The following is a 1,153,433-nucleotide window of genomic DNA, read 5'->3' on the forward strand; positions in this document are numbered from 1 at the left end:
TTATACTTATATTTTAAATTGTAGTGTTATATAAGGATGGAACAATTAAAATGGAATATTTTTATATGAAAAGGTTTATGGCGTATGTTTGTGGGCTAGAAGGCCGTTTTGCGCTGTATGGAGATGATATAATTTATACTGATTATTGATCTGTAGTTTATTCAAATGAAATTTATTTTCTGCATGGACCATTGTAGGTTTGTATTACAAATCCCGCCACCAGCTGCTTTTGCCTATGGTGCAGTCGATACGGGTGTACAATCCTGATGGTGATGGTGTAGGATGCTGATCTGGTGTGTATTGGGTACCTATGGTACTTGCACCTTACATCAGGTCCGGTTATCCCTCATTAATGTGGTGTAGGCAGTCTCTAAAAGCAAGGCTCTCTGTAGCTGTGGATGAGCAGCCAAGGCTTACTTAGGAGACATGCAAAGCCCATGCAGTGCCACTGTAGTCAAACTTAGGCCCGTATTTTTGTATTTTGTAAATTTACTCCACTTTTGCGTCAAAAAGCGGCGCAAACTTAAAAAATACAAAAATATTTTGTAAGTATGCACCGCTTTTGCATCAAAAAACAGTGCAAATGCGGCGCTAAAAAAGTATAAATACGGGCCTTAGTACTTACACACATGAAAGAAAACACTTAGGCGGTCATTTTGAACATGGCGGGATACACCGCCGATAACCGTGCTGACAGTCGACGGAAGACAGCCAGTAGCGATGGTAGGCATCCCACCATATAATGACGCCTGGACCCTAAGCTCCATTGATGGCGGTGAGGGTCAGCAGGTGCCATGCTGGCAGTCAGTGGCGGGGGTGGAAGCTGATCCACCCTCACGCCACGCCAGTCAGACACCACCACCTAGGAGCCCATTCCCTCCCGGAGCTGCGTCATGGAATAGGTAAGTGCTGCCCGAGAGGGAAGGGTGGGGAGAGGGGTGTGTGTTGAGTGAGTGAGTGCGTGCATGGGGGTGTCCATGTGTGTTTGTGAAGGGGGGATGTGTGTCTGTGTGTATGAATGTGTGTGTGTGTGTATGTCTATTTATTCGTGCATGTGTATTTGGGGGTTGGAGGGGCTTAAATGGAGGTGGGGGATGGTGAGAGGGTGTTGGAGAGGGCCTACAGGGAGATTGGGGGAGGAGGGGTAGGGTTTAGGTTTTCAGGGTTTGGGGGTGGCGGGATGTCCAGGGTCTTGGGGGAGGGTATTTGGGGGTTCTGGCAGTGGGGGGCCTAACGTGTCACATACTGGTGACAGGAATTAGTATTCCTGTCACCCGTATGTATTCCGCCAGGGATTACCTGGCGGATATCCTACCAGGAAATCTCTGGTGGAAATGAGATCATTATCCTACCGGCGGTCTATACTCGACCACAGGGTCGAAGGTGGCTACTTTTGGCCCAGCAGTCATTTCAGGCATGGCGGTCGGTGTAAGTGAACTGGATGCTTTGCAGCCAGTTCACTAATGTCCTCTTTATATGGTGGTCGTGCACCGCCATGCCGTCAGTGGTAATCACCGCCACCGCCGGCGGATCGGGCTTTCCCATTATGTTCAAAATGACCAACTTAGTGTTACATAAATAAAGGTACTTTTTTTGGTGACACAAATACCAAAAATAGCATAGAGACTACACCCTTAGGAGGTACGTAATACACAAATTATAATCATTAGAATGCAGAAATAGGCATAAAAACAGTTAGAAAACAGTTCAATTAGAGAAAATCACAATAGTCAGAAATAGGCTTAAGGGGAGCACAAACCATATACTAAGAAAGTGGAATGTGAAAGTCGGTCCCCCATCTAGGCAAGGAAAGTGTGTAGAGGGGAGCTGGGAGTATTATAAAAGCCCAAAGGTAAGTTCCCACTCCAGTGACCAGGGAAACAGGACTAAATCACAGTAAGTTTCCCAGATCACACAGAGGGAAGAAAATAAGAACTATGCAAATCCCAGAGGAGACTGCAAGACACCAACAGTGGATTCCTGGACAACAAGACCTGTGGAAGAAGTGGACCAAGTCCAAGAAGCAGAGAAGCAGCAGGAACCCCTTCTAACCCAGATGAAGGTGCAAAAGGTGAACCACCAGTGAAGAAGAAAAGTCAGCACTGCACCCAAGAAGATAAATTTGGGTTCCTGGAGGGTGCAGGTGATGTCCCACGGATGGAGGATTGCAGTCGGGTTTGCATCATTGGAGTCCACTAACAAGCAGAAAATGGCGCTGCTGGGGACCAGGAAGGACCAGGTATACTCTACCCAGGAGGGGAAGTTAGAGGGGGCCCTCAGCAAAACAGAGAGCCCACAGAACACCAGGCATCGTACACTTGAATCCCACAGCACAGGGACAAGAAAGTTGCAGACGAGGCCCACGCAGCACTACGACAAATTCTCCCATGCCGCCAGAGAACCACTCAGGGAGCTCTGCATCACAGGAGAGAGTGCTGGGGGCCGGAGGTTCAAGATGCATGAAAATCTTGAAAGAAGGATGCCAACAAGCCTTGGCTGCTGCAAAAGATGTGGTGCACGGGGTACTGTCTTGCGTGGGGAGGCAAGGTGTTACCTCCACCAAAGTTGGACAGTTGGAAGAGAGGACTGTTGGGACCACTTCGGTCTAGCATCCATGATGCAGGATCCATGCAGCTCAGCAGGAGAGGGGATCCACACAGCAGGTCGTTGTCGCAGTTGGTACCTGCAGAAGAAGGGGAGTGAATCCTTCACCCCAAGGGAGATTCCTTCTTTCTTCTGATGCAGGCTGAAGGCGGGCTGTCCTCAGAGGATACCCAACTGGGGAAATGTTGCAGTTGCTGGAAGGAGCCAGAGATAAAATGCTGCAAGAGGCATCTTTCTTCTTTGTTGCAGCTTGTAAGTTCCTGAAGAGTCCAGATGCAGTTTCTTCAGTCAGAAGTCGAAGTGGAGGATGCAGAGGATTCTTGTTGGAGTCTTGCAATCTGAATCTGAGGAACCACCCAAAGTAGACATCCTAAATAGTCCTGAAAGGGAGATTGGTCACCTAACCAGGTAAGCACCTATCAAGGGAGAGCTCTGACATCACCTGCTGGCACTGGCTATTCAGATGCTCCCAGAGTTCCCCGCCAACCTTGAATCCAAGATGGCAAAACCCAAGAACCCTCTGGAGGAGTTCTGAGCACCACCCCCGGGGTAGTGATGGACAGCGAAGTGGTCATTCCCCTTTCCTTTGTCCACTTTCGTGGCAGAGCAGGGACTGGAGGTCCCTGAACTAGTGAAGACTGGTTTATGCAATTCGCATTTCTCAAGCAACCTCTCTGGGAGGTGGCAGCAGCTGGGGTTGCCTGGAAACCCTCAGAAGGCTGAAATGGCTATACTGAGGGTCCTCTAAGGAGCCCCCAGAGTGCATGGAATCATACAACCAATGCTTGCAAAGGCCTTGGGGTATGATTCCAACATGTTTGATACCAAACATGCCTATGTTCGGAGTTATCATTATGTAGCTGGATACAGGTAGTGACCTATGTCCAGTACATGCGTAAAATGAAATCCAAGCACTCACGAAGTCTGGGAAAATGGGCCTGGAGTTCGTAGGGGCACCTCTGCTAGTGCAGGGGTGCCCTCACACACAGGTACTTTGCACCCTGCCCTCTGGCTAGAAGGCCTACCATAGGGGTGACTTATAGGTAACCTGGTGTAGTGAAAAATAGCAGTGAAAGGGTGCTTGCACCTTTTCACACAGGCGGCAATGGCAGTCCTGCAGAAGCCTTTGCATGGGCTCCCTATGGGTGGCAACATGTATGTTGCAGCCCATAGGGATTCCCTGGAACCCCAATGCCCTGGGTACTAGGTACCATATACTAGGGACTTATAATGGGGCACCAGTGTGCCAATTGTGGATGGAATACAGAGTTTTGGGAGAGAGAGCATAATCACTGGGGTCCTGGTTAGCAGGATCACAATGAACACAGTCAAGGAAACCGACATCAGGCAAAAAAATGGGGTAACCATTCCAAGAAAGAGGGTATTTTCCTACAGACATTGTTGGTGATTTGTTGATGGACTTTCATCTTTAGAACCACCAACATCTAATAGAACGGGTGGACCAAAAAGGCAGAGTGTGAGCAATCCAACAGAAAATCAACATTGGGACTGATTCTGCCAAGATCTAAACCAGACCCTAAGTCCTCAAGTTCTTTAATGGTCGATGCAACATTTTTGTTTGTGTTACAGCCAGGCGGTCAGAGTGTTCTTTCCTGTGGGACCCTCTCTCCCGCAGGAGTGGGGTAGATTAAGGAAAAAAGCACCCTCAGCCAATCCAAAAGCTAAATTTTTTGAAGTTGTGTTTTTTTAAAAAATTTTAATGTTTGTGCTCACAGCACACTTGTAAGAATTTTGCGAACCCAGATTTCCTGATAGACAAATATCTTGAAACTTAATTTCTAAAAAAATATAAATCACAAAATACATGCTTTCTGGACCAAAATCCAACTTCCTGCCAAATTTGGTGTAATTCCATTCAGTCCTTTTGGCAGTAGCACATTCCAAAAATGTCTATGGAAATTGAATCTAGATTCTGCGTTTGAAAGTTTTTGGAAAGTTAAGCGAAGATTTGTCAAACGGGGCCAAAGTTATTAGTAAAGCAAAAAAGACATTTCCTATGTGGAAACATTATCCCAACTGTAAGCTACACAATGATGACAGCCACCGGTATGTATGTATATATAGGGTCGGGCTCAATCACCCTATTGCTTCCACCATGCTCCAGCTCCTTCGGTATAGGAACATACGAACTCTGCAGCATCTCAGGCAACAAGATTTATTAGTGATAAAGTGCAACCTCAAAAGCACAATGATGACACACCCAACTCGTTTTGGCATATAACGCCTTGCTCACGGGTGAGTTGCCGGAATTCAATGCACTATTTTAACCCAAAAAAGTGTGAAAATCAACACAGGACTAAAAACGCATGCTACCTCTTTTTACTTCAAAAATGTGGCAGCCATCTTTTAACATGTAAGTATGTATTCCTTCAAAACACATTCCCAATTCCTAATTTCAGCAAATCATATGTAGTTCTTTGCACAGTTTCCAAAGAGACTTATTTTGTAAATTAATAAAACCCCCTCTAAAAGTACACCAAGGTTCTTTTGTAAATTCATCCATCAATATGTATCATCTGTTATTTAAGACCTCCTCGATACTGTCCAACATTAATAAAGTCCAAGTGGGTATTCCGTATAACGATTCCAGACCTCCATGGAGAAATTATACTAATTATTATCTATATTCCTATGTTTGAATGTATCCTATCTCAAAATCATCATTAACACAAATCACATCACAATATCATACATTTAAACTGGCAGGGTAAACACGGTATAAATAAACCAAACGTACTATCACACATGATGTTCCTGGTGCATACTGCATATTGCATACTTGCTAACGTGTCCCAATCTAGATAATTTATTCACCCTGGGACTCGTTTTAGGCCGATGAATCTTTTGACCCTGATTGAAGACACCTTAAGACGAGATCTCTAATCAACATGTCAGTCAATAAGTCAATAACGTCATCAATATTCACCATAACAAATCAATTAGATTAATCAATAATATTAATAAGACTCGGAAACCACCATGACCTTTCAGTCATGAATAACCACACCAATTTAGTACGATTTTGTGATGTTTATTCCCTATTGATTACAATTCTACTAGTAAGTTTATTAGTCTCAAAACCATGAAACACATCAACATTGTCATAATATGTAAACTCGAATAAGATTTCATCAAAGCAAAGATCACGAACATTAGAACATAACACGACGTCAACATAGGTTAACCTTTGCAGAGTATCATTAGCGCGTTATTCAACAAAACATTGATTCGGTCATTTGTCTATTTGCGTCTGTTTAGTGAACTTCTTAACTACCCTCAAATTAGCATTGGCATGTTGGGCTTCATGCAAAACAATTTGGTAACACCAATTTAGAAAACATCTAACTATGGTCTCTATCAAAAGAAGCAGTTGGTACCTAGAAAGGAAAGGCAAATAGACAATGACAATTTCATCATCATGTAGTTACCCTCCATAATGGGTCAGCATACAGAGTCAGTCTTCGTCCTCAAGACATCAGTTGATTCGCCATCAGCCAGGAAACACAGCAAAGTTCAGCAAGACAGGGTAAGTAGGGACACTTCCCTCATAAGGAGGAGAAGTATAGAACGGGCAAAATAAGGGTGAGGATGGTTTGAAGAGTCAAACAGCAAAGTCTTTAGGCAGAGTGACAAAGTGTCTGGGTGATATCAAGAATAGGTTGCAATGGCATCTCCTAATGGCTCCTCATGTCAAAGGTTTTTATCCCTTTTCTGTTGTACCGTCCCCTAATTTGTAATTGGGCAGTTGTGGCACCCCACTATCTCCATTCAATGGTTCTCCAGTCGTACCATCAAAATTGTCAACTCATAACAGTTCTCACGAAGTTTATTGGTTCTTGTGATTGACGTCTCCAACGGATCTAATGTCCGGAATGATTTCATATTCTCGTGGTCCTCTGGCATCCCCAGTCAGTGGTTCCATTGTCTATACCTGTTTAGGCGACCTTGTACCTGATACAAGTCTACACTGTTACATTCAGCAAGAATGTTTCCTTGAGCAAGTCGAATTTCATGAGAACGGATCTACTACAGTTACACTCATCTTATAGCTTCTGGAAAAATACGAGTACATGTCCTTCAGCAAGTCAGCACACTGCACGTTAGAAAAACACATTTAATATGAAACCGGGCAGCTAGGCTCCGACTCATGCTAACTACGGCCTAGTGATTTATTAGTAAATCCTTAACATATAACTCTTAATATTAGTGTAACATCATTCATTAGCGCATTGTTATTTCATTATTAGTCAATTTCATGAATCATTGTATAGATTGACGGCCACTCCCCGAGGGCACATTTCAAGCGCACGTTTAGCAAAAACACATTAATAAATTTTCTATGCGCCATTATTATGCATTAGTTCATAAACATTTCATGTTAATTTTGAGTATAAGAGCTACGCTCCCTCATACTATATATATATATATATATATATACATATATGTATATATATATAGATAGATAGATAGATATTGACATATATATATGTATATATATATATATATATATATATATATATATATATATATATATATATGTCTATTAGTATATTACCTACTGGCGGTCCCCAGTAGGTAGTTATAGTTAGGACCAAGTTTCCATGAAAAAGCATTTTTTGACTTGACATATTTCTTTGGAACCGTTTAAAAAATCTTTAGGAAATTTTCCCCCAAAAGTGCCCCAGTGATTCTTGTTACGCACTGAAAGTTTCAGGGTAATCTGTCAAGAGGGAGCAGAGAAAAAGGTGGGGGTAAAAAAGAGTTTCATTTCTCATGTTAATTCCCATAGGACCTTAAGACACTTCTATAGCCTGAACCACTGGACAGTACTGCACCAGCTTTGGCAGAAATCTCGCTTTCGGTACACAGAGTGATCTTTTGCTTATTTGGAGTAAATCTGTTCAGTAGTTTTTGAGGCATTCAGTTAATCAAATATTTGTAGAGCATGACTTATCACCCCGGGGTCTCAAGACGCTGAAGAAGGACTGGGGTCAGTCGAAGAACCAGGTCTTGAGGTTCCTCCTCAGCTGAACCAGCGAGGGTGACTGCCTGAGGTGAAGCAACAGCGTGTTCCAGGTGTGTGATGCGAGGGAGGAGAAGGATCTTCCTCAAGCCTTGTGCTTCCGGATCCTCAGAATGGTGGCGAGGGCCAGTTGAGCAGAGCGGAGTTAAATGGAAAATAAATTTGTATATCTCTGTTTGTATATTGAATATTTCGCGAACATATCACGAATAATACTTCAAAGTACTCTGATGTAGAGCTATGAATAGATTCTACCCTCGATATTTTGACATATAATTGAATGATTTTAAAAGTGGGTGTTAGAAATGTGTTTTTTGATTGGCTAGGGTATGCACCTAAACCAGACAGAACCCACCACTCTAGTCAGGGCATGGAAGTTACATACCAAAGATAACCTGCGCTCACCCCCTCGGTGGCTTGACACAGAACAGTCAGGCTCATCCCCAAATGTAATGTGTGAAGAGTTTGCACTGCACATTCCCACCCCTGGCACAATAAATATACCACAAAAGAGAGTCCACGCATGATTATAGATAATAATATGTTTCTTATATTGTGGAGATATATCTTAGAGCTTAGACCTATCTGATATAAATCATAAGCATTGCACACAAAGTAAACTTACAGTAATAATACCCTGCATTCTGGTACAGTAAGAATTCAAATTGACATGTCCCCTAGCATCAGTGAATTTTTATGCCATGAAATGCAGTTATTCGTAACATATCACAGAAATGATCACATTAGTGTAAGGGACACATCGGGTAATGAACCCAGCACATCAGGCACATAAATCAAAATAAAATTGTAGCGCTCGGCGTGCCCGTGCCCCTATAATACATAATATGGTAGTCAGACCACAGAGTTGCCTGGGCTTGCAAAAACACACAGTTCACCAATGCAGTTATGGGACTCCAAGACACCCATGCTCTCATGAGGTCAAATACAATAAGTATTAGGCGTCTTACCTGCATGCTTCTTGTGGGATTATGGCAACTCCTCAGTGATTGAATTTCCAACGGGTCCTCTGTGGAGGACTCCACCCACCAGGGCTATCTTTAGCATGTATCAGTGCCTCAGGTACGGTCCCACAGGTGGTGGCCACACACACACAATAGACAATGGCAGCGAGTCCCGCACTGTAGGGGGAATCAGGGAGAACACCCTTGTTCCCCCACGTAACATGTTGAAGAGAGGCATCTGCCCATGACCTTGTGGTGCAGCTGCAGCAACACCACAGTACCTGGAGTTCGGCAGATGACTCACCTGGCTTGGGCCCCTCCCAGCATAGGGGATTGATGGCTGTTCTCATGGAGCAGCACTGGTAGGTGTAGTCATGTGAGGTCTCAGGAGGCAGGGATCACTAGGTGACTCAGGCAGGAGGAGGCAGCTGGAGTTCCTTGAGCTTCAGAACACACATTCCCACCACTAGGATAATGCCTGTCCGAGCTGCACTGGGGCATGGCGGGGACCTGCATCAACATAGCCTTTGCAAAAAATAAGCACTGATCATTGCAAAGCAAGGGTTCTGTTGGAAAGTACTCTCCTCACCATGTTACAGCCAGACAGGGAATTCACATGCCCAGGGAACAGGGAGCTGAACACAGCGCTCATCATGCGCTAGGTGCAAACACACAGTCTTAGTCTCTGGAGGGAAAGGGCTGGGGTACACAATGAACCAGGGGGACCACAAAACAGCATTAAACCCATGCTGGCTCCTGTGAGAACACTGGGGAAAACATAAGTCAGGCAGCAGTAGGCAGGTAGACCAGCACAACCCTGCAGTCCTAATGGCGATCTCTCCTTGCAGTCCAGCAGTGCCTAGTGAAACCAAATGCAGGGGGGCACCTGAGCAGGGAAACAAGCAGAAAAGTAAGCCAGTTATTCCTTGATACAGTGCAGCAGTCCTTCTGACAGAGGCTTAGTTCCAGTTCCAAGGAGTTCTCAAAATATGGGGTCAGAGCCCCTGTACTTATACTCTGAAATGTCTTTCTTCAAGAGGTGACTTCAAAAGAAAGAGGCAATGGCTAGCATGTGACACTTCTATGCCACTCTGAACTCAAATGGATCCCTCTGTCTATACTCTTGGATTCCACTGAACTATGCCATGGGGAACTCTTTTCCTCACCTGTGAATCCCACCTGTGAAGCACCTAACCTTAATCTGCTCACAGATGCATCCCAATAAACAGACAATACCACCATGCCCAGCAAAGTGATATGGGCCATGCCACCCATTGGGTCTGAATTCTGTTCCCAACCCAAGGACAGCAACCACCAGAGGCCACTGACAGCTGTCATTGTCAATAGCCAGCCCCCAGACCATCTAGGGGTCTCTGTCCTCTGTGGCTTCTCAGAGTGGGGGGTGGTAGCCCCAGGAGCATTACATCCTGTCTCCACTCCACCTCATACCAGTTCAGGAGTGGTATCCCAAGACTGGCCTCCAGCCCCAGGGTCTGTACCCTCAGGCTTCACAGGAACCAGGTACAAGGCTTTCCTCCCCCTGCCCCTCATTCTGGGGTTCCCTACCCCCTTTTGGGAGTGGTACCCCCAGAATCCAGAACTGTCAGGGCGATTGTGGCAGCCGTCCTGCTCAGCTCTGCCCCCAGTTCAGTTCAGGGTTTCTACCCTGCAACTGGTCTCCCAACCCAGGGTCGCCACCCTTAGGTTTGACAGGAGTTAGGGGCAAGATCCCCTCCTAAAGCCCCCTCGAAGTACTGTCCAGACTCTGGGTTTGGACATGGTGTACCCTGGGACATCTCCTGCCTCTCCTTCTCCTCTTAGAAGGGACATGAGACCCTGCACCCACCCCACTATAAAGGGACCTCCTCCACCCCTGTTTGGGGGGAACCTGAGCAACTCCCTTTAGGGTCACTCCCAAGTGCCTTACCAAACCCTCTGGTACTCATCCAGAGGTCTACCTCCTTTGCAGGTTCCCTGGTGTCAGAGAACTTGCACTCCAACAGGTGTTGGTGTAGCCCTGGAAAGCAACAATGGAACATGTGCTCTCTGACAATCAGATTGTATAGCCCTTCAAAATTGTTTTAACTGCTACCCAGTATTCATTCATCTTGTGCTTTGCAACAGTTTTCCACAAACTCCCCCGAGACTGGTGGGACAGTACCCTACTGCCCCTGAACCACAATCTATACTCTTCAGGGGTGACTCCATACTTTGCAATCAGGGCTTCCTTTATGGGGGTGTACCTCTCCCTGTCTCTCTCTTCTAGGGCCATTAGGGCACCCTTCCCATCACCTGGAAAATAACTCTCCAAGGCAGTTGCCCAATCATCCTCGGGGATCCTGTGTAGTATTGGACCCCTCTCATACTCATGCAGCCACTGATGTATGCCGTACCTGGGGCACAGCCTACCCAAATGTAAGTTCGCCCAGCCTCCCGTCCCCCAGCCCAGGAAGACTATCAGTATGCAGCTGGGTGCAAATGTGGATTGGATTCAGGCTGTGAAACACTAGAGTTATAAGCACAGAGAAATGCCAACTTTCTAAAAGTGGTATTTCTAAAGCAGTAAATGCAAAATTAATCTACACTAGTAAGCAGGGTTTTTCACTACCGTTCCAAACATTCTAAATATGCCAATGTTACTCCTTTCTGATGAGAAATTACCACCTAAAACATATAAGGGAATTCCCAATGCTATTCTATGGGAGGAGCAGCCCTCACATTAGTGAAAAATAAGATATGCTCTTTGTCACAACTAGGGTATGCAAAACATAAAAGTGCATGTCCTATCTTTTACTTTCACAGCACCCTGCCCCTAGGTCTACTTAAGGTGTATCTTAGGGGTGAGTTAAGCATAGTAAAAGCGGAGTTTAAGGCCTTGGACAGTAGTTTGAAATGCCAAGTCGATGTGGCAATAAACCGTGCACCTCAGCTCTGCAATGGTAGGCTTGAGACAGGTTTGAAAGGCTTCTTCTGTGGGTGGCGCAATCAGCGTTGCAGGGCCACTATTAGCTAGTAATTTACAGGCTCTGGCTCAATGGCATACTACTTTACAAGAGACTTATAGGTAAATGAAATATGCCAAACAGGTGTAAGCCAATCGTACCAAGTTTTAAGGGATAGATAACATGCACTTTAGCACTGACCAGCAGTGTTAAAGTGCCCGGAGTCCTAAAAACAACAAAAAGAGGGTCTGAAAAATAGGAGGAGAAAGGCAAAAGGTTTGGGGATAACCCTGCAGTGAAATGGAGTCATATGAAAACTTTAAAAATGAGAACCGTAATGTGAAGATTTGATGTATGACACTCCATACGATTTATGATATTGTATAGCCACAAAATGACACCACAGTTCAAAGATTTCATTAAGGCTAACTATGCCACCTCCTTAAAATCCTACCAGGTACAGCTTATAAGGTGATATAAACCAGTTAATTTAGATGTTGGCTGGAATATCTGACTGTACAAGGCAGTAGAACATGTTCAAACTCAAGTGACTGTTCTTCAGGTAGTTCACGATAATAAGCACATTAGTAGATTTGACAATAAACCTGGACATGTGCATTCTTAAATATATAAGGTTCTAGCACTTGCATGTACAGAAATTATTTGTGATGCAACAAATATGTTTTGTTCTCCAACAAAAGTTAAATAATACACTATTTCAAATATTGTACACATCCTGAATACAAATCTGGAGAAAATTACGGCTGGGGCAGACCTGTGTGGCAGTTTCCAACAAATTGTGCATCTACACAGTATGGGATGCACAATGTACAGTATCAAATGTAAATAAAGCAGTACAATTCAGAATTTGCAATTGAAGACTGAATGGCCTGAATGGTCTCAAATTATGCCAGCTGACCTCTTCAGGCACATTTCGCTAACAAGGTCACTGTTTGTGTCTGAAGACCATGCAGGGATTATGAGCTGTTGCTTGATGAATTGCAGTTATGTATAAATTGTGAAAAAACTGTTTACTAAAAATATATATTTTTTTAAATGACAAACATCTATCTTTATAGGTGCTTGGATGTCCAGCCAAAAATACCCCCATAGAAATACTATCTTTTGATGATACATAAGAATAGTTTTTTTTTCCTGCATTTCTGCCAATTATAGGCTCTGATTGAGAGAGAATTTTTTGTCTTTGTCTCCTTTACTATAATACCTTTGTCTTTAATTTTCTTTTTCCTGAGGAGCTCTTTGGCGAAAATTTCAAAGGATCTCTTGGGGAGGGGGAAAGTACATCCATCCAGAGAGGAGAAAGGCGGTGTCTGCATGGTATGAACAGCATGGGATTACACTGGTTTCCATAAGTAAGGCCTTTGGCATAATGATACCATATTTTTATAAGATATTTGGGACATGCTTTGACCATTCAGAAGGATTTTGTGATAAGATGGTTGGTATTATTCTATGGTACAATTTAGGATCATGATGTGCTTTATCACCACAACTATAGTGGAATATCAGGATGAAACCATTAGTTTACCTGTTATTTCAGTCTTTCAGTCTTTCTTTGTGTTGTCTTACAACAAGCTTATGTCTGAGTATTAACTAATGTAGAAATGATCCCATAAAATTTGACAAATGTAGCATCTTAGTTCACATTTGCTTATTGGTTTATTGAATACAAATATATGTTTAACATAATTGTGAAGCAGAAGGCAGAAACAATCTTTAAATATTTTAATATTTTAAAAGCATCCCAGATTTCTTTTTGATTAACCAACAAAGACATATGCATTCTCAGCAGACACTTAGATGATTCCAAGCCAAAGCTAAAAATCGAATAAAAAAGATATTGTTGATATTCTTTTAAACATATTTCAAATTTACAAAATATTTTTGAAGAGGTAATGCCGCACAGAACGCTACTTCCAGAAGAATGCATACAGATCTGGCCCCTCCCACTCTACAATACAAATAACACACAATCTGATAATCCTTTTGACTTCACCAAGAAAAGGAATGCATGGAGAGGAGGGCAACCTGGAGATGTGGCCAAGTGACATTGTTGTATATTTTAGTAACTTGAGATCTGCATGTACATTTTGGCATCTTCACTTCAGAGAAATGTGTGGCCTTAAGCAAATTACTTTTTCATCTTTAATGGAAGTGTCCACAATTGATTAATTTTGTAATGTCTACTACATAGGAAAAACTGTATAAGAGTGAACAATCTGTAAATTAGACAGCAGGCAGAAGACAGAAGAGCATGTGCAAGAATGAAACCATTGAAACTGAATAATTACGATTTGCTTTGCTCTACAGAAGTTCTTGTTTATATAGGCCTAGAATGTGTATTGGAAATATTAACATTTTATCAAATACACATGAAATTATTATTTTTTTACCTGAGACTGATAATAAAATAGCACTGAAAGCGTAACTTTCTAAGAATGTGTTATGTTTTCTTTTCCAGGAGCGGAAGCTGTTAGAAATAATGTCTTGTCATCATAGGGCAAATGTGTTTGCCATAAGATGAAATGATGAAGGGACGTTTTAAGTTATGCATCTCCCACAAATACATACTGGTTGAGGCCCACCTCTGTATTCATGTGTGAAATGCATTCCAAAATGATCATCTTATGATTTTGACTATGTCAAATATCTCTTCACATTTTCACTTTCTGTCATAGCTAGAATGAAACCAAGTTAACTTGATACAAGTCTGCAATTATTTTTAAAACACTGCATCAGCAAAAAATTTTTGGGATTTGAATTCACCCAATTCGTAATACAGTGGGGTGTGGAAATTAGAGGGTGTGAAATGAATGCACAACTACAAGTTACAAACAATTATTTGAGGGATGACCTCTTAAGTTTTCCTCCTGGTGCACAAACACAAAATGTGCACTACTGCATGCTTCTTTTATTATTGTCCAGATTTCCAAAGCAAATACTGTTGATACATAATTCTGTTGTTTTGAAAAAGTATTTTTGCTTGATGCTAAGAAACTTGTTTAGAAGGACTTCAAACTGTACAAAACTACTTCCAGACAAATAACTGAGAGATGACATTTTTTTAAAACCACATCTTAAAAATGCACTGTATAGTTGTTGCAATATTGTGTCGAACCATTGTAAAACAATCAGAAAACGGCACTAAAAAGGCAGTATTCAGAGGTGTGTGATCCTAAAACTATATCACGCTATAGACAACAAAGGAGATGACCTTGTTAGATTTTATAAAGTATTCTTTATTCTGTGGAATGTCGTCCCATTCCCTTTTTTGTCATTAACCCCCATTTCTTCTACATTACTCTGTATTTCCATTCACATTTTTCCACCCTTTTGCTCTCCTGGCAGTATCTCAAAATGTTTTGTCTGGCGCTGTTACGTGTCCTTGGTGGTGAGTTAAGCAAACACATTTCACCACCATATCATTGAAGCAGACTTGTAGATGTGTTAATGTTTAGCTGTAATGTGCATCTATATTTAAGCAACCAGACTACAGTTGAAGTACAATAACATCATATCTACACTGCGCCATATTACAATAATGCACTACAATAACAGCAATACAACTTAAACGCATAACCTAAAAGAACACAACATTGCACAAGTAACACAACAGCAAATATAAAACACAACAACACAATACAATGTACCAACAAAATAAATTAAAATTGAAACCACAAAAACACAGCTCAATACAGCAAATCAAGGCATCACACCACCACAACATAATATTACACAAGCACAAAACAATACAGCAGCGTGTATTTTCTACTTAGTTGTATTAGATTGTGTTACATGTATCTCTTATGGTGTTGTGGTATGGAGTATCTGTGGTTTTTGTGGTTGCAATTCTATTCTGATTTGTTGAGTTATGTTGCTTCGTGACACTGTGGTACTTCTGTGTTCTTCTGTTCTCTTATATCATTATTCTGACATTATTGTTATTGTGGGTTAGTTTTGTTTCGTGTTACGTTATATTTTTTGTTTTGCATTACTGTGATATTGTGCTGAATATTATTGATGTGCTGTGGTTCTTGTGCTGCCTTTTCTGTTCTTGTGTTGCCTTTATTTCGGAGGTGAGATGCTGTTGTTTGTAAAGTTGTGTTTTGTGTTGCATTATTGTACTTTAATATTGTGCTGTATGTTTTTGTCCTTGTGTTGTGCTTTGTATTGTTTATGTTGTTGTTGTACTCTGTGTTGTGTTATGTTTTTACTTGTTTTGCAGTACTGTGACATTGCATTGCTTTACATTACTGTCTTGCATTTTGCTCTGATGTTACTTCAAAACATCAGTAAATTGACTACAATTTCAATAAAAAGCAGCACATTGATTTAAACTTTAGGAGGCATATAACCATGCATCATTGTCTAATGTGGCAACAGATTACAGCTCCATCTTTTTAGCAATTGTAAAACATTGATCAGCCCAAAACTGTGGCAAAGACCTTGCCTACATTACCTCACTTTTTGTGATCTGACTCGTAGTCTTTTTCTGATTAACTTTTATTGTTTTCATGACTTCCTCTGTGCTTCCTCCTTCTGCCTTCTTCTGCATTCCCTGTAGGCTGGTACATCACACGCATCCTGTAGCCTTCTGCTAAGCTGCCTAAATTTCCTTCTCCTCCTTGTCCAGGATGGCACAGCACTGCACCAGCTGCCCTTGCAGACATGTCCAGCTTCATCACATAGGTGGACCTGAAAATATCCCCTTATGTATTTGAAGTACTGTTGCAGTGTTCCTTTTTACCTGGCAGTGCTAGGTGATAATGTAGAGCTCTCATGTTTATTACTTCTTAGGTGAGAAAACTAATACGAATATTGATATTGTCGCAGAAAAAGATGCCCCACAACCCTTGACATCAATGACTTCACAGGAAATTGCACCTGTAAAAAGAATTAAAAAAAACACTAAAACCTAAATCGCAAGGGCACTAAGAAAACTGCACTGAATAAATAATAATAGTGGCTAATTACCCGTTTGCTAGGTAAATAGTGGATTGTCGCTGCTGTTTACACTGCTGCTGGCTAAAGCACAAAGATTATGTATTATTTGGCTAGCAGCCATGCAAATAGCAAAGAAATGTCACTATTCATCCGGCTGCCACCTAGATAGCACAGGTTATGTACTATTTGACCAGCAAAGTCAAATAAGGAATAGCAAATAAACTTCACCATTCATGCGACCACCAACTAGATAGCAGAGATCATGTGCTACTTGGCGGGTGGCCATTAAAATAGCAAGGAAGCTTCACTATTTACACAGCTGCCGACTAGGTATCAGAGATCATGTACAAATTGGGCTGCTGGCTCGATAGCAGTGATCATGTACTATTTGGTCGTGTCTATACAAACAACAAAACTTCCCTATTTATCCAGCTGGCAACTAAAACAGTAGAGATCACAGACCATTTCACCAGCGACCATGCAAACAGCTAAGAAACTTCTCAGTTTTCATGGACGCTGAATAAAAAACAGAGCTGTGCAAATAGCACAGAAACCACTATATATCTGGCTGCTAACTAAATATTAAAAGTTATGTGCAATATTGCCAATTATGGGCAAATAGCAAATAATATTCACTGTATTACCCCCCCCCCCCCACCCGGCCAACTAATTGGAAGAGAACATGTCCTATTTGGCCAGCAGCAGTGGAAATAGCAAATATAATTTGCTAATATTATTGTTATAGAACATGTACTACTTAGTAGACAGCTGTGCTTGTAGCAAATAAGCATAACTATTTACCGTGACACTGACAAAAGAGCAGAGATTAAGTACCATTTGGTGCAGAAACCTTACAGTTTATGGTGCCATTGTTTAAATAGTAGAAATTCTGAACTATTAAGCCTAGTGCCAGATAATAACTGAAGCCTCACTCCAGATGAGGTGCTCTTAGTGACTCCTTTAGTAGCAAGTTCGGGGATGAAGGATGTTGTGGAAGTGTAAAGGGACTGCCACAGGGATGGCTCCTAACATGCTAAGACATGGCGCGCACAACTGGCAGCCTTGGGCTATTCATTCCTGTTTTAGTCTCTCCTCGTCCTCTACAGACCTTTGTCTGCCTCTGCTCCATCCAGGCTCTCACTATCCCTATAAATATTTGCTATGTCCTAATCTGACAGTCTTTTGTTTTAGCTTCACCTACACTCCTATACTGCCAATACAGTGATTTCCTCAGTGTTTATTCACTGTAATGCTTCTGTAACTATTAACTCCTTTTGGCACCTCAGCACATCAGGCTGTCCCTGGCAGTCTCTGCATACAATGCCTACTTTTGCAAGCACAGGCCACCTCTGATCCCTTTCAGGTTTGTGAAGTTTCAGATTTTTGCTGCTCCCCTACCTCATACAGTACTTAGAATCGCAGTCTTTATGGAGAGGGCAGGTGGGTGGCGTACACTTTGACTGCAGGCCAGTTGGTGGCCAAAAAACATGATTCAGCATTTCATTCTTCCCAGATTGTTCAATTGAGCTTGGTAATAACACCGGGTATGTAAGATCAACATTTGGTAAAGGCTATTTAGCCAGTCACCAGATAAATAGTGACTATATATTTGCCTCTTAAACCAGTTTTCCTACTTGCTGGCTAAATAGCAAAAATATTTACTATTTGGCAGGTGGCCTTGAAATGAACAATTAAACATTCCTATTTTCCCAACCAAATGGTAAGTAATAGAGATTCTACACTGTTTGGCTGGTGGGCCTGCATTAGCAGAAAAGCTTCACTATTTATCCTGCTAGTGGCTAAATACTGGAGAATCTACACTGGCTGGCCAGCAGCAGTGCAAAAACAAGAACACTTCACTATTTACCTGGCCACTAGCTGATTAGCAATGGTTATGTACTATTTGGCAAAATGTAAATGAAACAGCAAAGAAACCTCACTCATTATCCAGCTGTTGGCAAAACAGCAGGCATTATTTAGAGTGGGGACAACAGCTATGCAATTACCAAATAAACCTATCTATTTACCTGGCTGTTGATAAAATATCAGATATTATATACTATTTCACTCGTAGCCTGGCAACTAGCAATACAATTTTAATGTTTACTAGGCTGCTGGCTAAACTGCAGAAATGATGTACTGTTTGGCCCATGGCCTTCCAAATGGAAGAGAAACTTCATTGTTTCCTTGGGGTTTTGCAAAAAAGCAGACTGTTGGTTCTGACCTCTCTGCATGGTCACTCCAAACCTTTTGCCATTAGCTTCCCCTTTTTGCTGAATTTATTTTTGTTGCTCTCAGGACTCTTTACACTTTACCACTGCTTGTGCATTGGCTTACAGTTGAATGGCATATTTAATTTACTTATAAGTCACTTGTAAAGTAGTACACTCTATACCCAATCCTCTAAATTAATTACCACTAGTGAGCCTGCAGCACTGATTGAGCCACCCGCTAAAGTAGCTCATTAAAACAAGTCTCAGACATGCCATTGAGCCAGAATTCAAACTAAAACTGCCAACTCGACATTGCAATATAACATCTTACAAAGCCTTAACATGCCCTTGTATTGCATATACAACACCACTAATGTAGGCTCTAGGTAGCCAATATGACAGGGTGCATGGTAATTGATAGGTTAAACATGTACTTTTAGATTTAACATGTCCTGGTAGTGAAGAACACCTAAATTCATTTTGCAGTATTGTGAGGCCTACCTGTCCCATTGAATATCATAGGGTTGCCTTATTACATTTAATAAGTACTAACTTTTGATTGGAAACAGTTAAGCATTTCATGTTTGGTGTCTGAAAAATTGTAACTTAAAATTCTCTTTAATGGTAAAGTTGGATTTTGCGATAAAAATGTGAAAATAATACTTTCAGAAAGTTGACCGTTTCCTGCCATAACCATTTGGTGCCCGCACCGTGCTCCTGGTTCACATGTCTGGGTGTAACTGACAGTTGGACTCTGTTTATTCCACCCAGACATCCACACACTAGGGGAATTAGGCATGCCTGAATAAGCTGTCAACTGGCAGGATGGTGGGAGATAAGCTGGGCACAGCCCCACTTGCAACTGAACAGGCTGCGTTCTCTGCCTTGCCACAGAGGATTTGTCACACCTGCATTGTTTATGCAGCCAGCTTGAAGCCAGGGCACGGGGGACAGGCAACTGCCAGGTCTTCATAGGGAATCCTCTAGAAACTTCTACTACTTCAAAGAAGGCACTATGTATCAAAGGGGACCCTTAGACCCACTCTTCAGTTCAATTTCTGGACCTGTGGAGGGACTCTCAAAGGAATGCCTGCTGCTGTGGCCTGCTGTGTATGCCACGACTCTGGTTTTCTGCACTTGGAAGAACTGCTTTGCTGCTTGTAACCAGCCTTGAACCTTCAGAGGCCCATCTGTCCTGATGCTTGAGCTCTGCTTCATCATCCAAACCCAGAACTACCAGAGTGACTCCAAGGGCTAGTTTCCTGCCTTCCTGTTCAGAGCCTCGAGGAGCGAAAAGGCTCACACCATCTTGAATCCACACCTAGGCCTAGCCTGAGTGAGTCCTGTACTCCCAAGTAGCGACCCTCTAGTCCTGGACCCTTGGTGATGCTGTTAAAGGCGCCCAGATAGCCAAAAACTAAAACTTGGTTAAAAAACACGCACTTCGAACTGAAGGAAGCCCGGGACCAACCTGCTTATCTATCTGCCCAAGCTTCATTGCCGGTCAGCCTGACTTTGCGGTAGCTCCTGCAACGTTCTTTTTTACAGCAGAAAACCCGGTTCAGTGGTCCTTCGCTAAAGGAATATCTGGGCTTCTGGAACTCTCATCGGCTACAGACCCCTGTCTTGTCCCACTGAAGATTGGACAAAATCCAAAAGTAGAAGTTTTCATCCAGTGGCTACCCAGTGACAACGCCTCTGGCTCTGCCTCGGACACTCCCTACAACCTTGCATCTCTAAAGTTTACTATCTCAGAACTTTTCCTTTAAAATTTCTTTTAAGTTGGAAGTTAAGCACTGACTGTTACCAAACCACTTTAATATCTGACTTACGCTCCATCGTGGTTGGCCACATTTTTCAACTTTGACCTGATCTCGCAAGACTAGATGTCCGTAATTGGAGCTTTAATCTTTTAGGTGCTAGATTTTACTAAACTCTTTAAAAATCATAATTCAAGTTCTACTGACTGCATTTTTGTCATTTTTGGTGTTGAAATATGTGTCAAATGTTGCTCTATTTGTCTAATGTTATGTGGGATGTTTTGTTGTGTTGTGTTTTCACTTTATTACTGTTTGTATGCTGCATAACTACTTTACACATTGCCTCTAAATTAATCCTGACTGCTTTTGTGCCAGGCTACCAGAAGGTTAAACACAGATTAGTTTAGTGACTTTTGAGGTAACCCTGACAGAGAATATGACTGTTGTTTGTGCAGGAATAACACCCCATTCAATCAACAACCAGGTTTCTCACACAGACAGTATATACAACGTGACCAGTAGCCATGCAATAGGAGAGGACTTTACTAATCAACCAGATTCATCTCTAAACAGCTTAAACATTGTGTTAATATGCACATTCCACAGTTATTTACCACCAGGTAGAACTGCAAACATGGAGTAAATATAATTGTCATCCATCTCCTTATAAAAGTTAAGGTCCTAATGCATTATTATTTCATTTGCAAGATGTGGTCACAAATCGCACACATACTTTTTGCGAATGGAATATTATTTTACAAAATTGCCTATGAACTTTGAGGTCCATTCACAAAATACTTAGGCCCTCATTACAACCCTGGTGGTTGGTGTTAAAGTGGCGGTAATACTGCCAACAGGCTGGCTGTATATACCACCAAATTATGACCATGGCGGAAAGATCTCACATAGACAGCCAATGTACCGCACCGACCGCAAGGGCGGAAACAACAGCCACCACTGTGGTAGCCACCTACAGCCAGGTGGAAATCAATGTTCCACCCACCATATTAAGACACATCAATCCGCCACCTTTTCCGGGAGGTACCAATGACATCAAAGGCCTGGTGGAAACTGAGCTCAGAAGGGAAAGGACTCACCATTGGAGACACAGTGAACAACCACGCTGCCATGGAGCCTGAGCTGCATGTCTTCCCCATGATCTTCAACGTGCTGCTCCACCACGAACACCAACGCCGGCGAAGGCAATGACGGTGAGTACAGCCGCATAGCATACAAGGGAGGGGGGGGAGGGAAAAAACAGTGACACACACATGCACAACACACACCCCACACACACCATACACACAACCAGCTGCATTACTAAAACATTTTACCCCGCAACCCGAATGAATAATGCAATGACAAAATACTTTTGAAAAAGTGAATGTAATGAGAGCAACACATCTAGAAAAATAATGTAGGCAAGAGAATAGATATATACATATGTACATAAAAAGGGACACAGCTTAGTCCACAATGTTCGTAGGCCAAATGGCCACAGGCCAAAGATCAAGGCCACACATGTCACCTGCATCAACACGGAGAGAACACTGCAGGGGCATCAGTTGGTAAATAGGCAGGCACCTCAGGAGGATGGGGGATGGGAGGCACCTCAGCCGGGACATGGAACAAGACCACTGGTTCTGGAGGGGGCTACATGCCCTGTGTTTGGTCCTAGAGAGTGTAAGGCCACAGTCTCTTGTGTGGGTCACTTGCCCACGTGCTCTGGAGGGGGCAACATGCCCTGTGCTTAGACCTGGGGAGTGCATGGCCACAGTCTCTCGATTGGGTGACTTGCCCACTTGCTCTGGAGGGGGCAACGTGCCCTGTGCTTAGTCCTGGGGAGTGCAAGGCCACAATCTCTTGATTGGGTGACTTGCCCACTGGTTCTGGAGGGGGCCTCGTGCCCTGTGCTATTGATCCTGGGGCGTCTTGGCTATGTGGGTGTCTTACCCACTAGTTCTGGAGGGGGCCTCGTGCCCTGTGCTCTTGATCCTGGGGTGTCTTGCTATGTGGGTGTCTTGCCCACTGGTTCTGGAGGGGGCATCATGCCCTGTGCTCTTGATCCTGGGGAGTCTTGGGTATGTGGGTGTCTTACCCACTAGTTCTGGAGGGGGCATTGTGGCATGTGCTCTTGATCCTGGGGAGTGCAAGGTCACAGTCTCTCAGGTGGGTGTCATACCCACTGGATTTGCAGGGGGCAGGCTGCACAGCAGCCCATGGAGGCAGAATTCCATACTGTCCGCCGGCGGTGACAGCTGCTCAGTGGAGGTGATGGTGCTGCTGGTGGGGGAGGCTCCTGCCCATCCCCTGCAGCCTCGGGCTGCTGCCCAGTGGAGGTGGTGGTGATGCTGGTGGGAGGAGGCTCCTGACCATCCCCTGCAGCCTCGGACGGCTGCCCAGTGGAAGTGGTTGTGCTACTTGGGGGGAGGCTCTTGCCCCTCCCCTGCAGCCTCGGAAGGCTGCACAACCGTGGTTGGTGTTGGGGGCTCCATCACAGTTCTTGCCCCAGGCACCTTGGTCTTCCTGCCTGCTGGTGCAGGCTCCTTGCTCTTCCTGACAGCTGGTGCAGGCTCCTTTACCTTCTAGGCAGCTGCTGAGGAAGGCTCCTTGGTTTTTCTTGCAGCTGGGGCAGGCTCCTTTACCTTCTTGCCTGCCGGGGCAGGCTCCTTCCTTTTTCTTGCAGCTGGGGCAGGCTCCTTTACCTCCTTGCCTGCTGGGGCAGTCTCCTTGGTCTTTCTGGCAGCTGGGGCAGGCTCCTTTCCCTTGAAGCTGCCTGGTGCAGGCTCTTTCACCTTCAGGACATGTGGCCTGGATACATTTCCAACACAAGAGGGTGGGCTGACGACTGGGCCCGTGGACCTGGTGGCTGAGGTGCTTGGCTGGGTTCTTCCCACCCTAGCCATAAGTGCAGGATGGGGGAGGGGTAGGGAAGAGGTCAGTGGTGGACAGGATCAGTTTTTTAGGGACATTGGGGCAGGAAGAGGGAGAAGGAATGGGAGTGGAGGAAGAGGGAGTGGTTGTAGAAGCAGTCTGTCTGCTGATTTAGGGTGCAGGTGCATGGGCTGGATGCTGTTGTGAGGTGGATGGCTGTTGGATGTCTGAGTGCTTGTGTACCTTTGGGGGGTGGACAGACACAGTGGGAGAGGACACAGGGGAAGTGTGAATGGCTGTTGTGGAGGTGTCGGCCAGTGAGGTGTGTGTTCTGCTTGATGTGGTGATGATGCTGATAGTGGATGATGATATAGTGCATGTAGGTGTGAGTGTAGATGGAACTGGGAGGGAGGTGGAGGAGGAGGAGGGGGAGACAGTGGAAATAGTGGATGTGGCTGTGTCTGCATCTGGATGGATGCTGTTTGTGTGAGTGCCTGTGGGATGAAGTGTGGTGCTTGTGCTTGCCTGTGCCACTCTTGTGTGTTGTCTTGTGTGAATGCTCGTCTGTTTGTGTGCTTGGGATGGGTTGGTGTTGAGGAGAATGGGGCTGGGAAGAGGAAGTTGGAGGGGAGAGGGTAGAAACAGGGGCAATGGATGCCATCAGAGAGGAGGCTAGAGCCTGAATAGATCTCTGTTTGGCCTCCATCCAGCTCAGGATAGGCCACTGCCAGTATGTGGGCCATCGGGGGGTCAGGGTTCGACGGGCACCCCTTCCTCGTTGGGAGGCCATCTCCAGCTGGGCCTCCACTGTCTTCCGTGCTCAGCGTCTCAGGTTCTCCCACTATTTTCGACAGTGGGTGCTCTGCCTGCCGTAGATGCCCAGGGTAGGCACATCCTTGGCGATGGCATGCCATATACCCTGCTTTTGATGGGCGCTGACCTGCAGAGGAAATACACACAGGAAAATAGAATTAGTCAAACATTCCTGCCTGTTACACTTACGGCCCACCATACCCCTTCACATCACCATTTACACACACATGGCCCAGCACACAACCAATAAGCCGCTCAGAGGACATCCACCCACCCCCCTTACACGAGGCCTTCACACACACTACTCCATGCATTCATGCCACATGCATCGCGCCCATAGTGTACTCACCTGTTGGTCTGGAGGCCCATACAGCAGTCCGTAATGGAGTTGGGCCCCATCCACCAGTCTCTCCAACTCCGCTGAGGTGAAGGAAGGGGCCATTTCCCCAGTCACACGGGCCAGGGTAGGCTCCAGACACAGGTCACAGCAGCACATGCAATGTACGTCCTCTCTTGTTGAAGATCAGGTAACAAGTGAAGAATCAGATAGAAAATGGCGGTCATGCCTGCGGCGGTGCATACTGTCACCGCTGGCGTAGATCACTATTGGGCACTGTAACCCATAGGGCCCAATGTTATCCAATGAGGAGTTGCATGGCGGTTCCCGACCGTCTCCCGCAGTGGTCCACAACGTCAGCGGAATTACCTCACTTCCACCTGTCCCTCCACACAGGACAGGCGGATGCAATTTCAGGGTGCGGGGATAGGCCCTGGTTACTTGCTGCGTCACTGGTGAAATGGGCATACTATACAAATCACACTTACCCATTGCAATTTAACAGCATGCAAAGTTCTGTTGTAGCCCCATTGTTCAGTTTGTGACCGGCTCCTCACTCTTTTGCCCCATAGCTTGCTACCGCTGTGGATGAATAGGAGATGGAGACATACAGCCGTGCACATAACCCTGGTGGACTTGGCTACAATGGAGGACAGGCACATTATCCTCACCTACAGACTTGACAGGACCACAATCACATGGCTGTGTGCCCAATTGGAGCCTGACCTGATATCTGGTATCTGTCACTCCACTGGGATCCCCCCTCTTGTGCAAGTTCTATCAGTGCTCCATTTCCTGGCAACTGGTTCTTTCCAAGTGACAGTGGGCTTGGCAGCAGGAATGTTGCAGCCAATGTTCTTAATAGTGCTAACAAGAGTGTTGTCTGCCCTGATTAAATACATGTGCAGCTACATTGTATACATTGTATTCCCCCAGGTTGAAGATTTGGCCACAGTGAAGGCCGCGTTCTATGCAATGGGACATATCTCCAACATAATTGGGGTGATTGATGGAACAGATATTGCATTTGTCCCCCTGTCAGAATGAACAGGTGTTCAAAAATTGTAAGAGTTTCCACTCAATGAATGTTCAGATGGTATGCTTGGCGTACCAGTACATCTCCCACGTCAATGCTAAGTATCCTGGGTCGGTGCATGATGCTTTTGTCCTGAGGAATAGCAGCATCCCAAATATGAAGTGGCCAACTACAGAGGCATAGGGTGTGGCTAATAGGTAAGCCCTGGTTCCCACCCAGTACATGTTGTTGTATGGGTATGTTGTGGGCCAAATGGCATAGTGTGTGGCTAAATGTTGTCCCTCAATATTTGCAGGTGACTCTGGTTACCCCAACCTATCATGGCTGCTGATCCCTTTGAGGAATGACAGGACAAGGACAGAAGAACGTTATAATGAGGCTCATGGGCGAACCAGGAGGATGAAAGAAAAGACCTTTGGGCTCCTGACAGGTGCGTCCCTGTGCTAATCACCTAAGAAGGTCTGCCAGATAGTAGTGGCATGCTGCATGTAGTACAACCTTGCCCTGAGATGCCATGTACCTTGTCTTCAGGAGGAGGAGGCTGGGGATGCCCATGTGGCAGTAGTGGACCCTGTGGACAGTGAGGATGAGAAGGCAGAGGATGAGGATGAGGACAACAGAACATCAGTGATCCAACAATACTTCCAATGACACACAGGTAAGACAGTGTTACTTCACATTTCTATTGAATTTGTTGAAATTTCTGTGACACTGGCATGCTTCTATTTACCACTTCTATGCCCACTTACTGTACCCTTTGGCAATTCATTTTGCAGATGTTGGTGACCTCACATATGCTCATGGTGTGATCACTGCAGCCAGCTACAAGTCATTAATCTATGCTCATTTTCTGTGCAGTTGAATTGCAATGTTTGTACCTGTTTAAATTAACACATACTTGAAGAATTTGACATACTCCAAATTTTTTTTTTTGTGCAAGGGTGGTTATTGAAGTGCTAAAATTTTGAGGGGCAAGTGCAATGGGATGGGGTGATGATGGAGGGAAGTCCAGGGTATTGTTCCAGTCTATTTGTAGCACAGAGGCATTGTCCAAGGGGACATAGGAAGGGGAGCAATGGCAGTTCAAGGTGGACGGGGTGACAGAGTGGGACACAAGGGTGACAATCAGGAGAGTCTCATTTGCTGGCGGGGTCTTGGCAATAGTCTCTAGCTTCTGTCTGGATCACAGGGAACGTTTGCGATGTGGTTCTCCTTCTGCAGGGGAGGGGTGCTGGTGGCCTGTGAGTCCTGTGGCGGGCCTCCTGTCCACTAGCGGAGGTGGAAGCCTGTTTCGATGTCTGGCTAGTGGCAGGGGCACGCTAGTGTGATACTGCCTCCCTCATAATATTGGACATGTCTGCCAGCACCCCTGCTATGGAGATCAGGGTGTTGTTTATGGCCTGCAAGTCCTCTCTGATCCCTTGGTACTGTCCTTCCTGCAGCTGCCTGTTCTCCTGGATCTGGCCCATCGTGTCCTGGGAATGTTGATATGCTTCCAGGATCTCTGCAAGTGCCTCCACTGAGAGTCGGTTCCCTGGGCCTGTCCTCCCCCTGGCGCATAGCAGTGCTCCCAGTGTCCCTGTTGGCCTGTGCCTCTGTCCCCGAACTGTGTGCCCACTGCCACTGACCCCAGGTCCCTGATTGTCATCAGTTTGAGATGTGCCCTGGGGTCCCTGTAGAGGTGGACACACTGCTGATTGACGTGTCCTGGGGCCAGAGGTATGGGTACCCTGAGTGGGTGCTGTTGTGGTGTTTCCTGATGGGGGAGGCTCTGTGGTGGTGTGTGACTGGGCCTAGGTAACTGACTGTCACAAGGTACCTGATGGGCCAGGTTGGTCATCCAGATCCTGAAGAACAGAGTTGCTGTCACCACTGTGGGCCTCTTCTGTTGGGGGACTGGATATTGCTGGCACCTACTCTCCGGTGACATTGCTGGGGTACCTTTGGGGATGTAAATGATGTGTTATGGCTTCGGTGTCTGACATATTGTGCATCCGTGACTTGCCCTCTTTGGTTGTATTAGCCCTGGCAGCTTTTACTTGTGTACGTTGGTGTATGGTGGGATGATTAGTCCTCTATGGTGTGCATGCTTTCATGATGAGTGTCCATGCAGGGCTGTGAGTGGTGTCCATACATTGGTGAAGCATGCAGGGCTTGGCATTGGGATGAGTGAGATGTGATGGTGCGGTGTGTGGGTAGTGGTGGAGTGATGGGAGTGAGGGTGGGGGTATGTGATGGCATGCAGGTAAGGGGGTAGTAGTAGTATAGAGTTGACTTACCAGAGTCCAGGCCCTCATGATGCAGGATTGCCAAGGCTTGCTCCTCCCATGCTGTTAGTTGTGGGAGAGGAGGTGAAGAGCCACTGCCAGTCCTCTGTACAGCAAGCTGGTGTCTTGCTGCGATGGAACGTACCTTCCCCTGTAGGTCGTTCCACGTCTTCCAAATGTCATCCCTTGTTCTGGGGTGCTGTCCCACCACGTTGACCCTGTCCATGATTCTCCGCCATAGCTCCATCTTCCTAGCTATCCATAACTGCTGCACCTGTGCTCCAAATGATTTCCTCCACCATGACCCTTAGCTCCTCCTCTGTGAATTGGGGGTGTCTTTGTGGTGCCATGGGTGTTGTGTGAGGTGTGTAGGTGAGGGTGTGTTGGGTAATATGTTGGGTGTGTGATGTGGGGTGCGTGAGTGGTGTGTAGGTGTGAGTAGTGTGTGACTCTGGTTGTGTCTGTGATCTTGCTGTCTCCCTCTGGTGGCAATTGTTTGTAGTGGTAAAGGGTTGTGGGTAATGTCGGTATGCGTTTTATAGTGGTCTGGGTGTAGTGTGTGTATGGGTGTCAGGTGTGTGTTATTTGAATTTCCCAATGTGGTGTTGTTTTGTTTGTGTGCATGTATTTTGAGCGCAGCGGTATGTACTGCCAATGGTTTACCGCCGTTGAATGTCCGCCATGGTGATTAGTGGGTCATAATGTGGTGGACGTAGTTCTGTTGGCATAACGGTGTGGGTTTGGATACCGGCAATTTATCACTGACCTTTGGTGAGGCAGATTTGTGTATGTGGCTGAATACTGTCGGATTGGTGTGTCATAATATGGTGAACGGATATCCGCGGTGGTGGCAGTAGGTTGGCGGCAGTCAGCGTGGTTATAAGTTGGACTTGCCACCAATGTCATAATGAGGGCCTTAATCTCTGGTGGTTTCAGAATAATCTGCCTAATTAATATTCAATAGCTGGGTGCCAAATCACAACTCTCTGTGATTGGCTGTTATCACAGGGATGGAGGCCTGCAAGAGGCAGCACACCACAGTCCCTATAACTGTATTCTAAAATGGAAAATACTTTTTTTCAAAGCACCCCATGTTTCTTGAACAAACCAGTTCTGCTATACAAGAAAGCTTTCCATTTAGGAAATCTTCTTTCCCTTTTTCATAAAATCACCTTTGAAAATGAGTTACTACTATAACTGAGGGGATGTTAACTCATCAATGGTTCGTGACAGCAAATTGCAGTTGTAACCTATCAATTAATTCCTTTCCAACATGAAAATAGGACAGAGAAACTCCTTTCATTACCTCTCCAATTTGCAATTCAGGAAAAATAAAAAAAAATATTTTACTAGTCAAAAGACTTTTAGATAATGATAAGCACTTTTGTGGCCACTAACCCTGTGATAGAATTGGCTTAGATACAAGTACAATTTACAAGTAGTCCCGCGAAATTACAGAAAATGAAACCATTTCTCCTACTTGCATTATAAAGAGAAATCTGGAGCAAAAATTCTACCACAGGGGGACTCAAACAATGAACTTAGTAAGCACAGACAGCTGCTACTGTTCCTGTTTTTTTGCATTTAGCTCTATTTTCAAGGCACAAAATGCATACATGGGTCCATTTTGGATGCAGGTGTGCACCTTGCAGCAAGAGAATAGCTCTAAATGCTGGGTTACACTCCTTGTGTAATTCCACATATTTTGCTATAATTTCATGTCATTACGCTACAACAAATTACACAAGTTATGCTCACTCTATATATAGGTAAAAAATGTTTTAATTTTTCCATGTTATTTTGACAGACATAGCACAGAGTTCCAGTTCAATGCACCATGTGCTAAGCCACAGTGACTTGGGAGGCCCTTTATCAGGCTATCCTATGCTCCACACATGCTCCACATTCTTTATGTTTACGTGCAGAAGTGGCTCATGATAAAGATGATTAGAACTTTTGCAGGACTAGTTGAAGCTGCTTACTCTTCTACAGCTATGTACTTGCACTTACTCACAATGTCATGGGAATGTATTAAGGCACATATAGGATTACAAAAAAGACTCAATATTATCAGAACACCTCTTCTCTGCAGCAAATCTGGAAATATTAATTATGATTCAGTTCAATTTAACAAATCAGACTAAAACAACTGAAAACAAATGATTTGTAAAAGCAAAGGCCAGAACTGGAAATGTTTTACCCAACGGACATAGTCATATCAAATTTGGAGTGATTTCATCAAAATACTAACAACTGCGTAAGGCCCCTTATGACAATATAATTGAGAGACTTCATCTCATGACATAAGGAAGAAAAACTAAGGCCTGATTTAGAGTTTGGAGGAAGAACTTAACTCCATAAGATGTTGGACGACATCCTGACACACTTATACCCTTCAAATTTAGATTTGCCAGGCGACCCTGTGAAACAACTACGTGCATTGGCAAGAACAGCAGCCATGGCAGTTTCTGTCTATGCAGAAAAAGTTTGACAGACAATACCATCAGAAATAATGGCAGGCTGGAACACTTTTGAAACATTTTTTGTTTTTCCAGCCCAAAGCCTGGAGTTTGTTTTTGCAAATCATATAACTAATGGTCCCCATACTCTCAGAGTTTTCTTTCAGGGTGTTTGAGTCATTATTTATTTTTCCTGTCACTTACAGTCAGTTTTTACAGTCCATCCCCCAAAAACCCCTACTCCATCAGGCTGCCAGAGGAACTATTCTTCTAAGGCGCAAAGGTGCAAATACAGTGCAATTAATTGCACTGTATTTGCACTCCATGACATCTGAATATGGATGAATAGTCCCAATAAATTGGAAAGAGGGAAATGGGATTCAAAGAAACAAAAGAAAAGAAAATCAAGGAGATATTTTATTTATGGACTTTATTAAAATATTTTAGAAAATAAGACACTCAATAAATAGAGACAGTTTTTTACCTGCATTTATTTTGACCTAGGGTTCGATCATGACACTGTTCCACATTTAACTAATTTTTCAGATAGGGGATGTGGATCCACTGTTGAGGTTTCAGAACTGCTTTGGGGTAATTTTGTTTTAAATGTCATTTTCCGGCTGTTGCTCAGACACAGCCTTTGTGCTAGGTGAGGTCCTTCATGAAAGTAGCAGTTGATCTCAGCACCCGGAGGTCTTCAGTCTTCCTGAGCAGTCATCAGGCACAGACAAAGGGCAGCCCTGCTTAGAATCTTTGTTACCTTTAAGAAGAGAATTTTCTGACCTACCCCTTATTCTATCATCTACCCAATGATGTCCCAAAGGAAGAAATAATCATCAGTCCTTTGACCTCACAGAATTTCTGAGGGTAGCCTTTAATGCTTTGGTGTCTCAACTCCAGCCACAGGGATGTAGTCAATACCCTTTCACAGTCCTGGGAAGCAGTATCTACTATCCATCATGTCATGAAAAATGCATCTCACTGGTCCATTCACTTAGACTTACCCCACACAAGAGCCTTACTATTTCCCACTTACTATATATTCAGCACACATACATACATATAGAATGTCAACATAGTCACATAGACTATTTTAACAGTCATCATAGTCACATAGACTATTTTAACAGTCTTGACACTCATTGTCTCTTTGCTGGCCTTCCAAACCCATCTGCCACATATGTATCTCCACTATCCTTCATCTGGCCTGTAGAGGTTTAGAGACCACTAGTCCAGTGCTGAAACTATCTCTGCTGGCCTTGGTTCCCACTGCTATAACAGCTGGCAATTAGCAAACTTTCTTACTCAGAATCCCTCTGGTCATCTGAAAGGATGTGTCTGGAACCTTCCTTATCCCCTCATTTGCTCATCTGAGCCTCCTTATGATCCTAAGCTCCCCTTTGCTGTTTGCCAAAGCCCTTTGACCCCCTTTGTTAGCCAGTAATCATTTTTTATGTCTTCAGCCATCTGAGTTTCTCAAACCCTTTCTGCCATTCTTCACAGAGTGCACTCCTTTTCACCCATCTACCCTTAGACTCCTGTGCCATGTTTAAGTCCCTCCTTCCCCAGATCCACCCTCAGACTACTGTGCCAGCATCCTACAGCCTCTGCTGTCACTCACAGGTAAGAGTGGAACCGTTCTAGCTTTTTATTTCCTTATGCATGCTCCAATGCTTCAGAACATGCTTACCTGTTCTATAAGTGGGCTTAAAATGGTGGATGTTTCTGGGGATTGGTTGACAGCATAAGAAGCACGAATAAGAACTGTTTACAAAAGAGGTATGCTAATACATGTGCCATGCAATCACAAAGGTGTCCTCTTTCTCCCCATCTTCTTCCTTCTCCTCCAGGTCCTTCTGTGTGTTCTGGTGTTGGTCCCCCTATTCCAAGTCCCCCTTTTCTGGGTTGTTTTGATCCTACTGATCCTCATCCTGGCCCTGGTCTAACTAGTACTGGTACCGCCGATACTGGTTTGCTGACCCTGAGCATGTCCCTTAATTGTGTTAGCCCTTCCTAGGCCTCCTGATTCTGGTGCGACTGATCATACTGGTGTCATTTTCCACCTAACCCTGCTGTCCTGGTTCTCCTGGATCTGGCACTCACAGTCTTACTGATTTGGGTCATCCTATTCTCTTTGCCCTGGTCTCTGTCTTCGTGTTCCACCTGGTATTTCATCACAAGTTCCTGGTTGTTAGAAATGGGGTCTCTAGTTGGCAGAGGTATACACCTGTGTCCAAGTAGGGACCACAATCCTATTCAGAGTAAGTCACACACAATTCAAATTATCCTATGCCCACCGTCTGGTAGCTTGGCACTGAGCAGTCAGGCTTAACTTAGAAGGTAATGTGTAAAGTGTTGTAAATCATGCAGTAACACAGTGAAAACACCACAAAAATAAACCACACAGGTTTAGAAAAAATAGATAATATGTATCTGAATAAAATAAGGTAAAAACAACAAAGATCCAATAAGCAAAAGATTAAATGTCAATTTTAAAAGTATTAAAAGAGTCTTAATCCTTAGAAATGTACAGTTGTCTCCTAAACACAGTACTTGCTATGCATCAAAAATATCACGCAAGGAGACCACAGGGGAAGAGCTGGGTGGAAAAATGGGGTGTTGCTTCGGATTTTCCGATGAGGCACAGATGATGCATCATTTCTTTCCATGCTGCAAAAGGTTTGCGTCATTTTTCGGCACATAATCTTGGTTTCTCACTGCGATGCAGGGATTTTTTGATGCTCAGGGACAATGCGGGAAAAATCCTTGATGTGCTGGGAGAAGACATCGGTGCTGCGTCAACCTGGTAGGTGATGCGTTGAATTTTCCATCGCAAGGCAGGCCTTGCGTCGAGTTTACAGTCAGGAAGTCAGGAGTGCATTGTTCCGTTCAGCCGTCCGGCAATTTTTCGGTCGCAATGCAGGCTTCACGTCGATTCCGACAGGTGGTGCATTGATTTTCGACATACAAGGAGACTTTAGAAAACAGGAGGCAAGCTCAATCCAAGCCCTTGGAGAGCACTTTTGGGGAAGGTAGAGTCCTTCTCAGCAAGTCAGAGGCCAGCTGGGCAACAGCAGGGCAGCAGTCCTTCTCAGTAAAATAGTCCAGATGAGTTCTTTGGGAAGCCAGGCAGCTACTCTGACAGGGTGCAGGTCCAGAAGTGTCTGAGTTGGTGGGGTCAGAGACCCGGTTTATATACCCAAAAATGCCTTTGAAGTGGGCGGTACTATAAAGAGTGGTTTTGAGGTGCACAGGTTTCCTTTTGAGTGCAGTCCTGCCTGCCATGGTCCCAGTAGGGGGTTTGGCAGCCCATTGTGTGAGGGCAGGCCACTGGCCTTCAAAATGTAAGTGAGAGGCCCTACACCCTTCCAGCCGGGAAGATCCTTTCAATATGCAGATGAATGCAGGTGTGACTGAGGGTCCTGTGTTTGTGGTTGTCGAGGGGAAATGCACAAGGGAGTTGTCAACCAACACAGACCAGACGTTGATTGGAGACAGGCTGTAAGGCACAGACTGTTTCAAGTGCAGAAAAATGCTCACTTTCTAAAAAAGGCATTTCTAAAATAATAACATGAAATCCAAGCAGAATTCCTATTACCATTCTGGCCATACTAAACATGACCTGGTTACTCCTTTCAGATCAGAATCCACCCCTCAAAAAGTACAGGAGGGCAGCCCTAATGCTAGTCTAAGAAAGGCGCAGGCCTCACAGTAGTGGAAATGAATTTAGGAGTTTTTCACTACCAGGACATACAAAACAACATAGGTGCATGTCCTGCCTTTTACCTACATAGCACCCTGCCCTTTGGGTTACCTACGGCCTACTTTAGTTGCGACTTATATGTGGAAAAAAGGGGGTTTAAGTCTTGGCAAGTACATTTAAAAGCTAAGTCGAAGTGGCAGTGTAACTGCACACACAGGCCTTGCAATGGCAGGCCTGAGACATGGTTAAGGGGCTACTTATGTGGGTGGCATAATCAGTGCTGCAGGCCCACTAGTATTTAATTTACAGGCCCTGGGCACATGTAGTGCACTGTACTAGGGACTTATAAGTAAATCAAATATGCCAATTGGGTACGAACCGATGTTACCATGTTAAAGGGAGAGAGCATATGCACTTTAGCACTAGTTAGCAGTGGTTAAGTCTTAAAAACAGCAAAAACAGTGTCAGAAAAGTGGAAGGAGGCAGGCAAAAAGTTGGGGAATGACCACCCTAAGGCGGTTAGGTCCAACACTGGTCCTCTTGATTAGGTCCTCCTGGACTGGACCATTTTATTTTGGTCCTGGTCTGGTCTCATTGATTTCTGTGGCTTTGTTTGTCTTGGTACCTCTGATTCGCACCAGCTAGGTCCTAAAACCCCAGTTAAGCAGTACCCCTTAGTTATGACCCCTGTGGTCCTTATAGCCCTGTACCTGGTCCTGCTTTGTCTTACTAGTCCATCTAATCCTCTCCAACCTGTCTTAATGGCCCTAGTTCACCTGCTCCTGCCCTGACTGGTTCTCCTGGTCCTCCTCCAACTTGGCATGATACTCGGGCTGGTCCTCCTGCTCCTTGACATCCTGATTTTGCACTAACTTGTCCACTTAGTCTGGATCCGCCTTTTTCAGGCCATCCTGTTATTAGTCACCGAGCTTAGTCTACCTGGCTCCTGTCATCCTGACCCTCCTTCTCCTGGCCCTCTGTCATGTTGCTCCTCCTTTTTCTGGTATGCCAGGTCCTGATACTCCTGAGACTCTGTGACTTGATCTTCCTTTTCACCTTGTTTTTTGTCCCACAGGTCCTCCCGTCCCTTTTGTCATAGCTCTTGTCCTGAAGGCTCTGTAACCTGGCCATCTCCTTTTGATTCTCTAGGTCCTGTTCTAGTCTTCCTCACTGTCGGCCTGGTATGTTTAGCACTGGTCTTGCTGTTCTTGGTCCTCAGAGATTGTATTCTCTTCCCAGTTTTGTACCCAGTAGACATGTTCCTTTTCTTTCTGCTTCTTTGGTTATTTGCATACTTAATCCTCTTGGTTCTGACCTCATGTCGACCTCGGTCCTTCCAGGCCTCTTTCTTCTACCTCTGACTCTTCCTTCCTGATCTTCTTGACCTTTGTTCCCTTGACAAGGTCATTCTGATCCTTCTCACCATCCTAATATGATTCTAGGTCCTGGTCATGTGATTCCAGGTCATGGAATTCCAGGTCCCGGACCTGCTAATCACCTGGATCCACCTGGCCTCTCAAATCCTGGTCATCTCTGGCCTTGCCTTCTTAGTTCTTGTATTTCTGGTTTAAATCATTCTGGTCCGTCTGGCTCTGTGCCTTGAACCTATGGTCATTCTGCCCCTGCAGCTAATGGTCTGGGCTCTCTTGGTCCTAATTCTCTTTGTTTGAGTCCTTCTGAGCCTCATAATTTTGATTCTGGGTCATCCGGGTCACACAGGTCCAGTCCCATTTAGTCTTCCTAGCTCTGACTGTTCTGGTTTTCCTGAAATCCTTACTCTGGTCCTGCTACCTAAGATCCTAGATTTCCTGTTCCACATGGTACTCTAGGCCCTGGCCCTATGCTGATGGTCCCCTGACACTCATAGATCTGTTCTTGGTCCTCTTAGTGCTGATCCATCTAATCCTCATTGCTATGGTCCTGGTCCTCCTAGCTCTGGTCTTGCTGGGATCCTTGATGCTACCTCCCTCATCTTCCTTGCTTATTCTCTTCCCCATGTCCTAAATGCCATAATCCTCATGTCCCTAATCTTCCTATTCTTCCAGGATCTGTTCCTGATCATCCTGCTCTTTGTGCTTCTACTTTAAGAGATCATGGTGTTCCTTGCTCTTGTCATCCTGTTCCTGGCTATCCTGTTCCTCATCCCCTTGGCCACCTTGGTCCTAGCAGTATGGCCTGGATCTACATGGTGTTATCTACAAGAAAGAGGTGGCTGTGATTCCAGGTTTGCACATCCTAAGTATACATTTACAATTACTGGGGGAAACTGTATCTTATAGTCTTAAGTGATGTCCATTGGATGCCTCTCGGATATTCACACCCAACCACCAAGGGTGTGGCTGTCCCAACTGGAAATCCAATCAGGACTGAACAAATTTATTTCGGATTACCAAGGCACACCAAAGTAGTCCACAAAGTCTATACTGTATGAAGCATGTCAACAAAAATTCTGAACACATCTTGTTGCTTGTTATGATTTATTCTTCGCGAGACACGATGAATCCAATAACAACAGCCGACACGTGTTTTGTCATCAAGACTTTCTCAAGGCTGCAAGAATTAATATATAAAAGAAAGTTCACTAGAATAGAATGACGGTAACAGGGAATCATAAATATTGTGACGGTTCCAAAAAAACAATATTAGTTTTAAACTTGTGACCTTCACTCACATTGTTCAGATGAGTGACCCCCAAAAGAAGGGCTATTTTAAATGAGACAGAAACGATTATTAACCTCTTATTAGCCATAGTGCTAGATGGCGAGGTTCTAAGCAGTTAAAAGATAAAGCACACATGTAAGGCATGGTTGCAGTGTCCAGAATTTCCAGGTCGAGAAAACCCTCATGTCACAGAACAGTGAAAAAATTGTGATTTCAATCAAAAGAATCAACCCCAGTCCCAAGTGGTGAATGTGTGAACATCCCAGTGTCATGAAGAGTGAAATCAAGCTAGAAAAGACATGAAAAGACATACCATATTCAGTGCTTATTCTCTTCACCTGGTCCTAAATGCCATAATCTTCATGTCCTTAATCTTCTTATTCTTTCAGGATTTATTCCTGATCATCCTGCTCTTTGTGCTTCTACTTCAAGAGACTATGGTCTTCCTTGCTCATCCTGTTCCTGACTATCCTGTTCCTCATCTCTCTGGCCACCTTGTTCCTAGCACTGTAGCTTGGATCTACATGGTGTGGTCTCCCTGGTCCCAATCATCCTTTTGCTCCTCACCCTTGTCCTCCTGGTTCTGGTACACAAGGTCCTGATCCTCTTTGCCCTGATCTTCCCGGCACCCTTACTCCTTAAATTCTTGGTCCTTCAAGAACTTTTCCTTCTAGCTTTGGTTGCTTGGGTCCCTGGTCTGACCTCTCTGCTACTCCTGACCATGGCCATGCTAATCTTGTTTTTCATAGTGATTCTCGAGAATATGTGCACATTGTCCCTGATCCTCTTGATCCTGGTTGTTTGGTTTCACCAGGGCCAAGTTCTAATGGACTTAGTTCATCAACCATTCTAGCACTGGTATCCATGGTTCTGGTCATCCTATACATTCTTGTCCTTTTGTACTTGTTATCATAAACCTTGCTTTTTGGCTATACTGCCCCTTCTTAGTTCCCCCACTCTTGGTCCATCTGGCTCTGTTCCTTTATGGTCCTCTTGGCCCTGATCACCTTTTCCTGATTCTTCTCTTCCTGAATCCTCTAGCCTTGGTACCGCATGTCCTTATCCATTTGCCCTTTTGTGTCCTGGCCCTTTTAGCCTTTGTGCTCCTGATTTATGTTGTCCTAGTCATCCTGGATCTGTTCCTAATCCTCTTAGTCCTACTGGTACAGTACTGCAGCCACTTATTAAGCACTCTTGATCCAGGGTCTGCTTGTGTGGATCCTCCTGGGCCTGGTCATTTTGGTCCTGGTCCTCCTGGCCACCACTGGCCAGTCACCTTGCTCTGCCCCACATGGTAATTCAAACCCCCTGGTCCCCTAGTTCATATACTTTTTTGACCTCTTATCTCTGTTTCAATGCCTCCTGGTCATAATCCTTTTATTTCACCTATTCCTTATTGCTCTAAACATCTGGGGGTCCTTGGGACTGGTCTATTTGGTCTTCCTAGTTTCTGTCCTGCTAATCCTGGTTTTCTGCTACCACTGTCCATTGCCCTCCAGGTCCTGATTTTCATTGTCCTCTTCAATTTGGTCCTGATCCGCCTGGCCTTAGTCCTCCTGCTCCTTGCCCTCATGGTTATGTAATAATGTGACTTGGCCCATGACAAATCATCTTAACCTTTCCTAGTCCTGATGTTCCTTGACCTTTCCTAGTACTGATGTTCCTTGACACCTGGTACATCCTAGCCCTAGATATTCCTTGCCCTGTACTTACTGTCTGTCTGGTCATCATTCACACGTATGTCTGTACATAGCCCTTGGTGTCCTAGGTTTCGTGTTTCAACGGCTCCCGGTCCGGGACCTTATCATCCACCTCTCATCATCCATCTGCCCTCCTACTCATGCTCCTCATGTTATCCCCATGGTTTGCCTACTCCCAATCCTTCTGCTCTTTTTGTGCCTGTTCCATGTAGTCCTGGTCGTAGTTATGGTACTACTTTGCCTGGTCCTCTTCTATCTGGCTTTTGGTGCTGGTTCCATTGGCCTTGGTTTCCATAGCATTCCAAGGCCCCCAGTCCTCCTGCTCCATCCTGGTTGTACTAGTCCTACTGGTTTGCCTGTTAAATCTTGTTTATGTCCATCTGACCCTCTCCCATGTTCCTCCTGGGTCTGGTCCTCCTGTTCCTCCTGGCACTGGTCCTCCTAGTTCCCAGGTAGCAGGTCACCCTGGTTCATGTAATCCTTGTCATCCTGGTTTGGGATCCCCCTGAGTCTGACCCTAACTGCCATTCTGATCCTGGTTCCACTTATACTCATCCCCTGATCATTCTGATCTAGGGTCTCCAGATCCTGCTAGCCCTGATCCTTTCTAGTCATGGTCTTACTGGTCCTGGTCCATTCCCGTCTGGCCCCTTGGTGCTCCTTGATCTGATCTCTGAGGTCTTTCCCTCCTGTGTCTGGTCCTTCTTTCCATTGGTCTCCTGGTACAGGTCTCCTTGGTCTGTATGCCTCAGGCTCCTACTCATAGCCATTGTTGTGCTCGTCCCCCCGGTACTGATCGGTGCTCTCAGGTTCTCCTAGCCCTCCTGGTTATTACAGTCCATCTGTTCATTCTGCCCCATGTCCTTCTGTTACTTCGGGCCACTTCCTTCTGGGTCCAGACTCCCTGTTCCACATTCTCCCAGCCCTACTTGTCTTTCCTAACCTAACCACAGTACTCCTAGTCCAGTTTTTCCTTGTCCTGGTTTCATTGGTTATTTGCTCCTAGTCCCCTCTGCATTTTTAACTCTGGTACCTATAGATTAGGTTGCCCTGGGTCTTTTCTTCTTGTCCTGGTCCCCGTAACTCTGGTTGTCCTAGCCCTTGTGGTGGCCCTAGCACTTATTCTCCTATGTGTCATCATCCTCCCCTTATTCGCTCTACTTCTTTTCTCACCAGTCCCCTTCCAGAATGACTTCAGTCAGGTACAGCCTCCAAACCTGTCAGGTACAGCCTCCAAACCTGTCCCTAAGATTTTAATCATTTTGGGATTCTAGATTTCTTTTGCTGAGACAAAACTGGCAAGAACAAGAACAGAAATGGGGGCAGAACCTTGCCCACTTAACACACTGCTTAGCATGTTAAGAATCAAAACTACCATTCCCAAGATACATTGAGCAGGTTACTAAAATATCAGAGTGGCTGAATAGGCCTCTCGTGACAGGGCACCAATAAGCATCTATCCCTGGACCCACTCTTCTGGGTGAATAGTCTGAAAAAAGTGTGTTTATTCACAGGTAGCAAAGTGAACAACTGGAAATTACTCAGATGCATTACTCACCTGTCTGCTACTGTCACTCCCTCATTGCACAGAAACCCCATTCCTAAGTCTCACTCAATTTACCTTCTACAAGAGTACCAAAGCACTTTGCTCCCAAGCATCAACTGCCTACTGTACGTGTCCCTCCCTTGACAGCCCAGATACCATCTATCTGTCTGCATTCACTGTTTGCTGCAGCTTGTCAATTGGTGCTATATTGCCAGGTTTGAAATATTAAGCAAGCACAACCTTCCTGACAAAGAGGCTTAAAGCTAGCACAAAACCTTCCATAAGAAGCCAAAAAGACCCCAGCCTTCAAAAATCATCAAAAGAAGGAAAAAGAACATTAAACAAACAATGGTCCTCATTTAAAAGAAATATTTCTTGCACTGCCCGGCACCCCTTAACGCTACCCTGGTAGCATTGCATTTACGATACAGAGATCCATGGTGCACATTTTCCAAAGACAGGTCAGAATTTGTCATGCATATGTGATGCTAAAATGATGCATTGCTTGACTAGCATGAAAAAATAACGCTACTCAAGCAATCCCAGGTGGCCCCATTTAAAAAAGCCCTGCGTCAGTTTAACAACTGCTCTGTGTAGGCATTACATTTTTGATGCAGGAAAGGCACAGAACAATGCAGTGAAATCTTATGGCTTTCACTGAGCCAGTTCTGCGTGGCTTCTAACAGGGGTACACCTACCTTGCATACATTATACCTGGTGCAGGTATAATGTGGTGCAAAGCTTTACAAACTGCCCAATGGTCCCACTGTGCCAGTTTGTAAATGTGGCGCACTGTAGGAGGCTGTTTTCTGCCACCCCTACATTTTAAAAAAATGACGCAACCATGGCCAAGGGGCTTGTAAATAAGCCCCAATTTATTCTCGTGAGTGACTCAAACATTTATGTAACATGCTTTAAAATCATACTCATTATTCTTTGCAGACAGCCAAATGCTCCTAGACTGCAATGTAAAACATTGGTGTGCCATATCCTGAAGCTCCTGAAATTGAAGTTTGAGTCCTGCATTTTTATTTGAATATTAAAATACATGCATGATTACAGTTTTTTGTCTGTAAAAATCTTAGCTTAATTCATGCCCTTACCTTTGTACAAAATATTGCTCATTTGTGTTTCGCGCTCACATACAAATGTCTCACATGCTGCAGCCCTGTTACAAGATGGCCACCACCCTACTATTTTACATCTTTGCGCCCCGAAGAATGTGGTTCCCACTCTGCGGCTCCACCAAAATACACGGCTGCGCTTTGTGGGGATAAGAGAATCATCATGTACACTATTCCCAAGAATGAATTGCATTGATAGATTATCATCAATGTAATGATGTATTAATATACATTGGGTTTTGGATAGTGAATTGTACTGTGCTTATGTATATCATGATTTACAAACTGACTTAGACAGCTTTATCTGTGGGTCTTTTGTCTATTTGGTGACCTTGAATTTCCCCGCTGTCCTGTTTTTGTTTTTATATTGTGGGTGAGTTGTTCTGAATGTATGCAGTGTGTATGTGTGTATTATGTAATGACTGTATGCATGTTGGTATGTTGAGTAAACTTTTTAGTGTTGTTGTATTTGTCCCCATTTAGTGAATATTATATGAGCTCATTGACTTAACAGGATTGGTGGAATATCATATTACACAGATATTTATTGATTATTTTAATACTTTTTAGATTGTGATGCATAAAAATAAATAAATAATAAATCATTGTTTTGTTTATAGAGGCCTCATGTGTATTTATCATGCTCCAATGAGTAAATGTCTAATTAAGACATTGTAAATCTAAGTTGCTTCTGTTAAGTTAGTTTTCTTAGGCAGTGTTCCCTAATTTTGTATACCACCCTACTATTGCCTGCTTTTCCATTTTTCTTCATAGCTGGCTTTTCAAAGAGCTCTTTCACACTATTTATCCGGACGCTGGTCATATTGTACAGCATCTCTACTATTTAGCCTGTGGCAAGCTAAACAGCAGAAACTATGCTCTATTTTGCAGGCTGCTGGGTAAATAACAGAGATTCTGTACTATTTGGCTTGCAGCTGGGAAAATAGCCACCTCCATAAACAATTGGGTTGAATGTGTAGAAAATCGATTATCTCCAAAATGTGAACGTTTTCGTAAACCAATGAAACTGTGTACTAAAGTGAAATACAAGCTTTCAAGATTAATTATTTGGGCATAATCCTGACTATTAGGGCACTGTTGGACCTACACCATGACCAGTTACCTGTCAGCCTCTGTGTACACATCGCAATGCTGGAACCCAACAAATTACTAGGCTGACTCCAAGAGCAGCATGGCTGCAGACCATGACAGAGCTTTAATGACTCAGCCACAGACTTTTAAAAAATCTGACCTCAAAGCAGCACCAACATTAATATGGGCAGTGCAGTCCACCTTTGCTTGACTATATTTCTGGAAAGTTTACTAAATGCTCGATTGACCCACTCACCTGTTACTTGCTTGTATGGTCTCTGATGGTTATTGCAGCTGAACTTGTGGTGTAAATTGGGAATTTGTTTCATGCAGCAGGTCTTGGTCTGCTGCAGCGAGAATGGGGAGGTTGAGCCTTACCAATAGTAATCTTCATGGTGCATCAGTTCATGTTGTGTCATAGTAAGAAGTGGTCTTGACATAGCACCTTGGAGTAAGCAGTTTGAATCTGCTTTAACCCAAATCAGATTTGGAGTGGCTCACTGGGTCCTCCACTCTGATAAAAGTTTGAGCTAATTGCACTTGGGGCTCAGTGGACACTGCTGCACATCCCTGAAATGGAGGTCAGTAAACAGGGTGGGGATTTGCATCTCTTGTCTCAATGGTGACCAAGTCATGGCAAGAAATTTCTGGCATGACATATTGCAGTCCTGGTCACATCATCCTCGTTCCCTGGGTGGATCACACTTGAATGTCTCCTTGAGGGGCATGCTCGTGGCCTGATTTTGCTTGGCTGCAGAGGATAGTCAAGGCCTATGTGGTGGATTTTGAGCCCCCCCCCCGCTGGAGTGTTGGGGTCAATATTGTGAGTGTTGTTTTTCTAGTTATGCTCCGGAGGCTCTTAAGAGTGGGACCCTGTCCTGCACAGTGACAGGCCATGCTGAGTGATCATCATATTGGCTCATTACAGTAAATGGCTATAAAACCTCCCTAGCAAGGTGAACATGATTTTCTGCTTGTGAATTCCTCAAATAATCTAGTCACCTCTTAGTATTTTTTCAAGAATACCCTTAGTTCATCCTAAAAATTGTAAAGGCTATATTGAAGGTTGAAGGCTATCTTAAGTACTAATCATTCCTTGTCTAGTGTTACTTTCCATGAACTTTAAGACATGACCAACTTCACACTGAAGAAGGTCTCATTGTCACATGATATCATCACATTGGAGAAAGACCTAACCTTATGCAGAAGAAGAATTCTTCTTTCATATATGCATCTAATATATGGTTTTCCACTGATGTTTTTCTACTCTAGAACTCTTCAAATAATATAGCCCACCTGATGAGGATTTTCAAGTGATGCTCCATAAGAATCTAATATGAAAATCTAATTTGTTCTAACTTTGTGGGGACCATAGTGGAGAACAAATGTACTACTTCAGAAGGATGAAAATAGTCCTTTGATTTTTACAACTTTTGGGGACATTGAGACAAGCCTACTACATCCTGAAATAGTGTGCTCCTACCAATATCCTAGGCTACACTCAATCTATTATTGACCGCATGAAATTACCAGACTTTATCTTAGATTCTTAACTCAATCTCAATAAGCAAGTCAATGCCATTGTCAATAGTGTTGACTGCCATATTAAGTTGATTCAGGGAATCACATACTTTCCTCTCTGTCATGTTTTCAAACTAAGTGACCAGAGGCTGGTACTATCTGGACTTGATTATGGTAATGCAGTACTCATGGGTATTCCTAATTTACATATTGTCCCACTCAAATCTTCCTTGCATGCTGCAGCTCATGTAAGCTCATTGCCTGCTCCAAATACATCACCCCAGTACTTTACTTAGGGGGCTTGCTACCTGCTGAGGTAAGGTTTGTTTTTTAACTTTATTACTTGGCTCAAAGGATCTTACAGTCTGACCAATGGCAATAACTAGTACTCAAGTTGACTACCTTAATGGGCACTTATCAACTTTACAGCCCTGACTCACTTCTGCTAGAAAGACAACATGTTCAATATAAAAATGTGTCCTGAAATAGTAATTCTATGGGCGTGATAACAGTTTGAAATACTGTTTTGCATTCTATAAACACTATCACCTCTCTTCCCATTTCTCAACAAGAATGTAAACGATTTCTCCTTGAATAATATTTCTCTCCAGGTGCTTTATAAAGTTAGCACTCGACCTTGCTGCACATATCATGATTGATGGGTGGGGCATATATGTCAGATTGCTCTGACTGTTGTTGTGAGATATGTATTAACGACAACTGTTCTGCACTTATTTGACTATTCTCGATCTTAAGTGCTATATTTTGTATGTTTTTTTATTTTGTTTTATTTATGACTTTTATATACCTATTAATTTCTTTCAGAACGTGTCCTCATTTACCATTGTAGTTGTGAACCTACATTGTATTACTCATTCTCACCTCCCTTCCCCAGCAGAGGGAGAAACAACATTGCTGGCCTTACTCGGTTAAAATTAACCGCTCCTAAAATAGGTACCAAAAACTTTTTCTAGGAAGTATATGAGGTGCAAAACAATAGAGAGTGAGTAATGGGCTGAGCCAAAGTTTTATCACACTCCCTAAGGTGCCATCATCAGCCCAACCTATGAGAAAGCTGATTAGTGGGAGAAAAGAATTTACTCTGAACCTGGACAAAAGCTGAGGATGTTAAACAGTATAAACTCAAGTCAGGTACAGTTCGATGGAATTAACAGTTTTAGTCAAACAGTGTGCTTGAACAATTGGTTTCTGCATTTTAAGCCATTCCCTAACAACAGAGAGGCATAATAAAAATTATGTTTGACCAATGAAAATTCAACCTTGACAATTTCTTCGGGTGAGTTAATAGGCGGGGCGAACCAGAACTGTCAGGTCAGACTTGAAATAACTCAACCAATGGATTGCTTATGAATTGTCCAGGGTAGGACAGTCCCTGATTATCCTCCTATTAAGGTTTGGCTCACTCATACCATGTAGAGAGCCAACGTAGTTGGGGCCTGAATTTGATGGTTTCCAAAATGTATCTTAGACAGTTCCTCATGCACGGCAAATGTTAACAAACTTTGAGGTACCTACAGAAACTTCCCTAAAAACATGTTTTCCTCCAGCTGAATGGGGCCACAGTCCTAGTACTCACAGAAGTCACTACTGTAATAGGTTGCAGAGACACACTTACCTTTGTAAATGTGGATCAAAGCTTTTATGGCTTTCTTACACACCCTACTTAAATCCAGGACCTAGTGGCATAATCTGGCTAGTACAAGCATTTTCAAGAGGAAAGAGGGACCCCAGGAAATAAATACACAGATAAGTAAAGGAATAATCTCGGGTGATCTTAGCATTCAAGCAGAAATGGCTTTTTGTTTTGACAGATTTACTACCACTGGGTATTTACAGAGAGGTCCAGGCCCTCCAGAAACTCAACATAAGATTTACGGAGCCGTTAAAGGCCTAGTGCCATCCTTGACATTAGGACGGCATCATCTGCATATAAAACCCACCTGAGGGGGGTCACCTTGTACTCTCAGCAATGCTTCCTCTATACCATTGGTATAAATGGTGAATGCACTCCTGTCTAACTCCTCAGGTAATGGGGAATCTGTTGGTTCAAGTGCCATCCTGCCTGAATCTAACTGAGGCAGACATGTCCATAGTGACCACAGCTTTGAATGAGTCACCCGATCAAAGGTTTAAGAGATTTTATGTGAAACCCCCAAAAAGTGTGCCCCTTTCGGCCACCGTATATTTCTGAATCAAAAGGTGTAAATTCAACATTGATCAATGGTACCAAGACCAGGTCTGAAGCCATACTGAGAGATAATGATAATGTACCTCTCTTCAGCCCACCTAGATAGCCTTTTTAGAACCACCAAACATAGAACCTCAACAGTGGGGTCAATAACTGATATGGACCTACAGCATTTTAGATCTGCCTGGTCACCCAGTTTGAAAACTGCCACAATGATGGATTGAGACCAGGAACATAAGAGGCCAATTGACACAGCAGCATGTAAGATATTTGTCAACAAGGGTGCCCAGATGACTACAATATTCTTAAAGAGGTTGGCTGGAACACCATCTTGGCCAGGGGCCTTATTACAGGTTAGATTTCTGATACCACATACAACTCCTGAGATAGAAAAGGAAAGGCAGGGGGAGCTAAGGTCCTTCGTACCTGTGTTTGAGGTAGCTAACTCCTTCCTGTCTTCAACGGAATAAATTTGGAAGAAATGATCATACAATTTATCTTCACAAATTACAGTGGCCAAATTAGGCATGGTGCCATCAGCTAAAAAAGGGTGATTTAATACTCTCCAGAATGCTGCATAATCATTAGAATCACCAGCGTTAACTAGCTGATCCCAAGCGTCATCCTTAAGGGATTCCTTTATCTCCTTCAAGACATTCTTGTAGTGGATTCTAAGGCCCTGGAGTTCTCCCCTCTTTCTTGGACAGCATTTAAGGGCTATCTGTAAGGCACAATGTACTTTAGAACATATCTCATTCAACCACTGATGTCTACTCAAAACAGGAAAACCTAGACTGGGAGCAGTAAGGGCAACTCTCACCCCTGTGCAAAATGCAAAGAAAGCAGTAAGATGTCATTAGGGCAAAGGTAAGAGTCAAGGCAGTGGTCAAACTCAGGGTGCAGTTGGTTAAACAGAGTCCCTCGAAATTCCTCAGAGATTATTTTGGACCACCTCAGGGTGTACTCTGAGCTGAAGGTATCAGGTGTTGGAAAGTAGAGGCCGATGACCGGGAACACTGACTCTGATAATTTAATAGTAACACAAAGGGGTTATGATCACTCCATCCCACCCATTTAGTCTGGTACTCCACCAAATAACTAGAGAGTGACAGAGAAATCATGATATGGTCCACAATTGATTCCTCCCCTCTTCCTACATAAGTAGGAGCCACTTGGGTACTAGGTATAACCAAATTCTAGGAAGAAGTCAGAATGTTCAACTGTTCCCATTGGGGAAAATGTTCAAAGTGAGGTAATGGTGACTCATCTTCTTCCAAGAGGTCCTGAAAAACAAAACAGGGTCCTGAGCAGGGGTGGATGTTAAAATCACCTATAATCACAATCAAGACTTTCTTAGCTAGATCAACACCCGGGAGACTAAGGGGTTCTTTAATCTCTCTAGATCCTAGATTACGAATAACATCAGAGTGGGGAAAATGACAATATTCACAATTAAAATCAAGGATTTACCTAAAAAAGTGAGTAGAACTGCCCATACATATGTACAGTTAGTCTCCACCACACTTATGCTAATGCAAATAAAATACACAATCCAACCTTAGCTCTCCCAGAGGGAGAAAGTGTCACTGGCATAAGAAAAGGGTGGTTTTAAGGGACAAGTTCCATCAAAGGCTAAAATGTGAAAAGATTTGATAAATGCTAGCCAATTTGGATCCTAGATCTTAGCTTCTAACCCAGCTATGTTACAGGAAAAGAGCCCCTGCTGAACACTAGTATTAGGTGCTTAGGGATGATCTATTGCTTTCTCACCTGCTGCATCCAAGTCATTCCCAGATTAAAACAGAGGTAGTCAATCTTTCCCCTCAAAAGAGTCAAGGATCTCAAACCTGTTGGAAGAGGTGAAAGGGGTAGTGTTCTCCTTAAGAGGCTTACAGTAAGACACTAAAGGATCTTAAAAAGCCCCAAGATAATGGGGACTGCTCACCCCTGTGCCAAAGGAGGTAAAAAGGACAGACTTCTCCCTGGAGGACTTACTATGTGTAGCTTAGGGGACTTAGAGGACCCGGTAGAGGTAGGGCCCAATCAACCCAGATCCGGTCCTTGGCTTGTAGAAAAACCCTAAAAGATGCAGCCCAATACATGATCTCTCTTTACCCTGGGAGGAAGCCAGAATTCTGGGAGCAGCCCATCTGTTATTAAAGTCTACCACAATACAATCGCCCTTAAACATCTTCTGCCCTCAACCAACCCGCCCCATTCTATGGACCACATTTATCTGTGTGGATGCTGGTGTCAGCCCCTACCCTCGTAGACATCCAATGGGACACTTTATTCTTGAGCTGTGAAAACCCCCACTAAGTGTTTGATTTCATTGGCATCACTTCCATTAGAACCACCACAGAAGGAGTGCAAGCAGGTGGAAGATCGAAGAAGTCTCCCCTACGAGGACAACCCAGGAGACTTGTCCCCAATGAGGGTACAAAGTAAGCCCCAATATGGGTGCACATGGGGTTGGCATACTTTGATGTCATATGATGCAATGGAAAGGAGTTATTAGAATTGCCCCTGTATGATTTTTCAGAACTGATGTTCCTGTCCTGTTTGGAAACCTATTGTCTTATAGATGTTAGGGTAGAAGCAAGACATGTGGCAGTCATCTGTGTAGGCGTAGGGACTACATAAGTGGAAGGCGATGGGCAGTTCCCATTGGCATGGACATCCAACACTAAGACCAGTGGAGCTGGTTGTATGAGAAGATGGTGCATTAACACAGGAGAGATTGGTACGAGACTCTCTTTCCCTAAGCTTTGCCATTAAACCAATATTAATTCCAATAAGATCCAACACCCTTCTGTTTAGAGAGAGAACCCAGACAACATTCCAGATAGTTGGTATCAACACTAACTGGATCCAAACCAGCTTTCTGCTGGGCTCTGGGACTAGTTGCATCAGTAGGAACAGATGCATGAGTGAGTGGGGGCGATGGTGTAGCCTGGGAGCCTTGACTGGACAAAGCAGCTTCTGAGAGTAGGCTGGTGATGGGACAGTGGGGATGGTAAGTGAGAGTGGAATATGTACAGTAACAGTGCCTAGAGGCCCTGACTCTTTCTCCAAGTTAATGGCAGTACCAGGGGGATCCTTGTCAGATGAACGGCCACCCAATGCATTGCCCTTTCCCTTCCTCTTATAGAACTGGGTGATCTTAGTTTTCACTCTCCTGGGTGCAGGTGTGGCAGGGATAGATCTCCCACTACTAAGCATGACCTCGACCTCAACAATCAGGTCATCAATTACTTGAAGAGCACAATTCTCTGCTGCAAGGCGTCGTGGAGATTTAGGCTCTTTCCCAACACCCAAGTTGAATGCTTTCCATTTGCTGATGGCACTTAAGATGGCACAGATAATGAACAGGGACGAAGTCGAGCCACACAACGCAAATCAGTCAATCAGACAAGCCAAGGTCATGGAAAATAAAAGTGGATCCCGAGTGGAGAGACAGAACCACAAAAATGAGCGTACCAGTCAAAGGCTGGCCGATGGAAAGAGCAGAGCCAAAGGGGTGGCCCTGCACTGCCTCTTCCTGTCACTGACAGGCACAGTAGGTGCCCGCCTTGGCCTGGGCTTCGCACAGTTATGGTCAATATGCACCCTGTGCTGCAGGAGATCAGATGGTGCTTTCCAGCATGTTGGGGCTCTTCCCTTGCCTATCAGGCAGAGTGCCTCCTGGCGCTGTGGAGTATGGGGCTTGGAGTCCCATACTGCTGGTCCACACTGTGGGTGATCTGTAGGCACTTTCTAGTGTGTGGGGCCTCCTCCCCAGCCTCTCTGGCAGAGCTCCTCCTGGTGTTGTGGACTGTAGGGCTTGGAGCCTCCAAGTGCAGTGTACCTGATGTCCTGCACTGGAGGAGATCTGATGGCACTTTCAGGTGCATGGGGACTCCTTCCCGGCTCCTCAGGCAGAGCACCTTCTGGCACTGTGGAGTATGGACTTGGAGTCCCCAAGTGCTGAGTTCCTGCTATCCTGCGCTATGGGAAATCTGATGGTGCTTTCAAACGCATGGGGGCTCCTCCCTCTGACTCTCAGGCAGAGCACCTCCTACCACTGTGGAGTATGGGCCTTGGAGTCCCCAAGTGTGGTGTTCCTGCTGTCCCATGCTGCAGGAGATCTAATGGCACTTTCAGAGGTGTGGGAGAGTTCACTCAGGCACAACACCTACTGGCACTGTGGAGTATGGATTTTGGAGTCCTCAAGTGTGGTGTTCCTGCTGTCTTGCACTGTGGGAAATCTAATGGCATTTTAAAGTGCAGGGGAGCTTCCCCCCCACCCGCTCAGGCAGAGTATGTCCTGATGTGTGGAGTATGGGGCTTGGAGTCCCCAACTGCAGTATTTCTGTTGTCCTCTGCAGCATTCGTGCTGTTTCTGGGTTAAGGGATTAGTGCTAGGACTGGTGAGCCCTGCACATGTCCAGGGGAGGAAGTCACTACATCCGTGAGGCACAAACCAGGGCAATGACATCAGGGTGATAGGAAAGGCAAGATTTAACAGTGCTGAATACGTTTGACTTTGAGAGTTTACTGCTGTGACCAGGGCAGGGCCAGCAGACCTCCACTGAAATAATAGGAGGGGGCAGAACAGGTGAATGAGCACAAGCTAAAAGTGGTTGTAACCACTAAGGTGAGGGATCCATCTCCTCCACCCTCAGATCTCGACATGGTACTCTTGCAGCGGTGTGAACTGTGAGATTCAGCGCACCATGTTCCCTTTTCTCCCACTCCATGCCCTCCTCCCCTGCATTCTTGGTTGATTACTGATGACGGGCCCTGCTGCCCCATTACCAGACATGTGGACGAGTGGGGGGGCCTCTCCAGAGGGGAAGATACCATGTGGACACCCTTGTTATATATTCCTCCTATCCATACCACTCTGTAGATAATGTCCTTACCCTCTGTTCTAAAGGGATTGTGGGGGGAGGCCTCTGTGACTGAAGGCAGCATTGAGCTGCATGGTTAGCGCCAGGAGCACAATGCCTAAACTGTGACCTGAACCAGGGGCGAAGCCTCTCACCACAGCTGCCCCATGTACAGCTGCACCAAAAGGTACCTGGGGTGCGATTATGACCTGAGGGTTCCCCTGTGAGGACCTTGTGTTTTGCAGTGCCAGGTGAGTAGAAACTGGTGTTGCCAAGTGCATTGAGGGGCAGGGCCAACATGGTAAAGGAGAGTTGCTCACTTGGTTCCCCGGGGTATGAATAAACAGCCTGAATACCATTCCGGAATGCGACAAACTCTTGGCCCCTGCCACTCAACAAAAGAATGACAAATATATCAAGCAGGCAGTGACACTGGAGAATGATGGTGCAGCGGGAGGAAGAGATGTCTGATCAGAAGGCCTCCAAATGGCCTTCATCCTACAAGTCATCCAGGACCTCAAAGTAACGAAGGAGACCAAATTAGTTGAGAGTTAACATCTCTTATTAGACAGGACTTATGGAATACAGTTGACAGAATCATGGAAGTGAAAGGCAGAGTTCCTGAAACCAAAGACACTGTCAATCACAGGAACTCCAATTATTTGCATTACAAAGAAAGGTCAGTCAGCTGGAGGCAAGGGCGGAGAAAACTATGGGTAGGTTCCAGATCAATAATCTGTGCATTGTTGGCATCCTAGAAGGGATGGAGAGGGCCACACCAACTACGTTCATCTCAGATTGGTTGAGGAGCTGGGTGCGAGCTTCTGAGGTAATATCCTGCTTCATAATCGAGAGGGTGCAGAGGTGGCTCCCAGCCCCCACATTTAATTGCCCACATTCTCAACTATGCCAACCAATATGCCATTCTCTAAGAGCAAGGCTCACTTGCAACCCATACCTATCAGTCCTTTCCCGTAATGATCTTCCCACACTACACCATGAAGGTTTAGCAGCAAAGGAGGTCCTTCCAGGAAGTGAAGCAGAAGCTGAGGACCTTGAATATTAGTTATATGCTCCTCTTTCCTGGCCGATCGAAGGTCATTTACCAAGATAAAACTTTGTTTTTTTGATACCCAGGTGTTGTGGGACTGGGCTGAAAAAATGAGATAACTTGAGGAGCTGGGGCACATCTTTTGCTGGAAGGGTGGGAGGAAGAGACAGCATCAGAGGGCCTCCCAGAGACTAGAATACTGTCCCTCCGTGAAGGACTCAATGCAGGGGCAACAGAGTACAATCACTCATACTCGATGGCCCTCCAGCGAGGCAGTCGGTCTCAGAGACAGAGGTGGAACTCACTCAGGGCACTGCTGCAGCCGACCCCCTGTCACCTTCCCAGTGTCTCCCAGCTTTCCTCGCTCCAATGAACAGTGATGAGTGTCTAAATACCTCTTGTGAGACTGAGTGGTAGTGCTAAGGGATGGTAGTCAGGTGGGACTGCTCCTGCTGTAGGCATTTCAGGAAGCTCTAAAGAGGGGCCAACTACATAGGGACCTCCCAGTGGTGGGCATAGTGGCAATCCTGAAGCTGGGCCACAGTGGCACACACTGTGAGGAGTATCTACCAATCTCACTGCTAAACATAAAAGTTAAGATCTGGGCTAAGGTGCTGCCAATAGATTGTCAGGGCAGATCGAAAAACTGGTTCACTCAGACCAGTTGGGGAAGAGTCCACAATGCCTTCAAGATAAGTGCTAGCCTACCGGGCCATCAAGCTTTATTCGTGGTTGACTTCCAGAAAAGGCTAGTAACATCTCTTTACATTGTTAACATACCTACCGTTTTTCCCCAAATCCATAAGTTACATTAGGCTGCTTTATATCCACCTCCAGGCCAGAGTACAGACTGGCAATGCCGTCCCCTACCATGGTTCCCCATAGGAAGGAGCACTCATCAGTGGTACCTGCTTTCTCCCCTGCCCTTTTCCCTAATGATAGAGCCCTTGATGGCATAAGTGGGTGTAGATACCTTGCTCTGCCTTTTCCAATGGTCTCCGTCAGTGAGCAACAGAATCTCACTGTACGTAGATACCATTCTGCTGTTCCTGGATGGCACTTCCAGCTCTAGACCACAGGCCTGGCAAATAATTAATATATTTGGGAGCTATTAAAGCCTACAGATTATTAAAGCTAAATCATCCATCTACCACACTGCGCAACAGTTATGTTGTGGGCCCTATAAATGTGAGTTCTTCAGCAGGAGTTGAAATACCTTGGGGTGTATATCAAAGAGGACAAGCCTTGGCATATGATTACAGCCTTAATTCTCACCTCAAAAGACTGGCTTGAGATGTTAAACTCTGGAACTCTCTCATGCTATCTCTGTTTTGCTGCTCAAATTTTTACTTTTCAGTTTTCTCCATCAGACTTACACCTCACATATTGAACAAGATTGATTGCACCCGGGGTATATTGTACATGCTTTTGGAAGGAGGGTGCCTCCTTTCTGCATCTTTTTTGGGTCTCTGATGAAGGCCATGGGTACTGGAGGGAAGTGGTGCCTAGAGTAGAGACGGTTTAGCTAACGGTCCCATCCACCTCTGGAGTATGCTTACTGGGGATAGTGAGGAGACCAAAAGGATGGAAGATGTCCTATAAGATTTTGCAACTTACTCTCCTACTGGCTGAGAGACAAGTCGCTATTGGCTGGCTGGGTACTTGAGTATAGCAAATAACACATTGAATTTAGTATGTGCTTAAGTTGAGACTTGCGGAAGAACACCACATGCACGTGTCCCAATCTGATGAGAAAGTGTTTGAGAATATGGAGAGTGGGGAGCAGTGCTAGAAAGATTTAACAATCATGAATGATATAATGCTGACTCAGAGCTGGATGAGGTAGGGAAATAGGCATCCTGGCTGCACCTCTGCTTATAGCTCCGTGGAGGCCAGAAGTTTTTGTGATGTTTACACTCTAGAGTATCATGTTGACTTGTCTGAAATTTATCACTTACCTTGGCTAGCGTAGTGCAACAGGAAATGTAAATACACTGTGGGGCATATGTATCGGGTAACTTGCACTATTTGCTTTGTTTGTTAAGCTGAAACTGAAAAATTGAACAATTAAGTTTATTTTTTTTATTTTTTTAGAAAGATGGTCTCTCTGCTGAGAGTCTTATATCAACTTCAAGAACTTCTCCTTTCCGGTGAAGGAAACCTTCTTTGTTAGGGGGTAATGCTCTACTATGTGAGGTACTGTGGAATGAAGGATCACCCCACATTGCCCTTGCAAAATGCTGCAGGCCCACCTTTGAAGGGGACCTTGTCACCCCGAGCCTGCTGCTATGCTATAAAGCGGCATATCTCCTAGTGCTTAATGACTGGTGATTTGAGGGCTTTGGGGACCCAGTCTATGCAGTGCATGGATGGGTCTTACGTCATGACTGACTTCCACAATTGTTATACGGTGGTGAATTGCTGCACACTATGGTCACCTCCACACAGGTGGTATTGACCATTTGGAAAGAGGCCATGAAAGCCACGGGATGGCCTGACCAACTGGCATTGAAGACCCCATTATGGATGGGGACCAGACTTTCTCAGGTGTCAGCACTTCACAGCTTTGCGAGGTGGGATGACACTGGCATTGTGATGCTGGGGGACATCCTCACAAACAGGTAATTCATGGCCCTCTCAGAGCTGCAGATGGAATACCAAATGCACTGCTCACAATTCTTTCCTTATCTCCAGCTTAGCCACGCCCCCAGCCCTTATTTGCCCACAGACACTGACATCCCAGGCTATTCACTCTTGAAGGCAAAAATCCTACTTACTGACATTAGAACATACAAGTTGTTGGTCTCTACTACACACTGTTACTCCAACAACCAGACCCTATGGTGACAGTGAGGCAGGTATTGTCCCGAGACATGGAGCCAAAACTTGTCTTATTACATTCACAGATGATATAGAGGGTGATAGGTGTCAGATGGTGTTGCTCTGGTTGGGACTGCTTGTGGCCAAGTGGGACATTGCAAAGGAGTGCTTCAATGCAGATGTCTCATTATAGGAGCAGTGGGCAAATGGTATGGAATTCTTTATGGACCTGGAACGGCCAGTATATCATGCAAGGATGTGCCCCAAGAAGTATTTCAAAATCTGGAAGGACTGGGCAGAATGTCAAGGGATCTATGTTGAACCTTGTCTGTCTAGACCCTGGTCCATGGACAATGAGTTGCCATACCAAGTCGAGATCTAAAGGAGCGAAGGTTACTGGCTCCCTGGCTACTTTTTTTTATGTGATATGGTTAACAGGGCTATGGCTCTCTGAGTACCTGAGGTATAGATAAAATGCCCAGAGTGGAATTGTGGTGTGATGACGTTGACCTGACTGTATTATTTGTATGCTTTGTGCCAGGTTTTGCTTTTGTTTTGTCAAAAAGTCTAATAAAAAGTTACATAAAAAGGAAGTGTTGAAGAGAAAGCATGATTGATGAGGAGTTTGGTGCTTACGCCTGGCATAATTTGGAGACGCCCAACATGGCAGGTTGCACTTGCTGTTTCTGGAGGTATATTTGGATAATTATGAAGAAGCAAAGGAACAAATCAGGCAACATAGAGCTGCAGTGCCAGCGGAACTGTGCCATTCTCAGTGTGCCCTGCTACCACTACTAGCCACAGCTGGGCACAGTGCTTGATGAACTCTGAGGCAAACGTCACTTCTAATCTTTGTTTGGCTCTATTCTAACCTCAAGTATTCTGGCTGTATTTTTTGCAGACTGGCAGGCCTTTATGTGGCAGGAACCTCAGCTCTTGTATACTGTTCAGAATGTCAGGACCCCCCTTGGATTGGGGATGAGGAAAAATATATTTGCGTAAGATCACACATTTTGGTTAAGCAGCCAAGCTGAGACTGTTCCCAAGTTTTCTAGTTTCAATTTGTACAAATCAGCCACTAAATTGGTATCTATTTGTCTGTTCTTTTTACCTCGAATGTTAATGCTTTGTTTTTATCTTTGCGCAGGAAGGTAGAGCGAGGGTGGTAGGCAGAAGCCACATGGAAGATTGGCTACCACTGGGTGTGAGGTTCTAAAAGGACCACTAGCTGGGCCAGATCTTGGCATACGGTGCATGTCTGTCTCTAGGTTTAAGTTTAAGTGGCTTGCCTACCTCTCTAATCATATACATTGAACATTTTCTGTCACCATCAAACAGCGCACATTGTGCTCCACCTGTACAGTTGTTAAGACTGCAATTGTATCTGCAGCTCAGGCTTGAAGTCCAGGCAGATGACTCAGCAATGTACTGCTGGTCAGGCTTGAGATGCTCAAGCAGAGCTGTGTCAGGATATGAATTAAATTCTATCATGTAACACAGATTGCTTGTGGCAGCGTAGCAGCTCTTTAGTACAGTTTATGCTACAGACAGTATTGAATATCAGGGAGCTGCTGGTTGAAACTGGAGTACAGTGTGTAGGTGCTAATAGGAATTACCACATTGCAGGCTACAATAAAGACAGTAGCGGCTCCCTGGGATTCCTGGGGGTGGGGCAGGGGCGCACGCGAAGGGGGTAATAATACATTACAATTCATTAAAGATTTCTTTTTTAAACTTACCTTCTCCGCCGTGTGCTGGTCCTCTCTTCTGCATCGTCGCTCCAGGCACAGGCTCTCAGCCTGCCCTGCGCCATTCCTGATGCTGCTCAGAGCAGCGTCAAGATAGGCTGGGAGCACCCAGCAATGGCGCTCCCAGGCAGACTGGGAGCCTGTGCAGGCTCTCTCAAGCCCGCCGGCCCGAGACAGCCGACCAAACATACATGCACTGACCCCCGTGGCCCTGCCTCATTTATTATCCTTTTCTTTGAAAGTTATTGCAGCTGCCGCTGCTGGCAGGGGGCAACGCTCCTCCGCCCTTATGGAGGAGCCACCCCTGAATAAAAATGTATGTAAGAATGCAGCTTCTGGAAGAGAAGCTGGTCCATAATGAAACTACCACACACCTATACCTCCCTGCGGTAGAAGATCAAAGCACTGACAGATATAATTCAGTTCACCCTGGGCTGCGTGCCCCTGTACATTCTGGAAGAGAAGTGAGGAAAATACCCCTTCAGGCTATGCATAATGTGGCATTAGACTGACAGTGTCACCTATAGCTTTTTAGCAAAATGAAGTTAAAATGTGACTGTAGAATGCATTATTTGACATCAGTTTTTGAAGAATTTTCTAGGAGCTGAGCCCTTCTTCTAATCAAACTCACTTTCATGTAGGTAGATGAGATTGCTTGCTCACTGGAATCCATCTTTGAGCAGTGCCAGTGGTGCAAGTGGATCATGCCTGAGACGGAAGTGGGTGATACCAGAGGAAGATGTGGCCAGCGCCCACCCATGAAAAAAATTAGGCACCGGCCCTATTTATTTTCCAAATTAACCTCTGGGTATTAATATTACTACGACATTATTTACTTTTTTAACAGCCCTCTATCTCCACTGAATAAGCTAGTGCCTTTATCATGCACTGCTAGTTCTGTAGACGTAACATCCCCTCCCACCTTAGACCCCCTCCCTGACTGCAGAGACAATTTTATCACCGGTTGATTGATCGTTTATTGTTCTGCAGTTGGCTACTTTAAATGAAAAATATGCACACACATGAAATGTGAAACCAAAAGTGCTCACTGTGTTTGAGTCCTTAATGAGAAATCTAAGCACGGATGGGAGCAACCAAAAAAATTTAAAGATATGCATGTTTTCCATTTAAAGAACATCTGGAAAATGTATGCCCCACCACCTTTAAATGTCACCATCCACCACTGCTACTAGTGTGGTTGAAACATTGGTGGCTGTGGGCTGGCAGTTGAACTGCGATTTCACTGTACTCATGTCGTCACCGGGAGTGTAATGTTCTCTGTGGTAACATCCCATGAGGCAATTACTTTAGAGAGAACATTAAGGGAATAATTATAAAGTATTTCATATTGTACAGCCTTGCACTCTCTTTCAATGGGTAGCTCTTTGTTGGTGTTTAGTTCATTTATTACTTGGAACATTCATTGACGGTGTCATTTACGATCCCACTGTGCAATACTTTTGCATATGTAAAATGATATGTTGTTTCATATATTGTTTGACTTCTTTCAGTTGTATTTGTTGCTGTGGGTCTACATAATATTGTTGCTTTACCAAGACCATGTCATTTTAACAATTGTTCTAACGTGTTGTTTTCTGTTATTTTTTTTCTGTAAATGTTAAAAAGGGTTTACTTTTTTCATTGCACTTCCTGCATAATGAAGCTCATTCCCAATCCTGTTCGTCGAAAAAAGTACTTGGCTTGCTTTTTGTTAGTAAGAATGTGTATGCCCTCAACGCTTCTCATCTTAAAACAAAATAGACTGGAGGGCATTCTGTTGGTGGGTATGGTTAAGATATGTTGTATCTACTAATGTAAGACTGTACAAAAATATGTTCGTTCTCTTTATTTTGATTGTTAGTGTGGAATAATTGGTCTACCATACATGGCACCAAAAATAATTATGGGGGTACAGAGAGGGGTTCCGGTTCAGCACATGTCCTTCCTAAATTAACCATGCAAACCAAGAAAGAGTGCTATTATTTGAAAGTAGGTCTGTGAGGGAACCCTCGTGGACAAAAATGTTTCCAAAAATGTTTATTTAGAGTGTGCAAGGATCGGAGGTTCCACCGCGGCGCTCAGCGCAGCCCACATGCAAATCCACGATGGATCCGTGGATCCAGTCCCCAATTAAAACAAAATACACCCTCTCGCAGATCCAATCACACACTCACTCAAACACCCACACACACACTCACACACCACTTATACAGCCACACAACCACTCACTCACCCACCAATATACATACTGTTTGAAGTTCTTTTTGATTCCCTTCCTAAGGAGGTTAACGGTCAGTACATACCCAACCAACACACGACACAAGAAGAACTCTGGCAAAGTTCTGTATGTGGTCAGAAAACCATTCGGTGGCTTGCAATATCCTTCTAATGTACAGTTATGGGTGCCCTATCCTGTATATATTGATCTATATAATTGACATTGCATTTGAGAAGGTTGTGTATGCACTGTCAATATGTATGGACATATGTGTTAAAAGAGATTTGTTTGTGGTGAATTGTGTTCAATTTGTTTGATGATAGGTTAAGAGGCAGTCATGAGTGGGGATTCCTTCCTGTGCGTATGAATGTGATGTGACCCTTGAATGGCAGTTGATGTGAGTGCACTGAACTGTTGGATTGGGCCTGTGGCATGCAGTATTAAAGTCTTTTGTGTGGTGTATGTATGACTTGTGAATGGACCATAAAGTGGTTGGTGCCTTGACGTGTCTTTATGGCTCACCTTCAGTAGCCTTGTTTTCAGTATTCAGATGCTTTGATAATTATTTGTGCCTTCAAACTAGCATTTCTGGAGGTGATAAAACCAAACAAGTGGTGGATTAGCTTTAAAAAATTGGTTCCAGGTAAATATTTGTGGCAATAACGATACTCCATTGCAATGTGAATAGAGTATCTTTACCTTAAAGATAATAGTCTGTCCACCCAATATATTTGCAGATGGACCACTGGTGTAACTGTGGGGAAGACTACTCCATCTCAGGCATGGTAGCATCCCTCCCATGTCCCAACTGAGGAAAGTCCATGTGCGGCTGACTTCTATGTCCAGCCACCTAATTTAGATGTGGAGGCATACAGGTCAGTTTTCTCTGCCCGTCACCACCTAGAAAACCATGGAGGTAAAGGGCAGTGAAAACTTTCTAATGCCACCCTTGCCATGGGAGATAACTCCAATAGTGAGTTTAGGAAAGTGCAATTTTTGGCTGCTCAACCCCACAGTTTTGGTCTAGATGCTGTTGGTTATAACACTGCAAGTGCACTGGAGTCTGCTAGCCAGACCCCAGTGCCAGTGCTCTCTCCCTAAACTGGCATGTGTAAATTGGTATCCCCATTTGGCGAGCATTTTAACCCCACTTATAGGTCCCTAGTATGTGGTACCAGTAGTATCCAGGGTATGGGTGTTAAAAGGGTCACCAGGTCCCGAAGCACTGTTTGTGTCACCCTTAGGGACCCAATTAAACTACTGACGACAGGCCTTCCATTGTAGTCTGCAGAAGCAGTGTAAACTGCTTTAACTCAACTGTGCCCACACCATGTGTGACACAGCCAAAGCACTAAATTTAATATATGACAGTCAGCCCTAAGGAAGGCCTTCTGAGCCCAGGAGGCAGGGTGCATTCTATTAAAGGTGTGGACATGTAAGTGCAAGCCTATATGTCTCCATAGTTAACTTTTCCGTTAAAGGCTACTGTATGTGAAATGCTGTCCAGAGGATAAAATGGACCTGCACCTGGGCATGCCCAAGGTCCCCAGCTCTATTATGGTCCCACCTAACTGGTCATGTTTAGTATCAAACAACATGCCTTCTCACCCTTGACACAAATATCATGTTGAGGGTGATGTGGCATGCACCCAGAGAGCAACCTTAGAGGTTGCCCACTTAGTTTCCACAGTTTTCCTATGCTCTGGATGCCAGCTTGCAGCTGTTGCAGCCAGGGCAGTGTTTTGGCCCCCTGGGCAGGAGTATGAGTACTCCCAGGAGTCAGGGCAAAGGCCTGATGGGAAGGAGGCCACACCTTCCTCCCTCCTATGAAGGCTAGTGAAGTGGCACATCAATGCAGTGAGCTTCCAAGGGCACACTGCTTCTGATACCCAAGCAGGCTGTCCTTCAGTGAAGGACAAAGTCAACGTCTTCCCCCCAGGTCCATTTGCACCTAGGCAGGTGGAAAAGTTAGTTATTCAGAATGTGTACACCCTCAGAAGGCTAGGCATGCCTCTATGGTTGGCTACCTTCTTTGTACAGCCGGTAAAGAAATCTGTCATCTTGAAAAATAGCAAATCAGAAGGTTCTGGGCAGAAAAGGTGCCACAACCCATCAAATGTGGCCACCTCAGAGACGGATTAGCCACTTCAGCTAGCAGCCCAAAGACTACTTGCACACACACCCCTACCACTCCTAAATCTAGGACTTAGGGGGCCCCTGGCAACAGAACCTCATATCTGAACTTGCAAAGAAAGGACAGAAGGAGAACCTTATTGACAGAAACAGAAATCTACACAAACAAATGGCGAGATGCCTTGAACATGTAGCAACCTTTCAAGAACTGCTAAACTGTGACTTCTCTAGCCCAAAGGTAAATTCCCCCAGCAAGACGGAACCTATTGTGAGCGAAAGAGAAGGACCAGGACCTCCGGAAGGGGAGATAGCTTCTCCTCCACCTTACCACTGCCAAGTCTTGTTGATGGCCAGTCAAGTCATCATCACCTTTACTCGATGCTACAACCCGAGGGCACACTGCAACACCTAAGTCCGAAGCTCACCAGTGGCTCTGTTTCCTCGCCTGCACTGTCACTGTGGTAAAACCAGCAAGTGCAGCTCCAGTTCAGCACCAATGATAGCCAAGCACAGCTCTGCACCCAAGACACCTGAGCTAGGTGGAGTTGCTCTTCCTGGTAAATTCCGGTCCAAGGGGCCTACACAAGATTGACCCTCAGTGGGCTCCAACACACTCGATCTACATGTGACGAAGTGTCACAAGTACTATTTTTCAGCACCCGCAGCTCCCACATTCAGCACGAAGGACAGCCATGACACCTCTGCACCTGGGCCCCATAAGCAAGGTAAAATTGGTCTGACTGACACAGCATGGTCATGGGAACCACATAACAGTAACTACAAGTGACTCTGAAGTCAACCCACAAGTGGCTAAGGGATTTTCCTCATTGACCACAAAGATAAAGGTTTGATAGCTTGAACTGTATTAAATTATTTTTCAATTGAAATTCCATAACTCCTGTTATACGTATCTAACCTACTTTGTTTTGGTGTCTAAATCAATAAAAATCTTCTTTATTTTTATAAATTGGTGTCAAATTTCTTTTGAGGTGTGTCAATTACTTATTGTCTATTTTTGTGCTTTGAAATGCTTAACATATGTTCCTCTAGTAAAGCCTTACTGCTCTTTGCCACAATACCAGGGCTGAGCTAAGGATTAATTATTGTTAATCCAAAAGGTACTGGGAGAGTATTACATAGAAAAGCCTAAACAGCATCACTATATATTAGTCCACTTTCCTACAGTGAGAGGGGCATTTTTTTTCAAAAAGAAAATCCTGCTTCAGGATTTTGTTTTTGAAAATTAAAAGATAAATTGATAGAGCATTGCGTCAAGTGTAAAAAGGCATTGACAGGAACCGCCATGATGGAAACTCCTGTCAATATTTTTTAATTGACTGCCAGCTTGGGGCCCATTTCTAAATTTGATGGGCAGAGAATTCTCAGCATGGCAGATATTACGTCTTTCGCCAGGGCGATGGCGACATCTTTATCCACTAAAATGTTAATATGGCAATCTAAAGGCGTCCAGAGCAGTGTACCATTCATTGTTTCTGTTCACTTTTCCTTAGTGGCGTACAAAACTTGAAAGTGCATACATGGCTAATATTACTCATTAATTTATATCTTGCATTAGAAATTTCTGTAATATGTTGAGATCTACAAATGGAACACCAACCAGTCGTCCCACAACTCTCTACATAAAAATCAAACCCAATTTTTGTGGGTGGCCCTGGTGCCACTGATTCGAAAGGGCCTAAAACTCAACAAATTCACATCACATTTATGCAGTGAAAACACACCTTTTTTGCAATGTGGCTAGCTATGGATTTTGGGCTTTAGTTTCTCCCAGCACATAGGCAAACATGTACATTTAAAAAAAGAAAAAGACAACCTGAGACGTCCAAGGGTGCATGACTTGTGTGGCCTTTATCAGGTAATTTTACCAAGAAGCATAAACATAAAATTTTGGTAAGAAAGGTATCTATGTTGTGATTTGGGCCATTTCCTGTTGTGGGCACTAGTCCTACCCACACAAGTTAGATACCATTTTTATCAGAAGACTTGGGGGATTACTAGGTGGATTGAAGTGTGTGACTCCCCACAGATTCCAAAACTTTGCTTCACAGAAATATGAGGAAATGCGTTTTTATAGTCAAAGTTTGAGATTTGCAATTGAATCTGGGTACAAAAAAAAGAACTAGTGATAGTCACGCATATTACCTCACCCTGGATTCCCCCATGTGTCTAGTTTTCAAAAATGTGTAAGTTTGCTAGATTTCCCTATGTGCCACCTGAGCTAGGACCCAAAATCCACAACTACCCAGTTTCCAAAAAAAGGGTCAGTTTTGAGTGGAAAACTGATGTCTCTAGGTTGCATTTTTGTCCAGTTCCTGTCCTGGACAATAGGCCTATCCACCCAAGTGAGGGACCATTTTTATCAGGAGACTTGGAGACATGCTGGGTGGAAGAAAATGTGGTCCCCACAGATTCTAGAAGTTTCCATCACATAAATGTGATCAAGATGTGTTTATTTATTCAAAGTTTGAGGTTTGTAAGGTATTCTAGGTAAAGAGAAACCTGGCCAGAGACATGCAAGTTACCCCACCCTGGATTCCACCAGGTGTCTATTTTTAAAAAATGTGCAACTTTGCTAGAGTTCCCTAGGTACCGGCTGCGCTAGGGCTAGTTATGCGTGTCCAACACACATACACACACACACACATATACACACACACCCACACACCCCACACACCCCCCACACACACATCCACCCACACTGTAATCCTTTGCCTAAATGGTCTTTCAGTAGAAGTCCATGAGTTTCCAAAAGAAGGTTATGTACTTTTCTGTACTTTGTAGACAGAATCCCAATGTCCATCAATTTTCATTTTTCTGTATGTGGGATATCACCTAATGGTGCCTCACTCTTCTGCAAGCTATATGTGCTGTACTGACATGTTGCAATCTCCTTGCATGTGGGACAATCAAAATTAGGTTAAGGTTAGGGACACTTTCGGATTTAATGCAGGATTTTAAAATATAAGTTTATCAAAACCGTGAGTATTGGTTTCCCCACCTGAGAAATGCTGATCATGAGGTGCACCTGCCCTGGTTTGTGGGCAAACTGATTTACAGCTGGCCTCCGGCTATTGGGGGTGTGGTCCAATTTCATCCTTTGCGTTAAGTCTGGTTTCTTTGAACTGCATGGATCACTCACTGTTGGGGTGATCCCATTGGAATACCTTAAACTGAACAGTACTTTTGACAATTTGCTCTTTGATTCATTATTTGCCTTGATCTGGACTGAATTTGGTTCGGGCTTTTACCTAGAATTGAGCTCCTTTTTTATTACCTACGCTACTACGCATTTAATTGCCTTTTGAGCATTTATTCATGATTTGAATTGAACTGACAAATTAAATACTTTTTTCTATATAATGATTCTAAATTTAAAAAAAAACCTTCATGGTTTGTAATTTAAATCTTGTCACATGTGGATTTTCCTGTATTTTTTGTAATTCACTGCTGCAGGCCCTCATCCTATGAGACTCCTCTAGTCATGGTCCATCCAATCAGCACTGTTAATGATAAAAAGCACCACCAGCACCCAAAACAGGGGGAGCATGGAGCACAATTTGACTGCTTGCTAGAGTGGGTCCTGTCCTCCATCGGCCCAATCCTCTAACATCAAGATATTTCTCCGTCTCCCGCGTCCCTAACGCTGTGGTCTTGGTGGTTTGAGGCTATGGGGATGGCAAAGAGTTTTTTTGTACCATCCGACGCTGCTGGATTCGCTACGCTGTGAGGAGACACATGGTGCAGCACTTGCAGCTGCGGCCTCAAGTGAGGGAACAGAGCTGGGATGGGGGGCGACCAATGAGCATGTGTCCCAAAGGAATTTGACTTTGAGAACTGCATGAAAGTGGCCAACGGGGAGATCAGCGTGTAATCGCTGGCCAGGATCCGCACCCTGAAAATACACTAGGATCCCTATGCTGCAGAGCATCTGGGTGATATCAGAGGAGGCGGTGGCCCGCACTACCAACAGTGGGAGGCCGACAGAGAGTTGAATGGGTGTGAAGAGACCTGTGCATCCAAACCCTTACTTGGCTGCAACAGTGACAGGCCCCAACCACACTAGGATGCAGACCAGTAGGCTGCTTGCAGATGCTGGGTCCTAGGTGAATCAGTAAAGGACCCCGGGAGAAAAGCTATTCACTATCCCCAGCATTCTGCATGCATAGGGGATGGCCCAAATACCAGGAAGCTTGATGCTGGTTGTTAGAAATGGGGTCTTTGGCTGACAGTCAGGTTACCCCCTGTTCAAGCAAGGACCCTCACTCTAGTCAGGGTAAAAGAGAATCACCCTCAGCTAACCCCTGCTTACACCCTTGGCTGCTTGGCAGAGCAGTAGGCTTAACTTCAGAGTGCTAGGTGTAGATTTTTGTACCAACCTCCATAGTAACGTAAGGAAAACACTACAAAATAACACAACAACAGTTTTGGACATTTTGGAAATATTTACCTAAACAAAACAAGACCAAAACAACAAAAATCCACAATACACAAGTAAAGTTATCAATACATATGCAAAAATAATCTCTAAGTAGTTTTAAACACACACTAGCACTGCTAACATGAAAATGTACCTGGTGCACATCAAAAATAACCCCGCACGGGCGAGTGTGTGTCAAAAAGGGCTTGCGAGGTGTTGATTCCACTCACGAGCGGGATCGTGAGTCGTTTTTCCTTTCACCGGGTCGTGTCGTTTATTCTCTCCGCAGGAGAGCAATGCGTCAATCCGGTCCGCACACTCGGGTCCGGGCAGGCCTTGCGTTGTTTTTCCACGCACAGCGGTACTTGAGTCGGAAATCCAGCCGCACGATGATCCGAAAACCCCGCAGCGTGGGTTGTGATCTCCCAGCCTCCGTCAGCGATGCTGCGTGTCATTTCTCCTGCTCCGTACATCAATTCTTCGGTCAGGTTTCCTGCAAGCATCGTTTCTCAGCTGCAGAGCCGGCAGCACGTGGTTTCTCCAGCCGCATTTCAGAGTTGCGTCAATCTTTTCCCCGCAAGGCGCTCTGTGTGTGGATTTCCTTGTCTTTATGCTGCCAGCTTCTCCTTTCAGGGTTCGAGGAACTGGATGGGCACCACACGGCAGAGTAGGAGTCTCTCCGGATACTCCAGGTGCTGGCAGAGAGAAGTCTTTGCTCTCCCTGAGACTTCAACAACAGGAGGCAAGCTCTAAATCAAGCCCTTGGAGATTTCTTCACAAGATGGAAGGCACACAAAGTCCAGTCTTTGCCTTCTTACTCTGGCAGAAGCAGCAACTGCAGGATAGCTCCACAAAGCACAGTCACAGGCAGGGCAGCTCTTCAGCTCTTCTCCAGGCAGAAGTTCCTCTTGATGTCCAGAAGTGATCAAAAGTCTGTGGTTTTGGGCGCCCTTATTATACCCAATTTCTCCTTTGAAGTAGGCCTACTTCAAAGTAAAGTCTCTTTTGAATGTAAAATCCTGCCTTGCCCAGGCCAGGCCCCAGACACTCACCAGGGGGTTGGAGACTGCATTGTGTGATGACAGGCACAGCCCTTTCAGGTGTAAGTGACCACTCCTCCCCTCCCTCTTAGCACAGATGGCTCATCAGGAAATGCAGACTACACCCCAGCTTCTTTTGTGTCACTGTCTAGTGTGAGGTGCAACCAGCCCAACTGTCAAACTGACCCAGACGGGGAATCCACAAACAGGCAGATTCACACAAATGGTATAAGCAAGAAAATGCTCACTTTCTAAAAGTGGCATTTTCAAACACACAATCTTAAAATCAACTTTACTAAAAGATGTATTTTTAAATTGTGAGCTCAGAGACTCCAAACTCCACATGTCCATCCGCTCCCAAAGGGAATCTACACTTTAATCAGATTTAAAGGTACCCCCCATGTTAACCTATGAGAGGGACAGGCCCTGCTACAGTGAAAAACGAATTTAGCAATATTTCACTGTCGGGACATATAAAACACATTACTATACTGTATGTCCTAAATCAAATCAAATCATTAACATTTATAAAGCGCGCTACTCACCTGTGCGGGTCTCAAGGCGCTAGGGGGAAGGGGGGGTTAATGCTGCTCGAAAAGCCAGGTTTTGAGGAGTCTCCGGAATGCGGAGTGGTCCTGGGTGGACCTGAGGCTGGTGGGGAGGGTGTTCCAGGTCTTGGCTGCCAGGAAGGAGAAGGACCTCCCACCCGCCGTGGAGCGGCGGATGCGAGGAACGGCAGCGAGCGCGAGGCCAGAGGAATGGAGGAGACGGGTGGGGGCGTAGAAGCTGAGGCGACGGTTGAGGTATTCCGGTCCCTTGTTGTGGAGGGCTTTGTGTGCGTGGGTGAGAAGTCGGAAGGTGATCCTTTTGCTGACTGGGAGCCAATGCAGGTGTCTCAGGTGTGCGGAGATGTGGCTGTTGCGGGGTACGTCGAGGATGAGGCGGGCCGAGGCGTTTTGAATACGTTGCAGGCGTTTTTGGAGTTTAGCGGTGGTCCCAGCATAGAGGGTGTTGCCGTAGTCCAGGCGGCTCGTGACGAGGGCGTGGGTCACGGTTTTTCTAGTGTCAGCGGGGATCCAGCGGAAGATCTTGCGGAGCATGCAGAGGGTGAGGAAGCAGGCGGAGGGCACGGCGTTGACTTGCTTGGTCATGGTGAGAAGAGGGTCCAAGATGAAGCCGAGGTTGCGGGCGTGGTCAGAGGGGGTCGGTGCGGTGCCGAGTGCCGTGGGCCACCAGGAGTCGTCCCAAGCGGACGGGGTGTTGCCGAGGATGAGGACTTCCGTTTTGTCAGAGTTCAGCTTTAGGTGGCTGAGCCTCATCCAATCTGTGACGTCCTTCATGCCCTCTTGTAGGTTGGTCTTGGCGCTGGCAGGGTCCTTGGTGAGGGAGAGTATAAGTTGGGTGTCGTCGGCGTAGGAGGTGATGATGATGTTGTGCTTGCGTACGATGTCGGCGAGGGGGCTCATGTAGACATTGAAGAGTGTCAGGCTGAGCGATGAGCCTTGAGGTACGCCGCAGATGATCTCGGTGGGGTCTGAGCGAAACGGTGGGAGGTAAACTCTTTGAGATCGGTTTGAGAGGAAGGAGGCAATCCAGTCCAGGGCCTGGCCTTGGATCCCGGTGAAGCGGAGGCGGGTTTTTAGGGTGTGGTGACAGACGGTGTCGAAGGCAGCCGACAGGTCGAGGAGGATGAGGGCGACTGTTTCACCGTTGTCCATCAGGGTTCTGATGTCGTCTGTGACTGAGATGAGGGCGGTTTCAGTGCTGTGGTTGGTTCGGAATCCGGTTTGTGATGTGTCGAGCAGGTTGTTGTCTTCCAGGAAGGTGGTAAGCTGTTTGTTGACGGTCTTCTCTATTACCTTGGCAGGGAAGGGGAGGAGCGAGATGGGGTGGAAGTTTTTCAGGTCGCTAGGGTCAGCCGTAGGTTTCTTTAGTAGGGAGTTGACTTCGGCGTGTTTCCAGCTTTCGGGGAAGGTAGCAGAAGAAAAAGAAGAGTTGATGACGGCCTAGAGGTGCGGGGCGATGATGTCGTGGGCTTTATTGAAGATGAAGTGCGGGCAGGGGTCCGATGGGGCGCCGGAGTGGATAGAGTTCATGGTGGTTTTGGTTTCTTCAGTGGTGATGTGGGTCCAGTCGTTGAGGGTGATGGCCGGGGGTGTGGGTTCGGTGATGCTTGGTTGGGTCTGGTGTCCGAAGTTGTCGTGGAGGTCGCTGATCTTGCGATGGAAGAAGGTGGCGAGGGAGTTGCACAAGTCTTGTGAGGGCGTGACGGCGTTGGCGTTGGGGTTGGAGAACTCTTTGACGATGCTGAAAAGTTCTCTGCTGTTGTGGCTGTTTTTGTCCAGTCTGTCGGTGAAAAAGTTCCTTTTGGCTGCGCTGATCAGGTGGTGGTGTTCGCGGGTTGCGTTTCTGAGGGCGGTCATGTTGTCGGCGGTGTGGTCCTTGCGCCAGGCCTTCTCGAGGGCGTGACATGTTTTCTTCGATTCTTTGAGGGTGTCAGAGAACCAGAGAGGTTTTTTGGTGATGGCCTGTTGATGCGTGCGTCTGAGGGGAGCAATGTTGTCTGCGCAGTTGGAGATCCAGTTCGAGAGGCTGAGGGCTGCGTCGTTGGGGTCGGTGGTGAGGGTCGGTTGGTTGACGGCGAGTGCGGAGAAGAGTTGCTCTTCGGGGATTTTCTTCCACTGTCGACGAGGGATGGGTTGAGTGCGGAGGTGGCGGTTCTCGCGTCGGAATGTGAAATGGACACAGCTGTGATCGGTCCAGTGTAGAGCAGAGGTGTGGCTGAAGAAGACGTGTTTGCTGGCGGAGAAGATAGGGTCAAGCGTGTGTCCGGCGATGTGGGTGGCGGTGTTCACCAGTTGCTTGAGGCCGAGGTTGGCGAGGTTGTCGAGCAGGGCGGTGGTGTTGGGGTCGTTGTTTTGTTCCAGATGGAAGTTGAGGTCACCTAGGAGGATGTAGTCCGGCGAGGCGAGGGCGTGCGGGGAGACGAAGTCGGCGATGGAGTCGCTGAAAGGGGCACACGGTCCGGGGGGACGGTAGACGAGGGATCCTCTGAGGGTGGTCCTGGGGTCGGTGCGAATCTGAAAATGCAGATGTTCAGCGGCGAGAGGGGTGTCTTTGGTGGAGGTGGTGACGCTGATGGAGTCTTTGAAGACTATGGCGATACCTCCTCCTACTTGGTTGGTGCGGTCTTTTCTGGAAATCTTGTAGCCTTCGGGGATGGCAGTGGCGATGTCTGGGGCCGAAGAGGCGTTCATCCAGGTCTCCGTGATGAAGGCGACGTCCGGTGCTGTGGAGTCCAGGAGGTCCCAGAGTTCAACGGCGTGCTTGTGGACAGATCGAGCGTTGACCAGGATGCACTTGAGCTGGTTGATGGCGCGTGGGCTGGTGGTCGTGGTAGTTGCGTGGTGGAAGATGCGTTTGCAGGAGTTGCAGGCGAAGGGTCCATGGGTGCGTTTGGGGTGAGCTTGGAAGCAGGTGTTGGAGCGCCCTGGGTTGAGGGCGTGGAGGGTGGCGGGGTCGTAGCGGAGCAGCGGGGTTTGGGAGAGCTGGGGACCAGGGGTCATGGCGCTGGGCGTGGGCCAGGCGCAGACGGGCTTGCCTCTGTCGCTCCTCCGGCACGCCAGCGGCGCGGTCGCGCAGCAGCCGCCATAAGAGGGAGGAGGGGAGGGAGGGGTCAGCTGGGGGCGAATGGGAGCTGGGGGCGGGGGCGTGCAGGAGGTCGCAGCGGGAAAGCGGGAGGGAGGGGGGACAGATAGAGTGAGAAGAACTGGGGGAGGGGGGTTTAAGGGTGGAGGGGGGTGAGTGTTAGGAAGTTTAGGAGATTAGGGAGAGAGATAGGAGCAGGGTTGGGAAGATGGGGGGGTTGTAGAGGTGGGTGAGGGTGAGAGGTAGAGTGACAGGATAGGAAGATAGCTAACAGAGGGGGTGGCGGGAAGGGGGGGAGAGATAGAGAAATAGGTGGAGAGATAGAGAAATAGGTAGATAGGAGGAGGTGGTGAGTGAGGGAGATAGATAGTGAGATAGAGAGATAGGTAGATTGGTAGATAGGAGGAGTTAGGGAGGCAGATAGCGAACGGGGTAGATAGGGGTGATAGAGAGGGGGAGGCGAGTGAGGGAGGGAGATGAGACAGGACCAGGAGGGCAGGCGCAGGAAGAACAGAAGACGGAGGACGAAGAAAGCAGAAGAACAGAAGACAGAAGAACAGAAGACAGAAGAACAGAAGAACCATAACCTTAACCATACACTGCACCCTGCCCTTGGGGCTACCTAGGGCCTACCTTAGGGGTGCTTGACATGTAAGAAAAGGGAAGGTTTAGGCCTGGCAAGTGCGTACACTTGCCAAGTCGAATTTACAGTTAAAAAACTGCACACACAGAAACTGCAGTGGCAGGTCTGAGACATGATTATAGAGCTACTTATGTGGGTAGCACAACCAGTGCGGCAGGCCCACTAGTAGCATTTGATTTATAGGCCCTGGCACCTCTAGTGCACTATACAAGGGACTTACTAGTAAATCAAATATGCTAATCATGGATAAACAAATTACATTCAATTTACACAGAGATCATATGCACTTTAGCACTGGTTAGCAGTGGTAAAGTGCTCAGAGTTCAAAAGCCAACAGCAACAGGTCAGAAAAATAGGAAGCAGGAGGCAAAAAGATTGGGGATGACCCTGCATAAGCAAAAAAGTCCAACACTGGTGTTCACAATTGTGAGGAATACTGGTAGAATACAAGGGACCCAGAGAGAATAGTGGACAGGTGGCCCTAAAGCCAGAAGGTAACTGACAACCCCTGGCCTGCTGAGATGGAGCACTTTGATCACACCTGGCTGGCCCTCCCACAACAGTGAGACAATTATTAAAGGCCACAATGCCGGTCCACCAACTGATAAGGGCTGGCATCCAGTGGCTGTGGTGGCAGACACCAGCAGACTGTGTTGTGGGCAGAACTGTGATGATTCAACTGACCTCACCATGCAACATATCAGGCACTTTGAGGCTACGCGACACCTATGATATCCACCCTGCACACTATATCCACACTTATCTGATATACATGGAGCAGCAGAGAGGGGGACCGGGACAGTGGAAGGCTGAAGCCTCCCTGGAACTACTGCATGTGAGTCCTGCATTCTACTATGCAGATCATCACAGCAGGCCTTAGTGGAGGCCCTGGACACTTGGGGGACAGACAGTGGAAAAAACAACTTGCCAGAGAAGAGAAATCTCATTGGGGACGGCTCACTTGCTGCAGCAGCAAATATCATTGTGGTCCCTTTTTAAGATGCCTATGAACCATGACTGCGATGACTGGAGGCTGAGGCACTGGAGGGGCACACCAAACCAAACTGGACAAATTCAGTCTCCACCTCATCCTAGCAGGTAAAGCCGCACTGGATTGTGTGTCAAGCCCTGTAGGCCAACCCTCATCTAAAAGTAAGTCACTCACACTCTAAGACAATATGGAAGCAATCCAGCGAGTCTGTGAATCCTGGAGACTAAAATCAACACTGTATCCATGAAAGTAAGTAAGGACAGACCGCTGCAATATAAGTGCCCAGATGAAGGAAGCAGAAGACTCACTCATGACCCTCACTGCTGAGACCACAACCCTGAGGAAACAATCAAGGACCTGCGCACCACTACAGATGTCATGGGGGCAAAACGGGAAGATTTTGAGGGACGCTTGAGGAAGAACAAAATTCATGTTATCGGGGTCCCAGAAAAAGCAGAGGGACCAGCAGTAGACTTATTTGTGAAAGACCTTATTTTTAAAGTTTTGCAGCCTTTTTTTGCTGTAGAAAGGGCTCATAGAATCCTGGGAACCCCGTCCAAGCTGGGGCACTCCACCCTGCACAAGAATAGACGCTTTTTCAATTTCAGAGATCTCTATGTCATTCTTCATCAGCCCAAAGTGCCCCGCCTGTCAAATACGAAAATGCAGCTATCAGTTTTTTTCCCAGACTTCATGCTCTGTGTCCAGTAACTGCCCCGCAGTCAGGTGAAAGTGAAAAGAGTCCTAAGGGCTCAGGACCTGAAAAATTCATTGATGTTCCTGGCACAACTGCGAGTAGTGGCCTAAGGGAAGACCTGGCACTTCACAACCCCTGAGGTGGCATGGAACTAACTTGATGGATGGAGACCAGCTAAAAGAAGAAGACCAAGAAACCAGTCTTGCCAACAGCGATCTGACCATGACTTTCTGGACCACCAGAATGACACGAATGACATGAGGCATGGACAGTGATCAATGAAGCAACAGAGCGTTAGAGTGATGACTCAACCAGAGATGCTGAAAGACTGGTTTGACGGCATGGTCTGAAGCTGATGGACATTTTGCTCATTTTATACCAGTGCAGAACCTCAATACAGCTCTCTTCTTTTACAGGATGCTGGTCTGAATATAAATGCAGCTAAAGACAATTCAATTATTCATGAAGTCAGGTGACTTTTGGTAACACGTGAGCAATGTGAAGGAGGAGCAGGTGGGGTATTGTTGTTACTGGTCACCACTGTCACCCATAGTTACATCAATAGTTTGGGGCAGCAGGCATTATGCAGTGTTGGGGGGCAGACAGTTTCAAGTCCACTGCGCATATAGGCAGGAAGGGTTTACTGTTCAGGGGTTTTGTTTGCACTTATAGTTTGTTTTCTATGATGAAGTTATTCTGCAAGACAATGGCACTGACCATGCACCTATACATCAATTCATGTGCCTTTCCCCGAGTTTTAGGACAGAGATGTAGAATAGCTGGGCTGGCAAGGCCAATGGTTCAGGCTTACCCATGGGTTGCTCGACTGACAAGTTGGATATAAAACTGTTATCATGGAACGTAAATGGCCTAGGAGGTCAAATAAAAAGAGGAGTTGTGATGCAATACATCAAACATCAGGCTCTTCATTTTGTCCTCCTCCAGGAGGCCCATATGATGGGCAGCACATATAGAGCAATGGATAGGTGGTGATACAAAATGGTTGCACATGCTGATTACACTGCAGGACCCAGAGGTGTGGTAAGGAGGTAAGGAAGTCACTCCTGCTGATAAACCTGCATATTTGGTTAGACACACATGGGAGAAATGAAGCCCTTACTTGGAGTTGGGAGGTTGTCAAGGTCAATATCTGCACAGTCTATGTCCTTCCAAGTTTCAACGACATAGTAATACTTGACCTGAGTGCCCTACTGCTTCAAATGGCAGAAGGAAGACTGCTCATGGCAAGGGACTTTCACCTGGTGCAGTGCGAGGAGTGACATCATTGGCTTCCTAGGCTTGTTGGATCCTCCCGCCCCCCATTACTTAATTTTCCTACAGCCCTTGGCCTAGCTGATCTATGGAGTTGGGGGCCTCTGAGTCCAAGGGGATGTTCTCCTCTGGGTGGACTTGCAGCATGACTAACAACTGGCCACCACTGTGATCTATTGCAGCCTCTAAACATGTCATGCAGTGTTGCCGAAAGTAAGTGGAGCTCCCTGAGTCTTCACCCCTGGAGGGTCGGCTTTTCGATTGATATATGCCTCTGAAAGCCATGTCCATGACATGTAAAAAATTGATCAACAACACACCCCATGCCATGCAGCATGTGATGAAACAATGGATTCAAGACCTAGGCTCTAGTGTCCCCTAGAGAAGTGGTCAAATGGATGGGTTTCCTATTAGTTCAATTGCAAATACTGCTTCGCTCCTATTACCCCCAAACTACACTAGTCAAGACACAAAGTCTGGGATTGCCCGGCATTACAAAACTTCTGAGCAGCGATAGTGGCGTGTATGTGTGAAGTGACTGGGTGCACTATGACTGCCTCTGCGAAATGGTGTCTGCTCAATATCTGGAGCGCAGCAGACCTGAATCACATGGAACAGATATAGTCGACTTTGGGATAGTCGGTTGCCATATGAAACATTGCAAGATTGTGGGGGCAGAGCAGGCACTGCAGTTAGGGGACTGGAAACGAGATAAGGACTTGTGCATGTTGGCTGAGAGGGGGATATATGAAGACCAGGAATGCCCCCAAAAGAGGGGTGAAATTTGGGGAAACTTGAATAGTTAGAGACAACATTTGTCATAACTTTGCTGCCTCCAATCTTGCCAGGATGCTGTTAGTGTCCCTCATCAATATCGGCTAAATTTAAAAGTCAGGAGGAGGTAGGGCAAGAAATGTCAGGTACTGATATGCTCATGCAATCAAACAAAAGATCAGTGCACAATTGTGTTTTGTATTTGTGTTTTATTGAACTGTCAACAAATAGATATATAAAAAAGTACAGAAAACTGTGAACGCTTCTTGTGTTTTGATCATGTGTGAGTTATGAATGGGCTGGTGTGTGCTTGTGTTCTTTCAACCCCACATATGAGTGTTGTACACATATACACTCTCTGTTCCTGTGCCTGAAATCCATTTGTCTGGTGGGTGACTGTAGTTTGCAATCAATTCCCTCTGCCCTTATATTAGGCTTTCCAATCTTGTGTGAATCCCACTCCATCCTTTTTTGTTTGTTAAATGCCTTTTGTCTGGTAATGGCTCTCCTGATAGATACCAATATATGTTTTACCTGAGTTAGACCAAACTGGTGAAGCGGTCTTGGTATGTACACAGGACAGGGAGTCCATACAATCCAGCTACTAATATCAAGAAGATGGTCCTCGAGAACTGGAGGAGCTCCTGAATGTTCAACTCGACAATTAATGCAAATCACAATGCCAAACCAGCAGACCCTGACAACACTGTTCAATCGCTTCAAATATTTGTATATTAAAAACCCCAGTGTTTTCACTTCCTTGAAACAGACCGAAAAACCTTATCACACTACACCATAAATTAAAACAAAAAATAAAAACACTAACATCCACCCTTACAGTCAAAGTAGTTTCAAGATCTAACTTTTTCATCACAATTGTGTTCTCAGCATATAGTCATAACTTCAAAACTCACTTCTCCCCACTTGAAAAAACTTATCACTCAATACTCCCACACTGAAGAACATTTTGCATGTTACTTCTCTTCTAAGATCTTGGACATTATAACTAACCTAAAACGCTCCTCCTAAAATCATCTCATGTACTTTTTAGTCTAGACTGTCTCTTCTCCTGAAATAATTACTACACCAGAAACTGCTACTGCCGCTTGAGCATTATCTGACACCTTCGGTTCCCAAATCACAGAACCACCCGCTCTCTTGTTTTGTGACCTATCTCACCTAGCAAACTACTTAAACCACATTTGTAACCAGGATAACTACCCATTCCACTCCACCACAAAACAACACATATCATGTAATTCTTGCTAACTATCCTCCTGTCTCCCTACTACATTTTCTATAAATCCCTTGAACAACTAATGCTGAACCTTGTTTTCTACCCTCCTCACTTCTCGCTAAAAGAGTTTCGCTTCAATCTGCTTTTCATGCATGGCATTAAACTGAAAGTGTCCTATTCCATGTGTCCATTTGTCATAACCTCTGACCATCACTGTAACCTCAATCTAACTGTACACTGCATTTCACACTGTTTATCATCCCAACATACTATCCAAATTATCCACACTTGACATCACAGACTTGGTGTAAAACTTGGTTTACCCAACCTCTTCAGAGTGTGTGGCTGAAATTGCTGCCTGCACATGCTCCTGCTCACACAAGTGCTTGCCTCTCACCTCTTTCCAGCTGACCTTTGTCTTGCCAGTTCTGTGCTTCTTCCCTGTACCCCCAACATACTTATATTGGTGTTCAGCTTCCTCAGAGCTCAGTGAACAGGGAACTGAAACCAGCAACTGCTACTGGAAGTCTGCTTTGTGCTAGCAGAACATATCTTCATTTTCAATGGCCTGCAATGCCCTTGTCAACTAGGGACATTATGGACCTGAAAGGAAAACTGCCATCAGATGTCAAGTTTACCTAGGAAGTTTGTGCGGAGGAGGTCTCTGTTGATGAGTCATACATATGTATGAGCATCTACATATGTGTTTGTGAGAAAAAGCCTCTTGCAGCTTGTTGGGTACCTTCTGCCACACAGGGAGTCCACTTCTTTATCCTGAGCATAAGGGGGAGGAATCCTTGATGGCTCCCCTTCGGTCACAGACATCAGATCCAGTCCTTTTTTGATACTCGGCTGGGTTAGAAAGTGTTTTGTTTACGTGCCTTTGGGTGCCATGTTTATGTTTATGCCTGGCACAAGTTAGTGATGGGGCAACTCCTGGGCACTCCATAACCAGTGGGTTAAATGTTCCAATGAGCAACACTACCTACTATTGTTTCTGTAGTTTCTGTTTGCCTGAGAATTGTGGATGTTTGTGAGGAGTGCACAATGATAATCACTTTTGTCCTTCCTCATCTAATACTAAAATAATTTTAAAGAAGGCACAATACCCACAATAAACCTGGAGATATATGTTTAGAAGGACACAAGCAAAGTCTTGTCTATTATCTATCTAAATAGCGGATGCACAAAGATTGGCCTTGCACCCTGTTCTCTTTCTTTCAAGTGTTCCAAAGTATTACAGTAAGCTCAACAGACCTGCCAGGCAGGATTTGGCATTGTGGTGTTGGCAGAATGCCCTCAATGCCCTCAATGCCCATTCTACATATTCTACTGAGGAGTTGTGTCTGGCCATTCAGGTCAGCCTATTGTGTGCTCTTGGGAGGAGTGAAACTCCTCTTTCGCACCACTTTCCGGGCTGAGCACAGGTTGTGAGTTGAAGGAGATTTAATACAAATCATCCTACGGGACCTTCAGGAAGGGAAAAGGCACATTTAAAAAGTTATTTTTCATGTACATTTATTAAAAATCAAATTTTTAATGACTAATTAACTGGTCCCATTTCAGATGGAAACAATTAGTACTGTATTTTCCGGCATATAAGACGACTTTTTAACCCATGAAAATCTTCTCAAAAGTCGGGGGTCGTCTTATAAGCTGGTGGCCGTCTTATAAGCTGGTATACGGTGTGCTGAAACTTCAGGGACAGGCGCCCTCTAGCTGAGCCACTGTGCGCTGCATCCCGGCCTGCCCCCCTCTCCCTGTTCTCATGCGTACTCACATTGCATACTACTGCTCGGATCATCTTGGAGACAGGGAGGGCTGGGCAGGCAGGGAGGGAGAGCTGACCCACCCAATCCAAGCAGACTTTGGGGGTGATTCTAACCCTGGCGGTCGGTGATAAAGCGGCGGCCAACCCGCCAACAGGCTGGCGGTCCAAAAAATGGAATTCTGACCCTGGCGGGAACCGCCAACACAGCCCGCCACATTAACACTCCGACCGCCACGGCGGGACAGACAAACAGCGCGGCGGTCACCGCCAACAGACAGGCGGCAGACAATGTACCGCCCACACTATCATAACTCACCAATCCGCCACCTTTTCCGGGGCGGGAGCACCGCCGATAAAAACACAGTGGAAACAGACCACGAACGGGAAAATGCTCACCTCTACTCACGAGGAAGGAGGACAGCATGGAACCCGAATTAAACATCCTACCTGCTCTCGTCTACCTGCTCATCTACCATGAGTACGAACGCCGGCGCAGACGACAACGGTGAGTACTGCACCTACGACACAGGGGAGGGGGGAGGAGGAAAGCTTACGCGCACACACATATGCGACCCCCACCCCCCCAAACATGTACACACCAATGCAGAGCAACAAGTCACAGTGACACCACCCAAACCCCCCGGAAAAATGCAAAGACATAATTAAATTGTGAATATAAATTTATGTACAAAATAGGCTCTGAAAAGTATTGGTCAATTAGCCAAAAAATCAATACCAAAATAATTCTATATACAGTGCAATGGATAACCGAGGCAATTAGTCCTGCACATCAAAAGAAAATCGAAGTGTCCGTGGGCCAAAGTGTAACAACACAAGGGCAAAGCCCACACAGGAGACCTGAGTCCTTTGGAGAGAACACTGCAGGGGCATCTGATGAAAAAACTACAGGCACCTCAGGGGGAAGGGAAGGGGGGGGGGCACCACAGCCACATGAGTCCACGACGCCAGATCCACGAAGGGGCCACCATGCCTACTGTGCCATCCTGGGGAGTGCAAAGCCACAGTCTCTCAAGTCTCTACAGTAGGTGGGTTGCCCACTGTAACATCCTGGGGAGTGCAAAGCCACAGTCTCTCAATGTCTCTACAGTGGGTGGCTTGCCCACTGTGCCATCCTGGGGAGTGCAAAGCCACAGTCTCTCAAGTCTCTACAGTAGGTGGGTTGCCCACTGTAACATCCTGGGGAGTGCAAAGCCACAGTCTCTCAAGTCTCTACAGTAGGTGGGTTGCGCACTGTAACATCCTGGGGAGTGCAAAGCCACAGTCTCTCAATGTCTCTACAGTGGGTGGCTTGCCCACTGTGCCATCCTGGGGAGTGCAAAGCCACAGTCTCTCAAGTCTCTACAGTAGGTGGGTTGCCCACTGTGCCATCCTGGGGAGTGCAAAGCCACAGTCTCTCAAGTCTCTACAGTAGGTGGGTTGCCCACTGTAACATCCTGGGGAGTGCAAAGCCACAGTCTCTCAAGTCTCTACAGTGGGTGGTTTGCCCACTGATCAATCCTGGGGAGTGCAAAGTCACAGTCCATCAGGTGGATCACAGTCTCCACTGGTCAAGGAGGAGGCATGGTGGGCACAGTGAACCGTTAACAGTGCTTGACAGGAAGGGCCCAGCAGAGCGGTGCTTGAGACGGCGGGGCCCAGCGGAGCGGTGCTTGAGACAGCGGGCCCAGCGGAGCGGGGCTTGACAGGAAGGGCCCAGCGGAGCGGTGCTTGACAGGAAGGGCCCAGCGGAGCGGTGCTTGAGACGGCGGGGCCCAGCGGAGCGGTGCTTGAGACGGCGGGGCCCAGCGGAGCGGTGCTTGAGACGGCGGGGCCCAGCGGAACAGTGCTTGACAGGAAGGGCCCAGCGGAGCGGTGCTTGACACGGCGGTGCCCAGCGGAGCGGTGCTTGACAGGAAGGGCCCAGCGGAGCGGTGCTTGAGACGGCGGTGCCCAGCGGAGCGGTGCTTGACACGGCAGGGCCCAGCGGAGCTGTGCCTGACAGGAAGGGCCCAGCGGAGCGGTGCTTGAGACGCACGGCGGGGCCCTGTTCAGCGGTGCTCTTCTTCACGGTGGGGCCCTGTTCAGCGGTGCCTATCTTCACGGCGGGGCCCTGTTCAGCGGTGCTCTTCTGCACGGCGGGGCCCTGTTCAGCGGTGCATATCTTCACGGCGGGGCCCTGTTCAGCGGTGCCTATCTTCACGGCGGGGCCCTGTTCAGGAGTGCTCTTCTTCACGGCGGGGCCCTGTTCAGCGGTGCCTATCTTCACGGCAAAGCCCTGTTCATCGGTGCTCTTCTTCACGGCGGGGCCCTGTTCAGCGGTGCCTATCTTCACGGCGGGGCCCTGTTCAGCGGTGCTCTTCTTCACGGCGGGGCCCTGTTCAGCGGTGCTCTTCTGCACGGCGGGGCCCTGTTCAGCGGTACCTATCTTCACGGCGGGGCCCTGTTCAGCGGTGCCTATCTTCACGGCGGGGCCCTGTTCAGCGGTGCCTATCTTCACGGCAGGGCCCTGTTCAGCGGTGCTCTTCTGCACGGTGGGGCCCTGTTCAGCGGTGCTCTTCTGCACGGCGGGGCCCTGTTCAGCGGTGCTCTTCTGCACGGCGGGGCCCTCTTCAGCGGTGCTCATCCAGTAAGTCAAGGGAGCCAGACCTGGCCTGGACTCCCTGCTCAGTCGCCCTCCGACCGTGCTGTTGCTGGACCCTTCGGTGACGGAGTCCTGGGCCCTTTGGTGTCCTCCCTAACACCCGGGATGGGGCATGTGGGGCCCACCTGCTCCGCGCTCCTGCTGGCTGACTTCTCCGCCCTGCTGCCCTTTCGCTCCTTAGATGGGGCTCTCGGGCCCTTGCATCCCCCAGATGTTGTGGCTGGTGAAGTGGGCGAACTTTGCTCCTTGGGGGCAGCTGTGTCAGTCCTCTCACGGCGGCCCTTTAGTTTCCTGGTCCTCTTGCCTGGGGGGGGGGCTGGCTGTCCCCTTGCTGCTGATTGAAGTGTCACTGCTGGCAAAGGGTGGACTTCAGAACCCATGCACCACAGTGACACTCGAAGCTGGGCTGGTGGTGGCTGAGGTGCTCTTGGGACTCTTTGCAGATGGAGGGGGTGGGTCATGGGAGGGAAAGAGGTTAAGATTAGCGAGGAAAAGTTTTTTAGGACCAAGGTAAAGGGTAGGAGAAGTGGTGATGGTAGTGGAGGAAGAGGATGTGGTTGTAGGAGAGTCAGGTGTGCTGTGTTTGGGTGCAGGTGCTTGTGCTGTAGGCTGTCGTGAGGTGGATGGCTGTTGGGTGGGTGGCTGCCTGCGTTTGTGTGTCTTGGAAGAGGGGGTGACAGACACAGTGGGAGAGGACACAGGGGATGTGTAAATGGTAGTGGGGGTGGTGACTGCACGTGTGCGGACTGTACTGGAGGGTGTGCTGGTGATGGAAGCACTGGCTGATGGTGGTGTGCATGCAGGTGTGAGTGTAGACGTCACAGGGAGGGAGGAGGGAGACGAGGAGGAGGGGGACACAGAGGTGGTAGTGACTGTTGGAATGTCTGCATCTGGGTGTTGCTTGGGTGAATGCTTGTGGGTTCTGTGGTGCTTGTGTCTGGATGAGCTGCCCTTGGGTGTTGAGGTGTGTGCAGGCTGGTCTGATGGTGTGGATGGGATAGGCTGAGGAACAGGAGACAGAGACAGGGTGGAGGCAGTCAGAAGAGGGAGGCTGGAAACAGGGACAATGGCTGCCGTCAGTGCTGAGGCCAGAGCATTGAACGATCGTTGATGGGCACCCTGACCCGAATGAATGCCCTCCAGGTAAGCATTGCTCCGGTGCACCTCCCTTTCTACCCCCTGGATGGCATTCAAAAGGGTAGTCTGCCCAACAATGAGCGTCCTCAGGAGGTCAATGACCTCCGCACTGAGGGCAGCAGGGGTGACAGGGGCAGGGGCTGAGGTGCCTGGGGCAAAGGAGACGCCCGCCTTCCTGGGTGAGCGGGCACGGAGCGTAGGCTGAGGGGCTGCTGGGAGGGAGGGGCTGGTGCGCTGGGTGGCGGCTGTACCTGTAGAGGCGGGGGCCCGGATGTTGCCGCCACCGCTAGGGAGCTCCCATCCGAGGACGTGTCGGTGTCGCTGGTCTCACCACCGGTCCCCGTTGTGGTGCTCCCCTCGCCCTCCGGATCACTGGTGCCCTCGGTGTCTGTTCCTGGGCCCACCGGGGCCTTGTGACTTGCAGCTCCCTCGTGCTCCGATGCCAATTCTCCTCCGCCTGATGATGCTAATGCACACATGCACAAGAAGATGAAGAAGAAGGGTGGGGGAGAAAAACGAAGACCAGGTTGAGTGCATGCAATGTCAACACCGTTGGCGGAGAGGACAGACACAGGAGCCTCATGCACTAAGCCGCGCATTCGGGGTACACTACTCAGTACTTCTGACTAGGACAACAGGTCTAGAGACGACAAACGCGCACATGTGTGATGCTGGACCATCGATAGCTGTACTTGTCACCCTACAGAGGTGGGGGCCGTGAGCACAGGGCCATGCCTAAAGGAGAGGACTACACTACAGAAAGCGCCCTGGCCTAATGTCACCCACAACCCTCCTCCCCCACCCAGACGCCTCCACTGCGCAGAAAGATGTCAGAATGTGCTGATACTCACCCCCTTGTGTCTGCTGTGATGTCCTCAAGCGCCCATCCAAATCAGGGTAGGCCACCGCCAGGATCCGGGACATCAGGGGGGTCAGGGTACGACTGGCACCCCTCCTAGGTTGGGAGGCCATCCCCAGCAGTGACTCGGCGGTCTTCCTGGTCCCACGGCGGATGTCCTCCCACCTCTTGCGGCAGTGGGTGCCCCGTCTGACGTGGACCCCCAGGGCCTGGACTTCCTTGGCGATGGCACGCCAAATGTCCACTTTCTGATGGGCGCTGACCTATTTGACATGTACAGGGTGGGAAGGAAACATTCATCAATTTACTGCATGTTAGATGTGATTGGCCCCCCCTCCCCAACCTTGCCATATGGCACATGCTCTCATCTGTCGTGCGTTGCACTACTCATTCGCCCCCCACCCCACCAACTTACATCCACCCCACTCCACACAGGCATAGCCCACTCCATGTGCACCCGGTGTACTTACCTGTTGGTCTGGAGGACCGTAGAGTAACGCATACTGGGGGAGGACCCCATCCACGAGCTTCTCCAACTCTTCGGAACTGAAGGCAGGGGCCCTTTCCCCAGTCGCAGCAGCCATTGTCACTTCCAGACCGAGGTCACAGCAGCACTTGCAGTATAGGTCCTCTCCTGTGGATGATCAGGTCTCGAGTGATTAAGCAGATAGAAAATGGCGGTCACGCCCGCAGCGGTGCGTACCGCGGCGGTGCGTACCGCGACCGCACGTGCACCTCGTCATTGGCCCCATGAAACCCATAGGCTTCAATGTTAACCAATGCGGCTTCATATAGCGGTCTTCGACCGCCACGGTGTGCCACGCCAGCGCATTGACCTCACATCCCATTGTCACACTTCACAGGTCAGGCAGCCGCCATTTCAAGGGCCCACATGGCATAATTTGTACTGCGTCACACAGGCCTAGGCCTTGCATTGCCACACATACACGCCTTTCAATACATAGATAACCGTGTGCTATGCAAGCTGTGGTGAACGTACCTGTGATTTGCTTTACTCTGTGCTCCATGTTGTCCTTTCTAGGCACCGTCTGCTGGGACTTGCGAGGAGAAGGATGAATCCTTGCGTGTACCGACCGCTGGTGGACCTGTCGACAATGGAAGAACGCCATATCATACTACGATACCGACTTGACCGTGCCACTATACATGAACTGTGTGCCCAGCTGGAGCCAGCCCTGATGTCCCCCATCTGCCAACCCACAGGAATTCCCCCTCTAGTGCAGGTTCTGTCAGTCCTCCATTTTTTGGCAAGTGGCTCATTCCAGACAACAGTGGCCATGTCATCTGGAATGTCTCAGCCTATGTTTTCTAAGGTTTTGTCCAGAGTGTTGTCTGCCCTGACGAAACACATGCAGAGCTACATTGTATTCCCTGAGGAGGTTGATTTGGCCACTGTGAAGGGTGATTTTTATGCCCTTGGACATATCCCCAACATAATTGGTGCCATTGATGGGACCCATGTGGCTTTAGTACCCCCAAAAGACGATGAGCAGGTGTACAGAAACAGGAAAAATTACCATTCTATGAACGTCCAGGTGGTCTGTTTGGCTGACCAGTACATCTCCCATGTGAATGCCAAGTTCCCTGGGTCAGTGCATGACATGTATGTGATGCGTAATAGCAGCATCCCTTATGTGATGGAACAGCTACAGAGACACCGTGTGTGGCTAATTGGTGACTCTGGTTACCCCAACCTGCCTTGGCTATTGACCCCAGTGAGGAATCCCCGGACCAGGGCAGAGGAACGGTACAATGAGGCCCATGGGCGAACTAGGAGGATCATAGAAAGAACCTTTGGCCTCCTGAAGGCCAGGTTTAGGTGCCTGCATATGACAGGGGGATCCCTAATGTACTCACCAAAGAAGGTGTGCCAGATCATCGTGGCCTGCTGTATGCTTCACAATCTGGCATTGCGACGTCAGGTGCCTTTCCTGCAGGAGGATGGTCCAGATGGTGGTGTTGAAGCAGCTGTGGAACCTGCGGAGAGTGAAGAGGAGGAAGACGAAGAGGACGACACAGACAATAGGGACAGAGTTATCCAACAGTATTTTCAGTAGCACACAGGTAAGAATCACCCACGCCATTTAACATTTACTGAAAGCCCCCTGCATCTTTACTTTGTGTATTTCCTCCCAGTTCTTTTAAACTGATGTTTGATTTTCCCTTCCCTTTTCAGTGCTGTATGACCCACTGCGTGACTTCTGCTTGGTTAGCCCATGGACTAATGCTTATTGACATTGGTATGTTGTCATCACAAAAATAACAGAACATTATTGATCAGTAATGTGTTATACATTTGTAAATAATACAGGCTGACTCCTGAATGATTTCAGTGCAATGAGTGATTTATTTTTAGTGCTAGATATTGGTACATGATATTAAAACGGTGATGGGTGAGGGTGGAGTTATGTCCATGGCAGAGCCCAGTTCTCAGTTTCACAGGTGCTTTTTCCATATGCCTGTGGAAGGATGGAGAAGGGGCAGTTCAAGGTTGGACAGGGTGACACTGTGGGACAGTGGGATGACATCAGGGGGTATCTTATGCTGGCGGGGGTCTTGGCATCCTACTCTGTCTTCCTGTGAGATCTCAGGTTCCTCTTGCGGGGTGGTTGTTCTTCAGCAGGAGGTGGTGTTCTGGTGGGCCGTCGTTCTGTGGGGGCCTCCTGACCACTAGCGCCGGCGGAGATGGTAGGCTGTTCCTGGCTAGTGTCAGGGGCCCTTTGTGGTGCCACATGGTCCCGTAATGTGGTTTCTATCCAGTTGAGGGCCTGGACTATGGTCCCCATAGCGGTAGCGATGTTCCTGAGTTCATTGCTGAACCCCATGTACCGTTCCTCCTGCTGTGCCTGGATCTCGGTGAACCTGGCCAGTACCGTCGCCATCGTCTCCTGGGAGTGATGGTATGCTCCCATGATGGTGGTGAGGGCCTCTTGGAGAGTCGGTTCCCTGGGCCTGTCCTCCCCCCCCTGTCGCACAGCAGCCCTCCCAGTTGCCCTGTTTCCCCGGGCCTCTGTCCCCTGGACGGTGTGCCCACTACCACTGCCCCCAGGTCCCTGTTGTTGTTGGGGTGTTGGGTCAGCCTGGGTGCCCTGTAGTGGCGGACACACCGCTGCTTGACGCGTCCTGGAGACAGAGGCTTGGGCCCGCTGGGTGGGAGCTGTGCTGGTGTTCCCAGAGGGGGTTAGGTCTGCTGTGGCCTGTGTCTGTGTGTGGGGAACCGACTGTCCAGAGGTCCCCGATGGTCTGGGCTGGTCATCAGGTTCTAGGTCGACAGAGCTGCTGTCCTCGCTGGGGGCCTGTTCTGGGGGTGGGATGGACAAATCTGGACCCTCCGTGGCGGTGTGTTGGCGTTCGGGCCCTGCAGGGGTAAAGGAGTATGGTTATTGTTTTTGTGTGTGCCATGGCGTGCATTTTGAGTGCCCTTGTCCCCCAGTGCTGGCATTCCCTTGTGGGAGGTGTTGTGAGGGTGGTGGGGGGGGGGGGGGGGTGTATGGGTATGTGCAATGGTCATGCTTTGGTGGTGGCTGTCTATGGTTTGTGTTGGCATTCAGGGGTTGGTGTTGTTTAGGGTGGGTTGTGCTGGTGAGACATTGGCAGGGAGGTTGTGTGCTGGGGGGCTGAGATTGGGGGTGAGGGTGGGGGTGTGGTTTGGCATGCTGGTGGTTGGGGGGGGTGAAGTAGTTGAGATTCGACTTACCAGAGTCCATTCCTCCGCCTACTCCAGCGAGGCCATCAGGATGCAGGATGTTTACTACCTCTTGCTCCCATGCTGTGAATTGGGGTGGAGTGGGTGGGGGTCCGCCGCCAGTCTTCTGCACAGCGATGTTGTGTCGCGACACCATCGAGCGCACCTTCCCCCGTAGGTCGTTCCATCGCTTTCTGATATCTTCCCGATTTCTGGGATGCTGTCCCACAGCGTTGACCCTGTCTACGATCCTTTGCCATAGCTCAGCCTTCCTTGCTATAATGGTGTGCTGCACCTGTGTGCCGAAGAGCTGGGGCTCAACCCTTATAATTTCCTCCACCATGACCCTGAGTTCTTGGTCCGAGAACCTGGGGTGTCTTTGGGGTGCCATGGGGCGGTGTGGATGAGGTGTGGGGTGGTGTTTGTGGTGATGTGCGTGGTGATATGTGGTGATGTGTGCGTAAATGTGGTGTGGGTGATGAAGTTGGGTTCCTGTGTGTGTTGGGGTTTTCAATTGCTGTGCTCGCTCTCTCTATCTCTATCGCCTTCTCTCCGATTTCCAACTAGTGGGGGTTTGTGGGTGATGTGGGTGTGTGTTTTATAGTTGATTGGATGTGTGGGACTGTTGTTTGTATGTGTGTCAGGTGTGTGTATTTCAAATTGTCCAATGTGGCTGTGTTTTGTATATGTGTGTGTATTTCGACCGCGGCGGTGTGTACCGCCAATGGAATACCGCGGTTGAAAGACCTCCGCGTGGATTCGTGGGTCAGAATGGCATGGGCGTGTTTGTGTTGGCGTGGCGGTGGAGGTATGGTCATCTCCAGTTTTCCGCGGCCCGCTGATGAGGCGGCCTTCCTTGGATGTCGGGTTTTTGGCGGTTTCACAGTTGGTGGTCAGAATGACTGTGGCGGTTTACCGCGGCGGTAGAATGGCGGACTTCTGACCGGCGGTAAGGGCCTTTTACCGCCGAGGTCAGAATGACCCCCTTTGTATGCAGTGTGCACAGGAAATGCTTTGCTTGCCGTGATTGGCTGGTTGTTGTATACTGGGATTGGCGATTCTGAGGGATGGCAGTCTATCTGGTGAGCAGATACATGTGGTGGTGAATACAGCACAGCACCAGTATCTGTACCGGTTCATACAGTACAGCACCAGTAAATACAGTACAGTATACAAATGGCTAACAGTCAAGCTCCCATCATGGCTCCACCAGCAAGAAGAAAGAAATATGAAGCCAGTTTCAAACTTAAAGTTGTAAACTTTGCCATGGAACATAATAACTGTGCTGCTGCAAGACAATATGGAGTAACAGAAAAGATGGTTCGGGACTGGAAAGCAAATGAAAAAGCATTAAAGAGTATGCCAAGGGGTAAGTGTGCATTAAGAAGAGGCACCCCACATTGGCCAGAACTCGGAAAACATGTAGCAGACATGGTGAATGAGCATCTCCAAAGCGGTTATGTAGTGACACGAAATAAAATACGTTTGTTTGCACTTCAGTAGGCCAAATCTAACCCAGATCACAGAAACAGATTTAAGGCCACTGTATCCTGGTGTACTAGATTCTTCGAAAGGCATAATCTGGTACTGAGGTAAAAGACGAAAATTGCACAAAAATTACCTGCAGATCTTGATGCCAAAGTAAATAGTTTCCATCAATACGTAATACAACAGCGCAATAAATATGGCTATGCGTTAAGCAGTATTGGAAATATGGATGAAACGCCAATGAATTTTGATATGGTTGGAAATAAAACTCTCCATCCAAGAGGTGAAAAAACAATTTTAATTAAAACAACAGGACATGAGAAGTCCAGTTTTACAGTGGTACTAGCATGCACAGCTGATGTCGCCAAACTGAGACCAATGATTATTTTTAAAAGAAAAACAATGCCGAAACTCAAGTTTTGTGTTGGTTGTTTTGTACATGTGAATGAAAAAGGTTGGATGGATGAAGAAGGGGTAAAGCTATGGCTTGATAATGTATGGAGTAGGCGACCAGGAGGACTTATTCAAAAACGTAGTCTATTGATGTGGGATATGTTCAGGGCTCATTTAACTCCCAGCACCAAGCAAAGGCTGGCAAGAATAAACACAGATGCAGCAGTTATTCCTGCAGGATTGATATCATTGGTACAGCCACTCGATGTGTGCCTCAACAAGCCATTTAAAGATCGCATTCGAGAACAGTGGAATGAGTGGATGGTTAGCGGCGAAAAGTCATTCACAAAAGGAGGACACATGCGTGCTCCACAGTTGGATGTTTTGTGCAAGTTTGTCATAAAAGCCTAGAATTATATTGAAGCAGAAACAGTCATTAAGTCTTTCAAGAAGTGTGGCATATTAAATTTATTAGATGGTATGGAGGATGACTACTTGTGGCAAGATGAAGAGAAAGCCGAAGCTGAGACCACACCATCTGATACGGAATTAGATCCATACAATGACTGCCTTACAAATGTATCACAAGATGTCATTGATGTACTTATGATATCAGATGATGAACAGGAAGATTTTGAAGGCTTTTAAAGGGAAACTGTCACACCAGCAAATCCTGTAAAAATAGCTTGGAGTTATGATGGGCGTTGCTGACTCGCAAGGGACTTGCCCAGCACTTGCTCTCTCTCTATCGTTTGTTATCTTCCTCCTATCATCATCAGTTCCAGTTTGGTTGACAGCTTAGAAAATAAACAGCATGGCAGTTCACATGAGATTATTGTCTTATCCTTCCTTTCAGCTTTAGAGTGAATTAGGAAAGGTTTAATCCACTTGCACTGTTGTATGTTTACATGTTTGATGACAAACAGCCTTATGTGTATAAGTGACAGTTTTCCTACTAAGTACCTGCATGTCATAAGCATTTGAATTAAAATTACCATATTAACATCAAATCTATTGGTTTTTAATTTTTATTTGGTGTGCGTTGGAAGAGGGGTAGTCTTATACGGCGAGTATAGCCCAAACCCTATGTTTTAAAAGGAAAAGTAGGGGGTCGTCTTATATGCCCAGTCGTCTTATACGGCGTAAAATACGGTATATTTATCTGTACTCTGAATTTCTACATAAAACAGAGAGGCTTGCCACAGTGAAAATAGCATTTTGGGCCTTGTCACTCGAGGGACATAGTGATATTAATTTTCCATCTGTCCTATTTCAAATATAGTGCACCTTGCCTTGTGGGCCGCAAGGCTTACATAAACGTGGCTTAATATGTAAAAGGGAGGTCTGTAGCTTTCAAAAGTGGCGATTCTGATAAATCATACTACAGGTTCTGCACCATAGCAGTCAGGCCGCATAGGGTAGACCTGTAGCTATGTTTGTGTGTTTGTAGCTACTGTAGTGGATGGCACAAAAGGTCCTGCTGTCCACTTTGACATTTGACTTCCAGGCCAGGGGCTCACTTTCTACACCATGTACTAGGGACTTACTGGCAAATTTAAGATACTGATCAGGAATAAGCCAATTTATCCTTGTTTAGAGGGAGCACTGGCTTTTTACTCCTGGGTAGCAGGGATAAACGGCAGATTTCCTACACAAGGGGCCACTTGGATCCCCACCCGAAGAATATATGTGTTCAGTCTGATCAAATATGACTGTTGATCATTGAAAAACAAGAGTGCATGACTGTCAAAGGCCTAGAAATTCTTTGAAATCTCCTTAGCAAAGAACAACTGAAGAAGCTTTGCCTCTGATACAAGTCACCCCATTTTAAACCACTGTTGTCAAACGATTTTCATAACTGCATATGTTCTTCTGACTTTATCTTATTGATGCTTCACCCTGCAATGAATAGACTTCTTGTACTATATTTCGGGCCAGATATATCAAACAATTGTGCATTTGCAAACGGTGTGAGTCGCAAAATGTGGCCGTTTGCGAATGCAAAAATGCCTTTCAAGATGTACGAAAGGCATTCACTGTGCAATTTTAAGGAATCGCTAAATTAGCATTGGCCCGTAACAGCAGATAGCAGATTATGTCACTGTACAAGGATAGAGTGGCTACCAAAAAGTGCAGGTCTATTCTTCACACACCTAAAAACATGCACAGTCTTCATTGCATCCACGTCTTGACAGTGTTATGCAACCACATTAAATAATATGACATCAATGAGTCTCCGTATTTACAAGTTAAACAAGTACCAGGTTGAAGCACTTGAAATTGTATAAGCAAAGATAAGATTAAGGGGCCTATTCAAAAACTTCACTTTGTAGTACATTTAGTAGACCAACAACAGTACTATTCATGTACTTTAAAATGCTATAAAGTAACATATGGTGACTCCTGTCAGTTGGTTCTGTCTTTTCTATGTGGAGATCTCCATCCAGTTGAGAAGATCTCCGCACAACTCCACCTAAGTTTTAATAATTAATGCAGGTGAGGCAGGGTGAGTTGCTGGAAAGTGTGGAATACATACTACAAAATCAAAGGATGAATGAATATTTTAAAGAGGGACATATAACCACTCACACAAGCGTAAGCCCATGGCAACTCTAAAGTCACAACAGTCATAAAGGACCCAAAACAATATGCCAGCGCAGACATGGAGTAAATACAGCGCAGACATGGCGGAAGTACATCACAACACAGGGCCAATGACTGCAACATACTTCCATAGAAACTATTAGAGAAATGGACAATATAATACCATAGGAAATCATGTTAAAAAGAATTAACTTATTTGGACTTACACTCTCGCTCTCTCTCTCTCTATATATATATATATATATATATATATATATATATATATATATATATAATAAAAATCATTTTGACGTTTAATTTTTTTGTAGTAAATATTTTTGTAAATCAAATTCTCTTCTTAATAATTTTCAAGTAAAAATAAACTGTTTACTGTAGATGGGATTGTTTTTTAAATTACTAGGTAAATAATTATACATTAATATATTTATATTAAATAATGTTTATTATATTTTAACATAATAGTGTTGTAACATTTTTATTTGTCCTCGATTAAAAACAATATTTAAATAATTTTAGAATGATATTTAAAGACAACTTATTTTTACTAAGTTTAGTTTGGGTATAATGAACCTTCTTACTTGTCTGTAAACTTTGCAATAATAAGCTCTTCGACCTAGTGATGGAGACCGCTAGTAGTAACGTTATACTCCTAATTTTAGCTTCAGAGGATTCGGACTTGTGAGTTTACACTTCAGAGTAAGTTTCTACTCAGCATAGCTTGATTCAGAAAAGTTACTACAAAGTGCAACGTGTAAGAGTAAATGTATGCGAGTATTCCTACATGTATAAATTTAGCTTTGTGAATAGAGTTCTATGCGAAAAAACTATACTATCAAAGTGATTAGGCGCTTCCAAGCTTTAAAGCTTGGTTAAATTTTAGATTGGTCATATCTAACAATCCTTGTCCTCAAATTCAAGCTCAACATCTGTAAGCTAAGATGTTAATTCAAAAGTTTTTGAATCACCAACAAGCCCAGGGCCTCGTTTAAAAGAAACGCATTGTGATTGATATGCCAGTTTTCTTGTGCTGCCCTGCGCCCCCCTAATGGTGCCATGGCAGTGCTGTATTTACAATACAGTGCTCCATGGCACATAGGCCCTCATTACAACATTGGCAGTAAATCCCGCTTACGCCGTGCAGAAGAAGGACAACAAACCGCTGCGGCAGCGGAATTCCGCTACAGCTATTACGACCCACACCTCGGAATCCGCCATAATCCAGACACCCACACAAGTCCGCCACACCAAAGGTCAGTGATAAACTGCCGATAACAAAACCTCCACCATCACGCAAACAGGAATACGCCCACACTATCACGACCCACGAATCCACGTGGCGGTCTTTCAACCACGGTATTCCATTGGCAGTACACACCGCCGCGCTCAAAATACACACACACTTACAAAACACAACCACATTGGACAAATCGAAATACACACACTGGACACACATACACACACCACACCCACACACCCAATCCAATATAAAGCACACACCCACATCACCCACAAACCCTCACTACATGAAATTACGAAAGAAGGCCAGGGAGAGACACCACCAGAAACAACACCAGCATCCACAGACACACAACAGCATCACTCACACAACATCCACGCACCTCAAACAACACACAACAACACATCTCCTCACACATCACAACACACAATACCAACACCAAATCATGGCACCTCAACGACACCCCAGGTTCTCTGAGGAGGAGCTCAGGGTCATGGTGGAGAAAATCATCCGGGTAGAGCCACAGCTATTCGGATCACAGGTGCAGCACACCTCCATTACTAGGAAGATGGAGCTATGGCTCAGAATCGTCGACAGGGTCAACGCAGAGGGACAGCATCCAAGAACTAGGGATGACATCCGGAAGAGGTGGAACGACCTACGGGGGATTGCTGTACAGAGGACTGGCGGTGGACCCTCACCTCCTCCCCCCAAACTAACAACATGGGAGGAGCAAGTCTTGGCAATACTGCATCCTGAGGGCCTTGCAGGAGTAGCAGGAGGAATGGACTCTGGTAAGTCAAATCTTAACTATTCTATCCCCCACCCTACCTGCATGCCATCACATACTCCCACCCTCACCCTCACCCCTATCACTCCAACACCTCACATATGTCCCACTATCACAACCCACCCATACCAACACCAAGCCCTGCATGCAACACCAAAGCATGGACACCCATCACCAAAGCATGTCAACTACAGATACCCACACAGACCCCAAACCAAATATCACACAAGGACCTAGACAAGAATGCAAGCACTGGAGTACAGGGTCACTCACCAATTGCACACAATGGCACACACAGATGCAATAATCATGCCGTGACACCCCTGCACGACCCCTACCCAATGTCACGAGACAGGAGTTACCAGACATATTCACTCCCCCCACAAAAGAGGCCCACAGTGATGACAGAAGCTCTGCACAACTGGATCAAGATGACCAGCCCGGCAAATCTGGGACCTCGGGACAGTCTGTTCCCCTGACACTGGCACAAGCCACCACAGAGCCTCCCCCCTCAGGAAACACCAGCACAGCACCCACCTAGCGGGCCCATCCCTCTGTTCCCAGGACACGTCAAGCAGCAGTGAGTCTACCACTACAGGGAACCCAGGCAAACCCACCACCCCAAGAAAATCAATGACTTGGCGGGCAGTGGCAGTCGGCACATGGTTCAGGGGACAGAGGAACAGGAAAACGGGGAACTGGGAGGACTGCTGTGCGACAGGGGGAGGACAGGCCCAGGGAACCCACTCTCCCCGAGGCACTCTCCAACAACATGGGATCGTACCATCATTCCCAGGAGACAATGGCAACGGTACTGGCCAAGTTTCAGGAGACCCAGCAGCTGCAGGAGGAACACCATCTGGAGATCAGGGAGGAACTCAAGTCCATTAACACCACTCTGATCACCATTGCAGGGGTACTGCAAGACCTTGTCAACACCAGGAGGGACACTGTGGCACAACAAGGCGCCCCTGACACTAGCCTGGATGATGAACATCCCTCCACCTCCACTGGCGCTACTGGACAGGAGGCACCACTACAGGAATACAACACCAGCACCCCCCTCCTGCAGATGGAGAGCCACCCCGCAAACGGTCCCTGAGATCCAGGAACAAGACAGAGAACATTGCTAAGACCCCCGCCAGGAAATGAGACCCCCCTGAATGTCACCCTTCTGTCCCACTTTGTCTCCCTGTCCATCCTGCAACTGCCTTTGCTCCACTTCCTATGCCCCCTTGGACAATGCACCTGTGAAACAAATAGACTGGACTCTGCCATAGACATTCCTCCACCATCAGCCCTGCTCATTTTACACCCCCCTCCACTTATTTGCACAGAAATAAACACACCTCAATCACAAAACAATCTGGAGTCAGTCTGTGCTTTCTCAAATGTGTAATTGCAATAAATATGGAATATAGCAATGTAATTGTTCACATACCGATGAAACACAGCTGTAGGGCTGGATGAAATATAGCAGAGGGCACAAAGTGGGACCCACATCTGTTAAATGGAAATGCAAAGTGACAAGTCAGGGTCCATACACTGAGTGAAAATGACAGACTTATGTTAGCTCAAACATTAGTATGAGATGTGTGAGGCAGTGACATCTTCTTCCTTGTGTCTCACTGGAAGTATTCCTGGATAACGTTGTTTCTGTTGTCGACATCCTCTTCTTCTGCTTCCTCTTCTTCACTGTCCACATACTCCACAGCTGCCATAAGACCTCCAGCTGGACCATCCTCCTGCAGAAAAGGCACCTGTTGTCACAAAACCAGATTGTGCAGCATACAGCAGGCCACGATGATCTGGCACACCTTCTTTGGTGAGTAGTAGAGAGAACCACCTGTCATATGGAGGCACCGGAACCTGGTCTTCAGGAGACCGAAGGTCCGTTCGATCACCCTCCTAATTCACCCATGTGCCTCATTGTAGCATTCCTCTGCCCTTGTCCTGGGATTCCTCACTGGGGTCAGTAGCCATGACAGGTTGGGGTAACCAGAGTCACCTGCAAATATCGAGGGACAACTGTTTGACATCCTCCAAACATTAGGGAATCTCCCATACCCAGACAGCAAATGAAACTGTGTGGGGACTTTAGGCTCACCTATTAGCCACACACAGTGCCTCTGGAGTTTCCCCATCACATAAGGGATGCTGCTATTCCTCAAAATGTAAGCGTCATGCACTGAGCCAGGATACTCGGCATTCACAGGGGAGATGTACTGGTTGGCCAAACACACCATCTGCACATTCATCGAATGGTAGCGCTTCCGGTTTCTGTACACCTGTTCACTCCTGCGGGGGGGTACCAAGGCCACATGTGTCCCATCAATGGCACCTATGATGTTGGGGATATGTCCCAGGGCATAGAAGTTACCTTTCACTGTGGGCAAATCCTCCACCTGAGGGAACACGATGTAGCTCCGCATGTGTTTCAGCAGGGCAGACAACACTCTGGACAACACGTTAGAGAACATTGTCTGGGACATCCCTGATGCAGGGCCACTGTTGTTTGAAAGCTCCACTTGCCAAGAAATGGAGTACTGACAGGACCTGCACTAGAGGGGGGATCCCTGTGGGATGACGGATAGCTGACATCAGGTCTGGCTCCAACTGGGTACACAGTTCATGGATTGTTGCACGATCAAGTCTGTAGGTGACTATTACATGTCTCTCTTCCATTGTCGACAGGTCTACCAGCGGTCTGTACACCAGAGGATGCCGCCATCTCAACACCTGCCCCAGTGGACATGCCCTAAGGAGGAGAACAGCGAGCAGAGAGTCAGCCAACACTGAGGTATCACAATGTGTTATTTGCAGAATTGTTATTAATCCATAATGTGCCTGTTACTGTGTGTATGCAAGGCCTACATTGGTGTGACACAGTTAGAATAATTCCTTGTGGCCACCTGAAATGGCGGCTGCCTGACCTGTAAAGTGGGACAAGGGGATATGAGGTAACTGCGCTGGCGTTCTACACCATCGCGGTAGGCGGTCGAAGACCGTGGCGCAATCCTGCATTGGTTAACATTGGACCCTATGGGTCCGAGGAGCCAATGACGATGTACGCCGGCGGTGACGGTACGCACCGCCGCAGACGTGACCACCATTTTCTGTCTGTTCACTCACTTGATACCTGACCTTCAACAGGAGAGGACCTACACTGCAAGTGCTGCTGTGACCTCAGTCTGGAAGCGACGATGGCACATGTGTCTGGGAAAGGGCCCCTGCCTTTAATTCGCAGGATTTGGCGAAACTAGTGGATGGGGTCCTCCCCCAGTACACACAACTGTACGGTCCTCCAGACAAAAAGGTGAGTACACAGTGAGCATGCTGCATGGGCAATGCCTGTTTGGAGTGGTCTGGATGGAAGATACCTGGGGGGGCTGAGGCCTGCATGAGCGGACGTGAGTGTATGTGCGTCAGGGCAAGGGTGGGAACGTGGGCCAATGAGTATGACAGTTCGGATGGGTAAAGATTTTCCTTTTCCCCTGTACTATTCCTCTAGGTCAGCGCCCACCAGAAGAAGGATATTTGGCGTGCCATCGCCAAGGACATCTGGACCCTGGGGGTCCACCACAGATGGGGCACCCACTGCCGGAAAAGATGGGAGGACCTTTGCCGCTGGAGCAAGAAGACAGCGGTGGCCCAGCTGGGGATAGCCTCCCAATGTGGGAGGGGTGCCCGTCGCACCATGACCCCCCTGATGTTCCGGATCCTGGCTGTGGCATATGTGGAGTTGGATGGGCGTTTGAGGGCGTCACAGCAGCCACGAGGGGGTGAATACAGTCACATTCAGCTGACTCTTCGTGCATTACGAGGTGTCTGGGTGGGTGGAGGTGGGCAGTGGGTTCCCCTAGGCCAGGGCGAGCTTGGTAGGCAAGGTCCCTTGTGAGGCAGGTTTAGTGGAACCCCACCCCACTAGTGGTTAGTGCCCTCTACACCTAGTAAGGCTCCTGTGACTTCCATGTGTGCAGCAATCGGGCTTATGCCTTGTACCCCATGGGCATGTGATAAATCTAGGAATTATAACTGCATGGCGTAGTGCCGAGGGCTGCTGTGTCTGTAGTGTCCGCCAACTGCAGTGGTGTTGCATGCACTTAACATGTCTTTCTTCTGTCTTCCCTCCCCCTTTTTGTGGTCTCCCTGTTCTTGTGTGCAGTAGCATCATCATCAGGCAGAGGAGCAGTGGCACCGGAGCAGGAGGGAGCTGCATCCCACTTGGCCCTGGAGGGCGACACAACAGAGTCTGAAGCCACCAGTGGGATGGAGGGGGAGGGGAGCTCCACGGTGGGGACAGGAGGTGACAGCAGTGACAGTGACTCCTCCTCAGATGGGAGCTCCCTTGTGGTGGTGGGGCCCTCTGTGCCCCCCGCATCAACAGGTACAGCTGCCACCCCCCCTACCTGCACTGCCCTTCCAGCAGCCCCTCAGCGTGTGTCCCGTGCCCGCTCACCCAGGAGGGTGGGCATCTCCTTTGCCCCAGGCACCTCAGGGCCCTGCCCCAGTCAGCCCTGCTGCCCTCAGTGAGGAGGCTATTGACCTCCTGAGATCCCTCACTGTTGGGCAGTCTACCATTGTGAATGCCACCCAGGGTGTTGAGAGGCATTTGCAACAAATAAATGCATACCTGGAGAGCATTCATTCTGGCCAGGCAGCCCAACAGAGAGCATTTCATGCTCTAGCCTCAGCACTGATGGCAGCCATTGTCCCTGTGTCCAGCCTCCCCCCTCCAACTTCCTCCACCCAGACCCAATCCCCTGTACCTCAGCCTATCCCAAGCACACCATCAGACCAGCATGCACACACCTCAACATACAAGGGTGGCTCAGGCAAACATAAGCACCACACATCCCACAGGCACTCACACAAGCATAATACCCATGCAGACATACCAACAACCACTGCCTCTACTGTGTCTCCCTCCCCCATGTCTCCCTCCTCCCTCCCAGTCACGTCTCCACTCACACCTGCATGCACTACATCTTCAGCCACTACCTCCATCACCAGCACGCCCATCACCACACACCGCTCACGTGCACTCACCACCCCCACTACCATGCACACATCCCCTGTGTCCTCTCCCAGTGTGTCAGTGAGCCCTCCTCCAAAAGTACACAAACGCAGGCACACACCCACCCAACAGCCATCCACCTCACAACAGCCTCCGGCCCATGCACCTTCACCGAAATTCAGCAGACGTACACCTCCTACAACCACTACCTCTTCCTCCACTCCCAAACCCCCTCCATCTACCCGTCCCAGTGTGTCTAAAAAACTTTTCCTGGCTAATATTGACCTCTTCCCTACACCTCCCCCCGTCCTTCCCCTAGGGCCAGGCTTTCCAGGTCCCAACCCGGCACCTCAGCCACCACATCCCCAGGCACAGTGGTGCCAGCAACTGCGGGCTATTGGAGTGCGTCAACCATCAGGGCTGCCAGTGTGCCACGGAGCGAGGGCAAGGACATTCAGCCACCTGCCAATATAAAAAAAAGTTGCCCACATCCCAGAGGGAGAAGCCGAAAACCCCTGCTACCAAGGGGTCAGGGAAAATGAAAGGGGATAGTGGCAAGACAGCTGCGCCACCATCAAAGGTGGGGAAGGGCCAGAAACTGAAGGGCAGGTCAGGAGAGGGCATTGTGGCACCGACTGAGGGACCATTGTCACACCTTCTGTCCACGTCCATGCCAACCTATACGGCGGAGAAGACCGCCACCTGCACAGCCACAGAGCCTGCCGCAAACACCGCTGCCACAGAGCCCACAGCCAGCACCACTGCCACAGAGCCCGCAGCCACAGAGCCCGCAGCCAGCACCGCTGTGACTGAAATCGCCACAAGCACCGCTGTCACAGAGGCCACCGCCAGCATGCCACCACAGAGCCCGCAGCTAGCACCGCCACCACAGAGGCCGCCGCCAGCACAGCCGCCACAGAGCCCACAGCCAGCACTGCCACGACTGACACCGCCACAAGCACCGGCAGCGTCCCCGTGACATCCTCTGACAGTGGCACCACCGTAGACATGGCTGCCATCCCCAGTGGTCAGTCGTCCGAGGCTGGTGGTGAGTACCAGGAACCTGGGCAGCTTCCATCAAGGATCACTGTCATCACAGTTGTCACCTGCATATGGAATGCAAAGCCGCAGCTGTGTGGGGTATGTCTCTGCCTCCATGGAGTATCATGCCACCTGTTCCAGGTACATCGCGTGGCTGAGACACCCAGGTGAGACAAAGTCAACTGCCACACCCCAGGTGCAGCATCACTGGGCACAAAGCCCCCTCCAGAACCAGTGGAGAAAGGCATCCACTACCTCAGTCCTTGGCAGGATGAAGCACTCTGGGCACAAAGCCTGTAGAAGGCTGGCCTGGCTTATAGTGGGTACCCTGTGGTACTTACACCCTGTGCCAGGTCCAGTTATCCCCTATTAGTAGAATAGAGGTGTTTCTAGCTGATAGAAGGTAGCTATGGCAAAGCAGCTTAGGCTGAACTAGGAGACATTAAAAGCTCCTACAATACCCCTTACACCATATGCGCAATATCATAAGAAAACACAATACACAGAGTTACTGTTAGAAATGGGGTTTTTGGTTGGCAGTCAGGTTACCCTCTGTCCAAGCAAGAACCCTCACTCTAGTCAGGGTAAGTCACACACAATCCAAAATTATCCTGTGCCCACCCTCTGGTAGCTTGGCACGAGCAATCAGGCTTAACTTAGAAGGCAATGTGTAAAGTATTTGCGCAATAAATCATACAATAACACCATATAGCACCACAAAAATACACCACACAGTGTTTAGAAAAATATATAATATTTATCAGGATAATTGTAGGTCAAAACGAATAAAGATGCAATGTGAAATTGTAGAGATATCACTGAAAAGTGATATAAAGTGTCATAAGTCTTTAAAAAGCAAACAAAGTCTCTTTCAAGCACAAAGTACCTGGTTTAAAGTGTAAAATCTCTGCAAAGGGCCGCAGAAGAAGAGATACGTGGAAAAATGGTGTGTGCGTCGATTTCTCCCCTGCACACACGGACTTGCGTCGTTATTTTTCATGCGGGGAAGCCGTGCGTCGTTTTCTAGTGCGCGGACAGTCTCTTTCTGTGGCTCACGGGATTACCAGATGTCCCGGAGTCTGTGCGTGGATTCTTTGGCTTGTTTTCTGGCTGTGCGTCGTTCCGGGAGGCTGTGCGTGGAATTCTCGTTCTCACTGCAGGCGTTGCGTCGATTTCCCCTCTGGTGGTCGGGCGGTGTTGTCCTTGCGAGGCCGTGCGTCGAAGTTCCGGTCGCCCCGAAGGTGTCGCCTTGATCAGCGTCGGTGTGCAGCGATTTTCTCGCCGCGGAGCAAGGTGTGCATTGACATTTTCGGCGCACGAAGAGTCCAAATGAAAAAGAGAAGTCTTTTTGGTCCTGAGACTTCAGGGAACAGGAGGCAAGCTCTATCCAAGCCCTTGGAGAGCACTTTTACAGCCAGACAAGAATTCAGCAAGGCAACAGGGCAACAGCAAGGCAGCAGTCCTTTGCAGAAAGCAGTCAGGTGAGTCCTTTAGGCAGCCAGGCAGTTGTTCTTGGCAGGATGCAGGTTCTGGTTCCGGTTTCTTCTCCAGCAAGTGTCTGATGAGGTAGAGCAGAGGCCCTGTTTTATACCCAAATGTGCCTTTGAAGTGGGGGAGACTTCAAAGAGTGGCTAAGAAGTGCACCAGGTCCCCTTTCAGTTCAATCCTGTCTGCCAGGGTCCCAGTAGGGAGTGTGGCAGTCCTTTGTGTGAGAGCAGGCCCTCCACCCTCCCAGCCCAGGAAGACCCATTCAAAATGCAGATGTATGCAAGTGAGGCTGAGTACCCTGTGTTTGGGGTATGTCTGAGTGAATGCACAAGGAGCTGTCAGCTAAGCCCAGCCAGACGTGGATTGTAAGGCACAGAAAGATTTAAGTGCAAATAAATGCTCACATTCTAAAAGTGGCATTTCTAGAATAGGAATATTAAATCCAACTTCACAAGTCAGCAGGATTTGGTATTACCATTCTGGCCATACTAAATATGACCTTCTACTCCTTTCAGATCAGCAGCTACCACTTCAATATTGTATGAGGGCAGCCCCAATGTTAGCGTATGAAGGGAGCAGGCCTCACAGTAGTGTAAAAACGAATTTTAGGAGTTTTACACTACCAGGACATGTAAACTACCCAGGTGCATGTCCTGCTTTTCACCCACACAGAGCCCTGCTCTATGGGTTACCTAGGGCACACATTAGAGGTGACATATGTGGATAAAGGGGAGGTTTAGGCTTGGCAAGTACTTTTAAATGCCAAGTCGAGGTGACAGTGAAACTGCACACACAGGCCTTGCAATGGCAGGCCTGGGACAAGGTAAAGGGGCTACTTAAGTGGGTGGCACAACCAGTGCTGCAGGCCCACTAGTAGCCTTTAATCTACAGGGCCTAGGCACCTATAGTGCACATTACTAGGGACTTAGAAGTAAATTATATAGTCCAATCTCGTATGATCCAAGGTTACCATGTTTAAAAGGAGAGAGCATATGCACTTTAGCGCTGGTTAGCACTGTTAAAATGCGCAGAGTCTAAAAGCCAGCAAAAACAGTGTCCAAAAAGTGGAGGGAGGCAGGCAAAAAGTTAGGGGTGACCACCCTAAGGCTGTCAGGTCTAACAGTTACTAAAAATAAAGGTACTTTATTTTTATGATAATATGCCACAAGTATCTCAGTGAATACCCTCAGTAAGAAGGTAAGTAATATACACAAGTTGTATGTACACAAACCCAAAACAGGTAAGTAATAGTCAGAAAAGTAATGTAAACAGTGTAGAATTACAATAGGTTGCAATAGGAGACATAGGTCTAGGGGCAACACAAACCATATACTCCAAAAGTGGAATGCGAATCACAAATGGACCCCAGACCTATGCGAGCTTGTAGAGGGTCGCTGGGACTATAAGAAAACAGTCAGGGTGTCCAAGATACCCCACCCCAAGACCCTGAAAAGTATGAGTAAAGTACACCTACTACCACAAAAGAGCACAATAGTCGTGATAGGGGGATTCTGCAAGATCAACAAACACCAGCAAGGCCCTGAAGGTGGATTCCTGGACCTGAGGACCAGCAAGGCAAGGGCACCAAGTCCAAGAGTCGCGATAGTGTCCAAGGGGGGCAGGATCCCAGAAAACCCCAGATGAAGGTGCAAGGAAGCTGCCTCTGGGTGGAAGAAGCTTGAAGTTCTGCAACAACGAAGAGGACTAGGAACTTCTCCTTTGGATGGAAGATGTGACACATTGCGATAAAGGTAGATGAAGTGTTCCAACGCAGAAATACTGCAAACAAGCCTTGCTAGTTGCAAGGGTCGCAGTAGAGGGTATTGGGTGCTGCTGGGGACCAGGAAGGACCAGGATGTCGCCCCTTGGAGGAGGAGACAGAGGAGCACCCAGCAACTCAGAAAGCCCCTACAGAAGCAGGCAACACCCGCAGAAGTACCCAAACAGTCACTTAGAAGATTTGTGAACTGGAGCTGCCTCAGAGTCACAAAGGAGGGTCCTGCGACGCCAGAGGCCAACTCAGAGGATTGAGCACTGCAGGACAGAGTCCTGGGGACCCAGGCTAGGCTGTGCATGAAGGAAATCCTGGAAGAGTGCACAGGAGCCAGAGCAGCTGCAAATCATGCAGTTCACAGGTTTGCAGTCTAGCGTGGGGAGGCAAGGACTTACCTCCAGCAAACTTGGACTGAAGAATCACTTAACTGTGGGAGTCACTAGGATAGAGTTCCTGTGTTGCAGGGACCACGCCCGTCAGGATGAGAGGGGACACAAGGGACTGGTGATGCAGTCTTTTGGTGCCTGCGTTAGCAGGGGGAAGATTCCGTCGACCCACAGGAGATTTCTTCTTGGCTTCCAGTGCAGGGTGAAGGCAGATGACCCCCCAGAGCATGCACCACCAGGAAACAGTCGAGAAAGGGAGCAGGATGAGGAGCTACAATGTTGCTGGTAGTCGTCTTGCTACTTTGCTGAGGTTTTGCAGGCATCCTGGAGCAGTCAGCAGTCGATCCTTGGCAGAAGTCGAAGAGGGAAGTGCAGAGGAACTCTGGTGAGCTCTTGCATTCGTTATCTGAAGAATTACCCAGAGGAGAAACCCTAAATAGCCAGAAAAGGAGGTTTGGGTACCATGAAAGGAGGATTGGCTACCAAGAGAGGTAATAGCCTATCAGAGGGGGTCTCTGACATCACCTGCTGGCACTGGCCACTCAGAGCAGTCCAGTGTGCCCCCAACACCTCTGTTTCCAAGATGGAAGAGGTCTGGGACACACTGGAGGAGCTCTGGGCACCTCCCCTGGGAGGTACTGGTCAGGGGAGTGGTCACTCCCCTTTCCTTTGTCTAGTTTCATGCCAGAGCAGGGCTGGGGGATCCCTGAACCGATGTAGACTGGCTTATGCAGAGATGGGCAGCATCTGTGCCCATCAAAGCATTTCAAGAGGCTTGGTGATGCTACTCCTCCCCAGCCCTTCACACCTGTTTCCAAAGGGAGTGGGTGTAACACCCTCTCTCAGAGGAAATCCTTTGTTCTGCCTTCCTGGGCCAGGGCTGCCTGGACCCCAGGAGGACAGAACCCTGTCTGAGGGGTTGGCAGCAGCAGCAGCTGCAGTGGAAACCCCTGAAAGGCAGTTTGGCAGTACCCGGGTTCTGTGCTAGAGACCCGGAGGATTATGGAATTGTCCCCCCAATAACAGAATGGTATTTGGGTGACAATTTCATGATCTTCGACATGTTACATGGCCATGTTCGGAGTTACCATTGTGACGCTATACATATATAGTGACCTATGTATAGTGCACACGTGTAATGGTGTCCCTGCTCTCACAAAGTCCGGGGAATTTGAACAATGTGAGGGCACCTTGGCTAGTGCCAGGGTGCCCTCACACTAAGTAACTTGGCACCCAACCTTCACCAGGTGAAGGTTAGACATATAGGTGACTTATAGTTACTTATGTGCAGTGAAAAATGGCTGTGAAATAACATGGACGTTATTTCACTCAGGCTACAGTGGCAGTCCTGTGTAAGAATTGTCAGATCTCCCTATGGGTGGCAAAAGAAATGCTGCAGCCCATAGGGATCTCCTGGAACCCCAATACCCTGGGTACCTAAGTACCATATAGAAGGGAATTATATGAGTGTACCAGTGTACCAATGAGAATTGGTAAATTTAGTCACTAGCCTGCAGTGACAAATTTAGAAAGCAGAGAGAGCATAAACATTGAGGTTCTGGTTAGCAGAGCCTTAGTGATACAGTTAGGCACCACACAGGGAACACATACAGGGCACATACTATGAGCACTGGGGTCCTGCCTAGCAGGATCCCAGTTACACAGGGGCTAAAACATACATACATACAGTGAAAATGGGGGTTACATGCCAGGCAAGATGGTACGTTCCTACAAAGCCCCCTCCAGAACCAGTGGAGAAAGGCATCCACTACCCCAGACATTGGCAGGATAAAGCACTCTGGGCACAAAGCCCCCTTCAGAAGCAGTGGAGAAAGGCATCCACTACCTCAGTCCTTGGCAGGATGAAGCACTCTGGGCACAAAGCCCCCTCCAGAACCAGTGGAGAAAGGCATCCACTTGAGAGACTGTGGCTTTGCACTCCCCAGGATACAGCAGTGGGCAAACCACCCACTGAAAAGACTTGAGAGACTGTGGCTTTGCACTCCCCAGGATACAGCAGTGGGCAAACCATCCACTGAAAACACTTGTGAGACTGTGGCTTTGCACTCCACAGGATAATGCAGTGGGCAAACCACCCACTGAAAAGACTTGTGAGACTGTGGCTTTGCACTCCCAAGGATAATGCAGTGGGCAAACCACCCACTGAAAAGACTTGTGAGACTGTGGATTTGCACTCCCCAGGATACAGCAGTGGGCATGGAGCCCCCTCGTGGAGCAGTGGCATTGTGCGTTCATCAGGCTGAGGTGCCCCCCTCCCCATCCCCCTGAGGTGCCTGTATATTTTCAGTGTGATGCCCCAGCAGTGTTCTCTCCGTTTCCAGTCAGGTATCTAGTGTGGGCCTCGCCCATGCATTTTGGGCCCAGTGGTCCACAGACAATGATTAGTACACTATCCAGACTTGTGTAGTTTGTGTACATATTTGTATATACTGGCGTTTGACTTTTGACTAATGGATTTTTATTGATTACAATCGTTCAAATCAATTCCTTTTGTCCTTGCGTTATTCAAGGAGGGGTGGGGGTGTATATGTCATGTTGCAGCATGTATTTGTGTGTATGGTGTTGTGGGTGGGGGTGGGGGTGTTGCATGTTGCGTGTTGTGTGTGTGTGTCACTCTCTTTTCCCTCCCCCCTCCCTTGTGTTGTAGGTGCAGTACTCACAATGGTCGCCGCCGCCGTCATTGAAGCTCCTGATAGAGGAGCAGGAAGACCATCGCCGGCAGAATCTGCAGTTCGGACTCCATGGCATCCTGGTTCCTCGCTGGGTGTCGAGAGGTGAGTGGTGTTCCCTTCTGTGTATTGTTTCCGCCATGTTTTTATTCGAGTTGGTTCCACCCCGGAAAAGGTGGCGGATAGCCCTGTTGTGATAGGGTGGGTGTTTTTTTTGTCTTCCGCCTGTCTGTTGGCAGTATCCGCCGCGGTGTTTGTTTCTACCGCCTTGGTGGTCGGAGTGTTAAAGTGGCTGTCTCTGTTGGTGGTTTCCGCCACGGTCGTGATTCCATTTTTTTTCCCGCTGGCCTGTTTGCTGTATTACCGCCGCTTTAACACCGACTGCCAGGGTTGTAATGAGGGCCATGGTGTCTACAGCTGTGTCAGAAATTCTGATGCAGTTGTGGCGCTAACCCCTAGCATTGCTGGCTTAGTGTCAAAAACATTGATGCTAGTCCAACAATGCTTGGGGGGGCCCCATTGAAAACATCAAAGCATCACTTTAACACCTGCAGGCCCTAAAAAAAATAACGCTGTGATGGTGCAGAATGACGCAGTGAAATCTCATTGATTTCACTGCACCATCTCTGCCAGGTTTTCTGCTGGGGCAATGTCTAGCTTGCATACAATATAACTGGTGCATGTATATTTTGATGCAAGCCTTTACAAACTGGTGCAATGGTCCCATTGTGCCAGTGATTAAATGCGGTGCTGTGTGGGTGACTGTTTATGCCACCATAGCGTAAATAAAAATAACACTGCAGTGGCGCAAGGGGCTTGTAAATAGGCCCCCTGGTTTTGGCAGATTGACAACGATTAATATTGCCCTGTAGGCTGACAAGTGGTACAGGTAGGTGTTTTACCATCACCAAAACGATCTGTCTCGATTATATACATTTATAATTCAAGTTGGTGTTGCTGTGTTAGCCGGGCATGAAGCATACACCAAATATATGTACATACTAATATATCGATACCTTAGTTCATCCAACTGCTTCATTTCTAGGATTCATCTGCCTGGGTGAGAACGAAGCTTTGGACAAATTGTGTACAACGTTCGCTCAACATCTCTCATTTATGCTCTAAGAGTGTCTGTAATTTATATTTAGAGAAGGTTTAGCCATCCAGGCATGTGAGATTGTTTTTACAGTCCTCACCTTCATGCTATAACAGTGACAAAGATTGCATAGTTTATGTCATATATGCGGGATCCTAAAAAAAAATATTAATGACTTCAGCATTATGTTTGCATTTTTAATGAAAAAAGCATCCTGTTGTAAATGTCTTTCATCCAACAGTTACAGAAGCGCAGATGCAGGTTGGGCACCTTTGGGTTTCCTTATGAAATATTGATGGGTCTGGGGCAGCAATATACTATGCTCACCTCTGAGCCTTCTACAGCCAGGGATAGATATGAAAACAGGAAGGCTAGGTGTAGGAGGCTGGATTGGCTTGTAGTGAGTACCAAGGGGTACTTGCACCTTGCACCAGGCCCAGTTATCCCTTATTAGTGTATAGGGTGTCTAGCAGCTTAGGCTGATAGATAATGGTAGCTTAGCAGAGCAGCTTAGGCTGAACTAGGAGACGTGTGAAGCTACTACAGTACCACTTAGTGTCATATGCACAATATCATAAGAAAACACAATACACAGTTATACTAAAAATAAAGGTACTTTATTTTTATGACAATATGCCAAAGTTTCTTAGAGTGTACCCTCAGTGAGAGGATAGGAAATATACACAAGATATATATACACAATAGCAAAAATATGCAGTATAGTCTTAGAAAACAGTGCAAACAATGTGTAGTTACAATAGGATGCAATGGGGAAACATAGGGATAGGGGCAACACAAACCATATACTCCAAAAGTGGAATGCGAACCACGAATGGACCCCAAACCTATGTGACCTTGTAGTGGGTCGCTGGGACTATTAGAAAATAGTGAGAGTTAGAAAAATAACCCTCCCCAAGACCCTGAAAAGTGAGTGCAAAGTGCACTAAAGTTCCCCTAAGGACAAAGAAGTTGTGTTAGAGGAATAATGCAGGAAAGACACAAACCAACAATGCAACAACTGTGGATTTCCAATCTAGGGTACCTGTGGAACAAGGGGACCAAGTCCAAAAGTCACAAGCAAGTCGGAGATGGGCATATGCCCAGGAAATGCCAGCTGTGGATGCAAAGAAGCTTCTACTGGACAGAAGAAGCGGAGGTTTCTGCAGGAACGAAAAAGGCTAGAGACTTCCCCTTTGGTGGACGGATCCCTCTCGCCGGGGAGAGTTGTGCAGAAGTATTTTCCTGCCGAAAGAATGCCAACAAGCCTTGCTAGCTGCAAATCGTGCGGTTAGCGTTTTTGGACGCTGCTGTGGCCCTGGAGGGACCAGGAGGTCGCAAATTGGACCAGGAGAGAGAAGGGACGTCGAGCAAGACAAGGAACCCTCTCAGCAGCAGGTAGCACCCGGAGAAGTGCCAGAAACAGGCACTACAAGGATGCGTGAAATGGTGCTCACCCAAAGTTACACAAAGGAGTCCCACGTCGCCGGAGACCAACTTAGAAAGTCGTGCAATGCAGGTTAGAGTGCCGTGGACCCAGGCTTGGCTGTGCACAAAGGATTTCCGCCGGAAGTGCACAGGGGCCGGAGTAGCTGCAAAAGTCACGATTCCCAGCAATGCAACCCAGCGAGGTGAGGCAAGGACTTACCTCCACCAAACTTGGACTGAAGAGTCACTGGACTGTGGGGGTCACTTGGACAGAGCTGCTGGATTCGAGGGACCTCGCTCGTTGTGCTGAGAGGAGACCCAAGGGACTGGTAATGCAGCTTTTTGGTGCCTGCGGTTGCAGGGGGAAGATTCCGTCGACCCACGGGAGATTTCTTCGGAGCTTCTGGTGCAGAGAGGAGGCGGACTACCCCCACAGCATGCATAAGCAGGAAAACAGTCGAGAAGGCGGCAGGATCAGCGTTACAGAGTTGCAGTAGTCGTCTTTGCTACTATGTTGCAGGTTTGCAGACTTCCAGCGCGGTCAGCAGTCGATTCCTTGGCAGAAGGTGAAGAGAGAGATGCAGAGGAACTCGGATGAGCTCTTGCATTCATTATCTAAAGTTTCCCCAGAGACAGAGACCCTAAATAGCCAGAAAAGAGGGTTTGGCTACCTAGGAGAGAGGATAGGCTAGCAACACCTGAAGGAGCCTATCAGAAGGAGTCTCTGACGTCACCTGGTGGCACTGGCCACTCAGAGCAGTCCAATGTGCCAGCAGCACCTCTGTTTCCAAGATGGCAGAGGTCTGGAGCACACTGGAGGAGCTCTGGACACCTCCCTGGGGAGGTGCAGGTCAGGGGAGTGGTCACTCCCCTTTCCTTTGTCCAGTTTCGCGCCAGAGCAGGGCTAAGGGGTCCCTGAACCGGTGTAGACTGGCGTATGCAGAATTGGGCACATCTGTGCCCAAGAAAGCATTTCCAGAGGCTGGGGGAGGCTACTCCTCCCCTGCCTTCACACCATTTTCCAAAGGGAGAGGGTGTAACACCCTCTCTCAGAGGAAGTCCTTTGTTCTGCCATCCTGGGCCAGGCCTGGCTGGACCCCAGGAGGGCAGATGCCTGTCTGAGGGGTTGGCAGCAGCAGCAGCTGCAGTGAAACCCCAGGAAGGGCAGTTTGGCAGTACCAGGGTCTGTGCTACAGACCACTGGGATCATGGGATTGTGCCAACTATGCCAGGATGGTATAGAGGGGGCAATTCCATGATCATAGACATGTTACATGGCCATATTCGGAGTTACCATTGTGAAGCTACATATAGATAGTGACCTATATGTAGTGCACGCGTGTAATGGTGTCCCCGCACTCACAAAGTTCAGGGAATTGGCTCTGAACAATGTGGGGGCACCTTGGCTAGTGCCAGGGTGCCCTCACACTAAGTAACTTTGCACCTAACCTTTACCAGGTAAAGGTTAGACATATAGGTGACTTATAAGTTACTTAAGTGCAGTGTAAAATGGCTGTGAAATAACGTGGACGTTATTTCACTCAGGCTGCAGTGGCAGGCCTGTGTAAGAATTGTCAGAGCTCCCTATGGGTGGCAAAAGAAATGCTGCAACCCATAGGGATCTCCTGGAACCCCAATACCCTGGGTACCTCAGTACGATATACTAGGGAATTATAAGGGTGTTCCAGTAAGCCAATGTAAATTGGTAAAAATGGTCACTAGCCTGTTAGTGACAATTTGGAAAGAAATGAGAGAGCATAACCACTGAGGTTCTGATTAGCAGAGCCTCAGTGAGACAGTTAGTCACTACACAGGTAACACATTCAGGCACACTTATGAGCACTGGGGCCCTGGGTTACCAGGGTCCCAGTGACACATACAACTAAAACAACATATATACAGTGAAAAATGGGGGTAACATGCCAGGCAAGATGGTACTTTCCTACACTAGGGATGTAAACAGTCTCAAATTAGTGTCATTTTTACGGGGTCTGTACTGATTGTGCCGAACCTCCCATATGTATTCCTATTAATAGCGGATGTTGTAAATACTGGGTAACAGCTGGTTGGATGTGGAAATACTGCTAAAGTGAGCTAAGTGGACCCATCAGACTCCTGCCCCAGGTGTCACTGCATCTGATTAAGCAATAATAGCTACACCTCTGGATAAGTATTTAATCAGTCGAAGCCTTCCTAGTACCTCTAACACTTTGGAACACCTGGATCGGAATCTGTCACCAACCAGCATTGGCCTCAAGGCAGCTGGATCCAATGTGGCGCACAGGTTCGATGTAACACATGTCGCACGTTATACTCGTGTAACTGGGGAAGATAATGTCGTCAGTTCTTTTTCAAAGGTAGTATAGATGATCAGGTTACCGTATTTCATGCTAATGCTTGGAGGCCTAAAGGGCTGAGCACATTTACTCAGCCAGAAGGGCAAGCTTTGATTTCATCATAAATCCAAAAAGCCGATGTAAAGCCGGTAACGTGACTTTTTGATGCGGGAGTTTACCCCAGATTCATTGCTGATCTGCAGTTTAGTACAATGGAGGGACATATTGGGGTGGCGCACGTCACCCACATCAACAGCAGACAGTCCCTGTGGTAGCTCAATCCTGCAGATCTGTACAGAACTCTTTTCACCAGAGTTGCATATTCTTCTCTCGTTTAGAACTTAAAGCATCACATATTAAATAGGAATTTCTCTTGCGAACATAAACCTTAATTACTTCTCATACACTCTTTCCGTAAGAGTGAGTGATAAATGTGGCCTTCTCAGGAAGAACGAGTAACTACCGAAGACATAAAAATCGACAGTGCTTTTTGACAGAAGGATTGTGGTCTGAAATACCATTAAAAGTTGTGTATGTTTCAATAGTCATTTATAATAACTTTAATTCAGCACTGATTGAATTGTGATTGGATTGCAGACGTTGCTTTCGGTTTCTAGTATACCACTACTCGTAATAGTGTTTAAGTACTTTGCATACTGCAGAATTATTATAGGAGCTGTTTCTGCCTCTTGGGAGATTGTAGGTTTCTGATTTTGTCAGTAACAATCATTGTGGCGTTTATGACTATAAAGCAGAAGATATGAATACGGCATTCTGGGGTGAGTGATTATGAGCTGTTGGTTAATTAGTGGTAAATTCTTCTGGGGATGTACGCAACGTCCTCGGATCCACCAATATGTGACATGTGAGTCTTTGTCAGCAACTACTGACAGTTACAATATTTGCAAATACAGGGGAAGGAAGGAAACCCTGCTTGAGCAATATCTAGTTTTGTAACATCTGCTTGCTATTTCCATAAATCATTTCTCCAATGCACCACTTAAGCTCATATTCGCGTTGACTATTTTCAACAGAGTCTGAAGGTAAGGGAGTATTTTGCATACTGTACGTTGTCTTGAAGTTAGTCGTTCACGGAAATAGTACAGCTGATAGAGTAACTGTAAAGTACGTGAGTGATGGTGTGGTTGTGCCCCAGCGGCACATCTCAAGCAGGTTTGTTAAGGACATACGGCGTTAAGCAAGAGCTGCCGTTTTTGGAACTGTGGAGCCAGGTTGGAGTCTCGGCTTGGCTCAACATCCCATGATTCTGGGCAAACAAGTAACGTCCCCGCGCTGCAAAAAAAACAAAAAGAAAAAAAATAATGTGACTCTATGAGTAATGTAAATGGCACTCATGTAAAGAACTGCAATTCCTGTCAGTCGAGTTCGCGCTACATAAAAATAAAAAAAAAGTTGAGAAAGGGCCGCCCTGGTATAGGGAAACTGGGTGCATTGGCAGATGTCATCAGAATGAATTCATTAATGAATTGCAGAATGAGGGTATTGTCACTGCTTAATGTGTAACACAACAAGTGCCAGGGTCCAATCTTTCGCTCAGAAGCATATTGTTGATTGTGGTGGGAACCAAATAACAGGGCTGCTAATCCGGATTCCACCTCATGTCTCCGGAATATCCTACCAGACACTCCCTACCTCTTCATGTCACTCTTGCAAGTGTATATGCTCTCCACTTTCACCATGTTACATGTGTTCTTTATCCTTCTTTCCCACTTGCATGTGATTCACTCCTACTGTGAACCAAACAGGAAAAATAAACGCCGGTTCCCCAAAAATGAGTGCCAGAGGACGTCACCTGCAATCACCTGCTTCAATTAAGCACTGATTACTGTGGACCTGGTAGAGTTTTACCTCGCTTCAGGATGTCTTTAGCTCATATATTACAACAATGCTTTAAGGCAGAAAAAGCAGAATTGCACTCAATTGCGGGTTGCGGTTTGAAGTTATTACAAGGTGGTCATATTGTGCTCCTAGGCTTTTATTTCAGTCTTTCACCAGAAATGACAGAGACGTAAATCTTCAATTTTTAACTAAACTTCCCATATACGTGAGTCTGCGTTTCAAAAACCTGCCTATTGTATTTCTATTCTTTCAACAGACAGGATCTCTATATGGATCTCATTCAGCAGTGTCGCTCGCTCATATACGAGAAATTATCAACACAAATTTTGGGTTGTTGGATGAACATGCTTGATTTGGGAAAGCTTCTTTTAATTACGTGTGTTATGTGTGTAAACCACCAGATTTGTACTTTGGGTGAAGGCTGCCTCCAAAGTGGAAATCCCCTGTGTCACAGCGAAAGGGCAGGAATGCACCGTGGGGCATATTTAGAAGCCCCTTGTGCCATGGACCGTCACTTTTTTTGACTCTCCAGTTGTACTTTGTGCTCGCCTATATTTGCTAGGTCACGCAAAGCCACTTTGCATGGCTTTTCATGGCTTTGTAAATATTACCCTCTTTCACACATTACTCTACGCGAAAAGGGACTTTCCGTCGGTGTTGCTGTGGATATTATCATGCAATACCCATGCAATTTGACACATTTCCCAATTTATAAGGCTGGAAATGCGTCACATTCCTGCATCACCCCAGGGGTGGTGTAAAAGTGGCGCGACAAGGAGAAATGTCTGAATTTCTCTTTGTTTTTTCCTCTTTCTATCTGTACTGCATTCTGCAGCACACATAGAAGGAGGAAAACCATTAATGATTGGTTATGTGCAGGAAGGCGCCCCTTCCTGCATGTAAACAATCATCCTTACAACAAAGGCATCCTTGCACTATGGTACAAGGGTGCCTGCATTAGAGCTAGGCTGCCAATTGTGCAACAGCACCGAGGAAAATACAGGAATTAGTCATATTGCTGTAAATATGATGCATCCCTGCACTTCCAGAATGGTGCAGCTTGCTCCTGCAAGATGGCTGCGTCATTATTTTGTAAACATGCCCCATATTTACAGAATATGGTGCACTCCTGTCTTTTCCCTCTGCGCCGGTGCACAATGGGATGCCTAGTGCCAATGCAGACATCCTTGCACCATGGTGTGCCTATGTTGCATGCAGGATTGTTTTCATGCAGGAAGGGGTACCTTCCTGCACAACAAAACAATCCTGAGAGGCCCTTTCTTCTTTCTATGTGTGTTGCAGAATGCAGCACACATAGAAATAGGTAACAAAAAGGAGAAATAATGATATTTCTTCTCGTTACGCCTCCCCTGGGCAGATGTAGGATTTCAGCGCATTCCCAGGTTTATCAGTTCTGCTAAATCTGCGAATGGGTGAAAAACCATGGGAATTTTGTGGGAACACCCTAACAATAGCCATGGAACGCCTTCCCAGGGCAGAGTAACTCAACACAGCTTTTTCTGCTGCGTTGAGCTATTCACATTTATGAAGCCACGCAAGGCCTTGCAAAGTGGCCTTCCGTGGCTTTATTATTCTGAATTATTGTTTGTGTCACTTTTGCGCAACTCAACACCACGTTGTGTGGTGCAAATGTGAAGCAATGGGGCTCATAAATATGCTCCACATCGCTTTTATTGCCAATTTATTAAAAATGAGCAGCATTTAATTAGTCAACAAAAGAAAAAAAAGAAAAAAAGGGATAAGGGAATCAAGTGAAAGGAGTTTTCAAAGACAATGTAAAAACTGCTCCACAGGAACAATGCAGCAGTAACAGTCAGAGTTAGTTTAGGTGCGCTACAAAAAGCGGGCACGGAAGACCCCTTTTTATTGTTTCAGTTGTTGACATTCTTTTTCTAGTCTTTGTTTTTCAAGAGACGTGACCACAAGCCGTGTTCATTCGCAGCAAATCTGAATTGACAGGTCTTTCCTTCACTGAACGCTTGGTCCACGAAAGGGTACTTCACTCTGTGGACTGCTTCAAATGTGATTTTGTTTTTATGCTTCTTTCAGGGCATTTTGAATGTAATTGAGACACATACGACTACCTCTTATTTTGCCCTGTTTTAAGCTCTGCTTACCAGGATTCTTGGGGTATTCCTTTAACCTACACAAAACATCTTTATCATCTTCTGACTGTGCTTGAAATCCAGAGGTCCCCATCCCTTAGCCTCCCCAAATCCTATAGTATCTCCTATCTTGGTGAGGCTCATTTTAGTGTGCAAAGGATGTAAATGGAGCAAAGAATCCCCAAACCATATGCCTGCTTGGTTTGTACTAAAATGTCTCTGCCTTCCGAGCAGCAAAAACCAGGGCAATCATATGTCCAGACATTGTTTTCTGAATTCTTGAGAACATAATTGAAAATCGCTAATGTGCTGATAACTTCAGATGTATGGTCACACAAGACTTGTCCTATCAATATTTCTTCCTGCTTAGCCTGTCTGCCATCAGTGAGCATCTGGAACCTGTTTTTTTTTGCAGGGACCTAACCTAGCCAGTGAGATTTGGGAGGTGGGAGGAATCACACATTTTCTAACTAAACAAGCAGTGAGCTGCAGGGTGGAGGGATGAGATGAGCAAAGATGGGGTGGATTGTTTCCATGAGCAGCAGGTTCACTACAGATTTGAATTATGTGGTCCTCTCTCTAGAGAGGCACAGTGGCTGACAATTGTTAGGTTGGAATGTGGCCCAAGCGATTGCCACTGCTTAGACTATTTGAAAGTACTCATCCCCTTACTAGAGAGAGGACCACCTAATTCAAATCCGAAGTGAACCTGCTGCTCATTGATTGCCACTAGCATGCCTGGAAACTTGAGGCTGGTGCAGCTTTCTGTGCCTACTACTGACAATGTTTGTGAATTCCAAAAAGTAGTAAATTTGTACTCATTCAAGGTGTACTTAAATCGGTGTAGATTCATTACTTTTTTGGTGGACCAGTCATTAAATATATCTAAGATCTCCGTTCAAAAAAGGGACAAGTTAAAACCTCTTACTGAACTGAGAATGATGAGAAAAAATTACACAAACATAACAGACATGACTCAAGGTCCACAGAACTAACTACCAAACCAAAAATGCATTTGAGTAGTGTCACACTTTAACCACCCCTGCTGAAGCTATGCCCCAACCTGTCCCACCTGGACCTGGAAGTTCTTCTTGGGAATTCATGATGACATTCAGGTACAATTGAACAGCCTGAAGTCCTTCCCTTGGAGTCACTTTTTTAAAATGTATTTTCACTGCACACAATCTTCTTTGTCTTTTCTTAAAGAAGCCTTGATGGTAGAGTTGTCAAATCGCTGCATGTGGGCACAACTCCATTTTCTAGTCCTCACCTTTTACAAATCCTTTTATCAAGTGACTGACAGCCCCATGTACTAAGTCCGAGTCGCAAATAGAGGAGGGCATGCAGGGAAATTATTAGAGTGAGCTGAGCCAGGGTTTTCCTTAGATCTAGCAGTCTGTGTCAGAACAATGCAATGAAAACCTTTGGCGTGTGTATCTTACAACAAATGCAATGTAAAAATATGATACACTTGCATCGTAGTTCGAAGTATTATTGAAATTACCATTTCATGCTTTCCACCTCAGGGCGTCTGTTGCAAAAACCAGTAGCTCACTGGATTGGGTAAGTAGGTAGTATGTGCCAATAGAGGCACTTCCTATTAGGGTCAACAGACCTGGCTGTGATGTTATCACTCATCAATACAGAAGGTTCTCATCTCTTGGGGACAGCAGCAAAGCATGCTGGATGCACACCCTTTGTTGCCAGTGTTTGGTGCTCAATCACACTTCAGGAGTTGATCGATCTCAGCCTCCATACAGTGAAAGATGACATTTACCTTCATCACTAACAACATACACACTTAAATATATGGAATGAACTGGATAAATGCTCACCAAATCTCCCTTTTATTCTTCCCCCCTGTGATGGGAGCTGTGGTAGTGTATAGTGAGTGAATGTCATCATGTCTGTTACATAACAGACTGTTGACACTCACCATGCATGTTACAAATATGGGGGCATGTGGTGCATGATAGGGCACAAATGCACAGTATTTAACATAATATGGCGCACTCCTGTCTTTTCTCTGAGCTGACTCACAATGTGCTGCCAAGCGCCAATGTAGGAACCCTTGCACTATGGTGGAAGGGTGTCTGCTTTGTATGCAGGATTGTTTTTGTGCAGGAAGGTGTTGTGAGGCATCTTCCTCCCTCTACGTGTGCTACAAAATGCAGCACATATAGAAAAGGAAAGTAACGAGGATAAATAAAGATATTTATCTTTGTTGCTCCTCACATGGGGAGGCGTAGCATTGTAGCATAATCCCCAGGTTCGCCAGTATTGGTAAATATGGGAATGCAGTGACATCCATTTGTGGATGTGTGGGAACACCCATACTCCACCCATGGAATGCCTTCCCAAGACTGAGGAAGGCAAGACAGTGATTTGCACAGCTTTGCGTCACTCTAGATTTATCTAGCCACGCAAATATGCCTTGTGTGGCTTTGCAAAGTTAACTTAAGAGTTATGTTGCACTTGTGCCCCTTTGCATTGGTGGTCTAACACAAAGAAGTATGAGTAGGATGAGGTAGAACAATATAAAAAAAATAATCAACAGTTTTTGTTTCCTGGCTGTCATTCAAAGTACTCTTTATATTACATAGCGTTTCAGCTTCTGAGGTAGACAGGGGTGGAGATGGGCTGAATACTTGGTATCTTCATCTCATTTACTCCTCCACTGTGGCGACGCTGTATCATCCTCTATACTGTGGGGTTGCTGCTGTTCAGTTGTCTAGAAATTCAGAGCCATCTGATAGAATAATGATATTTTCATCTATCTTGTGTTCCTCACATCCCAGGCCTTGTTAGAAGATCTGTCTGTCTCATCTGGTATTGCATTAAGGCAAATTTTCATGTCACTTGTTCCTTGTCCCTTTTTGCAGTCACTATAGTTCATTTTCATGATACCAAGGTTGGTAGGGAGCATTCACATCCTAGGCTGGAAGTCTTTCACCCAGACTTCACAATGTCTGGTTGAAACAGTCTAGTTCCAGCACTGACCTTTTATTGGACCTCTTTGACTCACAATTGCTAGAACTGGTGGTAGATGAAGAACAGGTGTTTGCCAGGGGAGGCTGGTGGACTTTCAAAGTGCCTGAGCATACATTTTCAACCCAAGTATAGAATTAATAAACACTGCTAGCGAGCTCAGACAGAGAAAGGTGGTGGTGCCGGGAGGGGTGGGGGGATAAAGGGGCCAGTTACATTACATAAGGTGACATTCATTTGGACAGGATCACAGACTAGTGAGCCAATGGCAAGGCCCAGAACATGGTTCTCTATTTACAAACTTGGCAGTTCTGGTTGTAACACCACATCATCTCCCCTAGATCTGACCTCGGTGACTTGGATACCTAACAACCTTGTAAATACTCTCGAAGGCTGCTGCTTCCTTAATGTGGAAGGGAGCTGGCACATACCTTTTAGTTCACTAATAGCCCAGGGCACGGTGTTGGGAGTGGTCCCTACACCCCAATACCTCCACAGCCTGCGGCAAACATGTCCTCCATCCGCCTAGAGCCATGGCCTCATCCAAACACAAGAAGGACCAATCAGTCAGAGATATGCTTACTTGATCCACGCCGGCCCAGAATAAAGACCACACAGCTGTCTCCCCACCACCTACTTCTGATGCAGAGGGCCTAGAGGACTCAGAGACCCCCCCAGTGACCAGCGTCTTGCTCACATCTCTCTTTGAGTTGCTGAAAGCAGATCTTCACTCTCTCAAGAGTGACCTTTTGCACAACATACAGGACCTCTTTCAGGACTTAGCCTCAGTTGGGGACCATGTTTCACCCTAGAAGATGGTAAAATATACACATAGAGTAGAGCTAGAAATACTGCAACAAGAAGTTATTCATCTACAAGAAGAGAAGGGCAGGAGGACCTGTGGCTTCAGGTGCAGGACTTAGAAAACAGATCCTGCCATAATAACATTCAGCTGAGAGAGGTCCCAATGGGCGCGGGGGGTTGGACATCCTGGCCTGCATTCAGGCTCTTTTCTGCTTCATTCTGGCATGGGATGATAACGTGGAGCTACAAATCGAGTCACCAGGTCCAGTGGCCCATCAACCCAAACACCGGATATCTTGGCATGCATACAACTCTTCCAGGTTAAGGAAGAAATCTTGAGAGCTGCAGAGAGAAACAGTCTATTATCTTCAGAGGGAACACCATTGACCAGGATGTCTCACAGCTCACCCTCCGGCGGTGAAAAGACTTTGAGCTGGTGATGGATTACCTACGTTCTAATGAAATCTCCTATGGATAGGGCCACCCATTCAGGCTGATATTCCGGTGGAATGAACAACTACACCAACTTCGAACAATGACAGATTCTTCATGCATCCTGGACCTGACCATCGAGAACGCATCACAAAGCCTGCCTGCCTCTCCCAACAACTATCCCGCAGGGGTCTTGCTCTGGCAGAAAGTGGGTAAACAAGGACAGGGTTCCCACCCAGACCCCAAGGAGTGTGCGTGAGTATGGCAGGCAATTTTGGAGCACTTACCATCTGAGATGAGAGGAAGCCCCAACTAATGATACCCTATGGTAACTTAGCCATCCCATCCAGTTGATATCTGGCAATTTTCACCTCATCGAACTGGGAGCTGGGGTGGTGGAGGGGGCCGTGCCATCAAGCAAGACCATCACTGTACCTCCCCCATGTGCCCCCTTGCTGTTAAGACCCTCATCTCAAGTGGAACTTTGCTGTGAACTCAGCACTTCATGTGACTGTTCTTGGGTTAATGTTTTGTGGTTTGACAGTTTGTCTTCACTGCACCCAGAAGGGTAGGGACACATTTCCTAGTGAGCTTCAATGGGATCTTAGCAAATAAACTTTCATATGTACTGTGGTATGCGGTGTCTCCCCAGTAGCTCTATTTCCTTGGTACCTCCATGGTGGCCCTAGACCTCCAAATAACGAGTCTCAGTGTACACGTCCTAAATAAGTCTGCAAAACAAAGGGCTGTTTTAACCCTCCTTGAGCACTCGGGAAGTGACATTTGCTTCCTTCAGGAGACACACCTACTGCCTGCAGATGTCCACTGCATGAAGTTCAGAGGGTTCCCTAGACAGTTTTGGTCTTTTACCTATAACAAACAAGGGGTTGGGGGGTGGCCATCCTACTTGCTAAAAGTTTTAAAGGTGAAATAGAGTCCAAATTTGCTGAACACAAAGGGCGAATGTTGGCTTACAGAGTGTGCCTGGGCTCATTTTCTTTTACTTTGGCACATTTTTACACTAATGAGATCAAGAGGTATTCCTTACAGAAACTATCTCTCCTGTCCTCCAGACCCCTGATGCAGCCATTTTGGTGGGAGGGACCATAATCTGGTGCTTGATCATGACATTGACTGTTCTGCTCACTGTATGGCCCAAAAGGGAACCCTCTAGTCCCAAGGCCTCAAGTGGTTGGCTGTGGCCTCAGAGACTAAGGAGACTAAGGAGAAGTCCCCAGACAGGAGACTTCACATACTATTCAGCGGCGCACAAAACTTATGCCTGTGTATATTACTTCTCAGCGACCACCGCATTCCACTCCCTCATACCAAACTCCTTAATTGGTCCTGGAGCTCTCTCCGATTATGCCCCCAGTCTCATTGGCGAAAGCCTCCTTCAGTCTCCCTCAACAGTTCAGTCGATTTGTAAATGTATCACAGACTATCTCCTCACCACTGACACTGATTAAGTGACCAAAGCCTCATTGTGGGTAACTTTAAAGCTAATGGTGTGGGGTAAACTAATTACCACATCAGTGGCGGAAAATCATACCAGGAAAGAAAAAAAGCAGGAGCTATAGTTGAAGGTGCTGGGGCTTGAAACAATTCACAAATGAACTGGAGCCCCACAGGTATGGAGAGAATTAGAGCGAACACGCAAAATTCTTCACCGGCTCGATCTTGATAGAGAAGAGTATGCCCTTATTAACCTTTACACAAATTATATCCTGAGAGCAACAGCTGTGGGTAGTTACTCCGTCCACTGAAGCTCACTCTGACCAGGAGAAGGCTGTGGCATTCCTTAATGTCTACAGTGCTCTATATGCAGACAGTGAGGTCCCCACTACCGAACCATCACAGGATTTGACTGAATGCCCACCGTCCTCCCTTCTAGCCATGCAGCTACCACTCTTGACAAACCCATATGGTGCGAAGAGGTGATCCCTGCTATTGCCTGCCTGAAGCCAATTAAATCACCAGGACCTGATGGCTTTTCAGCAATATTCTACAAGACATGTTGCCAAGAGTTAGCCCTGGTCCTCACCCGCTTATATAATTCATTTGCTCTCATAGGCTCCCTGACAGACACCATGTTGGAGGCCACAATTGCACTTATCCTCAAGCCGGGCAAAAATCCTGCTCTGTGCAACTCATACCGACAAATCTGCCTGATAAATGTGGATGCTAAACTCTTCACGAATCTGAAAGGCTGCAGTACGGGTTAATGGCACATTATCCCAAACCTTCTCCATTTACAGAGGCACATGCCAAGGATGCCTCCTCTCCAAACTCTTTTTTTGCCCTGTACATGGAGCCATTCACTAAATACCTTTGCACATAGGCTGATGTGACAGGTGTTTAGTTTGGGGGTGAGCAACGACTTATTAGCCTGTACACAGGCAATGTCCTCTGGTCTGTCAAGAATTCCCTAAATACCCTCCCTACCTTAGTTTCAGGGCTCAAGACCTTTGGATCCTTCTCAGGATTTAAAGTCAACATGCAAAAATCCCAAATACTAAACTTTGCAGTTGGTCCATAAACTGAGATCCTATTGTGAGCCAAACTCCCATTTAAATGGGCAACTGACAATATCCCCTACTTGGTAATTCAGATGGCACCTACCATGACTGAACCATTGTGATTAACTATGCTACTTTACTAAAACACATTTGCACTGACATCTCCAGCTGGGAACGCCTGGGCATCTCTTGGCTCAGCAGAGTGGGTGCCATCAAAATGTTTACACTTCCATGAATCCTTTATCTTTTCCAAGTGATGCCCCTAAACCCGCCAAAACATTCTCTCCCTACTATACAATCCACCATTGATATGGCAAGGGAAGAGCTCCAGCTCACCGTCCTACTCAGAAGAGTGGACTTACAGCCCCATCTATACTTTGCTACTATCAGCATATGCACTAGCAGATTGGGGGTTGTAAGAGAACAGAGTGCTTGCTTGATGACCAAGGGATTATCCCCTTTAAACAAATAAAACAGGATTACAGGCTGGAGGAGGCAGACCGCCTCACTTATTTCCAGTTCTGTCAGTGGGCTCTACAACCCTCAGTCAGACCACACAGTGAGAGATCCTTAACATATTTTGAAATGTGGCTTGTACGCAAGTCCAGTGACAAGCATCTCATTACCAAATTTGATGTGCTACTCAGTCAAACTGAATCCTAGACCCCTTCAGCAGGCCAAAAGAGGCGGGAGATGAAATTGGTCAAGCACTATCAGATGCCTAGTGGACTGATATCTTTTACAGAGCTTGCCACTCTGTCCGTAACATGGCCAGCACGAAACAATGTATAAAATGTTATTGTATCATACCCCTGCCAGACTGGGCACCTGGTGCCCTGCACATTCTAAGGAGTGCTGGAGGGGATGTGGTGTAACAGGGACTCTTCTTCATCTACTTTGGCATTTTCTGAAACTTACTTGGTTCTGGGATCAAGTCCTTTATGACATTGATTGGGCATTCATGACAATTGTCCCGCAGCTCCTAGCATATACAATTCGTGGTCTATCCAATCCTCTGAGATTTCCCTTTCGCTTGCAGAGAGGAAGGCATAGGACACTGGCTTTGAATGTGGTACACCGAGTCATTTTGGCTCTTTGAGGAACAGACAACACCCCACAATACACAGCATGGCTACACAAACCTTGGGGCATTCTCGTATGGAAAGGGTTCACTTATGCTAGACAGGAAACCTGATGCTTACAATGAGAGGTGGGCCCTGTTCATACACATCCTCTCCTCAGAATTTAATTAGTTGACATGTCCGGCCTATATTAAGGTTTTGCGATTAGTGCCAACCATGAGGCTAATGTACCTATCATCTTTACCAAAGTGGCTAGACTCATAGGGTATACCCTTCCTTTCAAGCGTGTAATGTGTTCTTCCTATAAACTTTAGTTCCTGAGATGTACAGATAGGGTGGGGGTGGGTTGTTTTTTTGGGTTAAATGCTTTGCCTCTAAAATGCTACCTGCCTCAGGGTTGATGGCCTAAAGCTGTGTATCCTTTGCAAGTTAAACAACTAACGCTGCTGGCCCGTGGGGTTGTAGGCTCACAGCTGTGTTATATTTGTTACTTTAGAGGCTTGAATAAACAGAAATGATTCATAAAAACTCACACTTTTAATAAAGACGTTTTAATCACCCAAGGAAATGTGTCTGGACCACTGACATGTGCTTCCTGTTGTAAGTAGAGTCAGGTGGGCTTCAGGAACAGAAGGTGTGCTGCGGAGATACAGACCGAGTGGTCCAGCAGTCCAGTGATCCAGTGGACTAGTGTTCCAGCCGCCTTAGTGGACACAGTGAGGAGAGGAGTGAAGAGAAGCAAGGAAAGGGTTTGGTGACTAGAAAGAAGGCCAGGCAGGTGGGCCTGTGCAAGTGAGCCAATCCCAGAGGGCCACAAATTGTTGTTCTATGCTTAGAGCTGTGCATCACTCCCCACTGCACTGCTCGGGTAGATTCTGGCTGGCTTGCATCGCTCTTGTCCTGTCCCAAATAGGCAGTTTACACCTCTCTGTCAGCCACTTATGCCCCCCCATATACTGCACGCTCTCCACAGCACACCCAATTGTTCCTAGACCTCATAAAATCCAGGTTATTCTGTGGTAAGGAGTGAGGGGGCAGAGCATTCCAGTTGGGGCTGATGGCCATTGAACTTAGCTTGAAAAAACACAAGGTCTACTGCACTTGTCCTGGGAGAGACACGAGAGCTTGCAAATTTGGCCTCCGGTAACTGTACTAATGCTAATGTTGGGGATTGTTTTCTACTTGCTAAACATTTACAACTTCATGAGACACCAGGCAAGGGGAGATGCTTGAAGGGAGGGTGTGTTGGTTTGGCAAGGGAGGGTGGTGCCTTGGGTGATAACAGGATTGGGGAAACAGCTGCTTGGGCATCCCGAACACGGGTAGAGGGGTATCAACTTTACACCTGACACTTGTCTTCTGCCCCTATGTGGTTGTATTAGCTGATGTACCAGTTCTGACACAAGGGACTGTGGAGATCACAAAGGAATTGAAAAACAAGGTTACTCATTGGCTTAGCCACAATTTCATTTTTATCTCCAGCTCACCTAACAATATCACAATGGTTTGCACCGATAGGTTGGTGGGCTAACGCCTAAAAAGCTTTAAAGATGATTCTGTCATTATTAATTTTAATCAACCAAGGGTAGTGGATGGTCTGATCCAGCAGGCAAATATGGGTTTGATTAGGTCAAAGGTGATTAAGCTTCTACCAGTATCCTTTGTTTATAACCATCCGACTCAAACCTAGGGTGGCAGCACTGTCTGAGCCATGGCAAACTAACACTTCACAAGGCTCAGGGATTTCGTTGTCGAACCGTTTTGAGATTCTTTCAATTTAACTGAGTTTGGATCAGTGTAGGCTCTCGTTTGAAGCTACTACTGTAATGACCATTCCTTCAAAATTCCTTGGAGGATAATGATGATGTAAATGTTGTTGATAATCTCTCCCCAAATTGGCACAATGTTAAAATCCTCAGTTGGAACATAGCAAGTTAGGCCAAGCTAGGCGTCACAGGAATGGTTGGACTATGTCAAGCATTTTGCCATTGTCTTACTGCAGGAAGCTGAGATGATGCATTTGGTGATGGCTTTGTGAGCTACACACAGTATGCCTTTCCATCTTGTTCAGGGCAGGCTAGAGTTGGGCTTCTGGCTTGGTTTAATGTATCCCTAGATTGTGTGATTACTCCAGTGGATACTAATTGTAGGCTATGGACAATTTTCCATGTAAATTAGACCTAAGGGGTTATTTATAATCAATTTTTATAACAACTTCTCTGTCTAGTCCAATACCCGTTTTAGCTTTGTTTTTAGGATCGAGCATGCAAAGCGCTCTGTCCCTGGTGTACTCTCTGTGGGCTTTTAACCACACCCATCAGTTTAGTTAGTTTGTGGGCTTGCCTTTTAAAATTTGCTTGATTTTATTAATGAAAGGCATGCACAAGTCATGCCTTTTCTGGTGTTTAGCCCTCCTCAAGCGCACCGGTTAACTACTGAAAGCTTACGAGGCTCCATGTTTTCCATATGGTTTCTGGACTACTTTTTCTCTTTATTACCTATGCAGCGCAACCTCGCTGGGCAGTAATCGAGCGCTTTGCATAACATTGACCCTGTTACATGGATAACTGTACTTTTGGCGATTATATGGATCATTGGACTTTTGCCGATATGTTTCACTGCGAGCGAAGTTCTGTTTCCTTTTGTGTGTCTGCTTTGCGCTCATGGTGGCCATCGGCTCGCTTTTGTGAAACTGTTTTACTTTTCATTTTCAGTTTATGTGGCAAGAAAAGTCTGGTTGCAAGTTTACAACACTAAGGCCCATATTTATACTTTTTTAGCGCTGCATTTGCGTCATTGTTTTATGCAAGAGCGGCGCAAACGTGCAAAATACAATTGTATTTTGTATGTTTACATCGTTTTTGGGTCAAACAGCGGCGCAAATGCGGCGCTAAAAAAGTTTAAATATGGGCCTAATAGCTTTAACTCATTTTAACTGCTTGTACTTATATCATAGAATACAAGTGCGGGTAATGCTGAAAGAATGACATAATATTTACATTTACCACCACCCAATCTCTGGTGCCAAGGTGTGTTCTGGTGGCTGTGTGTGCGTCACATTCTCACCACTACTGCGTTGATAGATCATCATGTTGCGGTGCGTTGCGGTACAGAGCATTCTCTGCTGTTCCCTCGCTACATTGCTTACAGTGGCTGTACATCCACTGTGCTTCTTTTTTTGCAGTGTTTTCCCAGGGACAGTGCAGCTAGTTTCCATTGCACTTTCATAGGTCTCCGACTCAGTGTATGGTTGAGACACCCATCGAACTGGCAGTGAGGAAGAGCAGTGGCAGGGTCGTAGCTCCCACAAGGGAAGTGGCACAGGGGCCCATAGCCTTGTGATAATTGTTGCACTGTGCTACCCCAGTAGTAGCCAAAGGGGCCATTTTCCGTGCTTGCACCTGGGATCATTGCTACAGTACTGAGCCGTGAATTCCTTCAATAAGACCCCATCATGTGAGTTTTCTGCCCTATCGAGATGGACACCCGTGCCAGCCCCTCCTAGTGTTGCAACACTCCCCTGTCATCCGCTCTCCCGCAAATTCAGTCTGCACCGGGACCGCAGGGGAGGGTAGCATTCCCTAGCTGTCTCAAAAATTCACTGCCTCTAGCCTCCCTAAAGCTTCAGCGCCCCTAGCTCCCTTTGAGCTGCATCGGCGCCAGCTGCGCTAAGCTTCAGCACCAGGAGGCAAAAAACCTCAACATACATTAACAGTGATTTTGACAGTTAAATATTTTCTCAGCAGGAGAAATGCGTTCTTTCTTATAACAAGTGTACATGTGTGCAAGGAGCGTGCATGTGTGTGTTTATGTTACAAAAATATTTGAAAACAAAGGGCGGGAATACGGCCTATGAATACAATGTGAAAACAAACATTTCTATCTTTGTTCAACTAGTTAAAGTCATATATTTCCTAAAAACAATTAATAACGCAAAAACAAGGGTGTTAGAAATGGGGTTTTTGGTTGGCAGTCAGGTTACCCTCTGTCCAAGCAAAAGCCCTCACTCTAGTCAGGGTAAGTCACACACTATCCAAGATTATCCTGTGCCCACCCTCTGGTAGCTTGGCACGAGCAGTCAGGCTTAACTCAGAAGGCAATGTGTAAAGTATTTGTGCAATAAATCATACAATACCACCATATAGCACCACAAAAATACACCACACAGTGTTTAGAAAAATATATAATATTTATCAGGATAATTGTAGGTCAAAAAGAATAAAGTTGCAAATGGAAAATTGTAGAAATATCACAGGGAAGTGATATAAAGTGTCTTAAGTCTTTAGAATGCAATAAAGTGTCTTTCAAGCACCAAGTACCTGGTTTCTGGTGGGAAATCTCCTCAGAGGGCCACAGGAAAAGAGATGCGTGGAAAAAGGGTGTGTGCGTCGATTTCTCCTCAGCACACAAAGACTTGCGTCGTTCTTTTCCACGTGGGGAAGTCGGGCGTCGTTTTCCGGCGCGCAGACAGTCTCTTTTCGTGGATCGCATGGATTACCAGATGTCCCGGGTCTGTGCGTGGATTCTCCTACTTGTTTTCCGGCTGCGCGTCGTTCTGCGGGACTGCGCGTCGAAGTTTCGATCTCACGGTAGGCGTCGCGTCGATTTCTCCTTGGAAGTCGGGCGGCGTTGTCCTTGCGAGGCCGTGCGTCGAAATTTTGGTCTCACGGCAGGCGTCGCGTCGATTTCTCCTCGGAAGTCGGGCGGCGTTGTCCTTGCGAGGCCGTGCGTCAAAGTTTCGCGTTCACGGTAGGCGTCGCGTCGATTTCTCCTGGAAAGTCGGGCGGCGTTGTCCTTGCGAGGTTGTGCGTCGAAGTCTCGATCGTCCCGAGAGCGTCGCGTTGATCAGCGTCGGGGTGCGGCGTTTTTCTCGCCGCGAAACAAGCTGTGCGTCGAAATTTTCGGCGCACGGAGCGTCCAAGTGAAAGGAAGAAGTCTTTTTGGTCCTGAGACTTCAAGGAACAGGAGGCAAGCTCTATCCAAGCCCTTGGAGAGCACTTTCACAGCCAGTCAAGAGTTCAGCAAGGCAGCAGGGCAACAGCAAGACAGCAGTCCTTTGTAGAAAGCAGACAGGTGAGTCCTTTGAGCAGCCAGGCAGTTCTTCTTGGCAGGATGTAGTTTCTGGTTCCGGTTTCTTCTCCAGCAAGTGTCTGATGAGGTAGGGCAGAGGCCCTGTTTTATACCCAAATGTGCCTTTGAAGTGGGGGAGACTTCAAAGAGTGGCTAAGAAGTGCACCAGGTCCCCTTTCAGTTCAATCCTGTCTGCCAGGGTCCCAGTAGGGGGTGTGGCAGTCCTTTGTGTGAGGGTAGGCCCTCCACCCTCCCAGCCCAGGAAGACCCATTCAAAATGCAGATGTATGCAAGTGAGGCTGAGTACCCTGTGTTTGGGGTGTGTCTGAGTGAATGCACAAGGAGCTGTCAACTAAACCTAGCCAGACGTGGATTGTAAGGCACAGAAGGATTTAAGTGCAAAGAAATGCTCACTTTCTAAAAGTGGCATTTCTAGAATAGTAATATTAAATCCGACTTCACCAGTCAGTAGGATTTTGTATTACCATTCTGGCCATACTAAATATGACCTCCCTGCTCCTTTCAGATCAGCAGCTGCCACTTCAACAGTGTATGAGGGCAGCCCCAATGTTAGCCTATGAAGGGAGCAGGTCTCACAGCAGTGCAAAAATGAATTGAGGGTTTTTTTTACACTACCAGGACATATAACTACACAGGTACATGTCCTGCCTTTTACCTACACAGCACCCTGCTCTAGGGGATACCCAGGGCACACATTAAGGGTGACTTATATGTAGAAAAAGGGGAGCTCTATGCTTGGCAGGTACTTTTAAATGCCAAGTCGAGGTGGCAGTGAAACTGCCCACACAGGCCTAGCAATGGTAGGCCTGAGACAAGGAAAAGGGGCTACTTAAGTGGGTGGCACAATCCGTGCTGCAGGTCCACTAGTAGCATTTAATCTATAGGCCCTAGGCACCTGGAGTGCACATTACTGGGGACTTATAAGTAGATTAAATAGTTCAATCAGGTATGATCCAAAGTTACCATGTTTACAGAGAGAGAGCATATGCACTTTAGCACTGGTTAGCAGTGGTAAAGTGCGCAGAGTCTAAAAACCAGCAAAAACAGTATCCACAAAGTGGAGGGAGGCAGGCAAAAAGTTAGGGGTGACTACCCTAAGGCTGTCAGGTCTAACATGTGTCCCCCCCAGCTGAAAGTGGGGAGAGCTACCCGACCTCTTGGGAGCTCTCATCGCTAAGGCGGAAGTACCTGGAGAGACCATCAGCATTGGCGTGGTCAACCCCTGGGCGATGTTCCACCGTAAAGTCCATCCCCTGTAGGGAAATGGACCACCTCAAGAGTTTTGGATTCTCACCCCTCATCTGCATGAGCCATCTGAGGGGCCTGTGGTCTGTCTGAACTAGGAAGTGAGTCCCAAACAGGTAGGGTCTCAGCTTCTTCAGTGCCCAGACCACAGCAAAAGCTTCTCTTTCAATAGCACTCCACCTCTGTTCCCGTGGTAATAGTCTTCTGCTAATAAAGACTACCGGTTGATCTCTGCCCTCCTCATTTAGCTGTGCTAGAACTGCCCCTATGCCATGCTCTGAAGCGTCTGTCTGCACGATAAATTCCTGGGAGTAGTCAGGGGCCTTGAGCACGGGGGCCGTGCACATGGCTTCCTTCAGGGCGTCAAAGGCTTTCTGACAAGCCTCTGTCCAATTCACCAACCTAGGTTGCTTCTTGGACATGAGTTCTGTCAAGGGGGACACAATGGTACCATAGCCCTTGACAAACCTGCGGTAGTATCCGGTGAGGCCTAAAAAGGCTCTCACCTCAGTCTGGGTTCGAGGTGGTTGCCAGGCCTTGATAGTTTCGATCTTGGCCTGGAGTGGCTGCACCTTGCCACCACCTACTAGGTGTCCCAAGTACACCACGGAACCCTGCCCAATCTGGCACTTACTAGCCTTGATGGTCAGGCCTGCCTGTTGCAGGGCCTGAAGCACCTCCTTGAGGTGGAGCAGGTGTTCCTCCCAGCTGGAACTGTAGACAGCTATGTCATCCAGGTAGGCTGCACAGAAGGCATCCTTGCCAGCCAGGACCCCGTTAACCAACCGTTGGAAGGTAGCGGGGGCATTTTTCAATCCAAACGGCATCACCCGGAACTGGTAATGGCCGTCAGGGGTGGAAAAGGCGGACCTTTCCTTAGCCCCCTCAGTCAGGGCGATCTGCCAGTACCCTGAAGTAAGATCAAACGTACTCAGGAACTGGGCAGCGCCTAGCCTGTCCACGAGCTCATCAGCTCGGGGGATGGGGTGAGCATCAGTCCGTGTGACTGAGTTGAGACCCCGGTAGTCCACGCAGAACCGGAGTTCTGGCTTCGCGCCTGGGGCAGTAGCCTTAGGGACCAACACCACTGGGCTGGCCCAGGGACTACTGGACTTCTCAATAACCCCTAGCGTCAACATCTTGGAGACCTCCTCCTTGATGCTGGCCTTCACCTTATCTGACAACCTGTAAATTTTGTTCTTCACAGGGAGACTGTCACCGGTGTCAATATCATGAACACAGAGGTGGGTCAGTCCAGGAGTAAGGGAGAAGAGGGGGGAGAACTGCTCCAACAGCTCATAGCAGTCTCCTTTCTGGTTTAGAGTCAGGGAGTCAGACAGAATGACCCCGCTTACGGACCCATCACCTTCTTGGGCAGAGAGGAGGTCAGGGAGAGGTTCACTCTCCTCTTCCATTCCTTCGTCTGTGACCAGAAGCATGTTGATCTCCGACCTCTCAAAATGAGCTTTTAGTCGGTTCACGTGGAGCACCCTTAGGGGGTTCCTAGGGGTTTGGAGGTCCACTAGGTAAGTGGCCTCCCCTTTCCGCTCCTTTATTTCAAATGGGCCAGACCAGCGGTCCTGGAGAGCTCTGGGCTCTACTGGCTCCATTACCCACACTTTGTCTCCAGGTTGAAACTCTACCAGAGTGGCCTTCTGGTCATACCATTGTTTCATCACCTCTTGACTGGCCTCCAGGTTACTTTGGGCCTCTTTCCAGAAGCGGGTCATCTGATTGCGGAGGGCCAACATGTAGCTGACCACGTCCTGAGGGGGTGTCTTTGGAGCGTTCTCCAATCCCTCCTTGACAATGCTTAAGGGTCCCCTGACGGGGTACCCATAGAGAAGCTCAAAGGGACTGAACCCTACCCCCCTCTGGGGGACCTCTCTGTAAGCAAAGAGAAGGCATGGTAAGAGGACGTCCCATTTACGCCTCATGGCCTCAGGGAGGCCACCAATCATGCCTTTCAGGGTCTTGTTGAATCTCTCCACAAGCCCATTAGACTGGGGGTGATAGAGTGTGGTGAACTTGTAGGTTACACCACACGTATCCCACAGATGCTTCATGTACGCGGACATGAAGTTAGTGCCTCTGTCAGACACTATCTCCTTGGGGAATCCCACACGGGTAAATATCCCCATCAGGGTTCTGGCTACCACCGATGCAGTTACGGTCCTCAGAGGGATTGCCTCTGGGTACCGGGTGGCATGGTCCACCAAAACCAGGATAAACCTGTTGCCTAAGGCAGTTTTGGGGTCCAAGGGGCCAACAATGTCGACGCCCACCCTTTCAAAGGGGGTGCCAACGACCGGAAGTGGAATCAGGGGGGTTTTAACCCTCTTCCCTGCTTTACCACTAGCCTGGCAGGTAGGACAAGCCCTGCAGAATTTGTCTGAGTGTGTCCTCATTTTGGGCCAGTGAAAGTGGGTGACAAGCCTGTTGAAGGTCTTGTCTTGTCCCAAATGTCCTGCCAGGGGAATGTCGTGAGCCAGACCCAGGAGGAAGGCTCGGTAACATTGGGGGACCACCAGCACACGGGCTGCCCCAAAGACCGGAACCCTAGGCTCACTGTAGAGGAGATCATTCTCCCAATACAGGTGGTGATTGCCAGAGGCGTCACCTGCTGCCTGGTTTAAGGCTTGTTTCCTCAACCCTTCTAGAGTGGGACACTCTTTCTGCGCCTTGCAGAATTCCTCCCTGGTGGGTCCACCCGCAACTTGCCAGCCAGCAAGCTCAGGTAAGTCACCTAGGGTGGCAATGTCTTCCCCAGTTGGCTCGGGAGTCTCCTCCTCAGGAGCCCCGTCAGCCACTGTGGGAACTTCTGGGGCCGGTTTCCCGCGCCCCTCGTCCCTCCTCTTGGCAGCTCTCTGGGCCATCGTTCCAGGCTCCAGATGCCCTTGACTTCCCTCTCGGTCAGCCATGGACCGGGTGGTCATGCAGACCCACTCAGGTAACCCTAACATCTCCAGGTGAGATCTGAGCTCTACTTCTTTCCAAGCAGTATGCTCTAGATCATTGCCTAACAGACAATCTACAGGCATGGCAGGACTCACAGCTACTTTCAGAGTACCAGAGACCCCCCCCCACTCAAAGGGAACCCGAGCCACCGGTAGGTGACTCTCGCGATTGTCAGCGACTATGACCTGGTGGAATGTATTAGGGATTATCTGCTCTGTGGACACCAGTTGACTCTTGATAGTAGTCATACTGGCTCCTGTGTCACGCAGAGCCTCCACCTTCTGCCCATCAATGAGGACCCACTGCCGGTACTTGGAAGTATTTTTAGGCATGTGGACCTTGGACATCATTTCTCCTTCTCCCAGGGACACTAGGGAAATCTCTACCTGTCCCCCACAGCTATCTGGGTCCATCTCCCCCCCGAGCGCTACACTAGTCAACCCAGGGACCTGTCCAGTAGTGGACGGTGCCCTCTTGGGGCACTGGGGATCGCCTTTATAGTGACCATACTGGTAACACTCCATGCATTTGGGGCTAGATTTTCCTGACCTGTCAAATGTCCCTGGCTTTTTCCCAAATTTGGAAAAGGAAGGGTTGCCACCCCCTCCCTGGGAATTCTTTTGGGGGCCTTTAGAGAGTTCCTTATCTGTAAGTTTATCTCCCCCCTCTTTCTTCTGTTGGGAACCCTGACCACCTTTGTGGGAGTCCCCCCCAGGTACCTTTTTGGACACTCTGGTGCTAACCCAGAGGTCCGCCTCCTCAGCAAGCTTCCTGGGATCAGTCAGCTTACTATCCACTAGGTGCTGGCGCAAATCGGTATAAGTAACATTAAGCATATGCTCTCTCAGGATCAAGTCATATAAACCTTTATAATCTGCTACTTTGTTGCCCCGCACCCATCCATTCAGTGCCTTACTAGAGAAATCAAAGAAATCTACCCATGTTTGTGTGGTTTGTTTGGTGCTGTCCCTGAACCTCTGACGGTATCCCTCAGGGGTCAGCCCAAACTTGGCAAGTAAAGTGGCTTTCTGGAGTGGGTATGTGTTTTGATCCGGTGGATCCAATGTGAGAAGTGTGTCCCTCCCCAATGGCGGCACATAACCCCACATAGCTACCCCCCATTGCCCTTCAGGAACCTCATGTGCCCTTAGTGCAACTTCATAAGCAGCTAACCATTTATCTATGTCATCTCCCACCACAAAACTGGGCACCACATTTTTGGGTATACGAACCTTCTTTTCTCCAGCAGGTCCTGTCTGTATGCTGCCACCATCATTGCTGGATTCAGACTGTCTTGCCTTGATCTCCAGCTCCTTGAGACTCAGTTCATGAGCCAACAATAGTTTCTTTTCAGCCAAAGCTCTTTCAGCTTCCACTTGTTTGGCTGTTCTTTCAGCTTCTGCTTGTTTGGCTGTTCTTTCAGCTTCAATCTGTTTGGCAGCTCTTTCAGCCTCAGCTTGTTTGGCTTCTCTTTCTGCCCTCCTCTCCTCCTGTTGTGCCTCAATTTTCAGTTTTGCCATTTGCAATTGGAACTCCCTTTCCTCTCTCCTTTCCTCTGCGGTCAGGCTTTGCATGGAGACACTGCTCCCTGGTCTGGAAGGGTGCACAATTGCAGTGGTAACACCATCCATAGATAGTGAAAATCCTTCTGAGGGGCCATTTTCTGGCTCCTCTTCCTCATCATCCTCTAAATGGGCTTCTGCCCAGGCCCTCAGCGCCACTTGAAAGTCCTCCTTTCTGGAGGCCCCTTGGGTGGGTACCCTTAATGCCCTGCAGAATCCTCTTAGTTGTTTGACCGTGTATGTATCCAACTGGACTAGGTCAAAGTCCCCTGTCTGAGACCCAGTCAGAGACATGTTGAGTGAGGATTTAGTTTTTGAAAATTGTCAGGAAAAAAACTGATTTTCAAAAAGAGATAAAAACCAAGTTGACCTTCAACTGTGGGTAGGTAGTGAAATACTTAGCTACTGTATGTCACTGCACAAATACAAGTCCTATCCTCACCGCTGATCACCAATGTTAGAAATGGGGTTTTTGGTTGGCAGTCAGGTTACCCTCTGTCCAAGCAAAAGCCCTCACTCTAGTCAGGGTAAGTCACACACTATCCAAGATTATCCTGTGCCCACCCTCTGGTAGCTTGGCACGAGCAGTCAGGCTTAACTCAGAAGGCAATGTGTAAAGTATTTGTGCAATAAATCATACAATACCACCATATAGCACCACAAAAATACACCACACAGTGTTTAGAAAAATATATAATATTTATCAGGATAATTGTAGGTCAAAAAGAATAAAGTTGCAAATGGAAAATTGTAGAAATATCACAGGGAAGTGATATAAAGTGTCTTAAGTCTTTAGAATGCAATAAAGTGTCTTTCAAGCACCAAGTACTTGGTTTCTGGTGGGAAATCTCCTCAGAGGGCCACAGGAAAAGAGATGCGTGGAAAAAGGGTGTGTGCGTCGATTTCTCCTCAGCACACAAAGACTTGCGTCGTTCTTTTCCACGCGGGGAAGTCGGGCGTCGTTTTCCGGCGCGCAGACAGTCTCTTTTCGTGGATCGCGGGGATTACCAGATGTCCCGGGTCTGTGCGTGGATTCTCCTACTTGTTTTCCGGCTGCGCGTCGTTCTGCGGGACTGCGCGTCGAAGTTTCGATCTCACGGTAGGCGTCGCGTCGATTTCTCCTTGGAAGTCGGGCGGCGTTGTCCTTGCGAGGCCGTGCGTCGAAATTTTGGTCTCACGGCAGGCGTCGCGTCGATTTCTCCTCGGAAGTCGGGCGGCGTTGTCCTTGCGAGGCCGTGCGTCAAAGTTTCGCGTTCACGGTAGGCGTCGCGTCGATTTCTCCTGGAAAGTCGGGCGGCGTTGTCCTTGCAAGGTTGTGCGTCGAAGTCTCGATCGTCCCGAGAGCGTCGCGTTGATCAGCGTCGGGGTGCGGCATTTTTCTCGCCGCGAAACAAGCTGTGCGTCGAAATTTTCGGCGCACGGAGCGTCCAAGTGAAAGGAAGAAGTCTTTTTGGTCCTGAGACTTCAAGGAACAGGAGGCAAGCTCTATCCAAGCCCTTGGAGAGCACTTTCACAGCCAGTCAAGAGTTCAGCAAGGCAGCAGGGCAACAGCAAGACAGCAGTCCTTTGTAGAAAGCAGACAGGTGAGTCCTTTGAGCAGCCAGGCAGTTCTGCTTGGCAGGATGTAGTTTCTGGTTCCGGTTTCTTCTCCAGCAAGTGTCTGATGAGGTAGGGCAGAGGCCCTGTTTTATACCCAAATGTGCCTTTGAAGTGGGGGAGACTTCAAAGAGTGGCTAAGAAGTGCACCAGGTCCCCTTTCAGTTCAATCCTGTCTGCCAGGGTCCCAGTAGGGGGTGTGGCAGTCCTTTGTGTGAGGGTAGGCCCTCCACCCTCCCAGCCCAGGAAGACCCATTCAAAATGCAGATGTATGCAAGTGAGGCTGAGTACCCTGTGTTTGGGGTGTGTCTGAGTGAATGCACAAGGAGCTGTCAACTAAACCTAGCCAGACGTGGATTGTAAGGCACAGAAGGATTTAAGTGCAAAGAAATGCTCACTTTCTAAAAGTGGCATTTCTAGAATAGTAATATTAAATCCGACTTCACCAGTCAGTAGGATTTTGTATTACCATTCTGGCCATACTAAATATGACCTCCCTGCTCCTTTCAGATCAGCAGCTGCCACTTCAACAGTGTATGAGGGCAGCCCCAATGTTAGCCTATGAAGGGAGCAGGTCTCTCAGCAGTGCAAAAATGAATTGAGGGTTTTTTTTACACTACCAGGACATATAACTACACAGGTACATGTCCTGCCTTTTACCTACACAGCACCCTGCTCTAGGGGATACCCAGGGCACACATTAAGGGTGACTTATATGTAGAAAAAGGGGAGCTCTATGCTTGGCAGGTACTTTTAAATGCCAAGTCGAGGTGGCAGTGAAACTGCCCACACAGGCCTAGCAATGGTAGGCCTGAGACAAGGAAAAGGGGCTACTTAAGTGGGTGGCACAATCCGTGCTGCAGGTCCACTAGTAGCATTTAATCTATAGGCCCTAGGCACCTGGAGTGCACATTACTGGGGACTTATAAGTAGATTAAATAGTTCAATCAGGTATGATCCAAAGTTACCATGTTTACAGAGAGAGAGCATATGCACTTTAGCACTGGTTAGCAGTGGTAAAGTGCGCAGAGTCTAAAAACCAGCAAAAACAGTATCCACAAAGTGGAGGGAGGCAGGCAAAAAGTTAGGGGTGACTACCCTAAGGCTGTCAGGTCTAACAAAGGGTTTTCTAAAAATACCATGATTTCTTTTCAGCTGAAAATCATGTGTCCCTAGGTCACTGGCTGATGACCAATACTAGCAATATTCAGGCAGAAGATTTGGCTTATACCTTATAGTTTAAAAACTGCACAGCGCGTATTTAGTTTGGAACACGACTCGGCATGGAGAATATATCCCAATAAACACCACCAGATCAGAAATACCTTCTTATGAGTTTGTGGAGGTTTACATTTTACTTCAAGTGCATTCCGGAACAGAGGTATTTGTGTGAACAGTGTTTACAGAACCCAAGCTACTGCGGCCCAAACTTTAGAGAGGTTAATAATTGCTCCCTAAGAGGTAGGAATTATAGTTGTGCATTATAAACATCCAAGGTAGAGCAAGTATGGTAAACAGGTAGCAGCATTGTTGGTCTTTGAAAACTAATATTTCCTCCTAATGTACTAAAATATTTTTTTAGTTTGGTAATTAGATTTTTCTATATAAAGTGGGCATGCTTGAAGAGCACCCAGGCGTTCTTTTTTGTTATTTCCATAACATAGTGTAAGAAGTGATTAGGAAATCTTTGTTTTGCCCTTCTGAGCATCCTTTTTTTTCACATTTCAGTTGGTTGTTGGTACTTGTCATGAATGTGTCTTATTTCTATTTATTAATCTCTAAACTCTGAGTCTATTCCCACAAGTCTTGATCAGTGACATCTCCTGTAGGGAGCATTCTTCACTGTAGTGTTTCTCACTTTGAAGCACCTCTGATGCCTGAGCTGTCTCAGTGAGCTCCAAGTGCTGTAATAACAAGGAAATGTCCAGGTACTGCAGCATAAAGTGTTCAAATTATCCAACGAGCGTTAATTATCCTTTTTTCTCTTTTCCCTCCTGCTTCTTTTTTATTTTAATACATTGTGCGATAGCCCAGCAGTTTCACACTGCTACTGTACTGCTCACTCTACACTTTCCATTACACCCCGTCTTCTCTTACCAACACACCAACTGCCCCTGTTATCTCTATCTTTCTCTCTCTCTCAAAGTGCTACTACCCCCTCTCATCTTGGAATACCATTGCCTCTCCCATCCCTTTCTTACATTACCTATCTCCTGTCTATACTGCTTACTAACAAATGCTACCTAATAGTACCTTCTCACGCTATTCACTGGTAAACCTCTCCTATCCTCCCCTCCCTCCAGATGCCCCTTCTAATTCTCTCTCTATCGCTCTCTCGTACTCTGTCTTCCCCATCTATCTCGCTCTTAAGCACTATCCCGGCTCACTAATATTCCAATACAACACACATAATTCACTACACATAACATACATCCACTACACTACACTACAAAACAAAACGCAAAGGTAAAAAACACCATAATGTACAATGCAATAGCTCTAACTCTCAGAAATGTGAAACCCATTGCATTGCAAAGTGGCAAGAAGGGGCCACTCACCTGAAAAGCAGGATGTCTGCAGGGGCGATGGTATGCCCCCAACCTCCTGGAACACCCCTCAGCACTTCTTGGTGGACACAAAAACCCCAGCAGGTGTCCCAAAAGGAAAGGGGGAGTGGAAGAGAAAGAGACAAAACACTGCCACGTCTTGCCGGTCCAGCCAGGCACCCTGTACCTTTGGGGGGGCATGTTGTTGTTGACAGAGTGATAGTAGAGTTAGTGCACTCAACTTCCTTGAAACTGAATCTCTCTTTCTGATATGGGCATAGGAGCGGTAGAAGAACACCGGGATCCTCCAGCACTTTTCTTGGATAATAATAACTGTTGACACAATTACTAACACCGCATTATCAAAAACCCACACTGAGTACTATAACAATAGGTACTGTGACACTAGGGCTGGCTTCACAGAGATTCACTGTTGCACACTACAATTAGAACTGTGGTTGCACTTATCATGCACAAGAAAGACAAACAAGGGCATAAATTATATCACATATATTCCTGCATGCATAGGGTTAAACTAAAAGGAACAAAAACAATCCAAGAAATACAAATGTCCACTCTGGGTTCAAACTGTTAGGGTGGCACAGTTTGGTGTGGTTTCACTCTGTGTGTGAAAAACCCTTCAAAAAGAAAATTCCTCAAACCTGAAACACAGGCATGAAAGACACTTTAAATCCAAGAGTTATGCTATTAGAGAAAGAAAAGTAACGTAAATGCTCTTTTAAAATTGCACTGTCACTTTCTGTAGTACTTGAGCTCAAGCAGATTTCCTGAAGCACATTTAGGCAAGTAACTACAATAATAATGTAGAATGTTCAGAAATGCATTTGTCTCTTCAAGACAAGCACTCTGCCAAAATACAAGGTCTGAAATGCACCAGCTGTTCTAGGAAAGCGCAGCGCTCAAAGAACAAACTCCCTGGAGAATACTAGTCACTTAGCTGCAGTCTTTTCTGGTGTGCTGGAGGAATGCCTGGTGTCAGATGGTACAGGAACAAAGAAAAGAATTGCCTCAAAAGTCCTGAATACGAGGATGACAGCAGGGGCTGGACTGCCAAGTCAGATGCTGAGATCAGGAAGCAAAACAAAGCCAAGTAGAAAGGCATGCTTCACTCTGGTATTTATAGGTAATCAGGAAAGCAGTTGAGATGAGTCACCACGCTCAATTAGAAGTACATGTCTACACCTGCTCACATTAGCAAAGAAGAATTGGTAAAACAAGCATTGATAAAACCAGTTGTGTAACACAGCACATTATGTTTACTTAGAAACATGAAGGTTTAACCAAGAACAGAGATATGATTTAACCCTAATCCCTGGGGATGCTGATAGATAATGGAGGAGCACCTTGGGGATTCCTGACAGTCCTCCCCACCAAGGACCCTCTCAAAGGGCAGGGCTTGGAAGGGTGCAGGATATGGAATTTTTTTGTAAGACGTGGAGCATGAACTGTGGATGCGGGTTCCCAGGAATTGTCTTCAGGCTCATAGCCTTTCCAAGCCAATAAATAGTGTAGAACACCATGGGCGCGCCTGGAGTCAAGAATTTTGGCCACTTCAAATTGCCCATGTACTTTTACCGGGGATGTGGTGGGGCATCGCAGGTATCAGGGGAATAGGGACGAAGTAACGACACATGAAACACTGGGTGTACTTTGAAATCATCTGGTAATGTCAGTTCTACTACCACAGGACTGATGATTTTGGCAATAGGAAAGGGGCCTAGAAATCAGGGGTTTAATTTTCTGGATCCTGCAAGATGGAGATTTGTTTATGAGAGCCACACCTGATCTCCTATCTGATAAGAGGGAACAGGTCTCCTTCTTTTGTCTGCTTGTTTTTTACTTGAGCTTGGTAGAGTTTTAAATGGTGTTGTACTTGTTTTTGAATTTCCTGTAACTCTTTATGGTGTTTCTGTACTGATGGGACTCTTGTGGATGTTTGGGACCCAGTTATAGGTAGCACTCTTGGGTGCAGACCAAACAAACAGTAAAATGGGGATACTCCTGTAGCCATGTGGACACTGTTGTTATATACAAATTCAACAATAGGTAAAGCCTTATCCCACTCAGTAGACCATGTGTCAATGTAACATCTCAGGATTTTCTCCAGCGATTGGTTGGCACATTCCGCCTGCCCATCCGTTTGTGGATGATATGCAGAGGACAAGCGGACGTCCATACCGACAGGGGAACAGAAGCTACGCCAAAACCATGATATAAATTGGGGGTCACGATCAGAAACAATTGTGGTGGGCAACCCATGAAGCCGTACAATGTGTTGGACAAACAAATCAGAGAGCTTGGAAGCCGTAGGAAGGCATTTTAATTGAACAAAATGAGTCATTTTAGTTAGGTAATCTACAACACCCTTATGATAGTGTGTCCATTGGAAGCTGGAGATCAGAAATAAAATCCATTCTTATGGTATGCCATGGGGTCACCCGAATTGGTATGGGAGTAACAATCCTGTGGCTGGAGTATGTGGGGCTTTAGCCCGAACACAGGTGGAACAAGTCTGGATGTAGCTTCTGACATCCTGCACAAGTGTGGGCCACCAAAACCATCTTTGACAGAGATCTAAAATCTTTTTCTCACCCGGGTGACCTGCGAGGACAGAATCATGTCCCCAATATAACACTGTATCCTGTAATTCTTTGGTAGGGACGTACAGCTGATCAGCATGGTATAGTAAACCCTTTTTTTCATACACATCAGTTGAACAGGGAACCTTGTGTTGGGCTACCCATATTTTCTCAAGGAACTCTTGGGAAGTGCACACAGCCACGATTTTTTCTGGGGGTATAATGCTTCTGACCTGTTCTAGCGCAACATCAGAGGAGAAACTCATCCTAGACAACGTGTCTGCCTTTTGTTGTGCAGTACTGGGCCTATAGGTGATTATGAAGTCACACTTGTTAAAGAATAGTAGCCAGCGTAATTGACCAGTTGTCAGGGCCTTGGTCACGTGAGAAAAATGTAAATTACGGTGATCTGTGTAAATAGTTACGTGTGTCTAGCTCCTTGTAGGTGGTGACGCCATTCCTGAAAGGCAAGCTTGTTGGCCAGAATCTCCCGCTCCGCCACCATGTAATTTTGCTCTGTGGATAGCAATTTCTTTGAGAAGTAAGCTACTGGATGGAAATGCCCAGACTCAGGATCTCATTGGGACAAGACACCACCAACTGCCATTTGGGAAGCATCTGCTTCCACGAGAAATGGCTGAGCCAGGTCGGGATGATGGAGAATGGGTGCTTCAGTGAGTGTGTTCTTAAGATGTTGGAAGGCTTTCTCAGCTTCTGCATCCCAGAGGAACTTAGGGCCAGATGTAGCAAACTGTTTGCGACTCGCAAACGGCGAAAACCGCTGTTTGCGACTCGCAAATGCGTGTTTGCTATGCAGAAATTTCTGAGTCGCAAATAGGAAGGGGTGTTCCCTTCCTATTTGCGAGTCGCAGTGGTATGCAATTCCATTTGCGACCGCATACACGGTCGCAAATGGAGTCGCAGTTACCATCCACTTGAAGTGGATGGTAACCCACTCGCAAACGGGAAGGGGTCCCCATGAGACCCCTTCCCCTTTGTGACTGGACCCAAAATTATTTTTTCAGGGCAGGCAGTGGTCCAAGGAACCACTACCTGCCCTGAAAAAATCCGAAACTAAAGGTTTCGTTTTTTTTTTCTAAGTGCAGCTCATTTTCCTTTAAGGAAAACGGGCTACACTTGGAAAAAAAAAACTGCTTTATTTAAAAGCAGTCACGGACATGGAGTTCTGCTGTTGCCAGCAGGCCTCCATCCCCGTGAGTGCTCAGAGTCGCTATGGGGGCGCAAATTGCGACCCACCTCATTAATATTAATGAGGTGGGTCTTTCCGACCCCATAGCGACTCGCAGAAGGCGTCTGAGACACCTTTCTGCATAGCAAATTGCGACTTGCAATTTGGGAGTCACATGGACTCGCAAATTGCAAGTCGCAATTTGCCAGTTTCCTACATCTGGCCCTTAACCCCCTTTCGTAGGAGACGAGTTATTGCAAATACCACGGTAGAAAATTGGGGTATAAATCTCCGTTAAAAATTTGCAAAGCCCAAAAACTGTTGTACTTCCTTAACGGATCTTGGGGCTACCCAATCCAGGATTGCCTGTACCTTGGACCTATCCATGGAAATTCCATCAGGAGTGATCACATATCCCAGGAATTCTATAGTTGTAGCATGAAAAACACATTTTTCCAGCTTGGCATAAAGATGATGCTCACAAAGCTGTTGTAAAAATGCTCTTACATGCCCTATATGTTCCTCAGTGGAAGACGAATAGATCAAAATGTCATCTATGTATACCACTACACAGACATCCAGAAACTCCTGCAGCACTTCATTGATGATAAATTGAAACGCTGCAGGAGCGTTCCACAACACCAAGGGCATCACTGTGTACTCGAAGAGTACTAATTTAGTTCAGAACGCCTTCTTCCACTCATCCTCCTTCATCACTCAGATCAAGTGGTAGGTGCCCCGGAGGTTGAGTTTAGTATAAATGGTCAACTGACGTACCTGATCTAAAAGTACCGGGATCAACGGAAGAGGATACCGATTTTTTATGGTCACTTTGTTCACTGTGCGATAATCTATAAAGGCTCGCAGCTCTCAATTCTTCTAGGGCACGAAGAACAAAGACGACGATACTGGTGACGTTGAATGACGAATGAAACCCTTAGCCAATAGATCATCAAGGTAGTCTTGCAGGTATCGATTCTCAGGCTCAGAAATAGCATACACCCTACTACATGGTAGCATTGCCCCTGGAATCAAGTCTATACGACAATCGTATGATCTATGTGGCGGCAGCTGGGTGGCCTTCTGTTCACTAAAGACATCATGGAAGTCTTTATATGGTGCAGGAATGGCCAGTGTGTCGTCCGGCTTGATAGCTGTACTATGTGTGGACCCACAATGCAAGGGTGTCACTAGTAAAGGTTTGTCTTGGTAACACGAGTGGCAGCAATGTTTAGAGTCTAATGTCACTGTCCTTGCTGCCCAGTCAATTTTGGGATTGTGTAACTGAAGCCAGGGTATCCCCAAAATGGCTCCAAATACTGGGGAACAAAGATTAAAAGGGTAGAAATGACAGAATTTTAGTTAAAGCAGAACATTTGTGAGAAGGATTAAGTGTGATGACACATTTAGTCTCAGAGGAGGGATTGTTAACCCTGGGTTTTACTAACGAATATTCATGTATTCTGAGTGTTGAATTTACATAGAAAATTAATTAACTTAGATAAGATATTGCACACATTTGATGTTGTGCCTACTTGAGTGTCCGTCAATATTCACGAAGTGTACTAATTAATGGCTTATTAATGTACAATGTTGAGCTTATGTTTTATTAATGTAGAAGTATGTCATATTAAGGGTTATGTATTCTGTATAAGCTTTGTTACTTGTAGGCCTTAACTTCGTGAGGTCTTGGGCCTAGTTGCACAGCCTCATGTCAAGCTGTGTTTTTTAGACTACTTATAAAAAGGCTGTTAGAGAATTAAATTGTGATTTTCCACTGTGCTGACTAAGTGCTCGTAGCTGAAATTCTTTCTCATGAGAACTGCTTGTTAGAGTATGTTGTACTAGGTAGGGATACAATGTATAATGTAGTGTGTGTAAGAATGACCTTCCCAGGAGAAGACAATGGTTGCACTGTCTGATGTATAAGCCGCAACAATATTGATACCTGACAAGCCCAACGATGAGAACAGGAGAAGAGGAGCCAATCATCGACATGTGAACCGTATACTAGTAAATTCATAGATTTGGGGTTTTATTCTCATTGGACTAAATGCAAACATGCAATTCTTTGACCAATAAGGTCGTGGGAAGTAGTTTGAGGAAATCTAACTGAGCCGGACTGCACTGAGAGGAGATGCTCCATTCTCCCCATTCTTCTTGAGATTTAGCTATCCTTTCCGAACTGCCTGAAGAGACTTTGCTTTTTACTGAATTTTAATGCTGAATCCTGATGCTTTGCTGACCGAACTGATGTCCAATTGACCAAGACTGTCACAACTTGCTGAGCCATACTGAGGCAAGGTAAAAGACGATGTTACTGATTGTTCTGTCTATTTGCTTTTGCCCCTAGGTACCAACCGCTACTTTTCATAGAGCCATAGTTGGATTTTTAACAAATTTGTGTTGACTAAATTGCTTTTGCATGAAGTTCAAGCATGTTATTCTAATCTGATGTTAGTTAGGGTTCCCACGGATGATGTTTGCTACATGTAATAACAGTTGATGTCTTTTCTTTGCTGACTCTAAATGTATGTCATTTGTATGCGCAGTTATTATTGCAATTAATTTGTACTGTAGCCTTAGAATGTTTGGTAGCTCAAGCTTTGATTAGATTGTGATTTTTTAGGTGCTTTGGGCAGCCAATATTGTTTCTGTATGTTTACCATTTGATTTTGAGACCTAGGGCCAGATGTATCAAAGCTTTTTCCATTCACAAACGGTGCGAATGCCCGTTTGCGAAGCAAAAAGCCATTTCAGAATGTATCAAAGGCATTCTGAATGCAATTTTAAAGAATCGCTAAAATAGTGATTCCTTAAAATTGTGACCCTGTTTAGAAAGTCACAAATTGCGACTCTCTAAATAAGAAATCGCAAATAAGGATTCTAAAGCACATGTAACAAACAATTCCTTAATGCGAATTGGGCATTAAGGAATCACTATTTACCACCAAGTTGAACTTGGTGGTAACCATATGCAAATTTAAAAAATGCATTTAAAATGCATTTTTAAAATTTACATGTAAAGCACACATGCCCTTTTGGCATGTGTGCACCTTACAAGTTGTAAAAAAATATTTTTGGGGTGCAGCAGAGGGGGCCTAAGGCCCCCTGCACCCTGGACTTTGCATTTCCAAAAATTGTGAATTCCCGTTAGGAATTCGCACTTCTGGAAATGCAAAGAATTCGCAAATATGGGCATACAGGCCCTTAGGTGCGAATGGGGGCCGGTATCGCAATTTGCGATTCGGTAATAGCATTTGCGATTTTTAAGAAATCGCTATTACCAAATCGCAAATGTGATACATTGCATTTTGCGAATCAGAAATATCGATTTCTTAAAAATCGCTATTTCTGATTTGCAAAAGGCCTTTTTCATGCATCTGGCCCTAAGTTACGTGACATTAGCATTGTTAATATAGGGAAATAAATATTCTAACTTTTACATAAAGGTGTGGTTATTCATGGCTGCGAGGTCATGGCGTGTGGAAATTACTGACTCCTATTGATTATTGATGTCATTGATTGTTATTGCTATTGATTTGTATTGGTACATGGTTAAATAATGGGAACTACTCAAAGCGCAGTCAAAAGGTCCATCAGCCTACACGCGTCCCCTTATAAGTTCACTTCATAAGGTCTGACGCTAACAGCGATGGTCGCAGAGATTGATGGTTAGTCTCCTTAAGAGCCCATCGTAAAGGCCCGGTACATGGTTTGTCTCCATAAAAGCTCATCATAAAGTCCAGAAATAGGTAGTAGAGTATTTGACCCCAGAGATAGTAACCGAGGACTAACAGGTGTTCCCTGAGATGGTAGCAAGTAATTCGCAGATTTGGTGAAATTGGTGAAAGTTTTGATTTTTTAGATTCAATGATACAAAGTAGAAAGTACTTAAAATGACTTTCCCAGAACCTTGGAGCTTGCCAATGATTGTTTGAGGATGTTCTCAGCATTCTAGTTGCAGTGTGAATAAAGTAGGTTTTGCGCTTGCACAGTTTACGCACCAGGACAGACCCATTGATCAGTTGAGAGTAAACTTTGTGGGTCAAATTTTGATTGCGAATCAGGGAAACTGAGAAAGATGGAGTAGCTGTTAGAGTGAAGCACCATCTGTGAAAAATCTGTAAAGTTTCTAAAGCGATTGTGTTACCCTTCCTATAGTAAACGGACAAATTGTTTTTTGATTTTGTTTAGTGCTCGCAATAATTTTGAATTAGTCTAGTGGAATCTGAGTTTAGGAGCACAAGCCGCAAGACCTTGTCAGCCATAGTACATGTGAGTGTGATGTCATTGGAGCTGCGCTGGGATAGGTTGGTTAGTAAGAAGGGTTGTGCACGGATTGGCACATGACCGTGAAGCACAATTGGTTGAGAAGGTTGGTGAAGAGAATTCTGGGATTAAAAGTCACTTCCTGATTTGATTTAAAATAACATAAAGGTCGTAAGAAGTAAATTTTTCAAAGATTTAAAGAGTACTTTTTAATGGGAGATATGTATATTACAATGAGTATAGGGGATATTGCGGCCCGAAGGTACACCAGCTTACATTGTAATCGAGGAAAAGGGTGCTGTGCCATGTCTTTGGCTGGAGCAATGGTGCAAAGTGACAGAGAAAGATGGGAGTTTAGCATTTCCTGCCATGTCTTTGGCTGGAGCAATGGTGCAAAGTGACAGAGAAAGATGGGAGTTTAGCATTTCCTGCCCACGGAACATTTAATTTGAGGAGCTTAGAGAATCTGAGGAGGGTGCTGTATGATCTGAAACCCCCTCCAAGACCAGCACAGTTTGAGGAATTAGCAATCTGGGAGTTAGTAGCCCGACAAAAACAGCAACAGAAATTTGAGAGAAGAATGGGAAAGGCAGAAAAGAAACTAGTAAAGGCTAGATGGGACAATGATCGGAGATTTTGGAGAACCGAGACTTTACAGCGGAACAAATTGTTTCCAGCGATTAAAGAGGACAGCAAGAGAGAAGGAAGGAAAGCAACTAGAAAGACAAATAGAAGCCCTTCCAAGAGTAGGGAGCGGAGATCAAAAGAGTCTAGAAGATCTTTTACACTTGAGGAAGAGTCAGACGATGATGAGTTTATTTTACAGTTACTGAGAAATTGTCCCCCACCATATGCAGCACAAGAGAGTGGTCCAAGCATAATGTAAACCCTTCAGCTCCGACACAGATTAACAGGACGAGTCCAGTGCAGATTAATTCTAATATGAAACCAAGCCCAATGCAGAGCAGTCTTAATACACCTATTACTCCACTAGTACAAAATCAGGTGCCACAGTCGAATGTCCACAGAATTTACCCTGATGTACCCATTGTGGAAACTGCCACAAACTTAGTAGTGCCAGGTTTTCCCGAAGCTTGCATTGGTTTAGACAGAGCCAACTCCACTTTTACTGCCTCAAGTGCAGTCACAAGCAGTGCCAAAATGTACTCCATTAATAGGGACACTGCATTAATAAGCCAGGATATGGGAATTATGCACCCACAGAATTTGAGTGTTAGACCAAGCCCAGATGCTGCATCTGTACCTGTCACCATTGGCCCAATTGTACCTTTATTTGCACAAGAAGATAGCAGTGCAAGTGGACAGGGAGTTTTGAGTCAGAATGAAATGAGGGGAGGACTTAATGAGAACATCCAATTAGTCTCTCCTATGGGACAGACCTTTGACAGATTGAGATCATTGCTTGACCTTGTCCCATTCTGAGTTCCTCCGGATACTGTAATAGGGTTGGATGTTAGTCAAAGATTGAAGTTGCTGACAACGCAGTCTCCAGAGGTAGTTGTGCAACCGATGCCACATGCCCAGGCCAACAACATTTTGTTGCAGGCTTTGACTGCCCAACAATTGACTGAATGGTTAGACAAGCTGAATACTCCACAGAGTGCTCCTAGGGGAGAGGAGTACTTGAACTATACAAGACCAAGGATGGAAGTGGGTGAACTCATTGAAGGAACTATGGGTGTGAACAGACTAGAATCCTACACAGAAGCAGAGTTGAGATATCTGTGCCCAAAAATTATGAAGGAAGTGAGCAATGCACATCAAAGACTAGCAGACCTGGCAGAGAAGTACGGCATAGAAATAGAAAAAAGAAAGCATTTGAAAAGGAGTTACATGTTAGATTTTGACACAAAAGATTTCGAACACATGAGATCTGCAGGAATTAAGTCACACCTTAGAGAGTTACTCCAAAGTGTCCAGACACTGCATTAGACAAACGGGAAGGCAGATGTGTAAAGAAAAGGATTAAATGAAAAAGGGATTCTGCAGATCTTACCGCAAATGTGCAGCAGGGCAAGGATCCGGTGAAAAGTTTACCAATGAGAGAGATTCCAAGAAGGAATTTTGTTCATGTCCCTTGGAACAAAAGTGACATTCTGTCTTTTACACATGATAATCTCAGGTTGAGTGAGAAACCAGTAGAATGGTACCAGCAGACAGACTGGTTTGTGAAACTTGCAAAATGCCTGTGGGAAGACTTGAATACTCTATTAGATATAGTAGTTCCAGCAGATTCGTGGATGGAGTGGATAGTATGCAAGAGTATAGATTGGCTGACAAAAGAACCATGTCCATTGCCATCTCCTGAGGTAATGAAATATTACTACAAAGTGATTGAATTTTTGAAATCGAGAATTTTGCCTAAAAATATTGACTGGCAGAGCATAGACAGGACAGCTCAGGAAGCGAAAGAGTCCATACATGCGTATTATGAGAAATTGTTGCAGGCGTTTAAGTATTACAGTGGTACAGAGACAATTGAACTGAAAATCATGATTCAGTTTTTGTTCAGAATTGTGGAAGGATTGAGACCTGAAATTAGCCATATGATTAAGAGTCATTTGATTTACTGGCAAGCAAAGCTGATTGCTGGGGTATTGCAGTATGCAAAGTACTGTAGTGATGAGAATGATTTGAAGCAGAGAACGCAGAAAGAAAAGGCGATGGTGATGAAGATTAAAGCGGCACAAACAGGGATGCAGAGAAATTTTCCACAGCAGCAGCAGGGAAAAGTGGTATTCCAAAATCAGATGAGAGGTAGAGGTCGCAGCTTTGGGTACTGTAGTGGCTCAGAATGATGGGCACGGAATGAAGAGATTGTTGCCTTGTCACGCTTGCGGAGTGGTCGGACATTGGAAGCAGGAGGGTCCGATGATGGTACAGGAAGGTGTTGTTCAGCAAACAAGTGACATCAATTTGTGCCAAAACATGAGAGGACCGAGAATGAGAGGTCATAATCCAAATTTTCATAACAATGTGAATCAGATGCAAAATGTTCAAACCATGCAGCAGGTGCAAATGCCACGTGTACAGATGACACAGTTGCAGCCAATGCAACAGCAGGTTCAAATGGTATTTAGACAGCAAATTCAAATTCCTCAAGCCCCAATGGAACGCAGCAGGTGATAATTCCTCAACAGGTCATAGGTCAGAAGGTTAACCAAAGTTACAGTACACCAATTCCAATATCCCTATTGGGAAGAGATTTGCTATGTAAAACCATGTGCTCGATTACTTGCTCGAACGATGGAATGGAGATACAGATGAACAGTGAGGATGACCCAGTTCCAGAGAAAAGAGTGTCAGGTAATAAATGAGGAGTACCCCCTGATTAATTTCTTCAACCAACCCCAGCGACCGGAAAACAGGAGAAAATCAGAGTAAGAGAATGCAAGACACCAACAGTGGATTCCTGGAGAAGAAGGGGCACAAGTCCAAAAAGCACAACAAAGTCCAGGAGGGGCAGGAGCCCCCACCTACCACAATGAAGAAGCAATAGGTGAACTACAGGTGAATAAGAAGCGTCATCACTGTGCCCAAAAAGACGAGGTTGGGTTCCTGGAGGATGCAGGTGATGTCCCACGCCGGAAGGGAGATTGCAGTCTGGGTTGCATCTTCGGGTTCTGCCAACAAGCCTTGGCACATGCAAAACTAGCAGTTAGTGGAAAGTGGAGCTGCCGGGGTCCAGAAAAAAACAGGTGGACTCTGCCCAGTAAGGGGAGTCAGAGGGGGCCATCAGCGACACAGAGAGCCCACAGAAGACCAGGCAGCACCCAAAGGAGTCCCACAGGATGAGGATAGGAGAGTCACAGAAGAGGCCCATGCAGCACTACGAGAAAGGCTCCCACGCCACCGAAGAAGCACTCAGGGAGCTGTGCAGTGCAGGAAGGAGTGCTGGGGACTGGAGCTTCAAGATGCCTGAAGATCTTTTGGAAAGGATGCCAACAAGCCTTGGCAGCTGCAAAGGACATGGTGCACGGGCGTACTGCCCTGCAAGGGCAGGCAAGGGCTTACCTCCACCCAAGCTAAACAGCTGGAAGAGAGGACCATTGGGACCACTTCAGTTCACCACCTGTGATGCAGGATGCACACAACTCAGCAGGAGAGGGGATCCATGCAGCCAGTCATCACTGCAGTTGGTGCCTGCAGAAGCAGGGGAGTGACTCCTTCACCCCAAGGGAGATTCCTTCTTCCTTCTGATGCAGGCTAAAGACAGGCACTCTTCCGGGGATGCAGGACTGGGGAAATGTTGCAGTTGCTGGAAGAAGCTGGAGATACAATGTTGCAGAAGGCATCTTGCTTCTTTGTTGCTGCTTGTAGGGTCCTGAAGAGTCCAGATGCAGTTTCTTCAGTAAGAAGTTGAGGTGGAGATTGCCGACGATTCCTGCTGGAGTCTTTGAATCCGAATCTGTGGAACCACCCAAGAGAGAGACCCTAAATAGCCCTGAAAGGGGATTTGGTCACTTAGCTGGGTGATCACTTATCAGGAGGGGGCTTTGACGTCACCTACTGGCACTGGCCGCTCAGATGCTTCCAGAGTTCCAACCTTGAATCCAAGATGGAAAAACCCAGGGACCCTCTAGAGGAGCTCTGAGCACCACCCCTGGGGTAAGGATGAGCAGAGGAGTGGTCACTACCCTTTCCTTTGTTCAGTTTCATGCCAGAGCAGGGACTGGGGGGTCCTTGAACTGGTGAAGACTGGTTTATGCACGGAGGACACCAAATGCGCCCTTCAAAGCATTTCCAGTGGCTTAGGGTAGTTATCCCTTCCAAGCCTGTAACACCTATTTCCAAAGGGAGAGGGTTTAACACTCCTCTCCCAAAGGAAATCCTTTGTTCTGCCTTCCTGGGCATGAGCTTTTCAAGCAACAGGAGGGCTGAATCCTGTCTGTGAGGTGGCAGCAGCTGGTGCTGCCTGGAAAACCTCAGAAGGCTGATATGGCAATACTAGGGGTCCTCTAAGGAGCACCCATGGTGCATGAGATCATACAACCAATGCTTGCAAAAGCAAGGGGGTATGATTCCAACATGTTTGATACCTACCAAGCATGCCTAGGTTCGGAGTTCCCATTAAGTAGTTGGACATAGGTAGTGACCGATGTCCAGTACAGTGTAAATTGGCGTCCCCATTCTCACAAAGTCCGGGGAAATGGGCCTGGAGTTTGTGGGGGCACCTCTGCCAGAGCAGGGGTGCTCTCACACACAGGTACTTGGCACCCTGTACTCTGGGCTGGAAGGCCTGTCATAGGGGTGACTTATAAGTGACCTGGTGCATTGAAAAGTGGCAGTAAAAGGGTGCTTGCACCTTTTCATGCAGGCTTCATTGTCAGTCCTGCAGAACCCTTTACTTGGGCTCCCTATGGGTGGCAAAATATATCTGCTGCGGCCCATAGGGCTCCCCTGGAACCCCAGTGCCCTGGGTACCTATGCACCATATGATAGGGACTTAAAATGGGGCACCACTGTGCCAATTGCGGGTGAAATACAGAGTTTTGGGAGAGAGTGTAGGAGGCTGGCCTGGCTTATAGTTGGTACCATGGGTACTCACACCTTGTGCCAGGTCCAGTTATCTCTTATTAATAGAGTAGTAGTGTTCTACCGCAAACAAGCCTTGCTAGCTGCAAGAGTTACAGTTAGAGAAAAAGGGTCTGCTCGTGCCCAGGAGGGACCAGGATATCGCCACTTGGAAGAGGAGACAGAGGGGAGCCTCAGCAACATAGAGAGCCTATGCACAAGAAGGTATCACCCGCAGAAGTCCTTGGACACAGGTTCAACAAGTCTGAACACAGCGGTCATCTCAACACTGCAAAAGGAGGTCCCACGACACAAGAGATCAACTCAGGGATCTGAGCATCGCAGGACTGAGTGCTGGGGACCTAGGCTTGGATGTGCATGCAGGATTTCTTGGAAATGTGCACAGAAGCCCTTGTAGTTTCAGCTCACGCGGCGCACAAGATTACTGTCTAGAGAGGGGAGGCAAGGATTTACCTCCTCTAAATTTGGACAGTTGGACCACTGGACAGTCTGGGTCACTTGGATCTGTCACCTGCTTTCCAGGGACCACGCTCGTCAGGATGAGAGGAGTCCCAGAGTACCGGTGACTCTGAAGTTTGGTGCCTGCTGAAGAAGGGAGAAGATTCCGTTGACCCACAGGAGATTCCTTTGTGGCTTCCAGTGCAGGATGAAGGCAGGCAGCCCCAAAATCATGCACCACCAGGAAACAGTTGAGAAAGCTGACAGGATTAGGCGCTACAATGTCACTGGTAGTCTTCTTGCTACTTTGTTGCAGTTTTGCAGGCGTCCTGGAGCAGTCAGCGGTGGAGCCTTGGCAGAAGTTGAAGAGAGAGGTGCAGAGGAACTCTGGTAAATTCTTGCAAATCATTATCTGAGGAAAAGCCCAGTGGAGAGACCCTAAATAGCCATCAGAGGAGGATTGGTCATCTAGTCAGGTAAGCACCTATCAGGAGGGATCTCTGACGTCACCTGCTGGCACTGGCCACTCAGAGGCCTCTAGAGTGCCCTCACGCCTCTGGAAACAAGATGGCAGAGGTCTGGGACACACTGGAGGAGCTCCGGGCACCACCCCTGGGGTGGTGATGGACAGGGGAGTGGTCACTCCACTTTCCTTTGTCCAGTTTCACGCCAGAGCAGGGACTGGGGGTTCCGTAAACCAGTGTAGACTGGCTTATGCAAGGAGGGCACCATCTGTGCCCTTCAAAGCATTTCCAGAGGCTGGGAGAGGCTACCTCTTCCCAGCCTTTAACACCTATTTCCAAAGGGAGAGGGTGTAACACCCTCTCTCAGAGGAAATTATTTGTTCTGCCTTCCTGGGACTAGGCTGCCCAGACCCCAGGAGGGCAGAACCCTGTCTGTGGGGTGGCAGCAGCAGTAGCTGCAGAGAAAACCCCAGAGAGCTGGTTTGGCAGTACCCGGGACTCATAGTGGTGCCCCAGGGATGCATGGAATTATGTCCCCAATGCCAGATCTGGCATGGGGGGACAATTCCATGATCTTAGACATGTTACATGGCCATATTCAGAGTTACCATTATGGAGCTACATGTAGGTATTGACCTATATGGAGTGCACACGTGTAATGGTGTCCCCACACTCACAAAGTCCGGGGAAATGGCCCTTAACTATGTGGAGGCACCTTTGCTCGTGCAAGGATGCCCTCACACTTAGTAACTTTGCACCTAACCTTCAGCAAGTGAAGGTTAGATATATAGGTGACTTATAAGTTACTTAAGTGAAGTGGAAATGGTTGTGAAATAACGTGTGTGTTATTTCACTCCGGCTGCAGTGGCAGTCCTGTGTAAAGGTTTGTCTGAGCTCCCTATGGGTGGCAAAGAAATGCTGTAGCCCATAGGGATCTCCTGGAACCCCAATACCCTGGGAACCTAGGTACCATACACTAGGGAATTATAAGGGTGTTCCAGTGTGCCAATAAAAATTGGTAAAAGTAGTCAATAGCCTATAGTGACAGATTTGAAGGCAGAGAGAGCATAAGTACTGAGGTTCTGGTTAGCAGAGCCTCAGTGACACAGTTAGTTACTACAAAGGTATACACATTCAGACCACATCTATGAGCACTGGGGTCCTGGCTAGCAGGATCCCAGTGAGACAGGAAAAACAAACTGACATACATGTAAAAATGGGGGTAACATGCCAGGAAAGATGATACTTTCCTACAGAGAGCATTATCACTGCGGTCCTGGTTAGCAGGATTCCAGTGAACACAGTCAAACACACTGACATCAGGCAGAAAAAGCAGGTAACCATGCCAAGAAAGAGGGTACTTTCCTACATCCCCTGACAGGGTACCCATAAAGAAGTTCAAAGGGGCTGAACCCCACCCCTTTCTGTAACACCTCTCTATAAGCAAAGAGAAGCATGGCAAGAGGATGTCCCACTTAGACCTCATGGCATCAGGGAGGCCTGTGATCATGCTTTTCAAGGTCTTGTTGAATCTCTGCACACGACCATTGGATTGAGGATGGTAAGGAATGGTGAACCTGTAAGTCACCCCACATGCATCCCACATAGACTTCATGTATGCAGACATGAAGTTTGTGCCTCCTTTGGTAATCCCACAAGGGTAAATGCCGCCATCAGAGCACTGGTCACCGCCAGTGCAGTCACTGTTCCCAGAGGGATTGCCTATGGGTAGCGGGTGGCATGGTCCTCCAAAACCAGGTTAAACCTGTTGCTTAAGGCAGTCCTGGGGTCGAGGGGACCAATTACGTCAATGCCCACCCTTTCAAAGGAGGTGCCAATGCTGGGGAGCGGGATCAGGGGGGCCTTGAATATTTTTCCTGTCTTCCCACTAGCCTGGCAGGTTGGGCAGGACCTACAGAATGCATCTGAAGCCACCCACATTCAGAGCCAATAAAAGTGGGTGACAAGCCTGGTAGAGGTCTTGTCTTGCTCCAAATGTCCCACACATGCTGCCCCAGCCTCTGGCACCTTAGGCTCACTGTAGAGGTGATAATTCTCCCAATATATATGGTGATCGCCAGAGGCTTTACCTGCTGCTCACCAGTTTCCTCAGACCCTCAGGAATGGGGCATTCCTTTTGCACCTGGTAGAATTCCTCCAAGGTTGGCCCACCCTCAACTTGCCAGCCAGCCAGCCAGCAAGCTCAGGTAGGTTACCCAGGACAGCAATGTCCTCCCCAGTTGGCTCAGGGGCTTCCTGCTCAGGGACCCTGTCAACCACAGTGGGAACTTCTGGGACCAGTTTCCTGTGCCCCTTGCTCCTTTCCTTGGCAGCTGTCTGGGCCATTGTTCCAGGTTATGGACACCCTTGACTCCCTTCCCGGGCAGCCATGGACCTTGTGGTCATGCAGACCCACTCAGGCAAACCTAACATCTCTATGTGAGACCTTAGCTCTACCTCCTTCCAGGTAGTATACTCAAGGTCGTTGCCTAACAGACAATAACCTCACATAATAAATTTACTTTACTGCCCCACACCCATCCATTCAGTGCCTTTCTAGAAAAAAAAAGAGTCTACCCAAATTTGTGTGGAGATACTTTTCAGGGGTCAGTCCAAACTTGGCAAATAAAAGGGCTTTGATAAGCAAGTATATGTTACGGTCCTCTGGTTCTAATATGAGAAGTGTGTCCCTCCCAATTATTGGTACATATTTCCACAAGCCCCTCTATTGCTCTTCAGAAACCCTTGGACCTTTAGTGCAACTTCATAGGCATCAAACCATTTGTCAATGTCATCTCCCACCACATAACTTGGCACCACATCTTTGGGCATACAAACCTTTTTGTCTCCAGCAGGTCCTGGATGTATGCTGCCACCATCAGTGCTGGACTCAGACTGGCTAGACTTGAGGTCCAGCTCCTTTAGACTCAGTTCATGAGCCAGAAGTACTTTCTTTTCAGCCAAGGCCCTCTCAGCTGAAGCCTCAGCTTGTTTGACTTCTCGCTCAGCCTTCCTCTCCTCTGCCTCCATGTTTAACCTTGCCAATTGCAGATTAAACTCTCTCTCCTCCCTCCTTTCCTCTGTGTTCAGGCACTTGAGACACTGTTCCCTGGTTTAGCAGGGGGCACGAATCCAGGGGTGTCATCCCCACTGCTATTGGGAAATCCTCTGGGGAGCCATCTTCTGGCCCCTCCACCTCAACATCCTCTTGTGAATGGGCTTCTGCCCAGGCCATCAGCGCCTTTTGGTACTCCTCCTTCCTGGAGGCACCCAGGGTAGGTACACCAGTCCCCTTGCTGGCTGACAGTGTATGTCTCCAGCTTAGTTAGGTCAAACCCTCCAGCTCCTCCTTGAGACCCAGCCAGAGACATGTTACTTAGGATTGGGTTAAAATGTCGAGCAGAAAAATAATTGCAGCAAAAAGAGAATTATCAAATTGACATTAAACTGTGGGTAGGTAGTGTACATGTGGCTATTGTATGTCACTGCACAAACACAAGTCCTATCCTCACCACTGATCAACAATGTTAGAAATGGGGTCTCTAGTTGGCAGAGGCATTCACCTTTGTCCAAATAGGGACCACAATCCTAGTCAGGGTAAGTCACACACAATCCAAATTATCCTGTGTACACTCTCTGGTACCTTGGCACTGAGCAGTCAGACTTAACATAGAAGACAATGTGTAAAGTATTTGTGCAATAAATTATACAGCAACACAGTCAAAACACCACAAAAATACACCACACAGGTTTAGAAAAATATAAGATAATTATCTGGTTGAGTTAAGGTCAAAATGATAAAGATTCAATAGGCACAAGTTGAGAGATCATGTTTGCAAGATTAAAAAGAGTCTTAAATCTTAGAAATCAACAGTTGTCTCTTGGTTTCATAAGGTACCTGATTTGCGTCAAAACTAACACGCACATAGACCGTATAGGAGGAGAAGTGTGGAAAAACAGGGTATGTGTTGGATTTTCCGGTGCAGCACTGACGATGCGTTGTTTCTTTCCAGGCTGCAAGGGGCTTTGCGTCGATTTCCGGCGTGCAGTCTTGATTCTTCACTGCGATGTGGGGATCTTTTTGATGCCCAGGGATGATGTGTAGAAATCCTGGACATGTGGGGCGAAGTCACAGGTGTTTCATCTATCCGGGAGGTGATGCGCCAAATTTTCTGTCGCACAGCAGGCGCTGCATCGATTCTTTACTCGGGAAGTCGGCCTGCGTCGTTCCGGTTTAGCTGTGCATCATTCCTGGAGGGCTGTTCATTGAATTTCCGGTCGCAAGGCAGATGCTGCTTTGATTCTTCAATTGGGAAGTCAGGATGCGTCATTCCGGTTTGGCTGTGCAGCAATTTTCTCATCACAAGGCAGGCTGTAGATCATTTCTGGCAGGCTATGCAATGATATTCGGCACACAAGGAGTTCCTTAAAGAGATTAAGGCCCTCATTATGACATTGGCAGTAAGTACCGCTTACCGCCATGCCGACTGTCGCCAACCTACCGCCGCCGCAGCGGATTACCGCTACCCATATTATGACCCACACATAGCAATCTGTCACTATACAGCCACACACACAATTCCGCCACCCCAAAGGTCAGTGATAAACTGGCGGTAGCAAAACCCACACCGTTACGTCAACAGAACTACACCCACAGCATTATGACCCAAGAATCACCGCGGTGGACATTCAATGGCGCGAAACCATTGATGGTACATACAGCCGTGCTCAAAATACACACACACAAACAAAACAACACCACATTGGACAATTTGAATAACACACACCTGACACACATCACACCCACACCCCCACACCACTATAAAACACACACCCACATTACCCACAACCCTTTATGACTACAAACAATTGCCACAAGAGAGATAGCAAGACCACAGACAAGACCACAGCCACACACCACCATCACCTATACACCATCCATGCACCTTACATCATACGCCCCATAACAGCACCCCACACACCCTCACCCACACCACTCACACTACACCTGTGGCACCACACCAACACCCCAGATTCTCAGAGGAGGAGCTAAGGGTCATGGTGGAGGAAATCATCAGGGTAGAGCCACAACTATTTGGATTACAGGTGCAGCAGACATCCATTGCTAGGAAGATGGAGTTATGGCAGAGAATCGTGGACAGGGTCAATGCCTTGGGACAACAACCCAGAACAAGTGATGACATCAGGAAGAGGTGTGACGACCTACGGGGGAAGGTGCGTTCCACAGCTGCAAGACACCAAATAGCTGGACAGAGGACTGGCGGTGGACCCCCACTTCCTCCCTCACAACTAACAACATGGGAGGAGCAAGTCTTGGCAATCATGCATCCTGAGGGCCTGGCAGGAGTAGCAGGAGGACTGGAATCTGGTAAGTCAACTCTCTATTACTGTCACCCCCCTACCTGCATGCCATCACAAACCACCACCCTTTCCCTCACTCCCATCACTCCACCACCTCCCACACACCTCACCATCACAACCGACCCCTCCCAATACCAAGCCCTGCATGTAACACCAATGCACGGACCCCCATCACAGACCTGCATGGACACCCATCACTAAAGCATGCACACTAGAGAGAATCACCTAGCCCACAAAATAACCACTCACACAAGGCAACGCTGACAGGGCAATAATAACCATACAGGGCAACACGCCATGCACAAGGTGACACACACAGAAACAATAACACTGCATTTACATCCCCACAGGTCCCCCACCCAACGTCACCGGAGAGTAGGTGCCAGCAACATCCAGTCCATCCCCAGAAGAGGCCCACAGTGGTGACAGCAGCTCTGGACGCCTGGATCTGGATGACCAACTTGGCCCATCAGGGATCTCCGTACAGTCGGTAACCCTAGCACAGTCCCATACCACCACGGAGCTTTCCCCCTCAGGAAACACCAGCACAGTACCCACCCAGTGGGCCCATACCTCTGTCCCCAGGACACGTCAATCATCATTGTTTCCACCACTGCAGGGACCCCAGGCCACCGTACAAACACAGGACGATCAGGGACCTGGGGTCAGTGGCAGTGGGCACACGGTTCAGGGGACAGTGGCACAGGACAACAGGGACACTGGGAGGACTGCTGTGCCACAGGGGGAGGACAGGCCCAGATAACAGACTCTACAGGAGGCACTCACCAACATCCTAGGAGCATTCCACCATTCCCAGGAGACGATGGGCCAGATGCTGGACAAGTTACAGGAGACCCAGCGGCTGCAGGAGGGATAGTACCTGGGGATCAGGGAGGACTTGAAGGACATCAACACCCCCCTGGTCACCATTGCAGGGGTGCTGGCAGACATGGCCAACACCATGAGGGAGGCAATGGCACACCACCGGGCCCCTGACACTGGCCAAACCGATGAACAGCCTTCCATCTTCGCTGCTGCTAATGTACAGGAGGCCCCGCCACAGGAACAACAAGCCACCAGCACCCCACCCCCTGCAGAAGGAGAACCACCCCGCAAAATGTCCCTGTGATCCAGACAGAAGCCAGAGACTATTGCCAAGACCCCCACCAGGAAATAGGACTCCTGATTGTCACCCTTGTGTCCCACTCTGTCACCCTGTCCACCTTGAACTGCCATTGCTCCACTTCCTATGCGCCCTTGGACAATGCACCTGTGATACAAATAGACTGGACTCTATCCTGGATATTCCTCCACCATCACCCCAGCCCATTGCACACCCCCCTCTACGTTATTATCACTTAAATAAACACCATTTGAATAAATACAAGTATGGAGTCTGTCAAATGATTTAACTGTGTATTTGTTTAACATGCTTTAAACACTGCAATACAACTGTGCAGTAATGTATACATAGGAATGACCTGTAGTTGGACACACCAGGAGCGATAGTGGGGCACAAATATCTGAAAATAGAGATGGCAAAGGGTACAGTAATTGGCCATGGAATTGGGACTCTCAGCCGACCAGTGACAATATCAAACACAAAACTGTCCATGTAAAGTGAAATTAAAGTGTCTTACATGTGTGTCATTGGAAGAATTGTCGTATTATTGCTCTTCTGTTGTCCTCATCCTCTGCCTCCTCATCTTTACTGTCCACAGGTTCCATTGCTGCCACACTCCCATCTCCTGCCTCATCCTCCTGCAGAAAAGGCACCTGGTGACATAAGGCAAGGTTGTGCAACATACAGCATGCCACGATGATCTGACACACCTTCTTGGGTGAGTAGTACAGGGATCCACCAATTAGATGAAGGCAACGAAACCTGGCCTTCAGGAGGCCGAACGTCCTTTCTATAACTCTTCTTGTTTGCCCATGTGCCTCATTGTAACGTCCTTTTGCCCTTGTCCTGGGATTCCTCTCAGGGGTCAGTAGCCATGAGAGGTTGGGGTAACCAGTGCACCTGCAAATATCGAGGGACAACTGTTGGACACACACTAACCCTTAGGGCCCACACCATACCCATACACCAACACCTAATGGCTGGGAACCAGGGCTCACCTATTAGCCACACCCAGTGCCTCTTGAGTTGAGCCATCACATATGGTATGCTGCTATTCCTCAGGATAAAGGCATCATGCACAGACCCAGGATACTTAGCATTGACATGGAAGATGTACTGGTCTGCCAGGCACACTATCTGCACATTCATGGAGTGAAAGCTCTTTTGATTTCTGAACACCTGTTCATTTCTCCAGGGGGGGGACAAATGCAACATGTGTACCATCTATTGGCCCAATAATGTTGTGGATATGTCCCATTGCATAAAAATCAGCTTTCACTGTGGCCAAATCTTCTACCTGGCGGGAAACGATGTAGCTGCGCATGTATTTAATCAGGGCAGGCAACACTCTGTTTAGCACTATTGAGAACATTGGCTGAGACATTCCTGCTGCCAAGCCCACTGTCACTTGGAAGGAGCCACTTGCCTGGAAATGGAGCACTGAGAGCACTTGCACAAGAAGGAAGATCTTGGTGGGCTGACGGGTAGCAGATATCCGGTCAGGCTCCAATTGGGCACACAGCTCTGTGGTTGTGGCCCTGTCCAGTCTGTAGGTGAGAATATTGTGCCTGTCCTCCATTGTTGCGAAGTCCACCAGGGGCCTTTACACGGGGGGTGTCTCCATCTCTTGATCATCCGCAGCGGTTGCAATCCAGTGGGCAAACGGTGAGCAGCTGGTCAGTATTCCATATTTCCAAACACTACACTGCATTGCATGTTGTGACTGTAACAGTATATTGTTGGATAGGCACAAATGGTGCTGATGTGTTCTGTGACGCAGTTAGGTGCCATGGCCTGCCCCTCCACTGAAATGGCATCTGCCTGTCCTGTATGGAGGGATATGTGAAATGAGGTAATTCTGCTGACGTTGTGTGCCATTGCGGGAGGTGGTCGAGAACCGCCGTGCAACTCCTCATTGGATACCATTGGGCCCTATGAGTTACAGTGGCCAATGGTGATGTACGCCTGTGGTGACAGTACGCACCACCGCGGACGTGACCCTTATTTTCTATCTGTTCACTCACTTGCTACCTAACCTTCAACAGCAGAGGACCTACACTGCAAGTGCTGTTGTGACCTGTGTCTGGAACCGACCATGGCTCATGTCACTGGGTAAAGGACCCCTGCCTTCACCACTGCGGAGTTGAAGAGACTGGTTGATGGGGTCCTACCCCAGTACCAAATGCTCTATGGGCCTCCAGACCAAAAGGTGAGCATACTGTGAGCACGATGCATGGGGCATGAATGCATGGAGTGGTTTGTGTGAAGGCCTTGTTTAGGAGATATTGGTGGAAGGGCCCTGGGCAGCGTGCTGCATGTATGGTGGGCAATGTCTGTGTGTAAGGGGATGTGAGGTCTATGGTGGGCCATAAGTGTAACAGGTAGGATGGTCCGACTGATATCTTTTCCTATGTGTATTTCTCTGTAGGTCAGTGCCCATCAAAAAATGGGTATATGGTGTGCCATCGTCAAGGACGTGCAGACGCTGGGGGTCTACAGAAGGCAGAGCACCCACTGTCGGAAACGGTGGGAGGGCCTGAGACACTGGGCATGGAAGACGGCAGAGGCACAGCTGGGGATGGCCTCCCAAAGAGGAAGGGGTGCCCCTCGAACCCTGACCCCCTGATGGCCTGCATACTGGCGGTGGCCTCTCCGGAGCTGGATGGGTGCTTGGGGGCATCACAGCAGCCACAAGGGGATGACTATAGTGCTCCAATATACTGCCACCAGCACCACTGCCAGCAGCAGCAGCCCCAGTGGGCAGCCGTCCGAGGCTGCAGGGGAAGAGCTGGAGCCTCCCCCACCACTGCCAGCACTGCCGCCAGCACCGCCACCAGAACCACCACCAGCACCACTGCCAGCAGTATTCCCAGTGGGCAGCCGTCCGAGGCTACAGGGGAAGAGCTGAAGCCTCCCCCCCACCACTGCCAGCACCGCCACCAGCACCGCCACCAGCACCACTATCAGCAGCCCCAGTGGGCACCCATCTGAGGCTTCAGGGGATGGGCTGGAGCCTCCTCCTACCACTGCTAGCACTGACACCAGCCCCGCCACTCTCACTACTGAGCAGCCGTCACTTCCGGTAGACAGTGTGTAGTCCTGCCTCCATGGGCTGTTGTGCGTCCTGGCCCCTGCAAAACCTGTGGGTCTGACACCCAGGTGAGAGACTGTGACGTTGCAGTCCCCAAGAGCTGCATCACTGTGCACAAGGTCCCCTCCAGAACCAGTGGAGAAGCCATCCACTCACCCCATCCTTCCCAGGATGAAGCACATTGGGCACAAGGCCCCCTCCAGAACCAGTGGAAGAAGCCATCTACTCACCCCATCCTTCCAAGGATGAAGCACACTGGGCACAAGGCCCCCCCCCAGAACCAGTAGAGAAGCCATCCACTCACCCCATCCTTCCCAGGATAAAGCACACTGGGCACAAGGCCCCCTCCAGAACCAGTGGAGAAGCCATCCACTTGAGAAACTGTGGCCTTGCACTCCCCAGGACCAAGCAGTGGGCAAACCACCCACTAGAGAGACTGTGGCCTTGCACTCCCCAGGACCAAGCAGTGGGCAAACCTCCCTCGAGAGAGACTGTGGCTTCAGTGTTCTCTCTGTGTTGTTGCAGGAGTGAGGTGGGGCCTTGGCCTATGTGATGTGGCCCTGTGGCCCACGGACATTGAGGACTGGGCAGTGTCCCTACATTTGCAAATATGAATATACGTTTACATTTTGATGCACTTATTCATGTTATTTCATCATATTACACTCACTTTCTTCAAATCATTTTGTCCTTGCATTATTCCTGAGGTGTACAGGGTGTATATGTAATGTTACTGCATCTGGTTGTGTGTGGGTGTTGGGGGTGGGGGTGTTGCGTGTGTGTGTCACTCTCCTTCCCCCCCGCCCTTGTGTGGTAGGTGGCGGTACTCTCCATGGCCGTCTTCACCTGTGTTGGTGTTCATAATGCAGGAAAAGGTAGACGAGCATGGGGAATATGTGCAACTCGGGCTTCATGGCGTCGTGGTTGTTCCCTGAGTCTCCAGAGGTCAGTCCTTTGGCTTCTGTGTTCTGTTTTCGCCGTGCTTTTGATGTCGTTGGTACCGCCCCGGAAAAGGGGGCAGATAGGCCTATCGTAATAGTGTGGGCGGTACTTTGTCTTCCTCCTGGCTGTTGGCGGTTACCGCCATGGTGTTTGTTGTTACCGCCATGGCTGTCGGTGTGTTAAAGTCGCTGTCTGTCTGAGCGGTTTCGGCCGTGGTCATAATTCAATTTTTGTTACCATCGGCCTGTTGGTGGTATTACCGCCTCCTTATCACTGACCCCCAGGCTGGTAATGAGGGCCTAAGTCTTTTTGGCCCTGAGACTTCAGAAAACAGGAGGAAGCTCAAGCCAAGCCCTTGGAGAGAACTTTTCAGCAAAGTCAGAGGGCAGCAGGGCAGCAAACCAACAGCAGGGCAGTAGTCTTTCTCAACAAAGCAGCCCAGATGAGTTATTTGGGCAGCCAAGCAGTTCCTCTTGACAGGTTGCAGGTTCAGATCCAGGTCCACAAGTGTGTGATTTGGTGGGGTCAAGGACCCAGTTTATATACCCAAAAATACCTTTGAAGTGGGGGAGACTTCAAAGAGTGGTTTTGAAGTGTACAACGTTCCCTTTCAGTACAGGTCTGTCTGCTAGGGTCCCAGTAGGGGGTTTGGCAGTCCATTGTGTGAGGGCAGGTCACTAGCCTTTGAAAGGTAAGTGTCAGCCCTCCACCCTCCCAGCTCAGGAAGACCCATTCAGTATGCAGATGAGTGCAGGTGTGACTGAGTATCCTGTGTTTGTGGTTGTCTGTGTGCAATATACAAGGGAGCTGTCAACCAACCCAGCCCAGACGTGGATTGGAGACAGACTGTAAGGCACAGATGGATTTTAAGTGCAGAGAAAGGCTCACTTTCTAAAAGTGGCATTTCTAAAATACTAATATAAAATCCAACCTCACCAGTAAACAGACTTTGTATTACCATTCTGGCTATACTAGATATGACCTGGTTACTCATTTCTGATCAGAATCTACCACTCATACAGTATATGAAGGTAGCCCTAATGCTAGCTTATGAAAGGAAAAGACCTCACAGTAGTGGAAAACCAATTAAGGCGTTTTCCACTACCAGAACATATAAACCACGCATGTACATGTCCTGCCTTTTAACTACATAGCACCTTGCCCTATGGGTTATCTAGGGCTTCCCTTAGGGGTGACTTGTGTGTAGGAAATAGGGGAGTTTAGGGCTTGGCAAGTACTTTTAAATAGCAAGTCGAAGTGGCAGTGAAACTGCACACACAGGTCTTGCAGTGGCAGGCCTGAGACATGGTTAAGGGTCTACTTATGTGGGTGGCACAACCAGTGCTGCAGGCCCATTAGTAGCTTTCAATCTACAGGCCTTCCGTAGGCACATGTAGTGCACTTTACTAGGGCCTTACAAGTAGATCAGATATGCGAATTGGGTATGAACCAATGTTACCAGGTCCTAAAACTAGAAAAAACAGTGTCAGAAAAGTGGATGGAGACAGGCAAAAAGTTGGGGGATGACCACCCTAAGGTTGTCAGGTCCAATAGTTGGCAATACAAAAGACTTTTAGCACATTAATGATGGTTTGTGGTGGTCTTTCAGTTTTGTGTCTGCCAGGTCATCCTTATTGAAGGAGATATATCTGAACAATTGAAATGGTTTTGTGAGTTGTCAAACCAGTCTGAGAGTCTCTGAACCACTGACTTCAGGCTGTAGTCGGATTCAGGTATTCTTTCATAAACTAATATATCATCACTGAGAATCATTACATTCTTGAGCTCAGTAAGGGTTTCTTTGAAGGAATCTGGAACACTTTTGTAGCTATAAATAAGATAAAAAATAACTCATGTACTTTTATAAGCCCAATGTGCTATGCAAGTGGTGCTATATCTGGTAGATTCCTCAAGTTGTAGTTGGTTGCACTTGCACCACTGCACCCCACTGACATCGAATAGTAGGTCATCTGTTATGGCAATCTGACTGATGTAGTTTATTGTGGAGCAGCTTATAAAAGCATGACAGGTCAGGTTGCTGGTCTGGTGCGCACAACTCTGCATCACTGTGCTGCCTGTATACTTATAACCCGCCTGACATCTTTAGGACAAATCCAGTACGAAATATACGGAGCAGGGATTTGCAATCACCTTCTGGCACAACCATCCTCTGTTATGGAATTGTGGACAGTTATGGACATAATTGTTATTTCTGGAGTCATAGATTGAAGAACAACTAAACGATTTAAATCTCTGAATTGTGCAGTAGGAAAAACATTTCAGCTAGCCGCCTGTTTTGCGAGCAACTTTGAAGTAGTTGTTGAGATGGCCAATTCACACTGGTCATCTGGGTCAACAGATGGGCTAGATGGAGTAAGCAGGGAGATGCTTCTTTTCTGGCAAATAGCCTTGGCTGGATTCTCAACAATCATTGATGCAGAGGACAGCTTTTAACTTTTAGGGACAGCACCTTCTTATCACCAGTGGTCTTTCCTTACATCACACTTCACAAGCAGATTGATTTCACCCTTAAGGCGGGGAATGTAAGCAAAACCTAGTTCCAGTAATAGCTCTTATGCATACTTAGTTTGGGATGGTCATATATGTGCCAAATCTCTGTTTTATTGTGTTTGTACATAGCCACAGGCAAATGCTCTGTCTGTCAACGTCTTTTCTCCAGTTCTGCCTACGTCTGGTTGGCATCACTGCAGTACATGGCACTGCTCAACAAAATTAACCTTGTTGATTGTTTCAGTGATTCACTTTGTAGCTTTTCATTTTGTTTTGTGGGCTATGCCTGTTTTTGGTTCTTGTGCATGCAGTTACGGGCGTTTTTCGAAGTCATCTGATTTATAACTTGCTCAGCACAACAGGCGTATGAGGTATTCGCTGGACAAGGAAGGTGTGCGTAGGATCAAAATGCATTGGGTAACAAGCAGCTGCCTTCCTGTTCTCGCCTTCCTTTGGCTGCAGTCGTATCAGGTAACAGTGTTTAGTGGAAAAACGTGTGTTTCAGTGTGGAAGTAGATTGACTGTTCACAATGTGCCACTCTTTTCCTATGATTTCTAATAGCTATTTAAAAAGTTCGCATTTCTTTTCATTGCATTGTGTGATTGCAGCATACCCGGAGTAGACTGTCAATTAGTGCTGCTTGTTTGAATTCACTGTTTTCTCATACTACGGATTTTCATGCCCATCCATTTAAAAACTCTAGGGTATGAAGAAAGAAATGTGGGTAGTGTTACTTTTAAGTGCTTGGCTTCCCACCTTTTTTTGGGACAAATATAGCTAAGGGCCTGCTTTAGTGCTGGTGGCGCCCTATGTGACAGTCTTTTTTGCACCCTCACACCCCATGATCAACTCTTTGGATCCTCTCACTATCACCTTGCAAATTAGCTCCTCATCTCTCCATAGCCCACATTTCACATACATCCATTTGTTTTAAAGCGCTTGTAAAGGCTGACTTTACTAATCCACTCACCTAGCCACATAAAATATACTTCTGTTCTTTGCAGTAGGCATTTTAACCCTCTATGCTACTTTATGGTGAAAAAAGCTGCTGCTAGACAAAACTCCCATCTTTCTCCCTAGCAGGAACATTAATCACAAGAGGTATCTTGACATTTGAATTGCTTCCTGAATGCTGGACGCACAACTTTTCATCAGGTGCTTTTAAATAGCAAGTTTCGTGAGTTATTGCTAAACACTGCGCCACCCTGAGGTCAGCTCCCCCAAATCCAGGTCATCACCCCTGCGGCCTCACTGCTCGCACTGCCCTAAAGCCGGCCCCATGTCTCCTAAATCTATACTGCTTTTATGTTTTGGTGTTGGTAGATTCTATTGTAGTTTATTAAAAGACCCAGCCTGTGCTGGACTTCATGGTGTTTTGATGATAATGGGAGGCAGATTCTCGTTCACACTTCATTTATTCAATAGTAGAGGAATAGGTATGGCTGCTCTAGATGTACAGGGAGACACAGTACAAAACAGGTGTTTACAAATAAATTAAACTATTACTTATGTTTCCTTTAGCCACTCCTTTCTATAAATCGCGTGACATACTGCATTTTCTGGGTTACATACAATTGGTTGATTAATTCACCCTTTCTCTCCTGTTTGAGTTTTGGAGTTTGACAAACTATGGGACATACTTATAGTCCCCTAGCGCCACCTTGCACCACATTAACATAAATATTTTTGACACTAATGTGGCCCAAAGATGCCGAAATCCCTGCGCCGTATTTACAGAGTGGCACAATGCATGCATTGCGCCACTCTGTAACCCTTTGAACCACATTATGCCTGCGCCAGGCATAATGTATGCAAAGGGGGCATTCCCCCATTAGGGGAGCAGGAAAAATGGCGCAAGGAAATCTATGGGATTTCCTTGCTCCATTTTTTACGGCACTTTTAACGCCTGCTCAAGAGGCATTAAAAGGGGGCTTCCATTCTTTGGAATGGGCTCCTATGTACTCTGCAAGAGTAGTGCCAATATTTTGGCGCTCCTCCTGCAGAGTACATCAATAGCGTAACGAGAAATGACGCTATTGCCCCCCTACCCTGCACCATGCTTCACCATATTTCAAATATGGCGCACACATTGTGGCAGTAGGGGGTGCTAAGGGGTGCAGGGAAAGTGGCGCTGCACTCGGTGGAGGCCACTTTCCATAAATCTGCCCCTATGTCTTAGGGAGCCTCACATCTCTCAAGGGACTCTCTCCCTTCTGCAGTTCCTGTTGAATGTCACCAAGACTTGTTTATCTTGGGATTTTCTCTGAGAAGGACAATGAGGCTTGAACAGAGTGAATAACTTGTCAGGGGCATATGTCTGAAAAGCCAACATGCCTTGACGAAGATTAGAAACATGCCTGGCTGAAGATTAGTAACGGAAGTATTGGAAGAGTGTCAGCCGCATGCTTGTGGTGCCGGTATGCCTGAAAGACCTATATGGTTGAAGACTGGTCAGTCTTATGTCATAGGTACAGCTAGTCTATCGAAATCACATGGGACTATACCTGCAGTCAGATTAGGGCATGCAATGCTTAATTTCTAAAATAATAAATGTCAATGCCACAGCGCTGCTCAGAAGATGCGTCCTGCGTTTTTAAATGTTAACGCGCAGAATATTTAATATTAAAATATTAAGTCCACTGCCAGTCACCCCATGCCCCTTTATGTCACTCTTATAGCTTACTACTTACTCCCTTGGTGACGGTTTTTCCGGCTCCCCCTTCCTCTTTCCATCCCGTGTGTGTTTTTCTCTCTCATGCTCTGGGGAAATGCGTTTTGAGGGAAAATAAGCGCGGGTCCCAAAAAGTGTAGGTTCTCCCCACCAGCAACTACCAGATCTAATTAAGCACTGACTAGGCACGTCATTGAATGTCAGGTGAGTCTGAATATCAAAGGCTGACTGAGCTGAAAAGGTTCATACATTTATTAGAGGCATTGTGAACTGAAAGGAGGATAAAGTTGGCAACAGCGTGAATCGCATCTCGTGTAAGACTGCGCAAGACGGTTTGTGCATTGATAGCCTAAGCATATGAACTGAGAGTTGTGCTTGGGCAGTATTTATGACCTCCACAGTGACCTAACAATCAAAAACCTTTTTAATGGGAGTAAAAATCCCTTTCATGTCAGACAAACCTGTGCATCTGACAGGCTGGTAGTCCTGAGACGAGTTCTCTACAGGTATGGCATGATTGGATGTTTTTGATGTCAGAGTACTCTAGGCTGTTATGAAGATTGCAGCAGATGACAAATGGTTTCTTAGTCTAGGCATTCTATTCTCTGCGTCTCCTCGATTGTCACAGGCTGGCAGCGTGTAGCTCACTTTTCTAAAATTGACACTCTGCCCAAGATCTCCTGGCCTTTTAGACGCACAGCAAATGTGAGCCAACACTTCCCCAGCGCTTCAAGTTTTTAGCTACGGTGGCCATATTTTAATGTCTGTCCCTGTAGATATCACCCTCTCTCTATCTCTCTCTTTGTGTATATGTATCTATAAAAAATGTATTCAAGTCTTCTTCAAAGCTTTGTTCCAAGGGCAGGGGGATTGTCATCCCAGTCTTGGGCCCTGGACCATGGGCGCCATCAGGGTCGCAATGGGGCACAATATCGGCCTAGGTAACAAAGCAAAAGTGGCCCCCATTAGCAAACTTGCAGCTAATATTTAAGTGGCCCACAGTTGCAATTCTGGTTAGTTTCATCTTGAAATTAGATGCTGTATGGGTACTATGCAAGATATAGGAGACTGCATAGATTTGTGCTTGTTGCAGGCAACACTTGAAGTAATGTCAGGGAAACCAACCAACGGTAAAAATCGACACATCTCACTATAGAACAGGCCCACAACTGCTATAAAATGTCCCATTACTGATCTGTTAGACCAGCCCAAGCGGAACTCCTCGATTGCCCTATAGGCCAGCCCGACCCTGGGCTACGTAGAGAATGATTACATCTTGCTGTGCTGCATGAATGAGTAGCTAGACAGCTCAGCAGGCGACTGTTTGGCTGGTGTAAATCTGAGCCTTCACAGCACAGTGATAAAGCGTCAAGATGCCAGGATAGTCCTTGAAAAACCAGGTCTGTCCGGGCAAATACCCTATGTGAGAAGGACTTCGTCCTGACAAGCTGAGCTTTCAAATGCTTATGTCATGTGACAGAACTACTCCGCCTCAATTCTGCTGGACTTACTGAGGTGCTTTACTGTTCAGAAATTCTATGTAGGTGGTTAGCGTTGATCACAAGCACCTTTCAAACCGCCAGAGATTGTGCCAACGGGCATTACAAAGTTACATTTTCTTCCGCTGACAGGTTCTTCTGCCCTTCTGTGAAACGTTCACATTGGAAAAGCAGGTGAGTTCTTGAATCAATAAAGAACTTGCATTTCGTTTCCACTGTGTGGCTGAGTGTTTACACATAGAAATGTGTCAAAAAGCAAACATGTTAAAGTTTAATAAAAGTGGCACCTAAAGCACAATGAAATCCAGTTGGGCTAGTTTTTAAATAGCGAAAATCTTCTTTATTTGAAATTAAAGATGTGATGTGTGTTTTGTGTTGTAATTCTGTGTCCCCAAAGAGGGTACTTGCACTTGATAGAAGTCTAAGCTGAGTCGGCATAGATTGGAAGACTGAGGAGCAGAACTAAGACTGTAACTTTCAAAGCAAGTATGATGACGACCATTTTCTGTAAGGGCATAATGGATCATTTAAGGAGATGTGTAACCTGTGTGTAACCTGAAGGTCAGAGGTTGGAATCCTGTGTTTCTATTCAACCTATTATGCTCTCATGCATTCTAAATCAACGAAAATTAGGATATTTGAGTTTTGATTTACGCTTTGTATTAGTACTGTAGAATGCCTCACAAATGCAAAAAGTTAAACAAAAATAAAAGCAGGAATTAGAACATTTCCCCTTATCTCACGGGGGTGGTGCGGGTTTTTGGGGCACATCCCTGTCCACAGTTCTTTCTAGACAGGGGTTTGTGCCAAAACACATGTGGCTGCATGGGGCTGCTCCCCCCCCATCCACAGAATGCCCCTTTCATGTAAAGTGGGTTATCATAGTTCAATTCAAATTGCAATATGCATTGGATTGTAAATCCCACTACAATACTTGATTGACAAGTGTGAAGTCACTTCCAGTTACTTTGCACATGTATGTGGAGATATGGGTGAAGATAATTTTAAAATAAAATAAACAGCGACATTCACTGATTATTTAACTGAAGTAACTATGATTTGCACCCTCATGATGCACTGCTTATGACTTCACATATTGCATTACTCATGACCTGTTCTATGGCATCATTGATAAAATCACTGATGACATCTGAAAAATCCTGACTGTCCACTTCACTTAACTATACCTGGCGAACTTCACTTTGTTTATAGTTTAAAATTTGATGTTTAAACCATATTTTTTAAAGCTCTCCTAAGTGGAAGTCCATGCTCTTCAGCTGGACAATAGGGTCCTCTGGTGGTTGTTTTTATGGCTGAATTTTATTGGCTGATAAATGTTAAAAGAAAGACTCAAAAAATGTTAATGTTTTTTAATACAAGTTTCTTCAAGTGTTTAAGGTAACTACTTTTAGTAAACATTGCACTATGTCAATTAATGAAATATTCATTTTGATGATGAATATTATAGATGTTTTACTGAAGACAATAGGGCTACTTTCTATAAATGTTGTTTTACCAACACCTTCATAAAGCCAACAGGCTCACTTTTTATAGTTGATAAAGTCAGTAGGTCGACCTTACTTAAAATTATACTTTTTATATTGTAACATCACAGAGTCAGCTGTGCGCTTTGTGGGGTTATTTTGTGCACTGCGGTTGGGTACAGGGCTTGGCCTACTGGTCAGGACCTGTGGGGAATTTGGGCACCAGGACCTGTGCTCAACATCCCAACACCTAGCACAGGTGAATGTCATGCATGGATGGTGTTGGCTGTAATAGGTAGGTATGATAGGGAGGCATGGTATGGAGGTATGTAGGTTAGGTGTGATTGGTTAGGGGTGGTTGTCAGGTATGGTAAGTGTGAGAAAGTAGCCTCTTTCTAGCCTTGTTACCCCCACATTTGGCCTGTTTGTGAGTATATGTCAGGGTGTTTTCACTGTCTCACTGGGATCCTGCTAGCCAGGGCCCAGTGCTCATAGTGAAAACCCTATGTTGTCAGTATGTTTGTTATGTACCACTGGGACCCTGCTAGCCAGGACCCCAAAGCTCATAAGTTTGTGGCCTATATGCATATGTTCCCTGTGTGATGCCTAACTGTTTCACTGAGGCTCTGCTAACCAGAGCCTCAGTGGTTATGCTCTCTCTGTTTTACAAATAGTCACTAACAGGCTAGTGACCAATTTTACCAATTCACATTGGCATACTGGAACACCCATATAATTCCCTAGTATATGGTACTGAGGTACCCAGGGTATTGGGGTTCTAGGAGATCCCTATGGGCTGCAGCATTTCTTTTGCCACCCATAGGGAGATCTGACAATTCTTACACAGGCCTGCCAGTGCAGCCTGAGTGAAATAATGTCCACGTTATTTCACAGCCATTTACCACTGCACTTAAGTAACTTATAAGTCACCTATATGTCTAACCTTCACCTGTTGAAGGTTGGGTGCAAAGTTACTTAGGCCCGTATTTATACTTTTTAACGCTAAACTGCGCTAACGCAGTTTAGCGTCAAAAAGATTAGCGCCGTCTAACGCCATTATGAAGCGCCATGCGGGCGCCGTATTTATAGAATGGCGTTAGCCGGCGTTAGCCGACCGGCGCTGCCTGGTGTGCGTGAAAAAAAACCACGTACACCAGGCAGCGCCGGCGTAGGGGAAAATGGCGTATGGGCATCTCAAAATGGGGCAAGTCAGGTTGAGTCAAAAAAATCGCCTCAACCCGATTTGCGCCATTTTTTTACGACGCCCATCCCCCATTAACATGACTCCTGTCTTAGCAAAGACAGGAGTCATGCCCCCTTGCCCAATGGCCATGCCCAGGGGACTTCTGTCCCCTGGGCATGGTCATTGGGCATAGTGGCATGTAGGGGGGCACAAATCAGGCCCCCCTATGCCACAAAAAAAAATAAAAAAAAATACTTACCGGAACTTACCTTAATGTCCCTGGGGTGGGTCCCTCCATCCTTGGGTGTCCTCCTGGGGTGGGCAAGGGTGGCAGGGGGTGTCCCTGGGGGCAGGGGAGGGCACCTCTGGGCTCATTCTGAGCCCACAGGTCCCTTAACGCCTGCCCTGACCCAGGCGTTAAATTCAGGCGCAAATGCGGGTTTTTTTGCCCCGCCCACTCCCGGGCGTCATTTTTGCCCGGGAGTATAAATACCACGCACATGCCTGGGAGTCATTTTTTAGACGGGAACGCCTACCTTGCATCTCATTAACGCAAGGAAGGTGTTCACGCCAAAAAATGACGCTAACTCCATGAACTTTGGCGCTAGACGCGTCTAACGCCAAAGTATAAATATGGAGTTAGTTTTGCGTCGAATTTGCGTCGAAAAAAACGACGCAAATTCGGCGCAAACGGAGTATAAATATGCCCCACAGTGTGTGGGCACCGTGGCACTAGCCAAGGTGCCCCCACATCGTTCAGGGCAAATTCCCCGGACTTTGTGATTGCGGGGACACCATTACACGCGTGCACTATACATAGGTCACTACCTATGTATAGCGTCACAATGGTAACTCCGAACATGGCCATGTAACATGTCTAAGATCATGGAATTGTCACCTCAATGCCATTCTGGCATTGGGGAGACAATTCCATGATCCCCCGGGTCTCTAGCACAGAACCTGGGTACTGCCAAACTGCCTTTCCATGGTTTGCACTGCAGCTGCTGCTGCCAACCCCTCAAACAGGTTTCTGCCCCCCTGGGGTTCAGGCAGCCCTGGCCCAGAAAGGCAGAACAAAGGATTTCCTCTGAGAGAGGGTGTAACACCCTCTCCCTTTGGAAATAGGTGTGAAGACTGGGGAGGAGTAGCCTCCCCCAGCCTCTGGAAATGCTTTGATGGGCACAGATGCTGCCCATCTCTGCATAAGCCAGTCTACACCGGTTCAGGGATCCCCCAAGCCCTGCTCTGGCGCGAAACTGGACAAAGGAAAGGGGAGTGACCACTCCCCTGACATGCACCTCCCAGGGGAGGTGCCCAGAGCTCCTCCAGTGTGCCCCAGACCTCTGCCATCTTGGAAACAGAGGTGTTGCTGGCACACTGGACTGCTCTGAGTGGCCAGTGTCAGCAGGTGACGTTAGAGACTCCTTCTGATAGGCTCTTAGCTCGCTTAGTAGCCAATCCTTCTTCCTAGGTAGCCAAACCTCCTTTTCTGGCTATTTAGGGTCTCTGCTTTGGGGAATTCTTCAGATAACGATTGCAAGAGCTCACCAGAGTTCCTCTGCATCTCCCTCTTCACCTTCTGGTAAAGGATCGATCGCTGACTGCTCAGGACGCCTGCAAAACCGCAACAAAGTAGCCAGACGACTACTAGCAACCTTGTATCGATTTATCCTGCCGGTTTTCTCAACTGTTTCCTGGTGGTGCATGCTCTGGGGGTAGCCTGCCTCCTTTCTGCACCAGGAGCTCTGAATAAATCTCCAGTGGGTCGACGGAATCTTCCCCCTGCAACCGCAGGCAATAAAAGACTGCATCACTGGTCCTCTGGGTCCCCTCTCAGCACGACAAGTGTGGTCCCTGGAAGTCAGCAACTCTGTCCAAGTGACTCCCACAGTCCAGTGACTCTTTAGTCCAAGTTTGGTGGAGGTAAGTCCTTGCCTTCCCACGCTAGACTGCATTGCTGGGTACCGCGTGATTTGCAGCTGCTCCGGCTCCTGTGCACTCTTCCAGGATTTCCTTCATGTACAGCCAAGCCTGGGTCCCTGACATTCTAACCTGCAGTGCACAACCTTCTGAGTTGTCCTCCGGCGTCGTGGAACTCCCTTTCGTGACTTTGCATGGACTCCAGTTCACTCTTCTTCCAAGTGCCCCTTCAGGTACTTCTCCGGGTGCTGCCTGTTTCTGCGAGGGCTCCCTAACTTGGTGGGTGCCCCCTCTTCCTCCTCATCTAAGTGGCGACATCCTGGTCCCTCCTGGGCCACAGCAGCATCCAAAAACTCTAACCGCAACCCTTGCAACTAGCAAGGCTTGTTTGCAGTCTTTCTGCATGGGAACACCTCCGCAAGCTTCTTCACGACGTGGGACATCCATTCTCCAAAGGGGAAGTTCCTAGTTCTCTTCGTTCTTGCAAAATACCAAGCTTCTTCCATCCATGGCAGCTTCCTTGCACCCTCAGCTGGCATTTCCTGGGCTCCTGCCCACTCTCGACACTGTCGCGACTCTTGGACTTGGTCCCCTTGTCTTACAGGTACTCAGGTCTGGAAATCCACTGTTGTTGCATTGCTGGTGTTGGTTTTCCTTGCAGAATCCCCCTATCACGACTTCTGTGCTCTCTGGGGGTTGTAGGTGCACTTTACACCTACCTTACAGGGTCTTGGGGTGGGCTATTTTTCTAACCCTCACTGTTTTCTTACAGTCCCAGCGACCCTCTACAAGCTCACATAGGTTTGGGGTCCATTCGTGGTTCGCATCCCACTTTTGGAGTATATGGTTTGTGTTGCCCCTATACCTATGTGCTCCTATTGCAATCTATTGTAACGTTACACTGCTTGCATTACTTCCTTTTGCTATTACTGCATAATTTTGGTATTGTGTACATATATCTTGTGTATATTTGGCATCCTCATACTGAGGGTACCCACTGAGATACTTTTGGCATATTGTCATAAAAATAAAGTACCTTTATTTTTAGTATATCTGTGTATTGTGTTTTCTTATGAAATTGTGCATATGACACCAGTGCTATAGTAGGAGCTTTACATGTCTCCTAGTTCAGTCTAAGCTGCTTTGCCATAGCTACCTTCTATCAGTCTAAGCTGCTAGAAACACATCTTCTACACTAATAAGGGATAACTGGACCTGGCACAAGGTGTAGGTACCTCTGGTACCCACTATGAGCCAGGCCAGCCTCCTACAGTAAGTAGGTACTGTGGCTTAGATATGATGTATGGAGGATGTATGGTAGCTAAAGTATTGTTGGTATGGTTGTTAGGAATGTATGGTATTTAGGGTTGTAAGTAGGGCAAATGTGGTAGGGTAGGGTAGGGCAGGTATGGTAGGTGAGGTATAGTATGGTAGGTATGGAATATATTGTATGGTAGCAAAGTAGATACAGTAGGTAAATAGGTATGAGTATTAGATTTAGTAGCTACATAGGTTTGTATTAAAGGTAGGTTGGGTAAGATTGGTCAGGAATGGTAGGTATGTTATAGCAGGTATGAATGGTACAGTAGGCTAGCTATGATAGGTATGGTAAAGATAAAGGAAGTTTGATAGGTTGGTATTGTAGGAATGTAAGTGTGAGGGTATGAAAGGGAGTTAGAACTTAAAGCTTAGGGGTAATTGGAAGGTATGTATGTTAATGGTATGATAAGTTAGACATGGTAGGTATGGCAGGTTAGTATCATGAATAGAATATATTGTGCATGATAGACAGGTATGATAGGCAGGTACGTATGATGGGTTATGTATGGTAAAGATGGTAGGTAGCTATGATAAAGTACGTATCATAGTTTAGGTCTGGTAGGATATAATAACAAGTGTCCTATTTAAAGGTTTGGACTATTAAAGTATTTTTTTAATTTCCTGCTTACAACTCATACCATTATTAATGAGCAGCACACAGACATACTGTTATTAAAGTAAAGCTAACTTTTGAGCTGATATGAGTTGATTATTATATGGTCAAAACATTTTTTGAGTATTTTGAATATACAGTGGTACACTTTATTTTTTTTAAACACATCCTGTTTTCCTTTAAGAAAAATTGCTATATTTTATAAAAACAAAATGTTTGCTATATTTAAAAGCAGTCAAAGTGATTTTGGACTTCAGATTCCAGCAGTTCACTGTCCCTGTGATGGCAGCGAATTATAGCCAGGGTCGGATTGGCCTATTGGGCAATCTGGCAGTGCACAATGGGCTGGTCTGACTGCTCGGTGTGCAAGCCGCTTTCTCAGCAGTTTGTGGGCCTTATTAATGATCTGGTGGGACGGCTTTTACTGTTGATTTCCCTAATTTTATTATGGACACTGACGACCGTGAATATAATTACATGCAGTCTCACATAACTTGCAAAGTAGCCATAATGCACATTTTCACAAGCTTAGAACTGGCCCGATTTACAAATGTGATCAACTTTTGTTGCTATCTGGTTTGCTAATTTTATTTTGATGCCTGGGGCTACTTTTTATCCCACACTGATCCTGATCATAGTCAGTTGCAATTTGCGACCTATCGCATTAATATTCATGAGGTATGTTTTGTTACGACCCACTGTGATTTGATATTTTGTTTACCGACCTATTAACACACAGGTCAGCTATAGGTTGGTTCACAAAATACCAGGGGGTAGTCAAAATATTTGGTTTGAAAAATACCATATGGTGCACAAAATGCACAAAATGTCATTGCAAAAATTGTGGCAATTTTTTTCAAATCCTATTTTAGAGCATCTGGCTCCTTCATCATTAATTTTGTGAGAGAAATCGAGCACTTTTGCTTAAATTGTATTCCTGTCTATGACTAGCAATTTGGGTCATCTGCATGTGCAGGTTTGTGTAACAGAGAATGCTGGTGTGCGTTGTGTGCATAATTGCATAATACATTTGTGGGATAACTTGCACAATAGCTTTTTGTATCAGGAGAAGTGGGAGAATGCTGGGTGGGAGGAGTTTTGTGGATTCCTGCTGATTCCAGGCGTGTATGTCTCTAAAATGCAAGGAAAATGTGCAGTTTTAGGCAAAGTTTGAGGTCTGCCTGGCACTGTGGGTAAGCAAACTCTGTAGGATCCACATGAGGCGTACTCCCTTGGGTGTCTAGTTTTCATAAATGTCTGTGATTGGTAGGTTTCCTTGGGTGGCTGTTGAGCCCCAGCCAAAATAACAGTGCTACTCCCATTTCCAAATCAGATCATTTTTGTGACAAGAAATTATGATGTCTCCATATTGTATTTTGGGACCTTTCCTGATGTGGGCACTAGGCCTACCATTACAATTAAGGTACTGTTCATATCAAACAACATGGGGGAATCATGGGTGATAGCAATTTTGTGGCTCATTGCAGATTTCAGAACTTTCTATTACAGAAATGTGAGAAAAATGTGTGTTTTTAGTCAAAGTTAGAGGTTTACAATTGCTTCTGGGTAAGAAAACTATTAGGGAGACACCAAAGTCACCCCACCACCTGGATTCCCCCAAGTGTCTAGTTTTAAAAAATGTAAAGGTTTGCTATGTTACCACTTTTGTTGGGATATTTGGGGGTGTACTGAGTGGTAGGAAATTTGTGTCTCCCCCAGATTCCAGTGGTTTTCCTCAAAGAAACGTGAGAAAGGTGTGTGTTCTTAGTCAAACTTTGTGGCTTCAAGGGCTTCTGGGTAGGAGAATCTGGTGAAAGCAAGACAAATCACCCCACCCTTGATTCCCTTAGGTGTCAAGTTTTCAGAAATGTACAGGCTTGTTGAGCTAGGCCCTAAAATCAGCAGCTAGCCACATTGCAAAATATGGTCGGTTTTCATTGGAAAATGGTGATGTGTCCATGTTGCGTTTTGAGGTCTTTTCTGTCGTAGACACTTGGCCTATCAACACAAGTGAAGTACCATTTTTATAAGGAGATGAAGGGGAATGATAGGTAGTAGGAAATGTAGTGGCCGCCTGCAGATTCCAGAACTTTCCTTCACAGAAATCTGAGGACAGTGTGTTTTTTAGTCAAGGTTTGATGTCTGCAAGGGCTGCTTGGTAAGAAAAACCTGGTGAGAGCCACGCAAGTCAGCCCATCCTGATACTAAAAAATGTGCAGTTTTGCTAGTTTTCCATGGGTGCCAGCTGAGCTAGGGCCCAAATTTCACAGTTATCTGGCATCCATTTTCTGTGGAAAACGTTGATGTCCATGTTGTGTTTTGGGGCCTTTCCTGTCACAGGCAAAAGTCCCACCAACATATGTGTGGTACTGTTTATATCAGGAGACTTTAGGTAATGCTGCATGGTAGAAAATTAGTGGCTCCCCACAGATTCCCTCACAGAAATGTGAGGAAAATGTGTGTGTTTTTTAGTCAAAGTGTGAGGTTTGCAAAGGTTTATGGGTAAGAATTCTGGTGGGAGACACAAGTCACCCCACCCTGGATTCCTTTATGTGTCTAGTTTTAAAAAAATGTACAGATTTTCATGGTTTCCTTCGGTGCCTACTGACTTTAGGCCCATAATTCACAGCTACCCACATTGAAAAAAGGGCCAGTTTTCAGATGTGCCCATGTTGTATTTCCTGTTGGAGGCATTAGGCTTACACAAATGTGAGGTACCATTTTTATCAGCAAAAATGTGGAAATACAGAATAGTAGAACATGTGTTATTACCAATTGTATTTCTCTGCACTTGAGCCTTCCAAAAGTGAAGCAGAGTGTAAGAAAGAACACATTTTGATAAATGCCCTCTGAATCGTATGGTAGTATTATGATGAAGCACTTTAGGGCCTGCACTGAGTCTCCATTTTAGATTACTCATTTTAGCATGCCATCTTTTTCTTATGGTGACTTCTTACACGGTTTTACCCTCATGCAATGATGTACTGAGAAGACACTGTACATGTAGCTTATTCCTCATAATTGTTGCTGCCATGTAGTCTGTACACCTCCACCAAGGCTTGCCACACAGAATGGGATGCCTTTATTTTATGATTGTCCACTGAAACCAGCTTTGAAGCTCAGGACACATCATTGCATCAGCTCTGCACCTCTGACACAGAGCAATATGAATAGAGCTCTCATTATATAAATTGCTTTTGTGTTACATTCGGCAAAAGAGCACTTCTACTTGGATTATCCTGGAACAAGGTGCACTGTGACTGGGAAGCAGCCCTACTGCCTCTGACCTCCAGTCTGCAAAGGATGATAACCTACACTACATCAGACTGGCTTCCTGGCACTTCTTACCCATGTATGGGGATTGGACTATCCCAATAGATCTGGCAGAGTAGTCCCACTGTTCTCCCGATAGTGTAGATAGTGACAGATAGGAGTGTAGCAGCATATTAGCATTATCATGGTTGAATTGTTTATCTTTTTTATCATTCCTATAATGCTAGTCACTATGCTTTGTTTCATCTGCCTAATAATCTCAGCTCATGCTTTTTATACAAGCATACAGTTGTTTCAATACATGCTTCAAAGGCCATTTTCTCATTTTTCTTGTATGTTAACTCAGGCATGGAAAGTAACAACAAAAACATAGATATGTTTCCATGATTTCTCTGGGAAACAGAATAATCATTTTTAAGGTTGTTGATACCATATGGTGCTCTGGTAAGTTTAGGGTTTCAGGCACTGTGAGCTACCTAGGAATTGTGTGAACTTTTCCTGATGGTATAGCTAGACCAAGTGCCTAGATCCTGAAGTTTATGTTGACCTGATACACCATCCTACTCAATTTATAGGAAGCACATAAGAGTATGGGTACCCTCTAGTTCACAGATGTACAAACAACCACTGCTCATAAACCCTGTATCTTGTTCCTATTTCAGAAATACATAAGTTTCTTTGATGCCCATTTTCAGTCTTTATATTTTACAATATGAATTGATCTATATACCCGGTACACAATGAAAAAACATTAAAAAGCACAATCCAGTTGTCAGCTCTGTGTACCTCAGGATTTTACAGAACCTACAAAAATATATATATCCCACAACCAGAAGGGTCCAACAGATGTACTAGTATTTAGCTTTTGTAAATCGTCCATCACTACAAGAATTTACACATGAAAATGTTGTCACAAATGGTTGTTTTTGTGTACGTATTTTCAATATTATTTTTTTATTTGAACTGTGAGTTTCTTTGGGTAAAGAGATTCCCACAAATGACCCCTTGCTGAATTTAGAATTTTGACTACTTTCCACAAATCTATAGTTTTTCCGGATCACCCATGAGTTTCATTCCCTAGACTGGAAGCAGGCTGAAAACATAAAAATTAGAAAAAATTGGCTCCCTCTTTGAAATATGCCAAAACTGTAGTCATTTTTTTACTTAGCTCTGCATGTTCATGATAGTCTGAAAAAATGTGACATTAGCATAGCAAACCTTTTGATGACACCATTTTTAGCAAAAAAATATGTTTTTTTAATTGTGAAGCACTTTTTCATAGTTTTCCTAAAAAACCCAAGGTTTGCCATATTTTGGCTATTTTCATAATCCCCTCCAGGAGAATCGACAAAGCCTGGGTACCGTTTGAATCTTGAGGATGTTGGAAAAAAAGGACTCAAATTTGGCATTGATACCTTTTGAGGAAAAAAAGTTATTGAGGCTTATATGCGAACTAGCCCTGATAGCCAAAAAAGGGTTTAGAATTCTAGGAAGGCTAAAGTCTAGTAGTGAAAGGGTTAAAAAGCGGCATATAAATCCACTAAAATGTAATTTGAGATGTCATCAGTATTTTCCGTCAATTATGTCATTGAACATGTTACGAGGGATTTAATACCTTAGGACATAAGCAGTGCATGGTGGTAGTGCAAGCATAATTAGCCAATTGAAATATGACTGGTTGTAGGATAGTGGAGTATTTTGCGGTCTGGGGGTGGCTCTTCACCATGTAATACTCTCACAACACCACAAAGATAGTACTTGGATTCACACTAGTAAATCCTTAGATCAGTCCTGGTAGCATAGCAAAGAGCAGTCAAGCTTTACTTAGAGGAACATGTGTTGAGCATTTCAGAGTACCAACATGGTCAGTAAATAATTGACACAACTTGACAGAAATCCAACACCAAGTTATATTCCATAGAGCTTACTTTTATCTTAATATAGGCACGAAAAAAACAGTATTGAATCAGTATAACTGGAGTTATAGTTTATAGAAGCAAAATTAAATCACAGCAGAACTGGCATTTAAACAATACGATGAAGTCCCTGGGGAAATATTCCTGGCTGCAAAACAGTACTTGCAAAGTGAGTTGCATGGAACCCTTACAGTGTTATGGTTGTTCAGTCCCTAGGACCAGATCACGACAGTCAGTGTAGCTTAACTGGCCTGTGGTGTCTGGGTGCGGAGTTGTCCTGGCTGTCTGTGATGCTAGACAGGACTCGCATTGAAGTCAATGACAGGAAGCCACTGGTTACAAACAAACACTTGGAGGCTGAGCAGCAGGACACCCTTGCAAGGTTGAGGTTGTGTGGGTCCTAGGACTAGGCCATAACAGTCAGTTCACTTCTACCTGGTCCATGGCATCTAGGTGTAGAGTTGTCATGGCTATCCATGGCGCTGACCAGGACTTGCGCTGGAGCTGGTTTTACCGATTACATGTCGGTGCTGACTAAGGGATGTAACATTTCAGCTGGGCTGCGCGGGTCAGGTGCAGGCTGCATGATGTGACCCACACTTGCAGTGCCGAGTGTTGGGGTTAGTTACCGGACTGGCAACCAACAAGTCTTGGCAGCGGTAAAGGTGCAGAAATCCTATGGGAACTTCAGGGGGTCTGCAAATATAATAAAATGAATAAACAAAATGTGTATATAGGTAAAAGAGCACATGCTGCAGGCCTGGAGCTAAAACAAAGGTGCCTGATCTAGGTGCTAAAAGGAAACTGCAACAGGAACCCATGACAGTCCCCCTCCCGGGCCAGATGCAGCCACTGGGACTACCACCTGCCAGGCACTGCCCATGCACAATGCACAACAAAGAAGGGGGGTGCTCGGACCCTCTCCTGGAGCTATTTATGGCTCTGGGGGCAGCCACCCTCCAGGGCTGGCTCCTAATATCTCCCAAGGTGCCCTTCCCCCTCAGGTGATAGCTGTTTGCTTTTGCTTGGGGGAAGCTGTGACAACTCCCACCAAGCAAAATCAAACCCTCCATTTCCAGCAAGCGGGAGATGTCAAAATGCTGCATGTGGGCGGGGAAAGAAATGAAATTATTGCTCCCAGCAAGTTGGCTCCCGCAGGAGGTGGGGAGTCGGCTGGGACCGCGGGAGCTTTGAGTCTCCCCCCACAGTCCCTGCACATTACCAAGGGAAAGCATGTTCTTTTCTCTGCATTTCTGCCATGAAAAGTTTTCTGTAATCCTTGATGGAGGTGTTTGCATCCTTGCTTTTTGTGACCGCAACAGCTCATGTAGTGACTTTGCCAAGTTACTTCTTGTCATTGGCTGCTGACACCAGAGATCATGTTCTCCCATTTAAATACCAAACTGACCTAAAATCCCCACTCTTTTGGACCCACTCCATATAAATTAGCTGTATGCAATGTATTATTGCCATTTTCCCAAGATGATGGACAGCTTATTAAAAGGACCCCGGAGCATGTTCCCCCCTGATTTTGGACACATATTTTTGATGCACAGGAAAATGATCGCATCTCCACCAAACAAAAAGGCATTTCATGAGTGGTGTGAAGTAGGGTGGTTATAGGAGATAGGCTGCAGGGCCTGGTCATCAGTTCCCACCACACAGAGCTAGGAGCGTGCGTGGCACGGGGTTGGATGGTTATAGGAGGTAAGACTCAAACCCTGCCCATAAGCCAGGTCCTGTGGCCGACCCCTTGCCGAACATGGGCAAAAGCCGCTTGTGGTACATGGTTGGGTGATTATAGGGGGTTTGCCGCAGGACCTGGCCAAAGGCCAGACCCTGCAGCCAACCCCTGTGCTGCACATCCGAAGGTCATGAGCGGTGGAGGTTGGATTAACGTAAAGTAGTTAAAATTACTTAATGTTAAAAAAAAAAAAAACACAAAAAAAAAATAAAGGTTACAGGGAGGTTAATGGTAGAAAACAGAATTTAAAAAAAGAGAAATTCTCTTAAAAACACAACATTACAGGGATGTTATAGTTCGGATCACATTGCAAATGTACAAAACCATAGAAATTCAGCTGCTATAGTTAGAGTAATTTCAAGTAACTATGACTCGTGCCCTAAGGTAACTATAACTCGTGCCCTCGCCATGCACTGCTAACTACCCCAAATCAGATCACTCATGACATCTTATATGACATCATTGATAATATCTCTGTAACATTTGTTGTAAAATTATTCATAAAAAAACTTTGCATGGCCGAGGCGTGATTTATACTTACCTTATGGGACGAGTTATAGTTACTTGAAATAACTATAACTATATGAATTTTTATGGTTTTGTACATTTTAATGTGAGCCTAACTATAATGTCCCTGTATGCACTGTTTTTTTAAAGTGAATATAGATATAGGTATAGGTATGGATATGTAAATACACACGTATACATTCCAAATAAAAAATCCACATGTTAAAGTGGCTTTAAAGTTAACACTGAAGGTCACAAGTTATAGTTTATTCAGCTAGCCATACATTGACCCCCATCATGCACACTGATGATGACCCTTCATATTTCATCACTCATGACATGTTAAACGGTATCCTTGATGGTATAACTGATGACATCTCAAATGACAGCATTGATGACATTACTGATTACACCATCCAGTGTTGGTATTGTGGGTTTAATGGCCTGTGGGTTTGAAGTAAATCAACATGCTACACATGTGGGCAGTGACTTTCTGGAGATTTTCTTTCACATAAGCTAAGACCTTATTACTATACCTAACTACAAAGTCACTGTAAGATATTGGGTTATTAGTTAGTGGGGGGGATGGGGGGGGTGACGACCTATCTGAGGTAATCAACAAAATCCTTGCCAGGGTAAAGAACTAAAATAAACTGAGCTCAACCCCATGGTATCTATGGCACTGAGCAGATAGGCTTACATTAGATACAAGGTTTAAAGTGTTAATCCAGTACCTAAACAGTATTAAAGCCAAAACACAACATAAGAAAAATCCACCACAAATTCGGAAAAATTGAGTAATTTGTAATAACTTAAACAACACCAAAATGACAAAAATTTAATAAGAGGAACTGGTGCTACAATGTTTTTAAATCTTAAAATAAAAATAGTGCCAATATGTGTTAAGCACTAATCGGGGCCAACTGGTTGCAGTAGACCACAACCTATGCCCGACAGGAATGGAGCACAGGTCGGATACAAATTCCAGGTTTGAACCAGTCAGAGGATTTACCTTGGGCCTGGCTCTCACAAATGTAAGTCCAAAATCTTCAGCGAGCACAGTAGTGGGTTATTGCTGGTGAGGATTCCACAAGGTTAGATACTTCATAGAGGAGGTTGTTTTTGGTAGAAATCCTCAGAGTGAAAGAAATTTGAATTTCTCACCCAAGAAAGTAACTCACTGGCTCAATACTCTTGGCACCTTTACCCAGTCAAGATTTCTTTATTTGCACCTAGTTACTTTTTTTAGCTCATATTTTTCCAGCAGGTCAAATTCTGCAGGCTATAGCTGAAGAGGGCTCCACAGTGCCAGGTTACTTCTCCATTAGATCCTGCTGAATGGGGTTTGCTACTGTTGAAAAGTCTAGAGCGGGAGAAATCTGAATCTTTGGTCCAGTGACAATGCACCCCAGTCATTTCAGCTTGAAAAATGTGTCCTAGTTCTCTGGAGATCCTTAGAGCCAAAAGGTCTCAGGTCCCCAGGGCTGGTATGAGAATCTAGCCAGACATAGTATAGGGTTCCAGGACCTCAGGGACATGACTTGAGTATCAGAGGCCAGCAGCAAAGTCCAGGGAAGGTTCAGAACTCGTCAGCTGGGCAGATGCAGGAAGCATTTCTTGTAGTTTGTTGTGTCTCCATAGCTTGTACAGGGTCAGCCTTACGACCCTTGAGTCTCACGTCTTTTTCCTGGGTACAAGAAAGAGCAGGTCCAGTCCTTCAGGGCTCTTTTCAGGTCTTAGAAAGCAGCTTTCCCAAGTCCAGGAGTGCTCTGCAGAGGATACTGAGGATGACACATGTACGGCTGGCTTGTGAGTGTGGGTGCCTCCAGGCTCTTTCCTAACAAATCGGGTGTAAGTTCCCAGTGTTAATGCTGCACACATTTGCAGCATTTCTTTGTGTGACATAATGCAAACAATCCCACAATGCCCTTCCTTCTATCAATCCAGGATGACGAAACCATTCTCCGCTTGTGAAGAACTTGCGTGACCACCTCCTAGGTGTGGTCAGGGACATGAGCAACTTCTTCTCTGTGATCACTACAAACCAGTTTCGGGTCAGCTCTCTGCCACTGGGATTGGATCCTACCTGACAAGGGGAACAGAGAAGGGAGCTGGCCAGGTTTCGTCTGACATCTGCCTACAACAGGGAGAGCCCTTTGAAAAGAACTATGTTCCTGAGCACTGCCAACACTTAGACCTTTTTCTGTGCCGTGGGAGGAGTTTTACACCTCATTCAGGAATTGAGCTCTCAGTGGCTTACAACTGGAGACTAATGCAAATTAGCTTCCAGAGCCTTTAGGCAGGGAAAATAAAAATTATTAATATTACCCATTCCTTAATATTAAAATCTAGCTTTACTAGTAAATTGGGTTTTTGATAAATACTACAAAGAGTCCAAAAGAGGAAAAAGATGTTTTCTAGCCAAAGATAGCATTATTAAGAATAATACAAATGCTATTTAATATAAATGTATTAATATTGCTATGTATCTATCTATCTATCTATCTATCTATCTATCTATCTATCTATCTATCTATCTATCTATCTATGTGTCTCCTGCTCTACTGCAAATTCCAAAAATAGAACATTCTGATTGGCTGAGACCGGTAAACTGAGTGATCTGATTGGCTGGCTCTGAAAACAGTAATGTTGTAGGCCACCCTTTTGTGGACACGGGGACTTGTTCCCCATGTTCTAAATTTTAGAAAACCATAAGTACAGGGGCCACGGATACCCTGACCTCATGGCCCATGTTGAGGGGCCAAAGAATCTCTCCCCCCCGACCCCGGTGCGAAATAAAAAAAAAATTGTGTTGCAGGTCCAGCAGTTTTCTAACAGGACCCATTGAGGCCTCCCAGCAAGGTCCTGCTGAACTCCTGCCGGAATCAATGTAGCCATCCTGTTAGGCCCCACAGGAGTGCCTCAGGGTACTGCAGGACCATGCAAGTGATAAAAAGAAAAGTTTGCAGTGCCCTAGGTAACTTGGAGTGCTGTTTGTGCAACAGAACCATGGGAGTTCTCAGGAAAAATATTTTTAAAAGGGAAAACTGTGAAGTGCATAGTGATGGGGTTTTTCCACACCACGTATGGCTGAAAGCTATGCGGAGCAGATCTTGTCATCAACGGTCTGCCGTGCACTACAGGGGGCTTGTTGCACGTGGGAGAGTGTGGTGAGGACACGCACCTGACTGCAGTCTAGGCAGTGCTATCAACCACCATTATGCACAGTCAAAAGTTATGTTCAGTGAGGGAACCCCAGAAATACACTGAAAAAAAGTTTACAGTGACATTATAGTTAGATCTATTAATAATATCTTACTTTACCTTAAAAACATCCTAGATTTTCACAGAAAAAACTAAGATTAAAGTGACAGTATAGTTGGGTAATGTAAAAAAAAAAAAAAAACTCCAGAAATGCACTGAAACTTACAAATGTGAGGTGTGTAGCCATCGGAGTTTGAGCACTGGGAGTGGGAAGTGGGGCTTGGACAGTAATAGCCGGTTTGCCAGCCCCTCATCATGCACGGTTGAAAGTCATGGACAGCAGGGGCTTGACTGCCGACTGGGGGGGGGGGGGTCAAGGCTCTGAGTCCTGTTGCCATGAACAGCAAGGACATGGTCTCCATGCGAGGGTTTTCAGATGTCATCAGTGATGGAATCAATGACATCATTTAAAATGTCATAAGTGTAATATGTGATGTCATGAGCAGCGCATGGTGTGCAAGTTATAGTTAGCTCAGTAAACTATAACTGAAGAATTTTAGGTTTTCTTGTTTTAAAATAATATGTTTTATAATATTACAGTGTCTCACTATAATGTCACTTTAAGCTTTGTTTGTATTTTCAGTGAATTTTTGTGTGAGTTTAGCGTAAGCTGAAATCTTACTACCTTGCTTAACTATAATGTCACTTTAAACTTTGTTTCCTTCAGTGAAAAATAATATACATTTGTATTTATGTTTTTGTTATGCTAGCATGCCATCTGAAAGCTGTGGTGATTCGCACCTTCAGTCAGAGTCTCAAGAAATGTCGTTTCTTTCATTTACAGATCTCTGCAAAGCAAGCACCTCGTGAACGCAGAATGAACTCCTTGACATCTCTGGTAGAAGTACATTCTAGCACTAGTATATTCAAAAGAATATTTACATGATTATAATATTGTAGAAGCAATGTGCAAATCAGATTTAGCTACATCTTTTGAGCTCTATATTAGTCCATATTTTCCATCTGTTCACAATACACATTTAAAAATAAATATTGTGTGCTGTGCATTGCACCTCGTATCTCTAAGATGCTGCATAAGTAGGCAGAAATTCGTGGAGAGTGTAAATCAGATTTCCGCATGAATGTTTTTGAATCCTGCAAAGTCTGCATTCTGCAGTTTCTGGCCTGTATTTCTAAAAACATCCTCCCTTACTAATCGCTACGATAGCAATGCAGTTAGATCCAGGTTGTGCTATAGAGAACAATATACCCCCTACTGCACATTTTAAGGACAGTGGAAATCACAAAAGAGCTATCGGGCCATATAGAGAATCAAGGCAAAAGGCGAAGCTCTTTTGAGGTGAGTTGCAAACGATTTTATGATTGCTGCTGTGACAATAATTATGCAATCTGTACTGTGGGAACAAATAAGCAAATATCCTATGTAAACAGCGTTTCGTTGCAAACAAAAGTGAAATGACAATAACATTTAAGATGTGTGTTAACATGTAGACCGATTCTTAATCCTGCACTGATCTCCAGCTATCCGTTAAAGAAAGGCGAATCAAGCGTCCTAGATGTCAACGGTTCAGCTAAATACTCTTTACTGAAGGGTTGATGCAGACCTACGCTTTAATAATAAAACCATGTTCAACAGTAGGGTGATGTAACCAGCCACGGGCACGGTACGCTTCTCACAACAATGGCCACAATTATGTGGCAAAACCTAGCAAACTACAGACAGGAAGGCTTCTGCGCAGAACACAGCACTGAGGCAGGTCCAGCCACCTTCTTTGAGAAACTCTGAATCATGGCAGACCAAAATCCGACCACTTATTGTCTCGTCTCGGACCTTTTTACAGCATCCAGTACTACTGTGGACCTTAACTTCTAAAGCTTTTGGATCGTCTGGTGAACCTCGGTCTGATTGACCACCTTGAGTTCCTATCGATCTTTTCTTATGGGCTGCTGCCAAGTGGTCACTCTTCATCCCTTTGGCTCAGCAGAAATTATGATAGGCTGTGATGTTCCTAACGGTTCTTTACTGTTACTCATGTGAAATACATTTTAAGCGAACTTATCAGGAATGCCTAATTGGAGGGATCTTGGTCCCTGCCTACCCAGTGCTGTATGTTAAGAAATCTAAGGATCGTGTTTGACAAGGCACTTTCTTTTGACTTTCACATTTACAAGCTTTGTCTTGGGCATTCTAAGACCCAGAACAGCAAGCTGCAGATGATACAGAACATGGCAACTTGGCTGGTAACAGATCTGCCCAAATGTGGTCATGTGTCTCCTTCCTGTCGCACGTTACACTGGTTTCGCATTGGGAGGCAAGATGCTTTCTTTGTACTTGGTGCTGCATGGCCCCTTCACATCTCACAGATTTGACCTCTAAATCGCTGAGATTTGGCCTTTGCATGATTTGCTGACAATTTGTAGGTACAAGAAAGATGCAACAGAGCTACAGCCTTCCATGAAGTTGGATATAAACTCTTGGACAAACTCCCATTAGGACTGCAACAGACAACTAACTTCACTTTGCTTAAAAAAAGCTGAAAACTTGGCTGTTCAGTTAAACATTTGGGCTCCTTCATTTGATTTCTTGCTTTTCCTCCTCATTCCCCTGTTTCTGTTCTCAGGGTGCTTGTCCTAGCAACATGGTGCCTCCATCTGCACTCTGCATGCTAGAATAAAATAATAAAACAATATTGGCAGATTTGTTCATTAGCTCATTGAATATAGAAACACTGTTAGACTTTTCATCCTTGGCGTGGTCTCCCTTAACTTTTTGCCTCTGTTCCCCAGGTTGTTGATGTGTGCTGGACTCTGATTTTACTGTTTTGTTACTCTGGGCACTTTACCACTGCTAACCAGTGCTAAAGTGCAAGTGCTCCTGTTTAAAACATGTACGTAACTGGTTCTCCATGATGGGTGTTGGAAAATGGGTTATTGGTAGGGCAGGTAGGTACCTACACCTAGCAACAAGCCACAAACCTCCACAAAAGTACAGTTAGGTCTCAGTAAATTAATCCCAGCTCTACCCTTGGTAGCTTGGCATCGAGCGTCAAGGCTTAACTTAGGAGACAAAGTGTAAAGCATTCAAATATCACAAAACAGTATTTAAATAAAACACAGGAAACAGTTTAAAAATCCAAAACCAATCTATAAAAATAGCTTATATTTTTATCTTTAAAATGACACAAAAACGATTAAAATCGGTTCAGGGGAACCGGAGATATGAATTTTTAAAGTATTATTATTTTCTAGCGCATAGAAACAAAAAGCGCCAATCGGGTCATCTGGTTGCACCAGGACCGGGACAAGGTCAAACTTTCAGGCCGACCGCGATGGAGCCCTGCTCGGATACAGGTCGCGGGAAGCCTCGGTTAAAAAGTTACCTTCTGACTTAGTCTTTATTTTGAAGTTTTTCTTCACCGGGACGAACCTGCCAGTTGGATCCGACCTCCTGGAGCCCTTGTCCGGATACGCGAAGTCGGTTTCCTCGGTGGTGATTTCTACCTTCGGACTTAGTCGTTTTTTCGAGATGAAAATCCTTCGACCGGGGTAAACCTGGATCTTGATCCGACGTCCGTGGAGCCCTTCTCGGATACGATGGCTGGAAGGTCCCGGTCAACTTTTTACGTTCGGACTTAGTCTTTTTTTCGGATGTTTTTCTTGACCGGGACGAACCACGAAGTCAGGCCGGGTCGCGGTTGAGGCAAGCCGGCTAGAATTTCCGCGTCGAGTCGGTCACTTTATGGAGCTTTTTTCTAAAATTTCTCCAATCTTTTCCAAACTTCTGGGGCTTCACCCAGATGTTCTTTTAAGGTTCTTTTGGGGTCCACAGCTCACCCCAAGGGTCCAGAAGTTCTGTGATGGTCCTTGGGAAGTGCGGACTTCAACTCCCAGAGTGCACCTGGCGCAAACTCCTTTTTGGCCACTGGGCAGTGGTCAGCTGGTCACTTTTTCAGGAGTTGGTGCAGGGGACTCTGGTTAGCAATTTTTCACCTGTAGCAAACAGGGAGTCCCTCCTTGAACCAGTGGAAGCCAGGCAAAGTCCTTCTTGTGGTGAAGCCCAAGTGTGCAGCTGGTGCAGTCTTTCTGAGTGCAGGGTCCAGGTGCAGGCCAGGGGTCCAGCAGGGCAGTCCTTCTTCTCCTTGTAGTTCTTTCTTCTTGAAATTTGGTGGGGATCTGAGGCGTGGGTGCAGGTCTGCCAGTTTTATCCTTGCTCCTGGGTGAAAAGCAGGGGGGGCCCTGGTCCTCCAATCAGGGACAGGGTCGTCCCCCTGTGATGACCACTTCCTGGGAAGTGTGGCAAAAATCCATCCCAGAAGGCAATAGTCTCTAAAAATCCAAAATGGATGAATCTGATTTTTGGAGGAGAGATCTGGCTGAGCCCACCCACTGGTGTGGCTAAAAATCATTAACACACCCCTCTCCTGCCCTCTCCTAATCTAATCAAGGGGGCACCTAGCTGTCTGGGGTTGCAGGATGTGGGGGTGTTGCTGGGTGCTCCAGATGTCCTTCTCTGCCTTTGAAGACCAGTTTGGCAGCCCTCCCCCTTCCTGCTTCCCCATCTGCTGAGGGGAGATTCTCTCCCCCAAGCACATTCCTTTGTGTGAAGTCAGGCCACTTCACACCTCATTAAAGTAGCCTGGCAGAAGCTGCTGCAGGCTGGCCAATCAGAGCACAGCAGCAAAAACAATGCAGAGCTGAAATTGGCAACTTTTTAGGTAAAGTCTAAACTTTTTACCTGCACTAGTTATATTAAATCCAACAACTGGAAGTTGTGGGATTTATTATAACAATCAATTTGATACCAAATTCTTGGTATGTAACATTTAAGGAGACTTTAAAATTTAAAATAAAGTCTGCCCATTCTAGCCTATGAAGGCCATTTACTTCAATGAGGGAAAAACGAATTTGGCTGTTTTTACCTCACCAGGGCTTATAAATCTACTTTTATAAAGTCCCTGCTTATAGTTACATGGCACCCAGCCCTAGGGGCACATAGGGCACACCTTAGGGGTGACTTATATGTAAAAATAAGGTAGTTTAAGACTTTGGAAGTACCTTTAATTCCAAAGTCTAATTTGCATATAACTTTAATTTAAAAGCAGCCAGCAAGGCAGGCTTGCTTTTAAAATGACACTGGGCACCTCAGCAATGCACCTAGGTGTGCACCACCTATGCTGTGGTCCCTAAACCTACATGCCCTACCATATACTAGGGACTTATAGGTAGGTTAACTTAGCCAATTATAATTAGCCTAATTTGCATATCCATTTTACACAGAGCACAGGCCCTGGGACTGGTTAGCAGTACCCAGGGCACCATCAGAGTCAGGAAAACACCAGCATAAAGTGGAAAATGGGGGCAAAAAGTTAGGGGGCCTCTGCAATCAGCCCCAGTTTCTCACACAACCCCCCCCCAGCCCACACGCCCAGGAGACTCAGCCCAACCCTGGGAGAGTCTTCCTGGCTTGTTAGGCGAGGAAGACAGTGCAGAAAACTGGCTGTCCCTTTGCAGGGCCTACTCTGCCTTATATCCTCCTGTCAGGGTCACTCCCTCTGGGTAGTGAAGCCATCCCAACAGTAAAAGGACCCAACCCAAACTGAAACTTCCCTCTAGGGGGGTCTTCCTCCTCTCTCTCTGCCAACTTGGGTAGTGAGGTGCCCACCTCCCCTACTCCTAACTTTGCTAGGGCAAGACCTAGTTTACCCAAAGAGGTCACCCAACACTTGAGCAACCCCACCATGACCAACAGGGTCAGGGGGCCTACTTTGCTATTGGCCTTGGGGTCTGCCTCCCAGGCCAAGTACAGTGCTGCCAGGAAGGCTAGCACCCAGCAGAGGCTACTGACAGCTGTCAGTACCCAGAACCACACCCTAAGCTCTCCACTGACAGGTGGCTGAGCTGCTTTAGGGGCATCTTTGGGGTCCTGGCACCCCTCTTGCTGTCTAGAGTGGGGGGCTACCACCTCCTGTGGCAGACACCCTCCTTCCACTCTCCCTTCTGTCAGTGCAGGGGCAACACCTTGCATCTGGACAGCTGCCTGACTACTCAGGACTTCCTTGGGGTCAGGTGAGGCCTCACCAGTGCCAACTCTGGGCTCCCCCCCTACTGGGGCAGAAGGCCTTTGGCTCCCTGGAACTCTCTTTAAGAGTGGCCTACCCTTCCTTTTCTTCTTTCCTTTTCTTGGGGACCCCTGTCTCCTAACTGTAGGGACTGACTCCCCAGGACTTTGGGTTGGGGGGGCGCCCTGGGCGACCACCACATCTGTGACCAGACTCACCTCTGGGAGGTCATTGCCCAGGATACAATCTAGGGGAAGGTCAGCACTGACTACCACCCTAATCCAGTCAAGGATACCCTCCCTCTCTAGGGGCACTATGGCTACAGGTTTGGAGGTGACCTCCCCTGTGGCTATCCTGACTTTCTTTGTCTTTCCTGGGACATACATGTCTGGGGTCACTAACCGGTCACTCACTACAGTGTGACTGGCACAGGTGTCTCTCAGGCCAGTGGTAGGGATCCCATTCACTTGAATGTGGTGGAAGTGCCTACTCCCACCCTCAGGGATCACCAGCTTACCATCTGGTCCTGTCTCCCAGCACAATGCTAGGAGGACTTCATCATCTGAGGAATCCTCCTCTATGGCTACACTGGACAGCCCAGTGCTAACCACTTTCTTTGGACAGGCTGCATCTCCTCTGAAGTGACCTGTCTGCTGACAGTCAAAGCAAGCCCTACTGTCCAAGAGCTTTTTTAACCCTGGGTCTCCCTGTCTCTGCATGTCAGATTGGGAGTGGGATTTACTCTCCTCCTTCTTAGGGTTCTGGGGTACAGAGGGAGTCTCTGTGGTGGGCTTACCACCTCCCTCCTTAGGTTTTTGGGGACCTGTCCCCCCCTTCTTGGAGTCTCCCCCCTGGGACTTGACAACCACCCTGGTTCTCAACCACTCATCAGCTGCCTCCCCTAGCTCTCTAGGGTTGGTCAGCTTAGAGTCCACTAGATGCTGGCGTAACCTTTCTTGGATACAATTGGTCAAGATGTGCTCTCTCATGATCAGATTGTATAACCCCTCATAAGTATTTACTTTGTTGCCAATAATCCAGCCCTCTAGTGCCTTTAGTGAGGTGTCTACAAAGTCCACCCAGGACTGGGTGCTTGTCTTTTGGGTGTCCCTAAACTTAAGCCTATACTGCTCTGGGGTTAGACCAAACTTTTTAGTCAAGCAACTCTTCATACTGGGGTATGAGTCTGCATCCTCCCCACTCATGGTTAGGAGCCTATCCCTCCCAGAGTTGGGAACTAACTCCCAAAGGAGTGAACCCCAGTACTGAGGCTTGACTTTCCTCATCTGGAGGGCCCTCTCAAAGGCCCCCAGCCACTTATCGATGTCATCCCCCTCTACATAGGCAGGAACCACCCCTTTGGGTAATCTGGGGGCAAAACCCCCACCCAGGGACACCTCAGTTTCTTTCTCGCTGCTTCCATCTTTTTTTTCTTTGCTTGCCCACTTCTTTTTTTCTAGGGCAAGCTTATCTGCCTCCAAAGCTATGTAGGCTAGCTGGGCTTCCAGCTCTCTCTCCCTGATGGATGGGTTCTCTCCTCCTGAAAGGACCCCCTTCCTACCACTAGCTTTGGGTCTGCCCCTAGTGACTGTATCCATTGAGGACCGTTCCTCCTCTTCCTCACTTGGGGTCTGATGCCTTCCCTCCCCTGAGTGGTTAGAGCTAGCATCCTCCCTTCTTTCTCCCTCCTCTGGAGCTTCTTCTGACTCTACCTCTTGGGCCTCAGCCCATGCTGTCAGGGATGTGATCAGGATTTGCTTCCTGAGATCAGTGGTTGCAGGCAACCCTCTTTCAATACACAACCCCCTAAGCTGGACTACTGTCAGTGTGGGTAGGCTAGCCAGATCAAGCTCCATGGTTCCCTAGTTTTGTGTCAATAAAAACTTTTTGCAAAAATTGGTAACAGGAATTTAGAAAAATTACAAAAATTCAATAATTGAAATTTTTAATCCAAATTAATTTAAAAAAAAAATTAAAATTAAAAATTAAAAACAATTTTTGCACTAGGACAATTTAAAGGATTTTTAATTTGTTTTATCTAAAACTGTAACGTGATATTGAACACAAGTACAGGATCCCGTCGCTGCTTCCAATTATGTTGGAAAATGGGTTATTGGTAGGGCAGGTAGGTACCTACACCTAGCAACAAGCCACAAACCTCCACAAAAGTACAGTTAGGTCTCAGTAAATTAATCCCAGCTCTACCCTTGGTAGCTTGGCATCGAGCGTCAAGGCTTAACTTAGGAGACAAAGTGTAAAGCATTCAAATATCACAAAACAGTATTTAAATAAAACACAGGAAACAGTTTAAAAATCCAAAACCAATTTATAAAAATAGCTTATATTTTTATCTTTAAAATGACACAAAAACGATTAAAATCGGTTCAGGGGAACCGGAGATATGAATTTTTAAAGTATTATTATTTTCTAGCGCATAGAAACAAAAAGCGCCAATCGGGTCATCTGGTTGCACCAGGACCGGGACAAGGTCAAACTTTCAGGCCGACCGCGATGGAGCCCTGCTCGGATACAGGTCGCGGGAAGCCTCGGTTAAAAAGTTACCTTCTGACTTAGTCTTTATTTTGAAGTTTTTCTTCACCGGGACGAACCTGCCAGTTGGATCCGACCTCCTGGAGCCCTTGTCCGGATACGCGAAGTCGGTTTCCTCGGTGGTGATTTCTACCTTCGGACTTAGTCGTTTTTTCGAGATGAAAATCCTTCGACCGGGGTAAACCTGGATCTTGATCCGACGTCCGTGGAGCCCTTCTCGGATACGATGGCTGGAAGGTCCCGGTCAACTTTTTACTTTCGGACTTAGTCTTTTTTTCGGATGTTTTTCTTGACCGGGACGAACCACGAAGTCAGACCGGGTCGCGGTTGAGGCAAGCCGGCTAGAATTTCCGCGTCGAGTCGGTCACTTTATGGAGCTTTTTTCTAAAATTTCTCCAATCTTTTCCAAACTTCTGGGGCTTCACCCAGATGTTCTTTTAAGGTTCTTTTGGGGTCCACAGCTCACCCCAAGGGTCCAGAAGTTCTGTGATGGTCCTTGGGAAGTGCGGACTTCAACTCCCAGAGTGCACCTGGCGCAAACTCCTTTTTGGCCACTGGGCAGTGGTCAGCTGGTCACTTTTTCAGGAGTTGGTGCAGGGGACTCTGGTTAGCAATTTTTCACCTGTAGCAAACAGGGAGTCCCTCCTTGAACCAGTGGAAGCCAGGCAAAGTCCTTCTTGTGGTGAAGCCCAAGTGTGCAGCTGGTGCAGTCTTTCTGAGTGCAGGGTCCAGGTGCAGGCCAGGGGTCCAGCAGGGCAGTCCTTCTTCTCCTTGTAGTTCTTTCTTCTTGAAATTTGGTGGGGATCTGAGGCGTGGGTGCAGGTCTGCCAGTTTTATCCTTGCTCCTGGGTGAAAAGCAGGGGGGGCCCTGGTCCTCCAATCAGGGACAGGGTCGTCCCCCTGTGATGACCACTTCCTGGGAAGTGTGGCAAAAATCCATCCCAGAAGGCAATAGTCTCTAAAAATCCAAAATGGATGAATCTGATTTTTGGAGGAGAGATCTGGCTGAGCCCACCCACTGGTGTGGCTAAAAATCATAAACACACCCCTCTCCTGCCCTCTCCTAATCTAATCAAGGGGGCACCTAGCTGTCTGGGGTTGCAGGATGTGGGGGTGTTGCTGGGTGCTCCAGATGTCCTTCTCTGCCTTTGAAGACCAGTTTGGCAGCCCTCCCCCTTCCTGCTTCCCCATCTGCTGAGGGGAGATTCTCTCCCCCAAGCACATTCCTTTGTGTGAAGTCAGGCCACTTCACACCTCATTAAAGTAGCCTGGCAGAAGCTGCTGCAGGCTGGCCAATCAGAGCACAGCAGCAAAAACAATGCAGAGCTGAAATTGGCAACTTTTTAGGTAAAGTCTAAACTTTTTACCTGCACTAGTTATATTAAATCCAACAACTGGAAGTTGTGGGATTTATTATAACAATCAATTTGATACCAAATTCTTGGTATGTAACATTTAAGGAGACTTTAAAATTTAAAATAAAGTCTGCCCATTCTAGCCTATGAAGGCCATTTACTTCAATGAGGGAAAAACGAATTTGGCTGTTTTTACCTCACCAGGGCTTATAAATCTACTTTTATAAAGTCCCTGCTTATAGTTACATGGCACCCAGCCCTAGGGGCACATAGGGCACACCTTAGGGGTGACTTATATGTAAAAATAAGGTAGTTTAAGACTTTGGAAGTACCTTTAATTCCAAAGTCGAATTTGCATATAACTTTAATTTAAAAGCAGCCAGCAAGGCAGGCTTGCTTTTAAAATGACACTGGGCACCTCAGCAATGCACCTAGGTGTGCACCACCTATGCTGTGGTCCCTAAACCTACATGCCCTACCATATACTAGGGACTTATAGGTAGGTTAACTTAGCCAATTATAATTAGCCTAATTTGCATATCCATTTTACACAGAGCACAGGCCCTGGGACTGGTTAGCAGTACCCAGGGCACCATCAGAGTCAGGAAAACACCAGCATAAAGTGGAAAATGGGGGCAAAAAGTTAGGGGGCCTCTGCAATAAGCCCCAGTTTCTCACAATAGGCATATTTGTTTTACTGTTAAGTCCCTAGTAAAGTGCACTAGAGGTGCCCAGGGCCTGTAAATCAAATGTTACTAGTGGGCCTGCAGCACTGTTTTTGCCACCCACATAAGTAACCCTGTAATCATGTCTCAGACCTGCCACTGCAGTGTGTTTGTGTGTACTTTTACAGTATAAATTCGACTTGGCAAGTGTACCCACTTGCCAGGCCTAAACCTTCCCTTTTCTTACATGTAAGGCACCCCTAAGGTAGGCCCTAGGTAGCCCCAAGGGCAGGGTGCAGTGTATGGATAAGGTAGGACATATAGTAATGTGGTTTATATGTCCTGACAGTGAAATACTGCCAACTTCGTTTTTCACTGTTGCAAGGCCTGTCTCTCTCATAGGATAACATGGGGGCTACCTTTAAATATGATTAAAGTGTAGATTCCCCTAGAGAGTAGATGGACATGTGGAGTTTGGGGTCCCTGAACTCACAATTTACAAATACATATTTTAGTAAAGTTGATTTTAAGATTGTGTGTTTGAAAATGCCACTCTTAGAAAGTGAGCATTTTCTTGCTTAAACCATTCTGTGACTCTGCCTTGTTTGTGGATTCCCTGTCTGGGTCAGTTTGACAGTTGGGTTGTTTTTCACCTCGCACTAGACAGTGACACAAAGGGGGCTGGGGTGTAACCTGCATTTCCTGATTAGCCATCTCTGCTAGGAGGGAGGGGTGGAATGGTCACTCTCATCTGAAAGGACTGTGCCTGCCTCTGACAATGCCGGCTCCAACCCCCTGGTGTGTGTCTGAGGCCTTGCCTAGGCAAGGCAGGATTTCACAAGTAGGTGTGAGTCCCCTTTGAAGAAAGGTGACTTCAAAGACTAAAATGGGTATAAGAAGGGGATCCAAATCTACAGACTGGAGAAAAACTTCTGGAACCAAGAGGAACCTCTGCCTGGAGAAGAGCTGATAGCTGAGGAAGAAGTGCTGCCCTGCCTGTGACTGTGCTTTGTGGAGCTTTCCTGTAGTGCTGCTTCTGCCAGAGTAAGAGGGCAAAGACTGGACTTTGTGTGCCTTCCATCTTGTGAAGAAATTTCCAAGGGCTTGAGTTAGAGCTTGCCTCCTGTTGTTTGAAGTCTCAGGGACAGCAAAGACTTCTCTCTGCCAGCACCTGGTCTCTGGAGAGACTCCTGCTCTGACACGTGGTGCCCTATCCAGTCCCTGGGCCCTTGAAAGGAAAGCTGGAGGAAATCCAAGGAAATTCACTTCGGACGACTCCGGACCGACACCGCTGCTGAATCTGGTAACGCCGCCTGCACCCAACGCCGTGACCCTCGCCGGAACACGACGCTCTTCGCAGGCCCGACGCCGCTGCAGCCCTGCTGAAGTCCGCGACTCAGTGGAAGTCGCCACACCACGTCGTGACCGATGCCGCTCGAAGTGCACGGATTCAATGTTTCGCACAGACGCCGCGATCCCCGACTTCGCGCATCGGCTTGTTTTCACTCTTCACCAAAGGTACTGTACTTGGGGGTCTACACGACTCCGTGTCCGGCGCTGCTGGTGTCGGCTTGTTGGGAATGACTCCGTCATGACGCTGTGTTAAACATCTCACCAAAGCATTTTTGGTTCTAAGCGCTATTTTTGAGTTTAATCTCAAAAAAATTCATAGCTTGACTTATGTATGTCAGATTTTTGTTGTTTTGGTCTTGTTTTGTTTAGATAAATATTTCCTATTATTCTAAACTGGTGTTGTGTCATTATATAGTGTTTTCATTGAGTTACTGTGTGTGTTGGTACAAATACTTTACACCTAGCACTCTGGGGTTAAGCCTACTGCTCTGCCTAGCTACCAAGGGGGTAAGCAGGGGTTAGCTGAGGGTGATTCTCCTTTACCCTGACTAGAGTGAGGGTCCTTGCTAGAACCTGACCTTGTAACCTGACTGTCAACCAAAGACCCCATTTCTAACATTGGTGATCAGCGGTTGGGATTTGGACTTGTATTTGTACTTGACATACAGTGATTAAGTGTACACTATTATTTTGAGTGCAGACCACTACATGACCACATACTGCTTGTCTTAAGATTTTAGCTTTTTCTCTTTTTGTGGATTTTTCCCTACATCCACTTTGTTTTTCTTCGCTGATCTTTGATTGACTTTGAACTTCATTTGGGAACTTGTTTCTGCATTTGGAACTTTGCACTCTTTTAATCTTTCATCATGTCTCAACTTGGAGATGCATCAGTTGAAGCTGTTTTTGACCTGGAGCAATTGGATAGTTATAACAAGGCTTAGCTAAAGCAGTTTTGTAAAAAGTTTGGTTGTCCCATAAAGAGCTCTTCCAAGAAGGATGAGCTGAAAAAGGCACTGATGGCCTGGGTGATAACCAGAAGGACTGGAGGGCACACTGAGGATGAGGAGGGAGAGCAATCAGTGCATAATGGTATAGTGGGGGGACCTGTTATTCCCAGGGAAAGAGTCTCTAGGGCAAGTAGCAGTGTATCCTCCAAAGGTCTCACGCCTGAAGAATTGCAGGACAGACAGGCAGAGAGGGCATACCAATTGGAGCTGCAGAAGCTCAATCTGGAGAAAGAAAGAGATGATAGAAGAGCAGTCCTTGAGGAAAGCAAGATGTAGCTGGCTCATGAACTTAACTTAAAGGAGTTAGATCAGAGGAGCCAGTCCAGTAGGGATGGTGGCAGCAATCCTACAGTGCAGCCTGAGAGAAGGGTACACATCCCAAAATACCTTGTGAGGGATTATAAGAGGGAGGATGATATCTACTTGTGGTTCAAGGGTTATGAGTCAGCTGTCCACATGAACTTGGTCACTGCAGCTCATTGGGGGGCAGCCTTGTGGAAGCATTTTGAGGCAGAGGGGAGGGACACACTGACAGCCTTAGGGGATGCTCAGAGTCTCACCTACCCTGTCATGAAGGAGGCCTTACTCACCAGGTATGGTCTCACCTCTGAGCAGTACAAGGAGAAGTTTAGATCCTACAAAGGAAAGGAATCCCAAACATAGTTGGAATGTGTTGATTATGTTTGCAGGTCACTGGATGGTTGGGTGAAGGGCAGTAAGGTAAACACGTATGAGGGGCTTTACAATTTAAATGCTTGGGAGCACTTGTACAGTTTATGTTTTCCAGAGCTGCGCCAGCACCTCATTGACAGCAAGCTGACTGACCCCAGGAAGCTTGCGCAGGAAGCGGACCGCTGGGAGAGCACCAGGGTCCAAAAGAGGTATGGGGGAGAACACGCCAAGGGTGGGCAGGGTCCCTCTCAGAAGAAAGGGGGGGGTAAGGGCAAACAGGGGGAGTTCTCTAAAGGGCCCCAAACTGATTCCCAGGGTAAGGATTCCCAACCCCCCAGTGAAAAGAAGCCATGGTTGTCCAAAGGGAAGCCAGTGGCAGGTGGTCCCCCGCGTAAGTGCTATGCATGTGACCAGGTGGGTCATGTGAGGGGGGACCCCAAATGCCCCAAAAGTACACCGGCACCCACTGGTGCACCGTCCCAGGGTTTGGCCAGTGTAGCGCTTGGGGAGGAGTTGGTTTCGGGTGGGTGGGAACCAGCAGAAATGACCCTTGTCTCACTAGGGGACAGTGAGATGGTCCAGAGAAACCTAGTGCCTGATAACACTAAGAAGTACAGGCAATGGGTGACCATCAATGGACAGAGGGTGGAGGCTCTGAGAGACACGGGAGCCAGTGTGACTACAGTGAGGAGTCACCTGGTGTCTGAAGATCAGATTGATCCCCGGGTACTTCACCAAGTAGTTGCAGTAGACAACTCTGAGCACCTCTGCAGAGTGGTGCAGGTTCCCTTTGAATGGGAGGGGGGTCTCAGGTTCCTGGAAAGTAGCTGTGAGTCCAACCATGCCTGTTGATTGTTTGCTAGGAAACGACCTGGAGGATTCCCCTTGGAAGGAGGTGGAACACAGGTCTCACTTGGAGATGTTGGGTCTGCCTGGGTGGGTATGCGTATCCACCCGGTCTATGGCAGCCAATCAGGGTAGTCAAGAACCCCTAGAGCCTGAAACAGTGGCCCAGGGGACTGCCAAGAAGAGGAAGGGCAGGGGGTGTGGGAAACCGGCCTCAGAAGTTCCCACGGTCCGTGAGGAGGCAGAGCCTGAGGGTGATGCCCCAGAGCCTACAGGGGAACAGGTGGCTGAAATGGGGGAGGTCCCTGAGCTGTCGCAGTGGTAGCAGGAAGGGGGCCCACCAGGGAAGCATTCTGTGCAGCACAGAACTCATGCCCTACTTTGGAGGGTTTGCGGCAGCAGGCGGCAGACCAGGCGGCTGGCAAGGAGCCATGATCACACCTGATTTATTGGGAGGATGACCTCCTATATAGCGAGCCTAAGGTTCCTGAGCCTGGGTCAGCCCGTGTGCTGGTGGTACCCCAGTGCTTCGGGGCTTCCTACTGGGGTTGGCTCATGATGTGCCTTTAGCTGGACATTTGGGGCAGGACAAGACCTTTGAGAGGCTTGTCACCCACTTTTACTGGCCCCTAATGCGCAGACACTCAGATGCACATTGCAGATCTTGTCAGACTTGTCAGGCAAGTGGCAAGAGTGTGAGGAAATGTAAAGCTCCCCCCCAGCCCTTTCCTGTTGTCAGTACTCCCTTTGAACAGGTAGGAATTGACATTGTGGGGCCTCTGGATCCCAAGACAGCCTTGGGCAACAGGTTCATCCTGGTCTTGGTGGACCATGCAACACGGTACCCAGAAGCCATTCCTCTAAGGACGGTCACTGCCCCCGTTGTGGGACATGCCTTGATGGGAGTTTTTACCCGCATGGGGTTCCCCAAGGAAGTGGTATCTGATAGAGGTACAAACTTCATATCCACTTATATGAAGTCTCTGTGGAAGGTGTGTGGGGTAACCTACAAGTTCACCACCCCTTACCACCCCCAAAGTAATGGTCTGGTTGAGAGATTCAACCGCACCTTGAAAGGCATGATTCAGGGCCTGTCAGAGCCCTTGAGGCATAAGTGGGACGTCCTCTTGCCATTCCTTCTGTTCGCTTACAGGGAGGTGCCTGAAAAGGGACTTGGCTTTAGCCCCTTTGAGCTCATCTATGGCCACCCTGTGAGGGGACCGCTCAGTCTGGTGAAGGAGGCTTTGGAGAAAGCTCCTAGTAAACCACCCCAGGATGTATTTAGCTACATGCTGGCACTAAGAAACCAGACTGCCCGCTTCAGGAGTCTCGCTCAGGAGAACCTGGAAGCAAGCCAGGAGGATATGAAACGGTGGTACAACCAGAATGCCACTCTGGTTGAGTTTCAGCCTGGACAAAAAGTGTGGGGCATGGCACCAGTGGAGCCTAGGGCTCTCCAAGATAAGTGGACTGGGCCTTTTGAGGTGGTGGAAAGAAAGAGCGAGGTCACCTATCTGGTAGACTTGCAATCCCCCAGGAACCCTTTGAGGGTCCTACATGTCAACCGCTTCAAACCACACTTTGAGCGAACTGAGCTATCCATGCTCCTAGCGACAGATGACGGGGTGGAGAAAGAGAGTGAGCCTCTTCCTGACCTCCTGTCTGCAGGAGAGAAAGATGGGTCTGTGGAGGGAGTGATCCTCTCCCTCTCCCTGACTGAGGAACAGCAGAGGGACTGTCGCCACGTGTTGGGACAGTTCACCTCGCTGTTTTCCCTGATCCCAGGAGTCACACACCTGTGCACACATGATGTGGACACTGGGGACAGTACACCTGTTAAACTTAAGGTTTGCAGGGTGACTGACAGGGTCAGGGCTTGCATTAAGGAGGAAGTCTCCAAAATGTTAACCCTAGGGGTCATTGAGCACTCCAGCAGTCCTTGGGCCAGCCCAGTGGTATTGGTCCCAAAGGCTGCTGCTCCTGGTGCCACTCCAGAACTTAGGTTCTGTGTGGACTACCGGGGTCTCAATACGGTCAGCAAGACTGACGCACACCCCATCCCCCGAGCTGATGAGCTCATTGATCGGTTAGGAGCTGCCAAGTACCTCAGTACGTTTGATTTAACATCTGGGTACTGGCAGATCGCCTTAACTGAGGGGGCAAAGGAGAGGTCAGCATTCTCTACCCCAGATGGGCACTTCCACTTCAATGAGATGCCCTTTGGGATGAAGAATGCCCCTGCCACCTTTCAGAGGTTGGTCAACCAGGTGTTGGCAGGACTGGATGAGTTCAGTGTCGCCTACCTGGACGACATTGCTGTGTTTAGTTCCACATGGGAGGAACACCTGCAACACCTCTGGAGAGTGTTAGAGGCCCTGCAGAGGCCAGGCCTCACTATTAAGGCAAGCAAGTGCCGGATAGGGCAAGGTTCTGTGGTGTACTTAGGACACCAGGTGGGGAGTGGCCAGGTGACACCCCTACAGCCTAAGATTGACACGATTCTGGCTTGGGAGCCTCCCAAGACCCAGACTGAAGTGAGAGCCTTTTTAGGTCTCACAGGATATTACCGGAGGTTTGTTAAGGGATATGGTACCATTGTTACCCCCTTAACTGAGTTGACTTCTAAGAAGCAACCCAAGAAGGTGATCTGGACAGAGGCTTGCCAGAATGCTTTTGATGCCCTGAAGGCTGCTATGTGCACAGCACCTGTGCTGAAGGCACCTGACTACTCCAAGGAGTTTGTTGTGCAAACAGACGCCTCAGAGCATGGTATTGGAGCAGTACTCTCACAGCTTAATGAAGAGGGCCTAGATCAAACCGTAGCCTTCATTAGCAGGAGGTTACTACCCAGGGAACGTAGGTGGAGTGCCATAGAACGTGAAGCGTTTGCTGTGGTCTGGGCACAGGACCACAGGCCCCTCAGATGGTTAATGGAGATGAGGGGTGAGAATCCAAAACTGTTGAGGTAGTCCATTTCCCTACAGGGGATGGACTTTACGGTGGAACATCGTCCTGGTACAGAGCACGCCAATGCTGATGGTCTGTCCAGGTTCTTCCACCTTAGTGATGAGAACTCCCATGTAGTTTCTCCCCACTTTTAGCTGGGGGGGACACGTGTTAGACTTTTCATCCTTGGCGTGGTCTCCCTTAACCTTTTGCCTCTGTTCTTCAGGTTGTTGATGTGTGCTGGACTCTGATTTTACTGTTTTGTTACTCTGGGCACTTTACCACTGCTAACCAGTGCTAAAGTGCAAGTGCTCCTGTTTAAAACATGTACGTAATTGGTTCTCCATGATTGGCATATTTGTTTTACTGTTAAGTCCCTAGTAAAGTGCACTAGAGGTGCCCAGGGCCTGTAAATCAAATGTTACTAGTGGGCCTGCAGCACTGGTTGTGCCACCCACATAAGTAACCCTGTAATCATGTCTCAGACCTGCCACTGCAGTGTCTGTGTGTGTACTTTTACACTATAAATTCGACTTGGCAAGTGTACCCACGTGCCAGGCCTAAACCTTCCCTTTTCTTACATGTAAGGCACCCCTAAGGTAGGCCCTATGTAGCCCCAAGGGCAGGGTGCAGTGTATGGTTAAGGTAGGACATATAGTAATGTGGTTTATATGTCCTGACAGTGAATTACTGCCAACTTCGTTTTTCACTGTTGCAAGGCCTGTCTCTCTCATAGGATAACATGGGGGCTACCTTTAAATATGATTAAAGTGTAGATTCCCCTAGAGAGTAGATGGACATGTGGAGTTTGGGGTCCCTGAACTCACAATGTAAAAATACATCTTTTAGTAAAGTTGATTTTAAGATTGTGCGTTTGAAAATGCCACTTTTAGAAAGTGAGCATTTGCTTGCTTAAACCATTCTGTGACTCTGCCTTGTTTGTGGATTCCCTGTCTGGGTCAGTTTGACAGTTGGGTTGTTTTTCACCTCGCACTAGACAGTGACACAAAGGGGGCTGGGGTGTAACCTGCATTTCCTGATTAGCCTTCTCTGCTAGGAGGGAGGGGTGGAGTGGTCACTCTCATCTGAAAGGACTGTGCCTGCCTCTGACAATGCCAGCTCCAACCACCTGGTGTGTGTCTGAGGCCTTGCCTGGGCAAGGCAGGATTTCACAAGTAGGTGTGAGTCCCCTTTGAAGAAAGGTGACTTCAAAGACTAAAATGGGTATAAGAAGGGAACCCAAATCTACAGACTGGAGAAACACTTCTGGAACCAAGAGAAACCTCTGCCTGGAGAAGAGCTGATAGCTGAGGAAGAAGTGCTGCCCTGCCTGTGACTGTGCTTTGTGGAGCTTTCCTGTAGTGCTGCTTCTGCCAGAGTAAGAGGGCAAAGACTGGACTTTGTGTGCCTTCCATCTTGTGAAGAAATCTCCAAGGGCTTGAGTTAGAGCTTGCCTCATGTTGTTTGAAGTCTCAGGGACAGCAAAGACTTCTCTCTGCCAGCACCTGGTCTCTGGAGAGACTCCTGCTCTGACAAGTGGTGCCCTATCCAGTCCCTGGGCCCTTGAAAGGAAAGCTGGAGGAAATCTAAGGAAATCGACTTCGGACGACTCTGGACCGACACCGCTGCTGAATCCGGTAACGCTGCCTGCACCCGATGCCGTGACCCTCGCTGGAACACGACGCTCTTTGCCGCTGCAGCCCCGCTGAAGTCCGCGACTCCGTGGAAGTCGCCGCACCACGTCGTGACTGACGCTGCTCGAAGTGCACGGATTCAACATTTCGCACAGACGCCGCGATCCCCGTCTTCACGCATCGGCTTGTTTTCACTCTTCATCAAAGGTGCTCTACTTGGGGTCTACACGACTCCGTGTCCAGCGCCGCTGGTGTCGGCTTGTTGGGAACGACTCCGTCACGACGCCGTGTTAAATATCTCATCGAAGCATTTTTGTTTCTAAGCGCTATTTTTTAGTTTAATCTAAAAAAAATTCATAACTTGACTTGTGCATGTCGGATGTTTGTCGTTTTGGTCTTGTTTTGTTTAGATAAATATTTCCTATTTTTCTAAACTGGTGTGTCATTTTATAGTGTTTTCTTTGAGTTACTGTGTGTGTTGGTACAAATACTTTACACCTAGCACTCTGAGGTTAAGCCTACTGCTCTGCTAAGCTACCAAGGGGGTAAGCAGGGGTTAGCTGAGGGTGATTCTCTTTTACCCTGACTAGAGTGAGGGTCCTTGCTTGAACAGGGGGTAACCTGACTGTCAACCAAAGACCCCATTTCTAACAAACACCATATACTTTTCAGTACCAGTTAACTTTTGTATCTATTGCAGTTAGTTAATAATGCTACTGCATACCAGTTTCTGACCTGGATCCTAGCTAGTCAGTTTAGGCATAATGCCTTCATCTCTTTCTTCATTAGTAGGATATTTATTTCTTCAAACACCAACAGGATTTGTTAGTAGTTATTAGTTATTTGTTGTATCTACACCACCAAGAAGCTTCCCATATTTTAAACTAAGCACCACCAGCAAGAAGCTTCACATGTTTCAAACTAAGTAAATGCAAATATAACAATTTTATTATAGCCGTAGCAGGCTATACCGGCCATTAAAGGCCCACGTTAAAGACCCAAGCCGAAGGCAGGGGTTTTAACAAGAGAAGGGGCCTTTAATGCCAGTACAACACAGCTACAAAGGACTATGAGGATATTAGAACATTCTGCCATTAGAGGGCAGAATGTTCTAGTAAATAAAAAAAGGCGCCACAGAGCAGAGGGGATTGAGAGCGCCTCGAGCTCCTTGAGGCCTTTCTTCACAGTAACAGCTATGAACACAAGCATTGGAATGTTGGCGCTCTGGCTTCTAGCGACCATTAGAACCCGGAGCAGGCAATTGTTTTGAATGGAGCTCCCAACAGCTGATACACAGTAATCAGAACAAGCATTTGCAATGCAATAGGTCTCGCATTTGCTTGAGTTAGAGCTATTGGTGTTGTAAATGCACAACTGGACTTTTCTTGGCACATAAATTGATCAACCTTGCCGCATAATTTGGTCCTCTCTGCAACATAATTCCAGTGACCCTACATATAACTAAGGCACTTCCATTTACCTTCTTCCTGTATCTGCAATTTTTTTTAAATATTGCTTTATTTACTCAAAATAGGAGTCCGCTTTTAACCCACAGCAACTCAACTGTTCAGAACTTTTTTTTTGCTAAAAAAAAGTATGGAACTATTCCGATCAATTCAATACAGTCTGGGGATGTCGTTTCCCAGCCACTCCAACCTTTGATCCAAGGTTCAACACAGTACAACTTCCGGTTACCAGTGTGACAAGGGAGATGAGCAGTAACAGTACAACTACACTGGAGTATAGGTAACCTTGGGAGACAGCGTCGCTGAACTGGCGTTAAGTGGTTACCAGGTAACAGTAATCTGCATACTTATCTGTCCACTGGAGTATACAGCTTATTGGGAACAAGCCAAGCAGATGACCCCTGACTTTCACGCGTCCACGCATCCTGTCCAGGTTTGGTTTCTGGTAATTTTGCCATATCTCCGTAAATGGACACACAAAACTACAAGTACCAGAATGCAACAAACACAAGCATGAACATGGTACTCATATGGGAAACCTAGGGGCATATTTATACTCCGTTTGCGCCGAATTTGCGTCGTTTTTTTCGACGCAAATTCGGCGCAAAACTAACGCCATATTTATACTTTGGCGTTAGACGCGTCTAGCGCCAAAGTATGAGGAATGAGCGTCATTTTTTTGCGTGAACGCCTTCCTTGCGTTAATGAGGTGCAAGGTAGGCGTTCCCGTCTAGAAAAATGACTGCGACGCAAATGCGTCGTATTTATACTCCCGGGCAAAAATCACGCCCGGGAGTGGGCGGGGCAAAAAAACCCGCATTTGCGCCTCTTTTTAACGCCTGGGTCAGGGCAGGCGTTAAGGGACCTGTGGGCTCAAAATGAGCCCACAGCTGCCCTCCCATGCCCCCAGGGACCCCCATTGCCACCCTTGCCCACCCAAGGAGGACACCCAAAGCTGGAGGGACCCACCCCAGGGACATTAAGGTAAGTTCAGGTAAGTATAATTATTTTTTTATTTTTATATTTTTTTTGGCATAGGGGGGCCTGATTTGTGCCCCCCTACATGCCACAATGCCCAATGACCATGCCCAGGGGACATAAGTCCCCTGGGCATGGCCATTGGGCAAGGGGGCATGACTCCTGTCTTTACTAAGACAGGAGTCATGTAAATGGCGTCTGGGCATCGTTAAAAATGGCGCAAATCGGGTGGAGGCGATTTTTTGCGTCAACCTGACTTGCACCATTTTTAAGACGCCCTAGCGCCATTTTTCCCAACGCCGGCGCTGCCTGGTGTACGTGTTTTTTTTCCACGCACACCAGGCAGCACCGGTCTGCTTGCGCCGGCTAACGCCATTCAATAAATACGGCGCCCGCATGGCGCTTCAGAATGGCGTTAGCCGGCGCAAAATATTTTTACTCTAAACTGCGTTAGCGCAGTTTAGCGTCAAAAAGTATAAATACGGGCCCTAGTGTCTCTAGCAAAGGAAAACTCCTCGAATGAGAAGATAGAGGAAGACCCAGTAGTTTCTCACCCAGAGCACCTCCTGCAATGCTCTGTCCCTGTGCTTGAGACACAGCTGTGACTGGCCTTGCAGTATAGCACTGATGAAGTCACTACACATCTCAAACACCTCCCCAAGGAGCTGATTGTTGTCGCAGCGCACCTGGGGGTTTCCACTCCTTCTTTCTGTGGTGCAGCCATACCTCCCACTGGCATCCCCAGAACAGTGCCGGGGATTGCCACTATTTTCTTCTTTCAAAAACAAGTTCTCCAAACATGAAGCTCTGGGCAGTGGGCATGCATTTTGCGCCCCCTCTTCAAGTGGAAACACAGCCCCAGGGGAACCAAACTTCCTCAGCAGAAACTTGTCATTTAAGTTGATCACATTCTTGGTGTAGCACATAAAGAACGCTGTGTATTTAAAAAATGCTAAAATGTGGGATTGCATAATGCGTGTTGTTTTCATTTTCTTTGCAAAGGACATGCAGATTGTTGCTTGAAAGGGGAATGCGTTTTTAAGTTATTTGCAAAATATTTGTAGGTATTAATTAAACACATTTAAATAAAAAGATTTGTATACAATACATATACAAATTAAAACGCATCATTTTAGGTCACCTTGCTTCACTACCAAGTTTTCAGATTGCTCATGTTTGACATTTTCAAGGCTTCTGTGTACTTACCATTGGCGGTCGAAGTGCATTAAAACAAGCAACAACGTGGGAACTGTGGTGGGGACGGGCAGACACGAACACGAAACTCAGGAACGGGCGGGAGGTGCTGGGGGACGGCAGTGGGAGCCGATTCAAAGCACCATGGCCAAAGTAGTTAGCTCACAATGCAATGGGTCTCACATTTGCTCGAGTTAGAGCTATTAGCGTTGTAAACTCCCAAATGGACTTTTCTTGCCACACAAATGAAAAGTTAAAAAAAGCAGAATGATCGCGCTGGGGTTTACAAAGCGCGATCGCGCAGCGTTTTGTTTTCATCTGTGTGCAAAAAATGTCCAGTAGGAAGTTTACAAAGCTAATTGCTCTAACTCGAGCAAATGTGAGACCAGTTGCATTGAAAATGCTTGTTAACTTTCCTGCAGTTCCAAATCTTAGCATGAGCCGAATCTGAGTTGAGAAGCTGAAGTGACCCAGTTTCAGTTTGCGCAGCATTGGATGGGAAGCTTGTTTGCATGAGACCTACCTAAGCGCTCGGTAGTGGTTTATAAAAGGCTACGGCACCAGCTTTGAGCTTTATGAGACATACCTAACACAGCCCTGGGGTGCGGTTTGAAATTCACTGAAACGTCTTTAATGTCCCGAAGACACATTTCAGCACCTGGGTAGCTCTGTTAGTTTAACTAACATACAGTCAAGACTCGATCCTTACACATTTGTTTTAGCACTATGTTTTCTTAATTAGTTCATCAAGTTTAACAATCAAACACAAAATATACTTTAACTAAAAACAATGGTGCAGGTGATGGGGACAAAACTAAGAAACCACTCAAAATGAGAGCGCATTTTCTTCCATTTCCATCAGCTCTTGCATAAACACATGGATCCTGTTTAAGTGATCAGTGCACACGGGGATGAAAACAATAAGCTTTACAGCTCAACTCGCATAAACACATGGGTTGTGTTTTACCGTGACCTTTTAAAAATATGCGCAAGAAACGGAATCATGTTTACACAACATTAAAAAAAACTGTGAGGGGAGAGCAAGCTGGCCCTGGAAAAGCCCCCCTCTGTTTTATTATGTTTGCAAAGGGAGCTGGTGGGGAGGAGGGACTGAACAAGCACCCACAGTGTTGAAGTGAAACAGGCAAATGCAAAAAAAAAGTCCCTTACAGAAGAGATAAACAGGACCCAGCCTAATTACACAGTACTTTGTGCTGCTCTCAAAGTGAAAAAAGGCAGGACAAAGAGGAAGAACTGACCACTGGCAAGAAAGGATTTTGGAAGAACTGCAACTAACAAATGAAAACGCTGGAACACACTCTATAGTATACTTATAAGTATAGAGCAGGCCGAACACTAACGCTTTTCCTAAAAACAATATTGACATAAACAAATATTGCCAAAAATACGAGAACATTTTTTTTGTGTCTCTATACTTAAACAGTCAACAAGCAAATGAGCAAGAAGGCAAAATTGACAACTAAGAAGACGCTTCTCCCAGTGGCACTGGCAAATCTGTAACTTGCGAGGCTCCCACATCCTTAACATCAAGGGGCAGTACCTGAAGGGCTGATTGGTTAATCCTCACCTAGAGGATCAACCAACAGCACATCTATGCCATACCACTATTGTTGGAGAAAGGGTGACTGCGACCTGCATCACGGTGTGACAGGACCCTGGCATGCTGTTTGGAGGCAGGACATGAGGGATTCCTTGTGGAGAGCGTTAGTGCTCCACGGTGAGCCAGCGATTTTCAAACCTCGTAGGGAGTGGTGGCTGTACTAGATAGCGCAAATAGTCATGCCCCTGATCAGTGTGGCAGAAAAGAGGAACATACCAGGGAATGGGCTGGGTAGACACAGTGTGCTTCGGGGGTTCGGGGCGCAATATCGACCTTGCCCCTCTCTCGCAATACTGAATGGCTCACTGCAGAGCTGCTGTGCCATCCACATGCTAAGGCATGTTTGATTAATTGAGAGTGCTTAATGTTGTATAATAAGGTAGCAGTGATGACCAAGACCTCTTAGAGCAACATATGCACTTTACTTCTTAATGTGTGAAGGCAGAAGCCTGGAATACATTGGCTATTCAAGGATCATAAAACTCGCTTAACAGTTGCATTATATTGGAGCGTTTGTTGGCAAGCATAGTTAGCCTGGATAGGGAAAAAGCATTGGCAAAGCCAATAGATCTCGCCTATGTTAGGTCTGTTGGCTTTGTCAATGGTTTTTTAGTCATGTTGTACAGCAGGGTGGCTGGTCTGAAGTATGGCTGAACGTAAGAAAAAAAAGAGAAAGCGCTCTGATGAATTTAACGCGTGTCATCTCATAGTGCTTTTTTTGTGCTTTCAAACATGCTGCACTGCAGCTGCATTGCTCTACAACCTAGCTTAAAAAAACATTGACAAAGCCAAATAGTGAATCTATTTGGCTTTGTCCTTTTTTAACACATCCATGTCACAAACATGCATAAAAGAACACATTGCGAAAATAGATTGCTGAATAGTAACGCATTAAACAACACCCAGCAAAGAACACTAGTCTTTATTTATCCAAAACAGCACATCCAAATGACTCAACAGGTACCTGGTTATTCCTTATTCCATGAACAACTGAATAATCCACCTACGATGGAGGCGTCACTTTACCTTGCTCTGCAGCCAAAAAACGCTTGTGGAAGAGCTGCATTCACATAGAAATGGGCCATTTAGTGTTCTTATTTTGATCATGTACGTAAGTCTTTTTCATTACCTTTCAGTTAAATTATTTAGAGGGTCGTGTTTCAATGTTGTTCTTCACATAATGTTTCCTTTCCGCAATGCAAGGCCATGCGCAAATCCAATTTGTCACATCTGAGGAACCAGGTTCGAGTCTCAGCATTGGCTCAACATCCTGTGACACCGACCCCTTCTTTGCTGAACACGAAGGTGACAAGTACATGGGACATGTACACTAAGGGGTGACTCTTTACAGTCAAGAGCGACCTGACCGTCAACATACATGTATGTTTTTATTTTTGTTTTTGTGGTTGGAATATGTGTTGACATAGGTAGTTGCATCCATTGTATGCAACACACCTATATCAACTTATATATCCAATGGGACACTCCCCCTCCTTCGCTTAACCGCTGCCGTCACACTGCTGGTGCCGCGGAAACATCTAAATCAGGTCAGCAGTACACCGCCATCCTGACAGCGGTAGAGTCCATATGGACAACAATGGGAAACTGCTGCCACATCGGTTTGTTTCCCAACCACTAACATTTTCCAATGTGACAGTCTTTTCGGGCCTGCCAATGACGCGGCTTGGCGGTAATACTGCGAACTTCAAAATCAGGCCCTTAATCTCCCAGTGCCTACATACTCATCTCATAGAATATGAAAGGGGATAAATAAAGTGATCATGAGACAAAGAATTCATTCAGTTCTACGTAGGATACCTGTTCAGACAGGAGGAGATAGCACTGGAGTACGAGAAGCTGAAGAAGGGTCCCCTCTGGTAAGTCACATTCAGCTCAATGGTTAGGTTGCTCGCGCTCACTAACTCACCATTGACTAGCACAAGCGAGTAAACAACTCCGCTCTGCTCCACTACACAGTTTTTCTGAACTCCATGCCCTAAGCGGAGCGTGGAGTGGGAAACACTCTGCAAACTCCACAAGCGGAGCGGAGTTCACCGTCCACCCCTAGTTACAGGGCAGTTCTTCTCCTGCAATGTCCAAAGGTCCAGAATGAGTGGCTCAGGAAGGCAATATATGTACCTGGTGCCAGTCTTTGTATGTGGGGTGGCACCCTGTCATACATGCATATCTGGTTGCGAAAAGTTATTCCCTTTTTCTGTCATGGATCTAAGAAGTCGGGATGACAAAAGGCTGGTGTAAGTGGGGTAAAGCATAGCTCTGCCCTAACCAACCTGGCAGGATGGCCCATCCTGTCCACACCTAAGGCTCTTTTATGTCGCTGTCTGGCAGGAATACACAAACCCCAGCAGCAGAGCCGTTCACACTCACAGGACCCAGGATACTGGCAGAAGGCACATGTACTTAGGACAAGAAAATGGCAACCTTCTAAAAGTAGCATATTCAGAATTGTGTTTCAAAATCAGACTATACTATTAGAGAGGATTTCCAAATTACAATTTGTTTGCATGTAAACAGCATATCTCTATCTCACTACAAAGTTATCACTTATTAAATGTAATAAGGTAACCCAGTTTTAGTTGATAGGAGAAAAAGACCTTGCAGCAGTCAAAAAACAACATTAACATTTTTTCACTGCTAGGACATGTAAAACTTGAATACACATGTCCTCCTTTTTACACACACTGCGCCCTGTGACATGTGAGTATTAAAAAGGAGGGTTTAAGTCTGGCAAAAGATGTATTTTGCCAAGTCAAAATGACAGTTTAAAACTACACTTAAGACTGCAGTGACAGGTCTGAGAATTGCTTTAAGGTGCTTACTTGTAGCATTTAACGTACAGGGCCTGTGTACTTGCGGTACCATTTACTAAGGACTTGCAATTAAATCAAATGTGTTTATCAGGTGTAGTAGGTCAATTTACCAATGTTTTAGGGAGCACGAACAACCACTCACACGTATTCAGAAAACTGGAGGGGTGAAGGCAAAAAGTTTGGGGATCACCCTTTTGAGAGGGCCATGTTCAATAGGGTTGTAAGAAAATGTTGGCAACATGAAACCATGCTGGTCAAAACCTGACAGAACAGGAATTGATAAACCATAGGCTTAATGTTTTTGATTCTATCCTGAGTGAACAGCTGGCAGCTGATTATGAAGGTATTCATCAGCTTTTAACTGAGGCACCCCTACATGAACTGAGATAGAAGATTTAACATGAGAGATTCGGCAAGTAAGAATTGGGAAAACACCAGATTGTGACAGTCTCTTTTCACTTTTGTAAGGAATACAAATAATATTTGGCACTTCCACTGCCAAATATGTACAATGAAAACATAGGGAAAGGCAGCCTGCTGAAAACTCACAGAATTCTTGAGACATACGAATTAAGAGAAATGTTTCTGAGATGATTAGCATTACTGAACAGGGTTGTAATATCATGGGTTAAGATAGAGTAACCAGTGTCAGATAGCTGGCATATACACAGAGGCACAAGCCAAGGATGGTCTAGTTCCCCTTTGACGTTCATACTGATAACTGAACCCTTAGTACAGATTATGCATAATAGGCACTGGCAAGATGAGAGGTAATTATATAGACAAGGCATTCTATATTGTTGTATGCCACTATGGGTCAAACAATGCTGTTATAATACCTTGGTATATTTATCAGTGAGCATTATGAGACTGTACATAATAGCAATGCCACAGCGTTTTTAAACTCACTGGAAGCAATCATTAACAAGTGGCTGAGATATACAATGTCTCTGATGTGATGAATAGCCATCAGTAAAGTAATAGTCATCCTATACTTCAATATGTTAGGCTCCACATACCCATGCTGAAAATGTGTTTCAGAAAACGAGATATTTTAATTAAGAAACTATAGTGGAAAGGAAACAGAGCCAACATTTTCCTCTAGCAACTTAGGCCCATATTTATAATTTTTTTGCACCGCATTTGAATCCTTTTTTTACGCAAAAGTGCCGTAATCTTACAAAGTACAATTATATTTTGTATGTTTGCGCCGGTTTTTGCATCAAAAAATTACGTAAATATGGTGCAAAAGAAGTATAAATATGGGCCTTAGCCTGCATTGGAAGAAAGGAGATATCACGGCCTCTAATTTCTGAAATTCCTACAGTATGTTTTTTCTTAGCCTGTGTAAAGAGCAAACCAGTAAAGCTGATACAACGTTTAGTACACCCAAAGACATTAACAGCTGTGTTGTTGTAGTCTAGAAAAGTGTTAGAATTTCTACATGACCTCTCAAATGATGAATAATATTAACCCAATGAACAGCCTAAATACATGATACACTTGGGCATGACATGCTTTCTAGAAAGACAGAGCTTGGTTTTCTAGGCACCCTGGCCCCTAGATTGAGCCAATGTGGCACCTAAATACAGAAAACCTGTAGTAGTAATACAACCACCCCACAATCTACTGATTGAGAGAGTCGTATTTTAGGTGACAATCAATCCCATGAGATATTATAGGGATAGTTAGTGGATCCCCAAACCCTCTTTCATTAAGTGAAAAACACACTGAAGGATTATAGAACACAAAGGCTAAATTTTAAGATTTATTTTAAAATCAAATTTCTACTTTAATTCCTGCTATATGAATTGCAATTACAATAAAAACAAACAAAATGTTAGCAGCAATTTTTACTAAAAGTGTGAATAAGAAGAACCATTCCAACATAATTTCTATTAAACATTTAAAGCAGTGTTATCCCTTCCTGATACTTCTAAGTGCTAAGATAAATCTAGCAAGCCGAAAACAAAAACATATTCCAATTTTAAGAGGTGATTCACATCTACATGCTTTTTGAACAATAGAGCATGTACTCAATAAAATACGACGCTCTGCTATTCTTGTCATGCAAGGCCAGCGGCACTGATAAGTTCTTCTCCGTAGCCTTCAGTTAGAACCAGTGATATGATTCTGCACGGTCTATCATTTTCTCACTTAGCATGAAGATTCCCATCTAGGCCCTCCTGTTTGTGCACAGCTTTCATTGTTGTTAAAATTCTTAGAATAAATGATTTGCAATGAGTAACCTGATGCCAATTTACTTATTTTCATTATGTGAAACTGTATTCTTTTGAACAACAAAAATAAATTGGACATGCAGTTATAAAACGTTTAGGAACTCTTTAGAAATCAATAACAAATAAAGTAAAACATAACAGTGAATACTGTGAATGAAATCAAGTAAACGTGAATATCATATTGCAGAACATAATATTATAAACTAAATGTGCATTCTATTAATCACACATATTGACTGTTAAGCTGATTGACTGGCACATGTACCTCAAATAAGGAACTAATCAGCGAGAAAAGGCATATTATTCCTAACAGGCACGTATATACATTTGTGCTGGAGAGTGCAGGGAGATCCAAACTTTTTGGCAAGAAGTGGTAAATAGGTAATCAAACAGGGGGGAAAGTCTAACTTATATAACTCTGCAACTATGAACGCAGCTCTGTCTCTGTGGCCTGGTGCTGACCAATAGGAGCACAAGAATATTAACCAAGGTCATACGACTGGGACTGACTGTGGCCCAATGCTAAATAGCTCTAAAATGCAAAAAGAGTAGAGTGTCAGAATATAAAATGTGGTAAGGAGCCTGAGTTGTGTGCCTGATTTATTATTTGGGGGTCAAGCCATTGCCTGCCAGGGCGATGCAATGTAGTAATGGGATGGCAGGCACTGATCACTTTTTAGTGCCTCTCACTACAAGTTGTTACTTGGCAGTGATGGGCATTGAAAAATGGATATATTCTGATCCTCTAATTTAGTTGTGTGGACATAAAGCAACATCTTCAACGGCCCTTACTCCAATGGGCTGTTCGAAGTTTCCTTATTGAAGAGACAGAGTAATCTCCACTGTCAACTGTGGCGATCATGATTCATAATAGGGTGGGTGGACCATAATGTTGCTGGGGAGGGAACTCCATTGTCATAGTGATGGATTTCCCTCTCCAACAACATTTAAATTGGGCACTATGTAGCTAACCGCAGAAAATTAGGGAGATAAATGTTATAATAACATTAGCACACAAGTGTTATGTTATGGGAGATAATACTAAACAGTTTATAACATCAAATTGGCACAGAGAATGGTGGACATTGCTCAGACATAGTTGAAACATAAGGGACCAATTGATGAGGACTTAATTATTAATGGTTCACTTCAAAGGTTTTTGATATTGTTGTGTAGCCATTTTATTTATAGCTCCATGCACGTTATTTTAGCATACTAGGCCTGCTGCAGTGCACTTTAACCTAGATATATTTTATTTGGCTGTATTTTATTATTGTTACATTAGCCACTTTTACGGTCTTGTTTTATTTATTTCTGTCTAACTGTTTTTGCCTAGGCCAGCACTCTGTTCTCAAACAAGACATTCTTGCTCACTCAGTGCTTTTTCCAAGGCTACAGTAAGATAGGTTGCCGCTGAATGTGGTACAAGTTTTGTCGCTGACATTCATAGAAAAACACACATCCTTACGTAGGGACATTTTCTCAGAACATCAGCTGTTTTATTATGAAAACACTTCCTTGTCCCTTACACGTTAGAGGGAGATTCCAGCCAGAGAACCATGACTGTGTGGTGATTGCTGAACGCTTCGCTAAAGCTGCTTATTCAGACTTCAGGCCTTTGCTCAGGTATAGGGGATTATGTCTTCCCAGGGGAACCTGAAGGGCAGAATTAGAGCTTAACATGTTGTATTCTATTATAGCCTAGGTAGGAATTAGTCTATTGACTAAAGTGACAATATGGTAGCGTTATTTCTATGCTTTACTCTCCTTGTCACAATTTTGATCTTGTCATGCTGTATCATCCTGGTTATTGCAGCCCATGCTTTGCTATCTAAGATGCAGTCCCTTTATTAAAACATTGAAACATAGTCCACCTCTATTTCTCATTGTGTATGTGAGACTAATGTAACTGAGAGAAACGGATGAGAACTGAGTGACCACGGTTTCCCTGAGAAATCAGGTATGTCATGCACTTGGTTGCCCAATCATCCCGCCCTTGGGTGGAGATGAGGGACTGTTAGTTAGCTGGAGCAAAACCCGGATTGGAGCGACAGGTGTAGTGGGTCAGACTCAGTCTACCACACCGCAGGTGATTCTGCCGCTCAAAATTCAGTAGTCTCATTAGGATAATGAGAGCCTATGCAACATTTTGCAGTTTCTATTGAGGGAAATAACTACTGTTGTATGCTGTGAACATTGTTATATTTTTGCTGTGAACAAAACCAGTAAAACAATTAGATACAAAACAGTAAACACAAATATTGATGACAAAAATATCCCCCAAAAAACTGAATTACATCCATATCATAAACAAAAGTAAATATACTGCCTACACATTAAAACTAATGAAACACCAGAAAATGGTCATACTTTTGAATAAACACACACTATTAGAATAAATTAATACACATATGTAGCTAACAATGGAATTAATATACATTAGATAAACAAAAAACAGTAATTACCAGTAACCACAAATGGTGTAAAAAATGTAAACTAGTCTTCAAGAAACTAAGAGATAACAAATTAAAACACTTTTCCAATTAAAAAACAGTATACAAAAACTCCTGGAAAATATACAATGAAATGCCTGCAGAACAGAATAACAGGACAGCATCACTTTGCTGGATTGTAAAGATAAAAATAAGACTGCAACTCTTCAACAAATCACAAACTACTACAGAGTATGTTTAACAATCAATGTAAGCTAACAAAATTGATAAATGACTAAAGGCATTTTAAAATAACAATTAATTAAATCTCTGCTACATGTTTTCCAGATAACAGATGCACCCTATAGAGGCATTGAATTAGTTGAAATCCAAAAAAGACGACCTCGACTGCAAGCATAGTAATTATAGGGCAACTCTAACATTGATGTCAACACTTTAACAGATTGAAAAAAACGAATAAACTCCCAACTAAATTTTAGATAAAAAAATAACTGGCACAACTACCAATGTGTCCCTCTCAACAGACTGTATTAAAATAAATTTGTGGCAATAAGAACACTAAACAGACCTACATATAAAATGTCTACAACTGAAACAAAGTTAAGACAACATCTAGAACGCCAGAATGTAAGTTAAACTGTTGACCTGCTTTGTAAAATTGATCAAAATTTATAAAACATCACAATTTTTTATAAAGCAATGCAATATTTTCTAAACTCTAAAACCCATAGATACAATGTTGGAAACAGCAAAATACATTAATTCTAAAAAGGGAAGCTATTATAAAATTACAGAGGAGATAACCACCTATGAAATGCACTGGAAATGCACCAGGTATTATTAAAATGCATGCTACTACAGGGCTACCACCAAAAATGAAAACGTTGAACGCTTTAGGGAACATATCATCTCTGTCATAAATATTATACAAGGCCTAAAAAAGGCCAGTACGAGCACCAAAGAGTCAACTGAAATATTACTTGTAAATATTATATTACACCAACTGCTGCTGAACAAACAACATGCAACTCCCTGCCTTACTGCCCTTTTAATCAAATATTAAAGTGACTGCCAGAACATACAGAACAGCTGGTGAAACACCAGTATAACTTTAAAAATATAGAAACATAAGTATACCCCCGTTAGACACAAAAAGACACATTTTACTTTGACAGCCAAATACTGATAAAAACATAGGGCCTGATCTAGATCGTGACAGAGGGAATACTCCATCACAAGTATAATGTCCACCTTATTGCGATCTCTATAGGATATCATGCGATCACAGTAAGGTGGACGGGATATTCGTCATGTTTGGGATGGAATATTGGAGTATTCCCCTTCACTAAGAACTAAATCAGGCCCAGAAACATTTATGCTACAACACATAGGCCCTCATTACAACCCTGGTGGTAAATCCCGCTTTCCGCCGTGCAGAAGACCCCCAACATACCGTTGCGGCAGCGGAATTCTGCTACAGGTATTATGACTCACAGCTCTGAATCCGCCAAAATACAGACACCCACACAAGTTCGCCACACCAGAGGTCAGTGATAAACTGGCGATACCAAAACCTACACCATTATGCCAACAGCAATATGCCCACACTATCACGACCCACAAATCAACGCAGCAGTCTTTCAACCGTGGTATTCCATTGGCAGTACACATCGCTGCGCTCAAAATACACACACATTTACAAAACACAATCACATTGGACAATTCAAAATACATACACCTGATACACAATGGCACCTCAAAGACACCCTAGGTTTTCGGAGGAGGAGCTCAGGATCATGGTGGATGAAATCGTCCGGGTGGAGCCACAGCTATTCAGATCACAGGTGCAGCAGACATCCATTACAAGGAAGATGGAGCTATGGCGCAGAATTGTTGACAGGGTTAACGCAGTGGGACAGCATCCAAGAACACAGGATGACATCAGGAAGAGGTGAACGACCTACCAGGGAAGGTACGTTCCGTGGTATCCAGACACCAAATTGCTGTACAGAGGACTGGCGGTGGACCCCCACATCCTCCCCCACAACTAACAACATGGGAGGAGCAAGTCTTGGTGATCATGCATCCTGAGGGCCTCGCAGGAGTTGCAGGAGGACTGGACTCTGGTAAGGCAAATTTTTACTACTTTATCCCCCCCACACCACCTGCATGACATCACATACTCCCACCCTCACACCCATCACCACAACAACCCACAGATACCCCACTAACACAACCCACACATCCCAAAATCAAGCCCTGCATGTAACACCAATACATGGACACCCATCACCAAAGCATGTCCAGTAGAGAGACTCGCTCATGCCCCAAAATCACCAATCACACAAGGGCCACGGCAATAATGCAAGCACAGGAGTAGAGGGTCACTCACCCATTGCATAAGATGGCACACACAGATACAATAACTATGCATTTACACCCCAACAGGACCTCTACCCAACGTCACCGGACAGGAGGTGCCAGACATATCCAGTTCCCCCACAGAAGAGGTCCACAGTGACGACAGCAGCTCTGCACGCCTGGATCAAGATGACCAGTCCGGCCCATCAGGGACCTCGGGACAGTTGGTTCCCCTGACACAGTCACAAACCACCACTGAACCTCCCCCATCTGGAAACACCACCACAGCACCCACCCAACGGGCCCATCCCTTTGTCCCCAGGACACTTCAATCAGCAGTGTGTCCACCACTATAGGAAACCCAAGCAACCCCACTAACACAGGACGATCAGGGACCTGGGGGCAGTGGGCACACGGTTCAGGGGACAGAGGCACAGGATAACAGGGAAGCTGGGAGGACTGCTGTGCGACAGAGGGAGGACAGGCCCAGGGAACCCATTCTCCACGAGGCACTCTCCAACATCATGGGAGCTTACCACCATTCCCAGGAGACCATGGGCACGGTACTGGCCAAGTTCCAGGAGACCCAGCGGCTGCAGGAGGAACACTACCTGGGGATCAGGGAGGACTTGAAGTCCATCAACACCACTCTGGTCACCATTGCAGGGGTGCTGCAAGACCTTTTCAACCCCAGGAGGGACACAGTGGCACAACAAGGGGCCCCTGACATTAGCCTGGACGATGAACAGCCCTCCACCTCCGCAGGCACTAGTGGACAGGAGGCTCCGCCACAGGAACACGACGCCAGCACCCCACCCCCTGCAGATGGAGAACCACCCTGCATTGCCAAGACCCCTGCCAGGAAATAAGACCCCCCTGAATGTCACCCTTCTGTCCCACTTTGTCACTCTGTCCACCTTAAACTGCCATTGCTCCACTTCCTATGCCCCATTGGACAATGCACCTGTGAAACAAATCGACTGGACTCTGCTATGGACATTCCTCCATCATCACCCCCGTCCATTTCACACACCCCTCCACTTATGTGCACAGAAATAAACATACTTCAATCACAAAACAATCTGGAGTCTGTCTGTGCTTTCACAAATTTGTAATTGCGAAACCTCTGGAATATAGCAATGTCAACGTACTTGTTCACATACCAATATAACACAGCTGTAGGCCAGCAGTAAACATAGCAGAGGGCACAAAGTGGGACCCAGATCTGTGAAATGGAAAGGCAAAGTATCAAGTCAGGGTCCATACACTGAGTGAAAATGACAGACTTATGCTAGCTCCAACAATAGTATGAGATGTGGGAAGCAGTTAAATCTTCTTATCTGTGTCTCACTGGAAGTATTGCATGATTATGTTGTTTCGGTTGTCGACATCTTCTTCTTCTGTGTCCTCTTCTTCACTGTCCACAGACTCCACAGCTGCCACAAGACCACCATCTGGCCCAATCTCCTGCAGAAAAGGCGCCTGGCGGTGTAAAGCCAGGTTGTGCAGCATACAGCAGGCCATGATTATCTGGCACACCTTCTTTGGTGAGTAGTATAGGGAGCCATCTGTCAGATGGAGGCCCCAGAATCTGCCCTTCAGGAAGCCGAAGGTGCCTTCTATAATCCTCCTAGTTTGCCCATGTGTCTCATTGTAGCGTTCCTCTGCCCTTGTCCTGGGATTTCTCACTGGGGTCAGTAGCTATGACAGGTTGGGGTAACCAGAGTCACCTAAAAATGTTGAGGGACAACTGTTAGACACACACTAACCCTTACAACTGTTAGACACACACTAACCCTTAGGGACAACCCCATACCCAGACACCTATGTCAACTGTGTTGGGACCTTGGCCTCACCTATTAGCCACACACAGTGCCTCAGGAGGTACCCCATCACATAAGGGATGCTGCTATTCCTCAAAATGTAAGTGTCATGCACTGAGCCAGGATACTTGGCATTCACATGGGAGATGTACTGGTCTGGCAAACACACCATCTGCACATTCATCGAATGGTAGCTTTTCCGGTTTCTGTACACCTGTTCATTCCTGCGGGGGGGGGACAAATGCCACATGTGTACCATCAGTGGCACCAATGATGTTTGGGATATGTCCTAGGGCATAGAAGTCACCTTTCACTGTGGGAAAATCCTCCACTTGAGGGAAAAAGATGTAGCTCTGCATGTGTTTCAGCAGGGCAGATAATTCTCTGGACAACACGTTAGAGAACACTGGCTGGGACATCCCTGATGCCATGGCCACTGTTGTTTGAAAAGACCCACTGGCCAGGAAATAGAGTACAGACAGAACCTGTACTTGAGGGAGGATTCCTGTGGGATGGCGGATAGCTGAAATCAGGTCTGGCTCTAGCTGGGCACACAGTTCCAGGATTGTTGCACGATCAAGTCTGTATGTGATTATGATGTGTCTCTCTTCCATTGTCGACAGGTCCACCAGGGGTCTGTACACCGGAGGATGCCGCCATCTCATCACCTGCCCCAGCAGACATGCCCTATGGAGGAGAACAGCGAGCAGAGGGTCATCCAACTGTGAGGTATCACAATGTGTTATTTGCCGAAACGTTGGTAAATCGCAATGTGCCGGTATCTGTCTGTATTCCCGGCCTAGATAGGTGTGACACAGTTTTTATCCATCCCATGTGGCCCCCTAAAATGGCGGCTGTCTGACCTGTAAGCTGGGTCAAGGGCAAATAAGGGTAACTGTGCTGGCGTTGTACACTGTTGCGGTGGGCGGTCGAAGACTGCGGCGCAATTCAGCATTGGTTAACATTGGGCCCTATGGGTCCCAGGAGCCAATGACGATGTACGCCGGCGGTGACGGTACGCACCGTTGCGGACGTGGCCGCCATTTTCTTACTGTTCACTCACTTGATACTTGACATTCAACAGGAGAGGACCTACACTGCAAGTGCTGCTGTGACCTGTGTCTGGAAGCGACAATGGCTACAGTGTTTGGGAAAAGGGCCCCTGCCTTCACTTCGGAGGAGTTGGAGAAACTGGTGGACGGGGTCCTCCCTCAGTACATGCAACTGTACGGTCCTCCAGACAAAGAGGTGAGTACACTGTGAGCATGGTGGATGGCACCGGAGTCTTTTGAATGCCGTGGATGGAAGAGGGTGGGGAGGGGGCCAGGCCAGCATGTCAGGATTGTGTGTGTATGTATGGCAGGGTTGGTGTGGGAGGGATTAGGCAATGCGTGAGATGAAATGTACGGGCTAGAAACATCCATTGTTACTTCACTTTTCCTCTAGGTCAGCGCCCACCAGAAGAAGGGTATTTGGCGTGCCATCGCCAATGACGTCCGGACCCGAGGGGTCTACCATAGATGGAGCACCCACTGCCGTAAAAGATGGGAGGACCTTCGCCGCTGGAGCAAGAAAATGGTGGAGGCCGAGCTGGGGATGGCCTCCCAACGTGGAAGGGGTGCCCGTCGCACCATGACCCCCCTGATGTACCGGATCCTGGTGGTGGCCTATCTGGAGTTAAATGGGCGCTTGAGGGCATCACAGCAGTCACAAGGGGGTGAGTACACTCTCATTCAGCTGACTCTGCACACATTATGAGGTGTCTGGGTAGGGGAGGTGGGCTGTGGGTTCCCCTAGGCCAGGGCAAACTTGGTAGGCAAGGTCCCTTGTGAGGCAGGCTCTGTGGCACCCCGACCCCACTAGTGGTAATAGCCATCTACACCTAGTCAGGCTCCTGTGACTTCCAGGTGTGCAGCAACCGTGCTTAGGCCTCGTCCCCCATGGGCATGTGAATTTGCTAGGAACTGTTAGTGCATGGCTTAGTGCAGAGGGCTGCTCCCTGTGTGTTGTGTCTGCCGACGGTAGTGGTGTTGCATGCACTGAACATGTTTTTCTTCTGTCCCCACCCTTTTTTGTCTCCCTGTTCTTGGGTGCAATAGCATCATCTGGTGGAGGAGCAGTGGCACCGGACCAGGAGGGAGCTGAAACCCACTTGGCCCTGGAGGGAGAAGCAACGGAGTCTGAAGCCACCAGTGGGACGGAGGGCGAGGGGAGCTCCACGACGGGCACAAGAGCATACACCAGTGACCTCCTCTGATGGGAGCTCCCTTGCAGTGGCGTGTACCTCTGTTCCCACCGCATCAACAGGTACAGCCGCCACCCCCCCACCAGCACTGCCCTCCCAGCAGCCCCTGAGCGTGTGTCCCGTGCCCACTCACCCAGGAAGGTGGGCACCTCCTTCGCCCTAGGCACCTCAGCCCCTGCCCCAGTAAGCCCTGCTGTCCTCAGTAAGGAGGCTATTGACCCCCTGAGATCCCTCACTGTTGGGCAATCTAGTATTTTGAATGCCATCCAGGGTGTGGAGAGGCATTTGCAACAAACAAATGCATACCTGGAGTGCATTCATTCTGGGCAGGCAGCCCAACAGAGAGCATTTCAGGCTCTGGCCTCAGCTCTGATGGCAGCCATTGTCCCTGTGTCCAGCCTTCCCCCTCCAACTTTCTCCACCCAGACCCAATCCCCTGTACCTCAGCCTATACCAAGCACACCATCAGACCAGCATGCACACTCATCAACACACAAGAGTGGACATGACAAACATAAGCACCACACATCCCACAAGCACTCACACAAGCACCATACCCATGCAGACAAAACAACATCCACTGCCTCCACTGTGTCCCCCTCCTCCATGTCCTCCTCCGCCCTCCCAGTCTCGTCTCCACTCACACCTGCATGCACTACATCCTCAGCCACTACCTCCATCACCACCACGCCCATCACCACACACCGCTCACGTGCAATCACCACCCCCACTACCATGCACACATCCCCAGTGTCCTCTCCCAGTGTGTCTGTGAGACCTTCTCCCAAAGTACACAAACACAGGGACACACCCACCCAACAGCCATCCACCTCACAACAGCCTCCGGCCCATACACCTTCACCCAAATTCAGCAAACGTACACCTCCTAGAACGACTACCTCTTCCTCCACTCCCAAACCCCTTCTATCTTCCCGTCCCAGTGTGTCAAAAAAACTTTTCCTGGCAAACTTTGATCTCTTCCCTTTACCTCCCCCCGTCCCTCCCCTAGGGCCAGGCTTTCCAGGTCCCAGCCCAGCACCTCACCCACCAAATCCCCAGGCACAATGGTGCCAGAAAGTGCGGAGTCATCAAGTGCGCCACCAATCAGGGCTGCCAGTGTGCCACGAAGCGAGGGCAAGGACATTCCACCATCTGCCAAGGTGAAGAAGGTGCCCACATCCTGGAGGGAGAAGCTGCAACCACCAGCCACCAAGGGCTCCGCCAAAACAAAAGGGGACAGTGGCAAGACACCTGCGGCACCATCAAAGGTGGGAAAGGGACAAAAACAGAAGAGCAGGTCAGGACAGGGCACGGTGGCACCAACTGAGGGACTAGTGTACCCCTTCTGTCCATGTCTACACCAACCTGTACGGTGGCGAACACCGCAACCTGCACCGCCACCTGCACCGCCACCAGCACCGCCACCTGCACCGCCACCAGCACCGCCACCTGTACAGCCACCTGCACCGCCACTGGCATGTCTGCAGCCTCAGCACCTGTCCCCAGCATCTTCTTCAGTAGGCAGCAGTCCAAGGCTGCAGGAGACGTCCTGCTGTGTCCCTCAACAGGTGCAGACACATGCACCACCGCCAGCACTGCCACCACAAACATTGCTGCAAGCACCGCCACCAGCCCCGCGACATGCTCGGACAGTGATTACCACCTCTGACATGGCTACCATCCCCAGTGGGCAGCCCTCCAAGGCTGTAGGAGACTTCCTGGACCCTGCCCAGCTACCATGAGGCATGACTTCCATCACTGTTTGCACCTGCAGGTAGAAGGCGAAGCCGCAGCAGTGTGGGGTATGTCTCTGCCTCCATGGTGTATCATGCTACCTGTTCCTAGGCAATCTCGTGGCACACACACCGAGGTGAGGGATGGGACCGGCCACACTGCATGTGGAGCACTCTGGGCACAACGCCCCCTCCAGAACCAGTGGAGAATCGCATCCACTACCTCAGTCCTTAGCAGGATGAAGCACTCTGGGCACAATGCCCCCTCCAGAACCAGTGGAGACTGTTATCCACTTCAGAGACTGTGGCTTTGCACTCCCCAGGATACATGAGTGGTCAACCCACCCACTGGAATGACTTGAGAGACTGTGGCTTTGCACTCCCCAGGATACAGCAGTGGGCAAACCACCCACTGGAAAGACTTGAGAGACTGTGGCTTTTCACTCCCCAGGATACAGCAGTGGGCAAACCACCCACTGGAAAGACTTGAGAGACTGTGGCTTTGCACTCCCCAGGATAAAGCAGTGGGCAAACCACCCACTGGAAAGACTTGAGAGACTGGCTTTGCACTCCCCAGGATACAGCAGTGGGCAAACCACCCACTGGAAAAACTTGAAAGACTGTGGCTTTGCACTCTCCAGGATACAGCAATGGACATGGAGCCCCCTCGTGCAGCAGTGGCTTTGTGCGTTCAACCGGCTGAGGTGCCCCCCTTTCCTTCCCCCTGAGGTGCCTGTTTATTTTCGATCTGATGCCCCTGCAGTGTTCTCTTCGTTTCGAGTCAGGTATCTTGTGTGGGCTTTGCCCATGCATTTTGGGGCCACTGGTCCACGGACAATGATTGGTACACTCTCCGGACTTGTGTAGTTGGTGTACATATTTGTATATACTGAATTTGTATTTTTCATGATTATAATCGTTATAATCATTTCATTTTGTCCTAGCATTCTTTCAGGGGGTGGAGGATGTATATGTAATGTTGCTGCATGTATTTGTGTTTATGGTGTTGTGGGTGAGGGTGGGGGTGGGGGTATTGCATGTTGCGTGTGTGTATCACTGTCTTTTCCCTCCCCCCGTGTTGTAGGTGCAGTACTCACCGTGGTCGTCGACGGCGTCTGTCCTGCTCCTGATAGAGCAGGAGGAAGACCAGCATGGGCAGGACATGTAGTTCGGGCTCCATGGCGTCCTGGTTTCTCGTTGGGTGTCCACAGGTGAGTGGTTTCCCCTCTGTGTACTGGTTCTGCCGTGCTTTTGACAGCGTTGGTTCCGCCCCGGAAAAGGTGGCGGATAGGCCTGTTGTTATACGGTGGCGGTACTTTGTCCTCCGCCTGTCTGTTGGCAGTTACCGCTGCAGTGTTTGTTTCTACCGCCGTGGCAGTTGGAGTGTTAAAGTGGCTGTCTATGGCTTTGCACTCCCCAGGATAAAGCAGTGGGCAAACCACCCAACCGCCGTGGCGGTTGGAGTGTTAAAGTGGCTGTCTATGTTGGCGGTTTCCGCCATGGTCGTGATTCCATTTGTTTTTCGCCGGGCCTGTTGGCAGTATTACCGTTGCTTTACCACCGTCCTCCAGGGTTGTAATGTGGGTCATAATGTAATAACCTTAACTCAATGCAACACCATTCAGGCAGATATAAACAATACATGATCAATACAAACATCCCCTTCTCACACCGGTCATCTCCACACTGGTCCACCCAGACGAATCTTATTATATGCCAGGATGAAACACGGCACGTTGGGGGTGATTCTGACCCCGGGGCCAGGGTCGGCGGGAGCACCGCCAACAGGCTGGCGGTGCCCCGCAGGGCATTCTGACCGCGGCGGTTTTGCCACGGTCAGAATTGAAAAACCGGCAGTCTCCCGCTGGTTTTCCGCTGCCCTGGGAATCCCCCATGGCGGCGCAGCTTGCTGCGCCGCCATGGGGGATTCTGACAGCCCATACCGCCATCCTGTTCCTGGCGGTTCTCCCGCCAGGAACAGGATGGCGGTATGGGTTGTCGTGGGGCCCCTGGGGGCCCCTGCAGTGCCCATGCCAATGGCATGGGCTCTGCAGGGGCCCCCGTAAGAGGGCCCCACATTGTATTTCAGTGTCTGCATTGCAGACACTGAAATACGCGACGGGTGCCACTGCACCCGTCTCACCTTCCCACTCCGCCGGCTCAATTCTGAGCCGGCGTCCTCGTGGGAAGGCTCTTTTGCACTGGGCTGGCGGGCGGCCTTTTGGCGGCCGCCCGCCAGCCCAGTGCAAAAGCCAGAATCACCGCAGCGGTCTTATGACCGCGGAGCGGTGTTCTGGAGGGGGGAACTCTGGCGGGCGGCCTCCGCCGCCCGTCAGGGTCAGAATGACCCCCGTAATCTCCGGCACCTTAATGGAGAACTGGGTCAAGTGTATCTGTTGAAGGAAGATGACCTGGTGCTCTCTCCAGACGCTCGCATGGCATTCAATACTATTGAATTACTTTTCCTTGTCGAAGGATTGAAATGAATGGGCTTTGGCCCATACTACATTGCATGGCTACACATCTTTTATGACACATCCTTGGCACATTGAATGGGTGGACTTCTTAAGTGTTTAAACTCCATGGGATACTAGGTAGGGATGCTCACTCTCTCCCTTAATTTATGCTCTCATACCAGAACCTTTGGCAGACTGGATCAGAGGAAACCCACTGATCAGAGGCCTCTGCTGGACTCATAACTTTGAAGACAGACTTTTGCTTTATGCAGATGATATATTAGTTTATGTAGTGGATCCTACATTCACACTTGACAGGATAATGCTCATTATTACCCAGTTTGGTTACACAATAAATTGTGCCAAACCCCTTATTTACATTCTATGTGGACAAATCCCAGAACTGCCTCGAGGTTGTGAAAATGGCATAGCCAGTGGCAGCTTTCACTACCTCGGCATTTATGTCATGACCGACCCAGAATTGTTCTACAATAAAAATGTACTGCCACCTCTACAGCGCTTACGCCAAGATGTCCAACACTGATTGTCCCTGCAACTTTCTCTTCTAGGCAGGGCAATTCTTTTTAATATGATGGCATTCCCCTGCCTTCGTCATGCCTTACATAATGCGCCTTATTTGATTCCTGCAACCTATTATAGGGTGGTGGAGAGAGAGGTCAGAGCACTTCTATGGAATGGGGTTTGGCTCATATTGCTCTCAATAAACTGACAAGAGAGAGGCATGATGGGGGGATTGCTCTCCCAGATATTCAAAAGTGGCACAACTCACCACCATAAACTATGGGCCCACGACAAGATAGACAATCTGGCTATTTCAGTGGAGAGTCAAATCATGCTACGAGGGGGTTTCTCAGAGCCCCATATGCTCATTCACATTGGGATTGCCCCAACAACCCGACGACCCTCACAATTAATATTTGGCACACATCGATTAGGACTCTGCATTGGAATGGAATAATCACTGTGGCCACTCCACTATGGGACTCTGCAATACTGGGAACCTCGGGGACACAGCGTGGTTCAATAAATGGGATCTGATCGTACTCTCTGGGTTGGGGACCTTTGATCTACTGCGAAAATACTAGCTCCCACTGCAACCAAACTTTTGTTACCTGCAGATCAGACATGATGAATAGCTTGCTGTACTCGCTTCAGAGATGGCAAGAGCAATTGGGCAGGTAATGGGGGGGTCTGGGGAGATGAATGTCAGGAAGCTTTAGCTTCCCCAAAGGAGGTGGCCATAAAATCAGGGTTCCACCTTATACAATTGAAGATTCTCCACAGGTCCTACTTTCGTGCAACACAAAGGGGAGGGCAACTGATACTGTTGACACTGTGTGTAGGACTGCTGAAAAGGACTTGCTGCTGCTTAGAAGAGCATAGCAGGAGAAGCTGCATTGTCAATCCAACTGGTGATGTACCTCGGGCTGATAGGCAAGCAGCATGTTCCCAATTTCTTTCTCGTTCTTCACACGTTTTGGCCAACGTTTGTCCTCAGATTTTTTAAAATAGGCCATCTGGGTACATTTATCACCATAACCAAGGGTCCAGGAGTGGATGAATACCTCTTGGGGGTTCAGGTCTCACTCAGGCTGGTTCCAGGTATGGGTTCAATATGGTGGGAGCCAGTAATGACCTTGTGGCTCTGAACAAGAGGCCAGCAAATCTAGCCATTGGAGTCAGGTCTAGGGTCCTGGGTGCAGATGTAGATGGAGAGCTCTACAGCAGGGCTGGCATCTGAAGGGTCAAGGCAGCCTCTAGTCAGTACATAAATCCTTCAAGGTACCGCAATCTGGCTGAATACACAGAAGATCACAGCAGCAGCCAGTCCTCTAAAAGTCCTTCCACAGGTCCAGTAGTGAACCGAAGAGTGGGTCTGAGAGGCCTATTTTATTCCCTGGTACCCTGCACCTAGAAATTGGGACACGTTTCCAGACAGGTTCTTTGAAGTTCAAATAGTTTCCTGCGTCCCCTGCCCTGGCTCCTAGCTGGCTGCACTGATAATACAGGGTCATTAAGCCTATTGTGTGGTGGCAGAGCACAGCCTCTTCAGGTACAAGTGGGACTGTGCTTAGATCTGCTCCCACATCAAGTCAGTTAATGACCCATTGGGGCTCAGCGAATCCCACTATTGTGTCACTGTCTGTGAGGAATTCACAAAGTCCTCATTGTCAGTTACACCCAGTTATGTCACCTGATGGAGGCTGCAGGCAGCAGATGTAAGGGCAGGAAAATGCCAACTTTCTAAAAGTGGCATTTTTAATCTTGTAATGATAAATTCAAATTTACCATTAAATAGGATTTATTATTACAAGTTCATAGGTACCAAACATGAAATGGCTACCTACCCTGTGGTTTAGGAATTGCAGCTTATTAAATATAATAAGCAATACCCAGGGGTAGGACCTCACAGTTAATTGTAAGTTTTTCATTACTAGGACATGTAAAACATAAAAGTACATGTCCTATCTTTAAATTACAAAACTACTGAATGCACAGTTCCACAGAAAAGATAATGCAAGCTAAACCCAATGAGGGAAAGAGGAAAACAGGTCCCTGTGAATATCCAAAATCAGGAACAAGAGCCCTCACTCACCAATTGGTGACATCCTTCATCATAGGGCTTTGCTCCTCGTTGGGCCGGCGCTGCAATGCCCGATGGGCCCCTTAAGGGGGCTCTTTGCCAGAGATCTTTTATTGAGGATATTTAAACAATTTATTGAAAAAAGTGAAACCCTCTGTCATGATTAAAAACAATGAGTAAGAGGAAAATAGAATAATGCCTATTCTACCCTATTTATATACAATGTCTGGTAACCACAAACCCTATATTCTGGGGATGTAGTGAAGGCAGGATCGGTGGTCCCTATACTGCCATAAGTGGGTCAACATGTTTTGTCGCTCAAGTAGTCAATAAAGATCTGGTGCGATTCATCAGGACCTTAAACAACCTACCTAATCCTCACTCCACTAATGGACTAAAATAACTATATAATACAGGAACCCTCCTCACATTAAAGGATGGGCCCCATAGCGATGTCGGAGAGCTTCAATAGTCCAGTCATTAACGGACATTTCATTGAAGACAGACCGGTCAAATGCACCTACCCCAGCTCCGCACTCACTGTAACTCTGCAAATTACACAGCACTGTGCCGTAGAGACTACCTAGTAATAAAAAGGGAGTTTAAGGCTTGGCAAGGGATTTTAAATGCCAAGTGGACATGGCAGTGGGCGACTGCCTTCAGGATGCAATGGTAGGCCTGAGCCATGTTTTAAAATGCTATTTAAGTGGGTGGCACAATAAGTACTGCAGGCCCACTGGTAGCATTTAGTGTACAGGCACTGAGTATATGGTATATCACTCTACAAGGGACTTGCATGTAAATTAGATATGCCTTTAGAAATGGGGTCTCTAGTTGGCAGTGGTTTGCACCCTATCTAATTAGGGACTATCACTTCAGTCAAGTTAAGGGAGCCACACAGCTTAGATAGCCCCTCGAGCAGCCAGGCTTAGCAGTCAGGCTTAGCTCAGTGGCAATGTAGAATGTATTTGTACACACACACAGTGACATAGTAAAAACACCACAAAAGTACTCCACACCAGTTTAGAAATATAACCAATATTTAACCGAGTAAAACAAGACCAAACAACAAACAAAAATCCAATATACACAGGTAAAGATATTACTTTTAAAAGATTAAATGTAATTGTAGTTCCTTGAAATCAATGAAGCTCTTAACTAAGGCAAAGTACCTGCGATACTTCAAAAACAAAGATGATGCAGGCTGCAGGGGAGGTGATGCGTCGAAAGAGCCAGAGATGCGTCAGTTCTTTAGTGCTAGGCAGGGGAGGTGATACATCAATTTCTTACTGACACAGGGAAGGTGATGCGTCGTTTGTGCCACAAATTATCGGTTGCTTACTGTGGTGCTCTGTCCCCATGGCAGCCAGGGACAATGTGTTGATGATGCGTCAAAAGTCAAGTTGCAATGCATCGATCTCACAGAATTTAAGCAGGCGCTACATCTTTGTCAGGGCAGTGAGTCACAGATTTTGTTAATGCTGTGCTCGAAATTCAGGCAGTGGTGGTTCTCCTGACACGTTGTGATGGAAAACTGGGGCGTGCGTTGAAATCTGTGGTCATTGCGTCAAATGGGAACCGTGCTCTTGTGTGGGCAGCGGCGATGCGCTGGTTCAGAATGACGCTGTGAGTCGATGCATGAACTTCCTACTTCAAACACCAAGACTCTCCTTCATGGGCCCAGAACTGGATTTGGCACCATTTGACAGGGCAGGCTTCGCAGCAGAGGAGTTCAGGTGCTGGCAGATGAAGTCTTTGATGTCCCTGAGATTTCTTAACAGGAGGCAAGCTCAACTAAAGCCATTGGAGAACCTTGGAAAGCAGGATGTATAAAGCAAAGTCTAGTCCTTTCACTCCCAGGACAGAAGTGGCAAGCAGCAGGCCAGCACAACAAAGCAACAGGCAGAGTGGCAGTCCCTCTTACAGCATCCAGCTTCTCTTCATGGCAGAATGTCCTTAGTCTAGAAGTGGTCTACCTTTGTAGTGTTAGAGGTCCGGTAGTTATACCCATTTCCATCTTTGAAGTACGCAAACTTCAAAGAGAAGTCTTTGTAGTGCACAAGATTCTGCCGTTCCTGGACTGGTCTCAGACACACTTCAGGAGGTTGGAGAATGCTTTGTGTAAGGACAGGCACAGTCTTACTCAGGTGCAAATGCCATCTCCTCTCACCACTCTGGCTCAGGAAGACCCATCAGTACATGCAGGGCCCACCTCAACTCCCTTTGTGTGACTGTCTAGAGTGAATTCACAAACAGCCCAACTGTCATCCTGACACAGACATGCATTCCACTGACAGGCAGAGGCACCGAATGGTTAAGAATGACACAGAATGGTTAAGAAAGATAATGCACACTTTTTAAAAGTGCCATTTTCAAACTACAATTTTAAAATCAACTTCACCAAAAGATGTATTATTAAATTGTGAGTTCAGAGTCCCCCAAGCTTCATTTCTATATCTGCTCCCAATGGAAAATGACACATACAAATTTTTTCAAGTCAATCCTCATGTCACTCTATGGGACAGATAGTCCTTCCAACATTGAAAACCAAATTTAGCAGTTTTTCACAATCAGGACACGTAAAAGAAACCAGTACATGCCTTACCTTTTAAATACACTACACCCTGCCTATGGGTCTGCGTCGGGCCTACCTCAGGGGTAACTTATATGTAGTAAAGGGGAAGGTTTGGGCCTGGCAAGTGGGTGCCCACACAGACACTGCAGAGGTAGGACTGAGACATGTTTGCAGGGCTACCCATGTGTGTGGCACAATCAGTGCTGCAGGCCCACTAGTAGTGCTTGTTTTACAGGCCCTGGGCACACCTGGTGCACTATACTATGGACTTACTAGTAAATCAAAATATGCCAAATATGGATGAACCAATCACCAATACCGTTTAGACAAAGAGCACTTGCACTTCAGCACTGGTAAGCAGTGGTAAGGTGCTCAGAGTACTAAAGCCAGCAAAACGCAAATTCAGCACAGGATCAGAAACAGGAGGTCAGAAGCTAAAAGACAGGGGAAACCACACCAAGAGCTGACAGGTCTAACAATGTCACTCAGGTATCTGCTAATCAAACCATGTTTTACGGAGTAAGCACAAGCACTTTAGCACTGGTTACAGTGGTAAATTGTAGAGAGTCTTAAGACCAATAAGTAAAAATCCAGCAAAAAGTAGGAGGAGGAAGGCAAAACGTTTGGGATGACCCCATAGAGAGGGCCATTTCAACACTAACAATCCAGGTATATCACATCTAGTTTCAATATCAAGAACACTACTTCATAAAAGCACTAAATAGCAACTCAATTTAACTTGCCTAAAACACAAACACCCATACAGTATGAATATATTCATTTTAAGTATCACTAAGGCAAATTTGAAATACTGATCTCAATTAAATGACCCAAAAGGCAAAAATTCAGATTGATGATTTTTTTTTTAAATAAGTATTTAAAAGATATAAATAAACAAAGCAAAACAACCAACAACATTTTAATTAAACACATTTCTACTACTAAAATGTGCTAACTTAATATAAAATTATATATGTTGAAAGGAAACATAAGATAAAAAATTGAAATTGCCTGCCCAATAACACAAATAAAATTTGATAACACATAATTTCATAGCTGACGTCCTACAAAGTATCATAATGATCCAAACAATACACTCCCAAAAAGGAATTGGAAAAAGAGAGTCATAAATGCAGATGTGAATTGTAGAAAAATATAACTTTCAAAATGAGTTAAACAGTTAAAGGAAACCATCAAAAACATAGCAATTACAAAACAACATACATTCCTGGAAACCAGAAAAATGTAATTAAGAAAAGATAAAAAATAATTATAGTTAAAAATACCCATTTCTTTTTCTTTGAAAAAAACAATAAAAGACATCCAGCTTAAAATAAGCTACAACATCTGAAAATAAAATTCTGTACAGAAAAAAAATATATAAACTCTCCCAAGAAACACTCAGAGCCCTACTATACACCAAAGCTAACATACACGAACTATACTTAATAAAAACGCACTAAAACTCCATCAAATGCAAAGACTAACCAAGTTTGCAAATATATCCCTCCATCACTAAATATTTGTAAAATAATTTTAAAACAAGTCTTGCTTTAACCAAATACGAGGAACAGGAAACTGTAACTGCAACCTCCAGGAGCATTCTGCAGCACACATAGAATGAGGAAAATGACTTTACGGATTGTTTTTGTGGCGGAAAGCACCTTTTTGCACAAAAAACAGTCCTCCCTGTAATGCAAGCAGCTTTGCACCATGGTGCAAGGATGCCGGAGTTGGCGCTAGGCAGCCACAAGTGCAAGAGAGTTGAATGGCACCATATCTTAGTAGATATGAGGTTGTAAGCTCTTTCCCAGTCAGGACTACCGATCCTCAGGAACAGTACCACCCAAAGGCCCACCTTACAGCAGTTCCACCTCTGTGTATAAGCATTCAGAGGAGGAGAGTGGCTAAATGGGGGAAGGGAGCATAACACAGGTGCACCGGGGAGGGAGATCAGCCAAAAAAAAAGAAAAACTCAAATAATCACTGGGTAACATGTAATTTGCATATCTTGAAATTTAGCAATGGTTAATACTCTCTGTACTAATGTGCCTTGAATAAACAGCTCACTGCATTCATAATTCATAGTGTCATAAAAAATATATATATATTTCAGTATTTAGCCTGACCTTATACAGCTATCTTCATTACATCCAGATACATCAAATGAAAGGTTGCCCATTAACATCTGGACCAAGTTTGTTCACTGTGTTTCACAACTCAAACAACATTACATAGGGCAACAATAAGAATTATTTTCAATATCCCCTTCCCATGAAACACAGAAAAAATGGAATGTGTTGTCATAAGGAATGTTTTTAAACATTAACGTGTTATCAGACAGAGTGAGTCATAATCATGCCTCCCTTGTAAAACAAGTTCCATGAAATTTCACTACTGCAAAACAGGACACAGTGTTAATGTTGCCAGGGTACTCTTCACACAGTTTGTACGTACAGTAAGCAATATGATGGAATTAAAAACCTGCATACATAAACACCCAATATCCCCTTGGATACCCGTTATGGGATGGAGCAGTGTAGGAGGCTGGCCTGGCTAATAGTGGGTACCTGATGGTACTTACACCTTGTGCCAGGTCCAGTTATCCCTTATTAGTAGATTAGTAGTGTTCTAGCAGCTTAGGCTGATAGAGGTAGCTATAGCAGAGCAGCTTAGGCTGAACTAGGAGACATGCAAAGCTCCTACTATACCACTTATATCATATAGCACTATATCATAAGAATCACAATACTCAGAGTTACTAAAAATAAAGGTACTTTATTTTAGTGACAATGTGCCAAAAATATCTCAGAGGATATACTCCATTAGGAGGTAAGTAAAATACACAAAATATACACACAAACCAAAATCAGGTAAGTAAACAGTTAGAAAAGTAGTGCAAACACTGTAGAATACAATAGGATGCAATAGGCCTAGGGGCAACACAAACCATATACTAAGAAAGTGGAATGCGAACCACTTAGGGACCCCTGGCCTAGTATAGTGTGAAGAGAGTCGCTGGGAGTGTAAGAAAACACTAGGAGTTTCCACGATACCCCACCCCAAGATCCTGAAAAGTAGGAGTAAGGTGACCCTACTTCCCCAGAAACACACTGAAGTTGTTATAGGAGATTACGCAATGTCCACAACAGACTGCAAAGCACTGAATACGGATTCCTGGATATGAGGACCTGTAAAGGAAGAGGACCAAATGCAAGAGTCATGAAAGTGTCCAGGGGGAGCAGGAGCCCACTAAACCCCAGATGAAGGGGCAAAATGGCTGCATGTGGGTGGAAGAAGCTGAAGATTCTGCAACAACAGAAGGTGCCAGGAACTTCTCCTTTGCACATAAAATGTCCCACAACGTGCTGGAGGATGCAGAGTTGTTTCTTTGAAGAAAGATTGCAAACAAGCCTTGCTAGCTGCAAAGGTCACGGTTAAAGAAAATGGGTGCTGCCCGGGCCCAGGAAGGACCAGGTGGTCACCACTTGGAAGAGGAGACAGATGGGCCCCTCAGCAACACAGAGATCCCATGCAGAAGAAGGCAGAACCCGCAGAAGTACTTGAACATGGGTTTAAGAAAACTGAGCATGGCAGTCATCTCAACACTACAAAAGAGGGTTCCACGAAGCCGGTGGTCAACTCAGTGAGTTGAGCAATGCAGGACGGAGTGCTGGGGACCTGGGCTAGTATGTGCATGAAGGATTAATTGCAAAAGTGCACAGAAGCCCTAGCAGCTGCAGTTCACACAGTACACAGGATTACTTTCTGGAGAGGGGAGGCAAGGACTTACCGCCTCCATATTTGTACAGTTGGACCACTGGACAGTCTGGGTCACTTGGGCCCACGACCAGTGTTCCAGGGGTCATGCTCGTCAGGATGAGAGGGGTCCCAGAGTACTGGTGATGGTAAAGTTTGGTGCCTGCTGGAGCAGGGGGAAGATTCCATCAACCCATGGGAGATTTCTTCTTGGCTTCCAGTGCAGGGTGAAGGAAGACATCCCCCAGAGCATGCACCACCAGGAAACAGTCGAGAAAGCCGGCAGGATTAGGCGCTATAATGTCACTGGTAGTCTTCTTGCTACTTTGTTGCAGTTTTGAAAGCATCCTTGAGCAGTCAGCGGTCGATCCTTGGCAGAAGTCAAAGAGCGAGACGCAGAGAAACTCTGGTGAATTCTTGCACATCGTTATCTGAGGAAAAGCCCACAGGAGAGACCCTAAATAGCCCTCAGAGGAGGATTGGCCACTTAGTCAGGTAAGCTCCTATCAGGAGAGGTCTCTGATGTCACCTGCTGGAACTGGCCACTCAGAGGCCTCCAGAGTGTCCTCACACCTCAGGATCCAAGATGGCAGAGGTCTGGGACACACTGGAGGAGCTCAGGGCACCACCCCTGGGGTAGTGATGGACAGGGGAGTGGTCACTCCCCTTTCCTTTGTCCAGTTTCATACCAGAGCAGGGACTGGGGGTTCCCTGAACAGGTGTAGACTGGCTTATGCAAGGAGGACACCATCCGTGCCCTTCGAAGCATCTCCAGAGGCTGGGGGCGGCTACTCCTCCCCAGCCCTTAACACCTATGTCCAAAGGGAGAGGATGTAACACCCTCTATCAGATGAAATTCTTTGTTCTGCCTTCCTGGGACTGGGCTGCCCAGACCCCAGGAGGGCAGAACCCTGTCTGTGGGTTGGCAGCAGCGGTGGCTGCAGAGAAAACCCCAGAGAGCTGGTTTGGCAGTACCCGGGGTCCATAGTGGAGCCCCGGGGATGCATGGGATTTGCAACCCAATACCAGATTTGGCATGGGGGGACAATTCCATGATCTTAGACATGTTACATGGCCATATTCGGAGTTACCATTGTGAAGCTACATATAGGTATTGACTTATTTGTAGTGCACAAGTGTAATGGTGTCCCCGCACTCACAAAGTCCGGGGAAATTGCCCTGAACTATATGGGGGGACCTTGGCTAGTGCCAGGGTGCCCTCACACTTAGTCACTTTGCACCTAACCTTCATTAAGTGAGGGTTAGACATATGGATGACTTATAAGTTACTTAGGTGCAGTGTCAAATGGCTGTGAAATAACGTGGGTGTTATTTCACTCAGGCTGCAGTGGCAGTCCTTTGTAAGATTTGTCTGAGCTCCCCATGGGTGGCAAAAGAAGTGCTGCAGCCCATAGGGATCTCCTGGAACCCCAATACCCTGGGTACCTTGGTACCATATACTAGAGAATTATAAGGGTGTTCCAGTGTGCCAATTAGAATTGGTGAAAATTGCACTAGCCTATAGTGACAATTTTAAAGGCAGAGAGAGCACAAGCACTGAGGTTCTAATTAGCAGAGTAGAGTAGAGTGATATAGAGTGGAACAGAGTGCAGTAGAGTGGGGTAGAGTGGAGTGGCAGAGAGTAGAATAGCGTATAGTGTTGTTATGCTCATTGGAGCAGAGTGGGGTGGTGAACTGTGAACCAGCATACAGTGGAATGGCTTACAGTGGAGTGGTGTACAGTGGACATGCAAACAGTGGAATAGCGAAGTGTGGAGGGGCGTAGAGTGGAATACCATACAGTAGAGTGGCGTAGAGTGGAATGGCAATGAATAGAGTGGCATATAATAGCAGAGAATGGAGAGGTGTAGACTAGATTTCCAGACAGTGAAATAGCATACAGTAGAGTGGTGTGGAGTGCAGTGGTATGAAGTGGAATATCTTAGAGAGGAGTGGCATACCAAAAGTGGCGGAAACTGTAGTGGTATAGAGTGGCGTGGCATAGAGCGAAGTAGCTTATATTGGAGTGGCATAGAGTGGAGTGCTGTAGAATGGAGTGATGTAAACTTGAATAGCATTCAATGGAGTGGTGTGCAGTCAAGTGACATTCAATATGATAGCGTAGAGTGTTGTGTGTGGAGTGGCATGCAGTGGAGTGGAGTAGACTGGTGTGTCACAGAGCGGAGTGATTTGTCATAGAGTTGTGTGTTGTATTGTGGAGTGGCATGTTGTGTCACAGAGTCTGGTTTAACGAGGCACAGTATGAAAATGGCTGAATGGACATACATACAATTTTTCAGGAATATAGAATTTGGTATAAAGAGTAACACAAGGCAATGGCTCCACATTTACCAAGTATCACAAGGAGAGGTATGGTGGTCTTGGGTTGGGTGGTAAATCCAACCTAAGCATTGATTTGTCCTTCTGACACCATGTGTGATGCAAGACTAACGCAATACAGTGATAATTCTGTCTTTTCACAATATATTGCGCCTCAGATTACTAGGTAACTTCATGGTAAACCGCAATAGATGCAGATGACAAGGGAGTATGTAATTGGCCAAAAACTGCCATAACAAAATGAAAATGCAGCCAAATTTGTTTCACCACACTGTGGCTGTGTGCTGGGCTAGGTCCTTAAATATTGCTAAGTAGTACTTTACATTGTTGTTCCCTACCTATCACCACTTTATGAAAGTGCTAATAGGTAGGAAAAATGTAGGCATATTTTTCTGTTTATTTTTAAAAAGGTTTATGGAATAGCACACTAGTACCTAGGAAGTACCTCGTTTTCTAACAAATGCCACTTTTTCAAAAACACTTTTGAGTAGCACATCACATTTCTGTATTTACACAGTACTCCATATACTTCTTTATTAAATATTAAATATGGAAACAATTGAAAATACACTGTAGTACACCATGTTTCTGAAATATAGGCCCTCATTATGACCCTGGCGGGTGGTTGAGAAGTGGCGGTAATACCTCCAACAGGTCGGCGGAACAAAAGGAACTATGACCATGGCGGTTACCGCCACTTCTCCATTCCAACCGCCAGGGGGGTGACGACCGCTGGGCTTGAGACTTCGGTCTCCAGCCCGGCGGCCGTCACCAGACCGCCGGCGGTATCACGACCCTGCAGACCGCCATGGATTTCAGGTGGTTTGGAACCTCCATGAAATCCATGGCGGTAGGCACTATCAGTGCTAGGGAATTCCTTCCCTGGCACTGATAGGGGTCTCAACCACCCCCCACCTGCACCGCCGAGTCCTCCCCCTACAACCCCCAAAGGTGGCAGGACCCCCCTCCCCACCCCTACCCCCAACATTGCAACACCCCCCCACCCCCACCCTACATGCATACAGACACCACCAATACACATACCCCGCACACATAACAACATACATACCAACATACACACACACAGTCATACACGCACACATACATACAGACATACACGCACACCTATTCACAGACATACAAACAGACATACACGTGCAAATTTTCAAACACACAGCCCCCCGCATGCATACACGCACTCACACACCCCCTCTACATACTCCCACACACACCCCCATGCACGCACACAACACACAACAGCCCCCACCTCCCTCCCTTAACGGACGATCAACTTACCTTGTCTGTTGATTCTCCGGGAGGGGACGGGATCCATGGGGGCAGCTCCGCAGCCAGCACCTCGTCACCAGAACACCGCCACGCCGAATGACAGAACGTGATTCGGTGGGCGGTGTTCTGATGATGGGGCGGTGGAGGTGGAGCAACCTCCACTTCCCCGCCGACCGCCAGTATGGCTACTGGCGGCTCTCTGTCCGAAAAAGGACGGAGGGTTGCCAGGAGTCATAATTTGCCGACCGGAAAACCGCCTGCACTGGCGGTCTTCAGCACGGCGGTTCTTCGACGGTCTTTCCAAAAGGCCACTGAGGTCATAATGACCACCATAATGTATTATTGTGTGTTCTTTAATTTGTTTACATTTTTTTTAACATTGTATTTAAGTACCACAGTACCTCCTAGGTAGGAGTGCGGTACTCTGTGTAATTTTATTGAATAATACAGAAATAACATATATAATTTCCCCTACCAAACCACATTATTAAAACCTAATACGTACCTATGTCTAAACCTAAAACACAGGGAAAATGGCCTTATAACAAGATAACTGTCTTTACAGATGGCAAAGGCAGTCATTAGTCAATCAAATGATGATTTGTCCTTACCATGTGTGCCCTGCTCAGCTTGGTAAATCTAGAATAACACAAGGCAGCACAAGTTGCTGCCTTGCGTTACTCTGCCCTGGGAAGACGTTTCATTGATCCAGCCATGGAATTTGGGGAAATTCCAGATTTCCTAATACTCATAAACCTGGGAAAACATCAAGATGCTATGCTTTTATAGGGAAGAGACAATGAGGAGCAATATCTGTAGTACTCCATGTTGTTTCATCGTCCTAGGTGTGCAGTTTACTGCAGCACACTAACAAAGAGGTAAAATCCTCCAAGGATCGTTTTTGTGCAGAGAGGTGTCCCTTTCTGCACAAAACAATCCTGCCTGCAACTCAAGTCATTCGTTCACGATGGCTCAAGGGTGCCCGCGCTGGTCGCTAGGCAGCAGATTGTGTACCACTGAATGCAGAGACGAGGGATTAACTATCTGTTGGTACATGTGGCACAATCCTGCCCCCTCCCTTTTATGCAGGGCAGCGCAAATCAGCAAGTTGTCATGCTGCGTTGCGCTGCATGAAATATTGATACATCTGGCCCTGTATGCTACACAGAATACAATGCACAAAGTCCCTTATCAAACATCTTCATGCACCTTTGGCTAGGAGGCTCAGTCTATCTGTATGCCTTGTGGGGAATTTATGATGTTGCTTGATGAATTGGAGTAATGTATAAATTGTAATTCAGCGTTTACAAAAAAGTACTAAAAAATCACAAACATCTATCTCTATCTTTACAGTTGTTTGGAGCGCCATCTGAAAATTCACCCGTGGAGACGCCATCTTCTGCTGATTTGTAAGAACTGCTTTTTCATCCTCGATATGAGCCATTTGTAGTTTCTGACTGTGCTAGAAATGTTCCTCTTTGCCAACCACACTGTAATACCTTTGTCTTTAATTTTCTCTTTCCTGAGCAGCCCATTGGTGCAGATTTCCCAAGACCTCTCAGATGGAGAAAATAAATCAATTCGAGAGAGGAGAAAGGTGGTGTCTAGATGGTACGAACGACATGGGATTACAGTGGCTCCAGTAAGTAAGGCCTTTGGCATATTGTACCATACTTTTATAAAGCTAATTTAAGGCACTTCAGGTGTTTGGCTATTAAACAGAATTTCGTGATAAAATTGTTTGTAATATATTGTGGCTCAATTTCAGATCACGTTGTGCTTTGCCACCAGATTTACAATTCTAGTGAAATATCAAGATCAAGCCAGAAATGCATTTTAAGCTTCTTGTGTTTTGTTTTACTACCAGCTTATCTCGGCTGTAAATTAAAGTGCAAAAACTCTGAGCAATTTTCTTGAGACTTGCAATAGATGTAAGTGGAGAAACGATCGCAATAATAGTTTTTTCACTGTGCACCAGTGCCTAGATAAGGCCATGCATAAGAGCAACCCAGTGGCATTAAAGGGGTGCTTAAAATTGACATGTTTAGCATTTTAATTCACATTTGCTGATTGTTTTGATTGGATATATATATATATATATATGTATATATATATATATATATAATAGAGTTGTGAAGGAGAAAGAGAAACATGCTTTAAATTTAAATATCTCAATATTTTAACAGTACGTATTCAGTTACCCAGCAAAGACTTTGAATTCTAAGCAGGGATATATCTGTGTAAAGCTGACAAAACAAGCATCATGATGGATAGATTTTTTTTTAAAGTTTTTATTAAGTTTTATAATATATACAACAACTGTGATAAGATTTGTCATCCATAGTTACATTGTTAAGAATCATGCTATGTGAACATAGATACATCAAAAGCGCACAGTGGTTCATACAATGTATACTTCACTGGCTGATGAATTCTGCCTGCTACAGTGTAGCTAACTGGGGGGGGATAGTAACTAGGGAAGGAAGTGGGCAGGTTACAGAGATGGTGGTGGCAAGCCGAAAGTGTTGAGTGAAGCACAGGCTAATGGGTAGGTGTGTTAGTAAAGATGATGTTGCTTAGTGTGGCTGGGCATATACCAAGGGCGGGCAGGCCAGCAGGGAAGGGAGAGGTGGGGCGGAAGAGAGAAGCCTACCCGTAGTGACCAGCCTTGTCATATAATCGAGGGGTGGGCAGAGAACTGTATATCAATCTGGGTTTTAGGACGAAGAGGCCATTCTGGTGTGCATGTCAGGCGATGACCACTGGGCTGGTCAGTATATCTCACAGGGGAGATCATCGTTTCCCACCCCTTGCAGAAATTCTGTGAGGAAGGTAGACCACTGGGGGGGATTTAGGGTGTTTACCGAGATGTAGGATCTCCTTATCGTGGAGAGCTGACTCCTCTTCCCCTGCCCACATCCGCATCACCCTGTGCCAAGCCATCGCCGGTGGAGCAGTGGGCGATCATCACTGGAGCATGAGCATACATTTGGTGAGAAGGAGTGCCTGAGATGTTAAATGCACATGCACATTGTACTGTTCCCTGTGCTTAAAGATGCCTAAGGCACATGCTTCCCACGTGTGGAGATCAGGTAGAGCTGTGACCGCATACAGGGTTCCTTGTATCAACTGCCAGTAACGTTTTATAGCTGTACAGTACAAAGGCATGTGCATGAGGTCCGTATCAGGAGTGTGACAGCGTGGGTAACAAATCTGCATGTCAGGAAAATAAGGGTTCATTCAGGCCGAGGTAATGTACACTCTGCATAGCATCAAGAACTAAATCACTTGTTTCACCTATACAATGCCCTGCATTCCTGCGTGACAACCATTGCAGCTGTGCTGCTTGATAGTACACTTTGAAGGAAGGAGCACTCAGTTCTCCCCTGCCCATCGGGAACTGTAATTTCTTGAGGGCACTGGGACGTCATTTGTTGCCCCAGATATGTATACATAAGAGGGAGTCCAGGTCAGTAAAGAACGACTTTGGCGGGAAAACCGGCAGGTTGGCAAAATAGTATAGGATGGGAGGAAAGATGACCATTTTTGTCAGCGCAATTTTGCCATTAAGGGCCAGGGCAAGGGCTGCCAGAAGTGCACCTACAATCTGGTGTCAGATAGGGCTTTGCAGAGGTTTCTCTAATACAGATTGACAGTTATATGATAAAGAAGGACCCCCAGGTAGTGGATTGCATCTTCGCACCAGTGAAGCTGCACTTCATCAAGGGTGATTGGTTGGGGCAAAGTCACTAGATTGCCAGTTTTGTCCAGTTGACCCAGAGTCCTGCAACTTCAACAAATGCAGTCAAGGAATTGAAAAGTAGAGAGAGATCTGATGTTATATCTCAAAGCTTCTCAGAGAGACGACTTTCCATCATAGGAATAGAAGGTACAGTGCTGGCCTGGCTCTCTTCATTCCTGAAAGGCAGAACCTTCCAGGTTCTCGTTCGTTCATTTTTTTCTAAAGTACTTCCCCTTACTTGGAGTGTTCCTCAGGGCTCTTCACTTAGTCCCACTCTTTTCAATATTTATCTTTCTGATGTAGCCAAAGTTGTAGAACCCCACAGCCTATCTGTGGTCACATATGCTGATGATACACAACTGGTGGCCTCTCTTTCTAACGCCAAGGACCCCTCTCTTACGAACCTTTCCCTCTGCTTGGCTGATGTAGCCAAATGGATGACTCAGTCCAAACTCAAACTTAACGATGGAAAGTCAGAAATAATGATTGTGGGCAATAGTGCTCCTTCTAACCTCCCTGCATTACTACCAGAAGTCCTTAATAACCTTCCGGGCTACAAAGATCACATAAATAGTTTGGGTTTTTGGCTAGACCGTCGCTTCACGATGGAGCAGCAAGACCAAAAAATTGCTTCATCCTGCTTTCGCCTTTTAAGAGTCTTAAGGAAAAGTTTAAACCTCCTACCTCTCTCAGCCAGAAGAATTTTTATTCAGGCCCTGATACTCTCACGACTAGATTATGGCAATTCTCTTTTTCTTGGCTCTTCTGGCTACGTAATACAGAAACTGCAGGTTGTACAAAATGCGGCTGCAAAATTACTTGGATCTGTTTCAAGGCCCTATGTATGACACACAGAGCCCTTCATGGTAAAGGCCCTAAATTCCTCAGACGCTGCATCTCACCCTATGTTCCCACTAGAACACTGAGATCCTCCATCCCAGCTGGTCTACCCCCACGATTTAAGAGGCGTTCATGGGGCAGTAACTCCTTTTTAGTTAAGGCTGCTCACCTCTGGAACTCCCTACCTCTAGAACTTCAACAAGAACCGTCAGAACTACCTTTCCGGAAAAAACTAAAGTCCTTCTTATTTTCATCATAGGTCTTTTCTTATGTTCTTCTGTTACGGGCGGTCACTTTCCCTCAGCGCTGGGAGGCCTTTGGGTAGCCATGCGCTCTACAAATTACTTAAACTAAACTAAATAAGTGGATCATCAGCGTATAATGATATGGCAGAAGTCCTGTCCTCAAGGGGTATACTTCATTCCCAGCCCTCCCTGGGTAGCCCAATGAACAGGGACTCCATCGCCATCAGAAAGAGCAGTGGGGAGAATGGGCATCCCTGCCAAGTACCCCAACTTACTGGAGAGGAGGCCGAGATGCACGACACAGGTGAATCAGAGCTAGCACTAGAAACAGCTAATTCCACTTCAACGTATCAAACACCTTCTCCTGGTCTATTATAAGACAGGCAGCATGCAGAAATCACCCCTGGACCTGAACCTGCACTTGAAAGAAACACTGTATGTTCTGAGAAGTTCTCCAGCCTGGGACAAACTTGTTCTGATTTCAGTGTATTAGCTCGAGGAGAATCTTTCCCCAAATGTTATAATCCACACCAAGGATGGCAATAGGTCAGCAGGATCTCAGATGTGTGGGGTCCCGTTCTGGTTTGGGGATAGAAACTAGGAGGGGCTCCTGAAGTGACTGCCAGAGCTTACCAGTGTGTAGGGCTGCTTCAAACATCTCCATGAGGCAGAGGGCTAGGGTCAAGGAGAAGGTAGCCTAATATTCCAGTGGCAACCCATGCAGACTGGGAGTTTTGTTGTGGGTTAACCCATGGATCGCCTGCACTATCTCTGGTGCTGTGATTGGAGCTTGTAGAGAATGTCTAGTGGCATCGGCAATGCGCAGAATGGTAACATCTGTCAGGAAGCATGGAGGGCTTCCATTGAGGTGTTAGGTGGGGCTTGGAATAGAAGGCATGGATTTCTTGCAGTATCTCACTCTGTGAGCAGAACACGGCACCTGAGCGTGAGACTATTTCCGTAATGAGGCTAGCAGAATTTTCCTGCCTAATTAGGCAGGCCAAGAAGCAATCCAAGTGCATGTTGGCTGCAAGGTCTATAAAATTAAAATGCTGCAAATGCTCAAGGAGAGTGGATTAGTTAGTTTTCACTTCTGTGTAGTTCGGAGCGGCCTTAGGGTTGAGGTCCTCTATCTTCCCTAGTTTAGTGAGAAGCCACTCAGATTCCATTATTTCATTGTCCAGAGGTCTGTGTGTATACATGTGGGGATACAGGTATCGCTTGTTACCACCTTGAAGGCATCCATCCCAAGGGTCCTGGTAGTGGGTGTACTATGGTCTCCTGTGCCGCATGGAAAACAGGACCACATTGGTGTCAGTGGAGCAGGGGCTGCTACCACAGGTCCAGCATATGGGTATCGTGATCCGGGAAAATATGTCCCAGTTAGACTAAGTGACAAACAAGGGGTTTCAAGGAGGTGGAGCAGAGTAAGCGATCCAAGCATACATAGAGGTTATGGGGTATGGAATGAAAGGAGTAAAGTTTTTTCCTAGAATGGAGAGTTCTGCAGACATCTGAAACTGACCAATGTTGTGCCCAGCTCCTAGACTGATCAGCCCGCATATAAGGGGAGGGAGTACGTCGGGGGCTGGGACCTGTCTAAGTGTGGAACCCATTTGCAATTGTACTCATGCTCCAGGACCCAAGGCATCATTGTCTTATGTGCTAGTTTGGCAGAGAAGGTGTCCTAATCAGAATCCTGATCTATGCTGGGGCATAAATGTTCCCTAGGAGTATGGGTCGGCCGCCCAGGCAGCCCTCAAGTAGCACATATCTACCATCCTTGTCTACAACAGTGTCCATTTCTTTAAGGTGAACTCCAGGTCTGGCCCAGATCAAGGCGCCCTGTGCATAGGGTGAGTAGGTAGCAGTGTGTATAATGCCCTGCCAGTGCTTTTGGAGATGCCCCAGTTCCTCCTTCCTCATATGTGATGCCTGTAAAAAGACTATGGCCCTCATTCTGACCTTGGCGGGCGGCGGAGGCCGCCCGCCAAAGTCCCGCCGTCAGGTTACCGTTCCGCGGTCGAAAGACCGCGGCGGTAATTCTGACTTTCCCGCTGGGCTGGCGGGCGGTCTCGTTCAGACCGCCAGCCAGCCCAGCGGGAAAGAGGCTTCCACAATGAAGCCGGCTCGGAATCGAGCCGGCGGAGTGGAAGCTGTGCGACGGGTGCAGTTGCACCCGTCGCGTATTTCACTGTCTGCGCAGCAGACAGTGAAATACATGTAGGGGCCCTCTTACGGGGGCCCCTGCAATGCCCATGCCAGTGGCATGGGCACTGCAGGGGCCCCCAGGGGCCCCGCGACCCCCCCTACCGCCATCCGGATCTCGGCGGTCCGACCGCCGGGATCTGGATGGCGGTAGGGGTGGTCAGAATCCCCGCGGCGGTGCAGCAAGCTGCGCCGCCGCGGAGGATTCAATGGGGCCGCGGTACACTGGCGGGACCCCGCCAGTGGTGCCGGTCCGACCGCGGCTTTACCGCCGCGGTCGGAATCCCCATTGAAGCACCGCCGGCTTGTCGGCGGTGCTCCCGCGGTCCTCCGCCCTGGCGGTCAAAGACCGCCAGGGTCAGAATGAGGGCCTATGTGCGCCTATTGCGGCTTGACATATGAATAGATTGCATATTGTTGCCTAGTTGTGTGCATTCAATGCACATTCAGGCTAAGGAGTTGGCTGTCAAACATGTGGGCCCTAACAATTGTAGAGAACTGTGATCAACACATGTGGGGGGAAGCCACCTAGGGCAACCCCCAACCTATAGGACCCCCCAGCGCAAGTCATACACAATATGTAAAGTCTGCCTGGTATAGATAATTGAGAGAGAGGGAGGGTGAAGGTGAGTAAACTTGACAAACAGTGAGGAAAACAACATGAGAACCCTACTGCAACCGGCAGTACGCTCAAACGTAGCATAGTCAATAAAGAACTCTATAGTGCCACCTAGCTCGGGAATGTAGCATGGTGTCCAATTCGCCCTGTGTAGTGAGAGCTGAGTCATGTTGACCCCAGCGAGGGCTGCGGCCTGTCCCAGACCCTGCTGTGAATAGCATGAGTGGACAAATAAAGAATGAGCAATGGGCCTGAGTGAGTGTATCATGTCTGTTAGTAATGGGCTTGGAAAAAGACGCCAAAGTGTGTAGCTGAGATGAGACAAAGAGCTTTGCTGCCTGTAGTGGTATCCACCTACAAGGTGGTGCGCTTGCCTTACTAAATAAGACATAAACAACAAATAATAAACATAAGATTAATACAGGACTGAGCAATGCTCTCCAAGGTCGTGTAGTGTCTAAGAAAGTGGGGGGCACTCAGGTGAGGTTATCCGCTGTTTGTGGGATCACCAGTGGGAGAGTCTGGGAGTCCTGGTAGGAGTCAACAGATGTGAGGGTGTCATCTTCTGATGTGAAAATGTCTGGGCCTCTCATGTCACCTGTAGCTCCAGTGTTGATATCCAGGTTGCCTGCAGCTTGTAAGGCTTGCCTTTGGTCCGCAATAATCTCTTTGAAATCAGGCGACTTAGCCGAGGATGAGTGGGGACTTCCTCTGCACATGCCCTGCCCCTCTGTTGGTGATGCTGTCTGGGTGGGTCCAGGGAAGGCCTGATCTCCTCTGGTGGCAAGCCCCTAATGTATCGATCTCCCCAGTCCCAGGCATCCCTAGGGTCTGTAAAGAGCGTGGCGGGCCCATTTGACATAATCTTAAGGCAGGCTGGGAACAGCAACTAGTACTGAACCCCCAACTGGTGAAGGCAACGCTTGAACTCTAAGAATGAGGAGCACTGAACAATGTCTGTGTAATCTGGGAGCAACATAATGACCTTGACTTCCACTCAGAGCAGACCAGCCTGCCTGGCTGCTTGCAGGATAGCATCCAGATCTCAGAAGTTTAGGAATTTGGCCAGCATGGGGCACAGGGGACCCTGGGTGCATAACTGCGGGCTGGCGTATAATGCACTCTCTCCAAAGAGAAGAAGGGAGTGAGATCTGATGGTGAGGTGAATGTCTTGAACCAAGACTCCAAGTAGCAAAGCGGGGTCTTCACCTTCAACACCCTCTGGTAGTCCCAAAACTCACATGTTACTCCTCAGTGAGTGGCCCTCCACATCCTCCGCCCTACCTTCAAGAGGTTGTAAATGTTCCTTCAGGTCTCTGATCACCGCCTGATTGTCAGTCACCAGTGCTTCCAGGCTAGCTAGAATCTTCTCATGGGAAACCCTGTCTGTGAACTTGTGGTGGTCAACACACAGGGAGCTCAGTTCAGTAGCTATGCATCCAAGCCTGGTTTCCATGGAGACTCTGGAGTGTTCAATGGCTGTCAATACCTGATCCAGCTTGTCCACCATGGAGAACTGTGGGGCAGCACCTGGTGTGTCCAGGATAATGGAGGGTTATTCCACTGTGGCTGGAGGTGGTGCAGGCATAGAGAAGCGCAGTTCTCCATTGTCCGTGGTGCCATAGGTCCAGGAAGCAGGAAGCAGACACAGTTCAAGAGCTGTGATGGTTGACAGACAGGGCCAGGAGGGCCGGAGACCCCCGCTGGTGGAAAAGACGACTCCATAAGAGGCACTACCACAGTGGGGGTGTTGTAAAGAGCTGTCCCCGAAAGAGAGCGGAACAGGAACAGGGTGGTGATGCCCACAGGTATCTATCTGTACAAGGGACCCATAGCCTCTCAGGTGGGTCAGGAAACTCCAGACAGGCCCCCCAAGATGCTCACAAACCTGAGATGCCCCCAACACGCCTTGACATAAGTGCAGACACAGGGAGTAGGGGGACAAGTTCTGTGGGCTTATGCACTTGGGACTATCTAAATTGGAGGACTCCAATGTTTTCTGTATTTAGAGCTACGTATGTTTAGTTAAAATCATCCAGAGCTACTAATATTATTTGTGTAGTAATATGGAGCATTTCAATTAAGATAAATTAGTGACCTCCCCAAGCAGGGTTAGCAGCAGTGATCACCTCAATGCATGGGGCAGGGTTGCCAGCAGTAGTATGAAAAAAGAGTTTATCTAGTTAGAAAGGCTCTACATGACTAATGAACTACAGCCATAGCTACAACACCTCTGGCAGCAAGGTAGTAAGAGTAAGAATTCTTCTCAATGCAGCGTGATGTATCACTCAAACATTGAGCTTTAAATAATATTTTCCCCAATAACAGCTAATGAGCTATGACAATATACACATTTATGCCTTAATGAAGTGCTTTTTAATGTTGGGATACATATAATCAGACAAGCAAAAGTTTATAATTTAGTACAGTTTGCTGCACACAGGAGAGCTATTTGTAAGAAGTTGAAGAGCTACCAGTAGCTCACAAGCTACTTGCTGGAGAAGCCTTGTCTAAATCAAGGACCCTGCATCAAGGTCCACATGGGAAAGTGGGAGGAAGGTTAAACTCAACAAAGAGGCTCAGGATCCTGAGGATTCATACATTATGTCAACTAGGACATTGGTGAAAGCAGAACTCAGCCACAGGGGTGCTGCAAGCTCCTGTCATTGGCTCTCACCCCACTCATACCTCGATCTCAGAACCGATGTAGTGTGCTGAAAGTGATGCTGAGAACAATAGGATACTGTTGGCTGTATGTGCAGTTAATGTAAAATGTTTCCCAGGGCCAGATCTCACCAACCTGAGCAGGCTATTTGCTGCGAGTCCCCTCTGCCCTCCCAGTGGGCATACTGCATAGGGGTGTCCGGGAGGATCCCTCACCACCAGCAGAGGCAGGAATAGTTCAGGTGCAGGGATACTTTGTGGTAACAAAGCACTGGCCCCGGTGCATACAAGAGCAGCAATGAGCTCATCTGTAGGACAACCAGTACCTCTCTCAGTAATGAGAGGCCTAGAATACAGGGCCGGCTCCTATCAGACACATGGGTGTTCTTCCTCGTGAACCCTGGTCTGAGTGCTGAGGCGGGGGAAGGGGCCCAAGAGCATGGAGATGAGGGTGGCACTTGGTGCCCCAAAATGTCCCAGCAGGCTCCCCATAACCAAGGCAGTATCATGATACAGGCCCCCTGCTGTATCCAAGGGGCCTGTCCACGATGCCACTCACCTCTAGCCCCACCAGGGCTCAACAAAGCCCAAAAGTGAAAATACGGGCCAATGTAATGTCCTGCTGTACACACATGCACTTCTGTACATAGTATTTTGCCAGTCCCTTCCTGAGGCCTGGAATTTACACCCACCCCACACCCATTCAACACAGGCTTCTGTGTGTGACCCTGCCATTAACGTGGTCCGAGTGCAGTTGCTTGAGGCCAGTGCTCTAAAAATACTTACTGGTGTCCATGTCAATCTTCATCTGGTATGTGGTATGGAATGACATTGGCAACAAGGGGTCTGACCCCACAAGCTGTGCCACCTCAAATGCTGTGTTGGGGAAGGAACACCTCAACATTGCCACTGTAGCCCACCTGGAAATGCGGGCACATCACCCCTAGAAGAAAGGGAACTATTTCCTCACCGCTTCTTGCCGTGGAGGAGGAGAGAGAGAAGAGACATTACATTTCCACAGCCCGATGCCCCTGCTGACGTCCAACTGTTGGGCAACTTTGTGAAGCGGTGAGCAGCATGATGAGGAGGAGTGAGCACCAATACCCCCTTGAGGTACTGCAAAGCCTGTGACTCTCTATGCCCCCTACCTGCTGAGGCACCAATAAGCTACCCCACATGCAGCACTAGCATTGAGTGACTCCCCACCTGAAAAGCCTGTGGCGGTGGAAAGACTGCACCTACCCTCACTGCAGAAACTTGTGAAGATGTGTGAAACCCACAGTCACACTGCGGGTCAAATCACAGGGCTGCACATACCACAGAGCAAGCCCGAATGCACACAGGAGTGCCCTCGTCATCACCGGTTGCAGAGCTGTGAGCACAGAGAGGGAAGGAAGACCTCACATGCCTCCTGGTAGTTGCACTTCACCATTGCAAGAACCAGAGCACATTCCCTACAGCAGCCCAGTCCTGCTGACACCTACCTGCTGCCAGCCCAGCGGCCACCAACGCTTCCAACAAAGGCCGTGTAGGAGGCTGGCCCTCTATGTAATGTGCAAAGCTAGCACAATGTGGAGGGGGTCCGGGCAACCACACTTTGGTTTACAGGGGTAAAAACTAGATCACCTAATGCTCTATTTTTTATGTTAGCTTGGTTGAGCAGTTAGGCCAATCTTGGAGAAGTGCAAAGCATTTGTTATGCTAACAGTATCAATCATGCAACTTATACACTTAAAGAAATAACTGGAAACCAATTTATAAAAATACTTTGGGGCATATTTATACTCCGTTTGCACCGAATTTGCGTCGTTTTTTTCGACGCAAATTCGACGCAAAACTAACTCCATATTTATACTTTGGCGTTAGATGCGTCTAGCGCCAAAGTTCATGGAGTTAGCGTCATTTTTTGGCGTGAACACCTTCCTTGCGTTAATGAGATGCAAGGTAGGCGTTCCCGTCTTAAAAAATGACTCCCAGGCATGTGCGTGGTATTTATACTCCCGGGCAAAAATGACGCCCGGGAGTGGGCGGGGCAAAAAAACCCCGCATTTGCGCCTCTTTTTAACGCCTGGGTCAGGGCAGGCGTTAAGGGACCTGTGGGCTCAGAATGAGCCCAGAGGTGCCCTCCCATGCCCCCAGGGACACCCCCTGCCACCCTTGCCCACCCCAGGAGGACACCCAAGGATGGAGGGACCCATCCCAGGGAAGAAAAGGTAAGTTGTGGTAAGTATTTTTTTAAAAAATTTTTTGTGGCATAGGGGTGCCTGATTTGTGCCCCCCTACATGCCACTATGCCCAATGACCATGCCCAGGGGACATAAGTCCCCTGGGCATGGCCATTGGGCAAGGGGGCATGACTCCTGTCTTTGCTAAGACAAGAGTCATGTTAAAGGCGTCTGGGCGCCAAAAAAAAATGGCGCAAATCGGGTTAAGACGATTTTTTTGCCTCAGCCTGACTTCCCCCATTTTTGGACGCCCAAACGCCATTTTTCCCTACGCCGGCGCTGCCTGGTGTACGTGTTTTTTTTTCACGCACACCAGGCAGCGCCGGTCGGCTAATGGCATTCAATAAATACGGCGCCCGCATGGCGCTTCAGAATGGCGTTAGCCGGTGCTAATTTTTTTGGCGCAAAACTGCGTTAGCAGTTTTGCGTCAAAAAGTATAAATATGGCCCATTGTATTTTTATGTAATTTTTAAGACGAAGATTATCAACATTTGTTGAGTACTTTTTGAGATAAGAATTTCAGAATTTTAATAAGTATAGTATTTTTGTGTGTAATTACACACCATGGAAAATCACCTTAAAAATGCATTTAACATCGTACAGCTGGAGTACCAAGTTCTTGTTTTGCAGGTTGGTTGAGCTGGTCAACACTGTGCCAGCTGGGGAAGGTCGGGCGGTTCCCGGTTGCAGCGGGAGCAGTGATGAAAGGTCTCTGGGGCTGGTGCAGGGCCACTGCGGGGGACCACTTGGAAAAGCACTGCACAGGCAAGTTTAAAGATGGTTCTTTGGGGGTAGCCTTCGATTGTCGAGGTCGCAAGGGGTGAGGAACACTTTGGGCACAGCAGGTTCTTCAGTGCAGGGCACAGGGAGGCCAGGTGCAGAGCGAATCGGTGAGCCAGGAGCTGTGGGCAAGGATCTCCTCTGGAGCTGGAGGTAAGTTGGTTCAAGGGTTGTTTACAGGACAGCTGGGGCACTCTGGTAGGAGATCCAAGGGTTTCTGAAGTCCCTTAACTGGGACTTCCTTCTGGTCCTTTTTCAGCCCCAGGCAGGATTGTTTTCTTGTTTCCGATGTTAGCTGACCAATACCCAGGTACGATTTGACCACTTGAGGCGCAGTGCCACCAAATTTGGAACACTTGCAGCATTTGTCCTCACAGTTTTTGGTGTATCATTGGGTCCAGCAGCGACTTCTTGTTCGGGTGTTAATAACTGGTCAGTGAAGTGACCCTACTTGACTTGCTGGTTACTTGCTGTCGTAGAGTGGTATCTCCACTCTGGAAGGAATTCTATGGTGATTTTCGAAGCCTGGTGATCCTCTGGGGTTCTTTAGAGTTTTTCCAGTTGTCCAGCAACTCCTCAGAAGCAATTGTCAGGTCCTGGGTGCAGCAGGCAGGTTTTGGCACCTTTTCTTTGAGCAGCAGGTCCACAGTTCTCGTGCCTTGGATCTTCTTGGTGCTGGTCTTCTTTTGTCTGTCAAATTGGATTTCCTGGTCTAGGGGTGCCCACTAAATACTGTAATTGGTGGGTGTTTTTAGGGGAACCTGGTAGTGACCAATGGGTCACCTAGCTTTAGGTGGCTACCCCCACTAAAGTGATCACTTAGATCCAGTCAGCAACCATTCCAGGGAAGTTAGTCTTTGCAGGGCGCACCTCTAAGGCGACCCCTTGGTACACTTAGGGATAAATCCAATACTGGTACCAGTGTGGATTTATCACTCTGAGTTCTTTGATAGCAAACATCCCAGGGTTCAGAGTGGCCATCATGTAGCTGGAAACCCGTGTCCAGCACGTGTTAAAATGGCTTATCTGTTCACTCACTATGTCCCAGGTTTGCAGGGACACAGTGGGGGCACATTGCTCATGCAGCTCTGCCCTCACATACAATATGGTGCACCCTGCCGTAGGACTGGAAGACCTGCCAGAGGGGAGTCTTATCCATAGTGTATGCAGTGTATTGTGGACAGGGCAAACAGGCAATGTGCCATTTTGAGTTTGTGTTTAGGGTTACACCAGGACTCCCAGCCTGCAATGGCAGTGCTGTTGGGGACACTTGGATGCATGGCCCTAGAGGGTGACACAATCAGTGCTGCTGCCCTCATAGGCCTACCCTTAGTACCCTATGCCCTGGGTACCTAAGTACCTTATACTAGGGACTTATAGTGGTAGCTAAAGGTGTATCCAATCATGCCAATACATCACAAATGTTTTAGGGAAGGAGCTCTGGCCCAGGGAACCTCCTTAGCAGGGGCCCTGGGCACTACAATTTCCAGACTACTTCAAACATCAAGCAAAAAAGCTGGGGGCTAACCATGTCAAAAAGAGGCATTTTGTCACAGGTTGTGTGCCCCAGGCCGCATCTGTTTTTTTTCTGTTCCTGCTGCTGAGGCTGTCAACCTGGTGTGGTGCGCACTTGCAGCACCACTTAGTGGTGGCTCACTGCAGTGCACCTGGCATCACCTTTAACTCACACATTTCTGGAATAAAAAGATAAGCTGGCCTGTGTCACAGGAAGCAGAAATTCCCCAAGACTTGAGTGGAAGCAGCACATGCCAAAGAGACAGTAAGGAGGCCTGGGGAACCATCACTCATGGCTGACAGTAGAGGAAAGCTGCTGCAGCAGGAGAAGTGACTCTAGCGCCACCTAGCGACCACAAGAAGTGCTGCATCCTCAGCTTTCAAACTAAAAAAGATGCCCGCAGGAGGAGTGCTGCAAATCAGAATGGACTCATCTGAAACAGCCCTCAACCTCACACTCAACAGAAGCAATAGTTTGTGAAACAAACAAGCACCCACATGAACAAAAAAGGACTGCAGTGCCCTCGCAACCTCACCATGGGCAGCAAACACAGTTTAAAAGGCCACGAGGCACTGTCACACACTGCTGTAGTGATGACGTTGGAAGGAAGAGAGAGTTCTGGCTAGGAGGCTTCCAACCCATACCTCGCCCAGAATGGCTGACACTGGAAGAGTGTCATAAAAATAATATGAATAGCAAACCTGAACTGTGGTCACATTTTCTACTTGCACAGACCCACCAGAGACGGCAAGTGACTAGCAGAACTCACAATCTCCCATGCTCCCATGCTACACCAGCAATAACTGGGCAGAAGGTGTGCCCGAGGCATGGAGAAACAAAAGAGAGACAGTGACTGTGATGTGCTCCTCTCCCTGAAGAGTGTGTTCTGACACTTGAGGAGGAGGGAAGAGGGAGGAGCAAGGACCGTTTCCCGCAGCAGACGGGCTGCCTTTGTGCCTTTGAACAGTCAGCAACTCAATACTGCTGTTGCCCCAATGGCCACTACATCATCTCCGCAAGGCAGAGACAATGGCTAGAAGACTGTATCAGTTGGCTGCCCCAGCACCAAATGACCACCATTGGCCCATCAGTGATAGTATCGCAAGGAGTGACCAACCTTGCCAAGGACCAAGCCTGTCAAGCCCCCACGAACCCAGGCAGGAGCAATTGTTGCAACGCTGCAACCTTGAGGCTCAAGCACTGCACACTTGAGCGAAGAGGGGGTGGAAAGGAGGCTACCCGCCATCAATGCCCCCCAGTGGGCCAGAGACTGATCCAGGAGGGTCCTCCCCCACACTACCTCAAGACAGAGTCACCAGAGATTCACAACAGAAAAGAGGAGAGTTACACACCCACGCGTGTGGCAAGTTGCCACCACCACATAAGAAAGAAGACATGTGGCCGGATGCCACACCACAGCAAACAAGATGTGAGCTTGGCAGGATGCCATGTCGCAAAGAAGGAAGGAAAGTTAGAGGAGAGAAGATTATGTGACCAGACCTGTCACACTGAAAGACCAGACGGTCACAGATTGATCAATGAGCAAAAGATCACAGCGTGTAGAGATGGAGGACTTGTACCACTACCCAACAGTGTCCCTACCAAGACAAGCCGGCTATCGGGGTGCAGCGACGACTCTGTAGACAGCTCAGCAGAAGTACGGAATGTAAGGCTCCCACATGCGCAAACTGCGTACCTGCCCCATGATTCACAGTTAGACCATCCAGCCACCTGTCACCGGCTGCTTCAAGCAGATGGCATCCCTGCTAGCAACAGCATATGCTGAAGGAGAAAAACTGCACTAACTATGTCGCAGTCCCTCCAGTTACCCTCACTCCAGCAAGACATCAGCATCTGGGGTCCAGGTCGTCTAATGGCAGCCACCATTATTGCCATGCACATCACCCGATCCAACAAAGGAGCCTCTCAGCACCTATGTGGAGCATTATCTCGTAAAACATCAAGAGACAAAAGAGGCACTCCGATCAGTGTGTGAGACTAATTGCCCAGAGACTATCTGAGGGCCCACCCCCACCTAGTTCCTGTTCGCCAGCGCACTGACCAGGTATAATCCACCCTTGCGGGTGCATGAGTGGCTTGGCTGTGGCTTCTGTCGGAAAGCCTGCAGTGACCTGCTGATGGCCCACATGCAGCCCAGCACAGTCCATGCCAGTCCAGTGGAGACCCATCGAAAGGGCCTCAAGGAAACTCCTGAGTGAGGAATCCGTAAAGGAGAGGTGGTTTGGAAGCTTCTCCACTGACAAGGTATTAGAACGCTCCAGGGCTTGAGAGGATGGCGCCATATCACAGCAGATGTCGTCACAGTCTTCACGGGATTGGCTTTCATAAAGACAGGTTGTCTCACAAAGTATTTCATCAACAGACTCCACCAACACTTCTGATGCACTAGGTTTGAACTGTTTAATCCAACAGCATCACCACAAAAGCATGCAGGACGGACCAACAGTTCATGAGTGGACATTGAACCAACAAACCGGCTGTCACCGAATCCGGACTCCATCCACACATCGTTCGTGCCTAGCCACAGCTGGTTAAGTCATAGAAGCATGAGGAGATGCCCGAGCACTCCCAGCTGCATCTGTCCACTGCCGTCCTGCACACTGCCTTTCGTGGCTGAAAGACTTAGTTTGTGTTTTATATCTTTTTCTGTTTTGTTCCTAGACATTGGACTTGTTCCATTTTCAAAAATGTATGGGAGGAATCTAGTGTCCTGCTGGACACATGTACACTTCTGCATGTAGTGTTTTGCCAGCCAGTCCCTGACGGCTGGACTTTACACCTACCACCCCACACCCATCCAACAAAGGCACCACCAGTCAGGTGACCCTGCCAATAAACAGGTCCAAGTGCAGTTGCTCGAAGCCAGTTCTCCACCATACTTACTGGTGTCTGTGTCATTCTTCATCTGGTATGTGGGCCTAGGGTCAGAACACTATAGCCGGTATCCCACTGGGTCCCGCCGCAGGAATAATAGGGCCCTCAGCCATGAGTCCTCCGGCTCAGGGTTGCAGCAGGGACAAGTTGTATGCCTTGAGGCTGGCATCAAGCAACGCTCTCCTTGCGTGCCTTTATCTCTGTGCCGGCACTGGGTCAGTGAGCGAAGGCATAGGAGCGCAGCCAGGTGCTTATCTGAGCCTGTCTATACGTCCCCTGACAGCCGGTTTCTTGGGTAATGGGCCAGCAGGCTCAGTGTGGTCCCCCTTCTTCTCGGATCAGAGGTCTGCTGTTTTGAAATGCTGAGTCAGACCATCCATAGCTCCAACAGGGCTAAGTGAGCCCAATGAGTAGTGCTGGGGCCGGGATTTATCCTGGGTTGCCACAGAGGGTGCAAGGGCCTTTCACGCAAGGCAGATAGAATTGCTCCCTGGCCCACAGGGGAGCACCTAAGACCCAAGGGCTGCAAAGTCAACGAATACAGTGCAGCCAGGGGCCATTAGCAGCAGCCAAGGGGGTCAGGGCCACCAAGGATTAGGAGGGGGGTCGCCGTCGGAAGCCACTTTAGGGGGTCTCCGACAGTGCCATTCGAAGCTCTAGCAGTATGCGTTCTCCACCTTGGCTGGCCTGTCCATGCCCCCAATCATGGATACATAGATGATTTACACATGTAAACATTTTGTTTAGAGATATATTGCCCTCAGAACACTACTCCAGAAGAATGCTTACAGATCTGCCCACTTCACTCTAGCATACAGACATTTTTTATCCTTTTTGACATCATCAAGAAAAAGGACGGGGGAGAATAGAGCAGCAGGGAGTTATGGTCTAGTGAGTAAGTTGAATATATTAGCAATGTGAGATTTAATGTAGAAATGTGTGATCCTAAGGAACTTGCTCATTTATCTTTATTGTGAGTGTCTATATGTAATTCATTTTGTAATGTATGATACATGGGAAATTTGTATAAAAGGCATAATGTATGCAAAGGGAGCATTCCCCCATTAAGGGGGCCCAAAAAATGGCGCAAGGAAATAAAAGAGATTTCCTTGCGCCATTTTTTCAGCACTTTTAATACCTGCACATAGTAGGCATTAAAAGGAGGCTTCCATTGCTTACAATGGGCCTCTGGGTGCTTTGCAGGATTAGCGTCAGAATTTTTTATGCTAATCCTGCAAAGCGTCAGACTAACGTCAAAAAGTCAGACGCTAGTCCCCTAACTACCGCCGTGGTGCACCGCATTTTAAATACTAAGGCCCATATTTATACTTTTTGGCGCAACCTGCGCTAGCGCAGATTTGCATCAAAAAGTTTAACGAGGGTGACTGCCATTCCAAAGCACCAGCCGGGTGCCTTATTTATGGAATTATGGTAGCGGGCACTGCGGCATGGTTAGCCTCAAAATGAATGACGGTAACTGGGCAGTGGAGGCGATTGGAAGACTGGGGGTTGTGCGCCAAAGAATGGAGCAAGTCAGGTTACAGTCAAAAATATTGTCCCTAACTTGACTAGCGTTATTTTTTGACGCACAACCCCCATGGAAATGACTCCTGTCTTAGCAAAGACAGGAGTCATGCCCCCTGCCCAATGGCCATGCCCAGGGGACACCTGTCCCCTGGGCATGGCCATTGGGCACTGTGGCATGTAGGGGGGCCCAAGTTAGGTCCCCCTATGCCACTTCTACGTTAAAAAAAAATACTTACCTCTACTTACCGTAGAAGTGTCCCTCCATCCATGGGTGTCCTGCAAGGGTGGGCGACGGTGGCAGGGGGTGTCCCTGGGGGCAGGGAAGGGCACCTGTGGACTGCTTCCATGGTCGGAGACCATTGAAATGAGCCCACAGGTCCCTTAACACCTGCCCTGACCCAGGCGATAAAAAATGGCGCTAAACCGGTTTAGAGTAATTTTTTAAGGCCCTCCCGTGCGTCATTTTTGCACTGGAGTATAAATAAGGAGCTATTGCCTTTGAGTAATTTTTTGCCCGGGAACGCCCACCTTGCATGTCATTAATGCAAGGTAGGTGTTTCCACAGTAAAAAAAATGACTCTCACTTGTGCTTGTGTGTATGTTTGTTTTTGCCTGTGTCACTGGGATCCTGCTAACCAGGACATCAATGCTCATAACTTATGCCCTGTATGTGTTCCCTGTGTGATGCCTAACTGTATCACTGAGGCTCTGCTATCCAGAACCTCAGTGTTTATGCTCTCTCTGCTTTTAAAATTGTCACTGCAGGCTAGTGACTAAGTTTACACCCTTATATGGCTCCCTAGTATATGGTACCTAGGTAGCCAGGGTATTGGGGTTCCAGGAGATCCCTATGGGCTGCAGCATTTATTTTGCCACCCATAGGGAGCTCAGACAATTCTTACACATGACTGCCACTACAGCCTGAGTGAAATCATGTCCACGTTATTTCACAGCCAATTTACACTGCACTTAAGTAACTGAAAAGTCACCTATATGCTTAACCCTCACTTAGTGAAGGTTAGGTGCAAAGTTACTAAGTGTGAGGCTACCCTGGCACTAGCCAAGGTGCTCCCACATTGTTCATGGCAATTTCCCCAGAGTTTGTGAGTGCGGGGACACCATTACACGCGTGAACTACATATAGGTCAATACCTATGTGTAACTTCACAATGGTAACTCCGAACATGGCCATGTAACATGTCTAAGATCATGGCATTGTCCCCTCAAGCCACATCTGGTATTGGGGTGCCAATCCCATGCATCCCCGGGGCTCCAGCATGGACCCTGGGTACTGCCAAACTAGCTCTCTGGGGTTTTCTCTGCAGCTACTGCTGCTGCCAACCCTCAGACAGGTTTCTGCCCTTCTGGGGTCTGGGCACCCCAGTCCCAGGAAGGCAGAACAAAGGATTTCCTCTTAGAGAGGGTGTTACACCCTCTCCCTTTGGATATAGGTGTTAAGAGCTGTGGAGGAGTAGCCTCCCCCAGCCTCTGGAAATGCTTTGAAGGGCACAGATGCTGCCTCCTTGCATAAGCCAGTCTACACCGGTTCACGGAGCCCCCAGCCCCTGCTCTGGCGCGAAACTGGACAAAGGAAAGGGGAGTGACCACTCCCCTGTCCAACACCACCTCAGGGGTGGTGCCCAGAGCTCCTCCAGTGTGTCCCAGACCTCTGCCATCTTGAATACAGAGGTGTGAGGGCACAATGGAGACCTCTGAGTGGCCAGTGCCAGCAGGTGAACTCAGAGACCTGGTTAGGTAGCCAATCCTCCTCTGAGGGCTATTTAGGGTCTCTCCTGTGGGTTTCTCGTCAGAAAACGAATGCAAGAGCTCACCAGAGTTCCTCTGCACTTTCTTCTTCGACTTCTGCCAAGGATCGACCACTGACTGCTCCAGGATGCCTGCAAAACCGCAACAAAGTAGCAAGAAGACTACCAGCAACATTGTAGTGCCTAATCCTGCCAGCTTTCTCGACTGTTTCCTGGTGGTGCATGTTCTGAGGGCTGTCTGCCTTCACCCTGCACTGGAAGCCAAGAAGAAATCTCCTGTGGGTCGACGGAATTTTCCTCCTGCTACCGCAGGCACCAAACTTCTGTATCACCGGTCCTCTGGTTCCCCTCTCATCTTGACGAGCGTGGTCCCTGGAACACAGGAGCTAGATCCAAGTGACCCGACAGTCCTGTGGTCCTTCTGTCCAAATTTGGTGGAGGTAAGTCCTTGCATCCACACGCCAGACAGGAATCCTGTGAACTGCGTGAACTGCAGCTGCTAGGGCTTCTACGCACTTTTGCAAGGATTCCTTTGTGCACAGCCAAGTCCAGGTCCCCAGCACTCCATCCTGCATTGCTCAACTCACTGAGTTGACCTCCGACTTCGTGGGACCCTTTTTTGTTGTGCTGAGACAACTGCCATACTTAGATTTCCTGAATGCCTGGTCAGGTGCTTCTGCGGGTGCTGCCTTCTTGTGCATGAGCTCTCTCTGTTGCTGAGCACCCCCTCTGTCTCCTCCTGGCAGCACCCAAAACCTTCAACTACGACTCTTGCAGCAAGCAAGGCTTGTTTGCGGTCATTCTGTGTGAAAACAACTCTGCATCCTCCAGCACGACGTGGGACATCTTCTGACCAAAGGAGAAGTCCCTGGCACCTTCCATTGTTGCAGAATCTTCAGCTTCTTCCACCTGGAGGCAGCCCTTTTGCACCTTCATCAGGGGTTTAGTGGGCTCCTGCCCCCCCTGGACACTTGCGTGACTCTTGGACTTGGTCCCCTTCCTTTGCAGGTCCTCAGGTCCAGGAATCCGTCTTCAGTGCTTTGCAGTCAGTTGTTGCCTTTGCAGAATCCCCTATCTCCACTTTACTGTCTTTCTGCGGCAGTAGGGTAACTTTACTCCTACTTTTCAGGGTCTTGGGGTGGGGTATCTTGGACACCCTTAGTGTTTTCTTACACTCCCAGCGACCCTCTACACACTACACTAGGCCTGGGGTCCATTCATGGTTCGCGTTCCACTTTTGGAGTATATGGTTTGTGTTGCCCCAGGCCTATTTTCTCCTAATGCATTCTATTGTGTTCTACAGTGTTTGCACAACTTTTCTAAGTGTTTTACTTACCTGATTTAGTTTTTTGTGTATATTTTGTGTATATTACTTACCTCCTAATGGAGTAAATCCTCTGAGATACTTTTGGCATATTGTCGCTAAAATGAAGTACCTTTATTTTTAGTAACTCTGAGTATTGTGTTTTCTTCTGATATAGTGCTATATGATTTAAGTGGTATAGTAGGAGCTTTGCATGTCTCCTAGTTCAACCTAAGCTGCTCTGCTATAGCTACATCTATCAGCCTAAGCTGCTAGAACACTACTAATCTACTAATAAGGGATATCTAGACCTGGCACAAGGTGCAAGTACCATCAGAGTGTTTAAGGACCATTCCTTCTGAGCCATTTGTTGCTAAACTAGCCAGTGCACCAGTTTATCTGTGCCTGTGAGGCATTCCAATATAACCGGTAAGTTTCACACTGCAAAAACGGGCTAGTGTACTTATGAAAGAGCTGCTGACTTGCTGAAATAAGTGATGCGAGCTTCGCTTTTAATGCATGAAGTACAAAAAGTGGGAGCTTCAAAATGCTAGCCATAACCCTAAATATTTACACTTATTGCTCGCCGCCACCGGCTTGCCTCCCATATCCCAGCAGCCTTTCTTTATAAGTTTTTCCCCCAAATTACTGTATTTATTTATCTACACAAAGTTCGCTATCGCTTGTTACTCTCTGCAGTATTTACAAGGGTGTTTAAAAGCTTTTCGTCTTAAGTTGAGAAGAAGTATGTCATTGGCATACTGCAGTAAAGTGACCACCTGGAGCCCAAGTCGAGGAAGATGGGAAGCAACTTGATCTAAATCACTGCTCATATCTGAAATGAGCAAACTACATAAGTTGGGGTGAGCTTGCACTGGCAACTGGTCCTGATCCAACTTTATTTGAACCTAGGCCCAACTCTTCCCATGCTACTGCATCACTCTTACTCCTGTCTTCTTGCTTTTCCCCCTGTTTTTGAGCACCTTGTCCTTGTTTGCACTGTCTTTTTGTTGCTTTCCACCAGTTTTTGTGTACCTTCTCATTCAACGTCCTTTGTTTTCACTGCTTTCTCCTTGCTTTTTCCCTCGTTTATTGTGTTCATTTTCCTTTCTTCCTCCATCATTTGTGTTCTTTCTCCTTGCTTTTTCCTCGTTTTCACAGCTTTCTACTTGCCTTTCCCCCATTTGAATGTGCTTTTTTGCATTTCCGTCATTTTCACTGCTTTTCCCTTGCCGCTCCTTCATGCTGCCTGTTATTTCCTACCTCCTCCCAAACCACACCTCCCTCTCTCCTCCCAGGACCTGCTTAATGGAGGCTGCGGCACAACCCCATTGAGGAGGTCCAACACCCAGCTCTTCCCATGCTGCTGCATCACTCTTGTTCCTGTCTGCTCCTTGCTTTTTCAGCAAGGCCATATGCTTTGCTGAAGTCAATGAAACAGGTGTGGAGTAGCTGCTCTTGAATTAGTTCTTGAGTTTTCATCAATAGAGTTACTAGAATGTCGATTGTGCTTGACTTCCATGAAAACCCTGTTTGATTGAACACAATTAGATCTTGTTTGTAGGCCCATTCTTCCAGCTTGGACAGCAAGATACTCACAAAGAACTTAGATTCTGAGTCAGATAGGGAATCAGATGGTAACAGTCAGGGCTCAAATGTGCTCCTTTTTCTAGATTTAATGGAGTACCGACATGCGCCTTAAATCCAGGACAGTTGCTGTACCCAGACAGAATATAATTAGGATGGAGGAGCGATTCAACCAGAACTCCAGGTCCAGTTTATAATTAGAAGTTGGTGGAAATTTGGGCTGTATGCTCTGTCTCCCCTGAGCTCCCTGATTCTTTCTTATTTCTTTCTGCTAAATCTTCAAAGGGGTGTGGAAAGAAAGATCATTTTCCGGAGATAGGTAGGAGCCTTCCTTTTGATAGAGCTCTCTAATGTGCCTTATCCAAGTTGACTGCTCAACATTGCTGCTTGCTGACTATCCAGGGCCTCTCTCCAGATGATTGATAAAGAGCCAACAGCCTTGCTGGTTCTTACAGATACAAGCCAAAAGAGGTCTATCCAATTCTGGTCCTCCTGGACCCGTGGGGCCTTCCACAGTTTTTTCTGTAAGCTTTCCCTAATTTATTTATTTTGATGGTTTGTTCTGCAGGATTCTCCGTGTCTTTTAGCCTCTTTATTTCCATATTCAGTGTTCACCACTGGGCCTTTAAAGGTTTTGAGTACCACTTACTTTGAACTAAATGCTTACTATAGCTTGAGTGTTGCTCAAGAGGCTTGATGTAAGCCTTTAGCTCTTGTTGCACTTTAACTCAGGCAGAAATTGGAGCTACTGAATGCCAATGAGCAATGTTTGTAGCTTTCTTCCATTGATTGTAGTTTACTAATGAATGAGTTTTCCATGATATCCTTCTCCATTGCTCATGGCAGGTCTGTGCAAGAACACTGTTACTGGCTTATTGTGATGAGCTGCTGTGCATAGTGATTGCTTTTCATCAAGAAATAATTGCAAAACATTCAACTCTATAAAACAAGCTTATTAAAGTAAAGGTATAATTGAGCACTGTGTGGATCTTATTCACCCTATGAGTATATGCCAATGGCCGATCAGGTGAGAGTTGACTGTTGAGAGCTCGGAAGCCCAGTGCCTCTAGTGTCACAAAAATACATTGTTCAAACTGAACCAGAACACTTTCCTCAGATAGCTGGGTCATAATTCCCCATCTGGCAACCTCTCTTTTATAAATGCTGTCTCTTCTCAAAATATTGGCTAGACTAAATGAAAACCCCTTGCCACTATTCAGAGGATATTACTGTGCATAAGTAACAGTTAGATGGATTGCCATTGTGCCAATAAGTTCAGTCTTTTTGCTTGCTTTCAGATTGATATATATTTTTAATAATATCACCACAGGCTCACCATTTGTACCAAAATCCCATTTTACCCCAAGCACATGTGCCCTTGTCAAGGTTATTGTTATTGTTTCCAGGGCCTTCTTAATGCCTGCTCTGTACAGGCATTAAAAATGATGCAAAAAATGATGCAAAGAAATCTTTTGAATTTTTTTGCGCTATTTATTCGTCGCCTCCCTTGCTTAAATTATGGTTGGCACTGCAAAATGTGGTTCAAAGTTTACAGAGTGGCGCACTGCATGCATTGTGCCAATTTGTAAATATAGCACGTGGAAAATGCAAGTTTAGCGCTGCCTTACTGTAAAGAAAATGATGCTATGGCGGTGCTAATGTGGCCCTAGGGGCTCCTAAATATGCCCAGTAGTCTTGGTTGCTCATGCACATGTAGTAGCCCATACCCTAATTCAACAGGTTGGCAAATACGAGTAGTGGTTTTTGAGAGGGAAAGCAAAATTGTCTGGAGAAGGAAGGAAGAGATGGAGCACTACTATATTCAGTGGTAGTTCAAACACTGAAGAGGGTATTGCAGTTGAAAAAGAAGGTGACAGCTTGAAATTGACTAGCAGAAGGCAATGAAGGAACCAGAATTGCACCATACATCTCAGTGAGCAAAGAAAGAAAACATATGAGGAAGAGAGGGTTGGCACCACCACCACTGAGCAATCTAGAGCAAATGCAGAGTTGTCTACCAGTTTGAAACCATTTGGGCACCAATCCTTATGTAGTAAGACAAAAGGGCATAGCAGTGAGGCAATTTCTTTTGATGCTGAGCCTACCACATTGTACAGCCCTCCTTTTCCTTCAGGGTAGCATTCCCTTCTTGAGTGGTATTTCCACAAAGCTATATTTGGTACTTAACCTCTACGGTGCCTTGGATGAGGTGATCTCGTCCAAGGCACCGCTCCCCCCATGGGCCCCCCACCCACCCCCCCCTGGTTGTGGATGGAAGGGGAATCCCTTCCCCTTCCACCACCGCCCCCCCATACCCCCACCCGCCGTGACGACAGCGCGCATCGCACATCGCGCGCTGATTGTCACAGAGGCCTACTCCTTCGCGCTGGAAGCTCAGCTTCCAGCGCGCTCGGAAGAGAAATGCAAAGCATTTCTCTTCCGATCATGTGGAGGAGGCCCGGAGAGGCTTCAAAGGGAAGGACATGTATTCCCTTCCCTTTGAAGTCTCTCTCATCATTTCAGAAGCCGGATTGTAAAGCAATCTGGCTTTTGAAACGTCCACTAGACACCAGGGATTTTAATTTTTTGGGGAAATTGGCATAAGGGAGCGACCACTTGGGCAAGGGTTGCTCCCGGGGGGCATTTTTTTTTTCAGGCCTTTTCTGCCCCCCGGGGGCAGATCGGTCTATTATTAGGCTGATCTGCCCCCGGGGGGGGGGGGCGGGGCAGAAACCTCTAGGCACCAGGGATCTTTTTTTTGTTGTTGTTTTTTCTTAGGTGGGGAGCGACCCCTTAGTAAAGGGTCGCTCCCCTAGGGGGCAAATTACATTTAGGCCATTTCTGCCCGCCTGGGACAGAAACCACTAGACACCAGGGAGCTTTTTTTATTTGGAAATTGGCATAAGGAAGCGACCCCTTGTGCAAGGGTCGCTCCCAGGGGGGGCATTTTTTTTAAGGCCTTTTTTGCTCTCCCTGGAGGCAGATTGGCCTATTATTAGGCCATTCTGCCCCCTGGGGGGGGGGGGGGCAGAAACCTCTAGGCACCAGGGATATTTTTTTTTTTTTAGAGGTGGGGGGCGACCCCTTAGGCAAGGGTCACTCCCTTAAGGGGCAAATTACAATTAGGACATTTCTGCCCCTCATGGGGGCAGATTGGCCTATTTTTATGAGGCCGATCTGCCCCAAGGGGGACAGAAACCACTAGACACCAGGGAGTTTTTTTTTCTTCGTGAATTTCACGCAAGCGGAGCGACCCCTTAGGCAAGGGTCGTTCCCCTGGGGGGCACATTTATTTTAGGCCATTTCTGCCCCCTGGGGGGCAGATCAGCCTATTTTAATTAGCCTGATCTGCCCCCAAGGGGGGTAGAAACCACTAGGCACCAGGGATTGTTTTTTTGTTGTTGTTTTACAGATGGTGAGCGACCCCTTAGGCAAGGGTTGCTCCCCTGGAGGGGCAAATTGTATTTAGGCCATTTCTGCCGCCTTTGGGGACAGATCGGCCGGTTTTAGGTCGAGGGCAGAAACCACTAGGCACCGGGGATCTTTTTTTGTGCGCCAATGTCACGCAAGGGGAGCAACCTGGTAGGCAAAGGTCGCTCCGGGGGGGGCTGGGGAGGGGCAAATTTATTTTAGGCCATTTATGCCCCCCCGGGGGCAGATCGGCCTATTGTTATTAGGCCGATCTGCCCCTGGGGGGGGCAGAAACCTCAAGGCACCAGGGCTAATTTTTTTGTGTTTTTTTTTTTGTTTGTTTGTTTTTTTAGAGATGGGGAGTGACCCATTAGGCAAGGGTCGCTCCCCTGGGGGGGAAATTGTATTTAGACCATTTCTGCTGGCTGAGCTAGAGGCCAAAATCCACAGGTAGGCAATTTGTAAAAAACACCTCTGTTTTCTGTGAAAAAATGTGATGTGTCCACCTTCTGTTTTGGGCCATTTCCTTTCGTGGGCTCTAGGACTACGCACACAAGTGAGGTATCATTTCTATCGGGAGACTTGGGGGAAGGCTGGGTGGAAGGAAATTTGTGGCTCCTCTCAGATTCCAGAACTTTCTGTCCCCGAAATGTGAGGAAAATGTGTTTTTTTAGCCAAATTTTGAGGTTTGCAAAGGATTCTGGGTAACAGAACCTGGTCAGAACCCCACAAGTCACCCCATCTTAGATTCCCCAAGGTCTCTAGTTTACAAAAATGCACAGGTTTGGTATGTTTCCCTAGGTGCCGGCTGAGCTAGAGGCCAAAACCTACAAGTAGGCACTTTGTAAAAAACACCTCTGTTTTCTGTCAAAAAATGTTATGTGTCCACGTTGTGTTTTGGTGCATTTCCTGTCGCGGGCGCTACGCCTACCCACACAAGTGAGGTATCATTTTTATCGAGAGACTTGGGGGAACGCTAGGTGGCAGGATATTTGTGGCTCCTCTCAGATTACAGAACTTTCTGACGCCGAAATGTGAGGAAAACAGTTTTTTTTAGCCAAAGTTTGAGGTTTGCTAAGGATTCGGGGTAACAGAACCTTGTCAGAGCCCCACAAGTCACCCCATCTTGGATTCCCCTAGGTCTCTTGTTTTCAAAAATGCACAGGTTTGGTAGGTTTCCCTAGGTGCCGGCTAAGCTAGAGGCCAAAATCTACAGGTAGGAGCTTTGCAAAAAACACCTCTGTTTTCTGTCAAAAAATGTGATGTGTCCTCGTTGTGTTTTGGGGCATTTCCTGTCATGGGCGCTTGGCCTACCCACACAAGTGAGGTATCATTTTTATCAGGAGACTTGGGGGAACGCTGGGTGGAAGGGAATTTGTGGCTCCTCTCAGATTACAGAACTTTCTGTCACCAAAATGTGAGGAAAACATGTTTTTTTAGCCAAATGTTGAGGTTTGCAAAGGATTCTGGGTAACAGAACCTGGTCAGGGCCCCACAAGTCACCCCATCTTCGATTCCCCTAGGTCTCTAGTTTTCAAAAATGTGCAGGTTTGGTAGGTTTCCCTAGGAGCTGGCTAAGCTAGAGGCCAAAATCTACTGCTAGGCACTTTGCAAAAAACACCTCTGTTTTCTGTCAAAAAATTTGATGTGTCCACGTTGTGTTTTGGGGCATTTCCTGTTGAGGGCGCTAGGCCTACCCACACAAGTGAGGTATCATTTTTATCGGGAGACTTCCGGGAACGCTGGGTGGAAGGAAATTTGTGGCTCCTCTCAGATTCCAGAACTTTCTTCACTGAAATGTGAGGAAAACGTGTTTATTTAGCCAAATTTTGAGGTTTGCAAAGGATTCTTGGTACCAGAACCTGGTCAGAGCCCCACAAGTCACCCCATCTTGGATTCCACTAGGTCTCTAGTTCTCAAAAATGCACAGGTTTGGTAGGTTTCCCTAGGTGCCGGCTGAGCTAGAGGTCAAAATCTACAGGTAGGCACTTTACAAAAAACACCTCTGTTTTCTGTCAAAAAATGGGATGTGTCCATGTTGTGTTTTGGGGCTTTTCCTGTCGCGGGCGCTTGGCCTACCCACACAAGTGAGGTATCATTTTTATCGGGAGACTTGGGGGAACATAGAATACCAAAACAAGTATTATTGCCCCTTGTCTTTCTCTACATTTTTTCCTTCCAAATATCAGAGAGTGTGTAAAAAAGACGTCTATTTGAGAAAGGCCCTGTAATTCACATGCTAGTATGGGCACCCTGGAATTCAGAGATGTGCAAATAACCACTGCTCCTCAACACCTTATCTTGTGCCCATTTTGGAAATACAAAGGTTTTCTTGATAGCTATTTTTCACTCTTTATATTTCAGCAAATGAATTGCTGTAGACTCGGTATAGAATGAAAACCCACTGCAGGGTGCAGCCCATTTATTGGCTCTGGGTACCTAGGGTTCTTGATGACCCTACAAGCCCTATATATTCCCGCAACCAGAAGAGTCCAGCAGACGGAAGGGTATATTGCTTTCAAAAATCTGACATTGAAGGAAAAAGTTACAGAGTAAAACGTAGAGAAACATTGGTGTTTTTTTCACCTTAATTTCAATATTTGTTTTTTCAATTGTTATTTTCTGTAGGAAACCCTTGTAGGATCTACAAAAATTCCCCCTTGCTGAACTCAGAAGTTTGTCTACTTTTCAGAAATGTTTAGGTTTCTGGGATCCAGCAATGGTTTCACACCCATTTCTGTCACTGACTGGAAAGAGGTTGAAAGCACAAAAAATCGTAAAAATGGGGTATGTCCCAGTAAAATGCCAAAATTGTGTTGAAAAATTGGGTTTTCTGATTCAAGTCTGCCTGTTCCTGAAAGCTGGGAAGCTGGTGATTTTAGCACCGCAAACCCTTTGTTGATGCCAGTTTCAGGGAAAACACCACAAGCCTTCTTCTGCAGCCACTTATTCCCATTTTTTTGAAAAAAACACAATTTTCACTGTATTTTGGCTAATTTCTTGGCCTCCTTCAGGGGAACCCCCAAAGTCTGGGTACCTCTAGAATCACTAGGATGTTGGAAAAAAAGGATGCATATTTAGCTTGGCTAGCTTATGTGGACAAAAAGTTATGAGGGCCTAAGCGCGAACTATCCCAAATAGCCAAAAAAAGGCCTGGCACAGGAGGGGGAAAAGGCCTGGCAGCGAAGGGGTTAAACAAAACCTAAACTCCCAGCTGCCAAACAGTATGAACAACAGAAGACCTGGTCATGATTCTCAATTGAACCAAGTGAAAAGTGAGGTGAAGTTTGAACATGTGAGCTAGTGTGAGGGTCCTTCCTGGTAAGTCCACTGAGCTCAACTAATTCTGATAATCACTTCCTGAGAAAACTGTGACTTGTATATTAGCTGACACCTTAGTCTGAAGCAAATTCGAATCCCTGGATAATTGAGCAGAGTCCCTCTTGATTCCAATTCTGAATCTCCATGGTGATAGCTCTATTGAGCGGTTACTTACTGTTGGCATGAAATACACGCTCCCTCCAAATGATATATTCTTCCTCTTTTCCCTCACATTTTTTTTGCATTCTAGAGAGTGCTTTGGTTAAGTGGTAGCCCTGGAAATCTGCTGTTTATTGCTCAACATTAGCTTTGTGCTAGGCATCCAGCCACAGGGTCCTTTCTGAGGTCAACCCCTTCCTTGTGCTGACCCAGACAGGAGATTGTACTCCTACTGTAACAGCACTGCTGAACAAGAAACACCAGAGCTGTTGTTCCATTTGCTCATTGCAGGCTCAGTCATTCATTCAGACTTATCCCAGGCATAAACTGGAACCTCACCCTTCCTTCCTGACGTATAGAATGCAATTTTCTTAACAAACCTCGTAGGCACATTTACCGTAGCACCTCTGGAGAGGGCTTGCAGGAAAGCTTTACTGCACTGCAAACAGAACATGCATGAAGGTTAGCCTCCATACATACATCTTCCCTCACTTATGCTGCAGAGAGGACAATGAGGATTAGATTATTGTTGGAGACAGCACCATGCATGTGTATTTTCTGAAAATATGAAATAGAATGACTTTTAAAAAAACAACAAAAAAATAACAAAAATAGGGAAATAAAATAGAAAACTAAAATGATTTGAAAATGCATGTGAAATTAAATACACTTGTCAGAGTCACCAGATCCTCGGGGTCTGTGTAGGTTCCCAACACTTCCACCACAAGACAGCTCCAGTACTCTGATTAGAATTGTCACAAGTCTAAGAGAGTCGAAGTGGGGAAAAGGGGATTAGGAAGGGAACAGCTGGGAAGGAGACCTGTAGGAAGCAAAAGGTTAAAACATACAATATCAAGATTATATCATATTAATAAATACTAGGCTATGACTCTAAGCATTGTCATTCTGAAAACATGGACAACCTAAGCATAGACTTAAAATGACTTGGCTTCAAGATGACTGTTAAGGATACCTGTAAGGAAATCAAGAAAGGTTAAATGCAACTTTCAAATTCAAGTATTATCTTTTGCATGAGGATCAGGAAATAATCTGAATGATTTCCAAACCATCATATGAATCGTGTTTGAGAATCTTATTATGTACACACAACATTACATCTAGAACTCTAGCTTTGTTCTCTCAAAATTGCCGGAACATGAATTGAGCACATTGCAGATTTGTACGAAGGTTGTAAATACCATAGAACGATTGTGCACCATGAATAACATGAATTAGACTCGAGAAACAAATCACGCATCTTGCCAACTCGAAAAGCCACCAAATAAATGCCTTAAAATGGTAGCGCATAATGAACACTGTGATTTAAAACACAGAAAAGGAATCGCGTGGCTTGCCGATTCAAATGTCACCATATGAATGTCAGAAAATGGTAGCGTACAATGAATAACATGAATTACAAACAAGAAATGAATCACGCGTCTTGCCGATTCGAATGCCACCATGTAACTGTCAAGAAATGTTAGTGCACAATGAATATCAAGGGTTAAAGCACGAGAAATTAATCGCACGTCCTGCCGATTCAAATGCCACCATGTAATTGCCAAGGAATGGTAGCGCACAATGAATATCAAGTGTTAAAGCACAAGAAATTAATTGCGCATCTTGCCGATTCGAATGCCACCATGTAACTGCCAAGGAATGGTAGCGCACAATGAATAACATGAATTAAGCACAAGAAATTAATTGCGCGTCTTGCCGATTCGAATGCTACCTCTCAAATGCCATAAAATGGTAGCGCACAATGAATATCAAGAGTTACACACAAACAAAGAATCGCGTGTCTTGCCCATTCGAGTATCAGCATGTAAATGCCATGAAAACCCAAGCACACATTCACACGCACAAGAGTAAATTGTTTATCTTGCAAAATTAGGCCCAAGAACTCGAAATCCTTCGAGAACGGGTTCGGGGGCTCAACCCGACCTCCGTCTTACCGCCCTGATCAAGGATCACCAACAAAGTGAAGGGCAAGGCCTGGAAGATGAAAGTAGGCCTTGAACAGGAGCTCAGGAAGTTGCTGCTGCTCTGCACCTGGACCTCAGAATAGTGAGCACGTGGAGCTGGGCTAGCTCCCTTTTATAGAGTCTTAGCCCAGCCCACCAACAACACCCAGGCATGCTGCAGGGAAGGCTTCTAGAAAGCCCTGGAAGGGTACCACACCCTGACACAGTCTGAAAGCCAGCAGCAGTACATTACATGTGAACAGTATTTATATGCATGCTGAACATAAGTCTTCAGGATTAAACTCTGCAATGCAAAATGTTAAACAACATCATATCAGCACAATGCCTAAATTATGTTAGCTTGAAATTGTTAGGTTTTTGCATTCTAGTCACCCGTAGAGCGCACACTGCCCTGATGTTGACAATACTCAAATATCTTTAAAATTATCCAGAATGAAGCAACATGTAGTAAGTTGGGGCTAAATGTACAAACATTAGGCAGTGGGTCAGAAATATACCTAACCCATGAATATTCTTGAGATAGGTCACAATTTGTGACCCACTAGGATTTGCTGCCATTACAAGAATGTTGGCCTGCTGGGGTCAGCAGAATACTATGGGTCTCATTACAACTTTGGCGGTCATTTGCAAGACTGCACGGTGGCGGCTGCCAAAAGACCACCATGTTGGCGGTCATCCGATTGCTGTATTATGACACACACCGTGAAGATCGCCAAAAAATAGCCAAAGTTCTGAAACCGCCAGGACACGGGAGGGTGGGAAAGAGGCAGTTCCGCCACCAGCACCCCCAGCTCAACACAAATTGGCCCACCAGATTATGAATCACAAATCACCACAACGGTACTTCCGTGGCAGATAACCAAAACCATTGGGCATGCGAGCTGCCGCAGTTAGAACCCACTACTGTCAGAACACAACACCACAGTGGACAGTTTGAATACTCCACACCTGACACACATCCACAAACCCGACACACCTGACACACTGTACCATATAACACACCACCCACCACACAACCCACAATCCTTTGCTACAAAAAAGCCAATCTGAGACACCAACAGCAGGTAATTAAACAAAGAGAGCACCGTTACAGTAAAGGCACACACACCACACGCATCAGACACCACAAACCTGCACAAGTAACACATAACACACATAACGAGCACACACATTTAAAGAAAAACATCCATCCCACAGAAAATCCCCACCCACACCCCATTAATCACCCAACACAGCACCCTCACACACACAACACCCCGCAAACATTCAACTCAACTACTACCATGTCCCCACAAAAGCACCCTCATTTCACTGATGACTAATTGAGGGTCATGGTGGATGAAATTGTCACGGTACAGCCACAACTGTTTGGAGCACATGTCCAGCAAACATCAATTGCCAGGAAAATGGAGTTGTGGCAAACAATAGTCAACATGGTCAACTCAGTAGGCAACCATCCAAGCACAAGGGAGGACATCAGGAAGAGATAGAATGACCTTAGGGGAAAGGTGCGTTCCATGGCATCACAACACCAGATAACCATGCACAAGACTGGTGGTGGGCCCCCACCTTACATCATGGGAGGAGAAGGTCTTGGACATACTGCATCTTGAGGGCCTGACTGGAATACCTGGGGGACTGGAGCTTGGTAAGTACCCACAACATTCATGTCTCACAGTTGCCATGTCCTGCATGCTCCCTCACCCCCCAAATACTCCCCATTTAACTGAATGTTCTACTACACCCACCTGACAATCACCTAATGCCCCTCCCCTGCATGCCACCAACCCACAGAGACCAACTGCCCAAACAGCCCTTGGCAAAGGCACCAATACTATGGGCAAATCCAATCACTATGACTCCCAGAATGCACTAATCCTTCAATGTGAAAACCGGGAATGTACACATCACATGTCATACATGTTTGACTACTGTACTAGCTACACCAACTAGATTGTACGACTGAGGACAGCAATGCAATTGCACACCACTATGGCAACCTAGGTAAAACACAGCTACAGCTCAGTGATTAATCCAATTGGCCACTGATTCATATCCCCAAGCCTCAAATGGACTGATCATGGTTTGCAAAGTAAGATGGCAGAATCCAGGCACATGCATAACATTCATAGACAGGACTATTACCCTTGCATACTCACAGACTGCGTTCCCACTGGGACATCATCTTACAATGTCTTGGCAAATTATGTGACATCTAGCAAGCTTGACTATTCACTAGCTAACAGAGCTGAACAGTCATATGAAGTATCAGACAGAACCAGTACTGATAAACATGGCTATATGTACCAGACATGAATGACAGCTCACAATATGGAGTATGGAACAGACCTGTATGTTCCACCAAGACATGCTGTGCAGCATCGGTCATTGTCGTTGCAGGGAAACATGCTAAGCCACTGTATGGAATTGACAAAGAGGCAACCAAACACACTTTCTAAAATTAACTATGTGATTCACTCCATCCACAGGTAACCCTACCAGTGCCACCATGGAAAGGATACCAGACACTGCTAGCCCTCTTCAAGATGAAGGTCTAAGTGAGGACAACACGCCTGGATGTCTGAACAGTGACGACCTACCTGGCCCATCTGGGACACATGGTCAGTCTACTACTCCCTGCCTTAGCCTGGCCACATCAATCGCCCCAACCCTGTTCCATCGACACCACAGGCAACCATTCACTCTCAAGCCTGTGTCCCAAGGACTGTTCCAACTATTGTGTGTGCCACAGTACAGGGACCTGAGCCTAACCTTCACTCCCCAGACAATGATGGTCCTGCTAACAATGGGAGTAGGCACACTGTGCCAGGGGTACCGGCACCTGGGAAAAGAATGCGTGGGCGAAATGCTGTGGGCCAGAGGATGGGGCCTCCAAGGGACTTCACTGACCAGGAAACCATCTCTCAAGTCCCAGGAGGGGATATGCCAGATAATCACCATATTGGGGGAAACTCAAAGGCAGCAGAGGGAAATACCACCAGGAGGTCATACAGCAGTGGCAGGCACACAATGCTACCATGGCATCCATTGCAGAGGTGCTGAGGGACATGATCACAACCCTACGTGGTTTCTCAACACATCATCAGGCCCGTTCCACTAGCAACGTTACATCTCACCCAGCTATGTTAGCGGCAGCTAGTGGAATGGAAGCCCTGCCAGGGGAACCTCATGCCTCAGACACCCCCCCTTTGTAGCTGAAGAAACCCCCCGACAAATATGTACATCCACTCAGACATCTGGCTGGATCAGAATCCAGGGCAAAACCCACTGCCAGGAAGTAAACCTCTCCTGATTTGTCACCCTTGTGTGCTACTGAGACACCCTGTTGACTGTTCTGAGAAAGAACTCCATTTTCCAATGGTACAAGGACACTGGACAGGTGTAACCAACTGTTGTACCATCTACCATGTCACCACTCATCACCTTTTGTTATATAATTCACATTTCGTTTGACTTTAAAAATTCCCAAATGTACAATAAATCACATTTGGAAACAGCTACTATAAATGTGTCTTTATTGAAACATCAACAAATGTCATGCTTCCCAGCTGTGGTCTGGTAATGCCCCCCAGATTCGAAGTGGCAGTATAATGGCCTTCAGATGGAGGCTTCCTCAGCAGGATGCACATGACAACAGTGATGTCACTGGACTGATGTCCAGAGCAATACCAGGACATTGTTTGCATACCGATCTGCAATTAGAGCAGTACAGAGAGTGCCATCAGGATGGAAGTCATGGTGCCACATAAAGCACATATGCAGCTCCCAGATGTCATGCCCATTGTAGAATACCTCCAAAGCAGGGGCACCCAGAGTGGACCTATACATCACCTGTCACAGGCACTTCACAAAATCCATTTAACCAGTTATTGATCATATTCACCTCTCATGTCTTTATTTACTTACCATTGGCTACTGACAATTATTACTTCAACACATAGGTAGCAGAGCCACAGACTGAATTCCACTATCAGTGGGTGGAAGGTTATGAGAATAGGAGAAAGCAGGAAACATAGCACTGTATTGGTCAATCCAATACATAAGTGTAAGTTGGAATCTGTTGTAATAAAACATGTTAGAGCAGAACCATTATTACTGTACACCTAACATTCTATCTGTTTGCTTCCACAACTCACACATAGACATTGGACATCAGTACACCCCCACTGATGAATAAAGTTAGGAGGTGTAATGTCTGCTATCCACTTCTGAATGTGTAAATTCAAGACATTAAAAGTCCCATTCAACATACCTGTATGCCACCGGAAGTACTGATTGATGAACTCTGTCCTCAAGTCAGCTGCTCATTCTTCCTCTGGGTCTTCATCACTTGCCCTATCAGCATTTCCAGCCACTGGTCCAGCTGCCTTAACCTCATCAGCTAGCAATGGTATCTGACATCTCAGGGCTAGATTGTAGAACATGCAACAGGCAATGATGATTTGGCAAACCTTGTGGGGCGAGTAGAAGAGGGCACCTCCAAATAGGTTCAGGCACCTGAATCTTGCCTTCAGGAGGGTGAGAGTTTGCTCGATTACACACCTTGTCCTCCCATTGGCCTCATTGAAACTGAGTTCCCCTTGAGTGGTTGGGTACCTCACTGGTGTCAATAGCCAAGGAAGGTTTGGATAGCCAGAGTCACCTCTGAACACAATGTTAGGACAATTGAAAGAAGCTATACAAAAACTAGCCAGAATGTGATGACAGGTGACATGAAATTGAAACACAGAAAAGTGCATAATTACCAAGTAGCGAGGCCCTCTCTTTATGTAATCGTGCCATCATGTGTGGGACATTGCTGTTCCGCAATATGTAGGCGTCATGCACTGATCCAGGAAACTTGGCTGTCACTTGTGAGTGGTACTGGTCTGACAGACACACCACCTGTATGTTGATAGAGTGGTAATTCTTCCTGTTCTTGTACACCTATTCATTGACACTGGTAGGAACCAGGGCTACATGTGTGCCATCTCATAAAAGTGTGCCTTCATATAGGCCAAATCCACTCTTTGGGGGAACCTGATGTAGCTGTCCAGGTGTTTCAACAAAGCACACAGTACATCCTTCAACACCAGACTGAACATGGGCTGATACATCACTGCTGTTAAGGTAACAGTATTCTGAAATGAGCCTGTGGGCAGGTAGTGTAGCACAGACAATACTTGTAGAATGGGAGGTATGCCATAGGGATTGCGATTGGCTGGCATTAAATCTGGCTTCAACTGTCTATATAGATCCATGTCTATATAGATGATATGACAATTCAGATGATATGTCTGGATGACATGCCTGTTCTCCATGGTTGCCAGGTCTACTAGTGGACGGTACACTTGTGGTTGCCTCACTCTCCTCATGGAACGATATCTATGTTGAGAGGAGAGAATGCACAATGAGTCATTCAGTCAACACACATAAGCAGCGCATGGTATATTAGATCACACCTAACATCTGTAGGTGATGAGTAGTACTGCTGACATATACAATGCAAACCATAGACATGCAAGTTACACACTTAGGGCCATATGTACGAACACATTTTCCCATTGACACAGAATGGGAAAAACCCTTTGCTACATCTGGCCCTTTTTGCTGCACATTTTTTCTTATTTCTGCACATTAGCTAACATTTAAGTGATGTAAGTCATATGTAACATATGTAATTGAACATGTGTGTGTGACTGAGCAGTCCTGCACTGATCACACATATTTAATGTAATCAACCTATATATAGACATCATCTATGTACCTCTGAATAGCTTAACAGAGCTATCAAATATATACAGCCTCAACACGTCATTGTGTCAATATTGCCACATTATGTTGCAATAAAATGATGGCACAACATTGGGGTACACTGATATTTGCGCGAGTCTGACGCACATAATTAAGCACATGCATAGATTACAAGTACACAAAATGGCAGGCGCCTGACCTACTGTAGTGGACAGTTGGAAGTGACCTAACTCCCCCGGTGGAAGTCGTCATGGTGGTAGGTGGTTGCAACTGCCGTGCAACTTGTCATTGGTTAACATTGCTGCCTTTGGCGGACTGGGGCCAATGGCAATAACCGCCAGTGGTGATGGTCCTGTACGAGGTGGCCGTGAGCACCATTTTTTGAAGCCTTGTTCACTTGACTCCTGACATTGTAGCTAGCAAGACCTCCATGACGTGAGCTGCTGTGTATTGCCTCTGGGAGGCATCATGCCAGTCCTGCAGGTAATGTGGCCCCTGCCTTCACCCAGGAACAGCTGGAGAAGCTGGTGGAGGAGGTTCTACCGCTGTATGAACAGCTATATAGGGTACCAGAGGAGTAGGTGAGTTCAATGACCCAGACATTTGTGTTAGGGGTTGCATGTGACATTGAATTGGGCATGTGCATTAGTGAGGGAGTAGATGCATGCAGATGGCACATAGTGAAGGCGTGTGAGCAGAGAGGATGGGTATGTGTGAGCACTTGCTATGACAGATGTGCAGTGACCACTCTTGTTGGAATACAGCATGTGTACATGACTTTCTCCATTTGTCTGTGTTATCCATATAGTTGAACGCCCATCAGAAGGGGATCTGGCATACCATCGCCAAGCAAGTGCGGACCCTGAAGGGTCAACAGCCGGTGAAGCACCCATTGTCGTAAGCAGTTGGAGGACCTAAAACGCTGGGCCCGGAAGACCACGGAGGCCCAGCTGAGGATGTCCTTCCAGTGAAGGAGGGGTGCCCATCGAACCCTGACCCCCTAATGGCCTGCATTTTGTTGAGGTGGATGGGCTTTTGAGGGCATCACAGCAGCCACAAGGGGGTAAATACTGACTGTATCCTGGTACTTGGCTCAGGATGTATGGTATTTGCTGTCTCACTGTATCTTCTGTGACAATGGGTAGGTGCTACATGTATGTAGACTAGTGGAAATCAGTAGTACCCACCTTGACTGAGTATTAGATGTAGATGTAGCATAATGGTTTGCTATGTGTTCGTTCAAATTACCTGTATCAAGTCATCTCTATCACTGCATGTTGAGATGCTCAAATGACAATGTCACATGTGTGACACCGTCCTGCCATTTCTATGGCTGTGAGCTGGTGTATAACCCTACCCTTTGAATTTACCCTGGTGCACCTATCAGCATATGAGCATCAGTGGCTCTTATGGTCCCATCTGTGTTGATCACCTGTATTTTCTACTGGGTGACTCAATCTTTTTGGTACAGGGACTATTATTGTCTGGACCTGGTACAGGTATTGACTCCATGTGAGGCAGCCATCTCATTTACACCACAGAAATGGCCTGAATAGGACAGTGCATATGGGTTTCTAGTTGTAGCCTTCATCTTCATTCTATGGGGTATGTGAAGGTAGCAACGGAAGGAGATTCTAATTTGGGTGTCTGATATGATATGTTTGGACTCATCATGCATTTCTATGAGGTTGACATGTGCATTTCACCCTTAACCCAATGGCTTTTTTCTACAGGTGGTAAGTGTGTAGGCAGAGCTAGCCTTTGAAAATATGCTATGCCAATCCTATGTGTGCCAATGTCCTACCAGTTAAAGTGCAACATTGGTTAGGTGCTGCCTACATCATGTCTCAATGGTTACTTGGGGGCACATCTTATGAAGAGGGACAATCATTGCTACCCTTGGCCTAGCTGATGTGGGCACCTTGGACAGAATTAGGCTTTGAATGACTTATGAGATCAAGATGAAATGGTTTAGTTGTACCACTATTTCTAAAGCAGTATTTTGTTGTAGTGGGGGGTATTGTCAGTGCAATGGCAGTTGTGTAGGTCCATGTGTGCGTCATGTGTACATGTAATTTCTGTGTGACATGTGTGTAGTATGGACTTCGGTACAGGTAATCACATGCCATGAATGGTGTGAGTGATGTTGGTTTACTCATTTAGTCAAGTTGTCCAACTGCAACTGCATGTCAGGTGGAATGGTAGGTACCCAATGAAGTATTTTGTGGCTGCCTGAAGTGTATTTGTTGTGGCGCTGCACTCAGTGATTGTCTATGGATGTATCATGTGTGCTGTATAGGTCATTGGAGCTGTACATGCATGTATGAAGTCATGTGGTGTATCTGTGTTTAGTGCATGCCGATATTCCTCTGTGACTGTGTAACAATAATGACATGCCTGTACTCCAGACATGTATTCTACACATCAGATGTCACCTGTATGGGAGTTCCACTTGTTGTGGCTACTTCAGCTAATGTATCCATATTGGCATATTGTCACGACCTACTCGCAGTCTGTGTCTGTGACCCACAGGAAGTGTGGCTGCATTCTTGTTCTTGTAAGTCCTGCCTTGGCCCAAATGGGGGCGACCCTTTCTGGTAGCCATGGTGCTGCTTACAGAGGGAATGCCAAAGGCAGTCTGTGCCCTCCAGAAGGAGTCCCAGAGGGAAAAAAAACCCAAAGGGAACTCCTGAAACAAAAACAAAAGTAAAAGAAAATCAAAACAAAAGGAAAAAATGACCAGGAAAAAGCTGGAACAAAATCAGAGTATCAATATCTGACGCAGAGGAACAGGAGCGAAGACCACCACCAAACAGGAAGTGTTGCATCGCAAAGAGAAAAAGAAACACACACCTTATATACCCCAGGAACAGGAAGTGACCGACAGGAAGTAAAAGGTGCCATCTTTGTTAGACCTGACATGCCGTAGGGTGGTCACCCCTAACTTTTTGCCTGCCTCCCTCCACTTTTTGGACTCTGTTTTTGCTGGCTTTTAGACTCTGCGCACTTTACCACTGCTAACCAGTGCTAAAGTGCATATGCTCTCTCCCTTTAAACATGGTAACTTTGGATCATACCCAATTGGACTATTTAATATACTTATAAGTCCCTAGTAATGTGCACGGTATGTGCCTAGGGCCTGTAGATTAAATGCTACTAGTGGGCCTGCAGCACTGGTTGTGCCACCCACTCAAGTAGCCCCTTTACCTTGTCCCAAGCATGCCATTGCAGGTCCTGTGTGTGCAGTTTCACTGCCAATTCGATTTGGCATTTAAGAGTACTTGCCAAGCCTAAAACTCCCCTTTTTCTACACATAAGTCACCTCTAATGTGTGCCCTAGGTAACCCATAGAGCAGGGTGCTGTGTGGGTATAAGGCAGGACATGTACCTGTGTAGTTTACATGTCCTAGTAGTGTAAAACTCCTAAATGTGTTTTTACACTACTGTAAGGCCTGCTCCCTTCATAGGCTATCATTGGGACTGCCCTCATGCCTTGTTGAAGTGGTAGCTGCTGATCTGAAGGGAGTAGGAAGGTCATATTTAGTATGGCCAGAATGGTAATACAAAATCCTGCTGACTGGTGAAGTTGGATTTAATATTACTATTTTTGAAATGCCACTTTTAGAAAGTGAGCATTTCTCTGCACTTAAAACTTTCTGTGCCTTACAATCCACGTCTGGCTAGGTTTAGTTGACAGCTCCTTGTGCATTCACTCAGACACACCCCAAACACAGGGTACTCAGCCTCACTTGCATACATCTGCATTTTGAATGGGTCTTCCTGGGCTGGGAGGGTGGAGGGACTGCTCTGACACAAAGGACTACCACACCCCCTACTGGGACCCTGGCAGACAGGATTGAACTGAAAGGGGACCTGGTGCACTTCTAAGCCACTCTTTGAAGTCTCCCCCACTTCAAAGGCACATTTGGGTATAAAACAGGGCCTCTGCCCTACCACCTTAGACACTTGCTGGAGAAGAAACCTGAACCAGAAGCTGCATTCTGCCAAGAAGAACTGCCTGGCTGCCTAAAGGACTCACCTGACTGCTTTCTACAAAGGACTGCTGCCTTGCTGTTGCCCTCCTGCCTTGCTGAACTCTTGTCTTGCTGCAGAAGTGCTCTCCAACGTCTTGGATAGAGCTTGCCTCCTGTTCCCTGAAGTCTCAGGACCAAAAAGACTTCTCTTTTTCAACTGGACTCCGTGTGCGCCGAAAAATTAAACACACAGCTTGCTCTGCGGTGAAAAATTCACTGCACGCCGATCCGGAAAGACGCCGCTAGACTTAACGCCTGCGGTGCGACCAGAACTTCGACGCACGGCCTCGCATGGACAATGCGGCCTGACTTCCAGAGAGGAAATCGACGCGACGCCTGCCGTGAGAACGACACGCAGCCGGATAACAAGCTGAGGAATCAACGCACAGACTGTGGGACATCTGGTAATCCCGCGATCCATAGGAGACGGTCCGCGTGCCAGAAAACGATGCACGTCTTCCCCGAGTGAAAAATAATGACGCAAGTCCGTGTGTGAAGGGGTGAACCCGACGCACACACCATTTTTCTTCCCGTAGAACGACGCACGTCTCCCTGCGTGAAAAATAACGACGCAAGTCCGTGTGTGAAGGGGCGAAACCGACGCACACACCATTTTTCCACGCATCTCTTCCTCTGCGGCCCTCTGCGGAGATTTTCCACTCCAAACTAGGTACTTTGTGCTTGAAAGAGACTTTGTTTGCTTTTTAAAGACTTAAGACACTTTATATCACCTTTCAGTCATATCTCTACAAATGTTTATTGCATCTTTTATTGTGTTGATCTACTAATACCCAGATAAATATTATATATTTTTCTAAACACTGTGTGGTGTATTTTTGTGGTGCTATATTGTGTTATTGTATGATTTATTGCACAAATACTTTACACCTTGCCTTCTAAGTTAAGCCTGACTGCTCGTGCCAAGCTAGCAGAGGGTGGGCACAGGATAATTTGGATTGTGTGTGACTTACACTGACTAGAGTGAGGGTTCTTGCTTGGACAGAGGGTAACCTGACTACCAACCAAAAACCCCATTTCTAACAATCTTGAATTGGGATAAAATGTTAGAATGCTATAGAAAAAACACCATAGTGAATAGGGAACCAGTGCATGCAGGGAAAAAGGAAAGCATGCTGGGAAAAGAGAAAGAAACATGGGTAAAAAACGTAAGTATAAAAGTAGCAGAAACAGGAACAACAGAAAAGAAGAGAAGAATAAAAGAGGTGAGTGGGGGGAGCAGGATCTATTGGGGGAGCGTCGCACCAAAGAAAAAAGGAAGCCCCATGCCCAATGAGGGGCCTTGACAAATGTAAGAAAGGCTTGGGTGCAGCCAGTCCTTCTGCTGTGCGCCGCGTCCCAAGCCGAACATTCGGCTCGCGGAGCGGCACACTGCACGACACCTATGTGTACACAGGGTTTGGGCAGGCATGTAATATGATAGACAGGTGCTGTGGGGTCTGTGACTAATGTAGTCTTCACTATCAGGGGACATTACTAATGAACATGGACTGGTCACATGTAGTTTTCTTACATGCTTGATGTGTTGTGAGCAGTCACCTGCTCTTCCTATGGGTGACAGGAGTATGGAGAGGTATGATCAAGATTATGGTAGGTATTTCTACTTCAGGCAGGCCATGATAAGAATGCTGACATGGCTTTACAGGAGATCATTTGTATTACCTCAGATGTGCTAACCTTACTTGGATTTTGATAAGGGTGTGAGGGATGACATAAAGGGGTGGATAGTAGTAACATGTTGTGACATGATGTAGAATATGTGTATTGCCAAAAGAGATAGCCTAGCCAGGAGATGTTTTCCTACTGTTTTGCATGTTAACAAGTGTGTATGTGAGACTGGCAGAGAGGGAACCAGTGGCCCGGAGGGCGAGGGGAGTGCCACAGTGCAGACCGGATCTTCTTCTTTATCATCTTCGGAATCCTCCTCCAGAGGACACTTCCTGATGGTGGCGGACCCTTCTGGGACCACCACAGCACCATCTTTGTCTGCCATCCCCCTTACTGTCACCATCCTCCCTGTAACTCCCCACCCAGTTGTATATGTCCGCTCACCCAGGAGGGTGGGCATCTTCTTCACCGCAGGCACCTCTGCCCCACCCCTGTCAGCCTTGCTGCCCTCAGTGAGGAGGCTATCGACCTCAGGAGGTAAGTGCGGGTCAGTCAACCATCGTGAATCCCATCCAGGAACTAGCTACTCAATTCCAACAGAGCAATACGTTCCTGGAGAGCATTCATGGTGCATTGACTAACCTAGTGAGGTCCTTTCAGGCTCTGGTCTCTGCACTGATGGCAGCCAGTCACCCTTTGTCTTCCGTCCCCCCTCCACTTTCCTCTTCCCAATCTCACACTACTTTTCCACGTCCCAGCCAAAGCACACAGACAGACAAGCATGCACCCACCTCAACATCCAAGGGTACAGCTGGCAAACACAAGCACCACAAGAACCACCACTGGCATGCACACAAACAATACCCACCTGCAGACACAAAAATACCCACTACCTGCACAGACTCCCATATCAACCCTACCTTCGCAGACACTTCACTAGACACACCTGCAGACACGACCCCAATATTCACAGATACAGTCACAACTCCATTCCTACCCACAGTCACCACAATAGCAGACCTTCCGACATCTACCACAGTCACCACATCCACAGACACCACGACCACAGACACACTCACATGCAGCACATCCATCATACCTGCAGTCAATACTCCAACAGACAGTCAGCCATCCACCATGGCATCTCCCAGCTCCTCCTCCCTCCTCCTCCCAAGACACATAAATGTCCACACTCACCCTCCCAAAAGACACGCAGCACACACAAGCATTCTTCGCATGCACATGCACCCAAAACATCTACCAAAACACCTTCTACAACCACTCCCTCTCTCTCCACTCCCAAACCATTTTGCCATGACCGCCCTGTGTGTCCAACCCCCCAAAAGGTCTGTGTCCAGCCCTACCACCTCCAAGTCCTCCACTGCCCCCTCCTTGGCCATGAAGTCAACCCCTCCCAAGTGTTCCCAGCCCTCCCCTTAGCCTCACCCTAATCCCCATCCCAAGACCAAAGACCCCCCTCCCAAAATGAAGCCCAAACCCCTCACACTTACTCCCCAATCCCTGAGGTGCCTGCCTGCCCACTTAAATTCCCTACCAGTGGAGGTAATTTAGCAGTCAGTAGTCATGTAGGGGCAATCAGATGTGAGGTATGTGCATTGTGCACATTGTTGTTTGGACTGGCCTATGGGCTTTTAATTTGTACATAGTTCTGTATTGGTATATTTCTTTATTTATTGATATATATCTGGACCAACCAGTTGTTGGTTCCAAGGTTACACATTCCTCCTGCCTTTCTTTCCTCATGGCTGCTATGGTCTTGCCAACTTTCGTTTGTGTGTGAGTGAGTTCTGTGTGTGTGGTGGTTGTGCTACCTCTTGTGTCTGGCCAGCATGTGTGGGTGTGTGCTTTGCATTTGTCCTTCAGTTATGGCTGCGTATTGTGTGTTGGATATGTAAGTGTTTGGGACATGCATTGATGTTGATATTGTGTATATTGATTGTGTTGATGTGTTATTTGGAGTGTTGTGTACCCTTGTGTGGTTGTACTGTGTGGTGCGTGTGTGTATTGACTGGTATGTCAGAACTGTTGTGTAGTTTGTTTGCATGGTATGACATATACCTTGCTGTATGGCTATGTGAATGAGTGTATTGGTTCTCTGGTGTTGTTACGTAGTGTTGTTTGTAGGTTGTTTGTTGGTCAGGAGGTGTGTATTGTGGTTGCTTGATGGTGCATTTGAAGTGTTGCAGTTGTGGTGTAGTTGTGTAATTTGGTGATGTTGTGTGTTGTTATGTTTAACTGTGCCAGTGCTGATTGTCTGCGGGTTGGTGTGTGTTTTGGAAGTGTGTGTTGACTATTGTGTGTGTACTATGTCTGTGCATGTGTGTATGTGGCTGTGTGTGAATGTGAATGTCAGTGTGGGAGTAAGTGTGTATGCGCCATTGCAACCCATTCAGGATGTGCATGTTGTGGGTGCATTGATACCTTGGCATTATGCAGCAGTGACAGGTAAGTGTGTTTACTCACGGTTGCTGTCGTCGCTGGCTCTGGAGTCATTGTACGAGCAGGAGCAGCGGGAAGACATGTAGTTCAGGTTTCATTGCGGCTCCAGACGGGTATGTGTTCCTGAAGGTGAGTGTCTTCTTTTGCAGTTGGTTTCTGCCAGGGTTTCTGTGGTGGTACAACTGTGGCGGAAACCTTTGCGGTGTGCAGCCTTGTAATCTGTCCGGTGGAAACATGGTCTCCTGAAGGTGCCTACCGCCATCCGTGGCTGCCTGACTGCACTGACGGTGTCGGCAGTGATGTGGCTGTATTCTGTTGCGTATACCACCATGATCATAATTTGGCGGTCTTATCCACCAGCCTGTTGGGGGCTGACCCGCCAACGCCAATATGGCGGTGATGAGACCGCCAAAGTCTTAATGACCCCTTATGTCTGTGACCGCTTTTAAATAAAGCTATCATTTTTTTTCAAACTAAGGTGTTCATTACAACCCTGGCGGACGGTGTTAAAGCGGCGACTGTCAACAGGCTGGCGGAAAAAAAAATGGAATTAGGACGGTGACGGAATCCGCCAACAAAGACAACCAAATGAACACTCCGACCGCCACAGTGTTACAAACAAACAGCATGGCGGTCACCGCCAACAGACAGGCGGAGGACAATGTACCGCCCACAGTATCATAACCTACCAATCCGCCACCTTTTCCGGGTCGGATTCACCGCAAACAAAAACACGGCAGAAACTGGACTTCGAAGGGAAAACGCTCACCTCTACACACCCCACGAGGACCCAGGACGCCATGGAACCAGAGCTGCACATTCTCCCTGCCCTTATCTTCTTTCTCCTCTACCAGGAGCACGAACGCCGGCGGTGAAGACCACGGTGAGTACTGCACCTATGACACAGGGGAGGGGGAGGGAAAAAACAGGGACACACACACGCAACACCCCCACCCCCACCCTCACCCACTACAACACACACACTAATACAGCATGATACATTACAGTTACACCCCCCAAACCTCCCGGAAGAATGCAAAGACAAAAGGAAATGAGTGTAACCATTGTAATATATTAAAATCCAGTACACAAAAATATATATACTCTATTAACAAATATGTACACCAAGAATAGTAGCCCAGGTATAGCTTCATTGAAGTCCGTGGAACACTGGGCCCACACGGCATGGGCGAGGCCCACACTCAATACCCGACGGAGAGAACACTGCAGGGCATCAGATTGCAATAAAACAGGCACCTCAGGGGGAAGGGAAAGGGGGGCACCTCAGCTGGTTGAGTGCATGACGCCAAATCCACTAGGGGGCCCTATGCCCACTGTTCAATTCTGGGGAGTGCAAAGCCACAGTCTCTCAAGTCTCTATAGTGGGTGGGTTGCCCACTGTTCAATCCTGGGGAGTGCAAAGCCACAGTCTCTCAAGTCTCTACAGTGGGTGGGTTGCCCACTGTACAATCCTGGGGAGTGCAAAGCCACAGTCTCTTAAGTCTCTACAGTGGGTGGGTTGCCCACTGTTCAATCCTGGGGAGTGCAAAGCCACAATCTCTCAAGTGGATAACAGTTTCCACTGGTTCTGGAGGGGGCTTTGTGCCCAGAGTGCTTCATCCTGCCAAGGACAGAGGTAGTGGATGCCTTTCTCCACTGGTTCTGGAGGGGGCTTTGTGCCCAGAGTGCTTCATCCTGCTAAGGACAGAGGTAGTGGATGTAAATCTCCACTGGTTCTGGAGGGGGCTTTGTGCCCAGAGTGCTTCATCCTGGCAAGGACAGAGGTAGTGGATGTAAATCTCCACTGGTTCTGGAGGGGGCTTGGTGCCCAGAGTGCTTCATCCTGCCAAGGACAGATGTAGTGGATGTAAATCTCCACTGGTTCTGGAGGGGGCTTGGTGCCCAGAGTACTTCATCCTGCCAAGGACAGAGGTAGTGAATGCCTTTCTCCACTGGTTCTGGAGGGGCCTTTGTGCCCAGAGTGCTTCATTCTGCCAAGGACTGAGGTAGTGGATGTAAATCTCCACTGGTTCTGGAGGGGGCTTTGTGCCCAGAGTGCTTCATCCTGCTCATGGCGGACACAGTAGCGTCAGTGCCCTTGGCGCTCATGGGCCAGCGGTGCTTGTGGCGGCAGTGTCCTGTTCAGCGGTGCTTGTGGCGGCGGTGTCCTGTTCAGGGATTCTTGTGGCGGCGGTGTCCTGTTCAGCGGTGCTTGTTGCAGCGGGGTCCTTGGCAGCGACTCAGCTGCTGGCGGTCCTTTCTGGCACAGCGGGGCTGGTGGTGGTGGTCCTTTCTGGCCCAGCGGGGCTGGTGGTGGCGGTCCTTTCTGGCCCAGCGGGGCTGGTGGTGGCGGTCCTTTCTGGCCCAGCGGGGCTGGTGCTGGCGGTCCTTTCTGGCAGTCCTGGCTGGCCCAGCGGGGCTGGTGCCGGCGGTCATGTCTGGCTCAGCGGGGCTGGTTCGGGCGGTTCTGTATGGCCCAGCGGGGATGGTGCTGGCGGTCCTGTCTGGCCCAGCGGGGCTGATGGTGGTGGCCTCCTGGGCAGCGGGGCTGATGGCAGTGGCCTCCTGGGCAGCGGGGATGATGGCGGTGGCTTCCTGGGCAGCGGGGATGATGGCGGTGGCCTCCTGGGCAGCGGGATGATGGCGGTTGCCTCCTGAGCAGCGGGGCTGATGGCGGTCTTCTCCGCTGTGCTGCTCTTCCCAGACTTGCTGAGTTTCTTGTGCCCCTTCCCCACCTTGGAAGGTGTCACAGCTGACTCCACACTCCCACCTTTACCCCTGGGAGCAGCTTTGGTGGCTGGGACTTCCCCCTCTCTCGCTGGGCACTGGCCAACTTTTGATGATTGACATGTGGGGGACTGTCTGTGCTGTGCCTCCTTGTTACACTGGCTGCCCTGCTGCCTGGTGCACTCCAGAATCCGGTGACTACTGGCCATACTGGTCCCAGAGATGTTGTGGCTGAGGTGCTAGGTTGGGACCTGGAGAGTTGGGCCCTAGGAGACTGATGGGGTGGGGGAGGTGAGGGAAAGAGGTCAAGGGTGGACAGGAAAAGTTTCTTGGGAACACTGGGACGGGTAGCTGGAGGGGGTTTGGGAGTGGAAGAAGAGGTTGTGGTTGTAGGAGATGTTCGTTTGGTGACTTTGGGTGAAGGTGCATGGGCTGGAGGCTATTGTGAGGTGGATGGCTGTTGGGTGGGTGTGTGCCTGCGTTTGTGTATCTTGGGAGGTGGTGTCACAGACACACTGGGAGAGGACACAGAGGACGAGTGAATGGTAGTGGGGGTGGTGACTGCACGTGAGCGGGGTGTGGTGGTGTGTGTGCTGGTGATGGAAGTAGTGGCTGCAGATGTAGTGCATGCAGGTGTGAGTGGAGACGAGACTGGCAGGGAGGAGGGAGACGAGGAGGAGGGGGACACAGTAGAGGCAGTGGATGTTGGTGTGTCTGCATGTGTGATGCTTGCGTGAGTGCCTGTGGGATGTGTGGTGCTTATGTTTGCCAGAGCTTCCTTTGTGTTTTCACGTGTGTGCAAGCTGGCCTGACGGTGTGGTTGGGGTAGGCTGAGGTACAGGGGTGTGGGTCTGGGTGGAGGAAGTTGGAGGTGGGAGGCTAAAGACAGGGACAATGGCTGCCATCAGTGCTGAGGCCAGAGTCTGAAAAGCTCGCTGAAGGGTTGCCTGACCAGAATGAATGCCCTCCAGAAATGTATTTGTTTGTTGCAATTGCGTCTCTACACCCTGGATGGCATTCAAAATGGTAGAATGCCCAACAGTGAGGGACCTGAGGAGCTCAATGGCCTCCTCACTGAGGGCAACAGGGATGACTGGGGCAGGGCCTGAGGTGCCTGGGGCGAAGGTGATGCCCACCCTCCTGGGTGAGATGGCACGGGGCAAAGGCTGAGGGGCTGTTGGGAGGGCGGTGCTGGTAGGGGGGATGGCGGCTGTACCTGTAGATGCGGGGGGCACAGATGTGGCCATCACCACAAAGGAGCGCCCATCAGAGGACGAGTCCGTATCACTGGTCTCAGCTCCTGTCCCCGCCGTGGAGCTCCCCTCGCCCTCCGTCCCCGTTGTCTCGCCCTCCAGGGCCATGTGGGATGCAGCTCCCTCCTGCTCCAGTGCCACTGCTCCTCTGCCTGATGATGCTAATGCACACAAGAACAGGGAGACCACAAAAAGGGGGGGTGACAACAGAAGAAAGACATGTTGAGTGCATGCATTACCGCTACCGTTGGCGGACACGACAGACACAGAAGCCCCCTGCACTACGCCGCGCACTTGGGGTCCACTGTTAAATCCCTGGGACATGGCCTACAAGGCTATGGCCGACATCTGCACACATCGATGTCACAGGAGCCTGACTAGGTGTAGTTGGCATTGTACACAGGGGGCTGGGCTGCCACAGGGTCTGCCAGAAGAAGGGGACCTAACTAGCACACTCGCCCTGGCCTAGGGAAACCCGCAGCCCACCTCCACTGCGCACTGAATCAGGTGAATGAGAGTGTACTCACCCCCTAATGGCTGCTGTGATGCCCTCAAGCACCCATCCAACTCCGGGTACGCCACCGCCAGGATCCTGAACATCAGGGGGGTCATGGTGCAACGGGCACCCCTCCCACGTTGGGAGGCCAACCCCAGCTGGGCCTCCGCCATCTTCTTGCTCCAGCGGCGAATGTCCTCCCATCTCTTACGGCAGTTGGTGCTCCGTCTGTGATAGACCCCCAGGGTCTGTACGTCCTTGGCGATGGCACGCCAAACATCCTTCTGGTGGACGCTGACCTACAGGAATTGTACAGGGGAAAAAGAAAAGTTATTACCAACTGCACCGTCACAGTCATTGGCCCCCATCCCTACCATTGCCATGTGGCACATGCACTCACCGTCGTTGTATGCATGCCTCAATCTCCCCCCCGCATCTTTCATCCACCCAACTCCACACAGGCATAGCCCATACAGCATGCTCCCAGTGTACTTACCTGTTTGTCTGGAGGACAGTAAAGTAGCGTGTACTGGGGGAGGACCCCATCCGCGAGTTTCTCCAACTCCTCCGATGTGAAGGCAGGGGCCCTTTCCCCAGACGCACGAACCATTGTCTCTTCCAGACACAGGTCACAGCAGAACTTGCAGTGTAGGTCCTCTCTAGTCGAAGATCAGGTATCGAGTGATTGAACAGATAGAAAATAGAGGTCACGTCCGCGGCGGTGCGTACCATCACCGCCGGCGTACATCGTCATTGGCTCCTGGGACCCATAGGGTCCAATGTTAACCAATGCAGAATTGCGCTGCGGTCTTCGAGCGCCTACCGTGACGGTGTACAATGCCAGCACAGTTACCTCACATTGTCCCACTTTACAGGTCAGGCAGCCGCCATTTCAGGGGCCCACATGGCTTAATTTTTAACTGCGTCACACATACATAGGCCTTGCCTCAACACTCATAAATGCTTATTTCGGATTATGAATCGTGTACTGTGTAAGCTGTGGGTACGTACCTCTGAGTTGGTTGACTGTGTTCTCGCTGTTGTCCTTCATAGGCATCGTCCGCTGGGACATGTAAGGAGATGGCGGCATCCTCCGGTGTACAGACCGCTGGTGGACCTGTCGACAATGGAGGAAAGACATGTGATCATCACCTACAGGCTTGATCGTGCCACAATCCTGGAACTGTGGGCCCAGTTGGAGCCAGACCTGATGTCATCTATCCGCTATCCCACAGGAATCCTCCCTGTAGTGCACGTGCTGTCAGTACTCTATTTCCTTGCAAGTGGGTCATTTCAAACAACAGTGGCCATAGCATCAGGGATGTCCCAGCCTATGTTTTCCAATGTGTTATCCAGAGTGGTGTCTGCCCTGCTGAAACACATGCGGAGCTACATCGTTTTCCCTCAGGTGGAGGATTTGCCTACAGTGAAAGGTGATTTATATGCCCTGGGACATATCCCCAACATCATAGGTGCCATTGATGGGACACATGTGGCTTTGGTACCCCCCCGCAGGAGTGAACAGGTGTACAGAAACCGGAAGAGTTATCATTCGATGAATGTGCAGATGGTGTGTCTGGCCGACCACTACATCTCCCATGTTAATGCCAAATTCCCTGGCTCAGTGCATGACGTTTACATTTTGAGGAATAACAGCATCCCTTATGTGATGGGGCAACTCCAGAGGCACCGTGTGTGGCTATTAGGTGAGCACCTGGAAGCAAGTCAGTGGGAATGGTTGTCTGGGTCTGGGGATATCCCTACAGGTTAGCGTGTGTCTAACAGTTGTCCCTTGCCATTTGCAGGTGACTCTGGTTACCCCAACCTGTCATGGCTACTGACCCTAGTGAGGAATCCCAGGACAAGGGCAGAGGAAGGCTACAATGAGGCCTATGGGCGAACTAGGAGGGTGATCGAGCAGACCTTCGGTCTCCTGAAGGCCAGGTTCAGGTGCCTCCATATGACAGGTGGATCCCTATTCTACTCACCAAAGAAGGTGTGCCAGATCATCGTGGCCTGCTGTATGCTTCACAACTTAGCTTTGCGATGACAGGTGCCTTTTCTGCAGGAGGATGGTCCAGATGGAGGTGTTGTGGCAGCTGTGGAGCCTGTGGACAGTGAAGACGAGGAAGCAGAAGAAGAGGACATCAACAACAGGAACTCTGTGATCCTGCAATACTTCCAGTGAGACACAGGTAAGAATACAAACCTGCCTACTACCTGTACTTTAACACTACTACCTCTCTACTGTCTGTCGTTTTCACCCAGTGTATGCTCACTGAGTTGTCACTTTCCCTTACGATTTCACAGATGTGGGTCCCACAGTGTGGCATCTGCTTTGTTTCCTCATGGACTAGAGCTGTGTGACATAGGTATGTTGACATTACAATTGAAAGGGCATATTGTCACTGTAATTGCTAATACACTATTTCGAAATCACAGACAGACTCCAGATTGTTTTGTGCTTTAAGGGTGTTTATTTGAGTGCTCAATATTGGAGGGTGCTGTAAAATGGTGAGGAGTGATGGTGGAGGAATGTCCATGGCAGAGTCCAGTCTATTAGTCTCACAGGTGCATTGCCCAAATGGGCATAGGAAGTGGAGCTGGGGCAGTTTGAGGATGGACAGGGTGACAAGGTGGGACAGAAGGATGACAAACAGGGCGGTCTCATTTCTTGGCGAGGGTCTTGGCATCGTTCTCTGTCTTTGTCCTGGATCTCAGGGACCGTTTGCCGAGAGGTTCTCCCTCTGCAGGGGGTGGGTGCTGGTGTGGTGGTCCTGTGGCGGTGCCTCCTTTCCACTAGTGCCGACGGAGGTGGTGGGTAGTTCATTGTCCAGGCTAGTGTCAGGGGCCCCTTGTTGTGCCACAGTGTCCCTCCTGGTGTTGAAGACTTCCTTCAGCACCCCTACGATGGTGCCCAGGGTGGAATTGATGGATCTGAGTTCCTCCCTGAAGCCCAAATACTGTTCCTCCTGCAGCCGCTGGGTCTCCTGAAACTTGGCCAGTACAATTGCCATCGTCTCCTGGGAATGGTGGTAGGCTCCCATGATGTTGGAGAGGGCCTCGTGGAGAGTGGGTTCCCTGGGCCTGTCCTCCCCCTGTTGCACAGCAGCCCTCCCAGTTCCCCTGTGTTCCTGGGCCTCTGTCCCCTGGACCGTGTGCCTACTGCCACTGCCCCCAGGTCCCTGTTGTTGTTGGGGTGGTGGGTTAGGCTGGGTTCCCTGTAGTGGTGGACACACTGCTGATTGACGAGTCCTGGGGACAGAGGTGTGGGCCCGCTGGGTGGGTGCTGTGCTAGTGTTTCCAGAGGGGGGAATCTCTGTGGTGGCCTGTGCCAGTGTGAGGGGAACCAACTGTCCTGAGGTCCCAGATGGGCCGAGCTGGTCATCTAGATCCAGATGGACAGAGATGCTGTCATCACTGTGGGCCTCTTCTGTTGGTGGTGCGGACATCTATGGACCCTCCTGTCCGGAGACGTTGGGTAGGGGTCCTGCAGGGGTATAAAAGGATGTTTATTGCATCAGTGTGTGCCATGGTGTGCAATGGGTGGGTGACCGTGTACCCCAGAGCTTGCATTTCTGTGTGGGACCTTGTGTGATGGTGGATTCGGGGGTGTATGGGTCTGTGCAGTGGCCATGCTTTGGTGATGGGTGTCCATGCTTTGTAGTTGCATGCAGGGCTTGGTGTTGGGATGTGTGGTTTGTGATATTGGGACATTTGTGAGGAGTTGGAGTGATGGGGGTGAGGGTGAGGGTGGGGGTATGTGATGGCATGCAGGTAGGGTGGGGGATGTAATAGTTAAGAGTTAACTTACCAGAGTCCATTCCTCCATCTACTCCTGCGAGGCCCTCAGGATGCAGAATCGCCAAGACTTGCTCCTCCCATGTTGTTAGTTGTGGGGGAGGAGGTGGGGGGCGCCGCCAGTCCACTGAACCACAAGGTAGGTCGTTCCACCTCTTCCTGATGTCATCCCTATTTCTTGGGTGCTGTCCCACTGCGTTAACCCTGTCCATGATTCTTCGCCATAGCTCCATCTTCCTAGCTATGGAGGTGTGCTGCACCTGTGATCCGAATAGCTGTGGCTCTACCCAGACGATTTCCTCCACCATGACCCTGAGCTCCTCCTCAGATAACCTGGGGCGTCTTTGCCGTGCCATGGGGTGGTGTGGGTGATATGTGGGGTGGTGTGTGTAGTGATAAGTGGGGTGATATTCAGTGGTGTGGTGTGGGTGATGTGTGTAGTGATAAGTGGGGTGATATTTAGTGGTGTGTTGTATGAGGTGCGTGGAAGTTATGTGGGTGATGGTATTGTGTGCCTGTGGATGCTTGGTAGCAGTTTGTAGTGTCTCTCTCTGGCCTTCTTTCAGTATTTTGGTCGTAGGGGTTTGTGGGTGATCTGGGTGTGAGTTTTATATTATATTGGGTGTGTGGGAGTGGTGTGTGTATGTGTATCAGGTGTGTGTATTTCAAATTGTCTAATGTGGCAGTGTTTTGGCGGATTCCAAGCTGTGGGTCGTAATAGCTGTAGCGGAATTCCGCGGCGGCGGCGTGTGTTGGCGGTCTTTTGCACGGCGATAAGCGGCTTTTACTACCAATGTTGTAATGAGAGCCTAAGTCTATTTTCCTTAAAGGGAAATGGATGAATTTCAAAAGAAATATTAACATTTGATTATTTTTTGAGAGTAGGCAGCAGTCCATGGTACCATTGCCTGCTCTTAAAAGCTCAATGAATGAATCAGACAGTATTTGTATAGTATGGCTTATCACCCGAGTGGGTCTCCAGGTGCTTGCTGCCAGTGTTCCTTTCTGAAGTGGATCAGTATTGGTGTGGTGATAAGGTGGAGGTTGTTCCAGGCCTTGGAGGCAGGGTGGCAAGGTGGGATAAGGAGCGTCCTCCAGTACGGCACCAGTGTATGCAAGGTATTTCTGCGAGGACCAGGTGTGTGGATGTAAATGCTGTAAATGCATCCTTGTAAATGCATACTGTCCATGTGTGGTTTGTGGCGATGCAGGTGGTGGTTTAGGTAGGTGGGTCCTAAGATATTTTTTCAAACATTCTCAAAGGGGATGGTGTCCCAAGAGAACCCTTTCCCATTTGTGAATGAGTTACCACTAAATTCTAATTGGTGATGAAGTGTGAATGTTTTTTTGCTTCATTTTGGTCCAATCACATTTTGTAATTGATAGAATGCCATGGCAATGCCCCTTCCAAATAGCGATTTGGTTTTTGTTCACAAATCCAAACTGAGATTTGGTATCAAGTTACAGAATTGCAATTTGGTGTTCGTACACTATAAAAAGCATTTTTTCAGTTGCAAATGCCCGATCCCTCCAATGCAAATCTGATTGTTTGGAACAGCAAAAATGCTTTGTACATCTAGTCCATAATTCCAAGTCAAAATCATTAAATCAAATGAAAGCAATTTAAGTGCACTATTCTGACTACAGTTGTATAGTTATTGGGGAATAGCATACTATAAGGGTGAGGTTTCCTACTCCAATATCGGTCCTAAAGCATTGAGGAAAGTGCATATATTGGGGAAGAAGGAGAAGGAGTGTAACAAAGATAGGCAAGGCCAGAATACTATTCTAATTGTGGTCCACATAATATTGGGGAAAGTCCATACACTGAAAAGTCAGATTCACTATTCTTACTCTAGTCTAATAAACATTGTGAAAGTACACACATTGGGGGTGGGGCTGATTTACTATTTAGTATTACTGATGTACTATTCTACCTAATCCAACAAGCACCAGAAAACATAAATGCATCAGAAGGGTCATGTTTGCTAATGTAACTCCAGTCCAACAAACATTCAAGAAAGTCATTACAGTGGGAGGATGATGGACATATTTACTGTTCTAACTACAGTCTAGCAAACAATGTGGGAAAATCATATACAGTGTGGGAGGGTTCTTCTAAGTTCAGTCTAGCAAATGTCGAAGAAAGTGCATACAATCTGGTGCCATGTTTGTCAGATTCATGGCCTGATTTTAGAAAAGTTAGAGCTGCTGTTGCGTCATTTTTTTTAGCAATAGTGGCGTAAACTTACAAAATATAATTATATTTTGTAAGTTTATGTTGCTTTTGCATCAGAAAATGACTCAAATGCGGCACTAACTTTTCATAAATCCGGCCCTTAGTATTCTAACTCAAGTCTAACAAACAGTAATGAAAATCATCAGGGGAGCCAAATGTACTCCTCTAACTCCAGTTTAATATACTAACTGCAGTCTAACAAATACTGGGGAAAGTTCATACTTTGTGGGGTCACATTTACCATTCTAAATCCAGTCCAGCAGACATTGTGAAAAGTGAAGCCATTGAGTGGATTCAGCTTTACTATTCTAATTCCAGTCTAACAAACCTCAGAGAAGGTGTGTACATTAAAGGGAGTGAGATTTAGTATTCTAAACCCAGTTCCACAAAAATAATGAGAAATGTGCATTCATTGGGGAGGGGCCTGGATTTACTATTCTAGCTATTTTGGCGAAAGTGCATATATTGGAGTGTCATAATTACTATTCTATCTCAATTCTAACAAGCATTGGAGAAGGCTCGAACATGGGGAATGAGATCTACTCTTCTAACTTCAGACAAGGAAACACTTGGAAAATGCAAACCTTATGGGGAGGGTAGATTTACTATTTTAATTCAAGTCGAACAAACAATGGAAGAGATGCATATTTAGGCGAAGGAGTAACATTAATTATCCTAACTCCAGTATGATAAACACTGGGGAAAGCACACATTGGGATGGGGTCCAGATGTAAATTTCTAACTACAATTGAACAACCATTGGGGTATATATTTTGGAGGTTCAGGAGCAAACATACTATTCTAACTCTTATCCAACTCACCTTGAGGAATGTACAAACTTTGGGGTGGGTGTAGATTTACTAGTTTAACTCCAGTTCAGCAAACATTATCTAAAGTGTATATTTGAGGTCTAAGGCCCTCATTACAACCCTGGCGGTAAATGCCGCTTACCGCCGTGCAGAAGACCGCCAACATACCGCTGAGGCCGCAGAATTCCGCTACAGGTATTACGACCCACAGCTCGGAATCCGCCATAATCCAGACAACCACACAAGTCTGCCACATCAAAGGTCTGTGATAAACTGGCAATACCAAAACCGACACCGTAAACTCTAACAGGAATACGCCCACAACACCATAATACACACAACCATATTACCCACAAACCCTTACAACGTGAAATTTTGAAGAAGGTCAGAGAGAGAGATTAGCAAACACAACACCAGCATCCACAGACACACCACACCATCACTTATACAACATCCACGCACCTCAAACAACACACACCAACACATCCCCGAACACATCACAACAGAGAGCACCTCACACATCACCCACACCACATCATGGTGCCTCAACGACACCCCAGGTTCTCTGAGGAGGACCTCAGGGTAATGGTGGAGGAAATCGTCCGGGTAGGGCCACAGCTATTCGGATCACAGGTGCAGCACACCTCCATTGCAAGGAAGATGGAGCTATGGCGAAGCATTGTCGACAGGGTCAACGCAGTGGGACAGCATCCAAGAACAAGGGATGACATGAGGAAGAGGTGGAACGACCTACGGGGGAAGGTGCGTTCCGTGGTCTCCAGACACCAGTTTTCTGTACAGAGGACAGGCGGTGGACCTCCACCTCCTCCCCCACAACTAACAACATGGGAGGAGCAGGTCTTGGCAATAGTGCATCCGGAGGGCCACGCAGGAGTAGAAGGAAGACTGGACTCTGGTAAGTGAAAGCTTTACTACTATATCCCCTACCCTACCAGCATGCCATCACATACTCCCTCCCTCACCCTCACCCCCTTCACTCCAACACCTCACATATACCCCACTATCACAACCCACCCATCCCAATACCAAGCCATGTATGCAACACCAAAGCATGGACACCCATCACCAAAGTATGTCCACTACAGATACCCACACAGACCCCAAACCAAATATCACACAAGAACCAAGACACAAATGCAAGCACTGGAGTACAGGGTCACTCACCCATTGCACACAATGGCACACACAGATGCAATTATCATGCCTTTACACCCCTGCAGGACCCCAACCCAACGTCACCGGACAGGAGGTACCAGACATATCCAGTCCCCCCACAGAAGAGACCCACAGTGATGACAGCAGCTCTGCACAACTGGATCAAGATGACCGACCCGGCCAATCAGGGACCTCAGGACAGTCGGTTCCCCTGACACTGTCACAAGCCACCACAGACCCTCCACCTCAGGAAACACCAGCACAGCACCCACCCAGCTGGCCCATCCCTCTGTCCCCAGGACACGTCAATCAGCAGTGTGTCCACCACTACAGGGAACCCAGGCAAACCTACCAACCCAAGAAAATCAGGGACCTGGGGGTAGTGGCAGTGGGCACACGGTTGAGGGAACAGAGGTTCAGGAATACAGGGAACCTGGGAGGACTGCTGTGCGACAGGGGGAGGACAGGCCCAGGGAACCCACTCTCCACGAGGCCCTCTCCAACATCATGGGAGCTTACCATCATTCCCAGGAGACAATGGCAACGGTACTGGCCAAGTTTCAGGAGACCCAGCGGCTGCAGGAGGAACACTATCTGGGGATCAGGGAGGACCTGAAGTCCATAAACAACACCCTGGACACCATTGCAGGGGTGCTGCAAGACCTTTTCAACACCAGGAGGGACACAGTGGCACAACAAGGGGCCCCTGACACTAGCCTGGACGATGAACAGCCCTCCACCTCCTCAGGCGCTAGTGGACAGGAGGCACCGCCACAGGAACACGACACCAGCACCCCACCCCCTGCAGATGGAGAACCACCCTGCAAACGGTCCCTGAGATCCAGGAGCCAGACAGAGAACATTGCCAAGCCCCCCGCCAGGAAATGAGACCCCACTGAATGTCAGCCTTCTGTCCCACTTTGTCACCCTGTCCATCCTTCAACTGCCATTGCTCCACTTCCTATGCCCCTTTGGACAATGCACCTGTGAAACAATTAGACTGGACTCTGCCATGGACAGTCCTCCACCATCCCATCTGCCCATTTTACAACCCCCTCCACTTATTTGCACAGAAATAAACACACTTCAGTCACAAATCAATCTGGAGTTGGTCTGTGCTTTCACAAACGTGTAATTACAATAACCATGGAATATAGCAATGCCAATTTACTTGTGCACATACCGATGTAACACAGATGTAGGGCTGGAGGAAATATAGCAGAGGGCACAAAGTGGGACCCACATCTGTGAAATGGAAAGGCAAAGTGACAAGTCAGGGTCCATTTACTAAGTGAAAATGACAGACTCATGCTAGCTCCAAAAATAGTATGAGAAATGGGAGGCAGTGACCTCTTCCTACCTGTGTCTCACTGGAAGTATTGCATGATTATGTTGTTTCTGTTGTCGATATCCTCTTCTTCTGCCTCCTCTTTTTCACTCTCCACAGGATCCACAGCTGCCACAAGACCACCATCTGGCCCATCCTCCTGAAGAAAAGGCACCTGGCAACGCAAAGCCAGGTTGTGCAGCATAGGGCAGGCCACGATGATCTGGCACACCTTTTTTGGTGAGTAGTAGAGAGAACCAGTTGTCATGTGGAGGCACCGGAATCTGGCCTTCAGGAGGGGGAAGGTGCATTCAATCACCCTCCTAGTTCGCCCATGTGCCTCATTGTAGCGTTCCTCTGCCCTTGTCCTGGGATTTCTCACTGGGGTCAGTAGCCATGACAGGTTGGGGTAACCAGAGTCACCTGCAAATATGGAGGGACAACTGTTAGACACACACCAACCTGTAGGGACAACCCCATATCTAGAGACCTATTCACACTGTATAGGGTCCTTGTCCTCACCTATTAGCCACACACTGTGCCTCTGGAGTTGCCACATTACATAAGGGATGCTGCTATTCCTAAAAATGTAAGCGTCATGCACTGAGCCAGGATACTTGTCATTCACATGTGAGATGTACTGGTCTGCCAAACACACCATCTGCACATTCATAGAATGGTAGCTCTTCCGGTTTCTGTACACCTGTTCACTCCTGCGGGGGGTACCAAGGCCACATGTGTCCCATCAATGGCACCAATGATGCTGGGGATATGTCCCAGGGCATAGAAGTCACCTTTCACTGTGGGCAAATCCTCCACCTGAGGGAACACGATGTAGCTGTGCAAGTGTTTCAGCAGGGCAGACAACACTCTGGACAACACATTACAGAACATTGGCTGGGGCATCCCTGATGCAGTGGCCACTGTTGTTTGAAAGGAACCACTTGCCAGGAAATGGAGTACTGACAGGACCTGCACTAGAGGGGGGATTCCTGTGGGATGGCAGATAGCTGACATCAGGTCTGGCTCCAACTGGGCACACAGTTAATGAATTGTTGCACGATGAAGTCTATAGGTGACAATTAGGTGTCTCTCTTCCATTGTCGACAGGCCCACCAGCGGTCTGTACACCGGAGGATGCCGCCATCTCATCACCTGCCCCGGCAGACGTGGCCTATGGAGGAGAACAGCGAGCAGAGAGTCAGCCAACACTGAGGTATCCCAAAATGTAATTTGCACAAATTTATTAATCCACAATGTGCCTGTAACTGTGTGTATTCAAGGCCTACATTGGTGTGACGCAGTTAATATTAATACCATGTGGTCCCCTGAAATGGCGGCTGCCTGACCTGTAAGGTGGGACAACGGGATATGAGGTAATTGCACTGGCATTGTACACCGTCCCGGTTGAAGACCGGGGCGCAATCCAGCATTGGTTAACATTGGACCCTATGGGTCCGAGGATCCAATGACGATGTACGCCAGCGGTGACGGTACGCACCGCTGTGGACGTGACCGCCATTTTTTGTCTGTTCACTCTCTTGATACGTGACCTTCAACAGGAGAGGACCTACTCTGCAAGTGCTGCTGTGACCTGTGTCTGGAAGCGAAGATGGCTCATGTGTCTGGGGTAAGGGCCCCTGCCTTCACTTCGAAGAGTTGGAGAAACTAGTGGATGGGGTCCTCCCCCAGTACACACAACTGTACGGTCCTCCAGACAAACAGGTGAGTACACTGTGAGCATGCTGCATGGGCAATGCCTGTTTGGAGTGGTGTGGATGGAAGATAAATGGTGGGTGGGGGCTGAGGCCTGCATGTGCGGACGGTGACTGTATGTGCGTCAGGGCAAGGGTGGGAACGTGGGCCAATGAGTATGACAGTCCGGACGGGTAAAGATTTTCCTTTCCCCCTGTACTATTCCTCTAGGTCAGTGCCCACCAGAAGAAGCCTATTTGGCGTGCCATCGCCAAGGACGTCCGGATCCTGGGGGTCTACCACAGACAGAGCACCCACTGCCGGAAAAGATGGGAGGACATTCGCCGCTGGAGCAAGAAGACAGCGGAGGCTCAGCTGGGGATGGCCTCCCAACGTGGGAGGGGTGTCCGTCGCACCATGACCCCCCTGATGTTCCGGATCCTGGTGGTGGCGTATCCGGAGTTGGATGGGCGCTTGAAGGCATCACAGCAGCCACATAGGGGTGAGCACACTCTCACTCAGCTGACTCTGCGCACATTCCAAGGTGTCTAGGTGGGGGAGGTGGGCAGTGGGTTCCCCTAGGGCAGGGTGAGCTTGGTAGGCAAGGTCCCTTGTGAGGCAGGCTCTATGGCACCCCAACCCCACTAGTGGTTAGTGCCATCTACACCTAGTCAGGCTCCTGTGACATCCAGTTGTGCAGCAATCGGGCATAGGCCTTGTGGCCCATGGGCATGTGAAAAATCCAGGAACTATAAGTGCATGGCGTAGTGCAGAGGGCTGCTGTGTCTGTTGTGTCCGCCAACGGTAGTGGTGTTGCATGCACTGAACATGTGGAGGAGGTTGGAGGGGGGAAGCTGGAGACAGGGACAATGGCTGCCATCAGTGCTGAGGCCAGAGCCTGAAATGCTCTCAGTTGGGCTGCCTGGCCAGAATGAATGCCCTCCAGGTATGCATTTGTTTGTTGCAAATGCCTCTCAACACCCTGGATGGCATTCAGAATGGTAGACTGCCCAACAGTGAGGGATCTCAGGAGGTCAATAGCCTCCTCACTCAGGGCAGCAGCGCTGACTGGGCCAGGGCCTGAGGTGCCTGGGGCAAAGGAGATGCCCACCCTCCTGGGTGAGCGGGCACGGGACACAAGCTGAGGGGCTGCTGGGAGGGTAGTGCTGGTAGGGGGGGTGGCGGCTATACCTGTTGATGCGGGGGGCACAGAGGGGCCCGCCACCGTAAGGGAGCTCCCATCAGAGGAGGAGTCGCTGTCGCTGGTCTCTGCTCCTGTCCCCGCCGTGGAGCTCCCCTCGCCCTCGGTCCCACTGGTGGCTTCAGACTCAGTTGTTTCGCCCTCCAGGGCCAAGTGGGATGCAGCTCCCTCCTGCTCCAGTGCCAATGCTCCTCCGCCCGATGATGCTATTGCACACAAGAACAGGGAGACCACAAAAAGGGTTGGGGGAAGACAGGAGAAAGACATGTTCAGTGTATGCAACACCACTACCATTGGCAGACACAACAGACACAGCAGTCCTCTGCACTACGCCAGACTATAGTTCCTAGATTGTTCACATGCCCATGGGGTACAAGGCCTGAGCCCGATTGCTGCACACCTGGAAGTCACAGGAGCCTGACTAGGTGTAGATGGCACTAACCACTAGTGGGGTTGGGGTGCCACAGAGCCTACCTCACAAGGGACCTTGCCTACCAAGCTCGCCCTGGCCTAGGGGAACCCACTGCCCACCTCCCCCACCCAGACAGCTCGGAATGCGCGCAGAGTCAGCTGAGTGAGAGTGTACTCACCCCCTTGTGGCTGCTGTGATGCCCTCAAGTGCCCATCCAACTCTGGATACGCCACTGCCAGGATCCGGAACATCAGGGAGGTCATGGTGCGACGGGCACCTCTCCCACGTTGGGAGGCCATCCCCAGTTGGGCCTCCGCCATCTTCTGGCTCCAGCGGCGCAGGTCCTCCCATCTTTTACGGCAGTGGGTGTTCCATCTGTGGTGGACCCCCAGGGTCTGGACGTTCTTGCCGATGGCACGCCAAATAGCCTTCTTCTGGTGGGCGCTGACCTAGAGGAATAGTACAGGGGGAAAGGAAAATCTTTACCCGTCCGGACCATCATACTCATTGGCCCACGTTCCCACCCTTGCCCTGACGCACATACACTCACCGTCCGCACATACAGGCCTCAGCCCTCCCTCCCATTTATCTTCCATCCACACTACTCCAAACAGGCATTGCCCATGCAGCATGCTCACAGTGTACTCACCTGTTTGTCTGGAGGACCGTACAGTTGTGTGTACTGGGGAGGACCCCATCCACTAATTTCTCCAACTCTTCCGAAGTGAAGGCAGGGGCCCTTACCCCAGACACATGAGCCATCTTTGCTTCCAGACACAGGTCACAGCAGCACTTGCAGTGTAGGTCCGCTCCTGTTGAAGGTCAGGTATCAAGTGAGTGAACAGACAGAAAATGGCGGTCACGTCCACGGCGGTGCGTACCGTCACTGCCGGCGTACATCATCATTGGCTCCTCGGACCCCTAGGGTCCAATGTTAACAAATGCTGGATTGCGCTGCGGTCTTCGACCGCCCACTGCGACGGTGTACATTGCCAGCGCAATTAACTCATGTCCCCTTGTCCCACCTTACAGGTCAGGCAGCCGCCATTTCAGGGGGCCACATGGCATTAATATTAACTGCTTCACACCAATGTAGGCCTTGAAAACACACAGTTACAGGCACATTGGGGATCAATATATTTGTGTCGACAATGGAAGAGGGACACATAATAGTCACCTACAGACTTGATTGTGCAACAATCCATGAACTGTGTGCCCAGTTGGAGCCAGACCTGAAGTCAGCTATCCGCCATTCCACAGGAATCCCCCCTCTAGTGCAGGTCCTGTCAGTACTCCATTTCCTGGCAAGTGGTTCCTTTCAAACAACAGTGGCCATTGCATCAGGGATGTCCCAGCCAATGTTCTCTAACGTGTTGTCTGCCCTGCTGAAACACATGCACAGCTACATCGTGTTCCCTCAGGTGGAGGATTTGCCCACAGTGAAAAGTGACTTCTATGCCCTGGGACATATCCCCAACATCATTGGTGCCATTGATGGGATACATGCGGCCTTGGTACCCCCCACACTATTGAACAGGTGTACAGAAACCAGAATAGCTACCATTCTATGAATGTGCAGATGGTGTGTTTGGCAGACCAGTACATCTCCCATGTGAATGCCAAGTATCCTGGCTCAGTGCATGACGCTTACATTTTGAGGAATAGCAGCATCCCTTATGTGATGGGGCAACTCCAGAGGCACAGTGTGCGGCTAATAGGTGAGGACAAGGACCCTATACAGTGTGAATAGGTGTCTGGGTATGGGGTTGCCCCTATGGGTTAGTGTGTGTCTAACAGTTGTCCCTCCATACTGTATTTGCAGGTGACTCTGGTTACCCCAACCTGTCATGGCTGCTGACCCTAGTGAGAAATCCCAGGACAAGGGCAGAGGAATGCTACAATGAGGCACATGGGCGAACTAGGAGGGTGATTGAACGCACCTTTCGCCTCCTGAAGGCCAGATTCCGGTGCCTCCATATGACAGGTGGTTCTCTCTACTACTCACCAAAGAAGGTGTGCCAGATCATCGTGGCCTGCTGTATGCTGCCCAATCTGGCTTTACGATGCCAAGTGCCTTTTCCACAGGAGGATTGGCCAGCTGGTGGTCTTGTGGCAGCTGTGGATCCTGTGGACATTGAAGAAGAGGAGGCAGAAGAAGAGGATATTGACAACAGAAACAACATAATCATGCAATACTTCAAGTGAGACAGGTAAGAAGATGTCACTGCCTCCCATATCTCATACTATTTTTGGAGCTAGCATAAGTCTGTCACTTTCACTCAGTGTATGGACCCTGACTTGTCACTTTGCCTTTCCATTTCACAGATGTGGGGTCCCACTTTGTGCCCTCTGCTATATTTCCTCTAGCCCTACAGCTGTGTTACATCGGTATGTGCACAAGTAAATTGACATTGCTATATTCCATGGTTATTGCAATTACACGTTTGTGAAAGCACAGACTGACTCCAGATTGTTTTGTGATTGAAGTGTGTTTATTTCTGTGCAAATAAATGGAGGGGGTTGTAAAATGGGCAGGTGGGATAGTGGAGGAATGTCCATGGCAGAGTCCAGTCTATTTGTTTCACAGGTGCATTTTCCAAAGGGGCATAGGAAGTGGAGCAATTGCAGTTGAAGGATGGACAGGGTGACAAAGTGGGAGGGAAGGGTGACATTCAGGGGGGTCTCATTTCCTGGCGGGGGTCTTGGCAATGTTTTCTGTCTTGTTCCTGGATCTCAGGGACCGTTTGCGGGGTGGTTCTCTATCTGCAGGGGGTGGGGTACTGGTGTCGTGTTCCAGTGGCAGTGCCTCCTGTCCACTAGCGCGGGCGGAGGTGGAGGGGTGTTCATCGTCCAGGCTAGTGTCAGGGGCCCCTTGTTGTGCCACTGTGTCCCTCCTGGTGTTGACAAGGTCTTGCAGCACCCCTGCAATGGTGACCAGGGTGTTGTTTATGGACTTCAGGTCCTCCCTGATCCCCAGATAGGGTTCCTCCTGTAGCCGCTAGGTCTCCTGAAACTTGGCCAGTACCGTTGCCATTGTCTCCTGGGAATTATGGTGAACTCCCATGATGTTGGAGAGGGCCTCGTAGAGAGTGGGTTCCCTGTGCCTGTCCTCCCCCTGTCACACAGCAGTCCTCCCAGTTTCCCTGTTTTCCTGAGCCTCTGTCCTCTGAACCATGTGCCCACTGCCACTGCTCCCAGGTCCCTGATTTTCTTGGGTTGGTGGGTTTGCCTGGGTTCCCTGTAGTGGTGGACACACTGCTGATTGACGTGTCCTGGGGACAGAGGGATGGGCCCGCTGGGTGGGTGCTGTGCTGGTGTTTCCTGAGGTGGGAGGGTCTGTGGTGGCTTGTGACAGTGTCAGGGGAACCGACTGTCCCAAGGTCCCTGATTGGCCGGGCTGGTGATCTTGATCCAGTTGTGCAGAGCTGCTGTCATCACTGTGGGTCTCTTCTGTGGGGGGAATGGATATGTCTGGTACCTCCTGTCCGGTGACGTTGGGTTTGGGTCCAGCAGGGGTGTAAAGGCATGATTATTGCATCTGTGTGTTCCATCATGTGCAATGGGTGAGTGACCCTGTACTCAACTGCTTGCATTCGTGTCCTGGTCCTTGTGTGATATTTGGTTTGGGGTCTGTGTGGGTATCTGTAGTGGACATGCTTTGGTGTTGCATACAGGGCTTGGTATTGGGATGGGTGGGCTGTGATAGTGGAGCATATGTGAGGTGTTGGAGTGATGGGGTGAGGGTGAGGGTGGGAGTATATGATGGCATGCTGGTAGGGTGAGGGATATAGTAGTAAAGCTTTGACTTACCAGAGTCCAGCCCTCCTGCTACTCCTGCGAGGCCCTCAGGATGCAGTATTGCCAAGACCTGCTCCTCCCATGTTCTTAGTTGTGGGGGAGGAGAGGGGGTCCACCGCCAGTCCTCTGTGCAGCAATCTGGTGTCTGGAGACCACGGAACGCACCTTCCCCCGTAGGTCGTTCCACCTCTTCCTGATGTCATCCCTTGTTCTTGGATGCTGTCCCACTGCGTTGACCCTGTCGACAATTCTTCGCCATAGCTACATCTTTCTTGCAATGGAGGTGTACTGCTCCTGTGATCCGAATAGCTGTGGTTCTACCCGGACGATTTCCTCCACCATGACCCTGAGCTCCTCCTCAGAGAACCTGGGGTGTTGTTGAGGTGCCATGATGTGGTGTGGGTGATGTGTGAGGTGCTGTCTGTTGTGATGTGTGGGGGTGTGTGTTGTTAGAGGTGCGTGGATGTTGTATAAGTGATGGTGTGGTGTGTCTGTGGATGCTGGTGTTGTGTTTGCTAATCTCTCTCTCTGACCTTCTTCAAAATTTCATGTCGTAAGGGTTTGTGGGTAATGTGGGTGGGTGTTTTATGGTGTTGTGGGTGTGTGGTGTGTGTATGTGTACCGTGTATTTCGTTCCATAGCTCGTATTTCGTTTCATGTATTTGTTTTTTTGTTTTTCATACTGTTTTTACCCTAAACTGTGCCCATTTTGTGCTCTGCTTTCTATTTCCGCTTTTTATTGTGCCCGTTCTCTTTTCCGGCTCTTACTGGTTCCTCTAACCCAGCCGCTGCGTCCCCTACGGCCCCACCCCCCTCACGCCCCCATTGGACACTCCCTCCTGCCTCCCAGCTGCTCCTCCCTCCCACCTCCCCTTCTTAATGGCAGCCCTTCCGTGCCTCGACTGCGCCCAGCGCCCGTCCCCCTGGTCCACGCACTTCCGAACCCCAAGTGCCACTACTCCTCCACAGAACTCCTTGCTCTCAACCCAGGCCAGCACCCCGCCTGCACCCAGGTAAACCCCAAAAACTCACAGACCTTTCACATGCTACTCATGCCATTTCTCCTGCACTCACACCAACACCAACAAGAAATCACTGAAACATGGATGAACTCCTCATCAGAACCCGAAATCACCATAGCCATCCCAGAAGGTTACAAAATCACCCGTAGAGACCGCACCAACAAACCAGGAGGAGGTATTGCTATAATACACAAAAACTCCATCAAAATTTCCAGACACCAACGAAACCCTAGACAATGCAGAACACCTACACTTTCAAGTACACATCTACGCCAACACCACCCTCAGAGGAACCCTCTTCTACAGACCACCAGGACCCTGTCCCCCATTCTGTGACACCATTGTGATACTATCAGCTCCCACGCCTTAACCTCCACAGACTCCATACTCCTTGGTGACTTTAACTTTCACCTGGAAAGCACCCATGACTGCAACTCCATGGCCCGCTGGACAACCTCGTGAACCACGGCCTCAAGCAACTGGTCACCTCACCCACTCAGCGGGACACGCGCTAGATGCCATCTTCACCTCCAGCAGCCACATCACCTTCACTCACACCACCGTATTCCACTGGACTAACCACCACTGTGTCCACTTCTCCTTCATGAAACCCACCACCCACCACCAACAACACACTACACCCTACCACAGGTGGAACAAGATCTCCTAAGAAAACCTGATCTCCAACCTTGCACAAGTTCCAAGTCCCATCACCAACGACCCCAACACCGCTGCCCTCCACCTCAAACGATGGCTAGAAACTTGCGCAGAATCCCTCACCCTTTTGAAAACAAACAACAACACTCGCACCATCAAGACCGCCCCCTGGTTCACCACAGAACTGCAGTCTTCCAAACGAGAATGCCGAAAAATTTAGAAAGACTGGCGCCAAGAACCCTCAATGAGCAAATTCCCTGCCCTCAAAACAGCCATGCGCAAACACCACCAACTCATCCGGACCACCAAACGGTCCTTCTACAAAGATTGCATAGACAACAACACACACAACATCAAGGAACTCTTTGCCATCATCAAAGAACTCACCAAACCCAAATCCTGCACCACCGACCCTCCACTCTCCGAAGACCTCTGCAACTTCCTCTCCGACTACTTCCACCGCAAAACCGTAGACATACACAACAGCTTCACATCATCAGCACCCACCATCACCACCACCGATGCAACCAACACCACAACACCCTGCCGCACCAAACTACTGAACACCTGGACCCCCACCAATGATGAAGAAATCGGCAAAACTATGAGCTCCATCCACTCAGGCTCCCCAACAGACCCTAGCCCCCACCACATCTTCAACAAGGCCAGCCAAATCATCGCTCCGGGCTGTCATCAACAGTTCCTTCAACACCGCAACCTTCCCAGATATTTGCAAGCACACCAAAGTCAATGCTCTTCTCAAAAAATCCAAAACAGACCCTGAAGACCTCACAAACTACCGACCCATTTCTCTTCTCTCCTTCCCCACAAAGGTCATGGAGAAGATAGTAAACGTACAACTGTCTCGCTTCCTAGAAGACAACAACATACTCGACGTCTCCCAGTTTGGATTCTGCAAGAACCACAGCACTGAGACCGCCCTCATCGCCTGCACAGACAACATCAGGACCAGATTGGACAAGGGTGAGACCGTCGCCCTCATCCTCCTAGACCTCTCTGCAGCTTTTGACACTGTATGCCACCAAACCCTCCGCGCACGCCTTTTCAATGCCAGAATTCGCCACAAAGCCCTGGACTGGCTCACGTCCTTCCTCTCCGAAAGAACCCAAAGAGTTCGCCTCCCTCCTTTCCGGTCTACAGCCACCAAAATCATCTGTGAAGGATCCTCCCTCAGCCCCACCCTCTTCAACATCTACATGGCTCCTCTCGCCAACACCCTCCGCCCCCAAGGCATCACCATCATTTCATACGCTGATGACACCCAGCTCATCATCTCCCTAACTAGGAACCCAGCCACCGCCAAGAAAAACCTGCACGCCGAACTCCTCGACATCACCAACTGGATGACAGCAATCCACCTCAAACTGAACTCAGACAAAACAGAGATCATCATCTTCGGCCCCAACAAGGCAGCATGGAACAACTCCTGGTGGCCCACCACCCTCGGACCACCCCCAACACTCACCACCCACGCATGCCACCTTGGCATCATACTGGACTCGTCTCTCTCCATGACCCAGCAAATCAACGCCATATCATCCTCCTGCTTCAACACCCTTTGCATGCTATGCAAGACTTTCAAATGGATCCCTTTAGAAACAAGAAGAACAGTCACCCATGCCCTCATTAGCAGCAGACTGGACTATGGCAACACCCTCTACGCAGGGACCAAGGCCAAGCTACAAAGAAAACTCCAGCGAATCCAGAACGCAGCTGCACGTCTCATCCTCAACCTCAACAAAAGGATAATTTTCAAAATCCTTGTCCACGCTCACAAAGCCCTCCACGACACTGGACCGGCCTACCTCAACGAACAAGTCAACTTCCACATACCAACTCGACAGCTCCGCTCCACCGACCTCGCCCTCGCTACAGTCCCTTGCATCCAACGCACCACCTCCGGCATAAAGATCCTTCTCCCACCTCGCTGCCAAGACCTGGAACTCCCTCCCCTTCAACCTACGCGAGATCCAGGACCTCCTAACCTTCAGAAAGCACCTAAAACATGGCTTTTCGAGCAGTAACCACCCCCCATCCCCCTCCCAGCGCCTTGAGACCCTAACGGGTGAGTAGTGCACTTAAGAAATCATTTTATTGATTGAATAGGGTCAGCATCATCAGAACCACATCTGACACCAAAAGAATCTGCTGACAGACCCATCTAGTGAAGCACACTGGGCGTATGGTAGATCTTATGGAAAAACATAAAGTTTATTAAGAGAGGTCTGTAATTGTAAATCACATATTCGCTGGCATAGCAACTTGCATCTTGTGTGCTCGACTTTCATGTACAAGAGAGCCCACTATTAATGGGGCCAGCTTGGGGACAGCTTGATTAGCCATTACTTTTTAGCATTTTAAGCATGCATGTACATTGACCTCTCCCTTATCACTTTCTTTCTCCTCACCTCCCCATCATGGGCAGTATCAAAATAGCGAGCCAACAGCCAAAATAAACGTCACTTAACTAACAGTTTTAGCCTTCAATAAGGCACACCACAGGGAAGTTCCATATGCCCCTACTTTAACTCTTAAAAATGGACTACTCATTAGTCAAAGAGAAAATTAAAATATGTCAGGTATCCCCTTCATAGCTCAGCCATGATGATGTTTTGATTTTCAATACATTGGCTCCCTTCGCACTGCCAGAAGATTGTAATTCATGCACTCATAACATCATCGCTGGATTATGCCTATGCTTTGTACCAGGGTCTCCCTGCCATCCATTTTAAGCGAATTCAGGTGGTGTAGAATGCTGCAACCTGACTTATTTTGGGGCTCCAGTAATACAATCACATTTGTATACACCTAAAGAAATTACATTGGTTGGCTGTCTGGGAGAGAGTAAAGTTCAAGGAGCTTTTGCTGGCCCACAGAGCCTTGTGTAAGTCAAGTCTTCACTACCTGGTCAACAGACTACCACAATACCATCCAGCAACAAGTGTGTGGTCCTCTGATGCTCTGCTGGCTGTTGTGCCAAAAACCAAAAGGAAGAAAAGAGGTGGCTCCTCCTTCTTGGCCCTTTCCACCTCAAGCTGGAATGTTCTTAGCCTTCACCTGAAGGACATGAAGGATGAAAGTCCCTTCAAATGGTGCCTTAAAAATTGGCTGCTCAACCTTGCTTTTAATTAATTTTGTCTTACCAGTTACTTTTCGATTCATAGCACCAGGACACCATGCTGAGTAGCCGCGCACTCTATAAAAACTCAAAATAAATAAATAATAAATGAATAAACACACTGAAAATGTCATACTCGCTATCTTAGAGACAACAAATAAATATGCATCTGTAATAGCCTACAGCTCAACAAAAAAAAACAAGATGCTCCCACTAAATATCCATTGTAAAAGCTTTAGTATCAGTAATGCCTGTCTCAGGTGGGAACAAAGGGCCAGATGTAGCAACTTGGCAATTTGCGACTTGCAAATTGCGAGTCCCTGCGACTCGCAATTTACAAGTCGCAAATTGCTATGCAGTACGGTGTCTCAGACACCGACTGCGACTCGCAATGGGGTCGCAATGACCCACCTCATCAATATTCATGAGGTGGGTCGCAAATTGCGGCCCCATTGCGAGTATAGGCACTCGCTAACATGGAGGCCTGCTGACGTCAGCAGACCTCCATGTTCGTGACTGCTTTTTAAATAAAGCATTTTTTTTTTTTTAAGTGTAGCCCGTTTTCCTTAAAGGAAAACGAGCTGCACTTAAGAAAAAAAACGAAACCTTTAGTTTCGGTATTTTTTCAGGGCAGGGAGTGGTCCCTTGGACCACTCCCTGCCCTGAAAAAATATTTTTGGGTCCATTCACAAAGTGGAAGGGGTCCCATGGGGACCCCTTCCAATTTGCGAGTGGGTTACCATCCACTTGAAGTGGATGGTAACTGCGACTCCATTGTCGCAAATGGAATTGCATCCCACTGCGAGTCGCAAATAGGAAGGGAACACCCCTTCCTATTTGCGAGTCGGAAATGCATTTTGCGAGTCGGAGCCGACTCGCAAAATGCATTTCTGAATAGCAAAGTGGCTTTTGCGCCTCGCAAACGGCGATTTTCGCAGTTTGCGAAGCGCAAACACTTTGCTACATCTGGCCCAAAATATAGAAATATGGTTTCAGCATGATTTGAAGCAATTCATACAATACAGTGAGAAGAAATCACTTAAAAAAATTAAGGCCCTTCAGGAAATATGGTCATTCAAATTTATAGTATTGTTGGGCCATATTGACACCATCAAAATTATGATCTCTCATCAATTTTCTCATAAGTTTTTCTTCTATTCCAATATTTGAAGAATCCATCAAAAACTGTCTCTTTAATCAATGAAATTGTGGAAAGAAATAACCCACTCATTCCTCAACTATTTCACAAAAACTGGACCACTGACCTTGCTGACATCTTGCTTGGTATATTTCCATCCCAGATACCACAATCCATCCAAAAAGAGGAGAACTTTCTATTTGACATCCTTGCAACAATCGGTCTCAAAACTTTAGTGAAGAAGTAGAAACTCTCAATACATGCATGGTGGCCCTGAACACAATATTTTAGAGGAGATGATAAATCCCTTAAACACACCTTAGGTAAAACAACACAAAATGAACGGCATTTTGGGAAGAAAATAGACTAGTACACTATTAGTGCAATTTTTTAACCACAACTAAGGACCATAATGGACCCATTCCCCAAATTTACTGTAAATCATGCCCACGCACTACCAACTTCACTAGGATCCCTTTCCTCTCCCCACAGCCCTCAATTTCTCACTTTTGCTCTCACTTGTACTTCCCCTCTGCTTGCTCTTTATTCCTACTCTATTTTTCACAATCTGCTTTCTATTTTCTTTCCAAAAAATCATCATTGGGTATGGTTAATCAGATGACTGTCACAAGGTTCTTTATGAATGTTTCATGCAAAAAGAAGATCTCCATATTTGTGTAACAATAGTTTACTTGCAATTAATGTTTACTTACCTGTTACTCAATTTCCCATACTATTAAACAATATATATATTTTAAAATCTAATGAAATATATTTGAAGGGATGGCTGGCCTCCACAGACCTCTTCTTACGCCCATGACTTCACCCTCCATCATTCTTGTGCCAGGAGGTGAGCTTGCTGACACAGGCCCAGGAGGGGGCAGGCATATCTCTGTTGTGCTTAAAAACACCCTCTAATACCACAGTGCAGGACTTACTGGAGACAGTTGAAGGGATGTCTGGCCCCCATTGACCTTTCTTGACCCAAGGGACTTCACTCCCCATCATTCCTTGTGCCACGAGGCACGCTTGCTGACACAGGCTCAGGAGGGGCAGGGCCTATTGCTGACATGCTCAAAAGCGCACTCTGCAATCCAGTTGCATGGGACTTACTGGATTCAGTTGTAGGGATGTCTGGCCCCAAGGGCCACTCTTGGCCCAAGGGACTTCACTCCCCATCGTTCCTCATGACACAAGCCCAGGAGGGACAAGACTATTTTAGATGAGTTCAAAAGTGCATTCTGCAATCCTGCAGCACGGCTATGCAGAGGCTGCACCCGGGCGAAATCCAGAACAAGGGCGGACCCATCTTGCACCTGTCATTGCGTAAGCTAGACCACCTCTTTGACATCTCCAACTCTAGGAAGATAGAACTTCTAATCTCCTTAAGTTTATTTGTTAACTGGGCAGAGAAGTTAGGTAGTCCAATAGCGGCATATGTAGCAGACAAAAGATGGGGAAATCACTGGAGACATCTATGCAGGCATTGGATGCTTTTTGCTATTCTTACATTCTGGAAGTTGTCTCTATTACTTTATCTCTTTTCTCATGAAGCTACAGGTGTGTCCCCTTTGCTGCCTCACCACCCTTGGCTCCATAATAGTGCCAGAATACTCCTTGGGAGTGACTGTTTGCACTTTACAAATAATACATTCAATTCGATCCCCCAGAAAGAAAAGTCGAGTGAAGCAAAAAAGCAACAATGCATTAGCAGGGATTGGCATGTTAACAGAAGAAGTGCAATCAATGGTCAACACTCAAAAACCTCAGCCAGCCTCTGCCTGGTTTAGCCACATAGAGTAGTGCAGCCTGAGAGACCTCTGACTGAAATCTTTATGAAAAAGGGGGTAAAAGGCTGCACTTATGCAGCCACAACCTGGTAACCTTATGAACTTGAGTAATGGCTGTGTGATGAATGTTTCTCTAGATATTATGCCAGCACCAGAGACCCCTATTGAGGCTGCATTGTCTGTGGCTACTACTATGACTAATGCAAACGCTTTTCCCCTCTTGCTAGTTTGGACAATGCCAAGGAGGTCACACCAGCACCATTGGGGGCTTAGAAAACTCAGAGAGTCAATCTATTTTTCCTCCACATTTGACATGTTTCCAAGTGGTTTACAGACTCAAGGCTCACTAATTATGACCTTCTATTTCATCCTATCCTTGCAGTACCATCAGTGACTATGGGTAAAAGCGAATTGCAAGGCCCTGGGGTCCTGAAGTCTAACATCACAGTAGCATCCAAAACACCACCCATTACAAATTATTTGTCAACATTGATGGGGGCCATATATTCCAAAATAGGCCACGTTGAGAAGAAAATAAACAATGTAATGTGGTGTTCCCTGGCATTGTTACTCTGCCAGATACATCTGCCCAAACGGATTGTCATGGCACAATGCCTCTGATTGACGACCCATTGAGTGCCAGCAGGGCATTATGATGTTTGCCATCTGCAAGTGGTTAGGCCTGATATGACCAACATTGGCAGTGATCCAGTGGCCAGCATTGTGGCTGGCGGTTCTGAGGAGGTCACTGATTTTGCTGCAAAAACACCCACAATCATCACTGATCCCCCCACACTCAGATTAACTGCTGCTAAAAAAGAGTAGGCACATTGAACAGTTGCCACCGAAGAGCAAGCCTCATCTGGGTGAGTCCAGTGATCTTCCACCTAACAAGGGCCCCTAAGGAGAAATCATGGACCAATTAACTGCACTGGTAAAAACATTTAATGACAATCTTTCTCTGATTGGAGGCACTAGTATGTGCTTTACAAGACGATTTGTTGACAAAATTTGAGCAGGCATTGGAGAAGATTGTAGCCTCTAGTGATCAACCATCGAGCAACTCTTTGGAGGAATCACATATGGAGAGCAATTCCATAGCTCCAACCTCTTCTTGACTAAATGCATCTGGAGCTTCGGTGCATTGACCGGCATATGGCCTCATACAGCTAAATGAGATGGCTAATAGCAGATCTGTACCTGAAGTACCTAATAAAGACCCCAAAGGGCCTCAGCTTAAAGTACGTTCTTCCAGAAGCGTGGAGGCGTTAACTGAAAGGCCTCCAAATAATCATTCACCCCAGTTACATTTACATCTACCTCCTGACTCCACACTATGTTATTATTTTGGAACACGTTCCCATCTTACATAGTGGGAAAGAAGAGTCAGAAGAGGCATAAAGCCCTGCATTGGTTTAGCTCTAATGCTGGGATGATTGTGGGTCTCCCACATGCGATCTTAACAGTGAGAAGAGTGATGGGTGTTGGCTGTCGTCTATCCTTATCTAACGGAGATTGTGTGGTCATCAATTTCAGAACCCCAGGGACGATGAGGATTTGTCTAACTGCATGAAGCCCCCTGGGCGACTCCCGTTGTCAAGTGAGAGCATTACCACTGGTTTATTTTTACACTCCTTCAATTGTTAGGCTTGAAGGAGTTTCTGTCAACTATAAGACCCCTGCCAAGCCAGTGGACTGTCCATTTTACCCTCGGTTACTACTTAACTGTCTTTCTGTTTAAACAACATGGACGAGAACGATTGACTTTCATTGGTTCATGCGCAATTAAACTCCCCTTCAAACCATGCAATAGTGGACTCTGATGTAGAGAATTCCGAGAGTCCAGAGGTACTGGGACTACATGGTTTGTGTTGCTTCATTGACACATGTTTTAGACTTGCCCTTTACCACTGTGTCTTTGAACACTGCAGGGATATGCATGAAACTCAGGAATGAAGATTGGCTGGGTTTTGTGTCAGGATTTGAATTGATTTGTTTTCAGGAGACCTGGTCCTTAACTGACTTTCACAAAAATGGGTATCGCTCCAATTGTAATCCAGCAACCCCCCTCATCCTCAGGGAGGGCAATGGGTGGTTTCACTGTTTTGATTTTCCTTAAATGTAACAAGGTAAAAGTCACGTCTCTAAGCACCTCTCCTTGGTACCAACTGCTATTGTTCCTTGGTTTGGATATGGTGGATACTTTGATAATGAATTTCTACTGTGATATAATTGATCAGCAACATACACAAGTCGCTGATAGGCTGAATGAGGCAATTATACAAACTAACAGCTCAAGACATTCATCATGTATACTCTGGGTAGGGGGCTTCAATTGCTCGGTCTGTGGCTTTAGTAATACAAGGGTGTGTGGTTGGAAATTAGGTTGGGACAGCCATAAACTCATTTTAGACATTCTCATTATGGGGCACTTTAAAATCATTATCTCAAATGATTTAGTTTTCATGTTGGATTGTGTAAAAGATACTTCCTCCTACTATTTCACCTATATGGGAGGGGCCACATCCTCAACACAAGCTCCCTCCTCAAGCACGCAGTAGAAGTCTGGGACCTCCTTGACTCAACAGTCCCTGACGTCATCTTCTTCACGGAGACTTGGATCACCTCCACCACTGCCCCAGACATCGCCATGGCCATCCTGAACAACTACAAAATCATCCACAAGGACAGAGTTAATTGGCCTGGAGGAGCCATTGCCATAATTCACAAGAACAACCTCTGCCTGACTGCTGCCATCTAATTGCAATCTCAGTCAACTACCAAGCACTTACATTTCCAGATCCAGACCAACCCAAACACCTTGCTACGTGGCACCCTCATCTACAAGCCACCAGGACCCTGACTCCATTTCTGCAAATACATCGCTTACCTCGTTGTCCCCGAGCTCACCTTCTCTGACTACACCCTACTCGACGACCTCATTTTCCCCTGTGATACCCACAATGACCCAAACACCTTAAACCTTCTGGACAACCTCACAACTCTCGACCTCAAACAACTCATCAACAACCCCACCCACAGAGCCGGACACATTCTTGACCCCATTTTCTCAGCAGTGGACAACACCCCCTGTCCACCTGGCAGATGCTGGGGCAAAGTCACGGAAGCACAGCTCACCAGTGCTCTCAACCACCCCCTCCCACCGGATGCAGTGGACACAAATAAAGCTGCAAGCAACCTACACCGCTGGCTCTGAAACTGTGCCGACATTGTAGCCCCCTAAAGGAAAACACCAGACAATCAACAGAGAAAAACACCCCTGTGGTTTATGACAGACCTACCAGAATCCAAGCACTCCTGCAGATGACTGGAACAGGAGGATCAGCAAATCAACTGATGACCACACAGCCTACAGAAATGCAGTCATCATGCACCCCCAGAACATCAAAGCCGCCAAAAAAGCCACCTTTCAAGCACACCTCAACACCAGCACTCACAACAGCAAAGAGCATTTTGCCATCGTGAAAGAGTTCACGAACCCCGGGACAAACACCTCATCCATCCCTCCCTCCCAAGACCACTGCAACAACCTCGCCACCTTCTTTCAATGTAAGATCCAGGACATCTATGAAGGCTTGAGGAGCCAAATCTTGCCAGCACCGCTCACCACCATAGACATAGCACCTCACCAGCTACTGAACTCCTAGAACCCCATCACCATAGAGGAGACCCAAAGACTAATGAACTCTATCCACTCTGGAGCACCCTCGAATCCATGCCCTCATCACATCCTTAACCTCGCCAGTGCCACCGCAGCACCGGAGCTCTGCCAAACTATCAACCGACCTTTTGAGGCCACCACATTCCCCTCAGACTGGAAACATGCTGAAATCAGCCCTCTACTAAAGAAACCCATCACCGACCCTAGGGAGCTGAAGAACTACAGATCTCACTCCTCTTCCCTTCCTCAGCCAGGGTAATGGAAAAGCCGTCAACCAGCAACCTACCAAATTCCTTGAGGCACACCATATCCTATACCTATCCCATTCTGGATTCAGAAGCAACCATGTCACCGAAACTGCACTCCTAGCAGCCACTGACGACATGTGCGTCATACATGGCCTCACTCATCCTCCTTGACCTTTCTACTGCATTTGGCACCATCTCCACCTGCACCCTCTGTGACAGACTGCACAATGCCAGTGTCTGAGACAAAGCCCTGGACTGCATCAGGTCCTTTCTCACTGGAAGAACACAGAGGTTCAGACTACTGCCGTTTACGTCATTCCCTAAAGACACTTGCTGCGGAGTGCCCCAAGGATCAACGTCTACATGTCTCCCGCTTGCCAAGATCACCAAACAACACAAGCTAAACATAGTCTCCTACTTCAACGACACCCAACTGATCCTCTCTCTGTCCAAGGACTCTGCTAAAGCAAAGAGGAATATCCACAACGGGCTGAGAGCAGTCGCCTCCTGGATGGAGGCCAGCTGCCTGAAGCTCAACTCAGACAAGAGAGAGATCGTCTTGATCAGCTCTACCCCTTCTGCCTAGAATGACCCTTGATGGCCCACCGCTCTGGGTAACATACCCACCCCCCTGACCATGCACACAATCTGGGCATCATCCTGGACTTATCTCTATCGGTGACCCGCCAAGTCAATGCTGTCTCTCATCATGTTTCCACACCCTCTGACTCATGGGGAAGATTTTCAAATTAATTTCCCCCGCCATGAGGAAGACGGTCAACCACAAACTCATCACCAGCAAACTGGACTACGGCAACACCAAGAAACTTCAAGATGACAAAGAGTCCAGAATGCAGCAGTCAGACTCATCCTGGACATCCCCTGACACAGCCACATCTCCTCCTACCTTACAGACCTACACTGGCTCCGAGTCAACAAGCGCATCACATAAAAACTCCTGATCCACACCTTCAAGGCACTGCACAACATAGGACCGGCATACCTCAACCACCTCCTCACCTTCTACAACCTGACAGACGTCTCTGTTCCTCCTATCTCACCCTTGCAGCCATCCCCAAAATCCAAAAAGGCACAGCAGGTGGAAAATCCTTCTACCCAGCATCTCGGATATAGAAAGCACTACCTCTCAAGCTCAGGCAGACTGCATCACTAAAGCAATTAAGGAAGGACCTCAAGACCTGGCTCCTCGACTGAGCAGCACACCCACATACAGCACCTTGAGACCCCATGGGTGATTAGTTGCACTCTACAAATCCATCATTGATTGATTGATTGATTGAGCATAGTTTAAAAAAGATCTTAGGTTGAAATGGGAGCGGGTTGACCAGCAGGCCTTCGAAGTGAAAATCATGACAGAAAATTTTGATCTAATTAATAGATGCTTGACAGTCGGTGACACCCCTGTTACCCTAGTCAGGGACTTTGAGTCATTGTGTCTAGCCATTTCATCAGCGTTTACCGTTATGCACCATACCTCTACTGCCCCTCCGTTCTGGTGGTTTAACTCCACTTGTACTAAAGCTTTCAAACAGTTAAAGATAGCTCTCCATGACATCACAAGAAATAGAGAAATTGTTAATGCAGCATGAAAAAGCTATAACGTTGAAATTGAATCTAGAAAGGAGGAGCTTAGAAATTAAGCTTGGTCTGATTTTGTGGCCACCAGCAGTCTAAGAGATACAAAGAAATTTGGGGTCCTTAATCCAAAATTGACTCCTTGGTTCCAGTGACAAGATCGGTCTTAGATTTTTCACAATCTTTTAACCCTTCCAAAAAGTTGATTCACCCTGAGGAGAAGGATACTGGTTTGCTTAATGATATGGTAGAGGCCTCCCAGTTTAGCCCATCAATTTCAAGAAGGAAGTGAAGGCGGCCATTAAACAAGGCAAACGTAGAAAAGCGCCTGGCCCAAATGGAGTACCGTTGTGAAAATAACCCTGCCCTTTGGGCTCCATTGCTCACCAACATCTTTAGAGCCACTGTCATTGGCCCATTCCCCACATCCTGGAAAGAGGCTACAGTGGTGCCAATCTTCAAAAATGGTGATAGGAATGATCTGGTATGCTATAGGCAGACTTCTTTAATTGACGGACGGGTCAAGGATTTGGGCAGGGTTCTTTTAGCACAGTTGAAAGGTTGGGCCCATGAAAACAATCCACTTTTGAAGACCTTGTTTGGTTTTATGCAGGATCTGGGGACTGTAGAACAGTGCCTCAACTTATCGCTAATTGCTAGCAAGTACAACAAGTCCATGAAGTGCTCATTACACCTGCCCTTCATGGACTTGATGAGTGCATCTAACACTGTTTATCGTGGCAAACTGCATAACATGATGGGGACATGGAGGTGGAATAACCATTGGTTAACTTTCTCCGTATACTCCACTGGAACACTACGGCTAAAATACACTATGGATCTGATGATGACAGCACACACTCACTAGTCTCAACTGAGGGTATCCGCCAGGGATGTATCTTGGCGCCTTTTCTGCTCCTTGTCTACGTAAATGCTCTTGAGGCATCCGTGCTCCAAAAGAAATTAGATGATCTGAGAACTGTAGTCATTTTATTCCCAGGCTCTTATATGCAGACAATGCTGTCCTTCTAGCAAGGACAGCAAATACTCTACAGAAGATGCTTGATGCCTTCGCGGAATTTATGTCTTCCCTCGATCTGAAAACAAATTACAAGAATTCTTACTTAAGTCCTGTCAATCAAAGGTTTCCTCGCAAATTGGTCTGTCAATAAATCTACCACAAGCAAGTGGCTCTCATGCAACCATGAAGAGGAAACTCCTCACCTTTTTGCCTTTTTTTGCAGTGCTCCTACACACCCACATGAGAAATGGCTTTAGAAAATATGCAAGCTTTGGGGTTTTAGACAGTTTAACACCGCACTCAGAGGTTTGTGTACAGACCCTAGTGAAGTAGTCATCATTACAATATCCAAATAGATACATGCAGCATGGCTCAAACGGAAAATGATTGACCGTGTGAGATATGAGCATCTAGATGCTGACATGCTCCCATGAATAAAGTTTGGTCAAGCCTATACTATTGTGGGGGACCTGGGAGGCTGTCATCTTGTAGGCTGATGACCACTGGGGCATATTTGTAGGTTTTATGTTAAAGTATATCATCCAGTTTGTACTTCACACTGCTACTTTTGTTTATTAAGAATGGTAATGTAATTTTCTTCTTAAATGGATTTGACATTTGTCTCCCAAGGCTGCTATTTAATTTCTTGCACTGCAGATGTACTTTGATAATGATCTATGTTTTATCTGATGCATTTTATACATTGGTATTGCTTTTTTTTCCTTTGTGTTTTTATCACTGTGCCAACATATGTTGTAGAGGTCTTGAATATTTTATTGTGGTTTTATGGATTTTTTATCTGAAATAAACTGGAGATGATCATTATGATATTTGAAATTGGAAAATAGAAAATATTTTTGTTCTGATTGCCCACTTTTTTTCCATATTCAGGAAGATGTGCCTGTTATTGCTTATATGTTTTCTGGTGGAGGCTTGACTGCCACAATATCTGCAATTGCCATGATAGTGGAGCTGAAAAAACAAGATCTCTTAGATGCTGTTATGTACTTTTATGGATGTTCTGGATCAACCTGGTAGGTTAATCTAAATATCAAGCTTTGTGAACATTTACTGACACCCATCATAATGTGCTACATCATTGAGTTAGGAGTTTGTTCTTTTTCCTCAAGAATTACACATGATTACACTTCACTGTTAAATAAAATAAAATTGTGTCTTCGAAAATACTAACCCACAACTCTTACACTTAAACAGGCAATCACCAACATATCCACAGGCAGCACAGATTAATCACTTACGCACATGTGTCTTCCTTCACTAAGAACTTCACTCCCGTGGATAAACCTAATCTCATGAAATCACTATAATCCTTTGTGATCACCACAAGAGTATCTCCCCAAATTCTCATTCTTAACTTTCTCCAAATGTGACATTTTCTCCTCGGAAATATACTGCCCCAGCAGTTTCTGAGTTCCAAATGGGGTATGCAAAATTTTGCAGAAATTTCACCTAATCATACAAAAGCAAATTGCATTCAGCAAAATTACCTGAAATGATGCAAAATTATTTGAAATGCAAACCTGTCTATATTTTCGAATGAAATGTGTCCTTGTTTCAATGTTCGATGTGATAATGCATTTAACAAAATCGCCGCTAGCAGCAATAACTTGCGTTGTGTTGTTGTGTTCGCTGATTTTTTTTTACTGCAAATGGCTGTTCATGGTTAATTTGTACCATGATGACAAATACTTATACAAAGTGGTGTAATGGTGTAATTTTCAAAGCTTCAAGTAACTTGTTTAACAGGCAATTACGCAAATTACACCTCCAGGTCTAAAAATGATCTCTATAATAAGGACTGATCTCTTATCAAGGAGATCTTCATGTTTCATACATTTATGAGTGCACTGGAACTTGCTCTATAACATCATAAGGCTGTTAATGCTCCAATGCCCCAGAGTGAATGATTGAGCTGAGACTATTCCCAATAACATTGTAGAGTATGATGTAGATACATCTAACAATTCTCTAATGGCAATCCCAAAAAAACTATTGATCATAGTATTGTGCTACATAGCAGAGTATACAAATCTGATTATACATTTTAATGTTTCAATTTATAACACTGTTGCAACATCTGTAACTCAACACGTATGTGCCATCACTTCTCATGCATCTTAAGTACCATCACTCTTTCTTTGAGCTACATATTGCAACTCTTATTTACTATCATTCCCGTATCTGTGTCTGCCCTTCTCCCTCCAAAATGAAAAGTCATACATCCCAAAAATATGATCATATTTATCAGTGGATTTTACCCAATCTGTGTCTATGGGGATGTAGGAAATTATCATCTTTTGCACCCCCAGATGTTTACCCAATCTTTTTTACAGGTTCTAGAACTCTGTGCACTATACACCTGCTAACAAGTAGTAAAGTGCTTGTGCTTCCTCTCTAAACATGGATAAATTGCCATGCTCCTAGTTGGTATAAGTAGTATTTCTATATGTCCCCAGTATATGGTACAAAAAAATGTGTTATAAAGTGTACCCGGGGCGTGGAAGATAAATGTCTCTACTAAACCTGGCTTCGGGTCAGGCCTATCGCTGTAGCCTGATGGTAGCAGTATAAAAACTGAAATTTGACCTGTTAAAATGCACCCTTTTTTCAATTTACAATGTCAACTTAATGAAAAATAAAATGAAATTAATTATGATTTAAATTACTCCCCACCCTATTCCCTTATAAGCCCAATATAAACAAAACTAACAAACTTCAAACTAAGAATTAAATTACAAAAACCACAACTAATGAATCTTTCCCTCCCAAAAGACTACAAGAAAAAATATGTGCCAAACACAACATCAAACAGGCCAGCAAAAAAATATTTACAATGAAATAAAGTAAGGACAACATCCAAAATATATGTAAAAGAAATGTGGAGCAGCAATGTATAACTGTTAAATATTACAACAATATTTTTAAATAAACAATATATTTTTATCATACACTCTACAAATAGAAAATCATAAATACCAAAGTACATCACATCCCAAAAAGGGAAGATGGTATTAATAAAAAGAGGGTATACCCATACCAAAGAGAACACACCACTGAAGAAGCACATTGGAAATGAACAAACTAATATTCTAACAAATGCAATGGCAGGGCTGCCACTTAAAATGAAATTGTCGGAAGTGTTAGGAGCATAACCGCCACCATAATATTACAGAAAAAATTGAGACATATTTTACAAGACCTAAAATAGGCCAGTTTGATCACACAAGAGCCAACAAGAATGTTATCTAAGAATATCCAAATATTCCTTAACAGGCAACATGCAAGGTCCCCAGCATACCAAACCTAAAAACTTAAAATTGTACCCCATCACTTACTAAACACACATAAAGATGAAACATTTAAGTTGTATGACACCCATCATAATAATTAAATATTTATCATTTATGATACTAACTGTAATTTACTAACCCTAACACCTGGATGATGGGTTGCAATTTTAGGTTGTGTGCCCTTCACTGTTCAGTGAAATAAACACAATTCATGGCTAGTGTCACATTACAACCATCCCATTAGCAGCGCTTAATTTGAGCTGGTGGTTGCAAGTGGAGCCCTCAGGTAATGATTTTTTTAAGGATTAGCAGTTATTTTTTCTCAACAGACTTTCATCCAGAGCAAGAGAGAGAAAACACTAAATGGGGAAAGATGGAGGAAGAGAAAGATGATAAACAGTGGCAAAGGGAGACAAACACAAATGATGGACAGAATGCAGAACCATCAAACATTCACCCCAGTCACAGATCTCGGTTTAATCCATCAATTCTTTTGCTCACCATGCCACTCTAGTTTGGACCCAGTCATATACAAATCAGTCTTGACCTTGTTCCCCCTGTGAACAGTCCAGCCCAAACTGCCAGGGTAGGCCCTCCCTTCATCAACCAGGCTAGCTTGAATCCATTGGCAAAGTGAGCCTGTGACCCACGTCTGGGCATACCCGGCGCACTTGGGGAAACAAAAGCAAACAAACGCAAATGATGGAGGGAATGCAGAACCAATCAAACATTCACTCCCAGTCACAAATCTGGGTTTAATCTATCAATTATTTTGCTCACCACGCCACCCCAGTTAGGACCCAGCCTTATGCAAATCAGTCTTGACCCTGTTTTTCCTTCATCAACCAGGCTAGCTTGAATCCAGTGGCATAATGAGCCAGGGACCTACATCTGGGCATACCCAGCACACTTAGAGTGGCAAAAAAACAAACACAAATGATGGAGGGGTATACAGAACCAATCAAATATTCACCCCCAGTCACAGATCTGGGTTTAATCCATCAATTAATTCGCTCACCACGCCACCTCAGTTTGGACCCAGCCATATGAAAATCATTCTTGTCCCTGTTCCCCCTGTGAACAGTTCAGCCCGAACTGGCCAGGTCCTCCCTTGACTGGAAACAAACATCCTGGGATCGGTTTCGGATATCTCCCTTGCTCAGCCAGGCTAGCTTGAATCCACTGGCATAGTGAGCCGGGACCTACAACTGAGCAGACCCAGCGCCCATAGGGCGACAAAAGCAAACAAACACAAATGATGGACAGTATGTAGAACCAATCAAGCAGCAGAACAGGAAAATTACCTGAAAAAGTGAGATAAAAATGACTCTCCCATTGTAGCTGGCATCAAGATCCCTGCCTTAGTGTTCAATTATATCCTTTTGATGTGAAAGACTGCCAGGGGTGTTGTCAATTGTGTTGCAGAAATTCTGTGACCAATGCAGCCCTGAGCTGAAAACAGCTAAGCCCAACTGTATGGTCTTTAACCCTCGCAAAAACTTTAGAGGGAATTTAACTCTGCATGGAGTCCCATTTGATAGAGTGAGAGACTTTTACTACCTTGGCATTGGGGTATCAGACTCCAACTCGTGGGATGTACATATACAAAACAGTGTTACTATATTAAAATACAGGGCAAGGTACATACTTAGATTTATGAAACCTGCCAAGTATTATCCTATTAAACCCCCCTCAAAACATACATTGCACAGGCTTTTACTGCAGTTCTATACGGAATTGAGTTATGAGTCTACTCTGATTTGACTAAAAAGGGTTGTGAGGAGAGCATGTTTTTCTGGTCACTAATAATACTCCCCCAGAGCTGTTCCTTTCTACCAGCCCATCTTGACCATGGGCTAAATCCAGTGGGCCTGGTGGCCAATTTTCATCCACTAACTTACTGGGCATACATCTGGAAGCTGGATGCGCTGAAGCTCTGTAGGGAGGGTCTTGCTGATACCCTTGGGAAGCCTGGAGTCCTACTGAAGATCTCCTGGCTAAGATCCATCAAGGCGAATTTGAAGGAGCTTGGCTAAGAAGCTCTATAGAATTCATCTTAACTCATTGGCTAGGGTATCCTAGAACTGCTTAAAGCCAGATTTTGATAAAGGCACTATGCTAAACTTACGGTCCCGGGATCTGTAGGCATGGTAACTGACTTTTGTATCTTTTAAAGAATTGTGTTATTATGAAACATTTGTTTTGCGGCATCCCTTTACCCAAACCTTCTGTTTGCTATTATTCCCCTGGCAGCATTCTCAAGTTCTTGGTCAGGTCACTTCAGGGACTCTGCATATGCTGCATGTGTTCTTGTCATAATGAGACAGAGGAGCTTTTTCTCGGTTTTTTTCCCAGCATACTCAGCAAGCCTCTCTAAATGGATTGTTCCAGCTTCTCATAAGTTGATCTCTCTAGACTGGTCATACACATTGTTGACTTTTAAGAAAGGAGAAGACCCATTTACTGTATATGCTAAAGAGAAGTATCTCCAAAGAGCACAATAGAAACGGACAAGACTGTTAATATAATTTTCTTGAACTATATTGCTGTTGCACTATTTTATACTTTGCCCATGCATCTGCACTTCAGTCCTCATTTGCTGCTACATTGCTATTTGTCCTATGAGATAGCCTAAAATTGTGCTTTAATATTCTTCATCCAGATGAATTGCATTTGTTTTATTGTATTACTATGGTCTGTACACTTTAATGGTTTATAGCAACCAAATAAAGTTAATAATGCTGGTGGTGGTGGTGAAGGTAAAGAGACAGGGAGTGTCTTGTGGTGGATTAAATAGGTATGATTTGTAATCAAGACTGCAATGCCTGGGTGTTCAGTAACCTAGCATTTGACAATGATAGCCACAGGCCTTTGAGCAAACTTTTGGGCTATGCCACTAACTATTTTTCAAAATAAGTACTGTCCATTAGCATGTGCACTGTTACCTAACATACTAAGGCCCTCATTACAACCCTGGCGGTCGGTGTTAAAGCGACGGTTATACCACCAACAGTCCAGCGGAAAAAAATTATGACATGCAACATAGACAGCCACTTTAACACTCCGACTCCCTCGGCGGTACAAACAAATCTTTGCGGTGGACACCGCCAACAGACAGGCAGGAGACAATGTACCGCCCACCCTATCACAACACGGCTATCCGCCTCCTTTTCCGGGGCGGAACCAACGCGAATAAAAACACGGCGGAAACAGTACACAGAAGGGAAAACACTCACCTATCCACATCCCACGAGGAACCAGGACGTCATGGAGCCAGAACTGCAGATCCTGCGGGCGATGGTCTTCCTCCTCCTCTATCAGGAGCTCCAACGATGGCGGCGATGACCACGGTGAGTACTGCACCTACAACACAGGGGAGGGGGGAGGGAAAAGAGAGTGACACACACACGCAACACACAACACCCCCACCCCCACCCTCACCAACAACACCATACACACAAATACATGCTACAACATTACATGTATACCCCCGACCCCCCTTGAATAACACAAGGACAAAAGGAAATTAATTGAATGATTGTAATCACAAAAAATCCATCAGTCAAAACTCAAAATCCAGTATATACAATTATGTACACCAACTACACAAGTCCGGATAGTGCACCAATCATTGTCCGTGGACCACTGGGTCCAAAATGCATGGGCGGGGCCAACACTAGATACCTGACTCCAAACGAAGAGAACACTGGAGGGGCATCAGATAGAAAATATACAGGCACCTCAGGGGGAGAGGGGCACCTCAGCCTGATGAACGCACGACGCCACTGCTCCCCGAGGAGGATCTGTGACAGCGGTGCTGGCGGCGGGGTCTGTGGCGGTGCAGGTGGTGGTGCAGGTGGCGGTGCAGGTGCCGGTGCAGGTCGCGGTCTTCTCCGCCGTACAGGTTGGCATCGACGTGGAAAGAAGGTGTGACACTGGTCCCTCAGTCGGTGCCACCATGCCGTCTCCTGACCTGGCCTTCAGTTTCTGGCCCTTTCCCACCTTTGATGGTGGCGCAGCTGTATTGCCACTATCCCCTTTCGTTTTCCCTGACCCATTGGTGGCAGGTGTTTTCTGCTTCTCCCTCTGGGATTTGGGCCACTTTTTTAGCTTGGCAGGTGGCGGAATGTCCTTGCCCTTGCTCCGTGGCACACTGGCAGCCCTGATGGTTGGTACACTCCAATAGCCCGCAGTTGCTGGCATCACAGTGGCTGGAGATGTGGTGGCTGAGGTGCTGGGTTGGGACCTGGAAAGCCTGGCCTTAGGGGACGGACAGGGGGAGGTGTAGGGAAGAGGTCAATATTAGCCAGGAAAAGTTTTTTAGACACACTAGGACAGGTAGATGGAGGGGGTGTGGGAGAGGAGGAAGAGGTAGTGGTTGTAGGAGGTGTAAGTCTGCTGAATTTGGGTGAAGGTGCATGGGCCGGAGGCTGTTGTGAGGTGGATGGCTGTTGGGTGGGTGTGTGCCTGAGTTTGTGTACTTTGGGAGGAGGGTTCACTGACACACTGGGAGAGGACACAGGGGATGTGTGAATGGTAGTGGGGGTGGTAAGTGCACGTGAGCGGTGTGTGGTGATGGGCATGCTGGTGATGGAGGTAGTGGCTGAAGATGCAGTGCATGCAGGTGTGAGTAGAGACGAGACTGGGAGGGAGGAGGGAGACGTGGAGGAGGGGGACACAGTGGAGGCAGTGGATGTTGGTATGTGTGCATGGGTATGATGCTTGTGTGAGTGCCTGTGGGATGTTGGGTGCTTATGTTTGCCTGAGCCACTTTTGTGTGTTGAGGTGTGTGCATGCTGGTCTGATGGTGTGCTTGGGATAGGCTGAGGTACAGGGGATTGGGTCTGGGTGGAGGAAGTTGGAGGGGGGAGGCTGGACACAGGGACAATGGCTGCCATCAGTGCTGAGGCCAGAGCCTGAAATGCTCTCTGTTGGGCTGCCTGGCCAGAATGAATGCCCTCCAGGTATGCATTTGTTTGTTGCAAATGCCTCTCAACACCCTGGATGGCATTCAGAATGGTAGACTGCCCAACAGTGAGGGATCTCAGGAGGTCAATAGCCTCCTCACTGAGGGCACCAGGGCTGACTGGGGCAGGGCCTGAGGTGCCTGGGGCGAAGGAGATGCCCGCCCTCCTGGGTGAACAGGCACGGGAAACTCGCTGAGGGGCTGCTGGGAGGGCGATGGTGGTAGGTGGGGTGGCGGCTCTACCTGTTGATGCAGGGGGCACAGAGGGGTCCGCCACCGCAAGGGAGCTCCCATCAGAGGAGGAGTCGCTGTCACTGCTGTCACCTCCTGTCCCCGCCGTGGAGCTCCCCTCACCCATCCATCCCACTGGTGGCTTCAGACTCTGTTGTTTCGCCCTCCAGGGCCAAGTGGGATGCAGCTCCCTCCTGCTCCGGTGCCACTTCTCCTCCACCTTATGATGCTATTGCACACAAGAACAGTGAGACTACAAAAAGAGGAGGGGAGACAGAAAAAAGACATATTCAGTGTATGCAACACCACTACCGTTGGCGGACACTACAGACACAGCAGCCCTCTGCACTACACCATGCCCCTATAGTTCCTAGATTATTCACATGCCCATGGGGTAGAAGGCCTAAGTTCAATTGCTGCACAAATGAAAGTCACAGGAGCCTGACTAGGTGTAGATGGCACTAACCACTAGTGGGGTTGGGGTTCCACTGAACCTGCCTCACAAGGGACCTTTCCTATCAAGCTCGCCCTGGCCTAGGGGAACCCACTGCCCACCTCCCCCACCCAGACACCTCGTAATGCGCGCAGAGTCAGATGAATGTGACTGTACCCACCCCCTTGAGGCTGCTGTGATGCCCTCAAGCGCCCATCTAACTCCGGATACGCCACCACCAGGATCCGGAACATCAGGGGGGTCATGGTGCGACGGGCACCCCCTCCCACGTTGGGAGGCCATCCCCAGCTGGGCCTCCACCGTCTTCTTGCTCCAGCGGCGAAGGTCCCCCCATCTTTTCTGGCAGTGGATGCTCCATCTGTGGTGGACCCCCAGGGTCCGGACGTCCTTAGCGATGGCACGCCAAATATCCTTCTTCTGGTGGGCGCTGACTTAGAGGAATAGTACAGGGGAAAAGGAAAATCTTTACCTGTCTGGACCGTCATACTCATTGGCCCACGTTCCCACCCTTGCCCTGACGCACATACACTCACCATCCGCTCATGCAGGCCTCAGCCCCCGCCCCCATGTATCTTCCATCCACACCACTACAAACAGGCATTGCCCATGCAGCATGCTCACAGTGTACTCACCTGTTTGTCTGGAGGACCGTACAGTTGTGTGTACTGGGGGAGGACCCCATCCACTAGTTTCTCCAACTCCTCCGAAGTGAAGGCAGGGCCCCTTTCCCCAGACACATGAGCCATTGTCGCTTCCAGACTGAGGTCACAGCAGCACTTACAGTGTAGGTCCTCTCCTGTTGAATGTCAGGTATCAAGTGAGTGAACAGACAGAAAATGGCAGGCACGTCCGCGGCGGGGCGTACCTTAACCGCTGGCGTACATCGTCGTTGGCTCCTGGGACCCATAGGGTCCAATGTTAACCAATGCAGGATTGCTCCGCGGTCTTCGACTGCCTTCCACAATGGTGTAGAACTCCAGCGCAGTTACCTCATATCCCTTTGTCCCACCTTACAGGTCAGGCAGCCGTCATTTCAGGGGGCCACATGGCATTAATAATAACTGTGTCACACCTATCTAGGCCTTGCATACACACAGTAACAGGCACATTGTGAATTAATAAAGGTGTGCAAATGACATTTTGTGATACCTCAGTGTTGGCTGACTCTCTGCTCGCTGTTTTCCTCCATAGGGAACGTCCGCTGGGGCAGGTGATGAGATGGCGGCATCCTCCGGTGTGCAGACCGCTGGTGGACCTGTCGACAATGGAAGAGAGACACCTACTGACTTGATCGTGCAACAATCCATGAACCGTGTGCCCACTGCCACTGCCCCCAGGTCCATGATTTTCTTGGGGTCATGGGTTTGCCTGGGTTCCCTGTAGTGGTGGACACACTGCTGCTTGACGTGTCCTTGGGACAGAGGGATGGGCCCACTGGGTGGGTGCTGTGCTGGTGTTTCCTGAGGGGGGAGGTTCTGTGGTGGCTTGTGCCAGTGTCAGGGGAACCGACTGTCCCAAGGTCCCAGATGGGCCGGGCTCGTCATCTTGATCCAGTTGTGCAGAGCTGCTGTCATCACTGTGGGCCTCTTCTGTGGGGGGGACTGGATATGTCTGGAACCTCCTGTCCGGTGACGTTGGGTAGGGGTCCTGCATGGTTGTACACGCATGATTATTGCATCTGCGTGTGCCATCGTGTGCAATGGGTGAGTGACCCTGTACTCCAGTGCTTGCATTCTTGTCTAGGTCCTTGTGTGATATTTGGTTTGGGGTCTGTGTGGGTATCTGTAGTGGACATGCTTTGGTGATGGGTGTCCATGCTTTGGTGCTGCATGCAGGGCTTGGTGTTGGGATGGGTGGGTTGTGATAGTGGGACATATGTGAGGTGTTGGAGTGATGGGGATGAGGATGAGGGTGGGGGTATGTGATGGCTTGCAGGTAGGGTGAGGGATATAATAGTTAAGAGTTGATTTACCAGAGTCCTTTCCTCCTGCTACTCCTGCGAGGCCCTCAGGATGCAGTATTGCCAAGACTTGCTCCTCCCATGTTGTTAGTTGTGGGGGAGAAGGTGGGGGTTACCGCCAGTCCTCTGTACTGCAATTTGGTGTCTGGAGAACACGGAACGCACCTTCCCCCGTAGGTCGTTCCACCTCTTCCTGATGTCATCCCGTGTTCTTGGATGCTGTCCCACTGCGTTGACCTTGTCGATGATTCTGCGCCATAGCTCCATCTTCCTAGCAATGGAGGTGTGCTGCACTTGTGATCCGAATAGCTGTGGCTCTACCCGGACGATTTCCTCCACCATGGCCCTGAGCTCCTCCTCAGAGAACCTGGGGTGTCGTTGAGGTGCCATGATGTGGTGTAGGTGATGTGTGAGGTGGTGTGTGTTGTGATGTGTGAGGGGATGTGCTGTTGTGTGTTGTTTGAGGTGTGTGGATGTTGTGTGAGTGATGATGTTGTATGTCTGTGGATGCTAATGTTGTTTCTGGTGGTGTCTCTCTCTGCCCTTCTTTCAAAATTTTGGTAGTAAGGGTTTGTGGGTGATGTGGGTGTGTGTTTTATATTGGATTGGGTGTGTGGGAGTGGTGTGTGTATGTGTATCAGGTGTGTGTATTTCGAATTGTCCAATGTAGTTGTGTTTTGTAAATGTGTGTGTTTTTTGAGCGCGGCGGTGTGTACCACCAATGGAATACCGCGGTTGAAAGACCGCCGCGTGGATTCGTGGGTCGTGATAGTGTGGGCGTATTCCTGTTGGTGTGACGGTGTCGGTTTTGTTATCGCCAGTTTATCACTGACCGTTGGTGTGGCGGACTTGTGTGGGTGTCTGGATTATGGCGGATTCCGAGCTGTGGGTCCTAATAGCTTAGCGGAATTCTGCCGCCGCAGCGGTGTGTTGGCGGTCTTCTGCACGGCGGTAAATGGGATTTACCCCCAATGTTGTAATGAGGGCCTAAGTGTGACTTTTAAATGCTAATTGACATACAAATAAAAACAACAATAAAGATCAACAAATCATCATTCATTTCCCAATAGGCGATGATTTCCACTATACATAAAGGGCTAGATGTATCAAAAAACTGAATTTCATTTCTTAAATAGCGAATTTTAAGAAATCGCGATTTAAGAAATGCAAAATGGTATGTATGAATTTTGCGATTCGGTAATAGCGATTTCTTAAAATTTGCAAATGCTATTAACTAATCGCAAATAGAGAATGCGACCCCATTCGCACCTATGGGCCTGTAGGTGCGAATTGTTTTGCATTTCCCAAATTGAGAATTCCATTTAGGAATTCACAAATTAGGAAATGCAAATCTCAGGGTGCTGGGGTCCTAAGGCCCCCTCTGCTGCACCCCATTTTTTTTTTTACAGACATGTGAAGTACACACATGTCTTACGGGCATGTGTGCGCTACATGTCAATTTTAAAAATGCATTTGCACATGGTTACCACCAAATTGGATTTGGTGGTAATTGCATTTCCTAAATGCCCAATTTGCATTTAGGAAATGCTTGATATATGTTCTTTGGAAATCGCAAATAGGAATTCTCTATTTGCGATTTCCAATTTAGAGAATCGCAATTTACGATTCTCTAAATGGGGTCGCAATTTTAAGGAATTGCAATTTTAGCGATTCCTTAAAATTGTACAGTGAATGCCTTTCATACATTGTGAAAGGCATTTTTGCATTTGCAAATGGAGAATTTTGCGATTCGCACCGTTTGTGAATGCAAAAATGCTTGATACATGTGGCCCAAAATATACATACACATCAGTGTACTTGAGGAGTGCTACACTCATTTTAACCAGAGCATATGGAGGCACCTCCAAGAATACACACCTAACCTAGAATTTGCATGCAAAATAAGTGAAATCCCTGCAACAAAGTCATTAAACTTTACAACATGCTTATCAAATTTCTCTATAAAAACATAAAACAAAACTAGGATGAGTTTGAAGATATTTGGGTTGATGGCATGTATTGATTAGGCAACAGACGCCAGCCCAAGTGTAACATTCCATGGTGGAATGTTTACAGCAGCATCATATCCAGAGAAGTAATGAGAATCTAGTTTAAGAATTGCACATTTCTTCCGAATGAATGCTTGTGGAAAGCAACCCCACTGTATACCAATCCCGAGAAATCTGTTAAAAAAAGAACAAAGCCGGCAGGAACTCAAGCCAAATGTAGCAAAACAAACTAAGGAAATGCAAGAAGTCCTAGCATGCAAACTAACACTCTTTGCTAACATACAGGGCCTACCTTAAGTAGACTCAATAGCAAGCACCCTAGTGTGAAACTACCAACTAAACAACATCTTTTAACCTCAGTAAAAACTGATCATCAGAACTATGGGCCTGATTTAGATGTTGACGTCTGGAATACTCCGCCACAAATGTGATGAATATACTGTCTTCAGTATTATGATCCCCATAGGATGGAATGGTATCCTAATACTGCAGACGGGATATCTGTCACATTTGTGACAGAGTATTCCCTACCAACAACATTGAAATCAGGCCCTATATTAGTATTTTTTTTAAATATTGTAAAAATAAATATTACATACTATCTGAATGAATAAACAATTCAATTTTCATGCTGATAAAAATATAACTAAATAAATAAATGTACTAGACAAAATAACCTACATCAGTGTTGTGCATATGAGGGGGGGGGTCTAATTTATTATTCTCCAGCCAAACTGAAACACATTTGGGGAAAGTGTTACACATTGGTAGAAGCAAGGGTCAGATTTACTATTCCCACTCAAACTGTAATTACACTGGGGACAGTGTTGCACTTTTGGGGTTTAGAATTACTATTCCCACTCAAATGTAAGCATATTGGGGAATATATTGGACTATGGGGGAAGGGAAGCTCAGGTTTACTATGTCCATAGCTAACTAAACCACATTGAGAAGAGTGTTGGATTTTTGGGAGGAGGAGCGACACTCACATTTCCTATACCAGCTCCAAACTAAATCACATTTAGAACATTTTTGCATTTTGAGGATGTTGAATTTTCTATTCTCACTTCAAACTTAAACACGTTTGGAAAAGTGCTGGACATTTAAGGGTTCTAGCTAACTACTCCCTCAAAATTCTAATACTCATTCTACCAAAAATATTAGTGTTGAGGAGTTCGTTTTACATATCCAAAGTCATGTATTGAATATTTAAAAAAATATACGTCTACAATAATCAAACCTTAAACAAATAACATAAAATATAAATGTGGATATATTTTGAACAATCATATTACAACAACACCATTATTTGAAACCAAATGTTATACATAATTAGTGAAATAAATGTATTTGTAAACAACAAATAAAAATAAACTACGTTATTTTTAATTTCAGGTACAATGTGCAGTAATTGTTAAAAAAATAACATTTACAAAAACATTCAAATAGAGATATATGACAAGCGAACTAAATATAAAATGAAATGTAAAAAACGATTAGTTTTTAAAATTCATATAAATGTATTTTTAAATTATTTATTGAAAACTTATATGAAGTACATATTGAGTAAATAAATATAAAACTAAAGTAAATAATATATATATCATTTTACTTTTTTTAAAAGATAAAAATAAAATACATCACACAATATAACTTTAAAATAAAAAATCTTCAAAAACAATTATTTCAATTTACTCCCCACCATATTCCCCTATGAAACCAACAACTCACTTCTCAAATTATTAAAAAAAATAAAAAATTTCAATATATCAATACCATACATCAAATCCATTAGAAAATGATGTTCCTTACAATGATATAACATGCAATGCTATTTTTACAATGACACTAATAAATAGCTAAAAATAAATATTCCTACCGGCAATATTATTTCCCGTTATATTTTTAACATCACAATATTTAAGATATTTAGGGGGATATTTTCAAGAAAGTGGGCCATTTGTCCCAATGTGCCACTTTTCTTGTGTCGCCGATGTCCCACCAAACAACACCATGGTTGCGCTGTATATACAATAAGGTGCACCATGGCGGTCGTTAGGACAATAGCGTCATCATTTTTTATGCTGTTGTGGCACTTTGCTGCACTAGCATCAATAGTTTTGACGCTAGCGTAGCAAAGCACAAGGAGGCCCATTGATTAAAATGGGTGTGGCATTTTAACACCCGCTCCGGGCAGGCATTAAAAGTGACAGAAAAAATGGCGCAGTGAAATGTTGTAAATGTGACTGTGCCATTTTTTTTGACCTCCCTGCGTCAGAACTCCCTCCTTGCATACATTATGCCTGGCGCAGGCATAATGTATCACAAGGGTTTACAAAGTGGCACAATGCTTGCAGGTGTGGGAACGGTAGAAAGGCCTTCTTAACAGTGCCTTAGCTTAAAACAAAATTATGCTAGGGCGGTGCAATGTGGCGCTAGGGGTTTGTATATATATATATACCCCTAAATATTTAGGACACACAGTGAAATGCAGGGATGGTGCCTACAAGATGCAGAATACCACCATGTCGATCTGTGCATTTCCAAATTGAAAGCTTCTCTTTTTTTTGCAGCATTATATATCCAATTTTCAACAAAGGAAGAAAGAAAAAATTACAGAACTATAAACAATACATGCTCTCACTAAGAGCTACAAGCATAAAAAGAAAATATCATAAAAACAGCTACACAACAATGGGTATGTGAGGAGATTCCCGGCAAGTCACCTCCCAGAGGACAAGGGAAAGAGAACCCTGACAAATACTTTCTTCAAAATTGACCACATGCACCCCACACAATCACATTTCCCCCATATCCCTCCAAATTCTATCCATTTCCAACTCGTCTTGGCCTACCAAATCCTCAGCTGCTACTAAATCGTGGGGCACAAATACTCCTGACCTGCAGACCTATCTGGTGCTACTATAAAAACAATATCAGTTTTCCATTTGAAAACATCTAAGGGAGCAAGCAGTGGTCCCCTGAACCACACCTACATCCCTAGGTCTTCTAATACGATTTGCAGACTGGAAAAGGTCTCCCATTGGGACTCAGTTGCCACCTCCTTTTAGGTGCCTGTAACTGTTCAGTGGTTTGAGATTAGAAATTTGGTCTCAAACCATTGATATACTCCATATGGAACTGTAATTTGTAGGGAATACTACTTCGATGCCGTTACCAAATTGCTATTTGGCGGGGTAGAAAAAGCTATTTTTCAATTTGTAAACACTTTTCCAATATGTAAAATGGGTTTTGTAATTAGGAAAAAAAGAATTGTGCAGTTGCAAACCCTATGATTTTGCAAATTGAAGAATTTGGCATCACAAAATCTTATCCTAACTCTGACTAATAGTTACTTACAGCTTTAGTGGCTACTTATTGAAGTTTGATCAACTAACGTTGACAATTTGACTGGTTTTTCGTGCTCAGTGCCAGAATGCCCGGGCCTGCAACAGGATAATGGAAGTAATGAACTGCCCTGCTTTGCTAATAACTGCCTGAGATATAAAAGACTGTATTTTGTTTTCTAAAAAGCAGTGGAGGATGTTTCCCAAACTGCTCAGTTTGATAGTGAGTTAGTTTAGTTTAACTAATATAATTTTAGCAAATGTAACAAGCTGATATAATTCTAGCAAGCTTAACAGGCTGTAAGAGGCTACTCTTGTTGGTCACAGGGCACCTGGTTGTGATACATAATAACCTGACTTCTAACAGAGAACCTTACTTTTTAGCAGATAAATAGGTTTAAAGGTGTGTCTTTGTTTATCATGGGATTGTCACACACTGCTCGAGTATAACATGGTCTATCCCACAGAGTATACAGGAGTGTCACAGTCTGACTGGCTTGCCACAAGCTTGCCATCTTACTCACACGCTACCTTTTATTAGAACCAAATTCCCTTGTTTATGCCAGTGTTACCTGGGCTGTCAGAAATCTCTATGGTTAGTCACATACTAGTATGGGTTGTAAAACTACTCCAGTATTTTACTGGCTTACCATAGTTTCTCAGGATTACGTATTGCCTCATTGGCTAAAATGGACTTTCTCAGACTGGTTGATGCACTGGTTACTTTTTTCATTTTGTCACAGGCAGACATGTGGGCAGAATTCCCTCACGGTCTCTATGTCCCTAGTCATCTTTGCTAAGTGTGAACTGCTAACCTCATACCATGAAGTCACAAGTGCAGCACTTTCAGGCCATGTCCAAGCACATCATAATCATGAATATGGTCCTCATTATGACATTGGCGGTAAATCCCACTTACCACCATGCTGACTGCCGCCAACATACCGCCGCCGCCCCAGATATCCATTCACCATATTATGACACACAAACAAATCCGCCACACCAAAGGTCAGTGATAAAATGGCGGTATCCAAACCCACACCGTTATGCCAACAGAACTAAGCCCACAACATTATGACCCACAAATCACCACAGCGGACATTAAATGGTGGTAAACCATTGGCGATACATACCGCCTCACTCAAAATACACACACTCAAACAAAACAACACCACATTGGACAATTCAAACTACACACATCTGACACCCATACACACACCACACCCATACACCCACACCACTATAAAACAGACACCCACATTACCCACAACCCTTTACGACCACAAACCATTGGCATGAGATAGACACCACAACCACAGACAAGACCAGAGACATAAACCACCATCACCTATACTCCACCCACGCACCTCAGAACACACCCCAACACATCACCCTACACATCCTCACCCACACTACTCACACAACCCCCATGGCACCACAATGACACCCCAGATTCTCTGAGGAAGAGCTAAGGGTCATGGTGGAGGAAATCATCCAGGTAGAGCCACAGCTATTTGAAGCACAGGTGCAGCAAATATCCATTGCTAGGAAGATGGCAGAGGACCGTGGACAGGGTCAACGCCGTGGAACAGCACCCCAGTACAAGGGATGACATCAGGAAGAGGTGGAACGACCTACGGGGGAAGGAACATTCCACTGCTGCAAGACACCAGCTCGCAATACAGAGGACTGGCAGTGGACCCCTACCTCCTCCCCCACAACTAACAACATGGGAGGAGCAAGTCTTGGCAATACTGTATCCTGAGGGCCTGGCAGGAGTAGGAGGAGGACTGGACTCTGGTAAGTCAACTCTCTATTACTATCACCCCTCTACCTGCATGCCATCACATACCCCCACCCTCACTCCCATCACTCCACTCCATCCCACACACCCCACAATCACAACTCACTCATCCCAATGCCAAGCCCTGCATGCACCACCAATGCACGGACACCACTCACAGCCCTGCATAAACACCTGTCACTAAAGTATGCACTCTAGAGACAGTCAGCTAGCCCACCACGTAACAACTCAGACAAGGTAAAGCTGCCAGGGCAATTGCAACGCAACCATAGAGGGCATCTCACCCATGCACGATATGTCACACACAGAAACAATAACACTGCATTTACATCCCCACATGCATCCCAGCCAATGTGACTGGAGAAGAGGTGCCAGCTGTATCCAGTCCCTCCACAGAAGAAGCCCACAGTGATGACACCGACTGTGCTAGCCTGGATCTGGATGACCAACCTGGCCCATCAGGGACCTCCAGACAGTCGATTACCCAGGCACAGTCACACACCACCACAGAGCCTCCCCTCTCAGGAAACACCACCACAGCACCCACCCAATTACCCATACCTCTGTCCCCAGGACACGTCAATCAGCAGTGTGTCCACCACTACAGGGACCCCAGGGTACACCTCAAACCCAAGACTATCAGGGACCTGGGGTCAGTTGCAATGGGCACACGGTTCAGGGGACAGAGGAACAGGACAACAGGGAAGCTGGGAGGACTGCTGTGTGCCAGGGGGAGAACAGGCCCAGGGAACCGACTCTCCAGTAGGCACTCACTGAGATCCTGGGAGCATACCAACAGTCCCAGGATACGCTTGGCCAGATCCTGGACAACGTGTAGGAGAACAGGCGGCTGCAGGAGGGACAGTACCAGGGGAACAGGGAGGACTTGAAGGCCATTAGCACCACCCTGGTCTCCATTGCAGGGGTGCTGGCACACATGGCCAACATTATGAGGGAGGCAGTCGTACAACAGCGGGCCCCTGCCACTAGCCAGACTACTGAACTGCCCTCCACCTCCGCTGCGTCTAGTGGACAGGAGGCCCCGCCACAGGACCAACAGGCCACCAGCACCCCTCCCCCTGCAGAGGGAGAACCACCTCGCAAATGTTCCCTGCGATCCAGGCAGAAGCCAGAGACTATTGCCAAGACCCTCACCATGAAATGCGACTCTCCTGATAGTCACCCTTGTGTCCCACTCTGTCACCCTGTCCACCTTGAACTGTCATTGCTCCCCTTCCTATGCCCCTTTGGACAATGCACCTGTGCTACAAATAGACTGGAACTATACCCTGGACTTTCCTCCATCATCACCCCATCCCATTGCACTTCTCCCTTTTCTTCTTAGCACTGCAATAAACACACTTTGAAAAAATACAAGTATAGAGTATGTGAAATGATTTAAATATGTATTCGTTTAACAAGGTTTACACATTGTAATTCAACTGTACAGTAATAGGAAAGAGCTGTAGTTGGCTGCAGTGAACACACCAGGAGCGATAGTGGGGCATCAACATCTGCAAAAAGAGTTGCCAAAGGGTACAGTGAGTGGGCGTATAAGTGGGAAATAGCAGCCTGCCAGTCACAATGTGAAACAAAAAAATGACAATGAAATGTGAAGTTACATTGTCTTACCTGTGTGTCATTGGAAGTATTGTCTAATCATTGCAGTTCTATTGTCTTCATCCTCATCCTCTGCCTCCTCATCTTCACTCTCCACAGGGTCCACTGCTGCCACACAGCCATCTCCAGCCTCCTCCTCCTGCAGAAACGGCACATGGCATCTCAAGGCAAGGTTATGCAACATGCAGCATGCCACGATTATCTGGCAGACCTTCTTGGGTGAGTAGCACAGGGATCCACCAGTTAGATGGAGGCACCGAAAATTGGCCTTCAGGAGGCCAAAGGTACATTTAATGATCCTTCTTGTTCACCCATGTGCCTCATTGTAACGTTCCTCAGCCCTTGTCCTGGGATTCCTCACAGGAGTCAGTAGACATGATAGGTTGGGGTAACCAGAGTCACTTTCAAATATCGAGGGACAACAGTTAGCCACACACTATTCCGTATGGCCCACACCATACCCATACACAAACATCCACTGGGTGGGAACCAGGGCTTACCTATTAGTCACACCCTGTGCCTCTGTAGTTGGCCCATCACATTTGGAATGCTGTTGTTCCTCAGGATAAAGACATCATGCACAGACCCAGGATACTTAGCATTGACGTGGGAGATGTACTTGTCCAGCTGGCACACCATCTGGACATTCATTGAGTGAAAACTTTTTCAATTTCTGAAGACCCGTTCTTTTTGCCGGGGGGGGGGACAAATGCAATATGTGTTCAATCAATCGCCCCAATGATGTTGGGGATATGTCCCATTGCATAGAAGTCAGCCTTCACTGTGGCCAAATCCTCCACCTGGGGGAAAAACAATGTAGCTGCACATGTGTTTAATCAGGGCAGCCACCACTCTGGTCAGCACTATTGAGAACATTGGCTGTGACATTCCTGCTGCCAAGCCCACTGTCACTTGGAAAGAACCAGTTGCCAAGAAATGGAGCACAGATAGCACTTGCACATCCCAGTTGGGTGACGGATAGCAGATATCAGGTCAGGTTCCAGTTGGGCACACAGCTCCGTGAGTGTGACCCTGTCAAGTCTGTAGGTGAGGATAATGTGACTGTCCTTGTTGCCAAGTCTACCAGGGGTCTGTACACGGGGATATCTTCATCTCCCATTCATCCTCAGCTGTTGCAATCTATGGGGCAAATAAGTGAGGAGCCGGTCATAAACTGTACATTGTAGCCACTACAGTTCAATGCATGATGTGCATTTTAAATGTATTAGTGGCATTTGTCTTGTATGTACAATTGTGATATGTGATGAAGTTATGATCCATGGCCTGCCTCCCTCCCCTGAAATGGCGTCCGCCTGTCCTATATGGAGGGACACGTGGAAGAGAGGTAATAACGCTGACATGGTGCGCCGTTGTGGGAGGTGGTTTGTGTTGGTGATGTATGCCGGAGGTGACGGTATGCACCACCGCAGACATCACTGCCATTTTCTATCTGTTCACTCACTTGCTACCTGACCATCAACAGGAGAGGACCTACACTGCATGTGCTGCTGTGACCTGTGCCTGGAACCTACCATGGCCCGTGTGACTGGGGAAAGGGCCCCTGCCTTCACCTCGGCGAAGTTGGAGAGACTAGTGGAAGTGGTCCTACCCCAATACGGACTGCTATATGGGTCTCCGGACCAATAGGTGAGTACACTGGGAGCACGATGCATGGGGCATGAATGCATAGAGTGGTGTGTGTGAAGGTCTTGTGGGGGGGTTGATGGATGGGCCCTGGGCGGCGTGCAGCTTGTGTGCTGGGCCATGTCTGTGCAAATGGGGATTGGAAGGGGTATGGTGGGCCATGACTGTAACAGCCAGGATGGTCTGACTAATACCTTTCCCTGTGTGTATTTCCTCTGCAGGTCAGCGCCCATCAAAAGAAGTGTATATGGCGTGCCATCCCAAGGATGTGCGGACCGTGGGGGTCTACAGAAAGCGGAGCACCCACTGTCAGAAATGGTGGGAGGTCCTTAGACGCTGGGCACGGAAGATGGCAGAGGCCCAGCTGGGGATGGCCTCCCAATACAGGAGGGGTGCCCGTCGAACCCTGACCCCCCTGATGGCCTTCATACTGGCAGTGGCCTATCCGGAGCTGGATGTGCACTTAAGGGCATCACAGCAGCCACAAGGGGGTGAGTACAGTGCCCATCATTACGCCTTATACCTGGTGGGGTGGTATCCGGGTGGCAGATGTGTGTCTGTGGGTGCCCCTAGGCCAGGCCTGACATTTCAGAGTAGGTCCCATGTTGGCAAGGGTTCTGATGTGCTATTCCTCCAACCTAGCTAGTAGGCATCCACTACTGGGCAGGGCTGTGTGGGTCGCAGGTATGCTTCAGTTGGCGGTATGTGCCCCTCCTCATGTCCTGGTGACTAGCATTGTTACTGGTAGTGCATTGCATAGTGCTGTTCCCTGTGTGGGAGGGTGGTGTGTACACCAACGGTGGTGTAGGTGCAGCCATTGACCAAGTGTATCCTTTGTCTCCCCCCTTTTTGTTTGGTCATCCTGTTCTTATGTGCATTAGCATCATCTGGTGGAGGAGCAGAGGCACCGGCGACGGAGGGAGCTGCATCCCACAGGACCCAGGAGGCAGAGTCCACCGATGGTGAGGGCACCAGTGGGACAGAGGGCGAGGGGAGCACCATGGCAGAGACTAGAGGGGACAGTTCGGGCACGGAAAGCTCCTCTGATGGAAGCTCCCTGGTGGTGGCGGACACCTCTGTGACCACCCCAGCTACAGGTAGAGCCGCCACCCCCGTACCAGTACCACCCTCCCAGCAACCACTCATCAAGTTGCCCGTGGCACTCACCCAGGAGGGTGGGCATCTCCTTCGCCACGGGCACCTCAGGCCCTTCCCCAGCAAGCCCTGCTGCCCTGAGTGAGGAGGCTATTGACCTCCTGCGATCCATCTCTGTTGGGCAGTCAACCATTGTGAATGCCATCCAGGGGCTAGCAGCCCAAATGCAACAGATCAATGCATTTCTGGAGGGCATTCACACTGGTTTTGCGTCCCAACAGAGATCAATCCAGGCTCTGGCCTCCTCTCTGATGGCAGCCATTGTCGCTGTTTCTACCCTCCCCCCTACAAATTCCTCTACCCAAACCCATTCCCCTCAACCACAACCTATTGCAAGCACACAGGCAGACCAGCATGCACACAAGACAACACACAAGAGTGGCACAGGAAAACAGAAGCACCACACATCATCTCACAGGCACTCACACAAACACCATCCAGGTGCAGACATACCAACATCCACTACCTCCACTGTGTCCCCCTCCTCCTCCTTCTCCACCTCCCTCCCAGTTGCATCTACACTCCCACCTGCATGCACTACATCCTCATCCACTACCGCAATCACCAGCACACCTATCAGAACACATACCTCACTGGCAGACACCACCCCAACAGCTATGCACACATCCCCTGTGTCCTCTCCCACTGTGTCTGCACCCCCCCCAAAGTACACAAATGCAAGCACTTAGGCACCCAACAACCATCCACCTCACAACAGCATCCAGCCCATGCACCTGCAGACAAACACAGTAGATTGACACCTCCTACACCCACTCCCTCTTCCTCCACTGCTAAACCTTCACCTTATTCCCGCCCCAATGTCCCTGAAAAGCGTTTCATCTCCACCATTGACCTCTTCCCTACCCCTCTCCCCCATCCTTCACGTCTGGCCAGGGTGACTATAACCCTGGCAAGCACCTCAGCCACCCAGTCCATGGGCCCAGTAGTGTCCACAGCAATTCGTGGTGGGAAAGGATCCCGGGTACCAGGCAGCCACAGAAAGGGTGCCTACCCCAAGTGCTGCCAGGAAGGGCAAGGAGCCCTCTCCAGCTGCTGACTTGAAGGTCAAGGTGCCACCCCCAGCTGCTGCCAGGAAGGACAAGGAGCAATCCCCAGCTGCTGCCCTAAAGGGCAAGGAGAAATCCTCAGCTGCTGCCAGGAAGGGCAAGGGGCCATCTCCAGCTGCTGTCAGGAAGTGCAGTGAGCCATCCCCAGCTGCTGTCAGGAGGGGCAAGGGTCCTGCAGCAGCAAGGATAAAGGATAAAGGGCCTGGTGCGGGGACTCATTCAGAGCCCCCACCACCAACCATGGTGGTGCAGCCTTCCGAGGCTGCAGGGGATGGGCAGAAGCTTCCCCCCACTGTAGGAGGCTGGCCTGGCTTATAGTGGATACGTTGTGGTACTTACACCTTGTGCCAGGTCCAGTTATCCCTTATTAGTAGATTAGTAGTGTTCTGGCAGCTTAGGCTCATAGAGGTAGCTTTAGCAGAGCAGTTTAGGCTGAACCAGGAGACATGCAAAGCTCCTACTATACCCCTTATATCACTTAGCACTATATCATAAGAAAACACAATACTCAGAGTTACTAAAAATAAAGGTACTTTATTTTAGTGACAATATGCCAAAAGTATCTCAGAGGTTATACTCCCTTAGGAGGTAAGTAATATACACAAAATATACACACAAACCAAAATCAGGTAAGTAAAACACTTAGAAAAGTAGTGCAAAAGCTGTAGAATACAATAGAATGCAATAGGAGACAATAGGCCTAGGGGCAACACAAACCATATACTCCAAAAGTGGAATGCGAACCACAAATGGACCGAGACCTAGTGTAGTGTGTAGAGGGTCACTGGGAGTGTAAGAAAACACTAAGGGTGTCCAAGATACTGTAGGAGGCTGGCCTGGCTTGTAGTGGGTACCAAAGGTACTTATACCTTGTGCCAGGTCCAGTTCTCCCTTATTAGTAGAATAGAGGTCTTTCTAGCGGCTTAGGCTGATAGAAGGTAGCTATGGCAAAGCAGCTTAGGCTCAACTAGGAGACATGGAAAGCTCCCACTATACCACTTATATCATATGCACAATATCATAAGAAAACACAATACACAGAGTTACTAAAACTAAAGGTACTTTATTTTTATGACAGTATGCCACAAGTATCTGAGTGAGTACCCTCAGTAAGAAGGTAAGTAATATACACAAGTTATATGTACACAAACCAGAAATAGGTAAATAAGAGTCAGAAAAGTAATGCAAACAGTGTAGAATTACAATAGGTTGCAATAGGCAAGCATGGGTATGGGGCAACACAAACCATATACTCCAAAAGTGGAATGCGAATCACGAATGAACCCCAAACCTATGGGAGCTTGTAGAGGGTCGCTGGGACGGTAAGAAAACAGTGATGGTGTCCAAGATACCCCATCCCAAGACCCTGAAAAGTAGAAGTAAAGTACACCTACTACCCCAAGAGAGCACAATAGTCACAATAGGGGGATTCTGCAAGAACAACAAACACCAACAGTGCACTGACAACGGATTTCTGGACCTGAGGACCTGCAAGGCAAAGGGACCAAGTCCAATAGTCGGCACAGTGTCTGGGGGGGCAGGAGCCCAGGAAACCCTGGATGAAGGTGCAAGGAAGCTGCCTCCAGATGGAAGAAGCTTGGAATTCTGCAAGAAAGAAGAGGACTAGGAACTTCTCCTTTGGAGGAAAGATGTCCCACATCGCGATGAAACTTGCAGAGGTGTTCCCACACGGAAATACCACAAACAAGCCTTGCTAGTTGCAACGGTCGCCATAGAGGTTTTTGGGTGCTGCTGAGGACAAGGAAGGACCAGGATATCGCCTTTAGAGGAGGAGACAGAGGGGGCGCTCAGCAACTCAGAGAGCCCTCACTGAAGCAGGCAGCACCCGCAGAAGTACCCCAACAGGCACTTAGAAGATTAGTGAACCGGAGTCCATGCGAAGTTACAAAAGAGGGTCCCACGACGTCGGAGGCCAACTCAGAGGGTTGTGCACTGCAGGACGGAGTACTGTTGAACCAGGCTAGGCTGTGCATGAAGGAAATCCTGGAAGAAAGCACAGGAGCCGGAGCAGCTGCAAATCACTCAGTACACAGCTTTGCAGTCTAGCGTGGGGAGGCAAGGACTTACCTCCACCAACCTTGGACTGAAGAGTCACTGGACTGTGGGAGTCACTTGGACGGAGTTGCTGTGTTCCTGGGACCACGCTCGTCAGGATGAGAGGGGACCCAGAGGACCTGTAATGCAGTCCTTTGGTGCCTGCGTTAGCAGGGGGAAGATTCCGTTGACCCACAGGAGATTTCTTAGGAGTTTCTGGTGCAGGGTGAAGGCAGGCTACACCCAGAGCATGCACCACCTGGAAACTGTCGAGAAAGCCTGCAGGATTAGGCGCTACAATGTTGCTGGTAGTCGTCTTGCTACTTTGTTGCGGTTTTGCAGGCATCCTGGAGCAGTCAGCGGTCTATCCTTGGTAGAAGGCGAAGAGGGAGATGCAGAGGAACTCTGGTGAGCTCTTGTATTCATTATCTGAAGAATTCCCCAAAGCAGAGACCCTAAATAGCCAGAAAAGGAGGTTTGGCTACCAAGGACGGAGGATTGGCTACCAAGAGAGGTAAGAGCCTATAAAAAGGAGCCTCTGATGTCACCTGCTGGCACTGGCCACTCAGAGCAGTCCAGTGTGTCCCCAACACCTCTGTTTCCAAGATGTCAGAGGTCAGGGACACACTGGAGGAGCTCTGGGCACCTCCCCTGGGAGGTGCAGGTCAGGGGAGTGGTCACTCCCCTTTCCTTTGTCCAGTTTCACGCAAGAGAAGGACTGGGGGATCCCTGAACCGGTGTAGACTGGCTTATGCAGAGATGGGCACCATCTGTGCTCATCAAAGCATTTCCAGAGGCTGGGGGAGGCTACTCCTCCCCAGCCCTTCACACCTATTTCCAAAGGGAGAGGGTGTAACACCCTCTCTCAGAGGAAATCCTTTGTTCTGCCTTCCTGGGCCATGGCTGCCTGGACCCCAGGAGGGCAGAATCCTGTCTGAGGGGTTGGCAGCAGCAGCAGCTGCATTGGAAACCCCCGGGAAAGGCAGTTTGGCAGTACCTGGGTTCTCTGCTAGAGACCCGGGGGATCATGGAATTGTGCCCCCAATACCAGAATGGTATTGGGGTGACAATTCCATGATCTTAGACATGTTACATGGCCATGTTCGGAGTTACCATTGTGACGCTATACATAGGTAGTGACCTATGCATAGTGCACGCGTGTAATGGTGTCCCGCACCAACAAAGTCTGGGGAATTTGCCCTGAACGATGTGGGGACACCTTGGCTAGTGCCAGGGTGCCCTCACACTTATTAACTTTGCACCTAACCTTCACTAAGTGAGGGTTAGACATTTAGGTGACTTATAAGTTACTTAAGTGCAGTGTAAAATGGCTATGAAATAACATGGATGTTATTTCACTCAGGCTGCAGTGGCAGACCTGTGTAAGAATTGTCTGATCTACCTATGGGTGGCAAAAGAAATGCTGCAGCCTGTAGGGATCTCCTGGAACCCCAATTCCCTGGGTACCTAGGTACCATATACTAGGGAATTATAAGGGTGTTCCAGTGTGCCAATGAGAATTGGTAAAATTAGTCACTAGCCTGCAGTGACAATTTTAAAAGCAGAGAGAGCATAAACAATGAGGTTGTGGTTAGCAGAGCCTCAGTGAGATAGTTAGACACCACACAGGGAACACATATAGGCCACAGACTATGAGCATGGGGGTCCTGGCTAGCAGGATCCCAGTGACACATATCACACACACTGACAAATAGGGTTTCCACTTTGAGCACTGGGGTCCTGGCTAGCAGGATCCCAGTGAGACAGTAAAAACACCCTGACATATACTCACAAACAGACCACAAGTTGGGGTAACAAGGCTACCTTCCTACACCCACCACCACCAGCAGCAGCACCAACACCAGCACCCCCACCAGCAGTGGGTAGCCATCCGAGGGTGCAGGGGATGAGCAGGAGCTTCCCACCACCACCACCAGCAGCAGCAGCACCATCAGCACCACCACCAGCAGTGAGCAGCCGTCTGAGGCTGCAGGGGATGGGCTGGAGCCTCTCCCCACCAGCAGCACCACCACCACCAGTGGGCAGCCATCCGAGGCTGCAGGGGATGGGCAGGAGCTTCCCCCCACCACCACCAGCAGCAGCACCACCACCAGTGGGCAGCCGTCCGAGGCTGCAGGGGATGGGCAGGAGCTTCCCCCCACCACCAACAGCAGCAGCAGCACCAGTGGGCAGCTGTGTGAGGCTGCAGGGGATGGGCAGCAGTTTCCCCCCACCACCAGCAGAAGCAGCACCAGGTGGCAGCAGTCCCAGGCTGCAGGGGATGGGCTGGAGCTTCCCCCCACCACCAGCGGCAGCATTAGCAGCACCACCATTGAGCCGCCATCTCCGCCGGCGGACAGTCTGTAGTCCTGTTTCCATGGGCTGGTGTGTGACCTGCCCCTGCAAATACTGTGGGTATGACACCCACCTGAGAGACTGTGACCCTGCACTCACCACGTTCTGCATCATGGGGCTCAATGCCCCCTGCAGAACCAGTGGGGAACACACCCACTCACCCCATCCTCCCCAGGATGAAGATCACAGGGCACGATGATCCCTCCAGAACCAGTGCGTATGACACCCACTCACCCTATCCTCCCCAGAACCAGTGGGCAAATCACCCACTTGAGAGACTGTGGCCATGCACTCCCAAGGACCAAGCAGTGGGCAAATCACCCACTTGAGAGACTATGGCCATGCACTCCCCAGGACCAGGCAGCTGGCAAATCACCTACTTGAGAGACTGTCGCCTTGCACTTCCTAGGAACAAGCACAGAGCATGTTGCCCCCTCCAGGACCAGTGGTGTTTTTCCTTCTGCCTGCTGAGGTGACCGCTCGTTCCCCGTCCCCCTGATGTGCCTGTCTATTTTCCAACTGATGCCCCTGCTGAGTTCTCTCCTTGTTGTTGCAGGAGACAAGTGGGGCCTTGGACTTTGTAATATGGCCCTTTGGCCCACGCACATTGAGGACTGGGCAGTGTCCTTTGATTTGTACATATGTATATACTTTTAGATTGGATGTACGTATTTCTACTTTATTTATATAATTACACTGACTTTCATCTATTCATGTGGTCCTTGCATTATTCCTGAGGGGTACGGGGTAAATATGTTCTATTACTGCATCTGATTGTGTGTATGGTGTTGGGGTTGGGGGTGTTATGAGTGTGTGTCACTCTCTTTTTCCACCCCCCTCCCCTGTGTGCTAGGCAGATGTACTCACCGTGGTCATCTTCACCGTCATTGGTTTTCGTGGTAGAGCAGGACGTAGAAAATCATTGGGAAGATCTGCAGTTCAGGCTCCATGGCGACGTGGTTCTTCCCTGAGTCTCCAATGGTGAGTTGTTTCCCTTCTGTGCAGTGTTTCCGCCAGGCTTTTGATGTCGCTGGTATCACCCCGGAAAAGGTGGCGGATTGGGATGTCATAATACAGTGTGCAGAACGTTGGCTTCCGCCTGGCTGTAGGCGGCTACTGCTGTGGTGCCTGTTGATTCCGCCCTGGCGGTCGGTGTGGTAAAGTGTCTGTCTGTCTGAGCTCTTTCCTCTATGGTCATAATTTGGCAGTATTTGGCCGCCATCCTTACATTCTGCCTGAAAGTTAAACCAGAACACAGTTAATATGTTAGTGCGAGAAACAGTTCTTTGTGTGTTCAGATTAAATGAATGTGTAACTCACAGTAGCATGACATTTTTAGGTAACACATATAGTCATCTTTCTATTGCTATAACGTCAGATGCCCTTGCTTAGGAATTATATTAGAATAAAAGGTACGCATAATGACTCATAAATGTACCAGTGACCTTGCTGAGATTCAAACCCACCAGGTCAGAAATGCCTAACTGAAAAGTACAATATTTTGGTGAGGAATGGTTTTCATGTCAAAATCCATGTTTCCATGCTGTAACTGGGTCTGAAACCAGACTGAGTTGTGTCAAGAAGTTGGTTTCATTAAGGTATTTGGTGACATGGCTGTTGATTTCCTCCAGGACCTTGGCCAGGAATGGTAGCAGGGAGATCGGTCTATAGTTGGTGAACTTTGAAGAGTCCTCAGAGGGTTTCTGCATCATTGGAGGGACTTGTGTGTTTCCAAGCATCTGGGAATGTCGCAGAAGAGGTGGATGCATTCAGAATGGGTGTGAGCATAGGGTTGATGGATTGCAGTCCTCTGGAATAAGCTGTGTGGAGGCAGAGGTCTGATGGGGTCGCTGAGTGGATTGATGTCATGGTAGCAGTCATTTTTTCTGAGCTGATAATGACCATGTGGTTAGCATTGGTTCTTTGGATAAGATCAGGAGGTATTTGACAAAGTCTGTTGGATTGAGGTGAGGACTGAAGTTGCTCTAAATGTTGGTGTTTTTCTTGCTGAAGAATTGAGAGAGAATGTTGTACAGCTCCTGTGAGTGAGTGAGTGATTTGAGATTGAGGAGGCTGATGGTGAGGCACAATTTTCACAATGATCAATATTTCTTTGCTTCTTTTGGTGCTGGCATCAATACTGTCTGTAAGAGCAGTGCGTTTTGTGGTCTGGATCATTTGGTGGTAGAGTCTTAGTGGGATTTAAACATGGCACTGCCTGTATTGTCTCAGCTCATTCTCCATTTTTCCTCTAGCTGTTTGCAGTGGTATTTCATCAGTCTGAGTTCCTCCATGTACCAACTAACATGGGAGCCTAAGCACGGGATCTTCTGTATTATTGGTGGGGTGGTGAAGGGGAGCTGAGATTAAATTAAACTCCTAATGGAACAGCCAATGTTGTAAAGTGTTTCTTTTGAGAATGCAGAGTAACCATGTCAGCCTACACAGGCAGCCTGCTGCACAAGTGTGACTCTGCCCACACCAGGTGCAGGCATAGTCCCTTTACTGCCCATGGTGCTGGTCACTCACCCCCTAAAGCAGGCCTCCTACAGCCCGGGAGGCAGGGTGCAGTGTTCTATGAGTGAGGACACAAATACATGAGCATATATGATCTTGTGATAGCATTTAAAATGTAAGCTAACATGGAAAACTGGAAGTCCATAGGATAACATGCTCAGGATTAACTAGCATGTGACCAGGTGGCACCGTTAGAGGGTGCCCACCAAGTTACCAATCTCTCTGCTGTTTTGGCGAGCTCCTTGAGCCTCTGCCACCACAGACAAAAGTCAGCCCTCCTGATGGTTGTGCTAGTACTTCCACGGGATGGAGACAAAGGACCTGAGCAGGCAGGAAGTCACACCTTCTTTGTCCCAGGCTGGCTAGTGAGAAAAGGTAAACAAGGCGGTGCGTCTCAAAGGCATCATCCACCCTTGAAATTTAATGACTTGTCCCACAGTGGAAGACAAAGCTCTCCCTGCCCTGCCCAGCCCAACAGGAGGGATAATTAGCTATGCAGGGGGTGTACACTCCCTAAAGACTAGCCGCACCTTTAGGGTGGGCTAGGGGGTCTGTACAGCCAAGGAAGGGTTGTGCCACTGGGTAGGAAAGTAACCTATTTCCACAGGAAATAGTCACTACACGGTCTGGCTATCCACAGGGACCAGTAGTCCATTGGCCACTGCTCCCCTCACACTCAATGCTCTCTACAACCAGGTTTTAAGGGGCTTCCCTGGCACCAGAAAGTTAGATCTTACTTGTGAAGTAGAAGCAGTACAAGGAAGACATTGTGACCGACAATAAGACTGGGACTCCAGCCGCAGCACGAAGAGAGGACACAGAGGTGACCTAAGTGGACCACCACTGAACTGAGTGACTGACATGTGCCTGAGTTAAAGACTTATTGGTCCCAGCAAGAGGGACTCCAGTGGACACTAAGAAGCCAAGCAAGACTCCCCTGACTGGTGGTACCAGTACCCTGTTAACTGCAAGAGTAAACATCTTGCTGAAGTCAAACACCTGTGACCCCAAAGGCTCTGTGTGAGTGAGTTTCAAGAAACTCAGTGTCCATCATCCAAAGAGTAGCAGTGAGGTCTCTGCCAAGATTCAAGCCTCTACTCTCCGCCAGATTACCTCAAGCCATCGAAGTACCAGTGGACCACCTTTGCAGCTACCAAGGCTTGTTTGTCACAACTCCAAAAATCAACAGCCACTCGGACATCACTGACTCCAGAGCAGACCCCCAGCATAGAGACCGATGTTGGCAATGACCACCGTCCTGTAGATGTGCATCCTGAAGAGAGTGACCTCAAGAGGAGCAGCTCAGCAACTTTGGTGCAACCAATGCTTGTGATTGACAGCAAGAAGCCACCTCTGCCCCCAGAGCCACTGGACTTGGAGGCAAAGTTCCAACTTTCGATTTCTGGTCATGCCCCCCCAAGACCTTTACATCTAAGGGTGGAGCATGTGTCCACTGCCAAGTACCCATTAGCTAAGTGATGCAAATGCACCATTCAGCCACGGAGCCGTCAGCACCAAGAACAGCCAAAGCACCTCTGCACCCTGCACCATGGGCAAGGTAATAAAAAAATGACTGTTGACTCTTGGTCTAGGGCCCTACAGAACCTTAAGTCCAAGTGGGTACACCTGAGCTCACCCTACAAGTGCCGGAGTGCACACTTTGATTTTCTCCAATGACTTCAATGGGAGCCATTTGAACAGTGAAAGTACCCTATTTTCTAAAATGTTGGTTGTATGTAACTTAAAAAGTTCATTTTGGTCACTAAATTTATACAAATGTATGCATTATTTTTCTAAATTGGTGTCGGATTTCTTTTGAGTCGTGTCATTTACTTATCATCCGTGTTGGTATTGTGACATTCTTTACATATGTTCCTCTAAGTAGCCTGACTGCTCTTTGCCATACCACCAGGACTGAGCTAAGGTTTACTAGTGTTAATCCAAGGTCCACTACTGGGTAACGTGCTAGTATTACATGGTAAAACTCCCCATACATACCGCACAATACTTCCACCATGCTACAGCCAACAAATGTTTTCCTTTCTTGAACAAATACCTTTTCAAGGATATATGTTGGAGATCACAATCTTTCATGTGGTATGCCCCCCACATTTTTGCCTCTGTAGCTCAACCCATTTTTGTTGACCATAGGACTCTGCACACTTTACTCCTGTTAACCAATAGTAAAGTGCTTCTACATTAAACATGATAATATTGGCACATACCCAACTGACATATTTAATTTACATGTAAGTCCCTTGTATATGGTAAAACATGTATCAGTGGCCCGTAAGTTAAATGTGACTAGTAAACTTCTGCACTCGTTCTACCAGCCATGAAAATGTCACTGTAAATCATGTTGAAAGGCCTGCCATTGCACCCTGAGTGGGCAGTTGTAAACTGTCATTTAGACCTTGCAAAATAAACCTTTTTCCAGGCCTAAGCCTTCCCTTTTAATACCTGTAATTTTCCCCTAAAAAAAGCCCTACATGCCAATAGGGGAAGTTGCTTGGTATTTAAAAGTTTAGGGTATGTGGCATAGGCTTTATGGGGGTCATTCTGACCTCGGCGGTAAAAGGCGCCTACCGCCGGTCAGAAATCCTCCATAATCCCGCCGCGGTCGCGGAAACCCGCCACGGTCATTCTGACCCGCAGAAGGCAAACCTCCGAAAATCCGACCGCCACAACAGACCGCCAGACCAGCGGTCGGCGGAAAGGTGGAGGTGACCAAACCTCCACCGCCACGCCAACAGAAATACGCCCATCCCATTACGACCCACGAATCCACGCGGCGGTCATTCAAACGCGGTATTCCATTGGCGGGACACACCGGCGCGGTCAGAATACCCACCAACGAACAAAACTCACCCACATTGGACGATTTGAATCCCACACACCTGATACACATACACACACCACTCCCACACACACAATACAATATAAAACACACACCCACATCACCCACAAACCCCTACGCTTACAAAATCGTAAAGAAGGCAAGAGCGAGACACCAGCATCCAAAACATAACAGCCACAGCCACTCAACACCATCACCCACACACTATCCACACACAAAACAACACACACCACCACACTCAACTCACTTAAATACACATACTCCACCCCACACATCATACACACCACCCCATGGCACCCCAAAGACAACCCCGCTTCACAGACGACGAACTCAGGGTTATGGTGGAGGAAATCGTTCGTGTAGAGCCCCAGCTGTTCGGCACACAGGTCCAATACACCAGCATTGCCCGGAGGACGGAGCTATGGCAGAGGATTGTCGACAGGGTGAACGCAGAGGGACAGCACCCCAGAAATCGGGAAGACATCAGGAAGCGATGGAACGACCTACGGGGGAAGGTGCGTTCCATGGTATCCAGGCACAACATCGCCGTGCAGAAGACTGGCGGAGGACCCCCACCTCAACCCCCACAATTCACATCATGGGAGGAGGAAGTCTTGAACATCCTGCATCCTGACGGCCTCGCAGGAGTCGGCGGAGGAATGGATACTGGTAAGTTGAAGCTTCAATACTGCTTCCCCCCCACCTGCATGCCAAATCAGACCCCAACCCTCACCCCCATCCTCGAACCCCACCCTCACCCCCACCCCCATCCTCACCCCCACCCTCACCCCCACCACCATCCTCACCCCCACCCTCACCCCCACCACCATCCTCACCCCCACCACCATCCTCACCCCCACCCCCAGCACACCTATTCCCCGCCAATGTCTCACCATCACAACCCACACATCCCAAAACCTAGGCCTGCATGCGTCCACTAAGCATGGACACCCATCACCAAAGCATGCCCAATGCATATACACATCCCCCCCACAAGCCACCCTCACCAAAGCCCCCACACACGAATGCCAGCACTTGGGGACACGGGAACCCACAGATACACCCATATGCCACACATTGAAACTATAACCATACCTCTATACCCCTGCAGGACCCGACCGTCAACACACCGCGGCGGAGGGGCCAGAATTATCCACACCCCCCACCCAAGAGGCCGTCAGCGATGACAGCAGCTCTGTCGATCTGGACACCGATGACCAGCCCGGACCATCGGGGACCTCTGGACAGTCGGTTCCCCTCACACAGGCACAGGCCACTATAGACCCTAACCCCTCTGGGAACACCAGCACAGCTCCCACCCAGCGGGCCCATGCCTCTGTCTCCAGGGCGCGTCAATCTGCGGTGTGTCTACCACTACAGGGCACCCAGGATAACCCACCACCCCAACAACAACAGGGACCTGGGGGCAGTGGTAGTGGGCACACCGGCCAGGGGGCAGAGGCCCAGGGAAACAGGGCAACTCGGCGGGCAGCTGTGCGACAGGGGGGGGAGGAGAGGCCCAGGGAACCCACTCTCCACGAGGTCCTCACCACCATCATGGGAGCATACAACCGCTCCCAGGAGACGATGGCGACAGTACTGGCCCGGTTCCAGGAGATCCAGGTGCTGCAGGAGGAACACTATCGGGGGTACAGGGAGGACATCCGAGCCATCAACACCACCCTGTTTACCATGGTAGGGCTGCTGCAGGACCTCGTAAACAGCAGGGCGGACACTGAACAACACCCAAGGGCCCCTGCCACTAGCCGGGACCAAGAACAGCCATCCACCTCCGCCGGCGCTAGTGGACAGGAGGCCCCCGCACAGCAGCAGCCCACCAGACCCCCACCTCCTGCAGGAGAAGAACCACCCCGCAAGAGGGCCCTGAGATCTCGCAAGACAGAGTAGGATGTCAAGACCCCCGCCAGCAATGGATACCACCTGATGTCATCCCACTGTCCCACATTGTCACCCTGTCCATCCTCGAACTGCCCATGCTCCATCTCTCCACAGGCCTCTGGACAATGCACCTGTGTGACTGTTACTCTGGACTCTGCCATGGACATTCCTTCACCATAGCCCCCACCCACTTGAAACCACCCATCCCATTTTGAGCACTTCAATAAACACCTATTTTGCACCAAAATATCAGGAGTCTGGCTGTGATTTCAATAGATTGTAATTGACATGACAGTGCAAATATGTCCTTGTACATGGTGAAGTCAACAAACAGCTGCCACAAAGCTGTAGTCCATGGGGAAACGAAGCACAGGACTCGTAGTGGGGACCCCAGATCTGAAATAGGGAGGGAAAAGCCAAAACTCAGTCATCATACACTGGGGCAAATAGACAGGCAGCAGAGATGCTGCAGAGTAGTTAACTTTTACTAAATTATCTTTGAAATGTTACCTGTGTCCTATTGGAAGTACTGTTCAATGATTCTGTCCCTGTTGTCTGTTTCAGCCCCGTCGTCTTCCTCCTCGTCACTCTCCTCAGGTTCCACCGCTGCCACAACACCACCGTCTCGACCATCCTCCTGCAGGAAAGGCACCTGGCGGCGCAAAGCCAGGTTGTGAAGCATGCAGCAGGCCACGATGATGTGACACACCTTCTTAGGTGAGTACATTAGGGATCCACCGGTCATATGCAGGCAGCGAAACCTGGCCTTTAGGAGGCCAAAGGTGCGTTCGATCACCCTCCTAGTACGCCCATGGGCCTCATTGTACCGTTCCTCTGCCCTGGTCCGGGGATTCCTTACTGGGGTCAGTAGCCACGACAGGTTGGGGTACCCAGAGTCACCCACTAGCCATACACGGTGTCTCTGTAGCTGTTCCATCACGTAAGGGATGCTGCTATTCCTGAGGATGTAGGCGTCATGCACTGACCCTGGGAATTTGGCATTTACATGCGAGATGTACTGGTCAGCCAAACACACCACCTGGATGTTCATTGAATGGTAACTTTTTCTGTTCCTGTACACCTGCTCCCTGTCTCTTGGGGGAACCAAAGCCACATGGGTCCCATCAATGGCACCAATTACGTTGGGAATATGTCCAAGGGCGTAGAAATCACCCTTCACTGTAGCCAGTTCGCCCACCTCAGGGAAAATGATGTAGTTCCTCACGGATTTCATCAGGGCAGACAACACTCTGGATAACACCTTTGAAAACATGGGCTGAGACATCCCAGAAGCAATTCCCACGGTTGTCTGAAATGACCCACTTGCCAAGAAATGGAGTACTGACATGACCTGCACCAGAGGGGGAATCCCTGTGGGTTGGCGGATGGGGGACATCAGGTCGGGCTCCAGCCGGGCACACAGTTCATGGATAGTGGCACGGTTAAGACGGTAGGTCAGGATAATGTGGCGTTCTTCCATTGTCGACAGGTCCACCAGCGGTCGGTACACGGGAGGATTCATCCGTCTCCTCGCCCAACCCAGCGGACGGTGCCTAGGAAGGACAACATGGAGCACACAGTCAGGCAACCCACAGGTACGTACTCACAGCTAGCACAGTATACGATTCTCTATGCAGTGAATGGCGTGTATGAGTGGCTATGCAAGGCCTAGGCCTGTGTGACGCAGTTGAAATTGAGCCATGTGGGCCCTGGAAATGGCGGCTGCCTGACCTGTGAAGTGTGACAATGGGATGTGAGGTCAATGCGCTGGCGTGGCACACCGCGGCGGGCGGCGGGCCAAGACCGCGGCGCGAAGCCGCATTGGTTAACATTGAAGCCTATGGGTTTCAGGAGCCAATGGCAAAGGGCGCCGGCGGTGGCGGGACGCACCGCCGCGGTACGCACCGCCGCGGACGTGACCGCCATTTTCTATCTACTTATCCACTTGCGACTTGAACTTTCACAGGAGAGGACCTATACTGCAAGTGTTGCTGTGACCTCGGTCTGGAAGGGACAATGGCTGCTGCGACTGGGGAAAGGGCCCCTGCCTTCACTGGAGAGGAGTTGGAGAAACTTGTGGATGGGGTCCTCCCCCAGTATGCGCTACTCTACGGTCCTCCAGACCAACAAGTGAGTTTAATTCTATCTGGATTTGGGGCCACTGGCTGGCTTGGGGGCCTGGCGGGGATGGGGGGCATGTTGGGGCTGGCGGGGGCCTGGCGGGGATGGGGTGCATGTTAGGCATGGCGGGGGGCCTGGCGGGGGGCCTGGCGGGGATGGGGGGCATGTTGGGCATGGCGGGGGGCCTGGCGGGGGGCCTGGCGGGGATGGGGGGCATGTTGGGCATGGCGGGGGGCCTTGCGGGGGGCCTGGCGGGGATGGGGTGCATGTTGGGCATGGCGGGGGGCCTGGCGGGGGGCCTGGCGGGGATGGGGGGCATGTTGGGCATGGCGGGGGGCCTGGGGGGGGGGCCTGGCGGGGATGGGGGGCATGTTGGGCATGGCGGGGGGCCTGGCGGGGGGCCTGGCGGGGATGGGGGGCATGTTGGGCATGGCGGGGGGCCTGGCGGGGGGCCTGGCGGGGATGGGGGGCATGTTGGGCATGGCGGGGGGCCTGGCGGGGGGCCTGGCGGGGATGGGGTGCATGTTGGGCATGGCGGGGGGCCTGGCGGGGGGCCTGGCGGGGATGGGGTGCATGTTGGGGCTGGCGGGGGGCCTGGCGGGGATGGGGTGCATGTTGGGCATGGCGGGGGGCCTGGCGGGGGGCCTGGCGGGGATGGGGTGCATGTTGGGCATGGCGGGGGGCCTGGCGGGGGGCCTGGCGGGGATGGGGGGCATGTTGGGCATGGCGGGGGGCCTGGCGGGGGGCCTGGCGGGGATGGGGGGCATGTTGGGCATGGCGGGGGGCCTGGCGGGGGGCCTGGCGGGGATGGGGGGCGTTGGGCCACTGGAAAGGAAAATGCTGAGTAACTTGAACGTGGTATTTCTCCCTCCCTGTACGTGTCACATAGGTCCGCGCCCATGAGAAGATCGGGATTTGGCGTGCCATCGCCAAGGAAGTCCGGGGCCTGGGGGTCCACCATCGACGGGGCACCCACTGCCGCAAGAGGTGGGAGGACATCCGCCGCGGGACCAAGAAGACCGCCGAGTCTCTGCTGGGGATGGCCTCCCAACGTAGGCGGGGTGCCTGCCGTCAACTGAGCCCCCTGATGTTCCGGATCCTGGCGGTGGCCTACCCTGATTTGGATGGGCGCGTGAGGGCAGCACAGCAGACACAAGGGGGTGAGTACAAGCATCATCTACTCTGTTGTCGTGCAGTGGAGGTGTCTGGGTGGGGGAGGAGGGCTGTGGGTCCCCCTAGGCCAGGGCGATATCTGTAGGCTGGGCACCCCCGTAAGCCCCTGTGTCCCCAGCCACCACCCTCAGTAGTGTGTCAGTACAGCCATCCCTGGGCCGTGTCATCCATGGGTGCAGTTGACAACTCTAGGCGTGTAGGGCATGTTCCACGGAATGCGTAGCGGACCCCAAGTGCGCAACTTAGTGCAGGGGGCATCTGTGTCTGTCATGTCCGCTAACTGTACCGGAGATCCATGTACTCAATATCCCTTTATTTCTCTCTCCCCCCCCCTTTTTGTTTGTCTTTCTGTGCTTGTGTGCATCAGCATCATCAGGCGGAGGAGAAGTGGCATCGGGGCAGGAGGGAGCTGCATCTCACATGGCCCAGGAGGGCCATGCCACAGAGTCAGACTGGACCAGTGAGACGGAGGGCGAGGGGAGCTCCACGACGGGGACGACTGGAGCCTGCAGCGACACGGACACGTCCTCGGAAGGGGGCTCCCTTGCGGGGGTGGCACCATCCGTGCCCCCCGCCATTACAGGTACAGCCGCCACCCAGCGCACCATCTCCGCCCTCCCAGCAGCCCCTCCGCGTTCGCCCCGTGCCCGCTCTGCCAGGAAGCCGGGCATCTCCTTCGCCCCAGGCACCTCAGGCCCTGCCCCTGTTACCCCCGCTGCCCTCAGTGAGGAGGTCATTGACCTCCTCCGAACGCTCATTGTTGGGCAGACTACCCTTTTGAATGCCATCCAGGGGGTGGAGAGGGAGGTTCATCGCAGCAATGCGTACCTGGAGGGCATTCATTCGGGTCAGGCTGCCCATCAGCGATCGTTCCAGGCTCTGGCCTCAGCACTGACGGCAGCCATTGTCCCTGTCTCCTGCCTGCCTCTACTAACTCCCTCCTCCCAGTCTCCTGTTCCTCTGCCTGTCCCACCCACACCATCAGACCAGCCTGCACACACCTCAACACCGAAGAGAAGCTCATCCAAACATAAGCACCACAGATCACCCAGACATTCACACACGCAACATTCCGATGCAGACATGCCAACAGTCACTACCACCTCTGTGACCCCCACCTCCTCATCTCCCTCCTCCCTCCCTGTGATGTCTACACTCACACCTCCATTCACCTCACCATCAGCCAGTGTTTCCATCACCAGCACACCCTCCACTCCAGTCCGCACACGTGCAGTCACCATCCCCACTGCCATTTACACGTCCCCTGTGTCCTCTCCCACTGTGTCTGTCACCCCCTCTTCCACACCACACAAACGCAGCCACCCACCCACCCAACAGCCATCCACCTCACGACAGCCTATCCCTCCTGCACCTGCACCCAAAGACAGCAAACGTGACTCACCTACAACCACATCCTCTCCCTCCACTCCCATTCCCACTGTACCTACCACTCTCCATTGTCCCAAGAAGCTCTTCCTCGCCACTACTAACTTCTTTCCTGACCCTGAGCCCCCCCCTCCTTCTCGTCGGGGTAAGAAGAGCACCTCAGCCACCACCAGCCCTGCAGCCCCCTTGACAAGGGTGCAGGGGTATTGGAGCCCGCCAGCCCGCATGTCTGGATCTTCGCCCAGCAGCAAGGGGACAGCCAGCCCACCCCCTGGGAAGAGGAGCAGAAGGCGGAAGGGGCGCCGCAGGAGCCCGCCTTCTACATCCCCCCCGGACACCACCCAGAGACAGTCACCAGCCACAGCTCCAAAGGGAGGCAAGGGCCACAGGCCGACGACTAAGGAGGGCAAGGGCAGCAAGTTGGAGAGGTCAGGCAGCAGGCCTGCTGCCCAGGAGGAGCCCACAACCCCCATAGCCGCTGCCCCGGGAGGAACCGGCACAGCTGCCCTGGGAGAGCCCACCACCCCCATAGCCGCTGCCCAGGGAGGACCCAGCCCAGCTGGCCAGGAGGGCCCCACCACCCACAGACCAGGTGGGCAGTGAAGGAGCACCATCCCCGCTGCCCAGGAGGGCACCACCAGGCAATTAGCAGTTAGCCATAGACCGTCCGCCGTCTCAAGAACCGCTGAACTGGGCCCCGCCGTCTCAAGAACCGCTGAACTGGGCCCTTCAGGGCAAGAACCGCTGAACTGGGCCCCGCCGTCTCCAGAACCGCTGAACTGGGCCCCGCCGTCTCAAGAACCGCTGAACTGGGCCCTTCAAGGCAAGAACCGCTGAACTGGGCCCCGCCGTCTCAAGAATCGCTGAACTGGGCCCTTCAAGGCAAGAACCGCTGAACTGGGCCCCGCCGTCTCCAGAACCGCTGAACTGGGCCCCGCCGTCTCAAGAACCGCTGAACTGGGCCCTTCAGGGCAAGAACCGCTGAACTGGGCCCCGCCGTCTCAAGAACCGCTGAACTGGGCCCTTCAGGGCAAGAACCGCTGAACTGGGCCCCGCCGTCTCAAGAACCGCTGAACTGGGCCCTTCAGGGCAAGAACCGCTGAACTGGGCCCCGCCGTCTCAAGAACCGCTGAACTGGGCCCTTCAAGGCAAGAACCGCTGAATTGGGCCCTTCAGGGCAAGAACCGCTGAACTGGGCCCCGCCGTCTCAAGAACCGCTGAACTGGGCCCTTCAGGGCAAGAACCGCTGGCCCTTTGGCAGACGTGGCAGGGCAGGATCTATCTCGGGCAGGGCTGCAGGATGTCCTCTGGCCAACTTGCCTCCTCCAGTGGCAGTGGGGTCTGTTATGGACTGTATGGACTGTGGCTTTGCTCTCCCCAGGATGGCCCAGTGGGCAGGCCACCCACTGTATGGACTGTATGGACTGTGGCTTTGCTCTCCCCAGGATGGCCCAGTGGGCAGGCCACCCACTGTATGGACTGTATGGACTGTGGCTTTGCTCTCCCCAGGATGGCCCAGTGGGCAGGCCACCCACTGTATGGACTGTATGGACTGTGGCTTTGCTCTCCCCAGGATGGCCCAGTGGGCAGGCCACCCACTGTATGGACTGTATGGACTGTGGCTTTGCTCTCCCCAGGATGGCCCAGTGGGCAGGCCACCCACTGTATGGACTGTATGGACTGTGGCTTTGCACTCCCCAGGATGGGCCAGTGGTCATGGAGTCCCCTCGTGGATCTGGCGTCGTGTACTCAAGTGGCTGAGGTGCCCCCCCTTCCCTTCCCCCTGAGGTGCCTGTCCTATTTTCTTTCTGATGCCCCTGCAGTGTTCTCTCCGTGGAGTTCTTGTCGTGGGACTGGGCCTTGCCCCTTTGCACAGGACCCCTGTGATCCACGGACAGTGGTTGGACTACATTTAGTAGCTGTATATATTTTGTACATAGTTTATTTATTTATTTGGATTACTGGTGTCCATATTTCAATATATCTGGCCGTTTATGATCTCTTCTTTTAGTCTTTGCATTATTTCGGAGGGGGGTGGTTTGTGGGTTGTGACAGTGATCTGTGGGAATGCATTGATGTGTGTGTTGTAGTGGGTGTGGGTGGGTGGGTGTGTGCCGGTAATCTTTTCCCTCCCCTGTGTCGTAGGTGCAGTACTCACCGATGTCTTCCGCGCCGCCGGGCGTGCTCCTGGTATATGAGGAGGAATAGGAGTGCGGGGATGACCTGTAACTCTGGCTCCATACTGCCGGAATCTCGCGTGGAGTGCGTAGAGGTGAGCGTTTTCCCGTTCGTAGTCTGTTTCCGCCGTGTTCTTATCGGCGGTGCTCCCGCCCCGGAAAAGGTGGCAGATTGGTGGGTCGTAATAGGGTGGGCGGTACTTTGTCTGCCGCCGGGCTGTTGGCGGGAACCGCCGCGCTGTTTGTTTGTACCGCTGTGGCGGTCGGAGTGTTAAGTTGGCGGGCTGTGTTGGCGGTTCCCGCCAGGGTCAGAATGCCATTTTTAATACCGCCGGTCTGTTCGCGGTCCGACCGCCGCCTCTCCGCCGACCGCCAGGGTCAGAATGAGGGCCTATGTGTCCTGGCAGAGAAAAGTCATTTTTCACCAAAGTAAATATTCCTCTACCAACTGAAAATACTTGGTTGCATTACACAACTTTACAATGCTTAATTGTGGTTTGTGAATAGCTAGAGAAATGATTTAAGGGCTTATTATATTAGTAATTTAAAATGTAACTTAAGGGTAAATTCAGAATCTGCATTACCATTCTGAACACAACACATTTAGAAAGTTGTCCTTTTCCTGCCTAAGCCAAGTGTTATTTTCAACCAGTGTCCAGTGTGGCGTAACTGTTGAATGGCTTCCCTGTGGTGAGGTTCACATTGTTCACAGACACTGGACAAATGGCCTGAATGTGGAGATTTATTTTTCTTCTCAGAGTAAGATGGCATTTGGGTTGTCCCCAGCCACTTCCTGGACTCCAAAGAGTGCCTACCATGGCACTGGCGAATGTAACTCACACATAGCCTGCCTCCCTTTGTCTTCCTAGTTAGCCTGGTTCCAAAACAAGTGTGAGGGGGAAAGCCCCATATATAGTTTGGAGTGATCACAACAGAGGATGTGCCCATTATTATAGCCAATCCCTTAGGTGGGCACCGAGATCTCTGACCAATATGAAGCATTCTGCCATGTTAGGGGTTGTGGAGAAGGGCATTGTAGGATTGTTTACAGTAAAACACACCGCAAGTGCTGTAAAAGTCGGTAGGGTCATCGCTTGGAATTTTTAGCACATTGTTTAAGGAGCAGCAAGAACCTTCCCCTACCCACAGGCTGGCACTGGAATAAAAGTGTCATCCCCAGTATTCCTCCCAGAACACTTCTAGACCTGTGAATGTCAGAAGAAAGAAGGAAACCCTGCTGTCTGAATCCTGAAGGAAGACTAGACCTGCTTGCCTTCAACGAAGGACCTTTAAAGTGACTACATGGGACAGTTGGCAGAACGCCTGTTTGAGTTAAAGGGACACAACAAGCTTCCAGTGGTCTTTTCCTGCAGGTCTCAGTTGACCAGTTCTAACTGGACCTGCCTAGACCCTGCTGTTGGCCTCTGATGGAGTGTGTCCTAACTCATGATTAGCAGCTCCCAGGTCATGGACCCTTGGCTAGAGTGTACTTCTCCAACCCAAAATAAAAAGCTTGAACTTCAAACATTTTGCCACCTTTTCCTATTGAAAACTGGTGAAAGACTGGGGCACAGTTGAGCTGAAGCCATAAATGACAACTTGCTGGTTGCTCCGTATAAGGAGATCTGACTTCGGATAGATTTTTATGTCTGAATGTAGAAGGCTTGATCGCAACCAAAGCTGATCAGCAACCCTTCCTGGGACTTTGGAAATCTATGGCTCAGACCTTTCCTCTTTTTGTTGACAGCTGCACCCGGATCACGCTGTTCAGGACCTGCCATTGTTGAGCCCTGCATTGCTTCCAGCTTGCAGTTTGCCCCAGAAACGTTTCTTTGTCAGAAAGTAAACTTATCACCTGTCGTTGGCTTTAACGTTTCACTTTGACTCAGTCTAGCACAACCTGATAACTGTGGTTGGTGCTTTGTGCTTTTGAGCTCTATTTTTAATTCAAATTTTAAAAATATATTTCTCTGGTTATGCTTTTCAGATTTTTGTTTTCATGTCATTTGATTTATTAAAGTTTGCTATATTTTTCTAAAGTAGTTTGCAATTTTTCTTATGTTGTGATTTTACTTTATAAATGTTTAAATGATAAATAAAGACTTTACACATTTCCTCTGGGCTACCCCTGACTGTGCAAAGGTACCAGAGTGTTAAGCACATGTTTATTTATTGACATTTATGGTTAATCCTGACAAGGTTTGTGATTATTATTTGATGATTGAGATTCTCACCCCTTCCCTCAACTAATACTCCAATTTCTTACTCTGTATGAAGTGACATAAGAAAAATAAAACAGAATTACAAATATACAGTTAGATTAAATACTACACAATTTGTCCAAAACAGTTACAATAACAAACATCAAATGCTTCTGTTGCAAACTTCAAAAATCCATAAACAAGCTACTGCTGATTTGAAAGCAGATCAAAGTAAAAAAATGTTAAATATCACATTAATTTATATTCCAGTATACTTTGCTAAGAATATAACACATTACAATATTCTGAAGGCTTATATTAAAGGGTTCCTAAATTATTATTTTTAGCGCGTTAGAAAATAGTTGGGCTAATAATGGTCGCACAAATACTTTACATTCGTAGTGAAAACAACTAAAGTCCCTAGATTAACAATTCTAAAACAGCCTAAAAGCTATACTTTTCTGTGATTCATGTGTATGTATCTACCAGAAATACATAGCTGTCTTGTCTAATACATGAAAACAGTATCACACCCACATTTTAGAAAAAAAGAGGTAAACATGTGTAATACATCAAAGAAACTATTTCCACTGCTCATTTTACATTTCTCAGATACAAATTTTATATATATAATTTCTCAGAAATATTTGGTGAAAGGTCAGAGAAGGTAATCTAGATAGATTAAAAACAGTTCTAGTTCTGAGAAAGGAAGTAATTTATTTAATTGTTTTAAATATTGTGTAGAACCACTTCTAAGGTTGCTTATCCGTAAAGAGCAATACAGTGCTTCAGGGTGCCCAAAGGAGCATTTAGGATTAGTTTGCAGTGTGATAACTGCATATTACAGAGAATCAGTTTGCAGTATGATAATTGTACATCGCTACATTGCGTCATGTTACAGTCCATAATATAGCTGCAAACGTGCATTAGGGCATTTTAGAGAATACCAAATTAGAAAGCTTTGCAATTTATGCTATAAACTATAAACTATAGGTTACAACGTAGCGACTTAAGAAATTACTAATTCACAATCTACCAAAAACCACTAACATTTCTGTTTTGTTTGATTAGCCATGTTCAAGATGGCCCTTTCTGCATGGTCACCCCCAAACCTTTTACTTTTTGCCCTCCAGTTTTTGCTGTATCTTTTTGTTGGCTTTAGGACTCTGAGCACTATACCACTGCTGACCCATGCTAAAGTGCATCTGTTTCTCCCTTAAACATAACATGGTGACATTGGTGTATACTCAGCTGGCAGATTTTATTTACTTATAACTTTCTAGTAAAGTGGTATACCTTATACAGAGGACCTGTAAAGGAAATGCTACTAGTGGTCCTGCAGACTGATTGTGCCACCCACTTAAAAAGCCTCTTAAACATGTCTCAGTCCTGCCATTGCAGAGCCTGTGAGTGCAGCTTCATTGCCACTTTGTAGGAGGCTGGTCCTCTATGAACTGTGCAAAACTAGGCTCACTGTGCAGGTGCTCGAAGCAACCAAACGTTGGTTTACAGGGGTGAAAACTAGACCACCTAATGGTCTAATGCAGTGGGTTCCAACCTTTTGACTTCTGTGGACCCCCATTTTATCAATACTAGAGCCCGGGGACCCCCACTGAATCATTATTGGAACACAGGGACCCCCACTGAGTCATTACTGATAGCTGGGACCTAATATTATTATATTTTTTAAGCAGTCGCGGACCCCCTTAGGAGGCTTTGCAGACCCCCAGGGGTCCCGGCCCACAGGTTGGGAACCACTGGTCTAATGTTTTTGGTAGATTGGTCGAGCAGTTAGGCTCATTTTAGATAAGTCAAAGCATTTATTATACACACAGTATCAAGAGAGTAGGGCACACACTCAAAAGAATAACTTAAGACCAAATTACAAAAATACTTCAGAGTTTTATACATTTTTTAAGACCAAGATCATCAAAATCAGGTAAGTACTTTTTAAGTTATGAATTTTTAACTTGTTAATAAAGTTATTATTTTTGTGCGTAACTACACACCGTAGGAATAAACAGAGAAATACTCTAAAAATTCATAGTAAATCAGGCAATGCTTTTACCAATGTCTCCTTTTTTAAGTATGTCAAGGTACCCTGGATCAGCTGGAGAAGTTTGGGCAACTGCTGGTTTTGGTGGGAGCAGCTGCAGAAATTCGATGGAGCTGATGCCATGCCACTGCGGGTGACCACCTGGAAAAGCACTGCACGGTTGGACTTAAAGTAAAGTCCCCTTGGAGTGCTGAGGTTGCAAGGAGAGGGGGACCCTTAGGGCACAGCTGGATCTTCAGTGCAGGGCTCAGGGTGGCTGGGTGCAGAGCAAATTGGTGAGTCCGGAGCTGTGCTCAAAGGGTCCTTTGGAAGTCAATGGTAGGTCACTTTGAGATTCTTTTGAAGGTCAGCAGGGGCACTCTGGTGGGAGGTCCAGATGGCGCCTGAAGTCCCTGGACTGGGGCTTCATCCTGGTCCTTTTTCAGTCCAGAATGTACTGTCCAGTAGCTGGGGCTATTGCATGCTCTGGCCACTGGAGGTCGCAGTATCACAAATCTTGGCACACTGCTAAGTCTTGTCTGGTGAGTCTTGTCCTCATGGTCTGACAGGTGACATTCAGCCCGGCTGTGGCATGCGGTTCCTTGGTCAGCAGCCAGTCAATGAAGTGGCCTTTACTGGGTCTTTGGCTCTTTGGGAGTTGTAATGTGATGCCTTCACTCTGTCTGACATTTTTGTCAATTTTTGAAGAGTGGAGATCCTTTGCGGGTTTGTTGAGTCCGTCCAACATCCAAGCAGCTTATCAGTGGAGAATGCAGAGTCATGGGTGCAGCAGGCAAGGTTTGGCGCCTTTTCTTGGTGCAACAGGACTTCAGTTCCCAACCCCGGGTCTTCTTTGTTGCTGGTCTTCTTTTGTCTGTGGAATCTGATTTCTTGTGGGTGCTTTAGAGCGGAATATAGTAGTGACCAATGGGTCATCTACCTTAGGGTGGCTACACCCACTAAGTGACCACTTCCTGTGGGCAGAGGTCACTTTCATACACCTGATTGGTATTTTCCTTCCATGCAAGATGGAGGAAAATGAAATGGAGATGTATCTCGCATGCAACACCTTAGGGCTGGTGCAAGCCAGGACTGACCACTCCTCTTGTCCTTTGTCTGGTTTCCCGCCATTGCTCCCACCAAAAGTGGGGGTTTGCAATGGAGGCGGCCATCTGCTGCTAGCAGCAGGCCTGGGGTTGAGAAGGGCAGTGCACATTCTTGAGTGTTAGCAACTCCATCCAGAAAAAGCTTTGTTCTGAACACCACAGAGAATGATTTCTCACCCCAGGGACCCAGACTCTTGTCTGGTGGTGGCAGGCTGGTTGTGACAGGCCAGCAACCATGCCAGGGTAGTTAGTTTTTGCAGGAAGCACCTCTAAGATGACCCATGGGTACATTTTGCAATAAATCCAATGCTGGTACCAATTTGGATTTATCATTCTGAGTTGTTTGATACCAAACAAGCCAGGGTTCAGGGTAGCCATCAGGTAGCTGTGAAACGCGTACTGACTAGTGTCCGGCACATGCATTAAAATGGCTGCCCTGTTCACTTACTATGTCCCAGGCTTGGCAAGGACACAGAAGGTACATATTGCTCATGCATCTATGCCCACACATACCATATAGTGCACCCTGCTTTAGCACTGGAAGGCCTGCCAGAGGGGTGACTTACCAATAGGGTGTGCAGTGTATTGTGGACAGGGCATACAGGCTCTGTGCCATTTTGAGTTTGTCTTTTGGGTTTGCATCAGAGCACTCACACTGCAATGGCAGTGCGCCAGGGTGCCTCTGAATGCATGGCCATAGAGCGGGGGTCTTCACACTGGGAAGTGAGTCCGCCTAGGAGGGCCTCAAATGATGTCAAGGGTGGTTTTTACCCATTTGTAGGACCTGCCTGACTAGAACAGTATGTTTGGTATAACATATTTGATTGCATTTTCAAAACATTGACATAACGTAACTGCAATGTTTAAATATGTCTAGACATCTTTAAACATTGCCAATTTATTAGATTATGGGGGTCATTTTGACCTCAGCGGTCTTTTTTAAAGACTGCCAAGGGACCGCCGTGCCATGTAAGTAGTATTTAAGACATATCCTTTCTAGGTTATACATGTCCTAGTAGTGAAAAAATCCCAAAGTTGTTTTTCACTACTGTGAGGCCTACTCTTCTCATAGGCCAGGATTGGGAATTCCTTAATACACTTTTAAGTTGTAATTCCTAATCAGAAAGCAGCTTTGTCATGTTTCATATCATTGGAATGGTAATGATAAATCCTCTTTATTGGTAAGGTTGGATTTAAAATGAGAATTTAAGAAATGGCACTTTTAGTAAGTGGGCATTTCTCTGGTCTTATTGCTCTGCGTGTCTTGCAGCCTGTCTCCAATACATGTCTGGGATAAGTGACAGTTTCACTTTGGGCATTCCCTCTAAACAGCCACAAACACAGGATGGTTAAGTGTGCCTGAGCTCTTATCTGCATTCAGCTCTATGTATGTGCATTCTGAAGCACCTTCCTGGACAGAAAGGGTGGAGGGGAGGTGACACTCTTGAATGGAGAAGTGCCTGCCATCACACAAAGGGCTGATTACCCTCTACTGGAAGTCTGGAGCCAAGACTGAGGTGAAAGAGGGACATGTGAACTTCAAGCAGCTGCTTTGAAGTCACCCCCTTCAAAAGCACATTTGGGTATAAGTACTGCGGGTCTGACCCTACCAAATCAGTACACTCCTGAACTCAGAAGAACTCTGCTGGAGTAAAGACTGCGATGATATAACAATTGCCACTGAACCTGGACTGACTGTTCTGAGGAACTGCTTCTCTGCTTTTCTGAGCGGCCCTGATACCTGCTGATCTCTGCCCTGCTGAGGACAAGGACTAGGCCCATCTCACTTGAAGGCATGATGTCTTCATGGGCTTGCTGGCTTGCCTCCTGTTTTTGAAGTCTAAAGGACACAAAAGACTTCTTGCAACTCTCCTGGTGCAGCTGCACTATGCCTTTAGTGAGTTCTACTGTTGCCTGGGGTGCCCTTTCCAGCCCTTGGCTTCAGAAGTGGGTTCTGTAACTGTTTTCTGCAAAAACGGACACATCGTCACCATAGCATCTGTCAGAACCAATACTTTGCACTTCAACGCAGAGGCTGTTCGACTATAGCAGATCCACAGCCTGCACTGCCAGCGACGATGCTCTGTGCGGCCTCAATGATGACACATTGTCTGTATACTAACAGAGCCCACAGAAAACACAGTGACCCGATGCATGGAAAATATCGACACCCCATGCCCTCGACATCAACGCTTTGCTCAATTAAAGATTCTTTTTCAATGGCCCCTGAGTGGGTTCTGTAGCTGGCTTACAGTCCATCGTGGTTGGCCGGCACTTTGGATTAGCACCGGCCTCTCGTGACCTCAAGTAACCTTTTGACTGCAAGTGACTCTAAGCACTATTTTTAGTTTATTCTCTAAACATTCATTCTCAACTTCTACTTATTGCTTTATTATTGTTTTGGTCTTGTTTTATTCAGATAAATATTCTTTATTTTTCTAAACTTGTGAGGATTTTTTGTGGTGTTTTCGTTGTGCTACTGTGTGTTGCACAGATACTCTACACATTGGGCCAGATGTACGAAGCCTGTTTGCATTTCTTAACGGTCCGAATTGGTATTTCGGGCCATTAAGAAATGCAAACTGGGCTTTTCTTATGTACAAAACCTTTTAGGGAATTGCAAGTTGTAATTTCCACCCTGTAGAAATCGCAATTTGCGATTCCCAGAATAGGAAATGTAAATAAATATTTCCGTTTCCTATTCTGATGCACCATGCATTTCCAGAATGCGATTTGGACATTTTGGAGATGCAGATGCCAGGTGCAATTTAAAAAAAGCACTGCAAGGTGCTTTAGTTTAATTGCAATAGAGCACACAAATGCCCTACAGGCATATGTGTGCTCTACAGGTGCACCCCTTTTATAAGGGTGCACCAAGGGGGGCCTTTTTCCCTTTGCCATCGCTGGCTTTTCATTCCCTAAATAGCGAATGAAAAACCGGCCCATTTACTCAAATGCAATGGGATTTCTTAATAGTGATTTCCTAATAGCGATTCCTATGTCTTTAAGAATCCCTATTAGGAAATCGGTATCCTTTGCATAGCATTTTGCATTTCTTAAACAACAATTTTGATGAAGTCGCTATTTAGGAAATGCTTAATTGCATTTTTGTACATTTAGCCTACTGTCTTTTAAGGGTAGCCTGTCTGCTCTTTGCCAAGCTCCCAGAGGATGGGCACAGGTTAATTTAAAGGATGTATCTGACTTACCATGAGTAGAATTGTGGTCCTTACTTAGACAGGGTGCATACCTCTGCCAACTAATGACTTAGGGCCAGATGTAGGAAGTTCCAATTTTGCGATTCAGAAATTGCGAGTCGGAGCGACTCGCAATTTCCGATTCGCAAAATCGGATGCAGAACAGTGTCTCAGACACCGTCTGCGATTCCCTAAGGGGTCGCAAAGACCCACCTAATTAATATTAATGAGGTGGGTCGCATTTTGCGACCCCATAGCGAGTCCCTGCACTCACACGGATGGTGGCCTGCTGAAGACAGCAGACCTCCATGTCTCTGACTGCTTTTTAAATAAAGCAGTTTTTTTTTATTTTGTAACCCGTTTTCCTTAAAGGAAAACGAGTTGCAAAATAAAAAAAATAACGAAACCATTTGGTTTCGTTTTTTCAGAGCAGGCAGTGGTCCATTGGACCACTGCCTGCTCTGAAAAAACATTTTGGGCAACATTCAATACAAAGGGGAAGGCTGGTCATATTGAAACGCACAACACTACACTGTGCCAGCCTCCGTGTGCATATATAAACCGCAAAAGGCCTAACTTTTATACTTTGCACTTTTTTGCTCTTAGATTGGCCTGGTGCAAAGTTTGCTGTTGTTAGGACATTTTACTAACTGAATTAGACTGTGACCACCGCATAATAAAATAAACATGGGTGGACATAAACAAACGTGGAGTAGCCAAGAGTAGTATACCCTAATTGAGCATCGTGTTAACAGTTTTGAATTAAACCCCTGTGGTGGTTGCAGGTACAAAACTCCTCAAAATATTCAGGAGAATCTTTCATTAAAAGTTTGATGATATCCAGCAAGTAGGCGATTACGAAACGGGTGCTCCAATAAACAGAATTAACCATGTTAGCCATGAATTGCAGTGGCAGTGGCCATAAAGCTAGTATTAATTCAATATGGAAATCAAGACTTTACGCAATATATAATGGGGTTTTCTTTTATTGCCCCGTGCAATGTCTTCTTTCAGTATAAATCGTATTTTCTGCTCATTTCTACAGTTATCTACAAATAATAAATAGCATAACACATGAAACACGAATTGTGTAAGGCTCGTAAGATTTATTTTTCTTCGTTAATGACAATGTACTTAATTGTATCATTGTTTATTTGCATCCCTATTGCCAGCTATAAAGTTACTGATGCTAGCATGTCAGTTTACACGTTCAGAGTTAGGCAGTTTAGTATTATAAAGTGTCAATGTACGTTCAGGGTTACATAGTCAGGGTAGAGGTTTTGCATCAGCATTCAACAATGAGGATTGTGATGAAGGGCACGTGGATGATAAACAATCTTAACGCTGATTGGCAACAAGAAAGGAAGAGTGGAAAGAAAGAGCCAAGACCATCAAGAGAGCCAGCTTCTCAGTACTTTCCACTGATTACTTAGGAATCGGGAGAGGGGAACCACTGGTTAAGAGATTTATAAATGACATATGACCATCTGATGCAGATGCTCTCTCTTTTATTTCAGGGCCTTTGTAGTTCTTTATGATTCAGGCGAATGGGTCGAGAACCTGGAGACAGTGAGCGCTGAATTCTTTGCCCAAATAGCTGATCTTACAATCAAGCCACCAATTTCAGAAACCTTGCAAGACCTCTTCGTCGCAGCAGAACGTGAGGATTTCTCATTGACAGATGCTTGGGAACTACTCTTTACTAACCCTGCTACAAAAAAAGTAAGACTCATCAACTGCAACTATTGTCATTGGTTGATTACAGTTGGGCATGATTGTTTTTTCTCAGGCTTACCAAGATATGTTTTTGGTGTAATTACGAAACTGCCTTCTATTTCATATTTAGTGATAACATCATTAATTGACAATGCTACAGTACATGTTGATTTCTGAACATTTTGGGAAATTTAAATTTCAGGCCACAAAATGTAGTCTTGACCCTGCTGCTATAGGAACAGTCCAGACCAAACACTCGAGACGGATCGTCCGTGAACCGGAACACAGCAACCCAGGACTGGTTTCCCCCTAGTTAAAGGCTGATCAGCCAGGTATATATTGGTTCCAGTGGCACAGTGTGCACAGGACTCATGTCTAAGCATACCTGTTTCACTTTGGACAACAAATTAAGGGCCAGATTTATGAACAGGCTGCGCCATGCTTGCACCATGCAGCATGGTACATGTGTGGAAGAAACCACTAAGCCATATTTTTGAAGCCATGCAAAGCCACTTTACGTGGCATTGAATGGCCTCAATATATGGACTAAGGCAAAGCAGCACAAATCACCTTACTCTGTGCCACAGAGACATTCCATGGGCATTGCATGGATGTTCCCACACAGTTCCCATGGTTTTTGACCTTGAAAACTTGGAAATGTGACAGAAAGATATCCCCCCAGGAGAGGTTTAATGAGGAGAAATATATTTATTTCTACTCATCTTTGCCTCACTTATCCACATATAGAAAGAGGAAAAAGTCTCTCAGGATTGGTTTTGTGTCTCTTCCTGCACAAAAACAACCCTGCATGCAATGCAGGCACTAGGGTGCAAGGGTGCCTGCATTTGTACTAGGCTGCCAAAGGGCACCAGCGCTGGGGGAAATGACAGGAATACAAGGTATTGGATAAATATTGCACATTCCTGCCCTTTCCCTTTGATGCACAGCAGCACAGTGAAGTGCCTTGCTGTGCTGCCCTGTGCCACAATGCTCTTAAACATGAGCCTAAGTATACAAGACAGTGCTGGATGGACTTCTTGAATTAATCTCAGCCACTGATAATCACTCAGGATGCATCCCAATCCACCTATATTTTGCACACCATGCCACCACAGTTTGGACCCAGGTATGTGCATCCCCATTCCACTTAGGGCAAAATATTAAGTATACAAAACAGTGACTAGAATGCTGAAGAGCCCAGAACAGGGGCGAAACTGGTCCTGGGTTGCTTGTGTTCTTGTTCAGGTAGGACCTAGCCTGGCAGCTCGAGCTGGACTGTTCCATGAGTAACAGGATTGAAATTGATTAGCATATGGCTGTGTCCAAACTGAGATGGCACGTTGGGAGACAGGTGATGAATTGGGATGCAGCCCAAGCGATTGCCAGTGGCTGAGATTAATTCAAGCATTCTATCCATCACCTTGTTGTTTTTGAATGCAAAGAGTCAGCAGCATTATAAATGGCATATTCCTCACAAATAACAATAGGACGATGAGAGACAGACAGGAAAAAGTCAAGGATTTTGTAAGGGTTTGTGAGTGCTGCAGTATGTTAGAGGAGTACCCAAAACATGGATCTGGTGATATTATTTTGCAAGAACAGTCAACAGAAATGGTTGAGCATAACAAAGTGGATGTGAGCTGCAGCTGAGACATGTGGAAAATGCTTCTTCATGCAGGCAACGCAATGGAAGCATTGATACAGGTACCAACCTTGAATAGGCAGACACTACTTTTCTCACTTGGCCTTCATGTTCTGGACCTCTTAACCATCACAATCAAAACCAGGGTTGAGACCACATCATTTTGCGAAAAACTCAAAACCTGGGTCTCTCAGAAATCCTGACTTAGTTTTGCTGTTACTTTTTTTGGCTTTAATGCAAGGATACTATTTGCAGTATTTGCCACACAGTTAACATAACATAAACTCGATTGTAAAAGAAATGAGTTAAGTATGAATACTGTGCCAGTTTGCAAAACCACAGCAAAAGCCTTGGTTGGTATATTCTACAACTGTACTGTGTGTAGGTCCAATATAAGCCATTACTTCCCACAACATTCACAATGCTTGCCACAAAAACTGTTGCTTCTACTTCATGTGCAATAGCTCCAGTACTAGATTTTCATCATCATTTCCCTTGCATTCTGGGGCTTGTATGCTCATCATTGAACATCATCATAGATACAGTGTATCTGGGTAATCAGTAAAGACTTACTACTGGTGTCATGCATGATATGTTGGCTTAGAGTGAAGAAGACTAGGTTGGTCTTTCTATGAGTTTTTGCTCAGGCCAATATGTCTGGCTGTTTTCTAAATAATCCTGCTTTTTCAATGGTTGCTGAGGATTTGTGTTTTTTGTTGTGTTGTTTGCTGAGTGGATGGTGAGAGCAGGGGTGGGTGGATGGATAGAACACGTTAGAAAGGTTTACAGAACCCCAGATCAAATCTTTCCATCAACCAAGTAGAATGCGAGCCTGTTCTGTTCCTCAAACCATCTAACATTGTTACAACGTTCAGTACTCAGCAACACTCCCAAGTAAGTTGTATTTGTGAGTGCACACACTATGCCAATAATTGCCTCAGTTATGCTAGAGCCAGTATTAAGCAAGAAGTAGGTGCTCTCATGCCATATATGTGAATGGCAAGTACCCTAATTGTAAAGATCCCTGCACTAAGCTAAGAGTTCCCATAACAGTCTGAGTGCAAGCATAAGCCTGAAGAAGGTATGGCCATGCCAAGAATTACTGTTATTGGGTACAGATAGCTTTATGCAAGAATTATGTGCCACTATGCTAACAATAACAACTGTTATGGGAGGTCCAGATTATAACAGTGGAGGATAAGGGTTAAAGAATGGCTAAGGGTGCAAGTCGGTTTGGTTCAGTGACGTGCGTGCTATGACTACCAACATGAACTGACTTCTCAAGTCACCTGCACACTCTTCCAAGCATTGACCTGCACCGTCAAATAACGGGTAAAGCATACCGTAAATAAGACTGAGATATCTTTTAAGTAGCAAATCTTTTCACTCTGATATTCTGTTTCATTAGACAAGGACAAGAAAGCAAGAAGGACAAAAAATAAACATCTGTTGGCCTGGAGGGGGATTCTGAGAAACCGGGTCATTACCAAAACTGTTCAAGCCTAAATTGGGAGCACAGAAGTGACAGCAGTGTATTTTTCATTGTGTGAGCAGTAAGATCTTACATTTAACACTGGTGAATGTACTGCAGATGCATACAATGAATGTTGCACTGGAGATTACAAAGACAATAGCAGGTACACTGTCATCAGCTGGCTAATGTCATTCTCACTCTCTTTCTCTCTCTCTTTAATACACACACACACACACACATACTAAGTCCTACACCTGATAGAATATACCTATACCACACTGTAAGGGGTTATTCTTTAGTAATAATAAGTGTGGATTAATGTTCATGGACAAAAAAGAACAGCAGGAGCGTGATAAACAAGGAAGAGGAACACTGTTCTGCGTTCATCCGATGCAGAGACCTTGTACGCGGCAGGTAGGGCTGGGGAGTGGACAGCCGACAATATCTGCTTTGTATAGATAAAACACTGTATAGATAAAACCCAAGCAGTACCACAGTGCACTGTTCAAGCATACACACAGGGATCAGAATGTTGAAACCCTGTGTGCTCAGGATATCAGCCACAGGGTCTTACAGTGCTATTTCATCTCATATTCACGTCTCACAGGTCAGGGCAGATTTGATGTCAAAGTCAGGGACAGAGATCGTGTGCTTTCCATGCACATGTGTAGCACGTTCAGGGCTTGCAACGACATGCCACTGCTCACTCAACTACATTGCCCATTGCAGGCACTACAGAAGAGGGAGAGCACAGTGACACTACACTTTATGCTGCTTACTTTCAGTGCCACAACCACTCCCTGTGTAGCACAGCACTCCTCTATCACTGCTGACCTCTTGACCAGTACATTTAAGAAAATTTGTAAAAGATTAAGAAGCAAATCATGGCAAGTCATCTCATTAGCAAGAAAATAAATAGGCAATAGAATATAAATTCTGACTACATAACTATAGTGAAGTACGAAACATAACGGATAAAAGGAAAAGGAAACAAAATGAGAGAGGGAGATTATGAAAAAACGGTATGCCAAAACACGTACAAGCTGTACATATGAAAAACTGTAAAAACATCATAAAACCAATGTAAACAATACATTGGATAATTGAAAAATTAAAAACTAGATAATTCTATAGGAATGTTCAAGAAAGCCTAGTAGCGTCTTCAATAGATGAGTGATGGCATAGAGCAGTGGCTGCAGATGAGTCAATAAAACTTGTAACTTGTGACCTAAGAGCGTATCTCCATATGGCCAAAGTTAAGGGGTGAACCTATGCTTTATCCAGTCAATGATTATCACAATTGCCATACTACCAGGCTTGAAATATAATAGCTGATGAATCTTTCCAGTTTTTAGTCATTTCTTGGAAATCTATAGCCGATAACAGATTAATGATGTTTGTAGGGCATTGAGAGGTATTCCAATCTTCTAAAAAACGCCTAAAATATATTTTGATAAGAAAAGGATATATTGGTATGAAAAATGGCTTTAAGTTGGAACCACTTTTTCAACCAAAATCGATGGGTGTGAAGGTGAAGACAATATAAAATAAAACAGTTGAGAAAGCCTTACAGGACCAGCAATCAGGGGAAAGGGTGGAGCTTATATTAGGTAGAGACAGAGGTGTCAAGAGAACTCTATTATAAATAATAAAAATATTGTTTGAATTCTTTTCTAGATGGTTTACGAACTTTGATCCACATTTTATTCAGTAAAGGTATTAGCCACAAACTATTAAACTCTTTTTCCCTTTAAGTAACTAGTAGAAGTCGAGGGGAAGGATGAAATAGGATGAGTGATGTGTGTTTCGGAACTTTCACAGCCACTAGTAGAAGGAAGAGTTAGTAAAAATGTGTGATGCCGTGGAGATCAGCGTGCCCAAGTTGCGGGCCGCAGTCAGATCGACGGTCCGCGTCTCGGACGGCTGTTTCTGCCGCTGGCCACTTTCCAGGTCACAACCTGGTTTTTGGGTGGTAGCTCGACCTGAAACTTTCCCTTTGGGCTCTGTTTCTCACTGCACCCGCTTTTTGCCCTCCTAGTTTTACTTACCTGGTTTTTGGCTGTTTTTCTTCTTTTCTTCTTTTTTCTTCCTTTTCTTTTTTCTTCTTTGGCCATCTCTTCTCCTTCCCAGGAGTCTGTGATCCCTTTCCTGCATGCTTTGCTCCCTACCTTTTATACTATGGCTATTTTCCCTTTCACTTTAATCTGGCTTTTCCCAATCCAAGATGGTGTCTTCAATAGTTTGTGCATGTCACTTCCTGTTTGTCAGTATATAAGCACAGTTGGTCTTCTGTTCCTTGATTGCAAACACTTCCATCCTGGTTGTGCTCCTCGCTCCCGTATCCTGTGATTTTGGACTTCACCTGTTTTTCTCTGCCTGCAGTTTTTGTTCAAGACTTTTTTGTGCCTCTCTTTTTTCTTTTACATCTTTTTCAGGAGTTCCTTGATCTGAGGTTTTTCCCAAGTTTGAGTTTTATTCCTCTGGGACTCCTTCTGGAGGTTAGGGCCTGCTTGGTGTTATATTATCTGCAGCACCGAGTGTAGGAGGCTGGCCTCGCTTGTAGTGGGTACCAGAGGTACTTACACCTCGTGCCAGGTCCAGTCATCCCTTATTAGTGTAGAAGAGGTGTTTCTAGCAGCTTAGGCTGATGGAAGGTAGCTATGGCAAAGAAGCTTAGGATGAACTAGGAGACATGTAAAGCTCCTACTATACCACTGGTGTAATATGCACAATATCATAAGAAAACACAATATACAGAGTTACTAAAAATAAAGGTCATATCATAAGAAAACACAATATACAGAGTTACTAAAAATAAAGGTACTTTATTTTTTATGACAATATGCCAAAAGTATCTCAGTGTGTACCCTCAGTATGAGGATAAGTTATATTCACAATATAGATGTACACAAACCAAAATTAGGTAAGTAATAGCAAGAAAAGTAATGCAAACAGTGTAGAATTACAATAGATTGCAATAGGAGCACATAGGTATAGGGGCAACACACACCATATACTCCAAAAGTGGAATGCGAACCACGAATGGACCCCAGACCTATGTGAGCTTGTAGAGGGTAGCTGGGACTGTAAGAAAACAGTGAGGGTTAGAAAAATAGCCCACCCCAAGACCCTGAAAAGTAGGTGTAAAGTGTACCTACTACCCCCAGAGAGCACAGAAGTAGTGATAGGGGGATTCTGCAGGAAGAACAAACACCAGCAATGCAACAACAGTGGATTTCCGGACCTGAGTACCTGTAAGAGAAGGGGACCAAGTCCAATAGTCGTGACAGTGTCGAGAGTGGGCAGGAGCCCAGGAAATGCCAGCTGAGGGTGCAAGGAAGCTACCACCAGTTGGAAGAAGCTTGGAGTTCTGCAAGAAAGAAGAGGACTAGGAACTACTCCTTTTGAGGATGGATGTCCCATGTCGTGGTGAAGCTTGCAGAGGTGCTCCCACGCAGAAAGACTGCAAACAAGCCTTGCTAGCTTCAAGGGTCGTGGTGGAGGTTTTTGGGTGCTGCTGTGGCCCAGGAGAGACCAGGATGTCGCCACTTCGAGGAGGAGACAGAGGGAGCGCCCAGCAACTCAGGGAGCCCTCACAGAAGCAGGCAGCACATGCAAAAGTACCTGAACAGGCACTTGGAAGGAAAGTGAACTGGAGTCCACGCAAAGTCACAAAAGGGAGTCCCACGATGCCAGAGGACAACTCAGAAGGTTGTGCACTGCAGGAAGGAGTGCCGGGGACCCAGGTATGGCTGTGCACAAAGGAAATCCTGGAAGGGTGCACAGGAGCCGGAGCAGCTGCAAATCACGCAGTACACAGCAATGCAGTCTAGCGTGGGGAGGCAAGGACTTACCTCCACCAAACCTGAACTGAAGAGTCACTGGACTGTGGGAGTCACTTGGACAGAGTTGCTGAGTTCCAGGGACCATGCTCGTCAGGATGAGAGGGGACCCAGACGACCAGTGTTGCAGTCTTTTGGTGCCTGCGTTAGCAGGGGGAATATTCCGTTGACCCACGGGAGATTTCTTCGGAGCTTCTGGTGCAGGATGAAGGCAGGCTACCCCCAGAGCATGCACCACCTGGAAACAGTCGAGAAAGCCGGCAGGATGAGGCGCTAAAATGTTGCTAGTAGTCATCTTGCTACTTTATTGTGGTTTTTCAGGCGTCCTGAGCAGTCAGCCGTCAATCCTTTGGTAGAAGCTGAAGAGGGAGATACAGAGGAACTCTTGTTAGCTCTTGCATTCGTTATCTGAAGAATTCCCCAAAGCAGAGACCCTAAATAGTCAGTAAAGGAGGTTTGGCTACCAGGTTATGAGGATGGGCTACCAAGAGAGGTAAGAGCCTATCAGAAGGAGCCTCTGATGTCACCTCCTGGCACTGGCCACTCAGAGCAGTCCAGTGTGCCCCCAACACCTCTGTTTCCTTTGTCCAGTTTCGCGCCAGAGCAGGGCTGGGGGATCCCTAAACCGGTGTAGACTGGCTTATGCAGAGATGGACACCATCTGTGCCCGTCAAAGCATTTCCAGAGGCTGGGGAGGCTACTCCTTCCCAGCCTTCACTCCTATTTCCAAATGGAGAGGTGTAACACCCTCTCTCAGAGGATATCCTTTGTTCTGCCTTCCTGGGCCAGGGCTGCCTGGACCCCAGGAGGGCAGAAACCTGTCTGAGGGGTTGGCAGCAGCTGCAGTGGAGACCCCGGAAAGGCAGTTTGGCAGTACACAGGGACTGTGCTAGAGACCCGGAAGATCATGGAGTTGTCCCCCCAATACCAGAATGGTATTGGGGGGAGAATTCCATGATCTTAGACATGTTACATGGCCATGCTCGGAGTTACCATTGTGACCCTACACATAGGTAGTGACCTATGTGTAGTGCACGCGTGTATTGGTGTCTCCTCACTCACAAAGTCCGGGGAATTTGCCCTGAACGATGTGGGGACACCTTGGCTAGTGCCAGGGTGCCCACACACTAAGTAACTTTGCACCCAACCTTCACCAGGTGAAGGTTTGACATATAGGTGACTTATAAGTTACTTAAGTACAGTGGTAAATGGCTGTGAAATAACGTGGACGTTATTTCACTCAGGCTGCACTGGCAGGCCTGTGTAAGATTTGTCAGAGCTCCCTGTGGGTGGCAAAAGAAATGCTGCAGCCCATAGAGATCTCCTGGAACCCCAATACCCTGGGTACCTCAGTACCATATACCAGGGAATTCTATGGGTGTACCAGTATGTCAATGTGAATTGGTAAATTTAGTCACTAGCCTGTTAGTGACAAATTTGGAAAGCAGAGAGAGCATAATCACTGAGGTTATGGTTAGCAGACCCTCAGTGAGACAGTTAGGCATCAAACAGGGAACACATACAGGGCACATACTTTTGAGCACTGGGGCCCTGCCTGGCAGGGTCCCAGTGACACATAGACTAAAACAACATATATACAGTGAAATATGGGGGTAACATGCCAGGCAAGATGGTACTTTCCTACACCAAGGCTTTTGAAAATCGTCGCCCCTACCTTGGTCAATCCACAACAAGCAAGAAACCAGTTGCTGCCCAGGGACTGGCAGATAACAGCAGTAAGAAGTGTTCAGGCTGTGACAAAATGGTGTGATAACCTCTATTATTTTAATATATTTTGAAGCACAGAAATCAGTGAAAACAAAATGAGATTGAACTTGCTGAAAGGAGAGAGTAGTGTCTCCATCAACAAGTTGGTTAACCCAGAAGAGAACGTTATCTCTCTAGGATCTCCAAAAAGCACTTCTGCCTTTAATTGTAATCAATGTATTATACCACTTGGAGGCTTTTAAGAATTTGTTTCATTCATTAAAATGGACATTCATAATAGGACTAAGTATTTCAAAAGAGGTTTTGAGGATCGGATGTGAAAGATAGAAAGGTATTTGAGTAAAGTTTAAAAATTCTTCAAAGGAGATGGGGCAAGAAAGAGTTCCACCAACAAAGGAGGATGTTGGGTTGAGTCATCCATAAACAAAATTCTGGAATGATTTAGGAAGAAAGCATTATGATAAATTATTGAAATAAGAAAAATTGACTCCCCAAAATTCCTTGGCTTTTTGAAGTCTAGAGAGAGACAAACGAGGTGTCTTCTTCCACAAGAAATGAGTCAAGCTGTTGTATATCTACTTTAAATAATTACTTGGACTCTGTACAGTTAGGTTGGCTAAATGGAAAACAATAGTAGGTATGAGCATCTTTTAAACTGAAACTAATCTACCCCACCATGATAAGAATAGAGAATATAAGAATAAAGGGTTCCATTGAGGTGTAAGAGATATAATTTGCGCGATTATGGAGTTTAGATTGAGAGATGTAGTATCTTTGTTTTTTTTTTTATAGACCTTAGTCCAAGATACTTAATTTTGTGTGGGGTTCAAGCAAAGCCAATATGTACAAAATCTTGTTTAAATCAAAACCTAACAAGAGTGAGAATTCCACATTTGTCAGTGTTAAATTTATATCTGTAAACCATGGCAAAGCTACTTACTTCGTTTAAAAATGCTGCTAGGGAGAAGGATGGATTAGACATTAACAACAAAATGTCACCCAGATATACAACTAACTTAGGGCCTAATTTAGAGTTTGGTGGATAAGTTATTCCGTCACAAATGTGACAGACTTCCCATCCGCCTTATTACAGTTCCCATAGGAGAGAAATGAATTGCAATAGGGTGGACGGGATATCCATCACTTCTGTGGCAGAGTAACTCCATTTATCAAACTCTAAATTAGGCCCTTAATCTGTCTCTCACCATATGGAAAACTTCTGATGTCTGTGGTTTTGCTGAATTTTAAGTATGAAAGGTTCTAAGGCCAGAATAAATACCAAAGGTGAGAGAGGTTAGTTCTGCCTGACCCCTCAGTAAAGTGAAAAGAATTTTGATAAAAGACCATTGACAGGTAAAGTTTCAGAGGGAGAAGAACAAACACTATGAAAGTATGTAAACTAAAGAACCAACTCATGCAATCGAAAGCTTTCTTAGTGTCTAGACAGATCACTGCGAAAGAGTGTTCATATTTATAGGATTTGCCTAATGTATTATTCAAAAGTGTGGTATTATCTGTCAAATTCCTCACCTTAAAAAAACGTACTTGTATTCAACCTTTCAGTTGTGGTAATAATGGATTGAGATGAAGAGCAATAAGCTTTGCAAACATTTCATAGTTTAAACAAACCAAAGACATCAATCTATATTTTTTGTAAAATTTTGGTATTTTACCTTCATTAGGGATAAAACAGACTTAGGATCAATGAAAATAACTTTTAAATAATTTGTAAAAATGTAGGTAAAATTCAAAAGGAAATCCATCAAGTCCCGTGGATTTGCCTTTCTCAATTAAATTAACTGAAGTAAGAATTTCATGAATAGTAATGTCCTTCCCAAGAGAAGAAATATCAGTAGAAGAATCATGCTCTTTATTAATAGAAGAAAGTTATTGTGGAAGACAGGGAGAAGTTGCAATTGGTTCCGGAGTATATTGAGTGGAATAATAAAATTTAAATTCCTCCAGGATTTCAAAATCAAAAAGGAGAGGCGTATTATCTTCCTTTAAAATTGAGTACAGCCTGATTCTCCCTTTATGGATTTTGAGATAGTTGGCTAAGTGTTTGCCTCTTTCGTTTTGTCCTCCATATATATTTTGCACTCAATTTCAGTCAGTAAGTAGGAGATGGCATCTTCCATAGAAGTTTTATGAAAAAGGAATTTGGCTTTAAGTAACTGGTCCAGGTGCAATTTGGATTAGACGTATAGGGGGTCATTACGACCCTGGCAGTCGGCGATAAAAGTACTGCCAACAGGCTGGCGGTAGTTATGCCCACATTATAAAATTGGCAGGTTGGCTGAAGCCAACCCGCCAATGGACCACTCTGACCGCCACAGCGGTAACAGTCGCCGGGATGGAGCTTTCCATCTCCAGCCCATCGGCCGTCACTGTTCTACCTGTGGGATTATGTCCCCGCCTACCGCCATTGTTTTCGTGGCTTTCTTAACACCACCGGTAGGCACTATCAGTGAAAGGGAATTCCTTCCCTGTCACTGATAGGGGTCAACCCTTGTTTCCCCTCCAGTTAGCCCCCTCACCTCTCTAAAGCCCCCTCCCCACCACTCTACATACACGCCCCCTTCACACACACATGCACACACCCATTACCACATGCATCCACGCATGCATCCATCCATTCACACACACATCCGCACACACTATATACACTATACACCAAAATCAGGTACATAAATAGTCATAGGAGAGTGCAAACAATAGAAAATACCATAAAATGCAAAAGGAAGAAATAGGTCTAGGGGCAACACAAACCATATACTAAGAAAGTGGAATGCGAATCACAAATTTCCCCCTAGACAAATGTAGTGTGTAGAGTGTCGCTGGAAGTGTAAGAAAGCCACAAAGGTGAGTAAAATACCCCACCCCAGAGCCCAGGAAAGAAGAGTAAAGTACTGCAAGTTTCCTTAGGACACACTATAAGTCGTGATTAGAGTTATTGCAAGAACCAAGCAAGACTGCAAGCAACAAATGATGGATTCCTGGACCTAAAGACCTGTGAAGAGAGTAGACCAAGTCCAGAAGTCACAGAAGATTCCTGGAAGGACAGAAGACCCTGCCAACCTAGATGATGGTGCAAAAGGGGATTCTCCAGTTAGAAGAAGTCTGCAGAAAGCACCAAAGAAGATGGCTGCGGGTTCCTGCATGATGTAAAGGGTGTTCCAAGTGGAGATGTTGGATGCAAGCGAGATGCAGCGCTGGATTCGTCCAACAAGCCTTGGTTCAAGCAATGTTGGGGTTTGCATCAAAATGGCACTGCCTGGACCAAGAAGGGACCTGGTGGCCTCAACTCAGACTGAGGAGGCAGAGGGGGCTCCCAAAACTGGAGGGAACCCAAAGATGACCAGGCAGCACCCACAGAGGTCCCAGGACACCGGGACAAAGAGGTACAAATTGCGGTTGCTGCAGCACTACAGAAGAAGGTCCCACACCGCCGGAGAACAACTCAGCAAGTTGAGCGTCACAGGATAGAGTGCTGGGGACCTGGGCCAGGCTGTTCATGAAGGATTCTTGCAAATAGTGCACAGAGGCCTCAGAAGGTGAAGATGACCTGGTGCACAGGGGTAGTGTCGCAAACGGAGAAGGCAAGCGTTACCTCCTCCAAATTTGGACAGCTGGACCTTAGGACAGTCTGTGTCGAAGGGGTCCACCATCTGTGTTCCAAGGAGCATGCTCGTCATCAGGAGAGGAGTGCCAGATAACCGTTTTTTGTCTTAGGAGGCGCATGCTGGAGCAGGAAAGTGCCTTGGTCACTCCATGGGAGATTTCTTCGGTCCTTCTGGTGCAGGGTGTCCCCACACCTTCGAAAACAAGATGGCTAAAGCCAGGGACACAATGGAGGAGCTCTGGGCACCACCCCTGGGGTGGTGATGGACAGGGGTCACTCCCCTTTCCTTTGACCAGTTTTGTGCCAGAACAGGGACTGGGGGGGTCCCTGAACGGTTGTAGAATGCCTTATGCAAGGAGAAGACCATCTGTGCCCTTAAAAGCATTTCCATAGGCTCTGGGAGGCTGCCCCTCCCAAGCCTGTGGCACCTTTTTCAAAGGGAGAGGGTGTAACACTCTCCTCCCAAAGGAAATGCTTTTTTCTGCTTTCCTGGGACTGAGCTGCTCAGACCCCAGGAGGGCAGAGCCCTGTCTGTGAGGTGGCAGCAGCTGTAGCTGCAGTGCAAGCCTCAGAGAGCTGGTTTGGCAGTACTGGGGGTCCAGATGGAATGGAGATTCCTCAGCAGATTTATGCAGTACCTTACCCCCTAACTATTCTATAGTTCATTTAGACAGACTTCATATGAGAGGTGGCGGTATAGCTATTATTCACAAAATCTCCATTAAATGCTCAACATTCCCACTGGAAATTCCAGGATGTGTAAGTATGTTCTTCTCTCTGCGCTTGTCGTCTACTTATACTTTCTCAGGAATCCTTCTCTATCACCCCCCTGGCCCGTGTGGAGTCTTTTTAGAAGCTATCCCGGAGGCAGTGGCCAGTTCTATTGGGAAGGCCTCTTACTTAACCGTCCTCTGCGATTTTAATATCCACCTAGACAATCCTAACTGTCCATCTGCTAAATCATTATTAGCCTCTTTTACCTCTATGGGTATGGACCAGCATATTACTGGTCCAACTCACACGAAAGGCCATACTTTAGACCTTTTTTTTAGTAATATCCCTAATCTTACCTTCTCCTCCTCTCTACCTCTACCCTGGACCGATCACTGTTTAGTGTCACTTACGTTTCCCTATGATGCTCCTAGAGAGACACAGCCCAGGTGCATCACAATGGGTCGTGCTTGGTCGAAGTTGGTACCTAGCACTTGGCATATGGCACTCTGTGCTTCTCCTTTAGCCAGTGACCATGCCTCCATTAATACGGTGGACCTGTTTAACAAATGGATTTCTACCTCTTTAGACTCAGTTTTGCCTTGCAAACTGAGGGTGAAAAAACCTGCTCATAAATCTAGTCCCTGGTTTTCGTCTTCTCTATTGGACCTTAGAAAGAACTGTAAAAAATTGGAGAGAATTTGGAGAAAAGATTATAATCCTTCTGCTAAAGAAGCCTATAGATCAGCTATTAGATTTTACCATCAGAATATTAAGACAACACAAGCTCTATATTACAGCAGTAGAATAGAGAACTCGTCCACTTCTCAGAAAGAAATCTTTCAGATCTTCAAGGAGCTCACTTTACCCCCTATGCCTCCCTCCCCGGTGGAAGCTTCTATTATGCATAGTAATGTATTAGCGGTTCACTTTCAAGACAAGATTAACAAGATATACTCTGGTTTTCCTCCATCTCCCTCTCAGAATAATCTCATGGGGCAGGAGATGAATTCTTCTACGGGTATGACCCAGTTAACCAATTTTTCCCCCCTCACAGGTACTCTGATTGGGAATTTTGTTGCCAATATCAAATCGGGTTCTCCCTTAGATCCGGCCCCTCCTTCTATTCTTTTGAAGGCAGCAGATATTGTTGTTGGTCCTTTGACAGAAATACTTAATAATTCCTTGTCCGTTGGTATTCTTCCCAGTTCCCTCAAACATGCAATCATAAAGCCTCTCTTAAAAAAACCTAGGATGGATCCCTCTGTCTTGGATAATTATCGACCCATTGCCCTTCTTCCTGTATTGGCAAAAATTCTGGAGAAGCATGTGAACCTGCAATTGACCAGGCATCTTGAGAGCCACGATCATTTACATCCTTCTCAAATGGGTTTCAGAACCCATCACAGTACAGAATCGGCACTCCTTACTGTAACTGAATCTGCTCGGCAACTTCTAGATCAAGGTGGTCATGCTGCTATTATCCTCCTTGATCTTAGTGCGGCATTTGACACTGTCGATCATACTCTTCTCCTTGATAGACTTTCCAAGATAGGGTTAGGAGGTCCAGCCCTTGCCTGGCTCTCCTCCTTCCTCACGGGAAGATCCGTTCAAGTTTTGGATCGCTCTTTTTTGTCTGATGTCAGGTCTCTATCTTGTGGAGTCCCGCAGGGTTCCTCTTTAAGCCCCACCTTGTTTAACATCTATCTGTCATCCTTGGCCACAGTAGTTGCTCCTTATAACCTCTCTATGGTCACTTATGCTGATGACACGCAATTGGTGGTTTCCCTCTCTAGTAGTAGGGACTCCCCCTCTGCCAACCTGGCTGACTGCATGAAAGATATTGGGGACTGGATGACCCTGTCGAAACTGAAATTTAATGACAGCAAATCAGAGGTAATGATTATAGGTAATGGCGCCCCTACCGCCCCTCTGGCTATGTACTCTGAGGCTTTTAACAGCCTGCCTCCTCCAATAACACAAGTAAAAAGCCTCAGCTTTCTGCTTGACCCACGCTCAACTATGGACCCACAAGCTAAAAGAATCTCCTCGATCTGCTTCTGCTTAATTAGAAGTGTCAGGAAGATTCTTGGACTTCTGCCATTCGCTGCCAGAAGAATTCTTGTACAAGCCCTAGTTCTCTCCTGCCTGGACTACGGGAACTCCCTATATCTTAGTTCCCCAGATTATGTAATAAAGAGGCTGCAGGTTACGCAGAACGCGGCAGCTAGACTTCCCATGAATACCCCAAGGCATCTTTCCGCTAAACCAGCACTTGCAGCTCTTCATTGGCTCCCGATTAAGCAGCGCATTCAGTTTAAAGCTCTGTGTCTTGTTCACAGAGCCTTACACAATAAGGGTCCCCTTTCTCTTAGAAAACATATCTTTCTTTACTCACCCCTTAGACCTCTTAGATCTCGTTCTTCTCGACAGGTTTACATCCCTTTGGTCAAGAGATCATGGGGAGGTAATTCGTTCTCCATCAGGGCTGCTCGGCTCTGGAATGCCCTGCCCTTTGAATGCCGTCAGGAATCCTCTGAACTTCTCTTTAGGAGGAAGTTGAAAACCATTCTCTTTCCCAGTTAATCTGCTTCCCCTGGCTCTTCCGACATTCATGGTGTACTTTAGCGCTGGGATGCCCCCGGGTAGCCATGCGCTCTACAAATCTATAAACTAAACTAAACTAAACTAAACATGGTGGAGCCCCCGGGATGCATGGGATTGGCTCCCCATTACCACATTTGGAATGGGAGGAGAATTCCATGATCTTAGACACCTTACATGGCCATATTCAGAGTTACCATTGTGAAGCTACATATAGGTATTGACCTATTTGTCGTGCACACGTGTAATGGTGTCCCACCACTCATGAAGTCCGGGGAATTGGCCCTAGACACCTTGGGGTACCTTTTCTAGTGCAAGGGTGCCCTCACACTTAATAACTTTGCACCTAGCCTTCAGTAAATGAAGGTTAGACATATAGGAGACTTATAAATTACTTAAGTGCAGTGAAAATGGCTGTGAGATAGTGTGTGCACTATTTCACACAGGCTGCAGTGGAAGTCCTGTGAAAGGGTTTGTCTTAGTTCCTTATGGGTGGCAAAAGAAATGCTGCAGCCCATAAGGATCACCTGGAACCCCAATGCCCTGGGTACCTAGGTACCATATACTAGGGACTTATTAGGGGGTCCAGTGTGCCAATTGGAATTAGTAAATGAAGTCACTAAACTATAGTGACTAATTCTGAAGCGGAGAGAGCATAAGCACCGAAGTTATGGTTAGCAGAACTTCAGTGACTCAGTTAAGCATTACTGACAACACACACATTAGGTCACAAACTATGAGCACTGGGGTCCTGACCAGCAGGATCCCAGTGAGACAGACAACACATGCTGACAAACAGGGTTTTACTATAGGCACTGGGGTCCTAGCTAGCAAGATCCCAGTGATGCAGTAAAAACACACTGACGCACTCTCAGAAACTGGCCAAAATTGGGGGTAACCATGCTAGAAAGAGGCTACTTTCTTACAGAAGAGAATTATTAAATTAGCATCTTTTAGTACCTTCATTGACAAGGAGAAGATCCAAATCCAAAACAACTGGTGCATCATCCAAGATCAAGATTTAATTAATGTCTGAGTGCAGGGGATGTGGAGATAAGGATTTAGAGAAAAAAAGATGGTCTATGTTTGATTCAGAAGAGTGTACTGGAGTGTACTGGGGAAAAGAAAGTATATTCACGAAAGTCGCATTACAGAGTCCCCATTCATCCACTAGAGCTTTATGGTCAATAGCCACACTAAATTGTATAATAGAAGACACAAAAGTAATCTTTTAAATTACGGTCAGTGAAAGGGCCCATAATCAAAGATAAACATCAGTTTAAAAAAAATCATGGGCCAAAAATGTTGACCTGTTTTTGTAGGAGCATACATATTAAAAAGAGAAATAGGAAGGCTGTTAAGGAGTAACTTTCCAATACTCCATGTCCTCTCATTATCACACTCCTGAGTAAGTCATTGAACATACGAAGATTTATTTTGTAAAATAACAACTCAATTTTTCTTCTTACCATATCCTGAAGAAGAAAATGAATTGTCCACCCAAATTTGAAGTTTGTTGACTTCACATTATATTATGTGAGCTTCTTGCATCAATGCCACATCAGTATTTAACTTAGCTAAATGTGATAAAATTATTTGTCTTTTCATAGGTGAAACATTCCAATAAATGACTTGTAAAGACATTAACAATTATTCAGAATAATGTTGATAAAACTGTTCATAATAGAAACATTCAGACTGAAGCATACAAGAATAGATCAGAAATGAATGCATATAACTATAAGAAACAAATTCTGAGCCTGATCCATTCTCGGTGGCAATACCACCAAGTCTGCCAATATGGCGGTGGTGAGGCGGCCATCAAGGCAACGGCCTCATCATCGTCATATTGTGATGTTTCCACCAGGCTGACCAACAGAAATTTTGTAATAATCCTTAAGGAGCGAGGCCAATGCCATCTCAAACAGCACCCTCGGAATGTGCAATCCGAGGGTGCTGGCAGTGGGTCCCCTGCACTGCCCACACCAAATGGGGACCCTGCCATGAAAAGGCTGGCTGAAAGTGAAGCTGTGATCAGCACGGCAGCACCGAACTCAGCACTGCTGTGGCTTGCCACAGCTTTGACCACTGCCAACCCGTCAGAATCCCTGATCCTGGCAGTGGCAGCAGCCTCCTGGCGGTTCGATCACCAGGATCATAATCTGGCCATCGGACCGCCACCACAAGTTTGGCGGTACATGGACCGTCAAACTCGTAATGAGGCCTTCTGTCTTTTGTAACAATAGTAAACTAAACACTGGGAGTTAGAATATTGGGAGAAACTATGCACATAAAGATTTTCAACATTACGAAAAAATGGAATAAAAATAGAAAAAAGAAGAGGTAAGAAAAAAAAAAAAGAAAAGGCCCTACAATAATGGAATAAACACATAAACACCAACTCGACAAACAAGACATACCTATAACAGACAAAGTTCAGGGGTAATAAATCCATAGGAGAAGATGACTCTCTTGGGGTCCACAATTGTCCTGAAAAGGGAAAACCGCCAACAGCGGACAAAAAAAATAACAGCACAGAATGAAAAATACTTAGGAGGAAAGAAAGAGAACAATGAAGAATACTATTCATAAAATAGCTACAGAACATTTATAAAGCAAAGAACAATCAACAATAAGTATACATTTAGGGCATTACAATTGTAATAAGGAGAAAAAAGAGCAATCATAAAGGTATTGATGTATCAATGTGAACTTCTCTGCAAGACTCTAAGAACATTTGCAAAACATCAGGGTCCTTGTAAGTGGTGGTTTTGTTCTTATATGTGAGTTCAAACAAGCAGGTATAGAAAACCAAAATGTGGCATCAATAGATCTTAGCATGGGCCGCATTGTAAGAAATCTCTTCCATCGATTTTCAATAGAGTCAGCTAAATCTTGAGAAAAATACAGATCATTTCTAGGCTGGGATATCTGACCTTTGAGTTTAGCCACTCGGAGGACTTTGAGGAGGTCAATATATTCTTAAAATAGGAAAAGAGCACCTCTCAGTCTTTGCATGGAAGTTCCTCTAGGTGTGTGACCAAGGCGATGTGATTGTTGAAAGTTTAATTTAGCAGTATATGGCATAATTAAGAGGTTGGGAAAAAAATGTTTGAAAATATGTAGAATCCAATTCTTCCACACCTTCCCCTAAGCCATGAATGCAAACATTATTTGTGCAATTACGATGTTTGAGATCTTCAGCATGTTTTTTTAAGATGTGCTACTTCAGCATTAAGATAGTTAATTTGTTGGGTAACATCTTGTAAATCACCCACTCCACATTCTGCCTCAGTGACCCTATTGTCAAATAAAATCCATTTATCATCAAGTCACTGAAGTTTTTTGATTTGTCTCCTCCATGTAATGTTTAAAAGCCCTGCATTCTCCCAGAAGAAGCTCCATGAAAATTGGTGAGGGCGACTTTACTGGAGAAAGTAGAACTTTATATATCTTTTATGGGTAACGACAGAGAAAGATGCACTACTTTTCAAAGTAGATTTGATGGATGACATATTTGTAGAAGAGGAATTCACACCCACTGATTCCTGAAGGGTCTGACAATTGTCTTCTATGATATTGCAATTTGTGTTGCGAAAGATTAAATAGACTCCTAGAAAATCTGGACAATGAGCCAGAATGGAATGAGGGGTGTTTATCTTGAGTAAAGGTGGGTGAAGAATTTCACTCTGCCGGTGGAGTTTGCAGAGTTTTACCCACTCCTCACGGACTTCCAAAAAACTCTGCAAAGTGACATGGAGCAGGTTTTTTTCTCTCACTTGCACTTGCCAATGTTAACTTGATGAGCATGAGCGTGAGAAATCACTAAGTTGGCGAGCTCGAGCAAGATTTCTGAATGCAAGCGGTCGCAGTAGGCCGCAACTGCTTGTGATGAGAAAGCTGCTGCTCACGTTAAGGGAGCTGCCTCTTGACTAGAAAATCTACTCGAGTGGCAGAAAGAAGTTACAGCCTTCTGGCGCTCAGCGTAATGCTGGCACTGAAAATCAGCACAAACAGCACAACTTACCCAAACTCTGCTGCTTGCTGCACTCCACATAGTATGGCAGAATTTTTGTTGGCACTTTGTGGAGTTTCACATAGCTGAACTCTGCAATCCACCTAGAACTGGTCTTGAGCCTTTAGTGCAACCTCTAAGAGGGTAATGAAGTCAATATGGATGAAGTCACAGTGAAAAAGGGGATCTTACTAAATACTGAAACGACCACCAGGCTTACTTCACATAAATCTTCCTCAGAAATGATAGGAAAGGGAGCTATGCTGTGTTCAAAATGTCGGTAGCAAACGTTTCAAAACACTGTGTACTTCCTAGTAGGTACTGCAATTCTCTTCTCAGTATTGCTGCACCAAGCACGTCTTTACCACTGCATCACTGCTGGTGGTGTGTCATAGCATTTTTTAAAAAAATGCTGGGTTACATTAATGTCAATAAACTTACTGATGTGCATAAAGTCATGAATAGTGAGCAGCTGGAACTATTATCTCCAAATGTGCCCTTTACAAAAAGGCGGGCACTGCACACCTCAGCCACAGTAGCCCCGCAGTGATGGCAAACAAAACAGTTACAGCAAGTCGAGTAAAGGAAAGGAATTAAAAGCACCCTGAAAGCCATCCCATGGTTTTAACTGTAATTTCCATGGGCTGAGCTTAAAAATATTGGCATTAAGGTCGCCTCACTCCTCAGCCACCGTGGAGCTCCATCAGCAAACAGCCTCTTCTTTAGTGCTTAGCCACGGCCAACTTCTTGACCTATAGACAGTTGCCTTTTTTATCTCTTCGAGAATTTAATTTTCTGATCTGAAAACTGGTGACAAACTCAATGACAAACATCCGCCCAAAATCTTCCTGTTTCAGTTCAATCTACCTCTTCAGTGTCCCCTCCTCTGCAAAGCTGAATGCAGGCCTCTATTATCAGGTGCTGTTGCACACTCCCTGGAAGAATCACCAGGATAATGAAGGAGTATTGCTTATTCTTCAAACCATAAAATGAAGGAGAAACTTTACTCCACTCTCAACACCTCAAGCATAAATAGATCAAACGTTCTTCAGAAATTTTGAACAATGAGGTTTAAAAAGCACAAATGTGATCTTGCTTCATTTATAGCATTGAATCCCAGTCTCCCTGGACTACTCTGGTTGCCATACAGAATGATTCAGACAGGTAATGATTAGTCAGCTCCTCCACTTCGAGAGAATAGAAAGTACTAGGCCCTTTACATAGGACATAGCATGGATTTGGTCCCACCCTATTGGATTACATCCTTCTTGGCAAATGGAATTGGATCCTTTCCTCTTCTGCTCCTCCTTCTTTCCAGATGGTGCCATCTTCTCGCCCCACATGCCGGAGCCCTCCCCCTGTCCCCCTCACTGGCAGAGGCATAGGACTTGCTTGCCAACAAAAGTTAGGCAGTCATGATGGTATTAATTGAGGGCTTCCACATGCTTCTGCACTCAATTCTCGGTGGTATGAGAAAAGAAAATCCACTGATATGGTTTGTGGCCAGTTCCTATGCACGCAAAATGATACTACTGCTTTTACCGTGAGAGCCAACTCAAACATGTGGCACCGAAGAGCTAAACCTGCTCCCTCAGTTTGTCCTGGGATGTGGTGCTGTGTGTGGTGTTTGAAAGGCTCCACTATTAACCTGAAATCCAGTCCTGCATCTTTCTTTTATCACAGTCGGTTTTGCTAAAAAAATGTCACAATTGAAAAAAACTGAAAATCAACAACCTTTCCTTCTCTCCCAAATTACGTTGGCATACTAATGCTCTGGTGAGGGTTTGCAAATTCAGTGGTAACCGTCGGGACTGCGAGAGCATGGCAGATGCCTGTTCCCAATTGCGAGATCTTAATTCGGGGAAGGAGGATCATTGAGTTTCCACGGTGAGTAATGAACACTACACTGCAAATGCATTGAAACACAGGCACACTTATGATTGAGTGCGTTCAATGCTTCGCCCAAGAAATTGTGCTCAGCTGTACAGAACTGAAGCTCCAAACTTTATTAATTACAGTTCAGTGAATCAATGTCTGCTGACTATGGACTAACACCAACCAGTGGTGGGATGATTTTTGGATGATACATTATGTCTGGGAAGAGACAACTAAAACTGTCACTAGCTAGACCTAATAACATGCTTGCTTTGAAAATACAACTTTACAAATATTTTATAGGTCAGCAGCGCAAATAGAAGCGCTGTCTCTTAATCCTGAAGTATTCCAGGAAGAAGGACTTTAGTGGGTTCAGAACGAACAGATTATCTTTACTCTGTAGGTGCAGATAAGGTTAAAATCAGTTAGCCTTATTAGTTGACTTGGCCATTTTAAGTGTGAACGATTGCAGAATTACCGGTTTTGGCAAATAACAAGAAAGCCCAGTTTATCATCAGCATGCATACGATTGCATTTATCTTCCGAGCTACATACTAGAAGCTATTTAGGACCTAATTACATCGAAATTACAAGTTTGGTTTTACTTAACGACAACGACATTTTGAGATACATTTAATTAATTGTTCCCTGAATTTCAGCAGGTCAAACCTCTAAGCATACAGTCCCTATAATGAGGGTTTTGTTGCATTAGAACACTAAAATCTGCCTGTTATTTCCCACACATGGTCTGATCTTGAGTTACTCATTATATTCTGGTCTCTGCGTAAACTCATGTTAATCATGGGTCGGAATTACCTGTTTTAAGGTATTTAACGCATCTGGGCTGAGCTAAATACCTCAAGCTTCTTTAAATTTCTCCAGGTCAGACCTACCGAACTTTAACGGGAAATGTGTAAGGTTTTTACCATGCGGATTTTGGCACTTTTGGCAAAAAAATCAGCTTGGCATTCCCGAATAATTCGTAATAGTTGCTATTTATCGCACCCGATAAAAAATGAACACCGTGGTATCGTTATTTACCATGTGTGATAAATATCACCTACACTGGGATTCAGAGACTTAGGCGCCGATTTCAGTCCCTCCCTCAGATGGCCGTCCACAGACCCATTAATACAATTTCTGGGTTGGCAGGGCTGCCTGTCTTGGCCATGCTACAATCCTCATCATTCATTTTTTCAGTACCAACCAAAGCTCAGATAGGGATGGCACGCCTTTTGCACGACGAGGCAGGGTGACACCTTAACTGCTAATTTCACACTATCATGGCGGTTTCTCTTTTAGGCGCCCACAAAGTCTGACTGGTATTGAGGCAAGTGAAGACCGTAATTCACCAAGCTGTGGCAGATCGGAGCCATGTCAGGAGCTTTGGAGCAGATAAGCAAGTGAAAAAATATGTTTTGACAGGTGTGTGGGATGAGGGCCAACAATATGTTGATTGGTGTGTCATGGTTTAGCTTATTCTGGAAGTTGGAGGATATCCAGAGTTTTTCACTGCTGCTCAGGCCTAACTGCAGGGAGTGATAGATTAATTTTAGCACTGTAAATTTCAGCGAGCACTAAGCACAAGCACAAGATTCGCTGGTGAGCAGACAGACTGGTTTTGGGAGGAGTGTAGGTGATTTTGGTGTATGATTGTGCTTAATAAGACTGCATCATAATGCATCAACCTCCATCTGTTCTGTAGAGGCTCTAGAGGTACCTGAGGTTGGGGTATGGCAGGCAGGATAGATTGGCACAAGAAATAGTTGTGCACAGTGAAATAAAAGTGACCCTTTCTTAGTGAATCAGATAGCAAAAGAAGTGGGCTACATTGGGAAATTCGAGCAGTTTCGAACCTTAAAAGACACGTGGTTAGGTGTTTTGCAAGCTATGGGATGGTGCGTATGTTTTTTGGTAATATTATGGTAATCAACAGTAAAAAACAGTTTAACTGGCCATAAAGCAGGCCCATAAACAACCAATAAAGGTTGGCACATTCACCAATAGGAGCGGCTCTTCTGGCACTGCCAGATTGTCTTGCAGGCCAGTCTAACAATGGCAGCTAGTGCAACAGCACCCCTCGATTCAGCAGGTTAGAGTTAAAGCACAGGAAGTGTATTGGAACTAACACTGGAGGGCAGGGCCAGCTTTAGGGCTAGTGGTGCCTGGTGCGACAGTCTTTGTTGGTGCCTGCAAATTACCTTCTTCTGCACGTGTTCCCTCGCTACCACCTTCCAACAGTGCCTTTCATTTCTCCAAAGCTCCTCTCACACAAGTATTACATTTGTTTTATAGCACACCTCATACAAGTTTAGGGTGTTGGACCACTTTACATTACACACACATTGTGCTCAAAGACATGTGCGAAAAGGAGTTTATATGAAATAAGAGTCACATGTTATCCATGTTGATGGGCAGTATATTTCAATAGTGATTGGTCCAGAGAAGCACAACTCAGGATTTAAAACATAACACAGCAGTTGGGTTTGGCTTTACTAATAGGAGTTTATTCCTACCCTAATAAACCCTTTAAGGCTAGTATTAGGATAACAAAAGACTGAGGAAAAATAACATTCCAACTCATACCTTGCAGTTCACTTGCAACTCTTTAAAAATAGTTCATAGCTCACTGTGCATTATTATGAACTGCAAGTAACAAAAGGATTTCTGTGTGTAAAAGGAGTAATCCACCGAGCTATCTACATAAAAATCAATTATATGATCTGCATAATACATGTTCTTTGAAGCAGGCATATTAACCCTCTATGCTACTTTAATATGAGTCAACACTATCACTAGAGAAAATTCCTGTCCCTCTCCAGCAAGTACAATAATCACCAGAGTTATCTTGACATTTTTATTCTTGCCTGAAAATTGCTGGACACACAATGAACTCTGCAGCAGGTGTTTTTCAACCCATAATGTATTTTCAAACACAGCGCACTAGCTTGGAACCTTTGCTGTGGCGCTGGTCACACCGCATTAAAGCTGGGTCCTGTGCGAGAGTAACTCATTTGTGGAGCAAGGAACCATAGGATATGATCTGCACATGAACTGACAAATTGTTCATAGTCTGCAATATTCTTTCCAGAGCTAATAGCTGTATAATTAAAAACACAATGGTATAGCCAGTAGTTGAAATGGAAATATCATCAATTAACTGCTGGGTCTTTCCCTTATGCTAAGCCTTTTTTTGGCTGTTTGAGCTAGTTTATGCTTAAACCATTCATAACTTTAATTCACCTTCCAAATGTATGTCCTTTTTACTTAGGATACCCAGGGTTTGTAGATTACACTTGAGGGACCCAAGAAAATAACCAAACAATAGCTACATTTTGTGTTTTGGTGAGGAAATTGAGAAACAAGTGTAATTCAAGAAGGCTTTTTTATTTAAAAATGTCATCAACGAAAGGTTTGCTGTACTAGGATTACCATCATTCTAGCTGCATGTAACAATTGGAGTTGTATCAAAGCAACACTTCTATTGGCACCGTTTTTGCATGTTCTCAGAGGTGATCTATTTTTCCTCATTTATGTGGTTTCAACCTACTTCTAGGTAGTGGTGAAAACAAGTGTTAAAGCCATTGATGATCCCAGAAAGACATACATTTCAGAAACATAGACAAATTCTGAAGTCATAAATGGGTCATTTGTCTGGATCCCTTAAGCTTTTTTCTAAAGAAACAAGCCATGAAAACAAAATATTAATTAAAATAAGCGGGGGAAAAAGACAGCTGCGAAAATGCTTTCATCTGTAATTTCTTTGTCACAATGGCGAATTTTCAAAAGCAATACCAATACACTAATACATTTATTAGTCCCTTCTGGTTGCAGAGATATATGGGGTTTGTAGACACTCCAAAAATATGCTATACCTAAAGACAACAACTGAGCTTCACTTTACAAAGTTCTTTCATTGTGAAACGACCATATGGTAATTAATGTAGTAAGTTAGGTAAGAAATTAATTTACATTAGAAAAATAAATGCTTAGCATCGATTTGGTTCAGTTAGAAGAACCAGGCTGCACTAGACCATATTATGAAAAGTGCACGTTTTAATGTTGTGCACAGGCATTGCTCTCATTTAGCTTTTAAGAAATAATTGAAATTCAACTGCAGCTGCGGTCCGCCTCTGTACTTAAAGTAATATTGTTAACTAGCTTTTTCATCTGAAGTGCTGTGCTTTCAAAACATAAGGTTTTGTACTGAGTTCTCTACTGCTATGTTGTTGTTATGAATGTGCAGAAAAAGGCCATTGTGTAAAGTTTAATTTCATGTTACTTTCCTCTGTGCACAATATTAATGTCCAGTAAAGATTGTCTGCAAGCAGGTGTATTGGAAATAAAACGTCTTATTAGTTTACTGTGCAAGTAACATTTTAGTACTGTCTTTCTATGTAAAAACATAACAATGGAATTTTATGCTGCCTTAGGTTAAACCATGATAATGGATTGGCTATTGTGGAGTGTTAGACTTTTCATCCTTGGCGTGGTCTCCCTTAACTTTTTGCTTCTGTTCCCCAGGTTGTTGATGTGTGCTGGACTCTGTTTTTGCTGTTTTTGTTACTCTGGGCACTTTACCACTGTGAACCAGTGCTAAAATGCAAGTGCTCATTTCCAAAATGTGTATGTAATTGGTTTAACCATGACTGGCATATTTGATTTATTAGTAAGTCCCTAGTACAGAGCACTAGAGGTGCCCAGGGCCTGTAAATCAAATGCTACTAGTGGGCCTGCAGTACTGGTTGTGCCACCCACATAAGTAGCTCTGTAATCATGTCTCAGACCTGCCATTGCAGTGTCTGTGTGTGCAGTTTTAACTGTAAATTCGATGTGGCAAGTGTACCCACTTGCCAGGCCTAAACCTTCCCTTTTCTTACATGTCGGACACCCCTAAGGTAGGCCCTAGGTAGCCCCAAGGGCAGTGTATGGTCAAGGTAGGACATATAGTAATGTGTTTTATATGTCCTGACATTGAAATATTGCTAAATTAGTTTTTCACTGTTGCAAGGCCTGTCCCTCTCATAGGTTAACACGGGGGCTACCTTTAAATCTGATTAAAGTGTAGATTCCCTTTGGGTGCGGATGGACATGTGGAGTTTGGGGTCTCTGAGCTCACAATTTAAAAATACATCTTTTAGTAAAGTTGATTTTAAGATTTTGTGTTTGAAAATTCCACTTTTATAAATTGAGCATTTTCTTGGTTATACAATTTCTGTGACTCTGCCTGTTTGTGGATTCCCTGTCTGGGTCAGTTTGACAGTTGGGCTGGTTGCACCTAACACTAGACAGTGACACAAAGGGAGCTGGGGTGTAGTCTGCATTTCCTGATGACCCATCTGTGATAGGTGGGAGGAGTGGTCACTTACACCTGAAAGGGCTGTGCCTGTACTCACACAATGCAGTCTCCAACCCCCTGGTGCGTGTCTGGGGCCTGGCCTGGGCAAGACAGGATTTCACATTCAAAAGAGACTTTACTTTGAAGTAGGCCTACTTCAAAGGAGAAAATAGGTATAAGAAGGGCACCCACTACCACAGACTTTAGAGCACTTCTGGAAACCAAGAGGAACCTCTGCCTGGAGAAGTTGAAGAGCTGAGGAATAAGAGCTGCCCTGCCTGTGACTGTGCTTTGTGGAGCTATACTGCAGTTGCTGCTTCTGCCAGAGTAAGAGGGCAAAGACTGGACTTTGTGTGCCTTCCATCTTGTAAAGATCTCCAAGGGCTTGATTTAGAGCTTGCCTCCTGTTGTTTGAAGTCTCAGGGACAGCAAAGACTTCTCTCTGCCAGCACATGGAGTCTCTGGAGAGACTCCTACTCTGCCCTGTGGTGCCCATCCAGTTCCTGGTACCCTGAAAGGAGAAGCTGGCAGCCTAAGAGGAAGAAATCCACACACAGAATGCTATGCGGGGAAAAGATTGATGCGACTCTGATCTGCGGTTGTAGAAACTACACGCCGCCGGCTTCGCGGCAGAAAATCAACGCTCACCTACAATGTGACCAAAGAGTCAACGCACGGAGCTGGAGAAATGACATGCAGCGTCGCTGACGGAGGCTGGTGAGATTGCAACCCGCGCTGCGTGATTTTCAGATCATCGTGCGGCTGAATTTCCGACACAAACACCGCTGGGCGTGTAAAAACAATGCAAGGCCTGCCCAGACCCAAGAGTGCTGACCAGATCAATGGATCGCTCTCCTGCGGAGAGAAGAAACAACGCGCCCGACCCGACAAAAGGAGAAACAACGCAAGGTCTTGTTCGTGAGTGGAATCGACGCATCGCAACCCCTTTTTGACGCACACTCGCCCGTGCGGGGTTATTTTTGGTGCACCCAAGGTACATTTTCACACTAACAGTGTTGGTGTGTGTTTAAAATTACATGAAGATTCTTTTTGCATTTTTAGTGATAACTTGACTTGTGTATTGTGGATGTTTGTCGTTTTGGTCTTGTTTTGTTTAGATAAATATTCTCTATTTTTCTAAACCTGTGTTGTGTAATTTTGTAGTGTTTTCATTAAGTTAATGTGTGTGTTGGTACAAATACTTTACACCTAGCACTCTGAAGTTAAGTCTACTGCTCATGCCAAGCTACCAAGGGGGTAAGCAGGGGTTAGCTGAGGGTGATTCTCTTTTACCCTGACTAGAGTGAGGGGCCTTGCTTGGATAGGGGGCAACCTGACTGCCAACCAAAGACCCCATTTCTAACATGGAGGAGTTACTTCTTCTGCTGTTGTATTAGTAATGGTGAGGAAGGACCTGAGGACTGAAGGATTAATCCTGGTCAAAGAGCCTGGTCTTGAAATGTGAGCTAAACAGGATTTCCTTCTCAATGCAATTTGAGGTTCTAAAGGGAGCCCGTTCCAAGCCTTGGTGGCTAACACTGTAAAGGAAGAGCCTCCTCTGGGAAACAAGGGATATTTTAGAAAAAGAGCATATTCTGAATACAAACTGTGACTTGGCAAAAAATGTCTGAGGCTGATGCACAGATATCGGGGGGCCAACTGGTGAAAGGTTTGAATCCATACTTAGGCCCATATTTAACAGAAAATGACAGAGCGTGACGCTGTGCCAAAATTGGCAGTGACTCGCTCTGCCATTTTCACAACACAAGGATGCATCATATTTAATTGAATAAGCCACACCCCTCTGTTGTAGCCTGCGCTGGTGCTAAATTGAGCTGCCTAGTGCCAGCACAGGCATCCTTGCACCATCGTGCAAGGATGTCTGCGTTGATGGGTTTCATTGTTTATGTTAAGGTATCCCTGTCTGCACATAAACAATCACCAATGGCGATTTGGCACCTCTGTGTGTGACAGAAGTGCCAAAGCATAATTTTGAAATGATTGTTTATGTGCAGGAAGGGACACTCTATTGTCTATCATGTCTTGCATTTTGTGCTTTCTATGCATGCTGCTTAATGCCGCACACATAGAAAAAGCAAAAAATGAGGAGGAATAAAAGTACTCCACCTCGTTGCGTCTTGCTAACACCACCCCTTGGGTGGCATTAGATTTTGGCGTGCCTCATGTTTACGTAAACTTGTAAATCTGAGGCAGCGTCAAAATGTAATGGGTGTTGTTGTGGCACACCCACAGCAAGACACATTGCACGCCCCTGCCACACAACGGGCTGCGTTTGAAGGGGCCGTATTTACAATGTGGCGTTAAGCCACAAAAAATGGCTTAACACCACGTTGTAAATACAGCGCAGGGCATGGCGCTACCAGAGCGTCACAAAAAGTGACGCTTCTGTGGTGCTAGGGGCTCAGAAGTATGCCCGGTACCGTTTTAAAAATGATACTTTTATGAAGTGAGAGCAAGTCCTTTGAGATGTGAACGGACCAAATGAGATTCGGGCAGCATGAAAATCAATCTTCCTGCAGTATTTTGCACAATCTGTAACTGATTAACAAGATCAGCAGGGACACCCAGACAGAGAGCAATTGAATAATCGAATTTAGCGGTTATGAAAGCGTGTCTAATGATTTTCCGAGCATCAAAGGGGACATTCCACTGTTTTTTAATGCTCTTACAGTGGCAAAACAGAACCATGCAACAGCAGGGACCTGATGGCTGAAGTAAAGAGTGTTATCAAACTTGACTCCTAAATCCCTTGCCATCACTGTGGGTGGTGGAAAGAGCCCTCATTCCTCCTGCCACCGGTTCTTGGGCCAAGAAACAAAAAAAGGCACCATAAAGTAAGCTCTCCGTTTTAAAAGTGTTACAGTTCAGGCAATTCCTGTTCATCCATTTAACAGTTAACCACTTATGGCAGGCATTGCTTGAACTGAACTAGCTCATGTAGAGCTTGGTTCCCAAAGGAAAAAAAACAAGCTGAGTATATTTGGCATACAAAATTACTTTAAAACCACATTTTTCCATGATGAATGCTAGAGGTGTCTTCTACACATGAATGTAATGTAGGGCTCAATGAAGAGCCCTGAGGGTCACCATGCTTCATTGCTCTTAGTGCAGAGAAAAATGGTTCCAAATACACAGCTTGGTCTCTGTTAGATAATAATGATTGATCCAATTCAAGGATAATCTAGAGAGCAATAGTTGATGGGAGATGGTGTCAAAAGCTGTCAACAAATCCAACAGGACATGGGCAGGCCTGCTGACCTTGATCATGACAGAATGTAATCACTTCAGCTATCTCCAGAAGACCTGTTTCTGTACTAAATAAATCTATAAGAGAAGAGCCATTTTATATACATTTATAAACTGAGGACTGGAGGTGGTGGTGAGGTGCACCAGTCATTGGAACAATTTCTCTTCCGACCCTGTCTACTTTCACAAGACCCCTCCTTTCCAGTGCTCATTTCATTTACACCCAGCTATAGCACATTGGTGCTGCTTGTAGTGTCGTAGGACTCCTGTTAAACTGCTGGATTCGGGGTGGCAGCACCACCGTTTGTGGGTGATTTAGTCAATCTCTCACCATCTTGGCTGCTATTGGTCCAACCATTTTAGCTAGCTAACAGCACGTCAACCACACCTGAAAGAAAAGAGGATCTGTGGTAGCCTTATGCATGACACTGTGTGATTTCTCAGGAGAAGTCATGGTCGACAAGTCTCACCCCTTTCTTTTGTTAGCAAAATGTTGTATACACACACACATAGGCCAAAGAAAAGATGCAGGAAGGCTTTCAATACATTTATTGAAAAGAGGGCAATCTACGATAAAATACATAAGCCTCAATTAGACATGACAGGAGGGCAGTGAGACATAGCAGGTTTAGGATTGTGTTGACCAGGAAGAAGAAAATAAACAATTTCAATATATTGAAATAACATACATTGATTAATTCTTCTTAGCCCTAACTCTTAAGCAAGAGTATAGCAGTGATAGCCCAATCTGACCATACTTAGTCCACGAGAGGAGAACTGTGAGAAATGTGGTTATTGGTTGATTGGGTAAAGCAAAAGCCACAATCCCTTGCTGGGTGAACTACTAAAAGTCAATGATTCAACCTGTGCTTAACCCTGGGTAGCTTGGCACCACATCTGTGCAGCACCTACATTTAATTTGCTCACAGACAGACAATAGGCAGACAATACCACCATGGCCAACAAAGTGGTGTGGCCCATTCCACCCCCTGGATCAGACGTCTGTCCCAAACCAAGGGTAATCTCTGCCTACAAGAAGAACATTCAACAGTCCAGTGACAGCTGTCAGTGTCAAGAGCCAAGCCCCAGACCTCCCTAGGATCTCTGACCTCTGAGGTTTCTCAGAGTGGTAGCAGGAGCTCCAGGTGTTGGGCACCCTTTCTCCACTCTCCCTCCCACCAGTTCAGGCATGGTAACCTGAGGCTGGTCATTCAGCCCAAGATCTGTACCCTGACCGTGAACAGGAGTCAGGGTGTGCCCTTTCTCCCAATAATCTCCAATCTGGGCTTCTGTACCCTCCATATGGGAGTGGTATGCCCAGATGTCTGACGCTTCAGAGCGCCCTCTGTAGCTGCCCCCCTGGCACTTCTGTCACCGATGACAACTCATGACCCTTCTCTGGGTCACCTCCCCATCCCACTTCAGGGATAGCAGGGCCATGGGGTGGAAAGAGACCTGCCCCTGGGCCTGGGTTACCCTACACATCTGACCAGTGCACTGATTTGGGGAAACCAGCCTTTCCACTATCTTGGTTCTGCTGGCCCCTGTGCCCCTTGGAGCTGTGACAGAGACCCTATTCACTTTCACTTCCACCATCAAGGATCACAAGTTCACCATCTGAGTCTATAAGGAGGAAGGCAGAAAGTTTGGGGTGGTGGTGAGCCTGTAGAGAGGGCCATTTCCAACAAGCACCCAACCCCATTACCTGGAAGATAGGAGTCTGCTCACCATCTCCTGGGTTGATTGTAGAGACAGGGCTGAGGTCAGCAAGGAAATGGCAGAACACTGGCCACAATGACTTCCCTGTTGTCCCTTGGCCTGTTCAGTGTTTTTATAGGAAATATGTTTCTGTTCCATGACAAAGTCATGATGTGGGCATCTGCCAAAGTGTTGGGCTGTTTACATAGTCTTGTGGCAATAATTGCTAGCTGGATTATCATTTACTGTTTTAGTCAGCCTTGGACAGAGATACATGGTTAAATGTTGAGCACAGAATAATAATAACAATGCTTTCACAGAATCACAGAGTTACAGCGGATTAGAAAACATCCCCTCTGAAAACAGGCTAACTAAAAATGAATAAAACTGAATAAAAGATATCACTGCACCTATTTAGGTTAAAGGGCTGAGGCTGCAGGCTTAAGCTACGCTAAATTACATGTGCCCAAACAGAGTGTAAAATGAGCCCACAATAGTAGACATATATTTTTTATTTTTTCATTTTGTGGGTGGTGTAAGTGCACACTGCAGGCAATGACATTTAACTTTCATGCTACTGGTGTAATTTCTTCTCCATCTATCATGACCTTACAGGGAACTGAAGTGGACTGAATAGGTGAAACCGGTTTTACCATGTTAGGGCCAGAGCATACTCACTTTGACACTGAATAGCAGCATCCCTGGACACTGAGTCCTAATACCAAGCAACAATAGGATCCAGAAATAGATAAAATGTCAGGACTTACTATGCAGAAAATATTTCTCCACATTGCTATACAGAACTTTTTTTATTTGTAAACAGATTTTATTGTATTTTCAAGCAATACAAACACGACCTGAAGGGTTCAAGAATATAGCGCCATGCTGGTCCATATGCATTTTACTGTGTGATAGCAAATATTGTGCTGTTCATTAGTAGAAGTAAAGAGGCAATGCTCTAATACACATGCATGACCTGAACTCATCTAGGTATAAATAAACTAACTTCCCCTCCCATAGCCTCCTACCCCCCAACGGAGCCCCCATTCCAATTCCACAGACCAGAGCCTGTATTCAGCACTCCCCGCTACCAATAAGTCTCAGGCATTTTCTAAACCCATCCTATTCTTGTCCCCATAGTAAGAGGTAGAAAAGTATGGCTGTGCAGTATCCTCTGTGTCAGTGTGCACTGTGGTACTAGGTGAAATGACCAATTCAGGGTCAACTAGACAGTCTACCAGGTGTTCCCAAGCTTGGACCCATCTATTGAACTGTGGTTTCATCTTGCTTCTATAAGGAGGACCGGGCTCTCATATCCCGCCCACTGAGTAAGTTCTTCCTTCCATTTGGTCAGTCTAGGTCCCCTGGCAGTTTTCCAATTCATCATGATCTCCCTTTTCACCAGTGTCAGAGATAGATCTACACACCTGGTGGTGGTTTTAAGTTTGGAGGGCTTTGGAAATCCCTCAAGCAGAAAATCCTTGGGGTGTGTGGGATGGAAATCTGCGTCACTTCGTTGATGCAAGTCACCACCTCAATCCAGTAATCTATGAATAAGGGACAGGACCATACCATATGGAACATCTCTGCTTCTATTTTGCCGCATAGTGAGCATGCCACTCCAGGGGTCCAAAACAGTTGGGTAGGTCTCCCTGCGGTCAGGTAGGCCTGATGTAGGTAGTAAAAGCTTATCAATGTGAATTTAGCATTGCGGGACACCATGTATGCATTCATGAGAATTTTGGCCCAGTCGGATTCCATGATAGGGTGTGCCATGTCCTGTTCACATTTTTCCCCACAGCTCCACTAAAGGTGTAGTGAAGTCATAGCGTATGGCTTGGTAGAGACATGTTACTTCTTTGACGTAGGTTGATATGGTGCATAAAGCTTGATATCCTCGGTGATGTGGTGGTTCCTCCATCCCCCCATCCCTTACGGTGTTCACTTTTGCAACTACTGCTCAGAGTAGGAGGAATTGGCCTCTTGGCATGTCGAATGTGGTCGAAAAATCATCAAATAGTAGTAATACCTCATCCCTGTATAAGTCTCCAATGTGTTTCACTCCGTGTATAGACCACTCTACAGTGTTCTGTAAGGAAGTGCCCTGTGCTATGTGTTCTCGTCCATGGAGCTGAAGATCTGGTGAGTATGGCACCAATGTCTGGGTGCGCTGGGTCTGATGACAGAAGTGGCGAGAAACTCTCAATTTTGGGGTGCTGTCCTCCTGTTGGCAACTAGAGTACAGAAGGACTCGATATAGGGCCCTATAGTGTCCTTTTCAAATTGCCCCCATGTTGCCCTCAGGAATAAATCCACTGGGTAAACCACTGCAGTTGGGCTACCAGGTAGAATGCCTCAAGGTCCACCATTGCCAACCACCCATTTGTCGTCAGGCTCTGCAGTTTGGTTAACTCCACTCTATGTCTACCCAAATTCCATATGAGCTTGGTCAATGAGGAATCCAATTCCCTAAAAACACACTGGGGGTTAATGATGGGTAATGTGGAGAAGAAATACAGTAGATTTGTGCGAATCCCTCGCCACTTTCTTCCATCGCAAGATCAGCGACCTCCACGACAGCTTTGGACACCAGACCCAACCATACACCACTGAACCCGCTTCCCCGGACATCACCCTCAACAACTGGACCCACATCAACACGGAAGAAACCAAATCCATCATGAACTCTATCCACTCCGGCGCCCCTTCGGACCCCTGCCCGCACTTCATCTTTAACAAAGCCGACGACATCATCGCCCCGCACCTCCAGACCGTCATCAACTCTTCTTTTTCTTCTGCTACCTTCCCCGAATGCTGGAAGCACGCTGAAGTCAACGCCCTACTAAAGAAACCTACGGCTGACCCAAGCGACCTGAAAAACTTCCGCCCCATCTCTCTTCTACCTTTCCCAGCCAAGGTAATAGAAAAGACCGTCAACAAACAGCTGACCACCTTCCTGGAAGACAACAACCTGCTCGACCCTTCACAAACCGGATTCCGAACCAACCACAGCACGGAAACCGCCCTCATCTCAGTCACAGACGACATCAGAACCCTGATGGACAACGGTGAAACAGTCGCCCTCATTCTCCTCGACCTCTCGGCTGCCTTTGACACCGTCTGTCACCGCACCCTAATCACCCGCCTACGCTCCACCGGGATCCAAGGCCAGGCCCTGGACTGGATCGCCTCCTTCCTCGCTAACCGCTCCCAAAGAGTTTACCTCCCTCCGTTTCGCTCAGAACCCACCAAGATCATCTGCGGCGTACCTCAAGGCTCATCGCTCAGCCCGACACTCTTCAATGTCTACATGAGCCCCCTCGCCGACATCGTACGCAAGCACGACATCATCATCACCTCCTACGCCGACGACACCCAACTTGTACTCTCCCTCACCAAGGACCCCGCCAGCGCCAAGACCAACCTACAAGAGGGTATGAAGGACGTCGCAGATTGGATGAGGCTCAGCCGCCTAAAGCTGAACTCTGAAAAAACGGAAGTCCTCATCCTCGGCAACACCCCGTCCGCCTGGGACGACTCCTGGTGGCCCACGGCCCTCGGCACCGCACCGACCCCCGCAGACCACGCCCGCAACCTCGGCTTCATCTTGGACCCTCTTCTCACCATGACCAAGCAAGTCAACGCCGTGTCCTCCGCCTGCTTCCTCACTCTCCGCATGCTCCGTAAGATCTTCCGCTGGATCCCCGCCGACACCAGAAAAACCGTGACCCACGCCCTCGTCACGAGCCGCCTGGACTACGGCAACACCCTCTACGCCGGGACCACAGCCAAACTCCAAAACCGCCTGCAACGCATCCAAAACGCCTCGGCCCGCCTCATCCTCGACGTACCCCGCAACAGCCACATCTCCGCACACCTGAGACACCTGCATTGGCTCCCAGTCAGCAAAAGGATCACCTTCCGTCTTCTCACCCACGCACACAAAGCCCTCCACAACAAGGGACCGGAATACCTCAACAGACGCCTCAGCTTCTACGTCCCCACCCGCCCCCTCCGCTCCGCTGGCCTCGCACTTGCTGCCGTCCCTCGCACCTGCCGCTCCACGGCGGGTGGGAGATCTTTCTCCTTCCTGGCGGCCAAGACCTGGAACTCCCTCCCCACCAGCCTCAGGACCACCCAGGACCACTCCGCTTTCCGGAGACTCCTAAAGACTTGGCTGTTCGAGCAGCGATAACCCCCCCTTTCCCCCCTAGCGCCTTGAGACCCGCACGGGTGAGTAGCGCGCTTTATAAATGTTAATGATTTGATTTGATTTGATTAGTCTGGGAAGTGCTGCCATTCTACCGCCACTGACAGTGGTAGGGTCTTCCAGAAGTCTGCACTGGCCCTAAAGCTACTTGTAGCTACCCTAATGTTACCCTCTAAATGATCTATGGGATTGTCTTATATCTGGACAACTCTGAGGTATTTTAGACATGTCCCTTCCCAGGTGAGGTTACACAGGTCCCAGGGTTGGGAGGCTGTTCTGCTGAGAGGAAACAGGCTGGACTTGTTCTAAATAATGCACAGGCCTGAAGAGCTTCCAAAGATTTCCAGAAGGGTAATCACCTTAGGCAACTTGGTATCTGCATCTCGCAGACATAATAGCATGTCACCTGTGTAGCAGGCGGAGTGGTGCGGTATGCCGTGCACATTCAGTCCCAGTTGCTGCACCCAGTTGCACGCTACTAGCCAGAGGTTCAACAGCAATGGCGGACAATAGTGAGGAGGGTGGGCAAACTGGTTCCCTTTCCCACTTCATATGCCTCTGATATGTATTTCCCTGTCAAGACTCAGATTATAGGAGCAGAGTGCAAAAATTGGACCCATGTGATAAATCCCAATCCCAGGCCCATTTTCACCATTACCTGGTATGAAAAAGTCCCACTGAAGGCTATCAAAGGTTTTCTCATTATCTATTGCTACAATCACTGCTTTGAGTTTGTCTGTGAACTCTGCATCTATGATTCTGAGCAGTCTTCGGATATTGTAGGCTGTGTTGCCTCTATGGATAAATACGGTCTGATTTGCATGGACCATGGTGGACATCCGAAGAAGAAGTCAGGTAGCAAGTATTTTACTCAAGCTTTTGTAATCTATGTTGAACATAAATAATGGGCTGTATGCTTTCACATTCTGAGGTGGATGACCCAGTTTCAGCAGAGGGATCACTAAGGTGGTGGGTAGATGTCATGATTCCCTGTCCCCCACATCTAGATCAACTAATTTAGAGGCGGGATCATAAACGTATGCTGCATAAAACTCAACCAATAATCTAATTGTCCCTGTGATCTTGTCCCAGGCCAGATCCTTAACTGTGACCCTCACATCCTGAATTGTGATATCTCCCCTCAATGCCTCTGCTTCTGTTTGTGTAATAGTCGGAACCACCACTGGGTCTAGGAATCCGCTCGCCTGTTGGGGACTTATTGCTGGTAGAGGTGCATACAGCACTTTGTAATATTCTTTGAATCTACTGTTTATTCCCTTGTGTATAGAGGTGCTTGCCCGTTGCTAATGCCACCTCGAGGATGATAGAACCCCTAGATGAGCGATAAGCCAGCCATGCCAATAGGTACCCTGCCGTATCTCTCTCTTTGTGAAGTATGGTCATATATTCATGATAGTCAAAGCAGCAAAGTTTCTCAGTGTGGACTGCCATCTCCTCCCATGTGTCAAGTAGCTACTGCTTCAGGGCTGGGTTTCCTGGGCTTGTGACATCCAACGTGTTTTCTCACGTGATTCAAGGTCCCTAATCAGAGTGCATTGTACCAGTACCATTTCCGATATGCATTTACCTCTAAAGACAACCTTAAAAGTGTCCCATTCAATTATTGGAGAAGCTTCTGTAGCATTGCTTTTCAAAACGTAAGCCTTTATAACTTTCCCGATAGGTTGTTGGAATACTGGGTCCTCTAATGCCTCCACCCGTAGTCATCAGTCAGGGATACAAGGGTGCTCCCTAAGCCAGTCCAGGCACAATAATGTCTGGGTGTGATTAGATAGGATCCGGCATAGGTATTCTGGACTGCATCCAGTACTCTTGGGGAACACAGAAAAGTGTCCAAATGCACTTGCAAGTCGTACATCCCTGAATGAAATGAGTAATCATTAGAATCGGGATAGGTGTTTCTCCAAGAATACACCAGTCCCCATCTCTGTTTTCACCCCTGAGTACCCTGATGAGGCTGTAGACTGCTGAATCAGGAAGTGGTGGGTGGGACCTACCAAGTTGGGTTTATGACACAGTTATAGTCGCCCCCTAGTAGTATGTTGTGTGTCATGTGTCCTACTAGGATTCCAGACAATTAGGACTGAGGACCTGCAGCACCAGAAAAGGCGCCAAGACCCCTGCTTGCTGCACCAGAGTCCTGACAATCGCGACATCAGAGGAGCTGAACACTGGACCGACCCCAAGAAACCCAGGAAACCTCCAGGCTTTAAGGATCACCCCAGATCTCCCTACTGAGTGGAGGTACCACTCAAGAAAAGCAACTAAATTGCAAAGGACCTAGAAACCAGTGAGGGACACTTCACTGAATTGCCTATATCTCTGCGATCGGAGGTCACAGCCGGACCCAACAACACACAGACAACAGTCCAGAAACGCCCCCCAACTGTACCAAGTTTGGTGACGCTGCGACCCTTAGTGGCTGAGATAGAGCAATACCAGCTGACATGAGACCAGGAGAAAACCAGCTCCCCCGAGCTGATAAAGGTTCAGGAGGAATCCCCAGTCGAGTCACTTGAGGAACACCCTGGACCTCCGACCAGAGTGCCCCCGTTGTCCTGTAAGCGACCCCCAAAGAGACTTACCTCCAGCTCCAGTGGACTTCGCTGCGCACAGCATCCAAGACCTCCAAAACGCCCTGCACCTGGCCGCTCTGGGCATTGCATCGCAGGATCTGCTGTGTGCCCGAGGTCCCCAATGCCTTGTGACCTCGACAGCCAAAGGGGACCCCCAGGCACCACTTTGAATTTGCAAACCAGCTCCTCTTCCAAATGGCCCATCCAGGTGGCCCTGTGCCTGGGCCAAGAACTTTTCCAAAGCTCCTCCCGCCGGAACCGGGAGCTGCCCGAAGCTCTCCAGCTGGCACAAGGTGTCCACCAACCACTGCGACCACCCTGCAAAAGAATAGACTGGTAACTCAACCGTACGATTTTTTTAATGCATTTTTAAAAGTGATTGCCTATTGATTCCAATGGTGCGTAATTGCACACAGAAAGACTAACTTTGCTAAAACTTAAGTCATAGCAAGAAAAGTATTTAATGTATTCTCAAGATTTTGGTATTGAAAATTATATAAAATTATATAATTCTGAAGTATTTTTATAAATTCTGGTCTTGAGTTATTCATTGAATGTGTGTGGTGCATGATTGGATTTGTGAGTACAGCAAATAATTAGCACATCTCCTGGATTAGCCTAACTGCTTGACCAGCTACCTTAAAAATTAGAGCATTAGGTGGTCTGATTTTTATCCCTGGAAACTAACATGTGGTTGTTCAGACCCTCTGCATAGTGTACTTGTTTTTTGTACACTACATAGAGGGCCAGCCTCCAACACCAACATCTAACCTCTAAAAACCAAAAACAACCATCCCAATGCGAGCACCCCAGGACAAGAAGAAACAGATTCCCCATCCAAACCTGAAAAACCCCTGTCAACTCTTGTTCAGCCATCTTCTGCAAAACTTCAGTCGGAGGGAGGTTTACTGGTCACAGTGCCTCCCGGCCTCACATCACGCCACCCAGTAGGGAATCAGGATAATAGAATCCCATTCAAACCTAGTCATTAGCAAGTATCTTTGCAGGCATACCATACAGACACATAGCCAGAGCATCACAGTATAATTTAGCTTCAACAGAGAGGGTCCATTAAATGATGTGGTCCTGGTGTGACCAGTGGCAATGAGGACTCATTGTCACAGGAGGACACCAAGGCCTGAAGGGGAGGTTGCGCAAAAGGCCACTATCATCTTCACCACCCTTAGCTTGCCTTCCTGGCCTGTGATTGGGAGTGGGCTGCTGCCGCAACATTGCCTGTCTTTCTTCCAGAGGACTTTCTTTTCGACTTGCCAGTAGTTGCTACTGGGTGCGCCCTCATTTGGGGGAGACTGCCAATTCAGTTCCAGAGCGCAGCAGGAGTGGGGAAGCACTGCACTCCATCCCCATGACTCACTTGTAATTTGTCAGGGAACAGCATTGTGTATTGTATGCCTACAGAGCAAAGGCATTTTTCAGCAGCTAGGAAAGAGGCCCACTTTTGTAGGACCTCTTTAGTGAAATAAGGGAACATCATCACTCTCTGGTTTTCTAGGAGGATGTCACTTTTGATCCGAGCCTTGGCCAGAATGTGGTCTCGTCACAATAGTATTGCAGCTTGCCCACCACTGGTCTTGGATCCATTTCAGGCAAGGGTCGATGCGCAGGTACTCAGGGGCTTGTTCAAGTGTGTAAAACTGGGACAGGCCCTCGGGGCCCACTTCGACCCTGAGCCATTTCTCCATATGGGCTACAATGACCCAGCTGGGGCCCTCTATTTTCTCAGGTAAACATATAATGTATATGTTAGTCCTGCTGGCCCTGTTTCCAGAGTGTTCTGCCCTCCTAAGAAGGTCTAGACTTTTTCTTCCACTTTTGACATCTGGCCTGTTACAGATATCGGGTCAGGAGCAATAGTGTCAGAGGACCCTTCTGCATTCGTGACCCTCTCAGCTAGTCTCCTGTGGTCATCTCTTAAGAGTCTTGTCTGCAGCAAACCAAGCCAAAGAACTCCTCAGCATAATCAGAGAATTCTCCTGCCCCTACGCCACAGAGGACATGATCCACTCCTCCCAAGCCCTCTGGGACACACTTTCGGACTATTTTCACCACAAGATCTCCGACATCTATAGCAAATTTAACTCCCAGCCCATCAACCTTGTCCACCTCTGTACCCAAACACACACTCCCTTCACCCTACCGGCTCACAGACTGGAAGCAGCTCTCTACTGAAGACACCATCTCCATCATGACCTCCATTCCCACTCTGGATCCCCCTCGTAACCATGCTCTCACCACTTCTACAAACTAGGAAGAGAAGTAATCAGAGGCTCCCTCACAGAAATCTTCAACATCTCCATCTCCACAGCCACCATCCCAATGCTAGGAAGCATGCCGAGGTCAAGTCTCTCCTGAAGAAACCCTCAGCCAACCCCAACAAACTCAGAAACTATTGCCCCAACTCGCTCCTCCAGTTCCCTGCCAAAGTCTTGGAAAAGGCCAACAACTGCCAGCTCACTGACTACCTTGAAGACAACAACCTGCTCGAACCATCCCAATCCAGCTTCTGGTCTAATCACAGCACCAAGACCACCCTAATCACAGCAACTCACAATATCAGATGCCTCCTCGACCTGGGGGAACAATTGCCCTCATCCTCCTCGAATTATCATCAGGCTCCCACACCATATCCCACCACACTCAAATCACCAGACTCCACTGCATTGGCATCCAAGACAACACACTCAACTGGACCTCCTCCTTCCACTCCAGCGAACACATAGAATCCACCTACCACTCTTCGTCTCTGCACCCAAACGACATAATCTGTCACGTTTCCCAGGGCTCCTCCCTTAGCCCCACCCTCTTCAAAACCTGCATGACACTACTGGCAGACATCGCTCGCACCCACTGACTCAACATGGTCTCCTACGCCGACAACACCCAGCTCATTCTATCCCTCAGAGACGATGACACCACACAAGAACCAACTTCCAAAACACCATGAACAACATTGCCACCTCAATGAAGACAAACTACCACAAGCTCAATTCAGACAAAGCAGAGGTCCTCATCTTTGGGAACAAGTACTCCCCCTAGGATGACACGTGGTGGCCTGCTGCCCTCGGGCCCCACCCACCACCACCAGCCACACACACAACCTCAGAATTATCCTGGAAACCCAACTAGCCATGAAGCAACAGATCAATGCTGTCTCCTCTGCCTGCTTACACATCCTCTGAATGCTCAGCAAGCTATTCAAATGGATCCCCATCTCAATCAGGAAGACAGTCACCCAGGCCCTCATCTCCAGCTGTCTCGACTGCAGCAATGCGCTCTACACCGGAACCACAAAACAACTCCTGAACCGTCTCCAGACGATCCAGAATGCTGCAGCAAGACTCATCCTCGACCTTCCCAGAAAAACCAGCATTATTCCTTACCTTAGGGCTCTCCACTGGCTCCCTTTCCAGCAAAGACGCCTCTTCAAGCTCCTCATGCACACCTACAAAGCCCTCCACAACTCCGGACCCATCTACATCAACTACTGACTCACATTCCACTGACCAACCAGAGAACTCTGCTCAGCTTCCCTCGCCAAGGCCCACATTCCCCGCATCTGTCGCTACCGCTTCGGAAGTTGCTCCTTCTCCCACCTCACTGCCAAGTCCTGGAATGATCTCCCCCACCACCTGTGCACCTCCCTCTCTCTGAAGGACGTTAGAAAGCATCTCAAGACTTGGCTCGTCGACTGTCATTGCCATCCTGACACAGCTCTCAGCAACCCACCAGCACCTGGAGATCCCCTGGGGTGACAAGTCACGCTCTACAAGACCACTTGATTGATGATTGATTGGCTGTATAATGGCCTGCAGGACAGTATCCAGGATCACGCTCTGATTATTCATTCTAGAGGCCCTGTTGGCACAGTCAGTGTTTCGTCAGTGCTAAGGGGTCGTTCCTGGGAAGAACCTGCGTCGATCATGTCTTTTTTCTTAAAGTATTTGCCTACTCTGAAGTCTAAGGTAGTGGGCGGGCAAGAGAATATAGAGGGGGTGCAGTGAATGATTCAATACGTTCCAGGTAAACAGTAAAGACTTTGGGCACCAGGCTTGTTGGATGCACCTAGGTGCCCCATCAAGGCGGTGGGTAGTGCAATATATGAATACTTTGACTGTCAAGAGCTCATCTCGGGGAGTCACAGTCAGGTAGTCTGTACCCCTCAGGGGTGGGTGTTATGCTATAAGGCATATGGAGATTGGGAATCACTTGCTCTGAAGTGAAATCTGTCTCCAATTTCCTTAAAGTTGAAGCATGTGGATGCAAAGGCAAGAGAGGCCCAAGAGTCAATCCAGGAAATGAGTCTGAGGGAATTACCCCTTCCCTCTCTTAATGAGGGGTCAGCAGAATCTGCAGGAACCAACAGCCGCAGGGGCACTTACCTCCCTCTCCACCAGCAGCCAGATCAGCGGGGGACCCCAAAGGCACTTCCGGGTATGTGCTCTTCTCCATTCAAGTCATGGTCTCCATGTATGCTTCAGTCTCCAGTCCTGTTGTGCGCCAAGGAGATGGCCCCCCCACTCCTCAGAGTCCCACAAGGCAAAGTTTTATATGGCCCCCCCCAAGTCGAATCCAGCTACCGGAGAAAGGGCATGTCAACCGCTTTGCTTCTTGCCAGCCAAACAGCCTCCTCCAATTCCCCCCTGGTTCAAAATCGCTATCGCGGGCCCACATTTCCCAGCCCATCCCAGTGCCCAGCTTCCGACTGCAGGCCTCCTCTGGCACCACTAGATGCAGGGTCCTCGGTGTGTGGCCGTGGAGTATGGTCGCATGGGTTGCTGGCCCTGGACTCTTACACCTGCATCACACCTCGCACTGATTCCCACTGTCTACATCTATCGACTGCAGGGAGTCTATGTCGGCTTCCATGTACCAGGCAGTCCTCCCCTCCGGTAGACTTCTGCAATTGCCTTCTCCACCGCTCCACTGTCGGGCAAGTCCCCCCTCACATCTGACTCTTTGTTCCACTCCTTGGGCAGTGTCGCTCAGTGTCTTGTTTGCCGGGGGGCCCACTCGAGGTCAGGCCCCAGCCGCACTGCTCGCACAGATCACTCTTAGCCTCAATCAGGCTTTCAGCTCTGGCAGGGAGGATGAGTGAATCTCTTCTCCACTTTGTTAGCTTGGCCGCCGCAGTCTTGCAGTGCAGCCTTTCTCTGCAATCTTGCCACAAAAGTCGTCTCAGGTGCCCAGCGCCAGGTGGCCTTGCTGTTCGGAGCAGTATCTCAGTTTCTGCTAGGCCAGTTCGGGATATTTGGCTAAGGATGCCCCTGGATGGCGGAGTTCATCCGGGGGTGCCTCAACTCTCTACTCACTCCACTGGTGCCTAGCATGCCCCCCCCACTTTGCTAGAGAGAACCTTGACACCTTTCACGGATAGTGTACTCAGTACAGAGTAGCACTTTGCCTCCTGGAAAGAGAAGGCCTTTCCTGAAGCCATGAAGAAGGGTGCTCAATGGACCTTCGCTGCATCCAGTCCTTGATAGATTCCTTGCAGTGCTATGTGTTGATGGACTCATTTGAAACTACTACACAGAGAACCTTTACACCAAACAAAAAGGAAATATAGAAAATGCTGTGCTTTGTTCGTTATTGAATATTCGTAATATCTTGTTTAATTGCTTTGGTGTTCAGCCAATCAAAATTGTGTTTGGACCAGTCATTTGCCCCAATTTGACACCTGGCGCCATATTACAAATATTGCACGTTTTTCTTGTTTGCACCAGATGCACCTTTCAAAAGGTGCACCCTGCGCAAGCACAGAGAGTGGGCCATGTTAGAATCCAATGTGCTGCCCCCATGACAACCACAAACTTGTGCTGCTCTGTGGGCAGTGCATTGAAGTGCACTCAGCAACCTGCCTGCACTTTCAAGAGGGGAGAGAGATCCCCTTGCAGGAGGGTGCAGTGTGTGACTACACCTGCCTGCAAAGGGATGTCTGGAGGGTCCATGGGTCCCTCTTAAGCCCCTCCAGAGGGCTGCCATCAGGAGGCACACAGAGAGTGTTCCACCTTTTTGTGGCGGTTTGTCTTTGCTCCTCCTGATGACTTCTTTGCACTTGCACCCACGTCTATAGTACTATAGCACTATATACAGGTGCAGAGGCAAAAAGACTCCCACATTTACATGGGGTCACGCCCTCATACAAATGAAGGAATGCCCTCAGATGAGAGCGCTGGTGCAATATGTGCGCCAGAGCTATCTACATTACAGAAGGCCCCGTAAATGTGTCTGGGGCCCCTTCTGTAATACCAAAATGCCTTGGGCATGGGCAAAGCAGGTGCAAAGGCCAGTTGTGCCCACGGACCACTTTGTTTAATATGGCCCTTGGTGGTCCTGGTCAGTGATTTTATTCATTAATCTTTGGTCTATTTTATTAGAAAAGTGACTTGTAAAGTATAGTGATAGTTCAAGCACATTGGAGGATTTTGAAATGTTAATTGATCAGAACATTTAATAACACTGGCGTACAATCTTATGCATTTTTCATCTGCTCTATGTATTAGTGACACACTTAGGCCCAGATTTATGAAATTATCAAACATTTCAACGCAGTTAGGGAACCATGTAAAAGGGACATTGTATAAATGTGCTGTTCCTATTAATCTATGGTGCACCTCTAGGCTCTCTTTGCTCTGGCACATGTGGTAACCTAGTGCCAACACAGGCACAGTGGTGCCATGAGGCAGGGGTGCCTGTGTTGTAGTCAGACTAGTGCAAGGGCATGTAAAAAGAAGAAATAACGATATTCCAGTCTTGAGGATGCAAACAATTTTGGCACAAACCCTGCATATCAGACTTTAGTGATTATGAGTTTGCATCAAATACATGGGTGGATGCATAGCAATGTCCATTTGCCTCTCACTAATGCCTCTTTGATGCAAAGTATAGCAAGTCAGTGCTGTGCACTACTTTCCATTAGTTTGTTTTTACAAAGCTGAACAAAGCCATGCAAATCGGGCTTTGGCTGCTCCAGAAAGGTGCACAACCAATACTCAAACGTTAGGAAATATCGGCTTTAGTGCTTGGAGAAGAACTTTGTACTACCTCATCGCTTTAGTAATAACTTTGCAAATTCCAAATTCCTCACCTGTCTGAGTCATGTCAAATACCCACATTTCCCTCACAGGTAGCTGGTTGAGAGAGAGTTCATAATCCCCAGATCACATTCCTAGAAATTCGTAACTCTCTGTGTTGTGCGAGCTTCAGCCTGCATGATGTTTCTCATTCATTCAACACATGAAATGAGCACAGGTGAGCATCTGGGAATTACCTTACTGCCAGTGAAAATTGCTTTATAGTAAATATCCTCTTTGTCACAGTATCAATATAACTGCCTATGGCTATAAATTAGTGGTGATGGTGTTCTATAGTTTAGTGGGAGAGGCAAATAGTCACCTTCTCATGACTGTGAGGTTCAGTGAGTTTATGAAGAATGTGACAGGGAAGGTAAATCCCTGTGTAAATATTTGTTGTTTCCACTGACAAAGAGATTTCCTTTCACAAGTACAGTACATAGAATGCCCAAAGAGTTATGGTATGTGTATTAATAAAGCACACTATTACGCACAAGGGTTTCCTGGCACAGAGCAGGTACGTCTACCTAGCCCAGAATATGGTAGGTTGGGTAATTGAAAAGCAGAAGAGTGGAGGAAGCTTGGATGTGGAGTGGGAGGTAGTTTGACACTTTAGGAACTATGTAAGAGAATGCTCATTCTCCTTATCTGATTCTGTGTATACATGGGATGTGTGTAAGTTGGAGTACTGTGGAGCAGAGTTGTCTGAATGGCTGGAGGAAATAGAGGAGCCATCAACCACAGAGGCTGTGGTTGGTAGAAGGTTCAGAGAGCTGTTCAGGTAGGTGGGGCCTGATTTGTGTAGTGCCTTCAATGTGTGTGAGCAGTTTGAATTGAGTATGTTTGTGCATCAGGACCCAGTGTAGTTCCCTGAGATGGTGTGAAGTGAGTTTTGTGTGAGAGGTTGAGGATGAGTCTGGCTACTGAGTTCTGGATGATTTGTAGTCTTCTTGTGAGTTGCTTGGTGATCCTGGAATAGAGGTTTTCCCATAGACCAACTTGATGAGGATTAGGGTGTGAGTGACAGTTTTTCTATTATTACTTCAGAGCCATTCGAAGTTGTTCCTCAGCATCTGCAGGATGCATAGATGGCTGTGACTTCTGCAGTCTTGCCTATTTTGCTGTTAATGATTATTCTGAGGTTCCTGTGCAGGTGTTGGGTGTGTGTCAGAGTTCCACCTGCCACCAGCTAGAGTTTCATAGTGAGGATATATTCTTGCCCTAGATCACCACTTCTATCTTCTCAGTGTTGAGCTTGAGACAGTTGACTTGCATTAATTTAGAGACTTCGACAATGCAGGCATCAGTTGATTACTATCTCTAGGACATTTGCCCGGTATGGTAGGAGGGAGATTGGTCTGTTGTTGGAATGCTGCAATACATTACTCCATGCTAACCATATAATATTAACTTTTATGTTTTTAATGTAATTGTATTTGTTTTAGATGTAATGAATACTTGTAATTTTTAAAACATATCTTTAAAATGGGTCTATATGTAAATGTGATATTTAAAAAGAATTAGGAGTGGGAACAGTAAATCTGAACCGTTCCAGGTCCTACTGTTGCCAAGATTGAAGTGAGAATAGTAATTTCGACTACTGCAGAGTCCAACCCTTTCCACACTTTTGCTAATATTGAAATTGGGACAGCAAATCTGACGCCTCCAAAGTCCAACACTTTCCCTTCTTTTGTTTTCTTGCAAAGCTACCAGTGGGTTGAGCACAGATTGATTTAGAATTTGATTGTAACTTTACGATGACAAGGATTGTGCTCTCTGCTTGAGTAGGTTCTTTTTTAATCCTCTTTACCCAGTAACTCAATTTCTTATCTGGGAATAGCTAGTAGATAGTTATTGTAAGGGTCTAATTCCTGCAGACTAAGCATTTTCTGATTTGCTGTGGTGCCATTTGACAAATCTTCACAACATTTTCAAAACTAATAATTTACTTCATCTGCTATCTGGAATGTTTTGGGGGTGATCTGTTAAGCGTTGGCCAAGAAAAAGGAAGGGGTGTCCCAAAACATGTTTTCCCCAACAATTTCTCATAGGTATTTTGAACATGGCTGCAGCCCGAACTGCTGAGCAGAATTTGACTAAGTTTGGCAGAAAGGTAGATCTTAGTCCAGAAAGATCTCTTTTTGTATTTTGGTGTAAATCCATTCAGTACTTTTGGAGTAAATAAAGAAAAAATAAATATATAAATCTAGGGATGCTGATCCTCAGCGGATCCAACAGATTTTATTGTGAAATCTGATTGACCTCCAGCACTTCAACCAGGAAGTGCTGGCAGCCATCTTGGGACTTGGGAAGAAAAAAGTAAAAACAACAACAAAAACAGAAAGAGGCAGGGTAGGAATATCCTGACTCCCTAGGCCTCGTGATGGGGTCCCACACGGGTACAAAAACAGTTTTTTTTTAAATTGCTGCCAGTTCATGGTGGTTTGGTTTAGGAAAAAGGTTCTGCTGGAAAATGCAATCACAATATCCATAAAATAAAGAAAACGCTTGAATGAATCTTCACCTTGTGATTCCAACAGGGAAAGAGCAGCGCTATGAAAAAGGAAGCGGCTGCAGTTTATCTGCCAGAAGTCAGATTTCACAGATTATTGAAGCGCCAAGCCTTTTGAGTTTTTTCAAAAAGTCCTTTGAACAGTCTCGAGGTGTCTGCTTCCCACGCTGCAGCCATACAAGATGCTATTTCCAGTCAGACTCCTTTAGGTTTCGGACAGCACACGCTATCTGCAGTGCGCAGCTTCTCTGCAAGCCACAAGTCTGACTGGAGCTGGAAATAGGTTCCTACATGACTGCAGCATGGGAAGCAGACACCTTGAGTCTGTTTTATAAAGTATACCCCCACATTTTCTCCCCCAAAACAAGCCTCAACATTTCTCACCAGCAATGCTCTAACAATTTAAGAACCTGCACTCCCTTCTAAGACTGTACATCTGCTGTGTGTGCGCTGGGTGGGTTTCTAATGTTGATTCCCATGGAGGAGGACGGGACAAGAATCAATATGGAGGGGGAGGGAGTTAGGGATGGCCCAACAGCAACAAGAGGAAGGGGGAGCAACGAGAACTAAGTGATGACTGAGCAAAGAATGAAAAGAAACACAATGAATAAAATTGAAATCGAATTGAAGGCCATCTTATTTACTGTTTATTTCTCTAACTTCAATGTGTTTTCCTTCCTGCAAGAGAAAAGCCTTTCTTGTGACTGCAGTGCAACTGAGCGTTCGCCAACAGATTTAACTTAATGTCACAAACCTCCCTATTGTATACATGACGGATGGCGCTCAGCAGGCTAAAGCACCAAAGATGCTACATCCCTGCTGCTCCTTATCTAGCGACCCAAAAAGAATAATACCAAGGATTAGAAAATATAAATTTCCGTTCTGTGCGTTGTTTCTCTGCATTCTTAAAAGTGGCTAGGAATTCTGGTTCCACTTATTTAAAACAGCAAGCGGCAAGAGGGCACAGGGAGATTGGAGGTGTAATAAAATGCCAGCAGCCATGTGTGAGAGTTGTTGGGGTGGGAGGTGGCACAAACAGATGAAATTATTTACGAATATAATTAAAATTAAGAACTCGGCAGGCATGGGATCGACAACAAGCTTGGAGGAGATAACACCGTAGCCTCTGGCTCAAAAAGCACTCAGAGCAACAAGGAAAATTTAGTCCCTGACACAGATGCTTTAATGGGACAAGTGGAAGGGCACAAGTACTGGGGGCGTGCTCCATGGGAGTAGACAAAAGAGGAGAAGGTGGGACAAATAGAAAAGATTAACCACTAAGAAGCAAGGATTTTTAAAAGACACTCACATAAGCAAATGGGATGCAGGGACGGAGTTGAAGCCCACAAAGAAGTATATACTAAAGTATATACAAGAGGTCTCGAATGCTCAACCTAAAAACTCTGGAAAACAGCATTGTTCAAGAAGCTGTCGGCCAGAAACTGGGCATACCTTTGGTTTTGTGAGCAATGTCAGAGGAGATGAGAGTGAGAAATATTTGATTTGGTCTTGCTTTGCATTTAAGACGACTCGTTTGACTCGAAATTTCTTGAAACCACATTCAGAATTGTTGACGTAAAGTATGCCATCCTGGAACTCTGGGACTGATTCACACAGGCAGCTTACACTTTTGAGCATGTTTATCACTTTTTGGCTATGTACAAAATCCAACTGTAAATTTACTCTACAAGTCTAACTTACCTGTCTCTAAAAAATGTAGGACATGGGGGCTAATAAAGTGCAGGGGAACTACAAAGGTTACTTAGACTTTTGAGTACTTTACACATGTAAGTTGATTAACTTTACACTCGGATTTTATGAGTAGCCAATTGTAGTCATTTTACTGAAAAGTGTAAGAGTAAATTACATGTATAAATACTCAAACGCCTAAGTGACCTTTGGGAATGACGCCATATATGTTCCTCAGCATAAACGCCCTAAACATTATATATAACAAGCATTTGCAATGCAATGGGTCTTGCGTTTGATCGACTTAGAGCTGTTAGTGTTGTACATTTCTAACTGTACTTTTCTTGCCACATAAATTGAAAATGAAAAGTAAAACAGTTGACATAAGCAAGCCAATTCAGGCGCCAAGGCCCGGAGGAGGGGCCATCACACGCTGCAACAGGAGGAAGCGTGACGTAGTGTGATGGCCAACAAAAATGTTCACTTAGTGAAATCATCTGTGGGAGGGAACTCAGCACACAAAGGATGGACATTCCACAAAATGCACCAATAAAAATGAGGCATTTAAAAAAGCACATCAAAGAATGAATAGCAAGAGTGGGCGTGGTTAAGAGCCCACAGAGAGATTGCAACAGGCCAGAGCGCTTGCGCCGCTTGACCCTAAAAAGTAGTTCCTTTGATGTTAGCCAGGAATGGATACAAATCATCCATTCAAAAGGATGTAAAGAAGCTATTATGTTCCCGGGGGGAAATAAACACAAGAAGAGGGAGAACAAACATTGAATAGGAAGCAAGCAAATTAGACTGATAAGACAGCAAAGCAATAATAAGCAATGGGCTGACCCAAATCCCACTCTAAGTATTGAGATCTAGTCAAATACTTCCTTACATTTACTCCTGCATTTGGAGCAAATGTATGATTTTTCTATAATTCTTTCTAAATAGCAGGAGTACTCTGGGGAAGCTATGACAGTCACCGTTTTAAAGGAGTTCTCGCCATTGTAATCATTTACTCAAGCCTATGTTGATATGATATACACTTATTGTCTCTATAAATGAATATTAAGAGTGCATTTGCCTTGCTAGCCTTTCTCCCCAAGAATATAGGGAAAAACTGTACACCACCACCAATTATGGCAGGGGTCCTATCCCCGTTCCCAATCTAGATAGCGATCTGCACTTCCTTTGCAGGAGTAAACCTCTGTCGACATTCGCAGTGCATGGCATCGCCACCCTGGAACACCCAAGTAGAATAACTCCCAAGTAAAATTACACATTAGTGGGGTGATTGTGTGCCTCAGTAAATCAGTATATGAGACTGAATTCGCGTTCTGAGAGTTTGGCACTTAAATGTACTCCTATAAACCATGCCCTTTGCTTAACTTAGCTGAATCTAGGTGTGCAAATGTGTGTTTGGATCAAGCTGGAGTGTGCTAGAGTTTGCCATATCACGCCTCCCCTCTCACCCGGGCCATGGATGCAAATACCTTCTCAAATCTGCAATTGCGCCCTGCATTCCCAGGGCAGGGAAGTTGCACTCAAAAACCTATGAGGGGCGGGAAAGAGGAAAGCCTTGCACCCTAGACCACAAACAGGCCCCTCCAGTGCTGCAGATATTGTAAGTAGTCTCCCAGTAGACGGCAGAGTGCTAATCCGGACACTAAACTGCAAATTGCCGCTCTGCTTAGTTTGTCAGACAGATTGCTACACTAGGGCTGATGGAAGCCGTCCTGGGGCGCGCGCCGAACGCGGCAGAGGTTTTGACGAACCGCGGCTCCACCAATCAGCAGCCAGCCTGCGGCACGGAGGTCAGTCTTCCTCAGTGTCTCCTCTGGTCTTAGGTCTGGAGTTGTGTGTCTTAAATGTCACATCTCTGTTTCCCAGGAAGTTACTTCTCATAATGATAGGGAAAGCGTCACCCGTTGTTAATGGCCCGGTGGAAGTTTAGTCTACCGGTTTCAGTGGCTTCAGATGAATTACTGGCTTTAAAAAAAAAAAAAAAACTCTGACCGTATTTGTATGTTAGAAAAAGCAACGCAGAGTCAAATGGTGAAATAATAAAGGACAACTGTTGGACACATGCAACTGTGGCCGTTTACACAGTTTTACACTTTTTTGAACTCTATTTGTCTCAACATACAGAAAGGACTGTTCACTTTGCGAAAAAGGTATTGCAGCTTTTAAGAATACTGACAATGATTCTAATCGGATCGCAAGGTTTGGGAAGTCAATTTAGCCTCGATAAGACATCGGGAAATAATTCAGTGACAGCTGTTTTAGTGTAAAAGGTCATTTATTAGGACAGGATTGCATAAATAACATAACCATTAACTTTCAAAGGTAACCGTAACTTTAATAACGCCCTCCTATTAACATCTCCTCGCTCATCCTTCTTCTTCAAACCCTTATCTCGTTTCCATTCCCCTACGCACTCCCCTTTTCCTTTCATGCCCCATTTGGTTCGTGCGTACCCCCACTCAGAGCCTTCACCTGCTTGTTTATTCCCTAGAAGGGTGGCCAAGCCCGCATCTGACTCACCACCCTCCCCATCTACTGCTCGCTCACCCCTGCAACCTGCCCTAACTGACAATTTCCCTCCCCTCCTTGCTATTCGACTCTAACTTCCGTCCCTCCAATCGCTCTTCCAATTGCCGGGTGGGTGGGAGGCCAAATTAAAACGCGCGATGTAAGCGCGGAAAAGAGGCCGGTCCCTCCACCCCCAACCCCTTTTATTTCCTCCCCCTAGACCCGCCCCCACTTACCTTTCCCAATCCCTGTCCCTCGCCGTCACTTCCTTTCCCGAATTGACCCGCGGGAAGACTAGAGCGTTGCTCTTGCTTCCCGCGGGCCCCTCCATCGGGAAATAATTCAGTGACAGCTGTTTTAGTGTAAAAGGTCATTTATTAGGACAGGATTGCATAAATAACATAACCATTAACTTTCAAAGGTAACCGTAACTTTAATAACGCCCTCCTAATAACATCTCCTCGCTCATCCTTCTTCTTCAAACCCTTATCTCGTTTCCATTCCCCTACGCACTCCCCTTTTCCTTTCATGCCCCATTTGGTTCGTGCGTACCCCCACTCAGAGCCTTCACCTGCTTGTTTATTCCCTAGAAGGGTGGCCAAGCCCGCATCTGACTCACCACCCTCCCCCATCTACTGCTCGCTCACCCCTGCAACCTGCCCTAACTGACAATTTCCCTCCCCTCCTTGCTATTCGACTCTAACTTCCGTCCCTCCAATCGCTCTTCCAATTGCCGGGTGGGTGGGAGGCCAAATTAAAACGCGCGATGTAAGCGCGGAAAAGAGGCCGGTCCCTCCACCCCCAACCCCTTTTATTTCCTCCCCCTAGACCCGCCCCCACTTACCTTTCCCAATCCCTGTCCCTCGCCGTCACTTCCTTTCCCGAATTGACCCGCGGGAAGACTAGAGCGTTGCTCTTGCTTCCCGCGGGCCCCTCCATCGGGAAATAATTCAGTGACAGCTGTTTTAGTGTAAAAGGTCATTTATTAGGACAGGATTGCATAAATAACATAACCATTAACTTTCAAAGGTAACCGTAACTTTAATAACGCCCTCCTATTAACATCTCCTCGCTCATCCTTCTTCTTCAAACCCTTATCTCGTTTCCATTCCCCTACGCACTCCCCTTTTCCTTTCATGCCCCATTTGGTTCGTGCGTACCCCCACTCAGAGCCTTCACCTGCTTGTTTATTCCCTAGAAGGGTGGCCAAGCCCGCATCTGACTCACCACCCTCCCCCATCTACTGCCAACCAGCACAAACCCATTTGGCGTTTTGCTGCCCCACCCCCCCAAAGGCCACGTTACTGCGACCCAGTACTTCTCATTTCTTGTTTGTAATCCACCAATTTTCTCCCCACAAATCTTCCACCAGCAGTCTCAGATTTGTCAGATATTATGCGTTTCCCATTGTGTACAGGTGAACACCATCGTTTCTGAACAGTGCCACCTCCTGCTCTGTAATGTTCTCGTGTTTCATTAATTTTTTGCCCTTGCGCCCAGCAAAACCTTTACTCCTTCGAGCCCGCTCCATGGCTCCATACTTAACTGCCCCTCTCCACCCTCTATGCGGAACAAATTCTGTCCACCCAAGTATGTACCATGCCATTTTTTGCTTGAGAATCTCCAAATCCCTCTGCACGTGTTGCAGTAACGTGAGTTCTGACAATTTCACAAGGCCATCCTCTCCCAAATGTATGATTAACAATTCCGCCACATCCCCAATTCCATAAATTAGCAGTGATGAAAAGAAGCAGGTTACCCCACCGCCTTCTGCTCTTTCCCCACCATAGCACCTCGTGCCGCCTGCTGGATAGTCCCAGGCCCCGACCATATATCTGTTTTCTCCACGAACTTCGCTGCCCAGTGGACAAATGAATGGCCGACCAGCCATGTAACCATCTTGCTCTGTGATGGACCAAACGCATCTCCTGCAATGGAAAAATAACTGTAACCTGTGTTGTTTTTTCTGTTGTTTTTTTTTTTTTTTTTAACAGAACAAACCCTCCCCCCTTTTAAAACCCCCTCCAACTGTATCGCCCCACCTTTCAGGGTCTTAACTTAAAGTTCACAACACCTTGATCGCTAGCGGACTCTCGCCTTGACCTTTTGCCCAGTCCCAACCCAAATGCGCTGCGGCCGTAGCTGCCCCAAACCTAAACTAAGGTGTACCGAAAAAACCATGGCCCGGCGGCCCACACGACCCAACGCCATCCTCAACACTCGTGAGAGCTGAAAACTAGTGAGCTTGGACCTTGATCTGTGCACAAAAACCCCGGCTTCCTTGTTTGACAACCGTGAGGATTGGCTGAAAGCTCCAAAAAACATCCACCCTGCCTAAGCGGAAAAATTGCTAGCTCGTATTCATCTGCGCAACATACCGGCAATTCGTGTAACAAATCTAGTAACGACTCAAAAATTGGGTTCCCTGGCCGTTCTACCCCCCACCGCTCTAATTCTGCCCCAACCTTTTAACATTCTTCCCACCGATCCTTTCTTGCTGGGTCGTGATCAAAAACAATTGCCATAAAAAAGGTCCACCTGCCAGTTTACCCCCAAATAGTGGCCGCTGATACCCTCTCTGAAACATGCACCGTACAAGAACTCAAAACTCCTGATGCTCTAACTGTTTGTCACTCTGCCCCCAAACTTTCCTGTAACCGCTCAAAAACTGAAAAAAAAACCCCAACCAGGCCAGCCGGTAACTTCGCCGATTGGAGTCCGCTAAAAACATCACCACCCACCCGTGATCATCATACCCCCCATTCCCAATTGTCTGCCGTGACCGCTGTCTTGGTCCGCTCCGTTCCTGACCCCAGGTTGCTGAAACGCTGCCCCTGTGAAAGGGACAGGGAAACCGCAATCTCGTTGAGAACTCCTGGTATATGGACAGCTTTAAAGATCACAATTCCGAGATAAGCCCTGCAACATGAATCGGCGCAACCAGCGCAAAAAACCTTCACATCCCTCGCTTCCTGTCTGTTCCTCAATCCACGACAGCCATGTTGTTGGTTCTGAAGAAAACTGCCCTATATGCTAACTCGCGCCCCCATACTGCCATGGCCACCAGCAAGGAAAATAATTTCCAGAACAGCAATGCTCCTCCTAAGTTGTCACCAAAATGCTGGCCTCGCCTCCGAGCACCATCTGCCATCCCCGAAAATCTCTAAAACCATGCGCTCCTGCCGCATCCGAAAATATCTGCACCTGCCATGCTGTCTCTTCTTCCCAGAACCACCTGGGTACCCCAATTAATTGTTCCAGAAATATTTCCCACCTTAACATCTTCTGAGTCCCCTTGACCCTCTTATTCTTTGGTGTGGCAAAACTGCGCCTGACATGCACAACCCTAATCACCTGCAAAAACATCCTCCCCCCTTTAACTGTCCTACAAGCAGGGTTAAGGTACCCCAACCGCTTCTGGGCTGTCTCGAATCGATTTTCCGTGCTTCCTATCACCGTGTCCAAGAAAAACAGCATCTCCGTTACTGTCTGTGCCGGTAATCTGTCCGTCATTATACTGGAGTCTTAAATCCCTACCCAGAAAGGTAAGAAACTATGAGGGGCCTTTGGTCTTTCTGGGTGCCAAAGGCACTCCCATCTGCTGTGCCATATCCTGAAAACCTTCCAGAGCCGTCCGGCACTCCCCGCGAACCCTTCCTTCCTACAAAAGAAGTCATCCAAATAATGGGTCACCGCATAATGCCCACTACTCTTGACAAAGACCCACTGCATGAAGGTGCTAAAAGCTTCGAACAACGCGCATGAAATCGCGCGACCCCTGGGCAGGACCCTGTCCACATAGATTGCCCCTTCAAGCTGCATTCCCCAGCAATTCAAAAATCCCTTGTGTGTATCGGCAATAACCTGAAAGCTGATTGTATATTGCATTTTTCCAGTTCTGCCCCATTGCCGCACGCCCTGACCAATTTTACGGCATCATCCACATATGCATACACCAGTCTGGTGTCTTCTGCTGCCATGAAATCGTTAACAGATGTGCCCTCCGGCCATGAGAGGTGATGTATCAACCTGATTTCACCCGGGGCCTTCTTCGGCACGACTCCCAGCGGGGATATCATCAAAATCTGACTTGGCCGCCCATAAAAAATGGGCCCGCAATTCTGCCCAATGCCCGTTCCTTGTCCAGCTTTTCCTTACCACCTGTGGTAATTCCCTTGCAGACCGCACTTTGTCTGCCCAGTGTCTCACCCGTGAGCCGTGGTCACTGACCCTCAAACCTTCTTGAATCCCTTCTGCTAACTCAAAGCAGCTGCCCTATCCGTGTATATACGCAGCCCTGGTAAGATAAAGACTAACCTAACTGGCGTAGGCCCCCTTTTGGAGCAGATAGCGCCCTGTGTCCCTCTGCCTTTTGCCGCCCTCCATTGTACGGAGGGACTGAAGGTGAAAAACATCGAGTAACCTGATGACGGCCCCGCACTTGGAGCAGTCCTGTTTCCTTTTTACAAGGATGTCTGGATCAGAAACCTTTGGTGAAAATCCTGCACGCTCCTGTCGTGTTAAATGTTGTTCTTTGTCTCCCCCCCCCCCGGGGCTGGACGTGCCTGAAAAGGCTTATATACCACCGGTAACCCACTGGCCGTATGTGTCGCTACTGCGGATTGTGATGATGTCATCCCCTGCATCCATGATTCTGGGTCTACATCCCCCCCATGGCTTAATGATGTCCATGTATTTAAATAGCGCTATCGCCTATGTCAGGGTATTTCTCACAATAAATGCTTGCAAAATTTAAAACGCTGACGTCCATATTAATTGGCACCCTCGGCCTACGGGCCAACTCCTACTCTTCTTCCTTAGACCCTCCTTTGGCTTGTATGTCCTTATGAAAGAGTTTAAAAACGTCTACATAATCAGGTCTCCATATTCTTGCCTTCGCTTTTTCCGCTACGTGTGAGCACAATGGCATAGCCAGACCCATATAGGGTAGCCTCTTCTTGTGTCCTCCCCCTTCCTACTCTCCTGTGCCTGACTTCTCTCCTGCTATCTTGTCCCCGCCCTCTCCCTCAGTTGTAGCTCTGGCTCGCAGCAGTGTGTCAACTGTCGAAACTTCTCCCACCCCAACGGACTTGTAAGTTGAAATGACATCCCCTTTTCGCCGTCCCCCAAACCTACCACCATTGCCCTTTACCTCTTCCACGTGTGGTCGAAAGCCGCGAAAACTTTCCGGGCCCCTCGGCCCCGTGCTTGGTCCTGCCTTCTTTCCTGTGGACCCATGCTTTTGTCCCGCTCCTAAAAATAGAAACAGAGAGAGGGGTTGCGCCGCTCCTGCGTCCTCTTCCCCTCCCCCTTATGCTGTGTACCTCTGTTTCCCAGATCTCCCCCTTTTCCCATTCTTCCAGAAACCTATTCATAGTCCAGTTCTAGCACTTCCTATTCGCACACATCCGTTTGTCAAACACTCCCACTCATCCTCATGCATTTATTAGACATGTCATTTTGCCCCACATGGCGTCCGCCATTCTGTGTTGTCCCCGATCCTGCGATGTAGAGAAGGCCGCCGAAAACCCCTCTAGCGCTTCTGACCAACGTGCCGGGGCCGTATTGCGCCCCGTTGGTATCGCCTTCTTTCTACCAACCTCTTGCGTTGGCATTGACCTTCCGCGCGCCACATGGCCGTATGTGCCACTGGCTCCCATCTTGCTACCTAAAACACTATCCTCCCCGACTTCCTGTCCCCTTCCGCTCGGGACCCGTACCCATCTGCCCCTTCCTCTGTCTTGGGGCATGGTTCCTACGTTGCCTGTACTGTCTGCTGGCCTCTCCGGCTGCCGGCCGCATGGCACGGACATGTCCGGGGCGGGGGTCCCTCCTACACTTGCCTGCCTGTGCCCCCTTGCTGCGGCCCACAGAGGGAGTGTTGATAAGGGATACGTGGCCTTTGCGTAACCTGCCGCCTCCCAGGGTCTTGCCGTGGGGCCTGGACAAAGGGGAGGGGGACTGTGAGCGCGTTAATTTTTCCCTGCGCAATAGCCTCCCTGTATAAAATTGTATCTATTACTTTTCATAATATATATATATATATATATATATTTTTTTTTTTTTTAATTTCTTTTTGGGGGGGGGCGCCTGTATTGGCCCTAACTCGCTTAATTGGGCCCTGAAAGCCTGTGGCGAGGGCCCCACGCCTTAATGTGTGATCTCCCCCCACCTATTAATTATAGTTAACCAGCCTGTGCCTGAAAACATAATGCTCTAATTTAAACTTACCCTTGTCTACTTACTGATAATAATATTTTTTTTTTTTTTTGAGAGCCCCCACGTGGTCGGAGCCAGGCAATCTGGACCGCCGCTGAATGAATTGAAAATGTTGGGCCCCCCGGAAAAAAGGGGGAGGGGGCCTGCTGTCGGGGCCCCCAGGGGGCCGCAGTGGCTCAAAACAGCCACTTGCTACTGCGGTGGTGGAGCTGCGAATGCAGGCCTGCTGGCCAGCAAACGCGTGTCTTGTTCCTGAAATGGGGGTGGGGGGGGCGTGCTCGAAAGGAGCGCATGGCCACCCCCAGTAATTGTGAAAGGGGGCCGCGCGGGCTGCAAGCGTGCCCCGGCCCCCTAGTATTAAAACCAAAGTACACCAAAACTCCCATATACCGCTTCCCTGCCCTAAACCCCAGCCTACCTGCACCACAAACTCCCACTATGAAGGATCCCCAGGGACCGGCCACTCCAAATAAAAACGCGCGATGTAAGCGCGGAAAAGAGGCCGGTCCCTCCACCCCCAACCCCTTTTATTTCCTCCCCCTAGACCCGCCCCCACTTACCTTTCCCAATCCCTGTCCCTCGCCGTCACTTCCTTTCCCGAATTGACCCGCGGGAAGACTAGAGCGTTGCTCTTGCTTCCCGCGGGCCCCTCCATCGGGAAATAATTCAGTGACAGCTGTTTTAGTGTAAAAGGTCATTTATTAGGACAGGATTGCATAAATAACATAACCATTAACTTTCAAAGGTAACCGTAACTTTAATAACGCCCTCCTATTAACATCTCCTCGCTCATCCTTCTTCTTCAAACCCTTATCTCGTTTCCATTCCCCTACGCACTCCCCTTTTCCTTTCATGCCCCATTTGGTTCGTGCGTACCCCCACTCAGAGCCTTCACCTGCTTGTTTATTCCCTAGAAGGGTGGCCAAGCCCACATCTGACTCACCACCCTCCCCCATCTACTGCTCGCTCACCCCTGCAACCTGCCCTAACTGACAATTTCCCTCCCCTCCTTGCTATTCGACTCTAACTTCCGTCCCTCCAATCGCTCTTCCAATTGCTGGGTGGGTGGGAGGCCAAATTAAAACGCGCGATGTAAGCGCGGAAAAGAGGCCGGTCCCTCCACCCCCAACCCCTTTTCTTTCCTCCCCCTAGACCCGCCCCCACTTACCTTTCCCAATCCCTGTCCCTCGCCGTCACTTCCTTTCCCGAATTGACCCGCGGGAAGACTAGAGCGTTGCTCTTGCTTCCCGCGGGCCCCTCCATCGGGAAATAATTCAGTGACAGCTGTTCTAGTGTAAAAGGTCATTTATTAGGACAGGATTGCATAAATAACATAACCATTAACTTTCAAAGGTAACCGTAACTTTAATAACGCCCTCCTATTAACATCTCCTCGCTCATCCTTCTTCTTCAAACCCTTATCTCGTTTCCATTCCCCTACGCACTCCCCTTTTCCTTTCATGCCCCATTTGGTTCGTGCGTACCCCCACTCAGAGCCTTCACCTGCTTGTTTATTCCCTAGAAGGGTGGCCAAGCCCGCATCTGACTCACCACCCTCCCCCATCTACTGCCAACCAGCACAAACCCATTTGGCGTTTTGCTGCCCCACCCCCCCAAAGGCCACGTTACTGCGACCCAGTACTTCTCATTTCTTGTTTGTAATCCACCAATTTTCTCCCCACAAATCTTCCACCAGCAGTCTCAGATTTGTCAGATATTATGCGTTTCCCATTGTGTACAGGTGAACACCATCGTTTCTGAACAGTGCCACCTCCTGCTCTGTAATGTTCTCGTGTTTCATTAATTTTTTGCCCTTGCGCCCAGCAAAACCTTTACTCCTTCGAGCCCGCTCCATGGCTCCATACTTAACTGCCCCTCTCCACCCTCTATGCGGAACAAATTCTGTCCACCCAAGTATGTACCATGCCATTTTTTGCTTGAGAATCTCCAAATCCCTCTGCACGTGTTGCAGTAACGTGAGTTCTGACAATTTCACAAGGCCATCCTCTCCCAAATGTATGATTAACAATTCCGCCACATCCCCAATTCCATAAATTAGCAGTGATGAAAAGAAGCAGGTTACCCCACCGCCTTCTGCTCTTTCCCCACCATAGCACCTCGTGCCGCCTGCTGGATAGTCCCAGGCCCCGACCATATATCTGTTTTCTCCACGAACTTCGCTGCCCAGTGGACAAATGAATGGCCGACCAGCCATGTAACCATCTTGCTCTGTGATGGACCAAACGCATCTCCTGCAATGGAAAAATAACTGTAACCTGTGTTGTTTTTTCTGTTGTTTTTTTTTTTTTTTTTAACAGAACAAACCCCCCCCCCTTTTAAAACCCCCTCCAACTGTATCGCCCCACCTTTCAGGGTCTTAACTTAAAGTTCACAACACCTTGATCGCTAGCGGACTCTCGCCTTGACCTTTTGCCCAGTCCCAACCCAAATGCGCTGCGGCCGTAGCTGCCCCAAACCTAAACTAAGGTGTACCGAAAAAACCATGGCCCGGCGGCCCACACGACCCAACGCCATCCTCAACACTCGTGAGAGCTGAAAACTAGTGAGCTTGGACCTTGATCTGTGCACAAAAACCCCGGCTTCCTTGTTTGACAACCGTGAGGATTGGCTGAAAGCTCCAAAAAACATCCACCCTGCCTAAGCGGAAAAATTGCTAGCTTGTATTCATCTGCGCAACATACCGGCAATTCGTGTAACAAATCTAGTAACAACTCAAAAATTGGGTTCCCTGGCCGTTCTACCCCCCACCGCTCTAATTCTGCCCCAACCTTTTAACATTCTTCCCACTGATCCTTTCTTGCTGGGTCGTGATCAAAAACAATTGCCATAAAAAAGGTCCACCTGCCAGTTTACCCCCAAATAGTGGCCGCTGATACCCTCTCTGAAACATGCACCGTACAAGAACTCAAAACTCCTGATGCTCTAACTGTTTGTCACTCTGCCCCCAAACTTTCCTGTAACCGCTCAAAAACTGAAAAAAAAACCCCAACCAGGCCAGCCGGTAACTTCGCCGATTGGAGTCCGCTAAAAACATCACCACCCACCCGTGATCATCATACCCCCCATTCCCAATTGTCTGCCGTGACCGCTGTCTTGGTCCGCTCCGTTCCTGACCCCAGGTTGCTGAAACGCTGCCCCTGTGAAAGGGACAGGGAAACCGCAATCTCGTTGAGAACTCCTGGTATATGGACAGCTTTAAAGATCACAATTCCGAGATAAGCCCTGCAACATGAATCGGCGCAACCAGCGCAAAAAACCTTCACATCCCTCGCTTCCTGTCTGTTCCTCAATCCACGACAGCCATGTTGTTGGTTCTGAAGAAAACTGCCCTATATGCTAACTCGCGCCCCCATACTGCCATGGCCACCAGCAAGGAAAATAATTTCCAGAACAGCAATGCTCCTCCTAAGTTGTCACCAAAATGCTGGCCTCGCCTCCGAGCACCATCTGCCATCCCCGAAAATCTCTAAAACCATGCGCTCCTGCCGCATCCGAAAATATCTGCACCTGCCATGCTGTCTCTTCTTCCCAGAACCACCTGGGTACCCCAATTAATTGTTCCAGAAATATTTCCCACCTTAACATCTTCTGAGTCCCCTTGACCCTCTTATTCTTTGGTGTGGCAAAACTGCGCCTGACATGCACGACCCTAATCACCTGCAAAAACATCCTCCCCCCTTTAACTGTCCTACAAGCAGGGTTAAGGTACCCCAACCGCTTCTGGGCTGTCTCGAATCGATTTTCCGTGCTTCCTATCACCGTGTCCAAGAAAAACAGCATCTCCGTTACTGTCTGTGCCGGTAATCTGTCCGTCATTATACTGGAGTCTTAAATCCCTACCCAGAAAGGTAAGAAACTATGAGGGGCCTTTGGTCTTTCTGGGTGCCAACGGCACTCCCATCTGCTGTGCCATATCCTGAAAACCTTCCAGAGCCGTCCGGCACTCCCCGCGAACCCTTCCTTCCTACAAAAGAAGTCATCCAAATAATGGGTCACCGCATAATGCCCACTACTCTTGACAAAGACCCACTGCATGAAGGTGCTAAAAGCTTCGAACAACGCGCATGAAATCGCGCGACCCCTGGGCAGGACCCTGTCCACATAGATTGCCCCTTCAAGCTGCATTCCCCAGCAATTCAAAAATCCCTTGTGTGTATCGGCAATAACCTGAAAGCTGATTGTATATTGCATTTTTCCAGTTCTGCCCCATGGCCGCACGCCCTGACCAATTTTACGGCATCATCCACATATGCATACACCAGTCTGGTGTCTTCTGCTGCCATGAAATCGTTAACAGATGTGCCCTCCGGCCATGAGAGGTGATGTATCAACCTGATTTCACCCGGGGCCTTCTTCGGCACGACTCCCAGCGGGGATATCATCAAAATCTGACTTGGCCGCCCATAAAAAATGGGCCCGCAATTCTGCCCAATGCCCGTTCCTTGTCCAGCTTTTCCTTACCACCTGTGGTAATTCCCTTGCAGACCGCACTTTGTCTGCCCAGTGTCTCACCCGTGAGCCGTGGTCACTGACCCTCAAACTTTCTTGAATCCCTTCTGCTAACTCAAAGCAGCTGCCCTATCCGTGTATATACGCAGCCCTGGTAAGATAAAGACTAACCTAACTGGCGTAGGCCCCCTTTTGGAGCAGATAGCGCCCTGTGTCCCTCTGCCTTTTGCCGCCCTCCATTGTACGGAGGGACTGAAGGTGAAAAACATCGAGTAACCTGATGACGGCCCCGCACTTTGAGCAGTCCTGTTTCCTTTTTACAAGGATGTCTGGATCAGAAACCTTTGGTGAAAATCCTGCACGCTCCTGTCGTGTTAAATGTTGTTCTTTGTCTCCCCCCCCCCCCGGGGCTGGACGTGCCTGAAAAGGCTTATATACCACCGGTAACCCACTGGCCGTATGTGTCGCTACTGCGGATTGTGATGATGTCATCCCCTGCATCCATGATTCTGGGTCTACATCCCCCCCATGGCTTAATGATGTCCATGTATTTAAATAGCGCTATAGCCTATGTCAGGGTATTTCTCACAATAAATGCTTGCAAAATTAAAAACGCTGACGTCCATATTAATTGGCACCCTCGGCCTACGGGCCAACTCCTACTCTTCTTCCTTAGACCCTCCTTTGGCTTGTATGTCCTTATGAAAGAGTTTAAAAACGTCTACATAATCAGGTCTCCATATTCTTGCCTTCGCTTTTTCCGCTACGTGTGAGCACAATGGCATAGCCAGACCCATATAGGGTAGCCTCTTCTTGTGTCCTCCCCCTTCCTACTCTCCTGTGCCTGACTTCTCTCCTGCTATCTTGTCCCCGCCCTCTCCCTCAGTTGTAGCTCTGGCTCGCAGCAGTGTGTCAACTGTCGAAACTTCCCCCACCCCAACGGACTTGTAAGTTGAAATGACATCCCCTTTTCGCCGTCCCCCAAACCTACCACCATTGCCCTTTACCTCTTCCACGTGTGGTCGAAAGCTGCGAAAACTTTCCGGGCCCCTCGGCCCCGTGCTTGGTCCTGCCTTCTTTCCTGTGGACTCATGCTTTTGTCCCGCTCCTAAAAATAGAAACAGAGAGAGGGGTTGCGCCGCTCCTGCGTCCTCTTCCCCTCCCCCTTATGCTGTGTACCTCTGTTTCCCAGATCTCCCCCTTTTCCCATTCTTCTAGAAACCTATTCATAGTCCAGTTCTAGCACTTCCTATTCGCACACATCCGTTTGTCAAACACTCCCACTCATCCTCATGCATTTATTAGACATGTCATCTTGCCCCACATGGCGTCCGCCATTCTGTGTTGTCCCCGATCCTGCGATGTAGAGAAGGCCGCCGAAAACCCCTCTAGCGCTTCTGACCAACGTGCCGGGGCCGTATTGCGCCCCGTTGGTATCGCCTTCTTTCTACCAACCTCTTGCGTTGGCATTGACCTTCCGCGCGCCACATGGCCGTATGCGCCACTGGCTCCCATCTTGCTACCTAAAACACTATCCTCCCCGACTTCCTGTCCCCTTCCGCTCGGGACCCGTACCCATCTGCCCCTTCCTCTGTCTTGGGGCATGGTTCCTACGTTGCCTGTACTGTCTGCTGGCCTCTCCGGCTGCCGGCCGCATGGCACGGACATGTCCGGGGCGGGGGTCCCTCCTACACTTGCCTGCCTGTGCCCCCTTGCTGCGGCCCACAGAGGGAGTGTTGATAAGGGATACGTGGCCTTTGAGTAACCTGCCGCCTCCCAGGGTCTTGCCGTGGGGCCTGGACAAAGGGGAGGGGGACTGTGAGCGCGTTAATTTTTCCCTGCGCAATAGCCTCCCTGTATAAAATTGTATCTATTACTTTTCATAATATATATATATATATATATATATATATATTTTTTTTTTTTTTTTAATTTCTTTTTAGGGGGGGGGCGCCTGTATTGGCCCTAACTCGCTTAATTGGGCCCTGAAAGCCTGTGGCGAGGGCCCCACGCCTTAATGTGTGATCTCCCCCCACCTATTAATTATAGTTAACCAGCCTGTGCCTGAAAACATAATGCTCTAATTTAAACTTACCCTTGTCTACTTACTGATAATAATTTTTTTTTTTTTTTTTTTTTGAGAGCCCCCACGCGGTCGGAGCCAGGCAATCTGGACCGCCGCTGAATGAATTGAAAATGTTGGGCCCCCCGGAAAAAAGGGGGAGGGGGCCTGCTGTCGGGGCCCCCAGGGGGCCGCAGTGGCTCAAAACAGCCACTTGCTACTGCGGTGGTGGAGCTGCGAATGCAGGCCTGCTGGCCAGCAAACGCGTGTCTTGTTCCTGAAATGGGGGTGGGGGGGGGCGTGCTCGAAAGGAGCGCATGGCCACCCCCAGTAATTGTGAAAGGGGGCCGCGCGGGCTGCAAGCGTGCCCCGGCCCCCTAGTATTAAAACCAAAGGACACCAAAACTCCCATATACCGCTTCCCTGCCCTAAACCCCAGCCTACCTGCACCACAAACTCCCACTATGAAGGATCCCCAGGGACCGGCCACTCCAAATTAAAACGCGCGATGTAAGCGCGGAAAAGAGGCCGGTCCCTCCACCCCCAACCCCTTTTATTTCCTCCCCCTAGACCCGCCCCCACTTACCTTTCCCAATCCCTGTCCCTCGCCGTCACTTCCTTTCCCGAATTGACCCGCGGGAAGACTAGAGCGTTGCTCTTGCTTCCCGCGGGCCCCTCCATCGGGAAATAATTCAGTGACAGCTGTTTTAGTGTAAAAGGTCATTTATTAGGACAGGATTGCATAAATAACATAACCATTAACTTTCAAAGGTAACCGTAACGTTAATAACGCCCTCCTATTAACATCTCCTCGCTCATCCTTCTTCTTCAAACCCTTATCTCGTTTCCATTCCCCTACGCACTCCCCTTTTCCTTTCATGCCCCATTTGGTTCGTGCGTACCCCCACTCAGAGCCTTCACCTGCTTGTTTATTCCCTAGAAGGGTGGCCAAGCCCGCATCTGACTCACCACCCTCCCCCATCTACTGCCAACCAGCAGAAACCCATTTGGCGTTTTGCTGCCCCACCCCCCCAAAGGCCACGTTACTGCGACCCAGTACTTCTCATTTCTTGTTTGTAATCCACCAATTTTCTCCCCACAAATCTTCCACCAGCAGTCTCAGATTTGTCAGATATTATGCGTTTCCCATTGTGTACAGGTGAACACCATCGTTTCTGAACAGTGCCACCTCCTGCTCTGTAATGTTCTCGTGTTTCATTAATTTTTTGCCCTTGCGCCCAGCAAAACCTTTACTCCTTCGAGCCCGCTCCATGGCTCCATACTTAACTGCCCCTCTCCACCCTCTATGCGGAACAAATTCTGTCCACCCAAGTATGTACCATGCCATTTTTTGCTTGAGAATCTCCAAATCCCTCTGCACGTGTTGCAGTAACGTGAGTTCTGACAATTTCACAAGGCCATCCTCTCCCAAATGTATGATTAACAATTCCGCCACATCCCCAATTCCATAAATTAGCAGTGATGAAAAGAAGCAGGTTACCCCACCGCCTTCTGCTCTTTCCCCACCATAGCACCTCGTGCCGCCTGCTGGATAGTCCCAGGCCCCGACCATATATCTGTTTTCTCCACGAACTTCGCTGCCCAGTGGACAAATGAATGGCCGACCAGCCATGTAACCATCTTGCTCTGTGATGGACCAAACGCATCTCCTGCAATGGAAAAATAACTGTAACCTGTGTTGTTTTTTCTGTTGTTTTTTTTTTTTTTTTTAACAGAACAAACCCCCCCCCCTTTTAAAACCCCCTCCAACTGTATCGCCCCACCTTTCAGGGTCTTAACTTAAAGTTCACAACACCTTGATCGCTAGCGGACTCTCGCCTTGACCTTTTGCCCAGTCCCAACCCAAATGCGCTGCGGCCGTAGCTGCCCCAAACCTAAACTAAGGTGTACCGAAAAAACCATGGCCCGGCGGCCCACACGACCCAACGCCATCCTCAACACTCGTGAGAGCTGAAAACTAGTGAGCTTGGACCTTGATCTGTGCACAAAAACCCCGGCTTCCTTGTTTGACAACCGTGAGGATTGGCTGAAAGCTCCAAAAAACATCCACCCTGCCTAAGCGGAAAAATTGCTAGCTCGTATTCATCTGCGCAACATACCGGCAATTCGTGTAACAAATCTAGTAACGACTCAAAAATTGGGTTCCCTGGCCGTTCTACCCCCCACCGCTCTAATTCTGCCCCAACCTTTTAACATTCTTCCCACCGATCCTTTCTTGCTGGGTCGTGATCAAAAACAATTGCCATAAAAAAGGTCCACCTGCCAGTTTACCCCCAAATAGTGGCCGCTGATACCCTCTCTGAAACATGCACCGTACAAGAACTCAAAACTCCTGATGCTCTAACTGTTTGTCACTCTGCCCCCAAACTTTCCTGTAACCGCTCAAAAAATGAAAAAAAAAACCCAACCAGGCCAGCCGGTAACTTCGCCGATTGGAGTCCGCTAAAAACATCACCACCCACCCGTGATCATCATACCCCCCATTCCCAATTGTCTGCCGTGACCGCTGTCTTGGTCCGCTCCGTTCCTGACCCCAGGTTGCTGAAACGCTGCCCCTGTGAAAGGGACAGGGAAACCGCAATCTCGTTGAGAACTCCTGGTATACGGACAGCTTTAAAGATCACAATTCCGAGATAAGCCCTGCAACATTAATCGGCGCAACCAGCGCAAAAAACCTTCACACCCCTCGCTTCCTGTCTGTTCCTCAATCCACGACAGCCATGTTGTTGGTTCTGAAGAAAACTGCCCTATATGCTAACTCGCGCCCCCATACTGCCATGGCCACCAGCAAGGAAAATAATTTCCAGAACAGCAATGCTCCTCCTAAGTTGTCACCAAAATGCTGGCCTCGCCTCCGAGCACCATCTGCCATCCCCGAAAATCTCTAAAACCATGCGCTCCTGCCGCATCCGAAAATATCTGCACCTGCCATGCTGTCTCTTCTTCCCAGAACCACCTGGGTACCCCAATTAATTGTTCCAGAAATATTTCCCACCTTCACATCTTCTGAGTCCCCTTGACCCTCTTATTCTTTGGTGTGGCAAAACTGCGTCTGACATGCACGACCCTAATCACCTGCAAAAACATCCTCCCCCCTTTAACTGTCCTACAAGCAGGGTTAAGGTACCCCAACCGCTTCTGGGCTGTCTCGAATCGATTTTCCGTGCTTCCTATCACTGTGTCCAAGAAAAACAGCATCTCCGTTACTGTCTGTGCCGGTAATCTGTCCGTCATTATACTGGAGTCTTAAATCCCTACCCAGAAAGGTAAGAAACTATGAGGGGCCTTTGGTCTTTCTGGGTGCCAACGGCACTCCCATCTGCTGTGCCATATCCTGAAAACCTTCCAGAGCCGTCCGGCACTCCCCGCGAACCCTTCCTTCCTACAAAAGAAGTCATCCAAATAATGGGTCACCGCATAATGCCCACTACTCTTGACAAAGACCCACTGCATGAAGGTGCTAAAAGCTTCGAACAACGCGCATGAAATCGCGCGACCCCTGGGCAGGACCCTGTCCACATAGATTGCCCCTTCAAGCTGCATTCCCCAGCAATTCAAAAATCCCTTGTGTGTATCGCCAATAACCTGAAAGCTGATTGTATATTGCATTTTTCCAGTTCTGCCCCATGGCCGCACGCCCTGACCAATTTTACGGCATCATCCACATATGCATACACCAGTCTGGTGTCTTCTGCTGCCATGAAATCGTTAACAGATGTGCCCTCCGGCCATGAGAGGTGATGTATCAACCTGATTTCACCCGGGGCCTTCTTCGGCACGACTCCCAGCGGGGATATCATCAAAATCTGACTTGGCCGCCCATAAAAAATGGGCCCGCAATTCTGCCCAATGCCCGTTCCTTGTCCAGCTTTTCCTTACCACCTGTGGTAATTCCCTTGCAGACCGCACTTTGTCTGCCCAGTGTCTCACCCGTGAGCCGTGGTCACTGACCCTCAAACCTTCTTGAATCCCTTCTGCTAACTCAAAGCAGCTGCCCTATCCGTGTATATACGCAGCCCTGGTAAGATAAAGACTAACCTAACTGGCGTAGGCCCCCTTTTGGAGCAGATAGCGCCCTGTGTCCCTCTGCCTTTTGCCGCCCTCCATTGTACGGAGGGACTGAAGGTGAAAAACATCGAGTAACCTGATGACGGCCCGCACTTGGAGCAGTCCTGTTTCCTTTTTACAAGGATGTCTGGATCAGAAACCTTTGGTGAAAATCCTGCACGCTCCTGTCGTGTTAAATGTTGTTCTTTGTCTCCCCCCCCCCGGGGCTGGACGTGCCTGAAAAGGCTTATATACCACCGGTAACCCACTGGCCGTATGTGTCGCTACTGCGGATTGTGATGATGTCATCCCCTGCATCCATGATTCTGGGTCTAGATCCCCCCCATGGCTTAATGATGTCCATGTATTTAAATAGCGCTATAGCCTATGACAGGGTATTTCTCACAATAAATGCTTGCAAAATTAAAAACGCTGACGTCCATATTAATTGGCACCCTCGGCCTACGGGCCAACTCCTACTCTTCTTCCTTAGACCCTCCTTTGGCTTGTATGTCCTTATGAAAGAGTTTAAAAACGTCTACATAATCAGGTCTCCATATTCTTGCCTTCGCTTTTTCCGCTACGTGTGAGCACAATGGCATAGCCAGACCCATATAGGGTAGCCTCTTCTTGTGTCCTCCCCCTTCCTACTCTCCTGTGCCTGACTTCTCTCCTGCTATCTTGTCCCCGCCCTCTCCCTCAGTTGTAGCTCTGGCTCGCAGCAGTGTGTCAACTGTCGAAACTTCCCCCACCCCAACGGACTTGTAAGTTGAAATGACATCCCCTTTTCGCCGTCCCCCAAACCTACCACCATTGCCCTTTACCTCTTCCACGTGTGGTCGAAAGCCGCGAAAACTTTCCGGGCCCCTCGGCCCCGTGCTTGGTCCTGCCTTCTTTCCTGTGGACCCATGCTTTTGTCCCGCTCCTAAAAATAGAAACAGAGAGAGGGGTTGCGCCGCTCCTGCGTCCTCTTCCCCTCCCCCTTATGCTGTGTACCTCTGTTTCCCAGATCTCCCCCTTTTCCCATTCTTCCAGAAACCTATTCATAGTCCAGTTCTAGCACTTCCTATTCGCACACATCCGTTTGTCAAACACTCCCACTCATCCTCATGCATTTATTAGACATGTCATCTTGCCCCACATGGCGTCCGCCATTCTGTGTTGTCCCCGATCCTGCGATGTAGAGAAGGCCGCCGAAAACCCCTCTAGCGCTTCTGACCAACGTGCCGGGGCCGTATTGCGCCCCGTTGGTATCGCCTTCTTTCTACCAACCTCTTGCGTTGGCATTGACCTTCCGCGCGCCACATGGCCGTATGCGCCACTGGCTCCCATCTTGCTACCTAAAACACTATCCTCCCCGACTTCCTGTCCCCTTCCGCTCGGGACCCGTACCCATCTGCCCCTTCCTCTGTCTTGGGGCATGGTTCCTACGTTGCCTGTACTGTCTGCTGGCCTCTCCGGCTGCCGGCCGCATGGCACGGACATGTCCGGGGCGGGGGTCCCTCCTACACTTGCCTGCCTGTGCCCCCTTGCTGCGGCCCACAGAGGGAGTGTTGATAAGGGATACGTGGCCTTTGCGTAACCTGCCGCCTCCCAGGGTCTTGCCGTGGGGCCTGGACAAAGGGGAGGGGGACTGTGAGCGCGTTAATTTTTCCCTGCGCAATAGCCTCCCTGTATAAAATTGTATCTATTACTTTTCATAATATACATATATATATATATATATTTTTTTTTTAATTTCTTTTTGGGGGGGGGCGCCTGTATTGGCCCTAACTCGCTTAATTGGGCCCTGAAAGCCTGTGGCGAGGGCCCCACGCCTTAATGTGTGATCTCCCCCCACCTATTAATTATAGTTAACCAGCCTGTGCCTGAAAACATAATGCTCTAATTTAAACTTACCCTTGTCTACTTACTGATAATAATTTTTTTTTTTTTTTTTTTTTGAGAGCCCCCACGCGGTCGGAGCCAGGCAATCTGGACCGCCGCTGAATGAATTGAAAATGTTGGGCCCCCCGGAAAAAAGGGGGAGGGGGCCTGCTGTCGGGGCCCCCAGGGGGCCGCAGTGGCTCAAAACAGCCACTTGCTACTGCGGTGGTGGAGCTGCGAATGCAGGCCTGCTGGCCAGCAAACGCGTGTCTTGTTCCTGAAATGGGGGTGGGGGGGGGCGTGCTCGAAAGGAGCGCATGGCCACCCCCAGTAATTGTGAAAGGGGGCCGCGCGGGCTGCAAGCGTGCCCCGGCCCCCTAGTATTAAAACCAAAGGACACCAAAACTCCCATATACCGCTTCCCTGCCCTAAACCCCAGCCTACCTGTACCACAAACTCCCACTATGAAGGATCCCCAGGGACCGGCCACTCCAAATTAAAACGCGCGATGTAAGCGCGGAAAAGAGGCCGGTCCCTCCACCCCCAACCCCTTTTATTTCCTCCCCCTAGACCCGCCCCCACTTACCTTTCCCAATCCCTGTCCCTCGCCGTCACTTCCTTTCCCGAATTGACCCGCGGGAAGACTAGAGCGTTGCTCTTGCTTCCCGCGGGCCCCTCCATCGGGAAATAATTCAGTGACAGCTGTTTTAGTGTAAAAGGTCATTTATTAGGACAGGATTGCATAAATAACATAACCATTAACTTTCAAAGGTAACCGTAACTTTAATAACGCCCTCCTATTAACATCTCCTCGCTCATCCTTCTTCTTCAAACCCTTATCTCGTTTCCATTCCCCTACGCACTCCCCTTTTCCTTTCATGCCCCATTTGGTTTGTGCGTACCCCCACTCAGAGCCTTCACCTGCTTGTTTATTCCCTAGAAGGGTGGCCAAGCCCGCATCTGACTCACCACCCTCCCCCATCTACTGCTCGCTCACCCCTGCAACCTGCCCTAACTGACAATTTCCCTCCCCTCCTTGCTATTCGACTCTAACTTCCGTCCCTCCAATCGCTCTTCCAATTGCCGGGTGGGTGGGAGGCCAAATTAAAACGCGCGATGTAAGCGCGGAAAAGAGGCCGGTCCCTCCACCCCCAACCCCTTTTATTTCCTCCCCCTAGACCCGCCCCCACTTACCTTTCCCAATCCCTGTCCCTCGCCGTCACTTCCTTTCCCGAATTGACCCGCGGGAAGACTAGAGCGTTGCTCTTGCTTCCCGCGGGCCCCTCCATCGGGAAATAATTCAGTGACAGCTGTTTTAGTGTAAAAGGTCATTTATTAGGACAGGATTGCATAAATAACATAACCATTAACTTTCAAAGGTAACCGTAACTTTAATAACGCCCTCCTATTAACATCTCCTCGCTCATCCTTCTTCTTCAAACCCTTATCTCGTTTCCATTCCCCTACGCACTCCCCTTTTCCTTTCATTCCCCATTTGGTTCGTGCGTACCCCCACTCAGAGCCTTCACCTGCTTGTTTATTCCCTAGAAGGGTGGCCAAGCCCGCATCTGACTCACCACCCTCCCCCATCTACTGCCAACCAGCACAAACCCATTTGGCGTTTTGCTGCCCCACCCCCCCAAAGGCCACGTTACTGCGACCCAGTACTTCTCATTTCTTGTTTGTAATCCACCAATTTTCTCCCCACAAATCTTCCACCAGCAGTCTCAGATTTGTCAGATATTATGCGTTTCCCATTGTGTACAGGTGAACACCATCGTTTCTGAACAGTGCCACCTCCTGCTCTGTAATGTTCTCGTGTTTCATTAATTTTTTGCCCTTGCGCCCAGCAAAACCTTTACTCCTTCGAGCCCGCTCCATGGCTCCATACTTAACTGCCCCTCTCCACCCTCTATGCGGAACAAATTCTGTCCACCCAAGTATGTACCATGCCATTTTTTGCTTGAGAATCTCCAAATCCCTCTGCACGTGTTGCAGTAACGTGAGTTCTGACAATTTCACAAGGCCATCCTCTCCCAAATGTATGATTAACAATTCCGCCACATCCCCAATTCCATAAATTAGCAGTGATGAAAAGAAGCAGGTTACCCCACCGCCTTCTGCTCTTTCCCCACCATAGCACCTCGTGCCGCCTGCTGGATAGTCCCAGGCCCCGACCATATATCTGTTTTCTCCACGAACTTCGCTGCCCAGTGGACAAATGAATGGCCGACCAGCCATGTAACCATCTTGCTCTGTGATGGACCAAACGCATCTCCTGCAATGGAAAAATAACTGTAACCTGTGTTGTTTTTTCTGTTGTTTTTTTTTTTTTTTTTAACAGAACAAACCCCCCCCCTTTTAAAACCCCCTCCAACTGTATCGCCCCACCTTTCAGGGTCTTAACTTAAAGTTCACAACACCTTGATCGCTAGCGGACTCTCGCCTTGACCTTTTGCCCAGTCCCAACCCAAATGCGCTGCGGCCGTAGCTGCCCCAAACCTAAACTAAGGTGTACCGAAAAAACCATGGCCCGGCGGCCCACACGACCCAACGCCATCCTCAACACTCGTGAGAGCTGAAAACTAGTGAGCTTGGACCTTGATCTGTGCACAAAAACCCCGGCTTCCTTGTTTGACAACCGTGAGGATTGGCTGAAAGCTCCAAAAAACATCCACCCTGCCTAAGCGGAAAAATTGCTAGCTCGTATTCATCTGCGCAACATACCGGCAATTCGTGTAACAAATCTAGTAACGACTCAAAAATTGGGTTCCCTGGCCGTTCTACCCCCCACCGCTCTAATTCTGCCCCAACCTTTTAACATTCTTCCCACCGATCCTTTCTTGCTGGGTCGTGATCAAAAACAATTGCCATAAAAAAGGTCCACCTGCCAGTTTACCCCCAAATAGTGGCCGCTGATACCCTCTCTGAAACATGCACCGTACAAGAACTCAAAACTCCTGATGCTCTAACTGTTTGTCACTCTGCCCCCAAACTTTCCTGTAACCGCTCAAAAACTGAAAAAAAAACCCCAACCAGGCCAGCCGGTAACTTCGCCGATTGGAGTCCGCTAAAAACATCACCACCCACCCGTGATCATCATACCCCCCATTCCCAATTGTCTGCCGTGACCGCTGTCTTGGTCCGCTCCGTTCCTGACCCCAGGTTGCTGAAACGCTGCCCCTGTGAAAGGGACAGGGAAACCGCAATCTCGTTGAGAACTCCTGGTATATGGACAGCTTTAAAGATCACAATTCCGAGATAAGCCCTGCAACATGAATCGGCGCAACCAGCGCAAAAAACCTTCACATCCCTCGCTTCCTGTCTGTTCCTCAATCCACGACAGCCATGTTGTTGGTTCTGAAGAAAACTGCCCTATATGCTAACTCGCGCCCCCATACTGCCATGGCCACCAGCAAGGAAAATAATTTCCAGAACAGCAATGCTCCTCCTAAGTTGTCACCAAAATGCTGGCCTCGCCTCCGAGCACCATCTGCCATCCCCGAAAATCTCTAAAACCATGCGCTCCTGCCGCATCCGAAAATATCTGCACCTGCCATGCTGTCTCTTCTTCCCAGAACCACCTGGGTACCCCAATTAATTGTTCCAGAAATATTTCCCACCTTCACATCTTCTGAGTCCCCTTGACCCTCTTATTCTTTGGTGTGGCAAAACTGCGCCTGACATGCACGACCCTAATCACCTGCAAAAACATCCTCCCCCCTTTAACTGTCCTACAAGCAGGGTTAAGGTACCCCAACCGCTTCTGGGCTGTCTCGAATCGATTTTCCGTGCTTCCTATCACCGTGTCCAAGAAAAACAGCATCTCCGTTACTGTCTGTGCCGGTAATCTGTCCGTCATTATACTGGAGTCTTAAATCCCTACCCAGAAAGGTAAGAAACTATGAGGGGCCTTTGGTCTTTCTGGGTGCCAACGGCACTCCCATCTGCTGTGCCATATCCTGAAAACCTTCCAGAGCCGTCCGGCACTCCCCGCGAACCCTTCCTTCCTACAAAAGAAGTCATCCAAATAATGGGTCACCGCATAATGCCCACTACTCTTGACAAAGACCCACTGCATGAAGGTGCTAAAAGCTTCGAACAACGCGCATGAAATCGCGCGACCCCTGGGCAGGACCCTGTCCACATAGATTGCCCCTTCAAGCTGCATTCCCCAGCAATTCAAAAATCCCTTGTGTGTATCGGCAATAACCTGAAAGCTGATTGTATATTGCATTTTTCCAGTTCTGCCCCATGGCCGCACGCCCTGACCAATTTTACGGCATCATCCACATATGCATACACCAGTCTGGTGTCTTCTGCTGCCATGAAATCGTTAACAGATGTGCCCTCCGGCCATGAGAGGTGATGTATCAACCTGATTTCACCCGGGGCCTTCTTCGGCACGACTCCCAGCGGGGATATCATCAAAATCTGACTTGGCCGCCCATAAAAAATGGGCCCGCAATTCTGCCCAATGCCCGTTCCTTGTCCAGCTTTTCCTTACCACCTGTGGTAATTCCCTTGCAGACCGCACTTTGTCTGCCCAGTGTCTCACCCGTGAGCCGTGGTCACTGACCCTCAAACCTTCTTGAATCCCTTCTGCTAACTCAAAGCAGCTGCCCTATCCGTGTATATACGCAGCCCTGGTAAGATAAAGACTAACCTAACTGGCGTAGGCCCCCTTTTGGAGCAGATAGCGCCCTGTGTCCCTCTGCCTTTTGCCGCCCTCCATTGTACGGAGGGACTGAAGGTGAAAAACATCGAGTAACCTGATGACGGCCCCGCACTTGGAGCAGTCCTGTTTCCTTTTTACAAGGATGTCTGGATCAGAAACCTTTGGTGAAAATCCTGCACGCTCCTGTCGTGTTAAATGTTGTTCTTTGTCTCCCCCCCCCCCGGGGCTGGACGTGCCTGAAAAGGCTTATATACCACCGGTAACCCACTGGCCGTATGTGTCGCTACTGCGGATTGTGATGATGTCATCCCCTGCATCCATGATTCTGGGTCTACATCCCCCCCATGGCTTAATGATGTCCATGTATTTAAATAGCGCTATCGCCTATGTCAGGGTATTTCTCACAATAAATGCTTGCAAAATTAAAAACGCTGACGTCCATATTAATTGGCACCCTCGGCCTACGGGCCAACTCCTACTCTTCTTCCTTAGACCCTCCTTTGGCTTGTATGTCCTTATGAAAGAGTTTAAAAACGTCTACATAATCAGGTCTCCATATTCTTGCCTTCGCTTTTTCCGCTACGTGTGAGCACAATGGCATAGCCAGACCCATATAGGGTAGCCTCTTCTTGTGTCCTCCCCCTTCCTACTCTCCTGTGCCTGACTTCTCTCCTGCTATCTTGTCCCCGCCCTCTCCCTCAGTTGTAGCTCTGGCTCGCAGCAGTGTGTCAACTGTCGAAACTTCCCCCACCCCAACGGACTTGTAAGTTGAAATGACATCCCCTTTTCGCCGTCCCCCAAACCTACCACCATTGCCCTTTACCTCTTCCACGTGTGGTCGAAAGCCGCGAAAACTTTCCGGGCCCCTCGGCCCCGTGCTTGGTCCTGCCTTCTTTCCTGTGGACCCATGCTTTTGTCCCGCTCCTAAAAATAGAAACAGAGAGAGGGGTTGCGCCGCTCCTGCGTCCTCTTCCCCTCCCCCTTATGCGGTGTACCTCTGTTTCCCAGATCTCCCCCTTTTCCCATTCTTCCAGAAACCTATTCATAGTCCAGTTCTAGCACTTCCTATTCGCACACATCCGTTTGTCAAACACTCCCACTCATCCTCATGCATTTATTAGACATGTCATCTTGCCCCACATGGCGTCCGCCATTCTGTGTTGTCCCCGATCCTGCGATGTAGAGAAGGCCGCCGAAAACCCCTCTAGCGCTTCTGACCAACGTGCCGGGGCCGTATTGCGCCCCGTTGGTATCGCCTTCTTTCTACCAACCTCTTGCGTTGGCATTGACCTTCCGCGCGCCACATGGCCGTATGCGCCACTGGCTCCCATCTTGCTACCTAAAACACTATCCTCCCCGACTTCCTGTCCCCTTCCGCTCGGGACCCGTACCCATCTGCCCCTTCCTCTGTCTTGGGGCATGGTTCCTACGTTGCCTGTACTGTCTGCTGGCCTCTCCGGCTGCCGGCCGCATGGCACGGACATGTCCGGGGCGGGGGTCCCTCCTACACTTGCCTGCCTGTGCCCCCTTGCTGCGGCCCACAGAGGGAGTGTTGATAAGGGATACGTGGCCTTTGCGTAACCTGCCGCCTCCCAGGGTCTTGCCGTGGGGCCTGGACAAAGGGGAGGGGGACTGTGAGCGCGTTAATTTTTCCCTGCGCAATAGCCTCCCTGTATAAAATTGTATCTATTACTTTTCATAATATATATATATATATATATATATTTTTTTTTTTTTTTTTTTTTTTTTTTTAATTTCTTTTTTGGGGGGGGGCGCCTGTATTGGCCCTAACTCGCTTAATTGGGCCCTGAAAGCCTGTGGCGAGGGCCCCACGCCTTAATGTGTGATCTCCCCCCACCTATTAATTATAGTTAACCAGCCTGTGCCTGAAAACATAATGCTCTAATTTAAACTTACCCTTGTCTACTTACTGATAATTTTTTTTTTTTTTTGAGAGCCCCCACGCGGTCGGAGCCAGGCAATCTGGACCGCCGCTGAATGAATTGAAAATGTTGGGCCCCCCCGGAAAAAAGGGGGAGGGGGCCTGCTGTCGGGGCCCCCAGGGGGCCGCAGTGGCTCAAAACAGCCACTTGCTACTGCGGTGGTGGAGCTGCGAATGCAGGCCTGCTGGCCAGCAAACGCGTGTCTTGTTCCTGAAATGGGGGTGGGGGGGGGCGTGCTCGAAAGGAGCGCATGGCCACCCCCAGTAATTGTGAAAGGGGGCCGCGCGGGCTGCAAGCGTGCCCCGGCCCCCTAGTATTAAAACCAAAGGACACCAAAACTCCCATATACCGCTTCCCTGCCCTAAACCCCAGCCTACCTGCACCACAAACTCCCACTATGAAGGATCCCCAGGGACCGGCCACTCCAAATTAAAACGCGCGATGTAAGCGCGGAAAAGAGGCCGGTCCCTCCACCCCCAACCCCTTTTATTTCCTCCCCCTAGACCCGCCCCCACTTACCTTTCCCAATCCCTGTCCCTCGCCGTCACTTCCTTTCCCGAATTGACCCGCGGGAAGACTAGAGCGTTGCTCTTGCTTCCCGCGGGCCCCTCCATTCAATTGCTGAACGTCTTGGCTGTGGAAGTATAATCTTCGGGTTACATCAATTCAAAGCCAATAGGGCCTTTTCTTTGCACCAGTATAAATTATATTTTGCTGAGATGTACATTATGAATAAAAAGGATTTATATATCTGTTCCACCTACACTACTCTGTTAGGAAGCTTCCACACTATTACGCAGGATAGTTTTTATTTTTTTTTGCATTTAAACTTTAATTGGAAGCATATGTCAGCCACATTTAAGTGGCGGCATGTGTTCTTTTCATAACCGTAAAAAGTGCAATTAACTGTGTAAAACGGTGGATATTATGCAAAGCGCTCGACTTCTGCCAAGCGAGATCGCATTGCGAAAATAGAGAAAAAGTAGTCCACAAACCAAATGGAAAACAGCAAGCCTCGTATGTTTGCTGTACTTGGTTGATGTGCTCGAGGAGGGCTAACCACTGGAAAAGGCATGACGAATGCCTGCCTTCCGCTAATGAAATCAAGCAGATTCTAACAGGCAAGCCCACGAACCAATGAAAGACACTGACGTCACGTGGACGGAGCTACGAGCCCTTATTAATTCCTAAAGCGTCTCGCTAGCGAAACGCATGCGCAAGCGCATGCGACACAGGCTCGACCCTAAAAAGGACATTGCTTTAGCATAGAGAGTGGAGAAACCCTGAACTACAATATAATTAAATAGCAAATACTCCCTGTTTGTGATTGATGTCATATACATGCACATTCCCTTTGAAATTGTAATTAAAATATAAATATAAGTATACATTTTAATTCGCTCCAACTGAATTATTCATATAAACTACTGCACTCTGCCATAATTCCTGTCTTTGCCTTAAAGAACTGGGAGCCTGAGGTATCAAATAGTTGTACCCATTCTCTTTCTATGGGAAAATGTTTTAGTACATATGAGCATATTCTATTAAAAGCCACGAGTTTCTAGAATGGTTTTAAGACGAACATCTCTAAAGTAGAAACAGCAATCATGAATGTTCCTGCAGGTCTCTGATGATATTGGTAATTCCAATGAATGTTGGGGAGATGTGATAGCTTTTATTTCAACCCAGTTGATGAGTGAACAAATGCATGTTAATGTTTTCCACGCAACTGTTATTCTTTGCAATCATGTAACTAAAAAATGTATTGTGTGTTAAAAATACTAATCATTTTTCCCGTTGTTTTCAGCATAATAGACACACCCTGTCTAGTTGGAAACCATTACTTGAAAATGGATCCGTGCCATACTGTGTCTGTGCTGCAGTGGACAAGACTGTCATAGAACAAACAAACTTTACAAACCCAGGCAAGAAACAGAAACTTTTTTTAATCAATATGCAACTTATGTGTTGGCATTGCAATAGTTTGCACAAAGCAGGAATTCATGTATCCCATCCCTCTTCATGCTATATTAATTGAAATGCTAGTGGCTACTTAGTTGGCCACTGGGGCAATAGTGACATTTCTCTACTATTTACTTGGCTGCTGGCAAAGAAATAGAAATTATTTGCTATCTGATTGGCAGCAATGCAAAAAGCAAACTTCAATATTTTCCCAGATGCTGGCTAAATAGTAGAGATTCTGCACTGCTTTGCTGGTGGCCAGCCATGCATATAGTACAAAAACTTCACTATTTCCGCCTTCCACTTGCTAAATAGCAGATTCTGCACTGTTTGACTGGCGGCTGTGCATAGAGAAAGGAAATTACAGTTTTTACCTGGCTGCTGGTTAAATGGAGAGACAATGTACTGTTTGGCTTGTGGTCTAGCAAATAGCAAAGAAACTTTTGTATTCATCTGGCCAATCCCTGTCTAGTCAACAATTTGCACAATATGTACTGCAGCTGTGTAAATTACCACGCTTTATCTGGTGTTGGACCTGACAGTCTTAGGGTGGTCATCTCACAACTTTTTGCCTGCCTCCCTCCACTTTTATGACACTGTTTTTGCTGGTTTTGGGACTCTGCGCACTTTACCACTGTTAACCAGTGCTAAAGTGCACATGCTCTCTCCCTTAAACATGGAAATATTGGTTCATCCCCAATTGGCATATTAGGTTTACTTATAAGTCCCTTGCAAAGTAAATGCTACTAGTGGGCCTGCAGCACTGATTGTGCCACCCACCCAAGTAGCCCCTTAACCAAGTCTCAGGCCTGCCATTGCCAGGCCTGTGTGTGCAGTTTCACTGCCACTTGGACTTGGCATTTAAAAGTACTTGCCAAGCCTTAAATTCCCCTTTTTCTACACATAACTCACCCCTATAGTGGGCACTAGGTAACCCATAGAGCAGGGTGCAATATACGTAAAAGGCAGAACAAGCACCTATGTGTTTTATTTGTCCTGGTAGTGAAAGACCCCTAAATTCGTTTTCCACTATTATGAGGCTTGCTCCTTTCATAAACTAGCATTAGGACTGCCCTCATCTACTTTTTGATTGGTAGATTCTGATCTGAAAGGGGCAATCAGGTCATATTTAGTATGGCCAAAATGCCAATAGAAAATCCTGCTTATTAGTGAGGTTGGATTTGATATTACTATTTTAGAAATGCCACTTTTAGAAAGTGAGCATCTCTCTCCACTTAGAAACCATCTGTGATTTGCAGCCTGTCTTAAATCAACGTCTGGGCTTGGCTGGTTGACAGCTCCCTTGTGCATTTCACCCAGACAACCACAAACACAGGACACTCAGTCACATCTGCACTCATCTGCATATTGCATGGGTCTTCCTGGACTGGAAGGGTGGAGGGCCTCACAATTACATTGCAAAGGTCAGTGTCCTGCCCTCACACAATGGACTGCCAAACCCCCTCCTGGGAGACAGGATTGCACTGAAAGGGGAACTTGTGCACTTCAAACCCACTCTTTGACGTCTCCTACACTTCAAAGGCATTTTGGGTATATAACCTAAGTCTCTGACGCCACCAGCTCAGACACCTCTGTACCTGCAACCTGTCAAGAGTAACTGCCTGGATGTCCAGAGGACTCATCTGAACTGCTTTGCTGAGAAGGACTGCTGCCCTGCTGTTGCCCTGCTGCCCTTCTGGCCTCTGGGATTGCTGAGAAGGACTCTGCCTTCCCCAAAAGTGCTCTTCAAGGGCTTGAATTGAGCTTGCCTCCTGTTTTCTGAAGTTTCAGGGCCAAGAAGACTTAATCTGTCCAGGAAACTCCTTGTACGTCAAAAATCAACGCCCCGCCTGGCGGAATCGACTAGAAGCCTTAATTTCGACCGAGGAATCGCCGCACAGCCGACCCGAACGACGCAGCCCAACTTCCCGAGTGGAAATTCGATGCAGTGCCTGCCTTGCAATGGAACATTCGACACATCGCCTATCGACGCAGCACCCATGCCTTCTTCCAGCGCATCAATGATTTTCCCCACATCATGTCTGGGCATCAAAATGTCCCTGCATCACAGTGAAGAAGCAAGACAGGGTGCCCAAAAAGCAACGCAAGACCCTTGCGCTGGAAAATCTGATGCACAATTTATTTTTCCACACACCTCCTCCACTGTGCTCTCTGTGCATCGTTATATGTTTTATGCATACCAGGTACTGTGTAAACAAAGAGACTACTGTTGATTTCTAGAGCTTGCAAAAATGATATTTCAACTTGTGCTTTTTGAAACTTTGTCATTTTTACCTTATTTTATTCTTATAAATATTATCTATTTTTTTCTAATTCTGTGTTGTGTATTTTTGTGGTGTTTACACTGTGTTACTGTATGATGTATTGCACAAATACTTTACACAGTGCCTTGTAAGATAAGCCTGACTGCTCAGTGCCAAGCTACCAGAGGGTGGGCATAGGATAATTTGGACTGTGTGTGACTTACCCTGACTAGGATTGTGGTCCCTACTGGTACGAGGGTGTACACCTCTGCCAACCAGAGACCCCATTTCTAACACCTGGTTACTGGCGAAACAGCAGGAGTTATGTACAGTTTGTATGAGAGCCGTGCAAACAGAAGAAAAAACATCATTACTCACTTGGCTACTGGCTAAATAGCATAAATTAAGTACAGATTAGCAGGTGTCCTTGGACATAACTAAAAATGTCATTTTTACTTGGCTGGCTGCTAAATAGCAGTGAATATGTACTATTTGAAATATTGTACAGTTCGAATAGGAATCCATTACTGGGTTGTATATTCCCATCCACAAATTTGAGTGAAGCATTAAAGTACATATAGGGGGTCATTCTGACCTCGGCGGTAAAAGGCGCCTACCGCCGGTCAGAAATCCTCCATAATCCCGCCGCGGTCGCGGAAACCCGCCACGGTCATTCTGACCCGCAGAAGGCAAACCTCCGAAAATCCGACCGCCACAACAGACCGCCAGACCAGCGGTCGGCGGAAAGGTGGAGGTGACCAAACCTCCACCGCCACGCCAACAGAAATACGCCCATCCCATTACGACCCACGAATCCACGCGGCGGTCATTCAAACGCGGTATTCCATTGGCGGGACACACCGGCGCGGTCAGAATACCCACCAACGAACAAAACTCACCCACATTGGACGATTTGAATCCCACACACCTGATACACATACACACACCACTCCCACACACACAATACAATATAAAACACCCACCCACATCACCCACAAACCCCTACGCTTACAAAATCGTAACGAAGCCAAGAGAGAGACACCAGCATTCAAAACATAACAGCCACAGCCACTCAACACCATCACCCACACACTATCCACACACAAAACAACACACACCACCACACTCAACTCACTTAAATACACATACTCCACCCCACACATCATACACACCACCCCATGGCACCCCAAAGACAACCCCGCTTCACAGACGAAGAACTCAGGGTTATGGTGGAGGAAATCGTTCGTGTAGAGCCCCAGCTGTTCGGCACACAGGTACAATACACCAGCATTGCCCGGAGGACGGAGCTATGGCAGAGGATTGTCGACAGGGTGAACGCAGTGGGACAGCACCCCAGAAATCGGGAAGACATCAGGAAGCGATGGAACGACCTACGGGGGAAGGTGCGTTCCATGGTATCCAGGCACAACATCGCCGTGCAGAAGACTGGCGGAGGACCCCCACCTCAACCCCCACAATTCACATCATGGGAGGAGGAAGTCTTGAACATCCTGCATCCTGACGGCCTCGCAGGAGTCGGCGGAGGAATGGATACTGGTAAGTTGAAGCTTCAATACTGCTTCCCCCCCACCTGCATGCCAAATCAGACCCCAATCCTCACCCCCATCCTCGAACCCCACCCTCACCCCCACCCCCATCCTCACCCCCACCCTCACCCCCACCACCATCCTCACCCCCACCCTCACCCCCACCACCATCCTCACCCCCACCACCATCCTCACCCCCACCCCCAGCACACCTATTCCCCGCCAATGTCTCACCATCACAACCCACACATCCCAAAACCTAGGCCTGCATGCGTCCACTAAGCATGGACACCCATCACCAAAGCATGCCCAATGCATATACACATCCCCCCCACAAGCCACCCTCACCAAAGCCCCCACACACGAATGCCAGCACTTGGGGACACGGGAACCCACAGATACACCCATATGCCACACATTGAAACTATAACCATACCTCTATACCCCTGCAGGACCCGACCGTCAACACACCGCGGCGGAGGGGCCAGAATTATCCACACCCCCCACCCAAGAGGCCGTCAGCGATGACAGCAGCTCTGTCGATCTGGACACCGATGACCAGCCCGGACCATCGGGGACCTCTGGACAGTCGGTTCCCCTCACACAGGCACAGGCCACTATAGACCCTAACCCCTCTGGGAACACCAGCACAGCTCCCACCCAGCGGGCCCATGCCTCTGTCTCCAGGGCGCGTCAATCTGCGGTGTGTCTACCACTACAGGGCACCCAGGATAACCCACCACCCCAACAACAACAGGGACCTGGGGGCAGTGGTAGTGGGCACACCGGCCAGGGGGCAGAGGCCCAGGGAAACAGGGCAACTCGGCGGGCAGCTGTGCGACAGGGGGGGGAGGAGAGGCCCAGGGAACCCACTCTCCACGAGGTCCTCACCACCATCATGGGAGCATACAACCGCTCCCAGGAGACGATGGCGACGGTACTGGCCCGGTTCCAGGAGATCCAGGTGCTGCAGGAGGAACACTATCGGGGGTACAGGGAGGACATCAGAGCCATCAACACCACCCTGGTTACCATGGTAGGGCTGCTGCAGGACCTCGTAAACAGCAGGGCGGACACTGAACAACACCCAAGGGCCCCTGCCACTAGCCGGGACCAAGAACAGCCATCCACCTCCGCCGGCGCTAGTGGACAGGAGGCCCCCGCACAGCAGCAGCCCACCAGACCCCCACCTCCTGCAGGAGAAGAACCACCCCGCAAGAGGGCCCTGAGATCTCGCAAGACAGAGTAGGATGTCAAGACCCCCGCCAGCAATGGATACCACCTGATGTCATCCCACTGTCCCACATTGTCACCCTGTCCATCCTCGAACTGCCCATGCTCCATCTCTCCACAGGCCTCTGGACAATGCACCTGTGTGACTGTTACTCTGGACTCTGCCATGGACATTCCTTCACCATAGCCCCCACCCACTTGAAACCACCCATCCCATTTTGAGCACTTTAATAAACACCTATTTTGCACCAAAATATCAGGAGTCTGGCTGTGATTTCAATAGATTGTAATTGACATGACAGTGCAAATATGTCCTTGTACATGGTGAAGTCAACAAACAGCTGCCACAAAGCTGTAGTCCATGGGGAAACGAAGCACAGGACTCGTAGTGGGGACCCCAGATCTGAAATAGGGAGGGAAAAGCCAAAACTCAGTCATCATACACTGGGGCAAATAGACAGGCAGCAGAGATGCTGCAGAGTAGTTAACTTTTACTAAATTATCTTTGAAATGTTACCTGTGTCCTATTGGAAGTACTGTTCAATGATTCTGTCCCTGTTGTCTGTTTCAGCCCCGTCGTCTTCCTCCTCGTCACTCTTCTCAGGTTCCACCGCTGCCACAACACCACCGTCTCGACCATCCTCCTGCAGGAAAGGCACCTGGCGGCGCAAAGCCAGGTTGTGAAGCATGCAGCAGGCCACGATGATGTGACACACCTTCTTAGGTGAGTACATTAGGGATCCACCTGTCATATGCAGGCACCTAAACCTGGCCTTTAGGAGGCCAAAGGTGCGTTCGATCACCCTCCTAGTACGCCCATGGGCCTCATTGTACCGTTCCTCTGCCCTGGTCCTGGGATTCCTTACTGGGGTCAGTAGCCACGACAGGTTGGGGTACCCAGAGTCCCCCACTAGCCATACACGGTGTCTCTGTAGCTGTTCCATCACGTAAGGGATGCTGCTATTCCGCATGATGTAGGCGTCATGCACTGACCCTGGGAATTTGGCATTTACATGCGAGATGTACTGGTCAGCCAAACACACCACCTGGATGTTCATTGAATGGTAACTTTTTCTGTTCCTGTACACCTGCTCCCTGTCTCTTGGGGGAACCAAAGCCACATGGGTCCCATCAATGGCACCAATTACGTTGGGAATATGTCCAAGGGCGTAGAAATCACCCTTCACTGTAGCCAGTTCGCCCACCTCAGGGAAAATGATGTAGTTCCTCACGGATTTCATCAGGGCAGACAACACTCTGGACAATACCTTTGAAAACATGGGCTGAGACATCCCAGAAGCAATTCCCACGGTTGTCTGAAATGACCCACTTGCCAAGAAATGGAGTACTGACATGACCTGCACCAGAGGGGGAATCCCTGTGGGTTGGCGGATGGGGGACATCAGGTCGGGCTCCAGCCGGGCACACAGTTCATGGATAGTGGCACGGTTAAGACGGTAGGTCAGGATAATGTGGCGTTCTTCCATTGTCGACAGGTCCACCAGCGGTCGGTACACGGGAGGATTCATCCGTCTCCTCGCCCAACCCAGCGGACGGAGCCTAGGAAGGACAACATGGAGCACACAGTCAGGCAACCCACAGGTACGTACTCACAGCTAGCACAGTATACGATTCTCTATGCAGTGAATGGCGTGTATGAGTGGCTATGCAAGGCCTAGGCCTGTGTGACGCAGTTGAAATTGAGCCATGTGGGCCCTGGAAATGGCGGCTGCCTGACCTGTGAAGTGTGACAATGGGATGTGAGGTCAATGCGCTGGCGTGGCACACCGCGGCGGGCGGCGGGCCAAGACCGCGGCGCGAAGCCGCATTGGTTAACATTGAAGCCTATGGGTTTCAGGAGCCAATGGCGAAGGGCGCCGGTGGTGGCGGGACGCACCGCCGCGGTACGCACCGCCGCGGACGTGACCGCCATTTTCTATCTACTTATCCACTTGCGACTTGAACTTTCACAGGAGAGGACCTATACTGCAAGTGTTGCTGTGACCTCGGTCTGGAAGGGACAATGGCTGCTGCGACTGGGGAAAGGGCCCCTGCCTTCACTGGAGAGGAGTTGGAGAAACTTGTGGATGGGGTCCTCCCCCAGTATGCGCAACTCTACGGTCCTCCAGACCAACAAGTGAGTTTAATTCTATCTGGATTTGGGGCCACTGGCTGGCTTGGGGGCCTGGCGGGGATGGGGTGCATGTTGGGGCTGGCGGGGGGCCTGGCGGGGATGGGGTGCATGTTGGGGCTGGCGGGGGGCCTGGCGGGGATGGGGTGCATGTTGGGGCTGGAGGGGGGCCTGGCGGGGATGGGGGGCATGTTGGGCATGGCGGGGGGCCTGGCGGGATGGGGTGCATGTTGGGGCTGGCGGGGGGCCTGGCGGGGGGCCTGGCGGGGATGGGGGGCATGTTGGGCATGGCAGGGGGCCTGGCTGGGATGGGGGGCATGTTGGGGCTGGCGGGGGGCCTGGCGGGGGGCCTGGCGGGGATGGGGGGCATGTTGGGCATGGCGGGGGGCCTGGCGGGGGCCTGGCGGGGATGGGGGGCATGTTGGGGCTGGCGGGGGGCCTGGCGGGGGCCTGGCGGGGATGGGGGGCATGTTGGGCATGGCGGGGGGCCTGGCGGGGATGGGGTGCATGTTGGGCATGGCGGGGGGCCTGGCGGGGGCCTGGCGGGGATGGGGTGCATGTTGGGCATGGCGGGGGGCCTGGCGGGGGCCTGGCGGGGATGGGGGGCATGTTGGGCATGGCGGGGGGCCTGGCGGGGATGGGGGGCATGTTGGGGCTGGCGGGGGGCCTGGCGGGGATGGGGGGCATGTTGGGCATGGCGGGGGGCCTGGCGGGGATGGGGGGCATGTTGGGGCTGGCGGGGGGCCTGGCGGGGGCCTGGCGGGGATGGGGGGCATGTTGGGCATGGCGGGGGGCCTGGCGGGGATGGGGGGCATGTTGGGGCTGGCGGGGGGCCTGGCGGGGGGCCTGGCGGGGATGGGGGGCATGTTGGGCATGGCGGGGGGCCTGGCGGGGGGCCTGGCGGGGATGGGGGGCGTTGGGCCACTGGAAAGGAAAATGCTGAGTAACTTGAACGTGGTATTTCTCCCTCCCTGTACGTGTCACATAGGTCCGCGCCCATGAGAAGATTGGGATTTGGCGTGCCATCGCCAAGGAAGTCCGGGGCCTGGGGGTCCACCATCGACGGGGCACCCACTGCCGCAAGAGGTGGGAGGACATCCGCCGCGGGACCAAGAAGACCGCCGAGTCTCTGCTGGGGATGGCCTCCCAACGTAGGCGGGGTGCCTGCCGTCAACTGAGCCCCCTGATGTTCCGGATCCTGGCGGTGGCCTACCCTGATTTGGATGGGCGCGTGAGGGCAGCACAGCAGACACAAGGGGGTGAGTAGAAGCATCATCTACTCTGTTGTCGTGCAGTGGAGGTGTCTGGGTGGGGGAGGAGGGCTGTGGGTCCCCCTAGGCCAGGGCGATATCTGTAGGCTGGGCACCCCCGTAAGCCCCTGTGTCCCCAGCCACCACCCTCAGTAGTGTGTCAGTACAGCCATCCCTGGGCCGTGTCATCCATGGGTGCAGTTGACAACTCTAGGCGTGTAGGGCATGTTCCACGGAATGCGTAGTGGACCCCAAGTGCGCAACTTAGTGCAGGGGGCATCTGTGTCTGTCATGTCCGCTAACTGTACCGGAGATCCATGTACTCAATATCCCTTTATTTCTCTCTCCCCCCCCCTTTTTGTTTGTCTTTCTGTGCTTGTGTGCATCAGCATCATCAGGCGGAGGAGAAGTGGCATCGGGGCAGGAGGGAGCTGCATCTCACATGGCCCAGGAGGGCCATGCCACAGAGTCAGACTGGACCAGTGAGACGGAGGGCGAGGGGAGCTCCACGACGGGGACGACTGGAGCCTGCAGCGACACGGACACGTCCTCGGAAGGGGGCTCCCTTGCGGGGGTGGCACCATCCGTGCCCCCCGCCATTACAGGTACAGCCGCCACCCAGCGCACCATCTCCGCCCTCCCAGCAGCCCCTCCGCGTTCGCCCCGTGCCCGCTCTGCCAGGAAGCCGGGCATCTCCTTCGCCCCAGGCACCTCAGGCCCTGCCCCTGTTACCCCCGCTGCCCTCAGTGAGGAGGTCATTGACCTCCTCCGAACGCTCATTGTTGGGCAGACTACCCTTTTGAATGCCATCCAGGGGGTGGAGAGGGAGGTTCATCGCAGCAATGCGTACCTGGAGGGCATTCATTCGGGTCAGGCTGCCCATCAGCGATCGTTCCAGGCTCTGGCCTCAGCACTGACGGCAGCCATTGTCCCTGTCTCCTGCCTGCCTCTACTAACTCCCTCCTCCCAGTCTCCTGTTCCTCTGCCTGTCCCACCCACACCATCAGACCAGCCTGCACACACCTCAACACCCAAGAGAAGCTCATCCAAACATAAGCACCACAGATCACCCAGACATTCACACACGCAACATTCCGATGCAGACATGCCAACAGTCACTACCACCTCTGTGACCCCCACCTCCTCGTCTCCCTCCTCCCTCCCTGTGACGTCTACACTCACACCTCCATTCACCTCACCATCAGCCAGTGTTTCCATCACCAGCACACCCTCCACTCCAGTCCGCACACGTGCAGTCACCATCCCCACTGCCATTTACACGTCCCCTGTGTCCTCTCCCACTGTGTCTGTCACCCCCTCTTCCACACCACACAAACGCAGCCACCCACCCACCCAACAGCCATCCACCTCACGACAGCCTATCCCTCCTGCACCTGCACCCAAAGACAGCAAACGTGACTCACCTACAACCACATCCTCTCCCTCCACTCCCATTCCCACTGTACCTACCACTCTCCATTGTCCCAAGAAGCTCTTCCTCGCCACTACTAACTTCTTTCCTGACCCTGAGCCCCCCCCTCCTTCTCGTCGGGGTAAGAAGAGCACCTCAGCCACCACCAGCCCTGCAGCCCCCTTGACAAGGGTGCAGGGGTATTGGAGCCCGCCAGCCCGCATGTCTGGATCTTCACCCAGCAGCAAGGGGACAGCCAGCCCACCCCCTGGGAAGAGGAGCAGAAGGCGGAAGGGGCGCCGCAGGAGCCCGCCTTCTACATCCCCCCCGGACACCACCCAGAGACAGTCACCAGCCACAGCTCCAAAGGGAGGCAAGGGCCACAGGCCGACGACTAAGGAGGGCAAGGGCAGCAAGTTGGAGAGGTCAGGCAGCAGGCCTGCTGCCCAGGAGGAGCCCACAACCCCCATAGCCGCTGCCCCGGGAGAGCCCACCACCCCCATAGCCGCTGCCCAGGGAGGACCCAGCCCAGCTGGCCAGGAGGGCCCCACCACCCACAGCCCAGGTGGGCAGTGAAGGAGCACCATCCCCGCTGCCCAGGAGGGCACCACCAGGCAATTAGCAGTTGGCCATAGACCGTCCGCCGTCTCAAGAACCGCTGAGCTGGGCCCCGCCGTCTCAAGAACCGCTGGACTGGGCCCTTCAAGGCAAGAACCGCTGAACTGGGCCCCGCCGTCTCAAGAACCGCTGGACTGGGCCCTTCAAGGCAAGAACCGCTGAACTGGGCCCCGCCGTCTCAAGAACCGCTGAACTGGGCCCTTCAAGGCAAGAACCGCTGAACTGGGCCCCGCCGTCTCAAGAACCGCTGAACTGGGCCCTTCAAGGCAAGAACCGCTGAACTGGGCCCCGCCGTCTCAAGAACCGCTGGACTGGGCCCTTCAAGGCAAGAACCGCTGAACTGGGCCCCGCCGTCTCAAGAACCGCTGAACTGGGCCCTTCAAGGCAAGAACCGCTGAACTGGGCCCCGCCGTCTCAAGAACCGCTGAACTGGGCCCTTCAAGGCAAGAACCGCTGAACTGGGCCCTTCAAGGCAAGAACCGCTGAACTGGGCCCCGCCGTCTCAAGAACCGCTGGACTGGGCCCTTCAAGGCAAGAACCGCTGAACTGGGCCCCGCCGTCTCAAGAACCGCTGAACTGGGCCCTTCAAGGCAAGAACCGCTGAACTGGGCCCCGCCGTCTCAAGAACCGCTGAACTGGGCCCCGCCGTCTCAAGAACCGCTGAACTGGGCCCTTCAAGGCAAGAACCGCTGAACTGGGCCCTTCAAGGCAAGAACCGCTGAACTGGGCCCGCCGTCTCAAGAACCGCTTAACTGGGCCCTTCAGGGCAAGGACCGCTGAACTGGGCCCCGCCGTCTCAAGAACCGCTGAACTGGGCCCTTCAAGGCAAGAACCGCTGAACTGGGCCCTTCAAGGCAAGAACCGCTGAACTGGGCCCCGCCGTCTCAAGAACCGCTTAACTGGGCCCTTCAAGGCAAGAACCGCTGAACTGGGCCCCGCCGTCTCAAGAACCGCTGAACTGGGCCCTTCAAGGCAAGAACCGCTGAACTGGGCCCTTCAAGGCAAGAACCGCTGAACTGGGCCCCGCCGTCTCAAGAACCGCTGGACTGGGCCCTTCAAGGCAAGAACCGCTGAACTGGGCCCCGCCGTCTCAAGAACCGCTGAACTGGGCCCTTCAAGGCAAGAACCGCTGAACTGGGCCCCGCCGTCTCAAGAACCGCTGAACTGGGCCCCGCCGTCTCAAGAACCGCTGAACTGGGCCCTTCAAGGCAAGAACCGCTGAACTGGGCCCTTCAAGGCAAGAACCGCTGAACTGGGCCCCGCCGTCTCAAGAACCGCTGAACTGGGCCCTTCAAGGCAAGAACCGCTGAACTGGGCCCCGCCGTCTCAAGAACCGCTTAACTGGGCCCTTCAGGGCAAGGACCGCTGAACTGGGCCCCGCCGTCTCAAGAACCGCTGAACTGGGCCCTTCAAGGCAAGAACCGCTGAACTGGGCCCTTCAAGGCAAGAACCGCTGAACTGGGCCCGCCGTCTCAAGCACCGCTTAACTGGGCCCTTCAGGGCAAGGACCGCTGAACTGGGCCCCGCCGTCTCAAGCACCGCTCCGCTGGGCCCCGCCGTCTCAAGAACCGCTCCGCTGGGCCCCGCCGTCTCACGCACCGCTGAACTGGGCCCTTCAAGGCAAGAACCGCTGAACTGGGCCCCGCCGTCTCAAGAACCGCTTAACTGGGCCCTTCAGGGCAAGGACCGCTGAACTGGGCCCCGCCGTCTCAAGCACCGCTTAACTGGGCCCTTCAGGGCAAGGACCGCTGAACTGGGCCCCGCCGTCTCAAGCACCGCTCCGCTGGGCCCCGCCGTCTCAAGAACCGCTCCGCTGGGCCCCGCCGTCTCACGCACCGCTGAACTGGGCCCTTCAAGGCAAGAACCGCTGGCCCTTTGGCAGACGTGGCAGGGCAGGATCTATCTCGGGCAGGGCTGCAGGATGTCCTCTGGCCAACTTGCCTCCTCCAGTGGCAGTGGGGTCTGTTATGGACTGTTTGGACTGTGGCTTTGCTCTCCCCAGGATGGCCCAGTGGGCAGGCCACCCACTGTATGGACTGTATGGACTGTGGCTTTGCTCTCCCCAGGATGGCCCAGTGGGCAGGCCACCCACTGTATGGACTGTATGGACTGTGGCTTTGCTCTCCCCAGGATGGCCCAGTGGGCAGGCCACCCACTGTATGGACTGTATGGACTGTGGCTTTGCTCTCCCCAGGATGGCCCAGTGGGCAGGCCACCCACTGTATGGACTGTTTGGACTGTGGCTTTGCTCTCCCCAGGATGGCCCAGTGGGCAGGCCACCCACTGTATGGACTGTATGGACTGTGGCTTTGCTCTCCCCAGGATGGCCCAGTGGGCAGGCCACCCACTGTATGGACTGTTTGGACTGTGGCTTTGCTCTCCCCAGGATGGCCCAGTGGGCAGGCCACCCACTGTATGGACTGTATGGACTGTGGCTTTGCTCTCCCCAGGATGGGCCAGTGGTCATGGAGTCCCCTCGTGGATCTGGCGTCGTGTACTCAAGTGGCTGAGGTGCCCCCCCTTCCCTTCCCCCTGAGGTGCCTGTCCTATTTTCTTTCTGATGCCCCTGCAGTGTTCTCTCCGTGGAGTTCTTGTCGTGGGACTGGGCCTTGCCCCTTTGCACAGGACCCCTGTGATCCACGGACAGTGGTTGGACTACATTTAGTAGCTGTATATATTTTGTACATAGTTTATTTCAATATATCTGGCCGTTTATGATCTCTTCTTTTGGTCTTTGCATTATTTCTGAGCGGGGTGGTTTGTGGGTTGTGACAGTGATCTGTGGGAATGCATTGATGTGTGTGTTGTAGTGGGTGTGGGTGGGTGGGTGTGTACCGGTAATCTTTTCCCTCCCCTGTGTCGTAGGTGCAGTACTCACCGATGTCTTCCGCGCCGCCGGGCGTGCTCCTGGTATATGAGGAGGAATAGGAGTGCGGGGATGACCTGCAACTCTGGCTCCATACTGCCGGAATCTCCCGTGGAGTGCGTAGAGGTGAGCGTTTTCCCGTTCGTAGTCTGTTTCCGCCGTGTTCTTATCGGCGGTGCTCCCGCCCCGGAAAAGGTGGCAGATTGGTGGGTCGTAATAGGGTGGGCGGTACTTTGTCTGCCGCCGGGCTGTTGGCGGGAACCGCCGCGCTGTTTGTTTGTACCGCTGTGGCGGTCGGAGTGTTAAGTTGGCGGGCTGTGTTGGCGGTTCCCGCCAGGGTCAGAATGCCATTTTTAATACCGCCGTCTGTTCGCGGTCCGACCGCCGTCTCTCCGCCGACCGCCAGGGTCAGAATGAGGGCCATAGTGCCTTCTCCCTGCTCTAGCAGTCTAATGTCAAGGGCCCCTCATGTCAAGTTTGAGCAAAGTCATTGATTATCTGGCTGATGCATAGATCAGTTCAGTAGTTTGCAAAGCTATGAGTTCACACAGACAAAGTCCACAATTCCTAATAGCAGCTTTGCTTCTTTGTGTTTGGTTTCACTTTCTTTTCTCTAGACCTCGTTTTACTAGTTTGGTGAAGGAGTGACTCGTGTGGAGTTGGCAGGTCCATTCTGCCACCCTTCTCCTTCAGCAACAAATAATATGATGCATGACTGTGAAGGCAGTTTCACTCACCTCAATGGTTACTGGACAGGGATTGGTGTAACAGGCCTGTATGGAGGGTACTTGTCTTTGGCAGGTGCAGCCTCCCAGATTGGACTCAGATGGGTGTGTCCTTTCAGCAGTTGCAGCTCCCGTGCTGGATCGCCAGTAGGTGTCCATCTCCAGCAGTTGTGGCCTTCAAAGGCAGATCAGAGCAGACAGTGAGAAACCAGTCTCTTAGAGAATGGCATGGAGGACAGATGACACAATGTTGCTCCTTAGTGCAGTGTCTTGACTCAGTTAAGTGTGAGAACTGTTGAGGGAAATGGAGAGGTCCTTGATGACACAGTGTTAGAAATGGGGTCTTTGGTTGGCAGTCAGTTTACCCCCTGTCCAAGCAAGGTCCCGCACTCTAGTCAGGGTAAAAAAGAATCACCCTAAGCTAACCCCTGCTTACCCCCTTGGTAGCTTGGCATAAGCAGTAGGCTTAACCTCAGAGTGCTATGTGTAAAGTATTTGTACCAACACCCACAGTAACTTAATGAAAACACTACAAAATGACACAACACAGCATTAGAAAGATAGAGAATATTTATCTAAACAAAACAAGACCAAAATGACAAAAATCCACAATACACAATTAAAAAGCAAAAAGAGTCTTCATGTCGTTTTGAACACACATTAACACTGTTGGCGTGAAAAAGTACCTTGCGTGCATCAAAAATAACACTGCACCAGTGAGTGTACGTCAAAAAGGGCTTGCGATGCGTCGATTTCCCTCACGAGCGAGACCATGCGTCGTTTCTCCTTTAGTCAGGTCAAGGCGCGTCATTTCTTCTGTCCGCAGGAGAGCGATGCGTCGATCTGGTCAGCACTCTCAGGTCCGGGCAGTCCTTGCGTTGTTTTTACACACCCAGCAGTGTTTGTGTCGTTAATCCAGCATCACGATGATCCGAAAACACCGCAGCCCGGGTTGCGATCTCATCAGCCTCTGTCAGCAATGCTGCAGGTCATTTCCCCAGCTCCGTGCGTCGATCTTCCGGTTGCATTGCAGGCGACCATTGATTTTCAGCCCGCAAAGCCGTCAGCACATCGATTTTTCATCAGCAGATCAGAGTTGCGTTGATCTTTTCCCCTCACTGAGTTCTGTGTGTGGATTTCTTCCTCTTAGGCTGCCAGCTTCTCCTTTCAGGGTCCCAGGACCTGTATGGGCACCACAGAGCAGAGTAGGAGTCTCTCCAGAGACTCCAGGTGCTGGCAGAGAGAAGTTTTTGCTGTCCCTGAGACTTCAAACAAAAGGAGGTAAGCTCTAAATCAAGCCCTTGAAGATCTTCACAAGATGGAAGGCACACAAAATCCAGTCTTTGCCCTCTTACTCTGGCAGAAGCAGCAACTGCAGGATAGCTCCACAAAGCACAGCCACAGGCAGGGCAGCTCTTCTTCCTCGGCTCTTCAGCTCTTCTTCAGGTAGAAGTTCCTCTTGGTTTCCAGAAGTGTTCTAAAGTCTGTGGTATTGGGTGCCCTTTTATACCCAATTTCTCCTTTGAATGTGAAATCCTGCCTTGCCCAGTCCAGGCTCCAGACACTCACCATGGGGTTTGTGACTGCATTGTGTGAGGGCAGGCACAACCCTTTTAGGTGTAAGTGACCACTTTCCCCTCCCTCCTAGCACAGATGGCTCATCAGGAAATGCAGACTATACCCCAGCTCCCTTTGTGTCACTGTCCAGCCCAACTGTCAAATTGACCCAGACAGGGAATCCACAAACAGGCAGAGTCACAGAAGTGGTATAAGCAAGAAAATGCTCACTTTCTAAAAGTGGCATTTCCAAACACACAATCTTAAAATCAACTTTACTAAAAGATGTACTTATAAATTGTGAGCTCAGAGACCCCAAACTCCACATGTCCATCCGCTCCCAAAGGGAATCCACACTTTAATCAGATTTAAAGGTAGCCCCCATGGTAAACTATGAGAGGGGCACGTCTTACAACAGTGAAAAACTAATTTAGCAGTATTTCACTGTCAGGGCATTTAAACCACATTACTAAATGTCCTATCTTAACCATACACTGCACCCTGCCCTTAGGGCTTCCTAGGGCCTGCATTAGGGGTGCCTTACATGTAAGAAAAGGGAAGGTTTATACCTGGCAAGTAGGGACACTTGCCAAGTCAAATTTACAGTTAAAACTGCACACACAGACACTGCAGTGGCAGGTCTGAGACATGATTATAGAGCTACTTATGTGCGTGGCACAATCAGTGCTGCAGGCCCACTAGTAGCATTTGATTTGCAGGCCCTGGGCACCTCTAGTGCACTGTACTAGGAACTTACTAGTAAACCTTATATGCCAATCATGGATAGGCCAATTACATTTTGTAAAGGAGCACTTGCACTTTAGCATTGGTTCACAGTGGTAAAGTGCCAAGAGTAACAAAAACAGCAAAAACAGAGTCTAGCACACATCAACAAGCTGGGAAAAAGAGGCAGAAAGTTAAGGGAGACCATGCCAAGGATGAAAAGTCTAACACGCACAGGTTGACTTTGGATGTTGTTCCATTTTTGGTGATTCTTACACCGGGAACATGCTGGGCTTCTTCTCCCGGTGAGCCTCTCCTACTTCTATGAGAGCAAAGGCAAACAGACTTCTAGGGACTAGGCAATCCATCAGCTCTTCCAGCAAGTACTGCATACTTCAGGTGATGTCCCCTCGCTCTGGGAGATTTTCTATAACGCATAGTCTATTCCTTGTCACATAGCACAATTTCAAGCAGTCTGTGGAGCACTTCCTTCCTTGGTCATGAAGAACTTGGAAAGTGAATAAAGTGGGGTGGTTTGGGTTGCTTGGGAATCAAAAAGCAGAAACTGTCCACTGTTTTGGTTTGACAACCCAGAACAGGGTAATGATGATGCATACCCATGAGGAGGACAGCACTATCTGAAGGTTGGAGAGGAAGTCAACCCCAGTTCCAGCCCAAGCTTTCCAAAGGATGACATAGTGGACCGCAGTACTCTGCTAGAAGACCACCTTGCCTGGAGACCTTCACTAGAGGTGGCAGGACTGCAGGCAAGGAAAATTTAGGCTTTTAAGATGGCAGAAACATCTTTTATGGTTGATTGCCCAGTCAGAATTCTGAGGATGTCAAGGCATTTCCCTCTAACTCCACCACTAGGTAATCAGAAGCTTTAATCCCTTTGTGATTCCCTTTTAACTGCATCCTTGTAGGAAGCTGGCTCTCTATATAGTGCACTAAAATGAAGTACACTGTGCAGAGAGTCCAGTCGATACCCAAAGGTTTACAGAGGCAGAAATAGACAAGTCTAGTGCCCTTTTTATGGTAGTGTGGACGAAGAGCTAGGCTTATCAAGGAGTTGTGTTAAGCATATGTTGTACTCTCAGAGGCAATAAATAAGACACACACTCAAAGAAGAAATTTGATACCAGTTTAGAAAAATAACAGTTGCTTTGATATATGCTTTGAACCAAAGAACTTTATTATAAGATAAGCAGCATTTAAAAAAAAAAAATACTTTGCTGTTTCAAAAATCGACACAGTGCAATTTTCAGAGTATTCATTGTTAGCCTGTGGAAGGAAAGCAAAAATGCAGGTTCTCAGGTAAGTACACAACTTACAACTGCAGTCTTCACGGTTTCAGGGTAACAGTGGGTAAGGTTCAGGTTGGTACCAAGTGTGCACCCACTGCAGTCCGAGGACAGCTGTGTACCAAGGTCGAAGATGGACTCAGTGCCCAATGTTAGTCATTGGAGACTGGGGGGACTGAAGAGGCCCCGCTCCCAGGTAATTACAGGCGGTGACAGAGGTTGGTCTCCGGGGGTTGAGGCAAGCCACGGGGGCTCACAAGGCAGCACCAAATGCACACCCTCAACAGCACAGGCGTGGCTGGGTGCAGTGTGCCAACACAGAGTTGGGCACCCAGTACTGTCCAATGGAGACTGGGGTATCTGCTGCAAAGATGCTTACAGGTCAGTAGAGCAGGGTCAGGGGTGTTTCTCCTGGGGTTGAAGCAAGGACAAGGGGGGCCACAAGGCAGCCTCAGTGGCACAGGGGTGACCAGGTGCAGAGTGCCAACACATCGCCCAGCTCCCAATGTTACTCAGTGCAGGAGATCACTTTCAGAAACAGGCTGCAGGCTCTTGCCAGGAGGCCGGGGAAAGTTAACCCACAGCCACCCAGGTTAGTTAGAATGCCAGGGACACAAATGATCTAGCTCCCCAAGGCCCAGTGGCTCCTGGTGCAGGGGAGTCTTTTGGTGTCGGAAACAGCTTACCATGTAGGTCGCAGTCAGGGGTAGCTCTCAAATTGAGGCATCTGGGGTCGCTGTGGAGTCCAGCAGGGGTCAGCCCACATTGAACTTTGGTTCAGAAGCGCTAGGGAACCTTCAATGGACTGGTGGGCCACTTGGACTTGGGCTGTGGGGGTCAGTTGCAGAAGCGGTTCCAGGAAGCAGTTTCACGGTTCCTCAGACAGACTTCTTTCTTCCTTGGAGATGTTTCTTTTGTATAGGTCCACTGCCCACAGGACTTTGTGTTCTTTAATAAAGGCAGGCAGATCTCCTAAGGTTTGGAAGGTCACTGGGCTGCAGCTCAGTTGTCTTCTGGGCACAGGTTCATTGAAGGCTGCAGGCAGGCCAGTAGGGCTGGGGCCAAGTCAGCAGGGCAACTTCTGTGGTGTCTGGCTGTTCTTAGGCCAACAGGAATCTGATTCTAGTGTTGAAAGGTACAACCTAAATACTGAATTTAGAAGTGTAACAGGGTGTGTCAGATGGTAGCCAATGGGCTGCTCACCTTAAGGATGACTACATCCTTTCCATGACTACTTCTTTTGGGAAGTGGCATAACACTAACCCTATTGGCCTAATTCCTTCCATGAAAGATGGAGGAATTTAAAAATTAGTGTCCATTTCAGCTTGTCTGGAATGAAGTAGGCACTCCTCCTAATTTACCTAATTTTCCCTTCAGTCCTGCCACCAAATGTAGGGTCAGGAACTGGGGGTCAGTCTCCATTTGAAGAGGCCTGGGTCCCATTTCAAAGACTGCAAGGCCTTTGAAGCTCCCCACCCTGGAATGTCCGTCCTGCTGAGCGAGAACATCACCCCTCTGCCAAGTGCAGGTCTTTGTTCTGAACCCTCTAGAGCATTGGCTCTCACCTCAGGGGGCCAGAACTCTGTCTAAAGTGGCTGCACTGGTTCTGACAAATGAGTGCCCATTCTAGGAATTAGTAGGTTCCAAGGTGGCACCTCTAATCTGCCCTCAGAATGTATGTATTAATAAGTCCATCACTGGATTCAGTGAGAGTTTATTATTACGAGATGTTTGATACCAAACATCCCTATTGTCAGTGAAGCCACCTTGTAGCAGGGAAACTTGTAACAACCAGTGTCATGTACTTAAAATGGCTGCACTGTTCACTTACTAAATATGAGAATTGACAAAGAGATAGCTGTGGCATATCTGCTAATGAAGGTATGCCCTTATATGTAATATAATGCACCCTGCCTTTAGGGCTGGAAGGCCTGCCAGCGGAGTGACTTACATATATTGCATACAATATACAGGGGACAGGGCACACAGGTTGCGTGCCATGTTGCGTTTTCATTTTAGATCTGCACAAGACACTCAGCCTTTGAAGGCAGAATTGTATGCATTAGGTGAGAGAGTCTCTGAGGGGGCACCATCTCTGCTGCAGCCGTCAGGAGCCTCTCTTTAGTACCCCAAGGGGTACCACTTACTAAGGACTTAAAGTGGCAACTAAATGTTATCCAATTGGGAAAAACGACTGTGCAGTTTTAGGGAAAGCAACCTGGCACTGGGGACCTGTTTAGTTGGGACCCAGTGCATTTTCAGTCAAAATTGCACCAGAAATCAGGTGGAAAGTGGGGGAGTGACCATGTCAAAAGAGGCACTATCCTGTAACCCTATATAAAGGAGAGAGAAAGAATTCTAAATTGGGAAATATTGAATAAGACAGCTGGATTAATGGATAAAAGGGTGTGCTCTCGAACAGAGGATGACCCAAGCATAAGTGAATCTTACATTTTGGCAATCCTCTGATCGAGAGCATGGTGCCCTGCTGCTTGTCTCCTCACCCAATCGGAGCTGCTGGCTGTGATTAATGTTGTGCTCAAGGGGTACCACCCTGTGAGTATTTACATTTTACATTCTTTGCTTTGCACATTGGGTCTCCCACTTTTGTCACCCCTTCACCCTCACAGCCGTGGTATAATTTTTGGAGCACATCGATTACCTCAATGTACAGGCTCCTTAGAGAGGAGTTTCTTTTCCCAGGTCAATCCTTCTCGTGATTATGCCATTTTGTCCACTATAAGAGTCAAAACACATTCAGAATTTCACAAGAAATCACCCTTAAATTGGCACACTGTGAGAAGTGCCCAGTTTTGTCTTATGGTTTATGTGAAAAAGCTGTCTTTTCAACACCAATGTAGCATTAATCAGCACTCTGTTTTGATCACCATGTTTTCCTATGGTTATGGCTTCCAGCACCTGGTTGTTTTTGTGAAACTCTCACACTACTCACCTCACTACATCTTTGTTTTGAAGAACTTATTCATTGTTTAATGGCTCTGAAAAAGATTTGCATATAACTGGATTGTTTTGCTCTCGTCCTGTTTTCGCTCTATGTGTGCAATCAGTGTTTTTTTAAAAGGTTTTCCTGTCTCATTATCACAATTGTGCTGTTGATTGATTCAAGTCTGAATTGTCTGCTGTTATTGTTTATTTTGGTGAAATGAGTTCCTTGTGAATGATTGTTTCTGAATGTTTTGATACACCAGAGATGGACATTGACTCTTCCTTCTCTCACAACAGAGATTACATTTTTGAGGAAGGTCATCGAGGGTAGAATCTAGAGTGAACTAATCACCTCCATATATTCAACTCATGGATAATGTTTTACTAGCGTTGGAATGTAACTATAATAAGTGAACTGAATTGTACTGGAGTATTTCTATTGAGTCAGAGAAAGCCACATAATCATCAAACACACAAAACAAAAGAACCTGACAGACATATTTTATTCATCAAATGTATGACAATTATTATAGGAAATTAAGACACCATTAATAAACAGATAGTTTTTGTTACCTCCTTTCTTATGACCTACAGATCAATCATTTCACAGTTCCACTTTTATACTCATTTTCCAGATATGGGATGTGGATCTACTATTTACAGTTTCATAACTGATTTGGGTTACTTTTTGTTCCAATTTCATTTTCTAAACGTTGCTCAGATATAGCCTGTGTACTCACGATAGCTCTCACAGCAGTAGCAATGGTGCTAGGTCCATGCAAGACTACATAAAAAAAGTACCAAATGGAGTTTGAGATCTCAGCACCTGTTATCATCAGTCCTTCTGAAGCAGTGATCAGGGACAGATAAACATTGTCATCTTTTAAAAGAGAAGCCTCTGAGCCCCACCTCAATGCTACCATCCATCCTATGTCACCATTCGGAAAGCCTTTTCTCCATCCTGCCTCACAACAGTGCCTGAGTCTCCACCCACCACCCACAGGGATGCAGTCAATACAATTCCACTGACTGGGGTGGCATATACTCTCCATCACATGCCATGCTAAACCAGGGGCCATCTTAATTACATCCCACTGCACAAAGCGTTCAGATTTAATGGAAAATGTTGGTGCACAGTGCTGCGCCAAATTTGGTAGTGTCATGCACTGTCATGTTCACCACACAGGGATGGGCCGTATTTAATAGAATAAGGAGCACCAATGTGTTGTCCACAGCGCTGGCGCTAAATTTGCTGTAGTGCGCCAAAGCAGCCACCCTTGCACCATAGTGCAGGGATGGCTGCATTGAGGGGGCTTAACACCACCTGGTGAATTTGGCGCAGGACATAGCGCCACCAGAGTGTCACAAAAAGTGATGATCCGGTGGGGCTAGGGGCTCTTAAATATGCCTGATGGCGTCTTACTACTACACACTTTCTACATCCACTGCACATACATGCACAAGGAATGCCAATGCAAAGTACTGGGATTCATAGAGACTACTGGTCTTGACACTCAGGGCCTTATTTATACTTTTTGGTGCAAAACTGTACTAACGCAGTTTTGCACCAAAAAGTTTTGCACCGGCTTTCACCATTTTTTAGCACCAGCTGGGCACCATATTTATGGAATGGTGCAAGCCGGTGCAAAGGGTAGGCTAGCGTAAAAAAAATGATGTTAGGCAGGTTAGAGTCAAAATAAATTACTCTAACCAGATTAGCATCATTTTTTTACGCTAAGGGGCATATTTATACTCTGTTTGCACTGAATTAGCGTCATTTTTTTTTTTACTCTAATTCGGTGCAAAACTAACTCCATATTTATACTTTGGTGGTAAACCCATCTAGCGCCAAATTTATGGATTTAAAGTCATTTTTTGGAAGTGGAAACTTAGCTTGCCTTAAGGAGATGCAAGGTAGGAGTTCCCATGCAAAAAATGACTCTATGGCCTTCTGCTGAGCTCCTCTTTACTGATTGCCATACATTTCACCCTTTTTGTTAACCATTACCTATTTTGCTGATTTGAGCCCACTGAGTTTCTCAGACAGTTTCTGCCACCCAACACAGACCACATTCCTTTTCACCCGTCCACCTTTAAGCTCTCTGGCAGTTTCAGTCCCTCTGCCCTCTGATCCCACCTCAGACCAGCATCAGTGTATGCTATCAGTAAGTCAGATTGCAACAGTCCTGGCTCTTTATTCATTTTGTGTGCTCTGATTTGGCAGCAAATTCCTGCTGGTTATATGTGGGCGTATAAAGTAGGGATTTCTACTAGTTGTCAAAAATATACATGAGAAATCTTAAAACATGTGGCCTAGAATCGCAAAGGTGTCTCTCGGTTTCTTCCTGCTCCTCTTTGTCCTCCTATAGCTTCTGGTGTTGTTCTTCCTCCTGCTCCTATTATATGTTCTCTATATTTGGGTTATTTTGGTCCTCCTAGTCCTCAACATGGCTCTGGTCTGACTATCTCTCACACCCTGATACTGGTTCCCTGAATCTGATGCCCCTGATTCTGATAATTCCTGGACCTGTTCTTCCTGGCCCTACTCAGGCCTTTCCTTGTATTGGCCCTTCCTGGTCCTCCTGATCCTGGTTCTACTGAACCTCCCCACCCTGAGCTGTTGGTATTCTTGGTCATTTTCCTCCCCTATTGTGGTCCTGGGACTCCTAGGTCTAGCTCTACTAGTTATCCTAGTTTACACCATCCAGGTCCTCCTTGCCTTAGACCCTTGCTATCTACTTTTGCATTCACTGTTTCTGTTTCTCCTTCAAGGTCCTTTAGTTTTGGACATGGCTATTTTGGCCCTGATCTGGTCTCACTGGTCTCTGTGACTCTGGTTGTACTGGTCACCCTGAATGTAGCCACCCCAGTTCAGCTACCCCATTTCTTGGTCCTCCTGCTCCACTTGATATTTCAAGTCCTGGTCCCCTTGGTTCTGGCCACCTGGTCATACGAGCCCTGTTGATGCTTATCCTGATCCTTCTAGTCCACCTAATTCTACTCCATCTAATTCCTAGTTCTAATGGTCCTAGGCTACCTGCTCCTGATCTGGTTAGTTCTCCTCCATCATGTCATGATACACATGGCCCTCCTGCTACTTGTCATCCTGGTTCTGCACTAACTTGTCACTTAGCCCTGATCCTCCTTGTTCAAGTCACCCTGTTCTTACCCAATTGGCTTAGTCATCCCCGGTCTCTCTTTCTGCTGTTATCTTTCCAGGCCCTAATTGCCATGGTCCTCCTATTTATCCTGGCCTTCCTCACACTGATATACTAGATTGTGTTCTTTCTGGGCCTTTCTGGTCCCCTTGGTTGTGGGTTTCCTAGTCTTCCTCCTCTTTTGTTATGGTTTTCCTAGCACTGATCATCTAAATTCCTGGTCATCACAGTCTGTGTTCACTTCCTGGCTGTTTAAATGCCCACTAGGCTTGAGCCTTTTGCTTCAGGTGCTCCTTAATTGTGTCTTTGCATGCTTCTTTCTAAGCCTGGTCATTTTGGTCTTTGTCCTCTTGGCAATCCAGGTTTAGCTCCTCAGTCTTCCTTGCTCTGGCTTTCCTGATCTTCCTTACCCTGGTCCTTCTACCCCTGAATCTCATCTTTCTTCTCCACATAGTACTCTAATCACTGGCCTTAAAGCCATGACCCCCCTGGCACTCCTATGCCTGTTCCTGATCCTCTTGGCCCTGATCTTCATAATCCTTCTTGCTTTGGTCCTGATCCTCATGGCTCTGGTCCTATCTTTCTACTTGCTGCCCCCCTATTCTCCTTGTTTATTTTAGTCTCCTGGTCCTAATGACCATAATCCTCATGTCTTCCTTGTTCTAGTCAATCGGGGCCTGGTCATCCTGTTCCTAACTCTGTGGCCTGGTTCTCCATGTTGTGGTCATCCTGGCTCTGAATCTTCTTTTTCTCCTGACCTCACCCTCCTAGTCCTTGTGCTCTTTGCCCTGATCTTTCTTGTCCTGCCTGGTGCTCATTTCACTTATCTTCGTGGCTGGTTCTCTGTTTCCTGGTCTTCTAAGAGCTTATATTTCTGGGTCTAGTGCTCTGTGACCCTGGTCTCAACTCCCTGTTTATCCTGGCCATGGACCTCCTTTTCTTGTTTTTCATAGTCTTTATCTTTCTCATGCTTCTGTGCCCACTAGCCCTGAACCTTTTGTTCCTAATCGTTATAGTTTGCCTAGGGCTTAGTTCTCCTAAACCTAGTTCACTAGTCTCCTAGTCTTAGTCACCGTGCTCCTGGTCTCCCTGATTCTTCTTGAACTATTGAGAGGTCACCATAAACCTTATCTATTTGACATCTTGGCCCTTTTTCTTTTCCCCTGTCTTTGCCTATCTTGGCCCTGTTACCTTCTGGTCCTCTTGGTCACCTGGTCTTGTATCTTCTCACCCTGAACCTTCTAACCCTAGTAGCGTAGGTCCTGGTTCTGCTGGTACCTTTCGTCCATCTAGCCTCCTGGGTCCTGACCCTCTTAACCTTAGTCCTTTTGAGTTGGGTTCTCCTGGTCCTCTTTGTCCTGTTAGTCCTACTGATATTTTACCCAATGTCTTGACCCTCTTGATCCAGGTTAATCTTGTTGGGGTCCTTCTGCACCTGTCCATTTTGGCACTGGTCCTCTGAGCCATCACTGTCCACTGTTCTGATCTTCCTGACTGTGGTTAGCCTTCTTACATCTGATCCTTCACACCATGGCCCTACTACCCAAGATGATTGATCTGACACATTTTGTAAGCCAAGCCATGGTTCTATAGGTCCTGATCGTTTTAGCTTTCTTATCCACGTTTCTAATCTTCCCGGTCAGTGACGTTTTATTCCATCTAGTGTTTCTTGCTCTGGTAATCCTGGACCTGTTCTCCTTGGTCTTTAGAATACCTAGTCTACTTATCCTGGTCTCCTTGTACTGATTCACACAGTCCTCCTTAATATAGTCTTGATCATCCTGACCCTTGTTCTCCTGCTCCTTAACCTTGTGGTTCCTTGATAAGTTATCCTGGCCCTCAACAAGTCATTTTGGCTAGTTTTGATGATCCTGGACATCCAGTTCATGACAGCCTTAGAACTTTCTGTCCCTTTACATCCTAGTCCTAGTAATTCCTATGTACTCCTGCCAATGGTCTTCAGGATCCTGTGTCTCCTGTTTCACAGGCCTCCAGTCCTGGGTCTGTTCATCTTCTTCACCCTTATTCTGGTTCCTAATCCTTCTGTTACTGATCTGCCTGGTTTATGTATTTCTGGTATTCATTTGTCTGGCCAACGCATATCAGCTTTTCTGGTGTTGGTCACAGTGGCCTTGTTTTCCCTTGCCCTCCTAGTCTCCCAGTCCTCTGGTCCTACTAGTCCTTCTTGTCTCCTTGTTTGCCTGTTTCACCTTGTTCTTGTCCATTTAGCCTTCGTCCCTTCTGTCATGGTCCTCTTAGTAATGGTACTTCTGTTCTGGTCTTCCTTATGCTTCTGCCATTGGTCCTCCTAGGCCCTATGTGTTGGGTCATCCTGGTTCATGTAGTCATTATCACCCTAATTTGGGTCCCCTAAAATCCGACCCTAATTGAGCTTCTGACCCTGGTCTCACTGGGTTTGGATTTACTGGTTCTTTTTATTCCTCCTGGTCCTGGACACCTAGGGTCTTCTGGTCTTGCATGCCCTGGTCTTTTCCTGTTGTGCTTTTCCGAGTCCTGGTCCATTTGCTTCTGGCCCCTTGGTCCTTCTGGATCTGATGTAATTGGTCAAGTTTCTCCTGTTTCTGGTCCTTTTTAACCTTGTTCCCCTGGTTCTGGTCCTCTTTGGTCAATATACCTGGTCATCATCATCCCTCTGGTCCAGCTCATCATGCTGGTCCAGGACCTTCTGTTCCTTCTACCCACTGGTCCTTCTATAACTTATGGCCCCTTATCTACTGGATCCAGATTTACTTGTTCAACATTCTCCTTGCCCTCCTGTTCCTTGTCGCCCTGGGCCCTGCACCCTTAGTCTTTTTCCTCCTCATCTGTTTGTTTACTCCTGGTACTCTCTAGTCTCATTAGCACTCGTGCTCATGGATTAGGCTTCCCGGGTCCTTACGGCTCATGTAAGTTTAGCCCTCTTAATGGTCTGTCTCCATGTGGCCCCATTTCTCAAGCTTTAAAGGGGGCTGGGGGCCCCATCGCCTGGGGCTGAATACAATTAAACAGAGTGGGGAAGCACAACAGCCCTCTCCAAGCCTTCTCAGGCTTTGGGGACTCCAAAATCTGAGTAAGTTTGTTTTTATATAAGGGGATGGGGACTGCCCAGCCCCTCTCCCTGAGCCTTTTTATGCCCCGGAGGCCCCATTTCCTGGGGCCAAACTGAATAAAAAAGGGGGTGGGGCCTTTTAGCTCCCCTACCCAAGCCTTATTATGCCCTGGGGGCCCCATTTCCAAGGGCCATATTTAAAAGTGGAGGGGTTAGGGTGGTCCTCTTCCCTGAGCCAATTTTGTGCCCATCCCCCAGGGCCCACATCATTTAAAGGTTAGTGCCACTGTTCACACCCAGGGCACCCACCAAGCACAACAGTGGGGTACCACATGGCCCCAACCTGCTCCCCACACGGTGAGAGAGCTGGCATTGTTCCCATCCGGAGCAAACTGCTGTTTATGCTGCTTTCTCTAGGGAGAAGCATTGTATCCCTACCTGCATTAGTGGGGGATGAGAAACAGCTCACAAGCCTGCTCCCAGTCATCAGGAGAATTTTAAAACCTCCCACCAGCTGGGAGCAGACTTTGGGGGTTATTCCAACTTTGGAGGAAGTGGTAATCCGTCCCAAAAGTGACGGTAAAGTGACGGATATACCACCAGCCGTATTACAAGTCCGTTATATCCTATGGAACTCGTAATACGGCTGGTGGTAAATCCGTCACATTTGGGACGGATTACCACCTCCCCCAAAGTTGGAATAACCCCCTTTGTGTTTGCTCCCATTTCACAAGAAATTTTAATATTCCCCCACTAGACGGGAAAAAACATGTTTCCCTGCTCGCTTCAGTGCGACATGGAAAGTACTGTGCACCAGGAGTGGGCTCCTTAGGACACAGCAAGTGACCCTGCTCCGGGAATTGGGGCCCTGAGGCCATAAAGACTCAGTGAGGAGGGCTGTGCAGCTCCTCTCCCTTTAGATAAAAGTGGCAGCCCTGGGGAATGGGGCCACCAAGCCATTGTTAAGGCTCAGGCAGTTAGCCACTCAGCCCCCTTGCCCTCATTAAATACTTTGGGTCCCATGGAATGGTGTCCCTGGGGTTGAATGTGTCTCAGGAATGGGGGTCTGCACATCCCTAAATTGGGCCCCGGTTAAAGGGGTCTCTAGGGGTGAAAATGGAACAGGGAGTGGTGTTTTTGCCCAATCTCCTTAACACTTAAGAAATAAATTGGGCCCGGAGATGGGGTCCCCAGGATCATGAACAGTTCAGGGAGTGGGGTTGCATTTCTCCCTACCGTTATAGGTATTTAGCTCTGGGGATGTAATCCCCTTGGCCCTAAATGGGCAGGGCAGGGGGGACCGACTGATGCTACCTCTCCATATATATCCACATATATATTTATAACAAAATAGCAGCTACAATTTTTCTTTATTGTTTTGCCCCTTTTGACCCAATCCTTCAGGAGTCCAACAAGATTTTCTTTTTTCTTTTGGCCCTTGGTCCCTCTGGACCCCCCCCATGTGGCCTTGGGGGGGGGAGGAAATATCTACTCTGTTCCCTTTCATTATTTGTTTCTTTACTTCAGCACAGGGGACAAACTCCAAAGTTTTGCAATGTCAGCCACAAACATATTTCTCATATTGCTGACAGCCAGACAGAGCGCTTGCTCCCAGTGGAGTCTGACTCCTGTGGGAGCCAATTGGCCCAAATGAAAAAAGTTCCCTAGCCAATCAGAATGCTCTAGTTTTAAATTGGTGCTCCCATGAGCATCTTGTGGACCCAACGGTCCAGATATACAAGTATATTTATACCTTTGATTTTCAAAAAGACAATTCAGCAGATTTACACTAAATCACAAAAAGCATATCCTGCAGAGCAAGAACTAGTTTACTTTCAAATTTGGTGTAAATCCATTCAGCAGTTTTTGATGTAACACTTTTTAAAGAAGTTTATATAAAATCCATGGAGAAATTTACTTTTTTGACCCCCCTTTTTTTCTCAGCCCCCACTTTACGGATCACCCAAAACGTTTCAGGAAGGAGCTAAGGTGAATTTGTTTCTTTTGGGAAGTCTTATGAAGATTTATCAAACTGTGCCGAAGTTATTAGCAAACCAAACAATCCTACCTATAACTACCTGGGTGGTGTTTGTATATTTATATATATATATATATATATATATATATATATATAAAATAGTTAACTAAAAAAACAAAAAAACAATGGTGACAGAGAAGTTATTATTAGGTTCAGATTTTACACCCACAAAACCATAGAAATTGAGCTGTTACAGTTACAGTTATTTCAAGTAACTATAACACATGCCCTAAGGTAACTATAACTTGCGCTCTTGCCATATATAGTTTTCTCATCAATAACGTTATTGCAAATGTTACAGTGAGATTATCAATGATGTAATAGAAGATGTCACAAGTGATGTAATATCTGGAGTAGTTATTGGTGTATAGTGAAGGTGCAAGTTATAGTTTCTTTGGAGCATGTGCTATAGTTACTTAAAATAGGCTGCTTTAAAAAAATTGGAATGAGCAGATATAATATCACAAATGGTTGCACATTATTACAAATTGTGGATTGTGGATTGAGTATGAAATGGATAGTGAATGTATTCAATGCGAGCCTCACAATGAGATTAATGCCCCAAAGAGGGGGAAGCATTTTATGCTTTTTACTGTTCCTCACCGCCAAGGTTTGCCTGGCAGTGATAGACAGTAAAATAATGCCTGTATGGCTGTTCATGCTGATTTGACTAATTATGGCAGTGACAGAGTTGACACTGCTATAACCATACTGAAGGTCTGCTCAAGTTTAAACCTGGGTGGCACAGCTTCATGTTGGTGGTGTGTATACTGTGATGCCTTTACCAACATATAAATGAGGCCATACTTCATCCTAGGGAATCATCAGTAGATGCCCAAAGAGTAAAAGCCATCAGGACAAGAAGTGAGAGAACTGGGCAAAGAGGATCAGTAGGACCACAATCAACGCAAAAAGTAAAGGCAAGTCATGGAGGCCCAGGAGGATAAAGACCTAAGAACAAGGTGGAAAATGTGGAGCAGGTCAAGAAAAAAACAGGATGAGAGGAGCCCGGGATGACCATGCTGTGAGGCTAGGAACAGGATGACCGGAGCAAGAAGGATCAAGACTAAGGGCCTGATTTAGATGTTGATGGTCCTGCCTTTGCTTTTCAGTAGTATAATCCATCTGCTGACTATGTGGTTTGCCCGCTTTATTTTGATGTTGGCAGGCCCATGAACAAAAGTCCATCGGCAAACCACCACCACTGCTAGAATTTCACACCTGCATTGACTGCAACATAGCCAAAACAGCTGGTGGCGGGACTACAGCCTGTTTTACCACCAGGTCAATCATGATGTGCTTTCCCACCAAAGTAACTTTGGCAGCTAAATCTCCTCACTTGAGTTGGCAGATTCAAAGGCATATAAGGTCAAAACTTACCTTTTTTCTACATTTCACGTGCCTTGTTACATTTCACGTGCCTTGTCACCATGAACCTGATTGTACAAGTCATTCCTTTGCTGCTGCTACTTGATCACAGCGCAAATCAACCCGGTAGTCTCCAGTGACTTTTTTGAACTGTTGCCATCAGAATTGTGTGGTTACATTATCTCTTGCACTCTTAATAAATACTTACAAGCAGGCGCTGCACTCAATATCCCACTGCCGCTTGTCTGCGCTTTATTCTGCTGTTGCAAAAGGCAACTTGGGCTCATGCCATTCTTTTAAATACACTTCTTACAACTTTTTTTTTAAACAAATTAAATAACTTGTGGAAACTCTTGTGCACACATTGCCCCTGGCCTCTCTCTGCCCGCTATTTGCCTCACACCAATTGGCTCAGGGGGAACCAATTGGAGGACGAGCAGGGAGGAGCCTGTTAGAGCTCCCAAGTTACTTAATGAACTCTGCAGCAGAGACACACAGCAAATTCGGCAAAGGCAAGCCCATCTGTGCCCATCTGTGCCCATTCGTGCCTCGATGGCGCCAGGGGCCAGACACCCTGCCCCTTTGAGCTCCCACGGGTTAGTCTTCTCTCCTCTTGAACTTCACACACTCACACTCTCCTCACAGTCATGCTGCTCATATGTGTGGGCACCAGAGAAACATATATTATATATATAGTTGCAGGTCCTGTGGTTTTAAGATCCATCTGGGTCGATCAGCAGGCTATCTCTCCAAACCTGTCATGCATACATCCCCTTCTAGGACCAAGGAATATAAGCTCTACAGCATTAACTGTTGGTCCTTGGTTAAACACCATGCCAATATTTATGATTTTATTTACAACAATGCTCCTGATCTTTTACTTTTCACAGAGACCTGGATGGGCCAGTCATCAGTTGCAGAACCTGCCTTGCCACTTTCCTCTGATTAACTCTTAAAGAAATTCAATGCAACAAGTGGCAGAGGTGGCGGCATTGCTGTGAATTATGAAGATACGCACACCTGTAGGCTGTCGCAATACACCATTACATACTGTGAATGTGGCTTTTTTTACAAGCTTCCTGACCAAAAACCATACCTTTTCTGGTCTGTTAACCTATCATCCCCTTGGTCCCTCCAAAGCTTTCAAGGAGGCATTAATAAATGTTATTACACCTCTGATCATCAAATTGACAAATTTCAACAGGAGCCCTCAATCTCTATCTAGAGGCCCCCAGGATAATAATATGGCCAATTTTATTGGCTATGCAGCCAACTCAACTCATGGAAGGTGCCACACATTCCATCTGTCACCTACTGCACCCTGTGTTTTCTAATATTAGCACCCTACACGTTACAGCACACCGACCTAAGTTCTGGACCGATCATTTTTTGATCCCTTTGATCATTCACTTACTTCGCAAGTAGACTATGCCCACCTCAGAACACATACTTAAATGTCCATGGCAAAAGCTCAATCTTCTAAAATGTAGCCAGTTCATTGATGCAAGTCACCCTCAGCTGACCCCTATTCTTTAGACTGCAAATAGCACTCTAGATTGTTGGCTTACCATTCCATTAGATGCTTTTATTCCAGTTAGACAGGTCTCTGCCTAGTCCCCTCGATTCAATGAGGCCCTAATCATGGCTAAAAATCATTGCAAGGCCTTAGAACACTTCTGGAGGAGAACATATGACTCCCCCCAAAAAAGTTCTACAAAGATGAACTATTAAATTCTATCACAAACTGATCATGAATACCAGGGCAAAATAGTACCCAGTAAGAACCCTGCTACAGAAATCATCAGCCTGGTGAATAGCCTCATGAAACCAGTGCTCTCAGCTGACCCGATCGTAATCTTTAGTGCTCACTGTAACAGATTAGCAGGCTACCTCTCAAATGAGATCAAGGGCATTTACTTGCACTTTCCCCTGGTAAACCTTGTGGCACGGTCTGAGGCTTTGACACCGGCAGCATACAATGCTTCAGGGGCCTTGCTAAGCACATTTCCCGTTTTATGCCTGTCTTCCTTTCATACTCTTTGCAACCAAGTGAAATCTTGCTCTCCTGATGACCCAATTAAGCCAGACATTTTTATTAAACTATAGGACTAGCTTATTCCCCCCAGCTTAGAACTGGTCAATCTTTCTCTGTTCACCGGCTTGTGCCTGGCCCATGGAAGCATGCTAAAGTAATCCTGCTTCCTAAGAAACCATCTTTAGACATCTCCAAGCCTGAAAACTTCCATCTTATTTCCCTCCTACCCTTTCTTGCAAAGGTCACAGAGCGTTACGACAATGGCATCCTAACCACCTTTCTAGAGGATAACCACAGCTTAGACACATCTCAAATGGATTCTGACCTGTGCATAGCATAGAATTTGCACCCCTTGCTGTTTCTGAGCATCGTCATAGTTTTTTGGATAAAGGCAGACCCACAGCCTTGATCCTGCTCATCCTAACAGCCATGTTTGACACAGTGTCTCATCACATTTTACTTGCACGCTTGTGGAATATTGGAATAGGAAGAGTTGGACTCTCTTGGTTAGCCTATTTTCTTTCTGAGTGCTCCTTTGAGGTCATCTCTCCCCTGTATAGCTCTCAGCCTTATGGGCTACAGTACAGCATTCCTCAAAGTTTGTCATTAAGCACCACATGTATAATCCGGCCTTTAGCCCACGTTGTGCAATCTATAGGGCTTACTCTGATATCGCATGCAGACAACACTCAACTTGTACTTTCAACCATCGCAAGACTGGGCCAAAAGGTTTGCTTGCAGTGGCAGAATGGTTGATGAACAATTGTCTATGCCTCAACATTAAGAAGACAGAGATTCTTCTTTTAGGCAAACAAACTCTTTTCTGGGACGACCACTGATGGCCTTCTTCCCTTGGGTTTCCCCCATCCATAAGTCCTGCGTCAAAAATCTAGGAGTGTGGATAGATAACACCCTGGCCTTTAAGGTCAATGCTGAATCAGTTGGTGGCACCTGCTTTGGTCCCCTGAGAAGCCTTAAACCAATCCTGGGCCTTTTTGATCCTTACACCCATCAAACTGTCATCCAGGTAGTTATTTTGTCCCGATCGGACTACTGCAACATTCTATACCTAGGAGCCAATATATCTGTTACAAAGAAACTACAGGTTGCCCAAAATGCTGCTGCTAAGTTGATCTTCTTCCTCCTGAAGTCATGTTCTGCCTCTGGTCTTCTGCGTAGGATACATTGGCTCCCTGTGGATAAGAGTATTCATTATAAGACTCTCTGAATTGCCAAAAAATATTCTTTTCACTCAGGGGGCCCTGATTTTGAGCCACCTTATGTTATCATATTGTCCCACTTGCTCCCTGCATTCTGCCAACCGTAAGCTGGCTATAGTTCCCTGAGTCAGAAGAGTCAGAGTGGGGGGGCTGGTCCTTCAGTGCCCTGGCCTTTTCTTTCTGGAATGTACTTCCTCTTTCTATCACAAACATCCAGAATCAACTACCTTTTTAGGTAGTCTCTCAAGACATGGCTTTTCTCCATCTAGTTTCTCTCCCCTTCTTGGGGTGCTGACTTCTGCAGTTGATTGTTTGATAGGCCAACACTGGGAAGCCACAATGTTGGGGCAGCTATGTGATCTATTACGTAACATAACATAACATACACCATAACATAACATAACATAACACAACATAACATAACATAACATAACATAACATTAGCATAACATAACATAAAATAACACAACACAACATAACATTGTATAATAAGGTCCAATGCATATGTGTGTAATGTTGTTGTTTAAGAAATTTAAAGACACACACCTGTTTATTTTATTCTCATTTACTAATTCGGTCCATGCTGCCTTCATGCTAATGGACACCTACACAAAACGTCACATTAATCTCAAATGAAAAATGTACCCATACAGGTGTGTGTAATCATTTTTGCTAAACTATCAAACTATCAATATCTAACAGCTGTCACGAAGGAACGACAGACCTCCCATTAAGATCTAAATCAGGCACAAGTGTACAAATTAGTCAAGAACCAGGATGACAAGGAGCAGAGGGACCATGGCCAAGAGTATTATGACAAGATGGAGAAAGCATAGGAGAACAAGCCACATCTGAAGCAGGTGAGGTAGGGCCATTAAGACCAGGGGTCAGATATGGAGAATAAGGTGGACTAGATGTATCAGGATAAGCAAGAACAGGGGTAGGAGGACCAGAGGGATTTGAACCAAGCAGCCAAAATGTGAAGTACCAAGCAGAGCAGGAGGACAATGAACTGGGTTATCAGGAACAGGTTGGCAAGGATCAGGGACCAGGACACCCAGAGCCATGAGGACCAATGGGACTAGATCAGAGCCAAAATGACCAGGACAGCCGAAGAGGACCTAATGAGGAGGACCAGGTAGTGGACGAAATACCAGGTGGACCATGGGGACAGAGACCAGGACTTAAAGACTCAGGATGATCCAAACCAGGAGTACTAGGAGTTCCACACCTAGAAGAACCAGAGCAATGGGGCTAGATAGGGAAGGACCCAGCTGACCAGCAGGATAAGGGAGGGAAGGATCAGTACTACCAAAACCAGGAAGGCCGAATTGAAGGAAGGGCCAGGTACAGGGCTAGGATGAGTCAGGAAGGACTAGAACCAGGAGTACTAGATTTAGGAAATCTGTAGCAAAGTGATGAGAACTATTCAGACCAGGGCCAGGATGAGGACCCCAAGGACCAAAACAAGCCAGGAAAGGAGGGCTGGACCAGGAGGCAGATCCCTACCAGAAGGACCCGGTCGAAGAGGAAGAAGATTGGGAACAGGAGGTCACCTATGAGTTCTTCTGCAAATAGTTCTTAGTCATTTGTATGCTGCCAGCCCCTAGAAACACCCACCTTTTTCAGCCCACTAATAGAACTGCCATTTGGTGAAAAATCAGAGCATGTGAATAAAAAAGCCAGGTCAGTTACACTCTAACCACTGAGTATTAGCAGATGCTGGCACCGCAGCCTGAGAATGGATCAGAGTGCAAAGGGACTGATATTGGCATAAGAATGTATGGGTGAATGGATGAAAAAGAGCTATCAAAGGGGGTCAAAAGGTGACACTGATCACTGAAGAGACATGCAGAATCATATAAAGACTCCGATGAGCAGAAGAAGGGGCTGAGGGAGGCTCCACATAGATTACCTCAGATGGTTGACAGAAAGATTCTGAGTAACAAAGGGATATGATTGCCAACTGTGATAGCACTAGGAACCAAGGCTAGCAGTGATAGCTTCAGTACCTTGCACATGGTCTGTGAATCTCTGAGGGATAGATGAAGGGTGGTAGAGATACATATGACAAGGAGCGGGGAATGTCCAGCAAAGAGGCACTGGGAGTAAAGACTAGTAAAGTAGTCTGTGAGACTTTCAGCCCTCTGCCCTGACATTTCATGTTCAAGTATTTATAGTGGATATGGTTATGTAGCAAATGTGTATTAGTAAGACTCTGTATGAGCCGAAACTCTAAGTGCTAGGACCCATGGGTAGGTTTGTGGGTAGTCCCTGGTTTAGCATGGCATGTGTGGAGAGTAGATACAGCTTTCTTACACAGTGGCAGTGTATGGCTGAATCTCTGTGGCTGGGGACCCAGGCATTGAAATGAGTGAGTATGGAGAAAAGGCCACCCTCAGACGTTCTGTAAGATCTTTGTTAGAGGGTAGAAGGTAGAAGTTTGGAGTAGGTCGGATATTTCTCTACTTAAAGATGGCAACATTTTGAAGCATGGCCTGCCCTTATGTTTGTTCCTGATGACTGCTCAAGAAGACAGATGACAGCCAGGTACAGAGATTCCCAGGCTTTATTATATCCTTGTATTGGATACACCTGCTTAGAGCCAGCACTATTGCTACTGCTATCAGTGCGATCACCACAAACCCTGTGTCTGAGCTACAGCCAAGTAAAGTCATTTGAAAATTATCCCAAACACAAAATGGCATGGTAACTGTTAGAAATGGGGTCTTTGGTTGGCAGTCAGGTTACTCTCTGTCCAAGCAAGGACCCTCACTCTAGTCAGGGTAAATCACACACAAACCAAATCATCCTGTGCCCACCCTCTGGTAGCTTGGCACTGAGCAGTCAGGCTTAACTTAGAAGGCAATGTGTAAAGTATTGTGCAATAAGTCATGCAATAACACAGTAGAACACCACAAAAATACACCACACAGTGTTTAGAAAAATATATAATATTTATCTGATGCAGGTCAAAACAATTTAAATGCAATATGTGTATTTTGGAATATCACTGTGAAAATGATAAAAAAGTGTCTTTAGTCTCTTAAAAGCAATAAATGTACAAATGAACAAAGTACCTGGTTTTCGTTCAGAATCTCCACAAAGAACCGCAGAGGAGGAGATGCGTGGGAAACAGGGAGGTGTGCGTCAATTTCTTGGGCCACACACAGTGATGTGTCATTTATTTTTCACACAAGGAAGGCTTTGCGTCGATTCCAGGTGCTCGGTCTTGGATCCACTTCAGGTTGTGGGTTTTTGGACGCCCCGGGGGCAATGCGTTGAAATCAGGCAGTGACGAAGTCACAGTCTCTGTTTCAATCAGGTAGGTGTTGCGTAGAAATTTTGACCACACGGAAGGTGCTGCTTCGATTCCTCTCAGGAAGTCAGGCTGCATTGTTCCGGCTCGGCTGTGCGTCGATCCAGTGGGCCATGTGTAGAATTTCCGGTTGCTACGCTGGGGCTGCGTTGATCTTCTCATTACGAAGTCAGGCTGCGTCATTCCAGTTCAGCGTGCAGTGAATTGTTCACTGCAATGCAGGCTGTGCGTCGTTTCTGGCAGGCTGTGCGTTGATTTTCGCCACACAGGGAGTTCTTCTTGTAGAGATGAAGTATTGTTTGGACCTGAGACTGCAGGAAACAGGAGGCAAGCTCTATCCAAGCCCTTCTCAGCATAGTCAGAGAGCAACAAGGCAGCAGGGCAACAGCAAGGCAGCAGTCCTTCACACAAAGCAGTCAGGTAAGTCCTTTTGGGAAGCCAGGCAGTTCTTCTTGGCAGGTTGCAGTTTCTAGTTCAGGTTTTCCAGGAAGTGTCTCATGAAATCGAAGTGTCTACCTCAGAAGTGTCTATTTCAGAAGTGTCTGAGTTGGTAGGGGCAGAGGCCCTGTTTAAATACCCAATTGTGCCTTTGAAGTGGGGAGACTTCAAATAATGGCTTAGAAGTGCACAAGGTCCACTTTCAGTTCCATCCTGTCTGCCAGGGTCCCAGTAGGGGGTGTGGCAGTCCTTTGTGTGAGGGCAGGCTACTGTCCTTTGACATGTAAGTGTCAGGCCCTCCACCCTCCCAGCCCAGGAAGACCAATTCAAAATGCAGATGTATGCAAGTGAGGCTGAGCATCCTGTGTTTGGGGTTTGTCTGAGTGAATGCACAAAGGAGCTGTCAACTGAACATAGCCAGACGTGGATTGGAAGGCACAGATTTAAGATTTAAGTGTAGAGAAATACTCACTTTCTAGAAGTAGCATTTCTAAATTGGTAACAAAAAATCCAACTCCACCATCAAGCAGGATTTTTATCACCATTCTGGCCATACTAAATATGACCTGGCTACTCCTTTCAGATCAGGATCTACCACACAAACAGTATATTAGGGTAGCCCTATTGCTATCCTATGAAAGTAACAGGCCGCACAGCAGTGTAAAATGAATTTAGGAGGTTTACACTACCAGGGCATATAGAACACACATGTTCATGTCCTGCCTTTTACCAACATAGCACCCTACCTAGGGCCTACCTTAGGCGTGACTTATATGCAGAAAAAGGGGAGTTTAAGGCTTGGAAAGTACTTTTAAATGCCAAGTTGAAGTGGCAGTGAAACTGCACACACAGGAACTGCAGAGGCAGGCCTGAGAAATGGTTGGGGAGCTACTTATGTGGGTGGCATAACCAGTGCTGCAGCCCACTAGTAGCATTTAATTTACAGGCCCTGGGCAAATGTAGTGCACTTGACTAGGGACTTACAAGTAAATTAAATAAGCCAATTGGGTATGAGCCAATGTCACCATGTTTTAAGGAGAGAGTGTATGCACTTTCACAATGATTTGCAGTGGTAAAGTGGGCAAAGTCCTAAAGCCAGCAAAAATGAGGTCAGAAAAAGAGAAGGAGGAAGGCAAAAGGTTTGGGGGTGACCCTGCAGAAAGGCCATTTCCAACAGTAACCTATGTGGGAGATTTTAAACACTACCTTTAAATGCTTATTTGGAGATGCTGTCTTTCTCTTGACACTTTCCCACTCTAAATCTTGGCAAGTCATAGATTTGGATGAGATGGGCTCACTCACGTAATGTGACATTTTCATTCATAGGCCATCTTGTCCCACCCTGTTAAGATGGTACCACCAAGGTAGACTTGACACAAGTTGAATTATTTAGAGGGAGTTCTTAGAAATTGATTTTTCTGGATACATATCTGGGATCCAGTTGGTGCTGTTAAAAATCCCTTAGAGTAAACCACAAAGTATCCGTTATTAGGTAGTATACTAGGGATATGTAAAAATACTTTAAGGTGTAATCAGAGGACACTAGGGTCATGGCCATGGTCATGGCCCTTGCTTACCTCTGTGGTGCCAGTATGTTTCTGCCCTTAGACAGCCTAACTTGGACTCAGGCATTCATCAGGGTGTTTTGGTGGGTCCCTCTTTTTAGTTAGGGTAAAGGTGTGAAAAACAAATGGAGAGGACCTACCTCCTGTGTAGCAGTCACAAGGTAATTTTACCTGGTGCGGAGATAAAACCAATAGAAGGCAGCAGTAGCAATGTGGTAGACAACTACATAGTATGTATGTTCCAATGTATACACCACACAATTGTCTAGCAATTTTCTCTTAAGTATTCAGAGAGACATTAAAATACATTAAAATACAAACGTGGCACATGTGACACGTTTTTTCATAAGCAACATGTGTACACAGGTGACAAGGCTCATATGAGGAAAAACACATGAACATTTCCCATGTAGGTTCTTATATTACCTAGTGGCTAAGGGGGCATTGCCTTATGGTCTGTCCTTGGGGCGTCTTCTGTAGTCACTCTAAAAGATAGGAAAATTAGATATATACTCAAATACATCTTACATACATACAAGCAGGTTCCGAAGAGCAGTATCTGAGTGTTAGAATCCCTTACAGTTTGTTTAAATAGGGATAGCCTTTCTCATAAAGAACTCCCAGTCCACCAGCCAAATGGTACATTATGTCTGCTACTTAGCCAACAGCTCTGTATATCATGAAATTTATTTGCCATTTGAAAGGTCACTGGCCAGATAGTACATAATTTCTGCTAGCTACCCAGCAGCAAGGAAAATAGTGAAGTTTCTATGCTAATTTCAAGGTCACTGGCCAAGTAGCACATCATTTCTGCCTTTTAACCAGCAGCCCGGTAAATAATGATTTTTTTTTGCTATTTACATGTCTGCCATTTGTATGGCAGCTGAGTGAAGTTGTTGTTTGCTTGACCACTGGCCATACAAAACTTATGTTTGTTAGTCACAGACCAGGTAACTAGTAAAGTGGCTTTGCTATCTGCATGCTTGTCAGCCAGATAGTGCATAACCTCTGCTGTTTAGCCAGTGGACAGGTAAATAGTGAAGTTTACTCGTTATTTGCATGGCTCCCACGCCAGTGTAGAGTATATACTATTTAGCTAGCAACTGGGAAAAATAGTTACACTTTGTAGGAGGCTGGCCTGGCTTATAGTGGGTACCAAGGGTACTTTCACTCTGTGCTAGGTCCAGTTATCCCTTATTAGTGTAGAAGAGGTGTTTCTAGCAGCTTAGGCTGATAGACGGTAGCTATGAAAAAGCAGCTAAGGCTGAACTAGGAGACATGTAAAGCTCCTACTATACCACTGGTGTCATATGCACAATATCATAAGAAAACACAATACACAGAAGTACTAAAAATAAAGGTACTTTATTTTTATGACAATATGCCACAAGTATCTCAGTGAATACCCTCAGTATGAGGATAAGTTAAATTCACAAGATATATGTACACAAACCAAAATTATGCAGTAAATAGCAAAAGGAAGTAATGCAAGCAATGTAAAGTTACAGTAGACAACACAAACCATATACTCCAAAAGTGGAATGCGAACCACGAATGGACCCCAAACCTATGTGAGCTTATAGAGGGTCGCTGGGACTGTAAGGAAACAGTGAGGGTTAGAAAAATAGCCCACCCCAAGACTGTAGGTGTAAAGTGCTCCTACTACCCCCAGAGAGCACCGAAGTCGTGATAGGGAGCTTCTGCAAGAGGAACAACACCAGCAATGCAACAACAGTGGATTTCCAGACCTGAGTACCTGTAAGAGAAAGGAACCAAGTCCAAGAGTCGCAACAGTGTTGAGAGTGGGCAGGAGCCCAGGAAATGCCAGCTGAGGGTGCAAAGAAGCTGCCACCAGTTGGAAGAAGCTTAGTGTTCTGCAAGAACGAAGAGGACTAGGAACTTCCCCTTTGGAGGATGGATGTCCCACAACGTGAAAAAGCTTGCAGGGGTGTTCCCATGCAGAAAGACCGCAAACAAGCCTTGCTAGCTGCAAGGGTTGCAGTAAAGGTTTTTGGGTGCTGCTGTGGCCCAGGAGAGACCAGGATGTCGCCATTTGGAAGAGGAGACAGAGGGGGCGCCCAGCTAGCCAGGGAGCCCTCACAGAAGCAGGCAGCACCCGCAGAAGTACCCGGACAGGCACTTGGAAGAGGAGTGAACCGGAGTCCACTCGAAGTCACAAAAGGGAGTCCCACGATGCCAGAGGACAATTCAGAAGATTGTGCACTGCAGGAAGGAGTGTCGGGGACCCAGGCTTGGCTGTGCCTGAAGGAATTCCTGGAAGAGTGCACAGGAGCCGAAGCAGCTGTAAATCACGCAGTACCCAGCAATGCAGTCTAGCGTGGGAAGGCAAGGACTCACCTCCACCAAACGTGGACTGGAGAGTCACTGGACTGTGGGAGTCCCTTGGACAGAGTTGCTGAGTTCCAGGGACCACGCTCGTTGTGCTGAGGGGGGACCCAGAGGACCGGTGATGCAGTCTTTTGTTGCCTGCGGTTGCAGGGGGAAGATTCTGTCGACCCACTGGAAATTTCTTCAGAGCTCCTAGTGCAGAGAGGAGGCAGGCTACCCCCAGAGCATGCACCACCTGGAAACAGTTGAGAAAGCCAGCAGGATGAAGCGATACAAGGTTGCTAGTAGTCGTCTTGCTACTTTGTTGTGGTTTTGCAGGCATCCTGAGCAGTCAGCGGTCGATCCTTTGGCAGAAGGTGAAGAGGGAGATGCAGAGGAACTCTGATGAGCTCTTGCATTCATTATCTGGTGAGATCCCCAAAGCAGAGACCCTAAATAGCCAGAAATGGAGGTTTGGCTACCTAGGAAGGAGGATTGGCTACTAAAAGAGGTAAGAGCCTATCAGAAGGAGTCTCTGACGTCACCTGCAGGCACTGGCCACTCAGAGCAGTCCAGTGTGCCAGCAACACCTCTGAATCCAAGATGGCAGAGTCTGGGGCACACTGGAAGAGCTCTGGGCACGTCCCCTGGGAGGTGCAGGTCAGGGGAGTCAGGGGTGGGTCAGGAGTGGTCACTCCCCTTTCCTTTGTCCAGTTGTGTGCCAGAGCAGGGCTGGGGGATCCCTGAACGGGTGTAGACTGGCTTATGCAGAGATGGGCACCATCTGTGCCCATCAAAGCATTTCCAGAGGCTGGGGGAGGCTACTCCTCTCCAGCCTTTCTCACCTTTTCCAAAGGGAGAGGGTGTAACACCCTCTCTCTGAGGAAGTCCTTTATTCTGCCTTCCTGGGCCAGGGCAGCCTGGGCACGCGTGTAATGGTGTCCCCGCACTCACAAAGTCCGGGGAAATTGCCCTGAACAATGTGGGGGTACCTTGGCTAGTGCCAGGGTGCCCACACACTAAGTAACCTGGCACCCAACCTTCACCAGGTGAAGGTTAGACATATAGGTGACTTATAAGTTACTTATGTGCAGTGTAAAATGGCTGTGAAATAATGTGGACATTATTTCACTCAGGCTGCAGTGGCAGGCCTGTGTAAGAATTGTCAGATCTCCCTGTGGGTGGCAAAAGAAATGCTGCAGCCCATAGAGATCTCCTGGAACCCCGATTCCCTGGGTACCTCAGTACCATATACTAGGAATTTATATGGGTGTACCAATATGCCAATGTGAATTGGTAAATTTAGTCACTAGCCTGTTAGTGACAAATTTAGAAGTAAAGAGAGAGCATAACCACTGAGGTTCTGGTTAGCAGAGCCTCAGTGAGACAGTTAGGGATCACACAGGGAACACATACAGGGCACATACTTATGAGCACTGGGGCCCTGCCTGGCAGGGTCCCAGTGACACATTGACTAAAACAACATACATACAGTGAAATATGGGGGTAACATGCCAGGCAAGATGGTACTTTCCTACACACTTTTCTTGTATTTTTACGGCAGCTGCTTCTATGCATGCTACTATTTATATTGCAGCTAATCAAATAGTTGTGAAAATGCATTATTTTCCCAGCAGGAAGCTCAATAGGCACTTCCTGAAACTAATCACTGCAACTCCAATGCCTTCTTCCTTTTAATAACATGACAATATTTAGACAATTATTTTTACTCTGTCAAGAGGCCCATTCATGGACTCACAATAGTTATGCCTCATTTCTTAGCACTCTAGTAATTATGATGTTTTTGCTCTGCACTTTTGCACACTGCACAATTTTCTTCTGTGTCATTGTTTTGAAACACACTGTAATGTCACTTGTTGTGCAGCCATGTTCCTGGGATTCTGTGTGTAAACTCTCTGACTGCTTTATGGGCTTAACAAGTTCCAGGTTTTGTTTTCTGTCTGTTCAGCAATCGTTTCCAGGCTCCTATAAACATAGCACAGTAGCTTTTCACTATATCAAGATAATGCTATAAATTAGGTCCCATAGTGTTTAACTTTTGAGAGTAGGATTCTAGCAGAGCTGACCCATCTGTCGAACGTATGCCCTCCGGAGCTTGCAGCCTGAATAAACTGGGTTTACACTTCCCTATAAGGATCACTTGACTACACAAACAGAGGTATGGTGTTTGTTGGTCCCAGAGACACTAATAATAAAAATAACCTACTTGAGCATGCCATAACAGGATAGGCTTAGGCTACTAGATTAGCATAATGGTCGCCAGTTTTGTGTTACACAGTTTCCTAACTGCTATTCAGATTTTTATAACTCTTGCCAGTACTGTAATCACATCTAATTTGCTCCATAATATACTACGTTAGCTGCAATAAATTATTGCGTACTTTCATTGTGGCTTTTTTACTGTTGCTCAGGATATGTATGACTGAGATAATATACGAAAAGGACTGACCTGTTTCACCATGCTTTCCTGAGAGGGGGCTAGAGTGTTGTGATTTTTGGGTCACCACAATTGCTTGCCATTCTGTCAGGTTAGTAGTGCAAGTTAGGCATTGTGAGTTAGCTAGGTATTTTGGTATGACAGTATTGATTTGGCAGAAGTGGCACAGCCCCTGCATTTTGATGTTCTGTTGTCCCATGGCACAGAACTGCAAAAAGTGGAATCCTTGTGACAACTCCATACAATGCACTAAATTCTGTCTCACGCTAGCATATAATACATGATATATCAGTTTCATACTTACCGCTGAATCAAAGCGTTCTTGCCTCGCATGATTCTTTTAATAATTTAAGTGAGGGACCTCTTTTAAGTTGTTAGCGAAAGGAAGTCTCCAAAGCCAACTCTTTTTGTCCCTTGTAACTGATCACTGAATGTATTACACTAGGAAGCCTTTATAATTGTTGTTGCTGCCCCTAGCAAGGTCTTGGGGATGACCATCACAGAATCACTGTCATCCTTAGGCGGGAGAAGAAAAGCTTTCCTTGTTTTTAAAAGAAAACAAGACAAGTGCAATTTAAAAACTTAGAGAAGAGCGGCAGAATCTGGTTTCACCCACCCACTTAACTCTCACTTATCTGTCAGTGTGGCATTCTGTGATTACTTTGCGCAGCCAGTGGTCAGTACCCATACAGTATCAGCAACATTTTTGCAATACCTTAATCCTGTACGCTGATCTGAATGGAATCCATTTCTAAACAATGTGCCACACTTGTGGTTCTGTTGGACCAAATATTCAAATGCAATGTCATGGTACCTGGTCAATATGCCTTTGTCGTCCTGGCTAGCACTGATCAAGTAATTGTCTGACAGCCAGGAAACTATATATATATATATATATATATATATATATATATATATATATATATATATATATTACGTTTGTCTATCAATTCAATTAATTGAGGTGGTATAAGCAATTGAAGTGAAAAAAGAACTGGGTATCTTTACAAAATAGTTGGTATATTCTGTCATTTCAGGTTCCAGATTTTCTAAATTTAAAGTAGTATATTTAGACATAAGTACCCAAAAGTAAGCCATCTTCTGTACCCCCAACGCAGCTCATTCTTTCTTGTGAATATCTTTTTACAGAAAATGATTTTGAGTTTACTCCTCATTGGTCTGGAATTCCTGCCAAACACGTGTATGTGGAAACAACACACTATGAAAGCAAATTTGAAAATACACAATTAGTTGAAACATTGCCTGAGCCAGACCTGGGCTATTTACAAGGTAAGCGTGCTACTTATATTTCTTTAGACACATGTAACTAATCACTTTTGAGATTATTTAGACCCTGGTGGCAGATCTGTTTATACTGCAGAGGAGCTGGAGGAATTGTCTCCTCTGGATCAGATCGTCCATCCTATTTAATATAATCTGCCACAGCGACTGTTTAGTCTTGATGAAAGTGATTTGACAGACACAAATAGGTGCTTTATTTTTGTTTTTACACAATAAACCCCCAAAGCCGCTTTGTTAGTAAGAAGCGTCAAGAGCCCTGACACACAGGAAGTTATCTGGGGGCCACTGATGACTTCCTTTGCCCGTATCTGCCATGTTCCTGCCAGCAAATAAACAGCTCAGATGTCAAATTTGCATGTGGAAGTTGCATAAGACATAAGACTGACTGAAAGGAAATGTTCATGTAAAATAATATATTCGTACTCTACTTAATGTGTTTTCCCATCTTCAGCGTGAATTATGAAAAATATATTTTGAGTTTCTTTTTATTGTATGTATTGTATTTTGAGGACGAATTGGATACCTGTTACCGAAGCGACAAATCTATGGTTTTATGCAGATTTTCTCAAAAATTGGTAAACTGGTAAGCTTCGTAGCCAAAACATCGAGGACTGCATGTAGGTAAGTATGGAGTTACTACGCTTAACTCCACATCTATGCACTTTGAAGAATTGTCAAGACGCATATGAGGAATCAATCAGAGTAAAACTATACTTACCTGTGTAAATACACTTGTTGATATTTTGGTAACAATATTGGAGTAGGTCAATATTCCCTACCCGATATGTCCTATCTCCACCTGCAGAATGCCACAAAGAGTGTAGCTGTAGTGTAATTAACAAATATATCAAGTTTTGGAGAGCGCATTTAACATTTGCAATCTATAAAAAGCAATGTTTAACCCACTTAGACCTGACCAGAGTTACGTCCTCTACGAACGTCTGAAGATCTCCACTGGCGTACCAGTCTTCACCCATGACAATCTGTGGTTTGACGACTTTTCAGTGGCAGCCAGCTTGTGGCCGGAGAATAGTGGTGTCACTTTGATAATGTCAGAATTTTAATTTAACTCTTACCACTATAAATCAATGTGACTTGTTTATTGCCAAGCACGGAATGCTTCTGTATGCTCCAGTTTCGGGTAATAAATGCTCTGTCCGACGAAAGGACAATACCGTTTGAAGCCGCAGTGCTTTGCAGAATATGAAAAATGTGAAAACAGGTGTCCGCAGTAAGGATCACAAACTGGAGAAAGACCAGCAGCAGGCCAACCTCCAGGATGTATGATGAGTGGAGACTGAAGCCCTTGAGGCTAAAAAGGAGAAGGTTGCAGGATTAAACCACGCTGAAGATGATGGAGAACTACAAGTCCTAAGCTGCAAAAATTCTCACGGTTTCTCCACAGTCTCTCTGGACAGTCCAGACAATCTGTGTAATACCCTGACCCTAGCAAGCACAGTGAGCATTAACTCCCCCCAAGAACCTGACGTTAAGTGCAAGAGGAACCAGTGGCGTAGCGTGGGGGGTGCAGGGGGGGCCGGCCGCACCGGGCGCAACATCTTGGAAGAGACTCGAGTGCTAAAATCCACGGGTTAGGGGGCGCAAATTACTTGCCTTGCCCCGGGTTAGGGGGCGCAAATTACTTGCCTTGCCCCAAGGTGCAAGTCGCAAATTGCCGTTTTGGTACATCTGGCCCTTAGTTCTTTAAAAAATCCCTCCCAATACCCTCTAAGGCTCCTCTTACAGCACTGCAGTGGTTGAACCATGAATGCCCAGCAGCTAATCGATTATTATGCGGGGCCTTTGTTGCTAGACCCAGGGACTCTGCTGTAGCAGCTGCCTTCCAAAAACAGTATAAAGCAGTCATGGCCAAGAGGTGAGAGGAGGTCATCACTCAGCAGTAGAACATATTAGTACACGCAGCATGCACGAATGACAGTAAGTCATTTTGGAAAGCTATGTCAGCCGTGAGAACTGTTAACGATACTCTGACCTTGATTGGTGGTCATATCACTACTGCTAAAATATACTCTGCCCCCAAAAGAACTTCGCAGTTTAACCAGAAGGATAGGAGTCATGGATACATAAAGATTACTCTACATGAAGGTATTACTGCCATCCAATAGAGCGCAGGCGGTAAGCACCAAGTCTCCATTGACCTCATCAAATGCGAAATCAATATTTGGGCCCCACTGCTGATTAACACTTACAACCATCTTAAGCATTCAACTGCACCAAGCTCTTGGGCTTCATCTACTGTTGTTTCCATTTTCAAGAAAGAGAATCGATCCTTGCCTAGTTCTTCCGACCTACTTTATTGATTGACGACTCTTAAAAGTTGGGGAAGAGACCTTTATAACAGGATCAGGGAGTGGGCAACCGATAATGCAATTATAAACCCTTGGTCAATGGAAAGGGGCAGATAAGAGGATAGGTTCTTGCGTGCTGATAACTGAAGAGACTGGTACATAGAGATACTTACAAAGAGTTGGATGGATGGATCATAGATGCATAGGTGTGTGGAGGAAACATTATGTGGAAAAGAGATTGTCAGAATGACTGGTATATAGCTACATAATTTATAATAGATGTATGGATGTGCTGCCTGACAAACAGACCAGCTATTTAGACAGCAAAAATCAAGTCTGACTGAAAAATTAGTACATAGAGAAGAAAGAAAAATGTTATTGGGATGACAGCAATTATATTAAGATACACATGAAAACAATGACCAAGAATAAGACCTAACACGCGTTAGGACGCCCAGTGATAGGCTCGTTGTGTTGGTTGGGTATTGCTGACTCAGTCACATGTCATCAGGCCCATGACCAGAAAGCTTCAGAAATCAGGGTACGGGGCAAAGCGCACTTCACGTTGCTTAAATATTTAACATATACCATAATCTGTTATTGAACATAGAAATTCATATTACTTACCAAACTGTGCTTCATATACAGCAATTCATTACCTCTTCTGCATTAACCTTTTGTGGCCTTTTCATAGGGGCTTCCTCTGCCAAATAAGCCAAAAACAACAACATGAAAAAACCAAGACACTCATTAACAAGATTTTTGCTTTGCCTGTATTGCTTTGTGCGTATGCCACAGTTCCACTCATCTGGTCATACTCTCTGATATTCTATTTTCTCTGTTTCTTTCAGCGCTGTGGGGAAGTGCAATTGCAAGTAATAAAGAATCATTTGGCATTGTCATAGGTATTGTTTATACTTTTTGTATTATATTTGGAATGCATGACCACATTTGCTCAGATATCAGCATGGAATACTTTCTGATGTGTAACACAAAATATATTGCTAGCAGAAAAGTCTTTCATTTGTAGTTAAAAAAAGCACTGGGAAAACCAGTAGGTCTTGTCTAGGGAGATGTATTGTCTTTGTTTTTTTTTTTTATCCATGCTGTACAGAAGTTCAAATGCTGTGCACCATGGTTGTAAATAAAGGAAATGAAAGAACGATGACGAAGCCATTGCTGGCCGAATCATAGCGCTTTTTAAAAACCTTTCAGCCATGTTGTACAGCATCTGTGCAACATCTGAAAGATATTTTAAAGAAAGTGCTATGCTACAGCAAGGCTATGTGTCACCAACCCTATTGGCTTTGTTGATGCTTTTTCTAAGGGTCCCAATCAGACTCACAAAGCAAAGCCAGGGGCGTAGTTTCAGCAGTGTCTTAGGGTTGTAACACCCCCCAAATAAGTGCATTCCTGGCCTGGTAATTGGGTCTGGTATCTCTCTGTTGTCGGTTTTTCTCGTCATGAGACAAAGCAGTGAGCTTTGATGTAACGAGAAAGAAAGAGAGACAGAGATGCCGATAGCTGAATTAAAAATGTGAAACCAGCAGACCTGGAATCAATAATGGCTTCCCTGCGTGTCCAAATTGTAGCAAATACTTTATTTCACAGTCTCCTTTTATTATCACATACGAGTGTACTTTTTAAATATTGAGAACAGGATATGCAGTGTGCAGGCAGCTTTTAAGTTTGACTTACTAGACTATAATGTTGCTCCATTTATAATAGGAATCTAGGCCACTTTTAGGTTTCACTTGTCTATTGACTTGTCTGTAAGTTCACTAATTGCATTGTCACTGTGAGGCAGGGAGTTGAACCATGATTGTTTTAACACTTTCACTTTTAATAAACATATGTCCATGCAGTGATATATTGTGATGTACTATGGCGAAACACTTCCACATGTTAAAGACTTACACTTTTTTGAATTTCTAAGAGATTGCAGCATATGTCTACATTATGTTTGTTGCATGATATGCATGCCAAATGTTTTCATGGCTCAGCTCCGTTGTGGACTCTTACAGCCAAGCCAGACTCTGGCTCAGCTCCCCCTATTAATTTGCTTACACGCTCTCCTCCATTTGTGACTTGGGCTTGCTACACGAGACCATCAGTCACTGGATAGAATGATTAGTAAAAGGCAAGGACTATCAAATGGATCCATGCCCACGTGCACCAATTTGACAATTCTACCATCAAGGCCTCTTGTAGCAAAGATAAAGAAGAGTGAGTGCAGTAAAAAAGTAAAAATACATTTTTAATAATTGATTCCTAGTGTGGGACTTCAGGCTGTTGAATGGAACGTGACCGTAGACATGGGTTTGCAGGGAGAACTACGAAACCTAGGTCAGACGGGCTGAGGTGTAGCTTCAGCAGTGGTGTTTGAGGTGAGACACTCCTCAAGTGCATTTTTGGTTTGGTAGTTGCTTCCGGGGGCCAGGAGTCAGGTCTGCTGTGTTTATGTGGGTGTTTCTTGTTGTTCTTATTTCATTAAGAGGTTTTAACATGTCCATTCTTTGGACTGGAATTTGAAAAAAAAAAATATATATATATATATATATATATATATATATATATATATATTTTTTTTTTTTTTTGACTTGCTGGCACTTATTGTACAAATGAGACTGCTGGAATTGGGCGGCAGCACCACCAGGTCCAATTCCACACTTAGTTACAACTGTCAGCCTAACACTTTCGGCTAGCTAGCAGTACCTCACCAGCACCTGGAAGTGGCAGTGATTTGTGTCAGCCATGCACATGACATTCTGGATTCTCAGGGGAAAACATGGTGGAACAGATCTCATCCTTTTCTCTCTGTTACATTCATCTCACACATGCAAAGACAAGCAGAAGGAAATATTGGTTCAATATGTTTTATTGAATCAATTGCATTTAGGTAAAATAGTGTATACTGCCATGATAAGGATGATAAAGCATAATAATAATAATAAAGCGGTGACAAGAAAAGTGAAACAGGAGAAAAGTCCAACCATATTGTCTAAATGCTAGGTGTTGGAATTCCTACCTGCGCCACTGAAGAACTATATTAGATCACAGCAGTGTTAGCCCTAGTCCGCCCTTCAGAATCTCTAGGAAGACCTCATCCCCCATATCTCTATTTAACTTAAAACATGCATGTTTCTGTGAAGTGGAAAACACTGCAGTGTTCCACTTTGTTCCAGCAACATATTGGATACAGCCCTGGGCAGAGCACTGAACAAGAATGTCATAGTGCAAAGAATAAAAACAGTTTCTGTGTTAAAAGTATAAAAAGTAACGGAAAATAAAACATCATTGCAGAAGAGAGCTTCTGCTCAGAAAATAAAAGTGAATGCAATGAATTGCAACTAAGCTAAAGAGCACAGGCTGCAGGTCTATGGCTAAAATAACATGCCCATAAAAAGCTGCTAAAGTAACCTTACAATTATTATATATATATATATATATATATATAATATATATATATATATCATTTAATTGCTTCACCTAACAATTTGTAAATCTGCAACCCATAGAGGTACTCCTTGATGGGGTGCAAATTTACTATGTTTTGGAATTCCCCAGGGCACCAGTCTCAACTTTCCAGGCATACTACTGACAATCAGATGCCCTAAAGGTAATATGATAAATGTTTGCAAATGGTCTAACCAGTCTAATCACTAAGGGTAGTTTCATCATAATTTTTGACCTTCTGTGCCACTCTAGACAGAGGTCCTGAAATGCAAATCTGTACTGACCCTGCTGCTCCTGGAAACAGTCCATCCCAAACCTAGGTCTTCTCACTCCTCCACCCTGCAGCACACTCTATTTTAAGCAGGGAAATTTGAGAGTCTCACCCCTTGAGTCTCACTAACTAAGCTACTCTCCTGAGCAAAGCATAAGCATACTGATTATTTTAGGCCTTGGTTGCCATCTCCTCTGTGAGATTACCACAGTAGCAGAGAAACAACCAACTTCACTATCACAGGCACCAGCCCAGTTATCTGTTTCAGGAATTTAAATTTTCCAGTTTTATACAGAGTGAACTTGATCAAAAGGTATTGGATCACTCTACATGAATGCCAGTTGCATTACACAGGGACAGATTAATGTTTTTGTAGGAATGGGGCTGTTAAAGTGATTTGCCCAGAATCACAAGGTGGTAAGCTAATGTCCAGACACAAACCGGGTTCCCAGCTCCAAAGTTGGTAACTCTGACCGTTACAACACATCCCCTCTGTAGGAGGCTGGCCTGGTTTGTAGTGGGTACCTTGGGTATTTACACCTTATACCATGTCCAGCTATCCCTTATTAGTGAACTGTAGTAGTGTTTTAGCAGCTTAGGCTGATAGAGGTAGCTATATCAGAGCAGCTTAGGCAGAACTAGGAGACATGCAAAGCTCCTGCAATACCACTTACAGTTACACAGTACTTATGCACAAGTAAAGACAATACTCAGTGTTGCCAAAAATAAAGGTAGTTTATTTAGGTGACACAAGGCCAAAAATATCTTAGAGGCAATACTCCTTCTGGAGGTAAGTATTATACACAATATATACACTAGATACCAAAATAAAGTAAGTAATTAGACATAGGATAGTGCAAAAAATAGGAAATGCTATAGAAGGCAATGGAAGAAAATAGGTCTTGGGGCAACAAAAACCATATACTAAGAAAGTGGAATGCGAACCACAAATTCCCCCCTAGACAAGTGTAGTTTGTGGAGAATCGCTGGGAGAGTAAGAATACAGCAAAGGTAAGTAAAATACCCCACCCCAGAGCCCAGGAAAGTAGGAGTAAAGTACTGCAAGTTTCCATAGGGCACACTACAAGTCGTGATTAGAATTATTGCAAGAACCAAGGAAAACTGCAAACAACAAATGGTGGATTCCTGGACCTGAAGACCTTCAAAGGAAGGAGACCAAGTCCAGAAGTCAGAACGCCTGCCAACCTAGAAGAGGGTGCAAAAGAAGAGTCCCGGGTGGACAAAGACTGCAGAAATGCACCCAAGGAAGATGTCAGCGGGTTTCTGCATGATGCAAGGAATGTCCCATGAAGAGATGTTGGATGCAGGTGAGTTTTGGTGCTGGATTTGTCCAACAAGCCTTGGTTCCGGCAAAGTCGCATTTTGCATTAAAATGGCGCTGTCGGGACTCAGGAGGGACCTGGGGGCCTTACATCTGTGTGAGGAGATAGAGGGGGCTCTCAGCACTTCAGAGAGCCCTCTGTTGTCTGTACAGCACCCACGGGAGTCCCAGGATATGGGTACAAAGGACGTGCAAAATGCAGTTGGTGAAGCGCTAAAAAGGAAGGTCCCACACCACCGGAGGTCAAGTCAGCAAGTTGAGCATTGCAGGATAGAGTGCTGGGAAACTGGGCCAGGCTGTGCATGAAGCAATTTTGCAAATAGTGAACAGAGGCCTCAGGAAGTGAAGAAGACATGGTGCACAGGGGTACTGTCGTTCTCGGGGAAGGCAAGCTCTTACCTCCTCCAAATTGGGGCAGCAGGACCTCAGGACAGTCTATGTCAAAGGGGTCCACCACCTGTGTTCCAAGGAGCACGCTTTTTGCCAGAAGAGGAGTCCAAGAGAACCGGTTGTCGACTTAGAAGGTGCCTGCATGAGAAGGGTAGTGACTCCGTTACTCCACTGGAGATTTCTTCTGCCCTTCTGGTGCAGGGTGAAGACAGGGAGTCCCCAGAGCGTGCACACTGTGGAAACTGTTGCATGTTGGATGGAGCTGAAGTTGCAGAGGAAAAGTAGCCCTTCTGGATACTTTGCTACTGTTACAGCGGTTCCTGGAGCAGTCTGCGGTCGATCCGAGGTCAGAGGATGAAGTAGTAGTTGCAGAGAATTCCTGCTGGAAACTTGCAAGTAGAATCTGAAGAAAAACCCACAGGAGAGACCCTAAATAGCCCTGAGAGGGGGATTGGCTACCTTATCAGGTAAAGACCTATCAGGAGGGGTCTCTAACGTCACCTGTTGGCACTGGATACTCAGAGGCCACCAGAGTGACCCCACACCTTGGAAAACAAGATGGCTGAGATCTGGGACACACTGGAGGAGCACTGGGCACCACCCCTGGGGTAGTGATGGACAGGGGAGTGGTCACTCCCCTTTCCTTTGTTCAGTTTCATGCCATAGTACGGACTGGGTGTCCCTGAACCAGTGTAGACTGGCTTATGCAAGGAGGACACCATACGTGCCCTTCCAAGCATTTCCAGAGGGTGGGTGAGGCTACTCCTCCCACCCTGTTACACCTATTTCCAAAGGGAGAGGCTGTAACACCCTCCTCCCAAAGGAAATGCTTTGTGCTGCCTTCCTGGGACTGAGCTGCTTAGACCCCAGGAGGGCAGAACCCTGTCTGTGAGGTGGCTGCAGCTGTAGCTGCATTTCAAGCCTCAGAGAGGTGGTTTGGCAGTACTGGTGGTCCATGGCGGAGCCCCCAGGATGCATGGAATTGGCTCCCCAATGCCATATTTGGAATGGGGGACAACTTCATATTCTTAGACTCCTTACATGGCCATATTCGGAGTTACCATTGTGAAGCTACATATAGGTAATTACCTATATGTGGTGCATGCGTGTAATGGCATCCCCGCACTCACAAAGTCCTGGGAATTGTGGGGGCATCTTTGCTAGTACAAGGGTGCCTTCACACTTATCAACTTTGCATCTAGCCTTCAGTAAATGAATTTTAGACATATAGGTGACTTATAAGTTACTTAAGTGCAGTGAAAATAGTTGTGAAATAGTGTGTGCACTATTTTACACAGGCTACAATGGCAGACCTGTGAAAGGGTTTGTCTGAGCTCCTTATGGTTGCCAAAAGAAATGCTTCAGCCCATAAGGATCTCCTGGAACCCCAATGCCCTGGGTACTTAGGTACCATATACTAGGGACTTATAAGGGGGGTCCAGTGTGCCAATTGAAATTGGTAAATGAAGCCATTAGTCTATAGTGACAAATGTAAAAGCAGAGCGAGCATAAGCACTGAGGTTCTGGTAAGCAGAGCCTCAGTGACACAGTCAAGCACTACTGACAACATATACATTAGGCCATAAATTATGAGCACTGTGGTCCTGACCAGCAGGATCCCAGTGAGACAGTCAAAAACATAGTGATATTCAGGTAAAAATGGGGGTAACATACCTAGAAAGATGGTACTTTCCTACACCCTCCCACTTTGGTTATAAAAAACCACTGAACCAAAACATTTAGCTATGTCTCCGAAAGACACTGTCTGAATAGCTGTGAGATGCGTGAATGCAAAGGAAAGTACAATAAGATTAACCTCTTTGCCCAAGCAATAATATATTATTTCTTGATTAGAACCAACTCCCTGGGTAAGCCCGTCTTTGTAAAGTCAGTTTTTTTTCTCTCTCTGGAGGATTGTTTCAATGTCCTGTTACAATTCTTTCCATACATGCATCTGTACAAACAGCAGATGGAAAATGTCCCCTTTTACTGCTGCCAGTCACACACAGGCACTGCTTTTTAGGTTGAGTGTAAGCGTTCAACGTGTTGTATACTTTAAAGTATACTTATACTGTGAGTTCGAAAGATTTCATTTGTTGGTTCGTGTCCTTTAAAAATCCTCGTTTGCTAGTGGTCAGTTCTGCCTCTTTGTCCTGCCTTTTGGTCTTTGGGAGCAGCACCAACTATTGTATAATTATGCTGTGTCCTGTTTATCCCTTCTATAGGGGACTTTTAATTATTTGCCTGTTTGTCTTACCCTGTGGATGCATGTTCAGTCCCTTCTCCCCACAAGCTCCCTCTGCATACATAAAGCCAACAGCAGATGGGGGCTTTTCCAGGGCCACTCACCCTCGCTCTCTGTCTGTTGTTGCAGACTGGTAATGTACTGAACTGAAAATAATTGTTTAAAAGCGTGCAAACTTGCGTAGGTATGGATGCACTGAACATTAATGCGATCAATAAATGTTGCCCAATATGACGAAAATGTGTTGTCTACTAAAAAACAACTCTTACTACTGCACTGCTAAATCTAATTATATTCCCTAAACTTTCACAAAGGCAGAGATTAGCACCAAGACGGAGTGGTGTTCTCTGTTCCAAAGCCAGCAGGGGCTGGGCTCCATCATGCCTGGCATTGTTGCATCTTTATTAGAGCAAACAGCCTTTTGTTCCACGTTCTTGTGTGTTTCTGTCTCGTCATTATCTGAAGAGCTGAACTCTGGCACAGTTTTTGCCTGGGCTTTGGAACAGTCCAATATTAAACTCTTGTTTTTACAGCATGTTAACCTGTTCTGTGCCTTGGATGCGGTGACCTCGTCCAAGGCTACAGTTCCCGTGTGCCATGGACGAGGTCACCTCGTCCAATGCACACAGGAACTTGGGGGAGAGCTAGCGCGCCCCCCCGTGCACCCCCTTCCCCCCCAAGGCGGGGATGGAAGGGGAAGACCTTCCCCTTCCTCCACCGACCCCCCCCACCACTCCAGTGATGTCAGCGCGCGAGCGCGCGCTGATTTGTCACAGGGGCCTCCCCCATCGAGCTGGAAGCTCTGCTTCCAGCGCGATTGAAAGAGAAATGCAAAGCATTTCTCTTTCAATCACGTGGGGGAGGCCCGGAGGGTCTTCAAAGGGAAGGAAATGTATTTCCTTCCCTTTGAAGTCTCTCCCAGGGTTTCAAAAGCCGGATTGCTTGCAATCCGGCTTTTGAAACCCCACTAGACACCAGGGATTTTTTTTGTTGGGGTGAAAATGACATAAGGGAGCGACCCCTTGGGCAAGGGTCACTCCCAGGGGGGGGGGCATTTTTCATGAGGGCCTCTTCTGCCCCCCCTGGGGGAAGATCGGCCTATTATTAGGCCGATCTGCCCCCAGAGGGGGCAGAAACCTCTAGGCACCAGGGATCTTCATTTTTTTTTTTGGTATGTTTTTTTTTTTTTTTTTAGGTGGGGAGCGACCCCTTAGGCAAGGGTCGCTCCCCTAGGGGGCAAATTATATTTAGGCCATTTCTGCCCCCCCTAGACACCAGGGAGTTTTTTTTCTTTGCGTGAATTTCACACAAGAGGAGCGACCCCTTAGGCAAGGGTCGCTCCCTGGGGGGGGAGTTATTTTAGGCCATTTCTGCCCCCCCTGAGGGCAGATCGGCCTATTATTAGGCCAATCTGCCCCCGGGGGGCAGAAACCTCTAGGCGCCAGGGCAATTTTTTTTTTAATGGTTTTTTTTTGGTTTGTTTGGATTTTTAGAGATGGGGAGCAACCCATCAGGCAAGGGTCGCTCCCCTGGGGGGGCAAATTGTATTTAGACCATTTCTGCCCCCCTTGGGGGCAGATTGGCTGATTTTAGGGCATTTCTGCCCCCCCTGGGGCCGGCTGAGCTAGAGGCCAAAATCCACAGGTAGGCACTTTGCAAAAAACACCTCTGTTTTCCGTGAAAAAATATGTTGTGTCCACGTTGTGTTTTGGACCATTTCCTTTCGTGGGCGCTAGGCCTACCCACAAAAGTGAGGTACCATTTTTATCGAGATACTTAGGGGAACGCTGGGTGGAAGGAAATTTGTGGCTCCTCTCAGATTCCAGAACTTTCTGTCACCGACATGAGAGGAAAAAGTGTTTTTTTGGCCACATTTTGATGTTTGCAAAAGATTCCGGGTAACATAACCTGGTCAGAGCCCCGCAAGTCACCCCATCTTGGATTCCCCTGGGTTTTTTAGTTTTCAAAAATGCGCTGGTTTGCTAGGTTTCCCCAGGTGCCGGCTGAGCTACAGGCCAAAATCCACAGGTAGGCACTGTTTTCTATGTAAAAATGTGATGTGTCCACGTTGTGTTTTGGGCCATTTCCTTTCGTGGGCGCTAGTCCTACCCACACAAGTGAGGTATAATTGTTATCGGGAGACTTGGGGGAACACTGGGTGGAAGGAAATTTGTGGCTCCTTTCAGATTCCAGAACTTTCTGCCACAGAAATGTGAGGAACGTGTGTTTTTTTTGCCAAATTTTGAGGTTTGCAAAGGATTCTGGGTAACAGAACCTGGTCAGAGCCCCACAAGTCACCCCATCTTGGATTCCCCTAGGTCTCTAGTTTTAAAAAATGCACAGGTTTGGTAGGTTTCGTTCGGTGCCCGCTGAGCTAGAGGCCAAAATCTACAGGTAGGCACTTTGCAAAAAACACCTCTGTTCTCTTTAAAAAAATTGGATGTGTCCACGTTGCGTTTTGGGGCGTTTCCTGTCGCGGGCGCTAGGCCTACCCACACAAGTGAGGTATCATTTTTATCGGGAGACTTGGGGGAACACTGCGTGGAAGGAAATTTGTGGCTCCTCTCAGATTCCAGAACTTTCTGCCACAGAAATGTGAGGAACATGTGTTTTTTTAGCCAAATTGTGAGGTTTGCAAAGGATTCTGGGTAACAGAACCTGGTCAGAGCCCCACAAGTCACCCCATCTTGGATTCCCCTAGGTCTCTAGTTTTCAAAAATTCACAGGTTTGGTAGGTTTCCTTCGGTGCCCGCTGAGCTAGAGGCCAAAGTCTACAGGTAGGCACTTTGCAAAAAACACCTCTGTTTTCTTTTAAAAAATTGGATGTGTCCTCGTTGCGCTTTGGGGCATTTCCTGTCGCGGGCGCTAGGCCTACCCACACAAGTGAGGTATCATTTTTATCGGGAGACTTGGGGGAACATAGATTAGCAAAACAAGTGTTATTGCCCCTTGTCTTTCTCTACATTTTTTCCTTCCAAATATAGGAGAGTGTGTAAAAAAGACATCTATTTGAGAAATGCCCTGTAATTCACATGCTAGTGTGGTCACCCCGGAATTCAGAGATGTGCAAATAACCACTGCTCCTCAACACCTTATCTTGTGCTCTTTTTGGAAATACAAAGGTTTTCTTGATAGCAATTTTTTACTCTTTATATTTCAGCAAATGAATTGCTGCATACCCGGTATAGAATGAAAATGCACTGCAGGGTGCAGCTCATTTATTGGCTCTGGGTATCTAGGGTTCTTGATGAACCTACAAGCCCTATATATCCCCGCAACCAGAGGAGTCCAGCAGATGTAACGGTATATAGCTTTCGATAATCTGAAATTGCAGGGAAAAGTTACAGAGTAAAACGCAGAGAAAAATTGATGTTTTTTTCACCTCAATTTCAATATTTTTCTTTTTCAGTTGTTATTTTCTGTAGGAAACCCTTGTAGGATCTATACAAATGACCCCTTGCTGAATTCAGAATTTTATCTACTTTCAGAAATGTTTAGGTTTCTGGGATCCAGCATTGGTTTCATGCCCATTTCTGTCACTGACTGGAAGGAGGCTGAAAGCACAAAAAATTGCAAAAATGGGGTATGTCCCAGTAAAATGCCAAAATTGTGTTGAAAAATTGGGTTTTCTGATTCAAGTCTGCCTGTTCCTGAAAGCTGGGAAGCTGCTGAGTTTAGCACCACAAACCCTTTGTTGATGCCATTTTCAGGGGAAAAACCACAAGCCTTCTTCTGCAGCCACTTTTTCCCATTTTTTTGAAAAAAACAAAATTGTCACTGCATTTTGGCTGATTTCTTGGCCTCCTTCAGGGGAACCCACAAAGTCTGGGTACCTCTAGAATCCCTAGGATATTGGAAAAAAAGGACGCAAATTTGGCTTGGTTAGCTTATGTGGACAAAAAGTTATGAGGGCCTAAGCGCAAACTGCCCCAAATAGGCAAAAAAAGGCCTGGCACAGGAGGGGGGAAAGGCCTGGCAGCAAAGGGGTTAATAGTATTTACTGATATTTTCACTCAATTAAATTGGTTTGACTTGCTGAAATGCATCCAGTGGATTCAGACAGTATTTCTCCCAGTAATTACTGAATGGAGTCCACTTCGACCCACTTATAATTGTGGCTGCTGCGCAAACGGTAATTTACATAGGGGCTGGTAATTACTGAGGCACAAAAAATCGAGACCTACATGACATACAAAAATGCTGACATTCTCGCTCAGACATGGTAAAGGAAGAATCTTTCAGTTACCAAGGCTTTCACTGTTTACCTTCCAAGTGCTTTCCAAATTTGGGATTTAGAATTCATTGGTTTAGCGTCTCCGATGGAGGTCCCTAGGATAACCATGTGCGTTGTAAAGTGGATTCTACATTTCCAAACCCTACTGGCCGCTTTCTAGCAGAACACGTTTTAATTAGAGCTGCCAGCAGCACTTGTATGCTCACAATTAATTTAATTGACCTTATTTTTCAGACCTTGTGAGACGATACACGTTTAACTTTTACAGTTCTACCAGACTTTCTAAAAAGAAAATCACTTTTTGTGTGGTAAAAAGGCTTTCTCTTTTTAGATATGCGCGTTGGCCTATCAGCTCATGTCATGGGAAGGCTTACTTTACAACAACTCACGTTTTTATATGATTTAATCTTTTGCTTTTTATCTTACCTGTGCTTTTCGACTTTTACTTTTTGATTTATTTGTCTATAAGCTAGGATTAAGGTTGGTAACATAAACGTGTACTTTTAAACTGACTTCTATATTTCCCAGCCACAGCAACACATTTTTATTTAGAACTACCAGAAGCACTATTATGTTTAGCATTTAGTACTGCCAGAAGCACGATTACACTTCCAATTCATCGTTCTTGACTGGATTTACCGCCCCTTGTTACGCAATGCACGTTTTACTTCCCTAGAAGTGTGAGCTTCTCCCTTTACACATATAAAGAAGCAGCCCCGAAAGCACAAGTTACACCTTCTAAAATACTACTCGGCCCAAATAACAATTGGAGAACTGGTGGAGATGCCAGTTGACCGTTACATGGCAGCCAGCCTGTCACGTTTCTTAAACACACTTTACTACAAAGTGTTCACACCTCTTTGTGCAGGTTTGGTGGGTGCTACATATGGGACAGCGCTGCTGCGGCCAAACTCAGTATTTAATTGGTTAGCAGGCTGCTTTGTTATATAGACTACTAATTTAGATTTTATCAAGCACTCCAACCAGCGCCTATTTTTTGAATGTTCACTTTTGTCCTTTTTATTTAAAAAAAAAAAAGTATTCCCAGCACACTTTTAACTGTGCTTTTTATTCATTCCTTTGAAATGTAAGATTGAGGTCTGAAAATTAAATTACTTTATAAAGTGGATTAAAAAAAAATCATTTCCGTGTGCATGCTTGGCTGTGGTTTTATTGTTGTTTGTTTTGTTTACAATATAAAATTTGGGTCACCTAAATAAACACAATATTTTAAAAGGGGATTATAATTTATGTTTACTTAAAGCTAAATACACTTTTCAAAGTTAACAACGCTTTAGCTTTTTATTTTGAGTGCGCTTTCCGATCAGCCCATGTTTTTATTTATCTTCAGTGCATACGCTTGCTTGTGCTTTTTCAATAACATAAATGTGTACATTTTAATTTGTTCTTTAAATTAATTTATTTCTCTTCCGTGTGCTTTTGATCTTCCAGGCGCTTTACCATTTGCCCGTGTTTTGATTTGTCTTCCAGGTGCACATTTAGGAATTATTTTTTTATACAAGCTTCATTACCAAACAATTGTCTTCTTTCCCAACACTAGTAGTCTTTTTGAATCAGTGGTATATTCAGGGCCATTACAATTATGCGGCTGGCGAAAGACAAAGAATAGGACAGGAATTAATTAAGTGTGTGGCAAGAAAAGGCAAAATATGGGTTGTAATGCACCCTATTTGGTAGTAGTAGCACTTTATTACTTCATTATTTTTAATACTGGTAATCTTGTAAGCCCATTGGTTGAACTTTATTAGCATCAGGTTAATACCTGCACTGTGCTTGTTCCTTCTGTAAGGGAAGCTTGCATTGTACATTGTCTGAGAAGGAAGCTTGCACTGCTGCTGTTCTGACTCTGCTGTGTGTGAGGGAAGCTCACTGTGCTACCTGTGCAGTATCTGCTGTGTGTGGGAGGAAGCTTGCACTGCTGCTGTGCTGTAGCTGCACTGTGTGTGAGGGAAGCTTTCACTGCTGCTGTGCTGTATTTGCTGTGTGTGAAGGAAGCTTGCACTGCTGCTGCTAGTGCTGTATCTGCTCTATGTGTGAGTGAAGCTTGCACTGCTGCCTGTAATGTATCTGCTGTGTGTGAGGAAAGCCTGCATTGCACCTTCTCTACGAGGGAGCAGGTACTGCTGCCTGTGCTGTATCTGCTTTGTGTGAGGGAAGCATGGATGGGTGCTGCCTGTACTGTATCTGCTGTGTGTGAGGGAAGCTTCAATGGTACATTCTCTATGAGGGAAGCATTGCATTATACCCTATGTGTCAGGGAACCTTACATTGTACCTTCTCTGTGAAAGAAGCTTGTATTATACCTTCCGTGTAAGGGAAGCTTGCATTGCACCTTTTGTGTGAGGGAAGCTTGCATTGCGCCTTGGTTATGAGGGAAGCTTGCATTGTACCTTCTGTATGAGGGAAACTAGCATTGTACTTTCACTGTGAACGAAGTTTGCATTGTACCATCTATGTCAGGGTCGCTTACATTGTACCTTCTGTGTGAGGGAAGCATGCCGTGTACCTTCCCTGTGAGGGAAGCTTGCATTGCACCTTCTCTGTGAGGGAAGCTTGCATTGTACCTTCTGTGTGATGGAAGCTTGCATTGTACGTTTTGTGTGAGGAAAGCTTGCATTCTACCATCTGGGTGAGGGAAGCTTGCACTAGTTTCTAAATAAACTACCTATCCCTCTCTATCTTCCTTTCTATCTATTCTACGTAGCTCTCACCCATATATATTCACCATTATACATAATTCCACTACACAAATACACTCTGTACCACACAATTCCACACTGCACAATTCCACAAATATTAAAATACAAACCACAAATTTTCACTCCACACCACAGACATCCTCCACACTCCAAACCAAAACACATCAATAAAAGACATTGGCCCTCATTACAACCCTGGCGGTTGGCGGAGAAGCGGCGGTCTTACCGCCAACAGGCTGGCGGCAAAAACTTTGGAATTATGACCATGGCGGTTACCGCCATGGTCATCCGCCACTTCTCCGATCAGACCACCAGGGCAGAGACGACAGCTGGGCTGGAGACCTGGGTCTCCAGCCTGGCGGTCGTCACAATACCGCCGCCGGTATCATGACCCGGCTGACCGCCATGGATTTCATGGGGTTAGGAACAGCCATGAAATCAATGGCGGTGAGCACTATCAGTGCAAGGGAATTCCTTCCCTGGCACTGATAAGGGTCTCCCCCACCCCCCACCCCCACCTGAGTCCTTCCCCGACACCCCCCACCACCCCTGCCACCCCCAAAGGTGGCAGGAGCCCCCTCCCCACCCCTACCCCCAACATTACATTACACATTCACACCTGACACGCATGCAGACACCACCAACACACATACCCTCACACACACCAACAAACATGCCAACAGCCACACACACATTCATCCACACACACCCACATTCAGACATACACGCACAGATCCATACAGACATACATACAGACAGACATGCACTCATTTCCAAACACACAACACCCCCGCATGCATACACACACTCACACACCCCCTCTACATACACACACGCACACCCCCATGCACGCACACAACACACAACACACAACACCTCCCCCACCCTCCTCCCCTAACGGACGATCAACTTACCTGGTCTGTTGATCCTCCGGGAGGGGACGGGAAGCATGGCTGCTGCTCCGCCGCCAGCACCCCATCAACAGAACACCACCACGCCGAATCACAGAACGTGATTCGGTGGGCGGTGTTTTGTTGACGTGGCGGTGGAGGTGGAGCAACCTCCACTTCCCCGCCGACCGCCAGTATGGCTGCTGGTGGCTCTCTGTCTGGAAAAGGATGGAGAGCTGCCAGCAGTCATAATGCGCAGAGCGGAAAACCGCCTGCACTGGCGGTCTTCAGCACACCGGTCCCTCGGCGGTCTTGTAAAAAGACCGCCGAGGTCGTAATGACCCTCAAAGTCATTTACAACACCAATAGCGCTAACTCTTGCAAATGTAAGACCTATTGCATTGCTAATGCTTGTTTTCTTCAGACTTTCACCCTGTGAAACATGATCACAGGGCTCTGAGAGAGGCTGGGAAGACTCCTCCATACTGCCTCAATGCTCGCTAGATTCCCGGATAATGAGTGAGTCTGTTTTGCAAAGTTATTAACATTTAGCCTTCAAAGTGCACATTTTATCAATAGTGTGAAACGAAGTATAGTCGCCGTAGCCCTCAAAATTAAAGGAACATTGCATATGTTTTTCTGTAAATTTGAGCCTGTCAGCATGTATCAACTCAGGGGTCAAGCCGCGACAGTGATAGATGACTCTCTTTGATGTCAAAAATAAATCTGCATATATAAGGAATTCTTTGTATGAATATGACACAGAGGCACACATATGCCAACCTCCTTTACGCTCTGTTTTTCCTAGGCAGCTCTGATTCCTGGCAAATGATATAATCTCCCCATGTAAAAAAATGAAAATTAACTTGTGCAATGTAACATGTGCTCATATAAAGGGATACAATATCTTTGGGTCATATGATATATATAAATAACAAATAAGTAATAGTAACTCAATCACAGCACAAGCAGTGGATGGACACTAATAGGATGGAAATGCCATCTGCTTGGTTGTGCATATGTGCCCTGAGTGCCCAAATGTACTGTTGTCTGAATCCGTAAGCTGATTTTTGCTGTCATAGGCAAGCAAGGATCTGATCATGCACAAGCCTGTCTTGCGGATTTCTTGAGAGATGAAGTGGGGTGCTATGCATGCTCAAGGAGAGCATGTACTGGGTGTATGTGTACTTACTAGAAGTACACTACATGCAGGGTTTTGAAGGTCACGCATGTTGAATGCATGTGCTAGCAGTGTGTGTACTTGCAAGTGGCACACTATGACAGTACGGGCAGTTAGCGCAAAGGAATGTGCGTGTGGAATGTATATGTGCCTAGGTTGGCACAATGCCTGGAGATAACAGTACTGGATAATGTGTGTGCTGTGTGCATATTCTGACTGCAAGTGTGCCTGTAATGGTACACTACATGGTGGACACTGGGCTCCAGTTTGCAAAGCCCAGACCTGCCTGGTAAAAACATGAGGAGCAGAGGACTCCCCTCAGACAGATTTGGGTATTGCTGAATTCTTGTCAGCTGGGTGGGACACACTGGTGAGGGGAAAGAGAGATTGCTTCTGTACACTTCAAAAGACTCTCTTTGAATCAGTGAGAGATCACAAGGAATGGGCCTGGGAACATCTCAAGAGGGAGATGGGGCTGATAAGGGAATTGTATAGAGTAGGGCTGGGTGCCCAGTATTAACCTTTTTATGCATGTCACTGTGGCAGACATCCAGGTGGGAACCCTAGATAGTCCCATGGCCTGTGTTGTAGAACTCTCAGCTTCAGAGTCTCTTTTGACAACAGCCTTTCAAAAGGAAAAGGGTGAAGAGAAATGCATACTTCAAGAGAAGCACAACCCCCTAAATAAATCTACTAAGACTCAGATTACATTTGGTTTTTGGAAATGGGCTATAAGGAGAGGAGGTTAACACTCCAACATTGTGTCATCTGCTGTTGGAAAGTGGATTGTTGGTAAGGGCAGGTAAGTACCTGCACTTAGCAATAGGCCACTAAACCCCACTAGGTCCAGTGAGGTCTCAATAGATTAACTCTAGCTCAGCCGTTGGTAGCTTGGCAACTAACACCAAGTCTTAACTGTGTGTAAAGCATTAAAATATCACAAAACAGAAATAAAATAAAACACAGAAAACAGTTTAAAAAGGAAGGCCTTGGTCAAAGGTTTATCTTTGGACTTAGTTGTGTTCTTGAAGATTTTTCTCACCAGGACGAAGTCACCAATCTGTCCGACCACCCTAGAGCGGTCTTCGGATACGTGTCGCAGGAGACCTCTGTGAAGAATTCTAACTTCGTCCGGGCCAAAGATGAATTTGGATCCATTGTCCCTGGAGCCCTCATCAGATACGCTGCACGGGAAGTCCTGCTCAACTTTTTACCTTTGGACTTTGTCACTTTTCTGGAGCTTTTTCTCTCCGGAGACCTAGTGAAATCCTGGATGTCTGGGGCTCCGGAGCTTTTCAGCAGGACGAATCTGCAAGTCAGGCCGGGTTGAGGTAAACTGGCTTGACTCACGGCATTGGGTCTGTCCGTTTATGGAGCTTCTTTCCAAAAGTTCTCCAAACTTCACCAAACACCTGTATTTTCTTCCGGGGGGTCTTTGAAGGTCTTCTAAGAGTCCAAACCTCACCCCAAGGTTCCAGAAGTTCTGAGTTGCTCCTTGAGGGTTAGGACTCCGACTCCCTGAATGCACCTGGCTCAAACTCCAAAATGAACACTGGACAGTGGTCAGCTGGCCAGTTCCTTCAGGTTGTGATGCAGGGGACTCTGGGTAGCTAGTTTTCACCTGTAGCAAGCAGGGAGTTCCTTCTTAAGCCAGGTAAAGCCAGACAAACTCCTTGTTGTGGTGAAGACCAAGTGTGCAACTGGTGCAGTCCTTCAGAGTGCAGTGTCGACTTGCAGGTCAGGGGTCTAGCAGGGCAGTCCTTCTTCTGATGTTGTTACTTGTAGGGATCTAAGGTGTGGGTGCAGCTCTGCCATATTAATCCTTGCTCATGCAGTCAAAAGGGGGGGGGCAACTGTCCAATCACAGGCAGGCCATTACTCTCTTGGATGACCACTTCCTGGGAAGTGTGGCAAAAAACAATTCCAGGGAGCAACATTCTTTAAAAATCCAAAAAGGCAGAATCTGAATTTTGGAGGTTAGTTCTGGCTGAGTCCTCCCACTGGAGTGGCTAAAATTCCTAAACACACCCCTTTCCAGCTCTCTCCTAATCTAATCAAGGGGGCACTTAGTTATCTGGAGTTGCAGGAAATGGGGGAAGTCCTGAGCTGCTCTAAATGTCCTTCCCTGCCTGCTAAGACTAGTTTGACTGCTCTCCCCCATCCTGGTTCAACCATCTGCTGAGGCAGGTCTCCTCCACCAGGCACGTCCTTTGTCCTCAGCCCAGGCCGCTTCACACCTCACCAAGGCAACCTTGCCAAGCTGCCAGAGGCTGGTCAATCAGGGAAGGGCACTACAGAGCTGAAGATGGCAACTTTCAGGTAGAGTTCTAAAACTCCTTTCCTGAAGTAATGATATGAAATTCAACAATGGCAAGTTGTTGGATTTATTATAACAATAAGTGTGATACCAAACATGACAAATATAGCTCCTTTTGATACTTTATTAATTTAAAATAAAGTCTTCCCATTTTAGCCTATGGGCCCATCCACTACAGTAAGGGAAAAACAAAATTGGCTATTTTTCCTCACCAGTGTTTATAAAACAATTTTTATAAGGTCCCTGCTTACAGTCACATAGCAATCAGCCCTCGGGGCAATTAGAGCTCACCTTAGGGCTAATTTATATGTAAAAATAAGGTCTTTTTTGACTTTGGAAGTACTTTGCATTCCAAAGTCAAATTTGCATGTAACTTTAGTTTAAAAGCAGCCAGCAAGGCAGGCTTGCCTTTAAAATGACATTAGGCACATCACCAGCGCACGTATGGGTGCACTACCTATGCTGGGGTCTCTAAACCTACTTGCTCTGCCATATGCTAGGGACCTATAGGTAGATTGTTCCTGCCAATTATAATTAGCCTCATTTGCATATCCACTTTACTTTGAAGTGCCCTAGGAGCCAAAGGCTCCCAAACCCACACCAGCTGACCTGGATGATATCAGGCATGGTAGCCTCTGGACATGCCAAAGCTTAATAAGCTCTTAGCTGGCTTCCAGGTTTCTGCTTGATTTCTTCATGTACTCAGCCATGTGTGAACGCAGGCCCAGCACATAATCAAGTACATTGTGCTTGGACTCTTTGAGAGACTTCTCCCAAGACTTTCTCACCAAACAAAATGGGCATCTTACAGGGCGCCAAACAGTAACCCAAAGGGGCTGAAGCCAGCTCCCATTTGTGGTACCTCCTGGTATGCAAACAGCAGGCATGGGAGGAGAACATCCCATTTTCTACTGAGTTTGTCAGGCAAACCCATTGTCATGCCCTTCAGGGTCTTGTTAAACCTCTCCACCAGACCATCAGTTTGGTATGATAGGCGATGGTGAACTTATAGGTAACACAACACTCATCTCACATTCCTTTCAGATAGGCTGACATAACGTTTGTGCCCCTATCTGAGACCACCTCCTTTGGGAATCCTACTCTAGTGAACACATCAAGCAGGGCCATAGTGTAGACATTTTTGGTCTGTTCGTCAGGGTGTTTGACTGTGTCTACTGGGATCCTGCTAACCAGGACCCCAGTAGTTATGCTCTCTCCCTATAATTTGGTTATTGGATACTGTTAACACAGTATTGCACTCATAATTGGCATACTGGTGCCCCCTTATAAGTCCCTAGTATATGGTACCTAAGTACCCAGGACATTGGGGTTCCAGGGGATCCCTATTGCCTGCAGCATTTCTTTTGCCACCCATAGGGAGCCCATGCAAAGGCTTCTACAGTACTGCCATTGCAGCCTGTGTGAAAAGGTGCATGCACCCATTCACTGCCATTTACACTGCACCAGGTCACTTATATGTGACCCCTATTGCAGGCCTTCCAGTCCTGAATGCTGGGTGCCGAGTGCCAGTGTGTGAGGGCACCCCTGCACTTCCAGGGGTGCCCTCATGATGTCCAGGACCATTTTCCTGGACCTCGTGAGTGCGGGGAAGTCATTTTATGTGTGCACTGGACATAGGTCACTTCCTATGTCCACCTTCACAACAGTAACTCCAAATATGCCCATATTTGGTATCATACATGTTGGAATCATACCCCCGTGCGTTTGCAAGCATTGGTTGTATGATTCCATGCACTCTGGGGGCTCCTTAGAGGACCCCTAGGACTGCCATTACCGCCTTCTGAGGTTTTCCAGGCAGCCCCAGCTGCTGCCACCTCACAGACAGGTTTCTGCCCTCCCAGAGCCTCTGGAAATGTTTTAAAGGGCACAGATGGTGCCTTCCTTGCATAATCCAGTCTACAATCATTCAGGGACCCTCAGTCCCTGCTCTGGCACAAAACTGGACAAAAGAAAGGGAGTGACCACTCCCCTGTCCATCATCACCCCAGGGGTGGTGCTTAGAGCTCCTCCAGAAGGTCCCTGGGTTTTGCCTTCTTGGATTTCAAGTTGGCAGAGCACTCTGGGAGCATCTGAGCGGGCAGTGCCAGCAGGTGACGTCAGAGCCCTCCCCTGATAGGTGCTTACCTGTGTAGCTGACCAATCCCCCTTTCAGGGTTATTTTGAGGGATCTCTCTTCGGTGGTTCTTCAGATTTGGATTGCCAGAGTCCAGCAGGAATCCTCTGCATCCTTTACTTCACCTTCTTACCGAAGAAACTGCATCTGGACCTTCCAGGAACTCTACAAACTACAACAAAGAAGCACAGACGTCTTCTGCAACAATGTATGTTCAGCTCTGCAACTGTTTCCTGGTTGTGCATCCCCCGCGGACTGCCTGTCGTCAGCCTGCACCAGAATAAAGAAGGAATCTCCCGGGAAGTAAAGGAGTCACTTCCCTGCTTTGGCAGGCACCCCTCTGCAGCAACGACCGGTAGCTTGGGTCACCTCTCCTGATGAAGTACGTGGATCCAACATCACGGGTGGTGGACTGAAGTGGTCCCGACGTCCTACTGTCCAACTTTGGTGGAGGTAAGAGCTTGCCTCCCCACGCAAGACAGTACCCCTGTGCACAGCGTGTTTTTCAGTTGCCAAGGCTTGTTGGCATCCTTCCACAAACTTCTTCATGCACCGTGCAGCTATGCCCCCCAGCACTCCTTTTGTCATGCACAGCCTCCTGTGTGGTTCTCTGGTGGCGTGGGAAATCTTTGTGTACTGCTGCGTAGGCCTCCTTTTGCACCTTTTTGGTCCCCATGATGCGGGACTCCTGTGTGTGCTGACGAGTATTCTGAAGGCTCTCTGAGTTGCTGAGAGCCCCCTATATCACCCCTTCCTGGATAGAGTCCACCAGGTCCCTCCTGGTCCTGGGCAGCGCCATTTTCCGCTAACTGCGAGCTTTGCATGTGCCAAGCCTTGTTGGCAGAATCCAGCGATGCAAACCAGACTGCAGTCATCCATCCGGCGTGGGACATCATCTGCGCCAACCAGGAACCTGCATCCGTCTTCTTGGGTGAAGTACTGACTGCTGTTCTTCACCAGTGGTTCTTATTTTGAACCTTTATCCGGGTTAGCAGGGGCTCCTTTTCTCCCTGGACTCTTCAGTGCTCCTTGCACCTGGCCTCCTTCTTCCACAGGTCTTCAGGTCCAAGAATCTATCATTGGTGTCTTGCTGTCTCTTTTGGTTCTTGCATAATCTTCTTTCTCGTGTTCTTATGTGTTCTAGGAAAGTTACTGTGACTTACTCCTGCTTTCCTGGGCTCTGGGGTGGATTCTATTACTTACCTTTGGTGTTTTCTAATACACCCAGCGCCCCTGTACACACTACACTTGCCTAGGTGGGAAATCAACTTTTGCATTCCACTTCCTTAGTATATGGTTTGTGTTTCCCCTAGGCCGATTTCTAACCATTGGGATTTTCACTATTTTCTAACTGTTTTTACAGCTAGTTCTGCACACTAGTGTATTTAATTTGTGTATTACTTACCTGCTAAGGCATTATGGTCTCTATGGTATTTTTGGCATTTATGTCACCAAAATAAAGTACCTTTATTTTTGTAACACTGAGTATTTGCTTTCATGTGTGTGAATACTGTGTGACTACAGTGGTATTACATGAGCTTTGCATGTCTCCTAGTTAAGCCTTGGCTGCTCATCCATACTGCCCCTAGAGAGTCTGGCTTCTAGACACTGACTACATTTCACTAATAAGGGATAGCTGGACCTGGTATAGGGTGTAAGTAACTTTGGTATCCACTAGAAACCAGGCCAGCCTCCTACAAAGGGTTGCTCACCTGGGGGGCAGTTTTATTTTAGGCAATTTCTGCCCCCCTTAGAGGCAGATCAGCCTACATTTAATAGGCCAATCTGTTCCTAAGGGGGGCAGAAACCACTAGACACTAGGGATTTTTATTGTTTTATTTTCTACAGATGGGGAGCAACTACTTAGGCAAGGGTCGCTACCCTGGGCAGAACTTTTCTACTAGGCTCATCTTCCCCCAAGGGGGGCAGAAACCACGTAGGCACCAGGGATTGGTGTGTGTGTGTTTTGTTTGGGGGCAGTCCATTGGGCACATTACTGTTGGCCATTTCTACCCCGCCTTGGGGGCAGAGTGGCCTATTTTTGTAAGGCAGATCTGCCCCCAAGGGGGCCAGAAAGTCCACTAGACACCAGGGAAGAATTGTTTTAAAAAAAAGAGGGTGGGAGTATGGTCATACACTACCCGTGTTGCTGGATCCACACACTTCTTCAGGAGAAGGGCCCAAAGGCATCAGTCATCGCTCCAGAGGGGTGCCTGCTGAAGCAGGGGAGTGGTTGCTTCACTTCAAGGAAGATTCCTTCGTTCTTCTGGTGCAGGCTGAAGACTGGCTGTCCTCTGAGGATGCACGACCGGGAAACAGTTGCTAGCAGGAGCTGAAGATACAATGTTGCAGAAGTTGTCTTTGCTTCTTTGTTGCAGTTGTAGAGTTCCTGGAGGGTCCAGATGCAGTTTATTTGGTAAGAAGGTGAAGTAAAGGATGCAGAGGATTCCTGCTGGAGTCTTTCAATCCGAATCTGAGGAAACACGCAGGAGAGAGACCCTAAATAGCTCTGAAATGGGGATCGGTCAGCTAAACTGTAAGCACCTTTCAGGGGAGGGCTCAGACGTCACCTGCTGTCACTGGCCACTCCGATGCTCCCAGAGTGCCCTGGTAACTTGGAATCCAAGATGGCAAAACCCATGGATACTTTGGAGGAGCTCTGAGCATCACCCCTGGGGTGGTGATAGACAGTGGAGGGGTGACTCCCCTTTCCTTTGTCTAGTTTTGTGCCAGAGCAGGGACTGGGGGTCCATGAACCGGTGTAGACTGGATTATGCAAGAAGGGCACCATCTGTGCCCTTCAAAGCATTTCCAGAGTCTCTGGGAGGCAACCCCTCACATGCGTGTAACACCTATTTCCAAGGGGAGAGGGTGTAACATCCCTCTCCCAAAGAAAATCCTTCGTTCTGCCATCCTGGACTTGAGCTACTCAAGCAACAGGAGGGCAGAAACCTGTCTGTGAGGTGGTAGCAGCTGGGGCTGCCTGGAAAACCTTAGAAGGCTGTTATGGCAGATTTGGGGGTCCTCTAAGGATCCCCCAGAGTGCAAGGAATCATACAACCAATGCTTGAAAAAGCTTTAGGGTATGATTCCAACATGTTTGATCCCAAACATGGCCATATTCGGAGTTACCATTGTGAAGCTATACATAGGTAGTGACCTATCTATAGTGCATGCGTAAAATGGCGTCTGAAAAAATGGTCCTGGACAATGTGAGGTCACCTCTGCCAGTACAGGGGTGCCCTCACACACAGGTACTCTGCACAAAGCCTTCAGTGTTGGAAGGCTTGGTATATGGGTGACTTATTAGTGACCTGGTGCAGTGTAAATGGCTGTGAAATGGTGCATGCACCATTTCACAAAGGCTGCAATGATAGTCCTGTAGAAGCCTTTGCATGGGCTCACTATGGGGGACAAAAGAAATGCTGCAGCCTTAAGGGATCCCATGGAACCCCCGGGAACCTCAATGCCCTGGGTACTTAGGTACCATTTACTACAGACTTATAAGGGGAGACCAGTATGCCAATTTGGGATGAAATAATGGGTTACCAGTATGAGGTAACAAAATTTAGAGGAGGGAGATCATAAGCACTGAGGTCTTGTTTAGCAGGACCCCAGTGACATAGTCATACACACTGACATCAGGCATAAATTGGAGGTAACATGCCAAAAAGAGGGTCCTTTCCTTCACCCTTGCCTAAGGAGTCGCTTCCCCTGGGTAAAATTGGTGCCAAAAAATCCCTGGTGTCAAGTGGTTTCTGCCGGCCTAATAAAAATAGGCTGATCTGCCCCAAGGTGGGCAGAAATGGCCTAAAATGAATTTGAACCCCAGGCGAGCGACCCGTCTGTCAAAAAAAAAAAAAAAGAAATCCCTGGTGCCTAGTTGTTGCTGCTCCCCCCCCCCCCCTGGGGGCAGATGAGTCGAATTCACATTGGCCGATCGGCCCCCAAGGGGCAGAAATGGCATAGTAAAAAAATGTCCCCCCTTATAGAGTGGCCCTTGCCCAGGGGACCATTCCCCTTATTTGTTTACCAAAGTAAACAAAAGTCCCTGATGTCTAGTGGGCATTCCTGCAGCACGAGCGCTATACAATTGTGCTACAGAAATGCTCAGAAAGACATCAGAGGAAAGAAAAAGCCATTCCCTTCCTTTGATATGTCTTCACTCTCCCTCCGCTTGCATTTCTCCTCCAATCGTGCTGGATGGGGACAACGTCTGTTGAGGTCAGCGCGCGATCGCTTGCTGAGGTAAATTGGGTTAGGGTGGAAGGGGAAGTGATTCCCCTTGCTTCCCTGACCAGGGGAGGGGTATAGGAGACCCATGGGGGGAGCGCAAGAGCTCTGCCGTGGGCCGATTGCTGGACGTAATGGTTACGTCCTCGGCACCCAAGCGCCGAGGACATCACTGTTGCGTCCAAAGCACCCAAGGGGTTAAAGCAGGAATGTGACTACTGACACACCCAGACTGGAACCCTCAACCTTCAAGGTGAGTGCCTGTGACCTTGACTTGTTGCTATTGAGTTTCCAGACATAAATATTATATTCAACCCAAAGATTTTTATGTCAAAAAGATGTAAATGTTTCATCACTAGAAATGTTTAACAGTCAAAACACTAGTAAATAAACAGACACACTGTCATGAGATTCCAGGAGTTGAACCTTCAACGTATTGAGTGACAGTCCAAGAGCTTTACCACTAGGCCAGACATGAGTCAGATTTGATGTGTATTAAGCCCTAACTATAACATTCGAACCAAACTTCTTGCTTGTGTGCTGCTTTGAAGTCATTTTATGGAGAGGCTATTGTTATTACAATGCTCTCACCATAGAATGACTTCCAAGCAGGGTGCTTGGTGCCAAGAGTGGACAGCGGTGGTAGCCTGAAGCTGCCCATGGTCCTAGTTTGGGGGACCTGTCAGCTCCCACCAAGCAAAGCAAACAACTACCTCACAAGGGTGGGCACCTCAGGAGGTAGTAGGTGCCGGCTGTGCGGGGTGGCAGTCCCCAAGACCATAAACAGCTCCACGAGGGGAGGGCAGTGCAGCCCCCTCTAGTGTTTCTTTTAGCCCTGGGGAGATGATGGTCCCCATAACAGACCCCCTTCATTATTTTATTTGAGCCCTGGGCAGGTGGCAGTCCAAGGGGTGTGGGGGGGGGTCACGTGCATTCCTTTAAAAACTGTTTTGCCTTGGGAATTGGCAGCCTCTGGGGCAAGCAGGGCCATCTGCATAAATAATTTGTGGTCCCCCGGGGATCTGGCAATCCCTGAGGTTGCAGGGGGACCTTTTGTCCCAGCTAGGTGGCGGTCCCCGGGGAGCAGGAGTGCTGTGCAGTCAACCCCCTCATAGATAACATACAGTGCCATGGGAGGTAGCAGTCCCCAGGGCGTTTAGCAGGAGTGGAGGCCTGTGCACCCCCTCCCATTTTTCCACAATGACCCCTGGACCTGGCTCACCTGGGGGGGTCCCTTGAGGACCCTGCCGCCTTTTCCCTTTTTTTTAAGCCAAACTCTCAAAAATGGCTGCCAACATTTCCTTATTGAAGTGTTGGCAGCCAATCAGATCTCTGCACAAGATCAACAGTATTCACAACCTTAGATATATAAATTTGGATTTCCTTTAATTTCTCCCAAACTGCTGAACAGATTTACACTCAGTAACAAAAATGACTCTTTCCGAACCAATAGCTACCTTTCTGCAGAATTTGGTGTAATTCCGTCTATCAATTCGGGTTGTGTCTGTGTTTAAAATCTTAATGGAAATTAAGATGGGAAATTCACTTTTTTTTACCCTCCCCCCCCCTTTTGCTCAGCACCCGCTTGGCGGATCACCCTGAAATTTTCCATGCACAGCAACATTCTAGGTAACACTTTTTTTGGACACGTTCGTGAAGTCTAGCCAACAGATGCTAAAGATATAGGCAATTCAAAAACGCTCTCTCAATGGAATCTAGGTCGTAACTATAACTACCTATATAAATATATATAGATTCACTGAAAAAAAAAAAAATGTTACAGGGACCTTATAGTTAGGTTCTGAATTTACTCATACAAAACCATAGAAATTCAGCAGTTATAGTTAGAGTTCTTTCAAGTAAGTAAATCGTGTGCCCTAAGGTAACTATGTGCAGAGGAGTTTGCCCGCAAGAGCTTGTTTGTAGCCAGTCCCTGCAGTCATCCCCCTAACCACCTAACCCAATGCTGTGCACGTCCCTTTGCGCTTGCACAATGGAAGTTGTCGGTGGCCTCTCTGGGTGTGAGAATAGGTTTGAGAGGCTGTATTGGGGGTAAGAATGTCTGTCAGTGTCAGTGTCTGTTTGGGTGTGAGAGTGCATACATCTGTGATTTAGTAGGTGCATCAGTATGTGCGTGGGTCTGTGAGTAGGGTCATCAGGGTGTCAGCGGGTCTGTGAGTGGGTGTGTGACGTCTGAGTGGGGGGTGTGAGTGGGTGCGTGAGTGTCTGAGTGGGTCTGTGAGTGGGTGCATGAGTGTCTGAGTAAGAGTGTGACTGTGAATTGATTGAAAGGCAGACAGAAAGAAAGAAAGAGAGAGAGAGAGAGACAGAGTTATTTAGGCTTTGATGTCTGGTATACTATATATTTATATATTTTAAAAAACGTTAAAAAAAAGATTTACAAAAAAAAGGGTAATGGGTCCAGCTGAACTCAGACCCCCAAAGCTCAGTGTAAAGCTCTGTGACCTTCACACTGAGCTATAGCGGTGATGCTTTTATTACATTTTTTTAGCCCTTTTTGGGCTTTCTGAAACCGCAAGGGAGCCCTCAACGGCTTCCCCCACAGTCCCTACATATTTTGTTTAATTTATTTATTTATTTAGCTAAGTACGTGCTTATGGCCTTAAGTCGTCCTCTGCAGTGCAATTACTTCAGCAAGTATGGAACTGCTTTGACAGCAGCTCTGTACTTGCTGAAGCATTTCATCTCTGTCCCCTGCACGCATGCAGATGACAGAGATGAAAGCTCTGCTGTTTGAGAGTGGGACCTGCTTTAAAGATCCCACTGAAAAATAGAGTGCGGCCAAGCCACACCAAACAGCTATGTCCCAGGGTGGGAGCTATGTCCCAGGGTGGGCACCCACCCCCCAACTGAAGGGGTCAATAGTCATCTACTCTCCCTGTGCACTACATCATCTCATCCCAATGGCAAGCAAGAGGACATTTGACTCTTTTGGGTGTTGATTTTACAATATGACTGGGATAGCTTGGCTAACTTCCAATATCATCCCACTTACAATGGTGAACAACTGTCCTTTTTGGGCTTCTGTAGGCTGCTACCTGGAAGAACCTACAAGACCTACACACTTCAGATCTAGACACTTCTGAAAACTAGACATATGGGGGAGTCCAGGGTTGCGTGCTTCACATGCACCCTACATAATTTTCTTTCCCTCAATGGCCTGCAAAACTCCAACTTTGCCTGAAGTATGTATTTTCCCCACATTTCTGTGATGGAAGCTTCGGGAATCCAAAGAGATCCACAAAGTTCCGAGCACCCAGCATTGCCCCACCTGTGCCGTTAAAAACTCTGCCAAACTTGTGTGGCTTGGCCTAGTGCCAGTGACAGGAATGGATCTGACCAAGTTCAATAGGATTCTCCAAGTGAAGGCTCCCATTGTCCTTGGTTTGATCCTTTCCTGTTGCAGCACTGGGCTCAGACACAGAAGTGGGGCAGTGGTTTTATCAGCACAAGAGGGGCAATGATAGTGGTAGGAATGTTGTGGATACCTGTAGATTCCAAAAGTTTCCATCATAAAAATGCAAAGAAAATGCGTGATTTCAAACAAAGCTGGAGGTTTGCAGGGCATTGAGGGTAAAAATAACCTAATGGATCCACGCAAGTCATGCCACCCTGAATTCCCCTAGGTGTTTTGTTTTAAAAAATGCACAGGTTCGTTAACTTTCCTTAGGTGCTGAATGAGCAAGGTTCCAAAACCTACCCACATCGGAAAAAGAATTGAACTTTCCATCACAGAAATGTGAGGAAACCATGTTTCCTTAGTCAGTGTTTGAGATTTCCAGGGGATTCTGGGTAAAACAAATGTGGTGAAAGTCATGCAAGTCAGTCCACCCTGGATTCCCCTAGGTGTATAATTTTCAAAAATGTACAGGATGGCTTGGTTTCCCTAGGTGCCGGCTGAGCTAGGCTCTAAAATCTAGAGTTACCCACATAGAAAAAAGAGGGTAACTTTTAGGTGGAAAAATTTGATGCATCCATGTTGCGATTTGGGCTGTTTCTGTTTTCAGTACTAGGCCTACCCACACAAGTGAGGTGCCATTTTTATCGGGTGACATGTAGAAGGATAAAATAGTCAAACATATCACGGCGGTAGCCACCTACAGCCAGGCGGCAGTCAAGGTACCGCTCACCATATTATAACATAGCAAACCGCCAGGAATTCTAGGGTGTTAGCAACGCCACCAAAAGCCTGGCGGAAACACAACATATAAAAGGAGACACATCAGGGACACAGAGGACTCCGCAGCTGCCATTGAACTGGAACTCCAAGTCTTTCCGATGCTCTACCACGCCATGGCTGTCCTTGAGCACCAATGGTGATGAAGACAACGACGGTGGGAACACAAAGGATGGAGGGAGGAAATAGAGAGTGACACACACACGCACAACACACACCATACACACACACACACACACAACCACCTACACAGTACATCAACAGTTACAGGACCCACAAGCAAATAATGCAAGAACAAAAGTCCGAAGTGCGAACACTGTAATTTTCTGGAAACAGCGACCATAATAAATAATAAATAACTATATACACGTCAATGTACAGTTTGGGCCAATGGCCAGTCCAAAGTACCAAAGTGCCACATGGCCACCGGGCATCTCCCAAAGCCCAAGTTGACTCCTGACGAATTCCGGTCTCCACTGTTCAGCAGCATCAAGTTGGAAATGGGCAGGCACCTCAGGGGGAAGGGGGTTGGGGGGCACCTCAGCTTGAGTGGGTATCATGCCACCTGATTCTGAAGGGGGCTCCTTACCCAACAGTCTCTGAAAGGGAATGAAAGACCACCGTCTCTGGAGTGAGTATCATGCCTCTGGTTCTGGAGGGGGCTCCTTGCCCAACATTCTCTGGAGGAGAGTGTAAGGCCACAGTCTCTGGAGTGTGTATCATGACCACTGGTTCTGGAGGGGGCTCCTTGCCCAACAGTCTCTGGAAGGGAGTAAAAGGCCACAGTCTCTGGAGTGGGAATCATGCCCACTGGTTCTGAAGGGGGCTCCTTGCCCAACAGTCTCTGGAGGGGAGTGAAAGGCCACAGTCTCTGGAGGGGGGCCTACATGACCTCAGGTGGTGGAGGGGGCTCCTTGCCTTTAGGTGGTGGAGCTGGCTCCTTGCCCTCAGGTGGTGAAGGGGACTCCTTGCCTTCAGGTGGTGGAGGGGCCTCCTTGCCTTCAGGTGGTGGAGGGGGCTACTTGCTTAGGTGGTGGAGGGGGATCCTTAGTTCTTTTTTGTGAAGGCCCCCCTTGGCCTTTGTCATGTGACTTGGTCCTTCCCTCCAGGTCTAGGAGGTGCCTCCACTGACCCCGTCCTCTGTCCCTTAGGTTTTGCCTCCCTAGACGTACTTTTTTGGGGCAGAGGTGTGGGCTTACTGGGAGTGGCTGCTGTCCCACTCAGGGGCCCTTTAGTGCCAGCAGCAGATTTCTTGGTAGGAACAGTGGCAGACAGGTTGGCTGAGGTGGTGGACTGGGTCGTTGGGACCCTGCACTTATGTGCGGGATGGGGGGGGGAGAGGGAAGACATCAAAATGAGCAAGGAAAACTTTCTTAGGGACGTTGGGGCGGAATGTGGGAGGAGGGATGGGAGTGAGGTAGAGGTAGTGGTTGTGGAGGGTGTACGTTTGCTGGACTTGGGTGCAGGTGCATGGAAAGTGTGCATGTATGAGGTGGACGGCTTTTGGGTGTCTGAGTGCAAGCGCTTCTGTTTCTTAGGGGGGGCAGACAGGGTGGGAGAGGACAAAAGGACGTGTGGATGGATGTTGTGCAGGTGTCTGTAAGTGAGGTCGGTGTGCTGCATGAGGCGGTGATGGTGGCTGTTGATCCAGTGCATGCAGGTGTGAGTGTGGATGTGACTGTGATAGAGGAGGAGGGGAGACAGTGGAAGCAGTGGATGTTGTTGTGTGTGCAACTCTCAGTTGTTTGTGTGAGTGCTTTTGGCTTGAATTTTTCTGCCTGGGTTTGTCTGTGCCACTCTTGGTTGATGTTTTCTGTGCATGCTTGTCTCTATGTGTGCATGGGATGGGTTGGGGTTGAGGAGACTGGGACTGGGAAGTGTTGGTTGGGGGGATGGTAGTACCAGGGACACTGGATGCCATGAGAGTGGAGGCCAGAGCCTGAAAAGATCTCTGAAGGGCTGCCAAGCCACAGTAAATGCCCTCCAGGTAGGCACTGCATTGCTGCATCTAGGGTGCCAGCCCCTGGATGGCATTCACTATGGTTGGCTGTCCTACAGAGATGGATCTCAGGAGGTCAATAACCTCCTCACTGAGGGTAGCAGGGCTCACTGGGGCAGAGCCTGGGGTGCCTGGGACGATGTTGATGCCCACCCTCCTGGGTGAGCCTGCACGGGCAACTTGGTGGGGGGCTACTGGGAGGGTGGTACTGGTACAGTGGGGTGGTGGCTGTACCTGTAGCTAGGGTGGTTTCAGAGGTGTCCACCACCACCAGGGAGCTCCCATCAGAGGAGGATTCAGAGTCAGTGTTGTCACCTCCTGTCCCCACTGTGGTGCTCCCCTCGCCCTAGGTCCTACTGGTCCCCTCGGTGTCAGTGGACTCTGACTTCTTGGTCCAGTGGGCTGCAGCTCCCTCACTTGCCGGTGCCCCTGTTCCTCTGCCAGATTAGGCTGATGCACACATGGACAGGATGACAGAAGAAAATGGGGGGGGAGAAAGAAAAGGAGCACTGGTTCAATTAGAGCACCAACACCACAGATGGCATACACATCACCATCACACACAGGGACCAAGATTGAGCAGTATGCACCACACTGGCATTCCATTGGCTAGGTCCCACTGCAGCATAAGAGCTAACGACCGCCATCTGTACCCCTCCTGCGATCTGCTAAGCCCTGTCTGAAATGGAATGCCACCTAGCTAGCTAACCAGATTTTGCTATTCACCCATTTACCTAAGGGGCACCCACTGACTTGAATCCACGACCAGGATCCTATGCCATGCAACAAAGATGGTTGTTACACACACACTGTACTCACCCCCTTGTGACTGCTGTGATGCCCTCAAGTGCCCATCCAGCTCTGGGTAGGCCACCACCAGTATGCAGGCCATCAGCGGGGCTCAGGTTTCGATGGGCACCCCTCCCTTGTTGGGAGGCCATCCCCAGCTGGGCCTCCGCGGTCATCTCAGGTCTTCCCACTGTTTCCTGCAGTGGGTGCTCCGCCTGCTATTAACCCCCAGGCTCCTCACATCCTTGGCCCTTCTTTTGATGGGCACTGACCTGCAGAGGAAACACAGACAGGAGGACACCATTAACCATACAATCCAGCCTGTCACACATATGGCCCACAAATACGATTTCCCCCTCAAATGGCACACACATTACCCAGAGCACTCCATGTACACTACCATCAGCCATACCCCGTACCCAAATTACACACTGCCAGCACACACACATCTCCATGCAACCTTGTCGCATGCATGGTCCCCTTGGTGTACTCACATGTTGGTCTGGATGCCCTTTCAGCTGCCCATACAGGGGAAGGGCCCCATCCACCAGGCACTCAAACTCCTCTGAAGTGAAGGCCGGGGCCCTTTCCCCTGCCACACGGACCATGGCAGGTTCCAGACTCAGGTCACAGCAGCACACGCAGCGGATGTGTTGTCCTGTGGAAAGTCAGGAATCAAGTGAGGTTATAGTTAGAAAATGGTGGTCATGTCCGGGGCGGTGTACACTGTCACCGTCACCGCCGCCTGTGATCTACATTGGACACTGTACTCCATAGAGCCCCATATGAGCCAATGAGGAAGAGCACAGTGGTGCAAGACCACCTTCCTCCATGACGTCCAACGCCGACAGAGTTACATCACTTCCACCTGTCCCTACATACATGACAGGAGGTCACCATTTTATGGTGCAAGTCAACATTCTGAACATGGAAAACTGCATCATTGCTGTCAATTATACATACATTGCCATTTACATAGTTCAGTTACATACAAGCTCAATGTACACTGAAGTGGTGAAGTGGTGAAGTGGTGGTTCCATTGTTCAGTTTGTCACTCCCTTCTCACTCTTGTGTCCCTTAGGTACCTACTACTGTGGAGGAACAGGAGGAGGAGGATGCAAGCCCCCATGCACCGACCCCTTGTGGACTTGGCTACACTGTAGGACAGGCACATTTTACTCACCTATGGACTGGACAGGGCCACAATCACAGAGCTGTGTGCACAATTGGAGCCTGATCTGATTTCTGCTATCTGTCAAACCACTGGGATTCCCCTTCCTGTGCAGGTCCTATAGGTGCTCCATTTCCTGGCAACTGGTTCTTTCCAAGTGACAATGGGCTTGGCTGCAGGAATGTCACAGCCAATGTTCACAATGGTGCTAGCAAGGGTTTTGGCTGCCCTGCTCAAACACATCTGCAGCTACATCGCTTTACCCCAAGTGGATGATTTGGCCAAAGTAAAGGCTGGTTTCTATGCCATGGGACATATTCCAAATGTTATTGGGGCCATTGATGGAACACTTATAGCATTTGTCCTTCCTGGTAAATGAACAGGTGTTCAGGAATCGAAAGAGATTCCACTCACTCAATGTGCAAGTGGTGTGCCTGGCTGACCAGTACATCTTGCACATCACTGCCAAGTATCCCGGGTTGGTACATGACGCCTTCGTCTTGAGGAATAGCAGCATCCCACATGTGATGGCACAACTACAGAGGCACAGGGTGTGGCTAATAGGTGAGCTTGAATCCCCACCCATTGCATGTCAGCGTATAGCTTCAGGAGTCATCCCCATACCATTGTGCAAGGCTAATGTTTGTTCGTCACTTCTTGCAGGTGACTCTGGCTACCCAAACCTCTTGTGGCTCTTGACCCCTGTAAGGAATGCCAGGACAGGGGCTGAGAATAGGTATAATGATGCTCATGGGCGAACCAGCAGAAGAATTGAGAGGACCTCCAGCCTCCTGATGGCCAGGTTCAAATGCCTCCATATGGCAGGTGGATCCCTCTGCTGCTCCCCTGAGAAGATCTGCCAGATAGCTGTTGTATGCTGCATGTTGCACAACCTGTCCATCAGACGACATCAGATTACATGTGCCCTATCTGCAGGTGGAGGAGTGGCAGCGGTGGACCCTGTGGACAGTGAGGATAAGGAGGCAGAGGAAAAGGATGTGGACAAAAGGACATCAGTCATACAGCAGTACTTCCAATGACACACAGGTAAGACAGTGAAACTGAGCATTCCTCAGATTATTTATCCTTTCTGTGTGGCTGTAGCATGGTAGCATGATGGCAGTCACTTCCTTAGCATCCCAACTGACTTTCACCTATGCCTTCCTATTTTGCAGATGTTGGTTTGGTTACAACTGTGTACTGATGTGATGGCTACAGACAGCTACAGGCCATTTTGTGGATGGAATCACAAAGCTCAGGACATTTGCACAAGATGAGACAGTTAAAATGGTTGCACATTTTTTGACACATAAAGCACTATAACTCAAGTTGTGTTTAAGGGTGTTTATTGAAGTGGAAAATAAAGAAGGAATAGTGTAATAAAATGTGGTGATGGTAGAGGAAAGTCTAGGGTATTGAACCAGCCAGTTTGTCGCACAGGTCCAGTGTCCAAGGAGCCATAGGAAGGGGACAATGGCAGTTCAAAGTGGACAAGATGACTGGGTGGGACACAAGGGGGACATTTAGTAGGGTCTCATTTAGTGGCGGTGGTCTTGGTCTTAGCAAGTGTCTCTGGCATTTGTCTGGGTTGCAGGCAACATTTGCAGGGTAGTTCACCATCTGAAGGGGGAGGGATGCTAGTGGCCTATGGGTCGTGTGGCAGGGCCAACTGTCCACTAGCTACAGCAGATGTGGAGAGCTGTTCAGTGGAATGCTAGTGGAAGGTGCCCGCTGGTATGATGTGTAGTCTCTCATGATGTTGGCCATATCACCTAGCACCCTTGCTATGGAGACCATTGTGGTGTTGAGGGCCTGCAATTCTTTCCTGATCTCCTGGTGGTGTTCTTCCTGCACCTGCTGGTTCTCCAGCATGATGTTTATCTCCTAACCCATCTTGTCCTGGGATTGTTGGTAAGCCCCAAAGACATTAGTGAGTGCCTCCTGGACAGTTGGCTCCCTGGGCCTATCCTCCCCCTGAACAATGTGCCCACTGCCACTTACCCCAGGACCCTGATTGTCTAGGCTGTGAGGTGTGGAGTAAAGTGGTGGGGTGCGTGACGGATAAATGGGTGTTTGTGGTGTGTGTGTATTTGTATCTATGATTTGCGTAGCTATTTCTTGGCTATTTTTCATGTTCATATAGGGTTGTTGGTAATGTGGGTGTGGGTTTTATAGTGCTGTGGTTAGGTGGGTGTGATGTGTGTATCAGTGCCAGGTGTGTTTTTAGTTTTGGGCAATTCTGTGTTGTCTTATATTTGGATGGCCATTCTGACCACGGCGGTGTGTACAGTCAATGGTTTACCACCGTTGAATGTTCGCTGTGGTGATTCGTGGGTCATAATGTGGTGGGTGTTGTTTTGTTGGCATAACGGTATGGGTGTTCTTACCGACAGTTTAACACTGACCTTTGGTCTGGCAGATATGTGTTTGTGGCAGTGATCTGTCGATTTAGTGTGTGTGTGTCATAATATGGGAAACGGATGTTCGCCTCAGCGACGGTATGTTGGCGGCCGTCAGGATTTACCGCCAATGTCATAATGAGGGCCAAAGTGTGTAAAGCATTCAAGTATCAAAAAACAGTAATAAAATAAAACACAGGAAACAGTTTAAGAATCCAAAACCAATTTATAAAATAGGACATATTCTGATCTTTAATTTGACACCAAAACAAATAAAATTGGTTAAGGGGAACCAGAGATATTCATTTTTAAAGAATTTTCTAGCACATAGAAACTAAAAGCACCAATCTTGTCATCTGGTCGCACCTTGACCTGGGCAAAGTCAAAGTTTCTGACCGACCATGATGGAGCCCTGCTTGGCTGCAGCAAGGGGGAGGCCTCGGTCAAAAGTTTACCTTTGGACTTGGTCATTTTCTTGAAGATTTTCTTCAGCGGGACGAAGTCCTCAATCTGATCTGACCTCCCTGGAGCACTCTTCGGATACACGTTGCAGGAGACCTCGGTGAAGATTTCTACGTTCGGAATTTTTCGGGATGAAAATCTTCGGGCCAAAGCTGAATCTAGATCTAACGTCCCTGGAGCCCTCCTCTGAGATGCTGTGTAGGAAGTCCCGGGTCAGCTGTTTACCTTCGGAGTTAGTCACTTTTTTTGAGCTTTTTCTCTCCGACGTTGGACGACCCTCCAAAGTCAGGCCGGGTCGCGGTTGACGTAAGCCGGCTTGACTCTCGAAAGCGGTCAGTCCCTTTATGAAGCTTTTTTCCAAAGGTTCTCCAAACATCTCCAAACCTCTGGATCTTCTTCTACAAGATCTTTCAAGGTCCTTTAGGAGTCCACAGCTCACTCCAAGTTTCCAGAAGCTCTGAGTTGCTTCTTGCGGGTTAGGACTCCAACTCCCACAATGCACCTGGCTCAAACTCCAAAATGACCACTGGACGGTGGTCAGCTAGTCAGTTTCTTCAGGAGTTGATGCATAGGACTTTGGATAGCTATATTGCACCTGTAGCAAGCAGAGTGTCCCTTCCTGAGCCAGTTGAAGCCAGGCAAGGTCCTTTTTGTGGTGAAGCCCAAGTGTGCAGCTGGTGCAGTCCTTCCGAGTGCAGTGTCCAGGTCCAGGTCAGGGGTTCAGAAGGGCAGTCCTTCTTCTGATGTTCTTCCTTGTATGGATCTTTGGTATAGGTGCAGTTCTGCCATATTTATCCTTGCTCCTGGGATGAAAAGCAGGGGGGCCCAACTGTCAAATCACAGGCAAGCTCCTTCTCCCTTGGATGACCACTTCCTGGGAAGTGTGGCAAAAATCAATCCCAGGGAGAAACATTCTTCAAAAATCCAATATACCTGAAACTGATTTTTGGAGGTTAGATCTGACTGAGCCCACCCACTGGTGTGGCTAAAAATTCTAAACACACCCCTCTCCTTCCATCTCCTAATCTAATCAAGAGAGCACCTAATTGTCTGGGGTTGCAGGAAACGGGGGAGGTCCTGAGCTGCTCCAAATGTCCTTCCCTGCCTTTGAAGACCAGTTTGGCTGCTCTCCCCTATCCTGTTTCACCATCTGCTGAGGCAGATCTTCTCCCCCAGGCACATCCATTGTGTTCAGCCTAGGCCACCTTACACCTCCTCAAGGACGCCTGACCAATCAGAGAAGGGCACTACAGAGCTGATGTTGGCAACTTTTAGGTTGAGTTTTAAAATGCTTTACCTGAACTAGTTATATTAAGTCCAACAATGGAATGTTGTGGGATTTATTATAACAATTAATTTGTTACCAAGCTCAAGGTTTCTGTCTCTTATGGAGACTTTGTTAATTAAAATAAAGTCTCCCCATTTTAGCCTATGGAGGCCATTCACTATGGTGAGGGAAAAACACATTTGGCTATTTTACCTCACCAGGGCTTATAAAACATTTTTTATAGGGTCCCTGCTTATAGTTACATGGCACCCACCCCCCTGGGGGCACTTAGGGCACACCTTAGGGGTGACATAAATAAGAATAAGGTAGTTTAAGACTTTGGAAGTACTTTTAATTCCAAAGTCGAATTTGCATATAACATTAGTTTAAAAGCAGCCAGCAAGGCAGGCCTGCCTTTAAAATGACACTGGGCACATCAGCAGTGCACCTATGGTTGCACTACCTATGCTGGGATCCCTAAACCTACATGCCCTACTATATACTAGGGAATTATTGGTAGGTTGATACTGTTGATTATAATTAGCCTAATTTGCATATCCACTTTACACAGAGCACTGGCCCTGGGACTGGTAAGCAGTACCCAGGGCACAGCCAAGAGTCAGTAACCACCAGTATCTGTCCTAAAAGTTTGGGCATGACCAGGGCAAAAAGGAGGACTTTCCTACAATTGTCTACTGAGGATACTGCAGTAAATGAGGAAATTAGGAAGCTCTATAACAAATATATCTCCCAAGGTGGCCACCAGAGAAAAAGGAGCTATAATGTTGAACAAATATCACCCACATGTAGCCGAAGCATAGCCCAATGCCAGAAGTGTGCAAAACGTTTGCAGTTTTATAAAGCGCCGACTTGACCTGAAGGTATTGGAGTGCCCCACATGAGCATCAGCTACATTACACAAGGACTCATTAATTTTGGGTAAAAGCATGGGAGTTTAAGTGATTTGCCCAGAATCACAAGATGTTTAGCTGACGTCAAAAGTTGAATCTGGACTGGTTCCCCAATGCAAAGTGTGCATATCTGGCCTTAACACCACATCCTATCCCCTAAGTCAGGGGCATAGTCCTGGATAATTGAGGGCAGGCAAGAGCATGTAGAGGCAGCAAGTTGTCCACGCTGGGCAGAGGCAAGAAACAGGCAGGTAAGAAACCAACCATGCATGACAGGCAAGAGAGGCTGAGGCAATATAACAGACCATTAAGGGCAGAAAGAAGAGGCAGTGGCAGCTCACCCATTCATGCCAACAGACCTCATTCAGGCAGGAGACTCCTGAAAATGTTAAGCCCTGAAGGTAATTATTTTATCTATCTCCTGCATAATATCTCTTATTTGTCTATGGAAGTCAATGGGGAAAATCAATTCCTTAGTTTAAAAAACAAAAAAACTAAATATCTCTCTTATCAAGTTAAAAATGTGTCAAGTATGGAACAAGCTGACCACATAGTGCCGGTGAGAGGGATTGTAGCAGCACCAAAGACCACACATGGCTAGCTGGAGGGTTAGTGGCAGAACAACAGCCATGGTAGGCAAGAGGGAGGGGGCAGGGGCATACACAAAGTACCCTGGGCAGAAGGGAAGGGTAAGGGTTGGGCACAGGCAAGAGAGGGCAGAGAAAGGGGCCTCACAACAGACCATGCAGGGCACGCAGGAGAAGCAGTTGCTGCACAACAGAGTAGCGAGTTAAGAAGCGAGTGGCAGCAAAATGGACCAGGGAGGGCCATGAAACTCAGACAGGCTGGGTTGAGGTGGCAGGGACAGGCAGAAGCCATATGGCCATGGTAGGCAGATGGGAGGGGCAGTGGCAGCTCAACAAAACAAATTGAGCAGGAGGGCAATAATGGGATATAGAGTTGGGCAACAGAGGGCAGCAGGAGTGGGCAGAGATATCAGGCTAAATGTAAGGCAGTCCCAGCACACTGACCATGCAGGGCAGGTGAGAGGGGCTGATGCATGGACTTAAACAACAGAGGGTAGGGGGGAGGTGGATGGGGCAGCAAGCTAACTGTCCAGGACAGGCAGGAAGAGCAGTGGCAGAACACCGGCAACACAGGGCTGTAATGACGGAGCAGGGGCATGAGTTGGACAATGGATGGCAAGGAGCAGCAAGCTTGTCTAGGGACAGCACAACATCCGATCAGGCCCTGAATCCAGCCCCTCCACCATGCATTGCGATGGGCATCTTACTTAGGGCCTCATTTACAAGAATGTGATGCATCAGCTCTGATGTGTCAGAATTGTTGCTCTGCCCTGCGACCACCCAACAATGCCATGGATGCACTGTATTAACAACAAAGAGCTCCATGGCGTAGGTTTTCACAGATGCATCAGAAATTCTGACGCACCTGCGGCACAAATGTCACACATTACTGGACCATTATTTTAAAAAATTATGCTACTCCAGCAACGTGAGGAGGCCCCCATTGAAAACAAATCTCCTGTATCACTTTTACCGCCTTCTCTGAGCAGGGGGTACAATTCTGACACAGTGAAGATGCAGAATGACGCAGTGAAATGTTGTAAATTTCACTGCGTCAGTTCTGCGTGGCCTTTCCTGGCGGACGACCTCCTCCTCTGACCAGGTAAGTTGATTGTCTGACGGGGAAGGGGTGGGAGGGTGAGGGGTGTTGTGTGTGAGTGGGTGTTTGTCTGCGTGTGTGTATGGGTGTTTGTCCGCGTGTGTACATGTATGTTTGTATAGGTGTGAGTATGAATGTTTGGATGGGTGTGAGTATGCGTGTGTGAATGGGTGTGAGTATGCGTGTATGGATGGGTGTGTGCATGCATGGTTGAATGTGAGTATGAGTGCTGAGATGAATGCGAGAATGGATGAGTGTGAGTGAATGTGTGTATGTAAGTGTAGGTGAATGAGTGTATGCGTGATGCGTGCAGGTGTCTGTGTGTGTGTGCATGTATGCGGGGAGGTGGGTGGGGGTGGGAGGGTTTTGTGTTTGCTTGGGGGAGTCGGGGAGATGTCTACTGGTGACAGGGAAGAAATTCCCTGTCACCTGTAGCATTTTTGCCAGGGTTTTTGTGGCGGTGCTACTGCTGCGGAAAACCTGGTGGAAAGGTGACTCCTGATACTGTCGCCAGTGTTCTGTGGACCTCCGGGTCGGAGATGCTTATCTCCGGCCCAGCGGGTCCGACCGCCATGGCGGTATGAGTGGAAATGTGCGGGTTGGCAGAGGCCAACCTGCCACACTCATAATGTGGCGATCTTCACTGCCAGCCTGTTGGTGATGAAACCGCCACCTTTAACCTGGCAGTCAGAAGACCACCAGGGTCATAATGGCCACCATAATGTATTTTAACTTAGTGATATCTTTTATCGTGATTATTTTGAGAAAGGTTGCTATACTATACTAACATGGTGCATAGCAAGGAAAAGTCAGTACATGATTGGCTAATGACTACTTTTGCAAAAGTTAAAGGCAGCCATGTTGTTTTATGTATACTTTGGCTGTGTTCTGCATTACACTCTTTTTCCCTACCTATTACCACCTTATTTAAGTGTTAATATGTAATACAAATTATTTATAAGTTTCTATATTTGTGAAACAAAGAATGTATAGAGTACTGCCTACTTAAAAAAATAGGAAAAAGTAAAAAAATAAATATGTTGAAAAATTTAAATACACTGTACTACACTATATTTTAGATATATAGGCCCTCATTATGACTTTGGCATCTACACAGTAGACCGCAAAAGCCATGGGGCGCCAGAAGACCCCCCAGTGCTGGAGGCCTTCCGCCCACCATATCACGGGCACTGCCGGATTACTGGTGGTGTCCTGCTGGCGGGGCGCTGCCGGCGATGGAAGCGCACCATCCTGTTCCCTGCCGGACAACCTTCTCCCCGGACCAGGCAAGGTGATCGTCCAACAAGGGAGGGGAGGTATTAGAATGGGGGGTGTTGTGTGTGCGTGTATGAGTCTGTGGTGTCTGTGTGTGTGCATGAATGTGTGTATGCGTTGTTGTATGTGTGTCTGAATGTGGTAGTGAGTGCGTGTCTGCATGTAAGTGTGTGTGTGCGTGTGCGAGTGTGAGTGTTGTTGTGAATGTGTCTGTCTGCATGTGGGTATGCGTGTTTGGATGGGTGTGAGTATGCGTGCTTGAATGGGTGTTGGCATACATGCTTGAATGCGTGTATGAATGTTGAAGTGAATGTGTGTATGAATGTTAAAGTGAATGCATGTATGTAAGTGGAGGTGAATGAGTATATGCATGGAGGGAAGGGAAAGTGGAGATAGGGAGGTGCTGTGTCTGGGGGGGTGAAGGGTGAGGGATAGGGGGAGGGGCGCACTGTGGTTTCATGGGGGTCTAGTGCTTGCTGGGGTGATGGGGGAGTCGTCTACCGGTAAGGAATTCCCTGTCACTAGTAGCCTTTCTGCCATGGTGTTCATGGCAGTGCTACCACCGCGGAAACCATTGCCGAAAGCCAGCTCCTAATACCACCTGTAGTCTTCTGTGGACCGCCAGGACAGAGATAATCATCTCCAGTCCAGCGGTTCCGACTGCCATGGCGGTATGTGTGGAGATGTGGCCAATCCGCCACACTCATTGGCGGTGGAACTGCCACATTTACCCTAGCGGTCAAAAGACCGCCAGGGTCAAAATGAGGGCCATAGTGTGCCACAACGTATTTTCACTTTTGTACATATATCTTTAACAAAATCTCTTCCTGAAATTACCACACTACTTAAGTATTTTCTTCAAGAAGCGTGGTTCTCCGTAAACTGCTTTAAAAATGGATAGAAACATTTTAATATATTAGCTTTGCACTATTGTCACTTAAATGATGTGGTAACAGGTAGGGAACAAAAATGAGCCAGCTACTTTTGTATTTCTAAGTCCCTAAACCAGAACTCAGTGAAAGTGTGCTAAATATGACCTAGCTGCCTTTTTGCATTTTGTAAAGCCAACTATTAGCCAGTCACATACTGCCTTCACATCATCATCTAATGTAGTATATTGTGGTTACCCTAATATACAGCAGCAGAATTTATACATAAGTATTTTTACACTTTTAACTTTAACATCACTTACACTATTTACACCTACTACTGAAAATTACCATTAATACCTCATCTATTTTCCTTCCACGTTACATTTACATATGTTCACTCACTTCCACGCTACATGTGTTTCAAGTACCACACTCCACTCTTTGCCACTCCACAATATGCCACTCCATAGTATGCTACTACAGTTGATGCCACTTCTCTTTACATAACTACACTATATACCACGCTATTCTACTCTACTCTAATCCATCCCACTCCAAGCCACTCAACTCTACACCATTCCACTGTAAGCTATTACACTCCATGCCACTCTGTTCTATAACATTCCAGTCTACACCACCTCACTGTTTGCAGCTGTACTGTATGACACTACACTTTGCACTACATTACTCTATGCCAAACCATTGTACACCGCTCCACTGTACACCACTCCATGACAATCCACTGTATGTTATTACACTGTGCACCATTCCATATCACTCTACACCACTCCAATTTATATATACCACTCCACTCTACCATACTCCAGTGTATGTTCTTCCACTGTACACAACTCCACTGTATTCTACTCTACTCTAAGCTACTCCATTGTACCTCCCTCCACTCTACTATATGCTATACTCTATATGCCACTCTACTGTATGTTGTTCCACTCTGTGCCACTACACTCTATGGCACTCTATTGTAACACCATTCCACTGTATAGTATTCTACTGTATGTGACTCCACTTTACCACTCTCCACTCTATACTACTGCACTCTATACAACTCCACTGTACACTTTTCCACTGTATACCACTATACTCTATGCTACTTTAATTTACACCTTTCCACTGTATACCACTACACTCTACATGACTCCATTCTAGGCTGTTTCAGTATACACAGCTTCACTGTTTGCCACTCCACTACATTCTCCTATATGCCACTCCACTCTAAGTATTCCACTTGATGCTATGCCACTATAAACTTTTCCACTCTACACTGCTTCACTCTATGCTTTTCCAGTGTGCACCACTCTACTATATGCTGCTCCAGTCTATGGTACTCTACTATACGCTACTTCACTCTGTGCTACTCCACTTTATTCCACTGTATGCAACTCCACTATACATTCTCCACTCTATACTATTCTACTCTACACTACACCAGTTTATTCCACTACACTATACGCCACTCTACTATATGGTATTCCACTGTATGCCATTCCACTATATGCCACTCCACTGTATGCCGTTCAACTTTACACTACTCCACTGTACACTATTACAATCTACCCCACTTCACTTGCTGCCACACCACTCTACACTATTCCACTGTATGCCACTACACTCGATGCTGCTCCAATTTATGCTACACCACTGTATGGCACTACACTCTACCCTACTCTATTCTATGTTCTTCCAGTATACGCAAGTCCACTGTATGCATCCACTCAGCACTACTGTATGCTATTCCACTGTACGCTATTCCACTGTATACCACTCTACTCTATGCCACTCTAGTCTACACCACTCCACTATACGCTATTCCACTCTATGCTACTTCACTCTGTTGTTACACTTTATGCAACTCCACTGTACGCTACTCCACTTTCTGCTACTCCACTCTACACCATTCCACTCTATGCAACTAAAATATACACCACTCACCTATATGCTATTCAACTACACTCTACCTCACTCCACTGTACCCCATTCCACTACACTACTCCACTGTATGCTTTTACACTCTACCCCACTAAACCTTCTGCCACTCAACTGTACACGATTCCACTGTATGCCACTCCACTCTACAGCTCTTCACAGTACCCCACTCCACTCTAAGCTATTCCATTATATACCTTTCCTCTGTACACAAATACACTCTCAGACACTAAATGTTACGTTATTCAACTCTATTGCACTCTATATTATTCTATCACACTCTACTTCACCCTATGCAACTTCCACTATGGCACTCTACCCTACTTTGTGATATTCTGCTTTAGGAGACATTACTTCACTGCCCCACTGAATTCCACTAATGGACTCTATGCCACCCAAAGTATCCCTCTGTATGCTATTGGCCTCTATTTTGCTGTAACATACTGTATGCTAATCCATGCCATTCCACTGTGCAACACTGTAATACACTCAACTCTACAAAACACCAGCCCACATCACTGTAACAGACATCACTCCACTCTACAACACCTCTCCACTATATGCTATGCAAGTCTACACTACTCCACTCCATGACACTCTAAACCACATTATGCTACGCCAATCCACTGTACTCCACTTCACTCTACTCGACTACACAGCACTTGACCCCACTCTATAGCATTGTACAACACTCCACTCTATACTCTACACAGCTCAACTTCTCTACACTATACTCCACTCTATGCAGCTGAACTCTGCAAGACTCCCCTACACTCTGTGTGTTAGAAATGGAGTCTTTGGTTGGTAAATAAGGTTGCACCCTGTCCAAGCAAGGACCCTCATTCTAGTCAGAGAAAAGGAGAAACACACCTGGTTAACCCCCGCTCACCCCCTTTATGGCTTGGCACGAGCAGGACAATGTGTAAAGTATTTGTACCAACACACACAATAATGCAGTGAAAGACTACAAAATGACTCAACACCAGGTTAGAAAATGAACAAAACAAGACCAAAACAATAAAAATCCAAAATGCACAAGTCAAGTTATGCATTTTTAAAGACTGGGTGATATCACAGCATCGTGACGGAGTTGTTCCCAACAATCCAACACCAATGACGCCCGTCACAGAGTCACACAGACCCCCAGGTAAGTACCTTGTGAAAATGAGGAAATAAGCCGATGCATGGAGTCGGGAATCGCAACGTTGCTGGATCCGAGGCGGCATTGGTTCCAGTGCTGCGAGCAAAGGAGCGGAGGCGTCACAAAGAGGCATTGGATCCTTGGTGCAGGTCAGTGGAGGTGAGGCGGAGTTGGGGTGAAATGCTGGTCCCATGCACTTCCGGCGGGGTTGATGTCTGGCATTCATGACGTGGTGTGGTATCTTCCGCAGAGTCATGGACTTCAGCGAGGATGCTGCAGCATCGGGCCTGCGGGTCATTGAACTCCAGCAAGGACCACAGCTTCAGTTGCTGGCAGCATCAAAGGATTCGGCAGCGGTATAGGTCCAGAGTCATTTGAAGTTGGTTTCTTTGGATTTTCTTGGTTTTCCACCAGCTTCTTCTTTCAAGAACCCAAGAACTGAATTAAGCACCACTTGACAGGGCAGGAGTCTCAGCAGAGAGTCCAGATGCTGGCATAGGAAGCCTTTGATGGCCCTGACACTTCAGACCAGGGGGCAAGCTCAGTCCAAGCCCTTGGAGATTTTTCTCAAGCGGTAATATACCACCAAATCCAATCTTTGTTCCTTTTCACAGGCAGAAGCAACAACTGCAGGACAGCCGAACAAAACACAGTCAGAGGCAGGGAGAGCACTTCTCCTCAGCTCTTTAGAAGCAAATCTTGTAACGATCTAAAGCCTTGGGGTTTAGGTCCAATACTTATACCCCTATCTGCCTTTGAAGTTGCCCAACCTCAAAGAGAAGGCTCTGTTGTTTACAGGATCCTGCCTTGCCCAGGCCAGCCCCCAGACACATACCAGTGGGTTGGAGACTGCATTGTGTGAAGGAAGGCACAGCCCATTCAGGTGTAAGTGACCACTCCTCCCACCACTCTAACAGGCTACACCCCAGCTCCCTTTGTGTCACGGTCTAGTGGAGATTCACAAACAGCCCAACTGTCAGTCTGACCCAGACAGGAAATCCACAAACAGGCAGAGTCACAGAATGATTAAATCTAGAAAATGAATACTTTCCAAAAGTGGCATTTTCAAATTAACAGTAAAAAAACCAACATCACTACAAGATGTATTTTCAAATTGTGAGTTCGGAGATCCCAATCTGCTCCATATTTCTATCTGCTCTGAAAGGGAACCTACACTTTAAGGATATTTAAATGCATCCCACATGTTAACCTATGTGAGAAATAGTCCTTGCACAGTGAAAACCGAATTTGGCACTATTTCACTGTTAGGACATGTAAAACACATCTGTACATGTTCCACCTTTTTTCAGCCACTCCCCCCTGCCCATGGGGCTACCTAGGGCCTACCTTAGGGGTGCCTTGCATGTATAAAAAGGAATTGTTTAGGTCTGGCATGTGAGTACACTTGCCAAGTCGAATTGGCAGTGCAAAACTGCACACACAGACACTGCACTAGCAGGTCTAAGACATGTTTACATGGCTAGTCATGTGGGAGGCACAATTAGTGCTGCAGGCCCACTAGTAGCATTTGAATTACTGGCCCTGGGCATGCACTTTACTAGGGACTAACTAGTAAATCAAATATGCCAACTATGTATAGGCCAATTTCACAAATATTTTCCCATAGGGAGCCCTTGCACTTTACCACTGATCAGCAGAGTGCCCAGAGTAACAAAAACAGCAAAAACAGAGTCCATCAACCACCCTGGAAGCAGAGGCAAAAAGTTGGGGGAGACCATGCCAAGGATGCCAGGTCTAACACTGTGCTACTATACTGCACTGAACTCCAAACTATGCCTCTGAAGTATACTGTACAACCCTCTACTCTACATAATGCAGCTACGCTCCACTGCACAACACTCTATTACTTTTTCCAACACTCCATCACACATCACTCCACTGTACTGTACAGCAAACCACTCCAATTTATAACACTTTACTTGACTCAATGCTACGCCTGTCCATTCTAGTACATCCCACTCCACTGTACTACACAACACACCACTGCACTCTATGACATTTTACTCACCTGTAAGCTATACCACACCATTCAACTCCACCCCACCCTCCAACACTATACTATGCACCACTCTTCTCCACTTCAATGCACAACACTCCACTTAACTACATTGCATTTGACAACACCAGACTCTAGATTTGAAACATACTTTTTGTTTTTTTTAAATCAATTAAAAAAGCAATGGTTAAACATTTGTTATAGTTAGGAAGACTTTATTTATTCTTTCCATAGAAAACAAACTTAAACTACACAAACATTATAAATGCTACAGTTATATAGACATACCTTACATTTATAATTAATGGACCACCTTTAAATTACTGTAACTTTATTTATTTATTCTATCCAACCAAACTACACAAGTAGTAGAGCTTATAAATTTATAAATTGTTATACGTTGTGTACCGCTGTATGCTATGTTGTCACCCCACTTGTCACACTACATTAACTGTAACTCACACCTTCTCCATGCACTGGTTACACCCTTGCACATTACTCATACCACATGAAATTGTAGTATTGATAACAACACCATATCGCTAATTACATTATCTGAGAGAACAGTGTGCATGCTAGAGTTGTGAGTAGAAAGTGGCAAAAAGAATAAATAAAGGTTTACTCACAATAACAAAGGTCTTCGTGCAAGTTCACATGAACACGACTACAGCCCGAACTGCTGAACTGACTTACTCCAAATTTGGCAGAAAGGTAGATATTGGTCCAGAAAGATGTTCTTTGTTATTTGTCAGGTAGTTTTTGAGAAATTAAAGGAAAAAGAAATTTGTATGATTTGGGACTCTGGATCCTCCACTGACCTGACAAATCTCATGCTGAGATCTAATTAGCTGCTAACACTTCAGCCAGGAAGTGTTGGCAGCCATCCTAGGACTCAGACTTGACTGAATCTCAAATTATAAGTAAAATAAAAAGTGAATGCAGGAGGGTAGGAATATACTGAGCCCCTACGGCTGATGATAAGGTACCTCAATAACCCTGCCGAAGCGAAAAAGCATTTTTTTAAACACATTTTGCTAAGTAAATTGCCAAGGAACCATAAATCATTGACTTTTTTTAAAAAAACAAGCACGGTCTCCTGCTCTTGTTTAAATTTTAGCCCCCAGATAGACTAGGCTTGCTAGGGGCAAACCTGAATTATTATTTTGAGGAGGGCGGCACATCTATCCCCCTCCCCATGGCTGTGTATGGTCCCAGGGGCCACCACTTTCCTGGGGCAAGGGCTATGTTTAAATGTTTCAGTCCCGGAAACCACCATCTCCCTGGGGCCGGACCATGCAAATACAAAGTAGGGGAGCCACAGGGCCCTCTCCTCCTGGAGTCATGAATGGCCCTGAGGACTGCCACACCACAGGCCTGGCTCCCTTTGTTCTATTATGCCCACGCTCGGGACATAGTTGTTTGCTTTCACTTGGAAGGAGCTTTGACAGCTCCTGCCAAGAAATATCAAACAGTAATTCTGCACCCAGCGAGCGTGAGCAGGAAACCTGCTCTTGCCCATTGGGAGCAGACTTTTAATGTATTTTATTACCTGCTGTCAAGAGGGCAGGAAAACAGATTAAAAAATTGCTGCCTCACACTGAGATGCTGGAGCAATGCCGGCTCCTGCTGGAGGCGGGGAGTCAGCTGGGACCACAGAGACATTAAAGCCCTGTAGCCAACCCACCTCAGGGCACGGCCAAAGGCTGAGCATCGAGTAGTGATGACTTTCAGGAAGTTGTCTTTCATCCAATACATGATGCTCGTCATCCACCTGTGGAAGTTGGCCCTCGTAGTGGAGATCTCTTCTGATAATGAGAGGATGAGCTGGATGTTATCAGTGTAGGATATGATGTTTAGAGTATGGGTACTGAGAATGTAGGACAGGGGGATTATGTAGGTGTTTAATAGGGTGGGGTTGAGGGATGAGCCTTGTTGACATCACAGATGATTCTCTTGTGTTCGAGGGTGTAGGGAGGAAGGCAGATTCTCTGAGTTCTGCCAGTGAGGAACAAGGCGATCTATGTGAGGGTGTCTACTTGATAAGTGTGTGGTGGGATACAGCGTTGAATGCTGATGGGAGGTCTAAGAGGATAAGAGCTGCTGTTTCTTCTCAGGCAAGGAGGGCTATGATGTAATCGGTGGCAGGGATGAGGGTGGTTTCAGTGTTATGCTTGGCCTGAAATCCAGACTAGGAGATGTCCAGGAGATTGTTGTTCTTCAGGTGTTCTGTGAGTTGGCGGTTGATGGCTTCTGTGAGGACCTTGGTGTGGAAGGGGAGCAGGGAGATGGTTCGGACGTTCTTGAGTTCCCTGGGATGATTGAAAGTTTCTTCAGAAGGTGTTGACTTCAGTGTGTTGCCATTCATCATGGAAAGTGGCTGTGGCAATGGATGCATTTCTGAAGATCTGGTGGGGTCAGGGATCCGCCAGTGCACCGGAGTGGACAGAGTGGTGAGCTGGTCCCTGTTGGTTAGCAGTTTCTCGGGGTTTGCCTCTGTGGGAGTGATGAGGCTCCCAATTGGGGCTCAAACATTTTGTAGATGTTGGAGAGCTTGTCATGGAAGTTGTCCACCAGGGTGTCTCAGAGCTCCTGAGAGGGGGTGATGATGTTTTTGGAGGCTGAGGGGTTTGAGAACTCTCTGATGATGTTGATTAGTTCTGCACTGTGATCCTTTTCAGGAGTTGGTGGTATTCATTGAGCAATGTTTTGTAGGATGTTTAGTCTTTGGTGTCTTTGCTGGCACGCCACCTTCTTTCGAGTTGTTTGCAGTTACGTTTTGTAGTTCTTAGTACCATGGTGTATCAGCTGGCCTGTTAGAAGGTCTCTTAGGTTTTGTGGCTTGATGTGGGTAACTCTGTTGGTGCAATCGGTGATCCAGACGGAGAAGTTCTTGACAGCCTAATCTTGGTTGGTTGAGTTGTCCAGGTGGAAGAAGTTGAGAGCATATGTCTGTTGACTTTCTGAGACTTTGTTTGTCCAGCATTGGTGAAAAGTGCTGGGTGGTTTGGTGGTGGTGTCGGGGGGACCTGTGATGGTGAAGAGGATGATGGCGTGATCTGTCCAGGTGAGTTTGGTGACGTGGCTGTACTTGACTCTGTACCTGCCTATGAAACTGGGGTAGAGTGTGTATTGTGCGATTTGCGTGGGGTTGGTGACTAGTTGAGTGAGTTGAAGGTATTGAGAATTGAGGGTTGAGGGTGTTCAGACTTATAAGGAAGTAATTGAGATCTCTGAAGAAGATATAGTGCTTGAAGTCACTGGTGAGTGGTGCAATGAAATTGGGGATGGCATCGGAAAGAATTTATCTGGGGTTGCTGGAAATGCTGCCAAATTCCACCCTTGAGCCAGTAACCTGACAAGCTTTGGATATGCACCTTTGTGCCTGTGAGTGGTACTAGACCTGAGAGGATTTTGGCAGAATATCCAGCAACCCCAGATGAATTTTCCTTGTTCTCTACTCTCTACTGATGAAGGGCTAAACCCAGAAACACGTGTCTAGAGATATACAGCAATGTCTGCACCAACTTTGGTGAAAAACTACAGATAATCTTCAAGTAAGCGCTAACTGCGAACTGCATTTACCAGGATGCAAAGGGGCGAACTGTGTTGGGATGTGAGGCAGTGTTCTCCCAACCCCCCTTCATGAATAAAAAGAATACATGCCACCTCCAAGGAAGGCCTCCCATGTTTGGAAACATTTCTCCATTCCTTGAGGACAAAAGATTTGTTGTAAAAATTGTCTATTGCAATGTATGTTGAAAGGTACCGGAAGGAAATATTCAAATGGCTCCTCCACCATGTGAAAGAATCTGAAAAAACGGCATACAAGGACATATGAGAGGTTGATCAGTGAGAAGGAAGGTGGCGCAACATCATCAGGAGCTGGACCATCTGTAGGACCTTTATCACCCAACCAGATGGTTACCATCCCTGCTGTTTCATCAAAAGTGATAGACATGGTGATTCAATGTGGCAAACACATATGCCAGTGGGAATAAAAATGTCATCTGTTGCCCAGTTTATGGATGCTGTTGACAAGCATATTTCTATTTTATTCACCTCACTGTTCCACCTTCCTTTCTTCCTAAAGACTGAAGCCAGTTGCTTCTTCCAAGTTGCCTACCCTTACTTCTTTTTCTATCCTTGTTATTTTTGTTCTATAGGAAAGAAGCCAAAACATATATACAATTTGTTTCTGAAAATCTACCCCCAATAAAAGTTAATTTTTAGAACCACTTCATATGGTCAAAGAAAGCTCTAGCTACATGTTTTATTTTTTCTACAATTGTGTGTTTAAGTATTTGTGAATTCTTCTATGTATGCATGCTTCATACATAACATAAGTGAAATCAAAGTAGCACTTTTGACTACTTTAATATGCACCAAGTGAAACAAACCTATATGGTATTAAAGAGGACAATATCACATATTTTGGAATGTCATCTAAAATCATATAATGCAAATGGATGTGTAAGTTGCTGTATGGGTGTCTCTTAGTGGGGGTGTGAGTGGCTATGTGGTTATATTAGTGCTTGTGTAAGTGACTCTCTGGATGTGTGAGTAGCTGTGTGTGGTCCATCAGTGGATGTGTAAGTGGGTCTGTAAATGAGTGTCTGGGCATCTGTATGGGTGTATGAGTCTATGCGAGTAGTTGCGTGGATGTGTGGGTGACTGTATGGGTGTGTTAGTGGGGATGTAAATGTCTGTGTGAGTGTGTAAGTGGGTGTGTGGGTACTGCATGAGTGGGTGTGTGAGTGTCTGTGTAGGTCAGTGAGATTGGCTGTACAGGTGTGCCAATGGGTGTCTGAGTGGCTGTGTGGGTTGGTGTGTGAGTGCTTGTATGGGTGTGTTAGTGAATGTGTAAGTCAAAATGTGGGTGTGTTAGTGTCTGATTGTGGACGAAAGTGGGTCTCAGAATGACTATGTGGGTATGTGAAAATGGAGTGTCTGTATAGGCGTGTGAGTAGGTGTATGAGTGGTTGTATGGGACTGTAAGTAGGTGTCTGGCTGTGTAAGTTTGTATATGTTTTTTAATTGTAGGTCAGAACACCCTTACAATTTAATCCAATACAACAACACTGGAAGAACGAATTTGAAAACCACATTACTTCAATAGGTGGTGACTTTCATCTATATAAAAAAGATAAAAATCCGAGTTGGTATTACAATGCCTAACTTTATAATAGCAATGAATCACTACTCATTTCCAATGCTCTAGTGCTATGTTATAATAGAAATCAACATGTCATTTTCCCTCTTTTACCGTTTTCAGACTTCATACTTTTGCAACATAAATGATGTACTGTATAAAGAATCATCCTAGAACTTTGGGGAAAAACAATCATATGAACTGTATAAAACACCCAGAACTGCACAGTATGTCACTGCAAATAAGCAACACAGTGCATTGCTTACACTACAATTTTTTAACCTATCATTTTGCTTATACTGGCATTACTAATCCACAGAAACATATGCTTAAAATGAGAACTTTATCATTAAACATGCCACAGCAGCACTACTAGATAGCTAAGGCACACAAGCGTAGGCACAGCCTTATAAAGACATGACCCTTGGAAGTCTGCTTGATGTCATAAATCCTGAAATGGCATCTACAATAGGTAGACTATTCCACTTTTATAACTGTCAATCTCCTGAGAACTTTGGTTCCAAAAATAAAAGATAGGAATTTGGGGCCACATGTATGAAAATAAAAAATTTTGAGCCACTAATTGTGAATCCATCAGAATCGCAATTACTGATTCACAATTCGGAATGTACATAGGCAGTGACCACCAATTTAGCGATTGAGGGTCGCAAACAGTCCTGCCTCCCAGTCCACAGACAGGTGAGAGCCACCCACAGAGAATTGCAGGGCGTGGGCGTGGGCGTAGAAGGTATCATCTGACGAAATGATGCAGGAGAGGACCGTGGCGGCACTCAACTGTTCGTGGGTCTGGAAGCATTCCCACTCAGCAATCAACACCTGCAAAACAAACTGTTGCGTTTGATGAACAGAAATTTACAGCAGATTACACAGTCCCTAAAATAGGGATTTGGGAGTGTGGGGACACAATTGGCCACCATGATGGCAACATGGTCATCCTCACCACTGCCAATAATGAGCTGTGCAGGTAAATGGTGGTGGACAGTGCCCATGTAAGGTGCCAGAAGTGCAGAGCTGCTGCCTGGCCACAACAACATGCCTGTCACGACACACAGTCACATTCCAGGTGAAATCTGGACATTTTGCTGGAGATGTGGCAAGGGGACTAGACCGCATTACTGCAGATGTGGACCTATTACAAACCTCCAAGGCAGCAAGAGGCACTGGTGACAACCTTCAGGACAGTGAGGATATTTCCAGAACAAGCAGCATTTCCATCTCTGATGTCCACATCCTGCAGTGTAGCAGTGCCTGCCATACATCTGTAGACCATCCAGGCACAGGCCATGGTGGTCGAAGCCGTAGGAGGGTGTGATGTCCTAAGTTTGTTTTTTAGAAATGCACATGGCTATATTGTGTTAGGTGATGTAACCCCATTTATTTTGCCTAATTTGTACATTCTACTGTATTTCAATACACAGAAGGCTATCCTGAGATTAGAGGATGCTTGATTTGGACAACTTGCTTATGTGTTTTTGATATTTTTAAGGGCAGTGTCAGTCGTCACTTACCTGGCAAAGTAAAGGGTTGCAATCTGATCCTGTCACGGTCTACCCTCCATTGCTATGCAACCACCCCGAAGCTGTTATAGTGGTGTCTTCTGCTCCTGATCCTCAGAATCTATGTCATTTAGGTTGAGATGTAGAACACGATTGTTTGCAAGGCTATGTGGGATGGCACATGTAACCAGAATTTTGAATGCAATCTCAGGGACATACTGGAATGCACCTCCACTTTTGTGCAGGCATCAGAAACGTGATTTTAATATACCAAAGGTCCTTTCAATGACGGCTCTGGTGTGCCAATGTGATGTGTTGTAGCTCCTCTCTTCTTGTCATGTGTGCTCCCTGGGTATTTTGCCACTATATCTGTGATAACATTGTGGGCATTGCATACCACCTGGATATTCAGTGAATGAGTACTTTTTCTATTGTGGAGCACATACTCAAGATGTGCAGGAGGACAGATGGGTACATGTGTTCCACCTACAATTCTGTAAGTGTCCAGTTAGGTATTTCCTCCGCGTTACTGGGAAATTAAATGTAGTTGGGCATGTACGTAAGTATGGCAGAAACATGGTATGGCACTTTGAGATACCCCAACAGTGACAGCAATCACCCCTTGGTAGCTACCCTTCATGAAAAATGATAGCGATATTAGCGTATGTTTTTACCAGAAGTAGATATTTGATCTGCTTTAAAATTAGTAATCTCAGAACCTAATTTAGTGCCTTCTGCTCTGTATCATCCTGCTACATGTAACGTCCACAGAACATCTGTTTGACCTACATGCATTTAATTATGCAGCTTTTCTCACTAATCTCTCAAAGGTCACACTTTTGGAATCTGGTAATGTTTATGTGTATGTGTGATCTACACATTCACGGTGTGAAGACTATCTAAGGGCATATTATTCACTGACAGGTATCTCCTCTTCTTCTATAGCAGCAGACATCACCATTAAAAACACTTGTGCATTCTCTTGAGTATTTTGAGTAAACTTTACATACTAACTACAAATATCTACAGTGTCTCAAATTACTGATGCAGAATGTATTTTAGTTATCTTAATATGCAGACTGTTCAACAAAACACACAGTGCAGAAACCAGTACCTTCTGTTGTCCCTCTTGAATTGCATCTATAACACGAGGTAATGCAAGCAATACATTTACCACAACATTAGCATAGCAGTTTATACCAGGTGGGGCTGATACTTGCTATCCAACAATATCTCCCTTATTTTCAATTTTATGTTGATTAACAACTTCCTACTTCTCCACCATTCCATTCCTTGCAAGAGCATCACTACACTGCTTTGAAACATTTCACTTTGGACACATGGAACTTTTATCATAAACTGGATACTGGCCTAAATTTAGGATCAAATGGACTTCTTAATTGGTTGTATTCTTTAACATAAATTGAGTCTGTGTTTACTCTGCTCTTATCAATGCAACTAGATACAAAGCAGGCATTGTTCTAACTGGAGACAAAGGGCCTGATTTAGATCTCAGGGGAGGTATTACTCAGTCACAATGATGACAAATATCCCGTCTGCCGACGTTTAAATACCATAGAAAACAATAGCATTTATATTGCGGTGGAAGGGATATCCGTCACCATTGCAATCGAGTAACCACTCTGCCGTGAGATCTAAATCAGGCTGAAAGCTATATATGACACAGCTTCCTCAAACACTGCACTACTAATGCTAATAAATACTACATTTAAACTTAAACCCTGTGATTTATGAATAGTAATAGCCTATGCTAGAGAAAGTGGAAACAGTTTCCATCTAACATATAAGTCTTTCACAAGAAAAAAACATGCAGTACATTGTCCAGTTTGCTATGTGTTGTCAATCTGAATCAATTTAATGACAAGGTATTCCACCTTTTTCCTATTAGGAAAATCAATAAAACCAACAACTTTTCCATTGCACCAATAACCAAGCCTTCTTCAACATTTAGATTTCGGCACACTATCACCCTACAGTTTTTGAATAAACTTAAACATTTCTCCAATCCTACATTTTATGAAACAGATTTTTCTAATGAATCTAGTTTTGCTTATAACATTTCATTTAGAAATACAGTAACACACTGTTCCATTTTATCTACTGTTTTCAAGTTGCAAAATGTATTATTTCTTCAAATCCAGCAATTTATTGTTAAAACATGCACACTTTTCCAATGTATGTTTACAATCTTGTATAATACTGAACATAAGTTCTGCTGCTGTTTTCATTGTTGGATAAGGTTTTTTAATCCTTTTGCTGCCAGGCCTTCTCCCCCTCAGGTGGCAAGGCTTTTTTTGGCTATTTGGGGTAGTTTGCGCTTAGGCCTTCAAAACCTTTTGTCCACATAAGCTACCCACGCCAAATTTGCATCCTTTTTTATGCAACATCCTAGGGATTGTAGAGGTACCCAGAGTTTGTGGGTTCTCCTGGAGAAGACCAAGAAATTAGCCAAAATACAGCAAACATTTTTTTTAAAAAAATGGGAAAAAAGGGTTGCAGAAAAAGGCTTGAGCCTTTTTCCCTGAAAATGGCACCAACAAAGGGTTTGTGGTGCTAAACTCACCATCTTCCAAGCGTTTGGGAACAGGCAGACTTGTATCAGAAAACCATATTTTTTAACACAATTGTTGCATTTTATTGGGACATACCCCATTTTTCCTATTTTCTGTGCTTTTAGCCTCCTTCCAGTTAGTGACAGAAATCGGTGTGAAACCAATGCTGGATCTTGGACAGCTAAAAATTTATGAAAAGTAGACAACCTTTTGAATTCAGCAAAGGGTCATTTGTGTAGATCCTACAAGGTTTTCCTACAGAAAATAACAGCTAAAATAAAATAAAAAAATGAAATTGAGCCATGTTTCTCCACATTTAACTCTATAACTTTTTTCCTGCGATGTCAGATATTTTTTTAAGCAACATACCGCTACATCTTCTGTACTCTTCTGGTTGCGGGGATATATAGGGCTTGTAGGTTCATCAAGAACCCTTGGTATCAAGAGCCACTAAAGGAGCTGCACCTTGCAATAGGTTTTCATTGCATACCGGGTATACAGCAATTCATTTGATGAAATATAAAGAATAGAAAATAGGTATCAAGGAAACCTTTGCATTTCCAAAATGGGCACAAGATAAGGTGTTGCAAAGCAGTGGTTATTTGCACATCTCTGAATTCCGGGGTTCCCATACTAGCATGGGAAATACAGGGCATTTCTCAAATAGATGTCTTTTTTACAGACTGTTTTACATTTTGAAGGAAAAAATGTAGAGAAAGACTAGGGGCAATAACACTTGTTCTGCTCTTCTGTGTTCCCCCAACTCTCCCGCCAAAAATGGTACCTCACTTGTGTGGGTAGGCCTAATTCCTGTGACAGGAAACACAACATGGACACATCACATTTTTCCATTGAAATCTGACTTGTTTTTTGCAAAGTGCCTCGCTGTGGATTTTGGCCTCAAGCTCAGTCGGCACCTAGGGAAACCTACCAAACCTGTGCATTTTTAAAAATAAGACACCTGACGGAATCCAAGATGGGTTGACTTGTGTGGCTCTCACAAGGTTCTGAAAACCTCAAAATTCGGCAAAAAAAACACTTTTTCCACACATTTCGATGACAGAAAGTTCTGGAATCTGAGAGGAGCCTCAAATTTCCTTCCACCCAGCGTTTCCCCAAGTCTCCCAATAAGAATGGTACTGCACTTGTGTCAGCAGGCTTAGTGTCCGCGCCAGGAAATGCCCCAAAACATAAAATGGACACATCACATTTTCCCCAAAAAACTGAGCTGTTTTTTGCAAAGTGCCTAGCTGTGGATTTTGGCCTCTAGCTCAGCCGGCACCTTGGAAACCTACCAAACCTGAGCATTTTTTAAAACTTGACACCTAGAGGAATCAAAGATCGGGTGACTTGTGGGGCTCTCACCAAGTTCTGTTACCCAGAATTCTTTGCAAACCTCAAAATGTGGCAAAAAAACACTTTTTCCTCATATTTTGGTGATAGAAAGTTCTGGAATCTGAGGGGAGCCACAAACTTCCATCTACCCATCGTCCCCCCAGGTCTCTCGATAAAAATGGTACCTCACTTGTGGTGGGCTCAGTGCCAGCGAAAGGAAATGCCCCAAAACACTATGTGGACAAATCAAAATTATCAAATACAAAACTACCTGTTTTTGTGGAATGGGGTACCTGCATTTTGGTCCTGGGCTTAGCAGCTATATAGGCAAACCTATCAAATGCAAACATTTCTGCAAACTAGACACCCAGGGGAGTCCAGGGAGGTGTGACTTGCGTGGAACCCCCAGAGTTTTCTTACCCAGAATCCTCAACAAACCTCAAATTTAGCTAAAAAATCACATTTGTCCCACATTTCCATGTGGGATTACCGCATCAGCACAAATTTCCTACCACCTAATGTTCCCCTCAGTCTCCCAGTAAAAATGGTACCTCACTTGTGTAGGTGGGCCAAGTGCCTGTGACAAGGAAGAACCAAAAACATGTTGAAAATGAGGGGGAACCAAAGAGGGTCCAAAAGGCCAGTTTGAAAAAAACATTGTTAGGCTGACAAGTGGAGCAGACTTTTTATCGGTATAGATGTGACAATACTGGGAGGTAGGAATTTTGTGGATTCCTGTAGATTCTGGAAGGTTCCATCACAAAAATGTGGGAAAAATGTTTGATTTCCACCAAAGTTGGAGATTTGCAGGGCATTGTGAGTAAGAAAATGGTGCAGGGTGCATGTGAAGCATACCACCCTGGACTCATCAAAACGTTTAGTTTTCAGATGTGTCTAGGTCTCGTAGATTTTTCTACATGGTAGCGTCCCAAAGTCCAAAAAGTGCAGCCCCCACTATTCCAAGTGGAACAATTTTGAGAGTTAGATAAGCTCTAATGGCCCAAAGGTAAAACCAAAATAATCAGATGACCTCTTGCTTGCTGTGGGATAAGATGTTTTAGAGTGAGCTGAAAGACTGTTATCCCCTTCAGTTGGCATGGGGGTGTTACCATGCACACAGTGGTTGGTAGCCAACTAGTAGGCTTTCTGCCCCCCCCCGGAGTCGATCGGCGGTAATTGCCCGATCTGCCCACCGGTGGGCAGAACAAATTTGTCCCCATTTATTTTATTTGAAAAAATCTTCCCTGGTCTCTGGTGGGCTCACCCCCTTAGGGGCAGATGGGCCTATCAAAAATAGGCCTAAAATAAATGTTCCCCCCTGAGGAGCGACCATTGCCTAAAGGGTCGCTCCCCTTGCGTGAAATTGGCGCAAAAAAACAAATCCCTGGTGTGTAGTGATTTCTGCCCCCCTTTGGGTCAGATTGGCCTAAGAAGAATAGTACAATCTGCCCCCAAGGGGGGCAGAAATGGCCTAAAATAAATTTGCCTCTAGGGGAGCAACCCTTGCCTAACTGGTCACTCCCCTTATAAACATAATAAAAAACAAAATAAATCCCTGTGGTCTAATGGCTTCTGCCCCCCTGGGGGCAGATCACCCTAACTAATATAGGCCGATCTCCCCCTAGGAGGGGCAGAAATGGCCTTAGAAAAAAAATGCCCCCCCTTTGGTTGCTCCCCTAATGCCCATTTAAAAAACAAATCCCTGGTGTCTAATGGCTTCTGACCCCACGAGAGCAGATCAGCTTAATTAATATAGGCTGAACTGACCCCAGGGGGGGCAGAAAAGACTAATAATAAAATTGCCCCCTGGGGAGCAACCCTTGCCAAAGGGGTTGCTCCCCTTATAAACATAAATAAAAATAAACATCCCTGGTGTCTAATGGCTGCTGTCCCCATGGGGGCAGATCAGTCTAACTAATATACACTTGCAGAAATGGCCTTAGATAAAATGCCTCTCCTTGGGGAGCGACCATGCACAATGTAAACAAAGTCTATTGGGCTTTCCTGCAGCACGATCGCTATGTGATCGTGCTACAGGAATGCTCAGAGAGGCATGAAAAGGGAAGGAAAAGACTTTCCTTCCCTTTTCATGCCTCTCTGACCTCTCCTGCCCCCGTATGGAGGAGAAACTAATCTGTTTCTCGTCGGTCACGCTGGAAGTCATGCTTCCAGTGCGATGGGAGGCGACCTCTGATGAGGTCAGCGCGCAATCATGTGCTGATTTAATCAAACGTCACTGGGGAGGCGGGGGGGGGAACGGATGGAAGGGGAAGTGATTCCCCCTCCAGCCCTGGGGCCTGTCCCAGGACGTAATGGTTACGTCCGTGGCACCTCAGATCCACGCCACCGGACTAACCATTACGTCCTCGGCAGCCAAGGGTTTAAGAAGACAATATTGTGGAACACATCATCCCTCTTTTGATAGAACATCCACTAAAATATTTCTCAGAATATTACTATATTCAATGTTAGATGCTTGTCACATATTCTGGATTAATTCTTTGTATTTAAAATGTAACCAAATATTCACATTTCTAGTGTTTCCCAAAGATTTCCTAGTATTTTCACTATGCAGCAGTGTTTTGGACACAGACTGGCCCTTCACAGTAGTAAGTCGCAATAGGTCTCAGAAAACAATCACAAGTTTTCCTTTAAAGAAACATCATAATCTGTTCTCAGAACCTCTTGGATTTTCAAATTCTCAAAGGCAAAGGCTTAAATGTTGAGCATGCACGCTCCTTTTTGTCATGAAGCAATCTATGCTCAACTGTTCCTTTCACCTCCATGTATATTTGCAGGTGCTCATCATTTAGCCGTACAACTAAATCTGCCAAATAAATTGTTTCATGTCTTGCTTGTTCCATTGCAGACTCCACCTCATTCATTACAATCACAGCCTCATCTTCAATTATTGGCTGTCCAAGTAGGGCCTGACTTTGAGGACTTGAACTTTGGGTATGTTGCAAACTCTCCTTAGCTACCTCAGCAGCAATTGTATCTTTCTGTTGAATTTCATCATTCAACATTTTAAAGTAGTTTGCAAACACCGAACACTCAATGGCATAATTTGCAACATTGAAAGTGTATTCCTAGCTGTAAAACTCTCCTAGTAATTCTGTTTCATAGTGCCAAGGTTTAAACAGCTGCAAAAGTGGCAAATAGAATTTTTTTTCTTCAGCACTCTGGTAACTCAGTATTTTATGGTTAATTAGACTCCTTTTGTTATGTTGTCCCAAACACCCTTTGTAGCCAACTACTGCAAATTCACCTTTATCTACATTTACGCTCATATTAGTTCTGTATGAGTAGTACTAGAGCACTTCATAGAGACAAACATTTTGAAGATGAACCCTCCTTTTTTTATAGTAAGTGTCCAATATTTGGTTCAACTTAGGCAAGATATTGAATTTCTGCAAATTATTTCAAGACTCTAGGCCTCATTAATAGTTTGGCGGTTGGATGAGCAGACCGCCAAACTCACCGGGATGAGACCACCATCAATCCAGGTGACCTCATCTCCAGTCTCATTACGATGTTCCCACCTGGCTGACTGACCGGAAAATCATATTATGACATTGCCACCAGTGAGCCCGGAGGGACTACCTATGGCATTGGTCTTGAGGCCAATACCGAGCACACCAGCACCCTCAGAAGGTGCATTGTAAGCAAAGCAGACAGTGCAGATTCTGAGGGTGCTGGGAGGGGGGTCCCTGCCCATGACATGGGTCATGACATGTGATCCCCAGTACATCCTTTCCACCAGACTTTTCATGGTGGTTAAACTGCCATGAAAAGGCTGGCAGAAAGGGGACATGTGAACAGTACTGCCGTGCTGAGCTCAGCGCTGCCATGACTGACCCCGAGTCTGACTGCCGTCAGCCCATCAGGAATTATGTTCCTGCTGGGAACAGTAGTCCCCTGGGCTCTGACCTCCAAGGTCATAATGTGGCAGTTGTGCAGTTGTACAGGTGTGCAGTGGTCCGACCTTCACTGTGAGGCTGGCAGTCTCAAGACTGCCAGCCTCGTAATGAGGCCCTCTGTTTTCAGTTGATGCTAATCTTAGACTCACCCATTAATTTCTTTCGACTTATAATCTAGCAGAACTTAAATGATGGCAACAGTTATAGGACCTCATTTCCTTGTGTGAAATCATCTCCAAACTGAAACTTTACAATATTTTTGTTACATGCTTTTCAGTAGAAATCTCTTCCCACATGTCTTTCATCTCTTTCTTTTCAGATTTTGTTTTATATGAAGAAATATAGTGCACAACAGCTATGCAGTTGCCTGCCACAAATTGATTATCCATGTTGGCCTGCCACATTTTCAAAATGACGGTTAAAGACCCTGATCTATTTCTGATTTTATAGGTATTTTTTGTAGCATATGTATCACTGCAAACTTAAAACAGTTCACTCTTCCTTTTGAAATAACAGGTCTTCAAAATCCAGCATTTGGTATAAAATGTTCCTTGTGCTCTGTGTTTCTGTTGACGATATGTTCTACATCTATGACATTTGAAATGCAGTACGTGCGTCTTTTTTCCTCAGTGTCCTTTGGAATGCTCCATGTAATATACTGTTATATAAAAAAAGTACAGATTCATCTATGTCTGTTCCAAGTTCAAGTGCATCTTTTACTCTGATGAAGGAAAACATAGCATGAAACATGTGGTTAAAGAACCTTCAAACCTTTGCAGAATCTAAAAATCAATGTTCCCCTGGTATCTTCAGTTCAATAGCTTTCAGTTTCCTTTACTCAAAAATGCATGTACATGCATGCAAATAATCCCATGCATACTCCACAGAAGTCAGTGTTACAAACCGAGTTGGTGCACTTAAATGTTGCATCATACATGCAAGCTCATCATGACTACAATACCAGTACTTATTGGTTCCACATTGGCATGTTCCAAGCATTAGATCCATGTAAAGTGAGGAAATGTTCTATTTTACAAGGACACTCATTGATGTGTCTATCCAGGAAAGTGTGCAAACATACTTTTCATCATTTTCAAATGTTGGCTGTTCATCATTCAAAATGAGAACTTTAGTTACAAGACTTTACTTTGTAAAACGTCCTTCATTGTGTTTAGGAAAACAGAACAAAGTACTTCTATCTGGTTGAACATGTTTGGGAAAATAGTTATGATTCTTCGGTCCTTATTTGCAGTTTTGGCAAAATTCGAAATTTGGATGTTCAGGTGTAGAACCAAAGGACCAATATTCATACTGATAACTTTAGACAAGGAGTAGCAAACTTTAATGCAGTTGCTATCGAGAAACCAAACTGTTTAAATTTGTTGTCACACATCCACAACAAAGGCCACATTTGAAATGTTGATGTGTGTTTGAAAACTGAAGAAGAAAACAGAGAAAAGTGGCTAGAATTTGCATTGCATTTATTTCTGGAGAAACAGTTTTTTAGTTTACATGCCAGATCATCTGCAGTAGTGCTATATCAAATTAGAGGACAATAAAATGCCTGCCAGAGCAATACACAATAAATTAGAGGTGGTTGGAATTCCAGAGGAACTTCAACATCTGAATATATATAAAGGAATACTCATACAAGCTATGACCCTCTTTTCAAGCAATAGTTTGTATGGAAACAAAGATTGGGAAACTACAATCCATTGAGCTTCAGAAGGGACTTAAAAAAAGAGTTGTGCATTTATCTTTATATTTTAAATGGAATATTGAAACTGTGGGTGTAGAGAGAAATGTGGAAAAATCACTTGTTATGCTAATGGAGAGTGTACCCACAAACAAAATGAAAACATTTGACATGAACAAGTGGATATAAATAAGGTGAAGAAAGTTACACTGTATCTTAAAGAGAATATGTTTTAACTGTAAAGGTGTGTATATTGTTGGGCATGGAAGTTACACCGAGAAAGAAATGTTTCCTTTAAGTGGACAGTTTGAAAAAGTGTATACAAGTAGAAGTGAATAAATATATGAGCACTACAATATCCATCCACTACATTCAAAAGAGGGTATTGGGGGTGCCCTTGAACTGTATCAGATGAAACAAGCTAAAGGAGTTCCAATGAGTGTGTGCGAGAAAGGTTTAGAGGTTCAATGTTTTCCTTAACTATTTCCAACAGGAGTAAGAAGAGGGTATGATGACGGCCCAGTGCAAATACGTGCAGCTCAGTATAGGCCAACACGAGTATATTAAGAGAACCACAGATTTTATTAAAGAAATCCATATCTTTTCCACCTCTTATTTTAAAGTGATTTGCTTGGCCTGTCATATACTATGAAGATTATTCTTAAAATAGGAGTTAATGTACAAATTATGTCTGCAAAAGCATTTGTTGAAAAAATGAATGGAAAAGATAAGAAGCTTAAGTACAATTTGCTAAATTTGATGGCATGCCAATGTGGAACCAATAAGTACTGGTACTGGCCCTCATTACAACCAAGGCGGTTGGTGATAAAGCGGCGGTAATGTCGCCAACAGGCCGGTGGTAAGAAAAATGGAATCATGACCACGGCAGAAACCGCCTACATATAAAGACACTTTAACACTCCAACTGCCACAGCGGTAGCAACAAACACCGTGGCGGTAACTACCAACAGGCATGCAGAAGAAAATGTACTGCCCACAGCATTACAACAAGCAAATCCGCCAGCTTTTCCAGGGCAGTACCAACGCCATCAAAAGCACAACAGAAACAGTACACAGAAGGGAAACGACTCACCTCTCGACACTCAAGGGAGAACCACAGCGCCATGGAGCCTGAACTGCAGATCTTCCCCATGCTGGTATACCACCTCCTACACCAGGAACACGAACGCCGGTGAAGAAGACCACGGTGAGTACCGCACCTAGCGCACAAGGGAGGGGTGGAGGACAAAGAGAGTGACACACACATGCAACACCTCAACACCATACACACAAACAGATGCAACAACATTAAATATACACCCGTACCCCTCAGGAATAAGGCAAAGACAAAAGGAATTGATTAAATTGAGTGTTATATTACACATTTAGATAATACGTCCTTAAAGCAATAAACAGTATGCACAATATATACAAATGGAGGGACAATGCCCACTCCATAATAACACTTAGGCCAAGACCACACTTGACTCCTGCCTCAATAAGGAGAGAACACTGCAGGGGCATCAGGTCGAAAACACACAGGCACCTCAGTGGGATGGGGAATGGGGGGCACCTCAGCCGTAAGATGGTACAGTGCCTCTGCTCCTGGAGGGGGCTACATGCCCACTGCTTGGTCCTGGGAAGTGCAAATCCGCAGTCTCTCTAGTGGGTGGTTTGCCCACTGCTTGGTTCTGGGGAGTGCAAGGCCACAGTCTCTCAAGTGGGTGGTTTGCCCACTGCTTGGTCCTGGGGAGTGCAAAGCCACAGTCTCTCAAGTGAGTGGTTTGGCCACTACTTAGTCCTGTGGAGTGCAAAGCCACGGTCTATCAAGTGGGTGGTATGCCCACTGCTTGGTCCTGGGGAGTGCAAAGCCATAGTCTCTTAAGTGGGTGGTTTTCCCACTGCTTGGTCCTGGGGAGTGCAAGGCCACAGTCTCTCAAGTGGGTGGTTTGTCCACTGCTTGGTCCTGGGGAGTGCAAGGCCACAGTCTCTCTAGTGGATGGCTTCTCCACTGGTTCTAGAGGGGGCTTTGTGCCCAGTGTGCTTCATCCTGGCAAGGAGGGGGTGAGTGGATGCCTTCTTCCACCGGTTCTAGAGGGGTACCTTGTGCCCAGCGAGCTTCATCCTGGCAAGGAGGGGGTGAGTGGATGCCTTCTTCCACTGGTTCTGGAGGGGGCCTTGTGCCCAGTGTGCTTCATCCAGGCAAGGAGGGAGTGAGTGGATGCCTTCTTCCACCGGTTCTGGAGGGGGCCTTGTGCCCAGTTTGCTTCATCCAAGCAAGGAGTGGGTGAGTGGATGCCTTCTTACACCGGTTCTGGAGGGGGCCTTGTGCCCAGTGTACTTCATCCTGGCAAGGAGGAGGTGAGTGGATGCCTTCTTCCACCAGTACTGGAGGGTGCGTTGTGCTCAGTGTGCTTCATTCAGGCAAGGAGGGGGTGAGTGGATGCCTTCTTCCACTGGTTCTGGAGGGGGGCCTTGTGCCCAGTGTGCTTCATCCTGGCAAGGATGGGGTGAGTGGATTCCTTCTTCCACTGGTTCTGGGGGGCCTTCTGCCCAGTGTACTCCATCCAGGCAAGGAGGGGGTGAGTGGATGCCTTCTTCTACTGGTTCTGGAGGGGGCCTCGTGCCCAGTGTGCTTCATCCTGGATGATGCAAGGTCACAGTCTCTCACCTACAGTTGTTGTAGGGGCTAGGACGCACTACAGCCCATGTAGTCAAGACTACACACTGCTCGGCAGCAGTTACGGTTGCTCAGTGGATGGCAGTTACGGGGCAGGCGGCGATGTTGTCAGTGGTGGGGGGAGGCTCCAGCCCTTCCCCTGCAGCCTCGGACAACTGCCTTCTGGGGCTGCTGCTGCTGCTGGCAGTAATGCTGCTGGTGGTGCTGCTGGTGGTGCAGGTGGTGGTGCTGGCGGCGGTGCAGGTGACGGTGCTGGTGGCGGTGCAGGTGGCAGTGCTGTCAGTGGTGGGGGGAGGATCCAGCCCTTTCCCTGCAGCCTCGGACGGCTGAAGTGCCATGGCTGGTGTTGTTTGCCCAGATGCCGCTCCAGCCCCAGGCACCAGATTCATCCTGCCAGTGGTGCCAGTTCCCTCTACATTGCCCTTGGCAGCTGTTGTCCCCTTCCTGCCCTTGGTGGTGCCTCCTTGCTTCTGCAAACTGGTTTTCCCTTCCTCCCCTTGCTGGCTGGTGGTGCCCCCTTCCCCGTGCTGGCTTTTGGTGCCTCCTTCCCCTTGCTGGCTGATTATGCCTCCTTCCCCTTACTGGCTGGTTTCCCCTTCTTGCCCTTGCTAGCTGCCGGCCCCTTCTTGCCCTTGGCAGGTGGTGCAGGCACACTGGCTGTGCTGACGGGTGCCTCCTTGGAGCCTCTCACACCTGCAGTAGCTGCGGAAACTACAGGGGACATGGAGTGGGTGGCTGAGGTGCTGGGCTGGGTTCTGGCCACCATAGCCCGAAGTGAATTCGGGGGGAGGGGCAGGGAATAGGTCAAGGGTGGCGAGGAAAAGCTTCTTAGGGACACTCTGGTGGGAAGAGGGTGAAGGTTTGGGAGTGGAGCAAGAGGGAGTGGTTGTAGGTGGTGTCTGCTGTGTTTGGGTGCAGGTGCATGGGCTGGATGCTGTTGTGAGGTGAATGGCAGTTGGGTGTCTAAGTGCTTGCGTTTGTGTACTTTGAGAGGAGTGGGGACACAAGGGACGTGTGCATGGATGTGGTGGTGGTGACTGCCATTGAGGGGCATGCTGTGATAGGTGTGCTGGTGATGGAGGTAGTGGATGAGGATGTAGTGCATGCAGGTGTGAGTGGAGACGCTACTGGGAGGGAGGTGGACGAGGAGGGGGACATAGTGGAAGCAGTGGATGTTGGTGTGTCTGCATCTGGATGGTGCTTGTGTGAGTGCCTGTGGGTTGAAGTGAGGTGCTTGTGATTGCCTGAGCCCCAGCTTATGTGTGTTGATTTGTGTGTATGCAGGTCTGAAGGTGTGCTTGGGATAGGCTGGGGTTGAGGGGATTGGGCCTGGGTAGAGGAAGTTGGAGGGGGGAGGCTGGAGACAGGGACAATGACTTCCATCAGTGAGTTGGCCAGAGCCTGGAATGCTCTCTGTTGGGCCGCCACGCCAGAGTGAATGCCCTCCAGGTATGCATTTGTTTGTTGCAAATGCCCTGCTAGACCCTAGGTGACATTCAGTATGGTTGACTGCCCAACAGAGAGGGATCTCAGGAGGTCAATAGTCTCCTCACTGAGGGCAGAAGGGCTGACTGGGGCAGGGCCTGAGGTGCCTGGGGCGAAGAAGAAACTCACAGAGGGGCTGCTGGGAGGGGGGTGCTGGTATGGGATGGCGGCTGTACCTGTAGTTGGGGTGGGCACAGAGGTGTCTGCCTCCACCAGGTAGCTTCCATCGGAGGATGTATCGCTATTGGTACTGTTCCCTCCTGTCTCCGTCGTGGTCCTCCCCTTGCCCTCCGTCCCACTGGTGCCCTCACTGTCAGTGGATTCTGCCTCCAGGCCCTTGTGGGATGCAGCTCCCTCCGTCGCTGGTGCCTCTGCTCCTCTGCCAGATGATGCTGATGCACACAAAGACAGGGTGACAAAACAAAAAGGGGGTGGAAGAGACAGAGGATACACTTGGTCAATGCCAGCAACAACACTACCGTTGGTGTACACAAACCACAGGGAACAGCCCTATGCACTAGGCCATGCTCTACCAGTTACAATGCTAGTCATCAGGCCATGGGGTACAATACCTAACGCCATTAGCTGCACACCTATAACCCACAGGACCCTGCCCAGTAGTAGATGCCCCATAACATTATTGAGGTTGGAGTGCATCTGAGGTTGTCCATTCTGAAACGTACCCTGCCATGTTGGCTCTGACCTAGGGGCACCCATAACCCACATCCCCCGCCCAGGTAACACTTTAATACGGGCAAATTCATAAATCTAAATATGTACTCACCCCCTTGTGGCTGCTGTGATGCTTTCAAGCGCCCATCCAACTCCAAATAGGTCACCATCAGGATGCAGAACATCAGGGTGCGTCAGGGTATGAAGGGCACCCCTTCCTCTTTGGGAGGCCAGCCCCAGCTGGGCCTCCACAGTCTTCCTTGCCCAGCGGCGTAGGTCCTCCCACCGTTTGCGGCAGTGGGTGGTCCACCTGTCAAAGACCCCCAGGGTCCGCACCTCCTTGGCGATGGCACGGCAAATACCCTTTTTCTGATGGGCGCTGACCTGCAGAAAAAGATACAGCAGAAAAGATATTATTCATAATGTCTGGACTTGCAGTGAAGGTCCTCTCCTGTTGAAGGTCAGGTAGCAAGTGAGTGAACAGATAGAAAATGGTGGTCACGTCCGTGGCGTTGCGTACCGTCACCGCCGTCATATATCAGCATTGGCTCCTGGAACCCGTAAGCCCCAATGATAACCAGTGCGGTGTTGCACAGCGGTCGTCGACCTCCTCCCGCAAAGGCGCACAACGCCAGAGGAATTACCTAATTTCCACTAGTCTCTCCTACCAGGTCAGTGGGCCGCCATTTCAGGGAGGCACAGGCCATGGCACCTAACTGAGTCACAGCAGACATAGCCACATCAACGGACCTACACGTTCACATACTGTTTCTGTAAAAAAAGAAAAGCATATTAATCAGAGTGTATGTTTGAGTATGACCATCTGCTCACCGTTTTTCACCCTAGAGTTCAACCGCTGAGGATGATTGTGAGATGGAGATATACCCCGTGTTCAGACCCCTGGTGGACCTGGCCACAATGGAGGACAGGCACATTATCCTAACCTACATACTTGATAGGGCCACAATCCAAGAGCTGTGTGCCCAATTGGAGCCAGACCTGATTTCAGCTCTCCGCCACCCCACAGGTATCCCCCATCTAGTGCAGGTCCTGTCAGTGCTCCATTTCTTGGTAAGTGGTTCCTTCCAAGTGACAGTGGCCATGGCATCAGGGATGTCACAGCCTATGTTCTCAAACGTGCTGACCAGAGTGTTGTCTGCCATGATGAAACACATGCGCAGCTACATCTTATTCCCCCAGGTGGAGGATTTGGCCACAGTGAAGGCTGACTTCTATGCAATGGGACATATCCCCAACATCATTGGTGCTATTGATGGTACACATATTGCCTTTGTCCCACCCCGGAGAAATGAACAGGTGTTCCAAAATCGAAAGAGCTTTCACTCTCTGAATGTGCAGATGGTGTGTGGGACTGACCAGTACATCTCCAATGTCAATGCAAAGTATCCTGGCTCTGTGCATGATGCCTTTATCTTGAGGAATAGCATCAGCCCATATGTGATGTCTCAACTCCAGAGGCACAGGGTGTGGCTAATAGGTGAGCCGATGGCCTCCACACAGTTGATGTAGGTGTATGGGTGTGGGGTTGGCCCTAAGGGTGAGTGTCTGGCTAACAGGTATCCCTCAATATTTGCAGCTGACTCTGGTTACCCCAACCTTTCATGGCTACTGACCCCAGTGAGGAATGCCAGGACATGGGCAAAGGAACATTACAATGAGGCACATGGGTGAACAAGGAGGATCATTGAGCGCATCTTTGGCCTCCTGAAGGCTAGATTCCGGTGCCTCCATCTGACAGGTGGATCCCTGTACTACTTACCCAACAAGGTGTGCTATATCATCGTTGCATGTTGCATGTTGCACATCCTGGCCTTGAGACACCAGGTGCCTTTTCTGCAGGAGGATGAGGCTGGAGATGGTTGTGTGGCAGCGGTGGAGCCTGTGAACAGTGATGAAGAGGAGGCAGAGGATGTGGAAACTGAACTACTATAATTCAACAGTACTTACAGTGACACTCAGGTAAGACACTGTAACTTCACCTTCCATTGCAGGTTTGTGTTGGACATTGTACATGACAGCCTGATTTTCCTATGTCTAGGGCCACTTACTTTACCCTTTGGCATCTCTATTTTCAGATATCTGTGCACCACTCTGGCTCCTGGTGTGTCTACTGCTGCCCACTACAGGTCATATATATGTATATGTAACTGTACATTTGAATTGCAATGTTTACAGCTTCTTAAACTAATACATATTTCAATCAATTGACAGACTCCATACTTGTACTAGTTCCAAGGGTGCCTCCTGTCAACTAGCGTTGGTGGAGGTGGAGGGCTTTTCATCGGTGTGGCTAGTGTAAGGGGCCCGTTGGTGTGCTACTGCCTCCCTCACGGTGTTGGCCATGTCTGCCAGCACCCCTGCAAGGGTGGTCAGCATGGTATGGATGTCTCTCAGGTCCTCCCTGATCCCCAGGTACTGTCCCTCCTGCAGCCGCTGGGTCTCCTGCAGCTTGGCCACTATCTGGCCCATGGTATCCTGGGAATGGTGGTATGCTCCCAGGATGTTGGTGAGTGCCTCGTGGAGAGTCGGCCTGTCCTCCTCCTGTCACACAGCAGTCTTCCCAGCTTCCCTGTTGTCCTATGCCTCTGTGCCTCTGTCCCCTGAACTGTGTGCCCACTGCCACTGACCCCAGGTCCCTGATCGTCCTGTGTTTGCTGTGTTGCCTGGGGTCCCTGTAGTGGTGGACACACTGCTGAATGACGTGTCCTGGGGACAGAGGGATGGGCCCGCTTGGTGGGTGCTGTGGTGGTGTTTCCTGAGGGGGGAGGCTCTGTGTTGGTTTGGGAATGTGGCTGGGTCACTGACTGTCCAGAGTTCCCTGATGGGCCAGGTTGGTCATCGTGATCCAGGCGTGCAGAGCTGCTGTCATAACTGTGGGATTCTTCTGCGGGGGGGCTGGATGTTGCTGGCACCTCCTCTCCAGTGACGTTGTGTGGGGATCCTGTGGGGATGTAAATGCAGTGTTATTGTTTCTGCATGTTTTAGGAAAGTACCATCTTGCCTGGCATGTTACCCCCATTTTTACTTGTGTGTCAGTTTGTTTTTGCCTGTGTCACTGGAATCCTGCTAGCCAGGACTCCAGTGCTCACAGTATGTGGCCTATATGTGTTCCCTGTGTGGTGCCTAACTGTATCACTGACGCTCTGATAACCAGAAACTCAGTGTTTATGCTCTCTCTGCTTTTAAATTGTCACTGCAGGCTAGTGACCATTTCCACCAATTCTGATTGGCACACTGGAACACATTTATATTTCCCTATTATATAGAACCTAGGTACCCAGGGTATTGGGGTTCCAGGACATCCCTATGGGCTGCAGCATTTATTTTGCCACCCATAGGGAGCTCAGACAATTCTTACACAGGATTGCCACTGCAGCCTGAGTGAAATAACGTCCACGTTATTTCACAGCCATTTTACACAGCACTTAAGTAACTTATAAGTCACCTATATGTCTGACCCTTGTGTGTGAAGGTTAGGTGCAAAGTTACTAAGTGTGAGGGCACCCTGGCACTACCCACGGTGCCCCTACATTGTTCAGGACCATTTCCCCGGACTTTATGAGTGCGGGGACACCATTACACGTGTGCACTACATATAGGTCAATACCTATATGTAGCTTCACAATGGTAACTCTGAACATGGCCATGTAACATGTCTAAGATCATGGAATTGTCCCCCCAAGCCAAATCTGGTATTGGGGTGCCAATCCCATGCATCCTCTGGGCTCCACCATGGACCTGGGTACTGTCAAACTAGCTCTCTGGGGTTTTCTCTGCAGCTACCGCTGCTGCCAACCCTCAGACAGATTTCTGCCCTCCTGGGGTTTGGGCAGCCCAGTCCCAGGAAGGCAGAACAAAGGATTTCCTCTGAGAGAGGGTGTTACACCCTCTCCCTTTGGAAATAGGTGTTAAGGGCTGGGGAGGAGTAGCCTCCCGCAGCCTCTGGAAATTCTTTGAAGGGCACAGATGGTGCCCTCCTTGCATAAGCTAGTCTACACCGGCTCAGGGAGCCCCCAGCCCCTGCTCTGGAGCAAAACTGGACAAAGGAAAGAGAAGTGATCCCTCCCCTGTCCATCACCACCCCAGGTGTGGTGCACAGAGCTCCTCCAGCGTGTCCCAGACCTCTGCCATCTTGAATGCAGAGGTTAGAGGGCACAATGGAGACCTCTGAGTGGCCAGGGCCAGCAGGTGACGTCAGAGACCCCTCCTGATAGGATCTTACCTGGTTAGGTAGCCTATCCTCCTCAGAGGGCTATTTAGGGTCTCTCCTGTGGGTTCCTCTTCAGATAACGAATGCAAGAGCTCACCAGAGTTCCTCTGCATCTCTCTCTTCGACTTCTGCCAAGGATCGACCGATGACTACTCCAGGACGAACGCAAAACCACAACAAATTAGCAAGAAGACTACCAGCAACATTGTAGCGCCTAATCCTGCTGGCTTTCTCGACTGTTTCCTGGTGGTACATGCTCTGAGGGCTGTCTGCCTTCACCCTGCACTGGAAGCCAAGAAGAAATCTCCAGTAGGTCAACGGAATCTTCCCCCTGCTACCGCAGGCACCAAACTTCTGCATCACTGGTCCTCTGGGCCCCCTCTCATCTTGACAAGCGTGGTCCCTGGAAAACAGGAGCTAGACCCAAGTGACTCTGACACTCCAGTGGTCCTTCTGTCCAAATTTGGTGGAGGTAAGTCCTTGCCTCCCCACGCCAGACAGTAATCCTGTGTACTGCATGATCTGCAGCTGCTAGGGCTTCTGTGCACTTTTGCAATGATTCCTTCGTGCACAGCACAGCGCAGGTCCCCAGCACTCTGTCCTGCATTGCTCAACTCGCTGAGTTGAACACCGGCTTTGAGGGACCCTCTTTTGTTGTGTTGAGATGACCGCCGTGCTCAGATTTCTTGAACACCTTTTCAAGTACTTCTGCGGGTGCTGCCTGCTTTTACGTGGGCTCTCTCTGTTGCTGGGGGCCCCCTCTTTTGCCTCCTCCAAGGGGCGACCTCCTGGTCCTTCCTGGGCCCTGGCAGCACCCATTAACTTCAATCGTGACTCTTGCAGCTAGCAAGGCTTGTTTGCAGTCTTTCTGCATGAAAACAACTCTGCTTCCGCCAGCATACCGCGGAACATCTTCTGACCAAAGGAGAAGTTCCTGGCTCCTTCCGTTGTTGCAGAATCTTTGGCTTCTTCCACCCAGAGGCAGACCTTTTGCACCTTCATCAGGGGTTAAGTGGGCTCCTGCCCCCTGGACACTTGCGTGACTCTTGGACTTGGTCCCTTTCCTTTTCAGGTCCTCAGGTCCAGGAATCCGTCTTCAGTGCTTTGCAGTCAGTTGTTGCCTTTGCAGAATCCCCTATCTCGACTTTACTGTCTTTCTGGGATAGAAGGGTAACTTTACTCCTACTTTTCAGGGTCTTGGGATGGGGTATCTTGGACTCCCTTAGTGTTTACTTGCACTCCCAGCGACCCTCTACACACTACACTAGGCCTGGGGTCCATTTGTGGTTTGCATTCCACTTTTGGAGTATATGGTTTGTGTTGCCCCTAGGCCTATTGTCTCCTATTGCATTCTATTGTGTTCTACAGTGTTTGCACTACTTTTCTAACTGTTTACTTACCTGATTTTGGTTTGTGTGTATATTTTGTGTCTTTTACTTACCTCCTAAGAGAGTATATCCTCTGAGATACTTTTGGCACATTGTCACTAAAACAAATTACTTTTATTGTTAGTAACTCTGAGTATTGTGTTTCTTATGATATAGTACCTATATGATATAAGTGGTATAGTAGGAGCTTTGCATGTCTCCTGTGTAGGAAAGTACCATCTTGCCTGGCATGTTACCCCCATTTTTCACTGTATATATGTTGTTTTAGTTGTATGTGTCACTGGGACCCTGGTAACCCAGGGCCCCAATGCTCATAAGTGTGCCTGAATGTGTTACCTGTGTAATGACTAACTGTCTCACTGAGGCTCTGCTAATCAGAACCTCAGTGGTTATGCTCTCTCATTTCTTTCCAAATTGTCACTAACAGGCTAGTGACCATTTTTACCAATTTACATTGGCTTACTGGAACACCATTATAATTCCCTAGTATATGGTACTGAGGTACCCAGGGTATTGGTGTTCCAGAAGATTCCTATGGGCTGCAGCATTTCTTTTGCCACCCATAGGGAGCTCTGACAATTCTTACACAGGCCTGCCACTGCAGCCTGAGTGAAATAACGTCCACGTTATTTCACAGCCATTTTACACTGCACTTAAGTAACTTATAAGTCACCTATATGTCTAACCTTTACCTGGTAAAGGTTAGGTGCAAAGTTACTTAGTGTGAGGGCACCCTGGCACTAGCCAAGGTGCCCCCACATTGTTCAGAGCCAATTCCCTGAACTTTGTGAGTGCGGGGACACCATTACACGCGTGCACTACATATAGGTCACTACCTATATGTAGCTTCACAATGGTAACTCTGAATATGGCCATGTAACATGTCTATGATCATGGAATTGCCCCCTCTATGCCATCCTGGCACAAGCCCATGATCCCAGTGGTCTGTAGCACAGACCCTGGTACTGCCAAACTGCCCTTCCTGGGGTTTCACTGCAGCTGCTGCTGCTGCCAACCCCTCAGACAGGCATCTGCCCTCCTGGGGTCCAGCCAGGCCTGGCCCAGGATGGCAGAACAAAGAACTTCCTCTGAGAGAGGGTGTGACACCCTCTCCCTTTGGAAAATGGTGTGAAGGCAGGGGAGGAGTAGCCTCCCCCAGCCTCTGGAAATGCTTTGTTGGGCACAGAGGTGCCCAATTCTGCATAAGCCAGTCTACACCGGTTCAGGGGACCCCTTAGCCCTGCTCTGGCGCGAAACTGGACAAGGGAAAGGGGAGTGACCACTCCCCTGACCTGCACCTCCCCTGGGAGGTGTCCAGAGCTCCTCCAGTGTGCTCCAGACCTCTGCCATCTTGGAAACAGAGGTGCTGCTGGCACACTGGACTGCTCTGAGTGGCCAGTGCCACCAGGTGACGTCAGAGACTCCTTGTGATAGGCTCCTTCAGGTGTTGCTAGCCTATCCTCTCTCCTAGGTAGCCAAACCCTCTTTTCTGGCTATTTAGGGTCTCTGTCTCTGGGGAAACTGTAGATAACGAATGCAAGAGCTCATCCGAGTTCCTCTGCATCTCTCTCTTCACCTTCTGCCAAGGAATCGACTGCTGACCGCGCTGGAAGCCTGCAAACCTGCAACATAGTAGCAAAGACGACTACTGCAACTCTGTAACGCTGATCCTGCCGCCTTCTCGACTGTTTTCCTGCTTGTGCATGCTGTGGGGGTAGTCTGCCTCCTCTCTGCACCAGAAGCTCCGAAGAAATCTCCCGTGGGTCGACGGAATCTTCCCCCTGCAACCGCAGGCACCAAAAAGCTGCATTACCGGTTCCTTGGGTCTCCTCTCAGCACGACGAGCGAGGTCCCTCGAATCCAGCGACTCTGTCCAAGTGACCCCCACAGTCCAGTGACTCTTCAGTCCAAGTTTGGTGGAGGTAAGTCCTTGCCTCACCTCGCTGGGCTGCATTGCTGGGAACCGCGACTTTTGCAGCTACTCCGGCCCCTGTGCACTTCCGGCGGAAATCCTTCGTGCACAGCCAAGCCTGGGTCCACGGCACTCTAACCTGCATTGCACGACTTTCTAAGTTGGTCTCCGGCGACGTAGGACTCCTTTGTGCGACTTCGGGTGAGCACCGTTTCACGCATCCTCGTAGTGCCTGGCTCCTTGTCTTGCTCGACGTCCCCTCTCTCTCCTGGTCCAATTTGCGACCTCCTGGTCCCTCCAGGGCCACAGCAGCGTCCAAAAACGCTAACCGCACGATTTGCAGCTAGCAAGGCTTGTTGGCGTTCTTTCGGCGGAAAATCACTTCTGCACGACTCTCCACGGCGAGAGAGATCCGTCCACCAAAGGGGAAGTCTCTAGCCTTTTTCGTTCCTGCAGAAACCGCAGCTTCTTCTGTCCAGTAGAAGCTTCTTTGCACCCGCAGCTGGCATTTCCTGGGCATCTGCCCATCTCCGACTTGCTTGTGACTTTTGGACTTGGTCCCCTTGTTCCACAGGTACCCTAGATTGGAAATCCACAGTTGTTGCATTGTTGGTTTGTGTCTTTCCTGCATTATTCCTCTAACACGACTTCTTTGTCCTTAGGGGAACTTTAGTGCACTTTGCACTCACTTTTCAGGGTCTTGGGGAGGGTTATTTTTCTAACTCTCACTATTTTCTAATAGTTCCACCGACCCTCTACAAGGTCACATAGGTTTGGGGTCCATTCGTGGTTCGCATTCCACTTTTGGAGTATATGGTTTGTGTTGCGCCTATCCCTATGTTTCCCCATTGCATCCTATTGTAACTATACATTGTTTGCACTGTTTTCTAAGACTATACTGCATATTTTTGCTATTGTGTATATATATCTTGTGTATATTTCCTATCCTCTCACTGAGGGTACACTCTAAGATACTTTGGCATATTGTCATAAAAATAAAGTACCTTTATTTTTAGTATAACTGTGTATTGTGTTTTCTTATGATATTGTGCATATGACACTAAGTGGTACTGTAGTAGCTTCACACGTCTCCTAGTTCAGCCTAAGCTGCTCTGCTAAGCTACCATTATCTATCAGCCTAAGCTGCTAGACACCCTATACACTAATAAGGGATAACTGGGCCTGGTGCAAGGTGCAAGTACCCCTTGGTACTCACTACAAGCCAGTCCAGCCTCCTACATTGGTTGTGCAGCGGTGGGATAAGTGCTTTGAGACTACTTACCACTCTTGTCATTGTACTTTTCATAAGAGAAAAATATACAAAACAAGGTCAGTGTATATACACATAGCCAAAAAGTTTTGCATTTCCTCTTTTCACTCTTTTCTAAGTGCTGAAAAGTACTTCTAAACTTTCAAAAAGTTCTTAAAAGTTTAAAAAGTTTTTTTCTGTCTTTCTAAAAAGTTCTGAAAACTTTTTTCTTTTTTTCTATCACTTTAACTCTCTCTAAAAATGTCTGGCACAGGCCAAAATGTTGATCTGTCCAAACTTCCATATGACCACCTTAGCTGGAAAGGAGCAAGGAGTCTCTGTGTAGAGAGAGGTTTGAGTGTAGGGAAGAATCCTTCTTTGGAATTATTGCTTAACATGCTTAGAGAACAAGATAAGGCCATAGGGGCCACATCTGTTGAAAAAGTATCAAATGGTTCCCAATCTGATCCAGGGACTCCCCCAGGAAAAGATTCAGGAAAGAAACTTCCTAGCCTGCCCATTACTAGACAGTCTAGCATAGTTGGTAATGATGGAGAGCCTCACCATAGAAATAGTGTTGTCTCACATCATAGCAAAAGCATTTATTCTCACCATACTGGTAGTGATGTTTCTGTTAGCCAAGCTGTTAGGGTGGCTTCTGTAAGGGACAGGTCTCCTTCTGTTCATTCTTCTGTGTCTAAGAATGTCCCTCCCACCAACCCTGATGACAGAATGTTAGAGAGGGAACTCAATAAGTTGAGAGTGGAACAAACCAGACTGAAGCTTAAAAAGCAACAGCTGGATTTGGATAGACAGTCTTTTGAACTAGAGAAAGAAAGACAGAAGTTGGGTTTAGATACCCATGGTGGCAGCAGCAGTATTCCCCATAGTCATCCTGCAAAAGAGCATGATTCCAGGAATCTGCATAAGATAGTTCCCCCTTATAAGGAGGGGGATGACATTAACAAGTGGTTTGCTGCACTTGAGAGGGCCTGTGTTGTACAGGATGTCCCTCAAAGGCAGTGGGCTGCTATCCTATGGCTATCATTTAGTGGAAAAGGTAGGGATAGGCTCCTTACTGTGAAAGAAAATGATGCTAATAATTTCCAAGTTCTTAAGAATGCACTCCTGGATGGTTATGGCTTAACCACTGAACAGTACAGGATAAAGTTCAGAGAGACCAAAAAGGAGTCTTCACAAGACTGGGTTGATTTCATTGACCATTCAGTGAAGGCCTTGGAGGGGTGGTTACATGGCAGTAAAGTTACTGATTATGACAGCCTGTATAACTTGATCCTGAGAGAGCATATTCTTAATAATTGTGTGTCTGATTTGTTGCACCAGTACTTGGTGGACTTCCATCTGACCTCTCCCCAAGAATTGGGAAAGAAGGCAGACAAATGGGTCAGAACAAGGGTGAACAGAAAAGTTCATACAGGGGGTGACAAAGATGGCAACAAAAAGAAGGATGGTAAGTCTTCTGACAAGGGTGGGGACAAATCTAAAAATGAGTCTTCATCAGGCCCACAAAAACACTCTGGTGGGGGTGGTGGGCCCAACTCCTCTTTTAATCAGAACAAGGAAAAGAAACCATGGTGCTATTTATGTAAAATAAAAGGCCATTGGACAACAGATCCCAGTTGTCCAAAGAAAAGCACCAATGCTCCTACCACTACAACCCCTACTGCTACCCCTAGTGTCCCTACTAATAGCAGTGGTGGTGGGAGCAAACCTACTAATAGCCAATCCAAGGGAGTAGCTGGGCTCACTATTGGTAACTTAGTTGGGGTTGGCCTTGTTAGGGAAGCCACAGAGGCTGTGTTAGTCTCTGAGGGGGCTATTGATTTAGCCACCTTAGTTGCTTGTCCCCTTAATATGGATAAGTACAAGCAGCTACCCCTAATAAATGGTGTTGAGGTTCAGGCCTACAGGGACACTGGTGCCAGTGTGACTATGGTCATAGAGAAACTGGTCCACCCTGAACAACACCTACTTGGTCACCAGTACCAAGTAACCGATGCTCACAACAACACACTTAGCCACCCCATGGCTGTTGTTAATCTCAACTGGGGGGGGTTACTGATCCAAAGAAAGTTGTGGTAGCTTCAGATTTACCTGTAGACTGTCTATTAGGGAATGATTTGGAGACATCAGCTTGGTCAGATGTGGAGTTGGAGGCCCATGCAGCAATGCTGGGCATCCCAGGGCATATTTTTGCTTTGACAAGGGCTCAGGCCAAAAAGCAAAAAGGAAAGGGAAGCTTGGATCCTGGAACAATGGACCAAGTGCTCCCTAAAGCTAGGGCTAGTAGAAGCAAACCACTTCCTACTATCCCTCCCTCTACAGTGGATTCTACTTCTGAGGAAGAAGAATTCCCTCCCTGTGCAGAACCTACACCAGAGGAGCTGGAAGCAGACACTGCTGAGCTTTTGGGTGAAGAGGGGCCTGCCAGAGAGGAGCTGAGTGTGGCACAGCAAACCTGTCCCACATTAGAGGGTCTCAGACAGCAAGCTGTCAAACAGGCTAATGGGGATGTCAGTGACTCTCACAGAGTTTACTGGGAGGACAACCTCTTGTACACTGAGCATAGGGATCCTAAACCTGGAGCTGCCAGGAGATTAGTGATTCCTCAGGAGTACAGAAAGTTCCTCCTAACACTGGCACATGACATTCCCCTAGCTGGGCATCTAGGACAAATGAAAACTTGGGACAGGCTTGTTCCCCTGTTTCATTGGCCTAGAATGTCTGAGGACACAAAAGAATTTTGTAAGTCCTGTGAAACCTGTCAAGCCAGTGGCAAGACAGGTGGCACCCCAAAGGCACCCCTTATTCCACTGCCTGTGGTTGGGGTTCCCTTTGAAAGGGTAGGGTTTGACATAGTTGGCCCCCTTGACCCTCCTACTGCTTCAGGCAATAGGTTTATCTTGGTGGTAGTGGACCATGCCACAAGATATCCTGAAGCTATTCCTTTAAAGACCACTACAGCACCTGCAGTGGCAAAGGCCCTCCTGGGAATATTTTCCAGGGTGGGCTTCCCAAAGGAAGTGGTATCAGACAGGGGAAGCAATTTCATGTCTACATACTTAAAGGCCATGTGGAAGGAGTGTAGTGTAACGTACAAGTTCACAACACCCTATCATCCACAAACAAATGGACTGGTGGAGAGATTTAATAAAACTCTCAAAGGCATGATTATGGGTCTCCCTGAAAAACTCCGCAGGAGATGGGATATCCTTCGACCATGCCTCCTTTTTGCCTACAGGGAGGTACCGCAGAAAGGAGTGGGTTTCAGCCCCTTTGAACTTCTTTTTGGACACCCTGTTAGGGGTCCACTCACACTTGTAAAGGAGGGTTGGGAACAACCTTTAAAAGCTCCTAAGCAGGATATTGTGGATTATGTACTTGGCCTCAGATCAAGGATGGCTGAGTACATGAAAAAGGCCAGTAAAAACCTTCAGGCCAGCCAAGAGCTCCAGAAGCAATGGCATGATCAGAAGGCTGTTTTGGTTCAGTACCAACCAGGGCAGAAAGTGTGGGTCTTGGAGCCTGTGGCCCCAAGAGCACTCCAAGATAAATGGAGTGGACCCCACACAATTGTTGAAAAGAAGGGAGAAGTCACCTATTTTGTTGACTTAGGCACTGCCAGGAGTCCCCTTAGGGTGCTCCATGTCAACCGCCTGAAACCCTACTATGACAGGGCTGATCTCACCCTGCTCATGGCAACAGATGAGGGAGAGGAAGAGGACAGTGATCCTCTACCTGATCTCTTCTCTTCCACAGAACAAGATGCTCTTGTGGAAGGTGTAGTTTTGGCTGATTGTCTTACTGCTGAGCAGAAAGACAATTGCATAAACCTCCTAGATCAATTCTCTGAACTCTTCTCTACTGTGCCAGGTAGCACTTCTTGGTGTGAGCACACTATAGATACTGGAGACAGTTTACCTGTCAAAAGTAAGATCTATAGACAGCCTGACCATGTCAGGGACTGCATAAAGCAAGAGGTCCAGAAGATGTTAGAACTAGGAGTAGTTGAGCACTCTGACAGTCCATGGGCTTCTCCTGTGGTACTGGTACCAAAACCCCATTCCAAAGATGGAAAGAAGGAAATGCGGTTTTGTGTAGACTATAGAGGTCTCAACTTGGTTACCAAAACTGATGCTCACCCTATATCCAGGGCAGATGAGCTCATAGATACACTGGCATCTGCCAAGTATCTAAGCACTTTTGACTTGACTGCAGGGTATTGGCAGATCAAATTGTCAGAAGATGCTAAACCTAAGACTGCATTTTCAACCATTGGAGGACATTACCAGTTTACTGTAATGCCTTTTGGTTTGAAAAATGCACCTGCCACTTTTCAGAGGTTGGTGAACACAGTCCTGCAAGGGCTGGAAGCTTTCAGTGCAGCATATTTGGACGATATAGCTGTCTTTAGCTCCAGCTGGGATGATCACCTGGTCCACCTATGGAAAGTTTTGGAGGCCCTGCAAAAGGCAGGCCTCACTATCAAGGCTTCAAAGTGCCAGATAGGGCAGGGTAAGGTGGTTTATCTGGGACACCTTGTTGGTGGGGAACAGATTGCACCACTTCAGGGGAAAATCCAAACAATTATTGATTGGGTTCCCCCTACCACTCAGACTCAGGTGAGAGCCTTCCTAGGCCTCACTGGGTATTACAGGAGGTTCATTAAGAACTATGGCTCCATTGCAGCCCCTCTTAATGACCTCACATCCAAGAAAATGCCTAAAAAGGTATTATGGACAGCAAACTGTCAGAAAGCTTTTGAGGAGCTGAAGCAGGCCATGTGCTCTGCACCTGTCCTGAAAAGCCCTTGTTACTCTAAAAAATTCTATGTCCAAACTGATGCATCTGAATTAGGAGTAGGGGCAGTCCTATCACAACTTAATTCTGAGGGCCAGGATCAACCTGTTGCTTTTATTAGTAGGAGGTTGACCCCTAGAGAAAAGCGTTGGTCTGCCATTGAGAGGGAGGCCTTTGCTGTGGTCTGGGCTCTGAAGAAGTTGAGGCCATACCTGTTTGGCACTCACTTCATTGTTCAGACAGACCACAAACCTCTACTTTGGCTAAAACAAATGAAAGGTGAAAATCCTAAATTGTTGAGGTGGTCCATATCCCTACAGGGAATGGACTATACAGTGGAACATAGACCTGGGAGTAGCCACTCCAATGCAGATGGACTCTCCAGATATTTCCACTTAGACAATGAAGACTCATCAGGTTATGGCTAGTCTTATTGTCCTTCGTTTGGGGGGGGGGTTGTGTAGGAAAGTACCATCTTGCCTGGCATGTTACCCCCATTTTTCACTGTATATATGTTGTTTTAGTTGTATGTGTCACTGGGACCCTGGTAACCCAGGGCCCCAGTGCTCATAAGTGTGCCTGAATGTGTTACCTGTGTAGTGACTAACTGTCTCACTGAGGCTCTGCTAATCAGAACCTCAGTGGTTATGCTCTCTCATTTCTTTCCAAATTGTCACTAACAGGCTAGTGACCATTTTTACCAATTTACATTGCTTACTGGAACACCCTTATAATTCCCTAGTATATGGTACTGAGGTACCCAGGGTATTGGGGTTCCAGGAGATCCCTATGGGCTGCAGCATTTCTTTTGCCACCCATAGGGAGCTCTGACAATTCTTACACAGGCCTGCCACTGCAGCCTGAGTAAAAAAAAAAGGCCACATTATTTCACAGCCATTTTACACTGCACTTAAGTAACTTATAACTCACCTATATGTCTAACCTTTACCTGGTAAAGGTTAGGTGCAAAGTTACTTAGTGTGAGGGCACCCTGGCACTAGCCAAGGTGCCCCCACATTGTTCAGAGCCAATTCCCTGAACTTTGTGAGTGCGGGGACACCATTACACGCGTGCACTACATATAGGTCACTACCTATATGTAGCTTCACAATGGTAACTCCGAATATGGCCATGTAACATGTCTATGATCATGGAATTGCCCCCTCTATGCCATCCTGGCTCAATCCCATAATCCCAGTGGTCTGTAGCACAGACCCTGGTACTGCCAAACTGCCCTTCCTGGGGTTTCACTGCAGCTGCTGCTGCTGCCAACCCCTCAGACAGGCATCTGCCCTCCTGGGGTCCAGCCAGGCCTGGCCCAGGATGGCAGAACAAAGAACTTCCTCTGAGAGAGGGTGTGACACCCTCTCCCTTTGGAAAATGGTGTGAAGGCAGGGGAGGAGTAGCCTCCCCCAGCCTCTGGAAATGCTTTGTTGGGCACAGAGGTGCCCAATTCTGCATAAGCCAGTCTACACCGGTTCAGGGGACCCCTTAGCCCTGCTCTGGCGCGAAACTGGACAAGGGAAAGGGGAGTGACCACTCCCCTGACCTGCACCTCCCCTGGGAGGTGTCCAGAGCTCCTCCAGTGTGCTCCAGACCTCTGCCATCTTGGAAACAGAGGTGCTGCTGGCACACTGGACTGCTCTTAGTGCCCAGTGCCACCAGGTGACGTCAGAGACTCCTTGTGATAGGCTCCTTCAGGTGTTGCTAGCCTATCCTCTCTCCTAGGTAGCCAAACCCTCTTTTCTGGCTATTTAGGGTCTCTGTCTCTGGGGAAACTGTAGATAACGAATGCAAGAGCTCATCCGAGTTCCTCTGCATCTCTCTCTTCACCTTCTGCCAAGGAATCGACTGCTGACCGCGCTGGAAGCCTGCAAACCTGCAACATAGTAGCAAAGACGACTACTGCAACTCTGTAACGCTGATCCTGCCGCCTTCTCGACTGTTTTCCTGCTTGTGCATGCTGTGGGGGTAGTCTGCCTCCTCTCTGCACCAGAAGCTCCGAAGAAATCTCCCGTGGGTCGACTGAATCTTCCCCCTGCAACCGCAGGCACCAAAAAGCTGCATTACCAGTTCCTTGGGTCTCCTCTCAGCACGACGAGCGAGGTCCCTCGAATCCAGCGACTCTGTCCAAGTGACCCCCACAGTCCAGTGACTCTTCAGTCCAAGTTTGGTGGAGGTAAGTCCTTGCCTCACCTCGCTGGGCTGCATTGCTGGGAACCGCGACTTTTGCAGCTACTCCGGCCCCTGTGCACTTCCGGCGGAAATCCTTCGTGCACAGCCAAGCCTGGGTCCACGGCACTCTAACCTGCATTGCACGACTTTCTAAGTTGGTCTCCGGCGACGTGGGACTCCTTTGTGCGACTTCGGGTGAGCACCGTTTCACACATCCTCGTAGTGCCTGTTTCTGGCACTTCTATGGGTGCAACCTGCTGCTGAGAGGGCTCGTTGTCTTGCTCGATGTCCCCTCTCTTTCCTGGTCCAATTTGCGACCTCCTGGTCCCTCCAGGGCCACAGCAGCATCCAAAAACGCTAACCGCACGATTTGCAGCTAGCAAGGCTTGTTGGCGTTCTTTCGGCGGAAAATCACTTCTGCACGACTCTCCACGGTGAGAGGGATCCGTCCACCAAAGGGGAAGTTTCTAGCCTTTTTCGTTCCTGCAGAAACCGCAGCTTCTTCTGTCCAGTAGAAGCTTCTTTGCACCCGCAGCTGGCATTTCCTGGGCATCTGCCCATCTCCGACTTGCTTGTGACTTTTGGACTTGGTCCCCTTGTTCCACAGGTACCCTAGATTGGAAATCCACAGTTGTTGCATTTTTGGTTTGTGTCTTTCCTGCATTATTCCTCTAACACGACTTCTTTGTCCTTAGGGGAACTTTAGTGCACTTTGCACTCACTTTTCAGGGTCTTGGGGAGGGTTATTTTTCTAACTCTCACTATTTTCTAATAGTCCCAGCGACCCTCTACAAGGTCACATAGGTTTGGGGTCCATTCGTGGTTCGCATTCTACTTTTGGAGTATATGGTTTGTGTTGCCCCTATCCCTATGTTTCCCCATTGCATCCTATTGTAACTATACATTGTTTGCACTGTTTTCTAAGACTATACTGCATATTTTTGCTATTGTGTATATATATCTTGTGTATATTTCCTATCCTCTCACTGAGGGTACACTCTAAGATACTTTGGCATATTGTCATAAAAATAAAGTACCTTTATTTTTAGTATAACTGTGTATTGTGTTTTCTTATGATATTGTGCATATGACACTAAGTGGTACTGTAGTAGCTTCACACGTCTCCTAGTTCAGCCTAAGCTGCTCTGCTAAGCTACCATTATCTATCAGCCTAAGCTGCTAGACACCCTATACACTAATAAGGGATAACTGGGCCTGGTGCAAGGTGCAAGTACCCCTTGGTACTCACTACAAGCCAGTCCAGCCTCCTACATTGGTTGTGCAGCGGTGGGATAAGTGCTTTGAGACTACTTACCACTCTTGTCATTGTACTTTTCATAAGAGAAAAATATACAAAACAAGGTCAGTGTATATACACATAGCCAAAAAGTTTTGCATTTCCTCTTTTCACTCTTTTCTAAGTGCTGAAAAGTACTTCTAAACTTTCAAAAAGTTCTTATAAGTTTAAAAAGTTTTTTTCTGTCTTTCTAAAAAGTTCTGAAAACTTTTTTCTCTTTTTCTATCACTTTAACTCTCTCTAAAAATGTCTGGCACAGGCCAAAATGTTGATCTGTCCAAACTTGCATATGACCACCTTAGCTGGAAAGGAGCAAGGAGTCTCTGTGTAGAGAGAGGTTTGAGTGTAGGGAAGAATCCTTCTTTGGAATTATTGCTTAACATGCTTAGAGAACAAGATAAGGCCATAGGGGCCACATCTGGTGAAAAAGTAGCAAATGGTTCCCAATCTGATCCAGGGACTCCCCCAGGAAAAGATTCAGGAAAGAAACTTCCTAGCCTGCCCATTACTAGACAGTCTAGCATAGTTGGTAATGATGGAGAGCCTCACCATAGAAATAGTGTTGTCTCACATCATAGCAAAAGCATTTATTCTCACCATACTGGTAGTGATGTTTCTGTTAGCCAAGCTGTTAGGGTGGCTTCTGTAAGGGACAGGTCTCCTTCTGTTCATTCTTCTGTGTCTAAGAATGTCCCTCCAACCAACCCTGATGACAGAATGTTAGAGAGGGAACTCAATAAGTTGAGAGTGGAACAAACCAGACTGAAGCTTAAAAAGCAACAGCTGGATTTGGATAGACAGTCTTTTGAACTAGAGAAAGAAAGACAGAAGTTGGGTTTAGATACCCATGGTGGCAGCAGCAGTATTCCCCATAGTCATCCTGCAAAAGAGCATGATTCCAGGAATCTGCATAAGATAGTTCCCCCTTATAAGGAGGGGGATGACATTAACAAGTGGTTTGCTGCACTTGAGAGGGCCTGTGTTGTACAGGATGTCCCTCAAAGGCAGTGGGCTGCTATCCTATGGCTATCATTTAGTGGAAAAGGTAGGGATAGGCTCCTTACTGTGAAAGAAAATGATGCTAATAATTTCCAAGTTCTTAAGAATGCACTCCTGGATGGTTATGGCTTAACCACTGAACAGTACAGGATAAAGTTCAGAGAGACCAAAAAGGAGTCTTCACAAGACTGGGTTGATTTCATTGACCATTCAGTGAAGGCCTTGGAGGGGTGGTTACATGGCAGTAAAGTTACTGATTATGACAGCCTGTATAACTTGATCCTGAGAGAGCATATTCTTAATAATTGTGTGTCTGATTTGTTGCACCAGTACTTGGTGGACTTCCATCTGACCTCTCCCCAAGAATTGGGAAAGAAGGCAGACAAATGGGTCAGAACAAGGGTGAACAGAAAAGTTCATACAGGGGGTGACAAAGATGGCAACAAAAAGAAGGATGGTAAGTCTTCTGACAAGGGTGGGGACAAATCTAAAAATGAGTCTTCATCAGGCCCACAAAAACACTCTGGTGGGGGTGGTGGGCCCAACTCCTCTTTTAATCAGAACAAGGAAAAGAAACCATGGTGCTATTTATGTAAAATAAAAGGCCATTGGACAACAGATCCCAGTTGTCCAAAGAAAAGCACCAATGCTCCTACCACTACAACCCCTACTGCTACCCCTAGTGTCCCTACTAATAGCAGTGGTGGTGGGAGCAAACCTACTAATAGCCAATCCAAGGGAGTAGCTGGGCTCACTATTGGTAACTTAGTTGGGGTTGGCCTTGTTAGGGAGGCCACAGAGGCTGTGTTAGTCTCTGAGGGGGCTATTGATTTAGCCACCTTAGTTGCTTGTCCCCTTAATATGGATAAGTACAAGCAGCTACCCCTAATAAATGGTGTTGAGGTTCAGGCCTACAGGGACACTGGTGCCAGTGTGACTATGGTCATAGAGAAACTGGTCCACCCTGAACAACACCTACTTGGTCACCAGTACCAAGTAACCGATGCTCACAACAACACACTTAGCCACCCCATGGCTGTTGTTAATCTCAACTGGGGGGGGGTTACTGATCCAAAGAAAGTTGTGGTAGCTTCAGATTTACCTGTAGACTGTCTATTAGGGAATGATTTGGAGACATCAGCTTGGTCAGATGTGGAGTTGGAGGCCCATGCAGCAATGCTGGGCATCCCAGGGCATATTTTTGCTTTGACAAGGGCTCAGGCCAAAAAGCAAAAAGGAAAGGGAAGCTTGGATCCTGGAACAATGGACCAAGTGCTCCCTAAAGCTAGGGCTAGTAGAAGCAAACCACTTCCTACTATCCCTCCCTCTACAGTGGATTCTACTTCTGAGGAAGAAGAATTCCCTCCCTGTGCAGAACCTACACCAGAGGAGCTGGAAGCAGACACTGCTGAGCTTTTGGGTGAAGGGGGGCCTGCCAGAGAGGAGCTGAGTATGGCACAGCAAACCTGTCCCACATTAGAGGGTCTCAGACAGCAAGCTGTCAAACAGGCTAATGGGGATGTCAGTGACTCTCACAGAGTTTACTGGGAGGACAACCTCTTGTACACTGAGCATAGGGATCCTAAACCTGGAGCTGCCAGGAGATTAGTGATTCCTCAGGAGTACAGAAAGTTCCTCCTAACACTGGCACATGACATTCCCCTAGCTGGGCATCTAGGACAAATGAAAACTTGGGACAGGCTTGTTCCCCTGTTTCATTGGCCTAGAATGTCTGAGGACACAAAGGAATTTTGTAAGTCCTGTGAAACCTGTCAAGCCAGTGGCAAGACAGGTGGCACCCCAAAGGCACCCCTTATTCCACTGCCTGTGGTTGGGGTTCCCTTTGAAAGGGTAGGGGTTGACATAGTTGGCCCCCTTGACCCTCCTACTGCTTCAGGCAATAGGTTTATCTTGGTGGTAGTGGACCATGCCACAAGATATCCTGAAGCTATTCCTTTAAGGACCACTACAGCACCTGCAGTGGCAAAGGCCCTCCTGGGAATATTTTCCAGGGTGGGCTTCCCAAAGGAAGTGGTATCAGACAGGGGAAGCAATTTCATGTCTACATACTTAAAGGCCATGTGGAAGGAGTGTGGTGTAACGTACAAGTTCACAACACCCTATCATCCACAAACAAATGGACTGGTGGAGAGATTTAATAAAACTCTCAAAGGCATGATTATGGGTCTCCCTGAAAAACTCCGCAGGAGATGGGATATCCTTCGACCATGCCTCCTTTTTGCCTACAGGGAGGTACCGCAGAAAGGAGTGGGCTTCAGCCCCTTTGAACTTCTTTTTGGACACCCTGTTAGGGGTCCACTCACACTTGTATAGGAGGGTTGGGAACAACCTTTAAAAGCTCCTAAGCAGGATATTGTGGATTATGTACTTGGCCTCAGATCAAGGATGGCTGAGTACATGAAAAAGGCCAGTAAAAACCTTCAGGCCAGCCAAGAGCTCCAGAAGCAATGGCATGATCAGAAGGCTGTTTTGGTTCAGTACCAACCAGGGCAGAAAGTGTGGGTCTTGGAGCCTGTGGCCCCAAGAGCACTCCAAGATAAATGGAGTGGACCCCACACAATTGTTGAAAAGAAGGGAGAAGTCACCTATTTTGTTGACTTAGGCACTGCCAGGAGTCCCCTTAGGGTGCTCCATGTCAACCGCCTGAAACCCTACTATGACAGGGCTGATCTCACCCTGCTCATGGCAACAGATGAGGGAGAGGAAGAGGACAGTGATCCTCTACCTGATCTCTTCTCTTCCACAGAACAAGATGCTCTTGTGGAAGGTGTAGTTTTGGCTGATTGTCTTACTGCTGAGCAGAAAGACAATTGCATAAACCTCCTAGATCAATTCTCTGAACTCTTCTCTACTGTGCCAGGTAGCACTTCTTGGTGTGAGCACACTATAGATACTGGAGACAGTTTACCTGTCAAAAGTAAGATCTATAGACAGCCTGACCATGTCAGGGACTGCATAAAGCAAGAGGTCCAGAAGATGTTAGAACTAGGAGTAGTTGAGCACTCTGACAGTCCATGGGCTTCTCCTGTGGTACTGGTACCAAAACCCCATTCCAAAGATGGAAAGAAGGAAATGCGGTTTTGTGTAGACTATAGAGGTCTCAACTTGGTTACCAAAACTGATGCTCACCCTATATCCAGGGCAGATGAGCTCATAGATACACTGGCATCTGCCAAGTATCTAAGCACTTTTGACTTGACTGCAGGGTATTGGCAGATCAAATTGTCAGAAGATGCTAAACCTAAGACTGCATTTTCAACCATTGGAGGACATTACCAGTTTACTGTAATGCCTTTTGGTTTGAAAAATGCACCTGCCACTTTTCAGAGGTTGGTGAACACAGTCCTGCAAGGGCTGGAAGCTTTCAGTGCAGCATATTTGGACGATATAGCTGTCTTTAGCTCCAGCTGGGATGATCACCTGGTCCACCTATGGAAAGTTTTGGAGGCCCTGCAAAAGGCAGGCCTCACTATCAAGGCTTCAAAGTGCCAGATAGGGCAGGGTAAGGTGGTTTATCTGGGACACCTTGTTGGTGGGGAACAGATTGCACCACTTCAGGGGAAAATCCAAACAATTATTGATTGGGTTCCCCCTACCACTCAGACTCAGGTGAGAGCCTTCCTAGACCTCACTGGGTATTACAGGAGGTTCATTAAGAACTATGGCTCCATTGCAGCCCCTCTTAATGACCTCACATCCAAGAAAATGCCTAAAAAGGTATTATGGACAGCAAACTGTCAGAAAGCTTTTGAGGAGCTGAAGCAGGCCATGTGCTCTGCACCTGTCCTGAAAAGCCCTTGTTACTCTAAAAAATTCTATGTCCAAACTGATGCATCTGAATTAGGAGTAGGGGCAGTCCTATCACAACTTAATTCTGAGGGCCAGGATCAACCTGTTGCTTTTATTAGTAGGAGGTTGACCCCTAGAGAAAAGCGTTGGTCTGCCATTGAGAGGGAGGCCTTTGCTGTGGTCTGGGCTCTGAAGAAGTTGAGGCCATACCTGTTTGGCACTCACTTCATTGTTCAGACAGTCCACAAACCTCTACTTTGGCTAAAACAAATGAAAGGTGAAAATCCTAAATTGTTGAGGTGGTCCATATCCCTACAGGGAATGGACTATACAGTGGAACATAGACCTGGGAGTAGCCACTCCAATGCAGATGGACTCTCCAGATATTTCCACTTAGACAATGAAGACTCATCAGGTCATGGCTAGTCTTATTGTCCTTCGTTTGGGGGGGGGTTGTGTAGGAAAGTACCATCTTGCCTGGCATGTTACCCCCATTTTTCACTGTATATATGTTGTTTTAGTTGTATGTGTCACTGGGACCCTGGTAACCCAGGGCCCCAGTGCTCATAAGTGTGCCTGAATGTGTTACCTGTGTAGTGACTAACTGTCTCACTGAGGCTCTGCTAATCAGAACCTCAGTGGTTATGCTCTCTCATTTCTTTCCAAATTGTCACTAACAGGCTAGTGACCATTTTTACCAATTTACATTGGCTTACTGGAACACCCTTATAATTCCCTAGTATATGGTACTGAGGTACCCAGGGTATTGGGGTTCCAGGAGATCCCTATGGGCTGCAGCATTTCTTTTGCCACCCATAGGGAGCTCTGACAATTCTTACACAGGCCTGCCACTGCAGCCTGAGTGAAATAACGTCCACGTTATTTCACAGCCATTTTACACTGCACTTAAGTAACTTATAAGTCACCTATATGTCTAACCTTTACCTGGTAAAGGTTAGGTGCAAAGTTACTTAGTGTGAGGGCACCCTGGCACTAGCCAAGGTGCCCCCACATTGTTCAGAGCCAATTCCCTGAACTTTGTGAGTGCGGGGACACCATTACACGTGTGCACTACATATAGGTCACTACCTATATGTAGCTTCACAATGGTAACTCCGAATATGGCCATGTAACATGTCTATGATCATGGAATTGCCCCCTCTATGCCATCCTGGCACAATCCCATGATCCCAGTGGTCTGTAGCACAGACCCTGGTACTGCCAAACTGCCCTTCCTGGGGTTTCACTGCAGCTGCTGCTGCTGCCAACCCCTCAGACAGGCAGCTGCCCTCCTGGGGTCCAGCCAGGCCTGGCCCAGGATGGCAGAACAAAGAACTTCCTCTGAGAGAGGGTGTGACACCCTCTCCCTTTGGAAAATGGTGTGAAGGCAGGGGAGGAGTAGCCTCCCCCAGCCTCTGGAAATGCTTTGTTGGGCACAGAGGTGCCCAATTCTGCATAAGCCAGTCTACACCGGTTCAGGGGACCCCTTAGCCCTGCTCTGGCGCGAAACTGGACAAGGGAAAGGGGAGTGACCACTCCCCTGACCTGCACCTCCCCTGGGAGGTGTCCAGAGCTCCTCCAGTGTGCTCCAGACCTCTGCCATCTTGGAAACAGAGGTGCTGCTGGCACACTGGACTGCTCTGAGTGGCCAGTGCCACCAGGTGACGTCAGAGACTCCTTGTGATAGGCTCCTTCAGGTGTTGCTAGCCTATCCTCTCTCCTAGGTAGCCAAACCCTCTTTTCTGGCTATTTAGGGTCTCTGTCTCTGGGGAAACTGTAGATAACGAATGCAAGAGCTCATCCGAGTTCCTCTGCATCTCTCTCTTCACCTTCTGCCAAGGAATCGACTGCTGACCGCGCTGGAAGCCTGCAAACCTGCAACATAGTAGCAAAGACGACTACTGCAACTCTGTAACGCTGATCCTGCCGCCTTCTCAACTGTTTTCCTGCTTGTGCATGCTGTGGGGGTAGTCTGCCTCCTCTCTGCACCTGAAGCTCTGAAGAAATCTCCCGTGGGTCGACGGAATCTTCCCCCTGCAACCGCAGGCACCAAAAAGCTGCATTACCGGTTCCTTGGGTCTCCTCTCAGCACGACGAGCGAGGTCCCTCGAATCCAGCGACTCTGTCCAAGTGACCCCCACAGTCCAGTGACTCTTCAGTCCAAGTTTGGTGGAGGTAAGTCCTTGCCTCACCTCGCTGGGCTGCATTGCTGGGAACCGCGACTTTTGCAGCTACTCCGGCCCCTGTGCACTTCCGGCGGAAATCCTTCGTGCACAGCCAAACCTGGGTCCACGGCACTCTAACCTGCATTGCACGACTTTCTAAGTTGGTCTCCGGCGACGTGGGACTCCTTTGTGCGACTTCGGGTGAGCACCGTTTCACGCATCCTCGTAGTGCCTGTTTCTGGCACTTCTCCGGGTGCAACCTGCTGCTGAGAGGGCTCCTTGTCTTGCTCGACGTCCCTTCTCTCTCCTGGTCCAATTTGCGACCTCCTGATCCCTCCAGGGCCACAGCAGCGTCCAAAAACGCTAACCACACTATTTGCAGCTAGCAAGGCTTATTGGCGTTCTTTCGGCGGGAAAACACTTCTGCTCAACTCTCCACGCCAAGTGGGATCCGTCCACCAAAGGGAAAGTCTCTAGCCTTTTTCGTTCCTGCAGAAACCGCAGCTTCTTCTGTCCAGTAGAAGCTTCTTTGCACCCGCAGCTGGCATTTCCTGGGCATCTGCCCATCTCCGACTTGCTTGTGACTTTTGGACTTGGTCCCCTTGTTCCACTGGTACCCTAGATTGGAAATCCACAGTTGTTGCATTGTTGGTTTGTGTCTTTCCTGCATTATTCCTCTAACACGACTTCTTTGTCCTTAGGGGAACTTTAGTGCACTTTGCTCTCACTTTTCAGGGTCTTGGGGAGGGTTATTTTTCTAACTCTCACTATTTTCTAATAGTCCCAGCGACCCTCTACAAGGTCACATAGGTTTGGGGTCCATTCGTGGTTCGCATTCCACTTTTGGAGTATATGGTTTGTGTTGCCCCTATCCCTATGTTTCCCCATTGCATCCTATTGTAACTATACATTGTTTGCACTGTTTTCTAAGACTATACTGCATATTTTTGCTATTGTGTATATATATCTTGTGTATATTTCCTATCCTCTCACTGAGGGTACACTCTAAGATACTTTGGCATATTGTCATAAAAATAAAGTGCCTTTATTTTTAGTATAACTGTGTATTGTGTTTTCTTATGATATTGTGCATATGACACTAAGTGGTACTGTAGTAGCTTCACACGTCTCCTAGTTCAGCCTAAGCTGCTCTGCTAAGCTACCATTATCTATCAGCCTAAGCTGCTAGACACCCTATACACTAATAAGGGATAACTGGGCCTGGTGCAAGGTGCAAGTACCCCTTGGTACTCACTACAAGCCAGTCCAGCCTCCTACATTGGTTGTGCAGCGGTGGGATAAGTGCTTTGAGACTACTTACCACTCTTGTCAATGTACTTTTCATAAGAGAAAAATATACAAAACAAGGTCAGTGTATATACACATAGCCAAAAAGTTTTGCATTTCCTCTTTTCACTCTTTTCTAAGTGTTGAAAAGTACTTCTAAACTTTCAAAAAGTTCTTAAAATTTTTAATTTTTTTTTCTGTCTTTCTAAAAAGTTCTGAAAACTTTTTTCTCTTTTTCTATCACTTTAACTCTCTCTAAAAATGTCTGGCACAGGCCAAAATGTTGATCTGTCCAAACTTGCATATGACCACCTTAGCTGGAAAGGAGCAAGGAGTCTCTGTGTAGAGAGAGGTTTGAGTGTAGGGAAGAATCCTTCTTTGGAATTATTGCTTAACATGCTTAGAGAACAAGATAAGGCCATAGGGGCCACATCTGTTGAAAAAGTATCAAATGGTTCCCAATCTGATCCAGGGACTCCCCCAGGAAAAGATTCAGGAAAGAAACTTCCTAGCCTGCCCATTACTAGACAGTCTAGCATAGTTGGTAATGATGGAGAGCCTCACCATAGAAATAGTGTTGTCTCACATCATAGCAAAAGCATTTATTCTCACCATACTGGTAGTGATGTTTCTGTTAGCCAAGCTGTTAGGGTGGCTTCTGTAAGGGACAGGTCTCCCTCTGTTCATTCTTCTGTGTCTAAGAATGTCCCTCTAACCAACCCTGATGACAGAATGTTAGAGAGGGAACTCAATAAGTTGAGAGTGGAACAAACCAGACTGAAGCTTAAAAAGCAACAGCTGGATTTGGATAGACAGTCTTTTGAACTAGAGAAAGAAAGACAGAAGTTGGGTTTAGATACCCATGGTGGCAGCAGCAGTATTCCCCATAGTCATCCTGCAAAAGAGCATGATTCCAGGAATCTGCATAAGATAGTTCCCCCTTATAAGGAGGGGGATGACATTAACAAGTGGTTTGCTGCACTTGAGAGGGCCTGTGTTGTACAGGATGTCCCTCAAAGGCAGTGGGCTGCTATCCTATGGCTATCATTTAGTGGAAAAGGTAGGGATAGGCTCCTTACTGTGAAAGAAAATGATGCTAATAATTTCCAAGTTCTTAAGAATGCACTCCTGGATGGTTATGGCTTAACCACTGAACAGTACAGGATAAAGTTCAGAGAGACCAAAAAGGAGTCTTCACAAGACTGGGTTGATTTCATTGACCATTCAGTGAAGGCCTTGGAGGGGTGGTTACATGGCAGTAAAGTTACTGATTATGACAGCCTGTATAACTTGATCCTGAGAGAGCATATTCTTAATAATTGTGTGTCTGATTTGTTGCACCAGTACTTGGTGGACTTCCATCTGACCTCTCCCCAAGAATTGGGAAAGAAGGCAGACAAATGGGTCAGAACAAGGGTGAACAGAAAAGTTCATACAGGGGGTGACAAAGATGGCAACAAAAAGAAGGATGGTAAGTCTTCTGACAAGGGTGGAGACAAATCTAAAAATGAGTCTTCATCAGGCCCACAAAAACACTCTGGTGGGGGTGGTGGGCCCAACTCCTCTTTTAATCAGAACAAGGAAAAGAAACCATGGTGCTATTTATGTAAAATAAAAGGCCATTGGACAACAGATCCCAGTTGTCCAAAGAAAAGCACCAATGCTCCTACCACTACAACCCCTACTGCTACCCCTAGTGTCCCTACTAATAGCAGTGGTGGTGGGAGCAAACCTACTAATAGCCAATCCAAGGGAGTAGCTGGGCTCACTATTGGTAACTTAGTTGGGGTTGGCCTTGTTAGGGAGGCCACAGAGGCTGTGTTAGTCTCTGAGGGGGCTATTGATTTAGCCACCTTAGTTGCTTGTCCCCTTAATATGGATAAGTACAAGCAGCTACCCCTAATAAATGGTGTTGAGGTTCAGGCCTACAGGGACACTGGTGCCAGTGTGACTATGGTCATAGAGAAACTGGTCCACCCTGAACAACACCTACTTGGTCACCAGTACCAAGTAACCGATGCTCACAACAACACACTTATCCACCCCATGGCTGTTGTTAATCTCAACTGGGGGGGGGTTACTGATCCAAAGAAAGTTGTGGTAGCTTCAGATTTACCTGTAGACTGTCTATTAGGGAATGATTTGGAGACATCAGCTTGGTCAGATGTGGAGTTGGAGGCCCATGCAGCAATGCTGGGCATCCCAGGGCATATTTTTGCTTTGACAAGGGCTCAGGCTAAAAAGCAAAAAGGAAAGGGAAGCTTGGATCCTGGAACAATGGACCAAGTGCTCCCTAAAGCTAGGGCTAGTAGAAGCAAACCACTTCCTACTATCCCTCCCTCTACAGTGGATTCTACTTCTGAGGAAGAAGAATTCCCTCCCTGTGCAGAACCTACACCAGAGGAGCTGGAAGCAGACACTGCTGAGCTTTTGGGTGAAGGGGGGCCTGCCAGAGAGGAGCTGAGTGTGGCACAGCAAACCTGTCCCACATTAGAGGGTCTCAGACAGCAAGCTGTCAAACAGGCTAATGGGGATGTCAGTGACTCTCACAGAGTTTACTGGGAGGACAACCTCTTGTACACTGAGCATAGGGATCCTAAACCTGGAGCTGCCAGGAGATTAGTGATTCCTCAGGAGTACAGAAAGTTCCTCCTAACACTGGCACATGACATTCCCCTAGCTGGGCATCTAGGACAAATGAAAACTTGGGACAGGCTTGTTCCCCTGTTTCATTGGCCTAGAATGTCTGAGGACACAAAGGAATTTTGTAAGTCCTGTGAAACCTGTCAAGCCAGTGGCAAGACAGGTGGCACCCCAAAGGCACCCCTTATTCCACTGCCTGTGGTTGGGGTTCCCTTTGAAAGGGTAGGGGTTGACATAGTTGGCCCCCTTGACCCTCCTACTGCTTCAGGCAATAGGTTTATCTTGGTGGTAGTGGACCATGCCACAAGATATCCTGAAGCTATTCCTTTAAGGACCACTACAGCACCTGCAGTGGCAAAGGCCCTCCTGGGAATATTTTCCAGGGTGGGCTTCCCAAAGGAAGTGGTATCAGACAGGGGAAGCAATTTCATGTCTACATACTTAAAGGCCATGTGGAAGGAGTGTGGTGTAACGTACAAGTTCACAACACCCTATCATCCACAAACAAATGGACTGGTGGAGAGATTTAATAAAACTCTCAAAGGCATGATTATGGGTCTCCCTGAAAAACTCCGCAGGAGATGGGATATCCTTCTACCATGCCTCCTTTTTGCCTACAGGGAGGTACCGCAGAAAGGAGTGGGCTTCAGCCCCTTTGAACTTCTTTTTGGACACCCTGTTAGGGGTCCACTCACACTTGTAAAGGAGGGTTGGGAACAACCTTTAAAAGCTCCTAAGCAGGATATTGTGGATTATGTACTTGGCCTCAGATCAAGGATGGCTGAGTACATGAAAAAGGCCAGTAAAAACCTTCAGGCCAGCCAAGAGCTCCAGAAGCAATGGCATGATCAGAAGGCTGTTTTGGTTCAGTACCAATCAGGGCAGAAAGTGTGGGTCTTGGAGCCTGTGGCCCCAAGAGCACTCCAAGATAAATGGAGTGGACCCCACACAATTGTTGAGAAGAAGGGAGAAGTCACCTATTTTGTTGACTTAGGCACTGCCAGGAGTCCCCTTAGGGTGCTCCATGTCAACCACCTGAAACCCTACTATGACAGGGCTGATCTCACCCTGCTCATGGCAACAGATGAGGGAGAGGAAGAGGACAGTGATCCTCTACCTGATCTCTTCTCTTCCACAGAACAAGATGCTCTTGTGGAAGGTGTAGTTTTGGCTGATTGTCTTACTGCTGAGCAGAAAGACAATTGCATAAACCTCCTAGATCAATTCTCTGAACTCTTCTCTACTGTGCCAGGTACCACTTCTTGGTGTGAGCACACTATAGATACTGGAGACAGTTTACCTGTCAAAAGTAAGATCTATAGGCAGCCTGACCATGTCAGGGACTGCATAAAGCAAGAGGTCCAGAAGATGTTAGAACTAGGAGTAGTTGAGCACTCTGACAGTCCATGGGCTTCTCCTGTGGTACTGGTACCAAAACCCCATTCCAAAGATGGAAAGAAGGAAATGCGGTTTTGTAGACTATAGAGGTCTCAACTTGGTAACCAAAACTGATGCTCACCCTATATCCAGGGCAGATGAGCTCATAGATACACTGGCATCTGCCAAGTATTTAAGCACTTTTGACTTGACTGCAGGGTATTGGCAGATCAAATTGTCAGAAGATGCTAAACCTAAGACTGCATTTTCAACCATTGGAGGACATTACCAGTTTACTGTAATGCCTTTTGGTTTGAAAAATGCACCTGCCACTTTTCAGAGGTTGGTGAACACAGTCCTGCAAGGGCTGGAAGCTTTCAGTGCAGCATATTTGGACGATATAGCTGTCTTTAGCTCCAGCTGGGATGATCACCTGGTCCACCTATGGAAAGTTTTGGAGGCCCTGCAAAAGGCAGGCCTCACTATCAAGGCTTCAAAGTGCCAGATAGGGCAGGGTAAGGTGGTTTATCTGGGACACCTTGTTGGTGGGGAACAGATTGCACCACTTCAGGGGAAAATCCAAACAATTATTGATTGGGTTCCCCCTACCACTCAGACTCAGGTGAGAGCCTTCCTAGGCCTCACTGGGTATTACAGGAGGTTCATTAAGAACTATGGCTCCATTGCAGCCCCTCTTAATGACCTCACATCCAAGAAGATGCCTAAAAAGGTATTATGGACAGCAAACTGTCAGAAAGCTTTTGAGGAGCTGAAGCAGGCCATGTGCTCTGCACCTGTCCTGAAAAGCCCTTGTTACTCTAAAAAATTCTATGTCCAAACTGATGCATCTGAATTAGGAGTAGGGGCAGTCCTATCACAACTTAATTCTGAGGGCCAGGATCAACCTGTTGCTTTTATTAGTAGGAGGTTGACCCCTAGAGAAAAGCGTTGGTCTGCCATTGAGAGGGAGGCCTTTGCTGTGGTCTGGGCTCTGAAGAAGTTGAGGCCATACCTGTTTGGCACTCACTTCATTGTTCAGACAGACCACAAACCTCTACTTTGGCTAAAACAAATGAAAGGTGAAAATCCTAAATTGTTGAGGTGGTCCATATCCCTACAGGGAATGGACTATACAGTGGAACATAGACCTGGGAGTAGCCACTCCAATGCAGATGGACTCTCCAGATATTTCCACTTAGACAATGAAGACTCATCAGGTCATGGCTAGTCTTATTGTCCTTCGTTTGGGGGGGGGGTTGTGTAGGAAAGTACCATCTTGCCTGGCATGTTACCCCCATTTTTCAGTGTATATATGTTGTTTTAGTTGTATGTGTCACTGGGACCCTGGTAACCCAGGGCCCCAGTGCTCATAAGTGTGCCTGAATGTGTTACCTGTGTAGTGACTAACTGTCTCACTGAGGCTCTGCTAATCAGAACCTCAGTGTTTATGCTCTCTCATTTCTTTCCAAATTGTCACTAACAGGCTAGTGACCATTTTTACCAATTTACATTGGCTTACTGGAACACCCTTATAATTCCCTAGTATATGGTACTGAGGTACCCAGGGTATTGGGGTTCCAGGAGATCCCTATGGGCTGCAGCATTTCTTTTGCCACCCATAGGGAGCTCTGACAATTCTTACACAGGCCTGCCACTGCAGCCTGAGTGAAATAACGTCCACGTTATTTCACAGCCATTTTACACTGCACTTAAGTAACTTATAAGTCACCTATATGTCTAACCTTTACCTGGTAAAGGTTAGGTGCAAAGTTACTTAGTGTGAGGGCCCCCTGGCACTAGCCAAGGTGCCCCCACATTGTTCAGAGCCAATTCCCTGAACTTTGTGAGTGCGGGGACACCATTACACGCGTGCACTACATATAGGTCACTACCTATATGTAGCTTCACAATGGTAACTCCGAATATGGCCATGTAACATGTCTATGATCATGGAATTGCCCCCTCTATGCCATCCTGGCACAATCCCATGATCCCAGTGGTCTGTAGCACAGACCCTGGTACTGCCAAACTGCCCTTCCTGGGGTTTCACTGCAGCTGCTGCTGCTGCCAACCCCTCAGACAGGCAGCTGCCCTCCTGGGGTCCAGCCAGGCCTGGCCCAGGATGGCAGAACAAAGAACTTCCTCTGAGAGAGGGTGTGACACCCTCTCCCTTTGGAAAATGGTGTGAAGGCAGGGGAGGAGTAGCCTCCCCCAGCCTCTGGAAATGCTTTGTTGGGCACAGAGGTGCCCAATTCTGCATAAGCCAGTCTACACCGGTTCAGGGGACCCCTTAGCCCTGCTCTGGCGCGAAACTGGACAAGGGAAAGGGGAGTGACCACTCCCCTGACCTGCACCTCCCCTGGGAGGTGTCCAGAGCTCCTCCAGTGTGCTCCAGACCTCTGCCATCTTGGAAACAGAGGTGCTGCTGGCACACTGGACTGCTCTGAGTGGCCAGTGCCACCAGGTGACGTCAGAGACTCCTTGTGATAGGCTCCTTCAGGTGTTGCTAGCCTATCCTCTCTCCTAGGTAGCCAAACCCTCTTTTCTGGCTATTTAGGGTCTCTGTCTCTGGGGAAACTGTAGATAACGAATGCAAGAGCTCATCCGAGTTCCTCTGCATCTCTCTCTTCACCTTCTGCCAAGGAATCGACTGCTGACCGCGCTGGAAGCCTGCAAACCTGCAACATAGTAGCAAAGACGACTACTGCAACTCTGTAACGCTGATCCTGCCGCCTTCTCGACTGTTTTCCTGCTTGTGCATGCTGTGGGGGTAGTCTGCCTCCTCTCTGCACCAGAAGCTCCGAAGAAATCTCCCGTGGGTCGACGGAATCTTCCCCCTGCAACCGCAGGCACCAAAAAGCTGCATTACCGGTTCCTTGGGTCTCCTCTCAGCACGACGAGCGAGGTCCCTCGAATCCAGCGACTCTGTCCAAGTGACCCCCACAGTCCAGTGACTCTTCAGTCCAAGTTTGGTGGAGGTAAGTCCTTGCCTCACCTCGCTGGGCAGCATTGCTGGGAACCGCGACTTTTGCAGCTACTCCGGCCCCTGTGCACTTCCTGCGGAAATCCTTCCTGCACAGCCAAGCCTGGGTCCACGGCACTCTAACCTGCATTGCACGACTTTCTAAGTTGGTCTCCGGCGACGTGGGACTCCTTTGTGCGACTTCGGGTGAGCACCGTTTCACACATCCTCGTAGTGCCTGTTTCTGGCACTTCTCCGGGTGCAACCTGCTGCTGAGAGGGCTCCTTGTCTTGCTCGACCTCCCCTCTCTCTCCTGGTCCAATTTGCGACCTCCTGGTCCCTCCAGGGCCACAGCAGCGTCCAAAAACTCTAACTGCACGATTTGCAGCTAGCAAGGCTTGTTGGCATTCTTTTGGCGGGAAAACACTTCTGCACGACTCACCACGGCGAGTGGGATCCGTCCACCAAAGGGGAAGTCTCTAGCCTTTTTCGTTCCTGCAGAAACCGCAGCTTCTTCTGTCCAGTAGAAGCTTCTTTGCACCCGCAGCTGGCATTTCCTGGGCATCTGCCCATCTCCGACTTGCTTGTGACTTTTGGACTTGGTCCCCTTGTTCCACAGGTACCCTAGATTGGAAATCCACAGTTGTTGCATTTTTGGGTTGTGTCTTTCCTGCATTATTCCTCTAACACGACTTCTTTGTCCTTAGGGGAACTTTAGTGCACTTTGCACTCACTTTTCAGGGTCTTGGGGAGGGTTATTTTTCTAACTCTCACTATTTTCTAATAGTCCCAGCGACCCTCTACAAGGTCACATAGGTTTGGGGTCCATTCGTGGTTCGCATTCCACTTTTGGAGTATATGGTTTGTGTTGCCCCTATCCCTATGTTTCCCCATTGCATCCTATTGTAACTATACATTGTTTGCACTGTTTTCTAAGACTATACTGCATATTTTTGCTATTGTGTATATATATCTTGTGTATATTTCCTATCCTCTCACTGAGGGTACACTCTAAGATACTTTGGCATATTGTCATAAAAATAAAGTACCTTTATTTTTAGTATAACTGTGTATTGTGTTTTCTTATGATATTGTGCATATGACACTAAGTGGTACTGTAGTAGCTTCACACGTCTCCTAGTTCAGCCTAAGCTGCTCTGCTAAGCTACCATTATCTATCAGCCTAAGCTGCTAGACACCCTATACACTAATAAGGGATAACTGGGCCTGGTGCAAGGTGCAAGTACCCCTTGGTACTCACTACAAGCCAGTCCAGCCTCCTACATTGGTTGTGCAGCGGTGGGATAAGTGCTTTGAGACTACTTACCACTCTTGTCATTGTACTTTTCATAAGAGAAAAATATACAAAACAAGGTCAGTGTATATACACATAGCCAAAAAGTTTTGCATTTCCTCTTTTCACTCTTTTCTAAGTGCTGAAAAGTACTTCTAAACTTTCAAAAAGTTCTTAAAAGTTTAAAAAGTTTTTTTCTGTCTTTCTAAAAAGTTCTGAAAACTTTTTTCTCTTTTTCTATCACTTTAACTCTCTCTACAAATGTCTGCCACAGGCCAAAATGTTGATCTGTCCAAACTTGCATATGACCACCTTAGCTGGAAAGGAGCAAGGAGTCTCTGTGTAGAGAGAGGTTTGAGTGTAGGGAAGAATCCTTCTTTGGAATTATTGCTTAACATGCTTAGAGAACAAGATAAGGCCATAGGGGCCACATCTGTTGAAAAAGTAGCAAATGGTTCCCAATCTGATCCAGGGACTCCCCCAGGAAAAGATTCAGGAAAGAAACTTCCTAGCCTGCCCATTACTAGACAGTCTAGCATAGTTGGTAATGATGGAGAGCCTCACCATAGAAATAGTGTTGTCTCACATCATAGCAAAAGCATTTATTCTCACCATACTGGTAGTGATGTTTCTGTTAGCCAAGCTGTTAGGGTGGCTTCTGTAAGGGACAGGTCTCCTTCTGTTCATTCTTCTGTGTCTAAGAATGTCCCTCCAACCAACCCTGATGACAGAATGTTAGAAAGGGAACTCAATAAGTTGAGAGTGGAACAAACCAGACTGAAGCTTAAAAAGCAACAGCTGGATTTGGATAGACAGTCTTTTGAACTAGAGAAAGAAAGACAGAAGTTGGGTTTAGATACCCATGGTGGCAGCAGCAGTATTCCCCATAGTCATCCTGCAAAAGAGCATGATTCCAGGAATCTGCATAAGATCGTTCCCCCTCATAAGAAGGGGGATGACATTAACAAGTGGTTTGCTGCACTTGAGAGGGCCTGTGTTGTACAGGATGTCCCTCAAAGGCAGTGGGCTGCTATCCTATGGCTATCATTTAGTGGAAAAGATAGGGATAGGCTCCTTACTGTGAAAGAAAATGATGCTAATAATTTCCAAGTTCTTAAGAATGCACTCCTGGATGGTTATGGCTTAACCACTGAACAGTACATTACAAAGTTCAGAGAGAACAAAAAGGAGTCTTCACAAGACTGGGTTGATTTCATTGACCATTCAGTGAAGGCCTTGGAGGGGTGGTTACATGGCAGTAAAGTTACTGATTATGACAGCCTGTATAACTTGATCCTGAGAGAGCATATTCTTAATAATTGTGTGTCTGATTTGTTGCACCAGTACTTGGTGGACTTCCATCTGACCTCTCCCCAAGAATTGGGAAAGAAGGCAGACAAATGGGTCAGAACAAGGGTGAACAGAAAAGTTCATACAGGGGGTGACAAAGATGGCAACAAAAAGAAGGATGGTAAGTCTTCTGACAAGGGTGGGGACAAATCTAAAAATGAGTCTTCATCAGGCCCACAAAAACACTCTGGTGGGGGTGGTGGGCCCAACTCCTCTTTTAATCAGAACAAGGAAAAGAAACCATGGTGCTATTTATGTAAAATAAAAGGCCATTGGACAACAGATCCCAGTTGTCCAAAGAAAAGCACCAATGCTCCTACCACTACAACCCCTACTGCTACCCCTAGTGTCCCTACTAATAGCAGTGGTGGTGGGAGCAAACCTACTAATAGCCAATCCAAGGGAGTAGCTGGGCTCACTATTGGTAACTTAGTTGGGGTTGGCCTTGTTAGGGAGGCCACAGAGGCTGTGTTAGTCTCTGAGGGGGCTATTGATTTAGCCACCTTAGTTGCTTGTCCCCTTAATATGGATAAGTACAAGCAGCTACCCCTAATAAATGGTGTTGAGGTTCAGGCCTACAGGGACACTGGTGCCAGTGTGACTATGGTCATAGAGAAACTGGTCCACCCTGAACAACACCTACTTGGTCACCAGTACCAATAACCGATGCTCACAACAACACACTTAGCCACCCCATGGCTGTTGTTAATCTCAACTGGGGGGGGGGTTACTGATCCAAAGAAAGTTGTGGTAGCTTCAGATTTACCTGTAGACTGTCTATTAGGGAATTATTTGGAGACATCAGCTTGGTCAGATGTGGAGTTGGAGGCCCATGCAGCAATGCTGGGCATCCCAGGGCATATTTTTGCTTTGACAAGGGCTCAGGCTAAAAAGCAAAAAGGAAAGGGAAGCTTGGATCCTGGAACAATGGACCAAGTGCTCCCTAAAGCTAGGGCTAGTAGAAGCAAACCACTTCCTACTATCCCTCCCTCTACAGTGGATTCTACTTCTGAGGAAGAAGAATTCCCTCCCTGTGCAGAACCTACACCAGAGGAGCTGGAAGCAGACACTGCTGAGCTTTTGGGTGAAGGGGGGCCTGCCAGAGAGGAGCTGAGTGTGGCACAGCAAACCTGTCCCACATTAGAGGGTCTCAGACAGCAAGCTGTCAAACAGGCTAATGGGGATGTCAGTGACTCTCACAGAGTTTACTGGGAGGACAACCTCTTGTACACTGAGCATAGGGATCCTAAACCTGGAGCTGCCAGGAGATTAGTGATTCCTCAGGAGTACAGAAAGTTCCTCCTAACACTGGCACATGACATTCCCCTAGCTGGGCATCTAGGACAAATGAAAACTTGGGACAGGCTTGTTCCCCTGTTTCATTGGCCTAGAATGTCTGAGGACACAAAGGAATTTTGTAAGTCCTGTGAAACCTGTCAAGCCAGTGGCAAGACAGGTGGCACCCCAAAGGCACCCCTTATTCCACTGCCTGTGGTTGGGGTTCCCTTTGAAAGGGTAGGGTTTGACATAGTTGGCCCCCTTGACCCTCCTTCTGCTTCAGGCAATAGGTTTATCTTGGTGGTAGTGGACCATGCCACAAGATATCCTGAAGCTATTCCTTTAAGGACCACTACAGCACCTGCAGTGGCAAAGGCCCTCCTGGGAATATTTTCCAGGGTGGGCTTCCCAAAGGAAGTGGTATCAGACAGGGGAAGCAATTTCATGTCTACATACTTAAAGGCCATGTGGAAGGAGTGTGGTGTAACGTACAAGTTCACAACACCCTATCATCCACAAACAAATGGACTGGTGGAGAGATTTAATAAAACTCTCAAAGGCATGATTATGGGTCTCCCTGAAAAACTCCGCAGGAGATGGGATATCCTTCTACCATGCCTCCTTTTTGCCTACAGGGAGGTACCGCAGAAAGGAGTGGGCTTCAGCCCCTTTGAACTTCTTTTTGGACACCCTGTTAGGGGTCCACTCACACTTGTAAAGGAGGATTGGGAACAACCTTTAAAAGCTCCTAAGCAGGATATTGTGGATTATGTACTTGGCCTCAGATCAAGGATGGCTGAGTACATGAAAAAGGCCAGTAAAAACCTTCAGGCCAGCCAAGAGCTCCAGAAGCAATGGCATGATCAGAAGGCTGTTTTGGTTCAGTACCAACCAGGGCAGAAAGTGTGGGTCTTGGAGCCTGTGGCCCCAAGAGCACTCCAAGATAAATGGAGTGGACCCCACACAATTGTTGAAAAGAAGGGAGAAGTCACCTATTTTGTTGACTTAGGCACTGCCAGGAGTCCCCTTAGGGTGCTCCATGTCAACCGCCTGAAACCCTACTATGACAGGGCTGATCTTACCCTGCTCATGGCAACAGATGAGGGAGAGGAAGAGGACAGTGATCCTCTACCTGATCTCTTCTCTTCCACAGAACAAGATGCTCTTGTGGAAGGTGTAGTTTTGGCTGATTGTCTTACTGCTGAGCAGAAAGACAATTGCATAAACCTCCTAGATCAATTCTCTGAACTCTTCTCTACTGTGCCAGGTACCACTTCTTGGTGTGAGCACACTATAGATACTGGAGACAGTTTACCTGTCAAAAGTAAGATCTATAGGCAGCCTGACCATGTCAGGGACTGCATAAAGCAAGAGGTCCAGAAGATGTTAGAACTAGGAGTAGTTGAGCACTCTGACAGTCCATGGGCTTCTCCTGTGGTACTGGTACCAAAACCCCATTCCAAAGATGGAAAGAAGGAAATGCGGTTTTGTGTAGACTATAGAGGTCTCAACTTGGTAACCAAAACTGATGCTCACCCTATATCCAGGGCAGATGAGCTCATAGATACACTGGCATCTGCCAAGTATCTAAGCACTTTTGACTTGACTGCAGGGTATTGGCAGATCAAATTGTCAGAAGATGCTAAACCTAAGACTGCATTTTCAACCATTGGAGGACATTACCAGTTTACTGTAATGCCTTTTGGTTTGAAAAATGCACCTGCCACTTTTCAGAGGTTGGTGAACACAGTCCTGCAAGGGCTGGAAGCTTTCAGTGCAGCATATTTGGACGATATAGCTGTCTTTAGCTCCAGCTGGGATGATCACCTGGTCCACCTATGGAAAGTTTTGGAGGCCCTGCAAAAGGCAGGCCTCACTATCAAGGCTTCAAAGTGCCAGATAGGGCAGGGTAAGGTGGTTTAACTGGGACACCTTGTTGGTGGGTAACAGATTGCACCACTTCAGGGGAAAATCCAAACAATTATTGATTGGGTTCCCCCTACCACTCAGACTCAGGTGAGAGCCTTCCTAGGCCTCACTGGGTATTACAGGAGGTTCATTAAGAACTATGGCTCCATTGCAGCCCCTCTTAATGACCTCACATCCAAGAAAATGCCTAAAAAGGTATTATGGACAGCAAACTGTCAGAAAGCTTTTGAGGAGCTGAAGCAGGCCATGTGCTCTGCACCTGTCCTGAAAAGCCCTTGTTACTCTAAAAAATTCTATGTCCAAACTGATGCATCTGAATTAGGAGTAGGGGCAGTCCTATCACAACTTAATTCTGAGGGCCAGGATCAACCTGTTGCTTTTATTAGTAGGAGGTTGACCCCTAGAGAAAAGCGTTGGTCTGCCATTGAGAGGGAGGCCTTTGCTGTGGTCTGGGCTCTGAAGAAGTTGAGGCCATACCTGTTTGGCACTCACTTCATTGTTCAGACAGACCACAAACCTCTACTTTGGCTAAAACAAATGAAAGGTGAAAATCCTAAATTGTTGAGTTGGTCCATATCCCTAGAGGGAATGGACTATACAGTGGAACATAGACCAGGGAGTAGCGACTCCAATGCAGATGGACTCTCCAGATATTTCCACTTAGACAATGAAGACTCATCAGGTCATGGCTAGTCTTATTGTCCTTCGTTTGGGGGGGGGTTGTGTAGGAAAGTACCATCTTGCCTGGCATGTTACCCCCATTTTTCACTGTATATATGTTGTTTTAGTTGTATGTGTCACTGGGACCCTGGTAACCCAGGGCCCCAGTGCTCATAAGTGTGCCTGAATGTGTTACCTGTGTAGTGACTAACTGTCTCACTGAGGCTCTGCTAATCAGAACCTCAGTGGTTATGCTCTCTCATTTCTTTCCAAATTGTCACTAACAGGCTAGTGACCATTTTTACCAATTTACATTGGCTTACTGGAACACCCTTATAATTCCCTAGTAGATGGTACTGAGGTACCCAGGGTATTGGGGTTCCAGGAGATCCCTATGGGCTGCAGCATTTCTTTTGCCACCCATAGGGAGCTCTGACAATTCTTACACAGGCCTGCCACTGCAGCCTGAGTGAAATAACGTCCACATTATTTCACAGCCATTTTACACTGCACTTAAGTAACTTATAAGTCACCTATATGTCTAACCTTTACCTGGTAAAGGTTAGGTGCAAAGTTACTTAGTGTGAGGGCACCCTGGCACTAGCCAAGGTGCCCCCACATTGTTCAGAGCCAATTCCCTGAACTTTGTGAGTGCGGGGACACCATTACACGCGTGCACTACATATAGGTCACTACCTATATGTAGCTTCACAATGGTAACTCCGAATATGGCCATGTAACATGTCTATGATCATGGAATTGCCCCCTCTATGCCATCCTGGCATAGTTGGCACAATCCCATGATCCCAGTGGTCTGTAGCACAGACCCTGGTACTGCCAAACTGCCCTTCCTGGGGTTTCACTGCAGCTGCTGCTGCTGCCAACCCCTCAGACAGGCATCTGCCCTCCTGGGGTCCAGCCAGGCCTGGCCCAGGATGGCAGAACAAAGAACTTCCTCTGAGAGAGGGTGTGACACCCTCTCCCTTTGGAAAATGGTGTGAAGGCAGGGGAGGAGTAGCCTCCCCCAGCCTCTGGAAATGCTTTGTTGGGCACAGAGGTGCCCAATTCTGCATAAGCCAGTCTACACCGGTTCAGGGGACCCCTTAGCCCTGCTCTGGCGCGAAACTGGACAAGGGAAAGGGGAGTGACCACTCCCCTGACCTGCACCTCCCCTGGGAGGTGTCCAGAGCTCCTCCAGTGTGCTCCAGACCTCTGCCATCTTGGAAACAGAGGTGCTGCTGGCACACTGGACTGCTCTGAGTGGCCAGTGCCACCAGGTGACGTCAGAGACTCCTTGTGATAGGCTCCTTCAGGTGTTGCTAGCCTATCCTCTCTCCTAGGTAGCCAAACCCTCTTTTCTGGCTATTTAGGGTCTCTGTCTCTGGGGAAACTGTAGATAACGAATGCAAGAGCTCATCCAAGTTCCTCTGCATCTCTCTCTTCACCTTCTGCCAAGGAATCGACTGCTGACCGCGCTGGAAGCCTGCAAACCTGCAACATAGTAGCAAAGACGACTACTGCAACTCTGTAACGCTGATCATGCCACCTTCTCGACTGTTTTCCTGCTTGTGCATGCTGTGGGGGTAGTCTGCCTCCTCTCTGCACCAGAAGCTCCGAAGAAATCTCCCGTGGGTCGACGGAATCTTCCCCCTGCAACCGCAGGCACCAAAAAGCTGCATTACCGGTCCCTTGGGTCTCCTCTCAGCACGACGAGCGAGGTCCCTCGAATCCAGCGACTCTGTCCAAGTGACCCCCACAGTCCAGTGACTATTCAGTCCAAGTTTGGTGGAGGTAAGTCCTTGCCTCAACTCGCTGGGCTGCATTGCTGGGAACCGTGACTTTTGCAGCTACTCCGGCCCCTGTGCACTTCCGGCGGAAATCCTTCGTGCACAGCCAAGCCTGGGTCCACGGCACTCTAACCTGCATTGCACGACTTTCTAAGTTAGTCTCCGGCGACGTGGGACTCCTTTGTGCAACTTCGGGTGAGCACCGTTTCACGCATCCTCGTAGTAACTGTTTCTGGCACTTCTCCGGGTGCTACCTGCTGCTGAGAGGGCTCCTTGTCTTGCTCGACGTCCCTTCTCTCTCCTGGTCCAATTTGCGACCTCCTGGTCCCTCCAGGGCTACAGCAGCGTCCAAAAACGCTAACCACACTATTTTTAGCTAGCAAGGCTTGTTGGCGTTCTTTCGGCGGGAAAACACTTCTGCACGACTCTCCGCGGCGAGAGGGATCCGTCCACCAAAGGGGAAGTCTCTAGCCCTTTTCGTTCCTGCAGAAACCTCAGCTTCTTCTGTCCAGTAGAAGCTTCATTGCACCCGCAGCTGGCATTTCCTGGGCATCTGCCCATCTCCGACTTGCTTGTGACTTTTGGACTTGGTCCCCTTGTTCCACAGGTACCCTAGATTGGAAATCCACAGTTGTTGCATTGTTGGTTTGTGTCTTTCCTGCATTATTCCTCTAACACAACTTCTTTGTCCTAAGGGGAACTTTAGTGCACTTTGCACTCACTTTTCAGGGTCTTGGGGAGGGTTATTTTTCTAACTCTCACTATTTTCTAATAGTCCCAGCGACCCTCTACAAGGTCACATAGGTTTGGGGTCCATTCGTGGTTCGCATTCCACTTTTGGAGTATATGGTTTGTGTTGCCCCTATCCCTATGTTTCCCCATTGCATCCTATTGTAACTATACATTGTTTGCACTGTTTTCTAAGTCTATACTGCATATTTTTGCTATTGTGTATATATATCTTGTGTATATTTCCTATCCTCTCACTGAGGGTACACTCTAAGATACTTTGGCATATTGTCATAAAAATAAAGTACCTTTATTTTTAGTATAACTGTGTATTGTGTTTTCTTATGATATTGTGCATATGACACTAAGTGGTACTGTAGTAGCTTCACACGTCTCCTAGTTCAGCCTAAGCTGCTCTGCTAAGCTACCATTATCTATCAGCCTAAGATGCTAGACACCCTATACACTAATAAGGGATAACTGGGCCTGGTGCAAGGTGCAAGTACCCCTTGGTACTCACTACAAGCCAGTCCAGCCTCCTACATCCTGGTTCAGCCTAAGCTGCTCTGCTATAGCTACCTCCATCAGCCTAAGCTGCTAGAACACTACTAATCTACTAATAAGAGATAACTGGACCTGGCACAAGGTGTAAGTACCATCAGGTACCCACTATAAGCCAGGCCAGCCTCGTACACATGTGATATCTTGTGCATTGGTATGTTTCCCTGTATGGCTGTTATTACCAAGGCAGCTTTGGCTTGTGTGAGTTGTGATTTGGTTGACTAAATGATTGTCACTAGTGTGCATGCAATGGTGATGGGTGTCCATGCAGGTCTGTGATGGGGGTCCATGCATTGGGGTAACATGCAGAACTTGGTATTGGGATGGGTGGGTTGTGATGGTGGGGTATATATGAGGTGGTTCATTTTTTAAAAGTTAAATACGAATTAAATCAAACAAGTGCAGCACAAAAAACATCTATTATTTCAAAAATATTCATACACAAATTAGCACATAAATATGACATGTAATCATTGTATCACCATACAATCAAACACATAGTTATTCATACAGTTTAAAACATAGTTGCCCCATGACAGATAGCACCAGAAAGGTAAAAGAATAGGTTCAAGAAAAGTGCTTGTGAATAAATAAAAGTAAGAAAGGGGGACATCAACCTTGCTCTCTACATAAAGAGCAGGTACAAAAGAGCCTGTACGATAACCATTTTCCAATCACATGAATATAAATCTCATTCCCTAAAGGTAAAGTGTCCTAATCAAAATTGACCTTCGGCGATCTTCATAAATGCATCCAAGCTCAATATAATCAACGACGTTTCAACCCGGAAAAAAAGAAAGGGTCAGTTATAGCCTCAAATACGGGTCTTCTTCAGGACTCATAATGGGAAGGAGTAACCTAGACTATTCAGTCATACAGTGAGAAAAAGGTAAAACTTATTGAAACGGGACATATGGCGTCTCAACGTAGATCAAATCTCCTCCCTCCAGCGAAAAAAGAAACACTCCAGCATCATCTCCTGGAAAACATAGTTGTCTCTTAATATTATCATTATCCGAGGTAGACCTCCAAATACATGACATGTTTCCCATTTCTCCATATTGGGGATGGAATATCATACACACTCTCTAGTCAGAATGAAGTACCACGCCCAAACTCAAAGATCAGTTTCATATGGATTTCAATGCAAGTAACCTTCCCCGTATCCAATCTTCCTCATGAAATCTTTTCTCTTGGTGACAGGGGAATATGTTGTAATTCCACTCTGCTCAGTCTACCACAGATAAAGATTGGATGATGCTAATATTACAAATGCTTTTGTATGGGATAATCTGTTTAACATTTCTGTAAAATCTCTTAACTGTTGTCCAACTTTTATTTCAATATCTGTTAATATATGATTTTCACTGCAAATCTCAAATAAAAAATATGGCGATCCTGTTCCACACCCAGAACAAAAGTACCATTAATGGCTACCCTTCCCTCATGCTTTCACTTATACTCCTATACTTAGCAAATCACATACTTCTTTTTATCTTTTATTTTTGCTATACCACTTCTAAATAGTCACTATTTTTAACCCTTTCCATGTTTCCTGTAAAAAAGCCTAATTTGGTAATTTTTCTGTGTGTATCTGCTGTGAGACTTAGCAACCCCCACCCCCGGTGTGGTCTATTGTGGATCAGCATATCCGCACAAAAGCCCCCAAAAGCATTCAACAGTGTGCTGTTAATGTTTTTCATTTCTATTTCTTGTTGCAAAATATTTATCAATTCCCAGACACACACTCCCTACTGAGCAGTTTTATACACCAGTCCACTTTTAAATTTCATCCTGCAATCTTGTGTGTTCCCTTCCCCCACATTCTTTTCACTCTTTATCCATATAAAGCATGTTTTTATTAGTCTTTGCCTACCAGTAGGTAGATCAAAAGTTCACGAGACTTTCTCTCAGCAACATACTAGTTTCTCTTTACCTGCAGCAGGTGTGGTTGGCTGTTTGCAAGTCCAAGCATATCCCAAACATCATAATTGTTTATCTTATTTTTCAAAAGCCATTCACAGAGTTAGTTACTTTTTTCCTAAAGTCACTACCTAATTTTAGTTCTCTGCCCATCTCCACCATCCCATCAAATACATTGTTTTATAATTTACTTGCTGGCCTCCATTGTAACTGTCTTTCATCTTCAAAACTGCCTCATTCTGAATCAGCCTTTTCCTGTGTGTTACTCCTGCTTGTCTCCAAAATGAGCAGAGTGTCGATTGTGGGCCATAGTTTTGTGTTTTGGGCCAGAGAGAGTACTAGAAAGAGTGGCATTGATAGAGACCAAGGTTTACCTAACGTAGGTATTACTTAGGTTGGCCAGAAAGGGTTAATGTGGCTTTAACCGCTACGGTGCCCTGGACGAGGTGATCTCGTCCAAGGCACCGGTTCCCGGGTGCCTTGGACGAGATCACCTCGTCCTGCACCCAGGAACTAGGGGGAGGGCTAGCGCTCTCCCCATGGGCTCCCCACCCACCCCCCCAGTTGTGGTTGGAAGGGGAAGCCCTTCCCGTTCCACCCCGACTCCCGTGACGATGCACGCTGACAATTACAGAAGGGCCTCCTCCATCGCGCTGGAAGCTCAGCTTCCAACGCGATCGAAAGAGAAATGCAAAGCATTTCACTTCCGATCACGTGGAGGAGGCGGGAGAGGCTTCAAAGGGAAGGAAATGTATTTCCATCCCTTTGAAGTCTCTCTGAGCGTTTCAAAAGCCGGATTGTGAAACTCCCACTAGACACCAGGGATTTTTTTTTCATTTGAGAAATTGACATAAGGGAGCGACCCCTTTTTTTAAGGCCTTTTTTGCCCCCCCGGTGGCAGATCGGCCTATTATTAGGCCGATCTGCCCCCAGGGGGGGGCAGAAACCTCTAGGCACCAGGGATCATTTTTTTTTTTTGAAGTGGGGAGCGACCCCTTAGGCAAAGGTCACTCCACTAGGGGGCAAATTACATTTAGGCCATTTCTGCCACCCTTGGGGGCAGATTGGCCTATTTTTATGAGGCCAATCTGCCCCCAAGGGGGACAGAAACCACTAGACACCAGGGAGTTTTGTTTTTTTAAGTGAAGTTTACGCAAGGGGAGCGACCCCTTAGGCAAGGGTTGCTCCCCTGGGGAGCAAATTTATTTTAGACCATTTCTGCCCCCCTGGGGGGCAGATCAGCCTATTTTAATTAGGCTGATCTGCCCCCCAGGGGGGCAGAAACCACCAGGCACCGGGGATTTTTTGTTTGTTTTACAGATGGGGAGCGACCCCTTGGGCAAGGGTCGCTCCCCTGGAGGGGAACATTTTAATTAGGCCATTTCTGCCCCCTCTTGGAGCAGAAACCACTAGGCACCGGGGATTTGTTTTTTTGTGCCAATGTCACACAAGTGGAGTGACCCCGTAGGCAAATTTATTTTAGGCCATTTCTGCCCCCCCTGGGGGGCAGATCAGCCTATTTTAATTAGGCTGATCTGCCCCCCAGGGGGGCAGAAACCACCAGGCACCGGGGATTTTTTGTTTGTTTAACAGATGGGGAGCGACCCCTTGGGCAAGGGTCGCTCCCCTGGAGGGGAACATTTTAATTAGGCCATTTCTGCCCCCTCTTGGAGCAGAAACCACTAGGCACCGGGGATTTGTTTTTTTGTGCCAATGTCACGCAAGTGGAGTGACCCCGTAGGCAAATTTATTTTAGGCCATTTCTGCCCCCCCTGGGGGCAGAAACCTCTAGGCGGCAGGGCAATTTTTTTTTGTGATTTTGTTTTTGTTTGTTTGTTTTTCTAGAGATGGGGAGCGACCCCTTGGGCAAGGGTCGCTCCCCTGTAGGGGTGAAAATTGTATTTAGACCAATTCTGCCCCCTTTGGGGGTAGATCGGCCAATTTTTGCTATGCCAATCTGCCCCCAAGGGGGCAGAAACCACTAGGCACCGGGGATTTTTTTTTTTTGCTCTAATGTCATGCAAGGGGAGCGACCCCGTATGCAAGGGTCGCTCCCGGGAGGGGTTGGGGGGTCAAATTTATTTTAGGTCATTTCTGCCCCCCCGGGGCAGATCGGCCTATTGTTGTTAGGCCGAAGAAACCACTAGGCACCAGGGATTTCTTTTTTTGCACCAGTGTCACGCAAGGGGAGCAACCCGTAGGCAAGGGTCGCTCCGGGGGGGGGGGGGGGCTAGGGCGTCAAATTTATTTTATGCCATTTCTGCCCCCCCGGGCAGAAATTGTTATTATGCCGATCTGCCCCCAGGGGGGCAGAAACCTCTAGGCGCCAGGGCAAATTCTTTTTTTTTTTTTTTTTTGTTTGTTTGTTTTTTTAGAGATAGGGAGCGACCCATTAGGCAAGGGTCACTCCCCTTGGGGGCAAATTGTATTTAGACCATTTCTGTCCCCCTTGGGAGCAGATCGGCCGATTATAGGTCAATCTGCCCCCAAGGGGGCAGAAACCACTAGGCACCGGGAATAGTTTTTTTATGCGCCAATGTCACGCAAGGGGAGCGACCCCGTAGGCAAGGGTAGCTCCCGGGGGGGGCTGGGGGGGGTGAAATTTATTTGAGGCCATTTCTGCCATCCCTGGGTGGAAGGAAATTTGTGGCTCCTCTCAGATTCCAGAACTTTCTGTCACCGAAATGAGAGGAAAATGTGTTTTTTTGGCCAGATTTTGAGGTTTGCAAAGGATTCTGGGTAACAGAACCTGGTCAGAGACCCACAAGTCACCCAATCTTGGATTCCCCAAGGTTTCTAATTTTCCAAAAGGACAGGTTTGGTAGGTTTCCCTACATTCCGGCTGAGCTAGAGGCCAAAATCTACAGGTAAGCACTTTGCAAAAAACACCTTTGTTTTCTGTCAAAAATGTTGATGTATCCACGATGTGTTTTGGGGCATATCCTGTCGCGGGCGCTATGCCTACCCACACAAGTGAGGTATCATTTTTATCGAGAGACTTAGGGGAACGCTGGGTGGAAGGAAATTTGTGGCTCCTCCCAGATTCCAGAACTTTCTGTCACCCAAATGTTAGGAAAATGTGTTTTTTTAGCTAAATTTTGAGGTCTGCAAAGGATTCTGGGTAACAGAACCTGGTCAGAGCCCCACAAGTCACCCCATCTTGGATTCCCCGAAGTCTCTAGTTTTCAAAAATGCACAGGTTTGGTAGGTTTCCCTAGGTGCCGGCTGAGCTAGAGGCCAAAATCTACAGATAGGCACTTTGCAAAAAACACCTCTGTTTTCTGTCCAAAAATGTGATGTGTCCACGTTGTGTTTTGGGGCATTTCCTGTCACGGGCGCTAGGCCTACCCACACACGTGAGGTATCATTTTATCGAGAGACTTGGGGGAACGCTGGGTGGCAGGAAATTTGTGGCTCCTCTCAGATTCCAGAACTTTCTGTCACCGAAATATGAGGAAAATGTGTTTTTTTAGCTAAATTTTGAGGTCTGCAAAGGATTCTGGGTAACAGAACCTGGTCAGAGCCCCACAAGTCACCCCATCTTGGATTCCCCGAAGTCTCTAGTTTTCAAAAATGCACAGGTTTGGTAGGTTTCCCTAGGTGCCGGCTGAGCTAGAGGCCAAAATCTACAGGAAGGCACTTTGCAAAAAACACCTCTGTTTTCTGTCCAAAAATGTGATGTGTCCACGTTGTGTTTTGGGGCATTTTCTGTCGCGGGCGCTAGGCCTACCCACACAAGTGAGGTATCATTTTTATGGGGAGACTTGGGGGAACGCTTTGTGGGTGGAAATTTGTGGCTCCTCTCAGATTCCAGAACTTTCTGTCACATAAATGTGAAGAAAATGTGTTTTTTTAGCCAAATTTTGAGGTTTGCAGAGGATTCTAGGTAACAGAACCTGGTCAGAGTCTCACAAGTCACCCCATCTTAGATTCCCCTAGGTCTCTAGTTTTCAGAAATGCACAGGTTTGGTAGATTTACCTAGGTGGCGGCTGAGCTAGAGGCCAAAATCTACAGGTAGGCACTTTGCAAAAAACACCTCTGTTTTCTGTCAAAAATTGTGATGTGTCCACGTTGTGTTTTGGGGCATTGCCTGTCGCGGGCGCTAGCCCCACCCACACAAGTGAGGTATCATTTTTATCAGGAGACTTGGGGGAACAGAGAATAGCAAACAAGTGTTATTGCCCCTTGTCTTTCTCTACATTTTGTCCTTCCAAATTTAAGAGAGTGTGTAAAAAAGACGTCTATTTGAGAAATGCCATGTAATTCACATGATTGTATGGGCACCCCGGAATTCAGAGATGTGCAAATAACCACTGCTCCTCAACACCTTATCTTGTGCCCATTTTGGAAATAGAAATGTTTTCTTCATAGCTATTTTTCACTCTTTATATTTCAGCAAATGAATTGCTGTATACACGGTATAGAATGAAAACCCAGGGTAGGGTGCAGCTCATTTATTTGCTCTGGGTACTTAGGGTTCTTGATGAACCAACAAGCCCTATATATCCCCGCAACCAGAAGAGTCCAGCAGACGTAACGGTATATTGCTTTAAAAAATCTAACATTGCAGGAAAAAGTTACAGAGTAAAATGTAGAGATAAATTGCTGTTTTTTTCACCTCAATTTCAATATTTTTTTTCAGTTGTTATTTTCTGTAGGAAACCCTTGTAGGATCTACACAAATGACCCCTTGCTGAATTCAGAATGTTGTACATTTTTCAGAAATGTTTAGGTTTCTGGGATCCAGCATTGGTTTCATGACCATTTCTGACACCTACTGGAAGGAGGCTGAAAGCTCAAAAAATCGTAAAAATTGGGTATGTCCCAGTAAAATGCCAAATTCGTGTTGAAAAATTGGGCTTTCTGATTCAGGTCTGCCTGTTCCTGAAAGCTGGGAACCTGGTGATTTTAGCACCGCAAACCCTTTGTTGATGCCATTTTCAGGGAAAAAAACACAAGCCTTCTTCTGCAGCCCCTTTTTCCAATTTAAAAAAAAAACACGAAATTTTCACTGTATTTTGGCTAATTTCTTGGCCTCCTTCAGGGGAACCCACCAAGTCTGGGTACCTCTATAATCCCTAGGATGTTGGAAAAAAAGGACACGAATTTGGCTTGGCTAGCTTATGTGGACAAAAATTTATGAGGGCCTAAGCGCAAACTGCCCAAAATAGCCAAAAAAAGGCCGGGCAGCGAAGGGGTTAAACATTGTGGATTGTCAACACCCAGACCTCATAATTGTACACTGTAGTGGCAATGACCTAGGCAGAAGTACTGGTGCAGGACTGGAAATCCTAATGAAGAATACCTTTGTTAAATTAATGTCACTTTTCCCTCACACTGCCTTGGTGTTTTTCAACATTTGCCAAAGACAGAAGTGACAGTTGTCAAACCAACGTTGTCAGCAGATAGAGAAAACCAGGAAACATATCAATACATCTGTTTCACCATGTCTCTAAGACCATAACATGAGCTCTACATATCATAATAACTTACGCTTTGACATGGACGGACTATATTGAAAAGACAGAGCCCATTTCACAGATGTAGGCAACATCTTAAAAGACTGCATACTGTTCTATGTGTAAATGTTATCTACACATGATAAACACAAAGGTTCCTTATTGAGTCCACATTTTTCCCAAACACTCAGATCTGCGGATCCTGTGCAGATCCCCAGACTAATAAGGGGTCTGCCAGCTATTTGGCAGGCAGATCCGCAATGGAGCTGCAGATCCATTCCCAACCAAAAGTACACATTCAATACAAAATAATAACAAGTTTAATACAAATATACTATTACAATGTATATAAAAGTATCACTGCCTGTGTGTGGATGTATGAGTAGGTGTCTAGTATCTGCATGGGTGTGTGAATTGTAGTCTGGATCTGTGAGAGGGTGTGTAAGTGACAGTAGAGGTGTGTGAGTAGGTGTATGAGTGGTTGTGTGGATGTGTACATTGTTCTGTGAGTGGGTGTGTGCCTGGGTGTGTTAGTGTTTGTGTGGATGAAAAGGTATTTGAGTGGTTTATTGGGTTTGTAAGTGAGTGGCTGGATTTGTAAGTGTGTATGTGAGTGGCAGTATGAGTGTGTTAATGGTTGTGTAAGTGTTTTTCTGGGTTTTTCACTGGGTGTGTAAGTTGCTGTATGGTGTCTGAGTGGTGTATAAGTGGTTTTCTGGGTATCCTATTGTGTTGGTGTGTGAGTGGTTGTATTGGTGTGTGAGTGGATGCATGAGGGGTTGTGTGAGTGTGTCAGTGCCTGTGTGAGTGTCTGGGTGGGTGTGTGAGTGGGTCTCTGGGTCTCTGAGTGGATGGATCAGTAACTGAATTGGTGTGTGAGTGAATATGTAACTGGCTGTATGCATGTGCGACTGGGTGTGGGAGTGGCTGTGTGAGTGTATGCATGTTTTCAGGGTCTCTGAGTGGGTGTGTAGGTGGTTGTGTGGGTGTGTCATCGAACATGTGAGTATGAAGTGGGTGTGTGAGTTGATGTGTGAGTGATTCTCTGGGTTTCTTAGTAGATGTAGCAGTGAAGGTAAGGGTGTGAGAGGGTATGTGAGTAGACGTTTGGATGTGTGAGTGGGTGTGTGACTGGTTGTGTGGGTGTGTGAGTGAGTGGGTCTGTGAGAGGGTGTATGTTTTTTTAAATGGGATCTGGATCCACGGATACATAACAGATACACACAAGGGTCAGCCCTAAGCACTGTGGTGGATCTGCTGATCATTGTACACTCCCCAAAAACATTTTTGGTCAATTTCTTGCCCATGAGATGCCGTTCACAGATCCCTCCAGTTTTGTGTGGTCAGGATACCTCTATTTAATCTTCATTTCACCCCCCAGGAACTGTGTCCTGCTTCACAAAATGGCAACTTCATTTGCCATTTCTCTCAGGTTGCAGCAAGCCAACCACAGCATTGCTGTTGGTGCATGGATCCACATCTCTAGGTGTACATACATCTTTATTTGCTCCAAAGCTCGTGAACAGATTTTCACCAGATTACAAAAATAGCTCTTTCTGAGAAAAGAGCTAGCTTTCTGTCAATTTTGGAATAATTCCCCTCACCTGTTCAGGCTGTAATGGTGTCAAAAATCCCTAAGGGAAATTTCATGAGGAAAGCAAGTTTTGGGAACCCCCTTTTTGGCACATACTTGACGAATCACCCTGAAACTTTCCATACAGCAGCTGGCATGACTGACACACTAGTTTTGAAAATGTAGTGAAGAATCTTCAAACAGCGTCAAAATTACTAATAAAAAAGCTTAAAATGCTTTTCTTATGGAAACTGGACCCTAACTGTAACTACCTACGATAAATTCATAGTGCATGGCAGGGTTCGGATTAACATAAAGTAATTTAATATTATTTAACCTTAAAAAGCATAGAAAGTCTCTGAAATGAAGGTTAAAGGGATGTTATAGTTAGGAAATAACATTTTTTTTAAACAAATTATCTAAAAAACATAGGTTAGAGGGACAGATTTTACACACACAAAACCATAAAAATTCAGTTATCTCAAGAAATTCTAACTCTTGCCCTAAGGTAAGTATAACTAATGCCTCTGCAATGTACAGTTTTTTCATCACTAATGTTTTTTGCAAATGTTGCAAACATATTATAAATGATGTCATAGAAGATGGTATTACTGATGTAATATGTAGGGTATGTAGCAGTTCATGGCGAGGGTGCCAGTTACGGTTATCTTAGGGCATGAGTTGTAGGGCCAGATGTATGAAAGCATTTTGCATTCGCAAACGGTGCAAATGCCCGTTTACGAATGCAAAATGCCATTTCAGAATGTATGAAATACATTCTGAACGCAATTTTAAGGAATTGCCAAAATAGTGATTCCTTAAAATTGCAACCCTGTTTAGAGAGACGCAAATTGCGACTCTCTAAATTAGAAATCGCAAATAAGGATTCCTTATTTGCAATTCCTTAGCACATGTATGAAGCAATTCCTAAATGCGATTTTGGCATTTAGGAATCGCTAATTACCACCAAGTTGAACTTGGTGGTAACCATGTGCAAAATTTAAAAATGCATTTAAATTGCATTTTTAAATTGTGCATGTAAAGCACACATGCCCTTTTGGCATGTGTGCACCTTACATGTTCCCCCAAAAAATTTTGGGGTGCAGCAGAGGGGGCCTTAGGCCCCCAGCACCCTGGGGGTTTTGCATTTCCAAAATTGCGATTTCTGGTTCAAAAATTGCAATTTTGGAAATGCAAAAAATTTGCAGATATGGGCCAACAGGCCCATAGGTGCAAATGGGGCCGGTATCGCAATTTGCGATTCGGTAATAGCATTTGCGATTTTTAAGAAATCGCTATTACCGATTCGCAAATGTGATACATGGCACTTTACAAGTCGGAAATAGCGATTTCTTAAAAATCGCTATTTCCGAATCGCAAAAGGCCTTGATGATACATCTGGCCCTTAATTTCTTGAGATAATTATAACCATAACTATTGAATTTCTATGGTTTTGTTTGTGTAAAATCTGAACCTTCCTAATAACTATAGCTTTAAATTCTATTTCCTAACTATAACATCCTTGTATCCTTTGTTTTTTAGTGAATTCCACTGTTATTTTTAATGTTAAGCATTACATAATTACTTTAAGTTACTACAACCTGCGGCCAGGCCAAACTATTGAGTGTTTGTGTGTGTGTGTGTGTATATATATCTATATCTATCTATCTATCTATCTATCTATCTATCTATCTATCTATCTATCTATCTATCTATCTATCTATAATAATAATGTATATATACATATGCATATATATATATTCATATATAAATGATATGAACTTTCACACACACACACACACATATATATACCCAGATGATGGTGCAACAGAATAACCACCAGTGAAGAAGAACAGTCAGTACTGCACCCAAGAAGATGGATGCGGGTTCCTGGTTGGTGCAGATGATGTCCCACGATGGATGGATGATTGCAGTCTGGTGTGCATCGCTGGATTCCGCCAATAAGCCTTGGCACACACATAGCATACGGTTAGTGGAAAATGGTGCTACCTGGGACCAAGAGGGACCTGGTGAACTCTACTCAGTAGGGGGAGTCAGAGGGGCCTCTCAGCAACTTAGAGAGCCCTCAGAAGACCAGGCAGTGAGCACAGGAGTTCCACACCATGGGGACAAAGAAGGTGCAAAAGGAGGCCCACGCAGCACTACACAAAGGGATCCCACGCCGCCAGAAAACCACTCAGGAAGCTGTGCATCGGAGGAAGGAGTGCTGGGGGCCGGAGCTGCACTGTGCATGAATAACTTTGTGGAAGGATGCCAACAAGCCTTGGCAACTGCAAAACACGCAGTGCATGGGGGTACTGTCCTGCGTGGAGAGGCAAGCCCTTACCTCCACCAAACTTGGACAGTTAGACGTCATGACCATCGGGACCACTTCAGTCCACCACACTTGATGCTGGATCAATGCACTTTTTTCAGGAGAGGGGACCCAAGCCACTGGTCATCACTGCAGAGAGGTGCCTGCTGAAGCAGGGAAATGACTCCTTCACTTCAAGGGAGATTCCTTCATTCTTCTGGTGCAGGCTGAAGACAGGCAGTCCTCGGAAGATGCATGACCTGCTAACAGTTGCAGTTGCTGGCAGGAGCTGAGGATACAATGTTGCAGAAGTCATCTTTGCTTTTTTGCTGCAGAGTTGTAGAGTCCCTGGAGGGTCCAGATGCAGTTTCTTCGGTAAGAAGGTGAAGTAAAGGATGCAGAGGATTCCTGCTGGAGTCTTGCAATCCGAATTTGAAGAACCACCCACAAGAGATACCCTAAAAAGCCCTGAAAGGGGTATTGGTCAACTAAACATCACCTGCAGGCACTGGCCACTCAGATGCTCGCAGAGTTCCCTGTCAACTTGGAATCCAAGATGGCAAAACCAAGGGACCCTCTGGAGGAGCTGTGAGCACCACCCCGGGGATGGTGATGGACAGGGGATTGGTCACTGCCCTTTACGTCATTCAGTTTAGTGCCAGAGTAGGGTCTGGGGGGCCCTGACCAGTGTAGACTGGATTATGCGAGGAGGGCACCATCTGTGCCCTTCAAAGCATTTCCAGAGGCTCTGGGAGGCAGCCCCTCCCAAGCCTGTAACACCTATTTCCAAAGGGAGAAGGTGTAACACCCCTCTCCCAAAGGAACTCCTTTGTTCTGCCTTTCTTGAGCTCGAGCTGCTCAAGCAACAGAAGGGCAGAAACCTGTCTAAGAGGTGGCAGCAGCTGGGGCTGCCTGGAAAGCCTCAGAAGGCTGTGATGGCAATAAAGGGGGTCCTCTAAGGAGCCGCCAGGGTGCATGGAATCATACAACTTGCAAAAGCATTGGGGTATGATTCCAACATGTTTGATACCAAACATGCCTATGTTCGAAGTTACCATTATGTAGCTAGACATAGGTAGTGACCTATGTCCAGTACAAGCTTAAAATGGCGTCCCCGCACTCACGAAGTCTGGAAAAATGGTCCTGAAGGTCGTGGGTGCATCTCTGCTAGTGCAGGGGTGCCCTCACACACAGGTACTCTGCACCTTGCCCTCAGGGCTGGAAGGCCTACTATAGGGGTGACTAATAAGTGATCTGCTGCAGTGTGAATGTCAGTGAAAGGATGCATGCACCTTTTCACACAGGCTGCAATGGACGTCCTGTAGAAGCCTTTGCATGGGCTCCCTATGGGTGGCAAAAGATATGCTGCAGCCCATAGGGATCCCCTGGAACCCTAATGCCCTGGGTACCGCAATACCATATGCTAGGGACTTATAAGGGGGCACTAGTATGCCAATTGTGGGTGAAATACTGGATTACCAGCATGCAATAACCATAATTTAAGGGAGAGAGCATAACTACTGGGGTCCCAGTAGGCACAGTCACACACACTGACAAACAGGACAAAGTTAGGGTAACTATGCTAGAAAGAGGCTACTTTCCTACATCGAGTTGTCATTTTGGCTCTTTTGGCATCTAATTCAATATTTGCTCGTGGATAACCACTATGAGTAAACCATTTTTTTACATTTGCAAATTGAATTTCCATTTCTTTATCATTTGAACAGTTGTGTCTGGTTTGTATACATTCTCCAAATGGAATACTTTTGAGTAGGTGTTTAGGATTAAAACTTGTCCCATGCAAAATGCTATTGTAGCAGTAGCCTTTCTAAAGATGGTTGTATGGATCTGACTATCCTCTATATAGACACGAATATCCCAAAAATCAATTTGTTTGTCATTGATATTATATGTGAAACTTAGTCCTCAATTGTTGTGATTCAAAATTTCAAAATAAGTATCAAATTCATCCTTTGTGCCATCCAAAATCAGAAATAAATCATCTATGTAGCGCAGCCATAAGACTACCCTGTTCAGATGTTCAAAGTGATTCTCCTGTCATGCAATCTCTCATCCCCACCAGCCCAACGTTAGTTTTGCGTAGCTGGGGGAGAGAGAAACTCCCATGGCAGCCCCATGTCCTTGTCTGTAAATGGCCTTATAAAATATGAAGATGTTATTGTTGAGACACAATTCCACCATTTCTGGAAGCATTTCAGAGTGTCTTGTTTCTTTGATATTCCTCTGTCTCAAAAAGTAACTTAATGCTTTCAAACACACTTCATGTCGAATTGATGTATATAATGATATGACATCTACAGTCACTAGATTGTAACTCGATTGCCATTGTATGTTTTCAATGGTTCTCAGGAAGTCTCCTGTGTCTTTAGTATACAGACTCAAGGATGTGACTAATGGAACAATGTGGAAATCCACATATTTCAATATATTTCAAGTATAGAACAACACCCTGAGACAATCGGACTCCTAGGTGGATTTTTAAGAGTTTTGTGAATTTTAGGAAGAAAATATATAGTTGGCATTGTGGGATAGTTAGATCATGGATATTTGAATTCCTCTTCATTAATTAATGATTCTTGATGCCATTTTTCCAATGTACTTTTAACTTACTGTATTATTTGGTTTATAGGGTTATTAGTCAGTTTTTCATAACTTTAAACATCCCTTAATTGTCTCATTGCTTCTGTTAAGTAATCTTTGAGATTTAAATCACAATATTTTCTCCCTTGTCTGATTATACGATCATTGACGATAAGTTGTTGTAAAGCCTTTCTTTCCAGCAGAGTTAAAGTCTCATGTTTTTTAGATTACTTTTTATTCAGTAGTTTCTCCAAATCAGTTATAACCATTTGATGAAATAGATCAATTTTGTTTCCTGGTACTAAAATGACATGGAATTTATATTTTGGTATAAAGTGACTGTGAGTATGGTCATTTGTTTTAATTCCCATTTCTTCCAGTACTTCGATAGATGTTCTATCGCATCGTCTAAATTATGCATTAAGTCATAACACACTTTCACATCTCGTATCTGTTTGATTATAAGATCTGTGTCTTCTTGCATGATTCTCCTCTCCGTTGGGTAACTTTAACTAGCGCCCTTGCAATGCACAGTTGTCTCATCAATAATTTTATTACAAATGCTGCAGTGATAATATGAAGATGGCATAGAAGATGCCATCAATAATATATGTGGAGTGATGTGCATGGTGAAGGCGCAGGTTATAGTTACCTTAGGGCGCAAGTTATAGTTACTTGAAAGAACTCTAACAATAACTGCTGAATTTCTATGGTTTTGTACGAGCAAATTCAGAATCTAACTATAGCGTCCCTGTAATCTTTGTTTTTTTCAGTGAAAAAATGTATATGTATATATACATATATATATATATATTTTTATATAATAATTAGGAAATATAATTTAAAAAACATAGAAATTCACTTAAAAAAACAAAGTTACAGGGACATTATAGTTAGACTCACATTTTAAACATGCAAAACCATAGACATTCACCTGTTATAGTTATCTCAAGTAACTATAGCTCTTGCCTTAAGGTGATGCACTGACAGAAAGGGCTTCTGGTTCACCACCGACCTCCAAGAATCTAAGCAAACATCCCGAAGACTCCAAAACAAGTGGTGCGAAGATCAGACACTGGACAACCACACAGCCTTCAAGAACGCCATCCGCAGACACCACCAGCTCATCCAAACCGCCAAGAGAACTGCCTTCAAAGAACACATCGACAACAATGCACACAGCCACAAGGAGCTCTTCAACATCGTGAAGGAACTCTCCAACCCAGGCTCCAACGTCAACGACATCCCACCATCACAAGACATCTGCGACTCCATAGCCACCTTCTTCCACTGCAACATCGCAGACATCCATGACAGCTTCAGTACTCAGATCCCCCCTGTCAACCACCAACACCACAGGTGCACCACCCACTACCCTCCTGCTTTCCTGGACCCACGTCAACAACAAGAACACCATCAAAATCATGAACACCATCCACTACAGCTCACCATCGGACTCCTGCCCTCACCATATCTTCAACAAAGCAAGCTCCATCATCACACCCCAACTCCGGAAGATCATCAACAGTTCCTTTGACTCCGCCACCATCCCGGAGAGCTGGAAACACGCTGAGATCAACACCCTCCTCAAGAAACCTAAGGCAGACCCAAAAGATCTCAAGAACTTCTGGCCCATCTCCCTGCTTCCTTTCCCACCAAAAGTCCTAGAGAAAATTTTCAACAAACAACTGACCCCTTTTCTCAAGGAAAACAACACTCTGGACCCATCCCAATCCGGATTCTGCAGCAACCACAACACTGAAACTGACATAATCGCCACCACCAATGACATCAGAACCACTCTGGACAACTGCGAACCCGCAGCCCTCATCCTCCTGGACCTCTCAGCCGCGTTCAACACTATCTGCCACCACACCCTACACATACGCTTCAGTGAGGCAGGAATCTGCAACAGAGCCCTGGACTGGATCACCTCCTTTCTCACCGGCAGAACTCAGAGAGTCCACCTCCCTCCATTCCGCTCTGAAGCCACCAATATCATCTGCGGCGTTTCCAAGGGTTCGTCCGTCAGCCCGACCCTCTTCAACATCGACATGGCTCTGCTCGCTAACATCACCCGATCTCACAACCTCAACACCCAGCTGATCTTCTCCCTCACCAAGGACACCGCCAAGGCCAACCTCCAGGAAGGAATGAATGCCATTGCCGAATGGATGAAGAACAGCTGCCTAAAAGTTAATTCCGACAAGACTGAGGTCCTCATCTTTGGCTCGACCCCCTCCGCATTGGATGACTCCTGGTGGCCTGCCACAATGGGAACCGCACAGCCACCCACCGGCCATGCATGCAACCTGGGACTCATCCTGGACTACAGCAATGACCTCTATGCAGGAATCATGGCCAAACTCCAAAAAAGACTGCAATGCATCCAGAACGCCTCTGCACGCCTCATCCTGGACATCCCCCGCCAATGCCACATCACAGCCCACCTGAGAGACCTGCATTGGCTTCCCATCAACAAGACAATCACCTTCAAACTCCTCACCCACACTCACAAGGCACTGCACAACACCGGACCAGAATACCTTAACAGTCGGCTCTCCTTCTACACCCTGACCCGACAGCTTCGTTCCACCGACCTTGTCCTCATCACTGTCCACGCATCCGCCGAACAACCACCGGCCGGCAGATCATTCTTGCACCTCGCTGCCAAGATGTGGAATACTCTTCCCACCCACCTGCATCAGTCCAAGGACCTCCCTACCTTTAGGAGATATCTCCAGACATGGCTGTTTGAGCAGTACCAGCCCCCCCTCAGTGCTTTGAGACCCTCACAGGTGAGTAGTGCGATTTACAAGTTCCCTGACTAATTGATTGATTGACTATAGCTTACGCCCCCGCCATGCAGTTTTTTTAGTCAAAAATGTTATTGCACATAATACATTGATATTAAGATGTCATGAGTGCCGTAATTTGTGGGGTAAATAGCATTGCATCGCAAAGGTGTCCCAATACTTCTCTACCATGTATGCTTGACACTGTGATTGAATTCCACCCTTTGTATAGGATGTCAATGTGAGAATTTCCATTCTAATAATTTACTGTTCATAGTGTGTGGGGATGTCCATATTAAACTATAATAATATCCAGGCAGGGAATAAGACAGTTTGCCTTATAATGATGACAGCTGTTGGTGGCTTGGTGTGCTAGTGTTATGCAACTTTGCACCTTTGTTTGAGCATCTCCAAAAAGTGACAACATTCTTTGCAAGATAGGAATGGACCCTGAGCAATACACTAGGAAGCAGTAATGGAAAATGTAGGGCATAAGAAGGTACTTCTTGAAATCAATACCCAAATACACAAAGATGTTTGAAAAAATATCCAGATGTGTGTGGTGGTAAATGGTTATCCCTACTGATTATCCAAATAAAAACTTGTAACATGTTTAGTCTGCAAAGATCGAGTGTCCTTTCGCCTTTGCTGCATTTGACATACCTCTGTATTTTACTTTTTTCTGTCTCTGTCTTGAGTTCTCTTTTCATGCTCAATTGATCCTTTTTTTTATTTCCCTGTTTTGTAGATCAGGGGTAGCCATCGTTACTGAAGAATAAATTGGTTCTGAGAAATATTTTCACTTCTTTAGACTAATGTTACAATATCTGTGTCTTTTATTAAAGCTTTACTTGTGAAGATCCTTAAAGATCCAGCTGGAAATGTGTTAGTTCCATTACTGGACACTGTCTTTCTTGAAAGAGGTATGTGCCTTTTAATAATTTTCTTTGTAATTTTATTACTGCGAGAAGTGAAGGCCAAAGAAACACACTGAAGGCAGGGCCAAAATGTTGTATGGCTTTTGAAAAGCCAAGGAATGTGTCCATTGCTGCAAGTGGAGTTGTTTGCTTTCAAGTTCCGCATCAGTCACTGCTTGGCAGACTGTCACATTATTTTCTTCTGTCATCTGTGCGTAAGATTCTCTTCAAGATTTGACCTACTGAGGCGAGAACTAGCCTGTCAAAGGGATCCATACCACCACATACGACTGAAAAAATTGATACATTTACGGAGACTGAAGTGACATACTGAAGAGACGATGTCTGTGAAACTGAGGGACATCTGAGACATGTCCTCCAAATATCAATCCCACACCACTTAGTGACACAAGAACAGGCATAGTGATCCACACATTGGGACATGTGCCAGGAGTAGATAACTATCGGAACCAACACCAGTTTCTAAAAGAGGATCTTAGGAACTGCAAGTTGTGGCACAATCCAGGCTTGACTACAGAATCAGGAGACTTATGAGTGTGTGGGATGTTATGAGAAACTAGGGCCCTCATTATGACCTCTGTGGTCTTCTTCGAAGACCGCTGAGGAACCGCCTTGCTGAAGACTGCCAGTGCAGGAGGTTTTCTGCGCGGCGTATTATGACTGTCCTTTTTCGGATGGAGAGCTGCCAGCAGCCATATTGGCGGTCGGCGGGGAAGTGGAGGTTGCTCCACCTCCCCGTCATCAGAACACCGCCCACCGAATCACATCCCATGATTTGGTGTGGCGGTGTTCTGGTGACGTCCCCTTCCCTCTCCTCCCAGAGGATCAACGGACAAGGTAAGTTGATCGTCCGTTAGGGGAGGGGGTAGGGGGTGTTGCGTGCGTGCATTGGGGTGTGCGTGTGAGTATGTAGAGGGGGTGTGTGAGTGCGTGTATGCATGCTGGGGGTGTTGTGTGTTTGAAAATGTGTTTGTGTCTGTCTGTTTGTATGTCTGTGAGTATGTGTGCATGTATGTCTGTATGTATGTGTGTGTGTGTCTGTTGGTATGTTTGTGGGTATTTGTGTGGGTATGTGTAATGGTGGTGTCTGTATGCGTGTAGGGTGGGGGTGTGTTTCAATGTTGGGGGTAGGGGTTGGTAGGGGGGTCCTGCCACCTTTGGGAGGTTGCAGGGGGTGGCTTGGGGGGAGGACTCGGGGTGGGGGGGTGGCCGAGACCCCTATCAGTGCCAAGGAAGGAATTCCCTGGCACTGATAGTGCCTACCGCCAAGGATTTAATGGCGGTTCCAAACCACTCGAAATCCATGGCGGTATGCAGGGTCGTGATACCGCCGGTGGTCTGGTGATGGCCGCTGGGCTGGAGACCGAAGTCTCCAGCCCAGCGGTCAGAGTGGAGAAGTGGCGGATAACCATGGCAGTAACCGCCATGGTCATAATTCCATTTTCTTTTTCGCCGGCCTTTTGGCGGTATTACCGCCACTTCTCCCCCGTCAGCCAGGGTGATAATGAGGGCCTATACGTAATCTCACCCCAGGCTGTCATTAGACCTGTGAATGTCTGTGATATTGCCCTAGTGGGGAAGATAAGCGAGGTCTTCTTTACGATGTCTAATAGCTTTTAATACAGTAGCAGACCACCTTTCATTTATGGTTATCCAGTGAGTTTTTGATACTGGGGAATATGGTCTGTCTCGAAACATAAACAACTAATACTAAGGGGCCATACAGAAACAAGGCCACCGGAGAAAGTATTTGTCAATGTCAGTTGTAAAAGCAGAAAAATTAGGAGTGGAATGTTTATAAGGGAGGATGTTTTAATGTCTCTGCCACAACTGCCCTAAAAGCACAAAAAAAAGGTCATTCTGAGATTTCCCCACCACAAGTCTGCAATACCAGCAAGGCACCCAGAGTACCAGGGAGGATTAGGAACTTTAACAGAAAAAGAAGAGTATTGCTATTATGAAGAAATCACTGGAGCAATGCTTTAAAGCTTCAAAGACATATCTAAGAGCAGAACTGCGGTAAAAACTGACAGTAGCCCTTATAGAACGTCCTTGCGACTTGTACAGTAAAATAGATTATTAGGTGCTTTTTTTAAATGAAAACTCAAAATTTTACAATAAAGATTTTTAAATATCTAAGATGAAATAGGCAAGGGGATACCAGTGAGACTCCAGGGCAGAAAGGTACTACTGCATTGCTGATTAAACATCTCTCCTAAATCCATTTGACACTTGTTGGATAAGGGACCTCATTACAAGTTAGGCTGAGCCACATTAACACACAATGAATGCATGTTTTCTTGTGTTATTGTCGTTCCACCTAATTATTAGTGGTTAGGTTTTTGCACACCTGGCGGTATTAACAATGGTGGGCCTAATTTGTCCAGCTAGTAATTCCTGCTGGAAAAATAGCATGAGGGTTTGGCTGCAGTAGCAGTGTTTTTTTCTTATCGGATACCAAGACCTTGCTTCCAAAACCTCCATCCCTCTCCTTCTCCCATCCCTTTCCCTCAACTCCAAGCTCCACTCACGGGTATGTGCACACATATACTACCTGCTCAGAGCAGGTGGTAAATGAATGGGGTAAAATATCATGCAGTGTTGAATCCCGTTTGGTTTTACTGCCTGAAAAATGGGACCTGCACAGTAATTTCTACTTGGAACTGCACTGCACTGGGGCATTTTTACTTTGTTGATGTTACTGTCACCTGAGTACTGGGCAGCTTAGAATCAAAGTTTTCAGTGACTGTATTTACAGGTTGGGAACGGTGGAACCCTATTTCAAAGATAAAAGAGTTTCTTCAGTTGTGTACTAAGATGCATTTGCTGCTCTGGGGATTAACTATTGTTGTCCATGTTTCGATTGATCATACGTGAATCTAGATACATAGGTTTCCAGAAGCAATGTTGAACAGTTTTAGATGCAGGATTTACCCAGCTGAGAGATTTCTCATTCTAGAGATAAATTTGAGAATACCTAGGGCCAGCAGCTATGAATCAGTTAAATCTGAATCTAAAAAATGCAAGGTCTAAGAATTATGTAATACCAGTTGCAATAGGATGGGGAGAAATTGGGTGCTGGTTAATGGGGGGGGTGGAATCCGACTCAAGCAACAGCCCCAATCCATGTCAGGGCAAACCACAAAAAGTCACTAAATTAACCTGTGCTCAACCTTCTGGTAGCTTGGCACAAAGCAGTCAGGCTACACTTAGAGATGTAAAGTATGTATGCAGCACACAAACAGTAAAACAGTGGAAACACAGCACAAGAAAAATCCCACATCAATTTAGAAAACTAAATAACATTTTTTTACAGCAAAATGACAAACATCTTATCAGTAGAATGGAGATATGTAATTTCAAAGATTTAAGGTAAGTCTACCTCCTAAAAGAACAAATTTCCTTTTGTGGTTACTTGGTCGTGCCAGATTGTGTGAAAACCACATGTTCATGCTGACCATAATGGAGCATGGGCCAGATACAGGGATCAGGTGATCGCACTAAAGCATTACTTTCTAAAGTCCAGCATAAACAGTTCCCTTTTTGGTGGAGGAAATCTCAAGGAGAAAGTAAAGTACCATCGATGGTCATTGCTGTAGCGCATAGAGCAGGTCAGGCATCACAGGCGGTCATCACTGTAGCATGAAGATCATGTCGGGTTACATGAATGATCATTGCTGGAGATGTACATTGATGCTCACCGTATGCTGTCGAAGCTGTAGTGCAAAGTGCAGATCTTGCACACTACTGGTCATCACTGGCCATTGCTGTAGCACAAATAGTTTGGTTCACTGGGCATGTTGATGGTCAGCATGGGTGGTGAGATCTAGTTGCAAACAGGCCCATTCATGGTCATGAAGAGTCCAAAACTTCAGGATTTAACTTTTCCTTTAAAAGAAGCTGAACGGATGCCACATCAAGGGTCCAGGACCTCAGGGGCACTTCCTGAGGATGAGGAACTAACTCCAGCAGAGGCAAACAAGGCTAAGGCTGGTCCATTTGCAAGGCCAAGCAGGTCCATTTGCAGCAAATTAGCTGGGCAGCTGCAAAGAGGCCTCTGGAGCTTGAGCAGGAGTTCAGTCATCTGACCCTTGGAATCACTTTAGACTGGGATGAAGGGTGCCAGTCCAGTCTTCTTTCTCAAGCAGCAGGGCAGGCCTCAGTTAACAGGGTAGTCATCTGGCATCGGGGCAGTCCTTCTTTTGTAGTATACACAGGTCCAGGAGTGTACTGAAGAATGGATCTGAGGGTCCCTTTTTAGGTCTCGGCTGTAGACAGTACGCAGGTGCTCTCTTGAACTAAGACATGCTGTATCTACAATGTGGGATTCAGGCCGCCTACAGGCTTGCCATTTGCTGGCATCATCAGCTCTATTTTGCATTCTCCTAATTTGACAAGGGCATGCACACGTCATGCCTCTTCTGGGGTTTAGCCCTCCACGAGCACACACCCCAACTTCTGCTAAACATACAGAGTGGGCATTTTCTTCCATTGTTTTGGGAATACTTTTTTTGTTTTCGATTGGGGACGGTACAGATACACGTTAGGAGCGCTGGTTATGTGTTGCTGCCACTTTTCATAACATACTTAAACAGGGGTAAGTCTACACTGCAGTCTGACTTTTAGCTTGAAAGCGAAGGCATGCGCTTCTGTTTTCAGCATGTGGGAGCCATTTTGTGCCCTGTTAGTTTCAGTGCTTTACATATTTACCAGTTACTTTGAATTGAACTTTTTTTTGGGACAAGTATACAGAGTTTTGTAATTGTTTTGGTAATATTGCTTTTGCTTTCACATTTTGTGACACTTTTTTGTTTTTCTCTTTCCCCTTCTTTCTTATATGTTTCTTATGTTTACAGTAAATGCCTGATGCAGAAAACTAAGTTCTGAATGCTGAGGCACCTTAATCCTAAAGGCATCTCAGGTCTCTTTAATCAATTTTCAGCCCCTCCTTGCCCCTTCAGCTCACTGTTGCAGCTTTCTGTTTTCTAACTTTGTGCCTCTTTTTCATTTTTCTCTTCCCCTGCCTTTTTTCCCTACTTTAAATGCCTGATGGTGAAAATAAGTGTGGGACCATGAGTGTGCCCCACACCAGAAAGCACCGTCTCAAATTAAGCGCTACTTACAAGAACACTGGTACAAATTAGGCACTGTTTACAAGAACACCAGCTCAAGTTAAGCACTGCTTCCAAGTAAACCAAAGGTGTGCTTTATCCAGGCCCAACTGCATGCTGATTTTCAGCTTGGAAGCAACGGCATGCACTTATGTTTTTAGCATGTGGGAGCCATGATGTGCCCTGTTAGTTTCAGTACTTTAATTTTTTACCAGTTACTTTAAATTCCTCCTCTGAAAAATGCGGCTGCTGCATTTAAATGTGTGAGCACAGAATATTGAGGCTGCGTAATCTTAAAGCAATCTTTGGCCTCTTTCATCCATTTACATGTACTCCCTGCCCCTTCAGCTCCATCTTTCTTTGCTGTGTCTTTCCCATATGTGTTATTTTCTTCCAGTAATTACCTGAGGCATAAAAATATCATAATCCTATTGGTGGCACAGTTTCTGTCATTAACTCAAGTGGGGCGATGGCAGGCTACATTTAGGACATGATGTTAAACACTTCATTGAGAGCAGCTGTTACCTGAAAGGGTCCAGCTTTTTTTTACATATTGAATATGTTTGTGAAACATAAATAAAACAAGCATTGGCCAAACCAATAGGTTTCAGTAACCTAAGGGCTATAGGCTTTGGCAATGTTGATGCATTTGTGTATGTTAGTAAAAGCAAACCCACAGCCGTACACTAATACATTTACAGTGCCAACGCCTGAAGCTCTCGGATTGACGAGACCTATTGGCTTTGCCAATGCTTCTTTATCCCTGGTTCCCACTGTGATCTGGAAGAAACATCATGTGTTTTCCCCTTACAGAAGTGTCTGGAATGTCCTGACTTCCTGCTATGGTCCAAGTCCCTCTAGGGGCAAACCAGGCCAGTGTGATGTCTTTTGTGTGTGAGCTGGCCAGTGCCTTTGAAGTGCAAGTGTGATATGTGACAGCTCTGCCCCCATCAAGTCTGAATCACCCATCAAGGCAAAAAATAGACCCTTTGTTATGGTAATGTCTGGGAGCAATATACTTGTGTGGGTCGGAACCGGCACATCAACCCCATTGCGTGGATCAGAATCAATGCATCACCTCCCCATCGCACGTTGACTTTGACGCATCACCTTTGGAACTGCTGCATCTGAGACCCAACACATCAGTGCTAGTGCATGGAGAAAATCAGCACATCTTTGCAACTGCAGGGCCTTCAGTGTGGGAATCAACACTGATACATCACTTTAGTCTGCTCCTCACAGGATCAAGATACTTTTGTTTAGTGAGCCTATGTTGGTCCCTGTATACATGCTCCATCGCTCCAAAATGGCTTAAATATGATGACAAAGTAACAACCTCCAATATGATTAATAAAGAGTTAGTGCAGGAATGAGGAAATTGTGATACAATATTGGTTTGCACCAATAGCCCTCACTTCATTTGTTGATCGGTTACTAGGTTCACTATTTATTTTTGCAGTCCTAGATATTTGTGCTAATCATTTTTAAAACATTTCCCATGTACATTTAGCCCTATTTCTTGCACTTTAAGATACTTGTGCTTTCTAGTTATATAACACTTGCCATCTATATATATATGAATTAGTTCACATTTCGGGCCAGATGTATCAAGCGTTTTTGCATTCGCAAACAGTGCGAATGTCTGTTTGCAAATGCAAAAACACGTTTCACGATGTATGAAAGGCATTCGCAGTGGGAAAATAAGAAATCGCAAACTTCGTGATTTTTTGCAAATGAGACACGAATTAGCGTGTTGCAAACAGCGTATCGCAAACAGCAATATGATTTACCGAATCGCTTTTTGCGAAACGCTAATTGCGATACAGAATAGCAAATCGCATATAGCGATCTCCTAAATCATGCTGCTATTTGCCAGATGCAGATTGCAACACGCAAAAACGGATTCACAATGCGATGTAGCAAAAAATCGTAAATTACGAATATTCGCAGAATGCCCGTTTGCACATGTAATTTACCACAAACTGAAACCAGGTAGTAACCAGGTGCAACCTATATAAAGAGGCTCAGAATGCCTCAGCCCCTCTTCCACAATGGCTGCACTCTAAGTCATGGCGAGGAGAATGAGGATCTTGGCAGGTTTGAGGAGAGAGAGGAGGAGACAGAAGTGCATTTTCAGAGTGTGCATCACCCTTTTTTGACCAGACTGAGGAGGAAATTTATGATAAGTACAGGTTAAGCTCATCCATGGTACTTGACCTGATAGATGAGCTACAACCCATGCTGAAGCGCACAACACACAGGACCAATAGCATACCCACACATGTGCAGGTATTATGCTCCCTGCACCTACTAGCCTCAGGGAGCTATCAGGGGGTCATAGAAGTATGGAGGTGCTTACAGGTGTGTGTTGCATCAGTTTCTCACAAGTCCTGTAGGTGAGATTCTAGTTCAAATGGCCATCAGTACCTTTCACATGGGAAGAAAAATACAGATGAGAACAGGGCTTAGAGACTACAAGCCAGTGCATAATTTAACCTGACGTCCATGCATACAGATGTACAATGACTATGACATACCATACTAAAGGGTGAAGCACACTGGATTACTATTGTTAGTCTGTGTGTCTGGGTACACATATTACCATTACAGGGACCTCTTAAGACAGGTGGGGTGAGACCAGGAGCATGGGTGTGTCAGGACTTAGGACATGGGCTGACATGTACATGGAATGTCATGTGCACAATGCTTGTCATAGGTGTGGCACTTGTGCTGTCTATGTTCTGCTTAGATGGAATTCTAGTCCCAGATAGTCCTTGAAAAGATAGGTGCTGTACGACTTACTGCTGTCAAGGGTCTGGTCATACATACCTGTTCCCAATGCAATAGCACATCCACTGCCTCATGTATGAGCCTTTTTTTTCCCTTATTGACTGATGGTGTCTTACTTGTGTGCCATATGCTGCGATGAACCATGTTGCCAACATGTATGTGTGAAATAGGTGTGGTACTCTGCTATTGCCCTTCAAAGGTGAAATTTACAGGATATATGTCATTTACAGTGTGTGTGAATGTGACTGTTGTATAATACGCATGACAATTGCTTTGGAAATTTCTGTGTCCTGATCGGTATGTCCTCAATGCTCCATGAGGCGACACTCTTATTCTGATAGTTAGAGATAAAGGTGAGCAAAAATTATTACCCAGACCATGATATGGTGATTATTATGGGTGTTTTTTTACATATGTTGATACAGTGGTGATGGTGAGTTGTTTCAAAAGAAATTGTTCACAATATTTGTTGTCACCTACGCAATCCAGCAGCTGTGTTTTGTTGGTTCCCCTCATGTTGCAGGCCAGCATCCTTCTCTTCTTCCTCTTCAGGCATTTGTGGCTCTGGTTCTAATAGGGGAATGTTCCTTTGTACACAAATGTTGTGCAGGATGGCACATGTTCAAATGATCTTGCAGACCATTTCTGGTGAGTATAGGAGGCAGCCACCAGTGATGTTGAGGCACCTGAATCTCGACTTGAGGATGCCAAGGGTCCTCTCAACTATGGTGCGTGTCCTCCTATGTGCCTCATTGTAGGCACGCTCTGCTGCAGTGCTTGGGTTGCCAAATGGTGTCATAATCCATGGCTAGATCCCATACCCCTGATCAGCTGAAAGAGAAAATGATTGAGATCATGTTGATGTAGCTTGCTCCATTAATATCACCTTGTATGGCAGTAGTTGTCTTGTGTTGTCTGTGACTCTTTTGTGTTATTGTGTTGATTCCTTGGCTTCTAGGATGTACCATCTGCATTGGGTTGTTTCCTTGGCTGAACGAGTGTTTGCCTGCTGACCGGTTGTCAGCAGTATGTTTTTGGGATTTGCAGTACAGTGTGTACTACCAAGCATTGTGACTTGTGATACAGGTGTTCCTGTGTCTTCACTGGGGTGAGATGATAGTTCCATACACAAATTCAATTTGACAGTGGTGGTAACATGTTAGCATCTATGTACCCTGGGCATCTCATACTTTTAGACATATGCAATGGATTAATTTAAACATCAGTGACACGTTTACATTTTGCAAGGTGACAATTAGCCAAACCTTTCCACACGTTGTGATTATTGACGTCTTAACATATGACTGTACACCAATTTCAGATGTGTGACAGGTTCACTGCAGACCTATCAAACATGCCTAGCGGTGTCACGACCTCAGTGTGTTCCTGTTCACATGTTGCTGTCGTGGTGTATATGTTGTTTGTCCTATAGGGTTGCTGTGCAGTGTGTATATAAGTAGGTTTCTGTGCTTACCAACAAGTAGTCCATTGCCATATCGTCCATCCTCGAAGTGTTGATTGATTGTACAGTGACGGAAGATGAATGAGTCATGTACACTCCCAGGATACTTTGCCATGATGTTGGTGATCAATCCTTGGTGATCGACAATGGCCTGCACATTGATGGAGTGTGTGTGATTCCTGTTGTGGTATAGATGTTCAGTTGCAGCAGGTGGCACAAGGTGTACATGTGTGCAGTCAATAGCACCAAGGACGTGTGGGAATCCATTAATGAGGTAAAACCCCTGTTTTGTCTCCTGCTGCTTCTGCTGTGTGTTTGGGAAGCAGATGTGGTGTGGTGTGAGTCTGATGATGGCATCCAGTACCTTGGGCAGGAAGGCAGAGAATGATGGCTGTGATATCCCAGCAACCAGGGTGCCAGTGGTTTGAAAAGAGCCACTTGCCAACATGTGTAGTACAGCTAGCAGCTTGGTTTCTGTTGGGATAATGCGGCGTGTCAGCAAGCTGGGTGCCAACTGTGGCTCAATGTTGCGCAGCAGCTGCTGAATGGCTTGCCAGTTCAACCTGCACCTCTGGATGATGTCATGTTCCCTGAGGCCATGAACGGTTGTCCTGGTGCGGAATATCCTCTCCTGCCTTCTGCGTTGCCTTTGGGGTCCCTGCTGGTGTTGTGGAAGCTGCTGTTGTTGTTGCTGTGCTCTGCGTCATCCAGCATGCACGCTGGATGAGAAGCACCTCCATGTCTTCCTTTTGCTGCTCTGCTGTTGCTTCTGTGTGTTCTGATTAAATAAAGGTGTGTTTGCCCCATTTTAACGCCTGCCCTGACCCAAGGCGTTAATTTTTGACGCAAATCGGCCTGAGCATCATTTTCTGCCTCCGCCTCCCGGCCGAGCGGGATTTTTGCCCGGTACCATAAATACGACGCACGGGCTTTTAAGTCATTTTTTGGACGAGAACACCTACCTTGCATATCATTAACGCAAGGTGGTTTTCCACATCCAGAAAATGCCGCACACAGCGGGATTTTGACATCCTAGGGCTCTGGCGTCAAAGTTTAAATATGGGGCAAGGTTTGTGCCGAATGTGCGTCAAAATCTTTGACGCACATTCGGCGAAGACGGAGTATAAATATGCCCCTTATTATTTTAATACTTTGCCAAGATAAAATAGAAACCTAGTTGTAATGATTTTTTTATATTTGTCCCCATTCTCAAACGGAAAACAGTAAGAGTTATCTAGGGTACTATAATTTTTGCTGATAAAATTATTTAAACCAAGCAGTTTTTGTACTCAATTCTACTGCCACACTTTCCACATTCAGTATTAGCGCGATCAAGGCAAAACAGAACAGAGTAATCTGGAGTTTCCCAGTAGACCAGTGGCACATTACCTGAAGGAGGATGTTCCTTAGCATACGCTCCACTGCAAAGGGACCAGAAGGTGTTGGGAGGTGCATATTATTCTCATGTTAATAATAAGCTAATCACACTTAAAGTCGCATTTCTCCTATTACTAAGTGCTACAAAAGAAATGTTAACTGTTAACCAATTTATGCTGCCGTTGTTACCAAACTCGGAAGGGCAGGCGCCTGAGGCAGACTTGGGCACTGATTTATACTTTTTGGTGCAAAACTGCACTAACGCAGTTTTGCTCCATAAAGTTTAGCAACAGCTTGCACCAATTCTGTGCACCAGCCGGACACCATATTTATAGAATGGCACAAGCTGGTGCAAAGGGTAGGCTAGCTTCCAAAAAATGAGATTAGTTGAGGGGGGCTGGCAGTATGGAAGAAGGGGGTTTTGCACCAAAAAATGACGTTAGGCAGGTTAGAGTAAAAAAAAGGACTCTAACCTTCCTAGCGTCATTTTCTGATGCAAAACCATCCATACCACATGACTCCTGTCTTTGAAAAGACAGGAGTCATGCCCACCACCCCAGTGATATGGCCATTGCACCCAGTGTAGGGGTGCCAACCTAATGGTCCCCAATGGCACTTTAAAAAAAATATATACTTACCTGTACTTTCCTATACTTACCTGAGATGTGGTACCCCATCCCCGGCTGTCCCTCTGGTGTGGGTGGGGGTGTCCCTGGGTATGGTGAGGGCACCTGTGGGCTTATTCCATGGTGTTCCACCATGGAAATAGGCCCACAGGTCCCCTAGCGCCTGCCCTGACCCAGGCGTTAAATAATGGTGCAACGCAAGCTTTGCATCATTATTTGATCCCTCCACCCCCTGTGCGTGATTTTAGCACGGGGAATAAATATGGCGCTAAGGCCATAGAGCCATTTTTTGCACGGGAACGCATAATTTGCATCTCATTGATGCAAAGTAGGTTTCCATGTCCCAAAAATAACTCTATCTACATAAATTCGGTGCTAGACTGGTCTAGCACCAACTTATAAATATGAAGATAGTTTTGCACTAAATTTGCGTAAAAAAGTATCAAATTTGGCGCAAAAACAGGTATAAATATGCTCCTTGGTGCAGCAATAACTTTTCATCGGTTTCATCACATCACACAAAAATAAAAATAAATGAAAGGTGTGCATGTAGTAATATCCAACAGTATGCTGTTTATGAAAACATACTTGTGATTGACTGTCAGAAGGGCATCCAGGGTCCTAAAACAGCACAAGATGAAATTGATGTGTCCACTGGACTAGCACATGCAAGGGAAATCAGGGCAATCGGAACGTTAAATAGTTTGCATGTAGACAAAGTGGGTAACTGTGTTACAGGAACATACTTGTTTTGACCATCTAAATAATCCAATTATGCGAAGTTTCACATGCCATTCCTGTGCTGCAGTCCTGCAGAATAATGTTCACTCCCAATGTTCAGGACAATGTCCGGATAGTTCTGTTTTCAATAAATGTTCTTATTGGGAAATGTTTAACCAATATGTTAAGACCACACTCTCTATAATTTAGCAATAATAGAAACACAGTGGTGTCTATACAAAACATACTTTGTTAAAACAAAGGAAATCTCAAAACAAAAATGCACTCTGCAATCATGACACAGCTGGATAAACAATGACTTAAATGAACAGATGCATGTCACACCTTTGTCACTGCTTTTTAATGTGGGAAGAATGACCAATTTCCACAACTGTGAAGAGCTTTTCATTTCAAACTTTAGCAGAGACTGCAACTCATGCCCTCTCAATAAAGATAACATACCATCGTAGAGCACATTTCCCTGAGCTAGACTAAAGTCCCCAAAGAAAAAATTACTTACTTTCAGTAACACTTGTGGCCTGATTTAGATAGGATGGGTTACTCCATCAATCACAACAGTGACAGATAGCCTGTGCGCCGAAATATAGCATATAATGGGATTTATATTTCAGTGGACCGGCTATCTGTCACCGTTGTGATGGAGTAACGAATCTGCCGAAATCTAAATCAGGCCCTTTACCTGGTGTATTCTTCTCCTTGGAATATTCCCAATGCTTCAGACTGGATTTAGAAACTTTTGAGCAATCCCCCCTGCTCGTCAGTAGGTGGTGTCATTCAGCTCGGCATGGCATCGTCGGCATTGTCTGTGCTGGAAATGATGTGCGCGGTGCTTATATAGACACCACCCCAGGGCTCTGACCTTGGTTCTTGACTGTTATTTCCAACCCAGAATCACAGAGCAAACCTGAGGAGGAATGACTTGTGTGCCCGTGATGTATTTAATAGAAGACAGTTTGCAGAGCGGGAAGCGGCGAGGATGGTGAATCGGTAAGCAATCTGTGGCTAGATAGAATCTCCACTAGCTAAAGGGCTACCGAAGGTAAGTAACTTGTTCATCTGATAGAGACTTTTAGTCACTGATTTCTTACTGTAGAATAGATCCCAAAACAATCTCTCCCCAGAGTTGGTCTGCGGACCGTCTAAGTCTTAGAATTCCTTGAGGACTGATCAGGCAAAGTCACCATCTCACTGAAGCTGACCGTCAAGGCAACAGTATTTAGCAAACATGTGCAGTGAGGCCCATGTAGCTGCTTGATAGATGGCCAGCACTTGGAGTCCTCTTGCTAGCACAGTGGTTGGTGGAGTAAGCTCCTAAGCCCTCAAAAGACTGTTTCTTGGCCATTGCACAGCAGATCTTATTGCAAAGGAATATCCATCGAGAGATGGTTCTCTTTTGAATTGCCTTTCTTTTACTTGCCCCACAAATGTGACAAAGTGTTCATAGTCAACCTGGAATCCTCTGGTTAATCGATATAGAATAACAGTTTTTGAATCCAGATGCTGGAGTCTCTCCTCTTATTTAAAAGAATGAAGGGTGAATAAAAGTTAAGCAGGTGATGCTTTGCCCCATGTGAAATTGTGTGACCACCTTTGGCAAAAAGGAAACCAAGGCCGTAAGAACCAGCTTGTCTGGGAAAAAGGAATCATACAGGGGGCTAACGAAAAGCATTTGCAATTTTCTAACCCTCCTGCTGATCTTATCACTATCAGGAAGACAGTTTTGATCGTTAAGAGCAGTAGAGGACAGCTGTTCATTGGCTCCAAAAGCAAACAAATGAGAAAAGGTGAGAACTAGATTTAAGTCCCATTAGGGCATAGTGAAGGCTGAGGGAGGAACCACATGTTGGGAATTGTTAGGAAATGTAATCACAACAGGTAACTTAAACAGGGAAAGTTGATGTGGCAACCTTTGGGAAAGCAGAAATGGCATACAGATTTCCTATTACTGCACCAAAAGCAAAGCCTTGTCAGAGCCGACAAAGAACAAAAAGGAGAACTTCAGACAGGGGTACAGAAAAACGATCAACTGATTTTGAAGTACACCCAGCCACAAATCTGTCCTATAGGCATGTGTAGATGGCTTTAATAAAAGCATGCCCGGCTGCCAGAATGAAATCACATTTTTCGAGAGGGAGAAGAAACACCCTCAACATTCCTGCTCAACTCTACATTTGAAGGCAGAGAGTGAACAGGTTTGGGTGGTCTACCCTGCCCTGTTGCAGTAACAGGAGAACTCCTGAATGGACAACTTCACCGAAGGACAGATACTCATGCTCAGTAGTGTGAAATACCATACTCTCTGTGCCTAGTTTGAACCCATTTAAATGATTAAGGTCTGGTCATTCTTTATCTTCTTGAGAACTCAGGATAGGAGTGGTGTCAGTGGGAATGCATATAGGAGTCCAAAGCTTCACTTGAGATGACATGCGTCTCTGAGCGATAACTGCTATGGAATCTCCAGCATGAACAAAATGCTGAAAATACATGTTCTCTGCAGTGTTGAATAGATCTAACCAATGCTCTCTCCAATCTTACAGGAGACCTTTTATGTTCTCTGGATGAAGACGCCATTTGTGATTTGATAGGCATTGTTGGCTAAGTTTGTCTGCTCTGGCGTTTAGACAGCCACCAAGTGTGGAACCACCAGGGAAATGCCCTGACGTTCCAGCCATGTCCAGATGCACAGGGCCTCAACCTCACCTCACCTTGTTTAATGCACAAAATGGCAGTGATGTCCGTAAACACTTGCACTAGCCTTCCCTTGATCGATCGGAGAAAGATTTGCAATGCGTGCTGGATCGCCCGGAGGTTGAACAGGTTGATGTGGAGCCTGGACTCTGCAGAGACTAGAGCTCTCTGATCTCCACCTCTTCCAGATAGCCACACCAGCCAAGGAGTAAAGCATCTGTCCCCACTGTGAGCTCTGGATGGGGAAGAGGTCTGTTGTTGAGCCAGTCACCATCCATGAGCCACCACTACAGCTCTTTTGCAATTCCATCCAGTGTCTGGACCAAGTCAGAGAGATTTCCCTGATGATTAACCCACTATGCCTTCTTGTCCCACTGCAGAGCTCGCATATGCCAACAAGCCTGTTTTACCACCACAATTCAAGGAGGGATGAGACCTAGCAGACTCCGACTCACTGAAATCTGAGCTAGAGGCTCAAATATCAGTATCTTAACCCAAATATCCTTGACTCCCACTTCCAAAGAATAATACTGAAACTGCAGTGTTTCCAAAACAGCTCTGATGAAAGGGAGCATCTGAGAGAGAGTTGTGTATGACCTCGGCCTGTGTGCAGTGAGCTCCTGTGAGTGCAGGACATCTTAAATAGACTGGAGGTGGGAGACACTGCCTAGGATGAGCTTGCTTTCAAAAGTCAATCACCAAGGTGGGGGAAGGCTGGAATCCCTGACCTGCGTGTATGTGCTCTAACTAATGCCATCACGTTGGTGAAGACCTGAGGGACACTGGTAAGGCTAAAGGGAGCACAGCAAACTGATAATGCTCCTAGCCCACTGTAAACCACAGGTAGAGTCCGAGAGTAGGCAGGATGGGAATGTGTAAATAGGTATCCTGCAAGACCAACACTACCAGCCACTCTCAAGGGTTGAGAACAGATGGGTTCTGAGCCAGTGTGAGCATGTTGAATTTTTACTTTTTCAAAAAATAATTGAGAGGATGCAGATCTAAAACAGGACGGAGGCCTCCACCCTTCCTTGGCACCAGAAAGTAGTGGAAATAGCAACCACAACCTACTTCTGATGGTGGAACAGTCTTGATTGCGCCTATGGTCAAAAGGATCAGTACTTCCTGTTGCAAGAGCACAAGGATTTGTTAAAACTGTAACATTTTTTCTATAAAGAAGACTGGTTGAATGACCAACTCAGACTGCCCCTGAAACTGAAAATAGAGTGAAAAAATGACACCTCAAGTAAAAATTGTCATACAGTTACAATATTTGTATATGTACTGATTAAATTTGAATGCAAGCACGAAAGGACCAAAGCAATAAAACAATATACTTGAATGCGAGAATGCTGAGAGACACTGATTCTTGGTTATGCAATGCAGTTCTTGACTCTCATGACTTCTGAGTATCTCTTTTTGTAAAGCAATGAAAGTATATGGTGCCTTAGGAATTATTTTGTACAAAATCTAAACTCAGATCATGACGAGATCAGGAATCTTATGGCTTTTGGCCATACTCAGAAGGGGATTGGACATGGGGTCTAACCTCCCCCAGACTCGCAAACCCCTACGGACACCCATTCTTTTTTCACAGTACTTCTGCAGTACCGCCACACATGTGCCACCCCACGGTACCCTGGTGTAGTGCAAGCTTCACGTATTAACACTTGCACAGTTGCAGAGTATTCTTGCAGGACCACAAGAGAGGGCCGCCTGGGTCTCGCAAGAGTCACACGGCACCAGACCAGAGCCTCCTTTGGACCCGTGGGAGTACAGCAGGACTCGCAGTACAATGTTTTTTTTTTTTTTTGTGGACTCATGGGTTCAAAGCACCCCTCCCCTGCCCAATTCTACTTTTTTTTTTCTATAATTCAGGACCCCGTGTCCTGTAATGTCGGCCTCAACTTTTTTGTATGTGTTGCAGGCAACCAGTCAGTTTGCTTGGTAACCAGTGCTGGAGCAGCATACATGAAAAAACCCTCTCAGCCAATCAGAATGCTCTATGTTGTTCTTATTTGCTGTTTTGTGGGAATACCACAGGACCCACCATCCAGATATCACTATATTTTCAAGCCTAATTTCTCACAAACAGTTGAACAGATTTGCACTAATTCATAAGAAGCCCTCTTTCTAAGTAAAGATCTAGCTTTCTGCCAAACTTAAAGCATTTAAGCTTTAAAACTACTCAAGAGTTGGCTCTTTCCGTCATAACCACCTTTTTCAAACAACTATGAACTGCATATGCCTATGTGGATAAATATTTCTTTCAGATTACATGTATATTTCTATTTATTTATAGTTTCTTTGGTAAATATGTATTGCTACTGTCATAACAAAATACACACACACTCTTTAAACCTGTCTGACTAAGTATTTTTTACCCATGATTCTAATTATGTATTGTATGTGCATATGTGTGTATATTCATGTGTGTGTGTGTGTATATATATATATATATGTGTATGTATGTGTATATGTTGTTTCTGTGCTTGGCATGTTCGTGGATCATTGCATGGCTCCTGGTTTTGGGTTGTTATACTAGATATCTATGAATTCCTGCTCTCATCTTATCACACTTATCTACTCATCACTCTTATGTCATGTCTCTATCAAACTATCCTCCATTCTCATTCTGACTCACCCCAAATCCCTTCTACCACTTTCATCTCCTAAATATCTCTGCCTAAGCTCTTCCCTCCACCTCCACATCTAACTCACCAAACCTCACTCTACCTCTGTGACCTCCCACACAGCCCTACTAAATTCTCCTGCATTCATCTCACCCTGCTACTATGCTCTCTCTAACCCTTCCACATACTCTTCCGCCCCCCTTTATTCATCCCAAGCCTTTGGGTTCAGTAAATAAAGGATATACTCCCAATTAACACTTCTGGATTTCTTTCCTCCTCCACCCCTCCATTACTCCAGTCAATCTAACTAACAAACTCTTATATCCGCGGCTCAAATTAACTCATAATAATACTAAAACTGTACTCATTATTAAACAATACTAATCCACCACTAATTCTTGTTGGGTTCCGGAGTAGCGTGCTACTCATCGAAAATCGCTTTGACGCCTCGTCAGGGGTAGTAAGCGTTATATAAATACGATTACAATACAATACAATACAATCTGTTATTTTCATTTCCAAAGGGACTTGGCAAGTGAATGTTACAAGCAATATTAAAATAAAATAATGTCCAATGTATGTGAGAGTCACTAGAGCGAACCAACAAACAAGATCTTGGTGTATCATTAAAAATCCAAATAGATGTGGCGTTTTACCTCTCTGTTGTATGCATTATCTTCTGTTATTCGTTTATGTGGCTTTCAAAAATCACTTTGTCCCCGGTAACTCACCCTATTAAAAAAGTCCTAAACAAATGTGGTGGTTTTTCTGTAGTTGATGTGCACCATACAATGCTTTAAGTCTGCTTAAAGATTCAAAATTAATTACTTTTGTTTGTAAAGAGAAATTTAGTGTCAACCCTGTTTCTTCTCAGTTCTGCCTCCAGGTACCGCTACAATTTTTAACTTGGCCTATGTTACTGACTTGATTCACAAACTTGGAATTGTGACAAACAGCATTGGAGGAGGAGACTCAAAGCAAAATTTGCTGGCCTTGATCAACAGCATGTCAGGTAAGGGAACTGGATTTATTAGCATGACTCAACTTTTTAAGTCAGTCACATTCTCTGCTGTATTTTCATGACTGTCACTGATTTCCTTATCACTGATTATTGTGTTGCTTAGTTTTGTTGCTAATTTTTCCAACACATTGTTACTCATTTAGTGACTATGGGGCCTATTTAGAAATTGCCGCGAGGGCAACCATGCCACTAGGGTGTCAGTGGACCCTGCTTTGTCTGCAAGTTTGCAGGCCACCCACCATATTTGGGAGTTACCTCTGGTATGGCAGGCTGTTTCTGCAGCAAGGGCTCCCACTAACACCACAGGTGCTCTTTCAGTGAACATGCATGTCATGGTGGATAGCTAGATATGTGTTTTTATACTTTGGAAAGCAGAAGAGTTCTCCTGAAACACAACACAAACTGCCCCTCATGAGCAAAGAGTATTGTCTAGCCTCTGCTCCTGGTACATTGTTTTTATTTTCTTGCCTTTCATGACCATCCTGAGTAGCAATTCTGAATGCTTTAATGCCCAAAAAGTGTATCCTCTCCGACATTCACCCACTAGCAGTCCTGTGGCCAATGGGCCACTGGTTGCAAGTTTTCAAAGGCTGAGCTTGTTCGTTGATACCCTCTATGACTAGGGAGTTTAAGAAGTGCTAGTGGTTGGCAGTATCAAAGGCAACTTAAGCAGTACCAGAGGACACAATCAGATACAAAGTCATCAGCATACTGGATAGTGGTACCTTTTCTACTACAGTTGGATCAGGCGATTGTAAAGATGAAGGTACTCTTAAAGATGGTTAGATACGATTTTTTAGAAATGTTCCATAGATACAGAACATTGGTCAGTGAGCTTGGGTTAATGAGCCATGGGACCGACATTCAGGAATGAAGAAAGTCACATTTGAGTCGAGAAGTATTGAATATGACCAACAAATGGGTAAGTGTCTCAGAAGGCAAAGATATATAGAATTATAGATGGGTAACTGTGAATTACAGTCATGTTTTTCAACAAGCGTGATAGCAAATTAAAACAAGAATGAAGATCAAATTGTCAATAATACCACAATTCTGAGATGAAAAACATTTATAAATTTCGCTTTTTACAATTTTATGTTATGTATGCCCCACAAAATCATCTGCCTCTGCTATCAACTCCCAGGCAGGGGAAGAGGGGCAAAAGGGGAGACATATATAAATTGCCTCTCCTCCCTGTCTCAAATTGACATAAAAACACCTTGTTTCCTGCAACCCAGTCCTTCCACTCTGCCCTCCAAAAGCTCCAGAAGCTGCATGCTTCCTGATCTCCAGTGCTGCCTTTACAGGTTCTCAGAGACGCCTAACAGAGGTTCCTAGAATTCCTTTATGACTTAGCAACTGTGGGTAATAGCTTTTCTTACAACTGATGCTTCATTACAGCAATGGGTTACTGGATTTGAATCCAGTTATTCACGCTCTTGACCAGAGCCATACATAACATAATGATGCAGATAGAATCAAGTCATCATCATAAAGGGCTTTTTTCAGAAAGTGTGCAGGAAAGTAATCAAGGATTGCACTGTAAAAAGTAAATATGGGGGGCTGGATATATGATGGTACTCAGCAATTACGTTCTCAAGGGTCAATATAGGAAAGCAGGTCACTGGCTTGCCCACTGCTCACCCATCTTGATCTACAATGACCAACAGTTATTCCACTCCCAATATACCATCTAGATTGTTACCTGAGGGCTCAATGGAATAGGACAAGTAGTTTCACATCTCTAAAGCTATTGTTTCCAGTGACCTAGTAAGTGTATTCATGTGCCGCTACAAATGGGATAGAAACCTTACAGCATCACATTGTTAAGATGGATTTTACGTCAGTTTCTCCTACCCCTACAGTGCTTATTACGATTGGTGTGTTGGTTATGTTGATTGCTGCATGAATTGCATACATAGTTTTGCTCTTTTCATATCTTTCTGTTGCTTCAAAACAAACATAAGTAGTATTATCTGATGAAAAATTACTTTCCTGATCACGCAGAAAATGAAACTACATCTAGCTACAAACTGGCTACGATGATGTCTGAATACTGGGATGCAATCGACGACAATGTAAAAAGCGATGCAGTCTCAATTCTATCAATGACAATGGCGCAGGAATTTGCCCGTAAGTAAGACATTTGCTACATTTTAATGCGCTTATTGGGCTCTTGCTTTTTTGGAAGTTACAATATCAGTGCAGGATTTGTTGGCAATTAATCTCACTGTAAGGACAACAACGTACTAAAAATTCACTCAAGACAAGCACTAGCTCTAAGCTTTCAGAAAAGTTTAAGCTTTCGGGGCGCATAAAACAATTCTGTCATTTTATTGAACCCCCTGGAGGTGACTAAGGACCTTTGTTATATTTTTGAAGAACAGGAACCCTGCCATAAATCATCAGCACTCATACCCCCACCTAACCTGTGACAAGCACAGCTCATCAAAAGGTGAATGAAGCGCCAAGTTTCTGGCAGCGACCTCTCACTTAATTCTGCTGACAGAAAAGTTTAACTGACTATGGGCCAGATGTATCAAAGTCCCGGTTTGCATTTCCTAAATAGCGATTTATAAGAAATCGCTATTTAAGAAATGCAAAATGGGATGTATGAAAATTGCGATTCGGTTAAAGCCATTTCTTAAAAATCGCAATCGCTATTACCAAATCGCAATTAGGGAATGGGACTCCAATCATCCCTATGGGCCTATAGGCCCATAGGTGCGAATGGTTTTGCATTACCTAATTTGTGAATTCCTGTTAGGAATTCGCAAATTAGGTAATGCAGACTCCAGGGTGCTGGAGGCCTAAGGCCTCTTTTGCTGCACCCCAAAAAAATATTTCTGGACATGGGAAGCGCACGCAAGCGCTTAGGGGCATGTGTGCGCTACATGTCATTTTTAAAAATGCATTTATAATGCATTTTTAAAAATTGCACATGCTTACCACCAAATTGGATTTTTTATAAATTTTTCAAGAGTTCTGCAATTACCTACATTTTACAATTTAATGTTGCTAAAAAGTCCTTTTTTTGAACCTGCAGCATATAGTTACCTAAGTCCTGTTTGGTGCTGTGCTTAGTAGGGCTTGCAGCTCTCCACTTCTCTTGATTGTAACATCTCAGAGACTTCAGCGATGATTGCTAGCCTAGAGGAATCCTGTGCAGGAATTCTGAGAAAGCAGAATGTGTGATACAAGATAATATATCCACATACAAGTCCTAATTTTACCTTTTAAACCACTCTGACTGGGGAACAGCTATGTGCGCCCTCAATTACTTTGTGGAATTCTGCACAAAATCCTTCTGTAGGAAATTTCCCTCTCAACAGAGTGCCCCCCAAACCTTTTTCCTTCCTCCACCTACTTTTTGATGGATTTTTGCTTTTTGGCCTTAGGACTCTTGCACTGCAAACCAGTGCTAAAACTCTCTCTAAAACATGGTTAAATTGACATATACATGCTTTGCATATTCAATTTACTTGTAAGTCCCTTGTAGAGTGGTTTCCATATATCCAGAGACTGTAACCTAAATGCTACCACTGGTCATGTAGCATTTATTGTGCCACTCACTAATGTAGCACCTTAAAACATGAACCAGGCCTGCCATTCTAGCCTGAAGTCAGTGTCCCACTGCCATGTCGGCTTGCCATTTAAAGCCCCTTGAGAAGATTTAACCTCCCCTTTTATCATTTATACATCACCCCGAAGGTAGGCCCTAGATAGCCCATAGGGCAGGGTGCTGCGTAATGAAAAGGTCGAACATGTACTTTTAAGATTTACATGTCATTGTAGTGAAAAACTCCAAAATGCATTGTTCACTACTGGGAGGCCTATCCTCATATAGGATAACTTTGGGGTTTCCTTATTACGTTTAATATTCTGTAATTCCTAAAGGAGAAGAAGTTGATATAGCATGTTTGGTATATGAACTTGTAGTGATAAACCTTTTCTAGTAGTAAAGTCAAATTCATTATTACAAGTTTCAAAAGCGCACTTTCCGAACTTTGCCCTTTTCCCGCCCCTAGCCCTCTGTTCCTTCAGTCTGTCTTAGGTCACATAACTGGGTGTAACTGACAGTTGAGAGTTTGTGAATTCACCCTTGACCGTCAGACAATAGTAGGATTAGCAGAGACTGAATGGCCTTCCCACTGGCAGGGTTGGAGGGCAGAGCTGAGCACAGCACCACTTCCACCTGAATAGGCTGCACTTTGCCACCACACAACGGGCCAGATGTGTCATCACGGCCCTTTGCGATTCGGTAATAGCGATTTTTAAGAAATCAATATTACCGACTCGCAAAGTGCCATGTATCACATTTGCGATTCGGTAATAGCGATTTCTTAAAAATCGCAAATGCTATTACCGAATCGGAAATTGCGATACCGGCCCCATTCGCAGCTATGGGCCTGTTGGCCCATAGCTGCAAAATGTTTGCATTTACAAAATTGCGATTTCTGAACCAGAAATCGCAACTTTGGAAATGCAAAAGGCTAGCTGCACCCCAAAATCATTTTTAGCAACATGTAATGTACACACATGCCAAAAGGGCATGTGTGCTTTACATGTTCAATTTAAAAATGCAGTTTAACTGCATTTTACAATTTTGCACCAGGTTACCACCTGGTTGCAGATCATGGTATTTTGCATGTGCAAAATGCCATTCTGCGAAAAATCGCAATTTGCGTTTTTTTGCAGCATTGCCTTGCGACCTGAATTTTGCGAATCGCAAATTGCGATTCGCAAAATCCAGATCGCAACACTAGAAATCGCAATTTTAGCGATTTCTACTTTGTGTTCTGCGAATGCCTTTCATGCATTGTAGACCACTATTTTGCACTCGCAAACAGACAAATTTACCGATTCGCACCGTTTGCAAGTGTAAAATATTTTCAGACATGTGGCCCAATATGCTTAACCACCCCATGTTGTCAGTATAGCCATCTAGGGGCAGAGGAGACAGGAAACCTCTGGTACTTCAAAAGAACGTTTTTGGAAACTTCTGGAAATGTCTCCCACCTCTAGGTGCACGGCACCAGGGTATAAATATAGGACTCTCAGACCCACTCTTCAGTCCACTACTGGACCTTTAAATGGATTCTTAGAGGACTGCTTGCTGCTGTGACCTGCCGTGCACTCTACCTGTCTGCTGCTGTACCTGGAAGGGCTCCTTAGCTGCCTGGAGCCTGTATTGAACCTTCAGAGGTCAGCCCTGCTGTGGAGCCCTGCATCTTCACCTGCACACAGGACATCCAGAAGTGACTTCAAGGGATAGTTTGCTGGCCTCCTGTTTAGAGTCACAGCGACAGAACAGGCTCCCACCATCTTGAACTCACACCTGGATCCAGCCTGATTGAGTCCTGAACCGCCAAGATGTCTCTATCCACTCTTGGACCCTTGGTTGTGGTTCTAAAGGTACACAAATGCCCAATTTCCAAAACTGAGGACTTTGATAAAGTATGGCCAAAAAGTATTCTGAGAACCATGAGGAGACTGGGACTAAGCTGCTTACATATCCACCAGATGTGCATCACAGGTCAGATTGAATTTATGGCTTCTCCCTCTACATTCTTCTTTGCAGCAGCAAATCCATTTTATCAGTCCTTTGTGAAAGGGGTATCCAATGTCGTGGAACTTTCTTTGACTACAGCCTTCTGCTTTGTCCTGCTAGATAGATTCAACTTGCATCTAAACAACTAAGCCTGAAGGTAAACATTTTCATCGCAGCTTCATTCCATGACTATCTGATGACGATGCTCCCTACTCAGATACCCCTGCAGCCTTGCCCCGCTGAACCTCTAACTTTTCAGAGACTTTTTCTTCCAAAAATGTGCTAAGTCTGAAGGTAAGCACTGACTTGGTCCAATCCATTTTGTGTATGCAAACTGCACTCTGCTGCGGCTGGCCTTACCTTTAGGTTTTACCCCAGTCTAGCGCAACCAGATAAGCCTAGCTGGCTGTTGCTGTTATTAAGCACTATTTTGAACCTTACATTTTAAAATGTCATACCTCCAGTTCTACTAATTGCATTTTTATGTTTTTGCTGTCAAATAATTTATTGAAATGTTCTCCTTTTTACTAAATTGGTTTGGACTTTTTTATTATGATGTGTTTTCACTTTTTACTGTTTACATACTGCATAAATACTCAACACATTGTTTTTAAGCTTAGCATGAATGCATTTTGTGCCCAGTGTTAAGCATAGGTTAATTTAGTGACTTCTTGTGGTTCACCCTGCAAGAGATTGTGGCTGTTGCTTGATCCTGGGCTTACACCCCAGTCAACCAACAACCCAGTTTCTCACACCTTCAATTCCGGGTTTTAACACAAAACTTTACCACATACTCCAAGCAGGTGGTTGATGTCTCCAGGACTTCTGTAACAGGGTTTACAGCAGTGGTGGTGAGCAAAGTGAAATTTCTCCTAGCTGGTTGGAACATTACATGCCTAAAAATAAAAAAACAAGCAAGGGAGACTGTGCTTGTTATTTTTTTAACATTTATCAGCAAACCCTCCACAACTTTGCAGCAAAATAAAATGTTTTTGGCCCCAGGCGGGGACCCTACCATCAGGCCTAAGGAGTTAGGGTATTCCTACCTTGTGTATTTTTGTTTTCTACGACTACTTGATTGAATCCTGGGTTCTAAGATGGTTGTCACTGCATCCTGGTTGAAGTGGTGGCAGCTTATCAGATCTCAGTTTGAGATCTGTCAGATCCACGGACCCTTCACGTCCCAAGATATACATACATCTTTTTTTTTTTTTAAAGTCTCCAAAACTCCAAAATAGATTTACACCAACTTAGAAAAAGGGCTCTTTCTGAACCAAGATCTACATTTCTGCAAAATTTGATGTAATTTCTTTCAGCAGTTCAGGCTGTATTTGTGTTCAAAATACCTAAGGGAAATTGCACCGTGAAAAGGCATGTTGAATCCCCACTTTTTCTCAGCCCTCAATTGACAAATCACCCCAAACTTTCCAGACATCAGCTGAACTGACTGGTGTACTAGGTTTGAAACTTTTGTGACACATTGTCAAACGGCTCCAAAGTTTTTAACAAACAAAAAAACGCTCTGTTTATAGAAACTAGGTCTTAAATATAATTACCTACTGGCGACTGTCAGTGGATAATATATATAATATATATACATATATATCACTTTAGCGATTGCCAGTGTGTTGTGTCTGCACAATACTTAAAAATGTGATATGGCTTCAGCACAGAAGTTTCATGATGGCAAAAGCTGAAAAAACTGTACTGAGAGCTGGAAAAAATGTGCAAAAATGTTTTCAATCAAGCAGGTCTGGCGGGAATAGTATTCCACTGTTGACTGAGATTATTAGCATTGTCAACATGTCTAATATGTTTTTTTTTCTACAGCCTTTCCTGTACTGTCCTTACCTCTGCCAAAAGAGGTAACTCTGCTTCTGAAAATTGTGGAATGTTTGGTGAACTGGAGATGGGGGACGACCAATAACTTTTCATATAAAATGAGTAAGTAAAATAAGTGTCATTGTGAACTTTCACTTTTTTGCATTTCGTTTTTGTCTTCAAAATGTCATCATTGTTGTATTCATTGGGAGCAGCTCCTTTATATTTCACACAAAAATATGCCTCTTCTACTCCTCCAAGAATAAAAAAAAAAAGTTCAGCAGCACTGGCTAATTCAGGTCTTGTCTATGGGTGGGCAGAACTCACACACTTTCACTCCGCAGAATTCTGCAGTTTTACATAAAACTCAGTGAGATTCTGCGGAGTTCCACATTTTGGGATAAATCAGCACATCGCGCTGCTCGAATTGACGTTTAGAACTGTGAGCTCAATCTGTGCTGAAAAAGAACCATGAATGGCAGTCCTTGGTGCACCAGAGGGTGCTGCTGCTTGAGTTGATTTTGCTGCAGTTCTAATAGATGTTCTACTTGATTGGCAACTGTTTCACTGTAAATTGTCACCACGGTTTGTGTTGGAAAAATCTCACCAGGTGCCCTCCCAGCACCTGAAAATTGCACTAGGGGATGTCAATTCTCGATCATCAACTTACCTTTTGTGATCCTCATGGGAGAAAAATGTCCACCACACGGCATTTGGCGAAATGTTGTTGAAACTCCATGCTACAAGTGTAAACTGTAGTGACCAAAATTCTGCCAACTTTGATGATGGAACTGAATTTTTTGTCCATTCCTTGTCTTGTCTTGTCCCTTTCAGATGTTATGGGTCACAATGTGTTTGTTAAAAGGATGTGCAGTAGCTGGACACATAGTACAAAATCTCTGCTATTTACCCAGCAACCAGCAAAATATTACATAATCTTAGCTGTTTAGCAGTCTTTAGACTAAATAGTAGAGATGAGGTACAATTTGACCAGCAGACAGATAAATAGTTTGAAGAATGTCTTTATTTAGCCGACCATAAAGGACAAAGGCGCTCCAAGCAATGGTAGTCTGGTGGCAATCTTGTAATGGGGATGCAACTTGTGTGAAGGTTTCAAAATTGAGTACATATACAAATGAACAATAGTTTGTAAAAAGGGAAGGTCATGAATTAAGCTAAGCTGAAAACCTGTAAAATCAATTGTGAATAAAAACATTTATGCTATTTTGATAGACAAATAAAACATGTAGAAATCAAACAGAAGATTCAGGATATCACACACACACATATGTTTCACTCAGTCAGGGAGTATTTAGCTGTTGGCAAATAATACTGAATATGGTTTTAGAGCATATCACATACATGTTTGAGAATATATATATATATTTTTTTTATGTCCATGATGCTCCTTTTGATGATTTTTGAGGCTGGGATAGTTTTGGCCTACTTATGGGAGGCCATGTACCAGCTTTAGACTTCTGTTTAAGAGATATTGGGCCAGATGTATCATCACGGCCCTATGCTATTCGGAAATAGGGATTTTTAAGAAATCACTATTTCCGACTCGCAAAGTGCCATGTATCACATTTGCGATTCGGTAATAACGATTTCTTAAAAATCGCAAATGCTATTACCGAATCACAAATTGTGATACCGGCCCCATTCGCAGCTATGGGCCTGTTGGCCCATATCTGCGAATTATTTGCATTTCCAAAATTTTGATTTCTGAACCAGAAATCACAATTTTGGAAATGCAAAACCCCAGGGTGCTGGGGACCTTAGGCCCCCTCTGCTGCACCCCAAAAAAATTTGGGGGACATGTAAGGTGCACACATGCCAAAAGGGCATGTGTGCTTCACATGTACAATTTAAAAATGCATTTTAAATGCATTTTTAAATTTTGCACCTGGTTACCACCTGGTTTCTTTTAATGGTATTTTGCATGTGCAAAATGCCATTCTGCGAAAAATCGCAATTTGCGATTTTTTGCTGCATCTCCTTGCGACTTCGATTTTGCGAATCGCAAATTGCGACTTGCAAAACCAGGTCGCAACGCAAAAAATCATTTTTTTTTGCGATTTCTTATTTTTAATCTGCGAATGCCTTTCATGCATCGCAGACCACTTTTTTGCACACGCAAACTGCAGATTTTTGCGATTCGCACTGTTTGCGAGTGCAAAAAAGTTTCATACATCAGGCCCAGTGCCTAGTAGTTCAAATCTGCCAGTGCAGCTGCAGTCAACGAGCAGAAGCATAAATGGAATGCAGCCAGATAGGTGGTATCTGGGCTTCGGAGGCAGGGACATGTACAGTAGTTAATTGGTGTTTAGGGCATAGTGCTTTGGGGGTTCTGTGGAATGGTGAAGTGAAACCAGGAAACAGGTAAGTAATGGGTAATTCACAGGAGGAGTCCACTCTACTGCCTGTAAATAAAGACACTATTTCATAATATTCACCCAGCAGAGTAGGTTTAGGGTACAGATGATTATTGATCCCATGTCATGAGTGGCTCCTTCAGCCATACTGACATTTTAGCCACCTGTACAATGCATCTTGGGAATGGTAGTTTTGATTTATACAATTGTAAGCGATATTATAAGGGCAAGGTCCTGTTTCTATTGGGCCCTCACTTCTATATTACTGTCTCAGAAAAATAAATTTGGAAGCCATGTGACAGGCTTGGAGGCTGTACCTGCCTAAACTAATTGCAGAGGGAGTGCTGGGGAAGGAAGCAGAAGAAGAAGAAGGATAACAAGTAGAAGAATAAGGGCCAAGAGGTGGACCACTAGGTGGGCTATGATGACCAGAGTCAAAATGCCCAATACAAGAAGAACCAGGCCCAAGGAGATCTAATCTTTAATCACTAGGGTTACAAATGCCAGAGAGAACTAGGAACAAATAGACAATGAGGAACTGAACATTGAAGAACAGCCCTAGGTGTGCCAGGACCAGGGTAGAGGGAGAAGGAGGGCCAGGAGAATGTGGATGAGGGGAATCTGAACCCAGTGGACAAGGGCCCCAAGGAAAGAAGGACCAGAAGTGGATAGAACATAAAGCTCTGGACTACTACTACGACAAAGAGGGATATGATAGTTTGCACACACAGACTGGGACCAGAAGGACGAGGATAACCAAAGCCAGAAGTACCATACCCAAGTAGACAGACCAAATAGGATCAGTATCATGAGAACAATTGCGTGAAGGACAAGAGACAGAAGGGCCAAAATCACAGACATCAGCTCAACAAGGACCAAGTGGCCCAAAACAAAAGGACTAGGACCAGTAAGACCACGACCAGAAAGGACCAGGGCTAGCAGGACCTGGAGACCCTAGATTAGAATGACCAGGAGGGGCCTGAAAAGACAAGAATGCCTAGGTTCCGTGAGGCCAGGATCAGAAAGTCCAGAAGTGTCAGACTCAGGGGGATCCTAAACCAGGGTGACAAGAGCTAAAAGAACCAGGGTGACATACAACACTGGAACTAAGAGGACCAGTGCCATAGGGATGAGGAAGACCAGACCGAACAGTACCATTACTAAGAGGACAATGATATAGAGGGACATGGCTAGATTGACAAGAACAAGGTAAAATGGGCAGACCAGGAGGACTAGTAGATGACTACGGCTACATGGAGCAAGGTGACCAGGATCAGAAGGATTAGGGGCAGGCAAACAAGAGGACTAGATAAACCAGAGGGGCAAAACCAGGATGACTGTTGGAGAAGAATTAGGTCAAGAATGATGGAAAGGCCCAGAAGCAGGAGATCCAGTATCCAAGAGGCAGGAGTACATGAAAATGAAAACCAGTAATACCAGGATCAGGAAGTACAGAGCTCGGAAGGTCTTAAACTAGCATAAAATGGAGGTCACAGAACATTAGAACTAGGAAAGGCTAGGATGATCTGTGATAGCACAAGTTATAGGTGAGCCATGCAGGCAAGGAGCAGGAAGGCGAGGGCCAGGAGGAAGAGAATAGCATGATCTTGGCCATTAGTGCCAGGTAGCTGAGACCAGGGACACAAGAAACCAAAGTCAGAAGGAAATGGTGCAAGAGGACCAGAAAACAATGGATTAAGGGGACTTAGAAGATAACGGCAAAGAGGATGAGTACCTTGAGTACCAGGATCAGGAGGACCAGAGTGAGAAGAAAAAGAAGGATTAGGACCAGAAACATCAGGGCAAGGATTATAGCAGCCTGGAGGTTCAAACTGCAGGGCTAGGAACAAGACGGCCAGAAAGATGAGTAAAAGGATGGCAGGCCCATGAGGACCAGGTAAAGGAGGACCCTGATGAGTTTATGTGGCAGCATGAGGACAAGCAGAAGGAAGACCAGGGCAAAGATGATTGGGACCAGATCCATGAAGACAAGATCCAGACCAATAGGGCCGGGCCAGAACAAACAAAAAAGACAAAGGGGTCAGGACCAAGACTACCAGGAGAACCAGAGCCAGGAAGACCTTGACCAGAGAAAGGAGGATAAGGATCAGCACCAATAGAACAAAGAAACAGGCTGACTAGTGTCAAGGGGATCATGACCAAAGGACCAGGGTACGAAATACCAGTGGAGGAAAAAGACCAGGGCCTGGGGTAGCAGGATCAGGGTCGGGAAGAACTCAAGGCTCGGAACAACCAGAGCCAGGAAGATGAAGTGGAAATGACCTGGATGTTCAGGGTGACCAGGACCAAAATGAAAAGACTCAGAAGGACTCAAAGAAAGAGAACCATGAACAAGAGGGCTGAGACCACTGGGTGCAGTGCCAGACGGACAAGGTATAGGGCCAGGAGGACCAAGATGTTCCAAAGCAGGAAGACAAGAGCTAAGAAGGCAAGGCCTAAGAGGGTCAGAAGTCAAGAGACTAGTTAGACCGTGGGGACCAGCAGGACCAGGAACTGAGGTATTGGAATCAGATGAGCAGGTTGAGAAGGACCAGAAAGACCACGTTAAATGAATAAAGTTCAAGAGGATCAGAAAAGAAAGACCTAGGAGAAGGAGGCTTGAAGGGAACCAGACTGATAGTAAGGAAGACTAGGAGAACAGGACAGAATAGAGAGGCAAGCAACCAGGCACCCAGAGCCAACAGGAGGAAAGAGAGCAAGCTGGACCACAACCAGCTGGAAAAGGAAGCTCAATTCACAGAAGCTCTGAGTATCAGGACCAGGATAAGCAGGACAAGGATGAGGAGGAAAAGAAGCACAAAGAAGGCCAGGATGACAGGAGCCATGATGTCGAAGCTGGCTGGCTAAGACAACTAAGAAGAGGATGGCTGGCTACGATGACTAAGAAGAGGATGACCTGAACAAGAAGGAGCAGAATGACATGGGCACATTAGTCCAAAATGGCAATGAGGTGGAGGACCAGGGCAAAAAGTATCATGATATATTGGAGTAGGACGCTAAGAACTAGTCAGGTCAGCTATCGGTGAACTAGGGCCATGAAGACCAGGAACCAGATGGGGAGGTTTAAACCAACTAGAAGAATCAAAATATGTGAGATCGGAAACTAGGGTAGGAGGACCTGCAGGGTTATAACCAAGGGACCAAGGCCTGAAGTTCCAAGTGGAGCAGGAGGACTGGGAACCGGGATATTAGGGCCAGGTTGGTGAGGATCAGGGGAACCAGGACAACCACAGCCAATTAGTAATAATGCAACCAGACCTGGAACGAAATGATGAGGCACAGCCCAAGAGGCTCTGATAAGGAGACTAGGTCTAATGGAGGCTGTACCTAGTGGACCACAAGGACCTGGACGAGGAGAATTAGGATGGCCCAAACCAGGAAGACTAGAAGTGCCAGCCCTATGAGAAGCAGGAGAAAAGGGCTAGTGGATAGGGACCCAGCAGACCAGAAGGATCAGGATGAAGATCAATAGTACAGGGGTCAAGTAGCCCAGATAGGGCTAATGGAAGGATAACCTAGGAGAAGGGCCAGAAAAACAGTGTCAAGAAGGACTGCAGCTATGCCTCCCAGACTCAAGAAACCAGTACTAGGGTGACCAGAACTAGTTAGACCAGGGCCAGAATGAGGATCAGGAGAATGAAAACTACCCAGAAAAGGAGGCCTTGGAATAGGAGGAGGACCTATGCCTAAAGGTGTCTATTGAACGTAAAAAAAAAGAAGACCAGGACCATGTGGACACCTATGTAAGCCTAGGTCACATATCGGAGGATAGGCTTCTTATACTTCGAGCTTCTAGAAACCCCTACCTCTTTAACCCATATATAGAACTGGTAAGTATATGCTACACAATCAGAGCATGCAAAGTGAATAAAAAGCTGTGACTGTTACACAGTGACCTCTGAGTGTGGAAGATGCAGTCTGATCCCGACACACTAGTTGGAGGGTATATGTAAGGGCACAGGGTCTGAAACTTGGCAGAGGAGTTTAAAGGGTTAAAATGAGTGTGATCTGGAAGAATGGCAGAAAGGATTTGAAAAACTCAGATGGTTGAAGTCAGGAAAAAGGGTCAAAGGCAATCAGCAAAGGAAAGCTCAAGATCATAATAAGGCTTTGATGAGCAGAAGAGGGGGTGATGGAGTTACCAGATAGGTTGTCTCAGATGTCCTGCGGAAGAATTGAGTTTGACCCCCAGATCTTTGTACTGACTTTCCAATTGTGTGTATTTGAGGAGGGTATGTATCAAGGGGCAGATTTACTCAGTCACCCAAAGCAACAAGACAATGTGCTGCGCTGCGACATGACAGAGGAAGAGCAGAAATGTGCCAAACCTAATAAGATATGTCACATTTCTGCTACCTCCCTACGCTGCATAATGCCAACACAGGCACCAATGTGCCATGGTGCAAGGGTGCTTGCATTACAAGTAGAATTATTTTGTGCAGGAAAAGGCACCTCTCAGCACAAAAACACTCCTTTAGCACATTTCTGCTTCCTACATGTGCTTCACACATGTAGAAAGAGGAAGAACATATGGGATTGCATCACAATTCATGAGTGGATGTATTAGAATGAAAGTGCTGCACTAATGAGACACTTTATCAACATAGGGTAGCGCAAGGCTCCAATTTATGCTGACTTGAGTTACTCTGGATTTACTAAGCCATGCAGAGCCATACAAGGTGGCTTTGTGTAGCTTAGTGAATCCCATTCAAGGGCTTGTATGTCCTTGTATCTCCATCCTTGACACAAGGGCAATGCAAGCCCTTAGTAAATCTGCCCCTAAGTGCGTAATAGTAAGAATCCATATGTGATGAAAGTGTTAGTGTGTGCCCCAGAGGGTTGCATTTTGCATGGCATGATGAACAGTAGATACATCCTATCTACACAGTGGGAGTATATTAACTGTATCCCTGTGAACAGAGGGTGGAGGCTCAGAACTGAAGTGTGCAAGAATAGAGAAAAGTCTACCCAAAAACATTCTGTGTGATCCTTTTTAGCAAAGGGGTGCTGATTAGTGCTTCCTGAGGGACAATAGCGGGTAGATGGTAGGAGTAAGGGGTAGGTCATAGGTTTCTCATGTTAAAGGTGTCAAAGTTTCTAAGCAGGGCTGCCCTTTTGTCTATGCCTGATGACTACTCAGAAATGCTGATGACAGACAGGTGTTGATATCTCGTGCTTCATTGTATCTTTGTTTTGGCTTTCTCTGCTTTGAGCCAGCACCATTGCTACTGCTGTGAGAGCCATTACCTAGCAAAAAGGCTGCATCTGAGCTACAGTCAGAAAGTTATTTTTAAAAGAAACACACCCCAAATCAGTTATGAAATCTCAATAGTAGAGCCACATCCCCTGTCTGGAAAATGAGTATTAAGGTGGAATTGTGAAATGATTGATCAGTAGGTCACAAGAGTGGAGGTAACAAAGGGCCAGATGTATCCAACAATTTTGCATTCGCAAACAGTGCGAATAGCAAATTTCCACCTTTTGCGAATGCAAAATAGTCTTTCAGGATTTATTAAAGGCATTTGCAGTACAATTTAAGGAATTGCTAAAATAGTGATTACCTAAATAGGTAATCGCACATAGGGAATACCTATTTGCGATTACCTATGCACATGTATCATGCATTTCCTAAATGTGAACTCGGCATTTAGGAAATACAATTACCACAAATTCAAATTTGGTGGTAACCATGAGCAATTTTTAAAAATGCATTAAAAATGCATTTTTAAAAGTGCCATGTAGCACATACATGCCCCTAGGGCATGTGTGTGCCTTACATGTAAACAATTTCCTTGTGGGGTGCAGCAAAGGGGGCCTTAGGCCTCCAGCACCCTAGGATTTGCATTACCTAAATTTCAAATTCCTAACAGGATTTTGCAAATTAGGAAATGCAAAACCATTCGCACCTATGGGCCTTCAGCCTATAGGGGTGAATAGAGTCCCATTCCCTAATCGCGATTGTGAAATCTCTATTAGGGATTCGTTATTTTCTTACATCCCATTTTGCCTTTCTCAAATAGCGATTTCTTTAAATTAATTATTTAAGAAATGCAAAACGGATCTTTTTATGCACCTGTCCCAAAATATCTCTGTTTATTCAGTGACAAATTTACGAAGGCACTTACATGTAGTAAAGTTACAACTGTGTCTGCACCTTGGGTGGAATCTCTGCACGACACACTGCGGACAATGCACTGTGTGGAGATTCTGCCACAAATGTAGAGACTCCGCCTCTACTATGTTGTGCCAATACACATAGGAAACTCCAGACTCGTAACTTTACTACATGTAAGTACCTTTGAGAATAGGGCCCTCAATGTCTTATTTGTTATAATATTTGTAAAAAAGTAAATGAATAAAAATGTCTAACAGTTTATTCTCTTCTATTTCTTTGATGCCTAAATGTCTTTCTCTGATACAATGGGAAAATTAATTCATATTCCAATGATATTCAGGTCCATTAATAAGAGGCCATTCCTTAGCTTGTGGCTTCCCAACAGAATACTTATTCTGATGGCACAACATAGTTCTGGCCTTCAAAGAAAATTCTTCATACCATCTACCCTATTTAGTGAAACACCTGGCTGTAATGGACAGGGAAAGAAACATAATGACCCTGTCACCTTGGAGAAAAACTCTCAGCATGTAGGACAATTGGTTTTTTTTTGTTTTTCAGAAACAACCTCCCGCTCTTGGAGCTTGTTTTTAAAAAACAAACATTGTTTTAAAGTTTACTTGCAAGCCAGCATGTCTGACTGTACTGTCCTTCCAATGTTTATGCATAGATATGAACCTCCATGACAGCAGTTCCTGTCAATGGGGCCCTAAATTTGGTGGGCGGAGGCCACTCCAGATGTCGGAGGTGTAGTCCTCTGCCATTCAGACAGAATTTACTCTGTCCTCAAAACTCAAAATCAGGCCCAGAGTTACTTACTTCTGTCATGAGATTTGAATGAAGTCTTTCAAATATACTGTGTTGGTCACTTCAGAAGGGGCCCTATGCAATTGTTTCTCATTTGAAAAAAGTATTTTAAATTTTAGTTAGCTCATTGTTTTTAGATAGCTCATTGTTTTCAGGTGCTTTAATACGATTTGTTTAATTGAACTGAACCAGAATTAACACTTTCAATATGCACTGATTTGCTGCAGAAAAAGAGTTGGTGTCATAACATGAGCCTTTTGGTAGTTCTAAATCAAGCCCTCGTACATTCCCGCGGCTCTGTGAATAAGAGTGAGTATATAGCTTTGGAAGAGTAAACAGCTTTAACTAGTTAATCATTAATCACATCTACAAGTAAATGTAAAGGAGTAGGAGCATTTGCGGAGCATGAGACAGCTCTATAAAGGGCCTCCCAAGTCGCTATGTCTTGGCCTACGGTGTAATGGAGTGTCATTCTGTGCTATGTCTGTCATACTAACTTGGAAACCTTCACACATTTGGGCTTGTAAGACCTATAGGTTAGTGCCTGAATCTAAGCCAGTTTTTATCACTGATGGCCTGATTTTGCAAAACAAAACATCATTATATACAAAATCCTTTTTATGAGCTGGCCATTTCTTTAGACTTGTTAAAGGACTATTTTAATTGTTTCTGAAATGCATCTTTCCTATTCAGAAGTGAATTTATTGAAAGTTTGTGACTGCAATCACTGTTGCAAAGCATTGATGAGTAAATGACCTCCGAGTTGGGGGAGGTAACTAAATTGCAAAGGGTAAGGGCTCCCATTAGGAAACGATGTTGCCAGCCTTGGGGCAGAGGCGAGACGTTTTCAAAGAACTGCTGGCCAAACAGTGCAGAATCTCTACTATTTAACTAGTTAGGCAATGAATGGGTAAATAGTAACGTTGTTCTGCTATTTTCAGGGCTACCTGCCAAACAGTGCAATATCTCTCCTGTTTAACCAGCAGCTGAGTAAATAGCAACATATTTCTGCTATCTGAAATGTTGTCAGCTGCATAGACCAGAATATCTATTGTTTAGCCAGGTAAATAATGTTTCTGCTGTTTGCATGGCTGTCAGCCAGTAAGCAGTTGGGCAAGTATTTAAGTTTTCCTGCTATTTGTATGGCCACCAGCCAGACAGTGTTGAATCTCTACTATTTAACCAGTGGCTGTGTAAATATTGAAGTTTTATGCTATTGGCATGGGTGTAGGTAAGTACCATCTATCTTGGCATGTTACCCCCATATTTACCTGTATGTAAGTATGTTTTTGCCTGTCTCACTGGGATCCTGCTGGTCAGGACCCCAGTGCTCATAGTTTGTGGACTAATGTGTGTGTTGTGAATAGTGCTTAACTGTGTCACTGAGGCTTTGCTAATCAGAACCTCAGTGCCTATGCCCTCTCTGCTTTTAAATTTCCACTATAGGCTAGTGACTTCATTTACCAATTTCAATTGGCACACTAGACCCCCCTTATAAGTCCCTAGTATATGGTACCTAGGTACCCAGGGCATTGGGGTTCAATGAGATCCTTATGGGCTGCAGCATTTCTTTTGCCATCCATGTGGAGCTCAGACAAACCCTTTCACAGGACTGCCACTGCAGTCTGCGTGAAATAGTACACACACTATTTCACAGCCATTTTCACTGCACTTAAGTAACTTATAAGTCACCTAAATGTCTAACCTTCATTTCAAGGCGAGGTGCGAAGTTTCTAAGTGTGAGGGTACCCTTGCACTAGCAAAGGTGCCCCCACACAGTCCAGGGCCAGTTCCACAGACTTTGTGAGTGCGCCGATGCTATTACACGTGTGATCTACATGTAGGTCAATACCTATATGTAGCTTCACAATAGTAACCCCAAATATGGCCATGTGAGGTGTCTAAGATCATGGAATTGTCCCTCCATTCTAAATCTGGTATTGGGAAGCCAATTCCATGCATCCTGGGGGCTCCACCATGGACCCCCAGCACTGCCAAACCAGCTTTCTGAGGCTTGCACTACAGCTGCTGCTGCCTCACAGACAGGGTTATGCCCAACTGGGGTCTGAGCAGCTCAGCCCCAGCAAGGCAGAACAAAGCATTTCCTTTGGGAGCAGGATGTTCCACCCTCTCCCTTTGGAAATAGGTATTACAGGCTGGGGAGGGTCAGCCTCCCCCAGCCTCTGGAAATGCTTTGAAGGACACAGATGTTGCCCTCCTTACATAAGCCAGTGTACACCGGTTCAGGGACCCCCAGTCCCTGCTCTGGTGCGAAACTGGACAAAGGAAAGAAGAGTGACCACTCTCCTGTCCATCACCACCCCAGGGGTGGTGCCCAGAGCTCCTCCAGTGAGTCCCAGACTTCATCCATTTTGTTTTCCAAGATATGGGGACCCTCTGGAGGGCTCTGAGTGGCCAGTGCCAGCAGGTGACGTCAGAGACCTGTCCTGATAGGTCCATACCTGATAAGGTAGCCAATCCCACTTTCAGAGCTTTTTAGGGTCTCTCCTGTGGGTTTCTCTTTAGATTCTATTTCCAAGCTTCCAGCAGGAATCCTCTGCAACTACTACTTAATGCTCTGACCTCGGATCGACCACAGACTGCTCCAGGAACCGCTGTCACAGCAACAAAGTATCCAGAAGGGCTACTTTTCCACTGCAACTTCAGCTCCAACCAGCAACTGCAACAGTTTCAATGGTGTGCATGCTCCGGGGACTCCCTGTCTTCACCCTGCACCAGAAGGACCGAAGAAATCTCTTGTGGAGTGAAGAAGTCACTACCCTGCTCTTGCAGGCACCTTTTAAGTCGGCGACCGGTTCTCTTGGACTCCTCTCCTGGCCACATGCATGCCCCTTGGAACACAGGTGGTGGACCCCTTTGACAGAGACTGTTCTAACGTCCTGCTGTCCAAATTTGGAGGAGGTGGGAGTTTGCCTTCTCTGTTTGCAACAGTACCCCTGTGCACAACATCATCTTCACCTCCTGAGCTGTTCTCCGGCTGTGTGGGGCCTTGTTTTGAAGTGCTGCAGCAACTGTAATTTGCACCTTCTTTGTCCCCATGTCCTGGGACCTTCAGGGTGCTGCCTGGTCATCTGTGGGTTCCCTCCAGTGTTGGGGCCCCCTCTGCCTCCTCAGTCCGAGTTGAGACCCCCAGGTCCATCCTGAGTCCAGACAGCGCTACTTTGACACAAAACAACTTTGCTTGAATCAAGTCTTTTTGGACGAATCCAGGGCCGAAACTCGCCTGCATCCAACATCTCTTCATGGGACATCCATTGCATCATGCAGGAACCCGCAGCCATCTTCTTTGGTGCATTTCTGCAGTCTTTGTCCACCTGGGGACTCTTCTTTTGTACCTTCTTCTAGGTTGGCAGGGGCTCCTGTCCTTCCTGGAACTTCTTCCAACTTCTGGACTTGGTCTCCTCTTTTTGCAGGTCTTCAGGTCCAGGAATGCACCACTTGTTGTTTGCAGTCTTGCTTGATTCTTGCAATAACTCTAATCACGACTTGTAGTGTGTCCTAAGGAAACTTGCAGTACTTTACTCCTACTTTTCTGGGCTCTGTTGTAGGGAATTTTACTCACCTTTGTGGTTTTCTTACTCTCCTAGCAATTCTCTACACACTACACTTGTCTGGGGGCAATTCGTGATTTGCATCACTTTCTTAGTATATGGTTTGTGTTGCCCCTAGACCTATTTTCTCCTTTTGCATTCTATAGCATTTCCTATTGTTTGCCCTATTCTATGTCTAATTACTTGCCTTATTTTGGTGTCTAGTGTATATATTGTGTATGATACTTACTTCCAGAAGGTGTACTGCTTCTAAGATATTTTTGGCCTTGTGTCACTCAAATAAACTACCTTTATTTTTGGTAACACTGGGTATTATCTTTACTTGTGTATAGGTACTGTGTAACTATGAGTGATATTGCAGGAGCTGTGCATGTCTCCTAGTTCAGCCTAAGCTGCTCTGCTATAGCTACCTCTATCAGCCTAAGCTGCTAAAACACTACTACATTTCACTAATAAGGGATAACTGGACCTGCTATAAGGTGTGAGTGCCAAAGGTATCCACTACAAATCAGGCCAGCCTCCTACCGCCAGCCAAACAGTTCTGAGTCTCTACTGTTTAGCCAGCGGCTAGGTAAATAATGAAGTTTTTCTGTATTTATATGGCTGCCAGCTAAACAATGTAGAATATTTACTTTCTAGCCATCAGCTGAGTAAATAATTATGTTTTTATGCTATCTCCACAGTCAACAGCTAAACAGAGCAGAATCTCAATTATTGAGCCAGCAGTTTGATAAGTAATGAAGTTTTCCTGCTGTTTGTGTGGCTGCCTGTCAATCAGTGCACAACCACTACTACTTGGCATTTGGCCGGGAAAATAGTGAAGTGTTTCTGTAATTTGCATGGCCCCAGGCCAAGCAGATCAGAATCTCTATCTTTTATCCAGCATCTGGGTAAATAGTGAAGTTTCACCGCAGTTTTCTAGGTCCTCGGCCAAATACTATTTAGCCTGGTTTCTAGTAAATAGCAGAACAATATTCACTATTTACCAAGCTCTAGGAAAATAGCCCCTATCTTGTTAAAAATCCCAAACTTTGCATAGCAGGATTCTATTTTTAATGCAGTAAAATTGCCTTTCAGTAATGCTGTAATAAGTAGACTCTAAATTGTAAGAGCACAATAAACACACAGTAATGGAATTACTAGGCCATTACAAGTAATAATCGTATAACCGCACATATGCCCATATTTATACTTATTGATGTAAAACTGAGCAAACGCACTTTTGCATCAAAAAGTTTAGTGCTGCCCTGCGCCATTTTTAAGAGCCATCTGGGCACATAGACAGTATTCTCATTAGTTCTGTGCTCAAATTCATGCCAGTGTTGTCACAGTAGGATATGTGCATTCTTCACCCACCCACTGTTGACCTGTTTGCTATGGACTGTCATTGTCTCTCACTTACCAATTGGCAATTTTTGTTCCTCCACACTTATCAACATTTCGTTGAATTATGTCTCAGAGCATGTTCCACAACCCTTGACTCTGACTGTGTCGCAAATCTGTTATTCACAAATGGGGTTTCACATCTGGACATTGTTGATATATCACATAGATTTTTTCATCTGTAAATAAACACTTTGTACACATTTTCCATGTCAACGTTTTCTGTGATCCAACTACTCAGCAAAATGAGAGTATTGTGGGAATCCATGTCAATGACTACTAACTGAGTACTAAAATGTGGAGCCACAAAGCTACACACAAGGATCCAAACATGACAATTGTGTGTGATGTAGACTTCTCATAAACTGATGGATACATATAGACTTTGGTCAAGATATACGGCAGGGCAGGCAGAAAACCAAGTAAAAGGCAATGTAGCCAGCTGGGATTACCAGAATAGCTCATTGGTGTGGGGCAGAGGTAGCTAGCCTCAGTGATGGGCACTGCTCTATGTTGCAGGATAAAGTACCATTTGGGGCTGATGTTGGATGTATAACAATTCACAACATTGTCCAAATAGGACCCCAACAATGACAGCTGAAGGACCAGACTTACCTGTCCAAGAGAAAGCATACCTAGACATAATGAATGCTGGCAAGGCTGCATAGCAAATGCATGGACTAGTAGATGTGATGTTGCAGCTAATGTGACAGCTCTGTTGTCAATAGGTGATGCACATGTTAGGAGAGAGATTTGAATTTGAAGACAGGATGGATTCCATAGGCCAATCCCCAATTTGCCCTGTGCACACATGGGAAGACCCTGAGACTCAAGCATATTACACACATTGTAGGGGAGAATGCAAAAATATTTATTTAAAGTTCAAGAAACCTAAAAACAACTAAAACCCTCCCTATCCTAAACTAACTTATACTAACTATACTTATCCAACAACTAAAGCCATCTTCCCTATGCTAAACATAACTGTCACATTGAACACCACATTCTAAACATTGCCCCCCCACCCCCCTTAAGTAACAAGACACAAGCAGGAAAACAATTACTAATGGTGCACATTTACTAACTAATCCCAAACAAATATATATTTTTTTGTATTATTTTTAAAAAATTGTTATATTGTCTTTATTTTTTATTTTTTTTAAACACATAGATACCTCAACATGCCCCCCCCACCCAACCATCCACAAATAAATGCATAAGAAGAAAAAACCCACCCCCAAATACACTTATCCTAACTAATCTACAAACCTACACTAACCTAACACTAACTCTCTAACACCCACAATAAAATATGTATCAACTTCATAAAGGAGGTGAATGAACTGGGAGGTAGCAAAGTTTGGCCTTCTTAATTGTCTTCTTGATGTAGCTCAACATTTTTTTGTTGTCATGCTAATTCCCCCTCCAACTTGTCCAAACATGTTAGATTGAGGGACACATCCCTACAAAGATCCTACAGCAACTGTGTTGAACCGGTGGCAGGTGGTGTGAATAGTTGTGCCTGTGTGGCGACTGGTGCAGCGAATGTGGTTGGAGTGGGGGCAGATAGGCTCCCCTGCACTGCTGAGGAGCCTGAACCTTGGTGGACCTTTGGAGGCTGTGTGGAGCCACATGTGGGAATGTCTGCCATTCCCCAGTAGCCTTCTCTGCCCTCGTGTGGAAGTCACACCTCTTCTCATTTGTTATGTTAGCAGATGTAATATGAAGACAAGCAACCATTAGTGTCAGCATTGGGTGGAGTCTGTACAGACTACTAGTATACACTGCTACATCAAATTACACATGCACTCCAACACACATTCCATAGCAGACAAAATTTCTCCTCATCTCAGTCTTTTTCCAACCATACATCACCAGTAACTTTGATATGTCAGTGGGAGGAGGGGAAACCATTGGTAACCATAAGGGATCAGAGCTTATAGGAACGCATGCAAACCTGATCAACATAACTGTCACCTACACTGTCAGCATCACGTCTTTCTACAAATGTGGTATTCCTCTCCTCCTGAGCCTAAGGAGGGATGGCCATGTTATCCATCATCTCAGCAGTCCTAGTCATCCACCAAGGCCTGATTACTCGTTCATGGAGTCAAGGAGTGGACCATATGATAGGGGGCTGCCAACTAGAAAGCTGGTATCCAAAGGTCAATCACATCTACATTCATGTGTCCAGGTGTAGACACCTATGAATATGTGGTCTGCCATTACCATTTCTTTTACACACCATTCCATACCAGCACATGTTGGCAAGCCAATGACATCCCACAAAAGTGGAACATACATGGAATGCAAAAGACAGAGCCCCATGCTGGGGGGAAATTGGCAGCCCAGTCCTCAGCCTTTATAACAACACAGGGATGCACCAAATTAAATCCAATATGGTGCACTCCTGTGGTGTCACTTATGCCTGGGCACATATTGCTTACATACGTCAGTCCAGGGACCCTTGCCCCATGGTGCATAGATAGTTGCGTTCGGGGGAGACTGATTTTGTGCCAGAAGGCACACCTTCCAACCCAAGTAACCGACAGAGTCTGTACAATTAAGATGTGTGCTGCCTAATGCATCAGCCATTGAAGGATCCAAAATGGTGGATACATAAGAGTATTCATCCTTAGTGCACATTGCTAAGGCCCCCCCCTTGGGGTGTGTGCTGAATTGGCACTGCCTCTGGTGTGAGCAAATCAGTAATTCTTGGACTGCATCTAAATGCAATGGGTGTTTCTGTGGGTGTGCAGTGTATTACGCTGCCCCAGATATTTGAGTCTACTTACACCTGAGTCAGAGCAAATTTGGCCAACCCCACACCAGGGGTGGTATTAGCATGGTGCAATGAGCAGAAATGTTGGCATATCTCCTTGTTTTTTGCTCTTTCTATGCGTGCTGCACTCTGCAACACACAGAGAAAGAGCAAATCACATTTGGAGATAGTTTTTGTGCAGGAAAAGAAGGTGTCCCTCCTGCACAACAACTATCCTCTCTCTCAACACAGCCATCCATGCACCATGGAATAAATGTGTGGCTGCGTTGGGGCTCGGCTGCAAATTTAGCAACAACGCAGGGGACAACACAGGGGAGCACTGTGTACAATTAAATGCGGCACATCCCTATGTTGTGAAAATGACAGAGTGCAGCACTGCCAATTTTCTTCACAGCGTCACACTCATTTTTAGTTGCATAAGGCCTAAATGTGGCTTGACACCACGTTGTATGCACGGTGCTGGCCATAGCGCACCACAAGCCCCACAAGACCTGACCCTCTGGTGGTACTTGGGGCTTTTAAAAATGGGCCATAATATCACCATCCAGCCTACTATCATATCTGATCATTTGACAGTCTAAAACATCTGGCATTGTGTTCCACACTCATGACTGACTCACACCAAACCCTGGATTACTTCACAGGACACACATTCTTACACATAATGGATGGATCGGGGTCTTCAAACAGCATCACTTCACTAATTGTGTAGGTGGCTGGTCTACCTGTAAGACATGAATGATAAAACATGCTTAGTGCCAATTCATAGTCACTGCAAGTGGACACCAAAGTTCAGTGTAAACTAGTTTAGCGGAGTGAGCTAGTCATCATAGTGTAAGACCAGAGCAACAGACATACCACTAAGATTACTCAATGACACATACACCCAGATGAGATAGAGCCACACATCTAACGTTAGCACTGGGCCAGCTACTCCTGTGGTGCTACACCCTGAAACATTTATATGTGGCATTGTCATGCTGCTGTCTGTGAGCACGACACCTCCTTAACCAAATGGGACTATTTGATCATGTATTTCCTGTCTGAGGGCCATGCTATGGTTGTTGAAATGGCAGGACCATTGTCACATCCATAGCATTTCTTCCTGCAACAGATGTAGTAAACTTCAACGTCATCATCATAGCTCACAGACACGCTACTGCCCTGGGATTGCGTCGGTTTTGCAGTGTGTTGAGGATTGGCATTATACACCCTGCAGTGAACAAAGTTAAATGTGTGTGCCATCACAAGGCAGACACACTTAATGAATTGCTTTGGCTGTGGACTCATGTGCAGTTGGTTTACCCACCTGCACACTGACTGAACTGAAACATGTATGTATTGCAAATAATGGTTGGCCTGTCATTGTTGCCTTTGTATGCCATTGTTAATCCAGTGAGGGATAAGTACATGGGTATAGAAATGGCATTCAATGTAGACACACTTGCTCTGTGGTCAGAGATGGAGCTGATGCAGTGCAGCCCCATACTGTCAGTAAGTAGCTGTAGGCCAGTGGAACAGACTCTGCACATGTGTGTGGTATGGGGATGTTAGTTGTTGTCTGTGAGAGATCATGAACTGGAACATGGAACTGCCAGTAGTCTCTTCCCAATTCATGTTCAAGCTCCCTTACATGGCCTTGCCTAATGACACAAATGGGCCAATAGGACTACAGTGGTGCAGCACCTGGGACTTAATTAATGAAAAATTAACGCCGTCTGTGCATCATTTTCAGACACAAAAGCAACGCAAACGTACAAATCATAAGTGTAATTTGTAATTTTGTGCCATTTATGCGTCAAATAATGATGCAAGAGCGGTGCTAACCTTTCATAAATCTGGCCCCTAGTGTTGTCCCAGATGAAGTGTGACCCTTAGCGCGCTCCTGACAAACACCATGTGTCGGCCATCTTTAAAAGCGGCGCACCATGGTGTTAGAGAACGTTGTGGTGCAAATACCTAACACTACCCTGCCGCTTTGCGAGACTTACATCTCAAGTACTTACGCTAGTCCTACAAGGCAACCAGAGGCACTTTGTAATTGAAGTGCAGCTCTTATAAATGTCTGCAATGATCATGTGTTTACATTTTCGTGACTAATGTGGCAAAGTTATCTTATTGAATCTATTGTGCTATATGCATTGCCCCCTTAGGGAGGGAAAACCCCCCTTGCAAACATAATGCCTCAGACAGGGCTCATATGTGTGAAATGTTAACAAAGTTGCGCTATGCATGTATTGCACCACTTTGTTGACACAATCCTGGGAAAAATGGTAGGGTGGCGGTGCCTTAGCGGTTCATTCATGACACATACTGGTGCACAGGTTGTGCTATGGGCTCTGAAATTTGTGCCTTTGTGATGGTTGTGCAGGACTCATTAAACACCTGACCTGCATTGGTTTCATTGTTGGACATGTGAACTCCAGGCCTGAACTGGCACAGAGTTTCTTCATACCCGTTGCATAGGATCTGTTCACAAGCATAGCATGCAGCACTCCAACTTATCTGCTACTGTCATTCAAAAGCAATAAACAGTCAATAATATGCCAATTGGAGATTTACTTACAGTTCCGCCAATTTCAATCCCCAAGTAATCCAGCAGATCCTGCTCCCTGGACACCAGATCTGCCCAGCGATGCTTGATCTGACGGATGTAGATGCGCCTCAGGTATTGGAGCACCTAGTCCCACCACAGCCACCTGACCTGGGTCCAGTAGCTGAGGATCACCCGGCCACCCATTTGCAGCATCATTGGCAGGCAGTGGGTGACGAGCCATATAAATATCCCCAGCTCATCTGCAGACATCCTGCTCATCCTCCCCCTGCACACATGGCCACTGGAGAATGGAGTTCACCCCCCCAAAAAGAGAAAAATCAAAGGAAACTTAAAGCCACTAACTTTACCCAACTACCCCAACTACTTAACTACCCCAGACAGAGACCACACAATATAATAACAAAACTGGACAATGACTACACAAAACTACAACTTATTTGACGAAATCCACACAAAAAACACAGGACACAACACAATGGACACTACAAAATTGCAAACACACTTAACAGTCGACCACCAGCTCCAATACACAACCACACACAGTCACAAAGGGACAGACTGTAAAGAGAAAGTGAAAGTACAACCACTGTACCATGCTTTTAGACAGGATTTCCAGTTACATTACTTCCTAGGTGTGTGCCTCTCGTTTTTTAGCTATGTGTCTTTTTTGATTTGATGCAATAGGCTCATGCGTCATTTATATATGGTGATAGTACTTGTATTGTTTATATGTATGCCTGAAAAGTAACAACGCATGATGGTTATGCGTCGATTTCACACAAGGGTGCATAAGAGGAGTGTGAGTGTTGAATTCCCGCTAAGTGCCAATGTGTCATTTATTTCACGTTGGTGGATGTTTTTGATGCATTTGCATCATACTTTTTGCCTCATTTCTTGTTTGCGTGGTTTTTTGCATTGTCCTTGAGTGCACCCTGATTCACCAAGCATATGACATGGCTGTGCTGCAATGTAGTATATGGGGTATGGCTAGATGTGGAAGTCCATGCAGCAATGTGGTAAAGGTGAGATTGGTCAGTTCCACCAATAAATGTGTTTCGGAGTTGACTGCATCACTCTTACTTTGTGCATATTTATGCATGTGTACCCACATATGTTTTGGCACCTGTGTGCTCTATGTGTAGATCTGTGTAGGTATCTAAATGTGTGGGTGTACCACATAGTCCACTCTGTGACAATAGTATTTAGACATATCCATAACTGATAATATGAGATGGCTTGATTCCAACACATGCACAGGCATGTGTCACCTATTACAAGTTATGTGGTATTGTGTGTTAACTCTGTGTTTATTAGTTGGATGTTCCATCTTGTTGCTCAGGTACATGTGTTATATGAGGTTACCTATGCATCTCAGTTGCTGGTAATGTCATGTACACCTGTGTTAGTGAAATATGTTATATGCCATGTGTGTAGAAACAAGTGTAAATGCATTTTAGTAACACATTACGAGATTGGTGTCTGAAGGGGATTTTCAAGGTCACATTATAATCTTACAGCATGGGCATATGCAGTCACATCACTGGCACCTATATATTTTGTATGTGAGAACACATGTGAAGATCATTTATAAAAGTTTCAGGCGTTTTGCTACCTATGCAATTATTGTGCCGCTAGGTTGTTTTTGGTCCAGAATCCTGACATGTTACTATGCCAGGGCCATTATGGTTGTAAGTATGCTGAGATATGTTGTGTCAGCCTCCAAATGGACACTCAGAATTGTCTAGTTCATGTTTGTCATTACTGTCATATACTCTGCTGTACCACAGGGTAACAGTGTTGCAGTGTGGCACAAATTACAAGCCTACTCTCCATCATCACTGTGTGGGTATGTATGGCAACAGAAACACATGTTTGATTGGGAAGCTGCAGGTTTCTGGTGCTCCACTTTGTTCTTGCTCCTGTGCATATACATCAGCCACCTGATTATGTCATATGTTGATGTAGTCTGGACAGTGGTCTGTGGCTTAATAAAGCTGGGATCTCAGCCATTAATGATTGGAACTCAGCAGCCTATTCAGACTCCCCAGTAGTTCTACACATGCACAAATGTGTTCATACAGACCAGGATGTGATGCTTTGTTAGGCGGCACCTGATGTCAGGCCTTCCCCTCTCAGCTACAGTGTTTGGATGCTTGCACATGTAGGACATGTCTCATTCATAGGACTCATTATCTGTCTCCATGTGCAGCATGTGTAGGGGTTGTATAAGAACTATCAACTAATGCCATGGTACGGATAGTGTTGTACATGTGAGGCTCATGTCATGGTGCCAGGTTAAGGCCAAATACCATGTTATGGTAGTGCCAAAGATGTCTGGGTTACGTACGTACCTAGCCAGCCTCAACATACATATGTGAAGGATAGACCTGCAGTCATTGATGTGTTGCACAGTCTGTATTGGAGTATGTCTGTTTATTTCCCTATTTTTGCAGGCATTAGTGTTAAGATATGTATTGTGTCCTCCATTAATCCCAGATACTTGGCAGCTACTGCTTTGTACGCATCTTCTACAACAACATTGTGTGGTGATGTGGGGACAGACTCCAACATATGACTTTGGTAATGTTGGGATGTTCCCTTCTCTTACTACTGGCAACTTGTTAGTTCCTGCACCATTGGTGGTATTTATGAGATGCATTGTGTGTCACGCACACATATCATAACTTATGGCACAACACTTGTGTAGTCTTCAGATGACATGGTGTGTTCTATTTGGAATTATCAGTGGGTATCTCTGAGCTGTCCATCCACACCCACCATGGACCATGGTCATGCAGTTCTTCCAGCATCCCACAACCTAGTTGACTCTTACCATGACTGAATGATGTACTGGTTAGAAATCATCTCAGTGCTTTATCTTTTGGAATAACCTACCTACATGGCTAAGTGTACTCTGACTCCAATATGATGTTGCACATCTGATTGTATTGGACATTGCAACACATAGTAGCGCACCCACTCCAGATTGTGCTTTTGGAGTCCAAAACATACATGGGATACATTTTTTACAGTTAGTACCATGCAATTGTTCTGTATTGTGAGTGAGAGTGAGTATTGTGTTTTGCTGTTTGATTTGTGATGCTGTCATACAGAGCATACTATATAAATCTGCATACACAGGTCAGGCATTGTTGATGATGGGCTAACTGTTGCTACCAGGGAAATAGAACAACACATCTGTCTCTGTATTTAGATATGTATTTCCCTGAGACATGCATGGTACATAGTGAGTGTAATACACTCTGCCTCCATTCCACCCCAGACTATGCTTTGATCACACATTTTGGAATTAACTCATTGCTCTTGCCAATAGTATTTGTATAGTGGACCTGCAGCCCTAGTTGCATACATTCTCATACAAACCAATGTGCATTCCACAGACGTGTGTGCAATCAGTGAGGTCAGGTTTACCATGTGTCAAGGTTGTGCCCCATGGCAGTGGTAAGACAGTATCCCATGGATAGACTGTGCAGGCTCGACTTCTTCTATTGGTTACTATCCCTGGGCAAATCGTGATGACCATAGTTACCAATGAAGTCCCCCCCTTGTCACACATGTTCCATGAAGCCATTGCAACTATCATATTGAGTTGTGACAGTGTTCAGTTCAAACGTTACTGCAATTAACTTTTTTGACATCCCCTGCCTTATGTGTGGGCCCCTTGCATACATTCTATGAGGCCATGATGGATGTGATGGGCTACTTGATTGCACGTTGGCAACATGGATGTACAAAATATGTAGTGGTCCATGGATTGCATCCTTCAGTTGTCATATACCAGTAATAAGGTTGTAAGTGATATGTGTGATGGAGGCAGTATGGTCTCTTACATCACATATGATGTTGCTACAATACTTGACATTTTAGCGTTTTTTACATGCTCCCTGAGGTTAGAGTCACATCCCTATGGTATATGTAGTGGAGATTGAATAGACCAAGGCAGAATTGGTGGAAAAATGAGAAGTGTTTTTTTTTTTTTTATTTACATGGTGATCTCTGTGGTTTTTATGTATAAAATTTGTCAACAATATGTTGTTCCCAGCATACACCAGCAGTTGTGTTGTGCTGTTCCCCCTCCAAATTGTCAGCACCATCCTCCTCCTCCTCCGACAGGACAGCAACCTGGTTGTACAATGGCATGTTCATTCGCACACATATGTTGTGCAAGATGGCACATATGAGGATAATTTTACACAAAATGGGTGAGGCATAAAGGAGTCTGCCTCCTGTCAGGTCCAGGAACCTGAATCTGGATTTGTCCTTTCCACCACATTGCGTGTCTGACGGTGTCCCTTATTGTAGGCATGCTCTGCTGCTGTATTAGGGTTAGCAAATGAGATCATCACCCACGGCTGTATGCCATAGCCCTGATCCACTGCAAAGGTAGGAGATGAAAATTGTTGTTAAAGCTTGCAACAGGTTTTGTATGTAGCATGGCAGTTGTTAGTTGGAGTTGGTTGGTGAATCAGACGTGATTGTGGAATAGTGTGAGTTCCTGGTCTTGTGCTAAGATTAGTTTGCACTGTGTTGTTGGACATGGCAATCTTGGGTATTGGCTCAAGGACCTGGGACATATGATTAGGATTCCTCATTTATGCTCAGTATATATACCATGTGTTGTGTAGTGCATCTTTGTAGCAGTGTGCTATTACTAGAGCAGACATGACATATCCTTGCACCACAATGGGGTCAGATGTAGAGACAACATAGTAGCCCTACAAAGCCTGGCTTTCCCAGCCAATTTGCCATGTGGCAGTACAGATGCAGTGCAACACTTAGGCCCATTTTAAAGGGTAAATTACAGAGTGCAATGCAGATCCTAAATTGGCAGTGCCCTGCTGCGCCATTTTCACTATGGAGGAATGCACCATGCGTAATATGTTACAAGGCTAACCTTTGTTGTCCCCTGCACCAGTGTCAAATATGCAGCCATGCACCAATGCTTGCACCTCATACCAGGGAGAGCTTGGATGGCTGCCCTGTGGTTGAGAATAAATCTGGGCAGGAAGGGACACCTTCCTATACATAAACTGTCTTCATGGGCAATATGCTCTTTCTATGTGTCCCCAGTATGCAGCACTCATACGTGGCACATTCATATGAGGACAAATCAAAGTATATTTCTTTATTGCAACCTGCAAACGCCACCCCTGGGGTGGTGTTTGATGTTGCCACTGCCTCAGGTTTTAGGAAACACCTACATCTGGGGCAGCATCATCATGCTATGTGTCTTGCCGTGGCACACCTACAGCAACACACACTGCACGCCCCTTCCACGCAAAGTGCTGCATGGGAAGGGGCATTATTTATAAGGTGGCATCAAGTCTCAAAAGACTGGTCAGCCGCCATTTTGTACATATAGTGCTGGGCATGATGATGGCACTAGGGGCTCTTACATATGGCCCTTAGTTATCTTGAGTGGCAACTAATATTTGTGCCAGCCATCAGGCGTACAAGGGTGTGTATCCCATTGTTTCAGGATTATCAACATTGCTACTGGTGTTTCTCCTAGCTTCCAGTACATGAATCAACATTTATAGTGTCAACACATGCACAGTGCAGGCTATGGGATGGGGCGCAGCTACTTTACAAATGTGTCCCTTAGCACAGTGCATGTAAGGTCAGTAATGTCCTCTGTACTCCTACAGGGTCCCACTATGGCATCCATGATCTGCACTGTTTGACAATGACTCTGCCCCATGGTGGACCATTTATTGTCTAGGGGACAGACATGATGGTGTTGGGGGTCATTAAGTGGTGCATGCGAGGTGGCACTACAGTAGGTGCGATACCATTTCTCACACATCTGGCACATGGTATGTACTGGCTGTTAATTTGGTATTCTTATGTGTGTGACCCATTGCATCAAGCACATGTATGTGCACACTACAGGTAAATCAGGTATGTGTAGATGAGATGTAGTTGGTATTGGCACAGTTGTCTGGCATTTGATGTATGTTCTTCCAGAGATTTACACAGCATGATTTAAGTGGGGCTGTGCCTATGTGCGACTTTCTTTACATGACCATGGTGTATGACATTGACATTGCTGTGCTATTCTTTGTTTGGTGTAATGTGTGTGTGTGTGTGAAGTGTATTTAGTTGACAATCTGTGGGCACTTGTAGTGGTTTAATGACATCTTCTGTTAGCAAAGAGTAAATACCTCCACCTGTCCTTCAAGTGGTGTGCCTGTCGAGTTGTGTGTGTTACGCACATGTGGGTGTATGTGTTTGTGCTGTGCACTGATTGTACTGTACTACAGCAGGATGTATATGTATTATAACCTGCACATCTATGTTATCCGGGCCATGTGTTTATGGAGTGGTGTATGTCTTGTGTGTCTTACAGGGTTGGTTTGTGGTGTGTATATTGCTAGGTTTGTTGACTTACCCACGAGTAGTCCATTGGCATATTGGCCATCCTGGAAGTGTCCATTGATCCTGCTGTGCCTAAATATGTAGGCATCATGGACACTACCAGGATACTTGGCTACAATATTTGTAAATAGCCCACAGTGGTCCACTAAGGCCTGCACATTTATGGAATGCGTATGTTTATGGTTCCTGTATAAGTGTTTTGTTGCTGCAGGTGGGACAAATTGGACATTGTTGCAGTCCATTGCACCCAGCACATGAGGAAACCCAGCAATTTGGTAAAAGTATGTTTGGTCTCCTGCAGCATTTGCTGGATATTAGGGAAGCAGATGTGGTGGATATCAGGGAGATTATTGCATCTAATGCATTTGGCAGGTAGTCCGAGAAAGACGGCCGTGATACCCCAGCAACCAGTACACCTGTTGTCTGGAATGTGCCACTTACCAGCATATGCAGGACAGCTAGAAGCTTTGTCACGGGTAGTCGGTTATGTGGTGTCTGCAGGCTGGCTGTGATCTCTGGCTCAATGTGGTGCAGCAGGCGTAGCATGGCTTGCCGGTTGAGACTGTCATTGTTGCAGTCAATTGCACCCAGCACATGAGGAAACCCAGCAATTTGGTAAAAGTATGTTTGGTCTCCTACAGCATTTGCTATATATTGGGGAAGCAGATGTGGTGGGTGTCAGGGAGATTATTGCATCTAATACCTTTGGCAGGAAGTCCAAGAAAGACAACTGTGATACACCAGCAACCAGTGCACTCGTTGTCTGGAATGAGCCACTTACCAGCATATGCAAGACAGCTACCAGCTTTATACCGGGTAGTATGTTATGTGGTTTCTGCAAGCTGGCTGTGATCTCTGGCTCAATGTGGTGCAGCAGGCATAGCATGGCTTGCCGGATGAGAAGGTAAGTCCTGATGAGGTCTTTTTCCCTGAGGCCAAGGAGGGTTGTCCTGTTCCAGAATATCCTCTCCTGCCTTCTGCATTGCCTTTGTGGGTGCCGTGGTGGTGCTTGTGGTTGCTGTGGTGGTGGCGTAGGGTGCTGCTGTGGTTGCTGTCCTCTGCGTCGTGTCACAAGCTGGAGCAGTAACACTTCCATCTCGTCCTCTGGGTTGTTGCTTCTGTGAGCTTTCCTTAAGTTGTGGTGTGTGAGCTTCATTTTAATGCTTGGTCTGACCCAGGCGTTAAAATTTGATGCTAATCAGGGTTTACATAATTTTTTCGTTCCGCTTCTTAGTTGTGCATCATTTTTGCGTCAGGAGTTAAATAGTGCACTAGGGGGTTGGCGTAATCCAGAAACTCCTACCTTGCATATCATTGTCCCAAAATGGCATAAGGTGTTTTGGCGCATCCAAAAAATGATGCTCCCTCCAATATTTTGGTGCTAAAAGGGTCTAGCCGCAAAATTTAAATATGGAGCACAGTTTCCACTGAATTTGCACCAAATAAGATGACACAAAAATGGCACAGAGTATAAATATCCCCCATAGTGCCTGACGTACAACATCCATTCGCAAAACGAAGTCGCAAGTTGCTCACCGGCCTTTTGCAAATGAAAAGGACATTTACAATTCGACCTTTTTACTAATAGGTCAATTAAAGGGACTAATAATTGTTAGTTGTAATCCCACTTACCTCATAAATATTGATACAGTAGGTTGTAAATTGGGATTAACTATGATTGGATGCCTTCACAGGGACCAAGGAATGTTAAGTGCAAGAACGGGGAGGCACAGAGGACTCACACAATGCATGTCAAAGGAGCGCAGAGGGATACAATGCACATTAAACAAGTTGCATCATGCCAACGTTAGCCAAAGATGTACCTTCGCCTTGGGAGTGGCAAGCACCATTGACACATACACAACCTGGACATATTTAGAACACTATGCCTAAATACCTACATGTACAAATGCAGCACATGGGATGGATGGCATATATATTCACTGTGCCACTGGTTGTGACATCGCCGTATCCCTTGCATGTAGTCACATCAACACCACTAACACGACCAAGACCTCAGAGACCAGGTAGTCAGTCAACACAATTCCTGGGGTTACTTCATAGTGGTGTCCCTTGCAGTAACACTTTGCAACTGTCTGGCCTCTTTGCCCAAACGCATGTGTGCTGCATCTCACAGCACACAAGTCATTGCAACTGTCCCAACAGTACCCAGGCATGTGCTGGTAGCACCACCACACTGCACATAGACAACACATGCACAAGAAGCCATCCCTACATCATGCAGTCAGGGTGTCTCCTGGGTGCATGGAACAATTAACTCAACAGGTTTTGGGGGAATGGCAGGCTGGACCAGTACCATTGGTAACATGCCACTACGCAGACCAATTAAATTGAAGTTGTGTTCAACCACACATATTGATGCTGAACTGAAATGTGCCACTACAGAAAATATATACCACAGATAGCAAACAGTAGGTCACAACAGTCTAAGCCAACAACTATTTGGACACAACCATGTCAGACACATGGGAATGGGGAAACAAACACACATACAAAACATGGGGTATGGCTGTTACATAATGGCAGATAATTCCACATCAAAGGGTGGGGGGTGGTGCATGGGCAAGCCCGTGTTAGTAAGACTGCCAGTGCAGTGTATCCTTTGCATTTGGCAGTATGAGTCACACGTTGGGATGGCAGCTGGAAATCTGTCTGCACATGGTAGCTCTATGGGGAACTTACTAAACATTATTGATGGATCAAATGGAGTCAGTGCCACTTTTGCCCTGCACTGGGTGTAACAGGACACGCTGCACAAAGACCTGCAAATCAGGCACTGGAAAGGGCAAAGGGCCAAGGTATGGGACACCCTGCACTGCCTATGCCAAGTGCATGGACAGTGCAGGGACACCCAGGGGCACACCACACCACACCCCATCACCAACAACCATTTCATGGGGGTTACACTGCCTTGCAAAGGCTGGTGGAAATGTGGAAACATACCTGGAGGGTCATGTTGAATGTATCACTGGTCTGCTGTCACAGGACAGATTTCATAGCCAGTCTGTAAGCTGCTGGTAACCTGCCATGTCCAGGCCATTGGCCCATGGGGCATTCAACATTGACAACAGTTGCCACTACCACCTGGGCTGTCCGGGTGATCAAAAACACAGTGGCAGTCAGGTGCCCCTTGGATGGATGCACATAAAATATGAACTTGCCTCAGGCCCGACCTAAGTACAACTCCTGTGAATTGGTTATGTCCATAGACACATTTATCATCAGGCACTGTTGCATACAGGATGATGTACACAGCAGAAATTTCATACCCATATTGCCCATCCCTGGGTTCAACCCTGTGCTTTTGTCACATGAGCTGTAGTGTCACCATGCTGAACTCATGTATCATTGTGCAAGGAGGGCTGCATTGAGGAGGAGGACATGGGTGTTAAGTAAGGCAAACAACCTACACAGATAGGAGTTGAAACTAAACTCTGCCAGGTCCATGAGTGCTATGCACTGTAGCACACAAACACAAACAACAACATGAGTGCCCATCAATGTCAACAAGAGCACAGTATCCCGACAATGCCATCCCTAGGTTGGTGCAAGGTCTCAGCACAGCATGGTTGTATGCTAAATTATGTAAGACTGTGACAGATGAAAAAGCCATGTGTGGTGCTGTGGCATGAGCACAGCAACACCAATTGCAAGGCCTCCACATGCAAATGGATGCAAAGGGAAGGTTGAACAAGACAAGAGGGCGTCAAGCCACAATAAGGTTAGACAACACATTTAGAAGATATGACGCAGCCAATAGTGGCAACTGGGCTTCCATTCATGTTATATGCAGGTGAGGCATAGGGCTGTATATTGCAGCTATGATGAACTGGAACAATCCTTTGCAACTAAGGGTGCATCATAGGCCCCTAGCACCACAAGAGCGCCACTTTATGTAATCTAGTAAATACGTACCCTCCGGATCATGACTCTGCGTGGAAGGTGGTGCAATGGGTGTTGCTGTGGGCATGCCACAGCAACACCCATTACATTTTGATGCTGCCTCAGATAAATGGAATATTGTCAACTTGGGGTAGGGCCAAAACTTTAACGCCTGCCCCCTGGGTGGCATTAGCAGGGTGCAACAAGGAGGAATACATTTATACCTGCTTTTCAAATGTGTGCTGCATTCTGCAGCATGCGTAGGAAGACCAAAATGCCAGAAATGGTTGTTTATGAGAGTGAAGGTGTTCCTTCATGCACATAAACAATCACATGTAAATGACAATTTGGCTCTTCTGTGTGTGCTGCATTCCACAGCTCACACAGAAGTGCCAAAGCGCCATTAGTAATTGTTAATGTGCAGGAAGGGACACCTTCACGCACATAATCTGTCACACCTCTCAACGCATACATCTTTGCACGATGGTGACGCTGGCAGCTGAATCTTGCACCAGCATGGGGGCCAAAACAGGGGCGCCCCGTATTCACTTACATATGGTGAATCCTTGTGTTACCAAAGTGACACAGCATGGCGCTGATTATTTTTGCACATCACCGTGCTGCACCACATTTACATCAACATGGGCCTCATATGACAATAAGCCTCAAATATCAAGTCAGTGACGTGACTTGTCAACTGCCACAGCACAGACAGACTGATTTTAAACCATCTCATTGAGGCATATGATGGCTCTCCTGTGGATCTGCCTCTCCTGGAGTACCCTGATGACCTGGATGACCAGCTGTAAACTATCAGCCAAGAGACCCCGCAAGAAGTCCTAGTAAACCCTCAGACACCACCTCCAGTCGCAAGGATGAGTATTCAATTAGCAGACATCCCACAGGCTCCTCCTAGCCCCCCAATCATACGACCTGCCAGCACCGACACAGCAGAGGACTCTGAGGACCCAGGCACCATATTTGATAGGACAGTGGTAGTCGTCCAGCGGGAGCTGGCCAAGGAGGTGTGGGTGGGGATGCAAACTATGGCAGGCAGCCTTGAGGGGTTGCGGACGTGCATGGTCACGGCAACAGAACAGACTGCAGTCAACTGACACACACACTCCCCAATGAGTGGAGTACATGAGTGTCATAGGAACATAGCTGCTGCCATGAGAGGCCACAACAACTGCCCTCCCAAACTGGCAGCAGGACAAAATGGACTCTATGCACCGGGAAATGGTCTCCCTCATGGCAGACATGGCTACCTACCACAGGCATGTTGCAGCTATACTTAAAAACCAGCAGCTGCTCCTTGCTGCAGTGATGCTATATGTAGTGCCACAGATGGCAGCTGCCGGGAATTGGATGTCCAAATCTGCAACCACTGAAGTGTGTGTGGCCCCCTCTACCTCCCCACTACCACCATCAAGGGCAGGGGAGGCACCACACACATCAGAGTATGAAGATGTGGAACAGATCATCTTCACCCATAGGTGTTCGCGGTAGCAACAGCCCCTGCCATATGGGCATTATTTTCCTAGGCTGTTGTCAAATGTCCCACAGTGCCCAACAAAACCCATACAATGAGAGCTGAATTCCCACACCTACCTGTCCTATACATGGTCAAAATAGGCACCTTGAGTGGTGGTGTAGGAAAGTACCATCCTTATTGGCACGTTACCCCCAATTTCTGCCTGTTTGTCAGTGTGTTTTTACTGTATCACTGGGATCCTGCTAGTCAGGACCCCAATGCTCATAGTTTGTGGCCTATATGTCAGTGTGTTTTACTGTGTTGTCAGTATGCATGACTGTGTCACTGGAGTCCTGCTAACCAGAACTCGAGTGCTCATGCTCTCTCTGTTTCCAGATTTATCACTATGGTCTAGTGACTTCATATTCCAATCCAGATTGGCACACTGGACCCCCCCTTATACATCCCTAGTATATGGTACCTTGGTACCCAGGGCATTGGGGTTCCAGGAGATCCTTATGGGCTGCAGAATTTTGTTTGCCACCCATAGGGAGCTCAGACAAACCCTTACACAGCCCTGCCATTGCAGCTTGCGTGAAATAATACACCCATTATTTCACAGCCATTTTCGCTGCACATAAGTAACTTATAAGTCACCTATATTTCTAACCTTCAATTGCTGAAGGTTAGGTGCAAAGTTACTAAGTGTGAGGGCACCCTTGCATTAGCAAAGGTGTCCCCACATAGTTCAGGGCCAATTCCCCAGACTTTGTGAGTGCGGGGACGCCATTACACGCATGCACTACAAATAGGTCAATACCTAGATGTAGCTTCACAATGGTAACTTCGAATATGGCCATGTAACATGTCTAAGATCATGGAATTCTCCCACCATTCCAAATCTGGTATTGGGGAGCCAAATCCATGCACTATAGTGACACATTTAAAAGCAGAGAGAGCATAAGCACTGATTAGCAGAGCCTCAGTGATAAAGTTAAGCAGTATACACACACACATTAGGCCATAACTATTTGCACTAGGGTCCTGACCAGCAGGATCCCAGTGAGGCAGGCAAAAACATACTGACATACAGGTGAAACAGGGGGTAACATGCCAAGGGAGATGGTACTTTCCTACAAGGCCCCAGGCACACACCAGGGGGTTGGAGACTGCATTGTGTGAGGACAGGCACAGCCCTTTCAGGTATAAGTGACCACACTTCCCCACCCTACTACCACAGATGGCTCATCAGGATATGCAGGCTACACTCTATCCCTTTGTGTCACTGTGTAGAGTGAAGTGCAAACAGCCTAACTGTCAAACTGACCCAGACAGGAATCCACAAACAGGAAGAGTCACATAATGGTTTACGCAAGAAAATGCCCACTTTCTAAAAGTGGCATTTTCAAATACACAATCTTAAAACCAACCTTACTAAAAGATGTATTTTTAAATTGCGAGTTCAGAGACCCCAAACTCCATATGTCTATCTGCTCCCAAAAGGAATCTATGATTTAATCATTTTAAAGCTAGCCCCCATGTTAACCTATGAGGGAGATAGACCTTGCAACAGTGAAAACCGAATTTGGCAGTATTTCATTGTCAGGACATATAAAACACATTAGTATATGTCCTACCTTAAACATACACTGCACCCTGCCCATGGGGCTACCTAGGGCCTACCTTAGGGGTGTCTTACATGTAGGAAAAGGTAAAGTTTAGGCCTGGCAAGTGGGTACACTTGCCAAGTCGAAAATGACAGTTACAAACTGCACACACAGATACTGCAGTGGCAGGTCTGAGTCATGTTTACAGGGCTACTAATGTGGTTGGCAGACCCACTAGTAGCATTTGATTTGCAGGCCCTGGGCACCTCTAGTACACTTTAATAGGGACTTACTAGTGAAATCAAATATGCCAATCATGGACAAACCAATCAACCATACAATTTACTCAGAGAGCATAAGCACTTTAGCACTGGTTAGCAGAGGTAATGTGCTCAGAGTTCTAAAGCCAACAAAAACAGGTCAGAAAAAATAGGAGGCAGAAGGCCAAAAAGATTGGGGATGAACCTGCATAAGGAAAAAGTAGTCCAACAACAATGGTAACACTGAATGTGACCATGTGAGGTGTCTAAGATTGAAAACCTGTACCCCCAATCCAATTCAGGTATTGGGGGCAATTCCATGCACACTGGGGGCTCCACCATGGACCCCCAGTAATGCCAAATCAGTTCTCTGAGGCTTTAACTGCAGCCCCAGCTGCTGCCACCTCACGGACAGGTTTCTGCCCTCCTGGGGATTGAACAGCAGGAAGGCAGAACAATGCATTTCCTTTAGGAGAGGGGTGTTACACCCTCTTCCATTGGAAATAGGTGTTACAGGCATGGGAGGGGTATCCAAACAGTGCCCACCTTGCAAAATCCACTCTACATGGGTTCAGTGACCCTAAGTCCCTGCTCTGCCGTGAAACTGGACAAGGGAAAGGGGAGTGGCTACTCCCCTGTCCATCACCACCCTAGGGGTGGTACCCAGAGATCTTCCAGAGTGTCCCTGGTGTTCGCCATCTTGGATTCCAAGGTGTGGGGACCCTCTGGGAGCATCTGAGTGGCCAGGGCCAGCAGGTGACATCAGAGACCCCTCCTGATGGGTGCATACCTGGTTAGGTAGCCAATCCCTCTCAGGGCTATTTAGGGTCTCTCCTCTGGGTGTTTCCTCAGATTCGGTTTGTAAGACTGCACCAGGACTCATCTGCATCCTCTGCTTCAGCTTCTGACTGTCGGATCAACCGCAGACTGCTCCAGGAACACTGTATTGCAACAAAGTATCCAGGAGGGCTACTGCAACTCTGTAACTTCTGCTCCTGCCAGCAAGTGCAACAGTATCCAGGTTGTGCACACTCTGAGGACTGCCTGTCTTCAATCTGCACCAGAAGGACCGAAGGAAACTCCTGTGGAGTTACGGAGTCACTTCCTTGCTTCAGCAGGCACCTCTGTGCAATGACAACCGGTATTCTGGGACTCTTCTTCTGTCGTGGAGCGCGATTCCTGGAATACAGGTGGTGGACCGAAGTGATCCTGACCATCCAAAGGTACAGCTGTCCAAATTTGGTGGAGGTAAGGGCTTGCCTCCCCAAGCCAGAGAGTACCCCTGTGCACTAAGTGTTCTGCAGCTCCTAGGGCATCTGTGTGCTTCTTCCACAAATCCTTTATGCGCAGTGCAACTCAGATCCCCACACTCTATCCTGTGATGCTCAGCTCCCTGAGTTGTTCTCCAGATGCGTGAGAACCCTTTGTGTAGTGCTGCGATGACCACATTTTGCAACGCCTTTGTGCCCGTGTTCTGGGACTCCTGTGGGTGTTGCCTGGTCTTATGAGGGCTCTGTAAAGTGCTGAGAGCCCCCTATGTCTCCTCAGTCCGAGTTGAGGCACCCAGGTAACGGCTTTTCCCGCCAAACGCTACATTTGCGTCGGCCAAGGCTTGTTCACAGAATCCAATGATGAAAACAAGCCTGCATTCAATGACTCGATGTGGGACATCACTTGCATCAAGCAGGAACCCACAGCTGTCTTCTTTGGTACATTTCTGACTTCTTCTTCCAGCCGGAGAAACCACTCTTGCACCTTAATGCAGGTTAGCTGGGGCTCCTGTTCTTCCTGGACTCTTCATTGACTTCTGGACTCGGTCTCCTCTCTCCACAGGTCTTCAGGTCCAAGAATCCATTGTTGGTGTCTTGCAGTCTTGATTGGTTTTTGCATAATCCTTCACCACGACTTCTAGTGTATTCTGAGGAAACTTGCTGCACTTTACTCCTGTTTTCCTGGGTTCCCGGTTAGGCCATTTTAATTACATTTGGTGTTTTCTTACGCTCCCAGTGCCCCTTTACCCACTACACTTGCCTAGGGGGGAAACCAACATTCGCATTCCACTATTTTAGAATATGGTTTGTGTTGCCCCAAGGCCGATTGCAACCTATTGTGTTTTTCACTTTTTGCACTATTCTCTGACTGTTTACTTACCTGATTTTGGTTACTAGTGTATATATTGTGTATACTACTTACCTCCAGAGGGATTATAGCCTCTAAGATATTTTTGGCCTTGTGTCACTAAAATAAAGTACTTTTATTTTTGGTAACACTGAGTTTTGTCTTTCTGTGTGACTATGGTGGTATTGCAAGAGCGTGGCATGACTCTTAGTTCAGACTAAGCTGGTCTACTAAAGCTACCTCTAGACAGCCTAAGCTGCTAGACAAGGCCTACATTGCACTAAGGTGGATCCCTGGACCTGTCATAAGGTATAAGTACTTCTGGTACCCAATAAAAAACAGGCCAGCTTCTCACAGGTGGGTACACTGGATGGCAGATGCACAGGTAAGTAGATGTGTTATAGCTGTCAATGTGACAGCTCAGTAATAAGGAGGTGTTGAACATTTCAAGAGAGGGATTTGGATGCAGGACGGAGTCCATATGACAACACACAATTTTCACTGTACATCCATGGGAAGACCCTGAGACCCGAGCATATGACACATGTAGTAAGGGAGTACCCAATAATATTTATTATGACAATGATTTAAGTAAAAATAAATTATTAACACCAATCCTAACTTACCCTGTCCTAACTTTACATAGCCCACAACAGACCCTATCTACTCTATGCTACACTTACCTAACACATTTAACGACACACTCTAAACATTCTCCCTCAAACCCCTTATATCACAGGACACATACAGGAAAACATACACTAAACTACACATTTACTAACTATGACTAAACAAATATATATGTTTTTGTATTTCTCTTTTTAATAAACACATAAAATCCCCAACATCACCCTGCACCCACCCACCCACATAGTAAAACATGAGAAGTAGAAAATACCCCCCAAACCTACTTATCCTAACTAACCCACTAACCTATTCTAACCTACAACTAACCCCCTAATGCCCACAAATAACCTTTAAAAAAAGAGGAGGGACGGGGTGAACTTGGGAGGAGTGACATCATGCAATTCAGAGGTTGGCCCTTTTCAGTCTCCTCTTAATGTTTTTGAGGGTTTTAGTATTTTTTGCCACCTCTTTTCAAATGGAGTCCAACTTTTTGAGGACCTGTTGTACATCTGTGATGGCAATCATGTCCATGGCAGAAGATGTGGTTGGCTGTGGGATGGTAGTAGATTGCTCCGAGCAATAATGGCGTGCCATCCTCCTGAACCCAGGTTCTACTGCCAATATGTGCCAATAGCACACTGCCCTCTTGTGAAAGGCACGGAGTTGGTCGTTATTCATGTTGGCAGCTGTTAAAATGGGACAGGCGACCATCAGTGTTAGCATTGTGTGGAGTATGTACAGTAAATTAGCTTACTATCTACATCGATTTGCACATGCAATCCTAATCACATTCCAAATGATACAACAGCTCTGATGGGTGAAACGACAAAGCTGCCTTACCACAATTTCCTTGACACCATAGCCACCCCCAACAAGATAATGAATCAAACCAAGATAGATCTGCTTAGATTTTGTACCATGTTTGACAATGCTAAGTCAGCGTCAAATTGATCAGGGCCACTATCCCTCATCATCTGTGTCAAATTTTCTAACCCACATCACCAGAAACTTGCATCTGTTATAGGGAGTATGGGATGCTGTTGATAACCATAAGGGTTCAGTGTTGATAGGTACACATGCAAGCCTGATCAAAATGACTGTCACCTATACTGTGAGCATCACATCTACCTACAAATTTGTAGTTCCTACTGTAGGAGGCTGGACTGGTTTGTAGTGAGTACCAAGGGGTACTTGCACCTTGCACCAGGCCCAGTTATCCCTTATTAGTGTATAGGGTGTCTAGCAGCATAGGCTGATAGATAATGGTAGCTTAGCAGAGCAGCTTAGGCTGAACTAGGAGACGAGTGAAGCTCCTACAGTACCACTAGTGTCACTTGCACAATATCATAAGAAAACACAATACACAGATATACTAAAAATAAAGGTACTTTATTTTTATGACAATATGCCAAAGTATCTCAGAGTGTACCCTCAGTATGAGGATAGCAAATATACACAAGATATATGTACACAATACCAAACATATGCAGTATAGTCTTAGAAAACAGTGCAAACAATGTATAGTTACAATATGATGCAATGGGGACACATAGGGATAGGGGCAACACAACCCATATACTCCAAAAGTGGAATGCGAACCACGAATGGACCCCAAACCTATGTGACCTTGTAGAGGGTCGCTGGGACTATTAGAAAATAGTGAGGGTTAGAAAAATAGCCCACCCCAAGACCCTGAAAAGTGAGTGCAAAGTGCACTAAAGTTCCCCAAAGGACATAGAAGTTGTGATAGGGGAATTCTGCAGGAAAGACACAAACCAGAAATGCAACAACAATGGATTTCCAGTCGAGAGTACCTGTGGAACAAGGGGACCAAGTCCAAAAGTCACAAGCAAGTCGGAGATGGGCAGATGCCCAGGAAATGCCAGCTGTGGGTGCAAAGAAGCTGCTACTAGACAGTAGAAGCTGAGGATTCTGCAGGAACGACAAGGGCTAGAAACTTCCCCTTTGAAGGATGGATTCCCCACGCCGTGGAGAGTCGTGCAGAAGTGTTTCCCGCCGAAAGATTGCCAACAAGCCTTGCTAGCTGCAAGTTGTGCGGTTAGCGTTTTTGGATGCTGCTGTGGCCCAGGAGGGACCAGGATGTCGCCAATTGCATCTGGGGACAGAGGGGGCGTCGAGCAAGACAAGGATCCCTCTCAGAAGCACCCACAGAACTGCCGGAACAGGCACTACAAAGAGGAGTGAAACGGTGCTCACCCGAAGTTGCACAAAGGAGTCCCACGTCGCCGGAGACCAACTTAGAAAGTCGTGCAATGCAGAGTAGAGTGCCGTGGACCCAGGCTTGGCTGTGCACAAAGGATTTCCGCCGGAAGTGCACAGAGGCCGGAGTAGCTGCAAAAGTCGCGATTCCCAGCAATGAAGTCTGGCGTGGGGAGGCAAGGACTTACCTCCACCAAACTTGGACTGCAGAGTCACTGGACTGTGGGAGTCACTTGGACACAGTTGCTGGATTCAAGGGACCTCGCTCGTCGTGCTGAGAGGAGACCGAGGAGACCGGTGATGCAGTTCTTTGGTGCCTGCGGTAGCAGGGGGAAGATTCCGTCGACACACGGGAGATTTCTTCGGAGCTTCTAGTGCAGAGAGGAGGCAGACTACCCCCACAGCATGCACCACCAGGAAAACAGTCGAGAAGGCGGCAGGATCAGCGTTACAGAGTTGCAGTAGTCGTCTTTGCTACTTTGTTGCAGTTTTGCAGGCTTCCAGCGCGGTCAGCAGTCGATTCCTTGGCAGAAGGTGAAGAGAGAGATGCAGAGGAACTCTGATGAGCTCTTGCATTCGTTATCTAAGGAAATCCCCAAAGCAGAGACGCTAAATAGCCAGAAAAGAGGGTTTGGCTACTTAGGAGAGAAGATAGGCTAGCAACACCTGAAGGAGCCTATCAGAAGGAGTCTCTGGCCACTCAGAGCAGTCCAGTGTGCCAGCAGCACCTCTGTTTCCAAGATGGCAGAGGTCTGGAGCACACTGGAGGAGCTCTGGGCACCTCCCAGGGGAGGTGCAGGTCAGGGGAGTGGTCACTCCCCTTTCCTTTGTCCAGTTTTGCGCCAGAGCAGGGCTGAGGGGTCCCTGAACCGGTGTAGACTGGCTTATGCAGAAATGGGCACCATCTGTGCCCATGAAAGCATTTCCAGAGGCTGGGGGAGGCTACTCCTCCCCTGCCTTCACACCATTTTCCAAAGGGAGAGGGTGTAACACCCTCTCTCAGAGGAAGTCCTTTGTTCTGCCATCCTGGGACAAGCCTGGCTGGACCCCAGGAGGGCAGAAACCTGTCTGAGGGGTTGGCAGCAGCAGCAGCTGCAGTGGAACCCCTGAAAAGGCAGTTTGGCAGTACCAGGGTCTGTGCTACAGACCACTGGGATCATGGGATTGTGCCAACTATGCCAGGATGGCATAGAGGGGGCAATTCCATGATCATAGACATGTTACATGGCCATATTCGGAGTTACCATTGTGAAGCAACACATAGGTAGTGACCTATGTGTAGTGCACGCGTGTAATGGTGTCCCCGCACTCACAAAGTCCGGGGAATTTGCCCTGAACAATGTGGGGGCACCTTGGCTAGTGCCAGGGTGCCCTCACACTAAGTAACTTTGCACCTAACCTTTACCAGGTAAAGGTTAGACATATAGGTGACTTATAAGTTACTTAAGTGCAGTGGTAAATGGCTGTGAAATAACGTGGACGTTATTTCACTCAGGCTGCAGTGGCAGGCTTGTGTTAGAATTGTCAGAGCTCCCTATGGGTGGCAAAAGAAATGCTGCAGCCCATAGGTATCTCCTCGAACCCCAATACCCTGGGTACCTCAGTACCATATACTAGGGAATTATAAGGGTGTTCCAGTGAGCCAATGTAAATTGGTAAAATTGGTCACTAGCCTGTTAGTGACAATTTGAAAGAAATGAGAGAGCATAACCACTGAGGTTCTGGTTAGCAGAGCCTCAGTGAGAGAGTTAGGCACCACACAGGGAACACATACATATAGGTCACAAACTTATGAGCACTGGGGTCCTGACTAGCAGGGTCCCAGTGACACATAACAAACATACTGAAAACATAGGTTTTTCACTATGAGCACTGGGCCCTGGCTAGCAGGATCCCAGTGAGACAGTGAAAACACCCTGAAATACACTCACAAACAGGCCAAAAGTGGGGGTAACAAGGCTAGAAAGAGGCTATTTTCTCACACAACCCCCCCCCCCATACGAAGGACAATAAGGCTAACCTTGGCCAGTTGAGACTTTATTGTCTAAGTGGTGATAAGTACAAAGTAGCTCTGCAATAGACTGGTTACTCCCTTTATCATCCACTATATGGTTACTTCCCTGTGGGGATGTAAACCACCCTGTTTGAAGTGTTTTAGCTAAGCAACAATGTGAAGATGTATTTTCAGAGTTTCTATCAGTAAGTTTTAGTTTAGAGCAGTGGGAATTGTCCACTGAACCTATTTGTAGTGATGGAAATGCCAGACAGGGATGCTGTCTCAGAAAAGCCATAGCTGGGCAAAAACTTTGTCCATATGGCTGGAAGAGAGAACAGGGATGCTGTTTCTCTTGAGTTGGAGCAGGGCAGGGATGCTGTCCTGTGAGCTCCACACTAGGGCAGGGATGCTGTCCTAAGTGTTGTGAGGCAGTGCAGGGTTTCTGCACTAAAGGTTCTCTGGGAGGGTTGGAGGGATGCTCCATGTTAACTAAAATGGTGCTCTTTTTCTCACTAATGTTAGTTATCCCACAGAGAGGTACTTCTACCTCAGGGAGTCCAGCTTTGCCAGCTGATGATTCCCTTGGAACAGGTGCCACCCCAGGAGAGGTTTCTCCCACCACAGGAATGGTATCCTGAATGGTAGAGTGGTTAGGCGATACTGTGATACCCTTTTTACCTGTTAATGGAGAGGGATCCTGAGTTTTCAGGCCTTCTCTCCTTTGCTTTTTCATTTCAGTAGAAATTAGAGGAAACAATTCCTCATGGATGCCCAGCATGGCTGCATGGGCATAAAACTCTACATCAGCCCAACCTGAGGCCTCTAGGTCATTACCTAAGATACAGTCTACAGGTAAGCTAGGTGATACCACCACCTGCTTAGGGCCAGTAACTCCACCCCAACTAAACTGAATTATAGCTAAGGGAAGAAACTTAGTGGAGTCATGGACATCAATAATCTTATACTGTTGTCCAATGATGTGTTGTTCAGGATGCACTAGGTTTTCAGTCACCAAAGTGATACTGGCACCTGTGTCCCTGTAGGCCAAGGCCTCAACACCATTTATTGAAACTTTCTGCCCGTACTTATCCATTGTAAGGGGACAAGCAGCCAGTGTGGCAAGGCCAATGCCACTAGGTGTGACAGAAACTGTCTTGGGACTGACTACCCCAGTTTCTACTATGGACCCATAAGTTAACCCAACTACACCCTTAACTTGACTGTTGCCAGCAGTCCCACCACTAGTACCACTACTGCTAGGGGCACTAGAGCTTGATGTATTAGTGGTGGTAGGCTCAGGGGGTTTACCTGGACAGGACGTATCCCCTGGCCTATGGCCTCTATTTCTACACACAAAGCACCAAGGCTTTTGAAATTGTGTAGGTTGAGAAGAAGAGGAAGAATTTGTTTTATCCCCACCCCCTGAAGAGTGTTTAAGATTTGAAGTGGAATCTTTTGTTCTACCCTTATCCCCATGCTTATCTTGAGATTTTTCACCATCTTTCTTCTTACTGTTCTCTTTGTCACCCCCTGTATGAACTTTTCTGTTCACCCTTGTTCTGACCCATTTGTCTGGCTTCTTTCCCAATTCTTAGGGAGAGGTCAGATCAGAGTCCACCAAGTACTGGTGCAACAAATCAGACACACAATTATTAAGAATATGCTCTCTCAGGATCAAGTTATACAGGCTGTCATAAACAGTAACTTTACTGCCATGTAACCACCCCTCCAAGGCCTTCACTGAATGGTCAATGAAATCAACCCAGTCTTGTGAAGACTCCTTTTTGGTCTCTCTGAACTTTATCCTGTATTGTTCAGTGGTTAAGCCATAACCATCCAGGAGTGCATTCTTACGAACTTTGTATTCATTAGCTTCACTTTCTTTCACAGCAAGGAGCCTATCCCTGCCTTTTCCACTAACTGATAGCCATAGGATAGCAGCCCACTGCCTTTGAGGAACATCCTGTACAGCACAGGCCCTCTCAAGTGCAGCACACCACTTGTTAATGTCATCCCCCTCCTTATAAGGGGGAACTATCTTGTGCAGATTCCTAGAATCATGCTCTTTTGCAGGATGACTATTGGGAATACTGCTGCTGCCACCATGGGTTTCTAAACCCAATTTATGTCTCTCCTTCTCTACTTCTAAGGTCTGTCTATCCAAATCCAGCTGTTGCTTCTTGAGCTTCAGTCTGCTTTGTTCCACTCTCAATCTATTGAGCTCCCTTTCTAACAATCTGTCATCAGGGTGGGTGGGAGGGACATGCCTTGAAACAGAAGTGTGGTGAGAATGGACAGAAGGAGACCTGTCCCTTACAGAGGGCACCCTAACAGCTTGGTTAACAGAAACATCACTTCTACTGTGGTGAGAAGGAATACTCTTGCTATGATGTGAGACACCCCCATCTGTATGGTGTGACTCCACATCAGTACCAACTATGCTAGACTGTCTAGTAATGGGCAGGCTGGGAAGTTTCTTTCCTGAATCTTTTCCTAGGGGAGTCCCAGGATCAGATTGGGAACGATTAGCTACTTTTTCAACATATGGGACACTTTTGGCCTTATCTTGTTCTCTAAGCATGTTAAGCAACAATTCCAAGGAAGGAGTCTTCCCTACACTCAAACCTCTTTCTATACAGAGACTCCTTGCTCCTTTCCAGCTAAGGTGGTCATATGCAAGTTTGGACAGATCAACATTTTGGCCTGTGCCAGACATTTTAGAAAGAGTTTAAGTGACAGAAAAAGTGAAGAAAAAGTTTTTCAGAACTTTTAGAAAGACAGAAAAAAAACTTTTTAAACTTTTTAAGAACTTTTAGAAAGTTTAGAAGTACTTTTCAGCACTTAGAAAAGAGTGAAAAGAGGAAATGCAAAACTTTTTAGTTATGTGTACACACACTGAACTCGTTTTGTATATTTTTCTCTTATGAAAAGTACAATGACAAGAGTGGTAAGTAGTCTCAAAGCACTTATCCCACAGCTGCACAACCAATGTAGGAGGCTGGACTGGTTTGTAGTGAGTGCCAAGGGGTACTTGCACCTTGCACCAGGCCCAGTTATCCCTTATTAGTGTATAGGGTGTCTAGCAGCATAGGCTGATAGATAATGGTAGCTTAGCAGAGCAGCTTAGGCTGAACTAGGAGACGAGTGAAGCTCCTACAGTACCACTAGTGTCACTTGCACAATATCATAAGAAAACACAATACACAGATATACTAAAAATAAAGGTACTTTATTTTTATGACAATATGCCAAAGTATCTCAGAGTGTACCCTCAGTATGAGGATAGCAAATATACACAAGATATATGTACACAATACCAAAAATATGCAGTATAGTCTTAGAAAACAGTGCAAACAATGTAAAGTTACAATAGGATGCAATGGGGACACATAGGGATAGGGGCAACACAAACCATATACTCCAAAAGTGGAATGCGAACCACGAATGGACCCCAAACCTATGTGACCTTGTAGAGGGTCGCTGAGACTATTAGAAAATAGTGAGGGTTAGAAAAATAGCCCACCCCAAGACCCTGAAAAGTGAGTGCAAAGTGCATTAAAGTTCCCCAAAGGACATAGAAGTCGTGATAAGAGAATTCTGCAGGAAAGACACAAACCAGCAATGCAACAACGATGGATTTCCAGTCAAGAGTACCTGTGGAACAAGGGGACCAAGTCCAAAAGTCACAAGCAAGTCGGAGGTGGGCAGATGCCCAGGAAATGCCAGCTGTGGGTGCAAAGAAGCTGCTACTAGACAGTAGAAGCTGAGGATTCTGCAGGAACGACAAGGGCTAGAAACTTCCCCTTTGAAGGATGGATCCCCCACGCCGTGGAGAGTCGTGCAGAAGTGTTTTCCCACCGAAAGATTGCCAACAAGCCTTGCGAGCTGCAAGTTGTGCGGTTAGCGTTTTTGGATGCTGCTGTGGCCCAGGAGGGACCAGGATGTCGCCAATTGTGTCTGGGGACAGAGGGGGCGTCGAGCAAGACAAGGAGCCCTCTCAGAAGCAGGCAGCCCCCCGAAGAAGTGCCGGAACAGGCACTACGAAGAGGAGTGAAATGGTGCTCACCCGAAGTTGCACAAAGGAGTCCCACGTCGCCGGAGACCAACTTAGAAAGTCGTGCAATGCAGGTTAGAGTGCCGTGGACCCAGGCTTGGCTGTGCACAAAGGATTTCTGCCGGAAGTGCACAGAGGACGGAGTAGCCGCAAAAATCGCGGTTCCCAGCAATGCAGTCTGGCGTGGGGAGGCAAGGACTTACCTCCAGCAAACTTGGACTGCAGAGTCACTGGACTGTGGGAGTCACTTGGACACAGTTGCTGGATTCAAGGGACCTCGCTCGTCGTGCTGAGAGGAGACCGAGGGGACCGGTGATGCAGTTCTTTGGTGCCTGCGGTAGCAGGGGGAAGATTCCGTCGACCCACAGGAGATTTCTTCAGAGCTTCTAGTGCAGAGAGGAGGCAGACTACCCCCACAGCATGCACCACCAGGAAAACAGTCGAGAAGGTGGCAGGATCAGCGTTACAGAGTTGCAGTAGTCGTCTTTGCTACTTTGTTGCAGTTTTGCAGGCTTCCAGCGCGGTCAGCAGTCGATTCCTTGGCAGAAGGTGAAGAGAGAGATGCAGAGGAACTCTGATGAGCTCTTGCATTCGTTATCTAAGGAAATCCCCAAATCAAAGACCCTAAATAGCCAGAAAAGAGGGTTTGGCTACTTAGGAGAGAAGATAGGCTAGCAACACCTGAAGGAGCCTATCAGAAGGAGTCTCTGATGTCACCTGCTGGCCCTGGCCACTCAGATCAGTCCAGTGTGCCAGCAGCACCTCTGTTTCCAAGATGGCAGAGGTCTGGAGCATACTGGAGGAGCTCTGGGCACCTCCCAGGGGAGGTGCAGGTCAGGGGGGTGGTCACTCCCCTTTCCTTTGTCCAGTTTCGCGCCAGAGCAGGGCTGAGGGGTCCCTGAACCGGTGTAGACTGGCTTATGCAGACATGGGCACCATGTGTGCCCATGAAAGCATTTCCAGAGGCTGGGGGAGGCTACTCCTCCCCTGCCTTCACACCATTTTCCAAAGGGAGAGGGTGTAACACCCTCTCTCAGAGGAAGTCCTTTGTTCTGCCATCCTGGGACAAGCCTGGCTGGACCCCAGGAGGGCAGAAACCTGTCTGAGGGGTTGGCAGCAGCAGCAGCTGCAGTGGAACCCCTGAAAAGGCAGTTTGGCAGTACCAGGGTCTGTGCTACAGACCACTGGGATCATGGGATTGTGCCAACTATGCCAGGATGGCATAGAGGGGGCAATTCCATGATCATAGACATGTTACATGGCCATATTTGGAGTTACCATTGTGAAGCTACACATAGGTAGTGACCTATGTGTAGTGCACGCGTGTAATGGTGTCCCCGCACTCACAAAGTCCGGGGAATTTGCCCTAAACAATGTGGGGGCACCTTGGCTAGTGCCAGGGTGCCCTCACACTAAGTAACTTTGCACCTAACCTTTACCAGGTAAAGGTTAGACATATAGGTGACTTATAAGTTACTTCAGTGCAGTGGTAAATGGCTGTGAAATAACGTGGACGTTATTTCACTCAGGCTGCAGTGGCAGGCCTGTGTAAGAATTGTCAGAGCTCCCTATGGGTGGCAAAAGAAATGCTGCAGCCCATAGGGATCTCCTGGAACCCCAATACCCTGGGTACCTCAGTACCATATACTAGGGAATTATAAGGGTGTTCCAGTAAGCCAATGTAAATTGGTAAAATTGGTCACTAGCCTGTTAGTGACAATTTGAAAGAAATGAGAGAGCATAACCACTGAGGTTCTGGTTAGCAGAGCCTCAGTGAGACAGTTATGCACCACACAGGGAACACATACATATAGGTCACAAACTTATGAGCACCGGGGTCCTGACTAGCAGGGTCCCAGTGACACATAACAAACATTCTGAAAACATAGGTTTTTCACTATGAGCACTGGGCCCTGGCTAGCAGGATCCCAGTGAGACAGTGAAAACACCCTGAAATACACTCACAAACAGGCCAAAAGTGGGGGTAACAAGGCTAGAAAGAGGCTACTTTCTCACACCTACCCCCTGTGCCTCCGGGGCTATGGCCATGCAGATCAACATCTCAACTGTCCATGTTATCCACCAATGCATGCCCACTCATACATGGAGCCAGGGAGTAGACCCTATCTTGAGTGATGACAAAAATGATGGTAGCCATAGGTCTATCACTTCTACAATCATGTGTCCAGGAGTAGACACCCATCAATACCTGATCAGCCAATACCATTCCAATGCCAGCACACGATTTGACTTTACCCTCATGCACCACTATTACATTCCATATAAGTGTCACATGAGTGGAGTAAAAAAATAGTTGCACCATGCAGGGGGACAATTGGCCATCCAGTCCTACATGTACATTAAAATACAGGAATGCACCAATTTGTCTACAAAATGGTGTATCACTGCGTTCTGGGAATGACAGTCTGTTCCTGTGCCATTATTTACCCATCGGTGCACATCTATGACACATATGGAGCTCCATGTGGTTTGTCATCACCTTGTTTACACAATGCTGGCCCTTGAGTGCCACAAGCCTCAGAAGATATGACTCTCTGCATGGGGAACCACTTAAACATGACACAGTGTCACCATCCAGCCTACTTTGATTTCTGATAATTTTACAGCTCATCACTTCTAGTACTGGATGCAACACTCATGACCCACTCACACAAAACACTTGAAAACTACACAGGACAGACAAAATCACACTTACTGGATACATCTGGGTCCTCAAATCTTGCCATTTTGCCTATGATGCGGATGGAAAACCATGGGTAGTATCACGTCACTGTCCTACTAGTGGACAATGTATGGCAGTATGTACTAGATCAGAGGAGTGAGATAATTATCCTGGTTGTTGACAGTATAACAGACATACCACTGCAAACTCACTATGAGGTAAGTTAGAGCCATACTTCTGCACTCTTAGACTGCACCTGAGACTCATGTAGTGCTACACCCTGCAACAACCATTTGTGGCCAATCTGTAGAAGATGGAACTTCATGGACTTAGGGGGAGTCGGATGACAGATAAATGGCACTACCCTTGTGCTCTGCAAGTCAACTGACTTAGGTATTCTGGCTTGTCTTGCAAGGCACGCAGAGGCACTTTGTGGCGGACAAGCGGCTACATTTTTAGTCTGCAATTTTCATGCATTGAGTAATCCCTGATTGATGTGTCACAGTTGGGTGATGACATCAAACGCCTCATTGCCAGCGCCCCCTAAGGCAGGTATGCCCCCTTTGGAAACATAATGGCAGGAAGGATATATGTGAAAATCTGACAATGTTGCACCATACATGGATTGTCATACTTTGTCATCACAGTTCACTTCCATATGGTATACTGGTGGTGTCTTGGCTTATCATACATGACACAATGGTGGGGCAAAGATGTTGCCGTGACCACCGAAACGTGTGACTTAGTGATGGATGTGCATGACTCACCTAACATTTGACTTGCATTGGTAACCATGCAACCTGTCCACAAGCATTGTATGCAGCACACCAACACATCTGCTACTGTCTTTCAAGTACAGTGCACTGTAATTAGTTTGCCAATGGGGGACTCACCAAATGGGCCACCAATCACCACACCAAGATGATCCAGAAGATCCTGCTCCCTGGCCACCAGATCAGCCCAGCGATGCTTGAGCTGGTGGTCGTTGCGATTGCTGTGGTACACCCTCTTTAGGTGGTGGAGTACCTTGCCCCACCACAGCCGCCTCACCTCTGTACGGTAGCCCTGGATCACACAGCCACCCATCTCCAGCATCAATGGGAGGTAGTGGGCTACCAGTCACACAAAGCCTCCCAGCTCCTCCTACCCCATTCTGGTCTGCCTCCCCCTGCCAGATATTACACTGGGCTACAGCTTGAAAAATAAAATGTTGTAGTAATAAACAGAAATAAGGAAAGGAAACTTAAAACCCCAAAACTAACTAACCCAACTAACCCTTTTATACAACTAACTTAGACAGACACCCTACGGCACAGTTACAAGGTAAAATACAGTTGGCACACAAATTCACAGACACTGGGACAAATAACAATCAAATACAACAGAAAACACAACAGTAGGGACACCACAAGATACAAAAAAGAGCAAGAAGACTCCACCAGCTCCAAGACACAACCACACAGTCAAAAGAGACACATACTGTAAAGAGAAAGTGAAAGTATACCCACTGTACCATGCCTGTAAACAGGATATCCTATTACATCACTTCCTGTGTCCTTGCGTCATGTTTTCTGTTATACATGAATTTTTTGGGCGCATCTGATTTTGGTGTGATTTTTTCAAATACATTAGTTACGTGCGTCTTTTTATGATGACGCATTACCTTTGTTCATAGATTTTACAGTAAATCAGCTTTGAAATGCGTTCGAAGTTGTAAATCACGCCAAGGGCCCATGGACCATGTACTTTGCATTTGCAGATGTTTTCGCCGCATGTGCGTCATTTTATTTTACTCTATTCCTGATTGCATGATTTTGTCAATTGTTAATGGATGTATCCTGTATCAACATAATAAATGAATGGGCAGGGATGCAGTTTGGCATTTTGTGTATGGCCACATGTGATAGTCCATTTAACAAAGTGATTTGTGTGTGACTGGTCTGTTACGCCAATGTGTGTATTACAGAATCAACAGCATGTAAATGTGTACCCATCATGCATTTGTATGTATGTGTGATAACAGTGTATCCACATCTGTATGGCAGTCAGTACTATGCAAGAGTCATTGTATGTGATTGTGAATTGTGTTAACTCATGTGCTGTGTGTTGTTGTCTTACAGAGCATGACATTTCAGATGACATGCACAGCTCAGGCATTGTTGATGATGGCTGATGAATGCAATCTGGCAACTGTTACCTGACAAATGTCTCCATACGTTGCTCTTGAGTATATGGATGACTTGTGTGTGAACTACACATATGTTGGACATGTGTACATATTTGTTACATACTGCGATTGACACACTCTGCCTACATTCTAAACATATAATGTATTTAACACAATAGACAGTTGAAATTCATGACATTTTGCATTGCAACAAAAAATAATTTGTGGTGGACCTGCAGTCCTAGCTGCATATGTTCTCATCCATTCTGATGTGCATTCCACAGACGTGTCTGTCCAAAGTGTGAGGTCATGTGTACCATGTGACAGGATTGGGCCCCATGGCAGTGGCAGGAGTTATTTCCATAGATGTACTGCCCAGGATCCATTTCTCCCATTGCTTGTCATACATGGCCTAATCATGTTGAGCATTGTTACCAATGATGTCCACCCCTTGTCACACATGCTTCATGCAGCCATTGCAACTCTCCCACTGAGTTGTGTTAGTGCCCTGTTCAAACATTACAGTCTCACCATATTTTGACATCCACTGCCTCATGTGTGGCCCCCTTGTTTACCTTCTATTTGGACACGTTGTTGTTGTGTGTGATGAGCTATTGTTGTACAAGTTGGCAACATGGATGTTATGAATATGTTCTGGTCCATAGACTGTGTCCTTCAGTTGTCACATTCAAGTGAGGAGGCTAACTGTGATGTGTGTGGTGGTAGGTGTTCATTCTTACGCTTCACATGTTATGTTGTTACAGTACTCTTCAGATTAGTGTTTGTGACATGCTCCATGTGGTTAGACTCATAATCCTAAGGTAATGTTTAAGAGCTTGAAGACACCAAAGCCGGATTGTGTGAATAGGTGAGGTGTTTATTAAGAAAATCTACAAGGTGAGGTATGTGATTATTGAGTGAAGAAGTTATCAACAATGTGTAGTCTGCAGCGTATCCCAGCAGCTGTGTTGTACTATTCCCCCTCATATTCTTTTTTACCATCCTCCTCCTCTTCCTCAGGCAGGTCATCTACCTGCTCATATAAGGGGACGTTCATCAGCACACATATGTTGTGCAGGATGGCACATGTCATGATTATCTTGCAGACAGTATGTGGGGCATATAGGAGGCTGCCTCCTGTGATGTCCAGGCAACTGCATCTGGACTTCAGGATGCCAAATGTCCTCTCCACAATAGTCTGTGACCTACGATGTCCATCAGTATATGCACGCTCTGCTGCTGTGCTTGGTTTAAGAAATGGGGTCATTATCCATGGCTATATGACATAAACCTGATCTGCTGCAAAAGATTAAAGGAGTAGTTTGTTGTTAGGGCTTGCAACAGGTATGGCATGTAGCATGGCAGCTGATATTAAGAATCGGTTGTGGCTCATTTGTATTTATAGTTTTGTGTGAGCTCCTATCCTTGTGGAATGTTTCCTCAGCACTAGGTTGTTGGACATGACAATCTTGTGTTTGGCTCAAGGTCATGGAACATATGATTTGGAGTCCACATTATGTGTGTATTACGTGTTGTATAGTGTACCTTTGTATCAGTGTGCTATCACTAGATGGGACAAGACACATCCTCATAACACAATGTGGTCAGATATGGTGGCAACATGGTAGCTCTACAGAGCCTGGACATCCCATTCCTTTTGACATGTGTCATTAAAGATGAGGTGTGACACTATGGGCCTTTGAAATTGGTTAGTGAGAATGCACTACAGGTCTCCAAAATTGCCTGCACTGTCCTGCAACATTTCAATTATGCAAGAATGCTCCATGTGTGGCATGTTACTTGCCAAACCTTTGTTGTCCCCTGCACCAGTTGCTCATGTGCAGTCGTGCACCAACACTACCTACCCTGCACCAGGGTACTTGGCTAGCTGTCTTGTGGAGCTGGATGTATCTGTGCAGGACGGTACACCGCCCAGTAATATACCTTTTGGATGGCCAATTGGCTCTTTCTGTGTGTGCAGCAGTGTGCAGCATGCATTTGTGCCACATTCATCTGAGTTCTTAGCACAGTCTACTTCCTTGCATACTGCACCCCTGGGATGGTATTTCTTGTTGGCACTGTAGGAGGCTGGCCTGGCTTATAGTGGGTACCTGATGGTACTTACTCCTTGTGCCAGGTCCAGTTATCCCTTAATAATAGATTAGTAGTGTTCTAGCAGCTAAGGCTGATAGATGTAGCTATAGCAGAGCAGCTTAGGCTGAACTAGGACACATGCAAAGCTCCTACTATACCACTTATATCATATAGCACTATATCATAAGAAACACAATACTCAGAGTTACTAAAAATAAAGGTACTTTATTTTAGTGACAATATGCCAAAAGTATCTCAGAGGATATACTCCATTAGGAGGTAAGTAAAATACACAAAATATACACACAAACCTGTCAGGTAAGTAAACAGTTAGAAACGTAGTGCAAACACTGTAGAATATAATAGGATGCAAAAGGCCTAGGGGCAACACAAACCATATAATCTAAAAGTGGAATGCGAACCACAAATGGACTCCAGGCCTAGTGTAGTGTGTGGAGGGTTGCTGAGAGTGTAAGAAAACACTAAGGGTGTCCAAGATACCCCACCACAAGACCCTGAAAAGTAGGAGTAAAGTTACACTACTTCCCCAGAAACACACGAAAGTCGTGAGAGGAGATTCTGCAAAGGCAACAACTGACTGCAAAGCACTGAAAAAAGATTCCTGGACCTGAGGACCTGTAAAGGAAGGGGACCAAGTTCAAGAGTCACGCAAGTTTCCGGCGGGGCAGGAGCCCACTAAACCCCGGATGGAGGTGCAAAAGGGCTGCCTCTGGGTGGAAGAAGCTGAAGATTCTGCAACAACGGAAGATGCCAGGAACTTCTTCTTTGCACAGAAGATGTCCCACGGCATGCTGGAGGATTGTAGGAGGCTGGCCTGGCTTGTAGTGGGTACCAAAGGTACTTACTCCTTGTGCCAGGTCCAGTTATCCCTTATTAGTAGAATAGAGGTGTTTCTAGCAGCTTAGGCTGAACTAGTAGACATGCAAAGCTCCTACTACACCACTTATATCATATGCACAATATCATAAGAAAACACAATACACAGAGTTACTAAAAATAAAGGTACTTTATTTTTATGACAATATGCCACAAGAATCTCAGTGAGTACCCTCAGTAAGAAGGTAAGTAATATACACAAGTTATATGTACACAAACCAAAAATAGGTAAGTAAGTGTCAGAAAAGTAATGCAAACAGTGTAGAATTACAATAGGTTGCAATAGGTGAACATAGGTCTAGGGGCAACACAAACCATATACTCCAAAAGTGGAATGCGAATCACGAATGGACCCCAGACCTATGTGAGCTTGTAGAGGGTCACTGGGACTGTAAGAAAACAGTCAGGGTGTCCACGACACCCCACCTCAAGACCCTGAAAAGTAGGAGTAAAGTACACCTACTACCCCAAAAGAGCACAATAGTCGTTATAGGGGGATTCTGCAAGAACAACAAACACCAGCAGTGCACTGAAAATGAATTCTTGGACCTGAGGACCTGCAAAGCAAGGGGACCAAGTCCAATAGTCGTGACAGTGTCCAGGGGGGGCAGGAGCCCAGAAAACCCGGGATGAAGGTGCAAGGAAGCTGCCTCTGGATGGAAGAAGCTTGAAGTTCTGCAAGAAAGAAGAGGACTAGGAACTTCTCCTTTGGAAATAATATGTCCCACGTTGCGATGAAGCTTGCAGAGGTGGTTCCACGCAGAAATACCACAAACAAACCTTGGTAGCTGCAAGGGTTGCAGTTGAGGTTTTTGGATGTTGGTGAGGACCAGGAAGTACCAGGATGTTGCCTTTTGGAGGAGGTGACAGAGGGGGCACTCAGCAACTCAAAGAGCCCTCACGGAAGCAGGCAGCACCCACAGAAGTACCTGAAAAGGCACTTGGAAGATTTGTGATCCGCAGTCCATGCAGAGTTACAAAAGAGGGTCCCACGATGTCGGAGGCCAACTCAGCAGGTTGAGCACTGCAGGACGGAGTGCTGGGGAACCCAGGCTTGGCTGTACATGAAGAAAATCCTGGAAGAGTGCACAGAATCCGGAGTAGCTGCAAATCACACACTACACAGGTTTGCAGTCTAGCGTGGGGATGCAAGGACCTCCACCTAACTTGGACTGAATAGTCACTGAACTGTGAGAGTCACTTGGATAGAGTTCATGTGTTCCAGGGACCACGCTCATCAGGATGAGAGGGGATCCAGAGGACCAGTGATGCTGTCTTTTGGTGCCTGCGTTAGCAGGGGGAAGATTCCGTAGACCCACTGGAGATTTCTTCTGTGCCTCTGGTGCAGGGTGAAGGCAGGCGACCCCCAGAGCATGCACCACCAGGAAACAGTCGAGAAAGCCGGCAGGATTAGGCGCTACAATGTTGCTGGTAGTTGTCTTGCTACTTTGTTGCAGTTTTGCAGGCGTCCTTGAGAAGTCAGCGGTCAATCCTTGGTAGAAGTCAAAGAGGGAGATGCAGAGGAACTCTGGTGAGCTCTTGCATTCATTATCTGAAGAATTCCCCAAAGCAGAGACCCTAAATAGCCAGAAAAGGAGGTTTGGCTACCAAGAAAGGAGGATTGGCTACCAAGAAAGGTAAGAGCCTATCAGAGGGGTTCTATGACGTCACCTGCTGGCACTGGCCACTCAGAGTAGTCCAGTGTCCCCCCAACACCTCTGTTTCCAAGATGGCAGAGGTCTGGGACACACTGGAGGAGCTCTGGGCACCTCCCCTGGGAGGTACTGGTGAGGGGAGTGGTCACTCCCTTTTCCTTTGTCCAGTTTTGCGCCAGAACAGGGCTGGGGGATCCCTGAACCGGTGTAGACTGGCTTATGCAGAGATGGGCACCATCTGTGCCCATCAAAGCATTTCCAGAGGCTGTGGGAGGCTACTCCTCCCCAGCCCTTCACACCTATTTCCAAAGGGAGAGGGTGTAACACCCTCTCTCAGAGGAAATCCTTTGTTCTGCCTTCCTGGGCCAGGGCTGCCTGGACCCCAGGAGGGCAGAAACCTGTCTGAGGGGTTGGCAGCAGCAGCAGCTGCAGTGGAAACCCCGGAAAGGCAGTTTGGCAGTACCCGGGTTCTGTGCTAGAGACCCGGGGGATCATGGAATTGTCACCCCAATACCAGAATGGTATTGGGGTGACAATTCCATGTTCTTAGTCATATTACATGGTCATGTTCGGAGTTACCATTGTGACGATATACATAGGTAGTGACTTATGTATAGTGCATGCGTGTAATGGTGTCCCTGCACTCACAAAGTCCGGGGAATTTGCCCTGAACGATGTGGGGGCACCTTGGCTAGTGTCAGGGTGCCCACACACTAAGTAACTTGGCACCCAACCTTCACTAAGTGAAGGTTAGTCATATAGGTGACTTATAAGTTACTTATGTGCAGTGGTAAATGGCTCTGAAATAACGTGGACGTTATTTCACTCAGGCTGCAGTGGCAGGCCTGGGTAAGAATTGTCAGAGCTCCCTATGGGTGGCAAAAGAAATGCTGCAGCCCATAGGGATCTCCTGGAACCCCAATACCCTGTGTTCCTCAGTACCATATACAAGGGAATTATATGGGTGTACCAGTATGCCATTGTCAATTGGTAAATTTAGTCACTAGCCTGCAGTGACAAATTTGGAAAGCAGAGAGATCATAAACACTGAGGTCCTGGTTAGCAGAGCCTCAGTGATAAAGTTAGGCACCACACAGGGAACACATACTGGGCACTTACTATGAGCACTGGGGCACTGCCTGGCAAGGTCCCAGTGACACAAGGGCTAAAACAACATACATACAGTGAAATATGGGGGTAACATGCCAGGCAAGATGGTACTTTCCTACAAGGATGCAGAGTTGATTCCATGCAGAAAGACCGCAAACAAGCCTTGCTAGCTGCAAAGGTTGCGGTTGAAAGAAATGGGTGCTGCCCGGGCCCAGGAAGGTCCAGAAGGTCGCCCCTTGCAGGAGGAGACAGAGGGGGCGCTCAGCAACAGAGAGAGCTCACACAAAAGCAGGCAGCACCCGCAGAAGCACTTGAGCAGGTGTTCAAGAAATCAGAGCACGGCGGTCATCTCAACACTACAAAGGAGGGTCCCACGAAGCCGGTGGTCAACTCAGTGAGTTAACCAATGCAGGACGAAGTGCTGGGGACCTGGGCTATGCTGTGCATGAAGGATTCCTTGCAAAAGTGTAAAGAAGCCCTAGCAGCTGCAGATCACTTAGTACACAGGATTACTGTCTGGCGTGGGGAGGCAAGGACTTACCTCCAGCAAATTTGGACAGAAGGACCACTGGACTGTCGGGGTCACTTGGATCCAGCTCCTGTGTTCCAGGGACCAAGCTTGTCAAGATGAGAGGGGACTCAGAGGACCGGTGAAGCTGACGTTTGGTGCCTGCGTTAGTAGGAGGAAGATTCCGTCAACCACGGGAGATTTCTTCTTGGCTTCCAGTGCAGGGTGAAGGAAGACAGCCCTCACAGCATACACTACCAGGAAACAGTCGAGAAAGACGCAGGATTAGGAGCTACAATGTTGCTGGTAGTCGTCTTGCTACTTTGTTGCGGTTTTCCAGGCGTCCTGGAGCAGTCAGCGGTCGATCCTTGGCATAAGTCGAAGAGAGAGATGCAGAGGAACTCTGGTGAGCTCTTGCATTTGTTATCTGAATAGAAACCCACAGAAGAGACCCTAAAAAGCCCTCAGAGGAGGATTGGCCACCTAACCAGGTAAGCACCTATTAGGAGGGGTCTCTGACGTAACCTGCTGGCACTGGCCACTCAGCAGCCTCCACTCAGTCCTCACACCTCTGTATTCAAGATGGCAGAGGTCTGGGACACACTGGAGGTGCTCTGGGCACCAACCCTGGGGTGGTGATGGACAGGGGAGTAGTCACTCCCCTTTCCTTTGTCCAATTTCACACCAGAGCAGGGACTGGGGGATCCCTGAAGCGGTGTAGACTGGTTTATGCAAGGATGCCATTCAAAGCATTCTCAGAGGCCAGGCGAGGCTACTCCTCTCAGGCCCTTCACACCTATTTCCAAAGGGTGAGGGTGTAACACCCTCTTTCAGAGGAAATCCTTTGTTCTGCCTTCTTGGGACTGGGCTGCCCAGACCTCAGGAGGGCAGAAACCTGTCTGAGGGTTCGCAGAAGCAGTAGCTTCAGAGAAAACCCCAGAGAGCTAGTTTGGCACTACCCGGGGTCCATGCTTGAGCCCCGGGGATGCATGGGATTGGCACCCTAATACCAGATTTTGCATGGGGGACATTTCCATGATATTACACATGTTACATGGCCATATTCGGAGTTACCATTGTGAAGCTACATATACGTATTGACCTATATGTAGTGAACATGTGTAATGGTGTCCACGCACTCATAAAGTCTGGGGAAATTGCCCTGAACAATGTGGGGGCCCCTTGGCTAGTGCCAGGGTGCCCTCACACTTAGTAACTTTGCACCTAACCTACACCAAGTGAGGGTTAGACATATAGGTGACTTATAGGTTACTTAAGTGCAGTGTAAAATGGCTGTGAAATAACGTGGATGTTATTTTACTGAGGCTGCAGTGGCAGTCCTGTGTAAGACTTGTCTGAGCTCCCTGTAGGTGGCAAAAGAAATACTGTAGCCCATAGGGATCTCCTGGAACCCCAATAACCTGGGTACCTAGGTACCATATACTAGGGAATTATAAGGGTGTTCCAGTGTGCCAATCCGAATTGTTAAAATGGTCACGAGCCTGCAGTGACAGTTTTAAAGACAGAGAGAGAATAAGCACTGATGTTCTAGTTAGCAGAGCCTCAGTGACACACAGTTAGGCACCACACAGGGAATACCTTTAGGCCACAAGCTGTAGGAGGCTGGCCTGGCTTATAGTGGGTACCTTGTGCCAGGTCGAGTGATCCCTTATTAGTCGAATAGAGGTGTTTCTCGCAGCTTAGCTGATAGAAGGTAGCTATGGCAAAGCAGCTTAGGCTGAACTAGGAGACATGCAAATCTCCTACTATTCCACTTGTATCATATAGAAAAATATCATAAGAAAACACAATACTCAGTTACTAAAAATAAAGCTACTTTATTTTAGTGACAATATGCCAAATGTATCTCAGAGGATACCCTCACTTAGGAGGTAAGTAATATACACAAATTATATGTACACAAACCCAAAATAGGTAAGTAACAGTTAGAAAAGTAGTTCAAACAATGTAGAATCACAATAGGATGCAATAGGTCTAGGGCCAACAAAAACCATATACTCCAAAAGTGGAATGCGAACCACGAATGGACCCCAGACCTACGGGAGGTTGTAGAGGGTCGCTAGGACTGTGAGAAAACAGTAAGAGTGTCCAAAATACCCCACCCCAAGACCCTGTAAAGTAGGAGAAAAGTTACCTTACTACCCCAGAAAGACAGAATAGTTGTGATAGGGGATTCTGCAAGAACCACAAGCACCAGCAAAACACTGAAGACGGATTCCTGGACCTGAGGACATGTAAAGGAAGGGGACCAAGTCCAAGAGTCACAAAAGTGTCCAGTGGGGCAGGAGCCCACCAAACCCCAGATAAAGGTGCAAAGTGGCTGCCTCTGGGTGGAAGAAGCTGACGATTCTGCAACAACGGAAGGAGACAGGAACTTCCCCTTTTGTGAGAAGATTTCTAACGGCGTGCTGGAGGTTGCAGAAGTGTTTCCATGCAGAAATATTGCAAACAAGCCTTGCTAGCTGCAAGAGTCGCAGTTGAGGTTTTTGGGTGCTGCTGGGGACCAGGAAGGACTAGGATGTTGCCCCTTGGGGGAAGAGACAGAGGAGGCGCTCAGCAACTCAGAGAGGCCCCGCAAAAGTAGGCAGCACCCGCAGAAGTACCAGAACAGGCACTTGGAAAATCTGAGGACAGCAGTCAACTCAGAGTCAGAAAGGAGGGTCCCACAACATCGGAGTCCAACTCAGCGGGTTGGGCAATGCAGAACGGAGTGCCTGGGACCCAGGCTAGGCTGTGCACAAAGGAATCCTTGGAAAAGTGCACAGAAGCTGAAGCAACTGCAAATTACGCAGTACACAGGTTTGCTGTCTGGCTTACCTCCACCAACTTTGAACAGAAGGGCCACTGGACTGTGGGAGACACTTGGACCCATCTCTTGTGTTCCAGAGACCACGCTCGCCAGGATGAGAGGGGACCCAGAGGACCGGTGATGCAGAAGTTTGGTGCCTGTGTTGGCAGGGGGGAAGATTCTGTTGACCCACGGGAGATTTCTTCTTGGCTTCCAGAGCAGGGTGAAGGCAGATAGCCCTCAGAGCATGCACCACCAGGAAACAGTCGAGAAAGCCGGCAGGATGAGGCACTACGATGTTGCTGGTAGTTGTTTTGCTACTTTGTTGCGGTTTTGCAGGTGTCCTGGAGCAGTCAGCAGTCGATCCTTGGTAGAAGTCGAAGAGGGAAGTGCAGAGGAACTCTGGTGAGCTCTTGCATTTGTTATCTGAGGAAAACCCAAAAAGCCCAAAAAGGAGGTTTGGCTACTGAGAAAGGAGGCTTGGCTACTAAGAGAGGTAAGCACCTATCAGGAGGGGTCTCTGACGTCGCCTGCTGGCACTGCCCAATCAGAGCTGTCCATTGTGCCCCAACACCTCTGAATCCAAGATGGCAGATGTCTGGGACACACTGGAGGAGCTCTGGGCACCTCCTCTGGGAGGTGCTGGTCAGGGGAGTGGTCACTCCCCTTTCCTTTGTCCAGTTTCGCGCCAGAGCAGGGCTGGGGGATCCCTCAACTGGTGTAGACTGGCTTATGCAGAGATGGGCACCATCTGTGCCCATCAAAGCATTTCCATAGGCTGGGAAGCTACTCCTCCCCAGCCCTTCACACCTATTTCCAAAGGGAGAGGGTGTAACTCCCTCTCTCAGAGGAAATCCTTTGTTCTGCCTTCCTGGGACCAAGCTGCCCAGGCGCCAGGGGGGCAGAAACCTGTCTGAGGGGTTGGCAGCAGCAGCTGCAGTAGAGACCCTGGAAAGGCAGTTTGACAGTACCCGGGTTCTGTGCTAGAGACCCGGGGATGCATGGAATTGTCCCCCCAATACCAGAATGGTATTGGGGTGACACTTCCATGATCCTAGACATGTTACATGGCCATGTTCAGAGTTACCATTGTGACGCTACATATAGGTAGTGACCTATATGTAGTGCACGCGTGTAATGGTGTCCCTGCACTCACAAAGACCGTCGAATTTGCCATGAACAATGTGGGAGCACCTTGGATAGTGCCAGGGTGCCCACACTCTAAGTAACTTGGCACCTAACCTTCACCAAGTGAGGGTTAGACATATAGGTGACTTATAAGTTACTTATATGCAGTGAAAATGGCTGTGAAATAACGTGGACATTATTTCACTCAGGATTCAGTGGCAGTCCTGTGTAAGAATTGTCTGATTTCCCTATGGGTCGCAAAAGAAATGCTGCAGCCCATAGGAATCTCCTGGAACCCCAATACCCTGTATATACAAGGGAATTATAAGGGTGTTCCAGTGTGCCAATGAGAATTGGTAAAATTAGTCACTAGCCTGCAGTGACAATTTTTAAACAAAGAGAGAGCATAAACACTGAGGTTCTGGTTAGCAGAGCCTCAGTGATACAGTTAGGCACCACACAGGGATCACATATAGGTCACAAACCTATGAGCACTGGGGTCCTGGCTAGCAGGATCCCAGTGACACATATCAAACACACTGACAACATAGGGTTTTCACTATGAGCACTGGGCCCTGGCTAGCAGGATCCCAGTGAAACAGTAAAAACACCCTGACATATACTCACAAACAGGCCAAAAGTGGGGGTAACAAGGATAGAAAGAGGCTACCTTCCTACACAAACTATGAGCACTGGGGTCCTGGCTAGCAGGTTCCCAGTGAGACAGTAAAAACACTCTGACATATACTCATAAAGAGGCTACCTTCCTACAGGCACTAACTCAGGTTTTAGGGGAAGGCTACATGTGAGTCTGCATCATCATGCTATGTATCTTGTGGTGACAGACCTGCAGCGAGAAACGTTGCACACCCCTTTCACGCTACATACAGCATGGGAGGGTGGCCAATTTACAATGTGGCTTGAAGTCATTATGAAATGGTCATCTGCCAAGATGTACATACAGTGCAGGCCATGAATATGGAACTGTGGGCTATTACATTGTTCCCTTGGAGTGGCAGCTAATGTTTGTGTCAGCCATGAGGTGTCCAGGGGTGTGTATCCCATTGTCACAGGATGATCAACATAACTAGCAGTGTCTCTCTTATCTTCATAAACATTAATATGCATTTATTCTGTTGACACATGCACAGTGCAGGCTCTTGGATGGAGCTACTTGGCAAATGTGTCCCTTGGTGCAGTGCATGTGAAGTCAGTGAAGTCCTCTTTTCTCCTACTGGGTCACACTATGACATCCATGATCTGCACTGTCTCACTCTCTGGCTGTGTCTCTGCCCCCTGTTAGCCCATTTATTGTATCTAGTTCAGATATGATGGTTTTGTGAGTCAGTGAGTGTTGCATGTGAGGTTGCACTATAGTAGGTTTGGTATCACTTCTGAAACATCTGGCACATGGTATGTGATGGGCATTGATCTTGTATTCCTATGTGTGTGAGTCAATGTGTCAGGCAGATGTCTCTGCACACTACAGAGAAGTTAGGTACGTGTTGATGAGATGCAGTTTTTATAGGTGCAAATTGTGTGGTGTTAGATATTTGTTCTGGCAGTGATTTGCACTGCATGACTATAGGCATCTGTGCCTATTTGGAAGTTACATGGCATGGTGTATGCCTTTGACATTTCTGTGCTATTCTTTGTTTGGTGTAGTGTGTGTGATGTGTACGTAGTAGGCAAACTGAGGGCACTTGAGGTGGTCTGTGCAGTTCTGCTGTTGTCTAAGGGTCCATGTCTGCACCTGTCCTTCCCATGGTGTGCCTGTCACGTTGTGGGTGTGTTACGTACATGTGGGTGTATGTATTAGGGTTGTGCACTGACTGTGCTGTACTGCAGCATGGTGCATATGTGTTATCACCTGCACATGTCTGTTACCCTGGCCATTTGTTACTGTAGTGGTGTATGTCTTGTGTGTCCGACTGGGCTGGTGTGTTGTATGTACATTACTAGATTTGTTGACTCACCCTCAAGTGGGCCATTTCCAAATTGTCCATTCTGGAATTGTTCATTGATCCTGCTGTGCCTAAATATAAAGGCGTCATGGACACTCCCAGTATACTTGGCCAAAATGTTTATGAATATGTGTAGGAAAGTACCATCTTGCCTGGCATGTTACCCCCATATTTCACTGTATATATGTTGTTTTAGTGTATGTGTCACTGGGACCCTGCCTGGATGTGTTCCCTGTGTGATGACTAACTGTCTCACTGAGGCTCTGCTATCCAGAACCTCAGTGGTTATGCTCTCTCTGCTTTCCAAATTGTCACTAACAGGCTAGTGACCAATTTTACCAAATCCTGTCGCCTTCTTCACTGTTTTCATGGTGGTGCATGCTTTGGGGGTAGCCTGCCTCCTTCTTGCACCAGGAGCTCTGAAGAAATCTCCTGTGGGTCGATGGAATCTTGCCCCTGCAACCGCAGGCAACAAAAGACTGCATCACCGGTCCTCTGGGTCCCCTCTCAGCACAACGAGGTGGTGCCGGCAACTCAGCAACTCTGTCCAAGTGACTCCCACAGTCCAGTGACTCTTCAGTCCAAGTTTGGTGGAGGTAAGTCCTTGCCTCCCCACGCTAGACTGCATTGCTGGGTACCGTGTGATTTGCAGCTGCTCCGGCTCCTGTGCACTCTTCCAGGATTTCCTTTGTGCACAGCCAAGCCTGGGTCCCCGACACTCTAACCTGCAGTGCACAACCTCCTGAGTTGTCCTTCGGCGTTGTGGGACTCCCTTTTGTGTCTTCGGGTGAGCTCTGGTTCACTCTTCTTCGTAGTGCCTGTTCTGGCACTTCTGCGGGTGCTGCCTGCTCCTGTGAGGGCTCCCTGACTTGCTGGGTACCCCCTCTGTCTCCTCATCCAAGTGGTGACATCCTGGTCCCTCCTGGGCCACAGCAGCATCCAAAAACCCTAACTGCGACCCTTGCAGGTAGCAAGGCTTGTTTGCGGTCTTTCTGCGTGGGAACACCTCTGCAAGTTTCTTCACAACGTGGGACATCCATCCTCCAAAGGGGAAGTTTCTAGCCCTCTTCGTTCATGCAGAATCCACAGCATCTACCATTCGGTGGCAGCTTCTTTGCACCCTTAGCTGGCATTTCCTGGACATCTGCCCACTCTCGACTTTGTCGCAACTCTTGTACTTGGTCCCCTTGTTCCACAGATACTCTCGTCTGGAAATCCACTTTGGTTGCATTGCTGGTGTTGGTCTTCCTTGCAGAATTCCCCTATCACGACTTCTGTGCTCTCTGGGGAATATAGGTGCACTTTACACCTACTTTTCAGGGTCTTGGGGTGGGCTATTTTTCTAACCCTCACTGTTTTCTTACAGCCCTAGCGACCCTCTACAAGCTCACATAGGCTTGGGGTCCATTCGTGGTTCGCATTCCACTTCTGGAGTGTATGGTTTGTGTTGCCCCTATACCTATGTGCTCCTATTGCAATCTACTGGAATTCTACATTGCTTGCATTACTTCCTTTTGCTATTACTGCATATTTTTGGTATTGTGTACATATATCTTGTGTATATTTGGCATCCTCATACTGAGGGTACTCACTGAGATATGTTTGGCATATTGTGATAAAAATAAAGTACCTTTATTTTTAGTATATCTGTGTATTGTGTTTTCTTATGATATTGTGAATATGACACTATAGTAGGAGCTTTGCATGTCTCCTAGTTCAGCCTAAGCTGCTCTGCTATAGCTACCTTCTATCAGCCTAAGCTGCTAGAAACACCTCTTCTACACTGATAAGGGATAACTGGACCTGGTACAGAGTGTAAGTACCCCTTGGTACCCACCACAAACCAGGCCAGTCTCCTACATTGGTCGTGCAGCGGTGGGATAACTACTTACCACTTTGTCATTGTGTACTTTTCATAAGAGAATAATAAACAATAAACAAGTTCAGTGTATGTACACCTAACCAAAAAGTTTTGCTTTTCTTCTCTTACACTATCAGCTAAGTGCTGAAAAGTACCTCTAAAACTTTCTAAAAGTTCTAAAAAGTTGAAAAAGTTTTTTTCTGTTTCCTTAAAAAGTCCTGAAACGTTTTCTTTCTTTTATCTGTCCCTAAACCTTTTTCTATCATGTCTGATGTAGGACCCTCTCTTGATCTGGTCAGCTCAGCTTATGACCACCTTAACTGGAAGGGTTTGAGGAGTCTCTACATTGATAGAGGTTTAGGGGTAGGGAAGAATCCCTTTAGAGAATTGTTATCTAACATGCTTATTGAGAATGATAAGGCCTTAGCTGGCACATCCATTGAAAAGTTAGGAAATGGTTCACACTCTGACTCAGGGGCACCCCTAGTAAGAGTGTTAGAAGGTGATCTTCCCAACCTGCCCCTCAGCAGACCACCTAGCATAGCTGGTACTAATGTGAGCTCTCATCACAGTAGGGATGTTATTCCTGCAGGCCAGGTTGTTAGAGCGCCAACTGTTAGAGACAATTCTCCCTCCGTTCATTCACATCATTCTTCTGTGTCAAAGCATGCCCAACCCACCCACCCTGATGACAGAATGTTAGAAAGGGAACTCAATAGATTGAGAGTGGAAGAGTCCAGGCTGAAGCTTAAACAGCAACAGCTGGCTCTAGACAGGGAATCTTTAGACTTAGAAAAAGAAAGACAGAGGTTGGGGTTAGGACCCCATGGTGGCAGCAGCAGTATTCCAGATAGTAATCCTGTGAAAGAGCATGATTCTAGGAATCTGCATAAGACAGTTCCCCCTTACAAAGAGGGGGACAAAATTAACAAGTGGTTTGCTGCACTTGAGAGGCCCTGTGTTGTACGGGGGGTCCCTCAAAGGGAGTGGGCTGCTATCCAATGGCTATCTTTCAGTGGAATGGGTAGGGATAGGCTCCTTACTGTGAAGGAAAGTGATGCCAATAATTTTACAGTTTTGAAGAATGCACTCTTGGATGGATTTGGCTTAACCACTGAACAATACAGGACTAAGTTCAGAGGAACCAGAAAAGAGTCCTCACAAGACTGGGTAGACTTTGTTGACTATTCAGTGAAGGCCTTGGAGTGGTGGTTACATGGCAGTAAAGTTTCTGACTATGAAAGCCTGTACAATCTAATCTTGAGAGAGCACATTCTGAATAACTGTGTGTCTGATTTGTTACACCAATATCTGGTGGACTCAGATCTGACCTCTCCCCAAGAATTGGGAAAGAAGGCAGACAAATGGGTCAGAACAAGAGTGAACAGAAAAGTTCATACAGGGGGTGACAAGGATGGCAAGAAGAAGGATGGTAAGTCTTCAGACAAGGGTGGGGACAAATCTAAAAATGAGTCTTCATCAGGCCCACAAAAACACTCTGGTGGGGGTGGTGGGTCCAAATCTTCTTCTAATCAAGTAAAGAAACCATGGTGCTATTTATGTAAAGTAAAAGGCCATTGGACAACTGATGCCAGTTGTCCAAAGAAAAGCACCAAGCCTCCCACTACCACAACCCCTACTGCTACACCTAGTGCCCCTAGTAATAGCAGTGGTGGTGGGAGCAAACCTACTAATAGCCAATCCAAGGGAGTAGCTGGGCTAACTTTTGGTAATTTAGTTGCGGTTGGTCTTGTTAGGGAGACCACAGAAGCTGTGCTATTCTCTGAAGGTGCCATTGTTTAAGCCACCTTGGTTGCTTGTCCCCTTAATATGGATAAGTACAAGCAACTCCCCCTAATAAATGGTGTCGAGGTTCAGGCCTACAGAGACACAGGTGCCAGTGTTACCATGGTAATAGAGAAACTGGTACACCCTGAACAACACCTACTTGGTCACCAGTACCAAGTGACAGACGCTCATCACAACACTCTTAGCCACGCCATGGCTGTTGTGAATCTCAACTGGGGGGGGTTACTGGTCCAAAGAAAGTTGTGGTTGCCTCGGATTTACCTGTAGACTGTCTACTAGGGAACGATTTAGAGACATCAGCTTGGGCAGAAGTGGAGTTGGAGGCTCATGCAGCAATGCTGGGCATTCCTGGGCATATTTGTGTTTTGACAAGGGCTCAGGCCAAAAAGCAAAAAGGACAGGGTGACTTGGATCCTGGAACAATGGACCAAGTGCTCCCTAAAGCTAGGGTTAATAAGGGTAAATCCCTACCCACTATCCCTCCCTCTACAGATGATTCAACTTCTGAGGAAGAAGAATTTCCCCCCTGTGCAGAACCTTCACCAGAGGAGCTGGAAGCAGACACTGCTGAGCTTTTGGGTGGAGGGGGGCCTGCCAGGGAGGAGCTGAGTGTGGCACAGCAAACCTGTCCCACATTAGAGGGTCTAAGACAGCAAACTGTCAAACAGCAAAAGGGGGATGTCAGGGACTCACATAGAGTTTACTGGGAGGACAACCTCTTGTACACAGAGGCATGGGGCCCAAAACCTGGAGCAGCCAGGAGATTGGTAATTCCCCTGCAATACAGAGAGTTCCTCCTAACTCTAGCCCACGACATTCCCTTGGCTGGACATTTAGGGAAAATTAAAACATGGGAAAGGCTTGTCCCCCTGTTTCATTGGCCTAGGATGTCAGAGGACACAAAAGACTTTTGTAAGTCCTGTGTGACCTGCCAAGCCAGTGGCAAGACTGGTGGCACACCAAAGGCTCCCCTTATTCCACTGCCTGTGGTTGGGGTTCCCTTTGAAAGGGTAGGGGTTGACATAGTTGGCCCCCTTGACCCTCCTACTGCTTCAGGCAATAGGTTTATCTTGGTGGTAGTGGACCTTGCCACAAGATATCCTGAAGTAATTCCTCTAAGGACCACTACAGCACCTGCAGTGGCAAAAGCCCTCCTGGGAATCTTTTCCAGGGTGGGTTTCCCAAAAGAGATGGTATCAGACAGGGGTAGCAACTTTATGTCTGCATACTTGAAGGCCATGTGGAAGGAATGTGGTGTAACATACAAATTCACCACACCTTATCATCCACAAACAAATGGACTGGTAGAGAGGTTTAATAAAACTCTCAAAGGAATGATAATGGGACTCCCTGAAAAACTCAGGAGGAGATGGGATGTCCTGTTACCTTGCCTCCTTTTTGCTTACACGGAGGTACCCCAGAAAGGAGTGGGCTTCAGCCCCTTTGAACTCCTATTTGGACACCCTGTAAGAGGTCCTTTAACACTTGTAAAGGAGGGTTGGGAACAACCTTTAAAAGCACCTGAGCAAGACATAGTGGACTATGTACTTGGCCTAAGATCCAGAATGGCTGAGTACATGAAAATGGCCAGTAAAAACCTTCAGGCCAGCCAAGAGCACCAAAAGCAATGGCATGACCAGAAGGCTGTTCTGATTCAGTACCAACCAGGTCAGAAGGTGTGGGTCTTGGAGCCTGTGGCCCCAAGAGCACTCCAACACAAATGGAGTGGACCCCACATCATTGTTGAAAAGAAGGGAGAAGTCCCCTTTTTGTTTGACTTGGGCACTGCCAGGAGTCCCCTTAGGGTGCTCCATGTCAATCGCCTAAAACCCTACTATGACAGGGCTGATCTCACCCTGCTTATGGCAACAGATGAAGGACAGGAAGAAGAGAGTGACCCTCTCCCTGATCTCTTCTCTTCCACAGAACAAGATGCTCTAGTGGAAGGTGTAGATTTGGCAGACTGTCTTACTGCTGAGCAGAAAGACCACTGCATAAATCTCCTGGGTCAGTTTTCTGAACTCTTTTCTACTGTGCCAGGCACCACTTCTTGGCGTGAGCACACTATAGATACTGGAGACAGCATGCCTGTCAAAAGTAAGATCTATAGGCAGCCTGACCATGTCAGAGACTGCATAAAACAAGAGGTTCAGAAAATGCTTGAACTGGGAGTGGTTGAACACTCTAAAAAGCCCATGGGCCTCTCCTGTGGTGCTTGTACCTAAACCTCACTCAAAAGATGGGAAAAGAGAGATGAGGTTTTGTGTAGATTATAGAGGTCTCAACCAGGTAACTAAAACTGATGCTCACCCTATACTCAGGGCAGATGAGCTCATAGATACACTGGAATCTGCCAAGTATCTAAGCACCTTTGATTTGACTGCAGGGTATTGGCAGATCAAGTTATCAGAGGATGCTAAAGCAAAAACTGCATTTTCAACTATTGGATGGCACTATCAATTCACTGTAATGCCCTTTGGTTTGAAAAATGCACCTGCCACTTTTCAGAGGTTGGTGAATACAGTCCTGCAAGGGTTGGAGGCTTTTAGTGCAGCATATCTAGATGATATAGCTGTCTTTATCTCCACCTGGGATGATCACCTGGTCCAGCTGTGGAAAGTTTTGGAGGCCCTGCAAAAGGCAGGCCTCACTATCAAGGCTTCAAAGTGCCATAAAGGGCATGGGAAAGTTGTTTATCAGGGACACCTGGTAGGTGGAGAACAGATTGCACCACTTCAGGGGAAAATCCAAACTATTATAGATTGGTTTCCCCCTACAACTCAGACCCAGGTGAGAGCCTTCTTAGGCCTCACTGGGCTATAGGAGGTTCATTAAGAACTATGGCTCCATTGCAGCCCCACTTAATGACCTCACTTCAAAGAAAATGCCTAAATAGGTATTATGGACAGCTAGCTGTCAGAAAGCTTTTGAGGAGCTGAAACAGGCCATGTGCACTGCACCTGTCCTAAAAAGCCCATGTTACTCCAAGAAATTCATTGTTCAAACTGATGCATCTGAATTAGGGGTAGGGGCAGTCTTATCACAACTCAATTCTGAGGGCCAGGATCAACCTGTTGTTTTTATCAGCAGGAGGTTGACCCCTAGAGAAAAACTTTGGTCTGCCATAGAGAGGGAGGCCTTTGCTGTGGTCTGGGCACTGAAGAAGTTGAGGCCATACCTGTTTGGCACTCACTTCATTGTTCAGACAGACCACAAACATCTACTTTGGCTAAAACAAATGAAAGGTGAAAACCCTAAATTGTTGAGGTGGTCCATATCTCGACAGGGAATGGACTATACAGTGGAACATAGACCTGGGAGTACCCACTCCAATGCAGATGGACTCTCCAGATATTTCCACTTAGACAATGAAGACTCATCAGGTCATGGCTAGTCTTGTTGTCCTTCGTTTGGGGGGGTTGTGTAGGAAAGTACCATCTTGCCTGGCATGTTACCCCCATATTTCACTTTATATATGTTGTTTTAGTGTATGTGTCACTGGGACCCTGCCAGCCAGGGCCCCAGTGCTCATAAGTGTGCCCTGTATGTGTTACCTGTGTGATGACTAACTGTCTCACTGAGGCTCTGCTAACCAGAACCTCAGTGGTTATGCTCTCTCTGCTTTCCAAATTGTCACTAACAGGCTAGAGACCAATTTTACCAATTCACATTGGCATACTGGAACACCCTTATAATTCCCTAGTATATGGTACTGAGGTACCCAGGGTATTGGGGTGCCAGGAGATCCCTATGGGCTGCAGCATTTATTTTGCCACCCATAGGGAGCTCTGCCAATTCTTACACAGGCCTGCCACTGCAGCCTGAGTAAAATAACGCCCACGTTATTTCACAGCCATTTACCACTGCTCTTAAGTAACTTACAAGTCACCTATATGTCTAACCTTTACCTGGTAAAGGTTGGGTGCTAAGTTACTTAGTGTGTGGGCACCCTGGCACTAGCCAAGGTGCCCCCACATCGTTCGGGCAAATTCCCTGGACTTTGTGAGTGCGTGGACACCATTGCACACGTGCACTGGACATAGGTCGCTACCTATGTACAGCGTCACAATGGTAACTCCGAACATGGCCATGTGACATGTCTAAGATCATGGAATTGTCACCCCAATGCCATCCTGGCATTGAAGAGACAATTCCATGATCCCCGAGTCTCTAGCACAGACCCGGGTACTGCCAAACTGCCTTTCCCAGGGTTTCACTGCAGCTGCTGCTGCTGCCAACCCCTCAGACAGGTTTCTGCCCTCCTGGGGTCCAGCCAGGCTTTGCCCAGGAAGGCAGAACAAAGGACTTCCTCAGAGAGAGGGTGTTACACCCTCTCCCTTTGGAAAAAGGTGTTAGGGCTGGGGAGGAGTAGCCTCCCCCAGCCTCTGGAAATGCTTTGATGGGCACAGATGGTGCCCATCTCTGCATAAGCCAGTCTACACCGGTTCAGGGATCCCCCAGCCCTGCTCTGGCGCGAAGCTGGACAAAGGAAAGGGGAGTCACCACTCCCCTGACCTGCACCTCCCAGGGGAGGTGCCCAGAGCTCCTCCAGTGTGCTCCAGACCTCTGCCATCTTGGAAACAGAGGTGCTGCTGGCACACTAGACTGCTCTGAGTGGCCAGTGCCAGCAGGTGACGTCAGAGACTCCTTCTGATAGGCTCTTACCTGTGTTGCTAGCCTATCCTCCTTCCTAGGTAGCCAAACCTCCTTTTCTGGCTATTTAGGGTCTCTGCTTTGTGGAATTCTTTAGATAACGAATGCAAGTGCTCATCAGAGTTCCTCTGCATCTCTCTCTTCACCTTCTGCCAAAGGATCGACCACTGACTGCTCAGGATGCCTGCAAAACCGCAACATAGAAGCAAATATGAGTACTGCAACCTTGTATCGCTGATCCTGCCGCCTTCTCGACTGTTTTCCTGGTGGTGCATGCTCTGGGGGTAGCCTGCCTCCTTCTTGCACCAGGAGCTCTGAAGAAATCTCCCGTGGGTCAACGGAATCTTCCCCCTGCAACCGCATGCAACAAAAGACTGCATCACCGGTCCTCTGGGTACCCTCTCAGCACGACGAGCATGGTCCCGGGAACTCAGCAACTCTGTCCAAGTGACTCCCACAGTCCAGTGACTCTTCAGTCCAAGTTTGGTGGAGGTAAGTCCTTGCCTCCCCAGGCTAGACTGCATTGCTGTGTTACGCGTGATTTGCAGCTGCTCTGGCTCCTATGCACTTGTCCAGGATTTCCTTCATGCACAGCCAAGCCTGGGTCCCCAACACTCTAACTTGCAGTGCACAACCTCCTGAGTTGTCCTCCGGCGTCGTGGGACTCCCTTTTGTGTCTTTGGGTGAGCGCTAGTTCACTCTTCTTTGTAGTGCCTGTTCCGGCACTTCTGCGGGTGCTGCCTGCTCCTGTGAGGGCTCCCTGACTTGATGGGCGCTCTCTGTCTTCTCATCCAAGTGGCGATATCCTGGTCCCTCCTGGGCCACAGCAGCATCCAAAAACCCTAACCGTGAACCTTGCAGGTAGCAAGGCTTGTTTGCGGTCTTTCTGCGTGGGAACACCACTACAAGCTTCTTCACGACGTGGGACATCGATCCTCCAAAGGGGCAGTTTCTAGCCCTCTTCGTTCATGCAGAATCCACAGCGTCTACCATCCGGTGGCAGCTTCTTTGCACCCTCAGCTGGCATTTCCTGGGCATCTGCCCACTCTCAACTTTGTCGCAACTCTTGGACTTGGTCCCCTTGTTCCACAGGTACTCTTGTCCGGAAATCCACTTTGGTTGCAATGCTGGTGTTGGTCTTCCTTGCAGAATTCCCCTATCACAACTTCTGTGCTCTCTGGGGATTATAGGTGCACTTTACACCTACTTTTCAAGGTCTTGGGGTGGGCTATTTTTCTAACCCTCACTGTTTTCTTACAGCCCCAGCGACCCTCTACAAGCTCACATAGGTTTGGGGTCCATTCGTGGTTCGCATTCCACTTTTGGAGTATTATGGTTTGTGTTGCCCCTATACCTATGTGCTCCTATTGCAATCTACTGGAATTCTACATTGCTTGCATTACTTCCTTTTGCTATTACTGCATATTTTTGGTATTGTGTACATATATCTTGTGTATATTTGGCATCCTCATACTGAGGGTACTCACTGAGATACTTTTGGCATATTGTCATAAAAATAAAGTACCTTTATTTTTAGTATATCTGTGTATTGTGTTTTCTTATGATATTGTGCATATGACACCAGTTGTATAGTAGGAGCTTTGCATGTCTTCTAGTTCAGCCTAAGCTGCTCTGCTATAGCTACCTTCTATCAGCATAAGCTGCTAGAAACACCTCTTCTACACTAATAAGGGATAACTGGATCTGGTACAGAATGTAAGCACCCCTTGGTACCCACTACAAGCCAGGCCAGCCTCCTACAATATTCCACGGTGGTCCACTTTGCCCTGCACATTGATGGAATGCGTGTGCTTGCGATTCCGGTATAGGTGCTCTGTGTGCTGCAGGTGGTATGAGAAGGACGTGGGTGCAGTCAGTTGCACCTAGCACATGCGGAAAGCCATGGATTTGATAGAACACCTGTTTGTTCTCCTGCTTCTTTTGCTGGGTATTGGGGAAGCTGATGTGGTGGGCTGTCAGGGAGATGATGCGTCAAACACCTTTGGCAGGAATGCAGAGAGCGATGGCTGTGAGACACCAGCAACCAGGGTACCCTTTGTTTGAAATGAGCCACTTGCCAGCATGTGCAGGACAGCCAGCAACTTTGTCGTAGGTGGTATGTTGTTTGGGGTCTACAGGCTGGCTGCAATTTGTGGCTCATTGTGGTGCAGCAGGTGTAGTATTGCTTGCTGGTTGAGTCTGTAGGTCCTAATAATGTCCAGGTCCCTGAGGCCAAGGAGGGTTGTCCTGGTTCAGAAGACCCTCTCCTGCCTTCTGCATTGCCTTTATGGGCTGCGTTGTCGTGGTGGTGTGTGCAGGAGTTGTTCCTGTCCTCGAAGCCATCTAGCAAGCTGTATCAGTATCACCTCCATCTTCTCCGATGGGTTGTAATGTTGCTTCTGTGTTCTCCTTTAGTAATGGTGTGTTTGCCTCACTTCAAAGCCTGCCCTGACCCAGGCGTTCATTTTGGCACAAATCTGAGTTAACGTCATTTTTTGGGTCCGCCACCCACCCATGTGTCATTTTTGCCCAGGTGGTTAAATACGGCGCTAGGGTGTTTGGGTCTTTTTTGGACGGGAACGCCTACCTTGCATATGATTGACGCAAGGAGGTTTCATGCACCAGAAAAATTATGTTAACACCAAAATATAAATATGGTGTTTGCTTTGCGCTGAATTAGCGTCAAAATAAATGACACTATTTCAGGGCAAAGAAGTATAAATATGCCCCTTAGTCTTATTCTAGAGAACCTAAAAGGAGGGCAATTGTGTCAGCTTTGTAGCTCTTATAGTTTTATCAGTATATTAACAGCAAAAAGTGTCTGGTATGATAAATCCAGCCTGTGAAATTAAATGTGCCATTCACTTATTGCACTAGGGCAAATACCTGCAGAAGATATGTACGAATGGCAGAGAAAAAAAACACTTTAAAATCTGTGAGGAAAAAAATCTCTGTCACCCTCAGCAAGAGACGTGTGAAGAGTGCTGTCACCCTGATGATGGGTTCCGGTAGATTTGTTCTCCCAAATACAAAAGGTTGAACAAAACCACACTGAACTGTACTTTATTCTGTAAATGCCAAAAAAATTCAAGAAAAAGAAGCAGATCCTAACCATTTTTCTGAACCCTAAGTGGTTATTATGTGGCTTTCCATTTTGCAGGTATGGAATTCAATAGTCTGACAGCTTAAACTGAGAAGTAGTGTCACCTATATTTTTCCATTTTTTTTTGTTTAGTTATTTTTTGTAAAGATAGTTACAGAAAAAGAAATAACACACTTCACACTGCATAGGAAAAAGCCATAGGAAAAAACTAGAAAACATTGTAAAAAAACAAAACAACAAAAAATACATGTAAGTACAACTAGTGTTTGGAGCATATCATCAAGAAAGCAAAGTAGCTTATACCCTGCGGAACTCCTCCCATGCTTTAGAGCGTCTGACTTTATAAATAGTGGCCTCAAGTCCATGAGCTGGTAGAAAAAAGACCACCATTCTAGCACTGTAGAAGGAGTAGATTGTACCCAGGCTCTTGCAATGCGGTGCTGGGCTGTTATAATAGCTATTGACATCACAGGGATAAATCTAGAGTTAATAACCTGCATATGCCCCAGTACGATATCCATGATTGACCATGCAACAGGACCCATTAAATAAAAAGAGAGCACCGGCGCAACACCGGCCCAGAAAGGTATAAGTGAAGGATATCCAAAAAACATATGTACACTATTAGGAGTATACAAATCGCACCTAGGGCAGTGCGTCTTACAGTTCAGCTGATTTCTGGTCCATTTACAGGTAATACAACATACATGTTAGACCTGACAGCTTTAGGGTGGTTACCCCTAACTTTTTGCCTGCCTCCCTCCACTTTTTGGACACTGTTTTTGCTGGCTTTTAGACTCTGCACACTTTACCACTGCTAACCAGTGCTAAAGTGCATATGCTCTCTCCCTTTAAACAAGGTAACCTTGGATCCTACCAAATTGGACTATTTAATCTACTTATAAGTCCCTAGTAATGTGCACTATATGTGCCTAGGGCCTGTAGATTAAATGCTACTAGTGGGCCTGCAGCACTGGTTGTGTCACCCACTTAAGTAGCCCCTTTACCTTGTCTCAGGCCTGCCATTGCAAGGCCTGTGTGTGCAGTTTCACTGTCACCTCGACTTGGCATTTAAAAGTACCCCTTTCTCTACATATAAGTCACCTCTAATGGGTGTCCTAGGTAACGCCTAGGGCAGGGTGCTGTGTGGGTGAAAGGCAGGACATGTACCTATGTAGTTTACATGTCCTGGTAGTGTAAAACTCCTAAATTCATTTTTACACTACTGTGAGGCCAGCTCCCTTCATAGGCTAACATTGGGGCTGCCCTCATACATTATTGAAGTGGTAGCTGCTGATCTGAAAGGAGTAGGAAGGTCATATTTAGTATGGCCACAATGGTAATACAAAGTCCTGCTGACTGGTGAAGTTGGATTTCATATTACTATTCTAGAAATGCCACTTTTAGAAAGTGAGCCTTTCTTTGCACTTAAATCTTTCTGTGCCTTACAAACCACGTCTGGCTGGGTTTAGTTGACAGCTCCTTGTGCATTCACTCAGACACACCCCAAACACAGGGTACTCAGCCTCACTTGCATACATCTGCATTTTGAATAGGTCTTCCTGGGCTGGGAGGTTGGAGGGCCTGCTCTCACACAAAGGACTGCCACACCCCCTACTGGGACCCTGCCAGACAGGATTGAACTGAAAGGGGAGCTAGTGCACTTCTAAGCCACTCTTTGAAGTTTCCCCCACTTCAAAGGCACATTTTGGTATAAAACAGGGCCTCTGCCCTACCACCACAGACACTTGCTGGAGAAGAAACCTGAACCATAACCTGCATCCTGCCAAGAAGAACTGCCTGGCTGCCCAAAAGACTCACCTGACTGCTTTCTACAAAGGACTGCTGCCTTATTGTTGGCCTGCTGCCTTGCTGAACTCTTGCCTTGCTGCAGAAGTTCTCTCCAAGAGCTTGGATAGAGCTTGCCTCCCATTTCCTGAAGTTTCAGGACCAAAAAGACTTCTTTCTTTCAACTGGGAAAATTTGACGCACAGCTTGCTCCGCGGTAAAAAATTCACCGCACTCCGATCCGGAAAGACGCCGCTCGACCCCACAAGGAATAGATCGACGCGTCGTCTGCGGTGCGACCAGAACTTCGACGCACGGCCCGTCTGGACAATGCCACCCGACTTCCAGAGAGGAAATCGACGCAACGCCTGGCGTGAGGTAGAAAATTCCACGCACAGCCCACCGGAACGACGCGCAGCCGGACAACAAGCCCAGGAATCCACGCACAGAACCCGGGGCGTCTGAAAACCCCGCGACCCACAGAGGAGACTGTCGGCGTGCCGGAAATCAACGCAACATCTTCCCTGCGTGAAAAATAACAACGCAAGTCCGTGTGTGAAGGGGCGAAACCGATGCACACACTATTTTTTCACGCATCTCCTCCTCTACGGCCCTTTGCAGAGATTTTTCACTTCAAACCAGGTACTTTGTGCTTGAAAGAGACTTTGTTTGCTTTCTAAAGACTTAAGACACTTCATATCACTTTTCAGTGATATCTCTACAATTTCTTATTGCATCTTTTATCATTTTTGACCTGCAAATACTCGGATAAATATCATATATTTTTCTAAACACTGTGTGGTGTATTTTTGTGGTGCTATATTGTGTTATTGTATGATTTATTACATAAATACTTTACACATTGCCTTCTAAGTTAAGCCTGACTGCTCACTACCAAGCTACCAGAGGGTGGGCACAGAATAATTTGGATTGTGTGTGACTTACCCTGAATCGTGTGAGGGTCCTTGCTTGGACAGGGGGTAACCTGACTGCCAACCAAAGACCCCATTTCTAACAATACACAATGTACAAAACGGTTGGAGTTTGAAACTAACTAAACAAACAGATTGATTTATAACATCAAATAGGGCCGAAATCACATCAACTGAGACATCTTGAGTAAACTCAGTGGCCAGATTCAATCATTTGGCAGGCTGTAGGAAAGTAGCCTCTTTCTAGCATGGTTACCTCCACTTTTGGCCTGTTTGTGAGAGTGTGTCAGTGTGTTTTTACTGTGTCACTGGGATCCTGCTAGCCAGGACCCGAGTTCTCATAGATAAAAACCTATATGTCAGTGTGTTTTGCCTGTCTCACTGGGATCCTGCTAGCCAGGACCCCAGTGCTCATAGTTTGTGGCCTAATGTGTATGCCTGTGTGGTGCCTAAGTGTATCACTGAGGCTCTACTAATCAGACCTCAGTGCTTATGGTATCTCTGCTTTTAAATCTGTCACTGAAGGCCAGTGACTTCATTTACCAATTTCAACTGGCATACTGGACCCCCCTTATAAGTCCCTAGTATATGGTATCTAGGCAACCAGGGCATTGGGGTGCCAGGAGATCCATATGGGCTGCAGAATTTCTTTTGCCAATCATAGGAAGCTCAGACAAACCCTTACACAGGACCGCCATTGCAGCCTGCATGAAATAGTGCACACACTATTTCACAGCCATTTTCACTGCAATTAAGTAATTTATAAGTCACCTATATGTTTAACCTTCACTTGCTGAAGGTTAGGTGCAAAGTTACTAAGTGTGAGGGAACCATTGTCCCCCCCATTCCAAATCCGGTACTGGGTGGCTCAAGCAACAGGAGGGCACAAACCTGTCTGTGAGGTGGCAGCAGCTGAGGATGCCTGGAAAACCGCAGAAGGCTGATATGGCAGTAGTGGGGGTCCACTGTGGAGCCCCCAGAGTGCATTGTATTGTGTAACCAATACTAGAATCAGTATTGGGGTAGGATTCCCAGTTGTTAGACACCTTACAAATTTGGGGTTACGATTGTGAAGCTGGACATAGGTATTGACCTATGTCCTGTGCACGCCTAAAATGGAGTCCCCACACTCAAGAAGTCCAGGAAAATGGTCCTGGATGACGTGGGGGCACCTCTGCTAGTGCAGGGGTGCCCTCACACACAGGTACTATGCAACCAGCCTTCAGGGTTGGAAGGCCTGACCTATAGGTGACTTAAAAGTGACCTGGTGCAGTGTAAATGGCTGTGAAATGGTGCATGCACCATTTCACACAGGCTGCAATGGCAGTCCTGTAGAAGCCTTTCTGTGGGCTCCCTATGGGTGTCAAAAGTAGTGCTGCAACCTATAGGGATCCCCTGGAACCCCAATGCCCTAGGTATCTAAGCACCATATACTAGGGACTTAAATGGGGGCACCAGTATGCCAATTGTGGATTAAATACTGGGTTACCAGTATGTAGCGACAAATGTGGGAACAGAGAGACCATAAGCACTGGGGTCCTGGTTAGCAGGGTCCCAGTGACACAGTCAAGCATACTGACAAAAACAGTGAAACATACTGACAGGTAGGCTACAAACCATAAGCACTGGGGTCCTGGCTAGCAGGATCCCAGTGACATAGTCAAACACACTGAGAAACAGGCCAAAAATGGGGGTAACGATGCTAGAAAGCGCTACTTTCTCACAGATACCACCCACTTGTTCCACAGTAGTCGCGAAAGATCCTGATGCCAGCATATGGAGGACAGCCAGGAGTTTGGTCATGGGTGGAATTGTTGTTTGACTTTCCACTCTTACAGTCATGTCTGGTGCTATGTGGTGCAGCAGGCGTACAATAGACTCCCGCTTCAGATGGTTGTGCGCTGGCAAAATATCCTCTCCCACCTTCTGCTCTGCCTTTGTGACTGCTGTGGTGGTGTTTGGGGTTGCTGCAGTGATGCTGGTAGCACTTGTTGTCATTGCTGTCATCTTCGGCATGTGCTGAGCTGGAGCAGTAACAGGTCCATGTTGTCCAGTTGCTTGGCAATGCTCCTTCTGTGAGTTTCCCTTATGTAGTTGTGTGTGGGCCTTATTTTTATGCCTGGCCTAACCATTCCTATTGTTCTGACTGTGGCTGTAATTATTACCATTACTGATAGAAAATGTCAGTTGTCTGCAAAAGAAGCTGGAACCGTGGGGTAGATAATAAAAGCATTAGCCAATTCAGTGGCCGTCAATCTCTCCCCGGTAATGACAGGTCTGCTCCCTCTGCAGGCGGGATTGTAGGGATTGCAGGAGCATGATCACCAAAGTTTACCGCGAGGGTGGAGCAGCCAGCACAGGGAGCAGACATTGATAAAGAAGGAACAGGTGGGAGTGCAACAATGTTACCAGCACCTGGCATTCTAAGGGCCACCTCCTCCACTATAGATACATTGTTATGAGTGATCAGCCGAATTTTGGCAGACTAAAACACTGTAAGGATGCCATTGAAAGTCCAGGAGCTGCAGAACAGTTGTTTTGGGGGCCAATATCAGCTGCAGCGCAGGAATTGACCTTCACAGCCATCATCATCGTAGGTTCAGCGGAGTCAACGGCAGAAGGCAGCTGCATGACATAGATACTGGGGAGAGCGTGGATTTCTCAATGGGCCCACCGTGGACTCTGTGATGATAAGGGAAAGAGCAATGCCAGAGGAGTACCATTTCACTACAGGCCAGCTAAGCATAGAGCTAGCAGACGAGCCAAGTGCAGAACCGGGACGTTTTAGAGGTTGCGGAGATGGAGTGCCATGGCCCATATTGCCTGCCAAGAGGGAAGGCTTCCCTCCACGGACACCAACCACTTTGATGGGTGCCATAATGGTCCAGTAGACAACCCAGGGAATGCAGGCCAGTCTAAGATACCTGGGCCAGAGGCCAGGGGAGAATTGTGAAAAGGTAAACCACATGAGCACTGTCCAGAGTAACTTTGCGCCACACAGCCGTACAATGCTGAATTCTGCTCAGTAAATCAGGTATGTGCATGCTGCCATTTTTCACACACTTTGCTCGCTTTCTGTCTGCTATGTGGCTGTTACACAGCCGCTGAGAGGGGGAGAAAGCACAAGTAGGCAGAAAGAACCACAGCCAGCGGCAGTCGTCAATCACCAATAACACAGTCCTTTTCAGTAGCCGTAACTCTCCTCCATTTCTTCAGTGAAGCGAACAGCAGCAATCACTCGTGTTGGGAAGCCAGCCATGGAGGTCAGAGCAGAAGCAGGAGAGGGGAACACACATACAGTGAGTTAGCCCATCACAATCTTCCCCCGAGCATTTTTGCTCTTGTTAGTAGGAATTATTAAATGACGTTCCAGCCGAGAACACCCTCATTTTCGTGTATTTGATGATTCTGATTAAAGGAATTTTGGTCTTTTGTAATTTATCTCTCTGAGTGATGTATTGTAGCTTGAAAAATGATTGTGTAATTAGGAGCAGGCGTACAGTGTTCAGAAATGGAGAAATGTGGGGTGTTAAAGTAAGAGCAAATTCAAGTAATAGTGATGCCTTCTATACTGAGTTCTTAGTATTTAGTTCTGAAGCTGTTTTTTTAGTTCATCCCATAATACAAATAGGGCTCTTCCTGGCTAGAATCCGGTTTTTCCAGGATTTTTTGAATATTTGTGGAGGGATGGGGTCTGATGACCAGTCAATTGGACTGCTGGATTCTTCCAGGTCTTCAAATTCTTCGGTTGTAATTAATTGAAATGTTGATACAGCTTGATACTGTTTCACTGTTGTGATTGTTTTTTGTTGTATTGCAGAGGAACAGTTGTTTTGCTTGAATTTTGAGAACAGGCAAAATGCTACTTTCTCCACATGTTTGCCGTGGAAAGATTCATTGGAGATTTGTCTATAGCTCCTAGAGACTTGTAGGTCTAACTTATTATTCTTGCCAAGGCAAGGTGGCGATATGCCAGTTTTTTGGACTGTAAAAGTTTTATACATTTTTATGGAGATCCTTAATTGGGCACTTGGCATTTGAATTCATTCTTTAAATACAATTTGAACATTCTGCTATGTCTGTTTAGACACATTTTGTTTTAAGGATTCCTGGATCTGAGCCATAAGCAATTTATTAAGCAATATCTGTTTACCACACAAAGTCATTTTTATAAAGGACTTTAAAGATGGACCAATGTATTAATTTGAAAAAGAAGCTCTGACATTTAAAGTAGTTTATGAAATTATATGTGACATTTAGTTAGAGTAAAAGGGTATATGCCAGCAGAAGGTCATGTCAGGAGTGAAGTAATATGTGAGGTGAAAAATGCATGGCAAGGGCACAAGTTATAGTTAGGTCAGTAAACTATAACTAGTGAATTGCAGTGGTTTTCCAGTGGTTTCCATTGTGTAGTTATAGTTAGGTCAGAATTTCCATAGAAAGAGCTTTTTATTTCTTTTGCTCATAACTTTGTCACTATTTCACGGGTTTTCACAAAACATTCCAAACCCATGTTCATCCTACTCAGGGCCTCCCTGGAAAATTTTAAAGTGCTCTGTCAAGCAAGGGCCAACACAAAGGAGAAAGTCCAAAATGTCAATGTCCCATTTAAAAGCAGCAACAGAAAAAAACAAGTGAATGGAATTATACCAAACTTAGCAAAAAGTTAGAGGTTTACTGATTAAGTGTGTGTTCCATTATTTTGTGTAAATCTGTTCAGCAGTTTTAGAGACATTCATGCTTAAATCAGTGGCCAATGTGGTCATAAAGGAGTTACATTGTCAATGATATTTATATGGTTGGTCTGTGGGGGGTCACATGATCCTGAATATTTAAAAAAGGGGTATCGTTTATTTCCCATCTGCTTTTCCTATACTGAAAGACAGGTGCCCCTCCCTCAGTACCAAGAGATCTAATTGGCTGGCAGCAACTGGGATAAAAATGTTGCACCTACAGTAACAGGGCACAGGTACTTGGGATACTCTCACCTCCTAGCACTTGTGAGGAAGGAAAGACCAGAGAGCTCTCAGGGGCACCAATGAGAGAGCTTTTATAAAAATGTGTGATGTGGGGACAAGTGTTACCTCCATGGTACAACAGGACCTTGCAAACTTCACTGATTACTGAAGGAGTATCACTCTACTGCAAAAATTAAAATTAATAAATATGTAACATTTGGGTTGGAGTCAACAGGGGGATTGTCGTCTAGGGAAGCTTGGCTGTACATGATCAGCTCCTAAGGTTTAGGAACACTAGGGATCCTTCGCAGGACCTTGCATAGGAGTTACAACAGTTGCATCTTGAGAGTTGTGCAGTAAAGCATGGTGTCACATTCTACCAACACTGCAGCAGTTCTTTCTAGTGCCTCATGCTAGTTTGGGGATCCATTGAAGTTAAGAGAATTTTTTAATTCTTTACGGTGCATTTTACCTTTGACTCTGCACAGTTTTGTCCATGCTATTTACAGATAAATGTGATGTTTTATGAGATTTTCTAACCTACACTTAGGGTAGGGAACAGGAGGAGAAATCTTCCTAATGACTAAAACTTTACAGATATCATTCAGGGGTTTTAGTTTCAGGATGCCCAGACTTTCTCCCACCTAGGCGGCATGCTACATCACTCCATCATTAGTTCCTGCTCTATGCTGGGTAGGAGGTGCAGTGCCCAGCAGGCCTCTAAAAAGGTACCTCTTTGGTGGAGATCATTTTCCTGCCGTTGGGGGTTATGGTGAATAAGTATTGTAAGTAGAGGAAAATTACAATTTCCTATTCAAACGCAGTAATTGCTGCTTTTATTCTCTGATGGTGATTAATGGCAAAATTAAAAACTGGTGTGGTTCAACTGAACATTAGTTATTCTATGTTCTATGTTTCTACCTTGCTGCCCAGCTGGGGCAAGAGGCATTTTTCTGGAACTGTATATATGACCCTACTATCTTCATAAGTAGCCCAATCTCTGGTGTAAATAGCTTTGACAATTACTTAGGCTTAGAATGCATAGGTACAGAAACCCCAAAGATTGGGAACTCACAATTGTAAACCAGTTAACTTCTGTTAGACTTTATCAGAGCTCTGTGAAATGCTGGATCTTGGCACCCTCTCTGTGCACTAATGGTTCATTAAGGAGTGGCGGAGTGGGATAGGCTAAACCACGGAGACACCCACCAAAAACAATAAATACACAGAGCAGGTATTTTCTTCCATTCCCTTTATCCTTTCCAAAAGTGAACACCTACATAAGACAAATGGATTAGTATTATTTAAGTCCCTCAATAAAATGCATTATGGTACAGAATATATGGAAACTTGAGGTATCAGATATTACACAAATTTTAGTGATAAGAGATGACAAAAATATATACCACTGCAACATGTTATTCTCTAGGATTATCCTTCAGGCTTAGAGCCTCGGTGAAGAGGTTACTCCATCACAATGCTGACGGATATCCTGTTGGCTGAAATCTACATCCCATTATATACTATGACATTTAGATTTCGGCAGATGAGATATCTGTCACCAACAGAAGGCCTTCTGGTTTACCACTGACCGACGACCGCCTACCTTCACGAATCTAAGAAAAGCTGCAGAAGACTCAAAAGAAAGTGGTGCCAAGATCAGAACCTGGACAACCACACAGCCTTCAAAAATGCCATCCGCAGACACCACCAACTCATCCGAGCCTCCAAAAGAACCGCCTTCAAAGCCCGAATCCACAACAACGCCCACAGCCACAAGGAGCTCTTCAACATTGTGAAGGAACTCTCCAACCCCAGCTCCAACGTCAACGACATCCCACCATCCCAAGACCTCTGCGACTCCCTAGCCTCCTACTTCCACGTCAAGATTGCAGACATCCATGACAGCTTCAGCGCCCAGACCCCCCCCGGCAACCCCTAACACCACAGAGTCACCTCCGACTAACCTCCTGCTCTCCTGGACCCCCGTCAACGACAATGACACCATTGAAATCATGAACACCATCTGTGAGAAGGTAGCCTCTTTCTAGCCTTGTTACCCCCACTTTTGGCCTGTTTGTGAGTGTATGTCAGGGTGTTTGTCACTGTTTTCACTGTCTCACTGGGATCCTGATAGCCAGGCCTCAGTGCTCATAGTGAAAACACTATGGTTTCAGTATGTTTGTTATGTGTCACTGGGATCCTGCTGGTCAGGACCCCAGTGCTCATAGGTTTGTGGCCTATATGTATGTGTCACTGGGACCCTGTCACACAGGGCCCCAGTGCTCATAGGTGTGCATGTATATGTTCCCTGTGTGGTGCCTAACTGTCTCACTGAGGCTCTGCTAACCAGAACCTCAGTGGTTATGCTCTCTCATTACTTTCAAATTGTCACTAACAGGCTAGTGACCATTTTTACCAATTTACATTGGCTTACTGGAACACCCTTATAATTCCCTAGTATATGGTACTGAGGTACCAAGGGTATTGGGGTTCCAGGAGATCCCTATGGGCTGCAGCATTTCTTTTGCCACCCATAGGGAGCTCTGACAATTCTTACACAGGCCTGCCACTGCAGCCTGAGTGAAATAACGTCCACGTTATTTCACAGCCATTTTACACTGCACTTAAGTAACTTATAAGTCACCTATATGTCTAACCTTTACCTGGTAAAGGTTAGGTGCAAAGTTACTTAGTGTGAGGGCACCCTGGCACTAGCCAAGGTGCCCCCACATTGTTCAGAGCCAATTCACTGAACTTTGTGAGTGCGGGGACACCATTACACGCGTGCACTACATATAGGTCACTACCTATATGTAGCTTCACCATGGTAACTCCGAATATGGCCATGTAACATGTCTATGATCATGGAATTGCCCCCTCTATGCCATCCTGGCATTGTTGGTACAATTCCATGATCCCAGTGGTCTGTAGCCCAGACCCTGGTACTGCCAGACTGCCCTTCCTGGGGTTTCACTGCAGCTGCTGCTGCTGCCAACCCCTCAGACAGGCAGCTGCCCTCCTGGGGTCCAGCCAGGCCTGGCCCAGGATGGCAGAACAAAGAACTTCCTCTGAGAGAGGGTGTGACACCCTCTCCCTTTGGAAAATGGTGTGAAGGCAGGGGAGGAGTAGCCTCCCCCAGCCTCTGGAAATGCTTTGTTGGGCACAGAGGTGCCCAATTCTGCATAAGCCAGTCTACACCGGTTCAGGGACCCCTTAGCCCCTGCTCTGGCGCGAAACTGGACAAAGGAAAGGGGAGTGACCACTCCCCTGACCTGCACCTCCCCTGGGAGGTGTCCAGAGCTCCTCCAGTGTGCTCCAGACCTCTGCCATCTTGGAAACAGAGGTGCTGCTGGCACACTGGACTGCTCTGAGTGGCCAGTGCCACCAGGTGACGTCAGAGACTCCTTGTGATAGGCTCCTTCAGGTGTTAGTAGCCTTTCCTCTCTCCTAGGTAGCCAAACCCTCTTTTCTGGCTATTTAGGGTCTCTGTCTCTGGGGAAACTTCAGATAACGAATGCATGAGCTCAGCCGAGTTCCTCTGCATCTCCCTCTTCACCTTCTGATAAGGAATCGACCGCTGACCGCGCTGGAAGCCTGCAAACCTGCAACATAGTAGCAAAGACGACTACTGCAACTCTGTAACGCTGATCCTGCCGCCTTCTCGACTGTTTTCCTGCTTGTGCATGCTGTGGGGGTAGTCTGCCTCCTCTCTGCACCAGAAGCTCCGAAGAAATCTCCCGTGGGTCGACGGAATCTTCCCCCTGCAACCGCAGGCACCAAAAAGCTGCATCTCCGGTCCCTTGGGTCTCCTCTCAGCACGACGAGCGAGGTCCCTCGAATCCAGCGACACCGTCCAAGTGACCCCCACAGTCCAGTGACTCTTCAGCCCAAGTTTGGTGGAGGTAAGTCCTTGCCTCACCTCGCTGGGCTGCATTGCTGGGAACCGCGACTTTGCAAGCTACTCCGGCCCCTGTGCACTTCCGGCGGAAATCCTTCGTGCACAGCCAAGCCTGGGTCCACGGCACTCTAACCTGCATTGCACGACTTTCTAAGTTGGTCTCCGGCGACGTGGGACTCCTTTGTGCAACTTCGGCGAGCACTGTTTCACGCATCCTTGTAGTGCCTGTTTCTGGCACTTCTCCGGGTGCTGCCTGCTTCAGTGAGGGCTCTTTGTCTTGCTCGACGTCCCCTCTCTCTGCAGGTCCAATTTGCGACCTCCTGGTCCCTCCTGGGCCCCAGCAGCGTCCAAAAACGCCAAACTCACGATTTGCGTGTAGCAAGGCTTGTTGGCGTCCATCCGGCGGGAAAACACTTCTGCACGACTCTCCAAGGCGTGGGGGATCCATCCTCCAAAGGGGAAGTCTCTAGCCCATGTCGTTCCTGCAGTATTCACAGTTCTTCAGCCTAGTAAGAGCTTCTTTGCACCAACCGCTGGCATTTCTTGGGCATCTGCCCATCTCCGAGTTGCTTGTGACTTTTGGACTTGGTCCCCTTGTTCCACAGGTACCCTCAGTCAGGAATCCATCGTTGTTGCATTGCTGATTTGTGTTTTCCTTGCATTTTCCCTCTAACACGACTATTTTGTCCTTAGGGGAACTTTAGTGCACTTTGCACTCACTTTTCAGGGTCTTGGGGAGGGTTATTTTTCTAACTCTCACTATTTTCTAATAGTCCCAGCGACCCTCTACAAGGTCACATAGGTTTGGGGTCCATTCGTGGTTCACATTCCACTTTTGGAGTATATGGTTTGTGTTGCCCCTATCCCTATGTTTCCCCATTGCATCCTATTGTAATTATACATTGTTTGCACTGTTTTCTAAGACTATACTGCATATTTTTGCTATTGTGTATATATATCTTGTGTATATTTCCTATCCTCTTACTGAGGGTACACTCTAAGATACTTTGGCATATTGTCATAAAAATAAAGTACCTTTATTTTTAGTATAACTGTGTATTGTGTTTTCTTATGATATTGTGCATATGACACTAAGTGGTACTGTAGTAGCTTCACACGTCTCCTAGTTCAGCCTGAGCTGCTTTGCTAAGCTACCATTATCTATCAGCCTAAGCTGCTAGACACCCTATACACTAATAAGGGATAACTGGGCCTGGTGCAAGGTGCAAGTACCCCTTGGTACTCACTACAAGCCAGTCCAGCCTCCTACATTGGTTGTGCAGTGGTGGGATAAGTGCTTTGAGACTACTTACCACTCTTGTCATTGTACTTTTCATAAGAGAAAAATATACAAAACAAGGTCAGTGTATATACACATAGCCAAAAAGTTTTGCATTTCCTCTTTTCACTCTTTTCTAAGTGCTGAAAAGTACTTCTAAACTTTCAAAAAGTTCTTAAAAGTTTAAAAAGTTTTTTTCTGTCTTTCCAAAAAGTTCTGAAAACTTTTTTCTCTTTGTCTATCACTTTAACTCTCTCTAAAAAATGTCTGGCACAGGCCAAAAAGTTGAACTGTCCAAACTTGCATATGATCACCTTAGCTGGAAAGGAGCAAGGAGTCTCTGCATAGAGAGAGGTTTGAGTGTAGGGAAGAATCCTTCTTTAGAACTGTTAATTAATATGCTTAGAGTACAGGATAAGGCCATAAGTGCCCAATCTGTAGAAAAAGTAGCTAATGGTTCTCAATCTGATCCAGGGACTCCCCCAGGAAAAGGTTCAGGAAAGAAACTTCTCAGCCTGCCCATTACTAGAGAGTCTAGCATAGTTGGTACAGAGGTTGAATCACATCATACTGATGATGTGCTCTCACATTATGCTGGTAGCCAAGCTGTTAGGGTGCCCCTTGTAAGGGACAGGTCTCCTTCTGTTCATTCCCATCATACCTCTGTATCTAGAAATGTCCCTCCCACCCACCCTGATGACAGATTGTTAGAAAGGGAGCTCAATAGATTGAGAGTGGAACAAACCAGACTGAAGCTCAAGAAGCAACAGCTGGATTTGGATAGACAGTCTTTAGAAATAGAGAGGGAAAGACAGAAGTTGGGTTTAGATACCCATGGTGGCAGCAGCAGTATTCCCCATAGTCATCCTGCAAAAGAGCATGATTCCAGGAATCTGCACAAGATAGTTCCCCCTTATAAGGAGGGGGATGACATTAACAAGTGGTTTGCTGCACTTGAGAGGGCCTGTGCTGTACAGGATGTCCCTCAAAAGCAGTGGGCTGCTATCCTATGGCTATCATTTAGTGGAAAAGGTAGGGATAGGCTCCTTACAGTGAAAGAAAATGATGCCAATAATTTTACAGTTCTTAAGAATGCACTCCTGGATGGTTATGGCTTAACCACTGAACAGTACAGGATAAAGTTCAGAGAGACCAAAAAGGAGTCTTCACAAGACTGGGTTGATTTCATTGACCATTCAGTGAAGGCCTTGGAGGGGTGGTTACATGGCAGTAAAGTTACTGATTATGAAAGCCTGTATAACACAATCCTGAGAGAGCATATACTTAATAATTGTGTGTCTGATTTGTTGCACCAGTACCTGGTAGACTCTGATCTGACCTCTCCCCAAGAATTGGGAAAGAAGGCAGACAAATGGGTCAGAACAAGGGTGAACAGAAAAGTTCATACAGGGGGTGACAAAGATGGCAATAAGAAGAAAGATGGTGAAAAATCTCAAGATAAGCATGGGGATAAGGGTAAAACCAAAGATCCCACTTCAAATCTTAAACACTCTTCAGAGGGTGGGGATAAAACAAATTCTTCCTCTTCTTCCCAACATGCACACATTAAAAAGCCTTGGTGCTTTGTGTGTAAAAACAGAGGCCATAGGCCAGGGGATAAGTCCTGTCCAGGTAAACCCCCTGAACCTACCACCACTAATACATCAAGCTCTAGTGCCCCTAGCAGTAGTGGTACTAGTGGTGGGACTGCTGGCAACAGTCAAGCAAAGGGTGTAGTTGGGTTCACTTATGGGTCCATAGTGGAAACTGATGTAATCAGTCCCAAGACAGTTTCTGTCACACCTAGTGGCATTGGCCTTGCCACACTGGCTGCTTGTCCCCTTACAATGGATAAGTACAGGCAGACAGTTTCAATAAATGGTGTTGAGGCCTTGGCCTACAGGGACACAGGTGCCAGTTTCACTTTGGTGACTGAAAACCTAGTGCCTCCTGAACAACACATCATTGGACAACAGTATAAGATTATTGATGTCCATAACTCCACTAAGTTTCTTCCCTTAGCTATAATTCAGTTTAGTTGGGGTGGAGTTACTGGCCCTAAGCAGGTGGTGGTATCACCTAGCTTACCTGTAGACTGTCTCTTAGGTAATGACCTAGAGGCCTCAGGTTGGGCTGATGTAGAGTTTTATGCCCATGCAGCCATGCTGGGCATCCCTGAGGAATTGTTCCCTCTCATTTCAAGTGAAATGAAAAAGCAAAGGAGAGAAGGCCTGAAAACTCAGGATCCCTCTCCATCAACAGGTAAAAAGGGTATCACAGTATCCCCTAACCACCCTACCATTCAGGATACTATTCCTGTGGTGGGAGAAACCTCTCCTGGGGTGGCACCTGTTCCAAGGGAATCATCAGCTGGCAAAGCTGGACTCCCTGAGGTGGAAGTACCTCTCTGTGGGATAACTAACATTGGTGAGAAAAAGAGCACCATTTTAGTTAACATGGAGCATCCCTCCAACCCTCCCAGAGAAACTTTAGTGCAGAAACTCTGCACTGCCTCGCAACACTTAGGACAGCATCCCTGCCCTAGTGTGGAGCTGATAGGACAGCATCCCTGCCCTGCTCCAACCCAAGAGAAACAGCATCCCTGTTCTCTCTTCCAGCCATATGGACAAAGTTTTTGCCCAGCTACGGCTTTTCTGAGACAGCATCCCTGTCTGGCATTTCCATCACTACAAATAGGTTCAGTGGACAATTCCCACTGCTCTAAACTAAAATTTACTGATAGAAACTCTGAAAATACATCTTCACATTGTTGCTTAGCTAAAAAACTTCAAACAGGGTGGTTTACATCCCCACAGGGAAGTAACCATATAGTGGATGATAAAGGGAGTAACCAGTCTATTGCAGAGCTACTCTCTACTTATCACCACTTAGACAATAAAGTCTCAACTGGCCAAGGTTAGCCTTATTGTCCTTCGTTTGGGGGGGGGTTGTGTGAGAAGGTAGCCTCTTTCTAGCCTTGTTACCCCCACTTTTGGCCTGTTTGTGAGTGTATGTCAGGGTGTTTGTCACTGTTTTCACTGTCTCACTGGGATCCTGATAGCCAGGCCTCAGTGCTCATAGTGAAAACACTATGGTTTCAGTATGTTTGTTATGTGTCACTGGGATCCTGCTGGTCAGGACCCCAGTGCTCATAGGTTTGTGGCCTATATGTATGTGTCACTGGGACCCTGTCACACAGGGCCCCAGTGCTCATAGGTGTGCATGTATATGTTCCCTGTGTGGTGCCTAACTGTCTCACTGAGGCTCTGCTAACCAGAACCTCAGTGGTTATGCTCTCTCATTACTTTCAAATTGTCACTAACAGGCTAGTGACCATTTTTACCAATTTACATTGGCTTACTGGAACACCCTTATAATTCCCTAGTATATGGTACTGAGGTACCAAGGGTATTGGGGTTCCAGGAGATCCCTATGGGCTGCAGCATTTCTTTTGCCACCCATAGGGAGCTCTGACAATTCTTACACAGGCCTGCCACTGCAGCCTGAGTGAAATAACGTCCACGTTATTTCACAGCCATTTTACACTGCACTTAAGTAACTTATAAGTCACCTATATGTCTAACCTTTACCTGGTAAAGGTTAGGTGCAAAGTTACTTAGTGTGAGGGCACCCTGGCACTAGCCAAGGTGCCCCCACATTGTTCAGAGCCAATTCACTGAACTTTGTGAGTGCGGGGACACCATTACACGCGTGCACTACATATAGGTCACTACCTATATGTAGCTTCACCATGGTAACTCCGAATATGGCCATGTAACATGTCTATGATCATGGAATTGCCCCCTCTATGCCATCCTGGCATTGTTGGTACAATTCCATGATCCCAGTGGTCTGTAGCCCAGACCCTGGTACTGCCAGACTGCCCTTCCTGGGGTTTCACTGCAGCTGCTGCTGCTGCCAACCCCTCAGACAGGCAGCTGCCCTCCTGGGGTCCAGCCAGGCCTGGCCCAGGATGGCAGAACAAAGAACTTCCTCTGAGAGAGGGTGTGACACCCTCTCCCTTTGGAAAATGGTGTGAAGGCAGGGGAGGAGTAGCCTCCCCCAGCCTCTGGAAATGCTTTGTTGGGCACAGAGGTGCCCAATTCTGCATAAGCCAGTCTACACCGGTTCAGGGACCCCTTAGCCCCTGCTCTGGCGCGAAACTGGACAAAGGAAAGGGGAGTGACCACTCCCCTGACCTGCACCTCCCCTGGGAGGTGTCCAGAGCTCCTCCAGTGTGCTCCAGACCTCTGCCATCTTGGAAACAGAGGTGCTGCTGGCACACTGGACTGCTCTGAGTGGCCAGTGCCACCAGGTGACGTCAGAGACTCCTTGTGATAGGCTCCTTCAGGTGTTAGTAGCCTTTCCTCTCTCCTAGGTAGCCAAACCCTCTTTTCTGGCTATTTAGGGTCTCTGTCTCTGGGGAAACTTCAGATAACGAATGCATGAGCTCAGCCGAGTTCCTCTGCATCTCCCTCTTCACCTTCTGATAAGGAATCGACCGCTGACCGCGCTGGAAGCCTGCAAACCTGCAACATAGTAGCAAAGACGACTACTGCAACTCTGTAACGCTGATCCTGCCGCCTTCTCGACTGTTTTCCTGCTTGTGCATGCTGTGGGGGTAGTCTGCCTCCTCTCTGCACCAGAAGCTCCGAAGAAATCTCCCGTGGGTCGACGGAATCTTCCCCCTGCAACCGCAGGCACCAAAAAGCTGCATCTCCGGTCCCTTGGGTCTCCTCTCAGCACGACGAGCGAGGTCCCTCGAATCCAGCGATACCGTCCAAGTGACCCCCACAGTCCAGTGACTCTTCAGCCCAAGTTTGGTGGAGGTAAGTCCTTGCCTCACCTCGCTGGGCTGCATTGCTGGGAACCGCGACTTTGCAAGCTACTCCGGCCCCTGTGCACTTCCGGCGGAAATCCTTCGTGCACAGCCAAGCCTGGGTCCACGGCACTCTAACCTGCATTGCACGACTTTCTAAGTTGGTCTCCGGCGACGTGGGACTCCTTTGTGCAACTTCGGCGAGCACCGTTTCACGCATCCTTGTAGTGCCTGTTTCTGGCACTTCTCCGGGTGCTGCCTGCTTCAGTGAGGGCTCTTTGTCTTGCTCGACGTCCCCTCTCTCTGCAGGTCCAATTTGCGACCTCCTGGTCCCTCCTGGGCCCCAGCAGCGTCCAAAAACGCCAAACGCACGATTTGCGTGTAGCAAGGCTTGTTGGCGTCCATCCGGCGGGAAAACACTTCTGCACGACTCTCCAAGGCGTGGGGGATCCATCCTCCAAAGGGGAAGTCTCTAGCCCATGTCGTTCCTGCAGTATTCACAGTTCTTCAGCCTAGTAAGAGCTTCTTTGCACCAACCACTGGCATTTCTTGGGCATCTGCCCATCTCCGAGTTGCTTGTGACTTTTGGACTTGGTCCCCTTGTTCCACAGGTACCCTCAGTCAGGAATCCATCGTTGTTGCATTGCTGATTTGTGTTTTCCTTGCATTTTCCCTCTAACACGACTATTTTGTCCTTAGGGGAACTTTAGTGCACTTTGCTCTCACTTTTCAGGGTCTTGGGGAGGGTTATTTTTCTAACTCTCACTATTTTCTAATAGTCCCAGCGACCCTCTACAAGGTCACATAGGTTTGGGGTCCATTCGTGGTTCACATTCCACTTTTGGAGTATATGGTTTGTGTTGCCCCTATCCCTATGTTTCCCCATTGCATCCTATTGTAATTATACATTGTTTGCACTGTTTTCTAAGACTATACTGCATATTTTTGCTATTGTGTATATATATCTTGTGTATATTTCCTATCCTCTTACTGAGGGTACACTCTAAGATACTTTGGCATATTGTCATAAAAATAAAGTACCTTTATTTTTAGTATAACTGTGTATTGTGTTTTCTTATGATATTGTGCATATGACACTAAGTGGTACTGTAGTAGCTTCACACGTCTCCTAGTTCAGCCTGAGCTGCTTTGCTAAGCTACCATTATCTATCAGCCTAAGCTGCTAGACACCCTATACACTAATAAGGGATAACTGGGCCTGGTGCAAGGTGCAAGTACCCCTTGGTACTCACTACAAGCCAGTCCAGCCTCCTACACCATCCACTCTGGCTCTCCATCTGACCACTGCCCTCACCACATCCTCAACAAAGCAAGCTCCGTCATCGCACCCCAACTACAGAAGAACTTCAACAGCTCCTTCGAGTCAGCCACCTTGCCGGAGAGCTGGAAACACACCGAGATCAACGCCCTCCTCAAAAAACCCAAGGCGGACTTAAAGAACCTCAAGAACTTCCGGCCTATCTCCCTGCTCCCTTTCCTTGCAAAAGTCATTGAGAAGGCCGTCAACAGACATCATACGCTTCCTAGAGGAGAACCGCACCCTATGCACTTCCCAATCCGGATTCTGCAGCAACAACATCACCAAAACCGCCCTCATCGGCACCACCGATGACATCAGAACCATACTGGACAGCGGCAAAACCACGGCCTTCATCCTCCTGGACCTCTCAGCCGCATTCAACACCGTCAGCCACCAAATCCTACGCTCACACCCCAGCAATGCTGGAATCTGTGACAGAGCCCTGGACTGGGTCACCTCCTTTCTCACCAGCAGAACCCAGAGAGTCCGCCTCCCCCCATTCCGCTCGGAGGCCACCGAAATCATCTGCGGCGTACCCCAGGGTTTGTCACTCAGCCCAACCCTTTTCAATGTCTACATGGCCAGCTTGTTAAAATCGCCCGATCCCACAACCTCAACATCATCTCATATGCGGATGACACCCAGCTGATCCCCTCCCTCACCAAGGAGTCTTCCAAGACCTACCTCTACGAAGGAATGAAGGCCATCACCAAATGGATGAAGAGCAGCTGCCTCAAACTCAATTCGGAAAAGACGGAAGTCCTTATCTTTGGCTCCACCCCCTCTGCATGGGATGACTCCTGGTGGCCTGCCACTCTCGAACCACTCTGACTCCCACCGACCACGCATGCAACCTAGGATTCATCCTGGATCCCTCACTATCCATGACCCAGCAAGTCAACGCCATCTCCTCCTCCTGCTTCAACTCCCCCACATGCTCCAAAAGATATACAAATGGATACCCAACAAAACCAGAAGAACAGTCACCCAAGCCCTCATAAGCAGCAAACTGGACTACAGCAATGCCCTCTACACAGGAACCATGGCCAAACCCCAGAAGAGGCTGCAACACATCCAGAACGCCTCTGCACGCCTCATCCTGGACATCCCCTGCCACTGCCACATCACAGACCACCTGAAAAACCTGCACTGGCTTCCAGTCAACAAGAGAATCACCTTCAAACTCCTCACCCACGCTCACAAAGCACTGCACCACACCGGACCAGAATACCTTAACAAACAACTCTCCTTCTATACCCCGATGCGGCATCTCTGCTCCGCTGACCTAGCCCTTGCAACCGTCTCACGCTGTAGGAGGCTGGCCTGGTTTGTAGTGGTACCAAGGGGTACTTACACTCTGCACAAGGTCCAGTTATCCCTTATTAGTGTAGAAGAGGTGTCTAGCAGCTTAGGCTGATAGAAAAGGGTAGCTTAGCAGAGAAGCTTAGGCTGAACTAGGAGACATGCAAAGCTCCCACTATACTACTGGTGTCATATGCACAATATCATAAGAAAACACAATACACAGATATACTAAAAATAAAGGTACTTTATTTTTATGACAATATGCCAAAAGTATCTCAGTGAGTACCCTCAGTATGAGGATAGCAAATATACACAAGATATATGTACACAATACCAAAAATATGCAGTAATAGCAATCAAAAGCAATTCAAGCAATGTACAGTCACAATAGATTGCAATGAGAGCATATAGGTATAGGGGCAACACAAACCATATACTCCAAAAGTGGAATGCGAACCACGAATGGACCCCAAACCTATGTGAGCTTGTAGCGGGTCGCTGGGACTGTAACAAAACAGTTAGGGTTAGAAAAATAGCCCACCCCAAGACCCTGAAAAGTAGGTGTAAAGTTGCACCTAAGTTCCCCAGAGAGCACAGAGGTCGTGATAGGGGAATTCTGAAAGGAAGACCAACACCAGCAATGCAACAACGATGGATTTCCGGACAAGAGTATCTGTGGAACAAGGGGACCAAGTCCAAGAGTCGCGACAAAGTCGAGATTGGGCAGATGCTCAGGAAATGCCAGCTGAGGGTGCAAAGAAGCTGCCACCGGATGGTAGAAGCTGTGGATTCTGCAAGAACGAAGACGACTAGGAATGTCCCCTTTGGAGGATGGATGTCACACGTCGTGAAGAAGCTTGCAGAGGTGTTTCCACGCAGAAAGACCACAAACAAGCTTTGCTAGCTGCAAGGGTCGTGGTTAGGGTTTTTGGGTGCTGCTGTGGCCCAGGAGGGACCAGGAGGTCGCCAATTGGTGAGGAGACAGAGGGGGCGCCCTGCAAGACAAGGAGCCCTCTCAGGAGCAGGCAGCACCCGCAGAAGTGCTGGAACCGGCACTACGATGAAGAGTGAACCGGAGCTCACCCGAAGTCACAAAAGAAGATCCCACGATGCCGGAGGAGAACTCAGGAGGTTGTGCACTGCAGATTAGAGTGTCGGGGACCCAGGCTTGGCTGTGCACAAAGGAAATCCTGGAAGAGTGCACAGGAGCCGGAGCAGCTGCAAATCACGCGGAACCCAGCAATGCAGTCTAGCTTGGTGAGGCAAGGACTTACCTCCACCAAACTTGGACTGAAGAGTCACTGGACTGTGGGAGTCACTTGGACAGAGTTGCTGAGTTCCAGGGACCACGCTCGTCATGCTGAGAGGGGACCCAGAGGATCAGTGATGCAGTCTTTTGGTGCCTGCGGTTGCAGGGGGAAGATTCCGTCGACCCACAGGAGATTTCTTCAGAGCTTCTAGTGCAGAGAGGAGGCAGACTACCCCCACAGCATGCACCACCAGAAAAACAGTCGAGAAGACGGCTGGATCAGCGATACAAGGTTGCAGTAGTCGTCTTTGCTACTTTGTTGCAGTTTTGCAGGCGTCCAGAGCAGTCAGCGGTCGATTCCTTGGCAGAAGGTGAAGAGAGAGATGCAGAGGAACTCTGATGAGCTCTTGCATTCGTTATCTAAAGAATTCCCCAAAGCAGAGACCCTAAATAGCCAGAAAAGGAGGTTTGGCTACTTAGGAAGGAGGATAGGCTAGCAACACAGGTAAGAGCCTATCAGAAGGAGTTTCTGACATCACCTGCTGGCACTGGCCACTCAGAGCAGTCCAGTGTGCCAGCAGCACCTCTGTTTCCAAGATGGCAGAGGTCTGGAGCACACTGGAGGAGCTCTGGGCACCTCCCCTGGGAGCTGCAGGTCAGGGGAGTGGTCACTCCTCTTTCCTTTGTCCAGTTTCGCGCCAGAGCAGGGCTGGGGGATCCCTGAACCGGTGTAGACTGGCTTAAGCAGAGATGGGCACCATCTGTGCCCATCAAAGCATTTCCAGAGGCTGGGGGAGGCTAGTCCTCCCCAGCCCTGCCACCTTTATCCAAAGGGAGAGGGTGTAACACCCTCTCTCTGAGGAAGTCCTTTGTTCTGCCTTCCTGGGCCAAGCCTGGCTGGACCCCAGGAGGGCAGAAACCTGTCTAAGGGGTTGGCAGCAGCTGCAGTGAAACCCCGGGAAAGGTAGTTTGGCAGTACCCAGGTCTGTGCTAGAGACTCGGGGAATCATGGAATTGTCTTGGGTTTACAATTCCATGATCTTAGACATGTTACATGGCCATGTTCGGAGTTACCATTGTGACGCTGTACATACAGTGCACGCGTGTAATGGTGTCCCCGCACTCACAAAGTCCGGGGAATTTGCCCTGAACGATGTGGGGGCACCTTGGCTAGTGCCAGGGTGCCCACACACTAAGTAACTTAGCACCCAACCTTTACCAGGTAAAGGTTAGACATATAGGTGCCTTATAAGTTACTTAAGTGCAGTGGTAAATGGCTGTGAAATAACGTGGGCGTTATTTCACTCAGGCTGCATTGGCAGGCCTGTGTAAGAATTGTCAGAGCTCCCTATGGGTGGCAAAAGAAATGCTGCAGCCCATAGGGATCTCCTGGAACCCCAATACCCTGGGCACCTCAGTACCATATACTAGGGAATTATAAGGGTGTTCCAGTATGCCAATGTGAATTTGTGAAATTGGTCACTAGCCTGTTAGTGACAATTTGTACAGAGAGAGCATAACCACTGAGGTTCTGGTTAGCAGAGCCTCAGTGAGACAGTTAGGCATCACACAGGGAACACATACATATAGGTCACAAACTTATGAGCACTGGGGTCCTGACTAGCAGGGTCCCAGTGACACATAACATACATACTGAAAACATAGGGTTTTCACTATGAGCACTGGGCCCTGGCTAGCAGGATCCCAGTGAGACAGTGAAAACACCCTGACATACACTCACAAACAGGCCAAAAGTGGGGGTAACAAGGCTAAAAAGAGGCTACTTTCTCACACACGCGTCCGCAGAACTACAACTGGTGGTAGATCATTTTCACACCTCGCTGCCAAAACGTGGAACACTCTTCCCACCCACTTGCGCCAGACCAAAGACCTCTTTACCTTCAGGAAACTTCTCTAACCCTGGCTGTTCGAGCAGTAGCAGCACCTCCCCCCATCCCCACCATCTCCCCCTCCACAGCACCTTGAGACCCTCAAAGGTGAGTAGTGTGCTTTACAAATCCCTGATTGATTGATTGTGACAGAGTAACCCTGCCACCAACTTCTAAATCAGGCCCTAAGCCTTTGTTAAATAGAAGTAGCACCTCAAAGTTTGAATTTGCAACAGGTGCAGTGCTCTATTGCATACCTGTCTGGTATAGAGAGGCTGCTGTTTTTCTGCTGCAAGGACATGCTCTATGTGTGAGACTCCAGTTAGCTATCAGCTAGAGTCCTTTATGAGTGAGAAACAATCTTCCTGGATTTCTAGACGTCCCTCTTTGCCTTTACTGTTTCACAGTGCAAGCATGATAAAAATGTCTCTATGATAACTGGTGCAGTGTGTTGTCTATTCCATGGAAATTCTTATAGTCTTACTTACAAAATATACGTACTGAAAAACATAAGGCCTAAAATAAGAACTAAGGCCTGTATTTAAGAAAAAAATGATGAATCAGAACTGATGCGCCACTTTTTCTGCGCCATCCCCCACCGGCACCTAACAACACCATATTTATAACATGGTGCACCATGGCGGTCGTTAACACAATAGCTTCAAAGCTTTAAACTCTATTGTGGCGCTTTGCTTCACCGGCGTCAAAAATGTTGACGCTATTGTTGCAAAGTACAAGGAGGCCCATAGATTACTATGTCAGTGTCATTTTAACGCCAGCTGTGAGCAGGCATCAAAAATGATACCAATAATGGCACAGTGAAATCTGTTAAATTTCACTGCACCATTTTTGCAGGCCTCCTAACGCCGGAGCTCCCCTTGCATACATTATGCCTGGCGCAGACATAATGTGACGCAAGGGTTTACAAAGTGATGCAATTCATGCATTTCACCACTATGTAAATATGGCGTGAGGAAAAAGCCACTTAACCAGTCCCCCAGTGTCAAAAAAATTATGCTATGGCGGGGCTATGGTGGAGCTAGGGGATCTTAAATATACCCCTAAATATTGTGTGACTACATCTACTGAATGCACACTATCAAAATGCATAAAACATGAGCAACACATAATATACAGTGACCATCATCATTTACCAATAAACATTAGCGGTAATTGATTGGGGACCTTAGGCCATGAATGTATGGTGTACAGTTGTTCACTGTGCACCAATGAATTCATGGTAATTTAGGTACCAGATAAATTATCATCACATATTTTAACTTTGATGTCAGTGCATAGTTGCCTAAGCAGAGTTACAGATTATCTCATGTAACTGTCGGGCAAAAGCAGGCCAAGAACTGTGTCTTTGAGCTAGAATCGTTTTATTCGTGACAACTAGATGAAACCAAGTTGCAACTTAATTAAAGAGCCGTTAATACACACACAATCCCACTGATGTGTTTTGCGTCTCTTTAACAACGGATATATTTTGTTGAGCTTTCTGAATTCACAGACTCATTGGGAGCTCAATAATGTATCATACCAACACTATGAATATCTTATTGTGATTTATTTGTTTATGTGTTTCTTATCCCAAAGCAACTGACGAGCCTTCAAAAATCTACTTGATGGATTCTGGAGTAGGTATGATGAGTCCTTTCCCACTGGCATTCCAAAGGCCACGCAATACAATTATGATGGTCAACTTGGATTTCTTTCCACTGGATCCTTTTATGGTAAATATAGAGTATTGTTTGATAGTAAATCTACTACATAGTCTGTTTTTATCTTCTTTTGTCTTCCTTTTTCGCTATGCATCATTCCCCTTCTGAACCCAATCCCCTCTTTGCTCTGAAAATCACTTTCCCGTGTTTTACCCCACGTGCCTCCCGAAGAAGCAAGGTCAAACATTCCACAGAGGTGGGGGGTGCCCTCCAGGTAGCTAAAACACTCCTCTGTACCGTCCTATGGGCCGGTAGTTATGCAGTTTGGGCATGATAAGTAACATCAAAGTTGATAGGTTTAAACAGTGTGTTTATTGTTTTGCAAAGTCAAACATATGTGAGGCTAAATGGAACGTAATGGCTACATTAGGAGGTCATTTGGGACTATATCACCAACTAATGCTGTTTCACCTGTAACTGAAGTGAATTCGGATGCTTAAATACCATTGTAAATTGCATTCGAATCTCTGTACTAAAACCTGTCAAAGGACCACATCAGAAACAATCAAATTACTATTACACAGATCACAATTAAGCTTTGTGAGCTCAGAAAATTTCTGAGATGGTCGCGCAGCTAGAATAATGAAAGACCTCCATTGTGTAGGCATCATAGTTTGCTTTTGCCCCACCAAAGCCTGTAGCACAGTGCAATTCGTATTGACTACCTAAGTCTAAGGTGACAATGATACAAGATGCCTAGATGGATCCACTTTCTAAATTGTGCATGGCAACTTCAAGATGACTAACGGATCCTCCGCCAAGGGGAGTAGAAAGAGCCACATGCGCGTCACTCCTGGCAGGGGATACACAGAGAGAAACCCTGTGCAGGAATAAGGGGACCAGTCCCTGAATAGAACAGCATATCAGCTCCAAGATGGTGCTTGATTCCTCCAACAACGGATGACTGTAAGGGCTCAGCACCTACAATATGCTGCCCCATACAACAAGGTGCACTGAAAAATGACTATTGCAGGAGGGAATTGGAGCTACCCTAATACTAAAAATTCAAAGAGTCAGGATACCTCTTGCCCCAATCCACCCTAAGAATCATAACTACAAGACTGGCCATTGTTAAGGGGAGAGAAAGAACTTGTATGGTGCAAAGGTGATAACTCATAGCGGAAGAGACATGACTTATGTGTAAACCCTGCGACAAAGCAGAGATACACATTTTTTCTGATGCTATACTGCCTGAACTGTTCGAAGGCAACCACAAGGTAATTGTAAGCAATTGGAGTTTGAGAATCTCTTAACATGCTGTGTCAAAGAACAACACTTAGAGAGGTTCTTGATATGTGCGAATTGTAACAGTATTGGTGATTGATGTGTTTTTAGATGGTAGTGTGCTGCCGCGATGGCCGCAGATTCCACCACGCTTTGGCGACATGTAGGAGGCTGGCCTGGCTTGTAGTGGGTACCAAGGGGTACTTACACTCTGTACCAGGTCCAGTTATCCCACATTAGTGTAGAAGAGGTGTTTCTAGCAGCTTAGGCTGATAGAAGTAGCTACAGCAGAGCAGCTTAGGCTGAACTAGGAGACAGGCAAAGCTCCTACTATACCACTGGTGTCATATGCACAATATCTTAAGAAAACACAATACACAGATATACTAAAAAAAAAGGTACTTTATTTTCATGACAATATGCCAAAAGTATCTCAGTGAGTACCCTCAGTATGAGGATGCCAAATATACACAAGATATATGTACACAATACCAAAAATATGCAGTAATAGCAAAAGGAAGTAATGCAAGCAGTGTAAAGTTACAGTAGATTGCAATAGGAGCACATAGGGATAGGGGCAACACAAACCATATACTCCAAAAGTGGAATGCGAACCACGAATGGACCCCAAACCTATGTGAGCTTGCAGAGGGTCGCTGGGACTGTAAGAAAACAGCTTTGGCGACAGAACTGTGAAAAAGACCCTGCTAACGAAGTATAACCCCTACAATGGTTATAAAGGCACAATTTATTTCGAACTCCATTGAAAGTGATGCTGATTGTTGGAAGTAGTACACGGATATTGCATACTTCTCTCCTTCGCTTTGCTGATTTTCTGTTGCTATATAGACAGACGGAATACTGAGAGAATATTTAAAGAATTTTAAGCAACCTCGTCTAGCTCAACAGAGCAGCTGCTTGATAGCGTTCACAATCTTACAACGGATGGCCCATTCCATGAGAAGTATAGAGAACTTCTCGAAGTCTTAGAGTGTTAAGACAATGAAACAAAGCTTTGTAAATGGTTACCTTCAGCAGTCAATTAAATTGGGCTGTAAGGAAATCAAAGTTTAAGTGAGTGTAAAATGAAATTTATCGACATGGCCTCATTCTATTATTACCGAAAGCTTTCAAGACACGTTTTGAATAGATTCACCAGGTTGAGAGAAGAAGGATTAAACCACTGATAGACCAAGCAAAATATTGGCTATGAGATCCTCATTTCTTCCGAAAGAATGTATGTTATATGAAGTGGAAATACAAGGGCCGGTTTATTTCCTGGGCATCATAGTATTTTTTTCAGTGGTAACTATAATATACTTTTTCCAGTTCCTACGAGTACTAACAAAAATGGACACCACGAACCTCAGGTACAGAGGGACCTTCCAATTTGCCTTCTGTTGAGCTGGCAGTAGGCTGGTAAAGAAATTGTCAGAACAAGTGTGGAAGATGTGAATACTGTCCAAGGACTAACCAATGAGAGACAACGATCACCTGTTGCAGGAAGCACGACTGTTAGAACTACTATTCACACATGGGCCCATATTTATACTTTTTTTGCCCCGCATTTGCGCCGTTTTTTGACGCAAAAGCGGCGCTAAAAAAGTACAAATATGGGCCATGATGGTGTTTAACATTAGTTCTGACCTGCTGTTATGACAGTAAAGTTATTGCTTAATTAAAAACACGGATCAAGAGAAAATGCATCTGAGTGTATCCAGGGTATCAGAGAGGTTTAATAGTTTCAAGGAGACAGCAACTAAGAAGATAGCAGATTTTCAGTGTGTGGCAAAATCTGCTAGCCAATCCATGCCAGGATAAAAAAGGCAAATCTGGAGATTCCAGTTGGTTGTTACATAGCTTCTTTACCTCGTGCTCGTTTCAAAACTGATTGGTTTATAGCTTGTATCATGCCCCACGTACCAATTTGGCTGGTTTAGATTAAATAATGAGGTCACAGAGCACAGTCTGTGATTATAATCATCATGAACGTTTAAGACTATTTACAATTGACTTTTTGCTTTCTTGTTGAGGGGCCAGCTTGTGTGAAAGGTTGGTGACTTCATGTAAAGTGGAAGTACATCAAGGAAATGAAATACCATTCCTCAGTCTTTTGGTGGAAAAGAGCTATGGGTCTGATATACATTACTGTTTTGCTGTCACAATGGCTATGATCCTCAGACTCACAGAGCAATGAGCAACCATAAACTAAAGATACCCGATGAGTCAGAAAAGTGTCTCCAATTTCAAAAATGTCTTTTGTTATTCAATCCAAATCACAAATAGGTAACGTTTTCAAAGATCATCTCCCTCTTCTTTGAAATTCCCAAGGACATCTATCAATGATTTGTGACCACATTTCTAGTTGCAAACCATTAAAAGGATACAGACATCCAGGTCTAATGCTAATGTATTCACAGATAAGCAGTCTCGGGAGAACAGGCCTTTTCCAAAGGAGAAACCTTTTTTTGAAAGGATGTAAAATTTAATATTCTAACATTATTCCCCCAAACAATGGATATATTGATTATATATGGGATACAATTCTCAATTACTGTTCAAACTACAATCAACATGGGGGCAGCGCATTTTGGGCCACATGTATGACACATTTTTTCATTCACAAACGGCCTAATTCAAAGAATTGGGCCTTTTGCAAATGCAAAAATGTATTTTTGTAAGTACCAAGCCCAAATTCTGATTTGGTAACCTGTTACCGAATTGCAATTTGGATTTGCAATTCGATAGGAGGAAAGGGACTTGTTTTGATTATCCGTTCCTAATGCCGATTCACAGTGGTTTTTATGTATGTTGTGCGACCGAAATGCGTCCGCAAAACATTCGTATTTTACCACCACCCTGAAGTTGGTGGTAACCCATGTGCAAATGGGAAGGAGTCCCATTTGAGAATGGTTGTAAAAATATTTTTAAGAGCAGACTGTGATCCACGCAACACTGCCTACTCTTAGAAAATGAAAATAAAACTCTTCTTTTTTTTGTTTGAAACACATCCCATTTTCCTTAAAGGAAAAAGGGCTGTATTTTTTTTAAAAGACTCCGTTATTGAAAAGCAGTCACAGACATGGTGGTCTGCTGACCCCAGCAGGCCACCATCCCTGTGATTTTTGCAATTCCCAAAGTGTTGCAAACCAAGACCTTCCTCATCAATATTTATGAGAGAGGTCTATATGCGACCCACTGGAAATTGCAAAATGTGTAAAACACACATTTGTACATTAGTGGTTGTGACTACCCAATAGAGATTCACAATAATGTGATACTTAGTAACCTCAAAAACAAATGTTAGTACATATGGCCCATAATTCGAAGAGATGGATTTAGCTTTACTGTTTTGACTTCTGGCCCAGAAAGATTTGTGAAAGTGCATGTATACTTAGTTGGGGAAGGGGAAGATTTACTATTCAGACTCCAGTCACAGAAAATTGGGCACAATATATGTATTGGCGGGGCGATATTAAATATCCTAACTCTACCACTCCAACTAGTATTTGGTGAAAGTGCTTATATTCAGGAAATTCAGATTTAGGGGCTTATTCGTGAGAGGCTCGCCTCAATGGAGGATCACTTTTTGTGACCTTCTGGTGGCGCAAACCTCTCAGTCATATCAATGAGGCCATGCAAAGCCACTTTGGGTGGCTTTAAATGGCCTTATCGAAATGGAGTAAGGCAAAGCAGTAGAAATCGCTGCATTGCCTTACTCTGCACCAAGGAGGTGTACCATGTGTGTTGCGGTGGGTTTTCACTTGCAACAACCATGGGTTTTGATGCTGCCCCAGATTTACTTAATCTCATAAACGTGGGAAAGAGTAAAAACATTACGCCTCCTGTGGTGAGGCTTAATGAGGGAAAATATTTGTATTTCTCAGTGTTTTTAACTCTTTTCACATGTGCTGCATTCTGCAGCAGATATAGAATGAGAAAAATGTCTCTCAGGACGTTTTTGTGCAAGTAGGTGCCCCTTCTTCAGGGCTGCGTATTGGCAGATTAGTTTTACTTATGAATTTTAATGCAAGAAGTGAAAGTTAAAGATACTGACCTGCTTACATGACTCCAAAGAGCACTCTCACTTACTCGGTTGAGCAACCTTACCTTTCTCTTTTCCCTAGCAGCTCACATTTTTTTATCTCTCTTTCCTGGTATCCCCTTTTCTGATGTACAAACATTTCTAACCAGCTGTTTTATTTCTCTTTCATTTAGACAGTCATGAGGGCCGCAGCTTACTGCTCTGCAAACAACATCCCCTTTCCCCCTGTAGTCATCCCAGAAGGGGAGGAATTAAACCCTTCTCAAGCCTACTACATATTTGAGGAGGTGAATAAGCCGACAGTGATTCACATACCACTTTTTAACAAGCAGAATAGCGGAGGTAAGAAGATACATTGTGTACCTGTGCAGTTGCGTAACGTTTGTGGTGTCAGCAGTACCTAGTTATTTACTCATGTGTGACCCTCGAAGAAGAGAAGCAGTACTTGAAGTCAACTTTTATAGAAAATTCTTCAACATTAGTTTGGTATAAAAATAAAATAAGAAAATCAACACAGTCTAACTGTTAAAAATGCACACTATTAGTTTAACATTCATCTACATATCCTTCTTGATAGTTCCTGTTTAATTGTGGCTTATACAGCATATTGACTCAAGTAAGATCTACATTTCACATTAACAGGATGGAGAAGACTGTTAGCCAGAGTTTATTAATTTAGTCCCCTCAACCTGACTTGAAATGAGTTTCTAAAAAACTCAAATGATCTCACTGGTGATGTGGCTTAGACTTTGAAGGAGCTAAACTACACGTTTGGCATCACTAGTTTTCATGTAAACAAACCTTTTTTTACTGCATGCGCAGTGCACTATAATGAGATCATTTAAGAAGTTCAACTAACTTGATTCACCTCAAATGTTGGATGTTGTATATTTAGGGGCATATTTATCAAAGGTTTGCATCACCTGCGCAACACTTAGGGTGATGGCAGCGCCTAGATGAGATTAACCAAGCCACCAAGGCCATCTTTGGTGGCCCTGAGGTGCATGGTAAATCTGGAGTAACGCAAGGCAGTTCATCTCTCTGCCTCATGTTAATCTGCCCCAGGGAGGTGTTTCATGGCTGGAGCGTAGGTGTTCGCACACATCCACCCATGAATTTTGGCACATTCCCAGATGAGTGGTAGACCTGGAATGCCTCAAAATGCTATGCCTTTCCAGGGAAAGCAGAATGAGGAGAAATATATTTATTTATCCTTGTTGGACTTTTGGCCATACGCATGGTCATACCTAGTCTTTTTGCCTCCTTCCTCCTGTTTTTTCTGACCTCTCGCTGTTGGCTCTAGGACTCTGAGCACTTTATCACTGTTGACCAGTGCTAAAGTGCAGGTGCTCTCCCATTTAAAGTTGGTATGATTGGCTTATACCTAATTGGCATATTTCATTTACCTATAAGTCCCTTGTACAGTGGTATCTCTATACCCAGGGCCTGTAAATTAAATATTACTAGTGGGCCTGCAGCGCTGCTTGCGCCACCCACTGAAGTGGACTTTCAAACCTGTCTCAGGCCTGCTAGCGCAGGGCCTTTGTGCGCAGTTTTCTGCCACAGGGACCTGGCATCTAAATTTACTTGCCAGGCCCAGAACTCCCCTTTTACTACATGTAAGTCACCCCTAAAGTACGCCCTAGCTAGCCCTATGGGCAGGGTGCCATGTATGTAGATAGGCAGGACATGTGCCATATTGCATGGCCTGTCCTGGTAGTGACAAACAGCCTAACTTGGTGTCTCACTGCTGTGAGTGCTGCCTTCTCATAGGATTGCATTAGAAATGCCCTGCCTTATGTGTAAAGGGTATTGTCTGATTTATGAGGGGTAGCGTAGGCGTGTTTGGTATGGTTGTGATGGTGATAATAAATACTGATTACTGGTGTGGGTGTATTTTTTTTTACTATCACAGAAATGCCACTTCTAGAAAGTGCGCATTTATCTGTGCTTATAATTCTGGTGTTTTGCAGCTTGACTCCAATCCACGTCTGGGCAGAGTGACAGTTGGGGCTTTGTGCATACTTTTCAGACAGCCTGTACACAGGGAGGGTGGAGGTGTCACCAAGGTGCATCTGCATGCTGAATAGTCTTCCTGGGCTGAGAGAAGGGAGAGGCGGGGCACACCTACATTTGTAAAGGCTGTGCCCTGGCCTCACACAATAGGGTCGTTAACCCCCCACTGATGTTTGGAGCCTGTGCTGAAAGGAGAGAGGGGGCACTCCCAGAACCAGTTGTAACTGGCTGGAACCTCCTCTCCCTACCATTGTAAAACACTGTAAGAACTGACTATAAGTACAGGGGAATTTTCCCCACAATTTGGAGACTCTTTGAACATCATGGAACTGGCCACAGAGATGCTGGAAGGACTTACCAGGGACCGCCATGGACTGCTGCTGCTGTGCTGACCTGTGACCTGCTTGGTCACTGTAAAGGACTTGGCACTTGCTGCCTTTCTCTTGTGCTGGCCTGTTGCTAGGGCCCCTCCTGAGGGCCTTTCCTGAACCTTTTTCTCCCCAGGGGCAGGGTGCTGTGGCCCCTGACCCCTGCAGTAACCCTGAAGCACGGGGGGTGCTTCACTTGATATCCCAGTTAGCGCTTAGGAAAGCGCTCCTTTGGGGATTCCACTAGCGCTTGAAAGCGCTTCCCCTTTGGTTGAATTTTCATCTATGGTAAACAAGAAATCACCGCCGCAGCCCGGGCTTTAAATGGTGCCCTCGCGCTGTCTGGAGCGCGTTTCTGCTACAAAGAAAATCACCGCCGCAGCCCGGGCAGGGCTTTCTGTTTCGAGCGCGAGGATCGCGCTGACTTTAGTGCCCCCGGGGCACTTCAAGGAGTAAAGGAAGGAGCTATCACGCTCCTATCGTGCTCCCGGGGGACGCGCGCTTTTTGGAGCGCCCCCGGGGCACCAGCAGGCCCCACTAGGGGCCGCACGTCATCCGAGGGAGAGGAGGACGCCTCTCCCTCCCTTACAGGAGTCCCGGAGATAGAGGGAGAGGAGGACACCTCTCCCTCCCTTGCAGGAGTCCCGGAGGACTCTTCTGCCATTTCGGGCCGGGCGGCAGCCTCACCGGAGGCTCGCCCTGGCCACCGGCTCTCTTGTTGGCCCCCTCGCGGGCCAGTAGTAGGTTAATGGGGAGTCTCCCCGTTGTGAGGGCCAGTATAGGCCCAGGGAGACCCCAGGAGCTAGCGGGTCCCCGGAGGGGCCCGTGTTTCACCCAGGAGGGGGTGCGAGGCGCCCCCCTCCCCCTTCAAAGGTTTCCCTGACCTGGGCCCCCCTCGAGAGGGCCGGTGGAGGCCTAGGGGGGCCCCCAGTGTTGACGGCCCCCAGAGGGGCCCGTTTTTCATCTAGAGGAGGTGCGTGCCGCCCTCCCCTAACCCCAGGAGATCAGGGAGGCCCCCGTTTTGCGCAGAGGAGCGCCGGGGGCCCCATTATTCGTTTTAGGCACTGGAAGTGCCTCCTCATCAACCAGGTACTTTTAAATGGACCAATAGAGTTATAATTGAAGTTCTTTCTACAGACTTTACTAATTATAATATATTGCCTACCTGTTCTATGATGCTTTTACATATGTGTGCACATGTTCCTTTTATGGGCATGACTTGCTAATATGTTTGCTTAACTTGCCATAGATTTTCTAATGTTCCTACTATGGGCGTTTTATGATATTCTCATGACAAGTGTTCTAATGTGATAACGTGTTTCCTGACTACTGCTTATGTTGCAGAATACTGAGTAACCTGTGTGTTATGTGTGACTACTGCTAGTTTGCAGAGTAACTAATGTGTAACGTTCTGACAACTGCTAAGGTAGCAGGATAGTACTGTTATGTGATGTTGGTCTGATAATTACGTTGTGTACAATACAGTATATTTTCATATAATCTGGTGTTGTGTTTCCTTTGTGGTGGGGATATTGCGTCACATGTGTGTGTGTGTTGTGCAAACGCTTTACACATTGCCTCCGGGTTAAGCCTGACTGCTCGTGCCAAGCTACCAAGGGGGTGAGCAGGGGTTATCTTGGACGTGTAACTCCCTTGCCCTGACTAGAGTGGGTAAGTTCTGTCTGGCTGAGGTGCATACCCTAGCCAACCAGAAACCCCATTTCTAACAATCCTAGTTTTCTTCTTCTTTACAAATGTGCACACGTAGAAAGAGGAAAAAGCCTCCTGTACAATAACAATCCTGCTTTCAACACAGGCAGCTTTTCAACATGGTGCAAGAGTGCCTGTGTTAGCTCTAGAAAAGCTAAAAGTGTGCCAGCCCAAGGAGGGAGCAGGAGTGCACCATCTGTTGACAGAGATGGCCAATTCATGCCTTTCACCTTTTATGATGTTGTGTTGCATGAAAACATGACAAATAGGGCCCTGAATGACAGTCTAGCTGGTTTGACCTCCACAGGATGCAATTTGCGGGAAAAGTAAAATATCTCATATTGAGAATTTATGGGTGTAACAAACGTCAATCACTGCTTGAATGTGCACACTCTTTTACATATCTCTAACAATGTCATTGTGGATACCTTCCTAGTCTTATTCCTTTGTGTTGTATGGGAAGTACATAGTTGTTTATGCACAAGAACATGTTATTAATGATGCTCTAGGTCAGTAGTTACCGGTGTACCTGGTGAGAGGACCCCTGTAGGTTGTAGGCGGCTGTGAGATGTTAATTAAAGTACCTTCAAACTTCTCGGTGTCTCTGGTGCCACTTCATACCATAAAATGTCGATGAGAGGAAGTTAAGCTGCAGTCCGCCGCCCACTGACAACAGTTTGATTTATAGACCCTGACCTTTGAACTCCTGAAACCCTGTTTGCAGAAACAAACCGAATGAAAGAATTTACTGGTGGAAATGGAGTGCAGGAGAGGTTGAGTTCCTGCATTCCTGGTGAGCTCATAATTAAGTTCTGAGTGCTCTTCCCATATTCCTTGTGTGTGAGGTGCGTGTTGGAGGCGTGTGAGGCATTTTCATCGTTTTGTGTGCGCAGGCTTGTGGAGAGTGAAGGGGCATGCATAAAGTAGAGCTCATATTTGTACAGCATTCCATGTCAACTGAGCTGACAAAAGGATTATACCTCTCGGTTATTCATCAGCTGTGCTTGCAAGTACTGCTGGAATTCAAACCACAGGTTTTCTGGTTATAAAATGAGATAGATGGCACAAAATGAGAATCCACTAGCAATGCTACGGAACAATATTAGTTGATTTTTTTGTTTTTTTTGTTTACATAAGTCATAGACAGAATAACATTTCAACCTATTGTGTGTCTGTAGTTCCTATAAATCAACCCAGGTAACAATTTAAGTATTACAGTTCAACAGTGTCAGTCTTAAATTATTGGCTTCCTTGCATTCATTTGTGCAACTACCTCCGTTTTTGCAAACACCTGGCAAAACACAAATGAAATGGAAGTAGTGGATGCACATGTTCCAAAATTATGTGGTGGCTGTCGATGTCAAAGTGTTTCCTGAAGACAGCAAATTAGCATTGTTTTAAAGTCTTGGTCAAGCTGTACAGGACGTTTTTGATAATTTGCTGATTGTACAAGTGCTAGCAATTAGTGAGGAAGACAATAATTGGAACACTTATATTGAGGCAATTGCAAGACTACAGAAACATTACTGTGAGGGGCCTAGCATCATAGAGTGCCGTCACTTTTTAAACACAAGCAACTGATGGATGAAAGCATTGAAGAGTATGTATCAGCTTTAAGAATTCTAGCTACGACTTGAGAGTTTGTTAGTGATGTCAACACATATGTCAGAGACCAGTACATTTTTAATTGTTATGCAAGAATAATTCAAGAGAGACTCTTAAAGTTGCAGGAATTCGTCTTTGTCAGAAGTTTTGGATTTAGCCAAAGGAATTGAGAGGTTCATGGCTTCTTCTAAAGTTTTGCATTCTGATGTTCCTGTGAATGCAATTTCTGAAACATATTCATTTGATGTGGATGATACTCTGTGCGTGGTAAAATCAGCTGCAAAGTTTGTAAAACCTACTGAAAATAAAACAAATTATTAATGTTATAGGACGTGGGTCAAAGACACAACTGAGTAATAACATGAAGTGTCCGACTATCAGGAAGGGCTGTTTGAGCAGTAAAAAAGTAGGGGCCAGATGTAGGAAACAATTTGCGACTCGCAAACGGCAAAAATTGCCGTTTGCGAGTCGCAAATCGGAGTTTCCTATGCAGAAATGCATTTTGCGAGTCAGGACCGACTTGCAAAATGCATTTCCGACTCGCAAATAGGAAGGGCTGTTCCCTTCCTATTTGCGACTCGCAGTGGTATGCAATTCCATTTGCGACCGCGTATGCGGTCGCAAATGGAGTTGCAGTTACCATCCACTTCAAGTGGATGGTAACCCACTCGCAAATTGGAAGGGGTCCCCATGGGACCCCTTCCCCTTTGTGAATGGACCACAAAATATTTTTTCAGGGCAGGTAGTGGTCCAAGGGACCACTACCTGCCCTGAAAAAATACCGAAACAAAAGGTTTCGGTTTTTTTTTAAGTGCAGCTCGTTTTCCTTTCAGGAAAACGGGCTACACTTGAAAAAAAAAAAACTGCTTTATTTAGAAGCAGTCACGGACATGGAGGTCTGCTGACTACAGCAGGCCTCCATATCTGCGAGTGCCCATAGTCGCTATGGGGCCGCAATTTGCGACCCACCTCATTAATATTAATGAGGTGGGTCTTTGCGACCCCATAGCGAGTCGCAGACGGTGTCTGAGACACCGTTCTGCATTGCAAATTGCGAGTTGCAATTTGCGAGTCGCTTGGACTCGCAAATTGCAACTCGCAATTTGCAATATTGCTACATCTGGCCCTAGGTCACTTCCAGGCTGTAAGTATAAGTGTGAAGAAAACTGTAAAGAAGCACTGGGATAAAAATGTTGTTTTAATGTTCACAGATATCAACCTCAAGGCATTCCGGAAAAGGAAGATTGATATGCTGGGTTATTTCAGAAGTTGATTGTTGGGGAGTATGGTATCCACAAAAGTATATGTTGCAGTGAAGGGCAGAGATTTAATAGGATAGCTAAAATGGAACTGTATTTGAAGCCAGGTGCAGAAAATCTGGTAGTCGTTGGGGAATTACCCATTGCTTATGTAGACTGTGAGTCTCATAAATGTGAGTTAATGTCTTCATGTGAACCAAGGAATGCCAATTTGGAGTCAATGTTAAAAAGCTATAATGACATTTTTTCTGAGGAAGTAAGTTTAGTTAAATGTTTCAAACATAAGATTAGATTGAAACCTAACACACTAACACACAACCTATTGTCTACAAAGTAAGCACAGTACTGTTGAGTGTTAGGGAGGAGCTCAGAAGGACATTAAAGACAATTGACTCAGGAGGGCATAATTGTACCTTGTGAATCTTGACAATGGGTATCTCTAATAGTGGTTGCATGTAAAAAGTCATGTGAGGTAACACTCTCTGCAGACTTGCATTCTTTAAATAAAAACATTATAATTGACAGTCATCCAATTTACATCACCTTTTGGCCGATCTGCCCAATCGGGGGGGGGCACTAAAGTGTTTTCTACTATAGATTTATGCTTGGCGTACCATCAAGTACCTTTGCTAAATGAATCCCAAGAGCTAACAGCATTTATTACACCATTTGGTATGTTTAAATATGCGAGGCTGCTCCTTTGACTTGCGTCAACAATTAGCATTTTTTAAAGACTTATGGAAAAACATTTTGGAGAAATTTGCGGGGTTCAGGCGTACCAAGATAATATTTTGATTTATGCACAAAACATGGTGGAGCAAAACAAAATTAAAAAAAAGATTTTAGATAAATCAGCTTAGATGGGGATGACAGTGAGATGTGATAAATGTAAGTTTGGAACAAGTGAGTTGGAATACTTAGGACACACTATTTCAGTTAATGGAATAAAACTCCAAATACGTCTCATTATAGTAGTAAGAGATGCTAAAGAACCTAAAAGTAAAGATGCTCTCCGCTGTTTTTGAGTTCAGCAGAATACTGTGCTAGGTTTGTATATGGATTCACACAAGTTGTGGTTATTAAGGAAAGATCTTCTGAGTTAGGCGAAGCAATTGATACTGTAAACAAATTATAGAGTAAGTTCATGCCTTGAGTGCTTTCTGTGCTGGACACAAATGCATTATAACTGTGGATGCTAGTCGTAATGGCTTTGGGGACATTTTAATCTAAATTGTAGCAGGCAAAGAGCATACAGTGGCATTTGCATCAAGGACATAAAAACATGGCGAGTGTTATTATAGTTCAATTGAGCCTGAAGCTCTAGCATGTTCATGGGCCATACAAAAATTTAGTTCATGCATATGTGGTTCATAATTTGAACTTGTAACAGACTACAAACCTCTTTGCGTCTTTTTCAAAGTTACGATCCATGCTAAGCATCTGCTTGACTAATTAAATACTATCGAAATTACAGGAACACACCATTGATGTAAGACATTTGTCTGGGGAGAAGAATTGTAGAGCAGATTGCTTATCAAGGATGTTGTTGAATATTGATGAAGAAAATGATGACCTTGACGCAGACACAGAGTGTGTTGCGACATTGGATACAATGGGTACAGTATACATGACTGAAACATAATAGAATGAGGTTTATGCAAATGAAAAACATTTGACTCAGGTTGAGAAATTCTTTATTGAAGGTGGCCAGCAAGCAGGAATCTGTCCTGTGATCTTAAAGCATTTTCACTTGTATTGGAAGATTTGTCTACTGTGGGTGATATGATTATGTATCACAATCTGTTTCTACCACCAGAAACGTTGCGGAAATATCTGATTTCTTTAGCACGTTAAGGGCATCAAGGGGCCACTAAAACTGTCATATGTTTGAAACAACATTATTGGTGGCCTTATCTGAAGTCACAGGCAAGATCTATAGTAGACAGTTGTAGAGAGTGCCTACTCTTGTATAAACATTGGAAAATAATGAGCATACCCGTGCATGCAGTTCCCTTTACTGAAGCAGCATGGGATACAGTTGCAATGGATTTTGCGGGACCTTTCTCAGTTTTGGGAAAGGACATGAAATATTTAATCGTTTTAATTGATTATCACTTAAAGAAGATTTATAATAGTTTTGTTGAAGGTCCCAGTACCAAATCTACCATTACATCTTTGTGTAAAATTTTCTGACAACAGGTAACAGTACTCTCTTCGTATCCAGGGATATGTGCACTTTTTTAGATTTACATGATGTTAAACATATTAAAGTAGCCTTCTACTCACTGAATTCTAATGTTCATATTGAGCCACCAAATAAAATGTATCAACGAAGGTATGCTGAAAGCACTGTCATCAGGCCAGGATGTTAGAGAATCATTGCGAAGAAAGATATGGGTGCACCACTCCTGTAGATCAACATAACCTGTTACAAAGTTGATGGATCCATGTAATGACATCTAAGGCTCAGTATTCTATAATATAGAATCTGGTAGTATAGGTCTTTCTCATGTATCCCTTGTCTGCATACTGGAGGCTGGGATCTTTTCTCATAAAAGATGTTTTTTCTTTTTTTTTGTCTAGCTCTCACACAGAAAAATATGTTTGTGAATTTGGCATTATAAAGTCATTCAGATGCAAAGTCATTCATATTCAGTTGGAAATGATGAACATGAGCCAACCAAAATCCTTTAACTGTGTACATATTACACTTAGTGAACCCATGAACCTATTTACAACATGTAAAATATAGTTTCACCAGATAATGGCACATCTCTGTTCATAATTCACCATTGACACTTTGGACCGCCAAACTCGTACTGCCACCTGACTGCCAGTGCGGCCAGAACACCGCCGGCCAAATTACGAGTTCACCGCAGGGCCTTAACATTGACACCGGCTCATAATTGATCAATGTGGCGGCGCTGCGGGTGCGGCGGGTGCAGCAGCGATAGGGCTGTCCATGAGGGCCCCTGCACTGCCCATGCCAAGAGCATGGGCAGTGCAGGGGCCCCCATGGGGCCTCTGGCACCCTCATTCCGCCAGCCTTTCCATGGCAGTCCCACCGCCATTAAAAGGCTGGTGGATTGAGGAGTCGGAATTCCCCAGGGCGGCGCTGCATGCAGTGCCACCCTGGCGGATTACAACCACCGAGACCGCCAGGCTGTCGACTGGCGGCAACCTGGTGGTATCAGTGGTCGGACCGTGGCCACTTCGCCACAGTCGTAATGTAGCAGTCCAACCGCCACAACTGCGGCAGGCCAACCGCCAACGAAAGTCTGGCGGTCTTAAGACCGCCAGACTCGTAATGAGGGCCTTTATGTTCTTCCTTGTATTGATCTTCTTATGGCCAAAGCATCTTCCATACTCATTAATCAGTTTATGCGTTCTTTCCGCACCAAAGAGTGACCCTTGCACTATCAATGGGGTGCTAGACTTTCACTATTATAACACTCACACTTCTTCTGCTGTTGCTTAGTTTCTTTTGCTTTTTGTTCATGCATTAGATGTCAAGAACTGCATAGTCACATATGGCTGGATTTATTTATAGGGAGCATATAAACTATTATAGTTGTTCCTGGTTCCTTATCTAGAATTCACATCACAATGTAACTAGGTAAAGGTAAGGCTTCTCAAATGTACCCGACTTATTTCTCCTATTTAGACATAAATAATTCCACACAATACCTTTGGGGCCATTTAGGCTTTGGAGCACTGGGGGAAATGTCAAAATCAGCAGTTCTCTTGTCTTACCAAACTCTCAGCTCCAGTTCCTCACAGTGAATCAGTGGTACAATATTTTTCTTCTACTGGAAAATTAGTTGATTATACTAATAAACCTTTGAGTTGGCAGTCCATGTTTGCTACCCATTTTATTGAGCTCTCTGCTACCTAGTCCTCTGAAGAGGCAAACTAATGAGGGACATGCAAGTGACTCATTTAGTATAGAGAGACGTTTTCAGTACTTTCCTAAAGTGCATTAAATTCTGCAATTTGGATAAGGATAGCAGGAGGAAATTCCATAATATGGTTGCTACAAACAAAACCTCTTTGCCCCTCCCATTTGGGTATATTAGAATCGAGATACCTGGGGAAGTATGGCTCTATATGCTTGAAAGACCAACCCAGGACATAGTTTAAAAAAGTCCTGTTGAAGATAGGTGGGTCCAATATCATGTAAGGCTCTTTGAACATGGCAAAGTAATTTAAAGATTGTCATCTTTTCCACTGGAAGCCAATGAGGAGCACCCAATGCCACAGATAAAGAAGAGTGCCAGGAGCAGGTCAGAGCACCAAGGGACCACTGTGTCTCAGGGGCTGTTGCCCCAACCTGTTTGGAATGGGGCACTTGTCACTGACTTTCTCTACCTGAGTTTAACCATGGTCACCCCAGTAAGGAAAAGCAAAGACCCTAACATGTTGGGAGGAAAGCTCCTGCAAATCAATGACATTAAAAAAATGCTACATGCTGCCAAAACAATGACTCCCATTCAGTATTCTCTTCTGCCTTTAGCACATCATCCACACTGGCAAATGAACTGACAGCATAAAGATACCTTCCAAGTAGGCAGAGATCTCTAACTATGGTAAAGTTATGAAGGATTAAATGTGAGCTACGCCTAACATCCAAAAGAGGGCTGAGAACTGGGAGGAGGAAGCCTTAGCAGGCAAGAGGTTATAGTTAACAAATACTTTGCTAACACATAAAGAATGCTTGTTAACCAATCCCTTTTACTTCTTAGGAAAGGGACGGTTGTTGCTAAGAATAAATGGATTGGCAGTTTTTATGTACAGGTATTTAGTTTTAGATGAGCAGCTATGAATCTGTCTGAGGCGGGGGTAGGGCTCACTGTCTAATGGCTGCAACAAAGAGGACTAGAACTCTTTGAGTAATGGTTTGATCCAAGCAAGACAAGGACTTGCAGTAATGCAGTTACCTGTAAATAATCAAAGCATTACTCCTTTGTCCGTCTCATTTTGTTTCCTTACAATTCAAGATCCACCCAAGCTAAAACAAAGCCAAGACAACTGATTAAATTGAAAAACAATGTTTATTGTATCCAGGAAGAAAATCATGGTTACTTCACTGCAGACAACACTTTAGACTAAAAAAGATTCTCCAGTACAGGACCCTGAGTGACTGTGTAATGTTGAATAAAGATCAACAGGATCACTCAAGCGGCCACCCGACAAAGTTTTGAGAAGGAGGCTCCCTGATACTCAGCCAGAGAAGTTGACAACCCTCAGCCTCAGAAGGTACACTAAACTGAGTATATGCCAAAGAAATCAAAGTATGAATCCACCTGCTCAAGGTTTGTGTGGCCCTTTTCTGACCATTTGTGTCAGACTCGAAATGATCAAATAAAGAAGAATCCTGTCTGAAGTCTTCCACTCTCTCCAGATAAACCAAAACTGCTCTCAGGATGTCCAGACAATGAATACTAACCCCATCAGGAGACTGACCATTTGGAGAGAAAACTGCAAACTAAACTCCTGTTGGAAATTAAAGGAATAGTTGACTTCCAGAAAAGTCTTGGCCCTGTCCTCAAAAGCACCCTTTTGGCAAAGATCCTCAGGAACTGAGCCTTAAAGGAAAAAGCACCCAGTTACCTCAATGTTCTGATCGAGATAAGGACAGCAAGAAAAAAACACCTTCAATATAAGAATCTTCACACAAATGGAATGTAGAGGTTTAAAAGATGGGTATCCTAAAGTTTGTAGAACAGATGGCAGATCCGGGGTAGGACAAACCAGAGATAACCTAGGGTGAATATTTGAAATCCCCTTCAACAATTTCTGTACAAGACCCTGTGGATTCCCCCAATAAGTTAAAAATACCCTAGTTGCTGCCCATTGCAAATGTAATGTCGAAGGACAAAACCCCAAGGAAAAACCATCCTGCAAGAATTGAAGAACTTGAGGAAGAGAGGCAGAAATAGGCATTAACTGCTGCTTCCCACACCATTTTCCAAAGGATACCCAGTGACAAGCATAGAAAGCCTTAGAAGATGGCCTCCCCACTTCCTGAATGGAAGAGGAAATCACATCAAGGCAACCCTCAGACATCAACCCTGCCCAACCAGTCTCCAAACCGTCAATCTGAGATGAACCAGAGACTCCTCCTGGAGAACTGAGGAAAATTGAAGGAAATGGAACTGTAGGAAATAATCACCCTTTGCCCCTCCTCATCATCACTAGAAGAGCAAACCAGGATGAATGGGCGCATTCAATAGCAACTAGCACCACTTGAGCCCCCTCCCTCTCCTTGAATTGGAACTTCTAGATCAAAGGGAAAGGAGGGAAAGCAAACAGAAGACCCAGAGTCCAATGAAAGGACAGACCATCAATACCCCAAGCTGCTCACTCATGAATCCTGGAGCAAAAACTGTGAAGTAGTGTATAGTGAGAATATGCAATCAGATCCACCATCAGATAGTCCCACCTCTTATAGCTTTGACTGAAAAATCAAATAAAGAGGCAAAAGCCATGAGATGAGGAAATCACCATGCTCTACAAGTCCACAGGGGGGTTCAGAAGACCCTGAATATGAATCACCGTCAGAAGGAGGAGCTGAATCTGAGTCCAGTAGAAGATCCAATCCTAAATGATGAGCAGTGACAAGGCCTTTTTCCCCCTGTTGATTGAGTTAGGACTTTCCCATTGCATTGCCCATCCAGAATAAAACTGTTTTGTTCAGAATCACAGGAGAAAAGACCAGGAGAGCCAAATGTATTGCTTCAAGCTCCCTCCATTTTTCAGATCTGACACTTTGAGCTCTTGTCCACAGACCTTGGACATTATGCAATGACATCCAGGGTCTCCATCCCTTTTTGCTCCAATCTGCAGTGCTTACAGATGGAGGGAGGGTGCATAAGGGGACTCCCCTTCAAAAAATGCAGTGGATCCAACCACCAAGACAGTTCTTGCTTTATTTCCTTGAACAATGAAAGATGGAGCGATATATCATGTGAGGCGTGTTTCCAGCACCTAAGCAGTAAGTTAGTCAACTTGTTCAGATGGAACTGAGCCCAGAGAACAAAAAGTACAGGTGCTGAGTACCTGAGTATATGCCAAAGAAATCAAAGTATGAATCCACCTGCTCAAGGTTTGTGTGGCCCTTTTCTGACCATTTGTGTCAGACTCGAAATGATCAAATAAAGAAGAATCCTGTCTGAAGTCTTCCACTCTCTCCAGATAAACCAAAACTGCTCTCAGGATGTCCAGACAATGAATACTAACCCCATCAGGAGACTGACCATTTGGAGAGAAAACTGCAAACTAAACTCCTGTTGGAAATTAAAGGAATAGTTGACTTCCAGAAAAGTCTTGGCCCTGTCCTCAAAAGCACCCTTTTGGCAAAGATCCTCAGGAACTGAGCCTTAAAGGAAAAAGCACCCAGTTACCTCAATGTTCTGATCGAGATAAGGACAGCAAGAAAAAAACACCTTCAATATAAGAATCTTCACACAAATGGAATGTAGAGGTTTAAAAGATGGGTATCCTAAAGTTTGTAGAACAGATGGCAGATCCGGGGTAGGACAAACCAGAGATAACCTAGGGTGAATATTTGAAATCCCCTTCAACAATTTCTGTACAAGACCCTGTGGATTCCCCCAATAAGTTAAAAATACCCTAGTTGCTGCCCATTGCAAATGTAATGTCGAAGGACAAAACCCCAAGGAAAAACCATCCTGCAAGAATTGAAGAACTTGAGGAAGAGAGGCAGAAATAGGCATTAACTGCTGCTTCCCACACCATTTTCCAAAGGATACCCAGTGACAAGCATAGAAAGCCTTAGAAGATGGCCTCCCCACTTCCTGAATGGAAGAGGAAATCACATCAAGGCAACCCTCAGACATCAACCCTGCCCAACCAGTCTCCAAACCGTCAATCTGAGATGAACCAGAGACTCCTCCTGGAGAACTGAGGAAAATTGAAGGAAATGGAACTGTAGGAAATAATCACCCTTTGCCCCTCCTCATCATCACTAGAAGAGCAAACCAGGATGAATGGGCGCATTCAATAGCAACTAGCACCACTTGAGCCCCCTCCCTCTCCTTGAATTGGAACTTCTAGATCAAAGGGAAAGGAGGGAAAGCAAACAGAAGACCCAGAGTCCAATGAAAGGACAGACCATCAATACCCCAAGCTGCTCACTCATGAATCCTGGAGCAAAAACTGTGAAGTAGTGTATAGTGAGAATATGCAATCAGATCCACCATCAGATAGTCCCACCTCTTATAGCTTTGACTGAAAAATCAAATAAAGAGGCAAAAGCCATGAGATGAGGAAATCACCATGCTCTACAAGTCCACAGGGGGGTTCAGAAGACCCTGAATATGAATCACCGTCAGAAGGAGGAGCTGAATCTGAGTCCAGTAGAAGATCCAATCCTAAATGATGAGCAGTGACAAGGCCTTTTTCCCCCTGTTGATTGAGTTAGGACTTTCCCATTGCATTGCCCATCCAGAATAAAACTGTTTTGTTCAGAATCACAGGAGAAAAGACCAGGAGAGCCAAATGTATTGCTTCAAGCTCCCTCCATTTTTCAGATCTGACACTTTGAGCTCTTGTCCACAGACCTTGGACATTATGCAATGACATCCAGGGTCTCCATCCCTTTTTGCTCCAATCTGCAGTGCTTACAGATGGAGGGAGGGTGCATAAGGGGACTCCCCTTCAAAAAATGCAGTGGATCCAACCACCAAGACAGTTCTTGCTTTATTTCCTTGAACAATGAAAGATGGAGCGATATATCATGTGAGGCGTGTTTCCAGCACCTAAGCAGTAAGTTAGTCAACTTGTTCAGATGGAACTGAGCCCAGAGAACAAAAAGTACAGGTGCTGAGTACCTGAGTATATGCCAAAGAAATCAAAGTATGAATCCACCTGCTCAAGGTTTGTGTGGCCCTTTTCTGACCATTTGTGTCAGACTCGAAATGATCAAATAAAGAAGAATCCTGTCTGAAGTCTTCCACTCTCTCCAGATAAACCAAAACTGCTCTCAGGATGTCCAGACAATGAATACTAACCCCATCAGGAGACTGACCATTTGGAGAGAAAACTGCAAACTAAACTCCTGTTGGAAATTAAAGGAATAGTTGACTTCCAGAAAAGTCTTGGCCCTGTCCTCAAAAGCACCCTTTTGGCAAAGATCCTCAGGAACTGAGCCTTAAAGGAAAAAGCACCCAGTTACCTCAATGTTCTGATCGAGATAAGGACAGCAAGAAAAAAACACCTTCAATATAAGAGTCTTCACACAAATGGAATGTAGAGGTTTAAAAGATGGGTATCCTAAAGTTTGTAGAACAGATGGCAGATCCGGGGTAGGACAAACCAGAGATAACCTAGGGTGAATATTTGAAATCCCCTTCAACAATTTCTGTACAAGACCCTGTGGATTCCCCCAATAAGTTAAAAATACCCTAGTTGCTGCCCATTGCAAATGTAATGTTGAAGGACAAAACCCCAAGGAAAAACCATCCTGCAAGAATTGAAGAACTTGAGGAAGAGAGGCAGAAATAGGCATTAACTGCTGCTTCCCACACCATTTTCCAAAGGATACCCAGTGACAAGCATAGAAAGCCTTAGAAGATGGCCTCCCCACTTCCTGAATGGAAGAGGAAATCACATCAAGGCAACCCTCAGACATCAACCCTGCCCAACCAGTCTCCAAACCGTCAATCTGAAATGAACCAGAGACTCCTCCTGGAGAACTGAGGAAAATTGAAGGAGATGGAACTGTAGGAAATAATCACCCTTTGCCCCTCCTCATCATCACTAGAAGAGCAAACCAGGATGAATGGGCGCATTCAATAGCAACTAGCACCACTTGAGCCCCCTCCCTCTCCTTGAATTGGAACTTCTAGATCAAAGGGAAAGGAGGGAAAGCAAACAGAAGACCCAGAGTCCAATGAAAGGACAGACCATCAATACCCCAAGCTGCTCACTCATGAATCCTGGAGCAAAAACTGTGAAGTAGTGTATAGTGAGAATATGCAATCAGATCCACCATCAGATAGTCCCACCTCTTATAGCTTTGACTGAAAAATCAAATAAAGAGACAAAAGCCACGAGATGAGGAAATCACCATGCTCTACAAGTCCACAGGGGGGTTCAGAAGACCCTGAATATGAATCACCGTCAGAAGGAGGAGCTGAATCTGAGTCCAGTAGAAGATCCAATCCTAAATGATGAGCAGTGACAAGGCCTTTTTCCCCCTGTTGATTGAGTTAGGACTTTCCCATTGCATTGCCCATCCAGAATAACACTGTTTTGTTCAAAATCACAGGAGAAAAGACCAGGAGAGCCAAATGTATTGCTTCAAGCTCCCTCCATTTTTCAGATCTGACACTTTGAGCTCTTGTCTACAGACCTTGGACATTATGCAATGACATCCAGGGTCTCCATCCCTTTTTGCTCCAATCTGCAGTGCTTACAGATGGAGGGAGAGTGCATAAGGGGACTCCCCTTCAAAAAATGCAGTGGATCCAACCACCAAGACAGTTCTTGCTTTATTTCCTTGAACAATGAAAGATGGAGCGATATATCATGTGAGGCGTGTTTCCAGCACCTAAGCAGTAAGTTAGTCAACTTGTTCAGATGGAACTGAGCCCAGAGAACAAAAAGTACAGGTGCTGACAAATCTCCTTGAACTCACATCTTGTCTGACACCCTAGGAGAGGCAGTCATCATCAGATCTCAAATATGGGACTGATTTTCTTTACCCTGCTGTCCAGCAGAGTAACTACCCCTTGATTGGTACGGAACCTGACCCCAGAAAAAAAGCCAATCCTGTTCTGAGAGCAACTGAGACTGATACTTTTTGGAGTTGAAAAGAAATCTGTGAGAAGTTAACACGTTTACTACATGATTTACATGTTCTGTCACGTGAAGGGCTCATTTGACTGACACCAGACAAAAGTCTAGATAGGGTTGGATACAGATTCTTTAATAATGAAGCAGTGCCATCAAAGTAGCCAGTACCTTTGTCAAAACCAGCAGGGCAGATTTCTACAGAAAGAGGCAAATTCAAAATGAAGAAACCTCTCAGCACAGGATGATAGCCCCCTGACACTTTCTGCACCAAAAAGCGGATGCAATATACCCCGATCGTTTTTGTCATGGGAAACAGTGATAGTGGCATTTTGAACTGCAAGGCTTAAATTTCTTCTCCCACTGCCTCTCTCCTGACAGGATCACTGGAGACAGAAGGAGGGTATACCCGAGTCTGGAGGCTGAATCGAGCTCTGGAAAGTATGGCATTCTGAACAATGCTCAGAACCCAGCAATCTGTGATAGAGGCTTTGCAAATATGGAAAATATCCTTGATCTTTCCTCACACCATGTCCAAAGCTGGAGGAATAGAGTAGTCAGGAGCACTAAGTAGACAGGCCAGCCTTGTTAGACCCTTCATGCAATCTCCCTGGTTTGCCGATAATTACAACACCTTGCAGAATAAGACATGGAATCCTTCTTGGGATAATCTCTGAAGTTCTGAGACTATATATTTGAAGTTCCTTTCCAGAAGATGATTTATAGAACCACAAATATTTCCTGCTCTTGAAAGATTTCTTCATCATGGCTTCTAGGTAATCTCCAAAAAGCTTCTTGCCCTTAAATGGAATTTACAATGAAATGTCTTTTTTCTGAGAAATTCACCTTCCAGTTTTGGAGCCACAGATTCCTGCTGGAATTATCACTGAACTAGAAGCTACAAAGGAGTTTCAACTGCTGCTCTATCTGTACATCCACTCACCCCTAGCCTCAGCATAACTGGCATAGCTGGATCCCATTGAGAACAGTCATCAGGGTTCAAAGGCGATCTGTCAATTAAGGGAGCCAAATTGAACCCACTTTAATGGACTGAGGGAAAACAGCATCCACCTCTTCCAAAGTATATGACTTCTGCAGCAATCTCAGAACCTGAAACTGATCCTGCTCCTTCCAACCCCTAAAAATAGCCTCCTTAGTGTTATGGTGAAGTGGAAGAGTAGACTGCATACTGATGAACTAGCCCCCCTGCATCCTCGTCAGCAAGGGGAGTATCTCATCCCATATTATCCTTCATATGTAACAAAATAGTCCCCAATTCTTCCCTGGCATAAAACATTCCTCCAGAAATACTGAGTTTATCGGACAAACAGTCACTGTCCGTATCAGAGTTCAAATCCAGAGGTTTTCTCTTCTTTGCATAAGGAAGTTCGCCAGCTAAGGCCTTCCCCACCGCCTCATCAGTCATGGCCTTAGTCTATATGACTGTTAACCCCTTTTCAGCATCAGGGGAGTGATATTCCTGCAAAAACAACTCTCCACCCTCTCCCTCAGAAGAGGAAATGTTTTTGCTTCTCACTTTTCAGTTTATTTCCCCTCAGTTTCCACAAAATAAATGCAAGAAATAAATAAGAAGCTCCATAAGTAGCTCCTGAAAAGACCAACAGCCGACTTGGATGACAGATAGAAAGTCCTCTAGTAGAGCAACATGAAGGAGAAAAAGGGACCAATCAAATAAAATCTAGCCTTGCTGAAGAAAAATAAATAATACCCCTCTTACCTTTAGTTTTCCTTTTCCAGCATGAGAGAGTACCTTGTCCCCAGTTGCATAGCAGAATCATTTCCAAGGAGAGGCACTGCTTTCTCTAATTAGGAAATCCCACAGAGTGTAGCCATCCTGGAGAGGCAGTGCACTCTCCAAACAGGAAGTTATCCAGAGTACAGGTGCCACGCCTATTATCCCTGGTGACATTCTGCTCCTGCTGTGGCACCTGATCTAATTTCAGTGTTACCCTGTCCCCTTGGTGGGTGATGGGAGCCACTCAAATTAAACACTGCTGGAGCAACAGCTCCGTACCCACCCAGGAGAAGGGAGACCGCAAGTAGAAACAGGAGATAAGAGGTGGGGATGAGCATTTTTGGCTGGGGAAAGGTTGCATGGGATACCCAGAGGTTCACATTGTAAGGAATCCAAGCAAGAGGGATAAGTTGGTAATGAAAAATAGTCAAATGGAGCATGACAGATTCTCATTCATGTCAGATGCACAAGCCCATCTCTATGCTCATACTGCGCTCCCAAGATGAACATCTCAGTTTGGCAGAAAGGTTACGATTCAGAAGTTTCCAACAACTGCTATTCATGCAGTTCAACTACTTAATTGCATGCAGTGCCAAGATGGCATAAGTCTTCAGCCACACGAAGGTCCTCATTATGACTTTGGTGGTCAGTTGACCGGCACACCGGCAATGGCAGTAGTGCTGGAGTCGAAGACCGCCATATTTGGACCATGGCAGTGATGCCTCCCATATACAGTACAGACAATACACCGCCTGAACCACCAGTGTGATCTGGCCACCGACCACGGTGGTCGCCACCTTTAGCCCGAAGGAACACCATTTACTACCCACCATATTATGACATGGCAGACCGCCAGGGTTTCCCAGGTGGGACCACCGCCAAGAAAAGGCTGGCAGAAACGACCCATATAAAAGGAGGCACTCAGCTCGAGGGACACAGAGGAGTCTGCAGCCGCCATGGAACCCGAACTGGAAGTCCTACCGATGCTGTACCACACGATGGGAGTCCAGGAGCAGTGATACCAATGAAGACAACGATGGTGAGTATAGCCACCTAGCACACAAAGGGAGGGAGGGGAAAGTAACACACCCACACGCACAACACACACCATACACACATACCACACACGGAGAACAACCCTCTGAAAAGTACAACAATAACATAAGCCAGAAGTAAAGAAAGCCAGGACAAATACCTGTGATTCAACTACTGTATTCTGGTGGTAATAGCGACTGCATAAAAAAATGTAACTATATACAAATGACCATTGGCCAGTCCAATTGCCCATAGCAACCCACAGGGCAATGAAATAGGCCCAACTTGACTCCTGACAGCCCAAGTGACTCCACTGGGCAGAGACATCAATGTGGAAGGCAGGCACCTAAGGGGGTGGGAGGGTGGTTTCTTCTTGGAAGGGGGGTCTTTGGACTTTGGTTTGGGAGGGGGTAGGCTCCTGCTCCTCTGTTTAGGGGCAGGGGAGTAGGCCTGGAGTGGGAGGTGGGAGTGGCATCCCTGTGCTAATCCTGATCCCAACCCAGTCCAGAAGCTATCCAAAGCAAGCAAGAAAAATACCATAGTTGCTTTCTGCTTTCCCTAATACCCAACTCCTAACCCTGCCATCACTCCTTCAGACTACTTCCTAACCACCCATAGGAGAAAGGACACCTAACAGATCCTTTAAGAGGAGAACATACTCCAGCTACGTTTTACACTGCTACAGACCCTGCTGAGGATCAGCCAACCTGACAACGGTGTTATAGAGTCTTGCTTTGGTAATGAAACTGCTGGATTTCTGAGGGCAGAACCACAGAGTGTGGGGGACTGAGGCTAGCAACACCTCACAAGTACCCGAGGGAAGAAGTGGTTTGTGGCAGCCTACTGCATGACACTCAGGCCACTCAGGGGAGTTGTGGTGGAAAGGATCCCATCCCTTTCTCTTAGACATTTGGGTCTCACACATGCTAAGACAAAACAGAAGCAGAACTTTGGTTCAATAGGTTTTATTGAACCATGCTACGTAGGAGGGCATGAATGGCAGTGATCACAAGGGTGAAACACAAGAATAGTCCAACCATATTGTCATATTGGTATGCCTGGTATTCCTACCAACACTACTGAGTTCGTACATGAGAACAAATAGCAGTGTTAGCCCTGATCCACTCTTTTGGTACAGGGAAAGAAACACAATCCCCATACCTGCACTGAGGTTAGAAGATGTCTGTTAGTCTGCTGGGATTCCTCCCACATAGATGAAGAGTAACCAAAAGGGTTTCAGAAGAAACTATGATGACGTGCATCACAGGATGGCAAACTGGCTGGAACGCCCCCTCTAAGTTGTTGTGTTCGGTGTGATATTTTATAATAAAATATCTGTTATTCTAAGAACTTTATCTGAGGTGAAAATACGTATTTTCAGTGTAAGGTAGACAATGTTCCCTTTGGATCCTAAATATCCAGTAATTATCACGGGCAGTCTTCGGTTCAGCACAAGATGAGACATGTTGTGCAAAGAAATAAATAACAGTTTCTGCAAGGAAGGACAACTGATAAAAGGAATAAAAAACATCTCCACCAAAATGAAGCATTGCTGAAATAATAAAATGAAAAATAGTGAAATGTAATTGGGTAAAAGGGCACAGGCCTCAGGACCAGAGCTAAATATTGTGCCCGTGTAAAATTGCTAAAATAACCTTACAACACCCTTCCCATTGTTGATACAAAGGTGCAAAAGTCTACACTAACCCCACTACTAACATCACCCATCCAGCATCGGATACTAAAAGCAAGCAAAAAGATAGTGAAACAAGATGCAATATCCATATCGAGAAGCAAAACAGTCAAATTAAAAGGTCAATTTAGAATTTTGTAAACATCAGACATCAATATAGACCAAATGTCAGCACATCAACAATAAACATGGTCTTTTAGAAAATCGCCAATGTCAACAAGTTTCATTCAATCCAGAAAATGCCCCAAGTCAGCTGGTGGTAAAGGGACCACTTATTTCATCAGGAAAAAGAGGGAGCTCTTATGTTCCGTTGCCTCAGCCACAATTCCAGCCAAGGCTGCAACAGTGACAGGTGTTGTAGCACTATGAGCCACTTCATCCACAAATGGCTGCTCATAGCAGGCTTCCCGTATCAATCACAATCTCAGTGTGCATGTCTGGTAATTAACTGTTGTGTAGCCATTTTCGTTATAGCTCCAGATACATTATTTTAGCAAACGTGGCCTGCCACTGTGCACTTTAACCTAGATATATTTTATTCAGCTTTGTTTATTATTTCAACAATAGCCACATTTGTGGTCTTGTTTTATTTGTCTCTATCTAGCTGTTCTTTGCCTAGGTCAGCACTGTGTTCTTAAACAAGCCATTTCTTTCACTCTATGCTTTTCTCAAGGCTGCAGTAAGATAGGCTGCTGGTAAACATGGTAACGCTTTGTCTCTAGTGTTCATAGAAACATACACACTCTTACGTAGGGATCTTTTCTCAGAACATCAGCTGTTTTATTATAAAAACACTTCTCTGTCCCATACACGTTAGAGGGAGATTCCAGCCAGATGACCACAACTGTATGCTGATTGCTGAACAATTCGCTACAGCTGCTTATGCAGACTACATTCAGTTAAGAGGGATGATGTCTTCCCAGGGGAACCTTAAGAACAGAGATAGAACCTAACATGCTGTGCTCTACCTTAGCCTAGGTAGGAATTATTTTAATGACTCTAGTGACATTATGGTAGTGTTATTTTTATGCTTTACTTTCCTTGTTACTATTTTTATCCTGTCATGCTTTATTGTTCTGCTATTGCAGTACATGCTTTATTATCTAAGATGCAGGTGCTTCAATAAAACTTTATTGAAACATATGCTGCCTCTGATTGTTCTTGTATATGTGAAACTAATGTAAATGAGAGAAACGGATGAGATCTGAGTGACCACGATTTCCCTGAGGAGTCAATTGTGTCATGCGCTCGGCTGCCCAATCATCCCTAATCTTGGGTTAAGATGAGGAACTGCTAGTTAGCCGGAGCAAAACCTGGAGTAGGCTGACAGGTGTCACTTGTAGTGGGCTAGACTCAGTGCCCCACCGTGCAGGTGATTCTGCCGCTCAAATCCAGTAGTCTCATTAGAATAATGAGAGACTACACAACAGAACTCTTATCAAGAACACCAACAGACCTGCATCCAAAGAGGGTATGCGCTGCATGGCAAAACATACTTCAGGTGCGTGTTGAAATGGGTACCACAAACATCAAAAGATGGCTGCACTCCATTCAGACCCTGATGAATGATAAAGACTAGTTTGACTCCAGTTCTACCAGGAGCTGTGCTCCAAAATGCTGCATCACACATTAACAACATAGTTGGGCTGTGGAAGTGCCATCAGTCGTCCTTGTTGAGATGGGGCAGCCATTGCAGAGAAAGTACAGCAACAGCGAAATGCCGCCAATTATTGCCAAAGTAATTAGGAAGCTTCTAAAGATGCTATAAAAATAGAGTTTATGACTTAAGGTATAATGCCAAATATAGAGGAGAAGGTGCTGACAAAACCAGATCCAACAGCCTTAAAGAAGTGTACAATCCCATCAGAAATCTGTGTAGCTGAAATGTTCACTAGGGACAAGCCTCTGCGCACCTTATGCGTGGTTTTAGAACCACCACCAGTTCAACAGCTGAGCATTCAGGAAGAAAGTGACCATGTATCAGGAAGAAGAAAACAATGACAAACCCTATCCAAAGGAGGAAGGCAAGCACAGTTAACAGAGCCCCTAGATTATTCCAAGGACAAATTAGATAGTTAGCTTTGAGACAGTGAAATAGCTTACATACACTTGTTGAAGAAGAATCAGAAAAAAATGTTGATGCTGGCAAAATTACCAGTAGCAGTTTGTGCAAACACTGGAGCCAATTTAAGAGGAGGATAACTGGCAGATGTGTCCCTTGGTAGTTCGTAATAAATGATCCCATCCATTTGTGTTGAATTTGAGTAAAATAACTCAGAACTTTGGACATATCTTGTTGTAGATGTAGTGACAGGTTCTAATGAAAGCTTATTTCCCCCTTCCCCATGTTCGGGGAAGTTTCATAATTGATGGTCAAACTTTGAACAGGCACATCCTGACTGGCAGTGAAAGGGATGAAGAAACTGCTCAGGATTCCTCGTGGACTGCTGTCTAGGATTGGCCACATGGTGTAACTTGCAATTGTCAATTGAAACAAAGTGGTTTTCTTTGGAACCAGGCAGCGGTAGTAGAATGACAGTTATGGTACTGTGTATTCCCAGGACTGTAACCGTAACTCCAAATTCCTTTTTCACAGCAATCTTTTCACGCACTAGATCCCCAACCTTTGGGATCCAGACAGCAGGTTTTGTTGGTATATCCATCATTCCCAAGGTGGTGGCACATGTAGATGAGTTGTTCTCACAGAACTGTTGTAACCCCTGCAAGATAATGACACATTCCTTTATGTCAGAAGGTGTGTCCGCTGCCATCACTCCAGAGTCATCAACATCTGTGTCCTCATATGTGTTGCCACCTCCCAAAGACCTTCTGGGCAGATTATTAAGTGTTTCCTGGATGCCATACAGGTGATTAAGCCAACTATGACTGAACCTAATACTCTAGCTGTTGCTTTAAGTCTCACTTCTTCCGCTCCACAACAGTGTTTCCCTTGCGATGCTATGGAGATGAGAAATATAGTTGAAAGCTCATTGTCGTCTGAATGCCCTGGAGGACAACGCAGGGCTCTGATCCAAATGGAATGCTGCAACTGCATATGTCCCAATGAACACATGCAAATCTTTAATAACAGTTTGAACATCAGCAGATCTCTGTGGCTATACCCATAGTAATATGGAGCAAGAGTCAGCAGCGGCTAGAATGTATTTGTATGCACCATCAGGCATTAGTTGACCACAATGGTCCCGGTACACACATTGCAAAGGTTTGTTGAAAATCAGGAGGGGTGTCTGTGGTGGGCATTTGACGGTGGATTGTTTTATTTGTTGACAGATGTCACAAAAAAAGACATACGGTTTGGTCTGTTTGTATAGACCTGGCCACCAATAGTGTTTCTGCAATAATGTAAAAGTAACTGCCACACCTGCATGGGCAGAAGCAACCTCTTAATGTGCTGCATTTATTAGATCTAATCTTTGGTATTAGTTGGGAATCACTCGATCACTCACCCTGGTATGGTTGTGAGTGCAACATTTTGGGTGCTTAGATGGTAGGAATATATGGTGGGATATGCCTTTGGCTGGGGCTTGCTGTCAGCAGAAGCTTCCACAGCAAACAGTGTTTTATAATCCAACCTCAAACTAGAAAGAGTAGAAGCTGTAGCACCTGATGAGTTGGCTGCCTCATCAGCCAAGGTGTTTCCTGCAGTTTGTATTCCTACACACTGATGGCCCATTGTGTGTACTTCATGGATATTTGGTAGTGTCTCTTTTAGATCAGCTACCTTCCCCCACAGAAGTCTGTGTTTCATTGTGTTTCATTTCAAATTGCTGAATCCTTTCAGGTGCCAGTAGTGCAGGTATCCATTAAAAGACTGAACCCAAGTATGAATCACACACAATTAGTGTCAGAAGGCCAGGATCCATCTGTTCCAGTGCCAGTAATAAAGGTTGAGCTCTGCCAATTGTGTAGTGCAGTCCCCTAACGTTTGCATGTATGTGTTTGTAGGAGGCTGGCCTGGTTTGTAGTGGGTACCTTGGGTACTTACACCTTAGACCAGGTTGAGTTATCCCTTATTAGTGAAGTAGTAGTGTTCTAGCCTCTTAGACTGATAGAGGTAGCTATAGCAGAGCAGCTTAGGCTGAACTAGGAGACTTGCAAAGCTCATGAAATACCACTTATAGTTACACAGTACTTATACACAAGTAAAGACAATACTCAGTGTTACCAAAAATAAAGGTATTTATTTAGGTGACACAGTACCGAAAAATACCTTAGAGACAATACTCCTTCTAGAGGAAAGTATTATACACAATATATACACGAGGCACCAAAATTAGACAAGTAAATAGTCATAGAACAATGCAAACAGTAGGAAATCCTATGGAATGCAACAGGAGCAAATAGGTCAATGGGCAACACAAACCATATAATATAAAAGTGGGATGTGAATCACTAATTCACCCCTAGACAAGTGTAGTGTGTGCAGAATCGCTGGGAGAGTAAGAATACAGTAAAGGTAAGTAAATTACCCCACCCCAGAGCCCAGAAAAGCAGGAGCAAAGTACTGCAAGTTTCCTTAGGACACACTACACCTCGTTTTTGGGATTTTGTAGCAGCCAACCAAGTCTTCAAAGAACAAATGCTGGATTATTTGACCTGAAGATGTGCAAAGGCAGGGGACCAAGTCCAGAAGTCGAAAGAAGTTCCAGGAAGGACAGGAGCCCCTGCCAACCCAGAAGAGTGTGCAAAAGAAGAGTCTCTGGTTGGACTACAGAAATGCACCCTTTGGGTTCCTGCATAATGCAAAAGATGTCCCACGGTACAAAGATCGTTGCAGATGAGATTTTGTGTTGGAAGGCACCAACAAGCCTTGGCTACAACAAAAGTACATTTTTCATCAAAATGGCGCTGGATGGACCAAGGAGGGACCTGGGGGCCTCAACTCTGTGTGAGGAGGAAGAAGGGGCTCTCAGCACTTTAGAGAGCCCTCAGGATCCCAGTCAGCACCCCAGAAGCTGCAGGATCTGGGTTCAAAGGGGATACAAAATGCAGTTGATGCAGCACAACAAACGAAGGTCCCACGGCGGCGAAGAACAACTCAGTAAGTTGAGCATTGCAGGGTAGAGTGCTGGGGACCGGGGCCAGACTGTGCACAAAGGAATTTTGCAAAGAGTGCACAGAGGCCTCAGGAGGTGAAGATGACACAATACACACGGGTACTGTTGTTCTTGGAGAAGGCAAGGTCTTACCTCCTCCAAATTGCGTCAGCAGGACCTCAGGACAGTCTATGTTGATGATGTCCACCCTCTGTGTCCTTAAGAGCATGCTCGTTGCAATGAGAGGTGTCCCAGCGTACAGGTCCTCACCTTGGAAGGTGCATGCTTGGAGCAGGGGAGTGACTCAGTCACTCCACGGGAGATTTCTTCAGTCATTCTGGTGCAGGATGAACACAGGGAGTCCCCAAAGCATGCACACCATGGAAACTGTTGCAGTAGCTGACTTGAAGCTGAGGTTGCTGAAGAAAAGTGTCTCTTGTAGACACTTTGTTGCAGCTACAGCGTTTCTTGGAGCAGGCTGCGGTTGATCCGAGGTCAGAAGAGTCTGAAGTTGTTGCAGAGGATTCCTGACGGAAACTTGCAAGCAGAATCTGAAGAGAACCCACAGGAGAGACCCTAAATAGCCCTGAGAGGGGGTTTGGCTACCTTATCAGGTATGGACCTATCAGGAGGGGTCTCTGACATCACCTGCTGGCACCTGCCACTCAGAGCCCTCCAGAGTGCCTCCACACCTTGCAAAGGAAGATGGCTGAAGTCTGGGACACACTGGAGGAGCTCTGGGCACCACCCCTGGGGTGGTGATGGACAGGGGAGTGGTCACTCCCCTTTCCTTTGTCCAGTTTCCTGCCATAGCAGGGGAGAGGAGGTCCCTGAACTGGTGTAGACTGATTTATGCAAGTAGGGCACCATCTGTGCCCTTCAAAGCATTTCCAGAGGCTGGGGGATGCTACCCCTCCCCAACCTGTAATACCTATTTCCAAAGGGAAAGGGTGTAACACCCTGCTCTCATAGGAAATGCTTTGTTCTGCCTTCTTGGGACTAGGCTGCCTGACCCAAGGAGGGCAGAACCCTATCTGTGAGGTGGCAGCAGCTGTAGCTGCAGTGCCAGCCTCAGGGAGCTGGTTTGGCAGTACTGGGGGTCCATGGTGGAGCCCCCAGGATGCATGGAAATGGTTCCCCAATACATTCCATGATCTTAGACATGTTACATGGCCATATTCGGAGTTACCATTGTGAAGCTACATATAGGTATTGACCTATATGTAGTGCGCGTGTGTAATGGTGTCCCTGCACTCAGAAGGTCCAAGGAAAAGGCCCTGAATTATGTGCAAGGGTGCACCCACACATAGTAACTTTGCACTTGTAAGTGAAGGTTAGACACATAGGTGACTTATAAGTTACTTAAGTGCTGTGAAAATGGCTGTGAAATAGTGTGTGCACTATTTCACGTAGGCTGCAATGGCAGTCCTGTGTAAGGGTTTGTCTGAGCTCCCTGTGGGTGGCAAAAGAAATGCTGTAGCCCATATGGATCTCCTGGAACCCCAATGCCCTGGTTATCTAGGTAACATATACTAGGGACTTATAAGGGGGGTTCAGTGTGCCAATTGAAAATGGTAAATGAAGTCGCTGGCCTACAGTGACAAACTGAAACCAGAGAGAGCATAAGCACTGAGGTTCTGATTAGCAGAGCCTCAGTGACACAGTTAGACACTACACAGGCATACACATTAGGCCACAAACTATGAGCACTGGGGTCCTGGCTAGCAGGATCCCAGTGAGACAGGCAAAACACACTGACATATAGGTTTTTATCTATGAACACTGGGGTCCTGGCTAGCAGGATCCCAGTGACACAGTAAAAACACACTGACACACACTCACAAACTGGCCATGCTAGAAAGATGCTACTTTCCTACAGTGTTCTGGTGGTGTAACTTGCCATCCCTCATGAATCCGCTCACAGCCATGCAAGCGGCAAAGTATTGATGTTTTGTGCCTACTGCTGGGTGTGCTGAACCATCAGTGTATATTAACATTTGGCATTGTTCAATAGGTAAAATGTTTGTAGGTTTTTGGTATTCAAGTACATATTGAAGGAACTCTGTGTCTGAAGTTTTGGATCAAAGACATAATCAACATCAATGGGCATCACAAATGTTGCCCATTGGATTCAGCGTGGATGTAATGCTTTTGCGTTTGGAACACTGGCTTGTGTAACAGCATCTAAGGCTGGTATAAGGGTCAGAACAACAATCTGTTTCCCCTGGGCCAGAGATCTCTCTTTTATGATAGGCATCTGAACAGCAGTCAGATTTTTTCAGTGGGAACAAAGAGCTGATCAGCTGTGGAGTGCAAATGTGATTTACGTGCTATGGGGAAGGTGTCACCTTCATTGAATGTTACATAGTTGAACCCAATGGCACCAGCAATAATTCTGATAACCAGTTATCCCGTTTATCTTTATGTTTTGATTCCAATTCAAGCATTCCTGTTGCAATGCTCTGAGAAGGCGTTTGTGTTCGACCGTCCACTACTTACTGGAAAGGTTTGGATGTATCATTCATAATTGTGCATTATCTGAAATGTAAGTTCTGGCAAAATTAAAACAGCCCAATATGATTGTAGCTTTTTGATGGTGTTTGGTAGTTGTAATTTTGCACACTTTTCTTGAAAGTGGGGGTTCACGCTATTTTCTTCATCTGATAACTCCTATCCCAAAAACAGGACACTGAGAAAGGCAATTTTTGTTTTGTTTAAATTAAATTTGTAGCCTATTTCAGCGAAACTCACCACAATGCGGTCCACCCGCCTCAGGTGAGTGACCAAGTGTTGTCTGCCAGGTATATGCCATCTATATAGGAAAACACCTCAGGGTCAATGTCATGTAGTATGAAAGTTACACATGCTGAGAAACCCAGAGCGGTTCTTATAGCCTTGTGGAAGTTGAGGAAATTTCCTTTATGAGCATAAAGCACTGAAGGTGGTCAAATCCCTGCTTTCAGGCACTATATTTTGGCTGAAAACCCTGCTGGAAATCTCCAAGGTTGTTTTGTATTTTTTGCACACTAATAGTTGATAAGTGCTGTGCTGTGTGAAATTTGTATATTTAAAACACACAAGGATCAACCCACAGGTACTAAGGGACCAGGGGTAAGTATTTTATAAAGGAACAAGGGTCCCTTAGATAAAAAAACACTACATTAGGATATCACATAGAATTACAATGAAGTCTTTGGAAAATATGCAATAAATCAGTATATTAATTCCAAAATGGAAGAAAACAGGGTAATGGGAGAACAAAACCATCTTGGAAACCATAAACCACAATTGCTCAGGCATACCACATGTGACAAAGTGTAATTAAAGTCACAATTGCATAGTACTTTTGCTCATGTTCAAACATATATTATTGTACAGAGTCCAAGTACTAAATGTCGACGACGTTTCGATCCCTTGTATGATTATTGGGATCATCATGAGGACATAAAAATTATGCCTGAGATGCACATAACTGATTAAGCAAGCAGGTCAATTTAAAGGCAAGGAGAGAAAAGAAAAGAAAAAAAGGAAAAAAATGTAAAAGAAAAAAGGGGTTAAAGCAAAGAAAAAGGAAAAAAAGAATAGATTAGATATTGATATATGTCAAAAATAAAATAAAAATGTGCTGCCACATCATGCATCACACAAAAATAAAATAAAAATGTGCTGCCACATCATGCATCACATGTGGGAGAGTTTCATCATGCAGGGTCTCGCTCATGCTGTGCCAACACTCAGAACAGGATGATAGTTGAAGTTAGGGAATCTTTGAATGTGTCCCAGAGCTATCAGTACCAATTTATGTAATACCGGTGTCACAGAGATAGTGAACCTAATCCATGCTTACACAAACTAATCACTCTCAGTTATGTGAGTGCACTAATGCAGGATTGTGCTGTATGTGAATTACCAACTGACCTTAGGGCAAAACATGTTACCGGATATCCCCATCGGAGCCAACAAGATCTAGAAGATATCAAGGCCAAACCAATTTTTAAATGTGATAAATTCAGCATTAAGTAACCAATGTTATCAGCTTTAACACTTACCCAGACAGCATAAGGTGTACGAATGTGCCAGTATCAAGCAAATTATGAAAAAAGAGGGAGCCTGAAGCCAGAAGAAGTCCTGAATCGCACTCACGGTGTTGTTGGGCCAGAGAATGCCTTTAAGTAAGAATGGTGGCCATATTGAGGAGAATGGAAATGAAAGTTTAAAAAACGCAGTGGCCATCCTGATAGGGATATCTTCAGTACTGAGTCAAAATAGAAACTAATTACAACAGAACCGGCGTTAGATAGCCAACAATGTCTCTCACCTTACCAATGTACGAGTGTATGCCAGAATGCAGGCGAACTATAAGAAGGAAAGTCTGGGGCCAAAAAACAGTTGCCTGACACACACACAGTGAAATTTGTATAGCAAATGTGCGTGTGTGATTGTTTAAGCATCTGTAGACTATGACTATTCTGTAGGAATGGTCTAGCTTAGCCACGGGGAACAACAGCTTTTTCATTGATGATATGCAGGGTTCTATTACACCCTAGTATTCAAGTTGTGTATTTTCTTTACTGATGCTTTAGCTTCATGTTTAATGGGATATTGTGGTTGTAGAAGTGATGTTAACATAATAGGTATTATGTGGTAGGGTGAGTCCTTATCCCAACCTGCATGGTTGCTATACAGAACTGGGGCTTGTGGCAGTGCCCAATCTCTGTCGTATGCTTCTCTTAATTCTTCAAGAACAAGAACTGAGAAAGATGGCATAATGGCATCTTTCCCTAGTGGGAGTTTACAGACAAATTCTGGTGGTCAATCTTTTTAGGCCAATAGAATGCCATAAAACAATGTTAGTTTTTCCCAGAATACAATTTTAATTGTGCACTCTATGTCTCCCTCTATGTGTAATTTTAATTTGTAAACCCTATCCGGGGGGAGACGCACATGTCCCCTATTTTGACTTCCAAATTGAAGATTCTGACGAACTATTGTGACCTCTGCTGCACTGTCTAGCAGAGTCAGGGCACAATTCCTGTTCTTCAGTAAAGTTCTCATTATGTGTGGCATTTTTAGCCAGAATTGCTGATACTTTTTCCTTTTTGTACTGTGCTGTGAGGTTTCTCTTACTTTTTTGGGGGAAAGTTCAGCTGAGTGTTGTGAATCTTTTCTTGTTTTCGCATACTTGTTTCACTGTTCGGAATGCCTGCGTGTCTCACTGCATTTATCTGGTGAGTCCTGAAAGGGACGAGATGGCCGTGTAGCAATATATTGGTATCTGTCTAAATTCCTCAAATTATAACATTTCTCAGAGGTTCCTGGTCGCAGAGATTCTCCTCTCTGTTTTGTATTAAATTAATTTTGTTTTTGTTTGTCACAGCGGTTTTTAGAACCCTCTGCTGTCTGTTTGGTAAGATATTTTTTTAATTTACCTTCTAGTTGTCGTTTACTTGGTCTGGCTCCCAGACAATCCTGACCTATAATTTAACCCCTTCCCCGCCACGGACGTAATGGTTACGTCCATGGCAGCGCCCGTGTGGCGCCATGGACGTAACCATTACGTCCTGAATGCTGCCCTCGGGAGAAGCGCTAGCGCTCCTCCCGAGGGCCGCCCCCCCACGCCCCTAGGTCAGGGCTGACAGGGGAATCCCTTCCCCTTCAACCCCCGACCCCGACAATCACACAACCTCCCCCATCGCGCTGGAAGCAGAGCTTCCAGCGCGATCGAAAGAGAAATGCTCAGCATTTCTCTTTCGATCTCGTGGGGGAGGCCCGGAGGGGCTTCAAAGGGAAGGAAATGTATTTCCTTCCCTTTGAAGTCTCTCCGAGGGTTTCAAAAGCCGGATTGCTTGCAATCCGGCTTTTGAAACCCCACTAGACACCAGGGATTTTTTTTTTTTATATGAAATTGACAGAAGGGAGCGACCCCTTGGGCAAGGGTCGCTCCCAGGGGTCTTTTTTTTTTAAGGCCTTTTCTGCCCCCCCTGGGGGCAGATCGGCCTATTATTAGGCCGATCTGCCCCCAGGGGGGGCAGAAACCTCTAGACACCAGGGATACTTTTTTTTTTATTTTTTTTTATTTGTTTTCTTTTGTTTTTTAGGTGTGGGATGCGACCCCTTAGGCAAGGGTCGCTCCCATAGGGGGAAATTATATTTAGGCCATTTCTGCCCCCTTTGGGGGCAGATTGGCTTATTTTTATGAGGCCAATCTGCCCCCAAGGGGGGCAGAAACCACTAGACACCAGAGAGTTTTTTTTGTTTGTTTGTTTTTCACGTAAGGGGAGCGACCCCTTAGGCAAGGGTCGTTCCCTTGGGCGGCAAATTTATTTTAGGCCATTTCTGCCCCCCATGGGCGCAGATCAGCCTATTTTTATTAGGCCGATCTGCCCCCACGGGGGGCAGAAACCACTAGGCACCAGGGATTTTTGTTGTTGTTGTGTTTTACAGATGGGGAGCGTCCCCTTAGGCAAGGGTCGCTCCCCTGGAGGGGCAAATTGTATTTAGGCCATTTCTGCCCGCTTTGGGGACAGATTGCCCGATTTTAGGTCAATCTGCCCCCAAGAACCACTAGGCACCAGGGATCTTTTTTTTGCGCCGTCACGCAAGGGGAGCGACCTTGTAGGCAAGGGTCGCTCCCCGGGGGGGGTGAGGGGGGCAAATTTATTTTAGGCCATTTCTGCCCCCCCTGGGGGCAGATCAGCCTATTAGTATTAGGCCGATCTGCCCACAGGGGGGGCAGAAACCTCTAGGCGCCTGGGCAAATAGTTTTTTTTGTGTTTTTTTTTTGTTTGTTTGTTTTTTTAGAGATGGGGAGCGACGCATTAGGCAAGGGTCGCTCCCCTGGGGGGCAAATTGTATTTAGACCATTTCTGCCCCCCTTGGGGGCAGATTGGCCGATTGTAGGTCAATCTGCCCCCAAGGGGGGCAGAAACCACTAGGCACCAGGGATCTTTTTTTTGCGCCGTCACGCAAGGGGAGCGACCTTGTAGGCAAGGGTCGCTCCCCGGGGGGGGGGGTGAGGGGGGCAAATTTATTTTAGGCCATTTCTGCCCCCCCTGGGGGCAGATCGGCCTATTGGTATTAGGCCGATCTGCCCACAGGGGGGGCAGAAACCTCTAGGCGCCTGGGCAAATAGTTTTTTTGTGGTTTTTTTTTTTTTGTTTGTTTTTTTAGAGATGGGGAGCGACGCATTAGGCAAGGGTCGCTCCCCTGGGGGGCAAATTGTATTTAGACCATTTCTGCCCCCCTTGGGGGCAGATTGGCCGATTGTAGGTCAATCTGCCCCCAAGGGGGGCAGAAACCACTAGGCACCAGGGATCTTTTTTTTGCGCCGTCACGCAAGGGGAGCGACCTTGTAGGCAAGGGTCGCTCCCCGGGGGGGGGGTGAGGGGGGCAAATTTATTTTAGGCCATTTCTGCCCCCCCTGGGGGCAGATCGGCCTATTGGTATTAGGCCGATCTGCCCCCGCAGGGGGCAGAAACCTTTAGGCGCCAGGGCAAAAAAAATATTGTGTGTTTTTTTTTTTGTTTGTTTGTTTTTTTAGAGATGGGGAGCGACGCATTAGGCAAGGGTCGCTCCCCTGGGGGGCAAATTGTATTTAGACCATTTCTGCCCCCCTTGGAGGCAGATTGGCCGATTGTAGGTCAATCTGCCCCCAAGGGGGGCAGAAACCACTAGGCACCAGGGATCTTTTTTTTGCGCCGTCACGCAAGGGGAGCGACCTTGCAGGCAAGGGTCGCTCCCCGGGGGGTTTGGGGGGGCAAATTTATTTTAGGCCATTTCTGCCCCCCCTGGGGGCAGATCGGCCTATTGGTATTAGGCCGATCTGCCCCCGGGGGGGCAGAAACCTCTAGGCGCCAGGGCAAATTGTTTTTTTGGTCGGTTTTTTTTTGTTTGTTTGTTTTTGTAGAGATGGGGAGCGACCCATTAGGCAAGGGTCGCTCCCCTGGGGGGGAAAATTGTATTTAGACCATTTCTGCCCCCCTTGGGGGCAGATTGGCCGATTGTAGGTCAATCTGCCCCCAAGGGGGGCAGAAACCACTAGGCACCGGGGATTTTTTTTTTGGCACCAATGTCACGCAAGGGGGGGGCGACCCCATAGGCAAGGGTCGCTACCGGGGGGGCAGGGGGGTTGGGGGACAAATTTATTTTAGGCCATTTCTGCCCCCCCTGGGCCCGGCTGAGCTAGAGGCCAAAATCCACAGGTAGGCACTGTTTTCTATGAAAAAATGTGATGTGTCCACGTTGTGTTTTGGGCCATTTCCTGTTGCGGGCGCTAGGCCTACCCACACCATTGAGGTATCATTTTTATCGGGAGACTTGGGGGAACGCTAGGTGGAAGGAAATTTGTGGCTCCTCTCAGATTCCAGAACTTTCTGTCACTGAAATGTGAGGAAAACATGTTTTTTTAGCCAAATTTTGAGGTTTGCAAAGGATTCTGGGTAACAGAACCTGGTCAGAGCCCCACAATTCACCCCATCTTGGATTCCCCTGGGTTTCTAGTTTTCAAAAATGCGCTGGTTTGCTAGGTTTCCCCAGGTGCCGGCTGAGCTAGAGGCCAAAATCCACAGGTAGGCCCTGTTTTCTATGAAAAAATGTGATGTGTCCAGGTTGTGTTTTGGGCCATTTCCTGTCGCGGGCGCTAGGCCTACCCACACAAGTGAGGTATCATTTTTATCGGGAGACTTGGGGGAACGCTGGGTGGAAGGAAATTTGTGGCTCCTCTCAGATTCCAGAACTTTCTGTCACCGAAATGTGAGGAACATGTGTTTTTTTAGCCAAATTTTGAGGTTTGCAAAGGATTCTGGGTAACAGGACCTGGTCTGATCCCCACAAGTCACCCCTCCTTGGATTCCCCTAGGTCTCTAGTTTTCAAAAATGCACAGGTTTGGTAGGTTTCCCTAGGTGCCGGTTGAGCTAGAGGCCAAAATCTACAAGTAGGCACTTTGCAAAAAACAGCTCTGTTTTCTGTGATGTGTCCACGTTGTGTTTTGGGGCATATCCTGTCGCGGGCGCTGGGCCTAACCACACAAGTGAGGTACCATTTTTATCGGGAGACTTGGAGGAACGCTGGGTGGAAGGAAATTTGTGGCTCCTCTTAGATTCCAGAACTTTCTGTCACCGAAATGTGAGGAAAATATGTTTTTTAGCCAAATTTTGAGGTTTGCAAAGGATTCTGGGTAACAGAACCTGGTCAGAGCCCCACAAGTCACCCCATCGTGGATTCCCCTAGGTCTCTAGTTTTCAAAAATGCACAGGTTTGGTATGTTTCCCTAGGTGCCGGCTGAGCTAGAGGCCAAAATCTACAGGTAGGCACTTCGCAAAAAACACCTCTGTTTTTTCCAAAAATTTGGATGTGTCCGCGTTGCGCTTTGGGGAGTTTCCTGTAGCGGGCGCTAGGCCTACCCACACAAGTGAGGTATCATTTTTATCGGGAGACTTGGGAGAACGCTGGGTGGAAGGAAATTTGTGGCTCCTCTCAGATTCCCGAACTTTCTGCCACAGAAATGTGAGGAACATGCGTTTTGTTAGCCAAATTTTGAGGTTTGCAAAGGATTCTGGGTAACAGAACCTGGTCCGAGCCCCGCAAGTCACCCCTCCTTAGATTCCCCTAGGTCTCTAGTTTTCAGAAATGCACAGGTTTGGTAGGTTTCCCTAGGTGTAGGCTGAGCTAGAGGCCAAAATCTACAGGTAGGCACTTCGCAAAAATCACCTCTGTTGTCTTCCAAAAATTTGGATGTGTCCACGTTGCGCTTTGGGGCGTTTCCTGTCGCGGGCGCTAGGCCTACCCACACAAGTGAGGTATCATTTTTATCGGGAGACTTGGGGGAACGCTGGGTGAAAGGAAATTTTTGGCTCCTCTCAGATTCCAGATCTTTCTGCCACAGAAATGTGAGGAACATGTGTTTTTTTAGCCAAATTTTGAGGTTTGCAAAGGATTCTGGGTAACAGAACCTGGTCCGAGCCCCGCAAGTTACCCCTCCTTGGATTCCCCTAGGTCTCTAGTTTTCAGAAATGCAAAGGTTTGGTAGGTTTCCCTAGGTGCCGGCTGAGCTAGAGGCCAAAATCTACAGGTAGGCACTTCGCAAAAAACACCTCTGTTTTCTTCCAAAAATTTGGATGTGTGCACTTTGCGCTTTGGGGCGTTTCCTGTAGCGGGCGCTAGGCCTACCCACACAAGTGAGGTATCATTTTTATCGGGAGACTTGGGGGAACGCTGGGTGAAAGGAAATTTTTGGCTCCTCTCAGATTCCAGATCTTTCTGCCACAGAAATGTGAGGAACATGTGTTTTTTTAGCCAAATTTTGAGGTTTGCAAAGGATTCTGGGTAACAGAACCTGGTCCGAGCCCCGCAAGTCACCCCTCCTTGGATTCCCCTAGGTCTCTAGTTTTAAGAAATGCACAGGTTTGGTAGGTTTCCCTAGGTGCCGGCTGAGCTAGAGGCCAAAATCTACAGGTAGGCACTTCGCAAAAATCACCTCTGTTGTCTTCCAAAAATTTGGATGTGTCCACGTTGCGCTTTGGGGCGTTTCCTGTCGCGGGCGCTAGGCCTACCCACACAAGTGAGGTATCATTTTTATTGGAAGACTTGGGGGAACGCTGGGTGAAAGGAAATGTTTGGCTCCTCTCAGATTCCAGATCTTTCTGCCACAGAAATGTGAGGAACATGTGTTTTTTTAGCCAAATTTTGAGGTTTGCAAAGGATTCTGGGTAACAGAACCTGGTCCGAGCCCCACAAGTCACCCCTCCCTGGATTCCCCTAGGTCTCTAGTTTTCAGAAATGCACAGGTTTGGTAGGTTTCCCTAGGTGCCGGCTGAGCTAGAGGCCAAAATCTACAGGTAGGCACTTCGCAAAAAACACCTCTGTTGTCTTCCAAAAATTTGGATGTGTCCACGTTGCGCTTTGGGGCGTTTCCTGTCGCGGGCGCTAGGCCTACCCACACAAGTGAGGTATCATTTTTATCAGGAGACTTGGGGGAACGCTGGGTGAAAGGAAATTTTTGGCTCCTCTCAGATTCCCGAACTTTCTGCCACAGAAATGTGAGGAACATGTGTTTTTTTAGCCAAATTTTGAGGTTTGCAAAGGATTCGGGGTAACAGAACCTGGTCCGAGCCCCGCAAGTCACCCCTCCTTGGATTCCCCTAGGTCTCTAGTTTTCAGAAATGCACAGGTTTGGTAGGTTTCCCTAGGTGCCGGCTGAGCTAGAGGCCAAAATCTACAGGTAGGCACTTCGCAAAAAACACCTCTGTTTTCTTCCAAAAATTTGGATGTGTCCACGTTGCGCTTTGGGGCGTTTCCTGTCGCGGGCGTTAGGCCTACCCACACAAGTGAGGTATCATTTTTATCGGGAGACTTGGGGGAACATAGATTAGCAAAACAAGTGTTATTTCCCCTTGTCTTTCTCTACATTTTTTCCTTCCAAATATAGGAGAGTGTGTAAAAAAGACATCTATTTGAGAAAAGCCCTGTAATTCACATGCTAGTATGGTCACCCCGGAATTCAGAGATGTGCAAATAACCACTGCTCCTCAACACCTTATCTTGTGCCCTTTTTGGAAATACAAAGGTTTTCTTGATAGCAATTTTTTACTCTTTATATTTCAGCAAATGAATTGCTGTATACCCGGTATAGAATGAAAACGCACGTCAGGGTGCAGCTCATTTATTGGCTCTGGGTTCCTCGGGTTCTTGATGAACCTACAAGCCCTATATATCCCCGCAACCAGAGGTGTCCAGCAGACGTAACGGTATATTGCTTTCGATAATCTGACATTGCAGGGAAAAGTTACAGAGTAAAACGTAGAGAAACATTTATGTTTTTTTCACCTAAATTTCAATATTTTTCTTTTTCAGTTGTTATTTCCTGTAGGAAACCCTTGTAGGATCTACACAAATGACCCCTTGCTGAATTCAGAATTTTGTCTACGTTTCAGAAATGTTTAGGTTTCTGGGATCCAGCATTGGTTTCATGCCCATTTCTGTCACTGACTGGAAGGAGGCTGAAAGCACAAAAAATTGCAAAAATGGGGTATGTCCCAGAAAAATGCCAAAATTGTGTTGAAAAATTGGGTTTTCTGATTCAAGTCTGCCTGTTCCTGAAAGCTGGGAACCCGCTGAGTTTAGCACCGCAAACCCTTTGTTGATGCCATTTTCAGGGGAAAAACCACAAGCCTTCTTCTGCAGCCACTTTTTCCAATTTTTTTGAAAAAAACGAAATTTTCCCTTTATTTTGGCCAATTTCTTGGCCTCTTTCAGGGGAACCCACAAAGTCTGGGTACCTCCAGAATCCCTAGGATGTTGGAAAAAAAGGACGCAAATTTGGCTTGGTTAGCTTATGTGGACAAAAAGTTATGCGGGCCTAAGCGCGAACTGCTCCAAATAGGCAAAAAAAGGCCTGGCACAGGAGGGGGAAAAGGCCTGGCAGCGAAGGTGTTAATAGGTTTCAACAATAATCTTCAGCAGCTTGCATTCCTTATCAAGTACAGGAATGTGCTAGAGCCGTTGGGCCACTGCCATTGCTAGTGCTTCTCATTTAAGAATATTTAATATTATTGAGAATACTGTGGCAAAATTGCCCTTCTACTGCATCCCCAGATCTAGGGTCGGGGCAGCCCCATAGTCATCCTTAATTCATTTTAACACTTCCAGGAGATTCACAGGTGTTGGTGTACCATGTGCGGTAGTACAGAGTGCAGCAAACACTGCATCCCAGATGGTTCAGTTGTCCACTGAGGGAACCATCCCAAATGGCAAACCCATTGTGAGAATTCTATGCTTTTCTTGGGGTGCAAAACGGGGAAAAACTGCTTCCTAGGTGCTAATTTTTTGTGCTAACCAAAACAGAATCTCTTCACTTTTGGCGGGTACTTACCCATACTTGAATGCACAGTAACAGGATGTATTCCTGTGGCGTGGTTGCACCAAATCAGCCCTTTCTGGGCCAATATTTAAAATCTGCATTACAAATTGTATTAATGTAGGAGGCTGGCCTGGTTTGTAGTGGGTACCTAAGGTACTTGGGGCCAGATGTAGTTAAGCTGGGTTTTGGGAGTCGTAAATTGCGAGTCAGAGCGACTCGCAATTTTCAAGTCGCAAAAACTTATGCACAACAGTGTCCCTGACACTGTTTGTGACACGCAAGGGGGTCCCAAATGCCCACCTCATGAATATTCATGAGGTGGGTCGCAATTTGCGACCCCCTTCAGACTCGCGGCACTCACAGGGATGGTGGCCTGCTGGAGACAGCAGACCACCATGTATGTGACTGCTTTTAAAAAAAGCTGTTTATTTTTTTTGTAATGCAGCCCGTTTTCCTTAAAGGAAAACAAGATGCATTACAAAACTAAAAAATTAAATGTTTTCATTTAATTTTTTCAGAGCAGGCAGAGAGCCCTTAGAAGACCAGGCAGCATGCACAGGAGTCCAATAGCATGGGGCTAAAGGAGGTGCAAATGAGGCACACACAGCACGACAACAAAGGGTACTATGCCGCCGGAGAACTACTCAGGAAGCTGTGTGTCACAGGATAGAGTGTTGGGGGCCGGAGCTGCACAGTGGATGAAGAACTTTGTGTAAGGATGCCAACAAGCCTTGGCAACTACAAAACATGTGGTGCACGGGCTTACTATCTTGAGTGGGGAGGCAAGCTCTTACCTCCACCGAAGTTGGACAGTAGGACATCAGGACCATTGGGACCACTTCAGTCTACCACCTGTGATCCTGGATCCACGCAACTCATCAGGAGACAGGACCCAGGCCACTGGTCGTCGCTGCAGAGGGTTGTCTGCTGAAGCAGGGTAATGGCTCCTTCACTCCGAGGGAGATTCCTTTGTTCTTCTGATACAGGCTGAAAACAGGCTGTCCTCTGAGGATGCGCAACCTGGAAACAGTTGCAGTTGCTGGCAGGAGCTGAAGATACATTGCTGCAGAAGTCGTCTTTGCTTCTTTGTTGCAGATTCTAGAGTTCCTGGAGGGTCCAGATGCAGTTTCCTCGGTAAGAAGGTGAAGTAAAGGATGCAGAGGATTCCTGCTGATGTCTTGCAATCTGAATCTGAAGAACCACCCAAGAGAGAGACCCTTAATAGCCCTGAAAGGGGGGTTGGTCAGCTAAACAGGTAAGCACCTATCAGTGGAGGGCTCTGATGTCACCTGCTGGCACTGGCCACTCAGATGCTCCCAGAGTTCCCTGCCAACTTGGAATCCAAGATGGCAAAACCCACTGACCCCATGGAGGAGCTCTGATCACCACCCCTGGGGAGGTGATGGACTGGGGAGTGGTCACTCCCCTTTACTTTGTGCAGTTTCACACCAGAGCAGGGACTGGGGTCCCTGAACCGGTGTAGACTGGATTATGCAAGAAGGGCACCATCTGTGCCCTTCAAAGCATTTCCACAGGCTTGGGGAGGCCACCCCTCCCAAGCCTGTAACGCCTATTTCCAAAGGAAGAGGGTGTAACACCCTTCTCACAAAGGAAATACTTTGTTCTGCCTTCCTGGGCTCAAGCTGCTTGAACAACAGGGTGGTATAATCCTGCCTGAGAGGTGGCAGCAGCTGGGGCTGCCTGGAAAGCCTCAGAAGGCTGGATTGGCAATCCTGGCGGTCCTTTAAAGAGCCCCCAGATGGCATGGAAACATCTAATCAATGCTTGCAAAAGCATTGGGGTATGATTCCAACATGTTTGATACCAAACATGACCTATGTCCAGTACACACGTAAAATGGTGTTACCACACTGACGAAGGCTGGAAAAATGGTCCTGGAGGTAATGGGGGTACCTCTGCTAGTGCAAGGTTGCGCTCACACACAGGTTCTCTGCACCCTGCCCTCAGGGCTGGAGGGTCTGCTATAGGGGTGACTTATAAGTAACCTGGTGCAGTGTAAATGGCAGTGAAAGGGTGCATGCACCTTCTCGCGCAGGCTGCTATGGCAGTCCTGCAGAAGCCTTTGCATGGGCTCCCTATGGGTGGCAAAAGATATGCTGTAGCCCATGGGGATCCCCTGGAGCCCCACTATCCTGGGAACCTAAGTACCATATACTAGGGACTTATAAAGGGGCACCAGATTGCCAATTTTGGGGGAAATACTGGGTCACCAGTATGCAGTGACTAAATTTAGAGGAGAGAGAGCATAATCACTGGGGTACTGGTTAGCAGGATCCCAGTGAACACAGTCAAACACACTGACATCAGGCAGAAAATGGGAGTAACCATGGCAAAAAGAGGGTACTTTCCTACAATTAAGCATCTATATATTTCTGCTAAATTAGAGTATAGATGGCATACTTCCACTATAGGCATTGCACCTGCATTTGGGTGTGGTGAATAGGTGGCCAATTCTGGCCATGTAGGTCCGTCATTACTTAAAGGACCCAGTCTAACATTTTGTGAAACCTTGGGTAGGACACCATCAAGCCAATGTTAGTGTTCTTGAAGAGAAGGTATTTCTAAATATGCGTAAGGTCTATATTGTGAAGGTGCATTTGCTGGACTGTAAGGGTGAAATTTCTCTGTGTTGCCATCTACTGCTGGAAAAAGTGATCTGAGTAAAAAATCCTGTTCTGTATGCTACATTTACCTGAACAACAAATGTAACTTCTCCTCCCTCATCTGTGTGGCCATTGTTTCTTAAGTGTGTTGTGAGGGGAAGACTCAAGGGCCTCATTACGTGTTTGCAGTCCCTTGACTGCTATGTTGGCTGTGGCGGTCTAACTACCAACAGGTTGGCAGAGTGGACCACTAAATTGTGAGTTTGTGGGTGGTGCACACAGAAGACTGCAAGCAGTCAGCCAGCACTGCCATGCATGACAGACCACAGCGGTCATCTGGAGTCACAAACAGTCTGGGGGAGACCATGTTTCCACTGGACCCATAAGGAGGTTGCACACCACCAATGTGACTGCTACAGTCCAAACACCATGGATCAAGAGGTAGAAACAAACAATATTAAAGGAGACAGTCACCTCCAGGAAGCCATACATGTCTAGAGTTGCCATGGAGCTTGAAGTAGACATCATCCCGCTGCTCCTTCTCACCGATAGACAACAGATTAATCGCCAACGAGAAGAACAACCGTAAGTACACACACTCACCTCTTAACATATGTGATGTGTATAAATCTGTACCGTTCCATAACATACTCTAGGGAGGCGAGTGTAAAGGGCTGCACACAGGTAACAGCAGAGTGACTCACATGCTCACATACTACATCAATGACACCAACACATACACATCTCGCACATTTTAGCCAGCACACACACCACACATCAACACCACACATATACACACTACAACACAGCGCAAGCCCAGGCACACAGATTCACATACAACATACAAACTTGTAACAACAACACAACAACTACAAAAACATATCACATACTCACACCCAACACTGACCAGGGACTGGACACACATACAACACACACATGTACATCCATGTGTATTGGAACACACACCATCATATAACCCAGCAATCGACACACACAGACACACCACATCAAACCTATCATGCCATGCACAATACACGCAGACACAGTCAAAACACCCAAAGCGCACATCAATAGGCGCAGCAAGACCATACATGGAAGTAGGCCGTCCTGGGACAGGGCCCACAAAAAGATGCCCACATGAACAGGCCCCACTCAGATTTCATGGACAAACAATGCCAGCAACAAATGTAATGCGTATTCCCACATATGGGTGAAGCGCAAGGCTGCAAAGCATCCACTACTCCAAACACCATACAAGACAACAGTCAGCTGTGAGGGACACACACCTAAATAGTCACATGCACTCAAAAGCAAAGCACACTTGTACAACTCAACACACACTATGGCCCTCATTACAACCCTGGCGGTGAGTGATAAAGCGGCGGTAATACCTGGAACAGGCCGGCGGTAACATAAATGGAATTATGACCACAGCAGAAACTGCTCAGACAGACAGCCACTTTAACACACCGACCGCCACGGTGGTTGCAACAAGCACCACAGCGGTAACCGCCAACAGCCAGATGGAAGACAATGTACCACCCACAGTATTACAACAGGCCAACCTGACACCTTTTCTGGGGCGGTACCAACGACATCAAAAGCACAGCAGAAACAGTGCATAGAAGGCAAAGAACTCACCTCTGCAAACTCAAGGAAGAACCATGCCGCCATGGAGCCCAAGTTGCAGGTGTTCCCCGTGCTCGTCTAACTTCTTCTTAACTATGAAAACCAATGCTGGCGAAGACGACCATGGTGAGTACTGCCGCCTAGCACACAAGGGACGAGGAAAGAAAAAGAGAGTGACACATACAAGCAACACGCAACACCCCCACCCCAACACCATACATACAAACAGATGCAGCAATAAAACATTTTTACCCCGTACACCTCAGGAAAAATGCAAGGACAAAAGGAATTGATTAAAGTGAGTGTAATAAGATAACATAGTAGGAAATCATGCTGCAAAATGAAAACAGTATATACATATATGCAAATGGAGGGACACAACCCAGTCCACAATGTCCATGGGCCACAGGGCCGCATCACATAGGCCACGGCCCCACTTGACTCCTGCAGCAACACGGAGAGAACACCGTAGGGGCATCAGGTCGAACATACACAGGCACCTCAGGGGGATGGTAAACAGGGGGGACCTCAGCCGGAAGATGGTACAATACCACTGGTCCTGGAGGGGGCAATATGCCCATCACTCTGTCCTGGGGAGTGTAAAGCCACAGTCTCTCTAGTGGGTGGTCTGCCCACTGCTTGGTCCTGGGGAGTGCAAAGCCACAGTCACTCTAGTGGGTGGTCTGCCCACTGCTTGGTCCTGGGGAGTGGAAAGGCACAGTCTCTCTAGTGGGTAGTCTGCCCACTGCTTTGTCCTGGGGAGTGCAAGGCCACAGTCTCTCTAGTGGATGTCTTCTCCACTGGTTCTGGAGGGGACCTTGTGCCCAGTGTGCTTCATCCTGGCAAGGAGGGGGGGAGTGGATGGCTTCTTTCACTGGTTCTGGAGGGGGGTTTTGTGCCCAGTGTGCTTCATCATAGCAAGGAGGGGGTGAGTGGATGGCTTCTTCCACTGGTTCTGGAGGGGGCTTTTTGCCCTGTGATGCAGCACTTGGGGTGTGCAAGGTCACAGTGTCTCACCTGGGTGTCACATCTACAGGATTTTCAGGGGCCAAGATGCACTACAGCCCATGGAGGCAAGACTACACACTGGGTGGCTGAGGTGCTTGCCTAGGTTCTGACCACCCTGGCCTGACGTGAAGGACAGGGGGTGAAGGGTAGGGAAGAGGTCAATGGCAGAGAGGAAAAGCTTCTTATGAACACTGGGGCGATAGAGGGTGAAGGTTTGGGAGTGGAGGAAGAGGGAGTGGTTGTAGGAGGTGTCAGTCTGCTGTGCTTGGATGCAGGTGCATGGGCTGGATGCTGTTGTGAGGTGAATGGTTGTTGGGTGTCTGAGTGCTTACGTTTGTGTACTTTGGGAGGAGGGGGCACAGACACAGTGGGAGAGGACACAGGGGACGTGTGCATGGATGCGGGGGTGGTGACTGCCAGTGAGGGGTGTGTAGTGATAGGCGTGCTGGTGATGGCAGTAGTGGATGAGGATGTAGTGCATGCAGGTGTTAGTGGAGATGCTACTGGGAGGGTGGTGACGAGGAGGAGGGGGACACAGTGGAGGCAGTGGATGTTGTTGTGTCTGCATCTGGATGGTGTTTGTGTGAGTGCCTGTGGGAGGATGTGTGGTGCTTGTGTTTGCCTGAGCCACTCCTGTGTGTTGCCTTGGGTGCATGCTGGTCTGAATGTGTACTTGGGATAGGTTGGTGTTGAGGGGAATGGGACTGGTTAGAGGAAGATGGAGGGGGGAGGCTAGAGACAGGGACAATGGCTGCCATCAGGGAGGAGGCCAGAGCCTGGATTGATCTCTGTTGGGCCACCATGCCAGAGTGAATGCCCTCCACAAATGCATTTGTTGGTTGCAAATGGGCTGCCAGCCCCTGGATGGCATTCACAATGGTTGACTGCCTAACCGAGATGGATTGCAGGAGGTCAATGTAGGAGGCTTGACTGGCTTGTAGTGAGTACCAAGGGGTACTTACACCTTGCACCAGGCCCAGGTATCCCTTATTAGTGTATAGGGTGTCTAGCAGCTTAGGCTGATAGATAATGGTAGCTTAGCAGAGCAGCTTAGGCTGAACTAGGAGACGAGTGAAGCTCCTACAGTACCACTAGGGTCACTTGCACAATATCATAAGAAAACACAATACACAGATATACTAAAAATAAAGGTACTTTATTTTTATGACAATATGCCAAAGTATCTCAGTGAGTACCCTCAGTATGAGGATAGCAAATATACACAAGATGTATGTACACAATACCAAAAATATGCAGTATAGTCTTAGAAAACAGTGCAAACAATGTATAGTTACAATAGGATGCAATGGGGACAGATAGGGATAGGGGCAACACAAACCATATACTCCAAAAGTGGAATGCGAACCACGAATGGACCCCAAACCTATGTGACCTTGTAGAGGGTCGCTGGGACTGTAAGAAAACAGTGAGGGTTAGAAAAATAGCCCACCCCAAGACCCTGAAAAGTGAGTGCAAAGTGCAATAAAGTTCCCCAAAGAGCACAGAAGTCGTGATAAGGGAATTCTGCAGGAAAGACACAAACCAGCAATGCAACAACAATGGATTTCCAAACGAGGGTACCTGTGGAACAAGGGGACCAAGTCCAAAAGTCACAAGCAAGTCGGAGTTGGGCAGATGCCCAGGAAATGCCAGCTGTGGGTGCAAAGAAGCTGCTACTAGGCAGTAGAAGCTGAGGATTCTGCAGGAACGACAAGGGCTAGAAACTTCCCCTTTGGAGGATGTATGTCCCACGTCGTGAAGAGTTGTGCAAAAGTATTTTCCCGCCGAAAGACAGCCAACAAACCTTGCTAGCTGCAAATCGTGCAGTTAGGGTTTTTGGATGCTGCTGTGGCCCAGGAGGGACCAGGATGTCGCCAATTGTGTCAGGGAACAGAGGGGGCGTCCAGCAAGAAAAGAAGCCCTCTCAGAAGCAGGCACCACCCGCAGAAGTGCCAGAACAGGCACTACAAAGAGGAGTGAAACGGTGCTCACCTGAAGTTGCACAAAGGAGTCCCATGCCACCGGAGGACAACTTAGAAAGTCGTGCAATGCAGGTTAGAGTGCCGTGGACCCAGGATTGGCTGTGCACAAAGGATTTCCGCCGGAAGTGCACAGAGGCCGGAGTAGCTGCAAAAGACATGGTTCAAAGCAATGCAGCCTGGCGTGGGGAGGCAAGGACTTACCTCCACCAAACTTGGACTGAAGAGTCACTGGACTGTGGGAGTCACTTGGACAGAGTTGCTGGATTCAAGGGACCTCGCTCATCGTGCTGAGAGGAGACCCAGGGGACCAGTGATGCAGTTCTTTGGTGCCTGCGGTTGCAGGGGGACAATTCCGTCGACCCACGGGAGATTTCTTCGGAGCTTCTAGTGCAGAGAGGAGGCAGACTACCCCCACAGCATGCACTACCAGGAAAACAGTTGAGAAGGCGGCAGGATCAGCGTTACAGAGTTGCAGTAGTCGTCTTCGCTACTTTGTTGCAGTTTTGCAGGCTTCCAGCGCCTCAGCAGTCGATTCTTTGGCAGAAGGTGAAGAGAGAGATGCAGAGGAACTCTGATGAGCTCTTGCATTCGTTATCTAAGGAATTCCCCAAAGCAGAGACCCTAAATAGCCAGAAAAGAGGGTTTGGCTACCTAGGAGAGAGGATAGGCTAGCAACACCTGAAGGAGCCTATCAGAAGGAGTCTCTGACGTCACCTGCTGGCCCTGGCCACTCAGAGCAGTCCAGTGTGCCAGCAGCACCTCTGTTTCCAAGATGGCAGAGGTCTGGAGCACACTGGAGGAGCTCTGGGCACCTCCCAGGGGAGGTGCAGGTCAGGGGAGTGGTCACTCCCCTTTCCTTTGTCCAGTTTCGCACCAGAGCAGGGCTGAGGGGTCCCTGAACCGGTGTAGACTGGCTTATGCAGAAATGGGCACCATCTGTGCCCATGAAAGCATTTCCAGAGGCTGGGGGAGGCTACTCCTCCCCTGCCTTAACACCTTTTTCCAAAGGGAGAGGGTGTAACACCCTCTATCTGAGGAAGTCCTTTGTTCTGCCATCCTGTGCCAAGCCTGGCTGGACCCCAGGAGGGCAGAAACCTGTCTGAGGGTTGGCAGCAGCAGCAGCTGCACTGAAACCCCTGAAAAGGCAGTTTGGCAGTACCAGGGTCTGTGCTACAGACCCGTGGGATCATGGGATTGTGCCAACAATGCTAGGATGGCATAGAGCGGGCAATTCCATGATCTTAGACATGTTACATGGCCATATTCGGAGTTACCATTGTGAAGCTACACTTAGGTAGTGACCTATGTGTAGTGCACACGTGTAATGGTGTCCCCGCACTCACAAAGTCCGGGGAATTTGCCCTGAACTATGTGGGAGCACCTTGGCTAGTGCCAGGGTGCCCACACACTAAGTAACTTGGCACCTAACCTTTATCAGGTAAAGGTTAGACATATAGGTGACTTAAGTGCAGTGAAAATGGCTGTGAAATAATGTGTGCATTATTTCACTCAGGCTGCAGTGGCAGGCCTGTGTAAGATTTGTCAGAGCTCCCTATGGGTGACAAAAGAAATGCTGCAGCCCATAGGGATCTCCTGGAACCCCAATACCCTGGGTACCTCAGTACAATATACTAGGGAATTATAAGGGTGTTCCAGTATGCCAATGTAAATTAGTGAAATTGGTCACTAGCCTGTTAGTGACAATTTGGAAAGAAATGAGAGAGCATAACCACTGAGGTTCTGGATAGCAGAGCCTCAGTGAGACAGTTAGTCATAACACAGGTAACACATTCAGGCACACTTATGAGCACTGGGGCCCTGGCTGGCAGGGTCCCAGTGACACATACAACTAAAACAGCATATATACAGTGAAAAATAGGGATAACATGGCAGGCAAGATGGTACTTTCCTACAGTCAATAGCCTCCTCACTCAGGGCAGCAGGGCTAACTGGGGCAGGGCCTGAGTTGCCTGGGGCAAAGGAGATGCCCACCCTCCTGGGTGAGCGGGCACAGGAAACTCGCTGAGGGGCAGCTGGAAGGGCGGTGCTGGTACAGGGGTGGTGGCTGTACCTGTAGTTGGGGTGGGCACAGAGGTGTCCACCACCAGCAGGGAGCTTCCATCAGAGGAGGTATCACTGTCCGAACTGTCCCCTCCTGTCTCCGCCTTGGTGCTCCCCTCTGTCCCACTGGTGCCCTCACCGTTGATGGATTCGGCCTCCTGGGCCATGTGGGATGCAGCTCCCTCCGTCGCCGGTGCCTCTGCTCCTCCGCCAGATGATGCTAATGCACATAAGGGCAGGGTGACAAAACAAAAAGGGGGAGAGAGACAAAGGATGCACTTGGTCAATAGCGCCAACAACACCATCGTTGGGGTACACAGCACCCTCACACAGGGAACAGGCCTACGCACTATGCAATGCACTACCAGTCACAATGCTAGTCACCAGCCCAAGGACAGGAATACCTAACACCAATAGTGGCATACCTGACACCCACAGACCCCTGCCCAGTAGTGGACCTACTAGCTTGGTAGAGGTGGTGTTCATTAGCCCATGCTCAACATGGGACCTACCCTACAATGTCTGGCCTGGCTTACTGGCACCCACAGGTCCACATCACCCACCCGGAGATCACCCCACCATGCGCAAGTAGTACAGTGGGAAACTGTACTCACCCCCTTGTAACTGCTGTGATGCCCTCAAACGCCCATCCAGCTCTGGATAGGCCACCGCCAGTATGCGGTACATCAGGGGGATCAGGGTTCGACGGGCACCCCTTCCTCATTGGGAGGCCATCCCCAACTGGGCCTCCGTTGTCTTCCGTGCCCAGTGTCTCAGGTCCTCCCACCGTTTGCAACAGTGGGTGCTCCCCCTGCCGTAGACCCCCAGGGTCCATAAGTCCTTGGTGATGGCAAACCATATACCCTTTTTCTGATGGGCGCTGACCTGCAGACAAATAAACATCGAAAAAGGTATAAGTCATACCGTCCGGTCTGTTACACTCATGGCCCACCATAGCCCTCACATCCTCTGACGCACAGACTTTGCCCACCATACATGCAGCACGCTGCCCAAGACCCTTCCACCAACCCCCCTTACACGAGGCCCTCACACACAGCACTCCATGCATTTATGCCCCATGCATCGTGGTCACAGTGTACTCGCCTGTTGGTCTGGAGGCCCATACTGGGGTAGGACCCGAGCAACTAGTCTCTCCAGCTCCACAGCGGTGAAAGCAGGGGCCCTATCCCCAGTGACTCGAGCTATGGTTGGTTCCAGACACAGGTAACAGCAGCACTTGCAGTGTAGGTCCTCTTCCGTTGAAGGTCAGGTAGCAATTGAGAGAACAGATATAAAATGGCGGTCACGTCCACAGTGGTGCATGCCGTCATCGCCGGCGCACATCACCATTGGCCACTGTAGCCCATAGGGCCCAATGACAACCAATGAGGAGTTGCACGGAGGTACTCGACTGCCTCCCGCAACGGCGCACACCGTGAGCGGCATTACCTCATTTCCACACGTCCACCCACACAGGACAGGCGGATGCCATTTCATGAGGGGGCAGGCCACGGCACCTAACTGCTTCACAGTACACATAGGTACATTTTGGGCCTATCCAACAACATACTGCTTCAGTCACAACATGCAATGCAGTGTAGTGTTTGGAACTGTCGAATACTGACCAGCTGATCCCCGTTTTGCCCCCTAGATTACAATGTGGATGTATGTGGATGAATAGGAGATAGAAATATCCCCCGTGTACAGACCACTGGTGGACTTGGCAACAATAGAGGACAGGCACATTATCCTCACCTACAGACTTGACAGGACCACAATGACAGAGTTGTGTGCCCAATTGGAGCCGCACCTGATATCTGCTATCTGTCACCCCAATGGGATCCCCTCTCTTGTGCAAGTCCTATCTGTATTCCATTTCTTGGCAACTGGAGTAGGAGGCTGGCCTAGTTTGTAGTGGGTTCCTTGGGTACTTACACCTTACACCAGATCCAGTTATCCCTTGTTAGTGAATGTTCTAGCAGCTTAGGCTGATAGAGGTAGATGTAGCAGAGCAGCTTAGGCTGAACTAGGAGACATACAAAGCTCCTGCAATACCACTATGGATACACAGTACTCATATACAAGTAAAGACAATACTCACTGTTACCAAAAATAAAGGTAGTTTATTTGGCTGACACAAGGCCAAAAATATCTTAGAGGCAATACTCCTTCTGGAGGTAAGTATTATACACAATATATCCACTAGACACCAAAATAAGGTAAGTAATTAGACATAGGATAGTGCAAACAATAGGAAATGCTATAGAATGCAGTAGGAGAAAATAGGTCTAGGGGCAACACAAACCATACACGAAGAAAGTGGAATGTGAATCACAAATTCTTCCCTAGACAAGTGTAGTGTGTAGAGAATTGCTGGGAGAGTAAGAAAACCACAAAGGTGAGTAAATATCCCACCCCAGAGCCCAGGAAAGCAGGAGTAAAGTACTGCATGTTTCTTTAGGACACACTACAAGTCGAGACTAGAGTTATTGCAAGAACCAAACAAGACTGAAAGCAACTAATGGTGGATTCCTGGACCTCAAGACGTGTGAGGAGAGGAGACCAAGTCAATAAGTCGCAGAGGATTCCAGGAATGACAGGAGCCCCTGCCAACCTAAAAGAGGGTGCAAACGAAGACTCTGTGGTTGGACGAAGACTACAGAAATGCACCAAGGGAAGATGGCTGTGGGGTTCCTGCATAATGCAGGACAATGTGTATAATCCCTCGATGGATACTTAGTAACATCAGAAATGTAATTTTCTTTTTTTAAATAGTGTTTATCTCTTTTTTCACTTTTGTTATGGTTTTAACTAACTAAACAATAAATCTTACTTTACTTACCTTTACTTACTTCATGCATGATGCAATAGATGTCCCACGTGGAGATGTTGGATGCTGGTGAGTTTCAGCACTGGATTCATCCAACAAACCTTGGTTCGAGCAGTGTTGCGGATTGCGTCAAAGTGGCGCTGACTGGACCCAGGATGGACCTGGGAGCCTCAACTCAGACTGAGGAGGCAGAGGGGACGCCCAACATTGGAGGGAACACACAGATGACCAGGCAGCACCCATGGAGGTCCCAGGACAGGGGGACAAAGAAGGTGCAAATTGCAGATTTTGCAGCACTACAAAAGAAGGTCCCACGCCGCTGGAGAACAACTCAGCGAGTTGAGCATCGCAGGATAGAGTGCTGGGGAACTGGGCCAGGCTGTGAATTAAGGATTCTTGCAAATAGTGCACAGAGGCCTCAGGAGGTGAAGATGATGCTGTGCACAGGGGTACTGTCGCAAACGGAGAGGCAAGCTCTTACCTCCTCCAAATTTGGACAGCAGAAATTAGGACAGTTTGGTCAAATGGGTCCACCACCTGTGTTCCAAGGAGCACGCTCGTCGCTAGAAGAGGAGTCCAAGAGAACCAGTTGTCGACTTAGAAGGTTCCTGCTGGAGCAGGGAAGTGATTCCGTCACTTCACTGGAGATTTCTTTGGTCCTTCTGGTGCAGGGTGAAGACAGGGAGTCCCAAGAGCGTGCACACCGTGGAAACTGTTGCAGTTGCTGGCTGGAGCTGAAGTTGCAGAGGAAAAGTAGCTCTTCTGGATACTTTGTTGCTGTTACATTGGTTCCTGGAGCAGTCTGCGTTCGATCCAAGGTCAGAGGATGAAGTAGTAGTTGCATAGGATTCCTGCTGGAAACTTGCAAGTAGAATCTGAAGAGAAACCCACAGGAGAGACCCTAAATAGCCCTCAGAGGGGGATCGGCTACCTTATCAGGTATGAACCTAACAGGAGGGGTCTCTGACATCACCTGCTGTCACTGGCCACTCAGAGGGCTCCAGAGTGTCCCCACACCTTGGAAAATGAGATGGCTGAAGTCTAGGACACACTGCAGGAGCTCTGGGCACCACCCCTGAAGGTGATGGACAGGGGAGTGGTCACTCCTCTTTCCTTTGTCCAGTTTCACTCCAGAGCAGGGACTGGGGGTCCCTGAACTGGTGTAGACTGGCTTATGCAAGAAGGGCACCATCTGTGCTCTTCACAGCATTTCCAGAGGCTGGGGGAAGCTACCCCTCCCCAGCCGGTAACACCTATTTCCAAAAGGGAGAGGGAGTAACAGCGTCCTCCCAAAGGAAATGCTTTGTTCTGCCTTCCTGGGACTGAGCTGCTCAGACCCCAGGAGGGCAGAACCCTGTCTGTGAGGTGGCAGCAGCTGTAGCTGCAGTGCAAGCCTCAGAGAGCTGGTTTGACAGTACTGGGGGCCCATGGTGGAGCCCCCAAGATGCATGGAATCGGATCCACCAGATTTGGAATAGGGGGACAATAGGGGGACAATTCCATGATCTTAGACACCTTACATGGCCATATTCGGGGTTACCATTGTGAAACTACATATAGGTATTGACCTATATGTAGTGCACGTCTGTAATGGCGTCCCCACACTCACAAAGTCCGGGGAATGGCCCTGGGCTGCGTGAGGGTACCTTTGCTAGTGCAAGGGTGAACTCACATTTCGTAACTTTGCACTTAGCCTTCAGTAAATGAAGGTTAGACATATAGGTGACTTATAAGTTACTTAAGTGCAGTGAAAATGGCTGGGAAATAGTGTGTGTACTATTTCACGCAGGCTGCAGTGGCAGTCCTGTGAAAGGGTTTGTCTGAGCTCCTTTTGGGTGGCAAAAGGAATGCTGTAGCTCATAAGGATCTCCTGGAACCCCAATTCCCTGGGTACCTAGGTACCATATACTACGGACTTATAAGAGGGGTCCAGTGTGCCAATTGAAATTGGTAAATGAAGTCACTGGCCTATAGTGACAAATTTAAAAGCATAGAGAGCATAAGCACCGAGGTTGTGGTTAGTAGAGTCTCAGTGACACAGTTAAGCACTACTGACAACACACACATTAGGCCAAAATCTATGAGCACTGGGGTCCTGACCAGAAGGATCCCAGTGAGAGAGACAAAAACATATTGACATACAGGTAAAAATGGGGGTAACATGCCAATAAAGATGGTACTTTCCTACAGTAGGAGTGTCAGTGGTTTTGGTGTCTGTTGGTGTTGTAACTAGTGTGGATGTCTGAGGGTCTGCTGGGGTGGTGTCTGGAACAATGAATGTTGGTGTGGTGTCTGCAGGTGTGCCAGGTGATGTATCTGTTATGCTGGGGGTGGCAGGGCAAGTTGTGACTTTTGCTATGTCTGCAGGTGGATGTTGTTTGTGTGTGTGCCAGTGGTGTATCATGTGGTGCTTATGTTTGTCTGTGCTACCCTTGGATGTTAAGGGGGATAAATGCCTGTCTGTGTGCTTTGACTGGGGCAGGGAAGGGAGCATTTGGACTGGCAAGATGGAAACTACATGGGGGACAGTAGACAAGGGGTGAATGGCTGCCATCAGTGTGGAGGCCAGAGCCTGAAATGATCTCTGCAGGCCAGAGATTGCACCGTGAATGCCCTCCAGGAATGCATTGCTCTATTGGATCTGGCTTCTCGGTCCACGGATGGCATTCACAATGGCCGTCTGACCCACAGAGATAGACCCCAGGAGGTCTATAGTTTCCTCCCTGAGGACATCGGGTTGAACAGGGGCTGGGGCAGAGGTGCCTGCCGGAAAGGAGATGCTCACCCTCTTGGATAAGTGGGCACAGCTAACTGGGTGGGGAGCTATAAGGACGGTGGTGATAGAACTGGGGTTGGCAAACAGAAATGGTACAGGAGTGGTTCCCGATGGGTCCACCACCACTAGGAAGTGGCCAGTGGAGGGGAACTGAGATGAAGAGGTTGCAGATCTGGGGCCTGATTTAGGAAAAGTTAGCACCACCTTTGTGTCATTTTTTGAGCATACCATGACTAAGTGACTATTCCACTTAATACAGGAGCCCTCATCACAACAACTAGCCAACTAGTAGACAAGCAATAGATTCCCATTGTAAGGAAATACAATCCTTATCACAGAAATACATCACCCAGATGTCATGTACCAGGCAATAACATATGTTGCCAAGTAAATATAGGCAGCCCAGGTACAAACAAGCCATACCTGCATCAAGTCACATAGATTCAACCATATCACTTTGGACACATACCATCATATGACATATCAACATGTCATACCTGCCAAATGTTGGTCAAGGAGGTAATACATTTGCCACACACACATACCCCAATTGTGATGTAGCAAGGAGTGACAATGGACTCAGGTCCAAGCAATGTATGAAAAATATCTCCAGTAGACAAACAATAGTAGTCATGTAAGGACCACGTAAGCTCACACCAGTGTCCCACACACAAATAGCAGGTTACTATTTTGTGTATGCATCAAATAGACTACTGTGCCGTGCAGGAAGTAGGGAAACAGACCACGCTAACATCAACATGATTAAACCAATTTGTCACTGTGATGCTATTAATTGTGTTTGACCAATGACTTTGTGTTTCACCACTGCGCATATTAGTTGCTCAATGTTCACCAGTAGCACATTACATGTTGTATTCAGTTTAGCTGCCTATTGGCTTTAACGTGGCATTAGACCTTACATTTGGTATTTAGTTTAGCTGCCTATTGGCTTTAACATGTCAATAGACATTACATTTGGTATTTAGGTTATCTGCCTATTGGCTTTAACGTGGAGTTAGACATTACATTTGGTATTTAGGGTAGCTGCCTATTGGCTTTAACGTGGAGTTAGACATTGCAGTTGAGACACTGCATATGAGCTGTGTTTTTCCAAGCTGTGTTTTTCCACATGATAGACCAAGGTGTGTTTTTTCAAATTGAATTCACACCAAACCCCAGCTGATAAGAGAGAGTACATTTGGTGTTTTCCTTTCTGCTCAGCCTTGGGAAGAGGAGGGGTCTAGGAGATCTGGCCAGACTCCAAAGGCTTGCTTAGTTTTCCCGAGTCTGAGAGGAGGGGGCACGTTTTTGCAACAATGGCCCTGGGCAACAGCGAGAGGGAGAAATATCTTGACTTCAGACAGGAACGGACGTCAGTTGCCTGTCCCCGTTTGGGTAGAAAATCTTTCTCGCAGGTGAACCGAAGTCATCAACTTGCAGGCCCCAGAAAGATGAAGCGGAGTGATAGGCCCTATGATGATGCAATTTAGACTTTTATGCTTTGCTTTGAAGTTATGCTATAATATAATCACATGTATTTGCTGTGTACATTGCAACTGAGAAGTACTTTGATATATTTTGCTTTCATTGCTGTGACTACTTTTAAACGTGTGCTTCCAACCTACTAATCTCGTCTTTCAGGAACCTCGTGGTGAAGTAATAATAGCAATAAATGTCTTCTTTAAACTAAGAAGTGCATTACAGAGAGGTTTTGTAAGCTTGGTAACAAGATAAGAGAAGGAAATCAGAACATTTTGGCATGTGTCGTCAGTCTGGGAGTCAAATTGGAGATTGGAGGTGCACGATTTAAAAGTATAATTGTTTTTTGTTGTTTAGAGAATTAAAGAAGCACGGCAGACCATGTTTGAAAATGCATGTGAATTTAAACTGCCTTATGGTGCTGTGAGAAACATGTTTTCTTGTTTATCAGGACTGTGTGAGTCTTGGGATGAGTGCTTGAAAGCATATTTAGAAAATGTGCCTTTTGAAAGAAATTATATTCCTTTTGTTCTTGACAGAAGGGTTTGGATACTTTTGTCTGCTTGCAGAAAAATGTAGGAAAGATGTAGGCAGTTAGAACATAAAAATAAGAATTTACGTGAGCAAATTAGCCAGAACACATTATTGCAAGATAATGCTGAAATCTATGAAATTGCTGTTTTAGCAGAATCTGGCTTTTCCCATTCCAGTAATGAGGAGGTTAGAACATGTGTGGGCCAGTGTGAGCAGAGCACAGATCTACAGAGTAGCCCACAGTTTTTGGCACTTGAAGTGCATTCCTTAACAGATAACACTGAGAACAGATTTTGGAATGTTATTTTCAGACCGCTTTTGCAAAGTATGATGTTTAAAATTAATTCAGACAAGGCAGAAGTACTGTCACAAAATGTGCAGTTACTGGGAATTCAGTGGAACCCAGAAAATAGACAGATGTTGTCGCAAGTAAAACAAAAGATTTTAGAGTTTCTTACTATTTGCACTAAGCAAGAGACACCGAGTTTCATGAGCTTGTTTGATTTTTGGAAACAGTATAGCCCTCATCTGAGTGAAATCTTAATACTTCAGTACAAAGTAACTAGGAAAAAACATGAGCAGCTGCACGCTTTTGATTTGGCAAATTAAATAATTCAGACTTTAGGTTTCTGCGCAGTGCAAGAGGGAAACACTGATTTACATGTAACTCAGGAACAGGGAGGACAAAAGTGACTCTGGAACTTTGGAGTAAGCTTTTGACTTGTTATTGGGTTCTATTGAATACTGAGCAAATTACATTAAATGATAATGTAATTCTGAAACCTGAAATATGAAGCATGCAGTGGGTGATGAGTTTACCTACATCTCATAGTATAGGTCAGGCACAGGAGGCTAGTATCATACACTGGATCTGGTACATGCAAGACAGGGCTAGAGTCACTGCAGCCCTACATGAACAGGTGTCACAAGCCCCTTTTCAGGATGAGGAGAGGGTGCAGGGAGTACCACAGGTAAAAGAGTCACCAGTGAAATTGAGTGCACCATTTGAATTTGTGTCCCCCGAGGATAGAAAGCATGTTTGTTTGACTGATGATTCATTGAAATGCATGAGTAGTAAAAGACAAGGGAAAGCAGTGCTATACAATCCAGTTACTGAAACATTGTTGTCTACCACAGGAGAAGGAACAGAGATGTACAATGTGTGTCAGACTTTAAAGCAAGAGCTGCTTGAGATGTGTCATTTTTACACTGATTCTTGGTTCACTGCCAATGGTTTAGCCGTTTGGTTTTCCACATGGCTTGTACATAACTGGTTCAATTCCCTTGCAGATGTTAAAGAGAAAAATTCAGAGAGAGATTTGTCCACCCAGACTTCTGACTTAGTGGGGATGGCTAAGTGGGTGCACCAGAAATGTGGAAATCTGGGAGAAAAAGCCACTTACCGGTGGGCAGAGATTAGAGAGATGCATATGCCCCTAGATTTGATAAAAACTGTGATTTTGCAGTGTCCTATTTGTCAGCACACACAACAGCACTCTGTCCCACAAACAGTCAAAGATCAGTTGGGGAGAGGAAAGTTACCAGGACAGATATGGCAAATTGGTCAGGTTTTAGGGGGAGTGATTGCTACAGATTACCATGGAGAAATCAAAATTAATCTGATAACTAGAAGATAATCTGATTTATTCATACAGATTGGAGACATAATTGCCCAACTTGTCAAAAGTGCAGTGAATGGAGGTTTGGTAAAGAAGGAGTCTGCCCCAGCCCTAATGACAGTGCAAGGAAAGGGAAGCTGTGGTGCAGTAGATAAAAACCTCAGAGCTAAAGTGTGGGTTGAATCCCCAAATGACCCTCCAGAACATGCAGAAATTATAACAAAGGGCCCCAGAAATGTCCTGCTGATTATAAAACTAGGAAAGGAAGAAGAAGGGCACATTTCAGATGACAAATGTTATTTGCAAGAAAAGTCATACTTTTTTCTTTTGCAGATCCTACCATGACTCGCCACTGACCATGAGTGTGCTGTGTGGTCTCCCTTCGGGTGTGTGCGTGCGGGGTCGGGGGAGGGACCGAACCCCCAATCTGAACCTGATTGATTAAAGTACAAACCCCATGCATCCATTTTGTGCAACTGGCGCCTTCGGTTCAAGTTCTACATGGGATCAATATAAAGTTTGTCAACTTGTTTGATTACATTCTTCCACTTGAACTAAAAACCTTAACAGTTAACTGTCTGTGTTTTTTCGTGTGGAACTCTGACTTTCACTTACATTCCAGCAAACTTTCAGGTGGACCGTGTACCTTTACATGAGTAGAACTCATGCTACATCAATTTGCTATTTTAGAGACACTGTTCCATCAGTTATTATCCCAATCAGAGTATATAAGAATCAGTCTTTTCATTGTAGATGTATCTGATTTGAAAGGTTATGAGATCAATATGTTAATCTACTTCCATTGCTTTACAGTGATTGCTTTTATCATTCAAATCTGATTTGCTTATAATGTTTTTTTGTTGATGTTTTTGTTTTTTGTTTTTGTTTGAAATGAGAGGTATGTAAACAAAAATTGATTGGTCATAGGGTGGAGTGTGATGCTATTAATTGTGTTTGACCAATGACTTTGTGTTTCACCACTGCGCATATTAGTTGCTCAATGTTCACCAGTAGCACATTACATGTTGTATTCAGTTTAGCTGCCTATTGGCTTTAACGTGGCATTAGACCTTACATTTGGTATTTTGTTTAGCTGCCTATTGGCTTTAGCATGGCTGTTAGACATTACGTTTGGTATTTAGGTTAGCTGCCTATTGGCTTTAACGTGTAGTTAGACATTACATTTGGTATTTAGGTTTGCTGCCTATTGGCTTTAACGTGGAGTTAGACATTGCAGTTGAGACAGTGCAGATGAGCTGTGTTTTTCCAAGCTGCGTTTTTCCACATGATAGACCAAGCTGTGTTTTTCAAATTGAATTCACACCAAACCCTAGCTGATAAGAGAGAGTACATTTGGTGTTTTCCTTTCTGCTCAGCCTTGGGAAGAGGAGGGGTCTAGGAGATCTGGCCAGACTCCAAAAGCTTGCTTAGTTTTCCCGAGTCTGAGAGGAGGGGACACGTTTTTGGAATGATGGCCCTGGGCAACAGCGAGAGGGAGAAATATCTTGACTCAGACAGGAACGGACGTCAGTTGCCTGTCCCCGTTTGGGTAGAAAATCTCTTTCTCGCAGTTAAACTGGAGTCATCAACTTGCAGGCCCCAGAAAGATGAAGCGGAGTGATAGGCCCTACGGTGATGCAATTTTGACTTTTATGCTTTGCTTTGAAGTTATGCTATAATATAATCACATGTATTTGCTGTGTACATTGCAACTGAGAAGTAATTTGATATATTTTGCTTTCATTGCTGTGACTACTTTTAAACGTGTGCTTCCAACCTACTAATCTCGTCTTTCAGGAACCTCGTGGTGAAGTAATAATAACAATAAATGTCTTCTTTAAACTAAGAAGTGCATTCCAGAGAGGTTTTGTAAGCTCTGTAATAAGATAAGAGAAGGAAAGCAGAACAGTCACAGAATGAGAAGCAACATCACTGAACATATCAGACATGGCAAGCTTGGCATCTGTCTGTGGTAGAATCCCAGAGGCAAAGCATAAGTGATGCTAAACTAACTGGTACAACAACCATGATGCAAGCCAACAATCAGGTCACACTTTCCAACCTACACACAGGTGTTCATGAACTACTACTGCTGCACCACATATGTCTCTTGTCAAACAGGAAGTCTTCAAACACCCTGACCTAATTTGTCATATCTTGAACAGCTACAGTAAGTACGCATGATAAACTCCAACAGTGAGGCATGACATTTGTCTCCAAACTTACACATGATGTTGACACAGTACTGTCTGGGCCATAGGTGTGAGTAGACAACCATTGCCAGTGTATCAAATCTACACAAGAATACCATGGACAAGCTATGTGTCAAGTGTCTGCTATCAGGATTTCAGCATGACAAAGACATGCTTACATCTGATACCCACATAAGTGTCCCTGTAGAAATGTAACATATGCACACTGGTAGCTACCATGCATATTGTTAACTCTGATGGGACATCAAACATGTCATTCATTGTGCATTCCTCACTTACCAAGGGAAAGTAGCTTGCAACAGGTGTGAAGATGTTAGCAATATATGTCATGTGACATGTCTGATGGACACCACTGCATCACATAATGCTGTGACACATCAGAAACCAATAAACACTGGAGATAACTTGCCCTCACCTGACTTCAATTCACACATAGACATACCCCTGAGACATTGCAGAGGACAGAGAGGAAGAAGCAACTCACCTTTCTATTGTGACATTAGGGAGGAGAGATCTGTTGGTGGGAACTAACTTCCACCAGGGTAGTAAATGCAGATCAGTGGAACCCAAAAAACACTAGTATGTGTGCTCCATTCTGTGCTGTAGGACTGAGGGGTCCTATAGTTGAGTACCATTTCTCAAAACAAAATGAATGTGCACACCTATTGCCAATTCATGACTCGTGCACATCAATGTGATCACCGAAGATCTGTGGCACATTATACTTTTTCTACATTGTCGGAGCTAACGTCCTATCCCTCACTCAATCACCTGTTAAAGGGGCAAACATGATTTTGGAATGTATTTTCCACCTTGTGGCTGCTGTGCTGCCCTCAAATGTTCATCCAACTTAGAGTAGGCCACTGCCAAAATACGGTCCATTAGGGGGTCAGGGTCCGATGTTCACCCTGTCCTCGTTGTGAAGACAGCCTCAGCTGGGCCTCTGCGATCTTCTGGGCCTAGTGTCTCAGGTCATCCTACCTCTTCCAACAGTGGGTGCTCCACCAGTTTTGGACCCCCAGGATCCCCACCTTCTTGGTGATGGCACACCAAATTGCCTTCTTCTGATGGTTGTTGACCTGTTTGTATGCAAAAGACAAGAATTTACATAATGTCCACAAGTGCCACACAAGAACAGGCAGAGTTAACTACAAGTCAGTCCAACAAGCCACTGACAAACTGGCTTTACCATCATATCCGACTATGGCACATAGCAGACACTGGATAGGGGGACATTACTGCTAATACTCCCCACCTGGGTACCCATCACAACCACCAGCCCAGCCCCTGCACTGACCAGGTATGAGAGAAGTGTGTTTTGTGTGACATGAGCAATCCACATGGCATTGAAAAGGAACACAATATAACATATCACACAAACTGGCAGGTGACAGCTACACCAAACAACAAACATTGTGCATATACATCCATAGACCCTGATGATCTCACGCTGCATATGGCACCCTCAGGAAACAACCAGGCTACATAAAGACCCATATTGCTAGGACAACATACAAGGGAGTCACATGTTGTAAACACAAACATGCAAGCCTCAACATCTGTGCACCTATACACATACGGATGCACCCACATGCTATTCCAAGAGGTGGGGTCTTTGTGTCATTTCAAACAATTTGCACCATACTTCAAAAACAAGTGTGCACATAGAAACTATGTTTAAGAAAGATACACCTAGCCTTCATTTGACATGTGCCACATCATGTCCAATACACAAGTCAAATGTCATGGAACATCAGTTCTGTTTGCAGAAGTAAAATGCTCAAAAAACCAGGAGCATGCACAGTAAGAATTAGAGCTGGACTAAGGAGCCAACAGGGCAGTGTGAGCATGGGACCTGCCAAGCACATGTAACACAAATGGTCAGAATTTCAATGAGCACATCTAGCACAGCTCTCAACCATGCCCCCAATGCCATGACAATGGTAAACACTGGGCATAGGCTGAAGTCAAGGAACCTCAGTAGTGAGGCATGATTTTTAACCATCACAGTCTATATATGAATACAGGGTGTTGTAGGAAAGTACCATCTTGCCTGGCATGATACCCCCATTTTTACATGTAAGTCAGTTTGTTTTGCCTGTTTCACTGGGATCCTGCTAGCCAGGACGCCAGTGTTCATAGATTGTGGCCTGAATGTGTATACGTGTGTAGTGACTAACTGTGTCACTGAGGCTCTGCTAACCAGAACCTCTGTGCTTCTGCTCTCTCGGCCTTTAAATTTATCTCCATAGGCTAGTGACCACTTTTACCAATTTTAATTGGCACACTGGAACACCCTTATAATTCCCTACTATATGGTACCAAGATACCTAGGGTATTGGGGTTCTAGGAGATTCCTATGGGCTGCAGCATTTCTTTTGCCACCCATAGGGAGCTCAGACAAACCTTTACACAGGACTGTCACTGCAGCCTGAGTGAAATAACTCACACGTTATTTCACAGCCATTTTCACTGCACTTAAGTAACTTATAGATCAACTATATGTCTAACCTTCACTTGCTGAAGGTTAGGTGCAAATTTACTAAGTGTGAGGGCACCCTTGCACTAGCGAAGGTGCCCCCACATAGTTCAGAGCAAGTTCCTCGGCCTTTGTGAGTGTGGGGACACCATTACACATGTGCACTACTCATAGGTCAATACCTATATGTAGCTTCACAATGGTAACTCCGAACATGGCCATGTAACATGTCTAAGATCATGGAATTATCCCCCATGCCAAATCTGGTATTGGGGTGCCAATCCGATGCATCCCTGGGGCTCCAGCATGGACCCCGGGTACTGCCAAACTAGCTCTCTGGGGTTTTCTCTGCAGCTACCGCTGCTGCCAACCCACAGACAGGCTTCTGCCCTCCTGGGGTCTGGGCAGCCCAGTCCCAGGAAGGCAGAACAAAGGATTTCCTCTGAGAGAGGGTGTTACACCCTCTCCCTTTGGAAGTAGGTGTTAAGGGCCTGAGAGGAGTAGCCTCTCCTGGCCTCTGGGAATGCTTTGAAGGGCACAGATGGTGCCCTCCTTGCATAAACCAGTCTACACCGGATCAGGGATCCCCCATCCCCTGCTCTGGTGCGAAACTGGACAAAGGAAAGGGGAGTGACCACTCCCCTGTCCATCACCATCCCAGGGGTGGTGCTCAGGGCTCCTCCAGTGTGTCCCAGACATCTGCCATCTTGACTGCAGAGGTGTGAGGGCCCAATGGAGACCTCTGAGTGGCAAGTACCAGCAGGTGACATCATAGACCCCTCCTGATAGGTGCTTACTTGGTTACGTGGCCAATCCTCCTCTGAGGACTATTTAGGGTCTCTCCTGTAGGTTTCTCATCAGATAATGAATGCAAGAGCTCACCAGAGTTCCTCTGCATCTCCCTCTTTGACTTCTGCCAAGGATCGACCGCTGACTGCTCCAGGACACCTTCAAAACTGCAACAAAGTAGCAAGAAGACTACCAGTGACATTGTAGCGCCTAATCCTGACGGCTTTCTTGACTGTTTCCTGGTGGTGCATACTCCGGGGGCTGTCTGCCTTCACCCTGCACTGGAAGCCAAGAAGAAATCTCCAGTGGGTCGATGGAATCTTCCCCCTGCTAACGCAGGCACCAAACTTCTGCTTCACCAGTCCTCTGGGTCCCCTCTCATCGTGACTAGCGTGGTCCCTGGAACACAGGAGCTGGATCCAAGTAACCCCGACAGTCCAGTGGTCCATCTGTCCAAATTTGGTGGAGGTAAGTCCTTGCCTCCCCACGCCAGACAGTAATCCTGTGTACTGTGTGAACTGCAGCTGCTAGGGCGTCTGTGCACTTTTGAAAGGAATCCTTCATGCACAGCATAGCCCAGGTCCCCAGCACTCCATCCTGAATTGCTCAACTTGCTGAGTTGACCACCGGCTTCGTGAGACCCTCCTTTGTAGTGTTGGGACGACTGCCATGCTCAGTTCACTTGAACCCCTGTTTAAGTGCTTCTGCTGGTGCTGCCTGCTTCTGCGTGGGCTCTCTGTGCTGCTGAGCGCCGCCTCTGTCTCCTCCTCCAAGGGGCGACCTTCGGGTCCTTCCTGGGCCCGGGCAGCACCCATTTTCTTCAACCGTGACCATTGCAGCTAGCAAAGCTTGTTTGTGGTCTTTCTGCATGGAAACTACGCTGCATCTTCTAGCACGCCATAGGACATCTTCTATGCAAAGGAGAAGTTCCTGGCATCTTCCGTTGTTGCAGAATCTTCAGCTTCTTCCACCAAGAGGCAGCCATTTTGCATCTTCATCCGGGGTTTAGTGGGCTCCTGCCCCCCCTGGACACTTTTGTGACTCTTGGACTTGGTCCCCTTCCTTTGCAGGTGCTCAGGTCCAGGAATCCATCTTCAGTGCTTTGCAGTCTGTTGTGGTCTTTGCAGATTCTCCTATCACGACTTTAGTGTGTTTCTGGGGAAGTAGGGTCACTTTACTCCTACTTTTCAGGGTCTTGGTGGAGTATCTTGGACACCCTTAGTGTTTTCTTACACTCCCAGTGACCCTCTACACACTACACTAGGCCTGGGGTCCCTAAGTGGTTCACATTCCACTTTCTTAGTATACGATTTGGGTTGCCGCTAGGCCTATTGCATCCTTTTGTATTCTACAGTGTTTGTACTACTTTTCTAACTATTTACTTACCTGATTTTGGTTTGTGTGTATATTTTGTGTATTTTACTTACCTCCTAAGGGAGTATATCCTCTGAGATACTTTTGGCACATTGTCACTAAAATAAAGTACCTTTATTTTTAGTAACTCTGAGTATTGTGATTCTTATGATATAGTGGTATATGATATAAGTGGTATAGTAGGAGCTTTTCATGTCTCCTAGTTTAGCCTAAGCTACTCTGCTATAGCTACCTCTATCAGCCTAAGCTGCTAGCACACTAGTAATCTACTAATAAGGGATAACTGGACCTGGCAAAAGGTGTAAGTTCCATCAGGTACCCACTATAAGCCAGGCCACCCTCCTACATTGTTGGTGCAGCGGTGGGATAAGTACTTGTAACTGGTTTACCACTTTGTCATTGGTGCTTTTCACAAGAAAAACATATACCAAATACTTAAAAATATACACAGTTAACCTAAACAGTTTAACTTTCTTTCTACATACTTTCTAAAAAGTTACAAAACTTTTTTCTCTCTGTCCTAAACCCTTTCGAACAATCATGTCTGCAGTAGAAATTCCTCCCACAGTTGTCCAGGCAACCTATGTTAGTTTAAACTTTAAAAGTTTGAGGGCTCTCTGCATAGAAAGAGGTTTCAGCATTGGTAAGAACCCTACCAAAGATCTTCTCCTTAGCCTTATAATGGAAAGTGAACAGAACTAGTCTGGTCCATCCCAGGATCAGGAGGTAGAGAAGGGGGTACCCAGCAAGACTCAGAGGAGTCCCCTGAGGATGCTGAGGAGGGTTCATCCAAAGACCTGCCAGCTAACAGGCCTCCTAATGACACTGGTAGTGGGAGGGGGTCACACACTAGTAGGGTACCTTTCACTCCCAAAGGCCAGGTTACTAGAGTCCAGCCAGTTAGAGACATGTCCCACTCTGCCAATTCCCACATTTTCTCTGTGTCTCAGAATTTCCAAGCCTCCCACCCTGAGGATAACACCATGGAAAAGGAACTCAGAAAGCTGAGGTTGGAAGAGGCCAGACTGAAGCTCAGAAAGCAGCAGTTGGCCTTAGACAGGGAATCTCTAGATGTAGAGAGGGAAAGGTAGAGGTTGGGGTTAGTTCCCCATGGTGGCAGCCGCAGTGTTTTTGATAGTAATCCTGTAAGAGAACAAGATTCCAGAAACCTGCATAACATAGTCTCCCCTTACAAGGAGGGGGATGACATTATCAAGTGGGTTTCTGCACTTGAGAGGGCATGTATGGTACAGTTGGTCCCTCAAAGGCAGTGGGCTGCTATCTTGTGGCTATCTTTCACTGGTAAGGGTAGGGATAGGCTCCTTACTGTCAGAGAAAGTGATGCTAATAATTACAAAGTTTTGAAGGATGTACTCTTAGATGGATTTGCTATACCACTGAACAATACAGGATAAAGTTCAGAGATACCAGAAAAGATTCCTCTCAAGACTCTACAGACTTTGTAGACTGTTCAGTGAAGGCCTTGGAGGGTTGGTTACATGGCAGTAAGGTGACTGACTATGAAAGCCTGTATAATCTCATCCTGAGAGAGGATATTTTGAACAATTGTGTGTCTTATTTGTTGCACCAGTACTTGGTAGACTCAGATCTGACCTCTCCCTAAGAATTGGGAAAGAAGGCAGACAAATGGGTCAGAACAAGAGTGAACAGAAAAGTTCATATAGGAGGTGACAAGGATGGCAAGAAGAAAGATGGTGAGAAATCTCAGGATAAGCATGAGGATAAAGGTAAAACTAAAGATCCTTCTTCAAATCCTAAACACTCTTCAAGGGGTGGGGATAAATCAACCTCTTCATCTTCTTCACAACACACACACATTAAAAAGCCTTGGTGCTATATGTGTAAAAATAAAGTCCATGGGCCAGGGGATAAGTCCTGCCCAGGTAAACCCCCTGAGCCTACCACCACTAATACATCAAACTCTAGTGCCCCTACCAGTAGTGGTAATAGTGATGGGACTGCTGGCAACAGTCAAAATAAGGGTGTAGTTGGGTTCACTTATGGGTCCATCATGGAAACTGGGGTAGTCAGTCCCAAGACAGTTTCTGTCACACCTGGTGGCATTGGCCTTGCCACACTGGCTGCTTGTCCCCTTACAATGGATAAGTACAGGCAGACAGTTTCAATAAATGGTGTTGAGGCTCAGGCCTACAGGGACACAGGTGCCAGTATCACTTTGGCGACTGAAAACCTAGTGTCTCCTGAACAACACATCATTGGACAACAGTACAAGATTATTGATGTCCATAACTCCACTAAGTTCCTTCCCTTAGCTATAGTTCAGTTTAGTTGGGGGGGAGTTACTGGCACTAAGCAGGTGGTAGTATCACCTAGCTTACCTGTAGACTGTCTCTTAGGTAATGACCTAGAGACCTCAGGTTGGGCTGAGGTAGAGTTTAATACCCATGCATCCATGCTGGGTATCCCTGAGGAATTACTTACTCACATTTCAGCTGAAAATAAAAAAAGCAAAGGAGAGAAAAAGGCCTGAAATCTTAGGATCCGTCTCCAACAACAGGTAAAAAGGGCATCAAAGTATCCCCTACCCACCCTGCCACTAAGGATAATATTCCTGTGGTGGGAGAATACTCTCCTGGGGTGGAACCTGTACCAAGAGAACCATGAGCTACCACAGCTGTACTCACTGAGGTGAAAGTACCTCTCTGTGGGATAACTAATACTGGTGTAAAAAATTGCACTATTTTAGCTAACATGGAGCATCCCTCCAACCCTCCCATAGAAAATTTAGTGCAGCAGCCCTGCACTGCCTCACAACACTTAGGACAGCAAACCTGCCCTAGTGTGGAGCTTATAGGACAGCAGCCCTGCCCTGCTCCAACTCAAGAGAAACAGGAACCCAGTTCTCTCTTACAGCCATATGGACAAACTTTTTGCCCAGCAATGGCATTATTGAGACAGCATCCCTGTCTGGCATTCTCATCACTTGATATAGGCCCAGTGGACAATTCCCACTGCTCTAAACTAAAACATACTAATAGGAACTCTGAGAATATAACTTCAAATTGTTGGCTAGCTAAAAAATTCCAAACAGGGTGGTTCACATCCCCACAGGGAAGTAACAATACAGTGGATGATAAAGGGAGTAACCAATCTATTGCTGAGGGCTCCCTCTGTCTCCTCTCCCAAGTGGCGACATCCTGGTCCTTCCTGGGCCCGAGCAGCATTCTTTTTCTTCAACCGCGACTCTTGCAGATAGCAAGGCTTTTTTGTGGTATTTTGCCAAGGAAACAACTCTGCTTCCTCCAGCACGCTGTGGGACATCTTCTGCATGAAGGAGAAGTTCCTACCACATTTCGTTGTTGCAGAATCTTCAGCTTCTTCCATCCAGAGGCACCTTCATCCGGGGTTTAGTGGGCTCCTGCCCTCTGGACACTTTAGCGACTCTTGGACTTGGTCCCCTTCCTTTGCAGGTCTGCAGGTCCAGGAATCTATCTTCAGTGCTTTGTAGTCTGTTGTGATCCTTGCAAAATCCTTCATCACGACTTTAGTGTGTTTCTGGGGAGATAGTAATACTTTACTCCTACTTTCCAGGGTCTTGGGGTGGGGTATCTTGAACACCCTTAGTGTTTTCTTACACTCCCAGTAACCCTCTATATACTACACTAGCCTAGGGGTCCATTTGTGGTTCGCATTCCACTTTCTTAGTATATGGTTTGTGTTGCCCCTAGGTCTATTGCATCCTATTGTATTCTGCAGTGTTTGTACTAGTTTCTGACTGTTTTACTTACCTGATTTGGTTTGTTGTGTATATTTTGTGTATGTTACTTACCTCCTAAGGGAGTATATCCTCTGAGATATTTTTGGCACATTGTCACTAAAATAAAGTACCTTTATTTTTAGTAACACTGAGTATTGTCTTTCTTATGATATAGTACCTATATATTATAAGTGGTATTGCATGAGCTTTGCATGTCTCCTAGTTCAGCCTTGGCTGCTCTGCTATAGCTACCTCTATCAGCCTAAGCTGCTAGAACACTACCACTCTTCTAATAAGGGATAACTGGACTTGGCACAAGGTGTAAGTACCCAAGGTACCCACTACTAACCAGGCCAGCCTCCTACACTTGCCATCTACACCTCATCGTTGTCTGGGTGGACGTCCATGCTTGTGGGGTGTTCTTCAGAGGCGGGGTGTCTGAGGCATGTCCTTCCACTGGCAGGGCCTCCATTCCACTAGCTGCGACAGATGTTGAAGGGGCTGGTATAACTTGGCCAATTGAAGGGATCTGGTGCTCAGGGTGATTTTGATGTCTCTCAGCACCCCTGTTATGGGAGCCAGCTGGGCATTTTGGGCCTCCCACTGTTGCATGATGTCCTGCATGACTTCCTGGTTATTGTCCCTCTGCAGCTGCTTTATCTCCCCCATCATGGCAAGTACGTGACCCTTTACAACTTGGGATTGTTGGTAGACTCCTGTGACTTGGGAGATATTGTCATAGCCAGAAGTATTCCTAGCAGCCTCATGCCACTGGCCCTCACCATCCCTCCCACCCATCCCACCCCACGTGCCTGCACCCTCGGCACAGTTTGCCCACTGCCACCGGTGATGGGTCCATCATTATCAGAGATTTCGAGTTGTGACTCCGATAACTGGACGGGGGGCACATGATGGTTCTTACTGTACTTTGGACACAGGTTTGGGGTGACTGGTTGCCTGGGATGTAGATGGAACAGGGCAGGGTGAGGCTGTCCGTTGTCATCTGACCAGGTTGCCCAGATGGGCCAGGACCGTCCTCAACTTCCACACATCCAAGAGTTCTCACTGAGGGTTTTATCGGCGGAAGTGGCTGTCTCAGGAGGGTTTCCTATGGTCCCAGTGGCAGGTAGACATGTTGGACTTGTGAAACAGACAGTTACAGGTTATTGTGTGACATGTAGCAACAAATGTAACAGGTAGATATGTCTTGGACCATGTACAGTTCGGTTTTGCTAGGTCCCCTTATAAGACAGTGACACCTGTTTTCAATAATGAAGACCTGACATTTGAGGTACAGGCAATTCCTTTTTCAGTCACCTTGTGACAGGATGTCAGAGTATCTTGGCAATTGGATATCTGTCCATTGACACATATCTTGGCAGCAATGTAGCATTTTATGTTTCACGCTATCTCCCAGTTAGCAATACTTCATTGTTGAGTTTACAGACAGCTGGACAATGTTAAATGAAAACTGACCTGCACATCTGATTTGGAGTAACCATTCTCCCTGGCAATATGTGACAGGTTACTCTGAGTGCAGCACATTGCATATATGTGAGCTCCCCCCAGGTGAGTGGAGTCCAATAGGTGATGAGAAGTAGGAGGGACAGAGTAGCAGAGGCCACAGTTGTAGCTGTGTGTGTGGGGTATGCCAGTGGCAGTTGTCCTTGACATTCCTGTCAATAGCTGTCCTTTGGCAAGGGACTATACTATTGTTATTCCCCTAGGTGAGTACAGTTCTATAGGTGATGGGAAATAGAAGGGACAGTTTAGTAGAGGGCACAGTTGTTGCTGTGAGTTAGTGTTAATCTACTTGCAGATGTCCATAGCATTCCCTCAGACTGTACAATTGTGGAGCATTCAGCTGGGTTTACTCCACTGTTTTGTTTACATGCAATGGTATTTTTATTATGGTAAACTGCTCTGGTTTTCTTAATGGTAAAATAGTACTTGCTGGGTGTTGAAGTGCTGTCAGTCCTTGTACTACCCACGGCATACACCTATACTATGCCCCCAGGCGATTTAAGATCACATGTGAGGTGCCAGGTAGGGGTATTTGGACGGTTGGACACAGGGGTGGTGAGGGGCTTGACTGTCAAGGTGGCAGAAGGTGATCCTGTCAAGCCCTCAGGATGCAGATTGACCAAGACCTTCTCCTCCCATGACGTGAACAGTAGGGATGGAGGTGGGGGACCACCGCCAGTCTTGCGGACCGACAGATGGTGCCTGGCTGACATGGAATGCATCCTTCCCTCTGAGGTCGTTCCACCTCTTCCTGATATCTTCCCTTGTGCGTGGGTAGTTGCCTACAGAATTCACCCGGTCGACTATTCTTTGCCACATTTCTATTTTCCTTGCAATAGTGGTCTGCTGGACGTGGCTTCAAATAAGTGTGGTTCTCATCTGATAATTTAATCCGCCATGACTCTTAACTTGTCGTCTGTGAAACGGGGATGTTTTTGTGGTGATATTGTGGAGGTGAGCAACAGGATGATTCGATGTAGGTGCTACATGATGAGGGGATGACAGTTAGAAATTATGTATAGAGGTGCTATTTTGTGTGGTGGGTGTGTTGTACAGGTGTGGGATAGTTGCTATGTGAAAGTTGTAGGGAGACATAATATATGGTACTGTTCCCTAATTCCACAGACATCTCCCTGTAAGGTACTTAGGAGGCCTTTTGCATGTAATGAGATAGAGATACTTGGGTGATCCTCAAAGTCAGTGCCTAACCAACTTTGATGGCACCATGTCATAGACTCTCACTTTGGTAACAAGACTGCTGGATTTCTGGGCAGCAGCACCACCAATCGCAGGGGACTGAATCTAATCCCACATTGTGTGACAGCTGTTGGCCTAACCCCTTCTGGCTAGCAAGAATCGCTTCTACCCTAACTGAGGGTAGAAGTGATTTGTGGCAGCCTATTGCATGACACTCAGACCCCTCAGAGGGGTTGTGGTGGAGCGGATCATATCCCTTTCTCTAAGACACTCAAGTCCCACACATGCAAGGAAAGAACAGAAGCAGGATTTTGGTTAAATAGACTTTATTGAAGCAACTGCGTTCTACGCAGGAGTGCATGAATGGGGATTATAAGGAGAATGAAACACAATGTCATGACAGTGGGATCACAAGGGTGAAACACAAGAAAAGTCCCACCATGTTGTCATATTTGTACAGAAAATATTCCTACCTACACTATTGAGTTACTGTGAGTTACTGAGCAAGTAGAAGTGTTTGCCTTAACCCATCCTTCTGGTCCCGGGTAAGACACCCAATCCTCATTCCTGCAGTGCGGTTAGAAGAGGCCTGTCTGTCTGCTGAGAGTCCTCCCAATAGATTAAAAGGAACCCAGAGGGTTTTGGCAACGACGTGCATCACAGGATGGAAATTGTCTGGAACGTCACCTCTAAGATATTGTGGTCACTGTGATGTTTTATAATAATATATCTATTATTCTAAGAAATTGCCTTGATGTGAAAATATGTATTTTGCGTATAGGGTAGTGTTACCTTTGGATCGGCAATACCGGGTAATAATCGTGGGCAGCCTTGGGTTCACCACAAGCTGAGAAATGTCATGCAAAGAAATGAATGTCAGTTTCTGCAAGGAAGGACAACTGATGAACGGAATAAAAAACATCTACACTAAAATAAAATGGTGCTAAAATCATAAAAGGAATAAAAGTGAAATGTAACTGGGGAAAAAAGGGCACAGGCGGAAGGACCAGAACTAAATACTGTGCCCGTGTAAAAACGCTAAAATAACCTAATGACAATGGTGCCCAGATCCGCTCACCCTTTTTCCCAGTAGTCTTACCCTTGCACAGATATAAAGACCCTTTCAGACTAAATAATGCCAGCAATCATGTTAACCATTACTGAAAGGTTGGTGGGCTAGGATTCAGCCAGGCCGGTGCAATGCATAAGCGAAGCACAGCCATAGCAATAAACATAAACAGCTGGCAGGACCTAGGAACAACTTCATCACAAACCCCCAAGAGTACTAATTGTAGGAGGCTGGCCTGGTTTGTAGTGGGAACCTATGGTACATACACCTTATACCAGGTCCAGTTATCCCTTATTAGTAAAATGTAGGAAGTGTCTAGAAGCCAGGCTCTCTAGAGGTAGCTGTGGATGAGCAGCCAAGGCTTATCTAGGAGACAGAAAGCTCATGCAATACCACTGTAGTCATACAGTACTCACACACATGAAAGAAAATACTCTGTGTTCCAAACATAAAGGTATTTATTTTGGTGATACAGATACCAAAAATACCATAGAGACTATACTCCCTTAGGTGCATGGATGCAAACGACAAATCAAGAGATTATAATCACGAATTGCATCACAAATGGTTGAGTCACATAAACATTAGTAGCATCAAGCTAGGACTTTTGTATTTGTCGATACTCCACAAATGTGAAACACACAAGCCAATATGTAGAGGGACATGACTACAGACATATACATTTCTATCTGCAGACTAAACCACTACCCTGATCAGGGACTACGATGACTGAACAAGCTTACTGACATCAGTTAGCCCATGCTCTAGCAACCTGTTCTGTGCTGTGAGCCACTATGAAAGACTACACACCTATGTGGTTCTGAAGGGTAAACTCTTTAGGCATGAATGGACCAACACATACACACTCTGTGAGAATGACTCGTTGCATGCAGTCCCTAAAGGCAACTGCCAGAGCACAAACTCCAACATTACACATGAGTAACAATCAAGGGGCTGGCATGATGGGTACAGAAAGTGTCTTGCATGTCCATGTGTGGACATGTGGTCTAACAAATGCAGACTCATGCCACTTCAGGGGTTGGGGTTCTGTGCTATGTAGCTGTGCCATCGAAAACTCCTTTGGGCATGTGTGTCCATCCAACAGGGATGGCACCCATCAAACAAAGGCATGCATTGTCATGTTTCTGCTATGTGATTAAGCTACTGAGTCACATATCATAGCCTCCCGGAATCAACACACTGTCTGCACTGTGGGACTGTCAGTTATGCAATACACCTGTACAGGACAAATATGACCTGTGTGAAGGCTACAACAGAGATGTGAGAATACGGGACGTGTCATGAGTCTAAGACACATATTGACAATGATGCTAAATGCACATATGGACTGGATGAATGATTTACCTCTGAACACATTCCTAATTTAGTCAAAGTAATGAGGCATCCAGGGCAGGTTCTGCCACCAGAGCCTCATATTGGTCACATTACAGTGTCTGCTGGGGTAAAGGGAGTGGGCACAGTGCTACAGTCGCAAAGCCTAGACTAGGTTCCATACTGGGAGGTACATGTGACAGGCCCTGGTCTCTGCAGGCTGAGCTGACAGAATCTACATGACAGTCCATTCCCATCACTCCCATGCATGAAAGGACATCATGTAGCCAACAGGAATTTGTCATGTGGTGTATGGCAAACTATAGAGCAGGGTAAAGCATAATAGACCTTTCACACAAGAGTCAGCAAGGGCAGATGTTGGTTGAAAGAACTTTGGCACTATACATATTGCTCACATGACTCTCAACTGACTCATACAATATGCAACACAGTGATACCCCGAAACCAGTCCTAGGATGCTTGTTTCCGGTCCAGGGAGGACCTGGTTTGGCAGTTCGGGCTGGACTGTTCCCATGGGGAACAGGGTCAAGACTGATTTGCATATGGCTGGGTCCAAACCGGGGTGGCATGGTGAGCAAAAGAACGATGGATTAAACCCAGATCTGTGATGGGGGGTGAGTGTTTGAAAAGTTTTAACACTCCGTCCATCATCCTTTTGTGTTGTTAAAGTTGCCGTAAGTGGGAAGGGCATGCCCAGACGTGGGTCCCTTGCTCACTCTGCCACTGGATTCAAGCTAGTCTAGCTGATGAAGGGTGATACCTTGAAACCAGTCCTAGGATGCTTGTTTCCGGTCCAGGGAGGATCTGGTCTGGCAGTTCAGGCTGGACTGTTCCCATGGGGAGCAGGGTCAAGAATGATTTGCATATGGTTGGGTCCAAAATGGGGTGGCATGGTGAGCAAAAGAACAATGGATTAAACCCAGATCTGTGACTGGGGATGAGTGTTTGAAAAGTTTCAACACTCCGTCCATCATCCTGTTGTGCAATACAATATGCATACACAGCTTATGTTGTCATGCACATACATGTTGTCTGACATTTACAACAATCAAGAGATGTCAGTGGATGTCAGTAATGTCTCATTCCCTAGTTATATGCATTCAACACAAGGAGGCTCTAGGACCCCAAAACCTCACACAACACAATGTGACTGAGCTTACCATATGGCACTGGCCACCAATACCTGCACATTGTCTACCCCATTGAGCAGTCTAACTGGTACACAAGGGCACATTCTAGCCTGTGTGGAGGGAAAGGATGGTGAAGTACAAAGAATATTGTGCAAATGAGGTACTTACCTGCTCCTGGTAAGCCATATGGCTGTTCATACATGGGCAGGACCTCATTGACTAGCCTCTCCAGCTCCTCTGGAGAGAAGTTAGGGGCACTATCACCTTCTGGACGTGGCATGATTGCTCCCAGAGGTGGCACACAGCAGCTTATGTCATGGGGGAGTTGCTAACAGCAGTGTCAGGAGTCAAGTGAGTGAATCTGAAGAACGTGGCGGTCACGTCCACCAGGTACCCTGTCATCACTGCCGGTGGACACAGCCATTGGCCTGCGACTGCCCTGGCAACAACTTAGCTGTGTCCACCGCTGTTGCAACCGCCATGACGACTTCTGCTTGCGCTCACAGACGGTTCCTAATGTCCAGTGGAGTAGGTAACACTGCCACCATTTTTGGAGCCTGCAATGCTGTATTGGGCTATATAAACTGTGTCACACTGGTGAAAATTGATTTTTGACCTCACAAACATGCTTATCCTGTCTTGTCGTGTAGGTCCTACTATTCAAACACCATTGTAGTACGTTGAAGGGCACCAATGGCATTTAACAGTGGGGCACAGTCCACCACCGGTGACAGTCATTTTGGCAATACTGATATTAAGTCACATTTCGAGGGGCAGTTGTGTTGCACATCTTTGAGTTTGTTCCATATACATGTTCTGACCACATGTGTGGAAAACCTTGGGGGGGCATGTGACCCCAGTGTTATTTGCAACTGTGATATGTACTGGTTGCCATGTCTATCAATTCAGAAGTGCTTGTCACATGAAGTCATTCAAATGCATCATGTATGTTGCTGTGGAAACACTGGCTAATGTTGCAAATCATGTCTTGTCAGGCATAGGTACCCAGGGAGAGGTAGGATGTGACAACTCCTGTCTATCGTCCACTGCCAGACCTTCAGACCATTTAAGAATACCCCTTCATACTGCTTTACAGTTTGAATAGCCAAAAAGTAGTGGACTTATGTTGTCAGTTGGAGCTAGATCTGATGCTAGCTATTAGTTATCCAACCAGCATACCACACATTGTAGAGGTCATGTCAGTATTGCACTTCCTAGCCACAAGGTCCTTCCATCTGCTGGCATGCCCCAGCCTATGTTCAGTCTGATGTCCTCTCAGCAATGTTGAAACACCTGGACAGCTATATCTGGTTTCCCCGGCGTGAGGATTTACCCCATGTGAAGGCTGACTTTTATGGTTTTGCATACATCCCACATGTGGTGGGGGCCATTGATGGCACACATGTTGGCTTGGTCCCACTGTAGGCAAACAAACAAGTATATCGCAACAGAAAGAACTTCCATTACATCAACGTGCCAGTCTGTTTGGCGCATCTCTACATTTCACATGTCTGTGCCCATTATCTGGGTTCAGACCATGATTCCTTCATAATGAAGAACAGCACTATGCCCGAGCTGATGTCAAAACTATACCCAGAGAGGGACTGACTGGTTGGTAAGTTACATTTGTCTTGTTTTATGTGTGTGCAATGTCTGGTGCTACAATCATGAAGTGAGCGACTCATTGATGCACTTATGTCCCATTGTTACCAGGAGACTCATCATAGCCAAACCATCCTTGGTTGTTGACGCCAGTGAGGAATTCAACAACACCAGGGGAAGTACGCTTCAATGAGACCCATGTAAGAAAAAGGCAGGTAGTGGAGGTGGCATTTGGGTTCTTGAAGGTCAGATTTAGGAGGCTTGACCAGATTGGTGAAGCCCTCCTCTGCTCACCCAGAAAAGTGTATCAGATCACTGTGGCATTCTGCATGCTTCACAACACCGCCCTGCGGAAGAACATCTCATACATCCCAGAGTCGGGGGATCGTGCAGCACCACCAGGTAAGAATACAGACATGCCAATTGTGGATGACAGTAGTGAAGAGGAAGAAGCTGACTTGGGGGAAGATCTCATCAACAGCTACTTTTTAGTGTATGTCATGTGATGTAATGACTGTGACTGTACAATGAACTGTAGTTGTGAGAATGTCTGGAGCTGAGTCTTGTAGCATCAACTAGAGAGCTGTTACTCTGCAATATTCAGCCGAAGGGGATCTGAAGTGTTAGCCTTTGACATATCCCCACCTTGATGATGTTGCTTTTTTCAGTTTCATTGCAATGTAATTACATTTCCAGTAGTTTGCTATGTGATTTGTGTAATAGGTATGTTTACAGGCCAATAGGCATTGTTTTGTCTTTGTACAAGTACTTTCACCATGATATCCCCATGTGGGCATTTCAGAGTTGTGACATTGGCAGGTAAATGATGCTGTTCTGACATGCAAAGTGGATATGGATTGTTCCAGGTAATGTAGGTCACAGATTTAAAGTGTATGAGACCTGTGCGATGGCAGCTTGCATAGTGTTTGGTTGAAAGGTCTGAAGCGCAGATTGGACTTGGTTTGTCTGCTGCATTGGGTCGATTGCATCATGTGTGTCACATGTGGGCATGAAATATGTTGTCATAGATTGTGAGCAAGTCATTCACCCTACACATTGACTAAACACTATTATACTATGACCTGTATTTAGCTGTAGATTTGTTTCATCATTGTAGGCCACAGTGCCTATGCCACAACACTGAAATATGTTTGTGTCATACCACCAGATGCACGGTCATTGGATTATGATAGGCCTGTGATCAGGGACTTTTGTTCTGCCATCTGTCTGTATCTTGGACTATGTGATGTTGGATTACTTTGGTGTGGTATGTGAAAAGGCTCAAGCTGCCGACATTAACCATGTTAATGTTTTCCTATTCTGCAGGACAATGTCTGACCCTTCCATGGTCTGGAGGGTCGTACCCTGGATATGTACTTTGATTCAGTATAAGCCACACATTCATATGTCAGAAAGGATCTGATATTTAGACAGCCTATGTGCACTAGAATAAAATATTTAGAGTGGCCAGACACTTGTACATATGTGTTTGTGTGCAAGCAGCACTGCACTGGGGATTACGACTCCCTTTTCTGCCATGAAACGGCTAGTGGAGAAGGGGTGCAAGGTGCCTAGACAGTGAACATTTGCAGACAGTGAAGATTGCGACAGGTTCTGCTGCACCCTACGCAGTACAGCATTGTCCCTGGCTCTATTATGAGCCGGAGACAATGCGGTAGGCCGTTTCCTGCTGGGTCATCGGGCAGCAATTCTGTTTCCGCCCGCTGACCCAGCGGGAAACTCGTAATGGGCCCAGTGGGAAAGCTGTTGCGTTGGCGGTAACCTACCTGTTGGGACTTTGGCAGGCAGGCTTTTCCATCTGCCGAAGTCATACTAAGGCCCATAATGTTAATGGTTGTATTGTGACATCTCCCTCCAACAATTTAGTGTTATATTAAGCATAGATCTTGTACAAAGTTATTTTTGCAGTTAATATTATTGTGACAAGTACTCATGATTTTGGTTGGTATGACCTGACATTTGTGAAGCATACCAATTCCATCTGAGTCAAGCTGCTAAAATGTGCAGATCATTAACCAGCTGGAGGATTGCTGAGAATGCCATCTTGCCACCAGTGCAGGCAAAATAGTGGCTAGGCAAAATATGGACTTGCCCATTTTGAGGCCTAGTTGATTGTTATGCAGGCCGACCCAGGAGTTTCTATATGTGACTGGAGTCATTGTGTGCCTAGTGCAGTGTGAATTCTGTTGATGCATCTTGAGGCCTTTGAGATGAGTGTTTTATATACTGGGTATGCTGTCCTTCCTGTCCTCAATAGTTTCATCTTGGGTTAGCTGGTCAAGATGGAGCATAGTGGCCAGACACATATCTGAGTTGAGCATGATCTGTATCTTGGTTCCTCTCAGGTGAGTAAACTCCAGTTGAGAGTTAACAGGTAAGGGTATTTGTACAAGGAAACACTGTTTTGGTGTTTGGAGTTACTGTAACAGTGCCTCCTGGGAGGTACAGTCATGTATGTCTCTATACTACACACATTTGACAAATTATAGTCTCCCAGGTGAGTGAACTTCAATTGATAGTCCATTATTAGATAGATTTGGGCAAGTGAACATTGTGGTTGGAGTTAGAGACACAGAGCCTATTGAGCTTAGCATTCTGGTCACCCATTTTACTTCCCACCACCATGCAAAAGTGAACTCCCTTTGAGAGTTAAGACACAAGGGTATTCGGGCATAAGGACACTGAACTTGTATTTGGATTTGAAGAGACAGAGCCTCCTGATATTATCAATCATGCCACTCCCTCTACCCATACACTTGATAAATGTCATCTCCACAGTTGGGTACTGTAGAGAAGTACCATCGTGCCTGGCATGTTACCCCCATATTTCACTGTATATATGTTGTTTTAGTGTATGTGTCACTGGGACCCTGCCAGCCAGGGCCCCAGTGCTCATAAGTGTGCCCTGTATGTGTTCCCTGTGTGATGACTAACTGTCTCACTGAGGCTCTGCTAACCAGAACCTCAGTGGTAATGCTCTCTCTGCTTTCTAAATTGTCACTAACAGGCTAGTGACCAATTTCACCAATTCACATTGGCATACTGCAACACCCTTATAATTCCCTAGCATATGGTACTGAGGCACCCAGGGTATTGGGGTTCCAGGAGATCCCTATGGGCTGCAGCATTTCTTTTGCCACCCATAGGGAGCTCTGACAATTCTTACACAGGCCTGCCACTGCAGCCTGAGTGAAATAATGCCCACATTATTTCACAGCCATTTTACACTGCACATAAGTAACTTATAAGTCACCTATATGTCTAACCTTCACCTGGGGAAGGTTGGGTGCAAAGTTACTTAGAGTGTGGGCACCCTGGCACTAGCCAAGATGCCCCCACATCGTTCAGGGCATATTCCCCGGACTTTGTGAGTGCGTGGCCACCATTTCATGCGTGCACTATACATAGGTCACAACCTATGTATAGCGTCACAATGGTAACTCCGAACATGGCCATGTAACATGTCTAAGACCATGGAATTGTCCCCCCAATGCCATTCTGGCATTGGGGAGACAATTCCATGACCCCCCGAGTCTCTAGCACAGACACGGGTACTGCCAAACTACCTTTCCCGGGGTTTCACTGCAGCTGCTGCTGCTGCCAACCCCTCAGACAGGTTTCTGCCCTCCTGGGGTCCAGCCAGGCATGGCACAGGAAGGCAGAACAAAGGACTTCCTCAGAGAGAGGGTGTTACACCCTCTAACCTTTGGAAAAAGGTGTCAGGGCTGAGGAGGAGTAGCCTCCCCCAGCCTCTGGAAATACTTTGATGGGCACAAATGGTGCCCATCTCTGCATAAGCCAGTCTACACCGGTTCAGGGATCCCCTAGCCCTGCTCTGGCGTGAAACTGGACAAAGAAAAGGGGAGTGACTACTCCCCTGACCTGCACCTCCCAGGGCAGGTGCCCAGAGCTCCTCCAGCGTGCCCCAGACCTCTGCATCTTGGATTCAGAGGTGTGCTGGCACACTGGACTGCTCTGAGTAGCCAGGGCCAGCAGGTGACATCAGAGACTCCTTCTGATAGGCTCTTACCTGTGTTACTAGCCTATCCTCCTTCCTAGGTAGCCAAACCTCCTTTTCTGGCTATATGGGGTCTCTGCTTTGGGGAATTCTTCAGATACCAAATGCAAGAGCTCACCAGAGTTCCTCTGCACTTCTCTCTTCAACTTCTGCCAAAGGATCGACCGCTGACTACTCAGGACGCCTGCAAAATCGCAACAAAGTAGCAAAGATGACTACTGCAACCTTGTATCGCTTTATCCTGCTGGCTTTCTCGCTTGTTTCCTGGTGGTGCATGCTCTGGGGGTAGCCTGCCTCCTTCTTGCACCAGGAGCTCTGAAGAAATTTCCCGTGGGTCGACGGAATCTTCCCCCTACAACCGCAGGCAACAAAAGACTGCATCACCAGTCCTCTGGGTCCCCTCTCAGCACGACGAGCGTGGTCCCTGGAACTCAGCAACTCTGTCCAAGTGACTCCCACAGTCCAGTGACTCTTCAGTCCAAGTTTGGTGGAGGTAAGTCCTTGCCTCCCCACGCTAGAATGCATTGTTGGGTACCGCGTGGTTTGCAGCTGCTCCGGCTCCTGTGCACTCTTCCAGGATTTCCTTTGTGCACAGCCAAGCCTAGGTCCCCGACACTCTAACCTGCAGTGCACAACCTTCTGAGTTGTCCTCCGGCGTCGTGGGACTCCCTTTTCTGACTTCGGGTGGACTCTGGTTCACTCCTCTTGCAAGTGCCTGTTCCAGTACTTCTGCGGGTGCTGCCTGCTTCTGTGAGGGCTCCCTGACTTGCTGGGTGCCCCCTCTGTCTCCTCATCCAAGTGGCGACATCCTGGTCCCTCCTGGGCCACAGCAGCACCCAAAAACCCTAACCGCGACCCTTGCAGCTAGCAAGGCTGTTTGCGCTCTTTCTGCGTGGCAACACCTCTGCTAGCTTCCTCACGACATGGGACATCCATCCTCCAAAGGGGAAGTTCCTAGTCCTCTTCATTCTTGCAGAACACCAAGCTTCCTCCACCCGGTGGCAGCATCCTTGCACCCTCAGCTGGTATTTCCTGGGCATCTGCCCCCTCTCGACATTGTCGCTACTCTTGGACTTGGTCCCCTTGTTTCACAGGTACTCAGGTCCAGAAATCCACTGTTGTTGCTTTGCTGGTGTTGGTCTTTACTTGGAGAAACCCCCTATCACGACTTCTGTGCTTTCTGGGGGTTGTAGGTGCACTTTACACCTACCTTTCAGGGTCTTGGGGTGGGCTATTTTTCTAACCCTCACAGTTTTCTTACAGTCCCATCGACCTTCTACAAGCTCACATAGGTTTGTGGTCCATTTGTGGTTCGCATTCCACTTTTGGAGTATATGGTTTGTGTTGCCCCTATACCTATGTGCTCCTATTGCAATCTATTGTAACTTTACACTGCTTGTATTACTTCCTTTTGCTATTACTGCATATTTTTGGTATTGTGTACATATATATTGTGTATATTTGGCATCCTCATACTGAGGGTACTCACTGAGATACTTTTGGCATATTGTCATAAAAATAAAGTACCTTTATTTTTAGTATATCTGTGTATTGTGTTTTCTTATGATATTGTGCATATGACACCAGTGGTATAGCAGGAGCTTTGCATGTCTCCTAGTTCAGCCTAAGCTGCTCTGCTATAGCTACCTTCTATCAGCCTAAGCTGCTAGAAACACCTCTTCCACGCTAATAAGGGATAACCGGACCTGGTACAGAGTGTAAGTACCCCTTGGTACCCACTACAAGCCAGGCCAGCCTCCTACAGGTACACTTCATTTGTGAGTTGAGAAAGAAGGATATTTGGAGAACTGAATACTGGAGTGGTGTTTTGAGTTAGTGAAACAGAGCCTCGCGGCCTTAGCAGTCATGTAACGCCCTTTACTACATACAGTATACAAATATCATCCTCCCTAGTGAGTACACTTCAATAGAGAGTTAAGAAACAGGGATCTTTGAACAAGAAAATACGGTGCTGGTATTTGGAATTACACAAACAGGGACTCCTGGAAGTAGCAGTCAGGTCACTCTCATTACTCCCCAATACTTGACAAATTGGATCCTCCCAGTGGAGTAAAATTAATTTGGGATTGAGTTGCCAAACAGGCGTCTTTGAACAAGAAATCACTGTGCTGGTGTTTGGAGTTACAGAAACAGGACCTGCTGGGAACTGAAGTCACATAAATCCCTGTACTACACACACAATACAAATGGTATTCTCCTAGGTGAGTACGCTTCAATTGAGACTTAAGACACAGGGATCCATGGAGAAGAGTTCACTGTGCTGGTGTTTGGAGTTACTGATACAGGGCCTGCTGGGAGTTACAGTCACGTCACTTTCTCTAGTACGCACACTAAACAAATATTATCCCTCCAGGTGTGTACACTTCATATGTGAGTTATCTAGTAGGAGTCTTTGGAGAAGAGAACACTGCGCTGGTGGTTGGAGTGACAGTAACAGAGCCTCCTGGGAGTTACAGTTATGTAACTCCCTGTACCACACACACTATACAAATGTTGTCCTGACAGGTATCAATTGAGAGCTACCAAACAATGGTATTTGTACAAGAGAATACTGGGCTGGTGGTTGGTTTTACAGACACAGGGCCTTCCTGACCTTAGTAGTCATGTCACTCCTCTACTTCCCACATTTGACAAATGTATCCTCCCAACTGAGTAAACTTAAATTGTGAGTTGCCAGAGAGTGGTCTTTAGACAAGTGATCACTGTTCAGGTGTTTGGAGTTGCTGAAACAGTGCCTCCTGTGATTTGCAGTGCTGTCACTCTCTCTAGTACACACACTTGACAAATGTTCTTCACCAGGTGAGTACACTTCAATTGAGAGCTCAGTAACAGATGTATTATAGCATGTGACCACTGTGCTAATGTTTTTAGGTACAGGACTAGTTCCTACTGGGAGGTGTAGTTGTGTCTACACACACTATAAGAATGTCATCCCCCCAAGTGAGTACACTTCAAATGTGAGTTGCCAAATAGAGGTATTTGGACAGGTGGACACTAGGCTGGTGAGTGGGTGACAGTAAAAGTGGCAAAGGGTGAGCTGTGAGAATGCATGACATAACATTTTGGTGGCATGTTTAGTGTTGTCATTTACCAGACTCTGCCCTCCCAGGTATTCCTTTCTAGCACTCAGGATGCAGGATGGCCAAGACCTTCTCCTCCAAGGGAAAGTAATGGGGCACTGGTAGGGCCACCACCAGTAATTTTGGCCTGCAGCTGGTGCCTGGAGGCCAGGGAATGGACCATGCCCAGAGGTAGTTCCACCTCTTCCTAATATCCTCCCTTGTGTGCAGGGTGGTGCCTACACCATTCAGTCTGTTGACTATCCTGTCCCACATTTCAATTTTCCTACTGAGAGGAGTGTGCTGGACTTGTGCTTTCAACAATTGTGGCTCTACTCTTATGATTTCATCCATCATTACTCTTAACTCGTCTTCTGAGAAATGGGGATTTTATGAAGGTGACATGGTGAAACAAAATGGGTGACAGTGACTTACTAAAGAGGAGAAGTACAAAAGGGTGCGACTAGACAGAAGTGTGTGCAAGGTGTTGTATGGGATAGTGTGAAAAACTGGTGCCTGTTATCTGTACTGTATGAAAAATAATTTGCTCTGGCTTCTTTGTGTTGCAATGTAAATGCAAAGTATTGTGGTGTGTGAAGGGGTTGTCTTATAGTGGCCTTTGCAGGTGTGTTCCGTGTGGCAATGTTTGTCAACTGTGTTGTTTTCAAATTCATCCAGTGTGTAGTTATGTATTACTTTGGTGACTGCAGACCGCTGTGGTTCGGACTGCCATTGGCTGACTGCCATGTGTGTCTGCCAGGGTGACAGTGTGCTTGTAATATGGTCAGTGGTTGGTGTTGTGCTGTCAGTGCTGGAGATTGGACCGCCTATTTCCAGGCCTCCACGCTGCTGCCTTTTTTGGTTGGCAGTCCTGCCTGTATGACCTATAATGGGGCAGTCTGAAATACCGACAACACAGCAGTCTTTTCAGGACTGCCAACATAGCAGTCTGGTGGTCTGACCTCCGAACTAGTAATGAGACCCTAAGAGTCTTGCCCCTTATACCTGTCTTGGAATCCTAAACAATCCCAACTGAGGCACGGGCTCTATTAAATTTGTAAAAATCCGATATTGAGACATTCATATGCTGGATATAGTCCTCGTCTCTGAGCAATGCTCTCTCAAATGACCAGTGGTGCATTATCTTATCTTGACCCTCCACTCGAATCTTTAACACAAGCGGATGATGATCAGACATTACCTGGGAATCTTGCAGTCTCAGAGTAAACTTTGGGAGATCAAAAAATAGTCAAGCTGCACATGTTTCTTATGAGTGTCAGAAAAATAAGTATCCTCTGGATTTGGGACCTTTACCTTATGCCAAATATCAGTCAGCCTTTGATCCTTCCCCAAGTGCAAAAGGGATTTAAATACTTTAAGATTCCATTCCAAATAAACATGACCCCTGATGTCAAAAAGGCTGCTGATCACATTGATGTTAAAATCCCCACATATTTTAATTGGGGTTGGCCATAAGGCCAATTCAAAGGACAGCCTGTTTAAAATCACTGGATCATCTAACATTGATCCATACACTGAGCAGTGTGAAGGAATTTTTATCATCTGGATATTCAACAAAAACCCATTGCCCATATTTGTCAGTAAGACTGCATTTAAGCGGCATACATAGCTTCATGTCAAGATATCCTCTCACCTGTCTCCTAGTGCCTTGAGTCATACCCACAATTTATGAAAAGCCTACAGCTTCAAGTAATCTTTCTCTTGCTCCCCACAATGTGCATTTCCTGTAAGTAGAGAATATCCTCTCCCAAAACTTTCAAATCAAAGGCTTCCTCTGCCCTTTAACACCAGCCCACAAATGTTTGCAGTCGCTATACGCAATCGAACCATAACTGAAAGCCAAGAAGATCTATCCCTGTTCTTTATTGCCAACATCCCTGCATTGTGCAAGAGCCAATCATGTGTTGTACCATAACAACCTTCCTCCTCATGTGTTGTGACTCCTCCTCCACCCTGTCCTCCTCCTGTACCGCCCAACCTCACCATCTTGTTCCCTACCCCTCTTAACCTGCCCAACTTCCTCTTTCTCTCCTCCCCCATCACTATTGTGAAGCATTCAAACCTCCCAAAGCCTGAGAAATGGCTCCCAGGACAACCCTCTATGCCACCCACCCCCAGCCACCCAGCACAATTACTAACACCCTGAAAACACAAGGAGAAAGACAGTAATGATTCCAGATCATCTGCATCAGCAGAGTAAACTAGACATTGCAGTAACAGTGAATCAAACGCAAGCATGAATCCAGAGTAAGTGATTCAACCTCAGACAAAAAACAGCACTCTCATTGCAGTGGGGCCCCTCCTTCAGCTCACTCCAAAATCCAGTGCAAATTAATCGGATAGTGTGGTGTCCTAGCTAACCCAGCCCTAGCACCCTAATATCAGCTTATTCAGTTACTTTTTAGCTTTAATTTAAGTAAATGAGTGTGTTTTGCTCTAAAGGTTAACCTTCCAGCCCAGAGGGGCTGCTAGCCAGGACCACAGTGCTCATAGGTAGAAACCTATTTGTCAGTATGTTTTGCCTGTCTCACTGGGATCCTGCTAGACAGGACCCCAGTGCTCATAGTTTATGGCCTAATGTGTATGTGTAGGAGGCTGGACTGGCTTGTAGTGAGTACCAAGGGGTACTTGCACCTTGCACCAGGCCCAGTTATCCCTTACTAGTGTATAGGGTGTCTAGCAGCTTAGGCTGATAGATAATGATAGCTTAGCAGAGCAGCTTAGGCTGAACTAGGAGACGTGTGAAGCTACTACAGTACCACTTAGTGTCATAGGCACAATATCATAAGAAAACACAATACACAGTTATACTAAAAATAAAGGTACTTTATTTTTATGACAATATGCCAAAGTATCTTAGAGTGTACCCTCAGTGAGAGGATAGGAAATACACACAAGATATATATACCCAATAGCAAAAATATGCAGTATAGTCTTAGAAAACAGTGCAAACAATGTATAGTTACAATAGGATGCAACGGGGAAACATAGGGATAGGGGCAACACAAACCATATACTCCAAAAGTGGAATGCGAACCACGAATGGACCCCAAACCTATGTGACCTTGTAGAGGGTCGCTGGGACTATTAGAAAATAGTGAGAGTTAGAAAAATAACCCTCCCAAGACCCTGAAAAGTGAGTGCAAAGTGCACTAAAGTTCCCCTAAGGATAAAGAAGTCGTGTTAGAGGAATAATGCAGGAAAGACACAAACCAACAATGCAACAATGCTGGATTTCCAATCTGGGGTACCTGTGGAACAAGGGGACCAAGTCCAAAAGTCACAAGCAAGTCGGAGATGGGCAGATGCCCAGGAAATGCCAGCTGCGGGTGCAAAGAAGCTTCTACTGGACAGAAGAAGCTGCGGTTTCTGCAGGAACGCAAAGGGCTAGAGACTTTCCCTTTGGTGGACGGATCGCTGTCGCCTTGTAGAGTCATGCAGAAGTGTTTTCCCGCCGAAAGAATGCCAACAAGCCTTGCTAGCTGCAAATCGTGCAGTTAGCGTTTTTGGACGCTGCTGCGGCCCAGGAGGGACCAGGAGGTCGCAAATTGGACTGGGAGGTAGAGGGGACGTCGAGCAAGACAAAGAGCCCTCTTATCAGCAGATAGCACCCAGAGAAGTGCCAGAAACAGGCACTACGAGGATGCGTGAAACGGTGCTCACCCAAAGTTACACAAAGCAGTCCCACGTCGCCGGAGAACAACTTAGGAGGTTGTGCAATGCAAGTTAGAGTGCCGTGGACCCAGGCTGGACTGTGCACAAAGGATTTCCGCCGGAAGTGCACGGAGGCCGGAGTAGCTGCAAAAGTCGCAGTTCCCAGCAATGCAGTCTAGCGAGGTGAGGCAAGGACTTACCTCCACCAAACTTGGACTGAAGAGTCACTGGACTGTGGGGGTCACTTGGACAGAGTTGCTGGATTCGAGGGACCTCGCTCGTCGTGCTGAGAGGAGACCCAAGGGACCGGTAATGCAGCTTTTTGGTGCCTGCGGTTGCAGGGGGACGATTCCGTCGACCCACGGGAGATTTCTTCGGAGCTTCTAGTGCAGAGAGGAGGCAGACTACCCCCACAGCATGCACCACCAGGAAAACAGTCGAGAAGGCGGCAGGATCAGCGTTACAGAGTTGCAGTAGTTGTCTTTGCTACTATGTTGCAGTTTTGCAGGCTTCCAGCGCGGTCAGCAGTCGGTTCCTTGGCAGAAGGTGAAGAGAGAGATGCAGAGGAACTCGGCTGAGCTCTTGCATTCGTTATCTAAAGTTTCCCCAGAGACAGAGACCCTAAATAGCCAGAAAAGAGGGTTTGGCTACTTAGGAGAGAGGATAGGCTAGCAACACCTGAAGGAGCCTATCACAGGGAGTCTCTGACGTCACCTGGTGGCACTGGCCACTCAGAGCAGTCCAGTGTGCCAGCAGCACCTCTGTTTCCAAGATGGCAGAGGTCTGGAGCACACTGGAGGAGCTCTGGACACCTCCCAGGGGAGGTGCAGGTCAGGGGAGTGGTCACTCCCCTTTCCTTTGTCCAGTTTCGCGCCAGAGCAGGGCTAAGGGGTCCCCTGAACCGGTGTAGACTGGCTTATGCAGAATTGGGCACATCTGTGCCCAAGAAAGCATTTCCAGAGGCTGGGGGACGCTACTCCTCCCCTGCCTTCACACCATTTTCCAAAGGGAGAGGGTGTCACACCCTCTCTCAGAGGAAGTTCTTTGTTCTGCCATCCTGGGCCAGGCCTGGCTGGACCCCAGGAGGGCAGATGCCTGTCTGAGGGGTTGGCAGCAGCAGCAGCTGCAGTGAAACCCCAGGAAGGGCAGTTTGGCAGTACCAGGGTCTGTGCTACAGACCACTGGGATCATGGGATTGTGCCAACTATGCCAGGATGGCATAGAGGGGGCAATTCCATGATCATAGACATGTTACATGGCCATATCCGGAGTTACCATTGTGAAGCTACATATAGGTAGTGACCTATATGTAGTGCACGCGTGTAATGGTGTCCCGCACTCACAAAGTCAGGGAAATTGGCCCTGAACAAGGTGGGGGCACCTTGGCTAGTGCCAGGGTGCCCTCACACTAAGTAACTTTGCACCTAACCTTTACCAGGTAAAGGTTAGACATACAGGTGACTTATAAGTTACTTAAGTGCAGTGTAAAATGGCTGTGAAATAACGTGGACGTTATTTCACTCAGGCTGCAGTGGCAGGCCTGTGTAAGAATTGTCAGAGCTCCCTATGGGTGGCAAAAGAAATGCTGCAGCCCATAGGGATCTCCTTGAACCCCAATACCCTGTGTACCTCAGTACCATATACTAGGGAATTATAAGGGTGTTCCAGGAAGCCAATGTAAATTGGTAAAATTGGTCACTAGCCTGTTAGTGACAATTTGAAAGTAATGAGAGAGCATAACCACCGAGGTTCTGGTTAGCAGAGCCTCAGTGAGACAGTTAGGCACCACACAGGTAACACATTCAGGCACACTTATGAGCACTGGGGTCCTGGGTTACCAGGGTCCCAGTGACACATACAACTAAAACAACATATATACAGTGAAAAATGGGGGTAACATGCCAGGCAAGATGGTACTTTCCTACAGTATGCCTGTGTAGTGCCTGACTGTGTCAGTGAGGCTCTGCTAATCAGAACCTCAGTGATTATGCTCTCTCTGCTTTTAAATTTGTCACTGTAGGCCAGTGACTTCATTTACCAATTTCAATTGGCATACTGGACCCCCCTTATAAGTCCCTAGTACATGGTACCTAGGTACCCAGGGCGTTAGGGTTCCAGGAGATCCATATGGGCTGCAGCATTTCTTTTGCCACCCGTAGGGTTATTTCACAGCCATTTCCACTGCACTTAAGTAACGTATAAGTCACCTATAAGTCTAACTTCACTTGCTGAAGGTTAGATGCAAAGTTACTAGGTGTGAGGGCACCCTTGCACTAGCAAAGGTGCCCCCACATAGTTCAGGGCCATTTCCCCATAATTTGTGAGTGCGGGGAAGCCATTACACCCATGCACTACATATAGGTCAATATCTATATGAAGCTTCATAATGGTAACTCCAAATATGGCCATGTAACATGGCTAAGATCATGTTATTGGGGAGCCAATTCCATGCATTCTGGGGGCTCCACCATGGACCCCAAATACTGCCAAACCAGCTCTCTGAGGCTTGCACTGCAGTTACAGCTGCTCCCACTTCACTGATAGGGTTCTGCCCTCCTGGGGTCTGGGCAGCCCAGTCCCAGGAAGGCAGAACAAAGCATTTCCTCTGAGAGCAGGGTGTTACACCCTCTCCCTTTTGAAATAGGTGTTACCGGCTGGGGATGGGTAGCCTCCCCCAGCCTCTGGAAATGTTTTGAAGGGCACAGATGGTGCCCTCCTTGCATAAACCAGTGCACACCGGTTCAGGGACCCCTTCTCCCCTGCTCTGGTGGGAAACTGGACAAAGGAAAGGGGAGTGACCACTCCCCTGTCCATCACCACCCCAGGGGTGGTGCCCAGAGCTCCTCCAGGGTGTCCCAGACTTCAGCCATCTTGCTTTGCAAGGTGTGGGGGCACTCTGGAGGGCTCTGAGTGGCCAGTGCCAGCAGGTGACATCAGAGACCCCTTCTGACAGGTCCATACCTGATAAGGTAGCGAATCCCCCTCACTGAGCTATTTAGGGTCTCTCCTGTGGGTTCTCTTCAGATTCTGCTTGCAGGTTTCCTTCAGGAATCCTCTGCAACAACTTCAGACTCTTCTGACCTCGGATCAACCGCGGCCTGCTCCAAGAAACGCTGTAACTGCAACAAAGTGTCTACAAGAGAAACATTTCTTCAGCAACCTCAGCTCCAAGTCAGCAACTGCAACAGTTTCCATGGTGTGCACGCTCTGGGGACTCCCTGTCTTCATCCTGCACCAGAAGAACTGAATAAATCTCCTGTGGAGTGACGGAGTCACACCTCGCTCCAAGCAGGCACCTTCCAAGTTGACGACCTGTAACCTGGGACTCCTCTCACGGCAACAAGCCTGCGCCTAAGGAAAAAGAGGGTAGACATCATCAACATAGACTGTCCTGAGGTCCTGCTGACGCAATTTGGAGGAGGTAAGACCTTGCCTTCCCCGAGAACGACGGTACCCCTACGTATTGGGTCTTCTTCGCCTCCTGAGGCCTCTGTGCACTCTTTGCAAAATTCCTTTGTGCACAGCCTGGCCCAGGTCCCCAGCACTTCACCCTGCAACGCTCAACTCGCTGAGTTGTTCTCCGCAGCATGGGACATTCTTTTGTTGTGCTGCATCAACTGCATTTTGCACCTCTTTGCACCTGGATCCTGTGGCTTCTGGGGGTGCTGTCTGGCATCCTGAGGGCTCTCTAAAGTGCTGATAGCCTACTCCTCCTCCTCACACAGACTTGAGGCCCCCAGGTCCCTCCTGGGTCCATCCAGTGCCATTTTGATGAAAGACTCACTTTTGCTGAAGCCAAGGCTTGTTGGCCCCTTCCAACAGGAAATCTCATCTGCAAACGATCTTCACGCCGTTAGACATCTTTTGCATTATGCAGGAACACGCTGGCATCTTCCTAGGGTGCATTTCTGCAGTCTTCATCTAACCAGGGACTCTTCCTTTGGACCCTCTTGTGGGTTGGCAGGGGCTCCTGTCCTTCCTGGAACTTCTTTTGACTTCTGGACTTAGTCCCCTTCCTTGGCAGGTCTTCTGGTCCACTAATCCAGCTGTTTTTGTTTGCAGACTTGGTTGGCTGCTGCAAAATCCCCAAAACGAGGTGTAGTGTTTCCTAAGGAAACTTGCAGTCCTTTATTCCTGCTTTTCTGGGCTCTGGGGTGGGGTAATTTACTTACCTTTACTGTACTCTTTCTCTCCCAGCAATTCTACACACACTACACTTGCCTAGGGGGGAATTCGTGATTCACATTCCAGTTTTTTAGTATATGGATTGTGTTGCCACAGACCTATTTTCTCCCATTGCAATCTATAGCATTTCCTACTGTTTGCATTGTTTTATGACTATTTACTTGTCTAATTTTGGTGTCTAGTGTATATATTGTGTAAAATACTTACCTCCAGAAGGAGTATTGTCTCTAAGATATTTTTGGTACTTTGTCACCCAAATAAATACCTTTATTTTTGGTAACACTGAGTATTGTCTTTACTTGTATATCAGTACTGTGTAACTATAAGTGGTATTGCATGAGCTTTGCATGTCTCTTAGTTCAGCCTAAGCTGCTCTGTTATAGCTACCTCTATCAGCCTAAGCTGCTAGAATATTACTACTTCACTAATAAGGGTTAACTGAACCTGGTATAAGGTGTAAGTACCCAAGGTACCCACTCCAAACCAGGCCAGCCTCCTACAGCGCCAGCACTCAAACTTCTGTCCCTCTGCGAATCGTCCATGTCACTCTCTGCCACCACCATCAACCCTAACGTATTCCAAACTTTTGGATAGCGTGCTCTTCCCTTCGATCAACACAATGCAGCTAGTGTCTGGAGTGGTGAGGGATGGCTTACGAGGTGTGTTGTGAAGTTGACCTCTTACTCCCTGTCAGAGTTAGACTATTTTCATATTTCAACAATATTGCCATCTTCATTAGCCTTATTATCTCAGCTAGTGACAAGCTAGTGACAAGGTGGGTGTTATCCAACACATGATTTAGGGGGTCATTCCGACCCTTGCAGTCTAAGACCGACAGGGCCGCGAATGACGGAAGCACCGCCAACAGGCTGGCGGTGCTTCCCTGCCCATTCTGACCGCGGCGGTAAAGCAGCGGTCAGAAAACCGGGTCCGGCGGTTTCCCGCCGGATTTCCCCCGGCTGGGCGAATCCGCCATGGCGGCACTGCAAGCAGCGCCACCATGGGGATTCTGACCCCCTTACCGCCAGCCTGTTTCAGGCGGTTGTCACCGCCAGTAAGAGGCTGGCGGTAACGGGTGTCTAGGAGCCCCTGGGGGCCCCTGCAGGCTTTTCACTGTCTGCTTAGCAGACAGTGAAAAGCGCGACGGGTGCAACTGCACCCGTCGCACACCTGCAACACCGCCGGCTCCATTCGGAGCCGGCTTCAGTGTTGGAGCCTCTTTCCCGCTGGGCCGGAGGGCGCTACCTTGGGTAGCGCCCGCCGGCCCAGCGGGAAAGTCGGAATGGCACCAGCGGTCTTTTGACTGCAGTGCGGCCAAATGGCGGTTCCCGCCAGGCGGGCGGCGACCGCCGCCCGCCGGGGTCAGAATGACCCCCATAGTCAGTGATTTTGTCAATCAGCACACCACACTTTTCACACATAGTTATGTCTTTGTCATGATTGATGCCTAGACATTTTAAGGTGTCATTAGAGAGGAGTCCAAATTTAGGGCCTCAAAATGTCTTTGACAGTCGGGCAAGCCGACTGCCAAACTCACGGGAGAACCCTGCCATCATGCCCGTAGCATCCCCCCCATTGTATTACAATGTTACGGCTGGGCTGACCAGTGGGAACATTGTTTTACAATGTTACTGCTAGGCTGACTGACATGAACAGTGCTGAGGTATTGGTCTTGCCTCCCATAAGGGAGGCTAGACCAGTATCGCAGCACACCAGAACCCTCAGAATGAGCAGTGTCTTCAAAGCAGTCAGTGCGCATTCTGAGGGTACTGGGCAGGGGGGCTCCTGCATTGCCCATGCCATGGGCATGGGCAGTGCACCTGCTGCCCTGAGGCTCACTGCACTGGCTTTCCACCAGCCTCTTAGGCTGATTGAAATTTGAGCTGAGTGCAGCACCTCTGTGGCTGACCACAGCTCTGACCGCTGTTAGCACCATCGGGAACCACATTCCTGGCAGTGACAGAAGTCCCCTGGCGGGTCCGCCCACCAGTGTTAGAATGTGGCGGTCGTACTGCCTAGAGTACCACCAGTCTCGTCATAAGAGCCTTAATATACTCCCTCATGGTGGTATTTAAGCAATGTCTGGGATTCCTAAAATATATGGTCCTGTAATCAGCAAAGAGAGAATTAACGTACGCCTACTGGTGTATTTGAGCGTGTATTACATGTATTGTTGTCACAGCATGGTGTCTAGAAGCTCCAGGGCCAGTAGGAAAAGGTGAAAGCAAGTAGTCCTGCTTTGTGCTCCATAAGGTATGCTAAAATGTAGGAGATATACCATTTATGTGCACGTGTACTGTTGGAGAGGTGTATAGCAGCCTGATCCAGTCTATTAACACTTTTAGGAATTCCATCCTCTGCAATTTAATAAAGACGTTTGACCACTCCAGGGAACTGAATGTTATAGAAACATCTAAGAACAAAGCAAGAGCATCCATGGTGGGATTTAAGACCCAAATAAGGGCAAATAGTGCACTTTGATTGTGGTCTGTAGAGCAACCTAAGATAAAGCCTGACTGGTCTGGACTTACCAGGTCCAATCGTAGTCTTTTGTATTGAGTGTTTGTTTCCCAAATTATTCCATTTTTGTGTTGTCCTAATGGACATCTGCTGTAATTGTTCAGTTATGACATCAGTATTTGGACAACATATTAGAAAATACATTTGTGATTACAAAAATATCTTTGACAGGAATATAGAAGGTTAAAATACTGTTTTTAGTGTTGCATTTAATATCGCAAAAATATTGATGTAGAAATTATGTATATAATATAATTTGTAAGTGTTAATTTGCATGTAATTTATTGTAGTGCTTTTAACTGTATATGTATGTTGATTTTTTGTTCTTAGTAAGATAATTTATTAGTTATGAAGTTGTTGAAATTTGTATTATCAGTTGCATAAATATATATAAATAAAGATTTGATATTTATTTAATAGTGGGATATTGGGTTATTAGGGGTTAAAGGTAGAGAGATTTGTTTAAAGTGTATATTATAAAATCAAATTTATGGTAATAATTGTAACGATCTGCAGATTAATATTTAACAGTTTTAAAATGTAGTTTACTTTAATGTTTTAAATTATTTTTTTATTTAATATTTATTTAAATGTATAGTAATAGCATTATGAGCAAATTATATTTTCCATTAAAAAAATGTTTATTCAAATAAAAATTATAAAAAAATTATTAAATTTTTAAAATAAAAATATTTAAAAGCGCATTGTAATAAAGTAATAAAAATAAATTATTTTTATATAGAATTATAAAAGACAATAGAAATAAAGTAATGTCAATAAAACATATGTATATACACACTCTCTCTCTCACACACACACACACACACACACATATAATTTCCCAAATCACTGTTCTAACTTACAAAACAAAGATGCAGCATGCCAGGGATTCCCCACACTAGGATTTATTGGTTCTGAGTGGAGCGACATGTTTCAGCTATCCCATAGCCTTTGTCAAATTCGAGTCATGTCACTATCAACACACACACACACATATATTTTCCAAAATCACTGTTCTAACTTACAAAACAAAGATGCAGCATGCCAGGGATTCCCCACACTAGGATTTATTGGTTCTGAGTGGAGCGACATGTTTCAGCTATCCCATAGCCTTTGTCAAATTCAAGTAATTTCACTATCAACCCTCGATATAAGCATACCCTTCTGTAAACATGAAAGACATACTACAATTGCTGTGGTGTATAGATATGGTTTTCCAAATGAATAATTAAAAAATAAATAACAAATAAAGAAAAATATAACCATGCAAGCAATGCTAAATACTATAATTCAATGTAACATCAATTCCTAATATGATGCTCATTAATTTCAAAGCATCAAAACATACTGTGCATTGTAGCATGAACATAAAAACATTGCTCAACAGGTATGACAAACCGAATTTGTTGATAACATAACAGCCATGTGCCACTAATTCAATCAGGAAATCCTCCATAAATAACTGAACTCCAAATTATCAAGAGGGCAGGAATTAAATACACGAGTCATAGACATAGACAAGTTAGTATAACATAACATAAGAAGCAATCCTGGTATAGTATAAAAGTCACATCCAGTGAGTTCAAATCCTCTTGGTTAATAACTGAAGATTCCTTGCTTTATCAATAAATCTATGTGAATATTAAATTTAATCTAAAGCACAATTCCCTTAAATTGCCAATAAATAAAGGTAGGGTTCAAAGAAGGATATTAAAGGAAATCTAAAAGTCAGATGAATGACATGGCTCAACAAATAAAGTGCAATATGTGCGTGAGTTAATAAAATTGAATTTGTAAAAGTGAAAGAATAGTGACAAATGTGTTAACCATGACTGTATTTTCTCAGTGTATCATCATCAACCAGTTCCCTATAAAAACTGCACTAGAGCGAAATAAGTAATAAATTAATCTCCTCACTGGCTATGCCACACTATTCAAAAAATTAAATTCCAGCAATTATGTGGGCTGCGTTAGGGCATAAACTGTACTAATCTCTCTAAACTCTCTATACACAACAGTCCAATTAGTGCAACTATCATGTAGTTCCTATCAAGACAATAATAAATTATAAGAGGGGGTTCATGCAGAAAATACAATCATAAAATTCTTAAATGATTCACTGAAATTAAAGTTATGAAGACTGAGATACAGTATCTATATATTTCTGTGGCGGGAGAAAGGGGGAAATTAATCAGAACATGGATTAGGTGCCAATGTGAATTGCCATTTCCTCTTCACTGTCAAACACATAAGGATACTTGCTGTTCAATGAGATGATGTAATACGTTTCTTGAATTCTGAGAAGGTTTTCCCGGTTTCCACTCTGCATGTTTTCACCACCTTGTCAATGCCATAGTATTGTAGCAGATTGCTATTACTATTATGCTTCAAGTAATAGGGCCTCATTATGAGGCTGGTGGTGCAATGACTGCCAGCCTCGCGGTGATGGTCAGACCACTAAAACTGTGGTCGCAACAGTGGCAGTCCGACAGTCACATTACATCCAGGGCGGACCTGCCAGAGGACCGCCGTCTATGCCAGAAATGTCGTTCCCGTTGGGATGACAGCAGTCTGAGTTTTACTGAGTCCAGCTCCTCTGCACTTCTCTCTTTGACTTCTGCTAAGGATCGACCGCTGACTGCTCCAGGACGCCTGCAAAACCACAACAAAGTAGCAAGAAGTCTACCAGCAACATTGTAGCGCCTAATCCTGTCGGCGTTCTGGACTGTTTCCTGGTGGTGCATGCTCTGAGGGCTGTCTGCCTGGCTGTCTGTCTGCCTTCACCCTGCACTGGAAGCTAAGAAGAAATCTCCCGTGGGTCGACGGAATCTTCCCCCTGCTACTGCAGGCACCAAACTTCTGCTTCACCGGTCCTCTGGGTCCCCTCTAATCTTGACAAGCCTGGTCCCTGGAACACAGGGGCTGGATCCAAGTCACCCGGACAGTCCAGTGGTCCTTCTGTCCAAATTTGGTGGAGTTAAGTCGTTTTACTCCCCACGCCAGACAGTAATCCTGTTTACTGCATGAACTGCAGCTGCTAGGGCTTCTATGCACTTTTGCAAGGAATCCTTTGTGTACAGCACAGGCCAGGTCCCCAGCACTCCGTCCTGCATTGCTCAACTCGCTGAGTTGACCATCGGCTTCATGGGACCCTCTGTTGTAGTGTTGAGACGACCGCCGTGCTCAGATTTCTTGAACACCTGTTCAAGTGCTTCTGCGGGTGCTGCCTGCTTGTGCTTGGGCTCTTCTGTGGCTGAGCCCCCCCCCCCCTCCTCCTGTCTCCTCCTCCAAGGGGCGACCTCCTAGTCCTTCCTAGGCCCTGGCAGCACCCATAATCTTCAACTGCGACTCTTGCAGCTAGCAAGGCTTGTTTGTAGTCTTTTTGCGTGGAAACAACTCTGCATCCTCCAGCACGCCGTGGGACATCTTCTGACCAAAGTAGAAGTTCCTGGCACCTTCCGAATCTTCAGCTTCTTCCATCCAGAGGCAGCCATTTTGCACCTTCATCCGGGGATTAGTGGGCTCCTGCCCCCCCTGGACACTTTCACAACTCTTGGGCTTGGTCCCCTTCCTTTGCAGGTCCTCAGGTCCAGGAATCCATCTTCAGTGCTTTGCAGTCTGTTGTGGTCTTTGCAGAATCTCCTATCACGACTTTAGTGTGTTTCTGGGGAAGTAGTATCACTTTGCTCCTACTGTTCAGGGTCTTGGGGTGGGGTATCTTGGACACCCTTAGTGTTTTCTTACACTCCCAGTGACCCTCTACACACTACACTAGCCTAGGGGTCCATTTGTGGTTCGCATTCCACTTTCAGAGTATATGGTTTGTGTTGCTCCCAGGCCTATTGCATCCTATTGTATTCTACAGTGTTTGCACTACTTTCTGACTGTTTTACTTACCTGATTTTGGTTTGTGTGTATATTTTGTGTATTTTACTTACCTCCTAAGGGAGTCTATCCTCTGAGATACTTTTGGCACATTACCACTAGAATAAAGTACCTTTATTTTTAGTAACCCTGAGTATTGTGTTTCTTGATATAGTACCTATATGATACAAGCAGTATAGTAGGAGCTTTGCATGTCTTCTAGCTCAGCCTAAGCTGCTCTTCTATAGCTACCTCTATCAGCCTAAGCAGCTAGAACACTACTAATCTCCTAATAAGGGATAACTGGACCTGGCACAAGGTGTAAGTACGATCAGGTACCCACTGTAAGCCAGGCCAGCCTCTTACACAAGTCTCTTGTGTATAGAGACACCATCTCCATGTATGCCAGGGAACCGGTAGTCTCAGCAAGCAGCTGGAATTAAGTCAATCACCATGTGATTGTGGTCATGTGGCAAGAACCTCCCTCGAATATGTATGGGACATGGAAGTGTTTTTATAATAGAACAGCTGATGTTCTGAGAAAGTGTCCCACATACGGATTTGTATATTTCTATGAACGTTAGAGACGTGGTGTACCACTAGAGCCGCCTACCCTATCTTGCTGCAGCCTTGAGGAAAACACAAAGTGAAAGAATGTTTTACCAAGAAATGCAATGCTTTCCTAGGCAAAAGAACAACTAGATAAAAAAAAAAAAAAACATCACCACTAACGTGGCTGATTCTAAAATGATAAAAATGAAGCAGAATAAAATGTTACTAGGCTAAAGGGTACAAGCAGCAGGCCTAGTTCCTAAAAGAACATGCCCAGAGACATCACTAAAATGGCTATTCAACACTGGTGCATTTGTCATGGATTATTAAGGCCTCAAACATTCCACATTAAGCAAAAAGCAACAGTTTGATTAGGGCCTAAGTCATGCATATCTGCCATGAGGGACTAGTTTATCTTTTGTCACATTGTGATAGGGCAAATTGTCACCATGCCTTCTTGTGGGTGCTAGTAGGTAGTGAACATTATCTGTGCTGACCAAGATATAAATTAAATTTACATACCCACATCTCTCTCATGCTGACGGCCCAATCCCATCAGGACATATTTCCTATTGCCCCCAATCTTCATGTCCAGTCAAAATTACCATGAACAAAGGAAGCACCCAACAAATATAACCTGTTCTAGTAACAAGAAAACACAGGTGAAACCTACGTACTGTGCTGATGCAGCCAATAGTCACCCCTTCTAATCTATTTAAGGGTTTTGGAGGTTTAGGGATTTGGTAATGGTACATAACATCTTTATGTAATCAGATATAGGAGAGCTGGTGTGACCAGTAACAGCTTATGTTGAACTTCTTAATTCTTCTGCATGTTAGTTCCCAGCATAGGCAAGGAGTGTCTTCTGGAGTTATCTGTGGCCGTTCCACCAGTTTTTGCATTACTTAAATCTGAGTCATCCTGCTGACTAAATTGTTGTGGCTGATAGGGGAGTTCCTCTCTTGATCCTTGTGGTGTAGTTTTTTCACAAATGCTGCCGCTTGCTATGGCATCAAGAAAATCAGCTGTTTATCTTAGCAAGTAATTTTAAGTCTGAAGGGGCAGAGTATAAGATTGTGTATTATAATCATATCATATATTATCTTTGAGGAGTTATTACTTACTGTAACTGAATTTCTGTCAAGCCTCTTCAATTGACAGTGGGAAATCAAGAAAAATGGGGAAGGCATTCCCCTCAAAGGTAATTTTTCCTTGGCCAATTGAAGGGCCCACATCACAGTCTCAAAAATGAATTATCCATGCAATAATAGGGCACATTGGTGCACCTGGTTGGGGCTTTGCTGCAAGAGGCCTTTGTGCCATCTCTATTATCACCTTCAAGTGTAAAAATATGTCCTGCCCTAATATCGACTTTTGCAGCCACTTCATATGTTCTTCCAGTCTGTCAGTGTTGGTTGTCTCCTATATTCCACAAATACAAATGTTATTTCAGCAATATCGCTCCTCATAATCCTCATTTTTGAGACAAGGACATTTAGAACTTTCTCCATATGAAGTAGGGCTTCCTCCTGGAAGTCAATGTGTCCTCCACATCATATATATATATATATATATATATATATATATATTGTCCGGGCTCCATTTGTCTGCTGTCATGTTTCTTCGATTTACAGTAGAACAAGTCCATTCCATTCTGACATTGTGGAACTCAATTTTACTATCCATGGAGACTAAGCCGTCTAGCATAGCCTTAAGAAGGGATTTCATATCACCATCTCCTTTCTGATTTTTCCTGGGTCATCATTAGACCCCTCTAGCTTTGTAGTTTTGTGGGCTTCAAATTGCAGTTTGGAATATTTCTTATCAAACCTCCCCATCACTGCAAGGCCATCCAAAGAAGTGCTGTGAGGATTAGAGCCATGCCCCCAGGTTAAATAGCTCTATGATCATTAGGGCCTCAGTGTTTTAGGTCAGTGGGCCGGTAGGGCCTCACTTTACTATATATTTACACAGGAGACAGTGAAGCCAAGAGACATACACCTCATCAGTTACAGGACAAGTCGCTGAACCACTCCATCATGCATAGCACAAGCTTGTCATGCAGAGTTTTTTCTCTAGATCTTGGGTCCCGCCACTCCCCCACTATGTTCCACCCTTCTTTAGGAGTGACATGAGTATACCCAGCTCTCATGGCCTCACCACTAAGTGGAGGGCCTTATGCAGTGTTGTAAGCATTGATAGTGTCCATGAATCATAGGGGGGACAACACTGTCCATCACATCCACCTATGTAATAGCCCAGGATCAATGGTACTCTCAACCAGCTGATTATGGATAACTGGTAATTGCTTAGCTCTGTTTGCTGTTTCTCTCTCCGGTATGCCTATCCTGCTCTCAGTGGGAGGCTGCATATCAAGTTTCTTCCGCTCCCGAGCATCATGTACCCCCTGCAGGAGTTATGTTCATACAGTCAATGCAGATTAGTATCCAGGAAGGCCCCAGGTCATCTTTCACATCACCTGGGTCTAATCACTAGAACTGGGCAAATGTTATTTATGTCAGACTAATCAGAGTAATTTTGGTATTTTGCATTACTCATTTGATGCAAAATTACCCAAAATTATATGGTTATACCTGTTCAGGTAATTCTGAGTAATTTGAGGAAAAAAGCCTCCTAAAAGAGAAAAGGAACAATGAACTTAATGAGCAGCTGCTGGCTTCTGCTCTCCATGTTCTGTTGCTTTTAGCATGCTTAGTCAATGGTGCCTAATTCTGGGTCATGTTCCTCACGTCATTCTGCGAGATCTGGTATACTTCTGTTGTAATATTGCATTATTATGCTACAGCAAGTTATGCAAGTTATGCTGACCCATACTCATTTCTCTTTGACTGGGACACAATTTCCACTGCACTAACCTCAGCAAGGCCGCAACTACATCCCTTCCACCAGCCAACACCAGTGTGTTTTGGTCTCCTCAGGAGCCAGCTAAATGTCAGGGGGCCCTCGTTTATGCACTGATTTCTCAATTCAAGCCACAGTTCGCATTCCAATGTACCAGCTGATTCAGCAACCTTCTATTACCGCAGGCTCCTACAGCTGGGCACCACCTCAGTCTCAATTTACAGGCTTTCTCCACCATCTTGCAGTGTTTCCTTTCTTTGACAAGCTGAAGAAACACCAAAGTGCAGTTATCTCTCCAGGAAGCATCAACAAACTGTGGCAGTGGCTTTCACTTCAGGGTGCTCACTTCAATCCCCTATATGTTACAGGAGGGTCATATACACTGCTGTGTAGTGGATTGTGAGGGACAGTGCTTTCGACGGTGAGGGCCTCAGGACAGTGCAACCATCTTGCACACCAATTCTTTGGAGCCTCCTTAAAAGATTACTTACACAAAATGATAAAATATAAATATACAATACAATTTGAAAATGAAACTTAACATAAAATGCCAATTATACAACTACACTAGTAATCTACATATTAATAACAAAATATTTAAGTTAATGTAGGAAAATAATTCATAATAAATGTAAGTTTATTTTATCTAGCTTCCCAAATATCAATTATTAAAAAATGTAAAATACCCATAAGACTTAACAAATGTAACTGTAATACCTAATATAACAATTAAACAATTACTTAATTTACATAATTAATGATCAATTTAATATTGAATTTACAATAAAACATAATTAACATTAAAATTAAATTAATACCACCCTATCTTACTACAAACCCAACAACTATCTAATATATTATACATTACTAACTCAATAAAACAGTGTATATTTTACATTTTTAATCAGGAAATATTTTAAAAAATTGATAACAAGTATACCAACAATGTTAGCACCTACAACTAATATTCTAATTAATAGATAATAAAATAACTAAATACAATATTTTTAAAAACAATATTATATAAAAAAAAAATATTCTTGACTACAATACTCCAATATTTTTGTTTTAAGTTTATTGTTGACACAGTAGTTAGGCACCAAATATGTTTGCATCAACGTTTGTGTCATTCACCCCAAAAACACCAAACACTTAGGGCCTCATTACGACTTTGGCAGTTTTTTGGCAATACCACCGCTGTAGTGGCTGCCAAAAGACCGCCATATTGGCAGTATTCCAACTGCCATATTAAGAGTCACACTGTGAAGTCCACCAAAAACAGCCAAATTCCCAAAACCTCAAGGCAGTGGAGGACGGAAAAGAGGCGGTCCACCCACCAGCACCGCCAGCCCAATAAAAATCCACCCATTATATTAGGATCCACAAATCATGACAGCGGTTCTTCCATGGCAGAAAACCATTGGCGGTGTGAACTGCGGCAGTATCATCTCACTTCTGTCAGAACACTACACCACATTGGATAGTTTCAATACCCCACATCTGGTACAAATCCACACAGCGTACACATCTACTCACTGCACCATATAACACACCCCTACACAATCCTTTGCAAGCAAAACGCCACACACAGCCACAGAAAACCAACACCTCAAAGAGGTAAAATTAGCAAGGATAGGCACCCATTTACACTTCACATTGCACACATCACACACCTGCACAACATAAAAACACACATGTTAGTAACTCGCACAGTCCACAACACCCGTCACCCACTCACATCACAGCACCTACTGCTCTCCATTTACCTACCTCCGCACCCTCTCACTTTGAACACAACCACACCATCTACACAAGCACTATCATGTCCCCACAAAAACACCCATGTTTCACAGATGAGGAGTTGAGGGTCATAGTGGATGGAATTGTTAGGGTAGAGCCACCTCTGTTTGGAGCACAGGTCCAACAAACATCTATTGCTAGGAAATTGAAGTTGTGGCAAAGGATAGTCCACAGGGTCAATTCTGTAGGCAGTTATCCACGCACAAAGGGAGGACATCAGGAAGAGGTGGAATGACCTCAGGGGGAAGGTCCATTCCAAGGCATCCGTGCACCAGCTCGTGGTACAGAAGCCTGTCGGAGGGCCCCCACCTTCTCACCCTAGTTTCACATCTTGGGAGGAGAAGGTCTTGGACATACTGTATCCTGAGGGCCTGATAGGAATACCTGGGAAAGTGGAGTCTGGTAAGTACCAACAACATTCATGCCACACAATTGTCATGTCCTGCATGCTCCATCACCAACTATACCCACCTCAAATCACATTCCACTCACTACAACTCTCTCCTAATCAACTAATACCCCTCCCTGGCATGCCACATGTCCACTAAACACATCTAGCCCAACAGCCCTTGGAAATAGCACATTAAGTGCTGGCTAATCATAGCACTACAACTCCCAGAATACTAACTCCCAGCATAGCCAACACCAGTACACTGCACCAAATATTACTTGTCATGCATGTCAAAGCAATATCCAATCCAACCCCTCTTGATTGTAGTAGTGTGGAACAGTACATGGCAATGACAGCAATGCAATAACTCACTCACACTACCATCCACAGCAAAACACAGCTATATCTGAGTGCCCATATATGATGGCCACAGATCAAAGATCCTAAGCTAGAAACATACTAACCTGGTTTGGAAGGTCAGATGGCTAAGTGGATGTACATGCAGTACATCCAGATACAGGTCAATGTCCATTGTAAACTCATATACTGTGTTCCTACAAGGACACCAATGTGCATTTTACAGCTCTTATTTGTGCCAGCTATCATGCCAGACAGTTCATTAGGTAACAGAGGTGAACAGTGTAGAAGGATGGCCTGGTTTATAGTGGATACCTTGGGTACTTACACCATATACAGGTCCAGTTATCTCTTATCAGTGAAATGTAGTAGTGTTCTAGTAGACATAACTATGTGTGAAAATTGTGGTGTGCTGATTGACAAAATCACTGACTAAATCATGTGTTGGATAACACTCCCCTTGTCACTAGCTTGTCACTAGCTGAGAGAATAAGGCTAATGAAGATGGCAATATTGTTGAAATATGAAAATAGTCTAACTCTGACAGGGAGTAAGATGTCAACTTCACAACATGCCTCCTAAGCCATCCCTCACCACTCAAGCCACTAGCTGCATTGTGTTGATCAAAGGGAAGAGCACGTCATCCAAAAGTTTGGAATGCGTTAGGGTTGCTGGTGGCGGCCGAGAGTGAGATGGATGATTCGCAGAAGGACAGAAGTTTGAGTGCTGGCGCTGTTGGAGGCTGGCCTGGTTTGTAGTGGGTACCTTGGGTACTTACACCTTATACCAGGTTCAGTTAACCCTTATTAGTGAAGTAGTAGTGTTCTAGCAGCTTAGGCTGATAGAGGTAGCTGTAGCAGAGAAGCTTAGGCTGAACTAGGAGACATGCAAAGCTCCTGCAATACCACTATACTTATACAGTACTTATACACAATAAAAGACAATACTCAGTGTTACCAAAAATAAAGGTACTTTACTTTAGTGACACAAGGCCAAAAATATCTTAGAGACAATACTCCTTCTGGAGGTAAGTATTATACACAATATAAACACTAGACACCAAAATAAGGTAAGTAAATAGTCATAGGATAATGCAAATAATAGAAAATACCTTAGAATGCAATAGGAAGAAATAGGTCTAGGGGCAACACAAACCATATACTAAGAAAGTGGAATGTGAACCACGAATTCCCCCGTAGACAAGTGTAGTGTGTAGAGAATCACTGGGAGTGTTAGAAAACCACAAAGGTGAGTAAAATACCCCACCCCAGAGCCCAGGAAAGTAGGAGTAAAGTACTGCAAGTTTCCTTAGGACAAAGTACAAGTTGTGATTAGAGTTTTTGCAAGAACCAAGCAAGACATCATCCAACAAATGATGGATTCCTGGACCTGAAGACCTGTATATAGAGGAGACCAAGTCCAGAAGTTGCAGAAGATTCCAGGAAGGACAGGAGCCCCTGCCAACCTAGAAGATGGTGCAAAAGAGGATTCTCCAGTTGAAAGAAGTCTGCAGAAGATGGCTGCTGGTTCGTGCATGATGCAAAGGATGTCCATCGTGGAGATGTTGGACACAGGTGAGTTGCACTGCTGGATTCGTCCAACAAGCCTTGGTTCAAGCCATGTCGCTGTGTGCGTCAAAATGGTATTGCCTGGACCCAGGAGGAACCTGGGGGCCTCAACTCGGACTGAGGAGGCAGAGGGGGCTCCCAACACTAGAGGGAACCAACAGATGACCAGGCAGCACCCACGGAGGTCCCAGGACACCGGTACAAAGAAGGTACAAACTGCGGTTGTTGAAGCACTACAAAGGAAGGTCCCACACCGCCAGAGAACAACTCAGCGAGTTGAGTGTCGCAGGATAGAGTGCTGGGGACCTGGGCCAGGCTGCGCACGAAGGATTCTTGCAAATAGTGCACAGAGGCCTCAGGAGGTGAAGATGATACGGTGCACAGGGGTACTGTCGCAAACGGGGATGGTAAGTTCTTACCTCCTCCAACTTTGGCATGCAGGACCGTAGAACAGTCTGTGTCGAAGGGGTCCAACACCTGTGTTCCAAGGAGGAAGCCCGTCGCCAGGAGAGGAGTCAAAGAGAATGGGTTGTCTTCTTAGAAGGTGCTTGCTGAAGCAGGGAAGTGACTCTGTCACTCCACTGAGATTTCTTTGGTCCTTCTGATGCAGGGTGAAGACAGGGAGTCCCCAGAGCGTGCACACCATGGAAACTGTTGCAGTTGCTGGCTGGAGCGGAAGTTGCAGAGTCGAAGTAGCCCTTCTGGATACTTTGTTGCAGTTACAGCGTTTTCTGGAGCAATCTGTGGTTGATCCGAGGTCAGAGGCTGAAGCAGTAGTTGCAGAGGATTCCTGATGGAAACTTGCAAGCAGAATCTGAAGGGAAACCCACAGGAGAGACCCTAAATATCCCTGAGAGGGGGATTGGCTACCTACCCAGGTATGCACCTATCAGGAGGGGTCTCTGACGTCACCTGCTGGCACTGGCCACTCAGAGGCCTCCAGAGTGTCCCCACACCTTGGAAAACAAGATGACTGAAGTCTGGGACACATTGGAGGAGCTCTGGGCAACACCCCTGGGGTGGTGATGGACAGGGGGTGGTGACTCCCCTTTCCTTTGTCCAGTTTCACATCATATTAGGGACTGGGGGGCCCTAAACCGGTGTAGACTGGCCTCTCCTCCCAAGCCTGTAACACCTATTTCCAAAGGGAGAGGGTGTAACACCATGCTCTTTAAAGAAAATGCTTTGTTCTGCCTTCCTGGGACTGAGCTGCTTAGACCACAGGAGGGCAAAACCATGTCTGTGTGGTGGCAGCAGCTGTAGCTGCAGTGCAAGCCTCAGAGAGCTGGTTTGGCAGTACTGGGGATCCATGGTGGAGCCCCCAGGATGCATGGAATTGGCTCCCCAAAACCATATTTGGAATGGGGGGACAATTCCATGATCATAGACACTTTACCTGGCCATATTCTGAGTTACCATTGTGAAGCTACATATAGGTACTGACCTATCTGTAGTGCACGTGCGTGATGGTGTCCCTGCACTCACAAAGTCCGGGGGTTTGGCCCTGTACAACGTGGGGGCACCTTTGCTAGTGCAAGGATGCCCTCACACTTAGTAACTTTACAGCTAGCCTTCAGTAAATGAAGGTTAGACATATAGGTGACTTATAAGTTACTTAAGTTCAGTGAAAATGGCTGTGAAATAGTGTGTGCACTATTTCACACAGGCTGCAATGGCAGTCCTGTAAAAGGGTTTGTCTGAGCTCCTTATGGGTGGCAAAAGAAATGCTGCTGCCGATAAGGATCTCCTGGAATCCCAATGACCTGGATACCTAGGTACCATATACTAGGGACTTATAAGGGGGGTCCAGTGTGCCATTTGGAATTGATAAATTAAGTCACTAGTCTGTAGTGACTAATTTGGAAGCAGAGAAGCATAAGCACACGGGTTCTGGTTTGCAGAGCCTCAGTGACACAGTTAAGCACTGCTGACAACACACTCATTAGGCCATAAACTATGAGCACTGGGGTCCTGACCAGCAGGATCCTAGTGAGACAGGCAAAACCATACTTACATACAGGTAAAAATGGGGGTAACACACCAAGAAATATGGTACTTTCCTACAAACAGCCATGTCAATCATCTGACAATATCAGATGCCATCCACTGTACAATCACTACCAACATGGTTTATGAGCATCAAACATGGTGTATGGAATTGAAGTTTCATTTTTTATCCAAGTAACAAAGCGCACCAGCTGTCAACATCATTGCTGGGGATCATGTCAAGGCACTGTCTGCAACTCACATAACTATTATAATACCTCCATTGTAACCTGAACTGTGTGTTCCATCCCCTTCACAGGTAACCTTGCCATTGTCACAATGGAGAGGATACCAGAGACTATCACTATCCCTCTGGATGAAGATCCCAGTGAGGAAAACACTCATGGATGTCTGGACAAGAACAAAGAACCTGTCCCATCTGGGACACCTGGTCAACTCCTTCCAGCCCTGTTGCATCTACATCACAGGCAACCATGTGCCCCCTAACTTATGCCCCAAGGACTGTCATCCATTGTGTGCCCGACACTACAGGTACCTGAGTCTCATCATGCCACCCTTGACAATGATGGACCTGCCGCCAGTGGGAGTTGTCACACTGTGCCAGGGGCACAGGCACATGGGGGCAGGGTATGTGGGTGTAATGCTGTGGGCCAGAGGATGGAGTCTCAAAGGGACAATGCTGACCAGGATACCATCTCCAAAGTCATGGGAGCCTACCAAAGTCCCAAGGCATGATGGGTTAAGTTATCACCATGTTGGGGGAAATCCAAAAGCGGCAGAGGAATAACCACCATAAAGTAATGCAGCAGTGGAGGCACAACATGCCAACTTTGCTTCCATTGCAGGGGTGCTGAGTGTAGGAAAGTAACCTCTTTTTGTCATGTTACCCCCAATTTCTGCCTGATGTCTGTGTGTTTCACTGTGTTCACTGGGATCCTGCTAATCAGGACCCCAGTGATTATGCTCTCTCTCCTCTAAATGTTGTCACTGCATACCGGTAACCCAGTATTTCATCCGAAATTGGCATACTGGTCACCACTTATAAGTCCCAAGTATATGGTACCTAGGTACCCAGCGCATTGGGGTTCCACTGGATCCCTATGGGCTGCAGCATTTTGCCACCCATAGGGAGCCCATGCAAAAGCTTCTACAGGACTGCCATTGCAGCCTATGTGAAATGGTGCATGCACCCTGTCACTGCCATTTACACTGCACCAGGTCGCTTATAAGTCACCCATATGTCAGGCCTTCCAACCCTGAAGGCTGGGTGCAGAGTACCTGTATGTGAGGGCACCCCTGCACTAGCAGAGGTGTCCCCACATCATCCAGGACCAGTTTCCCGGACTTTGTAAGTGCGGGGATGCTATGTTACACGTGCACTGGACACGGGTCACTACCCTTGTACATCTTCACAATGGTAACTCCGACTATGGCCACGTTTGGTATCAAACATATTGGAATCATACCCCAAGGCTTTTGCGAGCATTGGTAGTATGATTCCATGTACTCTGGGGGCTTCTCAGAGTACCCCCCAGTACTGCCATTACAGCCTTCTGAGGTTTTCCAGGCAGCCCCAGCTGCTGCCACCTCACAGACAGGTTTCTTCTGTCCTGTTGCTTGAGCAGCTTGAGCCAAGGAAGGCAGAAAAAGTGATGTTACACCCTCTCCCCTTGGAAATAAGTGTTACAGGCATGGGAGGGGTAGCCTCCCAGAGTCTCTGGAATTGCTTTGAAGGGCACAGATGGTGCCCTCCTTGCATAATTCAGTCTACTCTGGTTCAGGGACCCCCAGTCCCTGCTCTAGTGTGGAACTGGACAGAGGAAAGGGGACTGACTTCTCCCCTGCCCATCACCACCCTATGGGTGGTGCTCAGAGCTTCCTCCAGAGGGTCCCTGGGTTTTGCCATCTAAGATTCCAAGGTGGTAGGGAACTCTGGGAGCATCTGCGTGGCCAGTGCCAACAGTTGACGTCAGAGCCCTCCCCTGATAGGTGCCTACCTATCAGGGCTATTTAGGGTCTCTCCTCTGGGTTTTCCTCAGATTCGGATTGCAAGACTCCAGCAGGAATCCTCTGCATCCTTTACTTCACCTTCCTACCTAAGGAACTGCATCTGGACCCTCCAGGAACTCTACAACTGCATCAAAGAAGCAAAAACGACTTCTGCAATATTGTATCTTCAGCTCCTGCCAGCAACTGCTACTGTTTCCCGGTCGTGCTTCCTCAGAGGACAGCCACTCTTCAGCCTGCACCAGGAAGAATCTCCCTTGAAGTGAAGGAGTCACTTCCCTGCTTGACCAGGCTCCCTTCTACAGCAACGACTGGTGGCTTGGGTCCCCTCTCCTGAAATAGTGCGTGGATCCAGCAACACGGGTGGTAGACTGAAGTGGTCCCGACGGTCCTGACGTCCAACTGTCCAACTTTGGTGGAGGTAAGAGCTTGCCTCCCCACGCAAGACAGTACCCCTGTGCACGGCGTGTTTTGCAGATGCCTTGTTGGCACCTTTCCACGAACTTCTTCATGCACCGTGCAGCTCCGGCAGCTACCACTCCTTCCTGTGACGCACAGCCTCCTTCATGGTTCTCCGGCGGCGTGGGATCCCTTTCTGTAGTTCTGCGTGGGCCTCCTTTTGCACCTTCTTTGTCCCTATGCTGTGGGACTCCTGCGCATGCTGCCTAGTCTTCTGAGGGCTCTTTGAGTTGCTGAGAGCCCCCTCTGTCTCCTCCTCTGGGGTAGAGGCCACCAGGTCCCTCCTGGTCACAGGTAGTGGCATTTTCTGCTAATTGCAAGTGTTGTGTGTGCCAAGGCTTGTTGGTGGAATCCAGCGACCCAAACCAGACTGCAGTCATCCATCCAGCGTGGGACATCATCCGCACCAAAAAAAACCCGCATCCGTCTTCTTGGGTGAAGTAGTAACTGTTCGTCTTCACTGGTGGTTCTTCTTTTGCACCTTCATCCGAGTTACCAGGGGTTTCCAGTGTTTCTTAGACTTGATCCCCTTCTTCCACAGGTCTTTAGGTCCAGGAATCCATCACTGGTGTCTTGCAGTCTCCTCTGGTTTTTGCATAATCTTCTTTCTCGTGTTCTTGTGGGTTCTAGGAAAGTTACTGTGATTTACTCCTGCTTTCCAGGGCTCTGGGGAGGGTTCTATTACTTACCTTTGTTTTTTTTCCAATACTCCTGGTGCTTCTCTGCACACTAACATGCCTAGATGGGACACCGACTTTCGCATTCGACTTTCATAGTATATGGTTTGTGTTCCCCCGTGCCCGTTTCTAACTATTGTAATTTTCACTATTTGCACTGTTTTCTAAAATTTTTACAGCTATTTCTGCATACTAGTGTACATAATTTGTGTATTACTTACCTCCTAAGGGAGTATAGGCCCTTATTGGTATTTTTGGCATTTGTGTCACCAAAATAATGTACCTTTATGTTTGTAACACGGAGTATTTTATTTCATGTGTGTGAGTATTGTGTGACTACAGTGGTATTGCATGAGCTTTGCATGTCTCCTAGTTAGGCCTTGGCTGCTCATCCACACTTCCTCTGGAGAGCCTGGCTTCTAGATACTGTCTGCATTTCACTAATAAGGGATAACTGGACCTGGTATAAGGTGTAAGTACCTTAGGTACCCACTACAAACCAGGTCAGCCTCCCACACATCCAAATCAGGTGTTTGTTTTGGGCAACTTACTACGCTCCCTATGAGGTCTAAGGAGGTGTCCGAATTGTCATGACAGATTCATACATTGAGAAATGTGAAGTTTGTTAAGGGTGGACATCCTACAATGGGGAATTTATGGTGACAATAAGACATTGACATTTCATCGTATTACATTGACATGTGTACAAATGCCTTTTATCCTAATTTAATTGGTGTAGTGAAAGTAAGTGGTTAGACTGCTGAACCTTTAGCCCATCTGCATTGTCCATGCTGCATCAGCCAATACCATACCTATATGAGTGCAACATATGCTCTTTGCTGCCTACATCATGTCTCAATTGATACTTCATGCCTGATTAAATATTGTAGTCTATTTTTTCCCAGACATATCTTTGCAGATCAGGGGCTGTTTGGCAGATTTCTTGATGGCTCTGCTCATTTCTGCCTGACTTAATGGTGCAGCAGGTGTTCTTTTTCACAGGCCCAATCATTAAATCTCCCAGTTGATCAGCCCCTGTCTTTGTTTTGGCGGTTCTTGTTCACATACACCTCTTGATGTTATGGGATATGTTGTCATTCAATTAGGCTGACTCTAGGTGCATGTGTCATTAATGGGTACATTAGTAATCATTTGTGTATGTGTTTGTTCTGGAATTAGGTAGTGGGAATCACATGTCTGGACAGTTGTTAGTGATGTAGGTGTTCATATGTTGTTATGTATGAGCTTCTGTTCAGCATGTCTGGTGACATTGTTTGGTGTCCATTGTTTTGTTGGTGTAACTATGCTCGCTGTGGTTGTCTGTGGATGTATTCTGTGTAATAAGTAGCCCCATACTGCAATACATAGGACTGTTGTCTATGAGATAATGTATCAGATTAGTGGCTGCAGAAACTCCTAATGATTTTTTTTCCTAGTATTTAGAAGTATGTTTCAATGAAATGCTATGTAATTTTGTGATGCACACTGTATGGGAATGCTGCATGTAGTATATTCATCTGAGGTTTTTGCCATTGTGTAAGTTGTGTACAGAATTATCAGATAGGCATGTGATTGGAAAGCAACATGCTGTGCCATATGTGAAGTGAGATGAGTTTACTTTCATTAAACATGCGTTTTGGTGATGGACTGGGCAGGTGAAGAGTAGGAGTAGGCATGATATTGTATTATCAGTCAAATGCATTTCCTTACACTGATTTGATTATGGATAGTGAGGATCTGTATGGGATAGAATTTTGATGTAGCCAATTCATCTTGTGCATGATGCTTTTGAGTTACAGCTGATTTGATGGGATGGTTAAGTACTGATCAGATGGTTGGCTTATGTTGTGGGTGTGACTGTTGTCATATAGGAAAGTTGGGAGTATCTTGTTGTGACATGATGTAGACTGAATGGTTTCTGACTGGGGCTTTATCAGAAAGAGATGTTTTGTAACAGTTGTGCATGTTTTAACATATATATGTATGTATTTTGAAAAATGGCTCACATTGTTTATGGGTGACTATTTATGTGTAAGTGGTGCTTGTGCTACCTGTTTTGTCTGGGCAGCATGTGAGTGTGTTTGCAGTGCTTTTGACCCCTAGTGATGGGTGTATGTTAGGTGATGGCCATGTGTAGGGACATGTCACTCCACCCTACTCTGTGTGTTGGGGACATGTTGTTGTCATGGTATTGGTTGGTGTTTGCGTTGACTTGTTTTTTGCAGTTTTGTGTGCCTTTGTGTGGTTTGACTGTGTGTGTGTGCATGTGTGGAGAATGGTATGCCAGATACATTGTGATGTGAGCTTGTTGGGTATGTTGAATGCTGCGCTGTATGGTTGTGTGATAGTGTGTGTTCGTTCCATGATGGTGGTACATTGTGTTGTATGTGTGATTTGTCAATGGCTAGTGTATATTGTGGGTGCTTGCCAATGCTTTGATGGTTTTGCGGTTGTGGTGTTGTAGTCTCATTTGGTGGTATTGTGTGTTGCTGTGTTTGACTGTGCCAGTACTGTGTTTCTGGGAGTAGGTGTGTGTTTTTGAAATGGGTATGTTTGTGATGGCCATAGTGTGTGTACTGTGTATGTGCGTGTGTGTATGTGGATGTCTGTGAGTGTGCATGTCAGTGTCAGGTTACGTGTGTGTGTGTGTCCCTTGCCACCCGTTCCCGATTGATAGGTTGTGGGTGCATACAATAGTGACAGGTAAGTGTGTGTACTCACGGTTGCTGTTGTTGTCTTCGGCGTGGATTCCAGTGTCTCAGGATGAGCAGGAGCTGCAGGAAGACATGTGGTTCTGCTTCCATGGTGGCTCCGGACGAGTCTGGCTTCTTGAAGATGAGTGTCTGCTTTTATACGGTTGGTTTGGAAGTTGTGCAACCTTGTAATCTGTCCGGGGGAAACATGGTCTCCACTGATCTGCAGGTGTCTGCCGTCATCCGTGGCGACTAGACCACACTGGCGGTGTCGGCACTGCTTTGGCTGTGTTCTATTGGGAAAACCGCCATGGTCATAGTATGGCTGTCTTCTCTGCCAGCCTGTTGGAGGTGCGACTGTCACCGCCAACATGGCAGTCCTGGCACCGCCAAACTCGTAATGAGGCCCTTAGACTACTACTGTTTGAATCCTTCGCCACATGCATGACCCCTATAGCCTCATGGATGAGAACTAAGGGCCAGATGTAGGAAGCCTTTTGCACATCGCAAACTGCGAAAAACGCAGTTTGTGACATGCAAAAGGCCTAATGTGATGCACATCCTCAAATTGCGAGTCGGTACCGACTCGCAATTTGAGGATGCGACTCGCAAATAGGAAGGGGTGTTCCCTCCCTATTTGCGACTGCATCGCCATGCTGAGTTGCTTTGTGACCGCGAATGTGGTCGCAAACCAACTCGCAGTTACCACCCACTTGAAGTGGGTGGTAACTCATTCGCAACAGGGAAGGGGTCCCCATGGGACCCCTTCCCCTTTGTGAATGTCTCTAAAAATATATTTTCAGAGCAGGCAGTGGTCCTATGGACCACTGCCTACTCTGAAAAAAACGAAACCAAATGGTTTTGGAAGTTTTTCTTTTTGCAACTCGTTTTCCTTTAAGGAAAACGGGCTGCAAAAAGAAAAAAAAAACTGCTTTATTAAAAAAGCAGTCACAGACATGGAGGTCTGCTGTCTCCAGCAGGCCACCATCCCTGTGAGTGTATGGACTTGCTATGGGGACGCAAAATGCGACCCACCTCATTAATATTCATGAGGTGGGTCTTTGCGACCCCATAGCGAGTCGCAGAAGGTGTCTGAGACACCTTTCTGAATAACATTTTGCGAGTTGCAAATTGCAAGCCGCTATGACTCGCAATTTGCAATTCGCAAAATGTTTTTTTGCTACATCTGGCCCCTAACTTCCTCAACCTCAACACTGTCAAAAGTAGGGTACTGATCTTTGGGAAAAATTCTTCCCCTGGGACTCCACCTGGTAATCTGCAAACTTTGGAGCTGCACCCACCTCATCCACTAAAGCAAGAACGGCAACACACCCTATGCACAAATCACTAAGAAGCTATTGAGACAGCTCCAAGCCATTCAAAACACTGCAGCAAGACTCATACTCAACTCATGCTCAACCTCCTTCATGGTACCCACATCTTCCCACACCTCAGGGACCTGTACTGGCTCCTATTCCACAAACACGCTCTCTTCAAACTACTTACACACACATAAGAAGCACTACCTTAGACCGCCCCTACATACCTGAACTGCAGCATACTCTTTTCAGCCACACTCTAATCTCTCCTCAAAACCATGGGACGACCTCTCGTAGCACATCAGAGCTGCCTCTTCGCTTCTCGAGCTCCACAAGAACCTGAAAACATGGCTCTTCGACTAAACCTCTGCAGACATCAGCATCCTTGCCTCCAGATAAAACACCTGGGTTTCCTCATGGGTGATTAGTGTACTATACAAATAGCTGTAACATAACATATAACTGAACATACCTCAATGCAAAAGTGGTGGAAGGGAACATCCACTTCCTGGATGCCTCAATCTTTGTGACCGCTGTCAAGAGGAGTCATGGGGATTGAATTAGGATTCACTTTGCTGGTAGAAGCCTAAAGCCACATACTCTCAAGGGTAGGATGCTGTGTGAGAAAACCAGGGTTGCATGATGCCAGCCTCTGGCATCTGTATATCTGCTTGTTCATCACTGGACAAGGGCAAGGCTTAGGCCAAGTAACCATAAGAGAGTTAGTTATGACTTTGTTATATTGAAGTAAGGATTCAAATGAGGTTGGCCCAGGATGCAAAACCTCAGTAAGGACATATTAGGCCTGATTATGAGGCTGGCAGTCCTGACACAGCAGATATGAATGAAATCCTCATTGAGGCTATACATAAACAGAACAGATTTCACAAAAGGCCACAAGACGTTGGCCCTCATTACAACTCTGGCGGTCAGTGATAAAGCGGCGGTAATACCGCCAACAGGCAGTCGGTAAAAAAAATGGAAATATGACTATGTCGGAAACCGCCAACACAGACAGCCACTTTAACACTCCGGCGGTCACGGCGGTAGCAACAAGCACTGCGGTGGTAACCGCCAACAGCCAGGCAGAAAACAATGTCCGCCCACTGTATTACAACAGGCCATTCTGCCAGCTTTTCAGGGGCGCTGCCATCAAAAGCACGGCGGAAACAGAACACTGAAGGGAAACGACTCACCTCTCTTTACTCAAGGAAGAATCACAACGCCATGGAGCCCGAGCTGCACTTTTTTCTAATGCTGGTCTACCTCCTCATACACCAGGAACACGAATGCCGGCGAAGACGACGACGGTGAGTACTGCACCTAGCACACAAGGGAGGGGAGAGGAAAAAGAGAGTGACACACACACGCAACATGCAACACCCCCACCCTCACCTCCAACACCATACACACAAACAGATGCAACAACATTACATATACACACAGTAACCCTCAGGAATAACACAAGGACAAAAGGAATGGAGTAAAATTAGTGTAATAGTACTATTTTAGATAAATATGTCCTTAAATCAATAAACAGTATGTACAATATGTACAAAAGGAAGGGCAATGCCCACTCCAAAATGTCCATGGCCCACGGGGCCATAACACATAGGCCAAGGCCACACTTGACTCCTGCCTCAATACGGAGAAAACACTGCTGGGGCATCAGCTCAAAAAAACACAGGCACCTCAGGAGGACAGGGAATGGGGGGGGGGGCACCTCATCCGGAAGATGGTACAACACAACTGCTCCTGGAGGGGGCTACATGCCCAATGCTTGGTTCTGGGGAGTGCAAGGCCACAGTCTCTCAAGTGAGTGGTTTGCCAACTGCTTGGTCCTGGTGAGTGCAAGGCCACAGTCCCTCAAGTGGGTGGCTTGCCCACTGCTTGGTCCTGGGTAGTGCAAAGCCACAGTCTCTCAAGTAGGTGGTTTGACCACTGCTTGGCCCTGGGGAGTGCAAAGCCACAGTCCCTGAAGTGGGTGGTTTTCCCACTACTTGGTCCTGGGGAGTGCAAAGCCACAGTCTCTCAAGTGGGTGGTTTGCCCACTGCTTGGTCCTGGTGAGTGCAAAGCCACAGTCTCTGACGTGGATGCCTTCTTCCACTGTTTCTGGAGGGGGCTTTGTGCCCAGTGTGCTTCATCCTGCCAAGGAGGAGGTGAGTGGATGCCTTCTTCCACTGATCCTGGAGGGGGTTTTCTGCCCAGTGTGCTTCATCCTGGATGGTGCAAAGTCACAGTCTCTCACCTGGGTGTCATACCTACAGGTGTTGCAGGGGCTAGTACGCACTGCAGCCCATGTAGTCACGACTACACACAGCACGGCGGCTGTGACGGCTGCTCAGTGGATGTCAGTTGCGGTGGAGGTGGTGATGCTGTCAGTGGTGGGGGGAGGCTCCAGCCCTTCCCCTGCAGCCTCGGACGGCTGCCCACTGGGGCTGCTGCTGCTGGCAGTGGTGCTGCTGGCAGTGCAGGTAGCGGTGCTGCTTGCAGGGCAGGTGGCAGTGCTGTCAGTGGTGGGGGGAGGCTCCAGCCCTTCCCCTGCAGCCTCGGACGGCTGCCCACTGGGGCTGCTGCTGCTGGCAGTGGTGCTGCTGGCGGTGCAGGTGGCGGTGCTGGCTGCGGTGCAGGTGGCGGTGCTGTCAGTGGTGGGGGGAGACTCCAGCCCTTCCCCTGTAGCCCCGGACGGCTGCCCACTGGGGCTGCTGCTGCTGGCAGTGGTGCTGATGGCAGTAGTGCTGCTGGTGGTGCAGGTGGCGGTGCTGGCTGCGGTGCAGGTGGCAGTGCCATCTGTGGTGGGGGGAGGCCCCAGCCCTTCCCCTGCAGCCTCGGATGGCTGCAGTGCCATGGATGGTGTTGTGTGCCCCTTCTTGCCCTTGGCAGGTGGTGGTGCCTCCTTGCTTCTGCCAGCTGGTATTCCCTTCCTGCCCTTGCTGGCTGGTGGTGCCTCCTTCCCCTTGCTGGCTGGTGCTGCCTCCTTCCCCTTGCTGGCTGGTGTCCTCTTCTTGCCCTTGTTCGGTGGCTGCCCCTTCTTGCCCTTGGCAGGTGGTGCAGGCACACTGGCTATTTTGATGAGTGCCTCCTTGGAACCTCTCACACCTGCAGTAGCTGCAGAAACTACAGTGGCCGTGGACTGGGCGGCTGAGATGCTGGGCTGGGTTCTGGCCACCCTGGCCCGAAGTGAAGGACGGGGCTGGAGGGGCAGGGAATAGGTCAATGGTGGCGAGGAAAAGCTTCTTAGGGAAACTGGGCCGGGATGAGGGTGAAGGTTTGGGAGTGGAGGAAGAGGGAGTGGTTGTAGGAGGTGTCTGTCTGCTGTGTGTGGGTGCAGGTGCATGGGCTGGATGCCGTTGTGAGGTGGATGGCTGTTGGGTATCTGAGTGCTTGCGTTTGGATACCTTGGGAGGAAGGGGCACAGACACAGTGGGAGAGGACAGAGGAGACGTGTGCATAGATGTGGGGGTGGTGACTGCCATTGAGGGGCGTGTTGTGATAGGTGTGCTGGTGATGGAGGTAGTGGATGAGGATGTAGTGCATTCAGGTGTGAGTGGAGACGTGACTGGGAGGGAGGTGGACGAGAGGGAGGAGATGGACACAGTGGAGGCAGTGGATGTTGGTGTATCGGCATCTGGATGGTGCTTGTGTGAGTACCTGTGGGTTGAAGTGTGGTGCTTGTGTTTGCCTGAGCCACTTCTGTGTGTTGAATTGGGTGCATACAGGTCTGAAGGGGTGCTTGGGATAGTCTGGGGTTGAGGGGATTGGGCCTGGGTAGAGAAGTTGGAGGGGGGAGGCTGGAGACAGGGACAATGGCTGCCATCAGTGAGTTGGCCAGAGCATGGAATGCTCTCTGTTGGGCCACCACGCCAGAATGAATGCCCTCCAGGTATGCATTTGCAAATACCCTGCTAGACCCTGGATGGCATTCAGTATGGTTGACTGCCCAACAGAGAGGGATCGCAGGAGGTCAATAGCCTCCTCACTGAGGGCAGCAGGGCTGACTGGGGCAGGGCCTGAGGTGCCTGGGGCGAAGGAGATGCCCACTGTCCTGGGTGAGAGGGCACGGGAAACACGCTGAGGGGGTGCTGGGAGGGCGGTGCTGGTACAGAGAGTGGCGGCTGTACCTGTAGTTGGGGTGGGCATAGAGGTGTCCGCCACCGCCAGGGAGCTTCCATCGGTGGAGGAGTCGCTGTCGGTACTGTCCCCTCCTGTCACTGTCATGGTGCTCCCCTCGTCCTCCATCCCACTGGTGCCCTCACGGTCGGTGGATTCGGCCTCCAGGGCCATGTGGGATGCAGCTCCCTTCGTCGCAGGTGCCTCTGCTTCTCCGCCGAATGATGCTAATGCACACAAGGACAGGGTCACAAAACAAGAAGGGGGGGAAGCAACAGAAGATATACTTGGTCAATGCCAGCAACAATACCACCGCTGGCGTACACAAACCACAGGGAACAGCCCTATGCACTAGGCCATGCACTACCAGTTACAATGTTAGTCACCAGCCCATGGAGTACAATGCCTAATCCCATTAGCTGCTCACCTGAAACCCACAGGATCCTGCCCAGTAGTAGTAGTAGCCCACTAACATTATTGGGGTTGGAGTGCATCTGAGCTTGCCCATCATGGAACCTACACTGCCATATTCGCCCTGGCCTAGGGGACCCACAGCCCACATCCCCCACCCAGGTAACACCTTAATGCGCGCAAAGTCATGATTCTGATTCTGTACTCACCTCCTTGCGGCTGCTGTGATGCCTCCAAGCCCCCATCCAACTCCAGATAGGCCACCGCCAGGATGTGGAACAACAGGGGAGTCAGGGTGTGACGGACACCCCTTCCTCGTTGGGAGGACAGCCCCAGCTGGGCCTCAACCGTCTTCCTTGCCCAGCGGCGCAGGTCCTCTCACTGTTTGCTGCAGTAGGTGCTCCGCATGTCAAAGACCCCCAGGGTCCGCACATCCTTGACGATGGCACACCAAATACCTTTTTCTGATGGGCGCTGACCTGCAGAAAAAAAAAACATAGAAAAAGGTATTAGTCATACCGTTCGGCCTGTTACACTTATGGCCCAACATATCCCTCCCATCCCCTTAAACACATACATTGACCACCATACATGCAGCACTCTGCCCAGGACCCCTCAGCCCCCCCCCACACAAGGCTTACACACACAGCACTCCATGCATTCATGCCCCATGCATCGTGCTCACAGTCTACTCACCTGTTGGTTTGGAGGACCATAAAGTAAAGTGTACTGGGGTAGGACCCCATCCACCAGTCTCTCCAACTCCTCCGAAGTGAAGGCAGGGGCCCTTTCCCCAGACACTCGAGCCATGGTCGCTTCCAGACACAGGTCACAGAAGCACTTGCAGTGTAGGTCCTCTCCTGTTGAAGGTCAGGTAGCAAGTTAGTGAACAGATAGAAAATGGCGGTCACATCCGCGGCAGTGCTTACGGTCACCACCGGCATACATCACCATTGCCTCTTGGAACCCGTAGACCCCAATGACAACCAATGTGTGTTGCACGGCGGTCGTCGACCGCCGCACGCAAAGGCGCGCAACGCCAGCAGATTTAACTAATTTCCACTTGTCCCTCCTCACAGGTCAGGCGGCCGCCATTTCAGGGGGGCACAGACAATGGCACCTAACTGCGTCACAGCAGACATAGGCACATCAACTGACTTTGAAGTTCAGATACTATTTCTGTAAAACAAACCTAGCATATTAATCTTTGTATATGTTTGAATAGGACCTTCTGAACACTGTTTTTCACCCTAGAGTTCAACCGCTGAGGATGAATAGGAGATGGAGACATACCTGTAGGAAAGTACCATCTTGCCTGGCATGTTACCCCCATTTTTACTTGTGAGTCAGTTTGTTTTTGCCTGTGTCACTGGGAGCCTGCTAGCCAGGACCCCAGTGCTCATAGCTGTGGCCTATATGTGTTCCCTGTGTGGTGCCTAACTGTATTACTGAGGCTCTGCTAACCAGAACCTCAGTGTTTAGGCTCTCTCTGCTTTTAAAATTGTCACTGCAGGCTAGTGACCATTTTTCACCAATTCACACAGGAACACCCATATAATTCCCCAATATATGGTACCTAGGTACCCAGGGTATTGGGGTTCCAGGAGATCCCTATGGGCTGCAGCATTTCTTTTGCCACCCATTGGGAGCTCAGACAATTCTTTCACAGGACTGCCACTGGAGCCTGAGTGAAATAATGTCCACGTTATTTCACAGCCATTTTTCACTGCACATAAGTAACTTATAAGTCAACTTTATGTCTAATCCTCACTTGGTGAAGGTTGGGTGCCAAGTTACTCAGTGTGTGCGCACCCTGGCACTAGCCAAGGAGCCCCCACATCGTTCAGGGCAAATTCCCCAAACTTTGTGAGTGCGGGGACACCATTACATGATTGCACTGCACATACGTCACTACCTATGTGTAGCGTCACAATGGTAACTTCGAACATGGCCATGTAAAATGTCTAAGATCATGGAATTGTCTCCCCAATACCATTCTGGTATTGGGGGGACAATTCCATGATCCCCTGGGTCACTAGCACAGAACCCGGGTACTGCCAAACTACCTTTCCGTGGTTTCCACTGCAGCTGTTGCTGCTGCCAACCCCTCAGACAGGATTCTGCCCTCCTGGGGTCTGGGCAGTCCTGGCCCAGGAAGGCAGAACAAAGGATTTCCTCTGAGAGAGGGTGTTACACCCTCTCCCTTTGGAACTAGGTGTGAAGGGCTGGGGAGGAGTAGCCTCCCCCAGCCTCTGGAAATGCTTTGATGGGCACAGATGGTGCCCATCTCTGCATAAGCCAGTCTACACTGGTTCAGGGATCCCCCAGCCCTGCTCTGGCGCGAAACTGGACAAAGGAAAGGGGAGTGACCACTTCCCTGACCAGTACCTCCCAGGGGAGGTGCCTAGAGCTCCTCCAATGTGCCCCAGACTTCTGCCATCTTGGATTCAGAGATGTTGGGGGCACACTGGACTGCTCTGAGTGGCCAGTGCCAGCAGGTGACGTCAGAGACCCATTCTGATAGGTTCTTACCTTTCTTGGTAGCCAAACCTCCTTTCTTGGTAGCCAAACCTCCTTTTCTGGCTATTTAGGGTCTCTCCTCTGGGTTATTCTTCAGATAACAAATGTAAGAGCTCACCAGAGTTCCTCTGCACTTCCCTCTTCAACTTCTGCCAAGGATCGACCGCTGACTGCTCCAGGACGCCTGCAAAACCGCAACAAAGTAGCAAGAAGACTACCAGCAACATTGTAGCGCCTCATCCTGCCGGCTTTCTCGACTGTTTCCTGGTGGTGCATGCTCTGAGGGCTGTCTGCCTTCACCCTGCACTGGAAGCCAAGAAGAAATCTCCTGTGGGTCGACGGAATCTTCCCCCTGCTAACGCAGGCACCAAAAGACTGCATCACCAGTCCTCTGGGTTCCCTCTCATCCTGACGAGCATGGTCCCTGGAACACAGGAGCTGGATCCAAGTGACCCCCACAGTCTAGTGATCCTTCAGTCCAAGTTTGGTGGAGGTAAGTCCTTGCCTCCCCACGCCAGACAGCAAACCTGTGTACTGTGTGGTTTGCAGCTGCTCCGGCTTCTTTGCACTTCTACAAGAATTCCTTTGTGCACAGCCTAGCCTGGGTCCCCAGCACTCCGTCCTGCAATGCTCGACCCCTCTGAGTTGGACTCCGACATCGTGGGACCCTCCTTTTGTGACTCTGAGTTTACAAAACTTCCAAGTGCCTGCTCCGGTACTTCTGCGGGTGCTGCCTGCTTCTGCGAGTTGCTGAGCGCCCCCCCATCTCCTCCTCCAAGAGGCAACATCCTGGTCCTTCCTGGTCCCCAGCAGCACCCAAAATCCTCTACCGCGACCTTTGCAGCTAGCAAGGCTTGTTTGCAGGATTTCTGCGTGGAAGCACTTCTGCAATATCCAGCACGCCGTGGGACATCTTCCATCCAAAGGGGAAGTTCCTAGCCCTTTTTGTTGTTGCTGAATCTTCGGCTTCTTCCACCTGGAGGCATCCCTTTTGCACCTTCATCCGGGGTTTCCTGGGCTCCTGCCCCCCCCTGGACACTATTGCGACTCTTGGACTTGGTCCCCTTGCCTTGCAGGACCTCACGTCCTGGAATCCGTCTTCAGTGTTTTGCTTGTGGTCCTTGCAGAATCCCCCTATCACGACTATTTTGTCTTTCTGGGGTAGTAGGGCAACTTTACTCCTACTTTTCAGGGTCTTGGGGTGGGGTATCTTGGACACCCTGACTTTTTCTTAGAGTCTCAGCGCCCCTCTACAAGCTCTCATAGGTCTGGGGTCCATTCGGATTCCACTTTTGGAGTATATGGTTTGTGTTGCCCCTAGACCTATGTTCACTTATTACATCCTATTGTGATTCTACATTATTTGCACTACTTTTCTTACTGTTACTTACCTGTTTTGAGTTTGTGTACCTATATCTTGGGTATATTACTTACCGCCTAAGTGAGGGTATTCTCTGAGATACTTTTGGCATATTGTCATAAAAATAAAGTACCTTTATTTTTGGTAACTCTGAGTATTGTGTTTTCTTATGATATTGTGCTATATGATGTAAGTGGTATAGTAGGAGCTTTGCATGTCTCCTAGTTCAGCCTAAGATGCTTTGCCATAGGTACCTTCTATCAGCCTAAGCTGCTAGAAACACCTCTATTCTCCTAATAAGGGATAACTGGACCTGGCACAGGGTGTAAGTACCACAAGGTACCCACTATAAGCCAGGTCAGCCTCCTACAATGGATAAACCAATTACATGCAATTTTGTAAAGGAGCACTTGCACTTTAGCACTGGTTAGCAGTGGTAAAGTGCCCAGGGTAACAAAAACAGCAAAAACAGAGTCCAGCACACACCAACAACCTGGGAAACATAGGCAAAAAGTTAAGAGAGACCACGCCAAGAATGAAAAGTCTAACAGTGACTTTGTGGTCTTTCCCTTCTTTAGGTATGACTACTATTGCAGCTTTCATTCCTCAGAGTTTGCAAAATAAATGAGCCTAGTGTCCGAGGGATCGATACATTGGTGTGAAAATAATTGAAAGAATTTCCTGTATAGGTCATCAGGTCATGTGCTTTGCCTAGTTTTAGTATGGTTATCTCTTTATAAATTCCTGTGGTGATGATCTCTTTATTGTGGGTAGATCTATCTTCCTTACATACTTTAGGGAGCTTAATATTTACCAGATATATATTAAGTTCCATAAGTGAGATACCTCTATGTGTGTGATTTAGCTTTTTGATGAAAGAGTGGGATTCTTTCAGAATATCTTTGGTTCAAGTTTTAATGGAACCAGTTAAATATCTAAAGGTTAGAATAATTGTTTTGCTATTTGTGAATTTTAGCTAAAGGCTTAGCCGAATAATTTTTCAAACAAAGCTTTACAGCCTTATCACTCATCAATTGCGTATGAGGTCTCACTGTAAATTGTTTTATCTATTTGATTTATTATATTCACATTCAAAGTTTTAATTTCTGGATTGTGTATTTTCATGGTATAGAGAGTGTATTTTCAATCCTAAAACTTTTAGTTTCAATTTCTCCCATTTGTTTTTGTGTACCTTAATATTAATTATAGTGCCTCATTTTATTGGTTTTAGCACATCCTAGCAGCCTTGCAGTGATATCCCCTCTTTTGTATTTAGCTCGAGAAAGCTGAGGATTGACTTCTTGAATTTAATCCTACTTTTTCACTCTCTACTAGGAAATCATTCATTTTTCATTCTTTGAGCGTAGGAGCTGGGCCATCATGTTTGCAATTACAACAGAGAAATGCATGACTTGATGTAACAGTAAGTTCTATTGTAGGGTTGAATACATTTGAGACCTGTGGTTTGTTTGTTATTATATAATTGATTCTGGTGAAAGTATTAGCAGGGTTTTATGATGGTGGGAGAAGAATGTAAAATCTCTACTTTTTGGCTAAGGAAGCTGCCAGGTGTCATCAAGATTGTGTGAGTTATAGAAATTAACGATTTTCAAGTGTGATCTGTTGGGTTTACATTTGGTATTAAAGATTAGAGATGTGCTGTCCATTTGGAGGTTGAAACAATCTCAATTAATCAGGCCAATATCACAAGGTTGGAGACTAGTTTGTTCAGATGTACCAAAAGTTATGAGTATCACTGATGGGTCAGCAATATTGATCACAAAGACCCCTGAACTGTTTTTCTTTAGCTAGGTAATCAGCCATCTGCCAACTGAGTCTCTTTGAATAGAGATGATTGACAAACCCAATTTATTTTTAGATCAGAGTGACAAAGCCATTCTTCTTTTTGTGGGCAGCAGAACATGCACTGTTGCTGGCTCAGTGGGAGCACAACCGAACGGGCAACAACGTCCAAGAATAATAAGAATGGTAGAGAAAGGAAAGAGAAGACTCAAAGTGAAATTAATCCCTCCTTAACTAGGTATAAATATTAATGGCTCTACAGTAGGTCACACAACATTTAAGAGACTGTGTCAATTCATGCTAATTATATAGGGGTCAGAGTAGGAGAACAGAATATGTGGTAACTATGGTGGGATAACTTACACAGGAATCTATATGTAAGTTAATTATGAGAGTAAAATAACAGGATCACTCAACTAAGGTACGTAAGATGCCAATAAATGTCACGCTATGAATACAGCGGGAGGAATGTTAATCAATAAATACATCAAACACATATTGATAGTCTTATGAATGTGAATTCTAAATAGGCTCTCTGGTATACACTATCAAATGATATTGTTAAATATGAGCTTAAACAAATGCTATGGAGTTTTGTATCATTTTGAAGATGCCCTCTCTAATTAGGAACCACTGAGGGTAAGAAGCATATGAAGAGCGAAATATGAGTATATTTGTAGAGAATGTTGAACTGAAAAACCTCACCAATGGATAGATATATTAGAAATATAAATTTAAAGCATACACATCTGATTGAGCAATGTTGGATATAAATATTTCTAGGTCAGTTGGATTGCTATAAATTCTGGGTTGACCATCATATGGGATCATGCAGGACCGATAAAGAAAAAAGGGATGGAAAGTATTTACCTACAAGACAGAAAGCCTTATCTTTGGGTTACTGCTTCCTTAACTTAATCAAGCACAATTCAAATCTTAGCTCCTGGAAATGTTTTGGATATTCTTTTTTGACTGAGGATTATTTCCGTGTTTATAATTTAATTTCCTTCGACTTAGTGCTCTAGGACATTTTTAGGCTCTGAGGGGCTTATTTACAAGCCCTTTGCTCAGCCGGTGCCTCATTTTTTATATGGGAAAAAGTGACACACCAGCGTCACAAGGAGTTTGTACATAAGCCCCTTCGATGGTCTTGAGAGAGCTTCCCAGAAAAAAACTCTATTCGTCCACTCTATTTTAAAATCTCTCTAAAGGAGATTCCCAGGGCTTAGGTAGTCATTCCTCAATTCATTTGGAACATTCATAGGTCTTGCCTTTCAAGCCTACAGGAAGTTCAAAACTTTGCAGATTTTTTCTTCTTATTTTCCAATTCCAATTCAGTTCCAGGTTTTTTTAGGGCCTTTTTGAGGTGTGATTTGCATTCTATTTTCAGATGACATTGTTCTTGCCGTTGATAAAGCTTATTCTGGACTTTGGTGGTCATTACAAGTCTGGCAGTCACTTGACCGCCACTGCAAATCCTAGATTTGCAGTGGTGGTCGGACCGATGCCAATTCGTCGGTCGAGCACTACATTATGACCATGGCGGTCATGCTGCGGTCAGACGTCTTGCACTGCTGGGATAACTAATGGTGGTTAGGGCGGTCCTAATCTGCCAGGGCAGCACTGCAAGCAGCGCTGCCCTGAGGATTACAACCTCATTCTCCAACAGCGATTTCATGCTGGTAACACCTCCATGAAAAGGCTGGCAGAGAATGGGTGCAGGAGGCCCCAGAGGGGTTCCTGCACTGCCCATGCACTTGGCCAGCACCTGCACCTTCTTTGCGGACAGTGAACATTGCGAGGGAGCTGGTGCAGCCTGCATCCTACAACATTGCCGCCGGCTCAATTACCAGCCGGAGACAATGCTGTAGGTTGTTTCCCACTAGGCCAGCGGGCAGAAACTCAGGTTTCCACCCGCTGACATAGCGGGAAACTCATAATGAGCCCGGCAGGGAGGTAGCCACTATTGCGGTAACCTCCCCGTCAGAAGTTCAGCAGAAGGGCAAAACTGCCCACCAAACTCGTAATCAGGCCCTTTGTTCCGAGACTCTTGATGTTAGCACTCTGAAGTCTTTCCTCAGTCCTAGGATTTAATTTTGCATTATTTCAATGTTAATCTTTGGATTCTGAGCAAGATTATACATACCTATAAACCTTTGTGAGATCAAGCCCATATTTGAGTTACTGACACATTTTGGTTTCACTGGTGAGGCTGGGTACGGCGGGCCACAGTTATAATTTTATTTAAATCCCACATTGGTGTATTTAAAGTCTTTGGCGTCCTTTTCTTTTTAATCAGTCAGGAGCAGGTCCTATTTGCCACCTCCCCTCACTGCCTGATCACTGTGACTCAGTGTCATCCACAGTTTTCCTTTTCCTCTTGTATCAGTCATTGCCATTGTTCATATGGCAATGACTGGCCTTATCACTTGCTCTGCTTGTCACTATTGATTTGCTCTGCTTGTCATTGCTCCTTCCTGTTGATTGTACCTCAGCTGCTTCTGTTTTTATGCCTGTTAGCTTTGCTTTTGCTTCTGGCCTGTTGTTTTTGCCTTTTTGGTTGTAATTTGTGTTTGTCTCAGTGGCACCTGACAGTTACTTTCCTGCTTTCCTGCTTCACACTGCTCCTGCCTCCCAAGTCTCCCTTCCACCTCCTGCACCCCTTCCCCCTCCTAGGACCTACCTAATTGAGGCTCAAGTACAGCAGTGCAGTGGGTGTGCTGCTGGCAACCTGAAGGTGCACCAGAGGGAAGTTTGTTTGCACCTGTTCTTGCATGGACTGTGCCCAGCTCCAGGAACCCTGGGTCTCTCGACACCCACAGCTACACTGTCACCAAGCTCAGAGGCTTGAACTCCAGACCCCGCTAATACTTCTGCCACATCTCTACACGCTCACAGTGGAACCATTTGCTTCCTACAAGTGCCTCTTCTCCTGAAACACTGGAGCCCCCCACACACAACTGGGCCACAGTGCCAACCATGACTGCACCAGAACAACTTCACTGCCTCCTGCTCACTGCCCGATCGCTCTGGAAACATGCCACCAAGATATGGGACATCATCACCTTCCTCACCTGCAACATCGCCTTCCTCAATGAGACTTGGTTCAAACCTGCATCACCACGGCCACACCCAGTGGCTACAAGATAGCACACCAAGACTGCATCAACAAACACTGGCCCATATTTATAATTTTTTAGCACCGCATTTGTGTCACATTTTGATGCAAAGTTTGCGCCGCTTGTGCATCAAAAAATTACGCAAATGCGGCGCTAAAAAAAGTATAAATATGGGCCACTGAGGTGGAATCGCTATCATCCACAAAGATTGCATCAACTGCACCACCGCCACGGACGAAGCCACCCCGATCATGGAACTCCTCAACTTTCAACTCAGAGGCATCCTCACATAAAGGCCTCCAGGACCACGTCTTGGCTGCTGCAGTGCCATCCCCAAAGTTATCGCTCTCTAAGCCATCAACACCAAACACTACATCTTCGTCGGAGATATCAACTTTCATCTCGACGCCGCCAACACAGTCAACCTTCTTGAAAGCATGAAGAACTCTGGCCTCACCCAGCTAGTCACTGACCCCGCACACATCGCAGGATGCACACTGGACATCATCTTCACAGTCAGCAACAGAGTCTAGAGTGGCCATGTCAACGAGCTCACCTTGATGGACCACACAGATGTCCACTTTACATTCACAGTAGCCCCCAACAACAACAGACCTCGCATTACGCCACATCGCAGCTGGAACAAAGTATCCAAAAGCCAAGGGACTGAAACTCTTAATACATCCCCACCCGGTTCCACCACCAACCTTGAACAGACTGTCAAGAGCTTCACCACTTGGACCTCCGAATGCACTGACAAAGTCGCATCCATCAATCCCATCAAACTCAAGAGACCCACCAAACATGCCATCTGGTACACCCCGGAACTTAGAACTGCAAAGCACAAATGCAAGCAACTGGAAAGGAAATGGCACACCAGCAAGGAGCCTGCTGACTGGACCACCTTCACGACATCACTCAACCAGTACCACTGATTCCTGGAAGAGATGGGAAGGAATGCCCTAGCAGACTGCATCGAAGCCAATGCCAACCACAGCAAAAAACCCTTCAGCATCGTCAAGGATTTCTCCAATCCCTCAGTGACTGAAAACACCATCACCACCTCCCAGAAACTCTGTGACACCATGGCAGACTTCTTTCTTGACATGATCTCCACCATCTACAAAAACTTCTAACCCCAGCCTGCTGCCATTGGCATCCTCAACCTTCCCGCTCCTTCAGTCACAACCTCCAACCACCGGATCACTGCTTGAGACACCATGCAGAGCACCACTGACATTATGCTCTCCGTCCACTCAGGAGCACTCACAGACCCTTGTACCCACCACCTGTTCAGCCTCGCCAACAAGACCATTAGAACAAGAAAGTGCATACCAAACCCAACGATACAAATACTACCGGCCCATTCCCTGCTCCATTTTGCTGTGAAAGTCTTTGAAAAAGCCATTAACCACCAACTCATGGACTAAAACAACAATTAACTAGATGCAACTCAAAGCAGGTTTTTGCACAAACCACAGCACCAAAACCACCCTGATCGCAACCATTGATATCATCAGAACCCTCCTAGACTGTGGAAAAGTGACTGCCCTGATCCTCCTCAACCTCTCAGCAGCCTTCAACACTGTGTCCCACTACACCCTGATAAAAAGGCTCCATCAAATCAGAATCCAACAGGACACTCTCAAATGGATCACATCCTTGCTAACCAGAAAAGCACAGAGGATCGGCCTTCCATCCCTCACCTTGGAGTCCATGAATATCATCTGCCGCTTCCCTCGAGATTCATTCTTTAGCCCTACTGTGCTCTACACCTACATGAACATCCTGGCTGACATTGTCAGAAACCACAGACTGAACATCATCTCCTATGCAGGTGACACCCAGCTCATCCTCTCTCTATCTGAAGACCTTTCCACCATGAGGGCCAGCTTCCAGCGGTGCATGATCATGTTTTGTATCTGTGACTGGATACAAAACAACTGCCTCAAGCTCAACATGGACAAGACCGAAGAACTGATCTTTAGGAACAACACCTCCCCGTGAAACAACTCTTGGTGGCCTGCTGAACTGGAACCTTCTTCCACACCCACAGGCCATGCCCGGAACCTTGGCATCATCCTGGACACCAAACTCACCAGATCAATGCAGATCAATGCCCCAAAATACCTTCAAATGGCTCCCAGCTGCCACCAGATGCACCATCCTTCAAGCTCTCACCACCAGCTGTTTGGGACTATGGCAAAACACTATATGCAGGAATTACCACACACATCCTGAAGAGACTGCAGACCATTCAGAGTCAGCAGCCAGACTCAGCCTTGACCTCCACAGACAGACCCACATCACCCCTCACTTGAGGAATCTCCACTGGCTCTCCATCCAGATGCGATGCCAATTCAGTATTCTGACTTACACCTACAAAGCCCTGCACAGCCAAGCACCTATATGCATCAACCACTGTCTAAGCTTCCACTAACCCTCCAGACTCCTGCAATCCACCTACTTTACCCTCCCTCAAACTCCCTTCATCTGCTGAAGCAATTGCAGAGGACTTACCTTCTCTTACTGTGCTGCAAAATTCTGGAACAGCCTCTCCCTTCATGTCAGGACTTCATCTTCTCTTTGGGAATTCAGAAGGATACTCAAGACCTGGTTATTCAACTGATGCCACCCAAGCAGCTTGGACCTCAGTACCTGGATACTCTCGCTGGTGATTAGCTGCACTTGTCTGTTTGATTGGTTGATGATTGATTGATCTATACTTAGTTATCTTTGAAGATTGGATTGTTGTCAGAAAGGTTTGCACATGCCTTTGAGTTTTACAGTCACCACAGAGTTCCTGAAAGGAATCAGCTCTATGTTCCAATGTAACCACATTATTCATGAGCACTGGAACTGGGAAGTATCTTATTCTTGTTGGAGACAGTAAACTGGATTGTTATATGGTCTTATTGTATTCTTACTTTGGGAACTTTGGGAACCCACTGGGGCAATTGGGTGGCTTATTTCATATTACAACCCTGAAAACATTGAGATCACACATCAGATAAAGTGTGTACAACCTAGATCAGCATGCAGTAGTCTGGCCACAGAAACAGTAACAACATTAGAGCACATTCCAATCTAGGTTTAGGTCAGTACAGAGGAGACCTGTTTTGTGTACAATGGCATCCATCCAGTAACCTCCGAAATGGTTATTACTGACTATATATAAATGTAATAGTATTCTTGAGCTCATCGCTTACTGCATTGAAATATTATAGAATAAATTGGTGTCCAGAGATTGACAGAGGCATATGGTACAGAGATGTATAGAGCAGTATATTGGTGTACCATCTGTTGGGTGTAGGAAAGTAGCCTCTTTCTAGCATGGTCACCCCCACTTTTGGCCTGTTTGTGAGTGTGTGTCAGTGTGTTTTTACTGTGTCACTGGGATCCTGCTAGCCAAGATCCCAGTGCTCATAGTTTGTGGCCTAATGTGTATGCCTGTGTAGTCCCTAACTGTGTCACTGATGCTCTGCTAATCAGAACCTCAGTGCTTATGCACTCTCTGCTTATACATTTGTCACTGTAGGCCAGTGACTACATTTACCAATTTCAATTGGCATACTGGACCCCCCTTATAAGTCCCTAGTCTTTGGTACCTAGGTACCCAGGGCATTGGGGTTCCAGGAGATCCATATGGGTTGCAGCATTTCTTTTGCCCCCCATAGGGAGCTAAGACAAAACCCTTGCACAGGCCTGCCACTGCAGCCTGCGTGAAATAATGCACGTTATTTCACAGCCATTTTCAATGCACGTAAGTAACTTATAGGTCACCTATATGTCTAACTTCACTTGCTGAAGGTTAGGTGCAAAGTTACTAAGTGTGAGGGCACCCTTGCACTAGCAAAAGTGCCCACACATAGTTCAGGGCCATTTCTCCAGACTTTGTCAGTGTGGAGACGCCATTACACATGTGCACTACATATAGGTCAATACCTATATGTAGCTTCACAATGGTAACTCCGAATATGGCCATGTAACATGTCTAAGATCATGGAATTGCCCCCCTATTCCAAATCCAGTGTTGGAGAGCCAATTCCAAGCACCCTGGGGGCTTCACCATGGACCCCCAGTACTGCCAAACCAGCTCTCTGAGGCTTGCACTGCAACTACAGCTGCTGCCACCTCACAGACAGGGTTCTGCCCTCCTGGGGTCTGGGCAGTCCAGTCCCTGGGAGGCAGGACAAAGCATTGGCTCTGAGATCAGGGTGTTACACCCTCTCTCTTTGGAAATAGGTGTTACAGGCTGGCGAGGGGTAGCCTTCCCCAGCCTCTGGAAATGCTTTGAAGGGCACAGGTGGTTCCCTCCTTGCATAAACCAGTCTACACCGGTTCAGGGACCCCTTCTCCCCTGCTCTGGTGGGAAACTTGACAAAGGAAAGGGGAGTGACCACTCCGCTGTCCATCACCACCCCAGGGGTGGTGCCCAGAGCTCCTCCAGTGTGTCCCATACTTCAGTCATCTTGCTTTGTAAGGTGTGGGGAAACTCTGGAGGGCTCTGAGTGGCCAGCACCAGCAGGTGAAGTCAGAGACCCCTCCTGATAGGTCCATACCTGATAAGGTAGCCGATCCCCTTCTCAGGGCTATTTAGGGTCTCTCCTGTGGGTTCTCTTCAGATTTTGCTTGCTTCAGAAATCCTCTGTAACAACTTCAGACTCTTCTGACCTCGGATCAACCGCAGCCTGCTCCAAGAAACGCTGTAACTGCAACAAAGTGTCTACAAGAGACACTTTTCTTCAGCAACCTCAGCTACAAGTCAGCAACTGCAACAGTTTCCACGGTGTGCACACTCTGGGGACTCCCTGTATTCATCCTGCACCAGAATTCCGGAACCCGCTCCTAACCCCACAGATTGCATCACAATAAGGGAAAAGAGCTGAGGACTATTAGTTTCTGCCGGCAACCAAATGAATCTTCAGGGAGGCTCAGCTTGGGTCACGGTGGATCCCAGGCAGCTGTGGTCTAATCTTTGAGGCATTTGCCCGGTGTAGGAAAGTACCATCTTGCCTGGCATGTTACCCCCATTTTTCACTGTATATATGTTGTTTTAGTTGTATGTGTCACTGGGACCCTGTTCACCAGGGCCCCAGTGCTCATAAGTGTGCCTGAATGTGTTACCTGTGTAGTGACTAACTGTCTCACTGAGGCTCTGCTAATCAGAACCTCAGTGGTTATGCTCTCTCATTTCTTCCAAATTGTCACTAACAAGCTAGTGACTATTTTTACCAATTTACATTGGCTTACTGGAACACCCTTATAATTCCCTAGTATATGGTACTGAGGTACCCAGGGTATTGGGGTTCCGGGAGATCCCTATGGGCTGCAGCATTTCTTTTGCCACCCATAGGGAGCTCTGAGAATTCTTACACAGGCCTGCCACTGCAGCCTGAGTGAAATAACATCCACGTTATTTCACAGCCATTTTACACTGCACTTAAGTAACTTATAAGTCACCTATATGTCTAACCTTTACCTGGTAAAGGTTAGGTGCAAAGTTACTTAGTGTGAGGGCACCCTGGCACTAGCCAAGGTGCCCCCACATTGTTCAGGGCCAATTCCCCGGACTTTGTGAGTGCGGGGACACCATTACACGCGTGCACTACATATAGGTCACTACCTATATGTAGCTTCACAATGGTAACTCCGAATATGGCCATGTAACATGTCTATGATCATGGAATTGCCCCCTCTATGTCATCCTGGCATAGTTGGCACAATCCCATGATCCCAGTGGTCTGTAGCACAGACCCTGGTACTGCCAAACTGCCCTTCCTGGGGTTTCACTGCAGCTGCTGCTGCTGCCAACCCCTCAGACAGGCATCTGCCCTCCTGGGGTCCAGCCAGGCCTGGCCCAGGATGGCAGAACAAAGGACTTCCTCTGAGAGAGGGTGTTACACCCTCTCCCTTTGGAAAATGGTGTGAAGGCAGGGGAGGAGTAGCCTTCCCCAGCCTCTGGAAATGCTTTGTTGGGCACAGATGTGCCCAATTCTGCATAAGCCAGTCTACACCGGTTCAGGGGACCCCTTAGCCCTGCTCTGGCGCGAAACTGGACAAAGGAAAGGGGAGTGACCACTCCCCTGACCTGCACCTCCCCTGGGAGGTGTCCAGAGCTCCTCCAGTGTGCTCCAGACCTCTGCCATCTTGGAAACAGAGGTGCTGCTGGCACACTGGACTGCTCTGAGTGGCCAGTGCCACCAGGTGACGTCAGAGACTCCTTGTGATAGGCTCCTTCAGGTGTTGCTAGCCTATCCTCTCTCCTAGGTAGCCAAACCCTCTTTTCTGGCTATTTAGGGTCTCTGTCTCTGGGGAAACTTTAGATAACGAATGCAAGAGCTCAGCCGAGTTCCTCTGCATCTCTCTCTTCACCTTCTACCAAGGAATCGACTGCTGACCGCGCTGGAAGCCTGCAAAACTGCATCATAGTAGCAAAGACGACTACTGCAACTCTAACGCTGATCCTGCCGCCTTCTCGACTGTTTTCCTGGTGGTGCATGCTGTGGGGGTAGTCTGCCTCCTCTCTGCACTAGAAGCTCCGAAGAAATCTCCCGTGGGTCGACGGAATCTTCCCCCTGCAACCGCAGGCACCAAAAAGCTGCATTACCGGTCCCTTGGGTCTCCTCTCAGCACGACGAGTGAGGTCCCTTGAATCCAGCAACTCTGTCCAAGTGACTCCCACAGTCCAGTGACTCTTCAGTCCAAGTTTGGTGGAGGTAAGTCCTTGCCTCACCTCGCTAGACTGCATTGCTGGGAACTACGACTTTTGCAGCTACTCCGGCCCCTGTGCATTTCCGGCGGAAATCCTTTGTGCACAGCCAAGCCTGGGTCCACAGGCGACGCGGGACTCCTTTGTGTAACTTCGGGTGAGCACCGTTTCACACATCCTCGTAGCGCCTGCTTCTGGCACTTCTCCGGGTGCTATCTGCTGCTGAGAGGGCTCCTTGTCTTGCTCGATGTCCCTTCTCTCTCCTGGTCCAATTTGCGACCTCCTGGTCCCTCCTGGGCCACAGCAGCGTCCAAAAACACTAACCGCATGATTTGCAGCTAGCAAGGCTTGTTGGCGTTCTTTCAGCGGGAAAACACTTCTGCACGACTCTACAAGGCGAGAGGGATCCGTCCTCCAAAGGGGAAGTCTCTAGCCCTTTGCGTTCCTGCAGAAACCGCAGCTTCTTCTGTCCAGTAGAAGCTTCTTTGCACCCGCAGCTGGCATTTCCTGGGCATCTGCCCATCTCCGACTTGCTTGTGACTTTTGGACTTGGTCCCCTTGTTCCACAGGTACCCCAGATTGGAAATCCAGCGTTGTTGCATTGTTGGTTTGTGTCTTTCCTGCATTATTCCTCTAACACGACTTCTTTGTCCTTAGGAGAACTTTAGTGCACTTTGCACTCACTTTTCAGGGTCTTGGGGAGGGTTATTTTTCTAACTCTCACTATTTTCTAATAGTCCCAGCGACCCTCTAGAAGGTCACATAGGTTTGGGGTCCATTCGTGGTTCGCATTCCACTTTTGGAGTATATGGTTTGTGTTGCCCCTATCCCTATGTTTCCCCATTGCATCCTATTGTAACTATACATTGTTTGCACTGTTTTCTAAGACTATACTGCATATTTTTGCTATTGTGTTTATATATCTTGTGTATATTTCCTATCCTCTCACTGAGGGTACACTATAAGATACTTTGGCATATTGTCATAAAAATAAAGTACCTTTATTTTTAGTATAACTGTGTATTGTGTTTTCTTATGATATTGTGCATATGACACTAAGTGGTACTGTAGTAGCTTCACACGTCTCCTAGTTCAGCCTAAGCCTCTCTGCTAAGCTACCATTATCTATCAGCCTAAGCTGCTAGACACCCTATACACTAATAAGGGATAACTGGGCCTGGTGCAAGGTGCAAGTACCCCTTGGTACTCACTACAAGCCAGTCCAGCCTCCTACATTGGTTGTGCAGTGGTGGGATAAGTGCTTTGAGACTACTTACCACTCTTGTCATTGTACTTTTCATAAGAGAAAAATATACAAAACAAGGTCAGTGTATATACACATAGCCAAAAAGTTTTGCATTTCCTCTTTTCACTCTTTTCTAAGTGCTGAAAAGTACTTCTAAACTTTCAAAAAGTTCTTAAAAGTTTAAAAAGTTTTTTTCTGTCTTTCTAAAAAGTTCTGAAAACTTTTTTCTCTTTTTCTATCACTTTAACTCTCTCTAAAAATGTCTGGCACAGGCCAAAATGTTGATCTGTCCAAACTTGCATATGATCACCTTAGCTGGAAAGGAGCAAGGAGTCTCTGCATAGAGAGAGGTTTGAGTGTAGGGAAGAATCCTTCCTTGGAATTGTTAATTAACATGCTTAGAGAACAAGATAAGGCTATAAGTGCCCCATCTGTTGAAAAAGTACCTAATAGTTCCCAATCTGATTCAGGGACTCCCCCAGGAAAAGATTCAGGAAAGAAACTTCCTAGCCTGCCCATTACTAGACAGTCTAGCATAGTTGGTAATGATGATGAGCCACACCATACAAATAGTGTTGTCTCACATCATAGCAAAAGCATTTATTCTCACCATACTGGTAGTAATGTTTCTGTTAGCCAAGCTGTTAGGGTGGCTTCTGTAAGGGACAGGTCTCCTTCTGTTCATTCCCATCATACCTCTGTATCTAGGAATGTCCCTCCCACCAACCCTGATGACAGAATGTTAGAGAGGGAACTCAATAAGTTGAGGGTGGAACAAACCAGACTAAAGCTTAAAAAGCAACAGCTGGATTTGGATAGACAGTCTTTTGAACTAGAGAAGGAAAGACAGAAGTTGGGTTTAGATACCCATGGTGGCAGCAGCAGTATTCCCCATAGTCAGCCTGCAAAAGAGCATGATTCCAGGAATCTGCACAAGATAGTTCCCCCTTATAAGGAGGGGGATGACATTAACAAGTGGTTTGCTGCACTTGAGAGGGCCTGTGTTGTACAGGATGTCCCTCAAAGGCAGTGGGCTGCTATCCTATGGCTATCATTTAGTGGAAAAGGTAGGGATAGGCTCCTTACTGTGAAAGAAAATGATGCCAATAATTTCCAAGTTCTTAAGAATGCACTCCTGGATGGTTATGGCTTAACCACTGAACAATACAGGATAAAGTTCAGAGAGACCAAAAAGGAGTCTTCACAAGACTGGGTTGATTTCATTGACCATTCAGTGAAGGCCTTGGAGGGGTGGTTACATGGCAGTAAAGTTACTGATTATGACAGCCTGTATAACTTAATCCTGAGAGAGCATATTCTTAATAATTGTGTGTCTGATTTGTTGCACCAGTACTTGGTGGACTCTGATCTGACCTCTCCCCAAGAATTGGGAAAGAAGGCAGACAAATGGGTCAGAACAAGGGTGAACAGAAAAGTTCATACAGGGGGTGACAAAGATGGCAACAAAAAGAAGGATGGTAAGTCTTCTGACAAGGGTGGGGACAAATCTAAAAATGAGTCTTCAACAGGCCCACAAAAACACTCTGGTGGGGGTGGTGGGCCCAAATCCTCTTTTAATCAGAACAAGGAAAAGAAACCATGGTGCTATTTATGTAAAATAAAAGGCCATTGGACAACAGATCCCAGTTGTCCAAAGAAAAGCACCAATGCTCCTACCACTACAACCCCTACTGCTACCCCTAGTGTCCCTACTAATAGCAGTGGTGGTGGAAGCAAACCTACTAATAGCCAATCCAAGGGAGTAGCTGGGCTCACTATTGGTAACTTAGTTGGGGTTGGCCTTGTTAGGGAGGCCACAGAGGCTGTGTTAGTCTCTGAGGGGGCTATTGATTTAGCCACCTTAGTCGCTTGTCCCCTTAATATGGATAAGTACAAGCAGCTACCCCTAATAAATGGTGTTGAGGTTCAGGCCTACAGGGACACTGGTGCCAGTGTGACTATGGTCATAGAGAAACTGGTCCACCCTGAACAACACCTACTTGGTCACCAGTACCAAGTAACCGATGCTCACAACAACACACATAGCCACCCCATGGCTGTTGTTAATCTCAACTGGGGGGGGGGTTACTGGTCCAAAGAAAGTTGTGGTAGCCACAGATTTACCTGTAGACTGTCTACTAGGAAATGATTTGGAGACATCAGCTTGGTCAGATGTGGAGTTGGAGGCCCATGCAGCAATGCTGGGCATCCCAGGGCATATTTTTGCTTTGACAAGGGCTCAGGCCAAAAAGCAAAAAGGACAGGGAAGCTTGGATCCTGGAACAATGGACCAAGTGCTCCCTAAAGCTAGGGCTAGTAGAAGCAAACCACTTCCTACTATCCCTCCCTCCACAGTGGATTCTACTTCTGAGGAAGAAGAATTCCCTCCCTGTGCAGAACCTACACCAGAGGAGCTTGAAGCAGACACTGCTGAGTTTTTGGGTGAAGGGGGGCCTGCCAGAGAGGAGCTGAGTGTGGCACAGCAAACCTGTCCCACATTAGTGTGTCTCAAACAGCAAGCTGTCAAACAGGCTAATGGGGATGTCAGTGACTCTCACAGAGTTTACTGGGAGGACAACCTCTTGTACACTGAGCATAGGGATCCTAAACCTGGAGCTGCCAGGAGATTAGTGATTCCTCAGGAGTACAGAAAGTTCCTCCTAACTCTAGCCCACGACATTCCCCTAGCTGGACACCTGGGACAAATGAAAACTTGGGACAGACTTGTTCCCTTGTTTCATTGGCCTAGGATGTCTGAGGACACAAAGGAATTTTGTAAGTCCTGTGAAACCTGTCAAGCCAGTGGCAAGACAGGTGGCACCCAAAGGCACCCCTTATCCCACTGCCTGTGGTTGGGGTTCCCTTTAAAAGGGTAGGGGTTGACATAGTTGGCCCCCTTGACCCTCCTACTGCTTCAGGCAATAGGTTAATCTTGGTGGTAGTGGACCATGCCACAAGATACCTTGAAGCAATTCCTTTAAGGACCACTACAGCACCTGCAGTGGCAAAGGCCCTCCTGGGAATATTTTCTAGGGTGGGCTTCCCAAAGGAAGTAGTATCAGACAGGGGAAGCAATTTCATGTCTGCATACTTAAAGGCCATGTGGAAGGAGTGTGGTGTAACTTACAAGTTCACAACACCCTATCATCCACAAACAAATGGACTGGTGGAGAGATTTAATAAAACTCTCAAAGGCATGATTATGGGTCTCCCTGAAAAACTCCGCAGGAGATGGAATATCCTTCTACCATGCCTCCTTTTTGCCTACAGGGAGGTACCCCAGAAAGGAGTGGGCTTCAGCCCCTTTGAACTTCTTTTTGGACACCCTGTTAGGGGTCCACTCACACTTGTAAAGGAGGGTTGGGAACAACCTTTAAAAGCTCCTAAGCAGGATATTGTGGATTATGTACTTGGCCTCAGATCAAGGATGGCTGAGTACATGAAAAAGGCCAGCAAAAACCTTCAGGCCAGCCAAGAGCTCCAGAAGCAATGGCATGATCAGAAGGCTGTTTTGGTTCAGTACCAACCAGGGCAGAAAGTGTGGGTCTTGGAGCCTGTGGCCCCAAGAGCACTCCAAGATAAATGGAGTGGACCCCACACAATTGTTGAAAAGAAGGGAGAAGTCACCTATTTAGTTGACTTAGGCACTGCCAGGAGTCCCCTTAGGGTGCTCCATGTCAACCGCCTGAAACCCTACTATGACAGGGCTGATCTCACCCTGCTCATGGCAACTGATGAGGGACAGGAAGAAGACAGTGATCCTCTACCTGATCTCTTCTCTTCCACAGAACAAGATGCTCTTGTGGAAGGTGTAGTTTTGGCTGATTGTCTTACTGCTGAGCAGAAAGACCATTGCATAAATCTCCTAGATCAATTCTCTGAACTCTTCTCTACTGTGCCAGGTACCACTTCTTGGTGTGAGCACACTATAGATACTGGAGACAGTTTACCTGTCAAAAGTAAGATCTATAGGCAGCCTGACCATGTCAGGGACTGCATAAAGCAAGAGGTGCAGAAAACGTTAGAACTAGGAGTGGTTGAGCACTCTGAAAGTCCATGGGCTTCTCCTGTGGTACTTGTACCAAAACCCCATTCCAAAGATGGAAAGAAGGAAATGCGGTTTTGTGTAGACTATAGAGGTCTCAACTTGGTAACCAAAACTGATGCTCACCCTATACCCAGGGCAGATGAGCTCATAGATACACTGGCATCTGCCAAGTATCTAAGCACTTTTGATTTGACTGCAGGGTATTGGCAGATCAAATTGTCAGAAGATGCTAAACCTAAAACTGCATTTTCAACCATTGGAGGACATTACCAGTTTACTGTAATGCCTTTTGGTTTGAAAAATGCACCTGCCACTTTTCAAAGGTTGGTGAACACAGTCCTGCAAGGGCTGGAAGCTTTCAGTGCAGCATATTTGGACGATATAGCTGTCTTTAGCTCCAGCTGGGATGATCACCTGGTCCACCTATGGAAAGTTTTGGAGGCCCTGCAGAAGGCAGGCCTCACTATCAAGGCTTCAAAGTGCCAGATAGGGCAGGGGAAGGTGGTTTATCTGGGACACCTTGTTGGTGGGGAACAGATTGCACCACTTCAGGGGAAAATCCAAACAATTATTGATTGGGTTCCCCCTACCACTCAGACTCAGGTGAGAGCCTTCCTAGGCCTCACTGGGTATTACAGGAGGTTCATTAAGAACTATGGCTCCATTGCAGCCCCTCTTAATGACCTCACATCCAAGAAAATGACTAAAAAGGTATTATGGACAGCAAACTGTCAGAAAGCTTTTGAGGAGCTGAAGCAGGCCATGTGCTCTGCACCTGTCCTGAAAAGCCCTTGTTACTCTAAAAAGATCTATGTCCAAACTGATGCATCTGAATTAGGAGTAGGGGCAGTCCTATCACAACTTAATTCTGAGGGCCAGGATCAACCTGTTGCTTTTATTAGTAGGAGGTTGACCCCTAGAGAAAAGTGTTGGTCTGCCATTGAGAGGGAGGCCTTTGCTGTGGTCTGGGCACTGAAGAAGTTGAGGCCATACCTGTTTGGCACTCACTTCATTGTTCAGACAGACCACAAACCTCTACTTTGGCTAAAACAAATGAAAGGTGAAAATCCTAAATTGTTGAGGTGGTCCATATCCCTACAGGGAATGGACTATACAGTGGAACATAGACCTGGGAGTAGCCACTCCAATGCAGATGGACTCTCCAGATATTTCCACTTAGACAATGAAGACTCATCAGGTCATGGCTAGTCTTATTGTCCTTCGTTTGGAGGGGGGTTGTGTAGGAAAGTACCATCTTGCCTGGCATGTTACCCCCATTTTTCACTGTATATATGTTGTTTTAGTTGTATGTGTCACTGGGACCCTGTTCACCAGGGCCCCAGTGCTCATAAGTGTGCCTGAATGTGTTACCTGTGTAGTGACTAACTGTCTCACTGAGGCTCTGCTAATCAGAACCTCAGTGGTTATGCTCTCTCATTTCTTCCAAATTGTCACTAACAGGCTAGTGACTATGTTTACCAATTTACATTGGCTTACTGGAACACCCTTATAATTCCCTAGTATATGGTACTGAGGAACCGAGGGTATTGGGGTTCCAGGAGATCCCTATGGGCTGCAGCATTTCTTTTGCCACCCATAGGGAGCTCTGACAATTCTTACACAGGCCTGCCACCGCAGCCTGAGTGAAATAACGTCCACGTTATTTCACAGCCATTTTACACTGCACTTAAGTAACTTATAAGTCACCTATATGTCTAACCTTTACCTGGTAAAGGTTAGGTGCAAAGTTACTTAGTGTGAGGGCACCCTGGCACTAGCCAAGGTGCCCCCACATTGTTCAGGGCCAATTCCCCGGACTTTGTGAGTGCGAGGACACCATTACACGCCTGCACTACATATAGGTCACTACCTATATGTAGCTTTACAATGGTAACTCCGAATATGGCCATGTAACATGTCTATGATCATGGAATTGCCCCCTCTATGCCATCCTGGCATAGTTGGCACAATCCCATGATCCCAGTGGTCTGTAGCACAGACCCTGGTACTGCCAAACTGCCCTTCCTGGGGTTTCACTGCAGCTGCAGCTGCTGCCAACCCCTCAGACAGGCATCTGCCCTCCTGGGGTCCAGCCAGGCCTGGCCCAAGATGGCAGAACAAAGGACTTCCTCTGAGAGAGGGTGTTACACCCTCTCCCTTTGGAAAATGGTGTGAAGGCAGGGGAGGAGTAGCCTCCCCCAGCCTCTGGAAATGCTTTCTTGGGCACAGATGTGCCCAATTCTGCATAAGCCAGTCTACACCGGTTCAGGGGACCCCTTAGCCCTGCTCTGGCGCGAAACTGGACAAAGGAAAGGGGAGTGACCACTCCCCTGACCTGCACCTCCCCTGGGAGGTGTCCAGAGCTCCTCCAATGTGCTCCAGACCTCTGCCATCTTGGAAACAGAGGTGCTGCTGGCACACTGGACTGCTCTGAGTGGCCAGTGCTACCAGGTGACGTCAGAGACTCCTTGTGATAGGCTCCTTCAGGTGTTGCTAGCCTATCCTCTCTCCTAGGTAGCCAAACCCTCTTTTCTGGCTATTTAGGGTCTCTGTCTCTGGGGAAACTTTAGATAACGAATGCAAGAGCTCAGCCGAGTTCCTCTGCATCTCTCTCTTCACCTTCTACCAAGGAATCGACTGCTGACCGCGCTGGAAGCCTGCAAAACTGCAACATAGTAGCAAAGACGACTACTGCAACTCTGTAACGCTGATCCTGCCACCTTCTCGACTGTTTTCCTGGTGGTGCATGCTGTGGGGGTAGTCTGCCTCCTCTCTGCACTAGAAGCTCCGAAGAAATCTCCTGTGGGTCGACGGAATCTTCCCCCTGCAACCGCAGGCACCAAAAAGCTGCATTACCGGTCCCTTGGGTCTCCTCTCAGCACGACGAGCGAGGTCCCTTGAATCCAGCAACTCTGTCCAAGTGACTCCCACAGTCCAGTGACTCTTCAGTCCAAGTTTGGTGGAGGTAAGTCCTTGCCTCACCTCGCTAGACTGCATTGCTGGGAACCGCGACTTTTGCAGCTACTCCGGCCCCTGTGCACTTCCGGCGGAAATCCTTTGTGCACAGCCAAGCCTGGGTCCACGGCACTCTAACCTGCATTGCACGACTTTCTAAGTTGGTCTTCGGCGACGTGGGACTCCTTTGTGTAACTTCAGGTGAGCACCGTTTCATGCATCCTCGTAGTGCCTGTTTCTGGCACTTTTCCGGGTGCTACTTGCTGCTGAGAGGGCTCCTTGTCTTGCTCGACGTCCTCTCTCTCTCCTGGTCCAAATTGCGACCTCCTGGTCCCTCCTGGGCCACAGCAGCTTCCAAAAACGCTAACTGCACAATTTGCAGCTAGCAAGGCTTGTTGGCGTTCTTGCGGCGGGAACACACTTCTGCACGACTCTACAAGGCGAGAGAGATCCGTCCTCCAAAGAAGAAGTCTCTAGCCTATTGCGTTCCTGCAGAAACCGCAGCTTCTTCTGTCCAGTAGAAGCTTCTTTGCACCCGCAGCTGGCATTTCCTGGGCATCTGCCCATCTCCGACTTGCTTGTGACTTTTGGACTTGGTCTTCTTGTTCCACAGGTACCCCAGATTGGAAATCCAGCATTGTTGCATTGTTGGTTTGTGTCTTTCCTGCATTATTCCTCTAACACGACTTCTTTGTCCTTAGGGGAACTTTAGTGCACTTTGCACTCACTTTTCAGGGTCTTGGGAGGGTTATTTTTCTAACTCTCACTATTTTCTAATAGTCCCAGCGACCCTCTACAAGGTCACATAGGTTTGGGGTCCATTCGTGGTTCGCATTCCACTTTTGGAGTATATGGTTTGTGTTGCCTCTATCCCTATGTGTCCCCATTGCATCCTATTGTAACTATACATTGTTTGCACTGTTTTCTAAGACTATACTGCATATTTTTGCTATTGTGTATATATATCTTGTGTATATTTCCTATCCTCTCACTGAGGGTACACTCTAAGATACTTTGGCATATTGTCATAAAAATAAAGTACCTTTATTTTTAGTATAACTGTGTATTGTGTTTTCTTATGATATTGTGCATATGACACTAAGTGGTACTGTAGTAGCTTCACACGTCTCCTAGTTCAGCCTAAGCTGCTCTGCTAAGCTACCATTATCTATCAGCCTAAGCTGCTAGACACCCTATACACTAATAAGGGATAACTGGGCCTGGTGCAAGGTGCAAGTACCCCTTGGTACTCACTACAAGCCAGTCCAGCCTCCTACACCCGGGGAGTGGTAGCTTACCCGGAACAGGAGAGAAGTAGCAGCACTGTAGTGTGACTGGAGGCCCGTTTGTAAAGGCCTGGATCCTGTGTTTGATTCGGCCCCTGGATCTCTGCGTTGTGATGTGGGGCAGAGTGCTTGTGCTGCTGTGGCTGGGACTGTGTTGTGCTGGCCAGAACTTGCAGAGGAGTACGGGGGTGGCGCTGGTGGTGCAGGGGCGCCACAGCAGTATGTCTGTAAAAGTGGAGGCACCTGACGCCATTGATCAGACAGAGCACAGCGACCTGAGAGCATGGCCCAGCACCTGGGCGCAACCACGAGTGCACAGACAAGTGTATGTGGGCAGGACCCGCTCTGACCAGCCTGTTTTGGCAAGACTTGCACCCCCCCACCATAGGGTTCTGGAGGTTTGAGGCACTTCCTGAAATGGTGCGGCCCATGGTGCCCTGAAGAGAAACCTGTTGGATGCCTGTGACAGGAAGTAGGACATATGATGGCATCAACAGGCACATTATTGCAGGAATGTCGGGAGCCTTAGATGGCATGCAAGAGGAACCCTTGCAAGGCATTTGAGAAGTGCATCATGCTGGAGAGGAACCTACCTTGTTCACACCGTTCCCCTGCTACTATGTAAATATCCCTGACTGCACGGTACCACCCTTGACAAGACTCAGAGGTGTTTCCCCCTTGGGGGGGGGAGATCAACATTAACACATATATCCTGCACCTCTCTCTGAAACATATAAGTGTAAGAAAGTTTGGGAGACTCTGGACCCCTAGACTAGGTGTGCATGAGCTCTATAACCCTTTCCTTGAGTGAGTGGCAGGTGATGGCAGAATCCCCTAGTTAGGAACCTGCAAGCATACCCCCAACTAGAAGTGCAGAGTTGCACCTGAGACTGTGTGCTTATGATACCTGGCTTCAGAACCTGGTCTACTGAAACATGGACCCTTCCAGCAACTATGGTGAGGGATAAATCAGGCCATCACCCACAAGCCAACAAGAATGTCAACTACAATCATGTTACATCAGGGTGGGGAAGCAGCCTGAGGTACCACTGGAATTATCACAGGGATATGCCCCAGGAGACACAGGTACCCTCAATGACAGACCTCATGGAGAGGATCACACAGGTTGCACCGAGCTGGCCACTAAGATAGACACAGTGGTCTTAGATGTTAATCTTCTGAGGAAGGACCTGCGCAAAGTGACCGATTGTGTAGCAGCAACTGTGGATAATGTCACTGAACTGCAAAGGAAGGTCAGTACATTAATCAATACGGTTTCAGCCATACAGAGTTGTCATCATGCCTGGTGGACCAAATGGAGGACACTGAGGGTAGATCCCTACGAAGCGGTGTGTGGGTTTCCTGGAGAGGGTGGAGGGGCAGTCCACAGAGAATTTCTTGAAGGAATGGCTGACGGCTGTTGTGCCCCCAAAGGGACGATCGGCATTCTTCAGCATGGAGAGAGCTCACAGAGCCTTAGGCCCTCATTACAAACTTGGCGGTAGATCCCGCTTTCCGCCGTGCAGAAGACCGCCAACATACCATTGCAGCAGCAGAATTCCGCTACAGGTATTACGACCCACAGTTCGGAATCCGCCACAACACAGACACCCACACAAGTCCGCCACACCAAAGGTCAGTGATAAACTGGCGATAGCAAAACCTACACTGTCACGCCAACAGGAGTACGCCCACACTATCACGACCTACGAATCAACGCAGCGGTCTTTCAATCACGGTAATCCATTGGCGGTACACACTGCTGCGCTCAAAATACACACACATTTACAAAACACAACCACATTGGACAATTCAAAATACACACACCTGATACACATACACACACCACACCCACACACCCAATCCAATAGAAAGCACACACCCACATCACCCACAAACCCTTACAACCAAAAATCTGAAAGAAGGCCAGAGAGAGAGCCTACCTAACACAACACCAGCATCCACAGACACACAAGACCATCACTCATACAACATCCACACACCTCAAACAACACACACCAACACATCCCCTCACACATCACAACAGACAGCACCTCACACATCACCCACACCACATCATGGCACCTCAAAGACACCCCAGGTTCTCTGAGGAGGAGATCAGGGTTATGGTGGAGGAAATTGTCCGGGTAGAGCTACAGCTATTCGGATCACAGGTGCAGCAGACATCCATTGCAAGGAAAATGGAGCTATGGCGCAGAATTGTCGACAGGGTCAACGCAGTGGGACAGCATCCAAGAACATGGTATGACATCAGGAAGAGTTGGAACGACCTACGGGGGAAGGTACGTTCCGTGGTATCCAGACACCAGATTGCTGTACAGAGGACTGGCAGTGGACCCCCACCTCCTCCCCCACAACTAACAACATGGGAGGAGCAAGTCTTGGCAATCATGCATCCTGAGGGCCTCACAGGAGTAGCAGGAGGACTGGACTCTGGTAAGGCAAATCTTTACTACTTCATCCCTCCCACCCCACCTGCATGCCATCACATACTCCCACCCTTACCCTCACACCCATCACCCCAACAACCCACAGATACCCCACCAACACAACCCACACATCCCAAAACCAAGCCCTGCATGTAACACCAATGCATGGACACCCATCACCAAAGCATGTCCAGTAGAGAGACTCACTCATGCCCCAAAACCACCAATCACACAAGGGCCAAGCCAATAATGCAAGCACAGGAGTAGAGGGTAACTCACCCATTGCACAAGATGGCACACACAGATACAATAACTATGAATTTACACCCCAACAGGACCCCTACCCAACGTCACCGGACAGGAGGTGCCAGAGATATTCAGTCCCCCCACAGAAGAGGCCCACAGTGACGACAGCAGCTCTGCACGCCTGGATCAAGATGACCAGCCCAGCCCATCAGGGACCTCAGTACTGTCGGTTCCCCTGATACAGTCACAAACCCCCACTGAACCTCCCCCCTCAGAAAACACCACCACGGCACCCACCCAGCGGGCCCATCCCTCTGTCCCCAGGACACATCAATCAGCAGTGTGTCCACCACTACAGGGAACCCAGGCAACCCCACTAACACAGGACAATCAGGGACCTGGGGGCAGTGGCAGTGGGCACACAGTTCAGGGGACAGAGGCACAGGATAACAGGGAAGCTGGGAGGACTGCTGTGTGACAGGGGGAGGACAGGTCCAGGCAACCGACACTCCACGAGGCACTCTCCAACATCATGGGAGCTTACCACCATTCCCAGGAGACCATGGGCATGGTACTGGCCAAGTTTCAGGAGACCCAGCTGCTGCAGGAGGAACACTACCTGGGATCAGGGAGGACTTGAAGTCCATCAACACCACCCCGGTCACCATTGCTGGGGTGCTGGCAGACCTTCTCAACACCAGGAGGGACACAGTGGCACACCAACGGGCCCCTGACACTAGCCTGGATGATGAACAGCCCTCCACCTCGCTGGCGCTAGTGGACAGGAGGCACCGCCACAGGAACAAGATTCCACCAGCATCCCACCCCCTGTAGATGGAGAACCACCCCACAAACGGTCCCTGAGATCCAGGAAAAAGACAGAGAACATTGCCAAGACCCCCGCCAGGAAATAAAACCCCCCTGAATGTCACCCTTCTGTCCCACTTTGACACCCTGTCCACCTTAAACTGCCATTGCTCCACTTCCTATGCCCCATTAGACAATGCACCTGTGAAACAAATAGGCTGAACTCTGCCATGGACATTCCTCCACCATCACTCCAGCCCACTTTACAACCCCCTCCACTTATTTGCACAGAAATAAGCACACTTGAATCACAAAACAATCAGGAGTCAGTCTGTGCTTTCACAAATGTGTAATTGCAAAATATCTGGAATATAGCAATGTCAATGTACTTGTTCACATACCAATGTAAAACAGCTGTAGGCCAGCAATAAACATAGCAGAGGGCACAAAGTTGGACCCAGATCTGTGAAATGGAAAGGCAAAGTAACAAGTCAGGGTCCATACACTGAGTAAAATGACAGACTTATGTTAGCTCCAACAATAGTATGGGATGTGTGAAGCAGTTACATCTTCCTACCTGTGTCTCTCTGGAAGTATTGCATGATGATGTTGTTTCGGTTGTCAACATCTTCTTCTTCTGCCTCCTCTTCTACACTGTCCACAGGCTCCACAGCTGCCACAAGACCACCATCTGGCCCATCATCCTGCAGAAAATGCACCTGGCGTCGCAAGCCAGGTTGTGCAGCATACAGCAGGCCACGATTATCTGGCACACCTTCTTCGGTGAGTAGTATAGGGAGCCACCTGTCAGATGGAGGCACCAGAATCTGGCCTTCAGGAGGCCGAAGGTGCATTCTATAATTCTGCTAGTTCGCCCATGTGCCTCATTGTAGCGTTCCTCTGCCCTTGTCCTGGGATTCCTCACTGGGATCAGTAGCCATGACAGGTTTTGGTAACCAGAGTCACCTGCAAATGTCGAGGGACAACTGTTAGACACACACTAACCCTTAGGGACAACCCCATACCCAGACACCAATGTCAACTGTGTTGGGACCTTGGCCTCACCTATTAGCCACACACGGTGCCTCTGGAGTTGCCCCATTACATAAGGGATGCTGCTATTCCTCATAATGTAAGCATCATGCACAGAGCCAGGATACTTGGCATTCACATGGGAGATGTACTGGTCTTTCAAACACACCATCTGCACATTCATCGAATGGTAGCTTTTCCGGTTTCTGTACACCTGTTCATTCCTGCGGGGGGATACAATTGCCACATGTGTACCATCAGTGGCACCAATGATGTTGGGGATATGTCCCAGGGCATAGAAGTTACCTTTCACTGTGAGCAAATACTCCACCTGAGTGAAAATGATGTAGCTACGCATGTGTTTCAGCAGGGCAGATAACACTCTGGACAACACGTTAGAGAACATTGGCTTGGACATCCCTGATGCTATGGCCACTGTTGTTTGAAAAGACCCACTGGCCAGGAAATGGAGTACAGACAGAACCTGCACTAGAGGGGGGATTCCTGTGGGATGGCGGATAACAGGTCTGGTTCCAACTGGGCACACAGATCCAGGATTGTTGCACAATCAAGTCTGTATGTGATTATGATGTGTCTCTTTTCCATTGTCAACAGGTCCAGCAGGGGTCTGTACACCGGAGGATGCCGCCATCTCATCCCCTGCCCCAGCAGACGTGCCCTATGGAGGAGAACAGCGAGCAGAGGGTCATCCAACACTGAGGTATCACAATGTGTTATTTGCTGAAAAGTTGGTAATTCGCAATGTGCCGGTCTCTGTCTGTATTCCCGGCCTAGATAGGTGTGACGCAGTTTTTATCCATCCCATGTGGCCCCCTGAAATGGGGAAAAGGGGAAATGAGGTAACTGCGCTGGTGTTGTACACTGCCGCGGTGGGCGGTCGAAGACCGCGGCGCAAATTCAGCAGTGGTTAACATTGGGCCCTATGGGTCTCAGGAGCTAATGACGATGTATTCCGGCGGTGATGGTACGCACCGCCGCGAACGTGACCGCCATTTTCTATCAGTTCCCTCACTTGCTACCTGAGCTTCAATAGGAGAGGACCTACACTGCAAGTGCTGCTGTGACCTGTGTTTGGAAGCGACCATAGCTCATGTGTCTGGGGAAAGGGCCCCTGCCTTCAATTCGGAGGAGTTGGAGAAACTAGTGGATGGGGTCCTCCCCCAGTACACGCAACTGTACGGTCCTCCAGACAAACAGGTACGTACACTGTGAGCATTCTGCGTGGGCAATGCCTGTTTTGAGTGGTGTGGATGGAAGATACATGGGGGGGCTGAGGCCTGCATGCGCGGATGGTGAGTGTATGTGCATCAGGGTATGGGTGGGAACTGGTGGGAAATGAGTATGACGGTCCGGACGGGTGAGTAATTTCCTTTCCTTCTATACCTTTCCTCTAGGTCAGTGCCCACCAGAAGAAGGGTATTTGGTGTGCCATTGCCAAGGACGTCCGGACCCTGGGGGTCTACCACAGACAGAGCACCCACTGCCGTAAAAGATGAGAGGACCTGCACCGCTGAAGCAAGAAGACGGCGGAGGCACAGCTGGGGATGGCCTCCCAACGTGGAAGGGGTGTCCATCGCACCATGACCCCCCTGATGTACCGGATCCTGGTGGTGGCTTATCCGGAGTTGGATGTGCACTTGAGGGCATCACAGAAGCCACAAGGGGTGAGTACACTCTCCTTCAGATGACTGCGCGCATTTTGAGGTGTCTGGGTGGGGAAGGTGTGCAGTGGGTTCCCCTAGGCCAGGGAGAACTTGGTAGTCCCTTGCTAGGCAGGCCCCCCAGCCCCACTAGTGGTATTAGCCATCTACACCTAGTCAGGCTCCTGTGACTTCCAGGTGTGCAGCAATTGGGCTTAGGCCTCGTACCCCATGGGCATGTGAATTTGCTAGGAACTGTTAGTGCATGGTGTAGAGTGTTGAGTCCGCCAACGGTAGTGGTGTTGCATGCACTGAACATGTTTTTCTTCTGTCTTCCCCCCCTTTTTGTTTTGTCTCCCTGTTCTTGTGTGCAATAGCATCATCTGGTGGAGGAGCAGTGGCACCGGAGCAGGAGAGAGCTGCAACCCACTTGGCCCTGGAGGGTGAATCAACGGAGACTGAAGCCACCAGGGGGACAGAGGGCGAGGGGAGCTCCACGACACGGACAGGAGCATACACCAGTGACAGTGACTCCTCCTCTGATGGGAGCTCCCTTGCGGTGGTGGGCACCTCTGTGCCCACTGCATCAACAGGTACAGCCACCACCCCCCCTACCAGTACCGCCCTCCCAGCAGCCCCTCAGCATGTGTCCCGTGCCCGCTCACCTAGGAGGGTGGGCACCTCCTCCGCCCCAGGCACCTCAGGCCCTGCCCCAGTCAGCCCTGCTGCCCTCAGTGAGGAGGCTATTGACCTCCTGAGATCCCTCACTGTTGGGCAATCTACCATTTTGAATGCCATCCAGGGTGTTGAGAGGCATTTGCAACAAACAAATGCATACCTGGAGGGCATTCATTCTAGACAGGCGGCCCAACAGAGAGCATTTCAGGCTCTGGCCTCAGCACTGATAGCAGCCATTGTCCCTGTGTCCAGCCACCCCCTTCAACTTCCTCTACCTGGACCCAATCCCCTGTACCTCAGCCTATCCCAAGCACACCATCAGACCAGCATGCACACTCATCAACACACAAGAGTGGACACGGCAAACAGAAGCACCACACATCCCACAGGCACTCACACAAGCACTATCCCCATGCAGACACAGCAACATCTACTACCTCCACTGTGTCCCCCTCCTCCACGTCCTCCTCCTCCCTCCCTGTCTCATCTCCACTCACACCTGCATGCACTACATCCTCAGCCACTACCTCCAGCACGCCCATCACCACACACCGCTCACGTGTAATCACCACCCCCACTACCATGCTCACATCCCCAGTGTCCTCTCCCAGTGTGTCTGTGAGCCCTCCTCCCAAAGTACACAAACGCAGGCACACACACACCCAACAGCCATCCACCTCACAACAGCCTCCCGCCCATGCACCTTCAGCCAAATTCAGCAAACGTACACCTCCTACAACTACTACCTCTTCCTCCACTCCCAAACCCCCTCCATCTTCCCGTCCCAGTGTGTCTAAAAAACTTTTCCTGGCAACCCTCGACCTCTTCCCTTCACCTCCCCCCGTCCTTCCCCTAGGAATCTCCTCAGCCACCAAATCCCCAGGCACAGTGGTGCCAGCAACTGCGGGGTCATCGAGTGCGCCACCCATCAGGGCTGCCAGTGTGCCACGTAGTAAGGGCAAGGACATTCGGCCACCTGCCAAGGTGAAGAAGGTGCCCACATCCCGGAGGGAGAAGCCACACCTACCAGCCACAAAGGGCTTTGTCAAAACAAAAGGGGACAGTGGCAAGACACCTGCGGCACCATCAAAGGTGGAGAAGGGACAAAAGCAGAAGAGCAGGTCAGGACAGGGCACGGTGGCAGCGACTGAGGGACTAGTGTCACCCCTTCTGTCCACAACTACACCTATCTGTACGGCGTGAACACCGCAACCTGCCCCGCCACCAGCACCGCCACCTGCACCGCCACCATCACCGCCACCTGCACAGCCACCTGCACCGCCACCGGCACGTCTGCAGCCTCAGCAACAGTCCCCAGCATCTTCTCTAGTGGGCAGCCGTCCGAGGCTGCAGGAGACGTCCTGCTGTGTCCCTCAACAGGTGCTGACCCATGCACCACTGCCAGCACTGCCGCCAAAGACACCGCTGCAACCACCACCACCAGCCCCGCGATGTGCTCGGACAGTGGCACCCGGGCTAACATGGCTACCATCCCCAGTGGTCAGTCATCTGAGGCTGGAGGAGACTGCCTGGACCCTGCCCAGCTTCCATGAGGCATGAATTCCATCACTGTTTGCACCTGTAGGTGGAAGGCGAAGCCGCAGCAGTGTGGCGTATGTCTCTGCCTTCATGGCATATCATGCTACCTGTTCTTAGGCAATCTCGTGGCACACACACTCAGGTGAGGGAATGGGACCGGCCACACTGCATGTGGAGCCCTCTGGGCACCATGCCCCTCCAGAACCAGTGGAGAATGACATCCACTACCTCAGTCCTTGGCAGGATGAAGCACTCTGGGCACAAGGCCCCCTCCAGAACCAGTGGAGAATGACATCCACTACCTCAGTCCTTGGCAGGATAAAGCACTCTGGGCACCAGGCCCCCTCCAGAACCAGTAGATAAGGACATTCAATACCTCAGTCCTTGGCAGGATGAAGCACTCTGGGCACCATGCCCCCTCCAGAACCAGTGAAGAATGACATCCACTACCTCAGTCCATGGCAAGATGAAGTACTCTGGGCACCAGGCCCCCTCCACAACCAGTGGAGACTGTTATCCACTTGAGAGACTGTGGCTTTGCACTCCCCAGGATAAAGCACTGGGCAAACCACCCACTCGAGAGACTTGAGAGACTGTGGCTTTGCACTCTCCAGGATAAAGTAGTGGGCAAACCACCCACTGGAGAGACTTGAGAGACTGTGGCTTTGCACTCCCCAGGATACAGCACTGGGCATGGAGCCCCCTCATGCAGAAGTGGCGTCATGCGTTCATCCGGCTGAGGTGCCCCCCCTTCCGTTCCCCCTGAGGTGCCTGTTTCATTTCGATCTGATGCCCCTGCAGTGTTCTCTCCATTTCGAGTCAGGTATCTTGAGTGAGCTTCCCCCATGCATTTTGGGACCAGTGGTCCACAGACAATGATTGGTACACTATCCGGACTTGTGTAGTTGGTGTACATATTTATATATACTGAATTTTGAACTTTCACTATCAGATTTTTCATGATTACTATTGTTACAATCATTTAATTTTGTCCAGGGGGTGGGGGGTGTATATGTAATGTTTCTGCATGTATTTGTGTGTATGTTGTTGTGGGTGAGGGTGGGGGTGGGGGTATTACGTGTTGAGTGTGTGTGTCACTCTCTTTTTTCTCCCCCCTCCCTGTGTTGTAGGTCTAGTACTCACCGTGGTCGTCAACGGTGTCAACGGTGTCTGTCCTGCTCCTGATAGAGCAGGAGGAAGACCAGCATAGGCAGTACTTATAGTTCAGGCTCCATGGTGTCCAGGTTCCTCGTTGGGTGTCGAGAGGTGAGTGGTTTCCCTTCTGTGTACTGTTTCCACCATGCATTTGATAGCTTTGGTTCCACCCCGGAAAAGGTGGCGAATAGGCCTGTTGTGATACGGTGGGCGGTACTTTGTCCTCCGCCTGTCTGTTGGCGGTGACTGCCGCGGTGTTTGTTTCTACCACCGTGGCGGTCGGAGTGTTAAAGTGGCTGTCTATGTTGGCGGTTTCCGCAACGGTCGTGATTCCATTTTTTTTCCGACACCCTGTTGGCTGTATTACCGCCGCTTTAACACTGACCGCCAGGGTTGGAATGAGGTCCTTAGTCCCCTTTCCGCACCCAGGGGCACCTCCATGAGCAATAATTTCCCATATATTTAACTATAGGGACCGGGGTGCTATCCTCCGACATGTACGCCTGCATGGACAATTACACTTTAAGGTACAAACCATCCTACGTTTTTCTGACTACCCTCAAGTTCAAAATGAACAAAAAACTTTTCTGGAAGTCAAGTAGTGTCTGAGAGCATTCGACCTGTGATATAGTCTGGTATTCCTGGTGAAATTGAGCATGGTACACAGCAACACTGTATTTTATTTCCTTGATGCCGCAGAGGCAAGTGACCGGGTGGAGCTGGAGGCATGTGCACTGTGGTCTGCTTTGATGTCTGGGGCGGGTGCGGCTCCGAGCAGGCACAGACACTTGATCAGGCAATTGAGGAGATCAAAAAGTGACAGGGAGGCGTGCTCCGCTGGGCTGTCGGGAAGCATCCTAGTAAGATTTGCTGGAACCCTTACGCAGACACCTGCACCAACTAACTACTGTGACCCATTATCTGAAAGATGAAGTAATACAGGTTCAGGTATGGACAACAATGATGACTGGACCCTTTGAGAACAACGCTATATCTAGAGGAACTGGGAGCAACAACAGAACTGACACTGAGCTTTCTGGTAAAATTAGTATAAAAGATGGGTGACGGTGGGGTCCATGGGACCTGCTGCCTAGATGGACTCACATCATGGAGACAACTACTTAGCATATTAGATAAAGAGAGAAACACTTCCTTTATTTGTGCATTTTGGATAACTTATGATGCAGCTGTAAAAACAGAGAATCTATGTGGGGCTGGCAGAAGCCCCAGACTACAAGGGTACAGGTGTGAGGAGGATGCTAGAGTGCTCTGCAACTGTACGATATTAAGAGGAGAAGTGTTCTATTCTACTTTGAGTTGTAATCTGGAAGGAAGGGTTCAGTTCAGGTGATGGGACCAGTCCTGCTAATTGCTGGGTTGCTGAGTTTTCGGGGGGGAGGAGCTAGCTTCACTGCCCAAGGGGGGTATTGGGGAAATGTTTCAGTTTCACGGTTGTGCTGTTTCAAGGTGATTTACACTGATCTGATCATCATGGTGGAAGTCAAAAAGCCTTCTGTGATGGGGCCATGTGTGTTGGATGCAAGCGGAGAAGGGGAGGGCCAGGAGAGAGGAGTTGGGCCTGACAAGGATGTTCAAGAATGGAAGATACATTTAAATTGCTATCATGGAACGTGAGAGGTCTAGCCTGGTTGAAGACGCTTCCGCATGTACGCAGCACATTTTGATAGCCTTTTCTCAAGAGACGCATGTATGAGTGAACTGTATTCCAAGTCTCCAGAGGCAATGAGAAGGTCAAATGTATGCTACATTGTACTCTGGGTTTGCTAGAGGTGCCTTAATATGGGTGGCCCTGGGTGTTTTTTTTCAGGATTGAGGACATGTATTAGACCCGGAGGGGAAGTATGTGATTCTGTTTTGGAAATTAGACAGGAGAGGGATGTGCCTAATAAATATCTCACTCCAAATATACACAGTGGGACCTTCTACAGTAAGTTGATTAAGTTGGCGGTGCCATGTCTGATAGCAGACATAACCCTAGCAGGAGACTGCAACTGTGTCATAGATGGGGAGCGAGGGTGCACATGAAACCAAATATGACTGGACAGTTAGCATACCTTTTATATGCACTAGCACTGATGGACCCTTAGCGACATAGGCACACGACCATCAAGACTTAGGGACTAATTACAAGGCGGGCGGTCCAAGAACCATCAGCCTTGCAGTGACGGTTGACCGCCGCAAGTATGCGGTCCGACCATCACATTACAACCATGGCGGGCAGATCCGCCAGTGAACCACCGTCCCTGCCGGGAACGTGGTTCCTGATGGGGTGATGGCGGTCTGAGTTGTACTCAGTCAGGGAGGTGCTGAGTTCAGTGCCACCTGGCTGATTACAACTCAGCTTTCTACCAGTCTTCTCATGGTGGGGACCAGTGCCAGTGGCCACAGGGGGGGGCTGCACTGCCCATGCCTACCAGTGCTCATCCACACCAAATAGTGTGGTTTTATACTACTCCATAGTATAATGTATAATGTGCGCCGGCTGGCCCATGTTTACCATGCTTCGGCCAAGAAGGAGGACCCTTATGCCCTAACCCTGCTCAACATTGCAGAGAAGATGGGACTTGGACCACAATACATTGCATGAGTCAAGTTACTGTTTATGGAACCAGTTACCTAAGTACACACGGGCATCCTAGTGTTGAATAGAATCCAGCTGATTCCCTCTCATGCCCCCTGTTGCCTCTATTATTTGCCATCACAATAGACCCCATGGTGGTGCTACTACACAGAGTACTGGTACTCTGAGCAATCCAGATAGGGGAGAACACACGTGATTTCCCTCCATGCAGACAACACCATGGTATATATGCGTAACCCTGATTACTCGATTCCTATTCTTTTGAATACCCTGCATCTCTTTGAGGAATAGTCAGGGTTGAGGGTAAGTCCTCAAAAGTCACACCTGATTCTATTGGGCTCCCTAGCTGGGAGGTGATTGAACTCCCTTCCACTAGTGGGTCTTACCTGGGGTACAGAGGGAATTAGGTATTTTGGAATAAGACAGGCCCACACAGAAAGTAAGTTTGCCTACCTCAAAATGGTGCTAGAGGGGATAAAGGAATCAATCCAATTCTGGAGAGAGCTCCCCGTATCAATAAGGAGAAGGGATGCTATTGTAAAAATTGTGGTACTTCTTAGATATCTGCATGAACTGCAAAATACATTCTATGAAATCCCCAAACGATATTTCATACAAGTGGACAGACTGATATTGGACTTAGTCTGGGCCAATAAGAGAAAGAGGGTGATCCTCGCTATGCTTAAAAAGACGTAGGAGCAGGCTGGGATTGAACTTCCAAACCTGGAACTCTACTATCTGGTATCACACTTACAACATGTGGTTAATTTGCTGGATAGATGACATAATTGGGAGAAAAGAATTCAAAGAAGCACGTACGGAGAAGAGTCACTATCTGCATTGCTCATGACTGGCACACAGCTGCAGCAAGATGTGCCCTTCTTGGTGCAACATGTATGCAGGCTATGGACACGGACGGTAGGCCATGTGTTACAATGGATCCCGTAAACGAGAGATATTCCACTGTTGGATATAAAGCAATTTGTTAGGATTGCGGAATCAATGTTAATTAAAAAAATGGAAAGAAGCCGGTTGCAACATTTCAGAAGATTTGTATTGGGGTGGGCAATTTCTCACACAGGATGAAACTATTAACTCTTTTGGGCTGGGCACAGAACAATATCTACAGTACTCTAAAATATCAGCAACATTGCCATCACTGAGGCCTTGCTTCCTGGAGGAGCCACCAATTTTGCACACCCTGACTTGGTTGCTAGATATGATGGAGACCCAGACTGATATCACATATTTATAGGGCACTACGAGAGAACATCCTCAGGCTAGTAACTGAGGCTCTGGCGAAATGGGAATACACACTGGGAGTCCTGCTGACTGACATGAATGGGAGAAAGTTCAAGAGGGAGCTAAAATGGTGAGTTCAAACATGCAGTTTAAACTCATAGAGTATATTTTCACACACTGAGCATAATTAGACCCAGCAACCTTACATCAAATCTATCCTACCCGGCCAGGTAATTGCCCTCATTGCGATGGCCCAGAAGCAGATTTTATAGATATTGCCTCGCAATGTCCATTCCTATCACTTTACTGGAGAGACATAGGCCCTCATTCTGACCTTGGCGGTCGGCGGAGAGGCGGCGGTCGGACCGCGAACAGACCGGCGGTATTAAAAATGGCATTCTGACCGCGGCGGTCACCGCCGCGACCGACCGCCACTTCCCCACTCCGACAGCCACGGCGGTCATGACCGACGGGCTGGAGTCTGCGCACTCCGGTCCGGCGGTCGACCCAAGACCGCCAACGGTATCATGACCCTGCTTACCGCCGCGGTTTCTGGCGGTCGGGAACCGCCATGCGAACCATGGCGGTAGGAACTATTGGGGCCAGGGAATTCCTTCCCTGGCACTGATAGGGGTCTCCCCCACCCCCCACTGCCCCCCCGAGTCCTCCCCCCACACCCTCCACCCCCCTGCCACCCCCCAGAGGTGGTACGAACCCCCTCCCCACCCCCACCCCGACATGCACATACACGCACCCCGACATGCACACACCCCCAACATGCACATATACACACCCCCTACACACACACATACACAACGGGGACACATACCCGCACACATACATGCCGACATGCGCACCCGCCGAACTACACACATTGCCCATAGGCACAGCAGCACTCCCCGCCCGCATGCACGCACTCACACACCCCCTCTACACACTCACACGCACACCCCCATGCACGCACACATCACACAACACCCCCCCACCCCCTCCCCTCACAGACGATCAACTTACCTTGTGCGTTGGTCCTCCGGGAGGCGACGGGAGCCATAGGGACGTGACCGCCAACAGAAGACCGCCAACAGAAGACCGCCACACAGAAATGTGGGTCGTAATTCTGGGGGCGGTGTTCTGCTGGCGTGGCGGTGGAGGTTGACCAGTCTCCACTTTCCCGCCGACCGCCAGTGTGGCTGCTGGCGGTATTCCGGCGGAACGCTCCCAGCGGTCGGAATACGCGCAGCGGCATACCGCCGCGGTCGGCGGTCTTTACCGCGGCGGTAACTCGGCGGTCTTGCGAAAAGACCGCCAAGGTCAGAATGAGGGCCATAGTAATGCACCTTGAGAGAGCCACATGTTAGATAATAACATTTGCACCTCAAACTCTCTTGCTGGGGCTGGTCCCGGTGCCTAAGGGAAAGAAACATAGTCATAAGTTTGTTTTATTAGGACTCTTATTGGCAAAATGCCGTATTGCCATTAAATGACTAAGTAAAGGGCCACCTAGATACGAAGGGCTCCACGATATGCTAAAATTGACCGTGGCAGAAGAGGTGAGGATGAAGCATGTACAGTGGGATGAAACATTGTAAAAAGACTTGGCTGCATGGGAGACGAGAGTTGACATATCTAATATATGCACCGGTGGGGTCGGGAGAGGGGGGATGACTGGAAATGATATGCTGGGCATTCCCGACAACTTTAATGGGGTACTGGCACTGAGGGGTGAGAGAATTTGGGTGGGTAGACAGGATACACATACAGGCGCATGGATGCATTAAGTGTTGAGTGTGAGTGGGAAACCTTCCAAAGGCCTGGATCCAGTGAGCCACTAGTCCAGGCATAAACTGATCTAGCAGGCCTTGATCTAGACATTGAACATGGTATGGCCTCTCTGTTCAGTATAGGAAAGATATGGTGAGAAAAACAGTAGCAATGATGGGGAGTCTATAGGGAAGGTTTATAGTGATAATGTCATTATGCTGTTTTATCTCTTTGTGATGTACTGATAATGTTGAACTATGGATCTGTAAACTTTCGAATGTTTATATAAAAAAATTATAAAAAAATCTAATTAAGCATAGATCTGGCTGACAAAAAAACTGATATCTTCACTGGCTGAAAATAATGTTTTTCTTCTTGACAAAACAATGAAGCATAAATCACTCTGACACAGGATTCAAAGTAGAGTTGCTTGAGTGTTATCACATGAAAATACACAAACATTATTTGAAATTATGCAAAATTATGTGAAATAAAAATGTCTCATTTTGTGCCAATTTTTAGCTTGAAATATGCCCTCCCATCTATTTTCGGCGCAAGGCAAATTAAATAAAAGCACTGCCAACGACGGCCACTAGTGTTGTGTTATTCCTGTTCATTTGCAGTACATTTTTACAGTGAACTGTGCCATTACCTCGAATGGCGTAATGGTGCAGTTTGGTGAATTTGGCATAGGAAGTATAAGAGGAAGTTCTCAAATATACTCAATTATGCTGGCATAATTTAAATTTTACCCCGGTCTAATTGAACATTAAAATATTGTCTTAGAAAAATTATATCATCGAACAAACAAGAGATGCATCATAAAACCTGGTGCAAGATGTTTTTTGTCTTTTAAATTCTGGAAATGTCTCCTTGCTCCAGGCTAGTCAAATGTATTGTAAATGTTTGATGCTCCACAGATGCGTAACTACTGAAGCTTTTTACCTGGCTGCTGGTAATTCCTTATGTGTTCTTCTCCTTGCATAGGTCCTCCCCCATGGAAAGGTTTTGAATACTGAGCACAAGTGCAATGGGTGTGGTCCTTTTTTTGTGAGACCCACCCAAGAAGGCAGATCATCTAAGCCTTCTGGCACTTGTAGTCCAATTTTTCATATTTGGTCTTCTTCCAATGCCACCAGATTCTTCTGCAGTGTAGGCCAGGTGTCTTCCACCACACAGTTTCTGTGTACAAAACATCTTTCCTGTGTCACTACAATCACCTCATATACCAAGCGTAGACAAACAATTACCTTTCACTTCAAGAGAGCATGTAATACCTTGGCATTAGATTAAGTATCTCCAACCTCACTATGGATCTACATAAGGTATCATCTTTTTTAGATTGGCCATCTTCTACAAGTTCTGAAGTGAATCGAAGCTTTCTTGGATTTATACATTGTTTAAGTATGATTTTGGTGATGTAACTGGCTTTATTATTCATATGTTAAAGAAGGAGCGCAGGAAAAAGGTTTTTTGTCTGGATAATAATGCATATTTGTTCAGACATATCACTTGAGTCATCTAATTATCTCAAAGAATGTAATAATGGAAAAAGATACCTTAGACAGAGCTGTTGATTTGGTCACATTACAGAAATTGAAAGGTGAATGGAAGGAATACCTTGTATGCTATGTTGCATATTTTCATTCAGAGTGAAATTATTCAGTGTTTGAACGAGAGCTTCTGGCTATCAAGATGGCTTGTACTGAATAGAGTCGTTTTTTGAGGGACATTAAGAAACCACTTGATCTTTGAACTGACCATCAGAATGTTTGAGAATTCTCCAATGGCAGAGAAGCTGTCAAGCACAATTTGATTTTTATCACGGTATGATTTCATCATCACATACATTCCTGATTCAAGGATTGTGTTTTTGAATGGCTTATCCTATTAATATCCAGAATCAGCACTTATTTTTGTACAGCTGGTTATTCCTCTACAATGTGTCATTTCAATAGCTCAGTCTTCCTTTAACCTCTTAGCTGCTGGGCCTTCCCCCCCACCCCCCCAGTGCTGAGCCCTTATTTGGCTATTTGGGGTAGTACGCGCTTAGGCCTTCATAACTTTTTGTACACATAAGCTATCCACGCAAAATTTGCGTCCTTTTTTTCCAACATCCTAGGGATTCTAATGGTACCCAGAGATTGTGGTTTCCCCTGGAGGAGACCAAGAAAATAGCCAAAATACAGTGAGAATTTCGTTTTTTCCAAAAAAATGGGAAAAAGGACTGACGAAAAAGGCTTGTGGTTTTTTCCCTGAAAATGCCATCAACAAAGGGTTTCTGGTACTGAAATCACTAGCTTCCCACCTTTCAGGAACGGGCAGACTTGAATCAGAAAACCAAATTTTTCAACACAAATTTGGCATTTTACTGGGACATACCCCATTTGTACTATTTTTGGTGCTTTCAGCCTCCTTCCAGTTAGTGACAGGAATGGGTGTGAAACCAATGCTAGATCCTGGAAAGCTAAACATTTCTGAAAACTAGACAACATTCTGAATTCAGCAAGGGGTCATTTGTGTAGATCCTACAAGGTTTTCCTACTGAAAATAACAGCTGAAATAAATAAATATTGAAATTGAGCTGAAAACAACAGCCATTTTTCTTTATGTTTTACTCTGTAACTTTTTCCTGCGATGTCAGATTTCTGAAAACAATATAACGTTTTGTCTGCTGGACTCTTCTGGTTGCGGGGATATAAAGGGCTTGTAGGTTCATCAAGAACCCTAGGTACCCAGAGCCAATAAATGAGCTGCACCCTGCAGTTGGTTTTCATTCTATACTGGGTATACAGCAATTCATTTGCTGAAATATGAAGAGTGAAAAATAGGTATCAAGAAAACCTTTGCATTTCCAAAATGGGCTCAAGATAAGATTTTGAGGAGCAGTGGTTATTTGCACATCTCTGAATTCCGGGGTGTCCATACTAGCACGTGAATTGCAGGGCATTTCTCAAATAGACGTCTTTTTTACAAACTCTCTTATATTTGGAAGGAAAAAATGTAGAGAAAGATAAGGGGCAATAACACTTGTTTTGCTATTCTATGTTCCCCCAAGTCTCCCGATAAAAATGATACCTCACTTGTGTGGGTAGGCCTAGCGCCCGCGACAGGAAATGTCCCAAAACACAACGTGGACACATCCCATTTTTTTGACAGAAAACAGAGCTGTTTTTTGCAAAGTGCCTAGCTGTGGATTTTGGCCTCTAGCTCAGCCGGCACCTAGGTAAACCTACCAACCCTATGCATTTTTGAAAACTAGAGACCTAGGGGAATCCAAGATGGGGTGACTTGTGGGGCTCTGACCAGGTTCTGTTACCCAGAATCCTTTGCAAACCTCAAAATGAGGCTAAAAAAACACGTTTTCCTATCATTTCGGTGACAGAAAGTTCTGGAATCTGAGAGAAGCCACAAATTTCCTTCCACCCAGCGTTCCCCCAAGTCTCCCGATAAAAATGATACCGCACTTGTGTGGGTAGGCCTAGCACCCGCGACAGGAAATGCCCCAAAACACAACGTGGACACATCAAATTTTTTGACAGAATACAGAGCTGTTTTTTGCAAAGTGCCTACCTGTAGATTTTGGCCTTTAGCTCAGCCGGCACATAGGGAAACCTACCAAACCTGTGCATTTTTTAAAACTAGAGACCTAGGGCAATCCAAGATGGGGTGACTTGTGGGGCTCTGACCAGGTTCTGTTACCCAGAATCCTTTGCAAACCTCAAAACGTTGCTAAAAAAACAAGTTTTCCTCACATTTCAGTGACAGAAAGTTCTAAAATCTGAGAGGAGCCACAAATTTCCTTCCACCCAGCGTTCCCCCAAGTCTCCCGATAAAAATGATACCTCACTTGTGTGGGTAGGCCTAGCGCCCGCGACAGGGAATGCCCCAAAACACAACATGGACACATCCCATTTTTTGACAGAAAACACAGCTGTTTTTTGCAAAGTGCCTGCCTGTAGATTTTGGCCTCTAGCTCAGCCGGCACCTAGGGAAACCTACCAAACCTGTGCATTTTCGAAAACTAAAGACCTAGGGGAATCCAAGATGGGTTGACTTGTGGGGCTCTGACCAGGTTCTGTTACCCAGAATCCTTTGCAAATCTCAACATGTGGCTAAAAAAACACGTTTTCCTCACATTTCGGTGACAGAAAGTTCTGGAATCTGAGAGGAGACACACATTTCCTTCCACCCAGCGTTCCCCCAAGTCTCCCGATAAAAATGATACCTCACTTGTGTGGGTAGGCCTAGCGCCCGCGACAGGAAATGCCCCAAAACACAACATGGACGCATCCCATTTTTTGACAGAAAACACAGCTGTTTTTTGCAAAGTGCCTGCCTGTAGATTTTGGCCTCTAGCTTAGCCGGCACCTAGGGAAACCTACCAAACCTGTGCATTTTTGAAAACTAGAGACCTAGGGGAATCCAAGATGGGGTGACTTGTGGGGCTCTGACCAGGTTCTGTTACACAGAATCCTTTGCAAACCTCAAAAAGTGGCTAAAAAAACATGTTTTCCTCACATTTCGGTGACAGAAAGTTCTGGAATCTGAGAGGAGCCACAAATTTCCTTCCACCCAGAGTTCCCCCAAGGCTCCCGATAAAAATGATACCTCACTTGTGTGGGTAGGCCTAGCGCCTGCGACAGGAAATGCCCCAAAACACAACGTGGACACATCCCATTTTTTGACAGAAAACACAGCTGTTTTTTGCAAAGTGCCTGCCTGTACATTTTGGCCGCTAGCTCAGTCGGCACCTAGGGAAACCTACCAAACCGTGCATTTTTTTAAACTAGAGACCTGGGGGAGTCCAAGTTGGGGTGACTTGTGGGGCTCTGACCAGGTTCTGTTACCTAGAATCCTTTGCAAACTTCAAAAAGTGGCTAAAAAAACAAGTTTTCCTCACATTTCAGTGACAGAAAGTTCTGGAATCTGAGAGGAGCCACAAATTTCCTTCCACCCAGCGTTCCCCAAGTCTCCCGATAAAAATGATACCTCACTTGTGTGGGTAGGCCTAGCGCCCGCAACAGGAAATGCCCCAAAACACAACGTGGACACATCACATTTTTTCATAGAAAACAGTCCCTACCTGTGGATTTTGGCCTCTAGCTCACCCGGCACCTGGGGAAATCTAGCAAACCAGTGCATTTTTGAAAACTAGAAACCCAGGGGAATCCAAGATGAGGTGACTTGTGGGGCTCTGACCAGGTTCTGTTACCCAGAATCCTTTGCAAACCTCAAAATGTGGCTAAAATAACACGTTTTCCTCACATTTCGGTGACAGAAAGTTCTGGAATCTGAGAGGAGCCACAAATTTCCTTCCACCCAGCGTTCCCCCAAGTCTCCCGATAAAAATGATACCTCACTTGTGTGGGTAGGCCTGGTTCCCGCGACAGGAATAGATCACACAACGGTCAATGTTGGTCCTTACATGAGGCAGCTGTTGACCCTGGGGTGATCCATTCCTGACGCAGGCACTAGATGTAGGCACTCAAGTGGGGTAGTGTTTTTATCAGGACAGGTGAGGAGTCACTTGGTGGTTGGAATTTTGTGGATCCCAGCATATTCCTGTAGTTTGTGTGACAGAAATGCGAGAAAAATAGAGTTTTTATTCAACATTTCAGCTTTGCAGGGTATTCTGGGTAAGAAAACTTTGGGGAACCCATACAAGTCACACTTCAGTGGACTCCCCCGAATGTGTAGTTTCCAGAAATGTTTGGGTTTAGTGTGTTTCTCTATATGGCCGCCGAACCCAGGACCAAAAACACAGGTGCCTGCCTTACAAAACCAGTTTGTATTGCCATAGATAATTTTGATGTCTCCACAATACGATTTGGTGGAATTTGGGGCTGAACTAAATTGGGGAGCTCCCAAGAGAGCACTCTCTCTCTCTCTGCTTGCCGCCGCATTCACCTGCTCTCTGGGTTGGGCTAACCCACTATTACCCAGTTGCACAAACAGCTTGCGAAGGGACAGCAGGACTGTCCTCATCACCTCCCTCATAATGTACTGGAAGAGGAGTTATCGAATAGGACTCCTCCGACTGAAAAATCACTCCCAGAGTCTGCGCCATTGTCCTATCCCTGAGATGCTGTCTCAGTATGATGTCTCAGTCTCTGATCCTATGTCAGAGCGGTCCTCTATAACCAGAGAGCAGGCAGCAGTCATCCATCAAGATGCCATCTCTGCTATTGGCTAAACTGTTGCTCTAAAACACTAGCCTATGTAGACAGTCACAAAATCGATGGTGTGTGTGAGATACGTGCAACAGTAGAGGCCACCTTACCTGCGCTTCTTCCCTCAATCTGCACGTTCTTTCAAGACACTCAAAAAACACCTTGTCACATACCATTCGTCACAGTCTTTAGCACCTCCTGCGCCCAGTCCAACAATCATTATTGGTGCTCCCACTCCCTCCTCCTCGGATTCCCTCATTACCACCCAGCAAAAGTGCCCTTCATCTCTCCATAGCCGCCCTCCACCCCGCACATACATTTCATTGGTATTATAGCGCAGGTAATGGCTGACTTTACTAATGTACTCAGCTATTTACTTAAAATACAGATTTGCTCTTTGCAGTAGGCATCTAAACCTTCTGCGCTTCTTTATGGCACTAAAACTGCCACTAGACAAGTCTGACCCTTTTCCCCCCAGGGAAACCACACACATATTGACAAAAGTGATATATATATGACAGCCAACCACCTGAAACTCAACTCAAGCAAAACCGAAATAATCCTCTTTGGCCCACACAAAAACACCTGGGACCCCTCATGGTGGCCCACCACGCTAGGCCCTGCACCACCCCCGCCAACCACGCACGCAACCTCGGCATCATCCTAAACTCCTACCTCTCGATGACCCAACAAATCAACGCTCTCACCTCCTCATGCTTCAACACACTCTGTATACTGAAAAAACCCATTCAAATGGATCCCCACAGAGACCAGAAAAACTGTCACTCACGCACTCCTCAGCAGCAGACTTGATTAAGGAAACGCCCTCTACGCCGGCACCACTCTAAAACTCAAGCGCAAACTACACGCATCCAGAACTCAGCAGCACGACTCATCCTCGACCTCCCCCGAACCAAACACATCTCTCCACACCTCAAATCCCTCCACTGGCTCCCCATTGACAAAAGGATCACCTTCAAGATCCTCATCCTCGCACACAAATCACTCCACAACACAGGCCCTGCCTACCTCAACGAGAGTCACCTTCCACACCCCCACACGAAACCTCCGCTCAGCTGACCTCTCTCTCGCCTCTGTCCCCCGCATCAAACACACCACCACCGGGGGCAGATCCTTCTCCTACCTTGCACCCAAAACCTGGAACGCCCTCCCAACCCACCTTCGCAAGACCCAAAACCTACTTCTTTTCACGAAGGGCCTCAAAACCTGGCATTTTCGAACAGTGAACCTCCCAGCCCCTTTCCCTCCCCCCATCCCCCTCCAGTGCCTTGAGACCCTCACGCGTGAGTAGCGTGCTTTATAAATCTCTTTGATTGACTGATTGATATATATAGATCTATCTCTCTATATATATCTATCTACATAGATACATCTATAGATATATCCATGTACATATATATATCTACATAGATATATCTATATATATAGATCTATATATAGATCTATTTTTTTTTAGTTGTTGTATGGTTTCCTTGGGGGCCAAAATGGCCCCCAGGGAAACCCTACAACATCTAAAAAAAAATATTGCCCCCACAGGGGGTCGCCCTGCCCACGGGCGACCCCCTGTCCTTGAATTCTTTTTTCTTTTTTTTTTTGTGAAAAAAAAAAAAATTTCACCTGGGCGCACCTACCTTTAAAAAAAAAAAAATATGCCCCCGGGGGCGGGGGGCTGGCCCCTTTTCCGAGGGGGCTGACCCCCCAAGTGAAATCCCTGGCATCTAGTGGTGTTTCCTGGCCCCCGATCGCAGCACAGCTGCGATCGGGGGCCAGGAAACACTTTCAGAAGGCCTCGTAAGAAAGGGGATACTCTCCCCTTTCTTACGAGGCCTTCTGAACTGTGCTGCGATCGGTGGCCAGGAAAAAGTTTCAGAAGGCCTCGTAAGAAAGGGGAGAGTCTGTGCTGCGATCGGGGGCCAGGAAACACTTTCAGGTTTCCTGGCACCCCGATCACAGCTGTGCTGCGATCGGGGGGCCAGGAAACACTTTCAGAAGGCCTCGTAAGAAAGGGGATACTCTCCCCTTTCTTACGAGGCCTTCTGAACTGTGCTGCGATCGGGGGCCAGGAAACAGTTTCAGAAGGCCTCGTAAGAAAGGGGAAAGCTTCTGTGTCTCCCGCGGCTAGAAAAAAAAATTAAAATCCTTGGGTGCGACGCACCCTAGGATTTATTAACACCCTCCCTGGTGTCGGCCACTGGTCGTGACCCGCACCAGGGAAGTAGTGTGGGCGTCGGCCAGTGGCCGACGCCCGCATTGAAGGGGTTAAAAGGTTAGGGCTGCAGAAGAACAGATTAGCCTGAAGAAGTTGGAAAATCTTCAATTGCAAAACGGTCTTATTAGATATAATCAGCTGTATCTTTGCACCAATTAGAGGGTTACAGGCGGTTGTTTAAAGATGGGTCATGATTTTGCCATTTCCAGCCATGAAGGAGTTAAAGCTAACTTAGATGTAGGTCTTTGTGATGCCCATCTGTTCTTTCTGATGTCTAAGAATATGTTTCTACTTACTTAGGGCCTTATTTATACTTTTTGGTGCAAAACTGCACTAACGCAGTTTTGCACCAAAAAGTTTTGCACCGGCCTGCACCATTTTCTAGCACCAGCTGGGCACCATATTTATGGAATTGTGCAAGCCGGTGCAAAGGGTAGGCTAGCTTAAAAAAAATGATGTTAGGCATTTTTGACTCAAAATAAATGATTCTGACCAGATTAGCATCATTTTTTTACGCTAAGGGGCATATTTATACTCTATTTGCACTGAATTAGCATCATTTTTTTTTTACTCTAATTCAGTGCAAAACTAACTCCATATTTATACTTTGGTGCTAGACCCGTCTAGCGCCAAATTTATGAAGTTAAAGTCATTTATTGGAAGTGGAAACCTACCTTGCCTTAATGAGGTGCAAGGTAGGCGTTCCAGTGCAAAAAATGACTCTATGGCCTTAACGTCATATTTATACTCCCATGCAAAAATGGTGCAAGGGAGGGGTCAAAAAACAGGGCAAAGTTCAGGGCAGGCGTTAGGGGACCTGTGGGCCTATTTCCATGGTGGAACACCATGGAATAAGCCCAGAGGTGCCCTCCCTAGGCCCCAGGGGCACCCCCACCCACACTAGAGGGACTGCGAGGATGGGGGACCCCTTCCCAGGTAAGTAAAGGTAAGTGCATTTTATTTTTGAAAGTGCCATAGGTGGCCCTGAAATGGGCCCCATACATGGCACAGGGTGCAATGGCCATGCCCAGGGGACCCCTGTCCTCTGTGTTGGCCATTGGGGTGGTGAGCATGACTCCTGCCTTTTCTAAGGCAGGAGTCATGTGGCATGGTAGGTTTAGCACCATAAAATGAAGCTAATCTGGTTAGAGTCATATTTTTTTCTTACCCTAACCTGCCTAAAGCCGTTTTTTGGTGCTAAACTCTCTTCTTCTATACTGCCAGCCCCAGTTTTTTTAAAACTCTAGCCTACCCTTTGCACCGGCTTGCACCATTCCATAAATATGGTGCCCGGCTGGTGCACAGAAATGGTGCAAGCCGGTGCTAATCTTTTTGGTGCAAAACTGAGTTAGTGCAGTTTTGCAGCAAAAAGTATAAATAAGGGCCAATATTTTGTAAGTTTGCGCCACTTTTGCGTCAATAAATGACGTTAATGCAGTGCAAAAAAGTATAAATCAGGGCCTTGGTGCTAGATGGGTCTAGCACCAAAGTATACATATGGAGTTAGATTTGCACCGAATTAGAGTAATATAATTGACGCTCATTCGGTGCAAACAGAGAATAAATATGCCGCAGAGAATAAATACGCCCCTAAATATGGCGTTAAGGCCATAGAGTCATTTTTTGCACGGTAACGCCTACCTTGCATCTCATTAAGGCAAGGTAGGTCTCCACTTTCAAAAAATGACTTTAACTCCATAAATTTGGTGCTACTGGGGTCTAGCACCAAAGTATAAATATGGAGTTAGTTTTGCACCGAATTAGAGTAATAAAAAATGACACTAATTCGGTGCAAAGAGAGTATAAATATGCCCCTTAGTTGCTTGTATACAATGTCTATACACAGACCTTCCATCGTCTGTTAGGAATATTGTGATAATGGTAGCAGTAGAGATTTTTTCAAAGATGTCTCATTTTTTTTTTTTAAATGCAGAAGAGATGGCTCAGTGCTTCTAGTCTAATATTTTGCGTCTTTGACAGTGACTTACAGGTACTTAATATCTATCCATATTTATGAAGGGTGTTGGGAGTTGGACAAGCTTTGTCTTCTTGTTATCATACACATGCGAATGGGCAATCAAAACAAACTAATCAACTTTTGAAGCATCGTCTATAGCGCTATTGTACTGCATCTCAAGATGATTGAGCTTCCAATTTACTGAAGGTCAAATTTTCCTGCAAAAATGCCTCTTGTTGTCTTGGCAGCATTTCACCATTCTTTTGCATGGAAGGTTTCCCTCCAATAGTTGTTCTAGCCTTGAGTTGATTCCCTGAGTCCTACAGCAACTGAATATCAGAATCAACAGAGAAGGAATGAACAATGTGTTACAGAATGTTAACACCATTTGAAAGTTATGACAGTATACAGATGGATCAAAAGCTATTTCTTTCTCATTTTCAGCTGGAGAGAAATGTTGGCTGCTTTCTTATTTCCTCCCAGTTCCTACTTTGTCTGTCAAATTTCAACCAAGGTTTTGTGGCCCATTTATAATAACTGATCAAATTAATCTTGTGACTTTTTGACTAAAGCTACCTTGAACTTGGAAGCTTTGTTCAATTTTCTTTTTTATATTTTTGAGTAAAAATGTTTTACTTTTCCCTATACTTTACTATAGAGAGGCACTGCAATCTGTGTAATGATCTAAGTATCATATAGGAAAAATGTTTGAAAAGTTTATTAAACTTTATAATAAGTTAGTAAAGTACTTTTATCTTTAATATTATTGTAATTGAATTCAATATATTTATTTTGAAAGTAAAACAAAAGAAAAACCACTAGAGCATGATTAACTTAATTTTGTATTCAGTCACTAACTCATTTAAAATTAAATTAAAATTGTTTTTTCTGAATTTTAAATTAATAAAACACATTATTACAGAAAACAAAAATATAATTTTACAATGTATTAATAATCATTACAATTGATGTATAAATTAATTAAAAGGAGTTTAATTATTCTCAAATGTTGTTCAAATATTTCATAATTAAATAAAAACTATCATTTATTTTTAGATCTGTTAACCTTAAATTAAATTTATTTTATTTATTTATATTGGTATTATTTCCTATGGGGTTGTATTTTAAGTTCTACAACTATTATTTGGCTGGTGGTTGGTGCAATATCAGTGGTTGGTCATGAGTGGTGCTGAACTTATACTGTTTCTTTTTAGTAGTAGTAATTTCTACTCCTACATTTGCCTCCACTCATTTCAGGAAGAGGAGATATGCAAGTCCACACTTTAGAGCAACTTTTCATTTAGATTTTGTGAAGAGCCAAAAGTAGTAAAGTTACTCAAACGTCTAAGAGAAAACATGTACATTTCTCACAGGTGTATGCTACCTTTGTGAATAACCCTGTCTGACTGTTGGGATTTTTGAACTATTACTTTTCAAATGAGGTTTACTCATTGCAGTCATGTAATTTTACAAGAGAACATCCTTTAATCATGGCAAATTGTAGTCCTGACTGTACTATTTATGTATGGTAATGGTGCTACATTGCCAGGATCAGCTTTTTCACCCATTTCCCTAACTGCAGATATCAATTATATTTTTTACATGTGTTCATAAAAATTTGTAGGACAGGGCTCAGTTGTTTGAGTAATGAGCTCAAAAGTATGTTAATACTAACACGTTTTTATTTATTTTCTGGTTCACAGGTGGTATTAAGGTGCTCATAGCCCAGTACATAGTTGCACGAAACCAGTATTTGAAGGAGGAAATTGATGCCCTCGGGGGATATGCAAGTGAAAACATCAGAATCTCTGCCGCCATAATAAGGAACAAGTTTCTGCAATTGGTCAATAAATAAGAGAGTAATATAGGGGCTGCTCCCAAACTGGTCAGCAAACTGCGTACTCGTTTTCAGCACTCATAGATGTTTGTCACAGCAGATTCTTTTGCTTTGCTCTATTAACATTTCACATCCCTCAGTAAATGTCCTTGACAGCATTTAGGCAATACTATTTACATGTTGCACCATTTGTTTTGTCCTAGCTGTGGCCAATTAACTCCAGCATTATATACTGAAGAGCCTTATCGCATTATTTCAGGACTACAGGATAGCTAAACAAAATGGCTGCCTAGATAGTTGAATGAGACCCATTGGGAGAAATCAAACAAAATTGGCAGGCTAAAGTGGTCATGTTAAAGTATGCTTGTGGAATATATTGGCTATCAAGTATTAGGTTTTAGAAAAGGACCTAATAAAGTATTTATTCGGTACTGTTTAAAATCATAAACAGAATCCAAGGATTGAAACAGCACTGATGTGGAGACTGCCATCACATGATAGATTAGTACACACGAATTATGCAAGGAAATTCTGCTATCCTTAGTTCCCGGAGATGCTGCCAAGAACAATATATGGTAGTGAGACTAGTATTAGTGCAATGAATGTTGTCAAGGACAATGCCTAACAATGTCTGTGTTTGTATTCTGCCTGCCCCAAAGTGATTAAACTAGAGAATGCTGTTCACAACATTTGTGCTAGGGAGTTTATATAAAATTAATGCTAGGAAGATTAAATCATTAGTGCTAGAAAGTCTTCCCAAAATGCATGCTAAACGTTATGCTTTTGTTAGCAATAGTGCCAGGGACCGTAGCTATCATTAGTGTATTACTGTTGTTTATGTCATCTCCGTGTCATTTGACACAATAGAGATAAACCTATGAATGATCGGGGATGGTGTTGTCCACATGAATAGATTAGAAAACTAGCCCTTAAAGTAAAGATAAGATTCATAACAGCAACTCAATAGCAATCAATTAAAACTTGATTCTCAAGAAGGATCTCGGTATCAGTAAGTTGAAGTGTTATTTAATAAATATTAAAGTGCAATATAGAAGGCAAAAATATAGATAATCTCAACTGCCTTGTAAATCAGTCCCAATGGAATTAGCAGCATGAGCAAAATCTGGAAACATGTCTAAGTCCACAATATGCAGCAAAACAATAAGAATTCAGGCAGCATCTGTAGAAACTCAGAGAAAGGGAAACCCAGAGCCTTAGAAACACAGGGGCAGATCCGAGAGCCCCTTGTGCCATTATATCACCACATTAGCATCACTAATGTGGCGAGATTTCTTTACACCATTTTGGGGCACGCCATTGTTTATAATGGGCCCATATGTAGAGTTCAGTGTTAGCGCCAAAATGTTGGTGCTAATCTGGAACAGTACATCAATATTGTCAAAAAATCAGACGCTACTGCCCCCTACCCTGTGCCATGGTGCACGGTATTTTTAATACAGCGCACACATGGTGGTGGTATTGGGGCACTAAGGGGTGCAAGGAAAGTGGCGTTCCACTGGGTGCAGTGCCACTTTTCTTAAATCTGCCCACAAGCTTTTATAGACAAATAAATCACCATAGAAAGCATTGGCAATTGCACAGCCAGCATAAGGTGATCAATTGTACCTCACATTGACGAATCAGAATACAGAATTAATACATCATATATTTGCACTATCCCTCTAAAACAATAATTATGAACTCCACTTTGAACGAATCAGATTGTAGTCAACAGTACAAATCTGGTTACTTAAACAACAGCAGCCTTATCAAGGAGTAGGTCTACAGTGAATGAGCAGGAATTAGAAAAAAACTTCCTCTGGAGTTTTTTGAGAACAGCATGTCATCACAAAGCATCAGTGCACATTTCGCTGCATGCGGTATCAAATAGAAACAAAAACACTGGTTATTAAAAAATACAAGAAGTAATTAAGACCTAAATCAGGCCTATGTCAAAAAAAGCATAGTTCTGTACATTGTCACATTGTCGATTTTGATACATCTGTTTACCTACACCAACAAACTCATCATTCAAAATACTCAAAAGAATTCCTAAAAATGTCAAACTTTCATATCACATAAATAAGCAACGCCAAATTGACAAATCATCAAAATCACAATATTCAAATGCAGTAACAAACAATAAAAATCAAACGTGCATAACCAAAAGTATATTCATGTCACAACAAAAATTCACACTCTCAAATAACAAGTTCCACAATGCACCACCACAGTTCTACAAACTGTAACAATGCATTCCAACATAATGAGCTCCTAAACTAAAGATAGGATTCAAAATAGCATTTCAAACAGCAATCAATTAATACGACTTGAGGTTCAGAAAGGAACAAGGGATCAGTAAGTTAGAAACCATGAAGGTTTATTAATGAATATTATAAAGTGCAATACAGAAGGCCAACACGTAGACAATCTCAAATGCATAATAAGTCATTCCTAGGAAATTAGCAGCATGAGCACATTAGAAAATAGTCCTGAACATGCAGAAAATCAAAAAGAGGCCGAGAGAAAGGGAAGCTAAGAGCCTAAAAAAAAAACGGCTTTTACAGACAAACTCACCATAGAACGAAATGGAAATCTCACAGTCAATATATGGTGAGCAAATGTATCATATATTGATGAATCAGAATACAGAAGTAATACGTTATATAGTGCCACCATCCTAGCACTATCGCCCTAAATAAATATTAATGAAGTTCACTTTTCCCTAATGTCATCGGAAACAAAAGTACAAATCTAGTTACCTAAAATTTAGTTGCCATGTGGAATTAATAGGTCAAGGGTGGATGAGCTTTGAAATTAGCAATAGGCTTCCTCCGGAGTTCTGCGAGAATAACTTGTCATCACAAAGCATCAGTACACATTTTGATGCGTGCGGTATCAATGGGAAATGGAAGCATTGGCTATTCTAAAATACAAGTTAGTTTTGAGGTCTAATTGAGGCATAGTTCAGCCTATGTCAAGAAAAATTTGTTGTGTACATTGCAACATTGTTGTTTGAAATGCAAAATATTCATGCTACTAAGCAAATAGAAATTTAACAGAAAAATAGCATTAACCCTGTCCAGGAAAGCAGATATGCACACGCAGTGGCTGAGATGTCTTTTGCTTCTTATCATTTATTTTAAATTAACATGCTGTGGCCAGAAGTATGCAATAAAATATATTTAAAGAAAACATGTAATGGTTTCTCTTTTCTTCCAGACAACAAATCATTTTGATATAGTAACTACACATTCCATTTCAGTCAATTACACATGGAGAATCTCTTCACCTACCCGCATTCCTCCCACCTCAGACCAGTATAGAAGGTACATAAATGTGGTTAGTAATGCTGTCCCCTCATTACTTTCCTATATAAGGTGTCTCTGCTCAGCCCACCAAGACCCTTAAGGGTTGCCTCTGTGCATCTACCTTGTAGATTCTACATAATGCTGGGTACTTCTCGTGTAGAACAATTGGCAATCTCATCTTTCACTGGATGAGCTCCACATTGAAAACTTAAAATTACTCAGATCTTATCCATCCAACACTTATGGATTCACAGCACTGAGAGAGACACACTGCAAGTCTTTCATGATTAGTCACTTACTTGCAATATTCACTATCTGTATTCATAGTCCTCCTAAGCACAATCCTGACAAAGTGAGATTCTCTGCCCCTTCAGAAAGTCTTACTAAAACAACTTCTTACAGAACTGGAAGTATATCTTTGCATATCAACCCTTCTCAATCGTCACACTTCCTAAGACAAAAACTTCTAGTGCCACAGAAAAAAAGGCAATGGGAGGAAGGCATTTAGGACTATCACAGGGAGGTCTATGAATCAGGGCAATGTAGTAATTTAGTAATTAATCATTACTCCCTAACCTATCCTACCCTCCACTGTCCTGAAAAAAGAGGAGCTACCAAATCACCACATTTTGAAGGCTCAGAGATGATTTAATTTAGCAGCATCTTAGGTTAGTGTAGTGTTTTCTTGGTACAGTAAAAAAACAGCTGTTATTACTTTATAACAGTGTTGATTATCTCCTAGCCAGACATTCCGGAGTTGACATCGAAATCTAAGTGGTGATGTTTAATAAACGTATCAATGAGTGACCAAGTACTGATCTACAAATGTTGATTAGAGGGCCTTCATTTGTCTCAGTTTAGGATGTGTTGCCATCTATTGTGGATCTACCCTGAATTCCCATGGATAGGCAGGTCTGAGATATGGTCTATCTTATCCGCCTAAGAGTTGCTGTGGATGGCTTCTTACCCTTGTTGCCAGGACAATAAAAACAAAGAGGGTATCTAAGTAACTAAATGATTTTGAGTAAATATGTGTCAAGACCTCTCTTGACATCCAAAATCAAAAGACAGTCAGGTGCAGGGTCTGATTAAAACACAGGGAAAACAACTTCTTCATTGCAATGGAATTGTGAATGTACCATAGGTATTCAACCTGGATTTAGCTTCAAAGCAACCCTATCCTCAAAGAACCTACATGAACTTTTATATGAATAGGAAAGCATAAGGGCAGCAATTTCAACTAACCTTACAGAGGCGATTGCCACCAAAAATATCACTTTCACTGTGAGCCACTGGGTGGACTCCGAGATGAGAGGCTCAAGCAAATGTAAAAACAACTTATCAATGCTATTGGAAGATATTGCAGTGGAGAACATTTGATGGGGTAGGGATTTTTCAGGTTTTATGTCTAAACCCCCTCAGCAGTCTCTTCATGTATGGAGTGAACTCAGCGTTCTCTAAAACCCTTGATAGCAGACCATTCAGCTGGCAAGGTAGTGAGAGACAATCCTTTCTTAAATTTGTTTCTCAGAGAATCAAGATTCTTCAACTGATCACAAGCTGATGCTAAATGACTTGCAGAACAACATTCATCAAAATTATTTGATTCTTGTTTTGTAGGAAGACAGAGTAGTGGGTATCCTGGATTGCCTGGCCCTCCTGAAAAGGCCAGCCTCTGGAGAACTGCTCTCTAAATGTTCATGCCATCAAATGCAGCATCTTGGGAGAACTGTACAACAGCTTGGGAAACAGGTGAGAAGGTGGAACAAGTGAAATTTGAAATCAAGGGAGGTCTACCATTTAAAGTAACCGCGGAAACCAAGGTATCCACATCCCATAATGGTTTATCATAATCACCAGTGTCCTCTCCTGATAAATCTTCTCAAGCACCTTTAGGAGAAGGCAAACCAGAGTTTATGTATGCAATGGCCCACTCGGCCACAATTTCCTCATTGTGCCCACCACCACAGCTTTCTCTGATCCACTCTCAATAACAAAAGTGAGGAGGGCAAGCGTTTGAGTTTGAGGCAAATATGTCCAACCATGGATGACCAAATTTTATTTTCTCTGCCACTGACAGCTATCAGAAAATTAAATTGTCTCCGTCCAGTGATAGACGCTGAATGCCACTAGACATAGTGGGGGTCATTACAACATTGGCGGTAAAAGCCGCTTACCGCCGTGCAGAAGACCGCCAAGACACCGCCGCGGAATTCCGCCACAGCTATTATGACACACATCTCGGAAACCGCCGAAATTCAGACACCCACACAACTCCGCCACACCAAAAGTCAGTGTTAAACTGGCGAAAACAAATCCTCCACCTCCACGCCAACAGAAACACGACCATGCTATTACGACCCACGAATCCACGCGGTGGTCTTTCAACCGCGGTATTCCATTGGCGGTACACACCGCCACATTGGACAATTACAAATACACACACCTGATACACATACAAACACCACTCCCACACACACAACACAATATAAAACACACACCCACATCACCCACAAACCCCTGTGACCCGAAATGTGACGAAGGCCAGAGAGACAGAACAGCATAGACAACCCCACCACACAGAGGCACACAACACCATCACCCACACAAATCCACGCACAAAACACCACACACCACTACACATCACCACACACATCAACACTCACACCGCCCCACACATCACACACACCACCCCATGTCACGCCAAAGACACCCCGCCTTTCCGAGGAGGAGCTCAGGGTCATGGTGGAGGAAATCGTCCGGGTAGAGCCACAGCTATTTTGCTCACAGGTGCAGCACACATCCATAGCCAGGAAGATGGAGCTATGGTGCAGAATAGTTGACAGGGTCAACGCTGTGGGACAGCACCCAAGAAATCGGGAGGACATCAGGAAGAGGTGGAACGACCTACGGGGGAAGGTGCGTTCACCGGTCTCCAGGCACAACATCGCGGTACAGCGGACTGGCGGCGGACCCCCACCTCCTCCCCCACAACTAACAACATGGGAAGAGCAAGTCTTGACCATCATGCATCCAGAGGGCCTCGGAGGAGTCGGTGGAGGAATGGACACTGGTAAGTCAAATCTTAACTATCATATCCCCCACCCTACCTGCCTGCTATCACACACACCCACCCTCACCCCCTCCCCTCCCCTATCACTCAAACTATTCACTAATGTACTTATAACACAAACCACCCATCCCAACACCAAGCCCTGCATGACACAACTAAGTATGGTCACCCATCACTAAAGCATGGTCACAGCACATACCCAGAACATCCCCCCCAACCATCATCACACAAGCCCCCACACAGGAATGCTTGCACTGGGGTACACGCACACCCACCCATTGCACACCATGACACACACACATGCAATAATCATGCACTTATGCCCCTGCAGGATCACGAAGGACCGTCACCACACCGGAGGGTCCAGACATCTCCACTCCACCCACAGAAGAGGCCCACAGTGACGATAGCAGCTCTTCCCTACTGGAGCCTGATGACCAGCCCGGACCATCATGGGCCTCGGGACAGTCGGTTCCCCTTGCACAGGCACAGCCCAACACTCACCTTCCACCCTCTGGTAACACCAGTACAGCACCCACCCAGCGGGCCCAAACCTCCGTACCCAGGACAGGTCAATCAGCTGTGTGTCCACCACTACAGGGAACCCAGGAGAACCCACCACCCCAACAGCAACAGGGACCTGGGGGCAGTGGTAGTGGGCACACGGTCCAGGGGACGGAGGCACAGGAACACAGGGGAACTGGGAGGGCTGCTGTGCGACAGGGGGCGGACAGGCCAACGGAACCCACTCTCCAAGAAGCCCTCTCCTCCATCATAGGAGCATACCACCACTCCCAGGAGACGATGGCGACGGTCCTGGTCAAGTTTCAGGAGACCCAGCGCCTGCAGGAGGACCAGTATTTGGGGTTCAGGGAGGAGCTCAGGACCATCAGCTCTGCCTTGGGCAACATCGTAGGGGTGCTGAAGGACATACAGCAGACCTTGAGGGACACCGTGGCACTCCAAGGGGCCCCTGACACTAGCATGGACGATGAACTACCCACCACCTCCGCCGGCGCTAGTGGACAGGACGCCCAACCACAGGACCACCACGCCAGCACCCCATCCCCTGCAGACGGAGAACCACCCCGCAAGCGGTCCCTGAGATCCAGAAACAGGACAGAGCAAGATGGCAAGACCCCCACCAGGAAATGAGACCACCCTGATTGTCCTCCCACTGTCCCACTTTGTAACCCTGTCCATACTTAAACTGACCCAGCTCTACTTCCTATGCCCATATGGGCAGTGCACCTGTGAGACTAATAGACTGGACTCTGCCATGGACATTCCTCCACCATCACCCATCACCATTTTACAACCCCCCTCCATTTTTGAGCACTTAAATAAACACCCTTGAACCAGAAAACAATCTGGAGTCAGTCTATGATTTGGTAAAATATATTATCAATGACAGTGTCAAAAAGCGTTTCTAGTTGTAAAGGCAACATACCAATGTCACACATCACAAGTCCTTGAAGGATGCATGCAGATGACACGTTGGTAACCACACCTGTGAAACCGTAATGGAAAGAAACAACTCAGTTACCAAATAATCCCATGAAATTACACACAGGATAGAGGAAGACGTGTGGCAGTGAATGTAATGGTAAAAATGAAAATGTTCTCACCTGTGTGTCACTGGAAATATTGCTGTATGACTGACTCCCTGTTGTCGTTGTCTTCTTCCTCAGCTTCCTCCTCATCACTGTCCACAGGCTCCACAGCTGCCACAACACCGTCATCTGGACCTTCCTCCTGAAAAAAGGCACCTGAGGTCACAAAGCAAGATTGTGAAGCATCGAGCAGGCAATGATGATCTGGCACACCTTCTTCGGTGAGTAGAATAGGGAACCACCTGTCATATGGAGGCACCTGAACCTGGCCTTAAGGAGGCCGAAGGTGCGTTCGATCACCCTCCTAGTCCGCCCATGTGCCTCATTGTAGCGTTCCTCTGCCCTGGTCCTGGGATTCCTCACTGGGGTCAATAGCCAGGAAAGGTTGGGGTAACCAGAGTCCCCTAATAGCCACACACGGTGCCTCTGGAGTTGACCCATCATATCAGGGATGCTGCTATTCCGCAGGATGTAGGCGTCATGCACTGAGCCAGGGAACATAGCATTAACCTGGGAGAAGTACTGGTCGGCCAAACATACATTCATATAATGATATATCAGAGAATGATAACTCTTCCTGTTCCTGTACATCTGTTCACTCCTGTGGGGGGGGGGGCAGAGGTACATGGGTCCCATCAATAGCACCTATGATGTTGGGGATATGTCCAAGGGCATAGAAGTCACCTTTAACTGTAGCCAAATCTTCCACCTCAGGGAAAATGATGTATCTCCTTACGTGTTTCAGCAGGGCAGACAACACTCTGGACAGCACGTTTGAAAACATAGGCTGGGACATACCTGATGCCATGGCCACTGTTATCTGAAAAGAGCCACTTGCAAGGAAATGGAGCACTGCACGTCAGGGGGGATTCCATTGGGATGACGGATTGGTGACATCAGGTCTGGCTCCAACTGGGTACATAGTTCCTGGATAGTGGCACGGTCAAACCTGTAGGGGACGATTAAATGTCGCTCCTCCATTGTCAACAGGTCCGCCAGCGGTCGGTACACCGGAGGATTCCGCCATCTCCTCAAATGTCCCAGCTGACGGTGCCGAGGAAGGACAACAGCGACGATAGAGTCAATTTTTTTCCAGGTATGTACCCACAGTTACACAGCAGACGACACCAAACACAAAACCCTTCCTGCATGTGTTTTGATTGTAGGCCTAGCTATGTGTGACGCAGAAGTAAGTTAAGCCATGTGGGCCCCTGAAATGTCGGCTGCCTGACCTCTAAACTGGGACAATGGGATTGTGGGGTAACTGCGTTGGTGTTGCACACCGTCGCGGTAGGCGGTCGTAGACCGCGGCGCAATGCTGCATTGGTTAACATTGGACCCTGTGGGTCCCAGGAGCCAATGAACAAGTGCGCCGCCGGTGATGATACACACCGCCGCGGACGTCACCGCCGCGGACGTAACTGCCATTTTCTATCTGTTCCATCACTAGATACCTGATCTTCGACAGGAGAGGACCTACACTGCAAGTGCTGCTGTGATCTCGTTCTGGAAGCGACGATGGCTGCTCCGTCTGGGGAAAGGGCTCCTGCCTTCACTGCTCAGGAGTTGGAGAAACTGCTAGACGGGGTCCTCCCCCAGTACACGCTACTCTACGGTCCTCCAGACCAACAGGTTAGTACACAGGTAGCACGTTGTATGGGCTAGGCCTGGGTGGACAGTGCTGGTTGTTAGAGGGAAGGGGGCAGAGTTCAGGGAACATGAATGCATGTGAATGAATGTGCCACATGGCTAGGGTAGGGAGGGGGGCCACTCACATCGACGGTGCAGTTGGTAATGACTTCGCTTCTTCCCTTGTGCATGTCATGTAGGTCAGCGCCCACCAGAAGAAGGACATTTGGCGTGCCATCACCAACGACGTCCGGACCCTGGGGGTCCACCAGAGACGAGGCACCCACTGCCGTAAAAGATTGGAGGACATTCGCCGCTGGAGCAAGAAGACGGCGGAGGCTCAGCTGGGGATGGCCTACCAACGTGGGAGAGGTGCCCGTCGCCCCATGACCCCCCTGATGTTCAGGATCCTGGCGGTTGCCTACCCTGAGTTGGATGGGCGCTTGAGGACATCACAGCAGACACAAAGGGGTGAGTACAACCTCATTCTGTGGACTTTGTGCGCAGTGGAGGGGTCTGGGTGGGGGAGGAGGCCTGTGGGTGTACCTAGGCCAGGGCGAGTTCCGTAGGCTAGGCCCCTCCGTAATGCAGGCCATGTGGCACTCTTTCCCACCGCAGTAGAGTGCCAAGTACAGGTATAGATGCCCCTGTGGCATCCATGTGTGCAGATGTCCACCATAGCCATGTAGGCCAGATCCCAGAAATTGCATCTGCAGAGGCCAGGAGCACGGCGTAGTGCAGGGGCCTGCTGTGTCTGTATTGTCTGCCAACGGTAGCGGTATGCCATGCACTCAATCTGTCTTTCTTCTGTCTTCCCCCCCCTTTTCGTGCTCTCCCTGTTCTTTTGTGCATCAGCATCAGTACAGTGGCACCGGGGCACGAGGGAGCTGAATCCCACATGGCCATGGGGGGCCACACCACGGACTCAGAATGCACCAGTGGGACGGAGGGCGAGGGGAGCTTCACGTCGGCCACCGGATCACCAAGCAGCGACACGGACTCGTCCGCCGATGGGAGCTCCCTTGTGGTGGCGGCACCATCTGTGCGCCCCACTTCTACAGGTACAGCCGCCACCTCCCCTACCAGCACCGCCCTCCCAGCAGCCCCTCAGCATTCGCCCCGTGCCCGCTCACCCAGGAGGGTGGGCATCACCTTCGCCCCAGGCACCTCAGGCCCTGCCCCAGTCACCCCTGCTGCCCTCAGTGAGGAGGCCATTGACCTCCTCAGGTCACTCACTGTTGGGCAGTCTACCATTGTGAATGCCATCCAGGGTGTAGAAAGGGAGTTGCAACATGGTAATGGATTCCTGGAGGGCATTCATTCTGGTCAGGCTGTCCTTCAGCGAACCCTGCAATCTCTGGCCTCAGCACTGATGGCAGCCATTGTCCCTGTCTCTAGCCTCCCCCTCCACCCTCCTCCACCCAGACCCAATCCCCTGTACCCCAGCCCATCCCAAGCACACCTACAGACCAGCATGCACACACGTCAACACACAAGGGAAGCTCAGGCACATAGGCACCACACAACCCACCGGCACAAACACAAGCATCACACACATGCAGACATAGCAACACCCACTGCCTGCACTGTGTCCCCCTCCTCGTCGTCTGCCTCCTCCCTCCCAGTCTCTTCTACACTCTCACCTGCATGCACTACATCTACAGGCACCAGGAGTCGCAACAGAACACCCTGCACCACACCCCGCTCACCTGCAATCACCACCTCCACTCCCATTTACACGTCCCCTGTGTCTTCTCCCAGTGTGTCTGTGACGCCCCCTCCCAAAGTACACAAACACGGCACCCACACACCCAACATCCATCCACCTCACGACACCCTCCAGTACCTGCACCTGCACCCAAAACACCTAAAGTGACACCTCCTACAACCACCTCCTCTTCCTCCACTTCCAGACCCCCTCCAACTACCCATCCCAGTGTTCGTCAGAAACTGTCCGTCTGTAAAGTTGACCTTTTTGCCCCAATCCCCCCCCTCCTATCCCGTCGTAGCGCCTCAGCCAAAAAGCCTCCAATACCAGTGGTGCCTGTTCAAGGTGTGTGGAGTGCACCGGCCACCAGGGCAGGCAGTGTGACCCGGAGCCAAGGCACTGGCAGCCCACCCCCTGTAAAGGTTCTGAAATTGCAAAGTGGCCGACGGGACCCTGTGAAGACTCCTGGAGGCCAAACAACTCACAGGGGTCCCAGGGGGATTGCAGAGTCAGCTGTGACTCCTCCAAAGGTGGGGAAGGGCCAGAGGAAGTCTGCACAGCCTGGTGTGAGCATCACAACGGAGAAGGGTGGCATCCTTCACGGCGGTCGGGACGCCACCGCCAGCACCATCGTCACTGGTCCGGAGACCACTGCCAGAGTCATTGCTCAGGAGGGCCCAAGTATTGTCACTGGTCAGGAGACCACCGCCACCACCGGAGTCAGTGCCCAGGAGGGCCCAAGTATCGTCACTGGTCCGGAGACCACCGCCAGAGTCATTGCCCAGGAGGGCCCAAGTATCGTCACTGGTCAGGAGACCACCGCCACCGCCGGAGTCCTTGCCCAGGAGGGCCAAGTATCGTCACTGGTCAGGAGACCACCGCCACCGCCTGAGTCATTGCCCAGGAGGGCCCAAGTATCGTCACTGGTCAGGAGACCACCGCCACCACCGGAGTCCTTGCCCAGGAGGGCCAAGTATCGTCACTGGTCAGGAGACCACCGCCGGAGTCATTGCCCAGGAGGGCCCAAGTATCGTCAATGGTCAGGGGACCCCTGCCACCTCCGGAGTCAGTGCCCAGGAGGGCCCAAGTATCATCACTGGTCAGGATACCACCACCAGAGTCAGTGCCCAGGAGGGCCCCGGCTGCCACAGCCCCGCTGGGCAATGAGGGAACGTCATGCCACACACCAATGCCCAATCCAGAGAACGTCATGCCACACACCAATGCCCAGTCCAGAAAACGTCATGCCACACACCAATGCCCAGTCCAGAAACCGTCATGCCACACACCAATGCCAAGCCCAGAGCCGCCATGGCAAAGCACCGCTGAACAGGGCAATCACCGCTGAACAGTCCAGAACCGCCATGGCAAAGCACCGTTGAACAGGGCACTCACCGCTGAACAGTCCAGAACCGCCATGGCAAAGCACCGCTGAACAGGGCAAGCACCGCTGAACAGTCCAGAACCGCCATGGCAAAGCATCGCTGAACAGGACAAGCACCGCTGAACAGTCCAGAACCACCATGGCAAAGCACCGCTGAACAGGGCAAGCACCGCTGAACAGTCCAGAACCGCCATGGCAAAGCACCGCTGAACAGGGCAAAGACCGCCATGGCAAGCACGGTTAGCCCATGAGCGGCAGGGGCCGTGACGCAACTGGGACCGTCACAGGGAGAGTGATGCACTCTGGGCACCAGTCCCCCCCCTGAGACTGTTATCCACTTGAGAGACTGTGGCTTTGCACTCCCCAGGATGTAACAGTGGGCAAGCCACCCACTGTAGAGACTTGAGAGACTGTGGCTTTACACTCCCCAGGATGGAACAGTGGGCAAACCCACCCACTGTAGAGACTTGAGAGACTGTGGCTTTGCACTCCCCAGGATACATCAATGGGCATGAAGCCCCGTTGTGGATCTGGCTTTGCACTCATCCGGCTGAGATGCCCCCCCTTCCCTTCCCCATGAGGTGCCTGTAGTATTTCTATCTGATGCCCCGGCAGTGTTCTCTCCGTTTGTGGACAGGTATCTTTTGTGGGCCTCGCCAATGCATTTTTGGACTAGTGGTGCACGGACATTGATATGTGCATATCTGCACTACTTCTCGTACTGTATATACTTTTGAATGATTTTATAATATATCTGTATATTTTCGAGACATTTATGTTGCTACATTACAATGTTTGAACTGATTTAATTTTGTCTTTGCATTCTTCCGGGGGGGTTGTGGGTTGTTACTGTGAATTTTGTGAATGCATTGGTGTGTGTTTTGTAATATGCTAGGGTGGGGGTGTTTCGTGTGTGTCCCCCTAACTTTTGCCTCCACCCTTCCCCTATGTCGTAGGTGCAGTACTCACCGTTGTCTTCGGCGGCGCCGGCGTTGCTCTTCGTAGATGAGTAGGAATACAAGGGCCGGTAGGATTTGTAATTCGAGCTCCATGGAGTCCTCCTTCCTCGTGGGATGTGTTCAGGTGAGCGTTTTCCCATTGCAGTAACTGTTTCCGCCGTGTTTTTATCCACGGTGAATCCGCCACGGAAAAGGTGGCGGATTGGTAGGTTGTGATACTATGGGCGGTACATTGTCTTCCGCCTGTCTGTTGGCAGTGACTGCCACACTGCTTGTCTGTACCGCCGTGGCGGGCGGAGTGTTAAAGTGGCTGTCTTTGTTGGCGGTTTCCACCAGGGTCCTGATTCTCTTTTTTTGTCTGCCGGCCTGTTTGCGGTATTACCGCACCTTTAACACCGTCCGCCAGGGTTGTAATGACCACCAGAATCTTCACTCTTGTGCCACCTTGGTGGTTCAGATAACTCTTTGTGTTTTGATTGACTGTTCTGAGGACAACTAATTTTCCCACTATATCATTAGCGAAACCCTGGAGATCCATGTAAACAGCTGAAAGTTCTCTTCAATTGGAAGACTGGTGAGATTCCACTAGAAAACAGGGGACGTGAGTACCTACCTTCCAGAGTGATTACTAACCCATCCTGACTTGTATTTAATGTTATCATCAGCAGACACTAGTAAAGAGCAATGCAATCTCTTTTTTTGTTTACATAACCACTCCTCAAGATCCTCAATCAGAGTCAGAGACACTAAGGCCCATTTGAAGCTTTATGACGCAAAACTGCTCAAATGCGGTTTAGCATCAAAAAGTTTAGAGCTGACTAGCTCCGTTTTTTAGTGCCACCCGGGCATCATATTTATACTATGACACAGGATGGCGCTAAAACAGGTTAGAGTAAAACATTTTGATGTTAACCCATGCACCCTGTCATAAGGCAAACTTACGTTAAGGCTGCAAAGTTGACTCTAACCTGTTTTACGGCATGTAAATATGTCACAAACGGATATGCACCATTTTAACCCCACATTAGCATCAACCTTAGACGCTAATGCAGAAAACTATGCAAAGGCGAGGCAAAATGGAACCAGCAGGCCAGGAGAGACCCTAGGCTGACCCATACAACCAGGAACCAGCCAGGAGGACACACACAAATCCCAGGGGAGGGAGAAGAAAAAGTAGAAGTGTTGTTTTAGTGTGGAGCAGCATGAAATCCTTGTGAGAGAGGTGATGGAGCACCAACAACAACTATTTGTCACCTCCAAATTGCCAATTGGCAGGAGAAAAGCAATATGGTAGCAGATAGTTGACAAGATTAACAGTGTGGCAGAGGTGAGGAGAACCGTAACCGAGTGCAAGAAATGCTGGCATAATTGTAAGCGAAAGACAAAGCAGAAAATGGCAAGGAACAGGAAGGCAGCACTGCAAACTGGAGGTGGAAGTCCAGCACCACACGAGGACCTGGATGAGATGGAGGAAATGGTTGCAGCGGTCATCCCGGAGGAACTGGTCACTGGAATCGCAGGAGAGTGCAGACTATTTTCCTACTATATCACTAGCGAAACCCTGGAGATCCATGTAAACAGCAGAAAGTTCTCTTTAATTGGAAGACTGGTGAGATTCCACTAGAAAACAGGGGACGTGAGTACCGACTTTCCAGAGTGATTACTAACCCATCCTGACTTGTATTTAATGTTATCATGAGCAGACACTAGTAAAGAGCAATGCAATCTCTTTTTTTGTTTACATAACCACTCCTCAAGATCCTCAATCAGAGTCAGAGACACTAAGGCCCATTTGAAGCTTTATGACGCAAAACTGCTCAAATGCGGTTTTGCATCAAAAAGTTTAGAGCTGACTAGCTCCATTTTTTAGTGCCACCCAGCCGTCATATTTGTACTATGACACAGGATGGCGCTAAAACAGGTTAGAGTAAAACATTTTGATGTTAACCCATGCACCCTGTCATAAGGCAAACTTGCGTTAAGGCTGCAAAGTTGACTCTAACCTGTTTTACGGCATGTAAATATGTCGCAAATGGATATGCACCATTTTAACCCCACATTAGCATCAACCTTAGACGCTAATGCAGAAAACATTGCAAAGGAGAGGCAAAATGGAACCATCAGGCCAGGAGAGACCCCAGGGTGACCCATACAACCAGGAACCAGCCAGGAGGACACACACAAATCTCATGGGAGGGAGAAGAAAAAGTAGAAGTGTTGTTTTAGTGTGGAGCAGCATGAAATCCTTGTGAGAGAGGTGATGGAGCACCAACAACAATTATTTCTCACCCCCAAATTGCCAATTGGCAGGAGAAAAGCAATATGGTAGCAGATAGTTGACAAGATTAACAGTGTGGCAGTTGGTGAGGAGAACCGTAACCGAGTGCAAGAAATGCTGGCATAATTGTAAGCGAAAGACAAAGGAGAAAATGTCAAGGAACAGGAAGGCAGCACTGCAAACTGGAGGTGGAAGTCCAGCACCACAAGAGGACCTGACAAGATGGAGGAAATGGTTGCAGCAGTCATCCCGGAGGAACTGGTCACTGGAATCGCAGGACAGTGCAGACTATCAAGAAGCGCCAAAAAAGAAGGGTAAGTTGCATGGTGGAACTTAATGCAAAATTGCGAGATGCAAGAAGCGGGGAGGCACATAGGATATGCATGTGAAAGGAGTGCAGAGAGACACATTGCACATGAATCAAGTTGCACCATTCAAACGTAAGCAACACATGTACACACGCCTTGGTTGTACCATGCACCACAACACATACACAACCTGGACATATGTTAATCACCACGGCTACATACCAACATGTACATATGCAGCGCATAGGATGGATGGCATGTCTAATAACTGTGCCTGTGGTTGTGTCATCACAACATCCCTTGCATATAGTCAAACAAACCCTACCAACACGACCAAGACATCAGAGTCTAGGAAGTCAGTCAATACCATTCCTGTGGTTACGTCATGGTGGTGTTCCTGGAAGAAACACCTCACATCTGCCTTGTCTTATTGCCAAAATACATGTGTGCTGCATCTTACAGCACACAATAAAATGGAACCTTAGGCAAAATTACTCAGACCTGTGCCAGAAGCACCTCCACCCCAACCATAATAAAAAACACATCCTCATAAGCAGCCACTTCACCATCATGCAGTAATGATGCCTCTCTGGGTGCAGGGGAAAGTAATCTGGGCAGCTGCTGGGGGAATTGCAGGGTGGTCCTTTTCACAGGAAACATGGCACTACCCAGTGTAACTAAACTTGTGTAGTGTGAAGCCACACATATTGATGTTGATCAGAACTGTGCCAATAGAGAAAATATGCACTACAGATTGCAATCTGTAGGTCACAACAAAAACAGACTGAGCCCACAACTACTCCGACACAACCATGTGAGACATATAGGAATGGGGAAATAAACACACAAACACAGCATGTTGTGTATGGTGTATGTCTGTGAACATTATGGTGTACAATTTCACACTGACGGGCGGGGGATGGTGCATGGGCAAGTCTGGCATTGGTAAGACTGCTAGTGCAGCGTACCCCTCGCAGTTGGCAGTATGAGTTACACGCTTGGATGGCGGATGGAAATCTGTCTGCTCATGTCAACTCTGAGGGGCAGTCACCTCTACATTGCTGATGGATCAAATAGAGTCAGCACCAATCTTGGGGTGCATTGGGTGTGACAGGACATGCTGCTCTTAGCACTGCAAATCAGGCAGTGGAAAGCGCAAAGGGCCTGGGCATGGGGCCCCTTGCACTGCCCATGCCAGGTGCATGGGCTGTGCAAGGGCACCCTGGGGCACAACACACCACATTACCGCCAACCTTTGCATGGGGGTTTCACCACCATTCAAAGGCTGGCAGAAAAGCGTGAACATACCTGGAGGGTAGCACCGATCGTAATACTGGTCTGGTCTCACAAGACAGGTGGCATTGCCAGTCTGGAAGCTGCCGGCAACCTGCCAGTGCTAGGAAATTGGACCATGGGGCATTCCCCATGGACCACATGTGCCACTTCTACCTGAGCTGTTGGCGGTGGTCATATTGACAATGGACGTCTGGTGGTCATAGGACTGCCAGACTTGTAATGAGGGTCCATGTATGCACCAGTACAACTAGCTGCAAAATCTACATCAAACTAGCTTGAGGCCCTGATCTAAGTTTAACATTAGTCAACTGGCTATGCTGGCTATTTGCATTATTGTGTGGCATCAGGCACTGTCATGTAGAAAATGATGTACATATCAACAAATGATACCCATGCTGGCCATCCCTGGGTCCACCCCTGTGCCTGTGTTAAATTAGCTGCACTGCCACAATACTGCATCTCTTGCACCATAGTGTATGGATGGCTGCATTGAGGCGGAGATCATAGTTGTGTAGGAAGGAGCACCTTCCAGGACAACCAGAAACAGATATGGCAATCTGCTGGGTCCATGTGTGGTGTGTAATGTAGCACACATACACATACATCAACATGAGAAGTAATCAAAGGAAACAACAATATAGCGCCTTGGTAATGCCATCCTGTAGCAGGCTGGCCTGGCTTGTACTGGGTACCATAGGTACTTACACCTTATACCAGATCCAGTTATCCCTTATTAGTGAAATGTAGCTAGTGTCTAGAAGCCAGGCTGTCGAGAGGGAGCTGTAGGCAGTGCAGACAAGGCTGAACTAGGAGACATGCAAAGCTCTTGCAATACCACTGCAGTCACACAGTACTCACACACATGAAAAACAATACTCAGTTGTAGGAAAGTACCATCTTTCTTGGCATCTTACCCCCATTTTTACCTGTATGTCAGTATGTGTTTGCCTGTCTCGCTGGGATCCTGGTGGTCAGGACCCCAGTGCTCATACTTTATGGCCTAATGCATTCTGTATAGTGTTTGACTGTGTCACTGAGGCTCTGCTAACCAGAACCTCAGTGCTTATGCTCTCTCTGCTTTTAAATTTGTCAGTATAGGCTAGTGACTTTATTTACCAATTTCAATTGGCACACTGGACCCCCCCTCATAAGTCCCTAGTATATGGTACCTAGGTACCCAGGCCATTGGGGTTCCAGGAGATCTTTATGGGCTGCAGCATTTCTTTTTCCACCCATAAGGAGCTCAGACAAACCCTTCCACACACCTGCCATTGCAGCCTACGTGAAAGAGTGCACACGCTATTTCAGAGCCATTTTCACTGCACTTAAGTAACTTGCTGAAGGTTAGGTGCAAAGTTACTAAGTGTGAGGGCACCGTTGCACTAGCAAAGGTGCCCCCACATAGTTCAGGGCCATTTCCCAGGACTTTGTGAGTGCGAGGACGCCATTATACGCTTGCACTACATATAGGTCAATACCTATATGTAGCTTTACAATGGTAACTCCGAATATGGCCATGTACGGTGTCTAAGATCATGGAATTGTCAACCCATTCCAAATCTGATATTGGGTATCCAATTCCATGCAACCACTATGGACTCCCGGTACTGCCAAAACAGCTCTCTGAGGCTTGCACTCCAGCTACAGCTGCTGCCACATCACAGACAGGGTTCTGCCCTCCTGGGGCCTGAGCAGCTCAATCGCAGTAAGACAGAACAAAGCATTTCCTTTGGGAGGAGGGTGTTACACTCTCTCCTTTTGGAAATAGGTGTTACAGGCTGGGGAGGGGTAGCCTCCCCCAGCCTCTGGAAATGCTTTGAAGGGCACAGATGGTGCCCTCCTTGCATAAGCCAGTCTACACCGGTCAGGGACACCCAGTCCCTGCTCTGGTGTGAAACTGGACAAAGGAAAGGGGAGTGACCACTCCCCTGTCCATCACCACCCCAGGGGTGGTGCCCATAGCTCCTACACAGTGTCCCTGGTGTTATCCATCTTGGATCTCAAGGTGTTGGGATACTCTGGGAGCATCTGAGTGGCCAGTACCAGCAGGTGAAGTTAGAGGCCCCTCCTGATAGGTGCCTACCTGGTTAGGTGACCAATCCCCCTCTCAGGGCTATTTAGGGTCTCTCCTCTGGGTGTTTCCTCTGATTCGGTTTTGCAAGATTCCAGCAGGATCCTCTGCAATCTTTGCTTCACTTCTTTTGTCGGATCAACCGCAGATGATCCCTGGCAGCACCATTTTTCACTAACCGCGAGCTTTGTATGTGCCAAGGCTTGTTGGCGGAATCCAGCGACGCAATCCAGACTGCAATCTTCCATCCGGCGTTGGGACATCATCTGCACCAACCAGGAACCAGCATCCGTCTGGATCCACGCATTTTGTCAAGAGAGGGGAGCCAATCCACCGGTGGTCGCTGCAGAGAGGTTCCAGCTAAAGCAGGGAAGTGACTCCTTCACTTCAAGGGAGATTCCTTTGTTCTTCTGGTGCAGGCTGAAGACAGGCAGTCCTCAGAGGATTCACGACCTGAAAACAGTTGCAGTTGCAAGAAGACGGCTGCAGGTTCCTGGTTGGTGCAGATGATGTCCCACGCCGGATGGAAAACTGCAGTCTGGATTGCGTCACTGGATTCTGCCAACAAGCCCTGGCTCATGCAAAGCTCGTGGTTAGCGGAAAATGGCGCTGCCCGGGACCAGGAGGGACCTGCTGGACTCTACTCAGGAGGGGGAGTCAAAGGGGGCTCTCAGCAACTCAGAGAGCCCTCAGAAGACCAGGAAGCGTGCACAGTAGTCCCACAGCACGGGGACATAAAAGGTGCAAAAGGAGGCTCACACAGCACTACAACAAAGGGTCCCACACCACCGGAGAACCATGCACGAAGCTGTGTGCGTCGCAGGATGGATTGCTGGGGGCCAGAGCTGCAAAGTGCATGAAGAACTTCTTGGAAGGATGCCAACAAGCCTTGGCAACTGTAAAACATGCAGTGCATGGGGGTACTGTCTTGCGTGGGGAGGCAACCTCTTACCTCCACAGTAGGACGTCAGGATCGTCGGGACCACTTTAGTCCACCACCCATGAGGGAGGATCCACGCAGCTCATCAGGAGAGGGGAGCCACGCCACCGGTCATCATTGCAGAGATGTGCCTGCTGAAGCATGGGAGTGACTCCTTCACTCCAAGGGAGTTTTCTTCGTTCTTCTTTTGCAGGCTGAAGACTGGCGCACTCACGAAGTCTGGGAAAATGGTCCTGGACAATGTGGGGTCACCTCTGCTAGTGCAGGGGTGCTCTCTCACACAGGTACTTTGAATCTAGCCTTCAGGGTTGGAAGGCCTGACATATAGGTGACTTATAAGTGACCTGGTGCATAGTAAATGGCAGTGAAATGGTGCCTGCACCATTTCACGCAGGCTGCAATGGCAGTCCTGTAGAAGCCTTTTCATGGGCTCCCTATGGGTGGTAAAAGTAATGCTGCAGTCCATAGGGATCCCCTGGAACCTCAATGCCTTGGGCACCTAAGTACCATATACTAGGGACTTATAAGGGGTGACCAGTATGCCAATTTGGGATGAAGTACTGGGTTACCAGTATGCAGTGACAAAATTGAGAGGAGAGAGAGCATAAGCACTGGGGTCCTGGTTAGCAGGTTCACAGTGACACAGTCAAACACACTGGCATCAGGCAGAAATTGAGGGTAACATGCCAAAAAGAGAATGTGTGTTGCTATGGCTTGACCACTGCAACACCCATTGCAAGGCCCTACCATGCAAATGGATGCATAGGAAGGGTTCACAATAACAAGATGGTGTCAAGCCACCAAAAGTAAATACATCACACCTAGTAAATATGACACATCCTATTGCGCCACCTGAGCTTCCCTTTATGTGACACTCAGGTGAGGTGAAGGGGTGATAAATTGCACCCATGATGTACAGGAACAATGTTTGGGCTGTAAGTTGTGGCTACGCCTCCAATAGCAAGTCAGTGACGTGACATGCCAACTCCTACAACATAGAAATATTGATTTTACATCATCTCATTGCAGAGGTTGATGGCTCTCATGCTGATCTGCCTGTCCTGGAGTTCCCCGATGACCTGGATGGCCAGCTGAGAACCACCAGCTGACAACCAGATGACCTGGATGTCCTGGTATCCCTACAGACACCACCTACAGTTGCAAGGAGGACAATCAATATAGCAGCCATCCCAGATGCCCCACCCAACACCCAAACAGTACAACCTGCCAACACCGATACAGCTGAGGACTCTGAGGACCCAGGGAAAGCTTCCAGAAGACAGTGGTAGGAGTCCAGCGGTAGCTAGCCAACCAGGTGCAAGTGGGGATGGATACTATGACAGCCAGCTTAGAGGAAATGCGCTGATGCCTCATGACAGCTAATGAACATACAGCTGCCAAACGAGGCACACACTCCCCACTGCATGGAGTCCAGCTGTGTCTGAGGGACATAGCTGGTGCCATGAGGTAGAAGCCACAACAAGTGCCCTCCCAAACTGGCAGCAGCATGATTGAGAACAGGCTGGACTACATGCAGCGGGAAGGGGCCTCCCTCATGGCAGACATGGCAGCCTACCACTGGGATGTTGCTGCTATCCTAAAAAATCAGCAGCTCCTCTTTGCTGCAGTGATGCCATATGTTGTTTCACAAATGGCAGCTGCTGGGAATTGGGATTCCACATTTTCAAACACTGAAGTGTGTGTGTGGCTCCCTCTACCTCCCCACCACCACCATCAAGGAAACAGGAGACACCACACACATCAGAGGATGAAGATGTGGAACAGATCACCTTAACTAGCAAGAGTTCCCAATAGCACCAGCCTTTGCCACATGGGCAGTGTTCTCCTTTGTTCTGTGCTTGAGATCATGCCAGTGTAAGCACAGTTGGATATGTGCATTCTTCACCCATACACTGCTGACCTATCTGCTATGGTCTGTCATTGTCTTTCACTTACCAAATGACAATTATCCTTTGATTTGGGAGGTTGAGTGGGTCCCCCGTGTGGGAATGCCAGCCAGTAGACTTCTCCAAACGGAAACAGCGTGCCATGCGTCGGTAACCTGTGTGCACCTTCAGGATGTGGCGGTACCTTTCTGACTGGCGGTAGAACTGACGCAGTTTCTCATTGGTCTTGTTGGTAGATGCAAAATGGGGACAAGCAACCATCAGTACCAGCATTGGGTTTAGTATGTACACATTTGTAACATGCACCGTTACAGCTGCGTACACATACAGTACTGCACAAATGCCTCGTAAAATTTGTATTGCACCACATGTGCTTCTATATACAACCATACAGCACCAGCATCTTGTGCATGTCAGTGGGATGACGTTAATCCATTGCAAATAATTATGGCCCACAGTTAAAAGGAACCGACTATAGACTCACAAGCATCACTCTCATCTACACTTTGAGCATCAGATGTCTCAACAAGTATGAATTTCGTGTCTCCTTGAGCTGAAGGTGGGTTGGGCATGCAATCCATCAGCTTAACACCCCTGGCGATACCCCAAGGCCTGAGCACCCATCATGGAGTGTAGGAGTGGGCCAATTGTAAGGGGGGGCTGCCAACTACAAAGCTGGTATTGTATGTTGTAGTACATTTAAATTCATGTGTCCAGGTGTAAAACCTGGCCTGAGCCTACATAACTGGGTTCCAGCTGAATTACCCATGCTGTGGCCACATGTACAACTAATGCTACATTGAAATGATTAAGGTTGTTCATACACGGGCAATAATCTTGCTTCCAGTACTCAAACCATCTACCCATCCCTCATGGTGCTTAGCTGGCTGTGGTGAGGGTAAGATAGTCTTTGTGCACGAAGGGACACCTCCCAACACATACATATTCTACAAATGGACTCTGCACTTTTGATGTGTGCTGCCAAATGCAGCACCCACTGAAAGAGCAAAGTATGGAAGGCACACCAACATATATGTTAGCCTGCTAAAGCCACACCTTGGTGTGTTTGCAGGATTTCCTATAGCCTCTTTTTTTAGGAAATGTGTAGGTATGGGACACCGTCTAATTGGTATGGGTGTGTAGGAAAGTACCATCTTGCCTGGCATCTTACCCCCATTTTTACTATATGTATGTTTGTTTTTGCCTATGTGGCACTGGGATCCTGCTAGTCAGGACCCCAGTGCTCATAAAGTACCTGTGTGGTGCCTAACCAGAACCTCAGTGTTTATGCTCTCTCTGCTTTCTAAATTGTCACTGCAGGCTAGTGACTAAATTTACCAATTCTCATTGGCACTCTGGTACACCCATATAATTCCTTTGTATGTGGTACTGAGGAACCCAGGGTATTGGGGTTACAGGAAATCCCTATGGGCTGCCGCATTTCTTTTGCCACCCATAGGGAGATCAGGCAATTCTTACACAAGCCTGCCACTGCAGCCTGAGTGAAATAACGTCCACGTTATTTCACAGCCAATTACCATTGCACATAAGTAACTTATAAGTCACCTATATGTCTAACCCTCACTTGGTGAAGGTTGGGTGCCAAGTTAGTGTGTGGGCACCCTGGCACTAGCAAAGGTGCCCCCACATTGTCCAGGGCAAATTCCCAGAACTTTGTGAGTGCGGGGATACCATTACACGCTTGCACTTTACATAGGTCACTACCTATGTATAGCGTCACAATGGTAACTCCGAACATGACCATGTAACATGTCTAAGATCATGGAACTGTCACCCCAATACCATTCTGGTATTGGGGGGAGAATTCCATGATCCCCCGGGTCTCTAGCACAGAACCCGGGTACTGCCAAACTGCCTTTCCGGGGTTTCGACTGCAGCTGCTGCTGCTGCCAACCCCTCAGACAGGTTTCTGCCCCCCTGGGGTCCAAGCAGCCCCAGCCCAGGAAGGCAGAACAAAGGATTTCCTCTGAGAGAGGGTGTTACACCCTCTCCCTTTGGAACTAGGCGTGAAGGGCTGGGGATGAGTAGCCTCCCCCATCCTCTGGAAATGCTTTGATGGGCACAGATGCTGCCCATCTCTGCATAAGCCAGTCTATACTGGTTCAGGGATCCCCCAGCCCTGCTCTGGGGCGAACTGGACAAAGGAAAGGGGAGTGACCACTCCCCTGACCAATACCTCCCAGGGGAGGTGCCCAGAGCTCCTCCAGTGTGTCCCAGACCTCTTCCATCTTGGATTCACACTGGACTGCTCTGAGTGGCCAGTGCCAGCAGGTGACATCAGAGACCCCCTCTGATAGGCTCTTACCTTTCTTGGTAGCCAATCCTCCTTTCTTGGTAGCCAAACCTCCTTTTCTGGCTATTTAGGGTCTCTCCTCTGGGGTATTCTTCAGATAACGAATTCAAGAGCTCACCAGAGTTCCTCTGCACTTCTCTCTTCACCTTCTGCCAAGGATCGACCGCTGACTGCTCTAGGACGCCTGCAAAACCGCAGCAAAGTAGCAAAACGACTACCAGCAACATTGTAGCGCCTCATCCTGCCAGCTTACTTGACTGTTTCCTGGTGGTGCATGCTCTGAGGGCTGTCTGCCTTCACCCTGCAGTGGAAGACAAGAAGAAATTTCCTGTGGGTCGATGGAATCTTCCCCCTGCTAACGCAGGCACCAAAAGACTGCATCATCGGTCCTCTGGGTCCTTTCTCATCCTGACGAGCGTGGTCCTTGGAACACAGGAACTCTATCCAAGTGACTCCCACAGTCCAGTGATCCTTCAGTCCAAGTTTGGTGGAGGTAAGTCTTTGCCTCCCCACGCTAGACTGCAAACCTGTGTACTGGGTGATTTGCAGCTGCTCCGGCTCCTGTGCACTCTTCCAGGATTTCCTTTGTGCACAGCCTAGCCTGGGTCCCCAGCACTCTGTCCTCCAGTGCTAAACCCTCTGAGTTGGCCTCCGGCGTCGTGGGACCCTCCTTTGTGACTCTGAGCCAGCTCCGGTTCATAAATCTTCTAAGTGCCTGCTCTGGTACTTCTGCGGGTGCTGCCTGCTTCTGTGGGGGCTCTCTGAGTTGCTGAGTGGCCCTTCTGTCTCCTCCTCCAAGGGGTGATATTCTGGTCCTTCCTGGTCCCCAGCAGCACCCAAAAAACGCTATTGCAACTCTTGCAGCTAGCAAGGCTTGTTTGCAGTATTTCTGCGTGGGAACACTTGTGCAACCTTCAGCACACCGTGTGACATCCTCAGTCCAAAGAAGAAGTTCTTAGCTCTCTTTGTTGTTGCAGAATCCTAAGCTTCTTCCATCCAGAGGCAGCTTCCTTGCACCTTCATCAGGGGTTTCCTGGGCTCCTGCGCCCCCTGGACACTATCGCGACTCTTGGACTTGGTCCCCTTGCCTTACAGGTCCTCAGGTCCAGGAATCCGTCTTCAGTACTTTGCTGGTGTTTGTGGTTCTTGCAGAATTCCCCCATCACAACTATTGTGTTCTTTTAGGGTAGTAGGTGTACTTTACTCCTACTTTTCAGGGTCTTGGGGTGGGGTATCTAGGAACCCCTAACTGTTTTCTTACAGTCCCAGTGACCCTCTACAAGCTCCCATAGGTCTGGGGTCCATTTGTGATTCGCATTCCACTTTTGGAGTATATGGTTTGTGTTGCCCCTAGACCTATGTTTGCCTATTGCATGCTATTGTAATTCTACAGTGTTTGCATTACTTTTCTTACTCTTACTTACCTGTTTTGGGTTTGTGTACAGATGACTTGTGTATATTACTTACCTTCTAACTGAGGGTACTCACTGAGATACTTTTGGCATATTGTCATAAAAATAAAGAACCTTTATTTTTAGTAACTCTGAGTATTGTGTTTTCTAATGATGGTGTGCTATATGATATAAGTGGTATAGTAGCAGCTTTGCATGTCTCCTAGTTCAGCCTAAGCTTTGCCATAGCTACCTTCTATCAGCCTAAGCTGCTAGAAACACCTCTATTCTACTAATAAGGGATAAATGGACCTGGCACAGGGTGTATGTACCACAAGGTACCCACTATAAGCCAGGCCAGCCTCCTACAACACCGGTTCAGGGATCCTCCAGCCCAGCTCTGGCAAGAAACTGGACAAAGGAAAGGGGAGTGACCACTCCCCTGACCAGCTTCTCCCAGGGGAGGAGTCCAGAGCTCCTCCAGTGTGTCCCAGACCTCTGCCATCTTGGATGCAGAGGTGTGAAGGCACAATGGACAGCTCTGAGTGGCCAGTGCCAGCAGGTGACGTCAGAGACCCCCTCCTGATAGGTGCTTACCTTTCTCAGTAGCCAATCCTCCTCTGTGGGCTATTTAGGGTCTCTGCTGCGGGCATCTCGCCAGATAACGAATGCAAGAGCTCACCAGAGTTCCTCTGCACTTCCCTCTTCGACTTCAGCCAAGGATTGACCACTGACTGCTCCAGGACGCCTGCATAACCGCAACAAAGTAGCAAGAAGACTACCAGCAACATTGTAGCGCCTCATCCTGCCGGCTTTCTTGATTGTTTCCTGGTGGTGCATGCTCTGAGGGCTGTCTGCCTGCACCCTGCAGTGGAAGCCAAGAAGAAATCTCCTATGGGTCAACGGAATCTTCCCCCTGCCAACGCAGGCACCAAACTTCTGCATCACCGGTCCTCTGGGTCCCCTCTCATCCAGTCGAGCGTGGTCCCTGGAACAAAGGAGCTGGGTCCAAGTGTCTCCCACAGTCCAGTGACCCTTCTGTCCAAATTTGGTGGAGGTAAGTCCTTGCCTCCCCACGCCAGACAGTAATCCTGTGTACTGCGTGAACTGCAGCTGCTCGGGCTTCAGTTCACTTTTGCAAAACGTCCTTTGTGCACAGCCTATTCCAGGTGAGTTGGACTCCGACGTTGTGGGACCCTCTTTTGTGACTCTGAGTCGACCGCTGTCCTCAGATCTTCTCAGTGCCTGTTCAGGTACTTCTGCGGGTGCTGCCTGCTTTTGCGTGGGCTCTCTGAATTGCTGAGCGCCCCCTCTGTCTCCTCCTCCAAGGGGCGACCTCCTGGTCCTTCCTGGGCCCTAGCAGCACCCAAAATCCTCAACCATGACTCTTGCAGCTAGCAAGTCTTGATTGCGGTCTTTCTTCGTGGAAACAACTCTGCATCCTCCAGCACTCCGTGGGACATCTTCTGACCAAAGGAGAAGTTCCTGGCACCTTCCGTTGTTGCAGAATCTTTGGCTTCTTCCATCCATAGGCAGCCCTTTTGCACCTTCATCTGGGGTTTAGTGGGCTCCTGCCACCCCGGACACTTGCGTGACTCTTGGACTTGGTCCCCTTCCTTTACAGGTCCTCAGGTCCAGGAATCCGTCTTCAGTGTTTTGCAGTCAGTTGTTGTCCTTGCAGAATCCCCTATCTCGACTTTACTGTCTTTCTGGGGAAGTAGGGTAACTTTACTCCTACTTTTCAGGGTCTTGAGGTGGGGTATCTTGGACACCCTTAGTGTTTTCTTACACTCCCAGTGACCCTCTACACACTACACTAGGCCTGGGGTCCATTCGTGGTTCGCATTCCACTTTTGGAGTATATGCTTTGTGTTGCCCCTAGGCCTATTTCTCCCTATTGCATTCTATTGTGTACTACATTGTTTGCACTACTTTTCTAACTGTTACTTACCTGATTTTGGTTTGTGTGCATATAATTTGTGTATATTACTTACCTCCTAAGGCAGTGGTTCCCAATCTGTGTGCCGTCAAAACTAGCCAGGGGCGCCGCACACAGTTTAGAAACCACTCGGAGGTGCTTTGAATCAGTAGCTTTCATCGTGGTATTGTAAACAGAACACCCTGAATTAATTACTGTGACCAGAGGAGGGCGCCAAAGTACCATTAATAATATCCCTATGACAAAAGAACAAAAATAGTTTCCAATAAATGATTTTCAGCAACCTGAACGAGAGAATAAAGAAGACAAACTGTAAATAGTGTAGGTATAGGTAAATAGAGACAGACATGAGACTCCAGAGCGCCCAGCCTCTGTGACAAATCTAAATGTGGGAACAATGAAACCAGAGTTCATTTCTCTGGCGCTGACAAAGCAAGACGGATACCAGAAAGACATAGGCCCATATTTATACTTTTTTAGCGCCGCATTTGCGCTGCTTCTTGACGCAAAAACGGCGCAAACTTACAAAATACAATGGTATTTTACAAGTTTGCGCCGCTTTTGCGTCAAAAAGTGGCGCAAATGTGGCGCTAAAAATGTATAAGTACGGGCCCAAATGTATGAAGGTGTCTGAGAAGAAAAGAAAATATCCAAGAAAAACTGAAAAATAATAACTGACCCATTCTAGCACAGGAAGGAGATGTCAGAAGCAGCCGCCAGATGGGTTACATCCTTTCACCAGTTTTGTCAAAGGAGGAGATGTGGCCTAGCAGTTAGAGCTGTTGACTTTAGAACTGGGGAACCAGGCTGGAGTCCTGGCGTCAGCTACCATCCTTTGATTCTGTGCAAATTACTAAATCTCATCAGTGCCTATTTAAAAATAAAACCTGACCCTATGTAGTGTCATCCGGTGCTCTTCTAAAGCTCTCTAATGCCCTCATCAGCTTCATCCCAATTATTTTCCAGGCTAAAAATGGAAGTACTCCAGAGGCTGGGATTCCGTTCCTCCACCCGCCAAAAAAAAGTAACAATGGGGAGCCGTGGCCAACACGGCCAATAGGTCAAAGGAGCCGGGGATCGAAAAAGTTTGGGAACCACTGTCCTAAGGGACTATGGGGGTCATTCTGACCATGGCGGTAATTACCGCCATGGCTGAGGTCGGCGGTAGCACCGCCAACAGACTGGCGGTGCACCGCTGGGCATTCTGACCGCGGCGGTTCAGCCGCGGCCAGAAACGGAAAGTCGGCGGTGTACCGCCGACTTTCCGCTGCCCGTCTGAATCCTCCATGGCGGCGGAGCGCGCTCCGCCGCCATGGGGATTCTGACACCCCCTACCGCCATCCTGTTCATGGCGGCTCTCCCGCCATGAACAGGATGGCGGTAGGGGGTGCCGCGGGGCCCCTGGGGGCCCTTGCCGTGCCCATGCCAATGGCATGGGCACGGCAGGGGCCCCCGTAAGAGGGCCCCAAAAAGTATTTCAGTGTCTGCCCAGCAGACACTGAAATACGCGACGGGTGCAACTGCACCCGTCGCACCTTCCCACTCCGCCGGCTCAATTCTGAGCCGACATCCTAGTGGGAAGGTTGATTTGCCCTGGGCTGGCGGGCGGTCTTTTGGCGGCCGCCCGCCAGCACAGGGCAAATGTCAGAATCACCTCCGCGGTCTTTCGACCGCGGTGCGGTGTTCTGACGGCGGTACCTTGGCGGACGGCCTCCGCCGTCCGCCAAGGTCAGAATGACCCCCTATATCCTCTGAGATACTTTTGGCATATTGTCACTAAAATAAAGGCCCGTATTTATACTTTTTGACGCTAAACTGCGCTAACGCAGTTTAGCGTCAAAAAGTTTAGCGCCGGCTAATGCCATTCTGAAGCGCCATGCAGGCGCCGTATTTATTGAATGGCGTTAGCCGGCGCTAGCAGACCGGCGCTGCCTGGTGTGCGTGGAAAAAAACCACGTACACCAGGCAGCGCCGGCGTTGGGGAAAATGGCGTTAGGGCGTCTTAAAAATGGTGCAAGTCAGGTTGACGCTAAAAAATCGCCTCCACCCGATTTGTGCCATTTTTAACGACGCCCAGACGCCATTTACATGACTCCTGTCTTAGTAAAGACAGGAGTCATGCCCCCTTGCCCAATGGCCATGCCCAGGGGACTTATGTCCCCTGGGCATGGTCATTGGGCATTGAGGCATGTAGGGGGGCACAAATCAGGCCCCCCTATGCCAAAAAAAAATATAAAAAAAATAAAAATGTATACTTACCTGAACTTACCTGAATGTCCCTGGGATGGGTCCCTCCATCCTTGGGTGTACTCCTGGGGTGGGCAAGGGTGGCAGGGGGGTCCCTGGGGGCATGGGAGGGCAGCTGTGGGCTCATTTTGAGCCCACAGGTCCCTTAACGCCTGCCCTGACCCAGGCGTTAAAAAGAGGCGCAAATGCGGGGTTTTTTGCCCCGCCTACTCCCGGGCGTGATTTTTGCCCGGGAGTATAAATACGACGCATTTGTGGCGCAGTCATTTTTTTGGACGGGAACGCCTACCTTGCATCTCATTAACGCAAGGAAGGCGTTCACGCAAAAAAATGCCGCTCTTTCCTCATACTTTGGCGCTAGACGCGTCTAACGCCAAAGTATAAATATGGCGTTAGTTTTGCGCCGAATTTGCGTCGAAAAAAACGATGCTAATTCGGCGCAAACGGAGTATAAATATGCCCCAAAGTACCTTTATTTTTAGTAACTCTGAGTGTTGTGTTTTGTTATGATATTGTGTTATATGATATAAGTGGTATAGTAGGAGCTTTGAATGTCTCCTAGTTCAGCCTAAGTTGCTCTGCTATTGCTACCTCTATCAGCCTAAGCTGATAGAACACCTCTATTCTACTAATAAGGGATAACTGGACCTGGCACAAGGTGTAAGTACCACAAGGTACCCACTATAAGCCAGGCCAGCCTCCTACATTGGTGGTGCAGCGGTGGGATAAATACTTGTAACTGCTTTACCACTTTGTCATTTGGTGCTTTTCATGAGAAAAACATATACCAAATATTTCAATATATACACAATGAACCAAAACAGTTTACTGTTCTGCTCTAAAACGTTCTACTAAGTTCCTGAAAAGTTCTGAAAACTTTTTAAAGTTTTCAAAAAGTTTAAAAACTTTTTTCTCTGTGCTTTCAAAAGCTCTAAAACTTTTTTTCTCTCTGTCTTAAACCTTTTCTATCATGTATGCAGTAGATCTCACTCCCAAAATAGCTCAGGCAACCTATGAGAGTTTAAACTTTAAAAATTTGAGGGGTCTCTGCATAGAAAGAGGTTTAAGCATTGGTAAGAATCCTACAAAAGACTGTCTCTTTAATCTTCTCCTAGAAAGTGACCAGAACCAGTCTGGCCCATCCCAGGAACAGGAGGTAGGAGGGGAAGGTACCCAGTCAGACTCAGAGGAGTTCCCTGAAGAGACTGGGGAGGGTTCTTACAAAGACCTGTCTAGCAGGCCACCTCGTGACACTGTTAATGGGAGAGGGTCACACATTAGTAGGGCATCTTTCACTCCTAAAGGCTAGGTTACTAGGGTCCAGCCAGTTAGGGACAGGTCTCTCTCTGCCAATCCCAAATCTCCTCTGTATCTAAACATTCCCAAGGCTCCCACCCTGAGGATAACTTCATGGAAAGGGAACTCAGAAAGTTGAGGTTGGAAGAGACCAGACTGAAGCTTAAACAGCAGCAGCTGGCCTTAGACAGGGCATCCCTGGATATAGAGAGGGAAAGACAGAGATTGGGGTTAGTTCCCCATGGTAGCAGCAGCAGTGTTTCTGATAGCAATCCTGTTAGAGAGCAAGATTACAGAAACCTGCATAAGATAGTCCCCCCTTACAAGGAGGGGTATGACATTAATAAGTGGTGTGCTGCACTTGAGATGACCTGTATGGTACAGTTGGTCCCTCAAAGACAGTGGGCTGCTATCTTGTGGCTATCTTTCACTGGTAAGGGTAGGGATAGGCTCCTTACTGTCAGAGAAAGTGATGCTAATAATTACAAAGTTTTGAAGGATGCACTCTTGGATGAATTTGGCTTAACCACTGAACAATACAGGATTAAGTTCAGAGACACGAGAAAAGAGTCCTCTCAAGACTGGACAGACTTTGTAGACTATTCAGTGAAGGCCTTGGCGGTTGGTTGCATGGCAGTAAGGTGACTGACTATGAAAGCCTGTATAATCTGATCCTGAGAGAGCATATTTTGAACAATTGTGTGTCTGATTTGTTACACCAGTACTTGGTAGACTCAGATCTGACCTCTCCCCGAGAATTGGGAAAGACGGCAGACAAATGGGTCAGAACAAGAGTGAACAGAAAAGTTCATACAGGGGGTGACAAGGATGGCAAGAAGAAGGATGAAAAGTCTTCTGACAACGGTGGGGACAAAGATAAAAAACATTCTGGGCCATATTTATACTTTTTGACGCAAAGCTGCGCCGGCGCAGCTTTGCGCCAAAAATTTTAACGCCGGCTAACGCCATTTCGATGCGCCGTGCGGGCATCAAATTTATACTTTGACGCACGGCCGCGCAACCAACAGGTGGGAGTCATTATTTCGGGACGCACACAGCGGAGTCAAGTCGTAAAGGAAACCAACGTTAACGCGACGCAAATCACTGTGGGTCGATTTACGACAGCGCAACCCGGAAAGCGCCGTTTTTTTTGACGCAATAGCATCAAATTCCCCTGCGAACACTGCCCTTTCAGCAGAGGAGAGCCAAAATGGATCCCAGATGCCACAACAGACCCCAGGAAGATGACAGCAGACCAGGAACCAGCCAGGAATATCCATACAGGAACCAGGACATTTATAGAAAAAAAAGAAAGCGTCGCTTCAGTGCAGAGGAGCAGCAAATCCTGGTTAAAGAGGTGATGGAACACCAGCACCAATTGTTCATCACGTCTAAGTTGCCAATCAGTAGGAGAGAGGCCATATGGCAAAAAATTGTGGACAAGATCAACAGTGTGACTGAAGAACGCAGAACAGTCACCGAGTGTAAGAAACGCTGGCATGACTGCAAACATAGGACAAAAGAAAAAATGGCCAGGAACAGGAAGGCAGCACTGCAGACTGGAGGGGGGAGTCCAGCACACCAGGAGGCCCTGGATCACATGGAGGAGATGGTCGCAGCCGTCATCCCTGAGGAGATCGTCACAGGGATTCAAGGACAGGACAGCGCAGACTACCACAACACAATGCACATGCAGGGTAAGTCGCATGGAGAATTATAATACAATAATGATAACTGCAACCGGGGGGGGAATACCTACTACACAATGCATGTAAGTCAGCATATATATGAAGTGGCATGGGTAAAGGCACACGGCAGGGGGGCATGGCCAGCACAGACTGAAGCTGGGGCACGACAAAATACAGCACCAACAACAGTCCCATGGGGCCATCCTGTAATTACAAGGGAAAGCAGCGACAGGTGGGAAGGCCACTACGTCAAACTTACATCCAAGCACTCGTCAGTCAAAATGTATCCTACATCAACTAGGTCACTATCAGTAATCCAGTAGCCAAAACAACAACTGCAATGTAACTGCGACAACAGTTGACAATAACACCTCTGATCTCTGTGCAGCTATAGTAGCAAATGGCAGGAACCTCCCCATGGAACATACATACCTAAATTAGGGGGTGAGTATGACATCTGCAACTATCTCTAGAAATAAGACAAAGGCACCAGTACACTCAAATGCCAATTCCCATACTTGACACATACATCAGCCAAAGTAAACAGCAATAGGAGCCACACAGCACTAAGGACACACACATGCTGCATACGTCAGGGTCCCTCACGTGCCTGGCTAACAAGGCAACATCACTAATGTCATACTGCTCAGACAACAACATTGAGGAGGGGACACATGCAACTGGTCACTGAAACACACCTGCACAGTCTGAGAACCAAATAGGACTTTGATACGATAAACAGGGCAATCCAATTAAACACACATTACCCAACATCACCTCGAAACATCAACAATGTTTACATCCATACCACATCCTAACATTGCCATGCATAGGATATGCCACATAACATTTACATTTAGGTCAATGTGAATAAAAAGTGTTTGGGGCAGGTCCTGAGAGGCAAGTGTGCTGCCAGGGCATTCACAACACCCACAGCCAGTGAAAGTGTAGTGTGGTAAGTTTTACGTATACTTTGCGCATTAGCTTCAGGCTTTAGGCCTTTGTGCACTTTGCCCTGAATGTACTTTTATTCATTTGCTAACAGCTTAGAGCGTCTGTGCACTTTGCACTAAATGCTTTTTATTAGGCTTCGTATCAGTTATTTAGCAAATAGCCAGTTCTACGGTGTTGTTTTTTATTCATATCACACTGTTTTGCCTACTTCAGCACTGGAGTTCTCCATAACATATTCACTCTGTGCTCCAGTCAAGGATACAGTCTGGTACATTGCCGATAGACGTGGTACGAGTTCAAATTTGGCATTCCTGCGTAGGGCCATTTTGTCATCACGATGACATGTTAGTTATAAAATCACTTCCTTGTCCCAATACACGCAAGAGGGAGTTTCCGAACAGAGAACCACAACTAGACGCTGCCTGCCTTGCTGCAGATGCTGAACCAGATCACAGGCCATTGCTCAGGTATGAAGGCTGATGTCTCCCCAGTGATTCAGACAGGCAAGCTCGAAGCTTAACATGCTGTTCTCTAAATAGAACAAGCAGAGGGAGAGTAGAAACAGTTAGGCACCATGATAGCTTTGTTCAAATGTTTTACTCTCCTGGTGACCATTTCAATTCTACCATGTTGTATTGTTTGGGTTATTGCGGCTCACACCTAATTATCTAAAAGTCAGTTGTTTTATGAAATCATCATATAAAACAAATACTGTCTTTGTCATTTGTATATGAGATCATACTGGAAAAGAGAGAATTGGTTTGGATCTGAGTGACCATGACTTCCCTGAGAAGTTCCAAAGATGTCATGCGCTCGGCTAATCATTTCTTTGCTGTGGGAGACATGAGGCACTGCTAGTTAGCCAGAGCAAAAAGAAAGAATTAGGGTGACAGAGTTATTTACAAGTGGGTCAGACTCAGTCCCCCACACCATTAGCTATCCTGCTGTCTAGAAATCCAGTAGTCTCATTTAGGATAATGAGAGCCCACGCGACAAAATGTCTCTCCATAAGAACAGATATACACGGAGGGACGAGTAGGACAAAAAGATGGCTATTCCCAAATTGGTACAAAGCAACACCTAGAGGCGATTAGGCAGACAAGTCTGATAACTCAATATCATACATGTGACACACAGGTGGGCCATAGGCCTATAACAATGCCCATATGAAGGACAGCAGATACCAATACCAAACCAGAGCACAAAGTTAAGTCATCCAAAGGCTTGCATGTTATGGCAAAATTGTCACAACACAGACACACTAATTGTACCCTGTTTCATTGCAGAGGAAATGGATCTCCTGCTGATATGCCTGTCCCTGATTTCCCTGATGACATGGATGACGAGCCCATAAATATTTCCCAGGAGACCATCCAAAAGGTCCTTGAAACCCTCCAGACCCCACCTTCAGTCACAAGGAGGAGCACAGAACAAGCAGCCATCACAGAAGAACCACCCACCACCCCAATTGTAAGACCTGCCAGCTCCAACACAGCTGAGGACTCTGACGACACTGGCACCAGCTTTGAAAGAACTGTAGTTGGTGTACAGCGGGAGCTGGCCAAGGAGGTGCGGGTTGGGATGCAAAACATGGCAGCCAGCCTTGAGGGGGTGCGCTCGTGCATGACGTCATTTGCAGATCAGGCAGCTGCTATGCAAGCCCTAACATCTCTCTTGCAGGAACTAGCCAAAACACAGAAGGAAATCAGCACAGCTGTCATCCAGTTGACACAACACCTACAACTGCAATCCAGTCAACGTGTGGACGAATGCAACATTGAACCCCTCAGGGCCGACCTGGCTGCCTACCATTGTGATGTGGCTGCTATTCTCAAAAACCAGCAGGCACTCCTTGCTGCAGTACTGCCCTTAATAACTCCACAGGGAGCAGCCCCCGGGATGTCTGCCTCCACGTCTTCTAACACTGAGGTGTGTGTTGCCCCTTCACAACCAACAACAAGGACAAACCAGGCAACACACACATCAGAGGAAGAAGACATGGAACAGATCACATTCTCACGGAAGAGTACCCGGAAGCACTAGTCCCTGCACCATGGCCTACTTTGACCAAGGTCCTACGTTTTGTCAAATGCCAGACTCACTACAACTACACTCAATGACTGTTCTGCAATCCACTGTATGACTTGTTACCATTGCCAGTGAATGTCTCTCTCCTACTATTTGCCAATTCCTGTCCCTCTGCACTGTCTGTGACATCACCCCAGCATGTCAGGAGCCTCATCCACACCCCTTCTGTAGGATCACCATGTAAGAATGCACCAGAACGGACCCAGCAAACATGGACAATGGACATTTTGCACTACAGCACCTATCAATAAATAGCACTTGCACACCTAATATGTCTCTGTGTTATTTCACACATCAACTGTGCAGTACATAACTCTAAAGTGCGTGTGTGGCAACCATGTAGCTTGTCAATACAACTGTCCTGACATCATGTAGTCTGATACATCTGTGCAGTGGCCAGGATTGCATCATAGCCTTACCATCCTGAGGAGAATAACTGATGAAGGGACAAACCACACACAATCATGCTGTGTTGGACAGAATAATGCTCCATCTACAGCAATTCTAGTAAACTAATGGTGGCTGAGATATGTAGGCACCATGCAATACTAAAACATGAAATTATGCTGCAAAATCTAAGCAAACAAAAAAAGAAAACACTGCATCAATCACCCTTTCTGAGAATACTTCCATGAAGGAAAGTCATGCTGAATTATTACACACATGATCTAGGTCAGCAATGAAGGCAACAAGACAAGAGTGTTAACAACACCTCATCTACAAAGATCTCCCTGAACATCACACTGCAGTCCGACCTATTAAATTACCCACAATAACAAGTCTGGAAGCACACTTTGTGAAGTAGAATACATACTCACCAACACAAAACCTTGGTGATCGATGCAAACTACCAATGGTGGGTCTCCCAAATGGTGGATACTTACCAAGTTAGCACACGGGTAGCTGGCATGTTAAACCTCAATTTTCTGGGGATGGCTAGCATAGGACACTAATGTCATAGAAAAACATTCACCTACACTGATGTCAAGGCCATGATAAAGTAGCACCTAACACATCATGTAAAGGGTTAACTATATATTTATTACTATTTATTCACACAAGAGGCAACTAATGGGAAAAGTAATACCTACACTAATCTAACCTGACTACTACTAACCCACAACTGTCCCTAACTAACCTAAGCTAAACTTACTCTACACATATAACGAAACGATCTAAACATCAACCCCCCACCCACCATTATGAGACAGGACACATGCAGGACAACACATACTAACCTACAGTACACACATACTATACTATCCTAAACAATCATATATTTTTTTGTATTTTTTTTTATATATATATATTTTTTATTTTTTTAAACAAACAGGAATCCCAACATTGACAACACACACCCACCCACACAAAAAATAAAAATAGAAAGAATAAGGACCCCCCACCCTCTTCCCTAACACTAACTAAGCTAACAACCTATACTAACCTAATACTAATCCCCAAAACCCAACTATCAGTACAAAATAGGAAAGAGGAGAGAGGGGAGGGGTAAAAGTTAAACATGGCAAAAGTCCTAGAGGTTGGCCCTCCGTAGGGTCCGCCTGATGGACCGAACCCTTTTCTTGATATATGCCACATCCTGGCTTAGCTTGTCCACCTTTGTAAACACCTTGTCCAATTTACGGCTCAATGCCAGGAATGCGGCTGGGTCCACAGGAGGGGCTGCTGCAGTCTGTGTGCCGGCCGAGGTGGACCTTGTGCCAGCAGTTGAATGCCCACTGGACTGTCCTGGTTGTTGAAACTGGCTGGGTCCAGGTCTTGATGAGGAGCCAGGGTCAACTGTGCCCGACGTTGCTGGGGCCACTTGGGGAGACCTGGTGGATGTGGTGGTGGTGGCTGTTGTGGGCAATGTAGGGCCACCCTGTGGTGAGGCCCACCATGCCCCGGAGGCCCGATATGATTGGTATTTGCGGGGCATCCTCCTGTACCCCGACTGCACCTGCAGGATGTGCCGGTATCGCATGGCACGCCTCTCAAACTGGTGTCTATCTGCAGCACTCATGTTTGCAGCTGTGAAGAGATATGGCAAATATTTACCATGGGAATTGCATTAGGTGAAATAGCACAATGGGTTATTTGCACATTACTTGTACTGTATTTGTTACAGCAATTGTCACAACATAGTTCATTGAAAGTGTCAGAGGAAGTACATGTGAAGCCTGCATACATAAGGCCATCTCACACCTAGCATATCCATGTCTCTACATGATAGATGACATCAGCCTAAACTTCTCATCCAAATAATGCCTAATGCAGCTGACATTATGGCTGAACCTCTTCCGCATACTGACTTCACTACATATGTCACTCTATGTGATAACTATCACAACCCTCACTCAATGCCATTTGTAATTTGTTGTTTGCAAATATTGAACCCATGGGCCATAACCGAATGTGTACACTAGGTTCTAAACAAAGTTGCAAAAGGTCACAAGTACGTGTAACATACTGGTTGCTACAGTCCTAGGTACCCTATTCCCAATCACATGGCAGTCTTTGAGGGTGGGGTGGGAAGAACAACCAACAATCCCAGGTTCAATGCACACCCAGGAGTGTATAGAAAGGTCAACAAGTATTTGCCTCCACACACAACACCAATGAAGGGCTAGCAACACGTTGGAGTCAGCCAAACATTGTCATATCCAAGGTCCACACATGTCAAAATGCACTGACTCCGGCCAACATCACAAACTATCAGTGAGGCATGTTTTACCACACACACAGAGGAGCAAGAACACCCATGATCATGAGTCGACTGAACACCTAGGCCATTGCACTCTAGTCACACACACTTCTAGTTCAACTTGTGGAAGTACATGCCCCCGGAAGATCCAACCTACAGTGTACACAGTGCATCCTCAACTAGGAAGCTGCATATTTTATACAAGCCATTTGCCAAAGCTATCTGGGAGAATGTCAGTCTGATATGCAGACTCAGTTCAAGCCAAGTCCCAGAGCAACTCTTACATTAACCAGTGTATTCCACATGACTCATCCCATTCCACATAGCGGGCCGACTGGAATGACCCACAGCCCCTAAATCTGAGAGATGGCTAAGTATTGGTCTACAGAAACAGAAGTGATATTTGAAATCCCACTAAAGCAACAATGCCAATGAACGGGCAGCGCATCAAATCTTGAATTCAGTTGAACACACAGTAGTCCATCATGCATCACTAGCAAACAATAAAAATAGCACTCAGGCCACACTCACTGTAGGTATTGGGGTCCTCAAAATGTGCCACCTCTCCCACGGTGTACGGTGCAGGTCCACCTGTAAAGCATGAAAGGAAGAATATACTCAGACACCGTGCACTGACAAATAATTTCAGTTACTATGACACTGTGTGAATATGACATGCGTAATGACACACTTTCACACATGCTCATACTGCATGGATGAATTTTTAATCAACATTAACATTGGATGAGTCTCCTGCTACAGTCACACACCCTATCACACACATGCAGTGGCCAGGACAGTCATGTGGTGTCAAAGATACACCTCCATTAGTATGCCCCAACAATAATGGCTTGCATTCATCTCATCATGTGCATCCCAGAGAGACATCCAAAAGCTGGTTACTTGAGGACTGCATGACCCCTCAAACTCAAACAGGCTATGTGGACATTTTCAACACACAGCAACCAGACACACATGTGACATATGTGTGGACAACATAGCTAACTTCATGTGACGTGAAGGCACCACACATTTATAGCATCATCATGGGTTTTTAATTTTCTGTCTAGCTATGGCATCTACATATGTAGGTTTGTTGTTTCAACATCTCTTTCTCACTGGCAAATATGACCTGTAGAGTTCAAATAGAGGCATTAAAGTGTCGCTTGTCTGACACAAAGGCAACAACACATTAGATACAGCTACAGGCATCCGGTATGTGTTGAAAACATGAGCCATCTGACTCCTAGCATTGGTCTTCCTACACATTGTGCAACAAATACATATTAGGTTTCCCTAGAATTACACACAGTCAGCTACTTATCTAGCAGATTGGATAACAATCATCACATGTCCCCACAGAGCTTTCAATTATTCACATGTAATTGATTTGTACTCACCAACATGGCCACCAATCCTGATTCCCAGGTGGTCCAGCAGATCCTGCTCCCTGGATATCAGATCAGCCAAGCTGTGCTTTAGTTGATGCTCATTCCTAATGCTACCGTACACCCGGACCAGGAGATGGCGCACCTTCCCCCACCGGACTTTACGTGCCTCCGTGTGATACCCCTGTATCACACGGCCCCCAGCCTCCAGCATGAGTGGGAGGAAATGGCAAACAAGCCAAATGAATCCCTTCAATTCCTCCTCACCCATCCTGGCAAGCCGAGGCCTACCTGACATATTAACAAATTGAAAGGTGAAAAATGAGACAAACAAGTAAAAGTGGGAAATGAGGAAAGGTAGAGTAGTGAAGGAAAAAGAAAACTTAAGAAAAATAGCCCAACTAACCCCAAAGTTAAACTACCCAGAACAGACTCCCACAGACAATACAAACAAAAACTGGATTTGACAAAAGTATACTAAACAGACTAAGACAATATTAGACAACAAGACTATGATCACAAAAGCACAAAATACAAGGTACACAGGACACAAAAGCAGTAAAACACAGGACTATACTTTTCACACAACCACACAGTCTAGAAAAATCTGAGACTGCAAAGTGAAAGTGAAAGTAAACTCACAGTACAGATTTTGTAAACAGGATATCCTATTACATCACTTCCTGCATAAAATGGCCGCCGTTTTTATTTTTCCGTTATGCGTCATATTTTCACACATACAGATTGTGCGTCATATTTTTTGACGCATAACATTGCACATAATGCAGAGTCAAAAGTAATTTCTTCATTGTTCCCTTACATTTGTGTGAGGCTGAGTTTACAGTTCTAGTGTAGAATTATAATTTGCTGGCAAATATGAGAAACAAATATGAAAATGTATATTTGACTCTGCATTCTGTGCACTCCCGTACGTCAAAAAATTATGATGCCCATGCTGTATGCGTGGAAATTTGATGCTTCATAGACAATATGGTGGACATGTAATGTAGCTTATTAATTTATTATTTTTCATATCATATTTTTGGACTCTGCATTCTGTGCACTCCTGTACGTCAAAAAATTATGACGCCCATGCTGTATGCGTGGAAATTTGACGCTTCATAGACAATATGGTGGACATGTAATGTAGCTTATTAATTTATTATTTTTCATATCATATTTTTTGACTCAGCACCCTAGGGTTTGCCCTTCCAGATTTGCTAATTTATCCATGGCTTTCATTTATTCTGTTATGCAAAACCTGCAGCAGCAGGCTAATGGAAGGCCATAGGGTATGAATCACTGTTAGCCATTCATTCATCCCATTAGCCCATTTGACGTTTGCCCTGTTGATTATTTGGAGCAATCTGACATACCATTTTGCACTGACTATGTTTGCTAAATCTCGGCGTTCCTCATGTGCTGATGACAAATAGGTTGTTGATGTATGTGGCCCTTTATGCATTACCTGGTTTAGTGGCATGTTACATTCTTCCTGCTAGGTTCGAACTGGGACACTACTGTGATCGACTGCTTGCAAATATTTGGTTGATTGGATGACTTATGTTTATATGTGTGTGCAATTGTGGATCCACTATCAACTGTCTGGGTGTATGTTGTCACTGTAACTTCAAGGTCTCCTCATGAGTTAGTGGCAGCTAATGTTGTTCCAATTGGGTATTGTTTATATCAAAAATTGATATAAGCCATTGAGGACATGGTCACGTACACATGGATGGTCCCACCCTGTCACTGAACACGTGTAATGAGACTTTCAAATGAGCTACATTTTTGTGCTGAGTGAGATACTGTCTCAGGTGTCTGGATCAGGCATATGTCATTGCCACATTTGTACTCCTGTTGGCCTCTGTGGATGGTAATGTATCATGTAACATCATAGCCTCTGTGCAGACATTTGTGGTGTATATTTTTTGTGTGAACGAGTGTTATGTCATTATTGCTCAATGAGACGACATTCTTCTTCAGCACATTCAAACTAAAGGTGGGCAGAAATGAATAGGCCAAAGCATGATGTGGTGTTTGTTATCTGTGTTTATTTACAATTGTGCAATAAGTGTTGATATAAGAAATTATGAAAATAAATTATTTACAAGCTGTTGGCGCCTACGCACTCCAGCTGCCGTGTTTGGTTGTTCCCCCTCCTGTTGCAGGCCAGCATCCTCCTCTTCGTCGTCTTCAGGCATGTCTGGGTCTGGGTCAAGGAGGGGAATGTTCCTTTTTACACAAATATTGTGCAATATGGCACAAGTGAGTATGATCCTACAGACCATCTCTGGGGAATATAGTAGGCTACCGCCAGTGATGTCAAGGCAGCGGAACCTTGACTTTAGGATCCCAAAGGTCCGCTCAACAATGCTGCGTGTCCTCTTATGGGCGTCGTTGTATGCCCGCTCTGCAGCAGTATTCGGGTTCCCAAATGGTGTCAGTAGCCAAGGCTGGATGCCATACCCCTGATCAGCTGAAAGAGAAACACAGAATGGGATCAATTAGCTGTAGAAAGCTCTCTTGTACAGACCTTTGATGGCAGTAGTTGTCTTGTGTTGTCTGTGACTCTTTTGTGTACTAATGTGACAACCTATACTTGTAGGGGAAAAGTTTTGCATTGAGTTTTTTCCTTGGCTGAGCAATTGTTTGTTAGCTAACCGTTTGTCAGAAGTCTGTATTTGGATTTTCAGAACAGTGTGCCCACCCTTGCATTGTGACTTGTGATACACGTGTCCGTGTGTCTTCACTGGGGGTGAGATGATAGTTCCATGCAGAGTTAAAACATGAAAGTGTAGTTAACACGTTCATATGAAAGTACCCTGGACATCCTATACCTTAAGACTTATGCAATGTGTTAATGTACAGGTTATTGTGACACTTCCAATTTGCAAGGTGACATTTAGGCAACCACACTCATTAATGTCTTCACATTAAGCTGTGGAGTAAATTCCAATGTGTGACAGATCCAATGGTGACTTCTGACACATGGCTAGTGATGTGAGGACCTCAGTATGTTCCTGGCTAGGTGTTGCTATTGTGGTGTAGGTGTTGTTTGTCCTAGAGGGTTGCTGTGCAGTGTGTATATGAGTTTGATTTTTGTCCTTACCAACAAGTAGTCCATTGCCATACCGTCCATCCTGGAAGTGTTGGTTGATGGTGCTGTGACGGAAGATGAATGTGTCATGTACACTCCCAGGATATTAAGCCACGATGTTGCTGATCAGTCCTTGGTGATCGACTATGGCCTGCACGTTGATTGAATGTGTGTGCTTCCTGTTGCGGTAGAGGTGTTCTGTTGCAGCAGGTGGCACAAGGCATACGTGTGTGCAGTCGATTGCACCAAGGACATGTGGGAAGCCACTGTTTGCGTAGAACCCCTGTTTAGTTTCCTGCTGCTTCTGCAGTGTGCTAGGGAAGCAGATGTGGCGGGGTGTCAGGCGAATGATGGCATCCAGTACTTTTGGCAGGAATGCAGAGAATGATGGTTGTGATATTCCACCAACCAGGGCACCAGTTGTCTGAAACGAGCCACTTGCCAGCAGGTGAAGTACGGCAAGCAGCTTTGTTTCTGTTGGGATGGTGCGGGGTGTCACCAAAGTGGGGGCCAACTGCTGTTCAATATTTCTCAGCAGCAGCTGAATGGCCTGCCAGTTCAACCGGTACCTCTGGATGATGTCGTGTTCCCTGGGGCCATGCAGGGTTGTTCTTGGGCGGAATATCCTCTCCTGCCTTCTGCGCTGTCTTTGGGGTCCCTGCTGTTGTTGTTGTAGCTGCTGTTGTTGCTGCAGGGCTCTGCGTCTACGTGCACGCTGAATCAAAATCACCTCCATGTCTCCTTGTTGCTGCTCTGCTGCTCTGCTGTTTGTTCTGTGTGTTCTGATTAAATACAGGTGTGTTTGCCCCATTTTAACGCCTGCCCTGACCCAGGCGTTAAATTTTGACGCACATCGGGCTTTGCGTCATTTTTTTGCTCCACCTACCGGCCGGGAGTCCTTTTTGCCCGGAAGCATAAATACGACGCACAGCCGTGTGCGTCGTTTTTGGGACGGGAACGCCTACCCTGCATATCATTAACGCAGGGCGGGTTTCCGCTTCCAGAAAATGACGCACACTGCAGATTTTTCTCGTGCGCGGCCTCGGGCATCAGGTTTTAAATATGGGGCAATGTTTGTGCTGATTGTGCGTAAAAAATTTTGACGCACATTCGGCGCAAACGGAGTATAAATATGCCCCTCTGAGTCTTCATCAGGCCCACAAAAATCCTCTGGGGGTGGTTGGTCCAAATCCTCTTCTAACAATCAGAAAACACCTTGGTGTTATTCATGTAAAGTAAAAGGCCATTGGGCAAGTGATTCTACTTGTCCAAAGAAAAACACCAAACCTCCCACTACCACAACCCCAACTGCAACCTCTCGTGCCCCTAGTAATAGCAGTGGTGGTGGGAAGTCTACTACAAATAGCCATAGAGATGCTCATAACAACACACTTAGCCACCCCGTGGCTGTTGTGAATCTCAACTGGGGGGGGGGGGAGGGGGAGGTTAGTGGTCCAAATAAAGTTGTGGTAGCCACTGAATTACCTGTAGATTGCTTACTAGGCAATTATTTGGAGACATCAGCTTGGGCTGAAGTGGAGTTGGAGGCTCATGCAGCAATGCTGGGCATTCCTGGGCATATTTTTGCTTTAACAACGGCTCAGGCCAAAAAGCAAGAAGGACAGGGAAACTTGGATCCTGGAACAATGGACCAAGTGCTCCCAAAAGCCAGGGGTAGGAAGGGTAAATCCTTGCCTACTATCCCTCTCTCTCCAGAAGATTCCCCTTTTGAGGAAGAGGAATCCTCTCCCTGTGCAGAACCTACATCAGAGGAGCTGGCAGCAGACACTGCTGAGCTTTTGGGTGCAGGGGGGCCTGCTAGGAAAGAACTGAGTGTGGCACAGCAGACCTGTCCCACACTAGAGGGGTTAAGACAGCAAGCTGTCAAACAGCAGAATGGGGATGTCAGTGATAGCCATAAGGTATACTGGGAAGACAACCTCTTGTATACTGAGTCAAGGGACCCTAAACCTGGAGCTGCCAGGAGATTGGTAATTCCCTTGCAGTGCAGAGTGTTTCTTCTTACCTTGGCACACAACATTCCTTTGGCTGGGCATTTGGACTAGACGAAAACTTGGGACAGACTTGTTCCCCTGTTTCACTGGCCTCATATGTCAAAGGACACTAAAGAGTTTTGTCGCTCTTGTGTGACCTGCCAAGCCAGTGTCAAGACTGGTGGCACTCCAAAGGCCCCTTAATCCCACTTCCAGTGGTTGGGGTGCCCGTTTAAATGGTAGGGGTTGACATAGTTGGCCCCCTTTACCATCCAACAGCTTCAGGCAATAGGTTTATCCTGGTGGTAATGGACCATGCCACTAGGTACCCTGAAGCCATCCCCTTGAGGACCACTACAGGTCCTGCAGTGGCAAAGGCCCTCCTGGGAATCTTTTCCAGAGTGGGTTTCCCTAAGGAAGTGGTGCCAGACAGAGGTAGTAAGTTCATGTCTGCATACTTCAAAGCAATGTGGAGGGAATGTGATGTAACTTACTAGTTTACCACCCCTTACCATCCACACGCAAATGGTCTGGTTGAGAGGTTTAATAAAACTCTCAAAGGTATGATAATGGGACTCCCTGAAAAACTCAGAAGGAGATGGGATGTCCTGTTACCTTGCCTCCTTTTTGCTTACAAGGAGGTACCCCAAAAAGGAGTGGGCTTTAGCCCCTTTGAACTCCTCTTTGGGCACCCTGTAAGAGGTCCCCTTGCTCCTGTTAAGGAAGGTTGGGAACAACCTTTAAAAGCTCCTAAACAAGACATCGTTGATTATGCACTTGGCCTAAGATCAAAAATGGCTGAGTACATGAAAAAGGCCAGTAAAAACCTTCAGGCCAGCCAGGAGCTGCAAAAGCAATGGAATGACCAGAACGCTGTCCTGACTCAGTACCACCCAGGACAGAAGGTGTGGGTATTCGAGCCTGTGGCCCCAAGAGCACTCCAGGACAAATGGAGTGGACCCCATCTAATTGTTGAGAAAAAGAGTGAGGTTACCTATTTGGTAGACCTTGGCACTGCCAGGAGTCCCCTTAGGGTGCTCCATGTCAACCGCCTGAAACCCTACTATGACAGGGCTGATCTCACCCTTCTCATGGCAACTGATGAGGGACAGGAAGTAGAGAGTGACCATCTCCTTGATCTCTTCTCCTCCACTGAAGCTGATGGCTTAGTGGAGGGAGTAGTACTGGCAGATTCTCTTACTACAGAGCAGAAAGATATCTGCATTAATCTTTTAAGTCAATTTTCTGAACTCTTTTCGCTGATACCAGGTACCACTACCTGGTGTGAACATACAAGTGATACTGGATACAGTTTGCCTGTCAAGAGTAAGATTTATAGGAAGCCTGAAGATGTCAGGGACAGCATTATACAAGAGGTTCAGAAAATGCTAGATTTATGAGTGATTGAGCCTTCAGAAAGCCCATGGGCTAGTACCAGTGGCTCTTGTCCCTAAACCTCACAGTAAAGATGGAAAAAGAGAGATGAGGTTTTGTGTTGACTATAGAGGGCTCAACCAAGTAACCAAGACAGATGCTCACCCTATTCCCAGGGCAGATGAGCTCATAGATACACTGGCTTCTGCCAAGTATCAAGGCACTTTTGATCTAATTACAGGGTATTGGCAGATTAGGTTATCAGAAGATGCTAAACCAAAGACTGCATTTTCAACCATTGGAGGGCACTATCAAATCACAGTAATGCCCTTTGGTCTATAAAATGCACCTGTCACTTTTCAAAGGTTGGTGAACATAGTCCTGCAAGGGTTGGAAGCTTTTAGTGCAGCATATCTAGATGATATAGCTGTCTTTAGCTCAACCTGGGATGATCACCTGGTCCACCTATGGAAAGTTTTGGAGGCCCTGCAAAAGGCAGGCCTCACTATCAAGGCCTCAAAGGGCCAGATAGGGCAGGGGAAAGTGGTTTATCGGGGCCACCTGGTAGGTGGGGAACAGATTGCACCACTGCAGGGGAAGATTCAGACCATTATGGAATTGACTCCCCCTACAACTCAAACTCAGGTGAGAGCCTTTTTAGGCCTCACAGGGTACTATAGGAGATTCATCAAGAATTATGGCTCCATAGCAGCCCCTCTTAATGATCTCACTAGCAAAAAGATGCCTAAAAAGGTATTGTGGGCAGCTAGCTGTCAAAAAGCTTTTGATGAGCTCAAAGAGGCCATGTGCTCTGCACCTGTCCTAAAAAGCCCTTGCTACTCCAAGAAATTCATAGTCCAGACTGATGCTTCTGAATTAGGGGTTGGGGCAGTGCTATCACAGCTGAATACTGAGGGCCAGGATCAACCTGTTGCTTTTATCAGCAGGAGGTTGACCCCTAGAGAAAAGCGTTGGTCTGCCATAGAGAGGGAGGCCTTTGCTGTGGTCTGGGCACTGAAAAAGTTGAGACCATACCTGTTTGGTACTCACTTTATTGTTCAGACAGACCAGAAACCTCTACTTTGGCTAAAACAAATGAAAGGTGAAAACCCTAAATTGTTGAGGTGGTCCATATCCCTACAGGGAATGGACTATACAGTGGAACATAGACCTGGGAGTACCCACTCCAATGCAGATGGACTCTCCAGATATTTCCACTTAGACAATGAAGACTCACCTGGGCAAGGTTAGACTTTTTGTCCCTTCTTTTGGAGGGGGGTTGTGTACGAAAGTACTACCTTGCCTGGGATGTTACCCCCATGTTTAATGTATGTATGTTTGTTTTTGCCTGTGTCACTGGGATCCTGCCAGCCAGGACCCCAGTGCTCATAAAGTGTGCCCTGTATGTGTTACCAGTGTGGTGCCTAACTGTATCACTGAGGCTCTGCTAACCAGAACCTCAGTGTTTATGCTCTCTCTGCTTTTAAAATTGTCACTGCAGGCTAGTGACAAATTTTACCAATTATCATTGGCACACTGGAACACCCTTATAATTCTCTTGCATATGCTACCTAGGTACCCAAGGTATTTGGGTTCCAGGAGATCCCTATGGGCTGCAGCATTTCTTTTGCCACCCATAGGGAGCTCAGACAATTCTTACACAGGACTGCCATTGCAGCCTGAGTGAAATAACGCCCACGTTATTTCACAGCCATTTTTCACTGCACATAAGTAACTTATAAGTCACCTATATGTCTAACCCTCACTTGGTGAAGGTTAGGTGCAAACTTACTTAGTGTGTGGGCACCCTGGAACTAGCCAGGGTGCCCCCACATTGTTCAGGGCAAATTACCCGGACTTTCTGAGTGCGGGGACACCATTACATCTGTGCACTACATATAGGTCAATACCTATATATAGCGTCACCATGGTAACTCTGAACATGGCCATGTAACATGTCTAGGATCATGGAATTGTCACCCCAATACCATTGTGGTATTGGGGAGACAATTCCATGCATCTCCCGGTCTCCAGCACAGAACCCGGGTACTGCCAAACTAACTTTCTGGGGTCTCCACTGCAGCTACTGCTGCTGCCAACCCCTCAGACAGGTTTCTGCCCCCCTGGGGCCTGCACAGCCTGGTCCCAGGTAGGCAGAACAAAGGATTTCCTCTGAGAGGGGGTGTTACACCCTATCCCTTTGGAAATAGGTGTGAAGGGCTGGGGAGGAGTAGCCTCCCCCAGCCTCTGGAAATGCTTTGATGGGCACAGATGCTGCCCATCTCTGCATAAGCCAGTCTACACCGGTTCAGGGATCCCCCAGCCCTGCTAGGGCACGAAACTGGACAAAGGAAAGGGGAGTGACCACTCCCCTGACCAGCACCTCCCAGGGGAGGTGCCCAGGGCTCCTCCAGTGTGTCCCAGACCTCTGCCATCTGGGATGCAGAGGTGTGAGGGCACAATGGACAGCTCTGAGTGGCCAGTGCCAGCAGGTAACGTCAGAGATCCCTCCTGATAGGTGCTTACCTTTCTCAGTAGCCAATCCTCCTCTGTGGGCTATTTAGGGTCTCTCCTGCCGGCATCTCACCAGATAACCAATGCAAGAGGTCACCAGAGTTCCTCTGCACTTCCCTCTTCGACTTCTGCCAAGGATCGACCGCTGACTGCTGCATAACTGCAACAAAGTAGCAAGAAGACTACCAGCAATATTGTAGCGCCTCATCCTGCCAGCTTTCTCAACTGTTTCCTGGTGGTGCATGCTCTGAGGGCTATCTGCATTCACCCTGCACTGGAAGCCAAGAAGAAATCTCCAGTGGGTCGACGGAATCTTCCCCCTGCCAACGCAGGCACCAAACTTCTGCATCACCGGTCCTCTGGGTCCCCTCTCATCCTGACGACAGTGGTCCCTGGAACACAGGAGCTGGATCCAAGTGTCTCCCACAGTCCAGTGGCTCTTCTTTCCAAATTTGGTGGAGGTAAGTCCTTGCCTCCCCACGCAAGACAGTAATCCTGTGTATTGCGCAAACTGCAGCTGCTCGGGCTTCTGTACACTTTTGCAAGACTTTGTGCACAGCCTAGCCCAGGTCCCCAGCACTCCGTCCCGGTCCGTTCTTAATGCGTTCTCTTTGCTGCTGGTAAACATAAGCTCCCATGCTGACCAAGGGGCCCCTGGGTTGTTAGCAGGACTCGGGTATGCGAATTATGATGCTAATCCTGCAAAGCGCCACACTACTGTCACACATTGATGACCCTACTTCTCGTAACTACCACCATGCTGCACAGTCTATTGGAGGTGGCACACACATGGTGGTATCAGGAGTGCGCTAGCATCCTCACTTCAACAGGCCCAGCACTAGGTGCTGCACCACTTTCATATTGTTTGCCCCAAGTGTTGTGATGCATGCACAGTGCACCTTTCCAATTATACACCAAGGAATGACGCATGTGCCATTAAAAAGGCATGAAAGGGTGTGTAACAATTAGTTAGGGAGAGCAAAATCCAGGCCTCAGTGTCAGGACAAATGTTCCAAAGTATGAATTCCAAACACACTGTAGGGCTGCTGAGTGTAGGTGTCATTTGTGTACATGGAAATGCTTGAGAAGGGCCCCTATGTACTCAGCAGATGGGCCCATGATCTGTAGCAGCTCCTGCTGAGTGCATCATTGGCCTTCACATGTAAACATGATGTTGGCCCACACTGCCAGCATGCTGTGACTTAATAATGAATGGGCACACACATGGATGTGAATAAGGGGTGCACTAAGGCCCACAAGGACAGTATGGATGCAATAGGTGCTGCAATACTGTAGTGCTATCGGGCTCGGTGTAAATTTGCAAGGCCATGTTATGGCACCTGACCATGCACAGGGTCCAGACTACTAGCAGTTCCATTTGACCTGTGCATTGTGTACTAGAGTCAGTATTGTACACTGAACTATGTTATCCATTTGCATTAAGTAGGATTTATACTAAGCAATGTTCTACGTACATGTCTTACAGGTGGACCTGTCGCCTTACACCACAGGAGAGGTGGCAAGATTTGAAGACCCCGGCGCATCCAGGAAGTGCCATTTTGTGGCTGCTGTTACCTACTCCAGGGTTTGCTGTGAGTCAGTCAGAAGAGTGGAATGCAAGGAGTGATGTTATCTGATAAACAATCATAGGAGGATGGATGGTGACATCATGGGGCATGTGTAAGAAGCCCAAGCACCACTGCAGCCTGAATATATTTGGGAGGCTCCGGGGATGCCTTGCCATACATGGTGGCCTTAGTACACATTTTGTGGCTTCACATCAACTTGTCAATACGGCCCCTTTGCCTGCAGTACTTTGCTTGGACGGAGTGTGCAATGGTTGTTGCAATGGCTGTGCCATAGCAACACCCTGTAGGATGTAGGAGGCTGGCTTGGCTTATAGTGGGTACCTTGTGGTACTTACAACTTGTGCCAGGTCCAGTTATCCCTTACTAGTAGAATCGAGGTGTTCTAGCAGCTTAGGCTGATAGAGGCAGCTATAGCAGAGCAGTTTAGGCTGAATTAAGAGACATGCAAAGCTCCTACTATACCACTTATATCATATAGCACAATATCGTAAGAAAACACAATACTCAGAGTTACTAAAAATAAAGGTACTTTATTTTAGTGAAAATATGCCAAAAGTATCTCAGAGGATATACTCCCTTAGGAGGTAAGTAATATACACAAATTATATATACACAAACCAAAATCAGGTAAGTAACAGTTAGAAAAGTAGTGCAAACAATGTAGTACACAATAGAATGCAATAGGGAGAAATAGGCCTAGGGGCAACACAAAGCATATACTCCAAAAGTGGAATGCGAACCACGAATGGACCCCTGGCTTAGTGTAGTGTGTAGAGGGTCGCTGGGAGTGTAAGAAAACACTAAGGGTGTTCAAGATACCCCACCCCAAGACCCGGAAAAGTAGGAGTAAAGTTACCCTACTTCCCCAGAAACACACTAAAGTCGTGATAGGAGATTCTGCAAGGACAACAACGGACTGCAAAGCACTGAAGACGGATTCCTGGACCTGAGGACTTGTAAAGGAAGGGGACCAAGTCCAAGAGTCACACAAGTGTCGAGGGGGGGAAGGAGCTGTAGGAGGCTGGCCTGGCTTATAGTGGGTACCAAGGGTACTTACACTCTGTGCTAGTTCCAGTTATCCCTTATTAGTGTAGAAGAGGTGTTTATAGCAGCTTAGGATGATGAAAGGTAGCTATGGCAAAGCAGCTTAGGCTGAACTAGGAGACATACAAAGCTCATACTATACCACTGGTGTCATATGCACAATATCATAAGAAAACACAATACACAGAGTTACTAAAAATAAAGGTACTTTATTTTTATGACAATATGCCAAAAGTATCTCAGTGAGTACCCTCAGTATGAGGATAAGTTATAGACACAAGATATATGTACACAAACCAAAATTAGGTAAGTAATAGCAAGAAAAGTAATACAAACTGTGTAGAATTACAATAGGTTGCAATATGAGCACATAGGGATAGGGGCAACACAAACCATATACTCCAAAAGTGGAATACGAACCACGAATGGACCCCAGACCTATGTGAGCTTGTAGAGGGTCACTGGGACTGTAAGAAAACAGTGAGAGTTAGAAAAATACCCCACCGCAAGACCCTGAAAAGTAGGAGTAAAGTACACCTACTATCCCCAGAGAGCACAGAAGTTGTGATAGGGGGATTCTGCAGAAAGAACAAACACCAGCAATGCAACAACAGTGGATTTCTGGACCTGAGTACCTGTAAGACAAGGGGACCAAGTACAATAGTCGCAACAGTGTCAAGAGTGGGCAGGAGCCCAGGAAATGCCAGCTGAAGATGCAAGGAAGCTGCCACCGGATGAAAGAAGCTTGGAGTTCTGAAAGAAAGAAGAGGACTATGGACTTCTCCTTTGGAAGACTGATGTCCCACGTGGTGATGAAGCTTGCAGAAGTGTTTCTGTGCAGAATGACTGCCAACAAGCCTTGCTAGCTGCAAGAGTTGCTTTAGAAGTTTTTGGGTGCTGCAGGGGCACAGGAGGGACCAGGATGTCGCCACTTGGAGGAGGAGACAGACAGGGTGCTCAGCATTTTGAAGAGCCCTCACAGAAGCAGGCAGCACCCGCAGAAGTACCCCAACAGGCACTTAGAAGAAGAGTGAACTGGAGTACACGCAAAGTTACAAAAGGAGTCCAACGACGTCTGATGCCAACTCAGCGTGATGGGCACTGCAGAAAGGAGTGCTGGGGACCCAGGCTAGGCTGTGCATGAGGGAAATCTTTTAAGAGTGCTGCAAATCACTGGGAACACAGCTTTGCAGTCTAGCGTGGGGAGGCAAGGACTTACCTCCACCAAACTTGGACTGAACAGTCACTGGACTGTGGGAGTCACTAGGACAGAGTTGCTGTGTGCCAGGGACCAAGCTCGTCCAGATGATAGGGGACCCAGCGGACCAGTGATGTAGTCTTTTTGTGCCTGCATTAGCAGGGGGAAGATTCCGTCGACCCACGGGAGATTTCTTCAAGGCTTCTGGTGCAGGGTGAAGGCAGGCTACCCCCAGAGCATGCACCGCCTTGAAACATTCTAGAGAGCCAGCAGGATGAGGCACTACAATGTTGCTGGTAGTCATCTTACTACTTTGTTGCGGTTTTTCAGGCGTCCTGGAGCAGTCGGCGGTCGCTCCTTTGGTAGAAGGTGAAGAGGTAGATGCAGAGGAACTCTGATGAGCTCTTGCATTCGTAATCTGAGGAATTCCCCAAAGCAGAGACCCTAAATAGCCAGAAAAGGAGGTTTGGCTACCAGGTTAGGAGGATTGGCTACCAAGAAAGGTAAGAGCCTATCAGACGGTGTCTCTGACGTCACCTGCTGCCACTGGCCACTCAGAGCAGTCCAGTGTGCTTGCAACACCTCTGAATCCAAGATGGCAGAGGTTTGGTGCACACTGGAGGAGCTCTGGACTCCTCCCCAGCCCTTCTCACCTTTTCCAAAGGGAGAGGGTGTAACACCAACTCTCTGAGGAAGTCCTTTGTTCTGCCTTCCTGGGCCAGGCCTGCCTGGACCCCAGGGGGTAGAAACCTGTCTGAGGGGTTGGCAGCAGCAGCAGCTGCAGTGAAACCCTGGAAAGGCAGTTTGGCAGTTCCTGGGTTCTGTGCTAGAGACCCGTGGGATCATGGAATTGTCTCCCCAATACCAGAATGGTATTGGGGTGACAATTCCATGATCGTAGACATGTGACATGGCCATGTTCGGAGTTACCATTGTGACGCTACACATAGGTAGCCACCTATGTGTAGGGCATGCGTGTAATGGTGTCCCCGCACTCACAAAGTCCGGGGAATTTGCCCTGAACAATGTGGGGGCACCTTGGCTAGTGCCAGGGTGCCCACACACTAAGTAACTTGGCACCCAACCTTCACCAGGTGAAGGTTAGACATATAGGTGACTTATAAGTTACTTATGTGCAGTGGTAAATGGCTGTGAAATAACCTGGATGTTATTTCACACAGGCTGCAGTAGCAGGCCTGTGTAAGAATTGTCAGAGCTCCCTATGGGTGGCAAAAGAAATGCTGCAGCCCATAGGGATCTCCTGGAAACCCAATACCCTGGGAACCTCAGCTCCATATACAAGGGAATTGTATGGGCGTACCAGTATGCCAATGTGAATTGGTAAATTTAGTCACTAGCCTGTGAGTGACAAATTTGGAAAGCAGAGAGAGCATAACCACTGAGGTTCTGGTTATCAGAGCCTCAGTGACACAGTTAGGCACCACATAGGGGACACCTTTAGTTCACAACCTATGAGCACTGGGGTCATGGCTAGCAGGGTCCCAGTGAGACATATAAAACACACTGACAAATAGGGTTTTCACTATGGGCACTGGGGTCCTGGCAAACAGGCCATAAGTGGGGGTAGCCAGACTAGAAAGAGGCTACCTTCCTACACTCCTCATACAGGTTGCATGCAACATGTTCACAACCATTACAAGCAGCCCTCAGACTTATCTGCAACTGCCAGTCAATTGCTACATGCAGCCAACTGACTAGCAATGGGTGACTTACCAACAGTTCTGCCGATTTCAATCCCCAAATGGTCCAGCAGATCATGCTCCCTTGCCACCAGATCTGCCCACGATGTTTGAGCCTGTGCTCATTGCGTCCAGTTTGGAATATCCTCTCAAGATGGTACACGACCTTGCCCCACCGCAGGTGCCTTGCCTCAGTGGGGTAGCCCAGGATTACTTAGCCACCCAGTTGCAGTATGAGGGGCAGGTAATGGCCAACCAACCAGATGAACCCTCCCAGTTCATCCTGATACATTCTCCCCATCCTACCCTTCCCAGACATAACAAAAGAGTACAGTACCCGAAAAAAAAAAATATATGAGAAAAGAAACTTAAACTACCCCAAAAAATAAGCTACCCCAGACAGACACCCCACAATACAATGACAAAAAGCAGTACACCAATAACACAAATGACAAGTACATTTACAATACAACAAAAACACAGGACACAGCACAAGGGACACAACAAGACCTCCAAACACACCACTAATCCAACTGCCCCTCCAAAACACAACCACACACAGTCACAGAGGAACAGACTGTGAGGTGAAAGTGAAACCACCCTTCCTGTACTATGCTTGCAGACAGGATATGCTTGTACATCACTTCCTAGGCGTGTGCGCCACGTGTATTTTTTGTCGCATGGGAGTCATGTGTCGATTTTTCTAAATGGTGCACTAAGAGTAGTGGTAACATTGAATTGCTGCTCAGGGCCCAGGTGTCATTTTCGCAAAGTTGCGGTGTGGTGTTCATGCATTAGCATCATTTTTTTTAACCCATATCAGAATAGCGTAGTTTTTTACATTAAAGCCCTTGAATGCACTCTGAGAGATTTCACTTGTTACAAGGCCTGTACTGCTATGTGGTATATGTTTTTTTGGATAATGTGCAAGTCTACGCATGAATGTAATTGCACTGTCACTGGTATGTGCAACCAATACGTGTTATCATAACGCAGCTGTAGGTACTCACTTATGATTTGCTGCAAAATCTCCAAAACGAGGTGTTGTGTGTCCTAAGGAAACTTGCAGTACTTTACTCCTGCTTTTCTGGGATCTGGGGTGGGGTAATTTACTTACTTTTATTGTATTCTTACTCTCTCAGCGATTATGCACACACTACACTTGCCTAGGGGGGAATTTGTGATTCACATTTCACTTTCTTAGTATATGGTTTGCGTTGCCCCAGACCCAATTTCTACCATTTCATTCTATAGCATTTCCTATTGTTTGCATTGTTCTGTGACTATTTACTTGTCTAATTTTGGTGTCTAGTGCATATATTGTGTATAATACTTACCTCCAGAAGGAGTATTGTCTCTAAGATATTTTTGGTACTGTGTCACCCAAATAAATACCTTATTTTTGGTAACACTGAGTACTGTCTTTACTTGTGTATACGTATAAGTAACTATAAGGGGTATTGCATGAGCTTTGCATGTCTCCTATTTCAGCCTAAGCTGCTCTGCTATAGCTACCTCTATCATCCTAAGCTGCTAGAACACTACTACATTTCACTAATAATGGATATCTGGACCTGGTATAAGGTGTAAGTACCCAAGGTACCCACTACAAACCAGGCCGGCATCCTTCATGTAGCAGGTGTAGTACATAGTTATGTCTGTGGGCAAAATATATCTACATACATATTGTTATAATGGCTCTGTGTCATTCACATGCTAAGGCATGTGTCAACCATTACATCATATACTCAGAGTATGCACTGGACTGGGACTGCATTGACATCACATATTCCCTGTCAAGTTGAGTGCGCATGTGTGTCTACTCACTGGTTACTTATCATAATTACCTAGTTATAGGACAGCTACATATGTGCCATGTATTTTCCTATGCTTCTTATTTGCTGCAGGTGATATGGACACCTGTGTTGGTGGAGAATGATGTATGCCATGTGTCTGTATGGACATTTATATTGTTGTTTGTGTAATATGTCACAACATTGCTGTGTTAGGGGATGTGCAAGCTCATATTGACAGACAGAAGTAGTCCTTTTCACTATTGCCTGTCTTGTCACATCACTGGCACATGCGTACTGTACGTCAGTGCACAATTTATGGGTACATTCATACTCTCACAGTTTTTGTGACACATATGCCATTATGTTGCTGCCAGGTTAGCTTTTGTAGAGAATCCATTCACATTACCGTGGCTGGCCATCATGGTGCTACATGTGTGCTGATATGTTTAAGATGTGTGTGCCTGCCTTCATTTGTGTTTTATGTACTGTCAACATCATGTCAGTCATGACTGTCACATACAATGCCATACCGCTGTGTTGCAGTGTTGCAGTGTAGCAAAGATAGCAGGCCTACCCATCTACATCACTATGTGAGTGTGTGTGGCAACACAAACCTATGGTTGCATGTGGAGGTGCAGGTTGGTGTTTGTCCACTTCACTCTGCCCCCTGTGTACGTGCATCAAGCATCTGACATTATTATACGTTGATGTTGTCCGAGGAGTGGTACGTGGGTTTATCGAGGTGGTATCTCTTCCATTTATGATGTCTAATTTCCAGACTGTTGACTCTCCCTAGTGGATGGAGACTTGCACAATTGTGGACATGCAGCCCTGGTTGTGATGAAGTCCAATTCTGTACGAAATGTCAGCCTTCCTCTCTCAGGTACAGAGGTTATGTGCTTACACATGTAGGACATGTATGGATGTTTAGGAGTTCAAAGTTGCGTCCATGTTCACCCTGCCTGGGGTTGCATGACTGCTGTGACATAAAGGTTGGGCAAATAATATGGTTAAGATTGGATTTTATGTGACTGTCTCCTGTTCTGGTACCATGCGACGGGCAATTACTATGGTATGGTGGTGGCACACATGTCATGGTCATGTACTGACGTACCCACTCTTTCTGTGCATCAGTTAGTGTTTGAAATGTAGACATTGGTGTCTAACAGTGCCTGTTTTGGTGTTTGTCTGGTCATTATTCCTTTTGTCTGCCATGACTGGTGAGGTATGTTTGTGTCCTCCATTGCTCTCAGTATTTTTTCTACTAGCACCTTGTACACATCTTCTTCAGCAACATTGTCACGTGATATTGGGACGGGATACTACATGTTACTTGTGTTACATGGGAATATTCTCTCCTCCTACATCTGTCAACTCAGTTGTCATTATCCCATTGGCATCATTAGTGAGATGGAATGAGTGCCAGACACACATGACATTGCACATGCCACAGCACATGAGTAGTCTTCATGTGACATGGCATGTAGTATCAGCACAGATTTGTGGGTATCCCAGAGTTGTCCATCCACATCCACCGTTGAACATGTCAATGCAATTCTCCAATCATGCCACAACCTGAGAATGCTGCACATGTACGCACATGTCACATATGATTGTGAAATTGGAGGCCATTACATGTATGAGCAAGTTAGTTATAATTGGTACCATGCAATGGAGCTGTCATGTAAGTGACATTGAGTGGTTTGTATTGTTGTGTGCTGTATTATGTTGTTGTACGGGGCATGTGTAGACATTCAGACACAGGTCAATCATTGTGGACAATGGCATACCCGATGCGCCCCAGATGCACACCCATACATTTGCCAACATGTATTTATCATTATTAGCTGTGGGCATGTGTGAATCAAGCCTATTTGTGTTACCGTTGTGCATCCTATGTAGATTGGTGTGTCACATAGTCTTCCTACAATCCAGCCAGACTATAATTTGGCAGATGCATTCTCCCATTGTAAATCATGATCAATACAATCAGTAATGTGTTTGTAAATGGATTCAACAGCCCTAGCTGCTTCATGTCACTGCCAAGCCACTGACCATTCCCTATCCAATGTGTATGTGCCACACATGATTTACAGTCCTCCATGTGTCAGGGATGCTGCCTATTATAGTGCCAGTACATATTCCCATGGACACACTCTGCAGGCTCAGCTTCCAACATTGACTAATTACCATGGTAATTACTGAAGGAGCAACGTCATCTATGATGTCCCACCCTCGACACATATATACGGTGCAGGCCAAGCTGTGTTGTGAAAGTGTTCATTTCAGACATTACTCTACCTCCATTTCCTGACAGCCCCTACCTTATGTGTGGCCTCCTTGCATGCTACCTGTTAGGGATGGTGTTGTGTTGGTTAATGGCCCATGGTATTGCACATTGCTCACATGATGTAACAATATATGTAGTGGTGCATGGATCTTGTCCTTCATAAATCACATGCTAGGGATTTGGCCGTCACTGATATGTGAGTTGGAGTGTGTAGAACCCCCTACATCACCCAAGATGTGTGTACCATACTTGTTGTTTCTGTGTTTCTGACACACTCCCTAAGGTTAGATTCACATTCCAAAAATATATGTATTGGACAACGAGGAGGCCAAGATACGTGTTGTTGTACAAAACTTATTTGAGATGTTTACAGAGTACTTTAGTGGTTAACTATGTATAAAAATGATCAACAATTGTCTGTCTTCTGTAGACTCCTGCCATTGTTTTTGGCAGGTCCCCCTCAAGGTCCTCATCCCCATCATCCTCCTACTTCTCATTGTGCACAATCCCAGGGAATATTGTTTCTGCCATACATGTTGTGGAGGATAGCACATACCATTATGATCTTGCATACCAGCGGGGGAGCATACAGGAGGCTTCCTCCTGTCATGTCCAAGAACCTGAACCGGGATTTGAGAAGACCAAAGCTCCTCTCCACCGCATTGCGTATCTTCCAGTGTGCTTCATTGCAGGCACGCTGTTCATTGGTATCTGGATTGGCAAATGGAGTCATGACCCACAACTGTCTGCCATAACCTTGGACAGCTGCAAAGATAAGAGGGAGAAATTTAGTGTAGAATTGAGTGGGCCCATGAATATTCCATGGCAGTGTTTGGTTTCCGTTTGAGTGGTGACTCAGAGGTGTTTGTGGTGTTGCGTATGTTCCAGCTCTCGTGATATGGTAGATTTTTTACTGTGTTGATGTACATGTCATTTCTGGGTACTGCCTCAAGGGCCTGTATGTGACAATCTGGATTGCAATACGTGTGCTCATCATGTATGTTACATGTTATGTGTAGTTCATTTACGTAGCAAGGTCCTCATATTGGATGAAGGCTACCACCTCCTTGCTGCACAATGATGTCTGATGTGTGGTCAGCATAGTTGCCCTACAAAGCCAGCTTATGCCATCAATGTCGGTATGTGACATTATGCATGCAGCGCAAAACTTAGTGGGCCTTAGTGGCAGATGGTGGTTGTGTCAACTATCTTGACCCTCATTACATATCTAGTATTCTCAAGTATTCCAGACTCACAGTGGCAGTTGGACGGCTGCGGTTGTGGCAGTATAACCCCCACAATATGACCGTTGTGGACCCACCAAGTTTGGACCGCCAACATTGGCAGGTTGCCACCAGCCAGCTGCCTGGCAGTCCCAGCAGTCTACATCTGTCAGGGCAGCACTGCGAGCAGCCCAGGCCTCCGGATTTGGACTCCATATTCAGCCAGCCTTTGCATGGTGGTTCCACCGCCATGCAAGGGCTGGCATATGGGGGTGTCAGGTGCCCCATGGAGGCCCCTGCACTGACCATGCACTTGACATGGACAGTCCTGTAGCACTTTCCAATGCACAAATTACATGCAGTAATAACCGCTACCGGTGATGCTGCACCTACCTCATGACCAGATTGCAGTCGGATCTCTTACAAACCAGCTGCAATGTTTTTGGCCTCTTTCCAGCTGGCTCGGCATATGGAAAATTATGTTTCCACTGAAAGGCCCCGCAGTGAACTACTAATTGGGCCCGCAGGGTTTAGACCACAATGACGGTCTAACTGTGGTGGAAGTTTGACAAGCACCCTTTGCCGGTCAACAAACTCATGATGAGTGTCCAGGTGTCCAAGGGTGTTTATCATATTTTGGCATTATGATCGCATTTGGTACCGCTGTATGTCCTATCTTCATAGTAATTTGATTTTCTGCCAGACTTACTACACATGCACAGTGCAGACTTTAGGAGGGGGATCTGCTATATTTCTGTTGGGTCACTTATTACAGTGCATGTATGGCCAGTCATGTCCTCCATGCTCCTGCAGGGGTCTACTATAGCATTCATGTACACTCCAGTTTAGCAGTGAATATGCGCCACAGTGTCCTATTGTTAGTCAACAGTACAGGCATGATGGGGTTTTTGGCCACTAAGTTGGGCATGTGAAGTGTCAGTTGAGTAGTTGTGTCACCATTTCTCATGATTCTGCCCCATTTTCTATTATGGCAGGAACATTAGCCTTCCGTTGTGTGCAATTCAATGCATTTGACAGATGTTTGTGCAGCCTAGAGGTATGTCAGGCATGTGTATATGGGATGTAGTTGTGGTTCGCACCACTTGGGTGTGATTTGATGTGGATTGTGCCTGAGTCTTGCACACCATGAATGGGGTGGGGATGTGCCTAGGTGTGACTTTATTTCCATGCTCAGGCAATAGGCCATTGACATGGCAGAGATATTGATGGTTTGGTCTATTGTGTGTGAAGTATAATTAGTAGTCAATCAGTGGACACTTGTAGTGGTTTGTGGTCTTCTTCTGTATGCAAAGCGTACATATCTCTTCCTGTCCTTTACGTGGTGTGGCTGTTAGTTTGTGTTTGTGTTAGGTACATGTAGGTGTCTGCGTTTGTGATGTCCAATCATTGTTGTGTACTGCGGCATGTTGCATATGTTTTGTTGCCAGTAGGTTTGTGGTCCCATGCCCATGCGTCTTTGTTGTGGTGTGTATGTTGTTTGTCCTACAGGGTTGGTGTGAGGTGTGTGTATTCTTGGTTGGTTGACTTACCGACAAGTAGGCCATTGCCATATTGTCATCCTGGAACCGCTGGTTGATGATGGAGTGCCGGAATCTGTAAGCATCATGGATGGCACCAGGGTACTTGGCTGAGATGTTGGTGAAGAGCCCATGGTGGTCCACAGTGGCCTGCACATTTACGGAATGTGTGCTCTTGCGTTCCTGTAGATGTGTTCCGTAGCTGCAGGTGGCACCAGTCGCACACTGGTGCAGTCCATTGCACCTAGCATATGCGGAAGGCTAGCAGTCAGATAGAATCCTTACTTCGTCCCCTGCTGCAGTTGCTGGGTGTTTGGAAAGCAGATGTGGTGGGGTGTGAGGTGGATGATGGCATCTAGGACCTTAGGCAGGTAAACAGATATTGATGGCTCTGAGACACCAGCCACTAGTGCCCCTATTCTCTGAAATGATTCAGAAGCCAGCATATGCAATACAGTGAGGAGCTTTGTGATAGGTGGCATGTTGTAGGCAGTTTGCAGCCTTGCAATGATGTCTGATGCAGTGTGTTTCAGCAGGAGTAGAATGGACTCCCGATTGAGACCGTAAGTCCTGATGATTTCTTGCTCCCTGAGGCCAAGGAGGGTTGTCCTCTGCCAAAATATCCTCTTCTGCCTCCTGCGTTTCCTTCATGGGTGCCGTTGTGGTGTTTGGGTTTGCTGCTGTGGAGGTGGAGGGATCAGCTGCCATTGCGGGCATCTGCCCTGTGTGCCTAGCTGGAGCAATACAACTTCCATGTTGTCCTGGAGAAAGTAAATGTTCCTTAGGTGAGTTTTCCTTATATAGTGGTGTATGTGCCTCATTTAAACGCATGGTCAGACCCAAGTGTTGAAATTTGAAGCAATATGGGGTTAACGTCATTTTTTGGGTCCGCCTCCCCTGTGCGACTTTTTTGCACGGATGGATAAATATGACACTGGGGGCTTAGAGTCATTTTTCAGACAGCAACGACTACCTTGCATCTCATTGACACAAGGTGGTTTCACGCATCCAAAAAATGACGTTAACTCCTATATTTATTATAAATATGGAGTTAGGTTTTCACTGTATTGGCATAAAAATAAAATAAAGCTAATTCATCGCAAACAAAGTATAAATATGCCCCTAAAATCACAGCTTCAAAGTCTTAGTACTCCGGAGTGTGAGAAGAGGAGGCAAACCAAAGGCTTTTGATGATGATGAGCCTACAGAATTACTCCTGTAGCTGCAGCCATGAGACCTGGGCCCGTATTATCATAAAGGTGCACTTTCCCTCTTTTTTCCCTTAAAACAGGTGCACCCGGCACAAACAAGGAAAATGCACCATATTACAGTGAATGTGCTGCCCTTAAGGTAGCCATGAACTTTTGCTGCCCTGAGGGCATCCCATTCAAGTGAAAAAGTGAAACATGGAGCAGCTGTTTTAAAGATGCTCCATGTATCTGATAGAGATTTCTAGTTGCAGATTCCTTACCTTAGAATGTCCCTCAGTGCCTCAGTCTGGATCTGGAGATTTTTCTCAAGCAGTACCCCTGTGCGCCGTTAGGTGGCGTGGTCGGATCGGCGTCCATCGTTGGCATCTTGCACGCTGGATATGAGATCGTGGGACCTATAAAGGTGCTAACTCAGTTCGCTGACCTCAGTTCTTATCTTTCTGTGCCAGACCATGCACAGATCCGAAGAAGAGTTACCCTTACTGTCATTTTTTTTATTGAACTTTCTGACTTTTGTCAAAGCCTTTTTTTGAGATGTCGTCACAGGAGACTGGATTCAAGACTTGCGACTCCTGTCATCGGATGATGTCTATGACAGATCCACACCTTGTCTGTCTTTGGTGTTTGGAGCACAAGCACGACCCAAAATTGTGCTGGTCCATGAATCTGAAAGCCTTGAGAGAGTGGTCCCTGAAGTTACTTGTGGCCCGGCGCTCAGTTCCACATAGCTCCCTCGGCCGGGAGGAAGGTCCCGAGACCGGACATGGAGCTCCCACACTTTGTCGGGCCACTTCAAGTTCTTGGAATGTTTAGGTAAGCAAAAGAAGAAGTTGAAGAAGAGCAAGAATTCTTCGTCTTCATCATGCCGGCTGGCTGATGTGAAGCAAATAAAAGGAGCATCATCGCTTCCCGGGAGCCTACTTCTGGGTTGGCTCTGCACCTCCCTGAGTTTCCAGGGGGCAGAGCCACCCCTGCCCAACTACATGAGGTATACAAGGCCATGCACCTTATCTTTGGGCAGTATGACCCTGCTGGAGTGCCTCAAGGCCCCACGGGGTGAGCAGGGGCCCGTTCTGGTTTCGCACCAGCAGCTTTGGCCTCGGCACCTGAGGGTACCCAGGGATCCATTCCAGGATCCAAAAAGGCAACAGTGTGCCATCTTAACCTTCCCTAATGATTGTTCTGACATAAACGCTCTTGACCCCACCCGTGCCCATGGTCTGCATTGATCCCATTCTCATTGTCAGCTCTGACACAGAGCCGGACTGGCATCACGTGATGCCAATTCAGACTTCGGCGGGGCCCTGGCACCCTAGGTCAGATCCTGACCATTACTCTTATGGTTTGAGGGTATGGTGAGAGTTTGGAGGGATCGCTGCACTCTTCTTTAAAATACCAGATTGATGACCATATGGACTGAGCTGCGGACCTGAGTGAAGCCAGCGGTACTGTTTTCCTGGGCTCTGGGGTGGGTTCTATTACTGAACTTTGGTGTTTTCTAATACTCCCAGCTCCCCTCTACACACTACACTTGCTTAGATTGGAAACCAACTTTCGCATTCCACTTTCTTAGTATATGGTTTGTGTTCCCACTAGGCCCATTTCTAACTATTGTGATTTTCACTATTTGCACTGTTTTCTAGCTGTTTTTACAGCTATTTCTGCATACTAGTGGATATAATTTGTGTATTAATTACCTCCTAAGGAAGTATAGTCTCCATGGTATTTTTGGCATTTGTGTCATCAAAATAAGACACTGTCTACATTTCACTAATAAGGGATAACTGGACTTGGTATAAGGTGTAAGTACCTGGGGTACCCACTACATGGAGATGTTGGATGTAGGTGAGTTACAGCACTGGATTCATCCACCAAGCCTTGGTTCAAGCAATGTCGAGGATTGCATCAAAATGGCACTGCCTGGACCCAGGGGGGGCCTTGGGGCCTCAACTCGGACTGAGGAGGCTCCCAATACTGAAGGGAACCCACAGAGGACCCAGGACACCGGAACAAGGAAGGTGCAAATTGTGAATGCTGCAGCACTACAAAAGAAGGTCCCCCGCCGCCGGAGGACAACTCAGCGAGTTGAGTGTCGCAGGATAGAGTGCTGGGGACCTGGGCTAGGCTGTGCACGAAGGATTCTTGCATATAGTGCACAGAGGCCTCAGGAGGTGAAGATGATGTGGTGCAAAGGGGTACTGTTGCAAACCGGGAAGGCAAGCTCTTACCTCCTCCACATTTGGACAGCTGGACCTTAGGACAGTCTGTGATGAAGGAGTCCACCACCTGTGTTCCAAGGAGCATGCTCGTCGCCAGGAGAGGAGTCCAAGAGAACCGGTCTTCATCTTGGAAAGTGCTTGCTGGAGCAGGGAAGTGACTCCGTCACTCCACTGGAGATTTCTTTTGTCCTTCTGGTTCAGGGTGAAGACAGGGAGTCCCCAGAGCGTGCACACTGTGGAAACTGTTGCAGTTGATGGCTGGAACTGAAGTTGCAGAGTCAAAGTAGTCCTTCTGGATACTTTGTTGCAGTTACAGCGGTTCCTGGAGCAGTCTGCGGTCGATCCGAGGTCAGAGGATGAAGTATTAGTTGCAGATGATTCTTGATGGAAACTTGCAAGCAGAATCTGAAGAGAACCCCACAGGAGGGACCCTAAATAGCCCTGAGAGGGGGATTGGCTACCTTATCATGTATGGACTTATCAGGAGGGGTCTCTGACGTCACCTGCTGGCACTGGCCACTCAGAGACCTCCAGAGTGTCCCCAAACCTTGGAAAACAAGATAGCTGAAGTCTGGGACACACTGGAGAAGCTCTGGGCACCACCCCTGGGGTGGTGATGGACAGGGGAGTGGACACTCCCTTTTCCTTTGTCCAGTTTCATGCCAGAGCAGGGACTCGGGTCCCTGAACCGGTGTAGACTGGCATATGCAAGGAGGGCACCATCTGTGCCCTTCAAAGCATTTCTAGAGGCTGGGAGAGGCTACCCCTGCCAAGCCTGTAGCACCTATTTCCAAGGGAGAGGTGTAACACCCTCCTCCCAAAGGAAATGCTTTGTTCTGCCTTTCCGGGACTGAGCTGCTCATACCCCAGGAGGGCATAACCCTGTCTGTGAGGTGGCAACAGCTGTAGCTGCAGTGCACGCCTCAGAGAGCTGGTTTGGCAGTACTGGGGGTCCATGGTGCGGTCCCCAGGATGCATGGAATTGGTTCCCAATACCAGATTTGGAATAGGGGTACAATTCCATGATCTTAGACACCTTACATGGCCATATTCGGGGTTACCACTGTGAAGCTACATATATGTACTGACCTATATGTAGTGCACATGTGTAATGGTGTCCCCCCACTCACAAAGTCTGGGGAATTGACCCTGGACTGTGTGGGGGCACCTTTGCTAGTGCAACGGTGCCCTCACACTTAGTAACCTTGCACCTAGCCTTCAGTAAATAAAGGTTAGACAGATAGCTGACTTATAAGTTACTTAAGTGCAGTGAAAATGGCTGTGAAATAGTGTGTGCACAGTGGCAGTCCTGTGAAGGGGTTTGTCTGAGCTCCTTATGGGTGGCAAAAGAAATGCTTTTGCCCATAAGGATCTTCTGGAACCCTAATGGCCTGGGTACCAGGTACCATATACTAGGAACTTATAATGGAGATCCAAGTGTGCCAATTGAAATTGGTAAATGAAGTCACTAACCTATAGTGACAAATTTAGAAGCAGAGAGAGCATAAGCACTGAGGTTGTAGTTAGCAGAGCCTCAGTGACCCAGTTAAGCACTACAGACAATGCACACATTAGGCCACAAACCATGAGCACTGGGATCCTAACCAGCAGGATCCCAGTGAGACGGGTAAAAACATACTGACACACACTCACAAACAGGCCAAAAGTGGGGGTAACCATGCTAGAAAGAGGCTACTTTCTCACAAGGTGTCACAGAGGAGCATCTTTATATTGAATGGTCTTCCTGGGCTGAGGGAAGGGGAGGCGGGGCACACTTGCAGCTGAAAAAGCTTTACCCTGGCCTTACACAAAGGGCTCGTTTACCCCCAACTTATGTTTGGAGCCTGTGCTGGAGGGGAGAGGGGGCACTCCCAGAACCAGTTGTAACTGGTTGAAACTTCCTCCCCCTCATTGAAAATGCTTTGCAAAACTGAGTATAAGTACAGAGGTTTTTTACCCATTAAAACAGACAGTAATGGACTACTGAAATGGACACAGAACGCTGCTGGAGGGACTCACCAGGAACCGGCATGGACTGGTGCTGTTGTGCTGACCTGTGACCTGCTGGGTCACTAGGAGGAAGTGCCACTGTCTGCCACTTGTGTGCTGGCCTATTTTTTGGGCTTGGCAGCCCTGTGCTCACCCTTTTCTGATCCAGGGACTGGGTGCTGTGGCCCCTGTAATTTCCTTTCTGAAAAGTACTGAAAGAGCACTGGAGTTGTCATCATCCCAGTGCAAGAAGTACTTCTTGTTATTATGGTCCTTGTGCTGGAAAAGCACCCCTGTATCGTGATGGAGGTGTCCCCTTCTCCTTGGTGGTAGAAGAGTAGTGAATTCGCCTGTCGGCAGGCTCGGGCAAGTGCGTACCAGCGTGCTCTGATTAGTGCCCCTGGGTGAGGCGCGCTGTCAGGAGCGCCCCTGAGGCACAGGCAGGCATTCACTTCAGGGGGAATCACTGCGGCGGCCCGAGGCAAAAGAGGAGACGCACTCACACACCACGTCAGGTGTGGATACCTTGTTTTCAAGGAGGAGCGGGCCAGGAGAGCCACGCCGAGCTGCCTTGGATGGCCTGAAGGGCCCCGGGCGTTCACCCTCCAGTGCGAGTGGCTGGGAGAGTCCTGTGGCTGAGGCAGGTAAGCGGTCCTGCCAGCCGAGCAGGAGCATGGGGCACCGTGCCTCCAGAACCAGGGGGCTCGCCGTCTTGAGGCTGACCCTGGGATTCGTGGAGCCATAGCACGAAAACACTGCATTTAGTCACGGAGAGATCTGGTGGTGGTTCGCACCCAGAAGGGGGACACTACCACTGCCCCGCGCCATCATGGGCACCAAGGTAGTGAGAATTAATTATGGTATCAGAAGTGTAGGAGCTCCTGTTGGATACAATTGTGTCACTGTCACCGCATTCTCCCTAGTAGACGGGAAGGAGCACGAGACTCTCACATCGACGTAGTAGTGGGTGGTTCTGGCTGTAATTGCTTTCCCCTCTAATGTTTCCCTCATGTAGGGTGCATTGTCTTATGGTCTATGCCCCACAGGAATGTTTCACTTAATGTACTTTTATCCAGATATGTACATTCTTCTAGTAATTTTTTCCTGACTACTACTTTTGTTGCAGAATAATGAGTAAGCTGTGTGTTATATGTGACTACTGCTGAATTCTGCAGGATAACAATACTGTGTAATGTTCTGATAATTGCTTGGTTAGCAGGGTATTACTGACATGTGTTTGGTAGAATAGTGTTGTGTACAATGCAGTTTATTTTGATATAACTTGGTGTTGTGTTCCCTTTGTGGTGTATTTATTGCGTCACGTGTGTTGTGTGCATTGTGCAAACGCTTTACACATTCCCTCCATGTAGGAAAGTACCATCTTTCTTGGCATGTTACCCCCAATATCACTTTTCTATCAGTATGTTTTTGCCTGTCTCACTGGGATCCTTTTAGCCAGGACCCCAGTGCTCATAGATTGTGGGCTAAATATGTATGCCTGTGTAGTGCCTAACTGTGTCACTGAGGCCCTGCTAATCAGAACCTCAGTGCTCAAGCTCTCTCTGCCTTTCAATTTGTCACTATAGGCTAGTGACTACATTTACAAATTTCAATTGGCCTACTGGACCCTCCTTATAAGTCCCTAGTGTAGGAGGCTGGCCTGGCTTACAGTGGGTAGCTGATGGTACTTACACCTTATGCCAGGTCGAGTTATCCCTTATTAATAGATTAGTAGTGTTCCAGCAGTTTAGGCTGATAGAGGTAGCTATAGCTGAGCAGCTTAGGCTAAACTAGAAGACACGCAATGCTCCTACTATACCACTTATATCATATAGCACTATATCATAAGAATCACAATACTCTGAGTTACTAAAAATAAAGGTACTTTATTTAAGTGACAATGTGCCAAAAATATCTCAAAGGATATACTCCCTTAGGAGGTAAGTAAAATACACAAAATATACACACAAACCAAAATCAGGTAAGTAAACAGTTAGAAAAGTAGTGCAAACACTCTAGATCACAATTGGATGCAATAGCCCTAGGAGCAATACAAACCATATACTCCAATAGTGGAATGCGAACCACAAATGGACCCCAGGACTAGTGTAGTGTGTAGAGGGTTGTTAGGAGTGTAAGAAAACACTAAGGGTGTCCAAGATACCCCACCCCAAGACCCTGAAAAGTAGGAGTACAGTTACCCTACTTCCCCAGAAACACACTAAAGTCGTGATAGGAGATTCTGCAAAGACCACAACAGAGTTCAAAGCACTGAAGATGGATTCCTGGACCTGAGGACCTGCAAAGGAAGGGGACTGAGTCCAAGAGTCACGCATGTGTCCAGGGGGTGCAGGAGCCCACTAAACCCCGGATGAAGGCTCAAAATGGCTGCCTCTGGGTGGAATAAGCTGAAGATTCTACAACAACAGAAGGTGCCAGGAACTTCTCCTTTGCACAGAAGATGTCCCACGGCGTGCTGGAGGATGCAGATTTGTTTCTTTGGAGAAAGACCGCAAACAAGTCTTGCTAGCTGCAAAGGTCGTGGTTGAAGAAAAAGGGTGCTGCCCAGGCCTAGGAAGGACCAGGAGGTCGCCACTTGGACGAGGAGACATAGGTGGTGCTCAGCAACACAGAGAGCTCATGCAGAAGCAGACACCACCCGTAGAAGCACCTGAACAGGCATTCAAGAAATCTGAGCACGGCTGTCATCTCAACACTACAAAGGAGGGTCCCAAGAAGCTGGTGGTCAACTCAGCGAGTTGAGCAATGCAGGACGGAGTGCTGGGGACCTGGGCTATGCGGTGCACAAAGGATTCCTTGCAAAAGTGCAGAGAAGCACTAGCAGCTGCAGTTCACATGGTACACAGGATTACTGTCTGGCGTGGGGAGGCAAGGACTTCCTCCACCAAATTTGGACAGAAGGATCACTGGACTGTTGGGGTCACTTGGATCCACCTCCTGTGTTCCAGGGACCACGCTCATCGAGATGAGCGGGGACCCAGAGGACCGGTGAAGCAGAAGTTTGGTGCCTGAGATAGCAGGGGGAAGATTCCGTCGTCCCACAGGAGATTTCTTCTTGGCTTCCAGTGCAGGGTGAAGGCAGACAGCCCTCAGAGCATGCACCACCAGGAAACTGTAGAGAAAGCCGGCAGGATTAGGCACTACAATGTTGCTGTTAGTCGTCTTGTTACTTTGTTGCGGTTTTGCAGGCGTCCTGGAGCAGTCAGCGGTCGATCCTTGGCAGAAGCCGAAGAGGGAGATGCAGAGGAACTCTGGTGAGCTCTTGCATTCGTTATCTGCTGAGAAACCCACAGGAGAGACCCTTAATAGCCCTCAGAGGAGGATTGGCCACCTAACCAGGTAAGCACCTATCAGGAAGGGTCTCTGATGTCACCTGCTGGCACTGGCCACTCAGAGGCCTCCATTGTGCCCTCACACCTCTGCATTCAAGATGGCAGAGGTCTGGGACACACTGGAGGAACTCTGGGCACCACCCCTGGGGTTGTGATTAACAGGGGAGTGGTCAATCCCTTTTGTCCAGTTTCACGCCAGAGAAGGGGCTGGGGGATCCCTGAACTGGTGTAGACTGGTTTATGCAAGGAGGGCACCATCTGTGCCCTTCAAAGCATTCCCAGAGGCCAGGAGAGGCTACCCGTCTCAGGCCCTTAACTCCTATTTCCAAAGGGAGAGGATGTAGTGTCCTAGCAGCTTAGGCTGATAGAAGTAGCTATATCATAGCAGTTTAGGCTGAAATAGGAGACATGCAAAGCTCCTAGTATACCACTTATATCATATACCACTATATCATAAGAGTCACAATAATCAGAGTTACTAAAAATAAAGGAACTTTATTTTAGTGACAATGCAACAAAAATATCTCAGAGGATATACTTCCTTAGGAGGTAAGTAAAATACACAAAATATAAACACAAACCAAAATTAGGTAAGTAAACAGTTAGAAAAGTAGTGCAAACACTGTAGAATACAATAGGATGCAATAGGCCTAGGGGCAACACAAACCATATACTAAAAAAGTGGAATGTGAACCACTTAGGGTCCCCTGGCTTAGTCTAGTGTGTAGAGGGTCACTCTATGATATAGCTACTTCTATCAGCCTAAGCTGCTAGGACACTACTAATCTACTAATAAGGGATAACAGGACCTGCCACAAGGTGTAAGTACCATCAGGTACCCACTATAAGCCAGGCCAGCTTCCTACACCCTTGCACTAGCAAAGGTGACCCCACATAGTTCAGGGCCATTTCCCCGGACTTTATGAGTGCGGGGACACCATTACACGCGTGTACCACATATAGGTCAATACCTATATGTGGCTTCACAATGGTAACTCCGAATATGGCCATGTAACATGTCTAAGATTATTGAATTGTCCCCCCATGCCAAATCTGGTATTGGGGTGCCAATCCCATGCATTCCCGGGGCTCCAGCATAGTCCCCGGGTACTGTCAAACTAGCTCTCTGGGGTTTCACTGCAGCTACCGCTGCTGCCAACCCACAGACAGGCTTCTGCCCTCATGGGGTCTGGGCAGCCCAGTCCCAGGAAAGCAGAACAAAGGATTTCGTCTGAGAGAGGGCATTACACCCTCTCCCTTTGGAAATAGGTGTTAAGGGCCTGAGACAGGTAGCCTCTCCTGGCCTCTGGGAATGCTTTGAAGGGCACAGATGGTGCCCTCCTTGCATAAACCAGTCTACATCAGTTCACGGATCCCCCAGCCCCTTCTCTGGCGTGAAACTGGACAAAGGGGAGTGACCACTCCCCTGTTTATCACCACCCCAGGGGTGGTGCCCAGAGCTCCTCCAGTGTGTCCCAGACCTCTGCCATCTTGAATGCAGAGGTGTGAGGGCACAGTGAAGGCCTCTGAGTGGCCAGTGCCAGCAGGTGAAGAGACCCCTCCTGATAGGCGCTTAACTGCCTAGATCGCCAATCCTCCTCTGAGGGCTATTTAGGGTCTCTCCTGTGGGTTTCCCTTCAGATAACAAATGCAAGAGCTCTCCAGAGTTCCTCTGCATCTCCCTCTTCGACTTCTGCCAAGGATCGACCGCTGGCTGCTCTTGGACGCCTGCAAAACCGCAACAAGGTAGCAAGAAGACTACCAGCAACATTGTAGCACCTAATCCTGCCAGCTTTCTTGACTGTTTCCTGGTGGTGCATGCTCTGAGGGCTGTCTGCCTTCACCCTCGCCTGGAAGCCAAGAAGAAATCTCCTGTGGGTCGACGGAATCTTTCCCCTGCCAACGCAGGCACCAAACTTCTGCATCACCGGTCCTCTGGGTCCCCTCTCATCTTAACAAGCATGGTCCTTGGAACACAGGAGATGGATCTAAGTGACCCCGACAGTCTAGTGGTCCATCTGTCCAAATTTGGTGGAGGTAAGTCCTTGCCTCCCCACGCCAGACAGTAATCCTGTGTCCTGCGTGAACTGCAGCTGCTAGGGCTTCTGTGCACTTTTGCAAGGAATCCTTTGTGCACAGCACAGCCCAGGTCCCCAGCACTCCGTCCTGCATTGCTCAACTCGCTGAGTTGACCACCGGCTTCGTGGGACTCTCCTTTGCAGTGTTGAGACGACCGCCATGATCAGTTCTCCTGAACCCGTGTTCAGGTGATTCTGCGGGTGCTGCCTGCTTTTGCGTGGGCTCTCTTTGTTGCTGAGTGCCCCCTCTGTCTCCTCGTCCAAGTGGCAACCTACTGGTCCTTCCTGTGCCCGGGCAGTACCCTTTTTCTTCAACCACAACCTTTGCAGCTAGCAAGGCTTGTTTGCAGACTTTCTGCGTGGAAACAACTCTGCATCCTCCAGTGCGCTGTGGGACATCTTCAGTGTAAAGGAGAAGTTCCTGGCACCTTCCGTTGTTGCAGAATCTTCAGCTTCTTCCACCCGGAGGCAGACATTTTGCACCTTCATCCGGGGTTTAGTGGGCTCCTGCCCCCCCTGGACACTTTTGTGACTCTTGGACTTAGTCTCCTTTCCTTTACAGGTCCTCAGGTCCAGGAATCCATCTTCAGTGCTTTGCAGTCTGTTGTGGTCTTTGCAGAATCTCCTATCACAACTTTAGTGTGTTTCCTGGGAAGTAGGGTCAACTTACTCCTACTTTTCAGGGTCTTGGGGTGGGGTATCTTGGACACCCTTAGGCCCTCATTCTGACCCTGGCGGTCAAAGACCGCCAGGGCGGAGGACCGCGGGAGCACCGCCGACAGGCCGGCGGTGCTCCAATGGGGATTCCGACCGCGGCGGTAAAGCCGCGGTCGGACCGGCACCACTGGCGGGCTCCCGCCAGTGTACCGCCGCCCCATTGAATCCTCCACGGCGGCGCAGCTTGCTGCACCGCCGCGGGGATTCCGACCCCCCCTACCGCCATCCAGATCCCGGCGGTCCGACCGCCGGGATCCGGATGGCGGTAGGGGGGGTCGCGGGGCCCCTGGGGGCCCCTGCAGTGCCCATGCCACTGGCATGGGCATTGCAGGGGCCCCCGTAAGAGGGCCCCTACATGTATTTCACTGTCTGCTGCGCAGACAGTGAAATACGCGACGGGTGCAACTGCACCCGTCGCACAGCTTCCACTCCGCCGGCTCGATTCCGAGCCGGCTTCATCGTGGAAGCCTCTTTCCCGCTGGGCTGTCGGGCGGTCTGAAGGCGACCGCCCGCCAGCCCAGCGGGAAAGTCAGAATTACCGCCGCGGTCTTTCGACCGCGGAACGGTAACCTGACGGCGGGACTTTGGCGGGCGGCCTCCGCCGCCCGCCAAGGTCAGAATGAGGGCCTTAGTGTCTTCTTGCACTCCCAGTGACCCTCTACACACTAGACTAAGCCAGGGGCCCCTAAGTGGTTCGCATTCCACTTTTTTAGTATATGGTTTGTGTTGCCCCTAGGCCTATTGCATCCTATTGTATTCTACAATGTTTGCACTACTTTTCTAACTGTTTACTTACCTAATTTTGGTTTGTGTATATATTTTGTGTATTTTACTTACCTCCTAAGGGAGTATATCCTCTGAGATATTTTTGTTGCATTGTCACTCAAATAAAGTTCCTTTATTTTTAGTAACTCTGAGTATTGTGATTCTTATGATATAGTGGTATATGATATAAGATGTATACTAGGAGCTTTGCATGTCTCCTATTTCAGCCTAAACTGCTATGATATAGCTACTTCTATCAGCCTAAGCTGCTGGAACACTACTAATCTACTAATAAGGGATAACAGGACCTGCTACAAGGTGTAAGTACCATCAGGTACCCACTTTAAGCCAGGCCAGCTTCCTACACCCTTGCACTAGCAAAGGTGACCCCACATAGTTCAGGGCCATTTCCCCGGACTTTATGAGTGCGGGGACACCACTACACACGTGTACCACATATAGGTCAATACCTATATGTGGCTTCACAATGGTAACTCCGAATATGGCCATGTAACATGTTTAAGATTATTGAATTGTCCCCCCATGCCAAACCTGGTATTGGGGTGCCAATCCCATGCATTCCCGGGGCTCCAGCATAGACCCCGGGTACTGCCAAACTACTCCTCTGGGGTTTCTCTGCAGCTACCGCTGCTGCCAACCCACAGACAGGCTTCTGCCCTCATGGGGTCTGGGCAGCCCAGTGCCAGGAAAGCAGAACAAAGGATTTCCTCTGAGAGAGGGCATTACATCCTCTCCCTTTGGAAATAGGTGTTAAGGGCCTGAGACGGGTAGCCTCTCCTGGCCTCTGGGAATGCTTTGAAGGGCACAGATGGTGCCCTCCTTGCATAAACCAGTCTACACCAGTTCAGGGATCCCCCAGCCCCTTCTCTGGCGTGAAAATGGAAAAAGGGGGATTGACCACTCCCCTGTCCATCACCACCCCAGAGGTGGTGCTCAGAGCTCCTCCAGTGTGTCCCAGACCTCTGCCATCTTGAATGCAGAGGTGTGAGGGCACAGTGGAGGCCTCTGAGTGGCCAGTGCCAGCAGGTGACATCAGAGACCCCTCCTGATAGGCGCTTACCTGTCTAGATGGCCAATCCTACTCTGAGGGCTATTTAGGGTTTCTCCTGTGGGTTTCCCTTCAGATAACGAATGCAAGAGCTCTCCAGAGTTCCTCTGCATCTCCCTCTTTGACTTCTGCCAAGGATCGACCGCTGACTGCTCTTGAACGCCTGCAAAACTGCAACAAAGTAGCAAGAAGACTACCAGCAACATTGTAGCACCTAATCCTGCCAGCTTTCTTGACTGTTTCCTGGTGGTGCATGCTCTGAGGTCTGTCTGCCTTCACCCTCGCCTGGAAGCCAAGAAGAAATCTCCTGTGGGTCGACAGAATCTTTCCCCTGCCAACGCAGGCACCAAACTTCTGCATCACCGGTCCTCTGGGTCCCCTCTCATCTTAACAAGCATGGTCCTTGGAACACAGGAGATGGATCTAAGTGACCCCGACAGTCTAGTGGTCCATCTGTCCAAATTTGGTGGAGGTAAGTCCTTGCCTCCCCACGCCAGACAGTAATCCTGTGTCCTGCGTGAACTGCAGCTGCTAGGGCTTCTGTGCACTTTTGCAAGGAATCCTTTGTGCACAGCACAGCCCAGGTCCCCAGCACTCCGTCCTGCATTGCTCAACTCGCTGAGTTGACCACCGGCTTCGTGGGACTCTCCTTTGCAGTGTTGAGACGACCGCCATGATCAGTTCTCTTGAACTCGTGTTCAGGTGATTCTGCGGGTGCTGCCTGCTTTTGCGTGGGCTCTCTTTGATGCTGAGTGCCCCCTCTGTCTCCTCGTCTAAGTGGCAACCTACTGGTCCTTCCTGCGCCCGGCCAGCACCCTTTTTCTTCAACCACAACCTTTGCAGCTAGCAAGGACTGTTTGCGGACTTTCTGCGTGGAAACAACTCTGCATCCTCCAGCGCGCTGTGGGACATCTTCTGTGTAAAGGAGAAGTTCCTGGCACCTTCCGTTGTTGCAGAATCTTCAGCTTCTTCCACCTGGAGGCAGACATTTTGCACCTTCATCTGGGGTTTAGTGGGCTCCTGCCCTGCCCCCCCTGGACACTTTTGTGACTCTTGGACTTGGTCTCCTTTCAGTTACAGGTCCTCAGGTCCAGGAATCCATCTTCAGTGCTTTGCAGTCTGTTGTGGTCTTTGCAGAATCTCCTATCACAACTTTAGTGTGTTTCTGGGGAAGTAGGGTCAATTTACTCCTACTTTTCAGGGTCTTGGGGTGGGGTATCTTGGACACCCTTAGTGTCTTCTTACACTCCAAGTGACCCTCTACACACTAGACTAAGCCAGGAGCCCCTAAGTGGTTCGAATTCCACTTTTTTAGTATATGGTTTGTGTTGCCCCTAGGCCTATTGCATCCTATTGTATTCTACAGTGTTTGCACTACTTTTCTAACTGTTTACTTATCTAATTTTGGTGTGTGCATATATTTTGTGTATTTTACTTACCTCCTAAGGGAGTATACCCTCTGAGATATTTTTGTTACATTGTCACTAAAATAAAGTTCCTTTATTTTTAGTAACTCTGAGTATTGTGATTCTTATGATATAGTGGTATATGATATAAGTGGTATACTAGGAGCTTTGCATGTCTCCTATTTCAGCCTAAACTGCTATGCTATAGCTACCTCTATCAGCCTAAGCTGCTAGAACACTACTAATCTACTAATAAGGGATAACAGGACCTGACACAAGGTGTAAGTACCATCAGGTACCCACTATAAGCCAGGCCAGCTTCCTACACTCTTGCACTTGCAAAGGTGCCCCCACATAATTCAGAGCCATTTCCCCGGTCTTTATGAGTGCGGGGACACCATTACATGCGTGTACCACATATTGGTCAATACCTATATGTGGCTTCACAATGGTAACTCCGAATATGGCCATGTAACATGTCTAAGATTATGGAATTGTCCCCCCATGCCAACTCTTGGGGTAATCTTGGGGTTGGGTATCTTGGACACCCTTAGTGTTTTCTTACACTCCCAGCGACCCTCTAGACACTACACTAGGCCTGGGGTCTCTTCGTGGTTTGCATTCTACTTTAAGAGTATATGGTTTTTGTTGCCCCTAGGCCTATTGTCTCCTATCGCATTCTATTGTATTCTACAGTGTTTGCACTACTTTTCTAAGTGTTTTACTTACCTGATTTTGGTCTGTGTATATATATTTTGTGTATTTTACTTACCTCCTAAGGGAGTATATCCTCTGAGATACTTTTGGCATATTGTCACTAAAATAAAGTACCTTTATTTTTAGTAACTCTGTGTATTGTGTTTCTTATGATATAGTGCTATATGATATAAGTGGCATAGTAGGAGCTTTGCATGTCTCCTAGTTCAGTCTAAGCTGCTCTGCTATAGCTACCTCTAACAGCCTAAGCTGTTACACTAGAACACTGCTAGAACACTACTAATTTACTAATAAGGGATAACTGGACCCAGTACAAGGTGTAAGTACCATCAGGTACCCACTATAAGCCAGGCCAGCCTCCTACATTGGTTGTGCAGCGGTGGGATAAGTACTTGTAACTGCTTTACCACTTTGTCATTGGTGCTTTTCACAAGAAGAACATATTCCAAATACTTAAAAATATACACAGCTAACCTAAACAGTTTAAATCTCTTTCTAAAAAACTTTCTAAAAACTTTCCAACATTTTTTCAAAAGTTTTCAAAAGTTTTAAAGTTTTCCTCTCTTGTTTCTTTAAAAGTTTCTAAAAACTTTTTTCTCTCTATTTTAAACTCTTTCTTACAACTATGTCTGCAGTAGAGCTCACTCCCACAGTTGTTCAGGCAACCTATGGTAGTTTAAACTTTTAAAGTTTGAGGGGTCTCTGCATAGAAAGAGGTTTAAGCATTGGTAAGAACCCTACCAAAGATCTTCTCCTTAGCCTTCTCCTAGAAAGTGACCAGAAGCAGTCTGGCCCATCCCAGGATCAGGAGGTAGAGGAGGAGGGTAGCCAGCAACATTCAGGGGAGGGACTCTGGGGAGGGTTCCTCCAAAGACTTGTCAGCTGACAAACCACCTAGTGACACTGGTAGTGGGAGGGGTTCACACACTAGTAGGACACCTTTCACTCCAAAAGGCCAGGTAACTAGGGTTCAGGTAGTCAGAGACAGGTCCCCTTCTGCACATTCCCATATTTCCTCTGTGTCTCAGAATTCCCAAGCCTCCAACCCTGAGGACAACACCCTAGAGAGGGAACTCAGAAAGCTGAGGCTGGAAGAGGCCAGACTGAAGCTGAGACAGCAGCAGTTGGCCTTAGACAGGGAGTCTCTAGATGTAGAGAGGGAAAGACAGAAGTTGGGGTTAGTTCCCCATGGTGGCAGCAGCAGTGCTCTTGATAGTAATCCTGTAAGAGATCAAGATTCAAGAAACCTGCACAAGATAGTCCCCCCTTACAAGGAGGGGGGTGACATCAACAAGTGGTTTGCTGCACTCGAGGCAGCCTGAATGGTACAGTCGGTCACTCAAAGGCAGTGGGCTGCTATCTTGTGGCTATCTTTCACTGGTAAGGGTAGGGATGGGCTCCTTACTGTCAGAGAAAGTGATGCCAACAACTGCAACATTTTGAAAGATGCACTCTTAGATGGATTTGGCTGTACCACTGAACAATACAGGATACAGTTCAGAGATACCAGAAAAGAGTCCTCTCAAGACTGGACAGACTTTGTAGACTGTTTAGTGAAGGCCTTGGAGGGATGGTTACATGACAGTAAGGTGACTGACTATGAAAGTCTATATAATCTTATCCTGAGAGAGCATATTTTGAATTATTGTGTGTCTGACTTGTTACATTAGTACTTGGTAGACTCAGATCTGACCTTTCCCCAAGAATTGGAAAAGAAGGCAGACAAATGGGTCAGAACAAGAGTGAACAGAAAGGTTCATATAGGTGGTGACAAGGATGGCAAGAAGAAGGATGGTAAGTCTTCTGACAAGGGTGGGGACAAAGATAAAAAACATTCTGAGTCTTCATCAGGCCCACAAAAATCCTCTGGGGGAGGTGGGTCCAAATCCTCTTCTAACAATCAAAAGAAGCCATGGTGTTATTTATGTAAGAGTAAAGGCCACTGAGCAAGTGATTCTAGTTGTACAAAGAAAAACACCAAGGCTCCCACTACCACGACCCCAACTGTCCTCTAGTGCCCCTAGTAGTAGCAGTGGTGGTGGGAAGTCTACTACAAATAGCCAATCAAAGGCTCACAATTGGTAATGTAGTTGGGATTGGTCTTGTTAGGGAGACCACAGAGGCTGTTTTAGTCTCTGATGGTGGTATTGCTTTTGCTGCCGTGGTTGCTTGTCCCCTTAATATGGGTAAGTACAAGCAACTTCCCCTAATAAATGGTGTTGAGGTTGAGGCCTACAGGGATACAGGAACCAGTGTCACTATGGTGATTGAGAAACTGGTTCACCCTGATCAACACCTACTTGGTCAGCAGTACCAAGTGACTGATGCTCATACCAACACTCTTAGTTACCCCATAGCTGTTGTGAATCTCAACTGGGGGGGAGGTTACTGGTCCAAAGAAAGTTGTGGTAGCCACTGATTTACCTGTAGACTGCTTACTAGGCAATGATTTGGAGACATCAGCTTGGGCTGAAGTAGAGTTGGAGGATCATGCAGCAATGCTGGGCATTCCTGGGCATATCTTTGCTCTCACAAGGGCTCAGGCCCAGAAGCAAAAAGGACAGGGAAGCTTGGATCCTGGAACAATGGACCAAGTGCTCCCAAAAGCTAGGGGTAGAAAGGCTAAATCCTTGCCCACTATCCCTCCCTCTACAGAAGATTCCCCTTTTGAGGGAGAGGAATCCTCTCCCTGTGCAGAACCTACACCAGATAAGCTGGCAGCAGACACTGCTGAGCTTTTGGGTGCAGGGGGCCTGCTAGGGAAGAGCTGAGTGTGGCTCAGCAGACCTGTCCACACTAGAGGGTTTAAGACAGCAAGCTGTCAAACAGCAGAATGGGGATATCACTGATAGCCATAAGGTCTATTGGGAAGATAACCTCGTCTACACTGAGTCAAGGGACCCTAAACCTGAAGCTGCCATGAGATTGGTCATCCCTTTGCAGTATAGGAAGTTTCTTCTGACCTTGGCACATGATATTCCTTTGGCTGGGCATTTGAGCCAGAGTAAAACTTGGGACAGGCGTGTTCCATTGTTTCACTGGCCTCACATGTCAGAGGACACTAAGGAGTTTTGTCGCTCCTGTGTGACTTGCCAAGCCAGTGTCAAGAATGGTGGCACACCTAAGGCCCCCTTAATTCCACTCCCAGTGGTTGTGGTGCCCTTTGAAAGGGTAGGGGTTGACATAGTTGGCCCCCTTGACCCTCCAAAAACTTCAGGCAATAGGTTTATCCTTGTGGTAGTGGACCATGCCACTTGGTATCCTGAAGCCATACCCTTAAGGACCACTGCAGCCCCTGCAGTGGCAAAGGCCCTCCTGGGAATCTTTTCCAGAGTGGGTTTCCCTAACGAAGTGGTGCCAGACAGAGGTAGTAACTTGATGTCTGATTACCTCAAAGCTATGTTGAATGTGTGCTTTAACTTATAAGTTCACTACTCCTTATCATCCACAGACAAATGGTTTTGTTGAGAGGTTTAATAAAACTCACAAAGGTATGATTAAGCGACTACCTGAAAAACTCAGGAGGAGATGGGATGTCCTGTTTCCATGCCTCCTTTTTGCTTACAAGGAGTGTAGGAGGCTGGCCTGGCTTGCAGTGGGTACCAAGGGGTACTTACACTCTGTGCCAGGTTCAGTTATCCCTTATTAGTGTACAAGAGGTGTTTCTATCAGCTTAGCCTGATAGAAGGTAGCTATAGCAGAGCAGCTTAGGCTTAACTAGGAGACATGCAAAGCTCCTACTATACCACTGGTGTCATATGCACAATATCATAAGAAAACACAATACACAGATATACTAAAAATAAAGGTACTTTATTTTTATGAAAATATACCAAAAGTATCTCAGTGAGTACCCTCAGTATGAGGATGCCAAATATACACAAGATATATGTACACAATACCAAAATATGCAGTAATAGCAAAAGCAAGTAATGCAAGCAGTGTAAAGTTACAATAGATTGCAATAGGAGCACATAGGTATAGGGGCAACACAAACCATATACTCCAAAAGTTGAATGCGAACCACGAATGGACCCCAAACCTATGTGAGCTTGTAGAGGGTCGCTGAGACTGTAAGAAAACAGTGAGGGTTAGAAAAATATGATCAAAATAAGGGAGGGATCAGGAGGAATTATGGTCCAGTGTATATCCTCCAAATGGAAACATCAAAAATAAATAATATACTGTTCCAATCATATAAAACAGAAAGAAGTGACCGGGGTCCTAAATTCTAGGAGCAAGAGGCCTCACACACCCATAGGGTGTCATGCTTCATCATAGGCGCTGCTCCTCGTCAGACCGGTGCTGCAATGTCTGACGGGCACCACCCCTGATGGGGGGGCTCTTTGCCGGAGATCTTTTTTGTGGTGGTGCTGTGACCCCAAAAGTGATTAAAGTGTCAACGGAGATCAGAGAAGAATGTGGTTTAAAATTGACTCTCAAAACCGCCACTGAGACAGTAGATTTTATTAGACCAGATGGACGGTCAGGGCCAAGGTTAAAAAATAGAGTCAGAAGAGTGAATCAAGAAATTAGGATCAGTCACTCTAATGGTGAAAAGGTATATAAATCAAAGAGAGAGTCTGGGGATTCTCCAGAATCTACCCTCTCATGGGTCAACATGTTTCGCATCCTGGTGGTCCAAACGGATCCAGTGATGCTTCATCAGGACCTTATATAACTATGTGTATCTCCTGAGTAATATGGGCCACATATATTTCCTTACAAGGTATACAAGTTACTATAAGCCAACAATTAGCTGGGGGGAGTAACAATCACTTACATGAATATGGAACCAATAGTTCCTGGCTAATGCCCTGCAAAAAGAAGTACAAAGGTTATACCCAAATAAACACGAGACATGACTAATATATATAATGGGAAAGGTAGGCGACCGTGCTGTACAGTGAACGTGTTAACTCGTGAACAACACACATGCAAATGCTTGTGAATACAAGCTTACCGTCCTAAACTTGAAGACGAGCATCCTAGGAATACACAGACCAATGGTCCAGCGCTAAATGACGTCTATGAAGGGGATATGAAACACAAAATATAAAATTCAAAGATAGGTAGAGTACCCACTCGAGTCTCTCAAATGTCTAGTAACATAGAGGTCTAGAGTGAAATAATGGTGAGTTCTCAATTAGAACCCTCACAGCAGACATGAAAACTCTGTGGTTCCCGAAGAATAGAGGAACCCGGGCGGTGACGTTGAAAAGCGCAATGAGCCGGAAGTCGAAGGGTCGTGTTTCCGGCAAGAGGCAAGGTCAGGCAGTCAGGCAACGCGGAAGCGTTGGTCTGAAAATGCCAGACAATGAAAAAAGACTTAAACCAGGGCCCGGGACCAACAAGGGAAATTGAATAAAAAAATATATACATGGATAAATCGGAGCCCAGATTCGTGAAATAAATGTTGGTACTCAAGGGGGGATGGTGCCATGGGATCAATCACTGGATCCGTTTGTCACAAGATAAATAATATAAATTAATTAATCTTTTGCAAAAAGGTCATTCCAAGTAAGTTATGAGTCACAAGGCTAGGACAAGGGGTAATAGAAGTGCAAAGTCAGAGGGGACAGGCTAGTGGGAATCAGCAGTAGTAACTCCACTAGTCTTAGACGGATACAGGAGAGTTATTTAGATAGACAATTCCAAGGAATGTCATCATTCAAGCCAGTCACATGAGTGCGTAACTTAAACACCCATCGTTGTTCTAACTCAAAAAGAGAGTTAGGTGTGTTACGTGAATCACCGCAGTAACATCAGATGTGGCCGTGCCACGACCAAACTGGCTTTACACTTTCTTGATAAGAGACATAGCCCCGACGACATGTGGTGGGTAGTACTACAAATTGATTCACGTAACACACCTAACTCTCTTTTTCAGTATAACTCTCCTGTATCCGTCTAAGACTAGTGGAGTTACTACTGCTGATTCCCACTCTGGGCTCCGATTTATCCATGTATATAATTTTTTATTCTCTTTCCCTTGTTGGTCCCGGGCCCTGGTTTAAGTCTTTTTTCATTGTCTGGCATTTTCAGACCAACGCTTCCGCGTTGCCTGACTGCCTGACCTTGCCTCTTGCCGGAAACACGACCCTTCGACTTCCGGCTCATTGCGCTTTTCAACGTCACCGCCCGGGTTCCTCTATTCTTTGGGAACCACGGACCGGGGTAGGTTACCGCCTGGCCAGAGCAGCTGTACAAAGTAAGTGACTCGCCGCTCTTTGCCTTTTATTTCCGAATCCCGTTTTCTTTCCCGGGATTCAGCCTGTCACACGTCCGTTGCGCTCTTTACTAGAGGCAACATTTTGAATAGACTCTCCGGCACTCCACGCCGTTATACCCTTGCCCTGGTGGCCCATTACTTTGAGACGGTGCAGTGACTTAGGAGACACCCCCATCTTTACTGCAATCCGCCTTAGGGTTAGTACATGTTATTTAACCCTTATATTCATGCAGATATGTTGTAGCATTCCTTGGACTCCCTGTTGTTTAACCTTTTTCACCAGTACGGAACCAATGTCTACACTGCTGTTTTTTTCTACTTTTCAGGGACTCATTGTCCCTCATTACTAACCATTAGTTATTTGACTGTAACCCAGCATTTATTACTCTGAACATTCACGTTTGAGTTTTCATGTCTTTGGCAGTACCCAGGTCCTGTGCTAGAGACCCGGGGGATCATGGAATTGTCTCCCCAATGCCAGAATGGCATTGGGGTGACAATTCCATGATCTTAGACATGTTACATGGTCTGGCATTGGGGAGACAATTCCATGATCTTAGACATGTTACATGGCCATGTTCGGATTTACCATTGTGACGCCATACATAGGTAGTGACATATGTATAGTGCACGTGTGAAGTGGTGTCCCCGCACTCACAAAGTCCGGGGAATTTACCCTGAACAAAGTGGGGGCACCTTGGCTAGTGCCAGGGTGCCCACACACTAAGTAACTTTGCACCCAACCTTCACCAGGTGGAGGTTAGACATATAGGTGACTTATAAGTTACTTAAGTGCAGTGGTAAATGGCTGTGAAATAACGTGGACGTTATTTCACTCAGGCCGCACTGGCCGGCCTGTGTAAGATTTGTCAGATCTCCCTATGGGTGGCACAAGAAATGCTGCAGCCCATAGGGATCTCCTTGAACCCCAATACCCTGGGTACCTCAGTACCATACACTAGAGAATTATATGGGTGTACCAGTATGCCAATGTGAATTGGTGAAATTGGTCACTAGCCTGTTAGTGACAATTTGGAAAGCAGAGAGAGCATAACCACTGAGGTTCTGGTTAGCAGAGCCTCAGTGAGACAGTTAGGCATCACACAGGGAACACATACATATAGGCCACAAACTTATGAGCACTGGGGTCCTGGCTTGCAGGATCCCAGTGACACATAACAACCACACTTTCAACATAGGGTTTTCACTATGAGCACTGGGCCCTGGCTAGCAGGATCCCAGTGAGACAGTGAAAACACCCTGACATATACTAACAAACAGGCCAAAAGTGGGGGTAACAAGGCTAGAAAGAGGCTACTTTCTCACAGGGAGGTGCCCGAAAAAGGAGTGGGTTTTAGCCCCTTTGAACTCCTCTTTGGACACTGTGTAAGAGGTCCCCTTGCTCTTGTGAAGGAGGGTTGGGAACAACGTTTAAAAGCTCCAAAGCAAGACAATGTGGACTATGTACTTGGCCTAAGATCCAGAATGGCTGAGTACATGAAAAAGGCCAGTAAAAACCTTCAGGCCAGTCAAGAGCTCCAAAAGCAATGGCATGACCAGAAGGCTGTCCTAACCCACTACTACCCAGGACAGAATGTGTGGGTATTGGAGCCCTTGGCCCCAAGAGCACTCCAGGACAAATGGAGTGGACCCCATCTCATTGTTGAAAAGAAAGGTGAGGTCACCTACTTGGTAGACCTGGGCACTGCGAGGAGTCCCCTCAGGGTGTTCCATGTCAATCACCTGAAACCTTACTATGACAGGGCTGACTTAACCCTGCTCATGGTAACTGATGAGGGGCAGGAGGAAGAGAGTGACCCTCTCCCTGACCTCTCCTCCACCACTGAAGCTGAAGGTTTAGTGGAGGGAGTGGTGCTTGCAGATTGCCTTACTGCTGAGCAGAAAGACAACTGTATAAATCTCCTAGGCCAATTCCCTGATCTCTTCTCACTGATCCCAGGTACAACTACCTGGTGTAAGCACACAATCAACACTGGAGAAAGTTTACCTGTCAAAAGTAAGATTTATAGGCAGCCTGACCATGTCAAAGATTGCATAAAACAAGAGGTACAGACAATGTTGGATCTAGGAGTGATTGAGACCTCTGAGAGCCCTTGGGCTAGCCCAGTGGTGCGTGTCCCAAAACCTCACACTAATGATGGTAAAAAGGAAATGAGGTTTTGTGTTGACTATAGGGGTCTCAATCAAGTAACCAAAACTGATGCTCATTGTAGGAGGCTGGCCTGGCTTATAGTGGGTACCTTGTGGTACTTACACTATGTGCCAGGTTGAGTTATCCCTTATTAGTAGAAAAGAGGTGTTTCTAGCAGTTTAGGCTGATAGAAGGTAGCTATGGCAAAGCAGCTTAGGCTGAACTAGGAGACATGCAAAGCTCCTACTATACCACTTCTATCACATAGCACAAATCATAAGAAAACACAATACTCAGAGTTACTAAAAATAAAGGTACTTTATTTTAGTGACAATATGCCAAAAGTATCTCAGAGGATAACCTCACTTAGGAGGTAAGTAATATACACACATTATATGTACACAAACCCAAAACAGGTAAGTAACAGTTAGAAAAGTAGTGCAAACACTGTAGAATCACAATAGAATGCAATAGGTAGAAATAGGCCTAGGGGCAACACAAACCATATACTCCAAAAGTGGAATGCGAATCACGAATAGACCCCAGGCCTATGTTAGGTTGTAGAGGGTCGCTGGGACCATAAGAAAACAGTGAGGGTGTCCAAGATACCCCACCCCAAGATCCTGAAAAGTAGGAGTAAAGTTACCCTACTACCCCAGAAAGACAGAATAGTTGTGAGAGGGGATTCTGCAAGAACCACAAGCACCAGCAAAACATGAAGACTGATTCCTGGACCTGAGGACCTGTAAAAGAAGGGGACCAAGTCCAAGAGTCATGAAAGTGTCCAGTGGGGGCAGGAGCCCAGAAAACCCCGGATGAAGGTGCAAGAGGACTGCCTCTGGGTGGAAGAAGCCAACGATTCTACAACAATGAAAAGGGATAGGAACTTCTCCTAGGGATGGAAGATGTGCACGGCGTGCTGGAGGTGGCAGAAGTGTTTCCAGGCAGAAATACTGCAAACAAGACTTGCTAGCTGCAAGAGTTGCAGTTGAGGTTATTGGGTGCTACTGGGACCCAGGAAGGACCACGATGTCACCCCTTGGAAGAGGAAACAGAGGGGGCACCCAGCAAGTCAGGGAGCCCTCACAGAAGCAGACAGTACCCGCAGAAGTACCAGAGCAGGCACTTGGAAGATCTGAGGACAGCGGTCGACTCAGAGTCACAAAGGAGGGTCCCACGACGTTGGAGTCCATCTCAGCGGGTTGAGCACTGCAGGACGGAATGCTGGGGACCCAGGCTAGGCTGTGCACAAAGGAATCCTTGGAAAAGTGCACAGAAGCTGGAGCAGCTGCAAATCACGCAGTACACATATTTGCTGTCTGGCGTGGGGAGGCAAAGGACTTACCTCCACCAACTTTGGACAGAAGGGCCACTGGACTGTGGGAGACACTTGGACCCAGCTCCTGTGTTCCACGGACCACGCTCATCAGGATGACAGGGGACCCAGAGGACCGGTGATGCAGAAGTTTGGTGCTGCATTAGCAGGGGGAAGATTCCGTCGACCCACAGGAGATTTCTTCTTGGCTTCCAGTGCAGGGTGAAGGCAGACAGCCCTTAAAGGATGCACCACCAGGAAACAGTTGAGAAAGCCGGCAGGATGAGGCACTACAATGTTGCTGGTAGTCGTCTTGCTACTTTGTTGCGGTTTTGCAGGTGTCCTGGAGCAGTCAGCGGTCAATCCTTGGCAGAAGTTGAAGAGGGCAGTGCAGAGGAACTCTGGTGAGCTCTTGCATTCGTTATCTGAGGAATAGCCCAGAGGAGAGACCCTAAATAGCCAGAAAAGGAGGTTTGGCTACTGAGAAAGGAGGCTTGGCTACTGAAAGAGGTAAGCACCTATCAAGAGGGGTCTCTAACGTCACCTGCTGGCACTGGCCACTCAGAGCTGTCCATTGTGCCCCCAACACCTCTGAATCCAAGATGGCAGAGGTCTGGGACACACTGGAGGAGCTCTGGGCACCTCCCCTGGGAGGTGCAGGTCAGAGGAGTGGTCACTCCCCTTTCCTTTGTCCAGTTTCGTGCCAGAGCAGGGCTGGGGGATCCCTGAACCGGTGTAGACTGGCTTATGCAGAGATGGGCACCATCTGTGCCCATCAAAGCATTTCCAGAGGCTGGGGGAGGCTACTACTCCCCAGCCCTTCACACCTATTTCCAAAAGGAGAGGGTGTAACACCCTCTCTCAGAGGAAATCCTTTGTTCTGCCTTCCTGGGACTGGGCTGCCCAGACCCCAAGGGGGCAGAAACCTGTCTGAGGGGTTGGCAACAGCTGCAGTGGAAACCCCGGAAAGGCAGTTTGGCAGTACCTGGGTTCTGTGCTAGAGAGCCGGTTATGCATGGAATTGTCCCCCCAATACCAGAATGGTATTGGGGGGGGCAATTCCATGATCCTAGACATGTTGCATGGCTATGTTCGGAGTTACCATTGTGACAGTACACATAGGTAGTGACCTATGTGTAGTGCACGTGTGTAATGGTGTCCCGCACTCACAAAGTTCGGGGAATTTGCCCTGAACAATGTGGGGGCACCTTGGCTAGTGCCAGGGTGCCCACACACTAAGTAACTTGGCACCTAACCTTCACCAAGTGAGGGTTAGACATATAGGTGATGTATAAGTTACTTATGTGCAGTGAAAAATGGTTGTGAAATAACGTGGACGTTATTTCACTCAGGCTGCAGTGGCAGTCCTGTGTAAGAATTGTCTGAGCTCCCTATGCGTGGCAAAAGAAATGCTGCAGACCATAGGGATCTCCTGGAACCCCAATACCCTGGGTACCTATGTACCTTATTCAAGGGAATTATAAGGGTGTTCCAGTGTACCAATGAGAATTGGTGAAGATGGTCACTAGCCTGCAGTGACAATTCTGAAAAGCAGAGAGAGCATAAACACTGAGGTTCTGGTTAGCAGAGCCTCAGTGATACAGTTAGGCACCACACAGGGAACACATATAGGCCACAAACCTATGAGCACTGGGGTCCTGGCTAGCAGGATCCCAGTGACACATATCAAACACACTGACAACATAGGGTTTTCACTATGAGCACTGGACCCTGGCTATCAGGATCCCAGTGAGACAGTAAAAACACCCTGACATATACTGACAAACAGGCTAAAAGTGGGGGTAACAAGGTTAGAAAGAGGCTACCTTCCTACACAACCCCCTCCTCCCCAAACGAAGGACAATAAGGCTAACCTTGGCCAGTTGAGTCGTTATTGTCTAAGTGGTGATAAGTAGAGAGTATCTCTGCAATAGATTGGTTACTCCCTTTATCATCCACTATATGGTTACTTCCCTATGGGGATGTAAACCACCCTGTTTGAAGTTTTTTAGCTAGCCAACAATGTGAAGTTATATTCTCAGAGTTCCTATTAGTATGTTTAAGTTTAGAGCAGTGGGAATTGTCTACTGGACCTATATCAAGTGATGAGAATGCCAGACAGGGATGCTGGCTCAGTAAGGCCATAGCTGGGCAAAAACGTTGTCCATATGGCTGTGAGAGAGAACAGGGATGCTGTTTCTCTTGAGTTGGAGCAGGGGTGCTGTCCTATGAGCTCCACTTGGTTAGGGCTGCTGTCCTAAGCATTTTGAGGCAGTGCAGGGTTGCTGCACTAAAGTTTCTCTGGGAGGGTTGGAGGGATGCTCCATGTTAACTAAAATGGTGCTCTTTTACTCACCAATAGTAGTTATCCCACAGAGTGGTACTTCTACCTCAGGGAGTACAGCTGTGTTAGCTGCTGGTTCCCTTGGTACAGGTGCCACCCCAGGAGAGGTTTCTCCCACCACAGGAATTTTATGCTGAATGGCAGGGTGGGTAGGGAATACTTTGATGCCCTTTTAACACCTGTTGTTGGAGAAGGATCCTGAGTTTTCAGGCCTTTTTTTCTCCTTTGCTTTTTCATTTCAGCTGAAAAGAGAGGAAGCAATTCCTCAGGGATACCCAGCATGGCTGCATGGGTATTAAACTCTACCTCAGACCAACCTGAGGCCTCTAGGTCATTACCTAAGAGACAGTCTACAGGTAAGCTAGGTGATACTACCACCTGCTTAGGGCCAGTAACTCCACCCCAACTAAACTGAATTATAGCTAAGGGCAGGAGCTTAGTGGAGTTATGGACATCAATAATCTTGTACTGTTGTCCAATGATGTGTTGTTCAGGAGACACTAGGTTTTCAGTCACCAAAGTGATACTGGCACCTGTGTCCCTGTAGGCCTGAGCCTCAACACCATTTATGGAAACCGTCTGCCTGTACTTATCCATTGTAAGGGGACAAGCAGCCAGTGTGGCAAGGCCAATGCCACCAGGTATGACAGAAACTGTCTTGGGACTGACTACCCGTTTCTATGATGGACCCATAAGTGAACCCAACTACACCCTTAATTTGACTGTTGCCAGCAGTCCCACCACTATTACCACTACTGCTAGGGGCACTAGGGTTTGATGTATTAGTGGTGGTAGGCTCAGGGGTTTTACCTGGGCAGGAGTTATCCCCTGGCCTATGGCCTTTATTTTTACACACATAGCACCAAGGCTGTTTAATGTGTGTGGGTTGTGAAGAAGAGGAAGTAGATGATTTATCCCCACCCCCTGAAGAGTGTTTAGGATTTGAAGAAGGATCTTTAGTTTTACCCTTATCCTCATGCTTATCCTGAGATTTCTCACAATATTTCTTCTTGCCATCCTTGTCACCTCCTGTATGAACTTTTCTATTCACTTTTGTTCTGACCCATTTGTCTGTCTTCTTTCCCAATTCATGGGGAATGGTCAGATCTGAGTCTACCAAGTACTAGTGCAACAGATCAGACACACAATTGTTAAGAATATGCTCTCTCAGGATCATATTATACAGGCTTTCATAGTCATAAACTTTACTGCCATGTAACCAACCCTCCAAGGCCTTCACTGAACAGTCAACATAATCTGTCCAGTCTTGAGAGGACTCTTTTCTGGTGTCTCTGAACTTAATCCTCTATTGTTCAGTGGTTAAGCCAAATCCGTCCAAGAGTGCATCTTTCAAAACTTAGTAATTATTGGCATCACTTTCTCTGACAGGAAGGAGCCTATCCCTACCCTTTCCAGTGAAAGATAGCCACAGGATAGCAGCCCACTGCCTTTGAGGGACCAACTGTACCATACAGGCCCTCTCAAGTGCATCAAACCACTTATTAATGTCATCCCCCTCCTTGTAAGGGGGGACTATCTTATGCAGATTCCTGGAATCTTGCTCTCTCACAGGATTGCTATCAGAAATACTGCTGCTGCCACCATGGGGACCTAACCCCATTCTCTGTCTTTCCCTCTCTATGTCTAGGGATTCCCTGTCTAAGGCCAGCTGCTGCTGTTTAAGCTTCATTCTGGTCTCTTCCAACCTAAGCTTTCTGAGTTCCCTTTCCATTAAGTTATCCTCAGGGTGGGGGGCTTGGGAATGTTTGGAGACAGAGGAGATTTGGAAACTGGCAGAGAGAGACCTGTTCCTAACTGGCTGGACCTGAGTAACCTGGCATTTAGGAGTGAAAGATGCCCTACTAATGTGTGGCCCTCTAACACTACCAGTGTCACTAGGTGGCCTGCTAGGGGGCAGGACTTTGTAAGAAACCTCCCCAGCATCTTCAGGGAACTCCTCTGAGTCTGACTGGGAAGCCTCCCCTTTTTCTACCCTCTCCTGGGATGGGCCAGACTGGTTCTTGTCATCCTGTAAGAGCAGGTTAAAGAGAAACTCTTTTGTTGGATTCTTACCTATGCTTAAACCTCTATCCAGACAGAGACCCCTCAATCTCTTGTAGTTTAAACTTTCAAAAGTTGCCTGAACAACTTTGGAAGTAGCCTCTACTGCAGACATGATAGAAAAAGGTTTAAGACAGAGAGAGAAAAAGTTTTAGAACTTTAAAAAGCACAGAGAAAAAAAAACTTTTTCAAACTTTTGGAAAACTTTTAGAAGTTTTCAAAACTTTTCAGAAACTTAGTTAAAAGTTTTAGAGTAGAAAAGTAAACAGTTTTGGTTAAGTGTACATATACTGAACTATTTGTTATTTGATTTTCTTATGAAAAACACCAAATGACAAAGTGGTAAAGCAGTTGCAAGTACTTATCCCACTGCTGCACCACCAACCTAGGAGGCTGGCCTGGCTTATAGTGGGTACCTTGTAGTAATTACACTCTGCGCCAGGTCCAGTTATCCCTTATCAGTGGAATAGAGGTGTTTCTACCAGCTTAGGCTGATAGAAGGTAGCGATGGCAAAGCAGCTTAGGCTGAACTAGGAGACAATGCAAAGCTCCTCCTATACCACTTATATCATATAGCACAATATCATAAGAAAACACAATACTCAGAGTTGCTAAAAATAAAGGTACTTTATTTTAGTGACAGTATGCCAAAAGTATCTCAGAGGATACTCTCACTTGGGAGGTAAGTAACATACACAAATTATATGTACACAAACCCAAAACAGGTAAGTAACAGTAAGTAGTGCAAACAATGTAGAATCACAATAGAATGCAATAGGTAGAAATAGGCCTAGGGGCAACACAAACCATATACTCCAAAAGTGGAATGCGAATCACGAATGGACCCCACACCTATGGTAGGTTGTAGAGGGTCGCTGGGACTGTAAGAAAACAGTAAGGGTGTCCAAGATACCCAACCCCAAGACCCTGAAAAGTAGGAGTAAAATTACCCTACTAACCCAGAAAGTCAGAATAGTCGTGATAGGGAATTCTGCAAGAACCACAAGCACAAGCAAAACACTGAAGACGGATTCCTGGACCTGAGGGCCTGTAAAGGAAGGGGACCAAGTCCAAGAGTCACGAAAGTGTCCAGGGGGGGAGGAGCCCAGAAAACCCCAGATGAAGGTGCAAGAGGGCTGCCTCCGGGTGGAAGAAGCCAATGATTCTGCAACAACGAAAACGGCTAGGAACTTCTCCTTTGGATGGAAGATGTCCCACGGCGTGCTGGAGGTTGCAGAAGTGTTTTCAGGCAGAAATACTGCAAACAAGCCTTGCTAGCTGCAAGAGTCATGGTTGAGGGTATTGAGTGCTGCTGGGGCCCAGGAATGACCAGGATGTCGCCCCTTGGAGGAGGTGACAGAGGGGGCGCTCAGCAACTCAGAGAGCCCCAGCAGAAGCAGGCAGCACCCACAGAAGTACCAGAGCAGGCATGTGGAATATCTGAGGACAATGGTCGACTCAGAGTCACAAAGGAGGGTCCCACGATGTCGGAGTCCAACTCAGGGGGTTGAGCCATGCAGGACTGAGTGCTGGGGACCCAGGCTAGGCTGTGACAAAGGAATCCTTGGAAAAGTGCACAGAAGCAGGAGCAGCTGCAAATCACGCAGTACTCAGGTTTGCTGTCTGGCATGGGGAGGCAAGGACTTACCTCCACCAACTTTGGACAGAAGGGTCGCTGGACTGTGGGAGACACTTGGACCCAGGTCCTGTGTTCCAGGGACCACGCTCGTCAGGTTGAGAGGGGACCCAGAGGACCGGTGATGCAGAAGTTTGGTGCCTGCGTTAGCAGGGGGAAGGTTCAGTTGACCCAACGGAGATTTCTTCTTGGCTTCCAGTGCAGGGTGAAGGCAGACAGCCATTAGAGCATGCACCACCAGGAAACAGTCAAGAAAGCCGGCAGGATGAGGCGCTACAATGTTGCTGGTAGTCATCTTGCAACTTTGCTGCGGTTTTGCAGTCGTCCTGGAGCAGCCAGCGGTCGATCCTTGGCAGAAGTTGAAGAGAGAAGTGCAGAGGAACTCTGGTGAGCTCTTGCATTCGTTATCTGAGGAATAGCCCAGAGGAGAGACCCTAAATAGCCAGAAAAGGAGGTTTGGCTACTGAGAAAGGAGGCTTGGCTACTGAAAGAGGTAAGGACCTATCAGGAGGGGTCTCTGACGTCATCTGCTGGCACTGGCCACTCAGAGCAGTCCATTGTGCCACCAACACCTCTGAATCCAAGATGGCAGAAGTCTGGGACACACTGGAGGAGCTCTGGGCACAGGGGAGTGGTCAGGGGACCAGGTCAGGGGAGTGGTCACTCCCCTTTCCTTTGTCCAGTTTCGCGTGAGAGCAGGGCTGGGGGATCCCTGAACCGGTGTAGACTGGCTTATGCAGAGATGGGCACCATCTGTGCCCATCAAAGCATTTCCATAAGCTGGGGGAGGCTACTCCTCCCCAGCCCTTAACACCTATTTCCAAAGGGAGAGGGTGTAACACCGTCTCTCAGAGGAAATCCTTTGTTCTGCCTTCGTGGGACTGGGCTGCCCAGACCCCAGGGGGGCAGAAACCTGTGTGAGGGGTTGGCAGCAGCAGCAGCTGCAATGGAAACCCCGGAAAGGCAGTTTGGCAGTTCCCGGGTTCTGTGCTAGAGACCTGGGGATGCATGGAATTGTCCCCCAAATACCAAAATGGTATTGGGGTGACAGTTCCAGGATTCTAGACATGTTACATGGCCATGTTCGGAGTTACCATTGTGATGCTACACATAGTTAGTGACCTATGTGTAGTGCACATGTGTAATGGTGTCCCCGCACTCACAAAGTTCGGGGAATTTGCTCTGAACAATGTGTGGGCACCTTGGCTAGTGCCAGGGTGCCCACACACTAAGTAACTTGGCACCTAACTTTCACTAAGTGAGGGTTAGACATATAGTTGACTTATAATTTGCTTATAAACTACCTTTATTTTTAGTAACTCTGAGTATTGTGTTTCTTGAGATATAGTGCCATATGATATAAATGGTATGGTAGGAGCTTTGCATGTCTCCTAGTTCAGCCTAAGCTGCTCTGCTTTAACTACCTCTATCAACCTAAGCTGCTAGAACACCTCTTTACTACTAATAAGGGATAACTGGACCTGGCACAAGGTGTAAGTACCACAAGGTATCCACTGTAAGCCAGGCCAGCCTCCTACACAGTGTGTCAATCAGAATTGGTAAAATTAGTCACTACCCTGCAGTGACAATTTTAATAGAAGAGAGAGCATAAACACTGAGGTTCTGGTTAGCAGAGCCTCAGTGATACAGTTAGGAACCACACAGGGAACACCTATAGGCCACAAACTATGAGCACTGGGGTCCTGGCTAGCAGGATCCTAGTGACACAGGCAAAAACAAACTACCACAAAAGTAAAAATGGGGGTAACATGCCAGGCAAGATGGTACTTTCCGACACAACCCCCCGCAAACAAGGGACAATAAGGCTAACCTTGCCCAGATGAGTCTTCATTGTCTAAGTGGAAATATTTGGAGAGTCCATCTGCAGTGGAGTGGGTACTCCCAGGTCTATGTTCCACTGTATAGTCCATTCCCTGTAGGGAGATGGATCACCTCAACAATTTAGGCTTTTCACCTTTTATTTGTTTCAGCAAAAGTAGAGGTTTGTGGTCTGTCTGAACAATAAAGTGAGTACCAAACAGGTATGGTCTCAACTTTTTCAGTGCCCAGACCACAGCAAAGGCCTCCCTCTCTATGGCAGACTGTAGGAAAGTACCATCTTGCCTGGCATGTTACCCCCATATTTCACTGTATATATGTTGTTTTAGTCTATGTGTCACTGGTACCCTGCCAGGCAGGGCCCCAGTGCTCATAAGTATGTGCCCTGTATGTGTTCCCTGTGTGATGACTAACTGTCTCACTGAGGTTCTGCTCACCAGGACCTCAGTGGTTATGCTCTCTCTGCTTTCCAAATTGTCACTAACAGGCTAGTGACCAATTTCACCAATTCACATTGGCATACTGGTACACCCATATAATTCCCTAGTATATGGTACTAAGGTACCCAGGGTATTGGGGTTCCAGGAGATCCCTATGGACTGCAGCATTTCTTTTGCCACCCACAGGGAGATCTGACAATTCTTACACAGGCCTGCCAGTGCAGCCTGAGTGAAATAACGCCCACGTTATTTCACAGCCATTTACCTCTGCACTTAAGTAACTTATAAGTCACCAATATGTCTAACCTTCACCTGGTGAAGGTTGGGTGCAAAGTTACTTAGTGTGAGGGCACCCTGGCACTAGCCAAGGTGCCCCCACATCGTCCAGGGCAAATTCCCCGGACTTTGTGAGTGCGGGGGCACCATTACACGCGTGCACTATACATAGCGTCACAATGGCAACTCCGAACATGGCCATATAACATGTCTAAGATCATGGTATTGTCACCCCAATGCCATTCTGGCATTGGGGGGACAATTCCATGATCCCCCGGGTCTCTAGCACAGAACCTGGGTACTGCCAAACTGCCTGTCCGGGGTTTCCACCGCAGCTGCTGCTGCTGCCAACCCCTCAGACAGGTTTCTGCCCTACTGGGGTCCAGGTAGCTTCCCCCAACCTCTGGAAATGCTTTGATGGGCACAGATGGTGCCTCTCTCTGCATAAGCCAGTCTATACCGGTTCAGGGATCCCCCAGCCCTGCTCTGGCATGAAATTAGACAAAGGAAAAGGGAATGACCACTCCCCTGACCAGTACCTCCCAAGGGAGGTGCCCAAAGCTCCTCCAGTGTGTCCCAGTCCTCTGCCATCTTGCAGTCAGAGGTGTTGGGGGCACCCTGGACTGCTCTGAGTGGCCAGTGCCAGCAGGTGACGTCAGAGACCCCTCCTGATAGGTTCTTACCTCTCTTGGTAGCCAAACCTCCTGTCTTGGTAGCCAAACCTCCTTTTCTGGCTATTTAGGGCCTCTCCTCTGTGGTATTCTTCAGATAACGAATGCAAGAGCTCACCAGAGTTCCTCTGCACTTCCCTCTTCTACTTCTGCCAAGGATCTACCGCTGACTGCTCCAGGACGCCTGCAAAACCGCAACAAAGTAGCAAGACGACTACCAGCAACATTGTAGCTCCTCATCCTGCCGGCTTTCTCGACTGCTTCCTGGTGGTGCATGCTCTGAGGGCTGTCTGCCTTCACCCTGCACTGGAAGCCAAGAAGAAATCTCCCGTGGGTTGATGGAATCTTCCCCCTGCTAATGCAGGCACCAAACTTCTGCTTCACCAGTCCTCTGGGTCCCTATTGCATTCTATTGTGTTCTATATTGTTTGCACTACTTTTCTAACTGTTACTTACCTGATTTTGGTTTGTGTGTATATTTGGTGTATTTTACTTACCTCCTAAGCGAGTATATCCTCTGAGATACTTTTGGCATATTGTCACTAAAATAGAGTACCTTTATTTTTAGTAAATCTGAGTATTGTGTTTCTTGTGATATAGTGCTATATGATATAAGTGGTATGGTAGGAGCTTTGCATGTCTCCTAGTTCAGCCTAAGCTGCTCTGCTATAGCTACCTCTATCACCCTAAGCTGCTAGAACACTACTAATCTACTAATAAGGGATAACTGGACCTGGCAAAAGGTGTAAGTACCATCTGGTACACACTATAAGCCAGGCCAACCTCCTATACCGGTCAGTACCCTTTTTCTTCAACCAAGACCTTTGCAGTTAGCATGGCTTGTTTGCGGTCTTTCTGCGTAGAAATGACTCTGCACCCTCCAGCACGCCGTGGGAGATCTTTTGTGCAAAGGAGACATTCCTGGCACCTTCCGTTGTTGCAGAAGCTTCAGCTTCTTCCACCCAGAGGCAGCCATTTTCCACCTTCATCCGGGGATTGGTGGGCTCCTGCCCCCGTACACTTTTGTGACTCTTGGACTTGGTCCCCTTCCTTTGCAGGTCCTCAGGTCCAGGAATCCGTCTTCAGTGCTTTGCAGTCTGTTGTGATCTTTGCAGAATCTCCTATCACGACTTTAGTGTGTTTCTGGGAAAGTAGGGTCACTTTACTCCTAATTTTCAGGGTCTTGGGTGGGGTATGGATACCCTTAGTGTTTTCTTACACTCCCAGTGACCCTCTACACACTACACTAAACCAGGGGCCCCTAAGTGGTTTGCATTCCACTTTCTTAGTATATGGTTTGTGTTGCCCCTAGGCCTATTGCATCCTATTGTATTCTACAGTGTTTGCTCTACTTTTCTAACTATTTACTTACCTGATTTTGTTTTTTATGTATATTTTGTGTATTTTACTAACCTCCTAAGGGAGTATATCCTCTGAGATATTTTTGGCACATTGTCACTAAAATAAAGTACCTTTATTTTTAGTAACTCTGAGTATTGTGATTCATATGATTTTGTGCTATATTTTATAAGTAGAAAAGTAGGAGCTTTGCATGTCTCCTAGTTCAGCCTAAGCTGCTCTGCTATAGCTACCTCTATCAGCCTAAGCTGCTAGAACACTACTAATCTACTAATAAGGGATAACTGGACCTGGCACAAGGTGTAAATACCATCAGGTGCCCACTATAAGTCAGGACAGCCTCCTACATTGGTGATGCAGTGGTGGGATAAGTACTTGTAACTGCTTTACTACTTTGTCATTGGTGCTTTTCATAAGAAAAACAAATACCAAATACTTAAAAATATACACAGTTAACCTAAACAGTTTAATTTTCTTTCTACAAAATTTCTAAAAAGTTTCTGAAAAGGTTTCAAAAGTTTTGAAAAGTTTGAAAAGGTTTTTCTCTTTTCTCTAAAAGTTTCTAAACTTTTTTCTCTCTGTCCTAAACCCTTTCTAACAATCATGTCTGCAGTAGAACTTACTCCCACAGTTGTCCAGGCAACATATGGTAGTTTAAACTTTAAAAGTTTGAGGGGTTTCTACATAGAAAGAGGTTTAAGCATTGGTAAGAACCCTACCAAATATCTTCTCCTTAGCCTTCTCCTAGAAAGTGACCAGAACCAGTCTGTCCCATCCCAGGATCAGGAGGTAGAGGAGGGGGGTACCCAGCAAGAATCAGGGGAGGGCCCTGAGGATGCTGGGGAGGGTTCAACCACAAACCTGCCAGCTAACAGGCCACCTAGTGACACTGGTAGTGGGTCACACACTAGTAGGGCACCTTTCACTCCAAAAGGCCAGGTTACTAGAGTCCAGCCAGTTAAAGACAGGTCCACTTCTGCCAATTCCCACATTTCCTTTATGTCTCAGAATTCCCAAGCCTCCCACCCTGAGGATAACTGCATGGAAAGCGAACTCAGAAAGCTGAGGTTGGAAGAGGCCAAACTGGAGCTAAGACAGAAACAGTTGTCCTTAGACAGGGAATCTCTAGATGTAGAGAGGGAAATGCAGAGGTTGGGGCTAGTTCCCCATGGTGGCAGCAGCAGTGTTTTTTATAGTAATCCTGTAAGAGAACAAGATTCCAGAAACCTGCATAAGATAGTCCCCCCTTCCAAGGAGGGGGATGAATTTAATAAAAGGTTTCCTGCACTTGAGAGGGCCTGAATGTTATAGTTGGTCCCTCAAAGAGAGTAGGCTTCTATCTTGTGGCTATCTTTCACTGGTAAGGGTAGGGATAGGCTCCTTACTGTCAGAGAAAGTGATGGTAATAATTACAAAGTTTTGAAGGATGCACTCTTGGATGGATTTGGCTTAACCACTGAACAATACAGGATAAAGTTCAGAGATACCAGAAAAGAGTCCTCTCAAGACTGGACAGACTTTGTAGACTGTTAAGTGAAGGCCTTAGAGGGTTGGTTACATGGCAGTAAGGTGACTGACTATGAAAGCCTGTATAATCTAATCCTGAGAGAGCATATTTTGAACAACTGTGTGTCTGATTTGTTGCACCAGTACTTGGTAGAGTCAGATCTGACCTTTCGCCAAGAATTGGAAAAGAAAGCAGACAAATGGGTCAGAACAAGAGTGAACAGAAAAGTTCATACAGGGAAGGATGGTAAGTCTTCTGACAAGGGTGGGGACAAAGATACAAAACATTCTGAGTCTTCATCAGGCCCACAAAAATCCTCTGGGGGTGGTGGGTCCAAATCCTCTTCTCACAATCAGAAAACGCCATGGTGTTATTTATGTAAAGTAAAAGGCCATTGGGCAAGTGATGCCACTTGTACAAAGAAAAACACCAAGGCTCCCACTACCACAACCCCAACTGCAACCTCTAGGACCCCTAGTAATAGCAGTGGTGGTGGGAAGTCTACTACAAATAGCCAATCCAAGGGTATAGCTGGGCTCACTATTGGCAGTGTAGTTGGGGTTGGTCTTGTTAGGGAGACCACAGAGGCTGTTTAAGTCTCTGATGGTGGCATTGACTTTGCCACCTTGGTTGCTTGTCCCCTTAATATGGGTAAGTACAAGCAACTACCCCTAATTAATGGTGTTGAGGTTGAGGTCTACAGGTACACAGGAGCCAGTGTAACTATGGTTATACAGAAACCGGTTCACCCTGATCAACACCGACTTGGTCAGCCGTACCAAGTGACTGATGCTCACAATAACACACTTAGCCACCCCATGGCTGTTGTGAATCTCAACTGGGGGGGGGGGAGTTACTGGTCCAAAGAAAGTTGTGGTAGCCACTGACTTACCTGTAGATTGCTTACTAGGCAATGATTTGGAAACATCAGCTTGGGCAGAAGTGGAGTTGGAGGCTCATGCAGCAATGCTGGGCATTCCTGGGCATATTATTGCTTTAACAAGGGCTCAGGCCAAAAATCAAAAAGGACAGGGAAACTTGGATCCTGGAACAATGGACCAAGTGCTCCCAAAAGCTAGGGGTAGTAAGGGCAAATTGTGTCCCACTATCCCTCCCTCTACAGATGATTCTACTTCTGAGGATGATGAATTTCCCCCCTGTGCAGAACCTTCACCAGAGGAGCTGGCAGAAGACACTGCTGAGCTTTTGGGTGGAGGGGGGCCTCCCAGGGAGGAGCTGAGTGTGGCACAGCAAACCTGTCCCACATTAGAGGGTCTAAGACAGCAAGCTGTCAAACAGCAAAATTGGGATGTCAGTGACTCACATAGAGTTTACTGGGAGGACAACCTCTTGTATACAGAGGCAAGGGACCCAAACCCTGGAGCAGCCAGGAGATAGGTCATTCCCCTGCAGTACAGAGAGTTCCTCCTAAGTCTGGCACACAACATTCCCTTGGCTGGACATTTGGGTCAGATTAAAACATGGGAAAGGCTTGTCCCCCTGTTTCACTGGCCTAGGATGTCAGAGGACAAAAGTATTTTTGTAAGTCCTGCGTGGCCTGCCAAGCCAGTGGCAAGACTGGTGGCACCCCAAAGGCTCCCCTTATTCCACTGCCTGTGGTTGGGGTTCCCTTTGAAAGGGTAGGGGTTGGCATAGTTGGCCCCCTTGACCCTCCTACTGCTTCAGGCAATAGGTTTATCTTGGTGGTAGTGGACCATGCCACAAGATATCCTGAAGCAATCCCTCTAAGGACCACTACAGCTCCTGCAGTGGCAAAGGCCCTCCTGGAAATCTTTTCCAGGGTGGGTTTCCCAAAAGAGGTTGTATCAGACAGAGGTAGCAACTTCATGTCTGCATACTTAAAGGCCATGTGAAGGAATGTGGTGTAACATACAAATTCACCACACCTTATCATCCACAAACAAATGGACTGGTAGAGAGGTTTAATAAAACTCTCAAAGGAATGATAATGGGACTCCCTGAAAAACTCAGGAGGAGATGGGATGTCCTGTTACCTTGCCTCCTTTTTGCTTACAGGGAGGTACCCCAGAAAGGAGTAGGCTTCAGCCCCTTTGAACTCCTATTTTGACACCCTGTAAGAGGTCCCCTAACACTTGTGAAGGAGGGTTGGGAACAACCTTTAAAAGCTCCCAAGCAAGAAATAGTGGACTATGTACTTGGCCTAAGATCCAGAATGGCTGAGTACATGAAAAAGGCCAGTAAAAACCTTCAGGCCAGCCAAGAGCTCCAAAAGCAATGGCATGACCAGAAGGCTGTTCTGATTCAGTACCAACCAGGACAGAAGGTGTGGGTATTGGAGCCTGTGGCCCGAAGAGCACTCCAAGACAAATGGAGTGGACCCCATCTCATTGTTGAAAAGAAGGGAGAGGTCACCTACGTGGTTGACCTGGGCACTGCCAGGAGCCCCCTTAGGGTGCTCCATGTCAATCGCCTGAAACCCTACTATGACAGGGCTGATCTCACCCTGCTCATGGCAACAGATGAAGGACAGGAAAAAGAGAGTGACCCTCTCCCTGATCTCTTCTCTTCCACAGAACAGGATGCTCTAGTGGAAGGTGTAGTTTTGGCAGACTGTCTTACTGCTGAGCAGAAAGACAACTGCATAAATCTCCTGGGTCAGTTTTCTGAACTCCTTTCTACTGTGTTAGGCACCACTTCTTGGTGTGAGCACACTATAGATACTGGAGACAGCATGCCTGTCAAAAGTAAGATCTATAGGCAGCCTGACCATGTCAGGGACTGCATAAAACAAGAAGTTCAGAAAATGCTTGAACTGGGAGTGGTTGAACATTCTGAAAGCCCATGGGCCTCTCCTGTGGTGCTTGTACCAAAGCCTCACTCAAAAGATGGGAAAAGAGAGATGAGGTTTTGTGTAGATTACAGATGTCTCAACCAGGTAACTAAAACTGATGCTCACCCTATACCCAGGGCAGATGAGCTCATAGATACACTGGCATCTGCCAAGTATCTAAGCACCTTTGATTTGACTGCAGGGTATTGGCAGATCAAGTTATCAGAGGATGCTAAAGCAAAAACTGCATTTTTGACTATTGGAGGGCACTACCAATTCACAGTAATGCCCTTTGGTTTGAAAAATGCACCTGCCACTTTTCAGAGGTTGGTGAATACAGTCCTGCAGGGATTGGAGGCTTTTAGTGCAGCATGTCTGGACGATATAGCTGTCTTTAGCTCCACCTGGGATGATCACCTGGTCCACCTGTGGAAAGTTTTGGAGGCCCTGCAAAAGGCAGGCCTCACTATCAAGGCTTCAAAGGGCCACATAGGGCAGGGGAAAGTGGTTTATCTGGGCCACCTGGTAGGTGGGGAACAGATTGCACCACTGCAGGGAAAGATCCAGGCCTTTATGGAATGGGCTGCCCCTACAACTCAAACCCAGGTGAGAGTTTTTTTAGGCCTCACAGGGTACTATAGGAGGTTCATCAAGAATTATGGCTCCATTGCAGCTCCTCCTAATGAACTCACTAGTAAGAATATGCCTTAAAAGGTATTGTGGATAGCTAGCTGTCAAAATGCTTTTGATGAACTCAAACGGGCCATGTGCTCTGCACCTGTCCTAAAAAGCCCTTGCTACTCCAAAAAGTTCAAAGTCCAGACTGATGCTTCTAAATTGGGGGGTGGGACAGTGCTATCACAGTTTAATACTGAGGGCCAGGATCAACCAGTTGCTTTTATCAGCAGAAGGTTGAACCCTAGAGAAAAGCGTTGGTCTGCCATAGAGAGGGAGGCCTTTGCTGGGGTCTGGGTACTGAAAAAGTTGAGACCATACCTGTTTGGTACTCACTTTATTGTTCAGACTGACAACAAAACTCTACTTTGGCTAAAACAAATGAAAGGTAAAAACCCTAAATTGTTGAGGTGGTCCATCTTCCTACAGGGAATGGACTATACAGTGGAACATAGACTTTGGAGTACCCACTCCAATGCAGATGGACTCTCCAAATATTTCCACTTAGACAATGAAGACTCATTGGGGCAAGGTTAGCCCTATTGTCCCTCGTTTGGGGGGGGGGGGTTGTGTAGGAAAGTACAATCTTGCCTGGCATGTTACCCCCTGTTTTACTTGTGTAACAGTTTGTTTTTGCCTGTGTCACTGGGATCCTGCTAGCCAGGACCCCAGTGCTCATAGTTTGTGGCCTATATGTGTTCCCTGTGTGGTTCCGAACTGTATCACTGAGGCTCTGCTAACCAGAACCTCAGTGTTTATGCTCTCTCTTCTTTTAAAATTGTCAATGCAGGCTAGTGACTAATTTTACCAATTCTGATTAGCACACTGGAACACCCTTGTAATTCCTTAGTATATGGTACCTAGATACCCAGGATATTGGGGTTCCAGGAGATCCCTATGGGCTGCAGCATTTCTTTTGCCACCCATAGGGAGCTCAGACAATTCTTACACAGGACTGCCACTGCAGCCTGAGTGAAATAACGTCCACGTTATTCCACAGCCATTTTCCACTGCACTTATGTAACTTATAAGTCACCTATATGTCTCACCCTCACTTAGTGAAGGTTAGGTGCAAAGTTACTAAGTGTGAGGGCACCCTGGCACTAGCCAAGGTGCCCCCACATTGTTCAAGGCAATTTCCCCGGACTTTGTGAATGTGGGAACACCATTACACGCGTGAGCTACATATAGGTCAATACCTATGTGTAGCTTCACAATGGTAACTCCGAACATGGCCATGTAACATGTCTAAGATCATGGAATTGACCCCCCAAGCCAAATGTGGTATTGGGGTGCCAATCCCATGCATCCCGGGGGCTCCAGCATGGACCCCGGGTACTGCCAAACTTGCTCTATGAGGTTTTCTCTGCAGCTACCGCTGCTGCCAACCCTCAGACAGGTTTCTGCCCCCCTGGGGCCTGGGTAGCCGAGCTCCAGGAGGGCAGAACATAGGATTTCCTCGGAGAGAGGGTGTTACACCCTCTCCCTTTGGAAATAGGTGTTAAGGGCCTGAGAGGAGTAGCCTCTCATGGCCTCTCGAAATGCTTTGAAGGGCACAGATGTTGCTCTCCTTGCATTAACCAGTCTACACCGGTTCAGGGATCCCCCAGCCCTGCTCTGGCGTGAAACTGGACAAAGGAAAGGGGAGTGACCACTCCCCTGTCCATCACCGCCCCAGGGGTGGTGTCCAGAGCTCTTCCAGTGTGTCCCAGTCCTCTGCCATCTTGAATGCAGAGGTGTGAGGGCACAATGGAGACCTCTGAGTGGCCAGTGCCAGCAGGTGATGTCTGAGACCCCTCCTTATAGGCTCTTACCTGGTTAGGTAGCTAATCTTCCTCTGAGGGATATTTAGGGTCTCTCATGTGGGTTCCTCTTCAGATAACGAATGCAAGAGCTCACCAGAGGTTCTCTGCACTTCTCTCTTCGACTTCTGCCAAGGATCGACTGCTGACTGCTTCAGGAAGCCTGCAAAACCGCAACAAAGTAGCAAGAAGACTACCAGCAACATTGTAGCGCCTAATCCTGCCGGCTTTCTCGACTGTTTCCTGGGGGTGCATGCTCTGAGGGCTGTCCGCCTTCACCCTGCACTGGAAGCCAAGAAGAAATCTCCTGTGGGTCGACGGAATCTTCCCCCTGCTACCGCAGGCACCAAACTTCTGCATCACCAGTCCTCTAGGTCCCCTCTCATCTTGACAAGCTTGGTCCCTGGTACACAGGAGCTGGATCCAACTGACCCCAACAGTCCAGTGGTCCTTCTGTCCAAGTTTGGTGGAGGGAAGTCCTTGCCTCCCCATGCCAGACAGTAATCCTGTGTGCTGCCTGATCTGCAGCTGCTAGTGCTTCTGTGCAGTTTTTCAAGGATTCCTTTGTGTACATCACAGCCCAGTACCCCAGCACTCCGTCCTGCATGGCTCAACTCGCTGAGTTGACCACCGGCTTCGTGGGACCCTCTGTTGTAGTGTTGAGATGACCACCGTGCTCAGATTTCGTGAATGAATGCTTGTTCAAGTGCTTCTGCGGGTGCTGACTTCTTCTGCGTGGGCTGTCTCGTTGGTGAGGGCCCACCCCGTCGCCTCCTCCAACGGGCGACATCCTGGTCCTTTCTGGGCCCTGGCAGCACCCATAGGCCCGTATTTATACTTTTTTTGCGCCGCATTTGCGCCGCTTTTTGGCGCAAAACGGCGCAAACCTACAAAATACAATGGTATTTTGCAAGTTTGCGCCGTTTTTGCGTCAAAAAACGACGCAAATGCGGCGCAAAAAAAGTATAAATACGGGCCATAATCTTTAATTGTGACTCTTGCAGCTAGCAAGTCTTGTTTGCCATCTATCTGCGTGGAAACAACTCTGCATCCTCCAGCCACCCGTGGGACATCTTCTGACCAAAGGAGAAATTCCTGGCACCTTCCGTTGTTGCAGAATCTTCAGCTTCTTCCACCCAGAGGCAGCCCTTTTGCACCTTCATCCGGGGTTTAGTAGGCTCCTGCCCCCCCCTGGACACTTGCGTGACTCTTGGACTTGGTCTCCTTCCTTTGTAGGTCCTCAGGTCCAGGAATCCGTCTTCATTGTTTTGCTGGTGCTTGTGGTTCTTGCAGAATCCCCTATCACGACTATTCTGACTTTCTGGGGTACTAGGGTAATTTTACTCCTACTTTTCAGGGACTTGGGGTTGGGTATCTTGGACACCCTTACTGTTTTCTTACAGTCCCAGCGACCCTCTACAACCTACCATAGGTGTGGGGTCCATTCGTGATTCGCATTCCACTTTTGGAGTATATGGTTTGTTTTGCCCCTAGGCCTATTTCTACCTATTGCATTCTATTGTGATTCTACATTGTTTGCACTACTTACTGTTACGTACCTGTTTTGAGTTTGTGTACATATAATTTGTGTATATTACTTACCTCCTAAGTGAGAGTATCATCTGAGATACTTTTGGCATACTGTCACTAAAATAAAGTACCTTTATTTTTAGCGACTCTGAGTATTGTGTTTTCTTATGATATTGTGCTATATGCCATAAGTGGTATAGAAGGAGCTTTGCATGTCTTCTAGTTTAGCCTAAGCTGCTTTGCCATAGCTACCTCTATCAGCCTAAGCTGCTAGAAACATCTCTATTCTACTAATAAGGGATAACTGGACTGGCACAAGGTGTAAGCACCAAAAGATACCCACTATAAGCCAGGTCAGCCTCCTACACTCAGGTCCAGGAATCCGTCTTCAGTGCTTTGCAGTCTGTTGTGGTCTTTTCAGAATCTCCTATCACGACTTTAGTGTGTTTCTGGTGAAGTAGGGTCATTTTACACGTACTTTTCAGGGTCTTGGGGTGGGGTATCTTGGACACCCTTAGTGTTTTCTTACACTCCCAGTGACCCTCTACACACTACACTAAGCCAGGGGCCCCTAAGTGGTTCGCATTCCACTTTCTTAGTATATGGTTTGTGTTGCCCCTAGGCCTATTACATCCTATTGTATTCTACAGTGTTTGCTCTACTTTTCTAACTATTTACTTACCTGATTTTGGGTTGTATTTATATTTTGTGCATTTAACTTACCTCCTAAGAGAGTATATCCTCTGAGATATTTTGGCACATTGTCACTAAAATAAAGTACCTTTATTTTTAGTAACTCTGAGTATTGTGATTCGAATGATATTGTGCTATATGATACAAGTGGTATAGTAGGAGCTTTGCATGTCTCCTAGTTCAGCCTAAGCTGCTCTGCTATAGCTACCTCTATCAGCCTAAGCTGCTAGAACACTACTAATCTACTAATAAGGGATAACTGGACCTGGCACAAGGTGTAGGTACCATCAGGTGCCCACTATAAGCCAGGCCAGCTGTAGGCAAGTACCATCTTGCCTGGCATGTTACCCCCATATTTCACTGTATATATGTTGTTTTAGTTGTATGTGTCACTGGGACCCTGCCAGCCAGGGCCCCAGTGCTCATAAGTGTGCCCTGAATTTGTTACCTGTGTTATGACTAACTGTCTCACTGAGGCTCTGCTATACAGAACCTCAGTGGTTATGCTCTCTCATGTCTTTCCACTAAAAGGCTAGTGACCAATTTCACCAATTTACATTGGCACACTGGAACACCCTTATAATCCCCTAGTATATGGTACTGAGGTACCCAGGGTATTGGGGTTCCAAGAGATCCCTATGAGCTGCAGCGTTTCTTTTGCCACCCATAGGGAGCTCTGACAATTCTTACACAGGCCTGCCATTGCAGCCTGAGTGAAATAACATCCACGTTATTTCACAGCCATTTACCACTGCACTTAAGTAACTTATAAGTCACCTATATGTCTAACCTTTACATGGTAAAGGTTGGGTGCTAAGTTACTTAGTGTGTGGGCACCCTGGCACTAGCCAAGGTGCCCCCACATTGTTCAGGGCAAATTTCCCGGACTTTGTGAGTGCGGGGACACCATTACACGCGTGCACTATACATATGTCACTACATATGTATAGCGTCACAATGGTAACTCCGAACATGGCCATGTAACATGTCTGAGATCATGGAATTGTCACCCCAATGCCATTCTGGCATTGGGGTGACAATTCCATGATCCCCGAGTCTCTAGCACAGACCCAGGTACTGCCAAACTGCCTTTCCCGGGGTTTCACTGCAGCTGCTGCTGCTGCCAACCCCTCAGACAGGTTTCTGCCCTCCTGGGGTCCAGCCAGGCTTGGCCCAGGAGGGCAGAACAAAGGACTTCCTCAGAGAGAGGGTGTTACACCCTCTCCCTTTGGAAAAAGGTGTCAGGGCTGGGGAGGAGTAGCCTCCCCCAGCCTCTGGAAATGCTTTCATGGGCACAGATGGAGCCCATTTCTGCATAAGCCAGTCTACAACGGTTCAGGGATCCTCCAGCCCTGCTCTGGCGCGAAACTGGACAAAGGAAAGGGGAGTGACCACTCCCCTGACCTGCACCTCCCCTGGGAGGTGCCCAGAGCTCCTCCAGTGTGCTCCAGACCTCTGCCATCTTGGAAACAGTGGTGCTGCTGGCACACTGGACTGCTCTGAGTGGCCAGTGCCAGCAGGTGACGTCAGAGACTCCTTCTGATAGGCTCTTACCTGTGTTGCTAGCCTATCCTCCTTCCTAGGTAGCCAAACCTCCTTTGCTGGCTATTTAGGGTCTCTGCTTTGGGGAATTCTTTAGATAACGAATGCAAGAGCTCATCAGAGTTCCTCTGCATCTCTCTCTTCACCTTCTGCCAAGGAATCGACCGCTTACTGCTCTGGACGCCTGCAAAACCGCAACAAAGTAGCAAAGACGTCTACTGCAACCTTGTATCGCTGATCCGGCCGCCTTCTCGACCGTTTTCCTGGTGGTGCATGCTGTGGGGGTAGTCTGCCTCCTCTCTGCACTAGAAACTCTGAAGAAATCTCCCGTGGGTCGACGTATCTTCCCCCTGCAACCCCAGGCACCAAAAGACTGCATCACGGGTCCTCTAGGTCCCCTCTCAGCATGACGAGCGTGGTCCCTGGAACTCAGCAACTCTGTCCAAGTGACTCCCACAACCCAGTGACTCTTCAGTCCAAGTTTGGTGGAGGTAAGTCCTTGCCTCACCACGCTAGACTGCATTGCTGGGTACTGCATGATTTGCAGCTGCTCCGGCTCCTGTGCACTCTTCCAGGATTTCCTTTGTGCACAGCCAAGCCTGGGTCCCCAACACTCTAACCTGCAGTGCACCACCTCCTGAGTTGTCCTCCGGTATCGTGGGACCTTCTTTTGTGACTTCGGGTGAGCTCCGGTTCACTCTTCTTCGTAGTGGCTGTTCCGGCACTTGTGCGGGTGCTGCTTGCTTCTGAGTGGGTTCCTTGTCTTGCTGGACACCCCCTCTGTCTCCTCACGCAATTGGAGACATCCTGGTCCCTCCTGGGCCACAGCAGCATCCAAAAACCCTAACCGCGACCCTTGCAGCTAGCAAGGCTTGTTTGCGGTCTTTCTGCATGGAAACACCTCTGCAAGCTTCTTCACGACGTGGGACATCCATCCTCCAAAGGGAAAGTTCCTAGTTCTCTTCGTTCTTGCAGAATCCACAGCTTCTACCATCCGGTGGCAGCTTCTTTGCAACCTCATCTGGCATTTTTTGGGCATCTGCCCACTCCCGACTTGAGTGTGACTCTTGGACTTGGTCACCTTGTTCCACAGGTACTCTCGTCTGGAAATCCATCGTTGTTGCATTGCTGGTGATGGTCTTCCTTGCAGAATTCCCCTATCACGACTTCTGTGCTCTCTGGGGAACTTAGGTGCACTTTACACCTACTTTTCAGGGTCTTGGGGTGTGCTATTTTTCTAACCCTCACTATTTTCTTACAGTCCCAGCGACCCTCTACAAGCTCACATAGGTTTGGGGTCCATTTGTGGTTCGCATTCCACTTCTAGAGTATATGGTTTGTGTTGCCCCTATACCTATGTGCTCTCATTGCAATCTATTGTGACTGTACATTGCTTGCATTGCTTTCTATTGCTATTACTACATATTTTTGGTATTTTGTATATATATCTTGTGTATATTTGCTATCCTCATACTGAGGGTACTCACTGAGATACTTTTGGCATATTGTCATAAAAATAAAGTACCTTTATTTTTAGTATATCTGTGTATTGTGTTTTCTTATGATATTGTGCATATGACACTAGTGGTATAGTGGGAGCTTTGTATGTCTCCTAATTCAGCCTAAGCTGCTCTGCTAAGCTACCCTTTTCTATCAGCCAAAGCTGCTAGACACCTCTTCTACACTAATAAGGGATACCTGGACCTGGTGCAGAGTGTAAGTACCCCTTGGTACTCACTACAAACCAGGCCAGCCTCCTACACCAGCCTCCTACATTGTTGGTGCAGCGGTGGGATAAGTACTTGTAACTGCCTTACCACTTTGTCATTGGTGCTTTTCATAAGAAAAACAAATACCAAATACTTAAAAATATACTCAGTTAACCTAAACAGTTTAACTTTCTTTCTACAAACATTCTAATAAGTTTCTGAAAAGGTTTCAAAAGTTGTGAAAAGTTTGAAATAGTTTTTCTCTTTTCTCTAAAAGTTTCTAAACTTTTTTCTCTCTGTCCTAAACCCTTTCTAGCAATCATGTCTGCAGTAGAACTTACTACCACAGTTGTCCAGGCAACCTATGGTAGTTTAAACTTTAAAAGTTTGAGGGGTCTCTGCATAGAAAGAGGTTTAAGCATTGGTAAGAACCCTACCAAAGATCTTCTCTTAGCCTTCTCCTAGAAAGTGACCAGAACCAGTCGGGCCCATCCCAGGATCAGGAGGTAGAGAAGGGGGGTACCCAGCAAGAATCAGGGGAGGGCCCTGAGGATACTGGGGAGGGTTTATCCACAGACCTGCCAGCTAACAGCCCACCTAGTGACACTGGTAGTGGGAGGGGGTCAAACACTAGTAGGGCACCTTTCACTCCAAAAGGCCAGTTTACTAGAGTCCAGCCAGTTAGAGACAGGTCCACTTCTGCCAATTCCCACATTTCCTCTGTGTCTTAGAATTCACAAGCCTCCCACCCTAAGGATAACTCCATGGAAAGGGGACTCAGAAAGCTGAGATTGGAAGAGGCCAAACTGGAGCTAAGACAGCAACAGTTGGCCTTAGACAGGGAATCTCTAGATGTAGAGAGGGAAAGGCAGAGGTTGGGGTTAGTTCCCCATGGTGGCAGCAGCAGTGTGTTTGATAGTAATCCTGTAAGAGAACAAGATTCTAGATACCTGCATAAAATAGTCCTCCCTTACATGGAGGAGGATGACATTAATAAGTGGTTTGCTGCACTTGACAGGACCTGTATGGTACAGTTGGTCCCTCAAAGGGAGTGGGCTGCTATCTTGTGGCTATCTTTCACTGGCAAGGGTAGGGGTAGGCTCCTTACTGTCAGAGAAAGTGATGCTAATAATCACAAAGTTTTGAAGGATGCACTCTTGGATGGATTTGGCTTAACCACTGAACAATACAGGATAAAGTTCAGAGATACCAGAAAAGAGTCCTCTCAAGACTGGACAGACTTTGTAGACTGTTCAGTGAAGGCCTTGGAGGGTTGGTTACATGGCAGTAAGGTGACTGACTATGAAAGCCTCTATAATCTTATCCCGAGAGAGCATATTTTGAACAATTGTGTGTCTGATTTGTTGCACCAGTACTTGGTAGAGTCAGATCTCACCTCTCCCCAAGAATTGGGAAAGAAAGCAGACAAATGAGTTCATACAGGGGAGGACAAGGATGGCAAGAAGAAGGATGGTAAGTCTTCTGACAAGGGTGGGGACAAAGATAAAAACCATTCTGAGTCTTCATCAGGCCCACAAAAATCCTCTGGGGGCGGTGGGTCCAAATCCTCTTCTCACAATCAGAAAAAGCCATGGTGTTATTTATTTAAAGTAAATTGCCATTGGGCAAGTGATGCCACTTGTCCAAAGAAAAACACCAAGGCTCCCACTACCACAACCCCAACTGCAACCTCTAGTGCCCCTAGTAATAGCAGTGGTGGTGGGAAGTCTACTACAAATAGCCAATCCAAGGGTATAGCTGGGCTCACTATTGGCAGTGTAGTTGGCGTTGGTCTTGTTAGGGAGACCACAGAGGCTGTTTTAGTCTCTGATGGTGGCATTAACTTTGCCAATTTGGTTGCTTGTCCCCTTAATATGGGTAAGTACAAGCAACTACCCCTAATTAATGGTGTTGAGGTTGAGGCCTACAGGGACCCAGGAGCCAGTGTAACTATGGTTATACAGAAACTGGTTCACCCTGATCAACACCTACTTGGTCAGCAGTACCAAGTGACTGATGCTCAAAATAACACACTTAGCCACCCCATGGCTGTTGTGAATCTCAACTGGGGGGGGGGGGGTTTACTGGTCCAAAGAAAGTTGTGGTAGCCACTGAATTACCTGTATATTGCTTACTAGGCAATGATTTGGAGACATCAGCTTGGGCTGAAGTGGAGTTGGAGGCTCATGCAGCAATGCTGGGCATTCCTGTGCATATTTTTGGTTTGGCCAAAAATCACAAAGGAAAGGGAAACTTGGATCCTGGAACAATGGACCAAGTGCTCCCAAAGCTAGGGGTAGTAAGGGAAACTCCTTGGCCACTATCCCTCCCTCACCAGAAGATTCCCTTTTGGAGGAAGAGGAATCCTCTCCCTGTGCAGAACCTACACCAGATGAGCTGGCAGCAGACACTGCTGAGCTTTTGGGTGCAGGGGGCCTGCTAGGGAAGAGTTGAGTGTGGCACAGCAGACCTGTCCCACATTAAAGGGTTTAAGACAGCAAGCTGTCTAACAACAGAATGGGGATGTCAGTGATAGCCATAAGGTGTATTGGGAAGACAACCTCCTGTATACTGAGTCAAGGGACCCTAAACCTGGAGCTGCCAGGAGATTGGTAATCCCTTTGCAGTATAGGGAGTTTCTTCTTACCTTGGCACATGACATTCCTTTGGCTGGGCATTTGGGCCAGAGCAAAACTTGATAAAGGCTTGTTCCCCTGTTTCACTGCCCTCATATGTCAGAGGGCACCAAAGAGTTTTGTTGCTCTAGTGTTACCTGCCAGGCCAGTGGCAATACTGGTGGCACTCCAAAGCCCACCTTCATTCCACTTCCTGTGGTTGGGGTGCCCTTTGAAAGGGTATGGGTTGACATAGTTGGCCCCCTTGACCCTCCAACAGTTTCAGGCAATAGGTTTATCCTTGTGGTAGTGGACCATGCCACTAAGTACCCTGAAGCAATCCCCTTAAGGACCACTAAAGCTCATGCAGTGACAAAGGCCATCTTGGGAATCTTTTCCAGAGTGGGCTTCCCTAAGACAGTGGTGTCAGACAGAGGTAGTAACTTTATGTCTGCATATCTCAAAGCAATGGGGAAAGAGTGTGGTGTAACATTCAAGTTCACTACTCCTTATCATCCACAAACAAATTGTCTGGTTGAGAGTTTTAATAAAACTCTCAAAGGTATGATAATGCGACTCCCTGAAAAACTCAGAAGGAGATGGGATATCCTGTTACCTTACCTCCTTTTTGCTTACTGGGAGGTACCCGAAAAAGGAGTGGGCTTTAGCCCCTTTGAACTCCTCTTTGGGCACCCTGTGAGAGGTCCCCTTGCACTTGTTGAGGAGGGTTGGGAACGACCTTTAAAAGCTCCTAAACAGGACAGTGTGGACTATGTACTTGGCCTATTATCAGGAATGGCTGAGTATATGAAAAAGGCCAGTGAAAACCTTCAGGCCAGCCAGGAGCTGCAAGAGCAATGGCATAACCAGAAGGCTGTCCTGACCCAGTACCACCCAGGACAGACGGTGTGGGTATTGGAGCCTGTGGCCCCATGAGCACCCCAGGACAAATGGAGTGGACCCCATCTAGTTGTTGAGAAGAAGGGTGAGGTTACCTACTTGGTAGATCTGGGCACTGCCAGGAGTCCCCTTAGGGTGCTCCATGTCAACTGCCTAAAACTCTACTATGACAGGGCTGATCTCACCATGCTCATGGCAACTGATGAGGGACAGGAAGAAGAGACTGACCCTCTCCCTGATCTCTTCTCCACCACTGAAGCTGATGGCTTAGTGGAGGGAGTAGTACTTGCAGATTGCCTTACTGCTGAGCAGAAGGACAACTGTGGAAATCTCTTAAGTAAGATCTCTGAACTCTTCTCACTGATACCAGGTACCACTACTTGGTGTGACCATACAATCAATATTGGAGACAGTCTACCTGTCAAAAGTAATATTTATAGGCAGCCTGACCATGTCAGGGGCTGCATAAAACAAGAGCTTCAGAAAATGTTAGACTTAGGAGTGATTGAGCCTTCTGAAAGCCCATGGGCAAGCCCAGTGGTGCTTGTTTTAAAACCTCACAGCAAGGATGGTAAAAGTGAGATGGGGATTTGTGTTATCTATGGAGAGCTCAAGCAAGTAACCAAGACAGATGCTCACCCTATACTCAGGGCAGATGAGCTGATATATACACTGGCCTCTGCCAAGTATCTAAGCACTTTTGATTTAACTGCAGGGTATTGGCAGATTAAATTATCAGAAGATGCTAAACCCAAAACTGCATTTTCAGCCATTGGAGGGCACTATCAATTTACTATAAAGCCCTTTGGTCTAAAAAATGCACCTGCCACTTTTCAAAGTTTGGTGAACACAGTCCTGCAAGGGTTGGAAGCATTTAGTGCAGCATATCTAGATGATACAGCTGTCTTTAGCTCCACCTGGGATGATCACCTGGTCTACCTGTATAAAGTTTTGGAGGCCCTGCAAAAGGCAGGCCTCACTATCAAGGCTCCAAAGTGCCAGATGGGGCAGGGGAAAGTGGTTTATCTGGGCCACCTTGTAGGTGTGGAACAGATTGCACCACTGCAGTGGAAGATCCAGACCATTATGGAATGGGCTGCCCCTACAACTCAAACTCAGGTGAGAGCTTTTTTAGGCCTCACAGGGTACTATAGGAGGTTCATCAAGAATTATGGCTCCATTGCAGCTCCTCTTGATGACCTCACTAGTAAGAAGATGCCTAAAAAGGTATTGTGGACTGCTAGCTGTCAAAAAGCTTTTGATGAGCTCAAACAGGCCATGTGCTCTGCACCTGTCCTAAAAATCCTTTGCTACTCCAAAACTTTCATAGTCCAGACTGATGCTTCTGAATTGGGGGTGGGGGCAGTTCTATCACAACTTAACACTGAGGGCCAGGATCAGCCAGTTGCTTTTATCAGCAGAAGGTTGACCCCTAAAGAGAAGCGTTGGTCTGTCATAGAGAGGGAGGCCTTTGCTGTGGTCTGGGCACTGAAAAAGTTGAGACCATACCTGTTTGGTACTCACTTTATTGTTCAGCCAGACCACAAACCTTTACTTTGGCTAAAACAAATGAAAGGTGAAAACCCTAAATTGTTGAGGTGGTCATCTCCCTGCAGGGAATGGACTATACAGTGGAACATAGACCTGGGAGAACCCACTCCAATGCAGATGGACTCTCCAAATATTTCCAATTAGACAATGAAGACTCATCTGGGCAAGGTTAGCCTTATTGTCCCTCGTTTGTGGGGGGGGGGTAGGGTTGTGTAGGAAAGTACCATCTTGCCTGGCATGTAACCCCCACTTTTACTTGTGTGTCAGTTTGTTTTTGCTTGTGTCACTGGGATCCTGCTAGCCAGGACCCCAGTGCTCATAGTTTGTTGCCGAAATGTGTTCCCTGTGTGGTTCCTAACTGTATCACTGAGGCTCTGCTAACCAGAACCTCAGTGTTTATGCTCTCTCTTCTTTTAATATTGTCACTGCAGGCTAGTGACTAATTTTACCAATTCTGATTGGCATACTGGAACACCCTTATCATTCCCTAGAGTACCTAGGTACCCAGGGTATTGGGGTTCCAGGAGATCTCTATGGGCTGCAGCATTTCTTTTGCCACCCATAGGGAGCTCTGACAATTCTTACACAGGACTGCCATGCAGCCTGAGTGAAATAACGTCCAAGTTATTTCACAGCCATTTTCCACTGCACTTAAGCAACTTATAAGTCACCTATATGTCTAACCCTCACTTAGTGAAGGTTAGGTGCAAAGTTACTAAGTGTGAGGGCACCCTTGCACTAGCAAAGGTGCCCCCACATAGTTCAGGGCCATTTCCCCGGACTTTGTGAGTGCGGGGACACCATTACCCGCGTGCACTACATATAGGTCAATACCTATATGTAGCTTTACAATGGTAAATCTGAATATGGCTATGTAAGATATCTAAGATCATGGAATTGTCCCCCCATGCCAAATCTGATATTGGGGTACCAATCCCATGCATCCCAGGGCTCCACTAAACAGCTCTCTGGGGTTTTCTCTGCAGCTACCGCTGCTGCCAACCCAGAGACAGGCTTCTGCCATCTGGGTTCTGGGCAGCCCAGACGGTGCCCTTCTTGCATAAGCCAGTCTACACCAGTTCAGGCAACCCCCAGTTCCTTCTCTGGTGCGAAACTGGACAAAGGAAAGTGGAGCACTCCCCTGTCCATCACCACCCCAGGGGTTGCACCCAGAGCTCCTCCAGTGTGTCTCAGACCTCTGCCATCTTGTTTTCAGAGGTGTGGGGACATTCTGGAGGCCTCTGAGTGGCCAGTGCCAACAGGTGACGTCAGATACCCCTCCTGATAGGTGCATACCTGGGTAGGTAGCCAATCCTTCTCTCAGGGCTATTTAGGGCCTCTCCTGTGGGCTTCTCTTCAGATTACAACGTGCAAGAATCCACCAGGACTCCTCAGCACTTCTCCCTTCGACTTCTGCCAAGGATCGACCGCTGACTGCTCCAGGATGCCTGCAAAACTGCAACAAAGTAGCCAGAAGACTACCAGCGACATTGTAGTGCCTAATCTTGCCAGCTTTCTCAACTGTTTCCTGGTTGTGCATGCTCTGGGGGCTGCCTGCCTTCACCCTGCACTGGAAGCCACGAAGAACTCTCCCGTGGGTTGATGGAGTCTTCCCCCTGCTTCAGAAGGCACCAAACTACAGCCTCACTGGTACTCTATGTCCCCTCCCATCCTGACAAGCATGGCCCCTGGAGCACAGGTGGTGGACCCAAGTGACCCAGATGGTCCAGAGGTCCAATAGTCCGAATTTGGAGGAGGTAAGTCCTTGCCTCCCCTCCCAAGACAGTAATCCTGTGTACTGTGTGATCTGCAGCTACAAGGGCTTCTGTGCACATTTCCAAAAAATCCTGCTCCCTGAGATGACCTCTGGTGTCGTGGGACCTCTCTTTGCAGTGTTGAGACGACCGCCATGTTCAGTCTTCTTGAACCCGTGTTCAAGGAGTCCTGTGGGTGCTTCCCTCCATCCAGTGGGCTCTCTCTACGTTGCTGAGGGCCCCTACTGTCTCCCCTCCTGAGTGGCGAAATCCTGGTCCTTCCTGGGCCTGGGCAGCACCCTTTTTCTTCAACTGCAACTCTTGCAAGTAGCAAGGCTTGTTTGTGGTATTTTGCAGAGGAAACAACTCTTCATCCAGAAGCACACCGTGGGACACTTTCTGCAAAGCAGAACCTCCTACCTTCTTTCACTGGTGCAAAACCAGCATCTTCTTCCAAGCGGAGGCAGTAATTTTGCACCTTCATCCAGGGTTTAGTGGGCTCCTGCCCCCCTGGACACTTTAGCGACTCTTGGACTTGGTCCCCTTCCTTTACAGGTCTTCAGGTCCAGGAATCCGTCTTCAGTGCTCTGCAGTCTGTTGTGGTCCTTGCAAAATCATTTAGCACGACTTTAGTGTGTTTTGGGGGAAATAGTAGTACTTTACTCATGCTTTCCTGGGTCCTGAGGTGGGGTCTCCTTTACACCCATAGTGTTTTCTCACACTCCCAGTGACCATAGGGGTGCATTCGTGGTTCTCATTCCACTTACTTAGTATATGGTTTGTTTTGGCCCTAGGCCTATTGCATTCTATTGTGTGTTACAGTGTTTGCACTACTTTCTGACTGTTTTACTTACCTGATTTGGTTATTTGTGTATATTTTGTGTATGTTACTTACCTCCTAAGGAAGTACATCCACTGAGATATTTTTGGCACATTGTCACTAAAATAAAGTACCTTTATTTTTAGTAACTATAAGTATTGTCTTTCTTAAGATATAGTACCTATATGATATAAGTGGTATTGCATGAGCTTTGCATGTCTCCTAGTTCAGCCTTGGCTGCTCTGCTATAGCTACCCCTATCAGCCTAAGCTGATATAAGGTGTAAGTACCTTTGGCACCCACTACAAACCAGGCCAGTCTCCTACACATGGGAGATGCACTGGTCTGCCAAGCACATCATCTGTACATTCATAGAGTGGAAACTCTTCCTATTTCTGAACACCTGTTCATTCTGATGGGGGGACGGACAAATGCAATATCTGTTCTATCAATTTCCTCAATTATGTTGGGGATATGTCCCATTGCATAGAACTCGGCCTTCAAGGTGGCCAAATCTTCAACCTGGGGAAATACAATGTAGCTGTACATGTGTTTAATCAGGACAGACGATCCTGTTGTTAGCACTATTGAGAACATTGACTGTGACATTCCTGCTGCCAAGCCCACTGTCACTTGGAAAGAACCAGTTGCCAGGAAATGGAGCACTGTAGAACTTGCACAAGAGGGGGGATCCCAGTGGGATGACGGATAGCAGATATCAGGTCAGGCTCCAATTGGGCACACAGCTCTGTGATTGTGGTCCTGTCAAGTCTATAGGTGAGGATAATGTGCCTGTCCTCCATTGTTGCCAAGTCCACCAGGGGTCTGTACACAGGGGTATGTCTCCATCTCCTATTCATCCACAGTGGTAGCAATCTATGGGGCAAAAGAATGAGGAGCTGATCACAAACTGTATAATGGGGCTACAACAGAACTTTGCACGCTGTTAACTTGTAATGAGTCAGTGTGATTTGTAGAGGATGTCAACATTTCACCAGTGACACAGCAATTATCCAGGGCTCCCTCCCCCGAAATGGCGTCATGGCATCCACCTGTCCGGTGTGGAGGGACAGGTGGAAGTAAGGTAATTCCACTGACGTTCTGCGCTGTTTTGGGAGGTGGTCGGGAACCGTCGGGCCCCATGGGGTACAGTGGCCAATGGTGATCTACGTCGGCGGTGATGGTGTGCACCGCCATGGACGTGACTGCCATTTTCTATCTGATCTCTCACTTGCTACCTGATCTTCAACCGGAGAGGACCTACACTGCATGTGTTGCTGTGACCTGTGTCTGGAACCTACCATAGCCCGTGTGACCGGGGAAAGGGCCCCAGCCTTCATTTCGGCTGAGTTGGAGAGACTGATGGATAGGGTCCTAACCCATCGGACTGCTGTATGGGCCTCTAGACCAACAGGTGAGTACACTGTGGGTACCATACATGTGGCATGAATGCATGGAGTGGTGTGTGTGAAAGCCTCTTGTAAGGGGGGTGGATGGATGTCCTCTGTGCGGCGTACTGGTTGTGTGCTGGGCCATGTGTGTGTAAATGGTGATGTGAAGGGGTATGGTGGGTCATAAGTGTAACATGCAGGACTGTTTGACTAATTCCATTTTCCTGTGTAAATTGCCTCTGCAGGTCAGCGGCCATCAAAAGAAGATGGCGTGCCATCACCAAGGACGTGCGGACCCTGGGGTTTACGGCAGGCGGAGCACCCACTGTCGGAAACGGAGGGAGGACCTAAGACGCTGGGCACGGAAGATGGTGGAGGCCCAGTTAGGGATGGCCTCCCAATGAGGAAGGGGTGCCCGTCAAATCCTGACCCCCCCTGATGGCCGGCATACTGGCAGTGGCCTATCCTGAGCTGGCTGGGTGCTTGAGGGCTTCACAGCAGAAACAAGGGGGTGAGTATAGCGCCCATCATTGAAACTTGCGCATGGTAGGGTGGTATCTGGGTGGGGGATGTGTGTCAGTGGGTGCCCCTAAGCCAGGTCTAACATTGCAGCATAGGTCCACTGGTGGCTAGGGTTCCGAAGGGAGAATCTTGCTACCTAGCTTGTAGGCATTCACAACTGGTCAGGGCTGGGTGGGTCCCAGGTGTGTTGCATTTGGCGGTGTGTGTCCCTCCCCATGGCTTAGCTGCTAACTATTTCTCTGCTAGTGCTATGGCATATTGCGTAGGGCTGTTCCCTGTGTGTGAGGGCGCTTTGCACACTAACGGTGGTGTTGGTGCAGCCATTGACCAAGTGTATCCTTTGTCTCTTTCCCCCCTTTTTGTTTTGTCATCCTGTCCTTATTTGATTTAGCATCATCTGGTGGTGGAGCAGAGGCACCGGCGACGGAGGCAGCTGCATTCCACAGGACCCAGGAGGCAGAGTCAACCGACGCTGAGGGCACCGGTGGGACGGTGGGTGAGGGGAGCACCACGGCGGAGACTTGTGGGGACAGTTCTGACACAGATACCTCCTCCGATGGAAGCTCCCTGGTGGTGGCAGACACCTCTGTGACCACCCCAGCTACAGGTACCACCACCACCCCCGTACCAGCACCACCCTCGCAGCAGCCCCTCAGCGAGTTGGCCGTGCTCGCTCACCCAGGAGGGTGGGCATCTCCTTTGACCCAGGCACCTCAAGCCCTGCCCCAGTGAGCCCTGCTGCCCTGAGTGAGGAGGTTATTGAACTGAAATCCATCTCTGTAGGGCAGTCAACCATTGTGAATGCCATCCAGGGGCTGTCAGCCAGATGCAACAGACTAATGCATTCCTGGAGAGCATTCACACTGACTTGGTGGCCCAACAGAGATTGATCCAGGCTCCGGCCTCCTCTGTGATGGCAGCCATTGTCACTGTTTCTACCCTCCCCCCTCCAACTTCCTCTTCCCAGTCCCATTCTCCTCAACCCCAACCCATCCCAAGCACACAGCCAGATGAGCATGCACACAAGACAACACACAAGAGTGGTTCAGGCAAACACAAGCTCCACACTGTAGGAGGCTGGCCTGGCTTATAGTGGGTACCAAGGGTACTTACACTCTGTGCCAGGTCCAGTTATCCCTTATTAGTGTAGAAGAGGTGTTTCTAGCAGCTTAGGCTGATAGAAGGTAGCTATGGAAAAGCAGCTAAGGCTGAACTAGGAGACATGCAAAGCTCCTAGTATACCACTGGTGTCATATGCACAATATCATAAGAAAACAAAATACACAGATATACTAAAAATAAAGGTACTTTATTTTTATGACAATATGCCAAAAGTATCTCAGTGAGTACCCTCAGTATGAGGATAAGTTATATACACAAGATATATGTACACATACCAAAATTATGCAGATAATAGCAAAAGGAAGTAATGCAAGCAATGTAAAGTTACAGTAGATTTCAATAGGAGCACATAGGTATAGGGGCAACACAAACCATATACTCCAAAAGTGGAATTCGAACCACAAATGGACCCCAGACCTATGTGAGCTTGTAGAGGGTCCCTGGGACTGTAAGAAAACAGTGATGGTTAGAAAAATAGCCCACCCCAAGACCCTGAAAGGTAGGTGTAAAGTGCACCTACTACCCCCAGAGAGGACAGAAGTCGTGATAGGGGGTTTCTGCAAGAGGAACAACACCAGCAATGCAACAACAGTGGATTTCCGGACCTGGGTACCTGTAAGAGAAGGGGACCAAGACCAAGAGTCGCGACAGTGTCCAGAGTGGGCAGGAGCCCAGGAAATGCCAGCTGAGGGTGCAAGGAAGCTGCCACCTGTTGGAAGAAGCTTGGAGTTCTGCAAGAAAGAAGAGGACTAGGAACTTTCCCTTTCGAGGATGGATGTCCCAAGTTGTGAAAAAGCTTGCAGAGGTGTTCCCACGCAGAAACACTGCAAACAAGCCTTGCTAGCTTCAAGGGTCTTGGTAGAGGCTTTTGGGTGCTGCTGTGGCCCAGGAGGGACCAGGATGTCACCACTTGGAAGAGGAGACAGAGGAGGTGCCCAGCAACGTAGGGAGCCCTCACAGAAGCAGGCAGCACCCACAGAAGTACCTGAACAGGCACTTAGAAGAAGAGTGAACCAGAGTCCACCCGAAGTCACAAAAGGGAGTCCCACGATGCCGGAGGACAACTCAGAAGGTAGTGCACTGCAGGAAGGAGGACCCAGGCTTGGCTGTGCACAAAGGAAACCCTGGAGGAGTGCACAGGAGCCGGAGCAGCTGCAAATCTCGCGGTACCTAGCAATGCAGTCTAGCGTGGGGAGGCAAAGACTTATCTCCACCAGACTTGGACTGAAGAGTCACTGGACTGTGGGAGACACTTGGACAGAGTTGCTGATTTCCAGGGACCACGCTCGTCGTGCTGATAGGGGACCCAGAGGACCGGTGATGCAATCTTTTGTTGCCTGCAGTTGCAGGGGGAGGATTCCGTTGACCCACGGGAGATTTCTTCAGAGCTCCCGATGCAGAGAGGAGGCAGGCTACCCCCAGAGCATGCACCACCTGGAAACAGTCGAGAAAGCCGGCAGGATGAAGCGATACAAGGTTGCTAGTAGTCGTCTGGCTACTTTGTTGCGGTTTTGCAGGCGTCCTGATCAGTCAGCGGTCGATCCTTTAGTAGAAGGAGAAGAGGGAGATGCAGAGGAACTCTGATGAGCTCTTGCATTCGTTATCTGAAGAATTCCCCAAAGCAGAGACCTTAAATAGCCAGAAAAGGAGGTTTGGCCACCTAGGAAGGAGGATTGGCTACTAAGAGAGGTAAGAGCCTATCAGAAGGAGTCTCTGACATCACCTGCTGGCACTGGCCACTCAGAGCAGTCCAGTGTGCCAACAACACCTCTGAATCCAAGATGGCAGAGGTCTTTGGCACACTGGAGGAGCTCTGGGCACCTCCCCTGGGAGGTGCAGGTCAGGGGAGTGGTCACTCCACTTTCCTTTGTCCTGTTTCACGCCAAAGCAGGGCTGGGGGATCCCTGAACCAGTGTAGACTGGCTTATGCAAAGATGGGCAGCATCTGTGCCCATCAAAGCATTTCCAGAGGCTGGGCGAGGCTACTCCTCCCCTGCCTTTCTCACCTTTTCCAAAGGGAGAGGGTGTAACACCCTCTCTCTGAGGAAGTCCTTTGTTCTGCCTTCCTGGGACAGGGCTGCCTGGACCCCAGGGGGGCAGAAACCTGTCTGAGGGGTTGGCAGCAGCAGCAGCTGCAGTGAAACCCCGAAAAAGCAGTTTGGCGGTACCCGGGTTCTGTGCTAGAGACCCGAGGGATCATGAAATTGTCTCCCCAATAGAATGGTATTGGGGTGACAATTCCATGATCTTAGACATGTTACATGGCCATGTTCGGAGTTACCATTGTGACGTTACACATAGGTGGTGCCCTATGTGTAGGGCATGCGTGTGATGGTGTCTCCGCACTCACAAAGTCCAGGGAAATTGCCCTGAACAATGTGGGGGCACCTTGGCTAGTGCCAGGGTGCCCACACACTAAGTAACTTTGGCACCCAACCTTCACCAGGTGAAGGTTAAACATATAGGTGACTTATAAGTTACTTATGTGCAGTGTAAAATGGCTGTGACATAATGTGGGCATTATTTCACTCAGACTGCAGTGGCAGGCCTGTGTAAGACGTGTCAGAGCTCCCTATGGGTGGCAAAGGAAGTGCTGCAGCCCAAAGGGATCTCCTGGAACCCCAATACCCTGGGTACCCCAGTACCATATACTAGGGAATTATATGGGTTGACCAGTATGCCAATGTGAATCTGTAAATTTAGTCACTAGCCTGTTAGTGACAATTTGGAAGTAAAGAGAGAGCATAACCACTGAGGTTCTGGTTAGCAGAGCCTCAGTGAGACAGTTAGGCATCACACAGGGAACACATACAGGGCACATACTTATGAGCACTGACACATGGACTAAAACAACATACATACAGTGAAATATGGGGGTAACATGCCAGGCAAGATGGTACTTTCCTACACACACCTCATCCCACAGGCACTCACACAAACACCTTCCAGATGCATACACACCAACATCCACTAATTCCACTGTCTCCCCATCTGCCTCCTTCTCCACCTCCCTCCCAGTTCCATCGACACTCACACCTGCATGCACTACATCATCATCCACTACCAGCATCATCACCACACCAAGCAGAACACACACCTCACTAACAGACACCTCCTCAACAGCCATGCACACGTCCCCTGTGTCCTCTCCCACTGTGTCTGTCCCCCCCTCCTAAGGTTCACAAATGCAAGGACTCAGACACCCAACAGCCATGCTCCTCACAACAGCATCTAGCCCATGCACCTGCACCAAAATCAGCAGACAGACACTTCCAACAACCTCTCTCTCTTCCTCCACTCCCATTCCTTCTCCCTCTTCCCGCGCCAATGTTCCTAAAAAACTGTTCCTTTCCACCATTGACCTCTTCCCTACCCCTCTCCCCCACCCTGCACGTATGGCCAGGGTATGGAGAACCCAGCCAAGCACCTCAGCCACCCAGTCCACGGGCCCAGGTTTCACCACACCCATTTGTGGTGGAAAAGGATCCAGGCCACATGTCCTGAAGGTGAAGGAGCCTGCACCAGGCAGTCTCAATACAAAGGAGCCTGCCCCGGCTGCCAGGAAGACCAAGGCGCCTGCCCAAACAATTGCTAAGAAGGTAAAGGAGCCTGCCCCTGCTGCCAGGAAGACCAAGGAACCTGCCCCAGCAGCTGCTAAGAAGGTAAAGGAGCCTGCCCCAGCTGGCAGTAAGAGCAAGGAGCCTGCACCAGCAGGCAGGAAGAGCAAGGGGCCTGGGGCAGGAGCTGCAATAGAGCCCCCACCACCAACCATGGTTGTGCAGCCGTCTGAGGTTGCAGGGGATGGGCAGGAGCCTCACCCCCAGCGGCACCACCACCTCCAGTGTGCAGCTGTCCGAGGTTGCAGGGTATGGGCAGGAGCCTCCCTTCACCAGCAGCACCACCATCTCCAGTGGGCAGCCATCCGAGGTTGCAGGGGATGGGCAGGAGCCTCCCTCCAACAGCAGCACCACCACCTCCAGTGGGCAGCCTTCCAAGGTTGCAGGGGATGGGCAGGAGCCTCCCCCCACCAGCAGCAGCAGCACCTCCAGTGGGCAGCCGTCAGAGGTTGCAGGGGATGGACAGGAGCCTCCCCCCACAAGCAGCAGCAGCACCGCTGACCAGCTGCCACCGCCAGTGGACGGTATGTAATCTTGCCTCCATGTCCTGCTGTGCGGCCTGCCCACTGCAAATCCATTGGGCATTACACCCATCTGAGAGACTGTGACCTTGCACTCCCAAGGTTCAAGAACACAGAGCACGAGGCCTCCTCCAGAACCAGTGGGTAAGACACCCACATCGCCAAGACTCCCCAGGATGAAGAACACAGGGCACCAGGTCCCCACCAGAACCAGGGGGTATGACACCCACATCGCCAAGACTCCCCAGGATCAAGAACACAGGGCACGAGGCCCCCTCCAGAACCAGAGGGTAAGACACCCACATCGCCAAGACTCCCCAGGATCAAGAACACAGGGCACGAGGCCCCCTCCAGAACCAGAGGGTAAGACACCCACATCGCCAAGACTCCCCAGGATAAAGAACACAGGGCACGAGGCCTCTTCCAGAACCAGTAGGTATGACACCCACTTCAGAGACTGTGGCCCTGCACTCCCCAGGACCAAGCACAGGGCATGTTGCCCCCTCCAGAGCAAGTGGGCAAGTCACCCACTCAACAGACTGTGGCCTTGCACTCCACAGGACCAGGCACAGGGCATGGAGCCCCCTCCAGAACCAGTGGTGTTGTTCCATCTCCCAGTGCCACCCCGTCCCCCGTCCCCCTGAGGTGCCTGCCTATTTACCAACTGATGCCCCTGGAGTTTTCTCTACGTGTTGATGCAGGTGACATGTATCCTGAAATGGGAGGTAGTAAATGGCAAGAAAATGTGCACTTCCAAGTGGTGTCCAAAAATAGTACATTCAGAAAAATATAGTCAAACAAAAGTAGGTGCACGTGGTCAGGTGCCCTACTACCCAGAGGCACAAGAATAATGCATACAAGTATGCACCAAGTACAATGAACAAATGCGACCACAGCACTCAGAGCATAAGAAGTAACAGAGTACAGGTATATGCTTGTGTATAGCACATCTGTTAAATGAAGAGTACAGTCCTCCTCTTAGTGTTCCAGTGAGTTGTTTACTCGGACCAAAGGTCGTGTGTCCAGAACTGCAGTCAATCAAACACAGCCAACACGTGTTTCGTCACAACAGTGACTTCCTCAAGGCTCGACTGGTAATATGGAATAGTCAATTTGGGTGAGGTAGGATGATGCCATGGGGACTGTATTCTTATTAAATGGATAAGGCGGTCCCTCCTTGAGTGACAAACATGAGTATGAAGACTCAAAGTAAGAGTAATGGTGATCAAGTACGAATCGTGGTGCCGTCCTATGTAAGCGGCGGTTCGGAGGACCTTGGTAATTCCTAAAAGTGGTGTCCGGGAGATAGCCGACGGGCTGGTGAAATGTATGGCCTTGGACTCTGGCCTGTGGCCATTTGGCCTACGAACATTGTGGACTGGGCTGTGTCTCTTTTTGTGTACATCTGTACATATCTATTATCTTGCCTTAGTTATTTATCTTGATGTGTTGCTCTCATTACATTCACTTTTGCAAAATCGTTTTGTCCTTGCATTATTCATCCGAGTTATGGGGTAAAAATGTTTTTGTGATGCAGCTGATTGTGTGTATGGTGTTGGGTGGTGTGTGTGGTGCATGTGTGTTACTGTTGTTTTCCTCCCTCCCTCCCATGTGTGCTAGGCGGCTGTACTCACTGTTGTCGTTTTCGCCGGCATTGATGTTCGTGGTGGAGCAGCACGTAAAAGATCATGGTGAAGACATGCAGCTTGGGCTCCATGGCGGCCTGGTTGTTCCCTGTGTCTCCAATGGTGAGTCCTTTCACTTCTGTGCAGTGTTTCTGCCAGGCTTTTGATGTCATTGGTACTGCCCCGGAAAAGTTGGCTGTTTCCTGGTTCCTAATACGGTGGGCGGAACATTGGCTTCCGCCTGGCTGTAGGCGGCTACCGCCGTGGTGGCTGTTGTTTCTGCCCTGACGGTCGGTGTGGTACATTGGCTGTCTATCGGAGATCTTGGTCATAATTTGGCGGTAATTACTGCCGGCCTGTTGGGGGTATTACCCCCACTTTAACACTAACCGCCAGGGTTGTAATGATGGTCTTAATTTGTTTTTATGACCCTGCTCATACCAGTGCAGGGTGTCAGAACACTTTACATCATAGACACATTTACAGAGATAATGAATCATACGTGTATAAAGCATTCTAGGAAAGGTTAAATAAACCAATGACTATTACAATGTGTAGGAATAACATGCCATTCGTATTAGTAGGTATTACATTTTAAGACTGTTTGATCTAGAAAAGTGCAAATTTAGGATTTTAAATATAGTTGGGGTTGGCTTACTAAAAAGATTGCATTTCTATCTAAACTGACATATTTTTGGTAATGAAAGACTGGGCAAAAAAAATAGGCACTCATTAGAACATTGCCGGTAAATCCCACCTATTGCCACGGCGACAGCCTCCAAAAGACCGTCGCCGTGGCTACCTAACGCCCACCATATTATGACCGTAGCTGGAATTCTGCCAGAAGACTGGTTGAATTCCGGCTACGGTCAGGGCGGCGGACGGCGGTAAGGTGGCGCTGCTGCTAGCAGCAGTGCCACACTAGTAGAACGCAGTCAACCGTATCATGACACATGATACGGCCTGGCGGTGTTCCGCTGGTGGACGCTGCTGCTGGCAGCAGCGCTGCATCCCGTCTCCTGCCGGAGGACCCCCTACAAGCAGGTAAGTCCGGTTCTCCAACAGGGGGGATGGGTGGGGGGTGTTGTGTGTGTGTAGGGGGTGTGTGTGTGAATATTTTTGTATGCGTGCATGCGGGTGTGAGGTGTGTGGAATGCGTGTGTGCATGAATGGGTGTGAGTGTACCTGTATGTTGTGTCATGTGAATGCGTGTGTGCCTTTATGTATGTTAGTATGTGTTGCGGTGTGTGTGTATGAAAGTATGCATGCGTGGGTGGATGTGGTATGCATGTGTGTATAAGTGTGTATGTCTGCGCGTGTAGGTGTGTGTATGTCGGGGGTCGGGAGGGGGAGGAGGAGGGTGGGAGAGGACTCTGGGGAGGGAGAGGGGTGCAGGGGAGACCCCTATCAGTGCCAGGGAAGGAATTCCCTGGCACTGATAGTGCCTACCACTTTGGTTTTTGTGGTGGTGAGATTGCCACGAAAACCATGGTGGTAGGCGAAGTCATAACCCCGAGGGTGGGATTGTGGCGGCCGCCTGGCTGGAGACCGAAGTCTCCAGTCTGGCGGCTGTTACCGCCCTGGCGGACGGAGTGGTACATTGATAGTTTGGCTTGAGCCAAACCGCCAATGTCATATTTTGGGGAAAGGTACCGCCAACCTGTTGGCAGTACCTTTACCCAAACTAACGCCGTCCGCCAGGGTCATAAGGAGGGCCATTATGTTATAGCGTGTACTATGGACTTTACATGCAACTGAGGGCGTTGATGACAGCTTTTGGATTGCGATTGTTCATTTATGAATTGCAAGTAAGAAAAAGATCTTTGTGACAAAAGCAGCAACCCACTGAGCTATCCACATGAAATGCTGTTCTGTGATATGTGGAAGACACGAACTAGGCAGCAGGAATGTTAACTCTGTGTGCTTCTGGTTAATTGAAGCTTGCACTAAACAAAACTCCGATCTCTCTACAACAGGAACGTTAATGACTATGTTATGTTTGACCTACCAAAGGAGTCACTGACAGTGCTGAGTATATAAGGCCCGCTGTCCTGGGCTAGTCGCTAAAGGTACAGTCTGTGGAGCCACTCACTGCAGACAGTTTCTTTGGCAATGTTGTGATGTGCTGGAGACAGGAGTCAGCAGGGGGCCGGCTGGCACTGTGGCAGAGATTTATCTATTCATTTATTTTAGTTTTGTAATCTTATATTACACAGACATGCCCAAAGGCTGCAGAGTGGTTTGCAACAGACAGGATACAGAGTTACATCAGGTTACATTAATAGTACATGAGCCTGGACATATACGTCAGTGAATATATGCAGGAGTTACCACAAGAGACAGTTGCAACAATAGGGCAGAGGACATGAACAGTTAAATGAAGGTAGATATGGGTGGGGTGGAGAAAGGAAATATGTCTGGGCGAGGGTGAATTAACCAAGATGTTTGTCAAATAGAAGGAACTTGAGGTCCTTTTTGAAGGTTGGAGTGCAGGTGGTTAGACAGAGTGAGGGAGGCAAAGAGTTCCAGATTCTGATGGCGCTACCAGAGTAAGACTGGTTCATGTATTGTTCTTGCCTGAAGGTGGTGGGGTTCAGGAGCAGGGATTGGGCATTTCTGGAACTCCTCTTTGGTCTTGAGATTCTTCGTTTCTCGTTCATATAGTAGAGCGAAGAGGACTTCAGAGCTAAGTGTGCAATACAAGTGATTTTTTTAATTGGGCTGGCGCTTCAATGAGGAGCAATTGAAGTGTTAGCAGGGCAGAAGAAATGTCAAATTTCTTGAGACATAAGAAGAAGCATGATGCAGCATATAGTGTTGGTGTTGATCTCAGTGTGCCTATGTTAACCTGGGCAATGCCTGAGAGAAGGGCAATTCCATAGTCTAGTCTAGAAAGAATGCAAGACTGCAGAACTGTTTTCAGGTTTTGTTCTGGGAATCAGTTGTCCTATTCCCCTTAAGCTGCCTAACTTGGTGTTGTGTGCTGTTGGCCATGGCTGCTATGTGTCTGTGCAGATTAAGATGATTGTCAGGTTTAATGTGAGTGATCAGGCAATCATCACAATGGCGGGGCAGCCTTCGAAGGTGGTAAAGTCGTCGATCCATTCTTGTACAGGCATTTTTGCTTTCGGAGGTGAGATCAAAAGAAATTCTATTTAAGTTGGGGTGAGTTTTAAATGGTGTTTGGACATTTGTTTTGAATCTTTAAGATTGTATTTGAAAGCATGAAAACAGAGCAATGTCATTGGGGGATGAGATTTTCAAGTACATTTGGGAATTGTCTGCATAGATGTGGAAGAGACTCCTAGAGTTTCTGAGAATCATACAAAGTGGTTCAAAGTAGAGGCTGAAGAGGGTTGGGGAGAAGATCAAACCTTGGGGAACACTTTGGTGAATGCTGACTGGACTCGAGAATGAGTTGCCTATTTTCATAACTTAGGAATAGTTGGATAGGAAAGAGGAAAACCAGTTGAGGACCGTGCCTCCACATCCCATGTGTAGTTCAAGAATATCAAGGAGGTTATGATGGTTGACTGTGTCAAATGAGGCGGATAAATCCAGGAGGGCTAGGAGGCAGGAGTTGCCAGAGTCAAGTATTTTAATGGAGTCATTGAATAGTTGGAGGATCGCAGCTTCTGTACTCTGATCCTGGCGGAAACATGATTGGAGAGTGTCTCGAGGTTGTTTGTTTGGATGTGTGACTTTGGAAAAATGAGAGTGTGGCGACTGGGCTGTAGTTGTTCAGGTTCTCTGGATCGAGAGGTTGTTTTTTTTAACAGCAGAGCGATTTGACCTATTTTCATTCATTCAGGGAAGAGGCCCTGATTGAGAGAAGAACTGACTAAGGTGATCCATATGGGAGTAGGTGTGTGGTGAGAGATTTGCTGATAGAGCCTAGAATAGCGTCATGATGATGGTTTAAGGGTTTTACTTTGGAGAGTTTGTTGTAGGTCCTGCTAGGAGATTGGAGAGAAAGATGACCATGATTGTAATGCTTTTTATGGTAGAGACTCAACTGTTTCAAAATTGTCATTGTTGGGAAGCGAAATATGGATGTCTAAATTTTATGTCAAATAAATCCACAAAGTTGTTGCAAGGAGTCACGGATGGCTTAGGAGCTGAAGTGATAGAGGTGTTAGTAGACCGTGAAATGACCTTGAACAGGTGCTTCGGTCTATTCTTTGCAGAATTCACAAGGACTCTGACATGTGAGGATTTGGCTCTCAGGATTTGGTCTTTGTATTGTTTTCCCACTAGGGAAGCTTAGTCATACTCACAAAGGATGGTGCTTATCTCCATTCTTTCTCATATTTTCTGATAAACGTTTGTTCTTCATAAAGCTCTTTAGTGAACCAGGGCCTAGAGGCTTTTGGTCTGGATAATTGCACTTCAGGCTGCACATTTGTCAATAAGGGATTCCATGCAGGAGTTGAACTTGTTGGTGACCTTATTGATGTCAACATGAGGTGTGATCGCATTTAGGGTGGGAAAGGCCATGATGGCTATGGCTTCTATATCAAGGTTGGATGTGTCTCTAAACTATATTTTCTCTTTCTTGGGTTATCAATATGTTTTGGTGTAAGAGCAGGATAGAGAGAACTGGATCTGCATGTGATAAGACCAGTCAACTGGGATGGGGTCATATGTCTTTAGGTAGGAGAAACTGGAGAATATCAGATCCAGAATGGCGCCTTTGTGATGTGTAGGTTTATGGCAGTTTTGTTGGAGATCATTGGCTGTAAGAAAGGATGTAGAAGTGTTCACATAACTGTTGCTCACGTCTCCCCAGTGAATGTTGAAGTCACCAAGGAAGATATTGTTGTCAGAGCTGATAAATTGAGAGGTGAAGAAATCCATGTATTCCTTGTTGAAGGTGTTGTTTTGACCTGGTGGATGGTAAATCACATTCAATCTGAGGTTGGAATACATGAATGTGGACAGTTTCACCTACAAGTTTACGAAAGACTGAAAGTGATTCTTTTAGAGGGTTTGGTATCTCAGAGAGTTTCAGAAAATGATTACAAAACCTCCACTGTGTAAATCTTCCCAGTCGTGGTGCAAAATGGAATAGTAGGGAGGTCAAGAGCATGGCTAGATGAGACATTGACACACATTTCTGTGAGGATTAGGATGTCAAGATTTTGGGTCAGGATCAAGTCTGATGTCTCAAGACAGTGATTTACTGCAGATCCATAATTGTGTAACATGCAGTTCAGGGAGAAGCTGTTGTCTTTCTGACTTGGCTGACCTGGGAGGGTAGCTGGGATTTGCATAAAGTTACAAGGAGATAAGGGTGCACTGGGCTGGTGTGTGTGAGTTTTAATGTGGTCAGTAATGAAAGTGAAAATTTGGCAGCCCCCTACATGAAGGTAGGATGAGGGAGTAGCCGGAAGATAGGCGGAGGGTGTCACAGAATTTGAAGCTTCCTAACTCTATAGGAGATGGAGTAGGTCTGAGTTGTCAAGGGGAGATTGTGTCCATTTGGGTCTGGGTGTGTGGATTTCTTAGTATGCTAGAAAGGTGTAGGGTAGTATCTGCGGGGGTGATTAGGATAGAAGTGACAGAAAAACAGACAGTCACTAAGCTGGAATAGAGCTGAAGTGAGGATGCTCATTCTTCAAGAGAGGTGTGAGAACAAGGAAAGGATCTTGTTGAAAAGAGGCCAGTTGTATTCAGTGATTATGGGAGGGAAGAGGTGTACTGTTAGGAATAGACTCTGAGGGGTTGAGGTGCAAGAGGGTAGAGGTGCTGGTATTTGGTGTTTGGAGATGTTGGTGCAGGAGGTGAAAAAGGAAGCTAGGAAAGGAGGACGGATGACTTTGGTAGTGAATGAGGGGTGGTGACAGCAGCCGGAGTGAGAGATAATGGTTTGTGGAAGGTTGGAAAGGAATGGTTTGGACATGGTTTGTGGGAGGGATGATGAAGGTCTGGAATTGGTGATGAGCTATTAAAAGTGGGGGGCATAACAGATTGTAGAAGAGTCGGTTGAGAGAAGCTGACTAGGTTGACCAAAAGGGGGGGAGTGTGGGTGGGGGATGTTTTGGGTGGACGGAGACGGGGGTTGTGGAAGATCGTAGGTGGGCCTGAGGGTGAGATAAATTAAGTAGATTGAGTCCAGGATTGTGTCGTTGGCTTGAAACATCATCTTCCCATTGTTGTAAATGGATATAGATAGGTTTCCCGAGAGGCCAGAGGGAAAGCAGCATTTGAGTTTGCATCCAAAAGTGATGTTAGAGGATGGGTGAAAACTGTGTAAGGATCTGATCTATGGGTCAGTGTTGTGTGTGAGGAAGGGGAGGTCGGTTTTACATTGGCAGTGGTATTGGTCTGCAAAGAAGGTTTCCGGGAAGTCTCTCAAGATCCTGTGTTTTATGTTTTTCATTGCATGTTTGGAAAGATTAGGGGGGTATTTGATCTTGAAAGCATTTGTGCCGGATTTGGAAAGAGACTTTGGGAGGGAGCTGGTGGCAGCAGGTTTCAACAATATGTTGGGGACTGATGCTAGTTCGGAAGTTATAGGTATTGACCTAAGCAACCTTTGCTGGGTCAAGGATAATCATCGCATGGTCATCCACAACCTTGTGAAGTGCACTGTGATCGAGGGAAATGGTCAAACCCGTGGGAGCTCCAGGCTAATGCGATGAAATGGAGGAGGTAAAACCGCAGTATTCCCTAGGGGGATCATCTAAGTCAGTGACTGGACAACAGACACTCCCAGCATTGGGTTTGAGGTGGTGTTTTCCATCTGTCATTTTAAGGTCAGGCATGTTGTCATTCGACAAGTTGACAGACAAAGTCCTGAATGGCTGGGTAAACCACGACATCCAGTGGCTGGTGTGGCAGTCCCAGGTGGACTGAGAAACAGCAGTAGATGGTTTAAGGTGGTGGCAATGACCACTCTGACCCACTTGGGCAGCATGCAGCACCACTTGTCAGGTTAGGGTCAGCAGCAGTGGAAAGAAAATACAATTATTCCAGGCTGAAAGAGCCACCTGGGCAATCAACTGTGGTGTGAGACTTGTGTAGAAAAAGTCCAAACTGCCCTTCTGAATCTTTGTGCACTGGGCCCGGTGTGCTGAACAGGTTCTGTCTTTGCCTCCAGGTGAGATACATGGGATGCACATGCCGCAAAGGTTGAGGAAGGTTCTGGCCACAGCAGATTTGTTTCTTCAACATTGTGCCAGCTGTTGAGAAAGAAACAGTTCAATAAGTTACCATAGCGACGATTCAACATTCACCTGAGGCCGAGCGCAGCTAAATAAATTGCCCAGGGCGCGCAGCGGCACAGTAAGTGCCTGAAGCTCTTTTCTTGTTTAATTATGTGCAGAACCTCATTGCATATTCAGTTTGGGTAGATGTAAATGTGTGATGCAGACACCAGCACCAAAAAGCGTTTGTCTAACCCCTGAAGCGTGGTACTTGGCAGGATTGAGGAGCATAGGTCTTTGACTTGGCTTTTTGTCCCTTCTGTAAAATTAGCACGTTGGCACTTTCGCTTCTGCTCATATTTTGCACAATGTTTGGTTGTGACAGAAGAAAACAGTTACGTTCTTACTATAGAGACTAATTGATTAGTCTCCTACAGGAATTAATGATATCTGTGATAAAATGTGAAAATATACAGCTATATTACCGACTAGGGACAATTTTCTGAATTTCTGATGGAAAGCATGAAATAGCTGATATGTGGGACACATTATCAGTAATTGATTTAAATCATTGCTGAAATAGTACTTTAGCACCTTTTTGTTGGTACTCTCTCTCAGATAATCAAGAACTTAATTAGTGTTTATTGAAAAATCATTTAGAATTCGTGAGGGAAGGAATGGCGTTGCCGACATATGAAAAAGACCATCAGTAATTTATCTAAATCGTTGTTGATATAATATGTAGCATTTTAATTGTGTGTACTCCCTGTTGTTTAGTAAGCAGTTTAGTAACCGTTTTTACACATTGTTATCATTCCTTGTCCCTTTTTAAAATTGATATATTTATATCTCTGTGTCTCTACATCTTGTTTTTGTTTGCAGCAACCTTTTAGGATGTCCCTTCGTCCTATAAAGTATCTGCTCAGCAATGTATGCACTTATATTTTCTTTATCATTAAGCATGCTATCATTATAATACGTTGCATGTTGTCTTAAACCGTTACATTAGAATATCAATAATTTTAACCGTTTTTTAGGGCTTTGTATTATGGTTTATAATAGTTTCGAAAAGGTGAAACTCACAACTAAGTTTTTTGATAACTGTTTCTTATGTGTTACATTTTTATAATACTTGTCTTTCCATGTCGGGATATGATGAAAGAAAGAAATGTGAAAATTAATGAATTAAGATTAGAACTTTAAATTGGTGATGACATTTCATACTTAATAAAAAAATATACTTATACCAGTCTTTCACAGTTCTTATATGTGTCCTTCATCTTCATCACTCTGATTGCAAAATCTGTTACTTTTGAAATGTTTTAACACTTTTGGACAAATCCTTTAATTGCCAACAAATTCCTTCACTAAATGTTGAGGCCCACGTTTGCGCAAGATAGAAGAACCCCTTAAGTATCCTACAAAAGCGAAACAGGATGATCATTAAAGATTCCATTGATCATAGTCAGGCAAAATAATTTGAGATTAAAAATGATTTGAATAAACAGCAGGAGAGGCAATAAACAGCATTGTCCACACTTGATGCTATCTTTACTTTGCAGCTGTTGTGGTGGGATCATGACACTGCGTGCAGCACATCAGATGCCTTCACAGATATAATGATTGCAATACATAAATCATTGGTTCTGTTAGTTTAAAAAAATATGCTTAACTGACATTTTCACCCATTAAAAATGTCCCATTATGCATTGTTTTTCTCAGGGATTTTTTTAAGGTAAAGTAAGATGTCATTACATTTTCTAACTATGATGTCACTTTACCTGTTTTCAGTGAGTTTCTATGATTTTTTTGATGTAAAGCAAGATGTCCATTGCCACGTGTAGGCATCAGGTTGGGTGCAGGGTTTGGCAACCGCCGGGCCCTGAACACAATCCTCACAGGCACCCAACCCCAGCTAGGCCTTGTGCCTAACTCCCCCCACGGGTGCCCAACCCTGGCCTGCTCCCCTGCACCCAGTCCCCCATGGGCACCAAACTCCCTGTGAATGGCTATGCTGCATAAGGAGTTTAATTTTCAATCTGTCGGCGCTGGGGTGGGAAACTACTAGCCATCAGGGAATTGTTGTTTTATTTATGTTGGGGAGCTGCCCCTTGGGCAAGGATCACTTCCATTTTGAAATGGGCATTGCTTTTATTTTCCACCTCCCTCCGGTCTTACCAGAAATATTTTAAGCTGCTATGCCCCTGGTCTATGGGTATCTCCCCTCTAGGGTGGCAATGTTTTGACTTGACATTGTGCCCCCTCTTGAGAGCAGATTAGACATTTGGGATGTAATATTCCCCAAGGGGCAGACTCAATTGTGTTAACTTTTATTTGTTGTAGTCATTTGGGTTTGTGTATTGTAGTGCAAAGCTATAGATTTCTTTGATGATGACTCCTTCTTGCAGTTTCGGCATTGGTAGATTTGTAGTTTGTGTAGTTACCCCTGTTTAGTAAGAAAACATTTTTTGCAATGCTTAATTCAAATCAGTATAATTGCCCTACTTGATTTTTTTTTTAACTGCTGGAATAATTGCACCACATTTAGCTTATGTTTTATTGTGGTTTAGATTTGTACAATATCTGTATTGTGAGCCTTATGTGTAATGTTGTTTGTTTTACCTATCCTTTCTAGTGGGATATCTTTGGTGCTTTCTGTGTCTAAGCAGAGTAGGTATAGTTGACAAGCCAGCAGGATTGAAGCCAGGGCTGGAAGGATTCCTATTGAAAGTGTTTCATCCTGGGTTGCCTCTCACATGGCACCGCCTGCACTACCTTTCTTTTGGTGGTTTCAGCACGTAGAGTTAATGCAGAACTTTTGCCTATCAATTCTTTCAAGCTCGTAATTGATGATGTGTTTATGGATGATATTTTTAAGAAGACCAATTTGTATGGAGAACAGTATATGAGAGAAAACACTTAAAACCCAGTAGACTCCTACAAATCATCATGAAATTAAGCAGGTCTGTAGTTTAACTTTTTGATGGGATTATTATGGAAGGCATTATTGTCTCTATATTTGCCTATTAGTCTCTTGATGGCAGCTGCTATTTTTCCAGCAACCATGAAATGAGATAGGTATTTGCTTCTGCAGCAGATGCTGCATTTGGTGTATACTGCTACTGAGTTGCAACAAGATCACCCTGATACTGACTGTCTCTTCAAAGGTCAGCCTGCCTCTGACAATTTTGCTGATCGTTTCTCAGAGATCTATGTTCTAGGTCAAGATATATCTGTGGACAAGTTTCTGGTCCTGTTCAATGGGCATTTGGATTTTAGAGTGCATATCCCCAGCAAAAAAAGAAGTTATGTAAGTAAGTTGTATGTGTTGTGTGAAATGTCACTGGATATATGCATAATTTCATGGTGTACACAGGTGGGGACTCCTCAGTTGACCCCCCTGGGTGGTTCTTCCACTTTTGGAGTCAGCAAAAAAATTGTGTGGTATCTTGCTGGAGCACTTTTTCACAACAGTCACCATTTATACATGGTCAATTGCAAATATTTTAACAAATGAACAGAATGAGCACTGTGGCACAATCCGCTCCATCCATAAAAGTTACCCTAAAGAGCACGTGTGGAAGAAAGTTCAGAGGGGACAGATCAGTGCCTTGCTTAATAATGAACTACATGCTGTAAAATTTTCAGAGAGAAGAGATGTTCACATGCTGACAAGTACTCATGCTGAAAGCACAGCGTCTGAAACTGCTAGGGATCACGTTGCAGAAGTGCACAAACCAATGTGCATTCTAGGCTACAACAAGCACATAGAAGTTGTAGAGAGAGTAGATCACATGTTGGAGCCTTACAAAGCCACTCAAAAGTCTTACATCTGGTACAAGACGTTGGCTGTTCATCTATTTCAATTATCCTCTTTCAATGCGTACATTGTTTTCAAAGATCTTTCTCAAGATTCCAAGATTAGTTTTTTACAGTTTCAGCAGTATGTAATTTCACTGCTGCCTTATTGCAGTAGAACAAGCAAGTCTTCCTAGAATGGGATTGGTTGACTGTGTGGTTGGATTAAAAGATAGCCACTTTCCTGAGTAGAGTCCTCCAACACCCAAAATAGACTTTCCTTTTTCGGAGATGTAGAATCTGTGTCTGATGAGGAGTACGAAAGGAGAGCCATATGTACTGCCCCAAGTGTCCTTTCAATCCTGGTCTAAATGTGGCCACAACTTTTATATATAATATATATATTACATAGTGGCAGTAGCCACTCTGTAGAAATAGCCATTCCTCTGATTTGTTTTGCTAATAATTTTGTGCCCATTTGACAAATCTCCCCAAAACTTTGCAGACATTTGTCACAGAGATTTGTCATTGGTGTATAAAGAAAAAGAGGGGTCCCAAAACACATTTGTGCAACAATACATTTCCCATAGACTTTGTACTAAAGCATAGCATGAAAACGGTTGAATGTATTTGAATGAAATTTGCCAGGAAAATAGATTATGGTGTGAAGATGATCCTTTCAGATAGTACAGGTAAGTACTTTTTAACTTAGAACATATTTTAACTTAGTGATATCAGTTGTTGTGGTAAATTAGCTGTATTTCTTGAAAGTACCATGATGCCTAGAGATGACAAGGCACTATGTTATTGGCTAATTACTGCCTTTACAAACAGTAAAGGCAGCCATGTTGTTTCAAGACCACTTTCCCTGTCTTCTGGGTTAGGGACTGTTAGAAATGGGGTCTTTGGTTGACAGTCAGGTTACCCCCTGTTCAAGCAAGGACCCTCACTCTAGTCAGGGTAAAAGAGAATCACCCTCAGCTAACCCCTGCTTACCCCCTTGGTAGCTTGGCAGAGCAGTAGGCTTAACTTCAGAGCGCTAGGTGTAAAGTATTTGTACCAACACACATAGAGGGTCATTCTGACCCTGGCGGCCGGTGGCCGCCAGGGCCACCGACCACGGGAGCACCGCCAACAGGCTGGCGGTGCTCCAACGAGCATTCTGACCGCGGCGGTTCAGCCGCGGTCAGAAGCGGAAAGTCAGCGGTCTCCCGCTGCCTTTCCGCTGCTCGTTTGAATCCTCCATGGCTGCGGAGCGCGCTCCGCAGCCATGAGGATTCTGACCCCCCCTACCGCCATCCTGTTCATGGCGGGAAAGCCGCCATGAACAGGATGGCGGTAGGGGGGGTCGCGGGGCCCCCGTAAGAGGGCCCGCAAAGTATTTCAGTGTCTGCCTTGCAGACACTGAAATACGCGACGGGTGCCACTGCACCCGTCGCACCTTCCCACTCCGCCGGCTCGATTACGAGCCGGCATCCTCGTGGGAAGGTCGTTTTCCCCTGGGCTGGCGGGCGGTTTTTCAGCAACCGTCCGCCAGCCCAGGGGAAAACTTGTAATACCCGCCGCGGTCTTTTGACCGCGGTGCGGTATTTTGGACGGCGGCATCCTGGCGGGCGGCCTCCGCCGCCCGCCAGGGTCATAATGAGGCCCATAGTAACTTAATGAAAACACTACAAAATGACACAACACCGGTTTAGAAAAATAGGAAATATTTATCTAAACAAAACAAGACCAAAACTACAAAAATCCGACATACACAAGTCAAGTTATGAATTTTTAAAGATTAAACTAAAAAATAGCGCTTAGAAACAAAAATGCTTCAATGAGATGTTAACACGGCGTCGTGATGGAGTCGTTCCCAACAAGCCGACACCAGCGGCGCCGGACACGGAGTCGTGTAGACCCCCAAGTACAGTACCTTTGGTGAAGAGTGAAAACAAGCCGAGGCGCGAAGTCAGGAATCGCGGCGTCTGTGCAAAATGTTTAATCCGTGCACTTCAAGCGGCATCAGTCACGACGTGGTGCAGCAACTTCCACGGAGTAGCAGACTTCAGCGGGGCTGCTGCAGCGACGGGCATGCGAAGAGTGTCGCGTTCCAGCGAAGGTCACGGCGTCAGGTGCAGGCAGCGTTACCGGATTCAGCAGCCGCGTCGGTCCAGAGTCGTCCGAAGTCGATTTCCTTGGATTTCCACCAGCTTTCCTTTCAAGGGCCCAGGGACTGGATAGGGCACCACTTGTCAGAGCAGGAGTCTCTCCAGAGACTCCAGGTGCTGGCAGAGAGAAGTCTTTGCTGTCCCTGAGACTTCAAACAACAGGAGGCAAGTTCTAACTCAAGCCCTTGGAGATTTCTTCAGAAGATGGAAGGCACACAAAGTACAGTCTTTGCCCTCTTACTCTGGCAGAAGCAGCACTGCAGGAAAGCTCCACAAAGCACAGTCACAGGCAGGGCAGCACTTCTTCCTCAGCTATCAGCTCTTCTCCAGGCAGAGGTTCCTCTTGGTTCCAGAAGTGTTTCTTAAAGTCTGTAGATTTGGGTGCCCTTCTTATACCCATTTTAGTCTTTGAAGTCACCTTTCTTCAAAGGGGACTCACACCTACTTGTGAAATCCTGCCTTGCCCAGGCAATTCATCAGACACACAGCAGGGGGTTGGAGCCGGCATTGTCAGAGGCAGGCACAGTCCTTTCAGATGAGAGTGACCACTCCACCCCTCCCTCCTAGCAGAGATGGCTAATCAGGAAATGCAGGTTACACCCCAGCCCCCTTTGTGTCACTGTCTGGTGTGAGGTGAAAAACAACCCAACTGTCAAACTGACCCAGACAGGGAATCCACAAACACGGCAGAGTCACAGAATGGTTTAAGCAAGAAAATGCTCACTTTCTAAAAGTGGCATTTTCAAACGCACAATCTTAAAATCAACTTTACTAAAAGATGTATTTTTAAATTGTGAGTTCAGGGACCCCAAACTCCACATGTCCATCTACTCTCTAGGGGAATCTACGCTTTAATCATATTTAAAGGTAGCCCCCATATTATCCTATGAGAGAGACAGTCCTTGCAACAGTGAAAAACAAATTTAACAATATTTCACTGTCAGGACATATAAACCACATTACTATGGGGGTCATTCTGACCTCGGCGGTAAAAGGCGCCTACCGCCGGTCAGAAATCCTCCATAATCCCGCTGCGGTCGCGGAAACCCGCCACGGTTATTCTGACCCGCAGAAGGCAAACCTCCGAAAATCCGACCGCCACAACAGACCGCCAGACCAGCGGTCGGCGGAAAGGTGGAGGTGACAAAACCTCCACCGTCACGCCAACAGAAATACGCCCATGCCATTACGACCCACGAATCCACGCGGCGGTCATTCAAACGCGGTATTCCATTGGCGGGACACCCCGCCGCGGTCAGAATACACACAAACGAACAAAACTCTGCCACATTGGACGATTTGAATCCCACACACCTGATACACATACACACACCACTCCCACACACACAATACAATATAAAACACACACCCACATCACCCACAAACCCCTACGCTAAAAAATTCGTAACGAAGGCAAGAGCGAGACACCAGCATCCAAAAAATAACAGCCACAGCCACTCAACACCATCACCCACACACTATCCACACACAAAACAACACACACCACCACACTCAACTCACTTAAATACACATACTCCACCCCACACATCATACACACCACCCCATGGCACCCCAAAGACAACCCCGCTTCACAGACGAAGAACTCAGGGTCATGGTGGAGGAAATCGTTCGGGTAGAGCCCCAGCTGTTCGGCACACAGATACAATACACCAGCATTGCCCGGAGGACGGAGCTATGGCAGAGGATTGTCGACAGGGTGAACGCAGTGGGACAGCACCCCAGAAATCGGGAAGACATCAGGAAGCGATGGAACGACCTACGGGGGAAGGTGCGTTCCATGGTATCCAGGCACAACATCGCCGTGCAGAAGACTGGCGGAGGACCCCCACCTCAACCCCCACAATTCACATCATGGGAGGAGGAAGTCTTGAACATCCTGCATCCTGACGGCCTCGCAGGAGTCGGCGGAGGAATGGATACTGGTAAGTTGAAGCTTCAATACTGCTTCCCCCCCACCTGCATGCCAAATCAGACCCCAACCCTCACCCCCATCCTCGAACCCCACCCTCACCCCCACCCCCATCCTCACCCCCACCCTCACCCCCACCACCATCCTCACCCCCACCACCATCCTCACCCCCACCACCATCCTCACCCCCACTCCCAGCACACCTATTCCCCGCCAATGTCTCACCATCACAACCCACACATCCCAAAACCTAGGCCTGCATGCGTCCACTAAGCATGGACACCCATCACCAAAGCATGCCCAATGCATATACACATCCCCCCCACAAGCCACCCTCACCAAAGCCCCCACACACGAATGCCAGCACTTGGGGACACGAGAACCCACAGATACACCCATATGCCACTCATTGAAACTATAACCATACCTCTATACCCCTGCAGGACCCGACCGTCAACACACCGTGGCGGAGGGGCCAGAATTATCCACACCCCCCACCCAAGAGGCCGTCAGCGATGACAGCAGCTCTGTTGACCTGGACACCGATGACCAGCCCGGACCATCGGGGACCTCTGGACAGACGGTTCCCCTCACACAGGCCCAGGCCACTACAGACCCTAACCCCTCTGGGAACACCAGCACAGCTCCCACCCAGCGGGCCCATGCCTCTGTCTCCAGGGCGCGTCAATCTGCGGTGTGTCTACCACTACAGGGCACCCAGGATAACCCACCACCCCAACAACAACAGGGACCTGGGGGCAGTGGTAGTGGGCACACCGGCCAGGGGGCAGAGGCCCAGGGAAACAGGGGAACTCGGAGGGCAGCTGTGCGACAGGGGGGGGAGGAGAGGCCCAGGGAACCCACTCTCCACGAGGTCCTCACCACCATCATGGGAGCATACAACCGCTCCCAGGAGACGATGGCGACGGTACTGGCCCGGTTCCAGGAGATCCAGGCACTGCAGGAGGAACACTATCGGGGGTACAGGGAGGACATCAGAGCCATCAACACCACCCTGGTTACCATGGTAGGGCTGCTGCAGGACCTCGTAAACACCAGGGCGGACACTGAACAACACCCAAGGGCCCCTGCCACTAGCCTGGACCAAGAACAGCCAACCACCTCCGCCGGCGCTAGTGGACAGGAGGCCCCCGCACAGCAGCAGCCCACCAGACCCCCACCTCCTGCAGGAGAAGAACCACCCCGCAAGAAGGCCCTGAGATCTCGCAAGAAGACAGAGTAGGATGTCAAGACCCCCGCCAGCAATGGATACCACCTGATGTCATCCCACTGTCCCACATTGTCACCCTGTCCATCCTTGAACTGCCCATGCTCCATCTCTCCACAGACCTCTGGACAATGCACCTGTGTGACTGTTACTCTGGACTCTGCCATGGACATTCCTTCACCATAGCCCCCACCCACTTGAAACCACCCATCCCATTTTGAGCACTTCAATAAACACCTATTTTGCACCAAAATATCTGGAGTCTGGCTGTGATTTCAATAGATTGTAATTGACATGACAGTGCAAATATGTCCTTGTACATGGTGAAGTCAACAAACAGCTGCCACAAAGCTGTAGTCCATGGGGAAACGAAGCACAGGACTCGTAGTGGGGACCCCAGATCTGAAATAGGGAGGGAAAAGCCAAAACACAGTCATCATACACTGGGGCAAATAGACAGGCAGCAGAGATGCTGGAGAGTAGTTAACATTTACTAAATTATCTTTGAAATGTTACCTGTGTCCTATTGGAAGTACTGTTCAATGATTCTGTCCCTGTTGTCTGTTTCAGCCCCGTCGTCTTCCTCCTCGTCACTCTCCTCAGGTTCCACCGCTGCCACAACACCACCGTCTCGACCATCCTCCTGCAGGAAAGGCACCTGGCGGCGCAAAGCCAGGTTGTGAAGCATGCAGCAGGCCACGATGATGTGACACACCTTCTTAGGTGAGTACATTAGGGATCCACCTGTCATATGCAGGCACCTAAACCTGGCCTTTAGGAGGCCAAAGGTGCATTCGATCACCCTCCTAGTACGCCCATGGGCCTCATTGTACCGTTCCTCTGCCCTGGTCCGGGGATTCCTTACTGGGGTCAGTAGCCACGACAGGTTGGGGTACCCAGAGTCCCCCACTAGCCATACACGGTGTCTCTGTAGCTGTTCCATCACGTAAGGGATGCTGCTATTCCTTAGGATGTAGGCGTCATGCACTGACCCTGGGAATTTGGCATTTACATGCGAGATGTACTGGTCAGCCAAACACACCACCTGGATGTTCATTGAATGGTAATTTTTTCTGTTCCTGTACACCTGCTCCCTGTCTCTTGGGGGAACCAAAGCCACATGGGTCCCATCAATGGCACCAATTACGTTGGGAATATGTCCAAGGGTGTAGAAATCACCCTTCACTGTAGCCAATTCGCCCACCTCAGGGAAAATGATGTAGCTCCTCACGGATTTCATCAGGGCAGACAACACTCTGGATAACACCTTAGAAAACATGGGCTGAGACATCCCAGAAGCAATTCCCACGGTTGTCTGAAATGACCCACTTGCCAAGAAATGGAGTACTGACATGACCTGCACCAGAGGGGGAATCCCTGTGGGTTGGCGGATGGGGGACATCAGGTCGGGCTCCAGCTGGGCACACAGTTCATGGATAGTGGCACGGTTAAGACGGTAGGTCAGGATAATGTGGCGTTCTTCCATTGTCGACAGGTCCACCAGCGGTCGGTACACGGGAGGATTCATCCGTCTCCTCGCCCAACCCAGCGGACGGTGCCTAGGAAGGACAACATGGAGCACACAGTCAAGCAACCCACAGGTACGTACTCACAGCTAGCACAGTATACGATTCTCTATGCAGTGAATGGCGTGTCTGAGTGGCTATGCAAGGCCTAGGCCTGTGTGACGCAGTTGAAATTGAGCCATGTGGGCCCTGGAAATGGCGGCTGCCTGACCTGTGAAGTGTGACAATGGGATGTGAGGTCAATGCGCTGGCGTGGCACACCGCGGCGGGCGGCGGGCGAAGACCGCGGCGCAAAGCCGCATTGGTTAACATTGAAGCCTATGGGTTTCAGGAGCCAATGGCGAAGGGCGCCGGCGGTGGCGGGACGCACCGCCGCGGTACGCACCGCCGCGGACGTGACCGCCATTTTCTATCTACTTATCCACTTGCGACTTGAACTTTCACAGGAGAGGACCTATACTGCAAGTGTTGCTGTGACCTCGGTCTGGAAGGGACAATGGCTGCTGCACCTGGGGAAAGGGCCCCTGCCTTCACTGGAGAGGAGTTGGAGAAACTCGTGGATGGGGTCCTCCCCCAGTATGCGCTACTCTACGGTCCTCCAGACCAACAAGTGAGTTTAATTCAATCTGGATTTGGGGACACTGGCTGGCTTGGGGGCCTGGCGGGGGGCCTGGCGGGGATGGGGGGCATGTTGGGCCTGGCGGGGGGCATGGCGGGGGGCCTGGCGGGGATGGGGGGCATGTTGGGCCTGGCGGGGGGCATGGCGGGGGGCCTGGCGGGGATGGGGGGCATGTTGGGCCTGGCGGGGGGCATGGCGGGGATGGGGGGCATGTTGGGCCTGGCGGGGGGCCTGGCGGGGATGGGGGGCATGTTGGGCCTGGCGGGGGGGCCTGGCGGGGATGGGGGGCATGTTGGGCCTGGCGGGGGGCATGGCGGGGGGCCTGGCGGGGATGGGGGGCATGTTGGGCCTGGCGGGGGGCATGGCGGGGATGGGGGGCATGTTGGGCCTGGCGGGGGGCATGGCGGGGGGCCTGGCGGGGATGGGGGGCATGTTGGGCCTGGCGGGGGGCCTGGCGGGGATGGGGGGCATGTTGGGCCTGGCGGGGGGCATGGCGGGGATGGGGGGCATGTTGGGCCTGGCGGGGGGCCTGGCGGGGATGGGGGGCATGTTGGGCCTGGCGGGGGGCATGGCGGGGATGGGGGGCATGTTGGGCCTGGCGGGGGGCATGGCGGGGGGCCTGGCGGGGATGGGGGGCATGTTGGGCCTGGCGGGGGGCATGGCGGGGGGCCTGGCGGGGATGGGGGGCATGTTGGGCCTGGCGGGGGGCATGGCGGGGATGGGGGGCATGTTGGGCCTGGCGGGGGGCATGGCGGGGGGCCTGGCGGGGATGGGGGGCATGTTGGGCATGGCGGGGGGCCTGGCGGGGATGGGGGGCGTTGGGCCACTGGAAAGGAAAATGCTGACAAACTTGAACGTGGTATTTCTCCCTCCCTGTACGTGTCACATAGGTCCGCGCCCATGAGAAGATCGGGATTTGGCGTGCCATCGCCAAGGAAGTCCGGACCCTGGGGGTCCACCATCGACGGGGCACCCACTGCCGCAAGAGGTGGGAGGACATCCGCCGCGGGACCAAGAAGACCGCCGAGTCTCTGCTGGGGATGGCCTCCCAACGTAGGCGGGGTGCCTGCCGTCAACTGAGCCCCCTGATGTTCCGGATCCTGGCGGTGGCCTACCCTGATTTGGATGGGCGCGTGAGGGCAGCACAGCAGACACAAGGGGGTGAGTACAAGCATTATCTACTCTGTTGTCGCGCAGTGGAGGTGTCTGGGTGGGGGAGGAGGGCTGGGGGTCCCCCTAGGCCAGGGCGATATCTGTAGGCTGGGCACCCCCGTAAGCCCCTGTGTCCCCAGCCACCACCCTCAGTAGTTTGTCAGTACAGCCATCCCTGGGCCGTGTCATCCATGGGTGCAGTTGTCAACTCTAGGCGTGTAGGGCATGTTCCACGGAATGCGTAGCGGACCCCAAGTGCGCAACTTAGTGCAGGGGGCATCTGTGTCTGTCATGTCCGCTAACTGTACCGGAGATCCATGTACTCAATATCCCTTTATTTCTCTCACCCCCCCCCTTTTTGTTTGTCTTTCTGTGCTTGTGTGCATCAGCATCATCAGGCGGAGGAGAAGTGGCATCGGGGCAGGAGGGAGCTGCATCTCACATGGCCCAGGAGGGCCATGCCACAGAGTCAGACTGGACCAGTGAGACGGAGGGCGAGGGGAGCTCCACGACGGGGACGACTGGAGCCTGCAGCGACACGGACACGTCCTCGGAACGGGGCTCCCTTGCGGGGGTGGCACCATCCGTGCCCCCCGCCATTACAGGTACAGCCGCCACCCAGCGCACCATCTCCGCCCTCCCAGCAGCCCCTCAGCGTTCGCCCCGTGCCCGCTCTGCCAGGAAGCCGGGCATCTCCTTCGCCCCAGGCACCTCAGGCCCTGCCCCTGTTACCCCCGCTGCCCTCAGTGAGGAGGTCATTGACCTCCTCCGAACGCTCATTGTTGGGCAGACTACCCTTTTGAATGCCATCCAGGGGGTGGAGAGGGAGGTTCATCGCAGCAATGCGTACCTGGAGGGCATTCATTCGGGTCAGGCTGCCCATCAGCGATCGTTCCAGGCTCTGGCCTCAGCACTGACGGCAGCCATTGTCCCTGTCTCCTGCCTGCCTCTACTAACTCCCTCCTCCCAGTCTCCTGTTCCTCTGCCTGTCCCACCCACACCATCAGACCAGCCTGCACACACCTCAACACCCAAGAGAAGCTCATCCAAACATAAGCACCACAGATCACGCAGACATTCACACACGCAACATTCCGATGCAGACATGCCAACAGTCACTACCACCTCTGTGACCCCCACCTCCTCGTCTCCCTCCTCCCTCCCTGTGACGTCTACACTCACACCTCCATTCACCTCACCATCAGCCAGTGTTTCCATCACCAGCACACCCTCCACTCCAGTCCGCACACGTGCAGTCACCACCCCCACTGCCATTTACACGTCCCCTGTGTCCTCTCCCACTGTGTCTGTCACCCCCTCTTCCACACCACACAAACGCAGCCACCCACCCACCCAACAGCCATCCACCTCACGACAGCCTATCCCTCCTGCACCTGCACCCAAAGACAGCAAACGTGACTCACCTACAACCACATCCTCTCCCTCCACTCCCATTCCCACTGTACCTACCACTCTCCATTGTCCCAAGAAGCTCTTCCTCGCCACTACTAACTTCTTTCCTGACCCTGAGCCCCCCCCTCCTTCTCGTCGGGGTAAGAAGAGCACCTCAGCCACCACCAGCCCTGCAGCCCCCTTGACAAGGGTGCAGGGGTATTGGAGCCCGCCAGCCCGCATGTCTGGATCTTCGCCCAGCAGCAAGGGGACAGGCAGCCCACCCCCTGGGAAGAGGAGCAGAAGGCGGAAGGGGCGCCGCAGGAGCCCGCCTTCTACATCCCCCCCGGACACCACCCAGAGACAGTCACCAGCCACAGCTCCAAAGGGAGGAAAGGGCCACAGGCCCACGACTAAGGAGGGCAAGGGCAGCAAGTCGGAGAGGTCAGGCAGCAGGCCTGCTGCCCAGGAGGAGCCCACAACCCCCATAGCCGCTGCCCCGGGAGGAACCGGCACAGCTGCCCCGGGAGAGCCCACCACCCCCATAGCCGCTGCCCAGGGAGGACCCAGCCCAGCTGGCCAGGAGGGCCCCACCACCCACAGCCCAGGTGGGCATTGAAGGAGCACCATCCCCGCTGCCCAGGAGGGCACCACCAGGCAATGAGCAGTTGGCCATAGACCGTCCGCCGTCTCCAGAACCGCTGAACTGGGCCCCGCCGTCTCAAGAACCGCTCCGCTGGGCCCCGCCGTCTCAAGCACCGCTGAACTGGGCCCCGCCGTCTCAAGACCGCTCCGCTGGGCCCCGCCGTCTCAAGCACCGCTGAACTGGGCCCTTCAAGGCAAGGAGCGCTGAACTGGGCCCCGCCGTCTCAAGCACCGCTCCGCTGGGCCCCGCCGTCTCAAGAACCGCTCCGCTGGGCCCCGCCGTCTCAAGCACCGCTGAACTGGGCCCCGCCGTCTCAAGAACCGCTCCGCTGGGCCCCGCCGTCTCAAGCACCGCTGAACTGGGCCCTTCAAGGCAAGGAGCGCTGAACTGGGCCCCGCCGTCTCAAGCACCGCTCCGCTGGGCCCCGCCGTCTCAAGAACCGCTCCGCTGGGCCCCGCCGTCTCAAGCACCGCTGAACTGGGCCCTTCAAGGCAAGGAGCGCTGAACTGGGCCCCGCCGTCTCAAGCACCGCTCCGCTGGGCCCCGCCGTCTCAAGAACCGCTCCGCTGGGCCCCGCCGTCTCAAGCACCGCTGAACTGGGCCCCGCCGTCTCAAGAACCGCTCCGCTAGGCCCCGCCGTCTCAAGCACCGCTGAACTGGGCCCTTCAAGGCAAGGAGCGCTGAACTGGGCCCCGCCGTCTCAGGAACCGCTGAACTGGGCCCTTCAAGGCAAGAACCGCTGGCCCTTTGGCAGACGTGGCAGGGCAGGATCTATCTCGGGCAGGGCTGCAGGATGTCCTCTGGCCAACTTGCCTCCTCCAGTGGCAGTGGGGTCTGTTATGGACTGTATGGACTGTGGCTTTGCTCTCCCCAGGATGGCCCAGTGGGCAGGCCACCCACTGTATGGACTGTTTGGACTGTGGCTTTGCTCTCCCCAGGATGGCCCAGTGGGCAGGCCACCCACTGTATGGACTGTATGGACTGTGGCTTTGCTCTCCCCAGGATGGCCCAGTGGGCGGGCCACCCACTGTATGGACTGTTTGGACTGTGGCTTTGCTCTCCCCAGGATGGCCCAGTGGGCGGGCCACCCACTGTATGGACTGTATGGACTGTGGCTTTGCTCTCCCCAGGATGGGCCAGTGGGCGGGCCACCCACTGTATGGACTGTATGGACTGTGGCTTTGCTCTCCCCAGGATGGCCCAGTGGGCGGGCCACCCACTGTATGGACTGTTTGGACTGTGGCTTTGCTCTCCCCAGGATGGCCCAGTGGGCGGGCCACCCACTGTATGGACTGTATGGACTGTGGCTTTGCTCTCCCCAGGATGGCCCAGTGGGCGGGCCACCCACTATATGGACTGTTTGGACTGTGGCTTTGCTCTCCCCAGGATGGCCCAGTGGGCGGGCCACCCACTGTATGGACTGTATGGACTGTGGCTTTGCTCTCCCCAGGATGGCCCAGTGGGCGGGCCACCCACTGTATGGACTGTTTGGACTGTGGCTTTGCTCTCCCCAGGATGGCCCAGTGGGCGGGCCACCCACTGTATGGACTGTGGCTTTGCTCTCCCCAGGATGGGCCAGTGGGCGGGCCACCCACTGTATGGACTGTATGGACTGTGGCTTTGCTCTCCCCAGGATGGCCCAGTGGGCGGGCCACCCACTGTATGGACTGTATGGACTGTGGCTTTGCTCTCCCCAGGATGGCCCAGTGGGCGGGCCACCCACTGTATGACTGTATGGACTGTGGCTTTGCTCTCCCCAGGATGGCCCAGTGGTCATGGAGTCCCCTCGTGGATCTGGCGTCGTGTACTCAAGTGGCTGAGGTGCCCCCCCTTCCCTTCGCCCTTAGGTCCCTGTCCGATTTTCTTGCTGATGCCCCTGCAGTGTTCTCTCCGTGGAGTTCTTGTCGTGGGACTGGGCCTTGCCCCTTTGCACAGGAACCCTGTGATCCACGGACAGTGGTTGGACTACATTTAGTAGCTGTGTATATTTTGTATATAGTTTATTTATTTATTGCGATTACTGGTGTCCATATTTCAATATATCTGCCCGTTTATGATCTCTTCTTTTGGTCTTTGCATTATTTCGGAGGGGGGTGGTTTGTGGGTTGTGACAGTGATCTGTGGGAATGCATTGATGTGTGTGTTGTAGTGGGTGTGGGTGGGTGGGTGTGTGCCGGTAATCTTTTCCCTCCCCTGTGTCGTAGGTGCAGTACTCACCGATGTCTTCCGCGCCGCCGGGCGTGCTCCTGGTATATGAGCAGGAATAGGAGTGCGGGGATGACCTGCAACTCTGGTTCCATGCTGCCGGAATCTCGCGTGGAGTGCGTAGAGGTGAGCGTTTTCCCGTTCGTAGTCTGTTTCCGCCGTGTTCTTATCGGCGGTGCTCCCGCCCTGGAAAAGGTGGCAGATTGGTGGGTCGTAATAGGGTGGGCGGTACATTGTCTGCCGCCTGGCTGTTGGCGGGAACCGCCGCGCTGTTTGTTTGTACCGCTGTGGCGGGCGGAGTGTTAAGTTGGCGGGCTGTGTTGGCGGTTCCCGCCAGGGTCAGAATTGCATATTTTAGACCGCCGGCCTGTTGGCGGCTTGGCCGCCGCTTTATCACCGACCGCCAGGGTCAGAATGAGGGCCTATATGTCCTACCTTAACCATACACTGCACCCTGCCCTTGGGGCTACCTAGGGCCTACCTTAGGGGTGCCTTACATGTAAGAAAAGGGAAGGTTTAGGCCTGGCAAGTGGGTACACTTGCCAAGTCGAATTTACAGAGTAAAAGTACACACACAGACACTGCAGTGGCAGGTGTGAGACATGATTACAGTGTTACTTGTGTGGGTGGCACAACCAGTGCTGCAGGCCCACTAGTAACATTTGATGTACAGGCCCTGGGCACCTCTAGTGCACTTTACTAGGGACTTAACAGTAAAACAAATATTCCAATCATGGAGAATCAATTACGTACACATTTTAAACAGGAGCACTTGCACTATAGCACTGGTTAGCAGTGGTAAAGTGCCCAGAGTAACAAAAACAATAAAATCAGAGTCCAGCACCCATCAACAACCTGGGGAACAGAGGCAAAAAGTTAAGGGAGACCACGCCAAGGATGAAAAGTCTAACAGGGACTATTCATTTTTATAATTTACCCTTACCTATTACCACTTAGTGAAAGCTGTGATAGGTTGGGAAAAAAGATTTATTTTTTAGAACAAATTCCACAGACCACCAAAGAGGTATAATAGGACTGAAAACTAAAAATAATATATGTAAATAAATATGTACAAAATTGTAAAACATTATATTTCACAAATATAGGGCCTGATTCTAACTTTGGAGGACGGTGTTAAACCGTCCCAAAAGTGGCGGATATACCACCTACCGTATTACGAGTTCCATAGGATATAATGGACTCGTAATACGGTAGGTGGTATATCCGCCACTTTTGGGACGGTTTAACACCGTCCTCCAAAGTTAGAATCAGGCCCATAGTGCAGTACAATGTATTTGTATTTTTTACATATGTATTTACTTATAACAAAAAGTGTAGAGAGTACCACAGATTTACCAAGAAATTACGGGACAAATTTACAAAAAATATGCTTGCCCTTTAATTTTGTAAAGTCAGATGTTAGCCAATTATACAATGCCTTGTCATCGGCATGTACAGCTTTATACCACAAAATGACTGCAGTATACCGTAGCACAATATATAACTAAGCTACAGATGTATTATTGTATTGTGTTACCCTTGTGTCACACATGGTAGTGCATGGGCAATGAAATACTTAAGTCACAATTACAAAGCAGCACAAGGCGACCATGCCTGGCCCTGATTTGCTTGGTCAATCTGGAAAAATGCAAGGCAGCAAGTCTTGCATTAATTTGCGCACAATATTGTACATTCCTAACAAATTTAATGTACACTCCTTGCCACTCCACTCTATGCCACATCAGTCCAATTCACTGTACACCACTCCAGTGTATGCAGCTCCAATCTACACCACTCCCCTCTACACTGCTCCACTTTATGCTATGCTACTCTATGTCACCATACTCTATGCCACTGTACTCTATGCTATTGCACTGTATGTTGCTTCACTCTATGCTATGCCATTGTACGCCACTCCAGTGTATGCTACTTCAGTCTTTGTCACTCCACACTACTCCATTCCACTACATGCTATCCCACTCTGTCACTGTAGTCTACACCACTCCACTCTATGACACTGCAGTGTACACCACTCCACTCTATGCTCCTCCACTCTATGCTATTCCATTCTGTCACTTCAATATACAGCACAGCACTCTGTATGCCACTCCACTATTTACCACTCCACTGTGCGCCACTCTATTTTCTACCATTCCATTCTATGGTATTCTACTGTATGCCATGCTATTCCACTGTACACTCTATGCCAATCTCCTGTATGGGTTTTCTCTGTATGCAGCTCTGCTCTACGCCGCTCTACTGTACTCCACTGCTCTGTAAGCTATTCCATTTTACACTGCTGCAAGGGGCGCCACTCCCATCTGTGCTTTTCCACTGTATACCACTCAACTCTATGCTATTCCACTGTATGGCACTCCACTGTACATTAGTTCACTGTACCCCACTCCACTGTATGCTATTCCACTCTTCCCCTCTCCACTGTAAGCCATCCCACTGTACCCCACTCTATGCTATTTGACCCTATGCCACTCCACTCTTCCCAAATTCCACTGCATCCACTCTGTGGTGCTCCAACATGCAACACGCCAGTGTACACCACTCCACACTATGCCACTCCCCTGCACATAATTGTATTTTATGCCACTCCACACCCCACTCTACACAGTTCCACTGTATGCCACTTTAGTATATGCAGCTCAACTGTATGCTACTCTACTATATGCTATTCCTGTGTACACCACTTCCATCTATGTCACTCCACGATACACCACTCCAATGTACGCCATGACACTGTACACCATGATACTCCATGATATGACACTCTATGACACAATACAATACAACACTGCATGACACTGCATTCTAGGCCACTCCAGTCTTCTCCGCTCTATGAATCTCTAATCAACTCAGTGACACGCTATCTACTTCACTCTATACTACTCCCCTGTACAACACTGTATGCCAGTCTATGTCTCCAGACATCACTGTACTCCACTCTATGCCAGTCTACCAGACTGGACTCCACTATACAGCACTCTGTGCAATTCCCGCTATCCTACTCTAACCAAATTTACTCTGCTCTACTCCATGGTATGCTGCTCTACTCTACTCAACTTTACTCCACCACTCTACTCTAGCCCACTTCACTTAAAGGCACTCTATGCCACTCAGCTTTACAACACTCTATGCTATTTCACTGTACCACACCCTATCACGCTGTCCCTACTCTGCCTCACTCCACTCTACAAGACTGTACATCACTCACTGTCACTCCACTCACCTACACTCCATGACACTTTCCCTCACTTTATGACATGGCATACCACTCCACTGATGATATGCCACTCAACTCTATAACACTTTACACCACTCTGTGCTAAGCCATTACACTGTATACTACTCCATGTCACTGTACTAGATGAGACACCACTCCAATATATGACATTTTAGTCCACTCTAACCTATGTCACTATACTCGACTCCACTGCACAACAGTAACCCATTGTGGTGATCTAGGGATCAACCCACTCTACGCCAGTGTAGAAAAGTAGCCTCTTTCTAGCTTGGTTACCCCCACTTTTGGCCTGTTTGTCAGTGTGTTAGACACTGTCTAATGGGATCCTGCTAATCAGGACCCCAGTAGTTATGCTCTCTCCCTTAAACTATGGTTGTTGCATACTGGTAACCCAGTATTTCACCAACGATTGGCATACTGGTGCCCCCTTATAAGTCCCTACTATATGGTACTTAGGTACCCAGGGCATTGGGGTTCCAGGGGATCCCTATGGGATGCAGCATTTCTTTTGCCAACCATAGGGAGCCCATGCAATGGCTTCTGCAGGACTGCCATTGCAGCCTACGAGAAAAGGTGCATGCACCCTTTCACTGCCATTAACATTGCACCAGGACACTTATAAGTCACCCCTATAGCAGACCCTCCATCCTTGAGGGCAGGGTGCAGAGTACCTGTGAATGAGGGCACCTCTGCACTAGCAGAGGTGCCCCCACAACCTCCATAACCATTTTCCCAGACTTCGTGAGTGTGGGGACGCCATTTTATGAGTGTACTGGACATAGGTCAGTACCTATCTGTAGGAGGCTGGCCTGGTTTGTAGTGGGTACCTTGGGTACTTACACCTTGCACCAGGTCCAGTAATCCCTTATTAGTGAAATGAAGTAGTGTTCTTGCAGCTTAGCCTGATAGAGGTAGCTATAGCAGAGCAGCTTAGGCTGAACTAGGAGACATGCAAAGCTCCTGCAATACCACTCATAGTTACACAGTACTTATACACAAGTAAAGACAATACTCATTGTTACCAAAAATAAAGGTAGTTTATATTGGTGACAAAGTACCAAAAATATCAGGCAATGCTCCTTCTGGAGGTAAATATTATACACAATATATACACTAGATACCAAAGTAAGGTAAGTAATTAGACATAGGATAGTGCAAACAATAGGAAATGCTATAGAATGCAATGGGAGAAAATAGGTCTAGGGGCAACACAAACCATATACTGATAAAGTGGAATGCGAATCACGAATTCCACGCTAGACAAGTGTAGTGTGCAGAATCGCTGGGAGAGTAAGAATACAGTAAAGGTAAGTAAATTACCCCACCGCAGAGCCCAGAAAAGCAGGAGTAAAGTCCTACAAGTTTCCTTAGGACAAACTACAAGTCGTGATTTGAGTTATTGCAAGAACCGGCCAAGACTGCAAACAACAAATGGTGGATTCCTAGACCTGAAGATCTGCAAAGGAAGGAGACCAAGTCCAGAAGTAGAAAGATGTTCCAGGAAGGACAGGAGCCCCTGTGTAGGAAAGTACCATCTTGCCTGGCAAGTTACCCCCGTTTTTACATGTGTGTCAGTTTGTTTTTGGCTGTCTCACTGGGATCTTGCTAGCCAGGTCACCAGTGCTCATAGTTTGTGGCCTGAATGTGTATACCTGTGTAGTGAATAACTGCGTCACCGAGGCTCTGCTAATCAGAACCTCAGTGCTTATGCTCTCTCTGCCTTTAAATTTGTCACTATAGGCTAGTGACCACTTTTACCAATTTCAATTGCCACACTGGAACACTCTTATAATTCCCTAGTATATGGTACCTAGGTACCCAGGGTATTGGGGTTTCAGGAGATCCCTATGAGCTGCAGCGTTTCTTTTGCCACCCATAGGGAGCTCAGACAAACCTTTACACAGGACTGCCACTGCAGCATGAGTGAAATAACGCACACTGCACTTAAGTAACTTATAAGTCACCTATATGTCTAACCTTCACTTGCTGAAGGTTAGGTGCAAAGTTACTAAGTGTGAGGGTACCCTTGCACTAGCAAAAGTGCCCCCACATAGTTCAGGGCCATTTCCCCGGACTTTGTGAGTGCGGGGACACTATTACACGCGTGCACTACATATAGGTCAATATTTATATGTAGCTTCACAATGGTAACTCCAAATATGGCCATGTAACATGTCTAAGATCATGGAATTGTCCCCCCATGCCAAATCTGGTATTGGAGTGCCAATTCCATGCATCCCCGGGGCTCCACTATGGACCCCAGGTACTGCCAAACCAGCTCTCTGGGGTTTTCTCTGCAGCAACCGCTGCTGCCACCCCACAGACAGGATTCTGCCCCCCTGGGGTCTGGGCAGCCCAGTCCCAGGAAGGCAGATCAAAGGATTTCATCTGAGAGAGGGTGTTACACCCTCTCCCATTGGAAATAGGTGTTAAAGGCTGGGGAGGGGTAGCCTCTCCCAGCCTCTGGAAATGCTTTGAAGGGCACTGATGGTGCCCTCCTTGCATAAACCAGTCTACACCGGCTTAGGGACCCCCCAGTCCCTGCTCTGGCATAAAACTGGACAAAGAAAAGGGGAGTGACCACTCCCCTGTGTATCACCACCCCAGGGGTGGTGCCCAGTGTTCCTCCAGTGTGTCCCAGACCTCTGCCATCTTGAATCCAGAGGTGTGAGGGCACTCTGGAGGCCTCTGAGTGGACAGTGCCAGCAGGTGACGTCAGAGACCCCTCCTGATAGGTGCTTTCCTCACTAGGTGGCCAATCCTCCTCTGAGGGATATTTAGGGTCTCTTCTGTGGGCTTTTCCTCAGATACTGACTTGCAAGAATTCACCAAAATTCCTCTGCACCTCTCTCTTCGACTTCTGTCAAGGATCGACCGCTGACTGCTCCAGGACGCTTGCAAAACCGCAACAAAGTAGTATGAAGACTACCAGCGACATTGTTGCGCCTAATCCTGCCGGCTTTCTCGACTGTTTCCTGGTGGTGCATGCTTTGGGGGCTGCCTGCCTTCAACCTGCACAAAGAAATCTCCTGTGGGTTGACAGCATCTACCCCTGCTCCAGCAGGCACCAAACTTCAGCATCACCAGTACTCTGGGACCCTTCTCATCCTGACGACCTTGGCGTCTGGAACACAGGGGGTGGACCCAAGTGACCCAGACTATCCAGTGGTCCAACTGTCCAAATTTGGAGGAGGTACGTCCTTGCCTCCCCCTCCAGACAGTACTCCTGTGCACCACATTAACTGCAGCTACAAGGGCTTCAGTGCACATTTCCCCCACATTCTTCATGCATATCCAAGCCTAGGTCCCAAGCACTCTGTCCTGTGATGCTCAGCTCTCTGAGTTGATCTCTGGCTTCGTGGGACCCCCTTTTGAGGTGTTGAGATGACTGCCATGTTCAGACTTCTTGAACCCATTTGTGGGTGCTATATTCTTGTGCATGGGCTTTCTACATTGCTGAGGGCCCCCTCTGTCTCCTCTCCCAAGTGGCGACATCCTGATCCTTCCTGGGCCCAGGCAGCACCATTGTTCTTTAACCGTGACTCTTGCAACTAGCAAGGCTTGTTTGTGGTATTTTGCCAAGGAAACAACTCTGCATCCTCCGGCACTCCGTGGGACATCTTCTGCATGAAGGAAAAGTTCCAAGCATCTTTCGTTGTTGCAGAATCTTCAGCTTCTTCCATCCGGAGGCAGACATTTTGCACCTTCCTCTGGGGTTTAGTGGGCTCCTGCCCCCCCAGGACACTTTCACGACTCTTGGACTTGGTCCCCTTTCTTTGCAGGTTCTCAGGTCCAGGAATCCATCTTCAGTGCTTTGCAGTCTGTTGTGATTTTGCAAAATCCTCTATCACAAGTTTAGTGTGTTTCTGGGGAAATAGTAGTACCTTACTCCTACTTTCTAGGGTCTTGGGGTGGGGTATCTTGGACACCCTTAGTGTTTTCTTACACTCCCAGCTAACCTCTACACACTACACTAGCCTAGGCCTGGCCCAGGAAGGCAGAACAAATGACTTCCTCAGAGAGAGGGTGTTACACCCTCTCCCTTTGGAAAAGGTGTCAGGGCTGAGGAGGAGAAGCCTCCCCCAGCCTCTGGAAATGCTTTGATGGGCACAGATGGTGCCCATCTCTGCATAAGCCAGTCTACACCGGTTCAGAGATCCCCCAGCCCTGCTCTGGCGCGAAACTGGACATAGGAAAGGGGAGTGACCACTCCCCTGACCTGCACCTCCCAGGGGAGGTGCCCAGAGCTCCTCCAGTGTGCTCCAGAGCTCTGCCATCTTGGAAACAGAGGTGTTGCTGGCACACTGGACTGCTCTGAGTGGCCAGTGCCATCATGTGACGTCAGAGACTCCTTCTGATAGGCTCTTACCTGTGTTACTAGCCTATCCTCCTTCCTAAGTATCCAAACCTCCTTTTCTGGCTATTTAGGGTCTCTGTTTGGGGAATTCTTCAGATACCGAATGCAAGAGATCATCAGAGTTCCTCTGCATCTCCCTCTTCCCCTTCTGCCAAAGGATCGACCGCTGACTGCTCAGGACGCCTGCAAAACCGCAACAAAGTAGCAAAGACGACTACTGCAACCTTGTATCGCTTCATCCTTCTGGCTTTCTCGCCTGTTTCCTGGTGGTGCATGCTCTGGGGGTAGCCTGCCTCCTTCTTGCACCAGGAGCTCTGAAGAATTCTCCCGTGGGATGACGGAATCCTCCTCCTGCAACCGCAGGCAACAAAAGACTGCATCACCGGTCCTCTGGGTCCCCTCTCAGCACGACGAGCATGGTCCCTGGAACTCAGCAACTCTGTCCAAGTGACTCCCACAGTCCAGTGACTCTTCAGTCCACGTTTGGTGGAGGTAAGTCCTTGCCTTCCCACGCTAGACTGCATTGCTGGGTACCGCGTGATTTGCAGCTGCTCCGGCTCCTGTGCAGTCTTCCAGGATTTCCTTCATGCACAGCCAAGCCTTGGTCCACGACACTCTAACCTGCAGTGCACAACCGTCTGAGTTGTCCTCCGGCGTCGTGGGGCTCCCTTTTGTGTCTTCGGGTGGACTCTGGTTCACTCCTCTTCCAAGTGCTTGTTCCGGTACTTCTGCGGGTGGTGCCTGCTTCTGTGAGGGCTCCCTGACTTGCTGGGTACCCCCTCTGTCTCCTCATCCAAGTGGCGACATCCTGGTCCCTCCTGGGCCACAGCAGCATCCAAAAACCCTAACTCGACATTGTCACGACTCTTGGACTTGGTCCCCATGTTTCACAGGTACTGAGTTCCAGAAATCCACTGTTGTTGCTTTGCTGGTGTTGGTCTTCCTTGCAGAAACCCCCTATCACGACTTCTGTGCTCTCTGGGGGTTATAGGTGCACTTTACACCTACTTTTCAGGGTCTTGGGGTGGGCTATTTTTCTAACCCTCACTGTTTTCTTACAGCCCCAGCGACCCTCTTCAAGCTCACATAGGTTTGGGGTCCATTCGTGGTTTGCATTCCACTTTTGGAGTATATGGTTTGTGTTGCCCCTATACCTATGTGCTCCTATTGCAATCTACTGTAACTTTACATTGCTTGCATTACTTCCTTTTGCTATTACTGCATATTTTTGGTATTGTGTACATATATATTGTGTATATTTGGCATCCTCATACTGAGGGTACTCACTGAGCTACTTTTGGCATATTGTCATAAAAATAAAGTACCTTTATTTTTAGTATATCTGTGTATTGTGGTTTCTTATGATATTGTGCATATGACACCAGTGGTATAGTAGGAGCTTTGCATGTCTCCTAATTCAGCATAACATGCTCTGCTGTAGCTCCCTTCTATCAGCCTAAGCTGCCAGAAACACCTCTTCTACACTAATAAGGGATAACTGGACCTGGTACAGAGTGTAAGTACCCCTTGGTACCCACTACAAGCCAGGCAAGCCTCCTACACCTATCTGCTGGGATGTCCCAGCCTATGTTCAGTCTTTTATTGAAGGATATACTCCCAGCAATGTTAAAACACCTGGACAGCTACACCCGGTTTCCTCAAGGTGAGGATTTTGCCCGTGTGAAGGCTGATTTCTGTGGTTTGGCACTCATCCCACATGTTGATGGTACACATGTTGCCTTGGTTTCACCGCATGGCAATGAAGAAGTCTATCAGAGCAGGAAGTACTTCCATTCCATCAATGTCCAAGTTGTTTGTTTGGTGGACCTCTACAGTTCACAGGTCTGTGCCCGTGTCCAGGTTCAGTCTAAGATACTTTCATCGTGTGAAACAGTGCAATTCCACAGCTGATGTCACTACTTTACCTAGAGAGGGCCTGGCTGGTTTGTAAGTCACATATGCCATGTTTGTTTGTATGCAATGTCTGCTGCAAAAATTCAGATGAGAGGGACTCATAGTTGCACATATGTCCCATTTCATTACAAGGGACTCTGCATACCCAAACCATCCATGGTTGTTGACATCAGTGAGGAACCCAACTACGGCAGGGGAAGTCAGCTTTAACAATACCCATGGAAGAACACAGCATGTCGTGGAGCAGGCTTTTGGGCTCCTGAAAGCCAGATTAAGGTGTCTGGACAAGACAGGTGGAGCCCTCCTCTACTCACCTGAAAAAGTACGTAAGATCATTGTGGCCTGCTGCATGTTCCACAACATTGCCCTGAGGAAAGATATTCCAGATGAGGGGACCTAGCAGTACCACCAGGTGAGAATCCTAAAATGCCAAGTGAGGATGACAGTGATGAAGAGGAAGTTGAAGACTTGGAGGCAGATCTCAGCAATCACTACTTCACTTTAGTGTAATTATGTAATGTTATGTGATTACTGTGGCTATGGGGAACTGTAGGGGTTAGGATGTGTTGAGTAGGGTATTTTTTCCCAACTAGACAGGGGATCTCATGCTATGCAGTATACAGCCAGGATTTGCTTATTAAGTCAGACTTGGAAATGTTACTACCTTGATGACCTGCTTTGTTTGTGTCAGTCTCCTTGTAATGTGAGTGATCTACTGAAGTTTAATATGAGGTTTGGGTCATATATATCATTTCTCCAGTCTTATAATGCATTTTATCCAGGTCACCTCACAATGCCATCCTCAAGTGGGAATTTCAGAGCTGGGATAGTGGCTGGTAGCTGTTGCTGTTCTGACATATGAAATGGGCATGAATTGATCCAGGTAATGTTGGTCACAGATATGGGGTGTGTGAGTCCTGTGCCAAAGCAGCTTGGACACGGGATAGATGGAATTCTGAAGTGCAAAATACATTTGTTTGGTGTGGTGGGTTGTCAAATTGTCTCATGTGTGTGATCAGGTGGCCTTGAAATGTCATTCAGTGCAATCCATGCATTTTCCCTTCACATTGATTTGACAATGATCCTGTATGAACTTTGTGTAGCTGTCAATCTGTTTCTTCATTGCAGGCCCAAGTGTCTGTGCCGCAGCACTTACATAGGTTTGTATCATGCCACCAGATGGTTGCTCATTGTAATAGGATGGACCTATGACCAGGTAATTTTGTACAGCTGACTGTCTCTGCCATGGCCTATGTTAAGTTGGCAGACATGGTTTTGGTATGTGATAAGGGTCAAGCTAGAGACAATAGTCACTTACCTGCTCTATTCTACGGGACAAGGTCTGACAAAGCCCTTTCTTTTGTGGTCTGGGGGATGGTACATTTGGGATAGCTAGCCTGACTCAATGTGGTTCTGCCATTCTTGGCTATGACACTGTGTAGGAGGCTGGCCTGGCTTATAGTGGGTACCTTGTGGTACTTACACTCTGTGCCAGGTCCAGTTATCCCTTATTAGTAGAACAGAAGTGTTTCTAGCAGCTTAGGCTGCTAGAAGGTAGCTATGGCAAAGCAGCTTAAGCTGAACTAGGAGACATGCAAAGCTCCTACTATGCCACTTATATTATATAGCACAATATCATAAGAAAACACAATACTCAGAGTTACTAAAAATAAAGGTACTTTGTTTTAGTGACAATATGCCAAAAATTATCTCAGAGGATACCCTCACTTAGGAGGTAAGTAATATACACAAATTATATGTACACAAACCCAAAACAGGTAAGTAACAGTAAGAAAAGTAGTGCAAACAATGTAGAATCACAATAGGATGCAATAGACAAACATAGGTCTAGGGGCAACACAAACCATATACTCCAAAAGTGGAATGCGAATCACGAATGGAACCCAGACCTATGGGAGATTGTAGAGGGTCCCTGGGACTGTAAGAAAACATTAAGGGTGTCCAAAATACCCCACCCCAAGACCCTAGAAAGTAGGAGTAAAGTTACCCTACTACCCCAGAAAGACACAATAGCCGTGATTGGGGATTCTGCAAGAACCACAAGCACAAGCAAAACACTGAAGACAGATTCCTGGACCTGAGGACCGTAAAAGGAAGGGGACCAAGTCCAAGAGTTGCGATAGTGTCCGGGGGGGGCAGGAGCCCAGAAAACCCCGGATGAAGGTGCAAAAGGGCTGCCTCTGGGTGGAAGAAGCCAAAGATTCTGCAACAACTAAAAGGGCTAGGAACTTTACCTTTGGATGGAAGATGTCCCATGGTGTACTGGATGTTACAGAAGTGTTTCTGCGCAGAAATACTGCAAACAAGCCTTGCTAGCTGCAAGGGTCGTGGTAGAGATTTTGGGTGCTGCTGGGGACCAGGAAGGACCAGGATGTCGCCCCTTGGAGGAGGAGAAAGAGGGGGCGCTCAGCAACTCAGAGAGCCCCTGCAGAAGCAGGCAGCACCTGCAGAAGTACCAGAGAAGTCACTTGGAAGATCTGAGGACAGTTGTTGACTCAAAGTCACAAAGGAGTCACAAAGGAGGGTCCCACGATGTCGGAGTCCAACTCAGCGGGTTGAGCACTGCAGGACAGAGTGCTGGGGACTCAGGCTAGGCTGTGCACAAAGGAATCCTTGTAAAAGTGCACAGAAGCCGGAGCAGCTGCAAATCATGTAGTACACAGGGTTGCTGTCTGGTGTGGGGAGGCAAGGACTCACCTCCACCAAACGTGGACTGAAGGACCACTGGACTGTGGGAGTCACTTTGATCCAGCTCCTGTGTTCCAGGGACCACGCTCATCAGGATGAGAGGGGACCCAGAGGACTGGTGATGCAGAAGTGTGGTGCCTGCGTTAGCATGGGGAAGACTCCGTCAACCCACGGGAGATTTCTTCGGGATTTCCAGTGCAGGGTGAAGGCAGACAGCCCTCAGAGCATGCACCACCAGGAAGCAGTCGAGAACTTCAGCAGGATTAGGTGCTACAATGTTGCTGGTAGTCGTCTTTTTACAGGCGTCCTGGAGCAGTTAGTGGTCGATCCTTGGCAGAAGTCGAAGAGGGAAGTGCAGAGGAACTCTGGTGAGCTCTTGCATACGTTATCTGAGGAATGGCCCAGAGGTAGGGAACCTAAATAGCCAGAAAAGGAGGTTTGGCTACCAAGACAGGAGGTTTGGCTACCAAGAGAGGTAAGAACCTATTAGGAGGGGTCTCTGACGTCACCTGCTGGCACTGGCCACTCAGAGCAGTCCAGTGTGCCCCCAACACCTCCGAATCCAAGATGGCAGAGGTCTGGGACACACTGGAGGAGCTCTGGGCACCCCCCCTGGGAGGTATTGGTCAGGGGAGTAGTCACTCCCCTTACCTTTGTCCAGTTTTGTGCCAGAGCAGGGCTGGGGGATCCCTGAACCGGTGTAGACTGGCTTATGCAGAGAGGGGCACCCTCTGTGCCCATCAAAGCATTTCCAGAGGCTGGGGGAGGCTACTCCTCCCCAGCCCTTCACACCTATTTCCAAAGGGAGAGGGTGTAACACCCTCTCTCAGAGGAAATCCTTTGTTCTGCCTTCTTGGGACTGGGCTGCCCAGACCCCACGGGGGCAGAACCCTGTCTGAGGGGTTGGCAGCAGCTGCAGTGGAAACTCCGGAAAGGCAGTTTGGCAGTTCCCAGGTACTGTGCTAGGGACCCGGGGGATCATGGAATTGTACCCCCAGTACCAGAATGGTATTGGGGTGACAATTTCATGATCTTAGACATGTTGCATGGCCATGTTCGGAGTTACCATTGTGATGCTACACATAGGTAGTGACCTATGTGCAGTGCACACGTGTAATGGTGTCCCCGCACTCACAAATTTTGGGGAATTTGCCCTGAACAATGTGGGGGCACCTAGGATAGTGCCAGGGTGCCCACACACTAAATAACTTGGCACCTAACCTTCACCAAGTGAGGGTTAGACATATAGGTGACTTATAAGTTACTTATGAGTAGTGAAAATGGCTGTGAAATAACATGGACGTTATTTCACTCAGGCTGCAGTGGCAGTCCTGTGTAAGAATTGTCTGAGCTCCCTATGGGTGGCAAAAAAAATGCTGCAGCCCATCGTGATCTCCTGCAACAATCTGCAAGCTTCTTCACGACGTGGGACATTCATCCTCCAAAGGGGAAGTTCCTAGTCCTCTTCGTTCTTGCAAAACACCAAGCTTCTTCCATCCGGTGACAGCTTCCTTGGACCCTCAGCTGGCATTTCCTGGGCTCCTGCCCACTCTCAACACTATCGCGACTCTTTGACTTGGTCCCCTTGTCTTACAGGTACTCTTTTTCTAACCCTCACTGTTTTCTTACAGTCCCAGTGACCCTCTACAAGCTCACATAGGTTTGGGCTCCATTCGTGGTTCGCATTCCACTTTTGGAGTATATGGTTTGTGTTGCCCCTATACCTATGTGCTCCTATTGCAATCTATTGTAACTTTACACTTCTTTCATTACTTCCTTTTGCTATTACTGCATAATTTTGGTATTGTGTACATATATCTTGCGTATATTTCTCATCCTCATACTGAGGGTACTCACTGAGAGACTTTTGGCATATTGTCATAAAAATAAAGTACCTTTATTTTTAGCATATCTGTGTTTTCTTATGATATTGTGCATATGACACCAGTGGTATAGTAGGAGCTTTACATGTCTCCTAGTTCAGCCTAAGCTGCTTTGCCATAGCTACCTTCTATCAGCCTTAGCTGCAAGAAACACCTCTTCTACACTAATAAGGGATAACTGGACCTGGCACAAGGTGTAAGTACCTCTGGTACCCACTACAAGCCAGGCCAGCCTCCTACAATAGTCACCAGCCTGCAGTGACAATTGTGAAAGCAGAGAGAGCATAAACACTGAGGTTCTGGTTAGCAGGGCCTCATTGATACAGTTAGGAACTACACAGGGGACACATATAGGCCACAAACTTGTGAGCACTGGGGTCCTGGCTAGCAGGATCCCAGTGACACATATCAAACACACTGACAACATAGGGTTTTCACTATGAGCACTGGGCCCTGGCTAGCAGGATCCCAGTGAGACAGTAAAAACAACCTGACAAATACTCATAAACAGGCCAAAAGTGGGGGTAACAAGGCTAGAAAGAGGCCACCTTCCTACACACTGCAGACATTTTAACAGCATATGTGCTCTATTTTGCATTACAATGTTTGGTGTGACAAGACACATGTGCCAATGAGTTGCAAATTCTCTTCACCATGACAGTACATTAGACATAACCCTCCTTCCATTACCATCTTATGTCTTCCTCATATGCATCACATGGGTTTACAATTCAACCTCAAAATGTTGAATAAATGGGAGTAGGCAGTGTTTTTATTATAAGTGTGTTTATTTACATATATACAGAAAATAAGTGTGATACTGAACAAAAAAGTAAAGTGAAGGGATCAGTCATGGTAGATGAAGTTAAATAAGTAGATGCCACAACATTTGAAGTCTAAAGTTCAGTGTCCTGCTACCATGGAACATGGAAAGTGGTTAAAGAACATTCAACAGAGTTTATCTGTGGCACACAAAGGAGTTCTTTCAGGAAGAGGTCACTTTCTGGCAGTAGTTGATGTCTTGCCATCCGCACCTCCTATAGTCTTGGGTAGGCGTCCCCATTTGTGAGGGATCTGCTGCTATAGAGGAAGGGGTATCTGAGGCAGGTCCTTCCTCTGACAGGGCCACCCTTCCAGTAGCTGTCACAGATGTTGAAGGGGCTGGTGTTGCTTGGCTAAAGGATGGGGTGTGGTGTTTCTCATGGTCCCTGATCAGGGTACTATTGATGTCCGGGAACACCCCTGCTAGGGAGGACAAAATGGTGTTGGAGGCCTCCCACTTTTATATGGCTTCTCAAAGGAAGTCCCTCTGCAGCTGCTTTATTTCCTGTAGTTTGGCAAGTACCTGGCCCATCACACCTTGGGATTGTTGGTAGCCTCCCAAGACTTGGCTGATGGTTTCCTAGCCAGGACTATCCCCGGCAGCTTCATGATGCATGCTCACATCATCCCTCCAAAATACCCTACCCCCACATGCCTGCACCCTTGGCACAGCTTGCCTCCTACCACTGGTTCCAGGACCATCATGTTGGGGGTGTTTCGCTGTGTCTCAGGATACTGGACTGGGGGCACAAGAGGTTTGAAGCTGTTCTCGGAGCACAGGCTTTCGGGTGACTGGCTGCCTGAGATGTTGAAGCAAAGGCGCAGGGAGGAGTCGATGTGGTCACTGTGAGCTCACTGGTGTTGTATGACCAGGCTGCCTGGATAGGCCAGAACCATCCTCGACATCCAGACGTTCAGAAGTGATGTGTTCACTGAGGGCTTCATCCATGGGAGTAGTGTCAGTCTCTCCAATGGGATTGGTATTCACAGTGGCAGCTAGACCTACTGATGTGAGGGATACAATGTTAAAGGCTGTATTGGGTCATCTCCCTCCAATAGCAAACAGTGACATTTGGCTAAGGCCAAGTACGCATTGTATTTGCAGATTTCCCTTAAGTGACTGATACACATGATATCAGTTAAATTGATGTGACATTTGATTAACATACCAATTCCATTTCAGTCATCTAACTTCAGAATGTCTGAGTTTACTAACACTTGGAAAGATGGTCATAGGCTTATTTATTGACAGCAGTACGGGCCAAACAGTGGCTAGGCAGGATGTAGTTAAGGTCAGTTTAAGACAAAGTTGACAGTTATGGAGGTAGACCCAGAACCTTGTTGTATATGTGATAGCTTTCATCATGTGGTCAGTGCAATGTGCATGTATATGCTGCCTGCCAATACCATTCATATGTTGCATCTTGGGGCCTTTGAGCTCTTCCAGTTGTGTTGGCACACAGGTTGAGCTGATCTTCCTGTCCACAATATTGTCATCTTGGCATAGCTGCTCAAGATGGATCTAGGGGATAACCACATCACAGAGTGTACCATGATCTGTATCTTGGTCCCTCCCAGGTTGGTAAACCTTGTGAGTTCACAGGCAGATGCACAATGTCATAGGGACACTGGCCTGGTTATTGGTGTTCTAAGGACAGGCCCTCCTGGGATCTACAGTCAAGTTACTCTAAATACTACACACAGTATACAGATGTCATCCTCTCAGGTAGGTAAAGTTCAATGGCCGAGTAGAGGGAGAAGGGTAATTGGAGCAGAGGATACTGTTGTGGCTGAGTGTAGTGACAGTAGCAGTGCCTCCTGGGCTTAGCATTCCTGTCAGTGCCTGTCCTACCTGCATACTATACAGATATCATCCTCTCAGGTGGGAACAGTTCAATCCCAGAGTAGAGGGAGTAGGGTCATTAGAGCAGAGGACACTGTTCTGGCTGAGTGTAGTGACAGTAACAGGGCCTCCTGGCCTTAGCATTCCTGTCAGTGCATGTCATACTCACACACTATACATATGTCATCCTCTCATGTGGGTACAGTTCAATGGCTGAGTAGAGGGAGAAGGGTCATTGGAACATAGGGCACTGTTGTGGTTGAATGTAGTGACAGTAGCAGTGCCTTCTGGCCTTCAGTGCCTGTCCTACCCACACACTATACTGATGTCATCCTTGCAGGTGGGCACTTTCCAATGGGGAGTTGATAAACAAGGTAATTCTGAGTAGGATGCACTGTTCAGGTTTTTGTGATAGTGGAACAGTGCCTGCTGGCAACGGTAGTGCTGTCAATCCCTATACTACACAGACACCATACAGAGATGTTGTTGTCCCAGGTGAGTTTAGTTCACATGTTGGAGGCTAGACAGGGGTCTATGGACACTGGACTGTTGAGTGGGTTGACAGTGAAGTTGGCAAAAGGTGAGCAGTGAGCATGCATGACAATACATTTTGTTGATATTGTTTTGTTGTGACTTTCCCGACTCCACTCTCCCAGATATTCCTGTCAAGCCCTCAGGATGCCTGATGGTCAAGGCCTACTCCTCCCATAATGTGAGTTATAAGGGAGGAGGTGGGGTACAACCGCCAGTCTTTTGAATATGCAGCTGGTGCCTGGAAGCCATGAAACTGACTTGCCCCTGCCACCGCCAGTCTTTTGAACATGCAGCTGGTGCCTGGAACACATGAAACTGACTTGCCCCTGAGGTTGTTCCACCTCTTTCTGATGTTTTCCCTTGTGCGCGGGATGGGACCTACAGCATTCACTCTGTCGACTATCCTTTGGCACATTTCCAGTTTCCTGGTGATAGTAGTGTGCTGGACCTGGCCCCAAATAGATGTGGCCCTACTCTAATGATTTCATCCACCATCACTCTTAACTCATCTTCAGTGTAGCAGGGATTTTTCTGGGGTGACATGGTGGTGATAATCAAAAATTGATAGGTGGCGGGATATCAACAGGTGACGGGGAGTAAATGGAGTGGAGAGGTGCAAATAGATGTCATAAGACTGTGTTAAAGGTGTGGGATATGTGCTATGGGAGAAGTTGGAGGGACCTCCATGGCAGACCGCCACTGAGACTTTGTACTCGTAATCAGGTCCTAAGTGTGGTTGGTTATTTATGTAATATACCTATTTAATCAAACATTATAAAGGCAAACCACACCACCACACCATAGAAAAATTAAATTTCAAATCAGACAGTCAAACTGGCAGATCTAGCTCTTGCTTTACCTTCTTCTGTTTTATATGACACACCTGGGTTAGTCAGAGAGAGGTGCATGGGTTAATGGAATAACCCTTTGTAGGAGGCTGGCCTAGTTTCTAGTGGGTACCACAGGTACTTACACCTTATACCAGGTCCAGTTATCCATTATTAGTGAAATGTAGTCAATGTCTCGAAGCCAGGCTGTCAAGAGGTAGGTATAGGCAGAGCAGCCAGGACTGAACTAGGAGAAAGGCAAAGCTCTTGCAATACCACTGTAGTCACACAGTACTTACACACAAGAAGACAATACTCAGTGTTACAAAAAATAAAGGTACTTTATGTTAGTGACACAAGACCAAAAATATCTTAGAGGCTATACTCCCTTAGGAGGTAAGTATTATACATGAAATATACACTAGGAACCAAAATCAGGTAAGTAAACAGTCATAAAAAAGTGCAAATAGTGAAAATCACCATAGGTTACAATGGGCATAGGGGGAACAAAAACCATATACTAAAATAGTGGAATGCAAATGATGGTTTCCCAACTAGGCAAGTGTAGTGTGTACAGGGGCGCTGGGAGTGTAAGAAAGCACCAAATGTAACTAAAGTACCCCACCCGAGAGCCCAGGAAAGCAGGAGTAAAGTACAGCAGGTTTCCTCAGAACACACTAGAAGTCATTATAAAGAATACTGCAAAAACCAAGCAAGACTGCAAGACGCCAACAATGGATTCCTGGACCTGAGGACCTGTGGAGAGAGGAGACCAAGTCCAAGAGTCGCTCAGGAGTCCAGGAGTAAGAGAAGCCCATGCTAACCCGGATGAAGGTACAAAAGTGGATTCTCCAGTAGGAAGAAAAAGTCAGAAATGCACCAAAGAAGACAGCTGTGGGTTCGTGCTTGGTGCAAGAGATGTCCCACATTGAGAAGATGTATGCAGGCTGGTTTTCATTGTTGGATCCACCAACAAACCTTGGCTCACGCAAATGACATGTTTGGCAGGAAAAGGCGCTACCTGGGCCCAGGAGGGACCTGGGGATTTCAACTTGGACAGGGGACAGAGGGGGCTTTCAGCACTTCAGAGAGCCCATAGAAGACTAGGCAGCACCCATAGGAGTCCCAGGACACGGGACAAAGGAGTTGCAAATCACAGACATTGCAGCACTACACAAAGGGATCCCATGCCACCGGAGAACAACTCAAGGAGCTGAGCATTACAGGATAGAGTGCTGGGGAGCCAGGCTACAACGTGCATGAAGGATTTATTGGAGAAGCGCACAGAAGCCCTAGGAGCTGCAAAACATATGGTGAACAAGGGTACTGTCTGGCTTGGGGAGGCAAGCTTTTACCTCCACAAAATTTGGACAGCTGGACCGTTGGACAGTCAGGGTCACTTCAGTCCACCACCTCTGTTCCAGGATCCATGCTCGTCGTCAGGAGAGGGGACACAGAGTACCATCGCTGCAGTGAGGTGCCTGCTGAAGCAGGGAAGTGACTCCGTCACTCCACTGTACATTCCTTCAATTTTTCTGATGCAGGATGAAGACATGCAGTCCTCAGAGTGAGCATGACCTGGAAACTGTTGCAGTTTCTGACAGGAACTGAAGTTACAGAGTTGCAATAGCCATCTTGGATACTTTGTTGCAAGTTGAAGAGTTCCTGGAGCAGTTCTGCGGTTGATCCGACGGTAGAAGGTGAAGCCAAGTATGCAGAAGAGTCTTGCTGGAGTCTTGTAATCCGGATCAGAGGAACACCCAGAGGGGAGACCCTAAATAGCCCTGAGAGGGGGATTGGTCACATAACCAGGTAAGCATCTATCAGGAGGGGTCCCTGACATCACCTGCTGGCACTTGCCACTCAGATGCTCCCAGAGTTCCCTGACCATCCTGAAGAAGATGGCAGAACCCAGGGACACTCTGGAGGAACTCTGGTGTAGGAAAGTACCATCTTGCCTGGCATGTTACCCCCATTTTTACTTGTGTGTATGTTTGTTTTTGCCTGTGTCACTGGGATCCTGCTAGCCAGGACCCCAGTGCTCATAAAGTATGCCCTGTATGTGTTCCCTGTGTGGTGCCTAACTGTATCACTGAGGCTCTGCTAAGCAGAACCTTAGTGTTTATGCTCTCTCTGCTTTTACAATTGTCACTGCAGGCTAGTGAATAATTTTACAAATTCTGTTTGGCACACTGGAACACCCTTATAATTCCCTAGTATATGGTACATAGGAACCCAGGGTATTGGGGTTCCAGGAGATCCCTATGGGCTGCAGCATTTCTTTTGCCACCCATAGGGAGCTCAGACAATTCTTACACAGGACTGCCACTGCAGCCTGAGTGAAATAACATCCACGTTATTGCACAGCCATTTTACACTGCACTTAAGTAACTTATAAGTCACCTATATGTCTAACCCTCACTTGGTGAAGGTTAGGTGCAAAATTACTTAGTGTGTGGGCAACCTGGCACTAGTTAAGGTGCCCCCACATTGTCCAGGGCAATTTCCACGGACTTTGTGAGAGCAGAGACACCATTACACGCGTGCACTAAATATAGGTCAATACCTATATGTAGGGTCACCATGGTAACTCCGAACATGGCCATGTAACATGTCTAGGATCATGGAATTGTCCCCCCAATACCATCCTGGTATTGGGGGGACAATTCCATGCCTCCCCGGGTCTCCAGCATAGAGCCCGGGTACTGCCAAACTTAGGCCCTCATTACAACATTGGCGGTAAATCCCACTTACCGCTGTGCAGAAGACTGCCAACACACTGCTGCAGCAGCGGAATTACGCTACAGCTATTAAGACCCACAGCTCGGAATCCTCCACAATCCAGACACCCACACAAGTCCGCCAGACCAAAGGTGAGTGATAAACTGGCGATAACAAAACCTCCACCGTCACGCCAACAGGAATACGCCCATAGTATCACGACCCACGAATCCATGCAGCGGTCTTTCAACCGCGGTATTCCATTGGCGGTACACACCGCCGCGCTCAAAATACACACACATTTACAAAACACAACCGCATTGGACAATTTGAAATATACACACACCTGATACATATAGACACACCACTCCCACATACCCAATCCAATATAAAGCACACACCCACATCACCCACAAACCCTTACTACCAAAATTTCGAATGAAGGCCAGAGGGAGACACTACCAGAAACAACACTAGCATCCACAGACACACAACATCATCACTACCACACCATCCACACACCTTAAACAACACACAACAACACAACCCCTCACACATCACAACCGACACGTCCTCACACATCACCCACACCACATCATGGCACCTCAATGACACCCCAGGTTCTCTGAAGAGGAGCTCACGGTCATGGTGGAGGAAATCGTCCGGGTAGAGCCACAGCTATTCGGATCACAGGTGCAGCACACCTCCATTGCTAGGAAGATGGTGCTATGGCGCAGAATCATTGATAGGTTCAACGCAGTGGGACAGCATCCAAGAACTAGGGATGACATCAGGAAGAGGTGGAACGACCTACGGGGGAAGGTGCGTTCTGTGGTCTCCAGACACCAGATTGCAGTACAGAGGACTGGCGGTGGACCCCACAACTAACAACATGGGAGGAGCAAGTCTTGGCAATACTGCATCCTGAGGGCCTCGCAGGAGTGGCAGGAGGAATGGACTCTGGTAAGTCAAATCTTAACTATTATATCCCCCACCCTACCTGCATGCCATCACATACCCCCACCCTCACCCTCACCCCTATCACTTCAACACCTCACATATATCCCACTATCACAAACCACCCATCCCAACACCAAGCCCTGCAAGCAACACCAAAGCATGGACACGCATCACCAAAGCATGTCCACTACAGATACCCAGACAGACCCCAAACCAAATATCACACAAGGACCTAGACAAGAATGCAAGCACTGGAGTACTGGGTCACTCACCCATTGCACACAGTGGCACACACAGATGCAATAATCATGCCTTTTACACCCCTGCAGGACCCATACACAACGTCACCGGACGGGAGGTTCCAGACATAGCCAGTCCCCCCATAGAAGAGGCCCACAGTGATGACAGCAGCTCTGCTCAACTGGGTCAAGATGACCAGCCCGGCCCATCTGGGACCTCTGACAGTCGGTTCCCCTGACACTGGCACAAGCCACCACAGAGACTCCCCCCTCAGGAAACACCACCACAGCACCCACCCAGCGGGCCCATACCTCTGTCCCCAGGACACGTCAAGCAGCAGTGTGTCCACCACTACAGGGAACCCAGGCAAACCCACCACCCCAAGAAAATCAGGGACCTGGGGGCAGTGGCAGTGGGCACACGGTTCAGGTGACAGAGTAACAGGAAAACAGGGTAACTGGGAGGACTTCTGTGCGAAAGGGGGAGGACAGGCTCAGGGAACGCACTCTCCACGAGGCACTATCGAACATCATGGGAGCGTACCATCATTCCCAGGAGACGATGGCAGCGGTACTGGCCAACTTTCAGGAGACCCAGCGGCTGCAGGAGGAACACTATCTGGGGATCAGGGAGGAACTCAAGTCCATTAACACCACCCTGGTCACCATTGCAGGGGTGCTGCAGGACCTTGTCAACACCAGGAGGGACACTGTGGCACAACAAGTGGCTCCTGACACTAGCCTGGATGATGAACAGCCCTACACCTCCGCCGGCGCTAGTGGACAGGAGTCCTCCCCACAGGACCACGACACCAGCATCCTACCCCCTGCAGATGGAGAGCCACCCGGAAAACGGTCCCTGAGATCCAGGAACAAGACAGAGAACATTGCCAAGACCCCCGCCAGGAAATGAGACCCCCCTGAATGTCACCCTTCTGTCCCACTTTGTCACCCTGTCCATCCTACAACTGCCTTTGCCCACTTCCTATGCCCCTTTGGACTATGCACCTGTGAAACAAATAGACTGGACTCTGCCGTGGACATTCCTCCACCATCCCCCCTGCCCATTTTACAACCCCCTCCACTTATTTGCACAGAAATAAATACACTTCAATCACAAAACAATCTAGAGTCAGTCTGTGCTTTCATAAATGTGTAATTGCAATAACAATGGAATATAGCAATGTCAATTTAATTGTTCACATACCGATGAAACATAGCTGTAGGGCTGGATGAAATATAGCAGAGGGCACAAAGTGAGACCCACATCTGTTAAATGGAAAGGCAAAGTGACATGTCACGGTCCATACACTGAGTGAAAATGACAGACTTATGATAGCTCAAACAATAGTATGAGATGTGGGAGGCAGTAACATCTTCTTACCTGTGTCTCACTGGAAGTATTGCTGGATAACGTTGTTTCTGTTGTCGACATCCTCTTCTTCTGCCTCCTCTTCCTCACTGTCCACAGGCTCCATAGCTGCCCCAAGACCTCCAGCTTGACACTCCTCCTGCAGAAAAGGCACCTGTTGTCGCAAAGCCAGGTTGTGCAGCATACAGCAGGCCACGATGATCTGGCACACCTTTGGTGAGTAGTAGAGAGAACCACCTGTCATATGGAGGCACCGGAACCTGGCCTTCAGGAGGCCGAAGGTCCTTTCTATCACCCTCCTAGTTCGCCCATGTGCCTCATTGTAGCGTTCCTCTGCCCTTGTCCTGGGATTCCTCACTGAGGTCAGTAGCCATGACATGTTGGGGTCACCTGCAAATGTCGAGGGACAACTGTTAGACACACACCAACCCGTAGGGACAACCCCATACCCAGACAACTATTCACACTGTATAGGGTCCTTGTCCTCACTTATTAGCCACACACGGTGCCTCTGGAGTTGCCCAATCACATAAGGGATGATGCTATTCCTCAAAATATAGGCATCATGCACTGAGCTAGGAAATGTGGCATTCACATGGGAGATGTACTGGTTTGCCAAACACACCATCTGCTCATTCATCTAATGGTAGTTCTTCTGGTTTCAGTACACCTGTTCACTCCTGCGGGGGGGGTACCAAGGCCACATGTGTCCCATCAATGGCACCTATGATGTTGGGGATATCTCCCAGGGCATAGAAGTCACCTTTTACTGTGGACAAATCCTCCACCTGAGGGAAAACAATGTAACTGCGCATGTGTTTCAGCAGGGCAGATACTACTCTGGATAACACGTTAGAGAACATTAGCTGGGACATCCCTGATGCAATGGCCACTGTTGTTTGAAAGGATCCACTTGCCAGAAAGTGGAGTACTGACAGGGCCTGCACTAGAGGGGGGATTTCTGTGGGATGGTGGATAGCTGACATCAGGTCTGGCTCCAACTGGGCACACAGTTCATGGATTGTTGCACAATCAAGTCTGTAGGTGACTATTATGTGTCTCTCTTCCATTGTCGACAGGTCCACCAGTGGTCTGTACACCGGAGGATGCCGCCATCTCATCACCTGCCCCAGCGGACGTGCCCTATGGAGGAGAACAGCGAGCAGAGAGTCAGCCAACACTGAGGTATCACAATGTGTTTTTTGCAGAAACGTTTTTAATCCCTAATGTGCCTGTTACTGTGTGTATGCAAAGCCTACATCAGTGTGATGCATTTAAAATTTATGGCATGTGGCCCCCTGAAATGGCGGCTGCCTGACCTGTAAGGTGGGACAAGGGGATATGAGGTAACTGCGCTGGCGTTGTACACCGTTGCGGTAGGCGGTCGAAGACCCCTGCGCAATCCTGCATTGGTTAACATTGGACCCTATGGGTCCGAGGAGCCAATGACGATATACGACGGCGGTGACGGTACACACCACCGCGGACGTGACCGCCATTTTCTCTCTGTTCACTCACTTGATACCTGACCTTAAACAAGAGAGGACCTACACTGCAAATGCTGCTGTGACCTCAGTCTGGAAGCGACAATGGCTCATGTGTCAGGGGAAAGGGCCCCTGACTTCACTTTGGAGAAGTTGCAGAAACTAGTAGATGGGGTCCTCCCCCAGTACACACAACTGTACGGTCCACCAGACAAACAGGTGAGTACACTGTGAGCATGCTGCATGGGCAATGCCTGTTTGGAGTGGTGTGGATGGAAGATGCATGGGGGGAGTCAGGCCTGCATGAGCGGACGGTGAGTGTCTGTGCGTCAGGGCAAGGGTGGGAACGTGGGCCAATGAGTATGACGGTCCGGACAGGTAAAGATTTTCCTTTTGCCCTGTACTATTCTTCTAGGTCAGCGCCCACCAGAAGAAGGATATTTGGCGTGCCATCGGCAAGGACGTCCGGACCCTAGGGGTCCACAACAGACGGAGCACCCACTGCCTGAAAAGATGGGAGGACCTTCGCCGCTGGAGCAAGAAGATGGCGGAGGCCCAGCTGGGGATGGCCTCCCAACGTGGGAGGGGTGCCCGTCACACCATGACCACCCTGATGTTCCAGATCCTGGCTGTGGCGTATCCGGAGTTGGATGGGCGCTTGAGGGCATCACAGCAGCCACAGGGGGGTGAGTACAGTCACATTCAGCTGACTCTGCCCGCATTACAAGGTGTCTGGGTGGGGAAGGTGGGCAGTGGGTTCCCCTAGGCCAGAGCGAGCTTGGTAGGCAAGGTCCCTTGTGAGGCAGGTTCAGTGGAACCCCAACCCCACTAGTGGCTAGTGCCATCTACACCTAGTCAGGCTCCTGTGACTTCCATGTGTGCAGCAATCGGGCTTAGGCCTTGGACCCCATGGGCATGTGATAAATCTAGGAACTATAAGTGCATGGCGTAGTGCAGAGGGCTGCTGTGTCTGTAGTGTCCGCCAACGGTAGTGGTGTTGCATGCACGGAACATGTATTTCTTCTGTCTTTACCCCCCTTTTTGGGGTCTACCTGTTCTTGTGTGCAATAGCATCATCAGGCAGAGGAGCAGTGGCACCGGAGCAGGAGGGATCTGCATCTCACTTGGCCCTGGAGGGCGACACAACAGAGTCTGAAGCCACCATTGGCATGGAGAGCGAGGGGAGCTCCACGGCGGGGATAGGAGGTGACAGCAGTGATAGCGACTCCTCCTCTGATGGGAGCTCCCTTGCGGTGGCGGGCCCCTCTGTGCCCCCCGCATCAACAGGTACAGCCGCCACCCCCCTTACCAGCACCGCCCTCCCAGCAGCCCCTCAGCGTGTGTCCCGTGCCCGCTCACACAGGAGGGTGGGCATCTCCTTCGCCACAGGCACCTCAGGCCCTGCCCCAGTCAGCCCTGCTGCCCTCAGTGAGGAGGCTATTGACCTCCTGAGATCCCTCACTGTTGGGAAGTCTACCATTCTGAATGCCATCCAGGGTGTCGAGAGGCATTTGCAACAAACAAATGCATACCTGGAGGGCATTCATTCTGGCCAGGCAGGCCAACAGAGAGCATTACAGGCTCTGGCCTCAGCACTGATGGCAGCCATTGTCCCTGTGTCCAGCCTCCCCCCTCCAACTTCCTCCACCCAGACCCAATCCCCTGTACCTCAGCCTATCCTAAGCACACATCCGACCAGCATGCACACACCTCAACACACAATGGTGGCTCAGGCAAACATAAGAACCACACATCCCACAGGCACTCACACAAGCATCAGACCCATGCAGACATACCAACATCCACTGCCTCCACTGTGTCCCCCTCCTCCACGTCTCCCTCCTCCCTCCCAGTCTCGTCTACACTAACACCTGCATGCACTACATCTTCAGCCACTACCTCCATCACCAGCACACCCATCACCACACACGCTCACGTGCACTCACCACCCCCACTACCATGCACACATCCCCAGTGTGCTCTCCCAGTGCGTCAGTGAGCCCTTCTTCCAAACTACACAAACGCAGGCACACACCCACCCAACAGCCATCCACCTCAAAACAGCCTCCGGCCCATGCACCTTCACCCAAATCCAGCAGACGTACACCTCCTACAACCACTACCTCTTCCTCCACTCCCAAACCCCCTCCATCTACCCCTCCCAGTGTGTCTAAAATACTTTTCCTGGCTGATATTGACCTCTTCCCTACACCTCCCCCCGTCCTTCCCCTAGGGCCAGGCTTTCCAGGTCCCAACACAGCACCTCAGCCACCACATCCCCAGGCACAGTGGTGCCAGCAACTGCGGGCTATTGGAGTGCGCCAACCATCAGGGCTGCCAGTGTGCCAGGGAGCGAGGGCAAGGACATCCCGCCACCTGCCAAGCTAAAAAAGTTCCCCACATCCCGGAGGGAGAAGCCGAAAACACCTGCCACCAAGGGGTCAGGGAAAATGAAAGGTGATAGTGGCAAGACAGCTGCGCCACCTTCAAAGGTGGGGAAGGGCCAGAAACTGAAGGGCAGGTCAGTAGAGGGCATGGTGGCACCGACTGAGGGACCAGTGTCACACCTTCTGTCCACGTCGACGCCAACCTGTACAGCGGAGAAGACCGCCACAGAGCCCGCTGCCAGCACCGCTGCCACAGAGCCCGCAGCCAGCACCGCTGCCACAGAGCCCGCAGCCAGCACCGCCGCCACAGATCCCGCAGCCAGCACTGCCGCCACAGAGCCCGCAGCCAGCACCGCTGCCACAGAGCCCGCAGCCAGCACCGCCGCAACTGACACCGCCGCAAGCACCGCCAGCGGCCCCGCGACATCCTGAGCCAGTGGCACCACCGCAGACTTGGCTGCCATCCCCAGTGGTCAGTCGTCCAATGAAGCACTCTGGCCACGATGCCCCCTCCAGAACCAGTGGAGTATCACATCCACTAACCTCTGTCCTTGGCAGGAGGAAGCACTCTGGGCACAAAGCCCCCTCCAGAACCAGTGGAGAAAGGCATCCACTACCTCTGTCCTTGGTAGGATGAAGCACTCTGGGCACAAAGCCCCCTCCAGAACCAGTGGAGAAAGGCATTCACTACCTCTGTCCTTGGCAGGATGAAGCACTCTGGGCACAAAGCCCCATCCAGAACCAGTGGAGTATCACATCCACTACCTCTGTCCTTGGCAGGATGAAGCACTCTGGGCACAAAGCCCCCTCCAGAACCAGTGGAGTATCACATCCACTACCTCTGTCCTTGGCAGGATGAAGCACTCTGGGCACAAAGCCCCCTCCAAAACCAGTGGAGACTGTTATCCACTTGTGATACTGTGGCTTTGAACTCCCCAGGATGCAGCAGTGGGCAAACCACCCACTTGAGAGACTTGAGAGATTGTGGTATGCACTCCCTAGGATAAAGCAGTGGGCAAACCACCCACTTAAGAGACTGTGGCTTTGCACTCCCCAGGATACAGCAGTGGGCAAACCACCCACTTGAGAGACTTGAGAAACTGTGGCTTTGCACTCCCCAGGATAAAGCAGTGGGCAAACCACCCACTTGAGAGATTTGACAGACTATGGCTTTGCACTCTCCAGGATAAAGCAGTGGGCAAACCACCCACTTGAGAGACTGTGGCTTTGCACTCCCCAGGATACATCAATGGAGCCCCCTCGTGGAGCAGTGGCATTGTGCGTTCATCAGGCTGAGGTGCCCCCTTCCCCTCCCCCTGAGGTGCCTGTATATTTTCTATGTGATGGCCCAGGAGTGTTCTCTCCGTTTCCAGTCAGGTATCTAGTGTGGACCTCGCCCATGCATTTTGGGCCCAGTGGTCCACGGACAATGATTGGTGCACTATCCGGACTTGTGTAGTTGGTGTACATATTTGTATATACTGAATTTGGAGTTTTGACTACTGGATTTTTATTGATTACAATCGTTCAAATCAATTCCTTTTGTCCTTGCGTTATTCAAGGTGGGGTGGGGGATGTATATGTAATGTTACAGCATGTATTTGTGTGTATGGTGTTGTGGGTGAGGGTGGGGGTGGGGGTGTTGAGTGTTGCGTGTGTGTGTCACTCTCTTTTCCCTCCCCTGTGTTGTAGGTGCAGTACTCACCATGGTCGTCGCCGCCGTCTCTGGAGCTCCTGATAGAGGAGCAGGAAGACAATCACCGGCAGGATCTGCAGTTCTGGCTCCATGGCATCCTGGTTCCTCGTGGGGTGTGGAGAGGTGATTGATTTCCCCTTCTGTGTACTGTTTCCGCCGTAATCAAAAACAGTGACAACGAGGAAGATACTCATAGGATATGGGCGCTCACAGATAGTCCAAAGAATAGATAACACATTTAGTTCATGGCACGGTGCTTCTGACAAGAGGATCTCCCTCAATCCTCCAATGTTTCCAGAGAAACGCAATAGCATACAAACAAGAGTCGTAGCACTCGTGGTATAAAGACAGAGTTAGAAGTTGTTCGTATGTCCAGTCTTCTTCGTAAATTATCAACCAAACTTGTGTTTATATCACAGTCCAAGTTTTATTAGTACTGTTCAACAATCCTCCACAAGAACAGCCTATTTGAATGTTCAGATATCCTCCAAAAGAACAGCCATTAGTACTGTTCAACAATCCTCCACAAGAACAGCCTATTTAAATGTTCAGATATCCTCCAAAAGAACAGCCAACACGTGTTTCATCCTCTGAGAAGTATCTCTCATTGAGGACTTCATCAGGGCTTACTGTACTTCATAAGTTCAAAATTATCATATCGTTCAGTATTCTTCGAATATTGTCTCCGTCAGAATGTCAGAATAACTCAATAAAGGAAAAAAGGGAGGAACGCCGCGCGGTCTAATTCACCCGCAGCGTTCCCGAATCTAGTGGCCGCGATGTATCATGCGGCGTTCCTCCCTTTTTTCCTTTTTTGAGTTATTCTGACATTCTGACGGAGACAATATTCGAAGAATACTGAACGATATGATAATTTTGAACTTAGTGAAGTACAGTAAGCCCTGATGAAGTCCTCAATGAGAGATACTTCTCAGAGGATGAAACACGTGTTGGCTGTTCTTTTGGAGGATATCTGAACATTTAAATAGGCTGTTCTTGTGGAGGATTGTTGAACAGTACTAATGGCTGTTCTTTTGGAGGATATCTGAACATTCAAATAGGCTGTTCTTGTGGAGGATTGTTGAACAGTACTAATAAAACTTGGACTGTGATATAAACACAAGTTTGGTTGATAATTTACGAAGAAGACTGGACATACGAACAACTTCTAACTCTGTCTTTATACCACGAGTGCTACGACTCTTGTTTGTATACTGTTTCCGCCGTGTTCTCTCTTTGTCCTTCTTCTGTGTTCTTCATCTGTGTTCTTCATCTTTTTTCTTCTTTCTCCTCTGCACCCCGACCTGCGTGTTCTTTCTTCTTTCTTCATCTGTGTTCTTCATCTGTGTTCTTCTTTCTTCCCTGCACCCCGACCTGCGTATTCTTTCTTCTTTCTTCATCTGTGTTCTGCGTCTGTGTTCTTCTTTCTTCCCTGCACCCCGTCCTGCGTGTTCTCTCTTCTTCTTTGTCCTTCTTCTGTGTTCTTCATCTGTGTTCTTCATCTGTGTTCTTCTTTCTTCCCTGCACCCCGTCCTGCGTGTTCTCTCTTCTTCTTTGTCCTTCTTCTGTGTTCTTCATCTGTGTTCTTCATCTGTGTTTCTTCTTTGTCCTCTGCACCCCGACCTGCCTGTTCTTTCTTTCCCCTCTGCTTCTCAGGTCTCTCCTCTTCTGCCTGACTCCTCTTCCTTGACTCTTCTCTCCTCGTATTGTTTACCCTTTTTCTTGGCTTTTCTCTCTTCTGTTCTTCTGTTCTTGACTCTTCTCTCTTCTGTTCTTCTGTTCCTGATTCTTCTCACCTCTTCTTCTTTACCCTTCTTTTGGCTCTTCTCTCTTCTGTTCTTGACTCTTCTCTCTTCTGTTCTTCTGTTCTTGACTCTTCTCTCTTCTGTTCTTCTGTTCTTGACTCTTCTCTCTGTTCTTTCTTACTCCCCTCCACCTCTGTAACCCCCCCTCCCCTATCTTTCTTCCTTACTCCCCTCCACCTTTAACCCCCCCTCCACTATCTTTTCTCTTCTCCCCTCTACCTGACCCCCACTCCCTCCGCTTTCCCACCGCCACTTCCTGCTCGGCCCCGCCCCCCCTGCTCCCATTCGTCGCCCCCCTCCCGCCCCCTGCCCCCAGCTGACCCCTCCTCCCTCTTCTGGCGGCCGCTGCGTGGCAGAGTTAGCGACCCATGAGCCGAGGGTAGGTCGCTCCCCCTGCCGCTGCAGCTCCACCAGCCCAGGCTCCTGACACCTCCCAGCAAGACCTGCTAAAAACAGTAAGTACTCCCCCCACCCAGCCCCGCGCTACTCACCTCTCTTCTCCTGTACCTCTGTCTTCTGCCTTCCGCTCTCTCCTCCAACCTCTCTCCGCACCGCTGCTGTCCTTCTTCCCTTCGCTCTCTGCTCCTCTTCTGCAGCCCTCTTGCTGCGTGTTCTCTCTTCTTCTTTGTCCTTCTTCTGTGTTCTTCATCTGTGTTCTTCATCTGTGTTCTTCTTTGTCCTCTGCACCCCGACCTGTGTGTTTTTTCTTCTTTCTTCATCTGTGTTCTTCTTCTGTGTTCTTCATCTGTGTTTCTTCTTTGTCCTCTGCACCCCGACCTGCGTGTTCTTTCTTTCCCCTCTGCTTCTCAGGTCTCTCCTCTTCTGCCTGACTCCTCTTCCTTGGCTCTTCTCTCCTCGTCTTCTTTAACCTTCTTCTTGGCTCTTCTCTCTTCTGTTCTTCTGTTCTTGACTCTTCTCTCTTCTGTTCTTCTGTTCTTGACTCTTCTCTCTTCTGTTCTTCTGTTCTTGATTCTTCTCTCTTCTGTTCTTCTGTTCTTGACTCGTCTCTCTTCTGTTCTTCTGTTCCTGACTCTTCTCTCCTCTTCTTCTTTACCCTTCTTCTTGGCTCTTCTCTCTTCTGTTCTTGACTCTTCTCTCTTCTGTTCTTCTGTTCTTGACTCTTCTCTCTGTTCTTCCTTACTCCCCTCCACCTCTGTAACCCCCCTCCCCATCTTTCTTCCTTATTCCCCTCCACCTTTAACCCCCCCTCCACTATCTTTTCTCCCCTCCCCTCTACCTGACCCCCCCTCCCTCCGCTTTCCCGCCGCCACCTCCTGCTCGGCCCCACCCCCCTGCTCCCATTAGTCGCCCCCCTCCCTCCTCCCGCCCCCAGCTGACCCCTCCTCCCTCTTATGGTGGCCACTGCGCGGCCGCACCGCTGGCGCGCCAAAGGCAAGCCGGTCTGTGCCCGTCCGCGCCTGGACCGCGCCCAGCGCCACGACCCCTGGCCCCCAGCACTCCCAAACCCCGCAGCACCGCTACAACCCCAACACCCTCCACACCCTCAACCCGGGGCGCTCCAGCACCTGCTTCCAAGCCAACCCGAAACGTACCCATGGACCCTTCGCATGCCTCACCTGCAAACTCACCTTCCACTGCGAAACCACCACGCTCGCCAGCCCACGCGCCAACAACCACCTCAAATGCATCCTGATCAACGCACGCTCCGTCCACAAGCACGCCGTTGAACTATGGGACCTCCTGGACTCCATCGCACCGGACGTCGCCTTTATCACTGAGACCTGGATGAACGCCTCTTCGGCCCCCGACATCGCCATAGCCATCCCCGACAGCTACAAGATCTCCAGGAGAGACCGCACCAACCAAGTAGGTGGAGGAATCGCCATCGTCTTTAAGGACTCCATCAACGTCACCACCTACACCGAAGACACCCCCCTCGCCGCCGAACACCTGCACTTCCAGATCCACACCGACCCCAGGACCACCCTCAGAGGAACTCTCATCTACAGACCCCCTGGACCACGCGCCCTCTTCAGCGACTCTATCACTGACTTCATATCCCCGCACGCCCTTGCCTCGCCGGACTACATCCTCCTCGGTGACCTCAACTTCCACCTGGAACAGAACAACGACCCCGAAACCACCGCCCTGCTCGACAACCTCGCCAAACTCGGTCTCAAGCAACTGGTGAACACCCCCACCCACATCGCCGGACACACGCTCGACCCCATCTTCTCCGCCAGCAACCACGTATCCTTCAGCCACTCCTCCGTAATACACTGGACCAACCACAGATGTGTCCACTTCACCTTCCGACGCGAGACTCGCCACCTCCGCACACAATCCATCCCATGCCGACATTGGAACAAAATCCCCGCGGAACAGCTTCTCTCCACTCTCAGCGACAACCAACCCACCTTCTCCACCGACCCCAATGACGCAGCCCTCAGCCTTACGCATTGGATCACCAACTGTGCAGACAACCTTGCTCCCCTCAGACGCCTCCCAAGACAGACCAACACCAAAAAACCTCTCTGGTTCACAGACACCCTCAAGGAATCTAAAAAAACCTGCCGCACCCTCGAGAAAGCCTGGCGCAAGGACCACACCGCAGAAAACATGTCTGCCCTCAAATACGCCACCCGCGAACACCACCAACTGATCCGTGCCACCAAAAGAAATTCCTTCACAGACACACTGGACAAGAACACTCACAACAGCAAAGAACTCTTCAACATTGTCAAAGAGCTCTCGAACCCTAACGCCAATGCCAACGCCATCACGCCCTCACAAAACCTCTGCAACTCCCTCGCCACCTTCTTCCATCGTAAGATCACCGACCTACACGACAGCTTCGGACACCAAACCCAGCCAACCACCACAGAACCTACAACCCCAGGCATCACCCTCAACGCCTGGACTCACAACAACACGGAAGAGACCAAAGCCACCATGAACTCCATCCACTCCGGTGCCCCCTCAGACCCCTGCCCACACGTCATCTTCAACGAAGCCGACGACATCATCGCCCCGCATCTCCAGACCATCATCAACAGCTCATTTGCTTCTGCCACCTTCCCCGAGAGCTGGAAACACGCGGAAGTCAACGCCCTACTGAAGAAACCTACGGCAGACCCCAGCAACCTGAAGAATTTCTGCCCCATCTCGCTCCTCCCCTTCCCTGCCAAAGTCATAGAGAAGACCGTCAACAAGCAACTTACCAACTTCCTTGAAGACAACAACCTACTCAACCGCTTTCAGGCGGGATTCCGAGCCAATCACAGCACAGAAACCGCCCTCATCTCAGACGACATCAGAACTCTGATGGACAACGGAGAAACAGTCGCCCTCATCCTCCTCGACCTCTCGGCTGCCTTCGACACCGTCTGCCACCGAACCCTAATATCTCGCCTCCGCTCCACCGGGATCGAAGGACAGGCCCTGGACTGGATCACCTCCTTTCTCTCCAACCGCTCCCAAAGAGTCTACCTCACACCTTTCCGCTCATACCCCACCGAGATCATCTGCGGCGTCCCACAAGGCTCCTCGCTCAGCCCGACTATCTTCAATGTCTACATGAGCCCCCTCACCGACATCATACGCAAACACAACATCAACATCACCTCCTACGCCGACGACACTCAGCTGATACTTTCCCTCACCAAGGACCCCACCAGCGCCAAGACCAACCTGCAAGATGGAATGAAAGACGTCGCAGAATGGATGAAACTCAGCCGTCTGAAACTGAACTCAGACAAAACGGAAGTCCTCATCCTCGGAAACACCCCGTCCGCCTGGGACGACTCCTGGTGGCCCACGGCCCTTGGCACTGCACCAACCCCCTCAGACCATGCACGCAACCTCGGATTCATCCTGGACCCACTTCTCACCATGACCAAACAAGTCAACGCTGTATCATCCTCCTGCTTCCTCACCCTACGCATGCTCCGAAAGATCTTCCGTTGGATCCCCGCCGACACCAGAAAGACCGTGACCCACGCCCTCGTCACGAGCTGCCTGGACTACGGCAACACCCTATACGCAGGAACCACTGCTAAACTCCAGAAACGTCAGCAGCGAATTCAAAACGCCTCCGCCCGCCTCGTCCTCGGCATTCCCCGCAACAGCCACATCTCCACCCACCTGAGACACCTGCACTGGCTACCCGTCAACAAAAGGATCACCTTCCGACTCCTCAACCACGCACACAAAGCCCTCCACAACAAGGGACCCGAATACCTCAACCGTCGCCTCAGTTTCTACACACCCACCCGTCAACTTCGCTCCGCCAACCTCGCTCTCGCCGCCATCCCTCGCATCCGCCGCACCACAGCAGGTGGGAAATCCTTCTCCTACCTGGCGGCCAAGACATGGAATTCCCTCCCCACCAAACTCAGAACCACCCAGGACCACCTCGCATTCTGGAGGCAACTCAAGACCTGGCTCTTCGAGCAGCAGTAACCCCATCCCCCTAGCGCCTTGAGACCCTCACAGGTGAGTAGCGCGCTTTATAAATGATTTGATTTGTTTTTATTTGCGTTGGTTCTGCCCCGGAAAAGCTGGCGAATTGCCGTGTTGTGATAGGGTGGGTGGTACATTGTCTTCCGCCTCTCTGTTGGCGGTTACCGCCGCGCTGTTTGTTTGTACCGCCATGGCGGTTGCAGTGTTAAAGTGGCTGTCTATGTTGGCGGTTTCTGCCGTGGTCATAATCACATTTTTTTCCGCCGGCCTGTTGGCGTGTTACCACCGCTTTAACACGGACCGCCAGAGTTGTAATGAGGACCCAACTCTCTGGGGTTTTCTCTGCAGCTACCGCTGCTGCCAACCCTCAGACAGGTTTCTGCCCGCCTGGGCAGCCCAGTACCAGGAAGGCAGAACAAAGGATTTCCTCTGAGAGAGGGTGTTACACCCTCTCCCTTTGGAAATAGGTGTGAAGGCCTGAGAGGGGTAGCCTCTCCTGGCCTCTGGAAATGCTTTGAAGGGTACAGATGGTGCACTCCTTGCATAAGCCAGTCTACACTGGTTCAGGGATCCCCCAGTCCCTGCTCTGGCGCGAAACTGGACAAAGGAAAGGGGAGTGACCACTCCCCTGGCCAGCACCTCCCAAGGGGAGGTACCCAGAGCTCCTCCAGTGTGTCCCAGACCTCTGCCGTCTTGGATGCAGATGTATGAGGGCACAATGAGTGGCCAGTGCCAGCAGGTGACCTCAGAGACCCCTCCTGATAGGTGCTTACCTTTCTCTGTAGCCAGTCCTCCTCTGAGGGCTATTTAAGGTCTCTCCTGTGGGCTATTCTTTAGCTAATTTTTAGCTAAATTTGAGGTTTGCAGGGGATTCTGGGTAATAAAAAGCTGGGGAATCCTTGCAAGTCACTCCTCCCTTGACTCCCTTGGGTGTCTAGTTTTCAGAAATGTCTGGTCTTGGTAGGTTTCTCTATATGGGTGCCAATCCCAGGACTAAAAATTCAGATGCCCCCCTTTTAAATACCATGTAGTTTTGTAATAGAGAATTTTGATGTGTTTTGGGCCCTTCCCTGTCGCGGACACTAGGACTACCCACACAAGTGAGGTACAGTTTTTACTGGGAGACTTGGGGGAATGCTAGGTAGAAGGAAGTCTGTGGCTCCCATTCGATTCCAGAACTTTTCATGACAGAAATGTGAGGAAAAAGCGTTTTTGTTAAGCCAAATTTACAGATTTGCAAAGGCTTTTGGGAGACAGAATCTGGTGAGAGCCCCACAAGTCACCCCATCCTGGATTTTCCTAGCTGTCTACTTTTGAAAATATTTGTGAGTTTGGTAGGTTTCCCTAGGTGCCGCCTGAGGTAGAGACTAAAATTCACAGTTAGGCACTTTGCAAAAAACACACCCGTTTTCATTGGGAAAATGTGATGTGTCCATATTGAGTTTTGAGGCTTTTCCTTTTGCGTGCATTAGGCCAACCCAGACCAGTAAGGTGCCATTTTTATTGGGAGTCTCGGGGAAACACAGACTAGAAGGAAACGTGTTATTGCCATTTGTCTTTCTCTAAATTTTTGTCCTTCAAATGTAGGACAGTGTTTAAAAAGAAGTCAGTTTGAGAAATGGCCTGTAATTCACATGCTAGTATTGGGACCCCCAAAATTCTGAAATGCACAAATAACCACTGCTTCTAAACTCCTTATTGTTTGCCCATTTCGGAAATAGATAGGTTTTCTTGATAATTGTTTTTCTATTTATATTTTACCAAATGAATTGCTGCATACCCTGTAAACAATGAAAACCCAATGCAATGTGCAGCTCATTTATTGGCTCTGGGTACCTTGGGTTCTTGAGGAACCTACAAGCCCTATATATCCCCACAACTAGTAGGGTCCAGCAGACATGCGCATATATTGCTTTTAAAAATCTGCCATAGCTGGAAAAAGTTACAGAAGAAATCGTATAACTCTTATATATAATTTTTATTTCAACTGTTATTTTCTATAGGAAAACCTTTAAAAATCTGGCACCATTGGTTTCACATCCATTTCTGTCACTACCTGGAAGGAGGCTGAAAGCACAAAAAATAGTAAAAATGGGGTATGTCCCAGTAAAATGCCAAAGCTATGCTGAAAAAATAGTTTTTCGGATTCAGGTCTACATGTTCCTGAAACTGGGATCATGGTGATTTTAGCACTGCAACCCTTTGTTGATGACATTTGCAGGGGAAAAAACACATGCTTACTTCTGCCGCACTTTTTCCCCAAAAGCCCAAATTCTAGCTGTATTTTGTTAAATTTCTTGGCCTCGTCCAAGAGAACCCACAACTCTGTGTACCTTTAGAATCCCCAGAATGTTGGCAAAAAGGGATGCAAAATTGGTGTTGATACCTTATGCGGACAAAAGGTTATGAGGGCCTAAGCGCATACTACCCAAATAGCCAAAAACATGGCTTGGCACAGGAGGGAGAAATGGAATGTAAGTATACATTGTAGGACGCTGGCCTGGTTTGTAGTGGGTACCACAGGTACTTATACCAGGTCCAGTTCAGTTATCCCTTATTAGTGAAAAGTAGTCAGAGTCTAGAAGGCAGGCTGTCTAGAGGTAGCTGTGGGCAGAGCAGCCAAGGCTGAATTAGGAGACATGCAAAGCTCTTGCAATACCACTGTAGTCATACAGTACTCACACACACATGAAAGACAATACTCAGTGTTACCAAAAATAAAGGTAAAATTAGTGACACAATGCCAAATATATCTTAGAGGCTGTACTCCCTTAGGAGGTAAGTATTATACACAAAATATACACTAGTAACCAAAATCAGGCAAGTAAACAGTCATAAAATAGTGCAAATAGTGAAAAACACCATAGGTTGCAATGGTCCTAGGGGGAACACAAACCAATACTAAACTAGTGGTGTGCGAATGTTGGTTTCCCACCTAGGCAAGTGTAGTGTGTAGAGGGGCGCTGGGAGTGTAATAAAACACCAAAGGTAAGTAAAGTACTGTAGGAGGCTGGCCTGGCTTATAGAGGGTACCTTGTGGTACTTACACTCTGTGCTAGGTCCAGTTATCCCTTATTAGTAGAATAGAGGTGTTTCTAGAAGCTTAGGCTGATAGAGGGTAGCTATAGCAGAGCAGCTTAGGCAGAACTAGGAGACATGCAAAGATCCTACCATACCACTTATATCATGTAGCACTATATCATAAGAATCACAATACTCAGAGTTACTAAAAATAAAGGTACTTTATTTTTATGACAATATGCCAAAAGTTTCTCAGTGAGTACCCTCAGTTAGAAGGTAAGTAATATACACAAGTTATATGTACACAAACCCAAAACAGGTAAGTAAGAGTAAGAAAAGTAATGCAAACAGTGTAGAATTACAATAGGATGCAATAGGTAAACATAGGTCTAGGGGCAACACAAACCATATACTCCAAAAGTGGAATGCAAATCATAAATGGACCCCAGACCTATGGGAGCTTGTAGAGGGTCGCTGGGACTGTAAGAAAACAGTCAGGGTGTCCAAGATACCTGTGAGAAAGCAGCCTCTTTCTAGCCTTGTTACTCCCACTTTTGGCCTGTTTGTGAGTATATGTCAGGGTGTTTTCACTGTCTCACTGGGATCCTGCTAGCCAGGACCCCAGTGCTCATAAGTTTGTGGCCTACATGTATGTGTTCCCTGTGTGATGCCAGTCTGTCTCACTGAGGCTCTGCTAACCAGAACCTCAGTGGTTATGCTCTCTCTGCTTTCTAAATTGTCACTAACAGACTAGTGACCAATTTCACCAATTCACATTGGCATAATGGAACACCCTTATAATTCCCTAGTATATGGTACTGAGGTACCCAGGGTATTGGGGTTCCAGGAAATCCCTATGGGCTGCAGCATTTCTTTTGCCACCCATAGGGAGCTCTGACAATTCTTACACAGGCCTGCCACTGCAACCTGAGTGAAATAATGTCCACGTTATTTCACAGCCATTTACCACTGCACTTAAGTAACTTATAAGTCACCTATATGTCTAACCTTCACCTGGTGAAGGTTGGGTGCTAAGTTACTTAGTGTGTGGGCACCCTGGCACTAGCCAAGGTGCCCCCACATCGTTCAGGGCAAATTCCCCGGACTTTGTGAGTGCGGGGACACCATTTCACGTGTGCACTATACATAGGTCACTACCTATGTATAGCGTCACAATGGTAACTCCGAACATGGCCATGTAACATGTCTAAGATCATGGAATTGTCACCCCAAAGCCAGTCTCTAGCACAGAAACCAGGTGCTGCCAAACTGCCTTTCCGGGGTCTCCACTTCAGCTGCTGCTGCTGCCAACCCCGCAGACAGGTTTCTGCCCCCCTGGGGTCTGGGCAACCCCAGCCCAGGAAGGCAGAACAAAGGATTTCCTCTGAGAGAGGGTGTTACACCCTCTCCCTTTGGAAATAGGTGTGAAGGGCTGGGGAGGAGTAGCCTCCCCCAGCCTCTGGAAATGCTTTGATGGGCACAGATGCTGCCCATCTCTGCTTAAGCCAGTCTACACTGGTTCAGGGATCCCCCAGCCCTGCTCTGGCGTGAAACTGGACAAAGGAAAGGGGAGTGACCACTCCCCTGACCTGCACCTCCCAGGGGAGGTGCCAAGAGCTCCTCCAGTGTGCTCCAGACCTCTGCCATCTTGGAAACAGAGGTGTTGCTGGCACACTGGACTGCTCTGAGTGGCCAGTGCCATCAGGTGACATCAGAGACTCCTTCTGATAGGCTCTTACCTGTGTTACTAGCCTATCCTCCTTCCTAGGTAGCCAAACCTCCTTTTCTGGCTATTTAGGGTCTCTGCTTTGGGGAATTCTTTAGATACCGAATGCAAGAGCTCACCAGAGTTCCTCTGCATCTCTCTCTTCACCTTCTGCCAAAGGATCAACCGCTGACTGCTCAGGACGCCTGCAAAACCGCAACAAAGTAGCAAAGACGACTACTGCAACCTTGTATCGCTTCTCCTGCCGCCTTCTTGACTGTTTCCTGCTGGTGCATGCTCTGGGGGTAGCCTGCCTCCTCTCTGCACCAGGAGCTCTGAAGACATCTCCTGTGGGACGATGGAATCTTCCCCCTGCAACCGCAGGCAACAAAAGACTGCATCACCGGTCCTATGGGTCCCCTCTCAGCACGATGAGCGTGGTCCCTGGAACTCAGCAACTCTGTCCAAGTGACTCCCACAGTCCAGTGACTCTTCAGTCCAAGTTTGGTGGAGGTAAGTCCTTGCCTCCCCATGCTAGACTGCATTGCTGGGTATCGCATGATTTGCAGCTGCTCCGGCTCCTGTGCACTCTTCCAGGATTTCCTTCATGCACAGCCAAGCATGGGTCCCCGACACTCTAACCTTCAGTGCAAAACCTTCTGAGTTGTCCTCCGGCATCATGGGACTCCCTTTTGTGTCTTCGGGTGGACTCCGGTTCACTCCTCTTCCAAGTGCCTGTTCCAGTACTTCTGTGGGTGCTGCCTGCTTCTGTGAGGGCTCCTTGACTTGCTGGGCGCCCCCTCTGTCTCCTCATCTGAGTGGCAACATCCTGGTCCCTCCTGGGCCACAGCAGCATCTAAAAACCCTAACCGTGACCCTTGCAGCTAGCAAGGCTTGTTTGCAGTCTTTCTGCGTGGGAACACCTCTGCAAGTTTCTCCACGACGTGGGACATCCATCCTCCTAAGGGGAAGTTTCTAGCCCTCTTCGTTCTTGCTGAATCCACAGCTTCTACCATCCATGGCAGCTTCTTTGCACCCTCAGCTGGCATTTCCTGGGCATCTACCCACTCTCGACTTTGTCGCGACTCTTGGACTTGGTCCCCTTGTTCCACAGGTACTCAGGTCCGGAAATCCACTTTGGTTGCTTTGCTGGTGTTGGTCTTCCTTGCAGAAACCCCCTATCACGACTTCTGTGCTCTCTGGGGGTTATAGGTGCACTTTACACCTACTTTTCAGTGTCTTGGGGTGGGCTATTTTTCTAACCCTCACTGTTTTCTTACAGTTCCAGCGACCCTCTACAAGCTCACATAGATTTGGGGTCCATTCGTGGTTCGCATTCCACTTTTGGAGTATATGGTTTGTGTTGCCCCTATGTGCTCCTATTGCAATTTACTGTAACTTTACACTGCTTGCATTACTTCCTTTTGCTATTACTGAATATTTTTGGTATTGTGTACATATATCTTGTGTATATTTGGCATCCTCATCCTGAGGGTACTCACTGAGATACTTTTGGCATATTGTCTTAAAAATAAAGTACCTTTATTTTTAGTATATCTGTGTATTGTGTTTTCTTATGATATTGTGCATATGACACCAGTGGTATAGTAGGAGCTTTGCATGTCTCCTAGTTCAGCCGAAGCTGCTCTGCTATAGCTACCTTCTATCAGCCTAAGCTGCTAGAAACACCTCTTCTACACTAATAAGGGATAACTGGACCTGGTACAGAGTGTAAGTACTCCTTGGTACCCTCTACAAGCCAGGCCAGCCTCCTACAATACCCCACTCCAAGACCCTGAAAAGTAGGAGTAAAGTACCCCTACTACCCCAATAGGACACAATAGTCGTGGTAGGGGGATTCTGCAAGAACCACAAATACCAGCAAAGCACTGAAGACGGATTCCTGGACCTGAGGACCTGCAAGGCAAGGGGACCAAGTCCAAGAGTTGCGATAGTGTCCAGGGGGATCAGAAGCCCATGAAACCCCGGATGAAGGTGCAAGGAAGCTGCCTCTAGATGGAAGAAGCTTAGGATTCTGCAACAACAAAGAGAGCTAGGAACTTCTCCTTTGGATGGAAGATGTCCCACGGCGTTCTCAATGTTGCAGAAGTGTTCCCATGCAGAAATAGTGCAAACAAGCCTTGCTAGTTGCACGGGTCATGGTAAAGGTTTTTTGGGTGCTGCTGGGGACCAGGAACGACCAGAATGTCGCCCCTTAGAGGAGGAGACACAGGGAGCGCTCCGCAACTCAGAGAGCCCCCACAGAAGCAGGCAGCAACCGCAGAAGTACCAGAGCAGGCACTTAGAAGATTTGTGAACCGAAGCTGGCTCAGAGTCACAAAGGAGGATCCCACGACTCCGGAGGCCAACTAAGAGGGTGGAGCACTGCAGTATGGCGTGCTGGGGACCCAGGCTAGGCTGTGCACGAAGGAAATCCTGGAAGAGTGCACAGAAGCCGGAGCAACTGCAAATCACGCAGTACACAGGTTTGCAGTCTAGTGTGGGGAGGCAAGGACTTACCTCCGCCAAACTTGGACTGAAGGATCACTGGACTGTGGGAGTCATTTGGATAGAGTTCCTGTGTTCCAGGGACCACGCTCGTCAGGATGAAAGGGGACCCAGAGGACCGGTGATGCAGTCTTTTGGTGCCTGCGTTAGCAGGGGGAAGATTCCGTCAACCCACGGGAGATTTCTTCTTGGCTTCCAGTGCAGGGTGAAGGCAGACAGCCCTCAGAGTATGCATCACCAGGAAACAGTAGAGAAAGCCGGCAGGATGAGGCACTACAATGTTGCTGGTAGTCGTCTTGCTACTTTGTTGCGGTTTTGCAGGCGTCCTGGAGCAGTCAGCGGTCAATCCTTGGCAGAAGTCAAAGAGGGAAGTGCAGAGGAACTCTGGTGAGCTCTTGCATTCGTTATCTGAAGAATACCCCAGAGGAGAGACCCTAAATAGCCAGAAAAGGAGGTTTGGCTACCAAGAAAGGAGGATTGGCTACCAAGAAAGGTAAGAGCCTATCAGAGGGGGTCTCTGATGTCACCTGCTGGCACTGGCCACTCAGAGCAGTTCAGTGTGCACCCAACACCTCTAAATCCAAGATGGCAGAGGTCTGGGACACACTGGAGGAGCTCTGGGCACCTCCCCTGGGAGGTACTGGTCAGGGGAGTGGTCACTCCCCTTTCCTTTGTCCAGTTTCGCGCCAGAGCAGGGCTGGGGGATCCCTGAACCAGTGTAGACTGGCTTAAGCAGAGATGGGCAGCATCTGTGCCCATCAAAGCATTTCCAGAGGCTGGGGGAGGCTACTCCTCCCCAGCCCTTCACACCTATTTCCAAAGGGAGAGGGTGTAACACCCTCTCTCAGAGGAAATCCTTTGTTCTGCCTTCCTGGGCTGGGGTTGCCCAGACCCCAGGGGGGCAGAAACCTGTCTGCGGGGTTGGCAGCAGCAGCAGCTGAAGTGGAGACCCCGGAAAGGCAGTTTGGCAGCACCTGGTTTCTGTGCTAGAGACTCGGGGGATCATGGAATTGTCCCCCCAATACCAGAATGGTATTGGGGTGACAATTCCATGATCTTAGACATGTTACATGGCCATGTTCGGAGTTACCACTGTGACGCCATACATAGGTAGTTACCTATGTATAGTGCACGCGTGTAATGGTATCCCCGCACTCAAAAAGTTCGGGGAATTTGCCCTGAACAATGTGGGGGCACCTTGGCTAGTGCCAGGGTGCCCACACACTAAGTAACTTGGCGCCCAACCTTCACCCAGTGAAGGTTAGACATATAGGTGACTTATAAGTTGCTTATGTGCAGTGAAAAATGGCGGTGAAATAACATGGACATTATTTCACTCAGGCTGCAGTGGTAGGCCTGTGTGAGAATTGTCTGAGCTCCCTATGGGTGGCAAAAGAAATGCTGCAGCCCATAGGGATCTCCTGGAACCCCAATACCCTGGGTACCTAAGTACCATGTACAAGGGAATTATATGGGTGTACCAGTGTGCCAATGAGAATTGGTAAATTTAGTCACTAGCCTGCAGTGACAAATTTAGAAAGCAGAGAGAGCATAAACACTGAGGTTCTGGTTAGCAGAGCCTCAGTGATACAGTTAGGCACCACACAGGGAACACATACAGGCCACATATTATGAGCACTGGGGTCCTGCCTGGCAGGATCCCAGTGAAACAAGGGCTAAAACATACATACATACAGTGAAAATGAGGGTAACATGCCAGGCAAGATGGTACTTTCCAACAAGTACTCCACCCCTGATCCCAGGAAAGCAGGATTAAAGTACAGCAAGTTTCCTCAGAACACACTAGGAGTTGTGATAAACAATAATGCAAAAACCAAGTCAGTCTGCAAGACACCAACAATAGATTCCTGGACCTGAAGACCTGCGGAGAGAGGAGACCAAGTCCAAGAGCTGCGAAAGAGTCCAGGGAGAACAGGAGCCTCTGCTAACCCGGATGAAGGTGCAAAAGTGAAGCCTCGGGTTGGAAGAAAAAGTCAGATATGCACCAAAGAATACAGCTGCGGGTCCCTGCTTGGTGAAGGAGTTGTCCCACGTCGAGTAGATGAATGCAGGTTGGTTTTCTTCACTGGATTCTGCCAACAAGCCTTGGCTTATGCAAGAGACACATTTGGCAGGAAAAGTCACTGCTCGGGCCCAGGAGGGACCTGGGTGTATCAACTCAGACTGAGGAGACAGAGGGGTCTCTCAGCATTTCAGAGAGCCCTCAGAGAACCAGACAGCACCCACAGAAGTCCCAGAACACGGGGACAAAGGAGTTGCAAATGGCGGTCATTGCAGCTCTACACACAGGGATCCCACACTGCCGGAGAACAACTCAGGGAGCTGAGCGTCACAGGATAGAGTGCTGGGGACCTGGTCTAGGCTGTGGGCAGAGGATTTCTTGGAGAAGCGCACAAAAGCCCTAGGAGCTGCAAAACACGCTGTGCACAGGGGTATTGTCTAGAACGGGGAGGCAAGCTCTTACCTCCTCCAAATTTGGACAGTTGGACCTTTGGACAATCAGGGTCGCTTTGGTCCACCACCTGTGTTCTAGGATCCACGCTCGTCACCAGGAGAGGGCACCCAGTGTACGAGTCTTCAATGCAAAGAGGTGCCTGCTGAAGCATTGAAGTGACTCTGTCACTCCACAGGAGATTCCTTCAGTTTTTCTGGTGCAGGAGGAAGACATGTAGTCCCTGGAGCATGCACCACCTGGAAACTGTTGCAGTTGCTGGCAGGATCTGGAGTACAGAGTTGCAGTAGCATCCTTGAATACTTTGTTGCAAGTTGTAGAGTTCCTGGAGCAGTTCTGCGGTTGATTCGACAATAGATGGTGAAGCAAAGGATGCAGAGGAGACCTGCTGGAGTCTTGCAATCTGAATGTGCGGAAACACCCACAGGAGAGACCCTAAATAGCCATGAGAGGGAGGTTGGTCACCTAACCAGGTAAGCATCTGTCAGGAGGGGTCTTTGACGTCACCTGCTGGCACTGGCCACTCAGATGCTCCCAGAGTTCCCTGACCATCCTGAAAACAAGATGGCAGAACCAAGGGACACTCTGGATGAGCTCTGGGAACCAATCCTGGGGTGGTGATGGACAGGGGAGAGGTTACTTCCTTTTCCTTTGTCCAGTTTTGTTCCGGAGCAGGGATTGGGGGTCCCTGAACCGGTGTAGACTGGATTATGCAAGGAGGGCACCATCTATGCCCTTCAAAGTATTTCCAGAGGCTCTGGGAGGATACCCCTCCCATGCCTGTAACATCTATTCCCAAAGGGAGAGGGTGTAACAACCCTCTCCTAAAGGAAATTCATTGTTCTGCCTTCCTGGTATTGAGCTGCTCATGCCCCAGGAGGGCAGAAGCCTGCCTACGAGGTGGCAGCAGCTGGGGCTGCAGTGGAAACCTCAGAAGGCTGGTATAGCAGTACTGGGGGGCCATGGTGGAGCCCCCTGTGTGCATGGGATTGTGCAACCAATACTGGAATCAGTATTGGGGTACAATTCCCAGTTGTTAGACACCTCACATGGTCATATTCGGGGTTACCATTATGAAGCTACATATATGTATTGACCTATATGTAGTGCACACTTATAATGGCATCCTTGCACTCACTAAGTCTGGGAAAATGGGCCTGGATGACGTGGGGGGACCTCTGCTAGTGCAGGGTTGCCCTCACACACAGGTTCTATGCACCTAGGCTTCAGGGTCCGTAGGTTAGATATATAAGTGACTTATACATGACCTGGTGCAGTGAAAATGGCTGTGAAATAGTGCTTACACTCTCCCTCAGGCTGCAATGGCAGTCCTGAAGAAGTGTTTGTATGAACTCCTTATGAGTGGCAAAAGAAATGCTGCAGCCCATAGGGATCTCCTGAACCCCAAAGCCCAGGGTACCTAGGTACCATATAGTAGGGACATATAAGGGGGGGTGCAGTATGCCAATTTGGAGTGAAATATGGAGTCACTAGACTATAGTGACAAATTTAGAAACAGAGAGAGCTTGAGCACTGGAGGTCTGATTAGCAGGATTCCAGTGACAATTTGAAAAACAGTGCAAGTACACTGGCAAGCAGGCCACAAACCATAAGCGCTGGGGTCCTGACTAACAGGATCCCAGTGACACAGTCAAAAGACACTGACAATCAGGCAGAATTTGGGGATACCATGTCAAGAAAGATGGTACTTTCCTATACATTAAAGGTAACAACTTAAGCTTTAACACATAAAATTACTATAAAGGACCTCATTATGTGTTTGGCGCAAGACCACTATAGTGGCAGCTGCCAAAAGACTACCACATTGGCTGTCATAGAGACTGCCACTTTACGAGTCACACAGGCAGACAAAAGTCTGCCAAATATCCAACACCGCCAGTACTTTGAAGGGTGGGAAATAAGTGGTGCCACTACCAGCAATGACAGCCCTGTCAACCACCAATGGCGGTCTGAACCACGGTGGTTCACGGTCAACATAGTAATACACAACACCACATTGGATGGATTTGAAAACAATACAGCTGACACACATTGCCACCCTCAACACACCTGCAAAGCACACTATAACATACACCCTTTCACTAACCACAATCCTTTGCATCTACAATGCCAAACACCCAAGCCATAGAACATCAAAAAGTCACCAAACCATAAATTAGGCACCCCCACAACTTCCCCTAAGCACATATCCCACATCCTCAACACACTCATATTTCTGATCTCATCCATGTTCACTTCCAAACCTATTAACTCACTGTCACCTGTTCATTTCCCACCATTTATTTTTAAATCCCCACCGTGTCTCCCCAGAAAAATCCCTGTTTCACTGAAGACATTAAGGCCCTCATTCTGACCCTGGCGGTCTTTGACCGCCAGGGCGGAGGACCGCGGGAGCACCGCCGACAAGCCGGCGGTGCTTCAATGGGGATTCCGACCGCGGCGGTAAAGCCGCGGTCGGACCGGCACCACTGGCGGGGTCCCGCCAGTGTACCGCGGCCCCATTGAATCCTCCGCGGCGGCGCAGCTTGCTGCACCGCCGCGGGGATTCTGACCCCCCCTACCGCCATCCAGATCCCGGCGGTCGGACCGCCGAGATCCGGATGGCGGTAGGGGGGGTCGCGGGGCCCCTGGGGGCCCCTGCAGTGCCCATGCCACTGGCATGGGCATTGCAGGGGCCCCCGTAAGAGGGCCCCTAAATGTATTTCACTGTCTGCTGCGCAGACAGTGAAATACGCGACGGGTGCAACTGCACCCGTCGCACAGCTTCCACTCCGCCGGCTCGATTCCGAGCCGGCTTCATCGTGGAAGCCTCTTTCCCGCTGGGCTGGCTGGCGGTCTGAAGGAGACCGCCCGCCAGCCCAGCGGGAAAGTCAGAATTACCGCCGCGGTCTTTCGACCGCGGAACGGTAACCTGACGGCGGGACTTTGGCGGGCGGCCTCCGCCGCCCGCCAAGGTCAGAATGAGGGCCTAAGAGCCATGGTGGATTAAATCATAAGAGGAGAGCCACATCTATTTGGAGCCCAGGTCTTGCACACTACTATCATCAGGAAAATGGAAATGTGGCAAAGGATACTCGATAGAGTGAATCCCCCGCGCACAAGGGACTACATCAGGAAGAAGTGGAACGGCCTCAGGAGGAAGGTCCCTTCTATGGCATCCAGGCACCAGCTGCATGTCCAGAGGACTTGCGGAGGGCCCCCATCTCCTCCCTTACAACTCACATCATGGGAGGAGAAGGTCTTGGCCATCCCACATCCTGGAGGCTTGACAGGAAATCCTGGGGAGTGTAGTCGGGTAAGTCACAACACAAAAATATCACCAAAATGTATTGTCATGCATGCTCACTACTCACCTTTTGCCAACTCCATTGTCAAACTACTCAAGATCCCAGTGTACACCTGTCCAGAGATTCCTGCCTGGCCTCCAAAATGTGAACTAAACTCACCTGGGGCAACAAGAACTCTGTATAGTGTGTGTAGTACAAGGATTGACAGCACTACAATTTCCAACAAACACTGTTTCCCCGTTACACAAATTTAAACAGTGTATCCTACTCAAAATTACATTGATTCTCATCTCCACATTAGAATATTCACACCTAAGAGGATGCCATCTGTATACTGTGTGGGTAGGACAGTCACTCAGAAGAATGTTAAGGCAAGGAGGCACTGTTACTCTCACTCTACTGAGGCACCACAGTGTCCTTTGCTCTAATGACCCTTCTCCCTCTACTCAGACTTTGAACTGTACTCAACTGAGAGGATGACATCTGTATACTGTGTGTAGTACCTATAGTAACATGACTAGATCCCAAGAGGATCATTCCCTGTAACTCCTATTACCAGGCCAGTGTCCATATGACATTGTGCATCTGTCTGTTAGCTCACAAATGACGATTTCTCACCTGGGTGGGACCAAGATACAGATCAGGGTACATTCTGTGATGTGGCTAAACACCTAGGTCCATCTTGAGCAGCCATGCCTAGATGAAAATATTGTGGACAGGAAGGACCCCTCAACCTGCGTGACAAAAGAAATTCAAGACAGATCAAATGTCCCAAAATGCATCATATGAATGGTACTGACAGCAGACACATTCACAATACACTGACCACATGATGACAACTATCACATATACAACAAAGTTCTGGATCTGCCTGCATAACAGTCAACTAGGTCTTAAAATGACCTAAACCACATCCTGCCAAGCCATAGTTTAGCCTGCACTTCCTGCAATAAATGAGTCTATGACCATCCTACCAAGTGCTATTAAACTCAGACATTCAGAAGCTAGTTGACTGAAATGGAATTAGTATGTTACCCAAATGTCAAGTCAATACCACTGATAGCATGTATACCTGTTACATAAGGGAAATCTGCAAATACAATACGTACATGGCCTTAGCCAAATGTCACTGTTTACTGTTGGAGGTAGATGTCACAATACAACCTTTAACATTGTATCTCTCACATCAACAGGTCTGGCTGCCACTGAAAATATTGAGCCCTCTGAAGAGACTGCCACTATCGCCATGGATGAAGCTCTCTGTCTGGACAACACTCCTGGACCTCTGGACGTTGAGGACGGTTCTGGCCCATTGGAGCAACCTGGTCATACGACACCAGTGAGCCTCACCATTACCACATTGACTCCTCACGGCCCCACTGCTTCAACATCTCAGACAGCCACTCACCCCCAAACCTGTGCCCCAAGGATTATGACAACCATCTTTTACCCCCCAGTCCAGGATCCTAAGTCACAACAACACACCTCCTGGAACCAGTGGTAGGGGGCAAGGTATGCCAAGGACTCAGGCATGGGGGTAGCATGTATAGGAGAGATGTTGTGGGCCTGCAGAATGAGGCTGCTGGGAATGGTCCTGGCTAGGACACTATCAGCTGAGTTTTGGGAGCCTACCAACAATCCCAAAGCTTGATGGGCAAGGTACTTGCTGAGCTCATGGAGATGAAGCAGTTGCAGAAGGCCTTCCATCATAAGTCTCTGGAAAAGTGGGAGGCCACCAACACCATCCTGGCCTGCCGAACAGGGGTTTTCAGAGAGATCAGTAGTACCCTGATCTGGGACCATGAGCAACACCACACCCATTTATTTGACCAAGCAACATTAGTCCCTTCAACATCTGTGGCAGCCACTAGAAGGGAGTCCCTGTCAGGGGAAGGACCCGCCTCAGACACCCCTGCCTCTGAAGCAGCAGATACCCCCACCCCGAAAAACAGGGACATCCACCCAAGACTCCAGGAGGTACAGATGGCAAGACATCTACCACTGCCAGCAAGTGACTTCTTCCTGAAGGAACTCCTTTGTGTGCCACAGATTCACTCTGTTGACTGTTCTTTATCCACTTTCCGTTTTCAATGGTAGTAGGACATTGGTCTTTGAACTTCAAATGATGAGGCATCTTCTAATTTGATTTCTTCCACTTAGAGTGATCCCTTTACTTCACTTTTTTGAGTCCCACAATTATGTACTGTACATATGTAAATAAACACACCTATCACTAAACACTGCCTAGTACCACATTTTCTACATGTTGAATGGTTCAATTGTAAACCCATGTGATACACATGAGGAAGACATAAGATGGTAATGGAGGGATATGTCTCAGGCAGTGTCATGCTGAGGAGAGTTAGCAACAGAATGACATAAGTGTCTGGTCACACCAAACATTTTATTGCACAGTACAACACATAGGATGTTAAACTGTCTGGACTGTCACAGCCAGGATTGGCAAAACCATCTTGAGCCACATTAGATATCACAAAGGTACCGTCCCGCAGACCACAGAAGAAAGTTTTTTTTCCAACCTTGTCCGTAGAATAGGCTAAGAAATGAGTGTATCTTGTCCCTGGCTAGACCCTTATCACATACCAAAACCATGTCTGTCAACTTACATAAAGCCATGACACAGACAGAGGGCAGTACAAAAGTCCCTGATCATAGGTCCATCCCAATACAATGAGTAAGCATTTGGTGGCATGACACAAACGTATGTCAGTGTTGTGGCACACGCCTGCAACGAGGAAACACATTGATAGCTACAAAAGGTTCATACAGGATCATTGTCAACACAATGTTAAGGGAAAATCTATGGATTGCACTGGATGACATATTTCAAGGGCACATGATTACACACCTGAGACAATTGGACCAACTCACCACAAACAAGTGTACTGTGCAGTTCAGAATTCCATCCACACACTGTCCAAGCTGCTTTGGCACAGGACACATACACCCCTTATCTGTAACCAACATTACCTGGATCAATCCATGTCCACTTCATATGTCAGAACAGCAACAGCTACCTGCAAGTGTCACTACCCTGAAATGCCCACATGAGGATGGCATGTTGAAGAGACCTGGATAAAACACAAACCACGTTTGTTGTGCATTAAACATCATACACATCTCTCAAACCTCATATCAAACTTTAGTAGATCGAGTTACATTGCAAGGAGACTGACACAAACAAAGCAGATCCTCAAGGTTGCAACACTTCCAAGTCTGAATTAGCAAGGAAATCTTGTCTGTATACTTACCCTACTCAACACATCCTGACCCCTACAGTTCCCCATACAGTCACAGTAATCATATAACATTACATACTTACACTCAAATGAAGTAATGATTGATGAGATCTGCCCGCAAGTCTTCACCTTCCTCTTCATCACTGTCATCCTCACGTAGCTTTTCAAGGTTCTCACCCAGTGGTACTGCTAGGAAGATGGAGCTATGGCGAAGAATAGTCGACAGGGTCAACGTAGTGGGACAGCACCCAAGAACACGGGATGACAACAGGAAGAGGTGGAACGACCTACGGGGGAAGGTGAGTTCCGTGGTCTCAAGACACCAGGTAGCAGTACAGAGGACTGGCGGCGGACCCCCACTTCCTCCCCCACAACTAACAACATGGGAGGAGCAGGTCTTGGTGATTCTGCATCCTGGGTGCCTCGCAGGAGTAGATGGAGGAATGGACTCTGGTAAGTCAGATCTTAACTACTTTATCCCCTCACCCCACCTGCATGCCAACACATACCCCCACCCTCACCCCATCACTCCTACTCCTCACAAATGTCCCACTATCACAACCCACCCATCCCAACACCAAGCCCTGCATGCAACTACAAAGCATGGACACCCATCACCAAAGCATGGCCACTGCACATACCCATACACCCCCCAAACCATTATCACACAAGCCAATGGGGGCCAATGACTGTGATGGTGCATTTGGTTATAACTTTTCTTTTCCCCCTGTACAATTCATGTATGTCAGCGCCCACCAGAAAAAAGATATTTGGTGTGCCATCGCCAAGGACGTCCGGACCCTGGGGGTCTACCACAGACGGAGCACCCACTGCTGTAAGAGATGGGAGGACATTCGCCTCTGGAGCAAGAAGACGGCGGAGGCCCAGCTGGGGATAGCCTCCCAACGTGGGAGGGGTGCCCGTCGCACCTTAACCCCCTGATGTTCAGGATCCTGGCAGTGGCATACGCGGAGTCGGATGGGCGCTTCAGGGCTTCACAGCAGCTACAAGGGGGTGAGTACACTCTCATTCTGCAGATTTAGCGCAGAGTGGAGGTGTCTAGGTGGGGGAGGTGGGCTGTGGGTTTCCCTAGGCCAGGGCGAGTTTAGTAGGCAAGTTGCCCTTCTTCTGACAGACCCTGTGGCACCCGACCCCACCTGTGTACAGTGCCAAGTACACCTAGTCAGGCTCTTGTGTCATCCATGTGTGCTGATGTCGTCCATAGTCTTGTAGGCCATGTCCCAGGGATTGAACAGTGGAGGCCAAGTGCGCGGCGTAGTGCAGGGGGCTTCTGTGTCTGTCGTGTCCGCCAACGGTAAATAACTCTACAGTTTGACGCTTGGGTGTTTGTTTTAACTGCTAAATATAACAGTCTTTAGCCATCAACTGGGAATAGAGTTTTTCAACTACTGATGAGAGATTGTGTTTCTCGATCAGGAAACCGATCCAAGCCATATTGATTGGATTCGAAATAGCAATCGACTCTGCTGATCTAAGAACAGCGGACAGGATGGGGTGCACCGTGTTCCTTCTATAATTAAGAACTATGATTGCCCTTCTTCAGTCCTGATGAGGCCATAAATGAATTGGCCGAAACGTGTTGACCTTTATGTACTGCAAGCGGATTGGGCTTGTTAACTATTGGACTATATCATTAAGAATTTTTTTTGAGATGCACACTATCACGGTTGTGTGAAAGAAATACACAAGATTTTGACAGTTTAGTGCACGAAAAGCCCATTGTCTTAGCAAATAAAAGTGGATCACATTAGGAGTGACATAATAGTGACCACATCCTTAATACGTAGGGCACTACCTCAATATGTTTTCTTTCCTTCTTTATTGTTAAAAATTTTATATGTAAATTATGGTATGTGTATTGTGAATAATATATTTTGTTTTGTACACGTATTGATGTAATATGTTTTAAGTTGTGTATGATATCACCTTAGATCCTTTTTGCTATATTAAAATCTTTTTGGAAATAAACATGAAAAAGAAATAAATCCAGAAGTAACAGAATTAAGGACTGTTCTTATAACTTAGCACTAAATTCATCCCTACCTGCCATTTTTTTCCCTTCTTCATGTTGTATTTACCCTGGGTAGGTTAGGGTTATAGGGTTTCCCCTAGCTTAGCGTTCAGTGTCTGCCGACGGTAGCAGTAATGCATGCACTCAACATGTCTTTCTTCTGTCTTCCCCCCCTTTTTGTGGTCTCCCTGTTCTTGTGTGCATTAGCATCATCAGGCGGAGGAGCAGTGGCACCGGAGCAGGAGGGAGCTGCATCCCACATGGCCATGAAGGGCGACACAACCGGCTCAGAGTTCACCAGTGGGACGGAGGGCGAGGGGAGCTCCACAGCGGGGACAGGAGCTGACTCCAGTAACATGGACTCGTCCTCTGATGGGAGCTCTCTTGTGGTGGCGGCAACATCTGTGCCCCCGCATCTACAGGTACAGCTGCCATCCCCCAAACCAGCACCACCCTCCCAGCAGCCCCTCAGCCTTTTCCCCGTGCCCGCTCACCCAGGAGGGTGAGCATTATCTTCGCCCCAGGCATCTCAGGCCCTGCCCCAGTCACCCCTGCTGCCCTCAGTGAGGAGGCCAATGACTTCCTCAGGTCCCTCACTGTTGGGCAGTCTACCATTTTGAATACCATCCAGGGTGTAGAAAGGCAGTTGCAGCACACAAATGCATTCCTGGAGGGCATTCGTTCTGGTCAGGAGGCCCTTCAGCAAGCTTTTCAGACTCTGGCCTCAGCACTGATGGCAGCCATTGTCCCTGTGTCTAGCCTCCCCCTCCAACTTCCTCCACCCAGACCCCATCCCCTGTACCTCAGCCTGTCCTAAGCACACCTTCAGACCAGCATGCACACACTTCACCACACAAGAGAAGCTCAGGCAAACATAAGCACCTCACATCCCACAAGCACTCACGCAAGCATCACACACATGCAGACACACCAACATCCACTGCCTCCAATGTGTCCCCCTCCTCCTCGTCTCCCTCCTCCCTCCCAGTCTTGTCTACACTTACACCTGCATGCACTACATCTACAGCCACTATTGCCATCACCAGCACACACACCACCACAGCCCGCTCACGTGCAGTCACCACCCCACTGCCATTCACACCTCCCCTGTGTCCTCTCCCAGTGTGCCTGTGACGCCACCTCCCAAGATACACAAACGCAGACACATACCCACCCAACAGCCATCCACCTCATGACAGCCTCCAGCGCATGCACCTTCACCCAGAGTCACCAAACTGACACCTCCTACTACCACTACCTCTTCCTCCACTCCCAAACCCCCTCCAGCTACCCGTCCCAGTGCTCCCAAAAAACTTTTCCTAGCCAAACTTGACCTCTTTCCCACAGCTCCCCCACCCCGTCCGTCTCCTAGGGCCCGACTCTCCAGGTCCCTACCTAGCACCTCAGCCACAACCTCTCCGGGACCAGTGGTGCCTGTAGTCACCGGTGTCTGGAGTGCACCGGCCACCAGGGCAGCCAGTGTGGCACGGAGCCACAGCACAGACAGTCCCCCACCTGTCAAGCATCAAAGGTTGGCCAGTGCCCGGCGGGAGAGGGGGAAGACTCCAGCCACCAAAGCCGCTCCCAGGGACACAGGTGGGAGTGTGGAGTCACCTGCGACACATTCCAAGGTGGGAAGGGCCACAGGAAAGTCAGCAGGTCTGGGAAGAGCAGCAAGGCGGAGAAGACCGCCATCATCCCCGCTGCCCAGGAGTCCACCGCCAGCACCTGCCCTGCTGCCCAGGATGCCACTGCCAGCAGCCTCACTGGGCCAGAGAGGACCGCCAGCACCAGCCCCGCTGGGCCAGACAGGAACGCCAGCCCCGCTGGGCCAGACAGGACCACCAGCACCACTGGGCCAGACAGGACCGCCAGCACCAGCCCCACTGGGTCCAGACAGGACCGCCAGCACCAGCCCCGTTGGGCCAGACAGGACCGCCAGCACCACTGGGCCAGACAGGACCGCCAGCAGCAGCCCCACTGAGCCAGACAGGCCCGCCAGCACCAGCCCCGCTGGGCCGGACAGGACCGCCAGCAGCTGAGTCACAGGCAAAGGACCCCACAGCCACAAGCATCGTTGAACAGGGCACCGCCACATGAAGCACCGCTGAACAGGGCACCGCCACATGAAGCACCGCTGAACAGGGCACCGCCACAAGAAGCACCGCTGAACAGGGCACTGCCACATGAAACACCTCTGAACAGGGCACCGCCACATGAAGCACCGCTGGCCCATGAGCACCAAGGGCACTGATGCTACTGAGTCCATCACGTGCAGGATGAAGCACTCTGGGCGCAAAGCCCCCTCCAGAACCAGTGGAAAAAGGCATCCACTACCTCTGTCCTTGGCAGGATGAAGCACTCTGGGCACAAAGCCCCCTTCAGAACCAGTGGAGTATCACATCCACTACCTCTGTCCTTGGCAGGATGAAACACTCTGGGCACATAGCCCCCTCCAGAACCAGTGGAGAATCACATCCACTACCTCTGTCCTTGGCAGGACGAAGCACTCTGGACACAAGAGCCCCTCCAGAACCAGTGGAGACTGTTATCCACTTGAGAGACTGTAGCTTTGCACTCCCCAGGATTGAACAATGGGCAAACCACCCACTGTTGAGACTTATGAGACTTTGGCTTTGCACTCCCCAGGTTTGAACAGTGGGCAAACCACCCACTGTAGAGACTTGTGAGACTGTGGCTTTGCACTCCCCAGGATTGAACAGTGGGCAAACCACCCACTGTAGAGACTTGAGAGACTGTGGCTTTGCACTCCCCAGGATTGTACAGTGGGCAACCCACCTACTGTAGAGACTTGAGAGACTGTGGCTTGGCACTCCCCAGGATTGAAGAGTGGGCATGTGGCCCCCTCGTGGATTTAGCATTGTGCACTCAACCGGCTGAGGTGCCCCCCCTTTCCCTCCCCCTGAGGTGCCTGTTTTCTTGCTATCTGAGGCCCCTGCAGTGTTCTCTCCGTCACGGTCGGGGATCTTGTGTGGGCCTCGCCCATACCGTGTGGGCCCAGTTTTCCACGGACTTCAATGGAGCACTACCTGGACTACTATTCTTGGTGTATATCTTGTTTATAATGTATATATGTATATTTTAGAGTTCTGCATTTTAACATATTACATTTGTTCATCTCATTTGCTTTTGTCTTTGCATTCTTCCGGGGGGTTGTTTGGTGTAACTATAATGTATCATGATGTATTAGTGTGTGTGTAGTGGTGGGTGAGGGTGGGGGTGAGGGTGTTGCGTGTTGCATGTGTGTGTTACTGTTTTTTCCCTCCACTGTGTCGTAGGTGCAGTACTCACCGTCGTCCTCTGCGCCGGCGTTCGTGCTCCTGGTAAAGGAGCAAGAAGATAAGGGCTGGCAGGATCTGGAGTTCCGGTTCCATGGCGTCCTGGTTCCTTGTGGGGTGTGTAGAGGTGAGCGTTTTCCCTTCAAAGTCCTGTTTCCGCTGTGTTTTTGGCCACTGTGAAATCGCTCCGGAAAAGGTGGCGGATTGGCAGGTTGTGATACTGTGGGCGGTACATTGTCTGCCGCTTGTCTGTTGGCAGTGACCGCCATGCTGTTTGTTTGTACCGCCGTGGCGGTTGGAGTGTTAATGTGGCTGTCTCTGTTGGCGGTTTCTGCCACGGTAATAATCCCATTTTTTTTACCGCCGGCCTGTTAGCGGTCTTACCGCCGATTTAACACTGACCACCAGGGTTGTCTGCTACCGCTGCTGCCAACCCTCAGACAGGTTTCTGCCCCCGGGGCCTGGGAAGCCCAGTCCCAGGAAGGCAGAACAAAGGATTTCCTCTGAGAGAGGGTGTTATACCCTCTCCCTTTGGAAATAGGTGTGAAAGGCCTGAGAGGAGTAGCCCTGCTCTGGCACGAAACTGGACAAAGGAAAGGGGAGTGACCACTCCCCTGACCAGCACCTCCCCAGGGGAGGTGCCCAGAGCTCCTCCAGTGTGTCCCAGACTGTGAGGGCACAATGGACACCTCTGAGTGGCCAGTACCAGCAGGTGACGTCAGAGACCCCTCCTGATAGGTGCTTACCTCTCTCTGTAGCCAATCCTCTGCTGAGGGCTATTTAGGGTCTCTCCTGTGTGTTTCTCTTCAGATAACGAATGCAAGAGCTCACCAAAGTTCCTCTGCACTTCCCTCTTCGACTTCTGCCAAGGATCAACCGCTGAATGCTCCAGGACTCCTGCAAAACCGCAACAAAGTAGCAAGAAGACTACCAGCAACATTGTACATTCCCATATACAAGGGAATTATATGGGTGTACCAGTGTGCCACTGAGAATTGGTAAATTTAGTCACTAGCCTGCAGTGACAAATTTAGAAAGCAGAGAGAGCATAAACACTGAGGTTCTGGTTAGCAGAGCCTCAGTGAGACAGTTAGGCACCACACAGGGAACACATACATATAGGCCACAAACTTATGAGAACTGGGGTCCTGGCTAGCAGGGTCCCAGTGACACATAACAATCATACTGACAACATAGGGTTTTCACTATAAGTACTGGGCCCTGGCTAGCAGGATCCCAGTGAGACAGAGAAAACACCCTGACATATACTCACAAACAGGCCAAAAGTGGGGGTAACTAGGTTAGAAAGAGGCTACTTTCTCACACAAACTCCCCCAAACGAAGGACAATAAGGCTAACCTTGGTCAGTTGAGACTTTATTGTCTAAGTAGTGATAAGTGGAGAGTAGCTCTGCAATAGACTGGTTACTCCCTTTATCATCCACTATATCATTACTTCCCTGTGGGGATGTAAAGCGCCCTGTTTGAAGTTTTTTAGCTAACCAACAATGTGAAGATATATTTTCAGAGTTTCTATCAGTAAGTTTTAGTTTAGAACAGTGGGAATTGTCCACTGGACCTATTTCTAGTGATGAGAATGCCAGACAGGGATGCTGTCTCAGTAAAGCCATAGCTGGGCAAAAACTTTGTCCATATGGCTGTAAGAGAGAACAGGGATGCTGTTTCTCTTGAGTTGGAGCAGGGCAGGGATGCTATCCTATGAGCTCCACACTAGGGCAGAGCTGCTGTCCTAAGTGTTGTGAGGCAGTGCAGGGTTTCTGCACTAAAGTTTCTCTGGGAGGGTTGGAGGGATGCTCCATGTTAACTAAAAGGGTGCTCTTTTTCTCACCAATATTAGTTATCCCACAGAGAGGTACTTCCACCTCAGGGAGTACAGCTATGCCAGCTGATGATTCCCTTGGTACAGGTGCCACCCCAGGAGAGGTTTCTCCCACCACAGGAATGGTATCCTGAATGGCAGGGTGGTTAGGGGATACTGTGATACCCTTTTTACCTGTTGTTGGAGAGGGATCCTTAACAATATGTTGTCAGGAGTGTGGAATTCTATAAAATGTCTACTTGTCTATGGGACAGTTGTGTCATCAGTCTACTTGTCTGGTAAAAACACATGCATAAAATTATGTTTACAAATAGTGTCTAGGAGTCCGATTTCCTGGTCTGCCTCGTTAAATGCTAGCTCATGCATAAAAGATGTAAATCTGCACTAATGCAGGAACAGATACCATGGGGGCACTTTGTAATTTTCTTTAAGAATTCTGCCACAAACTGGTTATCACAGACCTTTTGTTATTTGAATTCTGTCTCTCTGTTTATTGACTGGCTTCAGTGATAGTGACACCATTCTGCTCTTCCATACGAAGCATATTGGCACAAAGTAGTTTTGGCACAAAGTAGTTTTGTTCATGCCAGGAACTACTGTGGCAATGTGTAACTTTGCTGAAAAGGTTACCTTGATTCTTCAGTTCTGAATATAAATTTTGGAAATACCACCATGCATCAGCAGATTTTACTAAATGATGCTTCAAAGAAATGACACCTAAAATATCATGGTAGTTTATCAGAATGTTTCTTTCTTACTTACATTGTTTGTGAAGATATTTTGAAAGCAAGGAATAGCAAATTTTGCTTTCGAGCTTCTGCAGATATTTGCATCTGATGAGAGAGCATTCTGGAAGAATTGTGCTGGGCATTTGTTTACGGTAATTCCATACCCCTGGTTGTGTATTTCTTCATAGCTCTATAGAGTACATACTAATAATTTAGTCATGTTCAATGACAGAAGAGATATAGAATTTAACAGAAGAGTTACTATGTGCTGAATTGTAAATAATATAAGGAAATAATAGATATATAAAAATGTGGGTTCTTGTTGGGGTGTAGAGTGAGTTAGTTAGGTGATAACAAACTTCTACTAAGGTTTATTGATATTTAAAATCAACATATTAGTGCAGTAATAATAATTACACATGACGTGTTAGTGACTGATCGATTTCACTTAATAAGAGGCTAAAAGAAAATAACACAAGTGGATGTTTAAACATCTGCAGTACATGTAGTATGTTGAAGTCATGTGAGTGCAACCAAGGTGTCAAAAGTGCAATGAATGGGTAAAAATGCAGCACATTTGTCGCAAATGTGTTTTATTTTTATTGTATTTTATTTTATGCATTTATCTGCGAGGTCCCGTTATTAAATTGTGCCAGTTAAGATTACCTTCCCCATTTCTGAAAACCACAGACTCTGGGCATGGCTCCAAGGGCAAAGCCACGGATTGTTGCGATATGTTACCATGACGGACAAAGTAGAATTGTAAAATAAATAAATGTACAGCTGAATGTTACAGTTATTTTAAAGTTTATAGGATTTTTTTTATATACACCCTGGACGCAGGATGTATGTATCTACGTATATATATGTGCATATAATTGGCGGCAGGAGGAGTATTTTTCTATCCATGTTTTTTCCTAGGTTTCAGAACATGGATGAGAGGATGTGGTTTCTGTATCCATCTGTCTATGTTACGTTTTATGTTTTCATAATTAATGGGAGTCTTCCGGAGTACATCTTAATGTGAACAGTGACATGGATTGCCTTCATGTGTTGGTAGATTGCAACTAAATGTTCTCCAAACTGATTTTGAGTATTGAACATACCTAAATTAGGATAGAGTTCTTACTACCATAGGATGTGCTATGTAGTACTGCAATACAGCTATTAGTAATATACTTCTGATGATGAGGGTGCCAAATATAAATAAATAAAATAAATATAATATCTTAAATGAACATCTGCATTTCAGAACATCACAATTGTACGAGAAAGGGGAAGTGACTTCTGATGGCGGTGATCTCTGCAAAGTCCCAACACTTCCAGTATTGATGCAGATATTCTGTGTGTTGAAATAGAATAATAGGATACAATGCTGTGTTCCAAAAATACTGGCTGTATACCAGTGTAACATGTGTTTTCTCCTGACCTTTGGATCACCATTTATTTGGTGAAATAGTTTGTGTGAATATTCCACTGTTACTGAGTGTAATTGTTATTTATTTTTTGAGTGTTGATTTCAGTTTAAGAGTGTGCTAGTTACCCCATAAACCAGTCAGATATGTCCCTTTATAAGATTTTGTGCATCTGCTGAGCGGTTCTAGATTGATGCACTATCGCTTGCTTCATTGGTCAAGAAAGGCACCCTTGACAAAGTTGTCAAACTGAGCACCAGCTGAGATACTGTTTGACTGGCCTATGAACATGTCTGGTGCTGAGAAGTTATTATCTGATAAGACATTTTGACAGCAGTTTGCAGTACCTTCAGCATTAGGTGCTGCAGGCCCTTCCTGGCTGGACAACACTACCTGGACATAATCTCCAACAGGGAGCTTGGGTCACCTGAAAAGTAGGAGGGACTGACCTCCTGGATCTACAGCTATTACACCGAGAAGGTACACCACCGGAACACGACTGCATCCTGGAGACTGGGTGTGGGTAAAGGCCACACCAGACGTCACTGCCTTCAACCACGGTGAAGGGACCACACCAAGTCCTTTTGACAACAGCCACAGCAGTCAAGTGTGAGGGCATCACATCCTGGGTCCATACCTCACACACCAAGAAGGCCGCTGGACCAAAGGACAACCAGCCGCCAACAAAGTTGCCGATAAGAGCAATGCCACCTTCACCACAGCGGTACAACCTTCGTTCAACAAGCGCCACCAGCCAACACTGACGGAACTGCTCGTGCTACACTCCCACAGGAGTCGGAGAGTGTAAGTGGGTTCCCCAGTACACCAGAACATTGTTCTTGGACTGCTCGTGCTGCAACCCCGCAGGAGTCGGAGGGTGCAAGCGGGTCCTTCAAGACACCAGGATACTCTTTCAGAACTGCTCGTGCTACTCTCCACAGGGGTCAGAGAGTCAAGTGAGCCCACTTAAGTATTAAAGACATCAGGATATAAACGAAACGAATACTAAAAGTCCGCAAGAAAAATTTGCACCAAGAGGTAAAGATCCCAGTAGTCCTATGGAAGCGGCTGGTCACTAGGATCGGTGCGGCTTGTAGCCCCATTGGGAGGTGCCTCTTCCAATTAGGAATATAGCAAAAATAGGACAAAAGGGCCATTCTTCGGGTCAGTGGACTATCACACCCAACTCCCTTAGAACTGGACATTGAGATTCATCCCTTTATACTCTGCATAACTACAAGTGTCAAATAGAATTCGACGTCGCCCCGGAAATATACCGAAAGAATAGACTACTCATGTGGCACTCCTACAGGAATAAGGAGGTACCAAAGGTTACATACCAATAGAACTGGTTTCAAGTGCTAGCCACATCCGACCACTCCCTATAAGGCGACATGGATTTCAGATTACAACGTAAGACAAGCATTTGCAATGCAATGGGTCTCGCATTTGCTTCAGTTACAGCTATTGGTGTTATAAATTCCTAACTGGACTTTTCCTGCCACATAAATTGAAAATGAAAAGTAAAACATTAGTTAACTTAAGCAAACCAATTCAAAGTGCCACGGCTGCCATAAGCATGAGTGCAAAGGAGGGACAAAAAAGGAAAAATAACTTCGCTCTCAGTCAAACATATCGACAATTGTGCAATTTTCCATGTAACGGGGACAGTCTGCAAGGCGGTAACAAACCGCCCCAAGGAGGGACCAACATCAGTATACCTAACATCAGGTAATTTAACTGCGGGCCATTTGCTTCAGCAAGTTTAACAAAGTAACACGCCTGACATCCCAAGGAGCTTCGGAGCCCGGTGATAGAGCTCCAATCCTGTCTTTTGACTTAAGCACAACAAACCGTGTTAGTCAGTACAAACCTGCCTCTCCCTGAAGATGTGCCATGTAAAGGTGTAAAGGCGGCATCCGCAGCCCCTGTAACCAGGCTGTTTGCAGGCCACACACACCGCGCTCTCAACTTCTCATTCTCCTGCTACAGTCACAATGCTCCCTGATAGGACTGCACTGCTGACGGGAGCTCTGTAAAATAAACTAAAGAATGCACATTTCCCGGGGTCTTTGAAATGTTAGTTCAAAGCAAAGTACAGCTATGTAATTTACTGGGACTTCCTTGTTTAGGGGATAGCTTCGCAATTGTTTAACTTACTGGCTGCTAAAAGATTTTCTTTATCCGATGTAATTGAATAAAACCATGTAATGGTCTAAACTGTCAGTCCATACGCTCACTATCACATGTTTCCACCAAGTATTACAATATCAGCTGTACAAATTTCTTTCTGACACATCCTCAGTGGCTTTTCATAGGTCAGCGTCACCTTAAGCACGCACACAGGTGTCCTCTAGGAGCCCATAAATCAGTAAACTCAGGAGCACAATTATAACACACATTCCATTCTGCGGAGTGAAGGTTGAGACTGGCACGCACACCCATAGAAATAACGCTAACAGCATCCGTGAGGTCTGAGACACACACACAGGCATGTCTCTGATATAGTCCCACTGGTGCCTAAGATGCACACTCGCAACGCACAGATGAAGGTGTCATACTCGCAACGCACAGGTCTATATATCACACTCACACCGCACATATGTAGATGTCATGCTCACAACGCACAGATGAAGGTATCGCCCTCACAACTCACAGATGTGACACAACACACAGATGCAGGTGTCACACTCACAATGCACAGATCTGTATTTCACAGAAATAAAGCACAGATGTAAGTATCACACTCACAGATCTATATATCACTGGACACACGGATCAATAAATCACACTAACAACGCACAGATTTAGGTGTAACACTCGCAACGCCCAGATGTAGGTATCACGCTCACAAAGCACAGATGTAGGTGTCACACTCACAATGCACAGATCTATATATCACACTCACAACACAAAGATTTAGGTGTCACACTCACAACACACAGATTTAGGTGTCACACTCACAACACACAGATTTAGGTGTCAAACTCACAACACACAGTTTTAGGTATCACGCTCACAAAGCACAGATGTAGGTATCACGCTCACAAAGCACAGTTTTAGGTATCACGCTCACAAAGCACAGATGAAGGTATCACGCTCACAAAGCACAAATGTAGGTATCACGCTCACAAAGCACAGATCTGCATATAATACTCACAAAGCACAGATGCAAGTATCACACTAACAACACAGATATGTATATCACACTCACAAAGTAGAGAACTGATGTATCACACTCACTGCACAGATGAAGGTATCACACTCACAACTCACAGATGAAGGTATCACACTCACAACTCACAGATGAAGGTATCACACTCACAGCTCACAGATGAAGGTATCGCACTCACAACTCACAGATGTAGGTATCACACTCACAACGCACAGACGAAGGCATTGCACTCACAACGCACAGATGAAGGTATCACACTCACAACGCACAGATGTAGGTATCGCACTCACAATACAATGTAGGCATCGCACTCACAACACAGATGTAGGTATCACACTCACAGCGCACAGATGTAGGTATCAAACTCACAACAAAGCTCTACATGTCACACTCACAACACACAACCCTACATATGCTCACAACGAATGCACAGATGTAAATATACTTATAAAACGCAGATGTAAGTATAATTGTGATACAGTCGGAATTTTGTGCTTGCTTGATGTCACTCTGAACGCACAGATGTGGCTAGAGTTCTGGCACAGCTCCGGTGTGTTTAGAGGTGCACACTTTGAACCAACACACAAATGTGAGGTCTCGGCGCACTGTTTTCTCTCCTCACTTTCCCTAAACCCCTTTGTGATGCAGCTCTCTCGATGTTGTTGCTTCAGAAAATTGCTCCAAGGCCCTTCCCCAAAGTTCAAAAGTTTGCCTTTTACGACCTCCAGTGACTTCTCACATGTTACTAATAAAACCTGCCCATTGCTAATACGAGGGGGAAATGTCTCAAGCAAATACAAGCATTTGCAATGCAGTGGGTCTCGCATTAGAGCTATTAGTGTTGTGAATTCCTAACTGGATTTTTCTTGTTTGCCACCCAAACTGAAAATACGGGTCTCGCGTTTGCTCATTTTAGAGCTGATAGCGTTGAAACTCCTAACCCGACTTTTCACCAAAAAATTAACTATGTAAAGCGCTCGACTTCTGCCAAGTGAGATCGCGCTCGTAAATTAGAGAAAAAGAAGTCCACAAGCCTGATGGAAAACAGCGAGCCTCGCATGTTTTCTGTACTTGGTCGCTGCGCTCGAGGAGGGCTAGCCACCGGAAAAGGCATGCCATATCTGTGCCTTCGACTAATGAAAGCAAGCAGATTCTATTAGGCAAGCCCACAAACCAATAAAAAAAAATGACGTGATGTTGACAGGGCTCCGAAGCCCTTTTCTAAACACTAAAGAGTCTCGCTGCTATGCATGCGCGAGTGCATGCAACGCAGGCTCGACCCTAAAAAAGGAGCTGAAGAAGTGGCCCGTGGTGGTCACAGCATTACTCACCCCGGTAGCAGCTATAATAATAACAACGTTCCTGATAGTATATAAAGACGACATACATATTCCATGGATCGACCAGGAACACTATATTCCAAAAAGTGACCAAGGTAAAGTAGCAACCGGTGCTGAGAACAACAATAACTCAAAACAACATGAGAGGGTGGAGGATAAAACTAAACGGATGAAATATACAAAATGGAAAGAAGATGGAGAAGATTATAAGGACAATACATTTGTGCAAATGGTATCAATGTACAAAGAACTAGCAAATGTGTCTGATTGTTATATCTGTACCCACCTACTGACCACTAGACAGGAGAAAAGAAATTACACTCAGATGCCCCTCACAGAATTCGTGGCATGTAACATATTAGATAATATGTTAGGGGGAAATTTAAAAGGAATGAGAACAAGGAAAAGAGAATAGGAGAGAATAAGAGAAAATATAAACAAAGGAGAAATGAGGAGAAAAAGGGATGACTATGGTTTGGAAGATGAACCTTATGTAGGTGATATGCAAGGAAAATTGGTAGAAAGAGTGTCAAATAAATTGAAGGAAGAAGATAGAAGAAGAAGAAAGAAGTGTAGGAGATTAGATCCGAAGAAAGGAGAAGAGAATTTATTGAATGCATTTACAACAGAAAGAGGGAAGGGTTACACTGAAAGGGATCATGGCTCAGAACAACGAATACCATGCCTGGCCATAGATACAAAAATAAAGGCACCATGGTGTTTCAAATACTCAAGAGGTAACACAGACATTAGCAAAAACGGAATTGATGTGGGACATAGTATTTGCAATACAACATTGAGCCTGGACTACAAAAGAAATGACACAACAGGCTTGTCCATAGGCCTGACACCTCCCAAAGGAATATTTATTATATGTGGGACATCAGCATTTTTTAAATTGCCAGCAGGATGGCAAGGTACCTGCTACCTAGCATTCGTGCTACCAAAAATGGCGCATAGAACAGAATTACAGAAGGGGGCAAAGAGAACACTTGGCGGGGTGCACAGGAAGAGGACACCAACGTGGGAGGATGAGGTAATAGCAATAGACGGGATCATTGTGATGCGATTAGGGATAGCACACTCACAATATGAAATTCTCAGATTGGCCGAATTAGTGGAAGGGCTAGCCAGCAACACCGCAGCAGCCTTAGGGAACATCACTGAGGAACTCAGAGACATGAGGGCACTTGTAATCCCGAATAGGCTTGCGCTAGACACCATCCTGGCAAAAGAGGGAGGGGTCGGTGCCATGATCCACCAGGAATGCTGCGTGTATACACCGGATAACAATGGGAATATAAGAAAGGAAATAGAGGATATAAAAAAAGGTAGAAGAAGGAGCTGGGAAAGTGGCAGATGGGACAGACGTTGGAGGAATGCTGAATGGAATAGCAATAGGGGTTGGGGTACCTGGTTGGTAGAGGTACTAGTGTTAGGGATCGTGGCACTGTTAACGCTATGTGTGCTCATACCAGTTTGTCCATCCTTCCTGGCCCTACTCTTGGAAAAAAACTGTCACCAGAAACACACACATTATCGAAAAAAAAGATATACGGATGACAACAGGGACGAGCAAGAGGTAGAAATGAGAGCAATACACCATGACCCTTAGATTTGTCATTGAGTATCAGAGGGCGGAATGTGGAATTGCATTTTACAGTTCTTAGGTATGCTAGGCCAAGTGGCCCCTGTGATACACAATGACAATCTCTGCACAGGCCTATCATTAAGTAAAGAGGCCTACAAATGTAATTTGTTACTGCTAGGAACGCATTATGTTGCAAGGCTTGCTCTCTGAACAGCCACCATGAAATATCATCGTCATTGCATGCTAACTGAAGCAATATCCCTTCTAGAAAGTACCAGTCTGAGTACGTGATGTTCTCAAGTTCTGTCACAAGATGGACCATGTAATATTAGGCACGGAGGCCACCTTGTGTAAAATCCTTGTCTATGCTTTACATTGCTATATATGGTGTGATAGGAAAGAACCACCTTCTGCAATAATGTAGAAATAATGTACGTCAATGCCTAAGAACCAATAGAACGACAAATTATGTTTGTGGTTTAATGTTATGAAAGATCGTGTATTACTTCCTTTAATCAGGCTGTTTGTGTACAACTAGTACCGAGCATTCTCCATGTACATGTCTTTCTATTATATCCCTAATAAATTCTTTATGTTTATCTAGAAAGAGCTGGCTAACGGTCGTTTGTATCCTGAATGGGTGCTGAATAATTAGGCTTCTACAGGACAGCCACCCTGCCCTAGTGTGGAGCTCATAGGACAGCATCCCTGCCCTGTTCCAACTCAAGAGAAACAGCATCCCTGTTCTCTCTTCCAGCCATATGGACAAAGTTTTTGCACAGCTATGGCTTTACTGAGACAGCATCCCTGTCTGGCATTCTCATCACTAGAAATAGGTCCAGTGGACAATTCCCACTGCTCTAAACTAAAACTTACTGATAGAAACTCTGAAAATATATCTTCACATTGTTGGTTAGCTAAAAAACTTCAAACAGGGTGGTTTACATCCCCACAGGGAAGTAACCATATAGTGGATGATAAAGGGAGTAACCAGTCTATTGCACAGCTACTCTCTATTTATCACCACTTAGACAATAAAGACTCAACTGGCCAAGGTTAGCCTTATTGTCCTTCGTTTGGGGGGGGGGGTTGTGTGGGAAAGTAGCCTCTTTCTAGCCTTGTTACCCCCACTTTTGGCCTGTTTGTGAGTACATGTCAGGGTGTTTTCACTGTCTCACTGGGATCCTGCTAGCCAGGGCCCAGTGCTCATAGTGAAAACCCTATGTTGTCAGTGTATTTGTTATGTGTCACTGGGACCCTGCTAGCCAGGACCCCAGTGCTCATAAGTTTGTGGCCTATATGTATGTGTTCCCTGTGTGATGCCTAACTGTCTCACTGAGGCTCTGCTAACCAGAACCTCGGTGGTTATGCTCTCTCTCCTTTACAAATTGTCACTAACAGGCTAGTGACCAATTTCACCAATTCACATTGGCATACTGGAACACCCTTATAATTCCCTAGTACATGGTACTGAGGTACCCAGGGTATTGGGGTTCCAGGAGATCACCCATAGGGAGATCTGACAATTCCTACACAGGCCTGCCAGTGCAGCCTGGGTGAAATAACGTCCACGTTATTTCACAGCCATTTACCACTGCACTTAAGTAACTTATAAGTCACCTATATGTCTAACCTTCACCTGGTGAAGGTTGGGTGCAAAGTTACTTAGTGTGTGGGCACCCTGGCACTAGCCAAGGTGCCCCCACATTGTTCAGGGCAAATTCCCCGGACTTTGTGAGTGCGGGGACACCATTTCACGCGTGCACTATACGGAGGTCACTACCTATGTATAGCGTCACAATGGTAACTCTGAACATGGCCATGTAACATGTCTAAGACCATTCTGGCACTGGGGAAACAATGCCATGATCCCCCGGGTCTCTAGCACAGAACCCGGGTACTGCCAAACTGCGTTTTCAGGGTTTGCACTGCTGCTGCTGCCAACCCCTCAGACAGGTTTCTGCCCCCCTGGGGTCCAGACAGCCCTGGCCCAGGAAGGCAGAACAAAGGATTTCCTCTGAGAGAAGGTGTGACACCCTCTCCCTTTGGAAATAGGTGAGAAAGGCTGGGGAGGAGTAGCCTCCCCCAGACTTTGAAAATGCTTTGATGGGTACAGATGCTGCCCATCTCTGCATAAGCCAGTCTACACCAGTTTAGGGATCCCCCAGCCCTGCTCTGGCACGAAACTGGACAAAGGAAAGGGGAGTGACCACTCCCCTGACCTGCACCTCCCAGGGAAGGTGCCCAGAGTTCCTCCAGTGTGCCCCAGACCTCTGCCATCTTGGAAACAGAGGTGTTGCTGGCACACCAGACTGCTCTGAGTGGCCAGTGCCATCAGGTGACGTCAGAGACTCCTTCTGAGAGGCTCTTACCTTTCTTACTAGCCTATCCTCCTTCCTAGGTAGCCAAACCTCCTTTTCTGGCTATTTATGGTCTCTCCTTTGGGGAATTCTTCAGATACCGAATGCAAGAGCTCACCAGAGTTCCTCTGCATCTCCCTCTTCACCTTCTGCCATAGGATCGACCGCTGACTGCTCAGGACGCCTGCAAATCCGCAACAAAGTAGCAAAGATGACTACTGCAACCTTGTATCGCTTCATCCTGCCGGCTTTCTCGACTGTTTCCAGGTGGTGCATGCTCTGGGGGTAGCTTGCCTCCTTCTTGCACCAGGAGCTCTGAAGAAATCTCCTGTGGGTCGACAGAATCTTCCCCCTGCAACCGCAGGCAGCAAAAGACTGCATCACCGGTCCTCTGGGTCCCCTCTCAGCACGACGAGCATGGTCCCTTGAACTCAGCAACTCTGTCCAAGTGACTTGCATAGTCCAGTGACTCTTCAGTCCAAGTTGGGTGGAGGTAAGTCCTTGCCTCCCCACGCTAGACTGCATTGCTGGGTACCGCATGATTTGCAGCTGCTCCGGCTCCTGTGCACTCTTCCAGAAATTCCTTTGTGCACAGCCAAGCCTGGGTCCCCGGCACTCTAACCTGCAGTACACAACCTTCTGAGTTGTCCTCCGGCGTCGTGGGACTCCCTTTTGTGACTTCAGGTGGACTCCGATTCACTCCTATTCTAAGTGCCTGATCCTGTACTTTTGTGGGTGCTGCCTGCATCTGTGAGGGCTCCCTGACTTGCTGGGCGCCCCCTCTGTCTCCTCATCCAAGTGGTGACATCCTGGTCCCTCCTGGGCCACAGCAGCATCCAAAAACCCTAACCGCAACCCTTGCAGCTAGCAAGGCTTGTTTGTGGTCTTTTCTGCGTGGGAACACCTCTGCAAGCTTCTTCACAATGTGGGACATCCATCCTCCAAAGGGGATGTTCCTAGTCCTCTTTGTTCTTGCAAAACACCAAGCTTCTCCTATCCGGTGGCAGCTTCCTTGTACCCTCAGCTGGCATTTCCTGGGCATCTGCCCACTCTCGACACTGTCGCAACTCTTGGACTTGGTCCCCTTCTCTTACAGGTACTCAGGTCTGGAAATCCACTGTTGTTGCTTTCCTGGTGTTGGTTTTCCTCGCAGAATCCCCCTATCACGACTTCTGTGCTCTCTGGGGGTTGTAGGGGCACTTTACACCTACCTTACAGGGTCTTGGGGTGGGCTATTTTTCTAACCCTCAATGTTTTCTTACAGTCCCAGTGACCCTTTACAAGCTCACATAGGTTTGGGGTCCATTCGTGGTTCACATTCCACTTTTGGACTATATGGTTTGTGTTGCCCCTATACCTATGTGCTCCTATTGCAATCTACTGTAACTTTACATTGGTTGCATTACTTCCTTTTGCTATTGCTGCATATTTTTGGTATTGTGTACATATATCTTGTGTATATTTGGCATCCTCATACTGAGGGTACTCACTGAGATACTTTTGGCATATTGTCATAAAAATAAAGTACCTTTATTTTTAGTATATCTGTGTATTGTGTTTCCTTCTGATATTGTGCATATGACAACAGTGGTATAGTAGGAGCTTTGCAGGTCTCCTAGTTCAACCTAAGCTGCTCTGCTTTAGCTACCTTCTATCAGCCTAAGCTGCTAGAAACACCTCTTCTACACTAATAAGGGATAACTGGACCTGGTACAGAGTGTAAGTACCCCTTGGTACCCACTACAAGCCAGGCCAGCCTCCTACAATAGGGATCTCCTGGAAGCCTAGTACCCTGGGTACCTCAGTACCCTTTACAAGGGTGCAGAGCACATGGCCTGTTTGAGCTCCTCAAAAGCTTTCTGACAGCTAGCTGTCCATAACACCTTCTTAGGCATTTTCTTGCTAGTGAGATCATAAAGAGGGGCTGCTATGGAGCCATAATTCTTGATGAATCTCATGTAGTACCCTGTGAAGCCTAAAAAGGCTCTCACCTGGGTCTGAGTTGTAGGGGGAACCCAATCCATGATAGTTTGGATTTTCCCCTGTAGTGGTGCAATCTGTTCTCCACCAACCAGGTGGCCCAGATAAACCACTTTCCCCTGCCCTATCTGGCACTTTGAAGCCTTGATAGTGAGGCCTGCCTTTTGCAGGGCCTCCAAAACTTTCGATAAGGTGGAGGTGATCATCCCAGCTTGAGCTAAAGACAGCAATATCATCTAGATATGCTGCACTGAAAGCCTCCAACCCTTGCAGGACTGTATTCATCAACCTCTGTAAAGTGGCAGGTGCATTTTTCAAACCAAAGGGACATTACTGTGAATTGGTAGTGCCCTCCTTTGGTAGAAAATGCAGTCTTTGGTTTAGCATCTTCTGCCAATCTAATCTGCCAATACCCTGCAGTTAAATCAAAAGTGCTAAGATGCTTGGCAGAAGCCAGTGACTCAATGAGCTCATCTGCCCAGGGTATAGGGTGAGCATCAGTTTTGGTTACCTGATTGAGCCCTCTGTAATCTACACAAAACCTTATCTCCCTCTTTCCATCTTTGGTGTGAGGTTTTGGTACAAGTACAACTGGGCTAGCCCAGGGGCTTTCAGAAGGTTCAATCACCCCTAAATCCAACATTTTCTGCACCTTTTGTTTGATGCAGTCTCTGACATGGTCAGGCTGCCTATACATTATACTTTTGACAGGCAGGCTGTCTCCAGTGTCAATTGTGTGTTCACACCAGGATGTTGTACCTGGTACAAGTGAAAAGAGGTCTGAAAACTGGCTTAGGAGATTGATGCAGTTGTCTTTCTGTTCTGCAGTCAGACAATCTGCTAAAACTACTCCCTCCACTAAGGCATCTGCTTCAGTGGTGGAGAAGAGATCAGGGAGAGGGTCACTCTCTTCTTCCTGTCCCTCATCTGTTGCCATGAGCAGGGTGAGATCAGCCCTGTCATAGTAGGGTTTTAGGCGGTTGACATGAATCGCCCAAGTGGACTCCTTGCAGTGCCCAGGTCTACCAAATAGGTCACCTCACCCTTCTTCTCAAAAATAAGATGGGGTCCACTCCATTTGTCTTGGAGTGCTCTTGGGGCCACAGGCTCCAATACCCACACCTTCTTCCCTGGTTGGTACTGCATCAGGACAGCCGTCTGGTCATGCCATTGCTTTTTTAGCTCTTGGCTGGCCTGAAGGTTTTTACTGGCCTTTTTCATATACTCAGCCATTCTGGATCTTAGGCCAAGTACATAGTCCACTATGTCCTGTTTAGGAGCTTTTAAAGGTTGTTCCCAACCCTCCATCACAAGAGCAAGTGGACCTCTTACAGGGTGCCCAAATAGGAGTTCAAAGAGGCCGGAGCCCACTCCTTTCTGGGGTACCTCCCTGTAAGCAAAAAGGAGGCAAGGTAACAGGACATCCCATCTCCTCCTGAGTTTTTCAGGGTGTCCCATTATCATACCTCTCAACCAGACCATTTGTTTGTGGATGGTAAGGGGTGGTGAACTTGTAGGTAACACCACACTCCTTCCAC

At 47.1% G+C, this 1,153,433-nt stretch overlaps 1 protein-coding gene across 5 annotated transcripts; it reads left to right on the forward strand.

Annotated features, from left to right (window-relative positions):
• Positions 1 to 110,273: 110,273 nt before the first annotated feature.
• On the forward strand, positions 110,274 to 933,635 carry LOC138246148 (cytosolic phospholipase A2 gamma-like). 5 transcript variants are annotated; one of them, XM_069200427.1, is made up of 16 exons: positions 110,274 to 110,335; positions 185,849 to 185,902; positions 241,436 to 241,491; positions 241,613 to 241,724; positions 322,869 to 323,011; positions 374,142 to 374,346; positions 453,895 to 454,012; positions 498,750 to 498,890; positions 502,063 to 502,116; positions 629,197 to 629,274; positions 647,592 to 647,729; positions 649,746 to 649,871; positions 655,120 to 655,233; positions 752,862 to 752,998; positions 758,429 to 758,597; positions 930,300 to 933,635. In XM_069200427.1, exons 2-16 carry the CDS (start codon positions 185,882 to 185,884, stop codon positions 930,449 to 930,451), a joined length of 1,764 nt encoding a protein of 587 aa, XP_069056528.1. In that variant the 5' UTR covers positions 110,274 to 110,335; positions 185,849 to 185,881; the 3' UTR covers positions 930,452 to 933,635. The 5 variants fall into 5 exon arrangements, with proteins under 5 accessions (XP_069056528.1, XP_069056527.1, XP_069056525.1 ...); XM_069200426.1 differs by having other exon boundaries at positions 110,287 to 110,335; positions 185,849 to 185,908; XM_069200424.1 differs by lacking the exon at positions 110,274 to 110,335 and adding an exon at positions 164,029 to 164,140 and having other exon boundaries at positions 185,849 to 185,908.
• The last annotated feature ends 219,798 nt before the right edge of the window (positions 933,636 to 1,153,433 follow it).

Source organism: Pleurodeles waltl, chromosome 7 (genome assembly GCF_031143425.1).
Source record: "Pleurodeles waltl isolate 20211129_DDA chromosome 7, aPleWal1.hap1.20221129, whole genome shotgun sequence".
NCBI lineage: Eukaryota > Metazoa > Chordata > Amphibia > Caudata > Salamandridae > Pleurodeles > Pleurodeles waltl.

Excerpts from the sequence above, each read along its gene's own strand:
- LOC138246148 (XM_069200424.1), top strand. The coding sequence starts at position 164,036 with ATGAGGTATTCGCTGGACAAGGAAGGTGTGCGTAGGATCAAAATGCAT. Across the intron at positions 629,275-647,591 it reads CACTGTCTTTCTTGAAAGAG|TTCTGCCTCCAGGTACCGCT; the intron begins GTATGTGCCTTT and ends GTTTCTTCTCAG. Across the intron at positions 758,598-930,299 it reads TAACAAGCAGAATAGCGGAG|GTGGTATTAAGGTGCTCATA; the intron begins GTAAGAAGATAC and ends TCTGGTTCACAG.